A 972,363-nucleotide genomic window follows, 5' to 3' on the forward strand; every position below is an offset into this window, starting at 1 on the left:
AACAACTGACGGGCTGATATCGTCCGGCGAACTGATAATCTGAGGGCCCCTGCGATTTTGCAGTTGGACGTCCATATTTGGAATCTGAAACGTGGGAGACGCCTCCCGAGTGAGGAGGTGCTCCTCTATAACATTATACGATCCCGAATTGTCGCGATTGGCCGTTTGCGCGACGCGGCCGGTCGACAAAAAAGATATCGAAAGCGAAAAGCTAGCCGAAGTACGATAGGAAATTGAATAGTAGATCCCATTATTGAATCCAATAAAAATAAGGGTCCCTTTTGTACCTTTTTGGTACGGAACCCTAATTATCTTTGCGGTTAATTGACTCGACTTGTTCCCGATCTAAAATCAATTTTGACATGTATAAATCCGATTATAAAATTTCTTCAAACTATAATGTCTATTGTCTCCCAAAAGCCTTATTGCACTTGGGTCCTTGGTTTAAACATGCGTGCAAACTTCAAGCTCGACAGTTTATCACGATCTCACAGTAAACTTGCAACGACTTGTTTTAAATAAATGAGATAATGGGTACGTATTGCAATGTCTAAAATTAAAAAAAACTAACGTTAAATAACCTACGTTCAAAATACCTAATGATTTTAAATACCTAAGCATGTAACACCTACCTACGAATTACCTAAGCTTAAAATACCTATTGGACTAAATATCTAATGTTTGAAATACCAAAAGATATGTCACCTAAATTTGATACACCAACATTTGAAATACCCTATAGTCAAAATACCTAAAATTATTCATTTGCTAGCTATTTGTACGAAGTAGCCCAGCAAACATTTTTGGTCAATATTCCGAGAAAGGCACCTATTTTAGGTCGCACAATTTAGGTGACCAAAACCTAAATTAACCAAAATCCGAATCAAAGGTAGATCCGAATCGGAGCACCCCACTATCCACGTGGTCTTATCTGTCCTACCCCTAGAGTGTATGTCAAAAGCCCTTTCGCCCTTGCGTATCAAAGCGCAGGCACTATGGGAGCCTTCGCAGATTCGGCTTGCTGGTCGCGCTGCGGCTCCCATTGTGCTCTGCGCTTGCCCTTGTTTTTATGCACCCTTTTAAACTTTAGATATTTTGAATTTAAGTCAAAACACCATTAGGTATTTAGATTTTAGGTATTTTGAATGTAGGTTATTTAACGTTAGTTTTTTTAATTTTAGACATTGCAATACGTACCCAAGATAATAACATTAATAACCCAAGCTAAACCGTTTAAATCCTCATTTATCTTAAACAAGTTAAATTTACCAACACGTGGACAGCTCTGTCGGCCTCCTAGCCTGAAATTATTTTCTCTCTCGACTCTACTATCTTAATGAAGAAGATTATTCAACTTCTTTTGATAAATTAACTTAAGATTTAATCATATTACCTACAGTGCATTACAGACGTAGTGAATAATCCTTTCCCATAGTATTTTTGCGCAAACATACGAACGTCATGCCTTTTTAGTCACTCTCAGTATAAAAGTAATGAGGGTGCCTGAAGTAGTATGACACATATCAACGTTTTAATTATCATTATCAAGGGACTTCAGTTTAGTTGAAGATGCAATAGGTAAGAGATAGGTATGTACCTAATTTCGGCTAGTTTTTTTTGGGTCATACAAACTACCAATGGTCGACGTTTCTCAGACATTTGAAGGGGTCGGGGAAGAACTAAGACGCAATATAGGTATGAGTTTTTCGAGTCAAAAATATATTGTACCTAGGTAGGTACAATATATTGTTATATAGGTATATCAGTCTCCTTTTTCACACTGCCGCGTTAAACATATCTGTACAACTGTAGGTACCTATTAGAAAAAGAAAATCAGTTGTACGTCTTGATCTCATAACGAAAATACGATCAACAAAATTAATATTAACCGTTTCGATGCGGATGGCACGACAGGCGTGTCATCAATGTTTTTAACGTGTGGCGTATGACACAATAGGCGTGCCATCCGCAACGAATACTGGAATCGCCGCCACAGCCAAAAGTTTTCGAAAATGGAACACGCAACGAAATCCTGAGTTTTCTAATCTAGTTCCTCCTCATTCACGCGGCAGCGTTATTAACGCAATCAAATAAATTTGTTTCAGATCAAAGAGTACCCCGCTAAGCAAATTATTAAAAAAAAAATTAAGTTAAAGAATGTATAGAATATGTTTGAATGTATATTGATTTGAGATACTTACCGCTGTGAGAGCAGGATTGATCTTAGAAGAGACGTAAAGTCTAAGAAAACTCGTAGATGGCGCTGTACTGTCCAGTAGCATTTTGCGTAAGTTCTCGTTGTTTAAAGTTTAATTTGCCGCCGTACAGCACAGTGTGAGTTTCACAGCTTCCGGAGGTACGATTTTTTAACTATCAATACACATAACTGTTTGATTTGATCTCTGACCCCTTCATCTGCATATTTGTGTAGGGTTGTAAACAATGTGTTCTCTGGGATTAGGAAAGATGCTATATAGGTTTCTAAGTGTACTCGTATGTGGGTGGATAGGTGGCGACGAAATGCTAATTTCGCTTATTATCTTTGATATTGTACACAAAATAAATAATTGACAGAATCTGATTGCGTCACTTTGTAGAGATTACCTACAAAATCGAGTGTATGTGTTTTGTACATAATGATAAATTTGTATCATGTATATACATATTATTTAGTTGTAAAGATAACTTCGATTATCATTTTTTGTAGTTATTTTAAGAGCCACATCTCTGTTGTATAGTTCGATAAATATATTGTTTTGATTGTTCATCATTATATTTTTGAAAAAAAAAAATCCTTTTATTTTAAAGCCCCGTAAAAGTTATTTTTATATAAATGAAACTTAAGTAAAAAAAATGAAGGTCATTGCCTATAGTTCGTTTTTTTTAGCATTAGAAAGAACTTGAAAGAAGGTAAGCGATTTTGACACGTCTTTTAATTGAAAAACACTTTTTAAAAATCAATAACTATTACTTATGAAAGCAGAAGACTATAAAAGATCGTATTAGATTCATAATTGTTACATATTTACCGTAACTTATTTTTAAAATGTGTTTTTCAATTAAAAGACACATCAAGAATATTTACCTTATTTCTAATACAAAAAAAACTAAGTATAGTAGTGGGTCACAAATGTTTGGCTGGTAAACCTTAAGCTGGAAACCCACGGGTCCACCAGTTAATGCAGCTCGTGCTTAACCCTTAAATGCATGATTTTTTCTTTTTGCCCGAAATTAATATATGTGTTACGTAACTGTTTGCTGATTATGGGAAAAATGGTAAAAAAATTATAACATCGATTTTCACTGAGAAATCAGTGTTAGAAGTTGCATAGGCTAAATCATATTTATGTAAATATATAATTTTCAGTAAGAGATATATGATAAATCCTACTATCAACAGAAAGGTACACTATTTGTGATACACCTATGATAGAGTTTTTAAATATAAAATAATTACAAACCCCAAAAAAAACATCCAAAATCACATACTAAAAATCATCAAATTCTGGATTTTTTCAAATTTTCTGACATTTCGTCTTAAAACGAATGTAATTTTTATAAATTAAAATATTGCGTAAATTTATATAAAAAATCGGAAATGGATTAGTTTTACTATTGAAATAATATATAAATAGACATATATAGGTTTTCTAATTATATATAAAATTTGATGTTTTTTGTGTACGCTGCATCGTACACCATGCATTTAAGGGTTAAACAGCAGCAACTCTACTACGTAATTTAGCCCTCTTTGGGGAACTTTGAAGGATGGTTGGTATAAGCGACGGCTTAAACCTTTAACCGCCAAGGCGTCGACTGACGGGCGCGGCTTCAACCCAATATCAACCTTCCTGCATTCGGACAAGATTTAAAATGACATTTGGACCATGTAGGTACAGTTGAAAATTTGAAGTAGGTAATATTTGGACTTGGGAGGAGTAGGAGGAGGGTAATTTTAATACTTTAGTTTTGAATCAAATAAATGATGGGTTCATTCGCCATAGTATAGTTGGGAATAAATTATAATTATATAAAAATAAACAACTTCGAAAAAAAAATGTATAATTCAGTGTAATTATGTCGCTAACAATATTGAAAGTGACGCCCTAAAATATAGGCGGATTTCTAAGTGACTTAAAATATGGTTTCCGCTTTCCACATTACGCTAATAGGTACTTCAAGTTAATAAGCCAAGTCTCGATCGCATACAAAAACAAAAAACTTTACAGAAACATGAATTAAGTAGTAGATTGTGTCACAAGGGAGCAAAATGACACATTTACGGCGAGGGCGTACATTGAATCCTAAACGAAGCGAAGGATTCTAAAGTACAATCCTGAGCGTAGTGAGGGATTCAAGTGTGTTACGCCCAAGGTGGAAATAACTGCTACCATGTGACACATATACTGATATATCTAATACCTCTAAACGAGCAATTCTTGTATATTTATATGTATATATATTTTGAGGATCTCGGGAACGGCTCTAACGATTTCGATGAAATTTGCTATATGGGGGTTTTCGGGGGTGAAAAATCGATCTAGCTAGGTTTTATCTCTGGGAAAACGCGCATTTTTGAGTTTTTATATATTTTCCGAGCTAAGCTCGGTCTCCCAGATATTACTGATTAATTTCATATCACCTATGAGGTAATTATGATGTAATTACTTAAGCTAAAAAAAATAGGACGACCGGTCTGGCCTAGTGGGTAGTGACCCTGCCTGTGAAGCCGCGGTCCTGGGTTCGAATCCCGGTAAGGGCATTTATTTGTGCGATGAGCACAGATATTTGTTCCTGAGTCATGGTTGTTTTCTATGTATTTAAGTATTTGTATATTATATATATCGTTGTCTGAGTACCCACAACACAAGCCTAGAGCTTACCGTGGGGCTTAGCCAATTTGTGTAAAATGTCCTCTAATATTTATTTATTTATTTATTTATTTATATGTCCAAATAATGTTAAATTATTGTCCTAGAACAGAAGTGTTACTCTGATCCCTCCTAGTAGGGAAGAAAAAGCCCTTTTTCAAATTGGTCATGTAAAAAATATGTTAAGGAATTTTAAGGCAAATTTTTCTTAACCAGTTTGTACTTGGCAGCAATCTACTAATTAAAGGCGTGAAGCTTGGTTGTTAAAGTACAAATAAGGAAATTTATTGTACAAGATGTAGAAATTAGATCAATTATAATTAAAGCACCACACACATCCCAAACTCAAAATAAGTTTTTAACACCAAAATGTACAGTCAAGTATAAAATCTCAAAAGAAAACACCATTCTTGGTTGTCTCTAATTATTTTGAGATTTTTAACCTGATTAATGATTATACTGTAGTATAGTAGGTAGATATATTTATTCGTTTCGAACTTGACATTTAAATATACATTTTGGTACGAAACTTTGAGATCTTAACTCAGCTTTTTTATTAAATTTTACACATCGCACCTAAATCTAGTCTACATCCTATACCTACCAGAAATATCTGTAACTATAGGTACCTAAATAAATTTGATTACTCCTAAAATTCATTAATTTTCTCTGAATAAAGAGTGACGAGTGACTAACATGAAAACCGAAATAAGGTGTAAGCAATGTAATTGCAAAAGAAGAAAAAGAAATGCCACTCTATTAAATGCGGCAACCAAAACCAATGCTTAAGAGGTATTAGCCACGGCTGGGAAGTCAAGAATTGCTTGAAGAGTACGATAATTTAGGTAGTGGTGCACCATCCTGGAAGAACATAACTTAATATACTAGTCAAGCAATCCCTGTTCCTGTCGAGGTATGTTGTGCTTTTCTCGAAAAATACACGGAAAATAACAATAAAAATTATAACCCCTGTCCAAATCTTTATAAAATCCATTGCTAACATCAACACATCGAATTTTAAAATTAAAGTGGAAAACCTACGATAGGTAATTCCGTGCAAAGATATTACATGTTCAAAATATTTCGAGAACACATTTAGTTGAAATGTCAATGTGTCTGCGCCACTCCCAGTTATTATGTTAGTGAGGTAAAAAAAATGTGCTTCCTCTAAATCTAACGTACGTATTTACGTTATTAGTATGTACTTATCCAAGCCACGTGAGCCCACAACCTATTTACGTGTTTACAAAACTCGACTATGAGTTTTTCCTTTGTATCCTTGGACTATCTAATTTTACACGTCCAAAATATACATTTAGACGGCCACCGCGAGCATTCGGAGAATTCTTCACCTCTATCGCTCCTGCACTAATCGAGCGATAGAAACACAGTCGATGTATATCAATATTCACGGTGGTCCCCTGGTGTCACTAAATACCATCTTAGGGCTCACGAGGTTCATAGCGTTTGGCACGGACAGAAAAAACGCGGTTACAAAGAAAATGAACAGTGACGCGCTATCACGCCGATGCGGTTTCCGCACGCCACTTCGATGTGAGACAACCCTATGCATGTCAATAGCGATGTCCCGCTCGCACTGCGGCAACCGCATTCGCATGAAGACCGGCAAACAGAAACATTTGCGATTTATATATATGATAAAGTATAATAATTAAAATAAAAACATTATAAAGCTATATTAAATCTTACATCACATTTATAAAAACATTACAATTTTGACAGTTAGATAAAAGAGAAGATTCCGGAAAATAAAGCTACTGCGACAACCTTGTCTCCAAAATACCATCACTATATTATTCCACCTTCAAAGTACACCGAAACTAGTTCTGTATTTCGTTGAATCCTCAAAGTCAACTTCAAAATGATGAACAAACTTATGAGTCATATCAACATGTTTTGTTACAATTAACTTATGGGTAAAATAAGCAATTCGTTTTTAAGTGCAAAAACCCATCCACTGCAAAAATAATTGCCCATGTGTTGATAAAATTAAGTGTAATGTTAACAAATAATTATTCTTAATCATTAAAGTAGAAGTTATATAAGAGGTGCACATCTTACTTAAAATTAACATTGAACGACTTTGAAAAACATAATTTAATTATACTCCTCATCTTCGTCCATAGCAAAATCAACGCCAGAGTCGACCGCGCAGACTGGGCTGTGAAAGAAAATTGTATTAGTAAACAGCATTATTATTTGTATTCATAATGGTTATCTACTTCTGGTGACCAATTTCTCGAGTAACTTTGTGAAATTGTGTTGACTTTTTGTGAAAGTCAAATCAAGCCCGTTACGATATAATTTAGAATCTTGAGCGTAGTAAGGAACTCAAAAGCGCACGAGATGTAAATAACTTTGATTCACAAAACTTTTCACCTCAGCAGTGAGAACATATTAGAGAACCCGAAAAATGTATTCCTTCTTCATCACTTACCTCTATTCACTCATGTTTTCTTAAGATATACCAACAATTTAATTTTCACCTCAGCAGCTCGAACAAGGGTACTTTGCTACTTAAAAACAGTGAGCAAAATGCGATTTTGCTCACTGTTTTTAAGTAGCAAAGTACCCTTGTTCGAGCTGCTGAGGTGAAAATTAAATTTTCCCTAACAGGTATAGGTTAGGGCTTCCAAATACCGGGCCTCGCGGAATACCGGTATTAATACTGAAACTATCTTCATCAATACCGGGATCCCGGGATCCCGGTATTTATTATGACATCGAGGTTTTATTAAAAATTGGGAATTTAAAAGGCTAAATATTACACCACATAAGTTTTAATAGCCTAAAGGACAATATACAATCAAATATTGTGGCTATCTGCAATGATTAGGTACATTTTGCATTTTGCTGATTGTAAAGGCGGCTAGTCACAGTCACCAGACACTTAAGTGATAAGTGCCTGCTACGGATTTCCAGTTCCACTTTATAAATGTTATAATTATAAGTTATAACTCATTTAATGTACCTTATAATAATAACACCTTACATCACTTACATATTTATTTTAGTCAGTACAATGGGTGGCAATGAAATATACAGAATAATACAATGCCGTTGCTTGTGAACTTTATAAAACACATGTTTTGATAAATCAGAAAAACGTTGAAACGACTTATTTTATGAACTTTGTTGCTTTATTTAAGTAGAATATATGGAAAAATGCTGATCTGCTTATTGGTGTAGGTACATAGTGGTCGGTAGTAAATATTTTTGTTAGGCTTGAAATGTTTCATATCTCCAATTTTAGCAAATATGGTTAAAATACATAGTCAGGTTTTATACAGAAAGAAGCTCATACAGTGAATTTAAAACTGTTACTACAGTTCGTTGCCCTATTCGTACTTATGTTCATATCCATATCACTACCATGATTTCCAGAAATATTAATCGTGAGATATTTATCTCACGCTGATCTACTCAGATAGGTAGTACAAATTATGAAATGAAAGTGAGATAACTACTAGTTTGATGCTACTGACGTGTGTTGGGCTTGTTAATGCAGCCGAATTGGATCATTTTAATGGATATAGAGCGTTTATTCTGTACATTTCGCATGTTTTTAATAATACCGGGATCCCGGTATTGCATTTAAAAATACCGGTATTGAAAAATGACCAAAAAAACACGGGATCCCGGGATCCCGGTATTGGAAGCCCTAGTATAGGTACTATGAATTTTGCTCCCTCTAGGTCTACTAACTACTAAAAAAGTGAATAGTAAAAATGTTATCATACAATTCACAAACCTCATAGCTCTGCATGTGAAAAAAACAATCCGTTTAAGCTTCTTGTTGTAGAAGAAGTAGTTGAAGACCCAGAGGCAGCCGGGCTCGCCGAAAGGGTCGCTGGCCAGGTCGGGGCTGTAGCTGTAGATGCGGCACTCGGGCAGCGCCACCTCCTCGTCGACGGCGGCCCACAGCGCCGCGCGCAGCCCGCGCCAGCGCGCGCCGCCCACCGGCGACAGCGCGCCGTCCACCGCCGCCTGCACCCAGCTCAGTGACGGCTCCGCACTGAATTCACTGCTCTGTTGATAGCAAACATTCTCTTATTTACAACTCGAAGAATACATTTATCTAAAATTCTAATCCCTAATCTTTTAAACAAAAGGAATTGTTTATTTTATGCAGAGGTTATATTACTGCTACTGACTCCATCATAAGTGAATGGGAACAAGCCCGTTTTAAAAGAAATTTTATCATCCTATTTATATGGTTCATATTCATGTAACAGGTCACAGGATTTGTTCTTTTTAAAAACTTTTACCTGAAGGTGAATCAGCTGCTTGTTCTACATCACCCCAGCTGTTACTTAAATTTAAAACTTAATACTTTCACAATACAGTAGCTTTTTAAACGACATTGGTGCTTTAGTATGTGCCGAAGATGGATGGGAGCTGACCGCTCAACATAAATGAAACATAGGCTTTTGTTTAACAGATTATGGTTTGAGCCCATAAAATCTCTTTAGAAAATTTCAACTATACCCTAGATATAATTATCAAATTGCTAGTTACCTTTGCCATTGAAAAATCATAATCTGGAAAGGCAGAATTCAGTGTTGCAATTAAATAGAAGAGTGTCTTCCGTGAGATGGTGTCGCACAGCACACCATCCTCATCCCCAGACAAGCTCCGACTGCAACATTACAGAACACTCAATTTAATTATCTCACATTTATACTCTGTGTAGCACACCAACTAGACTAAAATAAATCTAGTGTTTATTTAATTATATGTGCATCTTGGATTATTCGTATAAATTTATTAGTATAAAATTCAAGAAGTAAGTGTCAATTCAGAGATAAGTAGATTACATTTTGCTCTATTATAAATAATTTAGAAAGCTTAAAAAATAAAAAGTACATGTTTTTTTTTCATTCTTATGATATTTTCTGTTAATTTAATTAATAATTTATATTTTGTTTGCGATATTTTTTAAATAATTTATTGTAACAGTTAAACAGTAGGTTCTTAGCATGGTACACGCTACATCTGTGGTAAATGGTATATTATAACTATTAAGAATTACAATACTATACAATACATACATACAATATTACTATTTAAAAACCTAAGTTAGAGAAACTTCACCATGTTTTCTATTTCTGTGATTATTCTAGAATATCATAAAAACAACAATCAATTTAATTTTACTCATAACAGGTTCAAGAAACTTCTGTTTAAATACAAACAGATAGCATTATGATAAGGCTCATTAACACAACACAACCACTAATAACATTTACGTTTCACACTTGTTTGGTTTTAATACAGAGTAGGCAAGATGATTATATGAGATAGCATTAAAATAGTTTGTATTATTTATATTGAATACTCTCAAGAGTAATGGGAATAGGTCACATTGTATAGATAATTCAATAGAAAGTGTACCTGTTTTCATTGCCTTTTGAGTGTATTGCAATACCAATTCATGTCAACCTCAAGCATTTCCTTTTTAAACACATAATTCAGAAGAGATACCTATACATGACCCCTTCAGGTGGAGACAGGGCTTGCAGGTCACGGGAGGTCTCTCCATCAGCAGTGAATCGTTTGTAGAAGGCTTTCTCGGTTCCAGCCATCTTGCAACTGTAGCTCTCTACGCGGCTCTGAACAGCGCTATCACCGTTCAGGATTGACAGGGCGCTGCTCAGGGCCTCCAGACGACCACTCTCCAAGAGTTTCATTTTTTCAGTTTCTCTATTTAGTACGCAATAAGACTTTACCCACACAAACTTCTTGCTATTGAAACTGTAAAATTATTCGTGCAGCTGGGTGCACTACTTCTGTACATAGCCGACGGGTGTATGAATATTCCTTTTCTTTTGGAATGAAGAAGCTTCACACTCGGAATCAGATTCGTCTTCTGGTCTTCTTCAGCGCTGATGGAATGCGGGTACATCACAAATAAGAAAAGAAAGTTTAGTTTACAAATCGCTATATAACGAAGCAAAAGTATTTTTAGCTTGTTATGAGTTGGGCCAAGATCGCGTCCACTTCACTTCACTTGTCCTACAAAAACTGAACAAACACTATTTTGTGCTAGAGATCATAATCCATAGAAGACATCGTCGTAAAATATCACTGGTAATTTTATTTTAAGTTATTTACACGAAATAATCAACACTTAGCAATTTTTATATAAATTTACAAACAAAGAAGGAAAATAGAAATTGTTGATTTCGCAGCCATCAAACGAGTAATACGACTTACGAGTATAGACAAGAAAAGACTAGAATCATGAATCTAGTATTTTACCTGGATCGAGCATGAGGGGTGGGGGGAAATGACCGAACGGGATAGTCTTATGTATCTTTCAGTAGGAGTAGCAGCGAAACCGCCAATATTGTTTGTCCTTGTCACAGTCTCACATTTTTTTTAATTCCCCACCGTAAATTAGTATGGGTAATGATGGGATTACGGTGGGCAACAAATAAATTCGACCAATCATAGTGTCGCATTGGATGTTTTGTCCCTCACGGAGGCACTCATACCACTTCTATAAGATTCTACCTTCTATGACTAGAATAGAAAAAAAAAACTGGAAACTACTCTCTATGGTTACTGTTCGAGATCAAGATTTAACCGTTTCTTTACTAAATCGTAATGGAAAAAAGTCATGAAAATACGGCTGAGAGCTGTCAAACGCAGCACGGCGGCATTCTTCGATTTTGACATTTGCCGTGCTTATTTTTGTTTATGTGACGGTTCGGTGTTCGGTTTACAACGTATCTTGTTAGTAGTTTGTGGTTTACAATACAACTTTTCATGTATTTCGTGCATCGTATTGTAGCTGGAGAAGTCCCTCGCTAATTAAAATAATTAATTTGTTATCAAGTTTAAAATTAGTAACTGAAGACGCAGAAGATAGGCGATGGATTGGCTACCATCCACTAAGATTTAAGGTTTTGTAATTTACGTATACAAATTTCCGTGGTTTAGTCCATGGGTTTATAGAAGTTGCGCCTGCGTATCTAGTACGGTTCGGGGAAAACCCTAAAATGTCTGAATCACCGCCGATCGGGTAAGTCAACCTTTTAAGAAATAATGTTTAATAATGTAGTAGTTCTATATAATTAAGACAGTTTGTATCGGGATGTATTTCTTAATTATTAAAAAAAAACTAAGCCTTAATAGGGCTGCCATCAGCTAAGTACAATTCCTATGCTTAACTAAGTTCAAAAAAACTTAGACTATCTTTATTTATGGGAGATGAATCATGAAGTTTCGTGAACGTCAGCTGCCGCTCCGTTAGCGGGCTAAAATTTACATTACAGACCGTTGATTTGAGGGGGCTTTGGGGAAAAGGAGGGGGGGGGGGAGACGACTACCCTATAGTTTAGGAGATAGTCCTCTACCCCTCTGACCCTCCCTCCCTCCCAGCCTCTCACCCCCTAATTGAAATTTAATTTGCTAGGTATAGGATAGGGATTGTAGGCAGTTATCAGTACCTCTTAGTATGAAGCCCTCCTTACTGTTTTTATTGTTTGCATCATTTATAAATCAAGTTTATCATTTTAATGTTGTTTTTTTATTTCATGTGTAATATAAGTAATGAGCCTGCTGCTAAAAGAGCCCGCATTGATGATGATGATAATGATGAAGTGGAGAGAAATGATAATGTAAGACTTTATTGGCATTATACTCATATTCATTATCATTCATGACAATCAAATAAAGGTATCATCTGTATGGATCATTTGTTCAAATTGAATGTAGAAACTTTCCACAATAAAAAAGGAAAAATAAAATCAACATGTATTAACAGTAGTGTAATCTTGATTAACTAACTAAATTAACCCACAAAAATTTTCATTCAGAGAATAAAATCATCATCCTAACCATGTATCTATTAGATTAGTAGATCATGGATGACCATATATTGCATGTGAAATTTAAGAAAAAAAATATTACAGATAATTTTATGATATAATATTTTATAATTGCTATAGCTAATACTAGACTAGCACATAGGGTAAGTCATCAATTACTGGCCACCTTATACTAAAAATGGATTTTGTTCAACTATATACAGAATTCATTTTTAGTATAAGGTGACCAGTTATTAAAGAGTCATTGTAATTGAAGATGCCAGTAGTATTTGACGATTTACCCTACTGTACAATTGTACATACCTTAAATTTTAAGATAAGTAAAGGTTTTAAAATAACCTATTTTCTGAATATCCACTACCACAAGAACTCTATACAGCAACCAAACAAAAATTATAATAAATGAACTTTTATCATTTTTCCCTGGACTTCAAATATACTCAAGAGTTGCTCTTATTAGTGTTCTTGGGTAAACTTGTATAGAATTTCCAAATGAGGTGACAGGTGATCCATTTACATTCACAACTTCATCATTAATTCAAGCTTATTTTTACAGATTGAAATATGTGCAGATGAGCCAACCATATTGGAATTTCTGAACAGAGATGTCCTGAGCATTATATTGGATAAATTGAGTACTGATGACATTTTGGGCACAATAACAGTTAGCAGGAAGTGGCGTAATGCAATTTTGGAGTATTTGGAAGGTTCTTTCACCACTTTAATTTTTATTAATAATTTAATTTTGTCTTGTTTTTCCTTAATTCTAAAAAAAATTATACCTATACATATATCTTAGTTTTTTTACATCTGCTATAGAAGTAAAACTATCCCAGTGATGTCAGTGGCGTTATTAAATATCATAATATGAAGATAATTCCCAGTTATTACAAGTGCCAAAAAGTTTTAGTAACAAATGAAAGTAATAAGCACCACCTCCATCTCTGCATCCAGAAAATGCCTTGTTAGAGCAAAGCAAAATATATAGAATTTAATACTAACTAGAGCAACACTGGCAGACCTCTACCAAACCTTCCTTTGTTTTGACTAATTTGTGTTTGTTTATCTATTTCAGGTTCACATTATTGCTTCGAACACTACTATTTGCCTAGGTTACATTTTGTGCCACGTCTCCTCGGCTTAGTAAGCACCAATGACGTGCGTGGTAGTCGCTCCACGCCATTTGACACATGTGTTGGAGGTTTGCGAAATTTTCAAACTAAAATCATGGAGTTGGGCCCAGGAATCGTCAAGATTATATTGGATTGCCTTAACGAGAACAGCTTGAAAACAATCACCCAGAATTGTCCTAATTTAAAAGAACTGACGGTATGTACTGTACCTAATTGTAGAATGTGACAAAGTCGAAAATGCTCTGTAGGTACCTCTAAATTTGGTATAAAGATTTATAGTGTCTTTCTTAATTTCGGTTTCGGCACGCATCGGCCGAAGACTCTGTTTCGGCCAAAAAACTGCCGAACCCTTTGGCCGCGCCGAAACTTATAAAATAATGTTTCAACGGATTACTGGTGGACCTTATCTTTTTGCAATAAGGTATTCGAATTGTTAAAACGAATTATGGTACCAGTTTAAAAGATTTTAATTTTTATTAAGGAATTAACAAAAAGCGCTAAAAATAAAATATTCCAAATATTTGCCTATAAATACTTATCTAAGTTTTCAAACATCGCTGAACATGTTATGTACGTTTTGGTATTAATAATAATAATAATAATCAATTGCCCCGCTACTGGCGGCACACTGGGTTAACTTTTTTTTTTAAGTATTTTGTATTGTTTTTGTACGTGTCTTTATATTTTATTTTTAAATCCATATTATAAAATAACCTAACTTAAGTTTGAAGAGAAATAAAGAAATAATCAATTATATATGAAATTATTTGTAGGTAGTTGCAATGCAAGAACATTCCACCCACGAGGTATTTTTACGGAATGGAACACGACAGGTATTGTAATAGACACTTAGTTGCTTATGATAATTTATAATTGTAGGTACGTTATGTTATAGATACCTACACTCAAAAGCATAGAGAAGTAGGTAAGCTTAGTTAGAGTTCTCAACTGCTTACTAAGCAGGGATGTTGCGGATGCTAATTTTTTGACATCCCCGGATGCGGATGCGGATATTTAATGGCTCACATCCGCGGATGCGGATGCGGTTGCGGATGTCAAGATTAGGTACTTAGAAAACGTCAAATATTACATTTTTAGTATTTTTTATAATAAAAAAAACGAAACGTTTAGTATTTGAGCAAGAATATAGGTGCGTTATATTTAATAAACAGTAACTTCGCCGACTTTTCTGGATCTAGACGATTTCGTTAAGGTAATAACGAAATTACCTAGCACTTACGCCGCCGCTAAGACGTTCCTGTACCGACTTGTTCGACATCCGCATCCGCATAAGCTCCGCATCGATTTTATGCGGATGCAGATGCGGATGTTGAAAATAATGCGGAAGTTACGCGGTTGCGGATGTTCGCAACATCCCTGATTCGAAGCATGATTTTTGGATGATTTTAGGAGGGGGGTCAAAAATCGTCAAATATGTGCGTCAGAAAGTATATTATATGTATCAAAGTATAAGTACACGGTGCGAGTCAAACGAACTCGCACTTGACTTGTTTCTTTATAATTGTTTAATGAACACATATTTGTTTTATTCGGTCAATAGTGTGAACCGCTGTCGTTTACCGAGGAGGTCCGGCAATGCTTGCAGGAGTTGCAGTTGAAACGTGTCATGTTCATCGATTGCAAGATCGTAAGTGTAGTTTTATATAAATCGCAATATTAAACTATCACAAATATTATAGACTCTCGGTTTCGTAGTACAATATTACAGATATTTATTTCAGGTAAACGATGAATATGTCAGCGAGTTTCTTAAGAGCGACTCCATCGAAGAACTAATAGTCACCCGTGGTTCATCAGTGGAAGGAGATTGCTTGTCCTGTCTGAGCCAGAAGAAGGAGAATAACTTAAAATCCCTTCGCCTAGTCGGTTGCGAGTTGGAGTACTTGGACCGCGCCGTCGCTAACCACCTAACCAAGCTTACGACGTTAGACCTAAGCAACAACTCTTTTGAGTTACTACAATGTTTACCCCCGTTGTTGGACAAAATGTCTGATTTGGAATATTTATTTTTGAATTGCTATCCGTATACGGACTCGGGAAAGGTATTTGCGGAGTCCCTCGGTCGGCTCGGCCGTTTGAAGCACCTCAGTCTGTGTTGGAACGATAACGTGAGCGACGAATGGCTGGAGGCCGTGGCGCGAGGATGCCCGGGGCTGCAAACTTTGGACATCGAGACAAAAAGTAAACAGAAATCTTTATTTGTTGTGCACTTTGTACTAAGTAGGTACAACACTGTATAACTCACCTATTATTAGACGATTAAAGCATTTATCCGTTTATCACATTGATGCATTTTCCGCAGTACGAGCATGACATCGTCTCTGTGTGATACGCTTTAACAATGATCGATTCATTTTCACTATGTATGTAAGTATTTAAACTCATTTAACCTGATCAGAATAGGCTTTATTTATGGAAATTAACATTGAGTTTAAACCATCCTAGACTGCATCGGCACTTACAATCAGGTGAGATTGTGGTCAAATGCTTACCTATTTCTAATAAAAAAAAACCGGATGGTGAAATACAAGATGGGAGTTAAATATTAACACTTTGAACGCCACGCCTATCGTTGTGCGGCGCGTTCTTGTGAACCTTGTCGGAATGCACGAAAGTTGCAAGGCTGTAGCTGCGCGTGGTAGTCAAATTGTTACACATAAACAATAGGAGGCTACATGACTAATTTTCATTTATGGTATCAATCGATCGGGTTTGTTTTCCGGATCAAATGTCTATATGGGACCCATTGCATTAAAGCAACACATAAGTCAGAAATTATAGTCAAAGTCCGACAGATATAGTTGCTATACTTACAAATATTTTTGGATAAAATGTAAGGAATCGAATGGTATCCTTAACTTATTTCGCTCTTGGAAGTTAAAAAAAAACTTAAATTTTCAGGTGCTGTATTTTTATATTATTTCCATATATTTTTTAATATCTACAATATTGTGATAAATTGCTCATAATTTGCTATCTATTTTACTAGATTTTGTTATAAAATTCAACATGTGTCATCATCCCTATTGTCGCAGCTTCCGGGTACCGGCTGGACCGCGCTACGGTGACCGCGGCGGGCATACTCGCGCTGTGCCGCGCCGCGCCCGCCCTCGAGCACCTCGGCCTCGCCGGCAACGGGGACGTCACCGACGCCACGGTGGCCGACATAGCGGCCGCCTGCCCCAAGCTCGAGGTAATATACCACTATTATGACCCTACAACTACATCCACTAAACCACGCTCTCCTGAAAGTCCTAAACGAGACACGTTTGGACCAGGGATGTTGCGAACATCCGCATCCGCAACCGCGGAACTTCCGCATTATTTTCAACATCCGCATCTGCATCCGCATAAAATCGATGCGGAGCTTATGCGGATGGGGATGTGGAACAAGTCCGTACAGGAACGTCTTAGCGGCGGCGTAAGTGCTAGGTAATTTTGTCATTACCTATAACGAAATCGTCTAGATTACTGTTACTGTTTATTAAATATAACGCACCTATATTCTTGCGCAAATACTAAACGATACTTTTTTTTTTATAAAAAAAATACAAAAAATGTAATATTTGGCTTTTTCTAAGTAACTAATCTTGACATCCGCATCCGCGGATGTGCGCCTTTAAATATCCGCATCCGCATCCATGGATGTCAAAAAATCTGCATCCGCAGCATCTCTGGTTTGGACGTCACCGACGCCACGGTGACCGCTATTGCCGCCTGCCCCAAAATTGAGATAACAGAGGTGTTACAGCCCTTTTTCGATCAAACCACGCTTTCCTGAAATAGACACGTTTGGTCGTGACTGATGCGACCCTGGATGCCATGGTAACTGTCTGCCCGAAGCTTGGGGTAACAGTAATGTCAGCTGTCTACGAAGCAGGAGGTCCTGGGTTCGCATATATATGTGTTTAATATTTAAAACTTTCGCGTTTTGAACACATATTAACTCACATTTATAGACGGGTCTAACGCGAAATTTATTCACATACCTTTATTTACCGACGTTTCGACACAAGTTTCACTGGTCATGGTCGCGGCTAACTGATGTCCCAGCAAAATGTCAAAACAGAGACATAACTCTAGAGATAATTAACATTATGTGTAGTGGGTGGTTTGAAAATGTGATGTCTACCCCAAACTTTTTCATACACTTTTCGTCGGGTAGTTGAACAAATATCTGTTTTGACATTTTGCTGGGACATCAGTTAGCCGCGACCATGACCAGTGAAACCTGTGTCAAAACGTCGGTAAATAAAGGTATGTGAATAAATTTCGCGTTAGACCCGTCTACAAATGTGAGTTAATATGTATATGTGTTTAGCTTTTAAGATTCGTTATCTTACGTGTTGTCTCTTACTTCCAGTCTGTGGACTTGCGCGGGTGTGCGCAGATAGCGCAGAACACGGCCATTTTGACGGCGCTGGCGGCGCCGCGGCGCCCGGCGGGGCCGCTGCGCCTGCGGCTCGCGCGCACCGCGGCCAACACATACCAGGTAATGGTAACGTCAAGTCTAACATTCCCTTTGTACTTACATCAATGTTGTTTTACAATAGGTACTATTATCAAAGTCTAGTAAATAGAGACCAGCTACAATCTCCACAGAACACCGCGTATTCCGCATGCGGGCGCAATATTGTGAGCGTTCACATAAGGTTGAGAATATGCCTAATAAAAACTTGACTTGTACACATGGTGCTACTTTACCGCCCTAGTGCAGTAATTAGCACAATACGTGCCTATGTGGAAAATATAAAGGGCCATTATGTACTGTAAAATACACGTGCGAAAAGGTAACTCACAACCAGTGGCGATAAATTGAAACACGACCGAAGGGAGTGTTTTAAATCGACACGAGTTCCTACTTTTCGCACTTGTATCGTAATGTACTATTATTATTCTTTAAATCTACTACTGTGCCTATGTATGAAAGTGGGCAGGCAAGTCTAACTCATATGTAGAATTTGAACATGCGAAACCCTCTGACTATAAAGCTGGATCCGCGCTTGTTTCCAGTGGCGTAGCGTAGCCGTGTGCGAAATCGCATATGCGAGGCCCTTTTCTTTCACTGTGCCTGAAGGGGCCTCGCGCGAGGCCGTGGGCGACGGCCCACTTCGCCCACGCCTAGCTACGCCACTGCTTGTTTCCCTACGCCAGCGGTTCTCAATCTTTTTTTGACGGAACCCTAGGGTTCCGCGGAACACACTTTGAGAATGGCTGCCCTACGCAAATAACTAAAATGTATGTATGTATGTAACTATAATTCAAAGGGTGTAGCAGGATAAGCCTTCAAAAATTGCCCCCAAAGCTTTGAGTTCAAAACTACTACCAGTTGATGCCCCGTCAAATGAAAATAATCCACACCAATTTTTAACCCTCTACTGCCGCCTGGAACCCCGTGACATTCATTTAACCCTAAAAAGTTTTTATTTTTTTTCTCAAAAAGTATAAAACGGACAATTATGAAATTTTTCATAAATGTTGATGTCATCTATACAAACTATCAAAAAAAAAACTAACTCTCTACTTACTTATTTTCCTAGAAAAAAACCTAAATAAAAAAATAAAACACCCTGTATATCAGTTCAAGCTCGTCGTACTATCACCATTTTTGTACTAATTATTAACCAACTACCTATCTACATAATATATAAGTTTCATGTAAATAACAAAGGTGGAACAGTGTGAAAATATAAGTATTGTTCAGTACGTACCATGTATGTAACACGCTTACCAAACGTTGACGACACTAGTAAAAGATATCGGCCCGCCAACCGGGAAGCCATCCGTAATCATTTTTTTTTTGTTAATTTGAAATGGAGGACAAATGAAACTCATTAATACTTATTCGAACAAGTGTTTCTGTTTATTTTACTTTATTGTTTTGTAAAAAGGTACTACGTAATTGAGTTACTTAGCATTTTATGTAAGTTCTTGAGTCCTGCAAGCGAAATAAATTAAAAAAAATGGCCCTCGGCCGTGATGCTGGCCGTGTTCGATTTTCAAATATTTTTTTCGTAATTAACAAAAAAAAAATGATTACGGATGGCTTCCCGGTTGGCGGGCCGATATCTTTTACTAGTGTCGTCAACGTTTGGTAAGCGTGTTACATACATGGTACGTACTGAACAATACTTATATTTTCACACTGTTCCACCTTTGTTATTTACATGAAACTTATATATTATGTAGATAGGTAGTTGGTTAATAATTAGTACAAAAATGGTGATAGTACGACGAGCTTGAACTGATATACAGGGTGTTTTATTTTTTTATTTAGGTTTTTTTCTAGGAAAATAAGTAAGTAGAGAGTTAGTTTTTTTTTTGATAGTTTGTATTAGATATGAGCGCCGCGCCGGCGCGCCGCCGCCGCCGACGAAATTTTCGCGCCGCCGCCGCCGACGCTGCCCTATCGGCGTGGCATCGGCGTGACCTTGGTAGTTACTACTACTTTCAGAGGTTTAGGAACCAGATAATATATCTTAAATCGAGTTTAGATCTATAACGGCGCCACTTCGAATAGTTTATAGGCATTCAAAAGGTATTTTAGGCCCATATAATTCAAAAATATCGAAGGTAAATGCAAATTTATTTGTCTAGTAACCGCGCTACTAGTCTTGGGGAAACGATTTTTTTAATATCAATTTAAACATCAATATGCTCGTAATAAACATACTGATTTCCTTCCATTTTTATTGTGGAACGTACATTACAATTTATAGATTGTATATACACTAGATATGTCAATCACAATGAAAAAATTACCTGTGATCAAATCAACTCTGGCTAACGTGAGACTCGAATCTTTGGAGTATCGACCCAATGCATAACTAATTTTGCCAACTGTTAACCATCCGTCATTTACCGCGAATTTAACCATTGCAAGCATGATTAATCGTCTTTAAAAGGTATAAAAAGGGGTTAATTTTGAGATATTAATGGTTTCCACGTCCAAATGTCCAGCCGTTGGCTTCGCGCGGAAGGGCGTCGGAATCGGGTCTTATTTAAACTTGGCCACTGATCAAATTTCAAGCTTTGCTCTCTCGCAGCTCAATCTTTGGCCTTGCATCGCTTGCATGGAAGTAAGCCACTATCTGAACCTGTAAGTTTTTGGCCCTGTTTGGAGCTCAGCTTTCGGCCTCTTTTAAAACTCTTGAGCATTGGTCCTTGTCTGATCTTAGCTCCATTGCAGCTCGGCCTTTGGCGTCGCACGAATGCGCCCGCAGGAAAGCTCCAGATCTTTAACACTATGGCTTCGGTCTTTATTAGCCTTCGCCCTCGCTCTGCTCTCTTGTAGCTCCGCCTCGCACAGAAGCGCGCTGTTGGCGTTCGATTCTTAGCTGTATGCTTACCTGCAGCTTATCCTCTGGCCTCGCATTGGGAGGCGTCGAAATCAAGTCTTCGGTGTTACATGGAGCTCGGCCTTGGGCCTCACTTTTTGACATAAATCGGTTTTGTTGGGTCGATGTTGGTTAATGACGGAGCTCGATTTTATTAAAAAAAAAAATTAAAATTTAAATCTATTTATTTCGCTAAAAAAGTACTTAAATCTACATACATTTGTGTGCAAAATCTCTAGTATGAGATTATGTGCGCGGTCACTAAAACTCGCGTTTTGATGTTACCTAATAATACATTGAGTAATTCGAAATGTAAATATCTACTTTTCTTAATTTAACTAATGGGTTTATTTTAGTTTGTTTGCCAGTATATTTGCCAGAGCATTATCATTTGTGAAATATTCCTTTAGAATTTTATTGAGTTACGATGATTTTCTATTTTCTAAAATGTGTACTAATTCCTTAGGTAATTTATTTAATATATCTGAACTGTCGACAAGACGTTCCCTGATACAGTATATCCGCAATTTTTAACTTACCACAAAAGATAAGGGCCTCGCTAAGATCTTCCGGCCTGAACCTCGCCAAGATTAAGACCGCCTTTGATGCAGCGCGATACCGCCTATCCACAGTTTATACGATATAAAACTTTTTTCGTATCATTACTCAATAAATTATCCTTGAAAAAAGAAAAAGCATTTATTTTATAACTTTCTTACAGCAAAAACATGTTTTTTCGGTAAAATTTTGGTTTGAATTTTTTTTTTTTCATTAATCGAAGGTGTTTCAAGGCCACGCCGCCGATTCGCCGCCGCCGCCGACCAATTTTGACCGGCGCGCCGCCGCCGGCTAAATGCCTATCGGCGCTCATATCTAGTTTGTATAGATGACATCAACATTTATGAAAAATTTCATAATTGTCCGTTTTATACTTTTTGAGAAAAAAAATAAAAACTTTTTAGGGTTAAATGAATGTCACGGGGTTCCAGGCGGCAGTAGAGGGTTAAAAATTGGTGTGGATTATTTTCATTTGACGGGGCATCAACTGGTAGTAGTTTTGAACTCAAAGCTTTGGGGGCAATTTTTGAAGGCTTATCCTGCTACACCCTTTAACGCTATCTATAACAATGATGAGTACCTCCGTGGCGTTGAAAGGGTGCTGGGTGTTGTCACTTTTAGAAGTAGGTACCTACTATGTTATTATCCTTTATTATTTGTTTTCAGACACGGGCACCACAAGGACTGATTTTTGACTTCGTAGACGCTCCGAGGTTGTTTAGATTAGTGTAAACAATACACAGGAAACAGTTTCTGGGATTTATCCTAATCCAGGTAACTAATGAGTTATACTTACTCCAAAGTAGAAAGTTGATTTTTTGATACGATTTGTTTCATTTATAATAATTTTATATGATGTCGTTACGTATTTTAACTCGTTGACAGTATCAATCGACCAGCTACCTCAACAGAATTGCGTACCTTTAAACGCAGGTGCATTTAATGCTCTTTTTTAATATATTATTTTATTATAATGATTAATGACTTTCGTTAGGTAAGTGCAACGCTATGTGATTTTTATAAACAGATTTTTATTAGATATTTAAGTGTTAGCCATATTAGATATATTGCCTAACTAATTGATGTTTAATTTTTTAATGAATGAATATTGTTATAGAAATAAATAAGCATTGTATGTAAGACGGAATTTTATTTAAAAAATCGCTTTTGAGAAAAAAAAACATTTAGCCATCTGTCCGACTGGCGGCCAAAAAGATAGTCGACCTCAAGTTCTTTCACGCACAAAAAACAACGTACGTGTAGATATATATAGATTCCATGTTGATGTGATTACCAAAATATGAAAATACAATCATGTTCGGAAAGAAATCAAATTATTTTCTTTTGTTCTTATGGTTCCTCTACACGTTGGCCCAATCTAGTGGTCCAATATGATGGGCCAACGTGTAGAGAGGGTAGTGGTGTCGGTTGGCTTATGGCGCGGCGAATGGCGATGGGATGGCCGCGGTGTCGGTTTTTCGGCACACATCAAAGGGAGTGGGCCAGCGATGGCGGTACGCATCTACACGTGGCCCAATCCACAGTGCGCGCTCGTCGAGTGTGGACGTTTGCGCTCAGTATCAATTTACGGTTATTTTTATTAAAAATGACGAGTACGTGGCCTCGTTATGGAAGTAATGAAGGAATAGGAAATTAACGCAGACAGTACATTTACAATTTAAATAAATAAATATAACAATACATACTAATAGTTAAATAAATGAATATTAGATACATATCGAACTACACATAGTAAGTACCTACACTGCACAATTTGCACAGCTATGTTGGTAAGCTAGTAACAAAATTATAATATGATCTAAAATAATTTAAGCAAATTGTATGGTCTGCCGGATGCATGTTGACAGATGGGCCAAAATAGCCACTAGCTGGCATCCCCAGTGTAGTCGAGGCAGAGGCAGACCGAGAAAGAGATGGCGGGACGACTTGGATGCATTCCAGCGGGATTGGCGGGATCTTGCTCAGAACAGGGAGGATTGGAAAAGGAGAGGGGAGGCCTTTGCCCAGCAGTGGGACACACACATAGGCTAATAAAAAAAATTGTATGGTAACATGAAATTAAAAAAGATATTTAATTTATTTAATCCTTTAAAAAAATCTAACATTCATTTTTTTTCGGGAAGTAGGTAGGTATGTATCATCAAAAAACTCCTGCAGCTTTTACGCCATTTTTTTTAATTACTTGAAGAAAATATTGGTACGTGGCGTATAGATAAATTGCTGCAACGGCTAATGCTTCCACGTCCATCTTGGAAACCGGTCCGATCACAACTGAATGTCGCCATCGTGTAGTTGCGTTCCAACCATCGCATGGCCAACTCATTGGCCCAGCGGTGGCCCATCGTGTAGAGGAGCCATTAAGTACCACTGGAGAGCTTTGTCACTTTTTAGAGTTCCGTACCCAAAGGGTATAAACGGGACCCTATTACAGTTGGGTTCCCATACAATGTGATTTTTTTGCATAATGGTACGGAACCCTTCGTGCGCGAGTCCGTCTCGCACTTGGCCGGTTTTTCTACATATTACATTATATGTATTTTCTGTATATGAGCCATATAACATAATATGACATCTAATTTAGTTTATAATTTATACGAAACTCGTGACGAAATGTGACTACAGGAGAGAAAAACGTAATTTAGAATAATAATATTTTTATTACAGATAAATTGACAATGATATTCAGAAATGATACGTAAACATGAATAAGTATTAGATTAGTTAATGACAATAGCCACAGGAAGGATGGCACCGCTTGCCGTCGACGCCGCACCGGCAGCCGCCGCTCGTGTCGCCGCGGCCGCCCGGGCCCCAGCGCGGGCCGCGCGTCACCCAGCAGATCTCCGTCTTGCAGGCCGAACATTTGATCCAATCGCAACCCCATTTCTTCGTTATAATTGCACTGCACTCCGGACACTCGAGAGCTTCCCCGCGCGATATCAGAGTGTCGAGGAATGCCCTGGTTCCTTCGTCGGTTTCTGCAGGGGCCCGGTTGGTCGCTTCGGCGGCTTGCTGCTTTGCGCGATACTGTTCACACGAGTCCCCCTCGTGAATGGCCTGGAAATAAGGAAAAAATAATGTGAGCACACTCACAGTTGTTAACTGTTTCAGTTTATGAAAATTTTCGGGTAAAATCATTAATATTGTACCTACCTACATAACCTATACTACTGAAACTACATGTTTTTAATTTAAATACGAAGATCCAGTAGTAAGCACCTCCGTTAATCTGTTATTATCGATCTCGATCGATATTGAACTTCAATAATGCCTGTTAAAATTTAATAACTGTATTTTATTATGGCAGGCCTATGGAACTCTCCGCGCGAGCTCGGATTTATACCTACGAATCCGTTCCCGTTCACGGTAGAAAAGCTAGCCAGTTGGTTGCCAAGCACGCTCACGCACGCACGTCGCGTCGCCGCGCGCTCGAATATGCCAAAAGTATGCGAGAAGAGAAATGTCTTCATCACGAATAAAATAACACAGCTTGTAGTGTGGATGGATGCAGAAACAACAAAACGAATAAAAAAATTGTTTCTGCTCTTCTGATAGATAGGAAAAGTAAGTAGACATTCTCAATATAAGTACTTACTCGTATACCAATTGTTATTATTTTTACGATAGTTGCAAGCTACGTAAGTAGGTGGTATTCATTCATTGCGCGATTTATAAAACAGCGTAAACACTGCGGTTACTGCAGGGAGATATGACCTTTTAAAATGTTTCGCTGTCACTCGTCAGAATAAAACGCATACTTATTGCAACTTATCTTGCTCATAGTTATTTTAGGTAATGCTTTTATAATGGCAAGTTTAATGCTATTTTTACAATTAAAACTTATATTTGTACCTACCTAAGAATTCTATAGAATCTATAGTTTAAGTAGGTATTTATTTGCAAAATCATTTCTAAGCGTCGGCAACCCTAGCGTTGTGCCGGTGCGCGCAGTGCGGGGAGCGGTGCGTTGAAGGTCACTCCATTGTATTTTTGTGTAGGTATTAAAACGGTAGGTATTTGAGTTTTCTTTGAGAGATAAGTATCTGTTCGTAAAAACTATTATATAATCTGTGATTATGGTTTGTTAAAACAGTTACTTATACCTGACATGAAACGCAGTTTGTCCGCTTGCAAACAGGGCAGGGGAACCTCGTAACGCCCGGCTCACACAGCGCCCACCCCTGGCAGTCGGCGGTTCGACAGTGGAATGCGTTTCGAGTGCCGCTCTCCGCGGCAGCCAGTCCTCTCGCCAACCACCGTTCATATTCCTCCGGAGATACGAGAGCGCGAATTTCCCGTTCCTGCAGAAACCCAAGGCAGCCCATGGCAGGACATGAAACTGCAGGTTCCTCGGAGTGCTTCACGACGTCTGAGAGACACTCCATGCAGAACGTGTGCACGCATTCTCGTAGAACCGCGCCTTCGCCAGGTTGGTAATTCTCCATACAAACTCCACACTCGAACACTTCAGCATTGGGAACAACAGCGCGTCGCTCCAGAAGGACTAATTCGGCGTATACATCAGTTGCCTTGTTTTCTCCATTTGGTTGGTCTACGTTCTGATTCTTATCCTCTGTTTTATTATTGGAAGATCCCGGGCGCAAAGCAGTTGGCTTATTTGTATCTGCAAGGGAAAAGTAAAATCCTTGAAAATCAACCGAGGAAGTTATGAAAACATGGCAAAATAATCTAATTGTATTTGCTAACCTGGCTCCACCAAGCAGAGATAAAAGGGCGCATCAAAGTTCGGGCCAGCCAGCGTGTTGAGGGGCGTGTTGTCGTCCGTGCAGAGAGTCCTTCCCACGATCCACCGTTGTAAGTGGGCCGCCAGACCGAATGACGCGTTCGCTTGACGCCGCAAATCGCCCATTACGGATACCCGGGGCATATTCATCTTTATAGGCCCCCTAGCCGCTTCTCTATCTTCAATCCATACTTCTATCCTGATTAATGAAATAAGAGTATCTACTATATTTAATTATCTAGGTACCTTATCATTACAGGATTGCAAAAGCAGGTATAAAATAACTTACGAAACGTTATCATTTCCGGCTGCATCGTTTTTATTAGACGTTGAGGCTTCGTTTATTTTTTGGCGTTCGTTATTGACTGGTTTATTTTTCTTTTCCAATTCTCCAGATTTGGGCTGTATAGTGGCCGGTTTCTTTTCAATCGGAGTTTTACTTGGTGACGCTGCAACATTATTAGGTGACGTGGTATTTGATATCTTAGGACCATTTGTTTGTGTCGTGTCTTCCATCTGTGCCTTGTTAGAGACGATGTCATTGGTTTTCTTTACTGGATCACTTAGTGATGTAGATGGTGCACCAACAATTTGTGACGAGAATGACAATACAGAACAGGATAGTCTTAATTGAGCTAGCTTTGCAGCGGCATCCGCAGCCGCTCTTTCGTCTCCTTTAGCGATGGATTGTTCAAGTTGGTTGATTAAATCTCTTCTTCTTGAATGAAGATCAAAAGGAATAACTTTCAAAGCCGGATTATGTTGACGACTATCTGATATTCGTGGATTATCCCTTATTTCACCGGTTACTTTGCATGGCGCATTTTGAAAGTGTGATTTCTGCTGCTGATTACCGATAATACCGATATTGTCTGTGTTCATTTGTTTACCATCTACAGATGGGCCAGGAGCTGAAGAAACTGTACTTGTGTGGGGTCCAGATGAAGAGATTCCAAAAGAAGCTGACTTTGTGGGAAGTTTTGGTGACACATTATTTCTTTCTGCATCAGCTTTTAAATTGTTGTGGTCTTTTATGATTGTTGTGTGTCGTTTAGACTTCGCATCAATATCAAAAACTCCATTCGAAGAAGTTTGCGTTGTACTGGTTGCTTTTAGTGGTTTTTGTGTTGTTTGCTCTTGAGATGCTGTTGCAGCTTTTAGCGCTGAAGTTGACGTTTTCGCAGTGTTTACATCCCTTAGACGTTGGTCTGGTAAATGCTGATTTAAGATTGTATCTGCTGCTAACTTAGGAGCAACTAAGGCTTTTGCTTCGTGTGCTGTTGTTGTTGTTTGGTTACTAGATCTTTGAACCTGGGTTCCAGATTGTAAGTCGTATGGTTTTGTTTGTAATTGTTTTTCAATTATTGGACTTGAATTTAGTAATGAGGATAATTTTAATGGTACGTTCGAAGGGGCACTGCCAGATGTGGAAGAATCACTGTTAATCTTACATTTACTTTCAGGAATAATCAAGTTTTTTGTGATTGAATGTGAACTAGTAATAATATTTTTCTTGTCGGAGGCAGTAGGCGAATTCATACTTAAGTTGCCTTGCTTGGATTCCGGAATTTTAAAATATTCTAATTTTACTATATCCCTGGAAGGTACATGTTGTAACACTATTGGTTGTGTCACTACAGCTGTTTCCGTGGCTGATGTCGGTGTGCTGTTGGTAACGACCTTTACTTCGTTAGTTCTACTGCCTGCTTTGATATTTACTGATTTACTGTCGGCATTCTGTATTACTTTTTCTTCTTCGTATATTTTGGTGCCTATTCTAAGAGTGGGAGCCTCTACAACAGGGGACTTGCTAATTTCTTTTTCTTGGGTATCATGATTATTATTTTTATTGTCATTTACCTCGTGCTTGGGTCTCTTAGGTAAGGAGTCCTTAATCTCTTTAAGCATTTCTTTTAACTTTTGTTTTTCTTCGACTACGTTTACGCCACTCGTCGAGGCTACATTTGCCAATTCTGTTTGTGTATAGTGATTAGAAGCTCTATTCGCTAAACGACGATCACTGTAATTTTTGTTTAATTGCATTTTCTGTTCGGTTATGCAATATCCACAAGTTACGACAGAATCATTATATTTTCGAAGACACCTCGTGCAGAACCACATATCCCCTCTGGACGGGGTCACCAGTTCTCTGGAGGTCCCCGCGGCCTTCTCATTACTTCGATCTATAGCTTTTAATTTACACGATTCTATTATTTCAGCAGCCTGCTTGTCCAGCTCACTTATACTGGGCAGGATCCTTTCAGGAACGGGGTCGACGGCCGAATTCCTCTTTCTGCCCTCAAAAATCTGTTTAAAGAAACTCTTTTCCGTTCGCGGTTTAGAATCTTTAATTTCTTTCTTAATATATTTTTCCGGTTCGCAATCCATGCTTTCGGTTCTCCGCAAAGCGGGATCGACTAGATCCGTTCGGACTAGAAACGGTTCCTCGGGTATCGGAACGTTCCCGCCGAGCTCGCCGAGCGGCCGTCTCGGAGGCTGCGGCGCGGGCCGCTTGCGGGAGCGGCCGAGCGAGGCGGCGCGGGCGGGCGGCGCCGGCGCGCGTCGCTTGCCGGGCACGTGCGCCGCGCGCCGCTGCAGGCACAAGCTCGCGGCTCGGCGCTCCCTCTCCTCCCGGTCGGTCTCCGCAGCTTTACGCGCCGGGGGTAGGCTAAAGGCGTCGTAACCGTTCTCTCCTCTAAAGAGTCCGTACTTGCGGTGGAGAGTGAGATCGCGGTCGTGCTGCAGCCAGGAGTTCCTGTCGCGGAGGCGCCTCTTGTAGGAGTCGGTCGGGGGGCCGGGCGGACGCAGCAGCACGGGGGCGGCGGGGCGGCGGTAGCGGTCGGGCGCGAGGAAGGCGAAGCTGGCGACGGTGCGGTCGGAGCCGACGCTGGAGAGGCTGTCGCTGGAGGCGCCCGAGTCGTCGCGGCGCAGCCACGAGATGAGCGACCACAGCCCGCCCGACAGCGGCCGCGCGCGCCCGGCCTCCGCCTCCGATGCCGCGCCGCTCATCACACCGCTGAAAAACAATACGATACACATATTTTCAAATGACAATCGTGAAATTATTAATAAACAAATATGTAAAGTTAATCGATCTGTTTGAAATTAAATAATTTATAAGCATTAAGTACGAGTAGGTAGGTATATCTAGTAGAGGCATACTATTAATGAATAAGTATACGTATATCATGCATAGCATAGGTACTTATAACATATTATACAAAACATTGCATTGCATTGCATTGTTTTGCATACAAAACAAGAAATAAGTTAACGTATCCCCATATTCTGAGTTGTGATAAATTCCTGGCCTTCCGTTTAAATTATCTAATAATTCATTTTAAAATAGTTTTAATGAAATCAATATTTTAGGGAACATATTAGGAAGGTATAAGTACGTATTATTAACACAATAGAAATGCTATCATCAATAAGCAAGTGTTGAAATAATAACATGAGCGTTTTATTTTTGTAGCAGGAAGATATAACACTTACCGACGAGCCGAAGAATGATGCACGGATGTAAATAGGCAAACTTCGAAACTAGAACATATTAGCCCCGTTTTCACACATCGCGTCTAACCTTATAAAGGAAATGCTTGAAATTCACTTTATCACTTCCATCCCTTTAGTAGTTCCGTTTCGTTTGATATTTTGATTCAAAGTACGTAAGCTTCAAAGAGTAAAGTTTGTCACAAAGAGGTTGGAAAGCTCGTAGCTTTGAACAAAGCGTGGCGCGCGCGCTACCGCTGCACTGGCTCTCGCCGCCGCCCGCCCAGGGACGTTATTATACACGCTTAAAGAACGTAGCTAGTTAGGTGGCTTACGTTAACCACTATAAGCGCGCTCTTTGATTACGCATAACGACTACGGATGTCGCGATCGCAGTTAAACTGGTCCGCTGAGCCTGCGCGGCGGTAAGCGTCGATAGCACGCGGTCAGCTATATTTAGCGGAACTTCGCAAGTGTTTTTGCTATTTTCATTTCATTCTTCTGCGCCCCGACCTCACTTAAATTTGGCTTCCTGCCGATTTTTATTCGACGTAGGGGATAGTTTAAATAAAGCGGTCAAGCTACTGTTTAATACATGATTACGAGTTAGATTGGATTGAATTTTATTGCGATGAAACGATATGAAAACTTCTTTAGCGGCGCTGTGCACTTTTTGAGGTGGGGAAAAAATGTTAAACTCGTGACAGCGTAAGACGATCACGTGACCATAAGACGTAAGATGTCATTGAGTTTTCACTTCTGTCGGCACTCCCGGAGTGCAAGCCGTTGTTTTTTTTTTTAATCAACATGCGGCACATCATTAGATAGGTCTTTAAAAATAACATTAAGGTTGCTAACAAAGTTTTTTGATTAAGGAATACCTGCTTTTGGAAATAAATAATCGTTTCTACAGTAAAATCGCTTCTATTGTGTGCCCCCCCCCCCCCCTCTAACATTTGAACCGAACAAGCAAAAAACTTGATTTTTTCCTAGATAATACAGCTCACCTTTATTCATACTTTGCACTAAAATGGTTTTGAATATATTCGGTTAAGCCATTAAAGATTTATTAAAAAAAAACCGGCCAAGTGCGAGTCGGACTCGCGCACGGAGGGTTCCGCACCATCAACAAAAAATAGAGCAAAACAAGCAAAAAAACGGTCACCCATCCAAGTACTGACCCCGCCCGACGTTGCTTAACTTCGGTCAAAAATCACGTTTGTTGTATGGGAGCCCCACTTAAATCTTTATTTTATTCTGTTTTTAGTATTTGTTGTTATAGCGGCAACAGAAATACATCATCTGTGAAAATTTCAACTGTCTAGCTAATATCACGGTTCGTGAGATACAGCCTGGTGACAGACAGACGGACGGACAGCAGAGTCTTAGTAATAGGGTCCCGTTTTTACCCTTTGGGTACGGAACCCTAAAAACTGATCTTAATTAAAACGCCATAAGTGCCGCGAAGATACGCTCTTTTGCTTAAACCATCAGCCGCAAAAGTGCATGGCGACTTTATCAATGAATTCATTAATAATTTCTTCATGCGATTTCGCAGCTCACTGTACCCACCTACGGCTTTTTGTATCGTATGAATGAAAGTACGAAACCCTCCATTATGCGTGGTCCGACACGCACTTGGCCGATTTTTTACACATGTAGAAATTCATACCTCGAGTATTCAAGTGTCTCGAATGAAAGTAATCGAAAAATAAATTAATCTAGAAAAAATGCAATTGACAGAATCGAAACACGTAAAAAAATATATACTTAGATAGGTATCTCATAAAAAATCTATTCTCGGTTCATTAGTACATACATACACTGATTAACCGAATTTACGAACCCTAAAAAAGGTAACATTTGAATGACTAGTTTTATTTATTTAAACTATATTGTACAAACAATGAAAAATTTACAAATAGTCGAGTGTAGGGTCGGCTTAAATAATATAGATAACAAGATAAATTTGAGAACCCCCTCCCCTCCCTAAAAGTTTACATCAAAAATCTCGGTGGCTCCACTTCTTAAATCCATCCTTGGGTGCCAAAGGAAATCTCTTGCTCACGCAACGCCGTAGTTGACCTTTTTATGCTCTGAGCACACTCGACTAAAATGGCGGACTTAATGCCAAAAAGCAAGTTTTCGTGCGTATTGTTAAACACTAATTTTAAGAGTGTTTATTGGATATTTCATAAAATGTGGACATGTCGACAGCGCCGTTTTCTGATTGGTTATGATTTTGTAGGTCCTACTAAAAACCATAATTATGCTAACGAAAAAAAAATTAATACTAAAAACGGATTTCTTGACTCAAACAAGATTCGGACTCGCGTGCGTAAATGATTCTAATTTCGTTAATTGTTTACACGCATTATGGTGGAGGCGACTATGGACATACCCCCTGAAAATAAAATACGTATCTCAACGGTACCAACGTCACAAACGTAGTATAAATCATAAAAACAAGTATAAATCATAAGTAGGTAACAAGTATTTATATTTTTCACACATCTGTACACAACCCTTGGTCCAGGACCCAGGACAGGTCTGGCCTCATATTTACAGTACGAATACGGTATTACCTACTTACATAAAATAAACCAAGTTATATAGCTTTTTCACTAGAAATGATGTGCTAGAAACGAAACCTCTTATGAAACGGCAGCTAAGCAACCTATTTTGAAGAACAGTGCTTGACTTTGAGCATTTTGGTGGTGAGCGTGTGCGGCAGGCCAGGGCAGGGCAGGGCAGGGCAGGACAGGGCCGGGCAGGCCAGGGCAGGGCAGGGCAGGGCAGGGCAGGGCCGGGCAGGCCAGGGCAGGGCAGGGCAGGGCTAGGCGGTCTCCGGCGGCGCGGCCTTGGCGCGCGCGGAGTGCGCCTCGCCCGCGCCCGCGACCGCCAGCAGCGCGGCCGCCACGCGCGCCGTCAGCTCCGCTTGGCTCAGCTCGTGCGCCCAGGGAACTCGACCCCACCGAGACAGCTGCAAACGATACTACTTTTTATCGGACTGAGAAATGGATAAGAATAATGTCGAGTGTAGGGGTAAAGGTATGCCCCGCTTGTGATGTTTATTACTTTTATTAGCTTATACTTATGTCGGGAAACCGCTGCACAAACCACGGGTCAACCCTGATAACGTCATCTAATCCTAAGTGCTGCGCCAGCGCCGGCGCGCGGGCGGTGTCGTGGGACGGTTCCTATCGACCCTTGACACGCGTAGACGCGTTCAAGCCCGAATTTTGATATTGATTACCTAATTATAAAGATATTAGAGATTTGGCAATACGAGGATGTTGTATGTTGTTTATTGACTGTGCAATTAAACTGTCACAGTTGAATCTAGACTGTTTTATTATCTCAAGGAACCCAAAAAATGCATACTAATATAAGTACATAAGCTCTGCGAAATTAAGTTAAACCAAATTAAGTAAGCACCTGTTAAAAACTTCACCAATTTTTATTTCAATAATTTTCTGCTACTAGAATTTCTCGTAATGAAACACTGACCTGGTACTCTTCCTCGAGACGGCACAGCAACACTGCTTCTTTCGGCTCCAGGTGACGCTCCACGCACGCTATCATCAGTATGGGGGACTTCAGGGCTTCTACGCCGAAATTCATTGCTGCAACAATATTTTAACAATTCAACTCGATAGTTTCTATGAAATAACTTACTTAAAATATCTATAGGTACGTAATTTTAGTTCAAGGTTAGGAACCTAGGAAGTGATAAAACACAAGAAACAATTTTTGTCTTTCAATAAAATAAGGCTTTTAAAATCCGTTTATCTGCTAACTGTACAGTAATTTTAAATTCAAAGTATACAAACACTGTTTCTGCAAGTGGCTCTCAGAGGCTCTTTTACACAAAATTATAATAGTAGTTGCCAAAATTATAATGTTTTTTTTTTTCTAGTTAGTCTAATTACATAGATGTGTGTAATGTTTCATAAGAGGAAAATCTCCTCAGCCATGGCTTAGTCCTCATCATCATCAGCAAAAGTAAACAAAGATATACCATTAAGTGCAGGGAAGTCAAATGACAGGAAGTATCGTGCCAGCACTGCCCGGGTCTCCGTAGCCACAGGAGGGAGTGCCAAGTCCTTGGATGTCTCTTGGGTAACATTGAATCTCTTTTGGAACCATTCTAGTACTGGTGTCCATTTTTCTGCTTGCAGTGCTCTTAATTCCTCTTCTTCCTATAAAATTACATGAAAAGTATTTATTATAGTAGCTGGAAATCTATTGAAAATATTATAATTTAAGTATAGTAGTAATAGAGAGAGACAGTTGCAACTGACCAAATGCAATGGAAGCCGTTGGAGAAGGCCTATCAGGAGGAGGTCAGAAGACGCACAGATCGTCTGTTATGGAATAAAGGGCTATATAAATAAATAAAATAGAGAGACAGAGAGAGAACACTTAGGATTTTTTTGAAACAGATAGATTACATACTAAAATATTCACTTGGTAAGAATTTAAATTTAAAAATAGTGTACAAAATATTTTAAGTAGGTAAGTATGATTTAATGTACCAGTACTTGGCACTGCACTATTAGTTGGTATCTTCAATCTTGTTAATTTAAGTTGTTATTTAACCCATTCAGGGCTAGCATTGCACATTATTGTTTTGGCTCTACAAAGCATTTCCGCTACATACTGGAAACACATGTTACCAGCTACAACATAGCACTACGACTGTAGCTCAGCGGTGAATGTGCCAATCTTTTCTTTTTTAGTAAAAATTATACACAAAATGACTTTACCTCTGAATGAAATAGGAGTGTGTCTGTAGGTAGAAAGTCAAGTAAATAACTAGCAATGTCATGTGAAGCCAACTTCCCAGGGTTGTCTATGGCTGTATTGCACAAAGCTGTCTGAAATAAAGAACAAGAGTAATTATTTATGGCGTTTTTCATAAACACACTACAAGCCTCATTTTCACTTATGTAGTTGTAAGTAAGGGTTAAATATAAATTAACTAATTGAGGCTTGTAAAGTGTTATGATAGGAGGAGGAGACTCTCGATCTACATTCAAAAATCATTAATACTGTAGGATTAAGCTTTATCAATACAATTCCATAATTTTTAAGTTTATAAATAACTCAGTAAGTAGACTCATATGTATATCATAATGCAAAGCACTCTTTACCAGATGCATGGTGGGCTGTGTGATGTGTTCGACCTGCGCGTCCCACTCGGCGGCGACGGCGCGCGCCAGCGGCTCGCTGCTCACCGACAGCATGTGGCCGTTCGGCGTCTTCAACCGCCGGTGGTCCAGCGTCACCTCCCACTTACTGTCGCTCTGGACGATGCCAGTGTTGCGGTAAAACCTCTTGCGGGTCACTGTAATGTCGCATCATCACATAATTATACAATGTGTCATTTCAAATGATCATAGGTAGATAGAAATTCGACTATTTTTCAAACTGTGCAAATTCATTTTTAAATTATCTATTCACAGTTTAATCTAAATTGGATTATTAACGTCTTGAAAGAAATATAAAGCTGATGAGGCGTTGGAATCAGTTGCACGAACCCAACGCATCATCAAAATAAATAGTATTAAGTAGTTTTAGGTATTTATTCTTTTACATATTGTACACTAACATAGACATAGGTAGTTAAATTGTATATTTTGTACTAACACTATGGGTTATATGCCTGAAATAAACGATTTCAATTTCAATTTCAATAAAGTGTAAAAAATAAATGTTTAAAAATTATAACCATAATGTTGACGAGGGAAGAATTCGGTAAGTCGCGCTCTAATTAAACTAGAGAAAGACTTTGTTGTAAACGCCTGCATTTTCAAAATAACTTATTGATACTTTACGTGGAGAAATTCGTTTTGTAACACATTACATTTCATACGCGGTTTTTTTTCTTTCGTACCATACAGTGCAAGTGTAAATAGTGACGGAGTGTATGATGTGATAGCGATGGGCGAGTCGAGTTATCTGATTCGAATAATTCGAATCAGCCTACAGATGAGTTAATTCGAATCAAGACTATGGGCAATTCGAATCAACTCGACCAATAGCTAACTCGGCGAACAACTCGCCGAGCCGAGTCAACGCTATCACACTGCTACTAAGGCCATTCAAAAATAAACCTTAATACTGTAGCCCGAAGGCTCTTTTTACAACAACTGCCGCTCGATTCGCCGTCTCAACTCGAGTTGGTACTATGACCATTCAAAAATAAACCTTAATTCCGTGACCCGAAGGTTCATTTTACAACAACTGCCGCTTGATTCGCCATTCCAAGTATCCCAACTCGAGTTCACTGCTAGTATGGCCATTCAAAAATAAACCTTAATTCCGTGCCCTGAAGGTTCTTTTTACAACAACTGCCGCGTAACTCGCCGTCTCAACTCGCTCCGCGCCTGTGCCTGTGACCTTGTCGCGAACCACGCGAATCGTCGAGTCGAGTCAACTCGATTTTAAATTCGAATCAGCGGCCGAATCAATTCGAATGATTCGAATTGAAAAAAAGTGGACTCGTCACATCGCTATGATGTGACACTTGTTTGACGTTTGACAGTTACCTGACGTTTCTTATGAAACGTTCCATGTTATGAATTAAGCGTTGGCCGAAAGTGCGGACTTGAGTGTTGAATATAGTGGGTCAAAGAACTGTCTCATTTCAAACATAGACAGAGCGAATCATACTCTTTGTCTTACACTAGTACTAGCACCCAAAAGAAAAGGATGAGTATAGATTTTTTGTTCCTATTTACTGACAAATTGGTTTGACCAACTATATCTAGGCCGTTTACATTCGCGACTCGTGGCTCGGCTTCATTTGCTCGGATTGCGGCTCGTCGCTTGGCTCGCCTCGAGCGCGTAAAGCCCCCCATTCACACTCCTACCTTGTAGTCCGCCTCGTTGGGTAGAATTGTGTATGGGGGTTGCGGACTACGAGCCATCCTACAAACGGCTAAACGGTAGGACGGCTCGTAGTCCGCAACCCCCATACACAATCCTACCCAACGAGGCGGACTACAAGGTAGAAGTGTGAATGGGAGGCTTAAGCACGTCGAGCCCCCTCCTCACTCGTGCAAGTCGTGCACAATCTCGACACCTTCAATTTGGCACAATAGTCGCAACTTAAGTTTGTTCTTTGTAGAAAAAAAAGGTTGACAAATGACAGTTGAATGACATATTTTTTGTGTTTTCCGTTTTCCTATGTTTTGATGTTTTGAATTGTGTTACGTTTTTCATTTTGTTTGGTTTGGGTTGGGTCATTTTGAACCAATAATATGGGCATATATTTATTTCTCAGTCGTCGAATCCAGTGACCAGCAAAGTAAGTTCAGTTTAGGCAGATTGAAATTTATTCTTGCTTAAATAAATGTAAGTTAAGATTAGATTTATAAAAGTTACGTTTAACTTTTAGACTGTTTATCAGCATTTGACAATTTTATTTATGTGGGATTAAATTAATGACTCATGTTAACACTGAAACTTTAGCCTCTATTTTAACGCCGTGCAAAATCTTACATATCGACTACCTACACTGTTTCAGAATTTTCGAGACGAGCTAGCAAAGCACCTTCTCTTTTACACTTTTGAATGCAAACGACAGGATAGTTGTACATGCCGATGGCGGTTTACGGATTTTTTGATAATGTTTATTTTCATTATGTAGATAAGAAGAGATAAAAATCCCAGCTGCATGTTTTGTTTCTTTGTTGTCTTATTAATTGTTATTGTGTGCCACTGCCACAAAGAAGTAGTTTCCCAGGACAAATGCCAAGAGTGCTCGGACAAGACAAGCCAATTGCTGTTTTATCAATTTATATTAATTTGTATACCACACCACTATCCTCAAGGTCACCCAAAACCTCAAGGTCACCCAAAACCGAATTAGAGGTTAGAGGGCGACCAGCAAGCTGAAGCTGTGGAGCCGAGTATAGTGAGTGACCATTATTATATTAGGTGGTCATTGTCTGGTCCCAGGGGTTCCTTTATAAAATTAACAATAACAATATTTTTATTTATAATAAACGTTTAGCAGAAACGTTACAGTGAACCCCGCACTAGGCATGGCCTGTATCGCGGGGGTCATGATCATCACGAGTTACCAGAAATAAAATTTAGGTATAATTATACTAAACATAAGAATAGGAATTATTTAGGAAAGAGAGAGGAGTGTGTACTAAATTTTAACATTTATTGTTTTCTAGGAAAAAAAACCTTAATGTTTGACACTCGAGATTCACTACAAAAGTTTTTTATTACATTATAAATCCGATATTTTCTGTAGTGTGATTGGTTAAGCCATTTTTTAGATTCCTTCAAATCCAGTAAAACATATATTACGAGTCATTTTAATAAAAGACAGAGCTAGACCAAGCTAACTCTGCAGGGCAGTAATTTCACAACCACTTGAAGGCAATCTTTCTTAGTTATCATTGAAATTCCATATTTTTTTTAAATATTTACTAATGCATTTACCAACGCATTCTGACTAGCCGGGGAAGGCAACTAATGTGGAAGGAGAGGAAATGGATCGGAAGCGCTAAGAAGCTCTGTACCCACGGGCCCCGCGAGCTCTGCGAGGTGCTCCCCAGCTTGGACCGTTCGAATCAGTCCAAAGGCGCGCGGTATTGAACCTTTAAGTCTGAGGAGAGGCCTTTCCTCCTTGTGTGTGTTCTATCGCTTGTACAATGGGCTGTGCTCTGAGGAATTGTTTAACATGATGCCGACGACCGTTTTCCGCACCGCTCGCCATCGGCAGGGTATTCATCCTCATACCCTAGGACCTAAATGGACGCATACTGTGCGGTTTTAGCGGAATTTACTCCCGCGGACGCCCCGGCTGTGGAATGAGCTCCCTTCCGACGTTTTCCCAAGGGTCAAAAAACGAGTGTACAGGCAGGCGTGGCTCACTCCGCGATTTCGTCGCGTTGCTACAAGTACCTACAAGTACATGCGGCCCACACCAAATTTGGTGTCTAGCCATAGTAGTTGCCGCGCACCGCTAAGGCTGGCGTCCACTAGACTCGCCGATTCGATTCGCCTCGGCGAGTTTAGTGGACGCCAGCCTCTACGGAACGGACGTCTGCTCGCGCTTGCGCCACCTAGCGGTCATATTTGTCGTAATAGACGCGTTTTGTTAGAGAGAAGATTCATCCTACCTAGTACTATTATTTATTCTGTGGTACAGGTTTTTAAAAAGTCGGCAACGCACATGTAACACACCTGGGTTTGCCGGCGTCCATAGGCTACGGTGACTGCTGCCGGGCCGTATGCTCGTTTGCCACCGATGTGTTACTAAAAATTAGAGATGCCACGAATATTCGGCAACTATTCGGTATTCGGCCACTTTGCCGAATATTCGGTATTCGGCCGAATGTTGCCTACTATTCGGCCGAATACCGAATATCTGTTGCACCTACTTAAAAAGAAAAATTGCACAATAAAAATAACCAAAAACTTAGAATGTGTTCTTGGAAAGTTGTTAAATACGAAGACCCATTTTTGAGCATTTGTTGATTAAAAAACATTTTATTTTTATCATGAGTCTGTTTTTTTTTACTCTAATCTTAGCTAACGTCATCTAACGTTGAGCTTTGTTAGCGATCAGTTTTCATAATAATTGTGACTCAAAATGTTCGCATGTCATGCGGAATATTCGGTATTCGGCCGAGAGAGAGGCCGAATATTCTGTATTCGGCCAAAACCACTATTCGGGGCATCTCTACTAAAAATATTACAGTTCATATTTAGGGTTTTTAGAGTTCTAAGGAAGGGGGCGGCCATTAATTACTTGAGGGCTTCGGGGGGGGGGGGGGGGGGGTGGTTTGACAGACACTATTTACACTATAGGTACCTACGTAATTTTTTCGGGCCAAAAATAGTGTAAAAATTTGAGAGAATCAGAGGAACTGTCATATCTAAAGTGCATACTGCTTCTAGCCAAAGTGCTTTTGCCCGCCGTTTCGCCGACTTTGCACATCCCTATTTGTACAATGCTGTCTTAAAAAGGTGCGAAATCAAAGAAAAGTGTATTCGAGACGCAAAAACTTTGCTGAGGAAATGGCTACTCGACATTGAACAAAAAGAAGCTGAAAGCATCCTGAAAATCCTATCGTAGTTCAATCACACACACACACACAAATAATTAAATAAAATACTATGTGTAATGCAGGGGCGTATTTACCCTTGGGCCAAGGGGGCCATGGCCCGGGGCGGCAGGCCGCAGGGGGGCGGCGAAGCCGCCCCCTTGCGGCTTTTTCTGGGCGCCTTTTATAATCAAACTTAGCTACCTATATTTTTTATTATAAATTCCATACAATTTTTTTTTATTTGTTGGTGCTTCGGGTCAAATTGTTTCAAATGTCCTAAAGATCAATCGTACCGATTTTCATAGCTTTAACATCATTTGCAGCATTTTACTGAATTTCTCGGTGTACCGCCAGCGCTATCACACGTGTTCTGCTCTTGCTGTTGTTAAGAAGGCGTAGAAATAAAAAACAATTGAAAAGAAAAAATTAGGTGAACCCATATCTTCGTATAATGAATGAAGATGGAAATCATTTGAAAAGAAAATACGAGGCGTTGAAGATGACTGAAAATAAATTTTATAACTACTTTCGAATGTCTGTGCCGTGTTTTGAAGAACTTTTAAGCAAAATATCACCTCGACAACAGCAAGACCAGAACACGTGTGAAGGGATTCATGTCTGATCAAACACTGGTAGTCGATATTTTATTCTTTACTATGCAGCGCGGCATCGCACGCGGCGACGCACGCCGCTCGGCGGCACCGCGCGCGGCGCCGCGCACCGCTTTGAGGCGCCGCCGGGCGGCACCGCTAAATTTTGCGGTGCGGCGGGCGACGCCGCAGAGCGGTTTGCGGCGCCGCGCGGCGGCGGCGGCGTCGCACCGCTGACATGTGGCCGGGCCCTATCAGCGAAGAGCGCCTGAATAGCTTAGCTCTTCTTAATATAGAAGCTGAGCTGACAAACGTTTTAAATTACGACAGCGTCATTGATGATTTTGTCAACCAATTTGTACATAGGAAAACAATGTAAATTAGGGTGGAGCGAAATCCAAAATTCTTGAATATAGCAATGGAACCCCTCTAAAAGGATGTCTAATTTTTTATTATTTAAGGGAAAAAAAATAAAATTAAATATTGGTATATACTTTTAGCCCTCTACTGGCTCTACTATTCGATTATATTTAGCAATATATGTATATTTTTAATTAATTTAATTTATGCTTATTTTTTAAATAACAAGTTTTATTCATTAAATAACATCTTTTTGTTACAGATATACTCGATTCCTATACTTATTTTTGTTTATAACGTATATTTTTATGACACGGTAACACCACGTAAATCGAGGTTTTATGGAAAAGGCCCTTTAACCCGGATACTGTGCACAAATTGGAGTTTACAACTAATTACAGAACCATGAAAACTATTTTGAACGTGATAAGATAATAAAAATACTACTAGTAAAAGTAAGTATATGCCTAACATACGTGTGAACATGACACAAAAAGGGCGTAAGCGACGCCGAAGGGCAAAATTTGACGCTCATTTAAACATATAAATAACCCATTTTTTGCAGTAAAATGATACTTTTCGTAATTAATAACACCGTTACTTTGCCACAAGAACGTCTAAAAAAAATAACTTCTATTTTTTTTTACACTTTATCATTTTCCTTGTTTTGCATGAAATTGCTGTTTAATATGAAAGTTTGAAATTTTATTATTTCATAAATGTTGAAAAAGGCACAAAAATTTTGGTAATAACTTATTATACGCTTATTAAGTATTATATAATTTCAATAAAATGTACACATATTAGTGAAATAGTATACTTATACTTGGTCAACCAGATCTTGACAGTAGAAAAAGGCGGTAAATTTGAAATATGTAGGCGCGAAGGGATATCGTCCCATAGAACATTTGAATTTCGCGCCTTTTTTTACTGTCAAGATTTGGTTGACCAGCTATATTTAAATAATTGATGAAAATTTACCTTTATTAATTTCTTTAGCGGCTGGGTAGAGGGCTAAAAGTAGTGTTTATTTTGAAACTTGATATAATCACTATAATCTACATGACAAACTGCAACTTTTTGTACCGGTTCCACATTGATAATCAAATTTTTATTTCACACCCCAAAGGTACTTGTTGCAGGCTTTTTCCATTCATTCATTCATTTATTTATTTGCATAATCAGGTACATTACAATACACAGGTCTTATTCGTAAAGTAGATGACTTCCTAAAATAAAATACTTTATCGTCATTGATGAAGGGGGGCGGCAAATCAAAATGGCCCGGGGCGCCAAATTTGTAAATACGCCTCTGGTGTAATGCATGAACTTGCTTCCTAGTAAAATAATAATAATAGTAAATAATTGTTACTCTGTCAATTAAAAATGTACCTGCAACTTTTAATCTAATTAATTCTGAAATTACATCTTAAGCGAACTTGTTAATTATTTGCACTAGATAAATATAAGTTTAAAAATGTAATGTATAAACTGTAACTGTTCTATATAAATTTAATGTACCTAAACTACATATTTATAATAATGGCTCTGCGTAAACGTGGAGTCACGGGACAGGCTTAGCCTAATGTGAACCACAAAATTGATACATATGTAATTGCCTGATTTCAAAAATAAAATTTTACTTTACTTTATCATATATTACAGTTCCTTCAGGTAGTAGGGGCCGTCATTCGGCGCAAGGGGTACCTAAAATATAATGGCTCGCCGGTTTCTCACACACACATACACGTTTATCGGCTTTAACCCATTCTCTGCTCAACCCTTGAGTTAGAAAAGTGTGAAAGTCGAGTGTAAACACGAGGAAATCAATGTGTTGTGAAATCACAATTTTATTTTCTTAGTTTTAATTTTAATTTGTTCATGTTCGAGTACCGTGTTTAGGCAACGAAGCTTGCTGAGTTGCCTAAGTAAGGGACGAGATTGAAAAGCTTGGTTATATCACTATTGTATACAATACTTTTTCTACGCGCCAACAAAAATAATACTAAACTAGTAGAATCATACAGGTAAACAAACCAAAGTAGAGCAGCCGCGATACCTTCATACTCGTACGCGACCCCATAGATTAGTATATGTTATTACCGCGACCCGGCCGCCGCGCCCTGCTCCCCACGGCGGGTTGGTCAACGACACCTTCTCGTAACTCATGAGGCCCTGCTACTTGCTCCGCGCTAAATTCAATTTTTAGACAGTTTTTTTCTCGATTTTGGCCATCGTAGCCTATGGAGACTAACAAGCAACGCTAAGTGGTTTTGGTAGTCTATGGATGTTGCTATATTAAGGGTGTCACATGCGCGTTTCTGACTTATGAAGCAATTGTTTCTACTATACAACCTAAAATAATTCATTTGAGCTATATAGTTACATGTGATTGGTTAATTTCATTATAGTTGACTAAACCGTATCGTAGTGAATATTATAGTTGAGTGGGGAGCCCATACAATAAAAGTACCCAATTGCAGTTTGGTATACGAAATCTTAATTCAAAAATTACAGTCGACGAGTAGAAAAATTATATTATAGACCAATGAAGTCGTTTGAAAATGAAAGTTTAATTTTATTTTTGTCTAGGTAGCATTATGGCACAGGACACCATCGGTGATAAGGCCGAAGAGCTGCCACAAGCGCACGACGCCCAAGTTGAAGACTCGACTTCAGCAGTGGGGTACTCTAGGGCTTCGGACGATGCGATTAATAGATCAAACGAACAATGCCAACTATTGATGCAAACTCAAAACGCCCAGATGATTGAATTAATTCGTATGATAAATGAACCGCCGCCTAATGTTGGCAGAGAACCAGAGTCTACATTGTCCATCACATTGCCCGAATTTAATCCCGAAGAAGAGGGAGCAGACGCGGTGGCATGGTGCAAAGAGGTTGACATTTGCCTCGGTCAATACCCGCTTCAAAGCCGTGCCCTCATCATTGCACTGAGCAAATCATTAAAGGGCAGCGCATCATCCTGGCTATCCCAGGTGACATATGAGGGCATGACCTGGGGCGAATTTAAATTTAATTTTCTCGCGTGTTACGACTCCGAGAATACATGCGCCGCAACAATGATAAGTATCAACAACAGCCGCCCTAAGGAAGAAGAATCCTACGCAGCTTACGCCAGCCGCATGGTGAACTCATTTCTAACAAGATGGAAGGATTTAACACCAGAACAAATTGCAATTTCTTTTGTGCTAGCTCACATTTCCCGATTCGACAGCAGAGTACAGAGGATGGCTCATATGACGGATATAACGACACGCGAGAAACTTGTGCAGGAGTTGTCAGGGTTTTCTTATTTGAAACATAAACTACAACCAATTCCCGATGAAAATAATGATCTGACCCCGGAGAAACGAGTTAAACGAGTTCCTATTCAACGCCCTGCAAGAAAACGCAATAGTACGAAAACTAAGAAAGCTGCTGCAACGTCAAGTAAGCCTGTGGACATTGCGCCCGAGATCTGTTATGAATTACAACCAAATCCGGATGAAAATATACTTAAACTAAAACTAGTTAAAAGTACTATTTCTATTGAACGGCCGGCCAGGAAGCGTAAGAGCACGAAACCAAAGACAGCTACGGCAACGTCCAGTACGCCAATGGATGTGATGCCTGAGATTTGTTATCGCTGCGGGGAGGGAGGTCACAATGCCATTGAGTGCCCGAAGGCGAGTGCCAGTGCCAGCGCCCTCTCGAGGCTAGGACCCGGTAGCTCGGCCAGTGCACAGAGCCACGTGAATACCAGTATGCCAGACTGTGTGTGCTGTGGTCCACAACCTGCCGCGGGAACCCGACGTCAGCCAGGTGAGTCATTTTATCATTTTGTTTTAAACGCATTTGTGGTGAACTTTGTGTAATCAAGAGTTTTAGTAAAAGTGTTCACTGCAATACTTTTCCACATAGGGTGTTAAAGTTGTTAAAATAAAATAGGACTAGACTAGTTCTACTACCTGGCGGTCCAGCATAAGTTGCGTTCTCGCGCGCGAGTCCATACCTACTTGAAGTCGCTCTTGATGTATGGAGTCGCGCGCGAGAACGCAACTCATGCTAGACCGTCTGGTGTCGTATCGAGTTCATAAATATTATGTAAGTGTACAATTCTTCACCATAATTCCATTGCAATAATTTGAAAAAATATATACCTACATCTTTATGAACTCGACTGTACCCAGATATATTAATTTATGTTGTTATCAATTAGGTAGCTAGACTTGATCACGAGCCTACCTTCTACGTTCTACATCACAGGTATTCACAGTCTTTGCCTGGCGTAAGGTCAAACAAAGACACATTACCTATCTAGACACAACAATTGTTTTGTCAAAGCCTTGGATTACGTTTTCTCTCTTTAGTCACTGTAGTGTTTCATAAGCAATACTGCTGCTATTACTTTTAGTAGAAATAAATTACTTTTGCTTAAAATCAAATAGGTATCCGATAGATTTGTATCCGCTTCGGGAACCATACTCAGTTTTACGTAAAGTTTGATGGTATATTTTTATGTTTTTTTTTCTTTCTAGAATCAATCAGCCACACAGATTCGCTCGCGGGTACGTCCTCGGCAGCTTCAAATGGTACCATATATATAGAGATATTAGAGATTATAAGTGAAGACAAAAACTGTAATGTGAACCAATCAAACGGGGAAGATGTGATGCCCGCAGTTTCGCGTCTAGAATCGTCGTCAGTAGCTCCAAATAACACGACATATAAAGATACACAAGCAAATCCAGACTTAAACCAAATAAACGAGGAAATTAAGGCAACTGACAAGTATGTCGAAGACATAAATCAGAATGTAATCCAAGGAAATGTGGAAAATGGGGCAAGCGATGTGTATGCCGAGTTAGTCCTTTTAGAGCAGCACGCGCTGGTTTTAAATGCTGAAGAAATAGAGTGTGGAGTGTGTATGGACAATTATCAACCTGGTCAAGGGGCGGTTCTTAGAGAATGCGTTCACGCGTTTTGCAAGGAGTGCCTCTCAGACGTCGTGAAGCACTCCGAGGAGCCAGTAGTATCATGCCCCACCATGGGCTGCCTTGGGTTTCTGGAGGAGCGGGAAATCCGCGCACTCGTATCTCCAGAGGAATATGAGCGATGGCTGGCGAAAGGCCTGTCTGCGGCGGAGAGCGGCGCTCGAAACGCATTCCATTGTCGAACCGCCGACTGCCAGGGGTGGGCGATGTGCGATCCAGATGTTACAAGGTTTCTCTGCCCTGTTTGCGATGTTATAAACTGCGTTACATGTCAGGTATTTTAAACCTTTTAAATTATTCGTACCTATTGTTAACCATTTTATAGACAATGAATACTATCCATCAACCAAAGTAATTTTAAATGTATGAGGACTATGAGGTCATAATTCTATCACTCTCAATCTTATTCAGAGCTTCAAATTAGGTAGCTACATTCCGTAGGTAATCATTTAGATCTGTATTATTCAACCAAAGATAATTTGAAATAGAGGCGGATTGTCAAAGTAAATTATGTAGCCACTAGAGATGCAACGGATAGTTGTTTGGCCGGATACCGGATATCCGGCCTGGACACTGGCCGAATATCCGGTATCCGCCGGATATTCGGCCGGCGGAACTATACCTATATTTTGAGTTTTGCAGGTGCGCGTCGTGCAGGTTTCGACCTGTTTCCTAGTGAACGTTCGCGCGGACACATTTTTAGGATCGTAACGAGTTTTATCATGTCATTACGTAGTAATTTCGTTTATAGTTCCAAGTGCGCGCGCGTATTTTTGTGTAAACAAATAAGTGTATTGTGTGACATTGGTTACGTATTTATTTCTATCTACTGTGTCGTTAGCATTATGACCGTGACTGTTTTTTAGATTCCATTTTTTACCCCAAAATGTGTTAATTTTACTATCCGGTATCCGGCCGGATAGTAGGTCACTATCTGGTATCCGGCCGGATACTAAAAAACCGGCCGGATAGCCCGGATACCGGATAGTAACCGGATATCCGGTGCATCTCTAGTAGCCACAGTAAATTCACTGCCATCTTTTAACAAAAGATTAAAACTGTTAGAACGCCATTTGACTTTGACCCTTATTACTTAATTTAATTTATTAATTTGTTAAATATTGAAATTAACGCCATCTACCCGAGAGTAGGCCAAAGGTATGGACAATCTTTTCGAGCGATGGCGCCATAAACTTTTTTACCATGACAGTAACTTTCTATTCACTCTTATTCTTTTTGATCCAACATAGGTATACAAAATTAGTGGTTAGTAATTGAAAGATTTACCCTCTAGGTAAAGGTAGAACTGGACTACACTACAGCAAAGTAAGTAGTTCTTCATTTTCTTACAGGCGATTCACGAGAATGAAACTTGCGAAGAGTATCGCGCTAAGCAAAAATCTGACGAAAAGACCAAAACATACCTCGATAAGTTGCTGTCGCGCGGAGAAGCCATGCAGTGCCCAGAATGCAGTGTTATTATAACAAAGCTATTGGGGTGCGACTGGATCAAGTGTACGGCCTGCAAGACGGAGATCTGCTGGGCCACGCGCGGCCCGCGCTGGGGCCCGGGCGGCCGCGGCGACACGAGCGGCGGCTGCCGGTGTCGCGTCCAACGGAAGAAGTGCCATCCTTCTTGTCGTGATTGCCATTAGATTATTATAGTTTGACCAACCGTCGTGTTACTAGAAAGAAAGTGTGATAAGAGGGAGCGTAAAGCCTGCAGGTATAGGTACATCCGTTTAACCCTTAAATGCAGAGTGTAGAATGCACCCTACACAAGAAAAACTTCGAATTTTATTCATAATTATATAAAATCTATGTGTTTCTATATGTTATTTCTTTATCATTTTTGAAGACCTATCCATAGATACCCCACACGTATGGGTTTGATGAAAAAAAAATTTTTTTGAGTTTCAGTTCTAAGTATGGGGAACCCCCAAAATTTATTGTTTTTTTTTTCTATTTTTGTGTGAAAATCTTAATGCGGTTCACAGAATACATCTACTTACCAAGTTTCAACAGTGTTCTTATAGTTTCGGAAAAAAGTGGCTGTGACATACGGACGGACAGACAAGACAGACATGACGAATCCATACGGGTTCCGTTGTTTGCCATTTGGCTACGGAACCCTAAAAATTACATTCGTTTTAAGACGAACTGTCGGAAAAATTGTGAAAAATTCGAACATGATGATTTTTAGTATGTGATTTATGACGTTTTTTCGGGGTTGTAATAAATTTCTATTTTAAAACTACCTATCATATGTAGGTAAGTATGTAAGTAATGTAAGGTATATAATATAACAAATACCTAGTGTACCTTTCTCATGGTAGTAAGCAACGGTAGTACCTAAGACTTTTCATATACCTAGGTATCTTTATTACTGAAAATTGTATATTTACATACTTAAATATGATTTAGCCTGTGCAACTTCTAACACTGATTTCGCAGTGAAAATCGATGTTATAATTTTTTTACCATTTTTCCCATAATCAGCAAACAATTACGTAACACAAGGTACCTATATTAATTTCGGGCAAATCCCTATTTTAAACTAGTCGCTCTGTTCTTGGAGGATATAATCAAACGGAGACGCCATGTCTGTAATTTTCTGTACAAAACAGTCTGCCGATTTTTGCGGGGGAGGGGAACGTCAAATGTATGCGTAACGTAAAAATAGCCATGTCAGATAAACGTCAGTCCATACATTGTGTATGACCGTTGGCCGCCTATTTTCGACAGAGGGGAAAGCCTGTTAATGGCTACTCCGTTTAGTTGTATCCTCCAAGGCTCTATTAGATGTAGACATAGACTAGGAATCCTCTAGACTGAGTTTAGAGCAATTATTTCATGAAACCGATCCTGCCAAAAATACGGGGGTGCGGGGGGACGAGGTGAGCGAATCCCGTGCCGTGATTGGTCCGTTCAAAGACACGGACAAATCACGGCACGGGATTGACTCGAAGATGGAGTAAAACTACCGTATAAGTGGCAGAGGGGGTAGCGTTACTATGCTCAGTCTAGACGATGTCTTGTCTGTGAGTGACACTAAGTGACACTTGCACAGTCCCACTAACCTGGGGTTTAACGGTTAAACCTGGAGTTACCATGGCTACCAGTACAATTTGACACTGGGTGAACGGTTTATCCGATTAACCCCGGGTTAGTGGGATGGTGCAAGTGGCGCTAATACACGATGATGGTAATCAGGAGTAGGGAATGCAAATCGGTTATTTTTTGTATGGAAATAATCGGTTATTAACCGAAACCGCGGTTATTTCCATACAAAAAATAACCGATTTGCATTCCCTAATCAGGAGCCTTACCATGATGTAAGAACATCATGGTAAGGCGCGGTTGATTTATGTTCAAAATGATCTTAGTCAGGAATCTTTTTATATTTTGATTCCATAATGGTACAAACCACTTATAGGTACAAATAATAATGTATGATTGCTATGATTGTGTAGCTTAACTCCTAAGCAGCTTAAAAAGAAGCTGGAGATTGCATTGCATGTAGGAGTTGAGGAGAGAAAATATGTCCTCCAACCAACGATTGTCATTCCAATTTCTATTGCCTACTCATTGTAAAGACAACTTCACAACTACCTACCCAACTTTTACAAAGAGACAAGAGCTTCATGGCTCCTCTACATTATCGGCAATCCATTCCATTACAGAATGGGGGACGCTTCCTTTGATGTTTGCCCAAAAACCTACAGAATGGCGATTACGCTCCATCATCGCCGATCATGGGCCACTGTATGCCCTCTACACGATCGGGATCACCTGCAATTGCCGACGATGACCAATGATGTAGAGGTGCCATCCATAAGGCATACGAGGGGCGTTCAATAAAAAGTGAGAATGAGTATGTTATATACAACTTTTATTAAATGTTATTTTATTTTTCGACATAGTCACCTTTTAGCATAATACACTTAGTATATCTTTTTTCTAAACTTAATATTCCATTTCTAAAAAAGGTTTTATCTTGAGTACTTAAAAAATCTTGTACTGCAGCGACTACCGCGTCGTCGTCTTCAAATTTCTTGCCTCTTAGGTATTTCTTCAATCTCGGAAATAGGTAGAAATCACTAGGGGCGAGGTCTGGTGAATACGGAGGATGCTTAAGGATATCGAACCCAGCATCACGTATTGCAGCCATTGCAACGGCGGACTTGTGTGCCGGTGCATTGTCCTGATGGAACAACACAATTTTCGAGAGTTTACCTCGCCGTTTTTCACGGATCTCATTGCGCAATGTTGCTATTTGTTTGGCATATAAAGAGCCCGTAATAGTGGCTCCATACTCGAGATACTCAATCACTACGACCCCTTTACCATCCCAAAAAACAGAGCCCATGACCTTATCGGCAGATGGGCCCACCTTGAATTTCTTCGGAGTTGGAGATGATGGCCTTTTCCATGTCATAGACTGCAGTTTCGTTTCAGGGTCGTAATGATGGAGCCATGTTTCGTCCATTGTTATAAATCGCGCCAAAAAAAGTTCCCGGTCTTGCTGTATCAGGTCCAAAGCTTCTTGACAAATCTCGACTCTAGTTTGTTTTTGCGTGTCAGTAAGCATTCTGGGTACCCAACGCGCTGATACCTTTTTCATACCCAAGCGTTCATGTAAAATATTATGCACGCTCCCCGTTGAAATCTTTACATTTTCAGCAATAAAACGAACCGTGACACGACGATCCGCCAAAACTAAGTTTTCGACTTTTTTCACAATTTCTTCAGTTACTGCTGTAGTAGGGCGTCCGGAGCGGGGGTCATCCATGGTCGATGTTCTTCCACGTCTAAATTCGGCGCACCAACGTGTAACTGTCGAATACGGAGGAGCATTAGACCTTAAAGTGTCCCGTAAATCTAAATTGACTTGCTCCGTAGAAAAATTTTTCAAACACAAGTATTTAATAACGGCGCGCAGTTCAATTTTCTCCATTTTCGCTAACGTACTCAACAGCATCGCAAAGAAATCGCCGTATTTTTTTTTTAAACAAAAAACGGTTAGTTTTTTTTTCATGGCAATCAGCTAGGTAGATTAGCTTTACCGGCCAGTATTTACTTTCCTAATATTTAAAGAGTTTGCATCTCATTCTCATTATACAGTGTGTAAGTCAAATACGGGCAATAAATTAAACCAGATATAGAATTTACCCGTCTTATCATTAATTAAGATGTTTTTTTAAGTTACACTTAATTATGACCCCGTGATAAATTTTTTCCACATGTACCGAGCAGCAATGTACTGTAAACATTAAGAAACAGAAGATGATGACATTACGAGATACGAGCTTTTCATAGTAAATGCCAACAAGCGTTGACAGTTACTTTAAAAAGCTCGTATCCCGTAACGTGTGTGGTGTATTACATTGCGGGCCGAATTATTTTGTATGGTTAAAATTTTCAATGCATTTCTAAGTAAAATCTATCGAAATATACTTTTTAGGTCCTATGCTAACCACCGTTTAAATATTCGCCCGTATTGGATTTACACACTGTATATTGAACGCCCCTCGTAGGTTATTTATAGGGGTCCGTACCTAACTCAAAAGGAAAAAACGGAACCCTTATAGGATCACTCGTGCGTCGGTTCTCCGAAACTACTGTACCAATTAAGATGATATTTGGTACACATATGTACGTTTGTGACCCAAAGACGGACACATAACGTAAACAAATAAATTTTAAACATGGAGGCCTTTTTGGAGCGTAAATGGGAAAATTAAAAAATAAAGTTTTTCAAACTATATCGTGTTACATATCAAATGAAAGAGCTTATTGTGAGAATCTCAAATATAGTATACTGTCCCACTAATGTAACAATAAATAATGTAAAATAAATGTGAAGATAACGAAAAAATCGTACTTTCCTGTATGCGGTGCAACTGCTGGGATAGATGGCGCTGTACTGGGTTATGTTTTGCGCCGCCGGACGTTCGCGTGCAAATCGCGCTGCTTCGCGTTCGCAACGAGAATGCTTATGGCTCCTCTACACGATGGGCCAGCGCCGGCCACTCCAAGGGACGCAGCCATGCGGTAGAATGAGATAGCAATATCACTTGCTCCCTCTAACGCTACGGCTTACATAGGCGAACGCGGCGCGGCGGCGGCGTGGCGGCGGCGCGGCGCGGCGAGGATAAAACAAACCGTTGATACTTGATACGTACTACTCGTACTCGTACGTGAGCGATTTAGACGCGAAGCGGCGCGGCGCGGCGCGCCGCGTTCGCGCGTTGATCGCCTACGTAAGACGTAGCGTAACGCATAAATGCGTCCCTTGGAGTGGCCGGCGCTGGCCCATCGTGTAGAGCAGCCATTACGTAGGACACTTCTATGGGTATTGAAGGATTTATTGAGCCGCGTCGCGCCGCTTCGCTTCGCGTTCGCGCGTTAATCGCCTACGTACTTGGAGGATGAGTAGCCATTAACAGGCTTTCCCCTCTGTCGAAAATAGGCGGCCAACGGTCATACACAATGTATGGACTGACGTTTATCTGACATGGCTATTTTTACGTTACGCATACATTTGACGTTCCCCTCCCCCGCAAAAATCGGCAGACTGTTTTGTACAGAAAATTACAGACATGGCGTCTCCGTTTGATTATATCCTCCAAGCCTACGTAAGACGCTGCGTTACAATCAATGTATCTTTGCTACTATGTTAAAGGCTTCGTACGATATCTCCAATATTCTCCAATGACGGATCCTTAAGCCTCGAGGACGGACATATGGTATTTTTGTTTGAAGTCCACTGCCTGGGAAGGGAAGAGAAATGCCAACTAGACTAAATCCCAAGCTGGCATGGCAAAGTAAGTAGCAACCACATTACCAGTATTACCACACCTAAAATATTGTACGCCCTCCCGGGCGTACATAACAAGTAATTGTACTTGGAAAGGACACTTCCTACAAAACCGGAGTTTTTGATATCCCTTTCTAACTAATGGCACTATCCCTTTCGGCTGTTTAGGGTTGTTAAAATTCAAGTCATTATCTTATCTCCGTCCTAGTAGAATGTTCGCGATCCCAGGACGCCTCCCCAAGCGGCATATTGTGGGAAACGCCGGTGTGGATTTAGTGGGTACTGGGTAGGCTCCTCCCCTCTTTTCACAAGTGAAAAAAGCTGGGAGGTGAGAGTCCCACATACCCGCCCATTATGGGCCCACGTCGGGGCCAGGGGGACGATGCGTAGTCTTTTCGGAAAGAGAAGAGTTGTGGAATGTATTGGGCCCCATACATTCCACGACTCTTCTCTTTCCGAACAGACTCTCGTCTCTAACAGCATTCCCACATCGACAAAAAAAAATCATCTTATCTGTGGTCGTGCACGCAAAGGGACGTCAAGTTGTGTCAACCCTAATAATTGCTCGGAGCAATGCTGAGCCGAGTTTGCCCGAAGTCAGGAGTGTCTCTCCACTGCCGAGAGTTACACGTAAAGAGAATATAACTACTACTTTTTAGTTACACAGCTGTTATTATAGCTGGTCAACCAATTCAGGTCAGTAAAAAAAGGCGCGAAATTCCAATTTTCTATGGGACGATATCCCTTCACGCCTACATTTTTCAAATTTGCCGCCTTTTTCTACTGTCAAGATCTGTTTGACCAAGTATAGTTGATTTTACATTCTTTTGGTTTTAAAAATCTTAGTTAAATTTTTTTAAAATTTTTCAATAAATAGACAACAACATTGTTTAGGCCTACTTGCACCATTTCACTAACCCGGGGTTAACCGGTTAAACCTGGAGTTACCATGTTTACCAGTACAATTTGACACTCGGTTAACGGTTTAATCGCTTAACTCCGGGTTTGTGAGATGGTGCAAGTGGGCCTTAACATTTTTTTAATGCAAAAATATCGAGGCATAGTAAAGTTAGGGCTACCATCTCTAAATTCGCCGAACCCTGACAAATACTTAAAAATCCCCGGACGTGTCCGAAAATAATATTAAAAAAACAATAGCTTAATTTTTCCAGTTTTGTAAATCGTCCCAGACAGCCTTCAAACTAGGACAAATCCCCGGAAACCCGGACGGCTGGCAGCCCTAAGGTAATAATATATTTCTATACTTGGTCAACCAGATCTTGACAGTAGAAAAAGGCGGCAAATTTGAAAAATGTAGGCGCGAAGGTATATAGTCCCATAGAAAATTTGAATTTCGCGCCTTTTTTTACTGACAAGATTTGGTTGACCAGCTATAGAACTGTTGCCCGATCCTGTTTTTTTTTTTTTTAATTATGATAAGTATGTTTTATGTAAATTCCTTTTCCAAGTCCAAACACAATTCGTTTTATGTGGAGATAGGGGAAAGGTTACTTACTGCATGGTTACTGTCTCTAGTTCCAAGATCTGCTACTCAAGATTAATAAAAACTATCTACGAGGGGCGTTCAAAATATTCTCGGTATTGATATCTTACGACCTCTTCTAAAATTTCTTTCGTTACTGGCCGCTAAGGTTTATTCATTGACATTAAAAAAAAGTATAATTCGAACCGAGCACGGATTTAGAGTTAATAAACTGGATCGAGTACATTGACCAAAAAGTGTGTCCACATGAGAAGTCAAACTAGAGCCCTGCATCTCGTTCTAATTAGGGTGACCATAAGACATCTGTATGTGGGATATTAGGAAAACATGGAATATATCAGTAGGGTGTGTCATTTTCTAAATAAAGTGAAATTTTAAGTGGTCAGGTTTTTTTTCATTTGTAGTCGGCCTCTTTCGCACTCACTCATGGTATGTTCATAAAGGTAGGCTTCCCTTTTGTCCACTTCAGTTTTTTTTAAGTATAAGCGTCATTGAAGATCTGTTTAGCAAATATGACGTTTTTTTAAAAGTTGGTGCCTTTTTTCTATTGACGGAAATGTGTCCTACCTATAAAGAATCGATGTCATATATAAACAGTTTAACACACCTAACAAAATATTATGTATAAATGAGAGTCTGTAATGTTTAAGGAGTTAAGCACTTTGGTTTTAAATTTTGGCAATTGAAGGGATGTTTACAAAAACAACATACCTGACTACACTGGTTGACACCTGAAACGATTAACAATGTTCTTAAAAAAGTGTCAACCGGTCTAAGCAGTTATGTTGTTTTTGTAAACATCCCTTCAATTGTTCTACAACAAATCTTAAATTAAACATGCCGAAATAAAGACATAAGGTACCTATTATGTTAAACTTACTTTTACATTACCTACGTTAATAATAAGAATTCTGTGAGACCGATTCAAAACGTGCCGACATCATAGTCACCCTAATGAGTTTGACAATGTTGTCTTGTATTTTTATAGTAAAATGTAATAATTGTGGCTTTCTTGTGAAACAATATTCCACAATTAGCAATTATTTCACTCCAACAACCTTTAACACAACATTTCTTCACAATTTTTAAGAAATTTCGCATTCACGTGTTTTGAAGAAATGTCATCAAGTTGGGGATACCAATTAATATTTAAAGTTACTACAACTTCTACCATACTAAAATTTAGTTTTTTTTTTGCTGTGTATGCGCTTGGTTTAATCAGTTAATAATATTGGCATCATAATTATTTACAAATTACTTAAAAGATATCAGAACTGTAGTCTGAATATAGCACTAAAATTGTATAAGAAGGTAATTAAATTCAGTAGTTTATTGATATAATTTCTACCATAATGGTATCTTTTTAACATTGGCAACATGTGCGAGTGAGACACAGGGCTCGGGTTTTTCTATCTCAAGTGGACCGTTTTCTCTAGTCTGGTACGAACAACTTTCTATCTCGGTGATAAGGTTCAAATTAGTATGGCAAAAAAAGTGACAACTCGCTCCAGTTTAAAAAATATAACTTCATGGTTTAAACTCGCTTGACCACTTTTGAATGGTAGATAAAGAAGGAGCAGACTCACGGTAAACACAATCCATTTCCTCTTTTATGGTTTTTTGATTTTTACCCTGTTTTGTCAAGAATTTTATCACGCATCGATGTTCTAATTTAGTTAACATTGTCAATTCGCACAGGATGTTCATGTTTGTTCAGCAATTGCAGAAAAACAAAAGACTATCTCGGTTCCATGAAGTTATATTTTTTAAACTGGAGCGAGTTGTCACTTTTTTTGCCATACTAATTTGAACCTTATCACCGAGATAGAAAGTTGTTCGTACCAGACTAGAGAAAACGGTCCACTTGAGATAGAAAAACCCGAGCCCTGTGTCTCACTCGCACATGTTGCCAATGTTAAAAAGATACCATTATGGTAGAAATTATATCAATAAACTACTGAATTTAATTACCTTCTTATACAATTTTAGTGCTATATTCAGACTACAGTTCTGATATCTTTTAAGTAATTTGTAAATAATTATGATGCCAATATTATTAACTGATTAAACCAAGCGCATACACAGCAAAAAAAAAACTAAATTTTAGTATGGTAGAAGTTGTAGTAACTTTAAATATTAATTGGTATCCCCAACTTGATGACATTTCTTCAAAACACGTGAATGCGAAATTTCTTAAAAATTGTGAAGAAATGTTGTGTTAAAGGTTGTTGGAGTGAAATAATTGCTAATTGTGGAATATTGTTTCACAAGAAAGCCACAATTATTACATTTTACTATAAAAATACAAGACAACATTGTCAAACTCATTAGGGTGACTATGATGTCGGCACGTTTTGAATCGGTCTCACAGAATTCTTATTATTAACGTAGGTAATGTAAAAGTAAGTTTAACATAATAGGTACCTTATGTCTTTATTTCGGCATGTTTAATTTAAGATTTGTTGTAGAACAATTGAAGGGATGTTTACAAAAACAACATAACTGCTTAGACCGGTTGACACTTTTTTAAGAACATTGTTAATCGTTTCAGGTGTCAACCAGTGTAGTCAGGTATGTTGTTTTTGTAAACATCCCTTCAATTGCCAAAATTTAAAACCAAAGTGCTTAACTCCTTAAACATTACAGACTCTCATTTATACATAATATTTTGTTAGGTGTGTTAAACTGTTTATATATGACATCGATTCTTTATAGGTAGGACACATTTCCGTCAATAGAAAAAAGGCACCAACTTTTAAAAAAACGTCATATTTGCTAAACAGATCTTCAATGACGCTTATACTTAAAAAAAACTGAAGTGGACAAAAGGGAAGCCTACCTTTATGAACATACCATGAGTGAGTGCGAAAGAGGCCGACTACAAATGAAAAAAAACCTGACCACTTAAAATTTCACTTTATTTAGAAAATGACACACCCTACTGATATATTCCATGTTTTCCTAATATCCCACATACAGATGTCTTATGGTCACCCTAATTAGAACGAGATGCAGGGCTCTAGTTTGACTTCTCATGTGGACACACTTTTTGGTCAATGTACTCGATCCAGTTTATTAACTCTAAATCCGTGGTTTAAACGCGGAAGGGAGAGTATTGAAGATGACCCTAGACCTGGCCGGCCTGTAGTAGCTACTTCACAAGAAAATATTGATAAAGTGGAAAAACTTATATTGGAAGATGGTCGAGTGAAGGTAAAATCTATAGCACAAGTAACCAATCTCTCTATTGGTACCGTACATGATATTATACATGACCATCTTAATATGTCAAAAGTAAGTGCAAGATGGGTTCCGCGAATGCTGACTCGGCTTCAAAAAGACATGCGTGTAGCTTGTTGTTCCGATTTTATTGACCTGTGCGGTGAAAATCCTGATGAGGTGCTGCAAAGAATAGTTACTGGAGATGAAACCTGGGTTCATCATTATGACCCAGAGAGTAAACAAGAGTCCATGCAGTGGCACATTAAGGGTTCAGTTCATCCCAAGAAGTTGAAGGTCATCCCTTCAGCTGGCAAGGTCATGGCCACGATATTTTGGGATTGTGAAGGAGTATCACTAATCGATTATAAAGAAAAAGGTGTAAATATCACAGGACAGTACTACGCTAACATTCTACGTCAATTAAAGGATGTAATTAAAGAAAAGAGGCGAGGAAAGTTAACCAAAGGTATTCTGCTTCTGCATGACAACGCCCCCGTCCATACTGCTCATATTGCCAAGGCAGCTATTGTTGAACGTGGGTTTAAAACTGTTACTCACCCACCGTATAGTCCGGACTTAGCCCCCAGCGACTTCTTTTTGCTCCCCAATCTTAAAAAGGATCTGCGTGGAAATAAATTTTCTGACGATGAAGCATTGAAGGCGGCAGTGGAGGAGCATTTTTACACGAAAGATAAAAAATATTTTTACGAGGGATTAAAAAAAATAATTGATCGATCTTTTAAGTGTATGAACATAGGGGGGGAGTATATAGAAAAATAAAAATATCAAACTTTTCGTACTTGTTTGTTTTCATTCTCATACCGAGAATATTTTGAATACCCCTCGTATCAATCACAAAGTGAAGGAAGGCTTTTGAAGAGGAAATTCCAATATCTACATTTAAGTGACATTGATATTTATAGTAAGTGTTATAATGCAATAAAATGTACAATCATGCATTATATATAATCGTGAATGGTATTTCAAGGGATTCTACTCTCTGAAAGTGGTATAGTATATGGATCCTTGATCCTCAAATACTAAGGCAAATTGTATAATTTAACATAAAAATACTTTTTGATAATAATCAACACCAATGGATTATATGATATTTATGATTTTGATTAATGAACAAGAAATAAGATTTAATTATATTTATTACTTATAAAGAACAGTTAAAATTTGGTTACCTATTACATCAATTTTTGTAGCCAGTATCCTTACCAATCTTGTAGTCTCATGAGACACTATTTTATGGACCACTAAATGGGAAAAAGAGCAGTTATTAAAACATGCTCTAATGTTTGTTGACATAATATCCTTATAGTCTAGCATAAAGTTAGTAATCAATCACAAATCACTGCACGCACTAGTATCTGCCTCGCATTGGAGGGCCTCTGCCTCCTGGACCTCCACGACCCATGCCAGGGGGAGCCCCCATCATGCCTGGAGGAGGACCTCCCATCATGGGGCCACCACGCATCTGAGGAGGTGCTGACAATTGTCCACGGCCTCCTGGAGCCATGTGTTGATGCGAGGGGCCCCCGACTCCACGCGCTGGTCCCTGGAGTCCTGGCGGAGCGCCACCAGGGCCTGCGCCACGACCGGCCGCACGGCCACCGCCAGGGCCGCCCATAGCGCCGGGCAGGGGAACGCGAGGTAAGCCTTCTTCAGGAGGAGGTGGTCCTTCGATTGTCAGAGAAACAATATTTTCACCACGAAGTAATACGAATCCTAAAGTCCTCTTCTCCTCTCTGTCAGCGGCTTTGGTTTTGGACTTGATTTTTCTAAATTCTTCGCAATCTCCTAATATAAGATTCATATGTTTGTCAAAGGCCTTGAATGTTCCAATAAATGTTCGAGAGTCTTGAAGTATTACTCGAACTCTATAGTTGATATGCTGCTGCATCTTATTATTCTTTCCGATAGTCTGTAAACATCAAATAAAGCATGATTACTAATCTTTGTTATAACAAATTACCACCAAATTAAACCGGGAGAACCGGTGAACAAATTCATCATCATACAATAAAACTAATATTAGTTAAAAATAACTATGTGTAATTAAACTGAACGAAACTTATAAATGTATAACAATATTACACACCATTTTGAATAAGTGATTATTTCACAATATTTCGATTTCAGAGCTTGAAAACACAACAACCCAGCTCTAAGCGGCAAAAAGTGACGTTTGCTACAAACAAATATGGCGATTGGCGTCTATGGCGGCGGTGACGGACCATATAGTCGATTTAGACTCTCGCGCGAGCCACGAGACGCGAGTCCACCGCTTACACTCGCGTTCGGCTTGTCATTCGGTTATAAACCTTATGCCGTGCCGTTAGTGTTTAAATTATATTAGCTCGACGAGCTTGCGAGCCACGAGACGAGCCGCGAGCCCACCGCTTACACTCGCGTCTTGTGGCGCGGCTCGCGGCTCGTCTCGTGGCTCGTGCGAGAGTTTAAACTGGCTATAATACTAGTTTTTTTTTTTTTTTTTTTTTTTTTTTTGTTAAGGCATCGCGCTCCTGGCGCATTCAGCCAAACGAGTAAAACGGGGAAACGGAATTAAAGGATTACATTATAACGGGTAAGTCGGAATTTTGGAAAAGGATCAGGGAAAGGTAACGTATCATAAATTATAGTTTTATATTATGACGTGAAAGAAATGAATATAATATTTTAAATATATCTGGAGAGGAATCATTAAGATACAGGAGTGTAGTAATAGATGTGGGAAACGGAACTTTCAAATCTGACAGCTGTCTTAATAATGTAGAACGGTCATATAGGTTACAATTACAAGCAAAAAAAATATGGTTAAGATCAGCGGGATCAGTTCCGCAAATACATGCAGAACTGGCCACGCGATTTTGCATTTTCAGGTGTTCCGGAGTACATACATGACCCAACCTCATTCGGATTAACATACTGGTAGCCGGTTTTGATAATGAGATTTTAGCAAACCAAGGTTTGGCAGGAATTGATTTCTGAATGCTCCGATAATGTGACGCAGCGGCACCCGCACCAGATGTCCATAATTTCGTCCATTCCTTTCGTAGGAATAATTTAGGCAGAGTCAGCAGGTCTTCAGCAACATTCTTAAACGGAAACATGTCCCCACAACTGATGGCATCTCGAGCTAAGTCATCCACCCTTTCATTACCCTTAATCCCTCTGTGTCCAGGGATCCAGGCAATGGAAACCGAATAACCTTTAAGGTGACATTTTAACAGTAGGCTACGGATTTGATATACAATTGGATTATTCGATTTAGATTTGAAAGGAAATTTAGATATTGCCTGAAGTGAACTTAGGGAATCTGAGAAAATTATTGTTTTTTTGAGATGCATTATAATGATGAACTCTATTGCTTTCAGGATTCCAAAGCACTCACCACTGTACACAGAGGATTCCGGTGGCAACTTTATTTTTTGGTAAATATTAGATTGGGTGTGGACAACACCAATGCCAACACAACCATTGTCTGACATCTTAGAAGCGTCTGTGTACATATGATGAGCACCCAGACCATCTGTACCAATGAATCCCAGGAATTGTTGATTTTGTTCAACATCATTCTTGGAGACACCAATATTGAGGAGAACCGAAGGAACAAGAGTCAGAGAATCATATTCATATTGGAAAATGGGAAGTGTTGAAGAGCTAACAGTGGGAGCTGATATAGATTTAAGTTTTTGAAAACTTTTGATTAAACAAGGAGGACTCTTGTGTTTCCAATAGTTGGAAGAAGTTATTTGAAGCAGGAGGTTAGACAGGATAGCCCAGAGTTGGTGATTAGAAAATTGGGAACAACGGAAAAGAAACCTATCACAAAGATATTGGCGTCGTAAATGAAGAGGAGGCTCATCACACTCAACTTGCATAGCATTGATAGGGCTTGAATTCATGGCACCACAAATCAATCTCAATGCTTTAGATTGAATACGATCTAGTTTTTGGAAGCCAGCTGCATATCCTGGCTCTAACAAAAATGTCCCATAATCTAGAATACTTCTTATTAAAACATTGTACATTAGTTTCATGCAAAAAGGATGTGAACCCCACCAGACACCAGAAACACACCTGAGGATATTAATATTTTTTTCACATTTTGAAACTATATACTCACAATGTGGGAGGCCTGTTAATTTACTATCTAAAATGACACCAAGGAATTTAGTTTTATCTTTTACTGAAATGGGGCAGTTCCCAAATTGCACGTTGATTGGAGGAGGAAATAGTTTTCTAGTAAATAAAACCACAACACTTTTAGGAACAGAAAGTTCTAAACCATTAGAATCTAACCATAACTTCAAGGAACCTAAGGAACAAGTGACGGATCTACTTGCCTGTTCAGGAGAAAGATTTGATGAATAAAGTAATAAATCATCGGCATACTGTAAAATCCTAACTGAACCATTTAGGGAAGACTCTAAATCAGATGTATAGATATTATACAACAAAGGACTTAATACAGATCCTTGTGGTAGTCCTCTCCACACTAAACGAGATATTCTATTGTTGTCATCTATAAGAAGACTAATGGACCGTTCAGATAAAAGGTTTGTTACAAAGTTACTTAACATTTTTGGAATGCCTAACTTGAGAAGCTTTTCTTGTAACACTGAAACCAAAACATTATCATAAGCAGCACTTATATCAAGAAAAGCAGCTACTAACGACTCATTTTTAGAAAATGCCAATCTTATGTCTGCAATAAATATTGATAGACTATCATAGGTAGATCTACCTTTTCGGAATCCAAACTGGCTATGAGATAGTAATTGGTTCTTTTCAACAAAGAATTCTATTCTGTTTTTAATTAAGTGTTCAGCTACTTTTGCAAATACTGAGGAAAGGGCAATAGGGCGATAGGAAGAAACGTCTGATGCTGGTTTATTGGGTTTTAAAATAGGAATAACTATTTGGGATCTCCATGAATCAGGGACTATACCGGACTGAATAACCGAATTAATTATGTTTAAATAATAAGAAAGTATGCCATCACTGGCATTTACTAAAAATGAGTAGGGCACTCCATCTTCACCCGGAGCACTATCTTTTAAATTGCTTAATACACCTTTTAATTCCTCCATTTTAAAAGGGCAATTAAGAGTGGAATCTAAGGAAGGATCGTATAAAAAGGTTGCGGGCTGGAACACAAACTCTTCAGGAACAGATGAAGGTGCTAGTCTGTCCATAAATTGTTGCGCAAGATTAGGAGGCAGTGTACGCCTTGAGGGTTCGTTGAATGCATGTCTGAACCTTTTGATGTTGTTCCATACTATCGACGGTTTTACATTAGGATTTAGAGACGCACAGAATCGTCTCCAACCTTCAAACTTCTTCTTACGTAACAATTTCTTAGTATCACGCGCAACCTGCATGTACGATTCAAAGTTTTCAGTTGTCATTAAGTTACGATAACGTTTTTCAGCCTCCTTTCGTTTTTTAATAGCTAGGGAACAATCCTGATCCCACCAAGGAGGAGAGGGAATTTTATTAATTGCACTATTTTTAACAGGGAATATATCATCAGCTGCTTCTGTGATCACCCGGGCCAAAGCAACCGAGCAACCGACAACATCAGTATCATCTAAACTAGGCAAAATCAACAATTTCTTCTCTACGCAGCTTTTGAAATTTTTCCAGTCAGCATTACATAAATTGTACTTAAGCCTAGGGCTAAGTTTCGGAGATGGTCGTGAAGATGAAGGAAATGAGACTATAATTGGAAAATGATCACTACCAAATGTAGAATCAAGAGTTTGCCAGGTGAAAGAAGATGCAAGTTCAGCAGAGCAAATGGATAGATCAACAGCGCTGGGTGATTCTGTAGGTGCTGTACGGCGAGTCGGAGAGCCAGTATTTAGAACACAAAGATTGTGATCATCTAAGATTTTTAGAACACGATGGCCATTATAGTTGGATACTGAACTGCCCCAAAACTGATGGTGTGAGTTGAAATCGCCTAGAATCAACAAGGGCCTTGGTAGAGAGGAAATTATTTGTTCTAATTCGTTAAAAACAGACGATGATTGATGAGGAATATATACAGAGAGAATGCATATGTTATTTACAATGGCAGCGACAATTGAAAAATTATCGCTATGAGATGGGATATGAAGAGATGAAAATGATTCAGAATTCCTGACGAGTAAAGCTACTCCACCCCACCCGTCAGGACGGTCCTCTCTGAGGCATGAATAACCAGCAGCTCTGAGAAGAGCTCCAGGCTTAAGCCATGTCTCAGATAGGGCAAAAACACATGGATTAAATTTATTTAATAAATGAATTAAATCATGTTTTTTATTGATTACACTTCTGCAATTCCATTGTATTATATTGTCCATTATTTTTAATTGCAAATGTAAGAGAGTCAATCATAGGGGCAACGTGGGACGGTAAAGTAAGGTTTGGCTTTGACAAAAGAGATCTTAGGGCCTCGATAGACTCTGTGATTACTAGTCGATCTTCCTTTTCTGTTTCCTGACGAAGAGCACAACCGTTTGCAGAAGATGGTATGGAGTATTCACTTATAATGGCCCGATGTGCAGCCACATCATAGCCATGGGTAGTCTTTTTAACAGAAGGACGAGGTTTCAAAAAAATAGTTTTTTTGCTGCTATGGCTAGAAGAGCGCATATTCGAACTTGTGCCTGGAACTGAACTTTGGACACTGCTACGAGGTAAAACTGATTGAGTATGTGGTTGTGACACTTGTGACTTAACCATGTCTGCAAACGATTTCGATACGGCTGGGTGCAGTTTGACAGCTTCTCCATACGAGATGCAGTTATTTGCCATACTAACTTTGATTTCTTTTTGCCTTACATGTTCTGGGCATGACCTGTTAGTGGCGAAGTGAAAGCCGTTGCATAAACAGCAAATGGCATCCTCCTCCTCCACTAAACAGGTGTTTCCAGGATGCATTTCCCCGCACTTGAAACATTTGGGCTTCGAGCGACAGTTATTTTTAGTATGACCAAATTTACAGCATAAAAAGCATTGAATGGTTGGAAATATGTACAATTCGACGGCGAGAGAGTTGTAGCATGAAAAGACTCGTTTCGGTAATACTTGACCATCAAATGTCAATACGACTGTCTCTGAGGGTTGCCAGGTAGTAGAACCATTAACCACGACTCTGTGGTTCAAACGTCGCACTTTTAGTACTTTTCCACACCCCACGGGCACGGAAATGTTGGAAACAATTTCCTCCTCCGACCACTCTGCAGGAATACCGCGAACCAAGCCCATACGGGTCACGGAAAATGACGGAATGTATGCCGTAAGATTTTCTGACTCAAGACACGTATTGGTAACAAATAAGTTCGCATCTACGTAATTTGAAAATGACATTGCTATACGCGTCCTACCAATACGCTTAACACTTCCATTTATAATGTTTTTGAAGCCTTTTTTGACTAAGAATTTCCCAAAAGACACCGGGTGTAGAGATGATTTTGCATCGGTTTGTTTAATTTGGACGTGCACCGTAAAGGGAGCAACATCTGAAGATGAAAATAAATTCCTGCCAACCTTGGCGCCAGTAGTGTCATTGTTTGTATTTAATTTATCCGAAGAGTTTATGGTAGGCTGAATATTAGACTTCGAAGGAGCTTGTGTGTTTTGTATGTTCTCCTGACAATCGCACGAATAGTCCCCGCCATTATTTTTCCTTCTTTTTTTATTACATGCTTTGCATAGTTTGTCAATTTTATTTCTTTTAAGTTCACTCCTGCTATCCACAGAAGTGTCCGTGTCCATAGCTGAATCTATCGTTACATTACTTCCGACCTGGAGGTTTTCACCTCCAGGGTCCGGGGGTTCTTTGTCCCCCATTACATATATACAAGAAAAACTTACCAACTACGACGAAATCACACTAATTATATATACAAATACAATAATATATACAAACTATGTAAGAAATTATGTACAAATTACCGATTCCCTGATCTACAATATTAAAATTGAAATTAAATTTACAAGAAACCTAAAACTTGACCGCCACGTTTCACGTTTCCCGCGCTTTTTTTATATAATACTAGTTGCTGCGCCGTCAAAGAGAACAGATAATAACGGCTCCTCTACACGATGGGCCAACGCCGGCCACTCCAAGGGACGCATTTATGCGTTAGAGGGAGCAAGTGATATTGCTATCTCATTCTACCGCATGGCTGTGTCCCTTGGAGTGGCCGGCGTTGGCCCATCGTGTAGAGGAGCCATAACGTTGGGGCCTTGTGACGGACTGACGGACGCCAAAATATGTTACCTGTTGCCAGAGATAAATAATTAATGAAATAAGGAAAAGGTAACGAAACATTTATTATTTTATATTTTGGTATATTGTGTCTCATACGGTTTCTATTATATCAACAAATCTCACTATTCTCAGAAGTAACATAGACTATAATAAAAGGAATATCATATCTCTATATTATCTGTGGAATGATAATTAAAGTGTTGCTATATAATGTTTATCAATTTCTACCAAATTATTTCATATACCCTTAAGGGCTCTATAAACATTACAATATGTCTTTGATTTGTTGCCGGTTATTATGTCTAGGATTTTCTTAAAAATTAGCTTCTAGTTAGTGCAGTTAACTGTAGGAATCAATTTAAAGTTTTCGTTTCAAGACGTTTCGTAAGGTTAAGATCCTAGTTAGGAGTAGTAATACAATTTTACTCCCTAATAATTTTTATTTGAAATCTTTTCTATTTTTACCGATTTGTAATTAAAATATCCTAATATGAAAATAATACAACAACCCAAATAACACAATATCGAATGTAGGAAATTTTGAAATTAAGATGATTATGCCGTTATCCAAGAACAGAGAGAAGACAGCGCCTCTAAGGAAATGTTTTTTAGTCTTTCAGTCGAGACATTGTGTTTAAAAATTTAAAATGAAATTCATGATAAATCTTAAACTTGAAAATTCATGATTAATAAAATAAATAAACTTAAGGAACAGCGTGACACCCTTTTGTTTTGGTGCAGAGACTACATTTCGTAGTCGTGACAAGTACCTGCTGATTACTGATTATGATACGATTACCTACCTATAATACCTTATTGTTTTTAGACAGTTTTTAGAACATACCTGTCACATCCTTTACATCGTTATTTTTTTAAAATTGCTCTAGGTACTTTATTTAAAAATTTCTAAAGTATTTGTGTAAATTGTGTACTTAATATAATTTATGACCATTGAACTTATTTTTACCTTTGTGAATAATAACTACTATAATAAGTGTAAACCAAAGAGTGGTATAATATCACTGACAATCCAACCTCTAGACTGAGCTTAGGCCAATTCTTTCGCGCCCTGTAGCCCGGGCGTAAGAATACGGCTACGGCATCCCCTGCCTGTCGTAAAAAGCGGCTAAAGGGGGTCCTTGGGGTCGGAGACGGTCGCAGCACAACGCTAGGACGGCACTGGCGGGTTCATTGGAGATCCCAGAGCCGTCCGAAATGCGCCGAGGAGGACAACTGGGAGGTTTTTAGTCGGTGAAAGTCCGACATAACCTCCGCGCTGTCCCTGCGGTGCGGAGGTATCCATAACGGATTTTCCTCCCAATAAAAAAAAAGGCCAATTCTTTCATGAAACCGATGCTGCCTAAAATACGGGGGTGCGGGGGGACGAGGTGAGCGAATCCCGTGCCGTGATTGGTCCGTTCAAAGACACGGACCAATCACGGCACGGGATTGACTCGAAGATGGAGTAACGCTACCGTATGTGTGGCAGAGGGGGTAGCGCGACTATGCTATGTCTAGAGGTTGGATTGTCTGTGTATAATATATAGACAGTGTAAACATTGTTGTGCTTTCCGCCTTTTTTAAGACTAATTACTGTTTTTCCGTGCCATAAAGGTACAAAAGGAACCCTTAAGCCGTGTCCAGACGGGACAAGTTTTCGCCAATCTGATGAAATTGTCCGATGAAATCAGGACGTGCGGGCGCAAACGCCAATTTGGCTCGCCGAATTCGACCGCCGATTTATGACCGATATTACTGATAAAATGGGGTGCGGACGCAAGAATACCAATATGTGACGCTAGTATTTTCGTTTTAGATATATGAAAATGTTACACAATATTGCTGGTCAAACCAATTTGTCAGTAAATAGGAACCAAAAAAACTATACTCATCCTTTTCTTTTGGGTGCTAGTACTAGTGTAAGACAAAGATAGTATAATTCTCTCTGTCTATGTTTGAAATGGAACAGTCCTTTGACACACTATAATAAAATTATCGTAAATGGGCGTTTTTTTTGTTGTCCCCTACACTTTTTTTTCAAATTTGGGATTTTTTATGTTATTTCTACTCAGAATCACGAGCTCTTCGAGAAAAAAAGTGTCCCAAAATTTCCATACATTTTTCGATCTTTCCATTCCGCGACCGCCATACAAAGTCTATGAAAAATGGTGACGTAATGGAAATAAAAACCTTAGGACACTTTTTTTCTCCTATTAGGATAGAAAGAGCTCGTGATTCTGAGTAGAAATAACATGAAAAATCCCAAATTTGAAAAAAAAGTGTAGGGAACAACAAAAAAAAAACGCCCAAATATTACAGGAAAAATATAATCACAACTTTATCTTGAAAACTTTTTTTAATTGTCAAAAAACATTTTCTAACTTAAATTGCAATTTAATTGGAGCCCCTTTCCGGGTATTTATCATAGTTGAAATATCTAATAAATTACATTAAAAACACATTCTTTCAAATAAAACAAAAATTGTTGAAATCGGTTCACATGATAAAGAATTATCCTTGAAAGACCAACATATATGTATAGGTACATATCGCACAAATTAGTTAGCCAATTTGGCGATAGATGGCGCTGTACACAATCACGCATAGTATGGTACTTCTGGTTATAAGTGTAAGGCATAGTTTCCCAGTGGGCGCTGAAGGGTTTTAGGGGGGCAGTGCGAGCCGCGGAAGCGATTGGGGGGTGTTCATGCTGCCCAGGGGGGCGCTCACGCGAGTGAAAAAAAAACTAAAATATTAGATAATACGAATAGATACCTAAGTAGGTATACGGTTTATTTGTGTTTCCTACTTAAAACTGCATTTTGAGGAACAGCTGCAAGCTGGAAATCGTTTTAATAATACCTTCATTTCGTCCTAAAATAAATGCGTGTAATCAGAGTTTGCTAATTCCAGGAGGTGTGCATAAATTTTGTGAGCCTTGGAAGTTCAATTTTTCCTTGGATTTCCAAACCACTCGATGTAGAAGGAAACATCAATTACAATGTCACTACCTACCAGGAAGATTTTGTGGATCAGTTACTGGAGAAAAAGAATTTCGGATTTTAACACAATTATACAAAAAAACTGGCAGCCGATTTTACAAAATATAATTAAAAATTCATATTGAAGTACTTTTCGGATCCTCAGATATCAACTTTTATCATGTTTAGACGAAATTTTCCGTCAGACGTACCGTTTTTGAACTACAGCCAAAAAATTGAAAATTAGCTAGAATTTTATGTACACCTCCTGGGATTGAGCAAACCCGGATAACAGGTATTTAGGACCAAATGAAAGTTTTAAAATGGATTCCAGCTTGCTGGGAATTCATTCCTCGAAATGCTTTTTTGGTAAGAAACACAATAAACCGTACGCTTAGGTAGGTATACATCTATTCGTATTATCTAAAATTCTGATTTAATTGGCCTAAATATCAATCTTAACTAATTGAAAAAGTTTATAAATTAGGTCTTCGTTGTAAGTCAAACCGTAATAAGTATCGGTAGACGTTCATGGTTATTCCGTATTTTTATACGTTAATTCCGCTATTATTCCGTGATGGTGGGCGCTGAAATTTTTTTGAAATCTAAGTGGGCGGTGGCCCAAAAAAGTTTGGGAACCTATGGTGTAAGGCCTGAGTGGACGCTCGAGTTGGGCGTGCAGCGGGGCGGGGCGTGCGGCGTGCATGTTATAGGCGGATTAGACTCTCGCGCGAGCCACGAGACGAGCCGCGAGCCGCGCCACGAGACGCGAGTGTAAGCGGTGGGCTCGCGGCTCGTCTCGTGGCTCGCAAGCTCGTCGAGCTAATATAATTTAAACACTAACGGCACGGCATAAGGTTTATAACCGAATGACAAGCCGAACGCGAGTGTAAGCGGTGGACTCGCGTCTCGTGGCGCGGCTCGCGGCTTGTCTCGTGGCTCGCGCGAGAGTCTAATCCGCGTATTAAACAAATGCAAGCGTATAGGAGCGGCCTTAGTGCACGCTGCTCAAATCACTTGTGAGCCCGTCGCCACGCTGCACGCCCCGCCGAACGCTCCGCTTCGAGCGTCCACTCAGGCCTTACACTAAGTCTTTCGTGATTATAGTTACATGAGGAAATTGAAAGTTTGTACGGAACCCTCGGTGAGCGAGTTAAACGAACTCTCACTTGACCGGTGTTTTTAGGGTATCCGTACCTCAAAAGGTAAAAACGGAACCCTTACTTATAGGATCACTCGTGTTTCTGTCTGTCTGTCCGTCTGTCACAGCATATTTTCTCCTAAACTACTGGACCAATTATGTTGAAATTTGGCACACATATGTAAGTTTGTGACCCAAAGATGGACGTGTAACGTAAATAGGTGAATTTTAAATATGGAGGCCATTTTTGGGGGGTAAATGAGAAAATATAAAAATAAAGTTTTTTAAACTATAGATGGTCAACCAAATCTTGTCAGTAAAAAAAGGCGCGAAATTCAAATTTTCTATGGGACGGTATCCCTTCGCGCCTACATTTTTCAAATTTGCCGCGTTTTTCTACTGACAAGATTTGGTTGACCATCTATATATCGTGTTACATATCGAATAAAAGAGCTCACTGTAAGAATCTCAAATATATATTTTTTATAATTTTAGGATAAATAGTTTAGCAGTTATTCAAGAAAATAGGCAAAAAATTACCATTCCCCCTTATCTCCGAAACTACTGGGTCTAAGATTTTGAAAAAATACACAAAATAGTTCTTTACCTATAGATGACAGGAAAACCTATTAGAAATGTGCAGTCAAACGTGAGTCGGACTTAATGTACGGAACCCTTGGAACGCGAGTCCGACTTGCACTTGGCCGGTTTTTTTAATTATAGAGACATTTAAAGCGTTACGTATGAAATAAAATCTAAATTAGACGCGAAGCTGAGATGTGAATAATAAAACAAATGCATACTAATCATGTAATATAATAACACGTAGTAGATAAATACAAAACCTTAAAAATAGATTAGGTACATATACATATAATTTGTATGACGGGCATAAATGCAATATATTAAATTGTCACAACTATTTGAAACAAAAACATATTCACTAATCATTTACTAAACATATGTGCCTAACGTGTTAAGAATTTATTCCAGCTGCAAGTTAGACAAAAAGACAAAAATACCACAAATCAATCAACGAATTAACAAATTCTCCTAAAATATAGTACAAGGCACTTTTACTAAAATTTAACAAACAAATTTAAGATAAATAGATTAATATTGGGAAAACCCGTCTTAATTCATTAATTACTACGTTCACGATTACTCTAAGCATAAAGCGAGACACACGCACACTAACAGCATTCCAAAGTACATGTATAAATTGGCCATCGTAACAAGATGCAGCTTAAGGCTAGATTGAAAAGCATACTAAATTTAGATTGATACAAGAGACACGAGGTAAACTACAAATCATTCGTCATATCCTATCCTTCAATAAAGTTTTTGAGGTTAATTAGAATGCCTGCTGATTTATCTGTAGATTTATCATAAATACCATTAGGTATATAAAGCACATTTACATTGAAATGATTTTCAAAATGTGTCTGGTTTGAACCACATTTTCATAATCAGAGATCATACATTAGTAAATGATAAAATCACCTTTTCCTTAACATATTAATAACTTCTAACAACTTGCACCACAATAGCACTAGTTTTGCACAGATTCTAATACAGCCTTACAGTTATTAATATCTTATAGCTAAAGAATCATTTTCAAACGTTCATTAGGATAGCACACCATTAAGATGCTACGAAACATCACCAGCTGCAGGGGCAAATTGGATTACTGATGTATGACGAACCGCTGGGGTCGGTTCCTCAGGTTGTAGAATAAGCTTCCGCTTTCGAGGAGGAAGCGAAGAATGAGGAAGCGAACAGTGTGAACCAGTTGGTGGTGGAGAAGGTGGCGTAGGAGACGATGTTGGCATGACTGGGGAGGCTGGCATTGTTGGCACAGGAACAGGCACCACTGGACACTGAGGTGAAGGAGGGGAGCTCGGTGGTGTTGGTGGTAACTGCTGCAGCGCAGCTTCAACTATATCACACATCATGTTTCCATTAACTGCTAGTGGTGGGGGAGATTGTTGTGACGAAGATCTAGGTGTTTCCGCTCCGTGCTCTTTGTAAATGTGAGCTTCCATTTGCTTTTTTGTGTTGAAGGTTCCATCACAAACTGTACAACGGTAACACCTTTCTCCATAGTGCTGGAAACGATGAAGTTTTAAGACGTGATTGTATCCAAAATCACGCAGGCAAATGTCACAAGTGTATGGACGTTCCCCGGTATGCGTACGTGAATGTACTTTTAATTGTTTTGAGCAAGTGAAACCCTTCCCGCAGCCAGGGGCCGGGCAACGATATGGTTTTTCACCGGTGTGCGTTCGTAAATGTATAACAAGTTGTCCAGATTGTATAAAAGTTTTGTGGCAATGCGGACACGCGTGGGGTCTCTCACCAGTGTGTATACGAGCGTGGCGGTGAAGTTTTCCGGAATGTTCAAAAGCCGCACCACACACGCCACATCGGTAGGGTCGCTCCTTTGTATGTATACGTCGATGTACTTGCAAGTTTTCCTTAACACTGAACATCTTGTGGCAGTATTCGCATTCGAAAGGCCGCTCGCCGGTGTGTGTCCGATAATGGCGTTGTAGACGTGCCGGCACGGCGAAAGTTTTCTGGCAAACGTCGCAACGATGTGCATCAGCAGCTGCCCGATGCGAACGCGCGTGAGCAGTTAGCGCACTTCGCGTGGAAAGCATCAGTCCGCATTCCCCACATTGGTGTAAGCGTTCTTCCTCACCTGTAGAACGATAAATTTGCAGCTGAGTCGTTGAACAATATTCCATTACGAATAAGTTAAAGGTAAAATAATACGCGCAATAGACAGGACGTATCCAGACCACAAGCGTTCACAAACCGTACTGTGTTACGTGTGGCATGCACCGATCAGGATGCACGATGCACCCAGTAGGACCAGTAAGGGGAACGAGCGGGCCGCGGGGCGCAGAGAAATAACGGAGTGAATGTCCTCTGATAACACGTGGAGGCCCGCACCGCGGTTTCGTCGCGTCGAAACCGCGGTTGCGTCTCCACGTGTCTGGGCCGGCGACCCCGCGACGCCCCGCTCCCACCGCGTGCCCTACCCCACCGCAACATGAATAAAATGACTCAAGTTCATTTCATTAGGTTTTTATATTTGGGATTTTGAGTCTACTTCTAAATTCGATAAAAAAGTGTATATTATTTATTATGTACATAAATCAATAATTATTATTGATGCACAATTTATCTATAGCCTGACCAGTAATATATGATAATTGTCAAGAGGGCGCTGTTATCCTCATGTATAGGGTGACAATTCAGTGTAGTGTGAAAAAATTAGTGAGTGAAATTCCGCAACATGGCGCACCCTCAATAGATCCTGGTTCACCTATAATTTATTTATGTTTTTTTATAAAGGCTATTTAATACTTTTGTTTTAAATAACATTTCTATTGGTTGGTATAAAATAAATCACTATTTTGGGTTTTATAAGGTTAAGTTATATACATAATTTAATTGTTAATTGTTTTTAAAGTTAAATTTATAATTGACAGATAATGTTTATGGAATTTTTATATGAAACCCCCTTTAGGCATAGATTCAAATTTTATTAAAAACATAACAGTGCTTTTAGTAAGTAATAATTAAATTTAGAGCCATAATAATCAAACCCACAAAGAACGAGATACCTAGGTACGATAGCTGTATGCTCACCTATCATTTCCGTTGATGTTTCTGCAAAGTGGTTCAATGGCGTCAATGTTGATGTAGGTTGCGCACGACACCCGAGCTGAGTTACACAAGCGCTGCGCGATCGGCGGTCCACGGCCGAATGCGAGCTAAAGGCAAGGCAAGCGCAAGGAAAGCCACGAAACGAACAGGCCAGCGCATCAAGTGATTCCCTTGCTGCTCTCCTCTAACGTTAAGTGTGCAGATAGGTCGGGGCTGCTTAGGTGTGGGTAAAATGTTACCTAGTGTGTGGGTATCAAATGTCACAGTGTAAAGTAGCGAATAAATTGGCAGTCTGTTAAGTGTTATCACTTTACTGGCTCTACCTCTGCGGCATATTTGTACTAATTTACTATGTAAGTATTTACATTTGAATTTTACCAGGACCTTGCTGGTGCTTTGTATAATGTAAGTACATATATACTTATTTTATACAAAGCACCAGCAAGCAAGCTAGATTGTACAAAAAAAACATATCATTATGTAAAGTCTATTTTTTTATTCGGTAGACTAAAATGACATTTCATAGTATGAACATCATGTGTCATTTCATACTATGAAATGTCATTTTAGTCTACCGAATAAAAAAATAGACTTTAGGTAACAAACTGAATTGTTGACCTCCGATTGTTTCGTAGATTACAATTATTAAATTATTATGTGAAAAAAGCTGTAGTAATTGTTATTATGTTGTTATTTTCATTTCCTCCACGGCCGAGTTATAGTGACACGCGACTCCAGCTATAGGTCCTGGGTTCAAATCCCGGTAAGAGCATTTATTTGTGCGATGAGCGCGAATATTTGTTCTTGAGTTGTTTTCTATGTAGGTATTTAAGTATTTTATGTATATAATATTAATATCTTTTATATATATCACCATCTAGTATCCACTGCTTACTGTAGCGCCAGATCGATTTGTATAAGATTGTGTCATAAAATTAATTTAAATAATTAATTGTTAAATTATTTTATAAAAATTAGCCTGTGGCATTTTCGTATCAGAGGGCCTACCGCGAACCATGTTCGATGTGTTGCCTCCCTGTCACACTTACGTACGAATTTACAAGTGCGACAAAGAGGCAACACGTCGAACGTGGTTCGCGATATGCCCTATGTTGGTTAAAATACGACAAAAGCGGCGCGCATTCGATTTGTTGAAGGTTGAGCGGCACGGCACGAGTAGGGAGGTATGAGGCGCGGAGCGCGGGCGAGGTGTCTTACTCGTGGAGGCGCACCGCGGTTTCGCCGCGCGTGTGAACTCTCTCGTCAGTGCGCGTGCGTGGTTTCCCGACCTGCCTCCTCCCGCGCGCGCTTCTTCCGTCGTCCATCCACATTCTATTTTATCAGTCTAGGGCAATATAACGTCACCTATGAATCCTATGATAGGTGGATCTCATAAGAAAGTTCAATAATAAATGGGTTGAATTAAATAGGTATAGCAGAACGTTAAAGTAACTACATACATATTACATAGTTACAACAAAAATAAGCATTGAAATTAAAATGTCATCGAATCCTACCTACTCGTCCTACGCATAATTGTCACTATGCTGATTGCTGCGACTATACTTAAAAAGGGTAAACAATCTTGACGTGTCTTATTATTGAAAAACGCTTAAAAAAACCAAACTATACGGACTATGTACTTATTTTCCAAAAGTGTTTTTCAATAAAAAAATACACGTCAATATTGTTAAGTTAACCCTTTTTCTAATGTCAAGGAAAACGCTGAAGTAGGGTGGCAATTGATTTTACAGTAGAACATTGAACAAGCAAAATATAACTAAAAAAAACTTTACCAACCACAGATATTAAAACTAGTGTCTAGCTCTAGCTCAGCTCACCTCGCGTAAGCTTAAGAAACGTGTGAAAAATACGTAGTAAGTTGAGTCGTTATTACAGTGCACTCACAAGGGTCTTAAGTGCCAATAGCGTCTATGACGCCTTCCGTCCTTCAAGTCTATTATGTCACTTTCCGCATTTTGAAAATTTTCCAAAAACTGGATCGACTAAAGTAAATATATTTAATCATAGAATGTGGTCACAAAATGTTACGAGAATCGGTTAAGAATTGCGACCTGTAGAGGAAAACATGGAGTTCTGGAGAGGAGGACAAACGAAAGCAAAATGCCCGAGTTGAAACAGGAGACCTTCGCTATCGCTTCTGTCGATAAGCGAAGAGCTTGACAGAGATTACACAATCTAAGGCCCACTTACACCATTCCACTAACCCGGGGTTAACCGGTTAAACCTGGAGTTCTTATGGTTACCAGTACAATTTGCTTAACCCCGGGTTAGTGGGATGGTGCAAGTAGGCCTAATCCTATCAAACGTAAACTGTCGACGAAGGGCTTCCGATCTTGAATTAATTTAATTTACCTACCATTGCAGCAACTCACCGGTTCATGGAAAGTGTTGTTCAGTCCTTGGAAAATAAAAAGAGAGTAGTTGGCATTTTCCTAGAGATGTCAAAGGCTTTTGACTCATTAAACCATTCCGTTTGTTGCTGCCTAAACTGCACGCCTACGGTGTAAGAGGTCTAAGTGCTGAACTATTAAAATAAAATAATATCTATTAAATAGGGAATAGACTGTGGAATAGACGGTAGAAATTAAAGCTGACGGAAGCGTTAATAGATCTGAACCACAACAAATGACAATAGGAGTTCTACAAGGATCATCGTTAAGAAACGTCTTGTTTTCTATATTTTTAAATTACTTAGCTAATTTAGATATCGACGCTGAAATAATTAAATATGCAGATGGCAGTGATGAGTGATGCTACCACAATAATTGTTAATATCGAACCTGACGAAAATTTAGTAAACTTATAATAAAAAGTAACCTAAAGTTAAAACTATGTACCTACAAAACTTAAAATAATAATTAAAACATAATATGGGTGACCTAGCCCAATATGTATAGGTATATTAGGCTAGGTCACCCAGGTCTGATCCCTGTGGAAGGGTTCCCATAAGGCTGGCTGCGTTCCCCTTTTGGATGGCTAGGTCTTCGAGGTCACCGGGGACCGTAGGGCTGGCTCGTTCCTCGCCCAACGGATCGGCATAGCCATTCAAAATTTAGTTAATAAAATAAATGTAATTTTATCGAAATTAGAAACCTGTTTTTTTAAAACGAATGGTCTTAAGTTAAACTCTGATAAGACACATCATGAAATTTAGTACGTGGCAAAAAAAAACTGATAAGATTAATAACTACATCTAAGGGTGCATAAATCCAGAGTGACCAAAACGTAAGGTTATTAGGGTTTGACTTAGATCCAAATTTTTCGTGGAAGATTAATATAAATTCGGTCTTGGGATAGCAAAAGGTGTATTGTATATATAATTATAAAGCAGTTAAGAATACTTATCTCTAGTGATAAATTGATAAACTTCTTAAGGAAGCGTACTATGCTTATGTATACTCAATCCTTTCGTACCGAATCTTGTTATGGGGAAACGCAACATATTTTGAGCGAGTTTTAAAAATGGACAAATGTGCAATTAGAATCCTGGCTAACGCAAAGTTAGTAGTAGGAACTATTTTTAAAACCTGGGAATTCTAATATCGGTATTATGCAGTAAAATGTAGATTGAACATTCAAAAAAAAAGCTCCAAGATAATGGCTCAGAAATAATACCTATGTTGCCAAATGAAACTAAAGCCGAAACTAATGTTAACATCTTTAGTCGCCAAGTAAAGAAATTGCTACTCGATAAGACATTGTACAGCGTAAAGTAATAAGTACAGTCACATGTTTTAATTTATGACCCATTTTTGTACCTTGTCACAGTGACAATAGCATGAGGTCTCTAAGCGACTTTCATATTGATTATCACTGTGACAAGGTACGAAAATGGGTCATAAATTAAAACATGTGACTGTACCTAAATAATGAGTATTGATTCTACCGCATTAACATGTATTTAAAGTTTTAAACTATTTAAGTAATTTTATCTATACATTTTAAATTAATAATATATATGGTACATGTAATGTTAAATTATATTATATCATCTGCTAATTCTATAAATACTTTAATTCATCATGTGTAGGTATATTTTGACGATCTTAATATGAGGGCGCAGCGCGCTCTTTCTTTATTGCGTGTTATAAAAACATGTAATACATATTGAGACTACTCTATTTGTAACCACCTAGGTAAACAATAAAACCAGTGGGAATCAGCCAATGGTTTCTTGAGCAACCCAAAAACATTCGGGTCACCCCGTAAAAAATTTCGGGTCCCTCATTGGTTTCCAATTCCAACTACCCCCTCCCAATTCGTAAAATAAAAACTAATACTATTTTTTGATAAGTATAAGTCAATATTTTCCGAAATAATCGCTCCGAAAATCCCAAAAAAACTTTTAACCCTGGGTCGGAAATCAAAACCATCAAAATATAGCTTAGTAAAGATTTTCTATAAAAACTGTTTTAGTGAGAACCTGAGAACGCATATTAAAAATGTTATTAATGAATATTATAATATTTTCTTCCCGTGTATGAGAGGACGGAGAGGACTATGTTATTTTTTAGTTCTGACACTTAGAGACATTTACACCTCTAAATAAGTTTAGATTTTTTTTCCATGTATCTGTTTTGTTTTTATTTTAATATTATTATTATAGTTTTTTTATGTAATTCGACATTAAGAGACCTTATACATCTCTAAGTAATTGTATTACGTTAGTTTGATTTGGTAGTTGTAGTTGTATTTAATAATTGTTGATGTATAATTATTATTATTTTGCTTGTATGTAAATTCAATGTTGACGTGTAAAAGTGCCCTTGTGGCCTATTTGCTGAATAAATGTTGAAGTTGAAGTTGAAGTTGAAGTTGACGATATATTCTACATAATAGTAGATTATTTTCATATCGACTATTAAATAAAATGTTGATTCGTAACGGATATATTATTAAATATGTAGATAACGTTTTGATTGGTTTTACAGACGCCAGTATGAGTAAGTAACATCTAATTACATTTAAGTTTTAACAACAAGCAGAGTACGAATATGTGTACTTACATCAACATTTTAAAATAAACCTAAGTAAATAATAATTCAGTCAGATTGTAAACAAATAGTCTTCTTTATACCATTTACAATATATCAGCGATATCATATTATTATATGTATTATATCAACGACGGCGGGTAAAATTGCGGTAGGTTATTGAATAGTTATAGACAGGTGGAAATCGGCCTGTTTCGAGAAAAGTCGTCGACATCTCTTCTAAATACCTAAAACTGGTATGGATGTGTTCCTCGTGATCTCTAGAATACGAAATGACCGGTTTTAGTTTATGGAGTGGGGGACGGGTCGAAAAAAAGGGGGGCAAAGATGGCGGCCGACCATTATTGATATTTGTTCACATCTTGAGTCCTATGGGACCGATCGGTTCGTGTGAGGTGTCGTTTGAAAGAGTATTAAACGTGCTATTATTGTTTCATAATAACCGTAGTCATAACTGTAGTCGTTTACAAAATATTTTAAAATATTTGATTTTATACCGTGCATGGATGGCATAAGTACTGATTAAATATGCGCCTAACTCAATAAATTACAACAATACCGCAATTATTTTATTACAAAATATACGAGACATTTCATTAGCTTACCAAAAACATAAGTTTTATTGGCGTATGATATTATATAACCAATTAATAACGAATTTTGTTCAGCATGGGTCACTACGCACCGTCACGTAAATGGCGGGCGACCGACGTAAACTTTTCATTATTTCTCGGGTTCTATTTTATTGATCAATTGCTGATAGGTACCATTTGAAAGGTTATTAAACGTACAATAAATGGTTTCTAATAGCCGTAGTCATAACTTTAGTAATTTACAAAATATTTTAAAATATTTGATTTTTTTACCGTGCATGGATGGCATTAGTACTGATAAAATATGCGTCTAACTCAATAAATTATAACTTTACTCCAATAATATTCTTACAAAATGTACGTGAAATTTCATTAGCTTTCCAAAAATATAAGTTTTATTGGTGTATGATATTATATAACCAAGTAATTACGAATTTTGTTCAGCATGGGTCACTAAGCGCCGTCACGTAAATGGCAGGCGATCGGCGTCAACTTTTCATTATTTCTCGGGTTTTATTTTATTGATCAGTTCGTGATAGATACCATTTGAAAGAATATTAAACGTACTATAATTGGTTTTCAATAACTGTAGTCATAACTTTAGTCATTTTCAAAATAATTGAAAACATGATTTTTTACCGTGCATGCACATAAGTACTGCTAAAACATGGTTCTAACTTAATAAATTATAACTTTATCGCAATTAATGTATTTACAAAATATACGAGACATTTCATTAGCTTTCCAAAAACATAAGATTTATTGGTGTAAGATATTATATAACCAAGTAATAATGAATTTTGTTCAGCATGGGTCACTGCGCACCGTCATATAAATCCCAACAAACAATTAGGCGACACTTAGCACCTATTTTCTTACCTAAAGACAGCCTGGCTCTAGAATAGCTACATCTATAGTCTTAGTTTACAGTTTACAGGCTCTGGTGAGATAAAAGTGTTTAAAAGGTTCATCTAAAGATTTAAGATCTACAGTAGCTGTTTTGGGCGCTATATTGCATGTTAAGCTGCTAGTATTATAGCTTATAGCTCAAAGTGAATTGAACAACCTTAACATCTATATGAGTAATAATCTGCAATTTGCACTTAAGGTTCTAAACGTGTGATAAAGCCTTCTACTTATAGCTTTTTATATCGCAATCGCTACTTAACTCTCTTGTATGACTTACAGTCGAACAGAGAAGTTATGAGTCGCTATTATAGATCTAAGATCATGTAGTTACAGACGAGCGTTATTTAAATACCGTAGTACATCTTATAACTGTCAATAGAGTCATACTTACAAGCTAAAACTACAATGCCAAACGCCAATGAATCAATAGGTAAGCAAAAACTATAAATTAGACCGTAAAATAAAATAGTAAATAAATATAATATAGATAGTTTACTCAATATTGACCTTATCTTACTATTACTATACTTAAAACCGGACTTCACGGATAGTTATTATGTGGACATACGCTGCTACTCAAATAGTAGTCACTTATTTTGCATCCTGGAGCGTGCGGCGACAAATATCTCTTTAACGCCACAAGCCTCAGATCTCACTAAAAAGGTGATTTTAAATTATTAACTACGGAGTGGGTTTGAAAACGTTTTACGTGTAGACGCGTGAGTCAAATAACAACACAGATATTAAGTACTTCATATGCAGTGGTTTTGCAATCATGAAAGCTACGAACTTAACGATGTTATGAACCTAGAACTGGGCTTTTGTCAAAAGAGTCAAAATATACTTAAGTTTCCTGTGATAAAAAAACAAAACAAACAAACCATCATTTATATCGATATTTTATCATTTTGGATACCTACATTATAAAATGTACTGTCAAACAATAATAGAATGCTGCTGGTCTACCAGGCGCTCGCCGCGCCGTGTGTTTGCTTGCTTGGCGAAATTGGTCCTGGCATACCTATATAGTTGTACGGTAACTAAACAATATTTTTGGAAAGTTAATAAATAGTTTGCTGATTTTACTCTAAAAATTTCACGCTATATTTACTACATTATCTCTTTCTCAAATTATTTCAGTCACTAAGCAAACCTCTAAGGTAAAAATTAAACATTTTCTTTAATATTTTTAAAATGGTTATTTTGGGCCTCAGATTTCAAACAATCGAGTATTCACAGAAAATTTAATATGCTTGCAAATGGTATCCACCATGTATCAGAAAAATAGAACCTGAAATATAATGAAAACTCAACGATGGCCGGGCTCCATTTACGTGACGGTGTACAGTACCCATGCTGAACAAAATTCATGATTACTTAGTTATACAACATTATAAAGCAATAAAACTTATATTTTTGGATAGCTCATAAAATTTCCCGTATATTTTGAAAATATTTATTGCGGTAATGTTATAATCTATTGAGTTAGAAGCATGTTTTACCAGTACTTATGTCCATGCACGGTAAAAATCATATATTTTCAATTATTTTGCAAATGACTACAGTTATGACTACGGTTATTAGAAACCAATTATTGTACATTTAACATTCTTTCTAATGGTATCCATCACCAATTGATCAGTAAAATAGAACCCGAGAAACAATGAACAGTTGAGGTCGGTCGCCCGCCATTTACGTGACGGTGCGTAGTGACCCATGCTGAACAAAATTCATCATTACATGGTTATATAATACCATACACCAATAAACCTTATGTTTTTAGAAAGCTAATGAAATTTCTCGTATATTTTGTAATAACATTAATTGCGGTAAAGTTATAATTTATTGAGTTAGACGCATGTTTTGTCAGTACTTATGCCATCTATGCACGGTAAAAAATCATATATTTTAAAATATTTTCTAAACGACTACAGTTATGACTACAGTTATTATGAAGCAATAATAGCACGTTTAATACTCTTTCAAACGACACCTGAAACGAACCGATCGGTCCCATAGGACTCAAGATGTGAACAAATATCAATGCTGGTCGGCCGCCCACATTCCCCCCCTTTTTATCGACACGTCCCCCTCTCCATAAACTAAAACCGGTCAATTCGTATTCTAGAGACCACGAGGAACACATCCATACCAGTTTTAGGTATTTAGAAGAGATGTCTACGAAAATCGTGAAGGAGACGACTTGTGTTTAATTTAACTCCAGACTATTAGTGAATGGCCGCAATTATTATAAGCAAATACACAAATACAAGGTAAAAAAAACTAGGACATCATAGTGTCGTGCCGATTTCGGTAACCGTAAAGCCAGGGGTTGAAGTGTTCAGTAGTTATAGTCAACTATAGTAATATATGTATTTGTATACCTATGTAATATTGCGCGCAAGGGCGGGAGGACATCGGCCTGCACACGGCGGCGGCGGGGCTGCGGAGCGCGGTGTGCAGGGCGAGGCGTCGACACGCGCTACACGGTCACCGAACGTTCGGAACCGCGGTTTTGAGGCCCGGTCGCGCGTGCGTCCGCTTCAACCTTCCTCAACGCGACCGCAACTGACCCGCGCGTGTAGGTAGAGCGCTTCGCGACACCAGCTTCTTGTTGTTGTCTTTGAATATAAAAAGGAATATACTTAGTTAGGCCAAAAGGACGAGCTATTTTAAATAATTTAGGTACAATTATTTCTTTGTACGAAAAGGTTTTCTGCGAGAAACCTAAGAAATTGCAATTATGTTTATTTACTACTTATTGTTCTTAAGATTATAAGCATCATGTCATAACATTATGTTTACCTATCAATTGTTATATAATTTGATAAATAAATTGTGAATTACAGGCCATGTAAAAAAATATGAGAAAAAAACAACGGGTTGCACTCCGGGAGTGCCGCCAGAAGTGAAACTCAATCACTAGTGCAAAATGTCTGTAGCACTATGTATAATTGAGGTTAACGCCATCTAGCGTTATTTCGTCGCATTACTTGAAACCTCTAAGCACATCACTGTTAGTACTCGAGTTATATTAATACCAGTTAGAGGGAAACTCACTAGATGGCATTTAAATCAATAAAGAAAAACTCAATGACATTGAAGTAACAGTTTTTCGATCAGGTCATGTGTCCGTCTTACGTCTTACGGTCACGTGACACCTATTACGAGTTTAAGATTTTTTCCCCATCACAAAAAGTGCACAGCGCCGCTAAAGAAGTTTTCACTTCAAAAATAGTAATAGAGCTACCTAAATCTAAATAAATATTTTTGCTGAAAATTATTTTGAAGGTATTAACTACCTGACACCTAATTATATTACTTTTAGCGATGATATTCTAAACATTGCGAAAATTGTTCATAATAACGAATTTAATTTATAAACTTGATTTGGTAACCTACAATTACATTTTCAAAAATAGCTGGGGGTTTCGGGGTCGAAAAAATTAATAAAATTAAAATTTTTTTTGGCTTGTGTTTGGCTTTATAACGAATTAATTAATTAATAGGTATACTTTTGGATTTTTTTACCTACTATGTAGTTGATTCTTCTACTAGGTAGTTTTAAGTATTTTGTCTGTTGACTCGTAGAAAAAGTATTGTATACAATAGTGATATAATCAAGCTTTTCAATCTCGTACCTTTACTTAGGCAACTCAGCTAGCTTCGTTGCCTAAACACGGTACTCGACTGAAAAGCTCTCCATTATATCACGATTGTATAAAATACTATTTAGCGTCAAATTTTTGCATCAAAAATCTCGTCTTCATAAACCAATCTGTGAGTCAAAAGGAGCAACTCTGCAAAAGGAAATTCCACCATCATCATTTGCCGTATAGAGTCTGCGGAAAGAGAAGAGTCGTAGAATGTATGGGCAGTATTGGGCCCCATACATTCCAAGACTCTTCTCTTTCCGCAGACTCTGTTTCTGTTTCCGCACAGACTCTAATTAAGTGTACACCACGGACTACAATACATTCTTCTTAAGACGATTATTTTCTTTCCGCACCACCGCACAGACTCTAAAGTGTCATTCAATAGAAATTGCTAACAATCATCTAACAATGTAAACAAAAGTTACGAGTAAATTGACATTCAGTGTCAATTTTAGTATGGCGGTTTGTTTACATAGTTAGCAAGTTCTATTGAATGACACTTTTACATGTGAACCACCTATTAGTATTCCAAGTGGATATCCAATTTAATTTCCCAAAATAAACCCTTTGGATGGGGCCTGCTATGGGGGCTTGTCTGGGGCCAGTGGGGCGGATGGTCCGCAGTTCTACAGGTCGTACAGGTCGGCCGGCCGTTCACCCGCCACGTGTCGCGATTCTAGAACTCGGTCTCAGACGCATCGCAACGTTCCTCGTATGCCGCAGCGACTGCAGCTTGGCGCGTGTTGCGTCCTGGTCGACGACTCACATCATTGTAACTTACTTGCCTATCAACATATAAACATACATTATACATAAACAATTACAATGTTACGTTTTCTACAGTACATTTCTCATGTTCTCAATTTTTGGAAAAACAGCGTAGAAATACGGAAGTCTCACTTATTTCAACTCGTAACAAAAATAATCAATAAAAATAAATTTTATAATATACCTGTTTACAAAAGTACTTATGTGTAATATTTATGAAATTTATATTAACCTAAAAATTTGTGTTTCTGTTTGTCCACCCGTCTGTGGCAGCATGGTGACAATTAATGTTATGGAGGGTAGAGGTACCTCTACCCTCCATAAGTGAATGTGCTCAGAGGGACTACCGCGAAAAACGAAAATTAAAATTTCGTCAGCATAATATTTCACCCCCTTCACCCGCCTACGTAACTGGGGCTTCGTAACCTACTCGTAGTTTTGATCGAAGCTTTTTTTTTACTTCTCTTTCCGTACAGACTCTATTTTAACTGTCTTCGGTCATAGTATGGATGTGAGAGATAAAATATACTGGATCAACCAAATCTTGTCAGTAGTAAAAGGCGGCAAATTTGAAAAATCGCGGGTTAGCAACACTGTGTTCGAATAATTCCAAAATCGCGTGTCATCTGTGTGTTATCTGTGGAATGTGGATCGTGAATGACAGCCATCATCTTATTGTTTACATTCTGAATCGTTTCTATTTCAAGAGAAATTTCTGTTGTCACCATTAAATACCAAGATTATGCATGACCTCAAGCAAAGCTAAGGTGCCTACAATGTACATTCATGCTCGTTGACGGTAAACATTACTAAAATTTGAGGTTATGATAATTCACTCGAACTGACGTATGAAGGGCGGAAAAATAAACACGTTTTGGTTCGATGTACATTGCTGCTTTTCTTAGCGCAATTCTGCTCTTTGAGTGTAACATGGTGTTACCCTACTTTAATTTGCAGTACATTGCTACTGACAAGATTGCTTGACGCACTATAGTTGCGGAGACAAAAGTTGCTCGTACGCGCCTAGTCAAAATCGTAAATCGTAAAAAAAATTTTGTTGCAAGGTCTGTAGAAGCCTTTACAAGACAACAACTTAATGGCAAATATTTTTTTTATGTTTGACACTGACAGTGTCAAGAATGTAATGTCTACGTCATTATTTTTTACTTTTAGTTTATAGAGTGCATTTTTATTTTAGAAAAAGTCGTTCAAACCTCGGCGAGGAGACAGCGACAGAGATAAAAAAAGTTGCGGAGACGAAAAGTTGCTCGTGCGTGCCTAGCCAAAATCGCATGCAATTTTGTTGCAAAGTCTGTAGAAGCCTTTACAAGACAACAACTTAAAAATACTACCATACCTACTATTTTTTTAATTATGGCAAGTAATTTTTTTATGCGTGACACTGACAGGATCAAGAATGTCATGTCTACGTCATTATTTTTTGAGTTTAGAGTGCATTATATGATTTAGCGTGTGTAGTTGTTTATGTGATTGATAATTAATTTAATTTTGTGTTAGTTATTATTAAAAGATGTAATACGAGCGCCTACATCATTTTATGAAATAACCTTTTATTTTCTAGCTGCGGAAAAAAATACAAACTGTTTAATATTTATGTTGTATATAGATAAATAACATCTCCTTAAGACGTTAAAAATGGGAGGAGGTGATCTGGTACGTAACAAGCATGATTTCTATATTTTTCAACGACTGTTATTAGTACAAAATATATAATTTTATTTTATTAACAGAATTCGAAGAAATCATGGCATCCCAACACTATGAAAAACCAGGAGCGTGTTTGGAAGGCGGAGCAAGCCAGCGCAGAAGAGAAAAAGCGTATTGTGGAGCTACAGAGAGAGCGTGCCGAGGAGCGCGACCGTGCGGAGCTCAACGATCTCGCCAAACGTACAGCTGGAGCCTCTGGGCCCAATGACAATCGCTTGCATTGGATGTATGATGTACGTAACGGTTAAATGAAATGAAAAAATATTTATTAACTAAGAGTTTATAATTTCTTAAGGATTAACTTTGGTACCCGCACTAGGCACGCCTGTATCGCGGGGACCCATCCCAGCGGGCTCAGCACAGTTCCATTTTTATAAATTATCACTATGCCCGTCACTTTCGCACTTACATACTTGTTAGAATGTGACAGGCATGGTGACAAGCGATAAAAATGCGACCGTGCTGCATTGACGTATAATATCTAAGGACGGGCTAATGGGGCACTAAAAATCGTACTAGTTCAGCGATGCTACCCACGAATTCTAGCCAATAGTGCAGTCTAACGCAACTAGTTGCGACCAATAGCGCGCGTAATGCGAACTCGTCAACCAATCGCGCGCGTCATGCGAACTCATCAACCAATCGGGTTGTAGCGATTTCACAACGCTGTACTGGCCCCTGTCATGCCTCATTTTTATTGCCCGTAAAGCCAGTCCCTAGATATCTATGTCAATGCCGTGCTACTAGGGCTGTAGTAGGTAGTTGTAACAAAGATTGTTATAACCGGTTGACAATTTTACTTAAATGTTAGTTGTAAAATTCTAATCATTGTGAAAAACATGCAACTTCAGAGAACTTGGTAGAACTGAAATTATTCCAGACTTTCTTTAAGTATTTATGTGGCATTCATACTCACAGTGAAAATAAAAATTCAGTGAAATATTGTTGTAAAAAAATCTCAAGCTCTTTAAAAAACTTTTTCTTTATACTTGCAGCTTTCAGATTGTATTGTGTGCTTACATTACTTGCAATATTAAGATTGTATCATGATTATGTAAAAGAATTATGAAACCTTTATTCTTAATTTACAGAAACCTGATAAAAAGGTCCAGCAAGAAGATTTTCTCCTTGGCAAAGCCATTGACAGCAACCATGAGGCAGATAAAGTTGAATCAGATTACATTCCTGCTGTGGCTCGGAGGGTGGTGGGTTCCAGCATGCTGGCCAGCGTGGGCGACGCGCAGGTTGACCTGGCGAGGAAGATGCGAGAGGATCCACTGATGCTAGTGAAGGAGAGGGAGAGAGCTGCCCGGGCAGCCCTCTTGAATAACCCTTTGCAAAGGCGTCGTTTAGCTGAGTTGCTCAGGAAAGATCAGGTAAATGCTAATATTTTAGCATTTGCCTTCATTGCTAAAGTCACTGGAGTAAACTGACATTTAGATTTCTTTCACTTTTTTCTTGCGCAGTTTGAATACTCTGGCAATGAATACTTTGAATAGTTGCCAATTAATAAGTGTGTTTTTGACCAACATTTTAGATATAAACTTCATCCTTTTTAATTTCATGGCTTTTTACAAAACTGGATTGACGATATCTATATATCAGTTTATAAAACATACTTATTAGAATTAATAAATTATTCACACTTATGATTTTATGTCTTTTTTTCCAGGAGCAAAGAAATCAAAAGAAGGAAAAGAAAAAACCAAAGAAAGATAAAGATTTGGATAACATGCTAGCTGCCAAACTCACTGCAATGGGTCAAAAACAAATTGATCTAGCGGCTCTACTGGCTTCTAATGATTCCAGTTCCGATTCTTCCTCTTCCGAGGAGCATAAAAAATCCAAAAAGAAGCACAAAAAGTCAAAGAAACATAAAAAGGAAAAAAAGAAGTCAAAACGTGAAGACTCCAGCGAAGTTTCCTCAGACGAAGTTGATAGAAAGAAGTCTAAACATAAGCTTCGTGTCGAAAGAAGCAGGTCTCCTAAAACTGAGAGCAGTAACCAGAAGTCACACCATCGGGGAGGCAGCCCTAATGACTCAGATTACGAACATAGAAACAAGAAATACAGAAGAGCCGAGAAACCTGAAGCGAGATCGGACAAAGACGGCCACGGGCGGATGCGGAGGGACAGCGCCGAGCGGGGGAGGTCGCCCGACCGGCGGGGGAGTCGGCCGTCAGAGGAGCGGAGACATGGACAAGACCAAAGGCAACAGTCGCCCGACCGTCGGAGACGGCCAAGATCGGAGGAGAGGACCTACAGACCGGAGGAGAGGACCCACAGACCGGAGGAGAGGACCTACAGACCAGAGGAGAGGACCTACAGACCAGAGGAGAGGACCTACAGACCAGAGGAGAGGACCTACAGACCGGAGGAGAGAACCCACAGACCGGAAGAGAGGACCCACAGACCGGAGGAGAGGACCCACAGACCGCAGGAGCACGGGTCGAATAAAGCGGACGCCCGGGGAGGGTACAAAAAGAAGATCGGGATGAGCTCCTCGGAGCGCTTGGCGGCGTTAGCGGCCATGACGGCGGCGGGCGCGGAGCGCGAGCGGGAGCGGGAGCGGCGCGTGGCCGCCCAGCGCGCCGCCGCCGCCGAGCGCGAGCCGCCGCCGCCGCGCGCGCTGCGCACCGAGGCGCACGCCCTGCCCGACTCGCTCGAGAGCCGCATACACTCCAACCGGCACTACATCCAGCGGGATCGCACGCATATGGACAAACCTTTTGCGCGCAGGTGACCCTGACTCTAACGCGACGACTGTTGTTGGCTCTTAAAATTTACAACGGGCCGACGGCTTTCGACTGAAATTTAGATAAGCCTTGACACTATATGCGTAGTTACGATTAAAATTGTTTCAGGAAAAGGAGTGTTTTTTTAATCGGTTCAAATATGAAGTATGACAGTTTTTGTATGAGCAGGAAGTCGTTTTAACCCTTTTCCAGGCGGCACCGATCCAGCTAGGATGGTTCAGTTGAAGTTGAAGAAAACATACATTTCCCGAAAGTGCAATCTAATTTGAACCTTAAATCGGAATTCTAAAGTTGAAATTATATTGGCGCGTATGTGGTCGATTATTCATACAATTACTATGCCTGGAAAAGGGTTAAAGATAAACCATTTCTAAAATGCGCGTCACTGTACCACCTACCTACGCTCCCATTTAAAGTGATCTTACAGATGCATCATAAAACACACACAAACAACAAAAGTCGGTACTTTTGTCGTGTTTGTATGTATATAATATTAGATATGGGCGTAGGTGCTCTGAGGGGCGCGTATCGTATTGGTGATTTTTTACTCTGCTGGATAAAAAGGTACAGTTGTAAAGAGACAGAATAATAAATAAACAGTAAGAATAAAGCAATATAGGTGTTTTATTTGATAATAAATATAAATAACAATAATATAATTATCATTTCAAGACACTGGAATACATGTAGCTTCTTGTGATATTTCAATCTGTACGATGGTAGGCAGGTAGAGAAACGGCCATCAATCCAAGGGTATTTTCTCTTTCACGATCTAGAACAAAAGAAGAACAACTGTCAATATACTTATATGTACCCACACTGCGCAAACCCTAGTGCGCAAAACGTTCAAGCGGATAAACAAGACCAAGTGCGGGTAGTTCGAAAAACTCGCGCGGTTAGAAGATGCTGATGTCAACTTAAGCCAGTCTTCTCCGAGACCACGGGGACAACGCCGTCCTCGAAACGTCGGAGGTAAATCTTAAAAACTTAGATACACGATTAAGTCCCGTTGTACAATTTAATAATGTGTAAAAATCGTGAAAGTTTAAATCAGTGTTAGGTTAGGTTCGTTAGGTAGCTTCAGATGCCCGAAGGGCAAACCGCCCCGAAATAGGAGCTTCTAGTTAAGTTGTGAAGGAAATGTTTAAATTGTTCGATCCACTGGTGGAGCATATGAAGAGATGCAAGTATCACAGGATAACTCCAAATCTTCCAGACCAATGTTAAGTTTTTCTGTCTAAAGAGGAATTCCGTTTTCGTCCGAAAAAAACTGGAAAACCAGCCAGCTATAATTTATCCCGACGAAAAGGGAATCTGACAAATGTGCTGACAAACCGGTTTGCTCGGCCAATAAAACAACGGGATATTAAAAATGAACACAGCCCCTACCATGCACTCGCCCGAGTTGGCCCAACGTGGTTTCTTAGTAGGTATATTAAGATCTCTTTGACTTTATTATTCACATACACATACATTTACCTGGCGAGTGGTATATATGTCTAACTGACAGAAAACGTTCGTTTGAAGGGCCTAACCTCAGCACACATGCCAGCGTAGACGGGGTCCGTGTCCCACGGGCCGCGCTCGGGCAGCGGCAGCGCGCGGCGCCGCAGCTCCGCCACCAGCTCCGGCACGTCCATGATGGGGATCGGGTCCAGCGGCCGGCACAGCGCCGCCAGGTACTCCACGTAGTGCACCCTGTCAACAGTACGGCGGGGTTACCTCGACGAGGCCGCGGCGGTACAGGCCGTCGAGCGAGCCGTAGGGCCGCGGCGGCGGCCGCAGCGCCGCGCGCTTCACGAGCGTCTCCAGGTCGTCGACGCCGAGGATCGGCAGCGGGTCGATCTCGCGCCGCCGCACCAGCCGGCTCAGGTACTCCAGGTAGTGGTTCCTGCGGACGCGTTTCGTTACAACCAAGTCTCATAATAAGTACTACGACTCGGGTATCCTATTCCAAAATTCCTAAAGAGATTACCGAAATGCCCTCGTCTTTGGTCATAAAATTAGATTTCTAATATCTGGAAGGAAAATGTAATCTGTGATGTAAGATTAAAAGCTCCACATCCAAAATTGCATAACATCAAAATACTTAAATATCTGGCACGACAGGCACTCGTTCGCCCACATTCTTTATTATGACGCAAAATTAAAATGAAAATTTTCTATTCGAGTGTTTTTAAACAGACATAATTTGCCTTCAGAACCCTTGAATCCAAGATTAGGTATTTGGTTATCTCGCCAGTGGGAGTGGGACCGTACGGATAAAAGTTCTTCTAAAATTAAGGTTACAAGAATGTGAAAAGGTAACACTTGTAATTTTAATAATGAATCTATTACGTAATTATTAAGTCGTAACGAAACGCATCCGTATCAAGTGCAATGACACTTACACCGCTACCTGTGTCCTCGCCTTCTCTCTTTTCCAATACCAATTAGAGTGTAATCATTACCATTAGACATAACTGACATAAATTAACAGTCTGAGCTTATAATTGTTAATAGAAAGACTACGCTATGTTACACACAAAAAGAGAACATTTAAACGGTAAGAACGAATGCCTGCGTGCTTCATGTAGCTAATATGCACTACTTTTTCTTTTCAAAGTTAGGTAGGTGGGTATGATGAAATGACATGGAAGATACAAGTAGATGATTTTTAATTATATGATGATTATGAGTTTTAATTATTGGCAGGCGCTAAACAGCCGTTGCGATGAGTGATTGCACCCTTCTATACGCTCTCGTACTGTGCCAGCGGTCGCAGTTAATGTCCACCATGATTTAAGGGATTATTAGATCTAACATTTCGTCAGTCTGCTTCTTCTTGCTCCTAGGAAGAAATATAAGAAGCAACATATGGACGGAACAGTCGAACAGAGATATAATATCTCTGTTCCGTTTAACAGAAGGTGTCCTGAAAAAGGATAGACAACCCTGGGTAACAACAATAGATAATCTTATAGGTAGCAACACTTCGTGGACATCGTTCACTGCTGTTCTTGATACTTCAATTTTTTGTAACCTTGCGTTGCTTGCTCTCTATAGGTACCTAGTTCGTTTTTTTTAGCATTAGAAAGAAGGTAAGCGATCTTGACATGTCTTTTTATTTTAAATCACCATTGAAAAATAAGTGACACCAAATATGTTAGAATTGTAAATCATATACACCTACGATCTTTTACATTCTTTTGCTTCATAAGTAATAGAAATGTTTTTTTAAAAGCGGTTTTCAATAACAAAAAAAAAGAGACGTGGCAACCTTCTTTAGATTTTTTTTTATATAGCCTATATTGTGTCCCACTGCTGGGCAAAGGCCTCCCCTGTCTTTCGCCACTCGTCACGGCTTTGTGCATGTTCCCGCCAGTCGCCACAGAATGAGTCCAGGTCGTTTCGCCATCTCATTTTTGGTCTGCCTCTGCCTCGGGTGATCTGTGGTGCCCAGTCGGTCGCTATTTTGGCCCATCCGTCCGGGTGCATCCGACAGATATGTCCCGCCCAATCCTACTTGAGATTGGCGGCCTTCACACCCACATCTGCGATACTAGTTTTGGAGCGCAGCTCTGTGTTCCTTATCCGATCGGTTCTACGGATTTTAGATTCTAATGCTAAGAAAAACGGACTATAGTTAGAGATGAAGAGTTGAAATGGTCCTTCACCCCGGATAGTAGTGTAGTATGAAGCAGAGATGGGCATTAATCGATTAATTTTTTAGTTAACTAATCAATCGATTAAAAATATCAATCGTCATTTTTTAATCGCGATTAATTTAGTTGCGATTAAATTAGTTGTGAGAATGTACAACTAACAACTAAATTAGTTTTAGTATCAATCGACTAAATTTCACGGTTAAATCTATAGTAAAACTATGTCATCACTGGTTTTTGCATTTTTTATTTAACTTGCAATATGTAACTAAAAGTTGGTATGTATGTACATTGGAGGTACTCGTATGTTGTACCTGTGTTGGTTTGGGTAGAATCTTGCAGCTTTTTTTCGAAGTAGATACCTTCAACCGATTGAGCTAAAATTATGTATACACGTTTAATTTGAAATGCTTGAATGACAATGTAATATTATGGGCAATAATATAACGATATATGTGTAGTATATATCGTTATATTATGGATACAGGTAACGATAAATCGCGAAAAACTGCAATGTTTACAAGTCGCAAACAATAATGTAGATTGGTGCATTATAAATACTTAAGTTGTACACGATACTGAGTAAATCCTAGACAAAGAAATTATCAATATTCTGCTGTCGCTGTCAATAATAAAACTCTTTTTAGTGTCACGCGGCGACAAAACAATGGGACAATCCTACTTACCTGGAAGTTGTTTATTGCATTTTGAAGCAAGTGCCGACGCATTTTCTAAAAAAACTACGTTCTATTTATTGCATGAGACATCTGCATGTTGTTTATTATCTATGCGGTCTAATTTGTTTTCAACGTGTGGTCATTAAAAATATTTCAACCTCTTTGTAAAGAACTCTCAGCGTTAACTATTGTACATTTTCCTTGCGTCATTCTACATTCAAATATATCAATCAACATACATATTTTATTTATTAGGGCTATTGCCAATATATTGAAACGGTAGCAAATTGATCGATCAGGCTACTCGATGTACTCATACTTCATAAATTCATACTCATAGATGGTTTGAGGTCTCTAGGTCATATTATATTATATATTGAACATGTTGTCATGAATCATTTTAGATTCTAGGTGCTTATTACTTATTACGGAAATTTTAATACCCTTAGATAAGAGAAATTTTACACTCCATAAAAATGGTCAAAATATCGCAAGTAACACATGTGCTATTTCATTTTTATACATGCGTTAAGATGTCCGAATCTTCTGGCTGTCAACATAGCCATACCGAGGTTTTCCATTTAATTTGCTTCTAACATTAGTCGCGGAAAAAATAGTCTAACTAATTATTCGATTACAAAAATTAGTTGTCCGTAATAAATCGGCAACTAATTTAGTTGCAACTAAATTAGTTGCACTCTATACAACTACGATTGATCAGTCGTCGTTTTCAATCGTCAGTCGCAATTAATTCTTTTAGTCTTAATCGTTAATCGTTAGTCGATTACATTTTGCCCATCTCTGGTATGAAGGAGGTACATACTTGCAGAGTCCGGCGTGGTGGGGCGGCGCGTCGGCGTTGCAGGCGCCGTCCACGAGCCCGGCGGGCGTCTCGCGCTGCAGCTGCACCGGGCAGCGGGTCGGAGACCCCTCCGGCGCATCCACTTCGAATGTTACGTTGTTCATCTGTTACATTTTACTTTATTGTGACATTGTAATTTAATTGACAGAAAGTTAAAATGCCAAAATGATGTATGTACCGTAAACTCGGGTTACTTTGACCCAATGGAGGGTAACTTTGACCCACATGAAAACCTCTTTTAAAAGGGTCTAATAAAAACATAAAAACGTCAAAGGTTAGCTAAAACCAACCTCATGGCATTCCATAATTACTTATAGTGCAATAATATAACCGACGACGGAGTAAATCTCAATGGCCAAAGTTACCCTCCAGGGCTAAAGTAACCTGACTTTACGGTACCTCTAGTAGGTACAAAGGGTAATTGATTGTATAGTATAAGATGTGAAAGGTCTAAGAAAAGTAGGTGCTTACATTAGCCATCATATTCCATGTCACATAGGCAATAAGTACTATGTGATAGAGAATATGAGCTGCATATTGGGGTTATTGATGGGGTGGAGGGAGTTACGTGGTTTAATAATGAACCTTATGTAGTTGAGCATAAGGTCAATGGTCGCTTTACCTGCAATAGCGTCTGCAGATCATGCGGCTCCTTGTCGCGCAGGTAGAAGAGACAGTTTCTCGGGTGGTGCGCGTGCAGTCCTAGCCGCGCGCAGTATTCGCTGAGGCCGCAGCGCGCGCCCATAGTGAATGGTTTTCCGCAGCCGTAGCAGAACTCGTACTTGCATTGCGTGCATGTGAAGTGCATGCAGCCGCCTCTGCAATCAAATTAGATTCAATTTTAATAATGGTAGTGCTGAAATTGTTATCACCAAAATTCATTGACTATACTGTATAATGTAAAAGATGAAAATTCGTGTTTGGAATCCGCTGATTAGATGACACTTTACGGTCCGTATATTTGGACGATATTTAACCAGTGACCATGACACATATATATACAATGTGTTCCAAAATTCAACGATAAGCTGGCACCAGAAGATGGACCTGCTCATGACTACTCGAGAAAAAAAAAATAAAAAAAAATATCTCAATCCCACATCTCCAATTGAAATTCTAAGAACTTGTTACAAAAACCCCTTTTAAAAGTGATTACTTCAACATTTAAACATGTCGGTTCTTGTTTAGAATTTTTTTATTTTATTTTGTGCCTAGTTTTCCTAGAGTATTTTGGAATCTTGGTTAGTTGTGTCAACTTTCTAAAATACTTGCCATAGTAGTGCCAGTACTTTTTTTGTACACCACGATGAGCGAAAGTGGACTGAAAGTTAAAATTTTAGGGAAAAACTAACTTTGATTAATTTTGTGTAAATACTAGGATGTATTCTGGTATTTTTAAGGGTTGTGGTGGATAGCAGTGCTACTTAGGTTGCCGATACAAAAAAAAACAGAAATATTTGAAAAGTTGTAGACATGGTCGTTAAAAATAGAGTCTGTGCGGAAAGAAAAGAGTCTTCTCTTTCCTCACAGGGTCTACCATTAGGGGTGTCGATTTTCATTTTTTTTTGTAATTCCATAATAAATTGAGATATATTTTTTTTATTTTTTTTCCTCGAGTAGTCATGAGCAGGTCTAAGTGGCCTAAAGCCTAAGCTGGCATCATCTTATGGTTGAATTTTGGGACACGTTGTATATGGCACAGTACAGCTTCATCTATTTGAGTTGTCAAAGTCTCTCTCGCTCGGCGGGGGACGCACCTAGACAGCGAGTACTTGAAGTGGCAGCGCGGGCACTCGAGCCCATTCTCGCGGAGGTGCTGCTGCACGGCGGCGGCCGAGCGCTCGGGGTCGTTGTCCTCCAGCCATGCCACGCTGCTCGCTCAGGCCCTCACACTACACTAGTGACGCACCTAGACAGCGAGTACTTGAAGTGGCAGCGCGGGCACTCGAGCCCGTTCTCGCGGAGGTGCTGCTGCACGGCGGCGGCCGAGCGCTCGGGGTCGTTGTCCTCCAGCCACGCGGCGTACTGCTCGCAGCTCAGGCCCTCACACTACACTAGTGACGCACCTAGACAGCGAGTACTTGAAGTGGCAGCGCGGGCACTCGAGCCCGTTCTCGCGGAGGTGCTGCTGCACGGCGGCGGCCGAGCGCTCGGGGTCGTTGTCCTCCAGCCACGCGGCGTACTGCTCGCAGCTCAGGCCCTCACACTACACTAGTGACGCACCTAGACAGCGAGTACTTGAAGTGGCAGCGCGGGCACTCGAGCCCGTTCTCGCGGAGGTGCTGCTGCACGGCGACGGCCGAGCGCTCGGAGTCGTTGTCCTCCAGCCACGCGGCGTACTGCTCGCAGCTCAGGCCCTCACACTACACTAGTGACGCACCTAGACAGCGAGTACTTGAAGTGGCAGCGCGGGCACTCGAGCCCGTTCTCGCGGAGGTGCTGCTGCACGGCGACGGCCGAGCGCTCGGAGTCGTTGTCCTCCAGCCACGCGGCGTACTGCTCGCAGCTCAGGCCCTCACACTACACTAGTGACGCACCTAGACAGCGAGTACTTGAAGTGGCAGCGCGGGCACTCGAGCCCGTTCTCGCGGAGGTGCTGCTGCACGGCGGCGGCCGAGCGCTCGGGGTCGTTGTCCTCCAGCCACGCGGCGTACTGCTCGCAGCTCAGGCCCTCGTGATTCGTTGACCACTGGAACATGCGATAGTATCAGAAACACATCCACTGCTGTATAATGAGTAGTCTAGGTGATGTCCTCTGGGTGCTGATGATTGCGATAACCATTATGCTTCACATGGTTGACGGTAATAAGTTATTAAGATGCAGGTTAGCTTCGGCCAAATTTAAACCGGAAGAATTCTTTCATGTCATTCAAAATGTTCTGCAAGATTGGATTTAAAAAACTCGAGTTACTTACCGTTACCGGTTTTAATATATTTAATATGTCTGTATCTCACGGAAGTTTTGTTATCAAAACGGCAGGATTCTTTGATTTATTTTTATGCAGGATCTTTAAAACACAGATTGTTACAAATGTAGGTATATGGGGTAATTAGTAATCCTCACCGGTTTCCTGCAAGTGGCGCAGCTGACCGACCTACATTCGGGACACCGAACTTTCTTCTGCTTCGGATGCACGAAAAATCCCGACGAACACTCTACGCACCATCTGAAGTTCGGGTCTCTCGCTAGAGTCCGGTCTCGCAACTGGAATTAAATACTGTAATCCATAAATCTATATAGTGCGTTATTGTTTAGAATGTATTTAATCATAATCAATACAAGTAAATACATCTCACTTGCATTGATTGCCATAGATCATTCGTCTCTTTTGGACTTAGAGCTTTATCATTACCTTTCTCTGGAACAATTCGTGCACGTCTGCGTCCAACAGCACTTTGAGCAGTATGTCGAGGTGCGCGAAGTACTCGAGCCAGGCGTCCTCCTCCAGCGTCTCAAGCTCGGGCTCCTTGCAGTACGGGCACACGCAGTCCACCACGCTGCGCTCCGTCACTTGCACGGTGAAGTACAGGCGCGCGCACTCGCGGCAGCAGCGGTGGGTGCAGCGCAGCATTGAAACCATCTGGATATATCATATTACTAAAGAAACAAACATTTTAACATTTTGCTCAACAGTTTAATTTCTTATAAATAGTAACACAATTATACAGTATGTTCCTTAGGAACAGTTACCTCATTGACCTCCTACGCTAACGCCAGCAGCTTCCTCCATTGTTGATAGTCAGGCGGATGTCTTTCTTCCCCGGGTAACAAGACACATTTTTCTCATAGAATTCTGGCCTCCTCTTTACGTACAACTTGTCATGCGCGACAAATACGAACGTTTTCGAAAAAATACCATTGTAAAGGATTATTTATGCACTACATCTGCAGTGTGGTCGTCTGCATAGGTTTTTGGTTAGAATTTTGTGGCGTCAGAATATAGGTACCTATGCATGGACAATTGAGGATAATCTGTAAAAGCGAGTCTTTCAGGCCAACACTTGATGAGTTAAGCAGTGGCCAGTCCGAATCTTCACTATTAGCAGTGCCCGCTGCCAGCTCTCGTACCTGGTGCTCGGGCAGGCGGGAGGCGCACAGCTCGCAGTCCTGGTGCAGGTAGGCGAGCGCGGCGGGCAGGGACGCGCACTCGAGCGCGGCCAGCAGCGCGGCGGGCGCGTCGGCGCCGCGCGCCACCAGCTCCACCGCCAGCTGCGCCTGCTCCCAGCTCTCGGCCGCGCCTTCGGCCAGGAGCATGCGCGCTTGTCTCTGTGATTAAATGCACGGCCGTACTTTAATATCGTTGACACCGACACTGTTGCACCTTTGGATTGGGGGTCTAGCAAAGTGAACTTTTATATTTTAGATCTTTTATAAGAGACGCCTAGGGACCGCATAGTAGACATGGAAAAGGGATACAAATTTGATAAACCCTTTCTTTTACTGCAGGCAAAGGAAGAATGGTACAAAAAAAGTAAGTATATGGAAAAATATTACAAAAGTTAATGGTTACCTCAGGTGAGCCCTCCGGAAGCCGCACGTGTGCCAAGTCGATCAGCTGGCCCGAGACGCGACGCAAAGTGAGCGGCGGCGGCGGCGATGGCGGTCGTCGCTCCGGCTCCGGCTCTGGCTTGACCAAGAAATGCACTTGTGAATCGTCAGAATCACTCTCCGTCCATTCATCTTCAGTGCGACATGTTTCGCGGAAAAATGGCCGCTTCATTTCTTTTGAAGGCGTTTTTGGCGGAGACGGTTGTTTAAGTTGTTGTGATTGCGAAGGGGGTTGCGGAGCAGGCTTCTTCTTATTCAAAGTCGATGTTGACGGTTTAACCTCTATAGTATTTGCGGCTGGACGTGCCAGTGCTGGTGCTTTTCCAGTTTTTGGATTAAATAACCTTGATTGCAGTTGCTTCACATGGCCGCTGCTAATATTCCCAAAATGAGCTTTAGGGGGAACCGGTGCGGGGTTCTGTTTTATAGATGCTCGCCGTACAGGTACTTTGGAAACAAGTACCTTCGGAGCAATCTTGTTTATTTTTGGTTTGATGCTGGGTAAGATCTTAACAGGCTTTGGTATGTTGGACCTGGTGGGGGTATTCTTCTCATCTTTAAGAGGGCTTAATGATTTTTTATCTGGTGATGTACTAGATCTTGACTCTGGTTCTGCTTCAATGTTATGTATACTTATGCTCTCAGTCTGAGACGTGCTATTATCGATATCGTGGTTTATTTGCATTTCCTTTTCTTCATCCTCTTTATCTGTGTTTGCAATGTCAGATTGAGATAATTCAGAATTTTCTATTTCGTTCAAATTATTTTGAAGGGTATTTGTGATTACAATTAATTGTTCCACAATTTCATCAGTAGAGTTAATGTTATTCGGGGACGAAGAAGTTTTGCTATCCATTTCAATAGAACTATGTGCGTCATTAGCAATATGTTCTACGACTTGATTAATATTAGTGGCATTATCATCATTATCTTCTTCGGAGGATTCCTTTATGTTTAATTCTACGGTAGTTTCATTATCTGACATATCATAATGGGTTTCTAGTGGTTCATCTATGAATGGTAATTCTTCGATAGTTGCATTAATTATCGTTAATATATTTTCACTTACTGTTGCTACTGATGCGGGCACAGGGTTGAAAACCATTAGGTTTATGTCTTGTTTAATATAAGGCGGCTTTTCGATTTTTGGTATCATAGACTTTTGTCCAGAATTAGTTTTTTGCTTTTCCTGTACGACAGGTTGGTCCGTGCTAAGTTCTTCGTAAATCTCTTCAAAGGTGTTAACCGTAGCAAAATTGTTGTTGACGTCCTGGCGTGTTGGACGTATTTCTGTCTTTTCAGTTTTTGTTCCTAGCTGAATAGATACCGTATGTTCTTCTTGAAGGCTTCGTGCAATGGAATTTAGTATTTCAAAATTTGTTTGTTGTATGGCTTCGGTTTGTGCTTCTATATGATCCATTGCTTCTTCAAATTGGTCGTTTTCCTCAGAACTGGTTCTGTCTAAGACAGGAGTGCCTTTTTCGGTATTTTGCTGCATTTCTCCTTCTTCTTCATTGTCACTACTTGTATAATCTTTATTTTCTGTAGTTAAGTCCTCTGTTTCTCCATCGGATTCACTGTATGAAGATTCATGATCCGTTGACAAATCAGAGTCATTAGAACTATTATCTGCCTCACTATGTGATGAGTTTGAATCATCGAGAGAATTAATGTCTGAATTAATTTCGGCTTTCATTTGCTGGATAAGTTTTTGAGTATTATCTACGATATCGTTCAAGTTCTTTGATTTATCATTGTCTGTGAGAATATTGTCACGTTCTGTTGTGTTTGCGGGTGACTTCTTTGCTGTAACTAATTTATTTTTTGACTTTATTGTATGTTTAGCAGAAGTGTCGTTTCTACTCTCAAGATTTGATGGGGTAGTTTCAACATTGTTTATTATTTCTCTTTCAGTCTTTTCTTTACTAGCACTGGATACAGCTTCTTGCACTTTGTTATCCAATGCTACGTTTGAAATAATATCCCCAATGTTATCATTACTGGGCACAATCTTAATTGCATTGTCTTGCTCAGATGGCAGTAATGTTTCTGTAGATTTTAGAAATTCAGAATTATTATCATTCAATGTTACTATATTACTACTAGCATTCAAGTAACTTAAATTTAGACTATCACCAGCACCATCATTAGTAACGCTAGGTAAAGGGCTGTGCCTAGTTAATGCATTGTAAGCATTTATGAAATCATTTTCGGATTGGCCGAGGTCGAACGACTGTGGTTGTTCCCGTTTCGTATCTAAAGTAATGTTAGCATCCTTTTCATTTTTCACATTATTATTATCTGCTACGTGTCGTGGGTTAATATCTGCTACTGGTTTTGGTTTGTTATCAACGATAATATTAGCAATCGTTTTTATCTCTAAATTATTGCTATCTAATATTTGTTCTGGTTTATTATCTAAAATAGTATTAGCATCTTTGCTTTGTTCCAGATAATTGTTATCTGCTAGTAAACCTTTCAAAAGTAAATTGTCATTGATAGACGGGATCCCTGCTTGTATAAGTAACGCTTTTAATTTTTGAGCTATATCCTCAGTATCTATTGCGTCTACTTTCTCTTGCGTGTTTGGAATATTAGGAGCACTAATAGGTTTCTCTGCCTTTACCTTACTACTAGTCGGAATAGAAGCGACATTTGTTTGAGCTGTAGCGAAATCTGTCGGTACCGAACCAAAATCTGTCGGAGCTGAAGCAAAATCTGGTGGAATCAATGCGAAATCTATCGGAACCGAAGCAATATTATTTCCTAAATTGTCCAGCTTATTGTGAACGGGTAAACCCCAAATATCTCTGTCGAGATCCATGTCAAACAGGCTCGGAGTTTGAGCCGGGAGTGGCAAGTACATCCAGTCATCATCTTGAAATGTTTTCGGTGTCGGCTCTTCGAATTCATCTGAACTTTCGTCTGCTGAAACGGAAACATGCATCAATAAAAAAACTGTAAGTATCGGTGTGTTAAGCTAAATTTTTCCAGGAGTGAGAATTGAGTGATACATTTTTTTATCTACAGCAAAAAAGTTTAAATCGAGCCCCCTATTTCGTGGCGACTGTATTGTCAAACGTCAACTATTGTCGACCATGTTACGGCATAATGTACGGCGCTGTACACTTCTTCATCAGCTGTCAAATTCGAAGCACGATTTTTTATTTAGCTGTACGTAACTTACCGTGTAGCCGCGAAAAAGGTCGGGAATTATTTAGCGAGCGATCTGTACATGACACCATCTGACACTGACTATTAGTCACGACACTGCAAAGATGGTTGAGAAAACCGGCCAAGTGCGAGTCGGACTCGCGCACGGAGGGTTCCGCACCGTCAACAAAAACAAACAAGCAAAAAAACGGTCACCCATCCAAGTACTGACCCCTCCCGACGTTGCTTAACTTCGGTCAAAAATCACGTTTGTTGTATGGGAGCCCCACTTAAATCTTTATTTTATTCTGTTTTTAGTATTTGTTGTTATAGCGGCAACAGAAATACATCATCTGTGAAAATTTCAACTGTCTAGCTATCACGGTTCGTGAGATACAGCCTGGTGACAGACGGACGGACGGACGGACGGACGGACAGCGGAGTCTTAGTAATAGGGTCCCGTTTTTACCCTTTGGGTACGGAACCCTAAAAAAGGGAATAACTTGCCGCGCACTAGTCGGTGGGCGGTCGGCGGCGGCGCGGCGTCCACGTCGGCGCCGGCCGGGGAGCCCCACACGCGCCCGCGCAGCCGCCGCTCCTCACCGACGCTGCCCTCCTGCAACTACGTTCTATTACAAATTTACTAAGATACATTTTAGATGACAGATGTGGTACCTAGAAGCAATCGAAGCAAGCCGCGACGACGTTGGTGCACATTTACATAGGTACATGTCTGGATTGTATCAAACAAAAAAAGGAGAATTGTAATATTTTCTGCACTCGTTTGGTTGAAGTGTAAGTACCTATAAAACTAGCGTCGCTTACGAACGCTTCTCTTTTAATATTCTGTGTCTTAGGAAGCCGAGTTGACTACTATTAGACCTAAAATCGAAGTATTGAGAGGTTTTCAAAGTGTTGCGTGCGTAAGCGACATTCATGTGGACTGCTACTTTAACAGAGTGTAACGTTTTCGTAGATAAAGATGTAATAAGTAGATATGTGTAACATGGAGCTCAACGATAAAGTACATTATTTTTAAAATAATATACGAACAAAGCCCAAACTAGATGCAAAACAAACAAAGCGCACAACATTCTATGTATAGCTATAGATTTTATTTATGGAATAGATAAGACAGGCACAGTGGGAAGAGGATTCTGAAATCCGCATACGAGAGCAAGGACGACATTTCTGATGTGCAACTTCAGTATGATGGCGGGTCAATGTGTAAGTGTAAGGCTCGAGTAGACGCTCGAGTCGGGCGTGCAGCGGGGCGGGGCGTGCGGCGTGCATGTTAAACAAATGCAAGCGTATAGGAGCGGCCTTAGTGCACGCTGCTCAAATCACTTGTGAGCCCGACGCCACGCTGCACGCCCCGCCGAACGCTTCGCTTTGAGCGTCCACTCAGGCCTTACACTAAAGCGGTATCAGTCAATTAGCCAAACGCTATAGTGGAGTCAAAACCATCGTGCCGGCGGGGCCATAAATCTCCGGGCCGGCCACGTGCCCTTTTCTACCTGCTTGTAGGGATGCGTGCCGCAACCTTCGCACATTATCGATGGATTTATTTATAATAATAAGGTTGTATTTAAGTGTAATATGAATGTAGAAGAAAATTTCGTAACAAAGGTTTATTTTTATATTTAGGTAGACAAAATAAATTATAAAATATATAAAAACATACACAATAAACATAATAATAATCTATAACTACTGTCACATTGTTAGGTACATAATACTCGTAATTACCCTAATAGGTACACTAATTATATTGCAACAGTAACAAAATGCCATGATATTAATGACTGCTATTTATAATTAACCATTTAGATATCACTAAAACCTAACGAGGTATAGTTATTTGTACAACAAGTGATCAAAGTTTGATATTTCTTCGAGTGCTTATTTTGAGTCCCGTGCAAGCGAAAGATTCTATAATAGATTCACGAGCGTAGCGAGTGAATCTAATTTAGAATCTTGAGCGTAGTAAGGGACTCAAAAGCGCACGAGATGTAAATAACTTTGATCTCGTGTAGTACACAACATTTTTCACCTCAGCACAGTGAGAACATACCTATTAGACAACTTGAAAAATGTAATCCTTGTTCATCACTTAATACCTGCACTCATGTTTTCTTAAGATATACAAACAATTAAGTTTAATTACCGCAATGGAACACAAAAACAAAACGTAATAATAAATTCCATTAAAATAATATAGAAATAACAAACATTAACTGACACTTCAAACTTTTTTTTGTAAAAAAAATCTTTGTAAGATACGGTCCGAATTGCGGATACGTACTATTTGTCAACTGTGGTAGAAATTCTTAAAAGTAAAATAATTAATTTTGCGTGATGATCTGTGTATTTTTTGAGTTCGTTATTTTAATTGTACAATAAAATACCTAAAATATAGTATTTTATCAGTTTTTATCAAATCTTAATCTTTATTTTTATTTATTAATTATTAAGAATTCATACTCGTACGTGGTTTGGAACGATGCGGTCTGAAGTTTTTCGGGGGTCTATTATAAACCGTGAATATACTGTTGAATGTCGTTTTAACTTTTTTTTGTCTGTTTCTTTTTGCTAACAGTGTGAAAGGGACAGAGATAATAGAACCCAAGTATTTCGAAGTTTTATTAGACCCCGCATGTTGAAATGACATTTGACTATAAAGGTCACTTGAATGTCATTTTGTCTCACTCAGTGAGCAAAATCGTATTTTGCTCACTGTTTTTAAGAATCAAAGTACCCTTGTTCGAGCTGCTGAGGTGAAAAATATATTTATTTATAGATAATGGAATCGATTTTACTTATAATTACCATGCACATGCATAGTACTTTTCATAGAACAAGCGTGATTCATCGATAAGAAATATCGACTTTAGCCGCATCCTTGCTGACAGCTCGTTTTATTGCCCGGCCGGCACGTTGGTTTTGACTCCACTGTAGTCGGAGACGTACCTGTCGGCGGTGGCGCTCGACGCACTCGGTGACGGCGGGCCACATGGCGGCGCGGTGGCGCGCCAGCGCGGCGCGCGCCTCCAGCTCGGACACGGCGGCGCCGGGGGCCAGGCGCGCCGCCGCCGCCTGCACGCCCGCCACCAGGCTCGGCCAGCGCGAGCGCAGCCACGCCAGCGGCGCGGCGGGGCTCTGCGCCAGCGCCGCCTGTGCATACAAATACAACTCATACCTGGGCGTTTTTTTAGGGTTCCGTAGCCAAATGGCAAAAAACGGAACCCTTATAGATTCGTCATGTCTGTCTGTCTGTCCGTCCGTATGTCACAGCCACTTTTCTCCGAAACTATAAGAACTATACTGTTGAAACTTGGTAAGTAGATGTATTCTGTGAACCGCATTAAGATTTTCATAAAAATATATGATGTACATTACCATGTAAACTTCCACCGAAAATTGGTTTGAACGAGATCTAGTAAGTAGTTTTTTAATTATACGTCATAAATCGCCTAAATACGGAACCCTTCATGGGCGAGTCCGACTCGCACTTGGCCGCTTTTTTTTAAGTTGTCCCCTACACTTTTTTTTCAAATTTGGAATTTTTTATGTTATATCTACTCAGAATCACGAGCACTTTCTATCCTAATAGGAGAAAAAAAAGTGTCCCAAAATTTCCATACATTTTTCGGTCTTTCCATTCCGCGACCGCCATACAAAGTGTATGAAAAATGGTGACGGAATGGAAATAAAAACCTCAGGACACTTTTTTTCTCCTATTAGGATAGAAAGAGCTCGTGATTCTGAGTAGAAATAACATAAAAAATCCCAAATTTGAAAAAAAAGTGTAGGGGATAACTTTAAAAAAAAAACGCCCACGGTCTACACGAATAAGTGTGTACATCCTAACGCCATTCAATATCAATCCGTAATAAACTTGATACTCACTAAATCGAATAACTTGGGGCAGGCGTGGCTCACTCCGCGATTTCGTCGCGTCGCAACAAGTACCTAAAAGTACATCCGTCCCACACCAATTTTGGTGGTGAGCCATGCCGCGCGTGGCGCTTGCGCCACCTAGCGGTCATATTCTGTCCTAATCGTAACAGACGCGTTTTGTTAGAGTGGATCGTCTGTACCTAGTACTATTATTTATTCTGTGCCTGGGGTATTATTTAACACACTACGACGGTAAACATGATATGTCATATGTTTGATAGTGATATTACTTACTTACGTATTAACAAAAAGTTACAGTCTGGCATAAAACCAAGGATGTTGCGAATATCCGCATCCGCAACCGCGGAACTTCCGCATTATTTTTAACATCCGCATCTGCATCCGCATTCGCATAAAATCGATGCGGATTTAATGCGGATGCGGATGTGGAACAGGTCGGTACAGGAACGTCTTAGCATCGGCGTAAGTGCTAGACTGCTAGGTAATTTAGTCATTAGCCAAAAAAACCTATTAGAAATTAGCAGTCAAGCGTGAGTGGGACTTAATGTACGGAACCCTTGGAACGCGAGTGAGCCTTTAAAAATCCGCATCCGCATCCGCGGATGTCAAAAAATCGGCATCCGCAACATCCCTGCATAAAACAGCGTAATGCTCCACCGTAATGAAGACCGCAGGGGTTAGGTCGGATCATAGACTAGGAATCCTCTAGACGGAGTTTAAAGCAATTATTTCATGAAACCGATGCTGCCAAAAATACGGGGGTGCGGGGGGACGAGGTGAGCGAATCCCGTGCCGTGATTGGTCCGTTCAAATACACGGACCAATCACGGCACTGGATTGACTCGAAGATGGAGTAAAACTACCGTGTAAGTGGCAGAGGGGGTAGCGTTACTATGCTCAGTCTAGAGGATGTCTTGTCTGTGAGTCGGATACTCGCCTGCACCTCCGCCGCGCTGAAGCCGAGCCGCTCGGCCTCGTCCATGAGCCGCGCCAGCTCCAGCCCGCGCTCCGCCTCCCGCGCCGCGCCCGCGCCCAGACCCTCCATCGACAGCGTGCGGTTGTACGCCAGCGGCTCAGGGGACGCCGCCTGTTGATAATAGGGATGATGACACATGTTGAATTTTATAACAAAATCTAGTAAAATAGATAGAAATGAGCAATTTATCACAATAATGTGGATATTAAAATAAAATACGGAAATGTTACAAAAATACAGGACCTGAAAGTTTCAAAATTTAAGTTTTTTTTTTAACTTCCAAAAACGATAAAAGTAAGGGTACCATTCGATTCCTTACATTTTATAAAAAAAAATATTATACAGCAACTATATACATAAACGCAATATTTCACGGACAAAAACGCAATTTTCTTCTTTTTGTCCATACAGTTCATACTACAAGATGGGATCTCAGGGATCTCTTGACGTTCACTTGTCCTTTTGTTCAGAGCGTTTCGCGAGTAAAGTGCGACTGTCAGACTTTGACTATAATTTCTGACTTTTGTATTGCTTTAATGCAACGGATCCCATATAGATATTTGATCCTAAAAACAAACCCGATCGATTGATACCATAAATGAAAAATAGTCATGTAGCCTATTGACTTTTAGTGGGGTTTTCGTGTGGACGAGCACCCTTGAGTCCGGGAAAGGGCGAGTTTTGTGTGTAGTTATTTAATCGTATCGTATGTATGGCTGTAATTAATATGAGTCGCCTAATATACTAATAACCAAATTACAGAGCAATATAGCGTATAGCCCACAGAGCTGCGTCTTCACTGTGTACTCCAGTCAGAAGTTTCAAGCTGTAAAATATCAGAGCATCACCTCGGAGCCGTAGAAGCTGGAGCGGCGCTGCGGGCGCTGCGGGCGCAGGTCGAGGTGCGAGGCGCGGCGCGTGAGGCGGCGGCCCGCGTCGCTGTCGCCCGTCGCCGTCGCGCTGCTGTCGCGCGGCGAGCGCCACTCCCAGCGGCCCCGAGTGCGCACGCTGCGCTCGCTCTCCTGAACGTATTTCAAATCATAAATACTAAAAAAAAAAACTAAAAAGTGAAACCGACTTCAAAAAGGATAGAATAAAATTTCATCCTTTTCTTTCTGAGGTAGCATACTTAGACACAAAATATAAGGGCCAATTGATAAACTCCTTTTTTTGAAATCGGTTAAAAATACACGAGAGTGCGTAAACCAAATTTGTTAATAGAAAATAATGTAAGGGCGAAGGGTCAACACATTTTTTCCCTGGTTGCGGTATTACCGAACCGTTGTACATATACCTATGTACACATATGCCATACCTGGCATTTTATGTATATGTAGGTACTAGGTAAATTGATTATTTAGCAAAATATTCGTAGAAAGTAGAAATAACGAACCCGCGTGTCACTGGATAGCGAATGCCTGCTGTGCGAGCGTTCGCGGCGAGCTTCGTCACGGACCCGCCGACGGGAGCGCGACCGCGGCACCGACGGAGCACGTTCCCGCTCTCGCTCGCGTTCCTTTTCCCGCTCGCGTTCCTTTTCTCGCTCGCGTTCCTTTTCCCGCTCGCGTTCCTTTTCTCGCTCGCGTTCCTTCTCTCGCTCGCGTTCCTTTTCTCGTACACGCTCACGCTCCCATGGTGTTGGTACTTCATACGTCTGAAAAACGAAAATAATATTGACTGTGTAGATTGTAAATTGTAACCAAACTTGTCAGAGTTGAAAAAGTTACGTATCGGATTTTACATGAGTACTTCCAAGGTCTTCTTGAAATAGACAAATTTAAAAAGAGTTTAATTTTTTATGTGCAGAAAAATACCGGTGTCACTGTGACTTGGTATTTTTGGGACATCCGTAAGGTACGTACAGGTAGACTATCTGCGGAAAGAGAAGAGTCGTGGAATGTAATAGGGCCCAATACATTCCACGACTCTTCTCTTTCCGAACAGACTCTACGTATTCCTTATTACTGTGTGAATTACCTGAGTTGAAATACTTTGTGGTGGTGGCGATGTACCCGTATTGGAAACTCTCGACCGACTGAACGGTGACCGGCCGCGGTTCTCAACGCTTCCCCGAGGCGGGGAAGTGCCAGCGGACTTTTTTTGGTTCGTACTCTCTCGTGGCGGTGATGGACCAACAGACACGCTATGCCGCGCTTGTTCACTTCCATTATAAGTTGGTCTGCCATTGACTTCCCTATTCCGAACTTCCTTGGGCGGCGATGGCCCCACGGCCATGTCGTGTCGCCGAGGCTGGTCGTTCACGTCCCGCACCGGCGTGACGAGTCGGCTTGTTGGTTGCCTGTTGTTTTCCCTCGGCGGGGATGGGCCGCAACCGGTAGAAGACTTCTCTTTTTTCGACTGGACTTTGGGTACCTCGCCATCTGAAATACAAAATTTAGGGTTTAAAATATTTTCTTAGTAATCCATTGTCAAATATATTTGCCTCGAGGTACAATGCTCACTAGGCGCCTTTAGATAATGCCTTTAGAGAAACTATTTTCGGATCGACGTGCCCGGAGCTTATTCGCGAAATAATAACACCGAAACAATACAAAAAACGGATACAAAATGTGCTATAAGATATGTCACAGAAAAAATAAACACGTAAATAGGTTCTCGCTAAAGCTTTGGTTTCCTCCGAAAGCGGTGCCGTCATATAGCGGCCGTCTCCATACAAATACTACGACATCCATATTTAGCCGTATTATTTAGTATGGAGACGGCCGCTATATGACGGCACCGCTATCCTAGGAAAACCGATCTTAACACTGGTCGGCGTGCGGCAACACACCGCACACACGCGCACGCCCAGTTCGTTCACGAACGTGCAATGCTCGCACGGTTACTAAACTGTTTCACTAACTGTGTTTCTGGCGAGTGGCACTTGACCCAGCCGGGTCGGAGATGTGTAGGTTCGCCACGGCGTCGGCGGCGCCGTTGGCCACGACCTTGGGCGCCGTGGTCGGCGTGCGGCAACACACCGCGCACACGCGCTCGCCCGGCTCGTTCACGAACGTGCAGTGCTCGCACTGCCACGACGACTCCGGCGGCGGTGGTGCCGGCCCTAAACTGTCTTCTTCTGCCTGTAGCAAATAATATATGTACCTACCTTAGTCATTTTATAGAAACTTCAAGCTGAATTAGTATACTTATATTATGCTTATGATAATATTCTGGACGTGGGTAAAGCTATGGAAATTTGGAAAAATGCGTTCGGGACAGTCAATTATTCCATTTATCCTAAATTTCTAAGCATAGGTTAAATGTGTACCGTTATTGAACTACACTTTTATGTCACATTTTCTATCACGTCGTTTAGGTAAATAAAGCATTTCAAAAGTCAACTTACTTCGGGCTGAATTGTAGCTACCCGCACCGGACTTTGGACTTTAGGCTGAGGTATTTTTCTAGCAGAAGTTAGCGGTTTCGGCGGGTCGCGATGGTCGCTCTGCTCGCTCTCGGAATCTGCGTCGCTGGACGGCAGCGGCGGCGGCGAGGGCGTGCGGTGCTTGGTGCGGCGCGACGCGCGCGAGCGCACGCTCATGGCGGGCGACGCGGCGCGAGACCCGGCGCGGGACGCCGCGCGGGACATTGCGCGGCTGTCGGCTGGAAATTACGAAACCAATTTTTTTTTAAGAATTAGGTAAGATTTAATCTTCGCTAGATGGCGGACAAACATTAAAGGTCCTCCTAGCCTAGTCGATTGTGATGTGACGCATGCCTATAGTTTGTTTTTTTTTTGCATTAGAAATAAGGTGAACAATCTTGACGTGTCTTTTAATTGAAAAACACATTTTAAAAATAAGTTACGGCAAATATGTAACAATTATGAATCTAATACGATCATTTATATTCTTCTGCTTTCATAAGTAGGTAATAGTTTTTGATTTTTAAAAAGCGTTTTTCACATGTCAAAATCGCTTACCTTTTTGCAAGTTCTTTCTAATGCCAAAAAAACCGAACTATACAAAGCAGGAGGTTCCCGGTTGGAATTCCGATAAGGGCATTCTCATGTGTCTTCATCACGAATATTTTCGTTCCTAAATTATGGATGTTATCTATGTTATATAGTGGAGTGGTGTGGGGAGTGATACTCAAACTCGACGTACCTCTGCGGTAAGGTTGAGGCGTCATCATCGAATGCATATGAGCATGCGGATGCACCTGGTGCGGCGGGCAGCACTGCCAGCCCCACGGGCCGGGGTCGAGGCTGGCGCAGCTGCCGTAGCGCCACGGCGCGCCGGCGCAGTGCGCGCAGCCCGGACACGGCGGCGCTGGCTGGCCCAGCTCCAGGACCGACGCGCCGCGCCGCATAGGCCGGCCCCAGCTCTGAGCCTGAGGTAGCATCTCGGGCCCGTCCCATGGTTCATGCATCATTGCCTGTTGAACCTGTTGAAACATTTTAGAGTCGTTTAACAACATACTGTGGATCAATAACTGTGGATCTTGGTTATTTTAATAAAGAACTTTATTATTATTATTAACAATGTCTTCCCAAAACAAAAGATCGTGATATTTCCTAACAACGGCCTCCATGTTCTTTCACCCAATGTACGCACCTACAATGGGTCTCATCTTAGACGAAATTCCATTATGTAGTAGATCAGAGGGGTATTCGACTAGCAACGTTTGACGTACCGTGTTGAACTCTCGATGAATCCACAGACATAAAATTGTTCATCTAATTTTATGGATGAATCCAAGATGAATCAGTGGATGAATCGGAACAATCCTGTGTCAAAATTTGACATTAGCACAGTTAGGTGACAACCAAACCAAACCATTATAAACCTTAAGTAGTAATAAAACAAAGATGATTTTTGTTGAATTATTGGTTGTACCAAATGATATTATTCGCAGTTGATGAACATGCGATTCAATCAACTGTTGAATCGAATTGGACGCGTAACTCGAATAGCGAATAGGGACCCTGATGCGAGTTTTTAGACGTTATGCTGGTTTTGCAATAATGAAAGATAAAGTATATTAGGATACCATGTTCGTCGGCACGTTATAAGGCGGCAGGGCGGGTCTGGGCCGCCCCCACGTCTGCGGCGCATGACCCATCGTGTTGTTGTGGTACGGCATGGCGTGCGGCGCGGGAGCGGCAGCTTGACACTGACTCGTCGGCAAATAAGGCATGCTGCCGACATGAGCGGGAGGCGCCGGCGGCAATATCTTGCTCAGGTGCGGAGGTATGGGCTGCGGGACACCGTGATTGCTTAAAGGTCGTGCCGGTGCTTTATTTTGTGCCGTCATAGTGTTGATGGATCCGAGCGTAGCTCTACGTGGCTGCTCTTGTACGGGAGGTCTAGGACTAGCACTCGATCGGTCTCCAATTATCTATAAAACAATATATGTTTTTTTTTAACAAATAATTTCAAGTAAATTACAGCAATGTTCGGCATGAGTTTGATGGCTTAGTTTACCTTGTGCCGTCGAGGCGGTGGCACTGGAGCGGTAGTTTTAGGCGGCAGCGGCGGACGCTGCTCTTCGCGTAACTGCGTCACGGACAGAGCCTGGTACAATAAAATAAATTTGAGAAAGAGCGAAAGTGTCGGGGGACACAGAAACGATGACCTAACTTTTTGTAGCCATACAGCCGAGTGCGCTACTAAGGAGGAGTGAACGGTTATGGTTATGGACTCCGATTTCGGCACTTAGCCCGACAGTATCGCCCCCATATGTCTATTTACGAAATAATAACATATTTTTTTCTATCTTCGATTTTTCTTCGATATCAAATATCGCTACGATAGTTACGTGTGTAGCCGGCAATAGCCGTTTTTTGGTTCAGGTATACGGTATACGTTCGTAAGAGTCAAGTCAGCCGGGTATCTCTTGCGACTTGGGACTTGCCAGCTAGGTAATTATGCTAGTGTCGAAGGTACGATACCTACAAGTCCTGCGACAGATTGACCGCGGAGGTGAAGTACCTACCTAACGAAAGTTTCTAATAATTTGATTATTGGCCCTTCGCCAAACTTGTATAGTATTTGTAGCACTTGCCTAGCAGGCGAACACTTTGCGTACCTTTACCCCGGCTGCCAATGTTATATTAGTCATCCATATAAATAATTCATAATAAACATCATAATTAAAATTAAACACAACGCGTCCTGTCATTCGCAAATATGTATAATACAGTGACTTGTTATTCGTGCGATGTTGTTTGGTTGCTAATACACTAGATTGTAGAAATAAGGAGCCGAACTAGAACTTTCAACATTTTGTCTCGTTTTGATATTTGTTTTGTTGAGGAACTGGCTCGTATTGGGGATTTTCGTGTCGTATGAGGGTGGGTACCCACGAAATTTGTTTGTATGTAGGTATGTAGATTTGATGTACATACAGCTGCTCTGCCATGTGACGGCAAAAAAACAGCGTAGCGTAGGTATCCACTTATATAGATAGGAAATATGTATTAAGCATTAAGATATATACGCTGTTTTGCCGTAACTAATAGGCAGGGCTGCAAAAGTGGGTATGGGTGGGGTTCGCTCTACCTGTCTCTGGTGGTGCCTGCGTTTGGGATGGCGATGGTACATGTCGTCGCAGGACGCGCAGAGAGCGCGGCGCCCGCACTCGGCGCAGCGCACGCGCGCGCCGCCGCCGCCGCACAGCCCGCATGACGCGCCGGCATCCACTGGATGACCTGAACAATAATAGCAATCCAATCGTTTGTTATTTATTATTCATAAGTTTTTGTACAAAAATATTTCCATTAACCCTTTTATACCCTGTCAAACACAAAAGCTGTCACGCTGATGACGCCACGTCACCGAAGTGTCAAAACTGAAATTGAAAATGCATACCGTAAAATGGGGTGAGTAGGGTTCGCGGGGAGAGTTGGGTTATGAATGGGGAGAAAAGGGATGAAAGGGGGGAGAGATGGGATTTTAAGGCTACTGCTACAAAAATAATGTATTCCAATTTAAAATGGAGCTATAGTAATACTCATAATAAAAAAAAATCGATCCAGTAATCTTCCAAAATCACCTTTGTATGAAATCCCATCTCACCCCAATTACGAGGGACTACGGGGTGAGGTGGGATTTCCTGTTTATCGTCAAAGTTATGAAATGGAACTACCCAAAATAAAAAAATAAATAAATTATAAACGTCCGGAACACTTATTATATACACCATTCAGTTTGCATATATGTAAAAATAAAATGTTATCGAGGTTTGAATGTCAGTTTTGCCCCTACTCACCCCATGTAAAAATAAAATGTTATCGAGGTTTGAATGTCAGTTTTCCCCTACTCACCCCATTTTCCGGTATGCACGTAGGTTGCTCTGTGGTCTGTGACCGATTAATCGGTCTTTGGCATTGCAGATATATCGGTCATTGGCGTCCAAAAGGTTAAAACACATAAGTAATTATATGGAGTAGAATGGTAATAATTTATGAAAATATGTAACTAAATGCGCCAAGAAGCTAAGAATGATTTTTATATATGTAAATTGATTTCTGATTGCTCTATATCCTTCTCTTGTACCTACAATAAAGATTAAATAAATAAGATACGATTAATTGAATATCGAGAATCATAGGCCAAATACAAATGTGCTACAAAGATAACAGATCATTTATCTTTGAACGCAGTTACTTACCGTCCTGTAACTAGGTTTATGGGGCTGAAAGCGTCAGCGCAAAAGTTGTTGAACCCACATAAAATCTGGCGCTAACGCAATGCGAGTATCAAGTTTTGTTTCTAATAGTTTCGCATATCCGGTGCAATTACGTTACGAGTACCTAGTTATGTAAATACCTCGTGTTTGTTTTTTCAACATCGCCTCTTAAATTAATTGGTTTAGGCGGAGTATGTTAGGAGGTCACATTCTGAGTACGTCACTTTCTGAGAACGCCACTTTTCAAATTAATTTGCTGACAGTTTAATTCGATTTTTACCTTAAATTTACTCGCATTGCTTCCACCTACTGCTTCTTCGTGAAATGACAATGAGTATAATGAATTAATGACACTAGATACCTACAGCTAGTTAAAATATTCGACGAAATATTTCACAAGATGATAGAGAAACCCTCAATAATGAATACCTGTCGGCGGTCTCGGAGGCGTAGGTGGTGGCTGCAGCTTGGCGTTGACATATTCCTCGGCAGGGAACTCCACCACCTCGTAGTCCGGCTCCGGCTTGGCGAGGGGCGCGCGCTGCGCAGGCGCAGCCTGGCGTGCGAACTGTGGCGTGTTCGGCACTTGGCGAGACTGCGGTGTGCTCGGCGTCTGGCGGGCAAACTGTGGCGTCCCCGGCGCCGGGCGCGGGAACTGCGGAGTTCCCACCATAGCACGACCCCGGCCTTTTAACATCTGTTTCGCACAAGGGATTTTCAAATTGTGAATTAAAAAGCGTGAAAAAAGGAAATAATGGAGCAGTTTATTTCTAATATATAAATGTCTAGGAGGCCTTAGGAGGAGCTTTGCTCGGAAAATATATAAAAACTCAAAAATGCGCGTTTTCCCAGAGATAAGACCTAGCTAGATCGATTTTTCGCCTCCGAAATCCCCCATATAGTAAAAATTTCATCGAAATCGTTAGAGCGGTTTCCGAGATCCCCGAAATATTATATAAATAAATAAACAAGAATTGCTAGTTTAAAGGTATTAGATAGATAGATTAGATAGATAGATTAGATTACATAAAACTTGGACATACATACTTAAGTTTGGTTTGGTGACAAGGTACGAAATGGGTCATAAATTAATACTTTCGACCGTACATAATAAATATTTGCCTATCAATCTTTCTGCTTTGCTTTCAAGTTGATTAAGTCCGTCTTTTGTACTAGAAGGTTTTCTTTTGTGCAATGGATATTTAAATACATACCTACATAACATAAATAATAGAGCCCTTCTGACTAGTTTTCACCCACTACTTTTTGGAAGTAAAAGTTATGTTCGTTTTTATGTTACTTTATACAACTAACTAGGTTTCTAGACTTATTTAATTTTAGTTCTTAATAATATTTGTGTTATTAGGTTAATGGGCCTAGCACACGTACCAACATCAGCTAGTAATCGGTGTTTCTACTACCTATTCTGAGACCTATTCTACTCAAACACGCAAGTATGAAATGTTTCTTAAAAATAGCATAAACTGATTTCTAGATAAACTCACTTATTTCTCCTTAAAACTGGTTTACCTACACTAGCTAGTCTTATTTATCTTTTACTCAAGAACTATAGACTATTGAAAACAGACTATAAGTTATAGATGATTTCAGCACTGGTGTGCAACAATAAATAAACGAGAATGCCGACGACGGCGCCGGCGCACCCGGTTTGTGCGTGTACACAGCTATTGTGCATTATAATATGTTTAATCTACCATAATCTAAGTGAAATAGATGAGTTTTATGAACAGGCCTGTAAAAATACCTCCGTATTTTACCCCACTACATTAGGTACCTACAAATATTTTTCTACTAGTTTGACTATTTATGCAAAGAAGGGTAGGTCACGTCTTACATATATGATATAATATGTAAAATTGATTATTGTACATAATATTAGATTACTTATTATTTAGAAAATAGACGCCAGCTGTGACCGGGATAGTGCGAGCAACGACACTCAGCGACCCGTTCCGATTTCGCTTCTCACATCCCAAAATATCGTTTATAAATTGGGTCTATGTAAAACTTCCCGAATAACGATAAATTTGCAATTCAAATTAAAATGTGTTTATATTTATGTTCGTACCTTAGTTTTGAGTTAATCCTGGAGGTTAAAACTTAAAACACTGGAGAGAACATATTCACTTTCTGGACACGTAGCGAGCTTTTCGCACACATGGTTGTAGGTATGTAACACTTATGCAACCGTGCAGTTCGGGAGCGAGCCGGGGCGGGGAAATGCACCCACGGGCTCCGGAGACGGTGGAGAGCCGCCGGTAACTGCTAATCGTGCACCCTATCCGGACGAAATTGACAGCGCGAAGACGCACGCGCCGCTATTTCGGGCCGCGGCCGCGTTGCCCCGATTCCACTAAAATTACGACGCGCAGCTATTTCCGCACTCAGTGCGCTCTGGATCGCGACTCTACCTTGCGAAATGGTTTTTCATCAACGGCTCGGCTAGACGACATTGTATCAACATTAGTAACGTGGTTTACCGTGCATTGTTTTGGTTATTGGTTTAGATAATTGACGATTTACCTAATATACCTATTGAGGATAATGATTAATGAAATCACATTATAATAACACAAATAATCCATTATATGTTACGCGGCCCGCCCCGGCTTCCTAAACCTAACCGTAATGGCTAATTAGAAGGTGTATACAAACTTTGTGATTGATTATTAGTTTTTTTTTGTTTTCCCTCCTTAGTAACGCCTTGACATTTAGGTTTTGCTTGTAAAAAAAACTGTCAAACGTGTATGATTTTGTAGTATGGAAATATATAGGCAATTTAAACAGAATGGGTATTTCACAGCGGATCTCTATCATTTATTGTTTAAGAAGAAGATTGTGGACACACAGGAAGTGGTATGTGTTCTAGGTTTAATATATATCATCTAAATAATTCGTATAGCTTCCACCTACTGTGGCGTTCTCAAACTAAAACTATAATTCGTTTTATTAGCATTAGAAAGAAGGTAAACAATCGTATAGGAGGTGCAACTGGTGCAAGCGTCTACTGCTTGCCCTTAGAGTTGGTCAAAGACGCCTCTAGTCTTAATAAGATGGCATATAGTCGAGAAAATAAATTGGTTTTTCTTTTAGATAATCCCGTCCGAATATGCAGAGGAAATGAAACTCAGTACCCAGGAACGATTGCAAACCCTTCACAAAGTAGAAGTGGACAACATAGTCACCGTGGGTGCTAAACACAACCCAGCCAGTGTAGTCTTAGAGTTCACGCCGAAGCTCCTCGTATTTCAGAACTTTAAACCAAATGAGAAAGTCACTGCGAGGTTTTCCGTTAAGAATATTAGCAAGGTTAGTGAACTCGTTTAAATGCAAAGTTCCTGTAGTACCTTGTAGACTACGAAACTAGACAAACGTTTGGCATTAGGTTCAAAACCTGTTTGGTTTATATTTTCCAACAGGTAAAAAGTTGATAATTCTTAATTCTTTTTCCAACCGAGAAATTAAAAAACGGAGTATGAAAAGTTTTTTGTTCCAATACTTCCAATGAATAAATATTGTAATGAATACACATGATAATAGTAATTATGACTGTGTATCCACAGACGCCAGACAGGCAAAAACGCTGGAGCGCCACTTGGCCAAACGCCACAGATACTTCCATTTAGTCACATTACATAACTAATAGGTGCCTAAACCTCATGTCGGCTGTACACACTCGTCGAGAGTGTCGAGACACCCCGAGACAGGCCAAGAGCGGGTGTGTAACTGTGTACAGTACAAATTGCTCTCGTCTTGTCTCGGTCTTCCTTATTGTCTCGTCTCGCCCTCGCCGTTCCCCGATTGTGGTCGGTTTGAGTATAATAAAAAGGTCTCGCTGCTCTTGCGGCGGCAGCGAGGCAAAACATGTACACACTCATTGTCAAAGCAGAGATTAGTGTTTCATGCGTGTTTCATACAATCCTGCCCTAACTACAAGTTTCTGTTTGAGCCGATGGTTGACTGGTAGAGAATGCCTGAAGGCATTAAGTCCGCCATTTGTACAAGTATATATCGTTCAATAAAGTTTAAAAATAAATAACTTTGTGTAACTACCCGACAAAACGACTGACAAAGACTGACACAGGAAAGAAAGGATTGGCGATTACTACACCGACAAGAGCAAAGCTCTTAAGTTATGATGATGATGACCCGACAAAAGTCTTTGGACAAAGTGGAGGTAAACATAACAAAAACAAATTACTTATCACCACTCGTATGTTAAATATGAAATCAATAAATACCCGGTGTGTTTATTTAAAGACGCGTTTCAGTAATCAGCCGCTAAAATGTAGTCCAATGTCCGTTAACTGCAGTTTTTAGAATTTTTACAAATGGAACCCAAAAGATGTGAAACAGGATTTTTTTTCTTCAGCACAAAGGCAAATTGTAGCAACTATGGCCATCGTGGCGGGCATCCGCGGTTTAAACGATTCAACGAGTGTGTACTATACATGGTGTGCTCTCGCCAAGATGCTCTCGCCGAGTGTGTACAGCCGGCCGGCGTCAAACTCATCGGTATTGAGTGAGATTGTTTACATTAGTCAATTAGTCATGTCTATAGCGAGAATAGCAAGGTGAACTTCATGCATGTATGCATGAGTTTAAATTAGAATTTGTACTCTATTGTATTATTTCTTTCGCTGTAAAATAATAAAGGTGTGGTGGCGATAAGCAGTAAATATCTATCGCGGGTTAACCATCGACGAGATGAACCCTCTATTAAATTTTAAAAATTATAATACGCCTTTCTGTATAATCGTACCATATATCTAGTTGTAACACAGGCAACCACACACCTGACCATGATATACAAGGAGTGTTCGTTGATCTCCGTGAAGCTGGCAAGCGGGCAGCTGCTGTCGCGGCTGGCGCCCGGCATCAGCATGACCTTCCAAGTCGTCTTCCGACCCGACACGCTCACCGACTTTGTGCATAAGGTCACATTTACCACCGAAAACGACCAGTATGTCTTGCCTATTTTTGGTAAGCACTACACGTGTCTGTTAGTAGTACCTGCTCGAGAAGATACTCAATTGTTCAGTGGTCAAGAGTCAAGATCATCACATGAAGGAAAGAGGAGTGTGAACTTGTATGTATGTAAGCTTGTTGTAAGGAGGGAGGAAATGTCGTTGCTTATCATGAACAGTAGCACAACTCAAAATGAAATGCTATTGCATTTAATATTCTATTTTTTACTGGTAAGATTTAAAATCGAATGGCATTTCATTGTGTTAATAATAAGCAACGTGTTCGTAATAAGCGAGTGTAATGTAATGTAAAGTTTGTTTGGATTTAAGTTGTGTTCGAGTGATTTGAAAGAGTGAAAAGAACTCGAAAAGAAATGAAGAGATTAGTCTTCTGAGTACGTAGAATTAGGAATCTCTTGGGAAGATTTCAGAATGTCTTCTGATTTCTCATTGTTCCTCATCTTCTAAACTTAGTTTAATGTAGTGTTTAGACGTCAAAGCGTTCTGAAAGTTACAATAAACAATTTTCAGACCCTTCTCTTTAAGGACCAAAGTCCAAAGGTTCCTAACGCTTTTTTTAACATGGGGGAATTGGTCCGGAGGAACTAGAAGGGATAACGGACTAGTCGGGGATAAGACTTCCAGCTAAACCACCAACGAATATCGGCTTTGCCTCGTAGTGGAACGTATTATTAATATTATTATATCATCGTCTAGTACCCACAACACAAGCCTTATGGAGCTTACTGTGTAAAATTCTCCTATAATATTTATTTATTTATGATATGATAAGACTAGATCCAACAATAATAAATATTTTTGATCCAGCTATGGGTCCTAGGCCTGTGTTTGACTTCCCTGATGAGATTAGCATACCAGCAGCGCCGTTAAAAGTCGAAAATCATATCACTGTGTTGGTGCAAAATATTGGTTTGACGTCAGCTGGCTTCAAGTTGGACACGAAATGGTAAGTTATCCTAATAAAACACCTAGTTATTTTCTAGGTTTGACGACCTCACTTATTAAACTTTCGCACATTTAGCCATTACCTATACCTAATGACAGTTGTGGCTCATTGTTGCCTAAACTTACATTACAAAAAGTGACGTCGACGGTGGACGTCAGTTTTTGTTTAATTATTACATATACTGTAGAAAAATCGAAAAAGAATAATCATAAAATAATTCAATTAAATCTTATCTTTTTTACCAAATTATGTTTCAGTCCATTTTCTGTTCAACCGAAATCAGCCTATTTAAACCCAAACGAAATAGTTGGAATAAAAGCAATTGTTAAAACAATGCGCCAAGGACACATAGAAGGCTCGTTGTTCGTATTGTTTGAAACCGGTACTTATCTATATTTAATTACAATATCACAAATTAATTATTGTTCCGTTAATTATTGAGATATTTTTCTAGAAGTGTCAGAAAAATAAGCGCAACTTTGACCATTCAAAATAATATCATCATCATCATTATCTTATATTCGTTAAACTGCTTTAAACCTCCCTCTACTTATTTTATCCAGGCGAAATATTTAAAATAAGACTTATCGGGTCAACATTTCTGGTGAGCGTTCAGCTTGAGAAGCAGGTGGTCAGGTTTTTGGAAACATACAACACGATGGTGCGGCAGCAAACCTTCAAGATTACCAACAAATCTGAACACCTGCTCACCTACATGTGCATGAAAAATGAAGATGTCATACACGGTATCTATTTCTTTTTAATCAAGTGATTTATCGGAACTTAATTCCCCTCTTTTTTTAATTCACTTTTAGAGTTTTTATTTTTTAACAGATTTTGACGAGAAAGTGAAACTAGCACATATACTTTACGAATTTAAAAGAAGCGAATCAGCGAAGTGCCAAAAACTCGTGTACTACGATGTTCTAAATAGTGACGAACACGACCGTGTGTATACTCGGATATTCTTTGACCAGATACATTCTCTCGTAGCAGATGAATCGTTACATTTCCAGGATACCCATTTTTCTATTACACCCATTGTGAGTATGTAGTTAATTCATAAAAATCATAAAAATAAGGACGTCAAGGTTAATTAGTATTTATATACGCTACAGTATATTTTGCAGAACATGCCTATTAAGTTAAGGAATAGATAATATTATTTTATATTCAGATAATATTATTATAACAATCTCTTAAAGGCACTAATAGGAAAGTGGAGCTGAGCAACTCGCAACGTATTAATTATAGGTACTTACACTATTTGGGTGCTCGATGTGAGTATCTTGGTGTTTCGCAAATATTTGTCGTAACGTTCGAATATGTATATCGATGAAAATTAACGCAGCCAACGCACCACCTTCATTTATATTTTTTGGAAATAGCACGAGTCCGGTAAGCTTTTGTTTAGAGCGACAAGGCCAGAGTTCCGAAAGGTCACGAGTTCGATTCTTGCTCTTTTGTATCTATTTGCCTAGAATATTTGATTTAGGGGTGGAATTTCTCAAAATCGCTTTTTATCTTTTGTACACATTATAAACTGGTATGCAAATATCAACTTTCTAGCTTTTGTAGTTTCGGCTCTGCGTTGATGAGTCAGTCAGTAAGGAAGGACACACGCATTTTTATATAAGTAGATAGGTACTGTAGATTACTTGAACAATGATTTCAGAAAGGAAAAATATGGCCAAATAAGTCGACAGAACTGACGATAACTTTCTACCCCCATGCAATAGGCGAGTTTAAAGCTGTGGCCTATTTGGACATAGACGGCACACCGGACCGCATGCCGCTTTCTATGGTCGGGACGTCTCTGCCTCCGGATATTGTTCTCAATTTGGAAACCTTGGACATGGATCGTGTTTATATAAATAAGAAGTACAATTTCGAAGTAATTGCGATAAATAAAGGCAAGTTTTTTTTATGAATTCGTCAGGGCGTATTAGAAATGCTTATCAATGAAGATTTTTTTTAAATGTTCCTGCGTATGCACTTACATACCAAATACCTACAATACCTAGTTATGTATGTAATAACTATGTATTATATAGTGATTCTAAGTACCACAAGTACCCGGCGATGCCTATGATGGTAGCTATAGTATCAAAATAATCTAATGCACAATAATATAGGTATAATCGTCATAAATAACAAATAGTTATTTGTTTTACAAGGGGGCAAAGGTGTTGTTTAACCGCTCGTGCTCAATATTGATGCCCGAGTAAGCGAAAGATCCGAAATTGGAATCTGGAGCGATGCGAGGGTTTCAAAGTACGAGGGTTAGACAAAACCTGCCCCCGAGTGAAACAGACATAATTTTCCACCACACCAACCCCAAGAACATAATTAACTGTAAGATATCAAACTAAATCACACCAAATTATATCCAAATGAACGTCATTAGATATTTATCATTCAAAATCATCATTTAAACGTCAAGTCTACCATCAGCTAACATAAGGAAACAACTCAAAATTTGCATCTGATTACTTTGCCTCACATGTGGATAAAATAATCATTCTAATCAGTTTTTGAATAAACAAGAGAGTCTTCACCAGCTGGTGTGGTGAAAAATTTTAAGTACATGTAATATATAAAGATGTTTCTTTATTACAAACTGACTGGCGATTTTGGGAAAAGCTCACTGGGTGCAGTAGTATTATGCTTATTCACTGTTGCTTTGATTGTTTACTAGTTATGTTTTATTTTTATCGCGCTGCTGTACTTAATTTACACAGATGTTTATTAGTTGTTTAATAGTAACGCTTGACCCAGGTCACATAAACGGTGTGATAGTATACCAGGACACGCCGACACTGTTCGGCAGCCACGTGACGTGCTCGCCCGCACTGCGCTGCCTGCGTCCCGGCGAGCGGGACATCTTCGTCATCTCCTTCAGCAACTCCAACCAGGGACCGTACTTTGAGGAAGTCAACTTCCTCATACGTGACACTGAGGTGGTGTTGAAATTATACTTGAAGTGAGTACTTATTAGACTAATTATACACACTTAACTTGCTTTAACACGTTCACCGGTCACATACAAAATGATACGACGTAGTCACACCTCCAAGTGTGCTTCCAATGTGGGGTACATTGGGGGCACCCGGACAGGGAACGTATTAAGTAAAATTTTTGTATGCTAACTTGGAATATAATAAACTTTATTGGCTTGATTGAATTAAGTCAAAATTATTAGATAATTTACTGGATTTACCCTCTTAATTTCAGGGGAGAAGTGATATACCCTTCGGTAAGGTTTAGTATACCATGTTTGGACTTTGGGACTGTCAGCCTTGGTAAAACAATTTGCATACCTATGTTTATTTATTTGTCAAATAACTTTATACTTTACTTATGGACCATTTTTGTTACAGGAGTACCGACAACCTTAGAATTTGATGTTATAAATGATTCAATTGTGGATTTGAGTGCATCAGTAAAAATTTCATCTGATGGTCCGGAAGTGAGCAGTATCTTGTTGGTTGACTACGCTTTGGCGGAAATGCCAAAGCCGGAAATTCCTCAATGGCCGAGAGAATTTGACATACACCCAGCAAAAATTTATTTGGGGCCTGAAGCCACATTATCTCTGAGAGTTCGTATAACTGGTTACCTATGTTTTTATTAAATAAACTAATATTTAATTATCTATGACAGAAAATATAACTTCAATAAATACATTTATATGCTACCTATGTTACACCCCTACCGCCAAATTACGCTAAGATTCGTTCCCAGTACGCTTACTATAAGCTCATACAACGAACGAAACTCATTTCGACAGAGTTGCATGGATTTATATTAAAGTATAGCAATCGGAAACGTTGGAAACGCAGTTTTAGCCTTAGTTAGCAACATAATAGCCTGGTCTAAATAATTGTCTCTACAATACCTTACTAGATGAGGTTTACGCGAATCATAAAAAAGTCCCGGCAAGTTTCTTGCGCCTATCCTTTTTGACATGTACCTGTGTACAGTCGAATTTTTTTAATTTATGACCCATTTTGTGCCTATAATACGTACAGTAGTATGTGGTCTCTAGCGATTTTCATATTGATTGTCACTGTGACAAGGTACGAGCGAGGTATAAGCGATGTAATATGCTTTATTTTAAAATGATCTTTAATTTGTACCCGCAGGTTACATTAACTGCAAATTTGATAAGAGCCAATCAGACATCTCTCGAATTGGAGCTAGAGAAATCAGACAGTCCTCCAATTATTTTACCGGTGACTTTCGACGCCAGAGTTCCCGAGATCATTCCCGCGCCAGACATCAACCTGCGAGCGTGTTTCTTAGATTTTCCTTATCAATATGAAATACAAGTTCAAGCGAACGAGATAAAAGGATACTACACTCTTTTAGATCAGGAAGTAAGTATCAATATCCGGCGATGTAAAACTAAGTAACACCATAGAGAAAAAAATACATAGATTGCTCACTCCATACATCAGTTTTAGTACCAAAAAGACTATTAGCATCTAGCATCGAGTAGCGGAACTATCAGTACCTACTGCTACTTGACAATACATGTAGCACCGACCGGAAAGTCTTATCTCAACAGCATAAGACTTTCCGGTCGGTGCTACATCTATTGTCAAGTAGCAGTACTGATAGTTCCGCTACTCGATGCTAGATGTAGACACTGAAATTAATAGTCTAACTGATGTATGGAGTGAGCACTCTTGTTTTACTATATTTCTCTATGGTAACACATTTCATTTTGGTTTATAACACATTTTATCATTTATTTTCAGGAAGAGACGACGTTACAGGTTATAGTCGGTAATAAAGAAGGATTTATAGAGCCTCATAGTATTATTACCTTTCCAGTTACTATAAGAACATGCGCTCTTGGCGTTCAAGAGTATATGATCAGGTGAGATTTCTTTGAGTTTAGATTTGATTGATTTGATTGTTTTGACGACCGGTCTGGCCTAGTGGGTAGTGACCCTGCCTGTGAAGCCGCGGTCCTGGGTTCGAATCCCAGTAAGGGCATTTATTTGTGTGATGAGCACAGATATTTGTTCCTGAGTCATGGTTGTTTTCTATGTATTTAAGTATTTGTATCGTTGTCTGAGTACCCACAACACAAGTTTTCTTGAGCTTACCGTGGGGCTTAGTCAATTTGTGTAATAATGTCCTATAATATTTATTTATTTTATTTATTTTTATTTATTTGTCGATGAGGGTAATGATGAAAAATAAAATGCAGGATACTCCCCCGCCTTAGCTTAATTTTTGAATAATACTGCTGCGTAGCATATTAAGCGATACAAAAAGTAAATACGAGTACATGGGTAGGTAACTGAGATTTTTTCTAAACTAGCGACCCGCCCCTGCTTCGCACGGGCAGTACAATTTAATATTTTATATGCCCATATTTTTTCATTAGCTTGTTGTATTTATTCGCGTCTTATACGCACCGAAAGTAGCATATTTCTTTTTTTGTCGCACATGTTCTCGCTCAACCGCTATGAAAAGTATTCTTTACATTCCAGATGCTACGGCGTAGCACTTTGTAGAATATTGGAACCTTTCTCTGACAACCCCACTTTTACTTTTGGTAATTTTAGAACGAATCATGTGTCTATTTTCTTCAATAGTATGTAGAGTCTGGCTAGCAATTGTCTTTTTTTATTAAAAAAAAAGCTAAAAGTCAGTTGTCAATTTATGCCATTCATTCAAGTTGTTTGCGTTTATAAGGGGTTTATTTTAAATAATTTAATAATATCTATACTGAGTGAGGCCCGCAAACTATTATTTAAGCTCGTAAATAATTACGACAATGTGCGAAGTCGACGTGTAGCGTTGTATTAACGAAAAATTGCAATGTTTACAAGTCCTAAACAAATGTAAACAAATTAGGAGGTTGGTGCTCTATATATAAATATTTTGATGCTTAGCATTTAGCATATTTGGCATAGTACTTATGTAATTTTTTTGGTGATGGATTAATATTACGGTATTATCGAGCTTGGTCTTATTTACACTACATTTCATTTTTCGCCTTGTCACAATGGTATATGGTGAGAAAGTGTAAACATATGTGTTTATCCTTGACTGTACTTTACATAGTGGTAGAAATTATGTGAGCTGACTTTGAGTACACGTCAACGTATATTTAACTTATATCCTTAGGTACCTTACGTGTGCACAGAAAATCAAAAATATTTTCTAGTATCACAACTATAATTCCTACTACACAAAGTGTGACCGGCCCAAGATTTTTTGAATTTCCCGCCAAACATTTGTGTAATATTTCAGTAGCCAGATTCTAACGGTTATAAAGTCACGATTACGACAAACCAATATAGTACGACTTCAGTATTATACCTACATAAGTACTCAATTACTTATCAAATTAATATTTCTGAACAAGCTTTCTGGTAAACGTAATTTATGTTATGGAAATCCAAAATCATGTTTCCAGGATAAATGTGTTCGGATTGTCAAAGCCCGTGGACATATGCCACGTGTTAGAGTGCGGAATCCGGCCGATCGTCACCTGCACTCCTCTGGCTCTGCACTGGGGCCAGGTGAAGTTGCTCAGCAGAACGCGGAAGACTTTAACTCTGACTAATGATTCGCCGGTCGTCGTGCATTTCAGAGCCTCGGTGGTATGTTTTTTATTATTATTATTAAGAGCCCATATTGTTCCCCTGCTGGGCAAAGGCCTCTCTTATTCTCCACGCATCCCTATCCCCTGAAGTCTCCCACCAGTCTCTGTCAAAGGCGTCAAGCTCGTCCCGCCATCTCCGACAAGGTGGTATGTAGCCGTTAATTTAATAGATGACTTAAGAATTTACTAATAACTAACATAAACCACCAGTGCAAGTACCTGCCTAATGGTTGCCTAGGTGATAAAATCTTTTAACCTCTGACGAAAAACGTGGTATAGGTCCCCTACTGATGAACCAATTAATTAACGATTTGAGTGCGGTTTTTTAATCAACAAAACTAATCAAAGCTTCCGTCTATAAACCTACTGTGTACAGGGCAGAAAAATAACAGATAACGCTGTCATGAAAAAGTGCTTGAGCTTCTGAAAACCTATTCTGATAAATTTAATGCAACGTTGTTATTGTTAATATACAATAATTACTCGTAATCTAAATAGTATTTCCGTCTGATGTCAAATTGTAAGTACAATATAAATCGCGTACTAGTATAATTTTACGATGATTTATTTATTTATTTCAAACATATTTACATAACATTACAGTCGTAACCAATGCGTCATGAAATCTAATACCTTTAAACGAGCAATTCTTGCATATTTATTTATTTATATATTTATTTATTTATATGTATATATATTTCGGGGATCTCGGGAACGGCTCTAACGATTTCGATGAAATTTGCTATATGGGGGATTTTGGGGGCGAAAAATCGATCTAGCTAGGTTTTATCTCTGGGAAAACGCGCATTTTCGAGTTTTTATATGTTTTCCGAGCAAAGCTCGGTCTCCCAGATATTATAAATTAACAGTTTAGACTACACAACAACAGTTGACGGCCTAGCCTCCATCACCTCACAGAATCTCAGGCATTCCTCTCTCACATCCGCCCATCGCCACGCAATCAAGTCGCACTCCGGTGCTTATGTCAATGGTTGACTGGTAGAGAATTCCTTTTGGCATAAGTTCGCCATTTGTACATTTTTCTTTGTTTCTGCAATAAAGTTTAAATTTATAAATGTCAAGAGCGAGCGCATTCAATTGTGAGAGAGAGCAAAGCAGGGGAGAAAAAGCCGACACCAAAGAGTAAAGAAAGTAAGTATGCCGGCACTGCCAACAGATCGCGTCGCCGCGGTCTTAATGCCATCCGCATCCTAGGGACGATGATAATGATAAGATGAAGGATATTTATTTATTAAACGTGGCATCACTCCCTGCCATATTATATTATGAATTGCAGTTAAACCGTGACGGCAAATGGCAGATCCAGCCCAGCGAGGGACAGATCGACCCCGAGAGCGACACAGATTTATGTCTTACGCTTTATCTGGTCGATGCTGACACGTACGTCAACAAGGCTGTGGTTCAGTTGGAAAAAGTTAAGGAAATTGTAAGTTTTTTAAAATTTCCATGAGATCGATCACATTAAAATAAGTATGTTTCCAAATATTCATATTTATCTATTTTTGGTCTTCATCAGGTTAGCTCGTTCTCATCTTATTTTTGCCAAATTTCAGCTCAATCGAATAGCAACAAGTGGTCGAAAAAAGTTTGTAAATTTTTCTGGGTATTTGACAATTTACATATAGTAATTGTTAGATATGTATGTACATAGGTACGATGATTGCAAGTTAAACAAAGGCTTGTACAATTAGGGAATTTCACATAGATAAATACTGATTAATACTTATTTCAGCTTATCCCCCTGTCAGCCACTGGAGTGGGAACAAGCATTGTAGTTGGTGAGCTACGAGATCGAGTAATTCTTGGGCGACATTTTACGAATTTTCCACTCAATTTTAAGGTAGACATGGAAAATAAAGGAACGCGAATACATGCTTTAGAATGGAGCGAACATTACAAAGCACCCAAGACGCAACCGCGAACTGCGTACGTTTAAATAAATAAAAAAATCACTTGTAATTTGTAAAGGAATCTTACTTGTTTGTTTTTCTGTTAGCAACCCCTTTTTTCAGTGGATTTTTTAATCTGGAACCTCGAGTTTTCAAAATAGCAGCTGGAGAAAAAATGGAATTGACAATAACCGGCGTTTCTCATAAAGTAACGTCTGTTAAGGAAGTGTGGTACTTAGTAGGTAGCGTGGAGGGCATAAACAAAAAAGAACTTTTATTGGAGTGTGAAATTATTGCCGAATTTGTGGATCCAAAAATAGAGGTGTCGACATCACTCTTAGAATTTCAATATGATTTTGGACCATACAGCGATTACTATAAATTAACTGGTAATTTTTCATTGTTAATATAATTAATTTCCTGTAATTTTTATTAGGGATCAAATTATTTTACTAGTGGCAGTAAAGTCGAACCTATAGATCTCTAGGTTACCGGGCCTCCGGCCTCGGCCTAAAGGTTCAGGCCGTAATCCAGCCTCCGCTACTGGAGGGCTTAGTCACTTTTTCTTTATGACATTTATTTAGTCTGTGCGGAATTACGTGTATGCCAAATCCATACTAATCCATACTAATATTATAAATGCGAAAGTGTGTCTGTCTGTCTGTCTGTTGCCTCTTCACGCTTAAACCGTTAAATTTGATATACAGACACACTACAGAGTTCCGGGTTCAAGGGGGTGAAAAGGGGTGTGGAAATTTGTATGGGGAATCAATAACCGCTGAACCGATTTCGATGAAACTTGGTATGCGGATAGTTTGAGCTGTGGGGAAGAATATAGAATAGTTATTATCCTCCAAATCATCCCTTTAGGGCCACCCCACATCTAGCGTCTTTCGAGCGTCGGCGTCTGGTCAGCGCTATGGAAAATGACGTCGCTGCGAAGTTGCGTCGACGTTGCGTCGAGCAGCGGCCATAGAGTTGTAGACGCCGACGCTCGAAAGACGCTAGATGTGAGGTGGCCCTAAGGGCTTTATACATTTCCACCCATATTTTACACCCTTAGGGCCACCCTACATCTGGCGTCTTTCGAGCGTCGGCGTCTCGTCGGCGTCTACAACTCTATGGCCCTGCTCGACGCAACGTCGACGCGACGTCGATGCAACTGCGCAGCGACGTCATTTTCCATAGCGCTGACCGACGCCGACGCTCGAAAGACGCCAGATGTGGGGTGGCCCTAAGGGTGTAAAAAATGGGTGGAAATGTATAAAGTGGACCAATTTGGGGATGAAAAAAAGAATGAATAAAAAGCGGATTTGTTTAAAAAGCAAGGTACCCAAATTACTTATTCCATGCAGACGAAGTCGCAGGTAAAAGCTAGTATTTAATATAAGTGTGTGCGGAAAGAGAAGAGTCGTGGAATGTCGACCTGTCGAATGGGGCCCAATACATTCCACGACTCTTCTCTTTCCGAATATACTCTAAAATAATTTGATTTATTCCCTAAGTTGAACCTGTAGTTAATTATATACTTTACATGAAAATACCTACCTACCATTAATAACATTATATTATATTTATTCATTGCAGAAATAGTAACAATTAAAAATGTGTCTAAATTACCTTTGGATATAGATATAAATGTTAAATCTCCCTTTGTAATTATCAAAAAGAAGAATACGTATAAGGTTGCGCAGGAGGATGCAGACATGTGTGCCTGCATCTGTTATCGAGAGAGTGATTTAGATGTAGCCAATATCCTCAAAGTTGGAGCCAAGGAGTCAAAAATATACATAGACTATTTAACACTAAAGCCAGTAGAACCATTAAGAAAGGGCGCGCTGAACTTCTTTCAAGATATAAATAAAATTAAAATGGCATTTAATTTAACCCAAAATGTTGAAGAGCGTCTAGAAGATCAAGAAATTATGAAGTTACAGATTTTGTTTGATACTACAAAACACATGAATTTGAAATCTAGAATCTATACTGATTCCATGAGAATTCAATTTAAAGGGCATAAAAATAAGGTAAATACTAGTTTTGAACTCATTTAAATTGTATTCTGTGTATTTTTAACTGTACGAGGGCTGTTTGATAAGTACCCGTTTATGAAAAAAATAATCAGTTGTTTTTGTTTATATGCATTTATTTTTCTTCATAGTCTCCTTTTAACTCTATACACTTGTTCCACCTATATTGAAGCTTCAATAAACCATCCAAAAAGTATGATTTCGGAAAGTCATTAAAATAGGCCTCTGTGGCGGCAATGACTTCGTTGTAGTGTGTGTGCTATGCCTCACCCACACACAAGCATAGCCTTAACATATATAAGTGCATGTAAGTGTTATTTAAGTCATTATACGTCTATACTCGAAGCTAGTTGTTTTCCTTTAACGCCCAACCTCACATGGCGACCCTGCCAGTGCGGCCTTGTGCTGCACTGGCGGCGCGCCGCGCCAGCCAGTAGACGTCGAGAAGAAGAGTAAAAATTTAACATAAGTGATATAAAGGACATAATTATGTGCAAAATACAATAACAAAAAAAAAAAATATTAACATTCACAGTGAATAAGTTTGGCGGACTTTTATTTTTTTATTGGTGTTATTAAAATTAGTGACTACGGACGCATTAAATAGTAAGGAAAAAGTGATCGCCGTGGGCTTAAACCAAACCGTATGAAAAAGTGACTGAAAATAGGTACATTTCTAACTAGTGAATATTTTGACGATGATAACGTGGCTTAAAATAGAATCAAAAAAATTTAATAATCAATTCAAAAAAGCGAGAAGCATTTACGATGGTTGCAGCCGGGAGTTGATGGTGTCCTTGGCCTTGGATGGCGCCGGGAGGGCCAGAGACCCGTTAATTTGATAGTGTTGATTGGTAGATTGCTTGCGCCGTATGAAAAACAATAAAGTGACATTGTGAAGTTTATGTAGTGCCTTGCCGTGCAAAAGAGACATTTAATTGCCCATTGTATATGCTTTTTTTTTTGTCTTTACCTCAGTGGTTAGTATTATTTGTTTTTTTTTAACCTTGTATTGTAATAGAATTGCGTATGTTGGGTTTTTTATGTCACTATGGGACAAATAACTGTTGTGGTATGTAGGTAAAACTATGCCGTTTGATGGCGAAACAATATATTGTTTAAAGATTGGTTAACATTTTTTTTCCTAAAAGAAATCTTAACTATGAACTTATTTTTCATTATAGACTTAATTATTTTAATTACATACATATATTGCATTAAATTTAATTCAATTTCATATCATAGTTACGTGACATACTTTTATCCCTTACAAATATGGCACGAGGCGGCGGCGCGTGCATTCCTTATAGAGAATGGCATGCGTCGTCTGTTATTACATCTCAAATTTCGTAGTCTTTGTACACTTATTTAGAGCATTGAAGTTTATTGTAATCAAATTACAATTAAAAATTAAAAATGCCTATCGCATCTTCGGTGGCCCGAGAGGCGGCCTTGAGCGATACGGTATAGCAAGGGTACGCCAGGATACAAGGCAGGCACGGAATCCTTGGCGTCTGACCATGATTCGATCGAGTATCAATCGTGGAGACCCTTGGACACTTGGAAGGTTTTGATGTAAGGATGTGTTAAAAGAACTGCCTGTCTGAGTATAAAAATAGTATGTATGCGCGCTTTAAATAAAATGTCCTTGTATCCTGAGCAAATAAATAAATAATTATAGTAAGGTCGGCCGACCACGTATGTAAAAGCGTTGCGTACCCTTGATCCTTGATTTCAGTGAAGCATAAAAGATGCCACTATAAATGAATAAATAAAATAAAATAAACAAAGAAAATATATTTAAAAAAATGACGTCATAAAAGTAAATGAAAAAAAAAAGATTAAGACTTGCAAGTAAAATAAAAAATATAATTGTGATCATGACATGAATTATGGACAATGCATACTAAATAAACTATGAATACAGAGTCTCTGAATGAATATGGATATATCCAGAACATATTATAATATATTATATAGATTTTAATATTCTGTATGTTATTTTAAGTTTTTTTTTCTCCTTTTACCAATAAGTTGAAATGTTAATTACGGGTTTATTTAGTCTAATTTGGTTCATCAAATCGCATTCATATTCATATTAATATGTAGGTAATTCAATACAATATTAGTGTAAGTTTATCATTAATTTCTGTTAAAGATTTTAACCAGTTCTTCAGTAGGTGCTGTGTATAAGCTGTGTGTATAACCATTATTTTTTTTCATCCAAAGTAAATTAAAAATGTTATTTTGTTACAGTTATTTTTTTTTTATAAATCACTTTTTATATTTTGTTTGGTTTTTAGAAAGCAAATTTTTTTTTATACGTAAAGTTTTGTGAAATTAGTGTTTTTTTATTTATTTTAACAATTGTGTTTTTACTTAAGTTGTTTTTTTTTAATGTGAAATTTTTATTAATCCACAATTCTTTGGTTTGTTTTCGTAAAACATTTATTCAAGGTTCATTTATGCATTTTTACTTTCGCTGCTAAAATTGTTTTAATAAACTAACTACATTATAATAAATTTTAGTATAAAAAAAAAGATTAAATTTAAAGAAGCTTAATTTTTTTTTTCTTCAAGGGGGGAGGTGTAGTGTGTGTGCTATGCCTCACCCACACACAAGCATAGCCTTAACATATATAAGTGCATGTAAGTGTTATTTAAGTCATTATACGTCTATACTCGAAGCTAGTTGTTTTCCTTTAACGCCCAACCTCACATCGTCATTTGATCCAAATCGCTTACCACCGAGCCATTTTTTCAGGTTGGGAAACAATAATAAATCGCATGGGGTCAAATCTGGAGAATACGGGGGGTGAGGCAATAGGGCGTAGCGTAATTGTGTTAATTTAGCCATCACAACTCTAGACGAATGAGCTGGTGCGTTGTCGTGATGAAACAGTACTTTTTTATTTTATAAATGGGGTCGTTTGTCCTTCAACACAGCGTCAAATTCATCCAATAAATTGGCATAGTACTGCCCTGTTATCTTTTTCCCCTTTTCTAAGAACTCAATATGTATAATATAGGGTATGGTATTGTGTCGTCATTACAGATTGGATTTTGTATGCAAGTGTGTGAGAAGTGCGACTGTGTGCACGTTCCCCCCCGCGAAAAATGGTAGAATGATTTGAATGTCAAGATATCGCTTGGGCCTATCCCTTCCGACCTGTCGGAAGCCCGTGTTGATCGAAGCTTGGGAGTAAAATATATATTTATGGCCTCTCAAGACTATTCTCCGTGTGTCTCCGAATTAGTACACGAGATTCTACTTTAAAATCTTTCTCTTGACTATATATACAGCATTTGATTCTTCCGAAGTTTTAATTGCCATAACTTTTTATTTTATTTAAGTACTTAATATTTTTTGTTATTTTTGCATTTCAGTGCTATACTTCCACTTGCGCAGCCAAGGTGATAAAACGTTAATTATACACCCTAGGCTAGGGCATTAAAATCGGGTAATTTTGTCCGATAATTTACAATATTAAAATGGCCTCTCATCAAATGATTAATGGTGGAGAGAAAAATGCCTTCGAGTTTAACAGGTTGGCGTTAGGGCTTCCAATACCGGGATCCCGGTATTTCAGGATCCCGGGATCCCGTCTTTTTAAACGCATTTTTCAATACCGGTATTTTTAAAGGCAATACCGGGATCCCGGTATTTTAAAAAATGAGGGAAATGCGCAGTATAAACCTTTTAAATCCATTATATTCGGCTGTATCAAAAATCTTACTAAACGTCAGATAGATGCGTCTGACGTTTAGTAAGATTTTTGATCGTTGCAGACTTTACTTGGTCTAACTCTAACTGGTCTCTAGCCCGCATTTTATTATTGAAACAAGATCGTTGGCTAATGCGTCAGATAAATATTTGGTGGTTGGTGGTGGATGAATCCTGAAGTTATGTGAGTGATGAATATGATGATAGTGACATTAACATTAACCTAATTAGTTCTTATAATTTTATCAAAAAATAAAACGAAAGAGCAAGGATAACTGTAATAATGCCAAACCAATTTTGATGGAAATTTGAAAAAAATGTTGTCTGGTTGGTTAAGTTGGGCTACAATTGTGACTAGTGAGGTGAAGTCAACAAATTTGATAAAATTATTGCCAACCTGGAGTGTGAAATAAAATTATTGCAGATGGCGGCATTGATTTTTTATTGTTGTAATAACTTTTAGGCCATATCTGGTATTCCAGTGAGCCTTTCTAATTCCCCTTTTTAATAAAACTATATATTTTTAAGCGATTCATATCCAATACCGGGATCCCGGGATCCCGGTATTGATGAAGACAGTTTCGGTATTAATACCGGTACTGTGAGAAGTCCGGTATTTGGAAGCCCTAGTTGGCGTAGTACCCTAAAATACCTTACCATACCTCAATATGTATAATAAAGCCCTGCGAATCCCAAAAAACGATCGCCATGACCTTTCCAGCCGATGGAACGATTTTTGCTATCTTTCGCGCAGGTTCACCCGGTAAAATCCACTGCTTCGACTGCCCTTTTATTTCCGGGGTGTAGTGGTGACCCACGTTTCGTCCACGGTCACGAAACGACGCAGAAACTCCTTCGGGTTACGTTTGAACACGGCCAAACACTGCTCCGAAGTAGTCAGTCGGTTCCGTTTTTGCTCCTCCGTAAGTAAACGCGGCACCCACCTCGCCGATACTGTCTTCATACGCAATTTTTCTTCTAATATGTTTTGTACCCGCTTGATTGGAACATTTACAGCATCAACGATTTCTCGAAGTTCAATTCGGCGGTCGGCTAAAACGATATTTTCAATTTTCTTAACCATATCGTCTGTAGTCACCTCAATTGGGCGGCCTGGGCGATCCTCATCAAAGACGGTTGTTCTCCCCCGCTTAAACTCGTTAAACCAGTATCTGACGGTTGTCATAGAAGGAGCACATTCATGGTAAACCGCTTGCATTCTTACTTTTATTTCATCACATGTTTTTCCTTCCAAAAACAAGAATCTAATTACAGACCGATACTGCTCTTTCTCCATTTTCACAATTTTAAGTTCACGCTTTCACTGAATCGCTGTCAAATGAGAAAAAAACAAAAGAATGCTGTTTTTTTTTAAATTTTCCCACCTCTGAAAAATGGCTTAAAACGATTGTATACATATTTTCGGCCCGTGATATTAATACATTTGGAAAACGGGTACTTATCAAACAGCCCTCGTATATTGCACAATTTAGAATATTTACTCACGTTTCCGAGGCTCTCAATGCATACGTGCACTCTTTAACTTTTTCATGGTCCGGTACTTATTGAAAATAAGCGAGAATCCGCTATCCAATTTCTAATATTGTCAATATACCTGTACTTATTCTAGATGCCAACAAATAACTCATCAATTGTTTTTTAGGACTCTGTTAAAATAATTGGAAGAATAAATTTTCCTAATATATTAGTTACCACGCCACGGATAGACTTTCAATGTATTGTAAATAGCAGCATCGAGAGTAAAACAATACAACTTCAAAACCTTACACCGCTGCTGGTTTGCTTCAGATTCCAATGGAAAAAGTGTGTCATTAGTAGTAATGTCATGGTAAGATATGTTATGATTTGTATTGCTTAAGTATAGGCTAGTCATGAAAACTGTAAGTATTGACCTCGGGGGGGTCACAGCGGTAGCCGCCATCTTTATGTGAAGGGCCCAAAATTGGTTCTTTTTAGGGTTCCGTAGTCAACTAGAAAACCTTATAGTTTCGCCATGTCCGTCTGCCTGTCTGTCCGAGGCTTTACTCCGTGGTCGTTAGTGCTAGAAAGCTGCAGGCATGGATATCAGGGTACCGCCCTTACACCTAAAGTGAGGGTATAATTTTTTTTGCGCTTCAACCCTACAGTGTGGGATATCGTTGGATATAGGTCTTCAAAACGAATACCTATGGGTCATCATAAAACATTTTCTGATAAAGTGAATATTTTCGGAAATAATCGCGCCAAAACAAAAGAAAATTGTGTGCCCTCTAACATTTGAACCATGGATCCAAAAAATATGAAAAGGTTCGTAGAAACAGAGCTTAAGAAAGACATTAAATGAAAACTATAGCGAACATGATCAGTTTTGCCGTTTTTGATTGACTATTCATAGTAAAACGACCAGCCAGAGTTAAACGTTAATATTATGACATTAAAATGGGTTTTTTAAAGTTATTTTGCATTATTCATGTAAATAAAGTAAAATGTAAGATAATAATTGCTTATTTTACTCATTCATTTGTTTTTTTATATTTAATTTCTCTAAAACAGTTTCATTGGCTGAATGAGTAATACCGTTGACTATTGGCAGTTTTAGAACGAAAAAGTAGGAAATTAAAAAGTAAGAGGCAATCAAGTCGGCGTGCAGTTTCCATACAAGTTGCGTCAGTACCAGCTCCAGTTTAGCCTATTCTAACGGAACCCTACACTGAGCATGGCCCGACATGCTCTTGGCCGGTTTTTTTACATAATGCTTTAACAGTTGACTTTATGAGAAAAATTTATATGACAAGTAAAATTTCTGTTTTTAGGGTTCCGTACCTTAAAAAAAAAACGGAACCTTATAGGATCACTCGTGCGTCTGTCTGTCCGTCTGTCACAGCCTATTTTCACCGAAACTATACTTGGGGACCAACTAAGTTGAAATTTGGCACACATATGTAAGTTTGTGATCCAAAGACGGACACGTAATGTAACGTAAACAAATGAATTTTAAATATGGAGGCCACTTTTGGCGGGGAAATGAGAAAATTAAAAAATAAAGTTTTTCAAACTATATCGTGTCAAATCAAATAGCTCATTGTAAGAAACTCAAATAGGTATTTGTTTTTTTATAATTTTAGCAGTTATTCAAGAAAATAGGTAAAAAATGACTAATATTCCCTCCCTTTATCTCCGAAACTACTGGGTCTAAAATTTAAAATAGTTCTTTACCTATAGATGACAGGAAAACATATTAGAAATGTGCGTACAAGCGTGAGTCGGACATAATTACTCAATTAGTTGTGTAATATACGGAACCCTTGGAACGCGAGTACGACTCGCACTTGGCCGGATTTTTTGTATTTGTACATATTTATTCTGTACCTACGTCGTATAGATATAAAGTTACAAGAGGGAGAAAATTTGTGACGTTATCTATGAAAAATGGACCTTATTGTCGACGGCGCTTACGCCATTATTAACGATGCTCCGATATAAATACAATGCCGCGCGACGCTGTGCGGCGTAAACGCCATCGACAATAAGGTCCCTTTTCATAGATAATGTCTCAATCATCTATATGGGTAAGTTTGATGGCGTGGCGCGGCCGGCCTCTAACGTGCGTCCCACGAGTAAGGGCAACATCCGCTCGGTGTACCCCTTACATTCCATTAAAGTGTCAAAAGGGCCTCTACGTATTGGCTTCGGCTCCGCGCACGCCTCCCAAAGGTCCGGAAAACCATTTTTCCGTGATGGGAAAGACTTTTACAATGTTTGTTTTTTTCAAGAGCAGCCTGAAATACCTGAAGTGCAGTTACCGCCGTGTAAAGATGGCGATATCAATACTTCATCATATTATGACACAGATACGGGGTTTACAAAACCAGGAGGTTCGTATTAGTTTGTTTTATAGTTACCTGTGGTATTTTACACGACCCTAGTAATCCAAATTTTCTTTACAGATAAACTAAAAGAGATCATGGGTGCGGGATATCGCACTCCATTTCACTCTCCAATTAGTCTAAATAATACATCGGAAAAAAACGACCAAAAGGCAGATGCTTTAACATCAAACATTCCGGCCAGTGAGGACAGTGCTGTTATTCCTGTATCCAGAGATGTGAATATAACTAGAACCAAAATAATTCGAAAAATCGCTCCAATGATACCTTTTCAATACGATATGAAATTTCCTTGGATTTGGAAATTCCGTAAATTAGAACATGGCAATAAAATAGACACAAACCAATTGCTAAGAGTCGCGCCATTTAAAGGACTCATGAAACCCAATGATTGTCAAAATATTCACATCATTTTTATTCCTAGTTGGAATATAAATGTTAAAGCTGTACTGGAATGCGAAGTGTTAGGAGGACCATCGGAGTTTATTAGCGTCACAGGCCAAACTTCAGAGATAAAATACAATATCAATACTCAGAAGTTGAATTTCAAAATCCGATCTTTCCATGACAATGAAACTGAGTTATTGATTTTAACTAATACCGCACGATTGGTATTTGAATATAAGACGTATTTAAATGAACCAAAGTTCGAGACAGAGTTAAACGGCACTATACTCGATTTGTTGCCTTCAGAAAGCACCTTACAGTCCGAGGAGAAGATAGAGATAAAGGTTGTCGTACGACCTGGTGTGCTCGGTTACTTTCATAGTGTGTTTTTGTTGGAGATAGGGCATCTACCACACATCCCCATTGAAGTGTTTGGCTGGGGGGTAATTCCTCAGGTGTATCTTTCATTACCGAGGCCAGAAATTGTGAATGTGAGTGTACCATACCAAATCTAGTCTAGGTTATAAATTTTGAATATTCTCGTAGGATTAAATAATTGAACAGCGATATTACATTACAATTTCTTCACTTAGGTTTATTATTGGAAATTAATAGTTGCGTTGTTAACGACAATAATGTTATGTAGTTAAATTAGTTCATTATAAGGACATCGGCTTTGATAAATCGGTTTGTACCTACTAAAGCAAATTACGTATGTTTCAGCTAAAACCTGAAACAGGTTATTTGGCCATTCCAACTTTGACTGAGGAATACTTAAGTGCTATAAGCGAAATATTCAGTTTCGCTCACAAAGATCACGTAAATACACCTATGACGGAAGGCTGTTTTAACGACCCTGATTTGCAACGCGGTTGGCACATTTGCTCGGATTGGGTAAGCCAATTAATGTTATGCTTATGAAGAGTGCGACAATGTTTTTTAATAATCAATAGGTAATCAATTAATCATATTATGTGCTACTATTATATTTAATCTTTGTTTCAGGATGGTTATCCTTCGAATATGGATATTGACTTAGCAATTGAGAGAATGCTGGTGATCGAGCACATTAAATTGCGCCCAGAAATTTTAGTAGCATATTCCACAAAAACAAAGATAGATCCTATCGCTGGATTTCTAACAACACCGTACGTCGTCGATTTCGGAGTTGTTATTATGGATACCACGGTTAGTAATATTTTAACCTGGGTATGATTGTTATGTGGGTGCCCTTATACCGAGAGAATTTTTCGAGAATAATAATTTAACCATAGATTAAAAAAAAAAATTATCATCAGCGACAGCGACTTCTATCCAGGATCAAAATGTCACAATATCGTATTAAACAATTACGGCGTTGAAGTTACTTTTTAAAGTGATCTATTCTTTTAAAATATTATTATATCTCTATTTGTAAAAGTATTAGCGGGTGACATAATATACTTTTGGCACTTTGTTGTATCTGATACCAATGATGTCGACTAATAAGTATAATATATTATATATCCACTAGGTTCAATGCGTAGTAGAAGTGATCAACTACGGCCCAATAGACACGAAGCTGCATTTAGCCAAACCGATAAACTGGCCAAGTTGGCTAGGGTTGAAGTTGTGCGGCAAGCTGAAACCGGGCGAGAGTGGTAAAATGGAAGTCACTTTATCACCCAACTTAGAAGATTTCTATGAATTGGAACAATATGTTGAAAATACTTTCAAAGTAGAGGTAAATTAACTCAAGTAGGTACATCCGGCGTCAAAAAGGCCAACGCTAGGTACATGTCTTGTGACCAGTCTGTGACTCATCATAACTGAATTATTAGTTCGTTTACAATTGAGTGGTTAATTTAAATATTTAAGTTCAAGTATCCTTAATTTAACATGCAAGCTAACCTTTATTTCTTTATAGGTACCTTATGGAATCACAATTCCCGTTAAAGTGAAAGCACTTTGTGCCGTCCCTTACTTGGCATCAAACGTCGAGGCCATAGATTTTGGGTCAGTAAGATGTGGTGACAAAATAATTAACACAATATCTTTAAAGAATGTGTAAGTTGTGACATGATATACTCATATATACACTCATCTAGTAGTTAAAGACAACTATTTACTGTTATTATATTGTTTGATAGGGGCAAACCAACATGTATCTGGTACGTCACATTGAAACTTAAAGTTCAAAGACATAATCCTATGACGGTGCTGGATAATTCTGGAAAATTTGAACCCGGTGAGGGTGGATGGCTTCGCATAGCTTTTAAGCCAGTGACGGAAGTAAGTTTTTATTGATGTGGCATTGGTTTTCGATTAGATATTATTTACACATGCTTTAAATGTAAAGTCCAGCTCCTAGCCCTAACTAATTTTAAAACAATGATCCCATCCGCAAGAAAGCATGAAACTTGGCACAGGTACAGGCACTTTATGTTAAGAACCCGGAGTACCTATTAGTAACTTTAAGAATTCTCTCAACAGATGGTATACGAAGGCGTGTTATTATTTCGGTTCCACATGAATCCCAGGAAAATGGCAATACCAGTAAGAGGGGTTGGCATAATACCTCAAGTTCATGTCATCGGAGGCAAGGTTGCTTTTCCTCCAACGCTGCCGTGGGCAGAAACAACTGACAACTACTTCGGCTTCACTAACCCCTGCCCGTTTCCTATAGAACTTATATTCGCACATAGTGATCAGTGAGTATCACTATAATCGCCAAGCAATCGTGACATAAGAAAATCCAATAGTTTGCTTTATTGTGGTTAAAGTTTGTATACATATACAGGTTGTAATTATTGCATTACTTATACCCTTTAAATTATAGCAGGTGACTAAATTTACAACCTGTAGGTATATACCATTATTACCTGCTTTTGACAACTTTCGCGAGTATTTTATCAAATGTACCTATGCAATATTTGGTCTTATTTTCGAACAAGGTTTGTTTTCTTATACAGAATCTGGACTGTAGAGGAAGAAATTTATCAATTGTTGTATAAATACTACAACAAACCGGAAGAAATGCTTGTTCCTGCAATAACGCCTGGCGCTGGCATGCACAAAGAAATAGACGACTTCTATAGTAATTTTAAATATCGCGTTAAAATGTATGAGTTTTCATTCATATAATAAATAACTCTTGTACTGTGTTATTAAATCGCTAATACCTATTGTAAATATTGGTCCTTTGATGTATGTAGGCAAATGGAGGCGGAAGCAACTAGAGCCGCTAGAGGAAAAGCAGCAGCTACTACGACTAAGTATGTAATATGTAATTAATTTAATACTAGTTTACATTACTTTACATATTTAATATATTTTTTTGTACGTTTAACCCAGGAAGCCCCCTAAAACGCCCAAAACAGGAAAATATAACATATCACCCAAAACGGCCACAGAAATTGTACAAAGAAAATTTAGATCGGAAGCCGAAATTATAGCAGGTACTTAAATAAAAAAAAACATGTAATTGTATATATACCACTTGAAACAATTAATCTTATTTTGCTGTTCTAATTATTTACTCTTTATTTTATTTATTTCATCTTATTGTCCTGTGTATGTGTGTTTTATGGAATAAATGTCTTTCTTCTTCTTCTTCTTCTTCAATACTAAAATATTTTTTACAGTAGGTACATATGGCCCTATTTTCACTATAGCACTTTTCGTGTCTATGTCAAAAGTTTAAAGGGCCATATGTACTGTAAAACGTTGTACGATACACGTGCGAATAAGTAATTCACAACTCGTGTCGATTTAAAACACTCCCTTCGGTCGTGTTTTAACTTATCGCCACTCGTTTCGAATTTCCTCTTTTCCGCATTTGTATCATAAATAACTATTACCCTATGTTTGTTTAAGACGAAATAAAAGCATTAAAAGATCAAGGCAGAGATCCACTTAAAGAATGCTTGGAAGCATTTGATCATCACATTCCTAGTAAGGAAAGCGAAGTACAATCCAAAGGACTCATTGTTTTTGTTCATGGTACTCCGGGTGAAGGTATGGCAGTTATGGTAATAATATGTATAGTGAACTTCGCTGTTTATACAGTCAGCAGCAGAAGTAGCTAGGCGGGTGACGTGTTCAAAATGAAATGACCTACACCGTGTTCAGTTAATTTTGAACGCCTTGCCCGCTTGGCAACTTCTGCTTCTGACTGTAATACACTACCGTCCATTAGCATGTTCTTATGCTGAGGAAACTCTCCTCTCTTTGTACATGAGTGTTTTCTTCAAGTGCTTAGGCTAATTCCCACACTGCGCTTGCTTAATGCGGTCTCGGATTTTTGACACGATTAAATTTCTTTGCAGTCGTATGCAGGCTCTATGCAGGTTTCATCACGAACGATGTTTTTGATATAGCAAAAACTAGTATCCAAATGATTTTTCATACATAATGTATGGAAAGCACGTCAGTATCAAGACCCTGAACCCATGGCCTACTTAAAAGTTTTACTTAGGATTTAATAGTCTTACTAGAAAGTTATTACTACCTTAGCTATTCTTTTTAATGCATTTTAAATTTTAGAAGTACAATCACAAGAAATGGCATATACGATTGGTATGAGATTAGGCATACCGACAGTTAACATTGATTTGTGTATGGTAGAAGCATTATGCTTTATTGATACTGAAGCCAGAACAATAATTAAGAGTGCTATGGACGAAGCATATGAAATATACAAAAAAAGTATCTCAAGAGATGATGAAGTAGAAAACGAACATGCTGGAGGTGTGTAATTGTGTATTGTGAATGTAGTATTTTTGCGGATCAGTTAAATTGTAATCCAAAATGAAATAATTCGCTAATCCACTGATAGTTTAACAAAATATATATTTTACTTCATCAAAATAGGAATATTTTACAGATCGATTAAATGACACTCCTTTTGTATTGCATTTTGATATGTTTATATGACTGTTTGGTTTCTAAATAAAAAAAAAACACATTTAACTGATTTGCAAGTCCGAAGTGATCCCATAAGTGTACCGCGAACAAAGTTTTGTGCGGTACACTAAAAAAATGGTTTTAGACTGCCAATTTAATTCTATTATAAAAATGTAACTATTTGGGAGATGAGCATTTTCCAAAAAAAAAAAATGTACATTTCATTCATCTCTTCAAAATATTGACTTCTTGGGCTCATTTTACTCAGAATCATTTCATTCACGCCTCGTACATGAAAAAACGTGTCTCAAAATTTTGTATGAAAAAATATTTTTCCAGTGCGTCACGTTCATACAAATAAAAAAAATATTCATACAAAAATGTGACGATCTGGAAAGGAAATCCTGGGACACATTTTATCATGTATGAGGCGTGAATGTACAAATGATTCTGAGTAAAATGAGCCCAAGAAGTCAATATTGCGAAGACATGAATGAAATGTAAATTTTTTTTGGAAAATGCTCAGATGTAATATTTTTGTACCCACGTATAGTCTCATTTGTATTGAACTATTTTCATAGAAGTTTTATTAGCACTTCCTAAATAAACGATCTATTGGAGTAAAAAGGTAACACATTAAAAGTTTCTTTCGCATTTGGGTTAATCAACTTTTTCTTGTCACACTTTGCTATGGTTACGGTCTCCTGAGTCACTCTTAAAATTCTAGGTTTTTCGTATTTAAATGAACCAAACTTGCATTTTATGGTAGTTATTAAGACCTTTCCATAATGGGACATCTACTGAGCACGTTAGTAGAACATGTTCTTCTAACAATCTATGCTACTATTGTCTCCTCGCTGATGGGACAGAATAACAACAAAAAATAGTTTATTGACCCATTTATAATGTATTGGATAAATGTATGATTCTAAACAAATTATGAGTTTATCAGATACGGCTTTTTAATTTTGGGGAATTGCGCAATCCCGAGTTTCTTATTCATTCAGGTATTAATAATTATAGATAAAAATAAAAATGTCAATGATTTATTTATTTATTATAGTTTGTCAAAGGACTGTCTCATTTCAAACATAGAGAAAATCATAATATCTTTGTCTTACATTAGTACTAACACCCAAAAGAAAAGGATGAGTATAGTTTTTTTTGTTCTTATTTACTGACAAATTTAGTTTGCCCAACTGTAGTAATAATAATTAATAGAAATTTAAGAACTTGTGAAGAAACGTGCAATATTTATAATTGGTTCTAAAATATATTTTAAATGTATACCTATCTATTAGGTGGTGAATCGGAAGATGAATTTGAAGTGATGTTAACAAAGTTAAAAGCCTTAGGGAACAGTAAAAACATTACTACACCTCGGTCAAAGGCTGGTGATAAAAAAAAGAAAGAGAGCAATATAGTGGAAGCAATGGGATCTACGACGATGTTTCAACAGGTAAGTATTTTATAGAGTACTAGCGATCCGCCCCGGCTTCGCACGGGTACACAAAACCTTAACAAATTATACCTTATACTAACCTAAACCTTCCTCAAGAATCACTCTATTGATAGGTGAAAACCGCATAAAAATCCGTTCAGTAGTTTTTGAGTTCATCGCGAACACACATACATACAAACAGACAGACGCGGCGGGGGACTTTTTTATAAGATGTAGTGATTTGGCCTCATCAGCCCGCCATCTGATATCTAAAACCCAATGGGATCAACATCTGTAACTAAAATAGAATTACAATCAACCGAGTAAGAAACTCAAAAAGAAAAAAAACCCTATATGCTAACAAATTATCTAACTACAATATTTAAGTAAGAATGTTTACTACGTACGCACGTAATAATCTAATAATCATCAAAGTCGGCCATATAACATAATATTCTTTTGCGCCACTCTGTCGGGTGTGTTTTGGGCCAGTTGACATTTGACGTTTACGCTAGCGACTGTATAGTATAAGTATAGTAAGTATAGTGCGTCAAGCAAATCTTGTCAGTAGCAATGTACTGCAAATTAAAGTAGGGTAACACCATGTAACACTCAAAGAGCAGAATTGCGCTAAGAAAAGCAGCAATGTACCAAAACGTGTTTATTTTTCCGCCCTTCATACGTCAGTTCGAGTGAATTATCATAACCTCAAATTTTAGTAATGTTTACCGTCAACGAGCATGAATGTACATTGTAGGCACCTTAGCTTTGCTTGAGGTCATGCATAATCTTGGTATTTAATGGTGACAGCAGAAATTTCTCTTGAAATAGAAACGATTCAGAATGTAAACAATAAGATGATGGCTGTCATTCACGATCCACATTCCACAGATAACACACAGATGACACGCGATTTTGGAATTATTCGAACACAGTGTTGCTAACCCGCCTTTTACTACTGACAAGATTTGGTTGATCCAGTATATATATATCGTTTATTGCAAACCATGGTACAATACAATAGATGTTACAATAAAAACAGATCACATGGCACCCTGGTAGGGTATGGCAATTATCCTTAAGACTACATTAACTAAATATAATATTTAGTACACTTAAATATACTCTGCTTGCTACTTGCTACATATTTATTATTTTCTAAGTTTAGGAACTTTGTTTACAAAATATAATCATAATAGATCATCCTGCATAAATTCTTCGATGGTATAGTATGATTTTTTTCAATAGAACGGACTTGAGTTTATGTGTAAATAAATGATTTATTTGTATATTTTTTATTTCAGTAGTTAGTTTATTATATATATTTATTGCTCGGTAGTACGGTCCTTTTTTATAAATATCTAAGATTGGTTCTGGGAGAATGAGATTATCTTTGCGACGCGCACTCTTATTAAGAGCCAACAGGAGTGGTCATTTCTCCATACAAACGTACTCGACTGTTTCCTCCGTGGGTTTTGAAGCTAGAGCAATGATTTTTTCAACACAGATTAATATTGTCAATATCTGTGTCGGACCGTTTTGCTTTTTTTGATATTTTTGTTTTTTAAGGCGCTAGAGCCCTTCAAAAATGGCCAAAATGGCCTAATTGACTATGCCGCAATGAGAGGCGTGCTATTCAAAACTAATATCAATTAGTCAAAAAAGCAAAACGGTCCGACACAAATAATGTCATTATCATTTAGATTTCCAAATTTGGTTACGATTGGTTAAGTTTTGGAGGAAGAAACAGTCGAGTACGAAACCTCGATTTTTGAGATTTTTACGCAGGATTTTTCGCTTTGTCCTTATCGCACTAGTTTTAGGAGCCGCTTCCGTTAGCGAGACGGGTATATTTACCTAATATATTTAAATCTTAGCTCCTGTTGGCTCTTAAATTCAAATATGTAGGTGTAAATTATTTTTGACAAATGAAGTTATTTCCAGGATATGCAGAGAGTATGACTGCGGTAACTCGATCGCAGTCGCTATCGTAAACGTCAAATGTCCTGGTTACGCTATGGTGTTATCCTTTGGGGCCATAACACTGATACACACGATCTCCTTATAGCTCAAAAAAATGTGTACGTATATTAGCAAACATACAACAAAGAGACAGCTGCAAATCCAATTTCACAAGCCTTAAAATTTTAACACTACCGTCCCTCTACTTATTAGAAATATCTTCTCTTATCTTATTAGTAAAAGCACACGCCGAAAAAATAAACTTATACCTCCGGAACCAATCTTAGAAATGTACAAACAAGTGCGAGTCGGACTCGCGCACGGAGGGTTCCGCACCATCAACAAAAAATAGAGCAAAACAAGCAAAAAAACGGTCACCCATCCAAGTACTGACCCCGCCCGACGTTACTTAACTTCGGTCAAAAATCACGTTTGTTGTATGGGAGCCCCACTTAAATCTTTATTTTATTCTGTTTTTAGTATTTGTTGTTATAGCGGCAACAGAAATACATCATCTGTGAAAATTTCAACTATCTAGCTATCACGGTTCGTGAGATACAGCCTGGTGACAGACGGACGGACAGCGGAGTCTTAGTAATAGGGTCCCGTTTTTTACCTTTGGGTACGGAACCCTAAAAAGGCCCGTACTTCAGAGCAATACAGATTTACAATAAATTGTCCAACACAATATATAAGAAATAAGTATACAGAAATTAAACTCCTTCATATCAAATCTAAAATCACTTCTTATAAAGAAAGCATACTATTCCATACAAGAATTTATGGAAGATAGCTTTACTTAATTTGATAAGTTAATTATTAGTAGGTATATATATACATACTAACTTTGATCTCCCTCATAGGTTAAGTATAATTTTGTAAAATGTAGTATATACCCAAGTAGCTAAAGTTTAACTGTGGCTAAAAAATCTATGTTCCTACCTTAAGGTAATGTAAAAAAATGGGTAATATTATATTACTATACAAATTAGTCCTACCTCGCTATAAGAATACTTGCTATACCCTTTATAGGGTGCCATGTGATTCTATGTTTTTATTGTAGGTACCAACTATGTACCATGGTTCGCAATAAACGATTTCTGTGTATGCTCAGTATGTACACACAGCAACACTCTTAACTGTCCATCGGTGAACCTTATCCGTTTTGTAATAAGTTTTACGAACTGTCAGTTAACAGTGTGGGCGATGGTACTAACTGTATAATACACGTGCAGAGTAGGAACAGAATATTATACTAAAAATCTTAATGTTTTTCAAAGGAATTAACACAAGAGCTACTGGCAGACTTCTTTGCTCAGCCGAAATTCCATCGCGGGTTTGTCATAGACTCATTAACGAGTTTTACATTCAACCAGCCAGCTATAGCGCTTACAACAATTATTAAAAGCAAGCACTGCATACAGAACATACACTTGGTACTCTGTCAATCAGAATTTAGCAATTGGGCGCAATCATATGAAGAAGCTCAACGTGAAAATGAATTGGTAGATGAGTAAGTATTTCGGCCTTATATAGTCGAGTGTGCTCAAGCGATGGGGGGTTTTAAGCGTCGGCGACGTCTGACGTTAATAATTGTTAAGTTTAGGTTCTAAGTCAAGTTTAGTATTATTTTCATAAGTATTGTCGGAGAGTCTTGACTATCCTATAACTAAATACTAAATAGTGGCCATCGGCATCGGCGGCCAAATAGGATGAGGCGGCCACCTTTATACTCCTAGTAGTACAATTTGTATGTATACCAAATTGTACATATTTATGTATAATTTTCTAGACCAGTGGAAAAAGTATATGAGGAGGAGGAAATAGTAGAGATCGTAAAAGAAATTGATGAAATGGATGGCGAGGATTTTGAAAACTTAAGTCCGGAATTTAGATCTCTGTATGTCAGCCATGGTTTGGAAACAAGAAGGAAAAAGTTTTTGGAGAAGACTGGGTATGTATAATTGAATAGTTAAAAGTTCATCTTTTAATTATAATAGCTATGTATAATTGTTTGTAAATTAATTGAATGCATTCATCTGCTAGGTTTGCCAGACAGGAAAATAAAACAGACGGCAGTGCTAAAGGTAAATCTAAAACATACGTTACAAAACTAAGTAGGGAGATGTAGTACGTATATAAACTACATACAGCATCCTTGTAATATTAGAAATGATAAACGAGAAAATCTAATTGTAAGAATATTAGATAGGAGTACCTTTCATATAAAATGTATATTAAGTAGTTCTTAAAACATGTGAAATTTGCTAAAAAAATGTTTCTATGAACAAGATACTAAAGTGTTTTTTCTTGCGTTATCTATTTGCAGAGTCGGCACTTCTCGTAAAAAGTTCAGTTGAACAGAAAAAGACAAAAAAAGATGAAAAGGGTAAGTACGCAGATTTTATTAATTATATGTATCTAAAATACGAATATTTAAGGATTTAAGGCCTTTAGACGCATAATGCCAAAAACGCAAAACGCCATTCATACGCGAAACGCCAAAGACGTGTATTGCCAAATTCTGTTAATGCCAAACTCGTGGAATGCCAAAGCTGTATAAAAACCAAATACGCATAATGCCAAAATTTTTTAAACACCAAATACGCATAATGCCAAAAGCTAATGACACCCAACAAATTATTTGATATCATCCAAAACCTTCCATACATAAATATAATCTGTTATATAATTACCTATAGTTGGTCAAACAAAATTGTCAGTAATTAAGAACAAACAAAACTATACTCATCCTTTTCTTTTGGGTGCTAGTACTAGTCTTAGTATGATTCTCTCTGTCTATGTTTGAAATGAGACAGTCCTTTGACAAACTATAGACACCTACCTAAGTCGAATACAGGACTTTGTACTTTTGTTATTCTATTATTTTAACATTTATCAGGGTATTACATCACACCATTCACACCTTCTTCGATTAAAAAATAAATAACGAATGTTTTTTCATATACCTACCGCAACATGCAAGCCCATTGCCCATACTGCCCTAATTACTATATATAGTTCCTGTTAACATAATATAATTATATGTAAGCGTTTTTGTCTTTCTGCGTTTTGGGCATTATGCGTTTTTTGGCATTCTGAGTTTATGTCATAAACCGTATTTGGCGTTATGCGTATTTTTTTTTAATTACGCGAAACGACAAAATGGCGTTTTGCGTTTTGGCATTATGCGTATAAAGGATTTAAGGTAGGTCCTACAAACAAAATACATAAGTTACGGGTAATATTAGTAGGTTAAAATTAAACTCATGGTAGTCATGGTATAACTAGTAGGTATTACTCGAGCCTTTTAGGTAAACTCCGAAAATTAAATCAACTTTAATTTTTATTCGGCGTTTACCCGTACCAAGGACCATAACCAATATATTTGTTATATATATATATATATATATATATATATATATATATATATATTGGTTATGGTCCTTGCCCTACACATCTAGACCTACCCAACACTGGGAGGGTAATGTCAGAAAAGTAGTGATGCAACTCCTACTCGTAACATTACCCAGCAAGTATTGGGTAGCTCTAGATGTGTACGGGTAAATGCCGAATCCAGATTAATGTTGTGTAAATTTTCGGATTTTAGCCAAAGCGCTCGGGTAATACTAGTTATACCAGGGTAAACTGGAGTTTAATTAATCTTATAACATTACCCTACCCCCTACCCGTAACACATACACATTACAAACATCAAGAAGAACTAGCAGGCTTTTAACTAGAATATGCCTTCTGGCATTAAGTTCGCCTTTTGTACATTTTTAAACTGTGCAATAAAGTTTAAATAAATAATGAATAAATAAATAATATGATGCATATATATTATGTTTTATGACTTATAGCACAGTTTGCTTCTAAATTAATACCTGTGTTATGTACAAATTGTAGCTTGGAAAAATACAAGCGAGTACATGGGAATGCTTGGGAAATACAACGAGTATTACAAATGTACATATGATAGCTTAGTTACTATTGCCAACAATTGGTCATTCGAAGAAGGTGCCGTTGGATTCCCATTGTACGGTTTAAACGGTCAAATATTGGGTGTGCAGAAAAAAACAAAGACCAAGTCAGAAACACATGTACTGGTATGACAATACTTTTAATAATTTACCAATAAATATATAAGTCACTGATGAGGTTTAATTATTTTCATTTGTTCTCTTTGCCGCCGATATTTATTTATTTAGCAATGTGACACCCGGCCGCACAGGGTCGCACCATTGAGCGTTTTCACATAGTCCGATTCGATATCGGATGTGGGATCCTACATCCGCGTAGTCCGGCCGCAGGGGCGCCTGCTTTAACGGTCACGCACACTTGCAACAGCAATTGCCTAAGTAGCTAAGTTTACCCATCTATGTTTTAAGGGAGTTCCCTCTGCCAACAAACTGTCCTGCAGTTTGGCAGAAGAAAAAAATATGTATGTTAGGGTTTATTTCATCTGAATAAACGATTATTTATTTATTTATTATTTATTTATTTACAAGAAACATTGTGCCTACACATACGCACACAATCAAATAGTATCGGTCCTACACAGCTGACGGGGGCTCTGTCATGGCTGTAGCCTGTAATTATCGGAAGCGCCTTTCGGATATCGGATGCTGGAAGGCACCTAAGAGGAAAACAGCTGCAGTAGAATGCCATAAGCCGCCCTTTTGCATTATCTGTTTTTTTAGTATTAAATGAAAAAATAAATACAGAAAAACAATTAATCTCTTACATTTTACTTCGATCCGACATTCGATATCGGATCGGGCAATGTGAAAACGCTCTAAGGGTCCTTTTTTATCTTTTTGACTTTAAAACGACAGCGAAAGTTCATTTATACCTTACTTTTAGCTCCCCATAATACTAACTTAGTTAAGCACAAACCTACCTAAGCAATTGCATTGAGAAATATAGTAGAAATATACATCAGTTTTGGTACCAAAACGCCTATTAATTTCGCAGTAGGTACTGCTACTTGACAATAGATGATGCATTATTAAATTGTACAACGGGACTTAATCGCGTATTTAAGTTTTAAGACGCAATTAAGTCCCGTTGTACAATTTAAGAATGTGTAAAAATCGTGAGAGTTTAAATCCACAGCGACGGCCGAAAAGTCGAATGCTCTTAAATTTTCAGCTAATATTGTAACCGGATTAACCGGAACTCTATTTTCAACTCGTTCTGCTTGTAATTATTAGTTGTAAATTGTTGTACAATACAATTTTCGTGAGTCGCGACACTCGAGACATCTAGTCGTAAGAACTATTATATAATCTGTGCATCTAGTATCAAGTAGCGGTACTGATAATTCCGCTACTCGATGCTAGATGTCGACTACGAAAATAATAGGCGTTTTGGTAGCTATCAAAACTGATGTATGGAGTGAACACTCTATCTATGCTATGCTTACTATATTTCTCTATGGCAATTGTCAGTTTTAACTCGTATACCTTTGCTTAAGAGTCTATTTAAAAATTCTTATTTAACTGTGCATGACAATGTCCTCAACGTTTGTGTAGTCTACCGATGAGAACGAAGCTCAAAGAGGATTTCCATTAACTCTGATAAAATGTCCCTGTCTACATTACAAAGAAGCATTGGTGAACATGTTTATGAATACTCCTGTGATTCGTGAAGCATTGAAAGAAGGGAATAGAGATGACGAAGACATTCTTCAATGTTTGATGAAAAGGAAAGAATTTACAGTACTGCTACCAAAAACAATGCCGTACATTCATCATGAACTGCCCCTAAAGTGGTGCTTTTTGGATGAATTACCGGCGAGTATACATATTATTATAACGATATTTACTACCTAATACGTGTACTATGAATATTTTGACGGACGTGTTTCTGTTTTATAGGTCAAGAAATGTGAATGTAATCAAATTACTGACTTAAATCTTTTAGATGATACGACTCAAGATAATGTTATAAATGTCTTGTCAAAATGGCACTGTATTTGTGGTAAAAAGGTACCTAATTATAACAATTTAGCACTGGTAGTGTGGTGATCTACGATAAAGAGTTAAGCCGGCTCAATGTAATATTTTAGGTGACATCATCTTCGACTTCGACTAGTCCAATTCCTGCTCCGGTTGCGATTCTTGAAAACTTAACTATGGAAAAAAGTGAAGAGTCATACTACCCTAGCCCACTGCCATTGCATAGCTTGAAAACTGTTCCAGGTATAACAAATAAACTATAAATTACATTGAACTCAACTAAACAATTGAAAACTGTGACATATCAATGTGATTTCGAACATCGATCGTTCGAGATAGTACTTAAGTTTAGCAGCAAATGTATGAACTCGAACTAAACACTAATCAATATACTGTAATCAGGCTCTAAGGCTAAGGGAAGTACTTATACACGCTAGTAGGGGCCTTATCAAAAAAAAAATTGATTATCTCCGAAATCGAGTTAATTAGAACTTGTGTCTTTAGGAAAATTACTTGATTTAAACTCAGGAATGCACCCTTGAAATTAACGGAAATAAAAACAAAACACGTGTGCATAAACAGCCAAGTTCGGTTTTGATAATAAAGTCTACTTTTTTCTTTGTGTTTTGTTTTAGCTTCCGCTAAACGCATAGTATTGGAGCCAGGTGATCTGGTGCGGTGCAAGTACTCCTTCAGCCCACAATGGGAAGGCCACTTCAGTGTGAAGCGGTTCGTGGAGGTCAGCGGGTGGCCGGAGTCGAGGGTTGATATTCACGTTACTGGCATTTGCGACTTGCCGAGGTGACCTACCTATTGAATTTACAAGAAGGATACGGTCCACACCAATTGTGGTGTCTAGCTAGCAGTAGTAATTGCCGCGCGCACGCACTATGGAACGGACGCCTGCGCGCGCTTGCAGTGTTCAAGAGTATATCTTCAGTGAACCTTCAGTACCTAGCACTATTATTTATTCTGGGGCCATAGTAGTAATACCAAAACAATGTTGTTTTTTTTTGTAATTAGTGAGTTTTGGTTGTCACATGACGATATATATGTATGTAGATAAATAAACGCAACAGCCTTTCACGTGAATGCGGTCTCCATTCCGTTGTCATTAAAAATACGTGTAGGTGTAATTATGTTTTACAGAATAGACAGCAGACCCAAGAAAATGTTTGCAAATTTTGTTAGAAGAGCAAACTTTGAAGACAACGTATATAAAATCACCTATTTAGATGACCTTGCTTTATTTGAGTTCGGACCAATTTTTGTTGGACAAAACAGGTATATAAGTACACATCTGCTTAGTACAGTATTGACGTCAGTATACCGTTGTGATTAATCTAACAACATAACGAACGTTGTGTTTGCAGAATATATGAAGAAGAATACACAATAGATTTAAAGAATTCTTCATTGATCACTGCGGACATTGATATTGAATTTGCTGAACAGACCAACGTTTTCGATCTGGACAAAACTTTTATAAGTCTCGAAGTTAGTGCAGCTGTATATATATTTGATAGTCTTGAAGCTAAAACTGTCTAGTATGGATAAGTTTCGAGATTTTTAGATAAGATTTCTTTATTGTCAAAGCTATGTGTGGTACATAGGTCTTATAAAATCACAGAAGTCCATCAGCTTGCCAAACTATAACTAACTTGTAAATTATAAAATTCAGCCCGGCTGCCGCGGAAAGCTAACGGTCACAGCAGCTCCGTCGGAGATGGGTGTTCATCGGAGCGTGCTGCTCTTCTGTGTGAAGGACAACCCTGAGATCGTCACCGTGCTCATCCAGTGCAGCGGCGTCGTGCCCATCTTGGAAATATTGCCGTTGACTAAGAATATTGGTGAGTTATTGTCACGAAGTAATAACTTCTTGGCACTGGTTATCCTTATCAATATAATACTCAAAAGGCGAAGATTGTAAGGTGAGATCGATTTTCTAAACTAATTTGAGATTGTCATCGCGTCGCTATACTCGCTATGCAGGCATGATATTAATAAGTAGTTTTTATCTTAATATCTAAAAAAGCGGCCAAGTGCGAGTCGGACTCGCCCATGAAGGGTTCCGTAATTTATGATGTATTAAAAAAAACTACTTACTAGAAGTCGTTCAAACCAATTTTCGGTGGAAGTTTGCATGGTAATGTACATCATAATATATTTTTTTTTTTGTTTTTTCATTCTCTTATTTTAGAAGTTACACACACACACATTTTACCACTTTGGAAGTGTCTCTCGCGCAAACTATTCAGTTTAGAAAAAAATGATATTAGAAACCTCAATATCATTTTTGAAGACCTATCCATAGATACCCCACACGTATGGGTTTGATGAAAAAAAAATTTGAGTTTCAGTTCTAAGTATGGGGAACCCCCAAAATGTATTGTTTTTTTTCTATTTTTGTGTAAATATCTTAATGCGGTTCACAGAATACATCTACTTACCAAGTTTCAACAGTATAGTTCTTATAGTTCCGGAAAAAAGTGGCTGTGACATACGGACGGACAGACAGACAGACAGACATGACGAATCCATAAGGGTACCGTTTTTTGCCATTTGGCTACGGAACCCTAAAAATTGTTGAGATTTTTATGGTATCATCTTGGGTCGTCCCATTCGTTTTTCGTCAAGTTCTTAAATTATGTAGTCCTATTCTGCTTTCGTCACTCAGTCTACATTCGTCACAATCGTCGGTTGCTTTCAATGTAGAATGAGTGACGAAAGCAGAATAGGACTAATTTAAGAACTTGACGAAAAACGAATGGGATGACCCAAGTTGATACCATTTTTATCTCTTTTCTGACAAATAATATCTTTTGATCACAGATTACGGGAAGCTTTTATTATATCGGCGAGAAGATGATAGATTTATTGTTAAAAATGACTCAATTTTGCCAATAATGTGGAAAGTGCGAAATGCTGAAGAGTTCGCAGAAGACTTCATAATTTCTCACACATCAGGGATCGTGCCCAGATATGACAACCAAGTTGTTCCAGTAATTTACATCGCGTGTAGAGTCGGTGTTATTTTACAGAAGATATTGATCATAGACGTAAGCATATTTTAATTAAGAAGTTTTTAAGTAGAATTCTGAAGTTGCGAATACTCTAGGGGTCAAATTATACCATGAGATTCTTTGTAATCGCGCTTGGTACCGGGCGTATTCGTATCACGGCAGGAATGGAATGAACGAAACTTTCATTGTATGAATGACACAATGACACATGTATCGGTATACAGTCAGAGCCGCCATTTTATTGGTTTAGATATTTTCATTCACTTCTAAGTTCCACTCGTGCCAGCTCTTGTTGATTGACCTGTACCTATGTGTGACAACGTGAAGCAAAACACAGAACCATAAAATTATTAACGCGTTGTGCGACGGTAAATCAAGCGAAGTTGGGTCACAGAATAAATAATAGTACTAGGTACAGAAGACTCACTCTCTAACAAAACGCGTCTGTTACGATCAGCACAGATATGGCCGCTAGGTGGCGACAGCGCCACGTGCGGCTTATGGCTTTCCCCAAAATTGGGGCGGAACGGATGTACTTTTAGCTACCTGTAGCAAAGCGACGAAATCGCGGAGTGAGCCACGCCTGGTTGGGTATGGCTTAATAAAATTATTATTATATTCAGATATACGACGCTGAGGGACGAGGCCACCCCATGGTGGTTGACCAGTTGCAACTATCGGCGGAATGTTACGACGTCATGGTCGAGTGCGCCTACGAGAACCCGGTCGACACCTGCCTCGACTACGGCAACGTCAAAGTTAACTCCACCTACTGGAAAACGATGTTTTTACTCAATCGCGGCAAATATAACATTTACTACAAGTACGTAGGTTTACGGCTATGTATTTGATTTTTTAGTTTATCCTTCTATCACGTTAGATGGGTGAATATATTTCTGGATCTCATTTAATTATTAATAAGTACATTTATAAACCATCGGCTTCTACTCCGGGTGGGTCGGGACTCTTCAGAATCGGAATTTGGAAACGTCAGGTGTTTAATGGGAAGTTTACTTATGCGTAGATAAATGCTCTCCTTAAGTACTTTTTATTTAACCTTATGAAAATAATAGACAGCCATGTTGTTTGTATTGTTAGGTTGAAGAAAGTGAAGAATTTCCCAGAGCCGTCTCTGCTAAGATCCTTCGAGGTGGTCCAAGAATGCGGGGTCATCCCCGTGAACATGAAGTTAGTGGCCATCGAGTTCACGTGCACACCCACAACATCCATGAACCTGGTGAACGTGCCGATCTACACGTGCTCGTTGCTCGACGGCTCTAAGAAACAAGTCGTGGTTGCCAAGTTTCCTGTTTGCATTAATCTTGCATCTTTCTATAATACGTAAGTTGTATAATATTTCTGGAAAACAGAAATAGGTACCATGCAGCGAGTGTGGCCGCACATTTGCTGCAAAAATTGGCTGTGTTGTGTCAGTCACATGAGCGATCGAGAGCACACCGACGACGCTCTCAGCGGTAGCACGCAGTCGCTGTGGCTGAAACCGGCTAGGAGGATTGATGATGATGATGATTATAGATTTAAAGTTTGCATTTGCGCTAGGCAACCTAAAAACACCCTCTTCCAGTTCCAGCACAAAAGTCCGTCTGCCACGTATAAAAATTTTACTTAATATATTTTTGGCTTCATACTATTTTCAGATTTACTCTTTTTCCACTGGGCGAGCTCAATTTCAATATTATCCCTATTGGCACTGCTATTATGAAGGAAGTGATATTGAATAACACTAGTAAATGTCCAGTTACTTATGAGATTGTGCTGCCAGAGCAGTACCAAATAAGTGCAAGTGCTGCCGATGTGAAGGTGAAAGATAACAAGTAAGTGTGACAACACAGGGTTTGCAAATGTGATATTTTTTTAATCCATAGGTACGTAAATATTTATCCGAATCCGCATCTGACACTGATTAAATATAAACGTCGAACTTCTATGAAATGATGACGCTTAAATAACACTTGCAAGTCTGTGCTATATAAATCGCTGCAGAGTTATCTTGGTCTTACTCTATTTTTAAAGGTAAAGAGCTCCGAGAGCTCGTATTGTTTTATGTCGAAAGATGTGTTTTGCCACGAATTAAGTCTACCTAATGCGTATGTGCATTTTCTAACAGGCTTAAAACCCCGCCAATGAAATGCGGCAACTTTTTAATATTGAATGAAGATAACTTGATGGCCCCTGGAACTAGTCGCACAATTCAAATGCAGTTTTACGCCAGCGGGCCGGGGATGTTCAGAGAAACCATTAAATTTATAATAAGTGATACGTGCCCAGCTGAGGCTTGCGGAGTGCCACTAAGACTTGTCGGAATTGGAGCCGTGCCAACTTTAGATTTTTGGAACACTGAAAACACGTTCCGAGAACATTTAATTGTAAAAAGCCTGTCGGATTATAAAGTACCAGAGGTAATTGAGATTCTATTTATTTGACTAAGTAATTTAATCACTATGGATGTATGAATATTATATTACTAAAATAAAATAAGACAAACTGGGCAATTTATAAGGGCTATTAGGGTTCCGTAGTCAACTAGGAACCTGTTCGTATGCCCGCGGCTTTGCTGTGATCGTTAGTACTAGAAACCTGTGATTTGGCATTGGTATATAAATCAAACATGCTGACCAAGTGGTAGAATAAAAACTAAAAAAAAAAATACATTTTAAGGTACCTCCACTGCACAGTGGCGATGATTTTTTTTCCACTACAACCCTATATATAGTGCGGGGTGTCGTTTTTCAAAACAAATAGGAACCATGAACCATTTTTTGATGAAGTAAATATTTTCGGAAATATCGCACCAAAAGTAAAAACAAATGTGTTCCCCACTCCCTTCTAACTTTATAACCATATGGTACTAAAAATAATGTATAACAAGAACTTGAAAGAAGAATAATTAAAACTATAGCGAATTAAGCCTCAGTTAAGCCGTTTTTGAGTCTCGCAAAAAGTTTTCCCTTGTTAGTAAAAAAAACGTACAAGTGCTGCGAAGGTACTCCCTTTTGCTATAGTTATGAACATAATATACAATAGCAACTAATAGCACGGGGGCTATTATCACCAGAGATCGGACAGATTTGCGTCATTGCTCGCAATAATGTGGACATGACTCCAAAATTGATTAAATAATTAATCATTTAATTAATTTGTTACCTGAGGTTTAATTTTGATTCCTAATCAATAAATAACACAAAGATTTATTATAATGTAAATTTATTTAAAAAAATAATCAGTATGTTTTCCAAATTTTCTGTAGGTACTCATTTTTTTATATCAAAAATATATTTAAGTGCTATTTATTGACTAGGGAACAAAATTAAAACTCAGGTAAAAAATTAATTAAAATAATTAAATGATTAATTATTTAATCAAATTTGGAGTCATGTCCACATTATTGCGAGCAATGACGCCAATCTGTCCGATCTCTGATTATCACAGTTAATATATTTTATTAGTTATGAACCAAAAGATATCCACGCGGCTTCGTTAATAATTTGTTTTCGTTTCAGACGTCTCCGCATTGCGTTTTTGTGGAAAATTCAGTCACTCTTCACTTTTTCTGTGTGAACGTGAATACAACGTTCACGGCAGCGATCGACCTTTACAACAATGGATTGGTGGCCTGTGCGCTTTCCATGAACCTCCTCACAGAACTCAATGCCGAGGGAGACATCTTCTCTTTGGATAAATATGAGACACACATAGAACCTTTACAACACAAATGTTTGCGAATCATGTTTAGTCCTAAAGCTTTAAAGGTAAATCATCATTCATGAACGAAAACTGACAATATTATATAAATGGTACTTTTAGTAAAATGTAACGTCAAAAATACGTTTTACTGCCAAAAATAGTAAATGATTACCAAAATTAAAACTCCATTTTAATGTAGGTAAATTATAACTAAATTGTTTATATCTTGCTATCCTATTAAAGCAAATAACTCCAAACTAATCATTGTTAACCCAAATAGTCAATAACCGCCAACATTTTAACCATGCAAATATTTAACATCTCGTTCTCTTATTTTAATTACCTTTTTCTAGTATTTCGTATTTCGTATGCATATTTAATAGCATTTCGTTTCTGTTAGGGTCGCAGTTCTAACCTAACGTAACCCACTTTTCTAGTAGCATTTCGTTTTATTTTTAGGGTTCCGTACCTCAAAAGGAAAAACGGAACCCTAATAGGATCACTCGTCTGTCTGTCCGTCCGTCTGTCACAGCCTATTTCTCCGAAACTACCACCAAGTACCAATTAAGTTGAAATTTGGCACACATATGTAAGTTTGTGATCCAAAAATGGACGTGTAACGTAAATAAATGAATTTTAAATATGGAGGCCAGTTTTGGGGGGTAAATGAAAATAATTAAAAATAAAGTTTTTCAAACTATATCGTTGATATGTAATCAAATGAAAGAGTCATTGTAAGAATCTCAAATATTTTTTTTTATAATTTTAGGATTAATAGTTTAGCAGTTATTCAAGAAAATAGGCAAAAAATGATCATTTACCCCCCCTTATCTCCGAAACTACTGGGTCTTTTTGGTGATCATTATTATAATTGTAGCCAATATAAATTGTTATAATAACACTTTTATAATAATTATCTTTGCTTTGCAGGAGTATCGAGCCATTTTAGGTATCAAGTTGAATCTCCTTAACAACCAGCAACAGTCATTTAGGGTGTGCCTGATCGGAGAAGGCGTCGTCCCTCGTATAAAAATGGTTTGGCCTCCGATGAGACAGTACAAATGCTCGCTACTCCAAATGCCCGTTACTTGCTTGGGCTCCGTCAGCAGTCGCGAAATTCGCTTTAAGAATATATGTTCAGTAAAAAGCACTGTAATATTGAAAATACAGTCAACAATCGAAGAGAGGAATGTATTTCGGTTGTCAGCGGCTGTCATGTCGGAAAATAATGTTATTAAAGGTCGCAAAGGTACTTATTAACTAAATATACACATATTATTAACTAATGAACATAGAAGTTCCCAACACGCTCGCTGCAGTTCAACGCGGAAACGCAGCGAGCGTGTTGGGAACTTTTGCGCCTGGAATGACTCGTGGTAGTCGTGGTGGGTTATTTGATTAGTTACCTATTAGTTTTATGTTAAGTGACTTGTTTTAAATGTAGTCGTTTTTTAAGGCTTTTATAATTGTATTTTTTTGATTCATATTGTTATAAAATGATATTCGGATTGATCGGAATAATATATGTTTTAATTAGAGATGCAACGGATAGTTGTTTGGCCGGATACCGGATACCGGATATCCGGCCAGGACACTGGCCGAATATCCGGTATCCGGCCGCCGGATATTCAGCCGGCGGAACTATATTTTGAGTTTTGCAGGTGCGCGTCGTGCAGGTTTCGACCTGTTTCGTAGTGAACGTTCGCGTGGACACATTTCTAGGATCGTAACGAGTTTTATCATGTCATTACGTAAATACGTAGTAAGTTCGTTTATAGTTACAAGTGCGCGCGCGTATTTTTGTGTAAACAAATAAGTGTATTGTGTGACATTGGTTACGTATTCATTTCTCTCTACTGTGTCGTTAGCATTATGACCGTGACTGTTTTTAGATTCCATTTTTACCCCAAAATGTGTTAATTTTACTATCCGGTATCCGGCCGGATACTAAAATAACGGCCGGATAGGCCGGATACCGGATAGTAACCGGATATCCGGTGCATCTCTAGTTTTAATTACTAATGAAGAAATAAAAAAATCACTTATTTAGATATTAGATATATACAGAGGCATTAAGGGGCCCACTGATTAACAGTCCGCCGGACGGTATCGGCCTGTCAGTTGTTCGGAGCTGTCAACTTTTTGTTCTAACTGACAGGCCGATACCGTCCGGCAGACTGTTAATCAGTGGGCCCCTTTTCAGTAACTGTACAAATATGTACTAAACTAAATTAATAACTAGCTTAAATCTAATTCATGGTTAAAAAAGATTGTTAGACCCTAGTCTATTTTTTTATTCGATAGACGAAAATGACATTTCATATTATGAAATGTTATTTTATGTCCATATTATGAAATGTAATTTTAGTCTACCGAATAAAAAAATAGACTTTAGTGCAATCTTGTTTTTTAGTGTATAATATTTATTTTATGATACAATTTTGTGATTTAGGTCGAAACGATATGAGAATTAAGTTAAGATTGAATCCCGCTGAATTAGCAGGCGTTGTTGTTCATTACAACCCCGTCAAAAAAGGGAGGACAAATTGCGAAATTCAACTAACCATTGTTGACAACCCTTACGAGTATTTTACGGTACTTATTCCATAAATATTGACGACATTGTATGTACATTTGCATGTCTCTTTAAATATTTAACACTGAAAATCAACAGGTAAACTTTAAATAAATGTCATATACTAAGAAAAAGTGACCAAGGCCTCCAGTGCCCGCTGGAAACGAACCAGCGTCCTCTGCTATCGCGGCAGGTGCCTGTGCCATTCGGCCACTGGGCCACAGCGGCATAGGTCGAATTTTTCCAAGTACATATATGCACTTCTTACTGAAGGCTTATGGCGCCCCCTGCCAGCCTGGGGCACTGGAGGCCTTGGTCACTTTTTCTTAGTATATGACATTTATTTAAAGTTTATAATTTATATAGTAGTGTGTCTACATGAAATAAAAACAAATTAAAATATTTTCTGAAAATAATGTAATGTGTTCTAATACAAATCAACAGGTGTTTTGTGAAGCTGAAGGATTTATGGAAGACGTAATACTGATTGGACTTGAAATGTTATCAATGGATGTTGACTTGGGGGCACAGAATGTTACAGAGTATGTATCTAGAGTATGTGTAGCTCACTTTAACCCAAGGTTCATCAAATGTGCTAAGTAGCTAGCGGATCTACATACGGTTAATTGTAATTTTAGCTACAAAACGGAAAAAATGTATTGTTACGGACATAGCCCTGGATCTATAGTCATTCATTAGCCCAACATTAGCCCTCAAATAGGTTGATTATTCGTAGTTGTGAAGGCCATATTCTATGTACATTAATTTATATTATGCAGCACGGAGTCAACTGTCTCGACCCTCGATAGCAAAAAGAAAGCTACCAAGAAAAAAGACACTAAATCCAGTGACACGAAAAAACCCAGGTCACTTTCCAGCTCCGTGACCATTAGAAACGAGCCGGCTTGCCTAAAATATATTTTAGACTTCGGAGGGTGTGAATTGAGTTTCATGCAAAAAAGATCGATCATCATGGTTAATAACTCGGATAAAGTTTATAAATTTAAATGGGAAGAAGCCCACCACTTGTTTGTTAAACCATCACTAGGATACATTTCACCGGCAGAAGAAAAGGACTTAGAAATTGTGTTTTTCTCGAGTCAACCTGTCGCAGTGAAAAAGGTAAATGTGTGTTTTTAAAAAAGCGGCCAAGTGCGAGTCGGACTCGCCCATGAAGGGTTCCGTATTTAGGCGATTTATGACGTATAAAAAAAAACTACTTACTAGATCTCGTTCAAACCAATTTTCGGTGGAAGTTTACATGGTAATGTACATCATATATTTTTTTTAGTTTTATCATTCTTTTATTTTAGAAGTTACAGGGGGGGGGGGGGACACACATTTTACCACTTTGGAAGTGTCTCTCGCGCAAACTATTCAGTTTAGAAAAAAATGATATTAGAAACCTCAATATCATTTTTGAAGACCTATCCATAGATACCCCACACGTATGGGTTTGATGAAAAAAAAATTTTTGAGTTTCAGGTTGTCAGTTTTGAAGTATGGGGAACCCCAAAAATTTATTGTTTTTTTTTTATTTTTGTGTGAAAATCTTAATGCGGTTCACAGAATACATCTACTTCTTATAGTATATCTTATATCTACCCTTACTAATCCGTCCCTACCAGGGAACATTTTTACTATACGAGCCATTGGCCAATTTAATGGAGAGGTGTTCATATCCTTTACAATTACCAAATCACCTTCCTTTAAATTAGTTTGCTGGTATTTCCATTTGGGGCGGCTTTGGAGCTGGCTCAAATAACTTATACTTCTTATAGTTTCGGAGAAAAGTGGCTGTGACATACGGACGGACAGACAGACGGACAGACGGACAGACGGACAGACGGACAGACAGACAGACATGACGAATCTATAAGGGTTCCGTTTTTTGCCATTTGGCTACGGAACCCTAAAAAATACTTTGATGCCATTATAAAATTTATAAATGATATATTTTCATAATAATACACGATAAGGCATTCCAATATGACTCTATTAATACAACAATTTAATCCAAACAATATTTTGTTATTTAATGGATTTTTTATTTTGCTACCTGTGATAATTAATTGTTTTTTTTTTATGCTACAAACTATTATTAATCACTGTTATAAATCATATGTAACCTAATCGAATTTAAACTGTTGTGAGACAGTATACTAACATTGAATAATTTTACGGTTTAGACTCACTTGTTTTAAGTCACTCGCGCGACATACGCAGTACGCGATACACGGCCGTCGTGAACGCTGCTCGCACTGTTAGTGCTTGAGAAAGGAGACTCCGAAACATGTCGCGCGAGTGACTTAAAACAAGTGAGTCTAAACCGTAAAACTATTCAACATATGTTACCTATATCAAAATGTATAACACCGGCCCCCTTGCAGGTACTTATGTTCTGTAATTTATCGGCTGTCAGTGACAATTCCCTAACTCTGGACACCATTAAGGGATCCACATGGGACAGCAGGCAAACGGTCACCACGTTTGACCATAATTGGTAAACCAATCATTTAACGGTTTTGCTATATTATAGTTCGTTTTTTTAGGATTAGAAATAAGGTAAACAATCTTGATGTGTCTTTTAATTGAAAAACACATTTTAAAAATAAGTTACGATAAATATGTAACAATTATGAATCTAATACGATCTTTTATAATCTTCTGGTTTCATAAGTAATAGTTATTGGTTTTTAAAAAGTGTTTTTCAATTAAAATGTCAAAATCGCTTACCTTCTTTCAAGATCTTTCTAATGCTAAAAAAAACGAACTATACGAATATCTGTAGCTCGGCGTAGCGCGTAGCATATTAAATTCCGTATATATTCCTAACGGTGTAGCATGAGTTGCGTTCTCGCGCGCGACTCCATACTTAAACGGCGCGATTCGGGAAATGATTTAGAGATTCACTAGATATGAAATAGTAAAGATATGTGACGTTCCACGACAAAAGGTACCATTGCCCCGGCTGAATATCGGAGCGGCGTTAATAATAGCGTAAGCGCCAGCCGCCATAAGGTACTTTTTTCCGTGGAACGTCACATATCTTTACTATTTCATACCTAGTGAATCTCTAATTCATTTCCCGAATCGCGCCGAAAGTCGCGCAAGATGTATGCGAGCGAGAACGCAACTCATGCTAGACCGCCTGTGGTCTATTCGGGTATATATAATTTCTTGTTATCAATTAATTCCTGCCATGCTACATAGATATAAACTCTGCATGTTTTTTTGGAAACTAGTTTAAATGCGTATTTTATTGCATGTGAATAAAGTACCTATAGCATTATTAGCATTAAATACCTTTCCAGATGCCATGACAACTACGGAAGAATTGTTTTTCTAATCCCCTTCTTTTTTTAGTGAAACGTCTGTAGCTGAAAGAGCTGAGCGAGTTATACAAGAACAGGTTATTGAACCTCAGGCACCGATGGGAACTATTAAAATGATAATAATGTATTCTGTTACGACAGAATATACTAAATATACACACAATTTGAACGAGAAAGTTTTACTAAAGGATACGTTTATATACCAGGTAAACCGTGATTTTAACTAGGGATGTAACGATACCGATACCGATACGATATATCGGCCGATATAATCGGCAGGCCGATATATCGGCATGGCCGATTTAGATACTCCCGATATCATAACAAAATGTAAACAACCCACAGTAAGGTATTTTATTGGGCAAGCATATTTTTCACCTCAATTTTAACTTGAGGTGTCAAAACTTACGTAAGTTTTACTACGATTCAACGTATTATCATGCCGCGATCAGAAAGGGATTAGAAATAACAGATTTCCATACACTTACGTCAAAATCAATATGGATTGACAGCTATCTCAATCCCTTTCTAATCGCGATTCAGTAATAACAGTGAAGCTGCTATAATCGTGCTATTTTGCTAATAGGAATATATTTTTCTTTATTTTTATTTTTCAGTTTTTCACACTTCTTAAAATCGTCTATTAAACATAAGTATGTTTTATGCGTATAAAGGATATAATTATTTATTTGATTGATTAACTAACTACCAGGCTATCGATATCGGTATCGGTATCGGTATTGCCGATTATTTACTTTAAATATCGGTATCGTATCGGCAAAATCATGTATCGTTACATCCCTAATTTTAACACAAAACTTACTTTATAATTGTACTTTGTAAGTAAGTACCTACTTTGCGTAAGATGCAAGGGAACATTTCGAAAAACGCAAATACTAAAATAGAAACCGTCGCAGTGTTTACTGATATGAGTGCTGTAAAGCGACAAAACACATATATACTCGTATTTGCGACTCTGGAAAATAGTATCTAAAAAAAATCATGAAATCGTAATTACATAACTGTATTGGTTAAGCTAAGCCTGCCATTTTACGTAAATAACAATTTTATATGATTATTACAGACAAGAAAATTTGATTTTAAAGTGAAAAACAGTGGTAAAGTACCGATGAAAATTACGTGGAGTTTCCAAATTGATGAAGACTTCCCCACGACCATCGACAAACACTTAAATAAAAAGGTATTGCAATGTGAAGCGATTACTTACATATACATACTTTAATATTGATATTTAATAGTGATTCCCAACTCGAGTGGACGCAGCGGGGCGCGGGCGGGGCGTGCGGCGTGCATGTTAAACAAATGCAAACGTATAGGAGCGGCCTTAGTGCACGCTGCTCTAATCACTTGTGAGCCCGACGCCACGCTGCACGCCCCGCCGAACGCTCCGCTTCGAGCGTCTACTCAGGCCTTACACTAAGGTGCCACGAAAAGCTCTCACCTCAGCATGTTGTATTTCAATTAAAATCTTAGTAACTAATAAACTGGTGTTTTCCACCTTATTGTGAGAGAACGTGTTCCGAAATCCGAATGGTAACGAATGGATTCCAAATAAAAGTTCGTGACTGCACTTAGAATTCGCAGCAGCGGTGCTTTGTACTTGATCCGTAACATGATAAATGCCGAACTAATTTTTACTTTTAAGCACATTTTCACGGGTAAAATAACGTAATCGATTTTGACAGAATGAAATCCCTAGAGATGATATTGTATGTCCAATTATTTATTTATCTGATCGATGAATAATTTTTGTTGTAATACAGCAAGGTGAGGACAATAAGAGGAGTGCGAATGGTAAGGAAGCAGATGCTTCTAATACTAAAGGTGCGTATAACACAATACTCCTTGGAACACTTAGGCCCACTTGCACCATCCCGCTAACCCGCGGTTAAGGCTTAAACCGTTGACCTAGTGTCAAATTGTACTGGTAACCATGGTAACTTCAGGTTTAAACGGTTAACCCTGGGTTAGTGGAATGGTGCAAGTGGGCCTTAATAATATGAATCAAAGATTCACGGAATAGAAGTACTGTGAAACTAAATAATACAGTGTGTAAATCTGTATACGAACATACCTTCTTCCCGTTTCTCGTACGATATTTTTTTCCGATCAAAGGCCGCGAAAAGCAAAAATCTAAATTTCGTTATCTGTCTCTCTAGTCTCTCTACTCTCTCTATCACTCTTGCATATTCGGCCTATTCCGTAGTGGCGTTTACAACATGCACAATTATGCTGACGTCCTATAACATATTTTTTCTGTATTTTTTTACACTAGACTCCAGCAAAGAGACTTTGTTTAGTGAAAGTTTGGAGAGATGCAGTGTAGACACCTGGTTCGAAGTCAATTTACCCTTCACAATAGAACCAGCCAAGGAATGCCTCGAGCCCTCTGAAAGTCGAGTTTTCACAGTTACGTTTTCACCTCTTGATGCTTTCGAGTACAAAGTTTTACTGAAAAGTTCGATTGGTGAGTTTTAACTATTTAACTATTACGAACATGTTATTAACATGATGTTAATTTACAGAGCAACGCTTTACAATATTTTCATTACAGATAATTTAGACCCAGATGATCAGAATATGTTCTGCAAAATAGTAGCAAAGTCCCTGGTGCCATATTGCCACCTGGATATAGAAGAGAGCGACTACTTAATATCCGGAAGGAGAAAAGTGACAGGAGTTGCTTTGCCGCAACAAATCACTGTTATGGAATTCAATGTGCTGGGATCAGGCTGCTATAAAAAGTATTATTTTCCAATTTAGACTACATTTTATTTGCGTTGGATATATTTGTTATTATTTACTCAAAAGACCTGCCTAAGATATTAACCAACCTACCAGAGGACATAGCCAAGATGTCAATCTTTGATAGACAACGCCAGTCGGAACTTCAATTGTATGAGACTTACGGAGTCGGTCCGCGAGCCATAGTTTTAAGGACCATGCGATAGACGGAACTTGCTTATTTTTGACTATATGACTGTCACGTTCCGCTTTTCAGGTCATTCAACGTTATAAATCCTACAAGCGAAGGATATGAGTTCATATTCGAAATGGTGGTTGACAAGATAGAGCTGATACCTTTCCACTGCAATACGATGAAAGGATACATGGAAGGCGGTACCTCTTGTGAGGTTACTTTTACCTTCGCTCCCAGTGCTCCAGGGGTATAATATAATATAAGACATGATTCGATTTATCCCATCCGCTGCGAATTTATAAGGGACAAAATGTCAGGCGAAAGGCCGCGATGCGAGATTGTGCGACTATGAGGCGTAGGCGCGTCGTTTTCTTTGACACGTCTAGCAACTTCAGACGATTATAATACCTAGTTCCATAGTTCTGCAAGTGACGACTATGTCCACTTGTAAATTCGCAAGTTGTAGGCGGAATAAGTGTACATTTGTACAATCTTGAGTTTCTAAAAACTTTTTAAATATTTTAAGGTTTATGAATCTCAGTGGAAATTTTCGATAAACCAACACAATATATCTATCAACTTACTGGTGGTAGGCTTGGCCAGAGAACCCAACGTAGTGTTCGTTCCCACCATTTTAATAGTAAGGAACTCTTTAGTTGGGTTCAGTATCACTGACACTGTGATGTTGACGAATAATGAGAATGAAATGCTAAAATTCGAGTTTAAAGGTAACTCGCTGTTGAATGAGTCCGGTAAAACACCCGTGATTATGGAGCCGGAGAGTGGAATACTGAAGCCTCGCTCGGCGACGCCGATCAAGTAAGTTGATAACATGACGTTTATCAATTCATTCAAAGGGGAGGACGGGGGGGGGGACGGTTGTCTGTGCATATACAATCGGGTAACCGTTGTGCACCGATTTTTGACCACCATTCACATATTAAAGGTTAATTAATATCATTGTGTTCATCTGACTCCAATAGTTTTATTTCAAGATACGATCCTTCCTTATCTGCCACTCGGACTGACAAGAGAGGAGTCAATTGATGACTAATTCCAAGCTTTGAATCTCACATTTCAGATTTATTTACACCCCAGTTGTTGATGGTCCCTTGTCATTCAAGATATTTTGTGCCATCACTTATATGACGAAGTATTTGACGTTGTGCGTCAATGCTCTAAGTCTCTCAATAAGACCAAAAGTAACCTACTTTTTAATCGGAAATGAGCATGTACTTGATAGCAAAGCTATAACAAATATACATTTGGATCAGGTATTTGGAAATATTATTATAACAGTCAGGTTTATATTTTATTATAAGTACATGGTCTAAAACGCTAATATAGCACCCTTTAGCTTAATTTAATCTAGTTTATCCCGCACTGTAATGAAAACTTGAATTTGTAATAATTATCAAAGCCCTGAGCATCGAAATCAAAACGTATGAGTGTAGATATGATATAGGTAGATTATGGTGTGGGTGCTTGTATTTAAAATTTAGAGTTATTATAAATTCAGGATGTTTTTTTAGGGTTCCGTACCCAAAGGGTAAAAACGGGACCCTATTACTAAGACTCCGCTGTCCGTCCGTCCGTCCGTCCGTCCGTCCGTCCGTCTGTCACCAGGCTGTATCTCACGAACCGTGATAGCTAGACAGTTGAAATTTTCAAAGATGATGTATTTCTGTTGCCGCTATAACAACAAATACTAAAATCAGAATAAAATAAAGATTTAAGTGGGGCTCCCATACAACAAACGTGATTTTTGACCGAAGTTAAGCAACGTCGGACGGGGTCAGTACTTGGATGGGTGACCGTTTTTTTGCTTGTTTTGCTCTATTTTTTGTTGATGGTGCGGAACCCTCCGTGCGCGAGTCCGACTCGCACTTGGCCGGTTTTTTTCAGACCGCCTCAACATACACAAGAACGTTGACGTTTATGATAACGAACGAGGGTTCATCGACGTTCTTCTACGAGTGGGGCTACAACAGCTCGGCGGTTAAAAAGTACCTGACTGTGACGGTTGAGCCGCGAACGGGGCACGTGGCCCCCGCGAGCCAAGCGGAGTGTACCCTCAGCTTTACTCTCAAGACTGTGCCGGTGCAAGCCTTTCCTGTGACGCTCTACGTAAGCATTTATGCCGCTTTACCACCTGCTATTCAGCTACAACACCTCGGCAGCTGACGTACCGGACAGTGGTTGAGCCGCGAGCGGGACACGTGGCCCCCGCGAGCCAGGCGGATTGTACCCTCAGCTTTACTCTCAAGACTGTGCCGGTGCAAGCCTTTCCTGTGACGCTCTACGTAAGCATTTATGCCACTTTACAACCTGCTATTCAGCTACAACACCTCGGCAGTTAACGTACCGGACAGTGGTTGAGCCGCGAGCGGGACACGTGGCCCCCGCGAGCCAGGCGGAGTGTACCCTCAGCTTTACTCTCAAGACTGTGCCGGTGCAAGTCTTTCCTGTGACGCTCTACGTAAGCATTTATGCCACTTTACAATCTGTTATTCAGCTACAACACCTCGGCAGCTAACGTACCGGACTGTGGTTGAGCCGCGAAGCGGGCCACGTAGCCCTCGCGAGCCAGGCGGAGTGTAAATACCATCAGCATTACACTCAAAACTATGCCGGTGCAAGCCTTTCTTGTGATCTCTATGTGTTACGTCTAACGTCCACTAGCTCACTACTATCCAAGGATACACTAGTCTAAGGACTGTGTTCTATTGATCTCCTATTTTGACATCCTCGCTGCGAACGTCAAAACAAGGTCGAATCGCTTGTCAAGCTCTATATCAGGCGGTTCTTATCAGGTCGATAAGTTTGATCGTCATAGGCCAGCATATTAACCTTTTGGCCGCCGGACCTAGTCCGCAAAGACGCTCACTCACACGCCAGAGCAAATTTTAAGTAAACAACTAATAAAAAGTTTAGGGATTGCAAATAGTGATATCAATATTTACAATTTATGGTAAAAATCTTCTCAATTTGGCTTTGTTCTTATCCCACTTTAATTTATTTCGAAAATGCCAAAAATTAACATATTTTTTACACACGACAATGTTAAAAATAAAGGTCTTTATCATTAAAAACAACCACTAAACAATATCGATTCATGACGTAATATCACCGCACTAGGCTGTACAAGAAGTCGTTTATACAAGACAACGGCGCGCATGGACTGTCCGCAGTGCAGACCGACAAGGACTGTTTCCGCGCGGATTAAGTAATAATAGTCTCTAGGTCAACGGCGTAAGCGCTTGTCGGTACGTAAACTTTATAAGCGTATTTTTTTTTTGTGTTTTGTTGCGTTTGTAAGCGCATCGTGTGTCGATAATATAAATGTAAGTACCGGAACTGCATTGGGGAAAATTGCACGTGGGTTAATTGAATTGTCAATGAGTGAAGAACAATAATATTGGAAAAGGGTGGGGATCGGAAATGTTCGGGAATGCATGTTTCACATTCGACATGTTCCTTAGATGAGCTTCTCAGTTCCCGTATTACATCCTCCCTACCATGACAACTTTTCGTCAATTTCAAATATATGTCGGAGCGAGACACCAGAAAGACGTATTGCAGCATTACAGTTCATAGTTAGACGCCTGTATAAAATCGATTAGCAATGTTTGGCGTATTGTTGAACTAAAATGACAGGTAGAAGGCTTTGGAACGTCAAGATGTGTACCTATCTTGAGTGAACGTAGGCACGGGCAGGCATTTTTGTCGTTATGTTGGTAGACTGGTCAGGCAGGTTTACCAACTTGAATTGGAGGCGGGAGCGGTTGGCTCCGCCGCTGGAACTGGCTTGCTTCTTCTTGATCGGACCGCGCTAGAGATCGGACGTTAGCCAAGCTCGTGCCTAATTCGCTACGTTCCTGAAGGCTTACACCTGAAGGATTATTCTGAAAGCTTATAGATTCTCACGTTGTTTAACCGTTTAGCTAAGTGTTTTATTCCAAGTGTTATTTTGATTTCTTATGTGCCATTAGAAGCTTACTTTTGTAAAATAAAGATTTGAACGGTTTCACGTGATCTTTTATTTTGATTCAAATAATTTTGGAATAGTGATTAGTTATTTTTATTATTTAGTACTCAAATAATAGTAGGCACTAGTATGGTTAATGAGTCCGAATGTTTATTTCATGCGTAGGTAGCATACCTACTATTTTGGCTGTGAAGTAATACATCTAGGTACTACCCCCACGCGCCCACCGCCATCGGCATCCATCCGTCGCCGACATCAGCAAGTGGGATAGATGCGGAGTTTCATGTATTGCTTACACAGTCACCTGGGAGCGTGGTGTATTTCTGGTGACCTACATTCCATAATCTGGACACTTTGTAATGGTAAGCTCACGTGTCTAACCTTGATTGAATGGTGAGTGTAATTCATTGTTATTTGGTGAGAATTATTGTGAAATTGTGAATTATGATTGAGGCAGTCGAGCATAGCGGGCGGTCGTTACGTGACGTCATCTCTGGTATCGCCGCGTTTCTTTACAATTAATTTTTGTAATCCATTTAGATCGAGGCGATCTCGAGTTATTTTGATTTGAAATCCATACTGTTAATTAAAACCAAGTATTAGCTATCACGACGTGATATTATTTCATCGCTCACTTGTGAATCTACCCTCAATAATTGATTTTTCATGAAAATACAATTAATTTTTAAAATCCATTTAAATCTAAGTGATCTTAAGTTATTTTGGTATGAAATCCATATTGTTAATTAAAATCCAATATTGGCTGTCGCGACGTGATATTATTTCATCGCTCACTTGTGCATCTACCCTCAAAAAATATTTTTTTCATGAAAATACAATGCACCGTTAGAAATTGATCCTGCTGATTTGCCAATGCATAGGATTATGTAATCTTTACCCTGTAACGTTTAGCAATTAATAAAATTGCGACAAATTATTGCTCGTAATGCCGTGATAGATCACAAATCGTGCATACTATGGAAACATGAGCTACGCATATGAAAATTAATGTTACAGTGTCCTGCAGCGAGAGTCGAGCGAACTTGCAGACATCATACCATTACGCCCGTAACACAGAAGCAGCTGTGCAGTATCTTCTGTGCTGGAGATTTGGAAATAAAAGGACAGGTTTCGTTCTAATTGTTTATTAGTGAATTTTATTTTGAGTGTAATGGCGAAGCATAACAGTCGAACGTAACTAATAAGCTGTCACTTTTCGTATTGGCCCATTTTTACCGTGTTACTTATTTTTGGAACACGCGTTTGTTTGTTCATAGAATGAAATAAAACGAACTCATTGAAGTTTACATTTTATTCTGAGATTTTTGAAGTCCCGTATACATTGGAAACATGTTTTTTGTGGCTGCCACCTTGCATTTCATAAACATTTTGAGTTTAGCCTGCATACATGATAAACCTGATACCGTGCAAATGATTTCAGTAACAGCCAGCTATGTTGAACCACATCGTGTCTCTCGCAATCTGCCGCAGCAACGGCAACGGCAAGCGGAAAGGATCAGCCTCCGTGCTTGGGTTGGACCTCACCACCACCACCTTTGACTTGGTCGCGTGCATCATACTTTATTAAGCTGGTGAGCAGTTCCCATTTCGTTGGGATTATTTTGAGATGTTTTACTTCTGCATAGAAGTCTTGAGCGAGTTTCTGTTAAAGCTAAAGGAGAAAGCTATCTTTAGTGATTTTGATCAGTAATGTTCAGTTTCAGTTGATCAGTTGACGCTGAAAGTACCAATGGTTCTGAGTAACATGATTTAAAGACCTGTTTTTATTTTCTTTTTTTTTGGAATTCACTGTTAACATTGTTTTGCTTTCGACGGACTGAAAGCTTGTACTTTCGAAGGACTGAGAGTACGCCCGATGGACTGGGTACTACTGTTTTGCTTTCGATAGACTGAAGGCACGTCCGATGGACTGGGCAATACTGTCATGCTTTCGAAGGACTGAAGGCACGCCCGATGGACTGGGCAATACTGGTTTGCTTTCGATGGACTGAAAGTATGCCCGATGGACTGGGTATTGTTTAGTGACCGCATCAAAAGTGCCGGAGCATGTAAGAGGTGCACGTGGTCTGCTTTTTATGTGCAGAATGCTCTTTGCGAGGAGTAGCACTTACGCAGCTGAGATGGTTACTTCTGACGAGGGTCTGGTATCTGCCGAAGGACTGGCAATGCACCGAAGGACTGGTGTTGTTTTGTAAAAAATGAATTCCCGTTTATGTACTGTGTTCATATGAGTAAAATTGGAACTATCAATTCGGAATGTTATTTATTTTAAGATGTCTTACAAAAATTTAGATCACATAATTATGACCAATTTTTTTTTTAATGCCAGATAATTTCCCCGTAAATTGATATTGACGACAATAGTAGTGATACTGTCGAGCAATGAATTAGAGCTGTTCTGATTTGTGTTTTTGATGTTTGGGATTGTTCTGTTTTCACATAAATTTGAGAGTATCCGCCAGATGGAGGCGATGATTATTGGAGTGTATCCGTTAGATAGCGGCGATGATTACCGATGATTATTTTTATTTAGTCGTTGCTCGATGGACTATTTTTGACTAGAGAATTGAGGATTGTTAAAGTAATTTTGAACAATTTTTTTTTTTGGTTTGATTGATAACAAAGTTTGATTTCAATAGTAATTTGAGTGAGACCCAAATTGTTGGTCAGGAATGACCGAGCGATGAGATACTGTGCTGTATGTTTTGTTTCAGTAACAAATGCGTACACCCACACACGAGGACGTGTGTAACGCAGGATGGCCGTGTCGGAGCGAGACACCAGAAAGACGTATTGCAGCATTACAGTTCATAGTTAGACGCCTGTATAAAATCGATTAGCAATGTTTGGCGTATTGTTGAACTAAAATGACAGGTAGAAGGCTTTGGAACGTCAAGATGTGTACCTATCTTGAGTGAACGTAGGCACGGGCAGGCATTTTTGTCGTTATGTTGGTAGACTGGTCAGGCAGGTTTACCAACTTGAATTGGAGGCGGGAGCGGTTGGCTCCGCCGCTGGAACTGGCTTGCTTCTTCTTGATCGGACCGCGCTAGAGATCGGACGTTAGCCAAGCTCGTGCCTAATTCGCTACGTTCCTGAAGGCTTACACCTGAAGGATTATTCTGAAAGCTTATAGATTCTCACGTTGTTTAACCGTTTAGCTAAGTGTTTTATTCCAAGTGTTATTTTGATTTCTTATGTGCCATTAGAAGCTTACTTTTGTAAAATAAAGATTTGAACGGTTTCACGTGATCTTTTATTTTGATTCAAATAATTTTGGAATAGTGATTAGTTATTTTTATTATTTAGTACTCAAATAATAGTAGGCACTAGTATGGTTAATGAGTCCGAATGTTTATTTCATGCGTAGGTAGCATACCTACTATTTTGGCTGTGAAGTAATACATCTAGGTACTACCCCCACGCGCCCACCGCCATCGGCATCCATCCGTCGCCGACATATATAACATTCTCATAGTTAGGCGACACTGACTATATAGTCCTAGCGTCCGCCTGTACCATTCTTGTGCGAAGCGGTCACTGCAGGGTATCACTCCCCACTACACTATCATCTTAAAATGAATCTTTTGTTCTGCAAATAAACCACAAGGACAGATTCACTTGTCTGACTCTACTATCAACAGCTGAAGAAGCTCCCTGAACTTCAGCTATAGTTAATGCCTGTCTCTCTCGTCTCGTTTTACGTATTCTAGTTACTAGTTACCACCAATTGGCATTTAACAAGTGTTCAAATGCTTAAATAAAACCAGATTTGCGATTTGATATTTATTTTGAATATTTTCATATCGAGATAACATTCCCATCCCTAGCTGTCTTGTATACAAGACAACGGCGACGAGGAACAAGAAAAACGTTGAAATCTGGAGCAATTTTTTTGAGAGCCTTATTATAAAAGAATGGATTTCTATAGCTGCAATAAATGCAATTTTTTTTTTAAACAAGGACCTAAAACATGAACATGAGTGTAAAAAAAATTATAATTGATATTTTTTCCACATTTACCGAGTGGTTGAATTTTTGTCTTGTATACAAGACAGCGGCGCCAGTGTATCGTTCTATCGTTGTCTTGTATACATGCCAACGGCGGTCAAAGGGTTAAATCTATTTACCCCCTCCCTTAAATTAACAACGAGTTTTAGTCAGGGGTGTTCGACGCTACGCCGTAGTAGCATTTGAACGACTAGACTTTTTATTGGTTAAAATTACTGAATAAATTGTATTTGTTGCAGATTGTGGACGGACCGGAATACAGTATACTCCTCCACTCAGAAATAGAAAAACCAATGTACCATTTCTCCTGCAAGGGTTTCGATTTCGGAAAATGCATAATAAACGCACCGGACAACACGTACAAGAAAATCGTAACTTTTGTGAACGATGACAAAGTTCCTATTCTGTAATCCTTGATTTCATTTATAGTTTTTTAATATATAAATTATTTTATCCTTCTACAACTATGCTTACAAAAATGTTTTGTTCATATTCCACAATCTATTTTGAACTTTAGCATTACTTACCAACTTTTGAAATAAATACTTTCTAAAGTGACTGTATAATTGTAGCCTTGCGTTGGATTTTCAAACTCGGCCCGAGCTCCTCGTGGACTACAAGGCAGTGCCTGCTATCCAGCCAAAGGAGCAGGTTAAAGTGAAAATATTCTTCCGACCGAAACAACAGATGGAATATGATTTCCCGATAAAGTTCTGGGTTAATTCGCTCTGCGAAGAAATCATTACTGTTAAAGGAGAAGGTAGGAATAGTGCTTTACCTTTACATTATCTCTAATGTACGTATTTAACACGGGAGACCGTTTTCCCTAAATTCTTTTACTCCTGCCCACCTACTGAGACTCAACATAATTCATAGAGTCCGTCAGAACAAAGTGAGGCGGTGTCTTTAAAAACATCATATGGTCATAGACATATGATATTAATAATGACAATTGTGTCACACTTTTTCTAAAAGATTAAACCTCTGTAGTTCGGAAACCCTTGCTTTAATTCACCTTAAAATTGCAGGTGTAAAGTGCCTTTTCGATTTATACGAAGGGTGCGAAAAGAGTTTCGACATGGGGCCAGTAAAAGTGGGCTCTAAGATAGTTCGTCAGATAGAGGTGATGAATCACAGCAAAGTGGCCATAGACGCCAGTTTTATATTCAAGGATATGTACCCCGGAATAGAGGACACGCTTCAGTCGGAGGCGACGAGCGTGTGTCTGGATCCCGGTGATTCTGGTCCGGTTATGGACCTAGGACCTTCACGGCGAGTCTTGAACATTTTAGTTTTTGCAATACCTAGTGATAGTGACGGAGGAGCAGTGAAAGCATATAACTGGAAACCGCCTTTGGGAACATTACCGTTCAAATTCTCGGGCCAAATTACCACACACACACAATTACGCCTACATTTAAATAAGACGATACGCTTACAGAGCCTGTCTCTATTACACTAACGTACACAGATAAGTGTAGATGAAATGCATATAATGTCAATAAGTACCAATCAGCGACATTAATCCGCTAATAACCTTCTTGCTGTACGTACTGGCCGCTGAGAGTTCGCGGTTCATATTTGATTAGAATATGACTTGGACAGGGATAGGTTTATGCCATACATTGAAGAACCAGTCAAATAATTCACGTATAATAATTTAATGCAGATTAAGATAACTAGTAAAAATGTTGTTATGAAATTAAATGACAGACTAACTCAACATAATTAAATATTCATTGTTGTGGGTATAAATGTATTCCGCTATAATAAGTATTTTGTATATTTTATTATCAATCTGTATGGCAGTGCGAAGTCACGTTCAGAGCCCGTACCATGAGTCACTGACAGTGTCAAAACTGACATTTACGCTATCGAGAACGTAATTTACTTTCTATACATCTCGTTTGCACTAATATGCGAGTACGAGCGAGATGTATAGAAAGTAAATTACGTTCTCGACGGCGTTTGTCAGTGCCAAACTGATGGTAGCCGTACTGGTATAGTCTGTCAGTTTTTCTAAGATCAAGTACGCCATAGTAAATGTATGGCGAACTTGATCTTAGAAATCGGACAGGCTATACAGCCTGCAAAATTTACATGGGTACACGAATCGGGTCAAAAACATTTGAACAGGCGGAGTCACAATAAATCCCCACTTTCAGTTCCAATGGAAATATTTTATATGTATATAGCCGGTCAAGCAAGTTTGTCAGTAGAATAAGGCGCATAATTACAATTTTGTATGGGACTATAACCGTTCGCGCGCTTACATTTTCTAAATTCGCCGCTCTTTTCTACTGACGAAAATGGCTTGAGAGAGAACCTACATATATGTGACAGTAGAGGGTGGATTAAAATGATCAACATTTTGAGATAATGTGTGTATTTGTTAAATTAATTCAGTGAAAGCGTGATAGAAAAAAATGTATCTACATATAGGAGATCGGGTATGATTATCTCACGGGTTATCTCATGAATAGAACATTAGATATCTTGCCAGGCATCCACTCAATTTCATGTCTCTCTAATTGGACAGCTTTTTTCCATAGTTCTCTGCGAATAGCATCTTGTGGGAATCTGAATGGAAAGTAATGTAAAATGACAATACCAAATTTAAACAGTACCTAAGCGAAAGTTTCAAGCAAGGTGTTTACATTAAATAGGGACCTAGTTATTTCCTAAATGCCTGGTAATAACATTTATTTAAGGTCAGATGGGGTAAGAGAAACATAGGTACTTTATTGTACTTGGCTTAGCATAAGTATTTTTAAGTTAATGCTATTCAATGTACTTTATTGTGACATAAAAATACAAACTAAACTAAGTACATGCATTATAAAACTAAAAATAATCTTAGAAATAAACTTATAAATAAACTTATAAATAAACTTATAAATAAAAAATGCTCCCTAGCTCGCTGTCCTGAGTTATGGTGCCCAGAAGACTGGCAGCGTTACCTCTTTGAATGGCCAGACTTAGTCTCTGGCCGAAGTAGCTGCCAGCCCTCTGGTCACCAGACGCATCTACGAGGCGCTCGGAAATCTCTTTGTATAAAGATTTCGCACTGGGCCCCCACGGCCCCAAAGTTTCGACTCCGAACGGCGCAAATATGTAACCCTCGCCGAGGACAGCATATTTGCGCCGCTTGTTTAATTCCGCTGTTGTGGCCGCAGCCCCCGCCTTGATGGAGGTCGCCTGTAGGTGGGACGGCGCGAGCGTATCAACGCAGGTGGCGTCCCACACAAGCGTCCTCCCCAGCTTCCACGGGATGAGTGACATCCCGTCGGGCCGCTTGCCGTCGTCGCGTGCGATACCGTTCGGCTCAAGTATGGCCGGCACGCTGACGGAAGCAAGCGCCCTACGGATGACATCATTCAAGGATGCGTGGCGGGAGATACGGCCGGCGCTCCTTTGGCAAGACAAGCCGTGGTGACCCAGTTCGTCTACCATGGTGCCACAGCGGCAGCGGTGGGGCTCGTTTATACCAAATTTGATTATTAATTTGAAATAACTAGGTAGTTTTTTTATAGCTCCATCTCATGAAATAAAAAAGGAAAATACATATCTGTAAGAAGAAATTTATTACTACATTTATAATTACAGTGGAATCCGTTTATTATCCGTTTATCCGTTTTTTTTTATTTATTTATTATGACTCCGCTTATACTGACCAACCGCTTACTATGACGCAATTACTGTGCGAAGTTTGGTTTTCATATGAAATTCTTTGTGACAAAGTCGGATAAGATGACTTCGACCTATAAATACTATTTTTATAGAATTATGAGTATGACTCCGCTTATACTGACCAACCGCTTACTATGACGCAATTACTGTGCGAAGTTTGGTTTTCATATGAAATTCTTTGTGAAAAAGTCGGATAAGATGACTTCGACCTATAAATACTATTTTTATAGAATTATGTCCGGTTATACTGACAAATTCGCTGGTTTTCGTGGCCGGCCCCACATCTTTCCCTGCGAGGACGTCTGTGGCGCTTAAATTGTTTTAGTTTTTACTCTCGGTGAAAGTTGATAATGGGTATAAGGTTAATAAAACTCATCTCTCACAAAATAGTTTGAGATGAATTTGGAAAACATAAAATAAAAAGTTTATCAACTATGCTTTATATGACATCCGCTTAGTATGACATGTTTGTTACTTCCCTTCAATGTCATTATAAGCGGATTCTACTGTATATAGAAAATACCTAAACCAATCATAAGTTAATAAAATAGTCTACTTCATTTGGCATAAAACCATCCCTATTATCCTCACAATTTAAAAAGTCGTATGTTGTTATGAAAGTCGTATGCAGTTGTTACGTTTTAGCTTAGCACGGTAGTATTGAAAAAATGTCGTCATGTTTATTCCAAATTTTACTGAAGTTATCTGTTTACTACAAGTGAAAAGTGATTCCACTGTCCTTGATATGAACTAAAACAACTTCTGCACCACTTCACGACACATGAAGACATTTTTAATTGCAAAAAACGTAGTTTTTATAAACCAATTTAGCCATCCGTCACTGACTGTCATCTCGGCCGCACTGAAGTTGCCAATCGAACAGTCTGTAAGCACCGCCTACAATCGAATACTTTACGTTGGGTCATAATTGAGCGGACAGAATACTTCCATGGTTTATATGCGTTCACTGCGGAGGAGTAACCTATTATAATACGCAGGATCATTAGGAGATGTAATCCGTGATAGACAGCTAAAAATGTCGATTCAGTATCAAAAACATTTAAATTCAAATAGGCTTTTTACATTTTGCTTTTGTATTCGTTGATTTTGACATCTACGTTGTATCGAAATCGAAGTTATTTGTTGTACCTACAACTTCACAGAAAAGATTTAGAATCTGTGATTGTGTGATCTTCTAGAGTTTAATGTTATCCGGAACGTTATAGGACTTATAGGTATAGACAATTATACTAAATTGGTATAGAATAGCGTAAGCCCAAATGCCCAAGGAAATGAAGACTCTGTTATTTCCGCTACATGTGCTCAGACGTACCTCGTAGCAGCATATTATTATAATGTAGAAGCAATTGATTGTAGAAATATTATAATAACACAATGTACATAATGTATGTTTAGAAGTTACATGGTGAAAAATTACAACGACGACAAGATCCGAAATCAAATCGCGATGGACATTCAAAATGCACTGTCGTCGTTAAAGGTCATCCCTAAAGAATGCAAGATACTGCCTTACAGAAAAATCCCTTTGAAGATTCAATTTAAACCTGTTGGCATGATCAGCGATTTGAACGTTCAGGTACTTACACATTATTTAAATTTAGCGACAGATATTAAAAAAGGGGGGCGCTATGTACCTTTTGAATACATTATAATAGTTTTTTTGTTGCTGGATTCGTCGATCAACTCAAAACAAAAAGCGGCCAAGTGCGAGTCGGACTCGCCCATGAAGGGTTCCGTATTTAGGCGATTTATGACGTATTAAAAAAAACTACTTACTAGATCTAGTTCAAACCAATTTTCGGTGGAAGTTTACATGGTAATGTACATCGTATATTTTTTTTAGTTTTTTCATTCTCTTATTTTAGAAGTTACAGGGGGGGGGGACACACATTTTACCACTTTGGAAGTGTCTCTCGCGCAAACTATTCAGTTTAGAAAAAAATGATATTAGAAACCTCAATATCATTTTTGAAGACCTATCCATAGATACCCCACACGTATGGGTTTGATGAAAAAAATTTTTTTGAGTTTCAGTTCAAAGTATGGAGAACCCCAAAAAATTATTGTTTTTTTTCTATTTTTGTGTGAAAATCTTAATACGGTTCACAGAATACATCTACTTACCAAGTTTCAACAGTATAGTTCTTATAGTTTCGGAGAAAAGTGGCTGTGACATACGGACGGACAGACAGACGGACAGACAGACAGACATGACGAATCTATAAGGGTTCCGTTTTTTGCCATTTGGCTACGGAACCCTAAAAACGGCCGTTTTAACTTTGGACGGATAGATTCGACGAATTTTGACTACCGCCACCGCCACCGATAACCTCTTGAATTACAGCATGGAGATTTAACGTAAGGTTGTAAGATTAAAGGGAATATAACACATATTGTACCAGAAAATGAATAATGAGAAGGCTCCCAACAAGATAGACTGACGATCGTCAAAGTCGCGCAGAATCATGTGTCCACCCTTAAACGGTTTTCGTCGGGTATGAGAACCGCATAGTAACATAATTATTTATTTTGTCAGCTGAACATGAGGGTGCTAAACATCGAGCGGCCGCTAGTGCGGTTGAGCGGCAGCGCCACCGGCATGAGCCTGTGTCTCAGCCAGGACTCGCTGCAGTTCGGCCGCGTGCGCATCCGCGGATGCAAGATACTGAAGGTCATGTTGCTGAATAAAGGGGACTTCGGGGCCAGGTGAGGCCAACAGTTAGAAATTTTGGACATTGACAGTTTAATAAAAGGTATAAATGTGTCAAAGGGCCGTTCGTTTGTGGGTAATTTTGTTTAAAGTTTTACACTTCACTTATTGTTTAGATTTGTGAATTTTTATTTCCACTCAAAATCACGAGCTATTTCTATCCATATTCGGATTATAGGAGAAATAAAGTGTCTTGAGGTTTTTATTACCATTCCGTTACCATTTTTCATAGATCGCTGACTGTACTTTTCTTACGACAGACAACTAATACTCATCGAGACAATTCTAAAAACCCCTAACACAATTAGGTTGCGTTGTTTCATCACAGAGTTCCTATGGCCACCTCCTGTCTCCATCATCAGATCAGCTCGATGGTATCATAATACTGCATTGTCACCCGACTTACATGTATATATATGCAAAATTTCAGCTCAATCGGAAACCGGGAAGTGGATCAAATTTAACTTGCAAGATTTGATTACAGACAACGGGACAGGTGAAGCTAAATATGTAAAAGCTTGTAAAAAATGGCTCTTTATTTGTAAGGGTGAATAATAAATGTTTTTTGAACGGCCCTAATTGCAAGCTTAGATCGAAGATTAGTTTTGACTTTTAAAATGCCTATTGATTGTAATTGTTGTTTGCCCAGATTTTGGTGGCAACCCTTGATGTCCGACGAGTTTATAATTTCGCCGATGCAAGGCCACATCGCAGCACACACTAACGTGACCTACACGATTACCTACAGGCCAAAAAGCCACAATCCGTTTGTCAAATTATGGGTAAGACATTCTGTCAAAAATTTCCCGAATATATTCTAATTTTTGACAAAATAAATTAGCGATTTACGAGTATACTGGACGCTTAGCGTTCCGTACACACTGGCGGGAGGAGCGCTTTATGTGATTGAACAATCATTTGTGGCTTTCTATCAGAGAAGGGTCTTTATGCTTCAGGTGCATAAGGTTCCTCTATTGGAAAGCCACATTTTAAAAGTTAGATTAGGCCTCCTGATGCTTCGATTACACTCCCGATTTGCCAGGCGAATCCAGTCTACGAATGATTTCTACTAATTTTGCTATAAATTATAAAACGTAGCTACTCTCTACGGCGTAGCACATCGTAACCAAACATTAATAAGTCGAGAATGAAAACGTCTAAAAAACATCTAGTGATGACGAGGGAGGACAGATTCCCAAGTGTCCATATTCGCTCAGTGTGATCTACTTGCAGGCGAGCTGCAACATCGAGAACTACAAGTCACAGGAGCTAGCCCTGTACGCCGCCTGCTTGGACGTGGGCGACGTGGCGGCCAAGACCTTGTACGTGGAGTGTCCCGTGCGGGAGGTCACAACTAGCTACATGTCGGTTACGAACCCGTATGTTCTTGTCATTTATTTACTTGTAGGCGAGCTGCAACTTCGAGAACTACAAGTCACAGGAGCTAGCCCTGTACGCCGCCTGCTTGGAGGTGGGCGACGTGGCGGCCAAGACCATGTACATGGAGTGTCCGGTGCGGGAGGTCACAACTAGCTACATGCCGGTTACGAATCCGAATGTTCTTGTCATTTATTTACTTGTAGGAGAGCTGCAACTTCGAGAACTACAAGTCACAGGAGCTAGCCCTGTACGCCGCCTGCTTGGAGGTGGGCGACGTGGCGGCCAAGACCTTGTACGTGGAGTGTCCCGTGCGGGAGGTCACAACTAGCTACATGTCGGTTACGAACCCGTATGTTCTTGTCATTTATTTACTTGTAGGCGAGCTGCAACTTCGAGAACTACAAGTCACAGGAGCTAGCCCTGTACGCCGCCTGCTTGGAGGTGGGCGACGTGGCGGCCAAGACCATGTACATGGAGTGTCCGGTGCGGGAGGTCACAACTAGCTACATGCCGGTTACGAATCCGAATGTTCTTGTCATTTATTTACTTGTAGGAGAGCTGCAACTTCGAGAACTACAAGTCACAGGAGCTAGCCCTGTACGCCGCCTGCTTGGAGGTGGGCGACGTGGCGGCCAAGACCATGTACGTGGAGTGTCCCGTGCGGGAGGTCACAACTAGCTACATGTCGGTTACGAACCCGTATGTTCTTGTCATTTATTTACTTGTAGGCGAGCTGCAACTTCGAGAACTACAAGTCACAGGAGCTAGCCCTGTACGCCGCCTGCTTGGAGGTGGGCGACGTGGCGGCCAAGACCATGTACATGGAGTGTCCGGTGCGGGAGGTCACAACTAGCTACATGCCGATTACGAATCCGTATGTTCTTGTCATTTATTTACTTGTAGGAGAGCTGCAACTTCGAGAACTACAAGTCACAGGAGCTAGCCCTGTACGCCGCCTGCTTGGAGGTGGGCGACGTGGCGGCCAAGACCATGTACATGGAGTGTCCGGTGCGGGAGGTCACAACTAGCTACATGCCGGTTACGAATCCGTATGTTCTTGTCATTTATTTACTTGTAGGAGAGCGGCAACTTCGAGAACTACAAGTCACAGGAGCTAGCCCTGTACGCCGCCTACTTGGACGTGGGCGACGTCGCGGCCAAGACCTTGTACAGTCAGCTGCAGAGGTGACCCCCCCCCCCTTCCAAACAAATTTCTATGCAGAAACAGTGTCCGGTGTCGTACGTGCCGGTTACGAACCCGTAAGTTGTTGTATTTATTTCATTATTCCGATTGTATTCATTTACAGGGCGATCTGATACATATGAGTAGCTGTTCACATTCAGGGATCGAATAGGTACCTGTAGTCCTGTGCGCCCTAACTTCACAAATTAAACACCTTAGTCAAAATATGTGGTTTGGCCGTTTCGCTAATACCGTCACATGGGCGTAAGGTTATTATAGATTAGAAACGAAATGATATATGTTTATATTTAGCTATACCGGTAACGATCCCTGTTTACATTGGTTTAAGCTATGATCAAGTTTTTAAGGCGAAGACATGATTTTAACAGAGTTATTTTCGTATCATGATCTGTCTATGATCAGTTCCATATTTTACCAACATATGTGACGTTATCTATGAAAAGGGACCTTATTGTCGATGGCGCTTACGGCATTATAAACGATGATTCGATATAAATACAATGCCGCGCGACGCTGTGCGGCGTAAGCGCCATCGACAATAAGGTCCCTTTTAATAGATAATGCCCCAATATAATGGTAACAATTTGGTCATTTAGTAGATTTCAGCGTAGTGAAAGTAAAATTGTGACTGAGGAACAAGAGTATTACAACTAGTAAAACTCGCATAATCGCAATAAACTTAATCATGAATTTAATATAAATATTTAAAAAAACTGCTATTATAGAACCGACGGGGTTTGGCTAGTGCTCTCCGAGTTGTCTCCCGGACCGTTTTCCACGTTAGCCCAGTGCCAGATCGAACCTAACTCAGTTTTCGATATCCCGATCTATTTCAAGCCGAAAACTATGGGAAAACACGAGGTATTTAACTGAAACTTTAAGATTAAATATTAGTATATAAATACCTACTCGTACTACTACTAGGTATAATGTAATGTAATGAGTCAATAATGTCAATAGAGTAACAACAATGCTTCTGTTGTTCACTGGTAAGTTTGGGCTAAAGTCAAAGTCTCTATTTCTATAGCGAAGCTGACAGAAAAAACTTTAAAACTATTAATATTAAGTATGGACTATTACTAACCGGGGAATTATTATTAAATTGTACAACGGGACTTAATCGCGTATCTAAGTTTTAAGATTTACCTCCGACGTTTCAAGGACGGCGTTGTCCCTGTGGTCTCGGAGAAGACTGGCTTAAGTTGACATCAGCATCTTCTAACTGCGCGAGTTTTTCAAACTACCCGCACTTGGTCTTGTTTATCCGCTTGAACGTTTTGCGCACTAGGGATGTCACTCTGTCGACACACAACACTAACGATATTCGATTTATCGACTGTCGATATTCGTTTACGCTCACATTTATAGGTACTAATGACTGGATTCTATGTGGATGAGATCTTGAAACCCTCGTCCCGATTGAAATTACTATGTTTTTTGATTTCAATGGCTTCCCGTACTTTCCTGCTGTAGAAATGACGATCCGTGGACAGGATTTTACAATTCCGTTGTACAATTTAATAATGTGTAAAAATCGTGAAAGTTTAAATCGGGGAATTATTATTACAGAACCAATTATTATACACTAATTTGGGCGAGAACGCACTCTTCGTAAGTGTACTTGGCGTAGCGTGGCCGCCGAATCCTAACGGACTAATAACCTTCAAAGTGGCTGCCAAAGGCGTTCACACGGAGCTATTGAAGGTTCATCATATCACCGAGGTATTATGATTCATTTTACCATATGTACATATTCAGGTAAGCCAATGAGTTATCACAGGGGAATATTACGCATAAGGGCGCGTGTACACGGTGCCGCCTCCGCGCCGCCGCCGCACGGGCGCGTGTACACGCGCCCTAATGCCATGTTAAAGTAATAGAGCAGTGATTAAATTTGCATCATCATCATTAACTTAAGAGTTATTCTCTTATCGGTGAAGTATCTACCTACCAGCATTCCCTATCTTACGCCAGCTCTGACTTTTTGATACGACACGACTTTTTTCTTTCAGTTGTTCTAAAAAGCTGCGTCTGGGTATTCCTCTACCCCGCTTGCGACCTATCCGCCCCTCCAGGATAGTTTTAAAGAAGTGGTCGTGTATTAATATTATAAATTATAAATTCTCATAATAATAATGACTATTTTTACACCAAATGGCATTAAGACATTTATTAATTGCAGTATTCTGAGAAGTGCTACGCCGTAGCCCGTAGCAAGTTTTTCCTGTATGTATGGGAAAATTGTCTTACACTCACACCATTATTTTTCTTGATACGGGAATCCGTAAATCAATGTGTCATCACATGCTAAATACTTAAATATCTGATAATGTGATAATCAAATAATATCGTGGTGGAACAAGTCACCTAAGCTTAAGTATCTCATTTTTCTTCATTTCGCTTATTATGTTGAGCACTTGCGATTAACTTAATGTCCATGGATTTCCGATAGCCGGGCTAAGTTTTCCGTTTTACGAAATATCAGAATTTCGTTATATAAAAATATTTAAAATGTAAATAAATACGTACTTTATCTTGAATTGCCAAAATATTAAATGTTTGATATTTTTACACTTAAACATTTAGGTTCGGTTAGCACTAGAGTGATAGCACCCGTTAATCGGCTCCTTTCTCAACTGTCCGGCCACAATGTAATTAGATACAAAAAGCGCTTATTTTAGTCCCCAGAATCATACGTAGTGTCGACGGAGGTAGTGAAGGTGGTACCCGATAAGTTCGACGCTTTCTACGAGATCAAGCACCCGGAGACCGTAAAAGTGTGGGGTGAAACGTGCGCCACGTGCCGGTGGGACTACGCGTGTTATGGCGAGTGCGAGATGCACATGAAAGTAAGGATTTTAACTACCGATATACTATACTATTGGCCCCTATATAGGTACTCTAACTCCCCAGAATCATTCGTAGTGTCAACGGAGACAGTAAAGGGGGTGCCCGAGAATTTAGACAGTTTCTACGAGATCAACACCCGGAGACGCTGAAGGTGTGGGGCGAGACGTACCTACGCCACGTGCCGGTGGGACATGAAAATAAGAATACCTACCGATATACCCTTGAGTCAGCCTCAAGCCGATAATTGGCAGGAAACGGTGCAGGTTCGGGAAAAGTGGTGTGCTCTCGTTTCGGAGGCCAAGATCCTCTTTGGGTCGCTGAGCCGTAATAGTTAGTTAGTTAATTAGATACCCTTAGTAAAAGTTTTGAAAATACTGTTTAGATTCTATAATAATAAAACACTTGTAGCAAGTCTCTAATACAAAATGCATACTGTCCTTACATGGATTTAATGTTTTTGTTTAAGCAATCAGAAATCAGCAATCCTTTTTAGTTAATCAGTTTTAAATCACCTACAACGGCAAATCTACTAAGCTATAATAATTAAAAATTTGAAAAAAATTGATATACAACAAATTGTGTCAACATATTTTTAATAATGTAAATATCCAGACAGGAAAATGAGGACTACTTTTGTATGAAAAGGCGATTTCCCGCGGGTCCTCCACTTTCGTCTTAATAGTTTGCGTGAACGGAATAGTCGTGCAGGAACTCTATACCTACAACCTTAACCTAACTGGAGTGGAGTATCTAAATGTAAGACTCACCCGCAGGTGGTGTTCGTAAACAAGGAGACGCGCGAGTACCAGTTCTATGAGATCGTGGCGACCGTCACCCCGAGCGAGATCGTGGACACCCTGACGATGACGTCACGGGCCCGCGAAACAGTCCAGCGGGAGATAATTGTGCGCAACCCGTTAGCCGCTCCGGTTACCTTCATTGTGCGCTGCCAGCAACTGGACTGTCCCAGCACCATTGAAGTAGGAAGACACTCACAGGTCACAAGACAAGTTTTCTTAGTTCAAGTAATAAATAAGTGTCGGCTAAATGAATACAAAACCTCGGTGTGAACCAACTGTCGACGAACGCTCTGTATAATATGCTCATGGCGACCGGTCTGGCCTAGTGGGTAATGACCCTGCCTGCTGATGGTCCTGGGTTCGAATCCCGGTAAGGGTATTTATTTGGTATCGTCTTGGGTCGTCCCATTCGTTTTTCGTCAAGTTCTTAAATTAGTCCTATTCTGCTTTCGTCCTCACCGACGATTGTGACGAATGTAGAATGGGTAACGAAAGCAGTCCTCACCGACGATTGTGACGAATGTAGAATGGGTAACGAAAGCAGAATAGACCAGAGATGCGATTTATTTGAAATACTTCTATTTAAAATGCAAATACAAAATGCAAAATACCTATTTTGTATTTTGCATTTAAATGCCTTTTAGTAAAAAACATTTTGTATTTTATTTGAAATACTTTTCGAGATGTATTTTGCATTTTTAATATTCATTTCAAAATGCAAAATACTTTGCGATTAAGTTTAGCCAACATTACCAGTCAAACAAAATGAAATGAACGAATGACGCTTGTATTGCCGAATTTGACCGATAGAGGTGCCTGCTAGCCATGCGCGCCCTTTTTAGGGTTCCGTACCCAAAGGGTAAAAACGGGACTCTATTACTAAGACTCCGCTGTCCGTCCGTCCGTCCGTCCGTCTGTCACCAGGCTGTATCTCACGAACCGTGATAGCTAGACAGTTGAAATTTTCACAGATGATGTATTTCTGTTGCCGCTATAACAACAAATACTAAAAACAGAATAAAATAAAGATTTAAGTGGGGCTCCCATACAACAAACGTGATTTTTGACCGAAGTTAAGCAACGTCGGGCGGGGACAGTACTTGGATGGGTGACCGTTTTTTTGCTTGTTTTGCTCTATTTTTTGTTGATGGTGCGGAATCCTCCGTGCGCGAGTTCGACTCGCACTTGGTCGGTTTTTTTTCTTCTTTGGTCAGAGTGCGCGCCTGCGCCTTATAGCCGTTTAGACTCGCGACTCGGCTCGCGGCGCGTCTCGTGGCTCGCCGCGACACACTCGGCTTCGGCTTGTCAATTGGTTATAAAATAAACCTTATGCCGTGCCGTTAGTGTTTAAATTATATTAGCTCGACGAGCTTGCGAGCCACGAGACGAATCGCGAGCCCACCGCTTACACTCGCGTCTCGTGGCGCGGCTCGCGGCTCGTCTCGTGGCTCGCGCGAGAGTCTAAACCGGTTATTATGACCAAAATGTCATGCATAAGGTGCCATGTTATTAGACGTTTTTGTTCGGCTCGGCATTGTGTCTCTATTTCTCATGATAAATACCTAAAATAAATAAAAATATCCGAGATTTGGTCAAAAGGTATTTTATTTAGAAAAAGTATTTTGAAAATACCTATTTTGCATTTAGCATTTTAAATACAAAACGCAAAACTATTTGGTATTTTGCATTTGAAATAGTAAATCTGAAAAGTATTTTGCATTTTGTATTTAAATGCTTTTTTAAAACCATTTTGTACATCTCTGGAATAGACTAATTTAAGAACTTGACGACAAACGAATGGGGCGACCCAAGACGATACCATTTATTTGTGTGATGAACACTAATGTGACACTAATATTTGTTCCGGAGTCATGGGTGTTTTCTATGTATATAAGTATGTATTTATCTATATAAGTATGTATATCGTCGCCTAGTACCCATAGTACAAGCTTTGCTTAGTTTGGGACTAGATTGATCTGTGTAAGATGTCCCCCAATATTTATTTATTTTATCTATTTCAGGCGCCACTCGTAATGTCCTACTCGCCATTAGTAGTAGGCGAAAGTGAGCAGTACTTGGAGATTTCCAACGATTACGTCGGAACATACACGTACAAGATGAAACTGAAGTGCTTGCCAGCCAAGGCAAAGGAGCTAGTGATAGACACGCCGATTGGCACGCGGGCCCCGCTGAGGCTTCGAGTACAGAACAGGAGTCCCGTCAAAGCGGTCTTCACATGCGAAGTGAGTAAGCTTAACGTTTTACTTGAAATATAAGCTTGGTTCGGATTTTGGGCTAATGTTTCCCAAGTGCAGGGGTTGGCGTCGGCACACAAGAGCTGATCGCAGTGGAAATCTCCAGTTTAAGGTATCTCAAAAAAAAAACGTTTTTCTTCTCTTTCGGCTCGCGAGTTACGTTTTTATTTACCGTAGGTGAAGTTATAACTTATAATTATAAAATACTAGCTGTTGCCCGCGACTTCGTACGCGTGGATTTGTATATTGGTGGTTATACATTCTACATTAGTTTAGAACAGCGGTCGGCAGCAGCCAAGCAGCCAAGGGCCACATAGTAGTTAACGAAGTTGACGCGGGCCGCACTTTGTTAATATTTATGACTTTATCAGACATTGTCGTTTGTCAATATTACATACAAAATAGCCAGGGAGGCTCGCGGGCCGCAAGTGACAGGCTCACGGGCCGCATGCGGCCCGCGGGCCGCGGGTTGCCGACCACTGGTTTAGAACATTATGCAGCAAAAGATAGCAGTAGGGACGGTTAATCATTTGTTAATTATTATACAACGCATGAGATTTGTCTTTCACAACCTGGCTACGAAGTTTCAAGCCCCTAACTGAATAAAATTGTTCTCGATATAATCTCTCTCAACCCCCAGAAGATTTCCAAGTCCACTATTTAATAAAACCTACTACCTAACTACCTATTTACGAAGTTTGAAGTTCCTAGCTTTAAATAAAATTTGAACCCTCTACCAACTCTCAACCCCTGTTTAAACTTTTAGGGGATGAATTTTTAAAAACGCTGAAATTACTTTTCTTGTATTGTAATAATATGCCTTTATACAACGATTCAAGTCCCGCACTCAAATAAATATTTGGGTTCCATACAAATTTTTGACCCCCTTCACCACCTTGGGGAATGAATTATCAAAGACTCTGAAATTAGTTTTCTTTACCTTTACCTTTTTACAAAGCTTCAAGTTCCTAGCTTTAAAAAAATTATAACCTATACAATCTTTCTACCCCTTTTTAACCCTAAATTAGGATGAATTTTTAAAAACGCTGAAATTAGTTTTCTTGTGTTCTAATAATATGGCTTTATACAAAGATTTAAGTCCCGCACTCTCAAAAATATTTGATCTCCATACAAACTTTCAACCCCTTTTTCACCTCCTCGGGGGATGAATTTTTAAAATCGCTGAATAGGGTTTTTAGTTTTTTAATAAAATACCTTTTTACGAAGTTTCAAGTTCCTAGCTTTAAATAAAATTTGAACCCTATACAGACTTTCAACCCCTTTTGGACCCTTATAGGGGATGAATTTTTAAAAACTTCTCTTTTAATGAAATAACATTTTACGAAGACAAATTCGTAGCTTAAAAAAAAATTTAAACCCTATACAATCTTTCAATTTGGGGTTGAATTTCCTAAAACGTTGCAATTCCTTTATTTTGCAATCGGCTATTATGCCTTTCTAAAAAGTTTCAAAGCATTTGTAATGGATTCAAACTTTCAACCTCTTTTTAACCCTGTTAGGGGATGAATTTTTAAAAACGCTGAAATTACTTTTATTGTCTTATAATAATATACCCATATACAAAGTTTCAAGTCCCACACTCACAAAAATATTTGATCTCCATACAAACTTTCAATCCTTTTTTCACCACCTTCGGGGATGAATTTTCGAAAACGCTGAAATTAGTTTTCTTGTTTTTTAATATAATACATTTTCACAAAGTTTCAAATTCCTAGCTTAAACTAAAGCTTGAACCCCATACAATCTTTCAACCCCTTTTTAACCCTTTTAAAGGATGAATTTTTGAAAACGCTGAAATTACTTTTCTTGAGATCTAATAATATGGCTTTATACAAAGATTGAAGTCCCGCACTCTAAAAAATATTTGATCTCCGTACAAACTTTCAACCCCTTTATCACCACCTCGGGGGATGAATTTTTAAAAACACTGAAATTAGTTTTGTTGTTTTTTAATTTCATACCTTTTTGCGAAGTTTCAAGGTCCTAGCTTAAAATAAAATTTGCACCCCAAGACAAAGTTTCATCCCCTTTTTTACCCCCTTAGGAGTTGAATTTCCTAAAACGTCGCAATTCCTTTTTTTTGCAATCGGCTATTATGCCTTTCTAAAAAGTTTCAAAGCGTTTGTAATGGATTCAAACTTTCAACCTCTTTTTAACCCTGTTAGGGGATGAATTTTTAAAAACGCTGAAATTACTTTTGTTGTCTTATAATAATATACCCATATACAACGTTTCAAGTCCCACACTCACAAAAATATTTGATCTCCATACAAACTTTCAATCCTTTTTTCACCACCTTCGGGGATGAATTTTCGAAAACGCTGAAATTAGTTTTCTTGTTTTTTAATATAATACATTTTCACAAAGTTTCAAATTCCTAGCTTAAACTAAAGCTTGAACCCCATACAATCTTTCAACCCCTTTTTAACCCTTTTAAAGGATGAATTTTTGAAAACGCTGAAATTACTTTTCTTGAGATCTAATAATATGGCTTTATACAAAGATTGAAGTCCCGCACTCTAAAAAATATTTGATCTCCGTACAAACTTTCAACCCCTTTATCACCACCTCGGGGGATGAATTTTTAAAAACACTGAAATTAGTTTTGTTGTATTTTAATTTCATACCTTTTTGCGAAGTTTCAAGGTCCTAGCTTAAAATAAAATTTGCACCCCAAGACAAAGTTTCATCCCCTTTTTTACCCCCTTAGGAGTTGAATTTCCTAAAACGTCGCAATTCCTTTTTTTTGCAATCGGCTATTATGCCTTTCTAAAAAGTTTCAAAGCGTTTGTAATGGATTCAAACTTTCAACCTCTTTTTAACCCTGTTAGGGGATGAATTTTTAAAAACGCTGAAATTACTTTTGTTGTCTTATAATAATATACCCATATACAACGTTTCAAGTCCCACACTCACAAAAATATTTGATCTCCATACAAATTTTCACCCATTTTTTCACCACCTTGAGGGATGAATTTTTGAAAACGCTGAATTTAGTTTCCTTATTTTTTAATTTAATACATTTTTACAAAGTTTCAAATTCCTAGCTTAAAATAAATCTTGAACCCCATACAACCTTTCATCCCCTTTTTAACCCTTTTAAGGGATGAATTTTTAAAAACGCTGAAATTACTTTTCTTGAGATCTAATAATATGGCTTTATACAAAGATTGAAGTCCCGCACTCTCAATAATATTTGATCTCCGTACAAACTTTCAACCCCTTTTTCACCACCTCGGGGGATGAATTTTTAAAAACGCTGAAATTAGTTTTCTCGTTTTTTAATTTAATACCTTTTTGCAAAGTTTCAAGGTCCTAGCTTAAAATAAAATTTGCACCCCAAGACAAAGTTTCATTCCCTTTTTTACCCCCTTAGGGGTTGAATTTCCTAAAACGTCGCAATTACTGTTTTTTGTAATCGGCTATTATGCCTTTCTAAGAAGTTTCAAAGCATTTGTAATGGATTCAAACTTTCAACCCCTTTTTAACCCTGTTAGGGGATGAATTTTCAAAAACGCTGAAATTACTTTTACTGTCTTATAATAACATACCCATATACAAAGTTTCACGTCCCACACTCACAAAAATATTTGATCTCCATACAAACTTTCAACCCCTTTTTCACCACCTTGGGGGATGAATTTTCGAAAACGCTGAAATTAGTTTTCTTGTTTTTTAATATAATACATTTTCACAAAGTTTCAAATTCCTAGCTTAAACTAAAACTTGAACCCCATACAACCTTTCATCCCCTTTTTAACCCCCTTAGGGGTTGAATTTTTCAAAATCGCTTCTTATCTCTTGTACACTTTACAAATGCAACCTAGTGTGCAAATTTCAACTTTCTAGCTTTTGTAGTTTCGGCTCTGCGTTGATGAATCTGTCAGTCAGTCCGTCAGTCAGTCAGTCAGGACACTTGCATTTATATATATAGATTAGGTATTAAAAAATGACATTAAATATACGAGTTATTTCTTTGAAAATTATATCCAGAAACATTTTACTTCATTCCAGATTTAATACAACAAGGCAGGGGCTTCTGGGGTTCCCAAAGTTTATTGGGCTGCGATCTGATCAATTTCACCATTTGTAGGTATAGGTATAAGCGGTGGTAGCCGAGTGGATATGACGTCCGACTTTCAATCCGGAGGTCGCGGGTTCAAATCCTGGCTCGTACCAATGAGTTTTTCGGAACGTACCTATGTACGAAATATCATTTGATATTTACCACAAGCTTTTCGGTGAAGGAAAACATCGTGAGGAAACCTGCATACATCTGCGAAGAAATTCAAAGGTGTATGTGAAGTCCCCAATCCGCATTGGGCTAGCGTGGGGACTATAGCCCACCAAGCCCTCTCGCGCATGAGAGGAGGCCTGTGCCCAGCAGTGGGACGTATATAAGCTCAAATTATTATTATTATAGATATATATATGCATATGCCTAATATTCGCTCGCGACCCACCACTGGGTCGCGACTCATAGTTTGGGAAATGCTGAATAAGGGATAGATTTTGTATATTGCTCGCCATATACCATATGTTCTGGCTAGTCTCTCAGGACCTGTCAACAGCCAATGGAATAAAATAAATCAGTAGAGACCTAAAATACCTACGTTCTTCCGTTTTCTTAAGGTCACACATCCATCAATCACGACTGATAAGGAGTATTTCCTGGGTCCGTTCGAAAAGGGCAAGTTCCTCGTGTACTTCGAGCCGACCGAAGTTGGCCTACAACAATGCACAGTGTCGTTTGATTCGCCGGACGCCGGAGAATTCGTGTAAGTGCTAAGCTAATACAATACAGTAAACAATTATGAATACGTTTTCATCATTGACGTATAATATCTAAGGACGGGCTAATGGGACACTAAACATCGTACTAGTTCAGCGGTGCTACCCACGAATTCCAGCCAATCGTGCAGTCTAACGCGACTAGTTGCGACCAATAGCGCGCGTAATGCGAACTCGTCAACCAATCGCGCGCGTGATGCGAACTCATCAACCAATCGCGTTGTAACGATTTCACACCGCTGTATTGGCCCTTGTCATGCCTCATTATTATTGCCCGTAAAGCCAGTCCCTAGATATCTATGTCAATGGTTTTCATGTTCGTGCCTGCGTGAATTACTATAATTGAAACCATTCATAGTAAAAATAAATAGACTACGAACGAAATATAGTTGGTAAACCAAATTTGTCAGTAAATTAGAACAAAAAAAACTATACTCATCCTTTTATTTTGGATGTAGATACTACTAGTGTAAGACAAAGATAGTATGATTCTCTGTCTATGTTTGAAATCAGACAGTCCTTTGACAAACTACAACTCAAACTATCGCAATTTCGTGGGTACAATGCAAGTACCTTGTGATTAACGGTAGAAACTAAAGGGATTGTTTACAGAGAGCGAAATTGCGAAATGATATCGAACCTTGTCAATTGTAGGTACTTAGTAATAGCTATGAGCGCCGCGCCGGCGCGCCGCCGCCGCCGACAAAATTTTCGCGCCGCCGCCGCCGACGCTGCGCTATCGGCGTGGCATCGGCGTGACCTTGGTAGTTACTACTACTTTCGGAATCAGATAATATATTTTTAATCGAGTTTAGATCATTAACGGCGCCACTTCGAATAGTTTATAGGCATTCAAAAGGTACTTTAGGCCCATATAATTCAAAAATATCGAAGGCAAATGCAAACTTATCTGTCTAGTAACCGCGCTACTAGTCTTGGGGAAACGAAATTATTTAATATCAATTTTAACATCAATATGCTTGTAATAAACATACTGATTCCCTTCCATTTTTATTGTGGAACGTTCCACATTACAATTTATAGAGTGTATATATACACTAGACATATGTCAATCACAATGAAAAAATTAACTGTGATCAATTCTGGCTAACGTGAGCTCGAACTCGAACCCACATCTTTGCATTACCGTACCGATCTTAATTTTGCCAGCTAACCATCATTTACCGCGAATTTAGCCATTGCAAGCATGGTTAAACGTCTTTAAAAGGTATAAAATGGGGTTAATTTTAAGATATTAAGCGTTTCCACGTCCAAGTCCAAATGTCCGGCCGTTGGCTTCGCACGGAAGGGCGTCGGAATCGGGTCTCAATTAAACTTGGCCACTGTTCAAATTTCAAGCTTTGCTCTCTCGCAGCTCAATATATGGCCTTGCATCGCTCCCATGGAATTAAGCCGCTATCTGAACCTGCAAGTTTTTGGCCCTGTTTGGAGCTCAACTTTCGGCCTGTTTTAAAACGCTTGAGCCTTGGTCCTTATCCGATCTTAGCTCCATTGCAGCTCGGCCTTTGGCGTCGCACGAATGCGCCCGCAGGAAAGCTCCAGATCTTTAACACTATGGCTTCAGTCTTTATTGGCCTGCGCCCTCGCTCTGCTCTCATGCAGCTCGGCCTCGCACAGAAGCGCGCCGCAATTGGCGTTCGATTCTTAGCTGTATACTTACCTGCAGCTCATCCTCTGGCCTCGCATTGGGAGGCGTCGAAATCAAGTCTTCGGTGTTACATGGAGCTCGGCGTTGGGCCTCACTTTGGGCCTCACTATGGTTATCGATATTGGTTATCGATACGGAGACGGAGCTCGATTTTCTTTGGACTGTCGAGTCTGTCGACAAGACGTTTCCCTGATACAGTCAATCCGCAATTTTTAACTTAGCATTAGCACAAAAGAGTGCCTCGCTAAGATCTTCCGGCCAGAACCTCTCCAAGATTAAGTCCGCCTCTGATGCCGCGCGATACCGCTTATCCACTGTTTATACGATATCAATTTTTTTCGTACCATTATTCAATAAATTACCCTTGAAAATAAAAAATGCATTTATTTCATAACTTTCTTACAGCAAAAACATGTTTTTTCGGTAAAATTTTGGTTTGATTCTTTTTTCATTAATCGAAGGTGTTTCAAGGCCACGCCGCCGATTCGCCGCCGCCGCCGACCAATTTTGACCGGCGCGCCGCCGCCGGCTATATGCCTATCGGCGCTCATATCTACTTAGTAATTGTACCTACATACTTATCGGAAATTTGTACCTATTTTTGAAATATTTTTCAGATACCACATAAAGGGAACGGCAAAAGTACCAAAGCCCCAGGGGCCCTTTGAAATTAAGGCGGGTGGTTATACAACGATAACATTCAAAAACGTATTCATGGACAGCAGAACGTTTAAGATGTCAAGCGATAAACAGGAATTTTACGTTAAAAATCCTGTCGAAATGATACAATCTAAAAAGGTAAATATTAACTATACTTGACTATTCAAATCCTTTATAGTATCTACCTACTCCTACAATAACCGAACTTCGTTTTAAATATCCGATCGAAGTTCGGTTTTGCGAGCCATATACGTGCTCATCAGAGAAAATTGTAAGGGTCGCCGTTGTCGGATACGCGACATGGAGGACTATACTCCTACAATATTAAGTAGGTATAATCCCTCTCGTAAAAGCATATTATTATTGGAAAAACTGCCCTGCGCGCGAAGGCTTACGTCTAGTTATGCGTGCTTAGTATGCACCGAAGTGTTCGGTAGTCTTATTATTCCTACAGTTAGGTAAAACCAACCAAAACTCACCAATTGAAAAAAGATAATTAAAAATCAACCTTATGGTCTCTTACTAGTACGGTCCACTATATCTCTGAGCTTGTGGTAGTAATTTACGAGCTTTGGTGAGCAGCTTGACCGCTCTGATCCGATAGCCACAGTGACTGAGCGAGGAATAAAATCATATAACTGAGACATATGCAATATCGTAGGATACGAAGGTGTTGGTGTACCTGAACGACAAGTGGGTGGGCGGCACGCCGACCGGCTGCCTCACCATCGAGAGCCTCGAGCCGCCGGAGCCGCGCGCTCACTGGACTTACTTCCTGCAAGGAATCCCCTGACTTTTCTATTATTTATTTACTTTCCTATTGTCATTATTTCATTATATTATAAATATATTTTAGCACTGTTTGTCTTTTACTGATCAAAAGAGCAAAATAAACACGGTGTGGCTGCGGCCTGTATGAAGGCAAATAACGTAAAGGCTCATCACTTCCTAACATTTTCTACCGTTTTTGTGTGATTTCGATGGGAGAGAAAGTAGATTTAAATTCTTTTTTTCACTGCAGCCATATGATGTACATATTTTTTATTTATTTATTATTCGGAGAACCAACAGCTATCAATTGTACAATAGTTATATAGTATATGTAAATAACAGAAACTATATTAGGTAACTGTATTAGGCAGCTGTCCGACCTAGGAGTAAAAAGAAGGGAATGGCTGCGATTTAAGTATTTCTATTCCTAGTCACTTTCTCGCCACCGGTCGGATAGCCGACTTCTACCATACGACCTCAGTTTTAGACTATCTAACAGAATGAAGAATTCTATGGTATTGATAATAAATAAATAGGAATAAATACAAGTAAATTTATATATGCATGTCGGCTTTATTACCAGTCATTAACACTTAAATCTTGCACTACGTCATCTCCGCCTGGCATATCATCGATATCCACGACGGCCGCTTTTTTGTTAGACTTCTTTTTAGCTTCCTTCTTCTTGATTTTCTTTTTACGCGGCGGTTCATCTTGGTCTTCGCCTTCCAATTTAAAGTGGTCTTTTTCATCCTCACTATCAGACGGGAACAGTTCCGTTGGTCCCTCATTCTTGTGTTTATTTGCAGCACCCTCTGATAACTTCGGTCTCTTTATCATGGGTAATTCCACAGCAATGTTGTCATTCTTGGTCACCTTCTTCCTCTTCTGTATCTTGTTGATCTTGCTCCAGTTGTCATAGAATGTTTGTAGAGGAGTTCCTTTAGTGCTGATGTTGGTTTCCCATGCAACTACCAGTTTACTGTCGCTCAGTGAAAAGCTGATCTTGGACCTTTCGCGTTCAATGAATCTACTGTTCTCCTCTATTTTTTCAAGTAACTGGCGGAGCTTTTTAGTGTAGTTAGAGACTGAACAGGTCTTCAGGAACTGTTTTATCTGTAGAAAAAATAAGCTATGAATAAACTGAGTCAACTTAATTATATGTTTTATGGTTTCACATTTTTATTTATAAATACAGTCTACTTTTAATTTTGCTAATTTAATTCTAGAACAGAACCATAATGTCGAAAGACTATAATTACGATAATCAATCTATTAAAACATACAAAAAATACGATTTTTTTTAACTCAAATAAGCTCAGTTTCGTGCGCGGCGCGTCATCGTAATCCTACTCGGAATGCACGAGTTTATATTTTAGCTGTATCCGCGCGCGTCAATCGGGGTCTTTAGCCGTCAAATGGTTAAAAAGAAATTTAACTAACCTGAATAACAGCAAGCAGAGAAAGATCGGGAAAGGCGATGGAATGCGATTGGTTAGCCATATACTCCAGCAGTAACCCATAAATCCGCTCAATAACGGAATCCTTGAATCCATTTTCCATGAGCTGCGACTTGGCCAGCCGGAGCACACAGGACAAGTCCAGTGGCTTCATGGAAACTTTCTTGTGCTTTTTGTTGAAGTCATATGATGTTAATACCTAGAAAACAAAATTAATTATAAATCCAGTGTTCTAATAAAACAACAGTTATCAAATATTCCTGCTATCAGAGACGACTGTACAACTTTTCATAAACATATAATATGCAATTTCATTCAAGATAGGAAAGTCATCTATAATAAAATACTATAAGTAATATGAATTTGTCAATCTCACCTCTAACAGAAAAGGTAGTATAGGTATAAATGTGTTGGATTCTTTTGATAAATGTATCAATATTTCAACACAGTGGAATCTGACTGGATAATATTGATGTGTTGGCACCAGCTTGATGGTGTTCGTGATAACCATCACTAGAGGGTAGACCAACGGCTGTAGCTGAGGCTTATTGGTGGTGGCCCCCAGCAAGTCCGCCCACAAGTGCAGCGAGTTCACAAACTGCCAGTTGTAAACCGCCTGCCTGTTCTCTACTTTCTGGACAACAATAGCGTTTCTCAAATGGATAGCCAACTGCCGAATGTACAAGAAAACATGCTGGTATGACACATTCAAATCCAAAGTAAACATCTCTACTAAAGATCTCCTCATGAAATTGATACTTGGCCAAGTAGTAGGACTCACAAACTTGCAGTTCTTCACATAAGTCATGTACATGGCTTTCAGCACAAGGTCTAGTAAGTTTGCTTGCTGGTTTCTTGTGATTCTAAGAATGCACAGGAAAGCCAGCACTCTTACAGTTTCCTCCCCTCTACTCCACAGGGTGATCAGTTTCTTCAAAGCATGTTTGGATATTCTGGCAAAACAGGCAACATAGACTGACATCTGGTGCAAATGCTTAAGTAGCACTGTTAGTATATTCTCAGATGTAACTCCCCCAAGAAGCTTAAGCAAGTCATTTAGATAGGCAACTAGAGGAGCCTTTATTTTGACAAAATGTTTGCATTTCTGAGGATCCTTGCCAGACTGCTCCATTCCAAGATATTTTTTAATGGCAGCAGGGAGATATAGCACACACATTTGAATAACTGCATTGAATACTGATGAGCCTGAAACACAAAATTCAATGTTTTAATACTGGTATTGATTGGTTGTTTCTATTCCAGATAGTTTCTAACCTCCTTATTCATAAAACTTTACAATCCTAAATTTGTTAATTTGTTTTATCCCTTTCTTACAAATATAAAAATTCAAATAATCTGTACTGTAATAAAAAGACAAATAATAAGACAAAAAGCTAATTAAGAAGGCTTGTATATTTATATGTAATAAATAATATTATAAGAATTTTATCTCATGCTAGGTAAATATTAATTACACCTAGAAACAAAGCTTCAAAAACACATAATTTTACAGAGTTAGTGTGGTGTTTAAAAAATTTATACCTTCCACTTTGTATTCTCCCTTGGATGTGCCATCATCACTTGTGGCTCTCAACATGGCCGCATTGAAAGCTTTGATGACAGAGTTCAGAGTTGACATTTTGATTTTCTTTTCACTTTGTAATTCTTCCTGCCATTCAGCTACCATCTTGAGTGTGATCTTTCCTCTGACTTCAACTTCTTCCTGTAATGGATGATTTAATGTGGAAACAAGGATATTATTTAACATGTTCACTGTCCCAACAGTTAACTGTCAACCTTATGGCCTTTTAATAGAGGCTTGCCCTGACCCATATCGTCGCTATACTTACTCAACCTCATATCTGCAACAATCATTTGATGGAATGGTCGCTTTTCTTTCATTCGGAATACGCATGGAATACGGGTGTTTTTGTCATCAAATGAGTGTTGCAGATACGAGGTTGAGTAAGTATAGCGGCGATATGTGGGGCATGGGACAGTGAACATGTTAATTTGGCTATTCTCACACAGAAAATGCAGGATGTATATCGCAAAGGATAGAGAAAGGTGGAAAAGAATGGAGGAGGGTTTTACCCTTAGAGGGGCCACATAACAAAGGCATAGGTATAGTTATAAACTGAAAATACATTGTTAAGTGGAAGATAAAGCCGTAATAATAATAATAATGCTCACACAGATCTATAACATTCCGGAGTAAGCTCTAGAGCTTTAAAAATCAAGGTTTTAGACATAATTAATGCACAAATTAGCTGTTACCCATATTTGATCATAAGTCTACTAGTGAGGTAACTTAAAGCTTTGCTGATTACATGGCCTAGTCTAAGGTGTAATGTCACAATTCATTAGATTGTTTATAGAAATTATTGCTTTGTGTGACCTAACCTCAAAATCACTCTCATCACTGCCAGCCTGCAGAGGGCCCGGCTTGTGCACAGTATCATCTTCGTCCTCCTGATCCTCTGCATCCGATCCCTCGTCTCCCGACTCCACCCCGAAGTTCAGTAAGTTCTCATCATTCTCCTCTAGGAAGTTGTAAAAGTCTGGATCTATCTTCTTTAGCTTTTCAAGAGATTTTTTATGCGTCTCTGGGTCCATTTCCTCATCAGAATCTGGAAACCATCAAACAGTAATAACATTCAAATTTGTAGAGAAAAACAATAATTCCACATCAAAACTTAATAACCTAGAAATTTAATTTATACGTATATATTCTATGAAATTCATTGACTTTACGCTCTTAAGTCCAAGAGTCTGTTTTGCAGTTTTCAATACCTTCTTTTATTTCATTATAGTTTAAAATTCGACTTGAATGTGTTCTTTTAAAAGGATATTAGGACTTAAGGGGTCATATTGCGTCGGTGGGACTGGTGGGAGCTAACGGGTTAAAGGTTCAAAAGTTACTGTTGTCTGACCTGCTGACTCTCCTTCTTCTTCATCCGGAGTTTTAACCTGGGTTTTTGTCTTTCCATTCTTCGCAATGGATTTTTTATGCGTTTCCGGGGCAATTTCTTCACTTAAATCTGCAAACCGCAGAATTGTAATAAAATTTTGAATTTGTTTACAAAAATTAAGCGTTCTAAAGTTAGTTGGTGTATTCTACCTGATTCTCCGTCTTCTTCAACATCTGGAATTACTGCTGGTCTTCCTTTTTTTATTTTTCTTTCTTTTTTCATGTTTCAATTATTTATTGTAATAATAACAAGGTGATACACCACGAGGACCTCGTGTTGAGCATGTGAGGTTGACAAGGACAAGACAACTACGAGTCTACGACTTTGACAGCTTAAATTTAGAAAAAAACGGTCGGAATATTTAAGCAAATGTTTAAGACGCCCAAATCATCAATGAAATCATGTCAGCCACAAGCATGCTTTTGTTTAAGAAAAACTGTAAAACCCCTTTATCAAGTTTGCTATTGGTCGATATTGCGTCTGTAATGTCATTAATGTCAGTATTTTCTAGACTAGACTAAAGACTAGACCCGCAAGATAAATCGCAAGTTTTCCCATCAGTTGTTTTGTTTCACAAACAGCGGCCGGATAGTGAGCCGTCAAACAATATACTACGCCGCGACAATTAACAGTTTTTTTCTAATATTTAAAAACATTGAAACCCTGTGTTAATATCTGTGGAAACATACACGTAAGTTTTCTTTCACTGTGAAATTTCTCGGCCTTACGTCAGTTTATGGTGAAAATTTGATTGATCTATTCTTATTTCATGCAGGTTGCATCACCATGTTGTCTCGCATGTGTGTTGCTCGTTCGTCGGCCACTGTAACCCAAGTTCTGAAATCACCGGTTCCACAAAAATTGGTGCCCAAGAATTATGTTATCACTATTAGAAACTACGCACGTGAGCCGCGCTCCCGCGTTGCGACCAGGACTCAACCGACCCTGTGGGAAAGGTTAATGGCCCCTGCAGGTCCTAACGGTAAGTACGGAATCTTCCTTTCTGTTCATTCCAGGTATTCACACAACATGAATATTTGACTCTTAATATATAACTCTTGAACTTTTAGCTTTCGGCATTGGAAAAGGCGCTCTGGCGGGTGCATCAGCTGTTGGCCTGGGTGCTCTGTGTTACTATGGTACGGGCGTCAAACCAGGCACCTTGCAGGAGGCACAGTGAGTTGTTTGTTTGAGGTTATTTATATCTTATCTGTAAACAAACCTAATCGAAAACAACAGATGAAACTATAAATAGAATAGCTGTAATTGTTGTGAAACTTGTTTTCTTACATGCATTGTTATTTACATAAACCTGATAATAACTCAAAAAATTTCCAATCCCTGAAGAGATTGATTGTTTGTAATGAAGCATTTTTGGTTAAACTATAATGCTCACATCAGCCAAATGTGCTAACTGCAAAATATTGAATGGCTGCCAAATACAGGGCTGAAGCATAATTCTATGAATATGTGTGCCTGAAACATAAACAATTAATAGTGTTAAATAACATAATATCATGTCTAAACCATGTGGTTCAACAAGTTGCTTGTTTTCAGTCTCTGGCCACAGTATGTGAAGGATCGCATCAAGACGACTTATGGATACATTGCGGGCTCACTCATCATCACAGCTGGCAGCGCCATCGCAGTATTCAGGACACCTGCTCTCCTTAATCTTGTTGCTCGAAATGGATGGATGGTAAGTATTCAGACTTGGCTGATTGTGACTCAAATTATGTAACTATATCTGGGTGACCGAGCTTCGCTCGGAAAACATAAAAAAAACTCGAAAATGCGCGTTTTCCCAGAGATAAGACCTAGCTAGATCGATTTTTCGCCCCCAAAAACCCCCATATAGCAAATTTCATCGAAATCGTTAGAGCCGTTTCCGAGATCAAAGGTATTAGATAAACATGATTTCTACCACTCACTTTCATATAAGACATTGTATTAACTTGCTTTGCTATAAGCTTTGTGATGATTACAAACCTATGAACCTGATTAAGTACTTCACTACTCCTGGCGGCCTAGCCAAGGTGACAATCGCTATCGCTTCGCCATCGAATCGCTTTGTGTCTCTCTATCACTCTTCCATATTAGTGTGACAGTAACAGTTGCGTTTCGTTCGCTACCGAGCGTTAGCAATTGGCATGTTGTCTACAGGGCCTGGACTGTTGCATTCTGCTGCAAAACTTATAACAATTCACTTGCAAGCAAAAAACCCAATATACATATACAGATTATACTCTTTTACTGTACTAAACTGGTACTGGCACATACTAAGTTCTAGTTGTAAAAGAAAGTAATGCTTACTATTTCAGATACAAAATTTTAAATTTTAAGCTTTTTAGTCCTAAAATGCTTTGTTAGGACTTGACATATATGTTAAAATTGTTGTAATTTTCCAGTCAATAATCATGACCATGGGCCTCATGATTGGATCGGGCATGGTAGTGCGAGGCATGGAGTATAAGCCTGGCCTTGGACCCAAGCAACTTGCGTGGATGGTGCACACTGGCATCATGGGAGCAGTCATTGCGCCTATCTGCTTCCTGGGAGGCCCAGTTCTTTTGAGAGCTGCATGGTAAGTTAGTTATTGAGTTGTTCATTTGTTTAAAGATATGAATATAGTTAACACTTTGTCTCTAAGTATTTCCAATTCCAATCTGGTTAGAAAGATCATTGACAATATTAATGTCATATAATTAGACCCCGGACTTTTGACGCAATGACGTCACAATAGGGTAGTTTGGGGAGTAAATGAAACGGTGTTAATTAATACGGCTGTGTTAATAAAAATTTAATAATCAGGCATTCACGATATAAATCATCTATAAGTTAATACAAATACATCCAAGGAACCGTTATAACTCCTGCTTTGATAAAAGCAAACTTTTATTCAAACAAATATGTACCAATAACATCTATTGAGGTGGAAAGAAGCTTTTCCTTTTTGAAATGGATCATATTCTGATAGAAGACGTAGGCTCACCGCAAACTTTTGATTTGTTACGGAGAGTCAGTTACCGAAAGAACAACGTCCATATCGGTATATTAATCAATTGACAATTAACTTATAGGTAATAATTATACCGTAGATGCCTGATTAACACAAGCGTATTAATTAACACCGCTCCATTTACTCCCCAGACTACCCTATTGTGACGTCATTGCGACAAAAGTCCGGGGTCTAGACTCATATTGTATGAGAAAAAAGATAAAAAAAAAATTAATGTATGGTTTGTCAAAGGACTATTTCATTTCAAACATAGAGAGAATCATACTATCTTCGTCTTACACTAGTACTAGCACCCAAAAGAAAATGATGAGTATAGTTTTCCTAGTTCTTACGACTGACAAATTGGTTTGACCAACTATTCTGCATCTATATTGCTACTAGGTTTTGGACTAGTGTGTTTATAAGCTGTTATTGCTTTAGAACCAAATTTTTAAATCACATGTTTACTTTTTCAACATGAAGGATGTCTCTAAAGGCTCCAAAATTGTCGTCATATGTACAATTCACATCAAGGGCTGGAATTGGGTATCTCCATACTAGATTCAACGGAATTAGAACTTCTTTTTTAAAATCTTTATTTAACCTTTTAACCGCCAGCAATTTTTGATCGAGCGTGCTCGTGTCGCCACCGACAGTCATACCACGCGGAGTAAGGTTGGCATCGTTACGGGAGTTATAAATGTGTTGTTAAAACCAAATCAGATCTTTGTCTTATTTATCAGACTGGCGAAATGAGCTGGATATGTACTTATATATCAGACTCTGGCGGTTAAAAGGTTAATGAGCTTGGTCACTTTTGTGACGGTGTCGCTCTGTACGTATATAAAAATGTAACTAGCCCTTGTATACTGAAAATATATAGCGGCACCAATGGTCGTCAATGCGGCGCTTGGTACGTAATGTTCATCCATACCAAAGTGGACCTCAATAGGTTCAAAATGAACCATGAATCAGGGATGTTGCGGATGCCGATTTTTTGACATCCGCGGAGGCGGATGCGGATGCGGATTTTTAAAGGCTCACATCCGCGGATGCGGATGCGGATGTCAAGATAGGTACATAAAAATCGTCAAATATTACATTTTAGTAATTTTTATTTAAAAAACCGGCTAAGTGCGAGTTGGACTCGCGTTCCAAGGGTTCCGTACATTAAGTCCCACTCACGCTTGACTGCTAATTTCTAATAGGTTTTTTTGGCTAATTACTAAATTACCTAGCAGTCTAGCACTTACGCCGATGCTAAGACGTTCCTGTACCGAACTGTTCCACATCCGCATCCGCATTAAATCCGCATCGATTTTATGCGGATGCGGATGTTGAAAATAATGCGGAAGTTCCGCGGTTGCGGATGCGGATATTCGCAACATCCCTGCCATGAATATGCGCATGTGCAGGTACACAGCGGGCGTGGTCGGCGGTCTGAGCACGCTGGCGGTGTGCGCGCCGTCGGGCGAGTTCCTGAACATGCGCGCGCCGCTGGCCATGGGGCTCGGCGCCGTGTTCGCCGCCTCGCTCGCCGGCATGTTCCTACCACCCACCTCCGCGCTCGGCGCTGGTCAGTACAGTACCCGCACTATTTTTTATCAGCTGAGTAAATATTTAGGTCGGCGTAGTTCATGAAGAACACAAAATCAAGGATTAATCCCACGCAACATTGTTACCAGATAAAAACTGGGAATATTTGTCTCACCTGTTGGTAATAACTGTAAAAAACCGTTATTTTAAACATGGTTCAAAGGGCAAGCCCCTTTCCACTTTACTTGGGGAGTGGTGATACCCCGACTATCTACCCGGCTATCTATCATAAATGAACTATCCAAAAAGAAAAGATGACAACGTGATTTTATATTTCCAGGTCTATATTCGCTGAGCTTGTATGGAGGTCTGATAGTGTTCAGCGGTTTCCTCCTGTACGACACGCAGGCCATCATCAAACGAGCCGAGATGCACCCTACGTACGGCATGCAGCCCTACGATCCCATCAACTCGTAAGTACATCATTGTAACCATGGTATAATAATATACTCCGCCTGGTACTCTCTTCCGAGATTCGCGAATGACCTGTCACTTGCCTACGTCATCATGCTGTTTACAGGTTCTCAAACTTTAAAATGTGGGAGAATTTTAACCCACGGTGAAAATTATTTTAACGGCATTAATTTTAAGTTATTCATGTAGAAACGTAGTAAAATAAAACAAATCTATACTGCACTTTTCACTCCTACTCTTACAGTTCCGAATAGAGCAGCCAACCATTTTCGTAACAAAACATTAATTACCAAGCTTACGACGTGAAAAGTTTGGAAAACACTGCGACTGCTGACACTGAGCGAGAAGGAAATAACAATTAACACGCGTTCGACAAGGATGACGGTCAGGGACAAAATGGCGGATTGTCAAATGTGACAGCGCTATCCTGTGTTGCCAGTAGTGTAAACAGAATTACCCGAAAGTCTGAAATTTCTTTCGTGAATCGGAAGATATTGCTAACGAATAATTAAAAATGACGTGTTATTGTAAAATTTAAGATAAAATACATATAAATGAAAATTATAAAGAAATATTTTAACTTAATAACCATAGATATAATGTACCCATGTAACATGTTATGTTGAAATAAAGTGGCAATGTTATTGTGACGTAGGCAAGTGACACTCTGGGAAGAGAAGACCATGTTTTATTAGACCATGATTGTAACGACTCATTTGGGATTGCTACATGGTTGCATGATTAAAGATAAACCATTTTTATTAAAATACGCGCTCTGAAGCACCTATTTCTAAAGTAATCTTAAAGTCGCAACGCATTCAATCATTGTAAAAGTACCGGGTTTTGTTTAATTGTTTGTATGTGTTTCTCTATAAGATGCGACTAGTTGTGGAAAGGGGCGCACAGTTTTATGGTTTATTCCTAACATTAACATAGGGTGACTGCTATAGAAAGTTAATTCAGTTCATATGAACCATATGGTCTAAATATACATACTTTCCTTTTTTTACAGGGCGGTGTCTGTCTACTTAGACGTCCTGAACATCTTTATGCGCATAGCCATGATCGTGGCCGGCGGCGGTGGCAACAGGAAAAAGTAGACAACACATACTTGTAACATTTAGTCAGTTAAAATTTTCGATGTTATCCATGCTTACCACCAATGTTTATTTTCGAAGCAAAATTAAATTACGTAGTGAAATTCTTCGTAAAAAACCGACTCCCTAAGTAAGGAGGCTTCGAACGATGTGATATTTACTTAGATAAGTTTGGAAGTTGTAGGTATTTTTAAGGAGCGTAGTCGAAGAGATATTTCAACATATTCTAAATAAATACCTTTTGATTTCTACTACAATATAATATGTCACGTTTTAAGACAAATCGCACTCCTTTGTCGGATGTCAATAAGGACGATTTCTAAATGCGTCTTCATGCTTGAAGCGCCTTAATGACAACTGACGAAGTGGCAATGTGTTGGCTAAAAACGGTAATGTAACCTATTTATAGCGGAAGAAAATATGGCGAAATGTTGAGCTATCTCCCCGGGTACATGCAAGAGGGTCATTGTTTTGACAACAGATATTGCTATAATGAATAAATTATCCAGTAACTTATTTGTAGTTGTTTTATTCCTATTTATTATTGCAGTTTTTCCCACTTTCACTTCGTTTAGTTAGTGAAAAAAGGACAAGAGGTCCCACGCAATTTCAATACACTCCTAGTTTCCGAAGGAAATTGCTCATTGGTGCTAAAAGCTTTCACACACCATTATTTCATTTATTTCATACTTTGAGGGCTAGATTAAACTTATTATTGTTAATGTACTTTAGTATAGTAGGTACTTATTACCTAAATAAATCGTACTAACAAACAGCAACTGATCAATGATCATCGGTGGACCTTATTGCTTTGTAATAAGGTTAAGAATTGTTAGTACCTAAACCGTGTGCAAAATGGTACTGAAACTCGACGGGTACGGTGACATGACGTAAAAAAAATTAAAAAACTGAGTTAGTTCCTGTTCAAGCTAATAGTTTATTTTTCATTCAGCGATAATTAATTCAGTTAAATATTGATTAAAAATATAATATACAATAGAATGTATAACATTGTAATGCTGTAGGCCACAAACATGTAAATACTTGAAAATAAGAAGATTATTATACTTCGGCGGCTACTTTCGAAATGAGTTTTGGAATAATTCGATAAGCCTAGCCTAGACAGTTCACGTCGACTAGATTTACTTTCACATCACATCAGTATCGAGTAGGTATTTCACAGAATTAATTATGAGAGAAAAACCATAAAAGTATAAAGCTTGTGTCACTTATGATCACGGAATTCACACGTTGACATATGGACATTACCTTTGTTTCATGAACGCAGTTTTGTACCTGACCTGGTCAACTGATACGTTGTTATATAAATATACGATTCATTGTTAAATGTGGCCTAGTTTTTATTTATTTATGTATTTTTGAGCGTTATACGAGGGGTATTCAAAATATTCTCGGTATGAGAATGAAAACAAACAAGTACGAAAAGTTTGATATTTTTATTTTTCAATATACTCCCCCCCTATGTTCATACACTTAAAAGATCGATCAATTATTTTTTTTAATCCCTCGTAAAAATATTTTTTATCTTTCGTGTAAAAATGCTCCTCCACTGCCGCCTTCAATGCTTCATCGTCAGAAAATTTATTTCCACGCAGATCCTTTTTAAGATTGGGGAGCAAAAAGAAGTCGCTGGGGGCTAAGTCCGGACTATACGGTGGGTGAGTAACAGTTTTAAACCCACGTTCAACAATAGCTGCCTTGGCAATATGAGCAGTATGGACGGGGGCGTTGTCATGCAGAAGCAGAATACCTTTGGTTAACTTTCCTCGCCTCTTTTCTTTAATTACATCCTTTAATTGACGTAGAATGTTAGCGTAGTACTGTCCTGTGATATTTACACCTTTTTCTTTATAATCGATTAGTAATACTCCTTCACAATCCCAAAATATCGTGGCCATGACCTTGCCAGCTGAAGGGATGACCTTCAACTTCTTGGGATGAGCTGAACCCTTAATGTGCCACTGCATGGACTCTTGTTTACTCTCTGGGTCATAATGATGAACCCAGGTTTCATCTCCAGTAACTATTCTTTGCAGCACCTCATCAGGATTTTCACCGCACAGGTCAATAAAATCGGAACAACAAGCTACACGCATGTCTTTTTGAAGCCGAGTCAGCATTCGCGGAACCCATCTTGCACTTACTTTTGACATATTAAGATGGTCATGTATAATATCATGTACGGTACCAATAGAGAGATTGGTTACTTGTGCTATAGATTTTACCTTCACTCGACCATCTTCCAATATAAGTTTTTCCACTTTATCAATATTTTCTTGTGAAGTAGCTACTACAGGCCGGCCAGGTCTAGGGTCATCTTCAATACTCTCCCTTCCGCGTTTAAACTCGCTTGACCACTTTTGAATGGTAGATAAAGAAGGAGCAGACTCACGGTAAACACAATCCATTTCCTCTTTTATGGTTTTTTGATTTTTACCCTGTTTTGTCAAGAATTTTATCACGCATCGATGTTCTAATTTAGTTAACATTGTCAATTCGCACAGGATGTTCATGTTTGTTCAGCAATTGCAGAAAAACAAAAGACTATCTCGGTTCGAATTATACTTTTTTTTAATGTCAATGAATAAACCTTAGCGGCCAGTAACGAAAGAAATTTTAGAAGAGGTCGTAAGATATCAATACCGAGAATATTTTGAACGCCCCTCGTATATGACACCGTAAGATTGTGAACCCGTTAGTTTATAATCTAACGTAGGTTAAGTTAGGTTAGATTATAATCTCCCTACCGTCAGTTTATAATGTAACTAGCGAGATTATAATATGACGAGTGTTTACAATTTTACGGTGACATATACATAATAATACATATATACGAAGGAAATGAGTTAAAAAATTACAAAGAAAGTTATTTATGAATCGTAATCTCTGACCACATTTTATTAATCATGATTGACCAAAACAGGGACAAAACAGAGCTCAAATAATGAACCGAACAAATTAATAATTTTCTTAAAATGCCAATTCCTCACCCAGTTAACCCATTTCGATGTGGTTCAGATATCTATTGACGAAAATCAACCACTTCCTGGAATATAAATGCATAAGGGATAAGGATACAAAATGTATAAGACCTTATACCGCACGATAATAGCTATTGTGCTAAGGTATTGTTACATCTTAACAAATCAATCACAACATAGGCAACAAAATTACGTACTTCATATAAAAACTAATATAATAAAGAGTAGATAGATGCAAAAATATCACAATGTCAAAATAAGTTCTTTGGAATAAAGGCTTCGGTTTAAAAAAAATCCGTCTCTCACTCACTCGTCAGACCACATACTTGCCGACTTGATACAATCTTTTTTTGACATTATTAGAATTATTACCCAACATAAAGTCTAACGGATCTTTTTAAAACTGACTCTAAACATAGTAAATACATTAATTAAATTACTTGTTAATCAGTCCTTTGTAAACTAACTCATTGCTTGCACAATTGTAAGTACAATATTCTTCATTTATTAAAAATAATGCCATCAGAATGATTTGAAATATATTAATTAAAGTAAACATATTTATTAATGATACACATAAATACCATTTAATACTTTATCGATTGAAATTTTTAAACACCTTGATAGTTTTAAACCTGTGTGGTATTTGGGCGTTTTCTAAAATAAATATCGAAAACCTGATTCTCACAGATCCTGGTGTTTTTGGGTTCTTTCAACTCAGAATCACTAGCATATTCAACTTTGATGATAAAATAAAATGTCCCAAAAATTTCTATGAAAATTGTACGTTCCACTACGTCACGCACATACAAGTGAAAAATTATTTCATACTAAAACGTGACGTAATGGAATGGACATTTTGGGACATCTTTTTTTAATGGCGGTATGGAGAATGCTGTCGATTCTGAGTAGAATGAGCCCAACAACGTCCGGATTTGAAAGAATCAGGTTTTCAACATTTTAGAAAACGCCCAATCTCTATTCCAAAAGGAAGTTTGACAAGTCGATATCATAAGATTGTTCAAAAGTTTAATGTAGGGCGGAAAATTAATCTCAATAAATAATACGTAGTAAGAATTTTAGAATACTGCAGTCTAAACAAAAATAATATAACACTGCGCGGTACAATGTAGCCTTGACTGTTTTTCCATTTTTTAAAATATACGTAAGCTTCTCACTTTCACGTAATTTTCGCTAGCTTCAATGTCTTCTCTTAGTACAGTCAAGATTTTTAATACGTATAATATTTACTTACTTAATTGAATTAAATTTACAGTTGTATACATAATTGTGACCGATGCAAGTTCTATTGCACGTCCATACCTATCAACTTAGCCACCACGGTTCAATTATTGAATGTAATAGAATATCATAGTCTCTACTAGTTTTACGATTCGATAAATACACATGACGAAAATGCACTATGAGCAAGGGGCAGGTCACTGACAATCCAACCTCTAGACTGAGCTTAGGCCAATTCTTTCATGAAACCGATGCTGCCAAAAATACGGGGGTGCGGGGGGACGAGGTGAGCGAATCCCGTGCCGTGATTGGTCCGTTCAAAGACACGGACCAATCACGGTACGGGATTGACTCGAAGATGGAGTAACGTTACCGTATGTGTGGCAGAGGGGGTAGCGCGACTATGCTATGTCTAGAGGTTTGGTTGTCTGTGGGGCAGGTTCACGTGGTGACGTCACCTTTGTTCTGGTGTTTGAGATAGACGGCGTACATGTGGCGCGCCTGGTTGAGCACGCGGTTCACGTTGTGCTTGCGCACCATCTTGTCGAAGTGCATCGCGAGTTCGTTGTAGTCCATGCGGTTGCGCATGACGTAGTCGCGGTGCTGAAGCAGCACCGTCAGGCACAGGAACATGAGGAAGGGGTTCCCGCCGCCGAACACGCCCGGCGGCGGCAGCCCGCTTATACTCTTGACGCCCGCGGCAAAACTCTTCTGCAGCGGCGGTTTTAAAACCTCATACTTCTTCTGGAAGTTGTTTATGGTCGACGCGACGCTGTGCAGATTGGTCGGCTTCGGCAACAGCGACTCGCAGTTTCGCTTCGCATTTTCCAACTCCTGAGACATGTTCGAGAAGAATTTATGTGATTTGGAGACGCTTTCGTCCTTGGGCTCGGGCTGGGGCGGCGGCCGGTGGCGGCGGATGGGCGTGACGGACTTACGGCCGCCCTCCTCGAAGATGTCGGCCGTGTCGTCCAGCTCCAGCTCGGGGTGCTCGTCGGGCGTGTGCGGGCAGGACGCCGCTCGCGCCGGGAGCGCGTGGAGCGGGTTCTCCCACACGTATATGTCTTCCGCGCTCCGGGCGTTCGACTTTATCGTGTCCATGGGGGATCGCTTCGAGGCTTCCGCGTGAAGCTCTAGCGTATCCTTCGCCTCCCGCTTGCTCTGTTCCTCCGGTTTCTCCTCTGTGGAGTCGGAGGGCGAGTCGATCATGCTGCACCGGACGTACGAGGGCCCGAACACCTGCCGGTCTAAATGCTCCAGCTCGAGCCTCAGCTCCCGCGTCATGGAGGTGGTCATCGGGTAGTACTCCTGCGAGTCGTCGGGGCTACTGCCGTCGTTGTAGATGCTCCTGTTGATTTTGTTCAGAAGGGCCTCCTTGACGTTGGGTTTACTGAGGTCGCTCTCGTCCATAGACATTTTGTTCAAAGCGATTTCGGGGTACTCCTTGGTGGTCTCTATGACCGAGTGTGCTCGTTGCAATTTTTCCCTTTTAATCGGATCGAGTTTGCCGCTCGTCGCGAAATTGAGGAATTCGTTTAGGTTTTTGATCATCTTCACGTTCGGCCTGCTGTTGGGATCTACGTCATTGGAGCCGTCGAACTTGTTATTGTGCACGGATATTTTGTCTCGCAGCAATCTTATTTGTCCTCCCAACGTCGTGTCCTTTCCTTCCGGATGCGCCGTTCCGTTGACGACGCTGCCGTTGCTGGCGCGGGTCGGAACTCGCTTTTGAGTTTTGGGTACACTCGTCATATTTAGCATAATCTTCGATTCCTTAGAGTCTTCACTCGTATCGGCCTCGTCATCGAGTTCGGCCTTGACGGTCTGTAGAGCGGCGTCGTCGAGGCTCTGGAAGTCCTTGGCGCGTTTGAGCGAGGAGTCCTGTAGCGTCGCGCTCTCGTCGAGGCTGTGGTTGTGCGGGCGCGGGGTGGCCAGCTTGGGCGCCTTGGCGTTGGCGAGGCTGAAGCTGGAGCTCTGGCGGCGGATGGCGCACAGCTTGGTGTAGGCGTTGTCGCGCGGCGCCTTCACGAGCGGGCTGAGCGGCGGCGGCGAGGGCCCCGCGCTCGCGTCCAACTCGCGCTCGGCCAGCGACAGCTCGCCCGCAGGCGCCCGCTGCGGCAGCGACGCCCAAAGCACCTGGCGACGAAACGGGACTCCTTAGTACCAGGGCTCGGAAGCGGTATTGAAAAACCTGTTAATGTCGTTCCAAAACCGTTATATTATTTCGTTCATTAAAAAACAGGTTAATTGATGGAACGCGAATTAAAAAATTACGTTCTTTCTCCTAACCGGTAAGAAGAGGGAACGGAATCTTATGGTTCGCAAGGAACGATATGATACCGGTTACCCTTGGATTTCGGAGACTCTCGGTTAAACTCGTTGACATACGTGAAAGAGATAGGAATATTCTTTCTATCTCGCTTCGATATTTTCAATTTAACCGGTTAATTTCGTTCCACAAAAACGGAAGGCGAACGAATTTGACATAATTCAGTATCTCAATAGAACGGTTCTTTAACCGGTAACCGCAAACGGAAACGAAATCCTTTGCGTTCCCGGGTGAATGAACGTAACCGGTTTGAAAAATAAAACGGTTTCCGAGCCCTGCTTAGTACCTATTTCAAACTTCTACCCTCGTAGCAAGCTTACCCACGTTTGTAACCGACTCTCAAAATATGCTGCGCTAACAATGATGTGAGAGCATTACATAAAATTTTAACGTCAAAATTCGCCAGGAACACAAAGAAAAATCCAAAGTTAGATATTTAGATCAAGTAGGTACCTAGCTTGTTTTATCTCTAGAATGTAACCCACCTCGAGCATTCGAAGCGCGTCGTCGAAGGCGAACTCGCGTTTCATCTCCAGCAAAAGCCAGCGGTAGCAGAACAGCAGGTCGTCGGCCTGCTGGGACTTGAGGTACGCGTAGAAGTCGGGGTCGTACACCTAAAGACAAATCACAATTGGTACCAAATCAAGTCCTTTAGGTATAGTAGGTTTTGCAATCTGAACAAAGTTTACTCGCTTCCTAAGTTCTGACACAATGCAAAATAGGAGAAGCAACAATGAACTTCCGTTATATATTTTAAAAGACCTGACAGGTGAAACTTTACCATAACCAAATTTGATAGTCCACGAATAACAAGTTTTCATTAACAAATTTCTTTCGTGCATGAAGAGGTTTAGGGAGGAAAATACTAAGCTTAGAAAACAGGCTCAACGTCATACACAATAATTTAATTGTCGTCTTCCATGCAGCGCTATTTCCTGTGTAAATAGTCAGATCCCAAATGACAATTGACATAAGGGATAGAACCCCCCTATCCCTATTTTCTGTTCCTAACCTGCAGCGAACTTGAGCGTCATGGTCTTGCCATACAGCAGGCAGTTGCCGTGACACCGGCACATGTAGGCGGTCATACCCATGGTGCTAGCTGTAGTACACAGGTACCTGCAGCGCCTCGGTGAGGTGCGCGAACTTGAGCGTCATGGTCTCTCCATACAGCAGGCAGTTGCCGTGACACCGGCACTCGTACCTGTGGTGCTAGCTGTTACACAGGTACCTGCAGCGCCTCGGTGAGGTGCGCGAACTTGAGCGTCATGGTCTCTCCATACAGCAGGCAGTTGCCGTGACACCGGCACTCGTACCTGTGGTGCTAGCTGTTACACAGGTACCTGCAGCGCCTCGGTGAGGTGCGCGAACTTGAGCGTCATGGTCTCTCCATACAGCAGGCAGTTGCCGTGACACCGGCACTCGTACCTGTGGTGCTAGCTGTTACACAGGTACCTGCAGCGCCTCGGTGAGGTGCGCGAACTTGAGCGTCATGGTCTCTCCATACAGCAGGCAGTTGCCGTGACACCGGCACTCGTACCTGTGGTGCTAGCTGTTACACAGGTACCTGCAGCGCCTCGGTGAGGTGCGCGAACTTGAGCGTCATGGTCTCTCCATACAGCAGGCAGTTGCCGTGACACCGGCACTCGTACCTGTGGTGCTAGCTGTTACACAGGTACCTGCAGCGCCTCGGTGAGGTGCGCGAACTTGAGCGTCATGGTCTCCCCGTCGAGTAAGAAGTTGCAGTGGAGGCGCGCCATGAGCGCGCACAGGCAGATGTAGGCGTGCGCCTCGTCGCCCATGGTCACGAGCAGGGGCGAGGCCAGGTCCGACATGCCCTGGCAGTATGATACCCGGGGGTGCTGCAGCGCGTACCTGCCAGGATAACACGCACGTAAGATTGACTAATTTTACGGTATAATTCCTGATTATCATATATTATGACGCAGGTGCCTGATAAACTGTCTATATTTTCATTCGAGCTAGTATTAATAAATTCCAATAATACCTACCTAGATGGTTTGTGGCAACCGGCCCTTAGTGCAAAACCGCAGGGGACTCGGGGGAGACTGATGCGCTAAATAAGCCTTCGCGATACTGCGCGCCTAGTCTAATAGGTATAGTAGCCAAATTTTAAACTTGATTCACCCGAAATCCCCCGAATACCCGAAATCAGAGAAAAATCTTTGAGGCAGGCATTTATGGGTAACTGATCAGTGAAATAAGGCTATTTTTAATACATGTAGGTATATGTCCCATTTTCAACTAAAAGGTACCACATTGTCGGTTGTCGATAAGGTGTACTTATATGGAAATAGCACTTGTGGAATGTTGGTTGTCAATAAAGTGCCTATCCTTTTGGTTGAGAATGGCACATATATCTATCAGGAACGCGATACATGATAAAATGAAAAGTCCAAATTCTTACGTGGTTAAAATATTGAAGAGTGAAGCTATGTTTTGATTATCGTCGCTGCCGGCGTAGAAGTTGTGATGTCTGTCTGTGCGCAACACGTCTTTGCGGACCATACTCGTCACGTACGCCAAGTCGGCGTTCACCTGCAATGTACCGTTTCATGTATACGTAATATTATTAGGCCTGGTGTATCATTGAGGGATGTCACACTTCATTCTGTCTGACTGAACTTCCATGTTACCATAGAGAAAAAAATACATAGAGTGCTCACTCCATACATCAGTTCAGACTATTAATTTCAGTGCCTACATCTAGCATCGAGTAGCGGAACTATCAGTACTGCTACTTGACAATAGATGTAGCACCGACCGGAAAGTCTTATCTCAACAGCATAAAATTTTCCGGTCGGTGGCGACATCTATTGTCAAGTAGCAGTACTGATAGTTCCGCTACTCGATGCTAGATGCTAATAGTCTTTTTGGTACTAAAACTGATGTATGGAGTGAGCACTCTATGTATTTTTTTCTCTATGATGTTACTGAATTAATTGATGGATACATTTACGAGTACATAGTAGCATTTACATTGATATAATATACAAATGGATAGTTAGCAAAATATACCTATAATTTAAACCAAGACTGAACAAACCAAACTGATTACACCCGCATCTGCCATTGACCTAAAAAACAAGGTTGCCAAAACAGTGGTATTTAAGATTTGGCCTTCAATATTCGGTGTAGTTTTTTTGCTATTTATATATGTGTATTATTAGGTATTTTCATTTCTCAAGTTCCATCACTAACTGCATCACCCTAAGGTGTCTCCACTACCCTAAGGTTGTCTGGAAGAGATCGCTCTTTAGCGATAAGACCGCCTGTTGTCTACCATAGTTTAAGTTATGCTTAATTTGTATATCATGTTCTTTGTCATATTGAGCAATAAAGAATATTTGTATTGTATTGTAGTAAGTATGTACATACTATTCCTTTCTGTATGCAGTCTTTCCACCGCGCTCTTAGAGTGTAGTATTCGTTAGCTTTCCTCTTTATGTAGTCCATTCGTTCCTTGCCCGTCATCCCGTCCGGATACACGTTCAGTATGTGTTTCCAAACTACTTTCCTGTAAAAATACACACAATTAATCTAATCTATCTATCTATCTAATACCTTTAAACGAGCAATTCTTGTTTATTTATATATATATATATATATTTCGGGGATCTCGGAAACGGCTCTAACGATTTCGATGAAATTTGCTATATGGGGGTTTTTGGGGGCGAAAAATCGATCTAGCTAGGTCTTATCTCTGGGAAAACGCGCATTTTCGAGTTTTTTTATGTTTTCCGAGCGAAGCTCGGTCACCCAGATATTGGGTATTATCAAGGACTATCTTTGTTTTGGTTCCAGTTGGTTGATTGTTGTACATATCAATGAACTTCCGTTACACTTACAGGTCATGCTGAAAATACCTACTTTAAATTAGTTTAATGTTGTTCATTGCATACACAACAATACATACACATAAATAATAAATATGTATTGTGTGTTTATATCGGTAAACTGTGGGTATTTTGTGTAAAGTATGATATAATGTCTTCTGTATTTTGCGAAGTTAGATTTTAAAGTTGAAACAGTGATGGCATTCAATGTCACGGATTAAGAGATAACGTTAAAAGAACTTAAACTTTTAAAGTCTCAAACACTAATAAACTTAAATTTTTCGCATACTAACAACGAAATATCACGAAAAGTTTAGATCTCTTGAGCACTGTCTAGTACAACGGCGAAGTAAGCAAATTAAAATAATTTGTTTATAGGTAATCAATACACACTGCTAATCGCTGGGGAGACAGTGTGGAAGCGGATCTGCGTCAGCTTCAAGCCGATAATTGGCAGGAAACGGCGCAGGAACGGGAAAAATGGTGTGCTCTCGTTTCGGAGGCCAAGATCCTCTTTGGGTCGCTGAGCCGTAATAGTTAGTTATAGGTAATCAATAATATTAATAATAAAAATGTCCCCTCTGCAGTCTCACGTGGCTTTAATTATTCTGCGTCTTGAAAATAACATATTTGAGCGTACAAACTGGCTTCTTGCGTAGTTTTGAAAACTATAACCTCTAACACTCCTTTTTTGGGCAGTTGTGTTATATAAGAGTTCTAAATACCACTTATTTCCCTTCAATACCTTAAACTAGGGTCTATCCCGCCGCAATAAATGACTTCTCTCAGCTTGGTAGTGTTGGTGATCTGCCCGACTGCGTCGAGGAAGGTCCGGAACTCGCTGTCGGAGAGCGGCGCGCGCGGCGCCGTGTTCGGGTCCTCGTACAGGTTGAGCGCGCGCGACACCATGTTGAACGTCTTCTCGACCTGGCCAAGCATTGGACTCGGGGAGTTAGTCACAGATGATTTGAGAATCTCGCTGGTGTATGGGATTAAGTGGAAAATGTGATATGCTGCATGACGATTATATTAATGCATACAAAATGAGAATTTATTGTTGAATCTAAGGCAACTTCATACTCTATTTATTTTATATATGATACATGTGGGTGGATTAACTATTTCTTGTTGTTATTCTGTCCGGTCAGCCAAGAGACAATAGTAGCATAGTTTGTTAGAAGAGATTGTACACCTCCTTCTTCTGACACACTTGGTGGACGACCCTCAATGGAAAGGGTTCGTAAGTATTACAAAAAACCGGCCAAGTGCGAGTCGGACTCGCGCACGGAGGGTTCCGCACCATCAACAAAAAATAGAGCAAAACAAGCAAAAAAACGGTCACCCATCCAAGTACTGACCCCGCCCGACGCGCGACGTTGCTTAACTTCGGTCAAAAATCACGTTTGTTGTATGGGAGCCCCACTTAAATCTTTATTTTATTCTGTTTTTAGTATTTGTAGTTATAGCGGCAACAGAAATACATCATCTGTGAAAATTTCAACTGTCTAGCTATCACGGTTCGTGAGATACAGTCTGGTGACAGACGGACGGACGGACGGACGGACGGACGGACAGCGGAGTCTTAGTAATAGGGTCCCGTTTTACCCTTTGGGTACGGAACCCTAAAAAGCGTGTTTGGTGAATTTAAATGCCTAAAAATCAGGTTCTGAAGAGTGACCCAGGAGAACGTAGCCATGGCAACGAGTGACAAGAAAAAGTTAATTCACCCATGTATGTACGAAACAGAATCACTGAAACAAATCTAGCAACTGATGTTCACAGAAAAGTTACCTGATTCATAAAGAGCCCCTGAAAGCCGGTGGGCACCTCCTGCTTCTCGGGCTGGTGCGGCGCGGGCGCCACGGTGGGCGGCGGCTCGCGCGGCGCCGGGCTCAGCCCCGGCGGCTCCCAGTCCTCGGAGGCCTCCGCAAACGGCTTCATGTCTACACGGAGCTGGACGCATGGCTCCGAGCGCTGAGTTTGTGCTATGTTATGCGCCCTACAGAGATTAACTTAAACTTAACTTAACCCAGAGGGTAAACAAGGCCTCATTGGGATTAGTCCGGTTTCCTCACGATGTTTTCCTTCACCGAAAAGCGACTGGTAAATATCAAATGATATTTCGTACATAAGTTCCGAAAAACTCATTGGTACGAGCCGGGGTTTGAACCCGCGACCTCCGGATTGCAAGTCGCACACTCTTACCGCTAGGCCACCAGCGCTTATGTAAAGAACTATTTTTATTATTAGTAAAGAACTATTTTGTGTATTTTTTCAAAATTTTAAACCCAGTTGCCTATTTTCTTGAATACCTGCTAAACTATTTATACTAAAATTATATACATTTGAGATTCTTACAATGAAGTCTTTCATTTGATATGTAACACAATATAGTTTGAAAAACTTTATTTTTTAATTTCCTCATTTACCCCCATTTCCCCCAAAAATGGCCTCCATATTTAAAATTCATTTATTTACGTTACAGGGCCGTCTTTGGGTCACAAACTTACATATGTGTACCAAATTTCATCTTAATTGGTCTAGTAATTTCGGAGAAAATAGGCTGTGACAGACGGACAGACAGACACACAAGTGATCCTATAAGGGTTCCGTTTTTTCCTTTTGAGGTACGGAACCCTAAAAAACATGTCTTACTTGAGAAAAGCAGCATCCAAATCCCAGTCAGAGAGCAGTGGCAAGAAGATCTCCTGACCATAGTCATCAGCAGTCCGGTATGACAGAGTGAAGTCAGACTTAATATCAAATGCTTTCACTAAAATGCTTTGTAAAACCTCCAGCGAGGTTATCTGCGGGTCAACGGAAAACTTCCTCAGTTCCGGCTGTAGCTTGCCTTCACACTTCTGAAAAAGAATTGGTGATTTCATTCAGATTTTGAGAGAATTAACTATTTCTAAGGAAGTTAATTAGTTACAGTAGCAGTAAATGAGTATAATATTTTAAGCCCTATGTTTCGTAAAATATGTAGCCACAATCTTTATGTTCGTTTAGTGGGATTAATTTTAACTTTTTACAATGAATTATTAATGTTAAAAAAAAATTTACACTGCATAATGAACAATATGAACATATAATTCATTTGTTTCAGTAATGTAGTTAAAAGTGAAGATATTTAACACCTTCACCTCACACAAACTTAATATTGGATCAGCAAATTGAATCAAAATTCAATACCAAATTTAAAACCTCAATGTTGTTTTGACTGGCAAAATTTAAACCATAGGAATAAATGAATACACAATAAATTATACATCTACAGTATAATTCTTTTAATTACAAATCTGATTGAATTCAATCATACACATTGTCAAGGAAAGAAATGTTTTATCATTTACATTTTTGATGCATAAAATAAAAAAAGAGTACCTGAATAACACATAGTAGGTATGTGTTAAAATTCAAGGTGGGTAATTGTCGTTCTGCTCTGATAACCACGCCAATTTAAATTGTTAGCGAATTGTTAAGACTGAATATATAATTAGTGGAAGTATACTAAGAAAATACAATGTATGAAGCATTAAAAAATGGTGAAACAATATTAAAACCTCAGTAGTCAAATTTGCTTGACAAAGTATTGACAAAATAAAGATATTTTGTATAATCTATTCGACGATATTCCTAAAAACATGATGTATATATTTAATGGCATATGTGAAGGTTTTATAAACTGTTATATCTTGAATTGGCATGATGATGTGCTGTTGTTCCCGTACATCTCAGCGATGTTTATTATTTATTAATTAAGATACTATTATCGTAATAGGATTAAACATTCTTGGAGCACATCAATTACGTTAAGATACAAACCTTCACTTTCACTCTAACAGCTTCTTTGCTATACCCAAACATGACTACGCTTAACTATTATCACATATCCATATAATAATACACAACTAAAGCTAATCTAAGTTACTACTTTTCTCACATAATTACAAATAAATAACAAGAAAATGCAGGGAAAATTTAATTCAGACTTCACGCACAAAAGAAAATAATGACAACTCTGACATTTACATTTTTTTTATACACAAGGATACGAAACTATTTAAGGCATATAAAAAACAAGTTTAAAGGCGTATTCAAGCGTATCTGCATTGCTATTACATAGCTGGTCAACCAAATCTTGTCAGTAAAAAAAGGCGCGAAATTCAAATTTTCTATGGGACGCGATTCCTTCGCGCCTACATTTTTCAAATTTGCCGCCTTTTTCTACTGTCAAGATCTGGTTGACCAAGTATAGCTGGTCAAGCAAATCTAGTCAGTAAAAAAATGCGAACACGCTCAACGAGGGCTTGTTCAGAATGTGTCAGTGTGTGTTTGTAGTTTGTCTTTGTTATGTACTTGTATTGAGCCCCCTCCACACTCGTGCGCGAATCGCGGCGCGATGCCGCGAACGCAAGTGTGGAGTCGATTTTCACGGACAGCGAAATCGACTCCACACTCGCGTTCGCGGCTTCGCCCGCGATTCACGCACATAGTCTGGAGGGGGCTTTGCAGCAATATAGTTATCTGCCTCTCTATCACTCTTGCGTATTCGAGAGTTTGAGAGTATCTTCTTAGTAGTTTGTGGTAGCGGCTAATAGAATAAATTACACAACACTATGAGTTATATTTAATCTTGAACTTTAAGAACTAAAAGTTAAAACTGCAAACCAGTGTTAAAATGTAAATAAATTCTGTTTAAATTTGTTTTGTTAAAAATAAATTAATTTCTATTATATTTTACATGTTTTGGAACGTTTACTAGCTATCGCTGTTGCTGTCAGTGTCATTTCTCATTGCATTGCTTTCTCTCGTGACGTTTACGTTGCGACTTGCAAAGCAAATTTTAGCACGATTTGCGTTGCACTTTGAAGGTTGTGTCAATTTAAATAGTAAAGATAAATAATTTGATATCCGATCAAAATGACTACGCCACCGGCAGTGCCTCATATCGACCGGGAATTAGACTTATCCAATGCTGGAAGAGGAGTATGGCTCGTTAAAGTTCCTAAGTATATAGCGAATAAATGGGAAAAAGCCCCAGGAAATATTGAAGTGGGTAAATTAAAAATATCACGGGTAGCAGGGCAACGGGCCCAAGTACAGTTATCTCTCTCAGAAGCTGTAATGTGTCTTAAGGACCCTGGCGAGCAGAGCATACCAAAGGAGCATCGCTTGGACGTTTCAACGGTTACTAGGCAATCTTTAGGCGTTTTTTCTCATGTAGTGCGTGAGTACTCCTGCTTTAATAAGTTATAGAAACCAGTTATGCCTTGTAATTTGTTGTTATAGAAAAATGTACCTAAAAGCAACTGACATTTTATTTTTCAGCATCCAATACAGATTCGGTAGTTCCAGAGTCGGAAAAGTTGTACATGGAGGGTAGGATAGTCCAGAAGCTGGAGTGCAGACCGTACGCAGACCCAACCTACTATAAGCTAAAGTCTGAATCTATAAGAAAGGCTTCCATGCCACACCGTCAAGTGCAGCAGTTAGATAGAATTGTACAAAACTTCAAGCCAGTGTCTGACCATAGGCATAATGTAAGTATTAATAGGCTACATGACTAATTTTTTTTTATGGTATCAATCGATCGGGTTTGTTATTAGGATCAAATGTCTATATGGGACCCATTGCATTAAAGTAACACAAAAGCCAGAAATTGTAGTCAAGGGCCGACAGTCGCACTTCACTCGCGAAACGCCCTATACAAAACGGCCAAGGGCCATGAAGTCATCGCCCATCTTGTAGTATGGACAAAACAAGAAAATTGCATTTTTGTCGGTGAAATATTGCGTTTATGTATATAGTTGCTATACAATATTTTTTTGCATGAAATGTAAAGAATCGAATGGTACCCTTACTTTTATCGTTTTTGGAAGTTAAAAGAAACTTAAATTTTGGAACTTTCAGGCCCTGTATTTTTGTAATTTTTCAATATTTTATTTTAATATCCACATTATTGTGATAAATTGCTCGTTTGCTATCTATTCTACTAGATTTTGTTATAAAATTCAACATGTTTCATCATCCCTATTGCATTATAAATTGACTTTTCTGAACATGAAGATATTTTAGGTTTCAGGTAAAAAATGAGCCAGTAAGAAAACACACTGGCCAAATATTGCAATATATGTTGCAACATGGTACACAATTTAAAGTTCTTAATTGAATTTATATTAAATGTAATCCTTCTGTTAATATTTAGGTACTATGTGCCAAATACTAAATCATATTATAATTTATTAATTTTGCAGATTGAATACCAAGAGAAGAAGAAGGCTGAAGGCAAAAAGGCCCGGGACGACAAAGATGCAGTGCTCAATGTGCTGTTTGCTGCATTTGAAAAACATCAGTATTATAACATCAAAGATCTGCAAAAGGTAAATTGTTATTCTGAAGCCCCGTCTCCATATCGCGCGGCAAACCATCGAATATTGGCTCGCGCGGCAGCCGCGCGCAATGGATACCGGGCTGCGCGCGGCTGCCGCGTGAGTCAATGTTCGATAGTTTGCCGCGCTATATGGAGCCGTCTCCATATCATGGCTTCATAGATTTCTGAGCATTTTATTTTTAGTGTGAAAGTTTAAATTTAATTTTTTATTTTTGTAGATTACAAGACAACCTATTGTATACTTGAAGGAGATTCTGAAGGAAGTATGTAACTATAATCTAAAGAACCCTCACAAGAACATGTGGGAGTTGAAGCCGGAGTACCGGCACTACAAACAGGATGCTCCGCCAGAGGCCAAAGGGGAGAAGGATAGCTCTGACAGTGACTAGTTTTTGATATAAGTCAATGAAGAAATAATGACCATTACTAATTAAATTAATGAAGAATAAATATTTTGTTCAAACATGAATAATCTTTTGAATTAAGTAAGTAAATTAAATGCCTTGTATGTAGTTTGCTAGCACAATTTAATAACATAATATAATAAATTTGCTATACATCAAGATTTTTCTAACCTAAAGAGGATGATAAATTTGAACCTTTAGATTAGTTAGAGTATTGACAATTGAAATATAAAGCCACAACATTTAATTCTAATATTAATTGAGTATATAATCATTCAGTCCATTGTTTAGGCGTTGGTCTCCGCTCACGCTGTACCTTAGTATGTTGCATTGTACAGAAAGGCTGGGGATTTCTCTACGACGCAAAGTGCAGTATGAGCTGGAAACCAGCATTTTAATACTTAGAATCTCGCGTCGGTTGTCCCCACAGGTGCATGCCGTAGCGCTCAGTTCATGGCGTCATACTTAGATTTCTTGATGTAACTCGCGAGGCAGCACGACAGGACGGTGCCGACCAGTGGAAACAGTGCGGTGCCGATTGCGATGCCAATCAGGATGCTCATGTTGCTTTCGAGATATTCTACGATTACTTTGTAGCAGCCCTGAAAATAAGGTTGGTGATGTAGTCCAGAGTCCAGCCCGCATGGATTTACCCTTATAATATACAAAGACTCTTTATGGCACATCTCACTACGGAAACAACATAATGAATACAGCAAGCTATAATCTAGTGTAAAATCCTTTAGTAGTTATTGTTTTTTAACCACTACATAGAATAGACCAATAAAAACTTTCGGCTACGCCTGCGCTCATGTACGTCTTACTTGAGGCACTTCGAAGTGTTTGCTTATTTATTGCACATAGGCACTTTAGTGTGCAGACAGATTTCTCGTTTACTGACTGCTAAATATGCTGTAGCGGTGAAAATGTGGGGTTGTCATGATTACCGCTTGATATACGTGGCTATAGTTGGCAGTGATGCAATCGTCGGGGTTGACGCAGCACGACCGAGGGATGGAGCGCTGCACGCGCACCCAGTCCGTGTAGTTAGACACGCCGCAGCAATGTAGCTGTAAAGCATGTAACTCGTATAGGTAAAATTGTCCACACTTTACAACAAAACTTTTCGGGAATATAGAAAATAAATAACTTGGGCACATACTTAGATATATTTAAGTACTGAAAACAAAATTGTGAATTCTTAAGTACCTATCTATAATCACCGTTAGGTGCTAGGTAGTAATTGGCTCATTTTCGCAAGGAAGTTCACACTCACAGTAGACCGAGTTAAGTCAATTTTGCCCCCGTGTTGGTCGCTGAACACGAGCGTCTGCGTGAGCCCATCACAGCTCCTCGGAAAAGGTTTGCGGTAGCACGCCACCGATGCGTCTATCATGACAGACTTACAGTAGCTTGAGCCAAGTCAAAGTTGCCCCTGTGTCGGTCGCCGGACACAACTTCTGCGTGAGGCCGTCGTACAGGCCCTTGGAGAAGGTATCGCGGTAGCACGCCACTGATGCGTCCATCATGACAGACTTACAGTAGCTTGAGCCAAGTCAAAGTTGTCCCTGTGTCGGTCGCCGGACACGAGCGTCTGCGTGAGGCCGTCGTACAGGCCCTTGGAGAAGGTGTCGCGGTAGCACGCCACCGATGCATCCATCATGACAGACTTACAGTAGCTTGAGCCAAGTCAAAGTTGCCCCTGTGTCGGTCGCCGGACACAACTTCTGCGTGAGGCCGTCGTACAGGCCCTTGGAGAACGCGGTAGCACGCCACCGATGCGTCCATCATGACAGACTTACAGTAGCTTGAGCCAAGTCAAAGTTGCCCCTGTGTGGGTCGCCGGACACGAGCGTCTACGTGAGGCCGTCGTACAGGCCCTTGGAGAAGGTGTCGCGGTAGCACGCCACCGATGCGTCCATCATGACAGACTTACAGTAGCTTGAGCCAAGTCAAAGTTGCCTCGGTGTCGGTCGCCGGACACGAGCGTCTGCGTGAGGCCGTCGTACAGGCCCTTGGAGAAGGTGTCGCGGTAGCACGCCACCGATGCACCCACGCCTGCGTCCATCATGAAGATACAGGCCAGGAAACCGCCGTACTGGAAACAGAACGTATACAAATTTATAAGTACTTGAAGTTATTAGTCTAGGTACTTATTTCATATTTGTTGGTAGTTTCCTGTTAATGTAATGTAATCTCACAGGATACTTAATTTATGCCAATTATGGCGAGGCGTGTAGGTACCTAAGGAATAAATAGTACAGACTTTTTTTAATGATAAAGGAGGCAAACGAGCAGACTAATCGACTTCTAAACGAGCAGGCAAGTGAGGCAAGCTATTAGCGTCGCCCATGGACACCTGCAACACCAGAGGGGGTTGTAAGTGCGTTGCCGGCATTTAAGATGTTTGAAGGTCGTATCTGTCCGGAACTTACGATGTACAGCAGCACGGGCTGCCCCTTGATGATACAGGTGAAGGCGACGGAGCTGACCAGCACGATGAGCCCGGCGATGGCGATCATGGCGTGCGGCGCGGTGCCGGAGAACTCGGACGATAGCTGCATGTACTTGTACAGGTCGAATTCCGCCCATAGCCCCACTATCAGTAGCAGCAGGCCTGATAACTGGGAAAGAAACAAAACTTCGGTTAAATAGGTAGGTGTTGGCACGTGTACCTACCTACCTACCTAATTTGGGTGGCTAATAAGGAGATAAAAAGATCCATCGTAAATAAATATTTAAATTAATAGTTGAGTCGAATTCTGTGGAAAACGCATAAAATGCAACGATAAAATGGACTTTTGTGTAAAGATTTAAGTAATATTAATTTATCTTAAAATATATCTTACCACCAATGTACCTAATTTATTAATTAGCGCGCAACAACATCTATAATATTCATATACTTAAACTCATATACATAACTCTCGTATACTTAAAATGAAAAAGTAAATGTTACAATTGAAAAATATTTCGCTATTCTAAAAGCTCCAAAACTTTTGGCTTATCAATATGTAACATCTGTCAGATGATAACACCTTGTTTTCACGTGTGATATCACAAACAAACTCACCCAGAACACGATGTTGAAGATGAACAGAAAGGTTTTCAGGCAGGCTATCACCGCCACGTTTTTGAATTGGTTCCCCATTACTGCTTACGTTGTTTCATTCATGGATTTCAGAAAAATGTTGGATGAAGTGTTTAGCTTGGGGCTGGGTGGGTTGTGCGCGTAATGTTGATCGTCGCAACGCGCATGTGCGGGTCTTGGCCGTATATTCCCATTAATTTCACGAGTGCAAACTTGTCTCGAGATAACTAATATGACATGACCTTTGGATACGTAACAACAGCAACTATATGTACATAGAGATTTACTTAGGAGGGAATATTAAATTGTAGGCGCTTGAAATGACACCCCTGGATTACTAAACCGCTTTCGCTAAACGAATTCCCTGCTTCAGGCTAACTATACCTAAGTGTGATCTTTAATTACCAATAGGTATGTAGTAAGTTTCATATACCTACACGGTAAATAATTAGAACAATATACAATAACATAATTATCAGTAGGTACTACCTACCATTAAAAAATACAATCATTAAAAAATACTTAAGAACTAAAAATAATACGTGTATCAAAAACACTTAACTATAAATAAACGAATTAGTTTTTGTTCTAGAGGTTTCATGTTCCTATACTTGGCTACTGGCACTTGCTTGGTAAAAAAAATGTAGGAATACGGGCCCTAGCTGCCTTCAGCGCATGCGTAGTGGCATCGGCGCCTTTATTTTGTAAACAAACCCATAAGTGCAGTATACAGGCTGTAATCGTTAAGTGTACCTAGGTGATTATTCCAAAATATAACAAAAAAACTTTAAACGGACATCAAAAGTACTACGTCACCAAATGTGTAAGATATGTACATATATCCAAAACAGATATGTCTGTTATATTTACGGAAGAATTGCCTTACCTACATTACATTTAACGATTATACCTTGTATATGCTCGGCACAGACAAAAAATATAGGTATGGTCATGCACTGTCGTTTTAAAATCCAGTTACCTCAGCTCAAAACATAATTATGGCGTCATACAGCTGTCCAATTTAGGCTATGTAACAATGTTTCATATGAAAACGTTATATACTTAAGTACCTATACCTACGTTAGAGAAATAAAACACGTAGGTACTCGTAAATGTAAAGTTGGTATAAATACAAAATAAACACAGTATTGTGTAGTTTTCGGTACCTACTTTCTGGATGGTTTCAATTTAGCCAGATCTATTGCTGCAGAACTTAAACTTCGCTTTTGCGAAATGCGAACATATGCTTTAAAATTATATTTTAGGCACATTGTAATTAATTTAATTAGTTGATAGTGTGTGTTAAATAGTTACTCGAGTTTACTTTATTTATTTAGGAGCTATTCCAATATACCTACTCTAACGCTTATCATCTGCTGAAATTCAGCTTCAGTCGCAGGCCCATGTTGCACGACGTCGGCGCCCGCGTCAGTTTACCTGCGACCTCACCTGCGCGCGCACCTCCGCGCCGCGGCCTTCACCAATCGCACGCTAGTGAATTACGAATGTGTTCTGTTTAAAATTTTAACGGCATTATGTTTTGCTACAGAAGTTTATTTATTTTTGGCATATTTTTATGGATTTCGTCGGTTTCGCCAATTGCCGACAATGAAAGTGATGATGGTGAGAAGAAATTATCTAATTTATAAATAAAAATAATAAAACTGGTACATACTATGAAAAATATTTATGTGACATAGTTACATATTAATTTATAGAATCATATAAAATTCACGATCATATTAGATACTCTTGAAATGCAATTCTTGTATCTATTTCTAAATCCCAACCCTTTTTTTTAGGTACCTTACGTAGGTACTTAGAAATTTGCACATTGAAAAAGTTCGGAAACTTCTCATATTTTCCTGAAATTTCCACGAACTTCCAATTTCTTTTTTGTTGTAGAGTAATTTGTTTTAATTAATTAAGAGTATTAGGTACCTATTTAATAGTTTTCCTCTAATTTGTAGGTAAAAAATATTTTCCGTATATGTATTTAGGGTTCCTTACCTCAAAAGGAAAGAACGGAAGCCTTATAGCAGCGGTTCTCAATCTTTTTTTTTGACGGAACCCTTTTGGAAAGCGAAATACTTGATGGAACCCTACAATAAAACAATACTTTTAAGCGGTGTATTTTTTTTATTAATAAGCATAATAATTATGCTTATTTTATTATTCTAAATTCTTGCGGAACCCCTGCAGGGGTGTCGCGGAACCCTAGGGTTCCGCGGAACACACTTTGAGAATGGCTGCCTTATAGGAACACTTTGTTATCTGTCTGTCTGTACGTCCGTCTGTCTGTCAAGACCCTTTATCTCGGGAACGCGTGAGGGAATCTAGTTAAAATTAAAATCATATATGATACTACTCAGCTCAGGTCTACAGTCCCTGAAAAAATCAAACTTCTAAGTTAACGTAAAAAAAAGCGGCCAAGTGCGAGTCGGACTCGCCCATGAAGGGTTCCGTATTTAGGCGATTTATGACGTATAAAAAAAAACTACTTACTAGATCTCGTTCAAACCAATTTTCGGTGGAAGTTTACATGGTAATGTACATCATATATTTTTTTTAGTTTTATCATTCTCTTATTTTAGAAGTTACAGGGGGGGGGACACACATTTTACCACTTTGGAAGTGTCTCTCGCGCAAACTATTCAGTTTAGAAAAAAATGATATTAGAAACCTCAATATCATTTTTGAAGACCTATCCATAGATACCCCACACGTATGGGTTTGATGAAAAAAAAATTTTGAGTTTCAGTTCGAAGTATGGGGAACCCCAAAAACTTATTGTTTTTTTTTTCTATTTTTGTGTGAAAATCTTAATGCGGTTCACAGAATACATCTACTTACCAAGTTTCAACAGTATAGTTCTTATAGTTTCGGAGAAAAGTGGCTGTGACATACGGACGGACAGACAGACGGACAGACGGACAGACAGACAGACAGACAGACAGACAGACATGACGAATCTATAAGGGTTCCGTTTTTTGCCATTTGGCTACGGAACCCTAAAAAGATACGGAATACAATACAAATTACTTATTACACACCTCAAAGATCCTTAGTGATGCTATAAAGGGTTTTGTTTTTCGGAACGAAATCCTAAAAAATAATATGGTTTCCTCTCACATATCCATAATTCTCACTAAGTATTTGTATTTCCTATAGCAGGAAAGTCCTATAATAGTAGGCACTGAATACACCGTGTCTTCATTTGTTGTCGTACCGTGTCTGTGTTTGCTGGAAGGCAAACACTGAATTTATTATTTACTAATTTAAACATAACGACACCATGACTAGAGTCGCGGTCCGACATTTCAAGTACCTATGTACTTTATTTTAGAAAATTGGTATTATATTTTACGTTTCAAAATTTGGCCCTTGGCTTGGCTTATACATACTATACTATACTACTATACTATAGGTACAAAAATATCATTTCTGTAAAGTGTAGGTAATGTGTGTGTAGAGGGTATTCCATTCCACTTCAAAATAAGCTGATTGAGTTGATTGATGCTATCGAAATGTTGACATCACTACTAAATAACAGTACAGGCAAATCGTATTTATTATAAAACAAAACTATGATAACTTTATAACCCACGCTTCATAACGCTTTATAACGCTTCAGTTATCTCTGTTCCGCTAGGTCCGCCCAGAAGTTAATTCTTTCTGTCCCCTCTTCCGCCCTCCCCTGTCAAAATTCTATAATAATTCCTATATTTTTCAAGCTGTTCGACTTTGGAATTCTCTGCCTCTTGACCTAAGGTGCGCTCAGTCTCCTAACTCTTTTAAGAGACTACTTAAACTCCATTTCTTATCTCTTCCTTAATACTTTTATCTGGTTACTTTTTCTCTATGGCTGGCACTGCTATATTATATTATATATGTATTTATTTATGTATGTATATATAAGTATGGGTATGCATTGTATATGTATTTTTATTTTGTTGATTTTTATTTGCATGGTAATTAGTCTGTTTTTGATGTATTTAGTGATAGGTTTCTTTCATTGCATTTGCAACACCTACTGACATACTTATGTAAATTTATTAATTTCCGCTACCCAAAGGTTGTCTGGAAGAGATCGCTTTTTAGCGATAAGACCGCCTGTTGTTTACCTCTGCTTGTATTTCTGTTTTCTCTTGTATTGTCTTCTTTTATTGAGGTGTGCAATAAAGAGTATTTGTATTGTATTGTATTGTATTGTAACCCGCCCAGAGTTGGATGACCGTACATATTTAAACGTGCTTAGTACTCTTAACCTACATAATTTGCTCATTCGGTTTCCGTTGCGCACGATTGTTTGGGGTTAATTTTGTAATTTGAAGTGTTAAACTGCGATATGCGGTTACATGTGTAACTGTTTAATTCGCCTACATTTAGAGTCCTTTCTCCGATTATGCCAAGCGAAGCTCATGAGCATTACCTAACTTTTCTCGAAGCACTTCATCGTTTTTTAATCCTCTGAACATGGGTTTATATTATACCGGATAAACAAAATTTTCAAGACTTTGTTCATAACTAAAAAAACCATTTCGTCACTTACTCACTCACAGATGATCATCAAAATTCTTTAGGGTAAGTACCTTCTGAAGTCCTAGAAAGCTAAAATTTGGTATATAGTACGCTAGTATTAGTAGACAAACAATAAAACAATTCTAAATCTTCGAACTTTTACCTCCCAACCAACCCTTTTAAACTAGGAGATGGAAGTTTGTATGAGACTTCTGCAAATATTGTAATTAGTGTGTCAGATAATCTTTCTAAGTATTATTTTATATAGGTATGTACCTATAACTGCTCCGACCGGAAAACGATGAACTACCTTTATGAAATTTAAGAAATACCTAATTAAAAATGTATCATTGCGTTTAGCTTTTATTACAAGGCTGGAGCTCAGAGGTCAACGTAACTCTTATCTAGTTTTCATATGATTTTTGCAAGTTATGCAAAACGTAACAAATAAATGTTTCCTCCGATAACAGGAAACTCGAGAACGAAATCTAAAAAAAAACTTATTTTGGATATGAAGTAACAAAACATTGTAAACTATTCTTTTGAAAGTTTTACATAATTTGCATCTTAATGTGCACGTGTGAAAGTTCTCCCGTAACAGCTGAGAAGTTTTTTCCCAATTCCCTGCCTTATTATATACCTTGAGCTGTTACATTAAGGCATATAATTGGGTGGCACTTAACTCATGTGTCAGCCCAGTCATCGCCCACGAGCTTTTTAATCCATTTCGCATAATGATTATAAATCACTTTCAAATTAAATAAATTAATCGACTAGCGATTATGCTTTATGCTTTTAATACCTACCAAAAATAACAAACAATGTTTTTACATGTTTCGCTACATTATACATACTAGTGGTCAATCAACGTAAACAAACTGATTAATTATTATGAAATGATTTTTTTCGCATACCCAAACCTATACCTATGTCGTACTATAGGTATCTAAATAAATATTTATGAACAATATGTAAGAAAAACGCATAAGTAATGATCATTATTAGTTAGTATAGTATTAATTTCTTTAGTTAGTTTAGATCATATGTTTTTTTTAAAGTTACTTTGATGTGTAATTCTGTAAATCTGACATTATTGTGAAATAAATAAATCTTTCATTATGCATTAACTAATGCCAATTATATTTTAATGCTTTTTTTGCCTTTAAAACATCATAACTCGTTGATGTCTTTTCTTTTGCATGCTATCAATTGATGTCTTTATGTACTTAACCCCGTCTACATGTACCTATTTGCATTTGTGTTAAGCAGGTATTTGTGATTACCTACACTTATATCGTTAGCTTGTTACCTTTGTCTTTTGACGTCGGTGATCGTATATACCTAACCTAACCTTATATACCTAACCTAATTACACCTTATGGTTTTTAACAAACTGTTTGTAAAGTAAGTTTCTGTAATTTGGTTTTTATTTTAAGTAATTACATAGATCAAATGAAGTAATATTTTACGCAGATGTAGAAATGGGACAAATAATATCTGTCCGAGTTATTTATGGCCCTAGGTGTTTAATGGAGGTACCTTAATAAAATCTCCCTTTACGACGCCGTTGTCTAGCTTCTTTGCATTGGATATAAAACATTTCGGTTTAAATAGGTATTTAAATTCTCAGTTAGGTGCTTCAGACGAAATTGATGTGTTTAGTGCTAATAATCTGTAGCATTAAAGTCTGCAGGTTATTTCGTGTAGCTAGTAAAGGATATTTACGCGGAATTTACTAGTTGACATTGACAGTGCTATAAGATTCCTATGTCCATGAATGATGCCCAATTAAATACTTAAACCTAAGCTTAATTGGCGATGTTGCGTCTGGGTTCACTTCTCAAGTTTTTAGTCGCTAATTGTGATATGTATTAACCATTATCTTAAGTAATAATAAATAATCATATGTAAGGTGCCTTGGGGTAACTCCGAAAGGGGGATAATTTTTACTATATACGAGTGTATGTATCTTCGTCTAAGTAGGTTATAAGTACACACGATATAAGCCTTTTTACTATTAAGCTTAGGTACTGTGGGGCTTTGTCAATTTGTGTAATAATATGTCTCATATTATTTCTTTATTTGATCCTTTTGATTAAAAAAACAGTGTTATTAAACAAAAAATAGAAATATAAACATTGTCTTATTCTGTTCGTTATAGAAGAAGAAGAAAGAAGAAGAAATACATTTATTTTAACGCCACAACATGAAAACAAAGAAAAAAATAAAAGCATGCAGACATAAAAGACATTTGGACGCTAAAATAGGATCCCCACTCAGCATAATGCCGCGGCAAACCGTGGCGCTGGTTTTCTGTGGGGACCTGACTTAATCTAAAAAATTGACGACGACACGTACGCCAATGACACACAAATAAATTTACATTGATATAAAAAACACAAACATTATTATTTATATAACAAGGAAAACAGAAAATTAATATACAAGTAAAAACCAGAATAAAAAATAAAATAAAAAATAGAACAATATTTGAAAGTAGGACGTAGTTGCACGAAGTCACAGAAAAAAGCCAAAATTAAAACTAAAGCAAACTAAACTAAAACTAAACTACAACAAATCATAGTTTTGCTACAAACAGAAATGTGTGTGAGTGAATAATATGTTATAATGATTTAATGATGTTTTATTATGTATACCTCCTACCAACGTTAATAGGCGGCACTGCTATCATGCTGTGCATTCTCCCAGCACTGGACTTGAAACTTCCCACTAGGTAACTAATATTGACTGTTTAATTACCTTTAATAACTCCCAGGATGACAGCCTAACAGAATCTGCAAGAATACGCCTGATGGCTTGTTTTGCTATGCAGATAGCCCGATACGGGAGCCCTGTATCTGAATATAGGTATATTTATTCCCAATGCGCGTTCGAGAGAGAGGGAAAGCAGTTCTCGTTCGCACCAATGTAATCTGGACCTCAAGAAGCGGAACAATTTTTCATAATCGGAGAGAACCAGGGATCGGAACCGGTTTTTTGCAAAAACTTAGAAATAACCATATTTTGCGAATTATTTTATACTAGAAATGTAGGACTCAGTTGTGTTTTTAGGTTACGACTTCGTATTATTAGATTGCCCAATTAGAAATGAAGTAATTAGCAAAGAACGAAAAAATACCGTTTCCGTTCCCATACAAAAAATACCGGTATCCGATCCCTGGAGAGAACAATGCATAATTGAGTGTTGAGTGGCACCAGTCGAAGCTGCTAATTACGGAGATGAACATTACTGGATGTGCCGAGAATAACGCGAAAAGATCGCGATTGAAACTCTCCTATTCACGGCAACCTTCGTATTCGTAACTTAATAAATAGACTGTAAAAGTGCTACATATATAGGCTGGTGCAGTCACAAATTACGTGGAATACAAAAGCCTGGGAATGGCTTTTCTTGGCCCAAGGATATACCTAATGATGAGGAAGCCCAAGTAATGTAACTAGATGTTGCTATATATGATATGCCATTAGTCTGACAAAAGAAAAAAGTGCAATAAGCAAACGCCAATGTAAAGCTAATCCTGGGCTACAGATATCGATATACTGGTTATGGTTAAGCTGAGCCTTCGACTTAGCCGGCGTGCTTTACCAACAGGAGCCGCTACCACAGAATAACTAATAGTACTACCGCGCTTGTCGCACGCTCGTTTGCTCTGAATTGGGTGACATGGCTTCCCATCATAACGACGGACATGCATTGTCAATTTATCACACACATTAGTAAGGGTTGACACAGATTTTGCTATTTAAACTGCTATTAATTAATTGGCACTTAGGTATTACGAAGTTATGCTCACGCAAGTGCTTATAAAAATATGCCATCTTCACACCATCCAAATTCATTATGTGACAGAACGTCTGTCTGGATTAATGTACAGCAACGTACTTCATGATATTATTTCAATATTATTAAGTGAAGTTTAGGTACATCTAGCTACATCTGTGATGTCAGACAATCTTCGCTCCCGGCCCGTGGTCCAACCGCTATGTCCAACTGGTTGCACTGCACCACGAGTAAGTAAAACTATCCGTGGTTCGACTGTCAGAATTTGGAATAAGTGTTAGGTTTATAAAATGTTTATCGACTATAGCTGCATGTACTGTAACTTTACTCGTAGTTTCAGTACAAGTAAATTAACGTACCTACCTAAGTGGCCAAGTGCTCGCATAGCTTATAGGTAATTGTTTACTTACACAAGGTAAGTGTAAGTTACGGAGTGTTGCGATGACACTTAGTGAACACGTCTTCCGCTCCGGAGTGGTGCACGCGCTGATTCCTTTCTGCTTGGCTTATGATTATGAACACGACGATCTCTTTTTATCGTCTTTAAAATGTTCTCATTCCCATTATACAATTTAAATTTAATAGGTAACTGTTTAGGTAAGTTAAGCATATCAGTTGTCATGTCTGTGCTATCAATATTGTTGCTAGTTCGTTTGCTCTGACTCTACATTCTACATAGTTTACCTAGTCTTTGGCTTAGGGGCGTTGACGTTAAATTAAAAATATTTAATAAATATGTTGGACATTAATGGCACAAAATATGTTGAAAATCAACCATCCCGTTAGAAAGGGCTGCTATAGGGTACTCGCCGCGGTTGCCGGGTTGCCACCGTAACAATGCGCGCTCACCGCAAACTATCGATATTTCACACTTTTCCCACATCGCACTAAATTATCTGTAACGGCTCTCATGTAATCCACGACAGCTCCCGCGGTAATGCGTGTTACTTTGCCATGCACTTTTTTTACTAATTAGGTGGCATCCGATGGGATGCAAGCGCGGTAACGGTGGTCGGTGGTACTCGTACACTCGTACATACTCGTTTCAGTCAACACCTACGTGTACCTATACAATGGCCTTGAAACTCTTTAAAGTTCCACCATATAGTTCGATCCATGCACTATTCGCCATTTTCGTCAGGCTTGAAAATGAATAGGTACCTATGAAATACCTGCAAATCAGTCAACAAACGGACGACCGGTCTGGCCTAGTGGGTAGTGAGTGTAGTGACCCTGCCTGCGAAGCCGATGGTCCTGGGTTCGAATCCCGGTAAGGGCGTTTATTTGTGTAATGAACACTAATATTTGTTCTGGAGTCATGGGTGTTTTCTATGTATATAAGTATTTATTTATCTATATAAGTATGTATATCGTACCCATAGTACCCATAGTACAAGCTTTGCTTAGTTTGAGGCTAGGTTGATCTGTGTAAGATGTCCCCCAATATTTATTTATTTATTTAAACAATTGTAAACTGTCAATTATATGTTAACATAATTTATTTAGCATTAGCATGTTTTATGAAAAATCAGAAAAGTGTCCTACCTAGTAAAGTTTTTAAAACTATTATATACCTTAATAAGTAATAAGTCAGTATACATAGGAACACAGCCTAGCTGGCAGGAAACGTTAATTTAGCGCTATCTGTGTCACGGATCGCAGTCACAGCGGGAACGAGCCATCTGCAGACCTAATCTCACAATCTCTAAACTGCTTCGGCCAAATTAACTGCACAATGAAAATACTATACAACATCACTACCACATTCATGCTGTCACCGTTATCGACTATCTTTTTCATTGTTTACATGACATGGACCGATTTGGCGTGGTCGTTACCGAATCTGGGGAGCAATTGAAACTAGGTCACCAACAATGGCCAAATGTTCGGAACGAATCGGGATATTCTTTTACAATTACATAGTGTGCCGGTTGCAAACGTGGGTAATTAACTGTGTTCACGAAATCTCGACTCGACACAGGTCTAACATGCATGCAGCGAGAGCGAAATTGGGGTCGTATAATGGACGTGTACAGGTATTTCTAAATAATTCCGTGATATTTTTAATGTTTGTATTAGCGCGCTAGAATTGTATCTAAAGCCGCAAGACAAGTCGAACTAAGAGTCCGGTCCGCGGCGAGGGCAACAGGGTTCCATTCCTACGACACCGTTACTTTTTATACAAATTTGAACTTTACATCTTATAATTTTCTCAATTTTATGGGACAAATGAGAAGTGCTGGCAGCCCGGGGCGCGCAGCGCAGGGCGTCGCGCTCGTATCGCAGGCGCAGTTATCCAGCTCGGCAGTTAGCCCATTTGCACTATGATGGATTACCCGTGTCTGCTGCGGTAAACTGAAGCAAAAACGACGTTCTCCTTGTCAATTTTGTTCTGCCTTAAGTAGCATATATCGTCGATCGGTACTTAGCGGTTTTGCTGATATGCATAATCTATTTCTTTCTCAAATTAGGGAAAGTTCGTAAACGTAAAATGTAGTGTAAGTAATTGTTTTGTGAATATGTACATATTATGTAAGTGTAGGTGTGTAGAATATATAGCGGCCCTGAGCAAATACTTGGCATACCTACCTACCTACCTACCGTGCAACATAATTATAAAACGACAATTTCTTAAGAACAAAAGATGTTTTGCCGGCCAAGTTACCTACTTAGTGGAAAACATGCTTGAAGTCTGTAACCTTTTGGCAGTCCTCAATAGTGTCCTCAATTGTTTAATTTAAACCGTGTCATTTGGGTTGCGCACGCATAGACGCATAGTGCATCGCCATTTCTCAATTATTCGCAGTCTAGTAGAATTTAAAACTACCTAAATTTGCTACACTAGGCAAAGGCTTTAGATACGAGTAGGTAGGTACTATTAACTGTGCTAAATGCAAAAATCTACAATAAACTAAAACGTGTGAAGAAATTTGGCAACCTAGCAAATGAAATTAAAAAAATAGGCGACCTATTTTACTTTTTACACGACCCGGGACAGAGATTGCTTGCTTGTAAACACATCAACGATTGATAGGTTTTATGGTCTAAACCAGCAGTCGGCAACCTTTTAGCAGCCAAGGGCCACATAGTAGTTAACGAAGTTGACGCGGGCCGCACTTTGTTAATATTTATGACTTTATCAAACATTGTCTTTTGTCAATATTACATACAAAATAGCCAGGGAGGCTCGCGGGCCGCAAGTGACAGGTTCACGGGCCGCATGCGGCCCGCGGGCCGCGGGTTGCCGACCGCTGGTCTAAACTCATCAGGGTGTAGTGATTGTAGCTACTGTTATAATTTAAATTTGAAGACATTTTATCTTATCCTCTGAACTAGCGATCTACTATGAGAATTCGGGCAGAAACCTAATAGTTCGCGAGGGCATTACGCATGCGCTAACGGTCGCGATTAACGCCGCAGGCACAGTGCATCAAAGCCCTCCGACCACGGCCCTAATACCACCACAACCGCACAAAGAGACAACTTCAATAAAGCTGTCATTATAACTGACACTAGTGAGATGTCAATGTCGCACAAACAAAAACACTCGAGCCGTTTTGCTCTTGTTTTGCTCATTATGATTATATGGGCCACGTGTGAAACTTTGCTTTCACTAGCGCTTATGACTAGACGAATGGTTTAATTAGCTGATAATTACGTTTAGGCGTGGCGCGTGGCTATCGACAACTTGTAAGTCGTGTTAACCAGTGCTTTGTCGCGATGTCTTGCTCCGCTGGAGACGATGCGCTAAATGCTTGAAAGCAAGTTGATTTACTTTCGTAACTAATAGGTATTAAGGCCTGCGCAAACCGGCGGAGCGCAGCGCAGATCACCCCGGAGGATTTACGCTTCCATAGCGCACACCGGCGAGGTAAAATTCCCCGCGATACCGCGAGCGCCCGCCAGCGCTGCGCCGGCGGCCTGATGGGAGCACGTCGGCGCATACCGGGGGATGACGCGGCATGCCGCCGCCTGCCGTCACGGTATATCCTCTCCCCGCGGCGTTAAACGGCGCCGACGATACTGCGGCATCCCACACTATGCACCGAAGTGCGCCGGGCCCACGAAGGGAAGGTGAGGAGTGAGTGGGGTAGCAAGAGCGGAATGTTTAATCACCGACCATGGCATGCCGTGAGAAGCCGCGGGATGCCCCGGGATACCACGGGATGCCACGAGATGCCGCGGCATTTCGATTCGAAGGTGCTTGCGGTATCAAAACTCGTGTTCTCCCCCTTCGTTCGCCGAGTTGCGCCAAGCCTTCCCCTCCCGCAGCCCCGCTACCCCGGCGGACTCGGGAAGCCTCGGCGCATACCGGGGGATGCCGCAGCATGCCGCCGCCTACCGCCGCGGTATCCTCTAACGTGCTCCTCGATGCCGCGGAGTAGAAATCCCCCGTGATGCTCCCAGAGTCGGTCTCAGAGCATTCAAATTTATACATTAATGTAATTGAAATAGGGAAGAATTATATTGATAAATTTAAAGTGATCTGCGCTGCGCTCGGGCGGTTTGCGCAGGCCTTTAGCACAGAATAACTAATAGTACTACCGTACAGAAAATTCACTCCTTCACAAAAGTCAGATTTAGGTATAAAATTACACCTATATCGCCGCCTGCAAGCGAACTTGAAACTTATAACCGCCCACGAACCGTGAATCTCCTTTGCGCGCCGCAGTTTTATGACCGAGCTGTGAGTGTCGGCACGGGGTCATCACATGACAAGTTTTTAGTTCTTACTTAATTTTAGTTTTATATTCATTTTATAACACTTATTATGCAATAAAAAAAAAAAAAACTTTATTTCAGACCAAAAGATTGATCCATATTTTGTTAGTAACATTTTAGACTTAATACTAAATAAATGAATAAAAAAATAAATAAATAAATGATAAATGAGTTATTTTCTTTTAGTTATTTGAGTTATTTTCCTTTAGTCGAGCAAATAAGAGTGACTGACTGAAGAGTGATCAGATTTACACGGACATGATTTTCCACTAGCAGTCTGAAAAAAAAACAACATGCTTGTCAGCATTGACAAGCATGTTGTTTTTTTTTCAGACTGCTAGTGGAAAATCATGTCCGTGTAAATCTGATTAAGTGTAAATAAATACCTATTTATAGGTATAGCTAGTTTATCTTTGAGATGATTTCATTCATTCAGTTTTGAAGCTAATTCAGGTAGCAGGTACCACATAGGGCATGCCGGGCACGTGGCTCCCAAATCGCAGATTGTCGGATTGAACTCCGGCTATTATGATAAAAACACCATTAGACTCTCCGAGGGAAGGCGTAAATGGCGTTATTGAAAATAGGTACTGAATATTCTCAAAGTAGCGACTGTTTAATTAGGTATGTAAAAGCAACATTTTAAGATACCGTTGCCTTACACGGATGCATAGGTGCTGCCTATACAAAACCAGTAGGCGTAATAGGCCCGCAGTATGGAATAGACGCGCAGGTAGGGCAGTAGGGGCGATCCTGACCGTGCCGCGCGGGTCGCCGACTCGCCGACCCATCAGCTTCCGCGCCGCGCCAAAACGCACGTTTACCCGCTCTATACACCCATAAACCATTCCACCTACTTCTTCACGTTATTTATCGATCACCAATTCCGGGGACTATCACCCCGGCGACATATCGATAACGGCGCTGTGACCGTATTTTGATTTTGCCATATTCGATTATGGAGTGTACCCACGCCAAATTGCCGCGTTCAGAAGTGCCCGGATAGGCGAGTATATGGTGGTATATTGTAGGTATCTGGCGTTTTATGTTCGGAACGTATGTGGCCGCAGCGGACGGGGCATGGCGAGATTCGCGAGCTTTATCGACTTGACTCCCCCGACTGTAGTGTTGAGTCGCTCACTCGTGAGGCACCTCATTTGTACCACTCATTTTGTTAATTTGTCGCAGTACTTCGTACCGCAAAAATGTCTTACTTCACTCCTCTATTTTACTTGATTCTAAAATTATCTTTCTCCTAAAAGTTCTATTCTTAACCTCCAGAATTGCACTCCAATTAAATGTTACTATTTATTTATTTATAAAGGAAGTGATGAATACATAAATATGTATATACATGAAATATTTTTGTCACCGTTGGAATTAATGGAATAGTCGACGCTGAAAATATGCTAGTACCTCACCTCATTTGAAGTAAGACATTGTAACACCTCATTTTAGAAAATGAGGTACTCATACAAACTCATTTTAAATTGATGTCCTACCCATCACTACCCGACTGGCACAACCATAAACGGTTAGTCATTTTATTGGCGCGCGATAGCCGTTACAGCTATTTATTGATGGCGTTCGACTATCTGCTCTTCAGGGTAGCCCGATCTTGTGGTTATAAAATAAAGCTATTACTTACAGATAGAGCAACCGATATGTCGAGTTTATTTCATATTTGTAAGTGTACATTGTATTACATCGCTTTAACTACTGTGAAAACGTGTACGTCTATATCGTTATTGTGTACACGAAGTCTATTAAAGCCGAATCAAGAGTTAAATTGTAACAAACGTAGCATTAAACAACTACTGCTCAAAGCTTTAACACCTTTATACTTATCTCTGTTATTAAACTGAATGTTAATAGTCATCATTAAAAGAAGCGGCCATTTTATTATCGCGCTAATATGACGCTGATTACAATCCAAAACTGACAGTTGCTGACAGCCGTTATTGACTGATGAAGACATCTAATCTGAAGAGGGCCTCCCTCGCGTCAAAAACGTTGATAAACTAGATAAATCTCTATTTTGTTCTCTCACGCCGCAGTAGGTCACTTTTAATTTAAAGGGGAGAAAAACGGCGATTATACACGCACGGCCAGCGCTCTACAGCGTAACAATGCGCCGTGGATTTACATCTTTTGTGTCGGCGACAAGTTGTTAGGGAGTAGGGACCATCAACTAAGGCTAAATTCTTGCAACGAACTCACGTAATTCTGATTCAATTACCTTTCAGCTGCATGCCGAGATAAATAAAAGAAGATCGCTTGTTGTGATCGGTTGAGCCCAAAATCCAGGCAGTGCGACCGTTCATGTTAGCCGGCCTGTTTTGATGCATCACTCACCTACCGGTTTCTGGAAACCTCTAACAAAAAAATAGATTACCTATCCTATCAGTCCTATCACCCTACCTAAATTAACAAGTAAACAAAAATAGTAATTAGCCTTGGAATAACATGAAAATATCTACCCGATTGTTGAATATAGTGTTCCGAATTCCTTAAAAATAGCCACAACCGAATACAGAACCTCCTCCTATGAAATTGAAGTCGGTTAAAAAGTAATAGTGTACTCAAACCTACATCCCCACAACACCGTTAACGTACGTGACAGGTTGAAGCATTGCTAATATTACTATAGAGACAAGATGCACGTAGAGGCCAGAATTTTCCTGGAAAACCGGCCCGTTAAAACGTAGGTCGCGTCGCGTAACGATACAATTTGTGTGCGGCAGTGTTCTAGCTACCGTTACCGAATGGTCGGATCATGTTTTTGTTTTGATGACAGTTCCCTTGTGTACGTATATTGAATGAATAGCTTTTGTGCGCTGTAGATAGCTGGTAACCGGCTTCCCGTGGTCGTCATAGATTAAAAACCACACTTCATACCAATGAGTTTCGAGGATGTTATGTACGAAATATCAATTGGCGCTTTTCTATATGCACACTGCATATGGGAAAGCGCTAATAGGAGGAGGAGCTTTTCACATGATTCTTTGTTATGCTATATCGCGATCGCTACTTTAAGTATGTATAGGTACTATGGTATAAAATACCTTTATCAATCATTATGCGCTAACGCTGAATTAATACTTATCACATGAACTTCTCACTCCACCAGCCGAATCTGAAATGTTCACCTGATATTAGCCCTAAATACTGTACATACTTACATATTAAATAAACTCGAGCCAGATTCAATATTCCAATATTCTAAACTTGTACATACTTACATTCATTCAAAATATTCAAATCATCGTACCGCCAGATAGTGTTATTTCTTGCGTCGTGATCACCGGTTTACTTTGTAGTTTTTTTATTATAATAGCGAGGATCATGACAATTGCGGTGACCTGCAATGACTTCAAGTTCCCGTAAGGCGTGGGAATTGTCATATGATAATGGTGCTTTATAGTTTACTCAGGGAACAACGGAGTCCTGCGAAATGGGTTGTGCGGTAATTCTAGGGCTTGTCGCGCAACGCGCAAGTTTAAGGTCACGTACCACGTAGGTACCTATATCATGTATATTATGCTGTGTACATCGCGGCTATATATGCCGGCTATTAAAGGTTATGTTATGCTATTACGATTGTGTTGTACAAAATGGTTACAAACAAAGCTTGGTACTTATACAAGAGAATTAAGTCACGTGAGAATGTGTTGGTACTGGATATTTCCATCATATTCAAAAATAGATATATTCTGTTTATCTTATCTTTTTTTCCCTTAATTTAATTAGAGGTCAATTAATTCTCCATTTATTTTACATATAAAATAAAAAACATGTAAAGAAGGGTTAAGTACCTACCTACGAAGTCCCGTACGTGTTATCTTTAATATTTTCAGCATGTGTGTGTATTTAATTTAATTATCTATTTTCCCCGTCACAAAACACAGTGTTGTGAATAATGACATTGCCTATTTGCCTATAAAGTGTAGCGATCGAGGCATGCCGTCACGACAACAATGGTCGTTATGGTCCGGCGGCGGGTCATGCGGCCCGAGCCTGCGCATCCGTCACACCATCTATGTTACTGTTTCAAATCTGCCGTCGCCGCCCAACCGTGGTGCTGGCTGAATCATACGGAAACATCATAATGATGAGTACTATACTCACATCCACATCATAACAATAAGTGACATATATACCTACCTACATAACTGAACCTGCCTGCCATATAAACTGGCGGTACGAATCCAGTACCGCTGATGTTCAATTTTTAGGACAGTGAAATAGCAATGAAACTTTTTGTGGATTTTTCTATCACTTTTGTATACCAGTCAGAGGAAATAATAAGTGTTTGATGAGAATAAATAAATTTGCTAGGTAACCATTTTTTTGGATTTTGAGAAACCGTGTGTCAAAGTTTATTAGTGCCCAATGAACCCGCATGTTAAATCAATACCCGTGCCTTAACACCATATAAAAGCTTTCGGAGTTGCGAAACTAAACAGATTCCTGTAACATTTGAGCCCTGATATTTATTTATATAATACGTTACCTATTAATGATTCCTATCAGAACAATGCAACGACTATTGTTTAGTATGGCCCGACTGACATTATTGGGTAGTCCATATAAATTCGATATACGTGAATATTATAGCGGTACTCGAACAGTATGTTACACCGCACACTAGGGTTGCCAACTATTTTTTGGTGGAATATAGTATTTTCCAGAATAAGGCATCAAAAATATAGTACATTTCAAAAAAATATAGGTAGTACTTTTAGATAAAATACTAAACATAAGTGTAATATACGTTTAATCGGAAATATAGTATTTTAGCGTATTTTTCCAAAAGTATATAGTACAGAGAGCCAAAATATAGTACAATACTATATAATATAGTACGGTTGGCAACCCTACCGCACACCGTTCGGTCTCGCGGCGGCATCCGCTCAAATGCGCGCTGCGGTAAAAATGTTAATGAGCTTGTGATTTAATTTCGAGAACCAGCCAAATTATAGCTTGAGACCTCGTGCCGTTCCAGTATCTCCTTTATTCAAAAACGGTATGAAAATGGGGGTAATTGAATCGAATTAATTGGTGGGGCAAATCAGTGGGCAAATGGATAACAGGGTGCAAAGTTCGCGCATGAAGAAAGTTGTCAAATGTTAGCATACCTATATTAAATTAACACTAAAACTATGAGTGTTAAATTTTGTTACTATACTGTAGGCCTTCTGTAGGCCAAAAAACTGCATTAAATGTCTACTAATATTTATATATTTAAGAACAAAACAACCATTTGTTAGAGCCATGGAATCGAGATGCTGAAAATTACCGCGAAACTTTTATACCTAAAAGTATCCTTCTGACACGACAATGACTATCAATCAATATATTATAACGACAATAACACAAGACAGTTCGGAGCCCGGCTACTTCTACTTTCACTCGTGCTTACTTAAATTCTCAGAACCAATATGTTGCGACATGTGACAGGCTAAAAAATTTAGAGCTGCTATAGTAATGTGCACTTTTACAGCGTGGGATGAGTGTCGTGTTTAGTTTAGACAATTACGTTTACAGCTACCTACATACTTTGCGAAGTCGCATAGAATAGGTAATTTTACGAGCATAATCAATTAATCACCTATATGTATAGAATAGGTATTGAGTTTCACGTAACACTTTTTTTACTTTCTTTTATCATATATGTATATATAACTAATATAATCAATAGTGGTCGTGATTCTGAGTAGTTCTGAGAATCCAGAGATTTAAAAACCAATTAAACAAACCGGACAAGTGCGAGTCGGACACGCCCACCGAGGGTTTCATATTTAATTTATTTTTTATTTTGTTTCTCCATTTGGGATTTCACGGTCTATAAATCCCGGTCTTTTGATAGGCTTGCGTTGGGATATAGATCCAACACATAGAGGCCCTTTGGAGAGCTTTAATGTTATGTAGAACGCTTGCTGGAGCCCGTTCACAGGCACAACAATACACACCCATCAACCGGTCTCAGAAGGCATTGGGGCTATTAATGTTTAATTTTTTTTTTTATAAATCTCATTAGTGGAAAATAATGTCTAATATCTAATTTGCTACCTGTCTATCTAATTTGCCAAACCTCTGTTTCTACATTTTCGCTTTAAACATTACGAACAGGTATCGCCTAACTTATTGTTTGGTACTTTATAATGTACTTAAAGGAAATGACGGAGCATCAAATTAGTTTCTAGTCTTTTTTATTTGCGAATTATTGGCGCGAAATGACGAAAGTCATCAATCATAAAAATACTACATCAACATCAGCAACATCAAATAGAAATATGTATGGCTACTTGGAAACCATAGGTACGAGGGGCGTTCAAAATATTCTCGGTATTGATATCTTACGACCTCTTCTAAAATTTCTTTCGTTACTGGCCGCTAAGGTTTATTCATTGACATTAAAAAAAAGTATAATTCGAACCGAGATAGTCTTTTGTTTTTCTGCAATTGCTGAACAAACATGAACATCCTGTGCGAATTGACAATGTTAACTAAATTAGAACATCGATGCGTGATAAAATTCTTGACAAAACAGGGTAAAAATCAAAAAACCATAAAAGAGGAAATGGATTGTGTTTACCGTGAGTCTGCTCCTTCTTTATCTACCATTCAAAAGTGGTCAAGCGAGTTTAAACGCGGAAGGGAGAGTATTGAAGATGACCCTAGACCTGGCCGGCCTGTAGTAGCTACTTCACAAGAAAATATTGATAAAGTGGAAAAACTTATATTGGAAGATGGTCGAGTGAAGGTAAAATCTATAGCACAAGTAACCAATCTCTCTATTGGTACCGTACATGATATTATACATGACCATCTTAATATGTCAAAAGTAAGTGCAAGATGGGTTCCGCGAATGCTGACTCGGCTTCAAAAAGACATGCGTGTAGCTTGTTGTTCCGATTTTATTGACCTGTGCGGTGAAAATCCTGATGAGGTGCTGCAAAGAATAGTTACTGGAGATGAAACCTGGGTTCATCATTATGACCCAGAGAGTAAACAAGAGTCCATGCAGTGGCACATTAAGGGTTCAGCTCATCCCAAGAAGTTGAAGGTCATCCCTTCAGCTGGCAAGGTCATGGCCACGATATTTTGGGATTGTGACGGAGTATTACTAATCGATTATAAAGAAAAAGGTGTAAATATCACAGGACAGTACTACGCTAACATTCTACGTCAATTAAAGGATGTAATTAAAGAAAAGAGGCGAGGAAAGTTAACCAAAGGTGCTTCTGCATGACAACGCCCCCGTCCATACTGCTCATATTGCCAAGGCAGCTATTGTTGAACGTGGGTTTAAAACTGTTACTCACCCACCGTATAGTCCGGACTTAGCCCCCAGCGACTTCTTTTTGCTCCCCAATCTTAAAAAGGATCTGCGTGGAAATAAATTTTCTGACGATGAAGCATTGAAGGCGGCAGTGGCAGAGCATTTTTACACGAAAGATAAAAAATATTTTTACGAGGGATTAAAAAAAAAAATTGATCGATCTTTTAAGTGTATGAACATAGGGGGGGAGTATATTGAAAAATAAAAATATCAAACTTTTCGTACTTGTTTGTTTTCATTCTCATACCGAGAATATTTTGAATACCCCTCGTACCTACACTATGTGTTTTCTACCACTGGAACTATGGTAGGTTATATTAGTATCTTCTTAGTAGTTTGTGGTTATACGTTAGGTAGGCTTAAGTAGGTATACCTTCTAAACTATTATTACGGGTTACGGGGAGCTTACCCATCTCTATTATAGATGTCTATAAAAAAATTGAACATATGTAGCTTATGACTTTCAACTACTTTCAAGGTTCTAAATAGTCCTATGGTTTCCAAATAACTTCACGTGACGGTGCCGTCGGTACCTATCTATTATCGACACCAATTTACCTTCATTTTAACACAATGAATTGTAGGGCTTTATCGTTTTTATAAAAATAAACGAAATGTCATTGGAAGTGTCTCCAAAAAAGTATCACGTAGGTACCTATTTGCCCCCAAACAAGGTTTGTTGAAACCGCGTTTTCACAAAAACGAACAACTTTCGAAGTTTTGGAGTGCCTATTTCAAGTGGTGCATTAACTACCAAAAATTGGTGAATTACAAAAATGCACCGTCATCAACAGTCAACGTGTTTTGGTCAGTGAAAAGAACTACATAAAGCTTCGCCAGGCGTGTCTCACTCCGCGATTTCGTCGCTTTGCTACAGGTAGCTAAAAGTACATCCGTTCCGGCCCCAATTTTGGGGAAAGCCATAAGCCGCGCTTGGCGCTGTCGCCACCTAGCGGCCATATCTGTGCTGATCGTAACAGACGCGTTTTGTTAGAGAGTGAGTCTTCTGTACTTAGTACTATTATTTATTCTGTGGCTTCGCTATGAGTTTGTTAAATTTATGTTTAATGTAATTGTTTTGTTAAACATATTGTCAACATTTAAATAGCAACTGAGTATGAACAAACATAAATTCCGTGCGTGAACCTATTCAGCATATTTAGACAAATTCCTTCAGGGCATATTTACGCGTTAATAAATTTGTTAAGTTTGTGTGAAAGCGGTATTGCCTTGTAATTAGTTATACAGCGTGTAATGGAGTACTCCATTGTCCCACATAGATAAATTTCTCATTACTGTCAGGTGGCCATCGATTGGCGCATAGCCTGCGCTTGCTTTGTATATCAGATACCGCACTTATTACAAATAACCACTTTTATGTAGGTACCCTACTTGTACTTTGCGGTTGTTTTGTTTTATAGCGAATTTTATGAGGTAAACTGATACTAACAGTTAAGGGTAAATGAATAATCAATGCGAAACATAATTTACTGGAAAAATTAAATTACTCGAATAATTCAACTGTTACATAACAGAGCTACGGACGATTTGAAGAGAAAGCTTCAAGTTCTTATTTTACAACCCGTAAATTATCTAGACTTTGAAGACGGACCAGTGAACAAGGCATTAGGTCAATGGTACGAGCGGAGTTGCTGATCCAAGTCATCCAATAGACGACCATCCAAGCGTAGCGTGGCGCCATGAGAAAATATCGACGCACTAATTAAAAGGGAATAATGCCTTTGCATGCATTACGACAATAAAGGAAAAGAGAGCGTACCTAAATAATTACAGTATTGTGATTACTAAAAATGACACAGCCGAACTTGTGAACTTTTATGCTTGCTAACGTATCAAGTTTAATGATGGAGCTTTGCAGATGTGTGGCGCTATTTAAAAGTAAAAAGCTTTTATCTACATCCATATCATATCATTAAATTCCAAACATCGTACATACTGTCGTCATACGCGACGTCACAAATGTACACAATATATTACCGCACAAAAAAAATCAAAATTAATTTGATTAAAAAAAATGAAATACCTGTGAATTAAAATTTTATTTTAAAATCGTTTGTAAGGCACTGTAACCTACGCCTCGATTCTATTTGCGGTTGTATTAAAAAATAGCTTTATACCATTTTTATCACTTTGTTTTAATTTCATTTAGTGCCACATATGCCCCATCCCACTAACCCGGGGTTAACCGGTTCAACCGTTAACCCAGTATCAAATTGTACTGGTAACCATGGTAAACCGGTTAACCCCGGGTTAGTGAATGGTGCAAGAGGCTACCGGATACCGGGCCGGCAGTATCCAATGAGGATTACCTCCACCTCTGACAAAAAAAGAGGCCTTTATTTTTAGATTACTGTTGACTGCAGGTACACTGTAATAAGTATATCTTGCAAGTAGTGAGTTCTTAAACTCTATGTACTTTTTCAGAAGTACTACACTTGATCGGCGAGCCAGACTTTCGCGACGTGCGGCTCCGATGGGAGTACGGGCGAGTTGAAGAGGACCAGCCCAAACTCCTGGCCTTCCAGGTCAATTACTGCGAACTGCAGGCCTGGGGCCAGTATCGCTGCCGGACTAAGGTATCTAAGTTGTTGCCGTGTGCTCCATGGGTTTACGAGAGAGCTGTGGAGGACAAACCAAACTCCTGGCCTTCCAATTTAAGTCAACTACTGCGAACTGCGGGCCTGGGGCCAGTACCGCTGCCGGACTAAGGTATCTAAGTTTTTGCCGTGTGCTCCATGGGTGTACGGGAGAGCTGTGGAGGACAAACCCAAACTCCTGGTCTTCCAGGTCAACTACTGCGAACTGCAGGCCTGGGGCCAGTACCGCTGCCGGACTAAGGTATCTAAGTTGTTGCCGTGTGCTCCATGGGTGTGTATGGTGGTGCGGATGACAAACCCAAACTCCTGGCCTTCCAGGTCGACAACTGCGAACTGCAGGCATGGGGCCAGTACCGCTGCCGGACTAAGGTATCTAAGTTGTTGCCGTGTGCTCCATGGGTGTACGGGAGAGCTGAGGAGGACAACCCCAAACTCGTGGCCTTCCAGGTCAACTACTGCGAACTGCAGGCCTGGGGCCAGTACCGTTGCCGGACTAAGGTATCTAAGTTGTTGCCGTGTGCTCCATGGGTGTGTATGGTGGTGCGGATGACAAACCCAAACTCCTGGCCTTCCAGGTTGACAACTGCGAACTGCAGGCATGGGGCCAGTACCGCTGCCGGACTAAGGTATCTAAGTTGTTGCCGTGTGCTCCATGGGTGTACGGGAGAGCTGAGGAGGACAACCCCAAACTCGTGGCCTTCCAGGTCAACTACTGCGAACTGCAGGCCTGGGGCAAGTACCGCTGCCGGACTAAGGTATCTAAGTTTTTGCCGTGTGCTTCATGGGTGTACGGCAGAGCTGTGGAGGGCAAACCCAAACTCAGGAGTTTGGGGTTGTCTTCCACAGCCCTCCTACACCAGGCCAGGGCCTTTCAGGTCAACTCCTGCGAGCTGCAGGCCTGGGGCGAACACTCTAGAGGGAGAGCTGTTGCCATAGTACCTACTCTATATTAATTACAGCAAGCGTTGTGTAGGTATTGGGTTTAATATCCCATAAAAGATTGGGTTAACACGGCATTAAGTTATAAAGTGATATACGATTCCTATAATATGAAGAGGTCCTAGATCCTTCACATTATTTTTGGATCACAAGTAACAAGTTCAAAAGTCCAATTAGCTAATCGGCTTATTCGACCGTAAAGAGCTCTACATAGTTAGTACTAAAATGACTGTTCTACTTAATTCTTAAATGATTGTGACTGTGTAATAGTCTACTTAAATATATATGTAGGTATACTCGCGCGGAATGCACAGAGCCACTCACCGGAGCGGTAAATTGTTCAGCATGACAGCTAACCATATTTACAGGACACATAAATTAAAGAACTTGCGATTTTTCTAGCAGTTAACTACCTACATACATACAAGGAGGATTAAGGAGGGTATGGTGAATAGGTTAAAGTAGAATTTTCTCTGTAAGGCTGACAGTGCAGTGTGAAGTATAAAAACCTTTGGCACGGTATTTTATAGTGATTACGTCGGGCTCATTATGGAGATGGCGGCTGAGGATGTTAAATGCTGTTATGCCAGACTTCGTAAGCAGAGTGCGACCGTCATAAATGCGCAAATAATAAAATATAGTGGTTTATTTATGTTACCTATAAATATTTATGGAAGTTTTAGAGCTTTTACTCGTACTTCCTAGGCCTTGGGTCGCCTAAGGTAGCTGTACTGGTACCATGACACAGACGGCAGGATTTTGTTGGGGACGATATCTAACTTTTTAGGAAATTGCTAGTAGAATTTGCTACTAATCAGAAACGACTATTCTATGTAATAACTTCGAGTGAAGAAGTTTGAATTCCCGAGCAACTGAGCTAAGCCCTCATCATTCTTGCTACAGGTCGTCGAGAACATAGAAGACGACAAAGCACGCACTACCGAATCATCGTCGACGCCGGCGCCGCGGCGCGGGCGCGCGTACAGCACGCGCGTCACGGGCCTGCGCATGGCGACCACCTACTCGTTCGAGGTGCGCCCGGTCAGGCGCGACGCGCGCGACCTCGCCGACCCGCACTCCATCGGATCCAAAATTATCATCGTGCCTACAAAAGGATGTGAGTTATGCCCGTGAGCATTGTGTATATAACGCGTAATACAACGTACTTGTTATTATGGCTCAATTTTTATGTCATATCCGGCTCGAAGGACCATTATTTTGTTCGATGTGTTTGTCGAAATACCTAAACGTAAAAATAACGAAAAAGCAGATGTATTACTTAGGCCTGCCTGCCTTCTACACCAATGGGATTAAGGCCAATATACTCACTTGTGGGGTGTTGCAGTTTCAGCCCGAGCGACTCAATGCTTACCTCACGCCAGCGAGGTAGAAGTGTCTACCGGGCCGTACTTCGGCGGGCGCATCGCCGTGGAAGCCGCGGACGGCGGCAGCGGAGCCGCCGAGCGCTGCTCGCTGCAGGGCAACCCCAACAGTGCCCAGGATGCTTACATCCTGCGGTTCCATCATGACGAGTGCGGCTCTGAGGTCAACGACACTACGGTCGCTACTTATGTCATCGTGCAAGAGAACCTCCCAATACTTACGCACAGCACAAGACGGTAAGCACAAATTAAGTAAGAGGGCAAAAACTTTGCTCAAGATGTTCTGCGGTTATCCTAGGGTTTCAACCTTCATTATCGCGCAGGAAACCTGGAGCACGCGACGTAGGTAAGTTGTTGTAGAAGACAGCTGAGGCCACAAAATACTCCAATACCAATAATGAATGCTGTCATATTCAATTGGAACAGTTGCATTTCCTTTGTTTCGTTAAATTTTCAAACAAATAAAAATCAACTCTATTCCCTGCACTATAGGTTCAAATTTCAGTGGCAAATTTCGAGTTTTGCATTTGTATGGCTGGGCCTTAGGTTAGGTTAGGTTAAGGCATGTGGCTGTCAATAATGAATGTGTCGAAAAGCCTCTGGCAATGTTACTTGGCTGTTCAAGCCTGTTCATAACCATATATAGATGGTCAACCAAATCTTGTCAGTAGAAAAAGGCGCGAAATTCAAATTTTCTATGGGACGATATCCCTTCGCGCCTACATTTTTCAAATTTGCCGCCTTTTTCTACTGACAAGATCTGGTTGACCAAGTATAGTAGGTAACTAATTTGAATTAACCTTTAGCCTTTAGGGCATTTATCTATGCTTATTGAAAAAATATTTATTTTGGGATGATTTTACGTTTTAAATTCCCCATCATTTATTCCTTACTTCAGTATGTTTTTAACTGTATCTTATAAAATGTATGCGAATCCTGTAATGTGTAAAATGTAATAGGTATTGTAAATGGTTAAAATAAAACGTATAAATTTGAATTATTGTATCTTATTTGTTCAGTTTCCTGGTACTGTGCACATACAAGCCAGAGACCCTGACCGTCCGCGCCGGCATCAACCTGCCCAAGGCGAGCCCCGGCGACGTGCTGCTGCACACGAAGCCCCACCCGGGCTCCGTGGAGCCCTACGGCGACGATTACAATGAGCTGCAGCCACTTAGACTAGAAGCGAGGAAGGAGGGGGGACCAAGTGAGTACATAAGGAGTACATACATACATTTAATATTCCGTCAGCCGGGCTAGCACATGATTGGCGCGACAGTATATCTCGCGGCGAGATAGACTACCCATCCCTCTTTTATTATTTATAGTTAGAAAAAGGCGGGTAGTCTACTCGCCGCGAGATATTGTCGCGCTAATCATGTGCTAGGTGACAATTTAAACTTACTATCTAATTGATAAAAAAATATTACTGTTCACTATCTATCTAATACCTTTAAACGAGCAATTCTTGTTTATTTATATATTTATTTATTTATATATATATATTTCGGGGATCTCGGAAACGGCTCTAACGATTTCAATGAAATTTGCTATATGGGGGTTTTCGGGGGCGAAAAATCGATCTAGCTAGGTCTTATCTCTGGGGAAACGCGCATTTTCGAGTTTTTATAATGTTTTCCGAGCGAAGCTCGGTCACCCAGATATTTACTCATAAATTGTGATCTTAATTAGTGAATTACCTATGTTAGTACTTACTTAATTACCTAGTTAATATTAAATCTATGATATAAGTAGGTAGCCTACATTTGTTTGGAGTCGTAAACACAACTAACTACTAAACGAATCTACATAATATAGGTACCTATACATATTATGATAATTGGGGGTAATATTAACATGACTTACCTACCTTCCAGGTATGTTCGGCGAAGTATCTCTGGTCATGTTCTTGGTGGTAGCCGCATTCGGCGGCATCGGACTCCTGATATGGAAGATGGTTCCGCGATCAGACGGCGACGACGTGTCCATCTCAACTGTGTCTACCTTGTCTCGCAGCAGCATCTTCGGCAGGAGAAACAGAGACAGATTCTCTGACGGCACATCCATTTACTCCATCACTTTATCAGAAAAAGACGACGATTATGTCAAGAAACCGTGCGAGGGCGATAACACATCTGAAGCTTAAGCTTGTGTTCGTTTTACAGCGTGTTTTGATCTAGATTGTAGCTAGGTAATCATACTTAGTTTTTATTGTCTAACGGACATTTGTGGGAATACGAGAGACGGGACAAACGGTGCCGTTAGGTTTAATCCTTCTCGGGACAGTTAGTGTTCTACCGCAGCAACCTAAAATAATAGCTGAGCATTGTACAATTTGTTTGAAATAAAATACGGAACCCTAAAAATACGTATTTAGATAATAAAATGTGGTGTTATGTATAAAAAGGCACATAATGATTGCCGTAGGCGCTTATGGTATTCCTAACGATAAGTACTCATGCCCAAATGTGATGCTGCACGACTTACCTATAAGTTGATAAGATTGGTGCGGCCTGGAAATGGGCTAATGACGATGCTTGTCCATAAGGGGCTTGCTACAATTATAAATATGGAATCTGCATAGAATCCCGAATAGTTCAAACAAATAATTAATGGTTCGTCTAAAAGTACCTGTTTTAGGATGACTGGCATTTTTCACACAGCTTGGGTACGGTGACAGCTGTCATCTACGTCCAATTTACCTATCTATATGTATCCTTAAAAAAATATATTGTATTTCATTTCATTTATTCACTTCAATCAATCAGCACTTACAGATAAACCTTACGTGCTAATTGGCATTACATTGCTTAGTGTCTAACATGCATTAACTGCAATAAATACAATAAAATACAATCGGATTAAATCAAAACTTAAATTATATGTACAATACCGAATAATTATGGAATTAGGAACAATATTAATGTCAAAATCGTCTAAATAAAATAATGATAATAATTTAAATGATATGTACCTATATAAGAAGATCAAAATCAAATAAAAAAAATATTACTATTTTCATTTTTAAAAATATGTCTGTATTGAGATGATGGCTGTCACCCCGAGCTGTCACCATACCCAAGCTATGTGAAAAGTAGTATACAACTAGCTTTTACTCTAGTATTTTTCTCTCATTGCTAATATAATAGAAATAGAAGATACAGTTAGTAAAAAGACTAGGCCAGTACCTAGATACTTAAATCACTTTAAGAGCTCACTCCTCACTCAGCTACTGCCAGAGACTACTACTTTTTTACTAAGTCTACTCTGATTTGCTTAACCAAATAAAAATAGTTATTATAATAAGTGCGTGATCTGCTGTTACTTCTAAAATAACGCTTACCTTCTACCTATTTAACCCTTTGAACGCCTAAAGTCGTAGACAGAAGCCGTGCACAGTAATTGTATGCTTGAATATTTTCTGAATCGGATTGCTAAAGTCAACGGTTTTGGCGTGTGCGTGACATGTTTGAACATGGCGTTCCAGGGGTTAATAAGATCATCATTTATATGTGTATTATGGACTGAAATATAGACCAAGAATGTAAGATATTCTTTGGCTTCTTATTTTAAGACTCATTTGAATTAGGCTACATATAAATTAATTTTAAGTGAAACCAGTGTGATGAATAAAAACAATACGAAATACCGTCGCAATTTTATTTAAAAACAATGTCTTTAGGTTCAGTTAACACAAATGATCGATTTTCCATAGATACTGTCGGAATTAAAAATTGCTTGACTATATCATTGAGCTCTTCGAGAGCTATTTGTGCATGTAGTCGTACCGTAGGGTCTTGGTCAGGGTCTCTGTAGAGTTCCTTCAGGGTCCTGTATATGGGCAGAATGTTGTCCTTTAGCTCTATGAGAGTATCCTTACCCAGGCCCTTGAGTAAGCTGGATATGACCATGACGGCTGCGCGGCGACACTCCACGGCTGGATCCGTTTCTATTATGCTCCAAACGCATAGGAGTATCTGCAAAAAACAAAAAGAAACATTAAATGCCGAGAACCTTTAAGGGGCCCACTGATGTCTGCCGGTCGATATCGGCCTGTCAGTTGAAAGTAGTTGTCAGCTTTTGCGTTTAACTGACAGGCTGATATCGTCCAGCGGACTGATTATCAGTGGGCCCCTTTAAAAACATCGTTATTTGGGTACTTCTGGAATCCCAGTAGTCTAAATTTGCCACCCAAAAACGACGTTTAGGTTTTAAATTTAGAACTTGTTGTCATTTGGGACACGACATCGAATCTGAGTGACTCAAGAGGTTTATCGTGCTTATAGCATCAAGAACGCTTATGAATGCTAAGGCGTACAACGTACAACGTAAAAGAATCCTTCTGGCCTTCAATTAAGGTTTACATTTACACACAAATATTCTTTTTATAAGCGTCATAAGATGGAAGCAATTGTAAAATAATAAGTTGGCATTAAGCGAAGTAGTGTTTCTATACTCACAGCTATAGCAACCACTGGAGATTTTCGGAAGACTCTAAATACACCTTTTCTTTAATCCAACTATCTTAGCTGGACATATCATCAATGCATACAAAAATAATGAATTTGGTTATTAGGTATAATCAGTAATTACCTCATAAATAATAGATCCTACTCTGTAGTGAAGAACCAGAGCAATTTCAGCCAAGTTGGAGAGAGCGGACGCCCGAATGAAAGGGTCCTCGTGTCGGCACGCATTGAGCATTGTGTTTAGCAGAATCGTTTTGTGCATGACAGCCATTTCACCTGGAAAAACAAAAAGCTCTATTATCTTTGTTTCGATTGTCATATGTTTTTATCGCTTCTACAGTGATATGTTTTAGGGCTCATTTAGACGATGCGAGAATTCGCGTGGGAGTTTCATTACATTGCGGGTTTTGATCGGTCGGTTGAATTGGACGTAACCAACAGTCCGCAATGTAACTAAAATAGCATGCGAGTTCGCGCGCCGTCTAAATCAGCCCTTAGCGTAAATACGTGACTATACCTATTGGCATATCAGAGTTATGGATAGTAGTGAATGTAAAGGCTAAGTAAATATTGTGCCTCTAGTTTGATAGCGGAAATAGATGGCGCTGTACTGCTACTGCGTCATGTTTTGTGATCCCTGGATTGCCAAACATCAACTTAATTTGACAACCAAAGTTACTGCATAATAACTAGAGCCAAAATCAAAGCAAAAATTTGTTAAAGACAAAAAGACTTTACATATTAGATATCTTAAACAATCCATGAAAGTTTGGTGGACCCAACTATTCAATATACTGTATGGATGGACTACAGATAAATAACTTGAGTAGGTATAATCTTATTTTTAAATATTAAGTTTATTTAAATCTACCAAGTTTCCTGGTGACTTTCACAATAATGTCTCCAATTTTCATTTTCAGTTCCGCCAAACTGTTCTGGTCTTTTGAGGCCTGAATGTGTGCAGGCTGGTCTGGAATCTGGATAAACTCCCGGCACAGGACATGTAGCACATCTTCAGTACACAGGGATCCTAGAGATGCTATGCCATTTATTGCTGCTAAGTAGATGTACGAATCAGAGTCTTTTAATTGATCCTGTAGGAAAATAATACATCATAAGTGATCATAAGTTATAAATTTGCTTTACCTTTCATATGTGTGTGGTGGGTTCAATCATGGTTGTGCTGTATAGACCAGAAAATTAGTTCTCGAAAAAAATACAGACACAACTAAGGATTGGTTGCACCAATCCGTCAGTCAGCGTTAAAACATTCGCTAAATTTTATTGTATAAAAAATTTTAATAGTTTACTGTTGTATGCCATTAATCATAATCAGCCTGTTAATAGTGGTTGGGGCCATAACCGGCCACGCCTCATTTAACAAACACCTACTAACCCTACGTGTTACAGATAGCCCCCTCTGCAGGGCGTGCATGGAGGCAGAGGAGACAGCCGCCCACGTCATTCTCGAATGCCCAGGGGTGGCAGAATACCGGGCACAACACCTCGGCTCACCGGGGTCGCTCCCAGAAGTCGTCGGCAACGTCAAGGGTCTGCTAGGCTTCCTGGTAGAGCTGGGTTGGCAGGAATAGGCCGCCAACCCATCACGCAAAATAGGCGCAATAATATGACGTCGAGTTGCGGAAACCAAGCCCGCGAATACCTATAACCTATATAGTGGTTGGTGCAACTGAGAGAGAGTTAATAACCGTTTAGAATAATCATTTAGCACAGATAAGGCAATATGTGACGTCCCACGGATAAAGGTACCTTATGGCCGTTGGCGCTTACGCTATTATTAACGCCGCTCCGCCGCCGCGCGCTATTATTATTGCGGCGCTATGCGACGTAAGCGCCAAGTGCCATAAGGTACCTTTTGCCGTGGAACGTCACATATTATGTGTTTAACACTTACCTGGAAAAGGCAGAATATAAAATGTTTCTTAGAGATGGCTTCTGGATTCTTGGCATCAATCAGTTTAGTGAGCTCTATAATCCCATGAGCCCTGACAGGCAACAACGGGTCAAAAACATCGGCGATCGCCTTCGCACACACTGTTTCTGGCTGCTGGGGCTTATTACACTTTATTAAAGATAAAGCCTCTTTACACAATATATTGTTTAATCCCGACTCATCTTCTGCCATTCTATTCAGCATAGGAGTAATATTGCTGAACATTTTCCCTATTTCTTTATTGTCACTAGAGTTTTCCAATATTGTGTTCAACACAACCAAAGCTATAGTAACACATTCATCATCAGAGTTCCCAAAGTTTCTCATGAGAAAGTATTCTATGAAATTAAGCACCCCTGCAGGAGACTCTTTTAAAGTGGAAATCACTTTAGGATATGTGCATATTTCAGAGAGAAGCTGCAGAATGGCTACATATTTTTCATCTATATTGTCTAAAAGAATTGGGTCATCTTCAGAAGTAAGCAAAATATTTTTATTTAGTTTTACTTTCCTCTTTTCAGTCAAATCAATAAGAATTTGTAATGAACTTTCAAACATTTCACTTACAAAAGTAACGTTTAATGAAGCTTTGAACAGAGTAATAAAATACTCCAGGGCATTCTCCCTGGGATATTCAACCTCATCTAATACAAATTTAACAGCAATCCCTGCTTCATATTCTTCAACAGAAATCTTAGTCACGCTTTCTTCATCTTTCCCAAATAGCAACGTGATCAGAGTACACCTGATATCATTTTGGCATAGTGACTCTAATAATTTTATAAGTATTTCCTTTATTTTTATTTTCATCTCTTCATTTTTGGTACATTTTACCCCAATCATAAAAAGCAAATACAGATTAGGATGGAGCAGAGCTGCAGGCCAGTCTAATTTAGTGGTGTTTACACAAGCATGTAGCATGTTGACTGCCCTTTCCACCTCCTGGGCTGACAAAGCTATAGTGCCTGGTAAGTATTGCCTCGATGTTAACTCATCATAAACCAATGTTTGAAATATATTTTTGACTAAACCTTGCACTGCTTCTGATTGGGGATATTTCTCATTTAACATCAGCACACATGCTACTGCTGTTGATAAGTAATGTGTGTTGTTTGACATCAGTATATTCTTCAACTGTGAACATATATTACTGAGGTAATCATTTTCAGAACCAGTTCCATGTTTAGCAGCAACTATTTTACAAATTAAATCAATTTTTTTCCACTCAAATCCAGAATCTATCCCATAACTTTCAATGAAACATCTTATGAGGCTGAGCAAACCTCCAGGAGCCAACAATCTGCAACTCATTTCCTTAGCTATAACCCTTTTGACAAAAGGGGGAGGCTGCGGGTCGGCCACACCTTGTAGTACCAATAGTTCTTTCATAAGTATTGGTTGAAAGCAATTTTCTACCAAATTTTCATAGACCTGCTGGTATTTTTTTCTATCAATATTTAACCTGTTATACAGCTCATGAGTCATAGTGAAGTTACCATATGTGCCAGGTTTTTTCAAAGGAGCAAATGATAACTGTATGAGAGCAGCTAAGTAATCAGATAGATGCAGTGTGACTATAATATTCTTTAAAACTGGTACCACATAGCATCGGGTGAAAAAGTCAGTGCACTCTATAAGCATTTCATACTTTTCTTCATCACTTAGGGTAAGTGGGTGAAGAATGGCTGCCGATGAACATCTCTTGGACAAATTTATCCCTAATCCTGGAATTAGGCATCTAGACACACCCAATGAGGTTATCAATTGAAAACATGTGCGTAGAGTTTTTTGGTTTTTAACACTTACTAAAATTGTTTCATCTTTTTTTAATTCTGTTGCAATAGCATCTATTTCTCTGAATAGGTTTTGTACAAACTGACTGAGTTCCATAAAACTAATCTTTGTATCTGTATCCTTCGTTACAGTTTTCAAATTTGAGGATACAAATTGACACTGGCCCTCTGAAACATAGTTTTGAGTTAGGTTAGACATCCACATAATTTAGTACATTTGCCTGCAACATTTCTTTCACCGTAAGTTATATTACCTGGATTTAGTATCTTCTCGAGATTTTCAAAAAAATTGAGTATGTTTGCCATTATCTTGTTGTATTTACGTAGCTGGTCGCTGGAACGCTGAACTGGTATTCTTCTTAAGTGAGTTAGGTATTATGTATGTACTAATATTGACAACTGTGAAGGAGCTTCCGCCGGGTAACATAACACAACAGCCGAAAATGAATAGTTAAATTAGTATTGTTAATATGACTGTTATAATATAGTAAAATATCAACTTCGCAGTCGCACACGAGACACTTGTTTTTAGTAGTTTTTACATTATGACAATGACATTGAAATTTATTTGACAGTAAATTAGTGGGACTTGACAAGTCAAATAAAAAATGACCATATAAAAATCTCAATAAAATTTCTCAATGAGTGTTATTATATTTAGTTTTATACTTTTAGAGAACACGAGAATGTGTTTATATTATTCATTATTCATACTTACCTTGTAGTTTCATGCTACGGGAGAGTGATAAATCAAGGAAATAATTTCTAGTTTTACTCGTTTTGGAACATGAACATAAACTTTTGAGTGCGTTCAAAACACCTCAGGTATATATTTTATCAACCAAGAAAATTAATTGAGGTCAAAAATAAAAATCATTGAAAACACGTTTATCAAAGTTTTAGTAACTGCTTGATTTTTTTCTTGTTTCTAAGTTAACCGTATTATGTTAATCTTAAAAATGATTATAAGTCAGTCCTAACAAGATTTGTTTATTTTCGAACGTAACCGCTCCTGTCAATTTCTTTTCTTGTTAGGTTCTGTCAAAGCAGTCGAAGACGTCAAAGTTAAAAACTGCATTTGCATTGAAACGGGACGGGAGAAGATCCTAACAAACACTTATACCGCATAAGCTTTAAAATCAGCATTTATTTTTGCATATTCTATAAGTTTTCGATTGAATTAATCCTCCAAATATGTTGATCAAAGTTAAGGTAAGGATAGATAGTCGTCTAGATACTAGAGTCACGCATTGCTTGTATTACGAAGCATTTTTAGCGTCTAACCTTATCTTGTTGTAGACGCTTACAGGCAAGGAGATCGAGATTGATATTGAGCCGACAGATAAAGTGGAGAGGATTAAAGAGAGAGTGGAAGAGAAAGAAGGCATACCACCGCAGCAACAACGCCTTATATTTTCCGGCAAACAAATGTAAGTACTGCTTGAATAAATGCAGTTCTGTATTGCCTTTATATTTGTTCTCTTTACCTTGAATGCACCAAGATGCTGTCACAAGTAATATATTCATACTGCAGTATTACTATACTAAGTAACTATCAAAAAGATTGTGACAGTCAATTTACCCAATATATTGTAACAAAGGTTTGTTGCAGTAGGTACATATAGCTTGCCACTTTAGCTGACACTATCTATTTGATGCCGTATATGTTATACCCATATACAGAATCAGATAGCCTCGTCCTGCCTAATGTGATTTATAAAGGACATATTCCATTATTAGCAAGTAATGACTAAAAATCCTGGATACGTTGAGTTTACACTGAAATCTCTTGGTTTTTTGTTAAAATATATATAATATAAATAGTATGATACGAAGGAAAATGAACTCTATTTTCCAAATAATTTGGTTAAAATTTCAATGGCTTAAACTGAGCATGGTGGGTAGGACAAGGATAGAGTAAACTGACAGGAGTGCAAACAAGTTATTTCTTGAATATTTATGGAAAAATATGAATGAGGTTCCCACCTCATTAGACCTATGTAAATTAATGTAAATTGAATTTATAAAATAAAATAGTGTAAGCTTTATTCCAATCTGTGGTAATCTCTATAAAACCCACAAAAATCAGTTTACCTTTTTTGTTTTTTGCAGTTTGAGCCTGTCCTGTACAGTTCAGAGCAGAAGTAGCAATACGGTTGAGGTCTTTAAAATAATTTAAACACATCATTATTGTTTCAAGAACAAGAGTGTATGCAGATCATTGTGAACCCATCATCTGATATGCTTCTTCTGCTGCTGACTGTACTTTTCAATTTCATTTACCCTTTGGAGGCTTTGGATGCTAAGTGACAAATGTATGTAATGTACTGTATCTACACACACATCATAAATTGTTTATGATGCATTCAAAAATCACATATCACGGCCAGTATATAGATAATACTGTTTTGTTACAACAAATTTGTTATCTGTGGCAATTGTTAATATTATGCATCAATACCGATTTAATAATTTCAATTTACACTGAAATTATTAAATCGGCATTGTTCTCCAATATGATTTGTGATTTCAGGAACGATGAAAAAACGGCCCAGGACTACAAAGTGCAAGGCGGCTCGGTTCTCCACTTGGTGTTGGCGCTGCGAGGAGGGGAGTGAAGGCTTGTGATACTTTTCTCATATTTATAACTCTTAATTTTATGTTACATTTCTTGTATAAAGTAAATATGATTTCATAACAAAAGTTTGTTGAAATTCTACATCCACCTTAGCTATCATGGTGCATGGTTATTTACCATGAGTCAAAACTCTTTTACTTTGTCTCAGATAGAATGCTAAATGATGTATGTATGTTTATTTCCTTGGCACACACATTCAATGTCAGGAGTTGGTGTCAGCTAGGCCTAGGTGGTTCCTAGTGAATATTGTGACTCGTCAAAAGTCAATTTAATAGATTTGGTCTTGGCCAAATGGCCAATGATCTTGTTTTGGTTTTATTTTAATAACTATAAATAATATAGATGTGGAGTGAGCAATGAAAGCAAGGCGTATTTTGAGCATGTAATTTATTACACCCATATAACATTGTACATATAATCCAGGTATAAATACACATTTTGCACTGCATTGGAATATTACATAAAAATAAACATCTTTGGTTTACAGAACAAATCAACAACATCAAGAAATATTTTCTAAATTACATACATTTACGCGTATTTGTATCTAATTTAATAATAAATTTTTAAGTTACCACAAGCCTTTCGTTTCAAGTTTTTTTTTTTCAAAATATCTACTAATTTGAGCACTTGACCACTCATAAAATTAAATAATAACTACAATACACACGAAAATTAATTCATAGTCATACTATTCAAAGCGTAGGTTTATAAATATGTACGCGACTTTACATTATTCAAAATGTCACGGAGTAAATATTCTTGTTGTGCTTATCAGAAATGTTCTATTTTTGGTGTTGTTCTGAATAATAAGTTTTTTGTTTAGACGGCACTCTTCAGTCAGTTTTATTATTGAAAGTAATGCAAGTATCGTACGTTTTTTATTTAAGTTTTGCAATTTTTGGAAATTAATATGTAGGATAATGCCCGGTTCACATTACTCCAGTCCAGTAATCCAGCAGGCTAACCCAGTCCAGTGCTGGACTGGATCATATCGTTTACATTATTCCAACACTGGACTGGATTAGCCCGCTGGATTACTGGACTGGAGTAATGTGAACCGGGCATATTCCAGTCTTTTCACTGTTCAACGTTCCATCCAGCACTGGATTGCAACTGGAATGGCTGTCTACACTATTCCAATGGCGCTGGATTGGGTGAGCTGGAATGAAAAAGTAGACGGTCTCTCCAGTCACTGGACTGGAATGCTCACTGGAATGGGTACATTCCAGTACATTCCAGTGTCAGTTCACATTATTCCAGTAACATTCCAGCACTGGATTGGATTGCTGGACTGGAATGCTACTGGAATAATGTGAACCGGGCATAATGGGTTATCATATCGCTATAAATAACATTAGGCAAAAACGTGTCAAAATTATATTTGGACGTATATTTACTTGAATCACGTCAATCAAAGTATAACACATTGAATATACATACAGATGTAGTGCATAATTGTTTTCCTTCGTATTTTCTCGGAAACGTTCGTATTTGTCATGCTACTTCAATAAACCTCAGTACTTTTTGTATCAAGACTGACTGAAATAGCAAGACACGCTCGTACGTTTCCGTAAAGGCCTGTCTCCATATTGCGCGGCAAACTATCGAACACTGGCTCGCGAGGCAGCCGCGCGCAATGGATACCGGGTTGGCTCGCGAGCCAACTCGATCAGATTGCGCGCGGCTGCCTCGCGAGCCAATGTTCGATAGTTTGCCGCGCAATATGGAGACAGGCCTTAAAAATACGGAGGAAAATAATTATGCACTACATCTGTAGGTATGCATATTCAATGTCTTATTTTTATATGTTATTTGATATAAATATAACAAAATCATTCAGGCAAGTGCTCAATTCTTCATTTTCTGCTGGAATGGATTTTAAATAGTAATACTAATTTATCTACAATATCAAGTGTTTAAATGACGTTGGGACGGAAACATTTCCTTTAAAACGTTATACTGCTTTGCTTGATTGACCAATCAAATAATATAACATTATAATTTTGAGTTTCTTGATGTTTTTAAGTTTTAATTTATATCTAGGACAGACAGCTAGACATCGAACTAGAATTGTTTTTCTAAGACACAATAGAAGTGAAATTTTCCATTTAGAATTATAATGACCAGTTTGAAAGTATTAGGCGTGCAGTAAGAGTTCTCTGGATTTAAAATGTTTGCAGACGCCAGTATTATCTATATGTACAGTCGTAGTTTGGCACACTTTTTCAATTTACAAAACACAGTAATTAAGACGTATGTTGGTCTAGCTAGCAGCTAGACTCTAGCTTAATACCTAATACATAAGTATTTTTGAGCGATACACAGGTAATCGGCACATGAAAAATCCTTACAATAGGTAGGTACTTAAAAAGATTTGACGTAGTTAATGGACACAGGTGAAATTTAGACCTGAAGAAGTTTAGTTACGATTATGTAAAATACGAATTGTTTCACTAAATATTTTAGTCCGTAGCGTAGGTTGGTAAGGTAGGTACCCCCCGAGCCCTTGTGACCTTTTAATCGTTTTTTAAAATTGACTTCCAGTTATTAGGTTAGTCGCTATCACATGGAATCGGTATTTTCTAATTAAGGGTACTGCTCAAGTTTTCAGTTAGATACATAGTTACCACACCGATCTAATGTCGATTACTTAGTTAATTTGTATGATCGATCTACAGGCCAATCTGGAGTTTTAGTTATTAGATCTGATTCCGGTATGTAAAAGTGACATTTCTTCAACCAAAAACGTCACTTTTAACGCTGACAGATCAGGATCATATCGGAAACAGATCTAATAATTAAAACTCGAATTGGCCTGTACGTCACCAATGTCCTGATGATAGGTACACGAAAAGTGTGTTAAGGCCCTTCCATTTTGCTTGGTAATACAAATAAAATATTGACCGCTTTTTTAGCAATTTAGAATAAAACATTGCACCGCTCACAATATATTTATCGTAACCTAACTACAAGGATAATACTTAATTACATTAATTGAAGCATGAAAACATTGATCAATCATTGTATTCGCTTCGACACGGGAACTTGTCTAAGGGGATATACAGTCATCTAACGACACAGCTTCATTAAAAATTGCACTAAGTTATGAGAATACTTTTAAAATTATATCCGATTAATTAACTAATAGAGATCTAATCTGCATTTCGGCTGTCTGTAGTCAGCTGGAAATTGGACCTGGAAACAAAAAAAGTAAAATTAGTCTTACTCCTAATACCTCTACCAGCTCTACCACTCAAAATATAATCGCAACCGATCAGTCTTGCGCTCCTCTCTCAAAGGGTCTTTGGTACAATTTATCATTAGGTAAATTAAAAAGAGTCTCTCTCCGAACTCACACTCAGGAATCAGGAAACTTTTTGCTCCAGTTTCTAACAGTTTTACGAGCATTCTGTCCCACCCAGCTCCATTAAAACCCTGATAACTCTGAACATAACTTATTCGCGACTCGAGTAATTTCGCGCCAGTTTCGTCATAAAGTTTACTGCTGGAAGGTTACGAAATAGTTTCATAGTTACAAGTGTAACAAATATCTACTTGTACCAATTGCAGCTGGTTTTGATAGTCTGAATTGATAAATGAACGCTATTAGGTTCGCGGGTGCCCGGCTATTTTGATTTGATCTGGGTCAATGTTAGCAGCCGTTGCAATACGCCTTGTCGTTGAATGAGTACTGTAGTGAGTTTTCGCCGTGGTTTCGTTGTGAGCGTTTACGCTTGATTTCACAATAGCAAAGCTTTGGTTTAGAAAAAATAGAAATTAAGTATAAGGTATAAGGTATAATATAACTCACTAGGAATCGCAATGGGCTAAATAGTGTGCTATTGTGGTACAATTCTGGACATATTTATTATGATGATTGAAACTATTAAGCTATTACGACCCACTCAATTTCAGGATACATATCTCGTATTCGTAGTTTCATCGGCATCAAATTGATGTACCTCTCTGTCTCTACTGTTTGGTAGTGCCGGCGTAACCGATCCTAGTCGTGGGGTTTGTCTCGTACTTGACGCGCACGCCACCACTCTTTGTTCTACCACCGACGTTGCGAACTTCCACAGCATGCATTAGATCGGTATCTGTCCGTATCCATTATTACCTACGCAGTATACTTGACTTACATAGCGCTCAGCCGTCGGACAGCGCCGGCGTGACCCATCCGTATTTGTCGTGGGTCTTGACGAGCGAGCGGAAGGCCTCCTCGGCGCGGCGGCGCGAGAACTCGCGCGAGGGCCGCGGCGGCGCGCGCGCCACGCGCCCCTGCCCCTTCACCACCGACGCTGCGAACTGCATCACCACCGCTTCCACGGTGTAGGCTGACGCCCAGCCGCGCGGCGTTAGGAGTTCCATGCAGATCGCGCCGCCTGTAACAAAATTATATAGATCTCTTATATATCATCGTCCTCATATGAGCCAAGACGTCCACTGCTGCAGATGCGTCCCCCAACGATCACCATAATGTAGTCGAACTTTCGGCGCCTTCGTCCAACGTATTCCCACAACATTTACTAAATATTAGGATCGTTTTCTAGAGGTGTTTTGTGAGACGCAGCGTTTTTGAAGCTTCCAGAACTTCGACCCGGCCCGTTCTACGAGCAATTTGCTAATCAATAATAGATTGAGTCTTGCTAAGGCCCACTTGCACCATTCCACTAACCCGGGGTTAACCAGTTAAACCTGGTGTTTCCATGGTTACCAGTACAAGTTGACACTGAGTAAACGGTTTAAACGCATAACCCCGGGTTAGTGGGATGGTGCAAGTGGGCCTAAGAGAAGCAGATAACATTGCCTTCATCAAGATAAAATGTTATCGCGTATCTCTTATTGTCTCGGTTGACAAGTCCTGAAACTTGGTACCACGAGAAATTTAACATGTGCCTAAATTCCGCGCTGAGGTAATAATAATTTTGACACATAAGGGTAATGTCTCACCTTCCATTACAAATCCCTTTTCTATCCTGGGCTCGATGACCCGCATGAATGGTGGCGCGAAAGGGAAGTTCTCGGGGAAGACCAGATGCAGGAGGATGTTGGGGATGTGCAGCTCGCGCAGGTCGGCCGCCAGCTCGCTCTCGGGGTCGATCTGATGCAGCCGCACGTGCCACTCGAACAGGTTGTCGTTTACCAGCTCCACCTGTAATAGGAGGGTTTACGATCTGTATTTTTACCGGACTGAGGAAGGTTATGCTTTTGGAGCATATGCACCTTACGTGTTTGGCAAGGGTTACGGCCTACACCATTTCAATCTATTTACCTATGTGATGTGATTAGATTTGTGTTCGTTATGGGAGTGACATCAGTTTTATTTTACTTGATCCGAGTTTCCTTATTCTTTTCTTACCAATCTAACAAAGGTAGATTATTTATGGTATATCGAGGTATTGTGTTGGCCGGGCATGTTGGTATTTCGTATGCTATTTTGGTTTTTAAGGTTCTAGACCGCGTTATTAATTTACATTGTCTTTTTATCTTTACCCTCACATAGTCATGTTACGCAGTGCCGACCCGAGGCCTTGATCAGGGTAGAGCGAAATCGGGTTTTGGCGCCCTTCGTTGAAGTTTTCAAGCGTATTTTGAGCCCCCGCCACACTCGCGTCTTTTAAAACTCTTTTGTTTTTCTCATTTGCCATTTTGGCGCCCCCCTTGCCATCCGGCGCCTAGAGCGGCCGCTCCACTCGCTCTACCCTAGATCCGGGCCTGATGTTACGTATTGGATGATCGTGTATAAAATCAATGCGAGCGATAACATCAATAACAAACATTATTACAAGATAAAATAGATATCTAACGATAATTTATTTTGCACCTTATACCTATCGATATATTAATATATACCGAAACAAAAACACGTAAGCCAAGCTTTAATAGCTGATTAATGAGTGTCCGAGTACCTAACTCTATGCTGTGTAATATACCGAAGAGGTTACGATTAACTTAGTAGGTAAGAAGAATAAATACATAGATAATTAGATAACGCCTTTTGTTTCTTTAAATATTTGCAGTTCCGGTCATGCACAATATATACAGTATATACTATCATGCTATCTGTAAACACGAAGGCGTGGTCGTAATTTTCTGGCTACTCCGTAAACAAAGAATCAGGGATTCCTGCAACTGGTAGCAGTGTGGCATCTAACATTGTTTACAATGACCATTAAAAATATTAAAATAACACATCATTAAAGATTCGTGTACGTAAGATTTAAATTTACGTGTGAAAAGCGCACGGCAAACTCAGTAATTGATGTTCTCTTACCGTAAACAAAGGATCAGAGCGGTTTTCCTGTAACCGCTGTATTTCTTTGAGTTCCTTCATGAGCCGCCGCGTGCGCACCGCGGCGGCGGCGGCGGCGCGCTCGCGCACGTCGCTCGCGCCGGCGCCCTTCTTGCTAAGGGCGGCGGGCGACGGGCTGCCGGGGTGGCTGGCCGCTTCTGCTGGACTCACACCGTCTCTGAAAATGTAGAAAATAAAATTTTAATTAACCGACTCGTTGGCCCGTAACATTTCCCAAGATTCTAATAATAGAAGGTTTAGGAAATTGGGTTAAGTGCTTTTTTGTAGGTTATCTTTTCTCAATCGAATCATACTTGATTTTGGGTTAAGTTAGTATTGGCTATGTGCCACGTGCCAGATGGAGGATGTAAAAGCAACAAAGGAGCGTTAACCCGCCTGAATCTATTTTTTCCTGACTTGTCTGTCCAATGTGAACTTTCAAATAACTAATGTATAATTTTAATTGGTACCTAATACCTAATAGGTTCCTACCAAAAACTTACGGTCTGCTTTTGTAATCTGGAGTAGGTGCCTATGACTGTAATTTAGTATTACCATAGAGAAAAAGATACATAGATTGCTCACTCCATACATCAGTTTTGGTACCAAAAAGACTATTAATTTCAGTCTCTACATCTAGTATCGAGTAGCGGAACTATCAGTACTGCTACTTGACAATAGATGTAGCACCGACCGGAAAGTCTTATGCTCAACAACTTAAGACTTTCCGGTCACATGGAGTGAGCACTCTTGTCTTACTACATATATTTCTCTCTGGTATTACCAAATGTGTGTGAGATACTTAGTTTGGTGTTCGGGATGAAAATATCTAGCGTGTAGTACCTAGCTTCCTAATTATAATGTTATACATACTGTCTTATGTGACAATGAATATTAGGTATTATTTTACAATTTTATTACTCGTAACGTAATACTGGTTATTAATGATTCGTCCTCGTGAATCTGCAATTACTAGCGATTACTTTAAGTGGATGCATACGGAAATGGCTACGATATCTGCCACTAACTTGTTGCTTGGAGCAAAGAACAGCTCTTCAGTAGGTAGGTATGTGTATTTACCAATACTCGTAATTGTGCGGGCGCAGTCGAGATCAATTCTTGACGGGACCAGTGTAGCAAGACCTCGTGCGAGATTCATACAGATCTCCGACGGAGACATCTGCTATCTGCTAATTCACACCATACATTGATAGATTTGTCTCCCAGATATATCTGTCAAAGAGATCTGTACGTAGGTACCTAATACCTACCTATAGTTATTACCATAGCTCGGACATGTTATCGCATAAACAAATACGCGGTAATAGAAAAAGGCGCAAATTTTTGAACATTTGTGGGTTATGATTATGAGCCTAGGTTATGACAATAAAATAATATCATTTAGAAAACAGATATAAAAATACTGCAAATAACACGACTTTAAAACATCTTGTTCTATTTACGAGTCACACATGTTTGAAATGGTTTTGCGATACGTTCAGATCATAATATGTCTATGGTCGCGGAGGGATCCAACAATAATATCTAAAATCAGATGTCTGGGATGCTGCTTATAGTACTTGTTCGTTTACATCTCGCCCCTCGGCGAGCGATTGTAATGACTCCCCAGTTTCCGTATATTGTGTCATTCGTTTTAATTGGTCGTCGTCGGTCCAGTTTCGTCAGGCGATAAGGCTGTGCCCGAGTCGTGTTTTGCGCAGACATGTATGCAAGTACCTACTTTTAAAAGTGCAATAACCCTCATTATTTATACATGCATGCAGCTGTAGGTACCTAACCTACACAAACAAATTAATAATAAAGACTGGTAGTCGCTATACAAAATTCGCATTCTTTATTAGTTGTCGATGGCACCACTGAACGAGATCTCAAATATCACACAGAATTTCAGTCCTCACTATTCAATGTCTCTGGTCGTATCAGTGGGTCATTGACAGGACGTTACAGTTGTCGCAACGTTACCCAACTGCTGAATCAGAGGGTCTACCGCGAACCACGTTCGACGTGTTGCCTCCCTGTCACACTTACGTACAATTTTACAAGTGCGACAGAGAGACAACGCGTCGAACGTGGTTCGCGGTAGGCCCTCAGGAGTTGTATACCGTTTCGTATGGATTTCAACACGAGCGGCCTCTGTCACGCGCCTTCTTGGGACAGTTTATTAATTGCTTGTGCACTCTACTGAATGCGGATTAACTTATAAGTATCCCACAATACCTACCTACTTAACAGAGTGGAAAAGAAAGAAAATAAACCGATTTTTTACGCCGGTCTCATCTCGGCGAAATTTTTCTGCATGATCGGTGGTTGTTACCGACATGAATTTCTTCGTATTCAATAAAGCAAAATCTTCAATAATTCACTAAAGATCTTTATCTCTGGAGTTTGCAGCGAATGCTTCTCTTTTGCAACATGCACTTAAAGCAGTCTACTTCCGTAATTGATAGGGTCGCCGCGCTGTTGTCGTCCACGAGGAAGTGACTACACTTTGTGTTTGGGGTAAAATGACCGAGCAATTTTAATCATTTTATCTAGTACTAGTTACCACGTAGAACTCGTTAATCCCAGTATTTTATTGTTGCAATTTTAGGGGATAATTTCTGGAATACGAATTATTCTTCTAGGTCGTGCAATTGTGCATAGCTAAATCCTACACTAAATCTAAAAGTACCTACACTTAATCTGTGTCATCTAATATGCGCGCGTTGACAACATTTTAAATATTAATTTACATCTCAAACACATTTAACCTTTTGGACGCCAATGACCGATCTATCCGCATCGTAGGTTCAACGCCAAAGACCGATTAATCGGTCACAGACCACAGAGCAACATAGATGTACAGCTTGGCAAAAAAGAGTAGAAATTAAAAAGTGGCAACATTGTAGTGTTGTACAACCTTTCAAACCAATTTATATAAGAAAACGGGACGACGCTACAGTGTTGTCACTTTTTAATTTCTTCTCTCTTTTGCCAAGCTGTACGTGCATATCAGAGATGTACAAAATGGTTTTAAAAAAGCATTTAAATACAAAATGCAAAATACTTTTCAGATTTACTATTTCAAATGCAAAATACCAAATAGTTTTGCCTTTTGTATTTCAAATGCTAAATGCAAAATAGGTATTTTCAAAATACTTTTTCTAAATAAAATGCCTTTTGACCAAATCTCGGATATTTTTATTTATTTTAGGTATTTATCATGAGAAATAGAGACACAATGCCGAGCCGAACAAAAACGCCTAATAACATGGCACCTTATGCATGACATTTTGGTCATAATAACCGGTTTAGACTCTCGCGCGAGCCACGAGACGAGCCGCGAGCCGCGCCACGAGACGCGAGTGTAAGCGGTGGGCTCGCGACTCGTCTCGTGGCTCGCAAGCTCGTCGAGCTAATATAATTTAAACACTAACGGCACGGCATAAGGTTTATAACCAATTGACAAGCCGAAGCCGAGTGTGTCGAGGCGAGCCACGAGACGCGCCGCGAGCCGAGCCGCGAGTCTAAACGGCTATAAGGAGCAGGCGCGCACTCTGACCAAAGAAGAAAAAAAACCGGCCAAGTGCGAGTCGAACTCGCGCACGGAGGGTTCCGCACCATCAACAAAAAATAGAGCAAAACAAACAAAAAAACGGTCACCCATCCAAGTACTGTCCCCGCCCGACGTTGCTTAACTTCGGTCAAAAATCACGTTTGTTGTATGGGAGCCCCACTTAAATCTTTATTTTATTCTGTTTTTAGTATTTGTTGTTATAGCGGCAACAGAAATACATCATCTGTGAAAATTTCAACTGTCTAGCTATCACGGTTCGTGAGATACAGCCTGGTGACAGACTGACGGACGGACGGACGGACAGCGGAGTCTTAGTAATAGGGTCCCGTTTTTACCCTTTGGGTACGGAACCCTAAAAAGGGCGCGCATGGCTAGCAGGCGCCTCTATCGGTCAAATTCGGCAATACAAGCGTCATTCGTTCATTTCATTTTGTTTGACTGGTAATGTTGGCTAAACTTAATCGCAAAGTATTTTGCATTTTGAAATGAATATTAAAAATGCAAAATACATCTCGAAAAGTATTTCAAATAAAATACAAAATGTTTTTTACTAAAAGGCATTTAAATGCAAAATACAAAATAGGTATTTTGCATTTTGTATTTGCATTTTAAATAGAAGTATTTCAAATAAATCGCATCTCTGGTGCATATGCATAAAGTTCAATTTCAGTTTTGACACTTCGGTGACGTGGCATCAGCGTGACAGCTTTTGTGTTTGACACGGCGTCGAAAAGGTTAACAGTCCTACGATTTTATTAACAGTAGTTATTACTGAATCGCGATCAGAAAGGGATTAGAAATAACAGATTTCCATACACTTACGTCAAAATCAATATGGATTGACAGCTATCTCAATCCCTTTCTAATCGCGATTCAGTAATATGTGTAGGTAGATTTTACATTAACTAGACATAATGTTAACCATGTACGTAAGTTGGCAGTTATTGGTCTGTTAATTTGCTAAACGTGCTTATGCTCTTGCCAATAATGTAGTAAGATAACAACATAGTAACTCTCCTAACCATTGGCAGTCTGCCATTTTCTTATCTGTCCAGCCAGGTACAGATATTCAATTATTTTTATCTTGTACCTCTGCATTAAGTTATTCCTGATATTATTATTTAGACACATGCAGAATCTATGTATGGATAAATATGTGACATAGTTGAAACTCGTAGCAGGTGGTGCTCTGGTGCTAGTCTTGTGGATATGCGAATATCCTCATCAATGATTGATTGAAGTTAGGTACCTATAGGTAAGGTACCTATAGGTACCTAACTTCAAGTAGCAGTACCTATAGGTACCTTGCTTGCACTTTGCTAAATATAATGTGAATCCCATATGGTATCCGCTTCCGTGCATGGTGCACTACACTTTAAACGCAGGTAGAGTCAGAAATACCTTTCATGACTCGTTGGGAAGGAATGTTGTCGGTCCACCAGTCTCAAATATGGTTAAGGTCGCAAATGCTCGATTATAAATTAAGATGCGGGTCTCATACAGTCTTTGATTTTTATAGCACGAACACATGTAACTACCTGACAATTCGTACCTACTTAGATGTTTAATCATTTTATTTCAATAGGGTTTACGACTTATGAATTTTTCGCATTAAAATATAAATTATGTATAATATGTATAAGCGATCTCACGGAAACACGTGGGAGATTATATTTTTATATAGATTGCGGAATTCCGAGAATCCTTGATTGTCGTGAGAGATTTATCGGCTGGACGATGAGTCGCCGGAAGGAGGAAGACACGTGATCCGAATGGTGTCTAAATAACCTCCGCTTTTAGCTAATCACTTTAATTGAGACTGGACTGTTCGACGCAATGCGATCAGTTCACTGACCTATGGTACGCGAGTAGGTACCTACTTTATATACGTATTAGAGAACTTTGTTTATTTATAGTCTTGGAAATCAAATTAGCTATGGTATTTTTTAATTAAAATTGGGATCCAAGAAGCTTTCCTAGAAAGGGATTTTCAAACTTCTCTGACGATAAATTCCGAACGGCGCGATTCCCGCTTGAAACATACACTTTTTCAACAGAGCTTTAAGAAAGGCTTTAGATGTCCTCGTAACGCACTTAAGCGGTCCTAGTCTGCCTATAAATAGATTACTTTTTTAGAACGCAAAGTTAGAAATATCCACCGGAGATATCAGTTTCTATTCTAGCTCTCTCGTTACCGAACCCGATAGGCAAGCCAAGTAAGCTATAAAACTTCACATTATGCTAGTCCGCTTCACTGCCTACTTGTCTATTTATGCAAATACTTAGGCAGGTGTCTATAAATAGCAGCATGCAGATTGCATTAAAGCAAATGAGCATATGACAGTTGACTGACTTTGCGTATTAAGATTGACAGACACGTACCTATTTATTTACACTAATTACAGACGAGAGACGAGAACATATTTTATAGAAGTAAAAGGCCAGGGTTTCGTTTTTTAAATTTTTGTAAGGGGCACAATGCAAGGTGTAATGTGACAAGTGGATAATTCCAAAAGTCTACTTTGAACGATGCAGATAGAAATGATGTTTTTGATAGAATGTACAAATTTCACAATTATGACCCCCGTGGCAGAGATTTCACGTTTTGAAATTTCCGTAATCCACGTTATGATTAACCAATTACGCTTGTCTGGTATAGAGCAACAGTTAAGTAATTTTGTAAGTTAAAAACCTTTCGCAAACCCAGAGGTTTAAAGAAAATGAAATTACACACCATAAACTGTCTAAAAATAGTGAGCCTAAATATAGGCGTAGGTAATATAGGAAATTGCATTTCACACATTCTGCAGAGGTTCTACCGGGGCAGTTCCAGCACCAATAAGAGGGAAACGGTCACGTGTCAGTGAAAGTGGAATTATAACAAGCGCGCATTTCCACTGCTCACCAGGCGTGGACGAGTAAGATCTCTCAGGTGAACTAGCGTAACTGTCACCCCTAGACTGGCAGCAACTATATGGAGTGTGAGAAAAAACATACTGGTTCCTCTGAGCGCTGGACTCGCGTGTGGTTTGTAAACAATTGGAATACGACACCAATGTAGCAGTCAAAGCACGCCACTCCGCGGACCGGCGACTCGAGTAGAGAGAAGCGTTACTTGCATTTAATTATAAGTTACGTAACTTATTTACTACATATTAGTCCTTTAGAGTGTCGCACCTTAGAAAATCATCTTCTGTACGTTTCTCTGCCCGTCTGTTACAGGCATTTCCGCGGAAACCGTTTGACGAAATATGAAATCTGAAATAGGTTGGTCCTGTAATGATTTACCCAGGATTTACCCTATTCCAGAAACGATGACATACTTTTTTAGGGAAGTAGTTACGTTATATTTAATTATGACTTGTCTCCGTTTCACAAAATCGGGCCCACAGGTTTTGCGGTAGGTGCTCGTATGCACTCCGGTCACGTTCGCGTCTCGACCGCTGTCTACATCGATTATTGTCAATTATTGGATCCGGTTCCTATAACGATGATTTCATTATATACCGCAACTCATAATATATATTACTTAGATGCGTTATAAATAGCAAAAAAGGTACCTCCGTCGTTTATTATTAGTGCGTTTATTGGATATTCGATTTGACGCTTGATCGCTATTTAAGCTAATTGCACTAATTGGTTTTAAGAAAGTATTAAGTATATTTGCATTTTATATTTAGTAAGAAGTTATAAGAATCTTTATAGACGTGAGTAGGTACTCCAAATTAATTAAATACTTAGCAAATAATTTAATTTACATAATACGGGTGAACGAAGGCTGGATACCAGACTAAATCGACAAAAAAATATAATTATCGAACCGCTCACCAAATTTCACGAGAATCGGTTGAGAAATGCGACTTGTAGAGGAGAACATCCGGATGTACCAACGAATTTTAGCCTAAACTGAAACGGAGACCTTCGCTTTCGCTCGGTGGAATATATATTTAGTGTATGTAACGGAAAATATGTAGCCATGTTGCCAGTGTCCATTTAAATGGTTAAGAAATAATGGCCATTATAATAAGCCGTTGTACATGCACATTTGCACAATGGACGGATTGCGCTCATTCGACTGCAGCGCCATTATCATGTTGTAATCCCTGACAAACTTTCAATACACAGACAGATCGGCTAGGTATCAACTTGTAAAAAAAAACACAGGAAAATCAACATATAGCTGAAAAGGCCTATTTCCATTCCTTCAATGGAAACGAACTTCCCTCGTCTTAATAGCCGGCCTGATCGTGAAATAGCCACTTCTTTGATCTGTCTACGTCATAGACATGCATTGCATACGCAATATTTCAATAATACATCCAACTCAACTAGAGGTCATCCCGGCTTAGTGGTGATTGCTGTGACCATCCTTTACGCTTTCATTAGGTACCTACTATTAATTAGTCCTGATGTGTCGTAATTGAACAATAGGGGGATAAATGGCAGGTCCATTGTGATATGGCGTAATGTTTTGCCTTCTTATCTTTGTTGCTGCACCGTGCGTTGTGGATAATGTACGCAGTTAAATTGAATGAATTACATACAGTGTATTCAGAGTTCGATGCTTCAACTGGTGGAGATCCAATGTAGTTCTATAAAAGTGAATTGCAACCGACAGGTTTAAGACACAAATGTAAGCTTAAAATCGATAAATTGATCATGCTTACTGGCTTGTAGAATTAATATTCGACAGCAATCTAACTTTAAATATTAATTTAATATTTAGGTAGCTAGCACACATAGAGCTGGAGACAGCGCACGAAAATAAATATGTTTTCACCTCAGCAGCTCAAACAAGGGTACTTTGCTACTTAAAAACAGTGAGCAAAATCGCATTTTGCTCACCGAGTGAGACAAAATGAGCAAAACACGATTTGCTCACTGTTTTTAAGTAGCAAAGTACCCTTGTTTGAGCTGCTGAGGTGAAAACTTAATTGTTGGTATATCTTAAGAAAACATGAGTGAATAGAGGTAAGTACAATACGAATACATTTTTCGGGTTCTCTAATATGTTCTCACTGCTGAGGTGAAAAGTTTTGTGAACTACACGAGATCAAAGTTATTTACATCTCGTGCGCTTTTGAGTCCCTTACTACGCTCAAGATTCTAAATTAGAATCTAGAATCTAGAATACTATAGAATCTTTCGCTTGCACGGGACTCAAAATAAGCACTCGAAGAAATATCAAACTTTGATCTCTTGTTGTACAAATAACTATTTCAACATTATTCTGATACCTAAGTTGGGAATTGCAAATTTGGGAAAAAATCTAACGGTCCTATGTTGAATAACACCGACCAGACAGCAGTTACTTCGTAAGCAAACATCATCTTTGTCTCAGAGCTTCCGGGAATCGTAAATGATAATGACACGAAGCAATTAAGGACCAAAGCACTCTTCAAGTGGTTACTTAAAATTCATAAAGCGTCCTAATCTCTTTTATCTTAATGTAGGTAATAAAGTAATGATTCTATCTCATACATACTAAGTTAACATTAAGCAATCTGGCGCCTTTAGGTACGCGTACGTTTTATTTACTAATAGGAAGGTAATACCTGCGTATGCGTAAGCATAGAGAAAAAAATACATAGATTGCTCACTCCATACATCAGTTTTGGTACCAAAAAGACTATTAATTTCAGTGTCTACATCTAGCATCGAGTAGCGGAATTATCAGTACTGCTACTTGACAATAGTAGCAGACTGCTACTATTGTCAAGTAGCAGTACTGATAATTCCGCTACTCGATGCTAGCAGCTAATAGATGCTAATAGCCTTTTTGGTATCAAAACTGATGTATGGAGTGAGCACTCTTGTCTTACTATATTTCTCTATGGCGTAAGTATTTGCTGACGTGCATAGTTTAAAATTGACCTTAACCAATCAGTGTCCGGGCCAAGTGCGTGTTTCGACTTATCACCTTGATCTTAATATCAACAGTACAGCCGTTCGTTGAATAGGTTATTGGGGCGTATCGTTATAATAATACGTAAGCTTCACAGTTAGGGTACACATAATTTCGGGAAAGTGAAATTGGCAGGAGTTCAAATTTGAAATTTTACAGGCGAGATTTTTGATTGGTCACATATCACCAAGTAAATTAAGTAAGTTGCTAGGAACCTAGGAACGAAAGTAAAAACTTCTATTGATTTTTCATTTACTTTATGTTTACACTAAACCAACTAGAGAAAAGTGACCGTCTCAGATACAATGTTATATAGGTACAATGTACATAATTATATTCCATATATCACATATGATACATTTATTTAATTATAATATGTTTACATTTTCGCCTTGTTACAAAGGAGTAAGGTGTAAAAGTGTAAACATATCTTTGACGTCGCCTGTACCTATAGTCTTTCTTTAGGTATGTCCGCTGCTCAGGTCAGCTCAGACACATTTAGTTATTCAAGTTTAGTTTGAATAGCTTATTTCTATACAACAGTGGCTATGATATGAAAATGAAACCCTACACTGAACATAGGTAATAGCATGTCGTGGTTTTGCTGAGTTTTAAAAGCGGCAATAAAGTAAAGTAGGTACGTGGTACGTATGTTGTTACGTTTTAAGTTTTTTTAACCGACTGCTGAATTCCAAAAGGGTGGAGAGGAGGTTTTCAATTCGGTTGTATGTTTTTTAAATCAGTATTTTATTTTCATTTATTTTTTAATGTTTGAACAAATGTATTGAACCCCATTGTTGTCAAAATTCAATTCTGATAATGGGATCCATGAGGACTTGAGGGCACTCCTCAAATCTTTGTTTTTTGTATTGTCATTAACAAATCAAGCATTACATTAAAAAGTGACATTCGATGAAGTGGAACTGATTTTAAGCAACATAAGTGTCAAGGCTTAGTTCTGATGATGGATTCCACGAAGAATTGAGGGAACTCGGCAACTCTCACATACATACTTATAGCGTTTTTTTTTCTTTAAAAACCAAGCATTTGCATTTAAACAGTGGTATTTTTCGAAATAGAACTGCTTGCAATGGTTGTAAATAATTTAACACGTTCCCTGTGTACCTAGGAACCAGAAATTGAGTCCTCACGTGTAGGGCTTGCAATATCGAACGGTTCCCAATTCCGGAACTGATTTTCGATATTGTGTCCCAATTCCGGAATTCCGGAACTGGTTCCGGAATTAGGGTTTATCATATTTTTATTCGATTTTTTAATAAAAAAACAACAAAAAATATGAAATACTGATACCTTACGTTTATTAAAGAAAGTATTGTTTTAGAGGAATTTAATCTGAAGTATTATTAATCGAAAAATATCAATAAATTGAGTAGTGCCGTCTTTGCACCTTATTACTATGGTCACTTTTATTTAATTCAATGATACGGTGTATTTATTGAAACTACGGATGCTAGAAATCGGTTACATGCCCAATTTTATATAATGTCTAAATATAACGGCTTCGTAGCCTATTAGGTAGGTAAGAAGTGGCCCTGTTTACGAAGATGAAGGTCCTAGGGTTCCGATCTCGGTAAGGTCATTTATTGTGTTAACACAATTCTCGAATAAATGTAAAACTAACTAAACTAGACTAAAATTGTATAACTCTAAAAACTGTTTAACTGAAAACTTTAATAGATATAAAAATAACTGATTAGACTGAGATATTACAACTGATACTAAAGGTGAACCTAGAAACAAAAATTAGTAGTAATGTAATAACAGATAGACTTAAGTACATAGTTTACACAATTGTTAAAATTAGAATTAGGTATCTTTCTCTTCTTAAGTTAACTTGCATGACATACAATCTGGTCTCCCGCGATACAGGCCTAGCCTAGTGCGGGGACTCCTGGAATTTCGTCATGTCAATTTAGTTATGCACAACTCTTACCAGTAACTCGTGTTGTAACCACTGTTGTATCCTTTCCGCGCAATAAAATATATTTTTATCTTATCTTTATCTTAAGACGATTATTTGTTTCTGAGTAAAGCTTGTTTTTTATGCATTAAAGTAGGTATTCAGCTATACCTGTACATTATATTACCTTTATGCATTGCCGAATGCCGACTAGTGCCAAAAAAATTGGTAAGCCTTATTGAGATTACCCTTTTTAAGTTTGGTTTTTTCCTTACTATACTTCGTTTTTTTTTAGCATTAGAAATTTGGTAAACAATCTTGATGTGTCTTTTAATTAAAAAACTCATTTTAAAATAAGTTACGGTAAATAATGTAACAATTATGAATCTAATACGATCTTTTATAGTCTTCTGCTTTCATAAGTAATAGTTACTGATTTTTAAAAAGTGTTTTTCAATTAAAAGACATGTCAAAATCGCTTACCTTCTTTCAAGTTCTTTCTAATGCTAAAAAAACGAACTATAGTTCCTAAATTCCTAATTCAGAATAAAAGCTTATAGAGTCTGTGCGGAAAGAGAAGAGTCGTGGCAGAAACGGGAACTAACATTTTCAATTTTATATGGCAATCAAACCTTTGACACCTGTCTTGTAAAAAGTAAACAAACTTCTGTCATTGTATATTTTTATTAACAAAAACCGCAAGTTTTATGTATAAAATATTTTCAAAACACGATAAAACCGTACATAAAACCACAAGGAAAATTATATTTAACATTGTTCGGTTTTGTCACCGGGAAGAAAATGGCTAAAAGCCGACTATCGACATACAAAAAGTCGCGGAACGCGTTTCCGCTATTGACGGGTATTGATGTTGTATTTAATATTAAATAATTACCTATTTAATAAGCCCCCTAAGTAACTTGCCTCCGGTACATAATCGGTAAGTATATTCATTCAAAATATATTCATTATCATTAATATGCAGGTCATTTATGGTCTTTAAAATAACTGACAAATAGTCTTGATACTTGCCATTTTATGCATATTTATTGGCAAGGTGCTAAGTCGGTGGAGGGGGAAGTGGCGCTGATCGTCACAAACACAGGTAATCTTATGGAATGGCCGCCATTAGTACTAGCGGCAGCCGCTTGAACTAATTTTACTCCATAAGATTTAACGTAGAAAGTCTGCCAAAATGAGAGCAGCACCAGTCGTGCACCTAGCGAATATGTATTTTTTTTTCAGAATTGAGTCTTAGTACCTACGGTATCTAGAATAAAAGACCGCTATGTAGGTGATATGCAAGAATTTGTAATCTACGTGCCGGATTCAAGCACATCCAATTCAGATGAAGATAGTTCTATGAGTGTCCCTGGTTGTTCTGAAGCTATCTCAAACATAAGTGACATTGAATATTTTAATTCAGACTTCGATTACAAAGAATAAAACTTTTTCTAATAATATATTTCTTTATTTGTAAGTTCGTTTACTAGGTTCTGTTAGTTACGAAATTATATTTCATATTTAGCAGTGACTTTTCGGCGAAGTAAAATATCGTGAGATAAGAGAACCGGACATATCCCAATAAGGCCTACCTACTTATGCACTATTTTTATATCCCAGATAATAAAATTACAGTTCTATTGCCCAATTTCTACCCGATCTACCCGGTTTTGTATTAAAATAACTGTTGGACTGCACAGATTAGGCAGTACATAAATGAGACTCTATCTTGTTTGGTACTAAAATGACAGTTGTATTGGGCAGATTCTTAACTAGTTTTAGCAGTTTTGTCAATCGCACTGTCACTTTTTAGTATCCGAGACATAAAAACAAGAGTGTGTTTTAAAATCAAAATTAGTGCCTGCGCTAAATCAGAGGATTGAGTTGACGAGCCGACACCACCGCCAGGCTCCGTTTAGTAAGCCGTGGCAAAAAACCGAAACAAAAGGGATTCAAGTATCATGACGTTTAGTGTCGTACTATCATCACGTGACCAGTGTTGTCAGCATAGCAAAAACCATAAAATAGCACTGACGCGCCCTCAAATCCCACGACTCTTCTCTTTCCGCACAGACTCTACAGTATCCGAAAATTCTATCGAGGGATCTTCTTTCTGAATTGAGAATAATATATCTAAATGTTTACCTATATAAATTCTAAATCAAAAGTTTCGCGTTGGTAGGATTCTGGGCAAGTAAATATATGGCTTTTGCTTAAGCAAGTATCAAAAGTAAAAAAAATATGGTTACGTTAACGGGGCATGTTAATACATGCTGCTAGACTTCAGACTTTTGTCAGTGACGGCTAATAACACCAGCATCAACATAGTGTAGTTTTTAGGGTTCCGTAGCCAAATGGCAAAAAACGGAACCCTTATAGATTCGTCATGTCTGTCTGTCTGTCTGTCCGTCTGTCACAGCCACTTTTCTCCGAAACTATAAGAACTATACTGTTGAAACTTGGTAAGTAGATGTATTCTGTGAACCGCATGAAGATTTTCACACAAAAATAGAAAAAAAAAAATTTTTGGGGATTCCCCATACTTCGAACTGAAACTCAAATTTTTTTTTTTCATCAACCCCATACGTGTGGGGTATCTATGGATAGGTCTTCAAAAATAATATTGAGGTTTCTAATATCATTTTTTTCTAAACTGAATAGTTTGCGCGAGAGACACTTCCAAAGTGGTAAAATGTGTGTCCCCCCTAGATATGAGCGCCGCGCCGGCGCGCCGCCGCCGCCGACAAAATTTTCGCGCCGCCGCCGCCGACGCTGCGCTATCGGCGTGGCATCGGCGTGACCTTGGTAGTTGCTACTACTTTCGGAATCAGATAATATATTTTTAATCGAGTTTAGATCATTAACGGCGCCACTTCGAATAGTTTATAGGCATTCAAAAGGTATTTTAGGCCCATATAATTAAAAAATATTGAAGGCAAATGCAAACTTATCTGTCTAATAACCGCGCTACTAGTCTTGGGGAAACGAAATTAATGAATATCAATTTTAACATCAATATGCTAGTAATAAACATACTGATTTCCTTCCATTTTTATTGTGGAACGTTCCACATTACAATTTATAGATTGTATATATACACTAGACATATGTCAATCACAATGAAAAAATTAACTGTGATCAACTCTGGCTAACGTGAGACTCGAACCCACATCTTTGGATTACCGATCCAATGCATAACTAATTTTGCCAGCTAACCATCTGTCATTTACCGCGAATTTAACCATTGCAAGCATGGTTAAACGTCTTTAAAAGGTATTAAATGGGGTTAATTTTGAGATATTAAGCGTTTCCACGTCCAAATGTCCGGAATCGGGTCTCAATTAAACATGGCCACTGTTCAAATTTCAAGCTTTGCTCTCTCGCAGCTCAATCTTTGGCCTTGCATCGCTCGCATGGAATTAAGCCGCTATCTGAACCTGCAAGTTTTTGGCCCTGTTTGGAGCTCAACTTTCGGCCTGTTTTAAAACGCTTGAGCATTGGTCCTTATCCGATCTTAGCTCCATTGTAGCTGGGCCTTTGGCGTCGCACGAATGCGCCCGCAGGAAAGCTCCAGATCTTTAACACTATGGCTTCAGTCTTTATCGGCCTGCGCCCTCGCTCTGCTCTCTTGGAGCTCGGCCTCGTACAGAAGCGCGCCGCAATCAGTCAGCCAAGTTTACACTTGGCGTTCGATTCTTAGCTGTATGCTTACCTGCAGCTCATCCTCTGGCCTCGCATTGGGAGGCGTCGAAATCAAGTCTTCGGTGTTACATGGAGCTTGGCGTTGGGCCTCACTTTTTGACATAAATCGGTTTTGTTGAATCGATATTGGTTAATGAAGGAGCTCGATTTTCTTTGGACTGACGACAAGACGTTTCCCTGATACAGTCAATCCGCAATTTTTAACTTAGCACAAAAGATAAGGGCCTCGCTAAGATCCTCCGGCCAGAGCCTCGCCAAGATTAAGACCGCCTCTGTAGCCGCGCGATACCGCTTATCTACAGTTTATACGAAATAATTTTTTTTCGTACCATTATTCAATAAATTATCAAAAAAGCGCTGGTGGCCTAGTGGTAAGAGCGTGCGACTTGCAATCCGGAGGTCGCGGGTTCTAACTCCGGCTCGTACCAATGAGTTTTTCGGAACTTATGTACGAAATATCATTTGATATTTACCAGTCGCTTTTCGGTGAAGGAAAACATTGTGAGGAAGCCGGACTAATCCCAATACGGGCCTAGTTTACCCTCTGGGTTGGAAGGTCAGATGGCAGTCGCTTTCGTAAAAACTAGTGCCCACGCCAATTACTATGATTAGTTGCCAAGCAGACCCCAGGCTCCCATGAGCCGTGAGAAAAATGCCGGGACAACGCGAGGATGATGATGATTCAATAAATTATCCTTGAAAATAAAAAAATGCATTTATTTCATAACTTTCTTACAGCAAAAACATGTTTTTTCGGTAAAATTTTGGTTTGAATTCTTTTTTCATTAATCAAAGGTGTTTCAAGGCCACGCCGCCGATTCGCCGCCGCCGCCGACCAATTTTGACCGGCGCGCCGCCGCCGGCTATATGCCTATCGGCGCTCATATCTAGTCCCCCCCCTGTAACTTCTAAAATAAGAGAATGATTAAACTAAAAAAAATATATGATGTACATTACCATGTATACTTCCACCGAAAATTGGTTTGAACGAGATCTAGTAAGTAGTTTTTTTTTATACGTCATAAATCGCCTAAATACGGAACCCTTCATGGGCGAGTCCGACTCGCACTTGGCCGCTTTTTTATTTTTATTTTATTTTATACGTATTAAAATCTAATAAAAGTACTTAAATCCAATTCCGGAATTTTCGATATTCAGTGGTCTCAATTCCGGAATTGTAATATCGGAAAATTTGTCCGAGATTCCGGAATTTCGAAATTCCGGAATTCCGGAATGCAAGCCCTACTCACGTGCAACGTGTTTTTTGTCAAAGGTTCATAGCCAGTATGTGCATGCAAATAAAAAAGACCTAGCTCACACGTGTAAATTTTGGCAATGCTTTAAGTTTATATGTTACGTTAACCTATTTTAGTAAATTATTTATGAAGTTACTAACAAATACTTTTAGAGGACATGTAAAACGTAAAAAAAGTACAATTTTTGGTGGCCTTACCCAAATGGGGTCGTGCATCATTAGTGGTGCACATATGATGCATGCACAGGGAACGTGTTAAATGGCATTTCAAACTCTTTTGTGAAGTTGGGCGTTTTTGACATAAACATTCAGCAGTTAAAATTTAGATTTCGTTATCGGTATAATACTTGGATTAAACGCCACCTGCGTGCCTTACATAACACTAAACACGAGTAGGTATATATACCTACACTGTTCAATCACTACAAAGCTTTTAATTCAAAACATTACTGTACCATAATATTGTTATGTCTATCGTCCACTTCCAAGGTAATCACTTTAATTAGACCACAACAATATAATCAGTTGGTTTTAATTATATATGTAGCGTTCATGTGGTTAATGCCTTGGAAAGTTAATTCTGAAAAAGTTATTTTGTTAGAAACTCTATCCCTCTGCAATGTAGAGCCACGCTTGTTTTTTTATCCGATTAGAAAGTGACATTGACCGATTTCGAAAATGTTTGTCACTATGACTTGTTTGCTTACCTAATGAGCTCTATACGATATTACGGAAAAAGAAGAGAAGAGCAGAAGGTACACAAATATTACGCAAACAGTTATGGAAGAAATTCAATTAAGGATTCAAGTTAATGTTAGGAGTTTGGATGTTAATTAGAAACTACGTTTTAGAAAAAGTTCTTGTTTTTAAATTTTCATATAATAAATAGTAGATAAATAAATAACTACTAAATTGAGATTACGGACGAATTTATATCTCGTAAGCGGCTCATGTTGTAATAGGATTACATGTACGCTGATGATGTGGCTGTGGTGGTGGACGCCTCGACCTATGATGAGCTTGAACACAAATTAAATTTGACCGCTGCTTCAGTGTCAAAGTGGTTTATGGCTAACGGACTTATTTTAAACACCAAAAAAACTCAGTTCATCCACTTTGACCTCTCTAGCCGCCAAACGAGACCGCTGTCAGTATTGGCTAACGGTAAGCTCATCGACCAAGTCATGAATTCCACGTTTCTTGGGTTCGAGTTGAATAGCAATCTAACATGGAGCTGTCACATAGACAAAGTATGCAATAAACTAGCTACGGCATGTTTTGCGCTTAAACGATTGGCGAGACTACTTCCGACGGAAATGGTTCGAATGTGTTATTTTGCGTCCATACATTCGCACCTTCAGTATGGGGTCGACCTGTGGGCGGGAGCTGCTGATTGGGAGAGGGTCTTTCGCCTACAAAAACGGGCAGTAAGAGCTATAGTGCGAATCCCTCAAACCGAAACTGCCAAGCCACACTTTAAGTCACTTGGCATTTTGACGATGCCATCTCTCTCTATTTTTCACATGGCAGTGGCTACACGGGAAGAAGTAGACGCAACGCCTAACTGTAACGTAGCCCCGCGCAGGTATGAGACACGCAGCGCGCGCGCTGGAAAGCTACCTTGCGTGTCACACCGACTCGCCAAGTCAGGAAAACTCACACACGTCATGGGTCGCAAGATCTATAACCACCTCCCGGGTGAAATTATCGCTACACATAGTTTAGCAACATTTAAAACAAAACTTAAGAGATGGCTTATAGAGCAGGCGTTCTATGATCATAAAGAATTATTCTTTAGCAATAAGAGTTAGTTTCCTAGTCTTAAACTAGTAAATAACTAGATTTACAATTGTATTTGATTGACATGTAATTTATTTATTACCAATAAAATGATTATGATTATTATGATTATGATTATGATATAGCCCTGTATTTATTATAACAAGCTTGATATTATGAGATATTAGGAGTCGTACCTATTAGGCAATCGTTAGCTGCTTTTGGTAGGTAGGTACGCATGTACGCATGAGCACCTACGTGACTACCTACATGTTTTTATGTTAAAACTTCACGATTAACTGTTAACCATTCGCGCCGTAATTACGAAACTTATTTAAGAGGTATTAAGTAATAAGTATTAGGGTAATAAACCGTTGGATAAGCTATTAAGTTTAGCGCCCAAATAAGTCTCTAAAGGTACTCTAGTTAGGTAGGTACCTAGGTATAGTATGGCTCTTCTGAGGTGAACTTTTCGCTTCGAACCATAATCTTTCAAACAAAGGCCATTGTCTCTATTATCGCAAACCCGCCAGCTCGAGCGTTAGCACGTGCCAGTACAACATTCATATTGAAAAACAACCGGTATCGTCATAGTATTAAGGTTCAAATTTAATGTCACTGATATTCTAGATATTACGTTTTGCTAGTGTAGGACCATAGGACGCCCCGAAGCGATACGGCACTCATATTATTTTGATACTTAGTGTGGTGTTAAAAATGAAACGTGGTTACATATTTATTATATTGTTTTATTTAAATTATTAGCTTGCGGTGGTAAATGTAATAATTTACAAAGGTGCAGCTGCAAGCATTGTTATTTTTTCTTATCTTTAAAATAACGATACCTACTGTGAAATTAGCACTTCTGATGTGATGCCGACGCATAGTGACAATAAAAACACTAATAAGGATTTGCGACCTGACCACTATTGTTTTGCATAGGTAAATACAATAGGTTTACGAGAAGAGCGGTGTGCAAGATCCGTGTGCATGAGTAGTGGGGCACATTATTTTATCATTTACCGACCCTACATCAGGCTTAAGTCGGTTTCTAATATCCTAACCGTGTGCTTCGTGTTATTTATATAAGTACTCTGCCCGATATTGTTAAAAACTTGACGATCTGCTTACGTGACCCTGGATTTTGATTGCAAGAAATTTATTATATCTGATTTTTTATGACACGATTTTATCTAGTACTTAGTAAGTAGGTAACTGTTTATATACCTACACGGAAAAATGTTGATTATACCTATGTTAAACTTATTAATCTTAAATTTACATTGTTACCTTAGATTTTGTTATATAACAAATATACAACGCTTTATCATAAAATATCCGGGTGACCGAGCTTCGCTCGGAAAACATATAAAAACTCGAAAATGCGCGTTTTCCCAGAGATAAGACCTAGCTAGATCGATTTTTCGCCCCCGAAAACCCCCATATAGCAAATTTCATCGAAATCGTTAGAGCCGTTTCCGAGATCCCCGAAATATATATATATAAATATATATATAAATAAATAAATAAATAAACAAGAATTGCTCGTTTAAAGGTATTAGATTAGATAACCACGTTTCATTTTTAACACCACACTAAGTATCAAAATAATATGAGTGCCGTATCGCTTCGGGGCGGTCTATCGTCCTACACTACCAAAACGTAATATCTAGAATATCAGTGACATTAAATTTGAACCTTAATACTATGACGATACCGGTTGTTTTTCAATATGAATGTTGTACTGGCACGTGCTAACGCTCGAGCTGGCGGGTTTGCGATAATAGAGACAATGGCCTTTGTTTGAAAGATTATGGTTCGAAGCGAAAAGTTCACCTCAGAAGAGCCATACTATACTATCACCTGACTTGGATTGCTTCTGGAGAAAGAACTCTACAGAAGTAAGCGTGAGATTCTATATGAGGCCGGAAGGCGGAGTTTTATTCATGCTAGTTGAGATTATGAATCCGCATGACACGCCCGACAAACTCCTCAGCTTGCTTTTCCAGAGTTCTTTCTAACGCTAAAGAAATGCTTATCTTTTAGAAAATAAAGGGATAAAAAATAACGGCAATGACTAAATGGAAAATGGACAAAGAGTGCCTTTATTCAAGTCTTCACATGGGAAGGGATTTATTTTCAATTTCAATCATACGTGTACTTGAATCATCTCAATACTATATCCGCGGGCATGCAGAGCGTTTTATGATGCTTTCGCAACCAAACTTTTGTTTACAACAGTTTAATGCTTATGCGCGATGTCCCTTTTCTTGAAAACAAAAGACACACCATGTGCAAGTTATTTCCAAGAAGCATTACTCGCTTACAAGATACAAACAATACAGCTGCATATTTACATTTGATATATGTTGATGATTCAGGATTTTACAGACTACAGAAGTTTAAACTAGGACTAGGTCATTGCAGTTTACGTTACAATACTCAGAATATGAAATGGGTCTATCGCTATCGTTGTTTTTATACCTTAGCACATTTTTAAACAAGTGATTAACCTAGAGTACCGTACTTTAAAACGAGGTCTAGGTACTTAATTACTTTCACTGTTAACTTAACTAGATCGGTTAGATGCACATGCACTTTTTTGTAGCGATACTCACAGAAAAAATATATATGTACCACGGGCAGCGATACAAAAACTAAGTACTTCATCATCGAAATCTACGGAATGCAAACGCAATTCCTAGCTTTGAGTTAGTAAGTAGGTAAGTAAGTAAATATGTATTTAATTACAGTGAAACCTGGTTAAGTGGGACCTGGATAAGTGAGAAACCTCTATAGCTGGGACTCATGGTGGCGGTCCCGACATTTTAGCACTGAATTACCTCTGTTAGTGAGAAAAAACGAACCTCTATAACTGGGATTAGTTGTTGTGATTTTATAGTCACATTTACCTCTATAATTGAGACAGAGAGTGTATTTTACCTCTTTTACTGAGACTATATTTATAAGGTTACATTTTCCTAATAGTTTTTTTAGAATTGTATAGGAATTGACCTCTGTATCTGAGATAACGTCAATCAATGACCTCTCTAACTTGGACTTTATTGATCAATTTCCGTATTCTTAGTAACTCTTAGTCTATGCACAAATTCGGCATTTGCTTAATTGTGTCTAAACAACTTCAAGTTTCATTTAGTTACTTTATGTAGTTAAAACTATCGAAAAGAAAACTGAAATTTTGATAAGTAACACGAATAAACAGATTTTCATTTAATACATTTTTAAGACGCAATGAAGTCCGTAGGTATCAAATTTAATTGAAAAATCTATCCTTTTAGAATCATTCAAAAAAAAATCAATGAAATATTTAAACAGATTTAAAAAATATTTAGGGTCAAGGATTATTTTACCTTATTTATTTTTAAAGATAATTACAAAAAACCTTATTAACCACCTCTATAACTGAAATATATCCTCTGTTCTCACCTCTATTAATGGGAGCCTCTGTAAATGAGACAGACATTTATTTGTACCTGGCTAACTGAGAGCCTGGGTAAGTGAAATACCTCTTTAAGTGAGACAAATCTGCTCGTCCCTTGAAGTCTCACTTATCCAGGTTTCACTGTATTAATAGATTGCACGGCTAGTCGTACGGCAAGTTTATGGATTGCATTAATTATTTTATTAAAATGCCAGTACCTGTGTCGCCGCAGTAGCCCGCGCCTGGCCGGGGACCCGCTCGGCCCGGCTCCATCATTGTCCAGTTTCTCCGGAGACCGAAACAGCTTCCTAAACGCAGCTGCTACTTTTTCCTTCGAACGCGACGTCATTTTGCACAATTTATTTATTTATTTTATTCACTCCTAACAACACTAATCATCCAGAGTTTTGATTTTACACAATTTTTGTTTACACCAACACGTCTCGGTGCGCCATTTCAGTGACGCACAAACGTCAGTTTTTTTTTTCGGATTACGTTTTGCAAGCTGCCAGTGTTTGGTAACTTGAAAAGTCCGTCATCGGCATCACTCGCGGGGACGAGGCGAGGGCGCGCGACGCGTCTTCGGGCACGTGCGTTAGCTAGCGAAGTGAGAGCGCGGAGACTTGGCACAGTGGCAGTGGGCTGCAGTTATCGCGCGCTGCGCGGACGCTGCGGCGCCGGGGCATGCATATCACGGCTACCGAGTGCAGCTCTTTGTGCGAATGAACTGGGTGCGTCTCGCAGGAACAAAGTAAAAGTCCCAGTGATTACGCACCAGCTTGTAGCATGGAAATCTTGACAGTCCCAGCTTACTGAAACAAAGGAAAATAATATTAGACATAGTATTACTACGTCTACATTTTCATTATTTACTCTCCTCATTAGATTGTTTTTGTTGGACACCGATAAATTACTGGAAATTTAATTAATTTTTACACGTTTCTAATTTTCTATTAGATCCAATCGGTCATGCCTTGCTTTAAAATGTTTAGGTCTGAAAATCATATATGTAATTGTTATCTAAAAAAACGTTACGATTTTTCAAAAACTCCTTTCTCTGAACCTACTGCACCTTAATGCTGGAACTTCCACACTTTGTCACTACAAAAAGTCGGTGCAGAGTTAGCTTGGTCCAACTGTAAGTCATTTATTTATAACCTATTTTAACCACCCAGTGTTAATTATCATTATATTCATTATACAAAGAAATAAGACGACAAGATGCTGCAAAATATTGTGACCGAAGTTTTGAACTTTTGTCAGCTCAACTAGGTACCTATTAGTTACTATGTTTGTCATCAGCATCACGACAAACTCACAATGCTTTCACCAACCATCTGAATAACGACAGCAGGTACAGCAGGAATGAGGTCGACAGGCGGTAAACAAAACACTATAACAATGTCGTCATATGTCGCCGGTGTCGCACAAAGCTTTCGGCAGCGTCGTGGAACTGAGGAAAGTGTGGAACATCTCGGCCTCGGTGCTTATAATTACAAATATCTGGGAGAGCGAGCTTTGCTCGGAAACCATAGGTATAATAACCTCCTCCTTTTGAGATTTGGAAGTCGGCTAATGACTCAAATATGCGCGTTTTCCCAGAGATATAAGACGTATTAGCTACATCGATTTTTCGCCCCCGACAAACCCCCATTTAGCAAATTTCATCGAAATCGTTAAAGAGCCGTTTCCGAGATCTCCGAAACATATATATTTGTAATACAAGAATTGCTCGTTTAAAAGTATAAGATTATTAGGGAGGCTGGGGGAATGCGGAATTTCCAAGGAAATTGTTACTAATAAAGGCGACGTGAATATCGATAACATATATGTGCTTTTAGTAATCACTAATTAGTTTCTGCCCACGACTTCGTCTGCGTAAAATAATACTTTCATATCCCACGCTAAATTCACCTAATAATACTAATATTTTGATGAGATTTTCAGATTGAGAGTCAGCCTTATGGTTAAACTAGGTCATTGTTTCACTGATTAAAAAAATCTAAGCAATTTTTAGGAACCTACATTAATTCAAAACTGGTAGGTATATTATTTGAAGATACTAGTGCCTAGATATTTTTATGAAACGCTTATTTACTGCGACATAAGGAAGTATTGCAGTCAATGATCGATAATAATTACGGGTCAAAGAAATGCATGATTAAATGTGCAATAATTATTTTTGTCCGTTAGTAAACATGACTAATAAATAATGAAATAAGCAATGAATTTATTGTGTAAGTAAGGCTCCGTATTTATAATTTAATGACAACGCCTTGAGGGTTAGAAGATGTGTGCATAACTGCGTCCATTTACTGTAGGCCCGGGCCTTAGAAGATGAATTAAAAACAAAATCCTTTCATAGTGGTGGGCCTCTATAACATAAGTATGACGAATAAAATACATAGGCATTTCAGATTTCAAGATTCTACCTGAAACGGTTTAATCAGTAAGTTCTTGGAATTAATGTACAGACAGCATCAACCACTAGGTACATACAATTATAAAAGTTGGTACAGTCACCACACGGGAGTGTTACGCCATTTAGCGTCCTAGCCAAATTGGTTGTTCCATAATTACGCTATGGAATGTCCAATTTAACTAGAACCCTAAATGGCGTAACAATCATGGAGCGTGCTGGTGCCAATTGTTGAAATTCGGTTATCAATTTGGACCCTGGCCGGGGTGCAACCGGAAAAGCGACGACATGAGGAAGAGATATTAGCGATCACTCCATTTACTCCTTATTTTTCATTTCTATACTTACCTATACTTAAGTACCGTATCTAGTACGAATACCAACACAATAGATACCGTATATACCACGGTAAATCAATAATAGGCTTTCTATATCGTCTTGTTTTCATTAACCTGCGGAAATAGGTAAGTACTGCGTAGAAAAGGAGTGAATGTTATAAAAACCTAGAGCCCTGGTCGTTTGTGCCCTTGATTTGCCCTTGGCAGTGGGGAAGGACGAATCCGTAAGCTTATACCTACTTGATAACACTGGGCAGATTGCCAGGAATCGAAGACAGTGTCAAGAGTAGTTTTAGGGTTAATCAAATTGAATGGGCCACTTAGTGAAGTATACTTTCGTATCTGTATTAACTAGTGTCGGGTGGCCCTGACACTGTCGGCTGGCCCCGGAACGGCACGGTGACGGTGGCGCTCCGGAGAGCCCCAGTGTCAGCACGCTCCGGCCCGCCCCGGCCCGGCCACGGCCCGGTCTAGCGTGACTCATCCTTAACGTTAACAGTTTACCTACTGACGCTCTTTCACTTTTATTTGCTATATTAAGTAAGTAGGTACCTACCTATACCGAATCCACGGTTGTCGTGTTCGAACTGTCCGTAATCTTTACAGGGAAATTAACAAAAAGGTCTCTTTGCCGGGGCTTCGCATAATTCACCCAAGACTATACGTGCTCAAACGGCTTCGGGACCTATAGGAAACTAGGGGGGCTACCGCATAGATGTACATACATCGAAAATCGGAATTCGCCTATCTTTCTCCATATCTGCCCTGAAATATTGCTAAAAGATGGGGAGCGATAAACATTCCTCGAAATTCGATGTTCGAGGTTCGTGTTATCTCCCCTCTCTCCCCAAAACGTCTGGCTCTCGAGTAGTCTCGAGTACCCGATTCGAACATATCGAGTCTGGCTAGCCAAAAATTGTTGACAGATATTTCGTTGTTGTATCACCAATTGTCTATGATTTAAAAAAAAAGCTAAAAGTCAGTTGTCAATTTATGTCATTGATTCAAATTGTTGGCGGTTTATAAGGGGTTTATTTTAAATAATATTAATAATCTCTATACTGCGTGAGGTCCGTAAACTATTATTTAAGTTCGTAAATAATTACGACAATGTGTGAAGTCGACGTGTAGCGTTGTATAATGAAAAACTGCAATGTTTACAAGCCCTAAACAAATTTAAACAAATTAGGAGGTTAATGCTCTATAAATATTTTGATACTTAGCATTTAGCATATTTGGCAATTTTGGCATAGTACTTATTAGAGATGCCCCGAATAGTGGTTTTGGCCGAATACCGAATATTAGGCCACTCTCTCGGCCGAATACCGAATATTCGGCGACCGAATATTCGGCATGAGATGCGAACATTGCGAGTCACAATTATTATGAAAACTGTTCCCCAACAAAGCACAACGTTTGCTAAGATATATTTTTTGTAAACCAGAACTAATTAATGTAGTTAGAGTCAATCAAATCAGACCCAATGATAAAAATAAAATATTTCATAATTAACAAATGCTTAAAAAAGGGTCTCCCTATTTAAAAACTTTCCAATAATACATTTTAAATATTAAATATACTTAGGTACCTAATTTATGGTATTTTTATTGTGTAATTTTTTTTTTTAGGTAGTGGCAACAGATATTCGGTATTCGGCCGAATAGTATGCAAAATTCGGCCGAATACCGAATATTCGGCAAACTGGCCGAATAGGCCGAATACCGAATAGTTGCCGAACATTCGTGGCATCTCTAGTACTTATGTATTTTTTTGGTGATGGATTAATTTTACGGTATTATCGAGCTAGGTCTATTTTAAACTACATTTCATTTTTCGCCTTGGTATAATGGTATATGGTGAGAAAGTGTAAACATAGGTATGTGTTTATCATTGACTGTACTTTACATAGTGGTAGAAATTATGTGAGCTGACTTTGAGTACACGTCAACGTATATTTAACTTATATCCTTAGGTACCTTGTGTGCACAGAAAATCAAAAATATTTTCTATTATCAAAACTATAAGTAATTCCTACTACATAAAGTGACCAGCCCAAGATTTATTGAAAATCCCGCCATACATTTGTGTAATATTTCAGTAGCCAGACTCTAGCTGCATGGTCAAGCAAATCTTGTCAGTAAAAAAAGGCGCGAAATTCAAATTTTCTATGGGCCGATATCCCTTCGCGCCTTCATTTTTAGGGTTCCGTAGCCAAATGGCAAAAAACGGAACCCTTATAGATTCGTCATGTCTGTCTGTCTGTCCGTCTGTCTGTCCGTCCGTATGTCACAGCCACTTTTCTCCGAAACTATAAGAACTATACTGTTGAAACTTGGTAAGTATAGATGTATTCTGTGAACCGCATTAAGATTTTCACACAAAAATAGAAAAAAAAACAATAAATTTTTGGGGTTCCCCATACTTCGAACTGAAACTCAAAATTTTTTTTTCATCAAACCCATACGTGTGGGGTATCTATGGATAGGTCTTCAAAAATGATATTGATGTTTCTAATATCATTTTTTTCTAAACTGAATAGTTTGCGCGAGAGACACTTCCAAAGTGGTAAAATGTGTGTCCCCCCCCCTGTAACTTCTAAAATAAGAGAATGATAAAACTAAAAAAAATATATGATGTACATTACCATGTAAACTTCCACCGAAAATTGGTTTGAACGAGATCTAGTAAGTAGTTTTTTTTTATACGTCATAAATCGCCTAAATACGGAACCCTTCATGGGCGAGTCCGACTCGCACTTGGCCGCTTTTTCAAATTTGCCGCCTTTTTCTACTGGCAAGATCTGCTTGACCAGCGTTATAAACTGGCAACGAGCTCACATACTTAAGGAAAACTAAATATTATGTTAATTGATAGGACGAGTGATTAGGCCGGATATGACCCCGCTACTAACACGACTAATTTAATACGCAAGGGTATTGCTTGCGTCACTAACATACAAGCTTTAAAACGAATAGCAGAGCCTCTTAGGAACCAAGAAAAAACCAAGAACGGCGATTTTAGATAACGTGTATTTTCGGAAGGCTTTTCCGCAGAACTCAGAATGCCTTTCGTAGAACCCAGAACCTATTGCTTCTTCGTACAAAACTTATGGGTCAGTTGCAATGAGCTCATAAGAGGTCATAAATAAAACTGACTCGTACCTTTAATTACTAAAATAATAAGGACACCTCTGTTTAGTTTGATGACCATCATCTTCCTCGCGTTGTCCCGGCATTTTGCCACGGCTCATGGGAGCCTGGGGTCCGCTTGGCAACTAATCCCAGTAATTGGCGTGGGCACTAGTTTTTACGAAAGCGACTGCCATCTGACCTTCCAACCCAGAGGGTAAACTAGGCCTGTTTAGGGATTAGTCCGGTTTCCTCACGATGTTTTCCTTCACCGAAAAGCGACTGGTAAATATCAAATGATATTTCGTACATAAGTTCCGAAAAACTCATTGGTACGAGCCGGGGTTCGAACCCGCGACCTCCGGATTGCAAGTCGCACGCTCTTACCGCTAGGCCACCAGCGCTTGTTTAGTTTGATGACCAAATTCCATAAAAGATGGCGCTGTTACAAATGCAAACTAGTTAACACTAGTTCATCGTAGAATGTATAATTGTTTAAAGAATTTTATAACAAAATCTAGTAAAATAGATAGCAAACGAGCAATTTATCACAATAATGTGGATATTAAAATAATATTGAAAAATTACAATAATACAGGACCTGAAAGTTTCAAAGTTTAAGTTTATTTTTAACTTACAAAAACGATAAAAGTAAGGGTACCATTCGATTCCTTACATTTCAACCAACAAAATATTGTATGGCAACTATATACATAAACGCAATATTTCACCGACAAAAACGCAATTTTCTTGTTTTGTCCATACTGCAAGATGGGCTCCCAGAGACCTTGACGTCACGTTCCCTTATCGTTTTGTTTAGGGCGTTTCGCGGGTGAAGTGCGACTGTCGGCCTTTGACTACAATTTCTGACTTTTGTGTTACTTTAATGCAATGGGTCCCATATAGACATTTGATCCTAAAAACAAACCCGATCGATTGATACCATAAATGAAAATTAGTCATGTAGCCTATTATGTGAATAAATGTTTATAGTACCTAACGACTTGTTTAATCAAACTCCTAATCTTATACCTTTAAACGAGCAATTCTTGTATATTTATTTAGGTATTTATTTATTTATATGTATATATGAAGGGTGCACGGAAAGAACATGTCTAGTCACTTTAGTAACATTTTGAGAAATCGCGGTTTTAAATTTTGGAACAATGTCAAAACGTGTGGTAATTCCGTGACCAGGTATTATTTAACTAAAAAAAAGTTGTGTTACATTTATTATACAGTGGTAGCAAAAGATATACCTAACTAATAGTTCATTAAGAGCTCTTCATTTTGAGATAAAAAACTCATTTTCCGAAAAAAGTGACTAGACACATGTTCTTTCCGTGTACTTACCCTTCATATATTTCAGGGATCGGAAACGGCTCTAACGATTTCGATGAAATTTGCTATATGGGGGTTTTCGGGGGCGAAAAATCGATCTAGCTTGGTCTTATCTCTAGGAAAACGCGCATTTTCAAGTTTTTTTATGTTTCCCGAGCTTTGCTCGGTCTCCCAGATATTTTTAACCTTTAAACGAGCAATTCTTGTTTATTTATTTATTTATATCTTATTTTTATCTTATCTTATACCTTTAAACGAGTAATTCTTGTTTATTTATTTATTTATATGTATATTTATTTATATATATAGGTATTTCCGGAATCTCGGAAACGGCTTTAACGATTTCGATGAAATTTGGTATATGGGGGTTTTCGGGGGCGATAAATCGATCCAGCTAGGTCTTATCTCTGGGAAAACGCACATATTCGAGTTTTTATATGTTTTCCGAGCAAAGCTCGGTCTCCCAGATATTTTTAGTTAAGTAGGTAGGTATATGAGAGAATAATAATAAATTAAAATTGCTTTAGTTAGTAGAAAATGTTGATATAATTATGTACTTATTATTATTTGGCTGATTTGGCTCTGAATATTAAAATGTTCCATTTGCCTCATCTAGGGTTGCCACCCGTACTTTAATATAAAGTATTGTACTCTATTTTAGCCGTGTGTACGTTATTTTTTACGAAACACATAAAGTACGCCAAAATACTTTATTTACAACATTCATCAGTGATTAGTATTTTTTTAAGTAAAACACACATATTTTATAAATTTTCATACTTAAATTGAACAGTAAAATACTTTAGAGTATGTTTCTGAACGAAATTTTATTACATTTCGCATTTTATGGGGCCTACCTACACACATGCATGACCAACGCGAACGTTGGCAAACATAAGGGACGCAGATATATGAACGCATCGCTGCGTCCTTTTCATTTACCGACGTTGGTTGGACATGAGTTCAATCAATCTTTGGGTAATATGGCTCCATCGATACTGTCGATGATTTCGCCAACGTCGAAGTGGATCCCACGTGGGATCGAATTAATATTATTTGTAATAAATAAACTTCAGCCAGTGTACGGTATATAAAACTATAAAATTATGGCCTCTAGGGCTCTAGCCAGCCACGGTTAGAGGTAGAAATACCAAATGCTCGTAGAGCACGACGTTGTTCGGTTGTATTCTGAGCTCTTGTAAGGCGATAGCTGGACTTTACAAGGGCCACGTGGGGCTACCTGGCGTTGACGCCAGAATGGCGATTAAACTCGTATCAAGATTAATTCTTTATTATCCGCACACTTCCATATTAGTTTACTGTATAATAAGCTATCAGTATTACACTTTAAACAACATTAATGGGCAAAAACAAAGAAATTAATCACGACCCGATGTGACCAAGATGGCGGTCGACAAGAAGCCCTCTGGACATGAGTTTGTGGGCCCCATTACCGCTTGGCATTTTGAAATTGACATTGACAGGCTTGACAGCTGCCACTGCCACTGTCAATAGTGTCAATAAAATTTTCGCGGTATCCCCATTCCCCAATATCTGTCGTTTTTCTGTCTTGTCTCTTGTGTTGTGTGTGATTCTGCGCTAAACTTTTGTTGAGAATAAGTTTTAAAACAGTGTTAAAAGGTGTTTTGACTGTTAGATTCCTTAAATTTAAAATGGAAAGTGCTTAAGTGACGAAGAATACGAAGATGGGACTGTTCGCGTGGTAAAAAAACGTAAAGTAGAAAAACGTGCACAAAAATATAAATTTCAATGGGAAGCCGATTTCCCTTGGCTAAAGAAGGATGAAACTAACGATTTTAATGCAAAATGCACAGCGTGTGGTGTTGTTATTGTTATCGGAACAGGTGGCGTAGGTCAGGTGAGCATTAATTTTTTTTGGTACCTATTCTATTACCCTTCACTGGCTACACTACATAGATTACCTAGTTTACCTATTTGGATTAATGAAATGAAGCCTTTTAACTGGTTTTTTATTGAAGAATTTGAATACATTAATTTTTAAGCCATGTGCCAAAAATAATATTTTTCATACTACATATTAACATATTATATAATTTATGTAGTACAGTCGGCTCCATAAATATAGGTACAGATGGAACATAAATATGTAAACAGTTACACCTTATTGTCAATGTAATAAGGGTGTAACCATATTTATGACTGTTTATATATTTATAGATGTGACCGTCTGACCGTACCTAGTACCTACACACACTTCAAAGACAGGTATACAATTCCGATTAATATACAGTTTCATTCACGGTTAGTTGTTTGGTCAAGTTACTGGTGCATGTTTTAACTCTAACAGTCTTAACTTAACTAACTATACTGTATTGTTTGAGTGTTTCTGTGCATACTAAAATTACTAAACTAACTTACTGCCATGGTGTGTCTGTGACTCTGTTCAATTTTGTGTTAGTAAGAATAATGTAGTACATAAATATGTACTTGTATCATACATACTTGTCTTGTTTTATTGAGGGCCTGAGAGGGTGGACTGGTGAAGGGTGAAGGTGGAGGTAACATAGTTTGTTTTTTTTTATTTCCAGATAAAGCAACATGAGAATACTAATACACACAAAAAAAGAATGGAAATTAAAAAAAGCGGCCAAGTGCGAGTCGGACTCGCCCATGAAGGGTTCCGTATTTAGACGATTTAAGACGTATAAAAAAAAACTACTTACTAGATCTCGTTCAAACCAATTTTCGGTGGAAGTTTACATGGTAATGTACATCATATATTTTTTTTAGTTTTATCATTCTCTTATTTTAGAAGTTACAGGGGGGGGGACACACATTTTACCACTTTGGAAGTGTCTCTCGCGCAAACTATTCACTTTAGAAAAAAATGATATTAGAAACCTCAATATCATTTTTGAAGACCTATCCATAGATACCCCACACGTATGGGTTTGATGAAAAAAAAATTTTTGAGTTTCAGTTCGAAGTATGGGGAACCCCAAAAATTTATTGTTTTTTTTCTATTTTTGTGTGAAAATCTTAATGCGGTTCACAGAATACATCTACTTACCAAGTTTCAACAGTATAGTTCTTATAGTTTCGGAGAAAAGTGGCTGTGACATACGGACGGACAGACAGACGGACAGACGGACAGACGGACAGACAGACAGACATGACGAATCTATAAGGGTTCCGTTTTTTGCCATTTGGCTACGGAACCCTAAAAACATCTGGGCTCTTAAGTAAATTCCTGACAACTCCATGTACATCTAACACTGCATGTCTCAACAATAACACTGAGAATGTTTCAGCGGCTGAGCTTGCCTTGACATATCATGCTATAAAACATAATCTTTCATACAACAGTATGGATTGTCTAGTGAAATTAAATAAAATTATCTACGTTGACTCAAGCACAGCCACCAGCATACGGTTAGGCCGAACAAAAATGGAAGCTTTAGTGACTGAGGCGTTGGGGCCATATTCTCTTCAGGGTGTTGTGGATGATTTAAAAAATGAAGACCAGTACTTCAGCCTTCAAACAGATGCCTCTAATAAAAAAAATATTAAGCTTTTTCCACTTGTTGTGCAATATTTTTCTGCAAAGAATGGTCTTCAAACTAAGTTGCTGGATTTCTATGAAAATAGTAATGAAAGTGCAGATGGCATGTTTAGTTCTATAAAGGAGTCATTAGAAAACCTGGATTTGACTTTTGAGAATGTTTCTGGATTTAGTGCTGATAACACAAATGCAAACTTTGGTGCTCGACATTCTTTATTTACTAATATTAGAGAGGAGGTCCCTGATGTATTAAAAGGCAATTGCCATGCACATATTATTCACAACTGTGTAAAGCGTGCCATGGATTTCCTGTCTTATGATATAGAAAACGTGATTTTAAAAATCTACAGTCACTTTGCTCATTCAGCAGTTAGGAGAGAAGACTTAAAAAAAATTGTTGAAGCTGCTGATGGTAATTTCCACGAACTGAAACGCCATGTAGGAACACGCTGGCTTTCACTCTTGCCTTGTGTGGATACAGTTCTAAAAAACTGGGCACCAATAAGGAATTATTTTATTAGTCTAGGTGAAGATTGCCCAATAATAATGCAAAATTTATTATTATTGAATGAAGATAAAGATTTAATAGAAGTGTATTTAAATTTCTGTAGCCATGTATTAAATGTATTTTGTAAAACTGTGAAGAGCTTAGAGGGTGATTCTATCACAGTATTGGATGTTTTTAACATAATGACAAATATAAAAAAAGATTTACTGAAAAGAAAAGAAGATAAATTTTATGGGTTTATAACAATGCAGAAAATAGAATTACTTGAGCAATCTTCACAGGGCCTAAAAAATAAAATTTAAAAAAACTTTGATCTATTTATAGAAAAAGCTGTAAGTTACCTAGAAAAATGGTTCAACTTTAAACCTGATAACTGGCTAGCTATTATAAGTCATTTTGACTTAAATTCTGCATTATCATTTCAAGAGATCTTAAAAATTACTGAAATGTTGAATATGCAATCTAAATTGGATATAGATTGCCTTTACACAGAAGTAAACCTTCTAAATGATGTGAGGGAAAAGATATACAACAGCAGTTTTAAAGAATCCTGCACAGCTAAAAAATGGGAATCAATATTTTCCCAGGAAACCTTGTTTCCCAATATATTTAAAGTGATCTCACGTTTACTGTCCGTTCCCGCCACTTCAGCATTTACAGAAAGGGTGTTTTCCGTAATGAATGCGAAGTGGCGGGACGACAGAAACAAAGCTTCAATGAAGCTGATTCGAAACGAATTATTAGTGTACCTAAACCTCTGTTTACCCTGTTTAGACGCAATAAATATTTTTAAAACTGATAAAAAATTGTTAGACAGCGCCAAGTCGAACAAAAAGTATGTATTTAAAAAAATAAAATAAAATACTTTATTTTTATGGTGTGTACTTTTTATTTTTTGAATTAAGATGAGAACTACTCTATTTGCTTAGTAAAAAGGTGGCAACCCTAGCCTCATCTCGCCTGGCGTAGCCAATAGCAATACCTACAGTACGAGGGCCTCGTGCTGAAATCTAATTATGAACCCTTATTATCCTTGTATTTCCGACCTTCACATATTATTTATTATTAATACACTTAAGTACAGCTATAATTGGTTGGATTTGAGATAAATAACTATATCACGATTAATAATTACTTGTGTCGCTAGCCGGAAAACTAACATAGGAACGTACCTACTTTATGTCTAAAATAATAAATAAGTCCATCTTTGTTGGCGATTGAAGCCAAATGGTGTTTCCTCGACGCACTTGTCGATTGCTTGTAATTGTAATAATTGTATAGGTACATTAATTTTATGTCAAATCTAATAAAATTGTTTGTTGTTATAATAATCAGGAGTTTTATTTAAAAATATTTACAAGTAAGTAACAAAATTGTTTCTTTTGATTGCTAACGAATACAAAACATAGGATTATTTTTAAGTAAATCTTCAACAGATAAAACATGGTAGGTAATATCCAAAACGCACTCAGTAAGATACAGCCAGAGGTATAAAAATGAAATGAAAAGAGCTCGTCATATTTCACATAGAGATGTTACAAACCTTATATTATATATCATTAATTCATTATGTAGGTAATTAATTGCCAGCTTTGAATAATATACCTACCTTTTTTTTTAAATAACTACTCATAATACATAAAAAATAAAGTGTAGAAATGCTTTTGGCCACCCTGTATGCGTGTTAAAGTTACTAAAAGCTTTCTGTTACGACTGTTACGAGACCTTTTCTTCCGCCCACCATACCACAGAAAGATTGCTTTAGTAATGTATGCGTGGGATGCTGTCCAGAACCAGACCATATAAGTGAAACAGTAATACTTGACAATCATACGTAAACAAAGACCAGTGCCCTGTTTATCAAAAGCTTGTAACTTGTAATACAAGCGGAAGTCACCTTTTGACAGCTTTTGTTAGAAAGGGACTTCCACTTGTATTACAAGTTACAAGCTTTTGATAAACAGGGTACAGGCCATTCTGAGTCGCATGAGGCGAGAGATTGGATAGCAATTGAATCAGCCCTTAAGTAAAAGCACACTATGTACGTATATCAAGTTATTTGTCATTACTCATGTAGTGCAAATATCTAAAACTATACACTCCTTTTTTTGGGCAGTCGTGTAAAAACAAAGCTGCGACAAGAAAATATAAAAAAAAATACTGATAATGTTCCATGGAACGCCGGGGGCCCTATAATTGTAAGTAGGTAGATAATGTAGGAGGCGCTATTAATGTTTGCATTTTAAACCTAGTATTGAACTTTTATGGCCGCGTCTACAAGCAAAAAACTACAATAAATTAATAATAAAGACATTTAGGCTTGGACATTCGATTATGTAAGTATTGTAAGTTACGTAACGCGGCATTGAAAGGGAGAGTCACGGTAAAATTATTAGGGACAAGTCCACGGTCGATAAAAAAATCTTTAGGAATGAGGTAATTCAGAACTCGTAGAGTATAATTCAGATGAGTATTGTATTAATAATATTAATATCAAATTGATTTCACAATTTGGTTTCATGATAGTACGTACATAATAGGTAGTGTATACGTTAAAACCAACGATATTTGGTTTTAACATTCGTGGTGAGGTAATTGGATAACATGAAGGCTGTGGTTTTTTTTACCTCAATATACATATACGAGTTATTAATAAGTATGTAAATTAGTATCATTTAATTACCTACATATTAATGTAATGATTTACTTATGGTTTATTAGGTACAAGATTTTTCTGATGAATACTTACGCTCCTGGTCCAGCTCTGTTTAATAGGCTACATTCCTACTAGTCAAATCAGCTTCTTTTTTAGAACTGTCAAACAATGATATTATACAGGGTGCTTCCTGTAACAGGAGCAATAAATTAAACTAAAGGCTGTACTCCTCAAACTGACCAACATTTGTTCAGCAACTTTTAAAAATTATGAATCCTTTAGACTTCCTCTTTTTCATACAAAATAAATATTGCCTTCAATGTACGCTGACATCAGTGTGTTTGACGTTGCTTGTCACGCTTTAAACATAACAAAATTTGCAATACATTGCGTCTTAGAATAAACTTTAAAGTGTAATAAAAATCAAAACATGAGTTATTTTTAAAAGTTGCTGAACAAATGTTGGTCAGTTTGAGGAGTACAGCCTTTAGTTTAATTTATTGCTCCTGTTACAGGAAGCACCCTGTATAATCATAGATAGGTTATCCTCATACTTGAGGAGCACAAAAAATACTTCCATATTTATTTCTGTGCCTACAAAGAAATCTGTTATTTTTGATTTATTTTCTCATTCCATCCATCTTTGTCACACTCGTTGTTAAACATAAGGGCGTCTCTTTCTCTTTCGGTGTGCCGGAGCTCGTTAGCACGTGCACATTTCTCGCTTGTCCAGCAGCGACTAAAGGCAACTTGTCCAATTTGTCACAAGTTTCAATTATGGAATGCCTATAACCTATCTTGAGTTATAAATCATTGCTGTCAAAACGATTTGCCAATATGGAATTTATATGAAAACGAATGTAGTGACGTCACGGTAAACTCACCTACTTTTTATATTTCAATCTGATTTATTAAATACAAATTGTGTTTAAAAATAGCTGCTGTCTATGTTTTTCTAATAATTATCTGGTGCTTTATTTCGTGCATGGTTTGAAATAATTTATTTTAAGTACAGGAAACATCCCTATTGTTTGGCATAGATCAGATTTTATTGGAGAATGAAAGAGAGAAATAATAGGTAATATTTAATTAATTTGACAGTTTGTCTCGATGACATCACTTTTAGCACAAAATTAACATTTGATCAAGTACTGTAAGCTTTAAGAATAAATTAAATTACTTCTATGAAAATATTTTAATTTGTGTTATTTCTCTTTTGCTCGGTTTTTGCACTATAAAATTTACTATGATGTAAAAACTTATCCAAACACAGCTTGCAAAGTAAAACATAAAATCACAAAAGTAAGTACATCACAGAAACATGACAATATTTTATGACTACGAATAATCAGATCATTTTACAATATGCTGTTGCAAGTTGCAAGTGATTGCATGTTAATAATTTGGCTGTCATATCAAAACCTAAGGTACGATTGTGCTACAGTAAATTGACCCTATCACACATCTAGACGGAATTAATCAATGGAACGTCCCTCAACAAAACGGTGATGTAGATCAAGAGCCGAGGCGTGAGGGGTTGCGAGGGGAGGCTCCCGGCCCTCTCCCGGTATGACGTCATTGCTCCCTCTACAGCTACTTACACCAACGCGTAGATAACTCGGACCTATTTATATTTTTTTGGAAGATATATATATTCCTTTCAAAGATCATAAAGATGTATCTTCTATCCGTGCCGACGAGAATTTATTTTTAGAATATGTTTGATTTGTGTTATTATGTAACTTTTTCACATTCTTAGATGATTTCTGTGTGTCAGACAGAAATGCCTAATAAATGATTTTTTTCAGGTATTTTCTGCCCGCTCTACAAATGGGACGATATATTGGTGCTATATTTCGTATTTTGATATTTATTGTTCTAACTACTTATATGAATGTTAAAAAAAAACCACTTGAGCATATTCATACTTCTTAATTATGCGAAAATGAATCAATTAACTTAATAATAGGATGGAAGTTAAGTACAAGGATTTTTTCCCGATTAAATTAGGTAATTAGGGTAATAGCTCATATATATAGGTTCAGGCGGAGTATGTCACTTTCTTAGGACGTCACATTCTGAGTTTGTCACTTTCTGACTTTGTCACTTTCTGAGATCGTCACATTCTGAGTTCGTCACTTTCTGACTTTGTCACTTTCTGAGATCGTCACTTTCTGAGTACGACACTTTCTGAGGACGTCACTTTCTGAGTACGTCACTTTCTGAGAACGCCACTTTCTGAGGACGTCACTTTCTGAGTTCGTCACTTTCTGAGTTCGTCACTTTTTTAGCATAGGTACGATTTAACAGTATAATATACCTGCACGAAAGATGTATACTGCCAGCAACCAGACTAGCTGTTCGACATACGGTCGCTTTTATATCCTACATACCAATACCAATCTCTGTTTGCCTTACGCCTGACGACAATTCCATTTGGCAAAACGTCCTATGTGTCGTGCAATAAAGTGAAAATAGAGAAATAAATAATAATAAAAAACAATCTAATTATGTTTCAATCAGAGTATTTAATTCAGAATAAGTACTTAGAAACTACAAGCGTCAAAACATTTAGCCACAGATTGGAGTTAGGCCGGCAACAGCTTCGATTCAATACACATAAATGTTTCGCACAGTAGCAACCATGATTTTATCATTCGCCGCTGTGATTAGCTCGTGAAGGTATCACGGCAAGCTCGCTGACACCAGTAGAAGATCATTCCAACATTTACATTTAAACGGACTGCCGCTCCTTTCGTGACAACATATTCTTCAGCATACCGCGTCTTCTGTCATGTCTCCATAAACTCAAACGTCTTTTTTTCTGATGATAGTGTAAATTTTGGATACCTATCTGCGTATAAAATCAGCATTGGAGTTTTGTTTCAGACAATATTTCTTCTCGTGTCATCTGTGGAGAATAGGCGTCAATGGATTTTTTCTTCAAAGCGTTGCCGAATTTCAGAATATATGTTCAGCCATCAATCACTTCTGCGTATGGAGTGATCCATACTCTCATAGTTCTCATGTTCTTTATTTGTTTGTTTTCTTCCTATATAGGTTACACGATGAATTTTTAAATTATTATTACATTATACTTTTAGCCTGACAATAAAAATCTAGCATGTCGCCGATTTGACATCGCTGATTTTTTTTCTATTTAAAATGCGAAACTACAAAAAGGTTATATATAAGTAGTTTGTCAAAGGACTGTCTCATTTCAAACATAGACAGAGATAATCATACTATCTTTGTCTTACTCTAGTACTAGCACCCAATAGAAAAGGATGAGTATATTTTGTATTGTTCTTATTTAATGACAAATTGGTTTGACCAACTATACTTACAGTCCGTTAACTCTCAGAATGAACTTCGTTTTTCGGGTAAAATCGGACGTAATCGCGTAATAGAAAATAGAAAATATATTTTTTAATGTTGATCCTAGCGAAACAAAGTAGCATTTATTTTATAAGAAATCTCAAATAGATTATTTACGTAAAAGATAATTATTTGCCGTGGGCTACCGTTTACGAGTTATTTACGAATAACTAAAAAATAACAACCTTAGAATAAATTATACGTGACTTTCCCACTTTAATATACAGTGTGTAAATCCAATACGGGCGAATATTTAAACGGTGGTTAGCATAGGACCTAAAAAGTATATTGAGATAGATTTTACTTAGAAATGCATTGAAAATTATAACCATACAAAATAATTCGGCCCGCAATGTAATACACCACACACGTTACGGGATACGAGCTTTTTAAAGTAACTGTCAACGCTTGTTGGCAGTTACTATGAAAAGCTCGTATCTCGTAATGTCATTATCATCTTGTTTCTTAATGTTTACAGTACATTGCTGCTCGGTACATGTGGAAAAAATTAATCACGGGGTCATAATTAAGTGTAACTTAAAAAAACATCTTAATTAATGATAAGACGGGTAAATTCTATATCTGGTTTAATTTATTGCCCGTATTTGACTTACACACTGTATTTTAAAACATTGATCCTAGCGAAAAAGTGTACTGAATCTTTTTAGGACATCGTGGTTTGTACCACCTTGTATAGAGTAGTTAATACCACCATAACTAGTAGGTAAGTAAATATTTAAATTCATATTAAAATATGTGACTTTTAAGTATTTACTATATTTACAAATTAAATTTAAAATTATTGTTTTAATTTATTCTTTTATTTTAAAGTAAATTTGAATTAAAACTAGAGATAAAATAAAAAACACAAACTATAAAATATACTTACTTACCTACAAAAAAAATGTGACTGTTATTACCACTCTATATAATTTCAGCCAGAAGTAGTAAATGACGGTGTGACGTTCTGCTTTCAAATTCTGATTCTATTTTATATAGAATATGACAAAAACTCAAATAGCAATATAGTCATCAACCAAATATTAAGCATAACGTCATTAAATTAGGGCTTATTTTACGTTGAGACAATAGGTATCCCTAACTTTTTGCGGTAAGTTTAAAACTTTTTGTGAGTAAGTAAGAAAGCAGAACAGCAGTATCACCTTCGCGTGTTACCGCCGATACCCGATGTAAGTATCTTTCTAAAATCCGAAGGTCATTAGAGTTAACGAACTGTAGATAATATGTTGCGCTAGCTTCGACCCGCGACTTCATCTGCGTGGAAATATAATGATGATGATGATGATTTATAAACAATAATTAGGTCCTTCCCCGGGCCTCAAATCGCATCCATACATAATTTTATGTAAATATAAATAGTGAGTTACTGAAATGTTCTGCCGCCAGAGTACAGCACAAAGAGTAGTATAATATACAGCTCAAACCATAGCGTAACTTATATAGACTCTGTACGGAAAGAGAAAAGTCGTGGAATGTATATTGACTATATTGTATAGGGCCCAATACATTCACGACTCTTCTCTTTCCGAACAGTACGGTTACCATCAGACTTATCTTGGTCTAACTCTAAAGTCTCTACGGAAAGAGAAGAGTCGTGAAATGTATGAGAATTTTAGCCTTGGAGAATTAGTAAAGTTTTATTAAAAAATGCTACCTACTGTGTGAAGTACGTAGAAGTAATGAAAGAACTGAGCAAAATGGTGTTCTGTATGTTTTGGAATAGAGAAGTGAATGATATTTTTTTAAATTCTCTATGAATGACACCTTTCGACACCGGTATTTGGTCGATCGACTTAAACGAGTGCACTTACTTTTAAATAATATTTGGCGTGACGTGACGTAACGTTCAAGGTCACAAGCAGACTCGAAACGTCAGGCCAAAATATTAAAAGTTACTGCAATGTCTCAATTATGCATATTATCGATAGAAACAGAAACATAATAATTGACACTTTACCGCGAATACTTATTTATTGAATCAACCACTTCCTCCCAAAATTCTTCGATGTCCTCTTCTACGACGCCATTTATTAAATGTCTAGAAACAATATAGCTTTATTATTATGAACACAAGAACAATTTGGCAGGACTAATAGTCATATTTTAGTTCTTTATTTTCCGTAGACACAGCACCACCACTTTTTACACCTGAAAAACCAATTACTTTTAGGGATAGCTCGTGGTGAATTATCGCTTAATTTTTTACACAAACTTTCCCTGATAATTGAGCGTAGTTTTACCTTTTGTTTTATTAGATCAATCACGTAAGCTAATTGTAAATTGGTGCTCTTCTAGATTTCATACAATACCATCTAATAAATATGTACTTAATAATTAATATGGAAACATAATCCATAGCGACTCTATTCATTCCATATTCGTTCGCTATTCACTTTTGACGTAAGTCATTTGGGTATGTTACAATTACAATTAAAGTCATTGGAATAAAAAGTTTTTACTGTATCGCAGTTCTTTTTGCAATTTTGATACTTAGTGTTTAAAACAGTGTGTCGTTAGTGGTTTGAATGTTTTTTTTTAGAAGTGAGCGTTATTACCATCAACAGGAGCGTCGTGGAAAAGTATTTTGCTGCCATACTTTTTTGTTTGGCTCTAGACCAAAGAGTAGTATAATATATATATTATAATATATATATAGTCATATTTTAGTTCTTTATTTTCCGTAGACACAGCACCACCACTTTTTACACCTGAAAAACCAATTACTTTTAGGGATAGCTCGTGGTGAATTATCGCTTAATTTTTTACACAAACTTTCCCTGATAATTGAGCGTAGTTTTACCTTTTGTTTTATTAGATCAATCACGTAAGCTAATTGTAAATTGGTGCTCTTCTAGATTTCATACAATACCATCTAATAAATATGTACTTAATAATTAATATGGAAACATAATCCATAGCGACTCTATTCATTCCATATTCGTTCGCTATTCACTTTTGACGTAAGTCATTTGGGTATGTTACAATTACAATTAAAGTCATTGGAATAAAAAGTTTTTACTGTATCGCAGTTCTTTTTGCAATTTTGATACTTAGTGTTTAAAACAGTGTGTCGTTAGTGGTTTGAATGTTTTTTTTTAGAAGTGAGCGTTATTACCATCAACAGGAGCGTCGTGGAAAAGTATTTTGCTGCCATACTTTTTTGTTTGGCTCTAGACCAAAGAGTAGTATAATATATATATCAAGGCCCCAACGTTCTCGGTTCTCAGTACAAAATTTATCTGTCAAGCCGTAGCCATTTTGGTGGTGGGCAAGCTGTGTATGTGTGCGTTAAAATGTGTATGTGTGAGTTTATTGCACGTTTCTAGGGATGTAGATTTGTCGATTTTAATCATGTTATATATCGATACTCTCTACACAGCGGAACGTAATAGCGATTAATTGAAGCTTCGATATCTTCACTAAAAATAAACAACCGGAAATGCTAATGGATAATGAATACTTTATAAATTTTATAATATAATAATAAACTCTATTATTGCGAAAAACATATTTTATTTGGTTTTAATGTAACATTTATACATATATGTGGCGTTCCATGCCTCCTTTAGACAATAATTCAAATAATTATAACGGGGTCATAATTAAGAGCAACTTATAAGTAAAGAACTTCTAAATTAATGTTATAATAGTTATCTGTTCATTTTAGATAGTTTAGATCCTTTCAAGTAAAATTTAAATTGTAAAAAGGCCGTATAGTTTATCGATATGACTTTATCGTCGTGGCCACATGCCTCTGGTTCCTCATTGTAAATCGTACATAAAATGTGTCTGTGTGTGTGAGGCTACGGTGACAGGTGGCTTACGCTCCATCTTTAAAAATAATACATCTATGATATATATGCTCTAGACGTCCATTTATAAAATGTCATTCATTCTATGTAATGGCGTGGGATGTGTTGATTTGGTTTAAATACTCTTTAACTTATTCTCGTTACTAAAAAGTGTCCCTTGGAATCGAATATATGTATGACATTCTAAGAAATATGATTAAATTTATCGTATAGGTATATAGCATGCTTATCGATTGGTAGGCCAAATTCGGCATGAATATGATTTGAGGCCCGGGGAAGGACATAATTATTATCATCATCATATTTCCACGCAGATGAAGTCGCGGGTCGAAGCTAGCGCACCATATTATCTAATTATAGTTGGAACTATACTCATCTTTTTCTTTTGGGTGCTAGTACTAGAGTAAGACAAAGATAGTATGATTATCTCTGTCTATGTTTGAAATGAGACTGTCCTTTGACAAACTACTTATATATAACCTTTTTGTAGTTTCGCATTTTAAATAGAAAAAAATCAGCGATGTCAAATCGGCGACATGCTAGATTTTTATTGTCAGGCTAAAAGTATAATGTAATAACAATTTAAAAATTCATCGTGTAACCTATATAGGAAGAAAACAAACAAATAAAGAACATGAGAACTATGAGAGTATGGATCACTCCATACGCAGAAGTGATTGATGGCTGAACATATATTCTGAAATTCGGCAACGCTTTGAAGAAAAAATCCATTGACGCCTATTCTCCACAGATGACACGAGAAGAAATATTGTCTGAAACAAAACTCCAATGCTGATTTTATACGCAGATAGGTATCCAAAATTTACACTATCATCAGAAAAAAAGACGTTTGAGTTTATGGAGACATGACAGAAGACGCGGTATGCTGAAGAATATGTTGTCACGAAAGGAGCGGCAGTCCGTTTAAATGTAAATATGTTGGAATGATCTTCTTCTGGTGTCAGCGAGCTTGCCGTGATACCTTCACGAGCTAATCACAGCGGCGAATGATAAAATCATGGTTCCTACTGTGCGAAAAATTTATGTGTATTGAATCGAAGCTGTTGCCGGCCTAACTCCAATCTGTGGCTAAATGTTTTGGTGCTTGTAGTTTCTAAGTACTTATTCTGAATTAAATACTCTGATTGAAACATAATTAGATTGTTTTTTATTATTATTTATTTCTCTATTTTCACTTTATTGCACGACACATAGGACGTTTTGCCAAATGGAATTGTCTACCAGTCAGGCGTAAGGCAAACAGAGATTGGTATTGGTATGTAGGATATAAAAGCGACCGTATGTCGAACAGCTAATCTGGTTGCTGGCAGTATACATCTTTCGTGCAGGTATATTATACTGTTAAATCGTACCTATGCTAAAAAAGTGACGAACTCAGAAAGTGACGAACTCAGAAAGTGACGTCCTCAGAAAGTGACGAACTCAGAAAGTGACGTCCTCAGAAAGTGGCGTTCTCAGAAAGTGACGTACTCAGAAGGTGACGTCCTCAGAAAGTGTCGTACTCAGAAAGTGACGATCTCAGAAAGTGACGATCTCAGAAAGTGACAAACTCAGAATGTGACGTCCTAAGAAAGTGACATACTCCGCCTGAACCCTCATATAATCCTACCTTCGGGCACAGGATTAAATTTAAGACGCGATTCTATGTATTCTTTCTAGTAAGTAAATGAGCCACCTATTATCTTTCCACTGTGCAATAAAAAACCATGTTTGAGGGTTGGCGGTGTGAGGTGTGTGTAGTACTTACATGAGTTGGGTTCTAAATCGTCAGTCAAAGTTCACGTTTGTTGACATTCCGGAAATAGTTCCTTCCGCTCCATTGCTCACAATAAAGTGTTTCCGCGAGGATCCCGGTTTGCCGCCTTAAGTGCAGAACCAATTAAGTAAAAGTCCAAGAAGGTATTAAAATATTTGGTATTTTAGACGTTTTAGTTTAGAAATCGATAAACTCCTAAGAAAAAACTTAACGAATTTTAACGGACTTTGTTACCTAAAGGTGGCGTTAGATAAGTTTTGACCGTGGGTCATAGTTAGAATTGTGCTTCAGTAAAGTAAGTTAGCCTAGACAAATAATAGGTACCTAGGGTACGTGCATACCTACTTAGAGGATTCAAAAAATATTGAAGGGCTTTACGGGCATGTGGGTACAGGGTATAATCTATGTTTCTTCGCCTTTGAGACAAAAGGTCTTCCTTGATGGACAGGCAGACGACCGGGAAACATCAATCCTGGAGTCCAGTTGAGTATATGTACAGCCCTGATATCTATCGATAATAGTTAATAAAAAGGTCCTTATTGCACTTGAAGCATAAGAATCCTTCTGCGATGTAAAGCCCCATTTTAGCAGAAAACCAGTGCAGTTTAGATTAACTCTCAAATAAATCAAGCATGTTTGTAAATTCTATCACACGAATACCAATATCGACGCAAAGAAACAGCCCGTAAATATACAACATGTTCCAACAACGTTTATTGGTTTTCGTAAACGCAGTGGTGTTAGTATCCCACGTTTGAAGAAGTCTCATAGAAGTTTGCAAAACGTGAGAAGATGGCATGATAAAAATTCCTCTGTGACTAGGGTTACCGAACAAAGCCATTCTGTCAAATCCAGACAATAACTATTTTTATTAAATTTATTAAAGAGAATTTGTGAAAGTCAAATACGTTTTCCTGTCCCGCTACATAATAACTACCTAACTGAAATCAATCCAATCCGTTTTAAGTACACACTCGTTTAAATTACTCATACCTATTCAGCCTCCTAAGCTCCTAACCCGCACCTATGACCATTGCAATATAGGCCTCTCTTTGAGTAAGCATGCTACTTGTCCCGGTCCCAAATTAATCTCTTCCTTTCCGAATGTCACCCATCAGTCGAGCTAAAAAGATGCCGTTGATGAATTTGAATTTTATTTTATTGACCTTCCGAAGAAGAAGTTTACATATTCTGCTGATATTTTTGAAATGGCCGCAGTCCAGTTCTGAGAAATCAGCAATTTGTCTCAAAAAATTCCCTGACGCGCATGTAGGTATAACCCTAGTAGTCTCGAGATGGCGGCTTGAAACTCGAGCTATGCTTTGCCCGTCTTTGTCTGTGTTTGTCGCTGTTTATAAGCCACCCTCGTTTACTACGAAAATTGCACGCCTCTCAAATTGCACACACGGATTTTTATTATAGCAGACGCAGAGTTTATTACTTACAGCGCTGTGTTATTTTATTCGGCGGTGGACTATTTGGAAGTGGAAGAAGGATTATTTTCGAAATCATACTAGTTAGTATTTCTTCTGTGTTTGGAGATCGCTTTTTAGCGATAAGACGGCCTGTTATACTTACTTATATTTTTCTTTCTAATTTCTTTGTTATTTACATGTCAAATGTAATTGGTGGAATAAAGAATCGTATTTTATTTAACATAACTAATTAAACATTTTATTCACTCAAATCTTCTTCTACCTTAAATTAAATATACGTCCATTAACATACACCGCACTCTACCAGTTTAATTTTCAAATCGATTTGACTTTCTGAGTGCTGGTTGCGGTCGGGAAATCCTCTCGCGCGAGTAAATGGCGATGGCGTGGAGAGGCCGGTCACTCCGCGCAACGGCTGATTCGACCCCGGTTGTACTGTCACCACTAACCGAGCGTTTAACTCGACAATCCAGTGGAACTTAAACTTTTAAATTAAAAAAAAGTCATAGAAAATTACCTAGGCCGAGGCTGCTAGCTTAGCTTACGCGCGTAACCATATCATTTCTAGATAGACCATTAATTCGCAGGTCGGGAGCCATCATATCAATTAAATGTAATCTAAGAAGGTTAATCACCTTAGCTGCTATCTAAAATAATTTGATTAATCTTCAAGATTTGTATCAACTACGCGTAATCGGATATTACACTTATAATCTATCTAATACCTTTAAACGAGCAATTCTTGTTTATTTATTTATTTATTTATATATATATATATTTCGGGGATCTCGGAAACGGCTCTAACGATTTCGATGAAATTTGGTATATAGGGGTTTTCGGGGGCGAAAAATCGATCTAGCTAGGTCTTATCTCTGGGAAAACGCGCATTTCCGAGTTATTATATGTTTTCCGAGCGAAGCTCGGTCACCCAGATATTAGGCTATATAAAGCAAAAGCTCGTCAGGGTTGGTAAGTGAATAACACTGGCCACCTCAGATGACCAGTTGACCACCCCCGCTCGCCCACATACGCCACCCTCTACGTAACGCCAACAATAATAATTTACAATTTGGTGCCTCCAAACGACATTGTTTAATAAAAACGTCGTCAACCCTACCCGTCCGTAATTAAGCTGGCAAATTCTTATTTGCGTCTCTTTATTTGGAGACAAAGTTTTGTTAAAAAAACAACGAGTTGCACTTCGGGAGTGCCGACAGAAGTGAAAACTTAATGACTAGTCCAAAATGTCTGCAGCACTATGTATAATTGACCCATCCTCCTTTCTATTGAAAAACTTTAGATCCGAAATTGCTGGTCAGTGAGTTTGTTTAAAATTCGAAATTCAAATTTGTAGCGTTCATTGTTTAAAATTCGAATAGAAATTGTAAAGTTACCTTGCAGATCTCGCATCTAAATATATTTGGTCATGATATTTTGAGTTTTATTCACCAGTACTAGAGTTCACTTTTATTAGCGATTTCATCAAGATGTAGCTTTATTGAATTATGTCATTGAGTCTTTCTTTATTGATTTAAATGCCATCTAAATGAGTGGCCATCTAAACCTTACGGTCACGTGACCGCCTTACGCTGTCTCAAGTTTATCATTTTTCCCCCACCTCAAAAAGTACACAGGGCCGCTAAAGAAGTTTTCACTTCAAAAAGTTACATAAAGAGAGATCCGCTCAGGCAGTTTTCTTTTTATGGATATCTCGCGCCCGAACCGTGTTGTTTGTCTTTGTTCTTGATATGTAAATTAATAAGTATTTAAAATAGAGCAGAGAAAATAATTATAAGTATATAAAATGAGGAATAAGCGGATACTAAAATAAATATTAAATGGAACCACAAAGTTTAAGTTTTCAGTACTTAAAGGAAATACTAAGTCAGATGTAGGTAACTTTTTAAGAGGCAAATTGTAGTCGATTGTAGTCGAGACAAAAAAAAACATAATAATATATTCAGAAAAAATAAGAAGACATTCTCATTTGATGTACGTAGGTAAGTACATACTTACCTATAGTTTCAGTTAAATTAAGTATCCAAGCCCCTTTTTCTTCTTTTTACCTGAAATCTATTTCGCCTAAAAATTAGTAGCAAGTTTTTCCACTTCCCTTTGTGCAGCAGGCCGGGAAGAATTCTTCCGCTGCGGTAAAAGACTAAAAAATAAAATAAATCAGCAGAGGTGCAGGATTACACTGCGGTCGCTGCGCTGCGGGCTAGATGTGTGAAAACTCCGCAGTAGTCTCTAGTCGACAAGTTCAAAATGGTGAAAAATAGAGATACTACTCCTAACAATACGCGTGATACCTCATGGGATTCGTAATAATGTCTAGAATAAATTTTTCTAGACATCATTCTAAATCCTATGAAGTAAGGTGTATTCGGGTATTTCCGAATGAACGAAAGTGGCGGATAATACCGAAAGGTGATCGACTCTTACTACAACGGAATATGAGTGATTTTACAATGATTTTCGGGATTACCCGATTTCCGGAATTACCCGAATAAACCTTATCACACGTGTCTTTAGGAGTAGTACCTATCTATATTTTTCATGATTTTGAACTTGTTGACTAGACTACAGTAAAAGCTGCTGAGTCCGGCTGTAGCCGTGAAAATGGAATTATGAATTTACTACTCAGCTCATTAATTATTTTTTCTACTCCAGCACTTAAATGTGTCAATTAAATGACTGACAGTGATATCTAAAGCAATGTCATTTGAATGCTTTGTCTATAGGCTCATAAGATGACTGCTAGCAGTCATCTTATGAGTATAATACAACTGCTTTATTTTTTTTAAAGATACAAGTTCCGATCATCTTGATTGAAAGAGGTATGTTTTCATTTACAATAATAACTCTTTTTTTTTTTAAATAATAACTCAATTTTTTTTAAATAATAACTCTATTTTTTTAATAATAACTCTTTTTTTTTAATAATAGTCTTTTTTTTTAATAATCTCTTTTTTTTAATAATAACTTTTTTTTTCTTTTTTTTTTTTCTTTTTTTTTTTTTGCTGCAGCTGTCATAGAAAAAGTAATGTATGCAACAGCTCATAATTGGTTCTTAAAATTCTCGGGTCTTTTTTTACAAAACTCGACTACGTCTCGTTTTGTAACTTCGACCCTTGAATTTTAAGAACCCTTATTATATCACTGTTGCATAAACTACTATACTTACTCAAACACCCGTGCATTAAAATTAACGGTGCCTGGTAAAAATGTTTCAGACGTTGATAAAAAGGTGTGCGGTTTTTAAAGCTCCCTAATTAATTTCTATACGATATTTATTCTGGGAGCGTTGCGTTTGTTAAAGTAAGTAAATTTATCTAACTTGTAAATGAACAAACGAAACATTTGAATAAATGAACAAAATGTTAAAATTGTTAAGGGTAGTTTTATAAACTGCGTAGCCGTAAGTTTTTGTAGCCGACTAGGTATATCTAAATAAAAGTCGCCATAAGATCACTAGACGACGAGGTAGGCCCCGTAATATTGGATCAAACGGCAGGTTATTTAAAGCCTATTGTTAGGTATACTATAAAGCATTTCAGCAAAAGACCACTCAGTACCTATGCTTGTCCATACAATGGCTGGCTATTACTTGTGCTTAATGCGCTCCTTTATTTTCATCTGTCATCTCTGCCCGCATTCTGCTGCGAAGCTAAATGAGAATAGCAAATAGCGAGTCTTCGGGTTAATTATATTTATTATGAATAGTAAATGGAGCCTGTAGACGATTATTGTTTGAGTATTGTTAGGCTCTTATGAAAGGAAATGTCGAAGATTAGACGATGATGTCTAATTATAATTAATTACGTCTCTCCTGAAGTAGCTAAAAAACTTCAATCGTTTATCGCTTGATTTTTTTTTATTAATTAGATTAATTCACTAAAAGTCACTAAAAGAAAATGATGCCCTTTCTCGCCGCTAAAAGTCACAATGCGTTGGTATCTAGGTATGCAACAATCTTAAGTTATCTAATTGTATCTGCCTCGGTTCGTATCGTATACCGTATGACCTAAAAACTATTATTTGATGCACAATTGCACATGTATAAATAATTTAGTTTAATCAGATGACAATAGCAACTGGTCTTCCATGTCGCTATATTTAGCTTCTTGAACGAGATTACAAGGCAAACATGTCATATTCTGAGTAAATCAAGAGTGTATTCAATTCAATGTCAATGTAGTATGTACTTTAGGTATTTGTTAGGTATTCGTTTGACACAGTAGAATATTATTCCTTTAAGGTGGAAAAACTTTTACTTCAGGCTGTAGGTAGTGACTGTGACTTATTTTTCTACTGCTTAACGATCAGGGGGCACCTGTTTTATTAAAGTAATGGTTCAAAGCAAGTTCAAAGTCTGCGTTTAGAACTCAGTCCAACTTGGTCCAACTGTCCAAGTTACAAGTGTTACAACCGGCAGATATAGTAATTAAAGGAAAACTCTTCCCTCAACATAAAACCCTATGTACCAACTATGAACTGTTTAGTGAAAAAATGCGTAAGTACGTACCTAATGAAAACGGATCAATTTGTATTGAATTGTTAACGGATCAATTTGTTAGAATTGGCAAACAAGCATCTGCCCGCCTGATGAGAAGCGGTCACTGTAGCCTATGGACGCCTGCAACTCCAGTCATGCGCGTTGTCAACCCTAACACCCCGCACCCTCATTGAGCTCTGGCTCTGTCTGTAAACACTCTTGTGTTTATGTTGAACTATAATCATCAAAATAAAGTTGTAAAGCTATGGTGAATTTCTAAATGGCGGATTGTCCCTAAAACTCGGTTCCCTGACCTAATATTTAAGACATTTGAGTACCGCCTACTTGACAAGCTTATAAAGAAAACGAAAGTGAAATTAGATAACTTTGCATATTTCAAATAAGTATATGTTATTTGTCCCAAGAACAATACTGCATTCACCGGTTTAACAATACCTCTGTATAATGTTTCGTTTATCGTGATAGTTACTCATTAAATAAAACTATGGAAACGGATTATATCGCAACTACCACCACGACCACAAACGCTGTAAAGGGTTCGAAACGTCTGGATGTAATCATAAACCTTTAATCAAATTAATACCTTTAATTAAACGAGCAATTCTTGTATATATATTATATATTTATATATTTCGTGGATCTCGGAAACGGCTCTAACTATTTCGAGAAATTTTCTATAGTTACCTATGGGGGTTTTGGGGGGCGAAAAATCAATCCAGCTAGGTCTTACCTCTGGGAAAACTTTTGAGTTTTTATATATGTTTTCCGAGCAAAGTTCGGTCTCCCAGATATTAAATTCGCTATACGCGATATAATTCGTTTCCATAGTTATAATACCTCCGTAACTAACGTCATTTAAAAATGAAATGCTTGGTACAGTACCTAAAATAAACAGCCTTAGTCAAGTAAACGTATGCGATTAAATAGGCTGATTGCGAATACCATATGGTCTTCTTTGTGTAGATATTACTATTCAATCGACACGGGCATCTGACAATCTGCGCAGAAAATAAATTACTCCAAGAAGTTGTTACTTCCTGATTTGTAGAGGTATGTATGAGCAACATTCAACTACTGTTGCGTATTGCCTGTATAAATAAAAACAAATAAACCTAAGTACCTGTCACAAAGTACTTGCCTAAGAGCACAAAGAAATACCATTCCTATGTTTCATAACATGGGCCATTTTTTTTCACATTTTTATAAAATTTGGTGGATAGATAGATATTAGTTCGTAAAGACAAGCCTTACGGACACTACGAAGTGGGCCAGAAAATTGGTGCTTAAATGGCGTTTGTGTACATTTTGTTGGTGAACATGCGCGTTCGCTCGACGACTTTTGAAATTTTTGTACTTTGTGTGTGTACTTAGCGAAATGTCACCATACTGTCCTAAAAAAATCTTCCATCTCTGTGTTACGAAAACGTATGCTATTTTCGTAACTATTAACGGATTTTTTTTATTCAAATTGGGATTTCGTATTTATTCCGCCCAGAGCACTTTAAACTAGCCAAATGTAACGAAAATTAAACAAGAACAAAATAAAAATCAGGCTATAAATGTATGTCACATGTGTATGTATGTCACTAAAATTAGTAATGAGTAGGTAAGCCACTAATTAATATTAGAGGTGGACAACTGTGTAGTGCGCATTGAGGATGTCAATAAAACGGCTTGATCAACAAAACTAGTTAATAAAATCCACAGTTAAGCAATGCTGATTAATAAAAATAATAGTGTGTTTTATCCGAGTAATCGTGAAATAATGCTGAATAGAGTAAACTATAGAAAAAAAAAACAAATTCACATGTTTACAAATGGTGAAGGATGTTTCTAGAGCACACAATCGTATTTGCGAATGAATGCAAAATACTACTTAATTCACAATCGACATATTTAATAATGATTTGTCATCGAGATGTAATAGTTATTTGTACAACAAGAGATCAAAGTTTGATATTTCTTCGAGTGCTTATTTTGAGTCCCGTGCAAGCGAAAGATTCTATAATAGATTCACGAGCGTAGCGAGTGAATCTAATTTAGAATCTTGAGCGTAGTAAGGGACTCAAAAGCGCACGAGATGTAAATAACTTTGATCTCGTGTAGTACACAACATTTTTCACCTCAGCAGTGAGAACATATTAGAGAACCCGAAAAATGGATTCCTTCTTCATCACTTACCTCTATTCACTCATGTTTTCTTAAGATATACCAACAATTAAATTTTCACCTCAGCAGCTCGAACAAGGGTACTTTGCTACTTAAAAACAGTGAGCAAAATGCGATTTTGCTCACTGAGTGAGCAAAATCGCATTTTGCTCATTTTGTCCCACTTAGTGAGCAAAATGCGATTTTGCTCACTGTTTTTAAGTAGCAAAGTACCCTTGTTCGAGCTGCTGAGGTGAAAAATATTTTATGTCACCCTAGGCCCGTAAGCGGGATTTTCTCCCCGCTATGCGAGGAGAAAATCTCACTTCCTGGCCAAGGCAAGACGTAAAACTTTAGACAAACCACGGGCGGTAATTCGTAAAGCCCCAGATCGCATATTTATGGCCCTCGCCTTCGGTTCGGGCCACAAACACCTGCGATCTAGGGCTTTCACGAATTCACCTCCCTAGGTATGTAATGTCCCATCATTAATGACAAAGGTCCCATCATTTTTTTTTATTTGGCACAGATGGCACAGTTAAGTATGTCAGGTATATTATTGTCATGTAAATGTCATGGCAGCACGATTGTGCGTAATAGGTAAAATTGTTGTAGCTGAAGACTTCTTTTGAGTGGTGAGCGAATGTGTAACGGACGGATCTATTACCTAATCCAACGACCGGCTATAACCGCGAACACGCTAAATAAAAACCGGCCAAGTGCGAGTCGGACTCGCGCACGGAGGGTTCCGCACCATCAGCAAAAAATAGAGCAAAACAAGCAAAAAAACGGTCACCCATCCAAGTACTGACCCCGCCCGACGTTGCTTAACTTCGGTCAAAAATCACGTTTGTTGTATGGGAGCCCCACTTAAATCTTTATTTTATTCTGTTTTTAGTATTTGTTGTTATAGCGGCAACAGAAATACATCATCTGTGAAAATTCAACTGTCTAGCTATCACTGTTCGTGAGATACAGCCTGGTGACCAGGGACCGGAACCGGTTACCTTAACCGGGGTTTTTCATAGGGTTATTTTAGAAGTGGTTATAAAAACCCCTACCATAACGGTAACCGTCTGATAAGGTAACACTTTGATTCGGTAACCGTATCAGATCGAGTTAACCCCTGTTACCGGTAACCGAAATAAAAACCCCGTCTATGCTGTTACCTCATAATAAGGTTTTGAACCAGTTCAAACGATTGTAAACTTTACGCAGACTTAAATTCAACTTATTATTGAATAACCGTGGTTGGCATGGGCGGTCTATGAAGCCTCCAGCACAAACAAGTTTTTTTGCCGGTAACTTCGCTTATTGTCAATTCAAACAATATTGCACTTTGAGTCCTTAAGCTAAAATTGAAAACAAGTGAGCGATTACAGTATTATTTTTAGAGCGACAGCCGCGGCGCAGCGCGGCCATTCCTTTGTTTATCTTTATACCTGTGTGTTCCTATTGTTTTTGTCAATTCTAGTTTAGAAATTTTTAGAAAAGGGGTTGCAAGTAAACAACATCCTATCCTAGTAATATCTGCTATTATTTAGATATATTTTATGCTACTTAGATTATTATTTTTATTTTCGGGTTCACACTTGATATGTACCTACAGATTAAAGACTGATTTAAAGAAAAATTTTCACCTAACTAGTAATTTTACTGGTACCTAGTTAGGTATAATTTATCTTAAGTGATTTAAAACAAAACACTTTGTGATAAAGATACATGCGCTAGCGGATTGTGGTAGATATTTTACCATTGTTAACAAATGACATATGTACTAGTTATTATGAGCTTATTTTATAATAAGCAATTGCGTAGTATGAACATCATGTGTCATTTCATTTCATACTATGAAATGTCATTTTAGTCTACCGAATAAAAAAATAGACTTTAATTTAAAATGTTTTCAGATGCGGTGAGTTGTATGAGCTAAGTCGTAATTTACCTTGTACCGCTTAATGCAGCGATCAGAAAATATATATCTATAGCAGTTATAAACTTATTTTAATACTACAAATCTTTCATTAATACCAGGGGGCTCAGCACGGTTCCATTTTTATCGACTCACAAGCCCGTCACTTTCGCACTTACATACTTGTTAGAACGTGACAGGCATGGTGATAAACGATAAAAATGCGACCGTGCTACTAGGGCAGAATTCATTATACATATTCATTGGGTATCTATAACATTGGTAGGTGAAATAGTTTTGATTAAATTAAATAGATACATAATTACATACATACTTAGTAAGCAGTGTTGGGCATTCAAGAATAAAATCATTATTTAAATAAGAATTCCTAAGAATAAAATCATGTTGATTTTATTCCCGTCAAAATTATTCAAATAATTTTGATCGGAAATAATACGTATGTGAAAAAATTGAATAAGAATAATCTCATTCTTAATCAAATAAATATAATCATGATTTTATATTCTAAATAATATTCCTGGATTAAACATGTAGTATGGGTGCCGTATAGGCGTTACGTATAGATAGAAGTAAATTAGACAAGAAACTATTATGTTTCTTGACTAATTTATACCTGATTTTATGCAATAAAATCTTACAAATTTAATTTACTGCCGCATAGTCTTGGTATTGGACGATACCCGTATTTATTTTAATGTGATAACTAAATCATCAGGTACAATTCAGCTGCTCTGAACGGATGGTGGATAGCGAAACTCTTCAATGGCTCACTGTGCCTAAATTAATGTAAAAAATAAAAAACCGGCCAAGTGCGAGTCTGACTCGCGCAGGAAGGGTTCCGCACCATTACGCAAAAACCAGCAAATAAATCACGTTTGTTGTATGGGAGCCCCACTTAGATATTTATTATATGCTGTTTTTAGTATTTGTTGTAATAGCAGCAACAGAAATTAATTATTTGTGAAAATTTCAACTGCCTAGCTATCACGGTTCATGAGATACAGCCTGGTGACAGACAGACGGATAGAGGAGTCTTAGTAATAGGGTCCCGTTTATACCCTTTGGGTACGGAACCCTAAAAAAGATGTTTTTAAAGGTAGGATAAGGAATGGCTTGATATGGTGTATTCCTATTTCTCCCCGCCGGGCACAGATGGGAATAGGCGCTTCATTTAAATCATTCCCATATGTCCCCGCCTCATGTATCGCGGCGATCATGTTGGGCAGGAACAAATGGGGAAAATACTCATGATTGTTTTCTGTTTTCGAATTATGTTTATAATTCGTTTTTTTTAGCATTAGAAAGAACTTGAAAGAAGGTAAGCGATTTTGACATGTCTTTTAATTGAAAAACACTTTTTAAAAACCATAACTATTACTTATGAAAGCAGAAGACTATAAAAGATCGTATTAGATTCATAATTGTTACATATTTACCGTAACTTATTTTTAAAATGTGCTTTTCAATTAAAAGAGACATCAAGATTGTTTACCTTATTTCTAATGCTAAAAAAAACGAACTATAGTATGTGGTTTCAGTATCCGAGTTACTACCAAGACTTATGGTGTTATTAAAAGCTCTTCTGATATTTAAAATTTGCATTTATTATTTAGACGGAAATTAACAGGTATATCGTTTGACACAACGCTTGCCGCACGTGTTTAGCAAATGCTGACAAAGAATTCACCACGCCACGACTTAATCCTATTGTTATTGCCAATGAGTAATAAATGACGGTCTCAAGTGCAAACACGCCTGCAACTTTCTGCAAATCTATTTAATTATAGTGATAAGCGTAGGACTCTTTTCTTACCTGCAGTAATTTACTATCTCATTCACTTTCCGTAGGTGTGAAAGAGATAGCATACGTAAGACCTCAAGGCTGGTAGGAATAATAAACAAAATACATACTTAATACGCAAAGAAATATACATTGAACCATCATAATTATAATTTCGCAGTTTACTTTCTATGTAGCTTCATTATAAAATTATCATCACCGGCTTCAAAAAATTCAAATCAATCCGACCATTGAAAAGAGGGGTGAAATTCATTTTACTATCTATATACATTATACTACATATAATATGACGTATAATATGACCAAATAAATGCCATTTAACCTTGTTACCACTAACTCATGTATCTACAATTACATCAATTAGTCATGACACGGCAGAGTACTGATAACAATACTGTAGTGTAGTACAATAATAAGGCTTTATTGTTGTCACTATGACTCTCACCGCATTCTGCTTAATCCTAAATATCCTAATACAATAGAAAATACCACGACCTTTAAACATTCGGTGCACTTGCGTTGTAGCGCGTGCCAGCGGAGCGCAGCGTTTCGATTTAAATACGCATGTTGCTTCGCCTGTGTAGGTATATTTATTATCTTCATGTTATTAGGTACTAGGAAGTGCAAATAATTGACTTCATACATGAAAGATATTTTGCAGATTTTGTTCAATAGTCACCTTCAACAACACGAGAGTAATCTAGAGCAGAGTTGGGCAAAAAATAACTTGAATAAGAATAAGAATAAAAACAGAAATTTCATTCTTATTCCGATCGATTTGAATAAGAATAATTCTTGCACTCGTTATTTTAGAATAAATAGAAAGTGAATAAATCATGACACTTTTATTTTAAATGAAAAAGACAAAACGGAATATTTATTCCAGATGTAGGATTATACTAAATAACGTTTTATTCAATTAGAATGTTATTCTGAATTAATTTAACTTTTGTAGTTAGAGACAAACCAAAGAAAGTCTGCAGCGCAATAATTTGACATCGAATTAAAAAACTACATATGGCAATGTTCTTTAAGCAGTCAGTAAACGTCATGCACTATGGTATGTGTTTGTCTAAATCATTTAAATATTCATTGTGTTTTGTGATGAACGGAATAAACATGGTGAAACCTTACAAAACCGGCGTGCGGGAGTTACTTTTCCGCATGACGAATAATTTTACACTTGTAAAAAGTCAGCATGAGGCGATTCAAGCTGAAAAACGACAATGTTTACAAAATTTGGAGTTGATGACGGGTAAGTGGAATGAAACATCTTAATACTTCACCATATGTACCTACTTAGATAATATAATATTGGTTTAGACAAAGGTTTCACAGCAAATTGAACAACCTATGTTTATTGTTTTAATGGTTTATTTCGTTTTTCCGAAAACTTTAGTTCGCAAATTGCGGGCAATTTCTCTGTCAATCTAATTACGCCTTAATGGGAGTAAAAGAGAAAGATGCTCGCATACTGAGAACTTCGGTGTTCGCGGTAGGCCCTCTGTACCTATTTACCGCCGTCGCGGATATTACAAAAGCTTATTAATTTTGATGAAGCCAAATGTCACATTCTCCCAATATTATTTATCAATATTAGTATATGTCTACATATTAATAGTGACATCTATTGTTGGAATGAAATTTATTTTACCATAAAAATTAAGCTGTGCATACAGCTTAATTTTTTCATAGACGGTAAATATGGTAGAAATTTCACAAGTATCAAGACTATTTAATCCATTTTCTGTGGTGTTGTCGCATACTGATTTTTAAAAACTACTTTTAATCTAGCGCTGCAGACTTTCTTTGGTTTGTCTCTACATACTACTACTTTTAATTTTGTAAGTTTCTAAAATAAATAAAACAAATAAAATAGATAAAACAAATAAAATAAATGAAATAAATAAAAAAAAAAACAAATAAATTATATTATTTACATCTATTTGATTAGTATTGCATTTTAGTTTTTATATAATATTATAAGTATGAGTTTAATTTTTAAGTAGGTTTATTTTAATTTTAGTTTAGGTTTTAAATTTTTAATTCATACTTCATAGTTAGTTGTAATGTTTTTTTATTATTACCTTTTAAGTTAAATAAATGAACTTTATACTAATAAAATAAATAAGATAAGTAAAATAAACAAAATAAATAAAATAAATAAAATAAATAAAATAAATAAAATAAATAAAATAAATAAAATAAATAAAATAAATAAAATAAATAAAATAAATAAAATAAATAAAATAAATAAAATAAATAAAATAAATAAAATAAATAAAATAAATAAAATAAATAAAATAAATAAAATAAATAAAATAAATAAAATAAATAAAATAAATAAAATAAATAAAATAAATAAAATAAATAAAATAAATAAAATAAATAAAATAAATAAAATAAATAAAATAAATAAAATAAATAAAATAAATAAAATAAATAAAATAAATAAAATAAATAAAATAAATAAAATAAATAAAATAAATAAAATAAATAAAATAAATAAAATAAATAAAATAAATAAAATAAATAAAATAAATAAAATAAATAAAATAAATAAAAAAAATTAAATAAATAAAATAAATAAAAAAAATAAAATAAATAAAATAAATAAAATAAATAAAGTAAATAAAGTAAATAAAGTAAATAAAGTAAATAAAGTAAATAAAGTAAATAAAGTAAATAAAGTAAATAAAGTAAATAAAGTAAATAAAGTAAATAAAGTAAATAAAGTAAATAAAGTAAATAAAGTAAATAAAGTAAATAAAGTAAATAAAGTAAATAAAGTAAATAAAGTAAATAAAGTAAATAAAGTAAATAAAGTAAATAAAGTAAATAAAGTAAATAAAGTAAATAAAGTAAATAAAGTAAATAAAGTAAATAAAGTAAATAAAGTAAATAAAGTAAATAAAGTAAATAAAGTAAATAAAGTAAATAAAGTAAATAAAGTAAATAAAGTAAATAAAGTAAATAAAGTAAATAAAGTAAATAAAGTAAATAAAGTAACTAAAGTAAATAAAGTAAATAAAGTAAATAAAGTAAATAAAGTAAATAAAGTAAATAAAGTAAATAAAGTAAATAAAGTAAATAAAGTAAATAAAGTAAATAAAGTAAATAAAGTAAATAAAGTAAATAAAGTAAATAAAGTAAATAAAGTAAATAAAGTAAATAAAGTAAATAAAGTAAATAAAGTAAATAAAGTAAATAAAGTAAATAAAGTAAATAAAGTAAATAAAGTAAATAAAGTAAATAAAGTAAATAAAGTAAATCAAATACATAAAATAAAAAATAAAATAAATAAAATAAATAAAATAAATAAATAAAATAATCAAAATAATCAAAATAAATTATATAAATAAAATTAACAAAATTAATGACAAATAAAATAAATGAAATAAGTAAAATAAACAAAATAAAAAATAGACAAAATAAGTAAAATAAACAAAAACATTAAAATAAACAAAAACATTAAAATAAGCAAAATTAAAAAAAAAATACAAAAATAACAAAATAAACTATTAGTTCTATTAATAAATTAACTTTTTCTTTTAGTAGGTATTTGACTGACGGCACATCACTAAATACGAATGTAGCAAACCAATAAGCAACCGATAATAAAGGTTACCATAACTGAATAAAAACCGGTTAAAAACCCCTAACAAAAACCCTAACGCGATGGGGTTTTGAGATTAACTCGGTTAAAGGTTAAGGTTACCGTTTCAATAAGCTTACCGTTACAATCAGGTAACAGTATGATAGGGTTACCGAATGATACGGTAACCGAATTGATTGGGTTACCGAATGGATAGGATTAAGCGTAAAGAGGGGTTTTCCGGTCCTTGCTGGTGACAGACGGACGGACGGACGGACAGCGGAGTCTTAGTAATAGGGTCCCGTTTTTACCCTTTGGGTACGGAACCCTAAAAAGAAGAAGAGAGGGCCGCATTAGCGAACTTCGGTGTTAGCGGTAGGCTCTCGTCAAGACTGCAGGAAACAGTGGTGGGTAGGATTTTCATGGTTTGTGTATCAAGCAGTGTCACAGAATAACTAATAGTACCTACTTGGCAGTGTCTACCCTGCCACAAACTTCAAATGAACTATTTGAAAATTATGGAGTATTCAACTATGACCGAATAACCTTCTTGTACTAGAAATATAAAAAAAATTCAATGCGTGTCGGAATTTAATACTAATAATTTAAACTATGTAATTAATTAAGAAAGTGTCGTGGTTGCTATTACCGCATTCTGAATACCGCCACTGTGTGTAGGAACATATTTATGCGATACGATACAAGTAACTCGACTCCGCGTTTCCGATGCGCGGACAATGGAATGATGCCTTGTTTACATTCAAATAAGTTTATCGTTGCTATTTGTTGTAAACAGAGAACATCAGTTCTTACTCGGCTATTTTACTATTACTATACCGTCTGTTACGTATAGGTACCCAGAGTCCACGTATGAGCTACCCCTGAGGGCTTACCGCGAAAAACTTTTGCGGTATTTGTAGAGTCATAGACAAGTAGGTATAGGTATGTTCAGCCGTACCTATAGTCTCAGCCGACAGGTAGGCCACGATGATTGAAAAACTAGATTTTGGTGATTTTTAGGGATCCGTACCGCAAAAGGAAAAACGGAACCCTTATAGGATCACTTCGGTGTCCACTTGGTCTGTGAGTTCGACACTCAGGGGAATCAAAAATACTTACTATTTTTTTGCACAAAAGCTATTAACATGAAAATTGCTTCTAAAAATGAGTTATTTAGTTTTTGGTTAAATTCATCGATTACTTACTTATTTTTAGGGTCCCGCCGTACCTCAAAAGGAAAAAAGCAAAACCCTTATAGGATCAATCGTGCGTCTGTCTGTCTGTTCGACCATCCCCCCCTTTATCTCTGAAACTACTGGGTCTACAATTTTGAAAAAAATACACAAAATAGTTCTTTACCTATAGATGACAGGAAAACCTATTAGAAATGTGCAATCAAGCGCGAGTCGGGCTTAATGTAACCCTTGGAACGCGAGTCCAACTTCCACTTCCAGTTGACCTGAACTATGAAATTTGGCAAGTAATATCGTCTTACACTACAAGTATAGGGAAAATCTCAAAAGTCTACATTAATAAAAAAAAGTTAAATTTGTACGGAACCCTCGGTGGCCGAGTCCGACTCGCACTTGTCCGGTTTTTTATGTAATGTACCTAGCTTAGGTACATAACATAAATCACTATCTACACAATAATTAACTAAATATTTGGCGGGTGTTATGTATGCAGATGTAGGTCGAAGTCCAAAGACAATCTGTCGCTTAGAAATGTTATTAATGATCTTAAACATTTGTTAGATTAGATATATTTTAGTACCTAAAACTTGGTAATAGCAATGGTAATAGGTACTCGTAGAGTGCAATGTAAAACAAGTCAAAACTATGATGAATATGATTGTACCTAAGGTACTGTTGTAAGGTAAGTAGACTGTTGAATTGCACATTTCAGTTTTTTGGGTGTTTTACAATACAAGTATTTTTATTTTCATACGTGACTTATAATATTAAATATGAATTTAATCGTCTCTAAATATTATAATTGGTACAAAATAATATAAAAATAAATCCGTTGATTCTGATTAAAAATGTTATTAAGGAAGGTACATGTTTATATTATTAATTAATTACAGAGTTAAAAACCACTTCGCAGGAAATTCTGACTTGTTTATAAATTAGAAGTCACCCTCTAACCAAACATGTATACTCATCAATTTTCTGTCACCCTGTAATGGTGCACGGCCTGACGTTGATAAGAGGCGGGACATTAAACAAGCTTACTAAAATCACCCGCGTAACGCGCGGTCTTATGTCATTTGTTGAATGGATTATGCGTTGGCGTACTCACCTCTGCTCGAGCGAGCTGCTGACGGTCGAGTTACTCGAGTCAAGCGGATGAACGCAGCACGGACACTCGCCACACGGGCTCGCGGTAGCCGCTGCCTCGCGCACTGAGGGAGCCGGGTGACGGCGAGGGCCGCGCCGAGCGCCGCGAGAGGGCGCCGGCCACCCCCGCGATCGATCCACCCTTTATCACAACCCCGCTATTAGACCTTATTACCACTGTAATACGACACATATTTTACGTGCTAACGATAACTTATTATATGAGGCTGTTAGCGCATAAGCGCGATTAACTGCCTCTATTGCCATAGCGTAAAGCGTATAATCGTTTTTGTTTACGCGTACTGTTTGTGTTGGTGTCACTGTTGTGAACTGTTCCGAATTGATAAAATCACAACTCGAAATAAACATACAAATCTTGTTGTTATCATTCTATTAATTATCAGAATCATACGTACCAAAACCGTTTTAGATTTTGTACCTGGCCATAAAAGATGAAAACAATATCTAGTGTTATTTTAAACGTCAAACTTCTATGTAATCATGACGTATAAATAACCCTTGCACTGCGTGTGCTATCAAAATGGTTGCAGACTTACCTCGGTCTAACAAGAGGTTACTAAGTTTTATGAATATGGGGGTTAGTCGCTGCCAAGAAAGTGCATACTTAAATTACACACCTCTATCTACTCTATGAGTAAAATCTATCTACTTGTTGTCTACAACATAATAAAGGCTAGGTAAAAGCGATACTAAGAAATGAAAGTAATATATTTAACAAATCATATAGTTTTATTGCATATAAGAAATAATAACTCATAAAAATCACAACATACGATTACGTCGCTATACAATTAATTCCTTAATTGACACTTATGATACTACATATAAATATGATATGTTTCTTCACATACTATATAATTAATAATATCTCTCATGTTGTTTTCGGATCAATTGGTAGTCATTTCGGAAACATTACCTCGTCTCGTACAAAACCATATCAGATTAGGCAGGTAAGGTGCATATGGGTAATTCCGACTAAGTATGTACACCAGAATGTCGGCTAATTCCGAAATTCATCCATAATTCCATCATGTTTATTGTTTAATCCATTTATCGAATTACCTAACATTTGGAACTTTTCGTAATTACCCGAATACATCAAATAAATCCTTAAATATGTAGTAGATAATAAGCACGGAATGCTAACATAGGTACTGGTAGGTACAGTGTAATTTACTTAACTGCAAATAATACATGAGGTCTTTCAGGAAGACTTAGAAAAGAAGCTTACTTATGTCACTAAATAAAATGGGATACTTAAAATTGGACTTACATTATTTGGAAGCTTTCACAAAGGAAATACATACCTACTTGTACTTTTCTACTATAACACACACAGCTAACTAATTATGCCACAAATAGAATAGGTGTCCAGTCAATTCCTATTATCAATCGTGGAATTGTATTTATTTACATAAAATTATTTCGTAAGGGAGCGGGTCGAGCCTCTTTTTTACCAAGGGTAGACTTTGCTTCATCAAGACGAAGTGTATTATTAAAACATCTAAATGAATATGTGACACGGAAAATCTTATGCTTAATGACTTCAAATTAAAGAAAGTAATGAACTACATACACAATGTGCAAGTTGTTGTTAGGCACCTATATACCTACTGATACCTGTGGGTCCGTTTAATATATATACGTACAGTCAGCACCAGAAGTTGCTAAGCGGGCGAGGTGTTCAAAATTACCTTGGCACGCTCTTATTCTCTTGACAATAAAGTCGCGTCAAGATCATTTTGAATACCTCGCCCGCTTAGCAACTTCTGCTGCTGACTGTATGTAGCTATATTATGTTTAAAAAATCTAAACTGACAGTCGAAAAACGAGAAGTCTGAACTATTTAAAGTGGTCAAAAAATTTTTATTGGTCGAAACGGGGATGACACTCTGTGAATGTTTCTTTATACAGTGTGTAAATCCAATACGGGCGAATTGGTTAGCATAGGACCTAAAAAGTATATTGAGATAAATTTTACTTAGAAATGCATTGAAAATTATAACCATACAAAATAATTCGGCCCGCAATGTAATACACCACACACGTTACGGGATACGAGCTTTTTAAAGTAACTTGTTAGCAGTTACTATGAAAAGCTCGTATCTCGTAATGTCATTATCATCTTGTTTCTTAATGTTTACAGTACATTGCTGCTCGGTACATGTGGAAAAAATTAATCACGGGGTCATAATTAAGTGTAACTTAAAAAAACATCTTAATTAATGATAAGACGGGTAAATTCTATATCTGGTTTAATTTATTGCCCGTATTTGACTTACACACTGTAGACAGCGCCAAAATTGGTTTTGCCTATCTATAGTTTTGTTCTATGGGATTTGGCTTAAAGTGCTGGCACCCAGGATATAAAAACCCAAAAAATAAAACAAGAATCTGACACTATTCACAGGATTGACGACTAAAACTTAAGCTAGCGCCATCTGTAAAATACTACGACCGGCCAACCCTATTTGCTCGTAACTTTTTTAAATAGGCTTCAGATATGCTTTATAAATCGGGCTCCAGTGTAATAAAACGTGTTCCAAATATTACTCGAATTAAAATGCTTTTGAACATGAGTTCATTTGTACGTACAGGTGATTGCTTACCTATGCGCGTATAGTACATATCACAAATAATACTTATGTACCTAACCATAGTACGCTCTGGTACATAAAATATAATTATGTATATCAGACAGCATAACCATGTGACTAATTTCACAGGCTTAAATAAATGCTTTAGTAAAATTATAACACAGCTTTCTACGATTTTATACCCATACAAAGTATATTACATTTATACTGCGGTGTGCAGATGGAAAACCACGCAAAACGCTGCAATAAATTGCCTTTTTATTTAATAAATTCAAACTAGTATCTATCTAATTAACACATCACTACCATTCTGTACAAATAAACATATTTAATTATTTAGTTACGTAATTATGTATATTAGCTAATAGCAAGCATACAATTTCGTCCTTGAAAATAAGGTTCGTTTTCCACCAGAGCCGCTGCGTTTTTATACAAATCGATCTAGCTAAGTTTCGAACCTACAAGTCACTTGTATGTAAAAGTAGCTTAGCTTGGTGGAAAAGCAGCCTAAAGGAACGTACGACTAGTAGATTGCACCCTTAAAATAACGGAAGCAACAAACAATTTTCTAATTTGGTCTCCTACCACTGTATTCTACCCCTCTTCTTCACGTTTTGTAACTCTTTACCACCAGAGATCGGACAGATTGGCGTCATTGCTCGCAATAATGTGGACATGACTCCAAATTTGATTAAATAATTAATCATTTAATTAATTTTTTACCTGAGATTTAATTTTGTTCCCTAGTCAATAAATATATTTTTGATATAAAAAATAAGTACCTACAGAAAATTTGGAAAACATACTGATTATTTTTTTAAATAAATTTACATTATAAGAACTCTTTGTGTTATTTATTGATTAGGAATCAAAATTAAACCTCAGGTAACAAATTAATTAAATGATTAATTATTTAATCAATTTTGGAGTCATGTCCACATTATTGCGAGCAATGTCGCAAATTTGTCCGATCTCTGTTTACCACTGACGTCTATAATTAAAACTGCCCATTGGTCATTACAGAGGGCGCTGAGGGGAAAACGTTTACATTGACTGGATGACTGGTCGGTAAATGGTTTAGAGTCGAACCAAGCTAACTATGCATGGCATTTACTACGACAAAGTGTGGTTAGTTAAATGTCAAATTTCTATGAAAATATGTCGTGGACAATGACACACCCTCGCTTTGCTCTGTTCAAGTACGTGCAAATGAGATGAATTTAGAACGGAGGCATTAAAGACGCGAAGTGATGCAAATTTACGGTTTTTCATTCGAATTCTGGTATTTGCGCACGTTCTCAAATATCATCTGATCAGTCAATTAAACATTTAACCAAAAGCGCCTTCTACTTTGACCTTTTAGTATTAACTTCATTCTGTTTCCATCATAAACTCGTTGATCACTTACTAATGAGGCACGAGCCTATAGCACCTTCAACGTGCGATCAAAATCGCCTATTTCGAAAATTGTGAAGTCAATTGTGATAAAAAATAAAATATTGGCACATTTTGTCATTATTTGACATTCTAATTCTACGTTTACACGCTCGTTCGAGTGGCGAGGCGTAAGTACCTACCTACCTATTGCAAACGCTAGTGTATAAACGAAGAGAGAACAGAGAGTACTCTCCATAAGTTTAGTATTTAGTTTTAAGTTTTTAAAATACATATGTATGTTAGTCTGTGAAGCGCTGGTGGCCTAGCGGTAAGAGCGTGCGACTTGCAATCCGGAGGTCGCGGGTTCGAACCCCGGCTCGTACCAATGAGTTTTTAGGAACTTATGTACGAAATATCATTTGATATTTACCAGTCGCTTTTCGGTGAAGGAAAACATCGTGAGGAAACCGGACTAATCCCAATACGGGCCTAGTTTACCCTCTGGGTTGGAAGGTCAGATGGCAGTCGCTTTCGTAAAAACTAGTGCCCACGCCAATTACTGGGATTAGTTGCCAAGCGGACCCTAGGCTCCCATGAGCCGTGGCAAAATGCCGGGACAACGCGAGGAAGATGATGATATGTATGTTAGTCTGTAAGGTATTTGTAATATAGGCCTTGTTGCCTGAATTAAATTTCTAAATAAATAAATAATCCCAATTCACCTAGTAATTCGGCTCGCCGCTCGCACGCGGAGTAAGACATAGTATTTATTTATACTATACACAACGCTGTAATGCACAATCGGTGTTGCACGATCATACGATCCAGTGTGATCGGCCGCAAAATCGTCGGCGTGTGTTATTTTCCATGACGTTTCTTGGAATTGTTGAATATAAGTATACAATGCACAGCCTGGAGTCACCTTATTTCGTTAAGTGCGAACACGTGACTGAAATTAGTAGTTAATAGGGTTTGTGAAGTGAAAATCATCTTCTCAATAATATGTTAACTGACTTTAGAATCGGTATAAGAGACCTTGTATTTACTTACTAAAACATTCGCTCCAACGCCGCATATCTCATTTTCAGCTGTTTATTTTCTTCGAAATTCACTACATCCCCCCGATGCGTCACGTCACAAAAAAACACAATTATTAGAATGTACTCTGCGTAGTTATCATCATAACAGTATTAACAGTCTCGCTAGGAGGCGGTAGCGGGCGCGGCAGTGGTGGTGCTATAAGTCGCTCTCGGTCCACTGCTAGTCGCCGCGCCGCGCCCGCCGCGCCGCCGCCGTGTCGCGCCGGTACAGCCACACCTGGAAGACAAAATACTATTTCGAATTATAATATCACTGATATATCTCTCACGTTTTAGCGTTTACGCCGGTGGTGAGGACGCATCCTCAGCAACTACTCCGGAATTCAGTGTTCTCTAATATTTATACTGCCAACCATTCCGTATTCGATTTTAATTACGTCATCTGCGAAAAAATCGCTCTAGTAATTCTCTCGACGCGAACAAAATGTCGAGCGAATTATTCATCAATCATCAGACCAAATTGATTGTTTCAGTTTAGGTATGTCTGATGAAAATCGTTCAAAGTTCGTCCCACTTGATCTTACATATTTGTAAACGCTGGGCGAATCTCCAACATAACACAATCATTGTTGCTGAGGTTATATACCTACATACGAAAAAAAATCTGATTAATTTGACACAAAAGCTTAATAGCTAAAATAAAAAGATAACTATATAATCTCAAATTATAGCTTAAATAAAATAGAATAACAACTAACACGTCACTAATGCGTTTGAAAATACTACTAATTAAAACCAAATGGTCTCAACGCATTAAAAGCTCAGATATAATACTGGATCTATATCTATTTAAGTAAGGTTTAAAATAGCATAACATGCAAACGTTCATACAGTGACATCATTAAATTTGCATCGTACACACAACATGGTAAATTAATCTGTTATCGATGTACTTAATTAGGTATGTTATACGACTCTTGAACCCACAATGTTGCTGTTATAAATACGTAATACGCGGGACTAGTTATTAATAAAGACTGGTTATTAACTCACACAAAAGACGTTGCATTTCTGATTATAGTTATAGATGGCACATCTTAGCGAAGTCGTAGGTACTAAGACTATAAACCGTATAAACATACCGGGGAGGGCTGGGAGTTTTGGGTGTGGGAATGATTTCGTGTATTTACTTACTACTTTGTTTATTGTAAAAAAAGTTACCAAACTATGAATTAAAAATAGCTAGTAAGCGTCTAATGTTATATAATTTCTGTTTTTACACTTTTTACCTATCTTTTGGCTAGTGCATAATATCACCGCACCTAAAATTCTGGGATATGATTATAAAATGGAATGGAACTATAGAAGGCTTGTCAGCCGCTACCACGGTATTAAATAAACTGCGCTTAAATTAGTAGTATAGTATTGTCATTTCCGAGCTTGTGTTTTTGAGCTAACAAGTAACTGCTATGGCGGTTGGCGTTCCGGCGAGAGGCTATCGAAATAAGATACCTAATATGTATTTCAAAGTGCCTCAGTGTCGGAAGTTTACAACAATTATCAAGAAAACTGCTTTGGTACTTATCAGATTTTACCATTTAATGGTGTTGTACCTAGGAAACTACAGGCGATGATCGCATACAACGTGAAAAATGTGTAATTTCGTGGCCTCATACTTACTCACGTATTTCCGTAATATTTTTGCGCTCAACGGAGATGTTATATCTATCTATATCTATCCAGTGGTACTTACTTGGAAGAGTATGACGACGTCTAAGGCAACTTGCAGCGAGCCGCACACCCAGAACTGCGTGGGCGCCTCCCTCATTACAAAATAGGCAGTCTTGAATACGTCGCCGCAGGTCCACATTATCACCATGCTCAAGCTGAAACATAAACAAAAGGAGTTGAGAATATCAACACAACATATAGGTAACCTACAACGTATTGTAATATTTTGTGGCTAGGCTGTGACCAAGAAATCAACATACAGGCTGATTTTTCCTCACATAGCCATACTCTGCGAAGTGACTATGAAGATCTTTCTGAACTTTCACATGGAGACTATGTTGAAGTAGTATAGGGACGGACGCCCGATCCGTATAAATTTGAAAGTGATTTATGTCCGATTGATTTATGGTAGCTTTATTTACCTGCGACTTACGAGCATTCATTCCTATATTTTTAGCGCTGGATCTTGACATGGCTGGCTGGGAAGCTGGTTTATATTAAGGCTTTGTCAAATTCAGATGGCGCAGCGCGGTGTGAGCGAGGCATCACGCTCGCACGAGGCATCACGCTTGCACGAGGCATCACGCTTGCACGAGGCAGGCCAAGAGTACGCGAAACACCGCAGCGTTAAAGCCTTTACACCAAAGCTAATGACTCCTGTTCATTTTTTAAATTTATGTATCAAACATACCTCATCCCCTCAGTGCTCTTGTTCTGATGGTTCTTGGCAATCTGCGGCGCCCCGAGCATGGCCTCCGTGAACACGGCCATGAACCCAATAAGCTCGACGAAGGGCCCGAACTCGATCAGCAGGTACGTGGCGGCGGCCCCGATCACGGAAAACACGAGCATGCAGTCCACGTAGCTTTGGAAATCTGTCCATGCCCAGAAATATTTCCTTTCCATATCTGCAATTAATGTTTTAGGAAATTAGCAGGAAAAGAAAACCCTAAAAATGTTAGAATTGTGTGGTATAGTCGTGTAAAACTGACCAAGTCCGCACAGAAAGAGCGCATATACACGCGAGGATGTTGTCGTGCGAAGTACCTGGGTCTTTCTACCAAACCAAACGGACTGGGGTCTGTCTCTATCTCTCTCACCCTACCTTCGAATACGCGAGCGTGAATGAGAAGTTTTACGACCCCGGTCGTCCGCTTGGTTTGGGTCTACTATTAGGAATGCCTCACCGGAGCAAGGCTTTTGAGGACCTTGCGTGCATTAGCTTCGTGCGAGGCACGTCTGCATCTAGTACACAGACCGAGCTGCTTCAGGTGATATTTCCGGGAGGCAGCGGGTTATGTGTGGACAATTAATAATTGTGAAGCATTGCCGAAAAAAAGTAGCATTCAAAAAAAAAAATGTTTTTTCCAAATTGAAAATAAATTATATTTTAACTGATCCATGTCTTGAAATCAGGGACATACAATGGAAGTATGTTATGTTTATGGTTTTAGTAATACCAACCGCCATTCGACAGTGATTACTGATTACTATTGTCCCCTTATCTTAACACCATTAGGCAGTAGCATGCCTATTAGTATAAATGATAATATATTTGAATGATGGGATAAAAATAACACAAATAAGTAAAAATAAAACATTTTCCTGTAATGCACTTCACTCAAGCTATAATATATGTGACAATACATATAAATACATTGCTAAGTTGTATTTTACAAAAAAATAAAAGCATTTGTTGCAAAAGTGAACATGATGTATTACACATCGTAACATAAATGTCTATTGAACAAGGAAGTAACAATGTAAAGCTTAAACAACATTCTCATGCCAGAGGCAAATGACATCAATAGATAAGATAATAATGTGACATACAGATAGATTTGACCCATTGTTGCTCTGGTGGAGATTATACAAGTATAACTATCATGTATCCTATAGTTATTAGGTTGTAACCCTTGATAAAACAGTTCATTGAACTAGAAATGTACTTTACCAAAAATAATGGAATTGTTACTTCTCATATCTATGTGTTTATAAAGCTTTGAATGAAAAACCACCACATGCTAGGGTATATTAAATAAAAGCTTAACACATTCAGTGGCAGCGCGAGCTACGCGCTACGAGCGTAGCCAATAACACGGGAAAAACCGTATGTAGCGAAAAGCGCCTACGAACAGTGAACTCGCCTAGCGAGTCGCTGGCACTGAATGTGTTAATGGTTAAAATGTCATGGAAACAAACACAATCATTATGCCAAGTAACTTCTTCAAAATGCATGGAAAACCACACAACCGGGATGAATGCAAAGTAAATTTGTAAGCAGATTCTGAAACAAAAATGAAACTTATTGATAAGACAAAACACAGTGTTTTTGCATTCTATACCACGTAAAAACTGTAGCAGCACTCACCATAAAACCGATGAGGCTTTTCCCCACTGGGTGCCCCGCTGTGTTGCTCCAGCCAGCGTGCCGTTTCATCTGGCTGGTCTGAGCCGTTCACACAACACAATAGGATATATAACATGAATATTGCACCTAATGTCACCATCAATACACCAACCACCAAACAAAACATAAATATTGTTAAAAATAATATAATATGCTAAAAACAATAAAGAAAATTAGTCAACCAATATATGATTATAAAGTGCAACTTAAAGTAAACTTAAAATATTTGCAACATACATAAATGAGAATAACAAGCTGGAAAAAAAACAATAAAAGAAAAAAAAAGGCATTATGTAGGTACTTAAAAAATTATAGTAAGCTAATCGAACGAGCGAGCGAAGCGAAGCGAAGTTCTTACATTCGACTTTGAACACACGGCTGGCTAGGGGCACGTCCCGGCATTTCAATGTTTTTAAGCTGAACTTTCAGAGGATAGTTTGATACTCAATAACTTAAGTAAATTTATTCTAATTTAAATGAAATTGGGTGAACGTATAGTCGAGGGCATTATATTTTAGTCATTAAATTTTGAGCTGGCTTGAACAAGAGGTTATTGAGCTAGAAGAGCTTAAAATGCTAAAAAGTCATTTGTGAGGGGTCTTGCTATTCTGGTCATGTTAATTGCAAGAAAGTATGGTCGAGTTTGGTATCAAATGAAAGTGCTCGGTTTACACATTTATAATATTGTTTTTTTAAAGATTTTTTTTTAAATTATGACAATTTTGGAATCCAAGATGGCGGCCATGCACTGTCATTAAATCATAATGGATATCATTTTATAGGTTTTAGGGGGCGCAGATTTCGAAAATGATGATCATTTTGGATTCCAAAATGGCGGCCATGCACTCCATGCAGTATGTCATAAAAGTCGTCATGGATATCGTTTTATAGGTTTTAGGAGGCGCAGATTTCGAAAATGATGACCATTTTGGATTCCAAGATGGCGGCCATCCAGTATGTCATAAAAGTCGTCATGGATGTCGTTTTATAGGTATTAGGGGGCGCAGATTCCGAAAATGATGATCATTTTGGATTCCAAAATGGCGACCATGCAGTATGTCATTAAAGTCGTCATGGATGTCGTTTTATAGGTTTTGAGGGGCGCAGATTTCGAAAATGATGACTATTTTGGATTCCAAAATGGCGGCCATGCACTATGTCATAAAAGTCGTCATGGATGTCGTTTTATATGTTTTAGGGGGCACAGATTTCGAAAATGATGACCATTTTAGATTCCAAGATGGCGGCCATGCACTATGTCATAAAAGTCGTCATGGATGTCGTTTTATAGGTTTTAGGGGGCGCAGATTTCGAAAATGATGACCATTTTAGATTCCAAGATGGCGGCCATGCAGTATGTCATAAAAGTCGTCATGGATGTCGTTTTATAGGTTATAGGGGGCTCAGATTTCGAAAATGATGACTATTTTGGAATCCAAGATGGTGGCCATGCACTATGTCATAAAAGTCGTCATGGATGTCGTTTTATAGGTTTTAGGGGGCGCAGATTTCGAAAAAGATGACCATTTTGAAATCCAAAATGGCGGCCATGCATTATGTCATAAAAGTCGTCATGGATGTCGTTTTATAGGTTTTAGGGGGCGCAGGTTTCGAAAATGATGACCATTTTGGAATCCAAAATGGCGGCCATGCAGTATGCCATAAAAGTCGTCATGGATGTCGTTTTATAGGTTTTAGGGGGCCCCGATTTCGAAAATCATGACCATTTTGGAATCCAAAATGACGGCCATGCAGTATGTCATAAAAGTCGTCATGGATGTCGTTTTATAGGTTTTAGGGGGCGCAGATTTCGAAAATGATGACCATTTTGGATTCCAAGATGGCGGCCATGCAGTATTTCATAAAAGTCGTCATGGATGTCGTTTTATAGATTATAGGGGGCGCAGATTTCGAAAATGATGACCATTTTGGATTCCAAAATGGCGGACTTTCACTATGACATAAAAGGCGTCATGGATGTCGTTTTATAGGTTTTAGGGGGCCCCGATTTCGAAAATGATGACCATTTTGGAATCCAAAATGACGGCCATGCAGTACGTCATAAAAGTCGTCATGGATGTCGTTTTATAGGTTTTAGAGGGCGCAGATTTCGAAAATGATGACCATTTTGGATTCCAAGATGGCGGCCATCCAGTATTTTATAAAAGTCGTCATGGATGTCGTTTTATAGATTATAGGGGGCGCAGATTTCGAAAATCATGACTATTTTGGAATCCAAGATGGCGGCCATGCACTATGTCATAAAAGTCATCATGGATGTCGTTTTATAGGTTTTAGGGGGCGCAGATTTCGAAAATCATGACCATTTTGGATTCCAAGATGGCGGCCATGCAGTATTTCATAAAAGTCGTCATGGATGTCGTTTTATAGATTATAGGGGGCGCAGATTTCGAAAATGATGACCATTTTGGATTCCAAAATGGCGGACTTGCACTATGAAATAAAAGTCGTCATGGATGTCGTTTTATAGGTTTTAGGGGGCCCCGATTTCGAAAATGATGACCATTTTGCAATCCAAAATGACGGCCATGCAGTATGTCATAAAAGTCGTCATGGATGTCGTTTTATAGGTTTTAGGGGGCGCAGATTTCGAAAATGATGACCATTTTGGATTCCAAGATGGCGACCATGCAGTATTTTATAAAAGTCGTCATGGATGTCGTTTTATAGATTATAGGGGGCGCAGATTTCGAAAATGATGACTATTTTGGAATCCAAGATGGCGGCCATGCACTGCGTCATAAAAGTCGTCATGGATGTCGTTTTATAGATTTTGGGGGGCGCAGATTTCGAAAATTATGACCATTTTGGATTCCAAAATATCGGCCATGCACTATGTCATAAAAGTCGTCATGGATGTCGTTTTATAGGTTTTAGGGGGCGCAGATTTCGAAAATGATGACCATTTTGGATTCCAAGATGGCGGCCAGGCAATATTTCATAAATACGTCATGGATGTCGTTTTATAGATTATAGGGGCGCAGATTTCGAAAATGATGACCATTTTGGATTCCAAAATGGCGGACTTGCACTATGACATAAAAGTCGTCATGGATGTCGTTTTATAGGTTTTAGGGGGCCCCGATTTCGAAAATGATGACCATTTTGAATTCCAAGATGGCTGCCATGCAGTATGTCATAACAGTCGTCATGGATGTCGTTTTATATGTTATAGGGGGCTCAGATTTCGAAAATGATGACTATTTTGGAATCCAAGATGGCGGCCATGCACTATGTCATAAAAGTCGTGATGGATGTCGTTTTATAGATTATAGGGGGCGCAGTTTTCGAAAATGATGACTATTTTGGAATCCAAGATGGCGGCCATGCACTATGTCATAAAAGTCGTCATGGATGTCGTTTTATAGGTTTAGGCCCGGCGCAAATTTCGAAAATGATGACTATTTTGGAATCCAAGATGGCGGCCATGCACTATGTCATAAAAGTCGTCATGGATGTCGTTTTATAGGTCATGGTCATCATATTCGAAATCTGCGCACCTGTTTCAAATAAGATATAGATGCATCCTAGTAAGTCAACAACATCTATATCTACTATCGAAATGTACTTTTGATAGTAGTAGTACGAAATGTAATCTGAAAGGAAACAAGTAATGCATTCCTGTAATGAGGAATCGACATTGATTCCAATTACTAGTAATTGTAATATTCGAGAAATTGATTCCTGATTCCTCAAATGGAATTGTACTTAGTAATTCGGTATTGTTACATTTCAAAGTATCTAATCTGGGAATCGGTAATCAGATTAAAAAGTAATTTCAAGTAATCGTGGAATCAGGATTCAATTACGAAATGCCCATCTTGGACTAAGTAGCACTGCTTTCAATTGATCTTTTTGACGAACCGCGAGTTCTCAGTTCGGGGCGAACTACTAGTTATCCAGTATCCATAATCTATATTTAGGTATCAGTAAGTAACTAAATAAGTATTTTCATACCAAATAAAGATTCACCTGTAAATATTCGCTCCCTTGCTCTTATGATTTGGTTCTTTTTGCGAACATTGACACAGAGGTGGATCATTACAAACATAGTAATGTTCATGACAATACTTTGGATCAGGAGCGGCAACTCATAACGTTTGCCAAACCTAAAATAAAAAAAAGGATGTTAATATTATACAGAAAGTAAAATATAGTAAATTAAACTAATTTCTGTATTGCACTTACCAGAATAATATACGAAGTGTGTTAGCTATTAGAAGAGTTAAGCAAACATAAAGGGAAAACCCTTCAGCATCCTGTGTCCTTTTGATTTGACGATACTGTGGAATGTATGGTGCTACGCCACCGATAATCATGGCTCCAGCTGCTCCCCATCCTACTAGGTGCCCGACGGTCAACCCCAACTCATCAGAAATAATCCAATCCATCTTTAGTTTCTATATTTATAAATTAATTAACAAATTGTGCACTTTTGCATTTTACTGAACTAGTATTTAAAAAAATCATTTCTATAATTCAAGGACACCATTGTTAAAAATCAGATGGATACATTTCCTTTTTATTGTAAACACTGCCTAGATTCGTATAAATATCTTAATTATATTGTAAAACATAAGCTGCTGGAATGAAAATTGATTATTGGACTAGCTATGTTGTCATCGCTGTCATCGTATCAATTTGACAATACAACATACGTTCCGGTTCCTTACAATATTACACACAACAGAAAAAAAATACGAATTAAATCCGTTAATGAATAATAGCATTTATAATATAAAAATCAAGTTCTAGGGGAAAAATAGTTTTGTTTCTTAATTTTGTTTACATTGACCTCAAAAAGTCAGTTGTTGCACTGGTGGTTTTCCAAATTTTTGCAAGTTTACTATTTCTGAACGGTTTCGTCTTCATGTGGGTTGCGTTTAGTTGTTTCGTAATAAAATCGTTTGTGGTTTCTTAAAGTTATTACCGACATTTTCGTTAATTAAATAAATAGAAACGGTTTGTTTTATAAAGGTGATAGTAAAGTGGTCATATTTTATTTTTATCTTTTATAACGATTCCTGATACTTCAAAGATTTGCGTTTAGTTGGTCTTCTTATAGGTTCTTATTCGATTATTCGACGTTTGTCACTGTCATTGTCAATAGTGTCAATATAAAAATAGCAATAACCTTAAAATTGTAGATTAGATAAAAATATATTAAAAACAAAAAAAATAATTTGGTCAGTGCAGTCCTTAAGCATATCATAAACACTGTAAATAAAATGACAATTATTTCGAAGTTTCTCCCAAGTTTACGGAATGGAAGACCACTGCAATTTGTACCTATAGTTCTACATAAAAATAATATTACTAGCAGTCGATGCTATTCTACAGAAAAACGAGAAAGTAGTTTAGCAAAAAGCCAAGAAAGGGCCGAAGTATCCACTGATGTCCGACCTTTAGGAGAAAAGATAAAGGAGACGACTAAAACGGTGTCATATACTGGCGTTATATTGCTCGGTGTTGGGGTCACCGGTATAATTTTTTATTATGTCTTCAGGGAGTTATTTTCTAGTAACAGCGCAAACAGCATTTATTCGACTGCTTTAGAAAAGTGCAAACAAGTACGTACCTACTCTTTTATAGCTGGATCTAAATATTAATCTAATAATCTAATCAAAACAAATTCAATTCAATTTTCTAACACTTGATCCAAATTTCACATTTCATATTTATGATGCTTGTGATGGGCTGCTCGAGGTTTTATCTGACGATATATCTTACCATTTTAGGATCCTAGAGTAGAAGATGCATTGGGTGCTCCAATTAAGGGTTACGGAGAAGAGACCTCAAGACGACGTCGCACACATGTCAGTCATGCAGTGTATGAAAAGGATGGAGTCAAACACATGAGGATGAGGTTTTATATCAAAGGAATCAGGAACAAGGCAGTTGTTGAACTGGACATGAAACAGGTCAGTGATCTTTATCAATTTTTGCAAAAATGTTTCATAATGTATACTTCTTCCTTGGACCTTCTAAGCAACCATGTTTATATTAGGATTGGATATTTCGGTTCGATAACTCGAGATATTTTATTAAGGAAATTAGAACTTTAAATTAAATTACATAAGGTTCAAATTTCTTCCATTTTTTCCCGCAAGTTATCAACTTCTTCCCGCCATGTACGGATTTAGGATATATAGGATGTTAGATTTACTATAGTTTGTAAATTATCAGACAATTGTAACGTGCATGGGTGTTTTGAGTGGAACTTCTGACACTTTCATGAAAGGGCAATTTTTAATAGATACATTAAGTAATCATGTATCATTTATGTTTATAAGCTAGTTGAATAACCACAGATTAACATTTGATTTCAGAATGATTATGGCAACTACCAGTGTCGGTATCTATTGGTGCAACTAGATGACTACAGCGGCAAAACATTCATCATTGAAGACAACCGTGCTGAACTCGACCGTAAAGATTTTGCTGGCCAATTACCTACTCTTACCCTTACTCAGTGAATAACTCATGTAGATAAGTAGTGTGTACATACCTAATTGTTATAGTTATAAATTGTTGAACAAAAATTTTTTTTTAATTTGTTTATTTTATGATCAATAAAATTATGACATTAATGACAAAATTAAAACTTTAAATTAATAGGCATTATCATCTAAATATTCTAAATTAAAATATCAGCCTATTTAGTAAGTAGTCTCTGGGATTACTAACTTATTATTTTATCTTTGGTAAAATATTTTTGGGAAATTATATGATTATTTAAACGGTACAGCTTTGTAGTTACAGTTTCTTCCACGTAACTACTTCCCATGCCATCAGTAAGCGATTGCTGAAAACGAACTTTTTGATTCTATTAAAAATCCAGTAAAACACTACTGCCATAGATAGATACTGTGGCCACGCCCATTTGACCTCCTGCAGAAGGCTTGGTGTATACAGTACTAGGTTTTCAGGTATTCTTAGTCGTATTTTGATATTCATTGTTCCAGTATGTCCATTCTGGCTTCTAGAGTGTAATGTTTTAGTGTCAATAATAGCTGAAACATAAAGTAAAAGTAAACTAGAAGCTTTCGATTTGAAGTCACCTATGAAGTTATATAGTATACATAAAAGGATAAATAGTGGGTACTAAATTCTTGCTTATATTATAAATCTTGTAAATACTGTAGATTTATATTACCTTCTCTGATAAAGTAATCTTCTAAAATAGCATTTACAACATCTTTATCTTTCTTTTCCAAGTATCTGAATAAAGATGTATTATAAATAGTGTCTATAGTGTTTGGACGACATGGCAAGTGGGAGGCCTGATGTAATGTCAAGTCTCCGTAGTAAATGAATGCAGAGGGTGGTAGAGAAAATTCCTTAGTTATTATTGCCAAACCCTGCATGTGAAGGGGGCATACAGTCTGTAAAGAATAAAGATTGATTATGATATTATGCAGAATCTTATTTTTTTTAAAGTCATAGCCATATTGTCTTTATGGAAGTCATAATCATAAATCATTAGAAGCTCGAGCAGTTGTGATTGTGACAACAATTACAACTTTAAAAGCCTTGCTTTAACAGCGATGGTTTAAGCCTTTAGAGCTCTGCTAAGGGCACACTAACAAGACTAGTAACTTTTTAGTTACTAGTGTTGCTAGTGTGTTTAAATATATAGTTTGTCAAAGGACTGTCTCATTTTAAACATAGACAGAGAGAATCATACTATCTTTGTCTTACACTAGTACTAGCACCCAACAGAAAAGGATGAGTATAGTTTTTTTTTGTCTTATTTACTGACAAATTGGTTTGACCTATATTCTAATGTAAGAGAGTAAAATCTTTTTAGTAGACCTCACCTTTAATTGGAAGTCCAATCCTAAAAGTAGAACTATTGAAGCTAATGGCTTGACTTGAGGAATTTGGAGAAGAAATTTGAGTTCCAATACATCATTAGTTCCATCACCATTATTATCATGCTCATCCACCTAAGAAAATTAGACAAGTAAAGATTAAAAGTAAGACCTAAGTAAGAAAATGAGTAAAGCAAACTAACAGCATGCAGGCAAAGTAAATGGGTGGTGGGAGAGTATTTCACATTTTACCATGGTATGATTGATACAAATCTGACACTTTTTATGACTTAAAGATATGTTTATTTGTTTGGATCCATGCCTTCCCAATCATGTTGCTTCGTAAATTTACCTGAAATTCAGCACAGTATTCATCATGATCATAGTTGTCATTACCACACACTATTGGCTGACTAGGATCATCGGTCTCTGCCACTAAAAGATAGTCGTATGTAAAATGTACCACCGGTTGTTCAAAGTAACTCTGGGACTTTAACCAAAACCCTGCAAATAAGTTAGGTTAGCGCATCGGTCATACACATGTCATACTCAGATTTGTATTTGTTTTTACCTCGACCCCCGTATGCAAAAACGAATGGCAGGATAATAATAAGTCCATTTGTCAGCAATATGAAAAACATTGCTTTCGAGAGAAGGTAGCTTTTGTATTGAATTTCCACATTATAAGTAAATAGCGTAAACAACTTCATTACGATAGTGGAGAATTAATTTAGGCTATATTCCTTGATGTATCGTTAGCATTTTCTTCTTCTCCTTACTTCGTAGTAGTTTCTTAATAAATTCAATAAACATTTAAGTATTGATTAGAACAATACAACAGCAATGTTATGACATTCCGTGAATTTCGTCCGTCAACAAACATTAAATAATTCGTTGCTTAGCAACTAGTGTTGCAAGGGTATTGTAACTTTTTTAAAGCCCTCGCAGACGACGGTACCTAGCGTCGAGCTTAGTGCGGATCGATAAAAAGGCCCTCCACACGAAGTCGCCAACGCGAGTGTGAAGTCGATTTCGTTGTTAGCCAAAATCGATTCCACACTCGCGTTCGGGGCTTCGCGCTGTTATTCGCGCACGAGTGTCGAGGAAGCTAAAGACATGATTACGTGCCAGAGCGAGATAGAATATTATTATTCTGATGCACTGCGCGAAAAACTATTTTTTTTTATCTGCCTCTCTGTCGCACTTGCATATATTCAAGCGTTGCATATTCGTTGCTCCTACTTAGCCAGTTATGCGTTAGAGGGAGCAAGCGATACCTATAGCTATCTTCCACTGCATAGCTGCGTCCCTAAGGCTTGTCGAGACCTGCCACGCGTGGAAACGTAGAATTGAATCGCATGCCATTTGTTGCAAGGTCTGTAGAAGCCTTTAGTTGAAAGCAAATGCTTAGTTCACGAATAGCACGCTAGGTGGCTCTGTTATGTATATGAAAATCATGTGATTCAGATTTTTCACGTGATGGATGATGATGGGTTGGCCGGGCGAAGTATTTAGCAGATGGCGCCATCATAGCTTGCCCTGTCAATCCCTAGAATGGGGTTGGCAACTGTCAAAGGTTTGCATAGATGGCGCCATCATAGCTTGCCCCTTTTTCTATGAGATTTGACTTAAAGGGCTGGCATCCAGGGCATTAAAAAAACAAAAAATCGACACAATTCTAGGGATTGACAGGGCAAGCTATGATGGCGCCATCTGCTGAATACTTCGACTGGCCAACCCCATTGTGTATTTTTTTTGTTTTATTAATGCCCTGGGTCACCTGGATGCCAGCTCTTTAAGACAAATCTAATAGAATAACGGGGCAAGCTATGATGGTGCCATCTATGCAAACCTTTGACAGTTGCCAACCCCATTGATCATGTAGTCCCCAATTCCCCATATACATAGTTTTTATTTCATTCCTACTAATATATATTTTTGATACTACGTCGGTGGTAAATAAGCATACGCGGTCCTGGTGGTAAGCTGTGACCATAGTCCATGGACGTCTGCGACTCCCGGGTGTGTTACAATGGGCGTTGCCGACACTTTAAAAACCTGTACACTCCTTTTTTGAATCCATGGACCCATCGAATCCATACTGTAGTGTGTAGTCACTTCCCTCGAGAAAACCTTGGCAGGGTGTCATTAGCACGCGCCACGCGACTATTTAGGTTTCAGGGTGAGGGTCAACGCTGAAAATGTCAACATATCAATATCAATAATCAATAATGGATCTTGTGACTCTTGAGGCTTTGGAGACCCGCGGACAGCGTATGCTTATTAGGGCTCCGATAGTCACCCTTCGGGTACGGAACACGGAATTCTAAAGGCCACTTGAACTATAACCCGAGGTTAAGCGGTTGAACCGCTAACCCAGTGTCAAATTGTACCTACTGGTAACCATGGTAACTCCAGGTTTAACCGGTTAACCCCGGGCGGGTTAGTGAATGGTGCTAGTGGCCATTAGTAGGTAGGTATCACGTTTTTTGTTTTGTATGAACAAAGTATACTATTTATTTAATTTTATTAGGTAGGTACTTAATGTTGTTATTAAACGCATGAAAAAAACCATGATTATAAATCAAAGATGGACAAAATTTTACCACATATATCTAAATTTAATAAGGAGTGAAAAAAGCGATAGAAAAGCTTGAAACCCCCAAAACTTCTATGCATTTGACATTTTGCAAGACCTCCATCTACACTAGCGCCCCTAGCGGTGAAATTAAGTACACGCGGTAGCCCTCATTCAGTTGCCACAAAACCAAAGAGTAGGCACAAAACATGTGGCGCCGCGCCGTATCTCGCCATCTAGTTTGGCTGTAACTCGGTGGCACGATATTATCTTCTACATCAATAATTTTTCAAATTTTTGCCTTGCCCAAACTGTCACTGCGGAGTATGGTATAAATAAGAATGATGGTTTTCGAAATTTAGTAGAGTGGTTTAAGTATTGTTTATTGTGTATCCAGTATCCATGTGTATCTTTGTAACAGCTACCTACAGTAAGCAATGTAAGCATGACCCATGGAATGATTATGCTCTAGTCAGTAACTTTCAAGTAGGTATGAATAAGAAAGACAATGGCAATAAAATACTTAAATAATAGCATTATAGTTAGTAGGTACGGTTTAGTTTTAGTAGTGTCGCATTTTGACAAGGTATCAAATAAGCAAATAACTACGCTTTGTTTGAGTTACTTATATGTACAAGGTGATGCTACACCTGCCACTGAAAGTGGGATGGGTCCTACACGTTGTATAGGTCATACTGAGCAACTTTTACTATGGGACAACCTCGAAATCGCGAAAAAAAATTGACTCTCCCATACATTTTGACTGGCTGATGTTGATATCTTGTAACGGGAGTCGTGTCAATTTTTCGTCTAAAAATTCTACCATTCTCTTTTAGGTTAACAAAAGGTTAATCTCTCTAAGTAGGTACGAGTAGAACAAATTAGACTATGACAGATACTTGCGTAGTTTCATCCGCTACTATTGATACTGACTGACTGTACCACTTTTCTATTGATTATTGAGGGAGTCGCCGTTAAATCAGTTACATGATTATGCCAGCCCTATTAGTACCTTACACTAGTATTTTTACATGTCTACTTAGGGTGTGGCTTTAAAAAAAAAAGATATAGGTACATACTACATAGGTACATTGTAAACTAATATTAATGTACACATGATATTGATAACGAAAGTCTTCTTGAATATAAAGGTCCCGTTTTTTTGTACGGAATCCTAAAATATCTCCACTGACTTATTTTTCCCCATTATTGAATTGTTATCGATGTTATCTTATCATTTTCATCAGTGGTACGGCACGGCACGAGAACCTAGATCCGTTGATAATGTTACTTAACAGAAATTCTTAATTAGTGATTCGACAACAAGAAAACGTCAAGATAACAGATGAAGTATTTTTAAATTAAGTACCTACTCCTTTGGAAAAATTAAAAATGCTTCCTTCCAGAAAATAGAGATATCTCAATGATTTAGGTAAGGTAGTTTCCGTGAAAAGGGCCCCATAAATTCCTCTACACTTTATACTTCTATACATACTAGGTTGGTAGGTACTAGGTATATATTGCTTTTGTATAAAGGTATCTGGACAATGGCACGCAGGTATTATTACAAGTGTACTGACGCATTTCACACAGCTAGACTCGTGAAGTTCTGGTTTCTCTACAAGTCAGCGCACAACAACAAAAGGACTTTTAGAAACCAGCGACCCCGGCGCCTGCGTTGACAACTGACACCTAGCCGGTGAATGATCCCTCTGTTAAACTTTCGTATATAAAGGGCTAGCGAACACCTAACCGCAACATTCGCTCTGGTGTCAGCCAAGAGCGCTGTGGAAGTAATAATAAACGACGCCTCCACCAAGATGGCCATGGTCCGACGTTCTAGTATGGACAGGATGTCCTCCAGCATGACATCCAGCATGACTGGAATGGGACTTGGCGGGATAACGGGCCTCACCTCAGGGATGAGTACATTAAGCTGTATGAGGGAGCAGCAAATGACGATTGGCGGGATGCCGTCCAACTACGTGCCGGGATTATCGGCCTATTACAATATATCTAGCTTCTGTCAGCGTCCCGGACAGACCCGGCGTGGGCCCATGCAGAGGGCTGGACCGACGGCTCAGCATCGTCCCGGGCGCTCTCACAGCACCGGCTCCCTGCATCGCATGAAACACTCGATGAGGAACAGCCCCAACACGCAATACACCCATAACCTTATTTGCAAGATGGCTGACCAGAATGAACGCCGTCGCCGTCAAGACACTTTGGATGTCATTCCTCAAAGTTATTACTCACAGCAACCCTTGAAAGTAGAGCTGACTGAGTTCTATTCAAGGGATAATTCGAAAGATCATCATACTGATCAGTATGATCTGGTCAATGATAATATTTTGCCGAATCCGGTATACCGAAGAGGACAGAACTTCTTCTTCGCGGTTCGTTTTGACAGAACCTATGACAAGCAGCAGGATATGATCCGCATTGTTTTTTGCTTTGGTAAGAATAAATTTAATACTCTTCCTTTTTTTAACCGACTTCCAAATCTAAAAGGAGGAGGTTATCAATTCGGATGTATGTTTTTTTTATTTTTTTTTATTTTTTTTTATGTTTGTTACTCCATATCTCCGTCATTACTGGACCGATTTTGAAAATTTTTTTTTGATTGTATGTATATGCACACAGATTGGTCCCGTTTTTGTCAAAACCCGGTTTTGATGATGGGATCCATGAGGAATCGAGGGAACTCCTCAAATCTTAAAGGCATACATATAGTGATTTTTGTGTTTTTATCAACAAATCAAGCATATACATTCAAAAAAGTGATGAAGTGGAACTGCTGATGATGATCAGAACGGAACTCTTCAACGACGTATAGTACACGTTTGACGATTTGTCCTCTTCGTTATGTTTGTTAAGCAAGTTAAGTTTTTAATCCACATTTTTGTCAAGCTCGAGTTCTGATGATGGGATCCATGAGGAATCGAGGGAACTCCTCAAATCTTAAAGGCATGCGTATAGAGATTTTTGTATTTTCATCAAAAAATTAAGCATTTTCATTAAAAACTGTCGCATTTGATGCAGTGGAACTGCTGATGATGATCAAAACAGAACTCTTCAACGACGCATAGTTCACGTTAGGCGATTTGTCCTCTTCGTTATGTTTGTTAAGCAAGTTAAGTTTTTAAGCCAAATTTTTTTCAAGCTCGAGTTCTGATGATGGGATCCACAAGGAATCGAGGGAACTCCTCCAATCTTAAAGGCATGCGTATAGAGGTTTTGTATTTTCATCAGAAAATCGAGCATTTTCATTAAAAACTGTCGCATTTGATGAAGTGGAACTGCTGATGATGATCATAACGGAACTCTTCAACGACGCATAGTTCGCATTTGGCGATTTGTCCTTTTCGTTATGTTTGTTAAGCAATTTAGGTTTTTAGGCACATTTATGTCAATCTCAAGTCCTGAACATGGGATCCATGAGGAATCGAGGGAACTCCTCAAATTTTAAAGGCATATGTATAGAATTTTATATATTTTCATCAGAAAATCAAGCATTTACATTAAAAACTGTGGGATTTGATGAAGTGGAACTGCTGATGATGATCAGAACTCTTCAACGACGCATAGTACCTACACGTTTAGTGATTTTGAATTTCGATTTTGACTTGGACTGGGCCCCGGACTTCGGACTCGGACCCGTACTCGGACTCGGACCCGGACTCGGATCCGGACCCGGACCCGGATCTTGACCCGGAAAACCACTATGATACTTAAACTAAAAAAACACTATGATTACCATAAAATGTATAGGTACGAGGGGCGTTCAAAATATTCTCGGTATTGATATCTTACGACCTCTTCTAAAATTTCTTTCGTTACTGGCCGCTAAGGTTTATTCATTGACATTAAAAAAAAGTATAATTCGAACCGAGATGGTCTTTTGTTTTTCTGCAATTGCTGAACAAACATGAACATCATGTGCGAATTGACAATGTGAACTAAATTAGAACATCGATGCGTGATAAAATTCTTGACAAAACAGGGTAAAAATCAAAAAACCATAAAAGAGGAAATGGATTGTGTTTACCGTGAATCTGCTCCTTCTTTATCTACCATTCAAAAGTGGTCAAGCGAGTTTAAACGCGGAAGGGAGAGTATTGAAGATGACCCTAGACCTGGCCGGCCTGTAGTAGCTACTTCACAAGAAAATATTGATAAAGTGGAAAAACTTATATTGGAAGATGGTCGAGTGAAGGTAAAATCTATAGCACAAGTAACCAATCTCTCTATTGGTACCGTACATGATATTATACATGACCATCTTAATATGTCAAAAGTAAGTGCAAGATGGGTTCCGCGAATGCTGACTCGGCTTCAAAAAGACATGCGTGTAGCTTGTTGTTCCGATTTTTTTGACCTGTGCGGTGAAAATCCTGATGAGGTGCTGCAAAGAATAGTTACTGGAGATGAAACCTGGGTTCATCATTATGACCCAGAGAGTAAACAAGAGTCCATGCAGTGGCACATTAAGGGTTCAGCTCATCCCAAGAAGTTCAAGGTCATCCCTTCAGCTGGCAAGGTCATGGCCACGATATTTTGGGATTGTGAAGGAGTATTACTAATCGATTATAAAGAAGAAGGTGTAAATATCACAGGACAGTACTACGCTAACATTCTACGTCAATTAAAGGATGTAATTAAAGAAAAGAGGCGAGGAAAGTTAACCAAAGGTATTCTGCTTCTGCATGACAACGCCCCCGTCCATACTGCTCATATTGCCAAGGCAGCTATTGTTGAATGTGGGTTTAAAACTGTTACTCACCCACCGTATAGTCCGGACTTAGCCCCCAGCGACTTCTTTTTCCTCCCCAATCTTAAAAAGGATCTGCGTGGAAATAAATTTTCTGACGATGAAGCATTGAAGGCGGCAGTGGAGGAGCATTTTTACACGAAAGATAAAAAATATTTTTACGAGGGATTAAAAAAAATAATTGATCGATCTTTTAAGTGTATGAACATAGGGGGGGAGTATATTGAAAAATAAAAATATCAAACTTTTCGTACTTGTTTGTTTTCATTCTCATACCGAGAATATTTTGAACACCCCTCGTACATATTACCAAATAAAGTATAAGCGCCGTTAAGTGGGTTAGGCTAGTAGTTAGAGAAGTCGGTTTTTTTCTATTAAAGATTATATAGTGATCATAATGAGGTACTTACCTTTTTTGGTTTTGTATAAAGTCATTTTTATTAAGAACAATATTTACGTTTCAGGTTCAAAACCGAGTGTTACCAAGGGAACGCGGGTTGTTCTACCTGTCAACTGGAGCTCTCAGCAAGGTGTATTCCAACACTCACGTGACATGATGGGAATGGGCATGGGTATGGGTATGGGCTTGGGAATGCCCCGAATGCCAGATAGCAGCAGCAACATGGCTACCGCTGGATCTATAGGTCCTATAGGGCCGATGAACACGATGGGTAATATGAGCTCTATGGGACCTATGGGTCCTATGAGTGGAATGAGGGAAACTACGACTTACGGCGTTCGACGTAGTTCGTTCAGTAATGAACCTTTGCCGCTCCAACATAGTCCTCTGAGCCCACACGGGCCAATGGACCGACCTATGATCGATCGCTACGGAGGAGCGACACAGCACTCTTCCTCATTCGGCCGTAGTTATGGTTCACGGCACGGATCTCGTCATGGGTCCCGGCACGGTTCTATGCAGAACCTAGCTTCTCTCGCCCATGATATGGACAGGTGGGATATTAGCATCCAACGTCAAGACGGAAACACCATAACATTCCAAGTGCATGTACCAGCTACCGCGCCTGTGGGTGTATGGAACTGTTGGGTTCAGACCAATCGCTTAGGCCAGCGCGACAACCGCCACGATTACAAATGCGATGAAGATATTTACATGCTCTTTAATCCCTGGTGCAGGGAGGATACTGTTTACATGGATAATGAATCTTCTAGAAAGGAGTACGTGCTCAATGAACAAGGAAAGATTTGGTGCGGTACCTGGCGCCAGCCTAAGGGCCGAAAATGGATTTACGGCCAGTTTGATGACTGCGTATTGCCAGCTTGTATGTACTTGCTGGAACGTAGCGGTCTTGAGCACTCAGAACGTGGAAACCCTGTCCGAGTCTGTCGAGCTATTTCCGCAATGGTATTACATATATTTTTTTATATCCTAAATAAAATATATATTTTTTTAAAACGACCTTTTACCTAAATTTTTTTTTATCAGATAAATTCGAATCATGATGACGATGGACTGATGGTGGGGCGCTACGACGGTGAATACAAAGATGGCGTTGCTCCTCATGCGTGGACCGGTTCCGTGGCTATTCTCGAGCGCTACCTCACCGATGGTGGCCGACCAGTTGAATACGGCCAGTGCTGGGTGTTCTCGGGTCTTGTCGTTACAATCTGCCGAGCTCTAGGTAATTTATAACAGGGATGTTGCGAACATCCGCATCCGCATCCGCAACCGCGGAACTTCCGCATTATTTTCGACATCCGCATCTGCATCCGCATCCGCATAAAATCGAGGCGGAGCTTATGCGGATGCGGATGTCGAACAAGTTGGTACAGGAACGTCTTAGCGGCGGCGTAAGTGCTGGGTAATTTCGTCATTACCTATAACGAAATCGTCTAGATCCAGAAAAGTCGGCCAAGTTACTGTTTATTAAATATAACGCACCTATATTCTTGCTCAAATACTAAAAGTTTCGTTTTTTTTTAATAAAAATATACTAAAAATAAGCAGCAAAGCAGTGGTGGCCGAGTGGATATGACGTCCGACTTTCAATCCGGAGGTCGCGGGTTCAAATCCTGGCTCGTACCAATGAGTTTTTCGGAACTTATGTACGAAATATCAATTGATATTTACGACTAGCTTGTCGGTGAAGGAAAACATCGTGAGGAAACCTGCATACATCTGCGAAGAAATTCAAAGGTGTATGTAAAGTCCCCAATCCGCATTGGGCTAGCGTGGGGACTATAGCCCAAGCCCTCTCGCGCATGAGAGGAGGCCTGTGCCCAGCAGTGGGACGTATATAGGCTCAAATAATAATTATTATTATTTATACTAAAAATGTAATATTTGACGTTTTCTAAGTACCTAATCTTGACATCCGCATCCGCATCCGCATCCGCGGATGTGAGCCTTTAAATATCCGCATCCGCATCCGCATCCGCGGATGTCAAAAAATCTGCATCCGCAACATCCCTGATTTATAATTAACTAAACGCTAAATAATGCTGCCTTTTTTCCGACATAATTTGCTTGTTGGGTATTTCATAATCACAGATCTGCTTTCTAATATGAATGAATACAACACTCACTTTTTGCAGGTATTCCTTGCCGTTCGGTTACGAACTACGTGTCGGCTCACGACACTAATCGAACATTCACCGTCGACAAGTACTTTGACCACGAAGGAAACGAGGTGCCCAACGGCCCCGATGAGGACTGCTATGATTCCTGCTGGAACTTCCACGTCTGGAACGATGTTTGGATGCAAAGACCCGACTTGCCGCAAGGTGCTTTTTTTTTATTTATTCATGCCTATGGTTAAGCCCTTACTCTTAATGTAAAGCCTTTGAAGTTGATAATTACAGAACATATCTGTGAATGCCTTTGGTCTCTATCTGTCAGCATTTAAAAGGTGTTTTTACTATTCAGGTTACAGTGGCTGGCAGATTATCGATGCTACACCTCAGGAGGAAGCTGAGTCAGTCTACCAATGTGGTCCAGCCAGCGTTGAGGCCGTCCGCCGCGGGGAGGTCGGCTTCCAGTACGACACGCCGTGCATGTACAACCAGATCAACGCCGAACTGTGCCACTTCCAGGAGGAAGAGAATTCTGAGTGGGGATTCATTAGGATGGCATCGAATAATTATCAGTGAGTTCAATTACGCCATATTTTTGTTCGACTAACTATTGTCTTTCTGTAGGTAGAACTTGTCGATCAAATTAATTTCCATATTCTACTTAATTACTCAATTAACACTCGCATTCACTTGTTTGCCACAGACGTGGTATAAAAAATCAAAAAGATGCCTACCTTTTAAACAACTTTAAGCAACTTTAAGTGATCAATCTAATGTCGAATAGGTTTCTAATTTATATAACTAAGCTCGACTTGGACTGATTAGTCTTTAGGTACACGGTAGCCGTTGCGTTTCTCAAACCAGCTCTTTGACATATCTGACCAAACTTGCAAATTATAAAATGCGTGTAAACTGTGATCTCAAACAAAAACAGGATAATATTTAAGTACAGTTATACACAGGGATAGTAACAATAGGTAAACAAGCAACATCCTGTAAAAATGGTACCTATTCACTCTCCCAGAGTTGGCCGTAAGATCCTCACCAAGAATCCAACCCGCGACGATGAGGAGGGCGAGAGCGACATGCTGGAGATCACGCACGAGTACAAGACGATGGACAGCTCGTCGCCCGAGCGGCTCGCGGTCATCGCCTCCTGCCGCGGCTACCAGCGGCTGCAGCAGTATTACGAGTACCCCGACCGCAATTACGAGGACGTGTACTTCGACCTTATGGACATTGATATCGTGCCGTATGGCCAGCCGTTTGATTGTACTATGAATATCCAGGTTGGTTCGATTAATTAACAGTTGAAATGAAGTAACAGTTAGGGAAACACATTTATTATTTAGTTGCTGTTAGGTTTTACAAAGACAGTTTGTGTGATTCGCGTAGAGACAGTTTCAAAAGGAGATTGTCATGGTTAGGCTAAGAGGCGTGAGCCTTGGAAACGCTTTAAATTAAATGTTTTGGTGGGGTGTCAGTTATGCACATCATAAAGTGATCATAACTTTTCTCAGAATAAATCGCACGAAGATCGTACCATATGGTGCGTGCTGACGGCTTCCTCGTGCTACTACACGGGCGCGATCGCGTCGCGTCTCAGGCGGGCGCAGGGCGAGTTCGTCGTGCGCGCCGGCCAGCGCGAGGTCCTCAAGCTGCACGTCACACCGCAGGAGTATATGGACAAGCTAGTAGACCACTCGATGGTCAAGGTCCACGCTATGGCCTACGTCAAGCAGACGCGCCAAGCGTGGTCCGACGAAGATGACTTCCCGCTTCATAAGCCGAGAATGCAAGTGCAGGTAATTTTCGTTGCTGATTACACATGGTATCTTAAGAAAACTTTTAAGTATAGTTTAAACTTAGCTTCATCAATTGAAAATGATGAAATTGTTTAGGTGAGGAGCCAGCCATGCATAGGCCAGGAATGCTCCGTGACATTCAGCTTCCAGAACCCACTGAATGTGCACTTGACCGACTGCTACTTCACCTTCGAAGGGCCTGGAGTGCAGCGACCGAGACAGGTAATAATTCTATTTAATGGTAGTGACTTGAATAAGTTAGAAGGCTAGAGGGTATGCTTACGGTCGGTATGTTTCCAGATCCGCTACCGTGACGTGAAGCCCGGCGAGTTCGTGAATTACCAGGACAAGTTCGTGCCGCGGCGACACGGTGAGCGGCGCATCGTGGTGACGTTCTCGTCGCGGCAGATGGACGAGATCTTCGGCTGCACCACCGTGAATGTGCGAGGCTAGCACGGCCCCGGGCCCCACGCGGCCTCCCCGCGCCGCTCCCCGGGGCCGTCTTCGCCTCTAGCGTCACAAATGGAACGTTCCTACGTCTACGTGGCGCCCGAACAAGTCATTGTTCAAGAGGAACAAGTCGTTGTTCTAAAGACTCTTTAAACGTTTTTTAAGTGTTTTCTCTGAACGTATTTATAAGAATATTTTATGGGGCTGACAACCCGTCGACTGCCTCTTCGATGACTTCTACGACGACCATGGACTCGCCAACGGATATATTCTTTATGGGTTATTTTTCACGCGCACAGTTTAAATGAAAAATCAAAAAATAATGTTTATATTTTCACTATTTTCACAGAGTGTTTTATTATGAATAATCAATGCCAATAATAATAATTTGATATTACGTGTTTAATAAGGAGACCGATGCTTCAAGTGCCATATAATATTTGCTATGACTAATATTATTTCTTTATAAAAGGAATAATATAGATTTAAGATCGTATTTTAAGATTAATATAAATTAGATTATTATTATATATGATTATCTACCAATTATATTTTAACAATATTTTAAAAATACCAAAAAAAGTTGTGTTTGTGTGTTTTTGGGATCTCAAAAATAAAAAAGCATGCACTGAAATAATTATTTGTTTATTTTATTACCACTCTTTTGATAAATTAGATTAGATACCTACCTTACCTATATTACGTGACCAAGCTAATGCCCATAAGCCCTACTCTATATTATCAGTGTCACTGTCATCTTATTTTGTAGCTTGATTTCAGGATGTTTTCACAGGATAGGTACCTATCTACCTATCTAACAATGAACAGGGTGTAGGTACCTATAATTTTAATTTACTAACTGTAAAGTGTAAACTTTAACGAGTCTCGAAATAGCCTACGAACGTGCTTTGGCTTCAGTTAACTGAACAATTGTTTTACGTATACGCTACAATACCCAACACATGTGTTTAGGAATTTCAGCGACATTTTAGATATTTGTATCTACATACATTATAGCGATATTATCTATCTACTAGCAATGATGAAATCCGTTTTAGTCCTCAGTTTTTTTAGGCAGGCAAGTAAAGTAGGTAATATCATGTAATATGTACGCTGATAACATTGACAGACATAAGTAAAAGTTGACGACTAAGGTATGCCAGATACGTATGTTCAGATTAATCCGTTGTCAGATTCCTGGATACCAACCCTACATTGAATTAGGGGCAAAGAGGATAATTAAGCGTTTTATCTCATTAACATAAGTAATTGGTATTTGCCTAACTGTAAATCCCTACTACTATAAACTAAAGTCATAAAGTGCCAGTCTACAATTTGCGATGACTCATAATTCTTTAAAATTGACTCTACCTAAATAATATTTATTTTAAGGCTATAATTTACGGTTTTCTAAGGAAAATGCCAATAAAACCTTCGTCTGCGCGGTTTGATGACATATATTATTAGGTAGGTATACGTATTACGTAGTAGTAGTTCGCGGCCACGGTATGATGTCATCGTATCGTAGTAAATTAGCCAAATCCTCCGTTAAATGCGCGCCAAAGCACAGTACCTAATTAAGCTGTAAACATTAATATATGTATAACAATTATAACAGGTAGAAAACCTGCCATGACCATGACTGACTTTCTACAGATATTTTTCTAATACTTTTAGATTAGGTATAAGCGAAATTGATATTAAAATATAAAGAACTTGTTATCTGAATTGAATGGGGCGATTGTACACAAAGCTTTTGGGACTAACAGGGGCCAATCTTAATAATAGATTTAAGCAATATTGCAAGCGTCCTGAATAAATTAATTTTCTTCTTATTTTCTTCAATTAAATGAAAATTTATAAGGTACTTGGAATTCGGGGAAAGCCGCTACCGCTTTGGAGTTTGCAATTTAGTTTGAATAGTTCTTTTTAATGTCCTAAAGTTAATATAATAATTAGTACTTAGGTATTTTAATTATTTTTATCTCTTTATTTATCTTTTCTCTTAAGTTAGGGTTTTTATAATATGAATATAAAAGTAAAATATAAAAACACTTACAAAACAATAAAAAAATTTTTTATTATTATTTATTTTTGGTCTTAAGTTAGGTTATTTTATAATATGGATATAAAAATAAAATACAAAAACACTTACAAAAACAATACAAAATACTTATAAACATATTATAAAAAACCTAACCTAGGGTGCCGCCAGCAGCGGGGCAAGGCCCAAGCTGCCGGTGGTCAGGGCTGCAGAGAGAGGAACCGGCGGACTATCCGCGCCGTGTCCAAGATTATTATTATTATTATTATTTATAATCATTCACAAAATATATACATAGGTAGAAAACGTTTCCTAGATACTTACCTACTTACTTCTTATTTTACAAATGTTTTCAATAAGTCATCTGAGTTGTAGGTGAGTTATTGACCTACATTCCTAAATGAACGTCAATGGTGATTCCCAGTTTGCCAATTCCCGTAGATAATGACTCGTGCTCAAGTCACTCATTCAATTCACGAGAGAATGTGTCATTCTGGATGAGGTTTTCTGAGCGATTTATATGGTTTCGCAATTTTGATAAGAGGTCATACTGGCCACGGACCACGGAGGTAGCGCCAGACGAATCCACTCCGCGCAGACGTGCGCACGCGTCGAAAAAACGCGGCAAAAATAATACTCTTACTTTTAAACAACTAGTTAATCCGCTTCGATTTAAAATCAATAAACGAAACAGTCGCTCTTTTGTTTACGTTGTGGCAGACTACACAGTCGAGTGATCCAAAACCAGCTATGATCTAATCGTTTGGAATTTATCGTGATAATTAGTGATACAGGTGATCCGCGGGTTCTTTGAGAGTGTAGAGCCATGGGTGTAGTGAAGAGCAAGGTCTCGAGATGGTGCCCCCCGCAGTGCTGCGGCAGGTCGGAGTCTTACGACCTGCGGGATCTGCCGCGCCCGCCAAGGCTGGACACCTCCAACCTGCCCAACGGTAGGTCAAGGCTGTTTTTTTTATCGTCTCACTTTTAATCTTAAAGCGGTTTGAGATGTAGGTACCCATATAGTCAACATTGAAATTAGCACCTCGCCGTTTGAACTAAACTATGTATTCATTTCACTACGCGGCAGTAGTTAGAGGTACTTAGTACCTATCCTATTTTTTAAAGATGACGAAATGTTATCAATCAACAAAATCTAAACTTTATAAAACTTCCGCCAATAGAAAAGCCGGTAGGAATCGAGTTCTACCGGTGCTCCGACTGTTGAATATCTTTTCGGTATACTTTCTTTATTTAGAAATGTAACAATAAGTAATAGGAAATACGTTAAAAACCTATTTCTTCAATTATTTCTCAATTTTAATAACAAAACTTCTTTGAGACACATCATATTAAAACAATATATTTAAAGTGTCATTCAATAGATAAACAAGCCGCCATACTAAAATTGACACTGAATGTCAAATTACTAGTAACTTTTGTTTACATAGTTCGCAAGTTCTATTGAATGACACTTTATATCCAAAATCTATTTGGAGGAACTGTCATAAGGGATTACAGATCATCATTCGCCGCGTCGCGTAGGTAGAGTGTAGCGCCCAAGACTTAAATTTCCAACTACGTACTTCTTAAAATATATCTAAATTGTTATTTTTTGTTGTTGAGAAAACCGAACAGAAGTATAAGTATAAGTGAAATAATTATTAATATTAATTAATAAAATGAGAGCCGATGTATCAATAGATACATTATATAACATATATGTACATACTTACTTAACCTACCAAGATACCAAGTAACCTAGTCTTATTTGGGAACCGCGAGAAATATATGTCATACATAAGTTATTTACCAGCATAATATTGTTGTTTGTTGTAAAAACCTAACCGGTTCTATTTGCCATATACGAGGGGTATTCAAAATATTCTCGGTATGAGAATGAAAACAAACAAGTACGAAAAGTTTGATATTTTTATTTTTCAATATACTCCCCCCCTATGTTCATACACTTAAAAGATCGATCAATTATTTTTTTTAATCCCTCGTAAAAATATTTTTTATCTTTCGTGTAAAAATGCTCCTCCACTGCCGCCTTCAATGCTTCATCGTCAGAAAATTTATTTCCACGCAGATCCTTTTTAAGATTGGGGAGCAAAAAGAAGTCGCTGGGGGCTAAGTCCGGACTATACGGTGGGTGAGTAACAGTTTTAAACCCACGTTCAACAATAGCTGCCTTGGCAATATGAGCAGTATGGACGGGGGCGTTGTCATGCAGAAGCAGAATACCTTTGGTTAACTTTCCTCGCCTCTTTTCTTTAATTACATTCTTTAATTGACGTAGAATGTTAGCGTAGTACTGTCCTGTGATATTTACACCTTTTTCTTTATAATCGATTAGTAATACTCCTTCACAATCCCAAAATATCGTGGCCATGACCTTGCCAGCTGAAGGGATGACCTTCAACTTCTTGGGATGAGCTGAACCCTTAATGTGCCACTGCATGGACTCTTGTTTACTCTCTGGGTCATAATGATGAACCCAGGTTTCATCTCCAGTAACTATTCTTTGCAGCACCTCATCAGGATTTTCACCGCACAGGTCAATAAAATCGGAACAACAAGCTACACGCATGTCTTTTTGAAGCCGAGTCAGCATTCGCGGAACCCATTAGCACTTACTTTTGACATATTAAGATGGTCATGTATAATATCATGTACGGTACCAATAGAGAGATTGGTTACTTGTGCTATAGATTTTACCTTCACTCGACCATCTTCCAATATAAGTTTTTCCACTTTATCAATATTTTCTTGTGAAGTAGCTACTACAGGCCGGCCAGGTCTAGGGTCATCTTCAATACTCTCCCTTCCGCGTTTAAACTCGCTTGACCACTTTTGAATGGTAGATAAAGAAGGAGCAGACTCACGGTAAACACAATCCATTTCCTCTTTTATGGTTTTTTGATTTTTACCCTGTTTTGTCAAGAATTTTATCACGCATCGATGTTCTAATTTAGTTAACATTGTCAATTCGCACAGGATGTTCATGTTTGTTCAGCAATTGCAGAAAAACAAAAGACTATCTCGGTTCGAATTATACTTTTTTTTAATGTCAATGAATAAACCTTAGCGGCCAGTAACGAAAGAAATTTTAGAAGAGGTCGTAAGATATCAATACCGAGAATATTTTGAACGCCCCTCGTATTTCTCACCTATTGCCTAAACAGCTGCTACCTATAAATACGTGACCAGGGTGATCACGTCATCTTCAAACAACACAATTAATAAGTTACACATTCGTTGCACAACTCTTTTTATTTAACTTATCTATTAAAACACTGATTAAAACATATGCTAAACATTTTTAGATGACTAAACCGATTAATTCTGATGGCTAATTAAGTATATTCTCTTTTTAAATGCTCTCATTTAAATATTGACCTGAATTTACAACCTACTCAACATATTAGTTAAGTCGATTTTTTTTGCAATATGTACCGTAGTATTATATGTACCTAATCTAGCTAAGGTTACCTATATTATATCGACCGGGATATGGACCGTGATTAAGTACTTTTTTTATTGTTTTCGAGGTCCCGATATTTCTACGCAATTACATCACAGTTACATCTAGTCTAGTGAAACTAACCATCTGCTTTGTGGTCATCGAATTCAAACTCTTGTGGATCATACTAACATCGTAAAATTAGATTCATACTATGTATCATTAAGAATTTAAGATATCATTGAAAATGACCTAGATACTTATAATAAGGATGTGAAAAGTTTATTACAGTAGAATCCGCTTATAATGACATCAAAGGGAACTAAGGGAACTGACAAACACATCATATTAAGCGGATGTCATATAAAGCATAGTTGATTAACTTTTTATTTTTGTTATTTTTTCCGAATTAGTCTCGAATTCCTTTGTAAGAAATTAGCTTTAATAACCTGATACCACTTATCAACTTGTCACTGAGAATGAAAACGAAAACAACTTATACGCCACGCACGCACTAACGTCTTCGCAGGGAAAGACGTGGGGACGGCGACGAAAACCAGCGAACGTGTCATTATTACCGGACATCATTTCATGAAAATAGGATTTATAGGTCATAGTATGCGGTTTGTCACTATAAGCGAAGTTATCATATCCGACTTTTTCACTGAGAATTTTATATGAAAACCAAACTTCGCACAATAAAAATTACGTCATAGTAAGCGGTTGGTTAGTATAGGCGGAGTCATAATAAACGGATTCCACTCTAGTTATAATTCTTGTGGCCACCTACTAAAAACTTGTAACATTTGACTTTTAAAGCTTTTTTACAAACCTTATTGCTATTATGTATACAGATATAGAGGGATATATATTTTAGAAGTGAGTTTTTGAGCCAAAATAGAAAGCCGTTTCAGTCAGAAAGCAATGAAATCTGGTATCCCCATCACCACATATTGGAACACTCACATTCGGCCGGATGCCGCTCCGCTTGAAATACATATCCCGATTAAAATCCCAAAATAAACATCACTTTTCTTATGCTCTTCTAATAGGAAATCATACTACAAATAGATCTGCAGTTATCTTATTAGTAGGTATTGATTAAACCTGTGTGTTTCATATTTGCTTTAGGTGTAGGTACAGTCATAAATTGCTTCTATTATATTATCATATTATGCAACTTCAACTACATAATATACAACTGTGTATAGCTGTGTATACCTTAAATATACTTTACACATAAAACGTAATAAAAAAATATATACCTCGGCAATTCTTAAGAATGCATACAAAAGATGACTAGATAGATACATAACAATCATCGATTGTCCAGTTAATATGTATACCTAATTACCTAATACGATTCTTGTTATTCATGTCAGAAACTTATCGTTTCTATTTATATTTAACAAACATTACATTGTACCTAATTCACATAGACTACTATCTTAGCGAGTACTCCAATTAATACTAAAGTGTATTGAGTATTCATTTAATTCAGGGTCTCAGTGGTCTAATGACGCATTCGAACAAAAAAAATCTTAACTTGATTGATTTGACACTTTGCAGTGCATTTGATACGTTCATCCATAGGTACCTACTTACAAACTGACTGTACAAAGTACAAACTGTAAATACTTGAAGTTAATATAAAATCAAGTTGAGATTCTTAAAGTTCGAATACTGTTCGTTGTGTGAATTCGAGGAATGTTTGATGACTTGCCGTTGTCGCGTTAAGGTGCGCGCGCGCAGTCAAGGTGATCCAGAGCGGCGTTGGCGCGTCCTACGGCTGTAGATAGAGATACAGCGTCCGACATAATAATATAAGTGTGTGTGTGTTAGTGACGTCATTTACAACATCAAGTCAGACGAAAAAAAAACACTTCTGGACATAGCATTAAGGATTACCAATCAACCGATAGTGCGCTGTCCTCATCCAACAACGCGCGGTAATCTTGACCTGACCAGGGGGTCTAGCCAAAATGACAATTGTTTGCAGAGAAACGAAACGAAACGCTACCTGTCTCTATCGCATTAATATGAAAGAGTGATAGCGTTTCGTTTCGTTTTCTGCAAACGATTGTCAACATGACTAAGGCCCATAGATTACTGCCCTACCTTGCTGGGGGCCTTCTCTGACTGCGTCCTCCAGTTTGCGGTCTCGTGAGCATAGCTAGTTTTGAGAGACAACCAGAACTTTTCTTACTTTAAGCCAGCTAGAGAGGTAATTATGAGATAAACTCTCAGGTTATCATTGTTATTAACTATGCATGCCTTATATATGTCGGCGTTATTGACATTAGCGCCATCTGTAATTGATTATTTTCATGTTTGTCTGCGCCATCTAGTGGCGGACGGTGAAACTATGGTCTGATGATTTACGTTGACAAGCGGCTTAGCTTGTTACCTGTGTTTGCGCGCCATCTATTGGCGACTTTATTAACCATTCGGTGAATCAGGTGACCGTTGGCAGACCGGTTGGCTTGTTTTGAACGGAGGAGAGGTTACTTTCGCTCGAGCCGCCGGCTTGTCCACGCGTCCTAAGGGTGAGCTGTATCACACCTGAATCACTTTGTTTATCTTTCTGTTTATGTGTTTATTCATCTTTATGTGTTCCCTTTAAATAATTACGTGATTAAATACCGTATAAAGAAAACAGTGTATTGATAAATTAACGGCAACATCATGGAGGGCCAGGGCGAGCTGGATGATGATGGCTCGGTTTCTCCTATAATATCAACCTATAAATCCGACATCGGAAGTGGAAAAAGATTGCTTAACGCGTCCGCGACTCAGCAAAACCCTGACGTAAACAAAAGAGACTTGTCGATTTCTACCACGTTAAATAACAAGAGCTTGACGCTTTCAACTAGCAATAACAACCTGTTGGTACCCGCTGAGATAACTCAAAATAACGTGCCGATTTCTTCTGCGACCATGCAAAATATTGTGCAAATTCCTATAGCAACAGATAATAATAACGTGTCTAATCCTGTCGTTATAAATGAAAATATGGTGTCGTCTTTTGCCGCGATAAATAATCATATACCAGCTTCTGCCGTGATAAACAATAACGACATGCAAACTTTTACTACGACGAACGCTCCTAACAATGAATCTAGTCGAATCTTATCGTCATTAGCGAATATATTAGATAGGTTGACAAACCAACAACAAACAAATATGAATACAAATAATGAACTGTTAGCTGGAATATTGTCAAAAGCTGTAACTTCGTCACAACGTCCAAGGCTAAGCGATATTTATATTGCGCCATTCAACCCTGATGGAGAAGTTCCAGTTAGAGATTGGTGCGAGCACGTAGATAGAGCTAAACAACATTGGAATCTAACAGATTACGAGATTTGTACTAAGATTGCGGGTTTATTACAAGGTCGAGCGAAGACCCTCGGAGATACGTGGCTTGTAAAATCCCCACTTTGGAGCGACATGCGCGATGCTTTAGTGCAGACGTTTGAGCCTGAAGCACGATATTCAAATGATATAGTGAAATTACGCGACTTCAAGTTCGATGCGTCAAATCCGTCAGAATCTATTACACGGGCATGGACTATTTGGAAAAGAATTATGAACGGTGATAAGGAAAAAGATGCTGTCGAAGCGATTATAGGCTGTATTGATAATGAATACTTACGATTACGTCTGATATCTAGTAAATGCACCACCGTTCCTGAATTGATCTCTGTTGTGGCAACTACAAAACCCCGTGAATCTAAGAGTGGTGAACCACCAGCTAAACGGCCTAGGCTTCGTAACAGTCGAGACGAATCACTCCTCTCTTGTTTCAAATGTGGCAAGCCTGGCCATGTTCAATCTAATTGTCTCAACAGTAAGGTTAATGAACCCAAGCCTCTGTTAACAACTGATGACTCAACATTGAGCACAAAACCCTTAGAAAAGCAACCATCAAAGTGTAATTATTGTGGGAAATTAGGTCACACCGAAACGGTATGCTTCAAAAAACTAAGGGATGATGCTGACAAGACAGCTTAGGTTATAGTTAAATCTAACGTATACTTATCCGTTGCAATGCAAAATGTGGTTAATGAGCGTAAACTTAGTGGTATTTATTAGCGGAACAGATCTTTCCCTATTAGGAAGATCATAGGTCAAACTTTACCCGGAAACAAGTTACCTTTAATGCTATTCGGAGAAGGCGGTCCTAGCTACGAGTAGGAACCTATAGTGTCAAACCAACATACCACAGTCCTGTGCATTATCAGTAGTATATTCATTAAAATATGTTATTATGTAAGTAGAAGATCACAAAATACCAATCGAGCTTATATTATATTGCTTAGAGTAGATAGAGCTTATAATTGGATTCGATTCGGTGAAAGGGACCGGCTTACAGGTCATCATTACTTACTGAAAGTGGTACTGCTCAAGTACTCGTAGTTACGTCGATGATAGCAATGTGTAAGTTATAGAGCGTTCTCAGGTTTCCGAATATTTCTAGAATATTTCATGGATTGTTCTTATGCAGTTCTTAACTTTTGATGGCCGTTTCATTTAGCACTTGTGTCGCTCATTGTCGTCTTTCTCTTGTGTCACTGAGGCCGAGACTAGCTGTGGAAAGATTTGGCAATAAACGTGCAGAGAATAAAAACACCGAGAACATTTCGTGGGAGATCTACAATTTTTGGAAATGTTCTTTGGCAAATTGCTAAGTTCCTAAGTCGATGAAGATTTCATACAAACCATTGATACCAACAGATTTGACTAACGTAAAATAAATTTGGAATTAACTTAATTGACTGAATTGCGGTCTTGAAAAATAATAGGGATGTCTTTTGCATTTGAAATACCCAAGACTGAAGTTCCTACAGGGTAGGTATATAGATATTGAACTTGAAGATCTCGAAGCGGTTAGTATACCGTAAATTATATGACTTGGCACCTATTAAGCGATAAAAGGTAAAAAATCATAGTCGATGATCTTATCGCTAATGGAATAGATCAAGAAAACAGTTCAGAGTTCGCGAGCCTGTGTATAAAAGAACGTGTATAAAAGAATGGCGACGATCGCATGTGTACGGATTATACGGAATTACACGAAAATAGGTACTGTCCTCGTTAAATTCCCCTTGCCTACAATTTCAGACCAGATAGATAGATTAACTAATGCCTCTTATTTCATCTGTCATGATATGGCCCAGGGTTTCTATCAGAGAAGAGTCTATCACAAAAACAGCTTTTATTACTCCGGACAGTTTGTTTGTGATGCAATTTGAGCTTATGAACGCACTAGCAGTGTCAACATATGATAATGGCGTTTCTGCGCCCATTTTACAACTACATACTGATTTTTGTGGATGATGTTCTTAGTCCTTATAAAATGTAAAACTTTCAAAGAGTGATTCCAAATGTTGGATCAAGTGCTGAGGGTGGCTTCTCCACCAGTCCTAAGATTTGGCTAAGAGAAATGCAAGGTCTTCTGTCATTTGTGAGAGTGTGATTTTTGGCTTATGAGCAATAATGATTGAAATAAAAGATGGCCGGCAACACATACGAACGACACGCGACAGAGCCAGAAAGAATCCATTATTGAATCGTTTCGTCATCGTCATTTGTCTAATATCGTCAATGGAACCGCATGAATTACTCATGAGTTCTAATTATTGTCGCATATACGAAGTTCACGATGTTTACATACCTGGTCTATGTTACAAATAAGACTAATATCTATGCTTAACGCTCTCAAAACTCCGGTATCCATGCTTCCAGCACGTCATCAAATAATAAGTGACCAGGATACTGCTTTCAAAGCTGAATTTGAGACATAGTGTAAGGAGCACGGTATTCAACAATATTTCATAGCGCCACCGGGCTACCGGGAGTAAATCGATCCAATGTTCAAGTGCAGCGAATGATGGCAGTTTTGAGAAAAGGAATAGCTAGTAATCCGCTATTATGTGATTAATCATTGATGACTTCTTTAAAAACCTTTACATATGCTGCAGGTTAAGTCTTGTACCCGCTTAACTATTGTGCTTAATTGATGATGCTGAAGGTATCGTTGATCGCAACCAACCCGTACATAATTAATGAATCGTGGAGTTAAAGATAACCAGAGATTTGACTAAGAAAAATCGGATAAGTAAATAGATTTCAGAAAGACATATCTCGCCAAATATGTGCTAATGAACGTTATTAGATTAACAAAGTGACGGGCCAAAAGCCATAAAAAAAAAGCAAAATTAGCTTCTTGCACCCAACCCCAGAAATAGTTACAGTTGTCAAGAAACCATGTCGGCGTTCTGAGAAGCAGACGTTGTACAAGCCTCAACATTTTAATTTTATAAAACAAAAAAAAAAACATTACAATTAATCTTTTTGAATTCAACGTGAAGTAAATGTGTAATCATTAATAACTTACAACTAACAGTAAATTCTGATCAAAAAAAAAAAAGGAAAAGGTTTAATCACTGATTTTAATGCATTGCTACAAGTATAATTTACAAATCACTATACGCTAAGTAAATGTACTGAAAATCACCTGTCACGAGTAACAATCACGAGTTGTTAAATTATTTGTATTTGTCGAGCTCTTGGGGTACCAAGCTAGGTATAGCAAGATCCCTTTTTGTAAAACATTTAATCTGACATATTCACTGCAATCGCAAGTAAATATTTAAATTTCAATCTTATACTGCGTTACCGTTGTTACATAGTTGTCGAGGACAGGGGCCTCCATCTATGACAGTTGTCAGTAATGTCAGTGGAACATAGTTGTTGAGGACAGGGGCCTCCAACTATGAGCTCGAATGCTTGAATTTGTAGAGGACAGGGGCCTCCATCTTTAGGATTTGATGCTATCGCATGGTTGTTGAGGACAGGGGCCTCCTTCTATGAGATTTCCTACTGATGCATAGTTGTTGAGGACAGGGGCCTCCTTCTATGAAATTGTTGATGCATAGTTGTCGAGGACAGGGGCCTCCTTCTATGAGATTTTTGGTGATGCATAGTCGTTGAGGACAGGGGCCTCCTTCTATGAGATCACTTATGGTTGCATAGTCGTTGAGGACAGGGGCCTCCTTCTATGAGGTTTTTGATGATGCATAGTTGTTGAGGACAGGGGCCTCCTTCTATGGCATCTCTTATTGTTGCATAGTTGTTGAGGACAGGGGCCTCCTTCTATGAGACTTCTTATTGTGGCATAGTCGTTGAGGACAGGGGCCTCCTTCTATGAACACCATAGCTTGCAATGTCGAATTGGCCGAGTGGCTGATGATTGGTTTTGTGTGATAGTTACTGTAGAGCATGTCGAGCGCGACCTGCAGCAGGATGGTCGTGTCGGCGTTATTGACATTAGCGCCATCTGTAATTGATTATTTTCATGTTTGTCTGCGCCATCTAGTGGCGGACGGTGAAACTATGGTCTGATGATTTACGTTGACAAGCGGCTTAGCTTGTTACCTGTGTTTGCGCGCCATCTATTGGCGACTTTATTAACCATTCGGTGAATCAGGTGACCGTTGGCAGACCGGTTGGCTTGTTTTGAACGGAGGAGAGGTTACTTTCGCTCGAGCCGCCGGCTTGTCCACGCGTCCTAAGGGTGAGCTGTATCACACCTGAATCACTTTGTTTATCTTTCTGTTTATGTGTTTATTCATCTTTATGTGTTCCCTTTAAATAATTACGTGATTAAATACCGTATAAAGAAAACAGTGTATTGATAAATTAACGGCAACATCATGGAGGGCCAGGGCGAGCTGGATGATGATGGCTCGGTTTCTCCTATAATATCAACCTATAAATCCGACATATATGCCTTGATAGTGACCGTATAATTAATTTTATCAAATTGGGTAACGAAAGTTAACGGGAGATAAGTGAATAACAAAGACCTCTCCCTCGTCATTAATGTTGTAAATGTAGGCACGTACTGGCGAGCTCTTGGAACTCTCAGACCAATATATTTTACACGTCTATTATATATATGGCGTGTGTCTTGAATGTATAGCCTAATAGTTGCAAGTTAATCCACTACAAACAAATACATAATATGTAAGTATTGTAGCTACAGCGCAACAGCGCATAGCAGTTATGGATATCATGAAGTGATAAATAGAACGTAATATATACCAGGGATGTTGCGAATATCCGCATCCGCAACCGCGGAACTTCCGCATTATTTTCAACATCCGCATCCGCATCTGCATCCGCATAAAATCGATGCGGATTTAATGCGGATGCGGATGTGGAACAGGTCGGTACAGGAACGTCTTAGCATCGGCGTAAGTGCTAGACTGCTAGGTAATTTAGTCATTAACCAAAAAAACCTATTAGAAATTAGCAGTCAAGCGTGAGTGGGACTTAATGTACGAAACCCTTGGAACGCGAGTCTGACTCGCACTTGGCCGGTTTTTTGAAATAAAAATGACAAAAATGTAATATTTGACGTTTTTTATGGTACTATCTTGACATCCGCATCCGCGGATGTGAGCCTTTAAAAATCCGCATCCGCATCCGCGGATGTCAAAAAATCGGCATCCGCAACATCCCTGATATATACCAACATCTTTTTGTTTTGACGGCCTCCTAGCCAAGTTGGTAGTGACACTAGTGACTCTTCCTACGAAGCACGAAGTCTCCGGTTCGAATCCTGTTAAGGGCATTTGTTTGTTTATCACAAATATATGTTCCTGAGCTATGGATGTTTTTTATGCACCTAATAAAAGAATGTATGTATATACTTATAGTCTTATAACTATACCTATAAGTACATATATTACTCGTAGGTACATATATGTATAAGTACTTATATCTTCGTCTAGTACCCACAACACAAGCCTTATTGAGCTTACTGCGGGACTAGGTCGATCTACTTAGTACTTATGTAAAACTACTTAGGAGCGTAAAACTGGTGTGATCTTAATATGAAATCAAATTGACATCAATTAGTAGGTAAGTTCAAATCGGCTGGTCATGTATTAGGTATCCTTGGTAAGACAAAGAACAGTTTTGGTGACAAAGATGTGTCTGCGGTTTTGATTTACATTTAAAGTGCAACAAAGGAGTAATGGTTTAATGGTTTGGTACATTACTCTATTTGATTATGTTACAAAGTATTTGACGTTGACTGTATCTATATGTTAATTTCTTTTGTGTCCTATATTAGTAAGCAGCAACGTAACATACAATTTACAATGTTATACATGCCTATATTATATGTATATTATCCATGAATGAATGAAATCACCAGTTACGCAAGTCGTGTTAACATGTTTCGTCTTATTTACCTTAGTTCATACAATACCTACTAAAATAGGTACTATGTTGGCTTAACATATTTAAAATGTCGTCCGGTGTTTTTATATTTCGTAAACCAATATATTTTCGGACCGAAAATGGTAGTAAAATATTGAAAGGGATGCAAATACTAAATAAATACATAAATCATACCTACTAGCCAAAGCCAGATTTTTGAATATCTCTTTATATGCCAATATAGGTCGTTGTGTTTAAATGTTTGTTTGTTACATTATTTTTTGTTGATGTGTATTTTTAAGTTTATTTTTTATTTTAATGTGACTTGTATTTATTTTATATTTTTACATACCCTATGGGTATCGTTGCCTTAAATAAACATTTTGATTGATTGATTGATTGATTATTGCCATTACTATTGGACATTCAAGTTAGCTCGATAGATATCCGACTCGAAAATACCCCTAATCAGCCTACTGGGTCAAAGGGTCAAACATTCAAACACGTTCGGGAAAACCGGCGTCATTTCTGCGAGATTTAAAAAAGATAAGGATTTTGATCAATTTTTCAAGAATTTTATCAAAGAACTTTTTTGGGAAGTAGAAGAGTTTAAACCCTTAAAACTTAAAACACTTAAAACATAACTCAAACATAAGTTAACAAAATTAGGCTTTAAAGTCTATCATACTAAAAAAGTTTTTGACACAAATATCGCATACCTACAACATAACACATTTTAGGTACCTAAGTACATGTATAATAAGTATGTAACATATTTATATCATATCAATATTACAGGTATACTTACTGAAGCAGGTAATTTAAGACAATTCAAGATAGAGAATTTAAGATAGTCATCTTAAATTGATTAAATTGATATGTCTCTGTCTAACTCAACTAATTTTGGCCACCAAAATATATGTCACGGACGCTTCAGATGAAAGAAAATCAAGGCTGAAATAAAATTAAAAGCTTTATTTCGTTTCGTTTAACAACAAAAGAACAGCTAAATATTTTATTGTTTGCATGTTATGTGAAGTTGTTAATAACAAAGTCTTAATTTACATTTACGACGCTAATAAACTATAATGACGAATGTCCTGATTACTCAATAAATTAAAAACTATTCTTCTACAAAGATAAAGGATACTAAAGTCCGAGAAAATTATGTTTGTATACCCAGTTAAATGATATACATCTCACCATTCATACCTATTCATTTCTAGCACCATACGTCGCAGTGCATGTATTACTTTATGTTTTAGTCGCAACTCATACAAGATATATTATTTATATCATGTTCATGGATTTTACTTTGTGGTACAATTTGCTCTCAAGTATCAAAATTATAATTGCAGTGTTTCGGTTAAAGTGTGTACCTAAATGCTTTTTCAGTTCACTACTTAGGGCCACTTGCACCATTCAATAATCCGGGGTTAAACGGTTAAACCTGGAGTTACCATGGTTACCAGTACAATTTGACAAGGGGTTAATGGTTTAACTGGTTAACCCCGGGTTAGTGGGATGGTGCAAGTGGCGCTTACTGATGACATGGCTAAGGATCTATAAATCCTCAACTCTGTACATACCTAAGTAAATATTCTGCGATTAAATTTATTCCACTGTGTTACGAAAATTAAACAGTTTTTATTTAAGTTACATAAATTCAGCATCATTCAGGCAATGATATTATGTATAACCATAGATAGGTTATACTCATACTTGAGAAACACAAAAAATACTTCCATATTTATTTCTGTGCCTACGAAGTTATATTTGATTAATTTTCTCATTACATCCATCTTTGTCACACTCGTTGTTAAACATAAGCTCGTCTCTTTCTCTTTCGGTGTGCGGGAGCTCGTTAGCTTAGCACGTGCACATTTCTCGCTTGTCCAGCCGCAACTAAAGGCAACTGGTCCAATTTGTCACAAGGTAAGCGCTTCAATTTTGGAACGCCTATAACCTATCTTATTCAGGCAGCTGACTGTATCTAAAAGTGTGTAGTGTAGGCATATGTATTAGTAGGTAGGTACTCATACTGTCTATGTAATAAGTAAAAAAACACCCTATACGCGTGTCTCTGGTTCCTGGCAATAGAATATATGTGCATAACAAAAGCACACTATTGTTATCAATGCACATCTAGGATCTTATCCGATGTATCTATGGCATAGACTAGGAATCCTCTAGACTGAGTTTAGAGCAATTATTTCATGAAACCGATGCTGCCAAAAATACGGGGGTGCGGGGGGACGAGGTGACCGAATCCCGTGCCGTGATTGGTCCGTTCAAAGACACGGACCAATCACGGCACGGGATTGACTCGAAGATGGAGTAAAACTACCGTATGAGTGGCAGAGGGGGTAGCGTTACTATGCTCAGTCTAGAGGATGTCTTGTCTGTGATCTATGGTTCCTTCTGAGCAGGCCCACGCGGATGCCAGCCAGCGCGTGTGTGGGAAATCCTATTAAACGCTTATTATTTCAAGGCAACATGTCCCAGTAAGATTCACCCCACGACGGTAATTAAGACCAAATAGGTATATGTATCGTCATAAAAATACTAATATAAATACTAGTCTTTTAAGTTTCGCGATGCTCGAACTACGCAAGTCGAATGGTAGGTACTTTGAAGTTAAGAATATGAAATGTTAGTGACTCTAAATTCTCATACATAAAGTGGGTAATATACCTATGTTTGTAAGGATGGCGTGTAGTAATGGTACTAAATTGTAATACATTTCTTTGTGTCTTTTTTCCGCTCGAATATTTAACCGAGTGATAAAGAGTCAGATAACGAAATTTCGATTGTCGTGTTTCGCGGTAGCTAGGACTTCAGGGGCAGTGCAGTTAACATCTAGACGTTATAGCTTTAAAAAATGTAACATAAGTAATCCATAAGTTACCATGCACTATTAGGAATGATAATAGGGCAAATTGAAAGAGTTAGGTATCTCTATTCTTCCGACTTTACATGCATAATTATAAGAATACAAGTATAAAAATACGTTAGCACATCAAATAAATAGGTACCTATGTATATCTATAGGCAAGCACCTGTCAGTATACCTTATTCATTTCACTTTCTATTATGACTTCGTAATGTTCTTGTGCGGTTCCTTGTATGGAGTATGGACCATATGATTCAGTTTAGTTTATGTTCTAATTATCATGATTTACGAGGAATTGTCATTGTCATGAGGTCATCCATATATGTTAGGACAGATCTGCTGTCGCCTAACTGTCGCAGAATAAGATTGACTTTATTGTGAGTAACGTCCACCGGACCTTGATTCTGTCAATGGTTTTTTTGTTTCCGGGTGTCGAGAAGCTTTTCGCGTTTGTTGACTATAAACTATGACATCATCTGGCCAGTTACATACATACGTTCTGGCGAGATATAATCCTACGCTAAAAACAGTGCACGGCAGAATGGCAAAAGAACCGCACGTTTGTGGTAACAATTAGCAAGTGCCGGTTCGAGATTCGACCACCACGCAAGTCTCCTATGAACGTTGCTTAACAGTTTCGACTAAACTCTAGTGATGACTGCTCTATAAATTAACGGAATTTTGGAAATTATATTGATTACTTTAAAAAAGTAATAATGGAGTATTTAAAAAATTGGTGGAGGTCACAGTTTGGAAGGCGGCGTAAATTTATTATCGTACCATACCAGCCAGGTATTTCCAGGGTTTTTTCTTTTATTAATAGAATTTAACGCTGGCTGCAACTGATTTGGTTTTGTTTTATTGTTGCGTTTTTTGGACTTTTTCTACTGTTGTTATTTTGTCTGTTTCAAAGTTTTAGGAAACTAAATAGTTGATATGATTTAAATTTTCCATAAAATATGACAGTGAATTACTATTTAGAGTTACATATATATCCTCATAAAAATATTATAGCGTCTTAAAATTGGCTTGCCGCCAAACAACGACCATAATTTGCAATATTGTTTCAGATGTGACTGATGGCACCAGATTGGGTGTGCTCGCTATCCAAGGCATCGACTTCTGCAACGATACTAACGGGGAAAACCATCACACGAGCAAATTCAATCTGATGACCAGGCCCGTGGACCGCTGCCTCGTGGTGCGGCGCGGCCAGGCCTTCAAACTCGACCTTCTGCTCAACCGGCCCTATGATGCCTCTAGGGATGCGCTCTCCTTCATTTTCTACGTGTCCGGTATGAGTGTTTACTTGTTACTGGCATGATTATCATAAATTGTCCTAACGCAAGGACTGTGGGTGGGCTTTTATGATTATCATTTAAGTATGCAAATATATACCTGCAAATGTAGATTAATCATTTATTTACAAACAAGATATGTACAGTGGAATTACTAAAATAAATTAAAAACTAGCTTAAATCTAAAATAGGCCCTTGAGGCATTGTACCAAGGACCTATTTTAGATTGTACCTGCAGTATTTTGTATGTGTAAATGGCGTTCTTATGTTAGATATTGTTTCTCTAGGTACTTAGAGCAATAGGTACCAACAATTAACGGCGTATTTTCCTTAAAAATCATAGCTACAAATAAATTCAATTATTATTTATCCCTCGGACGCAATCTTGGATAAATTTGGAACATAATATACATTATCGAAATTCTAATGACACCACAAATCAGTACGAGTACAGTAGTACTCGTACCTATACGTATACGTAAAGTTTTATTTTGTCAATATATTTTATGGCTCAAAGCTAAATAATGGAATTTATATTATAATCAGAGAACATTTCATTTTGAATTGAATTTCGAAAAGCGATCGTCGTTATGAATTGCATTTCATTATTTTCAGTTAGTAGGTACTTAAACCGTTTTACATCGTTCAGCATACCATGTTCAAAATTAGTATCGACACCGCATATGCTATTGTTAATATGCGCGTTGTTTATAATGCTACAACACGAACAGGAACGAGTATTTAGGTTTAAGATATTCCCGCACTTTATTTTAAAGACATCAAGAGATTAATACACTTGTATAATTTCATAGCCTAATTTTATGAATGATTATACCAGATGTGGAGAGACGCGGACCATCAGACGACACATCAGCTGCAGTTCCACTGCTGGACAAAGGAACAGAGATGCCCGGAGCCTGGACGGCCGTGTACGAAAGTCAAATGGACTCCCACCTGATGGTCGCCGTCACGGCTTCAGCAAACTGCATCGTCGCTGCTTGGAGACTCGACATTGACACGAAGCTCAAGACTGGAGGGTCCTTGAGCTATACGCATCCACAGCCTATTTATTTGCTATTTAATCCTTGGTGCTTAAATGATCAGGTTTATATGCCAGGTTAGTTTGATAATCATGTTTATGGTTTGATTTTTGATCGTTATCTTGAGTCTCTAGTCTATTTTTGGAGCTCAAATCATTTCGACATAATCGGGTTGATTGAAGGTTGTTATGTTACGCTTCACTAGACTTATCCCGCTTATCCGATTCTTTTTTTGTATCAAATAGGTCATAGTCATCGTGAAGAATATATTCAAGAAGATGGTGGTCTGATGTATCGAGGCGTTTACAACAGAATAAAGCCAACGCCATGGAACTACGCTCAGTACGAGAAAGACATTCTGGACTCCGCGCTTTATCTAGTCAGAGAAATCGGAAAGGTAAGCTTGCAACTGGTAAAGTAAAAATTTAACCTAAATTTAGCAAATTACACGGAATCCTTAAAATAAGAAGTGACCATTATCAAATAGTCGAATACAATTGATTAAGTAGACGCTTGTAAAGTTAAGGTCAATCATAGCAAGTTTCATTTAAAAGGTGAGACGATCCGACCTCTTTGATTAGTTTAATTTAACGTATGACTATATTAGAACAATTGAAGGGATGTTTACAAAAACAACATAACTGACTACACTGGTTGACACCTGAAACGATTAACAATGTTCTTAAAAAAGTGTCAACCGCTTTAAGCAGTTATGTTGTTTTTGTAAACATCCCTTCAATTTTGTAGTCGAGTCATTGGGTAAGCATACTTTTAATTTACCTACCGTTTGCGCAGATGAAAAGAAATAGATACCTATTTCAACGTATTTACATACTTACTAGTCTTACTACCTGGCTCGTCAAGTTACGTATTACGAAAAATCTATAGTAACAATAAGTATGAGGGCATCATTTCGCACAGAAAGACCCAAAATTATTGAACATAGTAACCACTCAGGAATAAACATTTGCGCTCACGATGACACAAATGCAGACGAGGGATTTTAGGATATTCGTATGGTTAATTATGTCCCACTTCTCGATCTAAACCTAAACGTATCATTCTTAATCTTCAGGTGAAAGGTCGCGCCCGAAGCGACCCCATTCGGACAGTGCGAGCGTTATCCGCCGCCGTGAACGTCCAGGATGACAACGGCGTGCTGATGGGCAACTGGGGCGCCGAGCTCAGCGACTACGATGGAGGAACACACCCGCTCAAGTGGGTCGGGTCCCTCGCTATCCTACAGAAGTATTACACCAAGAAAAAACCCGTCAAATACGCGCAATGTTGGGTTTACGCAGGTGTTTTAACCACAAGTAAGTTGTTAAATTAGAACATTGTTGGCTATTTAATCACCTTCTTCGGTTAACTAAAGCAGAATTAGCATATCTACGTGTTAACACCTCTGTTCTCAAATAATTGATGACCCCTATAAAATTCTTCTTCTACCTACACCAAAACTTTCGTCCATTAGGGGAAGTCCGGGCATAGTGAACACCTTTATCTTTGACTTGACATAACAGAAAAATTAAACGAGGAAGAAATGAAAAAAGTATCAATAATAAGTCTTTATTTAATAATATTTTAATTTAAAACAACACTAGCCTCCAATGTTTAATAGTTGCTGCAATTTTGAACAAAACGTAAAAAAAGATATTTTATTCGCTTTGCCCAGGGTGCCGGGCAAAGTGAAACAGGCCCCCGGGCAAAGCAAATATTACTCATAAAATCTTAGTGAACTTAATAACTAAGTGAAAATTAATCAACATAAGATCATTTCAATACTATTAATTAGAAAAAGCTGTCACAAGCAGGGTTGGGCAGTATTTCAATTACATGTATTCGAAATACGTATTTGAAATACAAATTAGTATTTTGTATTTGTATTTCAAATACTACCTCAAAAGTATTTTGTATTTGGTATTTCAAATACTGCACTCACATGTATTTAGTATTTTGTATTTTAAATACTTCAAGCTTCAAAATACATTTCTATAAATACATTTTATTAAATTCTATAATCCTAAAATGTCTAATCTCTCGCACAAGCTGTGAGCCGATCGCGAACCTCCGATCCAGCCGAGATACAATTTTCATTGGCTGGATACTGGATCTATATTAGGTCAACTTCTGCGTGGAACTTTTCGTTTAAATCTAGGGGATAGGGTCATTGCAGTAGTTTCCGTCCATGCACTAGTTTTCGACGACTTGACGGATTATCAAATATATATTTCATTTTTAATTTACTACTTTTTGCGAAATCTTCATCTTCCTCGCGTTGTCCCGGCATTTTGCCACGGCTCATGGGGGCCTGGGGTCCGCTTGGAAACTAATCCCAGTAATTGGCGTTGGCACTAGTTTTTACGATAGCGACTGCCATCTGACCTTCCAACCCAGAGGGTAAACTAGGGCCGTAATTGGAATTAGTCTGGTTTCCTCACGATGTTTTCCTTCACCGAAAAGCGACTGGTAAATATCAAATGATATTTCGTACATAGTTCCGAAAAACTCATTGGTTCGAGCCGGGGTTCGAACTCGCGACCTTCGGATTGCAAGTCGCACGCTCTTACCGCTAGGCCACCAGCGCTTCCTTTTTGCGAAATATCATTGTTATATGTAGACAGATATATTGCTTAGACGCCTTAGACATAAGGATTGAAATCAGTCCAAATTTGTGCAGGAATGTAGGTATATATTCAAATTTCGTCAAGTGGACGTAAACTAGAGCTGGACGAAAACTAGCGCAATGACCCTATAAGTTTATATGAAAGGATATTCGTTAACGTTAAAACTAAATGCTAAACAAAAAAATAAATAAAGGTATATTTTGTAATTGAAATACATTATTTTAAACACTGTAATTTGTATTTTGTATTTCAAATACCCGTCACCAAAGTAGTTTGTATTTTGTATTTCAAATACTTTTAAAAATGTATTTTGTAATTTGTATTTCAAATACGTGGAAGCCAGTATTTTGCCCAACCCTGGTCACAAGTAACTTTTGATATATTTTCACTGATTTCATAAGCATAAATCTTCACGGCATTTCTGGAGACATTTTAACACAGCGAATCCACGTTCTGATAGCCATTTCCATAACGTTTGTTAGCCAGGAGCCATTATCGATCTTTTTTTGATATTTATATACCATCTGTAACAAAATATTATCATAAAAAAAAATTACCTAATAAATTCAAAGAGAACACGCTATCCGCTTTGCCCGATCCACTTTGCCCACACAGTCAGTTAAAGAAATTAAGAATTAAAAAAAAATAACCGTTGGATTATTTTAAAAGAAATGCGTTGTAAAAGGAAGAAATTTTAATAAGCAATAGAAGCATCTTGAATTAAAATTCGAGATAATTACTGTGACAAAATAACATACAATGTACTTACCTTTCAAAATCGAATATTTTGCACTAAAAACACATTTTGACTCGTCACCGACGACGCTCACAGCGACCGCTCCCTGTGACGCTTGCCTCTCATAGAGCGAAGGATCCTGAACATCATATAGGTGCGTGGTGCGACAAAGTCGAATAGTTTAGGATTGGGAGCCCGAATTCGCTTTGCCTGGGGTGTTCGCTTTACCCGGACTTCCCCTATAGGTAATTAAGTTCTATTACATTGTAGTCCTTAGTCGGAATGTCGTGTCGTCTGGTGTGTATTCTTTTTTGTTCGAGGACAGTGACAGTGGCTTACAATCTTAGCTTATATACCTGTGTTCAGTTTGCAGAGCTCTGGGTATTCCCTGCCGGCCGGTGACCGGGTACGACGCGGCGCACGACAGTCAGGGCAGCCTCACCGTCGACATCATCAAGGACGAGGACGGTAACACGCTCGACCACTTCACGCAGGACTCTGTCTGGAACTACCATGTTTGGAACGAGGTACTAAATACTAAGACCGTCTCTGTTTTTCTTAATTTACTGATAGCAAGCTAGCGTAATTGTCGATGTCATGTAGTAGGTACGATAGTAGTACTACGTTGGAACACGTCACCTAAATAATTTGATACTTATATTATCTAGAATGAGTTAGCTTCAATCAAAGTGATTGCATCTGATAGTCTGGACAGCTTCAACCGGGAGATAAACAAGTTATTCGAGTAGGTATGATGTTGCAAACGTATCTTATTAGTACGTCACTGACGTCACTCGTCAACAGTGGACTAGAGTCCGTTTACAACAATAAGTCGTCTGCAAGGTTAGCAGTTTATAATTATGTTGTCACTGCCAAAAGTGCCAAGCAGGTCGGTGCAAACTTAGCGTGGTCGGAGTTTAGAGTTTCAAATAGTACCAGTCCCAATAAATTAAAATCTGTACCTAAAACTATGCTCTTGCGTTTCAAATATCTCCCTACGGACTGCCGGTGCTTCCCAATCTGTTCCTTGACTGGAATGCGAAAGGGGTCATCTGGTTCAACGCGTCCAATTTGAATCATCCTCATTCAGTGTAATTATAAATTACACGTCAGCTGTGACGCAATACAGTTCGACAGATTCGTCATCAGCCTTGGTGCTCAATTAATTATTATAATACAGCCTGCTTAAATTTAGTGGAAATGATAATTATAAAAATCTACAGCCACCAAAGATGACTGTATTGAATGGCTTGACAACCCAAGATATTTTTAGTAATAGTAATACTTGGCGGGGAAGGTGTTTAATTTTGTATAGGGACTACGATGGACCATTTAGCTTCTTTTATTCCGCTCGAAACTAGAAAAAATATATATACATCCTGTTTTAGAATATTTGTAAGCACCTACATTTATGATGGTGACTGAATTTAAATACTTCTAGGTATGGATGGAGCGGCCAGACCTAGGTCCCGAGTACGGCGGCTGGCAAGCCATCGACTCGACGCCACAAGAAATGTCAGAAGATCTCTTCCGCTGCGGCCCGGCGTCTATACGCGCGGTTCGCGACGCCGATATTCAGAAACCGTATGATTCGGGATACGTTTTCGCGCAAGTCAATGCCGATAAGGTGAGTTGACGTTAATATGAATTAAACCGCTCTCGTTCTTAGAAGGCCGACGGGCGGATTACGTATAATTATCCTGTACTGTCAGTATAATTATTAGTAGAATGGGATTAAATACCTAGAATTCGTTTTAAAAGTCAAATGAATGTTGATAGCAGGTACGCTGCAATATCTGCACTGTGAAATCACGACATAGTAAAATTATTTCCAAATCAGAATCACTAAGACTACAAATTGTAAATTTTGAAATAATGCATGGTTTATGTTTATAAGTAGTATAGTATTTGTACGCCACTATTGGCAGAGCATGGTGAGACTACCAAACTATAATGTAAGACCATTCATTGTACCTGTGTTTTCACAAATAAAGAATCTCTCTCTCTCTCTCTCTCTCTAAGTTAACATCCATTACATAGGTACTTACATATAAATTATTTAAAGGAACTAGGTACATAAAATTGTGAAACCAAAGATATCAAATTACCTATACCTTCTTAATTTGCCTACAATACCATAAGGTCCATAAGGCTTAGGGAATAAGGCTTATTTTTACATTCATACAACGACTTAGCCATAACACGTCGTTTCATACGAGTAGAGCCAGCTGCGCATATAAAACGCTATCTTTAAGCCAATTACGAAAGGTCACCTCGGGACTTCTTTTACTAATTTTATTGTATGTTGTTTTACAGGTATTATGGAAATACTCCGGCGAAATCCAGCCTCTCAAGCTACTGGCCCGGGACACGACTGCTGTGGGACAAAATATATCTACTAAAGCCATCGGAAAGATGGAACGAGAGGTACGCTCCCTAACGCCCTGTTTTGGTTAAGCGATCTTATGATTTAACATGTTGGTTGCTTCGATAAAACGATTAGGCGCTGTGTTGTGAAGGGCCTTAACCTGTTTTTCACTATAACCATAGAGAAATATAGTAAGACAAGAGTGCTCTCCATACATCAGTTAGACTATTAATTTCAGTGTCTACATCTAGCATCGAGTAGCGGAACTATCAGTACTGATACTTGACAATAGATGTAGCACCGACCGGAAAGTCTTATGCTGTTGAGTCTTATGCTCGATGCTAGATGCTAATAGTCTTTTTGGTACTAAAACTGATGTATGGAATGGAGTGAGCAATCTATGTATTTTTTTCTCTATGCTATAACACATCTCGAGCACACTCATCGACACAGTTAGTAAACCATATTGCAACGACATAAGCGACTCTTTAACGATACCTATGATTGATTTGCAGGACATAACTGAATCATACAAATATCCGGAGCGCACGTGGGAGGAGCGCGCGACGATGGAAAAAGCTCTGCGTCGGTCATCCAACATCTTTGCTCGATACTACCTCAACGATGCCTTCAACGATGTGGTGTTTGACTTCGAGCTGAGAGACGATATCAAGATCGGGCAGAACTTCAGTGTGGTGAGCACTTTTAGTACTTTATCTACTTACCTACCCGTGTGACCTTAAATTTTAAACTCTGTAAAGTCGCTAAGTAGATAGATCTAGCTGGCGTAGGTACTATTCATTTAAGGAGAATGTTTAGTCGCTTACCTACCCAGAAGATTTCAGTGGGTATTCCTACCTTAACCTGACATATTATGAATCCAGAATGTGGCCGGGTCATTTCTCTTTAAAGGGCATTTCTCAGGAGGGCCATTTTTACGTGTCCGGAGCAAAAAGTTATTGAATTTACTGTTCAATAAATCTGAATTAATTCAGGCATGATTTTCAGCATGTATTCTGCCTGGGACACTATCAAACTATTTATTTATTATTTATATATAACATTAAAAAAATATCCAAATGCGAAAAATGATGTTCGGTGGGCCTGTCCCGCGCCCAGATATTTTGGAACAAAAAATTATTACTCAAGATGGGGCATTATATCGGAGTTATTATCGGTGTTCACGCATAAGGTATTAGTTAACTGATCATATTCTTTATATCAAAGTAATGTGTTTGCTCAACACATTGAATAAAACCAAATTTACGATGTGTCCCGGGCTATTGACTGATTTCGGTGTAATTTACAAACCATGTCGGTACTCTTACAAAGTTGTAGACCAGGAACTCAGTGGCTCAAACAAAGTATGCTTTAGTTGTGCCTTAACCATTGAATAAAGTAGAGGTGCAGTCACAGTATACTAAGGTAGTTTTTTAAATGTTTCTCTGTCATTCGGTGGATTTGGTTCTATGTTTTTTTGAGATCGGTGGTGCAATATTCTCCCACAGTTTTAGTGCATTTATCGTTATGCAAGTGATTAAGAAATCCTCGAAAGTACCTAAACCCGTCATTATTACGTCTCCTCTGTATCATTCATACTATTTCTGTAATTGCTAAAAAGCGATTAATTTTGACATCACTGGTGTTGATTTCCTTGGTTTCGGTGGATTTTTTGACCACCGATATCAAGAAAGTGATCACCGAATTCAAATCCTGCTTTGTAAACTAGTTTGTTGTACTTTATTTTCTAACTTATCACACCTAAAAAGTTCAAGATACGCTTTATAAACGTAAAACTATGCTTGTACGTAAATTAAGTCATAGTATAAGTAAACAAAATCACTAGTTTACAATGAGTAGTGTTTTTTTTCACGAGACGTATGTTGAAAATCGTAGACCCAATGTTTCTTTCTCTCTTTTCGCTGTTGTCTTGATTTATCTTCAAACCAATTGAGTATATTATGTGAATTTGTCCTCTGTATCACTTGAGACCCTACACCACGATACCTTTAAACGTGTCAGCCATATTAAATAAATGCAGTTAATCCCACTTCGTTTAAAATAACTTGTGTTTTACATACTATGCAAGGTGCACCCACAAAACAAGGGATTACAAATAAAGTGGCCTTCTATTGTCGATATCGCTTCAAAGGCACTGAACGTACCTACTGATCAATGTTTCTAAAGCATAGCCATGAACACAAATTCAACATAGCCAATGTTTTAACAATCCTCAATGTCTGATGTATTTATGTTTAAATATCGGAGTTACAATTTAGCTCAAGTGTGTGAGGGTGCAGGAGATCATAATTAATAGGTGATTTTATCTTTAAGCATTAGTCAACAACTTCAAATAGTTCTAAATTGAGGGAGTTCACACTTTAAACCTCTGTCATTCAAAAATACTGCATACCTATTTATAAGTCTAGCAAAATACTTGTTTTCCGTATTGTTTACATTGTTTTATAAGTGCATTAAATATTTCTGAGCATTGAATACCACTCAAAAGTATCTTGTTTATCGGGTGTAGGTAACATAAGTTTCTTATTGACGAGTGTGCCGTTGGATTGTGTGAAACAAACATTTTCTTCTTCATAACACTTATGTGCGAATTTGTGGTCGACATGTCTGAAACTCGTTTCAGGACCATACATCGCCCTATTGTATGAGGATAGTCAATTAGTGTGGGATATCTTCTAGAGATGTTGTTTCATAAGCCGCAACTTGATTATTTTAAAATCTTGAGTAAACAAAGGTACTATTTATTAAATTTATGTAAGCTATGCTATATCATTAGCCTCGCTACATCGCTTATCATAGTTATCATCAAATAAGAATAAAAAATATTAATAAATTATAATATAATTTAGACATAAAATTGAAGTGTGATTTCTGTGTAAGCATTTTTGAATTCGGTGACGCAAATTGATTTCAGTGCCTGCACATGATTTCGGTGTTTTTTAAATCTCAAATATCAAAGAAACTATAAGGTTCTAATGGAGGCCTCCACTACCAATATTTTTTATATTAAGGCTAGATTTTAGGAAATAAAGTTGTGTATCAAATAAGTAAAAAATAAAATTCGGCACCGAAGTCAGGCACCGAACGTCATCTCTGAGAATCGCCCTAAAATATCTTGATTCCTATATGAACCCACGCCTAAGGCTGTCATTTTGAGGGAGACTTTACTCTTAACAATGAAGGAAACTACTTAAGGTATTTATTATGTTTCAGATCCTACACATGAACAACCGTTCCTTAGAGAGCAAGCACCAAGTGAAAGGCGTGCTGCGAGTAGACACCGTGACGTATACGGGCAAGTCTGGCGAGTCCGTCAAACGACAGGAATTCGACACGACGCTCGCACCCGAGGCTAAGGAGCAAGTCACCATGCTAGTCACTTTTGACGAGTACTACAAGCGACTCGTAGATCAGGTGAGTGAAAGAGATGTGCCAAAGAGTAGGTAGAATACCTACTAGGCTAGGCGTGTACGTCAAACGACAACAGCTCGCACCCAAGCAGGTCACCATGCTGGTCACCTTCGATGAATATTACCAGCGACTTGTAGTTCAGGTAAGTGAAGATTATTCAAATGAACAGCGATGGAGACGAAGATGTGTTAAAGCGAATTAAACACGTATGTACGTGACACGGTGATGAACTTATCAAATTAACGAGGGAACTAAATAAAGGTGGCTGCAGTCATCTAGCCAGGTGGTGTCAGAAGTTGGATAAAGGATTGATCTAAATAAGATATTATTCTATCAGAAAACTTAGATACGCAAGTAGCCTGCAGATCAAGTATTCAAGTTAATTAAATGCCGTTCTTTTAGAGGGATAATCCTAAGTGTAAGGCCTGAGTGGACGCTCGAAGCGGAGCGTTCGGCGGGGCGTGCAGCGTGGCGTCGGACTCACAAGTGATTTGAGCAGCGTGCACTAAGGCCGCTCCTATACGTTTGCATATGTTTAACATGCACGCCGCACGCCCCGCCCCGCTGCACGCCCAACATGAGCGTCCACTTAGGCCTTACACTTACTCAAATCTCCAAACGATTTTTTCACTAAGGTGCAATCATCTTTCAGGCATCCTTCAATATCGCCTGTCTCGCCTCAATAGTGGACAAGAACTTCGACTTCTTCGCGCAGGACGACTTCCGGGTCCGCAACCCCGACATCAAGATCACGGTGGAAAGCAAGCCGGTGTCGCACAAGGAGTTCACGGTTACAGTCAAGCTGGAGAACCCGCTGCCCATACCGCTGAAGAATGGAAAGTTCTACATCCAGGGCCCGGGATTGGATGAGCAGCTCAAGATCTCTTTGGATGAGGTAACTTCAGTTTCAAATAAGGATATTGTTAAGGTTTTTGTTGTTACTTATTGAATAAACATAGTATCTACACATACTTAATCATCTACTTACATGAAAAATTCGAGAAGAGGGATAATGTTTTCGTAATAAAACCAAGGCAATATTTGGCGACAGGTTAACTAAAGGTGATCCGTACCTAAATATGCATATATGGGATTGTTTTTTGACAAAAGACTCCTCCAAGGTTTTTTATAACAACCCAACCCTACGATCTTGACCATACCGCTTAGCATAACTTGTTTTGTCCATGCTTAAAATCGCGCTTGACATACGGAGTTGCGCGCGACAATTAGGTGACGCATGTCATGTTAATTGCTAAGCAATTAGATCATCAGTTTAATTTAAATACGACTGAATCTTAATATTAAATATATTAAAAACGGGTCACTCACGTATTTAATATGTCTTTGTCTCACGGAAGTTTTGTTATTAAAATCTTAATGATAACTTACAGAACGTGCCCCCCGGGGAGTTCGCGACCGCGCAGTTCCAGCTGACGCCGCCGTGGGCCGGACGGCACCAGATCTCAGCCAAGTTCACCTCCAAGGAGATACACGACATCGACGGCTTCCTCGTCCTCATGGTCGCGCCCCCGGAGACCAACGGATACTCGGAAACAAACGGATTATAAGAAAACATTTGTGCCGTTGAAAGAACTCGCGAATATCAAAGTATTATTCACTTTATGCACTGTGTAGTCAGTACCGGCCCGAGCCCTTGATCAGGGTAGAGCGAAATCGGGTTTTGGCGCCCTTCGTTGAAGTTTTCAAGCGTATTTTACACCCCCCCCCCCCCCTTGCCACACTCGCGTCTTTTAAAACTTTTTTGCCATTTTGGCGCCCCCCTTGCCATCCGGCGCCCAGAGCGGCCGCTCCACTCGCTCTACCCTAGATCCGGCCCTGTGTGTAGTGTGTACCTACAGTCGACGTCACACACGACGTAAACATATCTTATGTTTACATTTTATGCCTTACAAAGGAGTGTGTCCTGTGTGCCAAAGTGGCCAAATATGTACCAAATATGTAGCAAATATCCGAACACATCATTATTTCTATGGTAACAATGGTGTGTTCCGAATTTCCGATACCTAAGCTAAGTCAAACCTAATTATACCTATTTGGCGACTTTGATGCTGATTTTACTTAGGTCAACCTGAATCTACTACAATAATTTCTTGAAAGAGGCAGCGAAAACTAAAAGTGAGAGAATAAAATATGTAAGTGTCAAAGTATGAATCGAACTATAGGTCGTTTTAGGCATCACAATTACCTATATGTTAAATATAATTAACTACTCATAGCCTCCGCATGATCGTCCGGCGATTTAGTTTTATATTTTGTCAGGACAAAAAGGCAAGTTCGTTCTACCATACATTTTGAATTTCAGGCCTTTTTCTACTGGCAAAGTTGGCTTGCCAGAGTAGGTACATAGTCAGCGTCAAATATATTGTAGCAGCCAAAGTGGCCAAATAGTTCGGTGTAAGGAACTATTTGACCACTTTTATAGCTATAATATATTTAATGCTGATTGTACCTATATAAAATATTATGATATTTATGATATGACAATTTAAGTAGGTAGAATAGCACTATTAATTCGAATATCTGAGTTTTTATCTTCGGTGCATAATAAAAAGCTTTAAATGTGTTTTAGTTTTTACCTTACTGCCTACAGTCAGGAGCGGAAATAAGCTAAGCTAACGAAATGTCCAAATGAAAAAGAAACCTTTTGAAAAAGAAAAAATTTGAAAGCTTTTCCGCGAAGCTACTTCTCTTGCTGTCTGTACAGTCAGACAATGTAAATATATTATAGCTGCAAAAGTGGTCAAATAGTTCGTTATACCATATTGATATATTTAGTATGGTGTGACGAACTATTTGGCCACTTTGGCTGCTACAATATATTTGAAGCTGACTGTACTAATTCATTCTAGTTTTACTTAATAACATAACTTGTATTATAAGTCAAGTCTAATATACTTGTAAGTATTATTTATGAAGTGTTTTCCTCAGTTAAACGTAGGTTAATTAATAGGAGAATAAGTATTACCTAAGTAAACTAAATATTTTTTTATTAATAATAAATACTACAAAGTAAGTACCCGCAAACTGGTATTTCATTCTAAAAGTAGTCGAAATCAGAAAACTAAAAGTTAAGAGTAGGTACTTTATTATTGGACTTGGTAGTGAATAGGAGTATTAGGTACAGTCAAGTTCATAAATATGTATTATACATTTTATCATATTATTGCAATGGATTAAGGTAGAGAAATGTAGGTATACCTCCATATTTGAACTCGGCTGTACTGAGAGATGATTCTAGTTCAGCTTATTTTCTTGAGTTCGACCGACTTTAGCTATCCTAAGTATCCTAAATAACTTAACAATGCCTACAGAAACGAAATTATTACATCATTAAACTAAATTAGATAAGATCGGGAACCTCTGGATTATCGATAAAATCTGGTGAAGGTTCTTTTAGCTTCTGCTTTAGTCTCGGATCGATAAAATCTGGCGCCTTCCTTTGTAAAGTCATTTTAGACAGATCGAGCGCCTTATCAGAGGGGCCTATTTCTAGAAATTCTCTCTTCGACTGACCTGAACTCTCGCGGCAGTCGGTTACGTGGTGTTCCGTGTACAGTTGAGCGTTTTTTGTAACTTCCTTTTTCTGCGCCATCTGTGCTTTTATGTCTACATTTAATCGTGGCATAGTCACGACGAGGTGGCCGGTTATCTGCGAGCGTTGTGCCGATGAGTTAGTAGTACTCACCTCCTCCGGTAGATGGAGCTGAAATAACTTTCCCTTAATCGTAGCTCGAACATAATTTGGCTGGACATCCACATCAATTAAACTGGTGTCTAAGTGTTTGTACACAGCTAGATCTAACACATATTTTTCAGGGTCTGAATCGGAGAATACGAACGGTATTTTAGCTTGATTTATGTTGAATGGCCTTCCATCGGGAGCAAAGAATTTGTACTGCCTTTTTTCCTCCGGTTTCTTTTCAGGTTCATAACTTTTCAGCTTCAGTTGCCGCATATGCTCCATCTCATAGCGGACCTCAGGGGAATGCTCACATTTTTCTGCGTAAAATTTTTTATTTCTCTCGTCTGGGTCCATATCTTTGTATTCATGTTCCCATTTATCTTTTATTTCGTGTTCTAGTCGAGCTTTTTGCTTTCTACGCCGGTGTCTGTACTCGTTTTGTTCAAACAATATATCTTGTCTTATTACTGGTAGATTTTGCAGGGCTTTAATCCGGTCTGACCGTTCAATTTCAACTCCGTCAAGGTAGCTGAGCTGGGGTAGAGTTCCGATTACGAAGTCCCGATAGTTATCATAGTCAGTGCAAGGGTTTCCAGTAAGATATAAATTCTGAAGATTATACAAGCCTCTAAGGTTTTCAACGCTGACTATTTCACCGATAAAGTTGAGTGTTAAGTCAAGTTTTTCCAATGATTCGCATCGATCCAGATTTTCTATGATTTCTATGTTATTGAGAGCTAAGTTGAGGTAGTTGAGGTGTTTGAGTTTGTTCAAGTTTTCTATCTTGGCGATGAGGTTGTTCTGCATGAGCAGGATCTTGAGCTTGGGGCACCAGTCCTGGATGTACTCTATCTTTTCTATGTTCTCCTGGTGGAGGGCGATCTCCTCCAGCGGTGCCAGGAGCCGGTCGTGGTGTTCTGCCTTTCCACGAACCATTTCCACTGTTATTCGAACCATTATTATTTTACCCACAAATGTTCACGTTCCGTAACTTGACATAATACATGCATAATACTACATTAAACAAATAAACAGTGTCATCACAACCGTTACCATGGTAATGTGACAGCAAAGTTAAGCCGTCATTAAAAACCTATTTGAGTTGCCAATAGCTAAAACTTATCAGTTTTATAATTTTTTACAAGAAGCAGACATAGTGCCATAAGACATTCGCTCCCATGTTAACCTTTACATAAAGCAAAAATTATGCGTTAGTAAACAATATTTCAAACTTAGTGCCTACCTATAGTAAAGAACTACATGTAGGTATCTTATTTACGTTATAACATAAAATTATAAATGTTAAATGCTCGACTAACTTGTTAATTACAGCGTGAATTTACTTTTTATAATATCTTACCACAACGTTAACATTTCGCAATGTTTTAAATAGTTCCAGGATTAGTCCTATAACTACATCCCCTTGGAGCATTTGTTTTGTTAATACACATAATTAATAATTACTTAATAATAACTGTTTGTGACCTTCAGCGACCCTAGTACATAGAGACAAACCAAAGAAAGTCTGCAGTGCTAGATTAAAAGTAGTTTTTAAAAATCAGTATGCGACAACACCACAGAAAATGGATGAAATAGTCTTGATACTTGTGAAATTTCTACCATATTTACCGTCTATGAAAAAATTAAGCTGTATGGTAAAATAAATTTCATTCCAACAATAGATGTCACTATTAATATGTAGACATATACTAATATTGATAAATAATATTGGGAGAATGTGACATTTGGCTTCATCAAAATTAATAAGGTTTTGTAATATCCGCGACGGCGGTAAATAGGTACAGAGGGCCTACCGCGAACACCGAAGTTCTCAATATGCGAGCATCTTTCTCTTTTACTCCCATTAAGGCGTAATTAGATTGACAGAGAAATTGCCCGCAATTTGCGAACTAAAGTTTTCGGAAAAACGAAATAAACCATTAAAACAATAAACATATATTAAAAATTAATTTTAGCTTTAACTAGTAGGTACCCATGCCGTGAGCATAAGCATGGAGGTTGTGGGTTCGAGCTCAAAACCCGGCTAGTACCAATGAGTTTCTCGAAATGTTAGAGGAAGTTCATAAGTATGCCTATACCTATTAGGTGTGTTCAATTTGCTGTGAAACCTTAGTCTAAACCAATATTATATTATCTAAGTAGGTACATATGGTGAAGTATTAAGATGTTTCATTCCACTTACCCGTCACCAACTCCAAATTTTGTAAACATTGTCGTTTTTCAGCTTGAATCGCCTCGTGCTGACTTTTTACAAGTGTAAAATTATTCGTCATGCGGAAAAGTAACTCCCGCACGCCGGTTTTGTAAGGTTTCACCATGTTTATTCCGTTCATCACAAAACACAATGAATATTTAAACGATTTTGACAAACACATACCATAGTGCATGACGTTTACTGACTGCTTAAAAAACATTGCCATATGTAGTTTTTTAATTCGATGTCAAATTATTGCGCTGCAGACTTTCTTTGGTTTGTCTTTAAAGCATAATTACCAGAGACCTCTTTTAAATTACATTATTAGAGCGGCCAGTAATTTTCCTGTCAAACATTAAAGATAATTAATTAAATAAGTACGTTGCATAGTTATGGGGAGCAGAGGGGAGAGGGGAGGGGAGCAAAGGGCACGCAGTGATAGAATCTACAAGATCTCGAATTATATCTCTCGATCTCGTCGGCCGGTAATCCGTCATTTAAAATTCCGAAGCGGTGGCACGGACTGCTCAACTCAACCGTACTAAATTAATATTGCCGTGATGTAGAGGGTATTAAAATATTTTAAGCGACGCCATTTATAACTATGGCGTTCAGATATCACGTCGCAGGGCTCAACATATTTTATTCCTCGAAACTGCCAAAAGACAATGAGAGTGAGGGATTAGTATCATCAGATACTCGTTTTGTTGTTGTTCGGTGGTAAAAAACGGAGTTGAAAAACAAGAGACGTTCGGATGAAATAAGGCATGACAGAGGGAAAGACGGTGTTATTAGTGAAGGGGCGCCCCGCGGTCTGAGTGTGTATGTTTAGGGCTGCGCTGCGGGACGCCGAGTACGCGGCGAGACGCGCCCGCTTGCCCACTTATTGAAAGCAGCCAATTTAAATTTGTTATTTAAACAAACACTCGCCAGACAGGATAATTGAAATTAGAAAGGTAATTCGTGTTGAGTAAATTTATCACCTCTGAAGCTACTGACCACTATTAATAGTATTAATAGTGAGATGTTGTTGATGGTGTTATTATTATTAAGAATACGTATTGCACAAGATGCACATGGCACAATGGTGAAATGTAGAATTTGGGCATTTCAATTAACTACAAATAGTAGTACCTACTTTAGAAATAGGAATAAAAATACATACAAGTTTTAACTTCCATCGAAAATCTTTGTTATGTAGGTACTCTTTCTCAGGCTTTAAGACAAGTTTTCTTAGCGGTATATTGCTCTACTTGCCTTTTAAACTTCTTTTGTTCTAATGTTAACCAATATTTGGACATTTTGGACTATCAATAGGTATGTATGTATACTTATATTTCTCATTACATGTTGGGCATCACACATTACACTTCAAGTTCTCCCCTATTTGGCTATGAGCCCCATGTCCATGTCACATGTGAGCCCACAGCTTAATCCCCGAGTTTCCTGGTAGAACGACAGATGGCGCTAAAAAGCAGTATAAAGAAAATTCATGTAAGTAACTACGAAATTTATTTTCAGTACCAGTGGCGTAGCTAGGCGTGGGCGAAGTGGGCCGTCGCCCACGGCCTCGCGCCTCAAAAGAGGCCTCGCGCGAGGCCCCTTCGGTCACAATGAAAGAATAGGGCCTCGCAGATGCGATTTCGCCCACGGCTCGATTAGTTCACGCTACGCCACTGTTCAGTACTAGCCAAGTCATACTTACGGGTTTCAATAAAACCTTGCTAGGTGGGTCTACCGCTCCGCTCGCATGGGAATAGGTCTGTGTCTGTACTGTAGGTATCTGCATTGTGACTGTGGAATATTGCATTTCTAAGTAGGAACGTACAATAGACTAGAGAATAGGAACGTAGGAACGTGCAGGTCAATGTACGAATATCCATATGGAAAGAGTCTCAGCTCTAATCGATCGTCTGATTCGTCTCTAAAAATGTCAAGCATAACATAACATAATTGACCGCCTTCGAAGAATAGAATCTGTCATCTGTCACTTTGATAAAATAAAACTGACCGTTTTATTCTGAAAATATAGCAGTCGTAGACCATCTATTATTAATTACTTCGTATTATTCTATGTGTTCAGTTTTTCTCCGGAGTGCTGATTTAATTATATATGTAAGTACGTATGTTCTTACTGTTACCATTGGATTTGTGATTAAAATTGTGCCTATGTGTGAGTGTGTTCAAGAATTCGAGAGCGATTCGTCCATGTATTGACTGTTTTATTTCTTAAGGTCAGATCACACCAAGAAGACCCAGCGGCCATCAAGTAAGTTCTACAATTTCTTTTTCTTTAATGACTTTTTCTTAAGATCATTAATTAGGTATCACGACATTAATATTTTTGTTATAATGGCGACGACTTTAGCATATAAAGAAACAATATTACTACCGGTAGGTACTTTAATTTTAAGACAAGTTATGATAACGGGTCTAACCTTAGGTACTGAAAATATAAACTATTACAAAAGTACATTTTAACAATGCGCCCTGATTCATAGATTCCAAATTTTGACCATGGGTTGAAAATCCGTAAAAGTTGTAAAATATGAAATGCTTCTGATTTAGTAGATACGTATTAGGAATTTTTTAAATTAAGTACCTCGCTTTCAAAGTTACTTCAATGCAACATTATGTTACTAAGTAAATTCGTAAGAGTTAAATGAGAGGAAGTACTTAAAACAGTTTATTCATTTGCCAGGCACTGAAAAAAGCTATTGCCAAAACATTGACTTATCCAAAGTATAGGTAGATGTTACATCTCAAGTTTTCACCACACGCATCTCAGGTAGCTCGAATCTTTGTGTCAGACCAGTCACAACACCGTCGTCAGCGGCAACTGATTTCTGTAAACGATAAAGGTTTTTAGGTCCGGGGGTGTTTTATCTCGTGTCTGCTAATTTGCCGTGCTAATGAGATGTGATGTGATTTGTTTTTTGCTCGTTTTGGTTTTTGCTTTTGAGATTTATTGTTTTAAGATGTTTGGGATTATATGACTTAATTAATTTAGATTACATTTGTGTGTCTTTTACAATGTTGACACGTAACTATTCGATTGAATTTATTTTGAAGCGATGAAGTCTGGATTGTACCTATGTACCTGGTCTACCTAATTACGCCTTCTTTTTGGAGAAGTGAAGACGTCGTTTCAGAATTAGATCTTGTAGATAGATACATGCTACATGATTTCTCCGGAATTACTAATTTAGCTGAACATAGGTATATAGAAGTCATATGCGGGTTAAGGTTAAAGCAGGTCTGTCTGCGAATGAAAACTCACTTGCTTCTTTGGTTTAGTTAGAAAGTCGTTCCTTTAATTTGAAATTTTAACTTTGGATTTCTTGTTTCAATTTGTGTAAATCGAACCTAAAGGCAAATCTCAGTTGCGCGGATTAACGTTGGCTTTTCTAGTACGTTGCGAGTTTGATGACACGCGATGAGAGTCAAGCAGGCTAGCCGATAGCGGGCAGCGGAGCCAGCGGAGCGTACGCCGCAATCTGATGTCGGCATCTCGCAATCAACGATTCGTTCCGGCGGGGTGAGGGGGGCTGGTCCATTCTCACGTAAATAATTACCGGCGAGTCTCAAATTACAAGGCGCCGCGGTTGCCGATACATATTCATCACGTGTTCGCGCCGCGCGTGACAGCTTCTTCAGGCTGCGGGCGGCCAGGCTATTCCCATCATGAGGGATAGCTACAGCACTGGCCTAAAAAGAACCAGTTTAAGATTGCCATATCAAATCCTGGATGCATAGTAAAGGAGCCTGGGGCCCGTCAGCTAAATCTGGAGGATTGATTTTTACGAAAGCAAATTAAACTTTTTTTGTAAGTCATGTACCATAATAATATATATTTGCCGAAATAGGACATGCACGTCTCCCGTAAAAATCTCAAAGTTATCTGCCTCTCTGTAGTTCAAATCTACAAGAGCAACAGAAAGCCAGGTACCTAAGTATTTTCGATTTTTCTATGGTAGGCTCACAGTTCCCTGCGATCTTGACCAGATTCGCGAATCAACATTAGAGAGCTACATTTTCAGGCACGAAACTTTCAGCAACTAGGCGCATAATTATTATTTACGGGTCTTATTATAGTATTTATAAAGAATCCTTTCTCGGTAAGTGACGGGAATATGGCCAGTTCGCTTCGTTGCTCACACTTCGCGGACTTTCTTGAAGCGGACATGACTTAGGAATCTTAGGATGCATCAGATAGATGTTCCCGAAATATTGTTTTGTTAAATATTATTAAATACGAACACGCAGAAAAACAGGAATTACTAGTTAGCTGGAATGATGTGAGGGTACCTCTGCGCTATTTCATGGGCAAGGCGTAGGTACCTAACTATTATTTACTGTGCAATAACGAACTAAATATTAACTCAAAGTTCCTACAAAACCCCTATAATACCTAAGTATGTAATATGTGGTCCTACTAATCCTGCCATTTAAATCGGGACGTTATGTGAGGTACTTTCTGAGGTGCTGAGGTTCTTTCTTTGACCTCACAGTAATTAACAATAACTATGTATTGGTGACAAACCTGAGTTAGGTAATTGGCAGACCTAAAGATTCGTACTCATACTTAAATCAATTGATTTCAGTGCACGTCCCTAGGTACACTTTAAGTGCGATTCTTATTAAATCCCTACCAACAGAGTTTCCTACACATAAATTTGAACTAGTCACATACTTAATGCAAGTTTCCTATGTATTTATGCCCTAACCAAAATTTGCATAAAGCTTAATAGTGGAGCATCGCACATCCAGCCGAATTTGTAAGAGGCTCGTGGTCTGACGGTGCACATAGCGAGGAAGGCCGCCATGCCTATTCATGAGGTGCAACGGCTGCGAGCCCCGCATTTGAATAAATACAATTATGTAACTTGTTTGTTTTACTCGACCCACGGCTGCGACCCGGCGGGACGCATTCCTCCCGTCATACAGACTCCGCAACCCGATATCCCCAGTCTCCGGAAATCCCATTAAACTGCTTAATAGCCAGCAATATTGAAAATTTCGCAGGATAATATTTCTCCTGATCTTAGACTTCTTAGAGCTATTCTGGTGATAGAATACCTCTTCTCTGCGAATTGAATGACAAGAATATTAAGCGTAGAGATTATAGTCTGGCAAAAAAGAGTAGAAATTTAATTCTACTCTTTTTTGTCAGACTGTAAGTTGTTACGAAAACGATCAGCATTGTTTCACGTGAATGAGCAGCCTTAACCTGACTGTTAGAGCTGCCTGTTTCAAAGTCTATCGTCTGTTACACATACAGTAGGTGACAACCTACCTGTTGTACTTACTAACTGTTTTAATGAGCACTCACTCAAACCGGACCCACTGATCGACTCCGGCCGGAGTAGTTTAACGTTTCGAGCTCTTCCATCTCTCCGGATATTCCATTAAACTGCTTAATAGCAGGCAGATGTAATATTGAAAATTTCGCATTTAGGATAATATTCAAATTGCGATTGATGGTGATATTCGGCAGCGGACGGCGGCGACTCAAAGGCCTCGCGAGCCGCGCTGTTATTATCCCACCACCATCGGCTCTCACCTATCTTATTTCTTTTTTCCAGACGCCTTCGTCTCCCTTCTTTACCTCCCAACCGAGCGAGAGCTCCTCTCCTTCACTTATACTGAATCCCTCTCGTGGGCGTTCCCTTGACGATTTATCATTTAGCGTTGCCTACAGACATTATTTGAAACGCATCAAAATCGAGCTTGTAGAAAATTTGTCGGCAACAAAATTAGTACTTCTCTCCGAGTGCATAATTTATCGTTTATGCCACATCCGGCGCTGCGAGTTCTAATTAGAAATTCATTGACGTTGATGATATTTCGTGCTGTGGTAGATAACGTTATTAATTCGATATTGATTACCTCCCCTTCCATGCTCATGACATTCATCTGTCTTTGAAACTGGTACTTTTAATCGCGTTTCGTGTATTACAAGCTGTTTATAAACATGCACCACGTTTCATTTTAATCGTTTGCAATTAAGTCTGTATTAAGTACCAACTTATGTAGACTTATGTTCACGCCAGTTGCACATGAGTAGAGATACCAACTATTTACTTACCAGACATCATTCTGTTGCTTGAATGTCATAGATTTACCTGCTATAGTTTTTCCGTGCTTGATTGATAGGCAATTTTTTAAGAGACTCCTTGTAAAAACATCACAAGGCACAAAACATTTAAACTACCCCTATTGCTTTGCTACACGTGTATCGCTACCCTATGCAAGTAAGTACGCCAGTACCTCTACGTCTACTGTAAAAACAAACATTCAAAATAAGATGATAGTAACTCATAGGCTACTTTCATGTTGTCGTGTGCCTTTACGATATTTTTTACTTGTCAGCACTATGCAAATCGAGCCAATAACTTGAAACATGTCGTGTATTAACATAAAATATGAAATATTTCATTGTCACGGTCTGGAGTGGCAAGGAGTCCTCGTATGGGCGGAGACCTGTCTCGCGAGTCTCGCACGAACAATGATCATTCCATCTCATTGTTCACTAATAGCCAGCCTTAAACAAACACCTTGTTGGTATGTGAGTTAGTAGCTTTGTTCTGGGCTCATTAAGCTACGAGGAATACAAAATATACGTCACTGTAGAGCTACTACTAAAAAAGTTAACAATAAGAGCGCAGTGTTAGGTAAAAAACAAGCTTAAATTTTGTTTTCATAGGTAAAAAATATTTAACAACATATTTAATAGCATTAAATCCCCTTAATTTCGGGTTAATGATGAACTAAGAAGACTTTCAAGATGGGTACCTAGTTTTTCAGGCTATTTATGTACATACTTATTAAAAACAAAAAAAAAATAAGGAAATGTTACTTAATTTATTGCTTATTAATGCCACTGAATTTGCTTGGCGAGAACTGACCTAATTTCCGATTCCGGTACTAATTTCACTGACGAAGCACATTGACATTGGCACATAAGTTCTCATCCTTCTTCCCTAGGTATCTCTATAGATGTGCACAGCTAAAATCACGCTTGTATTACAAGTTACAAGCTTTTGAGAAACGGGCCTCAGATCTTAGCCTTAATCATTTTATTGGCAATCGAAATGGTCTAGACGAACTTAACTGTTTCCCCAGTAGGTAAGAAAATTGTTTTTCACTCCGATCCCGAGTTAAGGTCAGATGTCAGATCAAAAATAACTTCGCAACATAACAATAAATCATACATAAACTAATTAGGAACAGTAGTTATGATAGCGATACGTTACGCGGTCTCCTAATCCGATTTGTATGCCCCCTGACAATGGAACAAGCCGAATGTTTATTTGCACAAGATATTTAGCCACTTCCCCACCGGATCAAACGGACAAAGGCGAGGGGAGCACGGCGAATAGATAAAGTAAGTGAGGCTAATAGGAGGGGCGGAGATGCGAGATCTATCTACAATAATTGTGTGACTTAGAGGGATTATAGAACTTGAAACGACCGAGTCGTAATCTAAACTTGGGGCCACGGGGATGTTGGTTCGTTTTATTATGCTTGTAACTTACACGGTAAAGCTGCAATCTGTCTATAATCAATGGGTATGATTGTAGTGGTTGCAATGAATTAGCTATCTAATTCAAGATCGTTAAAGAATTGTTGTATTTACAACTACTTAACCCGGTTCCCAACGACTTGATTATTTTGAAATAAATGAACAGAATTTGCTACAAGTCACTAAGAAAATGTACGTAAGCCACGGTTTTCTGGTTGACACTCAGTCGCGATACCAAACCTATGGATAGTTAATCTATAGTTCGTTTTTTTAACATTAGAAATAAGGTAAACAATCTTGATGCGTTTTTTAATTCAAACACACACATTTTAAAAATAAGTTACGGTAAATATGTAACAATTATGAATCTAATACGATCTTTTATAGTCTTCTGCTTTCGTAAGTAATAGTTATTGATTTTTAAAAAGTGTTTTTCAATTAAAAGTCATGTCAAAATCGCTTACCTTCTTTCAAGTTCTTTCTAATGCTAAAAAAAACGAACTATAAATCTTAACGAACATGGTTTATAGGTAACCTTAAGACAAAAACAAAACTAAAAAGCGAAAATAAACTCTTACATCAACATATACTGTATAGTTTCAATACAATCTCCTCGTTTTTTGAAGTCTGTTAAAAATAATATGTTTTGTATTTTTATTATACTTAAAGCAATTCAGTAATGTCCATTTTTTCAATGTAAATTTATAAAATACTAAATCATTAATGTAATAATTTCTCTAATAAAAAAAATTGCATGGACTATAAGTAGTAGTTAATTAGATATAGACACTCCACCAAGAATAAATTCTACTTACGCTATCAACTTTCAACATATACCAATATAGTACCCATTTACTATTAAGCTAAGAAGTTGCGACACGATAAATCAAGCAAAATACATTTAAGTTCACGATATTGTCGTGTTGTAGTTGTATCCGGAAATGAAATTGCAATAAAAAACAAAGACGTCTCCTCCTTTGTTGCACCCACAACACGACCATAAATAAATCGAATTGTTTAGCCATTCAAATACCCCAAAACAACATTAGGGCTGAATGAGTAAATTGACACTTTGTCACCGTGGTCGAGAAAAGGCACCATGGGCCTCGGGCAGTCGGAGGGCATACAGGAGACGCCACGGGGGGCCCCATGGCCTAGTCCTCATTTTTCGACTTCAAATATCAACTTTTTGTCACCATGTTTTTAACGTTTGGTAAATTATCATAAAAATATGTAAATTTTTTAGAATGGTTATCAAAAAGACGCTAGTTTTGACTAGCCGATCGATTACTTGTCGATCAATTTCGTCTCTATTTCTTACAATAGAGTCGAGTGTAAATTATTATGAGGTGTTATTGAAAATTTCTAAATTAGGTAAGTACTATGTGTACTTTAAATTTTTCATGCGTAGAAAAATGTAAGTTGTTGTGTCTATGTGTAAGTTGCTGCCTGAAGCATGAAGAAGTCAATTCGCCTAATACACAATCCGTCCGTCTGTCACAGAATTTGTAAGTGATTTGCTGCCATTTCATTTTTTTTATTACTTTCTTGATACTTTCTTGATACTTTTTCAATGGGCATATGCCAATCGGGTTGTTTAGATTGCACCGTTTAAATACTAAAACCAAATAGTTATCTAAACGAAGGTAAATAAGGTCATGCGTCATGCACACAAGTCTATGAAAATACGATTGCTGACATTATGCCAAAAAAGCAAACAAGCGGCAGCTGTTACGCGTAACTTGTGAAGTTTATTATTCCATTATTTAATTTGTCGTTACATTGTGCGCTGCCGCGGGTAATGTTTCCGTATTTATGATTTACATGCGGAATCCGGACAGAAGTCAACTTCTGACAGTGTCAACATGTCAGAGTGACAATGGCCGTCACATGTCAGGCGCTGTCAATCGCGGAGCATGAGAAGGAAGCGGGCCCGGGGGACCTCGTGGGATCAACGGTACCGGACTGTCAAAAGAATTCAAATTCGTTAACGAATTCCAACGCTTGATGAAGGATTGGTCCCAAAGCGAGTTTTAGTTTGCTTCTTACTGGAAATTGTCGGACGATTGAAAAAAATAATTATTCTCTGGTCCTTGTAAAAAAAAGTTGCTAGTTATTTATTAACTAAAGCTGCTCTTTAATATTAATACAAACGATGTTTGTTCAGTTATGTGGCTACTGGCCAGCCTATTCTATTAAATACCAACACAGTGGTATTTTATCATTTACGTGCGGTGCGTAAGTACAGACAGCCGGATAATATTTTAAACTTGTTAAGTTCCATTCTGGGCTGCCTATTAAATATTTTAATTTACGATCTGTGTACACTGTGATGATGTATAGACAGTTATTTTCGCCCCATTTGTAGCTTTCATTGTGTGCGCTCACACCCAGTTGAAAACGACAAAAGCTAGTGTAGAATACGAAATGGTGTTTGTATTGCGGGACGAGTCCGCAAACACCGAGGGCCGGAGGAACACAATAACTGATTAATGGCCGGGTTTTGTTATCATTCTCCGGTCTTTTACGCATTTTGTGGCATCGTTTCACGGTTTAATTTTATCAGTTAAGATAATGAAAGACCGTGAAATTTTTCTTAAAACGCAGCGCGAGCCACGATTTTATGTAAAAAAATTGAAATGGCTTAGGTTTTTCAAAAATTTACTATTAGACAGGTACTTAAAACGTATTAACGATGAGCCATAAAATCAGCTCATAAAGTGAAGTGTGCGATGTTGGAATCCACATAAAAGTATTAGGTTATGGGAGTTGGTCGGATGGATTGGGGCCTGCGCAGCGTGAGAGTAGGTTTTTTGGCTATTAAACGCGCGTTTTTTGTGTCGCGCGTTAACTGTCGCCTTATCGCCGTGTCGAGTTGTCGACGCCTCCACCGCCTCCGCGGCCGCCGCAATCAAAACACCGTTGAGACGGTCATTAAAAATGATATAAAGGTTAATTTACAGTGTTGCTGCGACCCGTCGAGAATCGAACGCGGTCGCCGATAGCGTCTCCATTCCAAGCGTTCATTAACATAATCCTATTGTTAGCGATGATCGACTAGTGTTAGTAAGTATAGTATAGGTATCTAAGTAGTAGATACAATACTTAGTGTATATCTAAAAGAATTAGGAAATTTTAAATAGGTAGGTAGGCACTTATTTTATACCTACGCAGGTAAAATATCCATTCAGAGCAAATTCTTTTAATTTATCTCGATTATCATTTCGAGTACCTACATAATTTTAAATAAAGTAAAACTTGTGGTAGCTAAATGATGTTATTTGATAACCGTAATATAAATAGGCGGTTGAAACATTATGCACTTAATATCTTCATCTATATTCATTATCAATAAAAAAATAAAAAAAAAACAATAAACCTGCTAATTAAACAAAGTATCCGAATCGAAATCTGATATAGGTATTTTGCATGACAATTGCAGTTTACGTTTTGCAGCGAAGAAGATTACGGCGCAAATCCCGTGTTACCACAGGCAGGGCGCGCAGCGCCACGGGACGCACCTTGTTTACGAGTCTAGCACTTCCACTACAATGATTTACGAACCATAAAAACGGGGACACAACGCATTAAAAGATACAAAAGGTGCTAAAGAAAAAGTAATATATTTTAAGTTGGAGCGAACGGATATAAAAGTTTGGTGAAATATATCAGCTTTAGTGTTGTGAGTGTTTGTTTATAGGGCCGATTACGCACGCCTCTTCACGCGTAGCGCTCAATGGTGACATTCGTCACGACCGTTCTCACGTCCCAGCTTTCCTTACTTACTGTAACAAGATATGTGACGTTACGCTAATGTGAGGCTTCAGTTCTTTAGAGGATTAGGTAACACACTTAGACTTTTTATACACTTCAGTTATAATATCAATTAGGTTAGGAATATAAATACTCGCAATTTACGAAGGGCCGTTGTATTCAGCCACCAGCGCAGAAACAGGGACGTAAAACATTTAACGTTGGCGTAAAACGGCAAGCGACCGCAACCCGACACCTCGTCATCGGCCGATCCTCGTTAGTCTGCGCCATTTGTTTTTTCAAGGGACCTTTCACCGGCTGCGCCCTGGTGACGACGGCACTACCGCCTTACACAAAAAATCAGCTAAACGGATTCGTACGCAATAATCTGTTGGGATTTATTCCGACCGCGTCGGCCACCCACGTGGTACCCGTATTTCTTCCTGAACGAGCTAACTTCATTATTGTGGCGTGAGATACAATAGTTAAGCGCACGATTTATAAGGCCAACACGTTGACTTCTGTTTATAGCTGACGGGGGGGAGCGGAGGCGGGGATTATGCGTCTGCGCAGGGATTTATAGCCGTATTCGATAAAAGCTTAAATACTCTCAAGTGGGAATTATTCAATGGAGGGCGATTGTGCTGCTGGGCATTGTGTGGCCGGCGCGGGAGGCGCTCAATGGGCCGCGGATGGACGCTTCGCGTGCCTCCGATAGCCACCTCTTCTATCGAATCAATGTTCTTAAGACTGGCCATACTAGCATACCTCCGACCACTTTTTTTGACGTAACAATTGCCTGTGTACATTTTTTCAATTTGTTTAAATTACAAGTAAGCCGATAACTTTTATCACGTCTGTAAAAAAAAACAACTTTCTAAAAATCAATAGGTATCTAGTTAAATTTTCGCAAGTAATTTGATAAATCTCTCGCAAAATCTGAATCACTCGGTCCATTAGAAAGTGCTTAGGCTGGCAGTTTAAACAAGCTCAGTAACACGAGCCAGCTTAATGAGGGATTATCGCCCATTTCCCAGGTTTCACCTTACAAATCGCCCGACCACGCGCGCTCGATGGCCACGCGTTCGTCTACAATAGCCTTACAGATTACCGGCGATTTTTCCTGCGTGTTTGGCTTTCACGATACTTCATCTGTGGGGTATATGGGCATTTAAATATTTTTGCGTAAACGGCTATTGTGATCAGGTGGCCACGAAGATAATCTTCGACGAGGACGTCTTAAAACCTAAAGTAAATCTAAACAATGAACCACGTATCCATATCCTAATCATATTCCAATAATTTCTGCCCTCACTACCCTGATGATTAAGATAAGATAAGATAAGATAAAGATAAAAGATAGTTTATTCAAGTAGGCATAATTACAATGCGCTTATGAACGTCAAATAAAGCTAGGTAGACCGGCTCCAGCCCTACACCTCTGAAGATTCCCGAGAAGATTTAAGTCCCCCTCAATTGGAGGAGGGTATCCCAATATGGGACCGGCAACCAACTCGGCGGGACACATCTTTTCAAAAAAAATACATCTTATAATTAACATGCATTACGAGAAAATAAGTAAAAAAAAACAATTTAAATTACTATAGAATTCATGCAATTATACACATAAGGTGTAATAGACATTTGATAAAAAAAAATATACATAATATGTTTGTACATGGAATCATACAAATACGTAGCTCTTTCAGAAAACATATCAAATTCTTACAAAAGGAAAAGAAAATAAAGTTATTAAAATAAATGGGAAAACATATATAAATCTACACCTATTCTAATACTATTAAGTACCCTACCTACCTACTCGTATGAAGTCTAAACTACAAAGTCGACTAAATATTTTCTTGTACTTAGTATTTACTTGCATCTAAAATATTAAAGATATCTGATTTGCACAAATACTAACTGTATCGAAAAGTTTACTTCATAGAACTTTTGTAGTATACCTATTGCTTTAATATAACAAATTAGCTTTTTTGCCAAGCCCCGTCCACCCTCCGACGGTATACATACGTTCAAACAACAAAGCTTCTTAATCTCAGATTACCCTCTAAAAATAGGGACCCCTACCTACACCCTAGCTCCCTGCACACGTAAATCACTTTCTTTTTAAACCTCTTGCTCATGTGCCTGTGGAGTGTGGGTGTGGCTATCATGAGTGGCTTCCTCCACGTGTCTAGTTATAAGAAATTGTAAGAATAATTGACTGGGCGAGCGCGAAACGTCTTTGTTTCAGCATGAAAAAAACCTTGTGCATGTCCATCCGGATGTTCGCCTCAACAGATTGAATTTCGCAATATATTCCCGTGAAATTTGCGAGCAGGTTCGATATTTACCTATATGGATTTTATCGACCTTGAGTGTGCGGTGTCTAAGAGCCTGTTCACAATTCGGATGTCGGATACGACCGCGAAGAATAAACATTTGCTTTTTAGGGTTCCGTACCCAAAGGGTAAAAACGGGACCCTATTACTAAGACTCCGCTGTCCGTCCTTCCGTCCGTCCGTCCGTCCGTCCGTCCGTCCGTCCGTCCGTCCGTCCGTCCGTCTGTCACCAGGCTGTATCTCACGAACCGTGATAGCTAGACAGTTGAAATTTTCACAGATGATGTATTTCTGTTGCCGCTATAACAACAAATACTAAAAACAGAATAAAATAAAGATTTAAGTGGGGCTCCCATACAATACAACAAACGCGATTTTTGACCGAAGTTAAGCAACGTCGGGCGGGGTCAGTACTTTGATGGGTGACCGTTTTTTGCTTGTTTTGCTCTATTTTTTGAATACGCGAATCCGCGCTCCGCGCTCCGTGCGCGAATCCGACTCGCACTTGGCCGGTTTTTTTATACTAACCATTAACCAATGTTACATTAGATTAAGTATTGTTAGACGAAGATCTATTTACGTTTCTATCACGGCTATGATAGGAAATATATATGGGTTTAAATTTATAATTTTTCTTTTCCAAACAGCTCCGCGGTTTTCAATTAGTATTGAACTTGATGCTGTGAACCATAATTGTGCTGGTTGGGTGGTGGGTTTTACGATACCTGCAATAATTAACGCCATTTGAAATAGGTACACCGAATACCTGGGTATACTATTTTAAGCACCTATTTAGTTTTACGTATCTTAAAAATCTACAAATCGCCTCCACTTGCTCAGTTTTTTTTTGCAATGCATCATACTTTACGACACGCGACTCTACATTCACAAGGGCCTATAGTAATTCATTCCGCTGTAAGTGAAATGAGAGAACAACGCTGTTCAGTTCAGGCGCCGACCGAGTTCATGTGCGCCAATTCTAACTTTAAGATACGTCAAATACTAGAGATTGAAACGATATGGATTGGATATATCAGTTATCCCGGTCCTGAGCCAATCTCACCCAGAAGTGACTCGCAATCTTCCGAATACCGTCCGCCCTACGAGCCAACGGACGCCAGGCACTCCTTTCGCCTGAAAGCGGCCACCAGAGGTTTATAGAGGTAGTTTATCTAACTAAGTGGAAAACATTATAGATACCTAAATTAAATCTGGAGATTTTCTTGACTCTTAACGTAATTACCTAATTACGTAATGTAAGATCATAACCATATATTTATATTTATGTAAGTAAATAATTTGTGTACATTTAGGAATTTATACAGGGTGCTTCCTGTAACAGGAGCAATAAATTAAACTAAAGGCTGTACTCCTCAAACTGACCAACATTTGTTCAGCAACTTTTAAAAATTATGATTCCTTTAGACTTTCTCTTTTTCATACAAAATAAATATTGCCTTCAATGTACGCTGACATCAGTGTGTTTGACGTTGCTTGTCACGCTTTAAACATAACACAATTTGCAATACATTGCGTCGTAGAATAAACTTAAAGTGTAATAAAAATCAAAACGTGAGTTATTTTCAAAAGTTGCTGAACAAATGTTGGTCAGTTTGAGGAGTACAGACTATAGTTTAATTTATTGCTCCTGTTACAGGAAGCACCCTGTATATATATATATATATGGTAGAAATAATCTGAACACTATTTTAGTCTTAAGAGAATAAAATATGTGCTCAATGAGTTAACTTTGAAAAATTTACACCAGATACGCGTACGTTTAAATATCTGCTGTGGGCGGTATGTATATGCTCGATTTAGGGTGAAATCACATCTGTCAGCATCGAGCCGCATTTTATATATGAGAAATCGCTCGTAAGTATGAAGATGCGTACGCATGCGGAAAGCTGAAAGCATGCGTACGCATCTTCCTACGATACCAAGCTAATAACTGTATCCTCTTCGACATATCATCTGACGAAGACTGTAGGTACATACAATACATACTCATTTACCACAGAATAAAAACCTATATCCACATCCACAATAACCCTCAGGCCTCGACGAGCGCGCATTATTTGAGAACACATGAAAAATACTGCGTGCTTAAGGGGCAATAACTCTCCCCGTGAGACATTAAGAGGCATTATGAGGCACTCGGATGTTTTTCAATTTGGTGAAATGGTGTCTGCAGTTCGCCTTTATGACAGCTAGTACTCGAAAGGTGGGGTACCTACGAGATTTGTTAATACTTCTTACATTTGGTAGAGTGCCACTTACATTTACAATAGGTATGTTTTTTGTTTCGAGTCGTCATTCATTTTTGAATTATTTGTAGATAGGTACCTACTGAGGTATTTGAATCGTTATATGCTGTAGGCTGTAGGGGACAATCACACAGTTAAAGAACCAAGGCAATATACCTACCTAATAAGTAACTTTGCCAATAAATACTTACCTACCTAAATTAAAAATATCTAAATGGCTCCAAAACAGCGCTTGATCACTTACTTATATCTGCTTAGAGATTTCTAAGTTTAGAGATTTCTAAGCACCTATATGGTTATTAGGAAATTAGAACTTCTAGGGGTAGGTCGGTAATAAGTAAATGCTTTCTTTGTTTTGGAATAAGTAACCTATGTTGTTAATAAGAGACTATGAAGTACCACAGTCGTGCAAGTTCTCAATAAAAATTCGAGCAAAACCAATAGAATTCAAGAACCACCTAACGTCGGAAGTCGTAACTCATTCTCAAGATCAACACCAACACAGCTCGTAAAACTGCGACTAGCGGTCGGAGGCTCGGAGCCACATCGTAGTACGGACATCTATTCTTTCCATTTAAACTTTTTCGCCTTTGGAAACCAGTATTCGCTAGGTGCACGACTGGTGCTGCCCTCATTTTGGCAGACTTTCTACGTTAAATCTTATGGAGTAAAATTAGTTCAAGCGGCTGCCGCTAGTACTAATGGCGGCCATTCCATAAGATTACCTGTGTTTGTGACTATCAGCGCCACTTCCCCCTCCACCGACTTCGCACCTTGCCAATAAGGTATTTAAATCTAACTTTGAACACAGTAACAATCATGCAATCTTCTAACCGCGACGAAGAGGCCTAGAGAAAGGTCATCCATTAAATATTTTGAGTCGGTAAAGTCACGTAGTGACTATTTTCATACATTATTTGTAGTTTCGATTAACGTTTTCTATCAACGATTGTCGACTTGGATGGCCCCCGAGATTTTCGAGACTGCGCTTAAAATACTCTAATATATCAGAAGTGTGATTAAAATGTCTGCACTCCTATAATTACCTTATCGCATAAATCCAACGAAACTAGGTAAATAACTGTGTCGACGTCTCTTAAAAGTGAAGACTTCAAAGACTATTTACACGAACTCTAGCATAGGAGAGCACTTTTAGACTGGTCATCTTACGACCAAGCGCTGGGGTAAGTGCTGAGAATACCTTATTGTTGCGTACACGCAATTTGCGCAAAGAGCCCCCCGCTGTAACCCATCTTATAAAAAAAGTTGTACCATTCTATGAACTTCATATACAGTTACTGTCTTTCGGTTTCAAGCACGCGGGCGCCCATTTTTTCAATCTCAAAATTGAACGTCAAAACATCTATGAGGCTTTTGAATACCAAATATTTGTTCCGAGCGGAACACACATGGCGACCACACAGATATGACTTTTCGCCTAAAAAGTTAATGAAATACAAATCAGCTACACGTCGACCGTGAAATGGAGTGTTCAGCCGACGAGTGCGGATAATCAATAGGTTATGCATGTGTGACAAAACTTGTGACTAAGATATAGATACTTACCTAAAGTTATTCAGTATAATTGCAAACATGGGGCATAAATCACGAAAACATAATAAGTTTTTTAATCCATTGACCGACTGACCGATTTGGCCGACTGTGGGTACGTCTTCTTCGTATGACTTGTAACCTATAACCCGCCCAGAGACCTATAAAAAGGTCTCCTGTTCCATTCTAATTTGAACTTTGTGTTGACAAAATAAAATTTAATTTTGCTTGGCAAGGTTTGACGTATGGGCGGCTAGAGGAGGTTCATCGGGTATACCTGCCTTAAGTGCTTCTACTATAACTCTAATAACTCATAACAAAAGGTAAGTACTTACCTAGTCACTACCTCATTTTCTTCTGTGGATGTTAACATTATAGAAATAATTTTTATACAATTCGATGTATGTGTTAACATTGTTAACTATGGGTATGCTCATTTGTTTGATTTTTAGGGTTCCGTACCCAAAGGGTAATAAACGGGACCCTATTACTAAAACTTCGCTGTCCGTCCGTCCGTCCGTCCGTCTGTCACCAGGCTGTATCTCATGAACCGCGATAGCTAGACAGTTGAAATTTTCACAAATGATGTAGGTATCTCTGTTGCCGCTATAACAACAAATACTAAAACTAAAATAAAATAAATATTTAAGGGGGCCTCCCATACAACTACAACAAACACGATTTTTTTGCTCTATTTTTTGTTGATGGTGCGGAACCCTCCGTGCGCGAGTCCGACTCGCACATGGCCGATTTATTATTATTTAACCTTTAGAATTTTGGATACAACTTGTTTTTCGCTCGCTTACTCGTAAATGCGTATGTATTTGCAGTATTGGTGTAAGCGTCCCGAACGACCGTCATAATCTGAAATCTCTAGGTATCACTTTCAGGACCCTTACGTAGTAGATGACGCCTATGCATTCAGTGAGACGAAGTGAACATGATATGGGAATTGAAATAAAATACCACTCGTATGATGGCTATGGTTCAGTGTTACAATGTCACGACATTCCTCACTCATTATTTTTTATTCAGAAACATATCACAGCACAGGTTCTGGCCACAAAAACGCCATAAAGTGTCATAAAAAATATTGCCAACATCTCGCCGTTTGAATATTTGAATAAAGAATAAGTGAACATAAAAAGGCTGGCTGGTGAGGAGCAACAAATTGCGCGCATTATAAATGACAAATGTAAGCGCGCGCGGTGTCGTGTTGCGGCCACCCGCGCGCCCGGATTAGTTTCAGCTTACTTTCCTGCTCCCTGCCCTTGTGTTCCTGTTACATGCGCAAGCGCATGCTAGCCAAATAAACGTCTAACCAGTGTAACTATAACCGCGAGACCCGCAATAAACATCTGTATTTAAATCAAACTATGCTGGTTGGTTCAAGTCTCCGATTTACTTGTGCTCGGTAACCGATTTGAATGACACCCTTGTTCCCTGCGCCGACGCACCGAAATAGCGCCCTCTGCCCTTCACGTCTGCAGCTTGGTTGGGACTGCCAACGATACTGTATAAATAATTTAATTTTGGAAAACGTAGGTCCTAAAAAAGTAAGTGCAGCTTGTTTGAGCTCGTGCTATATGCTGTATGTATGTCTGTTAATATTAACAAATTACAACAAATTTCCTTTGATGCTGAACATGCTAGGTACCTACAGTTTATTACGTAAGTAGGTATCAAATATTTAATCCGATCCTCCGATGGTCCCAATCCGGTAGGTCCAGTGCATGTAGTAGGTACGTACACATTATGAATGAACTGCATGGACACCTTAAAATCCTTAAATCAACCTATCTATATAATTAACTGCTTTCTTGTCTGTGGCGTGACTTTTTCTATAAGTAGCTACCTCTACTCGTACGTAAGTACAACCTACTGTAGGTACAACTTATGGTTACCTATAATATATTATGTGACACTAATAACCGGATGTTATACGAAACTTTACGAAAGTGTTATAATGAGGAAATTGTGTATGGGCCCATATTTAGAGGTCAGGTCAATCTCACCACATTTAAGCGCACAACAAATGGTAGTGTTAATTTATTAGTAGATTATTCTTCTTCTTCAATTTAACGCAATAAAGTTTATTCTAGGTGGGGCATCGGATTAGGGAGAGGACCTCTAATGCTCGCGCGGGTTCGTAAGGTGAGTTCGACTAAGATCGGACACCGGGTAAGATCGTATGATTCAAATTTCTGCCTGTTGCGGGGCTTTTTTTTAATGCTGGCAAGGTGATGCAATGCGCTGTTTTGTTTTTCTATTAATCTAGACACGCACAGTACCTAGGTACGTGATCAAAGTATCAAGTTGAGAAATAGTTAAAAAATCATAACAAATTTTGGTATTTACAAAAATGTAAATAGTAGTAAGGTAGGTAGGTAACAGCACTAACAGCTAAGTGTGGCTGCGGGTTAACTGTGACTGGCCTTCACATTGGGGCCTATTAACCTAGGTCTATGCTCTAACTAAGCGATGTCTACAATCAGTACAATCTACATCAAATAAAAAAGATACTACTATGTATGTACAGTAGGTACCCACGACCCTCACCCACCAAAAACAGTACCAAATAAAATTAACAATTTGCCTTAAGGTTGACTGGTGGAGAATGCCTCATGGCATTAAGTTCGCCTTTTCTACATTAAGATGTTTTGTGTGCAATAAAGTTAAAATAAAATAAATAACATTTGCAATTCATCACTTCTTTTATGTTTAATTTTTTCGCCAATTACAATCGCATCGCGTGCTTTCACGAATTTTTATCACGTTTTCTTGTGCCGCTCCGGTTTTCTAATAAAAAACCGTTCAGAATTTCCCGCCATTACACTTCAACCCTCGCGCCAGTCGCGCTGCACTTGGCTTATGGTACGGTGCATTCATGCCTTACCCCGCCTCGCTCGCACTCGGCTCTATGTCGCAAACAGCGCTCTACCTCTCTCGCTCCCGCGTAGTCATCTGTTTTATGGGCGGCGCAATCATTGCCATGCGCGCGCGTTTTTACTGCAACCAAACGGTGTTTATAAATTTTTCTTTCAACATCTTTCAAGCCATTGCAATGCTGATGGTGTGTCTTGTATTGTTTGACATGTTGGTAATTAAAATATATTCTTAATTAAACTGATTATGAAAACGAATTGTAAAACTTCAGCTACAAAATTGCTCAAGAATACAATTTAGTTATAATGGAAATGTTCTCAATTTCTATTAACATGCAGTTCAACAACGTTACATTAATTTGAAAATTTGAATAATAATCGTTGCATACAAAAGTATAATTTTTTTAACGTGTGCGAACGAGAGGTATGTAGGTGGGGGGAGAGGCGACAGCGGGTAGCGCGTGTATTCGCCGGGGGAAGGCCCCGCCTGCGCGCCCCGCCCGCCGCCGCGCCGCGCGGCTCAGTTCGCGCTCGTCGCCACGCTACCCGTTCGTAACGGCTCCGCACCGCTTCCAACTAAACATACGCGAAAAAAATGTGTTCCTTATTTAAAAAATAGTGCGTGCGGACGTTAATTATTTCAAATTAAAAGCAAAAATGTTGACGTGATTTAATTTGTAATTAGAATCTTATTGGACTTTTCTTCAGTGGACAATGATTTTAAAACGGAGACAGTCGAGTGAAATGACGGTTTGCGTTGAGTGTTGATGGATGTGGAGACGGAGGGGTGGTCGCGGGCCAGGATGGTGGCTGAGGAGAGCAAGGCCCGCGCCACGGACTTCAGCATCGCGGCCATCATGGCCCGCGGGGAACCGCGCAGCCCCGTCGCCGTTTCGCCGACGCGCACTGGTAAATTATACAGAATTTCATATACATATGTAGGTGCCTAATGTAAAACTGGAAAAAATACGTACGATTTTTTAAACTCACGCGTCTAGACTATCTATTAGAGAGTTGTTAGAGAGATGCCTTAACTAGATAGGTATTTATATCAACTGTAAAATTAGCGTTGCGCGCGGAACCCCGCGCGATGCCGCCGGTAAACGTAGGAAAGAAATTAGGGAAATAAATCCTACCTATCTTTATTTAAAGTCTATTTTACTACAGATATATTCTTTACTGATGTCCTACTTTACATAAAAATATTTACCTTAATTTTGAAATCAATTAGGTAGGTTCGTAAGTGTCATTCTATGGAACTAGCTAATTATGTAAATAAACCGACATATGGAAATTGTCTCTGAATGATGAATTTACAAGACTTTTGTTTACATAGTTAGCAAGTTCCATAGAATGACCCATTAGTGAATTTAGCAAAACTTTGCTTACGGTACCCTAGGTAGGTATACCTCCTTAACCTACCCTTATTTATTTGGATAAGTAGATATTGTACAATTCTCCTCCATTTATTTACATCGCGTGGTTGTGTTTGTTTTTTTTACAGTGATTTTCATTTTATGAAAGTAACCCTACTTTACGTAACCTCCTATACTTATCCTATTACAACCTCGTGTGTGGAGTTTGTCAAATAGTACGTAAAAGATATCGGCAGATGCCGTATCTTACACTACAGTATCTCCTAATTATCGCTCCGTCTGTGATGGGCTTTATGTTTATTTTAGATTAGGTATAGTTACCTACCTATTCCTGTACTTACCTACCAACATAAATAGAAACCAGCTGACAAATATTTATTTAAGTAGGTAGGCTAATTTTTTTTTTCTTGTTAAGACAATAGTGGACGACCGCGTTTTCCATACAAACGTTGTTCCAATTTTCCGCAATTTTTACACAATTTCTTGTAGGTACCTATAGGAAATTTTACTATTTTGAATTTTGTCGAATTTGTGATCGTATTATAAAGAGTTAGGAGCAAACAACATATGTATTATAAAAATCAAATGGCGTAATAACAATTTCTATAATGTTAAAATCCAGAGAGGAAAATGGGGACTACGTTTCTATGGAGAAGCGGTCACGTGATTTCGTCCCCTTTCCTCTTAAGAGCGACTTAGTAGGTACCTGACTAGAAATTAAATATGTCCTCTAGTGTTAGTTTAGTAGCTATAGTAAACAATTAAAAGAAAATAGGTAAGGTAACGTACTAGTGCTTAACATGCTAATGCCCAATAGATGACACCCTGCTGTCACCTCTTTTGACAATTACTTAAGTTTCAAGATGGCATGTATTGGGACCACGTCGAGCACCAGTACGTTTACCTTACAGTTATTTATTCATTTACCTTAACCCGTGGCACGTAAAGTGGGTTTCTAATGTAACTATACTCGTTTAATAATTTAATACTAAATATACTAATACCTATATACTTATCTGTTATATTTTATCCTCGAAGGATACATTACGGTTGATTTACAACCAATTAATCCCTATCAATCGGAAGTGGATTTGCAAAAAAAAAAACATTACAACCGGATGTTAATGATATACCTATTAAGGATTTATGTAGGTACCTGGCAAATCGATGCGTGTTAAAATCAACTGAAATAACGCACGGTTTGTTCAGGAGTTCACTTCGCGCGGTAAATGTAGGCATGCTAAGCTAAAAGTACATCCGTTCGGCCCCAATTTTGGGGAAAGCCATAAGCCGCGCGTGGCGCTGTCGCCACCTAGCGGCCATATCTGTGCTGATCGTAACAGACGCGTTTTGTTAGAGAGTGAGTCTTCTGGACTTAGTACTATTATTTATTCTGTGGCTCAGTCTATGATGTATACACAGCCAGAGCCCGTACCATGAGTCATTGACAGTGTCAAAACTGACATTTACGCTTTCGAGAACGTAATTTACTTTCTATACGTCTCGTTTGCACTAATATGCACGAGTACGAGCGAGATGTATAGAAAGTAAATTACGTTCTCGACGGCGTTTATATCAGTGCCAAACGATGGTAGCCGTACTGTAGTCAATCTGGGTTGCATTGTACACGCCCAAATAACGAATCACAGTGTTCCTATGTCCATCTCCTGTACCGTCACCCAACTTAACTTAAATACATAGCTATGTACTTATGTGAAATTTCAACTCAATCGAATATTGGGAAGTCGGTCTGATTTCGTTTTCAAATTTTGACCCGAACATACATAAGCACATGCATACTACATACAAACATTGCAAGTTAAATAAGAGCAAATAGTGTTAGCACTTAGTAGTTAGTAAATCGTAAATAGGTTTGTCAAATTATTGAAGAAAATCGGGAAAGTTTCACATCAATCAACGGTCCAAGTAACCACTTAATAGGAAGTGTAACTGTAGGTAGGTACTTAATTGCTTAAATTAAACTAATGTATAAATAATTGTTACTATTATTGTTATACGAGTATTAGTGTTATTATGTTACGAGTGGTTCCTAAGAAACCTATAAAAGTCCCGAGGGGAGTACAAGGGTTTGGATGCTAATTGGAGCCTCTGCGCCGGCGCAGGCCGTGATTCACAAAGCTCAGGCGAGTCAACGCTCATGGCAATCAGTTTACAGTGATCTCGACCGTAATTATTGCGATAGTTCCAATTTAAATTCTCTTACTTTACTTCTTGCACCATTTTTATTTCATCTCTGTTTAGCCCTATGGTTGACTGGTAGAGAATGCCTTTAGGTATTAAGTCCGCCATTTGTAATATTTTTTGTATTTTGTGCAATAAAGTTTAAATAATTACATTCAGACTTATCTGAGGCGGTCGGTCAACAAGTTGCGCGGTAATTTTCTAGTACTGTCGCCATCAGATATATCGGAGCGACTAAGGCGCTCACAAATATCTGAACACGCTGTATTGTCAGGGCGTTAGAATGCGTGTTCAGATATTGTGAACACCTTGGCCGCTCCGATATATCTGATGGCGACTGTACATACCTATACATTTTTACTTACAAGCCGTAGATAACCATAAGTAATGTTTTCTTACCAGCTTCTTCAGTTAAATGGTAACCTAACTAGACACCTTTCCTAAGGTATGTAAGCAGTTTGTGACTCTGTGTACTTGTTATTTGGTATTGGTCTACACCAGCGGTTCTCAATCTTTTTCTTTGACGGAACCCTTTTGGAAAGCGAAATACTTGATGGAACCCTATACTACAATAAATCAATAGTTTTTAGAAGTGTATTTTTTTATTAATAAGCATAATTCTAAATTCTTGCGGAACCCCTGCAGGGGTGTCGCGGAACCCTAGGGTTCCGCGGAACACACTTAGAGTATGGCTGGTCTGCTACACTTTGAGTTTAGATTTTCGTTTTGTTATCACTATAATTTCAAATGGCAAATAATGAATAAATCATAATTGTATCATCTTGGGTCGTCCCATTCGTTTTTCGTCAAGTTCTTAAATTAGTCCTATTCTGCTTTCGTCACTCATTCTACATTGAAAGCCACCGACGATTATGACGAATGTAGAATGAGTGACGAAAACAGAATAGGACTAATTTAAGAACTTGACGAAAAACGAATGGGACGACCCAAGATGATACCGGAAAGATCATCTATTCTTCTTATAACGCCCAAGAAGATGATGAGAATATTTAATGTAAAAATAATAACAAATAATACAAGAACGCAGGGAAACTTATTTATGGTCAATATGGAGAAAACCGTCTATCGGGTAAGACCGTCTACAAGCTCTGACGTCGTTTCCAACTCTTGCATTAGTAACACATACTCCATGCACTTACAGAAGGCACTTAGAGAAGAAGCGATGCTCTTCCTTTCTCACTGTGTTTGAGCGAAGTACTTATTCAAATACTAGAGTTCTATGACGATCTTTATAACCAAAACTTTTATATGCCGATCTTTTCCACATTGATAATACTGTCACCAAAATCCAGCTAAGCTAAGATTTCAGAGGGTCTACCGCAAAAACCGAAATTCTCAAATTGCGGGGACATTTTATTATATTTTTTTATAATTAATGGGCTTACTCATGGCCACAGACTAGCCGAGGCGAAGACGTTGCCTACGATGGGGCGAGCCTGCCCAAAAGGTGCCTATTCACCCTTGATTTAAGGTTGCCGGGTTATATGTGCTCGGAAATATAGACGCCGGCAAGGAATTCTATTCCTTGGCAGTGCGCATAAGAAAAGAGGAAGCAAAGCGCTTCGTGCGAATTAGTGGAATATCTACCAAGTAAGGATGGAAACCGGCCGTGCGTCTAAAAGTCCGATGGTAGAATGGGGACGGTGGAATAAGCTCATGTAGCTCTTGAGCACACTCCCCGAAGTGCAACCTGTAGTATACCGACAGACTGGTGACTTTCCGCCGATGGGCCAAAAACTGAAGCTTACCCGTTAGCTTCTTGTCACCAATCATCCTCCTATACCTATTTCTCTTATACCTACTCCAATGAAGGCGTAATTAGAGTGTCAGAGAAAGATGCCCGCAATTTGCGAACTTCGATTTTCGCGGTTATAGCCCAGAGCGCAAGGATTCCAATTGGACTAGCTTCTAAGGAATGACACGATAATCGCATGTTAGGTTTTCTTGATCCTTAAGTCCTCATGTTCTAAAATCTAAATCTAAACCAATATAATATAGGGGCGCTATGCAATTTCTGGATCTCAAGGTTACAAGTTACCTTAGACTGAACTTTCAACAGCGTTGTATTGTAAGCAGAAAACGACCAGGTCGTGTTGCAGCGTTCGTTGTTTCCGATTAATTGCGTGGAACGAACACCGGTGACTGTTGCGACACACAAATTACTTTAATACAATAAATAGTCATAATGCCTTGTGTTACTATATGTTTGTGTTTGATTGTTTTCGGAAACGTTTTAGAAGTGAAAACTTCTTTAGTGGCGCTGTGCACTTTTTGAGGTGGGGAAAAAATGTTAAAGTCGCGAGAGATCACGTGACCGTAAGACGGACACGTGACCTGATCGAAAAACGGTTACATGTAATGTCATTGAGTTTTTCTTTATTGATTTAGGTAAATGCCATCTAGTAAGTTTCGCTCTAACTGGTATATAATATAACTCGAGTACTAACAGTGATGTGCTTAGGGGTTTCAAGTAATGCGACGAAATAACGCTAGATGGCATTAACCTCAATTATAGGTACATAGTGCATTTTGCACTAGTCATTGAGTTTTCACTTCTGCCGGCACTCCCTGAGTGCAAGTGTAGGCCTTTGATTTTTTACTCAATTTGGCGACCTCGATAGTAAAACCTATTATACCTAAGTCAATTTAATGGATAGTATATACCTAATTTGGTAATGTTTTTCGTTTTGATTGTATGCATGTTTGAATGTCTGTCTAATCTTTCTGAATCTACTCCTCAGCTTTTTGTTTTACCCAACTGCTTCTTCTATTCAATAATTGTATGTTCCTACTTACTGATATGAATTAACTTGTTGGTGTTTTAGACTCTTGTCCTTTCCTTGTTCAAGCACTTATGTTGAACTCTGATCCGTATTAGAAGAGTTATGTAGTTATTCACTCTCGTGCTGCATTATTATTTAAATGGATGTGTATAAGTATTTCATAGTACCTATAGCGTTTTGATTGTAGATTTAAAAGTTGACTAAAAATCATTTTTGTCACTCGGTTTGACTCTAACAAAGCATTACTTTTATATTTTATCATAGCCAGAAGATGCGTAACTATTTGTTTATCTTTAGGATTTTTTATGTGCCTTGTAAGTACGACTTTGGTCCAGTACAGTGTTTCCGTTAGTAAGTAAGAGGTACCTTATTATTAGCTGCTATGCGAGTTTCAATATTAATATAAACGGGTGTTATCGCTACACTTTTCGTGTTTTTTGCTCTTTTTGCCCATGTGTCGACATGCACCAGTCATTTACCGTTGCGCTCTCTCACTGTCTGACGGCAAAAAATATGCTAACTATGTTTTTCACTCGATTTCGCTCGCAAGAAACATATTTATCCCCTGGGAGAAGGTTTTCGAACGATTTTACAAATGTTTGAACGCGTGTCATTGTTCTCTTTGGAATGCTGACAAAACAGATGACAGGCATCAACATTGTGAGTTCCTTAAAAATCAAAATATTTCTCTAGTCTATGTTGGTTACATTTTAGACTCTATAGTATCGAGCTAAGGTCTTAATTGAAATACGTTTAATTTGAACTTTGACTGTGAACTTTAGACTTGTAACTAACTTCGAGCTCGAGACGAAGGCTTTGAATATATTCAAAATTAAGTAAGAATTTCTAATAACCTTACACAGCTGTTAGGTACAGCTGTCTTTTTAGGGTTCCGTAGCCAAATGGCAAAAAACGGAACCCTTATAGATTCGTCATGTCTGTCTGTCCGTCTGTCTGTCCGTCTGTCTGTCCGTCCGTATGTCACAGCCACTTTTCTCCGAAACTATAAGAACTATACTGTTGAAACTTGGTAAGTAGATGTATTCTGTGAACCGCATTAAGATTTTCACACAAAAATAGAAAAAAAAACAATTAATTTTTGGGGTTCCCCATACTTCGAACTGAAACTCAAAATTTTTTTTTTCATCAAACCCATACGTGTGGGGTATCTATGGATAGGCCTTCAAAAATGATATTGAGGTTCCTAATATCATTTTTTTCTAAACTGAATAGTTTGCGCGAGAGACACTTCCAAAGTGGTAAAATGTGTCCCCCCCCCCCCCCTAACTTCTAAAATAAGAGAATGATAAAACTAAAAAAAATATATGATGTACATTACCATGTAAACTTCCACCGAAAATTGGTTTGAACAAGATCTAGCAAGTAGTTTTTTTTTAATACGTCATAAATCGCCTAAATACGGAACCCTTCATGGGCGAGTCCGACTCGCACTTGGCCGCTTTTTTTTGCTGAAATAATGACATTGATTGTGAAGTTCATAGTTCAAACGACATTCTGTTAATAGTCCTATTTGAGCCTCTATAAGTAAATGGATATCAAGTACACTGTAAAATTATTGGTGATGTAAATTTATATATAGATGGTCAACCAAATCTTGTTAGTAAAAAAAGGCGCGAAATTCAAATTTTCTATGGGACGATATCCCTTCGCGCCTACAGTTTTCAAATTTGCCGCCTTTTTCTACTGACAAGATTTGGTTGACCCACAGTATACTTAATGTTTATTTCTTCATTCGTACCTGTCATAGATGTCAGTGTTTTGTTACAATGAGTAAAGTCTTGTAATGTAATGTATTTTTTTACATCCTTTTTATTTGTCATACGACTCATACGTGTAAGTACCTATGACAAGCGCTAGTGTATGTCCATCGCATTTACGTATTGCTGCTAAGTACATATATATGTATGTATAAATCTGCTTTCATCGTAACTAACTTATTGTTGTCATCTGTTGTATTTTTAACATAAACGCAAAAACAAATATATTTTTAGATTGTTTATTTATTTATTTTATTTTATTTACGATAGCCTGAGCTCGAAGTTGTTGCTGAAATAGGAGCCATTCATTTCATCGTATGATAAAGAATATACATATTAGTGTCTAGTACAACTGGTAAAAAGATAAAGCTTATAGGATAATCTCGGTGACGACACATCTGTTTTTCAAAATCCTTGTTAATGTTATGTAATGTAGTTGTAGGTAGTTTAATGTTATGTTACTGTAGGAGAACCACGGATCTCTCCATATTTACATTCTCAAATTATACGTTTGTCAAGGCCTTTTTTAGGTCATTTGGGTACCCATGGATCCTTCTCTCCAGTACTCTTTACTATCCTTGACTAAACATAGAAAGTAAAATAAAATAGGTAGGAAAAACGTGCGAAATTCTAACTTTGTGTGACGGATCGATCCTTCGCTCCTACTTATTTGAAATGGCTTGCCGGACTATACTTAACCTAGATTTGTGCTCAATAATCGTGTTTTCGGTAGGTTCAGTGTCGCGGCAGAGTTCCCCCGCGTCGCTCTGCTCGCCAGCATCCAGCTGTCGGTCACCTGCGCCCGAGGAGGACGTGGAAGTCGACGTGGAGCAGTGTTCTGACGGAGAGGACGGCTCCGACCACGCTGCGCCTTCCCCTGCACCATCCTCAGGTATAAACCGTCAGTGAGATTTTAGCTGTGCTGTAAGATAACTGAATAGAGAAGACCGCATCTAGTTGTCGGTCACCTGCGCCCGACGAGGATGTGAAAGTCGACGTGGAGCAGTGTTCTGGCGGAGAGGACGGCTCCGACCACGCTGCGCCTTCCCCTGCACCATCCTCAGGTATAAACTGACAGTGAGGTTTTAGCTGTGCTGTAAGATAACTGAATAGAGAAGACTGCATTTACTCCTAGTTGTCGGTCACCTGCGCCCGAGGAGGACGTGGAAGTTGACGTGGAGCAGTGTTCTGGCGCAGAGGACGGCTCCGACCACGCTGCGCCTTCGCCTGCACCATCCTCAGGTATAAACTGACAGTGAGGTTTTAGCTGTGCTGTAAAATTGCTGAATAGAAAAGGTCGGATCTAGCTGTCGGTCACGTGCGCCCAACGAGGATGTGCTAGTCGACGTGGAGCAGTGTTCTGACGGAGAGGACGGCTCCGACCACGCTGATGCGCCTTCGCCCGCACCTTCCTCAGGTACCTAGTGTTAGTTGTACTTAGCACACATATGCTAAGCTTTGGTGTCGCTAAGGTAGCCTTCGCCCGACAACAACGTGGAAGTCGAGATGATACTATGTAGTTTGAAAGAACGTGTAGCGAACTTAATTAATTAAGTAATAAAGTTGCCTAACTGAAAATAAGTTAAGAAAAAACTACAGTTAATATAACTAACATACATGCCAATTTATAATAATGCGGGTTATTTGATGTGGCAAATTTCATACAATGTTGCAAAAGTCTCGGAATTAGAGACGTTTAATGTTCCTCTTACACAAAATTAAGCGGTTATAAAAGAAAATTCAATTTCTTGAAAACAGCTCATAACATCGAAAATTGCAATTTATATGCCATATGCCGCTTTTTATGTAGGCAGGCTTTGAGATATACATCATAATTTTCGTTATACTTAATTATTAATTTCATCTGTATGTTAATTTGTAGTTCTATTAAATTATATCTTCGCCTCAATCTGTTTCATGATTTCTAAACTAGTAAAGATAAGCCTTTTAATTCATTCATTGTGATGCAAAAAGTAAATTGAAGTTGTGATTAGAGCTACTGTTAGCATAGTAAACAAGCTTTCTCACAATTTACAATTTGGTTCTCACAATAATGTGCGATTGAGTGCGTGTAGATACGTAGATATCGTCATTGTCGGTTTTATATTGCATGATACCAGTTTTGAATGACTTACGGTTAGTTTCACTAGACTTATAGCTTATATCGTTACCCGTGAACAATATGCGTTTAATTGCGTCGAAATATCGGGAGCTCAAAATAATACAAATGGTAATCAAATCACGGTCAATATCCCGGTCGATATAAGTCTACCGGTGTATATTGCATGACGTCTAAAGAGCCGAGTGCGCTCAATTGTATTCTAGCTGCTCAATAGTCTGTCTGTCTGTTTGCTATGAATATGAACCGACTTCTGATGCGAAGCCATCACGTCGGTTTAACCGATTATGGTCGTGTTCGGAAATTATCACTTAAAATAATGCGAAGTGCCCTTTTTAGGGTTCCGTACCAAAAAGGTAGGTACCTACAAAAGGAACCCTTATGGTGCGACTCTGTTTATCATTAATTTGACTAACTAACACATAACATAATGATATAAATGGCTTGAAATGCTGGCCATTATTTGATGTAAAACATATAAATGGCTGGAAATAGAAACTCATTTATTACTAACGATTAACTTTATAAAACCAGACAGTTACGTATAAAATAGAAGGGATACTAGTCCTTTTATAGCGTACTGCATGTTATTTCAATTTTATTTGTGTTAATTGGTTCAATTATAGAGTGTAATTCTATGAAAAATTATATCTATATTTTCTAAACCACACTGACACCTATTCGTATAATTATGAACGAGTAAGAACTAGTATCGATAAGTATAACGAAGGTGTGGAAACCTCATAGGAATCATCTACAAGAATATGTAACTTAGCACTGTACTACCGAAGAGAAGCTTATGATCCTACAGAGTGTGGTTTTGGTAGGTAAATATGCACCAACACGTACGATGTCCAAGACAACTTAGGGCCACTTGCACCATCCCGTAACTCAAGGTTATGCGGTTAAAACGTTAACTTAGTCTCAAGTTGTACTGGTAAATCAGGTTTAACCGGTTAACCCGGGGTAAGTGGAATGGTGCAAGTTGCGCTTAAATGTGAATCTTCAACTCCCCAGAGCTAGGGGAGCGCGACACGCCGTCCCCCGCGCGGCCTCTGCCTCCGGCCACATCCTGCAACTGCGAGGAGCTGCTCACGGTAGACTGCCAGCTCGAGACCAAAGAGCTCTGGGACAAGTTCCACGACCTCGGCACCGAGATGATCATCACCAAGACTGGGAGGTAAGACAAATGTCCTCTTGCCAACAAAAAAGCTATTACCGAATAGAAAAGCTTTTTTAAGCCAATCCTTTGGCATGCAGATGTACATATTTATTTTATAGTAAGAGTTCCTTGGCAATAACGTTGCTATTTCCCAAACTTGCACTAAACTGGCAGTACGATTTATCGGTGAACCAAATTAAGAAATTACAGAACTAAAAATACTTATAGATTAGTGATTTTTGAAACTATTTGCAGTAAATACGGAAAATTGTGGTAGGTGAGTGTTTTGTGTTTTTTATTTGCAAGCGTTAGATAACATTGTGAAGCTAAAGGAAAGAAGCTGAAAATCATGGATTACGTTTTGTTATAGAGTAATCAAATTTTATACAAAAACTGGAATAAGATAAATTGTTACAACAACAAAAGAAGATCCCGGCAATTTGCAAGAATTAATTTCCTCATCAAGCTAATGCAATCTTTCACTTCGCTAAGATCAGAGTTAAAAATAAATTAATTCACTCTAAAATCGCCCCCGAACAAAGGGTTCATCGGAATGAATTGATCAGGCAAAGTGGCCAATTCCGGAATAATTACTTCGCGAACCGGCCGTCCTTCAACCCTTTAACGAGATAAATTAAAAGTACATTTTTTCCTAACCGGCGGCGTAATGCCGGGCTATAAATTCCCAAAGCCCCAAAGACAACAAACTGTGGGGGGAGGGGAAGATGTTTTTATAGTCACGCCGAGAGGTTTATCTAAATAATTGCGTAGTCGGCGGCGGTGAGCGGAAAATTGACATTGTGTACGGTCGGGGGTTCGAACGGAGCAGGCCCTGTGTTGCCATTCTTTACCGAGCGCAGGCGCCGCGGCGCTTGAGTGGCAACAACCAGTACAACTGGAGCTCAAGATCCGAACCAACTATATGGATATTGAGCTTTTAGATACTGGTCAGCAGAGTATAGATACTAGCTGGCCCAGTCTCTAGGGACTCATGCAATATTGTAATTTCTACTGACTTTTAAATGTATCTAATTTCACTCGTGCTCCGTATATTTTCTGATACAAATAACTACGTTTAACGCGCTTTAGTTTTATACGCTAAAATTTATCATGTCTATATTCTATATTTATCTTCTGTAACAACTTCGTTTATAGCTATTTTATTTGATGCTGTTCATAAATTTATCACCTGCGAGGAAGCGTTCTATAAAGACATTGTCGTCGCAATTACGCCAATAAAAGTTTAAAAAAAAGCGGCCAAGTACGAGTCGGACTCGCCCATGAAGGGTTCCGTATTTAGGCGATTTATGACGTATTAAAAAAAAACTACTTGCTAGATCTCGTTCAAACCAATTGTCGGTGGAAGTTTACATGGTAATGTACATCATATATTTTTTTTAGTTTTATCATTCTCTTATTTTAGAAGTTAGGGGGAGGGGGGGGGGGACACACATTTTACCACTTTGGAAGTGTCTCTCGCGCAAACTATTCAGTTTAGAAAAAAATTATATTAGAAACCTCAATATCATTTTTGAAGACCTATCCATAGATACCCCACACGTATGGGTTTGATGAAAAAAAAATTTTTGAGTTTCAGTTCGAAGTATGGGGAACCCCAAAAATTTATTGTTTTTTTTCTATTTTTTGTGTGAAAATCTTAATGCGGTTCACAGAATACATCTACTTACCAAGTTTCAACAGTATAGTTCTTATAGTTTCGGAGAAAAGTGGCTGTGACATACGGACGGACAGACAGACGGACAGACAGACAGACATGACGAATCTATAAGGGTTCCGTTTTTTGCCATTTGGCTACGGAACCCTAAAAATACTACAATGTTAGGGGTAATATTTCAGTTTTTATGAACAAATGCAATTGGCAAAGGTGAAACTAAAGAAAATAAACTCGGTGACAACATTTTTGGAAGCCATGTTACAAGCTGTCAAAAAAACAAAGGAAATGCACTGTTCCACATTCCACTAAAAAAAAACTAAATCTTGACAACAAACAGCTACCTAATAAAGGACACCGCAGACTAGAACAAAAGCGATTAGTGTAGCAAGTGTACGCAACGGATATAAGCCCCTATTAGCCCCGTGTCACACTGGGGATCGCAACAAGTGCAGTTAGTCTAAATCACTAGCCGGTACTCGCCGGATTCTATCTCCAGAGAATAGGGGTTGCACCCTCTGATACATGTAATGGAACTGTCACATCTTGATACTGACGTACTTATACACATTTATGTACTAATTACACGTTTTAGGGATGCGGATGCATGTCTGCATGAAAGCTAAGTCCTAAATGAAAGGACTGGTCAAGTTACTCAAGTTATCTGAGTTAGGTATCATTTTTATTTGGTATTAGTCATTTTTGTCAAGCGCTTAATGTAGAAAGAAAAAATAAATTGCAGCCCCTTTTCTGCCGCCCGAAAACTCTCCTCTCAAAGTTCAGGTTTCTGAAACTTATAGACAGACATTCATACAGGACAGATTCCACTATAGTAGATGCAAACGAAACTACCTAACCACCGGGGTCGTAAAACTTCTCATTCACACTTGTGTCGCGTGGTCGTAGGCAGGGTGAGAGATGATATGACCCGGTCGTCAGTTTGGTTTGTGTCTACTATGTATAGTGTCGGATATTGCCAAATTCATAACTATACTTAAAATAAAATATTTTTTAGTGTTTTAATAAGCTTAATAAACAAACCGCAGGTAAGAAGTATAATTAGTAGTATTCATCTGTAAATGTTAAGTCTGATATTCATATTTCTGATTAATGACCATGGTCAGAGTGAAAAAATGAATGTATAAAGTAGCTTAAACTAACGGGGCTACTGTAAATTATGTGTGTCTATAGAAATTGAAACGGTTATCGGTTGTTTTTCTAAATTAAATGCATCGGAATGCCTACTTTGTATAATTAAGCCATTAATTTTCAAGTAAATGTTTGTAGCGACGCGTAAAGTATTTGGTCAAAATAAAATAAAGTATCAAAAACGTGTAATCTTCACACTGAACAAGAGATAAATCAGCAGTCTAATCAAAATGGGATATCAGGGACAAATTTCACGAGGGAGGGTGGCGGAGCGTGTTTTTAAATTGCTCTACAATGTATTGTCTATTAATTTTGCTGGCGAATTATTTTGTCTTCCGCCCCTGTTTATATTGTTGTCAAAATAACTTTTGGGCCTTCGTATAGATAAGTAATTTGATTTTACGCAGTTCCTTTTTAGAAATATTGAAGGTTTCGTACGTATCAATAGGTACCTATCAAACAAAATGCCAATCAATGTACAGATTTAGTGACAAATCCTTTACCATCATCATCAGTCAGCCTCAGTACAAAAAGTACCGAGGTAAAATTCTTGGTTCGAGCTTGCAAATTTATCAAAATTTCACCTCAATTGACATCATTCGATATCCGTGAAACTTGCTTGTTACAAATCAATAACTAATATTTAAAGCCCCGCCTTTCAATAGTATTCTTTTATTTTAATAGTTAAGTAGGTAGGTACCTACTTAACTTTGCACAATAAAACTCCATTAAATATAGATTGACATAAAATGACCTGTCAGCATTTCCCACATTAAAATATACCTACAAGTCTAGATTTGATGTTTTTGCGCTACCGCTCGCTCGATAATACCCAGTCTGAGATGACATATCGATATTATCGCCCGGCATGCCGCGGCACTAGCGGGCGAGAAATGTCCGCCTGTCGCGATTTCTTTATTTTTGATTTTTTCCATTTGTCGTTTTGATTTACAAGCGGCCACTTTACTGCCGTGGACTTTGTTACAGGAAACTAACTGGCGGACGATTTATGCTCCACCTTTTGGGACAATGAGTTTGTCCAAAATATTTGAATGTTAAGCCATAACGTGCTCATTTTACGTCCCGAAGCGTTTATATGTTAACAACCTTATAGCTATATTTCAAGTTGTGGTCGAGTGAGTTGGGAATAATGCCTCGTGCTGATTGGGAACGGACAATGTCTCATTTGTCCTTACTTTATTTTAGCGCTGTGTATATATGTGTAGTTTGCTAAACCCTTCCGTAATCCGTATAAACATAAAGTCCATCTAAGCTAACTTTGCACTGACTTGAATAGAACAAAGTGAGGAGTGTCATTATAAACGTCACATTTTCATAGAGTTTTAACATAAATTATGACAAAGCCACAATTTGTTGTCACTATGACTATCAAGTTTCAATTGTAATCACTAATTCACCCGGTCACGTCAACTTTTATTTCTCACATATTTGATTAATCTAAAAACACATAAAAGCTCAACGTAGACTAATAAGAATTATTTCAATTACGACACACGCACCTACGCTTTGAACATTCTACATTATAAGCTTCTGTAATGAGACACAGTTACCATTACAATTGAAATATCCTCCTCTGTTATTTGAGCGCCGTATAGCCTACATTTAGTGTAAGGCCTGAGTGGACGCTCATGTTGGGCGTGCAGCGGGGCGGGGCGTGCGGCGTGCATGTTAAACAAATGCAAACGTATAGTAGCGGCCTTAGTGCACGCTGCTCAAATCACTTGTGAGCCCGACGCCACGCTGTACGCCCCGCCGAACGCTCCGCATCGAGCGTCCACTCGGGCCTTACAGATAAGCGTCTCCGAGTGCGGAACGCCCGGCACCTGACCTGGCCACCTTTTGATTAGCTTCCACTCCTTTGTGTTCCAAAGGTGTTGACCGTTATAAAAAATACAAAACTTAAGCCATTTAACAAACAATATTTAGTGCCGTTTTGACAGTTATAGCAGTCAATGATTACTGTCGATTACGAGCGGTTATATCCCCGTTTTTGCCGCTAGGGCGTTCTCCAACAGGTGCCCGCGTTAGCTTAATAATAAAAGCGGCCAAGTGCGTTCCGTATTTAGACGATTTATGACGTATAAAAAAAAACTACTTACTAGATCTCGTTCAAACCAATTTTCGGTGGAAGTTTACATGGTAATGTACATCATATATTTTTTTTAGTTTTATCATTCTCTTATTTTAGAAGTTACAGGGGGGGGGACACACATTTTACCACTTTGGAAGTGTCTCTCGCGCAAACTATTCAGTTTAGAAAAAAATGATATTAGAAACCTCAATATCATTTTTGAAGACCTATCCATAGATACCCCACACGTATGGGTTTGATGAAAAAAAATTTATTGAGTTTCAGTTCGAAGTATGGGGAACCCCAAAAATTTTTTGTTTTTTTTTCTATTTTTGTGTGAAAATCTTAATGCGGTTCACAGAATACATCTACTTACCAAGTTTCAACAGTATAGTTCTTATAGTTTCGGAGAAAAGTGGCTGTGACATACGGACGGACAGACAGACGGACAGACAGACAGACATGACGAATCTATAAGGGTTCCGTTTTTTGCCATTTGGCTACGGAACCCTAAAAACGCTCCTACTATATATAGGATTATTCTTGTGCTTATAGAATGAACATACTAAATAGATAAATCAAAATGTTAGTTTTCTTTTTAATTACTAGACTCTGCTCGCAACTTCGTCTGTGTTGCGTTGATAAAAACTATCCCATGTCCTTTCCCGGGCTTCAAGCTATCTCCATCAGAATTTCATCGGTTGATCGCTTTAAGCGCGAAGAGGTAACAGACAGAGTTTACTTTCGCATTTATAATATTAAGTGGGGATAAATGTAACCCAACCCAAACGCAATGATATAACCATAGATAGGTTATACTTATACTTGAGGAGCACAAAAAATACTTCCATATTTATTTCTGTGCCTACGAAGAAATTTGTTATTTTTGATTAGTTTTCTCGTTACATCCATCTTTGTCACACTCGTTGTTAAACATAAGGTCGTCTCTTTCTCTTTCGGTTTGCGGGAGCTCGTTAGCACGTGCACATTTCTCGCTTGTCCAGCCGCTTCTAAAGGAAACTTGTCCAATTTGTCACAAGTTAAGAGCTTCCATTTTGGAACGCCTATAACCTATCTTGAGTTATAAATCATTGCCCAAACGTAACTAATATAACAGAAATAAAGAGTGACCCTAATAATTACTTGTAAGCGGGGTTAAACTGTTAACCCAGTGTCAAATTGTACTGGTAACCATGGTAACTCCAGGTTCAACAGGTTAATCTCGGGTTAATGGAATGGTGCAAGCGGGCCTTAGTGATTAGTGCTCCTATAGTGTGTGAATGCGTGTTAGTAGCAAATCTATGAACGCACACCAAAGTGTAGCATATAATTATATCCCGTGAGAGCCGATTGCACCCATTGTCAGAAATAGAAATTACCAAGGAACGTCAATGAGTTTGGCAAATGCAGTTGGTGCAGTTCGTAAATAATACCAGCGGTCAAAACGCCGATATATCTATTCAGCCTAATGTGGAAGAAGAAACAAAATATGATACATTATACTTTGACAAGTAAAGGAAATCGATTTGATCGCTTTTTCCGTGCTACATAGTTAGGCAAGCATCCGTATTTTTTGCACTCATCAATCATCAGTATCTACTAATTACATAATTTGCCTGTATGTTTCTTTTTGTGTACGTGAGATACGTAGAGGTGTTGAGGCCTTTCGTGTTGCGATCGCGCACGCTCAGTAACGGCTGCGATGCGCCACTCGATAATACTCTCTCAGAAGTAAAAAGTAGTAAGTATCTATACTAACAGAAACATGATTGATTTACCATTGGTGGCCTTTAACTCGTTGCAATAACGTTTATGAATAACCAGTTAACTGTGTCAACGACAAGACATTAAAATTCCCGCTTGCGTCATTGTAAAATTAAAAGTGCGAATTCGATCAGCCGCTACAGTGCAATAAAACGCAATTATGTACTCTTAATTGGCCCACGAATGCCGTGCACTTTTTAAGGCCAGGTTTTTTGAAAGTGACTTGTTTGTTTAATAATTTACAATGAAATAACTAATCTTTTTTTTAAAGGCGTGTAATTATAAGTACCTAGTTCAATCTAATTTGTTTATTTATTGGTTCTGTGATTGGTTCAAAAGGTGATATAATAAAAAGTCCTTTATCGTATCACAAAGATAATTAGTTACTCGGTGTTAGGTTTATTTATATTCAATGGCTGTCTCTATTATTTGTAACTAAGGCTAGGCACGCACGAGAAACTTGTCTCCGCAACTATTTTATCTCTCACATCAAGTCTAAGTGTAGTATGAAAGTCCGACAGAGACATAAAAAAGTTGCGGAGTCAAAAGTTGCTCGTGCGTGCCTAGCCTTATTTATTAAAACATATTTGAATATTTGAAGAACTTAGCCTTAAATTTGACAAACACTACTTTATTTGCCTATAAAATATCGGCTTTGTATAATAAATACACTTGTTTCTTTTCAATTGATGCTTGGTTATTGTCGTATGTATTTTGCAATATTTAAAAGGAATTTTTATAGTCTATAGTCTAAGCACGCGATTGAATTATTGTTAGGTTTGTTTAAGAAATAATACTTACAGGTGTCCATTTTACTACCCTTAATTTATTTTGTCATAAAAGCACCTACTTACCTTTAAGGATCGCTATAATAAGCAATAAATTCGTGACATTCCTTCGAGATGATCTGCCAGAGTGAATAGATACAGGGCTTGAACTCCCACTACTCCCAGTCTAGTCCAGTCCAGTCTGCTAGAGAACGCATTTCGTCCTCAGCTGTCAATAATTTCATAGAGATTCCGCGTTAGCTTTTGTAAGTCTTGAATGAATGAATACATCTAAAGCCCTATTCAATTTATAAATATAATTCGCAATTTCTTGACTAAATATCATTAGCTCCTGCTTCCATTAACGTCAAAGAGAGAAAATGAAGTACACAATGCAGTGCGGCCTACGCGCGTCGAGCTGTCAGCTACCGAGAGACGCTTGCGCAAGTAGCATATCAAAAGGGTCCTTACGTACGAAAAGATTGCTCGAGGCGATTGGCGGTTACATAGAATAGCGTGGTATTTGTATTGAACCTTTATTTATAGTGACCTAACCGCCAACCGCTCTTAGGTCCTTTTTGATATGGAACAACACAATTATGCATCGCAACGAATTCACGCTACTATAGTTACCTATTCATCATATTGATTATTTGATTGTCATTTGTTCTACTTGCAGACAGTGTTTACCTGTACGGTGAATGTCAACTGGAGCAACATTTCAATGTTTTTGTTAATAAGTTAGATAAGGGACAACTTGGGATTGTGATGTTGAAACTTTATGATTGTCACAGTGTCCTATTTGTCACAAAGATATGAAAGGATAAGATGTTTCCACATTGCATTGTTTTCCTCGGTATTAATATGACAGCGGGCTAGGTAAGTGTACCGTTAGTCTAAGGTCAGGAAGCCAGTACCTTTTTAGGTATTGGTTATTAATGAAATGCTGACTTGTTAATATGCAATTAGTGTTTACGCTGTTCCCAGGCTTCGTAAGGAATGCAATTTAAATTTAACCACAGAATGAGGTCGAATAAAGGAGATGCATCAAGAGAGGGTGTTCATTTAAGAGCCATTAACGCCTAAACATAATAAGCGAGTTTAAATAATTACGCAAAAAGGTGTAAAAGGCTATTGAATACGGAGATGCGCCGGCGTTGAAAGGCTGACGGATGACGGAGATTGATTACGTAATCATGGCCAACGGGTGATTTCGGGAATCTCATAGAGAGTAATCATCATCCATCTCACGCCTCGTTGATGCCACATTTGGGAGATTCATGGTGTTTTGGCCGGTCTCCGAGACCATAAACTTTGATTGTGGTCGGACTCCCATTGTAGTGGTCGGGTACTTGGTTCAGCCACTTTATTTACTCAATATTTGTTGTGTTGGAAATTTAAATTACTAATTTGTATCTATTGAAGCTTGGCGTGTATGGCAGGCGTCATATACCTAAGTACAATTTTACATTTGACGGTTACAAATTGTTGATAATGTAGGTATGACAACCGTCTCAGAATAAATAAACTTTTGTGTAGAACATTTTGCCCTTGGTCTGACATGATATCTAATTATGTACCTATTATTAAAAAAAGTAGGTAACTTGTTATATTCGTTTTGTTACTTATATAAAAACTAAAAGCTTATTTTGGATTTGGTTTAATCAGCATTAAATAGACAGTGTCAGGCAGTGTCCAAATAAGTGTCACAACATATTTGGCCACTTTGTCTCTATCTGTTAGGTATTACATGCGGATTACACCATTATCTCTCCATTGACGCTCTCACATAATAATAAAGCCATGTAACGTTTGGTCTGGAATTATAAACAACAGTAACACATATGAAAGGCTCAGTTCTTATAGTAACAAAGGCAGTATCTGGCGGCTGTCGACGCACAATTAGCTCTCCATTGTGCTGCGTGCGCGGGCGCCGCTCCTACGCCCATTGTGCCCAATCGCGCACTCAATGAGATTATCTACCTACCATTATTAGCCGATTCGATGTTTAAATAGCCTGTGATTTCATATTGCCGTGTATATTACGAGATTCATTGTGATTGATTGCTTTAATTCGCCTAATAATCGACGTATGCCGGGAGCTTTCTTATGAAGATGATCAATGGCTGTAGTCATTCTTAAAATTACAAAGACATTAAGACCTCTATTTTACTTTCAAACTTTGGCTTATTAAGGCTTGATTCGGACATGGATTAAGGACATAACCTAAACGTCATTGTACATACATACATATAACTAATCTTGGAATGAACTCTAGGAGAAATAGTCCCGATGCAATTCATTCGAAGTATTTATGTATAACAATAAAAGAACAGAACCTAAATTATAATGAATGCAGAACAATCCGGCTCGGTGAAGTATTGTTGTAGTTAAAGGTATCTTTGAAACTTCGTTAATTATTAATTGTGTGAGTCTGTTCTAGTTGTTCAATGCCCGACAATGGTGGCGGCTTAATTTTTTCGTGAACACTGTACTTTGACGGCGGTAGGTGAGAGTCCAACTGAGCACACACTCAGGGTTGTTCATACACATCACTCTATCGTCAGTCACGGGCTGACCAATATAAGGATGATCTTTTATCACACATAGTTATACTGATCTTGAAGATACAGTTACATGGGTCAGTTACACCTTTATCAGTGGGAATAAACCATGTGTATGATTCTGATTGCTTCCCAAGTGCGGGCAAGTAAGCTCACAAGCGAGCCTCAGGCGAATCAATATTGGGTTCCCCGATTACGCACAGTTGTTACATATCCCAATATCAAGGTTAAACTGGTCCGCTTCAACGTTTTCTCCCTGATGTGATGGGAATACTCGGTACACGGTGTGTGGCACAATGTGCGCGTAATGAAGTGGTCCGCGAGGGGGCGGCTTTGTGTGGCAAACGAGGCATTGTACGCGACCCGCGACCCGGCTCGTTACCTCGCGACCTCCAGCCCCGAAACTGGACACTCTTGTTAGCGGCCTATAGAGACCTCCTCCAGGAGAAACCGATCGTGTTGACTTCTACAAAAGTTTCCCGTGTGGTAATTTTCTATCACTAGAGCTATTATAATTATAATCTGTGACTACAGGAACATAGCTGACCCTCAAATCCTATTAGGTGTCGAAACAATACACGTTTTTCTGACCTGTTTTGGTTACTTAACTGGAATTTCTTTTTTTCAGAATATTTTTCCTCATGTCTGTAGGATAGTTATCTAGGTAGGTATGAATCGTTATCGTTTATCGTAAACACTTTTTTCTTAAATTTGCATGGAGCTACAAAATCATACTCTTCTTTTAACGTTTTCCCTGGATAGTTATTCTGAATAAACTTCCATAGTCTGTTTTTATAACTATAAAGTACTACCTACGTCATACATTTTGTATGCAAGAAACAAATGAGCGTTCCATACTATTTCTTATGAGCAGTACCTACTAAAAACAGACTATATATGTTGAAAAATATCCATATATTAACACAAACATACATTAATACATCGGGTGTGGTAACTTTTTCACAACATTAATATTAAAATTACTAAACACAGTTAAGGAGGTTAAACTGGCGTTAATCTACAAATCAAATTGTTTATAAGGTCGTCCTGTGCACATTTCTACATGCCTACTTACTTTTGCTATAAGTACACTTGTCTAGGCGTCTTGGCACTTCGCGTCGTCCAACTAATTACCTCTAATTACTTACATTCCGTTATCGACTTTTTCCACTTCAGCTCTGTACTTTAATTTGTTATAATATAACACAAATTGATCTTTGTCCAACTACGATAGAAATGTTTTTGGTAATTATGTTTTAACAATAACTGAATTTAACTGCAAGTATTCACGTGCGCGAGCTTTGAATCTAGATCCCTTGCTATATACATGTTAGGCTTTACTTTATTAGTATTCATATTAAATTTGTATTGAATTGAACATTCGTTTCTGAATACACCGCCTTGTCATCTGCCGAGTCACTAATTAGTTCAGTTCGTTAGCGCCCACACAACGCGACACACGGAAGCAATACTACAAGACAGTTGCACCGTTAACTTTTTTAATCGCAATAATCACCGCTTCAGGCAATCAAGTAAAAAACCATCTCGCTCTCCCTTTCACACCGTACACGATATTAAAGGATAAAAACCACATTAAGCTTCGTCATGTGGTGTCGCTTTTTTCACGTAGCTGAATTTTCACAGCCACCCCTCGGCTCGAATAAATTATTTTTATGTCGATTCCGGGTGGCCAACTAGAGTAACAAAAACGTAATCGTTACTCTGTTTGTCGCGGAAGTAAGGGTTAGCCGCTGAGTGTGAAACAGACAGATGCACTGCGAGAATTTAAAGTATTTCCGCTATTTTATTGCAATCATTGGAATTAAAATTGTTGCCTATCAAATATGTAGGTATATACGTATCCAGCCTTTTATGTTTTATGTATCATGTGTTAAACCTAATAAGCTATTTTGTATTTGTATATTTTTTTTTATACTTACGCAGTAATATCGACCGTATGATTAGAACATCACAAATTGAGATGCCTGCAATGGATTTTCATACTAGTCCAACATGCGTGCCACACATTAATCATAATCGTTAATCATAATCATAATCGTTTATTACGCTCTGCATTGCATATCACTTAGGGCACTTAGGCTATGTCTTAATTTTATTCCCTTTATTCTTTATTCTTTATTTCATTGTAGTCATGTTCATAATACAGTAAGGTGTTACAAGTCCCTTGTCCGTTGTGTATCTCGCCATACCGAAATATGTACCTACCTGTTGTTGTGTGCCCCAAGTTACTAAATTTAAACCCTTATGACTGGCCTTAGGAATAACAAAAGGTACATATTTATACCATTTGGGTCGGTCCGGTAACGTTCGTCTAGGGGCCTGATTCGGATTTTGTAATAGACATCTATTAGATATCTTTTAAACATCGCCAAGATACGATAACGATATGTTTAAAATCTAACCTGTCAAATTTGACATTTCCGCGATTCAGGCGGCGTATCATGGTCGCATTTTTATCACTTGTCATGCTATGCGTCACTTTCGCACTTACCTATTTGTTAGAACGTGACAGCCATGGTGACAAATGTAAAAGAGCCGGCCATCTTAGCCCGACTGGAGATACTCTTGAACGATTTCCACAAGATATTACTTAGAGATCTAATTCACATCTAATAGATATCTAACACGATCTATCGTAAAAGTGACATTGGTTGAAGGAATTGCGCTGCAAAAGAGAACTAGTTGAAATCTAAACTATAACGTATCTAGAATGGATCTAGTATACCTGTCGTCTCTTGTGAATATCTTGAAGTTCGAATACGGCAGTATGTCTTAATTTTATTCCCGTGTCCGTTGTGTATCTCGCCATACCGGAACATGTACCTACCTATTGTTGTCTGCCCCAACCCCAAGTTACTAAATGTAATCTCTTATACCCGGCCTTAGGAATAACAATAGGTACATATTTATACCATATGGGTCGGCCCGGTAACGTTCGTCTAGACCACGGAACTACGTAAATAATGATCGGCACGAAAGTAAAGTTTTCGTACAAATGACGTCTAATGCGACCAAATTATATTCGTCGCCGGGCACCGCCCACTGATGAAGACATTATTTTCCATTTCCGCGGTGCTAAGTCGATAACTCGAAAATGACGGCAATTCGTAGCAACGAGCGGGCAATCTGTCGGCACGTGTTCAACTGTTCATTACCGAATCATGGGACTTGAGGCTTGGTGTTGTGTCAACCTTGAGGCAATTTATGCCACGCAATGTCCAGGGGGCCTAGCCAAGATGACAATCGTACATCGACAAGCGCCAAGCGAAAAGTAAAAATGTAGGTATCGGGATGACAAATGTCACGATGCTACGAAAATTCACGCGACTATTTCCATACATAATTTAAGTTTCGATTGTCGTTTTCTAGAAACGATGGTCTTGTGCTTGTGAAGCGCTTAAGTTAGATCCAATAAAGTAGGATAGAGTAACGTACTAATTCTTACGACATTCTGAACAATAAGACCACTGCAATGCAATATGCTTGGGCCGCCACAAACGAAAGCGCAAATATTTCCCAGTTGGCGCTTTGAGATATTTGAAAACAATCCGTGATAATCTGTCAAACGAATCATCATTGGTACCTGATACCTATGACATTGAGCTATTTATCGCACTATGACTATGACCTAGAAAATGCATTTTAAGGGTCGCGCGACCGTTAAAGAAGTCATTAGTCTAAAATATGAAATGTGTTGTTCCATAGGGTTACGACAATGTTATTGGTGACGTCACGCAAGCCGCTCGTCAGGTTTATTGATATTGTTTTATTACTGCTTTATAACTCACTCGGGGTTGACAAGTTACGAGGAAAATACACGCCTGTAGACTTATTGTGGTTGGTTGAAATGTAGATATCACTGTCATGTCTGTATCTGATAAGAATACAAAACGGAACGTAGCTTGATGTGGGTAGATATAAAACCATGCCCATTTTATTACTTAGTTACAATTTGACTGCCATACATTCTTACGATTTTACAGTACGTAAACCCAGAAACAAAGAGAAGAGAAGAGAGTAAAATATACAAAGTACAAACAAAGAGTAAAATCATAATATGCGTTAGGTATGTTATGTTTCATTTGAAGAAGAAACTGTTACAGTAAATATATCAAATAATATTCATTTTGAGCCAGAAAGTCTTCGTGGAAGACATTGAGAATACTGACATACTACACCCAAGGCTTCGCATTTTCAGTAATACAACGACTCGGCGGTAGGTACAAGCATATGACGTGAAAGTTCACGTAGTCGACCCCTATTTCCTGAGCGGCACGTAAATATGTTTCCCAATAGGAGCAAGCGGGACGCACATCCGCGGTTTCGTACATCGCCACCCGTCCGCGCCTGTAACTTCGTAATTTGCCTTTCTATTAGAGCGAGGGCGTGAAAAAAGGAAAGCGTTTACGGTGTGTTTAATGGGAGCGAGAGGGAAGAAATATGACCGCCCGTCGGGAGAAGGGAAATTTTTGGTTTTCGGAGAGTTTTTGCGGAGATGTGTAGAGCGAGGGGGACGGCGCTAGCTCCCCGAATAATTAGCGGAAGTCGTGGCTTAGTTTTCCCCCAAGCGGGAGGGCGCGGGAGGTTCCTCTATTTGTCGTTTAAGAGTTAATCGGACGAGCGATTCGTCACCCTCGGGAGAGCATATTATATCTTTATTATGAGTGTCGGAAACGACTACCCCGCGGGCGATTAACGAAATCGTGATTATTGATAACTTTCTTTACGACTTGGCGGGCTCGACACGCGCCTATATCTTTATAATAACTTCGCGACATTAACATAAAATCCTATCTGATACCTTAATCAGAGTGAACAAAGTGCTTACAAAACTTTTGACGAACTGTTCTTTTTAGCAACCTGTCTAGTAGAGTTTAGATTGCAACTGTGTACTGGTTCATTGCGTAGTGTAGAGGTAAGTAAGTAAACAAGTACCTAGGTAGCTCTTGTTCACGTAAGATAGAAAGAAGATAGAAAGACGTAAAGTTTTCACATTTTTATTACCTTATGCATTCCTTGCATTCAAAATAACGCGCCTAAGTCCCTTCTCTCACGAGGCTACTCTCAAGCGATTTGTGTTTCGTACGCGTATCCTACGTGTCGCTTGTGAGTACCCGCCATATTTATTTCCTACGTTTCGCACACGACGAGACGCGTCAACGACGCGTTTGATATCAGTCGCACGCTACTGTCTTGCTGGTCGCACGCGACTCGAGTCGTATACGCGTTGTATACTCAAGATGGCGGCGGAACAAGCTTTTAATATAAATTTGGTTCAAGAGGTGGAAAAGTATCCATGTTTATATAATTATAAGCTGCCTGATTATGTAAGAAAAGATGTGACACAAAAGGCGTGGCTTGAGATTTGAAAAAAAAAATCAATTTGACAGGTCAGGAATTATATTTTTATTTCAATTAAATGTATACACAAAAATTGGACGAATAAAGAATTGAGAATAGAGAAGAAGATTGTCTTCATCGCTGGAGTCACTAGACATCGTCGTACGAATGTTGTTCGGAATGTTCCGAAATGATACAAAATAGTCTCATTTGCGTAGCACCGTGTGCGGAAACGAGTAGCATACCAGTAGGCGATCATGGTTTGCATCTCAGTCGCGTAGCTTTTGAATAGTCTCGTGAGAGAAGGGCCTAATACTTCCTATGAGAAATACCCGAGTCTAGTAATTTCTAAAGTATTCAACACTGTATTTAAATGAACCAATTTGACTTGAGAATATTTCGAAAGTCTGAATAGTGTTATTTGTTCGTTGTACTGTTGTGCACATGGCAGTTATTTGTTTATTTGAAAAGGTCCGTGGAGTATCGGCGCGTAGTGTGTTATTAGCGGAGGGGAAGTGACAAATGCGGTAGTAAACACAACTCGTGCGACTGTCAATTAGCCGTAATAGCGCGACATATGCCCAGCGACCAACTTTTATATGTGTTGCCCTTTTTACGATACAAAATTATACGGCGCGGTGATATTCTACGTAAGTTTCGCACTTACATAACGCAAATGTTAAGCCAGAGACGAGAAAATTATAAATACTGGCCATCTTCCGAACGGACTGTATAACTGCATGTATCTAATGTTTGTATATACCAAAAATGTTTTTCATTTATGAAATAGCAATACTTAGTCGCCTTCTAAAAGGCTATATGAGAGAGCATAAAAAATATGGCTCACCTACCTTTTATAAACAACAGACATAGAGCATAACAAATATCTGTACAAAAAATTGTGGCGATTAACGCAATCTGGAATACATAATAGTGTAATTATTAAATAGTTTTCATTATTCACTAGTCTTTGGTTAGTTAGTTATTATTGCGTGTAACAAAGCTCAGAGCATCAGTTTTATTGTCAGCTTTGTTCCTGCGTTCCACGTCTGTTAGACGTAACTTTTTATAGTCCTTTGATTGGTCGGCCGCCATCATGGCCGCTATGTCCTGTCGTTCGTATCTCTTCATCAATTTGCCGGTTTATGAGATGGAAATTCTATTGATAATTCACTTAAATTGCGTCAACTACGTGTGATTGATTTTGAAGTGTTTGCGGTCACGTATTGCTTGCTCATTATAATCTGCTCAATCTTGCCTTGATTTAAAAATCTTTATGATTAGCTATTACTCCAGTCAAAGAGTTGTTTGAAATAGAGGTGTTGAAAACTTCATTCTAGATATTTTGTATTATTATAGGTGTCCTCAAACATGAAAAATTTTTAATGTGAAGACGCAGTTAAGACAATTGCGATATTCCCAGATATTAACAACGCGACTGTTACGAACTTTTCAGAAATCATCGCGGTTATGTGGGATCTCTAATGATAACGAGTATTAGTAAGAAAAGTCATTTAAATCTAAATAAAAGTATCAATGCAGTCTCTTGGGATTGATGTCAATTTGATTTGATCTATGGAGTGTTTAATAACAAACAACAATAATTAAACTACCTACTTTTGAATCATTGTAGTCTGTAGGTAAGTACATGATGTCAAGCATCGTTTTCTATGTATTTATGTATTTGTATATTATATATGTCGGAGGCAGATCGTAAAATCGGCCATATCGAGATATTCCTAGGCATACCATGAAACGCCGCCATTTCATGATCTGACTAGCGACTACCAGCCATATCGTTCAAACATCAACGTTTGACGATTTGCCTAGCGACGTTTAGGCATATCAAATAAGTAGGGTGTGATATTCCTAGGCATATCATGAAACGCCGGCATTTTATGATCTGCCTAGCGCGACCATCAGCCATATCGTGCAAACTCAAGGGGTGATATTCCTAGGTAGATCATGAAACGCCGGCATTTCATGATCTGCCTAGCGACCACCAGCCATATTGTGCAAACCTCAATGGGTGATATTCCTAGGCAGATCATGAAACGCCGGCATTTCATGATCTGCCTAGCGACGACCAGCCATATCGTGCAAACCTCAAGGGGAGATATTCCTAGGTAGATCATGAAACGCCGGCATTTCATGATCTGCCTAGCGCGACCACCAGCCATATCGTGCAAACCTCAATGGGTGATATTCCTAGGCAGATCATGAAACGCCGGCATTTCATGATCTGCCTAGCAACGACCAGCCATATCGTGCAAACCTCAAGGGGTGATATTCCTAGGCAGATCATGAAACGCCGGCATTTCATGATCTGCCTAGCGACGACCAGCCATATCGTGCAAACCTCAAGGGGTGATATTCCTAGGCAGATCATGAAACGCCGGCATTTCATGATCTGCCTAGCGCGACCATCAGCCATATCGTGCAAACCTCAATGGGTGATATTCCTAGGCAGATCATGAAACGCCGGCATTTCATGATATGCCTAGGAATATCTCATCAATTATTTTACGATGCGCCCGGTATGAAGCTAGGAATATCAACGAATACATTGGTCTGACCGATCTGCCGCCTCTTTTATAAGGCAGATCGTGATACGCCTGGGTTAATCTTAGTCAGATCATGAAATGGCGGCGTTTCATGATATGCCTAGGAATATCTCGATATGCCCGATTTTACGATCTGCCGCCGACATATATATCGTTGTCTGAGTACCCACAACACAAGCCTTCTTGAGCTTACTGTGGGACGTAGTAAATCTATGTAAGAATGTCCTATAATATTTATTTATTTATTTTTATTATTTTAAATAGCCTGCAAAATCATCGCTCATTGACTGGTCTAACGAAAACTGAAGCTGCGCCGACTTAATGGCAACCAATCAGCGCAAACGAGCGATGCTGGTAATTAAAACGGATCGCCTTACCGAATCAATAGGCCTGCGATAAGGCAATTAATTGCACATGCGTCCCCGAGGTGCGCCGTGCCTGATTCAATCACGGCCCCTTATCAACTCACACTGCCAATAGGTATTTATGTGTCAAATAACCTATAGGTATAAGGACATAAATAGAAATAATTTACCTACTAATTTGGTCTGAAACGAATACAAATACATATATATACGAGGGGCGTTCAATATATAATGAGAATGAGATGCAAACTCTTTAAATATTAGGAAAGTAAATACTGGCCGGTAAAGCTAATTTACCTAGCTGATTGCCCTGAAAAAAAAAACAAATTGTTTTTTGTTTAAAAAAAAATACGGCGATTTCTTTGCGATGCTATTGAGTACGTTAGCGAAAATGGAGAAACTTGAACTGCGCGCCGTTATCAAATACTGCCGTTTGAAAAATTTTTCTACGGACCAAGTCAATTTAGATTTACGGGACACTTTAAGGTCTAATGCTCCTCCGTATTCGACAGTCGCACGTTGGTGCGCCGAATTTAGACGTGGAAAAACATCGACCATGGATGACCCCCGCTCCGGACGCCCTACTACAGCAGTAACTGAAGAAATTGTGAAAAAAGTCGAAAACTTAGTTTTGGCGGATCGTCGTGTCACGGTTCGTTTTATTGCTGAAAATGTAAAGATTTCAACGGGGAGCGTGCATAATATTTTACATGAACGCTTGGGTATGAAAAAGGTATCAGCGCGTTGGGTACCCAGAATGCTTACTGACACACAAAAACAAACTAGAGTCGAGATTTGTCAAGAAGCTTTGGACCTGATACAGCAAGACCGGGAACTTTTTTTGGCGCGATTTATAACAATGGACGAAACATGGCTCCATCATTACAACCCTGAAACGAAACTGCAGTCTATGACATGGAAAAGGCCATCATCTCCAACTCCGAAGAAATTCAAGGTGGGCCCATCTGCCGGTAAGGTCATGGGCTCTGTTTTTTGGGATGGTAAAGGGGTCGTAATGATTGAGTATCTCGAGCATGGAGCCACTATTACGGGCTCTTTATATGCCAAACAAATAGCAACATTGCGCAATGAGATCCGTGAAAAACGGCGAGGTAAACTCTCGAAAATTGTGTTGTTCCATCAGGACAATGCACCGGCACACAAGTCCGCCGTTGCAATGGCTGCAATACGTGATGCTGGGTTCGATATCCTTAAGCATCCTCCGTATTCACCAGACCTCGCCCCTAGTGATTTCTACCTATTTCCGAGATTGAAGGAATACCTAAGAGACAAGAAATTTGAAGACGACGACGCGGTAGTCGCTGCAGTACAAGATTTTTTAAGTACTCAAGATGAAACCATTTTTAGAAATGGAATTTTAAGTTTAGAAAAAAGATATACTAAGCGTATTATGCTAAAAGGTGACTATGTCGAAAAATAAAATTACATTTAATAAAAGTTGTATATAACATACTCATTCTCACTTTTTATTGAACGCCCCTCGTAGAACATGAAAATTCATATCCACCAAAATGGTTGCCACTGAGTAAGTGTCATGGCGACAGGCCGCGACGCTGATTTTCTAACAACACCATCTTGCTAATATGAAAAAAAAATGTATTCAATGAATGAGTTTCATTTTGTCAAACTTTTCACACAAGACATGTTAGGTATTAGCCGTAATTACATGGTTTCAGAAGCTATAAAATGAAATTACCAAATGCCTTCAAAATGATGGTATGTATTTCCTTTTGAATGAATAAACTTTGTAACTTAAATACAATTTTCCTTTACTTTTGCAGTCGGCTAAACAGACGTCGCATTCACAAAATGGCATCATTACTTATTGAAATACATAAACTAAGCAATAAACTCTACACCTTACCACTGTCGCCAGGTTAATGTTTCGAAAACACAAATAAACTTTTGTATGAGCGCAAGTTTTTTCCGCAGCACCGTGTGTGGCTACGGCAGATAAAGGGCGGCCAACCATTTACAGAGTTTAGTTTCCACTCGATAGTAGATCGCGGCGGGTGGCTCCTGGGAGTTCTGGGAACGAGGTGTAGAGCTATTAATTATGGGACAATAGCCTTGTCAACCTCCTCCACAAAGGATTGCCTCAATAAGCTGCCGAGGACAGATCCTACACTTGCTGCTATTGCTGCCATACTTTGTTGCAAAATATTGTGAATGTTCTGACTAAAATAATCGCGGATAAAACGATAAAATATTAGAACAGAACTTTTTCTTTAAGGATGTTTTTCCCAAACATGTATTTCATGACAAATGTTAAGAACGATCTAAACGCAAATCTAGCAAAATATCTAAGATTTTTTTAAATATCTACATAACCTATTCATTATTTGTTGTATTCATTTTATTTCTTATCGGTTATTGTAAACTGTTTAGTTTACATAAATGTGTGTGTAGGGCCACAAAGGTGTTTGCGTTGGCATTCGTCACGGGGCGCCGCCCGAGGCGCGGGCGCCATGATTGATGATCCTTCCACCAGCAGAAACCGCTCGCGCAGATCCCAAACCGCGCTGCAACAAAACTACTACAAAATAGAAACACCACTGTAAATGTAAAGGGACATTCCATACAACACGATCGAGTTAAAGTCCTTTTCAAGCTCTAATTCTTAATAAACGGAAACTTGACACAAAATATTCCGAGTATTTGTAAACGATCAATGAACGTACGATCTGGTAAATTTATTTTACATGGAAACGGACAGGTTTATTTATGGTTAGTCATTAGTTAATGCAGGTATTTGCTCGGTGGTATGTGGATTACACATCTGGATGTGTGCCCTTTATGTCAGCCCGACATGACCACGAACCGACCCTAACTGGAGTTGCCTGCTATGTAGCGTAAACAAGTAAAAAGTTATCATGATAGAATTCAAATTAAAAGATTACAAATAGCGCTTTAAACCACGCCCATAAAACCTACCGTTAGAAGCGCTATAACGTGTCAATTTGAAATAGTGTTTCATCGAAATTCTTGAGAAATCCGTGTAACACTAAACCTACATATTTCTGTCAAAGCTACTGGAGAAGGTGTCAAGAGGAAATATTTTGTGAGCGCTGCGTAAATTATGGATTGTCATAGGTTACGCGCCGTAACATAATATGCGGTCCGATGTTGCACGATAGCCGGCGATATATTCATAATCTCCGGAGGGCTTCGTAAATAAAAATTATTTCATATCGGAACCGGACAGGTGGAGCGTCAGGTTACCCGACCCGCGCCCGCGCAGTGTTCCCTGTATTCCAGTTATTTTTTTAGTGTTGGAAACTATTGTAATGCTATCCAGTATAAATTGGACCCCGAGCACGCATAGCTTATAGGTAACATTTAAACTGGTGCGCTTGACACAAACTCTCTGGAAGCGATCAGAACAGTCCTCATTAATATTCGGAGCTCACACGAATTAGATCGCCATATCTACAGGTGCAGCCTGTCTCGTCAAACCATCGAATTTGGAACACGTCATGACATTATCAGCCCCGTAATCCTGCTGTTTAGTAGCTAATAGCACTCCAATAAACGGATACGATTTGGTTTGCTAACATCGTTTTTTGTTTAGCCTTGTTCGGATAGTTAATCAGCTTGAGGTCGGTTGATCGATTTGTGACTATGAATGATGGATTTTATATTTTTATTTACTTAAGTCAGTTGGGGTTTTTGTTGAACCTGCTATTACCTGCTGCTTAATTTTTGTACAGGTTTTAGGTAATTGAATCAGGGCAGCTCCTATATAAAATTACTGTTGTATTGTATAGCTAAGGGAGAGTCAACATAAAGCCGCTCCTCTTGTCATGTCTCACAGAAGTAAATGACAGACCCTCGACTTGTAATCCCGCACTGCTTAGCAATTAGCGTAGGCCTAATGAACTCTATTCCGGATTTGATAAGTTTTAATGTCTCAATATTGCGTGTCCCGAGGTCATTCGTCGACCCTCGGCCCTACAAGCTGGAGGCATGTCTAATGTAGAATAAACACTCACGAGCCTACGGCGAGTGGTTCTTATCTGCCGCCGTAACGCCGGAATAAGCGCTCGATCCGTAATTTACACATTTAACTGACATACACGAACTCACTCCCTCACCGCAGCCCTCGTTGCCCACCGAACTGGAACCTCACATAGGACTCACATAAATATACATTAGATGTTCATATTTGGCCCTCCGGCAATTGTTTACGCCTATGTAACGTTCTACGTAATTTGGACTGATATCTCATTATAGCTGCTTAACTGTTCGTGGTTATTATTTTATTATAGTAAATTACGGCCCAGCTGTCCTGTAGTCAAGAATTTATAGAGTTTATATTCATATTTCGCTTTGTTAATTGAAAGGAAATTCAAATTGCCGCGCCTTAGCTCGACGGACTCCGGCAATTAATAGAGATATTTTCAATCCATCGGATTACAAGCGGATAAGTGAGTTGTCACCGAACGCAAAGTGCGTTATCGGTGACGGATCTATGTCCTCTGGAATTCAATTGGATCGACGCTTACAAAACTTAATCGTATAACGTATTTTACCAGATTAGACCTTATTTCAATACCCTGAGAATTTAATGTCGCAGTTACAGTGTCGTGGAGACGCGACCCGGTCGCGGCGTGTCGCTCGTTTTGTAGTCGTCGCCTAATCTCGCGCTTAGCTAACCGTTTTGACAAGACTTGATGTAGCGGCAAGATATTTTAAATCGGCGGTTATCTTTTTGGAGCTTTTGCGTCTGTTAATTCGTCTTTAGACAATTTAATTTTATATCTTACAAATACAAATATATAGGTGCATAAGTTATTATGAAAGTGGATAATGGAACTCTTCATAAGTGTTAAGTTTTATACAGTGCTCTACCTCTATTAAGATATCTTTGATATTATTAACACTAAGCAATGCGTATTTCAAGTGTATTTTATTTAAAGTGTAGGTATATTGAAATGACATGGCCAGGTTAAGAAGAATTTAATGCACTTTTGAAACAATGAATAGCTTACAATTGTGATGTAATTTCAAATCGTTTTCTATCATCTCCAAATCTTCCATCAACCGACTGCGACATACCAATGATACGATCAAGGCAAAGAGACCGACCACCGCCAGTGACAGCCACAATACAGTCGTTTAACACGCTCGTCGCTTTTGGAACGTCTCCTGACAGCTCATCTGCTTAAATACAAGCCGCTATCCGTACTTCTGTATGAAAACGACTTATGTCTGCTTCTATTTTGAAGACTTGTATTCTTTTACGTTGTGGCGGTGATTCAAGCTACGACACGAGATGGAAGCGTTGATTGATTCTTTGATGTATAAAATTGTACACGTTTCTCGTAATAGAGCTTATGGTATCATGGTATGTGATAAAAAAGATCGACTTTAATTTCCATTTTACAGTCTTTAGCACAGCGAAGCGATATATACTCGTATAGACTTATAATTATGAAAATACAGCTTTTTAGTCTTATAAATAACACTAGCTTTTTAATTTTAATACAACGTCAGTCATACACGTGTCGTTGTCAATTGAAATATCGTAGGTATCTTGGCAAGAACAAGTTACTGTTATTTAAGTACATACATCAAAGAAAACAATAGAAGCAAACGCTAAAGCATCAGTTTTATGTTCGTCTTTAGGGCTAGATTCGTTATTAGCTCTAAACGGTGGATGCTCTCACAAAAACAGTTGAATGAATGTTATTGTAGCGTAGTGCGCGAGGCGTGTCCGCGCTTCATCGATCCAGCGCAGCCTCAGTTTCTCGACGACGTCTCTCCCCCGCCCCCCGCCGCGCACCCCCGCGCACGTTAGCGCCCCGACCGACTGCATTTACCACCCCCCGTACATAACTACCCCTACGTACTTACCTACCTGCCACGTCTACGTGAATAATATTTACACTAAAACGTTCTGGCACGCGCTGCATTCACAGTTATCCCCAACTATGAAGGTATCCTATTATTATAAATGAGATCATGCGTTTATCCCAAAGGTTTATTTTATACGAACGACTTCCCATTATGTTGTACAAACATATTATATCTATGTTTTAGTATGATATCGTTTTCGTTTCCTTTGGCTTTATTGAATGTAATTAACTGGATACGCTGTGTACGTCGCAATAGTTTTACGATACTAGTCTTTAGTGTACCTACTTAGTAGTTTATTCCCTGAAAACAGCCTGGGAAGTCGCTGTACTACATAGGTATACATTCATTAAAAAAACCATTGCTGTTTATGCCTCTTTTTGACCGTCCTGTAAGTGATATTCAGGTTATATGTGGATATTGTAGCTATAACTCTCTTCTGATAAACTTATTTCCGTGCGCTCAGAATAACCTAGATTCTATTGAATAAAATGGCGACCCAGTAAATTTCAGTATAGTGTTTACACGGCAATTTGGAGGGAAGGTGTTGATTGGCCGATCGTGGCAACTCGAAGTGTGCAATTAAAGCACTTTACATCTTTTCGCGAGCCTTTTGTAAAACATTATCTGCGTTAAATAAATTACGTCGTGATTTTTATTCACTTCCGGTAGGTAGTTTCGTGATTATATACTTGCCTTTTCAGAATAATACAAACATACGATGGTCAATGACGCTTAGAGTACTGGAAAAAATATCTAATGTCTAATTCTCCCTTATTTATAAAACTTAGCAACCTCTTACATACGTCTGTTGATTTTTTTACTCTTTCTAATAAACGGAAATATCAAAATGACGGACAGGGACAAACGATTATCAACAATTTGTTAGATGAGTCAGACGTTTATAAATTACGCTATATAAATATCTTTTTCTACTCCCGTACTTTTATTTGTCATTTAAAGGGTCGTGCACACACCTTTAAAACCCTACTTTATAGTTGTCAAGACAAGTCTTCAGTCTATTCCCCAAAAAAGAATTTGTACATTCACGAAGTATCTTTTTGGCGATACTTCGTGTAATTAAATGTCATCTCTGACAAATAAGTGAACCATATAGAAAGTAAGTATGTTTTTTTTTTAATTTCATTCATTCATTCATTCTTTTTCGGTCCGTACCCTCCAGTTTTACTACTTCTTGAATTAAAAATATTAGTTAAATTTACAATTTTATTTCAAAGTAAGTGCTTGGTCGTAGAAAAAGTATTGTATGCAACGTTGTTTAACTCAGTCAAAAAATACTCGTGGCGTCTTTATTAACAATTTTCGGCTTCGCAAATTGTTACCTCCTTTTGTTCGCCTTTTTTGACCTCTCTTAAACAACGGTTGCATAAAATACTATAACTGTACCTCTTTAGAACTGATGCTACATTGCATGAAAGCTTGTTTTCATAAAAGGTACTTAAATAAAAGGCAATATTAACGGAAACAATACAAACTTAAATATTGCGTGCTAGTAGACGCGGAAATCGTAAAAATTTAACACGCTGCATACAAATACGACATAATCAGACAACAAAGTTACAGAGGGCCTACCGCGAACCACGTTCGACGTGTTGCCTCTCTGTCGCACTTGTGAATTCGTACGTAAGGGTGACAGGGAGGCAACACGTCGAACGTGGTTCGCGGTAGGCCATCTGAGCTGCTCACTGTGGTAGGTAATCCAAAGGATCTTTACAACAACTATTTTGCAAGGTTTATACCAGGGATGTTGCGAATATCCGCATCCGCATCCGCAACCGCGGAACTTCCGCATTATTTTCAACATCCGCATCTGCATCCGCATCCGCATAAAATCGATGCGGATTTAATGCGGATGCGGATGTGGAACAGGTCGGTACAGGAACGTCTTAGCATCGGCGTAAATGCTAGACTGCTAGGTAATTTAGTCATTAGCCAAAAAAACCTATTAGAAATTAGCAGTCAAGCGTGAGTGGGACTTAATGTACGGAACCCTTGGAACGCGAGTTCGACTCGCACTTGGCCGGTTTTTTGAAATAAAAATTACTAAAATGTAATATTTCACGTTTTTTATGTACCTATCTTGACATCCGCATCCGCATCCGCGGATGTCAGCCTTTAAAAATCCGCATCCGCATCCGCATCCGCGGATGTCAAAAAATCTGCATCCGCAACATCCCTGGTTTATACTTGCCAAGGAATGTCATTACTTTTGTAGTACTTAGTGTAAGTAGGTAGTAGTAAAAATAGAAATTACCTAATGTGCTGCGCACTTCTGCGTAACTTTGCTGAACGGTAGCAAAACATTAAATTCTCGTCTGATTGACAATACTACTATTAGTGGTCTAAATAAAAATTGTCGGATATAATATTATTTATAAGTTTTCATACTTGTATATCTAAGCCTCTGTAATTCTCTGTTATGCTGTTTTTTTCAAGTTTTATCAACACTAGAGATGGCCACATTTTATTCCAAGATCGTCAGATTTGTCGCTATAAATCACTTTATCAGTTAAGGTAATACTCGTACGACATTAGTGGTCTAAATGAAATTTGTCGGGTATCGGAGCGCCATGGCCATCGATCATCCTTAATGGCGCCCACTAACGACCACGGCCATGCTCTAAAAGAGCCTATGTGTAATGTTTGGACCTAACATACTATGTTTTCGATCAGAAAGGACTCTGACACGCTGGACGAGGCTTCGGAACGCGTACAGACACCGTTTCAATTGTTTCTTTCGATGTTTGTTGATCATGTTAGAGATACATTTAATGTTATTCTACAAAGTCAATTCACTTGACAATCAGAAGATGTTTATTTATTTATTTTATAGTTTATTTATTTATTGACTAACTTACATTTACAGTTAAACCAGACATGTAAGTTATTAAACATAACAAATTATTTAATTACTTAGTACTATACTATAATATACATGACTAATAAATTTAATACAAAATTATGAGGGTATAGTCGTGGCCCGTGGGTGTGGAGATCGACTCCAAATACCGAGTTGCAGTGGCTAGGAGTCTTGGTTCCTTCTGTGAGAATATGTCTGTCTGGGGGTCGAAGAGAAGAATATTATTTATGTATAAAGTATACATTAGCAACATATATAATATACATATTTCCAGCGGTTTTATTTTTGGATATTGGTTAATATGTCTAGAATAATATCTAGAAGCAGTATTGAATGCAATTTTCTTAAGAATATTATATGTACTTAGGTATGTTTGATGTCAGACCACATCTACAAAATATGCAATATTAAAATACCTATATAGGTATTTGGTATATACCAAAAATAAGATTCGTTTAGGTGAATACAACATTCATAAAATTAACATATTGTAAATCATAAATAAACAACAACCATGATGCACAGTAGTCCGAACATGTTTTAAATGTACGATTTATCATTGCCATGTCAACCACCGTAAAGCATTCCGAAGGAATATTTGCAAATAAAATAGCAACTACAAATAAAACCCGTTTGTTAAATCGGTATACAATATTAGTTCTGATGACGGTTGGAAAATATGTTGCTATCATGTTTATCCATCACCAGCTAAGATCTTAACTTAGATAACAAAGATATATGTATTTAAAGGAACTTGCAAATATGGCGAATAATATTATATTATGCTATAACGTTTATAACGTATGTACGTTAGGTACTTCGTTTTGTTATGCATTTATGCAAGCGAATTATAATTTTATTATTGGAAAGGGCATGTTCTGCATATGTATGAGAAGCTCATAAAATCAAGACTAATAAGAATATTTCTAATAATTAAGTACTTATATAAAGGCATAATCTTCCGTTTATACATATTACTTACATGTACTTGTAAACCGCAACAACGCAATTACGTTAAATGAAGACAGTCTGTCAAGACCTCGTTTTCTGCAGCAATTTATAAATCATTTGAATTAAAGTTCCATATGCAGTACGATTAAAATACACGACACCGCCGGCGAACAGCCTAAGGCTGTGGTAGTAAGTAGCTCGGTGAGCGGCCGCCATTTTTCACAAGTTAATTGAAACTAGTGAAAAATTGTACAATGTACAGACAGACGACCTGTGCATCGCTAATTACATCAGCAGACTCCGGCTAAGTGCTGATATCAATCTTGATTCTTATATGCGCATGCTGCCTAAGTGGTAACAGGCCTTAATGCTCCTTGAGTAATGCACAACCATCACCGGCTCCTACGAATATATCTGCAGTGTAACCTGAATAAATGGAATCTTATAGGATTATTAAAGTTATTAATAATATATATCACATGTCAGGTTTACAAACTATTCGGCCCATTTGCAGAGGTAATTAAGAGAGTTCGTACGATGTGATTGATTTAAAATAAATCGTGGGATTCAAATTATGTACCGACCGCGACAGTCCGATATCGTTAGAAAACTTAGAAACTTAATCTTAGAAAACTCTAGTCTGCACTGATTTAAATTAAACTACTTAGTCCTTTTATCCAGGTTTCTCTATATTAAAAATATTGTAATGTAAAGTAAATGTACGAGGGGTGTTCAAAATATTCTCGGTATGAGAATGAAAACAAACAAGTACGAAAAGTTTGATATTTTTATTTTTCAATATACTCCCCCCCTATGTTCATACACTTAAAAGATCGATCAATTACTTTTTTTAATCCCTCGTAAAAATATTTTTTATCTTTCGTGTAAAAATATTTTTTATCTTTCGTGTAAAAATGCTCCTCCACTGCCGCCTTCAATGCTTCATCGTCAGAAAATTTATTTCCACTCAGATCCTTTTTAAGATTGGGGAGCAAATAGAAGTCGCTGGGGGCTAAGTCCGGACTATACGGTGGGTGAGTAACAGTTTTAAACCCACATTCAACAATAGCTGCCTTGGCAATATGAGCAGTATGGACGGGGGCGTTGTCATGCAGAAGCAGAATACCTTTGGTTAACTTTCCTCGCCTCTTTTCTTTAATTACATCCTTTAATTGACGTAGAATGTTAGCGTAGTACTGTCCTGTGATATTTACACCTTTTTCTTTATAATCGATTAGTAATACTCCTTCACAATCCCAAAATATCGTGGCCATGACCTTGCCAGCTGAAGGGATGACCTTGAACTTCTTGGGATGAGCTGAACCCTTAATGTGCCACTGCATGGACTCTTGTTTACTCTCTGGGTCATAATGATGAACCCAGGTTTCATCTCCAGTAACTATTCTTTGCAGCACCTCATCAGGATTTTCACCGCACAGGTCAATAAAATCGGAACAACAAGCTACACGCATGTCTTTTTGAAGCCGAGTCAGCATTCGCGGAACCCATTTTGCACTTACTTTTGACATATTAAGATGGTCATGTATAATATCATGTACGGTACCAATAGAGAGATTGGTTACTTGTGCTATAGATTTTACCTTCACTCGACCATCTTCCAATATAAGTTTTTCCACTTTATCAATATTTTCTTGTGAAGTAGCTACTACAGGCTGGCCAGGTCTAGGGTCATCTTCAATACTCTCTCTTCCGCGTTTAAACTCGCTTGACCACTTTTGAATGGTAGATAAAGAAGGAGCAGACTCACGGTAAACACAATCCATTTCCTCTTTTATGGTTTTTTGATTTTTACCCTGTTTTGTCAAGAATTTTATCACGCATCGATGTTCTAATTTAGTTAACATTGTCAATTCGCACATGATGTTCATGTTTGTTCAGCAATTGCAGAAAAACAAAAGACTATCTCGGTTCGAATTATACTTTTTTTTAATGTCAATGAATAAACCTTAGCGGCCAGTAACGAAAGAAATTTTAGAAGAGGTCGTAAGATATCAATACCGAGAATATTTTGAACGCCCCTCGTACGAGTGCTCGACATGCTATAATGCCCATTAGATGACTCCCTGCTGTCAACTCTATTGACAATTACTTATGTATCAAGATGACATGTACTGGGACCGTGTCGAGCACCAGTACGTTTACCTTATGCCTCCAAGAAAAAAAATTGATTACTGTGCCTTTCATCCGTGTAAATCTGTGATAGTCGTATATTATGCCTCATGAGTCATGTCATTAAGTCAGATGTGCCGCATGCGTAATCGATAGCAACCGTGCGTTACGCGTAGTTTGTCTTACCTAATTGTAGTATTGGCACTAAATACTTCATGCGGTAAAATAACTAGGTTGCTGCCTATTTATGATTTAGGTTAAGTACCGTAAAATGGGGTGAGAGGGTCAAATTCAAACCTCGATAACATTTTATTTTTACATATGAAAACTGAATGGTGTATATATTAAGTGTTCCGGACGTTTGTATTTTAGTTTTTATTTTATTTTGGGTAGTTCCATTTCATAACTTTGACGATAAAGAGGAAAACCCACCTCACCCCGTAGTGCCTCGTATTTGGGGTGAGAGGGGTTTTCATACAAAGGTGATTTTGGAAGATTGTTGGATCGTTTTTTTTTTATTATGCGTATTACTATAGCTCCATTTTAAATTGGAATACATTATTTTTGTAGCAGTAGCCTTAAAATCCCTTCTCACCCCCCTCTCAAACCTTCTCTCCCCATTCATAACCCACCTCTCCCCGCGAAACCTACTCACCCCGTTTTACGGTACCTATTTATTTTATTTAGGTGTTGTGGACAAAAATTGTGGGTTCAAAGTATTCATATTCATACCTCGGTTGTGCTGTATAGTATAGAGTAAAAAATCGTCTCGAAAAAAATTCAAGAACATTACTACAAATTCGGTCAGAATCTTTATCATACTCAAACAAGAGGTTAAGAGGACAGTGGACGGCCGCTTCTTTATACAAACGTAGTTCCTCTCTGGATATTACATTTTTTTTTTTTTAATAATAATAATTTATTTATAAACATCATATTACAGTGATTGCCTTAAAGACTAGAAACTCTGCTTCCTAAATAGGTATAACCTGTACTTTAGGGTAAACAGCGCTCCTCCCCAGAATATTAGTTGTAGGAGATGTTTATATTTTATACAATTTTTATACAAAAAAGAGAAAAAGACAATTGAGAATCATTTTAAATCATTAATACAGAAAGATTAACTTATAGATCTAAATCTGAAGCTGGTGTGTGTGTGTGTGTGTGTGTGTGTGTGTGTGTGTGTGTGTGTGTGTGTGTGTGTGTGTGTGTGTGTGTGTGTGTGTGAGTGAGTGAGTGAGTGAGTGTCTATGCAGAAAAATTGACTTAAATGTTAGTTAAGTAATTATATTACATTATGTATATGTAGAGTATTTTTATGCCATTTCGGTAGTCATTTATTACCTATTTAATTAGATGCTAAAAAAACGAACTAATTTTTGGAAGTTACGTAGGTACAGAACCTTATAAGGGTTAAATGTCCATTGTTCTCAACAAGCTGATTAGTGATTATTCTTATTGAAATGTTACATAGGTATTAAAATTCTGTAAAAATAATTAACACGTAAGTGTAAGATTTTATAGCACATAAGAATACAAATTACTTATTTGCTAAACGCAGAACTCCGTAATTAGCTTGTTAATCGCAATCGACTCGTAATGTCGGACTAATTTGCAGTTGTAAAGTTGTAAAACGTGAATATACCTATATAAGTATGTAAACATCGCGTTACAAAACGTTTGTATTAAACATAAACGAACTGATGACCGTTGAGGTTGCATAGCTGCAGCAGTTTGGTATCTCCGATGCACGCGGAGCGCTGACCTCATATTCCCATCTTTTACCGCGAATTCGCTCGGCGCGGCGAACCAATTTTGAGTGTGATCTAAGATTCAAATCAATTTCGCTAAGGATTTACAAAATCTCCTATTAGTTTACCAAATTCCATGTAAATTTTCCATGTAAAGTTCTTCTTAGCTCCCCTTATTTTCTCTTTTTTCATATTTCCCTTATACGATGGTTTTGATATACCTACTGTTTGTTTTAGTTAGGGTCTTCCCACACATATCGACGCGGAATAGCCAATAGCCGATAGAAAATGCTTTATGTCTACGCAATAAGAGCGAAAAAGACGTCGTCGCGTCTTAAGGCGTAGGCCGAGTCGAGCCTAATCTACGCAAAACGTTATATGTAATTGGTATTTCTCATAATATAAGTAGTACTTAGCTACACATAAGTAGGTATTACGGACCTCAAAGTCACATTTATACTGGTTCTTCATAGGCACTTGCCGAGCGTCTACTTACTCGCTACGCGTGGGGATGAACAGTCCAGGTCGCTGCTGCAATAAAACCCACCAAGCGCGAACTCGTTACGCAAGCATCGTAATAAGAATGCGACGTTTAATAACAATCCCTTTAATAACTACATCGCATTATAACATGAAAACGCTCCCTATTAACAAAGCAACGTGAGTGTAATTTTACAACGAAATTATAAAGTTATATTGTAGAGAAATTGTATGTCTCTGTCAATAACGTAAGTAAAACGGACATTGGTATAAAAAGCTGCGGTGTCAAGGCATTCGCGTGCAGAGTTATCAACTAGAAACTAGCTCATAGACCAGTATATCGCTACTGTCCTTTTACTCATGGTTGTTGCGGATTCCGAAGTCATGTTACTCTGGTTTGGCGAGGCCTCGACTCTGCCGCGCTGCAACCCCTGGCCCGTAATTGCAAGAGAGCTACGTCAAATAGCACGGTTGTGTTCGGGTTGTCACAGGTTGATTAACGTGCTGCGATCGTCGGCCGCAAGTAGCAATTTGTCGATCGCACTTGCTATGTCGCGCATTGATCTCGTACGGTCAACGTCAAAGGTTTACATATTTGCACCTTATTCCATTGCGATAAGGCGTAAAAACTTACAAATGGTCACGGACTCCTGGAGATTACGGAACGTGCTCTTACTATCCTGTAATAAGGTACAGGAGCATTTTGCGAATGTAGCTCGCGTAACAGCTAGTGATGGAAAGGGCAGCATACTGCGTTCCTAGTTATATTTTCCAGTATTCTGTAATATTTTTGAAACAATATAGATAGCCTGTTTTGAGCCCGCTAAAATGCGTCCGGTGCAAAATAAATATCTTCTATCAAGGATTTCCACAACGGCAATTCGTGCACTTAGCCTTCGAGTACGGTTCCCTAAGACCTTTACCAGATCATCGTCGGTCTGTAGTTTGAAATTCATAACTCAATTTTTCCTCGAGTCGGTAGTGTTCCCGGGAATATACCGGGTAACTTCACATCACTACCCGGGTAGCAACGGACCGACTGCGCTAATGCAGTAATAATTGTGCACGATATCTCCGACGCCATTATGTTACGCTGATGCGATAATTGCAGGCCCGCCGACAGCCCCGGCGTGCTTTTTACCGCGCATTCGACACAAATGTAATCTTTATTGGATCGCAATTCATTATGTGGATTAATGAAATATGCGATGGTGCAAATATATCGCAATACTCACACGTAAATAGGCTCAATAAGTTACTAGGTACCTAATAGGAACAGCTTGTTAACGAAAATCTTAAATTGAACGGGTAGGTAATGGACTTTCGACAAAACACATGCTAGGCAAATTAATGGATAGGTAAATATGCAATTCTTAAACGCTCAGAAGATGCCAATTAGTAGGTACCATATTTGAACAAGGTATAATCTATATAGGAATTATTATACTTTTATAGCTGTAACCAAATATTTTTTATCATCCTAAAAAGTCGAGAAATTATGGTTGACGTTTATATAGAATTTAAAATTCCTCCATTTTGTTAATTTTTATCAAAGTATAGAATAAATTAACTCGCGTAGGGTAGGCGGTCTCTGCAGATACCAAAAGGACGAGATGAGACGGTCATTAGCGAAATGAAGCCATTAGGAGCGTGTAAAACAGTTAATTACGACGGGTAATCTCCTCCGAGATGTTGCCAGTTATAATGAACACCGGGTAATGACAGAATATTATTCCCCATTTCTAAGCCTATGGTTTGTTTTATAACTTCAATGTTTTGTCTTGTTTTATCTGGAGGCACATAAAGAAAAAAATATGCGTTTAGAGACTTTAGAGTCTCGAACTTCTAAATCTAAGAAATAATTCGAATAGCAACTAAAAACCGTGTGAGATATAAGGAGAGTTAGACGAAGGACTTTCACGTTCGCGCCGCAAGGTTGTTAAGTCTGATAAATACCGTAAAATGGGGTGAGTAGGGTCAAAACTGAAGTTCAAACCTCGATAACATTTTATTTTTACATATGAAAACTGAATGGTGTAAATAATAAGTGTTCCGGACGTTTGTATTTTAGTTTTTATTTTATTTTGGGTAGTTCCACTTCATAACTTTGACGATAAAGAGGAAAACCCACCTCACTCCGTAGTGCCTCGTATTTGGGGTGAGAGGGGTCTTCATACAAAGGTGATTTTGGAAGATTGTTGGATCGATTTTTTTTATTATGCGTAGTACTATAGCTCCATTTTAAATTGGATTAAGTACATTATTTTTGTAGCAGTAGCCTTAAAATCCCTTCTCACCCCCCTCTCAAACCTTCTCTCCCCATTCATAACCCACCTCTCCCCGCGAAACCTACTCACCCCGTTTTACGGTATTTATTTCAAAGTTATTATCCGCATGACCCATTTAAACGTTTTTAATGTTTTTATATTTGAAGCGAGGTATAATTTGTTTTATCAACTTAAACATGTCAGGTATTAAGTGCTAATGTTTAGTTGTTCGGAATAACGTTTTATTTGCATGCAGTAATTCAGCGATATTGCGATAATTATAGACGCGCGGGGAGACCTATCACGTACCTACGGACGACGTGTCGGACGGATGTTAGTCGCGCGATAATCGCTGCGGACAGCGCGATTATCGCGTTATACCTGTGTGCATTCGCGGGGATATTTGATCACTGTTCCTTGGTGACTAGTTTCACGGTGGTTAATGTTTCACATCACTAGATCACTAAGAGTATTCCGCTGATTTTCACTTCCTTTGATTCTGAAATACCTCCTGCCTCTTCGCTTGGTGTGCGTATAATTTTATTAATATATACTTATTCTTCATGCGAGTGGTCGCTTAAAAGTATGCGTGGTTGTTTTGGCATTTGCCTAGTGAAATACTTACAAGCTTGTCTATCCCTAGCGGCGACACCGGGTCTCGGCCGCCCGCCACGCACTGCCGCATCACCTACGTAATTGATGTAGAAATTGCCCAGACTCATGCACGAAACCGGAATATCTGCATGTACACGCCGTGTCACGCGAATACATCATGAGCATGAGAAATGGTTTAATTGTATATCTGTGCGTGATGTATCGGGCGATCGACAATCACTACAGTTTATATCGCGTGTAAAAACAGAGATTATTTTATTAACTTCCCACATTGTTGTTTATGAAATTTTTTCCGGTTAACGAATGTATAGCAATGTGCGAGCGTGTTTTCGATACGGGGATCAAATGGCGATAAATTAAAGATGAATTCAAAATGCTTGCGTTGCTTGATAATATTCTTGTAGTCGTAATCGTAAACTTTTTGTTAGCATTTACCAGAGGAGAGCGGAGTTACGACCGTATTAAAATAATCTATAGGTATCTAATATATTTTTATTTGTATATTTTCTAATATATGAACGCTTTTTTCCTACACACCTGTCATTTTTAGGGTTCCGTACCCAAAGGGTAAAAACGGGACCCTATTACTAAGACTCCGCTGTCCGTCCGTCCGTCCGTCCGTCCGTCAATCCGTCCGTCCGTCCGTCCGTCAGTCCGTCCGTCCGTCCGTCCGTCCGTCAATCCGTCCGTCCGTCCGTCCGTCCGTCCGTTCGTCTGTCACCAGGCTGTATCTCACGAACCGTGATAGCTAGACAGTTGAAATTTTCACAGATGATGTATTTCTGTTGCCGCTATAACAACAAATACTAAAAACAGAATAAAATAAAGATTTAAGTGGGGCTCCCATACAACAAACGTGATTTTTGACCGAAGTTAAGCAACGTCGGGCGGGGTCAGTACTTGGATGGGTGACCGTTTTTTGCTTGTTTTGCTCTATTTTTTGTTGATGGTGCGGAACCCTCCGTGACTCGCACTTGGCCGGTTTTATATTCTAGATCCTCTATTTTCAGAGTATAGACCAACACGGGTTCTTTAAGGGAAAAATTTAACAACCACTTCTCTGCAACGACAACGACTTTTAGGTATAACGAGCTGCAAAGCCTGCAAAGTTCCTTAGACACATTATATATGAACGGGTTCATTAATGAAGTTATCGTGCACTTTAGCAGCACTTTAGTAGGTACAGCATCAACTACTGGTTCATGTTCGTTTGAATGTACCTACCTATTTATCGGGGTGTAGATGGCGGTTAGAAGTCGCTATCGATCAGTCGTCGGTTGCGTGACGTCGACAGGCGACAATGGGACGGGCGGTGATAATCCTACCGTCCGCCCATCAACACCCGCGGGCCTCCAAAATTCTTGATACGACTAACCTGCCTAATACTAAAATGCTTTCGATTTTGTGATCAAATGTCGTCGCAGGTACGTCGTAGGTGTCGTCGTAGGTCGTAGGTAGGTAGGTCGTGTTTTATATATAAGAAGAATTGGGCTTGTTAGCACCCAATTTGAATAGGTATGTATACCTTGGTATAATACATTGTAATTATCAGGTTTCATTCCTTAAGAATTTATTGATAGAACCCTGAGCTGCCTTACTCATCAAAATTAGTGGCGAGTATAATACCAACTATATAATATATAAACATATGTCCGGCAGGGAGATCCCTTATCGCCAAGAATTTTTATCACCGTCCTACAAAGTATAATGAAAAACCTGAACTGGAAAAATAAAGGAATAAACATAAATGGACACTATCTAAATAACCTCAGATTTGCTGACGACATCATTATCTTCTCAAAAACTGCCTTTGAACTGGAAGAAATGATTAATGACTTATGCACTGTAAGCAACGAGGTCGGCTTAGAACTAAACAGGTCAAAAACAAAGGTTATGACTAACAGCATACCAACTCCCATCAAATTAGGAAACACTACCACCTTAGACTACGTAACAAACTACATATATCTAGGAAAACAAATATCATTAAGTAAGACCAGACATATCGAAGAGATAAATAGAAGGATAAACATATCGTGGAACAAATTCTGGAGCAATAAAGAAGTGCTTAAATCAAACCTTCCTATCAACCTTAAAAAGAAAGTTCTCGATACCTGCATTCTACCTTGCCTTTCGTACGCTAGCCAGACATGGATATTCAACCAATGCACAAGGAAGAAAATACAAACATGCCAAAGATCAATGGAACGGAGTATTCTAAAGCTAAAACGACTAGATAAGAAACGAAACACTGATATAAGAAAAATCACAAAGTTGCAGGATGCTCTACAACACTGCAAGAGGCAAAAATGGAAGTGGGCAGGTCATGTGGCTCGCATGCAGGAGGACAGATGGACAAAACGAGTCACGACCTGGAAAGGACCGCCTGGCAAAAGACAACAAGGGAAACCTGTGGAAAGATGGATAGATGAAATAAAGAAAATAACAGGCAATAACTGGATGACCACGGCAAACAACAGAACTACATGGAGAAAAATGGAGGAGGCCTTCACTCGCTGAGAGGTCCTTGATAATCCCTACACGTTTAATTTGCATGTAATTTTTATTTATGTTAACCTATATTATTAAGGAATTAAAAGGCTAAAATAAATAAATAAATAATACCAACTAGTCATTTAACGATGTGTTTTTATCAGATCGTTTGTATTTAAGTCACACCATCAAATATAAGCATGCCCGTAGATTTACGAGGGCGAATGCGTTCTGACAATAGCTGCAGTTAAGTTTAGTGCGGACCGGAAGCGTCATAAAACTCGTCATCCTCAGATTCCGGCGATAATCATTAGGAGCGGCTTGTTAATGCTAACCGTTTTATAATTGCTTCTTGATACTAATTAACATTATAAGAGTCCGTTACGGGCAGACGTCCAATGCCAGAAAAACAAAGTGTACTCGCAGCGGTCTGACGAAACGAATAGGAATTAGGAACTAACAATGTTCATGGATCTTAGGCTGTTATTGCGTTTCTCCTTCCCACAACAAAGTTGTGTGCAATTTTTGTGCTTAGTGAAATTACAGTCAGCCATCTAAACGAACACGCGATCAGTGTAATTGTACAGGAAAGAGAAATATTAAAAAAACGATGTTCACCGATAAGACAATGATTGTAAGTACTAACATACTTAATAGAGCTGAAACAATCATTAATCAATGTGTAACTTGTCTTTATTGTCGGCTATCAACCATCCGACCCGATATCGGATGTTGTCGGATTATCACTGGTGCTAGAGAGTTCCCCATGGCATCAGCTCCTTCTTTTTGGCTTATTGTTATCTTTTGAATAATAGGTAAACATAAAAAAATAAGAAATAAACTTAAAAGGCGCTTTTAAAATTTTTGCTTCTTTGCGGTCATATCTGACTATCTGACATCTACTTGTGCTTTTTTGTCTCTGCCTGGCTGCAAAATAATAATAACTTATATTGCAATAATATAATTGCAAATTTGCTACTAAGCAAGGGGTCAAATTGCTTCGCGGTGTGTTTGCTTGATTTATCTTCGATCTCCGAAAGTGTGCATTTTCGATGCACAAGCGGTTTTATTCGGGGGGCGATAATAAAACAAAATAACGCCAACCAGCCGCGCCATAAAACTTTAATGTGCACCCTTAAATCATTTTCCGACTAACTTCCCTCAGCCACTTGCCAAACTTTACTATACTAAAGGGTCTCAAGGTGGCCGGTGGTAACGATTATATGTTTTCAGATAAGTATTTAGGTATATATAAGTATTTGCGAAACTAGTTCGGGTTAAATACGAAAATGCAACCTATTCTACTATACATTTTGTTTACTAAATATAAGCGCCTAACATTGAATTTGATTAAAGTTGTAGGCGTAGAAAAGGTCAATTATAACTGTTAATTACCAAGGAACGCGAATTAGCCTAACCTTCTTAGCACAAATTAGGTAATAATGAGCAGGCAATGTGTAATGTTACTAGTAAATCAACGTGGGTTCGGAATACATTCCTCTATAGTCCAGTCAAGTCAAGTCGAGCTGGGGTGGTTAGAGGAGCGCTACCTCGTTTCACGCAAAATAGGCACAATGGTTGTTGATTTGCGGAAAATGCCCAGAAGCACTAATTAACTAACTAGTCCAGTCGATGCAGCATTCTCGAAACATTGGTCAAATAACAATAGTTGCCATTGCCAGTCCCTAGAAATGGCTGAAGAATAAAAGCTGTGGGTATGAATCAGACTGTGTGATCATAACACAACTTCTAAATCTATCTACATCGTTTAGACCTTTAAAAAATGTTAGACGTGCCAGTCTTATCTCTTCAGTGTTCTCACTACTAGCTAACTACCTACTTTAAATATTGGATACGATTTATTGTTATGAAGGTCCTATGGCAAAAATGTCCGCACTTGTCGTTGACTGGCGTAAATTAAACACCAGTCAACGTAACACGACACAAATCCAAAACAAAGAAGGAACATTTTTAATTAGCAAAGCGTTTTCCCGCGTGCGGCGCGGCGCCCCGCGGCGCGGCTACTTTACGCACATTGCGTTGAGGTCGTTAACTAAACGTCACTTTTCATAATATTTATGTCTCCATTATTTTTCATGTATAACGACATCGTAAAATTGAAATTTCGCTGATGAAGGCTCCGTATATTTACGATTTAAATTAATACGTACTTATAAACATGGAAATAAATCAACGCGCTCGACACCTCAACAAATCAGAGTAATCAGACAACCAATGTCTCGGTAGCTAAAAAAATGAAAATACACAACGAGATTGAACGACAAGATAGCTCGAGACGAGACCCTCCGCGGCTTGACAAAAGTAATAAAATGAGGAGTTCCATTTTGCACGATTACCCGGGAGACGACAAAACACGTCAAGTGTCAATTTGTATAATTTACAAAGGAATTAAAATGGCAGTTTGACAGATGACAGTTAACGTGGCTCATGCGCGCCGGGGCTTGGACGCGCTGGGGTCCTGTTCTGAGAGATTTACCGTTTTATTTACGTAAATACGTAGAGCTATAGCTACGGGAATGACGCGTTAACTAAGTTGAAGGTCTTGGAAAATCACAAAGATAATATGTTTTTTTAAACAAGTTTTTTTTTGAGATTATACATAATGTAGAATATGTACTTTATGTCTGGCTAATCCCGAGAGCCAGAACGGTGTTCACATCTCGGCGGTGTTATGTTATTATTTGCTGTGAACAAAACGATTGCATTCGCCGTCTGATCAGCAGAATACAGCAGTTGTACTTTGCGAAAATTGAAGCAGACTAAGTAATTGCACAGCGGAAGATTGTTTCATCTACTTCACACGAGTGTAACTGGATATTTGTTTGGGATGAGCTGCCGCGTGCCGACGTAACGTGACGCGTGAGTGACAGCTGACGCGGCGCACGCGACACTAATGTGCGAATGCAGGGGGGCTACCGCGAACCACGTTCAAGGTGTTGCCTCTCTGTCGCACTTGTAAATTCGTACGTAAGTGTGACAGAAAGACAACACATCGAACGTGGCTCGCGGTCGGCCCTCAGGATAGGACACGTCGCACATTGCGTGGACGAATCCTAAGTACTATTAGGTGAACAATCTAGGGCCCGATTCGGATTTTGAACTAGATATCTATTAGACTACATATGTTTTTCGATATAAAAATAAATAAATAATAATAATAAGAAAATAAATTATACTGTAAACTTGCAATATTATAATGTGTAATTGTAAAGTATAGTACCTAATGCATGAAATGAAATATTAATTTAATTAAGAAATGATATGTTTGTTTATTAAGGAATAAAGAGGCTATATTATTATTATATTATTATCTATTAGACATCACCAAGATACGCCAACGATATTTTTAAGATCTAGCCTGTCAAATTTGACATTTCTGCGATTCTGGAGATACTCTTGAACGATTTTGAAACGATCTTATTAATACGATAATTTAACGTAAAAGTGACATTGGTTGCCCGGATTGAGCTGCAAAAGATATCTGGTTGAAATCTAAACTACCAGGTATCTAGTACATATCGTATCGTTCTCTTCTCTAGAACGGATCTTGTTTTCCGAATACCGCGGTTAGTAATGAATTAGCTTTAAACAGCTTTTGTTGCGATTGTACTCCCTTTTCACAGTAAAAAAATACGAATTGCCTCCAAACTGGAAAAGCTTTATAAAATAGTTAAATCATTGAGACCAGATTCACAACATAATGTGCATATTTAAAACACTTAAATAGGGTAACTGCTATAGTAAAGTTATTTGCCACTCTTAACAATAAGACTTTGCCTTGTTTCTTTCTGGTTTGTTAAGCGTATTTTTAATTCTTAAGTATTTCACTGCAATACTTCTATAGCTAGCCGGTTGAAATTCACAACTTATCACCTTTAAGTATAGTCATTAAACATATAAATATGCTAATGACTATGTAGTTGTGTACGGCAACTACGGCAATAAAATAATGATAGCGCCCGGTTTAGACAACGTTGTAAAACTATACATAAATAGGAATATTAGAAGGTCACGGATAATTGTAGTAATTAAAAATGAATGCACTGAGTTTATCTACCTACGTCTATAAACTGCAGGTTAAGCTTGTTTTTATTACTGCCGTATCTATAAAATCTAACACAAGCTACATATATTTTCTTATATAGGTATTATTACTTAGAAGGATTAACACCAAACTCAAACTGATCAATCTTTCTGACATATTATTTTTGTCTTCGGTTACCGCGATAGTTACTCATGAAATAAAACTATTATTACGGATTATTATTATTATTTTATTATTTGTATCTCCTTTTTTGGGATCACGGGCCTATAAATCCCGGTCTTTTGATAGGCTTGCGTGGGGATATAGATCCAACACGTAGAGGCCCCTTGGAGAGATTTGATGTCATGTAGAACGCCTGCTGGAACCCGTTCACAGGTGCAACAATAGACACTCATGAACCGGTCGCAGCAGGCATTGGGACTATTGTAGAAAAAGTAAACAGTATATCGGTCTATGGATTGAAGTTTGGGTGGACAATGAGACTGGGCTATTGTAAAGAAGTCCGGACACCTGCCATAACAATGCTAACACACGTTATCGAGGCAGGTGGTGACTCGCCGCTGACTAGATGGGCCCCTGAAACTGTCGTCGTAAAGACGACCAGGGGCAACATCGGTGTGAGCGGCTCAGGGGTGTCGAGAGGTGTACACCGCTTTCTACCCAGTGGCTGTAAACAGCCACTGTGCCAACTCGCGCTTACGCAAATTTCACTTCCACCCCTGGAGCATACAGCTCTAACGACTCCTCTCTGGACGGCCAATGAAGGCAAGCCAGAGCCGAGAGTCCTGCGGGTCCCCTTGGGGTCCACTCCGACCGACGAAGACACGCCGGAGACGGAGACCCTGACCGACTCTCTGGAGCACTCGGGTCCGTGGGGTCGTTACTCCCCAACAGCTCGCCACAAGCTGCCCTGCGGGCTTATTTTATTATTATTATTATTTATTTAATACCACAAGAACGGTTACAGTATACCAATTACACCAATACCAATTACACTTGCTACTATACAATTATATCAATAGAATTATAGTTTATCAACCACATCAAGACATCATTAAAAATTATACAAATATAACAACTATAACAATAAACTCTGGCATATTACAACTATTACAAGTATTACATTCATCATCTATTTTATCACACGTTCATTCACTCTCACAATAAACGAGGCACCTGGTCATTAGTTTAGGCCACTTATCCATGAAAATATCCACTTGTGGATTCGTACGCAGGAGCCCGTTGAGTGAGTTGATCATGTCGCACAGCGGCGAGTTGCGACGCGCAGCGGTCGCGCGCGGTCCTGTACCGTCCCACAGCTGTAGGTATGGTCGCCGGCGAGAGTTATTCGGAGGCACAACTATACAGTTGAGGACATTGTGCAGCTCCATACTGTTAGTTTTGTTGCTAAGCACCTTACACACTGTTACCAACCGCTCGCATCCTCTACGAACCACCAAAGAGTTAAGACCTAGAACGCCAAGTAAAAACTTAGTCGGATACATAAATGGATAATATCCATAGAGCTTTTTGTATATAAAACGCAGGAACGCTTTTTGGACCTTTTCTAAACTAAGCTTATACTTGGCCTCACTAGGACTCCAGACACAGGCGCTAGCCTCCAGTTTGCACCGAACTAGAGCCGTATAGAAGAGTTTGATGACGCTGCCATTGTGAGAGTCCTTAACGTTCCTCATCACGAAACCTAACCTCCGATACGACTCTTTGGCGAGGCTATTAATGTGCTCATGGAATGTGAGCTCGCGGTCAAACTTGACTCCAAGGTCTTTAACTGAAACTACACGATTTATCGCCTGAGCGTTTATCTCATAGTTAAAGCTAACTGGACGTTGACGACGTGTAAATGTCATTATTTGGCACTTGTTGTTATTGAAGCGAAGTTTGTTCGCGACGCTCCAGCGATATACCCGATCGAGATCCTCCTGAAGCTTTAAGCAATCCGACTCCTGCTCGATGCCCATTACCAGCTTGAGGTCATCCGCGTATAGTAAGCATTTGGCGTACTTCAGGTCACTCACAAGGTCGTTCACCATGATTAAGAAAAGCAGAGGTCCGAGGCTTGATCCCTGACTTACTCCCGATCGAGTATGGTACGGAGATGAAATATAGAGTCCATATTTGACAAATTGTGTCCTGTCTTTTAGATAGTCAGCAAAAAAAACGAGCAGTTCGTGGTTGAACCCTATACCCCATAGTTTAGTTAGAAGTACGTCATTGTCAACGGTGTCAAATGCTTTCTGGAAATCGAGATAAATTACATCAGCTTGGGTACCGCTATCAAGACACTTACTGATACAGTCAACATGGATCAGTAGATTAGTATTTACTGACCTGCCTGACCTAAACGCGTGCTGGGCGTCGCAGATGAATGGATCGATTTGTCGGTATATCTCCTTGTGTAAAATAGTCTCAAAAGTTTTAGCTGTTGAGTTGAGAACGGCTATTGGTCGATACCCATCCACTCTTACCTTATCATCAGTTTTCGGTATAGGCGTGACCCGGGAAAGTTTCCACGGGGATGGGTATGTTTGTTTTGTAAGCGATAGGTTGAAGATATGACACAGCGGTTTGGCGAGGATACCATCGCAGGCGCGTAGGATGTATGGCGGCACTCCATCGGGTCCAATTGCACTGTTAGGTTTATTATATCGTGTATATTGAATTTATACGACCTCCCGACGTTTCGGACCCTTTACAGCGTTCGTGGTCAACGAGTGACTGAGGAAAAACTAAAACTTAAAATTGTAAATAAAAAGTTTGGTTTCTTGTTTTTTTTTTTCTGAAGGATTAATAATGCCGTAGAATATTGAGAATAATGAGACCGCTTCGTTGGGGTCTAACTCTTATTTTAAATGGAACATTATTTATTTATATATTACAGCACCAGCAATCTGTTAATTTCTCATTTATTGACCAAACACTGTTAGGAAACTACTTGATATTACTCTTATAATAAGAGTAAATGGTAGTAACAAATAGTCGTACTGGAATACATTTAAGTATATTGCTTATATATGTATATGCTAATTCTTTGGGGTTTTACACCGATGCTTATACTCTTACCACGAGCAGATTTGTTACTTTGTCAAGCAAATACCTAAATTAGGTATAAAAGTAAATTATGTTTCTTATAGTACTGTTATACAAACAATTCTCATTGGTATAAATAAATAAATATTGTTTATGAGACAATGTTGCACAAAGCGACCTAGCCCCACTGTAGGCTCAATAAGGCTTGTGTTGTGGATAACTCAGGAAGAAACGTTTGTGATGGACACACAAATAAATAACCATACCAGGATTTGAACCCGCGACCTCCTGCTTTGTAGGCACGGTCGTTAGCCAGAGGAGGCAGAACCTTTTATGTAGGTATGTAACCGTAGTTTGACAAGAGTACCTTGTCAGTGAAACATAGGCAGAGAGAATCAGCTGTAACTCCAAAAAGATTAGGTTTATTTGTTTTATTATATTGTTACTGACAAAAAAACAATTGCCAGACTACTATAGGTATGCTTTTGGCAATAAAATATGAGCTGATTCATTTGTCAAATTCTCGTGTATTCGTAATTCGTATAGGTGGTCCATCTGTCAGTCCCTCGTGACGAATCGGTTTTTTGCCAGCTCTAAGGTGTTAAATATTTTGTCACAAACGGTCACGGATATATTTTTATTGTGCTTGCGGTTGATGTGTCAGAATTGTGGGTGTTCTTAAAGTATCCGCTAACAGTTTTGTTAGTTTATGTGTTTTTATTACCTTAAAATTGTATCAATATTTTTATAAGGCATGCATTACCTACCTTTTATTTAGTTCTTGCCTACATAATTACACAACTACTTACTACATTGAATATCATGATAATATTTGTAAGGTTTTAGTTTGCACCATTTTTAATAATCTGAATTTGGAGGAATTCAATAAGCCAGCAAGCTCACGCGAGCTTAAAAAAGGCATGACAATTTTTTTGGAATAGAAGCTATGAATTTTAGTGTTTAAGTTTAGACGTGGGTTTAGACATGTTAAATATATGTGTGTCGAGTTATATTTATTTTAATTATATTTCACATTAAATAAACACAAATCGGAGTTAAGACATCCTCCACCAAACAGTTAGATATATTTATAGTCTAGAAGCATGATCGCACGGTTCAGTGGATCCATATTTATAAATACATATACAAAGGCCACGCCTGTATCGACATACTGCGTGCTAAACACGGGCAATTAAAGGCTGATTGATAATGCCATAATTCATAAGACATTTTTTCCCTAACTAGAAAGCTGTACACCCATATTAAGCAGTATTCTATTCCTTGAATTTGTCCTCGCAAATTAGTTTTTTATTAATTATCGGAAGCCAATTAATATGCTTGCTAAACGGAGTCGGTTCGAGCACAGTAATTGTAACAAAAACGCGGCATATTTTAACACTACGATACATAATGACGTCGTAGCGGCGCGCACGCACGCAATGGACGTCATTTCCATCGCTTAACGAACATGGGCGAGAAGATCCAAGATATAAATGCGCACTTCGAATACGGGTAGTTGTTACGGACATCGAAATCACGATACACTGGTCCATCAGATACTCGGCTTGCCCGCGACTTGCACAGCCAATGGAACCCACGGCCGGGAATGCATCAACAGCCCACAAAAACTCGTTACTACCTACTTTATTAGTACACTTCAATTCCACAAATTAATGGAACCTAACAAACAGTTGATTCAACTTATCCGGTTCGAAGGACCAATGTTAGCGGAGCGGTGGTTATATAGCTGGTTCATAGAGGTAGAAGAAGAAAAACTCCGTCTTGTAGCCACAAGCATATTTTATATAAAAGGAAATGAAATTAGCACATACAATTAGTTAGGTGTAAAAATATGTGAAGGCAATGTTTTTATGGTTTCCATGGTAACGAAAGTAAAAAGTTCTGTTGGACTTGCCAACAATAATTATATTAATTATATACTCGAATGATTTTAAATATTTGTAAAGGTTACGTTTAATATTTATAATGAAATAAATTACGTTTGAATGTATGTATACAGGTACTTAGGTATTTATTATTATGACAAATGAGGTGCAACAAGTATGAAATAATCCATAAAACGGAATGATATGCGCAAGCTGTTTATACATATTTTATTACCACGATTTTACGATCTATAAAATTGCTGCGCGTCTGTTGTGCACACATTGAGTTCAAGAATTTATCTACAATGAAAATGTATACTTATATCATTACAAAAATATAGACGCAAAAATGATTAGAAATTTCTAGTCAATTTAGAACATGAAAAATTAAAACATAAATTCAAACCGTCAAGATTCCATGGTTCACAGTTCACATACATGTTGATACAGGTGTACTTGTATATGTATATACCGATACATACTTAATAAAATATCAGAATGTCACAAAATCAATACTGAGTCTCAAATATTACTACGACTACTACTACTAAATTCAGGTACGAGCTTAAATAGTGGCCAAATTGTAAAATTTTCGATTCGATTTTTTATCGAGCTAACTTTATGTTTAAAAATGTGGTACTTATTTGGTTGATGAATTTTGAATTTAATTGAAATCGATATTTCACAATTGCCTATTATTATTAAATGAAACAAGCGGAGAGCTATGAACGAACACACATTTTATTCCAGTAACGGTAAGACGGAAGTGACATACATACATGTCATAGATAACCATATGTAATACCAACATACACAGTTTATTTGATGTTACCATACAGAAATATACTTATCCTAACACCCCAACTACAGCAAATAAACCAAACTTTCAATATATAGGAGTAAAAAAAACTTTTATTAACATTGACTAACTCCCATAGCTTCTATACATTTATAATGTTTAATTGCACATAATGCTTTTGTTAATACGTCAGCAGGCATAGCAGTAGTTGGCAAATAATTTAAATTAATTATTTTATCATTAACTGCATCCTTCACAAAGTGATAACGAATATCAATATGCTTACTCTTTCTATGACAACCATAATTTGCCACCAACTTCTGTGCACTCTGGCTATCATTGAACAAAGGTACAGTATAACAATCACCAGTAATTTCATTTTTCAAAGCTCTGAGATACATAGCTTCTTTGCAAGCTTCCGCTATTGACATCAGTTCTGATTCCATACTCGACAAAGCGACTGTCCTCTGTTTTTTACTAAGCCAGGAAACAGCTGACCCTGATAATTTAAAACAAAAGCCGGTATAAGTCCTCCGGTCTACAATATTACTAGCCCAATCGGCATCTACATATCCTTCTAGCTGATTGTGAGCCTTTTCTTTTACATACATCAAACAAAAGTTTTTAGTTTTGCTTAAATACCTAAGTATTCTTTTGGCATAATTCCAATGATGTTTAGTATAACATTTGTTAAATTGACTAAGAAAACTAACGCTGAAAGATATATCAGGCCTAGTCATCACTGATAAATACATAAGTCCTCCAATAAGGTTCTGATATGGAATTTCTTTATCACAAATTTCTGATTTATCTATACTCAATTTACATTCCATTGGAGTATTCGCCTCTTTACATTTAGACATATTAAATTTTTCTAACAAATTGTTTATATATTCTTCCTGGTCTAATGTAACAACATTTGCATTTTTATCAATTTTAACACGCATACCCAGGCATTGCTGAACTTGTCCTAAGTTTTTAATATTAAAATTAGAACTCAAAACAGAAACTAATTTGTCTGTCTCTTCTTTACTGTTTGAATAAACAAAGAAATCATCGACATATAATGCGATAATAATTTTCACATTATCATTCATTTTTGTAAACACACAAGGTTCTAACTTACATTTTTTAAAGCCTAATTCACACAAACATTTTTCAACTCTTTCATACCAAGACCGAGATGACTGTTTCAAGCCATATATAGCTTTGTTAAGTTTAACAATCACCTTTTTCTTGTTAATATCACAAGAAATATCTGGTTGATACATATATATGTCCTCTTTGAGGTAACCATTTAAAAATGCGGTTTTAACATCTAGATGTGTAACATCAAAGTTCAATTGCACAGACAAGGCAAATAACAGTCTTAAAGTGGAATGTCTGACCACAGGTGAGAAAGTGTCATCATAGTCTATTCCTGGCTTCTGCGTGAAACCTTTAGCCACTAAACGCGCTCTGTAACGCACACTTTTATCACTGTTAACTTTGATTTTAAAAACCCACTTACACTGCACTAAGGTTTTACCTGAAGGTAACTGTTCCACCGGCACCCAAGCTTGATTTTCTTCAAATGCTTGCAACTCATCCTGCATAGCGTCAATCCATTTATCCTTATCTGGCCTAGACAGGGCATCCTGAACAGACACAGGATCACTGATGTAGTCAGGGTTTGACGAGGTGCATATGTTAGTAAATCCATAGCGCTCTGGTTGCCTCCGGACTCGTTTAGTTACTACTTCCACTGATGCAGGCTCCTCTTCTGACTTCTCCTGCTGTAATGTATTGTCCAAATCAGATATTGCATTGTCATAATCAGACTCTACAGAAATGTTCAGATCTGAGTGATCAGGTTCACTCCTACTCATGACTGTCTCCTGCTTTTCGTCACAGGCAGTTTCCTGTTCCTGACAAGTATCCCCAACTGAAACTGATACTCTGTCATCTGAACAATTCTGATAAGTATCCCCAACTAAAACTGATACTCGGTCATTTGAACACTTCCTTTCAGTATCCTCATGTATATACACATCTCTACTTGTACTTATACACTTTTTAACGGGATCATAAATTCTATATCCCTTGACATTTTCTGGAAAACCAACTAGGATGTTTTTCTTTGACTTAGTGTCCCACTTAAGCCGCTTTTCTTTGGGTACATGAACCATAACCGGGCTGCCAAAAATCCGGACATGACTTAAATCTGGCTTTGTATTAGTCCAGAGCTCAAACGGTGTCTTGTCATTTAATACTGATGCAACTGATCTATTTTTAAGATAAACTGCAGTATTAGTAGCCTCTGCCCAAAATCTTTTATCTAAATTTGCATCAAATAACAAACAGCGAGCTCGTTCAACGACTGTACGTATACTCCGTTCTGCCAATCCATTCTGTTCTGCCGTGTAGGGATTAGACTTTTGATGCACTATGCCTGCTTCCTTCAAATAAGTCTCAAACTCGTGGCTACAGAACTCAAGTCCATTATCTGTCCTAAAACACTGGATTTTCCTACCTTTCTGGTTTTCAACCATGGCTCTAAATTCTTTGAAACATTTAAATGACTCACTTTTTGCTTTGAGAAAGTAAACAAATACCATACGACTATAATCGTCAACAAGAATCAGGAAATACCTTGATCCGCCAATTGAGGTAGTCTCCATAGGTCCACATACGTCTCCATGCACTAACTCCAGTATTTGGCTGCTCCGTGTTCCTGTGTGACTAAATGGCAAGCGAGACTGCTTCCCCTCACAACATACGGTGCACGTATTTTTGCTGATATCTGATTTATCACTGTATGATATACCCGTAACTGCCCCATCTCTCATCAGGTTTAATGACTTCATATTCAAATGTCCCGTTCTACGGTGCCAAACTTCACTACTTGCCGGCGAGCTTGACGTAAATAAACAAAGTTTACTTTCATCCATAATCAATTTGTATACACCGTCGATTAAGTCCGCCACAGCAACAAGTTCCTTGTTTTTGTTATAAACAAAGCAGTTTTTCTTCTTAAACTCCACTTTATTACCGTTCTCAACTAACTGGCTAACTGATATAAGATTCGTGCTAAGGTTAGGTACGCACAAAACGTTTTTCAATGTCACTTCGTATTTACATCTTGGAGTCACTGTCACAATATCCACATCTCCCGAGCACAATACTGGCATATCACTACGATTAGCTGCTATAATCTCCTTTACGCTGGGTGTAAATGATGTATTCTGGATCATGTTTACATCACGTACAAAGTGACCACTTGCGCCCGAATCTATATAAAAGTCCGTTTTGCCGTAGTTCCCGCTCATAAATACTGCCGAAAAAGCGTGTGTTTTCTTTATTTGTTCCGGTTGCTGACTACTTGCTTGGCATTGATTCTTATAATGACCGTAAGATTTACAGCGGTAACACTTTATTTTCGACTTATTATCACCATTGTTATTGTTGACATTTGCCACAGACAATCCGCCGCCATGATTCTTTTTCTTGTCAGAGCTACCAACTTTCAAGTTTTTGCTGTGGTAGTGCTGCCCTCTACTCAACAATGCGTTGCCAACTTCACTATCATCGACTGCCAAGTCGATGAGTTTCGTTTTTATGACATCTGCAGTAATGGCGATTCCGGAATGTTCAATTGCCATTATCATTGGGATGTATTTTTCAGGTAATCCAGCTAACATCAAGCACCCGATCCACTCGTCGTCCACGGAAAAACCGGTCCCCGATAATTTCTGAGCCGTCTCGATGATTTGTGTAACATAATTTTGCATGGATTCACAGTTTTCGAGTCGAATCGAAATTAAATTGCGCAGCAACGTTATTTTTCGGGAAAATCCAGAATCATCAAACAATTTTTGTAACTTCGTCCACAAATCCTTAGTTGATTTTGCTTCCTTTATGTGAACATACAGCGACGGATCGATCGTTAAAATCAATTTTGCTTTTGCTTTTGCATCACTTGTGGCTGCTGATGCGTCGGGTTCAGTCTTTATTGAATCTCCCGTGCCTTCTAAAATCAACAAATTCTCCACTGCAAAAGCCCATTCCCGATAGTTCTCACGTCCCTTCAACTTAGGAACGTTGGTCAGGAACGAATTTGAAGCCATGATGTTGAATCACGATTTCACGAACCACTTTTGAAAAAAAAACAATGTTCTGGCACTAATTTGATGCTAGCTACCTAAAACTAACTTTTAACTATTCCCTAATGGGCATAACTGGGCCCAAAACCTATTATTAAATGAAACAAGCGGAGAGCTATGAACGAACACACATTTTATTCCAGTAACGGTAAGACGGAAGTGACATACATACATGTCATAGATAACCATATGTAATACCAACATACACAGTTTATTTGATGTTACCATACAGAAATATACTTATCCTAACACCTATAAATGTCAATTTAACGTACGTAATAAAGCTGTGTGCGGAAGAGGAAGGCAGGTTTCGCGCCTCGCTTCGGAAGCGGTTGTCCTTAGGTAATCATTCCCTTAAATTACCGCCCTCTGCTGCTACTGTCGCAAACTGCGGTCTGCCACAAACCTATACGTAAATAAATAATTGCAATACAAACAGCGACTCTGACCTTGCCTCCAAGGGGACACTTCCAACCAATTTATATAATTTCATACGTAAAATACGAAAGTAAAGGAAGCGTCGTGTATGCGTTTCTAACCGCAAGTTATCATTGGATAACGTAGTCGTATAAAAGACTTCAACGATCATTTTTCTTTACATATCGCTACGGTTCGGCAGAGACACATCAAAAGACATAGTTTTTATACAAAGTTTCGCATGTATGTGTACTGTTTTTCGTTAGTTGTTTATATTACAACGACATAATCTATACTATTGACTTTCTTGCTGATCACATTAAATAGCGAAGGTGAGAGGGGCAGATAATAATAATTAACTTTGTATGAAGATATCTGTCTGTACTATTTATTTGTCTGCATTCTAGGTTACCGTTAACCATTTTTAATAAGCCATATTTTGACGTTGTCTCTGTCGTGGAATTTCATCACTTGCAAGCTCTAAATGTTCCCAAGGCGTCCACACCCTGCTCGCTATCATGCTTGTAGAATAACGGTGAATAATATTTCAAAGTTCGCGCAACTGTGTTCTGTCGACTCCACTGTAGATATTCGGTATTTGTTAAGCTTATCCGAGGGCATCGCGGACCGACGTTTATTAATGAATTATGTAAATACGCCACCGACCGACGGCACTGCCAGCTTTATTACTCGTGAAATGCCACTTTAATATCGCAATTGTTACCTTTGTTCCACCAGCATTGGCTTTAATTGCTCATTGAAATTAATGGTTAAAGTAATTCTTTTGAAAATTTGCCGTCATCGGCTGTTTTAAATACAGACTTGCTGTTCGTATTTTCAATGATTTCTTGTGTGATAAATATTTAATTAATATCGAGGATCATTTTCGAGCTGGTTTCTGTGCTGTGACTGGCTGTGACCTCATTTACAAAGTCAGTGTTTCAAATAATCATCAATAAAAAATTGCTTGAATGTAAAAGCGTAACATCTTATTGTATTTGAAAACGCGAATAAGTAGTACATTAAGTTATATTTAGGCACTTGGTCACTTTGCCAGCTAACACTTTGACAGAATAAGGGCGCTTGAATGATGAATGATGTTGAGCGAGCTAGTGCATAAGCAATCCCGCTACCTCGCTCAGGTCTCTTTAATGCTCACCCTTAGAAGCATGTTATTATCAATAAGTAAATAAATATTGAAAAGCAAGGTCGAGTGATCTCATGTGCTGGGATTGACGAGTATCGAGCTGGTGGGTGTCGCATAGAAGCTGCGTGGATCGATGGTTATCCATGATGGATGCGTCTCATTACACGGCGCGCGGTGGGTGGCATGCGCGTCGCGACACTCGCTTAACGACACACTCATAAACGAGGTTGACATTTACGGACTTATTGTCGAACCCGAGATCCCGACTCGATACGGAACCATTCAAAACACACCTTAATACGATTTATTTATGACTAGTGCTTAACTCGCGACAACCTCAATACGCCTGCTTTATCGACGTCGTGCCTCGCGCGGCCTCCGAGAATTTTATAGTTCTTTTCTATTTATTATTATCATACTTTCTTATAAGAGGGATGACATCGTACCGTGTTTTATGGATGCTAATAATTCTTTCTTTCACTCCTGGATTTTATTGCAAGCACTTAAGAAATTCAATAAATAAATTCCGATTATTATACCAAGCTCGTTAGTCATGTTTGATGAGTCTTTAAAAATATGTCATAATCATAATCGTAACATATAACTAGCGCAGGTCTGACTGGGGGCGCCCGCCGATTGTCGATCGTCGAACAAATTATTTGACGGTTATCTAATCAGACAAGCTCCGCTTGTTTGGGCTCGGGGCCTTACAAATGTGCCGTTTAATATTTAATGAAAAAATTAAAGAAACTCCTCGTAAATAAGCAGTGGCGAGATGTTATCGTGACGCGGGCAGGAAGCGCTTCAGCCCATTTAAGGGTGAATTAAAATCGAATACATCATATTTGTTTGATTTCCTAGTTCGCGTTTCACCCTATAATTATACAAGTCACCGCCCGTGCCCGGATCTTGGTCAGTTTTTGTGGAGATGCATTAATTATCTTTTTTTATTGCGAGCATGTGTTTTGGTCTCGTAAAGCACTTTCGAACTTTTTGTGTTCTTAATGTCTAATTTGGTTTTCGGTCGGTCCTTATGAGGTCATTAGCGCGAGGGCCGTTTTGTTGGGAGCCCACAAATTTATAGTTGAAATTTTTATGTTTTATGCCGTTATAATTTGTCGCAATAACGTTAATATTCCATCCTATTAAACGATTATTGCTTGAATTTTAATTGCAGTTGCATTTAAAACCCCCCATAATAAAATATTACAAAGTATATGTAAGTACATATATCTTGTAAATTTATAACGGATTCCTTGAAGTTATGTGAGAAGATTAAATTGTTGTTTTGAAAGAAAAGAAGTCAGTTCTTTCAACAAATGAAAACGTTTTGTTTTAACAGTTAAACTTGTTTTTTTCCTTAATCTATAGTCATTGGATATTATTGAGACAGTTTGTTTTATCTTCCAGTGACTCGTGTAATGGATGGAAATCGGTTGTCAGGATTTTATAAAACAACCAAATACCATTTTTCTACTTCTCCATATCCGAATGACACAAACCGGTCAGCTGCTAGCACCAAACGTGTTAATTGAATGGTAGGTTCTAATGTTTCTTTTTTTTGTTACAGGCGCATGTTCCCGACGGTGCGCGTGTCGTTCGCGGGGTGCCGCGCGGAGGCGCGCTACGCGGTGCTGCTGGACGTGGTGCCGGTGGACGGCAAGCGGTACCGCTACGCCTACCACCGCTCCTCGTGGCTGGTGGCGGGCAAGGCGGACCCGCCCGCGCCCGCGCGCCTCTACCCGCACCCCGACTCGCCCTTCTCCGGCGACCAGCTGCGCAAGCAGGTCGTCTCCTTCGAGAAGGTCAAGCTCACCAACAACGAGATGGACAAAAATGGACAGGTATGTTTATGACAGCAATGACATTTGATGCTTACTCAGTAACATCCACATTGGATCATGGTTCTTAATGTGCCATTGCCATGTGGGAAAGGTATAGGATGCTATTAAGGCTGGTTTTAGTGTCACGCGTCACGCGGACCGTCCGTGCGGATTGCCAAATTGTATGAGAAAGCTCTCTGCGCGGACCACTCTAAATACGCTCCCTGAACTTAATACATATTGGTCCGGTGCGGAGCGATCCGCACGGACGGTCCGCGTGACACTAAAACCAGCCTAAGAGCCGCGCACAGAGAGTAAACTGGAGTTTCACGATCAGAGTTTTTCGTTCTTAATGTAGGTAGCTCCTAACTATAAGTACTATATATAACGCATACAGGAGGCGTTCAGACCGCGGCGGTCAGAGAGAACGCCACCGTTCTGTGTCCGCCAAGACAACGCCAGAACGCCGTGATGTAAACCGTCAAAGTAAAGCCTGTATGATTTAATTTTGTTGTCATTATCTACAAAAATTGGGACATGAAAGCTGACGAGAAGCTTGGCTTGAAATTAGGACAGTAAACACAAAATTATTTTAAGTTTTTATTTATTATATAACTATATTAAACAAATTATAATTTTAACATTTTCACATGAACAAAAATAACGCAAAAAGCGCTTCAGAACCCTGCCCTTCAATACTTTCGTGTCCCACGGCCTACTTCCTTTAACTTAAGCGGTGGCAATTTATAGAATTATGGTTAAAATTGCCGAGGCCGGGACACCTCGGGCGTCTGGAGAGTGTAATGAGTGCTCCAAATGAGTCGCACATGTCGTGCGACAGCCGGCTACGCGACCGCTTCGTAAAGCTGCGCGGACGCATCGATTTACACTAAACCAGTATATCCGTGATCTCTCATTACTTGGCTGTAACGTAGCTAGGGCTCAAGTTATACCAAACAAATAATCCCGGTCGAGAGTAAATGTTTTGTAAATTACGTAGCAGGTGCTGCGGCGATGCAAATGTCACTAATACCGTAACCACTTTTGAAAGGACTCTCGTATACTCCGTTACAAATAGAAGGATTCCTAATATGGATCTTAATTCAATTCTATAAGGACTACACTTGAATTAAAGCTGAACAAATTAAATAGGTGTTGTACCTATTTGTATTAGACACGAAGTATCATATTTTACTGGCCGGTCTATTTGCTAAGGCTTGATTATGTTGCCAATGAATGTCACAGTCGAACAGTGGCGGTATGTTAATTGAGAATTAGAGAATGACACTTTGGCGACAGCTCTAACAGCAATTAGCCCATTTAATAATTAGGTAGGTAGTTTTGTTTATTATGTATGCAAGAATTAGTGCAGCTGCAGAACATACACCATTGGAATTTGTATCTTGCAACGTCATTTCAAAACTTGGAAATGAATGGGAGTGTGCTAAAACAGTTCAGGCGGCCTATTCTGTGGTAATAAACCTTATTTTTTCTGTTATTTAGGTCGGTCGCCCGAAAGCCAATTAGGTGTTGTTTTTCGACGAGCACCGTCCATCCATCACCGCGCCCCGCCTCTGACGTTCCGTTTCGTTACCCCTTTGTCCTCTACGACCAGTACCACCACTGGGCTTAGTTCACGACTCAAACATAACTGCCACCTGGGTTTTTTAACGAGATCTTTATCAATATTAAATCATACCATTTCTTGTATTCGGGGACTCGTACAATTTCGGTCCCGAACCGTAAAAAGTCTAATTAGCAATATTTTATCAAACACGAAATTATTGTGGGTCACTCGTTAATATTGGTAACAATGTATTATCGGCCACGCAACTCGTCGCCGCACGCACGGGCCGTACTAATTGTGGAACAAAAACTCCATGAAACCGACGAATTAATCATCGGCCCACGACTTAACTATACCTGTATTCGAATAATACTAAAATAACTGCCGCATTCATAAGCCTTGTAATTTCTTAACCCTGCTAATGCTGGCCTATTTGAGCTTATAGCGGGACTCGCTCATAACACGAAGGTAACGAGCCTCCAGGTGCTAGAATTATTGCAGCTTGATTATGACCATTCAACGACTGCCTTGTAGAGTATAGTACCTACGTCAAATTATGCATAATGTTGTAAGCAAATATTCTTGTCTTCGCTTAGGCTGCGGCTTGTTAATAAATGTCATCATTTTGTTCCGTATGATATATTATGAGGAAAATAATAGTGTACCCATGATGAGCCAAATGCGTTAAGCTTAGAGGTAGAGCCATTGTACTCCGAAGCGTAATATGCCTATTACCTACAAGTTTACCTAAACTGTGCCGTTAGGTTATATAGCTATAATATACAGGTTATATGTAGTAGCTTGTTGCCAAAAATAAAATTCAATGGTTTGTCGAAGTTTATATTAAGTTAATCAGTCAGTTCTCAGTTAGCCAGGTACAAATAAATTTCTGTCTCATTTACAGAGGGTCCCATTAATAGAGGTGAGAATAGAGCATATATTTCAGTTATAGAGGTAGTTAATAAGGTTTTTGTAATTATCTTTAAAAATAAATAAGGTAAAATATTCCTTGTCCCTAAATTTTTATCAAGTCTGGTAAATATTTCTTTGAATTTATTTTGAATGATTCTCCAAAGGATAGATTTTTTCAATTAAATTTGATACGGACTTAATTGCGTCTTAGAAATATATTAAATGAAAATTTGCTTATTCGTGTTACTTATCAAGATTTCAGCTTTCGTTTCGATAGTTTCAACTACACAAAATAACTAAATGAAACTTGAAGTCGTTTAGACACAATTAAGCAAATGCGGAATTTGTGGATATACGTTAGAGTTAGTAAGAATACGGAAATTGATCAATAAAGTCCAACTTAGAGAGGTCATAGATTGACGTTATCTTAGATACAGAGGTCAATTCATATAAAATTCTAAAAAAACAATTAGGAAAATGTAATCTGATATATACAGTCTCAGTAAAAGAGGTAAAATACACTCTCTGTCTCAATTATAGAGGTAAATGTGACTATAAAATCACAACAACTAATCCCAGTTATAGAGGTTCGTTTTATCTCACTAACAGAGGTAATTCAGTGCTAAAGTGTCGGGACCACACCAAGAGTCTCAGCTATAGAGGTTTCTCACTTATCCAGGTCCCACTTAACCAGGTTTCACTGTATGTAGTTTAAGCTGAGAAAAAAAAACTACAAAATAAAACTGTAGACTACACAGTATAGATGCCCTCCCGATAAACATTTTTACACAGCAGTTTTTAATTTAATCTCAGGTTGTTTTTTTTTTCTTTGTAATTAGCCACCTATTACAAGCAAAATTCACCTTTTTAAATTTTTGAGCATCCTACCTAATTGTTTTTCCCTCAAGTCTTAATAAGTTTGTTTACTTTTCCTTTTGTGGTTGAGCCAAAAATAGGTTCCATAAGTCATAGATTATACGATAATTAATGGTAAGGAGCCCGATAAAATCGGAATGACCGCCGCGGGCCACACGTCGCATAATCCACTTATTTCATTTTTCACACTGGATATTATATCGTTACGTTCTACCATCCGTGTATTTACTTTGAGTTAAGTAGATGTACTACGGGTTCAACTAGCAATTAAAAAACACTTATCAACGTAGTGGCAACATCTGTGGTGGGTTGTAGCGACAAATGGCTGTAATTTACTCTTTATTTAACTTTAATCAATCAGCGCCTTTACATTGACACCGAATGTAACGCAATTTTCTAGTTTGAAATCCGTGCCAATTATGAACTTGAAAGCAGAGCAAATCTATATTCGGTATAGGTTGCTTGTGGTACGACACATTATCAAAATCAATCACCAAAAGTTGCCACAGTGCATGTATTTTTATGTTAGGTGAGTCCTAAAATCGTTCGCATGGCTTTTATTTTTTAATAGGAACGGTGTAACTTTATGCCGGTCGTTAGCCAAAAGCCGATGCCATTAACGAGGTTGTCGCTGCTGGCTTTACATTCTCATCGGCGAGCTGCGAGCGAGAAAGGCTAATTCAACCAGTTCATCGTGATATCGAAATACGTTACAACTATACATTGTTGGAGAGCGTTTTTATTATACAGGGTGTCTCATTTAACTCGGTCAGTATGGGAAAGCCTGAAACTATAAGACATACGAAGATCTGTTCTTCGATGTCCATGTCATCGATTTTAATAAGAAGAAAAACTGCAGTGATACATTAAAAAAAAAACCTGTAAACTCAGCTCGGAAATCGAACCCGGTTGTTTTGAAAAAAAAAAAAACTTACACTATTTCTATTTAGATATTGATTGTGTAGGTCTTAAGCAGTAAATGACTCTATGAAACATGATGTCTAAAATGAATAAAATGCATTATTTTCATATTCTTTAATTTATTTTAGCAAGTGTTCGAAATGACCACCGCCTTTTTATTATTTTGAGTACAGGTTTTTTTTTAAATGTATGAAGGCAGTTTTTCTTCTTATTAAAATCGATGACATGGTTCCTAAGAACATATCTTCGTATGTCTTATAGTTTCAGACTTTCCCATACTGACCGATTTAAATGAGACACCCTGTATACCAATTTGCCAAAACTAAGCAAGCAATTGAGATGACATCGCTGAACCATTCGTATAATTCGTATCGGTTAAAATGTGCTCTTTCGTCTCGTCTGAGCTAAACCAGTTTATGTGTGATCTTTGAAAACGCATCGTTGCTGCGGCTCTCGACATCACAGTTACTGGTTTCTTTGGAGTCCATTAATATCATTTCGATGCTGGCCAGGCTGGCCTCCTGATCGTGCTTTGCCTGTCCATGCCTACACCTGATACAAAGTACATTTCATTAACAATTCGCGTATAATTTATTACAGCATAGTGATTTTGATGACTCGAGTTTACAAGCCAATAAAATTCAATAAAACCCTCACTGTTCTTAATGAACGTTAATCTCTATTTAGACAATCATTTTGAGTGTTTCATGTTTTTAATAATTAACGTTTTCTGTCAGAGATAAGGTGGTTATTAAAACAAATATCGTAGACAGGTGATTCGAGGCAGTGGTTATGTTATGGGTAAGTGTAATATAAATTAATAAGTTATACGTCGAGGTGGCCCCCCGCTGGCCCGGCCATTAATTCTCATTGGTAGTGATAGCACGGACGAGTCAAGTTATCGGGTAGCCAGTGTAACATGATCTTTGAATTTCTCGAAATCGATTCCAAATGCAAGTTGGCTAAATTTCGAACGGTACGATACCCTACCAAGGAACTACCTAATCTTTTGTTGTATTTATTTACTTAGGTACAGTGGGCCAAGAATGTGGTCTACCAGTTTTGACAAAAGTTACTGCGAGATCTAACGATCGCTAAGGGTAACATTCCACTTCTGACCGCAGCTGCACTAATCGTACTGAACGCGTCGCTGTTACTGTCAATTTACCATAGTAAAACGAACAGTAGTGCAGCTGCGGTTGGAAATGGACTGTCACATTTAGGTTGACAATTGTCACTGACATAATATGTCAATCAACCTTGTTGGCTCATGACGTTCAAACGAACCTCAACCGTGTAGGGTGGTAAACCACATTTTTGGCCGACTGTACCTATTTTTATTGATTTATTTGTAAATTTATTTTAAACACGAATAAAGGTGAAACACAAATCATTCAGTGTATTTACCTAGTTCATCACCTTTCATTTGATACGCCACACGTGTATTGTATGTACGTGAGTGCATTTTACATACCCTTTACTCAACAAAACATTATTACGAGTTTTTGGACCACAATTATCTCTTGAATAATTTGCCATAAACGGGACGACTAAATTAGTTAATCATACATCGAGATACTTACCTATACTGGTTTATTGGAAGCTTTGCTCTCTTGTGCGTTAGTAATGACTCCTCAGGTAGGAAGTTCGCGACCCGCGCTACACCTCCAAGTGTCCACTGTCCCACACACTCATATATTAGTATAATTACAATAACGATATATTGATACCAAAAACGAAGGCGTGTAATGTTTGTTGTATTATCTGACAAAGCTGTCGTTTATTTGATTGAAGGGCACTATCTCCCCTTTACTATTTTGAATTACTGTCGTGTCGTAGACTAGTCATAATGTTAACTCGATCAGTAGCAGATTGTTATCTAGGTATATTTATTAAAATCATAGAAGCAATTGTACAATATTTTTTTGTTTAAAAGATTTCTCGTTCGTGATGAAACAATTGATTCCTATTGTTCCGTTGTTTATTAGTACTGGTATTAATCTCTACTGTAACTGTAACCTGCATAATTATGTAAAAATATTGAGAGTAGATGGTATTATCATGTCTTTATTATTTATTTATGTGACTGTTATTGCAGTCTATAACTATAATATTTACTACTCGTTGCTGTTTAAATCTATAGTAGGTAAATAGGCTAAAATTAGAACCTAATCTGCATTTAAACTTCACAAATAAATTAGATTTCTAATTCCGTAATCCTTATTGGGAGACACAATTAATCTTATCATTTTTATTTTATATTTATAATGTAATTTTTGACGATCATGTTGAGAAGATAAACATAATAATTTTGACGAACATAACTGAACTTATTTACCTAATAAAGAATTAGGTAAGTTTTGATCAATATCCTAAAATGCTCAAACCGACCTGTTAGAGTCTGTTCGGAAAGAGAAGAGTCGCGAAATGTATTGGGCCCCATACATTCCACGACTCTTCTCTTTGCGCACAGACTCTAGCCTGTGTAACACATAGTTCGCAAGTAGTAGTACATTCAAACAATTTTTTTTGAATAATAATAGATACTTACCTACTAATTAATTAGGTAGTTCAGGTTACGTATACATACTAGTATCCTGTGTTACTAAACTAGTAGGCAACAATCAACATTTAATTTTTATTATTTATTCAATTTAAATTATCGTGGTACTCGGAATGGAAGAGTTACGCTGTTACCATTCAACAATACTAAGTAAATACTATATAGCTACTGGGCTTAGTGTCAATTACGAACTATCTGTCTATAGCTACCTAACTAATATAAACGATTGCATAAAATAAGTCAATACAGAATTTGATTAACAGTAAAATCACAATATTTAGTACGCGCCCTGGTTTCATCGCAGGCATAAAGCATTAAAGCAACCTGGGTTTACATTTATATGAGCAGCTTTAGACTAGTTTAGACCAGGGTTCTCTACACGATTGGAATAGGATTTCAGACCTGAGCCAGCGGAAGCGGGCGAGCGGCGGTGTGCGCGGCCTGCTCAGTAGGTTTTATTGCTTATTGCTTATAATTGGGCGTTTACCCCCGGCCTGTACGGGTTCCTTGTACCAACACGAACCCAACCACATCGTAACTATGAACTACAGAATATCGGCGCGATTCGGGAAATGAATTAGAGATTCACTAGATATGAAATAGTAAAGATATGTGACGTTCCACGGCAAAAGGTTCATTATGGCGGCTGGCGCTTACGCTATTATTAACGCCGCTCCAATATTCAGCCGGGGCAATGGTACCTTTTGCAGTGGAACGTCACATATCTTTACTAATTCATATCTAGTGAATCTCTAAATCATTTCCCGAATCGCGCCGTATGATGTAGATCAATGTCGTTTTTCACACTGTCCCGTCATTTTGAACCAATTTGTATTATGCCTGGCTGGTAAAATTAAACAAGTTCTGTCATGAACAAATACAGCTTTAAATAAAGTTGAACCATTTTAGAGTACATTGTGAAAATTCGAACAATGCGTTCCAAATAATAATAATGATTGATTCAAAGCTTCGCTGGAGGGTCTGAAGGCACCGCTTAGATTTACGGGCAGTTGTCATTCGCCTTGTGGATCCAAGCGCAGGGTTGTCACCTGCGGTATATGTATTTAAATTAAGAAATCGTGAATAGTCTTTTGTGTGTGTACGTTTTGTTGTTGTGTTTTATCACTGTGTAATAATAACTATATTCGTATAAGCCCTTAATAAGGAACGGCATTTACCACCATGATATATACTTTATTTAAAAATGGTGATGTTTAATTTTGCGAAATTGCTGATATCCTCGTTGTCAATATAAAATACATGTATACTTGTGTAGTCATTGTGCATAGGTATGTTATAGTCTAAAATTCAATAGTATCTGACACACTGTGGTGTAGTATCTACCCACAAAACACTATATTATTTAATTTGTGTAAGTGTCAACCCTAAGGCGACGGGCGAAGTGGACAGGAGCACTAAACTCGCCATTTTATGGACCCCAACTAAATCGTTTGTCTCATTATTTACTTAACTTCGTAAAATCACAATTATTGCTAATGAACTTTGCTTTTTATCCATACCAGCGTTTTCATATGATTTTTGTTTAGGGTAAATTGGCAACCTTGGGCAAAGTTGCCAGTTCTTGCGACTACACCAAACTTTAAAAAAGTGACTATGCTAAATAAAATTTTCCTTTGTGTAAGTAAATATTAAAACCCATTTTGAATACCTATGTGAGCGTACTCGTATATTTTGCTTTCGCTTATTCCTAGAGAAAAGTAGGGAACCCGTTTTACACTTATTTGCTATAAGTATGAACTGTTAGATATTATATCTACAGTTTCTGCGTCAGACGGATGTCCCTTTAACCAAACCCGTGACAGGAACTGGCACTCATACGTGGAATGTCCACTTGTCCAGCATGATTCAGATCGCGATCCAGCACATCTAACCGCCAGCCACGATCGTGCATCAATCAAGCCCGTAACAGCTTTAGGAAGCGAGAGACCGCCGCAGGGGGCGCACAGCGACATCACATCTCTCACTTCAATTTGTTGCCTTATTTGTTTTCTCCTCATTTCAAACTTCCTTTTTTAAAAATCTTCTCTTTTTTTCATTCCGAGGTGACGTTAACGCGCCTCCCCGACGGGCGGTGACGCTCGTCCGCCTTAAATGACGATTTACCAGTATTTCATCCTATGTCACTCTCTTTACGATCGAGTATTTTATTTGGATGTATTTTACTGCCACCGTTATTATGACGAACGTTATATTATTACAATTGGGAACTTGAGACGGTTGGGTTACGGTGATAATAAAGGTTTTTACGTGTTTAAGTATTGCATGGGCTTTGATGTAGGTTGTAGTTGTCAATAAATAACTATGTAGTAGTCCAGTGTGAGTAGTTTTGTTCTCTCATCTTGTTTTAATATTTTGTCATACTGTTGTTCATAATTATGCATGTAGCGTTCATAATTAATGAAACCTTAATTCCAAGTAGGTAAGTCTTTTTGAATAGAGATTATCATTTTTAATATTGGAAACGAACGATAATGACTTTGCCGACGTGGGGTCATAATGTTTCTTGTATAATAAATTAATACCGCAAAGTAAGAGTTGGAAAACTAATGCAAATACAGCGACATCCCTTACTTTAAGAGATCATTTCTCATCGCTTACTTCTGTTGACTTAACCTCGGCGGCGCTGGGAGGACAGTCGGTTGCATAAGTTTTGTAGCCAGTGATCAACCTAAATACATATCGTCAGGCGACAACCAAAACTCACTAATTACTACCACAAGTTAGCCATATTAATACCTAAATAAGGTTGATTTTTGTTTAATGTTTTTTTAGTTAATTAGTGAGTTTTGGTTGTTACCTGACTATATTATACATAGTTTATTTAAGGTACGACCAAATATTTTTCTTTGCCAATTACACCAGCAGAAAATTATATAACCTTAGTTAAAATATGGACCTATTTTTTTCTTAAGAGCACTCAAACATGGGAACGACGTACTTAGGTACCTAAATAAATTAATGAAATTGTTTTTTATTTCCATTTAAAAATGTTGGGTATTGAATATGGGGGTATATACAAATTAATATAATTGTACTTGAGGGTGGGTCGAAGCTAGGCCGATCTGTCTAGAAATATACGTACTACTCCGCACACGCCGTCTTTTATTTATCAGTGGCTGACGAGGATATTATTTAAATCAAAATGTCGGTGGGGAAAATCAGGGAGTTCGACGTCCAAAGTGGTAGCTGGAGATCATACTGTGACAGGCTGGAGAGCTACTTTGTCGTCAACGACGTGAAAGATGAGCGGAAGTTACCGACATTGATTTCGGTAGTCGGTGAGACAGCTTACGAATTAATGGTGAATTTGTGTAGCCCTAAGAAGCCGGCCGAGCTGACCTTTAAACAAGTTGTGGAGGTAATGGAAAAACATCTGCAACCAACTCCTTCGGTGCTAGCAGAACGGTTCAGATTTCGTCAGTACCGACAGGTCAAAGGTCAAACAGTGGCGCAGTACGTGGCGGAGTTAAAAAAGATGGCACGGTTTTGTGATTTCAAAACGACGTTAGACGATAATATGCGTGATCAGTTTGTGTGCGGGTTGTCAAGTGATCTTATAAGGCAGCGATTGTTTGCGGAAGGTGAAATAAATTTTGCGAAATCAGTGTCATTAGCGTTATCTCTGGAAGCGGCCGAGCGGGATTCGGTAGCGGTCGAGGGGGGAGGCGGCGGGGCAGCCGCAAGTGGCTCGACAACAGAGACTGCAGCAGTACATAATGTTCGTTCGGCAGCGGCGGGATGCATGGCGTGCGGTGATTTCCGTCATGAACAGGCTCACTGCAAATTTAACAGTTACGTGTGTAGTCGGTGTAATGTAAAGGGGCATTTGCGTCGCATGTGTCCAACCATGGCCAACGGAATACGCGAACAGGCCTCTTCTTCGCCTAGAAGTAGTGCTAGGGGTGGCGGTACAAGGGCTTCAGCCGGTTATGGCCGAATCGGAGCCACCCGTGGGCCGGGAACAGCGGCCACGCCCGGCGGCAGCGGAGCGCGCGGTGGTCGCGCTAGAAACAGCTGGGGAAACTCGCGGGTGCACTGGGTGATTGAAGATGGCCAGCTGGACCAGGAGGAGATACCGTTCGGGGTAAACGAAGGAAGCGAGGAGCCCATTTACCAAATGAGCCTCGACAAATACAAACCGGTAAGGATACAAGTTATGGTTAATAATAAGTTAATGACCTTTGAAATTGATACGGGTACAGCCTTAACATGTATAAGTAAACAGACGTATGACACCTTGTTTAAAGATGTACCGTTACAGCCATGTAATATGTCTTTAAAGTTTTATGATGGTACCGTAACGAAACCGTTATTAGGTTTTATTGTAGGCAATGTGCAGTACAAAAACATAGATAAAAAATTGAATTTATATGTCCATCAGAGAGGTACGACTAGTTTATTAGGGCGGCAATGGTTAGCCGAATTAGATATTGCAATACCTAAGCTGTCTTCATGCGAAAATGTTCTTACGAATGATGTAATATGTGATGATAAAATATCCGATGTAATTTCCAGGCATAAAGAGATATTCGATGGGACCTTGGGTGCGTTCACCGGCGGGCGGGCTCGGCTGCGCGTCCGGCCGGACGCGGCGCCCGTGTTCTGCCGCGCGCGCCCCCTGCCCTACGCCCTGAAGGGCCGCGTCGACGCTGAGCTCGACGCCATGCTGCGCGCCGACGTCATCGAGCCGGTGGAGCACTCGGACTGGGCCACGCCATTGGTAATCGTAAATAAACCGGACGGATCGTTACGGTTGTGCGCGGATTACAAATCCACATTGAATCGCGTTTTGTTAGTAGATAAATTTCCGATTCCTAAAATTGAAGACCTGTTTTCCCAGCTTAGCGGTAGTAGGTATTTTACTAAGTTAGATTTATCACAAGCCTACAATCAAATTATATTGGAAGACGACGGTTCTAGAGAGTTAACGGTAATTAATACGCACCGGGGATTGTTTAGGTATAAGCGTTTAGTATACGGTCTCGCATCTAGCCCGGGTATATTCCAAAGAATCATGAGCAATCTTTTGAAAGATATCCCTAACGTGACTTTTTTTTTAGATGACATTTTGATAACGGGGGATACTTTAGATTCACATTTATGTAGCCTTCGGCGGGTATTACAAAGATTAAGTAAAAATGGATTAAAGATAAAAAAACAAAAGTGTTCCTTTCTGGTACCAGAGGTTAAATACCTGGGATTTGTGATTGACAAAAATGGGGTTAGGGTAGACGAAGACAAAGTTACACCAATTCTAACAATGTCCCGACCTAGGAATGTTTCCGAACTTAAGTCGTTTATCGGTATGATAATTTTTTATGGAAAGTTCATACAAAACCTGAGCGAAATTTTAGCTCCGTTATATGAATTATTAAAGAAACAAAGGAAGTGGACGTGGTCGGTCGATCAGGATAGGGCATTTAACACGATAAAAAAATTGTTGAGCGAGGCGCCGGTTTTAGGACATTACGACGCGGAACGGGAACTGGTTGTCACCTGTGACGCGGGACCCTACGGCGTGGGCGCCGTGCTGGCCATGCGCGGGCGCGCGCGCGGGGCGCCCGACACTGTCATCGCCTACGCCTCACGAGCGCTCACACCGGCCGAGCGCAACTACAGTCAAATACACAAAGAGGCACTTGCTATTATATTTTCAGTAAAAAAATTTCACCAGTTCCTTTACGGTAGGCGGTTCACGTTGAAAACCGACCACAAGCCTCTCGTGAGCATATTTGGACCAGGTTATGGTATACCTAGTATGACTGCGAGCCGTTTGCAGCGTTGGGCCTTAATTTTATCGGCATACGACTTTGATATAGAATATGTAAAATCGGATGATAACACCGCGGACGCCCTTTCGCGACTCATAGCGGCACACAAGTTGACGGGTTCCGTAGATGAGGACGGTCCGGAACAAACTTATTTACATTTTGCGACTGACGCGATGCTTTTGGATTATAATGCGATAAGTAAAGAAACTCGTAACGACGTATTGCTAGGTAGAATTCTTAGTTATATCCGGGACGGTTGGCCCCAAGATACAGACATAAAAGAATTAAAACCTTTTTTTAATCGTAAATCAGAATTATATACTGAGCTTGATTGCGTCATGTGGGGTCATAGGGTGGTGGTGCCGACGGCATGTCGCGAGCGAGTTTTGCGAGAGATGCACGATTCGCACATGGGGATCGTGAAGACTAAAGCGCTGGCGCGTAGCTATGTGTGGTGGCCCGGCCTGGACGAGGCCGTGGAGGATATGTGCCGCGCCTGCCCCGTGTGCGCCGCGGTAGCGGCGGCGCCCCCGCGCCACGCACCCTGCCCCTGGCCATACCCCAGTCGTCCTTGGGCTAGGATTCATTTAGATTTCTTAGGTCCAATAGCTGGAACAAAGTACTTGGTACTTATAGATGCGTATTCTAAATGGATAGAAATAGCAGAAATGTCGTGTTCAACGGCTAAAATATTAATTCAAAAACTACGAGACTACTTTGCTAGGTTCGGCTTGCCTAAACAGATAGTGAGTGATAATGGACCTCCGTTTTCGAGTGAGGAGTTTAGAGTTTTTTGTTCAAATAATAAAATCGAACAATTGTTTTCAGCACCATACCACCCGGCCTCTAATGGGGCAGCTGAAAACGCGGTCAAGTTGTGTAAGCGTGTAATTAAAAAAGCGATAATGCAGAATATGAATACAGAGACGGCCTTAAATAGATTCCTATTAATGTATCGTAACACCCCCCATAATACCACGGGCGAGAGTCCGGCTAAGGTTCTGTTAGGGCGTGCGGTGCGCACCCGGTTAGATTGTCTTAAACCCGATCGAGAACAGAGGGTTACCGATCTTCAACGCCGCCAGCGGGACGCGGCGGGAGGAACGCAGCGAGCACTCAACGTAGGCGACTTGGTATGGTATAGACGGTACAATGTAGGGAACTCACAGGGCAAGTGGGAAGCTGGACAGGTATTGGAACGGATAGGGGAAACCGATTACACAATAGCTAGTTCTTTAGGAGTTACACATCGGCATATAAATCAACTAAGAAAACGCGATTCAAATGGGGAAGTCCGGGAGCCTAGACCGCGTAATATGGCATTGAGTTATCCACCGGCTCGGACGCCCTTGTTGGTCCCAAGCGAGGAGGCGTCGAGTTCAGGGTCGGCGGAGAGTGTCAGTCGCGAGGTAAACAATCCACCAGAGGACGCGCGGGCAGAGCCGGAGTCAAACCCGGAGCTGGCGCAGCGTCCCGACCCGGACGCCGCCGCTGAACGCACGCGGGCCGAGCGTTTGAGACCCATGGTGAATCCTCCTAGACGTTTCGGTTTCGAGGACATCTTTTAGTGATGTTTCATATTTTTGTATCTAGAGACTTTCTAATGTTTGCTCATTATACCTAATATACATGTATTTCTAATTAGCATTAATAATAGATAAATAAGTTGGTGCCTAGCACCTGTGTACCTACTGTTATACCTAGCTTTGTCTTACATGCAAACATGTATACGTTCCTTGTCGTTATTAAAATAAGTTTTAATTTCGCCTAAGCATGTAAGAATTATGTTTCATTATACTTGTAGGAAACGGTTGTGCCTTACTGTAAAAAGTTCACTTTATAAATATTCCTTGAACACGATTGTACGTCTTTGGTATGCATGCTATGTTTATAAGATGTATAATAGTATTAGTCTTTGTTTTCAATTAAAACATGTAGGTACCTATTCCAACTGTAAACTTGCTTTAGCCTTAAGGAAAACTTAATAACTTAACCGTATTGTTTGGCACCTGCAACCAAAGTAAACTAACAGTCAATACTATATCTATACATAGATGTACTTATTAACTTAGTTGGCATAAGTTAGAAAATAAGGGTGGAGGTGTTGGGTATTGAATATGGGGGTATATACAAATTAATATAATTGTACTTGAGGGTGGGTCGAAGCTAGGCCGATCTGTCTAGAAATATACGTACTACTCCGCACACGCCGTCTTTTATTTATCAAAAAACACCTGTTAATAAAATTATTAACAAACCTTGTCAGACGCGACTGTACCCGCCGTTCGCCCACACCCGATCTGTTGACATACTGTAGGTATTGAATGTTCGCAAGCTATTAGCATAAATAAAGTCATACGTTCCACATTTTGTGCTCCATAATATCCCGCCATATTCCAATTTTTATGTAACACACTCACTGCAATATTTTATTGCACGGATCACGACCTCGTATAACTTGTTGAATGAAAACAGTATAGTTTGGCATACCTAAGTACACTGTTTGCAACTTTGCCCGATGGCAAGAACGGATTAAAATGTAAAAAAATATCTTCATAGTTGTATCGACACTTGGTACTTACATCAACTATAGCTGTAAGTATTTGGTAGATACAATGAGAATCATGAGCTTTGAGTTCAATATTGTAGGTACATACCTAATTATACCCGCCGCAGTGCTATTACATATTTTAGAAGTAGAATGTGCGCTCGATATTAGCGTAAAGTCATAAATTGTTCCGATTTTTATAACACACTACAATATTTTATTACGTGTATCACATCTTTGTCAAACGAGTTGAATAACATACTATATATAGTATACGATCCGATTTAGTTCGCGTTCTGAGCAAAGTATTAAACATTAGTACATTACTACAGAGGCCGGGACAAAAGACATATAGACTATGTAAACTTATATGGCGAAAACGACAGTCAGACGGATACAAGGCGAAAAAATCAAAGATACATGAAAATACTCGGGTAGTAAAAATACACGACTCGTGTAAAACATACGCGTGATAAAGATAATAGGTACGCGAATAAAGCTTGCTTTTTTGTCTAGAACTAGAATAACAGTGTCCAAAAGGTTGGTCCATCTACCAGTCAGGCGCTACGCGGTTAGGTACAAATGGGGCGACATGTCGAGCGACGCGAGGTGACAAGCCGACGTAATCCGTCCTTCAACTCATTGACGACCTATTCACTCAAACATTTTACCTGGCACAAGTTGACCCTGGGATTCATAAGGACTAGACGTCATCAGAAATTACTCTGATACTGGTTTGTCTGAAGCATTGCTCTCGAGCGTTATGAATGCTGCCTCCACAGACACTTCGTTCTACCTGCCGTTTGCTTCTGATCATGGTATAATAATATACTCCGCCTGGTACTCTCTTCCGACCACGTGACTGACACAAGCCTACGTCATCATGCGACAGCGCTATATGATAATATGCGATAGCGCTATATAAAGTGGCAATGTTATTGTGACGTAGGCTTGTGTCACTCTGGGAAGAGAAGACCATGTTTTATTAGACTATGCTTCTGATAATGTTCAAAACAATTTCTGTAAACAGCAGCTGGTTGGCTCTCCTTATTTTAACAAGTTACTAGAAAAAAACGTTCAGTGACTTCACGGTTATTTTAACAATTAGTTGAACCAGTAAAAGTGTTTTGTGTGTATGTATGCATGTAGGTACTTACCTACTTACGACTTTGTTCCTCGTGCAATGTTTTTCCATTAATAGATATGTAGTCTGTCTAAGAAGCTAACTTTGCACCAAATGGAATAAAACAAGTGAGGAAGTGTCATATAGGTACATTTGAAATTAGTGATTTGTAACACTGTCATTGCAAATGGCATGCAGAGTTGGCTTGGTCCGACTCTAGTTACCTATGTAATTTAAACGGCTTTTTCTGGCCAAAGTCTAGGCAGTCTCCTAATACATAGTTAGGTATCTATCTAAGCAAAGTAAGTAATCATGAAAACATACCTACCATGATAAATCTTTAAAAAGTTATGTCATTTTGTAGTATCATGCATACATTGTGCACGTTATTTGTGTTATATCGACGCGTGTTTACACTGTTTACTCTTTAAGTACATTAGTAAGTTAAAATCTAAATTATTGTATACAATAGGAACAAAACCCTGTAAAGCAACATCATCCGAAAGTTATGAAAAAAACCCTTTTGACGCTTTTTTAAAAATATCAAATGAAAGTAAAGTCTTGCCCTCCCGGGCAAGCCCTACCTTTTTCGACTATAAACAGAAATTAACCTGGTAGCAGAAAAATCTTATCACTAGACGTACGGAAAGAAGGTCTAAGGCGCAGTTTTTAACCTCAACGCTCAAAAAGAAAAGCAGTACCTAATACATACCTAATACTAAAACGTTCGTACGTTGAACTATAAACACAAGCACACAGCGTGGCGGGCCGCAACCATCTGGCGATGGTAACGTCGCCCCCACCGGCGGCCATTATCCGCTCCTCCTAGCGGCCCTCCCACCGCCCCACCGCAATTAGACCTATCTGGCCCTTTCACCGACCCATACATTTCCTTACGGCCCGAATATTAAAGATTAATATCGCGTAGCAATGTGCCGAGGGGCCTCGGGTGGGTTGTGCGACCACATCCCCTCAGAGCGATTCGTGTCGTCGCCTACATCGTACGTGACGCTACAGCTAAGATACCTTTCACGAAATGTGAACGGCACAGACAGTTTTTGTAGCCGTAAGTAGGTTACTTATTATTGTTGTAGACTACTTCCTATGGAACGTTGTATTTATGTCAAGCTATTATCATGCGATATTGCCGTTTATAACTTATGATATAATGTCTTTTCAATTTCATATTTTGTAATAGGTACACTAGATTTGATTAGATATAAACAAGATAGCGCATAAAAATGTGTACCTACGAGGGGTATTCAAAATATTCTCGGTATGAGAATGAAAACAAACAAGTACGAAAAGTTTGATATTTTTATTTTTCAATATACTCCCCCCCTATGTTCATACACTTAAAAGATCGATCAATTATTTTTATTAATCCTGCATAAAAATATTTTTTATCTTTGGTGTAAAAATGCTCCTCCACTGCCGCCTTCAATGCTTCATCATCGGAAAATTTATTTCCACGCAGATCCTTTTTAAGATTGGGGAACAAAAAGAAGTCGCTGGGGGCTAAGTCCGGACTATACGGTGGGTGAGTAACAGTTTCAAACCCACATTCAACAATAGCTGCCTTGGCAATATGAGCAGTATGGACGGGGGCGTTGTCATGCAGAAGCATAACACCTTTGGTTAACTTTCCTCGCCTCTTTTCTTTGATTGCATCCTTTAATTGACGTAGAATGTTAGCGTAGTACTGTCCTGTGATATTTACACCTTTTTCTTTATAATCGATCTGTAATACTCCTTCACAATCCCAAAATATCGTGGCCATGACCTTGCCAGCTGAAGGGATGACCTTGAACTTCTTGGGATGAGCTGAACCCTTAATGTGCCACTGCATGGACTCTTGTTTACTCTCTGGGTCATAATGATGAACCCAGGTTTCATCTCCAGTAACTATTCTTTGCAGCACCTTATCAGGATTTTCACCGCACAGGTCAATAAAATCGGAACAACAAGCTACACGCATGCCTTTTTGAAGCCGAGTCAGCATTCGCGGAACCCATCTTGCACTTACTTTTGACATATTAAGATGGTCATGGATAATATCATGTATGGTACCAATAGAGAGATTGGTTACTTGTGCTATAGATTTTACCTTCACTCGACCATCTTCCAATATAAGTTTTTCCACTTTATCAATATTTTCTTGTAAAGTAGCTACTACAGGCCGGCCAGGTCTAGGGTCGTCTTCAACACTCTCCCTTCCACGTTTAAACTCGCTTGACCACTTTTGAATGGTAGATAAAGAAGGAGCAGACTCACGGTAAACACAATCCATTTCCTCTTTTATGGTTTTTTGATTTTTACCCTGTTTTGTCAAGAATTTTATCACGCATCGATGTTCTAATTTAGTTAACATTGTCAATTCCCACATGATGTTCATGTTTGTTCAGCAATTGCAGAAAAACAAAAGAACATCTCGCTTCGAATTATACTTTTTTTTAATGTCAATGAATAAACCTTAGCGGCCAGTAACGAAAGAAATTTTAGAAGAGGTTGTAAGATATCAATACCGAGAATATTTTGAACGCCCCTCGTACTATCTAACTCAAAAAACCTGATGATTGCGTCGCAAGGGAGCAAAATTACATATTTAGGTCGTGGGCGTACTCATTAAATCCTAAACGAGGCGAAGGATTCTATAACAGAATTCTGATCGTAGTGAGGGATCCAAGTTTTAACGCATTGGAAATAATTTTGCTACCATGTGACACTGCTTTCATCTATGAAGCAAAATATTATTTAAGCTAAAAAATACTATCTAAACAAAAATAAAAATAAATTGAGTCCCAGAACAGAAAAGTGCCACTTCGATCCCTCCTAGCAGAGAAGAAAAAGCGTTTTTCCGGATAGGTGGTGACATGAACAATATTTTTCCGTCTATGTAAACCACTCGTTATCTGGTAAATGTCCTAGAGGATTTTATTTCTAAAAAAATCCTACAAAAATGACCTTGTCAAATTGTCATATCATAAACTATGTACTTTCAACGTTGTTCATTACCATCAAGACAAATAAATCCATATCTAATGACTACTAATGAGTAATGATGTAGGTACCTACCTAAAGGTAAATATGTTTGTGGTCCGCGATGAATGACGGAGCTTTAGGTGGTAATGGTAAGTAAGTAATGCATTAGGCAGGTGCTATTAGAGGCGCGGGTCACGCCCGTAGGCATGTCCTATCAAAACATCGAGTTGAGCTAATACATAGTTAAGTTAAACCCAATATATTTAACAACAATGCGCAATCGGCCAGCATAATAAATTAAGTACACACCTATTCTAGTCCTTAGAACCTTACGGAAGTACTGATTTAGCCTTTGGGAGTTCCTTCCGCACTATGATTCCGTTGCTGTATTCTTAATATAATAGGTACCTACTCATTCGTATAAGTATTTAAGTATATAATAATTAATACAGAGAGATTTTACGAACACCCATATTTCATCTCGTGTCTAAAACTAACTTTTGACAAAATACTCTGAAATGTCTGGTCTCAAAATGAGCCGTGGCGTAAAATTCATAAAATTTTAATTGAATTTTTACACATGTAACAGTAAAACTCGCAATAAATCATAACCAGACAGCTAGATCTTAATCAACGCTACCAAGGCTCAGCCATGAATCGACACTTTTGCCGCCATTAAAACAATTTCATAACGAGACAGTCGAATTAATTAACCTATGGACGTTAATTATCTCATCAGAGTGTCGAGAACAATTCAGTTATTTTATAACAAAAGAGGGTATACGTATAAAATACCTTACGCTTATATGTCCTTTAGGAAGGCCGCTACAATTTGCCGGTAAGCTTATCGGCGCGTCACATCTCGACGAGGCCAATTAATTACTACAATGTAATGAGAAATCACCGACACTATTATTATAATTGATAGCGTGGATTGTAATTAATGGGAGCCCTGCCCATGGGCGCGGGCATTAGCCAGAAGTCGGACATCGGAGACAACGGCTAAGATTGTATCGACTGTTTCGTATTTGACTCAGATTATCTAGCTAGCCAGTATTAAGGAACGCTATAACTCAATTGTGTTTCTATTGAATTCTACACGACTTCATTGAGATTTTGTACAGGTAGGATTTTGGGTAGCTACAGGCTTGTAACTAGGTAATTATGTATCTGACGAATTGTTTCAGTCTCTTTTTTGAATTTCATTCTGTACCTACATCCACCAAATATTGTTGTTAATTTCCAGTGGAATTATCGGTTTGTCTGATTTGGAAGCAATTTAATACCTCTTAAAGTTCACGAATGAAAACCACCTTAGCCAAATTAGGTCTGGCTTGACTTCGAACAGACTCCACATACCTATTTCAACTGTAACTACCTAAACAAAAATAATCAAAACAATAGAAGTTGATAACACAACGAAGTTGAGAACTAACGAATTTAAACGAAGAGTGTTCCATTACTCCCAATGACCTTATACGGCGGTCATTTACACACATGTCCGTTTGAACTCCTCAAAACTCCACAAAATAATCCCGCATGCCTGTCTAAACGTAACGATTGTGATAAGCTACTTAAGTATAATGACGTGGCCGATTCTCGGCATTAACGTGGTCGTGAGTGGTGGAACAGCTGCTCTCATGTGAATTAGCTGATTTGCATAATTTTGGCCTAACTCGGAAAGTTAGGGAAGCGTTATGCTTTATGTCTCTCTTATCATGTAACATTTGTAAAGCTGTGCGGTATCAAGTTTTATGTATCAATTTTATGCAAGATTAAATATTAATGGACCTGTATGTAATGCAATTCACGGTCATTATTAATGACTCATTAACATGTTTCCCATTTTAATGCTATTTTGTTTCATAGTAATTAGAGTTCTTATTTCAAAGCAATCTCTAAGAATTTATTTGACTTTCAATTTTCAGAACAACAAATGTTGACCAATAAATAAATCAATCAATTAATTACCGACAGTCAATCACTCCATGACCGTAATGAAACCCAACATCAATGTTTTCTTCTACTTTCGAGGGGAATAAAATAAGAAGTTAGCATTTTCTGGAGGAGTGTTGAGCCGACAAATTTTTTTTTAAATTAAAATCTTAAGAGACACTTGCCATGTTAAGAATTGATAACATCTGAAATAGTTTCTTGTCAAAAAAACTCTAACAAAATCCTATTGTTCCCCAGATCGTCCTAAACTCGATGCACCGGTACCAGCCCCGCATCCACCTCGTGAAGGTCCGCGACGGCGGCGGGCCGATCACGGACCTGACGCGCGAGCAGCACCGCACCTTCGTCTTCCCCGAGACCGTGTTCACCGCCGTCACGGCCTACCAGAACCAGCTCATCACCAAGCTCAAGATCGACTCCAATCCCTTCGCGAAGGGCTTCAGGGATTCTTCGAGGCTTACGGACTTTGATAGGTGAGTTGATAACTCTCTTTGTCGGCGCTATTCTGGCACACCAGTGTTACTGCGCCTTCGTCAACTCGTCGAGTCTGCTTGTTTTTACAACAGTCATGGCTTACTTAGAATCTCTTAAGAGTCAAACGAACGAACGTTACGCTCTCATTTTGTTTCTATGGCGCCGGCTAGGTTCAAGTTTGACTCTTAAAGGATCTAGAGAATCTTTAAGGCTTTGATCGAATATCCTACTACTGTTTTCATCGTTCATTAGCAACTTGACAGTAAATAATATTTCTAACTAATTAAAATAAGTTGTACAAAACTGTAAAGGTGACGGACGTGTCCGTGTCCGACCCATGTGTTCTCAAAAGTGGACCGAATCGATGCTGCGCCGCTCAGGGCAACTTTGATAAATTGGCAGGTTATTAGCAACAGTTGAAAGGCATTAGGTCGGCCGCCCTGCAATTTGCGCGGCGAGCGGCTTTAACATGAATAAAAGATTAAAAACTCCACCTTAAAACACAAAAGTCTCAAGTGCCACAGCGTTTGCTATAACATAAACCCAATCGGTTTTCAGTTACGTGTTCTTCGCCTGATTGCGACTGATACGCGGTTGAATGCTGATCGCGGCGCCGATTTAGGGATGCGCGTTGTTACACGCCGTATCTGCTTAATCGACTTTCAAAATAATCGATATCTACTTATACCTATCTATTGAGTTTTGTTTTTAATTTAAATCAGGTATTGGGCTTACCGGGAGTAAAACGCCGTTTCATAGCGTATATAGCGTTCAATAAATATTGATTAATTTTATGGGAAAGATAATGTCAAGTCTTAATTTACAAATGACATTACCGTCTGGAAAGTCAGTCATTACCGAGAATAATAGTCATTTAACAGCTATTTGTTTAAAAAAATTCTGACACAGAAGTTAGACCTGCCGAAGTAACCGGTTTTTAAATTCACTTTTCAGTTTCATGTTCAAGTTTCATGAATGTCATGATATTCTCAAACAGCTACAGGTAGGTACTTAAATCAACAGTCACAATCTAAAGCCATTTCCATTACTCTGTTACATATATTGCTATTACACGTATAACTAAATAGCGAGCTTCGAATAAAGTAGCAACAACCCAGTGTTACACTAAGAAAGTGGAGCGATACCGTGGGAAGTGATCGCGCATTGTATTCGATCGATCTGATTATTAGAGAGCGGTAATCGACATAAAAAGCTCTATTTCGCACAAGAAAGCATAATCAAAACTGACATTTGTAAAAAGTTATTATTACATTGCTGATAGTTACATGGACAGTTGTAACGTTTTCTCAAAAAAGTACTACTTTACTATATCGATTGTTAAAATACTTACGTTACGTACCTAATTATGCATTTTATGCCAGTAACAACCGATAAAATTGTACGTTTTGGTTGAAAATGACACATTTACAGCGTGTTTCGAGAAGTTTCCGTGATTAAGTCGAAGACTGGCGATGGCCGAGGCGAGAATTTGCCGGGAGGCACCGAACGGGCGTTCCCATGAGGCGACCACTACTATTGGACATTTATATACATTATCATCATCTTCCTCGCGTTGTCCCGGCATTTTGCCACGGCTCATGGGAGCCTGGGGTTCGCTTGGCAACTAATCCCAGTAATTGGCGTGGGCACTAGTTTTTACGAAAGCGACTGCCATCTGACCTTCCAACCCAGAGGATAAACTAGGCCCGTATTGGGATTAGTCCGGTTTCCTCACGATGTTTTCCTTCACCGAAAAGCGACTGGTAAATATCAAATGATATTTCGTACATAAGTTCCGAAAAACTCATTGGTACGAGCCAGGGTTCGAACCCGCGACCTCCGGATTGCAAGTCGCACGCTCTTACCGCTAGGCCACCAGCACTTCTCTACATTACTTATATATTAAGTAAATACGAAAGCGATTAAAAAAGGGAATGAAACCTACCTCGCTTCCAGCAATGGCAATTTGGCGTTATAATTGTAGTCTACCAGAAAATTATTTCTAAAGCAGACACTGCAAACAGACATGTTATATCGGGGAAATAACCCTAATATCACATGTCATGTAGGTATAGGTGCAGAGGCGCGAAGTGTGTGCGAGAGCCAATAGTAGGCTCGTGCGGCGTGTGGAGCTCACGTCAACGGCGGCCCGCGGCTCGCGGCGGCGCGTAATCACAGGGCGCGCAGCTCATTATGCCCTAAACGACAAATTAAAGCGCATTTCTATTATCTCCCATCGGTGTGATGTGTACAAACCGGTCCACACGTGTATTACTGACGGCACAGAATCCAACGTTCAGCCAATTCAGTTTAACCATCAACTTGAACTCTGTTATAAATGTGTGGATTCAGAGTTTCGGAGAGCGCGCTTATAGTGGTTGATATGAGCGGGGAAGCGATCGGAATAACATACCACCGGTTATCCTGCGAACAGCCCGCTGAATTATGCAAAAATAATTATCTTTCCACATTTAAACTGCATAGAAGGTCGTTTAAGTTAAACTCAAGAACGTATAATTTTCTCACATCTTGGAAAACATAAAGTTTTAACGGTTATATTCTCGCTAAGTACTTTTGTTATGTATTGTCTGTAAAATGATTTTCTATAATATTGTTCAGTTGGAGATTTTATGGTTAATTGTTTATCACCATGTCCAACTAATAGATAAACTGTTAAGTAGTAAATAATAACAGTTACATCAATTTATATCGATCCCGTCGCTAGGATACGGCATACATAAGTAAATAAAAGTTAGGCGCATTCTTTGACTCATAAAAACAGGATGGGATAAAAACAGTGGACTAAAGCTTAGGTTAGGTTAGGTTAGGTTAGAGAAATAGGTAAAATATTTGCATAGTGAAATGTCACTATGCAAATATTTTACCTATTTCTCTTGAACTTCAATAGCAGATGAGTGGTAAGCAATTTTATGCACTTGTAGGTTCCTACTCTCTGTTATGCATTTCAGTAAACGTATTTATACAATTGCGGTCTAAAATGAATGGATTCTCACGCCTTGACAATAGAGTCATGTACATACCTACTTACAGATATTCGAGAATATTGTTCACTCCGATACACCTAATGGCGACTGCAAGTATACAATAGTGTCAGCATGAACGGCACAATTACCGGGCACCATTATCTAATCTTCGACACGACACGACACTCCGTGACTACCGATTTGTATTAATTGATAGAGCGGCGATGAGCGGCGGTGATTGACGGCTAATTCCAGATGTTATCGCGCAATTACCTACCGCTCGGCCGAGCTACTGCGCGTACCCACGCTTTCACACTTACTAAGATATATACCTTTATTATATTCTTATGGAATGCTAGTAATTAACTCACCTTTGAAGAATTATTTCAAGAGATTATGGCATTTTTCGAATACACCAAACCTGCGAAGATAAAATAAATAAATATTAGGACATTATTACACAAATTGACTAAGCCCCACGGTAAGTTCAAGAAAGCTTGTGTTGTGGGTACTCAGACAACGATATATATAATATACAAATACTTAAATACATAGAAAACAACCATGACTCCGGAACAAATATCTGTGCTCATCACACAAATAAATGCCCTTACTGGGATTCGAACCCAGGACCGCGGCTTCACAGGCAGGGTCAATACCCAAGTACCCACTAGGCCAGACACGCTGATAAAAATCATGATTAATTTCTATATTGCAATCACAATGAATCTATTGTTGAGAATAACTTAGATGACGAGATTTTATAAGCTTTTATTTAACTTGCAATGTTTGTTTGTAATATATGTTTATTCGGGTCAAATCAGTATGCAAGCTAAATTAAGATCCAATTCCGATTATTGGATTGAGCTGAACCTTCACATACATTTGTAAATGCAATGAAATATATGGTACCACCGAGCTGATCTAATGATGGACACAGGAGGTGGATCTGTGATAAAGCAACGCAACCTAATTGTGTTTGTTGGGTTTGTTAGAATTGTCTTGATAAATATTAGTTGCCTGTTGAAAGTAAAGTACAGTCAGCGATGAAAGCTTGTATCAAAATATTTTTATTTTATGAAAAAAAATACTTATTTTTGACTTAAGTACCGACATACGCTGTGTACCTATTGTGTTATTTTAGCGAATGTTTAGGTTGCATGAAATTTTGAAGTTTATACCACACGACGAAATTATAGAAGTATCACTTTGCATGGCAGCCAATCATTCACAAATCATTTTATTCTCAAGTATATTTATAAACTACTCGCTAACGTAATGTGAATTCTAAATTCGTAACAATTAAATATGTGTAATAAGAGGTCAGAATTACAATGGTTTCCCTGGAGCGACAACGTTTTGTAAAAGTAAACAAAAGCCCGCTTACACATGTGTTTAGTGTGCAGGAACGGAGGCAGCAGATTGAAAGCCGAATAATTAAAGGCTAGTATCAGATGAACTTGCTCGACGTGTGCTACTGTGCACTCATTCTATTGCGGTGCAACGATTACTCTTAATTTAACTTTCTTCTCGTTTTTTAGAAAGTCTATATCAGTTTTTTATATGTCCGCGTATGCATTGTGTGAGTTGCTTCCGTTTTACACGCTACGTTTTTTCTTAGCCTTTCGATAAACGCGTTTAAATCGGTAATAAGTTATATGTGTATATGTTTTGTAATTCCAGTTTATTCATCATAATATTTATTAAATTCATGTTTGCTTTCTCCGTCCTCACATTTTCCGTCCTGCCCCGAATCTAGTTTGCCCGGCCTCCCCTAAAAGTTATGTAGGTAGTTAGGTCCGTGTTAAATACCTATGGCAGGATACGTATCGCGTGGGTGGGGATCTATGCCCTGAAACACCTCATTAGTCCGTGATGTCATGCACTTTGCTTTGTCTTGACGCAATGATTGTCGGTTAAGGAGCATTAGGTACTAATTATATATTTTTTAATCTCTAAGTCAATTGAGGACTTCAGAGCCTACTTATTATATCTAATAAAATATTTAACAGAAAATTATTCTTAGATGACATTAAAATTAAGGTGGTGAAGAGTTTTTATAAAAATATTTCTGTAACGCGTAAAATTTTCTAATTAATGTAAGTTAGCTAGAGTCTGTGCGGAAAGAGAAGAGTCGTTGAATGTATGGGGCAAGATACATTCCACGACTCTTCTCTTTTCGAACAGAGTCTATACTACAACAAAAAGTCTCCAATTTCTGCATGACTACTTACGCCTTACGATGGAACTGAATGCCGCATCGGCAAGCATCGCTCAAAGGCGCCATTTCCCAGCAATAAAACTACAGCAGTCAAATCATAATGACAAATATAAATGTTTAAAACAACTGGCCTAGCCTTAATGACTTCCATCGCTGACGTCCGAAATCGTCAGACAATAAGTGTGATGGATTGCCATTGTATGAGAGCGTGTGGGATTTTCAACGATTACTCCCTCAATCTCGCATCTCACTGAATTGTACCACGGTAAAATCAACCTTTTAAGAATAGCAATAACATTCACATTACAAGATGCCGCGTGCAAGAGATACTAGCTTTAGCAGTGGATGTGGCGAGGTGGCCGAGAACATTAATTAATAGGCCACGCCCCGCGCTCAATCAGGGCCGATATTTAGCGAGAAGCGAGTCGATATTTTATGCGTCGACGCACCTCTTCGTTAATTGCGCGAGATTCACTTACGTAGGTGTCGGCAGTGCGTAGACTCTTTAATGATGCGCATTCAAGCTAGGCAAGCTACGGAAAATATTTTTCTCAAACATGCAATGAAATGTCGTCGCTCCGGGCGTTATATCAGGCTTCGAAGTATCACGTTTAGGGCGCAGCAACTTCAGAGAACTGTAAAGGAATTTCATACGAAATTGAAGGCCTAGGCCGGGAAGTAATTTTTTTTTTAATTCTAATGTAAACATGGGATCTGTGTCCATGAACAGGCTAAACAGCCGAATTATATATATTTTTTTAATATTTTTAGTGAATGAATGGTTATCGGACCAAAATATCCGTGTTAACGCCTGTTATACACGAACGTACTGATATTAAGAATACGAATCTGTATGATTCAATGTGTTAATAAATACATTTAAAATTTTGTCTATACGTAAGTCACCAGAGACCATAGACAATATTTAAAATCCTCTGCATTTATTTTATTTATAGAAATTGAGATTCTTATTATCAGATTGTGTATAATGGCCCTAATAAGGTCTATTCGAACACTACACACGCTAAATACGGACGACTTCCGTAAATAAAAAAACAATTATGGCGGGATTGGAAGGAAAATTAAAAAAACTTTTGTTGTGAAGTTGGATTTTTATTATAAAGATTATAAATTTGTTTTTTTAGTGGTGTATTTTTTTATTTCATTGCATGTTTGAGAAAAGCACTATACATGCCTAGCCGTGAAAAGGTCTTGCCGGCTTCGTATCACTATCCGGCCTCCCTACGGTCGGCCGGCTATACCTACTCACCCGGCAAGCCCTTCTTTCCCGGCGTCTGCAGTAATGTACTAATATGTTATTTTGATGCAGGACATCTGACAAGCATAGAAAGACACCGTAATGACAACTGCAAGATATTCGGTGCTGGTCCACGTTCTACCGTTAACTCTTTGAACGATGTAATACGTATCGTGTTTAAGTATGGCCTTTTTGGAAATAATTGGGTGCTTAATAGGGTAGATACAGCAACTTTAAAGGCTTCGATAGTATAATTTTGCATGATTCAAATTCAAAGTATTATATCCCTTCATTTAGTACTTAACCTATCTGCCTCGATTAACTCTGAAATTTATATGGTATTTGCATTATTATTTATGGACACAATACCTCCGACAGCAAACGCAATCCAACCAGTAATAATGCATCTATGCAATACAAAGTAGCGGCTAGCACCTGTGTTATTTTCTTTGCCGACCCGCCCACACTGCACTTAATATGGGCAGTAAGTAGGCATCTAATAACAAAGAGCATTGTCAATATTAAACAACTTAATTACATCAACTCGACCGGCAACTTAATTTGCACTTAAGGTATTATTTTTTATTATTTATGTGTTCTTGTGTTAAACTTACTGTCCAGCACCTACCTAAGTCTGGAATTTTTTGTTACTTATTCCATAATCGTTTAATAGGTGAAGAAAATCGCTAATTCGCAAGTAGGTAATAACTGCAATAAACTAGGTAGGTATACAAAAAGATTCTCATAGTAATACTCATTTGGTATTCTTGCTCGTAATGTATATACATCGATAAGAGGCCCGAGACGAGATATCGATAAAGTCTTGGGCCGTCCCTAGCGGCGGCCTCTAAGAGCGCCGCCCTGTAATTTGCCGCCGGAGAGTGTTGGCTATTACTGCTGATACCGAGATCATAATAAATACGCCATTAACGCCCCCACGGCACCCGAAACGACATAACCACCGACATGACAGCTTTAGGAACTCCGCGCGCTAACACCGACTTACGACGTTTCTACATATCACATTCGAAAACGTGTAAATTTCGTAACATTACGGCTGTGATTCCTATGTGTTAGTTCAAAATTAACCAATTTATTCCACCTTAAAATTAATCGCAGTTTTGTAGCCCATGATCGTAATCGGGCCGAGATGTCCATTACGCAGCTTTCATGAACTTTGTAAATGTTGATTTAAATACTGCCAACATTTTAACACGCCGTAACAAATTATTTAACTGTTAAGCATTTTTTTTTTCAAGTTATTGAACTCACCAAAAGCAAATTGCGATATAAGCACAGCAAAATGACCTGTTAATTTAGTCGGTATTTTGTTAAATTACACACTTAACTCTGTGCTGTAATCAAAATTTTATGTCGCATGTTACCGCTGTGTGAAATGATTAGGACGGTGGAGTTCCACGTGAAAGTTAATGTACGGTTTCGGTAACACCAGTGCTATTATGGAACTATTAGTTTTTATGTTAGAAATTAGGTGGCGTGTAAAAAAATCTATATTTCGGTTGGCGTGTGTGGGCAACCTACCTGTTTTAATTCCCGGCCCGGCGCCTGAGGCTGCGGCGCATCGGTGATAGATTAAATTCGACACGGCATCTCATGATGTCATGCCAATTTTGAGTCTCACCTCGAGCCCGGCGTGTCGTCACGCTCATTTGCCGCTCTCGAGAGCATCCCAACACCTCTTGTTATTAATGACTCCACGACACCGCGCGCGCACGATACCGTCGTAGATCTTAAAGGAGTTACGAAGTTCGATTTCCATTGAGCGGGCGTGAAGGATGGATTATTGCACGCTTATGAGTGCGCTAGTTGAATAGTTCTGTGAGTGGCGAAAATAGCAAATTCGCGCGAACGCGTGCGGCGGCACAAGTCCGGGAACCGATAAAGGGCGCTCTCGCCGCCATAAAGGGCTGACGAGCTCGGCGCGCCTCGTTAACGTGCTCCACAAACATAAATCGCTTCGACGAAACAATTTCTAGCAATATAGAATTATAAAAATGGAATAAATATGAATTGAGTACTTACATTCAAATTCAAAAAAGGATTTTCATACTATAATTTGCACGAATTTCTATGTGATTTTACTTATGATCTAGGTAATTTTGTATGTATGTGTCATACTCATATATCTTAGGTAGGTTCCTATAATATTACAAAGATTTGTCATAGTAGGTACCTATTTGTTAAATCAATAAAACAAAATTATGGTCTGACAAGGGTATTAGGAATAATAAGCAGTAAAATCGTTGTTACCTATAAATAAAAAATATGTTCTTTTGTTTGAAAAGTACTTATAATGAGCAGTTTTATTACAAAGAGCATATTAAAGGCAGCCACGTGGCCCGGCGAATATTTCCCCGAAGTGAATTTTATCGACCACGGGCCGCTGAAAGCAAACGATCAAGCAACGCGCAAACGCGCGCGTTCGCGGAACGCGCGCCGCAAGCTCGCTGGAACTTGATCTATCGAGGAAGCTATTTTATGCTGTAAGGGCTACCCTCTTATCATTCTTAGAAGATTAACATACCTCAATAACTTAAGAAGTTCCCCATATGTAGGTATAAGTAACTTGGTTTGAATTTTGACAAGATTTAATGTTAGATTACACTCGACTCCTGGCACCAGGGATCCGTCTTAAGCTGTGCATTGTGATTTTTTGTGCAGATAAACAAATACCTGAATGGACTATGATTGTTTTTCCCCAGAGATCCAATGGAGCTGATGCTGATGGAGCAGCAGCTGCTGCGGTCGCCGCTGCGGCTGTACGCGGGCGGCGGCGGTGCGGGCGGCGCGCTGGCCGACGAGGAGGCGGAGAAGCGCGCGGCGTGGGCGCGCACGCCGCCCGCGCTGCAGCTGCTGGCGCTGGGCGGCCGCGGCTGGCCCGCCGCCTGGCCGCAGCCGCTGGCGCTGCCGCCCGACCTCTGGATGCAGAAGCCCCCCACCCCGCTCCGCTACTGCCCCTACCCTCCCCCGGCGCACGCGGCGCCCTCCGTGAGGCCCGATCACGCGCCCTCCCCGCGGCATCCCCTGTGAATCTTGTGCCGACTACTGAGACATTCCAAAAGACGATCTGCGATGTGCGAGTTAGACTAAAGACTATCGAAAATGTGCTGTGAGGACTTGTATAAACACTTGATATCTACACGTAGTACCTACTTAATAGTGATTTGTATTATGAATATCAAAGTAGCGTTAAGAAAGTAATTACATGGTTCCTACCGGAAAAGATTTAACTTGTATTGTTAATATAGATCAGATTTTAACATTAGTTACCTGATAGGTATCCAGTTATCGTATTATTTAACTTGAGGATAGTCTTTCGAATTATCTGTTTTGTTATTTCTCTAACCCCTCGAATCACCACGGAGTAGACATCAGGTTAGCAAAGAGCCTCAAAGATAAATTTAAATAAGTTGTAGGTCGTTCTATGGCTGGCCGATATTGAGCCGTGGCATTCGAGAGCTTAGCTAAAAAAACTCATCACGATAACTTTGAACCAAAGAGCATTATAATTTGAATGCAATTTTGTAAACAATAAAATAACTATTTGTAGAACTAGCGACTAGACTCCTCATTATTATCTATGGAAATTATGAAGAAGTTATATAACATTCCAATAAGATTTTAGCATAATATTTAGAAATCAACGGGCTTGATAATGTCATAACTTCACTGTATGGAATTTGTAAAATCAAATCTAGATGTTTCAACATGTGGAGCAGATATAATTAAACGAAACGGTAATGAGCATGTGAGTTTCTTTAAATGCTGGTGTAAGTGAATTAAACTGATTAAACATATGTAATAATTTATTCCATCACTCGATCATAATAGGTATGTGATGGATGCCTTGATGACTGTACAGGCAGATCATTATTTTTTAACTGTAGCTATAGTGGTCGTAATCTGGCAATAGATCCCACGTCTTTGTTAAATAGTATGTGCCTATTTTTTTTGCCACAACAGCACTATTCTGTTTGGAATAGGAATATGACATAATATGTCTAGCTGATAAATAAGGTAGAGATATTTTTTTAACAAGCAGATACGTCTGCGGGCGATATTCCAAATTTTATATTAAAGGAAAAAATGGAAAAATTTACGCTTCCGGCAGGACTTGAACCCGCATCCTCCTCAATCCGTGTGTTGCTCTTACCAATTGAGCTACGGAAGCCTACCAGACACGGAGCCTACACGGATTGTGGAGGATGCGGGTTCAAGTCCTGCCGGAAGCGTAACTTTTTAAATTTTTTCCTTTAATATAAAATGTAGAGATAATTTATTTGTCAAACATGAGTAAAGTAATATAGAGATGTTATACTGTACAAAGTTGTCCTTCCTGCTATGCTGTGAGTTATGCTGTTATAATCACATTTGAATTGGTTGCTACCAAGGCCCTGTTTTAGGTCAAATGTTAGTCAGCAAATTTTTAGTCCTAATAGTTATTTACTGCTTCTATTTTACATGGAGCTGAAGGACTAAATAATTTTCACATGTTTAAACTATATACTAATAATCAACAATTTCCTTACAAAATATAATTCACTTACATCGCATAACCCTATTGTGGATTCGTATGTAAAATATAGAAGATATGTAATAGGTATTTATATTCCATTAGTATTGTAACTTATGAAGATGTATGTATTGTATAGCGATTGATTAAATTATTTTTGTAGGATAAGCACTGTACATATGGAGATCACTTAGATGTTTGTATTGGTAAGAAGTTATGGATCGTTTTAGTGGGGACTGCGCCGCTCACATTGTACATGCACCTAGAATTATTTAACATTAACTGACTATTTGTGATCATTGATTTCATACCAGAGTAGGTATGTTCCTTGTATTAGTCTGAAGAGATGTTGCGTACCTAATTTACTAATTTGGTTGCAATATATACCTAAAGTACGCATATTATTCAAGTTAACCTCCTATGACCCAGCCGTACAAGGGAAAAATCCAAAATTTTACAATGACATTTGAATCTACAGTGTAAGAAACATAGTCGAATGTTTTGTTAAAAATTGGACGGAACAAATAAATGCTACTTCGTTCCTATTGAAAATGATTAAAATTTCATCGAACTTAATAAGTCCTATATTTAGTAGGACTGTGAGCTTTAGGAGGCTATGAATTTATATATTCGTTGCAGACACGATCGGAAACTGTGTGTCGAGGCCGTGACATACAATTCTTGATTCTTGAATGATTATATATAAAACCAAATTTAACCATATGGGTATGTAATTAATTACATATTGAGCAATGTCACCAGGAAAGTATAGACAATACTTATTGGTTATACGATTACATTACAAGTTTCTATTGTTTTAGTTGGCCGGTTGGCCGTTCTCTCCTTTACGTAAAATAGAACTATCAAAACTGATTAAGAACGAGGTCGCAGACTTTTAGTATTATCCATATCGATTGTTATTACAAATCTAATTGCAACCAAATTCGGTCACTGGTAAATCAAGTGTAAAATATTTACATTTAAAATATTTATTTAGCGAAACTTTTGTAGGTACGAAACACAAATACTTACTGTATTAATTACTGTGAAGTCTCTTGTTAGTAAATATAAATATTTAGCATGCTGAGTGCATTGTAGGTGATCAATGTGGTTTGATTCTGATTACAATATTTTTGAACATTTTGGAGCTCTAACACTAACACTGGGTAGAAGAAAAACGTGAGTTATTCTAGTCCAAACCCCGGATCCTCTTTATAAAAATCCAAATAAGTAATTGTTTTATCCTATTACAAATTGGATTTGAAAAAAAAAAGTATAAGTAATTATAACGAAAAGATGACCAGATTAAGTCTGGATCCGGACTGAATAATCCACAATATCTACATCAATTTTACAGTACGTTAAACCCCAAATTAGGGTATTTCGATCATAATTCTAAAATATTTCTGTCCTCATGAGTCCGGTCAAATAGGTATAAATTGAATCATGAACTACTCTGAAACAGTTCATACGAAAAATATTTTAATCCCTAAAAATTTCCACCTGTAAAATCACACAGTTTTTTCAGTGTTTAGTTATTTATGTATTAAGTATGTAACGAAAAGTCTTATCAATATTATTTCTGGAATATTTAGTTGACTATTTCTGAATATTAGCGGCATACCGACCATAAGAAGCAATACTGTATTGGTTTATGTTGGATTTTAAACCCTTGTAGATTAGCATCTACATAACACTGTCATAAAAATTACGTTAGAGGACCTTGATATCGTTAGATTATGTATTTTTAGTGCCCACTTAATCTAGTAAAAACAATAGCTAGGTTTTTCCCTATATTTATGGCGTCAGAATAACGTTGAAACCTAAACCTGTATAATACAATCGGTGTTGCAAAACATGCACATTAAATACAATGTAGCTATGAGTTGATATCGTAACATTTTTATTGATGTGACATTTAGAGGCATAGGTAGGTACTTACATTTCCGAAGCTTTTATAGATGATTTAAGTTGTGATCGAAATTTAGACTTTAGGCGCCTGATGTAAAGTACTTATTGCTATGCAGTTAAATTTGTTGTGAACTTGTCAACGTAAATCCATATCCGGATCCGCGTTCGCCATACGAGAGCTTAAAAACTTTCCTTAAACGTGCCGTGTGGTACTCTCAATTGGAAAAGTAACTGGTCGTTTTAATGATATAGGGTTTAGGTACTTATAACTATTATGAGTATTCACAGACATGAACAGGGGTAGAAAAAGTATTAATTCTAACGTGATAAGAATCATAAGCAGCACTAATAAAACCCCAAATACATAATTAGGTACACTACCTAGCTACCTACTAAAATAAATATGTACATATATTATAGTTTGATACTAAAATGACCATCTACTTTTGAGGCTGACTCTTTAATTGATACCTTCTTATCACGTTTACCGATTAAATTTGTGATTCTGTATAAATAATTTTGAACAATTGACGTATTCGTCAATATTAACGAAACTAGTAAATTTTGTTACCTTAGCGACAAATAGCAGCCTAAGGGGGTTTATTATACTAAAGACACCAAAAAAGGTGCACTGAATGTGAGCGCGCAAGGTAGCGACATATCAGGGCTCGGCCCTATGTGCTAATAAACTGAAACTAATTCCAATGTTGTTTTATTTTTACTATTTCATATGTAGGTATATAAGAAAAGAGTATAAACTTACCTGCTAAGTAGGTATGATGGTCAAGAATAAAAATATTAAAATGAATTAAAAACTATAGGAAATATTTTTTAGAAAGTTGTATGCAGCATCCGTAGTGATATTTAGTCAGCAAATTAGCAGTCGAGCCGCCTGATGGGAAGCGGTTAACGTAGCCCATGAACATAAGCAACATCGGAGGAGCCACTACATTTAGAAGAGCAGATTTAGAAAAGGTACAAACGTTACAAACAAATGGGACGGTTGGACATATTATAAATCTTAATACCACAACAGCATACAAATCTATATACCTAATGTATAAATGTAGTATAACTGACTATGGATATTCCTCGTATAGTATGCTCTCTTGTTTTGAAGTCGGTTGATAGCATAAACTACCTACAGAGGTAGCTATGCCACCCGGACACAAACTAATGGAACTACTGTATAAACAACAATACATTACTTCTCGTCATTCATCAAAATCAGCTGTGTCTAGTCAAATTATCAGTTGGGCAAGCTAGAAATGTGTTGGCTTGCTCTAACTTGGAACGCATAATTACAAATATAAGAATAAGAAACCATTTATTGCCACACACATAACAGAATTAGGTTATTTAGAAAATAAGTATCAAAAAATTCACATGTGCGGCAAAAGGAACGGGCTCAGCATACGCTGCGTCAGCCATTTCATCACATTGCCTGCGCAGCGCTGATTTTCAGTCCGTCCCCTTCACTGAACCACATTGATAGTATGTATGCGGGTTAAGGGATTTTTAGGGTTCCGTACCCAAAGGGTAAAAACGGGACCCTATTACTAAGACTCCGCTGTCCGTCCGTCCGTCCGTCCGTCCGTCCGTCCGTCCGTCCGTCCGTCCGTCCGTCCGTCTGTCACCAGGCTGTATCTCACGAACCGTGATAGCTACAGTTGAAATTTTCACATTTTCACAGATGATGTATTTCTGTTGCCGCTATAACAACAAATACTAAAAACAGAATAAAATAAAGATTTAAGTGGGGCTCCCATACAACAAACGTGATTTTTGCCCGAAGTTAAGCAACGTCGGGCAGGGTCAGTACTTGGATGGGTGACCGTTTTTTTGCTTGTTTTTTTGTTGATGGTGCGGAACCCTCTGTGCGCGAGTCGGACTCGCACTTGGCCGGTTTTTTTTGTTTTTTTACCAAAGATAGCTTGTATGTACCTACACCCAAAGCATAAAACAAAAAACAACTACAAAGATAAACATCTACAGTTAAATTAAAGTAGCTATTTCTATATATTTCTCTCGCTCTACACGTAGTACTCTGCTGTCCCGAAATAGTTAAGTTACACTCAGAAACACACAATACATTTATTATTTTGTGTGGAAAAAAAAATCATGGACGCATTATATTCTTGTATACCTAGTCTAGTCTTATAAGAATACCTAAGGTCAAAACTATAATACATCGAGGCCGCTCTAGCTCTACCAAAACGTTCCAATTGCGGTGGCGAAGTTGCTATTTGGCAGTCGCAATGAAATGAAATTTTAAGTACTTACTATCATTTCAGTTCACAGTTCAGACTGACAGTTAGAAATTTGCTGACCTAACCTTTCATGACGTGTGTGGTGGTAAAAAAGCGTGGGTTCGAAGTTCAAACTACAAACCTTGGTTGTCCTGTATTTAAAGAGGAAAAAAAATATTAGGGGACATCTTACACAGATCGACCTAGCCCCATACTAAGCAAAGTTTGTAGACCGGTACTATATGTGCTAGGCGACGAGAGCACTTATACAATACATAGAAAACAACCATGACGGAACAAATATTTGTGTTCATCACACAAACAAATAAATGCCCTTTCCGGGATTCGAACCCAGGACTATCGGCTTCGCAAGCAGGGTCACTAATACCCACTAGGCCAGATCTTTTTGGTAGATAATAAATGTAGGTCCCTTAAGTACTTATTTAGTAATTATATGTAGGTGGGTATTTTTTGTCTAGTTCCACGGTAGCGTTAATCAAAATCACTGAGCTGTGATCATTTGGCAAATTTGTGCTAACTTGTTTGGCCAGACCGCCATAAAATAAAAGAAGAAGAAGCTGTGATCAGAATGGTGAATAACATTCCATCGTTATTTTTAATTTAACTTCAGCTCGTCTTAATTTAAGTATATTAGTTTATTACACGTGATAGAAACATAAATTTATAATTAGTTATTCCAATTTATTTTATCCTATTCATCTAAGCGTAAAATGTGACAGCCTGCTTGCTGCGATGTAAAAACTACGAGTAAGTAAGTACGTTTTATATTTATAAATGTAATGGCCAATTTCAGTGAATTTAATGGCCCTTTTAGCAAAGCGTAGGTACTCATCATTCATAGCAGGCAAGTTTTTATGAAGCAATATATCCGGTATTTAGGCAAGCCATACCATTTCTCGCCATGAACCGTTAGCATTTACATGGCAGGTAATAAGTAATCATCACACTTTTATTTTCCGTCTTTATTAACTGTCATTAGGCATTATTAAGCGCGTATATCGATGATGGTCGGCCTTCCGTCCGCCGGGTAATTGCTGGATGTGCGGCCTACAAATTGAAAGCGGCCGCGGCCCGAGGCGCGTATTGATGGATCTGCTGCCATCGTGAAATTATAGCCGGCCCTTGCGACAGCTTCGCAAATTATGCGTATAATGCTAGTAAATAATACGCGCTCGCTATAAATTCATAAGAGGCTAGGATGCACGTCAAGGCTCTGCGTGAAACTCGCGTCTCACCGGCCGTAGCCCTCTTCCGCCGTCAATACTTAGTACGAATGTATCAGGTACTGCATGGGTTGTCATTCTAATTTATCGTGCGGATGCAGGTCTAACCTAGGTGAAATGCGCATCCCGATGACGAATATTCCCCAATAGATATGGTCTTAATCTGATTCTGATTTAATTGAATCTTATGTACATTTTACTCTGTTTGTTCTCCTAATAAATAAAATAAAATAAAATGAAATTTAAATATATCGGAGCGGCCAAGGTGCTCGCAAATATTAACACGCCTATGAGCGCGTGTTTAGATATTTTTGAGTCCCTCGGCCGCTTCGATATATCTGATAGCGACTGTATTTATGTATCCTACCCGTAACAACACATGGGGTCACGGTAGGTAGGTACTGGTTCGTCTGTGTATTTTATTGTGTAAAAAGTTAAAATAGGTATAGGTATCATGAGAGTTACAGAAAATTCCCGTTGTTTGAATGTGTCAGGAAGACTACGAACTACACCTATTTGTCACGTTAAACTTATATAGGTACCTACCTACACAAATCAGTTATGGTCTTTATATGATCCCAAAGCACTCTGCGTATTTCTCCAAAAAGAGTCTCTATACTCTAGAGGTACAGTACAGGCGACTTAAATAAAAAACTAAAACGACTAAAATACGACTAAAATACGACTAAAATAGTTACAAAGTCATACATATAGTTTTTAACTACCCACTGTAATCTTATTACTTAATTCAGACATAGAGGAATCCGTGGGGCAAATTTTCTTGACAGGTAGGGACTTCCTATATCGATAAACTCAATTATAGATAGATGAAGTGTAAAGGTAAAGACAATAGAATCAGCAGATTTCCTGATGGCATATTTGTATATTCAAACCTGTATACAACATCTTCTTTGTCCGCGAGAGACACTATTAAAGAAGCAAATTACAGTTCGCCTCGACGCCACGAAGATGCATAAATTAACGCGGAATACGCATTTCGCAGACACCGGCTGATTGACTCCTTTCATTACTGGCTTGCATTGTTCGCCTCGAGAAAAAATTACAAATCCTCCACGAATACAACACATTTCATAATTATGGACTATTGTGGTGCAGGAACTAATTTCTCGGGGACGAAAGCACTCCTCGCCCGAGGTGTGTAAGAGAGATATATCGCCGAACGTAAAGCCGATGGTTGATGGCATAAAGGCGGCGCTGATTAGTTTTCAAGGCAAAGACTAGTTCGAAGAAAGGGACGAGGATTTAATGTCTCGTCTGAGCAATGTTCAAAGGCATTGTTAATCGGCGCTTGTGTCTATTCACGCGCGAAATAACATAGACCGGTAACTAATTTTAAACTTTGACATCAATTTAATGGAAACCCATCGAGATATAACGATTTTCGAAGCGGCTGTGATCGGCAGAGCGTTTCGAATTATTGGCATTAATTGCGCTCATTTGTCGGATGTATGGTGGCATTGTTCCCGAAGCGCCGGAGATTATCACCGGTATAAGGCGATAGACGTCTCCGGGCCACGTGCGAGCCCTGTGCCCGGTCGTGCCCCGGCGCGATTGCGATCTGCCCATATCGCGCCTGTGGGAACGCTCTTTATCAATACATAACTACTTGCCCAAGTACCTCGCTATCTCCGAATGATCAACTCGTGTTCGTGGCTGCAATTAGAGACAACAATTAATTATAATGAACGTTAGCGAAATGACCCACCTTTGAACCGTTTCCCGTTTTGTGCAATTTGCTGTTTCGTTTCGCGGCGGTCAATCAAGGAACGGTCTAGTTGTCCGTGTCGTTCACCCGCTCGGACGGACGTATGGACAGGTCGGTTGTTCGTGGCAAACCTTTTTCTAAGTCTTGTAACGGTGTCCGTCTGTTGGACGCGTCCGGCGTCAGCTGCCAGCTCTAGCCGACGGGAGAGACAAGTAAATAGAGCCAGGCTAATCGTCGAAAGGGAAACAGCGAATTACTCCGTCACGGCGCTCCCAACAATTGCTTTTGTTATTGGCGATAGACGCTCGATCGAGTGATGCCACTTGACATCTGTGCGAACTTTGCGAATCTAATAGAGGGCTATTGGAACTAACCTATGCCTCGTGTCAGAAGTAACGACAGACCTATTGAGCGGATATTCAAATGGTTTCCCAGGCATTATTACGCCTTGCATTTCGAGCTGATTCAAGAGAACTTAAACTATGTTTATCGCATTTGATTGACAGAGTAGTTGTTGTAAATTATGATGATTATATCGACAATTGGTGAGAAGTGGAAGTCGCGTGGAGAGGAGCCGTCGTTAAGTTGTGCGGAGTGACAGGCTAACAGCAGCACGGTGTTGCCGCGGACGGCCAGGCCTTGAGAGGTAATTGGTAATGCAGCTGTCAGCACTATAATCTACGTCCTAGAAAACAAAGCTACCGTTATCGACAAAAGGTTATTGAGAGAGACAAAGGTTATTTGTTGTAAACGATTATTTCTCGGCCTATATTCAACAGACGGTTTTGCTTGACATCGAATTCAACCAGACTATGTCTAGACTCTATCTCTACATGCTAGCTAGAGCTAATCTGGTCCGCGTAGACGTTCAAATCGTGCAACAAATCAAAAATATGCATGTACCTACATTCAAGAATAGATGAAAAAATGAATTAAGATTAAGAATTTAGTCCCTTAGCGGGATTATTACACCTTTTATCACACCGGGTCGACCGAGCCTTGCATTGCTAAGTATTTTTAGTTACTTAGCTTTAACAAAAAAAAGTCCTTTAGTCCGATCAAAATAGTCAAAGATTTATATTTTTATATGAAGCATGATCATTATACATTTAAAATGTCTCTGCAAGTACGTGATTTAAGTTTGTAGCCAAATACTTAAAGTATAAGTAGGTCAGTAGGTGGGTATATGTAGGTATGTATGTAGAAATAAAATTCTTTAATAGAGGTATATAGATTTTGTATGTAAGATCTATAATCTATATAAATGTGTTATTGACAGGATGCAGTACCTTTGTTGTGCCTGCTTGTATTTTAGTTTATGGATACTGGATAGGTAGGTACTGGGTACAAACAACGAAGCTCAGCGTTAGACAACAACAAATCTAGACCGGGCATCTAAGCCGGAAACCGCGCTAATCCGTAAATGCCTAATACGCCCTATTTGAGACGCTTCCTCCGCTCGATATCATTGAACCAAGATCGATATCACCTACACAACCAACGTCAAATAGCAAGAATTTATGATTCGCGTAGTGTACACGTCGTGACCGGCCGCGGGGTGGCGTGCGCGGGCGGGGTGCGCGGGGGGTCGCGGGGGTGTCGGCGAGAACAAAGAGGTTGTGTTCAAACGTGCCGCCGCCGTGGCCGCTAATAAGCAATAAACAAGGGGGCGGAGTCGCGCGCGCACCTGAGGGATCACTTCGCGCCTGTGCGATACCAGCCTCTCTATGCGCGAGCGCAGCAATGCCAGCTCGTCTGCTGGGATAGGGGATTGCTATTGGAACGTGACTTCTAATTTTAATATTGTCATACTTACATGTAGTTCCACATTTTTTGTTTAAAGGTAGGTAGTTGCTATTTTAGTGCACTTTATAAGAAGAGATTCTTAATTCAATCATGACTACCTTCCTATTGTTTTTCACCAACCTATATAACCTTTACCTACTCAGGAAAGTACCTACGAGTAACCTTAACTTAATTTTTCATGCTGTATTTTATCGCTGTGGCATTATACTGGCATTGCTGAGGTGAAATGTTGTAGTTGTACCTACGTATGTGTGATACGAGTTCAAAGTTATATTCATCTCATACTTTTGTTTGAATCACCCGCAACGCTCAAGATGCTTTCGCTTCCTCAGGATGCAAAAATAGATTCAAAGTTGCACAAATAACTATTAAGGGTTTTATCAATTGCAAAATGAAATCATAAACATTATCGTGAGACCAAAAACTCGTTTTACTGAATTTTCACGCACCTCGGCAACTATTTAAGGTACTCGTATACCCACCTAAAGTCTATTTTTTTATTCGGTAGACTAAAATGACATTTCATAGTATGAAATGACATATGCTGTTCATAATATGAAATGTCATTTTAGTCTACCGAATAAAAAAATAGACTTTAATTTACTATACGAGCGTTTTCCACAATATATCTATCTACATAAAAATTATATATCGCAAGTAGCAAATTAAATTTGCTTACCTATCTGTCAAGTGGACGAAAACTAGAGCATGGACGGAAACTAGCGCAATTACCCTATGTCACCTTTTAGGTACCTACCTACATAATATATAACGGCCCAATTCGTACTTTAAAATACGTCAGTTAATAGATCTAAAAACGATATGGATTAGATATGTCAGTGTCAAATCTGACGTTTCTCCAAACAAAAACATCACTTTTGACACTGACACATCTAATCCAATATCGTTTCTAGATCTATTAATTGACGTATCTTAAAGTTCGAATCGGGCAGATAGTCTCTCATAATCGAATAAGACTTAGGGTCCGATTCGGATTTTGAACTAGATATCTATTAGACATCACCAAGATACGACAACGATATTTTTAAGATATAGCCTGTCAAATTTGACATTTCCGCGATTCTGGAGATACTCTTGAACGAATTTTACAATGTCTAAAACGTCTCGTTATGTATTTATAGATCTCAAAACGATTTGGAAACGATCTTAAAACGATAATTTAGCATAAAAGTGACATTTGTTGCCCGAATTGAGCTGCTAAAGATATCTAGTTGAAATATAAACTACCAGGTTACATATCGTATATCGTTTTCTTCTCTAGAACGGATTTTGTTTTCCGAATACTGCGGTTAAGACTTCTTTGACTAATCACATGTCGCCGGGAGTACAAGACAAAACAATCAATAGAACAAATAACATCAACAAGCTTTTGGCGAAAGGACTTCGTTTCGGCGGAACTTAGATTGATAATATCTTTGTTATTACTTTGTAATGTATATGATCTGTCAGTTGCCAAGAGTAACATTTCTTGAACTAAAAATGTCACTTTTTTCAGCTGATTAATTAAATCATCAGAATTAAGTAATCAGAATTGACCTTCTACAAAATGCAAGACCGAAGTGATCTCATAAGTGCTCCTTTAACATGTAGGTATAATACGTGGCGAGCACTAAAAAAAGTACCTAATGTATAATGTACGTAATGTAAGTAATGTAATAAATAATACATAAATTACATAATCTATTAGCTACTTACTTACTATTCATGGTACCTTCTCGATTGAAAACATATTCTATGTCAACATTGTATACAGTACTACATATTCAATGATGTGTACTGTTTATTTAGGCTAGATGAAGCTATTTCAATAATGGCGTGGCGTCATAAAGGGATCGTAAAAAGGAGCCTTACTAAAAAAGAAACATTGCCAAATGAAAAAATTGAATTAAAAAATAGCTTATTTTACGGTAATAGTAAAAATAAGTAGGAAAGGTACACATCACTATTAAATTCACTGTCCATTATAAAACCACAATAAGTAAAGGTAATTCGATTCACATAATTAATGCTTACTTACAAAGTAAGGGTAATCATCGAGGGACCACAATGTATCGACACGTATATATCCATATTTTTTTCCTAACAAGTTGTTATATGTGCGTGCGCAATTGCGCATTTGCGACGCAACGATCAAGACCAATTAACGCGCTTGCTCGCATACATACATGAGCATTTATACTTGGTCAACCAGATCTTGATAGTAGAAAAAGGCGGCAAATTTGAAAAATGTAGGCGCGAAGGGATATCGTCCCATAGAAAATTTGAATTTCGCGCCTTTTTTTTACTGACAAGATTTGGTTGACCAGCTATAACTACGAGGCCTGTAATTTAAATTTGTCGATAGCTACTGCTCACACAACACACTGGCTGGGCTGGGACTGTACAGAAACGGCTTTGGACAGAGAAGCATGGCGGTCTTTGGTGTCGGAGGCCAAGATCCACTTCGGGTCTTTGCGCTACCGCAGTAAGTAAGTAGGTAAGTACTGCTAGACTGCTAGTGACTCTGCGAGCTGTAGACCTCGCCAGTCTTTCTTTGTATGCTGGCTTAAAACACAAGTGCACAAGTTACAAATTTTACAACCTTAAACCTCTAATATGGCAGTATTATAGATTGACTCAATCGATATATAGAAAGGTAGAATAGCTACCCTCGATCAAAAACGAGGGGTATTTTCATTAGCCTCGGTTTTGATTTGGTTATATACCTACTTAGGTAGGTACATTTGATAAACAGTTTTGGAGATAAATGCATGGGATCATGCATTCGTATATATACAGACAATCAGCTAGACGACTTCAATTTTGCAAAGAATGGCATTGACTAGAAACTAGCCTTCCAGAGAGCCTAGCCAAGATGACATCAATTGATAGAAAACGCCAATCGAAACGTTGTATGGAAATAATCGGTTTTTTTGGTTTCAGTCATCTCGATATCTAATCTAATACCTTTAAACGAGCAATTCTTGTTTATTTATTTATATATATATATATATATATTTCGGGGATCTCGGAAACGGCTCTAACGATTTCGATGAAATTTGCTATATGGGGGTTTTTGGGGGCGAAAAATCGATCTAGCTAGGTCTTATCTCTGGGAAAACGCGCATTCTCGAGTTTTTTTATGTTTTCCGAGCGAAGCTCGGTCACCCAGATATTTTGTTTCTTATGACAAGTATTAATTTTGACGGCGATGTCACTCGCTGGTAGAAAATAATATAGAATAGGGGCTAGTGTGCATAAATAAATGGTGTATAGTGTGTCAAAGGTCTGTTTGATTTCAAACATAGACAGAGAGAATCATACTATCTTTGTCTAACACTAGTACTAGCACCCAAAAGAAAAGGATGAGTATAGTTTTTTTTGTTCCTATTTACTAAAAAGATTTGGTTGACCCAGTATAGTAATACTCGTAAATTACGAGTCGTAATCGAATACCCTAATATGTATTATATAATATTACAGGCATAATTTTAATTATTAGCTTTATCTAGATGCCTATTAGTCAGAGCTCGGCGGGGGTGAGCTATTTACCTTATAAGTCTTACGTCAAATTATAAGGTAAATAGCTCACGCTCACCCCCGCCGAGCTCTGCTTATGGTATACTTCGTTAGTACTTAATAGATCATTCGTTTTAAAGCAAGCTACTGTAAGTAGGTACTTAATCACACAGTAAATATTTTATAATCTTAAGCACTTTTGTGGGAATCGAAAAACTTATATGACAACGTCTAGAGGTCAAAGCTCGTTCGTTTATAAATCATTCCGCGTACCACTTATTATTATTTATGACATTAATTTCTCTAGCAACAACACCGTCGAAATTCCACGAACGAGATCGATATCAGACTTGATTCAATAGTAAACCCATTAGGCACCTACATGGACTTTGAGTGTGGGTGTAGGGTTGCCAGATACCAATTTCCGAAATCATTACAAAATCACGGATTCTAAAAGAAAAGTCGAACCGTCTTACTAACATTCTATAACATTCAAATGTGTATTTTAGACACTTTAATTTATTAATTTGATGATAAGGTGTTGATAAGGTATATATCAAATTGATTTACTCCTTGAAAGTAAATAAAACATATACTATTTTTTGCGATATCGAATAGTACGCAACTATTACAAAAAATACAAAAAAAAAACAAAATTATTTATTTTTGTAGGTTTCATGATAAATATTATGATGGATGGATAGAGTGTCAATAATATTCAATTTAATCACATGTCCTTATCTCGAAGCGCTGAAAGTACCTAATTGCCTGAAAGTACCTAATCATGACCAATCTTCAGTTTTTCTTTCGTCAATCCACCAAAAAATTCTAACACCTTTTCAGCCTTATTAAACGTCCCAGAGTGTCAAGTCTGGGTAAATTCTAACTCCTGGTAACCCTACGGGTGCCACATTCTTGGGATAGCAACCTAACGAGAGAGTGACAGGCCGCTCTTTGATATTGTGGACTTCTCATCATCTAAAACGGCTGCATCACGCAAATTACGACGCGATACCCATCGTATGAAAATCCACTAACGCGAAAAAAATCGACGAACAATACGAGTAGAGAATGAGTTTTAACGAAGAAAGATGAGGCTCGTTCTTTCGTGATAAATCGCAGCGCGTATCTCGCTCGTGGGATGCTTTTGAAATATGATTGTTCGGGCTTTGAGTGAAAGTTTATATTTGTTTGATACAGAGGTAAGTTTGTGATGTAGTATGCGAGTTGTGGAGATGCGGCTGATAGTGGCTGGGCGCGGCGGCCGCTAATGGGGGTGATAAGATCGCGCGACCACGCCTCGGCCGCGATGCGGTCGGTACGGCACAGCACCGGGCCCGTGTCATCGCGAATTTAGGATTTACCTACGGCTACAAAAATAATACAATAGAATACATAGGCCTAATCATATTCCAGAAAGTGACGCAAGATAACGTGGCTATACTTATACTTATACTTCAACATATCTCCATTGATCTATCGTAAAGGTTTCAGTTGTGATCTGATCGGTCGATACGTATCACGAAATAAGCGATCTACCATATACTTGCTAGTGTTATGTTATTTCATTATCTACCCCTTTCTTAGTAAATTTGGGCCCTAAGTAAGACACGAACAATCGCACCGAATATGATTCACTTTACTAGAGTGCAATTGAAAATGACACTCATGAGCTTTCCATTTTATAATAAAAAGGAAGTTTTCCAGTACCAAATGTTCTTAGGGCATGATATTGATATTGGAAGTCTGCTTTAAAAAGGGAAAAGTAGACAGGATATAGTTGAGATATCTGCGTTGCATCTTACTGGTTGGATTGGATTTTAAGAAATTATAAACGAAATTACTCCAACAATTGCAACTTTCATTGCCTTTTAGTAAACGTTTCAAAACTTTCAAGAAATCCGACAATGTTAGAAAAATCAGACCTATTCGCATGCAAAATTATAGATCCACGCCTCAACGACACGCCAACCGCGAGCATTCCTAACTTTACGGCCGATCGTATCATCGGCGCCATAAACGAACCCAACTTTTTTCCCAACAATAAGCATACATAATTAAATTTACAACATTATTGCACTAAAGTGGATGCGACAGCGGCTGCACCACTACCCTGACATTTGCACCTGTAAAGTTTTAATTCAGAAAATTTGCAAGTCATTATAGTTTTGTTGCATCAGATTATTGATTCGGTGATATTAAGTTATTAACTTTATTGGAGATACTTTAAAAGCATTATTAGCATAATCCGACATTATGACGCTTAAAACGCAGCGCAAGACTATGAAACCTTTTGACAGGATGCATTAGGTATAGAATTCAGTTTAAAAGTTTGACGCTTGGATGGAATTGTTTTTCAAGTTGTACAACCATTAATATCTACACAACGTTTAATAATAATTACTAATAATTTGACTTCATTCCTAATAATACCAAAAATAATTCGTTCTGGCTAACATTGTTAATAATCACACCTTTACCCACAGACCGTGAAGGGAAGAATTACAACTGGTCGACTGTAAATTGTAACGGAATGGACATTGTAACGTTTGTTAGTATTTTTTAATGCGGTTAATCGTTGCGATTACTGATCCGAACCCTTAGTTCGAACACTGAACGATCAGTTGCTTTGCTGGGTATTTAAAAGCTTAATAGTACTTTGTGTCTTGTAGTATTAAATAATTAGTTCGAGGAGGTGGTAAAATTTTTCCCACTTTTTTTATCTTTAGGCAACTGTTGTAGTCTAACCTACTCGTAGATAATTTAATAGATTCTTTTGCAGTTTTTTTATTTTTTTCTCATAACATGCAACTGGAAAACCGGACACAAAAGTTGGGAAGGGAAACAAGAAACAACAACTTTACGACTTTTTTGTCACTTCCATTTGAATGAAATGTTTCATTTTTTTGCCGGAGTATAAAGGATGACTCACGTTAGACCGGGCCGTGTCCGGGCCGGAGCTTCCGGCGCTTACTTTTCTATGACAGATGACAGGTGATCACGAGATGCTTTCCATAGAAAACGAAGCTCCGGAAGCTCCGGCCCGAACACGGCCCGGTCTAACATGAGTCATCCGTTAGACTATAATGTTTAGACATGCTACCACACCGTTGGTTCTCCACGCATACCTACTACAATTTTAAAATAAACTGGTAATACGGGTATATTGCCTAGGTAAGATTAAAAATATAAGTACCTATTCTGATCCCTCCCTATCAACATACTTTTAACTATCCTAGTCACGGTGTCTAACTGTATGCAATGAGGGGGAACTCCTCAATCGTCGATAAAACAATGAAAAATGTGATAGTTTAATTAGAGTTTCCGGGCCTTGGCCGTAAATGTGCTCTTTCATTAGCAAACCGTTTGATGTGGCGCGAATGCTCCTAATAACAGGACACCTTGAATTGCTATAACATTTGACGGCGCGCTTTCGTCACGGTGTATATTATACTCACAGTTTATTGAACTTTTAAAAGCGCAAAAGGTAAAATATTAGGGCTATACTTATTTGCTTCCCGTTGACCCTTTAAGTTTGTTGTAAGTAATTGATTGTTAGTCATAGAGTCAATAATCATAATGTAAAGAAAGATAATTTCAGCATCATAATTTTTAAGTCTTGCAGAAGGACTAATATTAGTTTTTACATATTATTTGTATCTCCTTGGATTTCACGAGTTTCTAAGTCCAGGTCTTTTGATAGGCTTACGTGGGGATGTAGATCCAATACATAGAGGCCCCGGGGAGGGTTTTAATGTCATGTTTAGTTATTATTATAACCATTTTCAGCGCGGTTTCTAATTTATTTTTTAAACAGTAAAATTAATACCTGGCAAATAGTCGACATTTGCCATTCTAACAAAAGGACAAAAGGTACCATACATATATATATATCATCGTACATACATCCAGGTGAAATTAGCGGACGCACAGTTTAAGTTCTTTAAAGGGCTCTTTATTAATGGCTACGCCCCTTGCTATTTAGTAATTTAGTAGTCACGATACTGGCATTGATGTTTGTGTGTACTTTCGTGACAAGTCTTATGTCCATTTTGTATACTGTCCTTCTATATCTAAGTTTTATGAGCTCACATGCTTTGTGTGGGGGCAGACAGCGAGACTAACGACAAATTGTATTTATAATTTTATAACGATCTATTTTTGTAAAATAAAGTAATTAAACACTATGAAGACCATTTCCAAATTCATCACCTTTGTTGTTCAAAGCATTTTTTTTATATGTTAAATTACCTATGACCGACGAATAATTCTGACATGTTCTGATTCTGATTCTGAATTCAAGGCTATAATCGAAGATCATCAATTGCGGGCATTTTTCTCTGTCACTCTAATTACGTCTTAATGAGAGTAAAAGAGAAAGATCCCCGCAATAACTTACTAACCGTAGCTGTTTGTTTTGAAATGGTTGATTGATTGAAGGAACAGTAAAGTTTTAAGATTATTGTGCATATACCTAAGATAATATTGCCATAGAGATACGTAAGTACTTACATATTTTCTTCGAATGGACAGGAAGGAAGACCAGCGAGGCTCAATCGATGCTCGCGCGATATCAGCGTTCCGATATTCGAGATCGCCATTCCTCCGCAGGCCCTCTGATAAACCAGAAACAGATTCACCATTACAGTCTTTATAAATATAGCTATAAAGTCTAAATTTCTGACGCGGCTGTGCAAGGGTTTATGGGAAGTAAATCAAGTGCACCTGCCGTCTGATCCCATCGCTGAGCCGTTTTTAAGACGCCCTTTAATATCGCTGATGTTGTACAGTGTACATAATAATCGCTCACTGACATTCTGGAACAATATTTAGGAAGGGGCTCAACAATGTTTTTTGATAGTTGTAAAAGGCAATTTTTGGTAATTACATCCAGAATTTAACGACACAAAAGCAGGAAACAAACGTACCATCGGTATACATACCTACACCGGGAACACTCTAACGGCTAACTGCGGTAAACTAAACTTATTAGTACCTAATATTTATCGATATCACATGGAATTAACATTCAACAATTATAATCGAATGTATACAAGTGGTATACAATTTGCACTGAAATTGCTGAGAAAATTTGTGCAGAAAATCAAAAGACGAGCGGAAAAGGGTTTTTTTGTCACCGGCCAGCGCGCGCTGTTGTAGCTGCACCATGCAGGTTTGGTATGGTACATCACCTAATGAATAAATCGTTGTGTATTATGAATAAGCTAGTGATTAAAATGCATTAGCATTTCAAGAGCACATCTCGAGGGATCGCCATTTTGTTATGATCCGAGATCGATCACACTCAAAAACGATTCATAGTCACAATTTTTATCCACTTTTCAAAAGTCGGTAACTTCTTCGGCGGTCCCCTTGAGGACTTACGATGATGGATGGGGCAACAGGATCAAGTCGGTGTCGGACAGGTAACAATGCGTGCTTCGGGTATTACGATGGACGCCGAGATAACTTTCGGCAAGCGACGGCGGATGGAGATGATATCGGGAGATGCGACAAGTCACCGCGTGCGGGAACGTGTCAGGTCGTTTGTATAACATAGGGACATTAGTAGTAGTGTCAAATACATCACTAAAAGCAATATTTAGCAAGCAAAGCAAAACAAATATAAAGTTACATGTTCAGGATGACTCACGCTTAGGGTTTGCAATCCGGATCCGGAATGTATGAAATTATCCGGATCTGGATCCGGATCCGCGGATCTTCCCATACATTTCGGATCCGTCGTGCAAACCCTACTCACGCTAGACCGGGCCGGGGCCGGGCCGGAGCTTCCGGCGCTTCGTGTTTTATGGAAAGCACCATGGACCTATAATATTACGGACAGAATTTCGCTTACAACACAACTGTGATTCCAACATCCACCCGTTTCATAGTATTTACGCGTGACACACACACATTGACAGCCCACATCCACCAGTTTGCCGTCAGACGAATCGAAACGTCATTGAAGTAAACATGTCGAAGAAAAATATAAAATATGCCGGCATGCGTAGTTAAATCCTGCTAGAATTGTACCGATCGAAAGAAAAAAAGTCACGGAATAACTTTTCATACTTAAGTTTATCAATTAGTACGTAAAATCACGATAATTTGTTGTTTATAAATTATCAAACTGCAAAACAGGAGTGTGACCAGTAACATGAATAGGGTAATTTCCCGAAAGTAGGGTAATTGATACCCTTCTTATTAAATCATTATGTATTAAGAGATCATTTAGGTAAATGGTTAAATTATTGATTGTGCATTTCAAACTAGGTCGGTATGGTAATTTCCCGATACTAAGGAGATTAGACGCTTACATGCATGTTTGATAGTTAACGTTTGTTTGTTATGTATTATAATTTTTTTGTTGAAAACCAGATATGTTTCAAGTTAAATGTATAAATTAAAAAAACATGACGAACTGATTTCATTACGATGCTAAGTATGTTTGCACAAAGTAATTGTGCAATATTGCGAATTTCAAGACCTATAAAATCAGATACGTACACACCTTTTTTATTGTCTAACGTAGAACTGTCCCAATTTTTTTATTTGAAAGCAAGAACGATATTAAAAATAATTGTTTCACCATTAGGGGAGAATTTGTGTTACATGGTAACACTCGTCTACACGCACACATTCAAACCGTCCGCCATTGCAGTGTCACAGTTTGTCTTAGGTGACAGTCCGTCCGTAATATTCTAGGTTCATGGAAAGCACCGCGTGATCACCGATTAGCCGTCATAGAAAATGACGTGTCGGACGCCTCGGCCCGGGCACGGGCCGGTCTAGCGTGAGTCATCCTTTACAGGACTCATGTAATCATATACTTACTTACATTTTTAAATTAAAGCCAATAGTGAATAGACTTTCCACAAGATAAATTGGTTTTATTTCAGTAGTTTAATCATATTGCTCTAAAAGTTCTAAAAAATACCTAAAGTTCTAAAAAAACTAGCAAAATCTAACAAAGCTAGTGGCTAGAACTAGATCAGCACACTTACTGTCATCGTGTACTTCTTTAATTTTCATACAATAACAGATAATGCCTCAAGGGCCTATTTTAGATTTAAGCTAGTTTTTAATTTCTTTTAGTAATACCACTGTATATATCTTGTTTACAGATAAATAAATAAAATTGAATTATAACTTATTGCTAAATGGAAAGGTTAATAAGGAGGCCAGTCATTTCATTAATTCACCGTAGTTCGGGGCGGCTCAAGCAGCCATATTTAATACCTACTTTATTTGCGTTTAATTTATCATCATGCTAACACTCAATTTTTCACCGCAAACTCCAATTAACGCAACGACATTCGCTTAATTACAAAAGTAATTAGCTTCGTTCTGTCTGGAGTTGCTTGAACAAATTGCAAAAACCTCCCAACTCGCGGGCTCATTGAAAAAGGTTATCGGCATCGACATTACACAGCTACTTGAACCTAAATTGGAAGAACTATAGAAAGAAGCGTAGGTACATTGTAATCAACAACAATACAATTTAACATTTAAAACTTTCGCGTTTTGAACACATATTAACTCACATTTATAGACGCCGCGACTAGTTAGCCGCGACTACGACCAGTGAAACCTGTGTCGAAACGCCGGTAAATATAGTTAATAAAATTATTTTCGCGATAGACCCGACCCGCCTATAAATGTGTATTAATATGAATACAATTTAACTTTGTATGTATATTAAAATGGAACGAGTATACCTACATTTTACATATTTATTTTAACAAATTTTACAGTCCTGTAATTTTTTGACGTTGCTATATAAACATTGTTCCCTTAAGTTACAGGAAAAATATTGGGGCATTATTGACATTAACTTAGCGAAAATAAAAATAAAAACATGTTTTGATGACGTCATTAATCTAATCTTTAACATTTTTTTTTTCCAAATGGGGACTTCATTGCATACAACTACCGATGACGTTCTAGTTTCTAGACGTTTTGATACACCTTACTCACTCACGTCGACTACGGTAAAATACGAAACAAGCAAATACAATCACGAGCAATAAAAATGGGTCAGCTTGTATAGAGATTTCCATAGCAACGGAATCGTTGTTCATTGCTCATAAGTGAAGATAACTATAACAACGTTATTAAATCCCGTTGCGTTTAAATACTTTAAGTAAAATGTGTGCAAATCGTAAATTATAGAGTAAGTAAACTCATTGTTACATAACATAACAGTGTGGTGCGAAATTGTCGACGTGGCCATAGTACATTAAAATTCCTATGCTGTAAGTTACAACTTTGCTCTATAACATAACTTTGCCCACCGCGTCACAGTTCAGTAAAAGCGAAATAACATAAAAGTAGTTACAGATACACTTCCTGAAGAAAGTGTATCTGTAACTACATACTTTTAAGGTAATTCGTTTATAATGAACTGTGATGCGTTGGGCAAAGTTATGTTAAAGGGCGAAGTTTTATACTTTTACGACACTCATAAATGTGGCACGAAGTTAGTTGACAATGTTGACTTTCCGTTGTCTTCCGCGTCTCAAGTTTTATTGTGCGTCGCATCATTTCTCGCTGAGTAAACACAGAGTAGGTAGGGTGACTGCTATAGTTATCGGCCACTACGAGTGCATACAAATTGGCCGTCACTTCCTTCTTATACCTATAGGTACAATTTCGTTTATCATTGTTAATTTAGTGTTCATTATTTTATTTAGTACCTTGCTTTTACACGCGGTAATTACACCCCATAAAAATTTTGAACCTCTATTTCTACCCCTTAGGGCTTGAATTAAAAAAAAACTTTTCTTTGTACAACTATGTGGTCTTAAAAAATAATGTAAGTATTTAAAATTGTAAAGCCGAAAATATTTCGTACTTTACATTACAAGCAAATTTAATCTTATTTCTTAATTTAATCTTAGATATTTTCGAATTTGTCGTCATTACTTCCACTTCATCTTCATGAAACGCCTATCAATCAGATTTTTCACTTTTTAACCATTATATTGAAATTGCATGAAGGCTAGCCTAATCTATTTTTATGCACTAGATTTAGTGTCAGCTTTGAAATGCGATATGTATCGCTAACAGGGAAGAATGCGACGACAACAAAGTATTTGCGCGAGGGCACTCTGTCAACCGCGTTTTCACAGCGCTAGCGTGGGAGGGTGACGCAACTGACGAGTACGACTTGGCCTTTTGTCTAAGACAGGGGTAATACTTACTCGTAATAATGGTTTTATATGGTTTTACTTGAACGATCGGACCAACTCTGCTGCACTCGCTTTTCGAGCTGCTTCGGTATTTTATAAAGTCTGTGCGGAACATTTCACGACTCTTCTCTTTCCACACAGACTCTATGATTAGCAAAATTGACAATTTAAATATTTTTGCTGATAAATATGACCCTTCAATCATAATTATGACGAGTTATTCTATAGTTGAAGTTAATTTAACCAATAATGCCAACCAATAATGGATAGGGTATGAATTCTGTCTTTTTACTAGCCTGACAAATGAGGGTTATGTTTTTCATTACATAAAGTCTATTTTTTTATTCGGTAGACTGAAATGACATTTCAAAGTATGAAATGACATTTTATGTTCATACTATGAACTGTCATTTCAGTCCACCGAATAAAAAATAGACTTTAGTTGGCACTTAATAGCCTAACTTAATCATTTGATTGTATGTATGACAAGTAACATAGGATAATTATTTTAAAATGACTTGCAAAACCTAAACTAAATCGAATTTATTTGATTTAATTTGTTTACATAACTTACCTATAATAAAAAGTAACCTAAAATTAAAACTACTATATATAAAACCTATATAAATAATTAAACAAAATTAGGTCAAGGATTTCTCAATTGAACAACAATATAAGTATAAAGTAACCTAAATAAAATTAAAACTACCTACAAAACTAAAACTACTACTTAAAAAAGGAAAACTAAAAATCTATATTTGTTTACCTTTAATTATGTGGAATTAATAATAAAATCAATAAATATGGCATTAGATTACGTAAAGTTATAGGTAACGTATCTAAGGTTCTAGCTCTTTAAAAACGTTATCAACTTATCACATTATAAGCTCGGATTTTATTACTTCATCAAGTTTGCCAAGTATTTGAATGATTCAGTAACTTACTAAGTATCTGCTTATTAGAACAAACCAATGCATGCTAGCTATATTAAAACTCAAGAATCAAATCAAGTGTTACCAGATTCATATTGAACCAAAGTTGAGTTTAATTTCCAATTCGGTTTATAATATAGTCGTTACATTATACTATAGAGTGAGGGGTCTACCCCGACAGATGGCGCGCCTAATTTGTCGTGAACCCTTCCCGGGCTTCAATCGATATGAACTTTGCTAAATTATTTATAACTTCATCGTGCTGAGCTCGACGAGGTTTATCCTTGATTAGTTGAAGATATGAGTGGAACTGGTGGAAGATATGGCTTCGTATTTGTAGGTAGTTTAAGATTATTGAATAAACTAATAAGTTTTGTTTGGTTATGCAATCAAAAAGCAAGTATTCAAGTATTATGCGAACCATGTTTGTACGGAGAACCGGTCGACCCCTTACCTCTCAACGGAAGCTTCTCAAACCCTTTTTTGGAAAACGTCCTCTTGTAAGTACCTACATATTATACAACCAAACCATATTTAAGTTACATATAACTTTTCTTACACATCAGCACTTACAAATATGATTAAGCGCTACGAGCTACGACGTAGATCTTCAAACGTAGCTTCGCAGTAAACACTATTTCTTATTTTCTAACTTAGCTAACGCTAATAGTTTAATTGACAATTTGACACTAATACAATCTCGACCTAAAAGTTAATTTAAAACTCAGCATCGCTTACTCAACAATAGTAAAGTTGCTGAGCTCCTGAATCCGTTGCTCTGTTTGCGGCGACTACTGCTACAATAGTTGCCATTTGAAAAACGACTCTACTGCGCAATTATTAGAGTCGGTTACCGAGTTAAAGTCAAATTTAACCTCCGCTTAAATCAGAGGGTCGAGTGATTAGGGTATCATAAACGTGTAGTGTATTTTGAAACAGACAGCGACACTGATGCACTTATTACAGGCGCGTAGAGCGTTAAGGGACATTTGCTCGTGTGTGCGTAGGTTCACATTCTGATTGTGTGGCTGTATGTGTGAGGTAAATCTCTCCGGAACACGTTTACAAGTGTAATTGTCGCGGTGGGTGCTTTTAATTGATTTATTCGGTCCCATAACTTGTCTCTCTATTGCTGCCGCCCCGTGATTACTACCAAGTTTGGGGGAATCGACGTAGGATGATTGTTAACGATTGATTTTTATTGCTTTCTAGGAGTTTCTCTTCTAAGTCTTGTTAATGTAATGGATTGGTAGTTATTGGCTTATTTATCTGACTGACAAAGGAGGACAGGAAATGATTTTCGTTTGTTTGTAAGTTAATTTCTTTGGCACGCACGACTAACGTTTGGGATGTAGCTGGATTCCTTTTCGTTGTAGATCTGATATTACCTACCTGTTATTGTCAACTATTTGCACAATAAGTAGGAATCTACTTATTTGGCTATGTCAACATAACTTCTATCTACGATAATATTATACTTTCTTTCAGTAAATACGGTTAGCAAGTCCGCCCCACAATAAAACGGCCAAAACGGGTGGTCTTAAAGGCGAGCGATGAAGCTAAAAGTTCGTAGATATCGTATTCAGGTCTACCGGAGGCGTTTGCCGATACGCGTAATACTCGCAATATAAAGATCATAAATATTTAATAGTCATTTCCCACAATGGGGTGGCTATTCACACCCGCTAACCCTCAGGAGCGCCGTAAAAGTGCGACCGATCGGAATCGCATAAATATATCAACCCTCAGCTTACTAAGCAAAATTATTTGCTTGTTCCACTTGTGGGTAGCCGAATTATTTCATCCCATTTGGATTAGTGGCAGGTTTCTCATCGTTTGTAAGTGGTAGTCGTGTGAATGATTCGGTTTATTATTTTTATATTGCATGCTTTATGAATGTATGATGGCAAGCAGCATTTTAAGTATTAGATGTATGCCAAAAAGCATCAGGTAATGTTATATGCTATTTTTGGGGTAGACAGATTTGTGTGTGTGTGTGTGTGCTGGTAGACAGTGATTTTTAACCGACTTCCAAATCTAAAAGGAGGAGGTTATCAATTCGGTTGTGTTTTTTTTTTTTTTATGTTTGTTACTCCATATCTCCGTCATTACTGGACCGATTTTGAAATTTTTTTTTTGATTGTATGTATATGCATACAGATTGGTCCCGTTTTTGTCAAAACCCAGTTCTGATGATGGGATCCATGAGTAATCGAGGGAACTCCTCAAATCTTAAAGGCATACATATAGTGATTTTTGTGTTTTTATCAACAAATCAAGCATATACATTTAAAAAAGTGACATTTGATGAAGTGGAACTGCTGATGATGATCAGAACGGAACTCTTCAACGACGCATAGTACACGTTTGACGATTTGTCCTCTTCGTTATGTTTGTTAAGCAAGTTAAGTTTTTAAGCCACATTTTTGTCAAGCTCGAGTTCTGATGATGGGATCCATGAGGAATCGAGGGAACTCCTCAAATCTTAAAGGCATGCATATAGAGATTATTGTATTTTCATCAAAAAATTAAGCATTTTCATTAAAAACTGTCGCATTTGATGCAGTGGAACTGCTGATGATGATCATAACGGAACTCTTCAACGACGCATAGCTCGCATTTGGCGATTTGTCCTTTTCGTTATGTTTGTTAAGCAAGTTAGGTTTTTAGGCACATTTATGTCAATCCCAAGTCCTGAACATGGGGTCCATGAGGAATCGAGGGAACTCCTCAAATCTTAAAGGCATACGTATAGAATTTTATATATTTTCATCAGAAAATCAAGCATTTACATTACAAACTGTGGCATTTGATGAAGCGGAACTGCTGATGATGATCAGAACAGAACTCTTCAACGACGCATAGTACACGTTTTGTGATTCTGAATTTCGATTTTGACTTGGACTGGGCCCCGGACTCCGGACTCGGACCCGTACTCGGACTCGGACCCGTACTCGGACTCGGACCCGTACTCGGACTCGGACCCGGATCCGGACACGGACCCGGATCTTGATCCGGAAAACCACTATGATACCTAAACTAAACAAACCACTATGATTACCATAAAATGTATACATATTACCAAATAAAGTATAAGCGCCGTTAAGTGGGTCCAGGCTAGTAGTTAGACAAGTCGGTTTTTTTCTATTAAAGATTATTATACCTAGTATCTGACCAATTAAAAAAAAAAATTAAAAAAATTAAAATTATCCTTAGGTATCACTAGCAGACTCAACAAAAAATATGCACTCTAATTAATATTTGGATTGATAGTGGATGCCTAATGAAGATTAACCAGTGAATTTTAAGGTTGACTACCATATTGTTACCTAACACATTTTATTTGCCAATGGCAATTGCAAAAAGCATTAAGGCAGCAAATAAATGCTCTATATGAGATATACACAACAACATAGTAAGAGGTTGTCCGTCTACTAACATACTAAGAGATGTCTCTGTCTCTCGAAAGCAGCTTCAAAATAGCAGCCATGTACGGCATGACCTCAATAGTAATAGAAAACATTTATTTATACATTTGTTCCATATGTCAGGAACTCCTGTCCGAGAGCCGTTCCGCCTCTAGCCTGTCGATGGCCGCCCACTCACCGAACTATTGGCTCGCTGTTATCTTTCACCTTAACGAAAGCCCCGCCAGCCACACGAAAATAACTCATATTCAAACAGCTTAAGGTCCTTGACGTAGATCTTTTTATATTTTATGGAATTCGGTCTCACTCACTACTGTCTTGTCAGTCGCAAATTTGAAGCTGACAGATCGACAGATCGACAGCTTCTACTTCGAAACCTGCTAATGTTGATCTGCCCACACACCTACAGTTTTTGCGACACACTTATAAATGCATGTTTTATTTATTTATGTTAAAGTTGTACAAAATAAGATAACTCTTTTGGAATACCTATTATGAAACATAAGCACTTACTTTCTTTCCTTCAAAATCATAGAAAAACGTAGTAACAGGCATACAAAAATTAAGTAGGAAGATAAGAAAATTATCTCTACCTACCTACTTAGCGGTTCTGAGCAGATCCTATGTAATTCTAATTCAGTTAATTTATGTCAAATTATCAAAAGGGCGTTGGTAACCTAGGTTTAACCATATTAAAATATTTGGACTAGTAGCCCACTTTTTGGAATAGTTATTTGTACAACAAGAGATCAAAGTTTGATATTTCTTCGAGTGCTTATTTTGAGTCCCGTGCAAGCGAAAGATTCTGTACTAGATTTACGAGCATAGCGAGTGAATCTAATTTAGAATCTTGAGCGTAGTAAGGGACTCAAAAGCGCACGAGATGTAAATAACTTTGATCTCGTGTAGTTTACAAAACTTTTCCCCTCAGCAGTGAGAACATATTAGAGAACCCGAAAAATGTATTCCTTCTTCATCACTTACCTCTATTCACTCATGTTTTCTTAAGATATACCAACAATTAAGTTTTCACCTCAGCAGCTCGAACAAGGGTAGTTTCCTACTTAAAAACAGTGAGCAAAATCGCATTTTGCTCACTGAGTGAGTCAAAATCGCATTTTGCTCATTTTGTCTCACTCAGTGAGCAAAATGCGATTTTTAAGTAGCAAAGTACCCTTGTTCGAGCTGCTGAGGTGAAAATACTTTTTTGTAGTAGAAGCGTTGCGAGACTTGCACCTTTTTACATACATGTACCTAATGTTTTTGATGGGATCTCATCTCTTTTTGTAGATAGTCCTTCTACTTCTGCTTCATCTATGGTTAATTTTAATTTCTGTCACAACAGTATCGGAACACGTGTGTTTTTACGCAACGTAACATGTTATTTCGATTAGACACTATTTACGCCTTCGACTACAAATGGTACAATCGTAACACTTAGACGCTGTTACACAAGCAACTTACAAGGTAAAGTATATCTTCTACGCCGGCAATACAGTAAGGTTTCGTTTGAGACCGAAGTTCTTTTCAATTTTCCGCCAATCGAATTTGGCTGTAACATCAATCGAGTTCCCACATTTTCCGAGCGCACTTACACAATATCAATCAAGTTTTATTGGTGTTGTCGGGGTGGTGGAGGGCGGTGGGAGGGGCAGGGGGACTATTTGTATCAATAACTTGTCAATGGACTCGCACTCCGCAGGGACGGGCGCGCGGTGGGTCATGGACCGCAGAGATTTGATTAGAAAGCTATTCAAACGAATTACGATAGTCGTGCGAAATTTGCAATATCATTACTTACACCGCGGATTGAGCAAATTGTTGAAGATTTCTCTGCTCATCCTATTGTATTAAAATATAATGTAATGAGAGGGTTACGTATATTCGTAACTTATTAATATTAATAAATTACGAATATAAGTAATATGGAAATTTAAATTCGGAAATAAATAATTATGTTATTTTATTTAAGGCTTCTGTAGTTAGGTCAAGACCGAAAAACATGATATACTAAGAAAGCTTATGATTTCTTTTCATGCGGCTTTCAGTGCTATGGATTTTATTGTTCCAAGCCTAAACATTTTGATAGTTTGTCCGAAGTAGCATTCAATAAAACTGGAACTGCCTACAATACGTTGCTGTTACGTGATCCATCCAATTAGAACAAAAACTGTATTCTACATATAACATTAGTAGGTACCTACCCACATTATCGTTCCCCATAACGCTACATTATGTGCTGTAAGCGACGGCCGACAAAAGTAAAATTGGGGACACCTTATTTCCTCGGCTGGCTTGCAAAACACGTTCACGCTTGCCACCTATCCCCACATCTCAACGCTTATAGATAGTATCTGTTACACCTATTAGATGCGTAGCCAGAAACCGCTTACTAAAGTAGCGCGCAGTACATTGCCGAATTGGGTCGGTACGCGATTCGCGTAAGGAATTAGAAAACAGCAATGTGTCGAAAGCTCACCGGCGGAGTCGTTCTTTCAGGCGCCGTGATGTGAGGTCAGGTGAGCGCCGTCTTCACGCCGCCGCCGCCGATAACACGCTAATGCCCTCAACTTTGCACCGCAACGGGGGTGTCGGGAGTTAGGGAGGCAGGGAGGCCATTCGTGGAGGAAAAACGAGAAAAGTCAGATCATTCGCGTTATTGAACGAAAATAACTGAGCTAACTCAGCTCAGTTATTTTCGTTATATTAACTTTCCAAGGGACTGATAAATGCCTACTTACTGGTAGACTTTAGAATCTTTAGGTACTTTCACAACAACCACAACAGGTGAAGTTAGTTAGATACTTCCCATAGAAACTTTGCTCAATACAAACGATGATAAAAGAAACAATATTTAGGTACCTAAAGTTACCCGCCCTAACCTAGGTAACATTTAAGTTCAGCGATACACTCTCCAGTAAACGATTGAATTTGATCGACTCTCTCTCATAAATTATTAAAATTTCAGCAAATCATTTACAATTTCAGCAGGCATTTCAGAAAATCTTTGGTTGAATCCTATCGACGTTTAGGTACTTGAAAACAGACAAATAAGGTGAGTTCGACTAAGATCGGACACCGGGTAAGATCGTATGATTCAAATTTCTGCCTGTTTCCCGGGACCCGGGTTTCCCTTGTGTCCCGGGACAAAACACATTGCAAAACAGCGCATTGCATCACCTTGCCAGCATTAAAAAAAAAAGGCCCGCAACAGGCAGAAATTTGAATCATACGATCTTACCCGGTGTCCGATCTTAGTCGAACTCACCTTAACTGAGCTTTCAAAAGCAGCCTAAAGTTGTCCCATATTAGGTATTTTTACAACCTGCCAGGAATATTATTACTATATTAAAGGTTTCTTACTATATTTTTCAATAATAAGTGATAGGAGCATTATCGCACACAATATGGAAGGATATTAGATAATTACGCGATCCAATATAAACCCCTATTGTTTTATGCATTGTTCCGAAACGCGCGCGTAAACGTTAATATTTCATAACGCACGTTCGACAAGTTCCGCGTAAACGGCGGACCCCCGATTTGTTCCGGTGGCGGCTGCCAAGGCAAAGAGTACTTATATTTGCCGCAATAAACGTGAATTTATTACCCAGTTACGTTTGCAGTTTACTGAAATGTGGAGATGTGTGAGCGGAACGGTGCGTTAGCGCCAGCTGCCTTCCCCGCGAGATACCTATCTGTAACAACCTATTATTGCTCTTCATGTTTATTGTGACCTCATAATTTATCACTGTAATTAACGTGACGTGAAGGTAACCATTATCTTTGATTAGAATTTCAGTTGTCTACCTATGTATGTAGCTATTATTGCGAAAGGAAATTTCATTACAATTAAGGTAAGTACAAAATTGATAGGTCGATATTATTGTAATAATCGATCTATAGTACTGTAAGCACTATACCTCTTTGATGTTTTGGTATTTGAAATTGTTAACTAAGCGATATTTCGAAGGTAGGTATTGTGTAAGGTAGGCTTAGTTTTCTGGGAATATCCGTATCAATCTTCTGTGAATTTGATAAAACGTTAAGAAGGAATGAATTACAAAGTGACTCGACGATTCAGACAAATGTAACGGCTCGCACTCGTTTCATACTATAGGTATATTCTCTTCAATCTTCGTCAATACGTTGAACAAAAGCATATATTTTGTACTTTAGCGTGGAATGGTATGATAAGCATTCCGCCTAAAAATCCCCTTTTTATAAATCGAAAGTTTTACAGTAGCTTGATGCAAGTCGCTCTCGCAACTAGGACAACGACACCCACATAATATCTTCTATCTCCGTTAGTCGGATGAAACAAGAGCTTATGTAGTAAAGTCATCTTGCGGCACGGGACGTGTGATGGGCACTCCTCTCATAATCCCCTTTTAACTGCGGCTCGCGGCGCGGACGTGCCCCGCATCGCGATGTTCGCGAACATTCGCACTTAGTCTACGTAGGTACCTACTCGCTAAAGAATTTGAGGTTTGAGGAAATTATGTTTTCGCTAGATTTAGGCGATAAGATTCCATGAAACTTCATGGAATCTTATCGCATTCGTTAGTTTCGTTACTAACTTACAAACGATGGGATACTTAAACAGTGTTTATGTATGAATTTCAGAAATAAAGTAGAGCTTTTAATGTTCTTAAGAACAGTAAGTGCCCAACTTAAGTATTCACGTCGCCATAAATACTAGCTGTATGGAATAGTGGGTTATTTCTGTACCTATGGGTTATTTCTGAGAGGAATATAGGTATAATATGCACGCTAAGAATAGGCATAACATGAATATACGAATGTCTCGTCATAACCAAGTAAAACTTTCCCTATTCTAATTACCGTAGCACATCACACTTGCGCAAATGAAAAATTCATTCGCACGACAAATTCAATCAGCGCAAAAGTGGCGTCACCCGGCAATTTCTGCGATTGGAAACAGTTTTACAAGCAATAAATTGTTGCAATACCCGTCAGGGGGTATCTTGAACATTTATTAGCTACAACCCAGATTAGATTAGCGTTGCATCCCGGCCCGGAGGACCGTTAGAGGGGTAGGGTGCGTTCCAAAACGAGTATGACGGTGTCCGTTCCAAAGGTCCCCAACTTAAGCTGTTTTTGGTTTAGTTAGCATGGTATTGTTGTAGGTAATGCGGCCACGCGCCACACTAATTCGATGGAACCTCCGACCCTCGGGTATGTGACTCGAATGACTCGCCAGTGTCGCCATAATTGAATAGTGGGGTGTCGTTGTTTTGCTAAAGATAACTTTATAGTCGCTTTGCATAATTGCCGAGCGTGACGCTCTAATTTGCTGCAATTTCGCAAGCTGTCGCGGGTTTTGTTTGGACGATGTATTTAATTGTTGTTTTTTATTGAACCTCATTGTTTGTTAATAGTAAAGCTACTCGTAAATTCTATATTATATAAATTAATATATTATTTGATTTAGGACGGCTTTTTCAGCTACCGTGAAACCCCGCATGAAGCTTTGCCTTGAAGGGTAGGTGTTAATAACGTCTGTTAATAAATAAAATAACTACCATGAGCAAAATGAGTATACGTACTTACATACTTGTACCTTATCCGTTAATTCGTACCTTACCTATATAGTATTGAAAACATGATTTAATTAGTTGGAACCGTTTTTGTTTTTAATTTTAAGTATTTTAAGTATTTTAGGTACCTAAGGTCAATGCGGCCAATTCCGTCATACGGAAAATTCTGGATAGTAGCATATAGGTAGGTATTTCTTTTGTTTTCAATCGTAGGGATAAGAGCACATGTGCTTATGACTGCTGAAACTAAAAGCAATCGCTGCTTTGTCGAGGAAATAACCAATTGTGTACTGATTTAGAAAAAACACTTAACGACGGAACTATACCTATTAACTGAGCGTTTTAAAGGTATGTAGTAACAAAATGTACCTACCATATTCATGAAAGTAGGTATGATTATTACCATATTTAAAATAAGCCTAAAAATGAAAACTACTTACTTATACTTATTAAGTTTTTTTTGTATTGTAAATAAGTTGTGTTATAAATAAGTACAGACTTTACATACATATATACATAGAACAATTAGATTGTAACTAACAGATACTTATGAACGCGAACTCCTCTATTTGGAAAATTATCCAGCGTGGCAGATACTTTTAGCACGTTTCACCCGCTACTATTGATGCTGACTGTACAGTCGCGAATTTCCCCTTAGCAAGTCGCACGAAAGCTTTATAAATTTTATAATTCACTCATCAGTTAGTCACGAGACTCGTAGCGCCATCTATCGGTAGACGCGCAAACGACAGCGCGGCGGTGCACGCACGGCCGCGGCCGCCCAACACGCTTCAGCCAAAACAAGTGAAACTGTAAATTACACGACTGACGACGAAAGGAGACTTAGGGCCAGTTGCACCAACCACATTTGACAGACTGATCAACGACTGCCGGCGCGCCCCGGCGCTTTACAATGAAACTTTCCATACCTAAGTACATAAAAATTTAGCTAACTCTTTAACGATACGCAAAGTTTGGTGCAACCGACCCTTAGTGTTTTTAAAGTTTACATATACATTATGGATGTAAGTTTACTTCTCATTTTATTATTGTGTGAAACTTTATACCTATTCATCTTTTGGAATGAATACCTAAGTATAAGATGGTATTGAAGAGTGATTGCAGACAATTTAATGGTGTGGAGAATAATTCTTCATTGACAGTGTTATTGTGTTTCAGCCAGTTTAATTTTTTTATAAATACTCTGTAGTATATGATCAGGGCACATAAGTGGGAGGGAAGGCTAACACGAAAATTTATACTTTACTTTACTCTACTTTTTTCTTAGGTACTTACTTGGATAAGCTATATTACCTACAGGATGATTCAGAAGAGGCGTAAGCAGGATCAACCTGCGCGTTCAGTAAATTATAAGCAACTGTTTCGTACTAGTATTAGTGAGATTAACGTTATAGGTATTTTAACTAGTGTGCAAATAGTTATTTTCGATACAAGTGCGAAAAAGAGGAAATTCGAAACGAGTGGCGATAAATTAAAATACGACCGAAGGGAGTGTTTTAAATCGACACGAGTTGCGAATTACCTATTCGCACGTGTATCGAACAACGTTTTACAGTAAATATGGCACTTTAAAGTTTCGACATACGCACGAAAAGTGCTATTTTACGCACTAGTGCGGAAAAGTAGCCCCATATGTACTGTAAAAAAGTTTTAACTTATTTACAACATGTAGGTATGGACACCTTATGCATTGTCCATGACAAGACAGTGTCAAATTGAATGTCATCACCATCAGCGTCTTTGGGTACTTTTGAAAAAACGTATCTTACTCAAATGTGACCTATTTTTTTTTTAACAAAGTGTTGTCTTTATGGTTACAGAGGTTTTGTCTTTATTAATTAAGGTGTTATAGGTTGATCATGATTGTTTTCCTTATCCAAAAAGTTTAAAACAGGAAACAAGTGTAAAATAATTGTTTTACTTAAATATGATGGTAAACGAACCATAACAATAACTGAGTGTGTATGGTTGGTCCTGCTCCCCTCTCATGGATCTGTATCTGTATGTAACCATGCCAAGCCCAGTATATCTACCGGTTGGGACTTTTAAATTTGATGGTGCTCGGAACTGTACCATATAGTTCTGGATAAAATTACACCACAAGTTTTGGTAAGTAGGTATTGGTTTCACACGGTCTAATGGGATGAAAACAAATGTGTATACACCTAAAAAAGTACGGCATCAAAAGGAAGTGAATCCAGAGATCTGGATTTGATGTGGGCTTATGAGGGCATTCGATTGAAGGTAGGTAAAAAAAACTGTTTAATGTAGGTGTTAAAAACAAAAGACGTTTATGTTAACAAACATTTAATTTTTTCGTTTAGCAATATATTATTCATAGATAATAACTATAATTTAACTACAATGTATCTATGTAAAGTGTCATTTTATGGAACTTGCTAACTATGTTAACAAAAGTCACTAGTAAATTCATAATTCCGAGACAATTTCAATATGGCGGTTTGTTTACATAGTTAGTAAGTTCCATAGAATGACACTTTAGGTACTTCTATGTCTCCGCTGCCAACCATTACAGCATTCGAAACATCCTCGCGGCACTAAATATCATTTCTACAATTTATTTAATACATCTATTCTTACAATTAACACCTAGGCTTTCTAAAACAATTTAGTATTTTGATGTATTGCACATTTTACCTAATACGTGAAATCAGGTGCTCGGAACAGCAAACGTATCCCTCGAGGAAACAAACATGTGAGAAATCGTACTAACTAAATCCAATTAAATAGATTCGAATACTGTCATTTAATGCATTTATTAAACCCTAATTGGCTATAACTATAACACGATTTTTTTCTGAAACCATCACTACGAGACGAAACTATTAGGAACATATCGTAACAATATTAAATACAACTAAAATTAAATATTATTTTACAATATAATACAAGAGTTCGCAAAGAACGAAACGGACATCGTTACAAATGTCAAAAAGTGAAGGATCCCGATGCTTCTATGATACGCAGGTTTTCACAACACATGTAAAGCGCAAGTTCTATTCTTAAATGCATTCGCGATACAGTGGGTATGTTTACTCGAGTCAGCACAATGCTAATAACCCACGTCGTTAAAGTCAGTGGAACGTGCGCGCGCGCCTCCACCCGACACCGCCTCGCCATCCCAGCGAGGATCTACAACGATATCGGTTCTACAGAGATCTTGGAGATTTTATATTTATTGTCTTAGCACTAAGTGGGACTGTGCGGCGGATGGGGAGTGTGTGGCGGGTGCGGTGGCAGCGGCAAGGGGTGCGGGCTGGCGTCGCGGAGCGAGTCGGGCGAGGAGCCGGGAGAGGCTCGCCGCGGAGGGTACGGCGAGAAACGGTGCTGCGCGAGCGGCGAGGGCGCCGCCGCGCCGCCCGGGTACACGGGCCGCGGCAGCTGCAGCCCCGAGCCCGACGCGGCGAGGTGCTGCTGCGCCAGCAGCTGCGGCGCCAGGCAGGCCCACTGCCCCCAGAGCGCCGCCGCCGGCACGCCGTACAGCGGGTACGCCGCCCTCAGGAAAAGCTGCGAACGCGCCGCCAGAATAGCCTTCTCCTCCAGAGTCAGGTTGTTATTGTGCTGATCCAAATCGAAGGGTCGGAGCGGCGAGCGCAGATAGTGCTGCTCCGCTAGCATCGACTCCATTGTCTCTCTGAAAGAACACGAAACGGCATTTGAGTAAATTGCATGCGATCTTACTATTTCATCGTAACTTTACCTTAATGCGAGTAGGTATAGGTAATATGATGGTGTGATCGTATCTACCTATGATTAGCGGCGTTGAAGCGCGCCTCATCGGGGAAGACTGATGTTCTTTCGTGCTCTCCCGTGATATAAAATCTCGACAAAGAAAAAAATTCAAAATAAAACATTTGCAGATATGAGTTGATCGACAATGACATACAATTTAATTATTTTGAGGAAGAAAGCGATACAATGGTGGAGCTTAATGAGCGGATGTATAGAGAGAAAACGGAGAGATACATTTTACGGTTGCATTCAGCCATAGATCCGTTTTTAAAAGACCTATAATTAGACCAATAGGGTTGGCTAAGAAGTAATAAAGATGGAAGTGTAATTGAGCACCCCGAGGCATCAATCAGTGTCGGTGATCGTGTTTGTTTCTGTGAGCGTCATTACACATCCAATACCTACACGATTACGATTAGACATGGACCGAATTCTGACGTACACTAGTATATGCGTACGTAATGAGACTAATAAGTGTTCGTAAATTAATGATACACGGCTGTCGTTTCAGATACCTGCCCAATCATTATCCGTCATTGCCGCATAACTATTTCAACGGCATGTTTCCGGGTCATTTCTTATTTTGGTTGATAAATCAATCGAGTAAATATGTTAATTAGGCAACCTCACCATATATCTAAGAATGATATTTACCTCTCGAATTCAGTGAGACGTGACGAGTCGCGGAACCCTTTCGCGAATGGATTACTGTCGATTTTCAATTTCGTGATCTGAAACAAAAGAGATACGATTATTCGAGCTACTCAATTGACTGCCAAAATTATGCTAGAATTCGACTCGTATTGAATTCCGTGTGTATATATTGTGTACTAACTAAATTAGGTGATTATCGTTTGAAGAAAGCCAACCATAAAGTACAATCTGGTGATAAAATATTATTATAATAATGAATATTTGATTATTAATTAACGAAATACAAATTTATGTCTTGGATCCAATTTCAATTAGATGCTGACTTGCTGAGAGGAGGCTTATGTTATGACCCACTGACATATAAATTACCATAAGTGGAAGTTCACATTAGAAGCTCTAGAAATATAAGTTTTCATGCAATGTTCTGGTATAAAGTGTGTTATTTAAAAAGAATTACCTATTAATAATGATTATTTATAATTATGTTATGTGTGCATCATCAGCTTGTGAAAGACATACTACTACATAGGTATGATGATATATGATTACATATGATTAGACTTCAAGTTATACCTATAACCTATTCTAAATTTATTGCTGTTGTTTCCTGGCTAATTCAAGGGCATAATTACCAGGGTTTAGCATAAGATTAGATGTTTACCCTTAATTAACACAAGGCCTTTTTTGCTACCTTCTTTTACTGTAAAAGTTAAAACTCACTATCATCGAATTCGCAAACCTGCTTACCATATTTCGATATCTCAAAGTTCATAGGACACGGCGACTGAAAATCTACTAGCAGGCTTCTATTTATTATATAGTTTGCAAATCCAGTACGTATAAGTAAGCAGGAAGGGCCTGCTAGTGTCACAGTGTGAACGGGCCGAGCGCGCGCGCACCGCGACACCGCCCGCGGCGCGCGCGCCGACTAATAAGGTTAACTTATTGACGACATCCACCTTCGTTTATCACTTCACGGCGAGATACAACTATTATTTTACGACCAACAGTAGGGTGTGTTTGCATTGAATTAAATGCACAATACTTTATGGTAAGAGATGACTACGGATAAAAGGCGCTTTAAACAGATCAATGCTAATAGGTAAGTACATGTCATTGATGTAGCTACATACGAGAGCAATATACTTAGTGGCTGTTAAATAATCAAAATTATGAATACTGTAGCTAATGCAATACTTACCAAAAATACCAAACAATTAATACTATAACATTAAGTATCAAAAATCTTAAGAGTCCGCAGCAAGCTCGGCCGAATTACACCTTTCCATAAAACGGAGTTTCGTTTTCATTTTAAAACTACGTGTTGGATTGTAATGAAACTTTGCACATAGGTACAAATTTATACATTGCAAATACCTACATGAGGTAGAGGTATCTCTATGCCTGTAATTAATTTATATTCAACTTATAAAACAAACCAAATAGAGCAAAAACAAGTTTAGTACGAGAAACTTGAATTCGTTGTATTTTCTGAAGCTACAAATTACAGGCATAGATATATACCTTATCCTATTGCAAGTACAGAGTTTCAGAGCAATCTAGCTAGTCGTTTTAAAATTATAGCGTATAACTACGTTTGTATGGAGAACCGAGTTTGCTGCGGAGTCTTCATTATTTACAATGTGACGATGCGATGATTCAAAACATCATCGTTAAACAATTTGCGAAGGAAACCTGTATAGAATTAAGTCGATGCACCCATAAAGCAAATATTTGATTTAAGGTAGGGCGAGGTGTTAAAAAATGTGTTTGGCATCGCGGAGGCAGAGCGATGAGAAATCGCCCCGCTGAGCCTGCGCCGCCGCTCCCGCTGCGGGCACACGTTCTGAATAATATTTTAGGTAAACCTTCCTTGGAAACCTTAAACCGTTAAGCCACTCGAATCCTTACGTCCGATCGGAGTGGAACCATTGATGATAATTATCGAAGTCATTTTTAGTGACTCTGTAGTAGTATAGTCGCTATACCTAAAGGTGCACTATAAACTTGGATTGTCATAACGGGTATTGTTCTTCACGAGTTGTAATAATTAATATAGGAGTTACATTTATATTTTATCAAATATTCAATGATGAAGTGTCATTCTATGGAACTTGATAACTATGTAAACAAACCGCCATATTAAAATTGGATCTGAATGTCAATTTACTAGTGACTTTTGTTTACATAGTTAGCAAGTTCCATAGAATGACACTTTACTTGATCTCTGTGCAGTGACCGCAAGTAGATAAATAAATTTAAATACTATTTTAAATATTTTAATTGTTAAAAAGTTTAGGAAATGCCTTATTTGATTGAGATATATTATATTCTTTTGAACTGGGATCTTTGAGAGACGCGTTAATCTTTAAAGACTAGAAACACATCCAGAGTCACATGTCACGGATCAAAGAAAAACAATAAACAATACAAAATATTGACTATCTATCTCGTGACAAATCTTCGGTTGCCGCAAGTAACATCAGTGAAACATCACACACAACGTGTCGCCCGCCTAATGATTACGAAAATAAATAAAAACTGAACAAAGAACCGTGTAAGTTACTCATTCAGTAAATTGTTTCTTTGAATGTCGTAACATTGAAATAAATGGATAGGTATAGCAACAGAAAATGAAAGTCTCTTTTTTTCGGTTATACCATAGAGAAATATAGTAAGACAAGAGTGCTCACTCCATACATCAGTTCAGATTATTCATTTCAGTGTCTACATCTAGCATCGAGTAGTGGAACTATCAGTACTGCTAATAGTCTTTTTGGTACTAAAACTGATGTATGGAGTGAGCACTCTATGTATTTTTTTACTCTATGGTTATACTATAATATATAGCGCACCACGGAAAAAGCGTCATTATGGAAGTTTGTAACATTTGGATGTACCTAGGTTTCTACGTACTCGTAGGGACGTACAATACGTACATCCCCATACTCCATTTAGCATAGAGCTCTTAGATTACAGTCATTTCTTGGTTACCATGCACTCCTAATGTAAAGGTGAACATAAGCTTCATCCTTTGGTTTTGGGGCACGTTCTTGCTCACGTAGAGACAATGCTTGCTGTCTTATATGTATCGTTAAAAACTCTTAATCCGTAAGATTATTTTGTAATTGGCACATTATACGAGTGCTATTCTGCTGCAGGTCTTAATTTCAAAGGTTGTCTTGTAAAATATGAAGTGTCATTGATTACGTCGAAGTCTGAGACGGGCGACCGGCCGCGGGCTGCAGGTCGCGGGTCACCGTGGCACAGCTACTTACGCTTGCACACCCACCTGGCTCCATTGACTACAATGGCCGCCCTCGTCGCGCCTGCGCCTGACGTAATGAGTGCGCCTACAATGCGAGTAGTAGCTGACAATATTGACGCATTATACATTATGTATGCCTGCCGAGCAGCCCGTAATTGTTTTCAATGGGTTGACACTGCTCGTTTCGTGATTTGCCTTTCCATTAAAGAAGCGTCATTCATTTTTTATGAAGTTTTTTCGTAATATATCAATGGGCAAGCGCCACGGTGTAATGAATGAGACGCTTTCTCGCTACTGACGTTTATTAGATTTAGTACAAACATAAGAACAAGGCGTGTCAAAACATCCTAATTTAAGTATCAACAAACGTTCGCCTTGGGCGGCGGCTGCGCTCACTGACAACATTAAAGGCGCCATAATGACATTATTCCCGAGCGGGAAACAAAAAAATCTCACAAAAAGGCGTCAAGGAGAAACGAACGTCGCCTGCGCGCTGCAAACGATGCTCTAATTATTGGGGTGGTGATGTATTGTATGGAATGAGATACAGATACATGTGCACTCGACAAACGGAGATCTATTTATATTTTAGTAAAGCTAAAAACGGAATTATACATTCATAAGTATTTTAGTTGAGAGTTGATTAATGCTTTATAGTCTATACAAATTATCCTATATTCATAGTAAACTAAAGATTGACTAGCGTCACATTGATGCTATTATTTCTTCAACCGCATATGTTTAAGAGACATGACGAATTAGATTGTTCAGTTGTCATGTAAACACGCGAGAAGTCAGCCGACAAGCGGGACTCGGAGGGACATTCCGAGGGATAAATTAATTCCGGCGTTCCTGTACGGCTAGGTATCTCAGTGATGGACGTAAGGAGGGAATCGCCGACGAAGACGCAGTGATCTACGTGTGCGTTTAAGGCGAAATCTCATTTCATTTCATGTGTAGCGCTAGCTATTAAACAATAATGCAGATAGGTACTTACCTATATAGAATTCATAAATCTTTAGGTTATTAAGTTTAGATTGATAATCCAGCTTTCATATTCCGGATTTAAAATATCGAACTGGTAATTTTGAATGGCTCTACTCTTGTTATAAGGCTAACTTAAACTGAAAATCAAACAATGAGTACAAATACTTAACCTTATAGCAAGAGATTACGAGCTCTAGTACAGAATGATATGAGCAATTGTGCGTTATGATTATGAAAGTTGCACAAGGTTCAAGCGAAGACGTTCTCATAGCGTCGGGGCTCGAGCTACAGCTGCCGGTTTTAACGACGTTTTCCAGAAAACCGATGCTTTATTGACAATAATTCGCGAGTGCTCCGAAACCGCGCCGCATGTGGCCGGACCGGTTCCACGTGGGATAATGTGCCCAATATCGAGACTCCTCAGTTTGCAGTCAGATCACATATCATAATGACTGTACTAAATACGTATCGGGAAATGACAATTTTATTCAATTTCACTAACTGGAATCTGGATGCAACGGGCATTAGTAATGAACTTTAAAGGGCCGTCACAATAGATCTATACTTGGTCGACATGACACTCAAAGGCCGATACCACCCCAATAATAATAATAATCACTGGAATCTTACGTTTAATTTGAGTTGTTTACTACCAACTCGAAGGTTTAATTGGAAGATTATTTTAGATGGTCTTGTTTCTGGTTAAGTATTACATTTTTGACATAGTTAACAGCTATTAAATAGTACAAAATAAATCACGCAAGCTTCTTATATTATCTGTAATTTGTGACCAGTAATTTCAAGTAAGATTTCAGATTTCGTGGTCATCCAACAATTCGAGGAGCTGAAGGCTGTCGCTGACGCTTCCCACCGACAGGATGAGAGAGACATCGTGCAAATCGTACAGGTTGTCCGCGATCTCTGCTACTATTCTTATAAGCATTCTGCAGACCCACATTGCTTGTTGATTCTTTACACACTGTATAAGATTTTGACGCATATGTAGGTACAATTTCCAGCAGATCTTCAAATTTATTTAGCTTCATCGCGAACATTTGATTAACTTAAATAAAGCCGGTCATTAGATTCGTTCGTTTCCTGGTTCAGTTTGTTTATAAGGTCCGTAAGTGGACCCACGCTGAGTATCAGGTCCACTTTACATTCGTGTCCGCTATTTTGGCTGCACACTCGGAAAATTAAAGAATAAGCAATTTGCCACATTTCTATTGAAACGAGTATTTGCAGGATTTCTTTATTGATTCCTTTTATTCGGCATTTGTTGTTGATGCAAATTTATGTAACGTCACCTGTCATGGTGCATGGTGATGACTTAAGATTTTACTTTTTTCAAGATGACTTTTATCGGGCAATGACATTACACACTACCGAACATTGAATGAATGATTAGAGGTTGTAATAATAATATTGTCTTCCATAAGTTATTGTTAAATATTAGGGAATATTACGCTAAACTCTGCGTAGGGGGCGCCACTCCCACAATAAGTCACAATCTAAGGGTCTACCTCAAACGAGACTCGAAATGTTGTTATCTAACCTCTCTATCACTCTTGCATATTCGAGCTATAAAGAGGCAGTTATTAGCCGAGTTTCGATTTCGCGTTTCCCGATAGGCCCTTTGTTGTAAACAGCCCGCCTTGATGTATCAATGTCATATTTGATTGTCTGTGAAAACTTGTCAAAAAACAGTTTAAGGTACAGTGTGTATAAGTTTCTCTATGGTTTACTAAAGGCGCTAGTGCTGCACTCTGGCGGCAAAACATTGCAGTAATACTCCCTATTGGCGCTCAATTTATAGTAGGAAAGAAAGGGTGTCACTTAACAAGTTGAAATTAATTGAAGTTCTTGTTCAGCAAGATGTTTAGTTTTTCCCTGTACAGTGGCAGGGTGCGCAGACGCAATAAATCGCGCGCCCGCACACGACGGCTGCGCGTGACGTCACGTGATCGATGGCGAGAGGGAGCGGGACGATATCACTTCATTCACTTAATAAGAAGCCAGGTACGACCGAGATGCAAGACCAATAAATAAATTCATTTAACATTATTTTAAATCCACATTTAAAGAAAGTACGTTGACTTCTTGTATTTTTGAGTTATGTTTGTTTCTTGTTAACTCGCCTTATTCATTGGGTATTAACAAAGGCGGTTATCACACTGGCGTCGCTTCAGAATGATCACAATGATGCGGTCATTGTGATCATGATAAATTATAACCGCCTAATTTATGGTTGATACAATATTTGCCGCGCGCGAAAAGTGCGTTCTTAGAACATGATGTGATGTGATACTAATACTAAAAACAAAAGAGCCTGATTTCTACATGCATTTGTGTAGGTAGGTACATGTAGTCAATTAAATTGACTATCAGGCGTAGTGCTCTGGTTTTATTTTCAATTAGAAAAAAAAACTAATTTGCACCTAAAACTTATAAACTTATAAACACTTATAAACCCTAAGGTTTACTTATAAACCTTAGGGTTTATAAGTGTTGTTCCTTGTGTCAGTTCAACAACCATTACTCGTAAATAAGGTTTTATAATTATGTCTGCACCACTTTTGTAATTTGTATCGTATAACTTACAAAGGTATCTAAACGAAAGAATATAATACTCATAATCGTAACCTAATACGAATTAGTCCACGTTATACTTGTTAAAAGTTGTCAAGCATAAAAGGATCACAATAAAGAATGAATCGATTATCGGGAAGAAAGAATTGCGGGAGGAGCGGGCGCAGGCGCAGGCGCGGGCGGCGGCGTGACACCTGACCGCAGCCATTTTGGCCCATGAAATATGTTTATTTGTCATGGCTGCCCTTTGTTATTGAAATTGTGTTTGCCTTTACTCCTTCATTATATTGTATGATTATGCTCGGGTAAAACTCGTTTGTAGCCGCTCAATGTGAGAATAGCTTTGAGATTTTAGAATATTGATTGTTGATATCTACTGAGAAATGAGAAATAAATTTCAATTAAGTGTCTATGGAACATTATGGAGCGTGTGTGCGGTTGCGCTGAGCAGTTATTTCCGTGATCATCTCCTCGAGCTGCGTAATGCGCTCTATAGAGTGACTAACAAAAATAAAATAGTTACCTACACGAGTTCTTTAATCGTTTTATGACACATTTGTCTTGCACTAAGCATCCAACTTATTTACATATATTACTTTTGGCCCTGTTGACACTGATTTTTAATACGATATTTCACAGGATTACCATTTTTATAAAACTCCATTGAAAGAGTCAACATAGACGGTTGAAACAACTCTGCAGGTTACCATCCGCGAGTTTTTACTCCAGAATCCTCAGTGGAGCTATCAATCATAACAAATTCACAAGTCATCGGCTATTAAAAAACACATTGTGTGCATTGGGGATGCGCGAACGCTAACAAACATTGTCACCTCGCAGCGAGTCGAATCCTGGACAAAGGTTTCTCACAAAACGAGCGAAGCGACAATGGTCCGGTGGGTGTAAAAATGTATAAATATTGAAGCAGGTTGAAGCGCGAGCGCCGTTTTCCCGGGAACCACCCCGCGGCGCTGCGCCCGCGCCAGGCGACGCACAGTCTCACACCGCGACACACAAAAAACACTATTCAAGTTTTTTGAGCAGTTTTATCTTGTCTTATATCAGCTTTCCAGTGTGATAAAGCACCAATAATGATGTTTCATTTCAAACCGATTTAACAACGTCTCGCATCGATATAAAATTGTGGTGACATTTTTTTCATACGGGCAGCTAAAGCGACCCGAGTCTGCTGTAAAGCAACTATTCAAAATTAGGCTGGTGTTTCATCGTCTGCATAATGTTTTTAGGTTTTTTTTATACTCATCTATAACGACGTATTCAACTGTTCTTTTAAAAGCTTAAAGTTATGCGGGCTGAGCCATATCGATCTCTTGGCGCGCAGGTGCAAACATGCTAAGTGTATTCTTATTGTTGTAAGGGATTGGTTTATCAGTGACACTATCTCCGCTGTTCGACAAATGTTTTAGCTGTCAGAGATGTGACGTCAGCCAAATCGGGCCAGCGGTGCGCGCGCGCTGCGATCGAACCGCCGATATCGCGCTCTTTACTTTGTGAAGTGAGTAGACAGATATTTTAGATTTGCTACGAAAGACTGATTATACAATTGCCGTGATTTCATTCGTTTATTTATTTCCAAAAAACTACTTGGTCATTGCGACGCTACTGACTGCAGCGGCTAATTCAGATACATAATTCCATTATGTCTAAAGTGCTATTTGCTATCTGGTAAGGTCAGATTCTGGTAGTAAATCTAGGAGTGCATTAGAATCAATAGAAATCAATGTGCATCGACCCAAGGGAGTCATTTGTAGCTATCGTAGGCGGAGCTTCGATCACATTAACTACGTAGGTAGGTAAAGTACCTACCTTTTTGCTAGTTTAGTGTAAGTAAAGTTTTACTAAATATCAAGAAAGTAGATATATTAAGTATACACTATTCGTTTTTGTAGAATAGGTATGCTTTGGAACCGGATATCAATTTAAAACGTCTAGAACTTTAGACTACCTAATTGATTACAGACTATTTCATTATTGTAGGTAAGACAACGAGTATATTTATGTAAAAATACGATAAACTAAGCTTTCACTATGTTTCATCTCAAGCTTACAAATGGTCCAGAGCAGCTAATTAAGGGGCGAATGAAGATTTATGTACCGCGTTGTCGATATAAAGTAGCTTCCTTTATGAACCTCAAAACGTCCTAATTATTTTACTACACGGGATGATACAAAGCGAGAAGCACGGAGACGCCCAAACGCTCTTGTGACAGAGGATTAATTGTGCATGGCGACATATGCGGCGTGCGCCCGAGGCGGCGGCGAACGCGACAGCGGTACACCGTTTAATTATTACATTTTAAGACAGAATTTATAATCTGATTCGTTGATGATTCTATAAATATATATATTAGAAGCTATTTAACATGTTTATCATCATGTATGATAATATTGTTAGTAGAGCGAGCCTCTCAGCCTTCGTCTCATTTTTCCTTTTTAGGTAAATTTTTGCTGTTCCATTAATATCAACCGTTTTGTTTATTACTTATATAAACATGGGTTAGTTAGAGTGAGTGAGCACACATATTACTGATCCTTATCAGACATTCAATCATCCATTCCAGTACAGTATCTATTCAGCAACTCGTGATCCGAAATAGGTAGGTACTAGCTTTGGATTTTTTTCATCAACTATGTACATATGTACCTCTATCAATATGAATCGGTATCAATCCATGCATATTAACTGCATAAGTATATTTACAATTTAAGTAATAGGTACACCGCGCAACGATTTGATAGCAAGACCGTGGCAAATTCTAACAGAGCAATTGCAGTTGAATAGACGCTTAAACTGGTACAAATTATAGAAGTGAATACTTATATGGAAACCGTTCAGTAATGTGACGTGCATAGCTGGACATCGTTTAAAGGATTATATTTAGCGCGCGTGAAAACTTTAGTCGTCGCCGTCGGGCACGCGTCAACCGCGCTATCCGTCCGTCGTCGCCTCGCCCGCGTGTGGCCGCCTGATATACAAAAAATTATGTGCCACCTCCCTTTGTTCCACTGGACATACCTATCAGCGGGATGCAATTAGTGTCGCGGAAATAGAACCCGTCGATAGTCAGTCGACGCACACGTATCCCAAACGTTTAGCTCTCAGATCTATTTCGGGCATCAGATAGATAAGCTAGGCAGATCGATCAATCAGTCCATTCAGTCCTTTTAGCACGGTGACGTTTATCACGCGCATAAAACATTCGGAGCAGTCGTTTGAGGGAGCGCTTGTGCTTTATGTCAGCTGTAAACGCTAGTGCTCTCTGTATATACATAGGTAGGTATTAACAAACCAGTGTAAGGTGGTCTAAATCAACCATCGGCTACCATAGGTATAGCTGACTGTACCTACGGTACGTCTTTGTCACGATATACATATTATTGTACTAGCATAAAAAACTACTCACAAGTTGATTCTGGTAGGCGGTGACGGCTGTGAATACACACTCGGGGAAGATGAACGTCTTGAACTCTTCTTGCTCGAGGTCCGTGATCGGCGCGTTGATGGCGCCCTCGCGCCGGAGCACCAGGTGGATCCGGGGCTGGTACTTGTGCATCGAGTTTAACACCAACTAGACAAAAACGGCAGCGTTAGTTTCATAATCTGTTTCATGTTTATGGAGATATTAGAGACATGCTTATTCTTATGGACACGGAAGAAATCGACGTCAAAGATACACTTCTGTGTAATAAGCGAAAAATTTTAACACATCTTTGAAGTCAACTGAGCTTTGCAATAAGTTTCGGGGAAATCATAGCCACAAATCGGGATTCGTATCCTTTTAAAACACACCGGTGCCAATCGGATACCGCTGTTTATTGTCCTGTACTTATACCTATTCTAATGGCTCCTCTACACGATGGGCCAGCGCCGGCCACTCCAAGGGACGCATTTATGCGTTAGAGGGAGCCAGTGATATTACTATCTCATTCTACCGCATGGCTGCGTCCCTTGGAGTGGCCGGCGCTGGCCCATCGTGTAGAGGAGCCATAAGTGGTATGTTATCTAAATAATATATAATTCTGAAATATACACTTATATTTTAATATACCTGTCCATTTTTGTCCATCTCGTTGTTGGTGAGCTTGACCTTCTCGAAGGAGACGACCTGCTTGCGCAGCTGGTCGCCGGAGAAGGGCGAGTCGGGGTGCGGGTAGAGGCGCGCGGGCGCGGGCGGGTCCGCCTTGCCCGCCACCAGCCACGAGGAGCGGTGGTAGGCGTAGCGGTACCGCTTGCCGTCCACCGGCACCACGTCCAGCAGCACCGCGTAGCGCGCCTCCGCGCGGCACCCCGCGAACGACACGCGCACCGTCGGGAACATACGCCTGTAACAAAATCAAACTATGTATAGTGTGTCAAAGGTCTGTTTGACTTCAAACATAGACAGAGAGAATCATACTATCTTTGTCTAGGTTTGTTTGAAAAGGATGAGTATAGTTTTTTTTGTTCCTATTTACTGACAAGATTTTGTTGACCCAGTATAAGTAAATATTAGCTTAGTAAATACTTAGTAGTCCAGAAAACAAAAACAAATTATCTAATAAATATGATAATATAAAGCACTGGCTAATGTGGTAAGCGTACCTAAGTTGTCATTATCCATCGCTAACCAGTTAGTACACTGTAGTGCCATCCAGTTCAACTGCTTTGGCTTAAATTGCTCTAGTTTGTGCGTCTTATTGCTTATTTTTCTTTATACAAAATAAGTAGGTAGGTTCTAACATTAAAGGGTTAGAAGACATGTCATTAAAGAAAATATAGCGTTGTGTAATGATATTGTAGACAGTGTGACTTAACGCAGATGTTTTAAACAATCTGACGATAAAACAGTAGGTAATTGTTCTACTTTATCGACCATACACTTCCACAGCAGTTAACTTAACTGTGGTTTAAAAATGTATAAGGCTAAACCTGCGTCGTAAATCATACCTAACAGTTGGTAACATTTTCGAGCTTACGAGAAATATTATGCCATCAAAAACTCCATTGCTATCAACATTTCGCGACAAAGAGAAGGGTGCATTAAGAGAGTAGTAGGTAAGTAGGTACATTTACAAGATATCCTACTAACAAGTGTACTTACATCCGTTTATTTATAAAATATATACTTTTGTATGGTGAATTTGGTTACTTTCGTAGCCATTGTAAATGTCAGGTTATATTATGGACTAAATGGACTCTGATGTGATTAAGTTATGGGTGATTTTCGGATTTTATGAACATGATTCGGAAGATACCCGAAATACCTTACATGATTGTAATGTTTAGTACCAATGTAAGTAATTTTGCCACACTGTTTAAAAAACTACTGAAACCCACCTATTATTTCATGCTTAATGTTAATTGACGACACTTAAATCTGGAAAGTTTTGGTCCTGTTTGCCCAAGTTAAATAATATTCAGTACGTGTCGTTCCAGTAGACGTCGCAGTAAAGTGTAACACATGTGCAATTTATTTTTATTTAGTTTTGAAGCGTGGACTTCCTCGATCCATTGTTTTGTTAAAGCGTACATTTTCGCGTTAACGCAATTATTGGACAATTACTTGGTTGCGTAGCAATTATCGCTCGCTGAGAGCGCGGCAAATCGTCGCCGCTCATTAGAGCTCGTATCGCGCATTATCGCGACTAATTAGTATATTGCAGTGCAGCGGATAAGTGTTACATTACATGCGTTTCAACGCGTGTAATAAACTATTAAAAACGCACAGAGAAATCCGCAGAGTACGTGACGACAGCGCCGCTACATCATTCAGTCGCAATTTTTTACTTAGGTTTTTGTTCTGTAATTCCTCTAAACATAACCGCAAGCATGTATCGTAACGAGGGCGTATATATTTATTCTCCCCTTATAGCTGAGACATCGTCAACAATGATAAATATTTAGATATAAAAAGTAGAAATTCAACCACGGTAAAGACAAAAATCGTTTGGCAACAAGTTATGTCTTTAAATAAATTGTAAGCCTGCGGTGGGAACCACTTCAGGCGACTTTGACTCTACGGAGCAGCCCCCTTCCCCTTCTTAACGGAGACATTTTTAATGTCACCCGTTGGGGAAAGATGAATGGGTACACATTTTGTAGAAGTGTATGTTTTTGTTGTTTATTGTAAGTAAAATTGTGGTTGGTCGACATAATAGCTCTTATTACAATTCTATACCGCTGCGGTTTCCTGTCGCAGTGTTTTGAATAGGGAGGAAGGCGCAATCATACATCCGTAAGTATCCACTTCGAGCATTTCATTTCGAACAGTTAGCAGAGCTTTCAAAATCGCTAAATTAGAAAACAAACACAACGAACAAACATCGATCGACGATAATAAACTCGTTATAAGCAGAAAGGAGTGTCACAAAAAGTGGTGTCGGTAGCGGGCGCGTGAAACACTATCTCCTAATCGACATAAAATGGTAGTCATTGAGGCGGCGAGAGCGGAAACAACAAATCTTTAACTGTAAGTTGATACGCCACTTCGAGTGGCTGCCTCTCACTTTTGGTAGACAGCGGCCGCGGCGGCGGCCCGAGCCCCCGAACGAGCGGAGCGCGCGCTTGACAATTCGCTATCAAAGCTTGCGCAACGCAACGTGACTACGGAATGCGGCTTCTGACCCGCAAACTAGCATAAGAACATTCATAACACGGGATCAGCGCCCACCCAAGTCGTTTACTGATATTGTGCAGACATGCTTAATTTACAATATGATTTTGATTGGTTTGATTTCTACAGAAATTATGCCCTTACGGCCGAACGGCTACATCACGATTTAACTATCTATATACATATATTCATTCGAATACTCTTAGCATAAATACAAGCGTTCTAACGATTTTACAAGATCGAAGGACGGAAATAAGAAGAGCATTAATAAGATTTATGTGCGTTTGGATGTGGTCGCGCGCGTCGATTTGCAAGACGCTCCTTATAGCGTTCAGGATGGTGCATGCGTCGCCGGAGCGCGCGCAATTGCGTCCAGCGTTAATGGCGACACTCGGCGCACCGCGCGATATATTACCGCAATGATATATGGCCACCGACGTCGTCCATCATTCTACCACCCAAAAGTTAGCGGAAAAGCGCGTGAGACCAAAAAGACGAGACACACATATGAGCCGATTTAATGAGCAGATACCGCGGAGAGAAATAAGGGGTGCTATTTACAACGCCTCGTTATTGTTATGACATTGTTAAAACGCATGTCTATGCCTGGAATTTCAAGCTGACACCATAAATTAACTCATCCTACTATCCTATATGTATTTGTTTATTCATTAAATATGTACAGCAAACTTTTCACTATATCTAATTATACATTTTAATTGAAGCCAGCGTTTAAAGACATAGTGTGCAGTAACAGCCCAAAAAGACCGGGGCCTGAGCTAGGGCTAGTTACAATATATGTGTCACAAGTTTAGAGAGCGATCGGATAAATAAATTTCCTATACCTATGAGTATTGTACCCTTCATTGGGCCCACTATGTTAAGAGCCAACAGGAGTGGTCATTTCTCCATACAAACGTACTCGACTGTTTCCTCCGTGGGTTTTGAAGCTAGAGCAATGATTTTTTCAACACAGATTAATATTATCAATATCTGTGTCGGACCGTTTTGCTCTTTTTGATATTTTTGTTTTTTAAGGCGCTAGAGCCCTTCAAAAATGGCCAAAATGGCCTAATTGACTATGCCGCAATGAGAGGCGTGCTATTCAAAACTGACATCAATTAGTCAAAAAAGCAAAACGGTCCGACACAGATAATGTCATAATCATTTAGATTTCCAAATTTGGTTACGATTGGTTAAGTTTTGGAGGAGGAAACAGTCGAGTATGAAACCTCGATTTTTGAGATTTTTACGCAGGATTTTTCGCCATGTCCTTATCGCACTAGTTTTAGGAGCCGCTTCCGTTAGCGAGACGGGTATATTTACCTAAAATATTTAAATCTTAGCTCCTGTTGGCTCTTAATTATCATAATCATAAATTTAGGCAATAATAGGCACAGATCTCATAAATACTCATAATATCAGTCGCAAGTTAAATTACCTGCTGATGTAGTTATTAAACACCTGGGGTCCCTGGGGACCTAGCCAAGATGCAAATCGTTTGCACCGTAGCGAACGAAAGGCTAATGTCTCTGTCGCACTTATATGGAACAGTGATAGAGAGACATTATACGGTTTCGTTCGCTACGGTGCAAACGATTGGCATCTTGGCTAGGCCCTCTGAACAATACAAAATAGATAGGTACAAGATCTAGATTATTATACGAGTAAGTATACTTGTTATTCGCCAGATTGTACCTGCAGTAAGCATAAATGTACCGCTGCTATTTGTGTATTATCATTTAATTAAAGATTGTTACATTTACCTATAGGTCCTATTTTCGTTTTTATCTGGGGGCACGGTAGTGCCCCCGCCAAGACGAGCAAAGCGAAGCGCAAGGGTAAGTAACCTACCTTTTCACGAATCGCTTCGTCGTTTTTTTGAATCCTCTTAACTTGGGTTTGGATTATACCAAATAAACAAAACTCTCGGGATATGATGTCAATAGTGGACTTATTAAGCATAAAAAATATATTTATACTTTGGATTTTATTAATGTCTAAAAAACCCCGATTTCGTCACTGACTCATTCCCTCATTCACTCACTGTTGATCATCAAAACCTCAAGGGTACTTCCTGAAGTCCTGGGAAGCTGAAATTTGGTATGTGAGATAGTATTAGTCCACAAACAACAAAAAAATTCAAAAACTTGAAATTATTAGCCCTAAGGGGGTGAAAAGGGGGGTGGAATTTGTATGGGAAATCGATAACCGCGCAACCGATTTAGTTGAAATTTGGTATGTAGATAGTTATTGTTATGGGGAAGGATATAAAATAGTTTCAACCCCAAAATCACCCCGTAAGGGTGAAAAGGGGTGGAAAAAGGTGGTTGAAGTTTGTATGGGGAATCAGTAAAAAAGCAGATTGTATATAAAAGATGCCCCCCAGGTATTTCAGGATATTTTGACTAAGGTGTAAAGTCTGTGAAGGTAGGGCCTAAGCTTGGCTTTACAAGATATCTGATAACTTTTTGTCAGTGCGAGCCTTATGGTTTCGTCTTGGTAACATTTTACATGAAAATGTTTTTGGTGGGATTATTATTTCCTACATCTACGTATTCTATTGTTATACCAATTTAGTTAGGTCTAGTCAGTAACGCATCTAAGTGCGCTGCCGAGACACTACAAGGGTAAAATTAGTAGGTTCGCAGCCAAGCGAGCGCGAAGCGTCGCGAGTGGGCATGTCGTCTTAATTAGGAAGCCGAGGTGCGAACTCGTCAATCATTGTTTCTCGCTCCTGCACGCGTGTGATGGACTATTGGAATCTTCTCGACCATGCATCCTTTTTATTTAAACTAATTACGTATAGCAAATTACTGGCGCCGTTTTGTATTATTCGATTTTTAAGCGCAGCATGAAAATTTAATAATGTAGAGCTTCAAGCTACTAGTGAATTATATTCTTTCGTAAGTGATTAAGTCGTACGCGTAGGTATTAGACAGGTATTAGGTTAAGTGCTTCATGAGTTCATGAAATGTCGTGAGTGGGTTTACAGTCAAATTAGAAAAGCGAGCGAGGTGATAATTCGCCAATTCGTCATTCCTCGCTAGAATAGAACGTCGCCTGATTTTCGCTTCGTTGAAGTATTGGCTTCTTTTCAATCTTATTTTTTGCAAACCTTCTATACTATGCCACTTTGTGACCAAGATCATTTTTACTTTGTTTTAACGTTTTTGTACCTTTAACACTTTAGTACCTACATGTTTAGTTAACCGGTATACAACAGCATTTTTCATTATGCAACAAAGTACCTATTAATAAATATTTACCTAACTAGACTACCAAGACAACTATTTTACTTTTACTACCTTGTTTTGCGCGCAACACCGCAGGATACATTTATGCTAATACGTAATAAACGAAGGCTGTTAGATAAAACTTAATTCAACGCACCTAATTGGGCCATATAGTTTGTTTACATTCCAACGCCATATACGTTACGAGTGATTAATAAACAAATTATCAATTACTGCAGTACATAAAGATTGATTGTGTAGCACGAATAGGCTGTGTGTATGTGGACGACATTATGCAATAGGAAGCCGTCATTAGCGCAGTGTTATCACGTCGTGCCGTGATTAGGGTCCGCGCAGCCAATCCGCGCTCTGCGTCTAATTATACAGGAACGCTTTATTAATAGCAATTACGCCGCCATATTGCCGACGCGATTTAATTAACTCGATCCGTTGATTAGAGACAGATGGCGCGAGATTGCTGATCCGGGGCCGCTCATTAGCGCACTTTTGGCGCTAGCTGCTGCTTGCCTACGCTATCTATGTAGGTATATCTCTTGTATGGTTAACTTTAATCTACAAAGAGGTATTGTCATTTTTAATTGACAGTAAAGATTGCAATCATTGGCGAACAGGATTTCGCTCAATATTAGTTTCATTAGGTATGCCACCCGCACTTAATTGACGTACAGAACGACCTTTTTTGACTATACAGTGTAAGTTTACGAGTACAGAATTACATATTGGATCATATACATACATAAATATTAATTAGGTTAGTGCATCGCACTCTCAAATATATGATTGCGAGTAAATACGTCAATAAGTAGTTATCGTGACTTTGTATGATCACTAGATTAGTTAACGATAAATAAAACACTAATTCATTCCGAAATCAATTCATTTTATATGAAAACGACCTCACCAAAACTGCGTTTTATTACGTAAATGTTGCGTTCATGTATTTTAATTTTAAGGCGCCAATGTGATCGATTCCTAACAGCTCTATGAAGGCAAAAAAATATTAAAAGCATTTGCACACGCTCTAACTAGTTATACAAAAAGATATTAATCTATGTAGGTGGCTACAGCTTAGATAACTACTGCCAGTAGCTGCACCTCGCAATGCGTGTGCGCAGAGCCTTGTACGGTTATTACCGCGAATTAGAATGAATTAGCGGTAATACTGGCTAAGTACTGCTTAAGTGATTCCTGCCCGTTGACAACAATCTACCGCGGTGGCCTATGAATATTTCATCAGCCATAATCACTTGCAGATAATTTTGTAGTTTATTAGATGACATTTTCATACTGATTATAATTAGCCAAAAGTAATATTGTTCAGATATCAATATCAATAACTTAAATCACTACATAGTATAAAACAAAGTCGCTTTCCTGTATGTCTGTCTGTCTGTCTGTATGCTTAGATCTTTAAAACTACGCAACGGATTTTGATGCCGTCTATTTTAATAGATAGAGTGATTCAAGAGGAAGGTTTATGTATAATTTGTTAACCCGTGCGAAGCCGGGGCGGGTCGCTAGTAAGTAATATACAAGATATTCAAAGTCAGTGTAACTGAATGTGACAGATTCCCAATTAACTTAGGTACCGCTGTAAGCTGAAAACATTTTGTAACAAATCCATGTCAAGGGTCGTGTTTCAAAGGGGCGACTGTCACACAACAGTTTGAAACGCGCGTCTCTCGCAGGCGCTGATCTGTAACGAGTCAGATCCGTCGGATCCAAACGACACCCGAGCATCCATCACGAGTCGACGCCATGACGCCACTGGATGCTGAAATGCGAGATCTTGGCAGACTAGCTGATGATTTGCAATGATCGTGGGCCGGAGTCACATGCCGCGGGTTTCTTGTGAAATGAAATTGAACCTTTGAAAAGATCATTTGTCATAGGTGTCATAGGAGAATGACAAGAATGTTACAAAATCACACGTGTAGTGCAAGCAAAAACAACAACAATAATTATGCTAAACTACATTTTTTTCACTGACAGATTTTCAGTTATTTTGCCTATTGTAGAAAATGAGACTGAATATTCGTTACCTATGTTGTTTAATAAGTACAACGTAGGTATCGATTAAACTTTTTTTATTTAAATTATAAGGATCTTCTAAGCTTGTATCAAGTATGTTACTAAACCAAAAAACATCTAAGACCTTGTCGATTTTTTACCACATCAGTCGGGTATGACGGCCGGCGTTCGATCGGCGGTAAGTTATCTGCGATCTCCGTACTGACAGAGATATTAATCAATGGGATTGACAAAATCGTGCGAGTGTCGAAAATTTGACGCGGCCCGCGCCCAGACCTCCCAAGATGAGCGATATTTCACCCGCAGCGGACCCGCCCCCAAGCTCATTATTAGCTCTAATATAGATCTCTACTGTTTTTTCATTAATTTAAAAAGAAAATAGTTTGCGGTTTTGTGTCTAATGTACCTACTTTAATATAATATTTACAAAAATCATCATAGTAAGTAATTTATTCTTATGCAGTTATAGGATAACATGACAATGATAATCGGTGACTATTAAAAGGCAAGCATTTTCATTTTTATCTGAAACAAAATGTGTTACATATCTAATATTTAATAAAATTTGAGCTAAAAACTATATTCGCGCAAATAGGAAATTACAAGTTGCGTGCACGCCGCTGTAACTATAGAATACGGCGATCGCAGATGGCGCGTACCTATAACTACGTATTAGCGGCAACTTAATTAGTGAATTTAAACAAATACCGCTCAAAGCGAGCGATTTTAATTGTTGAGTGCAGAGAGGTAATAAAACGTACCCCTTATTAGCTGTAGTTTGGCGGAAGCTTTGCTAAATGGGTTTGTTATTTTATGGTTATAGTTATTTACTTGAACTCATTTATTAAATGATACATATATACAGGGGTATTACAGTGACTGTACAAATACTAAACAGCTTTATATTTATTTTAGTTGCTCAGAGAAAGTACAATTTCTAAACATATTTCTGAAGATCCTCCTCCTAATTGCATCGTATTCCTCAATGTTGAGGGTCGTGACCTCACTTGTGTATCACTTATTTCCGAAGACATTGGTTATTTATTACGTAAAAACATAGGTAATATTTGAATCATAGACCTACTTCAGACTAAAACATAGTTACGTACATTGTGAGAATAAATCGTTTTTTAAACTGTTGACAAACATACCACATATACTCCGAGTAGGTACATAATGGGCAGATATGTTAAAACAACCTACAATGATGTACATAATTAGAGTATACCTACACCTGGCGTAGGTACTCATTGCTAAAAAGCCTATTTTTCAGTGAAGATGCAACTCAAACAACATAGAATCCATTACTTAATGTACTAACAAAACGGCAAAAAAGCTAATTTAATTCCGACATAACATGAGTGAAAAAACCGGGAAATAATGTGGCCGAACGGGCCTTCTCACATTCCCTGCTATGAATACGTGGTGGAACATTATGAGCGTCGGAGGCGGGGCGTGGAATCCGGCGAATGTCTCGAGGAGGACACTCATCAGTTCCAATTTCAACAAACAACATTAGATCAGTGCCACACACGGGAACAGATTTTGTTCAAACAATCACTTGGTGAAGTAGGCGAAATAGACAACTCTACAATAATTGTGTGGCGTCGTAATTATTATTGCAAAAGTATCAGCTTGAGGTTAATATTTAGTTTTTTTATTTTATAATACTCGTTATTTGAATAACTGTGTAGGTACTTATGACTAGCTAGAGCTAAGAAAAAGCGGCCAAGTGCGAGTCGGATTCGCCCATGAAGGGTTCCGTATTTAGGCGATTTATGACGTATTAAAAAAAAACTACTTACTAGATCTCGTTCAAACCAATTTTCGGTGGAAGTTTACATGGTAATGTACATCATATATTTTTTTTAGTTTTATCATTCTGTTATTTTAGAAGTTACAGGGAGGGAGGGGGGACACACATTTTACCACTTTGGAAGTGTCTCTCGCGCAAACTATTCAGTTTAGAAAAAAATGATATTAGAAACCTCAATATCATTTTTAAAGACCTATCCATAGATACCCCACACGTATGGGTTTAATGAAAAAAAAAATTGTGTTTCAGTTCTAAATATGGGGAACCCCAAACATTTATTGTTTTTTTTCTATTTTTGTGTGAAAATCTTAATGCGGTTCACAGAATACATCTACTTACCAAGTTTCAACAGTATAGTTCTTATAGTTTCGGAGAAAAGTGACTGTGACATAGACAGACGGACAGACAGACAGACAGACATGACGAATCTATAAGGGTTTCGTTTTTTGCCATTTGGCTACGGAACCCTAAAAATGCCAAATAAACTGTATATAGATATATCAAAGACTCATTCAGTACAGGGCTAGCACAGGAGTGACGCGAGATTATCTCGCCCGCGTGATACTTTTTCTCAGTGTAATTAGAGAGGTACGGGTTAAGTCTATCTATACTGTCATGCCACTCCTGTGCTAGGCCTACAGTAGGTACTAATCTTCTTCTTCTCAGTCGGATACTCTTGCCAGAGCAGTCGTGGTCATTGGGGTGGCGTAGTCAGGTACTAATCACAACACATTTTAGTTACGCCTCTACGAAGAATTTTCGTCACATCCAGAAAAATATACTACAGACTACGACGTAGCCATAAATTAATATAGATAGCAAATGTATGTTTCAGTAAAGCCTAGACCAGAATAGTATACACAAAAAGGGATTATAAAATAGTGTTGTGTGCACGCGCTGAAGTGCCAGGGGCGTTACAGCGCAGTCAGCCAACGGCCGCGAAATTCCTCCTCTGTCTGCTCCTATTGTCGCCTTGCGGTAATGGTGTCACATTGCATAGCGACGTCCGAGCTCTTCTTGTTTTCTGTGTATTTCGGTCGCTTGTAAATTTTACGAGGTGTTGCGGTGTCGTGGATGACTCGTTATATGCACATGAAATTCAACATGTCACTTCGATAGGATTCATGTACCTTGTTGTTTACACTACATAGCCGAAATGCTTTCAAACCAAATTGGTACCGATATAGTTTTACACACATATGTGGAAATCCAATAAGGTTTAATACTACTGACGTGGTGAAAATTGCACGAAGATTATTTTACAGAATACTTAATTCGGCGCGTATTAAAAAACAAGGTAACTTTATATAATATCTGCATTTTTAATTTTACACCGACAACATCCACCAAAATGTGATTTAAAATACGATCAAAATGAATGTCGTCTTTTTCACTGTAACTAGGTATGTTTTCATGAAAAATACGTCAATGGTGAAAGTCAAACATGGAAATGGCATGTAATTGGCAGGTTCTATCAGAAGAAATCATTATTTAAAACTTGCAACTGGCGGGCGAAAAATTAGGTAAGTCTCCTCTCCTTTTTGTGCTCTATGGCCACACCTGTGTACTTCCGTTCACAACACCGGCGAAGAGTTTCGCAACTCGACACCGAAATTGGGAAGTTTGGCGACAATATTGCGAAAACTGTCGCCTGCACCCCCCACGCTACCTAATTTACCACTCGCACCACCTTTCCTTTGATTATTCTAACCGCCCTGTTCGTACGAAGTTCGTTCGTGAAGTATGTTAACATACCTATTACATAGTTCTATCAAACAGGAGAAAACATTGAATATCATAATATAATCATTATAATTATAATGATTTCTTATCACAAATGACAGTTATTGGGAAGAAAAATGTTTTATTTTTTGTAAAAAAGAAAGACAGATAGAGTCTGTGCGGAAAGAGAATAGTCGTGGAATATATGAGGCCCAATACCTACATTCCACGACTCTTCTCTTTCCGCATAGACTCTATATGTTTTTTTGATCTTAGAAGGGTGTCAAACGGTATGTTGGACGACCGGTCTGGCCTAGTGGGTAGTGACCCTGTCTGTGAAGCCGCGGTCCTGGGTTCGAATCCCAGTAAGGGCATTTATTTGTGTGATGAGCAATTAAGCACAAATATTTGTTCCTGAGTCATGGTTGTTTTCTATGTATTTAAGTATTTGTATATTATATATATCGTTGTCTGAGTACCCACAATACAAGCTTTCTTGAGCTTACCGTGGGGCTTAGTCAATTTGTGTAATAATGTTCTATAATATTTATTTATTTATTTATAAATATGGTAATATTGACAACATTTAAGCGCTAATAATGCTCTTTGTTATCTGTTTGTCTATTTAAACAACAGTGATAGTGCATAGGTACATATTACAATTGTGATTCTGAAATTAAATTATATCAAACATGTTTGCATGTAGGGCTTGCAAATATTCGAAACTTTCAGATATTCGAATATTCGACTTTTTCTGACGACGTATTCGAATATTCGAATAATTATTCGAATATTATAAAAAATAAGAAAAGGAACGAGAAATCGGTTTATTATCGTTTTATTCAAAAACTTTTTTCACATATTGCTAAAACTAAGGATATTTGGCAGAAATCCACTTAATTGACTAGATTTTATCATCCTACTATTTATAAGATGCCCACATTTATAAAAACAAGTAAAACGCCAAAATTAGACGTATTTAATATTTCTAGATAAAACTTATTATAAATGCGTCGTTGCGTGAAATAATATAACTTTAACCATCCAAACACCTAGGTATGTAAGATATTTTTTTTTAGTAGGTAATTATTTTCCGATTTAAATTAACTTATAATCACTCAGAAGCCTGTAAAAAGGCCTTTAATTTCATTGTATTTTGAATTTTTATTGACTTTATTTGTTTTGGCAAGTTATTCCTAATGGTCGGCTAATTATATAATATTGGAATATTTAAGGGAAAAAGTTAGTTGAGTACTGAGTGGATTATTCGTCAGCTAAAGGTGCATGGTTAGATTACCAAGTTGGGCAGGTTTGGTATGATTAAATTTGAGAATTGCGATAAGTGACAAGGTTTAGACTTCAAAAATTCGCTTAACGTACGCTTGTACTGAATAAACAGAATGACCCTTTAACTTAAAACTTACGCACCGTAAAAATAACATACTTTTTGATTTCGTTTTCTTTTAAATTGAGTTAGGTTTCACTGTATTCACGAAGTCTATCGAGAGGAATACAGTAAAAATATTATTTCCTTCGTGTTTGGGTACCTACCGTTCCTCATTCACTGTAAATACCCGTAAAACACACAGAAACTGTAACTACAGCGGATGACATAGATTTTTTTATAGTAATAAAAAATATTCGAATATTCGAAACCTGAGCGGCCGAATATTCGAATATCAAAACAGGTAGAATATTCGACAAATTCGAATATTCGAATATTCGAATTGCAAGCCCTATTTGCATGTAATTACGCTGAAACTATAAAAGCTTGGTTGGTTGTCTCATTTTCATAAAGAAACAGCAAACTTACCGTTTAAGTTTAAGTACAAGAACATGTCTAATGTGTTTGTGGAACGTACTATGGAAACAATGGTCGCGGTTAAAAAAACTGCTTATGCTACCTGATATGAATTATTTAAGGCGTATTAGAATAGACTCTACATGCTGTAAGATGAGCCTATTGAACACCGCAGCTGTTCATTGAAAAAAGTAGGCGTTAACAGCACCTATTGAGACAGTGTAAACCCGTGGATAATAGATATTAAGTATGCAATTTTTTTTTGTATTTAAGATATATCTAAAAAGCCATTGTAAAGAAAAACTATGAATAATGTACGTAATAATGTAAGTACCTACGCTAAGACATGCGAGATTGATGACTGGATGGTACAATACATTCGCTTGACAAGTTAAAACCATGCGACGCAAATCTCCAGAAGACAATGTAGTATAAAGCGTGTGCACGTCTCAGGAATGTTAAGTGTAGCTATAGCTACGTATGTCAGCGTCTGGCTGGAGACGTGCCCTATGTCTGCGGCTGCTAATGTCGTCAGTTCCGGGCCGAGGGTGGCTGGGGAGGCACGTACTGACTGTTAAAACGCTACATGTCAACGGGGAGGCGTCTCCCGGCCAGGGTTACCAAGATATTACAACTTTTCAGGAATTATTTTGAGGGCTGGAGAAAAAATAGGGCTGAGAAACTCAAGTTTCTTCGCGTGGCTATGTTTGTATAGTGTACCAATGTCATGTTTTCGACTAGACACGCTACTTTTCATATGTAATTTCATAAAACATATCACGTACGTACGTCCGGTGCGGTTATTAGACTCCTATCTCACCTTTAAGGAAACGTTATTTTTTTTAGGATATAAGTTACAAATCTAATATAATTTAAATAACTTCCCATTTGACCGTCGATGGGCCAGGAATTTTGTTTAAGAAACAGGAATAATGCCAGGACTATGTTCGTAATGGTATGTAGTAACCCTACCCCCGGCTGTAATCGCTGCGATGGAGGTCCGTTGATAATGTCGTGACCTCTCGCTAGATTATTGGGGTTGGGCCAAACTAGCGCGCGATTATTTGCATACTCTGGCATTGCTCGATTAACGGCGGTTTGCTTCAAGCTCTAGCAGATGTGTCATAAACTCAATTTTTCGAATCATCGGAATTCTTATTTCATGAAATTACCATTACAAAAAATGAATGAACAAAAGTTTGTGAGCAGATGTAAGTACCTATTTAGGGACCTACTCTGTGAAGCTTAAGTACAATGAAGATAAAATTTGGCACATAGATCGTTAGTTATTAAATAAAATATGTACTCTTTGCTCAAAAATTATTCCATAACTTCCGTAAGGGAAAGTGGAACTATGAAACTGCGATAGAAGCTAATAATAGAAGATTACCATGAATCTAGTACATATTTTAACTGGATCAGGCATGAAGGGTGGGGGGAAATTACCGAACGGGATAGTCTAATGTATCTTTCAGTAGGAGTAGCAGAGAAAGCACTATTATTGTTTGTCCTTGTCACAGTCTAATTTTTTTTTATTCCCCACCATAAATTAGTATGGAATATGGTGGGCAACAAATAAATTCGACCAATCATAGTGTCGCATTGCCTATGTTTTGTCCCTCACGGAGGCACGCGTATACCACCTCTGTAGGATCCTACCTTCTATGAAGAATACCTATTTAAATTGAAGTTGTCATTATGACTTTATGAGTAATGTGTTTTAACGGCCGGTGGGCTATTAATTGGCATCGGGCAGCAGCAGGCGACAGGCCACACGGGCGGTTAGTGCAGCGCGTCCGTCGACACTCGTAGAGATCAAACGGACTGCGTTGTCTTGAATGATGGCTAAACTTGTCTAGACCGTGCTTTATGACTTTTAAACAATAATGCAGATTATGCACGGTTCTATGAATTACTTTTATAGTGCTTAGTACGTCGTTGGTGGTGGTGGTTACCACCATGCTTCTCGTTAACTTTCTGACCGCTGGGTCCGAAGGGAATGTTACTGTAAAATTATTTCAGGTCTGAAATGTACTTTTCAGTTACATATAAAGAATCTTAATTTGTGGATACCTAATACCTAGGTAACCTAACCACCGTAGTTTTAAAATTAAGTTAAAAAATTAAACACGTTTCAGCTAAATATTACTCATGCATGTTTGGTATGTTATTAGTAGTGTCCGACCGAAGGTTCGGTTTCGGTTTCGGTTTCGGCCAGTTTCGGCCAAAAAATCATGTTTCGGCAGTAGTTTCGGGGTCGGCCAAAAAACGGCCGAACCTTTCGGCCGGGCCGAAACTTACGAAATGGTACTTCGGACAAAGACCAAAAGTTGGGGAATAAGTAGGACAACAATATTAATACCTACATATACTGATTGATGTATATTAGGTACAGACATTAATTGGTTTATTATAAAACACAATTCCACTAATGAGGGCGCCACTGGACGGTTGACGCAGTTTTAAGAGGCTGTCAATACCTATAAGTGAATGAGATAGCACTGTCGCATGTTGCTGGGCCCTGAGCAAGATAATAATAAGAAAACTAGCCTCACTTTTTACCTCAATTTACCATTGGTTTGTGTTCCACATGTCCTCTACTTCAGCTTAGCCTTTGGCCTCGCTGCGCCATGCTCGGCCTGCGGTTTCGCTTTTGAATACAATGGACTTTGGTTGGAGTCTGTGCTCAACTACTTATCCTGAAGCCTTAAGCACGGCTTTGACTTCGCATGAAAGTTCGCCTCATTGGGGCACTTCGGACTTTTCGGCCCAGGTGAAGATCAGTACCCGGCCTTGCGATATTGTTAACAAAAAATTTCGCGCTCGCTGCGCTCGCGTTTTTAGTTGACCCTGTGTCTACATGTTAGCTTGACTGGTGAATGAATAGACCAAGAAAATTCTGCAATGATTTTGATAGCATACGCAGTGCAATATTTGCACTAGAAATGTTATTTATACGTCATAATTTCATAAAAGCAATGCGTGTGTTATCAACTTATCAAAATCGTTGCAGAATTATCTTGGTCTAACTCTAGTAATTTTCATAAAAAACTGCTTAAGTAACATAAATTTCAAGGACATTGGGTGTTGACAGCCCCATAATATGTGTGTAAAAGCGGTTTTAGGACATTTTTTCAACGATTCTAACAAGTCTACAAAAGTTTCGGTTTCGGTTTCGGTTTCGGCCGAAACTAGAGCCAAAGCCGAACATTCGGTTTCGGTTTCGATTTCGGCAAAAAAACATGTTTCGGTCGGACACTAGTTATTAGTAGCACTGACCCCTTTTTTTAGTTTGTTACATAGATGTTAAGTTTCTAATTAGAACAAATACAAAATGTTCACCGTTAAAAATGCTTACTTTTACAACTTAAGTAATATCGCATAGTTTGCTCATTAGTAGGTACCTACATAGGCAGGTACCGGATGTCAACAAGCAAACGCGAAAGGGCTAAAATCTCTACATAAACATTTTCCGCGTACTTACTTCCATAAATTAGTTCCCGTGAAGGCACGGTATAAATACCCGCGAAACGCCACAGTTCACTCGCTCATTACTAAGGTACACTAATAGTTTTATTTATTGGCTTCCTGCGCGCTCCACAACAACCGTACCACTCCGATACCAAATTATTGCTTCCCAAACGAAAGCTGAATAGTTTGGCCCACGAAACCCTTTTCACCCTCATTAATAGTCGATATCGGTCGCGAACCAAATATACACGTATGCCACCCGAGGACAAAACAGTCATCAATATAATAAGCACCTTCCCGTTTTGTCAGGCAACAACCAATGCCGCGCGTCTCAGCAAAAATTACAAATTACACCTTACAAACTTTCCCAAACGTTTATCCGAAAAAACTTATTCGATAATCACCTATCATTACTGGCGGGAGGCGTCGGACGACGCACACAAAAGGCGTCGGTGGCACCGGAAGAAAACGACGAAAATTAAAAGTTTCCACCAAACAAACCAACAGCTGTCATATTAAACCGTCAAAGTAAAGATTACAAATGAAATATTCACGGTGAAAGCGGGGTTCAGCCCGTGGTTATGTAAATAAGTGGCTACGAAAATGTACATAATTAGTTTACACGTTTTCTCCAAAACACCCTTAGCCCAGGAGTCTCGGGAGTCTCGGGACGCCGGGTGCCCGCGGCATATGCGGGGCGCGCGGGGCGTGATCAGCCGCCGATATACATGCTAAGGGTGCATTTACATGAATCACACATCTATTACACGCTGTATTCTAATACCCTGCATGTGTTCTCTTCACATAGCCTACATAATAATTGATAGGGTTGCGTGCTTGAATTACTAATGCATTGGATATTAAAAATAGGTGCAATCTTTTTGTAACGACTTTTTTTTTGTAAGGTCAGAATGAAATAGATATATGTACTTACATATAAGTTGTAAGTAGTAATATGTAACTTTGCTCTCAGCTCGACATACCTTAATTGCAATTTTTTTATTTACAAATTTATAACCAATTATTATTACATAAGTACACATAATAGGTACCTACTTTTAGTAAGTAATGATACCGTGACGTGTACCTACCGTAAATATATAATTCATTTAGCAACTTCAATTTAGTCTGCGGTGCGTACCTGTACCGCCACCTTGTAATATCATTATGTAGAGAGCTTTTCATAAAATGTAAAGGCTCTAAAGGTCTGTGTCACACGAGTGACAGCTAATCTCGTAATAAGACAAAGCAAAGTGAATTCGCGGTGCGACAGACGAGGACGCGCGTCACCGCGTCAACGTCGCGCGTTCTTCCTTCTCCATTCTTTTGTCGTTTTCAGTTCCGTCAAATAACGCATACCCGTTTGCATACATTTTCACCGCGCCACCCCGGTGCGGTGAAAATTCGCCCCGCTCTCCCCCCGACGCCGTCTTTCACGAATAACATTAGTGTCGGCAGCGTGACACCAACTGAATTTAAGCTAATTAGATATTTATAAAGAAATTTCCGATTCAGCAGCAAAGTTCAAAATTTGACTTCGGCCCCGCAAAGAGTTTGGTGGCGTTTTCAATTTAAACTTGGAACAAGTTAAATAATGCGCGAGTTGCGGCCAACTCGATTCATCTAAAGGTTTTAGTAGGTTTTAGTGAAATTAGCTTTTGAATTCAAATGACTCCGGAATATCCGTCGCGTTTCAGCTGAACTTTTAGGAGACAATATTAATCCGAGTATTTATTCAACGGGAACTTGAGCTTTTTGCGGCGCTTGATAGGAATTAAACTCATAAAGAAAGGGTAGGGTGGCGGTGGGGGTAGTTGTAAAATAGTGAGGTAGGGTATGAGAGTGTTGAGACATGTAATGCGTGGCAATGGTCGCGGCTCGTGTGCAGTTCGCGCGTTCGCCCACCTCGCGCCTAATGTCCGGGCATAAATCAGAGGTAACAGCCCCCCCACCCCCCGCGCGGTAAGGCACCGCCGATAAAATTCCAAATTGTTTTCTCGCCCCCGGTGGGCGCCGCCCTCGGTTCGCTCTTAAACGCCGTTTCAAGTTGCACTTGTGAATCGCACTTTTTACTGTTCTTGAAATTGGCGTTGCGAATTGCTTTTCGACTTTGCCCGTTCAGCGTTTATATAGCGACGGTGGATTTATGTTATACGAATGTAACCGAAATCGGGGATGAATTTTTCGCATGAGTTTACTATTGGCACATCGATATGGAAGCGACACGCTGGCATGTTAAATGCGATCCAATTAGAAGATTAAGCGTTGACAATTACGGTGTCGGGTCGCGATCGTATATCAACAATTATCGTGCGAGCGCGACAAATGGCGAGCGGGCGACGCCGACGCGCACCTGTAAGCGCGGGGAGCGCGCAGCTTCGCTACTCGAGCGACTCCCACACACACTCAAATCCACATTACTTTTCTCTCATATAAGATATCAAAGATTACACGAACCCCCTATTACAGGCGTCTCCTCTAGTGGAGTATGCAGGAAAGCGCATATTGTCATCTTGATGAAAGAAGGGCTTCCACAGTGCGCCGCCATCCTGATGGGCCCATAAGCTTCGCTATGTACAATCATTGGAAAGAGGTGCCGGATGAAGTTTTGGATGTCATAGTTGATCATAGCATTTAAAGACAACGCAAGCTGTGGCAAACTGCTACTTTGCGAATACATAGTATGTATATGTAGAGAGACACGTGGGACGCGCACGGTATCGCTCTATAAATTGTCCGCTAGTTCTGCGGATTGGACACGCGAGCTCTGTAGTGCTCGTTCGTAAATAAAACACCGGCAAATACATTATTTGTACGACTTGATGTTTATGTGATGCTTGTTTATAGTTTTTAAACAGAGATTAAATCTATCTCAAATGCATTCAACCATTAAACGTGTCTTCCAGTTTTGCTACCGTCGCGAGGACATACATTACATGTGGTGTATTTGATAAGAAAAAATAAATAATGGTATTTTCAGTTGTTTTATAATGCTACTAAATATCACTTGAGCAGCACACTCGGTTGTGACAGCGCATACAGTATCAGTGATTAGTGTTTTAATTAAAAACATCTTCAAACCCAGGCGTGATTAAATACGTAAGAAATGTCTACATTATACAACCTGTCTTTAGAGAGAAAAAGAATAAAGCAATATTTTAACCGGTTATTACTCACTGCTCAAATGTTTTATTTTAGACAAACGCTTTAAATTAAATAGTTTTACGCGAAAATATCGCGGCACATCAGACGCGGCGAAAAGCTATTCATTTTATTGTGCAAATAAATACGTATATATCTATATTAACAGAATGGTGTTGAGAAGTAAATCAAAGAGCGCGTTGTCTGCCAAGTCCGTGCGCCGATTAAAGCGTTGGCAGCCTTCCGGCAGACATCTTCACCGCGCTGGCTCGCCCGCAACTCCTAAACGAACTTAAAACCCTAAGGTCGGAACTCCAACACATACAATAATACTTTCGACACATAGCTTTTGAAGCATCTGTTTGAAGTATTGTTCTCCCATTCGCACTGCTCATTTTTAGATAAAGACGGCTTTCGTGTTTAATTTGGGTTTGACAAATGAGCCTAATGATGGAGGCATGGTTGGTTCGACACCTTCCAATCAGCCCGCCCATTAGATAAGAGGGCTTATATGTAGTGCATACCTAGTACTGAACCACTCCTTCCTGGTACGACTTATTATTATTTTATAACTAATATTTTAGTGTGGAGTGCGAGTTAGTATTAGTATCAAGAGAGTAACCGAGATTTTGCAACCCAAAAACAAGATCAACATTAAATTACAATTCAATTACAAAACTTAAAAGATCAGATTACCTATATCGGCATATACTACGTCTGACCATAAATTATATCAAAAACTAGTCACCGATAGTGTGAGTTTCACTAAAACTAAACACACCAGCATCAGTTGGATGCGTAATCGGGAAGCTGACAAACATCAAAATATTTGCACACTGGATGAAAAATTGCCCCCGTTGAATAAAGTTCGAAAGAGCCACACAATGAGACAGGTTTTAAAACGCAGCTTACCGCTGCGACGCGATTAGCATACCAACTACTGGATATTTACATTATTCTATTACGGCTGTTATGATAATCTCTCGGGGTGAACCGAGCTAATGTGCGCGGATTAAGCCCTTCCATTCAATTGGTGATGCACTTGTCATAAATAACAGACCATGTTGTGGCATGGCTTTCAATAGTTACTGTAGGTATTACTGATTTGGCTTATTTTATGTCCATAAAAGCTTCGAATACTTTCTTTACCTATACTTAGGTGAAATGTTTATTAAATGCCCAACTTTATGAGAACAAAACCTATCCTGCATATTGCCAGAGAGGATTACGACTTGATGCACTTATCGACCTGAGCAAAATACTTTGTCTTGACAGCCATTGAATTCATTTCTTATTTTATTTTTAACAAATTGTTGAATACCGAATGTCATCTGACTCGATATGACCCGACAACTCGGCAAATCTCCGCGGGGCAATTCAATTACAGTGAAAGATCCCTCATAAGCGAATCGTTTTTCCGAGTCATTAATTTTTTCGAACGACACGGGGCCGCGTGATATGGCGGGGTGGGTCCGGCGGGTATCTCGCGAGATAATGCTGATTTATGTGGCCGGGCGACGGCCGTGATTCGTCGCGCATCGTCGCCGCGACATGCGAGATGTGAGCCATGCGTCGTCCCGAGTAGACTTCGCCTCCTGTTTGCTTTGCTCCCGCGCGCGGCTCGCGTCGTCCGACACACATTCGTGACGGTTAGTTGGCGAGATTTATGCTAATCGACGGGGCCGACTCAGATAAGCTCCCGTGACGGTGTGTGGCAAATTGTCTCCCATTGCGACTTCCCAAAGCCCTTTGTAGCATTCGCTATCGCGTTTAATCTTTTATTAACTCGCACGACCGTAACGAACATATCGCTAATGCAGAAAAAGAGATAACGTGGGCGAATCATGATGTTACCTCGTAGTGCACTAGCTAAGGAAAGGTGATTTTTATAGAAAGTCAACCTTTTTGCACTAGATACTCTTTTAAGAGTGAAAAAGATGAATTAATACAATATTATGAATCATACTAACGCATAAATATTGTGTTAGCATAGGAATAAAAATATTGTGTGCGTTCAATGCGTTTCCAGATGTCGTGTTTTATGGTGCGAGGTAGAAAAAACTGAATGCCCGAGGCGTCGTTAACTCGAGAACATTATAAGGAATAAATAAGTAAGGTATTAATACTGCTTTATAGTCCGTGAAAGAGCGGGCATTGTTTTGTTTAGTGCTCCGTACTCGGTTTTGTGCCCGTTTATATTTCGTTTATCGGTGACTTATTTTAAACTTTTTGCATACGGTAGTTATTATGTGTTACCTATACCTAAATAGAAAAAAAAACAACGGGTTGCACTCCGGGAGTGCCGATAGAAGTGAAAACTCACCTCACTATGTTACCGACGCCCGGTAACACGATACATACGTTTAGCGGAGGTATTCTATTTATTTATTACATATTATTATCATTCTCAAATAAGATCACACTTTTTCATTGACATGTTTATTTACATACTGCCATGACAACGTCAAATTATTTGAACATATGTAGAGTGTGTAAAAAGGTAAGTATAGATTTTGAAAAGGAGTCCGCAACATAATAAATGTCAAATAACATTGAGTTTTTCTTTATTGATTTAAATGTCATCTAAATTATGAGTGATGGCCACCTTACGGGGCTTACGGTCACGTGATCGCCTTACGCTGTCTCTAGTTTATCATTTTTTCCCCACCTCAAAAAGTGCCCAGCGCCGCTAAAGAAGTTTTCACTTCCAAAAAAATTACATTGATACATACTCGTATACCTAATATCTATTATTATTTTGGCAAAAAATCTTTTCCGAAGTATAAATACCTATTTAAAAATTCATCCTAAAATATATAGCTGTAAATATTACCTACAACCTACATCCAAATTTTCGTACCAGGATCAACATTTACCCGGATTCTTTTTATCTAATTAAGAATGTTCTTATCTTGTGTATTATCAAAATATTGATTAAGCATTAAGGGTTGGCAAATTACAAAAAGCGGAAAAAGAGAAAAGTGCTGTGTCGTTAGTCGTTATCGATAGATTAGGTCGCGAATTTGTCACGATCGGCGGGCTGTCGCGGTGATTTACTGCCGCCGATAACGGCGCCGGCGCACTGATAACGAACACCTATTTTAAATGGTGTGAATATTGCTAAACATACAAACTTCGGAAAACTTGATATTTTATGTACTTACCTACTTGAAATATAAATAATGTTATTTATTATTAATTATTGAATTTGTAATGAATATAAGAAATATTACCAAACTTTAAAAATATTATTTTTAAGCCCGTAGACCTCTTTGAATCAGTAATTACAAAATTTTTAAATAAGGCACTGTGGGCAGACGGGTACGCGAAAATGATCCAGTGAGACTCAGAAAGAGAAGAAACAAGCAACAACGGTTGCACTCCGGGAGTGCCGATATAAGTGAAAACTCACCTCACTATGTTACCGACGCCCGGTAACACGATACATACGTTTGGCGGAGGTATTCTATTTATTTATTATATATTATTATCATTCTCAAATAAGATCACACTTTTTCATTGACATGTTTATTTACATACTGCCATGACAACGTCAAATTATTTGAAAAGGATTCCGCAACATAAATGTCAAATAACATTGAGTTTTTCTTTATTGATATAATTGCCATTTAAATTATGAGTGGCCACCTTACGGGGCTTACGGTCACGTGATCGCCTTACGCCCCTTACGGTCACGTGATCGCTTTACGCTGTCTCGAGTTTATCATTTTTTCCCCACCTCAAAAAGTGCCCAGAGCCGCTAAAGAAGTTTTCACTTCAAAAAAATATTTCATCAAAAACAATTTTGACGGAATTGACTATTTTCTAGCTGACATAATTATTTTTTGAAATCTGTAATTGCCAATAATTTGTAATGAAAAGTTAATAGGGAAGGTTTCCTAGGATCATTTTGGCGTAGCAGCACGAGATAGCTGGCCTCAGTGCCCCATTTAAGAATCCACCTTGTATATATAATATTTTACTATACACACAAACATATTGCAACTCAAAACAGGTCCTTACAGATTAGTACAGATTATGCAGTAAGAAAAGCTTTTCCATATCAATCTTTAGTCTGATATTGTCATTAGGTATGGTCTAATTTTGCATGGCCGGTACAAAACGCTTTTACTAGACCTGTATCGACTATCAATACCTCAACTTATACAATTCTTCGATTGACGACTTGATGTCGGGTAGTCGGCCACCGCGGGCGCGGCGGCGGCGGCCGATTGCCCATTGTGCGCGTTCGCGGCGCGACCGACACGCTTCGCTCGACCGCCACTGTGCCACCTACCTTATCGCCAGCGACTCCGATCGACGATTTCGCCTTGATCTCGTTAACCAACAATCGATTCGATTACCTACCACCGAGTTTTTAATTTCGCTGTAAAGCTTAATGGCTTACCTACACTACAAGTCGCTGACTAAATGTACTCAATCAAGCGCGGTGAGCGGCGATGCGGTAGGTTCTATTGTGGTCTAATGTGCCATTCAAGTTATAGATACTTGGAAGAAATTGCATGTGTTATGACGACTAAACTCGTAAAGTAACGGTTTAGTAGCGGCTAATAATAAGTTACTAAGAGATTAGCTTTAACTACCCCCTTTATCTAGGTACATCATAATCGAACGCAAGCCTCATTTGCAAAATAGATCAGTAATTAAGCGGTATTTACGTAAATTCAAGTGACCTAGCTATCTAAGAGTCTTCATTATTTTAACATGTTACCTACTTATTTTGAAGTATTTTTAGTTTGCTGTTGGTTAGGACCTTGAAGGCTAATGTTTTTGAGTTTTTTTGAGGTGTATGTAAGGTAAGTAATAATATGTACAATTAATCCTCTCGTGGCTCCAGTACTATTGAAACTGGTGGCTGGAGCTTTGATCTGAGCCAACTCACGCATCTTTGAGCAGCAGACTTAATCACAGTTCGTGCACGCACCTGCCAGTTTTCGTAATAATCATCTCCGTGCCCAGTTCGTTGAACTTGTCCCACAGCTCCTTCGTCTCGAGGTTGCACTGTATGTGCCTCATCTCGTCGCTGGACCACCGCTCGGCCAGCTGGGGGTTGCGCGGCGGCGGCGACAGCGCGCGCGAGCCGCCGGCCGCGCCGCCCGCCGACCCCGCTTCGGACGTGGACGACACGTCGACGGGGGAGTCTCGCTCGTACTCGGCGAGAGGCGGCGACGGCGAAGCGGACCCGGACGCGGCTGCATCTACGAATTTTTCTGGAAACAAAAATAAGTTGGGATGAGTAACTAGATAACACAGTATTCATTATTAGTTAAGTACCTAAAGATATCAGAGCGTTTATTTTTTTCTTAAAAACACATGTAAATATTTGGGATGTAGGGTTTGTTTCCTGGCTTGTACACGGTGCTTCCTGTAACAGGAGCAATAAATTAAACTGTAGGCTGTACTCCTCAAATTGACCAACATTTGTTCAAAAGAGAAACAATAACAGCATCCATCTTGAATAATTGTACGGTTTAGACTCACTTGTTTTAAGTCACTCGCGCGACATTAAAATGTTAGTATGTCTCACAACAGTTTAAATTCGATTAGCATCCATCTTTTGAAAGTAAAGAAACACTGGACGAAGAAATCTTGATATTACAAAGGAATCATCTATAATAATTTTAATCCTACCCTAGGGATCGTTTTATCCATACATAGGTACAAAAAATGATCCTTTACTAGACTTTTAGAAAACATAACATATGTAATTAATAAACTACACAACTTTGGGAAAGAATCAAGTTATTTTACCTATAAAATAATTTGTGTTTTTTAAGTAGTCACACTACTATATATAAATTATAAACTGAAATATGTCATATATTAAACAAAAAGTGACGAAGCCCTGACGAAGTTGTGAAGGCTGGATTCGAACCGGCGCGTCTTTAGCAATCCGGGCTAACCCTTGAACCCCTTGGCCACCCCGCCACGGCGTGTTTTTTTTTCTTTGTATATAAAATATAAGAAATGAGTAGGTATGCAGTTGCTTAGATAAGTAAATGGAGTATCACAGATATTATATCTGTGTAGAGTATTCATAAATATCGAAATCTTGTGTTTTCTTTAACTTTGAACACAGTAAAGTTTTTCTCTTAAGGGGATCATTTTGCATGCACACATTTCCCCTACCTATATAAACTAATTCCAGATCATAGTATTCATAGTGCATATTATCAGTGACGATGCAGTAGGTACACATCAATAAGAAAAAACAATTTTGTTGGTTTAAATCTAAATGGTAAAATGTTATTACATATTTACAAAAAAACTACTATGTTTTTATTAATAAAGTACTAAAAAACTTATTCCCATCAATAGCTATGTGTATCATCTGTTACGTAGGTATACTAATTTCAGAAATTAATTCCAATTTTATTAAATTACCCTATCCTATTAGCTCATTACTCGTAAACAAAGGAAAACACAAATGTAGAGTACTTCCCCAGCGAAAACAGCTTTAAATATGCAGGCGTAAAGTTTCAGGCAGCCAACATGGCAGCTGCATTATTTACCACCTTAATATGAAGAAAATGGCTTCCTACGAGCATAACATGTAAGTGTTTTTGCTTTTGATTAATTGGAGATTTAGATTGTGTTTTTGGGATATTGATTTCAATAATGTTGCAGGTTTTGCTTTTAGTCATTGTCAGATAGGTATAATTACAGTTGCATTAAGTATAATAAACAGCCAAGTGCGAGTCGGACTCGCCCATGAAGGGTTCCGTATTTAGGGGATTTATGACGTACCTATTAAAAATAAACTACTTACTAGATCTCGTTCAAACCAATTTTCGGTGGAAGTTTGCATGGTAATGTACATCATATATTTTTTTAGTTTTATTATTCTCTTATTTTAGAAGTTACAGGGGGGGGACACATTTTACCACTTTGGAAGTGTCTCTCGCGTAAACTATTCAGTTTAGAAAAAAAACGATACCTATTAGAAACCTCAATATCATTTTTGAAGACCTATCCATAGATACCCCATACGTATGGGTTTGATGAAAAAAACAATTTTTGAGTGTCAGTTCTAAGTATGGGAAAGCCCCAAAATATTGTTTTTTTTTCTATTTTTGTGTGAAAATCTTAATGCCGTTCACAGAATACATCTATTTACCAAGTTTCAACAGTATAGTTCTTATAGTTTCGGAAAAAAGTTGCTGTGACATACGGACGGACAGACGGACGGACAGACAGACAGACAGACAGACATGACGAATCCATAAGGGTTCCGTTTTTTGCCATTAGGCTACGGAACCCTAAAAAGGGGTTTGCAAACAGATAATAAAATAACTAACACCCTTAATCAATCATATTTGCCTCAAGGATGAGTCTCATTAGTTATAAATGTTATAATGATTTAGAAATTTGCTTGTTACCGATATCGATAACACCAGAGTCGATATTTAACTAATCACTAGCTCTGGTACGTTTTTGCCCCTTAAAAACCGGATATGATCATGAAGGAGTGCGCGGGATCCGTTTTATCGGTTGTATTAGTTTTAGCGGAATCAGCGTAGGCATTACTTTTTACAAAACGTATTGCCATCTAATTTTCTGAGAAACTAGGCCTTAATAAAAAAAATCTTCTTTGTTACTTTTAGGTATATGTAAAATATAATTATTGTTGGTGTACAATTTTTTTGTCTCGTAAAATTGTTGAACAAATGAAATACAACCCAATTGTAAATACAATTAGACTTATACACTTCCTTAGCTATACTTAATTTTGTATGGTTACGACGAGGTTTTAGTGTAGCTAATAAAGAATATTTACTTATTTAGGTACCTACTTACTGGAATTAGTCTGATTTCGTCACGACGTTTTCCTTTACCAAAAATTTTGTAATTGTGTAAGTAAATTAAATACGCCTGTAAATTTCATGAACCTCATTTTCATTGATACCGCTTCGTTCGAACTCGAACCCTCTATCTCTTGTTTAAAAGTCGCATGTCTTCCAAAAGCACAATGGCTATCTAGTTATTTACTCGTACAATAGGTAGGTACATTAAACAAGGGTGTATCAGGTTGGTACTTGGTCTATTAGACTATTACACAATGCGATATATTATTAGTAAATACCAATGTCTAATAAGATTTTGGCTTATTAGAAAATATATTTACAATACTTACCGTACAATTATTTAGTTTTATTAGAAGAATCTGATTGGGAATCAAATAGGTGTAAAAAACGTAGTATAAATATGTAGGTAAGTACGTATATTTACTTATATACATATTAGCTACCTAGTATTTGTTTTTGTTAATAGGTACATATTATGTTCTTATCTATCTAATACCTTTAAACGAGCAATTCTTCATGTTTTTCGAACTGTTAAAAAAATATTTTTGATTAATTGCAAACTGTAAAATAATACCGACTTGAGATAAGACTTATCCAATAACAAGACTTATAAACTATTATTACTTACCTACTTTAACTAGAGATGTTATTTTTGTGGTTGTTTTTTGTTTGGAAAATTTCCTTAAACCCGCATAAATGTCAATGTGGTTCAGCGAAGGGGACGGACTGAAAATCAGTGCTGCGCAGGCAATTTGTAATGAAATGACTGACGCAGCGTATGCTGAGCCCGTTCCTTTTGCCGCACAATTATTGTTTTGTAACCTGTATGATTTTTGTTTTGCAATAAATGGTTTCTTATTAATATTATTCTTGTTTATTTATCTATTTATTACTTAATTTATATATATATATATATATTTTTTCGGGGATCTCAAGGAAAGGAAAAGTCACTTTTTATCAAAGAAAATTATGTATTTTCAATAAAAACTTAAATTATTATAAAGAGCGATGTTAACAGTGGGAGTTGTTGAAAAAGAAGGCACCCCTTAAGCGGTTTGGGTATTGGAGAGGTCCAGTCCAAATTTTGCCTCCAAAGATCCTGTAGAAGTTGTTTTGCCCTAACCTAACGACTATAGGCCCCGCCAGCCCTAAGGGATCAAAAAAGGACCCAATGAAACTAAGGATTGAGCGTTTGCCTAATACGCTTCAACATATTCGTTAGCGATTTCGATGAAATTTACTACATATATAGGAGTTTTCGGGGGCGAAAAATCGATCTAGCTAGATTTTATCTCTGGAAAAACGCGCATTTTTGAGTTTTTATGTTTTCCGAGGAAAACTCGGTCTCCCAGATATTATTGTTTATGGATAACATGTCCATCGATGATGAATAAGTAGTAAATATAGGTATAGACACGTCTATTCTAAAATTTTCCTAATAAAAAGTAAAAATCTCACAAGTTGTGAAGTTAACTTGTTTCGCAGCGGAACTTGAGAAACTTTTTAGCGGAAAAATTACAGCGATAAATCAACCATCGCTTACCTCTAACCTTTTTAAATATATGAATAGCTGAGCAATATGAATACAATACGCTAAATTACTCTTTTAATTAATGTAATCGTGAACCTTTGGTTTATGTGGGCATATTTAAGTACCTATTAGTTTTTCAATGTAGGCAAAAATTAATTAGTTTAGTGCAACAAAGACAATTCATTTGGTATTGTTGCTAAATGGTATGACTTATTTCCTCCCAACTAGCAAAAATCACGCTAACAACAGTCTCGAACTAATTAGTAATAAATAGTTATCCTTCTACATACACCCATTAAAACTTATCAAGACAGAACTTTTTCCTAAATTGTGTCAGCAGAATTTCCCGTGTTCATTGTTGTATGTAGTTTACTTAACTGATTTAGTTTTGTGACGTTGTGTTTGCGACTTACAATGTTTAGGTTTACTACCTACCTAATTTATTCAAAAAGCTATCAGAATCGAATGTATACAGGGTGCTTCCTGTAACAGGAGCAATAAATTAAACTAAAGACTGTACTCCTCAAACTGACCACCATTTGTTCAGCAACTTTTAAAAATTATAAATCCTTTAGACTTCCTCTTTTTCATACAAAATTAATATTGCCTTCAATGTACGCTGACATCAGTGTGTTTGACGTAGGGCTCCCGGTATCCGTGTTACGCGCCGAAACGAATACCCGTGTTCTTAAGCCCGGCGGTGCTAAGAACACGGTTTACACGGAACCGCCGGGATCCGGATACGTCTCCAATAAACGTTCCCAAGACACGTTTCTCAGATACGTATCTCCGTTTACACGGGTACTTAACACCGGCCCGAACGGATCCGAAACAGGTTGACCCAATCAATGCTCTAGGTCTGGGTATGTAAGGTCTAATACTGAATGTTGACTTCAGATGAACTCGTTTGGCGTACGATTTTTTTTTAATTATTTATAACTGTGTTGATATAATATATTTAGCCAACTATACAATACAGAGTGGATTTTCTTTTTGGGTCAATGAGGGCAGCTACCAGATCCCGTGCTGCTACGAGAAAACGGTCTAAGAAGACCTTCCCTCGATTTCAAATTAATGAAGATTGGCTTTTACAGATTTTGGAAAAAACATACAGGGTGCGAGAAAAAGGACATTTTTGACAAACTTTTTTTTTGATGCCAATCGATCCCATTCCTATTAAGGATCAAAAGCTTGTATGGAACCAAAAAAAAATTTCCGGCTAGAAAAGCCACTAATCGAGGAAAACTTTTCCCATACAATTTGTATGAAAATGAAAACTTTTATTTTTCACATGCTGTTTTTGTATGCCAATCGATTCCATTCCTATCCAGTATCAATAGTTTCCTAGGGGTCAACTTACGGTAATGTACTAAAAAGCCACAAATTAATAAAAACTTTTTCCATACATTTACTATGGGGAAAATGTGAAATGTTATTCTCAATTTTCTATCTCGCCCATCAGTACTACAGCAATGTCTTCATACAGTATTATGGTCCTTAAATGTAACAGGACTGATTGGCCAGATAGAAAAATGTGAATTAAATTTCACATTTTCTCCATAGTAAATGTATGGAAAAAGTTTTCTTTAAATTGTGGCTTTTTAGTACATTACCGTAAGTTGACCCCAAAGAAACTATTGATACTGGATAGGAATGGAATCGATTGGCATACAAAAATAGCATGTGAAAAATAAAAGTTTTCATTTTCATACAAATTGTATGGGAAAAGATTTCCTCGATTTGTGGCTTTTCTAGCCGGAAATTTTTTTTTGGTTCCATACAAGCTTTTGATCCTTAATAGGAATGGGATCGATTGGCATCAAAAAAAAAGTTTGTCAAAAATGACCTTTTTCTCGCACCCTGTATGTTTTTTCCAAAATCTGTAAAAGCCAATCTTCATTAATTTGAAATCGAGGGAAGGTCTTCTTAGACCGTTTTCTCGTAGCAGCACGGGATCTGGTAGCTGCCCTCACTGACCCAAAAAGAAAATCCACCCTGTATATTAATCGAAGTAGGTGTCCCTATTTTTAATTTTAAACCTACTCGTCCCTAGTTTAAATTAAAACCTTCATTTTTTTACTATTATTGCTTTTAAGTAGAGATGCCACGAATATTCGGCAACTATTCGGTATTCGGCCACTTTGCCGAATATTCGGTATTCGGCCGAATATTCGGTATTCGGCCGAATGTTGCATACTATTCGGCCGAATACCAAATATCTGTTGCCCCTAACTAAAAAGAAAAATTACACAAAAAAAAAACAAAAATTAGGTATGTAGTATATTTAATATTTAAAAAGTATTATTGGAAATTTTTTAAAAAGGAAGACCCTTTTTTAAGCATTTGTTGATTATGGAATGTTTTCATTTTATCATGGGTCTGATTTGATTGACTCTATTTATTAGTTCTGTTTTACAAAAAATATATCTTAGCAAACGTTGTGCTTTGTTGGCGAACAGTTTTCATAATAATTGTGACTCACAATGTTCGCATCTCATGCCGAATATTCGGTATTCGGCCGAGAGGGTGGCCGAATATTCGGTATTCGGCCAAAACCACTATTCGGGGCATCTCTACTTTTAAGCTAACATATTCATCATTAATTACATAATTAATATAATTATATTTCAATCAAAGAAATACATTTTATACAAGTATAATTGCGTAAGTAAGTAATATAGTTTCGTGAAGAATAGATGTGCAGACAAAAACTACCTATATTAGTTAAAAATAACAGATAATAACAGGTAATAAGTATGAATTACTTCGTGGTTATTTCTTATTATTATCAATTTACTGCTGAGCGAAAACAGCAAATCTGCTAACGACCCAAAAAAAAGTACACACAAGCGGCATTCGAAACGAAGGATTTCACGCGAGAACCTTAAAAAAATAAAAACCCATGCTACTTTGGTTACCTAGCGATTATATTGTTAAGAACATTAAGATAGATCTCAAAATTGGTAATCATTCATGTTCACTTGGGTCATTTTCACACGAGTGTTCAGGTAATAAATGCCGGCCGCTGGTGTTCCATTCATTAGAACGTGTTGTTTTCCAATACCCTTTTGTCTGATATCGCCGAAAACAAGTTGGTTCCCAAACCATTATCAGAACTACCACAACCAATTATAAGCTTTATGTGGGTGTAATAAGGTGAACCCGTCTACATAAGAAATTGTAACAAATGCAGCGGCAGGTTCACATGATTATTTATCAATTTTTACATGGTTTACTATAATACTTAATACCTAGATGCCTGGCTTTCGTAAGTTAAAAAATAATACGATTAAAAAATATACATTTCTTATTGACAGAATATTTATTCGATAAAATATACCCATTCGAGAAAACTTACACATACATTGTAGGTAACATCAGTAATATGATTGACAATTGATTGAATTTTAATTATAATTATACTTGTAGGACTTATATCTACAGATTATTAAAAATATAAGAGCTGTTTAATAATGTGCAATTGGTAAGAATATTGTATGTATACCTACCAGATCATGCATGGCCAGTTTTTATCGTACAGTCTTCTCTTTATACTCTTTATTGCTTTTATTTTTTATTACTAGCACTTTATATTTATTGCTTTCAAATTATATAATAAACCATACAGTATTAGTATTTGAAGTCTAATACAAAATACTATTTTGATAGTAGCATGTAGGTATACCTACTGTATTTCTAATTTTCTACTCGTATTGCAACATTGCAAGCAAAAACTACCTGCTCAGAAAAGGGTTTTGTAAACCGTTTATTGAATTTCGACTCTATGAACCACGAAATAAGAAATAAGGTTAAATATGACAGAAACTCCTCATGAATCTTTTGTCTATTCATTTGTAGCTCTTAAGTACCTACGCCGGTTCGTTCCTTCGCTACTCGTCAAGGACGTCTCCGGAGCCACGGGTAAATAAGATCCGTTTCTTCGAATACCCGTTTATCCGTGGGAACGGATCTTAATTACACGTTTCTTAATTACACGTGCGGAACGGGCCAGAAAACCGTGTACGTGTTATTCGAAAACGGGTATTCGAAACGTGTAAACGAAACACGGACTCGACCGCGAGCCCTAGTTTGACGTTGCTTGTCACGCTTTAAACATAACAAAAATTGCAATACATTGCGTCTTAGAATAAACTTTAAAGTGTAATAAAAATCAAAACATGAGTTATTATCAAAAGTTGCTGAACAAATGTTGGTCAGTTTGAGGAGTACAGCCTACAGTTTAATTTATTGCTCCTGTTACAGGAAGCACTCTGTATAGGTATTATTACAGCTGATCTAAATTAATAAAGTTAAATATATGATGCGAATATGACCATGATTGCTGAATATGTTTTCAGGCTAGAGAAGAAAAAAAGTACTTATAGTTAAAACTTCCTAGCTGTTCTGTGGTTGTTCACCAAGAATCAGGATTAAATAAGGCAATGCATTATTTGCAGCAAGCATTGCCAGTAATGGTTAGATTCGATGAGAGGCGATACGAACCTAATGGCGTCAAGGTGTCCTCCCTGGGGTCCCTGTGCCTCCTGCGCTCGCGGCGCTCCTGCCGGTCGCGGGCCATGATGGCGGCGATGGAGAAGTCCGTGGCGCACGGCCGCGCCGAGCACTCCTCCTCCATGGCGGCCCGCTCGCGCTCGCGCTGCAGCAGCATCAAGTTGGCCCCGCTCGCTCCCAGACCGACCCCACGACCACAGCTCAACACGACGTCACCGTCCGCGCATCCCATTGATGCAGAACATAGTCCAGATACGACCTTAACTCTTATAATCCCTTTTCAGTTGTCAAAGTTAATCAGTTTTCAGATTCACGAGCTACAAGTTGTTTACAAAATAAAAACACCAACAAATAAAGATCACAAACTATCTATCGAGCTCCAGCAACGCAGTAAACAATGTTCGTCAATATGTTTAGGCGCGTATTCGTCGCGTTAGAAGTTTCAGTGCGAGGAAACTTTTTACGCGCGCGGCGTCGAGGCGTTTCAAGCGGACCGGTGCGGCGCGGCGCGATGTCGACTCGACTGAGGCGGCGGCGGAGCGCCAGGCGGCGGGCCGTAGGGAGGGGCCTGCATCGCCGCCCTATGCCACCACGCTCCGACCACGCACACACTACTGATTTTTTTATTACTTCTTTCTTATAACGTCCGTCCCTCTCGGGCTGCTCGCTCCTCGCACTCGTCTTCAGAGCGGCGAGTTTTTCTCCGCGCGATAACTATTGAAATTCGCTAAATGGCTCACCGCGGTGCGGAAAAGGCTCTCGTTAAACGGTGAGTCGATCGTATCGCGGTATTTATTCGCTGCGCCGACGCCTCGCATCACTATTTATGCCGCTCCGCCTCACCGCCGATTACTTCAATGAGAATATTCGCGCTTATATTAATATGAATAAATAAATAAGCTCTTGCTTTATTACATGACGCAAATGGCCCCGAGCGGATAGGCTATTACCGTTCTTATAAGATATTAATAAATTGTGATTAACTGCGATCGATAGCTTACATACTTGCGCTCTATGTATCTAGACTAAATAGGCTATAAACTTAATACGAGTTTTCTTTACATTAAACTCTTTGAAGAGCCAACTTATTAACTCACTAGTTTCATTACGGGCACAAGCTCTATTGTTTGCTCACTTTTCTCTACGTTTGCTCGTTTAAAGCATTTAATTAGAATGACTTTATAAAGTTGATTAGTTCGAGCTCGGCAGAATAAACAAGTGGTCGCAATCAGCGTACCCGCCACGTGATTGGCGAACGGAACTTTATGGCGTGGGATCAAATTTGCGGAAAATTGCATTTAGACTTTCTCGTAGATTTGTATAAAATAATTTATTACGTGCGAGGGAGTCAAACTAACCATGCAGGAGGGCAGTAAACCTTATCGCTCGCCGGTAATGGCCGCTCATGGCCACGATCGGCAAGTGACCAATTGGAATAATTATTTTGCAACTGATATCAATAATTGCGTGCATATGACTTGAAGCACTATAGTTTTTGTGACTATGTAGCCAGGTTGATATTTTCCGGAAATGGTGTTTACTCTACTAGGAGTAGAGTTTAGTTAATTCAACCATGCACTGTACAAATATGTACATTATTTTGGTGTTGGTTAGTAACCAGACTTACCTGAATTTAACTCCCTAGTTTACAGGTAGGTAATTAAATATAGATTTTTGTAGAAAATTCGGAAAAATTTCGTAAATTTTTAAATTAGGTATCCGTCTGCACTTATTTTACTTAACTAGTTATTTGTTTACTAGAGAATAAATTATTTATAAATTTACTCTTATTTGTGTATCATCTACCGAACTGTCACATATATAATTTTTTTACTCGTCGCATAATAAATATAATAATGTACCATACACATTACACAATAACAGCAAAATAACACACAGGCGCGACCCGCTCTACCTGTTGCTGCGTTTACATCTGCATGCAAGTTAGTTTCATGCTGCACTTAATTACATGTTTAATATGAACATTGTCAAATGACGGATATAATGAGACAATAATACACTTCTACAGAGGCAGAAATATTAGGAATTGGCGCGCAACTAGTTATAGGCTGCCGAGAGTGCAGAGTGTATCAAAGCCCTATAGTGTTACGAGGATGGCCATTAATTTTCTCTCCACGGTATCTGAAAGGGGCTTCCGAACTAGGGGTATTTTACCTGTAAGTATAGTGCTTTTTATATATTATCAAAATAATAGAGATTATCAAAAAGTTTCACACGTATGACAACATTCTAGTTACTCGTACTCACCTACTATTTAATGTTGTAAAAATATTATGTTCTGGCCGTACCTACATATACATTCTTGCCATTCGTTGCAATATGATATTTTTATTGATTAAGTTGATTCAGAGTAAAAAGTGTTTTTTTAAGGATGAAACACATACCTATTCCAAGATGGCGGTGGTTCCTTGAGGTGCCCAAGACTCAGATGATCTGGACATGAAAACAGATATTTTTATTAACAAGCATACCAAATTTTAGAGTTCTGTTCTAGGTTTTGAGTTTTGACCCTTTTCATAGTGCTATGGTGCTAAAAATAGTATCGGTTATACAACCAAAAACCAAACATTTTTTTGTTTAGGTATAATTATCCATATTAGCCAAAAGCTATGATACCTAATGTGTGTCCTAAAACTCAAAAACTGATATTAAAAAAAGTTGCTTTGCCAATTAAAGGATGACTTACGTTAGACCGCGGGCCGTGTCCGGGCCGGAGCTTCCGGCGCTTCGTTTTCTATGGAAAGCATCACGTGATCACCTCTGTCATTGTCATAAAAAAGTAAGCACCGGAAGCTCCGGCCCGGACCTGGTCCGGTCTAACATGAGTATCCTTTAATGCTGTAGGCACCTCACCTGCTAAAATATCCTAACAGACCCCTGAAATCCTCCTACCTGAAAAAAGCTTCGCAGCGTTATTAACCACACTGTCCCATAATTCTCCACTGTGAGGGACTACATTCCCCTACAAGCGTGATACAGTGGTAGCTGTTAGTTTGCTTATAGTTTGCCTACCACTGTATTATAATATCTATGTGTAAAATAATGTATATATGTTGTGATGTTTTATGTGTAATGCTTGCTTGTATGTTTGTGCTGTATATCTATGTGTAAACCACACGAAATAAATATATAAATATATATATTATAAGGACCGTATTTACGTTCATATAATGTCTTACGTTTCCAATTTGTAAAAAATATTAATTAACCATATGTCTCACGTAAACTAAACCCAAAACTTAATTATTAAAATGTCATGATGTCATTGTTTATTGTAAAAAGTCATATGCTTACGTCTTCATTTAGTTCCTTAGTAGCGATGTAGTTTCTTATAAATTTTAACATGATCTTACTGTTACCGGATTTTGAAAAGTAAGAAAAAAAATTTAAAGTTATCAACTTATCAACTTTTGAAGTTTCATGAAATTAATGTGACTTCATTTCACATGGTAATATTTCGTTCACTACACGCCTGAAAATTGCCTTTTACTCCATCTTATTCTAAAATTCATTGTATGTTTTTTTAGGTAATTGCTTAAGATTCTTCAATTTAGACACTTTAGACAAATGAAGAGTTTAGACGTAGTTATACCTACCTATATTTTGTAATAGGAAATACTGAAATATGTTTTTTGGTAAATTGTTAGGTAACCAAGATATGAAAGGCTTGATATCAGTGCCAGGGTTTCAATTCAATTGAGGTAGTTTGCCGTTCAAAGACTATGAGTCTGAGACTGAAATGGTGCATTTCAATCGAGTTAAACACTCTACATCTCATTTCGAATAGGAGGGATTTAATTAACACACACAAAAAAACAATATCAATAATTGAATTAATCTCATAGTTTAGATACATTTTCATTCAAAAGTTTTAATTTTATATCAAAGTAGCTATTTTTATCTTAATACATTATTTTTATTTACATGAATAATGTTCAATAAATTAAGTTACCTAAATGAAATTTTTTAATAAAATTGCTAAAAAAATGGCATTTGACGTATAGCTGCTTAGCGTGCGCAAAGTTAGTTTTTGTGATTTAGTGCTTTTTACTTTTTTTTTTTTCAATATTGTTTTAATTTATTATTATAGAAATAACATTCTACGTACGTTATATTTGACTAGCTGAATGAAACTATCGTTGCTATGTTGACTGTCGTAGACGGAAAAAATGAAATGTGTACTTACATATTAAATAGTAAAACCGGCGCCCGGTATTTTCACTCAAAATTTAAATGTAGGTTGGTTCTTAGGTATTTCATGTCTATTAGTTAGATTTTCTGAATTACGCTGTACGAGTAGGTAGGCAGGTAAAAGGCAGTAATTTTTCTACATATAGGTATTTACCTATTGCATACAAATACTGCAACATACATATCTTTTCATTTCTCATGCTCTGAAAGTTGTTGAAGAAAAAACTGTTGTTCTAAAAGGTGTGCAGAAAATGATACGTTTCTGCACTAAGTAGAGCATTTTACGTTCCCAGAACCTACGACCAGGTATATGACATTTTTTACGATAAGTAATTGGAATTTGGGTTTAAACCGATTTGTAATACAATTTCCATTCTGATATTTAACTCCCAATTCCATAAATAACGATACTTTTGCCTAGGTAAATAGTTAATTGAAAGTACCTACCTTCAAAATTTACTATAAAAATGTCTACATACTTATGTTTAAAAAAAACTCATGCATTTTATTTTCCTCTTATTTGAAATGAAAAGTGGAATATTTAACTCGGGTGAAAGGCATCATTTCAGCCTCGGACTATTGGCGCTCTCACTGCGTTCGAGCGCCAAACTACCTCGGCAGGAATGAGTGGCTTTCATCCCTTGGTTAACTATCTACTATTAATGCTGGTACATATATTTGTTGTTTCATCCCTATTCAAATATTTAGGTACGTTTATCACCCCACATTCTATGAGGAATACCAAATAACCAAACCAAATGATATTATGTAGTTTAGTTTTTAATTTCTTGCACATTTCGGTTTGAAACCAAAGTAGGCATGTTTCATTTAATTATGAAACTACATATTGTCTAAACAAATAACTAATGCCTAATATATAAAATCATAGCAACTTAATACTTAAATAAATTCTCCTATGGATTCGGCCTCACCGTCATAAATATATTTGTAACTTCAGTACTGCGCAATGACACTGTCCATTTCACTTTTGTCAAAATCAACTACAATTGTAAGTACCTCTCATTAAAAATTTAAAGCGAGCTTGTCGTGTGAACGCTCTCACTGCGCCCACGGAGGGGGGACGACGCCCCAAGTAGGCGGGACACTGACAACGCAAGGTGAACTAAACTGTAAGTATAAATGCGTAAGGTTCAATATAGAACTAGTTGTTTAGATGCATTTAATGCAAGTCGCTGGTATGAGCGAGGGGTCCGGTAAGTAGCTTTCAAGCCCGTGCGGCGATCGGGATTTTTTCGCCTTTCATTATAGAATCCGCCGTTTTGCAACACATTCTCGAGTTTTTGTCGCGAATCAATTAAGTATTTTTGTTGTTTGCTTCCGTTGTTTATTTCTTTGGTTAATAATACAAGCAATTAATATTTCATTAATTAACTCGGTAGTAAGTTTATAACATACTAGCGACCCGCCCCGGCTTCGCACGGGTTAACAAATTATACATAAACCTTCCTCTACAATCACTCTATCTATTAAAAAAAGCGGCCAAGTGCGAGTCGGACTCGCCCATGAAGGGTTCCGTATTTAGGCGATTTATGACGTATAAAAAAAAAACTACTTACTAGATCTCGTTCAAACCAATTTTCGGTGGAAGTTTACATGGTAATGTACATCATATATTTTTTTTAGTTTTATCATTCTCTTATTTTAGAAGTTACAGGGGGGGGGGGGGGACACACATTTTACCACTTTGGAAGTGTCTCTCGCGCAAACTATTCAGTTTAGAAAAAAATGATATTAGAAACCTCAATATCATTTTTGAAGACCTATCCATAGATACCCCACACGTATGGGTTTGATGAAAAAAAAATTTTTGAGTTTCAGTTCGAAGTATGGGGAACCCCAAAAATTTATTGTTTTTTTTCTATTTTTGTGTGAAAATCTTAATGCGGTTCACAGAATACATCTACTTACCAAGTTTCAACAGTATAGTTCTTATAGTTTCGGAGAAAAGTGGCTGTGACATACGGACGGACAGACGGACAGACGGACAGACGGACAGACGGACAGACAGACAGACATGACGAATCTATAAGGGTTCCGTTTTTTGCCATTTGGCTACGGAACCCTAAAAACCGCGTCAAAATCCGTTGCGTAGTTTTAAAGATCTAAGCATACAGACAGACAGACGGACAGACAGGGAAGCGACTTTGTTTTATACTATGTAGTGATTTACTGCCTAATACGTACTTAACTAAAATTAGATGAAGACGTATGAAGACTTGGCACGAGATTTGCAATCCACACTCCACTGTCAAAATTCTCATAGAAAATCCGCGCCAGCTTCCGTGAATCTACCTATATAGCAATAGTACCTAGGTATAGTATAATATACTGTACTAACCTAAATTTTATTTAATCAAACATATGGGTAAACTGTTAATAAGATTGTATATTTACATTTAAATAAATTTAATGGGTGTTCTTTAAAAAAATCAATGAATAAATTAATAGTTTAAAAAACACTAGAAAAATACGCTTCAGAGCTTGAAACCTAATCGTGGTCAAAGTTCATTACAAGACTTTTCTAACAAATCCAAACACAGCTATGATATGATGGTCCATCATGAAGTTCCAGTTCATATCTTACGGCACCATCATCAGATCAGTTCGACAGTACCATATTATTGTATTGTCATCAGAACTACATACATCTGCCAATTTCCATGACGTTACGATCCTTGGAAGATGGTTAAATTAGTTACCTTAGATTCCATTACATAGTTAGTTACATACAGGTCGACCTAATAAAAGCGTGTTATAGTATTTTATGCAACCGTTGTTTAAGAGAGGTCAAAAAAGGCGAGTGGTGTGACGCCACGAGTATTTTTTGACTCAGTTAAACAATACAATACTTTTTCTACGACCTAGCACTTACTTTGAAATATAATTGTAAATTTAACAAATATTTTTCATTCAAGAAGTAGCAAAGAATGAAGGGTACGGGCGGGAAAAGAATGAATGAAATAAAAAAAAACATGTCTATGGTTCACTCATCTGTCAGAGATGACAATTAAAATTAGGTTGGCAACAATGTATTTCATACAATATTTTTTAAGTTGTGAAAAATTACACGAAGTATCGTAAAAGTGCCAAAAAGATACTACGTGTATGCACAAATACTTTTTTGGGGAATATACTAAAGACTTGTCTTGTCTATAAGATAGGGGTTTAAAGGTGTGTGCACGACCCTTTAAATGACAAATAAGAGTACGGGAGTAGAAAAAAGATAAAACTTTAAGCATCTCTATGGTTTTTGTTTATTTAGTTATGGCAAAATGTTGTCAGTAATTAAAAACTGATGATAAATAGGTACTTATTTTACAGGATTCCCATGGATATCATCCCATTACTGGTGCCAGTCCCATTATAGGGGTGGTTACTAGAACATAAACATTTTTTTGAAACAAACAGTTTAAGTACACAATTTACTTTTAAATAGATAGGTCTGTTTAAACAAAGTAGGTAATATTTAAAGTCATTTGAAAATATCGCATTTTTTACCATTAATGTTTAAATAAAAGTAATATGTTTAGATGGTTTGTTTTATGTTTGTGTGTTTGTTATAAGTAAGTATTGCCTAACGTTTAAATTAAGAGGCAAGAAAATGACAGCCACTTGTAGGTTTTTTTTTATAATAAGCAGTTTTATATCATGCATATCACTTGTTTTATTTTTACTCTAAGGAAATGGCAAATATGTATTGAAATTTACCCACTTACGAGTATACACCAAATCTAATATAGTTTCAGATGAAATTCGTAGTAGGTGATAAAATTTTATTAGGAGCACGATATTAAAACAACTAAATCATAGGTATGCGAGTCGCATTTGCTTCCCCACTACAATCCTGGGCACTATAGGATTATTTAATTTTATTGGTAGTGTAGAAACTTGGCTTGGTTGTTTTACGACCAACCAGTTTAAGTAGACAGCACCTGTATACGTCACTACCCTAAGATATCATTAGAATACAACGGTTTCAAATTATGAAGACACAACGAAAACTAGAGTTTCTACACCAATATACATATGTACATGTACCCTATATGCTACGTGACTTAAGCTCATAAAAAAGTCCTGAAAACCACATATTTCTCACAGATATTAGATTTTTAAACTTAAACTTTATAAAATAGGTATATTTAGATTAAGTGTAGAGGACTGAATTGCAGAAGCATTTACTTTAACTATGCAACTCAACTCGAAATACCATACATTGAGCTGCAGCTTAATTGCTTGCAGTTTCTCATCTACATAGCAGACGATGTAGTAAAGCAAAACATGGCACATATCGACTAGCACAGAACTTATTGGCCCAAAATACTTAGCATACAATATGGGCACGCAGACACCGTGGACGGTAAAAATGTTTTCACATTGTCCGATCCGATATCACCACAAAGAAGTAAAATATATGTATACTATTCCCACAAAGAAGTAAAATTTAAAAAATGCCTACTGCCTTTTTATATTTATTTATCCATTTTATTAATAATTATTGTTCAAAATAAAGCGTCCATTTTCGCCATAGGGTATTCTATAGCGGCCGTTTTGTTTTTATACGACTTTAAGCAGTTTAAGCTATAGGGCACTCTTTGTCGCACTAATATTGAAGAGGGCTAGAGAGACAATAGCTTTCCGTTTTGTTTTTTGCAAACGATTGTGATCTTGGCTAGGCCCCCAGGCCATATAGATTTAGTCTAATGTACGGAGTCTTACACCGCCATCTACATTGGTTGTCCAATTCTAAGCACGTAGGTATTTATCATAGACTCTACACAAAATCTTTGGTGGTGTTGCTGGTTGTCACGTAAACTTAATTAAATTGTATTTGGTGTTGTCCGTTCCGTAATTAACAACTCTCATATGATTTGCATAAAGCGAAAGCAAAAATCCTCAAAAACGCCTCACGTAATTAATAGACGCTCCCTTATCCGGATCACTAGAAATTTGATCAATTAATTTGCAAAACACAATTAACAGAGTATTCAACAAATAACAGAGTATTCAGGATGCAAAAACGCGCCCTGCGTATAATCGATGGAAAACCTGTAGACTACCCAGCACTAGATATGAGCGCCGCGCCGGCGCGCCGCCGCCGCCGACGAAATTTTCGCGCCGCCGCCGCCGACGCTGCGCTATCGGCGTGGCATCGGCGTGACCTTGGTAGCTAGTACTACTTTCAGAATCAGATAATATGTTTTTAATCGAGTTTAGATCATTAACGGCGCCACTTCAAATAGTTTATAGCCATTCAAAAGGTATTTTAGGCCCAATATAATTCAAAAATATCGAAGGCAAATGCAAACTTATCTGTCTAGTAATCGCGCTACTAGTCTTGGGAAAACGAAATTATTTAATATCAATTTTAACATCAATATGCTTGTAATAAACATACTGATTTCCTTCCATTTTTATTGTGGGACATTCCACATTACAATTTATAGATTGTATATATACGATAGTCAATAGACATATGTCAATCACAATGAAAAAATTAACTGTGATCAACTCTGGCTAACGTGAGACTCGAACCCACATCTTTGGATTACCGATCCAATGCATAACTAATTTTGCCAGCTAACCATCATCATTTACCGCGAATTTAACCATTGCAAGCATGGTTAAACGTCTTTAAAAGGTATAAAATTGGGTTAATTTTGAGATATTAAGCGTTTCCACGTCCAAACGTCCGGCCGTTGGCTTCGCACGGAAGGGCGTCGGAATCGGGTCTCAATTAAACTTGGCCACTGTTCAAATTTCAAGCTTTGCTCTCTCACAGCTCAATCTTTGGCTGTGCATCGCTCGCATGGAATTAAACCGCTATCTGAACCTGCAAGTTTTTGGCCCTGGTTGGAGCTCAACTTTCGGCCTGTTTTAAAATGCTTGAGCATTGGGCCTTATCCGATCTTAGCTCCATTGCAGCTCGGCCTTTGGCGTCGCACGAATGCGCCCGCAGGAAAGCTCCAGATCTCTTTAACACTATGGCTTCAGTCTTTATCGGCCTGTACCCTCGCTCTGCTCTCTAGCAGCTCGGCCTCGCACTGAAGCGCGCCGCAATCGGCGCTCCAGGCGTTCGGCCGTCAGCCATGCTTACACTTGGCTTTCGAACTTAGCTGTATGCTTACCTGCAGCTCTTCCTCTGGCCTCGCATTGGGAGGCGTCGAAATCAAGTCTTCGGTGTTACATGGAGCTCGGAGTTGGGCCTCACTTTTTGATATAAATCGGTTTTATTGGGTCGATATTGGTTAATGACGGAGCTCAATTTTCTTTGGACTGTCGACAAGACGTTTCCCTGATCATAAAGAAATATAGTAAGACAAGAGTGCTCACTCCATACATCAGTTCAGACTATTAATTTCAGTGTCTACATCTAGCATCGAGTAGCGGAACTATCAGTACTGCTACTTGACAATAGATGTAGCACCGACCGGAAAGTCTTATCTCAACAGCATAAGACTTTCCGGTCGGTGCTACATCTATTGTCAAGTAGCAGTACTGATAATTCCACTACTCGATGCTAGATGCTAATAGTCTTTTTGGTACTAAAACTGATGTATGGAGTGAACACTCTATGTATTTTTTTCTCTATGCCCTGATACAGCCAAACCGCAATTTTTAACTTCTTCCGGCCAGAGCCTCGCCAAGATTAAGACCGCCTCTGATGCCGCGCAATACCTCATATCCACAGTTTATATGATATCAATTTTTTTCGTAATATTATTCAATAAATTATCCTTGAAAATAAAAGATGCATTTATTTCATAACTTTCTTACAGCAAAAACATGTTTTTTCGGTAAAATTTTGGTTTGAATTCTTTTTTCATTAATCGAAGGTGTTTCAAGGCCACGCCGCCGATTCGCCGCCGCCGCCGACCTATTTTGACCGGCGCGCCGCCGCCGGCTATATGCATATCGGCGCTCATATCTACCCAGCACAGAGTCTGTTTAAAAAACATAAAATACTTACCTTACCGTCCATATATATACTCACGGCATGCATGCATGTAAGATCGAACATAGATATGTATAAATCTAACAGTCATGCCCGTGGGTCTCAAATGCGCAGGCGACCCAGGTTACTTGCTCCTAGACGCCGACTCGCCAAATCACGACGGTCACTCAGTGTCATGGGGCCAAACATATATAATGCAGTACCCAATGAGATACAAGACTCAAAAACTGATTCGATATTTAAAAAGAAACTTAAGATGTTACTTTTAGATAAAGCTTATTACAGCATCGATGAATTTACTAGTATAAAATAAGATCATTGACCCAGTGCTGTACCTAATATTATGTTATATTATAAATTGTATACACATACCTATAATAAGTAAATTGTAAATAGTAATTAAGTAACGAAATGACGTGTAAATGTATATGTTTCTTTTACCAATAAATTACTGTATCACTGTATCACTGTATCACAATAAAACACAAAACTAATATCTGACTTGACAGAACGGTCTTAAAATAGAAACAGTATTAAATTACTTACAATGGACAGTATACCTTCTTACATACAACCCTGGATATTACACAATACACAGCTTGGAGGATACAACTAAACGGAGTAGCCATTAACAGGCCCCCTCTGTCGAAAATAGGCGGCCAACGGTCATACACAATGTATGGACTGACGTTTATCTGACATGGCTATTTTTACGTTACGCATACATTTGACGTTCCCCTCCCCCGCAAAAATCGGCAGACTGTTTTGTACAGAAAATTACAGACATGGCGTCTCCGTTTGATTATATCCTCCAAGATACACAGTCTAGCTATGGTTTTTCATTCAATAATCTTGTTACGTATTGAACTTTTTCGAATATTCGTGCCGTTTCTTCATCATTCTGAAATCTGCAAGAAAACAAACAGATTAACACAAACTTTGAGTATAAAAAACAACGTTATTTGGGCTAAAAAGGTTACCCACGCAACTTTTACTACGAAATCGATTTTACGTAGGTACCTACTATCTGACTTGGAATTGTAAATACCTACTACATATAACTGGATAGAAAATGCAACATAGTAACCACCACGTATTCATAATGTATTTAGAGACACAGGAGTCCTAAGTCCAGTACTAGACGTGGCAACTTGAGACAAACCCACCCAAGCCCCCGAACAAACGTCGCGCGCCGGTGACCCCACGTCACCTGAATAAATTAGGACGGTCCGATCTTAATTAATGTGCGACACATACGACTACTACTTTTATCGTGATTAAGAACCTTTCTGCTGTTTTCCTAGCACGGAGTGTTTACTAATGAACTGTTAATGGCAGAATAGTAAAGTAGCTGATCTTAAATAAAATAAGTCAGTAGGTAATTTTACATCTAGTTTTACACCTACCTACATAAATCATAAATTAATAGTAGATTTTTTCCCCAATAGGAACTTTTATTTATACAAATGTACTGATAAACAACGTGATATAAATCGCCGTCAATTTAATAACCTAACTATTTATGGAAACTATAAAATTTTGAATAAATTAGTTGATTTGTGTTATTTTCAGTAGACGCTATAAATTAATTATACATACTAAATAAATTATAAAGTGAAATAGACGATTTTTTCGAAAATCTTGGGCTCCTCTCCTTGCGATATCTTTACGAACAAAGCATTATGTTTACCTACATCTCGGCATGTAGGGTGACAATGCGCTCCCCGTAGCGGCGGACAAGCAGAACGGGCCTATCTCAAGGGACGCTCTAAATCGTATTGGTTTCCTTTAATTTGTTTATTTAGGTGTTTTTTCAATGCAGAACGGTGAACACAAAATTCTTGTGTACGAGTACATACGGTAAATAGTTATTTTGTATCAAGTTGTTGTAAATTCAGGATTATTAAAATAGAGCATTTTTACATGATTAAAAAATATGTAGCATGCGGCCCTACAATATAATTTGCAAGTACTTACAAATAAAATCATTCAACAGCATAACGGACTAGGATATAATTAGGAGCTTTTAAAAACAAAGTCAAACGAATAACTTGTCTAAATCCTTTGTCTTCAGCTGAAAAACATTCGAGTCGATAAATAATCCGCACAGCGTCCACAAAGTCATAATGTGCAAACGCCAAGCTCTCCGCGTTTGGCTGACACCGGCCAGCCGCGGCGCTGCCACTGCTAGCTGAGCGATTTAACATTTTTTGTTAAAAATAATATTTTTGTATCGTAATTTTGTGGTTTTGTCTTATGCAAAATCGTTAATGGTTTATATTCAGATTCTATTTATGTCTCAGATTGTCTTTTCCGGATCGTCACGTTTTAGTATGAACTAAGCTTTTGTTCTTAAAAGTTACACACCAGTAAAATGAGAATTGTTCAAATCAACGCATACAACAACCAGTCCAACCGTACTAAATCTCATAAATCGGTTCCTAGCAATCTTGTCCTGACAATCCTAGCAATCATGTCACCTAACTTGACCTTACCATCTTCTGTGACTCACAGCCGCTTTTCAAGAACTGTTCTGTCCCACCAGAAATCGGTTTATTATGACTCCTATCTCCTATAGCTTAGAAACCCGGACGCGGAAGCTGTTACTCGAAGAACATATTAAAGAGGTTAGAATGGCTATCGCGCGCAGTTAGTATCGGAACCGGTGTCGCCGCTCGTTCCTCTCCACATTTACTAACACTCGCGCAACGGTAGTAAAAACTTGTGTGCGCGGTGAATGGATACGCCTCCTTTAGACAGATTTGATGTCTGGCTTCTTAATCTGAAGGTTATTGTGACGCAAAAGGCATGTTTACTTCGTTTTTCGGTCAGCGCGGGCGAGTAGCATGCGAGCGTTTGCTCAAAACCGGCGGCGACACGTACCCTGCTCGCATCGCCATTCTAATTTGTTCTGTGCTGTTACTATATAAAATCCGCCAGCAGTGAGTCCACCCAGGGCAGCGAGGCAGAACGAGGCGCGAGCTTGCTTTATCTGAGCTGGCGTGCTCCAAACAATATATTTATTGGACAGCGGAGCCCCGGCGCATCTATTCACAACACCTTCGTTGCCACTGCACTGCAGCGGGAGACAATAGTGACGTAAGAAATCGCTGATTTGTTCATTTGTAACAGTATCGAATCGGGAGATCATTTTAAACTGGAAAGAATGATGTTTCCTATATGCATTCACAGGTACTATTTCTGAAGTGTAATTTGTTTCTAGGACATAACAGTAGTGTCCATTGATTCGTTTCGTAATAATTTTCAAGGCAAATAATTACCTTTCTTTTATGTATACGGATTTCTTACTACAGACAGGTACGAGTACATAGGTACATGTAGGTATATCAGCTATAGGTTGTACATCGTTTTCCAAGACACCTATGTGATCAATGATACAATCGCGATTCCGAATTATTATGATGCCTACTGAATAGTAGTATTTCAAGCCAAGCTAAATTTTGTATCCGCTTGAATACTGAAAGTTCGCTGTGCGCACTTATTCCGACTGTACAAATTTAGTTGTGAATATTTCAGCAGTCGCCAGCGGAGCCAGCGGCGCGGTGCAGTCGAGCGTAGACCGTCCATCATGCGAGTAAGGTCACAGTTTGTCCTGCCCGCCACCGCCGCTCCTGTTTTACGATACAGCGACTGTTTTGTTTTCAAGATTAAGCGAAACTAACTACCGTTTTCGATCTCTTACTGACCCATTTTGTCTTCCTATTGACTAAAGTTAAAAGTTAAAACTTACCTATTTAAAAGCATAACAAAAATCTAGTTTGTAACCCTAGCCGCAAATGCCACAGAATATTCAAATTGATTGATTCAAGAACCCACCTATACTATAACCCCAACCAGGTGGCACGCAGAAACAAAAACATGAGAAACCTTGCACAAATAAAGCTCGTAGACGTTTCAATCACGGCACTATTTGGCCAGGAACTGGTCTCCGGAGAGACGAACAAGATGGATCGCGGTGTCAACACGAATTTGCATCCCTTGTTTGTCTCCGCGGAGCGTCGGCGGAAAAAACACCGCAATCTCATTGGGTTCGGTGCAGCGGGCGGCCGCATCAGTTATTCGCCGCTGCGGCCGGCTAACACGATTATCTGTCGTTTCGACCGAGAACCTCTTTTTTCTATTCCCTTGTTTTCCAACTTCACGTCTGCTCCGTGTTTTTCTGAATAGGAAATAGGATATGTCAGACGAAAAATTGACAAAAATATGGCTGACGCTGATGGAAAATAGTGGGTTTTGCGATAGCATCTGTCGGATCGCGTTTTCTGTAAGTAGTTATACGCTCCCATTTATTTGCAAGATCGTTTTCCTGTTTTGATTGTCCTTATAAGGTTTATTCACGCCGCAATCATGTTTATCAAAATATTCTCCGAGAACACAATTTGGAAATTATGCTTACCTATGCATTTGTCTAAGAGAGCCGGTTTTCATATAAATAAATGACTACTCTTTTAAAGCCGGAACTAGAATATAATAATTTTAATCGCTGGTATACTCAGGAACAAACTTCGTGATGAAAATGTTATCCATAAACAGCTGAAGAGCGGCGCGGTGTTATTAATGTTGGTGTCAGATGAAGAGCGACGGCGAGTGACGCGCCGTGGACTCGCGACTCGAGCGCTGCCCGGTGTGGGTGGCCCTGAGGTCACGAACTCGCAACACTGCGATATTTACCTTGTTGGATTCACGCCTCGTTACAACACTTATTAATTTACCAAACTAATTTTTTACAGTTCAAAACTAACGTTTCCTCTTCCAAATTCGTCTCATTAGCACTCACGCCGCCTTCCTTTTTACTAACCCTGCATCCACAAATTGTACAAAAACTATTCCAACTCTGACAGATGAGTTTTAAAATATTTCAGCAATGCACTTTTTCTAAAATACTCGAAAGAAACCCACGCCTGATTTATTAACGAAGGTCAATTATTAGATATACAAATTGTATTTTTTATGTACATATGTTATCTAAATTTGTACTAATTTATGTAGTTTCTATACATAATATATTAATAACGGGGTTTTCAATGATGTTTCAAAAATAAATAAATCACGGTAGGTATGTAATGTAAATGTAGGTAAGGTAAACATACTGGTGCTCGACGCGGTCACATGTCATCTTGAAACTTAAGTAAGTAATTGTCAATAGAGGTGACATCGGGGTGCCATCTATTGGGCATTAGCATGTCGAGCACTAGTACGTTTACCTTACCTATTGCTAAACGTCCGTTCAGTGACAGCGCGTAACAAAAAGCTAATTTATCTCCGATTTCATAGCGTTACCTACCCGCTGTTCATAGTCGTAAATTGCAGGGACACGAGATATGTGATTGCACCATGAATTACCGAGGAACCACACGCAACGGCTCATAAAGATCGCTCTAATGTCTTCATACGATACTCACAAGCGCTTCCACACGAAACTAGTGTCGGGTAAATTCACCAAACTAATAATTTCCTCGCGGTGAAGTGAGTACGCGGAGAGTAGCTCACACGCTCTAGCAGCGACCCACTGATTACGACTTGATTATACCCTACAAAAACTTTCATAACCCGGAACTTCCATTGCCATTAGTGGCTAAAAAAACAATTATTGACGCCTCATGATAGCAATTAACACCCATCTGTTATTACATCCAAACCTTTACTTTCTGTAGACCTACTATCATGCGTAATGAGTTGCTCATATCGGCTTGATATTTCGAGAAGATTGTTTTGTGGGTAAAGTAGAATTGGTGCCTTATGTAGATTGTTATAGGCTCTATACTGTAGTGGTGAGCGGTAGTAGAAATGTGTGGTGTGTAGACGTGTGAAGCTGACGCCTCCTGCGGGCGGCGCGCGCAGACCACCCGCGCCGGGCTCGGCGCCCGCGCACCAGCCCGAGGGCGTGCGCTTCACACGTGGACGGTACCCAAAGTTTTTTATTGACATTGCAAAAACTTTAGAGACTTTTTTTTTCAAACCGTTGAATGGATCGCACGTCCATCAATTTGGTAAATGCTCGTGATGTTATAGATAAGGCTGGCGTACGGACGTCAACAGGTTTGACCTAGCCGAGGCCACGAGCGCGAGGTGTTTCAGTGTGGTCCGGCGTCGGCGGCGCTGTCGGCGCGCACTCCGGCACGCGCGCTATGCGCATGAACACAGCCTCGCTCTAACTGCTTAATAAATGACCAACCGACGGCATTAGGCGGATCACATACATCATTTATGTAAATTTTGACGAAGACATATCTGTCTCGGCCAGAGCTGCCTTCACTCCACACGACACGCATTCCAACTGAACTTATTATGCCTCAGATGATAAATACTGACCATGTCACATGTCTACTACAGACATCAAGTGCACTTCGCCTAAAATCGTCAAATAAAAATTTAAGAAATATTTGTTAGTGAAATATTTTTTAAATGAGTATCCCGTTTATCAGGTGTTTTAGTTTAGTCAACTTCGTTAGAATACGACGAAATTTCGTTACTTGGATTGAGTAGAATATTAGAAATTAATAAGAATAAAGTTAATTTATCTTTATTAGGGGTCTTTGACAAAGACCCCTGCGCTAACATATTTTGGTTCTACTAACTCCATAACCGGCCCGGCTAATGATAGCACTTAGCACTAAAACATAGTCATCTGTACCTAATGCATAATATGCATATTCTAGTGTGTAATAAGTATTATGCCATGCCGGTTTACTAATGAATGGGCCAAAAACGTTTCCCAAAGTATCACATCCCAAACTATGTTTCCCAAATTATCATTTCCCAAAAAAATGTTTGGCAAAACAACTTATCGCAATTTTTCACTTAACAATAGTCTTTTTTGGCAAGTTATTGTTTAGCAAATAATTACTTGGTCAAGTTTCATTTTACCAAGTATTATTTAGTCAAATGTATCATTAAGCATAACTTACATGTCCCAAAATATTACATGGCATACAATTTACATACCAATAGAGGCCATAGAGGGCCTGCAGTATTTTTATTTTTGCTTTCATTTGAAATACTTTATCATTTTGGTTATGTTCTACGCAAACGGATGTAATTTGTTGAACCATGAACATATCTGCAATAATATTTTAGAATTATATAAGGACCTAAAATAAAAATTAAGGAATTAAGATTCGGTAATCAATGGGATTGGCCGGTCAAAGTATTTAGCAGATGGCGCCAGCATAGATTGCTCTGTCAATCCCTAGAATTGTGTCAAATTCTTGTTTTTTATATAGAATTTTATGCCCTAGATGCTGGCATGGCTGGGCTGGCCCTTTAAGCCAAATCTCATAGAACTCAACTAGAGAAGGGGCAAGCCCCGGCAAGCTATGATGGTGCCATCTATGCAAACCATTGACAGTTGCCAATCCCATTCAGCGTAGTGTAACTGGTAAAGCGGTATCCAGACTGGATGATCAAATCGATCGATTTGATCAGAAATGAAATTGACTTGATTTTGACATTTTGATGATTAAAAATTTAATAAACATAGTAATTTTTTTGGTACTGCATTGTACCTACTATAACTTAATTTATGAAGATTACCCCCAATCTGTATTACACAGAACTGTGATTTTTTGTATTATTTCCAGTCAGAATCAGGAGCTCTTTCGACCTTAATACGAGTAAAAAGTGGCCCCAAAATTTCATACAAATGCACCAAAAACTTGTGGACATTTTTTCTCAGTCAGAATGGAGAAAGCTACTGATCCTGAGTAGAAATATTATATAAATACAAAATTCTAACAGAACGAATTTAGGTTCAAATTTAAATAGAGATGCCTATTTGCCAAATTTGCGAAGTGACAATTTGAGCAAACATCTTTTTGGATTATAATATTAGCCAATAAAAAACGTTTGCTAAATAAGTTTTTGTCCTAATAACATTTGACAAAGTAAAATCATGCCAAATGATAATTTGACCAAATCTGGGGGCACGGTAGTGCCCCCGCCAAGACGAGCAAAGCGAAGCGCAAGGGCACTACCTACCTTTTCTCGAAGTGCTTCGTCGTTTTTTTGAACCCTCATAACTTGGGTTTGGATTATACCAGATAAACAAAATTCTCGGGATATGGTGTCAATAGTGGACTTATTAAACATAAAAAAATTCAATTGCATAGCTCTTATACTTAAGATTTTATTCATATCTAAAAAACCCCGATTTCGTCACTGACTCACTCACTCACTGTTGATCATCAAAACCTCTAGGGTACTTCCTGAAGTCCTAGGAAGCTGAAATTTGGTATGTAAGATAGTATTAGTACACAAACAACAAAAAAATTCAAAACCTTGAAATTTTTTGCCCCTAAGGGGGGGAAAAGGGGGGTGGAATTTTGTATGGGAAATCAATAACCGCTGAACCGATTTAGTTGAAATTTGGTATGTAGATAGTTTTTGTAATGGGGAATGGCATAGAATAGTTTTCAACCCCAAAATCACCCCGTAAGGGTGAAAAGGCGGTGGAAAAGGGCGTTAGGGGAAAAAGAGGGTTGAAGTTTGTATGGGGCATCAGTAAAAAGCAGATTGTATAAAAGATGCCCCGAGGTACGTATTTAAGGATTTTTAATAGTAGGTCCTTAAATCACACGCGCAACCCTTTAAATAGGGGATGGAAGTAACTTACAAAAAGAAGTGAAATCCCACCAAAAACATTTTCATGTAAAATGTTGCCAAGACGAAACCATAAGGCTCGCACTGACAAAAAGTTATCAGATCTCTTGTAGAGCCAAGCTTCTAACTCTACTCGTTACTCCAAGAACTATTGTATTATAAAAAATAATGAATACCTAGTGAATACATTTTTCACCTTACGTCCATGTGACAGTAGCGAAACGGTCAAGTCACATATTTTGACTAAGGTGTAGAGTTTGTGAAGTTAGGGCTTGTAGAGTTAGAAGCTTGGCTCTACAAGAGATATGATAACTTTTTGTCAGTGCGAGCCTTATGGTTTCGTCTTGGCAACATTTTACATGAAAATGTTTTTGGTTGGATAAGTTATATGCGAAGTGTAACTTTGCTAAAGGTTCCTTTGGGAAATGAAACTATTGCGATAAGTTTGTTGGGAAGTGAAATTTGGCGAAATGTATTTGGGCCAAACGGAAGTACACCTGCCATGCCATATGCCATGCCTATGCCATAGATGTGCTCCTATTATACAATGAGGCCTTTGCATCGTACGATCGATAATTTAAGTGTCTATCTTTCGCAACATAAATCTGAATAAAATTGTCGTAATGTATAGTGCTATAAATATTTTATGATTAGTGTAGGCAACTGCTTGTCAGACCACAGGGTGGCCACGATTAGGTAAGCCCTGGCTTTACTAATAAACTACTTTTACCTAATTATTAGTAGGTATGTACATATATTAGTATGTTTTATTTAGTTAGTATATTTAATAAGTATACGTACCACAATTAATTTAATATACAATTTATACTGTAACACGAACAATTAATTAAAACATAGATTGTACTCCTCAAACGGTGACACTTTTGTTCAATAACTTTCAAAATGATGAAGTTTTTAGACTTCCTAATTTTCATACAAATTAAATATTAAATTATATATTTTTCTACCTGCCAGTAGAAGTATTATTAAAAATATTTATGCACCCAATTCTCTAATTTTAATTTTAATCTAAATTAAAAGAATCGGGCAGGTAGCTTAAAAATGTTTTACAGTACATATGGTGCTACTTTCCCGAACTAGTGCGGGAAATAGCACTTTCCGTGCGTAATGTCAAAAGTGTAAAGTGCCCTATGTACTGTAAAACGTTGTACGATACACGTGCGAATAGGTAATTCCTCTTTTCCGCACTTGTATCATAAATAACTATTCCTATTTATTTATAACATAAGGATTTAACGCAAATTGAAAACGAGACACTTATTTTGACCGATTGATTTCACACATTATACAAACCTACCTTTTAAACCATACTGCGCTATTCTTAGATCCAGATGTATCTCCACCTTCGAGTGGAGTTCCATTGTTTCGCATTGTTTGTGCTTTCTCTCCGTACACTCATTCATCTTCTAAACCTAGCACTATTGTTGAATGAATGCTTTTAAATGATGTTGTCACAATAATATTCTGTGACAATTGAGCTTCTTACCCTGATATTAAAGTTATTGATTAGATTTAAAATATTCGCTTAGACGTACCATCTTATGGATACATTCCTTATCCTTACATTGGGTAATGGATTACAATTGATTTAAAATAATATAATAAATCACAGTAGTTAGGTGAATGTTATTTGAGAGTTTTGATCTCTTACTCTTACAGCACTGCAAATAAGTCATATTAGGATTTTTTATTAATTGCTACGTTTAAATAATTCCGTGAAAGTTTACAGTGTAAAGGAATAAAAAGGTAATAATGTTTGACAGGGGAACGTTGTTTAATTGTTAAGTGACACTCAAGTATTATTTTGCCTTTCCACCAGCGGATAATTATCGTGTGACTTTAACCAGTTGTTCTGGAGATGGCATATGTTTACGGCTACTTACGGTAATGTTCAATTAAAACCGTATTTAACGACATTTTGTATCACTAAATTCATAGGTACAATAATTATTGCTGTCTTTCTCTTTTTTACTGAAAAATATTGCATCAATAGACATTAAAATGTATTAACTTACAAATACTCCAAATAGGTATACTTAGGTCTAATAAGTGTTTGAATCTTTTTAAATAGTCGAGAGTACACTTGTCAAGCTTTTACTATCGATGAGCAATAATCAATTTGATACAAAAAACAAGTATCAGTTGGTTTATTCTCGAATGCACTAGTTAATAAAGTATTAGAATTGGATTGAAAATGAGTGAATTCATAACCGCAACAATCAAAAAGGGCGAGGGCGTCATCCTCTGATACTATTTAGCTTAGAATGTAATTTATATCACATTGACATTGAAAAAATCTTGAAGTTACTTATTAGAACAAATTAAATTATTTTCAGAAAATATTGACTGGAGGCCTGAGTCACTTTTTCTTAGTAGGTATATGACATTTATTTCAGTTTATAACCTTGAAGTTGTTAAAATCAAGTGTCATTCCCAGAAATACATTATCATGTACCTAATATAAATTGGCATTTAAGAAAATTGTGAAATGTTATAGGTTATGGTTTTGAATATAGTTGTTTTTATTCGATATTTGTTTTATTTATGTCAATTGGCTGCCAATTCATGAAAACCTGTACTTACAAAAAAACTTTCATATTAAAGCCCACCACATAGTTCGCAGAGTCATACGTTAGACATTAGCTACCCCCTGGGCTTTTCGGAGCACGCTTCACGCCCGCGACTATTGTGACTACCTATATGAAGACGTTTTCATTTGATCCGTTGTTGTATTGAAGTATTGAAAGCGAGTGATTGGCCACAAACCATCACTTTAATTTATAGTTTCGCATGGTGTGGCCTTGGTATTGTTCGTTTTTATATGAATTCAGGGTAATTCAAATGACACCGTTAGTTTTCGCTTATTCGTATTTTTTATATTTATACGTATTTATTAAGATAAGTAATATTTTATTATGAATAGGTATAGATAGAGCAACATCAATTTATTTTTAGTTTTTTAATACTGTCATTTATTTTTTAATCAAGTTAGATTATCATAAATTATATTTCGCAGAAATCTTAAATGTCATGCATTTTCTAATGTTTTCTGGATCGAAATACCGATAACCAAAAATAAAGTAAACATAATAATCTCGATCAACAGTATCAACACCTGATCCAAAATTACCAATGACCAAACTAAACTTCTCTGAAACCAGCCGCAAAAAATGAACGCATGTGTTTGCAAAAAATTATAGATTATATGGCAAGCGCCACGTGGTCCGAGGTCCATGTTTGGACACTTCACCCCATTAGGGTACGCACCCCGCGGTTCGCATTCTTGCCCGAAGCCCTTGGTGTGTCGTCTGACACATTAGCCAAGGTGTTTCCACGATGGTGGTCTTTTTTGCGCGCGCGCCCACACTGTTAATTGGTGACAATTGTGATCACCCATCGTCCGGGTGAAGAGAGACGTTTCCACACAACAGATGTGTTGATAATGACTGTTTCTTCATGCTGTTGCTGTTTGTTGTGAATTATTTCGTTCTATATTTTAAGTGCTATTTAGCGAAGCCCTCCCGTGCGTGGTTATGGATTATTGAATTGGATATTTAAATTGAATTTACCATGGTTTACAGTAAATAGGTACTGAATTTACCTTTTTGTTTAATGCAAATATTTTTTCTAATTAAATACAATAATAAAAGCTTTGGAATAATAAAATACTATTATGTTTTAATTATACAGGGTGCTTCCTGTAATAGGAGCAATAAATTAAACTAAAGGCTGTACTCCTCAAACTGACCAACATTTGTTCAGCAACTTTTAAAAATTATGAATACTTTAGACTTCCTCTTTTTCATACAAAATAAATATTGCCTTCAATGTACGCTGACATCAGTGTGTTTGACGTGTTTTTTTTTTTATTTTTTTTTTTAATCAAAACATGAGTTATTTTCAAAAGTTGCTGAACAAATGTTGGTAAATTTTAGGAGTACAGCCTACAGTTTAATTTATTGGTCCTGTTACAGGAAGCACCCTGTATACATGTTCAAAAATTTTCTGACAGATAAATGGTATACCCATATGTAAAGCTATGTACCTAAACCAAATTGCATTCGATTTGTGATCATCGTAAATTGACTAGAGTATATTTTTACCACTGTTGCGTGCATAAGTGCCATTCGATGAACCACAAGTACCTTCCTATTAGGCCTCATGCACGCTGCAGTTTTTCTACAAGCACTCACAATCTATTCTCGTCTCATCGAGGGTTATGGACTCGGCGGCTTCAGACATTAAGATAATGTCCAGGAGCTGGCAGCTAAGAGATGTGGCGCCAGTCACCCGACACCGCGCCTGTCGGCGTTTTACAACACTAAGTGTTAGTTACGGGGATACTCGTGTTAATCTCCAGAGATTACGGTTCCTGAAACACAAAACGCTCTCTGAAAACTCGAATTACAGAGTGAACTAACTACCGCCTCGTATTGAACACTCTCATTCAAGTAAAGATAAAATAAAAGATAGTTTATTCAAGTAGGCATAATTACAATGCGCTTATAAACGTCAAATAAAGCTAGGTAGACCGGCACGCTAGCTAGCTCAAGCGGCGGCTAGCTCAAGCTAGTACAAATAGATTAAAAAATAAGAGGGTTAAAAGGACGCAATCCGACATTATTTTTATTGGTTTGTCACATCAGTAACATTTTGTGAAATTTCAGCGAAATCGCAACATTCGGATGTATTCCACTCCAATGATCTACGTTTTAATAAAGTTTATTTAGACAAACTACATTATTTTGATGAATTGTTGGTGACGTATTACGGTCCTAATGTGCTTTTACAAAAATTTACTTGTTGTTTTTGTTGCTGTTGAGTCCTTTATGTTGTTCCGCGGAAAAATTGTAAGTAAAACACAATTTTAAACAAACTAAATTATTTAACCGTCAATATAAATTAATATAACAGGCTTATTAGCTATTTCGCATTAAACATTTATTACATATATTTATGTACATACATTAAATATTTATTTTTACACATTAACTAAATGAATTCGGTCAATTGCTGATTTGCGAATATCGCCATTCACCAGCTAGAACATATAAGTTAATACTTGATGTGAAAAAGCGTCTTATAATATAATAACCGGTAGTATGTAGTTGATCATGTGAGATGGAAAACAGGGCAGCGATGAACTCGGCTCGATTATGTTTGATCGCGATTTAAGCACCCTGTACTACCTACCCGTAGCGGTTCTTTGTACCCGCCGCTCTCACACTACCGTCGGCAAAATAAATTAACTTTGTATATTTGACCTAACATATGATAATTTACAATACACCTTATTAAATCAACAAAAAACAATTTACTCAATCAAATTATCAAAGAAAGCAATTTTTGAATTACTTATACTAGCACCAATAGAACTTATTGACAAGTGTTTCAAAAAATTAACTTACTTCTCATGTAGGTAAATTTGCAATTAGGTATTTAAATTATGTCGAACTTAACTCTATGTAACATTCTAAAGTATCTTAATAATAACGAACATATTTAATTTAATTTCTCATGCCCTGTAAATGGCTCATTGTTTATTTATATGTATTTATGAAGCGGGTTGAAAGTAATCCGTTTTGGCCCTAGGAAGTTTTAGTTAAGATTACAAATGAAAATTCGGTCCCAAATAAATAAATAAAAATATATAATTAAAATAGAAATGGTCATTCTGATGACTCCCGATTCCATAAATAATAATCGTTATATTATCTATTATGTGCCTTTCATCCCGTGGTTAACAATTTTATACTAGTAGCTTCTGGGCTTTAACCGCGAAAATCGAAGTTCGCAAATTGCGGGCATCTTTCTCTGTCACTCTAATTACTCCTTCGTTGGAGTAAAAGAGAAAGATCCCGCAATTTGCGAAAAACGGTTTTCGCGGTAGCCCCTCTGAGCTGTAGACCTCGCGAAGCGAAGTCATTTTGAAAAAAAAAACCTAATTTTAATCGTCAAAAAATTTTATATACCAATTCCCAAATAATCGAACCTGCTCACCAAATCTCACAAAAATCGCTTGAAACGTGCAACTTGTACGAGAACAACCGGACTTGAAACGGAGACCTACACTTTTGTTCGGTCAATTAAATTAAACACGCGAAGCTTAAATTAATACATAGTCGAAAAGAAATCGAGCCCAAAACAGCCCAGCCCAGCTCTGCAATAGTGATTCAAGAATACCTAAGTCTCGATGTTGTTTCTGACCCTATACGGCAATCTGGTTGAAGTCTGCTCCCGAGCTGAGAAGTTTTTTGCAAATTCGGCGGCGATCGGTCTCGCCTATTATAGCGAGCCTTAAGCTGTAACGATATCATTTTATTGCCAAGAAATGCTTGTTGCAACATGGAACCAAGAATAATATTTGAAAAATATGGAAATTGAATTGAAGGGTATTGAATTTAGATACGTCCATACTGTTTTCCAAGAACATTTAGTTCCAGATAATGCTCATTAGAACTACTAAAGAAATAATATGCTTAATATGACTCGTACCAAACATTCACAATTATATTTTTTATAAGTACTTACATAATGTTTTGTATGCAAAAGTATAATGCAGTATGGCAATTCTATAAATTTAGCATCGTAAAGTAGAGCCAGTGACTAACGTTCTCGAAAGCGTTCCACTTTTAAACGGAGTAAAAGTCAAAATAATTGCACTGGACTGTCGCCGTTTCGCATAAAGCCGTTTTTATTCCCAATCGAAGCTACCTAATTACCTCGCCGACCAGGGTTGGTGTTGATGAAACATCGTTTTTGTGCGCAGATTCGCGGTAGTGGTGTTATAGAGCATAAACGGTACGCCCATTAATGACGCTAAATATATTGCTCTCGGGAACCCGCTCCGAACAGCGCATGAGACCGGCTTAATTGTTTTAAACGTTCAAGGAGTCAATTACTAGGACGCGAACACGGCGACACCTTCTGTCGAGCTTGCCGTGCGGGAAGCAATTAGCTAAGTATGTACGTGTACTTGCTTACTTAGAAAGCGTAACTTTCGTTCCGTCGTATGTTCGTGTGATTTTAATGTTCTATATCCATAAAACAAGACTTCTTTATCGCGCCATATTGATTATTCGTACATATAACGTTTATCGCGCATTTAATAATAATATAACGCCACTCAAAAGCATATATTGACATGAGTCACTTGTATTTTCACACATAACGACCCGTTTTCATGGTTTTTGAGCATATGAGGCCCTCGCAATTCGCAATTGAGGATAAAGAAAGCGCGCTGTGGAAGAAAATAAAACACTATACTGAAAGAGAGAAATTTAAGTGTTTAACTAGTACTAGTAGGTAATGTAGGTATATTGTGCAGTAGGTACAACTTATAGTTTTCTATAACGGCGGCGGCGTCTTAGGATACTGAGATCCAAATCAAATCCGGAAAATCGGAAAGCCCTCGGGACCTAGCGTGCAAAATTTGAGCGATACAGTTACCGCCGCGTGGGCCGCCTAATGGCCATTAGCTCATTGATTAAAGCAGACGAGCAATAAAACGCGTCAGTGCTCGTAAACTGGCACTCGAAGCTGCGCTACCGGCGCCCGCGCTTCAAAGAGACGCCGACAAAGAGGCCGCGCGCTCCCAGCCCTGTCAACACAGTCACGTCACGGGCCGTTCTAAACGTTTCCCTCGGGCTGAAATTACCAGCGATGAGCGTTACAGTCGAATCGATAGCATTTGCATACAAATTATTGAAAACAGTTCTTTTTTGCGAATATTTTGTTACAACATACTTATATTTATACGTATACATACTGCCAAATGAGCCCTTTCTAGAACAGTTACGAAGAATTCGTCTGCCCGGTAGGCTTTATCCCAAAAGAGCTCAATAGATGGATGTAACGGCGTCGCACCTGGAAAAATATGTTGAGAAACGGCTCAATTATTTTCAGAGGTAAAACAAATCGATTTCTTAGTCTAAAAGAAACCTCATTTGTTGAAATTCAGGTTTAGATTGCATGTAAAGCGAGCGCGCCAAATAATTAGACATACATATATATTCGAAAAGCAGAACTCTCCTCCGGTAGTCAAGACTAAACGAATCTATAGAAACTGTAGAAATTATCGACAATATTAAAACCAAATGAGTGCATCCCAGTTAAAATATTGTAAGTTTTAGTGTGCGCGGCATACGCGCGACGCCGGATAATCCGGCTGGAGTGTGCCCAAAAACTGCGGCGTCTCAAGATGGCAATTTTAATTAGGCGTATTAGCACTGAGCCCCTTATTAATAGGTCGATTACTTGCGGGCGGCTAGCTGCAGCGAAGGACGCGCCGAGCCTCCAGACTAGCCGGGTCTCACGAGATTAACCGAGATGCTAACGCAATCCGAACTTAGTTGCGGAAATAACAACGCAATCTTTAATAATAATAAAATATTACTGATTCCTCATGTTTTATTATAAAATTAGGTACCTATACCTAAACTTTAATAATACCTAATATACGCTTTGTAGATTTAATGTATTAATAGTTATTGTTTGTGAATTTGCATGTATTTGCACGTAACTAAAATGTGGGAACGTAAGGTAATGTTAGTCGGGTGCACATATGTATGTATCTCCATTCCTGCCAAGCTAGTATCTGTATAAGAGAGTAAATATGCAATAATGTCCAAAATCATAACGACGTACGCATAGATAAAATAATCTGTAGATTTACATAATGTTTCTCACTCTCTATAACTATCTATAGCAGCCATTCTCAAAGTGTGCTCCACGGACCCCCAGGGTTCCGCAAAGCCCCTGTGGGGGCTCCACGAGAAAAAGCGTAATCAAATCAATAACCAGCTATTCTTTGTCTGTGGTCCACAAATATTTCGTTTTCCAAAAGGGTTCCGTCGCCAAAAAAGTTTGTAAACCGCTGATCAGTATATAAGATATACGAAGTAATAAAAATACCTGTTTTTATATGCAGTCTGGATGTGGCTACCTACTTAAAACGTTTCATAAGCTGCTTTGCAAATGATATTTACCATCAGGCAGAGAGTGAGCGGCCGATAGCACCGACACCTCGCAGATTTATGGCGCAGCAGATATCGCGGATATTTCCAGACAAATTGATATTTTCAGCTCGCTCCATCATGTGGCTATGAACTCCCAACACTCTCAAGTAGGTACTTTATGCTCGATCGAACACCAATTGGTTTACACTGTTCCAGTGAGTTCATTTCAGAGAGATAAATCATGAATCACACTGCACACAGTCATATTATGTTACACAAATGACTACAAAAACATATTAGTGGCGATATAGGTAGTAGTAGTAACTACACCCATACCTAGGTATGTAGCAGAGGCTTTAGAGTAGTAATTGAGAACGTTCCCGGAAAAAAATAGAGAGAGAGAGAGACAGCATTGTATGGACTATACGGATAAGCTAGCAGTGATCCAACTTTTGATTAAATATAAAACAAAAAGCCTACTACATATCTGTTGGTATTCTGAAATACTGCTCGATTTAAAAATCTGACCACGCTTGGCGCTTTCAGAGCCGACTTTCCTGTAGGTATTACTCATTCAATAATAGCCACATCAGATGTGAATATTTTTCAAGTGGTCATGAGAGCCGCACGCGCCGGCTGACTCAGCGAGGTAAGTGCTGCCCGCAATTAAGATTGTACGATGAAGACACATGCTGAAGTATTTTCTAATTACGTACACCATCAATCACGGCTCAGCCAGACCAGGCCAGAACACCGCCAATCAAGTAATTGCATCGCGTGCATTGGCTTTTCGGTCCTCGATAATAATAGGCATTTTATTGCCCCTAATGGAGTCTCTAGGGCCGCCCGGCTAAATGATCGGCATTTGGTATCCGTCGCTGCTTTTAATTTAGACTAATATTCGTATGCAGTAGTAAACAATCGTGAGTGACGAAGCTCCCTAACCATGTTTTTCTAATCAATTAAGGCATCGATTGTTCCGATATTGCAAGTTAATGGAAATTTGATATTGTTGAGTGACTATCATGCTGATTGATTTTAAAATGTAACACGCAACTGTTTGTGGCCTCGTGTGACGGCGCATCGGTTGTTTCTAATTTATAATCGGCTTGTAGCAGCGGCATTTTTGTATGTCAGCTAGATACTTTGACAGGGTAGGGGCATAACGAAACAGATTTCAATTTGTGGCATGCCGGCAGCGAGCGGGCGCGTCTGACAATAGAGGTGATGGTGCTCGGACAGGTGGGTGACGGCCGCCCGCGCTGCTCTCATAATCCCATCTCTTATCGAGTATTCGCCTTCTATAAACCACTATAAGCTTCACAAGATCCGTAACAACATGTTACTCGTACCTCAAATCACTCTTAAACTGGTTAGCTTGAGCCCAGTGTTCGGAAAGATCGATGGAAACAACAGTTTTGATCTCGGCAGACACCCAGGCGAGTCGAGACGGCGTTGTGTGTGATCGATCGATATTTCCACTTTCATATTCCAGCATCATTCCTACACATCGGCTATAGGCTGATGGAATTAAAGATATCGTAATTAACCCGTATTCTCTTCAGCGTAATACACCGTGTAACGTGTAACGTAACCGCGCTGACCTTGTTTACCAAATAGCGAACAATGCTTACGTTTTGCAATGCAAACTGAAGCTCATCAATCATCATTCATCAGGGGCCTGAGATTACTCAGATCTCGACCTATTACACAAGACACTTTCAGTAATAAACTGCTTATAAATGTTTATAAATCATTATTAAATTGAGTATAATGGTCTGCAGAGCTTTTTGTGTTGTTTTTTATATTATAGGGCACCTGACTTGACTTTCTTTTATAGCGTCTCACTCGATAAAACAAATAAAATCAAACATAGGCGAGCGTTTAAATCATAGCCGCGCCAGAATGAGTAGGGTCTCTCTCTAGACCTCCAAAATGCGGAAAAGAAGATGGATGGTTAACGCGCGCGAGTTCAACAATCGTGAACCAATTGTTAGAAGTCAGATCACCTATCACCGAACTGGATAGCGTGCAAGGGTTGGTTCAATTATTTTCCGAATTACATAAATCGTTTTTTTTTTCTCAAGTCTTAAAAATAATAGCATCTTAGCAAACAAGAAATTTACATAAGAACACAAATTTACATTGTTTAAAGAAGCCCAACATCTTGGTCAGTATCAAACTATGACTTACCGCGGTATTCGGAAAACAAGATCCGTTCTAGAGAAGAGAACGATACGATATGTACTAGATACCAACTAGTTTAGATTTCAACTAGATATCTTTTGCAGCACAATTCGGGCAACAAATGTCACTTTTACGTAAAATTATCGTTTTTAGATCGTTTCAAAATCGTTCAGAGATCTAAAATACATAACGAGACGTTTGAGACATTGTGAAAATCGTTCAAGAGTATTTCCAGAATCGCGGAAATGTAAAATTTGGCAGGCTAGATCTTAAAAATATCGTTGTCGTATCTTGGTGATGTCTAATAGATATCTAGTTCAAAATCCGAATCGGGCCTTTACTACTTGTATAAGTACTTATACATAGAGGACTCTACATGTCTGCACAATTATATAATAATTTTAGTGTGTTCCGCGTTTTGATAGGAAATGCATCTACGTCTTCAATTTAATAAATTGTTCCGTCCGTAGTTGTCTGTAGCGATAGAACGTCGGTAAATCATGATCATCGATGATCGGCCGATGCGATGTCAGATTAGGTCGCAACCAGCTTTGTGCTACCAGCGACATATAAACTGACCTTTCGTAAACCTTATCTCAAAGAGTTAAGGTCGAAGAGTAGTGAGTTGTCTGTGTTGCAGTTTGTAGCGACAAGCGGCCGCCACCATGACTGGTGCTGAAAGATGGCATACCACTGCTGTTCAGTTAGTTAGCGGGGCAATTTATCAGGAGCCATTGTTTTCTATCGTTGTTGATCCCTTGACCATGACTGAGCATTACTTGAGAATTCCATAGGCAAGCTAGTCGATTAATGATTTACCGTGCATAAGGTACTATTTTGATAAGCATCGTATAGCCCCAGTTACTACTACAACGTACTAATAAATAAACTTGAAAAAAACAATGATTCTCTTCCAAACAGCTGTAATTTCCATTCGGCAAAGACTTAAGTGAGAAAAGTACGGAAGGGCCACTACAAACGTTATATTTTTAAAGGAATTTGACTTTCTGTCACTGTAGAATTAGCTTTTGGTCTGACCCTATTTCATTCCTAATAATGGGAGAAAGGCGATTAGTTTTTATTCCCATGACATTTTTTAAGTATGGATGTTATGAAGTAGCTACATTAGGGTTGCTATACGTCCCGGTTCGCCGGGACATGTCCCGGTTTGAAGCACGGTGTCCCGGCGTCCCGGCCGATAAGGAAATTGTCCCGGTTTAAAAATCATAGTTATTTAGTAGGGGGCTGGACTTAGTAAATCATAATATACCTACATTTCTACGTTTCATATGGCCAAAATAAAAATAAAAATAAAAATGTTTTATGGTACCTACTTTTACCTAATGCCCAATATCAGTTTCTCAGACACACAATCATTAAATGATTATGTAAATTATGTTATTTTATAGCTTTTAAAGTCTGTAATGTAGAGCTCGAATTTCAGGCTCCCGAGGGCCTATAATCTCATCAATGGAACTTCGGCCCTCCGGCTAACTCTTGTACATAATATTGTTGAGTAACATTTGACGATTGGTTCGTGTTAAAGCGCTGCTTTCTTACAGCTCGACCTTCGGCGTCACTTAATTTTTAACAAATATAAACATTTGTTTCACAAGCTTGGCATTTGCTTCGCATGAAAGCTCACCGCGCTGGTTATAAGTACGCTTCGGGCTTATTAAGTAATGTGATGATTTCTGAGCTCGACCTTCAGCCTCACTTTTTACCTACATTTTTGGTTGGTCTTCCAAATCTCCTCTTCTTCAGCTTAGCCTTTGACCTCGCTGCGCCAAGCTCGGCCTGGCTTTTTAATACAATGGACATTGGTTGGCGTCTATGCTCTAGCTGAGCTTATCCTGAAGTACGGCTTCGACCTCGCATGAAAGCTCGCCTCACTGGGGAACTTCGGATTTTTAGGCCCGCCCGGCCTTTTTAACACGCTTTCACAATTTTGTCACAAAAAATTTCGCGCTCGCTGCGCTCGCGTTTTTTGCTGGTTGTCCCTGTGAATCTACATGATAGCTTGACTGGTCAATGAATAGTCATTTAAACACATGGAAAAATCTCCGAAACTACTGTGCTAAAATTTTGAAAAAAAAAAAAACACAAAATCGTTCTTTACCTATCGATGACAGGAAAACCTATTAGAAATGTGCAGTCAAGCGTGAGTCGGACTTAATTACTTAGTTAATTACGGGTTTTTTATAGACATTTCACTCACGTTTCACATGAAAAAATACATTGTTAAAAAATCCCTTAGAACCCTTAGAACGCGAGTCCGACTCGCACTTGGCCGGTTTTCTTTAAATGTCCCGGTCTGAGTCCCCAAACATATGGCAACCCTAAGCTACATGATAATGCCATGATATATTTTCAGCACCACTGGAGATTCGGTGAATATTATGTATACAGTTGATTTCTAACAGCAATGGCACAAGACTATCTCAAAAAAAATTGCTTTATCTTGGACCAATAACCATACAACGCGCTAACTGAATAAAGCAATTCAGTCCACCTACTTAGTCTATTTTTCCCCTTGCACGGGGCTTCACTAACAAACATCCTCGGGGCTAAATGAGGGATTACTGGTGCCGGTGCCGAAGCCGCAATTACTAGCAGCTTTGCGTTCCAATACTGAGACCCTACCCTGGGACGTTACAAACGCTTACCACGTGCAGCAGAGTCGAGGTCTTAGCAATCATAAAAGTGCTATATAAAAGTGCTGTCCGATTAAACATTGCAGATATGTTAGAACCAATTAATAAATTTTATAACATAATCAACATGAATGGAACGAGAACTAAAAGTGAAAATTATAAACATAATGAAAAGTTAACTTTAGGCACTTACCTACCATCAGTAAAGTACAACAAACAAAGTAAAGTACAGTAAACAACAATAAACTTAAAACAATATCATTTGTTTTTGATTGCTGAAACTAAAATCAATCGCTGCTTTGTCGTTTAAATTATCAATTTTGTTCCTTGAGAAAAAGGCTAGTAGACGGAATAGTCCCTATAACGGAATTACCCACATTGACCTTATGTCAAAACGCGATTTTATCTTGAGGCCACGTTCTACTAAATATGTACGACTCGCCGGTATCGCGCTCCCATTGGGAATACGACTGCTACTACTAATCGCAAGGGTCATTCGAGCCACATCCTTAATCTAAGCTTAGATGATACGTGACTTCGTTTCAAAAGGATCTAAATCATTATGTCATAACTTAAATTGGTTAGCATTAGTTGCTTGTTTAAATTTTGTAATTTTAGTAAGCAAAGTCCCTTTTTAACCGACTTCATTAAGGAAACCTTCTCATTTGTTCTTTAGAGCGACGAATTTGTCGGGACTCGGGATTTTGGGTCAGGATCTGAGGTCAACCAAAAAATCGAGGAAACTTTTCATATATTATTGTCATATTGATGTCATTATAGCAGGTACAGTCACGCTCCGTGATTGTTACCCCATTTACGGGTCTTGCTAAATCGGACATTCAATAGCGTATGTATGGAACAACCAATTTAGCTAGGGCCCTAAATGGCGTAACAATCCCGTGTGGTGACTGTACATACCTAACACACCATAAATATGATCTTGTTCTTAGGAAACACTAGTTGGTTATTTGATGCCTAATACTTATCGAAGTGTTGTTAAAGATTATTTAATAAGTATTAACTTACAGGGTCAATTGCCGACCGAATTGACGACCGGTCTGGCCTAGTGGGTAGTGACCCTGCCTGTGAAGCCGCGGTCCTGGGTTCGAATCCCAGTAAGGGCATTTATTTGTGTGATGAGCACAGATATTTGTTCCTGAGTCATGGTTGTTTTCTATGTATTTAAGTATTTGTATATTATATACCTATATCGTTGCTGAGTACCCACAACACAAGCTTTCTTGAGCTTACCGTGGGGCTTAGTCAATTTGTGTAATAATGTCCTATAATATTTATTATTTATTATTATAATTGCATAAAGATTCCATTGGGATAAACGCTTTTCACTCAATATTTAGGTATTTAAATGGCTAATGCAGCTTACTGACCACTAAATACAGCGAGCCTGCAAAATGAATGGACTCATTATGAATGGAACTGCACTTTTGCAGCTGGGTGTACATATTAGTACAATAATTACCTACCTATTGTTATGATTGATCATGTTGAACTGTGTTGTGAGTACATTACATAACATTAGACTAGAAGATAATAGAATCAGAGATTCGAAACCTTTTCTGTGCAGTTGTAGCGGCAGAGCACAGTAAACAACTTCCATTTCGATAGGTACTACGTGACAGTATTTTAAAGCACCTGACATCGAGCGTTGTTGACCTCTAGCTATTTAGGTATTTTTTTACGAAATCATTATTTTATTGATTGTAGACTCGGAATAATAAACCAACAGGAACCGCCATTAACAGGCGTTCCCCTCTGCCAAAAGTCGGCGGCCGCCGGTCAAGGAGGTTATATAAAACTAGTTGCCATACGTCATACGCCATTCAGCAAACGTCAGTCTAAGTGGAATGTTAGGAGCAGAAAATGCCGAATTGTAGCGTTTTCTCCTGTAAAAACCGATCGGACACATCTGGCGTACTTAAAGAACACGTTTCTTTTCATATGTAAGTATATTACATGTAAATATTATCAAATAGTGCACTAATTTAGCAAAAAACTAAAAAACATTGTCAGTCTGAAAGTGATACCACTTCATGGTACTAGATCTAATTTAGTAGGTAATATTTAGTATTTAGGTAATATTTAAAGAAGACTTTCTAAATATTCATTAGGTATACCTAACTTCTAATTTGCGTTGCTTATTATTATATAATTTATATAACACATTATTTTTCTATAACACCTTATTTTTATATCAACATAATCCATTCAAAGAAATAAATAGTATAAATCATAAGTAACGTAATATTACCGATCTGGTCATTGTGCTAGTTTCCGTCCATGCTCTAGTCTCTAGTTTTCGTCCACATGACAAAATAAATAAAAAATAGCAAATTAAATATCAAATATGTTATTTGCTGATCAGCAAATAACATATTCGATATTTAATTTGCTACTTGCCAAATACATTTTTTATGTAGATAGATACTCGTATATTGTCTCGACATTAAGGATTGCTTTATATTCAATTTCTTCAAGTGGACGAAAACTAACGCACCTACCCTACTACTGTTTGAAAATTCATTTTTCTCTTAGTTTCTTTCGTATATTTTTTATTTTACATGTCCAATATTTGTATTGTATTTTATTTATTTTAAGGTATTTACTGCCGTCATTTTCCATAAATAGGCACTTTTAATTTATTACTCTGGTATCACTCTACCATAGTTAGCGATGGGACACCATAAAAACCAATATCGATAAAATCTATATGAACATTATAAATATATTGTTATTTAGATTTATTTTTTATAGATTTCCAAAAGATGCAATAAATTTTAAACATAAGTAGTTTTCAGCTTACCAAGCCATCGAAAACCTAAAAATATTGCAATATCAGTCACGTTTTAAAGTTCTAAGAACTGCATAAGTAAGTTTGTAATTCCATATAAATATATGCTATTACAAAGTTACTGTTGCAGTTCCTACAAATAGTAGGTAAAGTAAAGGTACACTACGATGATAACCGACTTGGTTTCACATTAGCATTACATCTCAAAACTTTTTTGTAGTAGAAGCGTTGCGAGACTTGCACCTTTTTAGGGTTCCGTACCAAAAGGGTAAAAACGGGACCCTATTACTAAGACTCCGCTGTCCGTCCGTCCGTCCGTCCGTCTGTCACCAGGCTGTATCTCACGAACCGTGATAGCTAGACAGTTGAAATTTTCACAGATGATGTATTTCTGTTGCCGCTATAACAACAAATACTAAAAGCAGAATAAAATAAAGATTTAAGTGGGGCTCCCATACAACAAACGTGATTTTTGACCGAAGTTAAGCAACGTCGGGCGGGGTCAGTACTTGGATGGGTGACCGTTTTTTTGCTTGTTTTGCTCTATTTTTTGTTGATGGTGCGGAACCCTCCGTGCGCGAGTCCGACTCGCACTTGGCCGGTTTTCACATGTAATGTTTTTGATGGTTATAATTGACTAAAGCAGACAGTTAAAATTCAATCAATAAAATATCGACAATATTATCGACAAGTCCCTCGCACTTTTACGTTTACTTAAAACTGACATCATCTCGTTCACGGACAGGGTTGTCTGTGTTTGTTCTTGTATTTGTGTGAATATAGTTTATGCTAGTGTTTGATAATTTTGTCGTGTGCGTGTGTAGCGACGCATGCAAAAAATGCATTAGTGTTTACATTATTTGTGTGCGTTCCTCGCCCCCCGCGCCGAAAACGGCAGAATTTTTCACATAGAAATTAGTGCGTGTCACCACTCCATATTGGATTATTCCTCCGAGATTGTAGAGTACAATTAGAATATTGTTTTTTTTTTACAAATTATAACGCAAAAGTCCTATCACCTACTGTTGATATATTACTGTTGTTGAAATATTTACTTACTTCTTTGATATTTTATTTAGGTAATTTTTCCTTTTGTGTAATCGTGTAATGTTATTTTGAATGGAGTATAAATTGCGCGATGCGATGTGGAACCTAAATACATACCTATCCTAACCAAATAATATTTTTAAGGGTTTTATATCCAAGTGAATAAAACAGCAGTTATAATACTTATAATATATGTCATGACTCATCCTCAAATACGTATATCTTCGATGACTATACAAATATTTTAACGTAGCCGTTACCGACTATTTGTCGTCAAAGTTCACATCAGTCTAAGCATCTTGTCGGCTCTGACCAAAGCCTGTTCTACAATAGAGAGGCATCAGTAAGCGGCTAAAAAGTGGATAATCCGTCATTAAGCGATATGACACGCGAGCCACACCGGGACAATGGAACATATCTACAGTACAGTCAGCTGTATAAGTTGCGACACAGTCACGAAACTAATTTTTATCAAGCAGATACGTCTGCAAACGATACAAAAACTTTTAAAATTAAAGGGAAAATGGATAAGTTCACCGCTTCGGGCAAGTTTCGTTTAAGAATTAGCAGTAGGTATAATACGGTCACACTGTGTGAAATAAATAATTTCTTGAATTTCAGACAATAACTACTAAAAACATAATGCAAGTTTCCAAAAAAAAAAATGGAAAACTTGACGGAATTTAAGGAAAAATTCACAGTAAACCAAAGAAACTTTCATTTTTGAAATGGAAAATTTCGATTCCCATGCAAAAATATGAAAAGTTTGCGAAAAAAGTGTATGTCGAAATTTCTTAATTTTGGTAATTTTCCGATGGCACATTCGTTACCTAATTAATGGTGAAATAAATTTTCTTATAGATTTGCTTTTTCAACTTTTTAAATTCACTGCCAAGAAACACGTATGTGTGTTCATTTTGTATTGGAAGTGGGACGAATGGCACTGAAAGTGTTAAACGTTAATTAATCGTGATTATCACTAGGTATTTATGTTAGCTTCGTAACCTTCATTTTACTGCCTGAAAATAATAAGTTTTTAGAGATTAGCTACTTTTTGTCGTCGCGTCCTTTTGAAATAAAACCTTACGTATAAGTATTTTACACGGAATCATTTCTGTTTTCAAAGATGAAGGAGCAGATGCCGGAACTTAACGGTGCAGGGACGTAATTTGCTGTTGACTGTACCTACATCCTGCCCCGGGCACTGCCATCGCACCACAGTTCTGCTACAACTTATTACTAATATGTAGTACTTAACAAGTTTATGGGAAGAGAATGCGAAAATTACAGGATATTGAAGTTGTTGCAGGTTGACTATTCTTAGCCGCATATTATCCGCACTTCTCCGAAATATCTGGCCATTACATGATTCATTGCAAGTTAAGAAGTCATAGTTACATCGATTGAGCTTGATGTTTTTTGGCTTTGAGGACTTTTAGTTTTATACTCCAAATGTTTATGCATTGATTAAATGAATGGCTGGGTTTATTATTATACCTGGCCATCCAAAAAGGTAACGCTGCCAGCGTTCTGGGCAGCATAACGCATGAAGGTGACCTGACGAGCATTTTTAGGGTTCCGTAGCCAAATGGCAAAAAACGGAACCCTTATGGATTCGTCATGTCTGTCTGTCTGTCTGTTTGTTTTCCGAAGACTATAAGAACTATACTGTTGAAACTTGGTAAGGAAATGTATTCTGTGAACCGCATTAAGATTTTCACACAAAAATAGAAAAAAAAAAAACAATAAATTTTGGGGGTTCCCCATACTGAGAACTGAAACTCAAAATTTTTTTTTCATCAAACCCATACGTGTGGGATCTATGGATAGGTCTTCAAAAATTATATTGAGGTTTCTAATATCATTTTTTTCTAAACTGAATAGTCTGCGCGAGAGACACTTCCAAAGTGGTAAAATGTGTGTCCCCTGTGTAAGAGAATGAACAACAACACAACAACAAAACAAAATATATGATGTACATTACCATGCAAACTTCCACCGAAAATTGGTTTGAATGAGATCTAGTAAGTAGTTTTTTTTTAATACGTCATAAATCCCCTATACGGAACCCTTCATGGGCGCGTCCGACTCGCACTTGGCCGCTTTTTTTTATTTACTTTATGTTTTATTATGGTTTGGTTTAAATTATAATGTCTAGTTTATTTGTTATGTTATTACCCATGTACCTGATAAGTAATAATGCATAGTATGATTATATATCTATGTATCTGTACCGCTTTTTACACAAGCGGGCCTATGTTGGTCGCGGTTTTATCACCTGTCGTCATAGCCGTCAATTTCTAACTAAGTTTGTATTCAGTTTATTCAGTTTATTTATTGCATCCATGGTAGTTACATTTGGTGTTACATAGTAAAAGTAAGTTTCACATGGGCCCTGGTAGGGCACAGCAATAGTCTTAAATCTAAAATAATTATGCTAGGTACTAGACAGTGTTAATGAAATAGTTGTGCTGCAGTAAACTCCGACACACTGTCCATTTGCATACCTACCTATAATTACTTGAATTTTGAAAGTATTTTAATATTTAATATATCGTCAAAAATAAACTAGTTGAACCACGTGTCTCGTGTGCCGCAAATCACAACAACTTTTCACGACACGCTCTTGTCGTTCCAATTTCGATATAGTTTGTCGATCATCGTACCTGCAGCCACTTTCGATATCCTTTTTTACGCTCCGTCGTTGTATCGAAAAACGCGTATCATAAAACGGTTTCCCATTATAAAAAGATTAACATCGATTTTCTGGCATAATAACACGATTTCTTCTCATAAGAATGGACACTTTCGGTGAACGGTGGCTGACTAAAGTAATCCTTCATGTACTTTGACAGCGCAAGCTGTGTGCTTGGAAGAATGGCAGTCACGCTCAAGCGTATCGGACAGACTGTTTCTTATCTAATAATGACACAAGGAACAAATTTTAGAGAAAACTTTTTCCTGTGAAAAGACACTACACAAAAAAGTTACATATAATTATATTCTTAGTGCAGTTTTAGCACCCTGTCTCTTTCTTACATCAGAATTGTCACCCTGAGTTTTAGAGCTCAGTAGACACTGAATTATTTCAGAGTACAATTAAAATTATATATTTTTTACACTGTAACAATAACGTAATAACAAATACAAATAAACGTAAATGTTCGACTTTTCATTCGTGTTATATGAAGGTAATCGCTCTCAATTTTTATGTAATATAATTTAAGCATGTCGTTTTAAAATAAGAGCGCAACTTCGATTGTATGAGAGCGACTGTTTTAATGCGCACACACACACAGCATTCACAAACATAATACCTATTTACCACATTTACCAGTAAGTATATATCATTCAAACGATTGACGCCGGCATATCCACGTAATGCGACGCGGTCCGCGAACCCGGGTGTTATCTTCTTTGTTACACAAATAAAGGAAATAACAATTTTACGTCAACTTTATGTCAGTTTTCGGTTCCACATAATACGTCATTGAAAGTAACTGTCACTCAAATGTCAAAATATCACTCGCGTGTATGAGTTCCGCGGTTCATTTCCCTAAACGTCGGCATTTCTGATGTTGTCACAACAACACGCATAATAGAATAATTGAATAGGTGTTTACCAGATAATGCGTTTGAAATCGTGTTATTGTTAAAGGAAAAAATCCTCGTCCATCTAACCCAACTGCACGAATATGATGGGAGAGTTTTTTCGTATAACGTCTAGGGTTTGCTCCCGGGAAATACCGGTACCGAAAGTACCGGGAATTCCCGGGATTTAGAGCCAAGCAAAGAACCGGGATTTCAAAATTAAAATCCCGGTACTCCCGGGATTTTCGGGACTAAAATTTTCGGTACAATATTTGCCTGCTTTCTGTTACTTAGCATGAAATATCATGTTTTATAAAGAAAATAAATATATTTTATCAATCTAAGGCTGTTGGTAATACTTTTACGGCTGACCACTACATTAAAATAAATAAAAAAAAGGCAATGGGTTTGACAATGCCGACAATATAAGATTGCGTAATTTCATACTTTAAGTTAAGGGCATAAATATTTGTACGATAAATAAATTTATACGAACAATTAGTTATTTCATATTTATTTGTATACTAACTACGAGGGTAATTTGAGAAGTAACTTGTTTCGCCTACGTATAGATGGCGTTGGCGTCAACTCTGTATGTATTGATTTAGTTTAGTAATTAAACATATTTAATATGTGGCGTCATGTCATTTTTGGCAGGAATTTGACATTTGACAGTAGTTCAAACAAAACTGGTCTGAGTTACGCGGGAAAATGGAGAAAATTGGAATTCGTGGAGTTTTTCAGTTCTTTTTTTGGAAGGCAAAACTGTGAAACAAATCCATAAAAGGATTTTACCTACGTTGGGTAGTTCGTTTCCTTCCTAGGGAACGATTTGACTTTGCGTAAATGAGTTTAAGCGAGGCAGGACATGCATTAAAGATGCACCTCGCCCTGGAGTCCCGAAAACAGCACTTTTACCCGAAATCATCGATAAAATCCATGATTTAGTTTTAGCCGACCGAAGATTGAAAATACGCGAATTAGCTGAAGCCACAAACATCTCTTCTGAGCGGGTGCATTTTATTTTACACGACGATTTGCACAAGAAAAAGCTTTGTGTAAGGTAAGTGCCGCGATTACTGACTCCAGAACAAATGCGTATTCGCATGTGAACATTTGATGAAGATTTGCAGGTGTTTAAAAAAAATCTAACAGATTTTATTCGCCGTTTTGTTACTATGGATGGAACCTGGATCCATCACTACATCCCGGAGACAAAACATCAGTCGAAACAATGGGCTGGTCATGGTGAGCCAACTCCAAAGAAAGCCATATGCATTCCGTCTGCTGGAAAGGTGATGGCGTCTGTGTTTTGGGACGCAAAGGGATACTTTTAATTGCCTACCTGGCCAAGGGAAAAACTATAACTGGAGCATACTACGCATCACTTTTGGATCAGTTACAGGCGGCAATAGCTGAAAAACGTCCAGGTTTAGGAAAAAATAATGTGATTTTTCACCATGACTACGCTCCGGTGCATTCAAGTCGTGTCGCTGCACAAAAATTGTCGGAGTTACGATTGGAATTTCTTCCACACCCTACTTATTCACCAGATTTGGCTTCGTCGGACTATCACCTCTTCCCGAAACTGAAAACATTTCTCTTAGGGCGAAATTTTAAGTCCGATGAGGAGGTTATATGGGAGGTCAATGCGTATTTCGAGGCCCTTGAAGAAACGCACTTCCGTGAAGGCATAGAGAAGTTGCAGACTCGTTGGGACAAGTGCGTAGAACTTCGGAGGGATTACGTAGAGAAATAAAATAAATACATTTGCAATATTATTATTTTTTGATATGAAACCATGTTACTTCTCAAACAACCCTCGTAGAAGCAAAAATAGAGACAATTTTGTAATTAATAAAATACTACTTTAAATTCAAATTCAAACACGGTATAAGAAACTCACATATGATAATGATATTTTAAATGAATTAATAATTCTGGCTGAATAATTTCTTGATTTGTCGTATTGATAGTTCTGTTATTATATGTTCGAAGGTCCACAGCCCATTTTGAACACATGCAAAAATTATCAATTTTTTTTTATCTTTTTTCACAAAACGTCTAGCGTCTTACATATTGAAAAAAAATTATGATATTACTGAGCCACAATTCAGTTTTTGCCAATCAACAAAGATAGTAAAAATATCATGTGGTTTAGGAAAAAAAACAAATTATATTAATGATTGTGTGACTTAAAGACACATATTATGGTACAAAAAAAGTGTGTACCTTCACTGTGCTACTTTTTTATTGTTTTAAGAAAGATTCGTGGTCGTTTTACGCTTTTTTTTTACTGAAAATTGATGTGAAAACTGATTTTTGAAGGCAGTCCCGAAAGTACCGAAAATACCGGGAAATCCCGGTTCCATTTTTGCCCGGTACCGAAAATCCCGGTTCTTTTAAACAGTACCGGTTCTGCAATCCCTAATAACGTCTCTGATAAGAAACATCACACCGAATATAGTCGAAGCGAGAGTGACGGAAGTTTTGACTTTTAATCTCAGCGATAAGTGGTAAAAACGCAACTATAACGCTGCCAGTTACATTACCATCATATAAAAAGTAATTCTATTATTTCAACCTATAATGAAACGTTCTAAATTTAATACACAGTATCGACTTACAAAAAATTATAGAGTGTGTATTAGAAAGCTACTGTCTAAACAAAAGTAATAAAGGAATAGAAATGATTCAGCTGTTACATATTGGTTACGAGCGGCGGCGTCCGGCAAATTATAGACAAACTCAGGTGGTTATTTTTTCAACGCGCTGGGGTGAGAAATGCATGATTGGGGGCCGGGCCCAGAATGGCCAGATTACAGGCCTCGGCCCGGAGACACGCCACCAGCTCTCGCGCGTAATCATTATTTTGACTACAATAAAGTGTTGGTGAACTAAGTTATTGCCACCCAGCGTGCTTTTATTATGCTGTGTGAGTTGTGTTTTAGATTACTTAGGTACTATCAGTTTCAATAGGTAATTGAATATAAATTGATGAACATAGTGTGCATGTCGTAAAAAAATATATGCTCACATAGCTTACATTACTTATTTTAATCAATTAGAAAAATATTAAATTTACGTGTATGTAACAGAAAGTTACAAGTAAGTAAGTACCTTACTTACTACTTTACTGATACCTAATGATTTATAGGTGTATTACTACAATACCTAGAAATGCGTAAAGAAAATGTGTTTATTAACCGACTCGTTTCTCTAACTACGCTAAGAAAAAAACAAATGGAGATCCCTACTTTATTAATATGTAGGTGTTCTCTAACAAAATTGTCTACCGCCGTTTTAACACATCGAATATTGCGTTAACTCTCATTAACATTTTTATGCAAATTTGAATTTGGATCACAGGTTTAAAATGGGCAAATTAGGAAGGAAATTACAGGGCGGGCGCGCCGATGGCACGTTGTGCGAGTAACGGCCCGCTGCCGCTGCCGTGCCCGGCCGCAGACTAACTTCGCAGTGGGCCCACTTTCATGTCCCGTGGACCACCTTACTATTTAACCACGCTAGAATTTTTTTTTTATTACAGTTTGCAAAGCAGGTTGATTTATTTTTGTCACATTAATAATTTGAGCCTATATACGTCCCACTGCTGGGCACAGGCCTCCTCTCATGCGGGAGGGCTCGGGCTATAGTCCCCACGCTAGCCCAATGCAGATTGGGGACTTCACATACACCTTTGAGTTTCTTCGCAGATGTATGCAGGTTTCCTCACGATGTTTTCCTTCACCGAAAAGCTAGTGGTAAATATCAAATGATATTTCGTACTTACATAAGTTCCGAAAATCTCATACGAGTCAGGATTTGAACCCGCGACCTCCGGATTGAAAGTCGGACGTCATATCCACTCGGCCACCATCGCTTCACACATTTGTCACGTTATTTATTTTAATCTTATTGCATTATTTATAAAATATTATCAAATAAACTCTTAATCGTAAATAGTAGGTACCTACACTGCGCAGGAACTTTGTAAAGAGTGAACCTTCTGGACTTATCTACTTTATGCTACGGACTGAACCATAACTTAGCGTCATATTCGAAAGTGTTAAAATTGGATTGAATAAACTATTAACTTTCAACGGATATCCGAGACGAATAAATTTTGATAGGTGGTTATTTACAGATCCGATAAAAATTAGCTAAATGAGCCATTTCTATTCTGGCGTTCCTTTTAAAATATAGCTAAATATAATCAATGTTTTATAATTTATATGGTTTAAAAAATACATGCAAATACATATATTGTTAAATTCTCCGTTTCAGCACAAAATAGTTTAACTCAAAACCTAGATGGCATTGATGTAGCTTTTAATAAATATGTGTAGGCAGTAAGATGTGTTCATTGAATTTTGTTAACACTTCAGAATTTCGGGTAATTCTGAAAACCATACGTAATTTTATCATATTGATTTTAAATTTTCGGAATAACTCGACTATCTTAAATATAGCTGGTCAACCAAATCTTGTCAGTAAAAAAAAGCGCGAAATTCAAATTTTCTATGGGACGATATCCCTTCGCGCCCACATTTTTCAAACTTGCCGCCTATTTCTACTGTCAAGATCTGGTTGACCAAGTATAGTTATTGGGAATTACACCATTACACCTTACAGGCACCTACTTAATTTCTGACGGTGTAATATCGATTATTTTTACCCCTTTTTTGAAGCAAGCACAGCAAAGGCTTACCCTACACTTAATAGTCATTTCATCGGCTATTTGTCACCAATGTATTAGTGGAAACAAATGGACAAGTATGCGAAGCGGCGCGGCGTCGGCAGGCAGCAGCAGATTACAAGGCGCGCGCGTAATAAGGCCCGTCGCCTCCACCCTATACTCAACTTAATGCTCTCGCAATTTCACTCAACATAATGAACACAATAAAAAAAAACACGTTTTCGGCAGATCCTGAGGGATCTGGATGTATTAGCGAGTTGTGTCAGCGTTTGAACTAGAGCTTTCGAGACTGCGAACGGGGATTTTTTGTAAACATACAGGTTTACATAAAACTACAATGTTCCTTCATAAATCATAGTCATCTCTAGTTGACGCAAATTTCGAGTGTATGATTTCTACCTTTCCCTTCTCCATCGTGGCCTACATAATTGATGAAACTTAGAAAAGATTGCGACGGTTTGTCTGCCTTATTTATTAAACAGAAACATAGTAAAAAATACTAATAGGTACCTACTTTATTCGGTTTGTTCCTGGTTCGTCGTATTCCTGTTTCGTCGTATTCCTGTTTCGTCGGATTCCTGATTCGTCGTATTCTTGTTTCGTGGGAATAATATACATATAATTAAATATGTCGTGCAGTAAACCAGTATTTACTACCTAAATATGAAGATTTAATGTAATCACCAGTGATCGTACTTTTTCTAGCATTTTTAGCACATTTCGACGAATCTGGAATCCGACGAAAAAGGAATACGACGAAACAGGAATACGACGAATCAGGAACAAACCCTTTATTCATATGCCTAATAGCTTAATGTACGTAAGTACTTATTTTTATACTTACACGATAAAGTGTCGATGCGTTACAGGTACATATACGTAGGTACCTACTTAAACTAATAAGAGAAATATTTGACAATTTGGTATTCCAAACAATATTTAATTTTATTTCTAGGGTTTTGTGTAAATTTGTTGAATTACCCGGGCGAAGCCGGGGTGGGTCTCTAGTGTAGTATAAGTTGCCGACTTAAAAAAAAAATATATAAAAAAGTTAAACTTAATAAAGTCTCTTGTCAAGAGACTTAAAGTCTCTGGTCAATTTTAAGTCAAAGGATATTTAAAACTAATACCTAGTGTGTCCAGTCCCGCGCGGCGCTTGTCCCAGCCCAGCCTCCGTATTGATCCCGAGATGAGCGTGCTGCCATTGATCTAGCCAAAGTCGCCAAATTGTTCCAAGAACCTCAAAGTGTTTTCTTATATGTTTCTAACTAAGTAATATGAAATGAATCAATATTAAATTCATTGATATTCAAAGATTCGTGGAAGAGCAATGACAAACGACAACTGATTGTATAATGTGTGTTTTACAACGAACCTAATTAGATTCTTTATCAAATTAAGTTAAGAAGAGCGCATACATATTAAAGTGTCATTCAATAGAAATTGCTAACAATGTAAACAAAAGTTACGAGTAAATTGACATTCAGTGTCAATTTTAGTATGGCGGTTTGTTTACATAATTAGCAAGTTCTATTGAATGACACTTTACTTAATGTGTTAATTAAATGCTTAATCTATGTTGAATAATACAAACAAACACAAAACAACACACAAACATGTCCCTGTTACTGACTGTTTACATCATAGTTAACTTAAAAATTTGATTATTTCAATTACTGTAGTTCCTTATTACATATTTAGCATTCTAAGGTGTTGCGCTGTTTTTATTTTCAAATACTTTTCTGCTGCACCTTGAAATATAAATGAAATGATCGGTTAGCCACATCATGAAAAAGTCAAAGCTAACCTAACCGTAACATAAAGTTATCAATCAATTCTAAATGGCATTTCATGAAATTTGACATCAAAATCTATAATCTGGCTGCGACAATTACATAATAATTATCACTCGACTTGCATGATACGATTAATACTTTATGAGTATCAGACGCTAAAATACGAGACTTGTAATACATAGTTGTTTCATTAGGTACAGTCAAAAACTTATAAGCTAGATAAACTCACGTTCACAAAACGTAAAGCTGAGTCGTGGTAGTATGCGTCGCGATAGGATAGGCGGACATCTGATAGCAGTGGAATATGACGACAGTTTGCAGCCCGAGCACGGCCTGATAAGAGGGCCCCGCAAACCAGCACCTACACATAACATTGTGTGAACCCCAGTATAAATTGAACTCGGGATTCGAAATAACTGTGAGTTACGGAGACCTCAGTTATCATGGTTACTTGAGGCGAACGCAAGCTCAGTCAGTAATAAGTAACATCAATTCTAATTTTGAACTTTTTTGTCTTGGCGGTATATTCGTTCCTATTACAATATAACCTGGAGATTCGGAACAAGTATGTGTAATACTATAAGACATTTCGTTATTTTGGTTCGACAAAAGGAAAATTGGCTTGATATGATATTTTAACAATAATAGCCCAGGATGTTAATAGTGTTAATACCTATACATACAATATATTATTATAACTATTATATTATAATAAAGGGGTTCGCAATGCTATTTAATTGGTGAGGGACAGTAAGTAAAACAAAGACTGTGGTTGGAATCAATATAATTTTAAAGTGTATAATCATAAAAAAAGTACCAAAAGGTAGGTAAATAATGCATAAATTAAAACGGGCAATACACGAGCAAGACACATTTTTAAATAGGTATTCTATAAATTTAAAATTGTGACCTGTATGTTTATCTGATGAAGGTTATAATAGAATTTATAGTGAATTTCGCAGACTACATTTCAGTTTCATTTCTATTCATTATTTCATAGAAATTCTAGACACTCGATCAAGCAATATCCACTTTTCCAGATGTCTGCGCTATACCTAGAGGATACATTTTATTCGGTTAAGAATACAAGCGGGTCCGTGCATTTTCTCGACGAATACTCGCTGTAAAGCAGGCTTAGCGCCGATAACCGGGAGCTGGGCAGCGCAGGACAGCAGTGGGCAGTGGGCAGCATGTAGGCAGTGGGGAGGCAGGAACTCGCCCATCTGATACCGGCTAATACGACGACAATTCGCAGCATCCCACTTTGTATCCGGCCCTCGCAATCCTATCTTTTATTTTTCTATCGATTGCGCACTTTTAAGAACCCGTGTTATCTGAAAAAATAAAAGAATGGTTTGTTTTTATTAACAACCGGAGCGTATCCTACATATTGATAGGTATGAGATGGGACGTGCTAAATCGGAATAGCTGATAGGGTATACAAATTTGATTGATAATGACATCAACTTGTAGAAAAGGTGTAGAGAATACGATACATATTCATTAACTAGAAATGACGATGTCCCTCTGAAAATTAACCTACTTGTAACCCTTCGCTATCAGATATCTGATAAACTTCATTAAGAAACGAGTTAATGACCAAATAATAATCGCTGTTACAGTTCTTGATGTAGATATTCGAAAGGAGATTACCGTAATCTATTAACTGTTAACGTCAGAAAGTCAGACGGCAATTTACGGAACTTCCAGAAATCACATTAAATGACAACATCTAACAATAATTTTTGAAAAAGCAATTATCATTATACAGATAGGAGGGTCGGGGGCGATCGCATTAACATCATAAAAGGGGCGAAGTTTGTCTGCGCCCCCGGGACACCCGTCGGCGAGGAGACAGTTACATATTACGCAATAAAGAGCTGTTCTCGCGAAAGGAAGTGTGAAAATGAACAACATCAAGGGGTTATCTTGAATTACTCACTAAAAACTTATTGCCGGAGCGTCGGCGGGCGTCGCGGGGGTGCGCAGGGTAGCAGGCGGGGGTGGATTTGCCGCGAACAGATAAGGGCGCGCTATTGGGATCGCGCCGTTCTCATCCAATTACACGGTCGAGCGAACTCGGCGCGGAGCAGATAAAAACGACGCGCCTCCGGCCTTCGGCTTGTCGCGCGGCTAACGGCCAGCCTCGCGACATGCTGTCTTCGGCGTTACATGCTACCTCGCCGTTCGCAACCTACACCTAGTTCTGACTGATGACCATTAAACCAACAAAATGCTGCAATGCAAAATCTTAATGTCCACGCATCATCGGTGATTCGTTGTTGGATACTAGATGTACAGTGATGAAATAAGTAGAAACAATATCAAAACCAATCGTAACAATTTATCACAAGCTTTTATGAAAATGACACCAGCTATTATAAATCGACCTGTATTATTATTAGGTATAAATCATTTCATGTAATCATTCAATACAGCGTAGGCACAAACAGTTAGCATTAGCAGAAGACAATCTCGAGGAAGCAATCTAAGTCGGCGCGCTGAGGGAATAGCCGGCCGCGCCGTGAGGGCCGCGTCTAGATTCAATTTCCACCAACCATCGCCACGGGAGCGCATCTCACAGTCATGCTAGCAAGCACACGTTCATTCTGTCAAGACACACCAAAATGAACAAACAAGTACAGGTACAGAAAAAATAGGGGCGCGAATGGATTAGATGTGTTATTATTTTTTTTGTCTGCCAAAAGGCTTACGCCACCGCAATTTGAACTACGGCTTCCCAAGTACCATAATTCCCGTCTTAGGCTTAATGGCACCGTAACCTAATAAATAACAGTGACATTTGTTTTCGGTACTAAGCCCCACCCTCTGTCACAACAGAACCCAATCCGACAGCGTGGCCGCCGCCGCCGTATGTAAATAGTTTACCGAAAGTCGCCGCTCGTCCATCACGCGTTGTCACATAAATTATGCCGCGGCGAATCCGCGGTCGAATCATTGTTTGACTTTTATCTTATTACGTACATCTCCCGATTTTGTTCGCGTCATATTTCTTGTGACTTATCGGCCTTTATCTATCGTTTTGTGGCGAGTAGCGCTATCGATCACTCGATCCCCGGAGTGGGCCGACAAATTCGTCTCCGAATATTTTTAGTGGATTAGGCGAACCGTCTGTGTCGGTGAGCCGCGGGTCACCGCGATGACTAATGCGTCCCCGAGATTATGTGGAGCGCGAGTTGTCGCTTATCAGATGGCTGCACTGCGGTCCAGCGGCAACTCAAGCCTTCTATCGGCAGCGCACCCGCACGGCGGCGGTGGGCGCCCGCCGCGCGCGCACTATATATCGCCACCGTCTGCTCCCTCAATGACTAATGATTCGTCTTCTGAAATATCTTAGAATTATTCCTCATCGGTCGTGGCAATAAATTAAGTCACGCACTTGACTCTTAAGGAATGACGATTCATTTCATATTTAAATACACATGCCCCGATCACGACTTGCACTTATTCACGTCAGATGTATCAAGGCGATTCGATAGGTACTTTTAGCTTGGCATTTTGAACATAAGGTGTCGTTGGTTGCAATGACGTCAGTTAATCCTAAGTGACAAATGCCCGGCAGCGAGAACAGTAGTCGCAGCACGAGCTGTATCTCGATCTGTCGTCCGCGACACCCGACACCTCGGTGGCATTCCCTGGTTCCGCCTTAAATTAATGAAAACATCCATCCATAAAGACCCATACGCCTCTGCGTTCTTATGAATGAAATTCCAACCCGAGCTCGAATCCTTTTTTATGATAACCATAAATTAAACGACCAATTTCCAGCGAGTGTCACAGCAAGGATAAAGGAATCATTTTTATAATATCCTCAGCGCTTAACAAGGGTACAAATAATGCCCACGCATATTCACGCGGCTATAAGTTGGGATCAGGCGCGGCCAGTGACTGCTAAACTGTTAATATAAATAATGAACTGTGTTATGGGCTGGCTGGTAGCTGCAGGACAGCGTTAACTAACAGCCTTTTTGTTGGCGGACTCGTAAGTTAGGATCATCCGAGCGCCGGTGCCGGTGGTCAGCACGAGAGCAAGGCTCCACGACTCGCACAGATTAGCACAACATTTGCTGTTTACATTTTTCATACACGTTCATTTCCATACAGTTAAATCCAAACACTATCTTCTGCTGACTTGCATATTCTGTCAACAATAGTTAAGTTAATTTATTACCAACAACTATGAAGTCTGTTCTTCGAAATAAAGATGTTTTATTATTATTATTAAGGCCGATAAAAAAGGTAAAAATTCCTTAAGGTTAATACTTAATTAATCATATAAGGTAACAATGGTTTTTTTTTCTAGTTCTAATACGACTCTTTACCAACAAATACGTTATTCTTGTAATTAATTTTACAACATTACCTAATAATCCATTCATGATAAAAATATCAACATAAAAAGGATAAATTAAGATCATTTTATTAACGATCGTATATTTTTACGTAGATACGTAACGTCCTATTGCTAAATGAGCGGGAACCGCTAAAAATACCAATACTCAAGCGGATTATTTTATTGCGGGTTTATTTTTTATTTGCGCAGTATACAATTCTCGAAGATGGCTTTATAGTGCGATTTTTTTATTTGCAGTACTTCGCAGTGAGAGGTCCGGGTCTGTTTGTCGAATACTTGTAAATTAATAAAACAGCGTCGTTGAGTTTCCTGTTATAAAATATTTACAAAAGATACTTGTGTATGCTTTATACCTACGACAAATATTATTTAACAAAACTGGTTGTCGTGTGGTATAACTTCCACACCGGAAGTAGCGGGTATCCATGCTTAGTTTCTCGATATTTCGAGTGGGGGTGTATGTACGCAGAAAACCTCTTTCCGCTAAAGGAAAACTTGTAAGAAAATCTGCATACGCATCTACGAAAAATAAAAATTGTGTGAAGTCCCTAATCCGCTTTCGGCTAGTGTGGGACTTTTAGCCCAAAACTCTCGCATACAATGAAAGGTAGCTTTTGCCCAGCAGTGGGGTAAATGACGTGACAGCCCACACAAGGGCGAAGTGGGTAGCTACAATATTCTCAATATGTCGGCATCTTAATCGTATCCACATACTAACGTATGCGAGAAAAACGTATTTTCTTTCTGACGGTAGGAAAATACAGAAATCGTTTTTTTAGCTCCATCGTATGCCATCATTATCATCATCAACCACACTATTAACTGACCATTCGTGGTCAGCTACCGACCTAAACCTGACAGATCCACCGCTTAGAGAGCCGTTGTCAGTGTAGTATATAGGTATATATATGTGATAGTTGAAAAGTGGTCAATATTTTTATAACTGACAATCAACTATCTACAACAATGTATGAGTAGGACAGTGTTTTACACGCCGCCGTCCACTGCTCCGCCCACGCGATACGCCATACGAGAAACAAAAGCTTACATTGCCATTGCCTACTTTGCTAGGGAACCAGTATATATGCGAGCTCAACTTCCGTAACTACTAAGCGTATTCAGAGATCACGGCTTAACCTGGATCTTCCAGCTTGCGATAGGCGCCAGGATTTACAACCAGTTAGTATGACTTATGTCGCTCGGTGCCCTTTGAGGCTCTAAGCTTACTTGCATTACGAGTGAAACATATGCATGTCACGAAGAAAACCCAGAGACTTCGCTAGGAATCATGAGGACCACACGGCACGATACTAAGATGTTTACTTGTACTGCTAAGGACATATTAGGTTTGAATTTAAGTAAAAATTTGTCAATGATAAATCAGCCGGGTTTATAACGGTATTTCTGAAACATTATATCACTCATATCAGATAAGTATTTGGTTATTGTGAAACATTTTAGCTTTCTAAAACTACGGATAGGTACTTATGCCAGATCAGCCAGATGCATCTTTATTGCACTTTTATATTTTTGAATGAAATCATTGTTTTAGCGTTGGAATCTGAATTAGGGAATGCAAAATAACCGATAACCGAATATCGGTTTTGCTTCGGTTAAACTCGTATTCGAAACCGAAAATCGGTTAAAAACCGAGTAATCTCTAGGGTCCTAGCTAAACTGGTTGTTAATACTTACGCTATGGAAAGTCCAATTTAGCTAGAACCACTAACCAAATAGCTCAACAACCACGAAGCGTGACTGTACGTGTACATTGGTGACACTGAACTATTACAGAAATACATTTAATAGTAGTTTATGTGACTGCTACATAATTAAAGGCATTCAAATACGAGTTTAGGTTTATGAAATGAACGAAGTGAGTTCCTGAAAAAGATCACACGAGTGTTTATTCGCTAATTATATATACAGTTACATATACTATTTGTGTCGTTCTCAAGTAAAAGGTACCACATCCTCGCTTACCATAAGGGTGAAATTTGCTTGCACCCCTATACTTCATTTCGCCAAAGAAAGGCTTAAAAACCTATCAGCTCATGTGTCCCTTACGTGTGTTACGGTCCTGCTTCGCCGTTCCCAGACTAACATATTTTCTCCGCACCGTACCAACCTGGCTATACCCCGAACATATCGCCTCCTTCGACCGTACACTAAAAGAATCGGCTGAGTGTCTGCTTAACGTATCCCTTAACACAGACCAATGAGATTTCGCATCGTTGCCTATTCGGAATGGTGGTCTAGGATTACGCCGCGCTCGTGACGTGAGTCTTCCGGCCTTCTTGGCGTCGGCGGCAGGGGTTGTAGAACTTGTCTCTAAAATTTTATCTTTGGATGGAGACAGGACTACCATACCATATGCCTCTGACACTCAGTTGGCCTGGATGGCTCTCAATTCGGGTGCGTCCGTACCCGAAAAACCGTTCCTCCAACGTTGTAGGGACGTCGTGGGCATCAAGCGGATCGTCGATTCCCTAATGACAAACGCTCTTGGTGCAGATAGGGCCAGACTAAACGCAGCTTCGAGGCCTGAAAGTGGTGCTTGGTTACACGCCCTCCCATCTCCAAATCTTGGCACTCTGCTCGACAACGACCCACTGCGGGTGGCCGTTGCTCTTCGTCTGGGCTGCGATGTATGTCAACCTCATTTGTGCATCTGCGGCTCTATGGTGGAGAGTAATGGTCATCACGCACTGAGCTGTTGCCGCTGCGCCGGTAGGTTCCCACGACACCATGCCTTGAACGACATCATCCGCAGGGCATTAGTGTCGGCAAACATCCCCTCCACGCTAGAACCGCCAGGCCTCAGCCGGTCGGATGGTAAAAGGCCTGACGGCCTGACACTGGTGCCATGGGAAAAAGGCAAGTGTCTACGCTGAGGTGGCGGCCCTACATAAACATCAAAAGTACTCAGCACTCACTAATTACCTTTTCGTCCCAGTAGTCGTAGAGACGTCCGGTTGGTGCGCAGAGGCAAAAACCTTCCTTAGGGAAGTAGGTCGCCGCCTGCAAGAAAGGGGCCTTGACCCGCGCTCCGGGTTTATTCCTGGTGCAAAGGCTGTCCATCGCAATTCAATGCGGTAACGCAGCGAGTGTGATGGGCACCTTTGCGCCAGGGGTAGCGCGGGGAGGCCTCTTTCAGTAGTTTTTATATTCCTTGTTTTATTTTAGATATATTTAGGATTGTTAGTTTTAATTTAGTATAAAGAGTTGATAAATAATTTTAAATTCTTTTCCCATTTAGTATTATTCATAAATGTATTTAGTTCATAACTTATTTATTTGTCTTTTTACTGTCTTTTCAATGAAATAAATTGTAACTATATGTTACGGCCGACATTAGAATTTGAGCCCGGGCCCTTCTACATAGTAGGCAGGGTCAATATATATATATATATACTCTCCCGGCCGATTTCGACCACGGCGACTGTTTCAACTCCGCTGCTGAAGACGTTCGTGTGCCCGCGTGTGGCTTGCGTAGCCGATCTTATTAACAAAGACCCGTGCACACAACGGGCAGGTAAGGACACCATTGTTGTAATTATACCTAATAGCCGCTGGCGGTCGGGCTTTCAGCTCGTCCCGTCTGATATCTAGTTCCATAAGTCGACGGGATTCAAAATCATCAGTTTGTTTAATGACAGAAGATCTCCATACAGGGCGGTCGGCCGCCTGCTTCTCCCACAGAAGCGGGTCAATGTTGCAGTTCTTCATGTGGCGCTTAAGCACATCTTTATATCTGAGAAGTTGCCCGCCATGCTTTCGCTTGCCCTCCTCCAGCTCCGAGTAAAAGATGCGCTTAGCCACCCGACCCTCTGCCATCCTTGAAACGTGGCCGCCCCAGCGAAGATGTCGTCGCATAATATAAACTTCGATCCCATCCCACCCACTTTGGCTCTTCGCAAAACTTCGGTGTTCCGCACGCGATCGGACCAGCTGATCTTTAAGATTTTGCGAAGGCATTTTAGATGGAATCGGTCTAATGTGCGGATGTGACGACGGTATACGGTCCACGTTTCAGAAGAGTATAAGATATTAGGAAGCACAACAGCCATATATATGGAGATCTTTGTCGCCAGTTTCAGGTCATGTGAGCGGAAGACCTTGGCATCCAACTTACCAAACGCTGCAGCAGCGGCACCAATTCTGCTGTTTATCTCAGCGTCAAGGTCAAGGTCGTAGACGTTACTGTGCTCCCCAGGTACCGGAACTTATCAACCTGTTTCAGTACGTCCTCCCCAAGCCTAACAGTCAGTGTCTCGCGACCATGAATGTCAAGTGACATTACTTCCGTCTTTTTGACACTGACTTTCAGTCCAAACTTGCAGCAGGACTCGTGAAAGTCGGTCACAAGTTGCTGTAGGTCACCAGGGGTTTCCGCTATGAAGCACAGGTCGTCTGCGCAGGCAGGGTCAATATCGACTAGGCTAAAGAAAAACAATTTCAACATCATCATTTTTAGTATCTCTTTCTAGAATCAGGTAACCACATATACACTTAAAGATATCGCAAATTATTGATTTTGACACCTAGATTCAAAGAAAAGTTTGATTTTCGATGAAATATTAAAAACTCGAACTCGCGGTTTTTAACCGAAACCGACCCCGGTTTTGCATCGGTTAAAAACCGACGGTTAAACTCGATACTCGGTTTTTTCATTACTCGGTTGCATTCCCTAAATTCTGAATCCTCGAAAACTGAACAGCTTTTAGGCTGGTTACTGTCACCGTTTTGGTGTCCGTTCGATACTAAAGTGTCCATGTAAATGATTAAGTGTTAAGTTACGATGTCCGCAGGCGCGCGCAGCGGGCCCCGGCCCATTCAATATTATATTACTTTACCACACCACACCTCGCATCGACAAGCGAAGATGTTATCGCTCCGGAATGTTATAAAATTGAATATTTCCCATATATTACCTAATACGCTTACCCCTGCAGCGTCTATGCGTCTTCCGCACTCCACCACTATCCTCTACACACAAATATAACGTTTTACGATATTTTATAACGAATAGAGATGTTATTTAGTTTCGTCGTCAACATAACCACGAATATTTTAGTTTCGTTTCATTTTTCAAATATCATGTTACTACAAATTTGAATTATTGTTGCTTACCTTTGTTATCTAAGTAATAATTGCCATTGAGAATGTGAGGAAAATACGGTGAACTATTTATTACTTACCGAAATAAAAAGACAGACATATTTCAAATCGCAGGCGAAATAATAAATAAAACATGCCAGTGAATTGATACTTTTAGAAAATGGTTCAATAGGATTATATAGGTATTCGTGATACAGTCGTTAGTGTAATGTACGTATACAAAATAATTGTTCGCTTAACATCCTATTCGGGTAGACAAAAGAGCCGTTCATTTATCCATTGCCGAAGCAATCAGCCCACATAAACACACATCCAAGACATAAACAACGCAACGTATCGCAGTTGACGCCCGGAGTGACACTACGTGCGTCCCTCGCTCTATTTGGCTTTCAAATTGAAACAAATCTATAAACGAAATCCCGGTTTTAAATAATGACAACATCAAAAAGCAATGAAGAACTTTTCGAAGTGTTTAACCTCTGCGTTTTTTTTATATTCGCACGTTGATTGACTATTTATCGGTTGGAGACGTAGTTAAGAAAACGGGGTTAATACGAGATAGCTCCGGATGTTCCATAATGTAGCTTGAGACACTGCACAGCGGGGGGCGACTAGTTAGCACGCCAAATTCTTTTTACCGCCTACGTTAAACTTAGATATCGCAACGAAACACTGTTTGTCAGGCTTTGGTGAATCGACGATAATATTTGACTACCAAATGTTATAATTTTCTAATACAAACGAACACCACCTGTTTTACGACTTCGCCACAATGTGACGAAAATATCAATTTATCTAGTGGTCTAATAAAATTCTTATATTTATGAGAAATGTGCCTACATGTACACTAATTAAATGAGCAATTCTTGTTTATTTATTTATTTATATATATATATATATATATATATATATTTCGGCGATCTCGGAAACGGCTCTAACGATTTCGATGAAATTTGCTATACGGGGGTTTTCGGGGGCGAAAAATCGATCTAGCTAGGTCTTATCTCTGGGAAAACGCGCATTTTCGAGTTTTTATATGTTTTCCGAGCGAAGCTCGATCACCAAGATATTGTACACTAATTAATTAATAGGTACTTAACTATTTGGGATTAGTTGTCAAGCGGACCCCAGACTCCGTGGCAAAATGCCGGGACAACCTGAGGAAGATGATGATTTATATGAGAAATGTGATTTTTATGTTACCGGTGGTCACTAAATTTGTATTCACATACGAATATTTCCTGATTTTCATTTCATTATCCAAAGACTAAAATTAAACTTAACCCATTGTTGATTTATTTTAGGTAGGTACTTACCTATGTATTTAGAATTTTAGACACTCGTGACAATATTTTAATGTTTATTAACTAAATAATAATTTAAAATTCCAAAACTAAATAAATAAATACAATAAAAAGTCATTTATTGTCGCAAAACACAGTAACAAAATAAAACAAACAAGGAAAAAGAAAAAAGACACAATAAGCACATAAGTCCAATAGGGTTGCTGACTGTATAAATATAATATAATGTTTAATTATAACTAAATGTAGAAGGAGAAATTAATTTGAACGTGACGTCGAGTGTGCGTTTCATATACACTAGTATCTAAAAAACATAATCAGAAACAAAACAGAAAAATGGGTCGTCCTTTTCTGGTACATCCGATCGTAAAGGAAATTTGTCGGAACCTACACGTTTACTAACAGGAAAAGTTTAGGAAACCATTATGAAAGCACTGTTAGTGCTTGAAAATGGAGACTTCGACACCGCCCTCCGACACATATCGCGCGAGTGCCTAAACACACACATGACATGACATACACATACACATGACATATACATTAGTTAAAGTAGTCTAATTAATTGAAACTGTCGTTGTCATTTAGTAATAAGTTGTGGTCGTGTTGTTTTCAGTTTCCGTATTGGCGAAAATAACCATTAAAATGTTTTATCAATTACTGCTTGTATAGCCTGTAATAGACTCGAGAAGAAGGAGAATCTAAAAACTCAAGAATTCCCTTTGAATTAACTAACTTGACATACACATGCACTTACCTACGTGATACTCGTATCTCCCTTCTATATCGCAGTCCGCGCAACGTTAACTAGTTACCGGTACTGCCAAACGAAGTAAAAACTTCTTTAGCGGCGCTGTGCACTTTTTGTGATGGGGAAAAAATGTTAAACTCGCGAGAGGTGTCACGTGACCGTAAGACGTAAGACGGACACGTGACCTGATCGAAAAACTGTTACCTATTTCAATGTCATTGAGTTTTTCTTTATTGATTTAAATGCCATCTAGTGAGTTTCGCTCTAACTGGTATTAATATAACTCGAGTACTAACTACTACTAAGTGATGTGCTTAGGGGTTTCAAGTAGTGCGACTAAATAACGCTAGATGGCGTTAACCTCAATTATACTTAGTGCTGCAGACATTTTGCAATAGTGATTGAGTTTTCACTTCTGCCAGCACCCCCGGAGTGCAACCCGTTGTTTTTTTTTTTACATTTCGAAAGCGCGAAGCGGTGTGATTTTATTGGCGCGGGTTTTATATCAGAGAGCGAGTGTGTCGTAGCGAATATCAATTAATAGGCGTTGGGGCGCGCGGAGCTGCAAAAGTGTAAAGTGCAGTGAGGCGGGGGGCGTTACGTAAATCACGGTGGAGTAAATCGACAGCGCTGAAATGGGGGTATTTCACATTGCTTACCCATATAGTACTGAGCTCTAACTTTAGATTTCGTAATATGTACCTATTAATGAGGTTTTTGAATTCTTAACCCGTGGAGCGCCCTAACAAGACACGTGTGCTAGTAACTAGTATAGGAGTTTCATACTACGGTAATTCTGGGGCGCTCCAGGGGTTAAAGCGGGATGGTCGTACTTGGCGAGGCAAAATAGTGAACTTTCAGGAGCTCTGACATTTTTAGCTCCCGAGAGTAACGTTTGTCAAATGTCAAATAACTAATAAGACTTAAGTGTCATTCTATGGAACTTGCTAGCTATGTAAACAAAAGTCACTAGTAAATTCATCATTCAGAGACAATTTCAATACGGCGGTTTGTTTACATAGTTATAGCAAGTTCCATAGAATGACACTTTAGAGCCAGGAGGACTTCATTGTCTCGCACACAACACAGCCAATGCATTTAGTTCACATAACTCAGAAACATAATTACTAAAAACACATCCTCCCTTTATAACAAGTGTTATGAAATGTCACTAATCAGGTGCCTATATTTTACGTGCCGTGGTTCTGTTATCGTTATTCACGATGGCGCAAATCGACAGCCCTGAAATGGGGTGTATTTTTCAATTTATACTTAATAGGGTATTTGACTGTATTTAATATAAATTATTAGAAAAACTTAGATAGCAGTTATTTTAAAACACATGTTCTATTTAATAAATCGGATAGAAATATAAAAAGTAGGTGAGTTGACCGTGACGTCACGTTGTAATGTTTCATATAAATTCCATATTAGCAAATCGTTTTGACAGTTCTAAAAAAGAAACTGATTTGACTAGTAGGAAAATACCCTATTGTGTAGGTACTATAGGACATATGTACCTACATTTTAAGCTTGAATTTTTTGTACAATCATATTATAGAGGTTCTATAGGTAATATTCTATAGGCTATACTCTAAATATATGGTTTTGCCAACAAATTTCGGCGGCGACGAAGGTACCTATTCACCCGGCACAGTGTGTATTTGTCCAAATTTGGTAATTTACCTGATTTCATCTTGTCATTTTATACAATGACTAAGTATATTATGTACCATCAATAGGCATTCGTTAGAATTTATGTTGTTTCATATTTTTTCATTACCGACGTGAAAATGGGCCGGATAGCGACTAGCACTTCTGAACTTGCAGCGAGTCGCACGAGTTCAGATCGTACAGTAAGTATTATTTTCAGCTAGGGCACAATCCCCCAAGGAACAGTAGTTCTACCATATTGGGACTCTACTTATTTTGTTTGTTAATACATAATACTTGAACTACTGGATTAGTAGCTTTTGTGCTTCGCGTTTGTTAAGACTTTTGTTTTTCTTATCCTTTAGGTAGTGTAGTAAATAATGTAATAAACCTTTTTTTTTAATTACCTTAGTTTGAAACCAACATATTGTTTTTGTGTAAATATTCACGATTATCATCATTGGCCACAGCATCTTGACAGATGATACTTGCATCGACAGTTTATTTACAAGAAGAGGTTTGTGCGCCGTCGGAGATCGGAGGTGCGGCACATCTTTTGCTGTGGCTGTAAAGTCCAATCGCAGCACGGCACCTCACTCTTTTAAAGGCTTAAAATGTAACGCCATCTTGCTCTTTTAAGGGCTTTCGTTTCCCAGGTGTTACATATATGTGTTTCACGAATATATATAAGTACTGTAATAGATAACTACCTACACCTACTCAAGCTGCTCAATTAGCATTGAAAATAAACTTGCGAAACCATTCAAGTATATATCATATAGGTATGTATTAATTATAGCTATCAGTGTCGGAAGCGTATCGATAGAGCATCAATATCTGGGTAACAATTCTATTTCCAGTTCCACGCGAGCAAGCGGCCGTTACCGTCACATGGACATAGGCCGCAGCGCACTCCATAAAAATTTGAGTGCCTAAAACACACGCCGTGTTTGGCAGCGGCCGCCAAGCAAAACGTACGAGAGTGCGTCCGGCACTACACGTACGTTACTGTTACACTCGATACAGTACAGATGGCACGTGAAAATTATGGCCGCTCGGATTTTTCGAGAGCATTAATGCAAATTTATCGAGCAGCGTAGCGCTAATTGCGAGCGACGCGCGCTCGCTGATTGTTTTCTCCTCCAATTTATGGCAACACCTATTGCCGATTTAAAGCTTTAATTGTAAACGATTCACGTGTTTTATTGGATAGTCGGGCTGTATTTATTCGAGTGGCCGCGGCTCTCTGCGGCTTCTGTTATTGATTTTCCGACTGTTTGTACCGAGTCGAAGTTTCACTTGTCGTTATCGAAGTGGACTCGACGCGTGACAAGATATATCGCAGTTGCAATGTCAAACTAAAAATACCCACTAGCTGGCGAACGACCTGTATAGTACACATTAATTAAGTAAAAATTTAATCAAATGATTGCACGAATACATTTTAATCTATTTAGCAGTGTTTTGATATTGAAATCAACAAAATTGCTAGAGTTGAGTAATCATAAGGGCAATTAATTTTAGTAAATTAATAGTATTATCATAATTGCTGATAATAAGTATAATTTTTCCGGAAAAGTAACTTCATGGCAGAGTCCTGCCGAATAAATAGCTATATGTCATTATCACAGAAGCCACAAAAAGCGGTGTCATTAACCGTCAGAGTAAGCCTCGAGAAGGTGTTTATAAATTAAGTGACCTCACATTCGAGCGGTCAACAAAGTTAAGTGCGAGCCGGGGGCGTTCGTCGAGTTTTTCGCAGGAGTTTTCCGCGCCGGCGGCCGGCGGCGGCGGAACTTCGCCCATTATTATTTTACGCGGGCAACAAGCGGCGCGATAATATCCCGCGCTTCAGCCCGCCCAGCTTAAGACTTCCTTTAATGGCCGAACGTGTCTTCTTACTTTTCGTTTAATAGGTGTAATAACTTAAAAAGCGAAATTTTGAATTAAAGTAAAGATTTTAGCCGCGAGAGGAATACCGTGGCCACCGGGGCCGGAGGAAACGTGGATGAGAATTACTGTAATTTATGCAGTCATTTTTATAATGGAATATTCGAAACACAATCATAAAATGTTTGGTTAGTTTAGACATAATAAGGCCAGATCAGTTGCATAACTATTATTTTAATCATTTTGTGATTATAAATACCTAGTTAAATACAACAAATATTTTTTTAGGCCATTAAATAATATTACATGTTAGGAACATAATAAAAAGGATAGCATAATCTGCGACCATTTTAGGCGGTATATGTAGGTGTTGAGGACACCCTCAAGTGTGTGGCAAAAAATACCCGTCCAAAAATAAGACCATAATTATGTTATGTTATGAAATAAACTGAAATCATCTTAAGAAAAATCTAAAAGGGAAAATTATCATCATCAAAATGTGTAAGTGTAAGGTATTCTCTTCACTTTACATTGTCAACGTTGTTCTTAGACTGTAGTAGCCAGATCGCCTAATGGGGTCCGATGAAACCCACGTCACGGTGACGTGCGGCGTGTGCCGTGTGTTTCGGCTTAGCTAGGTGTAAGCCGGGTCGGGTATCTCGCACTTCGTCCCGTAAATCAATCCCGTCCGTCTCAGGCGACGGCAAAAATAAAAGGTCGCTGGGGCTTCTTGGTGCAGCAAACTTCAGTGGGGAGGGTTGTGGACAGTAGGAAAACGGTTGGAATGTTATTCGATTTTTAATGGTCAGAGGTGAGCAAACAGAACCTTTTTTTTTTTCATGATAAACTAACATACATTTTATAAATTACATAAAACTCGCCAAACTGTGGAGTTTGATGGCGAGGTACGCTCTTTTTTTATGCTAATAACTTAACCTATTTGGGTCAAACCCGTTTTATAGTATGGTATGGTTACCTCGTTCCTGTAAACAGATTTACATATGACGGTTATTCTGAGGCTGATATTAGGTATGAGCAATCTCAAATTAAATATTAATTGTCTAAGGCGTGCTTCATGCCTCATGGAATTGATGGGTTGACATTCATCGCGATTACCCAATAATTAAGTAACACTATGAAATGATTATTTTTTGTGTTAGTACTCCTATTTGGAGCTGTCAGCTAGCATCTAGCAAGCTAATAGCCTAACTAATGCATGGCAAATGTAGGTAAGAATCAACATTATTTTTAGCCCCTGTTTTTAATACCATATCCACTATATAAATAATTTCGTAATTGAAGTACGATTCAACCGGACAGGGACTATTTTTATTTTGTTCTACTGTTGTTTTGACCACTACAAAGTCTTGCTCCGAGCACCACCGAGTCGCCACTGAAATCCGCTTACACACACGGTTTAGTAATAATATATATCTACACTGGATCGACTCGAGCCGGTGTGTGAATTACTATGGTGCCTTGTTCTTCAGGTGTTGGTGTTGTAAATGCCGACATAGATTTATATAGGTTATTATTTCTTATTTCTTAATCATTAGTAGGTAGCAATTTTTTTAAATACAGCTGTTTGTGTGAAAACTAGTTACTAGCTTAAGCATAGTAGACATTCAGATCAGAATCTTAGAGCATATTTAACTCGCCATAACCATGTCACCAGAAACCCGGCTACTTTGGAGTATTTTTCCTTAAAAAAGTTAGTCGAATAGGCCTGAGTAAGTACATAAGATTAGTAGGTATTACCAGGTATCTTTACCTATCGAATATACCTAAATATATTGGACAGGTTACCGTACATGACATGACAACCTCTATTTCAACAATGTCAGTTATCAATCGCATTGTGAATGAAAAGCAATTTCCACAGAGTTGTGCAAACAAATAATGGGAAGTTATTTACCGACAGGCTTTCTCGTGTCATGCGATGCCGCAACACGACATAATTGAATAGATGAGTTGACAGTCCATTGTCTGGTAAATTATTCACGAAAACTATTCGTCGCTCCAAATCTTCGACGAGATCGTGCGATATGGGGAATTACACGCGTTTCCATATTTCACAGACAACTTTAATGACAGTCGTGACGCCATTATATCGTCGGGGATAGTGCAATACCGCGTAACTAACAAAGTCGATAGAGTTCTAAATTCAAACAATGTAACAAAGAAATTGGTCCCTACTGCATTTGCTAGTTACGCGATATTGCACTATCCCCGACGATATTGACTTTTTGCTGCTGAATAATGATGTAGCTTTCACGAAAACGTCAAATTATAAGATATGCGGATCTTTACGATGGATGCTTCATGCTTCGGGAGGGTTATTGTGTAACTCAAGCTTGAAATGTAAGAATATTATATTATATTGCCTCCGGGAAAACCTGCGTTAAATTAATTTATATGCATTAATTGATCTGTTCACTTGCAGAGCACGGGCCAGTCAAAGGCTACCTTGGCCACGGTTAAAATGATTCAGTCAATACTGATCCTGTGAGCGGTTTGTCTCATGACTCTCATGCTCATGATGACTCACGGGTCCGGCATTAGATGTCTATGAAAGTGTACTCTTAGATTATACATAGTTTTTACTGATCTTAAGGTCACGTAACAGTGGCTCGCTCAAGATCTGGGCTCGCCTGCGTTCGCGCACTAAAAGGGAATGGCAGCCAGGCCAGGGCATCCGGCAGCGCGCGGCCGCGAGCCGTCATTACCCGCCCGACGATTCAATTCGACACATCTTCAGGGTTTCACCTCGCCCAATAATTACCGACACTATCATTAAGCCGCGTGCACAACAAAACGTAATAACCTTGCAATTAGACGGTGGCTGTCATTAGACTGTAATAGAGTTTCGTACAACAATTTTGTGAGTAAAATCGTCAAGCGTGTCACATTACCGGCGTCCATTAGGGCGTTTACACAACACGGAATTGAAATGAGCAGTCCACAGATTATCGTGATAGACAAACAGACCGCTTTGTCTCGATAATAACGCCTTATAGGGGGTGTCCCGCCGCGGACTATCGTGTTTCACTTGTTTACCTACCGCGCTCCATCACAATGACAAATTGCTGTGCGCTATGTATTTAGATATCCTTGTTTATATATCACAAAGAATAGCTTGACTGTATTAGGCCTTAAGTAAGGTATATTATTATGTAAAATTTTGGTTTTAGAAGCTACTTTTATATTTAAAAATTGGCATTAAGTTAAGTACCGACTAATAATATTTCGAGCGCTAAATACACCTCAAAATAGGAATATAGGTACTATACAACCTAACCTAACTTTCAAACTGAATGAATTTTCCATATAAACACTAAAAATTGACATGATGTATAAGCCATAACAAATGGTAAAGGCTGGCATGTTGGTATAGGTATACACGGACTATCAGCCGTCCGATTTCGGCAGGTCGAACGATAATATCCACACGTCGAGAATTAGGATCGCGCCGATAAGATCGTATCGTTCCACGTTAAATAACACGTTTCCTGCAATCATCGTGGTAATTTTAATAAATTATAATTACGATATTCGGCGGCTTTTCAGCCTGTAATGACGGACAACAAAATACTCTGATATTTAAATAACACATATCGCTTTTGATATCCACCGATTGTTGTAATATACCTATTTTATAATTCCAAATGTCACCTTGAATAAAATGTAACATTTTTACTTCGACCTATTTAATAAGGTCAAACCTACATTTAATCCGCTCCTACTATTAATTTTAAAATACGCTACCTTTGGTTTACCTATTATAAAATAAGACCCTCAACAATCTGATGAGTTCAAACCCTTTCTAAAGCAACTATATATATAGCTGATATACCTATAGGGGCTATAGGTATAGGTATGTATAACAAACATTGGATTATAAATATGTAATGGCATTCGTTTGCGCATTTCAATTGCGTAGTGGGTTAAAATTACAGATGTGCAAGTTGCGAAAAGTTGGAAAATTACTTGGGAATTTAATGAAAATCTCAGAGAAATATTAAAAAAAAAGCATTTTAAGTTTCGGAAAAATTAATAAGTAAATTTGAGAAGTTTCTGAAAGTTTCCCATTTGGAAAATTTCGCAATTTTGGAAAGTTTCCTTCAGCATATCAGTAGTTAAAATTATGTCAATACTTGAAACTGACTCTAATATTATTAAAAAAGAAGATAAACTTTGTCGAACCATTTTAAAACAAAAGTACCTAAGTACAAAAGTAATAAAATTCCTACTTCTTGCAATTTCAAACCCAATTGAATGTTATCATAGGTGTCCGGGGTCGAATTTTCCTTTAACGTGACAACTTACCTAACCTAAGCATCCAGATCAAGTATTTACTTTTTGCTGAATTTGTTTTCGTAAACCCCGAAAATAATGCTGTTCATATATTTACGTACAAATATAATAAATGCAAAGGTTAGCTTACCTTTACTTACCTGCTTTATAAGCATGTCTGACCTGACATGAGCTCGTTGCTCATAGTTAATTAATAACTCTAATTTCCTTAAAATATCCAACTAATGTGCTAGCCACGGAACTAGGCACTTTATTCTGCGTTAAAAATTATATTAATTACTGCAGCACAAACAGGGACCGATTCAGGCAGATGGTCAGAATGGCAGTCGTAATAATCACGATAAATCTCACCCCAAAGGTGTTTTATTGGCTGTGAAATGGATTCTGGCAAATGGTTTTGTTTTAGTTTCAATATACGAACAACTTGCAAAATACAGAATTACTAACGTCAGTTATCAGTAGATGTTATATAGCTAGCAATAGTAAGCACTATAGGTACTTAAGTATATTACTTAAAATAAAATTGTATAAGTAGGTAATTCTGGACTGGAAAGGTGTTACGTTTAATATCCCAATTTCAAAAATAGTTTCTAATATTAACCTAGCTCCAGTAAATTCGTCGGGATAATGACTGGGTATTGTCATCTAATTTGTGAACATGTAATGAATAATAGATAGTTACTAATGAGGCTAAATGTGGTCAAATTACGTATGGAGAGAATGATCTGCAACGGCTGGGGCTAATGTCAGTCACTTTATTGTTTTAGATCACCGCCGCCCTCTAATTCAGTGCATCGCCTGTAATTAAGGGCCAATGTGCCGCAAAAAAACACATCAAGTTCACCCCTTCGTGATAACTGCATCTGTGGTCGCCGCGCGGCCGGTCGACATCCACTCGTAACGGTATACGCGAGGCAATTTGAAAGATTTACCCAAAGCCGACGTAGCCAATATCACTATCTCTATAATGCAATTTAGAGTTGAACCGCATAATTCTGTACATCTCCGCTCCCCTTCTTTCGATTGCCCAAACCATTGAAAAAAAAGTTGTAACGGCCGTTCAATTACAGTTTAAGATTCCGCACAGAAGCGTCGGCGACCCTAAATTTTTCCCAATTAAATGCAAAACTCGCCTGGACCGGCAATATAAAATTTAACGTCCATACAATTCGCGCAACACAAATTTTTATTACCTTCGCCCTGTAAGTAAGTAAACAAAAAGAACAAATTAGCTCGGGCCTTAGTAGGAGACGTCGTCCGAGCTATATCCCGCCCGGGCCCGGGACACAAGGGTGTAAAAAGTAAAACAATAAGGATTCCGCGCGACTGCGAGGGGATATTTATTGTTAATGAAAATGGCGGGATTTGAACTAACGTCTTGTAACTAAATACCCTCTCACGGTTAAAACGGGCACTAATTTGGTTTTTACAGCGCGTCCTTAATTTGATTTGGCGGTATCGCGGGGCACTATTGCCAGTAGCAACGATTAATTTGGCCGGATTATATTTTTCTCCGGCGCCTTATGGAGTCCCGCACCCCGCCCGGCACGGCACTTGCTTACGCGCCCGCAACACGATCCAGCTGAGCGGAGGAAAAAATAAAATAAAACTTAAGCCCCGTTTAATTTGAAGGGTGGTTCTGGGCTATTAAAGTAACACGCTTATGTATTGCAAATTATATTGAAATTTGTCTTCCATTACTAGGCGTCTTCCTAACACAAATGTTGCCCGCATTACGGCGGGAGATTTTTATTCCGCTACGCCCACCCTTGTCTCCCGCATTTTACGTCGGAAGTTGGTGCTTTTTTTTCACTAATTAAAACTCTTCCACGCCGTTTCCTCTGAGAACCGAGATCCGATCAATTAATTTTTGGGCGGCGTAAGCCATCTCTAAATTTACTGGCCTGTATAAAAACAATTTCGATTCCAAAAAAAGGGTAGATATTAAAAAGTAATTGATCAAGTAGCTAAGCTTTACGCTCTAAACGACGGCATTCAATTAGCGAACTTTTGAACGAAATAAAAAATGTTGGGAAACATTAGCTGCGGCGTAGAAACCTTTTTTATTTCTGTAGTACCTTCAGTTAAATTATGGTAGCTGTACAGAGTCAGGAAAGCTGCTGAAGATTGTATGGGACGGTATTATTTACCAGTGATCGCCCCCGTAATCGCGCCGCAATGCTCGGAAGGCCCCGAGATAGAATCACGCGCTCTATTGTTTCGACGACCGACGACAATCACTTTCTGTAAGATCACTATTGGGCAATTTCGACATAATACTCGTATAGTTGATTAGTTCAAATTGGCGCTACCTGTACATTATGTTTTATAATAGAAAGGAAACTGAAAGATCATTTATTGACCTCCGCTATCAAAAAGGGTAAGCCGCTGCTTTGACTCTCCGTCGAGTACGAGTAGTCTTTTTTAAGTATCTTTATGATTTGATTAGCACAGGACCAAGGCGAGTGGCGTAATAAAAAGACTATACTCAGCAGTGGGTAAATCTGTAGGCATACACTAAATAAATATGCAGTGATTTTGTATTAGGTACTGCTGCCAAACATACAGCTGATATCCGCGGCTTACAAACTTCTCCAGTCCGAACAGCATATATAAATAAATAAATAAATATTATAGGACATTTTTACACAAATTGACTAAGCCCCGCAGTAAGCTCAAGAAGGCTTGTGTTGTGGGTACTCAGACAACGATAGATATAATATAGAAATACTTAAATACATAGAAAAACAACCATGACTCGGGAACAAATATCTGTGCTCATCACACAAACAAATGCCCTTACTGGGATTCGAACCCAGGACCGCGGCTTCACAGGCAGGGTCACTACCCACTAGGCCAGACCGGTCGTCAAATATATGATGATAATAATGTCAGTATGAACCTCGCATTCAGCATATAAGGTACTTATGGGCTTCCCTTAACCGTGCAGCAACTATGTAGTCCAAGTCCAGCGGCGGCGAGATGTAAGGGTCGTCGGTCACGTGCGCGATAGCTATTGATTTCCATTTAATTCGACGCGTGCCGGTGGCGAGTGCGCTGCCCGACCCATCAACGACAAATTGCATCCACCTTCGGCGCCTTCATTTCTACTGATTGAGGTGCGATTGATTTAGTCTATTTGCTTGGATTTGTTTCGTATTGTCTTTTTGTTTAGTGGTAGCGTGGAGAAGAGGCGCAGTCCAGTTTTAAAAATATGAGCTTGATTTGATATTAGTATCAGTACGTCCCTTGCGCTTTTATTTATTGATGTGAGTAAAGATGCACCGGCACTATATATAGCTTTTATGCCTAAATTTAATCACGACTCATACTATACTCTGTCAAGCAATTTCCGTCAGTAGAAAAGAGCGCCAAATTTAAAAAATGTAGGCGCGAAGGGATATGACAAACTTATTTGACCGGCTATATCTAAACAAATACAGCAACTACCAATACCTAAATACACAAAGATACTACATAGGCTTATGCTTGTACATTACGTATGTATGGTACAGTCAGCAGCAATAGTTGCTAAGCGGGCGAGGTGTTCAAAATTATCTTGCCGCGACTTTATTGTTAAGAGAATAAGAGCGCGTCAAGGTAATTTTGAAGACTTCGCCCGCTTAGCAACTATTGCTGCTCACTGTAAGTAGATATTTTTTATAGTTATTTTTTAATAGTTCGTATGTATGTATAGAGTCAATTATTAAAATAGTTTAATCTTGACTTCACTACGGAAGTCCAATAAAATAAATCACGCTGGCAAAAACGAAATCAAACTGGCAGTGTATGCTAACATTTTAGACTAAGAAATGTAAAAACAGTGCCCCTGTATTTGAAAAACCGTATTTTTAACCCCTGACGTAAGCAGAGGGGGTTTAAGATTAACGTGTTTATCTGTATGTGGCAAATTAACTCCCAAAGGGATGAACTGATTTTGATTTAACTTTTATTATTACATGATTTTGCTAAAATGGATACTTGATCGTAGGTACTTTATTTTCCGGCTATGTAGGTATTAAGATCACTTTTAACTTATAATTCAAATCCTAAAAGTTTAGTATTTAAAAAGTATTCAGTATTATAACGAGTAATAATAGTAACCACCAATATTGCCAATAAGTACCGACTTCTGTAAACAATAGCTCAAAATTGATTATTAAATGCTACACTGTACGTAGGTACAATTTTACCTCATCAATATCTACTTAAAATTTAGCCAATGTTCTTTTTTTTTGTTTCGTCATATTTTTAACGCTCTAAAATAAGGCGGAGACAATCCGAACAGAGGCTACATATAGAAAATACATCTCTCCTCTACCGTTTTCATTACCATTAGTCTTCGCAACATTTCAGAAGGAGCGGGGCATCACGTCCGCGGACAATGCGGCCCAAGACAAAGCAGCACTTCGATCGAGCCCGATGGATGATTGATCAATCAGTACATTAGAAAGGATGGCTTAATTGAGGCAATTTCGTGCGTTTATTTGTACTGACGAACGCGACGGTGGGCCCAAATTGCCTTCCATTGTAAGTGCAGCTATCGTTGCTGAGGAAGCTACGTGGCTACCTCAAGTGTACCTACTGAGGTAATTACGTAAAGAAATAGCTTTGTGTAAGGTATTGTTTTATCGGAGTTGATTTTGTGTCCCAACTATTTTATATCAAGAAGTATTGTACCTACTTCTGGAATTTGTTTCATATAATAATATAAGGATATTTATTTCACATATAATATTTCTAATAATATTTTCAAACTACAATAGATTCGATTCCTTATGCAAAGAATTACCTAAGACAGGAAGCGTTAGACCCTTCAACCAGACTATAGCCCAAAAGACATGGTCTTAAATATTCCTGTATGTCTTCTTTTGGGTGTGAATTTTACTAAAACGCAGTTAAAATCAAAGAGGAAATTGTAATTCATAATTACTAATATTCATCAATTAAACTATACTTATATTTTTAATGTCCATTGTTATGATCTTGAAACTTTAAACTACGCATAATAATAGTGCAACTTCAGAAACCTGTGTAATAAGTACATAGTATAAATCCAAATTAAGTAATTACACAAATTGATAGTGAATCGCGGGGTCAGTTCACCAAACATTCACCGGTCCTACCTACTTCCTGCTGCCTAATCGTAAATATTTGATAGGTGCTTATTATCCGCATGCCCGGCCCTACCCGCTGCCCGCTGCTTACGTAGTAAACCAATATCTGCAAAAGGACAAAATATCGCTACAAATAAACGTTTAAGTTTATGGACTCGAAAGATATTACCGATTCGTGGTCTCCTTTTTCTTCAGCTCCCGGACGGCCATCTTGGCGACATGTGGCGGTAGATTTAGGCGGGAAACGTGCCCCGGTATATTAGATTATGTCGAAATGAATTGAGCGCTACTATTGGATATGTTATTGACGTAGATTTGCGATCGGAGGAACGAACTGATATTTCGTATTGTTATTAGAGGCGCTCCCCGCGGACGTGCGCCGGGTCTCAAGTGCCCCGCCCGATACGGCGCCCTTATGGACCTATCGTTTAGGCCTCTTTATATTTTTCTTATGTAAATACGGTTTCATATCCGATGAGCTTTATTTATGTGGGAATCGTTTTAGCAAGATAAGTCTCTTGTGCTCCAGTGTTCACCTCTCGTGATGCATCTACATTTTGTTTGTTTGGGAATACCTATTGATTTATGTTATCCGTTGGTTCTACCTTTGTTTACTTTTAAAAGGTATATAAATATACATATATTATGCATTGAGACTAATGCTTACGTATTTGACCCTATGGTTGACTAATGTTGACTTAATGGCATTAACCTATAACAAAATTATCTATGTAAAAACTATTTATTGTACAGAATACACAAAATAAAGAATAAATTTATTTTAGTAAGTTATATTTTACACAGTATGTATATTTATTATAATATAAGTAAATTAGGTATGTTTACTTTCAGTCATAGATATAAAGTGTCATTCAATAGAACTTGCTAACTATGTAAACAAACCGCCATACTAAAATTGACACTGAATGTCAATTTACTAGTAACTTTTGTTTACATAGTTAGCAAGTTCTATTGAATGACACTTTAGAGTAAGTACAGTCGTGTTTAAAAGTAGATGAAGAAGCATTTAAGTGTCGCGTGGAGATCAAAGGACGGGACGGTGCCAGGCGAGTGCTGGTCTTCAAGGGTTTCGGCGAGGCAAACAGAAGCGCCGGTACAAAGTGCCATGTGGCGCAAGTTACATGAAACTGATGCGCCGACGGAACGTTTCCATGATCGCGAAATAAAATTTACCTTTTCTAAAATGGAAAAGTCTTGTGATACTAGTGAACTTTTCCTCATTTGTAATACTCACTCACGGAGTTTGGCCAAAGGAGCTAGCTTCTAGATATGTAACTACGAAAAAGACGCTTCAGAACCACTTAACACCAATTATTTGGGCTTAATTTGTTTAATTAATTAGTCATGTTCATGAAACTTTGATTTACTTACTGCAATATAACCAGACTATATAGGCCATTGGCTACATTTAATAGTAGGTAACTATTTACTAATAATGTACTGAGTTAGAACCTACATACGTTGTAATCGTTCGATCACTTCACTGTCTCACAATTATTTCGTTATAGCTAATGAAACAAACATTTTTATTTTTTATAGTTGGTATATCGGTAGATCAAAAATCTTTGGATTTATATTTTCGATCATGATAATTTATACATTTAAACGTAAACCATGCCAAATGTGTTATACATATTTCGGTAAGCAGGTATAGAAAATGTTTATACAAATACAAATTAATAATTTGCCAGAATACAGTGGGTATGTAGATGGTGACATAAAATTAAAAATACAGTGTACCTTTTATATGGTGATATTTAAGAATCTAAAATCGTTTCAGAAAAAACTTCCAAGTAAATTTTTAGTCAACTGCGAAGACGAAGCGAGCTTTTAGCTTTTTAATACATACAAAATCCGCTTGTCGCGTTCACTTGCGGCACAGCTTCGGGCGAGGGCGCGGGCCAGCGGCGCGCTTTGATGTCGCGAGGGTAGTTATGAAAATTAATAAAGTGAACGACGTGTAATTGCTTCCGATAGCTTCTGCGCCAGCGCATCGGCGCAGGCGCTTAACGAGCAACACAAAATGCATTAAACGCTTGCGCTCATTCTTTATAAACATTGAATAAACTACATTATTACACGAACAAAGAAAGCTAAGTCATTTATTTATTAGTAATGTGGATGAAAATAATTTTAGATACGATATTAAGGTAAGGTAATTTACAAATGTTGGTATAGAAGACTGATTCTGACTTGTTTAAGTTTTTCTGAAAAGATGCCCGCGTGAAAGCAAGTATTTACGTAGGTACCTATAATTCTTTTGACTTTAACTTTACATGTAGATACTGTTTTAGGTTACTGTACCTACTGTACTTATGCTGCAACTGTTGTTATATTTTTAAGCTTGTGTAATTTAATGACTCTCGGTAAAAAGCTACATAAGTAGGTAAATACTAAACAATCGAACGTCTATTCTTAAATCAGGTTAAAGTTAAAACCATATCCTTATCTCATACAATTTAACAATCGGCCAATTAAGATACTAACGCAGCAGTAATTCGAGCACCTGTCAGTCTGGCGAGCTTTAGGATAGCGTTATCGCCGTGCGCACGCGGCTCAAAGTTTACACCGACACGGCACACAGTAGCGCTTTTATGTTCGGCGGCCTCTTAACTAATTGCTTTCTGCTCGAGGGCTGTAGCGGCTGGAAGACAAGATTGCAAGGAGTTTTTAATGAAAAAATATATACATATACCTATCGAAAAGTATGAAAACATAATGTTTTCAGTAGTTTAAAATTCCTAATGGGTTATCATTTAAAAAATATTAATGAACATTGTTGATTAGAAATTCATATTAATTTATTATTTATTTATAGGTATTAAGACAATGCGTCCACCCATTTTTAACGGGTGGGCTAGCTGGATTGACAATAACAGGATTGCAGCAATTGTATGCAGCTATATTATTAATAAATAATGTATGCAACGAGAGTGAAAAAGTACTGTATTTATACAAATATTTCTTTCAAACGCATAATGTCAACTTTTTAAATACTACGCATGTTAGAGATATCTGAGATTTCGACCCGACGCAACGGATAAAATAATATTAACGTTAAAAGAAACCTATCAATAAAACTCAACTTAACGTGTCCCGAAATAAAACACTTTGTTATTAAGTTGACAAGCAACCGTAAAAATGTTCCTTTAAAATGTAAAATAAACAGATCAATCATGTTAAAGTGATCCCACCGGGCTCGCATCGAATCCCCGAAAAGAAGCCTACGTAAGCGTCTATTATAAAGCACAGATGTTACCACAAGACCGATTTATTACCCCGTTCCCCTCGCACAAACGCAATGCAAACTGGACTGAGCAAGATAGAAAATAAATGTGATACGTATTTTTTATTCTTTTTCAAAATAAGAATTGTTCCACATTCGGGAGAGTGATTGACACGCGGTCGCCGGCGGCGCCCCCCGACGCGCGGCAGTACTAAGCGTTCACAAGATGGCCCTCGCATTATTATCATTTTGTAATTTATTACGCTAATTATGAATGGCCCGTATTTAAAAATGAAACAAAGGTATTACAGCGGCCGTTTCTGTAAAAGCTCCGCGGACGTGTGGCGTGCTACTTTTTTGAGCAAATAAATCTAGGAGCGGCCATCAATCAACTTGTCAGATGGACGGGAAGTCCCGTTTCACATTATTATGTAGATCCGTGATTAAGGCATTTAAAAAAGTAACGAATTCACAATATGTAGGTGTAATATTAACGTAACCCTTTAATTTCTGACTGCTGTATAAAAAGGGAAGGGTTCGCGTTTGATACGACGTTATTTACGGGCTGAGTCGTAGCACTGCATGTTGACGAATTAAGTTTGGTGTTCAGTGTAGGTATGTACCTACACAAACCATGGACAAAATCAGCGTAACGCAAAAAAAAAGTTTAATTACGAATTTTAAAATTATGTACTTTAGGTGCTGTAATCCATTAATTGTGCAAAATTATGCAAACGAGCTCTATAGATTCACGACAGCCATATTAGGCTCGATATTTTTACCACCGGAGTTGCACAACTAACACACAATCTTTGTCATCACACTTGCAAAAAATATTTTTTTTTGCTGCTAAATAGTTCGTAAATACGGAGACATTTCAGACATTCGTCCGCCATATTGTAATTTTTTGACCGGTTAAGCCACAGAATAACTAATAGTACTACCGTAGCGTACCGTAGCGGAGTGACACCCCCCTGGATAAGCATCGCATTCAGCCACAATTGAAAATTGTGTAAAAATATTTTAAACGGCTATCAAATTAATTAAATAAAATATTTTTAAACATAAACAAAACAATTAAATTACAGTCGTTAATAGTAAGATTTTGAAAATTAAACTCATTTTATATTACCTTGACTTTTATAACAAGTATTTTACTTAGAACCTACTTGGTTCGTATGAGTTGGTAAAATAATTTAAAAAAAAAGCGGCCAAGTGCGAGTCGGACTCGCCCATGAAGGGTTCCGTATTTAGGCGATTTATGACGTATAAAAAAAAACTACTTACTAGATCTCGTTCAAACCAATTTTCGGTGGAAGTTTACATGGTAATGTACATCATATATTTTTTGTAGTTTTATCATTCTCTTATTTTAGAAGTTAGGGGGGGGGGGACACACATTTTACCACTTTGGAAGTGTCTCTCGCGCAAACTATTCAGTTTAGAAAAAAATGATATTAGGAACCTCAATATCATTTTTGAAGACCTATCCATAGATCCCCACACGTATGGGTTTGATGAAAAAAAAATTTTTGAGTTTCAGTTCGAAGTATGGGGAACCCCAAAAATTTATTGTTTTTTTTCTATTTTTGTGTGAAAATCTTAATGCGGTTCACAGAATACATCTACTTACCAAGTTTCAACAGTATAGTTCTTATAGTTTCGGAGAAAAGTGGCTGTGACATACGGACGGACAGACAGACAGACGGACAGACAGACAGACAGACAGACATGACGAATCTATAAGGGTTCCGTTTTTTGCCATTTGGCTACGGAACCCTAAAAAGCTAATAAGTCACGAGGGAGTAAAATGGACTTTAGCTCCCGCTACAGTTGCGTGAATTAGCACGCTTACTGCGCAAGTGTGATGAAAACCTTAATTTTTACGTTCCTCTGAATTTGTCCATAAGTAGGTATAGTAACGCGTGAGGACTAAATGTAGTTACATATTTTATCTACGCCCATATCATTAGTGCTCTAAAATGCGTTCAAAAACCGTAGGAAATGACCAGCTTTATGACAACCAATTTTACTATGAGAACTTTCTTATCTGTGGTAGTAGGTAAATTTGTACTTTTTTCTACTCCAGCACTTAAATGTGTCAATTAAATGACTGACAGTGATATCTAAAGCAATGTCATTTGAATGCTTTGTCTATAGGCGCTTTTTTTTTTTTTGCTGCAGCTGTCATAGAAAAAGTAATGTATGCAACAGCTCATAATTGGTTCTTAAAATTCTCGGGTCTTTTTTTACAAAACTCGACTACGTCTCGTTTTGTAACTTCGACCCTTGAATTTTAAGAACCCTTATTATATCACTGTTGCATAAACTACTATAATGTACATAACGTTACAGATTTTTGTAAGGTTATGAGTTTAAATTTGAAACAGCGTTCAAAACTCAAGTGGGTCTCTATTCTAGTATCCTTAGATATTTAAACATTTATTAATACGAAACGTCAATTCATTATATTTTTTTAATATAAACCGCTCGACATTTGATCTCGAGTGACATGAGAATAGGGACTTCATTTGTTTCTCTATGATTTAAAAAAAAACATGCGTCGTGACGGACGATCGAAATTCGAATTGCCGCCATTACTGTTGTCATTTGTCTGTTGGTGTTTTGCTGTTCGGAAGTAGACATTGTAACAAGTTGTTTGTGATTTCTATTTTAATGGAAAAAATTAGTAGTAGCGACTCTGAAAATGATAATATAAACACTCCGCCGGACATCGTTAGTGCGGCAACAATTGCAACAAATAATTTGTTGCCACATAAATGAGATAAATCACGAGCCAAATACGAGAAGGCGTACAATAGTTATTTTCGATACAAGTGCGAAAAAGAGGAAATTCGAAACGAGTGGCGATAAATTAAAACACGACCGAAGGGAGTGTTTTAAATCGACACGAGTTGCGAATTACCTATTCGCACGTGTATCGAACAACGTTTTACAGTACATATGGCACTTTAAAGTTTCGACATACGCACGAAAAGTGCTATTTTACGCACTAGTGCGGAAAAGTAGCCTCATATGTACTGTAAAGATTTTTTAAATTGGCGAATAAACAAACGCACGACTTCAATGTCCGAGAACTTATTATTAGCGTACTTTGAAGATTTATCAAAGACATTCAGTTCTGCCAGCCTGTGAACCATTTATTCAATGGTCAAAAGTACGCTAAACATCAAGCACCAAGTGGATATTTCCAAATATTTTAAATTGACTACTTTTCTTAAGCGGTAATCGGAGGGATATAAACCGAAAAAAGAAAAAACATTTTCACCCGAAGATATAAATATTTCTGTGACCAGAACAATTATATCTGCAGTCAAAGGTAACTTACGTAATTTGTTTTACGTAATCTGTATGTTAGAAGTTTCCTATATACATAATTATATCTTAGCACATTGAGATCTAATGACACTTTGATATTGTTTCAGGTGGCACTAATATTTGAAGTTATGGGTGCTTGCCGCCGACAAGAACTTATAATCTATAGTTTAGTGATGTCCAAATTTTTGATAAAACCATTTTAGTAACTGTCCCCTATACAAAAACAAAAACGGACCGTACTTTCACAGTAACGGGAAATTACTGTGACCTTTATAAAAAATACATGGAATTGCGTCCGAAAACTTGCTCAACATCCAATTTCTTTATAAATTACTCGGCTGGAAAATGCACTAACCGAAAGATTGGCATCAATAAGTGTGGAGCGTTGGGAAAAACCATAGCAAATTATTTGAATCTCCCAGATCCTGATATGTACACAGGCCACTGCTTCCGCAGGACATCGGCCACTTTGCTAGTAGATGCAGGCGGTGATATAACAAATTAACAACTTTAAAACGCTGGAGATCCACTGCAGTTGCCGAAGGGTATATTGATAATTCAATGAAAAATAAGGTTAACGTGTCAAACCAGATACTAAATTCAATTCAGAATAAAGAAATCATAAATATAAACATGCCATCAAGCTCTTCAACTTCAAACCAAGATCCTCCGACTGCAATACAACCAGGACCATTAAATATATCCCATTGTTTCAAATGTAAATGTCAATTACAACTATTACAATAAATAATTAGTTTCTGTATTTGTTAAAATTTATTTTTTATTGCATTATTTTAATATCTATAGTCTATAGATATTTTACAGGTACGGACAAAGCAATGCAGGTCATTTCCCTACGGCTTCTGAACCCATCTTAGAGTACTTATGATATGTGTGTAGATAAAGTAGTGTATGCAACTGTACATAATTAGGCATTAAAACACTCGCTAGCGCTCGTTTCATAAAACCCCTATCGTGTTTTAATACCTCTCATTATGTATCAGTTGCATAAACTACTAATTCTTACGAGGATATACTATTTAATAAATGTATATCACCATTGGGGTGCCGGCGGGTTGTAATTGGGTCCGCGCTACGACGTGAGAAGACTAGCCATCGGCCGGCCCCGGCCCGCTGCCCGCTGCCCACACCCATATACTACACGTAATTGGAACTTTGACAAGATAGCACCATCCCCTAACTAATTTTGATACCTATACGATACAATCTTCGTCTCGAGACAAACTCACAGAGTAACAAACTTGAGACAAATTTCGACTTGTCATTAAAACAATTCACGACGTCAAAAGGGAAGATATAACTACTCGTAAACCTTAGGAATGAAACTTTGATACTAACCCTATTAGTCTGAGGATGATTATCTTGACGACTTAAACTCTCAAACTCAGCCAATTCCGGTGCGGATCTATCGAGCGTGTCAATTTACAGCCAGTTTAACAAATGTACATGGCAACAATCAACAACTAAGCAGCCTAAATACCACCTCCTTGGCACCTCCCCCTAACTTTGTACTATTTAGCGGCCGATAAAAAAAATACAAAAGGTGGCATGCAAACGCAGCACGATAGCAAAAGAACTTAATTATAAAATGTCTGTTAAATTATTAGCGTATTTCAGCGTTACAATGTTATATTAGACAAAGGTTAAAGGATAAAGCTAGCGTAGAACGTAAGTACGCACGTTTCGACGCCTCCCTCGCGGGGTGACTTTAAGCCGCACTTGCAATTGAAACATCGCCGCCGAATTTCAAACGGCCCTGGCTTAACGCATCCCGCACTCCACTCGATACCCGTCTCCTAACTTGTAATTCGGGGCTTAGGCGCCGAAATAACGCAGATTCACGACTTATAGTGGAGTCAATATAAAGTTAAAGTTACATTAATTGCACAGTCAAATGTTTCTACACGGGTGAATTATATATCATATTGAATACCCGGCTGCGAATTAACAACTTGATATCTGTTCCCGTTTTTGAGAAATAACATTTTTTTTATTTTATATTTTATACTACCTAAACAGTAATTTCACACTAGAGATTTTTTGAAGAATGGGCTATGAAGCTTACACGACTACACGGTCAGAATTTCTCCCGACAATAATATTAGTTATAGATTTAATGAAAAAAACAATAACTTTGTAAGTTTTTTATGACCGAGAATATCCCACACTGAGAGAAAAGTTTACTATTGTGGTTAATAGTATTTGTTTCGATCATGTTTAATTTATCTGCCTGAGGAACTGCTATATTCGCAGAATAGCAGCATGATATTGGAAACAAACAGCAAATAATGTTCTACACAGTTAATGGACACTTCTAGTTTTTTGACAGTAAGTGTACAAGTTATTGAAGAATAACATACTTATTTTTCTCGCAATTATTAAATCAATTTCCAGCATAAAAAGTCAATGAAGTATGCTGTATTTCCAGGCTTCCACAGAGGCCAAGTCAAACTTTGTTTAAGATGTCAAAAAGATATCATTTTGTTATCATTCGCCCAACCGTCTCGCTCGCACCAATACATATTTCATCTAGTACGAGTGAAATGCACGCGCGAATGATATAAAATGACATCTTTTATAACAAAGTTCGAATTAGCATCAAGGTATATTAGGAAAATATACCTTATGACTTATGGCATTGCGTTAAGGTTTAATAATTCAATGCATAAAGTGTCTGTGTTTATGTGAAAAATGATAGGTGTCAATTTTTATATCTATTCACAAAACGTTTAGAATACAGGATGCACAGTCAGATATAAATAGACCCTTGAAGTCTTACAACTATCTATGATACTGGATCTCAAGCTTATTTGGTTAGTAAGTACCGTCCACCAAGTTATACTTCGAATAGCCACCCGGACAAATTCCAAAGCTAATTTCGAATTTTAAAATTTGACAATTCACGAGAAGAGTAACGTAACGTCAAAGGATATGTTTGTCCTTTTCAACGATCCTGTCATCCGATGCTTGAGTAGAGTGAAACTAAAAGAAGCAAATGTCAGCAATTCGTAACGCTTAGTTTTTGTTAGCGTTAGCGCATCGCGACATGAGAACTAGTATGAGCCTGGCCCTCGATTACGTATAATTGCAAGGAAACTTGGGATCAAGTTATCTTAGTCAATTTAGAGCAGTTGGAATTCAACTCATTGTGAAATTTTTGAACGTTTTCAAATAATTTGTTGGATTAAGTAGTAAAAGTGTTACAGTGTGTTATATATTTGTGATCTACTTACAAGGCCCTTTCATTTGGTACCCCACATGGTATGTTTAAAAGAAAAATGGTAAAAACTTTGCGTCATAGCAACTACCCTCACCACTTTCGCACTTGTCATCTCATATATTTGTGTTCAGGATATTATACTGAATGCACTGATACCAAATATACTCATATCCGAGACGACATGAGCGTAAATTTTTCTAGAAGACTTTTCGAGAAAAGGCCAGGCTACAATATCTTTACAGGTTGATTGATACTGAGTGTATTAACACCATGTTCACCCATATCCAAGACGATATGAACGAAAAGTAACCTAAAGCCACCCTACCAACATTTTCGTAACAATGAGAGATTATTTCTTGGAAATAATGTTGTAATATAAACTCCTTGTAGAGCACCTACCTGCGAAGAGATCGTGCTGTCAAAGTTGTTAATGATTTAATATAATATTGTTAATTAACTAAAGTTTTATTAATGCATCATTTCATTTTATACACCGCGGGATTTAATAACCCGAAAGATTTAAATCACGTATTTTTGACGACAGTACGAGTAAATAATGTTATATCAACATGGGTCCAATTATATATTTTAATTAAACTACTATTTCAGTACAAATTAAATCATATTAATTTATCGCTTCTTTGTGAACAAACCTTTATTCAGAGAGTGAGCGAGTTTAATTAATCTCAAGTAGAGAAACAGAGAGCGAGCATGACATTTCATGAATCACTCCGATATCATACGATGCACGGCGAATGCAGTGACATGTGTTCCATGACAAGAAGTGTCAAGTTATGTCTAGGATCATGTTTACGTTGAAATTATTTCAATTGATTGGCACCTCAAAATACCACAAATTGTATCAAAACTTTATTAATTACTACAACAGTAGGTATAGTGCAGTTATTATTGTTGAAACTTTGCGATAAAATCTTTTCCTTTGAGTGAGGTAACCAAAGCCATTAACCATGATTATATCCGAAAGAAATCATGCCTCTTATTGTTTTAACTCATACTACAGCTGGAAAGGGATGATTACTTGAATGACCTTTTGTTAAAATATCGATCATGCTTATCAGTACGTATTTTAAATTCTCGATGTGTTGATTTATACTGAGTAAAGTAAAATAAACAACTATGTTAAACAATTACGCTTTTTTATTAATTTAATGAATTAGGTTTTCGAAGTGTGTACCACCGTTTTCAGCACAAAGATTTAATTTTAAACGGATTTCATTATTTAGGTTTACAAAAGTGTTCTTTATTTCTTCGGAAGCCGTTCGAATTTTTATTAATAATTCTTCTCCAGAGTTCACTGGTGTTGAGTATTCCTTCCTTATCTTTCAGAGTTCCCCATAGAAAAAACCAATGGCGTTAAGTCGGGTGACCGGGCGGGCCAGGTTAGGACGTTGCTTCCACGGCCAATCCACCTCTCAGGGTATTGTTCGTCTAGCCAATTTACGAACTTCTAGGCTGAAGTGCGTCCGTCGTGCCGGAAGCACATAGTTCTTCGGGTTTCCAAATCCGTACACAAAGTGAATATCAGCTAAATGAATTTTATTTATTACAGTCAATCAAATTTAAAGATGTTATTTTTTTTTTTTTGTTAGAATGGCTGGATGAGATGTTATCTTGCGCATATCTTGTGTGACATATGAAATATGTCATTTTATTGACATCAATTTCGTCATTTTCGTCAAACTATCAGCCAGTTATCGTAAAGGTAAATAGTTTGTACTCTCGTGATTGAGAACAGAACAAAAATTCGGTAGTGAAACCTTTTTGTAGGATCTCAAACTTAATTAAGTGAAACTGGCTAATAACCATGTAGTTAGTGCGTCTGCGTGTAAAATTAGTTGGTGGCTACGTCACGCATAAGGGTGTGTTAGAATTGAGATTTTTTTACTTGTGATTTGTTTTAAATAATTAATATCTCTTAAATTAAGGGTTTTTGGACTATGTGTTATATAACTTTATATACTCTAATTAGGCTCTAAAATCGTTGGTTTAAATCTTTCGGGTTATTAAATCCCGCGGTGTATATAACCCTATTACCCTTTGAATGACCTTTTTCACGTTTTCTACAGCAATGCAGTCGACTGCAGCAATTTTGAAGCGCAACATTGCTACCGACTGCATTACTGTGGTAAATGTCAAAATCGAAGTTCCTGTCTAGATTTTGGCGTCCATTAAAAATAAATAATCAAAGGAGGTCATCGATCAAATGGGCCGGAGGACAAGCCATCGTTAACTGGTAGAGAATTCCTTATGGCATTAAGTCCGCCTCTTGTACTATAAGGTTTTTCTTTTGTGCAATAAAGATTAACCACTTTATTCATAAACTTTACGGGCCTGATTTAGTTTAATTATGTTTATCCCTTACTTACAAATACATAAGTTAAAGTGACAGATAAGGACAAACGATTATTACTATTATTAGCTAATTGAGGTTTGTAGCGCGTTTATGAATAACGGGGGTTAAAGAAATAAAATAAATACAGATGATGACAGTAATTATATACGCATTTTATTACGGAAAAAGATTTAATATTGGGTGTAAATGAAACGGGAATTGGAAATATAAAATAAAATGATATTATATTATTCATTTCCGTAAGTCAAACCATCATCTTTATTAGCATTGACATAACGCTCAACTTCGCACAAACCGTATGGTTTTTCACTAAGGAGTGATATATTCTCTTTACGCTAAACTTTATGGTGGGTAGACAAGTCTGTATACTTCTTTGGAACTAACTGCCACAGTCTGTCATAGCCATGTCATAGCCTCATAGCTGACATATGTGACGTATAGGAGATACCGCAATGCATGCATGCATTGCGCGTTTTATAGGAGCTTGGCCTGAGGTGTGTTAAGTAAGCGCGCAACGCATACCGATGAAACTGGGTAAGATAGTCATGGGAGAATTAACGGTCGACCGGATCGCGAACTCTCGGCTGTTGAAGCGGAACAATCGTCTGCCGCGAACATTGAAGTGAGACGGAGATATGGAAGTCGATAAAACGTTCTCTACAGTGAATCAGTACCCGCCATTTAGGGTAATTTAAATAGCTTGGATGATTTAATAATGGTTTTATTCCATACAATATTACATATACGTGGGAGATTTTTTGTTGTTACACTAACATGAGAAAGAGATTTGAGAAAGTGAAAAACAAACCCACTGTCCATTTTCTCGAAGCAACGAAAACATTTTCAAAACAAAAATGGTTAATAGTAATTAAATGGATTAATTTACGTGAGAGATTTTTTTGTAGGATATAGTAAATATACAGAGCTTAATTAACATGTAATTGTTATGTACACATAGTTGTTATTTTTATATAAAAAAATATTTTTAATAAAGAAAATTATTGGGAGCTGGTTTTGGTGTCAAGCTGGGAGAAAATATAAATACATAATGAGTATATGTTTGAGAACTGCATATTAAAAAATCTCGAGTGTCGGATTCATGTTTTGATATATTTTTTCTATTTTAATAATAGTTTGGATTTATTAAAACCATGTGACATATTTTGTGGAGATTTTTTTTTAAATATAGTATTTGCAACATAGGTTATCACATCTCAAAAAATCTCTAGTGTGAGAATTCATGTAGAGCTCTCATACATTATGAACTGTGCTGACCCGCCTATTAAGGAAGAAATCTTGACGCTGAAGCGTTGTACTGTTAAACACACCCAAACGTATTAAGTATACCTATATGAAGGTATATAACTTATCTAGCATAGGACGGGGTAGGCCCAAGTGGATAGTTATAAACGATGCGGACAGCACAGACATTTGACACGAGAACAAAACGACTTGAGAGGGCTCAGAAGACGTCACAGGATTCGTGCTGCGTCCACTCCGCAAGACTGCGTGGTCACAAGAGTAATCCTTATTTATGGCAAGACGCCTTGCGACGCCTCCGCCGGACCAACTATTTGTCAGGCATTTGCGACTCGCACAGCATCAATCTGGGATGTTGGCTTAGCGATCTCGGCGACGCTTCACGACCCGCACAGCTGCCCATCCGTCTCAGCACTATCGACATTTGTTGTTACGGTTACAATCATAACTACTGACCGCGTTTATAAAGGGCGTGACGTAACTTAATCTATTATCTACCTGGGTCATAAATTCCAAACGGACGTAAAGTGGCCAACAAAAGTGAAACTGAGTCACCCTCAGAGCAGTAATTCAACAGGAGCACGGCCGGACAAACAGCCCCGGGCCGCAGCCTACTCGTTAGGCGATCACTCTAAATTACGCGCAATATACGCGGGCCATCTCTCATTATTACGACTCTATTTTGGCAAGTCACAACAGCGGGCGTGGTGGTCATTGCGGGCGGTCACCGCTCACCATTATCCCTGTATCACCCGCTGCAACTTTTTTCCACAACACTGACCAGTACCCCTATGCGGGGTGCCGTATGAGATAAAATCGTAAATTATAGCCCAATTCCATGGCTGTTAAGACTTGACAGATGAAAAGGCTTATGATGCGGAGACTGTCGGGGCTGAATCGTTAACATTTGAAATAAAATGGGGGTACTTCACTATAAAGACATTTAGTGATGATTAACGTCCACTTACTTTGTTTATGGTGTGGTGGCGAGTACAAGGCATTTCAAACATTTTTTATATGCGAACATTTGAAATTTAACAAAAGACGGATCTGAAATGATATCGTAAAATAAATTTTCTATATTTTGGGCGTCCACTTTTATAGAACCAGGGTAACATAATCATGGAATGTTTATCGCCCCAATTTAACATCGTTAAAATGTTCTCACTAACGCTTTCCCCGTCGCATCGTAAAGGAGCCCAGGGTGTGCTAAGTAGGTGTAGTGTAACCTAATGCGAAGATTTAGCACTGGCACTAGTTTTTATGAATGTGACTCCCATCTAGCCTTCATATCCCCAGGATTTTTATTTAAAATGTACATTTTCTCTATTATGGAACTCTGTTTTTTTACATGCCATCATATTAGAAATGCCACTGCACCCTTAACCATACTTTGAAAGGGTAAAGATCAAAAACGAATTTTACACCTTACTTAAGAAGTAAGTGACGCGATCTGCTAGAAGCCTAAAGATTGACAGTTATTTGCTTGTAAAGATCGGATTTGTGCTAAAGAGTTTACGTATACTAGTAGAAAAAACGGCGTGGGTGTACTGCCGTAACAAGCCACATTGTGGCATTGATGATGCTAAGATATATTATATTACACAACACTTATGGCATCCACGTGGCGCCAACACGAACAATGCGCCATTACGCGCAGAGCAACCCAGGCTGTGGACAGTCCGTCCAGGTATAGAATACTCCACATCCATCCAGGTATAGAATACTCCACAACCAGGTAGAGCTAGGTAATGGATCTTACCATCAGGGATTTATCCCGAAATATGTCATTTTGGTCTTTTGTAAGTACAGCCAAGGGCCAAATATCGATACGGATAAACACCCAAAAATAACCACCTACCTTAATGTATTTTATGATTTCAACATAATTAACAAATTTAACTGTTTTTTTTTTAGTCATGGATCCATTTCGTTTAAAAGAGACAGAACATCAAACTCAAGCAGTTCTTAATGGTATAATGCTGCCACTGCCTGCCAATGCTTAAAACTTGATGTAAAATACTTATAGGTATAAAAAGGATAAGTATGTGGTATTCGTCACGTTATTGGTGCTACGTCCATTATCAGGGGTGTATTTTATAGCACTTCGTCCGAGTAGATAACATACATACCTCCATACATATACATTTAGCAGATTCATATAGCAGAAATATTTATAAAATAGATTATAATAGGACAAGCCATAAAAATGCCAATAGCCACGCAACTCAATGTAAAATTTATTTTCAACCTGAACATACTTTGCCATTCATGCATCTTTTTCTCAATTTACTTTATGACTTAGACTTGACTTAGAATTTACTAAAGTTTATGAAGGATTTCTAATAACAATATAACAGTTTGTAATATTTCCCTAATCTTTGATCCCTCTGAATCCCACACCTTCTCTGTACTCAGAGATAAACAATCAAACAAAGCAGTAATAGACTGTCGCATCGATGTCCTATGCTACACTACAGGCAATCATGGCACTGCAAATCAATGACTTTGAACTTTATTGTACACGGATAAAGTTCATGGAAACTGTCACAGTAACTCGCGCCGTTCAGCTATGTGGGTTTAGCGTCATGTTCAAAACGCGATTATTAAATTAAAGCACAAGGACCGTTGAACGCGGGACCCCCGCCGCTCGAGGGCCATTCTCTGCACCCACAAATATGCTCCATTCGACCACTAACACAGATTTGTGCCGGGATAATATCAATGTGATACGTCGTGTTTGTGTTTGGACACGAATGATGGAACGGTTAGCGACAAGAAATGTCAATGAGGGTGAAGTGGCGTTTAGAGATATTTCTGAAAATAGATGACGCTTCGCTCTCGTAATTTGAATTAAATATTGGTCTATTAAAACACAATGTAGGTACATTTTGGGCTTAACACACAACATACACACAGCACAGCGTAATCAGACGTCGTATTTGTCATGTAGGTCGTATTGCCCATAAAGAACGAAGGCAGGGAATTAATTACCATATGCACTAACTGAAAAGATGTACCTAGTAATAGACGGCACACTTTATATAACAGAATATTTAGGTAATTACGTGTGATAGACGACTTGCACCGAAACCATACGACAACGATTGGTAGAAGAAAGAAGTTGACAGTATGGTCAAGCATTTGCACTGCATATACATATAAGTATAGCTAGAGGTACTTGTCGTTTTATTATTATCACAGTTATTACATACTCGTAACTACATATAAGTTGAAAAGACCACCAAAAATAGGAAAGTGTTAGAAGAAAACGGATTTACAAAATCCTCTTAGAATACCATGTCATTGGTATCCATTACACGGAATACCTACAATGGAAAGCATCCAATTCATGGTTATAAATACAAATAAACAATCGTGTCTTTACGAGCTATGACAAATCCGAATTACAATCATAACCTTTATCCAGCGCATTCTCGGCGCATTCGGGGCAATAACATAACTCATGTCCAATTTATGTTAATACAATAAATACTGACATAAATAATTCGGAACGAAAGTCTAGAAGACAATTCAAATTTATGTTTGAAAAGAACTTACTGTCTTAAGTACCGCCAACAAACTCAAATTGAATGATTTGTGTAAATAACGATACTCAAAGAATGTGTACTTGACAAAGGTACCTACAGCTATAGGAGAATCATAAATATATTATACCTATGGGATGACGGACTTTCAGTGTAGTGATCTAAAGTCACTAAAAAAGAAACAAAAAATATATAAACTATATTATTTATAATTATTTCTTATCTATCACGTTTTGTTCCATAAAGGGAAAATCTTAAGATACGTATTGCCAAGACGCGTTCATTAACTTCAATGCCTACAGGGAAAAAAATATACATTCCTCGATTGTTATTTCAATTTACATATCTCCAGGCATTCGGTTACAAGTTTACAACACAAGTGTTCACGCGAACGAACTTCAACCGCAATAATACTTCATAGCAAATAATTGTTTTGAAGTACTGTCATTAAAAAGAAAGAGCGACAAACCGACAGATGCTCGCGGCCATCTTGCGGCCGACGTGGCATTGTCTGTCAGCTTCGTGACTTTGTGGTCACAATGTCTCCATTTAAAATCAAATTTTAGTATTTCCAAAATTACAAGAAATACCAGCCAAAAGGTGCAAGCGTCGTACATGTGGGCAACGGCGTAATTTGTAGATATTCGTTGCGGTCTGCTACAAATAACTGCGTTTAAATATGGTACGAAAGCATGTATTGCATACTTAGACGCATTGGCATATTTATCAGGGTTTCGTAACTACTAAAGGGGCCCACTGATTAACAGTCCGCCGGACGATATCGGCCTGTCAGAACAAAAAGTTGACAGTTCCGAACAACTGACAGGCCGATATCGTCCGGCGGACTGGTAATCAGTGGGCCCCTTTTGGAATCCGTAGTTAACAAGGAAATTTAACCGTTTTATTTAGTTATATTTTTGCCAGTCCATTGATTGTAGCTTTTTCAGGGTACCTCGTCTAGTAACACCACTCTGGGGATGCCTTTTTTTCCTTCAATCCCCATGTGGTCCGTAGAAAACGTAGTCTTCACAAGATGCCGTGTTTTAACTGTGGTTTTAACCTACTGAAATAGTCGCTGAATGGAACCACACTTCGACCGTTATCCAATATTTAATATGCTCTAAGGCCGGTTTTTGTTATTCCCTTCACTCCAAAAGTATACTATTACTACTATGCTGACCTGAATTCTTAGCAGATTTCGCCACGTAAAATTTTGAGATGTGCTGTGCCATATTGCCAAAAAGTTGATTTTTTTTTTTCGAAAATTACTGGAAATTTATGCAAGAAATAGAAAAGGTGTGTATAATTCGAAACATTTTCATCGGTCCACCATGCCCAAAATATCGACAAAAGCTGCCTTTTTAAGCGGTAAATCACAGGATTCCACTTTACTCATAAAAGTACCATCTTTAAAAAGTACTTACTCATCATACGGTTGGTTAAATAATAAATAAGTAAGGTCAATGTGGATAAGAACGTCTGTCAGGTAAGGCCATCTACAAGCTCTTTCGTCGCTTCTAATTCTTGCGCTTGTAAATTCTTGTACTCGACTTACACAAGGTCGGTAGAGCAGAAGAAGAGCATTGAGCTTACGTACCTTTAGCGTCCTTTTTAACGAAACTAACACATACGTTAAAATAATAAAAATACATGTTATTTCCCCTAATTTACGCCCAGCACAGATATACCGAAACACTTAACTGCGATGATAAAAACATTACATACGCATGCGAGACAAGAGCTGCGGACCGTGAAATTGCCATCTGCGTCGCGAACACTGGTAAAGGCACGCGTAAGTAGGTACGCACGTTACCACCGATTCCCGCCCTCATTAGAGTTCCAGATAAAACACAGTATAACGGCACAATACCCACAATATTCTTGTCGATAGAAAAATATTAAATTCTATCAATCCAACTATAGTTCGTTTTTTTAGCATTAGAAAAGACTACGCGATCTTGAAGTGTCTCTTAATTGAAAAACGCTTTTTAAAAATCAGTAACTATTACTTATGAAAGCAAAATAATGCAAATAATCGTATATGATTCATAATTGTTACATATTTGCCGTGACTTATTTTTCAAAAGTGTTTTTCAATAAAAAGACACGTCAAGATCGGGTAGTCTTTTCTAATGCTAAAAAAACGAACTATAGGTAGGTACAAGGAATATAAAGCACAGCTACACAAGTTTGTTCGTTTTTAAGCCTTACTGCGGAAGTACTTACCCAGAGGTAGGTAGGTAGGTGCGTAATGAAATCCGGAAAACCACAACTATAAACAAACATCGGTCTTTATATAGGTAAGTATACATATTTATTGCTGACCGTACCCCATATCTTTTACACAACTATCAATCATCAGGTCTTGCTAAAGTTTATCTTTCAGCTCAATCCGCATACCGCGCAGTAGCAGTATTTAGATTTAATTTCAAAGAATAAGATTTTAATCAAATAAATATAGAACACAAACGGAATTATCTACTGTAATCGTACTTACATATTATGTAAGTACAATTACAGTAGGTAACCTTTTCAAAATTCCCGTGGATGCACTATAATAATAATAATATAATTTCTTTATTCAGATGACTTATGATCCATTGCTGTTAGGTACAAAGTGACTTAAAATCTATTGTTAATATTTAAAACACTACATAAGTTATAAATAAATGAAATTAAAATTTACAGTAAATTAAATTAATAAAAATTAGCAAAATCACAATAAATAAATAAAATCACATAAAATCGATAAAATTAAAATGTACACAATTAACTACCCATGATCATTAACTTATTAATATGTCTGTGCATGGGAGAATCAGGCTTTCCTGCAAACACCTTTAGGATGCCGTTAGAGCTGCCCCGGATCCTACTGACTAGCGAGGCCGTTCTTTTGCGCACGATGGCGTGAAACCCATCTGTGCGTGCCTCCGCAAACATTTTAGAAGCGCTACAGAAGCGGGGCAGCTTCAACAACGCCCGAAAGCCGTTATTATATTGAACCCTCAGGGCACTGAGCGCCTTCTGAGTGCAGTTGAACCACAGGCTGCTCGTATAGAAACTCTGACAGAACGCTTTAAATAGAGTGATCTTGACTTGATCCGAGCAACGAGCAAACCTGCCGGCCAACATATTACTCCTCACCGCCAGTGCCCTGCGTTCTCTATCAATATCTAAATGATCTTTAAGGTCGTCGGTTAGATAATGCCCAAGATATTTGAAGTTATAAACTCTCTGTAACTCTCTGTAACCGTTGAGATAAATGACCGGCACATTAAGAGGCGGCATTTCCGGTCTTTTACCGGCGGCTTTAAAGATCATGTATTCACTTTTTTTTACATTGTATTGTAATCCGTGTCTGCTCGCGTAGGACTCGCAAATACTTAGGAGCCTTCTCAGTGCCTTCACCGATGATGGGCTCAACAACACCATGTCATCTGCGTAGCTGATGTTGTTTACACAGACACCGTCCACGTGACACCCCACATGCGTGTTGCTGAGCTCAGATATAAGTCCGTCCACATACAAGTTAAAGAGCTTTGGCGAAGACAACCCTCCCTGTCTTACGCCACACAAAACAACAAAATAAATGAAACTGAAACTGAAACTAAACCGTACGAGTCTGAACGTGCACCAGCCCATCGCACACAATTGCGCTGATTAGCGTACCAATACTGAAATATGCTGGTCAATTCCGTAGGTATGTTCCTATCCCTCATCTTCTGCCATAAGACGTCGTAGGAAACTAAGTCGAAGGCTTTAGAGAGGTCCAGGAAACATGCGTAGACGGTAGTGCTACCGTCAGTGTAATACCGGATGGCATGTTTAAGGCTCAAAATGGCAGTTTCAGTCGAGAGGCCAGGTCTAAATCCAAATTGTCCGTCCTGAAACTGTAAGTAGTGGTCAAGTTGGGCGTTAAGCATGCCATCCAATACTTTGGCGAGTACATTTGCGAGAGAGATTGGTCTATACTTAGTTGGTTTTGTCAGCGATGTCTCCAGTCTTATTTTTCACTATTGGTACAACAATGGTATTCATTAATTCATCTGGTAAGTAGGCATGTCTTAGACAAAGTGAACAGAACATAGACAAAACTCTCGGCAAATGAATCCCGGCATATTTTAAGTGTTCGATACTGAGGCAGTCACTACCAGGGGACTTGCCTCTATTCATGTCTCTAATAGCGTTTGCTACTTGTTTGGCCGTGATATGAATTATCGCCCTATCATGACTAGTCTCAGCATCGATCACCTGTTGCGAAGGACCTAAAGGTGATTTCACCGTGAAATGCTTCCTAAATACTTCCGCAATTTCCTTGGGTTCACTTTGCCCTGCAACGCTCACGGGTAGGCTAGGCTTGATATTAAGCTTGTTTGTAGCTTTCCAAAATTTAGTGAAGTTTTTAGTTTCCCTATGCGTCGCAATGATATCCATCTTAATTTGTTCTTGGTGTTTTATGCACCAGTTCAGTTTACTTTTAAATACTTTACGAGATTCACACATTTCATCATATATTTTTCCTGTACTAGGTTTATTACAATTAAGCCACATTTTGTATTTAAGTCTCGCCTCCCCGTGCGCACTACGAACATGTTTATTCCAGCCGCAGACACGTTTATCTCTTTTGGAACAGGTCTATGTTGTCAGAACTATGTTGACGACAATTTTCTGTATAAAATATAATTATGTATGTTTTATATCCGTGTATTAAATATAATCACAATAACTTAACAATATTTTCGTAGCAGGAGCCTGATTATGCCAACTTAAAGCCAGTCCAGACGGGTTGATCAAATCGGTCGAATCAGAAAAGTAATTGGCGACAATCTCCAATTGAATCACCAATATTAGATTTATGGTGATATTTGAGCGCTCTAAATGAAAAAAAAGCGGCCAAGTGCGAGTCGGACTCGCCCATTAAGGGTTCCGTATTTAGGGGATTTATGACGTATTAAAAAAAACTATACTTACTAGATCTCGTTCAAACCAATTTTCGGTGGAAGTTTGCATGGTAATGTACATCATACTTATATATTTTTTTAGTTTTATCATTCTCTTATTTTAGAAGTTACAGGGGGGGGGACGACACACAATTTACCACTTTGGAAGTATCTCTCGCGCAAACTATTCAGTTTAGAAAAAAATGATATTATAACCTTAATATCATTTTTGAAGACCTATCCATAGACAGATACCCCACACGTATGGGTTTCAGTTCTAAGTATGGGGAACCCCCAAATTTTTTTTTTTCTATTTTTGTGCGAAAATCTTAATGCGGTTCACAGAATACATCTACTTACCAAGTTTCAACAGTATAGTTCTTATAGTTTCGGAAAAAAGTGGCTGTGACATACGGACGGACGGACAGACAGACAGACAGACAGACATGACGAATCCATAAGGGTTCCGTTTTTTGCCATTTGGCTACGGAACCCTAAAAATGCCCAGAATAAACGCGAATACTAGCGTCACAAATTGGTATTCTTGCGTCCGCACCTCCATTTTATCGGTAATATCGGCTATAATCGGCGAGCCAAATAAGCGTTTGCGTCCGCACCACCCGATTTGATCAGACAATTTAATCAGATTGGCGAAAAACTGTTCCCGTCTGGTCTGGCCTTTATTGTTCAATTTCACCAGACACAGCCATAAAGACTGAAGTAAAGCTTCAAGGAGTTTATTAATCAAGTAAAACTGGGCTTAGTGGCATTTTTCTCCAAGGATGTCGTGTTCATTATTTCTCTAGAAGGCGGGCGGCATGATGAGAAATTAATCCGGGGGTGGGCAGGTGGCCGACCGTCGCCGCAGGTGCTGTGTGGGCCAATTTGCGACAACCAGTGTCGCCCAAGCCTATGTACACTGTATAATCCAACCAGATACGTCTTCAACTAATACCGCGGCGCCTTAAGATTTTTTATCGCCGAGTTCCCGGGGCTTCAGGCTCGCTTTAGAGTTTTTCATTTTTTCCTACGTGGATGGAACGTTTAAGCAAATTTGTATGACAGCACTTTACGCGTATTTAATACGATTAGAATGCAGCGTCTAGTCTATACACGGTGTTTTATTGAATTCCGTTAAGAGGAAAGGAAACAATCGAGCAAAACGAACGATAGTACATAGCTATGATTAAAATACATCAATTTATGTAAAAATATTTTCAATAATGTTAATATCCAGAAAGGAAAATGGGAACTACGTTTGTATGAAAAGGCGGTTTCGGAGCGGTCGTCCCCTTTCGTCTTAACTTCGGGATATGTCTAATTAGTACATTTAAAGAAACTGAATGGCATTTATATTTATAATTTATCTTTTTTTTATTTTCCATAAAAAGTGCTGCATATCGAAATATGGCCATAGCGTTATTGTAACACGGGCATGAAAACAAGGTATTTATTAAATAAATAAGTTAACAGGTAAATGTACATTAATAAAGAAATAAACTAACTTAACTTTATTACACGGGCATTATATTGAACTTAACCAAACAATTGAAAACTATGACATATTGGTCCGAGATAGTACTTTTTGCGTTTAGTAGCAAATGTAGAACTCTAAACTCGTACTAAACACTAAGCACTCGTACTAAATGCTCGTAGGGGTCTTATCAGGTTTTTTTTAATTGATTATCTCAAAATTGAGTTAATTGGAATACCGAAGTCTTTGAGAAAGTAACTTAATTTAAGCTCAGGAATGCACCCTTGAAATTAACGGAGTTATAAAACACGGTGTAGATTTTTAATCACCTTTGTCTCGAAGGGCATAATTGAGTTGCATATAAGTTAATGTCAGTGATGGCAGAGTTATTATATTAAGGTTTGGTGAGTTAAAATAGATCAACCATTTTCATTTATACTTAATCAATTTTCATTTATTTATAATAAAAATATATCAATAACTACTCTCAGTGGAAAAGCGTCTCGCGGAAGGCGGGCGCGTAATCCCGACATATCTTGGTACATTTCTCAACGCGACACAGCGGGACTTAGCGGAAAGCCGCGCCGCGCAGATGCTTATCTCAATAACAGTTTTATTTATTTTTGCCAGACTCTGATCCTCCCCGCGGATGCGTCTAATGAAAATAGAGGAAGATGTTCCGCTCCGCATCCTCAGACGAGGCGCCTGCCTCCAGCCTCGCGTCGCACGCGAATTGCAAATGACAAACCGCTTGTTCCGATGGGAACGACCCGGTATTTGCAAATGCATGAAATATTATTCCGTTTTTTGTGACTTACAATGTAAACGTTTGGAGCGTAGACGTGCGAGGGTTTTTCGGTTAGGAGGAATTGATAGTTTTCTTTCTGAAGCATGCATAGTACTTTTGTTGCATAAATACATATACGTATAGTGAACTAGACAGTAATTACGCTACCTAACCCACCTAAAATAATCTTGACATTCATTACTCTACATAAGAACCAAGCCATCACTATTTTCACAATCGTAAAATCGGGATATTAGTTTAATATTAGCGATTCTATACACGGATAACAATGACAAAAGTAGGTATTATGATATTTTTAAATGCATTAGTAACATCGATCTATTTAGTTGATATAACCTGTTCATAGACCAATTCAATAAGTAATTTACAAAGTAAGAAAATGTTTTAATTTATCGCGGATAACACAAATAACTTTTAAATTACTTTAAAACGGAAATGAATTCGGGGTGAGAGCTCGCTTATTTCGTTTGTTACGTCTTCAATTAAAGTGCGGAACACATTGCTGCATTAAATCAAATTAATTGTTAACACTGGCAGAGTGTGCTCTTTGTAAGTTTGTAACAAACTTGCGCGGGCCGCCGGTTATTCGGTCGCGAATTAATGCCCTCTCGTAAAACAGGGTGTCGTAAACCGAACACCGTCACAAGTTCCAAGCGAGATGCAGATCAACTATTAATACATTTATTAGAAATCTCAAGTCTTGTACCTTCATATGTATAATATTAATCATCTTTAGCACTGATATTAGCTACCGGTGATCTTCTTTGTTTTTATATGACAAACGATTAATGAGATATACCTACCTAATGATTTTCGGTATAGGTACTTAAATAGAATAGAATAGAATAAAATTTACAAAAACATGTCATAAAAACGGTTTTAAACGTAGGTATGTACATGTTTGACAAGCTTTGCAACTCATACAGCTATAATTTTTTCTGATAGTCAATCTATCAATTAGATTTATTTATAGGTTCTACTTTTTCTGAAGACAAAATAAAGTAAATTATTTATAATGAGCGCGTTGTATTTTATGCGGTTAAACAGAGCATTACCTTCATAGTCCTTTACATAGTCACAACATTGTTCCTTATCCTTGCGACTTAATTTAAACCAAACCGACCAAACAGCTATCGTTCACCGCTTATTAAAAGGCAATTCGCGTGAAACACCGCAAAGACGCGGTGAAAAATCTTGCGGTGGCGACCGTCCCGAGTCTAATTAGGTCATTTGCCATAATTGCCGGCTCCAGATTGGTTTTTTCGCGTCGACAACGTCCCGCGGGACCCAGTACACTCTAATGAACACTTCTAGCGCTGAGAGCGTTGAATAAAAATCGAATTTCTTCGCAGCGGTCCTCTTAACAATGTAAAACGTGGATACCAGGGATGTTGCGAACATCCGCATCCGCATCCGCAACCGCGGAACATCCGCATTATTTTTAACATCCGCATCCGCATCCGCATCCGCATAAAATCGATGCGGAGCTTATGCGGATGCGGATGTCGAACAAGTCGGTACAGGAACGTCTTAGCGGCGGCGTAAGTGCTAGGTAATTTCGTCATTACCTATAACCAGGGGTCGGACAAAAAGTGCGGATGACGTCAAACCACTTATAGGATGATTTCAAATAGTATTTTTGATTTTCATAAACAATTGTCACTTATCATTTATCAACCTCTTTATTAAACGATATCGCCACTTGAAATGAGTAAGTACGTTTTTGACTGACACATTGTCAATCAGATGAACAATAAATTGACTTCGTTATTGTTTAGCTATTGTATCTTCATGATTATATTTAGCTAAAATTTAGCTATAAAAGTGTAATAACATCAAATTCTTTTTTTATTTTTACTAATCTTACCTACTGTTCCCACTTTTGACTATTAAACCTATTTATCTGAGGATCCCACAGACTTGTTCTAAGTGTTCTAACTAATTTCAAATAATTATACCTTATGGTAACAAGTTTCGTGAAATTTATTTTATTCACTACATCACCCTACCACCTGTATTATTAATTCCATGGATTTATTTACGATTATTTTGTTACTTCATTAATACTACTTTGTTACTACATGTCACCCGGAAGTTTAAATACAAACTCAAACTGTGTGCAAGATTACGTCATTTTTACGTCATCCGCACTTTTTGTCCGACCCCTGCCTATAACGAAATCGTCTAGATCCAGAAAAGTCGGCGAAGTTACTGTTTATTAAATATAACGCACCTATATTCTTGCTCAAATACTAAAAGTTTGGTTTTTTTTAATAAAAAAATACTAAAAATGTAATATTTGACGTTTTATAAGTACCTAATCTTGACATCCGCATCCGCATCCGCATCCGCGGATGTGAGCCTTTAAAAATCCGCATCCGCATCCGCATCCGCGGATGTCAAAAAATCTGCATCCGCAACATCCCTGGTGGATACAGTCCGTGTGCTGTTGAAAATGTTTTGTTTTTACTTTGATGGCTGACTGGGTACTGGGTACCTCCAAGTATAGTATTGTAAGGTATCGTGATTTTGTAATTATCTATATATACGCCTAAATAAATAGAACGTTCACCTTGCCTTTCGTAAGGACCCTCGTCGTTCGTCGCAGCTGTTCACTTACCTACTCGTACAGAACCTGTAAGCTGTCGATGCCCATCGGGCCTTGCTTACACTCTCGATGGCCAGCTCTTGGCATCTGTTTCGGCATACGCGGATCACTTACCTATTCGTTAATGTCTTGCGAGCTGTCAACGCCCGGCGGGCCCTGCTTGGGCTGTCGCTGGCCTAGCTCTTGACGCAGCAGCACCAGATGCTCGTACTGTTCGGCAGCTGTGTCTAGTAGCTCGACGCACGCGCGCATGGCCCCCGCCTGCTTACAACTCTCCTCTTCTACTGTCTTGTCCGCTGCTTGGCTTACTAGCATCACCCTTTCTACCATTTCATCCAACCTAAAAGGAAATTGAAGTGGTTACCTTATAACACTTGAGAATATCTAATGCTTTACTAATTTAGACGTGTGAAGATCGAGTCTGTAGAACACCGTAGCCGTACAAATTCAAGTAGAATACCTACACATATAAATGTGTAGGTATTAGTACCAATAAATACATTTTATCAATACTATAAGTAGTTGATTTTTTTTAGCATTAGAAATAAGGTAAACAATCTTGATGTGTCTTTTAATTGAAAAACACAAAGTTACGGCAAATATGTAACAATTATGAATCTAATACGATCATTTATATTCTTCTGCTTCCATAAGTACATAATAGTTTTTGATTTAAAAAAAGCGTTTTTCAATTAAAAGACATGTCAAGATCGCTTACCTTCTTGCAAGTTCTTTCTAATGCTAAAAAAAAGAACTATACTTACTTTCGCTTTCTTATCTCAAGATGAATAAAAAACAGCAACAATACTAGGATAATAATGGCAGTATTTAACTGCAACCAAGTAAAGTGCTGGGCGAGGAAGTGGAAACGAGTCACTTGCACTTTAGGAACTACCATCCACAAGGAGAAGTTGGGTACCAGCAGGCTCAGGGGCAGAGTGAACGCTAGAAGCGCACCCGCTATAGCAATCCAGTCCCATTCTCTCATGTTAGCAGGCATAAGTGTTAGCCAAATTAAACTAGATGCTTGTGAAATAAAATAATTTAATTTCATTGGAAATTTTGATAACGCATGACACGCATGCGAACGCCTGACATTTGTGTGACAACAACACAGTAATAACATATACTAACTAATCTATGACAACAACTAGTCTTTAAAAAGCAAATTTCCCTCTGCGCTTGAAAGAGGTTTCATTGAGTATGGCATTCGATGGTATCTGTGGTTGCTATAGGCCGAAATAAGCTGATCAAAGAGTGAAACATGGTCAGTAGTCTGTGCGGAAAGAAAAAAGTCGTGGAATGTATGGGGCCCAGCAATACATTCCATGACTCTTCTCTTTCAGAACAGACTCTACCTATATAGTAAAAAGCATATATTATATATGTTTTATTAGACAAAGTTGCGAGGCGTCAAATGGACCGGCTCGCCGGTGTGTCCATCACAGGCGCGGCACGACGACAGGCACTCACGCGGCATATCAATTTCCACTAGGTACACACAATAAAATTGGACGGTCTCCGGAGAGGGCTTAAACGATTCGCCGTTTTGTCTCGGGGCCCAGCTGTGTAATGACCGGGGCAGGAAAAAATTGTCAGCAAGAAAACGCGAGGGTAGTCGGGTTTATGTGAGCGCGGCAGCTGGCGGCGGCGACGCGCTCCTAACGGTCTCTGCTTACCTCGCAAAACCCGCGCCAATTTTATTTATCGAAAATATAAACCGATTTGCGGAGGGCCGTCGTAAATTCTGGACGGCCGATTTATAGCGGTTACAGGGCGCGCTTAAAACCAACTTGCTTCTTAAGAACTCCTCTTTCCATTCTTTATTTCCTTACGTAAACAGATCGTGATCTAATCTTGATAGTAAAAAGCCGATCTCTCATACAACCGTTTAACTTAGAAACTTATCGTTTTGTCGGTAAAGCTTTTCATTACTCTATTACTTTCCTTTCTAAATGCTTTCCCCTTAGACATATGTGGGATGTGGGCCATCATTAGGTACTTCAGCGTTCTAGCAAGCTTATATTCGTGGACGCATATTTGACTAATACAAGAGGTTATTTTATTATATTTATATTAGGTAGAGAGACTAGAGAGCCTACCACGCAGTACAGATGTAGTGCATAATTATATATTCTCCTTCGTATTTTTACGGAAACGTACGAACGTGTCAGCTATTTCAGTCGGTCTCTGTAGGTTGATTGAAGTGGCATTACAAATACACGTTTCCGAGAAAATACGAAGGAAAACAATTATGCACTACATCTGTATTTAGGTAGGTACTACTACAAATTTGTCCGCAAAAGTGATCCGATACAAACCGTCAAGTAATGATCCAGCTAACCTCTCTCGGTCTCTCTCGGTTTAACCTTTCGTCTGTGTAAGTATGATAAAGGTACCGGTCTATAGGTGTACAGCACGGCACGACTGAGGTGAACCCAAGATTTTATACCGCCACACACATACGAAAATGCCTACAAGTTACCTGCATATACGTATACACATACATATATGTAATACAATAATAGTTCGTTTTTTTAGCATTAGAAAACACTACGCAATCTTGACGTGTCTTTTTATTAAAAAACACTTTTGAAAAATAAGTCACGGCAAATATGTAACAATTATGAATCATGTACGATTATTTACATTATTTTGCTTTCATAAGTGAATTTTAGTGATTTTTGCTGATTTATAAAAATCGTTTTTCAATTAAGAGACACGTCAAGATCGCGTAGTCTTTTCTAATGCTAAAAAAAAACGAATTATAGGAAGTGAATAAAGCCAAAGCCCCATGGCCACATGCCAGGTGACATACCTAAAATCAGAAATAATTTTCGTGTGTGAAATTATCAGAGAAATCAAGATACTAAGATATCTCTTTAAATACCGCCGTTTCATTATGTAAGTACAAGCATCACCTTAAGCACCTACCTTTAATATGTAACTGCACCATTTAAAGTCACTCTCAAAGATAATTTCTACTTCCGTAGGTACGTAAACAATCATAGTTTAATTGAGTAAGTGGTACCTAGGGTTTGCTCCCGGGAAATACCGGTACCGAAAGTACCGGGAATTCCCGGGATTTAGAGCCAAGCAAAGAACCATGATTTCAAAATTAAAATCCCGGTACGTACCGGGATTTTCGGGACTAAAATTTCCGGTACAATATTTGACTGCTTTCTGTTACTTAGCATGAAATATCATGTTTTATAAAGAAAATAAATATATTTTATCAATCTAAGGCTGTACGGATATGATGGTCATTCTTGTCTACGTGACAGCGTGATAAAACGGTGTCCGTCACTTTCTTTCCCACGGTGTTAAACAGTGACAGTTATTTTATCACGTGGATAAAGATGGATAAAGCTATCCATAATAGGCTGGCTGATGGTAATACTTTTACGGCTGACCACTACATTAAAATAAATAAAAAAAAAGTCAATAGGTTTGGCAATGCCGACAATATAAAATTGCGTAATTTGATACTTCAAGGTTTAAGGGCATAAATGTTTGTACGATAAATAATTTTATACGAACAATCAGTTATTTCATTTTTGTATACTAACTAGAAGCAAAAATAGAGACAATTTTGTAATTAATAAAATACTACTTTTAATTCAAATTCAAACACGGTACCTACTTATAAGAAACTCACAAATGATAATGATATTTTAAATGAATTAATAATTCTGGCTGAATAATTTCTTGATGTGTCGTATTGATAGTTCTGTTATTATATGTTCGAAGGTCCACAGCCCATTTTGAACGCATGCGAAAATTATCATTTTTTTTTATCCTTTTTCACAAAACGTCTTACATATTTAAAAAAATGATGATATTACTGAGCCACAATTCAGTTTTTGCCAATCAACAAAGATAGTAAAAATATCATGTAGTTTAGGAAAAAAAAAACAAATGGTATAAAGACACATATTATGGTACAAGAGAAGTGTGTACCTTCACTGTGATACTTTTTTATTGTTTTAAGAAAGATTCGTGGTCGTTTTACGCTTTTTTTTTACTGAAAATTGATGTGAAAACTGATTTTTGAAGGCAGTCCCGAAAGTACCGAAAATACCGGGAAATCCCGGTTCCATTTTCGCCCGGTACCGAAAATCCCGGTTCTTTTAAACAGTACCGGTTCTGCAATCCCTAGTGGTACCTTTGGTCGCGTGCTGTACAACATTTCCTCACGGAATTAACAAGCTCAGCAGCGACTAGATCGCGAACAGCTCCCGTGGGCCGCAGACGGGCCACACGAATCAATTAGGTGATTTGAGGGTACCTTTGCGTGTCAGCCCAGCGAGTCAATAAAAACCCTTAATGCACCCTTTGTAACTAGTTTCAATATATGTAGGTACATCAGTACTTTCGCATGTCTGTCTACATATGTGTAAGGGTTATTACCTACTGTTATTAGTGTATAAAGACACGCTATCCTAGGTATAGTAGGTAGCAACACTAGCAACATCACTAGATAAGATGAAGGTCCTTGAAACATAAGTTAATGCAGTGTTTAGTTTGTACAAAGGCCGGGAAATTTATGGTATTGCCTGCCGAGTGTAATATTACCGGGCGAGTAAAGCGAGGGCGTTTAGAAACACAAGGCCTGCAATTCCTATTTCGGCCGAGGCATGTGTGATGTTGACCTATTTTTCTACTCTTGTTATGTACTTATGTATATTTTGAGTATCCTCGTGTCGCCTCACATATTGTGAAACCATTATTTAACTTCAGACTAGCACATACCTCTTAAGGACTTCAATGTCCGCTCATCCTCAGAATGGTCGTGGTTTATCGACAACGTTGCATTTCTATTGCTACTGTGTTAAAACGATTATACATATATAGTTACTATTTAATAAATACATAACTGGACTGTCTTAGGTCATAATTTCATCGACATAGACTTATACCTAATAGTAAGTCCTAGTAAGTTGAAATTGTGAGTTATGGATAATACGTACTTACATTTCGCAGAAATGTAGATAGTAAGTTTATTATAAGTATATCAATATAAAAGAAGGTAGAAATTAAAACAACAATTATAGTAAAGGATTTTAATATTTATTTTACTGAGTGACGCTACAAATGTATAAAATATCAGTCACCTTATTTGAGAATTTGGTACTTACAATTGATAATGATCCATGTTCTGATATCATTAAAGCATTATGAAGGTATATGTAGTAGTAGACATGCAATTAATTTAAAATAATACAACTTAAATTAGGCACCAACTTTAAAAAATCCAACCGGATGGGAATCTCATTCATGTTAAGAACTCGCATAGGTATACCTACGATGGCTACAATTTTAATTTTCTTATGGCTGAAATAATAACCCAAAAGTAGGTTTTTCTAAAAATGGCCAGAAGCCCCAGATATAGGTATATTCTTATCTTATACCATTAAACGAGCAATTCTTGTTTATTTATTTATTTATATATGTATAATATATTTCGGGGATCTCGGAAGCGGCTCTAACGATTTCGATGAAATTTACTATATGGGGGTTTTCGGGGGCGAAAAATCGATCTCGCTAGGTCTTATCTCTGGGAAAACGCACATTTTTTGAGTTTTTATATGTTGTAATCATTTTAAAATGAGAGCGCAACTTCTATTGTATTGCGGCGGCTATAGGTTATTTGTAAAACTATCACAGGATGGATATTTTGACGGGAATTTTTAACGGCTTCTAATTTTTTGGAGGTATACTATTGATGCTGACTGTACCTACTTATACTAGATATTTTGGTTTAGAATCTGAGTATGTTGAGGTTATGATATGCCAATTTTACCTTAAGATTATTATATGTAGGTTACCTATAGACTAACTTAATTTAGCGAACCTAATGACAATGGTTGATGATGATGATGGTGAATTTCATAAATACATATATACAATGAATGTGATGTGAGAGTGGATTTGGATATTAATGTCTAGGTTAGGTTTGCGTGGCTGATTATGACACAGAATAATTCTAGAACCGTATCTAGAATAATTAGAATTGTACTATATGTACCTATACCTACTCCGAAAGACGCACGCCCTAGTGAATATGTCAGTGTAATAAAACATAGCTCATGAGACAAAGATAGCGCCTACGTTAATCAATCAATAAGCTGCCTGACTTTTAGGATACACAGCTACCGACGCGGATAAATCACAAACAAATATATGGTACTTACATAAAAAAATACAATACAAAGTACTGATAATTATTTAATTTCATACGTCACTCACGTTGTGTGTTTATCAACATGATCCCGTCTTGTATCAAGATTGCAAGTTCGTAAATAGGTACTCGGATATAATGGTGTCCTATGCTCTGGAAAATGTGTATCTTTATCTTTATCTATCAACATTCATTTCGCAAAATGATCACGTATCACAAAATTCACAATTATTTTTATGGCCGATTTATTGTAATATACCTTTCTGACCCTTTTTTCTTAAAGAAAAGTGTTATTTTAGTAGTTTAATGTTAAATCATTGTGCCAAGCAACGACAGAAGTTTTCTGGTGGTGCTGGTGAATAAATAATAACCTTTATAAATTATACCTAATCATCTGAGTTTATAAACATCCGAATACTTTTTTTAGACAAATAAAAGACTAGAATGGTAAATTGAAGATACAAAAATAAATAATAATGGACTAAAAAATAAAATCTGGTACAACTGTATAATACAAATTACTACATAAATGTGCAACTTTTATAAAAGTTTGGGAGACTAAAGTGTATTTTTTATTCGGTAGACTAAAATGACATTTCATAGTATGCAATGACATTTTATGTTCATACTATGAACTGTCATTTCAGTCTACCGAATAAAAAAATAGACTTTACAATACTTTTATTTTCATTTCGTTTCTCTCACATTCTGTATACTACATTGAACTACTTTAGCCAACATTATAAGCGTAAAAAACAACGTTATACCAAGATTTAAAATTTATACATTATTCCCTCCGTGTGTCGAACCTAAAATTCTTATATACATATATGTATGTACAACCAATAGAAAGCATACAATAGTCTGGCCAACCAACTGTTACATCGTTAACGTGCTGAGATAATCATACTATCTCTCGGAAGAAGATACTCTAAGCGGATTGCTTAACATTCCTTTCGGTCATTGGTAAAAAAACTGTACTGTATATGTATTTGAACAGTATAATGATATGGATGGCAGGCCATATTATACTTACATTTTCTAATTCTACCGGTTTAAGAAGTGATGTGATCATGGTCTAATACGATGACCAGAGTTTTTTTGTCTGTTTTAATTTTTATTACCTAAAGACTTCAGTTTAAAATAAGCCCTTAATTTTATAAATAGCGGAATCTGTGGCATACCCAATCACACAATCATTGACAATTTGTTGGCCACACAGTCTCTCTAAATTCATTACATTTCTTCCAAATTGACACAACATAGTTTACCGCAATATACAGATACCTATTATATAATTTTCATATCGGTTCTCAATGCTTGTAGCTTATCATTGGTATGGTGTACTCTTAAAGATACGTCGTTATTACCAAAAGTTAAACTTATCTTAAACATTAGCTGAGTCCCACCTAGGGTTGCCAGATGGTCGGGATTTGGCGGGTTTCCCCGATTTTTAGCATGTGTTCCCGATTCCCGACCAAGTGAAAATTGTGCCGAAAAACAGCTTCACGTTATAAAACAATAATTTCAAGTTCCGAACTGTCGTCGAGCGAGCGAGCGACCCGCGTCGAGCCGTAATGGACAGAGCAGCTGACATAGAGCCAATAATGTAAAATATCTTTGTTTTTAATACAATTACTTTAAATTGAATGTTTTTTTCCCGGCCTAAGTCCCAAAATCCCGATTTTTTTTCGATAATAACGCCTTTCGATCTGGCAACCTTAGTCCCACCCCCTAGGTGGGTACCTATAGTTATATTATATCAAAAAATAATGTAAGTACCTACAGATTAACTTTCCTACACTCACTCCACATTTTTTCGCAACAGTCTCTGTACCTACTTTAGCCCTGAAAAGGTACAAGATAGACTAAGCATTTACATTGTTGTTAATGATTATTTATATCGAAGCGTATTCATTATATTTAAACTGCCATGATTATTTTTCTCTTTGTGTAATGATCTAGTCGTTTTATGAATAAATCGTAATATTTATAACAATATCAATTATACAAAACTGTAATTATTTCGCACTTAATTCAATGCACAAGTTTTATTCCTAAGTTAATTTACAAAGAGGTTAAAACTCACAGATTATGATGTTTTCAACTGCTTGGAACCAGGGATGTTACGAATATCCGCATCCGCAACCGCGGAACTTCACTATTTTCAACATCCGCATCCGCATCCGCATTCGCATAAAATCGATGCGGATTTAATGCGGATGCGGATGTGGAACAGGTCGGTACAGGAACGTCTTAGCATCGGCGTAAGTGCTAGACTGCTAGGTAATTTAGTTATTAACCAAAAAAAACCTATTAGAAATGAGCAGTCAAGCGTGAGTGGGACTTAATGTACGGAACCCTTGGAATGAGAGACCGACTCGCACTTGGCCGGTTTTTTGAAATAAAAATTACTAAAATGTAATATTTGACGTTTTTTATGGTACTATCTTGACATCCGCATCCGCATCCGCATCCGCGGATGTGAGCCTTTAAAAATCCGCATCCGCATCCGCATCCGCGGATGTCAAAAAATCGGCATCCGCAACATCCCTGCTTGGAACCAAACAAAAGTTTGTAGTTTCTGGTTTAAGTTTCTTTGGACTTAGCATAATCTAAAGACATGTTTTTTTTACACGATTACAGCGCCATCTACGTAAACTTTGCACGATCATCCTCATTGTACAGGTTTTACACTACTACATAGACGACGGTCATATTATAAGTTATTTTAGTAAAAAATATAACGACGATCTCATAATGTAGCTAACTGATATACGAGCCCCAATGTCTACACTTGCTTAATTAATAAATAATTAAATACAATTCCTGTGTGCACAAAGAAAAATAGTCGTAACATGGCATAAAAAGATAATCATTTAAAATACATTTCCTCTGATCTACTTATCTTCTCATACGGATATACATATACCTAAATAAATTGATTTAAACTTAACTTGTAATGAGATAAGTATAGCATATATTTATATTATACTTTAAATATAATAATATCCGCTTATAGTATGTGTTATAATTTCTAATGACACATAGCAACAAAATCTAAACAACTTATCGTCAAAAAAATCTTATAACAGCTGTCATAAATAAAAGTTCCTAATCTGACAATATTTTCACTTATTAACTACATGCTATCCCGATTTTTAATATTAGGTAGGTACTTACTATAAGTATGGGATTTTACTAGATAACAAGGCCACACTACAGAACACTATAAAAAGCAGCCATTGATTGCTAATAGCTCAATATTATGATGCAGTTCGTCAAATAATTCGCTTTAAACATACATTTATTAGATTAACTATAGCTAATTGTTTTGTATGATCTTATCTTATTATTTCACATATATTTTTTGATACTTACTACAGTTAGTTACCAAGGGTCACGGATCTTCACGTGACAGAAAAGGCGTGGTCACTACACATTTGCACCAATGTACTGTTTTAGCAAGGGAGCGCGACCGTCAGTTTCATGATTCATGATTAGGTAAATTCATTTAAAATACAGCTCGCGGAGGTCAGTTAGAGTAAGATTTTATTTAGTTAGATATATTTAAGTTATTTATTTATTGTGTGTGAACTGTCCTAGTTATACTTATGTTAATTTTAATGTGTGTATTTTATGTTAGAATGTGTAATGGAAATTTGTAATTTGTAACTCATTTAATAGAAATAAAAGATATCAGTGATTTACGTTTAAAATATAATTAGGTATGTATCTATTCTAAGGATGAACCCATGTTCATATGGGCTGGTGTAGTATAAATTTACAAGTAAAATTGCACCTATGTATGATGCCTTCGCGCTGTTTGTAAACCACTTAATAATGTCATAATCTGTCAAGTCTGTGCCAATGACAGAATATGTCTTATACCTAAGAGATCTATTAAATGACAGTGGGTAAGCTATCCACCGCTTCCATAAGGCTCGGCACTGAATCTACTTTCATACCTTTTTTGCGGAGATCGTTTAGCTCTTGTACCAGATGCGATTTGTCTTTTCCAAGCGTTTCCCTGAAAATTGAGATAAAAAAACTTTAGCATTATATATTACGATCTGGTAATAAATTAATTGAAGTTTCACTCGATTAAAGATTAGGCCAAAGATGTAAACTTAGCCTCTTCCGTTAAGATCACAAACAAATGCACGCGACTAGGTCATTTCGCCAATGAGGGAACAGCATTTTCACCTCAGCAGCTCGAACAAGGGTACTTTGCTACTTAAAAACAGTGAGCAAAATCGCATTTTGCTCACTGAAAGGACAAAATGAGCAAAATGCGATTTTGCTCACTCAGTGAGCAAAATGCGATTTTGCTCACTGTTTTTAAGTAGCAAAGTACCCTTGTTCGAGCTGCTGAGGTGAAAATTTAATTGTTGGTATATCTTAAGAAAACACGAGTGAATAGAGGTAAGTGATGAAGAAGGAATACATTTTTCGGGTTCTCTAATATGTTCTCACTGCTGAGGTGAAAAATGTTGTGTACTACACGAGATCAAAGTTATTCACATCTCGTGCGCTTTTGAGTCCCTTACTACGCTCAAGATTCTAAATTAGATTCACTCGCTACGCTCGTGAATCTATTATAGAATCTTTCGCTTGCACGGGACTCAAAATAAGCACTCGAAGAAATATCAAACTTTGATCTCTTGTTGTACAAATAACTATTTCACACCTCCTATTCGGAAAAGAGCTTTTTCTTCCCTGCTAGGAGGGATCAAAGTGGCACTTTTCCTCCCTGCTAGGAGGGATCAAAGTAACACTTTTCTGTTCTAGCACACTATTTTTACATTTTTTGCACATTATTTTTTTAGCTTAAATAATCTGTTTAAGCATCAGATTGTGCCAACACCAGTCAACACTAAGATTTTTTTTATTTTCCTCATAGTTGATGTGAAAAGCAGTATGGTACACGGTATCAAAATTATTTCGTCTTGGGCGTTAACACTTGAATCCCTCATTACGCTCAGGCTCACGCTTCTACTTTAGAATTGTAGAATCCATCGCTTCATTCAGGATTAAATGTATGCCCTTAACGGAAATATATCATTTTGATCCCTTGTAACAGAAACTACTATTATCTACCTACTTATATTGGCTGACCGACGAAGTCACGTAGTTCAGTTTGTTTACATTCTAGTACCTATAAAATATGAAGTTGATAGACTTTATCTTCCTCGCGTTGTCCCGGTTATTGACACGGTTCGTGGGAGCCTGGGGTCCGCTAAGCCAATATGAAGTTGATAGACTATAGCTATACATATACACTGCTATACTTAGATCGTTTGAAACTCGGTTAGCTTCTGCAAATTTACATCCTATATACACCTATAATCAATTCATGCAGGTTATGGGGTCTACCTACTATAGAAATAAACCGACATACCCATACCCGCATATATACGCTAAAATAATTTCCTTACATTCTGCACAAGTTGGGTAATAGTTTTATGTATTTATTGCGTAAAAGATCAAATGTGAAATGTGTGTTATCTATGAAAAGGGACCTTATTGTCGATGGCGGTTACGCCATTATCAACGATGCTCCGATATAAATACAATGCCGCGCGATGCTGTGCGGCGTAAGCGCCATGGACAATAAGGTCCCTTTTCATCGATAATGCCCCAAATGCCCGGTCTTGTCGCTAAAAAGAGATGTCTTCCAGCCGTAAGACAATCATGTGAATTTTTGAACCGTAAACTTGTTCAAATTATATCCATTAGCAGCTCAGTAGGTTTTGTAAACAAGGTTGCGTCGTCTTACGTCATTGAACCTCGTGACTTGCTAAAGTAGCTAAACATCCGTATAGCATAACAAATAGATACATACTAAGAGGACTGTTCAGTTTTGTGTAAGGCCACTAAAATATATTTGTTTTTCCACCCTTATAAGCTGTTTAATTCCATATCAAATTATAAAAAAATCTTTATCGTCATCCGTTTAAGACCAGGAAATAAAAATATACCAACGTTTTTTTTTTTAATACAATAAAAATTAAATTTACAGTACATATGGGGCTACTTTTCCGCACTAGTGCGTAAAATAGCACTTTTCGTGCGTATGTCGAAACTTTAAAGTGCCATATGTACTGTAAAACGTTGTTCGATACGAACGTGCGATCGCAACTCGTGTCGATTTAAAACACTCCCTTCGGTCGTGTTTTAATTTATCGCCACTCGTTTCGAATTTCCTCTTTTTCGCACTTGTATCGAAAATAACTATTATGATATCATGTAATGGATGAAGGTTATCTATTGTTCACAGATTAATATTACGTGATGATAACGAATTAGACGCATGTTATTATTATCATTACATTAAACCAAGTATTTATTGTATTCTATTGATTTTCATCGGGTATTTTCTTAGTGACCCACTATAGATAAGCTATGACGTTATTGTTTGGTATACAATGTGTACTATACACTATACATAGATAAATAGATGATACATATTTATTTTCAAGCATGTATTAACCAACCAATAAAATTAGTCATGAAATTATACAACCACTGACCTAGTTTATACCTAGGTACATATTTTCTGCTATCAGTCAGTTGAGTGCACGCACAATGTACTATGTACCTACCTACTTATAGTACTGCTATCAAAGTATTTAATTAAACTTCAAATAAACATTCACACTTGAGGGTCTACTTTTAATCCCAAACATCAATTCGGCTAAATGATTGCCTACTGACCTTCCAATTTACAAGGAAAACGAGGCATTGATATTAGTCAAGTTTCCTCATATCAGTCAACTGACTGACATAACAATTCACACATACATTTGAAGGAATTTATGTACGAGCTGGGCCCATGACCATCTACTTGAAAACCGAAGGCCTCACTACTGGGCCCTAGTGTTTGTAAGACTGTCTTATGCTATTTTAAATGTATGAAATGAGTAAAAACTACTGGTGTACCGACTATTGATTTGGCCGACTAGCCGACTAATCGGCGCTCGGATGGCCGATTAGTCGGCCGACTAGTCGGCCAGATCATTAGTTTGGTCTAAGTTCGGTTCAAATGCACTAAAAAACAATCGTTTTACCCTTTCGTCGCGCTACATATCATATAGTAACGCTAAAAAATTAAATAAAAAAATCCTAAGGTACGTTTCATATGGCGACCGCACAATCGGACATAAAAAAGCGACCACAAGGTCAATAATTTCGAACAAAAGTTATCGTAAGCACCCTAAATAAAAATTTGGGTAAAATAGGTAAAAAGCTTATGAAAATATGTCCTGTTTATTTCTTTTTGCCCTTTTTTTCTGTCACTTATAAAGTGCCGACTAATCGGCCATTTTTACCGACTAGTCGCCGACTACAAATGAGGCTTTCCCGACTAGTCGGCGACTAGTCGGTACATCGCTAGTAAAAACCTCACCATATTGATATACAGGTGTGCAGCAGCGGTATATAGATGAGCAGCAGATCATCGTCGCTGACGGCTTCGTAGCGGCGGAGCGCGAGCTGCGCCCAGCGCTCCACCGGGCCGGCCAGGGCGCCGCCGCTCGTGGCCGCGCACGCCACCACGCGGCACAGCGCGCTCAGCACCACCCGCGACCGGTCTGTGTACACCTGCAATGTGGAGGTTCAATGTTAGATGTCAGAATTTTGATTACCTGCAGGTAGATTGTACGGGAACGAGATACCGGTGTCCGTGAGGCAATCCCTGTAGCATCACTCAAGGAGAGGCTTAAAAAATTGTGGCTTTCCAATACTTGGGTAATTCTGTTTTCCTTGATTAGTACTTCTTTAGTTTCCTTTACTTTTCTGGTTCGAATTCATATCTATTTATTTATATTGTATATTGAGTAGGTATTTATTTATTTTATTTAGTTAATATTTATATATGTATGCATTATTTTATTGTTATATTTCATTAATAGCATATAATTATGTATATTAATAAATTATTATTTAATTAGAGTTTAACCCTAAATCATCAAGGTTCCCAAACTTAGGAGTCAAAAAAAATTTCAGCACCCACCATCATGAAATATTAGCGGAATTAACATATTTTTAATTCACGGAATAACCATAAATGTCTACTGATACTTATTACAGTTTGGTGCCAGGGGCACGTTGAAATTGGTCTGAAAGAATTAAGCGAAGACCTAATTTAATAACATTTTCAACTTGTTAAAACTGATATTTAGGCCAATTAAATAAGAATTTTAGATAATACGAATATTACTAATAGATGTATTTAGAGCATACGGTTTATTTGTGTTTCCTACCAAAAAAGCATTTCGAGGAATTAATACCCAGCAAGCTGGAACCCATTTTAAAACATTCATTTGGTCCTAAAAATGCGCGTACTTTTCGGATCCTCAAATATCAATTTTTATCACGTTTAGACGAAATTTTCCGTCAGACGTACCGTTTTTGAGCTACAAGCAAAAACTGAAAATGAGCTAGAATTCTATGCACACCTCCTGGAATTGATCAAACTCTGATTTCATGCATTTGTTTTAGGACCAAATGAAGGTATTAAAACGATTTCCAGCTTGCTGAGAATTAATTCCTCAAAATGCTGTTTTAGGTAGAAAACACAAATAAACCGTATACTCAGGTATAAATCTATTTGTATTATCTAATATTTTTAGTTTTTTTTTTTCACTTAAGCGTAAGCGTAAGCGCCCCCCTGGGCAGCATGAACGCCCCCCAATCGCTTCCGTGGCCCCGACCACCCCCCTGAAACTGTTCAGCGCCCACTGGGGGGCGGTATTGACCACTTTGGGAAACTATGCCCTAAATGGATGGAATGACCACATTAAAAATGTAGTAAATATTATGCTCATAATAAAATATATTATGATAATAGTTAATTCATGAGTAATCAGCAATACAAACATGTCCTACATTACCAAGAGTAGCCATTAAGATTACAAGACAATAAAGATTAGTCATTATGTACACAAATTACCTTATTTAATAATCTGAAGCTAGTTTCCAGCACAGAAAGTGCCATGTCATGAGATCCTTCAAGCATCAGTTGTCTAGCCTCGGCTAACTCCACGTCATGGAAGAACGCTATAGCTGCTGGGGACTCCCTGAGACGTGATTCCTCTGATATAAGCTTCAATAATGCCTCAAATGCTGTAGCTCTGGCTGTTATCAAGTTGGGGTCAAAATTACCCACTACCATCTGAAAAGCATAAAAAAAGAATAAAATATACATATGAATGTGAACAATCCATAAAAATATACCAAAATTGATATCATAATTGAACTGAAATATTACAATATAAATCCTGGAAGAACCCGTATAAACAAAGTAACGCCCACTTAGCAAGTACTTCTTTGTTGTTTAATAAATAAAACGTGACTCATACCTTTCTAGGGAATGATATGGTACTTAAAATCGTTGGGAAATCCTTTTTGAGTCCATTGTAGAGATCCAAAAAGTGAGTGTATCTCCTTTCTACGTTCACGGGGTCTGGATCAAGTCTGCTAATATCTTGCCTGACTTGTAACATGTATACCACGAACTTCTTATCCGACCCATCGCCTGTAGCTATTCTGGAAGACACTATTTCAAACTTTATCATTGTAATTGAAATTAACGTTACGGGTTTGTTGAATGTAGGGAGTTCGTCCCTTTTGCTCGTTAAACGGAAATTTACAACCACAACCAACTTGCGAAACAATAACAATGATTGAGTGAAAACGAGATAACCAAGAGATTACTATGACACTGACAGCTGTGACAGTTGACAGTGACACAGTCATGTCATTGTGACTATTTAAGCCAACTTTTCTTTCAAACGTGCAAATCATAACTCAAAAATAATTAGTTATAGTGCGTCAAGCAAATCTTGTCAGTAGCAATGTACTGCAAATTAAAGTAGGGTAACACCATGTTACACTCAAAGAGCAGAATTGCGCTAAGAAAAGCAGCAATGTACATCGAACCAAAACGTGTTTATTTTCCGCCCTTCATACGTCAGTTCGAGTGAATTATCATAACCTCAAATTTTAGTAATGTTTACCGTCAACGAGCATGATTGTACATTGTAGGCACCTTAGCTTTGCTTGAGGTCATGCATAATCTTGGTATTTAATGGTGACAGCAGAAATTTCTCTTGAAATAGAAACGATTCAGAATGTAAACAATAAGATGATGGCTGTCATTCACGATCCACATTCCACAGATAACACACAGATGACACGCGATTTTGGAATTATTCGAACACAGTGTTGCTAACCCGCGATTTTTCAAATTTGCCGCCTTTTACTACTGACAAGATTTGGTTGATCCAGTATATTTGTACAACAAGAGATCAAAGTTTGATAGAGTTAGGCCAAGAAAAGTCAGCAGCGATTTTGATAGCCCACGCAGTGCAAGTGTTATTTACACGTCATAATTTCATAGAAGTTTGACGTTTAAAATGACACGTGCACTGCGTGGGCTATCAAATCCGATGCAGACTTTGCTTGGACTGACTCTATTTCTTCGAGTGCTTATTTTGAGTCCCGTGCAAGCGAAAGATTTAATCTAATTTAGAATCTTGAGCGTAGTAAGGGACTCAAAAAGCTCACGAGATGTAAATAACTTTGATCTCGTGTAGTTCACAAAACTTTTCACCTCAGCAGTGAGAACATATTAGAGAACCCGAAAAATGTATTGTAACATGAGTGAATAGAGGTAAGTGATGAAGAAGGTTCATCACTTACCTCTATTCACTCATGTTTTCTTAAGATATACCAACAATTAAATTTTCACCTCAAAAGCTCGGACAAGGGTACTTTGCTACTTAAAAACAGTGAGCAAAATGCGATTTTGCTCACTGTTTTTAAGTAGCAAAGTACCCTTGTTCGAGCTGCTGAGGTGAAAAATATATTGTCCATCTCCACTAACGACATCTATAAAATAAATAGAAACACTCAACAACGCAGAGTGCTCCTCACACTACTCACAGCTCACAGATGGCGGTACGAAAATCACTCATACTACACAACAAGAAAAGAGATGGGAATATTGTATGGGAATCTGATTTGGTTCTGATTTCGTTCTGATACAATGTATAGAACGAAATCAAAACTCCAGTGATCACTTATATTTTTTGATAAGCACTTTAATATGATTAATTATAGACAGGTACCTATAAAAATGAATTGGTTTATTTTATTAGAAAACAGAATCCCCCTAATGAGTAGGGCGCCACTGGACGGTCGACTCATTGTCACTAAAGTCTATTTTTTAATTCGGTAGACTAAAATGACATTTCTTAGTATGAAATGACATTTTATGTTCATACTATGAACTGTCATTTCAGTCTACCGAATAAAAAAATAGATTTTAATTGTCTGTATTAAGCACTTTTTTTTTACTGCACTGCAAACCTTTTTCGTTTACAAAGGGTATTTAAAATAATATGACTGGCCAAAAATACCAACTGCAATAATCAATCATTATTGACAACAGTAAGGCCAGTCAAAATGAAAGTTCTTAGATCTATAACTTTTCTCAGAAAGACTCGAAATATTCGCTTCTTTACGTTTAGTGCACCAGTTCACGGGCACAAATGGTTTCCGGACGCGGAGTATGTGCAGCAGTTCAGTGGTCCAGCTATATACAGCACACCTGAAATGGAGAAATATTACAAACCGGTCTATCATGGAAGACTTCCACCTGTAGAACGAAAATTGCAAAATATGTGGATTAATTTTGGGCCACAACATCCAGCCGCACACGGCGTGCTGCGACTGATCCTCGAACTGGATGGTGAAACAGTGGTAAGAGCTGATCCCCATATCGGATTTTTACACCGAGCCACGGAAAAACTCATGGAGAATAAACATTATAATCAAAGCCTGCCCTTCATGGATCGCTTAGACTACGTGTCGTCCCTTGCAAATGAACAGTGCTTTGCTTTAGCCGTTGAAACGTTAGCCAACATTGAGGCACCCCCCAGGGCGAAAGCGATTCGAGTACTCTGTACTGAACTTACTCGGGTAGCCAATCATTTACTGAACGTAGCCGGCACTGTTTTAGATGCAGGTGGTATCACACCTTTTTTTTGGACGTGCGAAGAGAGGGAAAAACTATACGAGTTGTTCGAAAGGCTATGCGGAGCTAGGGTTCACTGCGCTTACATAAAAGTCGGCGGCGTGTCGCAAGATCTTCCGATCGGGTACCTAGACGATGTCTATGAGTTATGTAGTAAAATGGGAGAACGTTTAGATGAAATGGAGGACCTGGTAACGGGCAATCGCTTGTATTATGCTAGAACGGCAGGCATTGGCGCTTATAGTGCCCACGAAGCGATCAATTTAGGTTTCAGTGGACCGATGTTACGCTGCACTGGTGTAAAATGGGACTTAAGAATCAATCATCCATACGACGGTTATGATCAATACGATTTCGATGTTCCCGTGGGAACGTATGGCGATTCTTACGATCGGCATCTCTGTCGCCTGGAAGAGACTCGTCAGTCTTTGAGAATTCTAAATCAAGTCATCGATACTATGCCCGAGGGCGAATATAAAACGGACGATTCGAAATACTGTCTACCAAGTAGAGTAGAGATGAAAACTTCTATGGAGTCTCTGATTCATCACTTTAAGTTGTGCACGGAGGGATATCCAGTTCCGCCGGGCTACACTTACACGGCAGTGGAGTGTCCGAAAGGCGAGCTAGGGCTGTACATGGTTGCGGACGGCACGTCGCGGCCCTACCGCGTGGGCATGCGCCCCTGCTCGTACACCCACCTAGCGGGCATCGCTGTATTCGGCAAAGGACTAATGTTAGCGGATATATCTATAATCGTCGCTAGCATAGATGTGGTTTTTGGTGACGTTGACCGTTAGATCTCAGATAAATTTCATACCTATCGGAAATAATATTGCATCTATTTGCGTGAAAATAATTTATTCAACAATTGTTTCCATCTCGAGTTGTTTTATTGCGGATTTTATAAGCAATTTCAATATTAATACTATAAATAAATAACAAGTATATAGGTAGCTATGTTACAATGGGTTGCTAACGTAAGTAGGTAACACAATTAGGTAATAGAAATAAAATTAGAAATACTAATTTTAAAATCAGGTAGGTATAAAGACCTAGGTGGCAAGAAGTTCTGCAATGGCAGATTAAGGTAATACGTATTATACGTATGTAAATAGTTACAAAACAACATATAAATTCTTATAAATTATACAATTTAGGGAGATATTTGTGTCATATACTTGTAAGTAGGTATATTCGGTACCATTATCAAGAAAGCAGTGTAATTAAGAGCCCATCAACGTGCACACTAGCGCCATTGCTAAATAATCGAGATTATTTAAATTTAACGAAATATATTATAAGGGGGCCGGTATCTTGTATTAAAGTACCTTTTGAATACATCAAACTAGTTTCTATGTTGCTGGATTTGTCAATTTATAAACTCAAAACAAAAACGGCCGTTTTAACTTTGGACGCATAGATTGACGAATCCAGCAACATAGAAACTAGTTTCATGTATTCAAAAGGTACTTTAATACAAGATACAGTACGTAGCGGACCCCTTTTTTTAAATATATTTCGTTAAATTTAAATAATCACGATTATTGAGCAGGGGTGCTAGTGTGCACGTTGATGGTCTCTTAAGATACGACTGTTCATTGCAGGTCCATCAGGTGCAAAATAGTCCTGCTGGTAAATAATAACAGAACACTCAATATATGGTTTGTAAATTACGCTTACCTACCTAAATATTCGAACTTTACTATAATATAATACACGTTTAAATATATAGAAACATCCAAGAATACAATTTCATATATTTGGAATGCATTAGTTCCCATTTTAATACCTGTATAGGTACTTGTTAATCTAAGTATCTACCTATTTGACATGTATATAAAAATTAATAACTTACGTAGGGACATATATTTTTCATACATTAAGGTGTCCTTAAACATCGGTAGGTACTCTGTACGAGTAGTTCTATCCATGGACCAATATATTATTGATACGTTGGCCCTTTATTTTGATCTAGAGATAAAGTAATAATACACATACATATCTACGATATATTAAGTATAAAATGTAAATATACTTACAACTTTAACATTCAGAGAGCAATTCAAGGCATGAGATACAAGATATCATCATAAATATTAAAGTCACACACACTACAACATTTAATACGAGTTGTTAGTGGATACTGTCGGCTTAGTGGAAAGCACTGCCGTGATAAGCAATCATGAAAAGATTTAGGTATAGGTACCTTTCCTAAGGTAACTTTACAATTAGGTAAGTTGATGTTTTTTAAATAAAGTTGACTTATTTTTATTTAAGTTAATTACTTTTGTGTGTGTTTACCTATAGGTACCTATACTAATCATACATCGATACATCCCATGTCATGATTTTGCATGGTTGCCAACGCATGATACTTAACTTTTTAAATACATAGTAGTAACTGCACATTAATTACTTAATTATTGTTAAAACTTGTGCTTACTAGGTATAATAAGAAACAGTACTTACAACGTACCTAGTACATATTTTTTACAACATGTAGTAGGTAGGTATTATCAGACTGAAACGCAGTAGGTATAGCCTGACCAGTAATATATGATAATTGTCAAGAGGGCGCTGTTATTCTCATGTATAGGGTGACAATTCAGTGTAGTATGAAAAAATTAGTTCCAGTGAAATTCCGCAACATGGCGCACCCTCAATAGATCCTGGTTCACCTATACCAACATAGTGGTATTTTTCATTTAGACGAACAAATAGTCGTTTAACACGTTACCTAAAAATACTGTTGTATGTACCAGGGATGCTGCGAACATCCGCATCCGCATCCGCAACCGCGGAACTTCCGCATTATTTTCAACATCCGCATCCGCATAAAATCGATGCGGAGCTTATGCGGATGCGGATGTCAAACAAATCGGTACAGGAACGTCTTAGCGGCGGCGTAAGTGCTAGGTAATTTCGTCATTACCTATAACGAAATCGTCTAGATCGGCCAAGTTACTGTTTATTAAATATAACGCACCTATATTCTTGCTCAAATACTAAACGTTTCGTTTTTTTTTAATAAAAAAAATACTAAAAATGTAATACTTGACGTTTTATAAGTACCTCATCTTGACATCCGCATCCGCGGATGTGAGCCTTTAAATATCCACATCCGCATCCGCGTCCGCGGATGTCAAAAAATCTGCATCCGCAACATCCCTGGTATGTACCTACATAATATGGTTTATGATAAAACACATTGTTTCATTTAGGTACGTTACAAAATAAAAGGACGGTCCTCTGCCTATTGAGAAACACAATCGCAGACATTTCTCATTCTACAGTACCCACAATATCCATTACATATAAGCGTACATATAGGTACATAAATCGTTGGTCCTTTATATTATTACATTACTCGTCTACCATTCACCCTTGTGACATTTTTTCATTCGACTCTACGTAAATACAGGAACATATCTTTTGGAAAAACCTTAAAACGCAGCCGGAAAGAGAGTGGTAACATTCCGGCTTCGACTGCCACTTGACGCCGAGGTAATAAACAGGTATTCCGCTGAGGAGGAGAGCGACTCCTATGGCCGTGTCCTTGGGTTGGTATATGGCCGGGACGAAGACCAGGAAGCCGATGGCGATGAGGAAGGTGAAAGGGATGGCGAGGTGCACGCGGATGGGACGCGGCAGGTCGGGGCGCGTGCGCCGCAGCCACAGCATGCCCACCACGGACGCGCCCACCGACAGCCACAGCGTTTGCGAGAAGTAGTTGATCAGCGCCAGCACGTTGCTCGTCGACAGCATCAGCAGGGAGAACAGGCACTGAAAATATACACACCCGGGCTCATTAAATGCTGTACTTTATGCCAAACAACAAAACTAAAGCCCTTGCTACACGGTCGCCGACAAGCCTTCTAACCGTCTGTCCTTGGTCTGACCTTGGTCAGTTTTGGTCACATTTTGTTGGAAACAACTGTCTACACGGTCCGTCCAGACCAAGGCCACGCGGTCCGAGGGACTTGTCGGCGACCGTGTAGCAAGGGCTTAAAATTCAACACCCCGAAAGCTCTTATGTGTAGGTAAGTACTTATACTTGGTCAACCAAATCTTGTCAGTAAAAAAGGCGCGAAATTCAAATTTTCTATGGGACGATATCCCTTCGCGCCTACATTTTTCAAATTTGCCGCCTTTTTCTACTGACAAGATCTGGTTGACCAGCTATACCTTACAAGGTACGTTTGTAACTTATCTGAAATACCGAAAGTCTGTGGTAACATTTCTTGTGTCGGGCGTTACTCTTTCGACTACTCGGACTATTGTCGGTCTAGCATGAGTTGCGTTCTCGCGCGCGAGTCCATACTTGAAGTCGCGCTAGATATATGGAGTCGCACGGTGGGCTGAAAATCGGCCTCCATAGAAATAGAAACCGAAGTCTTCAATTTGAACTTTTTTTTATTGGAATAGCTTTTGTTAGGTTTTATTATGTCCCAAAATTAATCTTAGCTAATTTGGTTGGAAAAATAATTAATTATAATTTTTTTTCAAAATCTTTGTATGGCGCGTATCAGAAAAAACGAGTTTTCTCCGAAAATAAAAAGTTAACCGTAATATCCTGACAGATGATTTTAAAACCAATTATTCTTGATTTTTCCACATAATTAGAATTTTCCTACGGGGTGCACTTTTTTTTAAAAAATCGATATATTTTTTTATTTTTATTATCTTATTTTTTTATTTTAATACGGTTATACTCGTTATTTTGACTACAAAAAATGAATTTGAGTTTGATCGAACCAATAACTTACGCGTAGTGAATTTTTGTTCTAAGCAAATGTATGGAGCGTACGAGTAAAACGGATTTTTTTTCAAAAATTAAAGGTATACCGTAATATCCTTGCAGATGATTTATAGTCCGTCAACCAAATCTTGTCAGTAGCAATGTAAAGCAAACTAAAGTAGGGCAACACTCAAAGAGCAGTATTGCGCTAAGAAAAGCAGCAATGTACATCGAACCAAAATTTTTTTTTCCGCTGAGCGCGCCCTGCGTTCAAATTGTCACTCGCGGTTTATTGAAAAAATTTGAAACATGGACGGACAATTTAAAAGCGATGTTAAAACAATGTTAATCAAAATGATGAACAAATTTGAAGATATCAAAAACAACTCCCTATCGTGTGTAGTGCTTATATTCTCTTTGTTCCCTATCTATGTCTTCTAAGTTTACTAAAATAAAATCATATCAAAATGCAGATAATTAGATAGTGCATATATTTGTTATTTACAATATAATATGCCACTTGTTAATGTAAATTAGTGTACTCTTCTGGATGAATATGACATACCTGTGTATTTTTTTTGATTGGTATATATTGTACAATAATAATACAAAAATAAAACAACTGATATTTGGGTGTTTATTTAATTTAAAGGTAAATAAGATAAGGGTTACTTTAGCTTACACTATAATTCAGGTCATTAATTGAAAAAATATAATGAAGTTACCAATGTTACCGGGTCACTTCAACCAAGCATAAATAATACTCTGTAGTATTCTATTGCATCTTTGTAAATAGTCACAACTGATTGCTGAAAATATTAGACATGTGGGCCTATGGACGGTTTCCAGGACACAATTTATGGTCTTGTTGGATAGATTTAGGCATACGTTTTAATTTTATTTATGCCTTTTAACCCTAAAACAAAAAAACTGAACATAATCTTAAAAGTTCGATAGAGTTCTTTCAGTACGTACTTGTCATAACCTCAATTTTTAGTAATGTTTACCATCAACGAGCATGATTGTACATTGTAGGCCCCTTAGCTTTGCTTATTCTTATTTAATGTATTGGTATTTAATGGTGACAGCAGAAATATCTCTTGAAACAGAAACGATTCAGAATGAAAACCAAATGTAAACAAATAAGGTGACGGCTGTCATTCACGATCCCATCACGATCCACATTCCACAGATAAAACACAGATGACACGCATTTTGGAATTATTCGAACACAGTGTTGCTAACCCGCGATTTTTCAAATTTGCCGCCTTTTACTACTGACAAGATTTGGTTGACGGACTTTAAGTACCAATTATTAATGATATTTTGACATAACGCGAACTTTTCTACCGTATGCACTTATTTAACAAAAAATAAAAAACTTATTTTTTCATGCTGAAATAACTTTTTCTCATTGTTTTAATCAAATAAATAATAAACATACAAGAGTTACAAGTAGAAAATTGAAAATAAAACCATTACATCCTTTACATTATTACCTTTGTATCCTCTTTATTACATTATCTTTGTACTTAATGAAACAATATTTAACAAATTTGACATATTGACAACTGATGAGTCTAAAATTAATGATCGTTAATAAGGTCCGGTTACAATCATTAGTAGATACTACGAATTTACTTAATTAAATAAATATCAGTAACATTATCAATAATTGGTTTACATAAAAACAGAAATAAGTATATGTAATGCTATCCTAATTAAAAGTATTCTAATGCTAATATTGGAATCCTGAAAGTTTAGTTTTCCTGGTCGCTTACTTCCGAATCCGTGTCCATTTCAGAATCAGGGTACACATTTGAGGTATCTGTCACTTCTTCTTCTTGAGGTTCCAGACAAATGAATAATTCTAAAGTTTCAGGGAAGAAAGCCTGTTTCTTTTTTCCACTTATTGTTGGCCTCATTGAAGAAAGGACAGGATCGGAAGACAAAAGTAACATATTAAAAACATCCCTGTTCGAATCTTGTCTCGTTTTTTTTTGTGAGTGATGCTCTCTGAACATTCTGAAGTCTTTGTTGCGTGCCTCGGATGCTTCTTCAGAGAGATGACCAATCGGTACAATATCATTTTGTGCAATGATATCTGTGCCATGGATCAGCAATTTATGCACTGTTGGGGGCATCTTATACCAACTGTAAAATTTAATATAGTCGTCCGCTGTATCTTTACAATAGGCTTTAAACTTTTCAGTGTCAATTACTTCACCTGATGTGACAGCTTGCAGAATTACAGCAAATCTCCGAATCAGTTGTTTGTCCAGTCCAGTGATATTAGCTGTTTTTTCGGGATCTTCGAAAAATTTTCGTGCTGTGTTTCCATCATTCGTTGTTCCAGAACCTTGTTTTACTACATCGACTAAAAGATTTAGTTCGTCTTTGAAGCGATCTTGAATAATCTTCTTCCGTAGTTCCATCTTCTGTTTAAGGCCCCTCTTTTCAGTTGCATAAAATTCTTTAAAGTCCAATCGATATGCTATATGAAGAAGGCATTCCATGGTATTGATCCGGGCATGTAAAGATGATAGTCCAAATTCATATAAGGTAGTATCAGGCACTGTTTTTTTCGAAACTTTGTCTATATTGTTCATTTCATTAGGCTTAGCTAAACATAAAACGCATGTTGCACTTGACTTAGCCTGTGAAAGATATGTGCAGATTTTGCCATCTACCATCGTCATCTTCAGCTTATGTGTCACTTTGTTGTTCCTATGTTCTGTGGGCACTAGGTCTTTGATTCCATCGTCCATTTTTTTCTTTTGAGCTAGAACAAAGTTTTTGTTCTCTTTAGTAAATGTAAATTGCTTTGGACGACAATATGAAGCAGAACATGGTTTTGGATTTGTCCAAATTGTCTTGTCGCCAGAGATAAGCTTGAGTGGCACTAAAGTCGTCATAAAATGCTTGAGTCATCTTGTTCACTGCCACCAATTTTCTGCTTGTACCGGCTTTGATTGGAAGCACCGTCAAATCCCCATTTAGAAATTAAACTTAACTGCATGTCTTCTACTTGTTCCTGTAAACTATTCAAAATTCGTGTAACTGTTAAATCCAGCAAAGCTTGCAATGTTATCTCACACGAAAAATCCGTTACAGTAACAGATTGCGTTGGTGGATAACAATCTAATTTAGCCTTCTGCACCTTATACTACGATGGGTATAAATTTGAAGCACCCTCTCTGATGGCTGTCTCTCGTAAAGTTATGTATTGCCATTTACTTAACTTCAAAGAAATCAGTAGACCTAATGCCTTCTCTGCTGTAAGTGACGCGGTAGAACCAGGCTTCTTGATGATTGCAGTGAATTTCTGGACTGCTTCTGGGTTCTTTAACATATATTCTATCAATGATGCAATTTCACCCCGACCATCTTCTTTTAAAAGCTTTACAGCTGAAAACACCACTTCGTCTGTGTTTTCAACGCTTAGATCGCTGCATCTGTTTTTTTTCTGCTTCGTTCCGAGGTCTTCGAATGGTTTACGTTTCAATCGCGTCATGGTTCCAGTTGATGATGTGCTTAGTGTATGAGGAATGAGATCACTGCTGGTTGATGCGTGGGCTAACTGAAGATCCAACTGAAGATAAAAGCAACTTGGCCAGTCAATATTTGCTTCTAACCAAGATCCATACATTGTTCTAAATTTTTCTGTGTTCCGTTGGCTTTTCTTCCATCTGTCAGTAGCAGCTCTTGTAAATCTTCGGCAAAATTCTTTCAAGGTGTCACGATCTTCTTCTGATAGGTTAAGGTTTGATTTAGTTAGCACTATTTCAAACAAAGCTTCGTGATTTAAACTAGATCCTTGAGATTTTAGGATAACAAACAAGTCCAAGTTCGTAATAAGACTGTCCATGGTTTATGGTCGATTGGTCGTGTAAGTTAGCGGTTAAGAAGCTCAAGATGAACTAAAATATAAAATGTACCCCTTACCTATTTATTGCTAGTACTAATGAACACCACCATTCTACGAGTATATCATTGCTATTATAATTAGTTTTACGTCTAATTATAAGCATAATGATTAAAACCTTAATGATTAAACTGCATTCATAATATCTACTAACGATTGTAACCGGACCTCATTAACGATCATTAATTTTAGACTCATAAGTTGTCAATGTGTCATTTGTTAAATACTGTTTCATTAAGTACAAAGATAATGTAATAAAGAGGATACAATGGTAATAATGTAAAGGATGTAATGGTTTTATTTTCAATTTTCTACTTGTAACTGTTGTATGTTTATTATTTATTTGATTAAAACAATGAGAAAAAGCTATTTCAGCATGAAAAAATATTTTTTTTATTTTTTATTAAATAAGTGCACACGGTAGAAAAGTTCGCGTTATGTCAAAATATCATTAATAATTGGTACTTAAATCATCTGCAAGGATATTACGGTATACCTTTAATTTTTGAAAAAAAATCCGTTTTACTCGTACGCTCCATACATTTGCTTAGAACAAAAATTCACTACGCGTAAGTTATTGGTTCGATCAAACTCAAATTCATTTTTTGTAGTCAAAATAACGAGTATAACCGTATTAAAATAAAAAAATAAGATAATAAAAATAAAAAAATATATCGATTTTTTTTAAAAAAAGTGCACCCCGTAGGAAAATTCTAATTATGTGGAAAAATCAAGAATAATTGGTTTTAAAATCATCTGTCAGGATATTACGGTTAACTTTTTATTTTCGGAGAAAACTCGTTTTTTCTGATACGCGCCATACAAAGATTTTGAAAAAAAATTATAATTAATTATTTTTCCAACCAAATTAGCTAAGATTAATTTTGGGACATAATAAAACCTAACAAAAGCTATTCCAATAAAAAAAAGTTCAAATTTAAGACTTCGGTTTCTATTTCTATGGAGGCCGATTTTCAGCCCACCGTGAGTCGCGCGCGAGAACGCAACTCATGCTAGACCACCTGCAGGTATTTGGTAAAGCTAAACTGAACTTGTAAAATTTTATTAGCGACTATAGTATTAATTATTTATCCATATGTAGGTACTTACAGATAAGCCAATCTTACCGTGAACAAGAGCGACGGTATGGGGGTCTGGCGCTTTATGTGAAAGAGCGAGAAGAGAGCAGGCATGTGTCCCTCCTGCGCGCCAGTCGCGAACAGCCTGGCCGACGTGAACAGCACGCCGTTGACACCACCGAACGTGGACAGGGCCACGAACACGGGAATCAACCAGCTCCACGCGCCGAAGAGACGTTCGCCGAATATCTGAGGAGACAAACAACGTCAACTATAGGTATGTAGATTCATAAGTAGATTCGTTTTAAGGATTATTTGTAGTGACTTTTATTCAATGGGTCGAAAATACATATATAGTCAATAACGACCCAAATAGCAGAGACCTGTATTTGAGTATATGGGGTTCAGGCACAGAACAAGTAATAGTATTATGATTATGATACAGAACGGCCACGCACCGCCCCGCCCCGACTCGCATTACCTCGCCCCGCGACACGAATCTGGCCATAATCTGGCGGACTTCTGGCGTACTCTCAGTATAGCGACTTACCCACACATACACAGTGACGCGTGTACAGAGGTGCTGTGCACACATCTAAACGCAAATGATTTTTGATGTATGTCGTGTCCGCCCTGTAGTTCAGGTATGACTAGGCCATCGAACCAAAGTCTACCGTTTTCTGTGCACTTGACAACATTGCTTGTAGCACATTCGAGAATAGACCCACAGTATGTAAATAACTCCACGTGTTCGCAGTTAAGTACCTTCCATGTTTATTTATTAAACAAAGATAAAGTAAGTACCTATTAGCAACTATAAATTAAGCGCGGTGTAATAAACGACGACAGGTCATATCTACTTTATCAATCTATTATTAACTAAATGCTGCAATCAGAGTTATTATATATGTATATATAATAACTCTCCCGGCCGATTTCGACCACGGTGACTGTTTCAACTCCGCTGCTGAAGACGTTCGTGTGCCCGCGTGTGGCTTGCGTAGCCGATCTTATTAACAAAGACCCGTGCACACAACGGGCAGATAAGGACACCATTGTTGTAAGTATACCTAATAGCCGCTGGCGGTCGGGCTTTCAGCTCGTCCCGTCTGATTCTAGGGTATCGTCTTAGGTCGTCCCATTCGTTTTTCGTCAAGTTCTTAAATTAGTCCTATTCTGCTTTCGTCACGCATTCTACATTGAAAGCCACCGACGATTGTGACGAATGTAGAATGGGTGACGAAAGCAGAATAGGACTAATTTAAGAACTTGACGAAAAACGAATGGGACGACCCAAGACGATACCGATTCTAGAGGTCTGATTCTAATCAGAGTTATTATTAAGACAAAGAAGATAAAATATGATATACATTAGGCATTTTCCGCCCTACAAATGTCTATTATTATCGCATTGGGTGCGGTAAATTAAAGTATGTAAGTACCCGCACACGTACCTACATGTATGCTGTATGTATGTATATGTCTACCTTCTGTAGGTACCTATGCGGTTTCAAAAACGAGTGTACAGGATTTTAAAGAGTCGGCAACGCGCATGTAACACCATGGAGACTTAGCTCAGATGACAGCAACCGTTTGCAGAAAACGCTAGGTCTCGACTAGGGCTAGACAGATAGTCTCTATCGCACTAATAAGGAAGGGTGATAGAGATACCGAGCGATTCTCTTCATTTTCTGCAAACGATTGTCATCTTGGCTAGGCCCCCTGGAGTTGCAGGCTTCCATAGTCTACGGTGAACGTCACCCACGTGGTTTATATTTTTAAAAACTACGTAGTACGTAGACCAACGCGGCTCCAATAAAAATACTCTTGACCTTCATAAACTAGATGCCCCTATTCTTTTACATAAAATCTGTTTTAGAGTTCCGCGAAGACGAGAGCGCCGTTGTCATAAAAAAAACTTATTTTCTATCCATTCAGCAGGACTGGTTACGGTGGGAATGTATTCATCAAACGCGCATGTAAACTATTTAATGAGAACCTTAAACTTAATGATGTACTTAGACTTTTTTAACTGTACACTAACACAACTTAAGAATGCGTTTAAATATTGAATTTAACAATCATTTATAACTTCCTTAACGCACTTACAATGTATTTTCGACAGAGGTATCAAATCATTGATTTATAGTAATTTTAAAATACAAATTAAGTATTTCTCTTATGTGTTTAAGTAATAGCCACGGACCTATTTATAGGTATGTTTTTTTCTGTTATGAAACTATAGGTCTATTCTTATTGTCTTTAAAATACGTACCTACATAAACCATGTATGACTGTTTGTTTCTGAATAAATAAATAAAAATAAATAAATAAAGCGGATATTACCGGACATGGCAAAATCATAACGGTAACACTCACTTATTGCAATAGAATAGAATAGAATAGAACGTCCTGACGTTGACGTGTAACTTTATTGTACTAAATTACTAATAATAAACCGAACGCGATGTCGGCATTTTTATTACGCGACTGGCCTTCACCCACACATCAGCAGATGTCGCATTTCGGCAGTGCGCTAATGGTTAGAGACAGTTCTCTAATCCAGTGTAAAGGATTCTTCACTGATTAACGAATAAATGCCTGGAAGGCAAAGCAGCCGCTGCTATCCAAAAAGCTGGGTATGCTCAATAGAGCGAAACGATACTTTACTTTGGAGCAAAGACTGCTATGCTAATACATAACAAATCGCAAGTCAGAGCCGTATGGAGTGTTACCAAAGTGTTACTGTCATCGTTGGGAAGGAGTACCTTGTACGAATCATCGTAAACTCACAAGCGATACTGAACCTTTAAGTCTAAGGGCCACTTGCACCATTCACTAACCCGGGTTTAACCGGTTAACCCCGGGTTAGTGGGATGGTGCAAGTGTTGACAGGCGCGCGTCGCAACGAGGGTTCTGCCGCTGAATTACTCTCTAAACAATCGCGCATTTGTTCAAAATACTCTTAGTGACGTCGCGCCATAAAACTCCTAATGAATGAGAGATAGACATACCTAACCCAATACAATTTCCTTAGTGAATGTATAGGTAGGTAGTATGTGGTACAAAACTAGTGTTCCTCTGTTGGGCGTTTTTTAGGGTTCCGTAGCCAAATGGCAAAAAACGGAACCCTTATAGATTCGTCATGTCTGTCTGTCTGTCCGTCTGTCCGTCTGTCCGTCTGTCTGTCCGTCCGTATGTCACAGCCACTTTTCTCCGAAACTATAAGAACTATACTGTTGAAACTTGGTAAGTAGATGTATTCTGTGAACCGCATTAAGATTTTCACACAAAAATAGAAAAAAAACAATAAATTTTTGGGGTTCCCCATACTTCGAACTGAAACTCAAAAAAATTTTTTTCATCAAACCCATACGTGTGGGGTTTCTATGGATAGGTCTTCAAAAATGATATTGAGGTTCCTAATATAATTTTTTTCTAAACTGAATAGTTTGCGCGAGAGACACTTCCAAAGTGGTAAAATGTGTGTCCCCCCCCCCTGTAACTTCTAAAATAAGAGAATGATAAAACTAAAAAAAATATATGATGTACATTACCATGTAAACTTTCACCGAAAATTGGTTTGAACGAGATCTAGTAAGTAGTTTTTTTTTTATACGTCATAAATCGCCTAAATACGGAACCCTTCATGGGCGAGTCCGACTCGCACTTGGCCGCTTTTTTAAGTTGCCCCTACACTTTTTTTTTTTCAAATTTGGGATTTTTTATGTTGTTTCTACTCAGAATCACGAGCTCTTTCTATCCTAATAGGAGAAAAAAAGTGTCCCAAAATTTCCATACATTTTTCGATCTTACCATTCCGCGACCGCCATACAAAGCCTATGAAAAATGGTGACGGAATGGAAATAAAAACCTTAGGACACTTTTTTTCTCCTATTAGGATAGAAAGAGCTCGTGATTCTGAGTAGAAATAACATAAAAAATCCCAACTTTGAAAAAAAAGTGTAGGGGACAACTTTAAAAAAAAACGCCCTGTTACGTTTACTTACCACAGCCACAGCAAACTTCATCTCATCCTTGCTCACGACTGCGAAGTAGGCTACATTGGCCATCGCGTAGATGATGGTGACCATGGGCATGGCGATCCATATTGCTCGCGGGAGATTCCTGAAACGTACAGCACATACTTGAGCATAGATCATAAAAATATTATGACTTATGGCTCGCTATAGTGACGTGCAGGCGTAACAATAGACTGCTGAATTGTTTCGGGATTATGAGTAGGTACCTACTTTATGTTATTTTTCACATCACCTACCACCTACCTATTCGAAAAAGGGCTTTTTGTTCCCCGCTAGGTGTGATCAAAGTGACACTTTTCTTTCCTGCTAGGAGGGATGAAAGTGGCACTTTTCTGTTCTAGAACATGATTCTTGGTAAATTTTTTTGTTAAATAATATTTTGGAACAATAATTTCCTAATTGGTGATGTGTATGTGTTAAATGGTACAAAAATTATTTTGAATACCTCCAATGAATTACCACTGCGAATTGCGATATATTAATGAGATTATTCTAGGTATATAAGTTGGTATTATAGGTATAGAGGTAAGTAAGTTGAAACAGGACTGGCTTGAGCCATACTTTTTCCCAATACCTGGGTAAATGTTTCGTACTATTCCGTTATTTGAATTGTAAATATAACCGCCTAGTTCACACTATCGAGGCTGGATGTGGAAATGACTCCCAGCGAATAGTGCGAGAGATAAACGCTATGAATAATACATGTAATAGGACGAGTGTTCATGCCGTGTATTCTGATCGGTTGCAAGAGCGAGTGACTTCTAGGACCAGCCAGTGTAACGACACTTTTAAATCATATTAAATATGGTAAACACGGGCTACCCACGTATTTTAAGTCGCAAGCGCTCGACACATTTCACTCCGTACCGAGGAGTATCTTCAGAAGCTTGCGTTGACGGTGACGGGCCGGCGGCTTCTAAATCAGTAAAAACTGAGGCCATGGTCTCCAGTTGACGCCAGACACAGACAAGACATCCTCTAGACTGAGCATAGTACCGCTACCTCCTCTGCCACAAATATACGGTAGTTTTACTCCATTTTCGAATCAAAGTGTCTTTGTGTGACGTCCGTATTATCTTTGAACGGACCAATCACGGCACGGGACTCGCTCACCTCGTCCCCCGCACCCCAGTATTTTTGGCAGCATCGGTTTCATGAAATAGTCTATGACGCCACATGATGCGTAATGCGTCACATGCTAATGTAGCTTTCTATTTTCCCATACCATGTGACGCCGTACGCAACACACCTACACGGTCTACACTACGGTTTACTAACAAATGGGCCAAAAACGTTTCCCAAAGTATCACATCCCAAACTATGTTTCCCAAATTATCATTTCCCAAAAAAATGTTCGGCAAAACAACTTATCGCAATTTTTCAGTTAGCAATAGTCTTTTTTGGCAAGTTATTGTTTAGCAAATAATTACTTGGTCAAGTTTAATTTTACCAAGTATTATCTAGTCAAATGTATCATTAAGCATAACTTACATGTCCCAAAATATTACATGGCATACAATTTACATACCAATAGAGGGCCTGCAGTATTTTTATTTTTGCTTTCATTTGAAATACTTTATCCCGACCTTGGTTTTTTTTTTTCATTTTGGTTATGTTTTACGCAAACGGATGTGATTGGTTGAACCATAAACATTAAAATAGTACCTACCTATCTGCAATAATATTTTAGAATTTACACGTTTTTAGCATTATATTCTCTCTTTTCTGATAGCGGTTCGGTTTTGTGAGGATCGCAGTTCAAACCTAACCTAACCCACCCAAATTACGTAGACTTATCGTACCTACTTATATTAACACGACAAATTTAGGTATTTAATTATATTTGTCAAATTTTCGAAGTGACAATTTGATCAACATCTTTTTGGAATATAATATTAGCCAATAAAAAACGTTTGCTAAATAAGTTTTTGTCCTAATAACATTTGACAAAGTAAAATCATGCCAAATGATAATTAATTTGACCAAATAAATTATATGCGAAGTGTAACTTTGCTAAAGGTTCCTTTGGGAAATGAAACTATTGCGATAAGTTTGTTGGGAAGTGAAATTTGGCGAAAGGTATTTGGCCCAAACGAAAGTCCACCATGAGGTCACTAGCGCCCGGCGCGGCCGTGTTCGTTAAGCGATTGGAATGACTCTGAAATGGGCATTAGGTACACTACCCGCAGTCATAATATATCTTCCTCGATTTAATATCGCTGAATTAAAGAAATCGTCTGAATAACTGACCTTTATTGTTTCAAGAAATTGGATGTTCTTTGTACCTATGACATGAAATTATTAGTATCAAGTCACGGTCTTCCTTTAAATTTTTATACGTGTATTACTTTACTCCAAAGAGTAAAGTAAGTATAATAGGTACTTTACTCTGTGCACACTCGGTCAGTTTTCAGGGACAGCTTTCACTGAAAAAGTTTTCACCAGTGATCATAAGTAATCGAGGTTTAGGTTAAAACTTTCACCAATTTTAATTAACTGATAGTTTCTAAACAACAAATTAATGATGGCCGGATTTCAGATTGTCATCGATTTAAAAGGGTTAGGCAGTGAACGCATATCCAAGGTGAGTCAATCCGAAATAAGCAGTGTCACTAAACTGTATTCATTATTAAAAGTCAATGTCTAAAAAAAACATACGGTCAAACTCGGTGATAACCTCCTACTTTTATGAAGTCGGTTAAAAATAGATTATTTCAGTCAAATACGTATAATTTAGTAATCAAATAGAATACTTTTCTGGCGTAGTAAATCACCTAATGCCGGTATTCTCTTCCTAATGGACGTCCAATAAAACCTACATTTAACTGAAAAGCATAGCTGAACAGACGAACGCACTTAGGCTTGTTTGAGAATCTCTCGAGGGATCTACTTCAAAGAATTTAAAAGTCGATTCTTTGCACAAGCACTGCTTTAACGAGAAGTTCTGTATTTGTTAAGACTGCCTTATGTTGTGAGACTTGTGAGCATCAGCATGGCGTGTGGACCTCAGCGAATTTCAACGAAATATTTATTAAACACATTGTACCTCCTGTGTACCTCAGTGTACCTTTAATAGAAACCATGTACCTCTCCCTAAAACGAGATATTTAACAAAAAACCTTATTTTCTTTTTTATATTAGGTAAACTAATTTTAATAATAATATGATCAAGACAAATGACCGTCACTTTGAATATTAACACCACATATGTATATTAAAGTAACTCGTTTCTTAACAGGAAAACCACACAACGGTTTGCAATGTTTGCATTGAAATTATTCGCCTTCCATTCTTAGGATTAATTATAAAATGAAGTTTAATAACCCTCTTATAAGTTAACTTAATGTTTTGACACCAGAGGGATTGATATCCCGTTATATTTTTTAAACATTGCAGGTAACTATAGTCGTTCATGAAGCATTGTTTTATATATGTAGGTAATGTTTTATATACATATGTAGGTAAAGCTCAACCTAATTTTCTGCAAAATCACGAAAAAGCAAAAACTGCACAAGTAGTTAATTCCTCAATAGCGATAACATACCATAACAATAACAGTAGGTATAAACAGTATTCCATTAGTTAATATTATCTGAAATACTTGCATAGGTACCTACTATTTTTAATCGTCTGCACATTTTTGTCGTGTGCCACAAGAAATATAACCACGTCATTATAAGAATAGCTGACCCGGACTTGTCCCTAGTGGAGGAAGATCGTGCCTTCACCTAATATCGCTTATAAATAACGCTCGTTACTTTGTTCGTCTAGTTTTGTAGCTTCATTAAATTACAAGTAGGTACCTATGGTGTCCTGTTACTCTCGTCACTATCAAATTGAAGCAATGGAGTGACCGAGTGAATTGGATTGATTAGTTGTGTGATTAGTTTAATAGAAGTGTTTGTAGTTATTTGCCATAATATAACAAGTATACGGCCCGCCTGGTGGTAATCGGTCACCGTAGCATATGGGCGCCGGCACCGTAGCCTATGTTACATGTGAGTTGCCGATCCTAACACCCCGCACCCTCGTTGAGCTCTGGCAACCTTACTCACCGGCATGAACACAACACTATAAGTAGGGTCTAGTGTTATTTGGCTGCGGTTTTCTGCAAGGTGGAGGTATTTCCCCAGTTGGGCTCTGCTTATAGATCTGGAATGCTACCCGCTGTGCTGTGCCCTACCACGTAAAGCAAGATGACATTCACAGTGCCCATACCTCTCTTTTTAGACTTAGTTTAAGGACATACCCGGGTACATTTTCAGATCATCCACGTTATAATATCACATACCGACGTTCCCCTTCGTTACCTCCCCACCTCCCGTCTACTATCGTCTACTAGTTGAACAATGAACTTACTTGTACGGATCCTGTAGCTCTTCGGTGACGAAGTTGAGGTAGTTCCAGCCACCGAAGGCGAAGAGACCGGAGTAAAAGGCAAGCGCCACAGTGCCAGCTGTGTACTTGCCCTCCCAGGCGTTTTCAAAGTTTTCCGTGTGTCCTGTCAAAATACATTCACCATATAACCGACTTCGAAAACTTTAATTATTTAAAATTTGTCGCAGAAATTTTCCATAACAGTAACACGTCTATAAATATCACTCAGGATTTTTTCCTAAAGTGGTTCATAATCATTTGCACTCGGGAAGTATATACCTAGCTTTGTTTATGTTTATACGTATCATTTGTGGCCATGAGTGCCATGACATAAGTACGAGAAATTTAACGGCTCGACATTTATGGAAATAAATAAGGATAATGTAACATTCATTAAATTTATATTACAAATCATGTTATGTAGAGCGGTTGTGTAACTGTATAGTTGGTTTAGTTTAAAATGTATTGGCAAGGAATAAATAAGCAATTACCACTATTACCAGATAGCCCTAAAAAAATAGTCAAACTTTCCTGTGAGTAGGTAAACTTAATAAGAACGCGAAACACAGCCAAATTAATGGTCGTTGCATCTTAATAAATTGGTGGCTATGCGACTGAGTATACAATTACCTATACAGTTTGCATAATAACCATAATGGAAATAAATTTTATTTCAATTTATTAATATTCATAGACATGATAAATAAATAATACGCAACAGAAATAGCAAACCGGTAGCGATTGAAATTATGTAGGTATGCATGGACTTGTTCCAGTATGGAAACATCGAGATCAAACCTCTACTTAGGTACCCTATGTACTTCTTACGATCCGATTCCGATCCGATCTAGATAATAAACAGTCTAGGTACCTTTGTGTGAACAAGTACATGATAGTCGATGTAGTCGCAGCTACAAGAAAATTTTCGAGATTAAATCATATGAAATTCAACTGAAGGGTACACGGAAGGAACATGTCTAGTTACTTATTTTGAAAAATTAGATTTAATTAGTCTCAAAATGCTCTACATTCTCAATGAACTATTAGTTACAGCTTCTGTTGCCTCTGTTATCATAAATATAACTCCTTTTTTCTCACTTTAATAACACATATACACGAAAATAATATGGTTAATTAATTATGTACATTGTTCCTTTCAAACCGCGATAATTCAAAATGTTGTCAGAGTGACTAGACATGTTCTTTCCGACCCTTCAACTGTTTTCGGTTTCGCTCAGCGACAAAGTTAGGTACCTGGGTCGTTCTACCGTTTCGTGCCGATTTGCCACTTTTTTGGAGATTTTTTTTATTTTGAAGTTACAGTGTAGAGTTTGATATTGTGAATGTGTATACGTATTGTGTATATTATTTTAAGAAAGGCATCTATATACTAGTTATACTTTTGGAAAACAAATAAGGAATGTAATGAAGGCACAGATGGAAATGAAAAAGCAAGGGAAGGTAATGAAACACGAATAGAAGGAAATGAAATTAGATTAAATATAAATTAACTTTATTGCTCAAAATCAAAGTGATAATATTTTAAACGATGGAACCATAAATATCTTGGCTTTTTAAAAGTATATCTACCCTGTTGACCTGTTTAATATAATAACCTACTTTTTAACAATACTTTTTACGATGTTTCAGTATTCGTTTTCGGTCTCATTATTTGTCAGAACTAGAAACATATAATAATGAGATTTGTAATGTAAAAAACTGCTTACATAAATGAAATTAAAAAAGCTTAAATTATCTACAAATTTTTATAAAAAACAATCGTTATTTATGATAAAATATATTATTCGGGAAAGAACTGAGGTATAATTTTAAAGTATCCAGTATCGATGTAGGTAATGTGAGTTAGCCGTCTTTGTAAAGGGCAGATGCTGTTTTTTTAAATAATGAAGTGGGCCAGAATATTATATTTCGGACACGACCATGATAAGCCGTTTCAAAGGGAACGGCGGGCCGTGGTAAAGCTGCAGGACAGCAGAGCTGGAGACGAACAAATAGTTGTGTATTAAAAAGCAAACTAGCGGACCGCAAACACGATGTTGAGCTCTAAAGCCATTGGAGGTCGAAGAGCGTACTCTACGAAACACAAAACCGTGTGTAAATAGAGGCCAAAGGCCGAGTACGCCCCAATAATCAAAATCTTTATTATAAATAACAAACTCCATAGGGTTGTAGACTCAACAAGTCGCACTTTCGAGGAAAAATGCAAAGGTCAAGCCGCAGGAGGGTCCGAGATCACATTGGTTAAATTTCAAGCTCTCTTAGTTCTCAAGTTAGGTCTTCTATGGAAGCGCAACGTGATCAGACGGACTGGGCCTTCAGCGTTTATGCGGACCTCGGCCTTTGGCCTCACTTAGCAAAGTTCTGCTCTCTTGCAGATTGATATTTGGCCTTGCACGGAAATGTGCCCCTATCTGAAGCTCCCCCGGGCCTTCAGCCTTGCTTTTTAATACATTCGGCTATTGGTTCTTGATTGAGGTCAGCTCCATTGAAGCTCAGTCTTTGACCTCGCACGATTGTGCCCGCTGCTAATAGTTAAAAGAAATTTTTAACACCTTTTGCGGAGCCCGGCTTTCGGCATCGGTTGCATTTGGGCATTGAAACAATTTAAGGTCTACTCTCCTGCGAAAGCTCGGCTTTCAGCCTCGCAGGAAAGCGCGCCACAATCGGACGCTCCGAGCTGCTTGCTCTTTCTTTGCGGAACTCGCAGAAAGGGGTGGGAATGGGACGTTCCTCTCCAGTTCTAGATGGTGTTGGACCATTGTTTCATGAACTTTCTAGATTTTGCTTGGCCTTTAGACGGTTACAAAGTTACAAGAAATTTCCCTGATACGGCCAACCTGTATTTTTAACTTAGCACAAAAAGAGGCTCCCGGGAGCAGATCTTTGTGAGACCCTCCTCATAAATATCTGGCGTCGGAGGACTCGCTCTTGAGCTTTATTCAAGAACTATCAAAAGTTTTCAGTATTTTAATTAGCATATTTTTTTCATTAATAGGCGTTAGATAAGTTTCAATCGGGTCATCTGTCCAAAATGTTCCGCATTTATAAAATGTTGGAAATATGATGTATCTATCCGATATATTTACAATATTTGCAATGACAAAAAAACCTACTTACGCGCCTATCTGCTTATTTATATGCAATATTCACAACCAACAGGATTCCCATGACATAGTGTCGGGTATAGATAAGAACCTATACCCTGAAACTCTGTGAAACGGTCTAACGAAGTCGAAAGAATTGGACATATATACGTTTCAAAACATGGGAGTTATGATTTAAGAGCGTATGTGTGTATATAACTCTTGGGCTGTGGGCTAAAAACATAAAAAGGTATCACATCTGTCATACAAAATTATTGTTCATTTCCTTCCAAACTGGTTCATTTCCTTCACCCGACAATATTGGAAGAAATGGAGAGGGATGAATTGGAGTGTAATGAACTTTCGACGGTTTTTTTAAATTTCTATATAGTCTTTAAGGCTAGAATGTCATCAAGTAAAAGTAATGAAGATATACCAAAATGCTAACAGATTATTAACAAGGTGATTTTTTTGCAATATATATAGCACCAAATTACTTAATGGATAAAAATGAGTAGTAACCGTGACAAAGTGCCTTTCCGGTGAGGAGAACCTAAATTACTCGTAAATCAAGAGCGCGAAACCTCCTTCGTTGACGTATTGCGGTAGACTAAGGTAGTAAAAACACGTAGCAATCACAGTTATTCGTGAATAAAGGCGCGTTTAGATTTGGCATGAGTGGCAATTTTTTAGAGTGAAAATGAAGTCTTTCGCGTGACAAAATTAAAAAGTGCGTTCTCTCTATGATAATTTAACTTTAAAAATACGTACCATGTACCATTATAATACTGATTATGTGCTTATTTATAAACAATAATGGAAAGTAGGGTTTATCTGCAAATAATAGTGTTTTTTAATTTTCGAACCCAATGGTACGCCATTTTAGGTGCGAGGGAAATGAACTTTTCGCATGTTTTTAATTTTTATTTAATAGATCATTAGGTTTAGCTAAATTCCAAAACTGGCGCATTTTTCGTACCACATAAACATACCTTTTAAAAATAACCACAAGTAAAAAAATATAATTTTAACGCTTCATGTGGGCTCGGACACGAAATCGGCACGAAACGGTAGAACGACCCACCTATACAGTCAACCAATTTGATTCCTAGGCCTAAGCTAGGCCAGTATAGAACTTTGTCGTTTTACATTGAAGCCTAATTAAAATTGGTCTAGCTAATCTTATACCTTTAAACGAGCAATTCTTGTATATTTATTTAAGTATATATATATTTCGGGGATCTCGGAAACGGCTCTAACGATTTCGATGAAATTTGGTATGTGAGAGTTTTTGGGGACGAAAAATCGATCTAGCTAGATTTTATCTTTGTAATAACGCGCCTTTTTGAGTTTTTATGTTTTCCGAGCAAAGCTCGGTCTCCCAGACATTAATAATACTAAATAAGAAGTAGCCAAACTACTTATATAGGTAATATAGGTACCTATAATTCCAACTCAAGCCGGTTGCAACGGATGTATCATCCATGTGAGCCGCCACGCGGAGGTGGAAGTGGTCAGTGCTAACCGTTCAAATTACTATTAGGGAGACTATACTGTAAGTTGTAGAGTCGTTATAAATATGTTCAAGGTAGGTACCTAGGTATTAGCGAAAATACCCATATAGTGTCACATGCCTAAATGTGTGACATGTCTAAATCGAACCATGAAACACTTTTAGATCGAGATTACTCTTCGACTTTATCAGAGATAAGTATGGATAAGTATAGCTACATTATATGAGTAAAATAGAAGATCAAGATGGTAATTTAAATATCATTACACCAGTATTATTTCGGCAGTACCTATTGTAGTGCGACATTTATTGCTGCCGCAAATATCGAAATCGGTGTTGCTGGCCGGAACTTTGACATTTGCGGCAGTAGTCTGAATCCGAACGGTACTTTAAAAGTGAACTTACCAATGCAGATGTAGTAAAGGCCTGAGATGATGATGACCACGAGTGCGAACAGCTTGGAGGAAGTGAACACATCCTGGATCCGCATGGTCCACCTCACGCTGATGCAGTTGATGGCCGTCAGGATGCCTGCAACAATTTCATCATCTTCAGTACCTAACAGCATGGACACTTAATAATGATTTCGTTCATTATGTGTCCATGCAATTTTGCAGCTCGCTTTAGGTACACCCAGCTGCATGCTGGCCATCACTTTATGAATGAATTCCATTTTGCAGCTAGCTGTACACAACATCCCTGTGCTAGTCCTGCGAAAATTATCTCATAGACGACAGGGAATGGTTAGTTTCCAATGTCCTCATGCTACTGATAGCAGGCCCCGTAGACAACATGCCAATCGCTAACGCTCCGTAGAGAACGAAACGCAACTGTCACTGTCACACTAATACGGAAGAGTGATAGAGACTCAATAGAGAGACACAAAGCGATTCGATGGCGAAACGCAAGCGATTGTCACCTTGGCTAGGCCGCCAGTTTGGAATTCGATTAATAAACAGCTAATTAACCGTTAGCCAAAGTCAATCAAATTAGCGAGCCATAGACGTCAAATTAAATTGCGTCTTCAGCGAACATTGTCAGTGCTTTTACTTAGTTTGCGCTCAATCGTAACTGAATTTTCGCCGGCAACTGGTTGATTTTCCGACTGAGTCGCGAATGGTTCCTTGGGGTAATTAGGTTAAGTGACGCTTCCTCTCGACGTGAGAGGAACCGTCGAACGGTCAATTATGTTTATTGAGCCGCTTATCTTGGAAGAACTTCGATTTCTCATTCATTGTATAATTTCATTGTGAGTAATTGTTTTGACCTTTATATATATTAGGTACTTACTGCTTAGTTTTTGTTGCTGTAGCGGGCGAGATATAGGTAAGACATGACATTAATAAGTTTTGGCAAACATTTTTTTTTGTACAAGCTTGTACTTATTGCTGTATTTGATGTACTGATGTCACTGTCCATACTATTAAAATTAGGATAGGTATCAAACTTTACGAGGGGTTGCGCTTTATTCATATTTTGAAAAAAGCCAATTAGGTACTTAGTGTACTTAATCAGGCGGTCTAGCATGAGTTGCGTTCTCGCGCGCGAGTCCATTCTTGAAGTTGCGCCAGATGTAGCTATGGAGTCGCGCGCGAGAACGCAACTCATCTCATGCTAGACCGCCAGTATTGATTTTTCCGTTAGTAATGAGACTAATGAGAATTTAAAGTCGATTGTTGTTTAGTATTTATGTAATTAGGTTTCATGTAGTGTCGGAAAATTAAAGTACACAGTACACAACGTTTAAGATAGCAGTAAACCGGCGTATAAACAATAACAAGTATAGGTACCTACCGTGAGAACCACGCGGCATGATAAGATATTTTTTTTAATACGGAGTTTACATCATCAAACAATATTATTTTGATCTCCGTTGACACACATTTGCTACTAGTGTCGAGTTCAAACATATACTGGTTTTTCTGATAGCGTACTCAGTATGCGACACCAATAACATCACTGGAGTAACACGCTAACCATTCAACAGGTCGTTTCTTAAGGAATCTCGCGGATGGATTACTTCCGTCAATTACTTATTCTGTGCTTCCGTCGACTAGTGCGTAAATAGAAGTAGGTACCTACTACGCTCGATGTCTAAGATATATATAGGTACATTCTTCACCCTATTACAAGGGATTAAGGCGCAAAAATTTAATCATCATTTTTGACATAAACAATACAGCGGCATTCAATACCAGTCACTCAATATGTAACTGCGATGTAAAACCGATCACACCGATCAGGAGTCACAACAACTCAGTTTGCCTGCCCACCATGGTTTGAGAGTAAACAAGATCATTTAGATAACCGATTGCAATCGACAGTTGTATCAAATATGCATTGATGATGAGCTCAGCGAGTCAGAAGTCAATGTGAGCAAAATCAACGGGAGCAATGCACTGAAGTTAACTTGGCTTATTATTCTTATTAAAACTTTCCATCTTTAATAACCAATATCTACATTAATCAAGACTGTATCTGCGAATGTATTGAATAAATGAGCAACTAGTTAATTGTACTTTTCTTTCACTATGCATGTACGCACAACCGCACACTGTAGATACATTAATTAACTATCAATTTCGAAAGAGAATGTATCGGACAAGAAACAATACGCATTTACAATACATAGGTATCAAGAGATTTCTCTTGACCTGTTTTAAGGTTATCAACAAGAATATTTCGCTTTAAAATTTTGAATGCTTTCCCTTGTTCAATTAGTATACATGTCGATTTAACTTCTCTCAATAAGTAGGTCAAGTCAATCTACATTAGTAGAGCGGATTAAACACATCAAAAAGCTTTCTATAAAATAGCTTTTAGTAGGTGTAGAATATTAAGATGCCATAAGGTAAGTAAAGGTAGATAAGTACTTACCCCTTCGGCCGTGTACGTAACCGACCTTTCGTAACTGGTAACGAAGGAAGAAAAAATGATCTTTGTACGATACTGGTTTCGAATAAAGATCATTTTTTTCTCGTACGTAATCAGTCACCATCTTTCGAAGGTGGTTCGTAACCAGTTACATAGTAAGAATTAATTTTCTTAATACGATCCTTCGCCTAGACTAAGTAAGGACTAGTTTATCAGTTTATCAGTTTATTTAGACTAGATTACATAACGACTATGTGAGCAAAACCAACTTAATTTCATCAGGTCTTGGTTGTAAAATGTCTAATTTTGTAAACCGTCTTAATCGATATATTCCTGAGTTGAAGATTAGACTTAACTAGCTCTTTTGTATGTATAACACCATTTAATATGTCTGTGGGGCATTGCTTAGAAATTTTACGTTTTAATTAGGTACATATTATAACACATGTAATTTTTTTCATTTCCTTACCTTTAGTTTAAAGTTATACTTGTAGACTACTATTTTGATGCTGATTGTACCATTAATTATTCCATCGCCGATTTTCAATATAAATATATACCTAAAAGAAGAAACTGACTGACTGACTGACATATGAACGCACAGCCCAAACCGCTAGTTCTAGAGATTCCAAATTTGGCACGTAGGTTCCTTATAAAGTCTAGGGGTGCACTAAGAAAGGATGTTTCAAAATTCACCCCATAAGGGGGTAAAATGGAGGTTCAAAGTTTGTTTGGGGAAAACCTCATTTTTTAGTAGTCTTAGTACGCCGGCGAAGCCGCGGGAAAAAGCTAGTTGGTTTCGAAGGTGGTTCGTAACCAGTTACATAGTAAGAATTAATTTTCTTAATACGATCCTTCGCCTAGACTAAGTAAGGACTAGTTTATCAGTTTATCAGTTTATTTAGACTAGATTACATAACGACTATGTGAGCAAAACCAACTTAATTTCATCAGGTCTTGGTTGTAAAATGTCTAATTTTGTAAACCGTCTTAATCGATATATTCCTGAGTTGAAGATTAGACTTAACTAGCTCTTTTGTATGTATAACACCATTTAATATGTCTGTGGGGCATTGCTTAGAAATTTTACGTTTTAATTAGGTACATATTATAACACATGTAATTTTTTTCATTTCCTTACCTTTAGTTTAAAGTTATACTTGTAGACTACTATTTTGATGCTGATTGTACCATTAATTATTCCATCGCCGATTTTCAATATAAATATATACCTAAAAGAAGAAACTGACTGACTGACTGACATATGAACGCACAGCCCAAACCGCTAGTTCTAGAGATTCCAAATTTGGCACGTAGGTTCCTTATAAGGTCTAGGGGTGCACTAAGAAAGGATGTTTCAAAATTCACCCCATAAGGGGGTAAAATGGAGGTTCAAAGTTTGTTTGGGGAAAACCTCATTTTTTAGTAGTCTTAGTACGCCGGCGAAGCCGCGGGAAAAAGCTAGTTAATTACAAAGAAAGGCTTAATAGATCTATATTATCATTTAATTATAATTTGGTGCACCTAGTACACTAGCAACTGTATAATGAATTAAAATAATTGCTTGGCGCATAATGTAATGATCCGTTTAAGGGCATAATTTAGTATCGTATTCCCGATTTAGGATCAACTCGTCACACCAAAATTTTGTTCTAACCGGTCATACTGCAGAAAGCAATAATATTTGTTTCAACCTGTCACAAGTAAATTTAGTTCTATTAAGTCACATACTAATTTTGTAGCTATTGGTCACACTGAAAATCTGTTCCTATTCGTCATCCCGTCAATAAGTTCTAACTGGTCACAAGGAGGATACAGAATATAGAGTCTTCTTTTGAAACTCATTCATGGATATAACAGTTAGTCTAGTCTATAACAGTAAGGAGTTTGAAGAGGTTTCATATCAGTATGTTACCTAAGCTCAATGATGATTAAAACATTTTGACTCAGTTACGTATGAGGAATAGATAGTCTTTTTTCGTAATTTCAAATAGAAAATTTCTTCTCTCGTAACTATGGTTACGTACGAAGAAAAAATAATCTTTATTCGAAACCAGTATCGTACAAAGATAATTTTTTCTTCCTTCGTTACCAGTTACGAAAGGTCGGTTACGTACACGGCCGAAGGGGTACTTACATATAAGAAAGGCAAGCAAATGAAGAACTTGAAATATGTATGCCATCTTCATGTTTAACTAAGATAGGTAGACTCTTCTTAGGTATTTGTTTTTCGGGTCTTCTAGATGAAAACATGCCAAACAAGAACCAAGAACCAAAACAGAACCAAGAGAGTGAGAGTAGAAGGGTCAATAATTACATATTATAACTTACTTAAAGCTTAAAATAATAAGAAATATATTAAGTAGCTACCTAAAATTTTTGCGTAGTTAATAGAGAAACGTTATTAATAATTTTAAAAATTCCCTTTATTAACTTGAAATCGAATAAGAAAACGTACGTATTTACATATATATCTCGATATATTGTCGTCGCAGTCAGTAGGTTCTACCATGCATATTCTAGGAAACGGCGAAACATAAATTCCCACCATCAGAATTTTAGACAAGCAAAAAACCTCACACAGTCAGACGTCAGACGGAGACGGCGTCCTGCGGCGGCTCGCACTCCAGAAAAAAAGGAAAACATTGTTCTTCCTACGATAAATCCTAAGATTCCTAAGCCTAACACACGCAGAAAAAAACACAAGTCGTCTCTTCTTTTTCCAAAAGTTAAGGAGATAGTTAACGTAGCTTAATTCCTGTTATGTCGACCATAAAACTACTTACACAGACAAACGGCGGCCAGCAACTTGACGGCGTCCTGCGGCGGCTCGCACTCCGGGAAGAAGGGCTTAACGACGTAGTGGCCGAAGGTCAGCGCCACGATCGCCTGCGTCGTGGGCCTGATGATCAGCAGCGCTATCCACATCCGCAGGAACGCGGGCAGCGGACCGAAGGCTGCATGGATGTACGCGTAGTCCCCGCCAGACCGGGTTATGGAGGTGCCGAGCTCCGCGTAGCAGAGGGCTCCGAGCGTGGATAGGACTCCGCAGACCACCCATATTAGTAGGGACACCGCTACCGATCTGCAACCAAACAAAATACATTTTCTTAAAGATCAAATTTGTACGAGATATCATTGCGTTTTACTCTAAAAGTGCCTACCTTCAAATGTCAATTTTATTAGTACTTAGTCGAGACGATTTTAAAGAGCCCTAAACTTTTAACTTTTTAAGGTTTTCCGATTACTATAAAACGGCTATAATACAAGTAATACAACGGTTTGCTTTTACGTACGTAATCGAGTAAAATAAACATACGAAATGTTTAATATTTACCACTTGTTTGTTTGTGCTGACATATTATTCATGACCTACTTTTAATGTGTTAAAAGTTATAGTAGAGCAGCAGTTGTCAAATTTACATACAAGTAAGGTGCATAGTGCATTTTTACTTATATATCACTTGACCCCATTCTAGTTCTACGGTTCACTGCGTAAGGATCTAATGATTAAACTAAATCATACCTTGTAAACTAGATGACAAGTCTAGCTCATTAATCAAGATAATATTCCTTATACAGTGTCTAGACTGTTATAGGATCTTTATACCTATCATGACGACATTATTTTATCTAGAAGTAGATTATTGTCACATTTTATAGATTTCTGGTCTAAAATACGGGGTTCCGTAGCCAAAATAAAAAAGCGGCCAAGTGCGAGTCGGACTCGCCCATGAAGGGTTCCGTATTTAGGCGATTTATGACGTATAAAAAAAACTACTCACTAGATCTCGTTCAAAACAATTTTCGGTGGAAGTTTACATGGTAATGTACATCATATATTTTTTTTAGTTTTATCGTTCTCTTATTTTAGAAGTTACAGGGGGGGGGGGGGGACACACATTTTACCACTTTGGAAGTGTCTCTCGCGCAAACTAAATTCGCTGCGCTTGGGGGCGGCATGCGTGGCCCCACACCGTTGCCACTGCGGCACTGACGTGTCAAAGTTTGGCACTCACGGCCTCTCTTGCACCAAGAGCGCCGGCCGCATGGCACGCCACGCCAGTCTTAATGACATACTGCGCCGGGCCTTCGTCTCTGCCGGAGCGCCGTCGGTTCTAGAACCGACGGGGCTAGCGCGTGACGACGGGAAGAGACCAGATGGCATGACGCTGGTTCCCTGGAGGCTGGGTCGACCACTCGTCTGGGACGCCACGTGCGTGGATACCCTCGCGCCGTCCCATCTTCCAGGGACCTCTTCTAGGGCTGGCGCTGCTGCCGATGCGGCAGAGCATCTCAAGCGGCGCAAATATGCAGCCATAGACAGCAGCTGCATGTTTGAGCCGTTTGCGGTGGAGACGCTTGTGCCGTGGGGTCAAGGCGCGCACAGCGTTTATAGGGAGTTGGCCAAGCGCCTTATCGACGCAACGGGTGACCGGAAGGCTGGAGCATACCTCGTCCAACGCATTGGCGTTGCCGTTCAGCGCGGCTTCTGGCCCGACCCTACCGGTCGGCACAGACTTGGGGCCAATTTTTTATTTGTAGGTTTTTACTTTTTAGGTAGTTTTAGTTTAGTATATATTTAGTTATTAGTTTATTTTATTTTTGTTAGTTGTAATTAATTACTTTTATTTGTAGCATAATTATTTGATAAATAAAGTTTTCCTTTTCAGTTTAGAAAAAAATGATATTAGAAACCTCAATATCATTTTTGAAGACCTATCCATAGATACCCCACACGTATGGGTTTGATGAAAAAAAAAATTTGAGTTTCAGTTCGAAGTATGGGGAACCCCAAAAATTTATTGTTTTTTTTTCTATTTTTGTGTGAAAATCTTAATGCGGTTCACAGAATACATCTACTTACCAAGTTTCAACAGTATAGTTCTTATAGTTTCGGAGAAAAGTGGCTGTGACATACGGACGGACAGACAGACGGACAGACGGACAGACGGACAGACGGACAGACGGACAGACAGACAGACATGACGAATCTATAAGGGTTCCGTTTTTTGCCATTTGGCTACGGAACCCTAAAAAGCGGCCAAGTGCGAGTCGGACTCGCCCATGAAGGGTTCCGTATTTAGGCGATTTATGACGTATAAAAAAAACTACTTACTAGATCTCGTTCAAACCAATTTTCGGTGGAAGTTTACATGGTAATGTACATCATATATTTTTTTTAGTTTTATCATTCTCTTATTTTAGAAGTTACAGGGGGGGGGACACATATTTTACCATTTTGGAAGTGTCTCTCGCGCAAACTATTCAGTTTAGAAAAAAATGATATTAGAAACCTCAATATCATTTTTGAAGACCTATCCATAGATACCCCACACGTATGGGTCTGACGAAAAAAAAATTTTTGAGTTTCAGTTCGAAGTATGGGGAACCCCAAAAATTTATTGTTTTTTTCTATTTTTGTGTAAAAATCTTAATGCGGTTTACAGAATACATCTACTTACCAAGTTTCAACAGTATAGTTCTTATAGTTTCGGAGAAAAGTGGCTGTGACATACGGACGGACAGACAGACGGACAGACAGACAGACAGACATGACGAATCTATAAGGGTTCCGTTTTTTGCCATTTGGCTACGGAACCCTAAAAACGGATCCCTTTTTAGGGTTCCGTAGCCAAATGGCAAAAAACGGAACTCTTATAGATTCGTCATGTCTGTCTGTCTGTCCGTCCGTATGTCACAGTCACTTTTCTCCGAAACTATAAGAACTATACTGTTGAAACTTGGTAAGTAGATGTATTCTGTGAACCGCATTAAGATTTTCACACAAAAATAGGATAAAAACAATAAATTTTTGGGGTTCCCCATACTTAGAACTGAAACTCAAAAATTTTTTTTTTTTCATCAAACCCATACGTGTGGGGTGTCTATGGATAGGTCTTCGAAAATGATATTGAGGTTTCTAATATCATTTTTTTCTAAACTGAATAGTTTGCGCGAGAGACACTTCCAAAGTGGTAAAATGTGTGTCCCCCCCCCCCCTGTAACTTCTAAAATAACAGAATGATAAAACTAAAAAAAATATATGATGTACATTACCATGTAAACTTCCACCGAAAATTGGTTTGAACGAGATCTAGTAAATAGTTTTTTTTTAATATGTCATAAATCGCCTAAATACGGAACCCTTCATGGGCGAGTCCGACTCGCACTTGGCCGCTTTTTTTCATCCTTCAGTCCGTTCGTCTGTCTGTATGTCACAGCTATTTTACTCGAAAGCTATATTTTAATGAATCTTGGGACAGATGAATTATAGCCGCGCTTAGTTTTAAAAAAAATAAAATGAAAAAAAAAAATTGTTTAGTGTATTGGCCTCCTCCATACATGTAACTATAGGTAATCTGTGCGGAAAGAAAAGAGTCTTGAAATGTATGGGATCCAATACATTCTACGACTCTTTCCGCACAGTACAGCACTCTAAAAGTGGAAAAATTTATTCAGTAAAAATCAACGTGAAAATATTTTGATTGTAGGTATACTTTTGAAAATAATCGTTTTGAGAGTCAAAAAATAATAAAAGAAAATATGGCTTAATAAATAAATACTTTCGTGGGAGGGGCTGGGCATTGTCGTCGGTAATAAACGGTTAACTAACCTGCGTTTTGCCGACGACATTGTTCTTTTCTCCCACACGGCATCTCAGCTGCAACACATGCAACAAGATCTCAGCACTACGAGCCTTGAAGTTGGACTCACAATGAACAGAGCGAAAACTAAGTTGATGACCAACGGAGCCAAATATGGGGTCACGGCAGATGGGCAGGATATACAGTATGTTGATGAGTACATTTACTTGGGCCAGATAGCTTCCTTCGAAAACAGGCAAACCATAGAAGTCAATAGACGTATCGAAAACGCCTGGAAGAGCTTCTGGTCCATGAAGGCGCTATTGAAGGGTGACCTTCCCTTGTGTCTCAAGCGCAAACTCATCGACATGTGTATTCTGTCTATCCTAACCTATGGCGCTCAAACTTGGTCATTAACGGAGGCTCTAAAATCCAAACTCAAGGTATGCCAGCGAGCGATGGAGCGCAGTATACTAGGTGTTCGCAGAACTGATCGAATCAGAAACACGGAACTGCGCTCCAGAACTCGAGTTGTAGATGTAGGTGCCAAGACCGCAAAGCTTAAGTGGGACTGGGCGGGACATGTCTGCCGCATGCACCCTGAAAGGTGGGCCAAAATGGTTACCGAGTGGGACCCACGGAACACCATCGATGGTGTAGGCCGGGGTTCAGGCAGACCAAAAAAATATAAAATTACCCAAGTGATGTCAAATCGGCCCTCAAAAATTGGACGCTCAGTTTTCTTGCAAATCGCTGCACACGCGAATGTGACGTCTATTTTGATAAAGTTAAATACTGTCCATAATCTAATTCACGAGTACTCCCCAAAGCTCATGCGGGCAACATGTAGCCTGATAAGTTGATAATGATAACCCACTATATATAGGTAAATTAGAGTATTATCAGGTCCTATTTGCATTATAATCATTAGATACAAAGAGCTCAGCGTAGAATGGTAACAGCTTTTGTTATCGATATTACGCTAGCTATTTACACAAAAGGGGCTTTTATTAAATGACTTCAACTGTTATGTAGTTAAGAGGAAACAACAGCGCTCCAAAAGTCCCTATCTGCCACCCACTATAGCTACCCGTATGAACTCTACAGTCCGCGATCAAAAGTGCCTGCTAAACTCTACTTAATTGTTTTACCTATAAGTAAGTATAGTTTGTTAAAGGACTGTCTCATTTCAAACATAGACAGAAAGAATCATACTGTCTTTGTCTTACACTAGCACTAGCACCCAAAAGAAAAGGATGAGTATAGTTTTTTTGGTTCTTATTTACTGACAAATTAGTTTGACCAACTACTTATAGTTACATACCCCTTTTTGTACAGCTATTCGAGAATGCTACTATTGATGCTGACTGTATGTACATATACCTTTGTATCTTTTATACATAATATAATATGTATGTAACATGATACGCATAGATCCACATATTAGTTGACAGATTATACTCGCGAGTAACTTGATCCTAATGCTGTGTAGGGTACCTGCCTACCATACTAAGTAATCGAAGCACTCCCTGTCGTCTACACTGGGGTTACACTGCACAGGTTTCAGGGACGTTTGAGTATGTGTGGCTCTGTGGCTACTTGGCTAGCGGCTAGCTGACTACTAAAGTGTCATTCAATAGAACTTGCCAACTATGTAAACAAGGTACTAGTAAATTGACATTCAGTGTCAATTTCAGTATGGCGGTTTGTTTACATAGTTCAACGACATAGTTACATAGTCAGTCTTCTCCGAAACCACGGGGACAACGCCGTCCTCGAAACGTCGGAGGTAAATCTGAAAACTTATATACGCGATTAAGTCCCGTTGTACAATTTAATAATAGTTAGCAAGTTCTATTGAATGACATTATACGTATGGACATTATTGAAAACCGAGTATAACATGAATGAATTCTAAGAAAATAAGTTCCTTGTTAAATTTATTAATCGTCTTTCACGCTTAACTCTCATAAGATAATTCTAACAAGCCCACATTCAATAATAAGATTAGTTTACGCGGTTGCCTGTCAGAGTTCCTAACAGGCGAGGAAGTACCTACCTATATTTTATGTGGAACATAATTATCATATACATAATAAACAAATTTAAAAAATCATAAACTTAAATCTTAGAACCGGTTCATCATCATTGACCACAGCATTTTTACAGAAGATAGCTAACAGACAGCTACTAATGAGCGGAGGCTTGTAATAGGGTTCCGTATATCAACCTTAGGAACCCTAAAAAAGAGAAAAGCACCTACGACGTACGTACGCTTATTTCAACTTTTTATATTTTTTCTTTGCACCGCCTACTGCATATTATTGTCTCCGCTACGCAAAGGTTATCTGGAAGAGATCGCTCTTAAGCCACAAGACCGCCTGTTTTTTACCCCTATCCAATTGTTATGTTTCTGTATAGGTATATGTACCGATTGTAAACTGTATCAGGTGTGTGCTGTGTGAGTATTTTATTGTATGTATTGTATTGTGCTATGCTACGGCATATTTTACATATGTACATATATGCCTCTCCCTTTGCAAATGTGAATTTATGATTGGAAAGTAACAATTAATTTTCTGATCATAAACTCCGCTGCACATAATCTTCTAACCAAGAAGTAGAAAGTAACGCAGGAAGTCATTCATAAACAAGAATCATCAAATCGATCATGCGGGTCGAATTGAGGGCAGTATCGACGTGGTTTCTTAGCTAGTAGCCGACTAGTAATAAGTAGATCATCATCGTCGAATTATTACCGATCTAGCAAAAACATTTAAAGTGCCCAGGTAGGAATTTCGACGAAGACAATCTGCGGATAATTTAAGAACTCGATACGTGACAATTAAGTATGCCTTAGGTACTTTAAAGCTACGGAGGTAGGTACGTAAATGGTGTCGCAAAAAGACTGTCGTAACAACTAGCAAGTGGTCGCCAGCTTCAAGTCAAGCCTCACCGTTAAAACAAGATAAAATGTAATCAATAAATCATAATAAAAAAATACTATAAATGACATTGTGTAAATCGATGGTACGAGTAAATAATAGTAGTTTTGGTGTCACGAAAATGAAACGAGAATGAGACACACCAGGGTCGCCTGTTATAAAATGATCACTGAACAAATAAAAGGTTGTTAGAAAGGGAGTCAGGCAGTGATTACCGGTGGACAGGCCTTTTGAAATCTGGAGTTCCCTGTTTACAACAAAATTGCAAGGAAGTACTTTAAATAGTAATGTAATTCGTTTTAAAGGCTTCGTCACACAGGCGCGTTTTCCGGGCGGGGCGTGAGTGTTTTATATGTAAAAGCGGCGCGCCCCGCTCACGCCCCGCCCGGAAAACGCGCCTGTGTGACGAAGCCTTAACTTAGGCGTGGACGGCTTCATTTAGCGATAGGTGTCCGAGCAAGTTACAAATACGAAGCCTTGACCCTGTTGCTAGGTACGCTGTGTTAACTGGACAAGAGGACATTCACCCACCATTTTCGCCTTGAATAACAAGTTCAACAATTAACGCTTTTACGACAAAGGAAACATTTTGAATTAAGAACATAGTTGCTGCTTTTAAACCGGTTACATTCTGCCCAAGTCCGGAATATTTCATATTAAGAAGTGTTTCAAGTTCTCATGATCATGCAACATGGGATTCATGGTTCATTTATTATTTTTTTATTAAAGTTACAGCACATAAATAGTTAATACAATAAAATACATAGTTAACACATAAGCCAAAACAGTTTCCACTTATCGATAATACAGAATTCCTATGCTCCGAAAAAAAATACATGAGGTACCTAGGTATATTTGAATTTAACAGTAGGCAAAGTAAAATTCAGTAAATAAGATATTCAACGTGCACTAATAAAAATATAATATGCTTACAGGTAGACAGAAAAAATCTTCCACTATCCACAAAAGCAAAAATTTTTACTGACCTACAGGCTACACGCACGCTACACGTATTAGCAACGGAGATTATTCTACATGCAGCTTACCGGCTGTATAGTTAGGTATACAGTTATAGCGCTATAAACTTTAAACAATATAGGTAGTTACAAACTTACAAAGAAACAAATGTAGCATATTATTTATTTATTTTATTTAAACTTTATTGCACAAAATATATACAACAATGTACAAATGGCGGACTTAATGCCAAATGGCATTCTCTACCAGTCAACCATAGGGCCAAACAGAGATACCTTCAATTGGTGCAGAGAGAGAGAAAATATATTGAGTGAGTTAAAAAAAGCAAACTATACTTATAAATTACATAAATAAATAAAATATATATAAACTACCACATATTTATAAAATACATACACATATATGAGTAGATGTAGAAAAATGCTCGTATCACCTTTGAGCGGCAATAAAAATACCAGAAATAAATACAATCAACATATCTTGATAACGGATGCTGAAACTTGAGACGATTATCCAACGGCTTTAGTGATCTTAGCATTGACCTGTATGTATAGTTTTGCTCCATTATTCACATAGCATGATATCTTGTCTGCGTATCTCTTAGTTAACTTGACCCTGATATGCGTAAGAACTTTGAGTAACTGAAGACCCGATTGACCTATTAAGTTCGTTACGATCACGGTAAGCGATGGTAACAACAGGTTGAGATGCTATATACCTATCTGTAATCGCACCATTCATGATTATTGATTAGATATATAAAAGGTTTGTATTCACTAAACTTTTTATGTCAGTTTTGGTCAGGTACACATTTTTATGTCAGTTTTAACCGTTGCGACGGCCATTTTGTATCGCTAGGAGTGTTATTTAGATATAATATATGTACTTAAAAGTAGCTCTTATAATTTATTGTGGACGTCCAGGTCTTTTTAAGGGACGTAAAAGAATAATACATACATATTAATAATTATTTTACATGTAGATAACGGCATATCGTGAATAGGGCATGCAAAATCAGTCTCGGGAAAGGTTTTAAATTTCCCGGGACTGGGAAAAACTCAGTCTCGGGAATTCCCGGGAAATCGGGAAATTTCGAGACTGAAGATAGCAGGTCTAATTTTAACTAAAATAGGTAAAATATTACCGTACAATCTCTCTCTTCGGTCGTTTCCTCATGACTTTAGTTAGGATTTTGGTCATTACTGGGTGAACTACCTTTAGCATGTATGATACCTTCAACTTTTGTCCATAGATTTGTAGAATCCCACAATGTTAGCTAGTCGTAAAATCGGTTTTATCTTTTTCATTGACTTAGAATTGTTGGATTCTATTTCGGTTAACTTAAGCACCAACTTGTCGCCGCTTATTAATAAGCCAATCCATTATAGTAGTTTGGTGTGTGATACACAAAATTATTATTGAAATATTTACTAGTAGTTCGCCCCGAACTGAGAACTCGCGGTTAACCAAAAATTATATAGCGATTGACTTTGTTGCACCTACTTAGGTACTCGTATAGTGCGACATAAAATAATAGAAAATAAATGAGGGCGCCACTTTCTACGTAACTGTCACATTTTTGACGTAAAATGCTTACACATGGCAACAATTTAGTATGGACATTTTTGAGTTCCATTTTATTTAATTTCTACTATTTTATGTCGCGGCAATGGATTAAAGATCGCGTGGATTTATTGCAAGGTCTGTGGAGCCCTTAACTGATTGATTTAAGCAAAGAGTAGTATGTATAATATATAGTCCGTCAACCAAATCTTGTCAGTAGCAATGTAAAGCAAACTGAAGTAGGGCAACACTCAAAGAGCAGTATTGCGCTAAGAAAAGCAGCAATGTACATCGAACCAAAAGATTTTTTTTTCCGCTGAGCGCGCCCTGCGTACGTCAATTCAAATTGTCACTCGCGGTTTATTGAAAAAAATTAAAACATGGACGGACAATTTAAAAGCGATGTTAAAACAATGTTAATCAAAATGATGAACAAATTTGAAGATATCAAAAACAACTCTCTATCGTAGTGCTTATATTCTATTTGTTCCCTATCTATGTCTTCTAAGTTTACTAAAATAAAATCATATCAAAATGCAGATAATTAGATAGTGCATATATTTGTTATTTACAATATAATATGCCACTTGATAATGTAAATTAGTGTACTGTTCTGGATGAATATGACATACCTGTGTATTTTTTTTGATTGGTATATATTGTACAATATACATATTAAAAATAAAACAACTGATATTTGGGTGTTTATTTAATTTAAAGGTAAATAAGATAAGGGTCACTTTTCGACTTGGTTGCGTTGTACACGTACATAAACCGCCATAGGTAAGTATTGTCTGAAGAGATACTACCTACTACGAACGCCTTATATTGAGCAAGATTTAATCCTGCAACAAACATGTATGGATTAGGTAGATATTGCGAAAGAACGGCGATATAGGTCAGACTGTACGAAAGGGGGGGCTGGGACTTAGAATTTTTTTTGACAAAGTGGTATCATTATGACACTATTTTTAAATGATTGTAATGTGTAGATCACGTCAAAATAAGCATCTTTTATTGGAAAAACTTTTCTCTAAAATAAAAAATGGCCGAGTTAGACGCGACCAAAGATTGATGTTTTTAAAGGGAGCTGGGACTTGTAAAATTGTATTATTATAAAAACGTCGGTTCTGGCGCTTCGCCGGCCGCTGCCGCGGCACGCTCGCTTCGCTCGCTCGGCTCGCGCGCTGTATGGTCGCAGTTCTACCTAACACTCCTCCTCGCTTCGCTCGTCGTCGTACCTACTCCGACCTGCCTTAAAAGCCTGGCCTGCCTTAAGCTCTATCTCCGCCATTTTCAGTTTTAGTAAAAAGTTTTCCAAGTAAAAGTTGCTTATTTCGATGTGTTCTATACATTAAAATCATTTAAAATATATGTCATAATGACACCACTCTCAATGAAAATTTTCTAAGTCCCAGCTCCCTTTAAAAATATCAATCTTTGGAGGTGTCTAACTCGGCCATTTTTTATTTTAGAGAAAAGTTTTTCCAATAAAAGATGCTTATTTTGACGTGATATACACATTACAATCATTTAAAAATAGTGTCATAATGACACCACTTTGTCAAAAAAAAATCTAAGTCCCAGCCCCCCCTTTGCTACAGTCCAACCAGTGCTCTTAATACTGTTTAAAAGGTTTACCTTTGTAAATAGTCACAACCGATTGCTGAAAATATTAGACATGTGGGCCTATGGACGGTTTCCAGGACACAATTTATGGTCTTGTTGGATTGTTGGATGGTTTTAATTTTATTTATGCCTTTTAACCCTAAAACAAAAAAACTGAACACAATCTTAAAAGTTCGAAAGAGTTCTTCCAGTACTTGTTTGTTTGTTTCAGTAATGTTTACCATCAACGAGCATGATTGTACATTGTAGGCCCCTTAGCTTTGCTTATTCTTATTTAATGTATTGGTATTTAATGGTGACAGCAGAAATATCTCTTGAAACAGAAACGATTCAGAATGAAAACCAAATGAAAACAAATAAGGTGACGGCTGTCATTCACGATCCACATTCCACAGATAAAACACAGATGACACGCGTTTTGGAATTATTTGAACACAGTGTTGCTAACCCGCGATTTTTCAAATTTGCCGCCTTTTACTACTGACAAGATTTGGTTGACGGACTTTAGTTGGCCAAGCAGATCTTGTCAGTAGAAAAAATGTAGGCGCGAAGGGATATGGTCTCATAGAAAATTTGAGTTTCGTGCCTTTTTCTACTGACAAGATTTGCTTTTTTGCATCAATTTTGAAGCGCCATTTACAAGTTTAGCGTTAAGTAATATAGATGGCGCTATTTTTTCGAATAAAGGGCTTCGTATACGGCTGTCCCTCCCCTGGATTTAAGTCACCACCATAGAGATTAAAATAAACTCTATCTGTCTGTGCTAAGCCGAAATATTTCCTGTCAAATGTCAAATACATATATTATGTTTATTCTATTTTATTTTTATCTTGCTAATTATTTCAAAATGGTAAATTTAAAAACGATATTATAAAAGTGTAAGTCGAGCACTTTCATTTGATACTAAACTCGACCATGTTTTTTGCAATAAAATGACCAGAATAGCAAGACCTCTCACAAACAGCTTTTTGGCCTTCTAAGCTCTTCTAGCTCAATAACCTTTTGATCGGGCCTGCTCATAATTTAATGACTAAAATATAATGCCCTCGACTACACGTTTACCCAATTTCATTTAAATTAGAACAAATTTACTTAAGTTATTGAGTATCAAACTATCTTCTGACAGTTCAGCTTAAAAACATCGAAATGCCGAGACGTGCCGCTAGCCAGCCGCGTGTTCAAAGTCGAATGTAAGAACTTCGCTTCGCTTCGCTCGCTCGTTCGAAAAACATCGAAATGCCGAGACGTGCCGCTAGCCAGCCGCGTGTTCAAAGTCGAATGTAAGAACTTCGCTTCGCTTCGCTCGCTCGTTCGATAAAAAGGTCTAACTAATACTAGATCCTTTGAAAGTTCGATAGTTTGAAAGAGGAAACCCCAGTTAAACTTGTGAGATCTGCATGAAAAAGTGATTCGAGATAAGGATGGTACGGCCGTTTGTTTTGCTTGACTTGGCGGGGGCACTGCCGTGCCCCCAGATCGATATTTACATTAATTACGATATATTCAAATATACATAGCGGGACCCTAGTTGCCATGTGAATTAAATCTGAAATGGAATGATTCATTAATTGCTGAGAGGTCATGATAGTGACATATGTCCAATTCATTGCCATTTACTCCAACACAGTCTCCAACATACCTACCTCTCTAATAAATATCTACTGGGCAAATAGCAAGGCTTGAGCAAGGCCTTCTCACAGAGTACATTCACGAAGTCAAACAAATGAATTTTTATTTGAGATTTAAATAAAGCTAGAATTATATGGTTAGTCATTAATAATAAGAAAATATAATAAATTTAATAATGCTTTGTTGTGACCTGAAATGAAAAAATTATATCGATTTACTTAGACGACCACCGATTCATAACGGTGGTATCCGGCCAGCCCTAAATTAAAAAGACGTAGAACGTAAACGTTCGCAGCTGCAATTGTCTTCCTTTGTGATTTCGACGTGCAAGACATTTTACGTTGTATTGCTGTTGTGAGTGACATTTGTCAAATAATGCAAATAGGAATAATCCGACTATAGTTATCTAGCCACATTAACTATTTAGGTAGGTACTAGTCTACTGGTATAGGTCAAGCTCTGAAGCTTTAGGTACAAACTCATATAAACAACCGTACGACGAATGTGTAAGTCTAGATAAACTATAGGTACTAGCAAAAACCTACCTAACAATAACCAATGTATTCATTGCATATTCCAGTCAATGATATATTATATAACCATAGATAGGTTATACTCATACTTGAGGAGCACAAAAAATACTTCCATATTTATTTCTGTGCCTACGAAGAATCTGTTATTTTTGATTAATTTTCTCATTCCATCCATCTTTGTCACACTCGTTGTTAAACATAAGGTCGTCTCTTTCTCTTTCAGTGTGCGGGAGCTCGTTAACACGTCCATCTTTATCGCTTGTCCAGCCGCGTCTAAAGACAACTTGTCAAATTTGGCACAAGTTAAGCGCTTCAATTTTGGAACGCCTATAACCTATCTTGAGTTATAAATATATAAATCATTGATTCCAGTATCTTTTTAGTGATAAGCAAGACCTCTACATTCTCTACCAATATTTTCCATAAAAACCACCTACTGAACCTTTTTGTTTTGTTGCCGGTGCTGGAATAAATTTACCACCTACCTACGGGTTTTACCACTTTTACCCAAGGGGAAAACCCTGTGAAAAAACATACTGACTTAAGAAATGACTTAGTTTGAGATCATTTAATTTTTTAATCCGACTAAGTAGGTGTAAAATGAAAAGGAAGGCCTTGGATAAATAACCAAATAGATTTATTAATTTTAGATTTATAGATAATAATAGATTTATATTAGACATACATATTTTAGGTAGAGTAAGTAGGTAGAGCTCAAATATGTATTCATGCAAGTATTTATTACGTACCTATATATTTTATCAATTATATACAGAGATCGGACAGATTGGCGTCATTGCTCGCAATAATGTGGTCATGACTCCAAATTTGATTAAATAATTAATCATTTAATTATTTTTTTACCTGAGATTTAATTTTATTCCCTAGTCAATAAATAGCACTTAAATATATTATTGATATAAAAAAATGAGTACCTACAGAAAATTGCGAAAACACAGATTTTTTTTTTAATAAATTTACATTATAAGAATCTTTGTGTTATTTATTGATTAGGAATCAAAATTAAACCTCAGGTAAGAAATTAATTAAATGATTAATTATTTAATCAATTTTGGAGTCATGTCCATATTATTGCGAGCAATGACGCAAATTTGTCCGATCTCTATTATAATAAGTACGTACCAATAGTTGCCTGTAAATAAAGATTTTTATTTCATTTTAGAATCTTTCGCTTGCTTAGGTTGCAGGTTAATATTAGCACGAGGAGTTAAACAACAACTGTCCCCCCTTGTAAAACAAATAACTATAATTTCACCAACATAACATTACATTTTCCATGTAAAATTACAAAAAATAATAATAATAATTAGGTAACAACAGACGGTCTTAAAAATATGATGGAAGTAGTAGTTAAATATTATGATTTTGGCAGTATGTTTATGTCAACTAATTTTTAGGGTTCCGTACCCAAAGGGTAAAAACGGGACCCTATTACTAAGACTCCGCTGTCCGTCCGTCCGTCTGTCACCGGGCTGTATCTCACGAACCGTGATAGCTAGACAGTTGAAATTTTCACAGATGATGTATTTCTGTTGCCGCTATAACAACAAATACTAAAAACAGAATTAAATAAAGATTTAAGTGGGGCTCCCATACAACAAACGTGATTTTTGACCGAAGTTAAGCAACGTCGGGCGAGGTCAGTACTTGGATGGGTGACCGTTTTTTTGCTTGTTTTGCTCTATTTTTTGTTGATGGTGCGGAACCCTCCGTGCGCGAGTCCGACTCGCACTTGTTCCTCATAGTTAATTAGTTAGTGATAGAGCGGAGTGCAATCAAAATTGTACTTACCTTTTTTTTATCATTATTATTTTGTACATTAGGTAAACCTACAGGTATCATTTTAATGAATGAGGGGGGATTTAAATCTTCTCGGGGCAGAGGTGTAGGGTTGGAGCTGGTCTACCTAGCTTTATTTGACGTTCATAAGCGCATTGTAATTATGCCTACTTGAATAAACTATAAAAAAAAATTAACCTAAATTAGCCAAACATTTAATTACTTTACAATTTATTACATTTTAAATACATAATTGATAATAAACGCAATGTAATAAATAAAATCATAGAGCCAAGAATTTACAAAAACAACTTAGGAAAATGAACAAAAAAATATCGTGGCCGTTGTATTCATTGTAATCAAAACCCTCAAAACCGTGACCCGTTTTACTGTAGGTATAATTCGAAAACTTTCAAGCGGTTGCCATGGAGCCGTCACGTGCGAGATCTATAAACACAAAAGGATGATGCAAGACAGGCGGGAAATTTAAACATTAAGCTTACCCGGTATTGTTGAAAACTCCCGCGGGAGAAATGAAAATGCCGGAGCCGATGATCGTCCCGATAATAATCCCCACTCCATTGAACAGTGTTATTTTACGTTTCAAAACAACTTTTTCGCCGCCGGCGTACGTCTGTTCACCCATTCCGCAAAAATCAATCGCGTAAACGCCAAACGCACGTGGGCAGGTTAGACGCGATCGCGTTCCGGCGGTAATCCGCGCCGGCACTGCGATTAGCAAATACGAATACCTACTACACTACGACACCTCGCCGCGGGCTCTCTTACAAGACTGAATCACTTTCAGTTACCATTTTTTACGGAACCGGAATGGGCAAAGTTGCATTGACGTCAGACATTACCGAGTCGGCCACACGGCGGCTCGTGTTCGAGGGACTGACACTGACAGGGGGACTTGTGGAGCGCCGAGTGTTGCCGAGTACGCACGCCGGCTGACAAAGATGCAATATTGCGGGACACGGGCTTGCGACAAGGAAGGCGAAATTCTGGTGGGCCACGCCGAACGAATGGGCGCCGGGAAAAATTTGAATGGAAAAATTGGTAGAGATCTTGCGTTTAGGTAGAGTAGAGATACTTACTGGAAAATGCAATGGATAAAACGGTTATTTCCTGACTCGTTATTTCAGCGCGAAAACCTTGCTACTTATAAATAAAGTAAGTACCTAAGTCAGTATAAATCACTAGGCTTTAGAAGTCTCTATGCAAAACTAAATTGCTTTATTTCCCAATTTTCATATTTCGAGGAAATTTTATTTTTCTTTGAATGTTATTAACTTAAGTTCTTACAGAATAGGGATGCGGAAGTTAAGAGTACCTGCGCCATTTACATCTTAAGTAATTAATTGGAAGAGCTAACCACTAGAACTCATTATTATTAGTATTATTAGTTATGACTCGGGTTTTACTGTAATTTTAAATTTGTAACGTGTGTCTTGTGGCTAATAGGTACTAAAATCTTAATTCCACAAGAAAAAAATCGTCGTGCCTCAAATCTACATTTGAAATCCTGTGTAAGTAAGCTATTACCTACTTAAGACCAACAAAAAGGTTACTTTGGTATCCATATAAATTTCTCTTTTTATCAAATTCTCTATTACCGTTACATTTGGATATATTTTATCATAGATAGAACCACATTATTTAGCCAAAAAATAGATCTACATGTATTGACATTTACCTGCACACGAATAAGTAGGTATAGTTATTATAGAATCGGGTGAAAAAAGGTCAGTTTGCAGCCCCTGCTTATCAATTTCCATAGAGGATTTTATCACCTATGTAATAATAATTTACGGGGTAAATATGTAGTAGCTCACACTGAGCAACTTTTACTATTAGAATAACCCCAGAAGCGCGAAAATAAAATTTACTCTTCCATATTATATGTTTTGGTTGGCTGATGTTAATATTTTGTATGGGAGAGTCCATTTTTAGGGTTCCGTAGCCAAATGGCAAAAAACGGAACCCTTATAGATTCGTCATGTCTGTCTGTCTGTCTGTCCGTCTGTCTGTCCGTCCGTATGTCACAGCCACTTTTCTCCGAAACTATAAGAACTATACTGTTGAAACTTGGTAAGTAGATGTATTCTGTGAACCGCATTAAGATTTTCACACAAAAATAGAAAAAAAACAATAAATTTTTGGGGTTCCCCATACTTCGAACTGAAACTCAAATTTTTTTTTTTCATCAAACCCATACGTGTGGGGTATCTATGGATAGGTCTTCAAAAATGATATTGAGGTTTCTAATATCATTTTTTTCTAAACTGAATAGTTTGCGCGAGAGACACTTCCAAAGTGGTAAAATGTGTGTCCCCCCCCCTGTAACTTCTAAAATAAGAGAATGATAAAACTAAAAAAAATATATGATGTACATTACCATGTAAGCTTCCACCAAAAATTGGTTTGAACGAGATCTAGCAAGTAGTTTTTTTTTTAACACGTCATAAATCGCCTAAATACGGAACCCTTCATGGGCGAGTCCGACTCGCACTTGGCCGCTTTTTTGCTATTTGATTTTGTTTAAGTACTGTGATTTTGATTGAGTTTACTGTGGGAGTAGGAGCCCGATTCTGATTTTTGTTTCTTGTTCCGAAATTGTTAATGGTTTTGACCTGTCAGATGTCAAAAGAGACACAGTTAAGCGATTATTTTCAAAAATTTTCTTAGAAAACTTAAAAAGTAGTTTTTAAAGACCTTTGGACTGATTTGTCATACGTACATTGATTATTACAAAAAAAAATACTTTTAGTTATATGTATGTATGTCGTGACCCAAAAAAATATTTTAATTATTTTAATTTCTAAACAACGTAGCGGCTCTCGAAATACATTCTGTGTTCCAAATTTCATCAAAATTTAGCTAACTATGTATAATGAAATTCCGAGTGAAACGGCTGTGCCAATACGGAGAGACAGACGGACAGCCGGACGCACAGAAAGATGCACGGACGGACAAAGTACTTATAAGAGTTACGTTTTTGCCATTTTGGATATAGAACCCTAAAAAATTATATCCCTCCTAGAAAAGTATGGTAGTAAGTACATAAATAATATCAATTCAGATTCGACTTATGAAAAATATGTAGGTATCTAGTCGCCACAACGTAAGAACCAATATTTGTCAGTTATGAATTTGAACCTTATGTATATTACGCTAAGGCTATCCGTTAAATCAATCTTTCTCACTACACTTACCATACAAATTTCTGTTCGTTAGTTGGATCAGTTAATTAAAGTGGGTAAATCAGTTAATTGAGAAGTAGGAAATGAAACAAAATAGTTACCTAGATTAAGTAGCAATAAATGCTAGTGTATAGTAGTAAATAGGTGATTGTTAAATGTAAATTCATTAGTAAATTACTAATTAACTAGGTACCTACTTCGTTACCAACACTATTATCTATGTTTTTAATTATAGGTAAGTGCTTAACTTGTTTACATTAAATAAGAACGTCACGAATGGAGGTATTTGGAGGTCACTATTTACAATTTATGATGTTGCACTTAACATAAATTAGTAAAAACACGCAGATTATCACGGCATCGTGTTCTAAGAAACACTTCGTTACGCGATTCAGTATCTACTTCCACTCCATCTGTGAAGTCAACTGGCCTGAAAAAAAAATACAATGTCAAGGATGTAAACAATGTATAAATAGTTGTATAAAATATTTACAAGTTTATCTGCCGCCAGAGGTGTTTTGAAGACTTCGCGGGAGACATCCTGAAATAACGCGATTTGCAGCGGTGGCGCGCGCGCAGCCGCGCGGCGCTGCCGTCGCCCGCGCTTATCCGACGCCATTTTCACACACGCACCGAGCTTTCCCGCAGACAGGTACGTCCATTTTTTATCCCACATACCTATTAAAAACATCACCACTGAGAAACACCGTCATTATCCGCCGACTAAAACACGTATGACCTCTAGTTTAGTATACCTACACTGATTTTACCGCTCATTTAATAACAAGAACAATGACCCTAGCACACGTAATACCTAGTTATGTTTTTTATTCTTATTTGCGATTGCTGAATATAAAACTATTAACCGGCACGTTTAACCAAAGCTCGATAAATCTGTTCACGGTACTCGTCGCCAAATTGCCGATTTCCATGTAAGTAAAATAATTGGAGCTAATAACATCTAAAAGTGAACTGTGGAATGTGACCGTCATGTTTGCGTTACATCAACGCATTGACGGACCGTAGTGCACTATGCGACGATTCCGAGTGATTAGACAGTGTGTAGCCGTGTTCGAAAGACAATCTATTTGTGTCATCATGTCCTTATTTTTTTAATAGATCACCAAGCATCCCCCGCAGCGGCAGCGCGGCAAGACACGAGTCGTGTCTCAAGCTGCGGCGCCCTACGCACGTGCTCGCCCGTGTCTAGTGACTGTGCACTTACACCAAACTTAATCGTACCTAAATATTCAAATGACTCTAATTCAAAACCCAAGTGAAGCAAAAGGCGAAACAATGGAGGGGTCCCCGGCCAAAGAGGACAGCGTCAAGTCCTTGAGGCCGGTGAGAAACAGACGATACACACGGTGAGTGCGCTGACATGACTCAATATACTTTCAGCCTGGAGGGACAAGTTTCTTTGTGCGTCACGCACTAGCTAACAGAACGAAGATCCTTTATGCAAAAGCCTCTACGAATCGTGCGTGTTTTGTTATTCATCATGTTTTCACAGCACGTAAACGAATGTCAAACATAAACTTTACATGGTACTCGTAAAATTACAGAAGGAGTCTAGTTGCAGGCCAGCGGCCTCAGAAAAGGTTATTCACGCCAGAAATAAAGCGGTATTTAAAGGATTGGCTAGTGCGTCGAAGAGACAATCCCTATCCTAATCGAGAAGAAAAGAAATACCTCGCGGATGAAACAGGCCTTACCTACATTCAGGTACCCGAATATGTATATTTGTTACATAACTAAGTATTATCAAGTCTCATTTAAATACGAGCTGCTAAAAAACTTCATGTAATGTATCATGTTTGTGCCTGCTACCAACCTAATTGGAAGCGTGCCAAGAATTGCTATTTGTACATACCTAAATAGGCACTATTTTTGTCACTGCTTTGTTAACCACGAGATTTGTATTATTTCCAGTATTTATAGTTAGCTAACAAGAAATCTTATTATTTATTTCCAAAACTTTAACACGGATACTTTCCGTGGCCGACTGGCCGCGCACATTGTTTTTCAAGAATTATAATGAAATTTGTGGCATGCTTAGTTAGGTAGGTACGGTTGAGAATGAGTTCAGTGGAATATTCATTAAACTAAGACTATGTATTTACCTACGCTTACGAACACTTATACGAGTATGTATTTAGCTATACTACGTGTAACACTACCTATTTAGGGACCTACTGAAAAGTTCAGACAACTGATTCAAAATTACACATTTTAAATCCGTAAATCCGTTAATTATTGGTACAAAGTGTACACCCCCGGAGGCCAAAAGTATGGAAGCAAATTATATGACAGTAAACAACTGTGATTTAATATGCGATAGATTTTTACACTGCTTATTGACACTTAGTGTAAGGCCTGAATGGACGCTCGGAGCGGAGCGTTCGGCGGGGCGTGCAGCGTGGCGTCGGGTTCTCAAGTAATTTGAGCAGCGTGCACTAAGGCCGCTCCTATACGCTTGCATTTGTTTAACATGCACGCCGCACGCCCCGCCCCGCTGCACGACCAACTCGAGCGTCCACTCAGGCCTTACACTTAGACGCAGTGCAGACCATACACGTACCACACCGTCCACACCACATTATACCTACCTACATACATATTATACTTGCCCGAAACGGAACTTTGTCGGGGATATTTTAGGGCTAGGGCTTAGACCTTCACTCACCTGATGCAAAGGCGCAAATGGGTGAAGAATTTCGATACCTATTATATTATAATCAATTATTAAGCGACTCTAAAAATGCTGCTGCTGTATATGTCGTAGTCAGATCGTATAATCCGCCGTATTACATTATGGCTAGCCGTTTTCAAAAACAGGGGCGTTTTGAAATGCGGCGGTTCGACGATTAACCGGATTGTCATTGCGATGCGTTCTTCAATAACGCGGCCTACGTTTAGCCGCATCGTACCACTATTTAGATTGTAGAGTGACCAGTTCTTTCGGTCGCCTACGTAACCGGAGTTTGACAATGTTTGCAATTTAATTTATTTTTACCATGGTCCCACCGCACTACATGTGTTTCTTTTCCAAAACATTTCCTTCACAACTTAAATAGACGGTTTGCCGTTTCTGGGCGGTTTGCCCTTCGGGCATCTAAAGCTACCTAACGAACCTAACCTACTTACCTACCTACGCTTTTTTCCCCAAAGTGTAATGTTTTCACGGACGTCTCACAAAATCAATAGGTAGGTAGGTTAGGTTCGTTAGGTAACTTCAGATGTCCGAAGGGCAAACCGCTTAGAAATACTCGTAGGAGCCGCGAAGCGGGGCTCCGTCTATTTAGAATCAAGTATTTTTTAGTATTTTTATTTAGGTTGCGAAGGAAATGTTTTTTGAAAAGAAACAGTCCGACGAACTCCAGATTTGATGGACACCCCAGCGTTTTTCATAGTTTGTTGTTGTTATGTCAGGCAGCGCCACGAGTGTTAAAAATGGGAACTAAAAACTGTCAAAGTGGCGGCTAATGACTCGCTGTACCTATTACATTACGGCTAGCCGTGTTGAAGAACGTATGGCGCCGAAAACATTCCGGCGGATTCTCATTCAGCCGCATTCAATCCGGCTAATCGTTGAACCGCCGCATTTCAAAACGCCCGTTTTTGAAAACGGCTAGCCGTAATGTAATACGGCGGATTATACGATCCGACTGCGACATATATAGGTACACAAAAAAGGGTAGAGTTGTGAAAATGTTACCTAACACCGGGCTCCTGGTAAATGCGAAATGCCAAATTTTACCAAAAAATAAAAAAAGGAAAGTTTTTGAAAACTTAAAACATTGGTCACAAATAGTCGAACCAATTGCACGATATTTTAAAGCAGGTGCCCGGGGTTAGGTAACATTTTCACAACTCTACCCTTCTTTGATGATTTTTTTTTCCACAGATTTGCAACTGGTTTGCCAACTGGCGGCGCAAACTGAAAAACGTGAACGCGGATCGAAACCAACAAACATGGGGCCACCTCATCCGCACATACAACGACCGCGCTCAGGGCAACGTGGAGCAGTTCAGCATCAGCTCCGACGATAGCATCTGGAGCGAACCAGAGCCGACCAGCTCCAACTACGAATCAATAGACTTCGAGACTGAACACGACAGCCCGGAACCACACTACCAAGAGGACTCCGACTCCTCCATACATTCTAAAGAAAAATGCGAATTTTTCAACAACAACTCCTATAGCGAGCAGCAACAATGTCTAGGCGAGTCGAAGAAAATCACGAGTCCCTTACTCCTTAGCAAGTGGTTGGAGAGCGCAGCGAGGTTTCAGCCGAGTGAGATGAACTACTCGTGGTGGGCGGACGGGAAGCGGCGGCGGGTCGAGGCGCGCCCGCAGCGGGTCGTCAACACCACGTCCAGGCACGACCGGGACGAGGTGGAGGCTGCGGTGGCCCTCACGGCCCTTGCTAGCGCCACCACGCGCCTCATTGCCCCGTAGAACGTTCGTACTTACCACAACTTTTATGTGATTTTCTTCACCCCGTACAATGCACTGATATGTGCTACTTGATTGATTAAATGTCCTGTACTGCCATAATTCGACACCTTGCCACACGAGCTGTTTCAGAAGCAAATTATGGACTTTCGCAAGATGATTGGGAGACGATTGTAGCCGTGTTACAAAGAGTATTTTAAATTACACTTAAGCGTATTCTTGCAACCATTACCGCTTCAAAAAAGAATTAACTGCTTCAGTGACTACTGTATTCAAACATATTTAGGTATTAGTTAAGACTTTTACTATAAGAATGTTACGATTTTAAAGGTGTGTGATATACGTAAGTAATTACTATAAATATTGTTGAATGAATTCACAAAATGACTCAGGTACGAAATATTTAGAGTAAGGCCAAGATAACTCTGCAGCGATTTTTATAGCACGGACGTGCAAGTGTTATTTAAAACGTCATAATTTCATAGAAGTTTGACGTTTAAAATAACACTTGCATGTCTTTACTATTAAAATCGCTGCAGAATTATCTTGGTCTGACTCTATCAATATTGGTTAAAGTGTACTTGTACAAATGTTATATTAAAGTGTACTAGTATTCCATGACCAAAAATTCATGACGAATTATATCTAAATTTATGTGCCATTTTAAATAAGATTTGCTCAACTTTTCTTTAATATTTAAGTAGCCCGAGTGACTGCCTATTGCCTTAATGTTATATATGGTTAGAGTAGGTCATTTTCGTTGTTTAATTGATCTCTTTTAGATTAGACATTAAGATTTAATGTAAATTTAACACCTGCCAAAGATTGCGTTTAAAGTTCCACATTTATTATTAAAATAATAAATATTATGTGACAGAGTAATTCTTTGATCCTTAACTACAAAAACTAATAGTCTCATCATATTAGTGTATCAAGTATCAATCATGACGATTATACATTATCACATAATTATAGGAAAAAATTAAGAGCTTGATCACTATCCCATTGTCATTGTCCCATTGGACAACAATCAGTGTAATATTAATATCACCATTTCCACCCTATATTCTCAGAACAATATCTTGTGCACCCTGGTGTGCCCGAAATAAGGAAATACATGACTACCTATACCTACCTACCTACCTACATATACCAACTATCAATGAGGAAGTAAATAGCTTCTCAAAGAAATATAAAGAAAGGCTAACAAATCATGAGAACGAACTTGCCAGAGACCTATTAAACAACACCAATAACATCACAAGACTCAATAGGTGGCAGATCTTGGAACTAGACCAGAGAGAATAACCCACCCCCTCTCTTCACATAAAAGGAATGGTGGTTAATGGACCACCACCTTGAAAAAAGAAATGTATAGATACATACAATCTGATTATGGCTATGAAAGCCGATGGCAGATGAAAGTAATATAAAAAAAAATCCCACCCTATCTACTTCTACCTGAGGGCCGTTGCTTCCTCTCATCACTACATAGTATAAAACAAAGTCGCTTCCCGCTGTCTGTCTGTCTGTATGCTTAGATCTTTAAAACTACGCAACGGATTTTGATGCGGTTTTTTTTTAATAGATAAAGAGATTCAAGAGGACGGTTTATGTATAATTTGTTAAACCGTGCGAAGCCGGGGCGGGTCACTAGTTTTACAATAAATTTGACCTATACTATACTATCCATGCTTGTCCATTGTGGATTGGGGACTTCATACATACTTTTGAATTTCTTTATAATAAGAATATATGATGCACCTAAATCATCTGTCAAGATGTTAAAGGCCTGATACGTTGCACAGGTTCCAATTAAATAATAATAATAATAATTTGAGCCTATATATGTCCCACTGCTGGGCACAGGCCTCCTCTCATGCGCGAGAGGGCTTGGGCTATAGTCCCCACGCTAGCCCAATTCCAATTAATCAACCAAATACTTTCTAGATACTGTGCAGAGAGAAGCCTATATATTAGAATATAGGTTGTAGTCATTTTAAGTGCTTACTGTTTTAGACACTTGGCAGGTATGTAGAGTATACTCCCTTGTTCATAAAACTTAGCAACCTCTTACAAACCTCTGCTAAATTTTGTCTCCTAACAAACAGAAATATCAAAATGACATGGACAAACAATTATCAATGGTTTGTTAGATTTGACAGATGTTTATGAATAACGCCATTAGTGTATATTATTCTTACATATTTCTGAAATTATTTCCCAATAGGTAATAAGGTTTTTAAAAATAAAAAGTAAAGTTAAATTACCTTTTAATGCATCTAAACTGCTCTTATATTTCAATAACTTCTCTATAAATTATTCTAGGATTCTTTAGGTTCTATAGGTTCTTTACTCTCCGCAGGTGGTTCTGATTTGTTCTGAAGTTCCACATGTTGGTCTAGGTTTGAGACAAGCATTTGCTGGGCCTGGTTCAGTTGTCCCACGAGGCTGGATCCGGCACTTTGTAGGATGGAACATAGCTGACTTCTAGCTACATCCAAGTTGGGTAATTTGCTGAACTCAACCAATTCATTTTTAGACATTAATCTGTCTTGAATGATCCCCGCTGTAGGAAGATTGAATAATATAAAAATATTGTAGAAGGTATTATATGCTTAGCTTAATGGTATTGTCCATTTGAAAACTAGTTGTATCAAACAGGAACCGATATGATGATATGATTCTTAAATGCTTACACTGACGATAAGATAATCATGACTAAAATGTTACCCATTGGATTGAAAATAAGACCTATCAGTCATGACTCATCAATTAATCAAACCTTTAACACATTAAAAGAATACAAACCCATGATCACCAGTTGTGGAGCTTTCTTCATAATATTAAACATCTTTGCGACACTTGCAGGTTGACCAAATATTATTTCTTGGTGAGAAGTAAACAAATGATTGACAGCCTCATACCGTGTCCCGTTAGTAGCCATGGACACTATTTTTTTGCCATATGTCCTTAAATGCATGTCATTTTTCTTCAATGCAGCAAATATTGGCATTTTATCCTCCATTGCAATAGAATTTTTGTGAAGAAACACAACCATTTTGGATGTGTTGAACCAATTTAAGCATTCTCTGGCCAGAATGCGTTCGAAGGGATTATCAATTTCCTCACTTCTTCTCTTCTCCCCCCGATCGCACAGTGCAATATCGGGCATCGAATTCTTTGGCGGTACATACCATGGCTTTGTGAAATCAATCAGTAATTGCCTCTCGAAATGGGGCTTTCTAGGTTTCTGAATGTTGATCTTTCCTCTGAATCGCCGTGCCAAAAGGAATGGCGTTTGAACTTGCAAAAGACCTGTAAACACGAGAAACAGATTAGACTTGATCAATCACTAGTAAAAGCGGAAATACATGCAGCTGCAGTTAACTATTACCTCTGTTTATTGAAGCCATTTTGAGACTTTGAATAATTAAAATATATTCATTTCACAACAACCTAACCTAAAACCAAATGTATTGACAATTTTACAAAATGACCAAGCCAATTTAGACTCTCGCCTCTCGCGCGAGCCACGAGACGAGCCGCTAGCCGCGCCACGAGACGCGAGTCCACCGCTTACACTCGCGTTCGGCTTGTCATTCGGTTATAAACCTTATGCCGTGCCGTTAGTGTTTAAATTATATTAGCTCGACGAGCTTGCGAGCCACGAGACGAGCCGCGAGCCCACCACTTACACTCGCGTCTCGTGGCGCGGCTCGCGGCTCGTCTCGTGGCTCGCGCGAGAGTTTAAACCGGCTATCTTATTAGTCTGTGACTGCCAGTGACATAGGACAGCATATCTATAAAAAAGATTTATTTTTATGCTTTCCATAGCGTTTTAAGTTGAAGCTTAAACAGCTTTGCAAAAAAGAGTATTGCCATTATAAATAACATAGCAATAATCAGGGAGTTCCAGGGAGTTTATTATTTGACATTTGAAAAGTTTTAAAGTAATAAAAATTAAACCAGATATATATATTAATAGAATGTACTTAAGCGATAGTTAATATATTCATTTATTGGCTCAATATTATTGTTTGAATTAATCCATTTGTTTATTGTTACTGACATGTATTAAATTAAGAATCTTGTGGACTTTTCAGTTTCTGTAATGGTATCCCGAAAATTGAAAAATGTGATTTGACGTTTGACGACTTTTGACTAGTTCACGTGTCGACGATTTAATTTCTATAATTTTCTGTTTATAATTAATTATTGTTATAACCGATACGTACGTTAATTAATGATTATTTACTTAGATTGATTATATATTTTAAATAAGTAAGGTTAGTATGGAAAGTTTTCGAAGTCATGCCATGAGTGTGTTGATATCTCACCGTATGAAGAAATATTATTTTCACCACTTAAAGTTCTAAGCAAGTGCATGCGAGGCACGTTTACTAACGAGCATTACATTAAATTGCAGAACAATGAGGGTTTATCAAGAGGACACTCCGCCGTCGTCAATCAGCGGCGACGAAATCGCGGGCATGGACGAGGAAGATGCCGTATTCTTAGGCTACTTGGACGAGATGGACGAGCTGGTAGACGACAACATGGAGGAGGTCACTGACCAGGAAGAGGAGGATACAGATATGGAGCCTCCAGAAGATCTCTCTATACTCGTTTTTAACAAACATGTTGGTTCCGTCTTCTGTTGTGACTTCCACCCGAGTGGAAAGTTAGCTGTGACGGGGGGAGAGGATGACAAAGCCTTTGTCTGGTCTGTACAGACGGGACAAGTTGTCTTTGAATGCACTGGCCACAAAGATTCAGTTATTTTTGTTGGCTTCAGTTTTGATGGCGCCTACCTTGCTACAGCTGACATGTCTGGCTTGATTAAAGTATGGAAATGTAATTTAGAAGAAAACCAACAAGAGCCATGGCCTATTGCATTTGAATTTGAAGCAGAGGACTTGACTTTTGGCTTGTGGCACTTTGGAGCCAGGGTTCTTATCTGTGGAGCTGTGTCTGGGGACATTTATGTGTTTAAAGTACCTTCCGGTGACATTAAAGTTTTGCAAGGTCACAACACGAGAGTGGAATGTGCTAAGGTAAGTTATATTGCAAACATTTTTTACTTCGACAAATTCACAATGCCGAATTTTTGCTTCCAAAATTGTCATCACAATAGATTTAATTATTATGCAATAATTAACACACACACAAAAAAAAAAAGCGCTGGTGGCCTAGCGGTAAGAGGGTGCGACTTACAATCCGGAGGTCGCGGGTTCAAACCCTGGCTCGTACCAATGAGTTTTTCGGAACTTATGTACGAAATATCATTTGATATTTACCAGTCGCTTTTTGGTGAAGGAAAACATCGTGAGGAAACCGGACTAATCCCAATAAGGCCTAGTTTCCCCTTTGGGTTGGAAGGTCAGATGGCAGTTGCTTTCGTAAAAATTAGTGCCTACGTCAAATCATGGGATTAGTTGTCAAGCGGACCCCAGGCTCCCATGAGCCGTGGCAAAAATTCCGGGATAATGCGAGGAAGAAGAAGAAGAATTAACACAATAATTAAAGAGTTTATTAAGTATCTACTTTTTGTGATTGTTGTGAGCTGTGATTAAAATATTGTTACCTGATACTGAAGTCAAAATCTTGTTATTTGCCTCTCTATCACACTTCCATATTAGAGCCTTCCACTGCAATAGAAAGGCAGATAAATTTAGTTTTTCATGGTAGGCCCTCAGGTTCTTGATCTAATATTTTTATTTAGTACCTAACAGATAACTGTTAATAATGTTTCCAGATGTTCAAAGATGGAGTCCGCCTAGCTGCTGGTTATGATGATGGTGCAGTGAAGGTGTGGGATCTGAAGACAAATGCAGTTCTTCATCAACTTCAAACTAACGTCCATGATATGAGGGTAGCAGCTATTGACACACATCCAGAGAATAATATTATGGCATCTATATCTAGTGATGGTAAGATTACTAATAATGTCATCCCACATGGCTTTGTACTGAAAGTGTTAAGGAAGTCCTGCTTGGTTGCAAACCAACAGTATGCCGTACATCAGAGTCTAGTAAATAAAGAAGACTGTCCAACCCCCATACAACAACACAGGAATCATCAATGTTGTACATGATGTGAATTAATATTTTTACGTTTTAGTTATTTGGTATTTAGGGTCGGCATCGCGCATCTAACACCTCTGGAGTTGCAGGCATCCATAGGCCGTGACTGCTTATCATCTGGCGAGCCGTATGTTTGTTTGCCACTAACGTGGTATAAAAAGTTATTTGCATATGAAAACTGGCATACACCTACTGTTTATAATATCAAAACATAAACTTGACAAACGACAGTTATAGTCACAAAATTCGGTTCAAAGCATAATAAAGCATTTAAAATTAAAATGGAAAAATAGTAAAAAGGCGATGCGGTGTTGTATGGAGGTTCTTTGACTTGAATATTTACTAGTCTCTGCTTATACCTTGACATATAAGATGTTAAAATATTGCTTCTTAAGTGTTATTTAATGTTATCCTTTTTACAGGTAAAGTTATTCTGACGACATCAAGTAATGGCAAAGTTGTGGGGCAACTGCAGGCAGACAATGATTTAGAAACAGTTGCCTTCGCTCAAGATCCACAGCTAGGATTGTTTGCATTAGGTATGCCATTTTGGATTATCATTTTATCAATCATGATTTTCATTAAAAGTGCAAGCATGCATATATCTTAAGTAATTAAATATTACTAAAATTGTATTAAAAAATAACGCTGCAGCTGCATAAAATGAGGAGTTCAGATCAGATGTGTTTTGCATACAAATTCGAATTTTACAAATGCGGTAATTAATTAAGTTCCACTCTTAGATAAGTATAAGTGAGTGATATAACATATTCAGTATCTGTTGAATCACTTATAGCATTCGGAATAATTTTAATTCATATTAACTTATTAAAGCAAATATTAATGTTTTGTTTTATGCATTTTACAGGTACACTAAACGGTGAAGTCGGTATTTGGGACACGGCAAGACAGATGGTCCGTCATCAGTGCACTAAAACTGACGATGAATCTATTGTAGGAGTCACCAAGATGATATGGGTGAAAGACCACCTTGTTACCGGGTGTCTGGATGGATCTATTCGGGTATATCAGGGAAATTCCGGTGAAAAAGTGCTACAGTTGACAGGCCACAGATCGGAAGTCCTAGATTTATGTTTCAATGAAAATGAAAATGTAATACTGACTACGTCAGATGACGGAACAGCTAGGATATTTAAATATGAAATTAATAAAGATAAGGATTAATTTTATAGATTTTTTTTTCGTATTGTAATTGTAGTTTCAAACCTTTAAAGGCGGAAACCCATTGTGGTGGACGAAAACCTAAAATTCAGGATCTTCATTTGGCTTCATGCATGAATTTTTTGGAAGAAGTCAATTTTTTGTACTTCCCGTGAGATTAAAATGTCTATAATAAACCTGCTATCTATTGTACCCCAGAAACTTCCAAATTGCGAATGTAAATGGGGCGCGCGCGCCGCGAGAAAAAACGGCCCTTAAACGCGCGCGCCCCAGTTGTGACGTCACATTCACATCACACACGGCTGCGCCAAAATGGATGCAAAAGAATCGTGAAAAATAAGTTTTCCGTTATTTTCGCCGTAAAAAATGGGTTTATGGTAAGTTGCCATAATTTTTATTTCTCATTGTAATATTCCTTTTCAACAAAACCTTTAAAAAAATATACAGGCAATAAAAAATATGTTACAATTTGAACACGAATAGTCTTACAAAAATGTAACAAATAATTGCGAATTTAACCTTTTCGAATTAAATTCGTGTTGTTCAAAGTGTTTATTGAACAAACATTACCCAGACTGAGCCCATTATACAATACAAGCTTTAATTTACTTTTACATGTCCCACTCCGACTGTAATCTTACAAATTAAATTTGAACCAATCTCAGATTAAGTTTATACTGCTTGTTTACTATACAGTTTATGTTAGATGGCGCTATTCCGTGTATTAATAATCCTGATCACGCTGCGCTAATGAGACTAGATACATATCTACTATACACATTTAATTCGTTTTAGAATCGAATATGTGTGCTAATCGCTTATTACTAAATTTTGATATAACAACATAATCCATGAGAACGCTACTTTGTAGAGCGACTGCCAGTCCGTATGATTTACTCGTCTCTGATCGACAGCTACCTACTTACTACCTACGAATCCCAAGATATCTTACTGATTGCAATTGAATACCTACGCTACGCGTCATTTTGGAGGAAATTTAAATGAAATGTAACCATCTGTAGTCAATCAACAAAAAATCAGCCAACAGTCACAATAAATGTAGGTACCTACTCACTACATTTAGATACTGTTAGTACTGTCATTGACCTTAATGCTCACAATGAAATCGCTCATGTCCTGTATTGAAGATGCCACAGTAGGTATTATTTTCGATCTTAAAGAAGCTCTATCGTGCCATCGTGATCAAGACCCTAGTGCCCCACACAGCTTATCGAACAGATGGCCAAGTTGTCCGTGGAAATTATGCCAAATGAGTGTACTTACGGGAAGACAGAGACAGATGAACCAAAACCAGTTGATCAAACTTTACAGCGAACTCACAAAAACCGATGCTCGCTGCTAATCTCAGCTTTATGACTATGTCACAAGACATATTTTTAAAGAGCATTCGCTTCACATAAAACATTTTACGCATTGAATCGTCCTTCGCCGGTAGACGGTCGTCGCGTTTAGTGGGGTTACTGCTAACCTTAATGGAATAGTAAAGTAGGTGTGCGTAACGTTTAACGTTCGTGTGATGTGCATCATCTGATAACTAAACAAATATTACGTCCTGACGTACAAGTAATAAATTTTAAAAAATGCAATCGATCTCTTGTTTCCTTTGTAATTTACAGTAGAGTGGATTTTTACAACTTTTAATGTGTTGCATATTTTAACCTGCAAATAGAACATTGTGTGTAGTAATCATTAATGTTCGTGTTATCAGCTGTGGTAAAGCCTGACCGCTGCTACTTTATCAATTCATGGCGTTTCTATGGTGTCGTTCGCACGTGGTGGTTCCCGCTCATTCGCCGTCCGGCCCGCGCCGAGTGATGCAATGTTTGTCTGACGCCGCTTAGTTTTTCGGAAAATTAACATTATGATTAAAATCGCGGCGCTGTAACCACGTGTTCGGATACTGAAAGAATTGATTTGTTTACCGTTTATTAAATAAAACGTTTAAAATGGCGAAAGTGTCGGCCTCGGAAGGACTAAAACCGAAGGTGATGGAGGTCGGCGGAGAGTCTGAAGAAGCTGAGGGGTCGCGCGAAGGTCTACACTTGAAAAAGGAGTTGGGCCTGATGAACGGGGTGGCCATTATTGTGGGGGTGATCGTGGGCTCTGGCATCTTCGTGTCGCCAAAAATGGCATTGAGGTACTCCGGCTCCAAAGGCATGGCCCTCATCGTCTGGATCCTTTCGGGATTCCTCTCTATGATCGGGGCGCTGTGCTACGGAGAGTTAGGTGAGTGATTGCTGATAATTTATTGTATACACACACAGACCTTAATATTTATCTACCTTGTTTACATCGCTAAGCCCCAATTCATAGAGCTGCACCCGCGAGCTGGACTGGTCATGTAAAAGTACCTTCGCAAAACCGAACTCTGTCTAAGAAATTTAAGCTTTAATTAATATTTTAATACCTATAAATAATTGTACCCTCATAAAATACTTACGTACGTGAACGTGCTCTAGATTATTATTTTTTTACTAATGTAAATGTCACCGGCTTAGTTAAGTAGCAGTGTTTTAAGCCGTGGTTTTAAGGCGCTACAGTATTCATGTCAAACAATTGTGGTTATTTAAAGAGGATAGGTTTCCTTTAACATTGAGTTTCCTCATTTTTTCATTAATTGGTAATTTTATATTATAATGTTATAGGAAGTCTAGTAATATACTAGGTACATAAACTCTTTAAATTATTTAGCTTTTTGGGTAGGTACCTATTTACGTCCCGCCTCGTCCTCGTCCTCGCGTAAGTTGGACCAATTGTTTCAAGTTTTCAGGAAATTGTGTTTCCCTCCCGCTTTGCTACAGTTTTTGTTTCAGGATATTTGTAGAGTCTAGTCGTAAGTATTATAAAAATACCGTAACAAAAGTTAGGTAGGTACTTAAACCAATTCGATACGGTTTGAAATTTAGTTGGTAAACTCATCGAATAGTAAAAACTACGAAATAGTAGTAATTGATTCCAAAAAAAGCGGCCAAGTGCGAGTTGGACTCGCGCACGGAGGGTTCCGCACCATCAACAAAAAATAGAGCAAAACAAGCAAAAAAACGGTCACCCATCCAAGTACTGACCTTGCCCGACGTTGCTTAACTTCGGTCAAAAATCCCGTTTGTTGTATGGGAGCCCCACTTAAATCTTTATTTTATTCTGTTTTTAGTATTTGTTGTTATAGCGGCAACAGAAATACATCATCTGTGAAAATTTCAACTGTCTAGCTATCACGGTTCGTGACAGACGGACGGACGGACAGCGGAGTCTTAGTAATAGGGTCCCGTTTTTAACTTTTTACCCTTTGGGTACGGAACCCTAAAAAGCAGTTTAATAAAATTAATAATAATTACTTAGCTTCTGTCCGTAACTTCGTCAGCGTGGCAAGATGATTGATGATTGAGAAAAACTATACCGGTTTCCCAGGCCGTACAAAATTCCATCTAAATCGGTTAAGCCGTGCGTGAAGAGGCAATAGACCAGAGTTACTTTCGCATTTATAATATTAGTAGGGATTTGTTAAATTCCTATGTTACACAGTTAATCCAGCAGCAGTAGATATTTACTAAAATACTAACTTCCAAACCAAATCCACTCTGAATTCGAATCGAAGTCCAGACAGGGACAGCAAACGACACGACAATGCCATAATATTATAAGTACTTAGATGTCGTTAGGTATTTTCGCAACCCCGGGGGTCCAACCCTCGGCCGTTGGGTTGAGTGTAGGTATACCCATGTGTTGATGTGTGGCAAGTTTTCTCCACACGTGTCCGACATTAAGCTACTGCGCATGCGACAACAGACGGAATTAACCTGCCTCTGTGCAGTGCCGGCTAAACATCTGAATATTTATAACAATTAACAATTTTGCATTCAGAATGTAACACGACAGTGTGTGTGTACTACATATGTACTTACGAAATAAATATAGGTGTGTAAGACAGTCAAAGTTCGTTACGAAGAAAAAGGGAGTGTACATATTTCCATCTTAATGGCCGGCAATGCACTAACAACCCCTCTGGTGTTGCAGGTGTCCATGGGCGGCGGTAATCGCTAACCATCAGGCGATCCGTCTGCTCGTTTACCTCCTATATAGTTAAAAAAAGAAGAGCACATTTGTAACCTTTTTGAAAATGTTACATTTAAAATTTGGCTATAAAAAATTGGTTTAATTTCGACATTTCGACAGGTTTCACTGATCAATGTAATGTCCGCGGACAACTGATAGGTATCTCAGTATATGTAATGTGTCTGTCTGTATAATTACTGAGATAGAATCTGTGCGGAAAGAGAAGAGTCGTGAAATGTATGGGGCCCAATACATTCTACGACTCTTCTCTTTCCGCACAGACTCTACAGGTAAAATGGTTCAACTACTCGACAAAAGTTTGGTTAGTTTGGGGTTTGGCCCATCACAAGTTAAAATTCAAACCAATCACGAAACTGACGAAAGTATGTCAATTACTGTCAACCGTAGAGTCCGTAGATATAATGAGACTTAAAATTATGACTCTACCTTATTTGGATGTAAGTACATGTATAACGTCGTAAATTCGTATCTAAACTAAACACTTTTACTGTAGGTACTTACTAGAGCCCGTACCATGAGTCACTGACAGTGTCAAAACTGACATTTACGCTATCGAGAACGTAATTTACTTTCTATGCATCTCGCTTGCACTAATATGCGGGTACGAGCGAGATGTATAGAAAGTAAACTACGTTCTCGACGGCGTTTATGTCAGTGACAAACTGATGGTAGCCGTACAGTTGTCTTCATATAAACTGATGATTATTTTAGCTAAAAGTTCAATGGCACAATAAAGTAAACGTCATCGTATAAAACTCTATTTTTATTGTGTAATTTGGCAACAGTAAGCAACGCTACTAATGTTAGCCGTTTACACAAATAATCCCATGAAAATATGCACATGTGCCTAAATTAAATACGATTCAGAATCAAGTATTTTATTCGTGATAAACTTAAAACTAACATTACATACAAGAGAATAACTAAAAACTACAAATATTCAAAAACATGGAAAGCGTTAAAGTTTACCACGAAATGGGCTCGCCTCAGCATAATACTGACCCGAAAGTCAGCGCTGATCTTCCGGCGAGACCATTTGTGGGTCACGATCGCAGCCGTACGACACGGCCCTATCATAAGCTGAACGAAAATACGATAAATTCAAGTTGGTGGTACATAAACTAGCTCTCGTTTCCTTTTAATAAAATGTATAGATATTATATTACATAATGTAATCGTTCATAAAGGTGAAGACCAACTTGTAACATTTCGGTGTAAGTAATTAATCGCTTTTTAACTCGAGATTATTACGGTCTGAGCCCGTACCATGAGTCATTGACAGTGTCAAAACTGACATTTACGCTATCGAGAACGTAATTTACTTTCTATACATCTCGTTTGCACTAATATGCGAGTACGAGCGAGATGTATAGAAAGTAAATTACGTTCTCGACGGCGTTTATGTCAGTGTCAAACTGATGGTAGCCGTAGTGCTATACCTATATCGGTTTTTCGCGATCAGTTTTGTAATGTAACTATTACAAATCAGTAAAAGAGAACGCCTGGGGGGCTAGCCAAAATGACTATCGTAAATCGACAAACGCCAAGCAAAAAAATGTAAAAGTCACGTGACTATTTCCATAGGTGCTTTTAAGTTTCTTTATTGACGTTTTCTATCAATGATTGTCATGTTGGCTAGGCCCCCAGATCAGAGCAGCGTTGAGCAGAGAGCTCGAAACAAGCGAGCGTTGGACACGCAGGACGCAGTTGCACTGAGGGCCTCTACACACCTCACCGATAACTACATGCGATTTGTGTTTCATTGCGGCATTTGATTTTGATCGATCGGTTGAATTTGTTTCACCTACTTAGTGAGGCAATTAGGTATCAAAAATCGCATGCTATTTATTACAATGTCTGTAAAACATATAGAAACTTGTTACCACACCTACCTATTGTTTCGGTCCTGACCTATAGGTATAGCATTTTTTTACACTGGCCGATCACTACGAGTATCACTATCATACCAATTTATCATGACCGATAAAGCTATACAAACACTCGTGCGGATCCTAATTTACACAACTTTCTCTGATAATATCGTTATTAATTGTTATTTTACATCGTGTCGAGTCTGATCATACGCTATCATAGCAGACCATAAAAAAGTCATGTGCCTACGGTTTTTTAATTTGGCAAATTAATGTTCATGAAAGGTGTCTTTGATAATATTGTACATCAATAGAAATATTGCACAAAAATTCCTGTTTTATAAAAAAAAATTGCATAAAAACTACAAAAATCTATAATTTTTCCGAGCGTTTTTTGTCTATTCTTAGAAAACACGGGTTTTTTCAGTCGTCAAACCTGAAACAGATGAAAATTTTGTATTTTTCTTATAGGCTATATTATTCATCATCATCATCTTTCATTTTAAACCATATCATTTTCTTCAGGATTGCATGAAAATTGGAAAAGTTATTGAGCGGAGAAACCAAACACAATGTCAGATGATTTCGTTTCTTAGCTTAGCACGCGAGTGTAGAGACATTTTTAAACCGATTGTAAGAACACGATATTAGTTTTTTTTATTGTAAATCGAAGTTAACCTTCGACCGAACTAAGTTCTGGGCTATAACCGCGAACATCGAAGTTCGCAAATTGCGGGCATTTCTCTCTTTCACTCTAATTACGCCTTCATTAGAGTAAAAGAGAAAGATCCCCGCATTTTGCGAATTTCGGTTTTCGCAGTAGAGCCCCTTTGAATCTTGATAAACTTTTGAGGGTCACAAAAAAAAACTAGAGTACTTGCAAGTAATTGTATGGTGCCGTATAACATAAGAAACATAACGCATATTATTGGTAACTAATATAAAGTTATGCACATTAACTATCGGGATTTTCCAAAACAAATATTAAAAATAGGTCAAGTTTTTTTTGGAGGCTTGAGAAATTAGCAAATGGCCCAACCTAACTGCCATTTTAATTTGGCAAACGATGCATGAGCTACACACCCTGCATTATTTTTACATATTCTGCCATACAGTTAGGGTAATATTTGAACCGCGAGTTGTAAGTTGTTAAAATAAAGCTTAGGTACCAGAAATCACATTGTAGGTGATTTCTGACCCGCCTAAATAAACATCTTAAAATCTTTACCCAGGCTTTAAATAGACGACAATAAGATAATTCCGGTCCGACCATCCAAAGAATACAAAAGATCAATTCAGCCGGTTATTTGTACTTTGTAGGCCGCGCCCAAGCAATAAAGCACAACACTTCTTTGACGATTGATACGCTATTCTTAGCAGAAGCATAGCATAATAAAGAGTACTAGCGTACAGTATGGACACTCCCTGCCTCCCGTTGAAAGTGCCGCTACCCGCTCTCGGTTACCTCACAGTACCCTAGCATGTCTTATCTCACTCACACAAGCATGGTACGCGTTCCACCTACAAGAGCTTAGGCTGTGTGCGTAGGAACGCGTTTGTTTCATACATTTGATCGCCAGTGTCCGAGGTGTGGGTGTGGCAGAAGTGTCACAATTCATAGGTACGGCATGAAAAGGCATAGTTTCAGCAAGCTGCAAAAGTGCATTCCCACTTTATGAACGAAATTCACCTGCAAAAATACATTACTCAATAAAGCGTACAAAAAATATCGGCCACAACACAATCTGATTTATAAAGCCGTAAAAGTAACCGATAATTTTAAAGGTTTCTTCGAGTAAGATAACATTACGTGATTTTAAATACTTACTAATGTTTTGATGGATGCAATGATTAGTGCTTTTATGGATATTTACTTATTTTTCGGACGAACCCGAAAATTTTCCCACCAAATAGGTATATTCGGCCTTCGTAAAATGTTGAGTTTAATTGCATAGCGCGTGCCCTCGCAAACCGGACGTCTCACCGTCACTGGTTACATTTTCTTAATTGAGTACTAATAGCTTACCTACCGACAATTAACAAAATAAGTTTTTGGCAAAAATTTCATTTTTGGTACAAGCTTTTATCGCTGACTGTACTTTTCTTACGACAGACAATTAATACTCATCGAGACAATTCTAAAAACCCATAACACAATTAGGTTGCGTTGTTTTATCACAGAGTTCCTATGGCCACCTCCTGTCTCCATCATCAGATCAGCTCGATGGTACCATAATATTGCATTGTCACCCGACTTACATGTGTAGGTAGGTATGCAAAATTTCAGCTCAATCGGAAACCGGGAAGTGGATCAAATTTAACTTGCAAAATGCCATTACATAGTTAGTTACATACAGGTCGACCTAATAAAAGCTTGTTAAAAAAAACAATGGGTTTCACTCCGGGAGTGCCGGCAGAAGTGAAAACTCAATGACATTGTAACAGTTTTTCCATCAGGTCACGTGCCCGTCTTACGGTCACGTCGCGGTACTGTCGCGAGTTTAACATTTTTTCCCCACCTCAAAAAGTGCACAGCGCCGCTAAAGAAGTTTTCACTTCTAAAACAGATTTACCCAAATAATATTGATACAAAATCTATTTTTTATGTACTTTATCAAACAAATGACATTGTTTACCTATAATATTAGCTCTACCGCGCTCTACCTCTAAACACTCGTTGGTAATTAAGAGTAATAACGTTGAAATTCCAATAAAATACTACGAAAAATAATTACATTAGACATTCTTACTGTTACACGATAACAGAATGGCATGCCTATGTTTGCTTATTTGCGCGGTTCAGGCGGAGTATGTCACTTTCTTAGGACGTCACATTCTGAGTTCGTCACTTTCTGACTTTGTCACTTTCTGAGATCGTCACATTCTGAGTTCGTCACTTTCTGACTTTGTCACTTTCTGAGATCGTCACATTCTGAGTACGACACTTTCTGAGGACGTCACTTTCTGAGTACGTCACATTCTGAGAACGCCACTTTCTGAGGACGTCACTTTCTGAGTTCGTCACTTTTTAGCATAGGTACGATTTAACAGTATAATATACCTGCACGAAAGATGTATACTGTCAGCAACCAGATTAGCTGTTCGACATACGGTCGCTTTTATATCCTACATACCAATACCAATCTCTGTTTGCCTTACACCTGACTGGTAGAGAATTCCATTTGGCAAAACGTCCTATGTTTCGTGCAATAAAGTGAAAATAGAGAAATAAATAATAATAATAAAACAATCTAATTATGTTTCAATCAGAGTATTTAATTCAGAATAAGTACTTAGAAACTACAAGCACCAAAACATTTAGCCACAGATTGGAGTTAGGCCGGCAACAGCTTCGATTCAATACACGTAAATGTTTCGCACAGTAGGAACCATGATTTTGTCATTCGCCGATGTGATTAGCTCGTGAAGGTATCACGGCAAGCTCGCTGACACCAGTAGAAGGTCATTCCAACATATTTACATTTAAACGGACTGCCGCTCCTTTCGTGACAACATATTCTTCAGCATCTTCTGTCATGTGTCCATAAACTCAAACGTCTTTTGTTTCTGATGGTAGTGTAAATTTTGGATACCTATCTGCGTATAAAATCAGCATTGCAGTTTTGTTTCAGACAATATTTCTTCTCGTGTCATCTGTGGAGAATAGGCGTCAATGGATTTTTTCTTCAAAGCGTTGCCGAATTTCAGAATATATGTTCAGCCTCAGCCATCAATCACTTCTGCGTATGGAGTGATCCATATTCTCATAGTTCTCATGTTCTTTATTTGTTTGTTTTCTTCCTATATGTATAGGTTACACGATGAATTTTTAAATTATTATTACATTATACTTTTAGCCTGACAATAAAAATCTAGCATGTTGCCGATTTGACATCGCTGATTTTTTTTCTATTTAAAATGCGAAACTACAAAAAAGTTATATATAAGTAGTTTGTCAAAGGACTCTCTCATTTCAAACATAGACAGAGATAATCATACTATCTTTGTCTTACTCTAGTACTAGCACCCAAAAGAAAAGGATAAGTACAGTTTGTATTGTTCTTATTTAATGACAAATTGGTTTGACCAACTATACTTACAGTCCGTTAACCAACCGTTAACTCTCAGAATGAAATTCGTTTTTCGGGTAAAATCGGACGTAATCGCGTAATAGAAAATAGAAAATATATTTTTTAATATATTTTTTAATATATTTTCTCTTTTCTATTACGCGATTACGTCCGATTTTACCCGAAAAACGAATTTCATTCTGAGAGTTAACGGACTGTATTATATAACGGATCTGTATTATATATAGGATCAACCTAGCGAAAAAAAGTACCATTTATTTTATAAGAAATCTCAAATAGATTATTTACGTAAAAGATAATTTTTTGCTGTGGGCTACCGTTTACGAGTTATTTGCGAAAAACTAAAAAATAACAACCTTAGAATAAATTATACGTGACTTTCCCACTTTAATATATTTTAAACATTGATCCTAGCGAAAAAGTGTACTGAATCTTTTTTATAGGAAATTTTATATGGATTACTTATGTAGTAGAACATTTTTTGCTACGGGCCACCGTTCAAGAGTTATTTACGAAAATCTCTAAAAAGGGACCTTAACACCATAATAACATCATAATTTGACAGAGTTGCCGGTCAAAGGAACCGAGGTGGAAAGTTCCCAAATTAGTAATCTGATAGCCCACTACTGAAGAATCTAAAAAAAATTTTTGGACATCGAGGTTTGTACCACCTTGTATAGAGTAGTTAATACCACCATAACTAGTAGGTAAGTAAATATTTAAATTCATTAAAATATGTGACTTTTAAGTACTTACTGTATATTTACAAATTAAATTTAAAATTAATGTTTTAATTTATTCTTTTATTTTAAAGTAAATTTGAATTAAAACTAGAGATAAAATAAAAAACACAAACTATAAAATATACTTACTTACCTACAAAAAAATGTGACTGTTATTACCACTCTATATAATTTCAGCCAGAAGTAGTAAATGACGGTGTGACGTTCTGCTTTCAAATTCTGATTCTATTTTATATAGAATATGACAAAAAGTCAAATAGCAATATAGTCATCAACCAAATATTAAGCATAACGTCATTAAATTAGGGCTTATTTTACATTGAGACAATAGGTATCCCTAACTTTTTGCGGTAAGTTTAAAACTTTTTGTGAGTGAGTAAGAAAGCAGAATAGCAGTATCACCTTCGCGTGTTACCGCCGATACCCGATGTAAGTATTTTTCTAAAATCCGAAGGTCATTAGAGTTAACGGACTGTAAAGTCTATTTTTTTATTCGGTAGACTGAAATGACAGTTAATAGTATGAAATGACATTTCATGTTCATACAATTAACTGTCATTTCAGTCTACGGAATAAAAAAATAGACTTTAGATAATATGTTGCGCTAGCTTCGAGCCGCGACTTCATCCGCGTGGAAATATAATGATGATGATGATGATTTATAAACAATAATTAGGTCCTTCGCGTCGTAGCGTAAAAACAATCAAATTTTCGTTCCCCTTTGAAACCCCTTGTAATATTTAAAAAACACGAAAAAAAAAGAAAGAAAAATGTTTATATGGTTGTATCTTCTAAACCGAGCGCAAAAATATTAAAATGTTCATTCCTCTGTAAGAAACCCCTAATTAATATTTAAAAATAAAACACAAAAAAAAACAAAATAAAAACTTTATACTGCTGTATCTCCTAAACCGTGCGTCGTAGCGCAAAAATAATCAAATTTACGTTCCCCTTTGAAACCCGTAAGTGATGTTTAAAAAACACGAAAAACAACGAAAATAATAAAAAAGAAAGAAAAAGGTTTATGGGTTGTATCTCCTAATCCGTGCGTCGTAGTGCAAAAATAATAAAATTTTCATTCCTCTGTAAGAAACCCCTAATTAATATAAAAAAAAAAAACAAAAAAGACATAAAAAAAAAACCAAAAAAAAATTATAATGCTGTATCTCCTAAACCGTACGTCGTAGCGCAAAAATAATCAAATTTTCGTTCCCCAAGATTTGAGGCCCGGGGAAGGACATATACTTGGTCAACCAGATCTTGACAGTAGAAAAAGGCGGCAAATTTGAAAAATGTAGGCGCGAAGGGATATCGTCCCATAGAAAATTTGAATTTCGCGCCTTTGTTTACTGACAAGATTTGGTTGACCAGCTATAATTATTATCACCATATTTCCACGCAGATGAAGTCACGGGTCGAAGCTAGCGCACCATATTATCAAATTATAGTTGGTTAAACCAATTTGTCATTAAATAAGAACAATACAAACTATACGCATCCTTTTCTTTTGGGTGCTAGTACTAGAGTAAGACAAAGATAGTATGATTATCTCTGTCTATGTTTGAAATGAGACAGTCCTCAAACTATATATAACCTTTTTGTAGTTTCGCATTTTAAATAGAAAAAAAATCAGCGTTGTCAAATCGGCGACATGCTAGATTTCTATTGTCAGGCTAAAAGTATAATGTATAATAATTTAAAAATTCATCGTGTAACCTATATAGGAAGAAAACAAACAAATAAAGAACATGAGAACTATGAGAGAAGAACACATACACACACACATCCATACACAGAAGTGATTGATGGCTGAACATATATTCTGAAATTCGGCAACGCTTTGAAGAAAAAATCCATTGACGCCTATTCTCCACAGATGACACGAGAAGAAATATTGTCTGAAATAAAACTGCAATGCTGATTTTATACGCAGATAGGTATCCAAAATTTACACTATCATCAGAAAAAAAGACGTTTGAGTTTATGGAGACATGACAGAAGACGCGGTATGCTGAAGAATATGTTGTCACGAAAGGAGCGGCAGTCCGTTTAAATGTACGTAAATATGTTGGAATTATGACCTTCTACTGGTGTCAGCGAGCTTGCCGTGATACCTTCACGAGCTAATCACAGCGGAGAATGATAAAATCATGGTTCCTACTGTGCGATACATTTATGTGTATTGAATCGAAGCTGTTGCCGGCCTAACTCCAATTTGTGGCTAAATGTTTTGGTGCTTGTAGTTTCTAAGTACTTATTCTGAATTAAATACTCTGATTGAAACATAATTAGATTGTTTTTTATTATTATTTATTTCTCTATTTTCACTTTATTGCACGACACATAGGACGTTTTGCCAAATGGAATTCTCTACGAGTCAGGCGTAAGGCAAACAGAGATTGGTATTGGTATGTAGGATATAAAAGCGACCGTATGTCAAACAGCTATTGATCTGGTTGCTGGCAGTATACATCTTTCGTGCAGGTATATTATACTGTTAAATCGTACCTATGCTAAAAAAGTGACGAACTCAGAAAGTGACGTCCTCAGAAAGTGGCGTTCTCAGAAAGTGACGTACTCAGAAAGTGACGTCCTCAGAAAGTGTCATACTCAGAATGTGACGATCTCAGAAAGTGACAAAATCAGAAAGTGACGAACTCAGAATGTGACGATCTCAGAAAATGACAAAGTCAGAAAGTGACGAACTCAGAATGTGACGTCCTAAGAAAGTGACATACTCCGCCTGAACCATTTGCGCCGATAAATATTTATATTAAAAAGTCACTTTCCATGTGATCTCATCAGTGATAGTTAAAGAAATGTTTAGTTAGGTACTCTGGGCCCGATTCGGATTTTGAACTAGACATCTATTAGACATCACCAAGATACGATAACGATAATTTTAAGATCTAGCCTGTCAAATTTGACATTTCCGCGATTCTGAAGATACCTACTCTTGAACGATTTCCACAAGATATTATTACGATATTTTAACGTAAAAGTGACATTTTTGCCCGAATTGAGCTGTGCAAAAGAGAACTGGTTGAAATGTAAACTACAACGTATCTAGTACATATCGTATCGTTCTCTAGTCTAGAACGGATCTTGTTTTCCGAATACCGCGGTCTCTGTTTCTTACACGCCCCTTTTTTATTTGCTCTTTATACACTGTACCTAGTTATTAGACCTAACATTGACCTAACGACATTTTACAAAACAATAGGAAGTAGGTACCTACTTTAGTAATAAATAAATACACATCAAATTGCGTAAAAATATTTTCTATAATGTCAAGATCCCGAGAGGAAAATGGAGACTACCTTTGTATGCAAGCGTTCTCGCCCCCTTTCGTCTTAACAATCCATTCATATTTATCTTATTTAACCTACGCCTTCTAATGAAAAGGTTAGCTTTTTTATTACGTCTATAGAAAACAATTGATATATTTATATACATTTTTTTAATTTTTTTTATATACTTTGACGCTTTTTCAGGAACAATGATCCCCAAGTCCGGGGGAGACTACGCTTACATCAGCGAGGCGTTCGGGCCTCTCCCGGGCTTCCTGTACCTGTGGGTGGCTCTCTTCATCCTCGTGCCCACGGCCAACGCCATCACGGCCATCACCTTCGCAGAGAACATACTGAAGCCCTTGTGGCCCGTCTGCGACGTTCCCAAGGCCGCCTCCAGCCTTATAGCTGCAGTCCTTACTTGTAAGTAGTTTTGTTACACATTTTTTTTATTTTTCGTCGCTATCCCCTCCAATTAAGGTGACAGTCCATTTCCAACCGCAGCTACACTACTGTTCATTTTACTATGGAAATTGACAGTACCTAACAGCGACGCGTTCAGTACCAGTAGTGCTGCTGCGGTCAGAAACGGAATGTTACCCTTAAAATACCTATTCTGGACCAGCCGTGACGTGACACCTTACTTACCCGACTCAACAACATCATTAATCATACCTTAAAATTTAAGGAAATAAGTGGTAATAAACTGGGTAATAAGTATTAATTTATTATTGATACATTTAATAACAAAGACAAAAGTCTTAATAATAAGGAAGATTTGCGTAAATAATATACTTGTTTACTCCACATTATGTTGCTACTCTTTACGTAGTTTAACCAACAATATAGCGTTTAATGGTTGTCGTTCTCATTAAGCTATAACATAATATCGATAAGAGAAACTAGGTACTCTTAGATTATTCTTTTGTTTCTAGCTGTTTTATCGAAAACGATTTTAGTTCTAGTTTATAGCCAATATATTTGTATTTCCTATTGGTAATTTTGTTGTACACTTCAGTAGGTAGCTAGTAGAAATCTAGAATGTTCAAAGCTATTTGACCTATTGGTACTTACTCGTACTAAAACAAAAGAACCAAAATCTCATCTCCTTGTTGATGATTATAAAACATGTGCGCAAACTATTCCCCTGTTAACACAGCCGATAACATGGGAAAAACCGTATGTAGTGAAAAGCGACTACGGATAGTGCGCCCTCCTGGCGGTTGCTGGCAGTTAATGCGTATATTTTATAATTGCCCCGGGCATAAATATTCTTTTCAAGATGATTTGATACTATTTCAGGGTTGGCCCAATATTAAACAACTTGTTCACCTCTCAGAGTATGGTTACACGTAACAAAATCATTCTGTTATATTGTTATTTGCAATTTGGAAGTAAGGGCATCACTCTTATATTGGCCTACAAAATTATATTGTGCAAAATATACCTACAGAGAACACGTTTGGCTCATCACATTCCTGGACAAGCCGATCTCAAAAGGAAAGGTCCATAAACTGGTCCATCTGACACCGGTAATTTAATGCGTGCTCTCCATAAAGAAGTATCACAGCCGCCGACATCGACAGATGAATTTAATTTCATGTAATTAAATACTCAGACATGGATCGACATTCCAAGAAGTGCAAGAGTTGTTGGTTGGAAATAAGTAGGTACGTACACCAATAGGCTACATGACTAATTTTCATTTATGGTATCAATCGATCGGGTTTGTTTTTAGGATCAAATGGGACCCATTGCATTAAATCAATACAAAAGTCAGAAATGATAGTCAAAGTCCAACGGTCGTACTTCACTCGCGAAACGCCCCGAACAAAACGCTATATGAACGTGACGTCAAGGTCACTGAGATCGCATCCTGAAGTATGAACAAAACAAGGAAATCGCATTTTTGTCGGTGAAATATTGCGTTTATGTATATAGTTGCTATACAATCTTTTTTTGGATAAAATGTGAGGAATCGAATGGTATCCTTACTAATTTCGTTTTTGAAAGTTAAAAAAAAACTTATGTTTTGAAACTTTCAGATTCTGTATTTTTGTATTATTTCCATATATTTTTCAATATCTACAATATTGTGATAAATTGCTCATTTGCTATCTACTTTACTAGATTTTGTTATAAAATTCAACATGTGTCATCATCCCTATTGTGATCGTAACCACGGGGCGAGTCGTTATTATCGATACCCCAGCGAAACGGTTGTGCTCCCTCGAAATAAGTTTGGACCTTATTTATTTGGTAGGTATTCAACATTCAAATAATTACTGATAAAATGTGATACATTTGTAGAAATTCGCGTTATATTGAACCTTGTCTGCAACAAAAACAAAAATGCATGGCCATGTTGACGTTTAGTTATACTCGTATATTGTACACTATTTTTAGGATAACAAAACATCCATCCAGCATATTTAGAAGAACATAATTTGATTACTCCTACCAATACGAGAGTCATGCGAGTGGGACGTAATGATACCGAAATCACTTTGGTATGCAATTTAAAATCCGAATGACGCTGTAGGTGTTATAAAGGGAGTGTCCAGCGGACGTAGTACTCGGTTAGGCGAAGAGGCATCGGTCTTCGTCAATCGAGGTGTGGTCCAGTCCTCGTGACCGCCTAGTGATGTCCCGTTGTCCGTTGTCAGTTTACTTTTCCCTTGGAATGTTCCCCTGGTTAAATTCCCGGAAAGTTTGCTTAGATGGACAATGCTGCCCATGAAATTGAGCTTCTTTTATTCCAATCATGGATAGGATAGGAGGCGTGAGCGCGTTTGCTTACCTACTTATTGGGAAATTTTTCACATGTTAAGTATACAAAAGTATAGACCGACAATATACATATATATAACAGTTTAAATTCGAATATATACATATATTTGTTGATTTTATTGTCAAAGTGGCCGGTGATTTTCTCTGCGAAGTTTGTTTTACAAAATGCTTCAACCTCTACCTTAGGTATTCAACATTGCCAGTACTAGTGTGTCTAATGTGTGTACTAGTAGTGTCTTTTATATTTTTAATCCCTGTAAAAAAGTTAAGAAGTAGGCATACCGTTTTATTTGATAGTAAATAGCCCAGGGTCTTCACAACAGAAGACAAGATCGATTGACACTATGACAAAATAATCCACGTACGGGTGGCTGATGGTAATTAGTAAACGTGCAAATTTCCCGCTGTTCCCGTCAACGAGGGACAGTCGTCTTTAAAACGCGTTGTCGCTCGTCGGTGGCCGCACTGATTGCGGCTGACAGGATAATGGGCGCTTCCTCCCGCATCGCGCTAACACACACTTGTGCGGAATTATCTTGGCGAACACACAGTTGCGTAAGGGCACTTGTCCGAGCCCAGTACGGCTACCATAAGTTTGGAACTGACATAAACGCCGTCGAGAACGTAATTTACTTTCTATACATCTCGCTCGCATATTAGTGCAAACGAGATGTATAGAAAGTAAATTACGTTCTCGATAGCGTAAATGTCAGTTTTGACACTGTCATTGACTCATGGTACGGGCTCTGTAAGTCTGTATCACTGCCCTAGCACCCGGCGATAAAGGATATTAGCAATCCACGTTAAGTAAAACTGCATTGGCATTGTGACAATAGGCCATGCAGTTTCCTAACTCCTAAAGAGTCAAATTAGCAAATTGACTCATTAGCTACTCTTAAATGAAACGTCAAACAACGATGTACCACGTAGTAGGTATATATATGACCATGCAATGTATCCTCCTATAATTATATGAGTAGAGTGGATATTTACGGATTTTATAAACAGCGCATCGCAAGTACAAAAACATGTTTGACCTAATATTTAATAGTTTTTTTCCGTGTTTACCTTTCATCAACTGTTGCGATTTGTGAAACATTTTAATTTTAATAAAGGAGAATAATAAAATATTGAAAAAAAAACAGTGACGCCTTTGCCCCGGTTGACCTTAAGCCAGTTTCAAGCTGTCAAGGGCCAGATGTTTCGTGATGACACTCATAACACCTGTGGCCGTATAGAAATTAAATATTATGTTACGAGTTGTGATAAACTATAGTTATTTTATTATAGGTACTGTGGGAAAAATCGCAAGACAACTTCCATAGTTCAATGAAAAAATAAAACAAATGTGTATGTGCCCAGTATTTAGACATGCCTTGCGATATCCTCCTAGCGTCATCCCAAATGTTACCTCTATACCCATTATTTTTTAAACTACCCAATGCAATTATTTAAATTTCCAGGTTTTCTCACAATTATCAACTGCGGTAACGTGAAATGGGTAACGCGGCTGCAAGACTCGTTCACCGCTGCCAAGGTGCTGGCTCTGCTGCTCATCTTCTTGGCCAGCCTGGTGCACCTGTTCCACGGCCACACCGAGAACCTCGAGGGCATGATGCAAGGCACAAAGACCGAGGCCAGCGAAATTGCCATCGCGTTCTACTCGGGCTTGTTCTCATATTCTGGATGGAATTATTTAAATTTCGTAACGGAAGAATTAAAGGATCCTTACAAGTAAGTTATCTATTCTTGTAAAGCTTTATGCTTTGAAAATAATTTTCATATGAGTTACCCGATTTCATTTCTCTTTTTTGTAGCGCCTACTACGTTATAGTAATTAGGTTAAAATCCACATTCCATGACTGCAAAAGAACCTGTTAAATAAGGCAGATACTCGATACTTAAAGTTCTTCATATTAAAAACACTTTATAATCTTATTGGTCCTTCGAACCGGGTCATTACTATTTCTAAGCCGCCAAAAGCCGCTGTTGAATGCCCTAACACTTTGAAATCTACAGCTTGCTTCAGACTGGGTCCGATTCGAACTATCAATAAAAATTTAATTCCTTTTTTCAGAAACCTCCCCCGTGCCATCTGCATATCGCTGCCCGTCGTGACCGCCGTGTATGCCCTGACCAACGTAGCATTCTTCGCCGTCCTGACCAACGCCGAGATCCTGTCGTCGAACGCCGTGGCCATCACCTTTAGCGACAAGATCCTGGGCTCGTGGGGATGGATCATGTCCCTATTCGTGGCGCTGTGCACGCTCGGCTCGCTGAACGGGGCTATATATGCATCTTCTCGCCTGTTCTTCGTGGGGGCTCGAGACGGGAACTTGCCGTTGGCGATATCGCTCATTGATGTGAAGAGGTTAACGCCTGTGCCCTCGCTTTTATTCATGGTAAGAACCGTTATTACAGACACATGTAGGCAATAAATACGAAGATATCATTTTTCAGTGAAAGAAAATAAGTATAATAAACATACACTATGCTGAAATCCAATTAAATTCAATTATTAATTTATTGGCACTTGCTTTAACATAACACAGCATCAGAACGGAAAAATATAAACACGATACGTTCATTAGAGAAAGTAAATAGGTGTGGATAATAGAAACTATGCAATGTATCTCGCGTTCGTGATTACAAGTATTTTAGATACTATAAAATATCTCGATATACGTAAGCAATTTGTTATGTTACGCTCGTGACCATTTCGTACGTCTCGTCATTCGAAATGCACTCGCGAATGATAACAATATTAATAAGACAGATTTTTGATAACAAATAAATGATTAGGACATAATTTTAATGAATGACAGATAAATGATTAAGATATAATTTTGATATTAAAGCGTATAAGTTCAAATTGGCCTTAGTGTCTATGCAACAGAGACCTGAGTTGAGTTATAAATACCTAGATGACATACCTTTACGAAAGAAAAAGTGATCAACGCCTCCTCCCAGGGCGGGGAATTAAGTTACTTTAACCAAAAGGTCTACGCCTCGAACAAAATGCATGGAACTACTCTGAGATGGCATTAACTTATTTATCGTTAAAAAAGTTAAATTAGCGTTGTTTTGTGGAACTGGACTTATTTCAGCGCAGCGTCATCTGCATGGAACACCATTTTGTTAAGTATTGTTATTTTCAGTGCCTGGTGACGCTGGTGATCCTGGTGTGGAACGACGTGGAGGCGCTGGTTGTGGTGGTGACTGCTGTCGAGGCGCTCTTTATACTGTGCAGCGTCACCGGCCTCCTGTGGCTGCGATACTCCCGCCCACAGGCCACACGGCCCATCCGAGTGAGCCTCATACTGCCCTGCGTCTTTTTCGTCGTTTGCACCTTCCTAGTAATCCTTTCCTGCTTCGCACACCCGAAGCAACTCGCCATAGGTCTCTCCTTCACCCTACTCGGCATACCCGTCTATTTCATTTTCATCAAATGGCAGAACAAACCCCTCTGGTTCCTCAGCGCAGTACACAGTTTTAACACGGCTACGTCTAAACTCTTTCTCTGTTTACCAGAAGACTCGAAAGAATTATGATCATTCGAAAAATTGACTGTGTGTGATCTATTTTTTTACGTGCATTTGTGTTCTTATTGAACTATTATTTATTTTAAGTTAATGTTGAGCTGTAATACAAAAAGATCTGTAATTACGCTTGTTTATATGTTTACTTAGGATTAAGTGTGTACATTCCGTCAATTATAAATTGACTAAAATTGCTAATTCCTGTGAACCTCGCAGGGCATTTTTCAAATTAGCCTTATACCGTAAAACGGGGTGAGTATGTTTCGCAGGGAGAGGTGGGTTATGAATGGGGAGAGAAGGTTTGAGAGGGGGGTGAGAAGGGATTTTAAGGCTACTGCTACAAAAATAATGTATTCCAATTTAAAATGGAGCTATAGTAATACGCATAATGAAAAAAAATCGATCCAACAATCTTCCAAAATCACCTTTGTATGAAAACCCCTCTCACCCCAAATACGAGGCACTACGGGGTGAGGTGGGTTTTCCTCTTTATCGTCAAAGTTATGAAATGGAACTACCCAAAATAAAATAAAAACTAAAATACAAACGTCCGGAACACTTATTATATACAGCATTCAGTTTTCATATGTAAAAATAAAATGTTATCGAGGTTTGAATTTCAGTTTTGACCCTACTCACCCCATTTTACGGTACTCGTAGAATTACGATCACATTTTAAAACCTAGCTATAGGTAGGTACCTATGTAATTAGGTCGCTTTTAGTTTAAATACACATCAGTAATCTCGTAACATTTTGGGGGAACACAGTTTAATTACAGGAATATAATGTAGCCAATATTATTTATATTAATTAATTAGAGTAATCGATTATGTTACGAGTTAACTGATGTGTAGTTAAAAATATACTGAAATAGGTAACATAAATTATTTATAAATGTACTTCAATACCTACATTTAACGTAATGCAACTTAGCTCTTTTAGTGAAAAGGCAGCTCAAAACGTCCTGTCAGGTTTAACCCCGAAGTGTGAATAAATAAACAGACTGGAGCTTAAATGTTGAGCGTTGAATAAATATAACTTTTAGAGAAAACTATTACACCTTACCTTCTTATGTATTCCCTTGATAATAGTAACACCAATTCCATAAGTCTACAAAGAAACACTGTAACTCTATTAATTTCATAAAGTTTTCTGGATTTCCTTATCCTGTTATTGAAATCTTTGCCTTTGCTCAGTAGCACTCTAACGGTGCTTGCGATTCCGCTCTCTTTATCGACATCAACACACCATACTAAGGGTGCGTTTGCGAGGGATGTGCTTTTAAGAACCAGTGTGTGTCCTTTCGACACCCTTTTGAGAGGGTGCGGGGGGCTCTTCCACATCCCTGCTGTGGAGCCTGGTTTGGGTCGCGCTCCATCCTCGTGGGACGGTCTTCCGTCGTCATTTTGTGGACGACTGTGCGATCCGGTGTGTGCCAGCTTTTTCGCTACCGGCCGTTATCCAACCCCATGACCCCTAGCCTGGTGATACCGTTTGAGCGGGGCCAGGTTTCGGGGCCGCAGTGAAGGCGACCGGCAGCTTAGGCTGGCGTGTGCGTCGTGCCTATGTAGTTAGGCGTCATCCGATTGTGTGTGTGTGTGTGTGTGTGTGTGTGTGTCTTCTTCCTCTTCTTCGTTGTGTATGAAGGCTCGGGGAGATGCCGAGCCCCGCGTCGGTCTGGTGGTCTCGTGTAGAGTGGTTTAAGAGCCAACTACTGCACTGAGAGAATCACTGCACGCTGAGCGAGGAAAACATGGAGTGATTCTATTGGTTCTTAACAATTAAATCACTCGCAACGCATCCTCGTTCATTTCTGGTCGAAACGCAGTCTTAAATGTCTTGTCTCATCTTACATAATTATGACCGTGCCAACATAATTATAAGGGTAACATTTTAACCAATGCCTTTATATTTCTAAGTGCCAATTAATGTTCTAGTAGGTAATAAGAATAACTATTATAGTTTCATGATCACAACCCAGTTCACGTGTAAGGCTCTATGAAAAATGTCCTATAAAATTAAATAATATAAATAAACGTATGATTACCTAACTTATGGAATAAATTTACTTGAACATAATTACCCGTGTTTTTATTTCCTTTCTGTTAGCACAGATGCTTCTTCAAGCATCTACGTCACGTAAACGTAACAGATTTTTAAGTTTCATTTGTCAGAGCTATTAAATAGATCTTGCGCCCATGAGGTGCCTATTTTCAATTGCATGATACAATTTGTATAGGTACTTAGTGTTTATGAATTTATCAGGTAGGTAAAGGCTATTTCCGTGTTTGACCTCTATTAATCCCAGCATCCCTATTCACCCCGGTTCACGGTAATACAGACTACGTAACATACATACTATAAGTTTAATCTTAAAATATAAAACATAATTTTTTACTGCTCTGTAGGCCTACCGCGATATTTCTTGAGCCTTCCCTCTCGCTCTGGCATATTCAAACGATAGAAAGGCAAATAGACGAACGGGCGAACGAAATAGTTCGCTGTACTCTCGCGTGTAGGTTTCGGAAGATTCCCCTGCCAAAGCTGAAAAGTTCATCTGATGTAGCTCTACTCTACCTCTAGTGGTGGTAGACGCGAACATATATAGTGATCTATTTCTTATTCCCGTAAGTTAGTAGGTATAATATACCTAACATATTATATGTTAATAATATTATAATAATCTAGGTTATGAGCCAGGGAAAGCCGAAAGTCACCGTTACAAGCGGAATAACTCGCATATTCCGCGCATTTGTGTGTAAATATCAAATAGGTCTATGCTAAATATACAGTACCTACATAATTATTCTAAATTAATAAATCTAAAAAACTTAATAAATAAGAGTTTATTCACCTCTACAAATAATAATAAGTAGGTACACAGGAAATAAGCGAAACGTGTTTTCATTGTCAGTAGAGCACATATAATTTTCGCGCAAATCGTGACATTGATTATGGATTGTACAAATTGTGCTTCCTATGTCAACAACAAAAGAACTTAAAACCGACATTGTCAACATTAGGTATATTATGTTGTTCCGACGAGGAAGCTGTTTTCAACCCGTGTATATATTTGACTGGTACGGTCAATTACGTCAATATATAAGCAATTGTACACCTTATTTCAATGGGATAAGTTTAAAAAAGTATAGGTACCTACATATTTTAGAGTATTATTATAGGTATATGACCCGTCCCGGCTTCACACGGGTTACTCTTAACAAAGTACCTATACACGTAAACGTTCCTCAAGATCACTCTATTGGAAGGTGAAAACCGCATGAAAATCCGTTCAGTACTTTTTGAGTTTATCGCGAACATACATGTAGACAGACGCGACGGGGGACTTTGTATAAGGTGTAGGTCTGTATTGATTATTTCTTTACAAATATCCTCTATTGATAAGTAATTGAACTAAATATAGATTTAACAATACTTCTAAATCGATTAATTGTCTCTACGACAATGAATCATTCTATATACATAGATCGTCTGTCGCCATGTTCGTCCATCAGTGGGTTAGCTCATTGCCCACGACGCTGCATTACCCTATTTCGTTCTGGAAATCACATACTAATTTACCCACGATGTTAATCACGTCAATGGAGATAGGTAAACTTTTTTTTAGGGTAGGTACTTCTTGCAATGTCATTGGCCTAGCAAAAGGCATTTTTTCATTTTAAGCGTAGGTACAAGGCTCATAACCTTTTATAGGGTTACCGTAAAATGGGGTGAGTAGGTTTCGCGGGGAGAGGTGGGTTATGAATGGGGAGAGAAGGTTTGAGAGGGGGGTGAGAAGGGATTTTAAGACTACTGCTACAAAAATAATGTATTCCAATTTAAAATGGAGCTATAGTAATACGCATAATAAAAAAAAATCGATCCAACATTCTTCCAAAATCACCTTTGTATGAAAAGCCCTCTCACCCCAAATACGAGGCACTACGGGGTGAGGTAGGTTTTCCTCTTTATCGTCAAAGTTATGAAATGGAACTACCCAAAATAAGATAAAAACTAAAATACAAACGTCCGGAACACTTATTATATACACCATTCAGTTTGCATATGTAAAAATAAAATGTTATCGAGGTTTGAATGTCAGTTTTGCGCCTACTCACCCCATTTTACGGTACCTGTATTAAAAAAATATCATATTTTTATCACAGATACCTTATAGGTACATATCTGCCTACTAGATTTTTTTAGATCTTTTAAGCAGTTTGAAATGCTACAAAAATTATTTGCAACCGTAGTGCATCTACTAACAAGTATAAGTAGTTGATGAGGTGTTACATTGTGGTCTTCATCACCAGGCCGCGAAGCCAACATGCCAATCGCTTACGCTCTGTAGCGATCGAGACACAACTGTCACTGTCGCACTACTATGGAGAATAGAAGAGTGATAGAGAGACACAAAGCGTTTCGTTGTCGTAGCATAGCGATTGTCACCTTGGCTAGGCCTCCATTTCACCAAATAGCACCGTCGTGGGCAAAGTTATGTTAAAGGGCAAAATTGTATATTATAAGGTATTCGGCATTAATAAAAACTGCATCAACCACGGAACTCCTTCTGAATGATCCGTGTATTTAATCTTACCTAAGCTAATAGGTTTAATTTTGCTAAATTATGTAGGTAATTTACCAAGAAATTCATCATAAATAGGTATGGACATATCTTAATGAAACATAAATAAAATATTATCACATTACTTTAAGTAAACTTCCTCATACGTACTAGGTATTTACTAGAAAATGGGAGGCTCTACCAGCGTCAAACAAAATAGATATAAACCTTGTATTGAGTTCTAATGTTCAATGAATTCTACACTCTATTATCGCATCTGTAGATATATATTTGAGTTAAATAAAATATCATAGTACGACCTACCATAGAGTAGGTACCTACTTACCTAGGTGAGATATGAAAACGTATTGACATGCGCTATCAGAGTCGGTGGCTGGGAATGTTTGTTTTGGGTGCAGTCAGTAAATAAATACTTACCTACTGCAAACATAAACATAGGTATAATTGCTGGTCATTAGATGGTACGAGTATGAATGGAAGACAATTACAATAATAGCCTGACAATATAACGTAGGTCAATATGATATAAGCGCAAAATGATATCGATTATAAAATTGGATACGTATGCGTAAAAATTTTATCTTAACCTGACATTGATATCTGTGTAGCTCGTTCGCACCAATATTATAATACCTACCTACTACTGTAGTTGTTGGACGAGATGCACTACCTTCAAACTTAAACTACGTATCAATAACAGATTAGGATTTGATTATTAAAGTTCGAATTGGCCTCCTGGGTTTTGATATTCAGTGAGTACATGAACGCTTTAATAAAACAAACATAAATTACTTTCGTTGTTTGTTTTCGTTCTTATTGAAAAATAATAATGGAGGTGCTAAGACCGTGCTACGTAAGATTGCCTAGGAAGGACATGTGTCCCGTTACAGTTGGAAAGTCCAACCGTATCAATATTTAGCTAAATATTTATTCAATCGTCGACCAAAATATAAATATGTGTATAAACCAGCATAGGAAAACTCCGACGTTATCGATTCTAGTGAAACCCAAAGCAAATAGGTATATTTAAAAATACCATATTATGAAAATTCAAAACTTAATACTTGTTGAATATAGGTAGAGCATATCTATTTATTACTCTTACAACTTAGCGAAGTAATACCTAAATAAATGTAGGTATTCTAGAATATTTTGTTTTTTAACAGGAGAGTAATCACGGAATATTTACCTAAGGTCGTTTCTCAAAAAGTTGGCACCGCCACCTGTCAATAGGTTTATGTTAGAACTTTTTTTTCATTATGTATAATTTTTATATATAAAATTTTAACACATATTTAGAGAGACTTTTTACACAGAGGCCTAATACTTTGAAAAAGATTTAATAAATATTGATTACAAAAAAAAATATTGTAACTACGTTTATCCGCTAACCTGTCGTGTCCCAACGCGAGGTACTGATGTTTCGAGCTATGAAAACCACATAAATTATTGACTTAATTTAACGTCATTGCCGGATTTTATTAACATATATCCTTAAGTTTTAAAGTATTACTATCGCATAACAATATTATGCTTATATTTTAAGTTATTCGGCTTCAAAGTTTGTCCAAGGCAATTTTTGACATTCACCTGTCGCGTCACGTTCACGACGATTGTATAACCCCCACCGCACCTTTCCCGTCTCACTCCGCACGAACCGAAGGCGTCAGTCATCAGCTATCTCCTGGTAGGATGAAGACGTGGTTATTGTGCTCCGCAAATAAAACACAGACGACAAAGTATCGGAAATTGGAGTTTGTAATGGGTAAGTACTCTTTATCCTGGCGTGGATATCTTGCTAATTGGGTAACCTATCGCATTACTACTAAGATATGTAACGTAATCAATAGTTTAGTTTTATATGCCTAAGTATGGAGTTCATCAAGCTAATACATTTTGTGTATTCGCGATATAACTGCCATTTTCCCCATCACCTGCATATCGTTCACCTGGCTAAAACTGCCAGGTGGATGAGATTTTGCGTCAGGTTAATGTCACTGATACCACAACTAATACTCGTAACTATATAATTGTATAGCGGTAATATCGCTTTTGTGTGTTAATTTAGGAATAAAAACTATCCTGTCTGTTAAAGCTGTATATTATCCAAATTTGTGTACTTTTGTCTTACGTCTCGTTAACCTGTCCAAAAAAGTCAGGTGAATGATGCAATAGCAGGTGAATGAAGCGTCATTCACTTGCCATATGACAGGTGAACGATAACTATTTTAAATCCACGTTACATATACTCAAACAGTGATTAAGTAGATTTGTGACATCCCATGGGAAAAGGTACCTTGTGAGGGTTTTTAGTTTTAGACCTATTAAAATATTTTGTACAAAGGTGAAAACATGCTCAATTCTTTTATTGTGTGTTGAGATGAGAGAGAGAGGTCAGTTCTGATAATGGGATCCATGAAGAATCGAGGGAACTCCTCAAATCTTAAAGGCATACATATAGTGATTTTTGTGTTTTCATTTACAAATCAAGCATATACATTCAGAAAAGTGACATTTGATGAAGTGGAACTGCTGATGAAGATCAGAACGTAACTCTTCAACGACGCATAGTTCACGTTTGTAGATTTGTCATCTTCGTTATGTTTGTTAAGCAAGTTAAGTTTTTAAGCCACATTTTTGTCAATCTCGAGTTCTGATGATGGGATCCATGAGGAATCGAGGGAACTCCTCAAATCTTAAAGGCATGCGTATAGAGACTTTTGGATTTTCATTAGAAAATCAAGCATTTTCATTAAAAACTGTCGCATTTGATGAAGTGGAACTGCTGATGATGATCAGAACAGAACTCTTCAACGACGCATAGTACACGTTTGGCGATTTCGATTTCGACTTGGACTGGGACTGGGGCTGGGACCCGGACCCACATACACATATCGGTACACGGCGGGAAGAATTTTAAGATCAAGTTTCTTCAATTTTGTATTAAATCAGAAACTACACGATCCGCAAGAATATAATTTCTCTATCTAGGGTACCTACTGCTCTCCAAGGACGTGTTGGATGACCAAACAGCGTATGCCTATGATGCACCAAGTCTATTCCACTTGTACTGCGCTCGTTCAGCATCAGCTCTATCTTGGGTACTGCCCTCCCAAGTTCGCATCAAGACGTGTCGAATGACCAAAACAGCGTGTGTCTATGTTGCACCAAACCTGAGTTCCACTAGGTACTGCGAGGGTTCATCATCAGCTCTATCTTGGGTACTGCTCTTCCAAGTGCTCATCAAGACGTATTGGATGACCAAAACAGCGTGTGTCTATGTTGCACCAAACCTGAGTTCCACTAGGTACTGCGAGGGTTCAGCATCAGCTCTATCTTGGGTACCGCTTTTCCAAGTGCTCATGAAGACATGTTGGATGACCAAAACAGCGTGTGTCTATGTTGCACCAAACCTGAGTTCCACTAGGTACTGCGAGAGTTCAGCATCAGCTCTATTTTGGGTACTGTCCTCCCAAGTCCTCATCAAGACGTGTCGAATGACCAAAACAGCGTGTGTCTATGTTGCATCAAACCTAAGTTCCAGTAGGTACTGTGAGGGTTCAGCATCAGCTCTATCTTGGGTACTGCTCTCCCGAGTGCTCATCAAGACGTGTCGAATGACCAAAACAGCGTGTGTCTATGTTGCACCAAACCTGAGTTCCACTAGGTACTGCGAGGGTTCAGCATCAGCTCTATCTTGGGTACTGCCCTCCCAAGTCCTCATCAAGACGTGTCGAATAACCAAAACAGCGTGTGTCTATGTTGCATCAAACCTAAGTTCCAGTAGGTACTGTGAGGGTTCAGCATCAGCTCTATCTTGGATACTGCTCTTCCAAGTGCTCATCAAGACGTGTTGGATGACCAAAACAGCGTGTGTCTATGTTGCACCAAACCTGAGTTCCACTAGGTACTGCGAGGGTTCAGCATCAGCTCTATCCTGGGTACCGTTTTTCCAAGTGCTCATGAAGACGTGTTGGATGACCAAAACAGCGTGTGTTTATGTTGCACCAAACCGGAGTCCCACTAGGTACTGCGAGGGTTCAGCATCAGCTCTATCTTGGGTACTGCTCTGCCAAGTGCTCATCAAGACGTGTCGAATGACCAAAACAGCGTGTGTCTATGTTGCACCAAACCTGAGTTCCACTAGGTACTGCGAGGGTTCAGCATCAGCTCTATCTTGGGTACTGCTCTCCCGAGTGCTCATCAAGACGTGTCGAATGACCAAAACAGCGTGTGTCTATGTTGCATCAAACCTAAGTTCCAGTAGGTACTGTGAGGGTTCAGCATCAGCTCTATCTTGGGTACTGCTCTCCCAAGTGCTCATCAAGACGTGTCGAATGACCAAAACAGCGTGTGTCTATGTTGCACCAAACCTGAGTTCCACTAGGTACTGCGAGGGTTCATCATCAGCTCTATCTTGGGTACTGCTCTTCCAAGTGCTCATCAAGACGTGTTGGATGACCTAAACAGCGTGTGTCTATGTTGCACCAAACCTGAGTTCCACTAGGTACTGCGAGGGTTCAGCATCAGCTCTATCTTGGGTACTGCTCTTCCAAGTGCTCATCAAGACGTGTTGGATTACCAAAATAGCGTGTGCCTAAGTTATACCAAACCTGAGTTCCACTAGGTACTGCGATGGTCCAGCATCAGCGCTATCTTGGGTACTGCTCTCCCAAGTGCTCATCAAGACGAGTTGGATGACCAAAACAGCATGTGCCTACGTTGCACCAAACCTGAGTTCCACTAGGTACTGCCAGGGTGACAGCAAGTTTGAATGTTTACTTATTCACAGTGGACAATAAGGTCCCTTTTTATAGAAAATGACACATTTTTCGATTATTTTTAGAAGGCATTGAAAATGATGTGATGGACAGGTGAATGACACTCAGTTCAGGTGAATGATGACAAGAAACCAGGTAAACTGCAACAGACACAGGTTAATGGAGCCTCTCGATAACCTGTCAATATTTTCAGTGGAATTTGTACTTATTTCTCGATAACCTGCTTCTACTATCGATAACCTGGGGACAAAATATCTTTCACCTGTCCTTGATGTCATTCACCTGAATTTTCAAACGCCTATATCTTCTAAACTAATTGAAGGAATTGCTTCCCTTCCACATTTTCTAATACTTTAAGTTGCCTTTTAACGATCTCAATAAAAAAAATGCGAAAATGCATAATTTTTGAAAAACATAAATTTTAACCTGGCGGTGCCAACTTTTTGAGAAACGACACTAAGTTAAATCACTCCGTCTACCTACTCAGTGTAACTTCAATAGTCTGTTTTTTAGAAACTACAAAGGACTACGCATGCCTTACATTTTCAATGCAAGAAATAAAATGTATGAGCATTCCATACTTTTTCCTAGGTACCCACTTCATAGTAATAAATGATAAATAAATGATAAATGATAGTTAAAACAAAAACAGACTATTAGTAGGTAGGTACTATCATACCCGACTAGGGCAAAACTAAGGAAGGGTTATAATTTTAGCATATTGTGCAGATTTTAATTGTAAGGAACCTAAATCTATACCCAAGGTAGACCCTACATAGACTAGGTTTAGGTTCCTTAATTACCAGTCGCCTGAAATAAGTGGTTGACCCATAATCGATTAGTTTTGAGTCACCTAGCCGCTTACCGTCTTTTAAAAAAAGTTTGTCCTAATAAGGGAATACCTAATATAAGTCAGGTTATTTTTTTTATGTCTAAAGACTCACCTTTACTTCGTCTCTATGGGGTGCTCTTGATTTATCATTTGTCCGTTCCCTTGCCCTTGGTTGGAGTAGATACACAAATACAGATAGGGCGGCAAGTATTATTCCATCGGACTGAAACGACTGAAAATGGGATTAGGTACGTACTCTAATGTAAACTCTGGAGTGGTCTGCTTATTTTGATGAGAGTAGGTACTAGGTACACATACAATAACAAATAAATACCTTTTTATTAGGGTTACGTACCTCAAAAGGAAAACACGGAACCCTTATAGGATCACTCAGTTGTCCGTTCGTCGCTCTATCTGTCAAGGCCCTTTATCTCGGGAACGCGTGGAGGTTAGGTTAGACTTTTAAGCTGTGAAAAAATGAAACTTCTAAGTTAACGTAAAAAAAGATACAGCCGTTTATGCCGCAAAAAACGTATATTTCGACACACTCAAAGGGATCAAAATTTATAGGGTACTTTCCGTTGACCTAGAACTATGAAATACCGTCTTGCATGTATAGGGAAAAATCTGAAAACTGTATACACTTGTAAATAATTCATAATAAATATAATGTTATAATAAATTATTTAAAGTGTAGGTACTTACTTTAAATAATTTATTATCTACGTAATCAATCATCGAAGTTATGAAACGGTATGGGCGATCATAATTGTATGGATGACCAAATCCTTTGTAGATTTTTAAAACTTAAGTACCTACAGAAGAGACATATCTGAGCGCCTACCGCGAACCACGTTCGAAGTGTTGCCTCTCTGTCGCACTTGTAAATTCGTACGTAAGTGTGACAGGGAGGTAACACGTCGAACGTGGTTCGCGGTAGGCCCTCTGTAAGCCGTATATTTTTATGTGCGGAATGCTCGGTGTGCGAGTCCGACTCGCATCAACCCGGTTTTTTTAGTCTGACCCGATTGCCCTGTGATTCGATACGCCTCGGTCTTTCTATGTTGGTTAGAATTTGCTTATTAAAATTTTCTTTATTTGCGATTTTGCGTTACTAACACGACCAACTATAAAACCCTAAGAGCCACTTAAAGGTACTTGAATACCTATGCGTAATAATACTTTGCTTTACTTAATCGAAACAAGGTTTTTTGCTCTGACTGATTAGCAATTGTATCATTGAAGGCTGACTTGACAGTTAACTTTTTGCTAATAAATTGTCAACCATTCACTTTCTATAATTACGTAAACAAAATAGACATATGTATTATAAATTGAAAAATCGGCCAAGAGTTGTCCTAATAGTTGACTACGGAACCCTAAAAAATGTAGTGCACCCGATACTGACGTGTCAATGTTAAAGTGATGTTTTTGGTTGTAGAAATGTCACTTTTGACACTGACGATCAGTAACATGTCGGAAACAGATCGAATAAATTAATTTCGAATACGCCTGTATGCGGTTTATGGACGACGGACTGCGGATGGTGATATACAAGGGACTATGGATAGGATGTAACTATGTAACCGAGTATCGGGCCTTAGGTACGTTCTGTGTGAGTAGAACTACTCGATCGCTCGAATTCTGGAATGTCGTACGAACCCATTAGTGGACATAGACTCGTGTCTGACCTGTTGTTCACAACCACATATAACCGCTTAGCGAAAGTGAACTACTAAAGTGTTCTTCGATTACACGTACTTACTACTCACGTATAGTATGGCTCTTCTGAGGTGAACTTTTCGCTTCGAACCATAATCTTTCAAACAAAGGCCATTGTCTCTATTATCGCAAACCCGCCAGCTCGAGCGTTAGCACGTGCCAGTACAACATTCATATTGAAAAACAACCGGTATCGTCATAGTATTAAGGTTCAAATTTAATGTCACTGATATTCTAGATATTACGTTTTGGTAGTGTAGGACGATAGACCGCCCCGAAGCGATACGGCACTCATATTATTTTGATACTTAGTGTGGTGTTAAAAATGAAACGTGGTTATCTAATCTAATACCTTTAAACGAGCAATTCTTGTTTATTTATTTATTTATTTATTTATTTATTTATTTATTTATTTATATATATATATATATATATATATATATATATATATATATATATATTTCGGGGATCTCGGAAACGGCTCTAACGATTTCGATGAAATTTGCTATATGGGGGTTTTCGGGGGCGAAAAATCGATCTAGCTAGGTCTTATCTCTGGGAAAACGCGCATTTTCGAGTTTTTATATGTTTTCCGAGCGAAGCTCGGTCACCCGGATATTTTATGATAAAGCGTTGTATATTTGTTATATAACAAAATCTAAGGTAACAATGTAAATTTAAGATTAATAAGTTTAACATAGGTATAATCAACATTTTTCCGTGTAGGTATATAAACAGTTACCTACTTACTAAGTACTAGATAAAAATCGTGCCATAAAAAATCAGATATAATAAATTTCTTGCAATCAAAATCCAGGGTCACGTAAGCAGATCGTCAAGTTTTTAACAATATCGGGCAGAGTACTTATATAAATAACACGAAGCTCACGGTTAGGATATTAGAAACCGACTTAAGCGTGATGTAGGATCGGTAAATGATAAAATAATGTGCCCCACTACTCATGCACACGGATCTTGCACACCGCTCTTCTCGTAAACCTATTGTATTTACCTATGCAAAACAATAGTGGTCAGGTCGCAAATCCTTATCAGTGTTTTTATTGTCACTATGCGTCGGCATCACATCAGAGGTGCTAATTTCACAGTAGGTATCGTTATTTTAAAGATAAGAAAATATAACAATGCTTGCAGCTGCACCTTTGTAAATTATTACATTTACCACCGCAAGCTAATAATTTAAATAAAACAATATAATAAATATGTAACCACGTTTCATTTTTAACACCACACTAAGTATCAAAATAATATGAGTGCCGTATCGCTTCGGGGCGGTCTATGGTCCTACACTACCAAAACGTAATATCTAGAATATCAGTGACATTAAATTTGAACCTTAATACTATGACGATACCGGTTGTTTTTCAATATGTATGTTGTACTGGCACGTGCTAACGCTCGAGCTGGCGGGTTTGCGATAATAGAGACAATGGCCTTTGTTTGAAAGATTATGGTTCGAAGCGAAAAGTTCACCTCAGAAGAGCCATACTATATCTCAAGACCAAGTTATATTGAGATTGAACTCGCAAGACAAGAATGTGTTGTGAATAGGGTAACTGCCCCGAAGTAGGAAACGCACGTGTGCTAGTCCACACGTGAGCTGACTACGTAACGTGGTGCAGGGCATACCAAATAATATGTTAAACATTTTAAGCACAAAGGTATTAGGAAGTCTTTTAAATTTAGCGAAGCATTTAAATTTTTTATCCACTTTGTCAAAGATGCTGGTTGGAGATAAAAAATAATCTGGCTACATTTTTCCTAAGAAAATACCTATGCATAATTTGCCTATGTAGAAGTGTTCTGTTAGGCTCCAAATAAAGTACTTAGTCTTATTTTTCAGCATATCACGGAATTCACGGAATATATTATATTTTCGGTTATTTTGGGCTAGGTAGGTATGATGATATGTATATGTACTGTACATCATGTACATAAGTAACATAAAAAAATCAACACTCAATGCATATGAATAAGAGGCGAAACTTATCACTTATCACACAATTTGACTAAATAACCCCTTCGATAGTGTAAGTAAATATGACTCTATATATAAATACAGAGCACGAAATGATCCATTATTTGGCTGCCATCTAGTCTGGGACGAGCAATCTTGGTCGCACTGACGTCGTTTTCGCGCACAACCCGCTGCGTCCGCGCAGACCAGTACCACATTATCAATAACGGTGTTACGACCGGCCTCGGGACTCGAGCGCCAGGTGAAAGTCTCCGAGTCTCAGACGCACAACCCACCTCGACTCAACAGCACGTGTTCAATTCGAGTTTATCAAACGCGAATTACCCGAAGTTAGATAAACGCGAGTAAATAAACAATAGGTCGTGCGGATCTGTCGTTTAAAGCCGGTGCGCAAGCGTCGCGTCATATCACGCCTGACGAGTGCACGTTGAGCGGCTGATAGTGCCGCGAGCGCAGCTCAGTCTCGACGATGCTGACGACGGGTGTCGTCGTAGCGCTGGCGCTGCTGGCCGCCGCCGGCGCCGACGTCGGCGACAACAAGCTGGACCTGAACACCACGCGGCAAGAGCCTCCCGCCGAGGTTGCCGAGAAATACTTCATAAATAAGATCTTCGACAAGTACGGAGACAAGGGTTTAATTACATTCGAGGTAAGTTTTTTTTGTAATTCAATAACACAAAAATATCGATTCGAAACAAGCACTTAAAGGCATTTTTTCAATTTATAATCATTGGAGAGTTATTATGCGTTCGATTATGAATGAGTGATGGAAAGTTAGTCAACTTTCTACATGATATTTATAAGCGCACGTAACTTTACGTAAACAAATGCATAAATATAGATAGTTGGATTGGAGTGACACTTCACGGAAAATAGTACACATTATAATATTTCAACACCTTGATGGCCATGCTTCAGTGATAACATTTCTAATAGCCAATGGGACTGAGGTTTCCCTTAACGTTATAATATAAGTATTCAGTAAACGGAAGTTCATCAACCTCAGGTACACTGCGATATTTTTATCGTAATCATTTGTCAATATTTAATTTTTCAGTTGATCAGAGTGTAAAATATTGATAGCTTAATACTCTACGTGGTTGGGAACTCTGAATCAAATAAACTATCCTAAAAGTTATAAACACATACATAAGTAACACTTACTTTAAGCATTAAGTATGGAAATTAATTAAACATGATTAAACGTAAGTAACTCTGTTTCATACAAAAAAAATAGACGTTCATCTACCTTTTTGTGAGTTCCTATTGTTTTATATCCTATTCATTAATAAGTACACATTAATATTAACTATCGTACATACCCCGATAATCTAACAAGCTATTACATTTGCACCTTTATTCATTTAGTTTAGATGAACAAATTTATATACTAATTAGCTAGTATCATGTCACATTATGAGCATACTAGGTAGATAATTTTCGTACTATCTTTAATTTATTATGGTGTTATAACTTTAATTAGCTAAGTATACCTACAGTTTAATAAATTTATCTCTTACTGTTAACACGTTCGATTCCCGCGTCAGCACAAATATTTGCATTAAAAATGTTATTTACATAAGTACAAAAGCGTTACATTCGAGGCTAAATGATTTCATTAACACAGAAATTAATGACAGTAACAATATGCGACTAAACTAATTATTCATATAGGTACCAATTTAGCCACACGTACCACTCCATACTTAATTATGTATTAATGAGTTTAAGGAACTATTAATTCAATCTAAATCTAAATGTACCTTAGTACCTACCCTAGATAAGTTTGCGTAGCCTCCATGTTACATAGTATGTCCTAAATAAAATAAATATTTGGGGCCATTCTTACATAGACAAAACTGAGCAAAGCGATTACTGACTATGGGTATTAAAGTACACGATATATTGTACTTACTTATATACATAAAAACATATTTAGAATAAAAAATATTCGTGATTAACACACTAATAAATGTCCTTATCGGGATTCGAACCCGAGACCTCCTGCTTCGTAGGCAGAGCCACTAACTATCGTCTAAGCTAGGAGGTCGTAAAATCCGGGGATAGATACATAATTATAACAATCCCGATTTCGACCCTAATAATACATAATTATAAAAAAAATGTATTCCAATCAAACGATATTCCGATCTAATCTACTCAAAGGTCAACTGGAAGAAATCCCTCAAAGGGATAAGTTAGCCTTTCTACTTCTTACTAATAGTATGTTACTTTTAATATGTATTTTTGTACAATAAAGAGTTTACTGCTACTAATACAATAATTATATTATGACAATCTCGACAATATTATTCTACCGAAACAAAACAAAAAATTGTTTTTAATTGAATAATATCATCATTACTATTGTTCGCTTAATAGGCACGTCCCACTCATCTTATTAGGTGCAAGCCCACAAACCTACACAATACACAACCAAGACGATGCATTTTCCATTCTTGCTTGTACTTACTACTCTTACCTAATCCTTACTGAACAATATGACACTCCTCTATTTCTAAGTTAGACGGCAGTTGATTGAGCGCTTAAATATTACAGTCGGTATTGTTCTCTGCAGAAAAGATAAACATGAAACACGTCGACACAGATGCATCGGCCCGATTAATAGGCAATGACTGTGCACGGGTTTATTGTTGTTACAAACAAAAAATATAACTCATTTCTAGTAAAATATTGGTAAAATAATACTTCCACAAGGGTCAAAGTAATTTACAATGAAACCGACTTACCTACTTAAGCGCCACGTTTCGAGCATCAATTATAGATTTACGTGCAGCTATAATGTAAACAAACAAGTAAAGGTACATTAATCGGTACCATACTTTCATGTTTAAGCAACTGCTAACTATAACTTGCCCTAAACATAATAATTTGTAAACGCTTTCGTGAAACTTTACATGACCTAGCTGTATGTAAATAATATATGGCTAGTTTATGCCACATCTTAACACAAAAATTGTACAAAATTAAAATATTTTGCGATATGGCAATTACGAGTATGTATCATGCAGCACTTTATTAGATTTTTATATATAAGTAGACACTTAGACAGTTATTTATTAGATTCATATATTTTGAATCTACTTACACCACTTTGAAATTTTGGTTGAGAAGATATTAGGTTTTGGTGTGCGTGGATATTTAAAAGTGGCCAATGTATCAAGTAATTTTATAACTAGGAATAGTAGGAATAAAGTAAGATACCACTTACCTAGTAGTATTTTCGACTGAAAACTGCTACATAGAAACAACTAAAAATGTAACTGACTTTGGTCATCACAAAAAAGTATAATATTACTAAGTATTAGTAAATATCCAGCCTCCTATCTTTTTATAAATATCCTTCAAAAGTTAAAAGTTTTTTTTGTAAACTAGAAAGTAGAAACTTTACGATGAGAGTCTCAAAAACAATCATTTGTTACTTATATGTATTTATTCACAATCAGTGGCAAATTGGTCGCACGTCACACCCACCTACACAGCACTTGATTAACCGTAGCGAGCGCCTCAACGACGTTCAGAATCACAATATCACCTAAATCTTTTCACAATCGCTAGCCTGTGAAATATAGTTAATATAGAAACATAGTTAAAAAAAATAGTGATTTAATTACTATAGGTACATGTCAAAATACATTGGGTGTTTATGAAATAAAAAAAAAAAAATCTTTATTTTCAGGCAACTATTGGCCCATAGATAAATACCTTAAAATAGCATACCTACATATTATTATAAAATATATCTTAAAACCAAAAAAGCACACTTATTATTTTATTTTATTTTATTATTAAAATTCGAAAATTAATAAAACAAATAATAAAAAGCCCTAAAAATAAAAATTACAAACTAAAATTACAAACTAAAATTAAAAACTAGAATTAAAAACTAAGCTAATTTGATGTAAACAATATATGGAGGAGACAGTAAGAGTTAATATAATTATATACATATAAGATAAGACAATAAGAATTAAAAAATATAGATATAATATAATATATGTATTTTTTCAGGGATCTTCACTCTTCATTTTTTAGAACAGGATTCCTGCTCCGTCTTCGCATTCAAACGCTTTAATAATACGTCGTCTCGTACCTCTGACTCTTATGGAGATAGCTCTTATCACAGAAATTTGGACTTTAACTTTAACAAAACTAAGCTAATTATTATTTTATTATTATGTATTACATAAATTATGACTGCGATGCAATTCACAACCCTGCAGTGTGGAACCGCCAACTGCCAACAAAACAAGCGTTAACAGTTTACTTTATAATTTTTAAGAAAAAAAAACCGACTTCTATGCGGCCCGGTGAAAGATTATTGTAGATGGTGCGCTATGTAGAAAAGGAGGTAAAAACCACCCACTTTTCTAGTAGCATTTCGTTTCTGTAAGGCTCGCAGTTCTAACCTAACCTAACCCACTTTTGTTCGGTTCTTACACTTCCTTCCTTTCCATCAAATGTTACTTTTTTGAATGTATATGCTTGATTTGTTGATAAAAACACAACAATCACTATATGTATGCCTTTAAAATTTGAGGAGTTCCCTCGATTCCTTATGGATCCGATCATCAGAACTCGAGCTTGACAGAAATGTGGCTTAAAAACTAAGCTTGCTTAACCAACATAACGAAGAGGACAAATCGCCAAACGTTAACTATGGGTCGTTGAAGAGTTCTGTTCTGATCATCATCAACAGTTCCACTTCATCAAATGCGACAGTTTTTAATAAAAATGCTTGATTTTCTGATGAAAATACAAAAATCTCTATATGCATGCCTTTAAGATTTGAGGAGTTCCCTCGATTCCTCATGGATTCCATCATCAGAACTCGAGCTTGACAAAAATGTGGCTTAAAAACTTAACTTGCTTAACAAACATAACGAAGAGGACAAATCGTCAAACGTGTACTATGCGTCGTTGAAGAGTTCCGTTCTGATCATCATCAGCAGTTCCACTTCATCAAATGCCACGTTTTTGAATGTATATGCTTGATTTGTTGATAAAAACACAAAAATCACTATATGTATGCCTTTAAAATTTGAGGAGTTCCCTCGATTCCTTATGGATCCCATCATCAGAACTCGAGCTTGACAGAAATGTGGCTTAAAAACTAAGCTTGCTTAACCAACATAACGAAGAGGACAAATCGCCAAACGTTAACTATGGGTCGTTGAAGAGTTCTGTTCTGATCATCATCAGCAGTTCCACTTCATCAAATGCGACAGTTTTTAATAAAAATGCTTGATTTTCTGATGAAAATTCAAAAATCTCTATATGCATGCCTTTAAGATTTGAGGAGTTCCCTCGATTCCTCATGGATTCCATCATCAGTACTCGAGCTTGACAAAAATGTGGCTTAAAAACTTAACTTGCTTAACAAACATAACGAAGAGGACAAATCGTCAAACGTGTACTATGCGTCGTTGAAGAGTTCCGTTCTGATCATCATCAGCAGTTCCACTTCATCAAATGACACGTTTTTGAATGTATATGCTTGATTTGTTGATAAAAACACAAAAATCACTATATGTATGCCTTTAAGATTTGAGGAGTTCCCTCGATTCCTCATGGATCCCATCATCAGAACTGGGTTTTGACAAAAACGGGACCAATTTGTATGCATATACATACAATCAAAAAAAGAATTTTCAAAATCGGTCCAGTAATGACGGAGATATGGAGTAACAAACATAAAAAAAAAATAAAAAAAATAAAAAACATACAACCGAATTGATAACCTCCTTCTTTGAGATTTGGAAGTCGGTTAAAAAGCTCGTTTACTTTAACTTGTGTGGTGTAAAATATTCGCCCGTATTGAATTTTCAAACTGTATTAGTTAATGTTTGGAACAGGCACACATAATCAATCAATCAATCAATTTAATCTAATACCTTTAAACGAGCAATTCTTGTTTATATATATATTTATTTATATCGAAATCGTTAGAGCCGTTTCCGAGATCCCCGATATATATATATATATATATATATATATATATATATATATATCGGGGATCTCGGAAACGGCTCTAACGATTTCGATGAAATTTACTATATGGGGGTTTTCGGGGGCGAGAAATCAATCTAGCTAAATCTTATCTCTGGGAAAACGCGCATTTTCGAGTTTTTATATGTTTTCCGAGCGAAGCTCGGTCACCCAGATATTTTATTTGATAAGAGCTATGGGACATATTTAAGAGATGATTTGTGCACCCATGCGAATAACGATGGGTACATAAGCATAATACCTACCTACTTTTAGAATTGGAACGTTTTTATTTTATTATTGCCTTTGCAACACACATTTTGGTGTCTTATAAATATTTATAATTAATTACTATATTTCTCTATGCTATAACTTCCTTCAGAATAGGATAAATCCAAATCCAACTTAATACTTAGGTAATAGTAATAAATCGATTTGACATTTCATAAAGTGAATAAAGCAAAGCACGTTAAAAAATCTATAGGCAAGTAGGTTTTTAATCGACATCGTATGTAATACAGTATGAGCTACTACACATTGTAATTGTAACTACGAGTAAATACAATTTTACATTAGGTAGGTACATATCATATTTACTATCTTCAATTTTCCGCTGCTGCCGTTAGGTAACACATTTTTTATCTACTACTGCTAGGAAAGTGATGTTATCCGATTATGAAACATTTATTTATTTTTACATTATCTTAATACTGAAGTTGGGAAATTCGGTCAGTGTGTAAAACTCGTTTGATACCTACTTTGAATCCTGATGTTTACATAGTTAACGGGTTTTTGCTTCTATACGATATTAGGTTTTCCTGTCAAGATACTGGTTATCATCATTGACTATGGTAACTGCTTACTTAGACACTTGTTATTACTAAAATTGGCTAATTCCGCCGCACCTAATTGTTATCTAATCTTATTACATACATACACATTACCTTATTACCTACCTACTACTGAATATTAAATAATCCTGAACTTCGTACACGTATCCGTGTTATACACAGACTAGTCTATCTATATATGACCAGTACCTATGTAATTTATATTTTCTGTCCCTGCCAGAAAAGGATACCAATTCAAATTAAGGATACTAATCTGAATTGATCAAATATGCAAAAAATAAACAACGGCGGATTTTTTCATGGATAAACTGACATGATAGGACGACATGTCATTTGTCATGTCACGCTTGTCATTTGTTTTATTTCTGTAAGTCCTCAATATACCTACCTTTTTTACAATTAGTGAATGATTTGGTGCAGGTACCTAATCCGATGCTTATCGCTTATCAAAAATCGGCAACCACCAACCACAATTAATTGCGCTTTGACCTTCAACTTGACTTCCTAGTATCCGTTTGTAACCTTGTAAATATTTTTGCACGCTTTTTACCGTGGCCTGATATGATAACATGTTGTAAGCATAGGAAAATACCTGTTTTTGACTAACTTACCTAATCATTTAAGAGGGTTGGATTAACAAATAATTTTCAACATAAAATAAACGAGTTTACGACACAGTGTGTCATTTTATATTAGTTTTGTCATTAAGTGCGGGTGATGAGACCCTAACTTGATGACAATAAAAAAAACTAAATGGATTTAGCCTAGCCATCTCGCGTCTTGGAGAAAGCACATAAAAAATCTCTACCTACGTATCAATTAAGAACTTCCTCCTTTCTGAAGTTAGTTGAAATGTCTTCGCAGCGGTTTGAAACCGGTTCCACCCGGTTCTTTCAGCTAAGTTTCGAATTTGGTTAAAACATTATTTTCAATAAATTATTTACGAAACTCAGTCATTAACCTATTCGTAGGAAACCACAATATTTGAAAGTATAGTTTTCGTGTCGGTTAAACGCAGATTTAAAAGATATTACTTGAAGTTCAAATTCGAGAGCAAATAAAACTTCAATTACCTTTCTAGAATGACAGTTACTTGACTTCACAAAGATTTACACCGCCTGTTTGTTAGATGTGTTAAAATGATTTCTATAAAAACCACATTATATCTACATTTTATATTTTTTCTCAATTAACTTAATTCTCACAGGGTTTTGAACACCTGCTGGACAGCTTAGGGCTGGGCGGCCGCGTATTCTCTTCGCCGCACGCACTGGCCGACCACCGCGTCAACGGCACCTTCACGCTGATGCACGACACACAGCATCGCCACCGGCGCTCCCCCTCCAGTGAGTACTGACTTGCGGCCGAACAGCTAGAGCTGGACGGGCGGTTGCACTGCGCTCGTTCCCCCATGTTGGCCGACCACAGCGTCAAGGGTACCTTCACGCTGATGCACGACACACAGCATCGCCACCGGCGCTCCCCCTCCAGTGAGTACTGACTTACGGCCGGACAGCTAGAGCTGGACGGGCGGTTGCACTGCGCTCGTTCCCCCATGTTGGCCGACCACCGCATCAACGGCACCTTCACGCTGATGCACGACACACAGCATCGCCACCGGCGCTCCCCCTCCAGTGAGTACTGACTTGCAGCCGGACAGCTAGAGCTGGGCGAGCTGTTGCACTGCGCTCATTCCCCCATGTTGGCCGACCACAGCGTCAACGGTACCTTCACGCTGATGCACGACACACAGCATCGCCACCGGCGCTCCCCCCCCAGTGAGTACTGACTTGCAGCCGGATAGCTAGAGCTGGGAGGGCTGTTGCACTGCGCTCGTTCCGCCATTACCGGCGCTCCCCCTCCAGTGAGTACTGACTTGCGGCCGGACAGCTAGAGCACAGCGCACTGTTACACTGCGCTCGTTCCCTCATGTTGGCCGACCACAGCGTCAAGGGTACCTTCACGCTGATGCACGACACACAGCACCGCCACCGGCGCGCTCCCTCCAGTGAGTACTGACTTGTAGCCAAACAGCTAGAGCTGGGCGGGCTGTTACACTGCGCTCTTTCCCTCATGTTGGCCGACCACAGCGTCACGTCAGGGGTACCGTCCTGCTGCTCCAGGACACGAAGCATCGGCACCGGCGCGCCCCCTCCAGTGAGTACTGACTTGCAGCCGGACAGCTAGAGCTGGGCGAGCTGTTGCACTGCGCTCGTTCCCCCATGTTGGCCGACCACAGCATCAAGGGTAGGTAACCTTCACGTTCCTCCAGAACACGAACCACCGGCTCGCCCCCTCCAGGGAGTACTGACTTGAAGCTGGGGCTGGGTGGGCAAGCCGTGCGTTGGCCGACCACCCAACTACAAGTAGGTACTACAACTTCACGCTGCTGGATATCCACCGGCTTTTCCCTTCTACTATGTATCATGTCATGTCATACTAGGACTAAGCACACAGACTCATGACGCACGGCACCTACGTCGTACCTTTTCAAATTGATCGATAGAACTCTTTAAAAATCACATGTACCTACTATTTAAGTATATTGCGTTAATTGCTACAGATCTATTTATTCAGTATATATAATGTCTTTTGGACTGGTCAAATATTTGATGCCAAACTGTCAAACCGTTAATTTTCGCTCTAGACTTAGAGTCTTGAGTGATAAATTAAAAAGACAGCTACATTGCGCATTAAAAGGTCAGTTTTAGAGTTAACATTAGTATTTTTAACTAGATATTTACCTACTAGTAGGTGACGTTTTTCATTTTGCTGAAATAGACTTGATAGATGTTTGATGGGTTTTTACTACAGAGCAATAAAGATCGACGGTTTTATGGTTTACGGTGAAAAGAGAAAAAAAACTGGTCAAGTGCGAGTCGGACTCGCGCACGAAGGGTTCCGTGCCGCTACGCACAAAAAGGCAGAAAAATCACGTTTGTTGTATGGGAGCCCCACTTAAATATTTATTTTATTCTGTTTTTAGTATTTTTTGTTATAGCGGCAACAGAAATACATCATCTGTGATAATTTCAACTGACTAATAGCTATCACTGTTCATGCAATCATGCAAGATACAGACAGCATGGTGACAGACAGACGGACAGCGAAGTCATAGAGGGTCCCGTTTTTACCCTTTAGGTATGGAAAAACGAATAATTAGTGCAAGACTCTAGGTCAAGTTCGGTAAATGACGTTTGGTCTTGACTGTCGCTAAAATCGCTTAGATTTGTAAATAAGTCGATTGATAAGTTAGTCGACCTTCGCGCTGTCACTATTCAACCGTTATTTATTCATGTATACTTGTATAGGTATGACTAAGACTTTTAGCGCTATATACCGTAAAATGGGGTGAGTAGGTTTCGCGGGGAGAGGTGGGTTATGAATGGGGAGAGAAGGTTTGAGAGGGGGGTGAGAAGCTGAGAAGGGATTTTAAGGCTACTGCTACAAAAATAATGTATTCCAATTTAAAATGGAGCTATAGTAATACGCATAATAAAAAAAAATCGATCCAACATTCTTCCAAACTCACCTTTGTATGAAAAGCCCTCTCACCCCAAATACGAGGCACTACGGGGGGGGTGAGGTGGGTTTTCCTCTTTATCGTCAAAGTTATGAAATGGAACTACCCAAAATAAGATAAAAACTAATATACAAACGTCCGGAACACTTATTATATACACCATTCAGTTTGCATATGTAAAAATAAAATGTTATCGAGGTTTGAATGTCAGTTTTGCGCCTACTCACCCCATTTTACGGTACATATAAGATTTAATCTCACGGTGTTTTTACATTCAAAATAGACATACCAACATTTAGCCCTTTGAAACCTTCATAAACCGCTGCGATAGCGGAAGAACTGTAATTCAACCAGACTCGTAGACACAGACAGTATAATATAAGTAGATAATAGGTAAGTATGTAAATAATTTATCACGGAAAAAGAGACACGTGCCAAATCTTGATACCGGCATAATTCTTAGAATATCTAACAATTATTCCTTTCGCAAACATAATCAAAACCGCGATTAATTTCCTTATTTTGCTCGGTCGCACTCGAATGAACTCACGTTGTCGCCTTGTCGCATACCCACAAAAAACCAAAAAAAAACCATTTGCAGACACCGTTTCGTATCAACTACGCGTCAAACACGCTGTGACTATGACCAAACGACAATAATGGGCACCAATCCGTTTTTCGACGGCCTTTTCAAAGCTCTGTGACCAATCCGGCTAGATTGGCGGTTGTCAATGCATTTTTCAGGCTGCCGTGAGGAAACTATACATTACATATATACCTACTTAGTGGAAGCATTTCTTCCTGATCATTGTTGAAAAACCTAACCTTGTCCTGTCATTCGACCTTCTGAATGCCTTTCAAGTACCTTCATAATTTAAAAAAATCTTATTGCTGTTGTAAAATAATTGGCCTTACCTACTAATACTTCCCCAGGTTCTAAGCAACTTAGGTTGGTATATCCATCGGTGGATATTTATCAATTTTTAGAAAAATTTACGTGACTGGAAAACCTAATAGGTAACTAATAATAGATAACAAAAAGTACCTAAGTATTTGTAGTTCAAAACAAAAAATATAATAGGTATTATATAACCACAGGACGTCACACGCGTCTGATGTAGAATCTGTGCGGAAAGGCCGTGGATGACTCTTCTCTTTCCGAACAGACTCTAGTTAGTTAGAAAATAGAAATCACTTCGGCCCGGTGTAACATGTCCCGCGCTGATTTCAATAGAAAGTGATAGGACTCTTCCCGCTGCTTTCTTTTGTCTTGGGATTCCTTCGCAATACGATTTGTTGCAATGCAAGCGTTGACACTGAAAAACTGAACTGGATTTTACTATTCAAGATCACGGAAGCGCGTGTTTACACGTAGAGTTGTATATAGACATGTCCTGGATATTGATGAATTTGAGCCGTAGCCGTATTCTTAATTCAAATTTTATTCATCTCTGAACTTTAACTGTCGGGAACTATCAATTACGTGCTTGCGTCTTAGTACCTACTCTTAATATTAGTCAACAGCCTTGTTCGCCAAGTTAGGCCATTATACTGATAAGATGAAAAATAGCTAGTCCCGGTCACTCCCGTCTCACTGCCCGTTTGTGTGAATGGTACATCAGTGAGCTAAACAAAATGCATCCGGACCTTTCGTCTCAGCGAACCAGCATAATAGTGACCTCTAGATACAGCATAATTGTGCGCAATGGCAGATCAAACGTGTGCTGGTTTGCATGAGAAAGGTGCTCGGTGTGGTTTGGAAATAACAGCCCTGTGTATCTGTATGTACTCATGCGGACGGATAGTGTCATTGTCATTTTATAGCCCGCGATTATCCTATTAGGGATCTCGCTCTTGCCCACTCGCGTAAATACTAAATTCGATCAAGTATGCTCCTCAATAGGGTCATAGCCGGACATTAGCAGTCGTTGTTCTTCACATATGCGCCTTCATCGTTTAGCAATGTCTTTTTAAGCCATACCTATTAATCATAGAAAATTATGACTATTATGACCAAGACCTTATCTGAATTTTATCTTACGAGATTTTTATACTTTTCAGCGGAACCAATACTGAAAAAGTCATGCCTGTCGCCGAAGGACATATTAGAAGTTTACGGCATAGAGAGCGAGCCCGGCGTGATCACCATCAGTCCTCAGACGTTTATGGACATGTGCCCGGCGCTGGTGTACCAGCTGGACCAGCGCTCCTGTTACAAGACAGAAGCACCGCCCACCAAATTAGAAAAACAATGGAGTAAGTATGGTAGAAACTTGTAATATGTCTCATCACGTTAGATGCGAACATACTTCGTGTACCTATTGATAAAAATCCAGCCAAGTGAGTCGCGTTTCAAGGGTTCCGTACATTAAGTCCGATTAACGCTTGACTGCACATTTCTGATAGGTTTTCCTGTCATCTATAGGTAAAGAATTATTTTGTGTATTTTTTTTTCAAAATTTTAGACCCAGTAGTTTCGGAGATAAGGTCAATGGTAATTTTTTGCCTATTTTCTTGAATAACTACGAAACTATTAATCCTAAAATTATAAAAATATATATATATTTGAGATTCTTACAATGAACTCTTTCATTTGATATGTAACACGATATACTTTGAAAAACTTTATTTTTTAATTTTCTCATTTACTCCCCAAAAATGGCCTCCATATTTAAAATTCATTTGTTTACGTTACACGTCCATCATTGGGTTATAAACTTACATATGTGTGCCAAATTTCAACTTAATTGGTCCAGTAGTTTCGGAGAAAATAGGCTATGACAGACGGACGGACAGACAGACGCACGAGTGATCCTATTAGGGTTCCGTTTTTCCTTTTGAGGTACGGAACCCTAAAAAAATTGTCGGTAGATTTATCTGTGTCTGCTAGATAGTTCTTATGAAGCTACATATTTCTCACTATTATTTTTTGTCTTCTAATTATAGCTTGGATATACGCATCACTGAGCATACTCGTGATCAGCGCTACCGGCTTACTTGGAGTAGCTGTGGTACCGCTGCTGAAGTCAGCAATCTTCAGCAAAGTTCTGCACTTCCTCGTGGCCGTAGCAGTAGGAACGCTATGTGGAGACGCTCTGTTGCATCTACTGCCACATGCTCTTAAATCACATGGCCCTTCATCTGAGCCACAGGAAGAAACTGAAGTTATTCTCAAATGCAGTGTCACATTCCTCACTATTTTACTTTTCTACGCCGTCGAAGCAATTATGCAGACATTGCATGGAGGACACGCTCATTCTCATGATGTTGCTCATGCGCCAACTGTGGAAGAAATTAAAACCGAGAGTGCTAAACAAATAGAGCCTGTACCTATAGAATTAGGTGCCATGATGCCGGGGTCACCGCCGCCGCCCGCCGAGCGCCCGATGACGTCGACAGCGCTGATGGTGATCGTGGGCGATGGCCTGCACAACCTGACCGACGGGCTGGCCATAGGCGCCGCCTTCGCGGGAGACCCGGTCACCGGCTTCGCCACTGCCCTCGCGGTATTCTGTCACGAGCTTCCGCATGAGCTAGGCGACTTCGCTGTGCTTCTGCGTTCCGGTATGAGCATCAAGCGTGCACTGTACTACAATCTGCTTTCGTCTGTGCTCAGTTTTATGGGCATGGCAGGCGGAATTTGGCTGGCAGAAGACCATGAATCTGCATCTCAGTGGATCTACGCCGCTACAGCGGGTACTTTCTTTTACATAGCGTTGGCGGATTTAGTACCCGAGATAAACGAGAACAATCACGGAAAAAGTATGAATTTATTGTTAGCTATACTCGGAATTCTCACGGGAGGAATAATTATGTTACTCATTGCTCTTCATGAAGACTCGATACAATATTTGTTTAGAAATTCGGAACAATGAGACTCCTAAGTTGTAGAATAAAAATATAATGTGATAATTGTACTCACGGTTGTTCAAATTGTTAATAGATAGGACGAGTATTAATGTCATTAGCTGACTAGGTAAGTACGAGTGTATATAAGTAAATGCCCTGAATTCGTCTTGTATTTGTAAAAAACATGCCGTTATATTTATAGGTATTTTAAATATCTATTCTTATAACGATTATTATACGTAAATACCTTTTGTAAGGGTACTGTAGGTAGTAAGCGTAAAATAAGCTAAATTAAGTACCTATTTAATAAAATGAAGGCTTTTATATTTAATAAATATTTCCTTATTAAGATGGTCTAAATGTAGGTACATAAATATGAATAAGTATAGTGTAAAGTAATATAGTAAATATTGTAGTGGTAGTGGTAATAACTCATACTACCTACATAAAATGTGTATTCATCATTTAAACTTTCATATATATACGTATATATTTTATGTAGGTGAATAAGATAAGTTGATTGATTACTCCAAATGTATTCTCGTAATTAAAAAAAAGTAAATGTAAAAGCACCATACAATACGTATTTGCATGATTGAGTATGATGGATATGAATAAGTAGGTACACCTAAGTATTAGCTGCCGATTAGATAAAGCTGGCCTTTACCATTGATTAAGTATTTTTCCTTGACTTCCATGTTTTTGTTTGCTGTGCTCTATGTAGAGTGTACAGTCAAATGGGGTAACTTGAGGGTGTCGTGAGAGCTGACATTGGATAAGGAAAAGTATAAGTACTCCCCAATCCCTACAAATGTTCATAGAATTAGTCACTTTTCCGTTTAGCTTGGTCGGACTCAATATAGCTCGTTGGATGTTCACGGGGTCTATTTGACTCGAGAAAGTGTCAGAGTGACCGTAACTACACATTTGATTGTGATTATTACAAGGTGGCAATGCACTCAGCCGAACTTCCGAAAAATGGAAGGCGATTGACTGACTACACAACGACAAGTGGGTACCTACTTATATGTTTGTACAGCAACTGTATTGTTTTATTGTTTCGAGTCAAACAGACTCGCGCACATTAAGGCGCGAAATTCAAATTTTCTATGGGACGATATCCCTTCGCGCCTACATTTTTCAAATTTGCCGCCTTTTTCTACTGTCAAGATCTGGTTGACCAAGTTTATGTAGGTACTTAGGGCATACTGAAAATACCTGGACTGGCCACTTAGAAAAAATAAGTCGTCTCATATATATCAGAATCCAGAAACATTCAGTATGGCCCACGTATTTACTACTCAACAAGAAGACAACTTTAATGTTAAAATAAATAGTACCTAGGTATATGTATGTTGGCATTTAATTATAAAATTTATTTTAGATATGTAGCCGTCGATTACGATCATCAGTAATTCAGTATCATCACAGGTAATCAGCCTTCTAATGTAACAAGTTAAAAATTGCAAGCTAATAGGATTAATGTTAAATAATTAGCTAAGATTTCTACACTCACTATTTTAAACAAGGATTTTTTACAGCGGCCGTTCGGGGAACTGGACATAGAAGGAATTCCAACAGTGGTCAATCGGGGAAATGGCGGGATAAGGAAACGGACGAACTAGGAAATGGACCATAAAGGAATTTGGAAGGTAGACGTTCAGGGAAGTGGCCGTAGGTGACCGGATCCTTTCATGGATCTTTCAAACACCTAATATATCTAGTCGAATACGTGTTCATTACTTCCCTGGACATTTATACTTAACTAGAGAAAAGTTCCTAAATTCCAACGTGATGTTTTTTATTTAAACAAGTTTTAAACTGAAGGAAGGTACCTACTTGCGGACCTTAGTATTATATTACATGGCATGGGGAGAAAATAATCGTAGCTGCAGACTTCGTAGAAAGTTGAATTTAACTGACTTCAGTTAAATTCAATTTTTATCTGGTTTGATGTTTTATGAGTTTTATAAACTTGACTTAGGTATATACTTCTGCTTTACTTTGTTCTTCGAAGAAATAACTTGAATATAGACGGTCAACCAGATCTTGTCAGTAGAAAAAGGCGCGAAATTCAAATTTTCTATGGGAAGATATCCCTTCGCGCCTACATTTTTCAAATTTGCCGCCTTTTTCTACTGTCAAGATCTGGTTGACCAAGTTATAGAACTACGTTAAAAAAAATAAGATTTTAGAAACAAATTACATTTGACCGATTTTTGCCAAAAAAAAAATAGGTATCAAGTTTTGTAAGACGGTTACTCTAGAGATATTCTAGGATATTATATTTTTACATGTTTCGAATTTACAATCAGTCTCCCACTTAAAAAACATCCTGTATGTGTGAGTAGCCTACCTAAGAGAAGGCGAATCATGTGTATCGATTATGTATTTGAGATTTCAATTATACCAAGTATTCGCATAGAATGATTAATTTTCTCGATATTAGGGTAGTTACTGACATATACTGACTAGTTATACTTATGTAGGTACGTATTATTAAGTTAATGTTAATTGAGTGAAAAGAACAAAATTAAAAAACAGTTTAAAATACTTGTCGTTTTATTTGTAGGATTAGAAAAATCAGTAGATATATAGTTGGTCAAACCAATTTGTCAGTAAATAAGAACAAAAAAAAAACTATACTCATCATTTTCTTTTGGGTCTATCTTTGTCTTACACTGGTACTAGCACCCAAAAGAAAAGGATGAGTATAGTTATTTTTGTTCTTATTTACTAACAAAATGGTTTGAACAACTATACTTGGTCAAGCAGATCTTGTCAGTAGAAAAAAGCGGCAAATTTGAAAAATGTAGGCGCGAAGAGATATCGTCCCATAGAAAATTTGAACTTCGCGCCTTTTTTACTGACAAGATTTGGTTGACCAGCTATACCTTAATGTGCGCGGGTCTGTTTGACTCGAAACAATAAAAAAATTCTAGTTGCTGTACAAACATAAGTATGTACCCACTTGTCGTTGTGTAGTCAGTCAATCGTCTTCCATTTTTCGGAAGTTCGGCTGAGGAGCTTTTTCAATGCGCGTTCTAAAAGCGCTTGAATGTGTCCGCACTCTAAATTCGATTTAACGACCAAGGCTTAAAGTCGAAAATCCAACAACGCTTGATAAAAAGCGCCACCGCTGTCGTGTGAATACATATACTTGGTCAACCAGATCTTGACAGTAGAAAAAGGCGGCAAATTTGAAAAATGTAGGCGCGAAGGGATCGCGTCCCATAGAAAATTTGAATTTCGCGCCTTTTTTTACTGACAAGATTTGGTTGACCAGCTATACATGGTTATCCATTTGTCATTCAAACGCTTTTTTAACGCGCGTTGAAAAGCGTGCGAATGGGGGCTTTACGGGCTTAATTCTGTATTTTTGTATCTAGACTCGCGTTCGGGGCGTCGCGCCGCGATTCGCGCACGAGTGTCACGCCTCACGCCTACATTTTGACTTTTGCCACCTTTTTCTACTGATAGAATCATAGAATTAATATGACTAGAACAACTGTCAATCTTCAAAAGTGCGACCAAAAATGAAATGCAAGTGTGTGCGTAAATTGTCTATGTGAGATCGAAAATAGTGATGTCATGTTACAACATATTAATAATCTGTCGATGTTTGATTGCTTTATCGACTACTTTTTCAAATGTGTTATTTTAAACGTTAAAATTCTACGACATTATGACGTATAAATAACACTTGCACTGCGTGTACTATCAAAATCGTTGCAGACTTATCTTAATGTAACTCTTACTGTGTTGGAAAGTGAAGTTTAAATTTACCGCTAAACATGAGCACCTTCAAAAAGCTATAACAATCGTTATTATTTGAAGTCGGTTATAAAAGCTAATATCTTAATGATGTCTTGTGAAGAAATAATTACATAGCTATTAATATACCGACAAGTTATCGATACTGTCATATGAACATTTTGTCAAGCCCTATCGTAAAGTAACAGGTTATGTTTTTACACAAAATATTTAAAATTATAGACTAATATGATAAAATATTAGCACACAAAGGAAGAAAAACTTATAATGAACTTTATAAACCGGCTTCTTACACTTTTTACGCTGTTAATTTGACAAAATATCGTTATGAAAATTTCGCTAGGAATATCATAAATCCTCTGAAATTAGTGTTTGCTTGGATTATTTGGCACTGTAACACTGAAATCCGGCACACTACAAGACACAATCTTCACTGAATTACTTTATTTAATACTTTTCGTCCTAAACCGTGTATATTTTTCAATTTGAAAATTACTGTGATACGCTCTTGGCCGTCCGCGGCCGTCGTCAAAGTCAAAAGTGGTCACGTTTTCTCATTGGTAGTCTGACTCTTTCGCACTCATGGTATGTTCATATACGTGATGGCTTCCCTTTCGCACACTTCAGCTGTCTGTCAAGCGTGAGCGCGAAAATGACAAGTCTGTGGATAGAATTGATTTACCAGACTATAGTCTGTCAAGCCATTTCCGTCAGTAGAAATGACTATATATTATACATACATTGTCTTAGACTAGTGCTAGTACCCAAAAGAAAAGGATGAGTTTAGTTTTCCTGGTTCTTACTGACTGACAAATTGGTTTGACCATAGAGAAAAAAATACATAGAGTGCTCACTCCATACATCAGTTTTAGTACCAAAAAGACTATTAGCATCTAGCATCGAGTAGCGGAACTATCAGTACTGCTACTTGACAATAGATGTAGCACCGACCGGAAAGTCTTATGCTGTTGAGATAAGACTTTCCGGTCGGTGCTACATCTATTGTCAAGTAGCAGTACTGATAGTTCCGCTACTCGATGCTAGATGTAGACACTGAAATTAATAGTCTGAACTGATGTATGGAGTGAGCACTCTTGTCTTACTATATTTCTCTATGGTTTGACCAACTATATACCCAAACAGAAAAAATATTTATTAGTTAAAATTATAGGTACAATTCGGACATCTAATGGCAGATGTCAAAAGTACTGTCAATGTCAAGTGTGTCAATGTGAATGTCATTAGTGATCATCGTCTTCTTGCTTTGCTTGAGCAGGTTGATTTCAGCTGCACAATATTATTAGTTAAGTATAAGTCAATATTCGCCACTGAACATGCTGAGAGGGCTGGTAAGATATCTTCCAGATTATATTGACTCATTTGATGAGAATTAATGTAATCTTTTCGACTCTATTTTTCAAAAGTACATTGGAAGTATAACTTCTAAACATGACAAAATCATCAAATATTTTACCGAAAATTTGTATTGATGCCGAACAAAGAAAACGTATCAATGATTAGCAAATTTGAATCATTATGCTAATTCAATAACAGCTTATAATTATAATATTGTTACTCAGTATCTTGATTTTTTTTGTAAAGGCATAGTGAAAGTTCACAGGTTTTTCTTATCTAACAGAGTGCTGTTAACACTTGTCAACACTATAAGTACTACGCATCATACCTCATTTTATCCACATTCTTAAGTTACGTACGTAGGTTCTTTGTGTTTATAAATATCTTCAAGTTGAACAGCCAAATAGATTCACTCTTCATAATCCTCTCAGGCAGCACATAATATACTTACTATACACTTTGGCTTTCATTCACAGTATGAAAATATGAAATTTATAATGACACTGCCGCACTTTATGGTACTGTTAAAGTTGGTGCAGAGTTTGCTAAGTTAGACGGACTCTCTGCATGGACTTTCCTCCTCATGTCAATAGATTAACCAAAAAATTATTTGAAATTGGAATGTCATATTGACAAATTGCAGTTATGAAAAGTCATAAATATTCAGGAACATCAATCAAATAATTAATATTCGACAATACAATGTGGTCAACTGGTTTATTGTTATAGAGTTCAAGAGAAAAATATCTAATGAGGGAAGTTTTTTGACATGGGTTTTTGTGGTATCCTTATTAAAAATGGAGTAAGTTACATAAACTGTCAAGGTTCAGGAAACAATTAGAGTTCAGCAAACTCGTATATCATTTTAGTTACATTGCGGACCATTGAGGTTACAACAATTCAGCCGACCGATCAAATGACGCAATGTACCGAAACTCGCATGCGAGTTCTCGCACCATCTAAATGAGCCCTTAAGGTCAGCCAGCAATTGCAACTACTCTAATACATGAAGTGAGTCTAGAGCGAGAACCAATACCATGGGCGAACTCTCTTATTATGACCGGCAAAACTGTGCCATAAATACAAACGGCTCGAACTCTAGACTTCTTGTATTTTAAGAGTATGCATTTGCCCTGCTGACCATATTTGTCTTCCCTTTCATTTATTAATTAGACACAGGACTTTATTGAGCTCACACATATAAAATACATTTTTATAGAAAAACTTGTTGGTTGTAAGACTCGTAAGATAGATTAATGAATAAACTGGGGATGTTTTAATTTGTATTACCTCGTGTTTTATTTTTAATGTATTGCAGTATGAAATTATGGTCATATTTCTTACAGATAATTTTTGGAGCTGGAATGTATGCAGGAGTGTATGTAGCCCAAAATTATCAGGTAAAATCCTTACTTACTGCATTATAACCTTGTCTGCTTGTTAGCTTTTAACAGCAACTACACGAACTAATTTTGATTAAATTTAGCCATGGGGACAGCTAGTATAAAATAATTGCAAAGGAGGCTATGCCACCATGCTAATAATTGTTCATGTTTTAATAATCAATTTTAAGGGGTTATTCCCACTAGTTACCACCAAGTTGTTACCAGTGGTAACTACTGGGAATTTTTTTCCCACCTTTTACCACTGGTAACTACTGGGAAAAATAATTCCCAGTAGTTACCACCAACTCGGTTTAGTGGTAACTACTGGGAATTTTTATTCCCAATAGTTACCACCAAAATTTTGTTAGAATTAAATACTAATAAAAAAACAGTATAAATAGTATAGTATAAATATAGAGTGATTTAATAAATAATTATAAGTCGATTAGTGTTTTAGTAAACTGCCTTAAAAGTGACCAAAAATATTGAAACAGTTTAACCGGTACTAGTACAAAAACTATGATATATGTAAGGATAAATTTAATAATCCGTTTAGATTATTTTTCAAGTGATTTTATTGGGTAATTCAAACTCACTACATATTTACACTATACTATTTATACTGTTTTTATGAGTATTTAACTCTAACAAAATTTTGGTGGTAACTACTGGGAATAAAAATTCCCAGTAGTTACCAGTGGTAAGAGGTGGGAAAAAAATCCCAGTAGTTACCACTGGTAACAACTTGGTGGTAACTAGTGGGAATAACCCATTTTAAGATCTATCATTTAACACAGATAGTTATTATTGTTATTTGTAACAAAAATTATCCATCTAGAATGTTTCCTGGCATTACTTGTATAGCCTCTTTTGTGGCTATGATATAACCATGTCACGCTAATAAATAATTAAATTATATCTGATTGACCTGTTATCAAGTGTCTGTAATTACTACTAGAGATGTAAATAGTACTAATTATTCGGTATTTGGTATTATATTCAATTTTCGTATTAGGCAGAATAGTTCAATACGAACTGCCGAATATTTACCGAATAAAATAATGCTAATAGGTCATTCAGTTATTGTATTCCTTAGTGCAGGAGTCACCAAATGGGGACTGCGGTCCGGATCCTAATTAATAGACTCAGATAGAAACGAACCGCGATAGTCATTTTATTTTAAAAATCGGACCCCTGTAGAAACTAATTGGCGATACCTGCCTTAATGTATTTGTTACTTATTATGTGTGATAACCAGGGTTATTTTTCTTGATACAGGATGCTCTCGTATATTTCTGTGAAAAAACAAGTAAATCTTGTGACAAAGCATTGGGTGATTATAAAAAGCGATGGTTGGTTTTTCTTAACTTTATTTCTATTTTATTTGAATCATTATGTAAGCCAGGAACCATTCTGTTATTAAAGGAATTTTGTAATAACTATAAGTGGAAACAGTTTTGGCTTATGTTCTAACTTCTAACTATATATTTTACCTATTGTGTTATTATGTGATGTATGTTTCCCAAATAAATAAAATAAAAAAATAAAATATAAAGTTAAACTTTATGTAATAAGAAAATCTCATATATTTTTCACCTTACAGATAGATAAAGTGGAAGACCCAAAGGTGTTATTTAACAAAGTCTATGACTCAATTAAAGAGAAAATTGATGAAATAAAAAATCCTAAAGATAAATGAAACTGGATATGGAGAAGTAGCTGAAGAAAATGCATTCAATTTTGTAAATATGATTTATTTTAGTTATTGTTATACAATGATAATTTAATTTAGTAATAAATAATATTTACTGAAATGTGCTTCAATTTATAGCATTGATAGTCCCCCGCCAATATGTTCTACTCTTGTCTGGGGTTCCTCAAATGCTAGCCAGTCACTAGAATGTGTGGGCAAGAGCCCCATGCTCTGACATTTGTACAAGGCAAGAAGAATATTCACAATGTTTCCAATGATAAAGACTAGCTTTTGCCCGGCTGCTTGTGTCCCTTCCACCATCTTGAAGGTACTTTGTGTGAGAAACAGGGACTTGACGGGCCGCACAATCAACATACCCACCATCATTATCGGGAATATGGATATGGAGTTGCCAGCCATGTACATGATAAACAGGTTCATAGGCACCTGCTTTAAGGGCCCCAGTGCGACATCCCACAACTTCTTGATTAGTAGATGGTTGGAATCCGTATCCTTTGATGATTCTGTATGATTTGCGCTGGCAGACTGGCTGTAACCAGGAGGAGATGGCAATTCCACTGACTGGGATTTGTTCCTGTAATTTAAACGCACCAGGTTATAAGAGATCACCACATTCATATGAATAAAAATAACTACGACGATCCCTTACTTTGGGTTGAAATCCAAAGCCCACTTGAACTTTTTTGCTGTCTTGAGTTGTGACATGATTATTGATTTAGAAGAAAGCGTTTATTTATTCGTAAAATATTTCCGTATTCTTGCCTCCGAATTACTAATTTATTCTTGAATAAATTGATAAGTTTAATTCAGCTACTCATGAAGCTTCACTCACTGACAGAACAGAAGTGACAGTCTGATAGCGATGGGCGAGTCGAGTTATCTGATTCGAATAATTCGAATCAGCCTACAGATGAGTTGATTCGAATCAAGACTATTGGCAATTCGAATCAACTCGACCACTAGCTAACTCGGCGAATGAATCGCCAACTCGCCGAGCCGAGTCAACGCTATCACACTGCTACTAAGGCCATTCAAAAATAAACCTTAATATCGTAGCCTGAAGGCTCTTTTTACAACAACTGCCGCTCGATTCGCCGGCTCAACTCGAGTTGGTACTATGACCATTCAAAAATAAACCTTAATTCCGTAACCCGAAGGTTCTTTTTACAACAACTGCCGCTTGATTCGCCATCCCAAGTATCCCAACTCGAGTTCACTGCTAGTATGGCCATTCAAAAATAAACCTTAATTCCGTGCCCTGAAGGTACTTTTTACAACAACTGCCGCGTAACTCGCCGTCTCAACTCGCTCCGCGCCTGTGCCTGTGACCTTGTCTCGAACCACGCGAATCGTCGAGTCGAGTCAACTCGATTTTGAATTCGAATCAGCGGCCGAATCAATTCGAATGATTCGAATTGAAAAAAAGTGGACTCGTCATATCGCTACAGTCTGACAGTGACAGACAGATAACGTATAAAGTATCCCAAGTAGTATCTGGGTGCGGTCCAAAACATCTATCTATCTATATATATAAAATTGAAAAACCAGAACGGGATAAAAAATGAGGGAAGAAGCGAGATGGCGCCTTACAAATTTCTAAAAAAGTTTTTGACACGTTTCTCGAATACGACGTACGTATGATAAGAAAAAACTGTTTAAATCTATTATCTAAATACGAGAATAGAACTAGAGCATAAAAACTATCGCTTTCGATGCGTATTTAATTTACAATAACCAAAAGAAATTTTCATAACAATCTTCATTTTACGATGATCGACCATTTTCGGCAACATTCGGTTGCTTTCGTTTCAGTGGTGCTACAGACAAAATTATTTGATGTGGTGCTACAGACATACCAAATGTTTATGTTTGTCATGTTGGTATACAGTTATTGCGGTGTTTTCTTATACGAAATAAAATAAAAAGTGCTGTCAACCTCAACCTTAGTCTATGCCCATCCGAGTGACTTATGCCATATATGACTTATCAATCAAATTAGTATTATCGTATGATTATCGTGTTAATAATTTGTATTTATTTGTTTAAATTTCTTTTTGAGTTATATTATTCAGATTGACTTTCACGGCTTCGGCAAACATTGCCATTCGTCCGGGGAACGGGCTGCCGAGATGGGCCAAAATCAAAAATACAAAGTTGATAGCAAGTTAATATGAAGCCCATCAGTTCAAGGGATGGTGCCCGTAATAATGTGTGTATGATAATTATACTTTAATCATCATTAAAGTTTAATGACTACAGATATAAGTAAGCAATTCGAGAACTGTTTTCTCGCGTAATACGATACGACTCGACCAGGTAGGATTTTTTCTTCTTGCTGAACAGTCACCATCAGATATATCGGAACGGCCAAGGTATTCACAAATATCTGAACAATGTAAATTATAATGTAGTTCATGCTTAAGTGCATGCTCAGATATTTTGGAGCGACCTTGGTGGCTGCGATATATATCTAATGGCGACTACACATTCATGAAGCAAATGTACAGTCAGCATCAAATACATAGATGACTATATAGTGACGGCTAAAGTAGCCGAATATATCGTAATATAACGTTGTTGCCATAGAAATAAGGATGTGTTCCGTTATAGACCACTATAACGGAACACCACCAGATATATTTGGGCATTGGAGAGACCAAAGCGGCTAAGCTTCAGTGGCTCGGATACGAGAGAATGGGAGAGGATCGTGCCGTGAAGAGAGCGTACTTGGGACAACGAAATGGGAGACGCCCGATTGGACGTCCTATTAGGATCGCTGGAACGACGTAGTTGCTCAAACTCGGCCATGGCGACTGGCGAGAGCTATATCGCAAGACCGGGAAACATGGCGTGATCTGGCGTCGGACGCCAGGACTCATTTTGGGTCGTTGCGTCAACGTAGCCGTCGTAAGTAATGTCAATATCCAGACAGGGAAATGGGGACTACTTACGTTTGTATGAAAATGCGATTTATGGGCGGTGGTCGTACCTACATATATTCGTCTTAGGGCGGAAATTAATCTAATGAACGTTTTTGCAATTGGGCTTATAAAAATAAATAATAATTTTACGTTGAAACAAGTTTTAAATAAATACCTACGTAGATGAAAAAATACAATCTTGCCTTTTATCAAATCACATCATTTTTTGAGAAATTTGCGAATTAGTTCAAGAAATACCAATCGGTTACAAATAAGAAGTCCCTACCACAGTTATAAACCCTGGCAGGGTTCAATACATAATAATATCGGTATTTAATTAAACATAAGACAAACTCTTTATTTCATTTACGCGAGCGGAGCTGCGGGCCCGTCTAGTCCAATATAAACATGAAAATAAAGATTTGACTGCTAGTTGAACAAACAAAAAATCGTGAAAGCCATATCCAGACGAGCCAGATCGACCGATTTGATCAGGAAAATAATTGGCGCCAATCTCATCTAGCGTTCACACGTACACAATTTAATCACCAATTTGTATTCCATGATTTCCATGCCATTGCCATAGATACTAACTTCGAAAATTTGCATTTTTGTGTCCGCTCCTCCTGATTTGATCGGGGAATCAAATTGGCGTTTGCGTCCGCACGGCCTGATTCGATCGGACAATTTCATCAGATTGGCGAAAAATTGTCTCGTCTGGACTCCACTTAACTTATATACAGTGTGGAAAGATAAGTCGGGCCCTGGAGGGAAACTACCTTAAATCCTTAAGCTGACTCATTTTACTTAAAGGAGACATTCCTTTATTTTTAAAAAGAAACAAAACTGCATTCAAAGATTTTCTAAAACTCGCTTGCCTCGCCCGGGACTCGAACCGACTAAAAATTCCAAAAAATAAAAACTCGCAATTTTATTTTACTAATCGATACAGTTAATGTTAATGATAACATTTCTCCAAGAAACATTAGGGCCTAAACTCGTCTGTCGTACAAAATATCCATAAAATGTCATATTTAGTACTCAAGATTTTTTTAGACAAGCCAAATTAAAGAAAAAAAGAAAAATACTTTGAATGCAGTTTTGTTTCTTTTTAAAAATAAAGGAATGTCTCCATTAAGTAAAATGAGCCAGCTTAAGGATTTAAGGTAGTTTCCCTCCAGGGCCCGACTTATCTTTCCACACTGTATATACTTGGTCAACCAGATCTTGACAGTAGAATTTTTTTTTAAGGTAATACAAGCTATAGCTGGTCAAGCAGATCTTGTCAGTAGAAAAAGGCGACAAATTTGAATAATGTAGACGCGAAGGGATATCGTCCCATAGAAAATTTAAATTTCGCGCCTTTTTTTACTGACAAGATTTGGTTGACCAGCTATATACATTATGAAATCTGGGGGCACGGCAGTGCCCCCGCCAAGTCGAGCGCGAAGCAAACACTGCCGTACCATCCTTTACTGGAACCATTTCGCCGCATTTTCAGGCCCCTATTTGAGAACCTCTGGATAAGACCAGAACGCAGAAATTTTCGTCATCCAGTAAGCTATAATAACATACTTAAAATCCAAAATTTTAAGTCTGTAGGTCATTTAGTTCCGAAGTTAAGTGAAAGCAAAGTTTCGCATTTATGACACTCATTCATTCACTCATGATCATCTGAATAGAATTAGTATTTCCCATAAACTCAGAGAGCTGAAATTTGGTACAGAGTTAGGGTTTAATGGCCACATAAAGGGTAAACCTAAAAATATTGCAATATCAGTCACGTTTTAAAGATCTAAGAACTGCATTAGTAAGTTTGTAATCCCATATAAATATATGATATTACAAAGTTACTGTTGCAGTTCCTACAAATAGTAGGTAAAGTAAAGGTACACTACGGTACATCGTATGTGTGAGTATGAATGAAGATATGTTATACGTAGTATGGGTATGAGTACCCGAAAAGGAGGACTGCCTACAAAAAGAGATGAGATCCCATCAAAAACATTACATGTAAAAAGGTGCAAGTCTCGCAACGCTTTTACTACAAAAAAGTTTTGAAATGTAATGTGAAACCAAGTCGGTTATTTTAATCAGTGCCAGGGGGTGTTAAAACCGTATCAATAAGATATCTTTAATTTGTAATACATATAACTTGGAGGATACAACTAAACGGAGTAGCCATTAACAGGCTTTCCCCTCTGTCGAAAATAGGCGGCCAACGGTCATACACAATGTATGGACTGACGTTTATCTGACATGGCTATTTTTACGTTACGCATACATTTGACGTCCCCCTCCCCCGCAAAAATCGGCAGACTGTTTTGTACAGAAAATTACAGACATGGCGTCTCCGTTTGATTATATCCTCCAAGACATATAATGACTTGGCAATCGCACATAATGCTTTACTCGTACCGTACTCGTAAATATGTGTAATGCTCAAACTGCAATTAGCGCTAGTGTTATGTTCAATTAGAATTATTTTTAATAGGTGACGATGATCCTTTTGTCATTATGCAGCCGTGCGATGGCCAAGTCATTATACGTATTACAAATTAAAGATATCTTATTGATACGGTTTTAACACCCCCTGGCACTGATTAAAATAACCGACTTGGTTTCACATTACATCTCAAAACTTTTTTGTAGTAAAAGCGTTGCGAGACTTGCACCTTTTTACATGTAATGTTTTTGATGGGATTTGGAACAATCCCTATTTCCTTTAATCCTTGGTCCAGGACTGTATTGCCATTATTCATTTACAATCGAATGATAATGATTCCGAATTTCCATCGAATATTTCATCGATTTTTACGGTTAGAACAGTCCCATAGATCTAGAGTCGTTCGGAAAGTGAAGAGTCGTGAAATCTATTGACCTTTGGTATTGACATTGGTATATTTTTTATATAAAGTGTGTCAAAGGACTGTCTTATTTCAAGCATAGACAGGGAGAGTCATACTATCTTTGTCTTACACCAGTTCTAGCACCCAAAAGAAAAGGATGACTATAGTTTTTTTGTTCCTATTTACTGACAAATTGGTTTGACCATCTATATGTATGTGCTCAAAGAGTAAAGTAACTATACTATAGATGGTGAAGCAGATCTTGTCAGTAGAAAAAGGCGGCAAATTTGAAAAATGTAGACGCGAAGGGATTTCGTCCCATAGAAAATTTGAATTTCGCGCCTTTTTCTACAGATAAGGGCCACTTGCGCCATCCAAGGGTTAGCCACTGATTCGTGGTTAACCGGTTAAACCCGGAGTTACCAGTACAATTGAACCCTATGTTAACGGTTAACTCCGAGTTAGTGACTTAGTGGCTAACGCTGTATGGTGCAACGTGCAAGTGGCCCTAAGAACAGTAAATAAAATAATGTATTAGATTTTATTTTTAATAAGCATATAACACTAACTTATAAATATAACATTTTACGCTTTAGTATTGATCTCAATCGCCTTCATAGTACCAGCCTATAAGGATTTCCAAACGTAGTAATTTATCAATACAATTGGTAGAGACAGAGACACAACTATAGTCACAATGCAACAACAATTACCTACCTAACTTTGTTTTATAAAGTTCGTAATGCTGAATAGAAATGTTTAACAAGAAACTTACAAAATTAAAAAGATGGCACTATAACACTTGTCATTAAAATATGAAATAGGTATATGCAGTGTATAAAGAGAAAAGTGACCGTCATTAAAAATGAACATAATTTAACAATTCTCCATACAAACTTAGTCCCCGTAGTAACGAAGGGGCACAGTTGTAGCACAGAATTGGTCTGTGAATTGTGGTTAATATACATTAAATGTGAAAAATGTTTTCCATAATGTCAAGAGGAAAAAGGGGACTACGTTTTTATGTAGAAGCGGCTATCAATTTTATTATTCTCTCAAATCATACACCAGTACCTACTAGTGTATTCATAGAAATTATGAGTTTCGTAGGGTAGGGTCGAGTTTCGAGTCATAGGGTAGGTGCGTTTGTTTTCGTCCAGCTGTAGTTTTCGTCCACTCGAGGAAATTTCAATATAAACCTACATTGCTGCACAAATTTGGACTTATTGCAATCCTTAATATCGAAACGATATACATATTACCTATCTATCTACATAAAAATTATGTAGCTATCAAGATGGTATCAAGTAGCAAATTAAATATCAAAAATATTATTTGCTAATATGTCAAGTGAACGAAAACTAGAGCATGGACGGAAAATAGCGCAATGAGCCTAGGTATATTTAAGGTTGGTGTTCACAGATGACTTCGTTGACAGGCTCCACATAAACGAAATTAGTATCGACTTCCTTCAGATTGTCTCTGGAGGCGATATGCTCTCTGCAGAATACCGTTATGCGATCGCATGCTTCTCGCATGATCTCCTCCGGTACTGTCAGGACAATCCGCATGTAGTTAGGGTACTCGAAACACTGGAAACAAACACAAGAGAAATCAATCACACACACAAAAAAACATATTTGTGGAGTGTGGACGCCAAAGGTCAAGAAGGAACCTCAGATCATCAGAGATTACGGCTTAAATTTAAATGAACCGCACCTTAATTATATTAACACATGAACATGAACAACATGGAACATGTAAATACTTTAAAATCTTGTAAAACCCATAAAAGCAATGAATACATTATGAATTACTATTTACTAGCGACCTGAAGAACAGAATTCCTCAAAATCACTCTATTGATAGGTGAAAACCGCACGAAAATGCAACTTCAATTAGTTTTTGAGTTTATCGCGAACATAATACCTACAGACAAACAGACTCGTTTGATTAAATGTAAAGCTCCTAAGTTAAGTAATTATTAATTAATAAATCAATTTGATCCCTAAGTAGGTATTTATTAATTCTATAGCCAATTAAACTACTGAATCGCCTAACAACATTGGTGAGCATTGCATTTTAAATTGTATGTTTACTGACCTTTCCAGGTAGACAAAATACTGATTGTTCTGAAACAAGTCTCTCGACAAATTGAAGCTCGTTGTCGAACTGGGGAAATAGGGACATCTTTATTTGTATCATCATATACATGGCTCCTTGAGGCATCACGGGCCGCAATCCGGGGGCTCGGCGCAGTGCTTCGTAAGCTAGCTTGGCTTGGCTCTATAAACATAAACAATAGTTATTTGTTTTACAAGGGGGCAATGTTGTTGTCAAAATCATCATTTAATCCTTTAACCGCCAGAGTCTGATATATAAGACATTACATATCCAGCTCATTTCGCCACAGTCTGATAAATAAGACAAAGATCTGATTTGATTTTTACAGCACACTTATAACTCCCGTAACTGTATATGCCAACCTTACTCTGCGTGGTACAATTACTGTCGGTGGCGACACAAGCACGCTCGATCTTCATGACGAATCTATAAGGGTTCCGTTTTTTGCCATTTGGCTACGGAACCCTAAAAAATTGCTGGCGGTTAAAAGGTTATAAGTCAATTCTACCAGCAAATATAAGAAAACAACTCAAAATTTGTATTTGATTAGGTACTTTGTCTCACATGTGAATAAAATGCAACTTTGCTATCAGTTTTTGAACAATCAAGAAAGCCTTTACCAGTTAGTGTGGTGAAAAATATTAGATACCTACAATTAAGGTTCATAATTTAGCTAACCTGGTAAATACTCGCAACCCTTTTAGTTTGTTTTGTTCAAAGGACAATAAGGGTAACACAATAACACAGTAAGTAATTATAGTATGCGATTATTCTTAATTTTTGTTTTCTAGAAACAAACCAGTGCTTATCATAATCAACAATATACTGTATCGAAATAACCGTTGAGCAGCCGTGGAATTAACCGTATCCACCTATCAGTTATAATCTATTCAAATTTCTTCATTTTCATTAAAATACTACACCGGCGCCTACTAACCGTCAACCGATAAGCACGCGGGCGACCAGAAACTTCCACTCACCTCTAGAAACATTAACACATCGTCGAAAAAGCTCTGTGGCGTGAGTTGCAGGATAGCGGGTAAGGCACGCTGAATAAGAGTATTAGGGCCAAGTATCCTAGTAGTCATATTATTCAAACCTCTGCGAACTTCTTTCCCAAATATATTCTGACGATCATGTATGATCACCCAGCCCATCCTCCAACCCGGCACTAGAAACCTCTTAGTCAGTCCACCACAAGAGAGCACAGGAACATCAATTGAGAGCGAGGAAAGAGCATGGTACTGATTGCCAGAAAACACCATATGCTCGTATATTTCATCTGCTATTATGGGAACACGATTTCTCGACGCAATATCTAATATTTCAGTCAAATGCTCTTTACTGTACACTGATCCGCAAGGATTTGACGGATTTATAACAACTATTGCCGCGGTCTTGTTGTCTATTTGTCCTTCGAGATCGTCCAGATCGACTTTCCATTGCTGATCAGGCTGTAAATGATGAAACAATGTAGTTACTTTAAGTAAGCTTCTAAATTCCCTTAACATATATCTACGCAGTAACCAAGAAGATCATACGTAAATGATCAATATGCAAACTAGTCTACAATCAAATGAAAACTTGTTATGCCTCTAGAAACTTGAATGCCATCGACTCTTGTTTATCTACTTCCACATTTCAATAAACGAGGCTACTTTGCAAATTTTATTTATAACTGTTATCCACGTGTCCACAAGCCAGGTTTATATTTTTCCATGCACATATACCTATTTCATTTTTCTTTTAATTAAATGTCAGCACTCACCAACAAATTGTAATATTTTATTTGAATTCCTAAGCCTTCGGATAAGGTTCTGTATATCAAGAACCCCGGTCGCGGCACCAGAATGTTCTGGGCGGCATCGGCCAGCACGGTAACGGCCATCTCGATGGCGTGAGAGCAGCCGCTGCAGAGGATGACGTCCTCGGCTGTGACCGGTCCTTGGTGGGCACAGTACTCTGCCACCGCTTCCCTGACATCCTGGTGTCCTTTACCGGGACCGTAACTTCTAGAGCTAAGCAACTCGATGCTGTCCCGCACAGCCTGTAGCACTTGGTCTGGTGGATTGAGGTTTCCAAATGTAGTCGGGTCACCTAAAAATATATTACCAAAAAGTATAGGTAATCGGCAAATAATCTTGTTATGAGTTATGACACCGATAAATATATAATTGTGCAATAATTAAATTAATTAATTCCCCTAAACATTCCGGCTTTAGCATTTTGGCAAAATACGAGTAGAATGCCAACCTTGTTAACCTTGACTTAATTGATATAATAGGTACTATAGGTACTCCTCTAATTCTTACAAAAATCACGTTTTTCCACTAGTCACCTTTACTATATTATTTTAAAAGTCGTGATCGGTAACCATAGGTATAGGTAAAATTAATCTTAACTTAAGTTTAATTTTACCTATCATGTAACATTTAAATTAAGGATAAGTACTTATTGTACATGGTCAACGTTGGGGTCTGGGGAAGATTATTTATTTACCCAGTCATTATATTATTTACAATTTTACTTTAAATTAAAACAAATGAAGCTGTTTTCAAAGAAAAAGAAAACATTTTTGTATAATAAGCTTTTGTCGCTGATTGCATTGTTTGGATGGACACGTGTTACTCGTATAAGCGTGTAACTGTGGTGTAACTTGTGAAATGTTTTAACTAGCGCTATCATTTTGATGTCAACTTTTAGCTGATATCGTACTATCATTTAACAATAAAAAAGTACAGGTCAACTACCTCGTCTAAAAAAATATTTAATGAAAAAATAAAAGTAATTTTTGGAGACAATTTTTCTTTTTGTTATTAATTCCCGAGTGATTGTGGAAAATTCTTTGTGACATTTATTCTTGAAATGTATATATACCCTAAGCCTAATTCATAAACTATCGAATTATATTTTTTAGGATTCCGTAACTCATAATGAAAAAACGGAACCCATAGGATCACTGGTGCGCCTGTCTGTCCGTCTGTCACAGCCCATTTTCTCCAAAACTGTTGAAACTGGCTATCAGGTACAACTTTTTATATAACTGCTGTATTTTTCAAATATGTAAATTTGACATACTTCAACCAATATTGTGTGCAAGGAATATTTGTTTCAATAGGTTATGGGCCCATAGTTTAGAAGAAAAATATCTCAAACTAGGTACTGGATCAATTAAGTTTAAATTTGATACACTTCTGTAAATTTGTGGCCCACAGACGGATATGTGACGTAAACAAATCCGGGCCACTTTTGGGGGTAAATGAGAAAGTTAAAACAAAGTTCTGCAAACTAGGTATATCGTGTTACATATATCAAATGAAAGAGCTCATTTTGAGAATTTCGAAATTTTCGAATATACATTTTTTGCAACTTAAATAGACTATACACAGACAGACTACTAGACATAGTCTATAGACTTGAATAGACTGTATAAATAGTTTAGAAGTTATTTAAGAAAATATACAAAAAAACCAGCCAAGTGCGAGGCGGACTCGCGCACGGAGGGTATACCTACCTACCGCACCATCAGCATAAAATAGAGCAAAAAAATCGTGTTTGTTGTATGGGAGCCCCCCTTAATTTTTTTTTGTATTTGTTGTTATAGCGGCAGCAGAGATACATCAGTTGTGAAAATTTCAACTGTCTAGCTATCGCGGTTCATGAGATACAGCCTGGTGACAGACGGACGGACGGACGGACAGCGAAGTCTTAGTAATAGGGTCCCGTTTTTTAACCGAACCCTAAACCCTAAAATGACCATCCCCCCCCCCCCCCTTTATCTCCAAAACTACTAGGTCTAAAACTTTAAAATAAAACATACCTACACAAAATAGTTCTTTACCTATACCTAGATTAAAGTAAAACCTGCTTTAGGTAGGTATAGGTAACAAATATACGCCTAAGCCCTATTGATTAGGAAGTGCTTCCAATTTAGCTTTAAAACCCACACATAGGTACAGGTAACAGTCCTAACACATCAATAAACGAACTATGTATCATCATCATCTTCCTCGCGTTGTCCCAGCATTTTGCGACGGCTCATGGGAGTCTGGGGTCCGCTTGGCAACTAATCCCAAGAATCCCATCCATCCCATCCAGGCCGTCTGACCTTCCAACCCAGAGGGTAAACTAGGCCTTATTGGGATTAGTCCGGTTTCCTCACGATCATGGCGGACTAATCACAATCAGGTGGTTTAATTTATTTAAATTATATATTTATAATTAATTAATATTTTATGATCAAAATGTAAATAAATTATAACAGCATTACATAGTTTTCCCCCTTAGATTGTTTTAAGTCGTACTTACCTATTTTTTTATGACATTTGGTACTATTATAAACTTTTTTATTTTACATTTCCTGTACGTACGGCACAAACACATCACTGTCGCGCACCTACTGAACTCACCAATGGAAAGAGCAATTAACTGCTTATTAGGGTGCGGTTCCACTTGTAAGTTCTCCACGATCTCCCTGATCACGTTATGGGTGTCGCGAGCCAACGCTGAAGCACGCACCTCCCACACCTCCCTGCTCAGAGACCTCTGCGACATGGGCACACAACTTGCAAAATGTTGAACGCTATGGTGACACTTTAGAGAACACAATCGTAAATAGTGCCCGCTTACCGATACACCTCAGTTTTGTATTGAATCCGATCTGGTGTGAGACGGCTGGCGTGATCGAGCCGCGGAACTGGTTTCAAAATGCAGATGAGATGACGACAGTGGAGCTAGTTGTAAACATTCCACCCTTACCTCCATAAACTACTCCACTCTTCGTACCATTGGCCCCGGATTATACATAAAATATATAAAGCGTTGAATGCGTAGCTGCTTCAAATGCTTCAATGTGCGTAGTTTAAATAAGTAGGTATGGTGACAATGGATATTTTCTTGTTGAGTATACAAAATTCTAATTGTTCCCCGGGAAATGAGATCATGTTACTAAATCTCCAATAGCTACTTTTTCTTTTGACATACCCTGAATTTTCCCATTCCCACTCAAACAAATCTTCTAAGTATCTATCTATATACGGGTGTGGCCTGTAACACGAGCAAAAAATTAAACTGTAGGATGTACTCCTAAAACTGACCAACATTAGTTCAGCGACTTTTAAAAATAATTTGTGTTTTGATTTTTAATACTTACACTTTAAAGTTTTTTTTAAGACGCAATGTATTGCGAATTTTGTTATGTTTAAGGCGTAAGTACATTGAAGGTAAAATTTATATTGTATGAACAAATTCATTATTGAAGTTTTCATTATTTTTAAAAGTCGCTGAAAAAATGTTGGTCAGGTTGAGGAGTATAGCCAATATAGCTATAGCGTCAATTTCCATTCTGATATTTTACCCCCCATTCCATAAATAACCCTCAAAAAATACTATAAATTTTATACTTAGTCATGTTTTAAAAAAACACATGCATTTTACTTTCCTCGCATTCGAAATGAAAAGTAAGGCATCGTTCAGCCTCGGACTATTGGCGCTCACAACCTCACACTGCGTTCGAGCGCCAAACTACCTCGGCAGAAATGAGTTTCTCATGCTCAGAAAGAGGGTCATTGTTGTTCTAAAAGGTGTGCAGAAAATGATACGTTTCTGCACCAATGCTCTTTACGTTCCAAGTACGTTTATAAGCAATTGAAATTTGGGTTTAAATGGATTTGTCTTGTCTTGATTGCCTAAAGTATTAATTGAAAGTACCCTAAAGAAATACGATAAAAAATATACTTAGACATGTTTAAAAAAACCGGCCAAGTGCGAGTCGGACTCGCGCACGGAGGGTTCCGCACCATCAACAAAAAATAGAGCAAAAAAATCGTGTTTGTTGTATGGAAGTCCCCCTTAATTTTTTTTTTATAGTATTTGTTGTTATAGCGGCAACAGAGATACATAATTTGTGAAAATTTCAACTGTCGCGGTTCATGAGATACAGCCTGGTGACGGACGGACGGACGGACGGACAGCGAAGTCTTAGTAATAGGGTCCCGTTTTTTACCCTTTGGGTACGGAACCCTAAAAACATATGCACTTCCTCGCCTCGTATTTGAAATGAAAAGTAGGTAGAGTGTTTAACTCGGGTGAAACATTCACCGCCGGGGCGGGGCGGTGGTGTCGGTCATTCAGCCTCGGACTATTGGGTGCTATTGGCGCTCTCACACGTCCCCTATTACCATTTTAACATTTTTAACCCTTTTAATACCTGTAAGTATGCCGGCGAATTTCACCCAAGGTTGTTCAGATTTTTTTGCGTGATAAGTATAACTTAACAAACATTGAGACAAGCAAACTTTAATTTTTATGATATACCTATTAATAGGGCTCATTATTTCAATGTGAAACAAATTAGTTTCATGCAATTATCTACGACTAAAAATAAAGCGATAACAGTTTAAACGTTTACCTACCTAAATATCCGTTTTACTTAGAAACTAATATTATTAGTTTGAATAACTTAGTGGTGTATTGAAACCAGCACTCTCGGTGGTCACTTGCGAAAGCACATTTATACAGGGTAGTCTTGAAACATTATGTAGACCTTTTCGTATCAAATAAATAGAATAGATCTTTAATGTTGTTTTGAACTTTGTACATGTTATTTGTGCAATGTTTACGTTTAGCTCTTGTTTTTGTTATTTACACGCATACGCAATACGCATTGATACTTACCTATAAATTCCATTCATCTTTTGAGTCCTTGGTCCTGGTCTGGTCTGGTTTTTCCATAAATTACCGAGCACTTCGTTTTAGACGATTCATTATACCTAGACGTGTGGTATTTGATCACGCTTAGTTTCTACGGGTTACGAGGTCGTTCTTATACAGGGCCTGGTTTGTGGTTCGCCTTTCTGAGCCCAGACGACGCCCACGAATAACACGCGTTTGAATTACTTAACTAACGCGACACAATTGTTGTGATCTTGTTGGGGTCACTTTAGAAAATAGTGCTTAGGTACCTGCATGGTACCTGTGTTATTTTGAAGAGAAACCATGGAAGTGCTTTCTTACTTGAAAAGTAAAACAGTTGTTACTGATATATTATTAAGTAACTATATATACTCTGGCAAACCAACTTTGTCAGTACCTACAAAAAGTGCGAAATTCTAAATTGTACGGAAGATTAATAAATAAATATTATAGGACACTCTTACACAAATCGACCTAGTCCCACGGTAAGCTCAATAAGGCTTGTGTTGTGGGTACTAGACGACGATATATATAATATATACTTATAGATACATATAAGTCCTTAAATACATAGAAAACATCCATAACTAAGGAACAAATATTTGTGATGAACACACAAATAAAATGCCCGGTTACCGGGATACGAACCCGGGACCTCCAGCTTCGTAGGCATGTACAAGTTGCTCTGGCGCCGAAATTGGATGCGGCGACGATGGGCAACCGTGACAGAGTTAGGTTAGTGCTGTCTCGCTTGCACAACTCATCTGTAGTGCAGCAAAGTCGTAAGAGTTAATCGATTTGAGAGTAAATCGATTAACTAAATCGGCTACCTATTCTTCCATTAATTTGACTACTGGCAGCACACACTTGAAATGTCAAATGTCGATCAATACTTTTGACAGTTTTGACTTATGATTATGAATGACATTTATCTTCAAAACATAACCAAAAAACATTAATAAAATTATTAAAAACAAAGAAATTTAATGGTTGGGAAAGTGGAACCTGAAAAGAAACAACATCAGAAAACACACAATGTTTTTAACAAGGAAAAATATGAGTAAATTATTGACACAAACTTTCAAGACGATGCAACATGCGAAAATACGAACGCTAACTACAACTTCTACTTCTAATGAAGATTCTGTTAATTATTGTGCAAATATAGTAAAGTAATTAACTTTTTTAGTTTACTTTCTTTGTCATCTCTCAGATAAACAGCGTATTCTGGTACTTCTGTCTTCTTTCACAGATAGATCGCATGATTATGAAAATTTTCTGGCGACACTACTAATGACAAAAGCTCTTCGGTCACCGGCGCTAGTGGTCAGAGCATTCAATGTAGAAGTTGCCAGGGTGCAAGACCAAACTACAGATCCACAAATTGCAATGATGCGGATGCAATTTTGGCAAGACACTTTGAAGGACATTTATAAGAAGGATCAAAGTCTTAGTCAGGTTCCAGCTAACCCTGTTGCTCAAGAGTTATTTAAGGTAAGTTAACTTTCTTCTATATTCATATAATTTTAATCTAAAGATCTTTGAAATTCCCTTTTATTAAGGGTTCTTTTTCCATTTTGTTTATTGTAGGTCTGTAGTGTCTACAAGATACCAAAGAGAAATTTGCAAAAACTCATTGACTCCAGACAGAGGTTAATGAAAGCAAAATATTTTGGCAGCCTGGCTGATTTAGAGAAATACACTGATGACAGTGTATCGGCGATATACTATACAATACTCTGGCTGGCGGGCATTCAGAACTTGCATGCTGATCATGCGGCATCCCATCTAGGTAAAGCCCAAGGACTCACCAATATGCTAAGGTATGTGTTACTGTTTTCATTTTTATTAATCTGAAAGGAAGGTGGGCAAATTGGCCTAATGACCAATAAGGACAAGCAATATGTCACTGGATAGTGTATTCTAAGTTCTAATACTTTTAATATGGCAGATAGTTTCAAATCTTTGTGTGAAAAAAGTTATAACCGCAAAAAGTAGTGTGAGTTTAAACGTGACTGTATAGTTTTTTTCGATACTGAGTTCCTGTGTCGCAGATCATTAAGGTTTTGTTATTGTGGATGATTTGGTGTCACAATATTTTAGTTTTTTATTCGTTTTCTTATGTTTTTTTGTGTCATAATTATTTTTTTTTTAAACAGAAATTTGACAAGTCTCGTCATACAAAAAAATGGAGTATATAAAAAACCTTTCCAATGGTATGTCGCATATTCTTATTGGTTCATAGGCCAGTGTCCATACAAATCTGCCCATCTTCCTTTAGACATTGTTTTTATGAAGTGCTAGGGAGTGATCCCTAAGATGTTGATATGCATAACATAGATTGAATATCCCGTTTAGATACACTGTACTCCTAAATAACATTGTATTAGTTGCATTATTAAATTAATATTTGCTTTAAAATGGAACATACCTGTTTTGTATAATTTAAATTATATACTTACCTATCGCATTTTTGATATATGTCCTTTAAAAGAGGATTTTTATATAAATATGTAATTAAAATATGATGATTATTTATACATTGTGGTTAATTACAGGTCTATACCTATGTCTAGTTATTCTAAAATGGTATATGTACCCATGGATTTGTTAATGAAGCATAATGTATCTCAAGAAGATGTGCTGAGATGTCGGGATAGTGAGAACATGAGAAATTGCACACATGAAGTTGCAATCTCAGCAAATAATCATCTTAAAAAGGTATGAAATATCAAAGATTTTATATTTATTTAGCATGTGTCAACTCCCAACTAGTCTTATTCTAATTTCGTCGTTTCTTTTTCAGGCAAGAAAAATAGATGTGCCGAAATTAGCTAATCAAATATTTCTTCCAGCTGCAGCAATAAACAATTATCTAAATAAGCTCCAGAAGTGCAATTTTAATGTGTTTGACAGTTCACTAGTTCACAGAAGTGCTACTTTACCACTCGTTTACTATTTTATGAGACTCTTAAACAAGTATTGACTGTATTATATGTAATAGTATCATAGTAGTGTTAAATTATTAATAAAGTGACTGTTATAGAAAATCCTGGTATTATGGTATTTAAAATCAGCATTTTTTGTGGTAAACTGTTAAGGTGGAGGTTCGCGCCGCGACAGACACAAGCGACCGAGACAGAAGACCGCGACCATCACTTGACACCACAGAGCGTCACGCAGAGCGTTTCTGTCTCTCGCGAACTGTCGCTTATATGTTGCCTACCGTCCAGGCGCGGATCCAGCCCTCAAAACAGGTTGTGGTCACAGCCACCCGAAAATCGGCAAGTACGAGTCAGAGTAGGTGTCGAACTCGCTCATGAACAATCATGACTCTAGAACGACCATCCCGATCTCAATAAACCGTGAAAGTGTGACGTCACAAATCTATTAGGGGGGTAGGTACCTAATGATTCCCCGACCAATTTTTCGCAGATTTTTCACACACAACGTTTCGCCGAACATCTAACTTTTAGACGACATTTGCTAGTTTTGGTTCACATACCGTTCAATTCGTTTTTGTGTTCATTAGCAGAACAATTATTGTAAGAATTTCATTTGGCAGAGTAATCTTCTCGTTTAAGGAACTTATAGTCGAGTAACGTTTTTTTTTTAGATTTTATGCACTTTTTAAAGATTTCGTTAAGTAGTATAATCGACAAATTCAAAATGGTGGAAAATAGAGATACCTATCCTAAAAAATACTTGTGATAAGTACCCCATTAGATTCGGAATAATGTCTAGAAATTTATTCGAAGCACATAAAAAAATGCAAAATCACTATCACTACATAGTATAACACAAAGTCGCTTCCCGCTGTCTGTCTGTCTGTATGCTTAATTCTTTAAAACTACGCAACGGATTTTGATGCGGGTTTTTTTAATAGATAGAGTGATTCAAGAGGAAGGTTTATGTATAATTTGTTAACCCGTGCGAAGCCGGGGCGGGTCGCTATTATATATGTCGGAGCGAGACACCAGAAGGACGTATTGCAGTGTTACAGTTCACAGCTTTAAACGCCTGTATAAAGTCGATTAGCAATGTTTGGCTACGTATTATTTGCTTGTAACGAAATAATAAAGTTGCGTAGTCAGTGGCGGATTTGCAGTCTTTGCCGCCCTAGGCTCCAGGCCTTGTAGCCGCCCCTTTCTCAGCATCAGCACCCATCATATTGACTACATTTAGGTCAGGCGACGAAAAGGTGTAGAGGGAAATGCTTGGGACACATTTTTAACTTAGTAACTCTATTTGGGCTCGTTAGGAGGTGAACATATCAAAAGTCCCCTTGAGCGGGGGTAGGAGGGTTTGGTTGAAGGTCCCATTTTTCAGGTTTTTGCTTATTATATCTCAGTAACTATGCGTCCTTGTGACAAATTCATTATACAAAATCAAAGCTAATTAAATTAAGCTACAAGTTTTATACAGTCGAGTCAGTCGAGTTTTTCGATAGGTATTTTGTTTAGTTTTTGAGAAATCCACTCTCTGTAATTTTGCATTAAATTTCCTTCAATACATAATATGTAAATATTTACGGTACAACTACGTACAACCTATAAGATTTTAACAGTGTATTCCTGTAGGGCTAAGATGGTTGGTTTTTTATGATATCATGCCTGTCACGTTCTAACAAGTATGTAAGTGCGAAAGTGACGCATAACATGACAAGTGATAAAAATGCGACCATGATATCGCCGCTGATCATATTTAATTTAAAGACTAAAATGTCCTATAAACTTTTCTGGAACTCGCCTAGTTTCAGAATTATTACCAATTAAAAAACAAAACATCTAAAATGCATTTAAGGTGGCGATGTTGCCACTATGCGACGTAGTCTACATATTATCCTTATTGATAAACGTCAGAAAGTAGTAACGCTTTGCAAAAAAAAATAGGGTTTACGAAAAAAAGCAAATACTTATTCATTTTAAGTGACAGTTTTACCAATAACACTTACTTTTTATGTGCAAAAACATTCAAAAAATCTAAAAAGAAATATAAGAAAATCTTTTTTTTTTGCCAAAATTCACCTATAAACACTCATATAACTTTTTTTTTTCCTTATTTTGGCCTCCAGCTAATTCCAGAGTAGTTGAAAGGACATTTTAGTCATTTAATAAATATGATCAGTAATAAACTGTTAAAATTTTTCGGGTTCCTTTCCTCGTCAATATTATTGAAGAAAATTTAATGCAATATTTCAAGAGCCACTGCGAAATCGACGCCACACACGCGTTCGGGGCTTCGCGACGCGATTCGCGCACAAGTGTAGAGGACCCTCAAGATATCGAAAAACTTGACTGAGTAAAACTTGTAGCAAATTTAATCAGGTTTCATTTTTCGTCAGGTTTCGTTAGAACGCATAGTTTCCGAGATATAAGCCAAAAACCGAAAAATGGGACCTTCAAACCTCCCTCTTTCCCCGGCTCAGCAAGGGCTACGGCCGGGGACTTTTGATATGTTCACCTCCTAACTAGTTCAAATTCAAACAAAGTTACGAAGTCCAAAATTGTGTTCTAAGACTTCCAAGCATTTCCCTCTATGGGTACCTTTTTTTGAGAATTCGTTGCCACATTTTGAATTATTTCTTGTTATAATCAGCGAATTTTTTGTCACAATTTGCCGCCCCTAATATCTCGCCGCCCTAGGCTCGAGCCTACTGTGCCTTATGGGAAATCCGCCACTGTGCGTAGTGAATAACGTCACCATCTATTGGCGTATTGTTGAACTAAGATGACAGGTAGAAGGCTTTGGAACGTCAAGAGGTGTATCTTGAGTGAACGTAGGCACGAGTGGGCATTTTTGTCGTTTTGTTGGTAGACTGGTCAGGCAGGTTTACCAACTTGAATTGGAGGCGGGAGCAGTTGGCTCCGCCGCTGGAACTGGCTTCTTTCTTCTCGATCGGACCGCGCTAGAGATCGGACGTTAGCCAAGCTCGTGCCTAATTCGCTACGTTACTGAAGGATTATTCTGAAAGCTTATAGATTCTCACGTTCTTTAACCGTTTAACTAAGTGTTTTATTCCAAGTGTTATTTTGATTTCTTATGTGCCATTAGAAGCTTACTTTTGTAAAATAAAGATTTGAAATTTCATGTGATCTTTTTATTTTAAATTAAATAATTTTGGATCTAAATAGCGATTCGTCGTTTTGATTATTTAGTACTGAAATATAGTAGGCACTAGTATGGTTAACGAGTCTGAATGTTTATTTCATGCGTTGGTAGCATACCTACTATTTTGGCTGTGAAGTAATACATCGAGGTACCATGCCCACCACCCGCTATCAATAGCCCCACACAATTAGCCCTCTTCCTTTTCGACATATATAATATGGTATTCTGTTTTTTGCCAATATTTATATCATAAATTACTAATGCTATTAATATTTAACAAATGAAAACAAAAGATTCCTAAAGAAGAAATTTCCAATAAAACAAATCTAACTCTAGGTCCTACTATAATGTAATTTGATTTTTCCGATTATTTCGATTCCAATCAGTACGGATATGATGGTCGTTCTTGTCTACGTGACAGCGTGATAAAACGGTGTCCGTCACTTTCTTTCCCACGGTGTTAAACAGTGACAGTTATTTTATCACGTGGATAAAGATATCCATAATAGGCTGGCAGGTATCACACGCATTTTGAAGTTATCGATAGACTAAAGATATTTTCGAATAAAAAAAGGTTTGAGTCCGACTCGCACTTGGCCGGTTTTTTTTTTCGTATCCAACACTGTTACCTAAGTTTACAAATAAATCATTTGACTTTGCTAATTGGGCTGTATTTAGCCGTGCGCGCTTTGGCGGTCAAAGGGTTAAATTGACCCAAGTTGTCAATCGATAAAATTTCTACAAAGATGTCAAAATGAATATCTTGTATTAAATTGTCTTTGTATCAAATTGTGTTATCCTTTATTTCTAGCATGAAAGACTGAACTTGAAAACCCAAAGCTCGACATAGCACAATTAAAGGTAACATTCGGATCACAGCAGTCGTGACCCGGCAGCCGTGGTCTCCTTTGTAGGGATTTTTATGCAACGCTTTCCGACGCAAGCGACCGTGGTGGCGACCGGGGGGCGTGGCTTGCGTAAATATAAGCAATTCTTCACCTCTGCAGTTTTTGTATTGTTTGTGATTTGATTAAAGTAAAATAAAACAATTGGACATTTTCATAAGAAAATTTTATAGAAATAATTGCACTGTTTACGCTTAAGCTTCTTTCATCATGCAAATAAATACTTACAACAGTTCAGAGATTCAAGCAACATGTTTGGCAACCCGAGTACCTAAAAGTACCTTATAAAATATGTAGCTACAAATCAAATAACACTAGCGATAAGTTACATACTATAATTAAAGGTGAGTTTTATTCACAACTTCAAATTCATCAATAAAAATATTGCATAGTTATTCATAAGTATATGTTGACTTATTATCTATTTCAACATGCATCTATGTATGTGAAACTTACAACTGATGAAAAAAATACTTACGGTATGTTGGAGATACTATATGTTCAAATTTAGTATATAATACATTGACGTATAATATCTAAGGACGGGCTAATGGGGCACTAAACATCGTACTAGTTCAGCGGTGCTACCCACGAATTCCAGCCAATCGTGCAGTCTAACGAGAGTAACGAGACTAGTTGCGACCAATAGCGCGCGTAATGTGAACTCGTCAACCAATCGCGCGCGTAATGCGAACTCATCAACCAATCGCGTTGTAGCGATTTCACACCGCTGTACTGGCCCCTGTCATGCCTCATTATTATTGCCCGTAAAGCCAGTCCCTAGATATCTATGTCAATGATATCAGTCAACACTTTATTTATTTTATAAATCTGTTTTTATAAATGATGGTAATTGGTAATATAACTTTGGTAGAGAAAGGGTCGTAAGTCTTTGGCGTAATCAATTCCATGGAGATAATTATAAATATAACATGACCTAATCAAGGAATCATACCTAGCTATTGCCAAAACATCTACAAATTCTCTAGTTTAAGACCTAGAATAAATTATTATCCTACTCAAACAATAACATAATCTGCTGCCAATATAATTAACATGGTGAGTTCATTAAATGAATAAATCTGCTAAGGCAAATATGAGCAAACAAATGTAAGTACTAAACCCTGTAAAGTACTTGCAAGCCACTTATTAGCCTAAATATGCATGACACCTTGTACATGACAATCTAAGCTTCATAGTCTAACAAAAGGTAAGCTTACATGGCCAGTGGTGGATATATTAATGTAAAAAACAGCTTCATAGAGAGATTCATAATATTTGCTTAACAAATTGCAGCATCAGCAATTTAATTACTGTATTATTTCTATGAACTTCTTCCAAAATCTGATTATCATAAAAGTATATTCCATTCAGGTGTTTCTTATAAACATCCACCATTGTACTTATAATTAATAGAAAATGTATCCCTTTATTAAAAATCATGGAATGTCATGAAATTTACTTTAGTATTTTAAATAAAAAAATAGTTGCTATACAAACACAGCCAATTAGGAAATTATAAAGCTTATCTAACTGGAATGTAAAAAGTTATAAAAGCTAATAATGTTGTCCCTAGACACTAGTATAATCTAGGATAAACAAAAAGCTATCTCGTAAGTACAACCGCTTAATCACAGTGAACTCATCCACTGCAAAGCTACTATATTTATACATACATGTTATCAGGACATGTTTGTTACTCAGAGGGTGTCAAGTCCTTCTCAGGCTCTCCTTCAAACAATATTTGTTGGAGCAAGTCATGTATGGGCTCAAAAGCCTTACGACAAGCAGCATTGGTAGGGATGAGATAGTCGTGCATGTCATGGTGGCTAATGGTGCCATCATTTTGAATTAATCCTTTATCTATAGCCACCATTTCTACTCTGTTCATGCAAGTGACTTTTTCCCGTAAAAGTGCATTGATCTTTGCATTCCTTTCTCTCAACTTGTTGGGGTGCTGCCCTCGTGGTAGTAAGCTCTGAAATGACAACAATACAAGCTTAACTAATTTGAAATTATAGTATCAGTTTAATTACACAAAAGATCCCCAATGAATCGAAGCGTATTTGCAATGGCCCCTTAAACAAGGTAATCTGATACAAAGTACATTTTTTATATTACAATTAAGGCAACAAAAGGGGGAAAGTGATAAAAAAAAAATTGAATATCATTACTTACAGGTAAAACTATATAAGCACTTGGGTGTTTTTCCCTAATTGACCTGATGATTTCTAAGATGCCTTCACACACTTGTTCAGGTGTATTTTCTATGTTGTTAGTGCCCACATGCACTACAATCACCTGCAAAAGCAATACATAATAACATTTAAAATATGGGCACAGGTAATTAGTTTCACTTATAATTACTACTACTACTACTACTTAAGCAGTGTTGGCCGAAAGTTAATGCAAATTGAAAATGCTGGCCATTAACCATTATAAATTGAATCGTAAACTATAATCGTCCGATACGGTTTAAGGTTCAATTTATAATGGTTAATGGCGAACATTTTCAATTCGCATTAACTTTCGGCCAACACTGTACTTAAGTAAAGGCTGCCGAGGCAAAGTATAAACAAACAATGTATCAGTAGACATACCTTAGGGTCCACATGGTCCAGCTCTCCATTTTTTATACGCCACAGTACATTCTGGGTCTGATCATTGTGGATACTAAAATTAAGGCAGTGAAGAGGAGCAAACCATTGATTCCATACTTCAGTATGTTCCAATGCTTGCAATATGGAGTCTCCTATGAAAATAACATCGCCATCTTTGCCCTTGGCATCAGACAAGAATCGGTTATGCTGAAAAATTCACAAAATAACGTTACATAGGTACATTTAAAGAATCTTGTTAGGAATTTGTAGAAGTAGTAATACCTGTTTTATAAAAAGTATTGAGAGTTAGCAAATATTATAGGTGCGATGTCGAAAAGAAGGAGAATTACATCTTAGGTTTTGTACACTTCATTATAGTTTTAGAAACTTAAGACTTACGATGCTATTCCACCTTCCATCGCCGTCGGTGTCTTGTTGAGGAGCAGGTACAGAACAAGGATTCATTTCCGTGCAGTAAACTAATTGCGCCACTCGTAAAAAGTTTAAGCTATCTAATTAACATAAATCTTTCTAAATTCTTCAATCTAGAACCTAAATCTATCGATATTATCTAGGCGAATTAAAAATTAGCGAGCCGAAAACGACAACGAAAAATGGCGTCCACAGATAATGTAAAATGTACGATGCGAATTTACCAAGCAACAAGCAGTCATGCGATGAGAGTAAATAAATTTAATAAAGGAAGATTTGAGGAAGAAATCGACCACTTTTTCATTTTATATCTGAAATGTGTAAAATATTCGCTTTTAAAGTTTTTTTTTTAGAGATCCTTTTAAAGATCACAAAACAATTTATTTGACTTGGTTCGGTTTGAATAGTAACTACATTTATTTGTTTTTGAACATACCCTCGGTAAATGTCAACGTTATCCGTCACTGTCAGTTTGAGGTTTCAGAATTTCTCCAGCACCAGCAGTCCACCCAGGGTGTTATCCATCAAGATCCAGGTTTAGATTTCTTTAGAACAGCATTGATTTTTATATTCATTCTAATATTTAGTCTTAGTCTGGAAAAAGAAGCAGAGGAGAAAGACCCTTGGGTTGGGTATAGCTTATATTATAATATCTGATATTACTTACTTCACGAAGTTCAACTTTATTCAATAGTCTGGTAAAATTTAATTATCTCAATTAGTAGGATTAATTAAAGTTCTTTCCAAGTAAAACCATTTATTAAGGATTGTAATAAAAATACTAGAAACTGAATTAAGAAATGGATCAACCCATGTCTCTAGAAGAAATTGAAGCAAAACACAGGAGGGAAAAGAAAGAATTGCAAGCTCAAATACAAGGCTTGAAAAAAATAGCTAAAAATGACAAGACTAAGAAAAAAGAATTAACAATAGAGATTGCTAAATTAGAGTCTGAACTAGAACTCCGCCACGAGGAGGAACTGGCTGCGCTTGATAATGCACCTGGGGAACCTGACGACACTGCATCTCTTGAAGACGAAGATGAAGTACCCAAAGTAAAGCTTAGTAAAGCTCAGAAACGACGAGATAAAAAGCAACAACAGGACAAAGAAAGAGCAGAACAAATAAAATTACAAGAAAAGGAAAACCTACATGGACCAAGAAATATTGAAATTCAATCAATAACGAATAAATTAAAAGAAAGGAAGTTGTCAATATTCTCAATACCTTCTGACGGAGATTGCCTTTATCAAGCTGTGGCGCATCAAGTACTTGCTACTAGATCTAACACATTGTCGGTAGAAGATCTGCGGATGCAGGTTGCAACTTTTATGAGACAAAACAAAGAAGATTTTCTCCCATTTATGAGCAATCCAAATACATTTGAAATGCTCACTGAAAGTGAATTCAATGATTATTGTGATGAGATTGTAAACACCAAGGTGTGGGGTGGCCAGCTGGAAATTCGAGCATTATCTAATTCATTGAAATGTCCCATCAATGTAATCCAAGCCTCTGGGCCCGAGTGTATAGAGCAAGGAGCAGAGTTTGAAGGACCTCCATTAATCATCACATATCATAGACATATGTACAAATTAGGGGAGCATTATAACTCAACCCAGGCAATATGTGAAAGTGATAGCTAAGATGAATTTTATAGTTTCACTCTCTTACAATGTTTAGTTTACTTTTTACTATGTATACGGAATTTTGTTATTAAACTTATTAAATTGGTATGATTTCTTCCCATATTTCATTAAAATATTCAAAGACCTTAATATCCCAGGTGGGTTTGTTAAATATTAACCAACATGCATTTCAACAGCAACTTCCTAGAAAAATATATTCCTACTTGCTGCAAAAAATGTATTCACAACAAAATTACTTGTGCTGCACACTGGTCGAACCCATCCTTAATACATACACTGCACAGCGCTATGTGCTACGATTGTATACGATTACGCGTTTTTTTCTAGCGGAAAGTGTTCGCCTAGTGAGTCGCTTGAAGTGAATGTATTGAACATATAGATTAAGGTATTTCTGTTTGTCCCTACCTTCTGTGTAATGAGACGTAAAAAATGCTGGATGCAAGAGACATTAATACTGCCCATGAAATTCAGGGCTAATATTGTTTACTATTATCAGTATGCATAGAGAAAGGAATATAAATAGTTTTTAATAAAATATAAACAAAAACAATACTTTTACTGTTATTTATTTGTAAGCAAAACCAAGGATACTTTTATAGTAAATAATAATTAAGAAACAATCATCAATAAGACGAAAAGACAATAAATATATTTTCCTTTGGATTAAAGTTATACTCCATTAGGAGTCTCCGTTGCAGCCGCATTGCCGTCTTCCGTGTTGTGTTTGTTAGGGTCGTCAGGCTTCATTGCTGGGAACAGTAGCACCTCCTAAAACAAGTAAATTAATTATAATAAAAACAAAACCCAACCGCTACATATGTGTAATATTGAAATGGTCTTTTACTAGCTATCATTGGGTAACCTACACTATAGTAAAATGGGTCCAATGACTTGAGAATGCACCAAGGAAGGTTACTCGCTCAAGTGACCCCGTAACATCAATCTCAATTCATTCTCCTCGCAACTGCAAAAGCAAGTAAAAAAAAACCGGCCAAGTGCGAGTCGGACTCGCGCACGGAGGGTTCCGCACCATCAACAAAAAATAGAGCAAAACAAGCAATAAAACGGTCACCCATCCAAGTACTGACCCCGCCCGACGTTGCTTAACTTCGGTCAAAAATCAGGTTTGTTGTATGGGAGCCCCACTTAAATCTTTATTTTATTCTGTTTTTAGTATTTGTTGTTATAGCGGCAACAGAAATACATCATCTGTGAAAATTTCAACTGTCTAGCTATCACGGTTCGTGAGATACAGCCTGGTGACGGACGGACGGACGGACAGCGGAGTCTTAGTAATAGGGTCCCGTTTTTACCCTTTGGGTACGGAACCCTAAAAACTAGAAGAGAAGACTTCATAGAGATTCCTTGCTAGGATAAGTTTGCCTTTACGTTTTTTTTATTATCTCGTAAACAAAGCATTTAACATAGCCTTTCCATGCACATTCGTGCATCTCATGTACCTGGCAACAAGTTGCTAACTACTTGCCTTGATATTATTGGAGTTAGTAAGGAACATGGTGAGCCTGTCGACTCCCAAGCCCCAGCCACCCGTGGGCGGCAGGCCGTACTCGAGCGCCGTGCAGAAGGCTTCGTCGGTGGGCGGGGTCTCGTCATCGCCCGCCGCTCGATCTTTGGCCTGCTGCTCGAAGCGCTCCCTCTGGGTTGCTGGGTCGTTCAACTCCGTGTAAGCGTTGCAGATTTCCTTCTTCATTACGAACACTTCAAACCTGGGACGTAAATATATAAACCTTACAAACAAATCTATGAAATTTAAATATTCCAAGTTTTTTTAAACTAAGCGTCCGTTATGCCTCTTTATCACGATACCATCATTACCATCAGAGACAAATAAACAGAGTTCATCCAACAGAGAGCATAAGCATGACAAATGCGTCTTCATCGTCAACGTCGATAAAGTTTCGAGTTACATTACTTTAAAAATATTGAGATATTATTATTTTTACCTTTCTGTAAGCCCGGGTATTTCCCTGTGATATTTGGAGAGTGGGCTCATGATTTGCGGGTGGTCCAGGATAAATGTTGGGTTGATGCATTTTTCTTCAAGGAACTCTCCTACTAGCTTGTCGAGCAATCTGGCAGTGGTTCTAGGGGGTGGGCATTCAATCTGTAAAGGTCGACAATAGTTAGCAGGCCCGGATCTAGGGTAGAGCGAGTGGAGGGGCCGCTCTAGGCGCCGGATGGCAAGGGGGGCGCCAAAATGGCAAATGAGAAAAAAAAGAGTTTTAAATGACGCGAGTGTGGCTGGGGCTAGGGTTGCCAGATGGTCGGGATTTGGCGGGATTCTCCCGATTTTTAGCATGTGTTCCCGATTCCCGACCAAGTGCAAATTGTCCCGAAAAACAGGTTCACGTTAAAAAACAATGATTTCAAGTTTCGAACTGTCGGTGAGCGAGCGCGCGGGGCGTGCGTGGCGAGAGATTGTGCGGTGAGATAGCGATGTTATTTTTTTCCCGACTTAAGTCCCAAAATCCCGAAAAAAATATATTTTTTCCCGATAATTGCGCCTTTCGATCTGGCAACCCTAGCTGGGGCTCAAAATACGCTTGAAAACTTCAACGAAAGGCGCCAAAACCCGATTTCGCTCTACCCTGATCAAGGGCTTGGGCCGGCACTGATAGTTAGATTACTCCAATTGGTATTATATTATATACTTTTAATTTGGGTAGATTTACTTTTCCAACTATACATCATAGTTCTCTGAGAAAATAATGAATGATTTTAATATTTGTCGAGTGCCCTCCTTTGAACGCCACGCAGGCTTCGTCAACACATGCCGCTTTTACATATAAAACGCTCACGCCCCGCCCGGAAAACGCGCCTGTGTGACGAAGCCTTTATAGTGTGCGGCGCGTCATCGTCAACCTTGTCGGAATTCAGGAAGGTCGATATTGAGACGGCTCTGGTGGTCAAAGGGTTAGGTAACCAAGTTATACCAACTACCTTGATTTTATCATTCATAGAGATATTATCATTTCTAAATGCAGGAAAACCCCAAAAAAGTTTGATCCACTGCCCTTTATGTGACTTAATTTTCATATATTAAATTATAAGGTGAGACAACATCCTAAATTAAATTATTTTGTGAGAAAAAAACACGTCTTGAAAAGGGACGAATTACATTACCTGATGTTTCTCACACAGTTGGCTGAGGAGCTTGTTGGCTTCAACTGTGTCCAGCTTGTCAGCAGGCGGCAGCTTCACCTTCAGGACACTCTCCAGGGTGGAGATCATGGGCACTCGGGCAAACGGAGGAGTGAAGTCTATCTCTACTTCATCTCCTTCGGGCCCATCTGGCTGGTATTTTACCTGTAATGTTTAAGTTTCTAGTATTATTCTATCAAACCATAGAGAAAAAAATACATAGAGTGCTCACTCCATACATCAGTTTTAGTACCAAAAAGACTATTAGCATCTAGCATCGAGTAGCGGAACTATCAGTACTGCTACTTGACAATAGATGTAGCACCGACCGGAAAGTCTTATCTCAACAGGATAGTTCCGCTACTCGATGCTAGATGTTGACACTGAAATTAATAGTCTGAACTGATGTATGGAGTGAGCACTCTATGTATTTTTTTCTCTATGATCAAACTAAGCTCAAAAATCAGGTCCTTGTCAATTGTCAGAAAAATGAAAAGAGTAGGGTTCATGAAATGCTCTAGTGCCCCTCTCACTAGAGCATTTCGTGAACCCTACTCTTTTCATTTCATACTCCCCTATGTTTCACAATGCCATTTTTATTTAATATGCCTGGTTCTAAATAACACTAGTGCCTACATACATATCTTCACGTCACTACTTTGAAAAAAAAAACTCGGTATCTTGCTCTGTCCACAAATGTGGTAACTATGTATTGAATGCATACACAGTTACTGTGTTTTAACATTAAGTAGCAATGTCAGATACTAGGTTTTTTCAAAGTAGTGATCATTTCAAAGTAGTGTCAGGTACCAGGTTTTTTCAATATAGGCTAACAAGCAAGGAAATATATAGAATACTATTTACCTTGTATGATCCATGGATGCTCTTTACCATCCCAGAAAGCATGGTTTCAGTGATGTTCATCAGATCATTGTAATCAGCGTAGGCCATATAAAATTCACAAGTAGTGAACTCGGGATTGTGAGTCAGATCAATGCTTTCATTTCTGAACTGCCTTCCAATTTCATAGACCCGATCCAAGCCCCCTACTACCAGCATCTTGTGGTACAACTCTGGGGCTATTCTCATGAACAAGTCCATGTTGAGATCATTGTGATGTGTGATGAAAGGCTTGGCCGTGGCGCCTCCAGCAATCATGTTCATCATGGGGGTCTCAATTTCAAGGAAGCCCATGTTATCCAGGAACCGTCTTATGTATGCAATGATTTTTGCTCTTGTGTAGAATGTCTGCCTAACCTGTTAAAATATAATGAAAGATAGAAACACACTGCGAATAAACTAATTATTGGTAACGAAATTATTAAACCTGTTATTTATCTAATTCATTTCATTAATATGAATTATTATAATAGCAAAATGCATATAGTAATATAACCTTGGACTCTAAAGCATTTATCTACAAATATGTATTATAGCAATGTGAGCAAGTTCCTACACCTGCACATTATCAACAGTGATAAGACAACCTTCCCTGTTATTAACAATTCTTTAAATTTTATGTTGGCTTTTCTATTTTGGAGCATGATAAAAAAAATTATGACAGTTTAACAGCATATCTCAACTAAAAATGTAGTTTTTATTGGTAACATTTTTAAAAATACAACTAAAACTTATAAATGACCATACCTTATCATTCAAAATTAGATCTAAATATCTCTTTCTAAATCTTGTTTCTTTGTCCTTAAGGCCAAAGTGCAGATGAGGCAGCATGTGCAGACAGGGAGACAGCAGCTTGATGGTCTTGGGCACTATGGAGAGCTCCCCTTTCTTGGTCTTGCCGGGATGCCCAACGCAGCCAATGATGTCTCCTCGCCTTAACTTGTCAGTGTCTGGGCCAAACTTGTCCTCAGACTCATACAATTTGGCATTAGCCATCACCTGAAGATAAAAGGAAATGGCTGCTTATAGCTAAATGCAGTCATAATCATTTTGTAACTACACTGACAAAAATAGTTATACAGGTTTAACCTTTGAATGTATACCTAAATTATAATTTAACCCTTTAGCGGGCAAGGCTTAAAAAAATCCTCAATTCAAGCCTCATCGCCAATCTATAGCACAAAAAATTTTGTACAAGAAAAAAATACAAAAAGACGATGTTATAGGGTGGTCTTTTTTGAGACCTATAAAGGGTTAAATTGTAAAAAAAGTTGTAACTTCAAGATTATAAAAGCTCTCTAGTGATTTAGCTGGTTTTGGCTCAATTGTCATTAAGATCAACAATATATAAATAATTTGAGAATTAAATTAATATTTATTCCGCTGATGCAATATTGCTGATGTGTTGATAGTATTTGAAAATGTAATGTTTAAATTATTTTATAACCAGTTTGAGTTTAAAATTGATATTACCTGGATTTTAAATCCCTCTGCCCTCAGATCATAGAAGACCAGTTTGGCCCCGGACTCCCTTATAGAATGAACTCTGCCTGCAACGCTCAGTGTAACATTTTCGAGTACTTCTCCACTTCCTAAATTATTGTACTTGTTGATGAACTCCTCCAGAGAACTCGTAACGTTGAACTTGTGTGGGTAGGGGTGCTGGTCCTTGGGACCCTCCTTGAGAGCTGCCACGGCAGCTGTTCGCAACTTGTAATACTCATTTGGACTAATTTCCTCTTCATTAACCTTTGAGGCTTTCTTTTCCGTATCAACGACCGGTTGCTGAGCGGCTTTTTCCGCCTTTTCTTTTAGCTTCTGTTCCGCTTTCAAACGACGTTTTAATTCACTGAAGCAAAAAAATTGAAATAATATTTAGATATCACAAATATATACATTAATAAATGAATGCTAACCGTTTGTTTACTGCAGTCGATACATATGCGAATCGGTTGACCGTAAATGTATTCCTTTGAGCTAGCAGCCCAGGCAATGCTGCGAGAGCCTTCGTGGCGAACATGATGGTATTTTCTTGGAAATGCCACACAATACTCACTTCTTTGACAACTTTTCAGCTGTAGCTTCAGCCATGGCTTTAACTTATGATAAACTTTAAGTTAATTATCTCGCTTAGTTGGCTCAATATGGTAAATTAGCTACTACCAATTAAGTTTTTAACCTAAAAATAAATTTTCGAAACGTTGATCTGTCATCATACCTGTCATGCTACGAAAATTTTGACAGTTCTATTTTGTGTTGCTAGGCTAAGAAAACATGAAATATTTAAACGCACAATGAAAGTAGCTATCGAAATAATGAATTTCTGAGGTGGAGGATGGCTGGATGGAACTTAAAAATATGCTTATTAAGCATTGCTTAAATAACATATCGTATGAATTATAATTATTTTTTAATCACTTGATGATTGTGAGGAGTGGGTAAATTTTTTTTGCCTACATAATAACTGTATTTTGGTGATTTTGCATTTTGCTGGCAACATAAAACTGTTTCAGTAATAGTTTAATCCGCTAAAAATATTAAACAAAAATATGTATTAAAATTTAATTAAAGCCTGTATATTATACTACTCTTTGATTAAAGCCTACAGTGTATTTTTAACTATTCTGTTTATAAATTTCATATGTGGTTATAATAATTTTAGTCAATATGTAAAATTACCAAAAAACAATTAAGTGGAGTCCAGACGAGACAATTTCTCGCCAATCTGATGAAATTGTCCGATCAAATCAGGCCGTGCGGACGCAAACGCCAATTTGATTCCCCTATCAAATCAGCAGGTGGGGACAAAAAAATACCAATTTTCGTAGTTAGAAGCCGGGGTTTTAAAATTGGAGATTCAATTGTGTACGTGTGGACGCTAGATGAGATTGGCGCCAATTATTTTCCTGATCAAATCGGACGATTTGCCCAGCTCGTCTGGACATAGCTTTAACGTTTCAATAATTTAATATGTTAAGTTCATGACATTCATTTTACTGGCAATATTTGTATTGACATCACAGCTGTTCGTTCGTTTCGCCTGTGGTCTAGGGGAAATTCTAATAATTTAATCTGAAAGTGAGTTACACTTCGTTCTGCGCGTGTATTTACGAACAACTTCTAGCCATCAGTGCAACAATCGACCTATAAAGCTGTCATTTGTGCATCTACGCTATTTTTGTAACGTATTTCATATTTGTCAAATCTCATTTTAATTCCTTTGCTATCTCGTGAATAAATAGTGTACCAAATAATGCAGTGTTCTTGATTTTATGTGTTTTACGCTGTGCCGTTGATTGCAGGTAAAATCTTATGTAGAAAGAATTGCTTTGGTCATCTATCCAAATCATCAAAATACTATGCCTCTTTTTGGTAAGTCACAGAAGAGCCCTGCGGAGCTTGTGCGATCTTTAAAAGATGCAGTGACTGCGCTGGAAAGGGGTGACAAGAAAGCAGAAAAAGCTCAAGAGGATGTGAGCAAAAATCTGGTATGTGAACTGTCATATTGTAGTTGTATGTATCAGTGTGCATAGGTTGTTGACAGGTACTGAAGTGTATTATGTTTGTGATAGGTGTTGATAAAGAACATGCTGTATGGGACGTCGGATGCGGAGCCACAGACAGACATCATTGTGGCACAGCTAGCTCAGGAGCTGTATAACACAAACCTACTTCTGCTTTTGATTCAGGTACATCATTTTTATAGTTTGATTTTATTGTGAACATAATCAGTACTTTTTATGTTTTTCTAGTTATTGGGTTATCTTGTGCAATGAATTGGTTTGTAAGTGTGATTAATACTTTCTTAGATGTGTTTCATTGATTATAAATAAAATCTATATGGCTTGACTCATAATTTTGAATCGGGTTTATAGGAATAATTCTTTATGAAAGGAAACTTGTGATGTAGGAATAAATAAATTCAATTAGATAACTTCTTTGGAAAAACCTATTTTAATAGTTGTTCAATAGCAACAATCATTGTGGAAAAAAGTCCGTGTTATGTTAAGGAAATTGGTAGTCATTATATATTATGATCTAAATATCCATATAAATGTGTAATGTGATCTTTTCATGATGCACATTTCAATGAGATCATAGCAATATTATAATTAATTTAGATTGTGTGCACTTTTTCACTGGCTACTACATAGTTAGGATTCTTAAGTACCTAATGAAATAATATATATCCATGAATATTTTCAAAACATAATAAAGAACAGTCTTTTAATGTTTTTTTTTATTATTATTATTACTGTTCACATAATTGTATGTCTATCTAAAATGTATTCATTAATATTTATTTGTCTTCTTAAAGCCTTTAATTCAGTGTCTTACTTTTTGTTGCCAAACTTCTCCATCAATGTTTTTAGGTTTCAACAGCTAGTTTTGTTGCGCTAAGATAATTCATATTACCATCTATCTATATAGCCTTTTATTCCGATCCTTGGGTACAATGGTTATTAAGTCGATTTTATTATTTTTACTACAATATGTCCCGCAATTCGGTGTGCCTCTTGGCATAGGCCTCCTCCAACCTTCTCCACTGTATTCTGTCTTCTGCAACTCTGGACCAGTAAGGCCCCAGGGTTAAGCGGATTTCATCTATCTATCTATCTATATAGCCTTTTATTCCGATCCTTGGGTACAACGGTTATTAAGTCGATTTTATTATTTTTACTACAATATGTCCCGCAGTTCGGTGTGCCTCTTGGCATAGGCCTTCTCCAACCTTCTCCACTGTACTCTGTCCTCTGCAACTCTGGACCAGTAAGGCCCCAGGGTTAAGCGGATTTCATCTACCCATCTTGTTTTTGGATGTTTTTGTTTTCTACTTCCGTCTCTTGGGTGCCATAGGGTGACTTGTTTGCTCCATTTATTTAATTTGCATCTCAACATGTGTCCTGTCCACCCCCACTTTAGATGGTCTATCCGACTTAATATGTCCATAACCTTGGTTTTACTTCTTATCGCTGAGTTTGAGATTTTGTCCTTAAGCTTAATTCCTAGGATACTTCTCTCCATTGCCCTTTGACATTTTGCCAATTTTTCTCTATCCTTGATAGTAAGTGACCATGTCTCACATCCGTAAGTTATACATGGTAGAATACAAGTGTTGATAGTCTTTCTCTTAATGTGCATACTGATATCTGTGTTTTTCATTATTTCTTTTAAAGACCAGTACGTTTTCCATCCACAAGCTATTCTTTTGTTGACTTCCTTGGCCATTGAGTCGTTAGGGGAGATAATTTCATCTACCCATCTTGTTTTTGGATGTTTTTGTTTTCTACTTCCGTCTCTTGGGTGCCATAGGGTGACTTGTTTGCTTATACCATAGTTTTGCCTAATTAAGTGAACAATCCAGCATCACTTTTGTTGTTCCACTGCATTATATACTTCTTCTTTTTCTCTTTGTTTTGGCTAATTTTGGGCATTGCAAGTTTTCAGGGTGGCTAGAGGATAACGATTAAAAGGGTTATTCATAAACATGCTATAAGCTTCAACAAGGCATTACCTAGGCTAGTGTTGTATCTTAAATATTTTATAATTATTTTGGACATTTTTATTTTTTATATTCTTAATTAATTTGACTGATTATTACTTTACTGTTTACTCATTTTTATTTTATAGAATGTGGTCGTTTTATATTATATTACTGTTTTATTTTTTAGATTATTATTCTAATTACTATTATTGATATTGTGTTGTGACGATCTTTTTGTGAATGCATTTTATTTTGACATGTAAAATTTAATGTACATTTTCAATAAGAAATAAATTAATCTAATCTAATCAAGCTATTAATCATTTTGTCTTATTCCGGCATTTTGACTTATGTATTTCTATAAAAGGGATAAAACACAAATTAACTTATCGAGGCTTGTAATGTTATATGAATAAGGGATTAAGAATATTTGAGTTTAATTTCTGGTTGTAAAATTTTACTTTTTTTTTAGTAATTATAAATAATTTCAGAACTTGAACCGCATTGACTTTGAAGGCAAGAAAGATGTGGCGCAAGTGTTCAACAATGTGCTCAGGCGCCAGATCGGCACCCGGTCACCAACTGTGGAGTACATCTGCACCAAGCCGGAGATTCTTTTTACCTTAATGTCTGGGTATGCATTAACATTACCATAGATACTTACTTTAAAACCTAAAATATTGTGGCGGTGTACAAGTAAGATACATAATATTATTATTGAACAAATATTTTTGTTTACAAAAAAAAAGTTCACATGGAGTTTTCATGGGAAAGATGTTAATTTGAAGAGACAGATTAATGTGGTTCGATGATCACTGATGATGATGACGAAGCTAATAGGTAATGTAGTTATAGAAAATATACAGGATATGGTAGCTAATAAGGTAAATATGTTAGCACCATAATATTTTAGCAGTTTAGGAAATGATTTTTATAAAATAATAAATAAAAAATAATAATAAATAAATATTATAGGACATTTTTACACAAATTGACTAAGCCCCACGGTAAGCTCAAGAAGGCTTGTGTTGTGGGTACTCAGACAACGATAGATATAATATACAAATACTTAAATACATAGAAAACAACCATGACTCAGGAACAAATATCTGTGCTCATCACACAAATAAATGCCCTTACTGGGATTCGAACCCAGGACCGCGGCTTCACAGGCAGGGTCACTACCCGCTAGGCCAGACCGGTCGTCGTTTTGAGTTTTTAATTGTGACTACTCGTAAGAATAGTTAAATACAGAGCATTCATGAGTCTGATATTAGACTACATTGTTATCGTTTGTTGTGTTCAAATCATGAAGTGGAAGTGGCAATAAGAAATATGCTTTTGCATAATATTTTGCAACTCATAACATATTTAATTACACAAACGGGTCTACCGCGATATAATTTAATTGTTTTTACCTTTAATTCCGACGTTTCAGCTGAGTTGCACCAGCTGTGGTCACGGAAAGACTCACGCGAAAACAATTAAATATGTGTACAAAACGCGAAAGTTTAAAGTGTTATATTGCAACTAATAACAGTCATAGAATACATGCACGCACTTCTTTTCCAGACAGATCCTTTAATTATTAATAAGACAGAGACCCATTAGAGAGTTTAAGACCCATTTAGACGTTTTTTCGTTACATTGTGGTATTTGGTTGATCAACTGAATTCATTGTACCAAAGAGAATTTGAAATAGAGTCGCGATTGTCAAAGTAAATCTTTCGACAGAAGCTTAACACATTCAGTGCCGCGACTATGGTATTTTATGATTTCGTTCCCAGGCCGGACGACCCCACAGTCGAGATCGTGGTACTACAGCTTTATTGACGAAACTTTTGTGGCCTGGCGCGGATGTCTTGTTTGGCTGGGTGGCAATGAATGTGTTAATTTTGGAACGCCATTTGACTTTGATCCTTATTCTTTCACTGATATGGTTAAATTTGTTAAATGTCAAAAAGTAACGCCATCTACTCGAGGTCGAGACTAGGTCAAAGTTATGGCGCGCCATCGCTCGAAAAGATCACACCATACCTTTGGCATAGTCTCGAGTAGATGGCGTTACTTTTTGATATTTAACAAATTTAACACATACCAATGAAAGAATAAGGATCAAAGTCAAATTGCATTCTAAAAGTTTTAATCTTCAAGCCGAAAAATGGCAGTAAATTTACTGTGGGTACATAAGTTACCATGGCAATAACTCTCTATACACTCTATTCTCTTTGATTATACTCTGTAGTTGCAATACTTGCCATACCTACCTAGTATAATATTGTATGAAAGTTCTTGCACCACTTAACCTTTTCGACGCCGTGTCAAACACAAAAGCTGTCACGCTGACGCCACGTCACCGAAGTGTCAAAACTGAAATTGAACTTTATGCATATGCACGTAGGTCTATGTTGCTCTGTGATATGTGACCGATTAATCGGTCTTTGGCGTTGAACCTACGGTGCGGATATATCGGTCATTGGCGTCCAAAAGGTTAAATAGGGCTTTATACTACCAGTTGTAAACTTGTAACAGTTGCAACACTACATATTGACTGTCCCGCAGGTACGAGCACCAGGAGATAGCGTCGAACTGCGGCACCATGCTGCGGGAATGCGCTCGATACGAGGCCTTGGCTAAGATTATGCTGTATTCAGACGATTTTTACAATTTCTTCCGTTACGTAGAAGTTTCCACTTTTGATATTGCCTCAGATGCCTTCTCTACTTTTAAGGTGGGTATATTCAATGTATACGGTTGTGCTATTAGTTGTTTAGGTCGGTGCAACAGAGAGCGAACATGCTTGGCATAACGCGTCCTATTCCAACGTTTTATTGATTTGCGTGCAGCAAAGGAAAAATATCACTGTTAGTACAGTAGTTTAGGTATTCGTGGTCAAAATATTTGAAGAAAAGACTGAAAAATACTATGTACATAGAGGTACATGAATTAGCATACAAGAAAGATGGCTTGTGTGTGGCGCACATCACTTTTTGCTGCCTGAAATGTTCAGAAAGAGTTCAAGAACACAACTATTTGCATGTACCTAGTAATGTGTTATTATTATACATACAATAATGTAGATTTAGTTGTGGCTGCGCTAATCAGAGTGTTATTCAACAGTAAGCTCGTGGTCTTGAAGTTTACAAATTATGTTAGCAATTTGCAACCAACATATTATGCTTAAAAATAGTGTGGCATAGTGACGGTGATTTGGGATCACAATGCGATGACGCCACATCTTTTTACTTTGATATCTCTAAATTTAACCATATTACACATTCATTAGTTGTACAATATATCATCTTTTTAGATAAGGCTATTATTTATTAGGTTTATCAACAAGCATTAACTGAAAGTACTTTTGTTCCAGGAATTGCTAACACGTCACAAAATGCTGTGTGCTGAGTTTCTAGAAGCCAACTACGATAAAGTTTTCAGCCACTACCAGCGGCTGCTGAACTCCGAGAACTACGTGACCAGGAGGCAGAGCCTGAAGCTGCTGGGCGAACTGCTGCTCGACCGGCACAACTTCTCCATCATGACCCGCTACATCACCAACCCGGACAATCTGAAACTCATGATGAACATGCTAAAAGAGAAATCACGCAATATACAGTTCGAGGCTTTCCATGTCTTTAAGGTACTTAAAAACAATTGTTTTATATACATCACTTACATTACTCATCATTAATTGCAGTGCAGATATTATAGAAAGGCTACCCAACCGTGTCAATAGAAAGTAATCCAATATCTTCTTTATTACGGGTACACACGTCACTCAATCGTTTATCATGCAATTACTTCGCAAATAATATATCAATTTTTTCTGGCCATTTTTAGAGTTAGGTAAACGGAATAGTTATTGTTTCGTAATGACCGTCTGTTTGTCCGTCCGTCTATATGTCTGTATGTCACAGTCAATTTTCAAGTCACCCTATAATCACATAATGTTACCTGTTATGCAGTAAAATTGTTCAATTTTTGATTGGATAATTAATTATATTATCAATTATCAGTCCAGTACCACACCTCGGACACTGGCGATCAAATGTATGAAACAAACGCGTTCCTACGCACACAGCCAATAAGCTCGTGTAGGTGAACGCGTACCATGCTTGTGTGAGTGAGATAAGACATTGTAGGGTAACTGTGAGGTAACCGAGAGCACTTTCAACGGGAGGCAGGGAGTGTCCATACTGTACTAGTACTCTTTATTATACTGTGCCAGTACCTAGTCGGTAGCCCCTATGTCGCTTTACCTATCGTTCGCCTTTCAGTTAGTTAGGTCGTATAGAATCTTTACGAGTGTTAAACTATGTTGCATTTTTGTCGTTCCAGGTTTTCGTAGCCAATCCAAATAAACCAAAACCAATATTGGACATTCTGCTAAGGAACCAGGACAAGTTGGTCGACTTCCTAACCAAGTTCCACACGGACCGCTCTGAGGATGAACAGTTCAATGATGAGAAGGCTTACCTCATAAAGCAAATCAAAGAGCTCAAGCCGTCCGAACACTAACAATTATTGCATTTGATCAGCCCTTCCTACCCTACACGACGTTAGTTACAGATGCTATTATGTTTAATCGCTTAAGTAAGTCACCGGGACGTCGACTAGCTCAGTTACATTGACGTATAATATCTAAGGACGGGCTAATGGGGCACTAAACATCGTACTAGTTCAGCGGTGTTACGAATTCCAGCCAATCGTGCAGTCTGACGCGACTAGTTGCGACCAATAGCGCGCGTAATGCGAACTCGTCAACCAATCGCGCGCGTGATGCGAACTCATCAACCAATCGCGTTGTAGCGATTTCACACCGCTGTACTGGCCCCTGTCATGCCTCATTATTAATGCCCGTAAAGCCAGTCCCTAGATATCTATGTCAATGCTCAGTTAACATTGGAATTAGAAACGGAATTTACATTTGGTCTGTGATTAGAGGAAGACATTATATTTGTGCTACGAGCAAATTAACATTTATAATAAAGATTTGTAGGGATTAATGTTATTTTATGGTTTGACTTATGTGTTTTGTAAGTTGTTTAAACCATTTTTAGTTATATGACGTGTGAGCGACGAGTCCGGAGTCACAGTCGAGATATGTCGCGTCAGAATGCTCCTCGCCGGTATTTTAGCAGCACAAGGATATTTATAAAGGAAAAATGCAAGTACAGGCTACTAACCAAAATGTTTCGTGCAGTGTTTAGGAGTATTTTGATATGAACACAATGAGTATCTAGTATTGAATGTTTTGTATACGTTATAACGCCGGTAGGGCCATCGTTAATTAGTAGGAACCCAAGATCTACGGTATAGGACAAGATTTGTACGTGACATTTTTGGAAATAGTTTGTTTTTAAGTTTCATTTGTATCTAGATCAGAAGTATAAATTGTTGAACATGGAGTATATTTTATATATGTATTGCGAGTATTGGTTGTATAATTAATCTATACTTTCAACACTACTTTGATGTCGTGAACATTATTTATTTATGTTGCATAAATGCTTTGTAGTAATTTGGATGTTTTAATAAGATACGCTAAATTTGCAGATAGATCTCTTTAGTGTTTCTATGCAAATTGTAAAAAGTGTATTCAGCCATTTATTTCAAATTGTTTAAAAAAAAATCTTGTGAGCAAACTTAATTCGTTATCAGGTAATCACATTACGGAATTACCCAATAAATAACTGTATACATAACGATATTTGCTAGGATACAGTTGCCTTTAAAACTGCTAGATATAGTATAGATCCCATCACAAAAGTTCGGTTTGCACGTTTAATACCTACATTTTGTCCAACAGTTTTAAATGGCTGAATTCATTTTCTAGGAAGAGTCGCATAACAGTCGTAATTTTGACATACTTACCTAATGTGAAACGATTTTATTTTGTCAACATCATTATTAATGCAGTTACATTCTATCAAACTGAATAAATTAAGATATTTATATTGATTCACTTTTATATTGATTATTCTCATTATTTCTACCATTACCCCTCAAGCAACTGGCTGTTAGCAAAGTTACTATTCGGTATCCGGCCGGATAGCTGGTTAATATCCGGTATCCGGCTGGATATTAAAATAAGGGCCGGATACCGGATAGTAACCGAATATCCGATGCATCTCTAGAAAAAATAACCCTTTATTATTCTATTTCGTGCCTGTAGTCTATGGCACAATTATATTATTGTAGGTAATTGGCGCTTGACATGTCTTTAGTACCCTCCATTAGTTTTACGCGGCCAGTGGCCTATTTCTCGAACGGTATTAGACTAATATTATTAGTCCACGAACTGTCAAGTCGTATGGGTTACCATGGCAACACACTAATAATATTAGACTAATACCGTTCGAGAAATGGGCCCCAGGGGCCTATTTCTCGAACTTAGCTAGGCTAATATTATTAGTCCACGAACTGTCACATCGTATGGGTTTCCATGACAACTAGGGATTGCAAATATTCGAAACTTTCAGGTATTCGAATATTCGACTTTTTCTGACGACATATTCGAATAATTATTCGAATATTATAAAAAATAAAAGGAACGAGAAATCGGTTTATTATCGTTTTATTCAAAAGATTTTTTCACATATTGCTAAAACTAATGATATTTTGCAGAAATCCACTTAATTGACTAGATTTTATCATCCTACTATGAGATGCCCACATTTTATAAAAACAAGTAAAACGCCAAAATTAGACGTATTCAATATTTCTAGATAAAACTTTTATTATAAATGCGTCGTTGCGTGAAATAATATAACTTTAACCATCCAAACACCTAGGTATGTAAGATTTTTTTATTAGGTAATTATTTTCCGATTTAAATTAACTTGTAGTCACTCAGAGGCCTGTAAAAAGGCCTTTAATTCCATTCTATTTTGAATCTTTATTGACTTTATTTGTTTTGGCAAGTTTTTATTCCTAATGGTCGGCAAATTATATAATATTGGAATATTTAAGGGAAAAAGTTAGTTGACTACTGGGTGGATTATTCGTCAGCTAAAGGTGCATGGTTAGATTACCTAGTTGGGCAGGTTTGGCATGATCAAATTTGAGAATTGCGATAAGTGGCAAGGTTTAGACTTCAAAAATTCGCTTAACGTACGCTTGTACTGAATAAACAGAATGACCCTTTAACTTAAAACTTACGCACCGTAAAAATAACATACTTTTTGATTTCGTTTTCTTTCAAATTGAGTTAGGTTTCACTGTATTCACGAAATCTATCGAGAGGAATACAGTAAAAAAATATTATTTCCTTCGTATTTGGGTACCTACCGTTCCTCATTCACTGTAAATACCCGGAAAACACACAGAAACTGTAACTACAGCGGATTAAATAGATTTTTATAGTAATAAAAAATATTCGAATATTCGAAACCTGAGCGGCCGAATATTCGAATATCAAAACAGGTCGAATATTCGACCAATTCGAATATTCGAATTGCAAGCCCTAATGACAACACACTAATAATATTAGCCCAGGAACTGTCACATCGTATGGGTTACTATGGCAACACACTAATAATATTAGACTAATACCGTTTGAGAAATAGGCCCCAGGGGTCCATTTCTCGAACTTAGCTAGGCTAATATTATTAGTCCACGAACTGTCACATCGTATGGGTTTCCATGACAACACACTAATAATATTAGCCCACGAACTGTCACATCGTATGGGTTTCCATGACAACACACTAATAATATTAGCCTAATATTGTTCGAGAAATGGGCCCCAGCACGGCCTTCTCTACTCTCAACTCAAACGCGGTAGGTACATCTCGCTTGCACCAATGTAGGCATATTCGAGTAAACTTAGCTGTTCTGTAAGCGTTGCCAAGGCATAGTTATATTTTCCCGGTCCGTCCAGCCCGTTGCCGCGTGGAAAGTCGACAAAAAGAAACACCATTTCCAGTTATAGTTATTTTATTAGACACGAGCATATTATTTAACCCCGCTGTACAGCATGTATGATAGAAATTATCTTGAACTATCCAATTAGAATATATATTTACAAGCACATCTGTTAAATTTGGAATTTTGTGTATAGGTAGATATTTTAAAAGGTCTTTATAGCTGGATGGTTATTATCTATATATATAAATGCAAGTGTCCTGACTGACTGACTGACTGACTGACTGACTGACTGACTGATTCATCAACGCAGAGCCGAAACTACAAAAGCTAGAAAGTTGAAATTTGCACACTAGGTTGCATTTGTAAAGTGTACAAGAGATAAGAAGCGATTTTGAAAAATTCAACCCCTAAGGGGGTTAAAAAGGGGATAAAAGGTTGTATGGGGTTCAAGTTTTAGTTTAAGCTAGGAATTTGAAACTTTGTGAAAATGTATTATATTAAAAAACAAGAAAACTAATTTCAGCGTTTTCGAAAATTCATCCCCCAAGGTGGTGAAAAAGGGGTTGAAAGTTTGTATGGAGATCAAATATTTTTGTGAGTGTGGGACTTGAAACTTTGTATATGGGTATATTATTATAAGACAGGAAAAGTAATTTCAGCGTTTTTGAAAATTCATCCCCTAACAGGGTTAAAAAGGGGTTGAAAGTTTGAATCCATTACAAATGCGTTGAAACTTCTTAGAAAGGCATAATAGCCGATTACAAAACAAAGTAATTGCGACGTTTTAGGAAATTCAACCCCTAAGGGGGTAAAAAAGGGGATGAAACTTTGTCTTGGGGTGCAAATTTTATTTTAAGCTAGGACCTTGAAACTTTGCAAAAAGGTATTAAATTAAAAAACAAGAAAACTAATTTCAGCGTTTTTAAAAATTCATACCCCGAGGTGGTGAAAAAGGGGTTGAAAGTTTGTACGGAGATCAAATATTATTGAGGGTGTGGGACTTGAGTCTTTGTATAAAGCCATATTATTAGAACTCAGGAAAAGTAATTTCAGCGTTTTTAAAAATTCATCCCTCAAAAGGGTTAAAAAGGGGATGAAAGGTTGTATGGGGTTCAAGATTTATTTTAAGCTAGGAATTTGAAGCTTTGTGAAAATATATTATATAAAAAAATAAGAAAACTAATTTCAGCGTTTTCGAAAATTCATCCCCCAAGGTGGTGAAATAGGGGTTGAAAGTTTGTATGGAGATCAAATATTTTTGTGAGTGTGGGACTTGAAACTTTGTATATGGTTATATTATTATAAGATAGGAAAAGTAATTTCAGTGTTTTTAATAATTCATCCCCTAACAGGGTTAAAAAGGGGTTGAAAGTTTGAATCCATTACAAATGCTTTGAAACTTTTTAGATAGGCATAATAGCCGATTACAAAAAAAAGGAATTGCGACGTTTTAGGAAATTCAACCCCTAAGGGGGTAAAAAAGGGGATGAAACTTTGTCTTGGGGTGCAAATTTTATTTTAAGCTAGGACCTTGAAACTTTGCAAAAAGGTATTAAATTAAAAAAACAAGAAAACTAATTTCAGTGTTTTTAAAAATTCATCCCCCGAGGTGGTGAAAAAGGGGTTGAAAGTTTGTACGAAGATCAAATATTTTTTAGAGTGCGGGACTTGAATCTTTGTATAAAGCCATATTATTAGATCTCAAGAAAAGTAATTTCAGCGTTTTCAAAGATTCATCCCTTAAAATGGTTAAAAAGGGGTTAAAACTTAAAAAATTGTATAGGGTTTAAACTTTATTTTAAGCTACGAATTTGTAACTTCGTAAAAAGTTATTTCATTAAAAGAGAAGAAAACTATTGTCAGCGTTTTTCAAAATTCAACATTTAAGGTGGTGAAAAAGGGGTTGAAAATTTGTATGGAGGTCAACATTTTTTGTAAGTACGGGACTTGAATCTTTGTATAATGACATATTATTAGAATACGAGAAAAGTAATTTCAGCGTTTTTAAAAATTCATCCCCTATACCCTTATCCATCCAAAAGGGGTTGAAAGTTTGTATAGGGTTCAAATTTTATTTAAAACTAGGAACTTGAAACTTCGTAAAAAGGTATTTTATTAAAAAAAAACAAAAAAACCTATTCAGCGTTTTTAAAAATTCATCCCCGGAGGAGGTGAAAAAGGGGTTGAAAGTTTGTATGGAGATCAAATATTTTTGAGAGTGCGGGACTTAAATCTTTGTATAAAGCCATATTATTAGAACACAAGAAAACTAATTTCAGCGTTTTTAAAAATTCATCCCATAACAGGGTTAAAAAGGGGTTGAAAGATTGTATAGGTTATAATTTTATTTAAAGCTAGGAACTTGAAGTTTCGTAAAAAAATATTTTATTAAGAGAAAAGAAAACTAATTTCAGAGTCTTTGATAATTCATCCCCCAAGGTGGTGAAGGGCGTCGAAAATTTGTATGGAACCCAAATATTTACTTGAGTGCGGGACTTAAATCGTTGTATAAAGGCATATTATTACAATAAAAGAAAAGTAATTTCAGCGTTTTTAAAAATTCATCCCCTAAAAGTTTAAACAGGGGTTGAGAGACTTGAGAGTTGGTAGAGGGTTCAAATTTTATTTAAAGCTAGGAACTTCAAACTTCGTAAATAGGTAGTTAAGTAGTAGGTTTTATTAAATAGTGGACTTGAAAATCTTCTGGGGGTTGAGAGAGAGATTATATCGAGAACAATTTTATTCAGTTAGGGGCTTGAAACTTCGTAGCCAGGTTGTGAAAGACAAATCTCATGCGTTGTATAATAATTAACAAATGATTAACCGTCCCTACTGCTATCTTTTGCTGCAGCAATGCATAATGTTCTAAGCTAATGTAGAATTTATAACCACCAATAAGTACGTAACAATAAGTACGTGTAAAGTACGTAAGAAGCAATCTAAGCTCTTATAAAACCCGTGAGCAGCAGTCGGGTAGAAGCACGCGCGGTGGAAGTCTCATTCTGGTACCGGCCCATACTACCACTAAAGCTAAGAAATCCCTTGGTGTTTTAGGCGTCAGACTGTTCAACACGTTACCTGCTGAAATCAGAGATGTTCTTAGTGATGTCACATTTACTAGAAAGATTAAAAAAATGTTATTGGAGATTGCCTGCTACACGATCGACGAATTCTTCGACAGGGTGTCATTGATCCATACACACAATGTGAAAGTCTAAATCACTGTTTCGATGGGACCATGATGGGACATTACTTTCACTGTAAAATGTTATTTTTAATTTAGATATTTTAATATGGATTATTAGAAAGCCTTAATGTAACTATTTAAAATTATTTAACGAAACATGGAATTATTTTAGTTTTAAGTTTATAATTATGATCGACACGACATTTGTATTTCTGTTCTGCTTTTATTTGTTGATAAGTATGTTTACATTTAGTGAAATGTAATTTTATTTTATGTACTTACTCCTAACATGTAATTAACGTTATCAATAAAATATGAATATGAATATGATTATGAATATGAATATACAAATCCACGCGTACGAAGTCGCGGGCAACAGCTAGTTTCCAATATGAATCATATCACAGACTTAATACTAAGCGCCCATAACTTACCAGTTAATTACTTATTTAACTAAATGAAATAATTAATTATAATCTTTTGGATTCATTTGACATAGGGTAAGCAGTCAACATCGTCAATGAAAATATCAACATTTAAAAAATTACCATTAATGGATCTTAATTTCCCAAAAACTTACCACAGATGAATTTTGATTGTTCAATATTTCTATCAATTTCCTCTATCAGTACCGCGACCCTGTTTGCGACGATTATTTTCTATAACATGCAATAGTAAACCTTGTTGGAATGAAAGAAGGTTCATTTTAAACGGTAATCGTTGGCGGTGAAAGCTTCGAATGTTTGTAAGAACCAGCGGTTACCTCCCGCGCTCCCATTCGTCCCACAGACATGAAATCCTAGTGTTTAACGTTTGTACAAAGTGTTTGTTCTATAGAACTCTTAGGAAGTACCTACCCACGCCGACCAGTTAGCAAATATCGGTATCCAAATGATGCAAAAACACTCACATTGTTTAGGTACTCACACTGGAACTGCCTAGCTTCAATAATATGTACACTTGGATTGTAATTTAGAATAATACTTACATTATTCTACTCGTATTTCAGTTAATAATACATAATTAAATTATGCTCTTCAATTTTAAGAGATATTTAGATTTGTTTTAGGCTACAAAAAGCGTTGGAGAATATCCAGAAAAATCAAAATATTCCACATTCCAAATTAAGTTACGGAAAATGTTTAAGAGATGGGGTAATTTAATCACAGTCCAGTTATGACCAGATAAATAAATTGAATCAGTTTTTAATGCAAAGGATTATTTTGAGTTGCATTTTGGGAGCAGAGTTGAGGTCATGCATACAACACATGTAGGTATTTGATGACAGCGGAATATTGAGAGTAGCGTACTTTTTTCCGTATCTAAGTATCTATTGGCAAGGTGCGAAGTCGGTGGAGGGGGAAGTGGCGCTGATCGTCACAAACACAGGTAATCTTATGGAATGGCCACCATTAGTACTAGCGGCAGCCGCTTGAACTAATTTTACTCCATAAGATTTAACGTAGAAAGTCTGCCAAAATGAGGGCAGCACCAGTCGTGCACCTAGCGCGAATATCAAGTTTAACACCCCAATACTAGGTTGGTCAAAGTTCCTTCAAGCTTCAATAACGTGTCTTAACCTTTTCCACGCCGTGTCAAACACAAAAGCTGTCACTCAGACGCCACATAATTGAAGTGTCAAAACTGAAGTTGAACTTTATGTATATGCACGTAGGTCGATGTTGCTCTGTGGTCTGTGACCGATTAATCGGTCTTTGGCGTTGAACCTACGGTGCGGATATATCGGTCATTGGCGTCCAAAAGGTTAAATCACACACTATGTTTTTTGCAATTAGTGCTCTATGTATTCTGTGTGTGTGTGTGTATTCACCTCAAATCTGTTGCCGACACCCATAGCTCAGTACCAAAGACTTAAATAGTATATTAAATAAACACATTGGCCGAATCAAATAATTATACCAAAAAATAACTAAGAATATGCCTGTCTATCTTTACCCTGTATAGGTACTGTATAATCTAGTGTTGTTTGACCAATGAACCACTTAACCTCAAATCCCGAGTATATTAACTAGATTTAAATTTAAAGGTTCTTTGCTGACCCGATGTCGAGTCGGTGGAAACGGAGGAGTTAATTAATACAAAAATATATTCAACATAAATCTAATCAAATCACAGAAATGCATTTGAAACAACTTAATTTAGGTTTGATATTTTAGAAGTGTTAGAAAGCAGTAACCATTATATTTCATTTTGTAGATTAATCTTAACATCCGTTTCAGTATGATTAAGTATTAAATATTATGGAAGAACTAAATATAATACTAGACACCTCACACGGTCTCCATATAAGTGACTCGTAGTATCTATGTTGCATATATATATATATATATATATATATATATATATATATATATATATAAGCTTCGTCACAGTCCCGATATGACACATTACAAATCTTTCAGTCTTACTAAAATACAAACAGACGTGCACTTAGGTATATGTACCCACTTTATAAATCAATTTTTTTAGGATTATAATAATAATTATAATATTCTTTATTAGTCAAGCAACATGGCTCAAAAGGCTGTGAAACATAAAAATTTAAATTACAACTAAAATTAAAAATTATTAATTAATTAGATACGTAGATCTCAGCAGAAGTAAGTATGAAATATTAGATACAACACTAATATTAGGTATAACACTTAATAAGTACCTACCTGCGACTTTGTATCCAGCTCTTTTTAAAGATATTACCTTTCATATTATATTAGTGTCATGCGTTTTCTTATCTTAGATATATGTAGTCTTCTATTCCAATATTAGTATATTTTTAAATTAACATTTTCTTGGGGTTTGCCTGGAAACATAATCCACGTTGTACCTCTAATTTGGATGCTAATGAACATTAAAATATACACCACATTTCATTAAAACAACGAAATAATAATTACGTAAGTAAAACGGTAATAAATTATTAGTATCAGTAAAAATCCTAAAATAAGAATGGTCTTCGTTCATCCAAACTTGATGATAATTCTATGAATAAAATAGGGCCAAATTTGTATCCAATATAATTCACGAGATCAAAATTATACACTTAATTTAAAATACGTTTGAAATAATTTTACATAAATAATTGAATTAATTTAGAAATAATTTTACATAGGTAAATATATGAATTAATTTAGACAGTAAATTTTCTAACGAGTTCCAAATAATCAAAGTCTTATCTATATATTTAAGATATTGATAAAAAACGCTTGTTTTACTTAATCTAAGCGTCATACAACTGATATCGTCGTAGAGGGACCCGAAGCATTCGTCTTGCGCACACTTCGTTTTTGTTTCTCGGAGCGAAAACTTTTAATCAACGGTCATTTAATTTAGTCATAAACCTAAACGCAGTCGCATATATTACTGTATAAGTTCAGTGTTCGTCATAATATTTATTTCATCGTGCGGTTCTTTCTAATGGATTCGTTATGTCAAAAGCCTTTGAGCAGCTTGAGAGCTTCTATAACTACTGTCAAGTTTGACAAAAATCTATTTACAGTAAGATTTAGTTTTCCTTCTGGTTAGAAAGATGGATGGGTGATTGGGTGAAGCCTTCGCAAAAAATGCATATCGCGACAGAGATAAGACCTACAACAACTTTCAACAAGGGACTTTGTTGCGCGTCACCCCATTTTTGGTAGCCGAGCGGGTCTCATACTTCTTTTACATGCAGCCGTGGAAAGCATTCAGAAAGGGATAATTGATGCCAAGTTGAACGATCTTGTTCGCGTAGACGAGTTTGAGGGGGCCCATCGGTGGCAGTAGACTCGTGAAGACTCCCAGTTCAGTGCCAACTCCTTTAGGAGACTAAGAATCTAAGATACTTGATGACCTAGCTCATGATGATGAGTTGTCCAGTGTTGTTGGCGTAGACGAGTCCCTGGCCGGGCTGAGGCGCCCAGCGGAGGCAGTTGAGGCTCGTGAAGCCTTGCTCCCAGTTCTGTTCCAACTCCTTGATCGGAGACAGACCTGTACGGCTCGAGCTCTCTGTAATTAAAACATTAGGATTATTTGTCTGTCTCATCTAGTCATCTAAAACGGAGCGTAATGTTTTTGAGTGCATCGTAAACTATCCAGCTGTTTACGGAAATTGTACAAAGAACTGGTAACCCCAAATAATTTGTAACAAATAAACCTTCACTTCTTAAGTTATGAGTAGGTTTTTTTACTGACTATTTGAGTGTTTCACTGCTGGGCAAGACCCCTCCCCCTGTATTTCCATAACTCCCGACCTTTTCTTTCGCCGGGTTTACGTGCATTGATGAGTTGGGAGCCTAGCCCCACTTACTGTCTGCTGCATTCACCGTGGGGGTCCAGTCGGTAGGTACATCAGCGCGAACACGCTGTTCCGCGCGTTGGGCAGCGTGGTGAAGCACCGCGTACCCAAAAGAGCGGCGTGTCTGTTGACATTGAAACCGTCCGTTGCTGGTGGCACTCACCGTGGGGGTCTAGTCGGTACAGCAGCGCGAACACGCTGTTCCGCGCGTTGGGCAGCGTGGTAAAGCACCGCGTACCCAAAAGAGCGGCGTCTCTCTTGACATTGCAACTGTCCGTTGCAGGTGGCACTCACCGTGGGGGTCCAGTCGGTACAGCAGCGCGAACACGCTGTTGCGCGCGTTGGGCAGCGTGGTAAAGCACCGCGTACCCAAAAGAGCGGCGTCTCTGTAGACATTGAAACCGTCTGTTGCAGGTGGCACTCACCGTGGGGGTCCAGTCGGTACAGCAGCGCGAACACGCTGTTCCGCGCGTTGGGCAGCGTGGTGAAACGCCGCGAGCCGAGCCCCACGGCCAGGTGCCGCGCCGTGGGGGATAAGGCCACTGAGACCGCGCTCTGCTCTAGTACCGCTGTGTGTAGGCACTGGCCTAGCCGCGACCATTCCAACGAGTATACACCTGCACAATAAAGAGGTGTAAATGGTTGTGGATATGTGAAACAACAGAAGCAGTTTTTTCCAGCCATGCCGATGAACGTGAACACATTACAAAACATGTTTCAAAAAGAAAAGCTGCAATATGGCTTGTGGTGCATCAACACCAAGCGTACGAACGCCAAATAGTAGGAAGTATTTAGTTTTGTTTGGCTTAAAACTATTCGTAGGATTTACAGAAATATTTATTGGCGCCAATTGTAGAATACTTCGACCAGCAGCGCTATCATGGTCGCGTTTTGTCACTTGTCATATCATGCATCACTTTCGCACTTACGGACTTGTTAGAGCGTGACAGGTATGGTGAAAAATGATAGCCTTCCATCTTATTAGCCCTGCAGCCATCCCCATTGATTGTTTACTTACCCAGCCAATGGTTAGTGTTTCTTAGCCGCGGCACCGGCAGTAGCGCCACGAGCAGACGCCCGTCCTTTGATATGTCGATGCTGGCGTCGTTATGTATCCGACATCTTTGGACCACCACGTTCTTTGTACCTGAATAATACAATACGATTTAAAATTGTGCGAGTGGAGTCGACTACAAATTTTAATTCGTTTGGAAAATCTTAACGATCATTTGATCAGGTGTAAGCCTTACGAGGCATCACTGGTTCACGACCTAAGGAAATCGTTTGAGTTCAGTGCACATGTTCGAAAATCTTGTATACGAGTTCTTTTATCGTATGTATAAGGTTATGTGGAAACTGCTACACAATAAAATTAAACACCTTGTGACGCTTTTTTAAGCAATTGAGATCGTAAAAGTTCATTATTAAGTTTTTCATAATCACCTTTGTTTGGACATGCTACTTTAGCCTGAGCGGAAATTCGTTTGTAATCACGTTTGAGCGGTAGGGGAAACAGTTCTAAGTACGGTTTGTGTTGGTATCAGCGGCCATTATCGTTCGGCATTCCCGAGGTATTTTAGTTAGGTCATAGAGAAAAAAATAGATAGAGTGCTCACTCCATACATCAGTTTTAGTACCAAAAATACTATTAGCATCTAGCATCGAGTAGCGGAACTATCAGTGCTGCTACTTGACAATAGATGTAGCACCGACCGGAAAGTCTTATGCTGTTGAGATAAGACTTTCCGGTCGATGCTACATCTATTGTCAAGTAGCAGTACTGATAGTTCCGCTACTCGATGCTAGATGTAGACACTGAAATAGTCTGAACTGATGTATGGATTGAGCACTCTATGTATTTTTTTCTCTATGGTTAGGTGTACGGTGTACGTACTGTCTGCGATGTCGGGCGTGTCGCCGGTGGTGAAGTCCCAGGCCTGCACTCGGTGCGCGGGCGCGGGCAGCGCGTCGGACAGGATGCCCGAGTCCAGCAGCCCCGCCATGCCGCTGAGGCGCCGCGCCCCGCCGCCCCCGCCCCCGCCCCCGTGCTCCTCGTCCACCGCCATGGCGTTCTAACACAAAATGAGACAACCTATGTATATATTGCTGTCTGTGTATGTTGTAAATCGCTTTCTGTTTTTGTTCCACTAACACTTAGTTTTTAATCTTAATTGTTACTAACCATTATGGGCCATTGTTGTCTTCTTTTAAATAAATAAATTGAATTGAATATGTAGGTATTTTAGTCAAATCTTGAGACTCATGTTTGTAAAAGAAGACATGCCTCTTTGTAAAAATATGGTGGTCAATAGAATGGTATTTAACAGAGTCGCGCGGTATTATAGTTCGTTTTTATTAGCATTAGAAATGAGGTAAACAATCTTGATGTGTCTTTTAATTGAAAAACACATTTTAAAAATAAGTTACGGTAAATATGTAACAAAAGTATGACAAAAGTTCAGAAATCCACCCTTAAGGTTTGTCAGCGCGCCATGGAGCGTAGTATTCTCGGCGTGAAGTTGACCGATCGCATTAAAAACACTGTACTACGCTCCAAAACGCAAATAGCGGACGTAGCTGAAACAGCCGCCAAGCTGAAGTGGGACTGGGCGGGACACGTTTGCCGTATGCCGGATGATTTTTGGGCTAAAATAACAACCAATTGGGTCCCACATCAAACCCGGGGCCACGGCAAACCTCGACGGCGATGGCGAGATGACCTTGACGCCTTTGACAGGAACTGGTGGGAGACTGGTCAAGACCGGGATACGTGGAAAGGGAGGAGGGAGGCCTTTGCCCAGCAGTGGGACACTCTAGGCTCATATAAATAAAAATAAATAAATAAATATGTAACAATTATGAATCTAATACGATCTTTTATAGTCTTCTGCTTTCATAAGTAATAATTATTTATTTTTAAAAAGTGTTTCTCAATTAAAAAACATGTCAAAATCGCTTGCCTTCTTTCAAGTTCTTTCTAATGCAAAAAAAAACGAACTATAGTTTAGCTACCATAAAAATACAATACACGAACAACAAATAATTACCTGTGCCAGTATAATAGGTTGCAGGTACTCTTGTATGCGCGGCAGCCTATGCGAGGGGCTGGGCGCCTCGTTGACGTTGTGGTCGTTCACCTGCATGAGCGCCGCCACGTTGTTCACGTTGAACTGCATGGGCTGCACCTCCACCACCCCGGCCACTTGGCCCGAGTCCTCCCCTCTGTCCCGCTCGGGTCGGGGCCCGAGAATGTGGGGCCTGTACGCCGCGAACGGCCGTCCTCGACCAAATTCCGGTCCACTGGGAGACCTATTCCCAGGCTGCTGATTCTCCGGGTTGTTAGATTGCAAAGCGAACATTTCCCGCACCGAAGACGGTGTGTACAATCGAATGGTTTGTAAGCGTCTGAAACGATTCCTCGCCGCCGACCGTAATCTGACCGCTTGCATGTGAGCTAGGCGAATTAAATGCACCCTCTGCTCGAACTCGTCTATCGCCCGAGGCGTTTCTTGCCTGGATTCATTCGAGGGGGCGTTCGACGGCCCGGCGACCGGCTCGTCGAGCATGTTAGGAACATTTCTTGAAGTATTTACCCCGGCAACATCTTTATTGGGCACGAAGCGCATAGCTGGAATCCTGTGGTGGGATATTGGAGGAAATCTTTTCTTGACTATTGGATGTGCACCTGGATTGGTCCTGTGCAACGCTTTAAGTCTTCTGCTCTCTATATATAGTTCTCTTCTGTTTCTTGCCGTCGCAGAGTTATTCCTGTTCGCAGCTGATATTTGAACCGCGAGCCGATTGCTCCACTTCTGTGCGGTGGAATGAGACGGAGGTGATTCCTCTTGCGTCGAACTGTTTCCCGTTCCCGCGCATTGCGATGTGCGCGGTCTCTCTCTTTCCAAGGCGCGGGCGTCATTATTGATTTTTTGGATAGGCACCGCCCCCGGCTCCGGCTCGCCGAGGAGAGTGGGGTTGTCGAGAGACACGACTTCGTCGGGGCCGTCCACGTCCACGTTCACGGGACCCGAGTGCTCCGCATTTTGAATGCGGACTACGTTCGAAGAATCTACCCGCGCACTCGAAGACCCAGAATTATTGCCGGATCTGGCGGCGTTTCTATTCGTCATCAACATCAGGCAAGTCAAAGCTAGAGCTCTCTTTAGCGTACGTAACATAGTTATAATAAGTTGGCTAAGACCTCGCTCCTCCAAACACATCATCATCATGTTGAACATTACGGAGAGAACTTGCATCGCTCGCATTCGGATTTCGTGTCTGGTGGCGCTGATCTCGATCACGCGGGCGAAATCTCTGCGAGATCTGTTGGGGGGGTGCCGGTGTGATAGTCGGTTCGCGGCCGGATTTCGGGACCGCCGGCGGATCTCGTCCTCGGGCCGCCATCTGGAGCCGGACTGCAGCCGTCGGCGCGTCGAGGGCGAGGCGCGGACGCTCGGGGAGGACCTCGTCGGGGGGGAGCGACGCGGGCGAGGCTCGCGGTTGTCGGTACTAGTTTCCGTCGAAGCGTTTAGATCACTCCCCGTCACGTTGGAACCGCTCGCAGATCCGGCATTCGCCGAAGCGTCCCGTCGCTCCGGCTGACTCCGCCCGCTCTCGTCGTTTCGGGCGGCGTGCCGCGCGGGTCTCGCGCTGTGCAATTCGGATAAAAACATACATCTCTCCAGCAGAGATCTGGTATAGTAGCTGGGCAAGTCCCGGCGCCCCGTCTCCCTGTGCAGCGTCAATATTCGTCGGCGCAAATTCTCCCACATGGCGCGAAGCTCGCGCATGGTGGTCCCGTTGCCGCGCAGCCACATATTGGTCAGCAGCAGGGCGTGCTTCTGTAGGGCGTGGACCCCCGAGCGGACCCTCCGGTGGGCCTCGTCGGGGGGGACGACGCCTCCTCTCGTCCAGAAACTATCTCTGCCGGGAGACGGGCGGGGGGCATTTAAATCGGCGGGGCCGGTCGGTCTACTCTCCGGCTGCGCGCCTCGGTCCCGTTCCGTATCGGCGGGGGGCTCCCCGTCGGCGGGCGGCGCGCTCGACCGCGTCCGCCGGAGCAGGCTCGACGCGACCTGGAGCGGCGTGCGCCGCGCCCGGAAGATGTTGATGTCCAGGGAGTCGTCGCTGTCGGAGTCGGAGCTGGAGGAGAGCACCAGGTCGCGGCGCAGCGTGGAGCTGAGCAGGCGCACTCGGGGCCGGGCGCGCGCGCGGCGCCCGCCCTCGCTGTCGTCGGAGCGCGCGCCCGACGCGCCCGCGCCCCCCGCCGCGCGCCGCGCCCGCCCCGTGCCGCGCTCCACGCTCGCCAGCGTCGACAGCGACATATTCGTTATCAAATTTAATAATCTAGTCCCCGAATCCCTCAGTATGTCCCGTATTAGATCTAGACTTTCGTTGATCGCCTGCGCGTCCACGGGCGCGCTGGTGGGGCTCATTTGGGTCGAGGAGTTGGTCGTGGGGGGTCGTTGGGCGGTCGGTTCCGACGTGGAGGTGGAGGGGGGCGTGTCGGGGCGGAGGCCGGGGAACCTCGGCCGGGAGGGTGTGGACGACGCGTCGGAGGATGTCGAGGCGCTCTCGCTTTGCAGCGCGTTGGCCATGTGCGCGAGGTGCTGCCGCCGGCGCTGCGCCGCAATATTCGCGAACGACGTCGCCGTGAACAGACTCGTGCGGGAGGAGTTGGCGTTCGTTGATGAAAGTTCCGCAAAGTTTACTCGGCCGGACCGGGCGAGGCCGCCCGTCGAGGAGAAGGGATTCGGTAGTAGACGTGTGCGCTCGTTTTGATCTATCGTTCTGAAAGATCTTCCGATCCCGGTTCCGGTTAGGGGTTGGAATGCTGATGACCGCGATCCGAAAATGGAATGTTCCTGTTGCGGGGACTCTGGATTATTTTGACCTCTGAAATATGAAATATTTCTTTTTATAAATACACATAAGTATACGGCATATAATATACTAGTCTCGCTTAACCCCTCAACAGCATTGTCCCGTATCCGTCCCAGACAATTTGGACTGTAATTAACAGTTGAAAGGTTATTAATTCAGTAGCAAATTTTTGACAAGGGCGTTCGAAGGGTTAAGGGCAGATGATTAAAATGGGTGTGTGAATTACCTCGGGTTTCCATCAATAGACAAAACGTCGAGATTCAAGAGGCGACTACTGCTACCCTCCCCGTCGCTTCTCTCGGCCCCGTCTTGCCGCCGCGACGTACCGGCCGAAGATTGTGCTGAGGTAACAAACACTATTTTACATTGAATCTTATTTGTAAAGCAGACTACATACATCGACCAACATTATTATGTTCGCAACATTTTCTTGAAACAAAAAGGTAATTAAGTAATACAGCAGGTAAAATCACAGACCACTGAACTAACAGGACTATAGACTCTAGCAAATATTCGTGAGGTCAAACTAGGGACTTCATCGCTTCACTAAAGAGCGTTTTACATTTTGGATTGCTTCAATTATCAAACGTTTTGACTACCATAATAACTAAATCAAAGTCTAAAAAGAATTTATTTTTTACTGTCCTGGAACTCAAGGGGTTAAATCAGTCGTCCGTGACGTATCGAAACATTCAAAACTGTAAAGTCTTTTGAGCGTCGACGTCTAGTAAGCGCTATGGAAAATGGCGTCGCGGCGCAGTTGCGCCAACGTTGCGTCGAGCAGCAGCCATAGAGTTGAGTACTACTTGAGTAGACGCCGACGCTAGTGTGGGGTGGTCCTTACCATCGTCATTGGCAGCAGAAGTGGAGGGGCGCGCATGGCGCAAGCACGGCGATGGCGACAGGTCCGTCTCCATCGGGTCGGTGCCCCGGTCCGTCTAAAGGTCAAATTTTATTTGTCAGTGTTTTATTTTACACATTTCAACTTGTATAGTAATTTACTACATGATATATTCAGTAGGTACAGTCATCTATGACATAACCTTCTCAGAGAATTTCAAAGATATTTAGGCTGACATACAGGCGAATTCGCACGTACACTGATATCGCGCATCGCGCATTTCGGTCGTCCATGTGTTGGCGCGGGCGAGTCGCACGATAACTAAATAACATTATTCAGATATGTCAGTTCTAATGTCAGTGTAAGTTCGAATTGGCCTAATTGTTAATTTATTTTAAAAATATATTTCGTATACGTATAGGTGTAAAGAACTCAGTAGAATATTGTAAAATAATGGTAGGTTTAATTTCTGTCTATGTAAGATAACATGTCTAGAGCCAGACCAAGCTCACTCAGCAGCGAGTTTGATAGTCCTAATCATTATATGTCATAAAGTTCTGTTACATTATGACGTTTAAAATAACACTTGCATAGTATGTATGTGCTATAGAAATCGCTGCCGAGTTAGCCTGGTCTGACTCTATACTAGGTAAATCTAAAAGTAATCCAATTAACAGTTAAAACTCACCGTATTCGGCGGCGGCGGCGTATTAGTCAGTCTATGTCGCACCATAAACAACCTCTGGTAATTCCTCACCAAGCTGTCATACCGTTGCACCAAGTTCTGATACGAGTTAACGATCATATCCTGCGCAGTGCCAGGGTTCTCCTGGTTCCGACTGGGCCCATCGCTAGGGTCGTCCCGGCGGTTGAGCATGATGGTTGTTGGGGGGCCGTGTTGGAGTAGTGTTGTTGTGACATTGCCAGAGGGTCCAGTGGTCCAGAGCGATATTCCGGTGATCAGCTTGTAGCCCAGGGCGTCGAATGCTACATACCTGGAACGGTTTAGTTTAATGATTTCAAATCACTACTAGGTCTATATTTTAACATATAGGTACAGGAAGAAATCCTTCTTGTTCCCCCAAAAAAATTGTTTTTTTTTTCCTATAGCTATATAGATTATTCAACCGATCAAACATCTGCACGGACTGGATCAAGACCTGGAACCGAACTTCTGCTCCCTCAACCTTGACGCTGGCGAAATTGTCCCAATGGACAGATGCCATAAGAACTAAAAAACTGAACTGAACTGAGTTTCTTGCGCAAGTAGGGGAGCGGGGGGTAATTGGAGCCTACTAAGGAAAATTGTTAATAAAAACGACATATGTTTAAATTATAATATGTTTCAAGTATGAACATAAACCTTGTTTATTTGAGTATCAGATAATCACGTTTTGAACCTGCTAAAGATATGCTTTTTGGAAAAACAAATCAAAATATTTAAAAAGTCATTCGCTCTCATTACCGCACACTCCGGAAAATGAGAGCCTATTAAATTTTCATAGGGGTAATGTGAGCCATAATTTAGAATTTTGCTGGATATGATTTTTACCATAACTAAATCAACAAAACCTTACTTTGCTAATAAAGATAAATCTTTAGATCCTTCAGATCTTTAGATAAATCCTATGCTCCCATTACCCGCTTAAATACCTCTATTTTGATAAATAATTATATAAATATTTTATTCAGTTTTCTATCAGAATCGATTGAATGGCACTTGATAGATGATTAATTTGTGTATGCAATTAGTACAAACTTGTTCAACAATATCATATTTCCATGCTTATCTCGTCGCTGACAATCTGAACTTTTTTTATAAGCACGGAACGAAAAACAAACAACCGTCTCCTGCGACTCAATGCTGCACACCAACGAGTCGGCCGCGTTACATGAACATTCCCGAAGGTCGACGAACACGCCCGAGTGGTCACTCGTGCGCCAATAGGGTTAGTTTTCGGTAAAATACCATCGCTCTCATTACCCCCCGTTCCCCTATCTTCGCGGGGCTGTGGGTTAGAACCGGTGGTAGTTTCTGACATTCATAAGTGCATTATATAGACTTTCACTTACCTAACTTTCTCATTAACATTGTTAGTGGACACCCTCGTGAAGGGCGCGGGTTGGCTCCAATCCCAGAAGTACAACTCGTTGTACGTGGCGATCACGAGAAGTTGCTCTCGCGGGTGGAACGCGATGGAAGCTATCACCGTCTCGTTTCGCACGTTCCATACTTCACTGCCACCCTGGATAACAAGAGCATTAAGATTAAGAGCAACAAATAAGTTGATAATAACCAAATTACAATGAATATTCCTATAACTACATACCTATGTGAATAAGTTACCCTAGTATTACTTATTCATTATATATACATATTTTAGGAAATTTTCCAGTTAACACTTTCGCAACCGGGCAAAAAACGGTGCACTACCCCAGAAACCGGTCGTCTATATTTGCGTACAAAAATTGTCCGGCATCTGAGCAAATATTACGAATGCCTACCAGGCGGGTTCTTGGTAGTCAAAGTGTTAACAGTTACTATTATTACATTTTTCTCTTTTTCTTTGTATCCTATAGATTTACAATTTAATTTATATTTACAACTCTTGTACAGCACAAGTCACAAAGTCTATCCACAGATGATTTTTTATTATGAGGAAATTCTGTTATTGGCTATGCTATAAGTTCTCATGTTTTTAGGGTTCCGTAGCCAAATGGCAAAAAACGGAACCCTTATAGATTCGCCATGTCTGTCTGTCTGTCTGTCTGTCCGTCTGTCCGTCCGTATGTCACAGTCACTTTTCTCCGAAACTATAAGAACTATACTGTTGAAACTTGGTAAGTAGATGTATTCTGTGAACCGCATTAAGATTTTCACACAAAAATAGAAAAAAACAATAAATTTTTGGGGTTCCCCATACTTAGAATTGAAACTCAAAATTTTTTTTTTCATCAAACCCTACGTGTGGGGTATCTATGGATAGGTCTTCAAAAATGATATTGAGGTTTCTAATATCATTTTTTTCTAAACTGAATAGTTTGCGCGAGAGACACTTCCAAAGTGGTAAAATGTGTGTCCCCCCCCCCCTGTAACTTCTAAAATAACAGAATGATAAAACTAAAAAAAAATATATAATGTACATTACCATGTAAACTTCCACCGAAAATTGGTTTGAACGAGATCTAGTAAGTAGTTTTTTTTAATACGTCATAAATCGCCTAAATATGGAACCCTTCATGGGCGAGTCCGACTCGCACTTGGCCGCTTTTTTCTATTTTTTGTATATTATTTAATGTAAACGCTGTTGAACTTCTCAATAAATAAATAAATAAGTTGTAATTTTTTTTACATTTAAAGGTACCTTCTAATTCCAGATATGTTCATAGATATAATCAATCATTCATAAAAATTTCGTTACAACAAAAGCATGCAAGATACCTAGACACTAAATAATTTAATACTTACACTGGATATGTCCCAAACCCTGACTTGTCCTCCCAGACAGCCCGAACCAATAAGCTGGGGATGGGACGGATGGAAAGCGATGCACCATGGCGTACGAGGATGCCCCTTCAGTATCCTCACATGTTTGCCACTCGCTAGCTCTGACACATACACATTGTGATTGCCATGAGTTGATGCTACTTTTGTGCTGAAAAAAGAATGGTAAATCAAGTCATAATATTCTGTAATCAATTAGGCCTAGCATAAAGGAGTGTTTCTTTTATGTTTTGCCATTTTTATTTATTGTGACCTTTTTTGCCACTTTTATGTTTGGCAGTAACAAAAAGGAAAGGTTGAAAAATGTATGGAAATTTTAGGACACTTTTTTTCTTCTATAAAGATGAAAAGGGCTCTCGATCCTGACTAGAAATAACACAAAAGTGGCAAAAAAGGTCACAATATATAAAATGGCAAAAAATAAAAGAAACGCTCAAAGCACTCTTGAATTGTAAATGTAACCATAGAGAAATATAGTAAGACAAGAGTGCTCACTCCATACATCAGTTCAGACTATTAATTTCAGTGTCTACATCTAGCATCGAGTAGCGGAACTATCAGTACTGCTACTTGACAATAGATGTAGCACCGACCGGAAAGTCTTATCTCAACAGCATAAGACTTTCCGGTCGGTGCTACATCTATTATCAAGTAGCAGTACTGATAGTTCCTCTACTCGATGCTAGATGCTAATAGTCTTTTTGGTACTAAAACTGATGTATGGAGTGAGCACTCTATGTATTTTTTCTCTATAATGTAACGTAAACACAAACAAAACAAAATTCCTACAAGAAACACTTACAAAGAACAAAGGTGCCACAAGACAGCCTCATCTCAGCATATTGCTGGTGACTTCCAGCGCTGATCTTCTGAGACCATCAAGTCAAAAATCACAATTATAATGCGGAAAATAAAACACAAAGAACACCTAAAAGTGCGAGTCAACATGCCCACAGTGCCAAGAATTATTATTATTGTACATAGTATGTAATGAGTGATGTATGCTATCAATGTAAATTTAGCTTTCAAGGATTATATATTAGCTTCTTTGCAAGACCTTAGTGTGAGATTTACATTTAAGAATAAGCACTAGGTCAATTGCACATCTTACACACAAAAGAACCCAAGATAAAAATCTGAGATTGCAAATAAGGTACAATTTATGTTACTCCTAAAGTGTACATGTAGTAAGGTATTCAGCTATACATATTTAAATGTCAGTTACATGCTTATCAATTACTTGTGTATGTATTTATGAAGAAATGTTATATAATGAAGCACTTAAAACAGGATAGGAATAAACTACTTTTAAACTTGCATTATTAACAAAAGTAACATCCTTACCCATCAGGACTAAAAACCATCAAAAATGTGGACCTGGGGTACCCGGGCAAATCACAGGACTGTAAACAAACATTATTCATTTTTATTCAAATATGCTGGGTTAGATAATATCTGAAGTCATTTAATAAAAATTTGGGGATAATTTAACACTAAAGGCAAGGACTCCTTAGTTCACACAGTATTGGTCAGCAAAAGGAATCAGTATACAATTCTATATTTGTACATTTTGGGTCACTTTCAATGAGATATCTATTACGGATACTTTTTATAAGAATTCCATTTAAATTGTAACATTGAGTTCTTTTTATTTTAATTGCTTTCTGTTTGTTATATCATAAACATACTCTTATATTAAGTGGCTTCTGTACTAAGATATCCTCGGCAATATTTTCAAGTACAGTTTTGTTGGCCGGACTGTGCGGAGGATCCAGGCCGTGCTCCCGCCACTGCCAGCTACGGACAGCATTGCCAATTTGGGGAGTGTCATCAATAGGCTCATTTTTTATTCCAAGCCATTCATTGTCTATTGGGTCCATACTTCTGTAAAAAAATTGTTACAGTCAGAGTATTGTTGTGCGGTTCCTGGTAATTAACACTTATTTGTTTCCAACTGAACTGAGTTGGACTTCAATAATTACGTATATTAAGTACTTCTCCACTCATAACAATAAAACACTATTTATTTACCTGCTATATTAATATTTTATGATATTGAGAGGTGAATAGGCTATCTGTAAAAGAAAATAACATCTATTTACAATGTATATATGCTAAACGAATAAACTAGTAAAACAAATGTATCAATGAAAATATAGGTATGCAATAGCAGAAAATATTGCATGGTTTTTGTTAAATAAAAGCCTCATCTATTTAGTAATAACGTGATTGAACAGTATTCGGTTGCATTCGATGTTTGGCACGGTTACGTGAATGTTTATCTTAATTGCCTAGAGCTCCCATTATATACTTCGGGTGGGCCATATTGGAATTCTTATGTCAACAGGTTATTTCTTATCACAAAAACATGGAATAACAAGCATCTTCTTCCAAAGATTAGGTGACATGATTAGAACGAGCATCGATCTGGTAATAGCGGCTGCATTTATCGTTATACAACCTACTCATACTACGGAAAAATAGAAAAGATACAATCGTTCTTACTTGAATCATGGTGTGGGATTACAACGTTGCGATAAAATCAAACATTTAACTTGTTGGAATCAGTTGTTTTTCATTGGTTATCAGAAAGTTTACATAAATAACCACAAATTCTACGACTTAAAAATCCATAACAGAAACAATCCAAATGCACACAGCTGCGACCTGTCAAAATCCAGAGCTAGAGAACCTTTGGTCGTTGGTGAGTAACGAAACGTAGATTAAGTCACCTCCACACTCGTACGCGAATTGCGGCGCGAAGCCGCGAACGCGAATGTGGAGTCAATTTTCGCAGACAGCGAAATCGACTCCACTCTCATATATATATTATACTACTCTTTGCTCCACACCCGCGTTCGCGGCTTCGCCCGCGATTCACGTATATACATAGTCTGGAGGGGGCTTTGGATGAAAAAATCAAACCATATTTATTATTCTATTTCATTTTATACTTGGTCAATCAGATCTTGACAGTAGAAAAAGGCGGCAAATTTTAAAAATGTAGGCGCGAAGGGATATCGTCCCATAGAAAATTTGAATTTCGCGCCTTTTTTTACTGACAAGATCTGCTTGCTTGCTGTTGATAAAACTAAAATATATTTATTTTACGTAATTTTGTAGAGGTCCTAAGCATTTATTTTTTATAGTTTTTTATTAGAGTTTTCGTTTTCATATTTTTAAGAAATGTAAACTAATGTCGGCAAATCTGAAAGACACTTCAATTTGTATAAGTAGAGTCGAGACGAGTTGGACAAATTGACCGATTTGATAACGAATATAATTGGCGCCAATCTCACCTAGCGTCCACACGTACACAATTTAATTCACCAATTTGCATTCCATAGATACTATACTGGGTCAACCAAATCTTGTCAGTAAATATGAACAAAAAAAACTTTACTCATCCTTTTTTTTTGGGTGCTAGTACTAGTGTAAGACAAAGATAGTATGATTCTCTCTGTCTATGTTTGAAATCAAACAGACCTTTGACACACTATAACTTCGAAATTTGGCATTTTTGTGTCCGCACCCTGCTGATTTGATCGGGGAATCAAATTGGCGTTTGCGTCCGCACGGCCTGATTGAAAAATTGTCTCGTCTGGACTCTAATGTATATAAACATGAATTGGACGTCTGCTATATATTATAGAGACTGCTCGGAAAGAGAAGAGTCGTGGAATGTATTGGGCTCCATACATTCCACGACTCTTCTCTTTCCGCACAGACTCTACTACTCTTTGCGTCTGCTACAAATCGCACTCGATTTTTGATACATTATAGTGTAGTTGGTCAAACCAAATTTGTCGGTAAATAAGGACAAAAAACTTTACTCATCCCTTGCTTTTGGGTGCTAGTACTAGCGTAAGACAAAGACAGTATGATTAGACAAACTATAGTGTGTCAAAGGTCTGTTTGATTTCAAACATAGACAGAGAGGACAAACCAAAGAAAGTCTGCAGCGCTAGATTAAAAGTAGTTTTTAAAAATCAGTATGCGACAACACCACAGAAAATGGATTAAATAGTCTTGATACTTGTGAAATTTCTACCATATTTACCGTCTATGAAAAAACTTAGCTGTATGCACAGCTTAATTTTTATGGTAAAATAAATTTCATTCCAACAATAGATGTCACTATTAATATGTAGACATATACTAATATTGATAAATAATATTGGGAGAATGTGACATTTGGCTTCATCAAAATTAATAAGCTTTTGTAATATCCGCAACGGCGGTAAATAGGTACAGAGGGCCTACCGCGAATACCGAAGTTCTCAATATGCGAGCATCTTTCTCTTTTACTGCCATTAAGGCGTAATTAGATTGACAGAGAAATTGCCCGCAATTTGCGAACTAAAGTTTTCGGAAAAACGAAATAAACCATTAAAACAATAAACATACAAGGTGTCCCAAGAAGTAGTGATATACTGAATGTTTTATTTTTCTAAGCGCCCTTGAAGTTGTGAACATACTGGGTAATTTTATCTTTCTTACATCGCGGAACATACATGGGGGTGATTCAGATAGCCCTCTAGGTCCTCTACCTCCCAGCTTCAGTATATCACTACTTCTTGGGACACCCTGTATATTAAAAATTAATTTTAGCTTTAACTAGTATAGCTGGTCAACCAAATCTTGCCAGTAAAAAAAGGCGCGAAATTCAAATTTTCTATGGGACGACATCCCTTCGCGCCTACATTTTTCAAATTTGCCACCTTTTTCTACTGTCAAGATCTGGTTGACCAAGTATAGGTACCCATGCCGTGAGCATAAGCATGGAGGTTGTGGGTTCGAGCTCAAAACCCGGCTAGTACCAATGAGTTTCTCGAAATGTTAGAGGAAGTTCATAAGTATGCCTATACCTATTAGGTGTGTTCAATTTGCTGTGAAACCTTAGTCTAAACCAATATTATATTATCTAAGTAGGTACATATGGTGAAGTATTAAGATGTTTCATTCCACTTACCCGTCATCAACTCCAAATTTTGTAAACATTGTCGTTTTTCAGCTTGAATCGCCTCGTGCTGACTTTTTACAAGTGTAAAATTATTCGTCACGCGGAAAAGTAACTCCCGCACGCCGGTTTTGTAAGGTTTCACCATGTTTATTCCGTTCATCACAAAACACAATGAATATTTAAACGATTTTGACAAACACACCATAGTGCATGACGTTTACTGACTGCTTAAAAAACATTGCCATATGTAGTTTTTTAATTCGATGTCAAATTATTGCGCTGCAGACTTTCTTTGGTTTGTCTTCTAATATCTTTGTTTTACACTAGTACCAAAGAGTAGTATAATATTATATATAGTACTAGCACCCAAAAGAAAAGGATGAGTGTGTTTTTTTTCATAGAAGGTAGCATCCTTAAGAAGTGGTCTACGCGTGCCTCCGTGAGGGACAAAACATACGCAATGCGACGCTATGATTGGTCGAATTTATTTGTTATGGTGGGCAACAAATAAATTCGACCATTATGATTCATACTATAGATGGTCAAGCAAATCTTGTCAGTAGATAAAGGCGCAAAATTCAAATTTTCTATGGGACGATATTTCAAATTTGCCGCCTTTTTCTACTGACAAGATCTGCTTGACCATCTATAATTTATGGTGGAGAATAAAAAAAAAGTGAGACTGTGACAAGGACAAACAATAATAGCGCTTTCGCTGCTACTCCTACTGAAAGATACATAAGACTATCCCGTTCTGTCAGTTATCCCCACCACTCATGCCCAATCCAGTTTAATACTATAGCTGGTCAACCAAATCTTGACAGTAAAAAAAGGCGCAAAATTCAAATTTTCTATGGGACGATATCCCTTCGCGCCTACATTTTTGAAATTTGCCGCCTTTTTCTACTGTCAAGATCTGGTTGACCAAGTATAGATTCATGTTTTTTTTGTTCCTATTTACTGACAAGATTTGGTTGACCCAGTATATAGCCCCCTCCAGACTGTGCGTGAATCACGGCGCGAAGCCTAAAGCCGGCTTCCCACGGCCCATGTTTATTACAGGCCAGGCCGGTTCGCGCCACGCCTGTGGATGCCTGTGCGGTTGATTAAGCCGGCTTCCCACGGGCCGTTTTTTCACAGATCTGACCGCGCCTCTACAGGCCGACAGATCGTGGGAACGGTCGCATCCGATGAGGCCTGTGCGCTGTTCCAGGTGAAATGAACCACGCAGACGCGCCCCTACAGGCACCGTCGCGCCGCGCCGCGACGCGCCTTTGAAGTTACCGACTCTCGACGGATCGGACGGGTGACGACAGAGGGTCTACCGCGAACCACGTTCGACGTGTTGCCTCCCTGTCACACTTACGTACGAATTCACAAGTGCGACAGAGAGGCAACACGTCGAACGTGGTTCGCGGTAGGCCCTCTGGCCTCGTCGGCTGCGACCGTTCCCACGATCTTCGGCCTGTAGAGGCGCGGTCAGATCTGTGAAAAAACGGGCCGTGGAAATCCGGCTGAACGCGAGTGTGGAGTCGATTTCACTGTCTGTGAAAATCGACTCCACACTCGCGTTCGCGGCTTCGCGCCGCGATTCACGCACGAGTGTGGAGGGCCCTTATTATATTAATTTATCGTACATGCGATTTCTTGCCAGCGCAGGCAAAGGTGAGTGCAGTGGAGTGGATGGAGCCCTTAAAAGTTTGGCAATGGCAACATTCATTTCATTTGACAGATGAAAAACAAATTGTGAATCGGTTTATAATCAAAAATTTAATCCTAACGTGTCCTGTAATCGTTTTGTTACATTAGTCTAGCGCAGTGGATTGTATGTGTTAGTTTGTTATACATAAAGATAAACTATGTGCTGCAGCTGGGCTGGCATATCTACTATTTTTTGGTGCATGATGCAAGTACCTCGTGCATCGTCTCTTCTCTAGTTGAAACAAATCAAGGATTACGATGAAAAAGAAGGTTAGTAGACTATATTTTTATTTGCCTGTACTGTTTTGTAAATAGGTAAGTATTTAAAACGATCTTACCTATTTCTGTAAGTAGTAATAATTGCCTACACATATTGATTTACCTCGGACGTGTTGTCGCCCATGATTGCCTCAAGAAGGGCAGGGGCTTTGCGTACCTGGTTTTTTAATCATTTTGTTATGAAAATTCTTGAAGCACGGCACCGTAGTTCGTCTAGCATCGATTTAGATGATTTTTAGTATATTAGTAGTATTTGTCAATGGGGTTGGCCAGTCTAAGTATTTAGCAGATGGCGCCAGCATAACTTCATTCCCAAGAATAGTGTCAAATTTTTGTTTTTTTAATGCCTTGGATGCCAGCCCTTTAAGCCAAATCTCATAGTAAAAGGGGCAAGCCACAGAACATATTAAAGAGGTTAGAATGGCTATCGCGCACAGTTAGTATCGGAACCGGTGTCGCCGCTCGTTCCTCTCCACATTTACTAACACTCGCGCAACGGTAGTAAAAACTAGCTAGTGCCTTGTGTGCGTGGTGAATGGATACGCCTCCTTTAGGGTAAGATTCGATTTCTGACCACAGCTACACTACTGGTACTAAACGCGTCGCTGTTACTGTCAATTTCCATAGTAAAATGAACAGTCGTGCAGCTGCGGTTGGAAATAGACTGTCAAGTGTCACCTTTAAACAGATTTGACGTCTGGCTTCTTAATCTGAACGTAATTGTGGCGCAAAAAGGCATGTTTACTTCATTTTCGGTCAGCGCGGGCGAGTAGCATGCGAGCGTTTGCTCAAAACCCCGCGGCGACACGTACCCTGCTCGCATCGCCATTCTAGTGGGGCAAGCTGTGATGGCGCCATCTATGCAAACCTTTGACAGTTGCCAACCCCAATGATACGAAAGCAGGCTAGCGAATAGCGATGGAGAATAAAACTTTCTGTCTTCAGTGAACATATTATTTCATTAATATCTCATTTGTCATTTTTTACACTATTATATATATATTGGGTCAGTCGTGTCCAATGCGCGCAGCGACATAGACGCATTGATGACCAATTAATTTAATTAATTGCGAAATTAGCGCGGCTCGGCCGCAGCTAGCGAAGTAACGCGATGAGTGCCACCGGACAGAGTGCACCCATTGTGAACGAGCTCCTCGCCTTTCTGCAACAGAAGCTGCTGCTGGAAGGAGTGATGGATACGGTTTCTGCTGTCCAGATCTGTTCGTCGAGTTTTTCCGTCGAAGATATCTGTGCAGCAAAGAAGGTGCTGCACGAGGCCCTCGGGATCGCCGGCACTTATGTACCTCACCGGAGAGGAGATGAAACCGGGAAGAAGACCCTAGAGGACATCATCAGAGCTCTAAGGGAGAATGAAGACCGGATTCCGGAGTTTGCGACGACGGGTGCCTCCAGCCTGCCGTCCTATATTCCGGATCATGTCGACGTTAGCTGCTTGTTGAAGGAAATCGTGGCCCTAAAAACAAGTCTAGCGGGTGTCATTTCGACCAGGTCACTATAACCGAGTTACGCAACGAAGTCATCAGTTTGCGAAACATTGCCCTTACTCGGTCGGCGGCGTCGAATTTCAAGTGCGATGACCGGCAAGCCACGAGCGCCGAGTCGGTCAGTTTGCGAGTTGCTGACACTGTAAAATGTGTCGCCTCAGCTGTGTCGCCGCGCGCGATCCTCCCGCGCGCGCGCCCTCCCCCCGCCTCCTCCAAATCATCATCTCGTCATCGTGTTTACGCGGATGTCGTCGCCGGTCCGAAAGTCGCATCGAACCGGGTTAGTGTACCTGTAAAGGGTACTGAAGAGCGAGCGGCTCCCAAGGAGAAGCTCCCTGTTGCCAGTGTGGATGAGGAGGATTTCACACTGGTGTCAAGAAAGAAGAAGGCGCGCACGGCGCCTCGTAAGACTCAGTGTGGTACCGCCGAACCGGCTAATTCTGGCTTGCGGGTTGTTACACCGAGTAAGGCGCTGTACGTATCGCGCTTGCATTACACCGCCACGGCTGCTGAAGTGGTGGAGTATGTGCACCAGAAGACCGGTTACACGCTGAGGGTGTTCCCGCTTCGATCGCGCCACTACGTGCACTTCAACTCTTTTGTGGTGCGCGTGCCGCGACCGCTGCAGGGGACCATCGAGTGCGCCGACTTCTGGCCGAAGGGTGTCGTGTTTCGGAGGTTCCGGGGCAAACTGCCGAATCCGACACAGGAGCAGCCGATGCAACGGAGCCACGCCGTTTTATCGACTAAATAGCTAGTGTTTAGTTTTAAGTTTATAAAATACATATGTATGTTAGTCTGTAAGGTATTTGTAATATGGGCCTTGTTGCCTGAATTAAATTTCCAAATAAATAAAATATAAAGTTAAGTGTCTTGAGAGAACGGAGGTCTTCTTATAAAACACCGATGAGGAGGTATTTACTTTATTTGATTTTACAATTACGAGTTTAATTCAATATAGTTTAGAAGCGCGAGGGTGTACCGGTACACCGAGCGATTCGGAGCTCACGTGTAGCCTGGTCGCTGGATGCGAACAATATGAGGACTCGATGAGAACTCGATGAGAACTCGATCAGAACTGTCTTCCGCTGGTCGGGATGGCCGCTTATATTCATCCCGAAACCGTGGGGATGCGTTGTCTGGAGTCACGTAGGCCATGAGAAGTTTCTGGAGCGTTTATGCTGTCGCTGCCATTAAGATAATGAAGAGTCGATCCCGTGGGAGCGGTATTAATTGACAACCGCCATAAAATAGGTGATGCATTACATACGCCTGTACTTGTATCAAAGGGTGCGTTTGTTTATCCCATTAGGTGCGTCTGCATTCCTTCTATCGACGCTGAAGATAATCTTTAATGTCTTGCCGTCGGTGTGTTGCTGGAGGTCGGGGATACGTGGGAAGCGTTCCTTAACTCCTCCCCCCTTAAGAGAGAACTAAGGGTGTAGCTTGTTACGCCCGTGTTCTCGAGGCTGCTGCGGCGTTGGGTGCACTTGAGGTATATGGCGCACCCGATGAGGCACATAAATATGCTTATGCTCCACACGCTGGGTATCCAAATATGTTGATGTATGTTTGATTTGATTGTTGATTCTAATGGCTTCAGGTGTATTTGTAAATCTTCATCCGTATATTGGATCTTATCTGTTTTTTGTTCTAAGTGCATCTGTATCTGCTGGACTTCTTCTTTGAATAGATTGTTGGTTTTCGAGATCACTTTAGTATATAGGTTCGCCATCTGTAGTTCACAGCCGGGATTAAGGTGTAGTTTATATGGCCCTTGGATGACTTCGTAAAACGTTTCATTGCAATTGATGGTTACTCGTTGTGGTCCTCTTGAGTATAACAGGAAATTGCCGTCGTTTATTGTTGTGATAGCTTCCTCTTCTTCTAGTTTCGTCGTAAGGCACGTGTGATTGTTTTTGAGAAGCAGAGCTTGATGGATGCAGTCAGGTGTTTTATTGGAGTCCTTCCACCAAACGTGTTTGCAGACCATCATGGTTTTCTTAGCTTTGCATTGTTCAGCACTTGGGTAGGCGTACCATGAGTTTTTAATGAGGATTGAAGGTTTTTGGATTTCGAGGATTAGACCATCATGAGTCGGGAAAGGGATGAAGTTGTATGCATTACCACTTTTGGCTTTAATTTCCGCTATTTTTGCAACAAAGTGTATGACATTACTAACAGTGTAAACCATAATACGATCGACTTCTACATTGTTTGCCTCCTCAAAAATGTCTTTACAAGGTATTCCTGGCTTAGCTAATGTTATGCCTAACTCTAAGATATTAATTATATCTTCCATTAATATAAAAGTAGTTAAAATATCAATATTTGCCTTATTAGTAAAACTTATGTTGTACATAGTGTTTAAACGCTTCGTAATGCTTTTAAGCCTTAAGTCAACTTTGTTAATAGTTTCGTTTAAGTTGTTAAGTAATGTTTCTTGGTTATTTGTAAGGGTTTGAATGTTGTTATTAATTTCTTTTAAATCATTCGCATCAGGGTTTCCAGCTATAAATTTAACAATTGTTCCAAGACCATCAATAAGGCCGCGTTTGGATCGACCAACGTTTTGGTTCATTAATCCTTTTAATCTTCCTAATAAATGGGTATAAAGACTGTTAATGTGGTAATTATCAGTTTGAACTCTATTAGACATTAATTTGTTAAGGATGTTAAGGATTTCGGTTAGATTACATCTTTTGGTTAGATATCTGTAGCCTTCTATTTCTGCAATTGGTCCTATTTTTTTCGAGGTATATGCCATTGGGATTTTCTAACTTCTTGATTTGGTAGGGTTGACTACCCTGGACTTGGAGGAACCTGTAACAACAACAGGCCTCAATTTATTTGCTGCTCGTCGTTTACCTCGACTATCCAAATATATTTTTGGGGCTTTTGTGTCGCGAATGTAGGTTTTTCGGCGAGTACAAAATACGTTAGCTTGTTTATTAGTGGTTGGGAGTTTTTCGTGAGTTTCGACTATTGGGGCTGGTAATTCGGTATTCTTATTATATTCGTCTGTTCTTTTTATTTGAGCATCCCGTTTTATTTTGTATATATAATCGTAAACCGTTTTTAAATGTTCTCTATGTTTTTCCAATAGAGTATTTAACAACTGTGAATCATGGAAAAAGTTAAACAAAGGTTCCGTTTCAATATGTCCAAATAAGATTTCATGTGGAGTTAATTTTGTGTCTGATTGTATCGAGCTGTTGTATGCTATTAATGCGAGTTTCGTTTTGTCATCGTGCGGTAGTTTATTTTTATATTGTTCACTAAGCAATCGACAATGTTCTCTCAACGTTGAGTGGAATCTTTCGACGATCCCGTGTGATGCTGGATTATAAGGCGTAGTGAAATTAATCTTAATGTGATATAAATTAACTAATTCCTTAAGTAGTGCGAATTCTTTTCCTGCGTCAGTCGTTATTTCTGCAGGGACACCATAGTGTGCAAAGTAAGAAAGAAGTTTTGACATAACTGTTGAGCTATTTTTATCTTTTAATCTTTTAACTACTGCGAAACGAGAGAATCCGTCTACTATAGATAAGTAAAGCTTGCCTTCAATATCAACAACATCGCAAAAAATATGATTAAGTGGTCGCAAAGCTATTGGTGGCAATAACATTGGTGGACGCATTGGATGCCGTTCGTATTTGCCTGCCTTACAAATAGAGCAGTTATTAATATATTCGCGGATATCGGACATAATATTTTTCCACCAATATTTCCTACTAATATGCATTAAAGTTTCGGTAATACCGCGATGATTCGTTTTTCCTTCGTGATAACTTTTTATGATATCGATTCGCTTTTCCTTTTCAACTACGGTTTCCACTATTTCAGTACAACGAGTTATACGAATTTGAGGATTATGTTCTTTAGTGAGGATCTTTACCATTTCTTGATATAATTCATCTATGTAAAAGAAAGCGTAATAGTGAATACCTGGTTTTAAATACTCGCGTACAAGTTTCCTGAGTGCTTCTCCTGGTCGTTTAGATGTATACAGGCTAACTTCTATGATTTCGTTACCGTCTTCCTTTCGCACGTTTATATTATCTAATTTATTGTGTAGTTTAAAATAAATTTGATGTGGCTTTTTATTTATGACATCATTCATAATAGGGATTCCCTGGTGTATGTTGTCATCTTGTGAGTGCTGTGTTTGGATTTCTTCGCGGTTATCATTGTAGTTAATTTGTTCATCCATGTCGCTACCGTTCTGAGCTAATATTGATTCATTATCGTTAAAATTAATTTTTACCCGTGACAAAGCATCTGCGTTCGAGTTAATAGAGCCTTGTTTGTATTTTATTTCGAAGTCGAATTCAGCTAGTCGAAGTCTCCACCTAGTTAACCTAGAATTGGGGTCTTTTAAAGACATTAACCAAGTTAAAGGTTTATGATCGGTGTAAATGATGAACTTACGACCATATAAGTACGGTCTAAAGTGTTTGCAAGCCCAAACTATCGCAAGTAGCTCTTTTTCAGTTGTAGAATATTTAGATTCTGTATCAGATAAAGTTCTAGATGCATAAGCGATTGGTTTTTCGACATTATCTTCTTTCTGAGACAAAACCGCTCCTAACGCTATGTCACTAGCGTCTGTGGTAACAATAAATTGTTGATCAAAATCTGGATACTTTAAAATAGGTTCGTTGGTAATTAATTCTTTTAGCTTCTGTACTGACTTTAAAAACTCATCATCTATTATAATCTTGGCGCGTTTTTTTAAGCATTTAGTCAATGGTTTTGTTATTTGAGCATAGTTATTAATGAATCTCCTATAATAGCCTGTTAATCCCAAAAAGGATCGTATTTCTTTATCGGTTTTTGGTACTGGGAAATTAACTATGTCTTGTACTTTGCGTTGGTTAGGTGTTAGACCGTTAGGTGTTAACTCGTGTCCTAAGTACTCTACATGTTTTTGAAGAAACTCAGATTTATCTGGTTGTATTTTTAAATTATGTTGTCGCAAGCGTTCAAATACTTTTCGTAATTTTTGTATGTGCTCGTCCAACGAAGTTGAGTAAATGATTATATCGTCTAGATATACGAGGCATGTATTATATAAGAGGTCGCGTAATATTAAATCCATTAATCGTTGAAATGTAGCCGGAGCGTTTTTTAAACCAAAAGGCATGCGTAAAAATTCCCAATGTCCGTGATTAGTTGAAAACGCAGTTTTTTCGATATCTTCCTCGTGCATTTCTATCTGATGGTACCCACTCGCGAGGTCTAGCGTAGTGAAGTACTGAGCTCTACCTAATTTATCCAATATTTCCTCTATATTTGGCAGAGGATATTTATCTTCGATTGTTTTTGCATTTAATTGCCTATAGTCTATGACCATGCGCCATTTAACCTTACCGGATGCGTCAGGTTTTTTAGGTACAATGTGAACAGGACAACTCCAAGGGGAATTAGACTCACGGATAATGCCATTTTTAAGTAACTCGTAAACTTGTTTGTCTATTTCCTCTTGTTGTTTTGGTGGTTTCCTGTAATTGCGCACATAAATGGGTGTATCATCTGTCAAACGTAATTTATGTTTAACTGTATGGGTAAAGGTAAGTGGCTCTTGACCCGTATGAAACACGTCTTTAAATTCGTGTACTAACTTGGTAATTTTAGCTTTTTCTTCCATATTCATGTGATCCGTTCGAATCGTTAATTTGCTAGCTTCCGTTTTGTTTATTTTAACATTGTCTAATACTTCCGATACAGATTTTAATCCATTCGGTATTGGTTGTAAGAAATTATCAAAATTATTTTTGAATTTTTGGGGCCTAGGACTTAGGTTTGTGACACCTAATCTATATTTGCCATCTATCACTGACACTAATGCACAATTAATGAGGACGGTGTTTGTCCCGATTTCAGGGATAAAGTATTCGCCGTCCGGTTTGTTAGATACACATGTAATTAGATTATCCGAGAGCGGATCGATTTTTGAGATTTTCTCCGGATAGTCTATGCTAATTGGAATTATTTTGTTTGGCATGATAAGTTCACACTTTTTTGGATGAATTATTGCGTTAAGCTTTAAAATCAGGTCCCATCCTATCATTCCCGCATATTTGGGGTCAAAGTCATAGATCAAAAATTCATGTTCTATGTCTTCGCCTAACGGGTATAATTTTAAATTAATAGCTCCTCGATGTTTTGTTTTACTATGAGCAGTCGTAATTGTAAACTCTTTATCGATAACTTTATTATTAAAATTCCTATTAGACTTCAATATTGATGATCCAATAAGGCACCTATTACTACCAGAATCTATTAAGATTTTTCCTCCCCATTCATCTATAGTGATATATGGGAGATGATCTTTATCTAAATAATTTAATTTTACGTCAATTCGTTTTGTGGTCCTGTTTCTTGAAAAAAATCATCGCCATCATACGTGTTGGGGTCATAATTATGTTCGTAATTACCATTATGTTCATTGGTATTTATTTGTGTATTAAAAACTTCTACCGGTCGCGGTCTTGGCGGACGATTTATAGGTCGCCTACTAGTCGCGGTTCTCATTGAAATATCACTATCTAAATGGTCAGTTAATCTTTGAGGTTGGTGTTTTGGCGGGTATGTTTGTCGCCATTGTTCCGGAGTTGGTCGCGGTTGGTTGGCCCAATGCATTTGATTGTTGTTGTTATTTAACTGCAGATTAGGATAAGATATTTGTGCGAATTGGTTAGATTGGTGTTGATTTACGCGGTTTTGATTGAAATTCGGTTTTAGTACAGTATGTTGATTATAGTTTTTATTATTATAGTTAAATCTTGGATTAGATTTAAATGATTTTTCTTGTTTTCTCTGGAAGTACTCGGGGTGGACTTCTAACTCGTGTTTTAATTGATTATACGCGTCATCAAAAGTGGTGTGTTGCGCGGAACGGATTAATCGATCAGTCGCGATATCCAAGTGTTTACATAATTGGTCGATGCAAACGTTCTCCAAAATGGCTGTTGCTTGCGGTGAATCCGCTTTATTTTTCGCTGCGTACAAAAGTTCTTTTATTTTATCAGCAAATCCTAGAGCACTTTCGTTAGGGAACCGTTTAATGCGAGTGATTTCAGAAAGAATTTGTTCTATACTTCTAGTGTCACCAAATTTAGACCTTAAGGAATTTACAATTTCTTCTACCGTGTTGTTTGGCATGTGAGCAATTGCTTTAATTGCTTCCCCGCGTAACTTGCTTTTTAATATAATTGGAAACAGGGCCCTTGCGTCAGCGTCTGCTGCTCTAGCTAACATAGTAACTTGATTTAAAAAGAAATCTAAAGTTTGTCTATCACCTTCATATTTGGGCAAATATTTTTCGATCGTAGTATGATTCAGAGCCATTTTGATATAAAATTAATTAAATCCTATCAAATATGAAATACAGAATGGAACTCTTCTTTTTTTTTTTTTTAAAGAGAAAAAAAAATAGTGGAAATGCGTACAAAATAATTAGGAAAATGAAAGGAAAATGTAGGAAAACTCACAGGGTAGCCGCCAGTGCGATGAGTACTGTGGTCTTCATAAGGCAGTGGTCGAATCTCTTCAGGTTGAAACCTTCCAGTTCGCGCCGACGATGTGTAGCCGCTGCTCGCTGGGAGACTCGCCCGTCGCTGTCACCAGTTAAGTGTCTTGAGAGAACGGAGGTCTTCTTATAAAACACCGATGAGGAGGTATTTACTTTATTTGATTTTACAATTACGAGTTTAATTCAATATAGTTTAGAAGCGCGAGGGTGTACCGGTACACCGAGCGATTCGGAGCTCACGTGTAGCCTGGTCGCTGGATGCGAACAATATGAGGACTCGATGAGAACTCGATGAGAACTCGATCAGAACTGTCTTCCGCTGGTCGGGATGGCCGCTTATATTCATCCCGAAACCGTGGGGATGCGTTGTCTGGAGTCACGTAGGCCATGAGAAGTTTCTGGAGCGTTTATGCTGTCGCTGCCATTAAGATAATGAAGAGTCGATCCCGTGGGAGCGGTATTAATTGACAACCGCCATAAAATAGGTGATACATTACATACGCCTGTACTTGTATCAAAGGGTGCGTTTGTTTATCCCATTAGGTGCGTCTGCATTCCTTCTATCGACGCTGAAGATAATCTTTAATGTCTTGCCGTCGGTGTGTTGCTGGAGGTCGGGGATACGTGGGAAGCGTTCCTTAACTATAAGTAAATTATTAAAAAACTTATTATGTACTTCATAAAAATTCCTGACATTATCGTATTCCGGCCGCATTCCTGACAAACGGCAAAAAATCCTGACATGTCAGGAAAATTCCTGACATGTCAGGAAAATTCCTGCATCTAGTAACCGTACCGTACACGGCAGTTTCGTGATCATAATTTATGACGATGATTCATGATTATAGCTCGGAAGAACAAGGCCTGCATACGGGGTGTCGCGTTTAGTATGGACCAGAGGAAGGCCAATGATAAGCTACCGATTTGATCCCCAAGAGGGCCTACTAACTGCCAAGTGCCAACATCGAAATATTACAAATCGTTATTTGCCCCTCTATCCCTCCTGCGTATTCGAACGACAGGCAGGGAGAGATCACGTTTTTCGATTTTGGCGGTAGGCCCTCTGGTTTGTTAAATGCTTCGTCACACGGGCGCGTTTTCCGGGCGGCGCGCCACTTTTATGACTCCTCTACACGATGGGCCAGCGCCGGCCACTCCAAGGGACGCAGCCATGCGGTAGAATGAGATAGCAATATCACTTGCTCCCTCTAACGCATAAATGCGTCCCTTGGAGTGGCCGGCGCTGGCCCATCGTGTAGAGGCTTTAGAGGAGCCATTACATATACGAGGGGCGTTCAATAAAAAGTGAGAATGAGTATGTTATATACAACTTTTATTAAATGTTATTTTATTTTTCGACATAGTCACCTTTTAGCATAATACACTTAGTATATCTTTTTTCTAAACTTAATATTCCATTTCTAAAAAAGGTTTTATCTTGAGTACTTAAAAAATCTTGTACTGCAGCGACTACCGCGTCGTCGTCTTCAAATTTCTTGCCTCTTAGGTATTTCTTCAATCTCGGAAATAGGTAGAAATCACTAGGGGCGAGGTCTGGTGAATACGGAGGATGCTTAAGGATATCGAACCCAGCATCACGTATTGCAGCCATTGCAACGGCGGACTTGTGTGCCGGTGCATTGTCCTGATGGAACAACACAATTTTCGAGAGTTTACCTCGCCGTTTTTCACGGATCTCATTGCGCAATGTTGCTATTTGTTTGGCATATAAAGAGCCCGTAATAGTGGCTCCATGCTCGAGATACTCAATCACTACGACCCCTTTACCATCCCAAAAAACAGAGCCCATGACCTTATCGGCAGATGGGCCCACCTTGAATTTCTTCGGAGTTGGAGATGATGGCCTTTTCCATGTCATAGACTGCAGTTTCGTTTCAGGGTCGTAATGATGGAGCCATGTTTCGTCCATTGTTATAAATCGCGCCAAAAAAAGTTCCCGGTCTTGCTGTATCAGGTCCAAAGCTTCTTGACAAATCTCGACTCTAGTTTGTTTTTGCGTGTCAGTAAGCATTCTGGGTACCCAACGCGCTGATACCTTTTTCATACCCAAGCGTTCATGTAAAATATTATGCACGCTCCCCGTTGAAATCTTTACATTTTCAGCAATAAAACGAACCGTGACACGACGATCCGCCAAAACTAAGTTTTCGACTTTTTTCACAATTTCTTCAGTTACTGCTGTAGTAGGGCGTCCGGAGCGGGGGTCTTCCATGGTCGATGTTCTTCCACGTCTAAATTCGGCGCACCAACGTGTAACTGTCGAATACGGAGGAGCATTAGACCTTAAAGTGTCCCGTAAATCTAAATTGACTTGCTCCGTAGAAAAATTTTTCAAACACAAGTATTTAACAACGGCGCGCAGTTCAATTTTCTCCATTTTCGCTAACGTACTCAACAGCATCGCAAAGAAATCGCCGTATTTTTTTTTTTAAACAAAAAACAGTTAGTTTTTTTTTTCATGGCAATCAGCTAGGTAGATTAGCTTTACCGGCCAGTATTTACTTTCCTAATATTTAAAGAGTTTGCATCTCATTCTCATTATATATTGAACGCCCCTCGTAAAACGCTCACGCCTCGCTCAAACCCCGCCCAGAAAACGCGCCTGTGTGACGGAACCTATTAAGGAGAGAGACTATACTAGTAGAACTGTATTTTATAAATTATTATTTTGTGTCATTGATATTGATGGTTCGTATTTTAATTCCGTACCATTACATCACTACACTGTATAAAACAAAAGTCCCCCGTCGCGTGACGCGTCTGACTCTTGTCTGACTATATTTTATATCTGTTTATGTATCTTCGCAATTAACTCAAAAACTACCGATAACGAACGGATTTTCATGCGGTTTTCATCTATAAATAGAGTGTTTCTTGAGAAAGGTTAAGTGTATAACTATTAGTTAAGGTTTTGTGTAAGTAACCCGGATCCGTGCGAAGCCAGGGCGACCGTCGCTTAGTCTTTAATAATACTCAGCTCGAAAATCATCTATCATGGAGTCGTCTGGAAAGTTTAAGGATTGGTTAACTGGGTTTAAATTTAAATGCATATGGCCGATGTGGCGAGTGTAAAGGCAAACGGTATAGAGAGACCCATTTGGGGATAAAGTTTTTAATCGAATTTTTACTCGTACCTACTAATGGTACTTACTTGTTAAACTCGTCTCTCTAGCTCTTTAATAAAGCTGCATACAACGCAGAATTTTTTAAAACAGCCTCTTTGTAATTCACGAAAATATTGTGATATAGTGACATACAAAATCACGAATTATAAGTATTATTAGCTTGTATTTTGCATTTATGCTATAGGCCCCTGATATCTGTGAGGTATATAAGTATGCAATAAAGAGTGTTGGTAAAAAATAGTTTGCTTTGTAAGTAGATTATACTAATAATACTGATTTAAACTTTCACGGTTTTTACACATTATTAACGCGATACGACGCGCTTAGATACGCGATTTAGTCCCGTTGTACAATTTAATAATACTAATAATAACATCTTGAGAGACTCTCGCTAGGTGGTTGGATCAAGGGCCAGATGCAGAAGGCGGTGATCTTGGACACGGCGCGGATAGTCCGCCGGTTCCTCTCTCTGCGGCCCTGACCACCGGTAGCTTGGGCCCTGCCCCGCTGCCGGCGGCATCCTAGGTTAGGTTTTTTATAATGTACCGTACCGTACACGGCAGTGTTTATATGTATTTTTTATTGTTTTGTAAGTGTTTTTATATTTTACTTTTATATCCATATTATATATATCCATCTGATATCCGCGACAATGATACCACAATTCCGGTCGTATCATGCGGTTCCTGGACACATCATAGAGAGCTTATAATATGTTTGTAAATAAAGCAGTGTAAGTAACTACATAATTAGGCATTAAAACACTTGTGTGATCTTATTATAAAACTCGCTTCGTTCGTTCCGCCCATTCACATTCGAGTTTTAATGACTTTCATTATACATATGTATCAGTCAAACTACTAGAATAAATAATGCAGTGACTTATTAATCTAATTCCTATATTACCTATATCCTAAATATCTGGCCATCCAATTCCGTCAGTGAAGGGTGGATCACCCATAGAAATATTGATACTCGCGCCAGGTCAAATAAAATATTCCATGGTTTTAAAAAAGACAACTTTCATACTAGATTCGATTCCAATTTGTGGATAGATATCTTCGGATAAACTTAACCTAACTAGGTTCTAGATAGAATTGAACAGTTCTCTGGTTCAGGTCATTCCAATTGCTTATTGAGCAGACGATTCTAACTAAAAGGATGAGTGCGCCATTCGCCTGGATCCAGGAATAAGGAATACATTTATATCAGGCAGTGGACAGACAGCAATCTGGTAGCCACTCCTGTGCCTATTATTTCGTAATTCTTTGACAGTTTTTCTCTCAAGACGCGACTTCCTGGCTGTCCTGGCAGATTAACAGTTAAATCTGTGTGTGCACGAGTACGGCATACTTACTTTGGCTCAGTGACCCGAATTAGATTTGGACTTCGACACAAGACAGCGCTACTTTTGTCGGTCCTGCGCTACTCCTAGATAATTCTCGACGTCTTACTGCTAGGCGGTCCAGCTCTTTTCAGATTCCGATCTTCATCCGTTCTCTGAAGATGACCTAGCCAACGGAGTCTGTGTGGTTTAGTGCCCCTCATGATGTTAGGTCTTCATTTCGCAGGTTAGAATTGGGCATATGAAGTTAAATTATTAAATCTTTTTGGGCGCTAAGTATAGACGCATCAAGTTCCGAACCGAACATGCAAGAATACGAATACGGCTATACAGGTCACATTCCTCTGGTCTGCAGTGAATTCAACTCGCCCTGAGCTCGTTAATTTCTAGGGAATGCTCGGCCAGAGCCAGGTCTCGCCGTCTGGCGCTAACGAACCAAATGCTAAACGATAAACCTTATTTCACGAGGTACTAGATTCTTCTGTTTTTCGTTAGTTAAAGTAGTTTACAACGGCTGGTTTACAGCAAACGACGATTAAAGATTTCAGGAGTCGTTGGTTAAGGAAATAACTGAATGATGCAAGAACTGATTAACCGAAACTAAATTTTACAACCTACTTATAAACTTGATAGTTATAACAGTGTGGAAGCGGATCTGTGTTAGCTTCAAGCCGATAATTCGCAGGAAACGGCGCAGGATCGGAAAAAGTGGTGTGCTCTCGTTTCGGAGGCCAAGATCCTCTTTGGGTCGCTGAGCCGTAATAGTTTAGTTAGTTACTTATAAACTGGAAGTAAGTAATCGAAACTGAAAACGCTGCAAATAAGTAGTCAAACTCCGCATTTGTAATTCAAGTCAAGGCATAAAGCTATAAAACCGTTGCAGCACGCAAGCTACCGGGCCACTTTCACTTCAGGCTGAAGATTTCTGATTTACGGTTCTGTCGTAAAATAAATCTCAAACACGAGCCCCTCCATCGCTTGCTTCCGCCCCGCTCGTAATAAGTACCCTGAAACACAGACCACTCACCCGCGCGATCGTGCAAATAAAATATTTCCCGTTGATCACAAATTGGCGCTGTCATACTACCCGCCCTCGGCGACCGGGCGATTTTTGCCAAATTAGTTTTTGGCAAAAATTTCAATTTTAGTTCTAAAATGAATACGTTTTTTTTTTTATTAGCCTATTAGTGTGTCCCACTGCTGGGCAAAGGCTTCCCCTCTTCCTGCCACTTGGCTCTGTCCAATGCACACCCCCGCCACTCCACACAGAATGTATCAAGGTTGTCCCGCCATCTCCGTTTGGGTAAAGTAATCTTTGAAACTAAAAATAAGAGAAACAATACAACTAATTAGCACATGTCACGGAGTAGTAGGTACTTTATAACAAGAGACTACGAATGTACCTATCATGATTCTTAATGCAGAATCGATGGGAAGTAGTCTATGCGTGTATGCCCCGAATATAGTCGCAAGCATTTGCAATGGCAACAACATTATGCGATACAAACTTTGCGTTTTATTTTCTTTATGGGTTAGAAAGTTAGAATATTCGCGTTTGTCATGATAACATCTTAAAATAAAAAAAAATCTGTGTTTGGTAAAGGAGAAGGAGAAACTAGATTTAGAAAATTTTCCTACTGTTAATATTAATATTAGTATCAATCGAAAATAAAAGAGATTCAAACCGATATCCACAAACACAGCTCGTATTTGAGTTTATAGAGTAGTTTAAAAATGAATAGGCAAGAGTGCATCCCATTAGGTTTCTTTTTTTAATAATTTAGCATTCTCACTAAACTTAAAGGTAATTGTTTCCAAGATAGAGCTCGAATAACAGTTTAGTACATAAGTATTACAACACATTCTTAAGAGTTGTACATACGTACAGCGGCGATCCCTATATAGTATAATATAAAAAATCGTTTCCTGGTAACGTTAGAGTAACTATGTGAAAAAAGCGGCCTAGTGCGAGTCGGACTCGCCCATGAAGGGTTCCGTATTTAGGGGATTTATGACGTATTAAAAAAAACTACTTACTAGATCTCGTTCAAACCAATTTTCGGTGAAAGTTTGCATGGTAATGTACATCATATATTTTTTTTTTGTTTTATCATTCTCATATTATAGAAGTTACAGGGGGGGGGGGACACATTTTACCACTTACCAAGTTTCAACAGTATAGGTCTTATAGTTTCGGAAAAAAGTGCCTGTGACATACGGACGGACGGACAGGCAGACAGACATGACGAATCTATAAGGGTTCCGTTTTTTGCCATTTGGCTACGGAACCCTAAAAAGGTATGTGGAAAACCCTAAAACCTGCCACGTGTATCTATAATAATATACCCAAATAATATTTTAGTTGTAGCGAATATACGAAAGTTACCCTTCCTATTTGGCTATAGGTACCTATACCTATTTCACCTATTTGCTCCGGGTTTTATGACTATCCTTATCACAGTTATGTAAATAAGCGAGTATTCGTGCCAAACTAGCTCGGGATATTGTTTCACGAGTACATTTCAGTTCAGCTTTGTCTCACCTGGAGGGAATGTGCGGTAAATCAGCTATATTGTGTAATATGAAGCTTCATTCCTAATGGTAGCGATGAACCGAAATTACACGTACCTTATGAACGATTAAAGAAGTCAATTTAGATCCTAATACGAGAGCCATTCAGATTTTAAAATGTGTTATTACACGACTGCCCAACCAAAAAGAGTGTATTGTTTTCAGCGTTCATGTACCTATGTATCTATATATTTAAGTATTTATGTGAGTTTCTTTATTTACATGAGCTTATTCGCTATGCATCGTGTACCTATATAGGTATGCCTACGAGCGATTGCTCGATTGTAAATATTGTAATACAAGTATCATAACTAATATGGGGCATTATCTATGAAAAGGAACCTTATTGTCGATGGCGCTTACGCCGCTCAGCGTCGCGCGGCATTGTATTTATATCGGAGCATCGTTAACAAAGACGTAAGCGCCATCGACAATAAGGTCCCTTTTCATAGATAACGTCACATATAAAATCAATAACTTTCTTTCAATCTGCTTTAGCGTCCAGCTTGGGTCGGAGGTATCGTGGATGATGCCGTCTGTATTGACTGGTCTAGTCAATTGGATTGGAACGCTACTGGGTTTACATTGTTTTTCTGTTTTGTCCGAATTGAGATGCATCATGCTTTTAACACGGATAATCATACGACGATTTGTAGCGGAGTTGGAGACTATCACATACGGTTTTCGACGTATTGTTATCTCGTCTTTATTTATTATGGGAAATAAATTGCGCAGTAAGTTATTTTTTTGAGCAAAGTTGAATAGCTATGATAACCATATTAAATCCTAAAGAAAATTCTAACATCTAATAATAAGGCACGTAAATTTGCCCGCGGATCTAATAAGCGATGATATCCATCCCATATACATACTCCATCTCCTTACACGCATGCTGCGGCGTGGTGGGTATACCCGAATCCTTGATTTCCATAGCATACGTCTATAGATATCTATTTACATAATACACGTATAAGGAGAATGATGTAGGTACGAGTAACAACATTTTTCGCAAAATTTGATTCCCGGCAATTTTGCGCTCGGAATAGATTATTTTTGCGGGGAGCGGGCGACGTTACGGTGATTCAATTTCAACCCTACAATTTAAATATTATGACACGCGATTTTATGAGTTTTCGCGAAATGTTCATTTCATGTAATTTCCTTAATCATAGTGTTAAATTATGGCAGCTATTACGGCGATTCAGAAGAGAGGCAATGCAAACATTAGTTAGGTAGGTATTTTCGTTTTAATATATATGTACCTAATAAAGAAAGAATTTTAAACTTTTTAAATAGGTAAGTACCTCAAACGTTTAGGTATTGTCACTATATATTTATTTTATAAATATTATTACATATTTTATTGCTTAAACACACATCCCAGTTATGTACAAAATAATAGTAAGTAGAATTAGGTACATATACAAAGTAAGTGACAATTAGGTAACATTAGGGTCTGGGTTTACAACCTTCACAATCGATCCTTTGTAAGGTTATGATAGCATAACCTAAATTTAGCATTTGATACCGAGAAAAATTCGTTTTGATATGAGCATTGGACGCAATCGTGCGTGAAATGGCTTTCCATCCTTTTTCAAGAAATCAAAACGCGAAATCTGACAACCAAGAGTTTCTATGTACCTATACAGTGTTTGGTCGAATTTCGATAATTTCAAGAAAACATACGATAGATTAAATATTTGCTTTACTTATAAGTTATTTTCTGTCACAGTCAAGAAAAAAAAATACATGTAGTAGGTACGGTCTGGATATCAGAAATCTCACGATAAGTTAAACATAAAAATGTGAAGTTATTTCTGTGTTGGTAGATCACTAGGGCTAAGTTTACGGAAAATAAGTATATTACAGGGAGCGGCTTAAGTTAGAAATAGTGTTTATTCCCGAGACAGCAAACATTGTTCCTGTCCAATTACAATGGAGCTTCGAGGCTCGATTTAGACGCCTTCTTACGACGAGCTCCTTGCATTATCCTCCAGTGAACTGCTGAAATATTCAACGGTGACAAAAATATCATCGTCATTTATTCTCTGGCTGAGGAAACAGTCGTATGATCGACATAGCGACCTAGTCACTCTTAGACATCATCGTGTATAAGTAGTTGGACTTAAAGTACCTATTAATATTTTAGTACCAGCAGTGTAGAACTTCACAGAAGTAAGTTTGAATATAGCTTTATTAAGATACACATTAAGATAAAAACCTAAACCGTAATCCTTTTATCACCATGCTAATCCAGTTACCCACACGAACCTAGTCTATTTTGTCTTAAATTTCAATTCAGCATTACATTGATTCTCCAAACCCGTCAGTCATTTATTCAGTTTAAAAAGTTATAACATATTTCTTAGTGTTTAAAAAAAAATAGTTAATTTAATTTCTTACAAAAATATTTTCTACGAAAGAAAAAATCCATGGAGAAGTTGTCTATACATTGGATTTGCAAAAAAAAAAGAAATGCAAATGTGTGTCATTGTCCTCAATCTGCACTGAGCTATCGTGTTAGCCTCAGTTTAAACTCGACTGCTGCCCTAGTAGCACGGTAGCATTTTTATCATTTATCACCATGCCTGTCACGTTCTAACAAGTATGTAAGTGCGAAAGTGACGGGCTTAGTGTTAGTGGATAAAAATGGATCCGTGCTGAGCCCGCTGATCTATGAGTGAGTTGAGTGAGGTTTCTTATATGATCGTTAATGGTTATTTCAAAGAATGTTCGTGGCCTTTCAGACACAAAGCTCTCCGGCAGAAGCAAAGAGAGCGAATGTTATTGGACTCCATGTAACAGTCACTTTGGGTTTTCTCATGTTAAAGATCCCGACTACACTTGTATGAAAGCTACCTACATTTAATTTACTGGTAGTCTTAAGCCTGTCTTTAAAATGAATGTCGTCCTGGGACACTGATTAAAATGCACAGGGGTGACGTTTCAATTGCTTACCGAGAACGAACGAGTCGAAGGTTCAGAAGAAGCCAGTATAAGTGCGTTCATCGATTACGCACAGCTATTACAGATAGCGAGGTCATGTTTCAGATTCGCCCGAGGACTTGGCTCATTCGAGCTCGCGCATTCAATGGAAATACATAGCCAGTTGACAATAGACGCTATTCCGGATCAAACGGTTTTTGTTCTTCGTGTTTAATTTGAACGACAATGTGGACGGGGGTTTTCAATCTAAAGCATTTTTGTCATTTCCCTCCTCAAAGATGGGCTATAATTTGAGACATGTTTGCAGAAAAAAGCCTTTCAGGTAGGTAGATATTTTATAAAAATATCTTTTCACTTTCATGTTCGAAAATTTCGTCTTCATGGTTAACGTAGGAACAGAAAATTGCTGTTTAGTTTGCGTATAAAATAAAATTTTCTTCTAAACTTTTAACTCTGCGTCGTGGAATTAACTACAATTTGTACTTAGTTTACAGAACGGTTTCCTTACACTGGTAGGTACATAAAAAGAGACTGTAATCCAAGTTTAAACTTTAAATCTTATTTAAGTACCTATACTAGAGTAAATAAATAAACATTTGAAAAAATGAAAGATAAAAAGTATAATAATAATAACTCCACGGCCGGCTTCGGCCACGGCGACTGCTGTCAACTCCGTTGCTGTCGCTGGTGCGCTCGCAAGTGGCTGATGTAGCCGATCTTTTTAGTAAATGTTCGCGAACATTGCGGGCATGTAAGCACACCGTTGACATAATTATAGGGTATTGCCGCAGGTGGTCTGGCTTTTATTTTATCACGCTTGGCATCAAGCTCCAAGCGCCGCCGAGATTCAAAATCGGTTATCTTGGCATTTAGTGCAGCCCGCCATTCCGTACGCACGGCTGCCTGCTGCTCCCATCGCGAGGGCTCTACGCCACACTTTTTCATGTGACGCTTAAGCACATCTTTGTACCTGAGGAATTGGCCGCCCTGTTTTCGCTTGCCCTCCTCAAGCTCAGAATAAAAGATGTGCTTAGCCACGCGCTGGTCGTTCATCCGCGAAACGTGACCGCACCACCGAAGCTGACGTCGCATGAGGTATACCTCGATACCACCCACATTTGCTCTACGTAGCACTTCGGTGTTCCGAACACGATCAGACCATCGGATCTTTAGTATCTTACGTAGGCATCTGAGGTGGAATCGATCCAGCATACGAATATGGCGGCGATAAACTGTCCACGTTTCAGCAGAGTAAAGGAGGTTAGGCAACACGACTGCCATGTACACGGAGATCTTAGTGGCCAATTTCAAGTGGTGTGAGCTGAGGACCTTGTGATCTAGCCTACCGAAAGCTGCAGCCGCAGCCCCGATTCTGCTGTTAACTTCAGCATCAAGATCGCACTTGGAGGTTATCGTGCTCCCCAGGTAGCGGAACTTGTCAACCTGCTTCAGCTGGTCCTCGCCGAGTCTAACGACCAGTGTCTGTTGACTGAGGATGTCCAGCGACATCACTTCAGTTTTCTTGACACTGATCTTGAGCCCAAATTTGCGGCAAGACTCGTCGAAACTGGACATGAGCTGTTGCATACCTTCCGGGGACTCAGTCACAAAGCACAAATCGTCTGCATACATGATCTCTGTGATCACTGCGTATGAGACTTTTGTGCGTGCTTTGAATCTGGCCAGGTTAAAAATGTTGCCGTCAGTGCGATAGCGGACGCGAACACCTTCGGAGCATGTCGATAAGACTTCTCGGACTACGACCGAAAAATACAACGCAAACAGAGTGGGTGCTAGGACGCAACCTTGCTTCACCCCGCACGTAACGGAGAAGAAGTCCGATTGTTCATCGTCGATAGCCACGCAGCACTCCATATCGTCATGCAGGAGTCTAACTAGTCTTACAAACTTCTCCGTACATCCAAGCTTGCTCAGCACTACCCAGAAGGCTTCACGAGGCACGCTGTCAAAAGCTTTCTCAAGGTCAACAAAACAGAGAAACAGTTGTCGACCTTGCTCTCTGCTTTTCTCTTGTAGTTGACGCACTGAGAATATAGCTTCATAGGTGCCTCGGTCCGGTCGGAAGCCAAACTGGGTTTCTGGGAGCAGCTTTTCGGATACATCCATAAGGCGGTTTAGTAAAACTCTGGCAAAGACTTTCCCGGGGACCGATAACAGCGAAATACCACGGTAAGAATTGCAATCAGAGCGGTCGCCTTTGTTCTTGTATAACGCCCTGATGCGCGAGACTTTGTAGTCATGAGGGACTTGTTCTTTTTCCCATATAAGAACAAAGAGTTTCCACATAGCTGATTGCAATTCCTCGCCACCGTATTTAATCAGTTCTCCTGGTATAAAGTCGATGCCAGCCGCACGCTTGTTTTGTTGTTGCTTGATAGCAAGAGCAACCTCGTCACCTGACAGTGGCTTATCCAGCTCAATGGCAACAGGGAGTTGAGGCATTGACCTGATGTGTCCTAGATCTGCTGCTCGATCAACATTCAACAGAGTGTTGAAGTGTTCTGCCCACCGTGTCAATACCTCATCCTTACTTTTAAGAAGGCCTTCGCCATTACAAGGCTTTAGTGGTACTTTTGCAGGTGGTGTGGTATTCATAAGGTTCCTGATCTCTTTGTAAAACTCCCCTAACTGGTTAGTATCCACGAGCAACTGCATGTGGCGAGCCTTATCCTGCCACCATTTGTCCTTTCTTTCCCTGGAAAGTTTACGCAGACTTATGTTACTCTGCCGTAACTCCATAACGTTTCCACCTTGGTTAGCACTACTGTGCTGCTGAAGAAGGCGACGGTGTTTGCTAATAGCTTCCGTAAGGACCGTGTCACTTTCATCAAACCAGTCCTCATGCTTACGGACTCTTTTGCCCAATACGGACTTAGCAGAGTCTAATATGTGAGATGACACAGTCCTCCAGATAGTATCAACATCTCCCGTGCTCATGTCTACTGACATGATTTTTGAACTCAAGGCTTCAGCATATGTCTTCCTGGCCTCGCGGTCATTGAGCCTATCCACGTTAATACATACCGGCTTTGATCTTTCACTCCTACGAGGATGACGGAGACGAAGGCGCAGCTTCGCAATTACAAGTCTGTGGTCGGTCCAGCAGTGAGCGCCCCGCATTACGCGGGTGACTTGGACCTGGGAAATGTCTCTTTGCCGCACGATTGCGTAATCTATTAGATGCCAGTGCTTGGACCTAGGGTGCATCCACGTGTTCTTGTGCTTAGCTGGAAGTCGGAACATAGTGTTCGTAATCGCCAGATGGTATTGCGCACAAAGGCTAAGCAACAGCTGTCCGTTGCTGTTCATGTTACCTACGCCGTGTCTACCCAAAACTTCAGGCCAAGCTTCAAAATCGCGACCAACTCTGGCATTGAAATCGCCCAGTAGAACTATCTGCTCCATGGGAGGTACGCAATCGAGGCAACGTGTAAGTTCCTCATAAAATTGGTCCTTGACGTCATCAGATTTATCTAGCGTAGGAGCATAGACACTGATGACGTTAAGGAAATTTTGGTCATTCAGGTGGAGGCGCAACGTCGTAACGCGGTCCGAGATGTGTATTGGACACTCCCGTAATTGCTTAGCTAGCTGGTTCTTGATCGCGAACCCTACTCCTGACCGTCGAGGTTCAGAAGAGGATAGCCCCTTCCAGAAAAAGGTGTACCCACCTCCGTGCTCCACCAGTTGTCCTTCATCTGCAAGATGTGTTTCACTGAGAGCAGCCACATCTACATTGTAGCGACGAAGTTCCCGAGCAACAATTGCAGTCTTCCTTTCAGGACAGGCATTAGATTCACGATCCAGAAGCGTACGCACGTTCCACGCTCCGAAAATCATATGTGATGTTATTTCTTTCTTTGTTTTCGTGTTACGTCGACCGCGAATTGAAAGATGCGGAGGCAGCCACGGTTACTACCATCCTAACGATTTGGGGTGAGCATTTTTTTAGGGCACCTTTTCTAGCCCCCTCCCTGGCTGAGCAGGGAAAGCAGTGCCTCCCTAAACAGGGCTGCTTTGTCGCTCCAGGTGCTGCCGGATCTACTCTGTCCCCCCCAGTGCAGAATGAAAACGACCACGATGTTTTACAACACCCCTGGAGCCGCCTGTGTGCAGGCCTCAGACAAAGCCCAGTCTGCATCGGACCAGACCTCTCTACTTCAGCCCATCGCCACAGGTCTTTAAGTACTACTCGGAGTCCAAATTCGGAAGCAGTCAGGTGCGCAGGAGATATTCCGGTGCACAAACGTACGCGCAAACGCAGGTGCACTCACTCGTCCTCACCCATCTTGACCCAGTGGAACGGAGAACCGATACGACCGGAGATGAGATCAGATGATGTGTCTGGCCGATGATACCTATATGCCCTCTATCATCGCCCTAGGCCATCCACATTGCCTTGTTATCCCGCCGGGTCCGCCAAGCTCTAATACATATCTGCGTTGAGTTGCCTTCCCCACCGGAATAAACTTCATGCATTAGAAGTGGGAGGGTTCCACAGCTTAACCTGCCGAGGACAGGCTCCCCTCACTAGTTTAGCCCGCGAACCGACGCGGTTTACCGGGGTGTGGCCGCTGCATGCATAACAGCTTCTTGGAGCCACTAGTGAGAGTTTGGAACGTAATCAGTTGAGCATCAGCGCCTTCAATAGGCCGGTTGTTGGTGCCACAGATATACGGACCACACTCACCCCTCATTCTACTCACTCATTCTACTTTTGAGTACAGGTATGTTTCCAATTAGTTTTTCGTACAGACACAATTGACAATTTATGCAAAAGGAAAACTGTTTTTAAAAGTAGTAGGCACAGTGAAAATGGGAAGCAGACAAGGCTTGAGTGCCCGCGAGAGTAGTTCCTGTCACGTTTAGTCTCTCTCCCAGTCTCGGGAGGGTCGTCTGAGATCGCGCAGCACTAATTGTCAGGCGTTCTGTGCTCATTACAGAAGCTTAACGAGTTGAAAACTCAGATCATCCAATATAAATGCGCTTTCCTATTACCAATAGTGTTTACGGAACTTGAGGTCACGTTACAGAGGTTTGCATGAGAACTTTATTCGCGTAATAAATGGGAATACCTGTGCCACTCCGTTTCCGCGCGGACGAGAAACGGTCAATATTTGTTTTGCCGTTTATCTTGAATTCAAAATGAATGAACATTCTTGAGTTATGCCGCAGTTTTTATAATTGGCCACCGTAGACTGCGGTAAAGGAACTGGAAAGAAAAAAAACCTTGCTATGGGGACTATGGTAGCCTGTAAAATTAATTACCATGAAATGCAGCAAATCAAATAGCTTTATTTTATTGTTTTCACAAATTTATTTAATGTATCCCATCGTCTAATCTGAAGGCAGCGTTTCAAATATACTATACCTACTTATCAGGTATCATATATCATTTATTCTCATGTCATAATATATCATTTATTGAATGCCAATCATCCATGGTATTACAATGTCCTTACAATATATACCTAAATAATAACATTATAGAATACAGCATGGACATTACCCAATTACAGTTTGGTATATACGAAATCTTAATTCAACCATTACAGTCAACGAGTAGAAAAACTATATACTCGTAAATAACAAACTTTCATAATTTAATTTTGATAGATGAAGTGAAACTCCATTGAACCTGTCGATAAAACGTATAAAATATCAGTCAGTCAGTCAGGACACGTGCATTTAATATATATAGATTAAACGAGCATCGATAGAATTTGAACAACTTTTCCGCTTTTAAACACTGGAAATTTATAACATTTAGTTTCAAAAGCCGATCTAGGGCAGATAGTTTGTTATATTTATTGTTGATGGAGCAATCTCTATAGTTGCCAGTACTAATTGGGGCACGAGAATTCCTGGAAATTTGATTTCCGTTCGCTGCCCGCCCGAGCGCAGACCGGGTACTCTCGTTGAGAACAACTCGCTATGGGAGTAGTGACGGGATATATGGTGTAATGTAATAGCAAAGTGCAGTGTAAATACACCTGTATGTACCTTAAGTTGACCTTATCTTTCTGCTCTGGAAAGCTAAATCGTTCTTTTTAGTGTAACTACTGTTTGCCGCACCAGCTCGTAAAAAGCTCTCTTTATTCTCCAAAAATCGATCCTGAAAGTTGAAATATATCTACAAGAGCGACAAAGTAAACTGATGCAAAGTTTAGAGAGATGTTTCCTCATGTTGGCTGGTAGAATTAACTTTTAAGTCAATATCAGAATTGAACGCAACGCTCAAGATTCAATATTTCTAATGATTTCAATTTTGTAAACTGCTTGCTCGGGTAACTCGGGTATCGTCGGGAATTTAGCACGAGAGACTAAACAACCTCTTTGCCCCCTTATAAAACTAATAACTATTTTCAGTTTATTTCTTGCTGGCTATTAATATCGCCATATTTGCACAAATGCGTCTCTACTCTTTTTTTTAAACAGGAACAGAGAGTTACTAAAAAGTATCCACTCTTGTAAATGCAGAATGTTCTACCAACTGATACAATATACCTACGTATAATCCAAATAAATAAGAATTATGTCGTAAGCGATATCGTCCTCATCAATCTTGTGTTGGACGACAGTCATCAGTAAATGGATTGAAGGCGATATGGGGAGCTTACAGCGGGTATTTTAGCGTAGGCTTCATGTCACCTACAAATATATACATTTTTACGGGCTCCTTCATTTCCGTAGTAGGTACGTTAAAAACTTCATTGGGTTAGCATTGAGCGCAGATTGTGTAGAATGTGTAATATTTAGGTAGGTATCGTAGAATAATATATTTACGCTATGGCATGACAGGACCTAGATCCGATTGTTTCATGGTAAACAACAATAAAAGCCGCAATGAAACTACCTATGTAATTGTTTGTCAATTCGAGACGAATATAATTATGATTGATTAAACATTTGAAGTGATAATTAGCTGTTGTAAGGAATTAAATATAGACCTTGTTAAACCAGTCGCCATATGTCGCTACACTGCCTTATTAGTATTGAAACATTTTAATACGTATTATTATAAGTCAAAAAGTTTTATTTTAGTAGTACTTTAAAGTACCTGCTAAGTACTACCTGTATACTACATTAAAGGTACCTATCTGAATATCTCACACACACACAGCCTAACTTGTTCTCGTGACTGAAATAGAAATGAGGTCCGTTTTGGGTCTCTCAGCACGAAAATGATCCTGCTGAAATTTTTATTTTCAGATATATTTTAGAGTCGGGATGAAGGGATAATGTGTCGACGTCACCGGTCGATGCAAATAGCCCCGTCAACCCTGCGATTTGACCCGAGCCTCGCCATCAGGAGTCCTCCATGAAATTTCAGCCCAAAATAACATGAGCATTCAGAATAATATTAAAAATTCAGAACCTGGCAGGTGACCTACTCTGAAAATATCCGCATTTCATCACAGTATTCATTAACAAGTTGTTTATACACGCATTCAATGAAAACACACAGATTCAATCGTAAATAACGAAATAATGTAAATATGCTCGCAAATGCTCGCATCCATTTCGGTAACGGTCATTTCATTTGCATTACGACTCGCGTTTCCAATCACAGAGAAGCGTTGTTTTTCTATATTTGTTGGGGGCCAAAACGTTGATACAAAATTATTGCTTTTTATCAATACTGCGGATATGCGGCAGTCAGCAAATAATATGTGTCTTTCCAGAGTCACGGAATAGAAGACTGAATTTAATCTACCTAAGGAATTTCCAATTAATGCCGAGAGCTTGTTGGAGTGGATTATATTTTTACTTCTTTTCAAAGCTCCGCGTTATTTGTTAGAGGCATCTTACTTAACAGCTCAGCATTGGGTTTGCTATTTTCACAAGCTCGTCTTCACAAGTAAATACTTATAAACGTAAATACTTAAATACTTAGGATCTTACTCTTGATTATGTCTATCTTGTGTCGACCCGAACCAGCTTTCGTCAAACGTCTAGGTAATCCTAGCTAGCAAGTCTGATGTTCGTACATTACGTCTCGGTAAGATTATATACTTAAAGTATTATAACTAGTGGTTTAAAAACATCATCAGCACCTTCAATCGTGTACAAATTTTACTAGCTAAATATTTGAACGCCTATGACGCTGAATTGCTTCAAAGCTTACCGATTTATCTAAATGAATTACATTTACATTACATTAGGGCACTTCCAAACTGATTTTACTATTCACTATTTTGCAAAAGATGAGATACGAAGGGACACAAATAACATGAAAACTTCGGCCTTTCGCTGATTCGTCGGAATTCTATTCGGCAGGTCGCGCAATCTGCGACTAACTAGACGCCGGCAATTGCTGAAATTTAATAAACACTTCCCTAATCGAGTACTGCGACAAATGCCGCTGGGACGAAAAATAACGTTAAAAGTCAGCTTTCAGTCCACGAGTGCAGCTCTACATTCGAAATTCTCATAGAATTGATTTAGCTACAAAACTGAGCAGACCCGCGTCGACTCGGGGTTTATTAAATTAAATAACTGTTTGTGACATTTGGAACTTAAACCAATTACGGTCAGCTAGACGACGGGAGTTGTTAATGTGAAATAAATAGGAAGTCATAAAATCTGATTAAGTTTGATTTAATGGAAAATATTTATGATCATTTATTAAGTCTCAATGTTCTTGGTAGTAGTGTAAAGTAAGCAAAAGTAATGTTAAGCAATACCGTAGTATTTCATTTCGGTTGAAGATATTTTGGAAGAATTGAGAGTATTATGGAAGATTGACGTTACGTCTGTAACCAGGGCATCAGGACGATTTATCATAGGGAGAAAGACATTTATAGCCGATAGCAACTGATTTGCTTCAAATCAAATGCGAATCCGATATTTACGTATTGTAATGTCGAAGGAATAGGGAATGAGGAAAGTATTTTTATGCTCGTATGTGGGCGATCTTCGGTTCGGACCGGATATTGGCCATATCCTTTTGGCTATTCTAATTGGCTATAATATTGTAACTGATATGGACATTAAATATTGGGTCAATATTTACTTCCTTACTACAAAAAATTAAAATTATATTTAGGTATTCGTCGTTATACATTCTAGCATTGGAGGTTTACTTTGGGTAAGCTGATTAGTTTTTCGTAATATTATGTAAATGTGTAATTATAAATATGTAAGTATATATTATTAAATATATAACAAGATTCACTAAGACACATGCATACACTACTTCCACATAAAACACTTATATACCTATCTAAATACCTACCTAAATACCTACTTACATTGAAAACGTAACTCGTAAATGTTTTTTGGTAAATGTTTTTATTTATGTTGTGACGAAATGCTTCCTCTCATTGTTTAGGCTTGTTGAGCTTTATCGCAGAGGCATCAGCGTGACACGCGACAGCTCTGCTCGCGTTCGATAAGCCCTGCCGTCTCTGTATTGTCTGAAATTCAGCATTGTCGCACCCGAAAGCTAGTTTAACTAAATTCTAAGCGTGTCACTGATACTCGCGACCTCGTTGCCAAAATTGGTAGAGTTTAGCGAAATTAACTGTTACGTAACTTTGAACAGTTTGAACGTAACCGTCCCAATATTATGTTTCCATGTTCGCACTGAATGTATTCGGGTTAAATGTCGCGTGTAGTCACTTCTCGTGGCCTATTAATTACAAATGATTTGAACACTTACGTATTATTTTAATGTTACAAACACTCTGCTTTTTATAATTTATAGAAAATGTATGTATTTAAACGTGAAAGGCCAATAGATTGGGATGAATTTTGGCATGAAAACAGATGTTTTTAAGTGTAATGGTGAGGGTGGAAAAATGTATGGGCGAGCGATTATTGAGTTTTTCACGGAAGAAGTCGAGGGCTAAAGCTAGTATTCATACGTTGCGCAACCTCTTATTTCATATATAAATCTGCAAGTGGTGTATTTCATCAAATTCTACCTGAATAAAGCCCTGTGCTGCTAGTCGGATAAAATCAAGCGGGATGTAGCCAACCATGCGTGGGATGCGTACGTTACGTTACGTTACGATGAACTACGCAAGTTTTTCATCAAATCATTCGGGACCTGCGTACCTCTGACTATGGATAATGTTGATAGCAATATGGATTTAACGATGTTAACGAAATGATTTTTCTTTCATGGGTAGGTCGTCTAATACATCGGGGTTTTTGGTTGTGGGTAGTTGTAAACTGACCGTGTCAGTCAGAACAACACAATGCGATCCATTCATTACGTCATTGACAGAAAACAGCCGGAATGGCGACGGGTTAATTGTAATAGTCCACGACATTGCCATAATGACCGATCATTAATCTATGTTTGCTTCACATTGATGGCGTCTAGAAAACGTGATATTGTCGATGATTGAGCGTTGACATTGTGAATTGATAAATTAATAAACTTGCCAAAGTTATTCAAAACTTATTCACGATATTAGGTAGAACAATGTGTCATTGCTAATAAAATTGTGTATAATCCGACTGGAGTAAGTGTAAAAACCAAAGGTTTTCTACACTTGTGCCTTATTTGATAATCTCAGTCGATTTGTCTTAAGCGAACGTTGATTAAAATAATATTCAATAGGCTATTTTACTTTCGAGGAGAATCAGCCTAACCTACACTATATAGGAGACGTCAACACATTGTTACTATAGAGTTAGTATGAATGACTTTCCGTGTGACGTCGCTATACCTACTCTTATGTTTCGATCCATTGTAACATGGTTAAAATTCATTTAATTGGCAAAAAGATGTTACACGTTGATTTTTGTGTATATTCATAAAACCGTTAATTTAGTTTTACTTACTTAGTTTGATTGTAATGTTTTTTCTGATAGAATGTCAAAATATGTATAAAAAGGTATTATACATAGTAACTATTAGCCCATTTAGGCATATATTAGGTATGTTCTTGGTAATAAAAGTGTTATTCTTGTTACGACGTCGAATTTCACAACATGCTTGGATATTTCACACGGCACAAATGTGGGAAAAAATCCCACATAAAGGACATTCGTCCAAGATTTTTCAGTCAGGACGGATCGGACGCCGCTGTGCGTCAGGGTAACATTCCATTTCTGACCGCAGCTGCACTACTGGGTCTACTGGTACCGAACGCGTCGCTGTTACTGTCAATTTCCATAGTAAAATGATCAGTAGTGCAGCTGCGGTTGGAAATGGACTGTCACCTTAAACGGTCGCGTACGGGTAAACACATAAAAAGTGTTGTGTTCAACAGCAAAAGCTGCTTTTATGGTCCTAATAATTTTGCGTCTTACATCGTAATAGCGACATAAATACAGTATATGCTTCATATACAATTTTATACGTTGAGGTTGTTACTTACATTTGCTAACCATCATGCGTATCGCTCTCTGAGGCCAGAAGAGTGTCGACGTCGCTTATTAGGTGTTACGGATTTCGAGGTCTCGCTTATATTTACTGTTTAGAGAGTGTTTTGTTAGAGTCGATAAGATGTCGTCAGTGGGTAGATCAGTCATCGTTTATCAAGCATACGCGAGTTGAAAGCTCCGGCAAGCCTTTATATGAGCGTTTCTCGATAACATATCAATCTACTGACTTCAAGGTCCCTTTATTCTGGTTTATCCAGAACTCGACAGAGCCACGCAAAACAGTCAGAACACGCAGTCAAGGCTTTATACGTAGAGAGAATAGGTCTCCGCTTACCTATCCAACGGATCGCCTCAGTAGGCTTAGCAAAAGAGCGCCGCGAGAGTATTTCGCCCGTGACATAGATAACCCGTCCATCTCTAATTAAGTGTGTAATACAGTTAGAAAAAGACGGGTAGTCTATATCGCTCGGGAGATACTGTCGCGGCGCTCCTGTGCTAAGCCGGCAGGCTGCCATGGGTGGCATACTGGCATAAGTGTCATCTCGGATTTCTCGTATACCACGTGTCCCGAAATTCAACGATAAGCTGGCACCAGAAGATGGACCTGCTCATGACTACTCGAGGAAAAAAAAGAAAAAATATATATCTCAATTAATTATGGAATTATGTACAAAAATAAATGAAAATCGACACCATCATCATCATCATCCTGGCGTCAATCCCAGCTGTGCCCCCGCGCGGGGCGCGAGGACCCGGGGTCCGCCTTCCGACTCCTTCGTGTCCACTTTGCCCGATCTTCGGCGTCCCTGGTGGTGAGTCCGTTGGCACGCATGTCCTCCTTAACGACATCAAGCCATCGCTTCCTGGGCCGGCCTTTTCTTCCCGTACCGGGAGGAGGCGGCATGGCCAGGCATTTGTTACCCACGTAACTTGCCGGTCTGCGCGAGACGTGGCCATACCAACGAAGGCGGCACTCTTGCAGTTTGTCAGCGATGTCACGGACGCCAAGACTACCCCGGATGTGGGCGTTTCGGACGCGATCCTTGCGTGAAACTCCGCACATCCACCGCAGCATCTTCATTTCCGTGACACGCAGTTCCTGCTTGTGCCGCTCTAGTAAAGGCCAAGTCTCGCTGCCGTACAGAAGGGCAGGTCTAATGATGGTCTTATAGACCTGTCCCTTCAATTTAATCGGCATTTTGGGGTCACAAATAACCCCAGTCATCTCCCGCCATTTGACCCAGGCAGCGGATATTCGGGCTTTGACGTCGCTGTCGATGTCCCCGGTAGTGCTAAGTACAGATCCTAGGTACTTAACTTGATCCGTGCGCTTGACCATGTCCCCGCCTATGCGGACGGGTAGAGGATCTGTACTATTGCAGGCCATGTACTCTGTCTTCGCCACATTTAGTTTAAGACCGCCGTTCTCTAGCGACCCCCTCCATCTGTTCACCCGCTGGACAAGTCGGCCCTTATCAGAATCTGTCAGCGCGATATCATCAGCATACATGAATAGCCACGGTGGCTGCTTATGGTAGTCTCGGATGCTGGCTGACAGTGCGTCTAATATCACGCTAAACAGAAACGGGCTGAGCACAGAGCCCTGATGTACTCCAACGGTGACAGAAAAGGGGTTGGTGTCACCAACAGCGGTCCTGACTATTGAATCGGAATCGCGGTACATGTCCCGGATAGTGTCAATATAGGTCTCAGGTACAGCCTTGGACCGCAGCGCCCACCAGATCATCTCACGAGGGACACAGCGCTGGTGGCCTAGCGGTAAGAGCGTGCGACTTGCAATCCGGAGGTCGCGGGTTCGAACCCCGGCTCGTACCAATGAGTTTTTCGGAACTTATGTACGAAATATCATTTGATATTTACCAGTCGCTTTTCGGTGAAGGAAAACATCGTGAGGAAACCGGACTAATCCCAATACGGGCCTAGTTTACCCTCTGGGTTGGAAGGTCAGATGGCAGTCGCTTTCGTAAAAACTAGTGCCCACGCCAATTACTGGGATTAGTTGCCAAGCGGACCCCAGGCTCCCATGAGCCGTGGCAAAATGCCGGGATAACGCGAGGAAGATGATGATGGTACATGTCCCGGATAGTGTCAATATAGGTCTCAGGTACAGCCTTGGACCGCAGCGCCCACCAGATCATCTCACGAGGGACACAGTCAAAGGCCTTTTCCATATCCAGAAACAGGAAATGTAGAGGCGTGTTCTTTGCTCTGTATCCCTCCATGAGGATCCTCAGAGCAAATACAGGGTCCATCGTTCCGCACCCTGGCCGAAACCCATACTGACATCCCGAGACTGTACACTCCTGTCGGAGCCGAGCATCGATTATGCCCTCAAAGAGCTTCATGGTGTGAGACATAACCTTTATACGGCGATACTTGCTACACTCCCTCACCGAGCCCTTACCTTTGAAAATCGACACCCCTAGTGGTGTTTTTAACGACCATGTCTACAATTTTTCATTTTTTTTTCTCGAGTAGTCATGAGTAGGTCCATCTTCTGGTGCCAGCTTATCGTTGAATTTTGGGACACGTTGTATAATAGTAATGATCAGGACGTCGCACTTATACTGGATCTCTTTTGGCAATATGCTGTATACGATGGCAATTGCCAGGGCCAGGCGTATAGAAAAATTGTTACTGCGAGATTTATCGACGAATCGCTGGCGTTGATCCGGATTATCCGTGAGGGCGGCCGTAAATTATCACTAAGGTTACAACGATCTGCCCTTTGACGTGCCACCCGTTGCGGCGGAAATATAACCTATTGCATTTTTACAGGCTGAAAATACACATTTATTTGATCGATATGGATAAATTTCAATAAGGAGCGAAATATGTCGCTGCGTTTTCTAGACTGGGACGTATATTACTTATTAATATCTGGGTAACCGAGCTTCGCTCGGAAAACATATAAAAACTCGAAAATACGCGTTTTCCCCGAGATAAGACCTAGCTAGATCGATTTTTCGCCCCCAAAAACCCCCATATAGTAAATTTCATCGAAATCGTTAGAGCCGTTTCCGAGATCCCCGAAATATAAATAAATAAATATATAAATAAACAAGAATTGCTCGTTTAAAGGTATTAGATTCCGTATTATATCACCTATCTGCCTGTGTCTTGGAATCGCATCTTCGACTAGACTAGTTAATTATTGTATTGAACCTGTTTTATGGTGGAGTCGCAAACTTGGAAGTAGCGCGGAGGAGGAGTTTCTCTAAAAAAAAACCGACAAGGTGCGAGCCGGACTCGCGTTCCAAGGGTTCCGTACATTAAGTCTGACTCACGCTTGAGTGCTCATTTCTAATAGGTTTTCCTATCATCTATCGGTAGTTTCCAGTAGTTTCGGAGATAAAGGGGGGGGGGGGTCGGATAGACAGACAGACGCACGAGTGGTTCCGTTTTTTACTTTTGAGGTACGGAACCCTAAAAATTGAACCTAATTTAGACAGACTCCTAATTTGTTATCGGCCTAATAAGCAAAACTACTTCGTTAGCTTTTCATCATTGTACACGTTCTAAACGCGGCGTGATGGATCGGAGGCCTTCAACAGGAATTGAATGAGCACTCTCCTCTATTTGCAAAGTGATCGATTGACATTTCGTGCTCAAGGCACTTGCAGTTAACCAATACCGTTAGATTGAAAATACGATATACGCATATGGTCCTAAAATTCCATAATGAAAGCGGTCACTTCCTATGGTACAGATAAATATAAATATATTGTGTTAAGTCAGTTGTACAGATTCTTAGAGAAATAAAAACCGGCCAAGTGCGAGTCGGACTCGCGCACGGAGGATTTCGCACCATCAACAAAAAATAGAGCAAAAAAATCGTGTTTGTTGTATGGGAGCCCCCCTTTAAATATTTATTTTATTTCATTTTTAGTATTTGTTGTTATAGCGGCAACAGAGATACATCATTTGTGAAAGTTTCAACTGTCTAGCTATCGCGGTTCATGAGATAAAGCTTGGTGACGGACGGACGGACGGACAGACAGCGAAGTCTTAGTAATAGGCACCCGTTTTTTACCCTTTGGGTACGGAACCCTAAGAAGTTTAAACAATCACAGTATTTACCCAAACCTTCGTGTTGCAAATCTCTTCTTAGTGAATAAGAATTAATTTTGAAATAGGTAGGTATAGGTTAGGCGTTATAAATATCTACTATGTATTTCAAACTTTTCCAACCTTGGTTTCATTTCATCTTTGCGTGTACTTACATTTTATTTTTTCTTATTACATTATTCGCTAAGCAATATTTTACAGATATACAACGTATAACGTATGTACGTGAAACGTATGCGGGGCAGCAGCAACGGCCTTCTGACGGCATTGGCAGAGCGCCTCGACTCTCCCCTCACTCGCTACTGGGTTAAAGTAGCGATTGACAGGGCCAAGTAGGGCAGATGGTCTGCCAGACCGACTACCTTGCTTGCTCCTGGCAATGGCTAACCTATATAGCGTGGTATATATTTAGTTTTTTATTTAATTTATTTTATATTAGTCTATTTTTTGTCTTTGTATTGTGCCACTAACATAGTTATTAAGATACCTCTGTAACTAACATACTATGGATCGAACTTGGTCTGAAATAAATGCGTCATTATTATTATGACACCATGCTATAAAAAATATTTCAGAAAAATGGTATGCGCAATTACGAAGTAATACGATCTAAAATTAGCTTTTTGTCGGAGTTAACAATGGTTATTTGAAGCTTTCATTTTGTTAGCTATACAAAGAAAAATAAAACTTTACGGAGGCCCCTCAGGTGCTATCCGTGAAAAGAATATTTATAAAGTTTTCTTTGTCTAAAAGTTCTTTCTCTTCCTCATCTTCGCTTTACAGTATTCGCTTAGGTACTTACGTCTAAACTCTTGCTTCATACAATCTCCTGACAATTAGCTAAGAAATAATTCAATAAATTTTATTTAAATAGTTAGTTTAGGAAACGCTGTTTACTAAGTTATACATGCCAGACACGAAATAAATAGTGACCAACGTCTCCACTGCCCAGGGCTGGCGTCGAACTCGAACCAGCATCTTCTGCATCCGCGGCAAACACCATCCTAACGCAGTTACACGAGCGTAGGATTCATTGTGTTGACAGGGTAAATAGAGCGCTCATTTTGCCAATACCTACAGTGCATCCTTGGGAGAACTGGAAAGTGTAAACCTTACTCACCATCAAGACACATAAAACATTTAAAGGTTTACCTACCTACAGAGTACTTAAGTAGCAGGCTCTGGCTGTAGTCTTCTCTAAGGTGGAGGCACTTCCCAAGATGGTCTGCTTTTGATTCGAGCGAGTGACATTTCGTTGTGCCGTATCTCTTTAGGTTCGAAGTGAAAAGTAGTTTAAGGACATAATCGGGTCCAAAAACAAATGTCAATTTACAAATACAAATACAAAATCGTTTATTTGTCCAACATAGGTATGAATAGTACATAAGCACAGATCTTATAATATTACTGTTGTATCACTATGTTGTGCCGTGAGGCGTACAATTTTTTGGCATTAATGGACTGTGACTATATACATGCTGTGGTGCACAGTTACCATTAATTATAGTCTAACAAAAATTCGCTTACACTATAATATGTTTTGTCAACTAAATATTTAAATACTTTACTTTTAAAACTTGTCATATCTTCTAAATTTCTTAATTCATTCGGAATTTTATTAAAAATTTGAGGAGCCATTCCAAATATACTTTTCCTATATAACGCTGTTTACTACTACCCATTTAATACTTTTGTTTTTATGTAGGCACAGGTGTAATAGATTGATATTTTTTGTAGGGGAGCCGGGGGCTTAATGTAACAGGGGTAAGTAGTAACGCTCAATTTTGACGGGGAATTAAAAACATTTTAAATTTTTTTTTACTGAATGACTTATAACTCGAGGAATAACGCGTAAACACCGCCATTGCCCCGCCAGATATCGAGGCGAGTGGATGTGCACACGAGCTCGTGTTTCGACCAGGTATTGAAAAAAAATATTTTGTAATTGGAATTAGTGCTTAGATTACAAACCCTCATTCTCAGAATCATAAAATTATACATATTTTAGACATTAGAGGCCTTTTTCCTAAAACTGTTACAACAAGCCCCAATTACGGGGTAAGTTGTAACAACTCCCAGTTTTTCAAACAGTGTCTGGTGTAAAAGATGCGTAAACATTTAAAAATTATTTTGTAATCGGAATTAGTGCTTAGATAAATACTTTACAAACCCTCATACTCAGAATCATAAAATTATACATATTTTAGTTAGACAATACAGGGCTTTTTCCTAAAACTGTTACAACAAGCCCCCCGCTCCCCTATTGTATATAATTATCATGCTTGGCCCACTTGGCCTTAGGTGCATTAGGTAACTTTAAAAATAGCAAATATTTACTAAACTAGAAGCACTTACTAATGTAGCAACAGTAAGCAAGATGCCTTGGTAAGCGTCGTTTTAGATATTTGCTATTTTCTAAAGTACCTCGTTTTCGTAGTGACCTCAATGCACCGTACTAGAAAATTTAGAAGTACTTACCAGTATTATTATTTATTATATCATTTCAAAGTTTTAATGTTCAAGGAAACTTACATTTGTATATTATTGTATTGCCCAATAGTTAGGTTATAAATATAGATATCCAAAGAAGTAAATTGAACTCGGATTACTCGCATCACGATTTATTGAGACATTTATTTACGGAATAAAACAAGATGAAGACGATATAGCGTTAGGGCTAAATCCACTGTCATGGGAAAATTGCGTTCCTGCTTTTCCCGTTTTAGGTGGAGGTACTTACCTATTTACTAGCTCTGATAATAATATCACTGCGGTAATATTTGAAATCTCCGGATCTAAAAGCAACTTCTAATAGTCAGCTATTTACTCAGCTACTAAGAAATGCATCCAGGTCGTCCTGCCATCGCTTTCTAAGTCGACCGCACAGCGCCGCCGCATCCCGCCATGTAAATACTAATCTAATTAAATTTTCAGCGTTCTCAGCTTGGCTTTGATATTGAGGTCAAGTTACTCAAACTAGATTACTTACTTGCTTACATTACATGTCTTCAATAAACTATAGATAGGTAAATACAAGAATATTCTTCATGGCGATATTAATTACTTAAGTATATTTTTATTCCCATGAAATGACATGGTAATTTTCTAACGAATTGCATTTACTTTATTTTCAGATAAAAAGAAAATTTACATTAAGTGTAAGATAAAGTAAACTGACACAGTAATAGCAAGTAATGGTGATTTAAAGATAATTATTTTAATAATCAGTTATGACAACCGTGAAAATAAACTTAAGTAGGAATGATTAGTTCATTATAATCAATTAGCTGCACAAAATTACATCACAATCTCAAAACACGTCGATAAATTGCATTTAATTCTGAATTAAAAATTTGGTTTAATATTTTAGCATTGCGTCATTTGTCGTGACTTAAAGTGCCTTGTTGTCACAATAAATAATTTTATTATGAACGCAACTTCCCTAACATTACGCAGCGTTTTCATATGCATTTGGTTAATGTAATAGACTGCTATAAACGAGATGAGATGCGAACGTGTTCACTATGTTGTTGAGGATGAGGAGTGTAGTGTCATTTCGCCATGCGTGTAAGCGCAATATGATTAAATATATACTTAGATGTGATGTGGTTGATATACCGCTAGGCCTTTCTTCCTATGCTATCGTCCTGTTCTTAACGAGTGCAGGCGATCCAGTAGAAGTTTGACTGCGAGATCCATAATGTACTGCTTGCCAGCTATGCATGACGGAGATCACTTTGCATACATACTACTTATTCCACATGAGGCGAAAGCCTGCCTGTCGAGTTCGCACCGACGTATTCCGACGTGCAAAATTTAATTATATTGTCATCTCAACCGAAGTAACGACATTGCGTAGGTCGTCGATCATTATAAATGTCATTACATTAATTATCATAATACCCGGAATCAAGCGTAAGCTGTATTGAATAAATAAAAAATATCTGGGTGACCGAGCTTCGCTCGGAAAACATATAAAAACTCTAAAATGCGCGTTTTCCCAGAGATAAGACCTAGATCGATTTTTCGCCCCCGAAAACCCCCGTATAGCAAATTACATCGAAATCGTTAGAGCCGTTTCCGAGATCCCCGAAATATATATATAAATAAACAAGAATTGCTCGTTTAAAGGTATTAGATTAGATAGATAAGGAAATGTTTCCCGATATATACCTATAGGTGTTTTCTTTGACAAGTATTGCTATATACATATGTAGCGCATATTGCAATTTGTAAACTAGGTATTGTTATATACGTAATTGTAAACTTTACAAGGCTACCTTCTTTACACATAATGTTTTTCGTCAAACTGGCGAGGAACTAATCGTCTACATTTTTAAATCAAAAGTGTGATAATTACAAAATAGAAGTTCTCTTCCCGTGAAAAACATTTATTCGCCATACGGATATAATTGCAGTTTATTATTTATAACTATAAACATATGCGACTTACAAGCTCCTTAAATCGCATCTTATGACTTATGATGTAGGTAATAAAAATCCATTTAACCTTCAGGATAAACCATCTATAAATTTATCTGTAAATATCTGAATTTGTCGTGAACGTAGAAGTACGGAACAGCCTTTACTATTTATTTATACTAAATAGTCATTTTGTTATCAAAACAAAAGGGTTACTTTCATTAGATACTTGTATATGTTGGAGGCACTCTGCCAAATGTATTTTGTAATCATTAGGAAAATGTGTTTGACCTGAATTAGCTCTTTCGCGAGATTTCCTCCAAGTGAATGAGCTAGTGTGAATGTAGGTTTTTAGTTTGAAGTGGCGGCCAGGAGCAGGACTCGCACTCGGTAATAAGGTTAACGAGGTGGGTGAAGATCTGCTAACGAGGAAAGCCTTCCGCTTTTATTTAATTTCAAAAAGGCAGGAGTAAAAAGGAGCGCGTGAATCAACGGGATAACTGGAACGAGGGTAGCACTATGTGCCAAAATGATTTTCACTCGCCTCTGGGAAAGGTTTATTTACTAAAGTTGCCAATTTACAGTGGCGGGCGGGGGCAATACCTATATCTTTAGATAAATATGCCCGATAAAAAAATATTACTGGTATCAGTTTACTCTAATTTTGTACATGTGTGTATCATATCATGTCTGCTATTAACTCAGCCAGGACCAGGGGCTAAGGCAGCACTCTATTCTCAAAATACACCCAGAAACTTTGCTATCGTGTCCGTGCGTCTCGCGAAGTTTTATGGCCCGAATGAGATAGATTGGGGATCGGATGCATTATTGGCTATTGAAGATTGATTCTATGACTTGGACGGAAAAGTTTGGGATTGCGATTGGTTATAACTCGCCCGTGTGTGGAGTAATCATGTAGATTGTGGAGCCAGTCAAAATATATAGGAAAATGACTATCGTCTTTAGTAGTTCGTTCTTTCGTACAGACACATTTCAATAAAAAACTTATAACTTATTCGTTTTTTATTTGTTATCGCAATATCGCATGGCGTGTCATCGTTCGTCATGGAAATCACAGACTTAAATAGTCTGTGGTGGAAATGTTAACGTAAACGGTCTGTTTGGACACAACAAATGAATGGTCTCATTTTTCTTCAAAACTGCTTCAAAGTCTAGTCGGATGTGAGCATTTGTAAAAGACTAGAGGGCGTCGCAAAAAATATTAATTTTTAAATTTTGTCTTTAGAGATTAAAGGTTGGTAAGTGACATTTTTTTTTATGATATAGGAGGCAAACGAGCAGACGGATCACCTGATGGTAAGCGATTACCGCCGCCCATGGACACCCGCAACACCAGAAGGGTTGCAAGCGCGTTGCCGGCCTTTAAGATGGGAGTACGCTCTTTTCTTGAAGGTTTGAAGGTCGTATCGGTCCGGAAATACCGCAGGCGACAGTTCATTCCACAGTTTGGCTGTGCGAGGCAGGAAGTTTCTGGAGAAACGCACAGTTGAGGACTGCCAACCATCTAAGTGGTGAAGATGGTAAATTAGTAATGTTGTCGCGTAGGGCGATGGCGAAAAGAAGCGGCAGGGATTAATCCGAACAAATTCGAAAATGATTGTTTAACTTAAATCAATATACATATCCAATCCACTACTTACAATCAATATAATGTACATGTGTCTAATGTACTTGCACATCTTGCTACATAAAGTATTTATGTTGTTGTCTTGGCATTTCTACTTGACCGATTCCTTTTGTAACTTGTGGGCTTGTTACAAATTCGTATTGCTATTGTAGAAATGACAGCTAGCAGCTGAGCCTAGCCGAAACTTTGTCAAATCACCACTCTAATCCTTAGAGTGCAGCTCTGTTTACATTCAAACTGAGGATTGGAATTATTAAGATGGAACAGAGATTGTGCTGAACTTGTCGGAAGATTGAGCCGGGCCTTATTCAAATGCAGATTTAGGTCAGACGTCGATTGACTTTGAACAGTGTAATTAAGAAAGACTTGAAAGTTAGATTGCTTGATTCTTGTCCATTCAACGCGGCGTCTCATTTTATGTGAATTGATTATGGCGATTATCTATCGTTGTTATCTATAAATTGATTTATCGAGTTAGTGTCAAAGGGTTTATCCATTTTAATACCGGAATTAATTTTGCTTAAGAAATGTAATAGTTTACGAACTGCAGGTCGGCGTGCGGCATTTATGCGGTACCTGCGGGAAATGTTTGAGGAAAGTTGAAGTTCGCCGTACAGCTGCCGAGGAAAGCGCTGCTTTCAATTTAAACGTTTCCTACTTACATGTCCGGGAGTGCCTAGTTTAGCCGTTGAAATAAAATAACTTATCAAAGGAACCGGCTACGACGTGAAAGAGTTTAATATGTAGTGTAAACTTATTAACACTATACACTCGCACACTATAACTTCTTTCGCTAGGAAAATAATAACTGTAAAACATTAAATTAAACAACTAATCCAAATGAATGCTATTAAATATTTACATATCTTATACCTTCAAACGAGCAATTCTTGTATATTTATCTATATATATAAATGCAAGTGTCCTGACTGACTGACTGACTGACTGATTCATCAACGCAGAGCCGAAACTACAAAAGCTAGAAAGTTGAAATTTGCACACTAGGTTGCATTTATAAAGTGTACAAGAGATAAGAAGCGATTTTGAAAAATTCAACCCCTAAGGGGGTTAAAAAGGGGATGAAAGGTTGTATGGGGTACAAGTTTTATTTTAAGCTAGGAATTTAAAACTTTGCAAAAATGTATTATATTAAAAAACAAGAAAACTAATTTCAGCGTTTTTGAAAATTCATCCCCCAAGGTGGTGAAAAAGGGGTTGAAAGTTTGTATGGAGATCAAATATTTTTGTGAGTGTGGGACTTGAAACTTTGTATATGGGGATATTATTATAAGACAGAAAAAGTAATTTCAGCGTTTTTGAAAATTCATCCCCTAACATGGTTAAAAAGGGGTAGAAAATTTGAATCCATTACAAATGCTTTGAAACTTCTTAGAAAGGCATAATAGTCGATTACAAAAAAAAGTTATTGCAACGTTTTTGGAAATTCAACCCCTAAGGGGGTTAAAAAGGGGATGAAGTTCGTCTTGGGGTGCAAATTTTATTTTAATCTAGGAACTTGAAACTTTGCAAAAAGGTATTAAATTAAAATACAAGAAAACTCATTTCAGCGTTTTTGAAAATTCATCCCTTAAGGTGGTGAAAAAGGGGTTGAAAGTTTGTATGGATATCAAACATTTTTTTCGAGCGCGGGACTTGAACCTTTGTATTTGGGGATATTATTAGAAGACAAGAAAAGTAATTTCAGCGTTTTGTAAAATTCATCCCCTAACAGGGTTAAACAGGGGTTGAAATTTAGTATAGGGTTCAAATTTTATTTTAAGCTAGGAACTTGAAACTTTGTAAAAATATATTAAATTAAAACACAAGAAAACTAATTTCAGCGTTTTTGAAAATACATCCCCTAAGGTGGTGGAAAAGGGGTTGAAAGTTTGTATGGATATCAAACATTTTTTCGAGCGCGGGAATTGAATCTTTGGATTGGGGGACATCATTAGAAGACAGGAAAAGTAATTATAGCGTTTTGTAAAATTCATCCCCTAACAGGGTAAAAAAGGGGTTGAAAATTTGTATGGGGTTCAAATTTTATTTTAAGCTAGGAACTTGAAACTTCGTAAAAAGGTATTATTTTAAAACGGCAAAAAACCAATTTCAGCGGTTTTGAAAATTCATATCTCAAGGTGGTGAAAAAGGGGTTGTAAGTTTGTATGGAGATCAAACATTTTTGTGAGTGCGGGGCTTGAATTTTTGTACAGAGGCATATGATTAGAATAAGTAATTTCAGCGTTTTTTAAAATTCATCCCTTAAAAGGGTTAAAAAGGGGTGAAAGTTTGTATGGGGTTCAAATTTTATTTTAAGCTAGGAACTCGAGACTTCGTTAAAAGGTATTTTATTAAAAGAGAAGAAAACTTATTTCAGCGTTTTTCAAAATTCATTCCTCAAGGTGGTGAAAAAGGGTAAAAAGTTTGTATGGAGATCAAACATTTTTGTGAGTGCGGGGCTTGAATCTTTGTAAAATGGCATATTATTAAAATACGAGAAAAGTAAATTCAGAGTTTTTAAAATTCGTCTCTTAAAGGGTCGAAAGGGGGTTGAAAGTTTGTAAAGGGTTCAAATTTTATTTAAAGCTACAAACTTGAAACTTCGTAAAAAGGTATTTCATCAAAAGAGAAGAAAACTACTTTCAGAGTTTTTGATAATTCATCCCCATGGTGGTGAAAAAGGGGTTAAAGATTTGTATGGAGGTCAAACATTTATTTGAGTGCGGGACTTGAATCGTTGTATAAAGGCATATTAGTATTAGAATACAAGAAAATTAATTTCGGCGTTTTTAAAAATTCATCCCCTAAAATGGTTAAAAAGGGGTTGAAAGTTTCTATAGGGTTCAAATTTTATTTAAAGCTAGGAACTTCAAACTTCGTAAATAGGTAGTTAAGTAGTAGGTTTTATTAAATAAACGACATGAAAATCTTCTAAGGGGGTTGAGAGGGATTGTATCGAGAACAATTTTATTCAGTTGTCTCATGCGTTGTACAGTCGACGTCAAAGATATGTTTACACTTTGGCACCTTACTCCTTTGTAATAAGGCGAAAAATGTAAACATATCTTTGGCGTCGACTGTATAATATTAATAATTAACAAATGATTAACCGTCCTACTGCGATATTTTGCTGCATAATGTTCTAAGCTAATGTAAAATATATATAACCACCAATATACAAATCCACGCGTACGAAGTCGCGGGCAACAGCTAGTTTATTTATATGTATGTACCTTATATATTTTTCTCTCTAACGATTTCGATGAAATTTGCTATATGGGGGTTTTCGGGGGCGAAAAGTCGATCTAGCTAGGTCTTACCTCTGGGAAAACGCGGATTTTTGAGTTTTTGTATGTTTTCCGAGCAAAGCTCTGTCTCCCGGATATTAGTTAATTAAAATAATTAATCACTTTAAAGTAAACTATACCAGCCAACATGAGGAAACAACTCAAAATTTGCATCGAATTACTTTGCCACTCTTGTGGATTAAATGCAAGGTTCTCATCAGTTTTTGACGAATCAGCCTTTACGAGTGATTGAGTCCAGGGCTAAAACTGCTGCCAAGAAACTTGGTGTCCTATTTAAGGTGAGGCGGTACTTTACGCCGAATCAGCTTCTCTCCCTATACCAAGCACAGGTCCGCTCGTGCATGGAATACTGCTGCCACCTTTGGGACGGTTCCGCCAAGTATCAGCTGGCGGCCCTGGACTCAATAGAGCGACGGGCTCATAGACTTTTAGGCGATGACCCAGCTGTCAAATCAAAGTTACAGAGCCTCGATCATCGCCGACGAGTCGCATGTCTATCGGTGTTCTATCGGATACATTCTGGAGAGTGCGCACAAGAGCTGCATGACCTGATCCCACCTTCCCCGTTCCATCATCGGACGTCCAGGCGCGGGGAGCGAATGCACCCGGTCGTGGTTAACATCCCATTTGTCCGCACAAAACGATTTGCCTCGTCTTTTTTGGTAAGGACGGCTAAGGAATGGAATGCGCTCCCGTCATCCGTATTCCCTGAGAAATATGACCTCGGTCTCTTTAAAGCTAGAGTGAATAGGCTATTACTGAACCGGTGAGCTCCATCTTAGGCTCTGTCTTCACTTTCCATCAGGTGTGTCTAGAGCCAATCGCCGATCAGTTTATCATAAAAAAAAAACGAGCTGATGTGGTGAAAAAAATATTGTGGATTATTACTTTTATTTGTTTTTTTATTTTATTTTATTGATAATATCATGGAAATATAAAATATGTGTAACACAATACAAAGATTCGCCAAACTGCGGAGCAGTTAGTACCTACATATAATTATTATGCAAACAACCAAATGGAGTGGAGTTAATTTTCCACTTCAAATCAGATTAAGAGTCACACGAACCTATAGCCGCTGTCATAATACTATCGACTAAGTTACGCTCTCATTTTAAAACGGCACTCAGAAATAACATGAATTTTATATGAACATTCAAGTGATTCAAGTAACATATATTTGAGTGGTGTCGACAGCCGTCAAAGGCGGTCGTGTCAACTGCTATTTCTGAATTCTTTATTTAATAATTATTCATAACAATAAAAGTGTAACTGTGCCAAATCAGTGTCAGCACTTTTCGCCCAAAGAACACAAACAGCGGAAATTCAAGGATGGTTGACCCAAATTGAAATACGCATCAATGAAATTTGCTTAATTTCGAGTGAAGGTAAACTGAACACGGCCCAAAAATTGAGGATTAACAATCTTACAAAGACCGTCATGGGTGGAGTCTCGCAGCTAGCCGTTCAATACCAGTCGGCCAAGATGAATTTTATTTACGTTATCATGCCAAAGTGAAGAACTTAACCCAGCAAACTACTACTAAAGACTATAGCACCCAACTTCATGAACTTAAGCAGTACTTACAAGAAGCACCCAAAACTACCGAAGTAAACCAATCCTTCGCCGACATGGTCAGAACCGGAAAAACGTCCACTGTCGTGCCAACCAAAACCAGTAGCATCGCAATCTACCCCGCCGATATGGAGAAATCCAGTGAGGATACTAAAAAACTGGTCCATAACCTAATCAAGCCCGAAGGCCTGAAACTACTTACATGTTATGAGGAAGACAAAGAATGGTGGTCATAATTAGCACAGATAGAAAGGACGACCTCGAAAACTTCATAGCGTCCCAACAGCTCCAACAATCACGACTTAAACTAGAAGACACTTCCAAACGGAGACCCAAGATAATCCTGCTGGGGATACCGACAAACATGCCCGAAAAAGATGTGTTTGATATTCGAACAGAACATATTAGACTTGCAACCTAATTTCTCCAGAGATGTATTTATGAACTCAGTCAAACTCAAGTCGCAAATCAGGCAATAAGGACAGCTCTACCTGCAACTATATTTTGGAATGTACGGCCGAAATCAGAAGAATGCTTATACAACAACAACGTGTACCTATATATCAATTGGTCTTCCTGCTCTGTACGAGACTTTACTCTTTTCACCTTATGCTATTTCTGTCAGCAATATGGACATTCGGCTAAGTTCTGCGGAGATACAGAGCCCACATGTGGACATTGCGGATCATCAGGGCACAGCATCAAGGAGTGTGCAAGGAGTGAGCCTTCCAAATGTGCTACATGTCAGCGCTTTAAGAAACCGTACAATCATAAAACCGGAGACGAGCAGTACCCAGCGAGGATGCGTAAACTAGATATTTAAGTTCTATAGACTATGAGGGTGCCTAGAGCGTGTAGCAAAAGTTATTAAAAATGTTCATTTTTTCCATAAAAATAGTTATGCACCAGTTGCTATTTGTATACCATAGTCCACTCACTTTACCTACCTATTGTTTGTTATAAATAATCATTCTGCTATATACTTAGGTTAGCATTTAGTTGTCTCGCTCATTGCTTGACCTACAAAGTTATTTAAGTGCCTACCTACATACGTTTTTGGCACGTACTAATATAATCTTTATTGTTTTTGCCCAATAAGTTACACTACATTGGCCTACTAACACGAAATACCTAAGATACAAGTATTAAGTTACTTAATTTAGGTATTGATGTAAAATATGTTCGAGCCAGATACAATTACTGCTTACATAGAAGATTTTATATTTAATGTTAAGTAAACATTGTTCACTTTTTTAAACCATATTTGTTTATTTACATTAGTTAAGTTCTATTTAAGTGTATTATGAATGTTATAATTTTGGATATTTTAAAATGAAATAAATATTATTCTTATTTGTATTATATTTATGCCTAATACTAGTTTCGTTACTAAAAACTAAAAATAATAAAACTAATAATTTAGAGCTTCTTTTTTTAGGGTTCCGTACCCAAAGGGTAAAAACGGGACCCTATTACTAAGACTCCGCTGTCCGTCCGTCCGTCCGTCCGTCCGTCTGTCACCAGGCTGTATCTCACGAACCGTGATAGCTAGACAGTTGAAATTTTCACAGATTATGTATTTCTGTTGCCGCTATAACAACAAATGCTAAAAACAGAATAAAATAAAGATTTAAGTGGGGCTCCCATACAACAAACTTGATTTTTGACCGAAATTAAGCAACGTCGGGCGGGGTCAGTACTTGGATGGGTGACCGTTTTTTTGCTTGTTTTGCTCTATTTTTTGTTGATGGTGCGGAACCCTCCGTGCGCGAGTCCGACTCGCACTTGGCCGGTTTTGTATATAAATGTTAATGTTTCGCAAGGGCCTATGCCAAATTTCATATAAATCAAAATGTCTTCATGATCTTCATAATTCGTTAAAGTTTATGGTCACGTCGCGTTCACAAAAAATATTTAAGCATTTATTAGCTCTACCTACATGTGATAGATAGCTCTTAACAGTCTCAGCCTATCACAGAGAAACAACCATTCATCCATCTCCCTCTACATGATCCTCGAAGTTAGAATAGTGCCACCATTTTCATTAACACGACATGATAATGAAATGCTTATTTGCGGGGTTTATCCGTGAGTTTCACGGGCATGTGCGCGAGCTTGCACACATGGAAAGCCTGCCACCGCAGTAACAAGCGAAGCCGTGAGGGATCCGTGCCTAATAGAATTCCAGAGGGATGTTCAAGAGGAGAGATTACAGTCGGTGAAGGAATCGACCGTTCTACTACAGAATATAAATTAGCTCCCTCCATGGTTTATCATGTAATAATAGTCTGGCGTTTTACATTTTCTGCGAAATATTTGTCAATTAATAATTTGGTTTTTAGACAGTTTTGCGATAAAATCATATGACATATTTCTAATATTGCTACTGCTTTTCCAAGTCCTTACTGAGGTAGGTACGCGTAAAAAATCCACTTTAAAATAGGATTAACATAAATTATCGTGCTATACTGTAATATTAATGGACATTTTTACACAAGTTGACTAAGCCTCACGGTAAGCTCAAGAAGGTTTGTGTTGTGGGTACTCGGACAACGATAGATATAATATATATTTGCTCATCACACAAATAAATGCTTACTGGGATTCGAACCGCGGCTTTACAGGCACGTCACTACCTACTAGGCCAGACCGGTCGTCAAAGTAAATAAAAAGGTACTTTATAATAAAGTCTATCAATTCAAAAAATTCCTGACATTTTCGTGTTCCGTCCCCATTCCTGACAAAAGGCCAAAATTCCTGACATGTCAGGAAAATTCTTGTCATCTGGTAACCCTAGGCGCGCTGGAGCCAGTATTCGTTCTCGGCCCTTCTGAGGATCGGCTTTTGGCTTCACTCGAAAGCGCGCTGCGCGGTCACTTCGTTTCCGTCTCCATGCGGAGCGCGGCCTCCGCCCTTCGCAGAACAGCGTTTTTAGGGTTCCGTAGCCAAATGGCAAAAAACGGAACCCTTATAGATTCGTCATGTCTGTCTGTCTGTCTGTCTGTCCGTCTGTCCGTCTATCCGTCTGTCCGTCTGTCTGTCCGTCCGTATGTCACAGCCACTTTTCTCCGAAACTATAAGAACTATACTGTTGAAACTTGGTAAGTAGATGTATTCTGTGAACCGCATTAAGATTTTCACACAAAAATAGAAAAAAAAACAATAAATTTTTGGGGTTCCCCATACTTCGAACTGAAACTCAAAAATTTTTTTTCATCAAACCCATACGTGTGGGGTATCTATGGATAGGTCTTCAAAAATGATATTGAGGTTTCTAATATCATTTTTTTCTAAACTGAATAGTTTGCGCGAGAGACACTTCCAAAGTGGTAAAATGTGTGTCCCCCCCCCTGTAACTTCTAAAATAAGAGAATGATAAAACTAAAAAATTTATATGATGTACATTACCATGTAAACTTCCACCGAAAATTGGTTTGAACGAGATCTAGTAAGTAGTTTTTTTTTATACGTCTTAAATCGCCTAAATACGGAACCCTTCATGGGCGAGTCCGACTCGCACTTGGCCGCTTTTTGAAACACTTTAGTATAGGCGTGCTTGATCTCATGCAGCGCGGCCTTCGATCTCGCATGGTAGCGCACCGACATAAAATTTTCGAGGGCGTACTTAGCCATTTTCAAATATGGTAAACCGTATAATTTAATAATTTAATATGATATCTAAGTAATGCATAAATTGTTTTATTTTATAACATTATTTTTCGAGGCGTAATTTATACATCACACTCTTGAATGCAGTTTTTCGTGTTTTCCGGCTCGTTACTTTACGTTTTGGTAAAATAAGCAGATTTAGTTATGTTATGTGGCAGTGTTTAAAACGTGGTGATCCTTTTCATTGGTGGCTGCACTTTTTCAAGTCACGATCTCTTTTTGACAATCTTAAAATCTCTGTAAGCATTAATGCATATCCTGACATCTGATCCATAAAGATGTAATAAATATATCACTGATCTTACAAGACATTTCGGAAGGTGTTCTTGTAATGAAAAAGGGGAGAATGATGTAGTAATGAAAAACATGGAGTATATTGTAAAAAGTCATGCGTGATTGCGTGATTCGCACGCGGCGACGACACGCAGTGACGCGGCGCTTCCTACTAGGAACAAACACGCCTTTGTTCCTAAGTAACGTTTCACTCACTGCTCGCGCTCTCTTTACTGCATAAGAAAATATTTGTGAAATATCTCCTTTGAGTGACATTTGCGCGCCTATTCGCCGTCTTTTCATAGGCGTACTCGTAAGCACGTCTACTGAAATAAAAGGTATGTAGGTATACCTACATTTTATGAATGCATACGGTACCTGCATATATATAATGTTCAGTTATTGTAGACGTATTTTCTTCCATAAAAGTCGACTTTTAGAAAGCAACTTAACGTCGTCGCGTAAAAACCCAATAACTTGATTACAACAATAACAAAAATCATTACGCCGAGACATTATTTCCATCTGGTGCCAATATCGTAGGAAGCCGATTCGTAAATATAAACGACTTAAGAATATTGGAAATTATATTAAACAAGGGAAATAAACTAAAAGCTGATAACGAAGTTTCAACATTTGAGTGACGTTTATATTTTAAAAGGCAACGTTCTTGAGTTGCCGGCAATTGCTGCCGCCACTTATCGGATTTTATCGTGAGGGGCGACAGATAATTGCGCAGACATCTGTCAATTCTAGTCAAGACTTTACAGACTTGGTCTACGAACTTAACGTAAGTAGATCGCTCCTTCAGAATTGTTGTGCTTAATACAAAATTTAATACATGTTTTTGTTACAGAAGCCATTATTAACAGGTTCATATGGAGTCATTGATTTCTTGATTGAAGTTAACAATAATTGTTTCAGAATACGAAAAATAACTCTCGGAGAGCCAACTCTGAAAATAATTAAATAGTTCTTGTTTCGGGTATGCATTCCACAGCACATTTCTATCTGCTTTATTTGCATGTCTGTCTACCTGTATATAGTGTATTTGTAATTGATTGTTTGCTTATACATATTTCCTTCTTTATATCGTAAATATAACATGATATATAGTATCTTCAGCACACCTATAATAATCAATGTTTATTAATAAACATAACCCAGTAAGTTCATGTCCCGCACTTCTCGCACTTTATTCTTTTTACATTAGAATTACTTACTCGTATCTATGTTAAACAATATTCCCTTAATTATCAAAGGAAGTTATTTATGAAATTTTACGTGTAAATAAGTAGCGGAGCGTACCTTGTGGTACTGCCTGAATATTGGATCGCAGCGCTAGAGGTTGGAACAGATTTATGATAGGTGTTCGTGGATTGAAATATCTCTTCTGACCTGACCCTCCGTTTTTTATATATTTATCTGTTAGAAAATATCCAGCGTGACTTATTCTGCAAGGATTCATCATTGATTACTTTAATTCAATTCATCGGCATGCTAGTCACCTGTGATGATAACCTTTTATATATGTCGGCGGCAGATCGTAAAATCGGGCATATCGAGATATTCCTAGGCATATCATGAAACGCCGCCATTTCATGATCTGACTAAGTTTAACCCAGGCGTATCACGATCTGCCTTATAAAAGAGGCGGCAGATCGGTCAGACCAATGTATTCGTTGATATTCCTAGCTTCATACCGGGCGCATCGTAAAATAATTGATGAGATATTCCTAGGCATATCATGAAACGCCGCCATTTCATGATCTGACTAAAATTAACTCAGGCATATCACGATCTGTCTTATAAAAGTTTCGGCAGATCGATGGGAGCAATGTATTCGTCGAATTCCTAGCTTCATTCATACCGATCGCATCGTAAAATAATTGCATTTTTTGCCACTGGTGGCGCTGCATTCTATATGGCGCTGCGTCAGAGTCCAGTGTTGCCAGATCGTACCTTTTAATCAGGGATGTTGCGAACATCCGCATCCGCATCCGCAACCGCGGAACTTCCGCATTATTTTCAACATCCGCATCCGCATCCGCATCCGCATGAAATCGATGCGGAGCTTATGCGGATGCGGATGTCGAACAAGTCGGCCCAGGAACGTCATAGCGGCGGCGTAAGTGCTAGGTAATTTCGTCATTACCTATAACGAAATCGTCTAGATCCAGAAAAGTCGGCCAAGTTACTGTTTATTAAATATGACGCACCTATATTCTTGCTCAAATACTAAACGTTACGTTTTCTTTTAATAAAAAAATACTAAAAATGTAATATTTGATGTTTTCTAAGTACCTAATCTTGACATCCGCATCCGCATCCGCATCCGCGGATGTGAGCCTTTAAATATCAGCATCCGCATCCGCATCCGCGGATGTCAAAAAATCTGCATCCGCAACATCCCTGCTTTTAATACAAGTTTACGTTCCTTTTGAGCCTTGAGGTTTGCTCGATATGGCTGGTGGTCGCTAGGCAGATCATGAAATGCCGGCGTTTCATGATCTGCTTAGGAATATCACCCATTGAGGTTTGCACGATATGGCTGATGGTCGCGCTAGGCAGGTCATGAAATGCCGGCGTTTCATGATCTGCCTAGGAATATAACCCCTTGAGGTTTGCACGATATGGCTGGTGGTCGCTAGTCAGATCATGAAATGCCGGCGTTTCATGATCTGCCTAGGAATATCACCCATTGAGGTTTGCACGATATGGCTGGTGGTCGTCGCTAGGCAGATCATGAAATGCCGGCGTTTCATGATCTGCCTAGGAATATCACCCCTTGACGTTTGCACGATATGGCTGGTCGTCGCTAGGCAGATCATGAAATGCCGGCGTTTCATGATCTGCCTAGGAATATCACCCCTTGAGGTTTGCACGATATGGCTGGTCGTCGCTAGGCAGATCATGAAATGCCGGCGTTTCATGATCTGCCTAGGAATATCACCCATTGAGGTTTGCACGATATGGCTGGTGGTCGTCGCTAGGCAGATCATGAAATGCCGGCGTTTCATGATCTGCCTAGGAATATCACCCATTGAGGTTTGCACGATATGGCTGGTGGTCGTCGCTAGGCAGATCATGAAATGCCGGCGTTTCATGATCTGCCTAGGAATATCACCCCTTGAGGTTTGCACGATATGGCTGGTCGTCGCTAGGCAGATCATGAAATGGCGGCGTTTCATGGTATGCCTAGGAATATCTCGATATGGCCGATTTTACGATCTGCCTCCGACATATACAAAAAGGGATTTTGTTCAAACATTTTCAGTTTAATGCAATGTAAGTATAAATATGATAGACGGCAAATCGTTTAAGTTCACATGCCAGCAATAATTCCAAATACCGTCTGACTAACAAACAACTCACAAGCTCCCTCTCTTCGTTCATCTGCTCGTTATGAATGAAAACGAATACACAGTTGTCAGATATGTTATGATTATTACAGTTGGCGTTAACAGTAATAAGATTGCTTGAGGAAATGCACGCGGCGTGTTGGGGTTCATCGACCTCGCACTCGCCTCATACATACCCCCATATTTCTTTTCGGACACTATGCGTAGTGCGCCTCGTGGGGTGTGCTCACGAATGTGCTACGTTGCTGTCCTGTTGAATATGCGGCCATTGTTCTCTTTTTGCAATCTCATGTGTAATCTCGTCCGCTCGTCCTTACATAAACATGTATGCTTAAGAAAGAAAACATTAAGCATACATCCTGTAAGGTCGTTCCTGTTGTTATTAAACTGAAACTGCGAATCCTTACCTTACTTAACTCCACTACCAAGAAGTTACGAATACTCAAATAGTTAATACGTTTTTTAAGGACACGACAGAAAATATAAATTGAAATGTATGCTAAATACTTACTCTAAAACTTATTACATTCTTACAATAACCAAGATTTATCAAGACTCGTTATGACAGCTTCAACATTCCTTATTCAAACTATGATCAATTAATGGAGACAGATGGTCTGTTGGTTTACATTACATCTGAATTATCGTCTTATTGTTAGAACTTTCCATGGCGTTTCAGTAACATATGATAGCAGCGCACTACGCGGCTTGCGGTTACAGTAAATCAAATAATATAGCGTTGTTAATATAGTCAAGCTATGTACGTGTAGGTACATATATACTTACTCGCTCGGGACCAGCCACTTCCGACCTCTGACTGTAGTGGAAACGACCTAATCTGTTATGTTTGCGCTCTCTCCAGGAGGGGAAATGTATTTTGTCAACGTAAAGTGTTTAGGTGAGAAGGTAAACAGGCTGATTACTCTAAATTGAATCCTCTTTGTTGAAATAGGTGTTAGATTAGAGGTAAAAGGTTTTAATTTGTTTCGTTTGTTGTCTTAAGGATTTAGATGTAAACAATGGGCAATAGCCAAAGAAATATCTTGCTGTATAGTCAGATGGTGACAAAAAATGTGTGAGTACTGCCTACCTGAAAACAACAATGTACCGTAGCCCATGGACGCGGACGCGTGCAAACGACTGACTTGACTCAGCAGTCAAGATACTTTCTGCCCACCCCACTCGCGCATTTTTGACCTTCACACGTGGCGTATTAATGTTCTGGGATAAGGATTGAATGTTCTGTCTAAACAACGAAAAATACAATGACGAAGATTCTAACGGTCTTTATTGTAACTAGCTTTATATTACTTCTCTCACAGTAAGAAATATTCCATGCTTAAAAGAAGTGTGAACGTAAATCCGCCCACCGAGAATCCTTCGGGTTCTTTCCGAGAATCTGTATCACATTTATCTCGAAACTTGACAATATCTAGAAAATGTAATGGAAGGCGGTAGAGATAAATTTTAAAACTGTAAATGTGCCGACATATGTTCGTTATATATTTCTATAGTACCTATCTATAACTCGCGCTAAAGTTATATAGGTACCATACTATATGTGCCTCTAAATATAATTTCATTGCGCCGCGTCGTGGTCATCGGAAGAAAGTAATTTGATGAAGAACCACCGGTCTCAATTACTCTGCATTCACAGTAGTAACGAGTTAGCGGCTCTATCTATGTACGCCATTCAGCTCAAAGCTGCCGGCGTTTGCTTTCCGCGCTGACTTCTGGGCCTCGTATATTATACGTATCACGTATCATCTTGATCATGACGTGATGACGCTGTTAGGTTTAGTTTTATTACGTTTTTTTACAGTTGAGCTTAAAAAGCTGAAATAATTATGATCACCTAAATTCTGTTTCAAATCACCGTAATTAATTTGAGTTTAAGATCGTCAAAAAGTTCGCGAAGTACAAGGCAGTTGTTAAAATTTTCGTTTAAATATAAAAGTGTAACAAGTTAATTGGGCCATTTTATTTAAAGTTGTCCCCTACACTCTTTTTTCAAAATTGGGATTTTTTATGTTATAATAGGTAGTTAGGTAGTAGGTTTTACTAAATAGTGGACTTGAAAATATGCTGGGGGTTGAGAGGGATTATATCGAGAACAATTTTATTCAGCTAGGGGCTTGAAACTTCGTAGCCAGGTTGTGTATTAATAATAATTAACAAATGATTAACAGCCCCTACTGCTATCTTTTGCTGCATAATGTTCTAAGCTAATTTAGAATATATAACCACCAATATACATATCCACGCGTACGAAGTCGCGGGCAACAGCTAGTCCTATATAAACTGAAGTAAAATTTTAATGTCACGGTCGCATTGATTACGTTTTCTAAAAATACAAATACACCTACTTACTAATATGAGCAAAATGTTTTTGCACTCAAAACCAAAATTTCTAGATTTTGAGAAACTTTGAGAGCATTCGTCAAAATTAGTTAGTACTTACGCCTAACATATAATATTACCAATAACACACAATATTGTATGGTAACATACAATTTTTTAGGAAAAGACTGCTTCCAATCCACAGCCGATCTAAGAGGAGTTGCTGCAAATTTAATGCATAGGTACACATGTATGTACACGTGGAATTTCTCATCCACGTAGCCTGCACAGGAAAAGTAAACACTACCGTAGCATATCCCGGTGTGATTGCAGCCGCCTTAATGACGAAAATCAGTTTAGTGGAGTTCGGTTCGCCCGTGACGCGTCAGTTTGCGGCTGTGTGCGACTGTGCGCCGAGCCGAGTGCCGTGGCCGTAGCAAATTCAAGGGTTACCTGCACAATCTAATGTTTGACTTTTGCTTATCGCTGCAAATTTTACCCTTTTCCTTACCACATAGGATCACTATTCAAATGTATGCCATGGATTTAGATACAGGTTTGTAAAAGTAAGCTGGCAAAATTGCTCTGCAACATTTTCTCCCTCGTCATATTTTGTAATGGTTTCAAATATTTTCCCACAGTGACGGAAAATGCAACAAGCGTTCGCTTGTAGGAACAACTTATTTGTTTCAGAAAATCGCATGTATTAGGTAAAGTATTTATTTACCTAGCTGACGTGAATCCTGCTTTGCTCACTTGAATAAGTGTGTGATGTCTAAGTAGGTATTATCAGTAGGTAATTTTTTATTGTATAGGTAGTTCATTTTAGTCATTGTTTTTGTTATGTTGCCCAAACTTTTATTTTTAACAAAATAGGTAAGTACATAAAACTAGATTGAACGCGTATTGGTTTCCGTCCGTGATATGCGTGCAAACGCAAAATCATGTACGTAACAGGTAAGTTATAAGACTTATAAGTTTTTACTTATAACTGATTTGATTGCCACATTTAGCCTTAAAGTAGTAAATTTAATGCTCAATACGTTAATGTGAGATTAAACATTTTGTCTTTCAGAATGCGCACCAGCTCCTAGGTTTACAATAAGTATTTGATAACTATCATATGCCGTGCGCCACAAATTAAATAGATTAGTACATATTTTAGGAGCACTAGGCTTAAGTTTAAGACAGACACGCTATGCATGTTCGGATATCCATTTGTATGTGTGTACAAAGTGTGTTAGCCTAGCATTGCAAATATAACAGTAACATAAAGAGGTTTTACTGCTAGAACGTCTTAAGTGAAAGGCTGTTGAGTTGAGTGTTCTTGTAGCAAATGAGGCTGAATGGATGAAATCGCCACCGCCAACAATCCTTGTAATTAAATACTTTGACCCTAATGAACAATGCCAGGTCCTTCACAGTAGCAAAAAGTCTCGAGTTCTTTTTATTTAAAACTCGGTGCTTTGTTGCGATAACTGTGGGATGGTACTATTGCAGGTAGCTTTTTCAGTGAAGAAAACATCGTGAGGAATGTTGCCAACAGTCTGCGAAGAAATTCAAATATGTATGTAGGTACTATGTAGATGAAGTCCTCTGGTTGTAGGTAAGTTAAGTCAGGTTTAATTAATTTTCACCACATCAGCTCGAGAAGGCTTTCTTTGTACTTAAAAAATGGATAAGAAAGTTTCATTTTATCCACATGTGAGGCCCAGTAATGTAATGCAAATTTTGGGTTGTTTGCTTAATATGTTAGAATTGAGTTTTAAGAAATGATTTTGAATGATAAATAATAACGTTCATTTGAATTTGATTTGTAATGTTTTATAGTTAGTATTTTCTTCGCAGCAAAATTCTCTTGAAACCTCTTCTCTTGAGACCCTTGCAACGCTCATGATTCCACTTTCCACACCACTCGCTATGCTCGTGGTTCAAGTTTGGGATCTTTCGCTTGCTCGGATATCAATATTATACCTTGTGCATTCTTATTTGCGTTATTTGACACATTATGACTGACGTTTATAGAGATGTTTGCGTTATTTGACACATTATGACTGACGTTTATAGAGATGATAGTTCTACGCTTATCGATCTTATTTGCACTGATTCTATCATAATCAATGCTGAGGTGGACCATATTGAGCAATTGGGCGGTCATGCAATGGTTTTCATAAACTTAAACGTTAAAACATGCAAGGTACCCCCAACCATTTATTACAGTCGGTCCTTAAATAAAATTGAGCAGTCCAACTTCAACACTTATCTAAATTAATTGGATTGGAATCATATTTCTCTTCTAAAGAATATTGATGACAAATTGGCATTATTTAACGATTATATCTTGGAAATTTTTGACTTTTTAGCTCCAATTCAAAAGAAAGTAATAAAAGTGGCATCCAAACCCTGGCTCACTGAGAACATACGGTATATGATAAGTCTTCGTAACAAAGCGCAAAAGAAATTTAAACAAAGTAAGAACGAATCGGACAAACATAACTATAAGACATTGAAAAAATTGGTAAACACTAGTCTGTACTCTGAACAAAAAGCTTATTTTGAGCAACATATTAATAATAATTTAAATAAACCTAAAACTCTGTGGAAAAATTTAAAGCGTCATGTAATTCCAGATTTTAAGAACAACTTTGAATTGCCACAGGATCTCAATGATCCTTCAAATATAAATAAAAACTTTTTAAATGTTCCGGGTAATGTTTCTGTGGATGATGCCGCACTGGCGTACTTTGATAACCACCAGCACAACTCCTCCACATTCAGTTTGAGTACCATCGATGAGACCATAGTGGCAAAACTATTACTTGCAACTAAATCCAATGCTATGGGCCACGATGGAATAACATTTGACATGATTTTAATGACTCTTCCACAAACTTTGACTATAATTACAGATTTGATAAATACTTCCATTTTAACGTCTGAAGTACCCTCAGTTTGGAAAACTGCTATTATCCGGCCGATCCCAAAAATAAATGATCCAAAGGATCTGAAAGACTTGCGCCCAATCAGTATTTTGCCTTATTTGTCTAAAATAATGGAAAAAGTAGTTTATGATCAGGTTTCAAAATATCTCGATTCCAATAACATACTACCCGAAAAGCAATCAGGTTTTAGGAAAAAACGAGGCACTACTACAGCTCTTCTCGATGTTATAGATGAGACCCTGGCTGCACAGGACGTTGGGCATGGTACAATCTTGGTATTGTTGGACTTCTCCAGGGCGTTCGACTGTATAAATGTTCCACTTTTGCTTTCAAAATTACGATACTATGGTTTTGACGAGAAAACCATACGGTGGTTCTATAGTTATTTTAATGGCCGAAAGCAAATAGTCAAATTGACAAAAAAATATGGTTCTTGCTTGGTGTCTGATCCTATTCTTGTGGAGAGGGGAGTGCCTCAAGGATCAATATTGGGGCCTCTTTTATTCATTTTGTACAGCAGCGATATCGTCAACTGCATAAAATTCTGTAAATACCATCTTTACGCGGATGATCTGCAGGTTTTTCTATCGTTTAATCCTGGAGAGTTCGCTACCGCTGTTGTAAAGCTAAATGAGGATCTGAAACGACTCTCAGAGTGGTCCTCTGCGAATTGCCTGGTGCTTAATCCTATGAAGTCTAAATATATGGTGCTTGGATCATTAAATCAGACTAATGCCATCATTGCAAAACAACCAAATATTAGGATTGATGACGTGAAAGTGGATCGCGTCGACGCAGCAAAAAATCTTGGACTCTTGCTGGATACAAATCTGCGTTTCGAAAAACATGTGGTGGACATTGTTCGAAATTGCTTTTATCGTTTAAAAAACCTATATAATATTCAAAATTTTCTTACTATAGCCCTGCGAGTGAGACTATGTGAAGCTCTTGTTTTATCAAAACTTAATTATTGTCTTGCAGCTTACGGTTCTTGCCTTCACGCACGGTCATGGCGTCTTATTCAAAGGGTTCAGAATGCTTGTGCCAGATTTTGTTTTAAAATACCCCCTCGTACTCATGTCACACCTTTCTTGAACAATGCAGGTATGTTAAAAATGGCTGCTCGCCAGGAGCTTATGTTCGCTTACCTGCTCTTCGACACAATACAAACTAAGCAGCCGTCTTATCTCTATAAGAGACTCCTGTGGTTTTCAAAAAGTAGCATTCATCACCAAATGAGAGCCTCACGAGCGATAGTGTTACAAGTTCCTCAGCACCGGTCTGCCGCTTTTAAAGGGAGTTTTCGGTACCGCGCAACCAATTGTTGGAATAATATACCACCACCAATTAGTCAATTAAAGAGCAAAGCCACTTTCAAAATAAAATATCGACTTCAACTTCTTAACCAACAAAAGCAACAATTTTAAACAATTTTAAATAGCATAGGCCTTAAACTCACTCTTGCTCCCTTCTTTTTCTTCTTAAACTACTTTTTACATTGCCAACCGCACTATTCGGGTAGTACCTACCTAATACTTACGAAATTTTTAATACTATAACGTTACCAAATGTCCAAAAATACACACACACACACACACATATACACTCACACAATAATGTACACGACACGTCACACACAAATTGCACAGTAGTTTTTTTCTTATATTTCTCGCACCAAATGTTTTTTAAAATAAGCGTTGCATATTTGTTTGTAAGGTACTGGCAGAATACCAGCGATGTGGCTTGCCGCATCACAATGCTGAGCCAGCGCCTTTTCTGTGCCTGGCTTCATAATTTTTTAATGTAATAGTTAATAGTTTTTAGTAATTAAGTTGTTTTGCATGTTCTTATCCTGTACTTTTTCAATGCCGTGTATGTTGTGGGTATGAAAAAAGAAATTATCTATCTATCTAGATGTAACTAACCCAAATCGATTGTCACACCAAGCGATTACGATTGGATGGCACCTAGACGAGGTATCGAATTGTGCCGTTTAATGAATTTTTTTTGAGATTTAAATAAAGCTAGAATTATATGGTTAATAAATAATAATAAGAGGATATAATAAATGTAATAATGCTTTGTTAAAAAATATCGAATAACTATTGTAATATATAACAAAATTTACCTAGATTTAATAATGTTTAAAAAGTTGACGTGTAAAATGTATATTTTATGAATAGAACATTGAACTGAATTGTTGCAACCTAAAATGAAAAATTTATATCGATTTACGTAGACGACTACCGATTCATAACGGTGGTGTCCCGCCAACCCTAAATTTAAAAAAAGACGTAGAACGTAAACGTTCGCAGTGCAATTGTCTTCCTTTGTGATTTCGATGTGCAAGCATTTTACGTTGTATTGCTGTTGTGAGTCACATGTGTCAAATAATGCAAATACGAATAATCTCATAGCACGAGGGGTTATACAACAACTCTGCCCCCCCCCCCCCCCCCTTCACAAATAACTACATATTTAATTAAGTAGGTGTAGTTAGATATTTGAAAACTATATAACCCATGAATCACGTGATTTGTATATCCCTTTAAGAATGGTTTCTCGTTAACAGCTAGATTTTGTCAAATATTATTAACACGTTCACTAAGCTGTCCCGTGCTCCACATATGGGTCACCGCAAGCCTGTATTAAAAGTCCGTAAGGTTGTGAGTTAACAGTTGGGACAGTGAACGTGTTAAAATAACTTACGTTTGAAGTTTAAATATAAGTATGTACATCCAAAAATTTTCAGATTCCTTTATATGAACATCGATTTTTGGTATCAAGAGTTGCCAAACTGGAGGGCAATAAATACATCTAAAGCGGATAAATAATGCGCATGAAACAAAAAGAGAGGCTCGGCGCAGCTCAGTCGTAAAGTATTTAATTGATTTAATTGGCGTTTGGGCTGCCATTAGCGGGGCCTTCCAGTGCCCGGGCCGTTTCAAAAAACGCATTTTTTCATCGCTCTTATTACAAACGAAATCCACTTGTGCCTTTTTACACCACTCCCTTTCAGAGATGTTCATTTATTCAGAGAAACCCCTTTTCACAATTCGGACGCGAAAGACAAAAGTATAAATGCGGCCTTTTTTAACAATCTGCCTGATATAAAGATACCCTTAATATTCAAGTAACAGTCTGTTTAAAAGGTCTTATGGGGTGTTCTATCCCAAAACTTTCAATTTGCTGATAGAGCTATTAGCTATGTTTAACACTTAAATTCCTAACCCTAAGATGCTTCAAAAAGCTGTTTAGCTTTTAGGATAACACTCTTGGATAACACACTTACAATTTTATAAATTATTTATGTAGGTAGGTAGGTACAGTAGTCTGTACGACTAGTTTCATCTCACAATATTACTATCATATTTGTAGATTGTAGGTACTTGCTTAAATGTACATTGTAAAAAGTAAGGGCTATCTGTAAACGATAGCCGCGTTTTCATGAGTGAAGTAAAAACCGAGAATTTCGTGGAGAAAGTAATAAAAGTATTCAATTGATTGCGGTGTGAGACTGGTCACGGGCGAGGGCAATTCGGGGCGGCCAGGCCCCACGTGCAATACAGATGAAAAATGGCCACTAAATCACGGCCAACGTTTGGAGAAGGCGATTTCCTGCTCAACTACAACGAAATAAGCTGCCGGGACGTCCCGGGAGTCTTCACTAACCATACCATTCGGAACAGTGGTGTTATTCTTTATTGTGCTTCTTTATTAAATTGCGTCTTCATACTATGTGCCTATAACAAAAACAGAATATCGGCTCAGTTAGATATAATGTTTACACACATTTATTTTGTTTAGGGTCGATTGCACTAACTAAAACCGTCTGTCACCGTTAGAACGTTGGATAAATTTTATTACATGGGAAATTTCATAGTTCACTACTGAGTGACAGTGATCAGTCCATCTATTATGGTTGATGTAACTGAGGGCCCGATTCGGATTTTGAGATAGATATCTTTTAGACATCGCCAAGATACGATAACGGTATGTTTAAGATCTATCCTGTCAAATTTGACATTTGCGCGATTCTGGAGATACTCTTGAACGATTTCCACAAGATATGACTTAGAGATCCAATTCACATCTAATAGATATCTAACTCTATCTAACGTAAAAGTGACATTGGTTGCCCGAATTGCGCTGCAAAAGAGAACTAGTTGAAATCTAAACGTATCTAGAATGGATCTAGTACGTGTCGTCTCTTGTGATTAATATCTTGAAGTTCGAATACGGCAGTGACTCTTAAAGTTTGAAAAGGGACCTAAGTTATACTAAGCATTATGTACACTTAGTAGACGGAGTCTGGGAGAGTTGCTCATTTGTTGTGTTTTTTTGTCTGTCGGGCAAATAGATTTTGATTAAGGTAGGTAATTTACTGGTGTAAGTACCATCCCAATTTTTCTGTCAGTTCAAATTACTCTCTACTGCCATTACAGTTCATTATCCACGTGCGTGTATGATACAATTATCTTGTACTGATGTACCACATTGCAACAGTAATGAAGCTGTAACGCTGGCCAATTACGTTAATACTTAATTTGATCGTGTCTTGCAGTTACGTACCCATACCCATTAACCTTTATGAATGTGTGTAACATATAGCTACGCCAAAATTGGACGGTAAGGGGAGAGCCTAGGCTGAAAGTAACGATAAGGTGGACACGGAAATGAAACAGTCGATGAAGATAAGTTGTTATTGCTGCTTGCAATGAATGTCACTCTAGCAAGGGACGGCGTCCATTCAGAAACCGTTGCGGCTCGAGTCACTGCAAGCGGTAACCAGAACCCCCAAAACTATCAAATTACAGTGATAGTAACTTTTCATGATTGTTATATATCCCAAGTCGTCACAGCTTGATAAAGCAAAGTAGGTATAATTAGTTAAGAATAAGTTTTACGCGAACACATTTACTTTCCGCCTTTATACCCAAACAACTGCAACAAAAGCAAAAAGCAGTGAAAATAAATCGGCTATAGATTGTTAAGAGTCTACAACAGTGGTTCCTAACCTTTTCAGTCCGGTCACCCCTATGACTAACTAGGCAACCTGATTTTACCCCTCCTCCCAATGTTAATAAAAAAATAAAACGTGTACGTTTGTTGTATTGATATATTAGGTTAGCTTATTACCCCCGTAAAATACCAGTTTTACCCCCACGGGGGCAATTACCCCCTGGTTAGGAACCACTGCTCTACAATAAAGTGTAAGTTACTCCTTAAGGTGCATTGTTTGAGCACGGAGGTCGGAGTGCGTGCTGGCTAATTAGCACTAGACCTAACAAGCATTTACTCGTTGTTTTTCTTTGAAAGGATTACGCTTTAAGGCGACTTAGGCTGCGGCTGTCGGTAAACCTCACCGTTATTATATACCTAGCACCATAAAACTGGATAAGTAGCAGTGACGTATTCAGCAACGGATAATGAATAATCATTTAATTTCAATTTAAAAGATTAACATCATTTCGTAGATTCTCACCCATGAAACTGCTTTTAGCTTTGAACAAAGGCTAAACGAGCACCTCTGATGCTTTTTTCGTATTACATATACGTCAAGTACGATAATAAAGCCTTTAATCCACGGAACACGATGTAAATGAACATTTTTTCTGTCTCCCGGCGGCGCTGCATTCGTCTCGGCGAGAATTAAACCGTGCAACTGAAAAGGTTTAGCATGAATGAGAGCCGTTACACGTTTACAATGCAACAACATCAGAAAGTATCTTTTACGTAAATGTTTAGTCTGTACCTTTGTTTCACGCGTTGAAAAACCAGACGTTACTTTCTTTAACAGGTAACAACCGGAAGGTTTACATTTTTATACTACGTCGATAAATACCTGCTTGTATATGTAATAGAAGATTACACCTTTTAACACGCTGCTTAAGTATAGAGAATAACATTATGCGGAATCGGTAAGATTAAGCTGTTTATGAAACAGAAAATTGTGAACAAATTAAATCGGAAATAATGAGCGTAAAACGTAATTTGCAGAGCGATAAATGGAGCGGAACACGGCAAGAAATGTCGGAAAGGAAATCAACATCTACCTACGTAAAAACTACGAACATGGTAAAAGCGCCATTACGAGTAGACAAGAACAGCCTAATCAATCTGATCATACCTATACTAAATCTAGTTCACCAATGTGGCGGTTCGAAGTTTGATATGACATAGGTACCTGTTTCTTAAGTCGAAAGTGGAGGACCCACGCGAAATCGCCTTTTCATGCAAACATAGGTAGTCCTAGAGTAGAGTGGAGGAGAGAGAGAAAGAGAGTATAAGAGTTAGGAGTATTTAAAAAATTGTATGTACCTAATTTGATTGTCGCTCCTCATTTTTACAATGATTCAAAAATTTAAATGAAATCAAACGTATGGCATAGCTATAAATACATCAAATTATGTAAAAATATTATCTATAATGTCAATATCCAGAGAGGAAAATGGGGACTATGTTTGGACAGAGAAAACGCCGTCCCCTTTCCTCTTAACGACGTAAATCTCTACAACAATAATTCAAGTCTTTGTCAGCCACTAAAGAGACTAGGGAGTTGAGACACCAGTAATATGCAGGGACTTACTTATAGTTGGAGGACTTTTAAGTCATGTTTTAAAGATTTAGCCGCGAAAAGACATACTCAAATATATTATCAGCTATGAGGGCTTCAAAATGTAGAGGAAATAGTTCAAAATATTGCTATCTGTAATCAACACTACCTGATTGACCATTAACCTAACTATAGCGGCACATGATAGCGGTATCTACTACATGATGTCATAAGGTCACACAACTCGCTAGACGCCTTTAAACAAGAAGCGTGCACACACACACACATATAGGCAAGTGATTACGTAGACGTCTGCACCGCGTCTGTACAGGAAATGGGCCGCAGATGAGCTGTGACAGTCGAATGCGAATAAACGTAAATATACCGTGTTTCCATACATTGACTAATTTCCGTGTCCCGGATTGAGCGGGTAAGGGAAACGTGTATGTATAAGTAAGTAGACCAAGTAACCACTGCTGTTCTATAGCGTCAGCTAAGATTGCGCCTCGACGACGGACGATTTTGTTGCCGAGTGGACATTACCTACCTACTCGTATATCCTAAATCTGTAAATGTCAATAATTGTGGTACAGAATACCATGCCAACAGGCATTAAGTCCGCCATTTGTACCTTTATTGATGTGAAATAAAGTTTAAAATACCGTGAGCGAAATTTGGAATTTCTTTAAAGATATTTCTATAAACGATTAATGCTTAACCCAACTAAACAAAAATATGTATAGATATAGACCTACTCATAAACGCAAATCAGAGACGGTTATAGTAATTACATGTAGTCACAAAAAGTGTAAAATATTGTCCAAGTGTGATTAAGTAACAATAGATTAGATTAGATTAGCTGTTTATGTGCAATAAAGTGACATATATTAAATTTATTTATTTCACAATATTTGATTAGAGTACAAATTACATTAATGTCAATTTATAAGAATCTATATTGTGATCGTCAGAAATACATTTAAACAATAGCAAGATGCTTAATCCAAATAAATTCATAATATGAAAAAAAAAATCACCTGAGAAGGATCGTCAATAATAACAATAATTAAACGAAAACAATGTCAAAAATAGGAACGCGATTATAAATTATACAGTTATGTCAAAAAATTCACTACCAGATTTATTGTGTTTCAGATTATGAAGACAACGCTGCTGTATTGTCTTTATAGTAGACAGACGCGTTATTACGACTACCGCTGTTACCAGTCTTTATAGTGAAGTAGATGACTTGTCAAAGTAAGAAATGGAACCAGAGGGCGAATTTTATGAAATATGTATTTTCCTTGGAAACTGACGCATGAATAATGCGCTAGCACCTCCGAAATATGTGGTGAAACACAAAAATATGTGAAGTCACGGAGCCGCGCAAGGCGCCTTAAGTAATACCGACATTTTACTTACCAATCATTGTAAGGTTGTTTTTGAATTTAATTAAGGTTGGTTAGATTAAACATTAAAATAATATCGTCGTGCTTTCGTGCGTTTAAACCGCATTTTATTCTAAAAAATATTAAACTACATGTAAGGTAAACGTATTAGTGCTCGACATGCTAATGTCCAATAGATGACCACCTCTATTGACAATGACTTAAGTTTCAAGATGATATGTACTCTGGTACCGCGTCGAGCACCAGTACGTTTACCTTATTAACTACGCAACATGGAAAATAATGTTAAGTAACCGATATAAAACTTGGGTTCATATTTTTGATAAAAATACAGAGATAAGTACTTAATATCTGGGTGACCGAGCTTCGCTCGGAAAACATATAAAAACTCAAAAAGCTAGATCGATTTTTCGCCCCCGAAAACCCCCATATAGCAAATTTCATCGAAATCGTTAGAGCCGTTTCCGAGATCCCCGAAATATATATATAAACAAGAATTGCTCGTTTAAAGGTATTAGATAAAAAAAATACATTACATAATTGGAAATGGAGTTCGCCATCGAGTTTGCAATATCATCCGGCTATTAAATTAATCATATTAAATATTTTTTCTACTCCAGCACTTAAATGTGTCAATTAAATAACTGACAGTGATATCTAAAGCAATGTCATTTGAATGCTTTGTCTATAGGCTCATAAGATGACTGCTAGCAGTCATCTTATGAGTATAATACAACTGCTTTATTTTTTTTAAAGATACAAGTTCCGATCATCTTGATTGAAAGAGGTATGTTTTCATTTACAATAATAACTCTTTTTTTTTTTAAATAATAACTCAATTTTTTTTAAATAATAACTCTTTTTTTTAATAATAACTCTTTTTTTTAATAATAACTTTTTTTTAATAATAACTTTTTTTTTTTTTTTGCTGCAGCTGTCATAGAAAAAGTAATGTATGCAACAGCTCATAATTGGTTCTTAAAATTCTCGGGTCTTTTTCGACCCTTGAATTTTAAGAACCCTTATTATATCACTGTTGCATAAACTACTATATTTAATTAAATTAAAACTCATTTTATACCTTGATTTTTAAGTATTTAATATAACTTCGTGGAAAATCCACGTGGAATATGAACGCCCACTACAGAAAAAGGAGGTTCCAGATTCGGTTGGTTATTTTTTCTGTACCTGCGCGGTACTTTGGCACTCGTCCCGCCTTACAGGACTCGTCAACTGATTTCCAATAATCTCTTTTATTGAATAGGTTATTAATTCATAGTCATACCCCATTGTATATTTGTTTTGTTTTAGTTATTATATAGTTAGCTAATATGATTTAGTTAATTAAGCACTCTATCTATTGTTTCTTGAATATTTTTAATAATATGGGTGAGGTAGGGTGGGTAGTCAAACTATATGCAATGAAAAGGGACAATGCATCTGTTGCGTTGTTAGTAACTTTAAAATAGAAATACATCATGGTTTCATGAAACAAAAATAATCATCTTATTAGTTTTTTTTACACTCGTTCTATTGGACTTTCTGTCTCCGTGTTTAGAACTATGTATATGTCGCAGTCAGAAGTGTGAACTGGTCAAAAGAACTTTTAACCGACAAAAACAGGCAAAACTGCTTTTGACTGAGCATGTTGGTCAAAAGTAGTTTTACCTGAAAATCATTGGTTAATAGTAATTGTGACTGTTATTACTATCAGTCAAAAGTACTCGCACTTGACAATTTTTACATAGAAATTTGTTTTTATGTAATTTTGGGCTAGTTTTTAGGATTTGTATGGTAATATTTGGTACATTGGGGTAAAATTCTCTGCTCCCAGAAATAGGTAGGTTAGGGTTATTTTTTTTTGCTACGCCCTAAAAACGAAACTGTTCCCAGAGATAGGTAGGTTAGGGTTTTTATTTGCTACGCCCTAAAAACGAAACTGCTGCCAGAAATAGGTATGATTTTCAGGTAAAGCTACTTTTGACCAACATGCTCAGTCAAAAGCAGTTTTGCCTGTTTTTGTCGGTTAAAAGTTCTTTTGACCAGTTCACATTTTTGACTGCAACATATACATATCATTAGTCGCCATCGTCAATAAGAAATACATTTAATAATGTAAGCAAAAAATCGCGTGTCCAGCAATCGAGCAGACATCGGATATTATTATTCCCCGCGTTTATCAAGTTAAACGGTCGCCGCGAGTGGTCGACGGGTTCTTAGAAAGCGGGGTAGTGGGCTACCCTGTACCGCTACCCATTAGCCTGCCGAGTCTACCTGGCCCTGGGTTATCGAATAACGACTCCTGAGTCGAGCACTCAGGTGTACTAGCGTACCTGTGGCTTTGATAAATACACTACATATTTAGAATTGGAATATAAGAGAAATGTCAAAACATCACAAGAAGCAGGCGGTCTAGCATAAGTTGCGTTCTCGGACGCGAGTCCATAAGTACTTGAAGGCGCGCTAATACAGGACGCGCGCGCGAGAACGCAACTCATGCAGATAGCATATGGCACAGTATTCTATTCATTGAAGTATTAATAACTAGACTAGCTGTGCCTGCAAATTTGCAAGCGTGGGATTCGGTCTGTTGTTTCCCAATGAGTGGATTTCAAAAAATAATGTAGCCTATATTAATCCCACGGTAATGGTGTTAAGCTTTCCACGTGCCAAGTTTAATCAATATCTGTTTTTCGTTAATTTAGTCGCGATTAATTAACAAACAGAGACACGTTCGTCATTTCGTATTTCTTTGTAAGTATACACGTTGTAGCTTTGTCTGATTTTGTACTAAAACTAATTGCTGAGGGCGGTCTATTAGTTTCTAAATTATAGATAGCCATATTTATATTTTAATAAAATGCAACTATATGCTACTATGGAATTACCGCGATATTTCACAAATTTCAGTGTTTACTAAACGTACTAAAGACATCTCTCGCCTTATGAAATTTAGTAAATCTTCATTACAGTAGCTACCTGTCGTTATAAAAAATATAGTCATTAATACGTAATTATTAATGTTCTTACCTACTTACCAAACGTTATGACTACCCTGGCGACCACAAAGTCTTATCTTTATCATAGTGATAGACTTTATTTACTGAAAGTCTTACCTTTGCCTAACTAGTAATTGTAATCGAAGCAGACACATTGGTTAACGGGCCCCTGGGCCTCGGGGGCCTAGACAAAAGGACAATCGCTGATAAAATCGCCAATCGAAACTTAAATAATGTATGGAAATAGTCACGTGACTATGCGTAACATCTGTTATCCCCATATTTTTTTTCTATTCGTTTGGAGTTTGTTCATGTAAGTACGATTGCCATCTTGGCTGGGCCCCCAGGAATATTCGACTCGCTTGCGCTCGCAGCGTTCTAATATAATGGGAATAAAACTTTCAGATGGTGTTCACAACATTAACCAACCGCTTTGCCTTTGTAAACCACTTTATAACGTGATCGCCTTAATAACGCATATTTATGGATCTCGGGTTCAAGTAATCGTGGAAACACGCTCGCAATCGAGGCTAAAATATCTTATGAATGTATATAGTTGCAGTTACCGTCAATCAGCCTTATCTCGCTCGCCACATCAAAGACAAAAGCGCCATCGCCATTAATAAAGAGCTATATTTCACGGGTCATTTCTAAATCACTTTGTTTCTGTTAGTAACGCGGATGTGAATAATTATTTTATTACCCATTCATTTCATGCTCTTTTTAGGTGTCTTGTTTTTGTATATATGTACATGTTTTTTAGCATAAGTAATTATTTAAATTACTTAGAAATATTTGTTCCAAGGGCATACGGAATAGGTTCATTATAATGATCCCGAAAACATCGTTTAATTCGTGACGCTCTCTTGTTTTTTTGTCACGTATTTCCCCTAATGGCTTTCTGCTATTTTTAAATGTATGTATATCATATCGTAGGTAATTTTTAAAATTCCTTGCTGCAGTTTCATAAAACATGCCGCTCTATCACAGGATTACGGTCATCTGGTAATGAGGGTATTGGGTCATAATCGTCATATGGGATGGGACATGATATGCGCGTTACCCACTGTTTAGAATCTAATTAGTAGTTAATTAATTGTTTTAAACAAGATTTACCACAAGGAATGCTTAAAATAATTGCTACTTTTGCTATGTTTCATAGAGCATGTTCGCTCTTTGGGAGGAAAGGTAAGAGCCTCCGTCTGCGTAAGTGGCGTTGACAGCCCCTCGCCGACGCAGCGATAAAGACTCAATCACCTGCCCCTGACAGCGGATGACTTCTCAACATAGATATCCCTCCACTAGATAGACGGCGGTCACGTACCGGGAAGCTCCAGGAACTCAGGGAAGCCGACAATATGGTCAGGATCTGAGATCCCTTTGTTCCGCAAAATGCTTGGCCGCGATCACCATCTCACCCATCACGTGCTCGTGTTGGTGCTCTCAGTTTATTAGGTACGAGTAGGTACACCTTGATCTCGGAGCGTAAATAGGTACTTCAATTGTGTCTGAGATTATAATTCATAATTTATTTATTTGAGTAAGATTACATGAAGTACCTAGGGTATATAATTATTATGGCGATAGGACACTTAAGAAACGGTTACCCTATTTACTGAATACTTTGCCCGCGGACATAGTAAAAGAGCCCAAAAAAAGTAGATAAAAAAAGTCTTAAAACGTATCTCTTGAATACACTATAGGGGAATGTGTTGCCCTGCCCTATAGAGTATTCATGACATTACCTAGTATTATAACTCCCAAATGTAAGCCTATTACTTATAACATAAATTTATTTAAGTATAGAATAGTGCGACGCCACAGTCGAACAAATGTAGTTTTGTGGAGCTTTGTCCTTAAGGTCTCTGCCCATTACACCGTATCATACCATAACCGTGCTATGAACGTATCAGGCACGGAATGTAACGCGACACGAAACAAAAAAGGTGTAACTTTTATGTAATAAATAACTAAAATAAAATAATAATAATTACATGCAGGTTCATATAAGATTACACATACGAATCAACTACCTCGTCGCATAGTGACATGCAAATAATATTATAATAAACAACTAATATTATATAAATTGAGTTTCAAGAATTAAAACAAATTGTGGCGGCCGGCGGCGTCGTCATTACAAGAATGGTAAGTGCAAGTTGTCTTATTTGCTCTATCTTGTGATAAATAGCGATCTGCGCACCGCATCCGTACACCAAACACCCTCCCCGTGTATCAACCATTTTTATTAACAATATTTATCATCCATTATTATGCAAGGAGTGTGCTTTACTGATAAGACTCTATTACTTCTTTCAGAGGCTGCTTCTCTATGATTGGGCGGCTTCAACATTGAAATCGCCCGGTATTGGAAATCTTAAAATAAAAAGCGGCCAAGTGCGAGTCGGACTCGCCCATGAAGGGTTCCATATTTAGGCGAGTTATGACGTATTAAAAAAAAACTACTTACTAGATCTCGTTCAAACCAATTTTCGGTGGAAGTTTACATGGTAATGAACATCATATATTTTTTTTAGTTTTATCATTCTCTTATTTTAGAAGTTACAGGGGGGGGGGGGGGGGACACACATTTTACCACTTTGGAAGTGTCTCTCGCGCAAACTATTCAGTTTAGAAAAAAATGATATTAGAAACCTCAATATCATTTTTGAAGACCTATCCATAGATACCACACACGTATGGGTTTGATGAAAAAAAATTTTTGAATTTCAGTTCGAAGTATGGGGAACCCCAAAAATTTATTGTTTTTTTCTATTTTTGTGTGAAAATCTTAATGCGGTTCACAGAATACATCTACTTACCAAGTTTCAACAGTATAGTTCTTATAGTTTCGGAGAAAAGAGGCTGTGACATACGGACGGACAGACAGACGGACAGACAGACAGACAGACATGACGAATCTATAAGGGTTCCGTTTTTTGCCATTTGGCTACGGAACCCTAAAAATCATTTCCCCTTTGTGTTTCTATAGTCTATATTCATTCATCATTAATTTATTTATTCAATATTGTATTGTCAATATTGATTGAACGGAGAACGATTTTAATTTTAGCGATGGATTTTGAGTCCGACCGGTCTATATTCAACAATAAATCCAGAGTTTTGAATCACCTTGTTAAATAAATAAATGACCCTACT

At 38.3% G+C, this 972,363-nt stretch overlaps 44 protein-coding genes and 4 long non-coding RNA genes across 69 annotated transcripts; 23 read left to right on the top strand and 25 right to left on the bottom strand.

Moving 5' to 3' along the window:
• Positions 1-6,768: 6,768 nt before the first annotated feature.
• On the bottom strand, positions 6,769-11,091 carry LOC134647893 (repressor of RNA polymerase III transcription MAF1 homolog). The gene is made up of 4 exons (XM_063502255.1): positions 10,377-11,091; positions 9,411-9,531; positions 8,644-8,921; positions 6,769-7,053 (listed from the first exon to the last, which is right to left on the bottom strand). Exons 1-4 carry the CDS (start codon positions 10,580-10,582, stop codon positions 6,990-6,992), a joined length of 669 nt encoding a protein of 222 aa, XP_063358325.1. The 5' UTR covers positions 10,583-11,091; the 3' UTR covers positions 6,769-6,989.
• A 732-nt stretch (positions 11,092-11,823) lies between these two features.
• LOC134647981 (uncharacterized) lies at positions 11,824-22,561 on the top strand. The gene is made up of 10 exons (XM_063502401.1): positions 11,824-11,919; positions 12,448-12,517; positions 13,284-13,434; positions 13,803-14,056; positions 14,634-14,693; positions 15,422-15,508; positions 15,603-16,062; positions 16,917-17,074; positions 18,245-18,373; positions 22,443-22,561. Exons 1-10 carry the CDS (start codon positions 11,897-11,899, stop codon positions 22,506-22,508), a joined length of 1,458 nt encoding a protein of 485 aa, XP_063358471.1. The 5' UTR covers positions 11,824-11,896; the 3' UTR covers positions 22,509-22,561.
• Positions 22,562-24,518: 1,957 nt separating this feature from the next.
• LOC134648233 (uncharacterized) lies at positions 24,519-30,168 on the bottom strand. Its single transcript, XM_063502719.1, has 5 exons — positions 30,037-30,168; positions 26,831-29,557; positions 26,505-26,740; positions 25,901-26,421; positions 24,519-24,854 (listed from the first exon to the last, which is right to left on the bottom strand). The coding sequence occupies exons 2-5, from the start codon at positions 29,548-29,550 to the stop codon at positions 24,519-24,521; spliced, it is 3,813 nt and encodes a 1,270-aa protein (XP_063358789.1). The 5' UTR covers positions 29,551-29,557; positions 30,037-30,168.
• A 2,696-nt stretch (positions 30,169-32,864) lies between these two features.
• On the bottom strand, positions 32,865-35,900 carry LOC134648445 (ATP synthase mitochondrial F1 complex assembly factor 2). The gene is made up of 6 exons (XM_063502966.1): positions 35,768-35,900; positions 35,190-35,383; positions 34,803-34,913; positions 34,055-34,235; positions 33,544-33,659; positions 32,865-33,016 (listed from the first exon to the last, which is right to left on the bottom strand). The coding sequence occupies exons 1-6, from the start codon at positions 35,844-35,846 to the stop codon at positions 32,870-32,872; spliced, it is 828 nt and encodes a 275-aa protein (XP_063359036.1). The 5' UTR covers positions 35,847-35,900; the 3' UTR covers positions 32,865-32,869.
• Positions 35,901-37,228: 1,328 nt separating this feature from the next.
• On the top strand, positions 37,229-47,784 carry LOC134648234 (uncharacterized). Its single transcript, XM_063502720.1, has 4 exons — positions 37,229-37,348; positions 43,655-44,887; positions 45,604-46,334; positions 47,412-47,784. Exons 2-4 carry the CDS (start codon positions 43,663-43,665, stop codon positions 47,712-47,714), a joined length of 2,259 nt encoding a protein of 752 aa, XP_063358790.1. The 5' UTR covers positions 37,229-37,348; positions 43,655-43,662; the 3' UTR covers positions 47,715-47,784.
• A 10,971-nt stretch (positions 47,785-58,755) lies between these two features.
• LOC134648446 (small nuclear ribonucleoprotein-associated protein B) lies at positions 58,756-59,837 on the bottom strand. The gene is made up of 2 exons (XM_063502967.1): positions 59,713-59,837; positions 58,756-59,535 (listed from the first exon to the last, which is right to left on the bottom strand). The coding sequence occupies exons 1-2, from the start codon at positions 59,713-59,715 to the stop codon at positions 58,975-58,977; spliced, it is 564 nt and encodes a 187-aa protein (XP_063359037.1). The 5' UTR covers positions 59,716-59,837; the 3' UTR covers positions 58,756-58,974.
• Positions 59,838-71,647: 11,810 nt separating this feature from the next.
• LOC134647894 (Krueppel homolog 1-like) lies at positions 71,648-73,814 on the bottom strand. The gene is made up of 2 exons (XM_063502256.1): positions 73,663-73,814; positions 71,648-72,706 (listed from the first exon to the last, which is right to left on the bottom strand). The coding sequence occupies exons 1-2, from the start codon at positions 73,667-73,669 to the stop codon at positions 71,655-71,657; spliced, it is 1,059 nt and encodes a 352-aa protein (XP_063358326.1). The 5' UTR covers positions 73,670-73,814; the 3' UTR covers positions 71,648-71,654.
• A 12,309-nt stretch (positions 73,815-86,123) lies between these two features.
• Positions 86,124-89,141, top strand: LOC134648235 (pre-mRNA-splicing factor CWC25 homolog). The gene is made up of 4 exons (XM_063502721.1): positions 86,124-86,298; positions 86,376-86,585; positions 87,444-87,728; positions 88,025-89,141. The coding sequence occupies exons 1-4, from the start codon at positions 86,281-86,283 to the stop codon at positions 89,093-89,095; spliced, it is 1,584 nt and encodes a 527-aa protein (XP_063358791.1). The 5' UTR covers positions 86,124-86,280; the 3' UTR covers positions 89,096-89,141.
• A 625-nt stretch (positions 89,142-89,766) lies between these two features.
• LOC134648010 (E3 ubiquitin-protein ligase lubel-like) lies at positions 89,767-116,931 on the bottom strand. The gene is made up of 23 exons (XM_063502444.1): positions 116,615-116,931; positions 114,955-115,222; positions 113,397-113,545; positions 112,320-112,409; positions 111,886-112,233; positions 111,000-111,279; positions 110,236-110,496; positions 109,754-109,969; positions 108,868-109,271; positions 108,284-108,544; positions 107,739-107,912; positions 106,852-107,001; positions 104,964-105,167; positions 102,497-102,615; positions 98,803-101,758; positions 98,361-98,558; positions 97,645-97,872; positions 97,356-97,496; positions 96,829-96,980; positions 94,914-95,109; positions 94,253-94,395; positions 90,831-90,999; positions 89,767-89,880 (listed from the first exon to the last, which is right to left on the bottom strand). Exons 2-23 carry the CDS (start codon positions 115,196-115,198, stop codon positions 89,851-89,853), a joined length of 7,113 nt encoding a protein of 2,370 aa, XP_063358514.1. The 5' UTR covers positions 115,199-115,222; positions 116,615-116,931; the 3' UTR covers positions 89,767-89,850.
• Positions 116,932-117,228: 297 nt separating this feature from the next.
• LOC134648236 (hydrocephalus-inducing protein homolog) lies at positions 117,229-199,805 on the top strand. The gene is made up of 80 exons (XM_063502722.1): positions 117,229-117,402; positions 117,640-117,855; positions 119,331-119,529; positions 120,342-120,480; positions 120,738-120,862; positions 121,044-121,226; positions 121,315-121,523; positions 122,156-122,393; positions 123,259-123,463; positions 123,715-123,782; positions 123,861-124,081; positions 124,626-124,859; positions 125,244-125,365; positions 126,920-127,106; positions 128,406-128,555; positions 128,862-129,055; positions 129,142-129,407; positions 130,606-131,045; positions 136,436-136,630; positions 138,347-138,647; positions 138,720-139,537; positions 139,770-139,940; positions 140,052-140,234; positions 140,560-140,769; positions 140,953-141,092; positions 141,176-141,317; positions 141,519-141,736; positions 141,998-142,147; positions 142,241-142,300; positions 142,380-142,483; positions 142,902-143,042; positions 143,571-143,774; positions 145,232-145,389; positions 148,614-148,846; positions 149,126-149,287; positions 149,380-149,420; positions 149,663-149,722; positions 151,243-151,442; positions 152,871-153,131; positions 153,216-153,326; positions 153,407-153,539; positions 153,932-154,097; positions 154,446-154,580; positions 154,670-154,793; positions 154,978-155,146; positions 156,129-156,355; positions 156,943-157,142; positions 157,418-157,660; positions 157,978-158,154; positions 158,448-158,739; positions 159,841-160,089; positions 160,955-161,264; positions 162,477-162,619; positions 163,044-163,160; positions 163,386-163,721; positions 164,990-165,102; positions 165,966-166,140; positions 167,019-167,135; positions 167,719-167,779; positions 168,231-168,422; positions 168,510-168,699; positions 168,957-169,122; positions 169,402-169,694; positions 169,957-170,149; positions 170,781-171,002; positions 177,135-177,301; positions 177,468-177,655; positions 177,924-178,167; positions 182,002-182,182; positions 183,143-183,312; positions 183,966-184,098; positions 184,550-184,695; positions 186,626-186,761; positions 187,470-187,622; positions 188,582-188,749; positions 189,524-189,748; positions 191,572-191,793; positions 196,459-196,604; positions 198,904-199,084; positions 199,608-199,805. Exons 1-80 carry the CDS (start codon positions 117,307-117,309, stop codon positions 199,737-199,739), a joined length of 15,090 nt encoding a protein of 5,029 aa, XP_063358792.1. The 5' UTR covers positions 117,229-117,306; the 3' UTR covers positions 199,740-199,805.
• On the bottom strand, positions 127,671-128,081 carry LOC134648447 (uncharacterized). The gene is made up of 2 exons (XR_010096888.1): positions 127,985-128,081; positions 127,671-127,757 (listed from the first exon to the last, which is right to left on the bottom strand). It is a non-coding gene; the product is annotated as an uncharacterized LOC134648447 (long non-coding RNA).
• Positions 199,806-200,270: 465 nt separating the features above from the next.
• LOC134647895 (nucleolar complex protein 2 homolog) lies at positions 200,271-204,420 on the bottom strand. Its single transcript, XM_063502257.1, has 6 exons — positions 204,299-204,420; positions 203,581-203,807; positions 202,720-202,900; positions 201,554-202,383; positions 201,161-201,376; positions 200,271-200,833 (listed from the first exon to the last, which is right to left on the bottom strand). The coding sequence occupies exons 1-6, from the start codon at positions 204,369-204,371 to the stop codon at positions 200,294-200,296; spliced, it is 2,067 nt and encodes a 688-aa protein (XP_063358327.1). The 5' UTR covers positions 204,372-204,420; the 3' UTR covers positions 200,271-200,293.
• Positions 204,421-204,656: 236 nt separating this feature from the next.
• LOC134647896 (growth hormone-inducible transmembrane protein-like) lies at positions 204,657-210,772 on the top strand. Its single transcript, XM_063502259.1, has 8 exons — positions 204,657-204,840; positions 204,925-205,131; positions 205,220-205,325; positions 205,707-205,848; positions 206,558-206,733; positions 208,563-208,723; positions 209,024-209,156; positions 210,170-210,772. Exons 2-8 carry the CDS (start codon positions 204,936-204,938, stop codon positions 210,255-210,257), a joined length of 1,002 nt encoding a protein of 333 aa, XP_063358329.1. The 5' UTR covers positions 204,657-204,840; positions 204,925-204,935; the 3' UTR covers positions 210,258-210,772.
• A 3,795-nt stretch (positions 210,773-214,567) lies between these two features.
• Positions 214,568-224,717, bottom strand: LOC134647897 (uncharacterized). Of its 2 annotated transcripts, XM_063502261.1 has the most exons (10): positions 224,510-224,717; positions 223,340-223,545; positions 222,476-222,683; positions 221,430-221,611; positions 220,227-220,365; positions 219,256-219,386; positions 218,507-218,702; positions 217,313-217,441; positions 214,952-216,634; positions 214,568-214,698 (listed from the first exon to the last, which is right to left on the bottom strand). In XM_063502261.1, exons 1-10 carry the CDS (start codon positions 224,549-224,551, stop codon positions 214,696-214,698), a joined length of 2,919 nt encoding a protein of 972 aa, XP_063358331.1. In that variant the 5' UTR covers positions 224,552-224,717; the 3' UTR covers positions 214,568-214,695. The 2 variants fall into 2 exon arrangements, with proteins under 2 accessions (XP_063358331.1, XP_063358330.1); XM_063502260.1 differs by lacking the exon at positions 214,568-214,698 and having other exon boundaries at positions 214,938-216,634.
• A 792-nt stretch (positions 224,718-225,509) lies between these two features.
• On the top strand, positions 225,510-227,469 carry LOC134648448 (general transcription factor IIF subunit 2). Its single transcript, XM_063502968.1, has 4 exons — positions 225,510-225,914; positions 226,016-226,227; positions 226,942-227,067; positions 227,297-227,469. The coding sequence occupies exons 1-4, from the start codon at positions 225,608-225,610 to the stop codon at positions 227,465-227,467; spliced, it is 816 nt and encodes a 271-aa protein (XP_063359038.1). The 5' UTR covers positions 225,510-225,607; the 3' UTR covers positions 227,468-227,469.
• Positions 227,470-227,726: 257 nt separating this feature from the next.
• On the bottom strand, positions 227,727-230,760 carry LOC134648449 (tetraspanin-7-like). Its single transcript, XM_063502969.1, has 5 exons — positions 230,556-230,760; positions 229,918-230,106; positions 229,419-229,580; positions 228,430-228,552; positions 227,727-228,084 (listed from the first exon to the last, which is right to left on the bottom strand). Exons 1-5 carry the CDS (start codon positions 230,631-230,633, stop codon positions 227,929-227,931), a joined length of 708 nt encoding a protein of 235 aa, XP_063359039.1. The 5' UTR covers positions 230,634-230,760; the 3' UTR covers positions 227,727-227,928.
• A 1,258-nt stretch (positions 230,761-232,018) lies between these two features.
• LOC134647900 (uncharacterized) lies at positions 232,019-258,208 on the top strand. Its single transcript, XM_063502265.1, has 6 exons — positions 232,019-232,196; positions 253,409-253,560; positions 255,424-255,637; positions 255,866-256,139; positions 256,922-257,124; positions 257,780-258,208. Exons 1-6 carry the CDS (start codon positions 232,109-232,111, stop codon positions 258,046-258,048), a joined length of 1,200 nt encoding a protein of 399 aa, XP_063358335.1. The 5' UTR covers positions 232,019-232,108; the 3' UTR covers positions 258,049-258,208.
• A 1,340-nt stretch (positions 258,209-259,548) lies between these two features.
• On the bottom strand, positions 259,549-264,501 carry LOC134647898 (transport and Golgi organization protein 6). 2 transcript variants are annotated; one of them, XM_063502262.1, is made up of 5 exons: positions 264,373-264,501; positions 262,287-264,286; positions 261,243-261,465; positions 260,496-260,647; positions 259,549-259,879 (listed from the first exon to the last, which is right to left on the bottom strand). In XM_063502262.1, exons 1-5 carry the CDS (start codon positions 264,422-264,424, stop codon positions 259,562-259,564), a joined length of 2,745 nt encoding a protein of 914 aa, XP_063358332.1. In that variant the 5' UTR covers positions 264,425-264,501; the 3' UTR covers positions 259,549-259,561. The 2 variants fall into 2 exon arrangements, with proteins under 2 accessions (XP_063358332.1, XP_063358333.1); XM_063502263.1 differs by lacking the exon at positions 260,496-260,647 and having other exon boundaries at positions 259,746-259,879.
• A 724-nt stretch (positions 264,502-265,225) lies between these two features.
• LOC134647899 (NEDD8) lies at positions 265,226-266,821 on the top strand. Its single transcript, XM_063502264.1, has 3 exons — positions 265,226-265,330; positions 265,418-265,548; positions 266,652-266,821. The coding sequence occupies exons 1-3, from the start codon at positions 265,313-265,315 to the stop codon at positions 266,734-266,736; spliced, it is 234 nt and encodes a 77-aa protein (XP_063358334.1). The 5' UTR covers positions 265,226-265,312; the 3' UTR covers positions 266,737-266,821.
• Positions 266,822-269,768: 2,947 nt separating this feature from the next.
• On the bottom strand, positions 269,769-295,416 carry LOC134648000 (ubiquitin-conjugating enzyme E2Q-like protein 1). The gene is made up of 5 exons (XM_063502431.1): positions 294,857-295,416; positions 273,037-273,232; positions 271,713-271,914; positions 270,902-271,144; positions 269,769-269,954 (listed from the first exon to the last, which is right to left on the bottom strand). Exons 1-4 carry the CDS (start codon positions 294,985-294,987, stop codon positions 270,909-270,911), a joined length of 765 nt encoding a protein of 254 aa, XP_063358501.1. The 5' UTR covers positions 294,988-295,416; the 3' UTR covers positions 269,769-269,954; positions 270,902-270,908.
• A 9,143-nt stretch (positions 295,417-304,559) lies between these two features.
• On the top strand, positions 304,560-746,389 carry LOC134648016 (uncharacterized). Its single transcript, XR_010096873.1, has 2 exons — positions 304,560-304,819; positions 746,201-746,389. It is a non-coding gene; the product is annotated as an uncharacterized LOC134648016 (long non-coding RNA).
• LOC134647901 (solute carrier family 66 member 2) lies at positions 340,515-349,132 on the bottom strand. Of its 7 annotated transcripts, none has more exons than XM_063502266.1 (6): positions 348,714-349,132; positions 348,498-348,634; positions 344,466-344,591; positions 342,786-343,002; positions 342,117-342,249; positions 340,515-340,640 (listed from the first exon to the last, which is right to left on the bottom strand). In XM_063502266.1, exons 1-6 carry the CDS (start codon positions 348,914-348,916, stop codon positions 340,584-340,586), a joined length of 873 nt encoding a protein of 290 aa, XP_063358336.1. In that variant the 5' UTR covers positions 348,917-349,132; the 3' UTR covers positions 340,515-340,583. The 7 variants fall into 7 exon arrangements, with proteins under 7 accessions (XP_063358336.1, XP_063358338.1, XP_063358339.1 ...); XM_063502268.1 differs by having other exon boundaries at positions 340,528-340,640; positions 344,466-344,543; XM_063502269.1 differs by lacking the exon at positions 344,466-344,591 and having other exon boundaries at positions 340,528-340,640.
• LOC134648450 (mitochondrial import inner membrane translocase subunit Tim21) lies at positions 349,654-351,078 on the top strand. Its single transcript, XM_063502970.1, has 3 exons — positions 349,654-350,095; positions 350,264-350,446; positions 350,855-351,078. Exons 1-3 carry the CDS (start codon positions 349,754-349,756, stop codon positions 350,999-351,001), a joined length of 672 nt encoding a protein of 223 aa, XP_063359040.1. The 5' UTR covers positions 349,654-349,753; the 3' UTR covers positions 351,002-351,078.
• LOC134648452 (transmembrane protein 231) lies at positions 351,229-353,098 on the bottom strand. Of its 2 annotated transcripts, XM_063502971.1 has the most exons (5): positions 352,911-353,098; positions 352,692-352,843; positions 352,346-352,474; positions 351,682-351,910; positions 351,239-351,538 (listed from the first exon to the last, which is right to left on the bottom strand). In XM_063502971.1, exons 1-5 carry the CDS (start codon positions 353,047-353,049, stop codon positions 351,282-351,284), a joined length of 906 nt encoding a protein of 301 aa, XP_063359041.1. In that variant the 5' UTR covers positions 353,050-353,098; the 3' UTR covers positions 351,239-351,281. The 2 variants fall into 2 exon arrangements, with proteins under 2 accessions (XP_063359042.1, XP_063359041.1); XM_063502972.1 differs by lacking the exon at positions 352,346-352,474 and having other exon boundaries at positions 351,229-351,538.
• Positions 356,721-365,115, top strand: LOC134647965 (hemocyte protein-glutamine gamma-glutamyltransferase-like). Its single transcript, XM_063502376.1, has 9 exons — positions 356,721-357,374; positions 360,153-361,054; positions 361,136-361,331; positions 362,245-362,433; positions 362,576-362,795; positions 363,248-363,512; positions 363,744-364,028; positions 364,125-364,250; positions 364,329-365,115. The coding sequence occupies exons 1-9, from the start codon at positions 356,738-356,740 to the stop codon at positions 364,479-364,481; spliced, it is 2,973 nt and encodes a 990-aa protein (XP_063358446.1). The 5' UTR covers positions 356,721-356,737; the 3' UTR covers positions 364,482-365,115.
• Positions 367,080-395,218, top strand: LOC134647902 (annulin). 2 transcript variants are annotated; one of them, XM_063502274.1, is made up of 12 exons: positions 367,080-367,472; positions 383,183-383,407; positions 384,249-384,527; positions 384,696-384,847; positions 385,526-385,766; positions 388,180-388,340; positions 389,255-389,440; positions 390,130-390,240; positions 390,697-390,876; positions 393,416-393,616; positions 394,266-394,508; positions 395,005-395,218. In XM_063502274.1, exons 1-12 carry the CDS (start codon positions 367,349-367,351, stop codon positions 395,179-395,181), a joined length of 2,280 nt encoding a protein of 759 aa, XP_063358344.1. In that variant the 5' UTR covers positions 367,080-367,348; the 3' UTR covers positions 395,182-395,218. The 2 variants fall into 2 exon arrangements, with proteins under 2 accessions (XP_063358344.1, XP_063358345.1); XM_063502275.1 differs by lacking the exon at positions 367,080-367,472 and adding an exon at positions 382,742-382,904.
• LOC134648453 (protein tilB) lies at positions 396,877-398,311 on the bottom strand. The gene has a single exon (XM_063502973.1). The coding sequence runs from the start codon at positions 398,271-398,273 to the stop codon at positions 396,975-396,977; it is 1,299 nt and encodes a 432-aa protein (XP_063359043.1). The 5' UTR covers positions 398,274-398,311; the 3' UTR covers positions 396,877-396,974.
• On the top strand, positions 420,276-518,346 carry LOC134647984 (T-box transcription factor TBX20). 4 transcript variants are annotated; one of them, XM_063502405.1, is made up of 6 exons: positions 420,276-420,763; positions 428,748-428,906; positions 431,151-431,313; positions 486,117-486,390; positions 507,847-508,082; positions 517,270-518,346. In XM_063502405.1, the coding sequence occupies exons 1-6, from the start codon at positions 420,622-420,624 to the stop codon at positions 517,595-517,597; spliced, it is 1,302 nt and encodes a 433-aa protein (XP_063358475.1). In that variant the 5' UTR covers positions 420,276-420,621; the 3' UTR covers positions 517,598-518,346. The 4 variants fall into 4 exon arrangements, with proteins under 4 accessions (XP_063358475.1, XP_063358476.1, XP_063358478.1 ...); XM_063502406.1 differs by lacking the exons at positions 420,276-420,763; positions 428,748-428,906 and adding an exon at positions 428,970-429,078; XM_063502408.1 differs by lacking the exons at positions 420,276-420,763; positions 428,748-428,906 and adding an exon at positions 429,154-429,256.
• On the bottom strand, positions 553,172-601,039 carry LOC134647903 (T-box transcription factor TBX20-like). Of its 2 annotated transcripts, XM_063502276.1 has the most exons (7): positions 599,636-601,039; positions 590,721-591,006; positions 565,993-566,266; positions 565,348-565,512; positions 555,079-555,155; positions 554,440-554,514; positions 553,172-554,326 (listed from the first exon to the last, which is right to left on the bottom strand). In XM_063502276.1, the coding sequence occupies exons 1-7, from the start codon at positions 599,874-599,876 to the stop codon at positions 553,882-553,884; spliced, it is 1,563 nt and encodes a 520-aa protein (XP_063358346.1). In that variant the 5' UTR covers positions 599,877-601,039; the 3' UTR covers positions 553,172-553,881. The 2 variants fall into 2 exon arrangements, with proteins under 2 accessions (XP_063358346.1, XP_063358347.1); XM_063502277.1 differs by lacking the exon at positions 554,440-554,514 and having other exon boundaries at positions 599,636-601,037.
• Positions 623,593-699,677, bottom strand: LOC134648003 (uncharacterized). 3 transcript variants are annotated; one of them, XM_063502436.1, is made up of 3 exons: positions 699,335-699,677; positions 698,685-698,910; positions 623,593-623,841 (listed from the first exon to the last, which is right to left on the bottom strand). In XM_063502436.1, the coding sequence occupies exons 1-2, from the start codon at positions 699,622-699,624 to the stop codon at positions 698,685-698,687; spliced, it is 516 nt and encodes a 171-aa protein (XP_063358506.1). In that variant the 5' UTR covers positions 699,625-699,677; the 3' UTR covers positions 623,593-623,841. The 3 variants fall into 3 exon arrangements, with proteins under 3 accessions (XP_063358506.1, XP_063358505.1, XP_063358507.1); XM_063502435.1 differs by lacking the exon at positions 623,593-623,841 and adding an exon at positions 648,238-648,543; XM_063502437.1 differs by lacking the exon at positions 623,593-623,841 and adding an exon at positions 687,979-688,009.
• On the bottom strand, positions 708,617-714,456 carry LOC134648454 (sorting nexin-20). Its single transcript, XM_063502975.1, has 4 exons — positions 714,114-714,456; positions 713,705-713,926; positions 712,160-712,353; positions 708,617-708,781 (listed from the first exon to the last, which is right to left on the bottom strand). The coding sequence occupies exons 1-4, from the start codon at positions 714,327-714,329 to the stop codon at positions 708,655-708,657; spliced, it is 759 nt and encodes a 252-aa protein (XP_063359045.1). The 5' UTR covers positions 714,330-714,456; the 3' UTR covers positions 708,617-708,654.
• Positions 716,200-717,664, top strand: LOC134647905 (NADH-ubiquinone oxidoreductase 49 kDa subunit-like). The gene has a single exon (XM_063502278.1). It carries the CDS (start codon positions 716,221-716,223, stop codon positions 717,589-717,591), a length of 1,371 nt encoding a protein of 456 aa, XP_063358348.1. The 5' UTR covers positions 716,200-716,220; the 3' UTR covers positions 717,592-717,664.
• On the bottom strand, positions 720,028-761,020 carry LOC134647982 (large neutral amino acids transporter small subunit 2). The gene is made up of 7 exons (XM_063502403.1): positions 760,615-761,020; positions 745,234-745,532; positions 739,979-740,104; positions 734,939-735,080; positions 730,547-730,664; positions 726,585-726,785; positions 720,028-720,577 (listed from the first exon to the last, which is right to left on the bottom strand). Exons 1-7 carry the CDS (start codon positions 760,755-760,757, stop codon positions 720,173-720,175), a joined length of 1,434 nt encoding a protein of 477 aa, XP_063358473.1. The 5' UTR covers positions 760,758-761,020; the 3' UTR covers positions 720,028-720,172.
• Positions 721,148-722,967, top strand: LOC134647906 (uncharacterized). Its single transcript, XR_010096864.1, has 2 exons — positions 721,148-721,669; positions 722,839-722,967. It is a non-coding gene; the product is annotated as an uncharacterized LOC134647906 (long non-coding RNA).
• Positions 761,021-763,821: 2,801 nt separating the features above from the next.
• Positions 763,822-767,913, top strand: LOC134648455 (homeobox protein Mohawk). Of its 2 annotated transcripts, XM_063502976.1 has the most exons (4): positions 763,822-763,969; positions 764,437-764,684; positions 764,883-765,042; positions 767,225-767,913. In XM_063502976.1, the coding sequence occupies exons 2-4, from the start codon at positions 764,572-764,574 to the stop codon at positions 767,777-767,779; spliced, it is 828 nt and encodes a 275-aa protein (XP_063359046.1). In that variant the 5' UTR covers positions 763,822-763,969; positions 764,437-764,571; the 3' UTR covers positions 767,780-767,913. The 2 variants fall into 2 exon arrangements, with proteins under 2 accessions (XP_063359046.1, XP_063359047.1); XM_063502977.1 differs by lacking the exon at positions 763,822-763,969 and having other exon boundaries at positions 764,048-764,684.
• A 2,119-nt stretch (positions 767,914-770,032) lies between these two features.
• On the bottom strand, positions 770,033-771,276 carry LOC134647907 (large ribosomal subunit protein uL10m). Its single transcript, XM_063502279.1, has 3 exons — positions 771,174-771,276; positions 770,588-771,094; positions 770,033-770,345 (listed from the first exon to the last, which is right to left on the bottom strand). The coding sequence occupies exons 1-3, from the start codon at positions 771,190-771,192 to the stop codon at positions 770,101-770,103; spliced, it is 771 nt and encodes a 256-aa protein (XP_063358349.1). The 5' UTR covers positions 771,193-771,276; the 3' UTR covers positions 770,033-770,100.
• An 818-nt stretch (positions 771,277-772,094) lies between these two features.
• On the top strand, positions 772,095-775,052 carry LOC134647908 (angio-associated migratory cell protein). The gene is made up of 4 exons (XM_063502281.1): positions 772,095-772,833; positions 773,535-773,709; positions 774,285-774,401; positions 774,731-775,052. The coding sequence occupies exons 1-4, from the start codon at positions 772,210-772,212 to the stop codon at positions 775,045-775,047; spliced, it is 1,233 nt and encodes a 410-aa protein (XP_063358351.1). The 5' UTR covers positions 772,095-772,209; the 3' UTR covers positions 775,048-775,052.
• A 1,418-nt stretch (positions 775,053-776,470) lies between these two features.
• LOC134647977 (large neutral amino acids transporter small subunit 1) lies at positions 776,471-795,695 on the top strand. Its single transcript, XM_063502397.1, has 5 exons — positions 776,471-777,291; positions 789,339-789,557; positions 793,388-793,658; positions 794,002-794,326; positions 795,083-795,695. The coding sequence occupies exons 1-5, from the start codon at positions 777,012-777,014 to the stop codon at positions 795,473-795,475; spliced, it is 1,488 nt and encodes a 495-aa protein (XP_063358467.1). The 5' UTR covers positions 776,471-777,011; the 3' UTR covers positions 795,476-795,695.
• A 13,811-nt stretch (positions 795,696-809,506) lies between these two features.
• LOC134647909 (zinc transporter ZIP10) lies at positions 809,507-823,727 on the top strand. The gene is made up of 4 exons (XM_063502282.1): positions 809,507-810,029; positions 817,448-817,586; positions 821,825-822,019; positions 822,710-823,727. Exons 1-4 carry the CDS (start codon positions 809,850-809,852, stop codon positions 823,636-823,638), a joined length of 1,443 nt encoding a protein of 480 aa, XP_063358352.1. The 5' UTR covers positions 809,507-809,849; the 3' UTR covers positions 823,639-823,727.
• A 4,934-nt stretch (positions 823,728-828,661) lies between these two features.
• On the top strand, positions 828,662-831,941 carry LOC134647911 (uncharacterized). Of its 2 annotated transcripts, none has more exons than XR_010096866.1 (4): positions 828,662-828,735; positions 830,089-830,142; positions 831,406-831,479; positions 831,731-831,941. It is a non-coding gene; the product is annotated as an uncharacterized LOC134647911 (long non-coding RNA). The 2 variants fall into 2 exon arrangements; XR_010096865.1 differs by lacking the exon at positions 828,662-828,735 and adding an exon at positions 829,320-829,544.
• Positions 831,866-832,652, bottom strand: LOC134647910 (ER membrane protein complex subunit 4). Its single transcript, XM_063502283.1, has 2 exons — positions 832,491-832,652; positions 831,866-832,415 (listed from the first exon to the last, which is right to left on the bottom strand). The coding sequence occupies exons 1-2, from the start codon at positions 832,544-832,546 to the stop codon at positions 831,953-831,955; spliced, it is 519 nt and encodes a 172-aa protein (XP_063358353.1). The 5' UTR covers positions 832,547-832,652; the 3' UTR covers positions 831,866-831,952.
• Positions 832,653-839,014: 6,362 nt separating this feature from the next.
• LOC134648237 (tyrosine aminotransferase) lies at positions 839,015-844,530 on the bottom strand. Its single transcript, XM_063502724.1, has 5 exons — positions 844,145-844,530; positions 841,504-841,832; positions 840,716-841,189; positions 839,715-839,897; positions 839,015-839,203 (listed from the first exon to the last, which is right to left on the bottom strand). The coding sequence occupies exons 1-5, from the start codon at positions 844,287-844,289 to the stop codon at positions 839,015-839,017; spliced, it is 1,320 nt and encodes a 439-aa protein (XP_063358794.1). The 5' UTR covers positions 844,290-844,530.
• A 2,826-nt stretch (positions 844,531-847,356) lies between these two features.
• On the top strand, positions 847,357-849,482 carry LOC134647912 (NADH dehydrogenase (ubiquinone) complex I, assembly factor 6). Of its 2 annotated transcripts, none has more exons than XM_063502285.1 (5): positions 847,357-847,600; positions 847,681-847,922; positions 848,019-848,251; positions 848,987-849,149; positions 849,235-849,482. In XM_063502285.1, exons 2-5 carry the CDS (start codon positions 847,722-847,724, stop codon positions 849,412-849,414), a joined length of 777 nt encoding a protein of 258 aa, XP_063358355.1. In that variant the 5' UTR covers positions 847,357-847,600; positions 847,681-847,721; the 3' UTR covers positions 849,415-849,482. The 2 variants fall into 2 exon arrangements, with proteins under 2 accessions (XP_063358355.1, XP_063358354.1); XM_063502284.1 differs by having other exon boundaries at positions 847,685-847,922.
• A 5,578-nt stretch (positions 849,483-855,060) lies between these two features.
• Positions 855,061-856,673, bottom strand: LOC134648001 (platelet-activating factor acetylhydrolase IB subunit beta homolog). Its single transcript, XM_063502432.1, has 4 exons — positions 856,444-856,673; positions 856,045-856,251; positions 855,623-855,745; positions 855,061-855,422 (listed from the first exon to the last, which is right to left on the bottom strand). Exons 1-4 carry the CDS (start codon positions 856,507-856,509, stop codon positions 855,141-855,143), a joined length of 678 nt encoding a protein of 225 aa, XP_063358502.1. The 5' UTR covers positions 856,510-856,673; the 3' UTR covers positions 855,061-855,140.
• A 547-nt stretch (positions 856,674-857,220) lies between these two features.
• On the top strand, positions 857,221-858,184 carry LOC134647998 (deubiquitinase OTUD6B). The gene has a single exon (XM_063502428.1). It carries the CDS (start codon positions 857,277-857,279, stop codon positions 858,120-858,122), a length of 846 nt encoding a protein of 281 aa, XP_063358498.1. The 5' UTR covers positions 857,221-857,276; the 3' UTR covers positions 858,123-858,184.
• A 500-nt stretch (positions 858,185-858,684) lies between these two features.
• Positions 858,685-864,378, bottom strand: LOC134647972 (lysine--tRNA ligase). Of its 2 annotated transcripts, none has more exons than XM_063502392.1 (8): positions 864,244-864,378; positions 863,661-864,036; positions 862,935-863,186; positions 862,152-862,544; positions 861,270-861,452; positions 860,090-860,250; positions 859,612-859,852; positions 858,685-858,893 (listed from the first exon to the last, which is right to left on the bottom strand). In XM_063502392.1, the coding sequence occupies exons 1-8, from the start codon at positions 864,276-864,278 to the stop codon at positions 858,795-858,797; spliced, it is 1,740 nt and encodes a 579-aa protein (XP_063358462.1). In that variant the 5' UTR covers positions 864,279-864,378; the 3' UTR covers positions 858,685-858,794. The 2 variants fall into 2 exon arrangements, with proteins under 2 accessions (XP_063358462.1, XP_063358461.1); XM_063502391.1 differs by lacking the exon at positions 864,244-864,378 and adding an exon at positions 864,104-864,238.
• An 815-nt stretch (positions 864,379-865,193) lies between these two features.
• LOC134647994 (protein Mo25) lies at positions 865,194-872,261 on the top strand. 2 transcript variants are annotated; one of them, XM_063502422.1, is made up of 7 exons: positions 865,194-865,265; positions 865,490-865,675; positions 865,760-865,876; positions 868,164-868,306; positions 870,235-870,403; positions 871,043-871,312; positions 872,011-872,261. In XM_063502422.1, the coding sequence occupies exons 2-7, from the start codon at positions 865,547-865,549 to the stop codon at positions 872,188-872,190; spliced, it is 1,008 nt and encodes a 335-aa protein (XP_063358492.1). In that variant the 5' UTR covers positions 865,194-865,265; positions 865,490-865,546; the 3' UTR covers positions 872,191-872,261. The 2 variants fall into 2 exon arrangements, with proteins under 2 accessions (XP_063358492.1, XP_063358494.1); XM_063502424.1 differs by having other exon boundaries at positions 865,243-865,367.
• A 10,204-nt stretch (positions 872,262-882,465) lies between these two features.
• Positions 882,466-895,938, bottom strand: LOC134648238 (uncharacterized). The gene is made up of 14 exons (XM_063502725.1): positions 895,757-895,938; positions 895,283-895,326; positions 894,940-895,135; positions 894,596-894,654; positions 893,216-893,402; positions 891,820-891,992; positions 890,435-890,741; positions 889,750-889,843; positions 889,132-889,246; positions 886,070-888,917; positions 884,917-885,094; positions 884,041-884,169; positions 883,448-883,639; positions 882,466-882,733 (listed from the first exon to the last, which is right to left on the bottom strand). The coding sequence occupies exons 3-14, from the start codon at positions 895,129-895,131 to the stop codon at positions 882,579-882,581; spliced, it is 4,629 nt and encodes a 1,542-aa protein (XP_063358795.1). The 5' UTR covers positions 895,132-895,135; positions 895,283-895,326; positions 895,757-895,938; the 3' UTR covers positions 882,466-882,578.
• Positions 895,939-972,363: the final 76,425 nt, after the last annotated feature.

This window comes from Cydia amplana, chromosome 5 (genome assembly GCF_948474715.1).
Source record: "Cydia amplana chromosome 5, ilCydAmpl1.1, whole genome shotgun sequence".
In the NCBI taxonomy this organism is placed as follows: Eukaryota; Metazoa; Arthropoda; class Insecta; order Lepidoptera; family Tortricidae; genus Cydia; species Cydia amplana.

What these genes read in the sequence shown, in the direction of transcription:
- LOC134647897 (XM_063502260.1), bottom strand. Translation starts at nt 224,551, where the DNA reads ATGTTTGGGTATAGCAAAGAAGCTGTTAGAGTGAAAGTGAAG. An exon ending in TTGGATGCTGCTTTTCTCAA is followed by an intron (nt 222,684 to 223,339) that starts GTAAGACATGTT and finishes TAATCTCTGTAG; the next exon opens with GGCGCATAACATAGCACAAA. An exon ending in ACTGCATACAGAAAGGAATA is followed by an intron (nt 219,387 to 220,226) that starts GTATGTACATAC and finishes GGTACATTGCAG; the next exon opens with GTGAACGCCGACTTGGCGTA.
- LOC134648001 (XM_063502432.1), bottom strand. Translation starts at nt 856,509, where the DNA reads ATGAATCCTTGTTCTGTACCTGCTCCTCAACAAGACACCGACGGCGAT. An exon ending in ATGGAAGGTGGAATAGCATC is followed by an intron (nt 856,252 to 856,443) that starts GTAAGTCTTAAG and finishes TGAATTTTTCAG; the next exon opens with CATAACCGATTCTTGTCTGA. An exon ending in TGGACCATGTGGACCCTAAG is followed by an intron (nt 855,746 to 856,044) that starts GTATGTCTACTG and finishes TTGCTTTTGCAG; the next exon opens with GTGATTGTAGTGCATGTGGG.
- LOC134648235 (XM_063502721.1), top strand. An exon ending in GCTTGCATTGGATGTATGAT is followed by an intron (nt 86,586 to 87,443) that starts GTACGTAACGGT and finishes CTTAATTTACAG; the next exon opens with AAACCTGATAAAAAGGTCCA. An exon ending in AGTTGCTCAGGAAAGATCAG is followed by an intron (nt 87,729 to 88,024) that starts GTAAATGCTAAT and finishes CTTTTTTTCCAG; the next exon opens with GAGCAAAGAAATCAAAAGAA.
- LOC134648234 (XM_063502720.1), top strand. Translation starts at nt 43,663, where the DNA reads ATGGCACAGGACACCATCGGTGATAAGGCCGAAGAGCTGCCACAAGCG. An exon ending in GGGAACCCGACGTCAGCCAG is followed by an intron (nt 44,888 to 45,603) that starts GTGAGTCATTTT and finishes TTTTCTTTCTAG; the next exon opens with AATCAATCAGCCACACAGAT. An exon ending in TAAACTGCGTTACATGTCAG is followed by an intron (nt 46,335 to 47,411) that starts GTATTTTAAACC and finishes ATTTTCTTACAG; the next exon opens with GCGATTCACGAGAATGAAAC.
- LOC134647908 (XM_063502281.1), top strand. Translation starts at nt 772,210, where the DNA reads ATGAGGGTTTATCAAGAGGACACTCCGCCGTCGTCAATCAGCGGCGAC. An exon ending in GGCATCTATATCTAGTGATG is followed by an intron (nt 773,710 to 774,284) that starts GTAAGATTACTA and finishes TCCTTTTTACAG; the next exon opens with GTAAAGTTATTCTGACGACA. An exon ending in GCTAGGATTGTTTGCATTAG is followed by an intron (nt 774,402 to 774,730) that starts GTATGCCATTTT and finishes TGCATTTTACAG; the next exon opens with GTACACTAAACGGTGAAGTC.
- LOC134647901 (XM_063502266.1), bottom strand. Translation starts at nt 348,916, where the DNA reads ATGGATTGGATTATTTCTGATGAGTTGGGGTTGACCGTCGGGCACCTA. An exon ending in ACACTTCGTATATTATTCTG is followed by an intron (nt 348,635 to 348,713) that starts GTAAGTGCAATA and finishes TTTTTATTTTAG; the next exon opens with GTTTGGCAAACGTTATGAGT. An exon ending in AAGAGCACTGAGGGGATGAG is followed by an intron (nt 342,250 to 342,785) that starts GTATGTTTGATA and finishes TTTATGTTTCAG; the next exon opens with CTTGAGCATGGTGATAATGT.
- LOC134647981 (XM_063502401.1), top strand. Translation starts at nt 11,897, where the DNA reads ATGTCTGAATCACCGCCGATCGG. An exon ending in AATTTTGGAGTATTTGGAAG is followed by an intron (nt 13,435 to 13,802) that starts GTTCTTTCACCA and finishes TATCTATTTCAG; the next exon opens with GTTCACATTATTGCTTCGAA. An exon ending in TGTTCATCGATTGCAAGATC is followed by an intron (nt 15,509 to 15,602) that starts GTAAGTGTAGTT and finishes TATTTATTTCAG; the next exon opens with GTAAACGATGAATATGTCAG.
- LOC134647984 (XM_063502405.1), top strand. Translation starts at nt 420,622, where the DNA reads ATGGATGTGGAGACGGAGGGGTGGTCGCGGGCCAGGATGGTGGCTGAG. An exon ending in ATCATCACCAAGACTGGGAG is followed by an intron (nt 431,314 to 486,116) that starts GTAAGACAAATG and finishes TTTTTGTTACAG; the next exon opens with GCGCATGTTCCCGACGGTGC. An exon ending in AGGCTTACGGACTTTGATAG is followed by an intron (nt 508,083 to 517,269) that starts GTGAGTTGATAA and finishes GTTTTTCCCCAG; the next exon opens with AGATCCAATGGAGCTGATGC.
- LOC134648238 (XM_063502725.1), bottom strand. Translation starts at nt 895,131, where the DNA reads ATGGACCCAATAGACAATGAATGGCTTGGAATAAAAAATGAGCCTATT. An exon ending in ATGGTTTTTAGTCCTGATGG is followed by an intron (nt 893,403 to 894,595) that starts GTAAGGATGTTA and finishes TTCTTTTTTCAG; the next exon opens with CACAAAAGTAGCATCAACTC. An exon ending in TTCTGCTGCCAATGACGATG is followed by an intron (nt 889,247 to 889,749) that starts GTAAGGACCACC and finishes TTGTTACCTCAG; the next exon opens with CACAATCTTCGGCCGGTACG.
- LOC134647998 (XM_063502428.1), top strand. Translation starts at nt 857,277, where the DNA reads ATGGATCAACCCATGTCTCTAGAAGAAATTGAAGCAAAACACAGGAGG.
- LOC134647972 (XM_063502391.1), bottom strand. Translation starts at nt 864,207, where the DNA reads ATGTTCGCCACGAAGGCTCTCGCAGCATTGCCTGGGCTGCTAGCTCAA. An exon ending in TCGACTGCAGTAAACAAACG is followed by an intron (nt 864,037 to 864,103) that starts GTTAGCATTCAT and finishes TTTTTGCTTCAG; the next exon opens with TGAATTAAAACGTCGTTTGA. An exon ending in CAGAGGGATTTAAAATCCAG is followed by an intron (nt 863,187 to 863,660) that starts GTAATATCAATT and finishes TTTTATCTTCAG; the next exon opens with GTGATGGCTAATGCCAAATT.
- LOC134647896 (XM_063502259.1), top strand. Translation starts at nt 204,936, where the DNA reads ATGTTGTCTCGCATGTGTGTTGCTCGTTCGTCGGCCACTGTAACCCAA. An exon ending in CACCTCCGCGCTCGGCGCTG is followed by an intron (nt 208,724 to 209,023) that starts GTCAGTACAGTA and finishes TTATATTTCCAG; the next exon opens with GTCTATATTCGCTGAGCTTG. An exon ending in CCCTACGATCCCATCAACTC is followed by an intron (nt 209,157 to 210,169) that starts GTAAGTACATCA and finishes CTTTTTTTACAG; the next exon opens with GGCGGTGTCTGTCTACTTAG.
- LOC134647905 (XM_063502278.1), top strand. Translation starts at nt 716,221, where the DNA reads ATGAAAGTTCTTAGATCTATAACTTTTCTCAGAAAGACTCGAAATATT.
- LOC134648233 (XM_063502719.1), bottom strand. Translation starts at nt 29,550, where the DNA reads ATGAGCGGCGCGGCATCGGAGGCGGAGGCCGGGCGCGCGCGGCCGCTG. An exon ending in GCCGGAAATGATAACGTTTC is followed by an intron (nt 26,741 to 26,830) that starts GTAAGTTATTTT and finishes TTCATTAATCAG; the next exon opens with GATAGAAGTATGGATTGAAG. An exon ending in TCTCTGCTTGGTGGAGCCAG is followed by an intron (nt 26,422 to 26,504) that starts GTTAGCAAATAC and finishes TTTCCCTTGCAG; the next exon opens with ATACAAATAAGCCAACTGCT.
- LOC134647903 (XM_063502276.1), bottom strand. Translation starts at nt 599,876, where the DNA reads ATGGGATGCGCGGACGGTGACGTCGTGTTGAGCTGTGGTCGTGGGGTC. An exon ending in ATTATTACGAAAACTGGCAG is followed by an intron (nt 566,267 to 590,720) that starts GTGCGTGCACGA and finishes ATTTTGTTACAG; the next exon opens with GCGTATGTTCCCGACGGTGC. An exon ending in TTCAACGCCGCTAATCATAG is followed by an intron (nt 554,327 to 554,439) that starts GTAGATACGATC and finishes GTGTTCTTTCAG; the next exon opens with AGAGACAATGGAGTCGATGC.
- LOC134647910 (XM_063502283.1), bottom strand. Translation starts at nt 832,546, where the DNA reads ATGTCACAACTCAAGACAGCAAAAAAGTTCAAGTGGGCTTTGGATTTC. An exon ending in GCTTTGGATTTCAACCCAAA is followed by an intron (nt 832,416 to 832,490) that starts GTAAGGGATCGT and finishes TTTAAATTACAG; the next exon opens with GAACAAATCCCAGTCAGTGG.
- LOC134647965 (XM_063502376.1), top strand. Translation starts at nt 356,738, where the DNA reads ATGGCCATGGTCCGACGTTCTAGTATGGACAGGATGTCCTCCAGCATG. An exon ending in GTCGAGCTATTTCCGCAATG is followed by an intron (nt 361,055 to 361,135) that starts GTATTACATATA and finishes TTTTTTTATCAG; the next exon opens with ATAAATTCGAATCATGATGA. An exon ending in AAGACCCGACTTGCCGCAAG is followed by an intron (nt 362,434 to 362,575) that starts GTGCTTTTTTTT and finishes TTTACTATTCAG; the next exon opens with GTTACAGTGGCTGGCAGATT.
- LOC134647912 (XM_063502284.1), top strand. Translation starts at nt 847,464, where the DNA reads ATGTTTTTAACAAGGAAAAATATGAGTAAATTATTGACACAAACTTTC. An exon ending in TTGCTCAAGAGTTATTTAAG is followed by an intron (nt 847,923 to 848,018) that starts GTAAGTTAACTT and finishes TGTTTATTGTAG; the next exon opens with GTCTGTAGTGTCTACAAGAT. An exon ending in CAAATAATCATCTTAAAAAG is followed by an intron (nt 849,150 to 849,234) that starts GTATGAAATATC and finishes TTTCTTTTTCAG; the next exon opens with GCAAGAAAAATAGATGTGCC.
- LOC134648454 (XM_063502975.1), bottom strand. Translation starts at nt 714,329, where the DNA reads ATGATAAAGTTTGAAATAGTGTCTTCCAGAATAGCTACAGGCGATGGG. An exon ending in CCATATCATTCCCTAGAAAG is followed by an intron (nt 713,927 to 714,113) that starts GTATGAGTCACG and finishes TATGCTTTTCAG; the next exon opens with ATGGTAGTGGGTAATTTTGA. An exon ending in GCTTCAGATTATTAAATAAG is followed by an intron (nt 712,354 to 713,704) that starts GTAATTTGTGTA and finishes TCCACATTGCAG; the next exon opens with GTGTACACAGACCGGTCGCG.
- LOC134648445 (XM_063502966.1), bottom strand. Translation starts at nt 35,846, where the DNA reads ATGCAGGCGTTTACAACAAAGTCTTTCTCTAGTTTAATTAGAGCGCGA. An exon ending in CTTCCCTCGTCAACATTATG is followed by an intron (nt 35,384 to 35,767) that starts GTTATAATTTTT and finishes GCGACATTACAG; the next exon opens with TGACCCGCAAGAGGTTTTAC. An exon ending in CACTCCTATTTCATTCAGAG is followed by an intron (nt 34,236 to 34,802) that starts GTAAAGTCATTT and finishes GTAATTTTATAG; the next exon opens with GAAGAAGAGGAATTAAGAGC.
- LOC134648237 (XM_063502724.1), bottom strand. Translation starts at nt 844,289, where the DNA reads ATGTCGCAGAGGTCTCTGAGCAGGGAGGTGTGGGAGGTGCGTGCTTCA. An exon ending in ATGTGTTAATGTTTCTAGAG is followed by an intron (nt 839,898 to 840,715) that starts GTGAGTGGAAGT and finishes TTATGTTTATAG; the next exon opens with AGCCAAGCCAAGCTAGCTTA. An exon ending in TATTTTGTCTACCTGGAAAG is followed by an intron (nt 839,204 to 839,714) that starts GTCAGTAAACAT and finishes GTTTGTTTCCAG; the next exon opens with TGTTTCGAGTACCCTAACTA.
- LOC134648453 (XM_063502973.1), bottom strand. Translation starts at nt 398,273, where the DNA reads ATGGTTCGAATAACAGTGGAAATGGTTCGTGGAAAGGCAGAACACCAC.
- LOC134647982 (XM_063502403.1), bottom strand. Translation starts at nt 760,757, where the DNA reads ATGGGTGAACAGACGTACGCCGGCGGCGAAAAAGTTGTTTTGAAACGT. An exon ending in CCTTTACTACATCTGCATTG is followed by an intron (nt 735,081 to 739,978) that starts GTAAGTTCACTT and finishes GTATTTTGACAG; the next exon opens with GACACACGGAAAACTTTGAA. An exon ending in GAGCTACAGGATCCGTACAA is followed by an intron (nt 730,665 to 734,938) that starts GTAAGTTCATTG and finishes TGTACGTTTCAG; the next exon opens with GAATCTCCCGCGAGCAATAT.
- LOC134647977 (XM_063502397.1), top strand. Translation starts at nt 777,012, where the DNA reads ATGGCGAAAGTGTCGGCCTCGGAAGGACTAAAACCGAAGGTGATGGAG. An exon ending in GCTGTGCTACGGAGAGTTAG is followed by an intron (nt 777,292 to 789,338) that starts GTGAGTGATTGC and finishes ACGCTTTTTCAG; the next exon opens with GAACAATGATCCCCAAGTCC. An exon ending in TATAGCTGCAGTCCTTACTT is followed by an intron (nt 789,558 to 793,387) that starts GTAAGTAGTTTT and finishes TTAAATTTCCAG; the next exon opens with GTTTTCTCACAATTATCAAC.
- LOC134647898 (XM_063502262.1), bottom strand. Translation starts at nt 264,424, where the DNA reads ATGGCAAACATACTCAATTTTTTTGAAAATCTCGAGAAGATACTAAAT. An exon ending in CGAGAAGATACTAAATCCAG is followed by an intron (nt 264,287 to 264,372) that starts GTAATATAACTT and finishes ACTATGTTTCAG; the next exon opens with AGGGCCAGTGTCAATTTGTA. An exon ending in TAGGATCTATTATTTATGAG is followed by an intron (nt 259,880 to 260,495) that starts GTAATTACTGAT and finishes TGTTTTTTGCAG; the next exon opens with ATACTCCTATGCGTTTGGAG.
- LOC134648450 (XM_063502970.1), top strand. Translation starts at nt 349,754, where the DNA reads ATGACAATTATTTCGAAGTTTCTCCCAAGTTTACGGAATGGAAGACCA. An exon ending in CTTTAGAAAAGTGCAAACAA is followed by an intron (nt 350,096 to 350,263) that starts GTACGTACCTAC and finishes TTACCATTTTAG; the next exon opens with GATCCTAGAGTAGAAGATGC. An exon ending in TTGAACTGGACATGAAACAG is followed by an intron (nt 350,447 to 350,854) that starts GTCAGTGATCTT and finishes ATTTGATTTCAG; the next exon opens with AATGATTATGGCAACTACCA.
- LOC134647907 (XM_063502279.1), bottom strand. An exon ending in TCCACAACTGGTGATCATGG is followed by an intron (nt 770,346 to 770,587) that starts GTTTGTATTCTT and finishes ATCTTCCTACAG; the next exon opens with CGGGGATCATTCAAGACAGA.
- LOC134648010 (XM_063502444.1), bottom strand. Translation starts at nt 115,198, where the DNA reads ATGGTGGGAACTCCGCAGTTCCCGCGCCCGGCGCCGGGGACGCCACAG. An exon ending in GCCTCAACCTTACCGCAGAG is followed by an intron (nt 110,497 to 110,999) that starts GTACGTCGAGTT and finishes CGTAATTTCCAG; the next exon opens with CCGACAGCCGCGCAATGTCC. An exon ending in TTCAAGTACTCGCTGTCTAG is followed by an intron (nt 95,110 to 96,828) that starts GTGCGTCACTAG and finishes ATTTGATTGCAG; the next exon opens with AGGCGGCTGCATGCACTTCA.
- LOC134648236 (XM_063502722.1), top strand. Translation starts at nt 117,307, where the DNA reads ATGGAAATATATAGGCAATTTAAACAGAATGGGTATTTCACAGCGGAT. An exon ending in CTTTGGGACTGTCAGCCTTG is followed by an intron (nt 123,783 to 123,860) that starts GTAAAACAATTT and finishes TTTTTGTTACAG; the next exon opens with GAGTACCGACAACCTTAGAA. An exon ending in AACCTGTCGCAGTGAAAAAG is followed by an intron (nt 163,722 to 164,989) that starts GTAAATGTGTGT and finishes GCCCCCTTGCAG; the next exon opens with GTACTTATGTTCTGTAATTT.
- LOC134648000 (XM_063502431.1), bottom strand. Translation starts at nt 294,987, where the DNA reads ATGACGTCGCGTTCGAAGGAAAAAGTAGCAGCTGCGTTTAGGAAGCTG. An exon ending in GGGCTACTGCGGCGACACAG is followed by an intron (nt 273,233 to 294,856) that starts GTACTGGCATTT and finishes CTACATTTTCAG; the next exon opens with AGACGGTGTGAGTCCAGCAG. An exon ending in GCTCTGATCCTTTGTTTACG is followed by an intron (nt 271,915 to 273,036) that starts GTAAGAGAACAT and finishes CTCCTATTACAG; the next exon opens with GTGGAGCTGGTAAACGACAA.
- LOC134648455 (XM_063502976.1), top strand. Translation starts at nt 764,572, where the DNA reads ATGACTCTAATTCAAAACCCAAGTGAAGCAAAAGGCGAAACAATGGAG. An exon ending in AGAAACAGACGATACACACG is followed by an intron (nt 764,685 to 764,882) that starts GTGAGTGCGCTG and finishes GTAAAATTACAG; the next exon opens with AAGGAGTCTAGTTGCAGGCC. An exon ending in CAGGCCTTACCTACATTCAG is followed by an intron (nt 765,043 to 767,224) that starts GTACCCGAATAT and finishes TTTTTTCCACAG; the next exon opens with ATTTGCAACTGGTTTGCCAA.
- LOC134647902 (XM_063502274.1), top strand. Translation starts at nt 367,349, where the DNA reads ATGGGTGTAGTGAAGAGCAAGGTCTCGAGATGGTGCCCCCCGCAGTGC. An exon ending in CACCTCCAACCTGCCCAACG is followed by an intron (nt 367,473 to 383,182) that starts GTAGGTCAAGGC and finishes ATATTGTTTCAG; the next exon opens with ATGTGACTGATGGCACCAGA. An exon ending in CGCAGGTGTTTTAACCACAA is followed by an intron (nt 385,767 to 388,179) that starts GTAAGTTGTTAA and finishes ACCTGTGTTCAG; the next exon opens with TTTGCAGAGCTCTGGGTATT.
- LOC134648448 (XM_063502968.1), top strand. Translation starts at nt 225,608, where the DNA reads ATGACTACGCCACCGGCAGTGCCTCATATCGACCGGGAATTAGACTTA. An exon ending in CGTTTTTTCTCATGTAGTGC is followed by an intron (nt 225,915 to 226,015) that starts GTGAGTACTCCT and finishes TTTATTTTTCAG; the next exon opens with CATCCAATACAGATTCGGTA. An exon ending in ACATCAAAGATCTGCAAAAG is followed by an intron (nt 227,068 to 227,296) that starts GTAAATTGTTAT and finishes TTATTTTTGTAG; the next exon opens with ATTACAAGACAACCTATTGT.
- LOC134647994 (XM_063502422.1), top strand. Translation starts at nt 865,547, where the DNA reads ATGCCTCTTTTTGGTAAGTCACAGAAGAGCCCTGCGGAGCTTGTGCGA. An exon ending in TACTTCTGCTTTTGATTCAG is followed by an intron (nt 865,877 to 868,163) that starts GTACATCATTTT and finishes AAATAATTTCAG; the next exon opens with AACTTGAACCGCATTGACTT. An exon ending in CTTTTTACCTTAATGTCTGG is followed by an intron (nt 868,307 to 870,234) that starts GTATGCATTAAC and finishes ACTGTCCCGCAG; the next exon opens with GTACGAGCACCAGGAGATAG.
- LOC134647900 (XM_063502265.1), top strand. Translation starts at nt 232,109, where the DNA reads ATGTTTTGCTACAGAAGTTTATTTATTTTTGGCATATTTTTATGGATT. An exon ending in CGACAATGAAAGTGATGATG is followed by an intron (nt 232,197 to 253,408) that starts GTGAGAAGAAAT and finishes GTACTTTTTCAG; the next exon opens with AAGTACTACACTTGATCGGC. An exon ending in ACCAAGTGAGTACATAAGGA is followed by an intron (nt 257,125 to 257,779) that starts GTACATACATAC and finishes CCTACCTTCCAG; the next exon opens with GTATGTTCGGCGAAGTATCT.
- LOC134648452 (XM_063502971.1), bottom strand. Translation starts at nt 353,049, where the DNA reads ATGAAGTTGTTTACGCTATTTACTTATAATGTGGAAATTCAATACAAA. An exon ending in AATACTGTGCTGAATTTCAG is followed by an intron (nt 352,475 to 352,691) that starts GTAAATTTACGA and finishes TAATTTTCTTAG; the next exon opens with GTGGATGAGCATGATAATAA. An exon ending in GATTGGACTTCCAATTAAAG is followed by an intron (nt 351,911 to 352,345) that starts GTGAGGTCTACT and finishes TATTCTTTACAG; the next exon opens with ACTGTATGCCCCCTTCACAT.
- LOC134647895 (XM_063502257.1), bottom strand. Translation starts at nt 204,371, where the DNA reads ATGAAAAAAGAAAGAAAAATAAAAAAAGGAAGACCAGCAGTAATTCCA. An exon ending in GTGATGAGAGTGATTTTGAG is followed by an intron (nt 202,901 to 203,580) that starts GTTAGGTCACAC and finishes CATCCATTACAG; the next exon opens with GAAGAAGTTGAAGTCAGAGG. An exon ending in CTCTGCTTGCTGTTATTCAG is followed by an intron (nt 200,834 to 201,160) that starts GTTAGTTAAATT and finishes TTTTTTCTACAG; the next exon opens with ATAAAACAGTTCCTGAAGAC.
- LOC134647899 (XM_063502264.1), top strand. An exon ending in ATATTTTCCGGCAAACAAAT is followed by an intron (nt 265,549 to 266,651) that starts GTAAGTACTGCT and finishes TTGTGATTTCAG; the next exon opens with GAACGATGAAAAAACGGCCC.
- LOC134648003 (XM_063502436.1), bottom strand. Translation starts at nt 699,624, where the DNA reads ATGAAATTAAATTATTTTATTTCACAAGCATCTAGTTTAATTTGGCTA. An exon ending in CTTGAGATAAGAAAGCGAAA is followed by an intron (nt 698,911 to 699,334) that starts GTAAGTATAGTT and finishes ATTTCCTTTTAG; the next exon opens with GTTGGATGAAATGGTAGAAA.
- LOC134647909 (XM_063502282.1), top strand. Translation starts at nt 809,850, where the DNA reads ATGCTGACGACGGGTGTCGTCGTAGCGCTGGCGCTGCTGGCCGCCGCC. An exon ending in AGGGTTTAATTACATTCGAG is followed by an intron (nt 810,030 to 817,447) that starts GTAAGTTTTTTT and finishes TAATTCTCACAG; the next exon opens with GGTTTTGAACACCTGCTGGA. An exon ending in CAAATTAGAAAAACAATGGA is followed by an intron (nt 822,020 to 822,709) that starts GTAAGTATGGTA and finishes TTCTAATTATAG; the next exon opens with CTTGGATATACGCATCACTG.
- LOC134648449 (XM_063502969.1), bottom strand. Translation starts at nt 230,633, where the DNA reads ATGGGGAACCAATTCAAAAACGTGGCGGTGATAGCCTGCCTGAAAACC. An exon ending in TCTTCAACATCGTGTTCTGG is followed by an intron (nt 230,107 to 230,555) that starts GTGAGTTTGTTT and finishes TTTCTTTCCCAG; the next exon opens with TTATCAGGCCTGCTGCTACT. An exon ending in ATAGCCACGTATATCAAGCG is followed by an intron (nt 228,085 to 228,429) that starts GTAATCATGACA and finishes CCTTATTTTCAG; the next exon opens with GGCTGCTACAAAGTAATCGT.
- LOC134647893 (XM_063502255.1), bottom strand. Translation starts at nt 10,582, where the DNA reads ATGAAACTCTTGGAGAGTGGTCGTCTGGAGGCCCTGAGCAGCGCCCTG. An exon ending in CCTGAAGGGGTCATGTATAG is followed by an intron (nt 9,532 to 10,376) that starts GTATCTCTTCTG and finishes GTAATGTTGCAG; the next exon opens with TCGGAGCTTGTCTGGGGATG. An exon ending in TTCACATGCAGAGCTATGAG is followed by an intron (nt 7,054 to 8,643) that starts GTTTGTGAATTG and finishes TTTCTTTCACAG; the next exon opens with CCCAGTCTGCGCGGTCGACT.